Consider the following 1,153,433-nt stretch of genomic DNA (forward strand, 5'->3'; position numbering starts at 1 on the left):
CCGCACCCCCACCCCCCCCCATTTTTGTTCAATTATTTTTTTAACACGTTGTCTAAATGTCATCCATATAGACAAAAGAAGCAAATAGTTATTTTTTCTTGGACTTGAGTAGAATTGTTTTATTATTGTCTTTTTAATATTTTGTTTTGTGATAGAAAAAAATGTCATTCCTGGAGGTGTCTGATATGGTATTTTTTGAAGATTTTTCTTTGAGAACAGAAATATTAAGGTCCTAGAACAATTGAATTTATATTCTAGCTAAATTTTGTCTGTAAGATAAGTTTCCAGAATCTTTAACTCCATAAACTCAAACTTATAAAGCCAAAAAGAAAATCTCAATATTTCTATCAGGCTATATTAGAGATCTGGCCTTCAGCTAGGGCTAAACATTCAGTTGTATTATTTTTTTCTGAATCTACTTCATACTAATAGGAGGCAGTGCTATATAGTCATAGCAGCTACATGATTGTTTGAATAATTCCTTTTCCTGTTTAATTTTTGTTCTTGAACAAATGAGTATCATTTTATAGGCAACTTTCAATTCCAAGCAGATGATTATATATTTGTGTTTTCATGTTTCTCCCATTTCATTGTTACTCTGTTGTATGTCTCTTGTTTCCATTAGTAAAGATTATAAAAAATGAAGGAAATTAAATGTCATGAGTCTCTATCTCTTTTTAAAAAATTCTTAAAAGAACTTTGAAATAGATTACTGTGATTGTCTATGCTGCTTATATGTGAAGGTCATCAAGAGTGGCCAATAAGTTTCTTATGGGGATCTGAAGAGCTAACATAAGGATAAATTTGAATTTTTTCTATTTTTCCTTACAATGGACTCAGAAGTACATTTCCTACATTTATTACCTTCTGATATTATTAGAGTTCTGATAGTCTAAACTTGAAAAGTAGAATTACAGTGATATTTTTGGAAACTAATTTCTTAACCATCCTTTAGTTAGGTATGAGTTTAAAATGACACTGGTGTCACACTCAATTTATGTTTCCTTGGGACCCAGTTGATTACTTTGGCTAGTTGTCTTCATCCTGTGATCTGTGACTTGAATCACTTCCTAATTGTCTATAGGTTGTTCTTCCTTTATAAGCCATCTCCAACTTCTGTGGTTATTCTGGGTTTCTTAGCCAATATCATACTTCATTCATAGTGGGCAGGTAGAATTTTCTGATTAATTTCTATACTACCACTTGGTAGATAATTTTATTATCATTAGTATTAGAAGTATTAGAAGATACTTGTAGAAGATACTTAGAAGATAATTCATAGAAATATCTGTTTTCAAAGTACTGATTGAAACAGTCCTGTATTAATTGTAAGGAACAGAAACTGACATGACAAACCTTAAGATTTTTTATGAGAAAGATAAAGCTTTTCAGGGAGCTCTCAAACAAATAGAAATTTGGAGAACTGGTAGATTCATAATTGATAGAGACAAGGACAGGTCTGGTAGCAGCAACTGTACCTCAGACAAGGAGGGAACTAAAACAAAGCTCAGGAAGAGAAGCCAAACCAAAGGGAAGGCAGGTGTCTATTTCCCATAGCCCTGTTTGTTGTTGTTTAGTTGCTAAGTCATGTCCGACTCTTTTGTGAGCCCATGGACTGTAACCCTCCAGGCTCCTCTATCCATGAGCTTTCCCAGGCAAGAATACTGGAGTGGGTTGCCGTTTCCTTCTCTAGGGGATCTTTCTGACTGACGAAATGAACGCTTGTCTCCTTCACTGGCAGGTAGATTCTTTACCACTGAGCCACCACAAACCACAATGACTTCAACTTACTCCTCTGTTCCTAAACCTGCGTGACCTCTTTCCCTCTCTATGGCCCTTGTCTCTTCAGTTAAATGTTCTCGGTCTTCAAAGGTGCCTCCGGCTCCACTCATTCCGTAAATGTGCAGCCATGATTCATCTCCATTTTCTCTTGATGAATCCTTTGCTTCCACTTTCCAAATTTCTTAACACTACCTTGAAAAAGTTCCAACTCTCCTTTTTCTCTGGCTTTGGGCATACAGCCAGTATTACAAGCCTGTCCCTCCTTCCTTTACTCCATCAACAAAAGCATTTTTGGACCATTCGCTTGTGAATTATCTTTTGTCTGACATCCAGGTTGTCACCATCAATCAATTTACTAAATATTTCTTAAGTTGAAAATGAAATATCAAGGTCTAGCTCCACAACTCAATTCTGCAATTTCCTGATATAAGCTGACCTCCAACAGATTTCTTATGGGAGCTTCCAGTTTGGTAATTTTATTTAACTTCTCATAATATATCCTAAATTAAACCAAGGCCCACATCTTGCTACACTTGCAGGTGGATTCCAGTTTCTCCCAGAAATTCCTCAAATCTTTAAGAATCCCTGGGTACATGACTTTACTGACTTTTATTTTTGTAAATTAATATAGTTATTTTAATTTGAGGCTAATTACTTTATAATATTATAGTGGTTTTTCCCATACATTCAGAGAAGGCAGTGGCACCTGACTCCAATACTCTTTTGCCTGGAAAATCCTATGGATGAAAGAGCCTGGCAGGCTTCAGTCCGTGGGGTCGCTAAGACTCAGACACAACTGAACGACTTCACTTTCACTTTTCACTTTTGTGCATGAAGAAGGAAATGGTAACCCACTCCAGTGTTCTTGCTGGAGAATCCCAGGGGTGAGGGAGCCTGGTGGGCTTCTGTCTATGGGGTCGCACAGAGTCAGACACGACTGAAGCGACTTAGCAGCAGCAGCAGCCCATACATTCACATGAATCAGCCATGGGTGTACATGTGTTCCCCATCCTGAACCACCCCCCCCCACCTCCTTCCCCATCCCATCCCTCAGGGTCATCCCAGTGTACCAGTCCTGAGTGCCCTGTCTCATGCATTGAACCTGGACTGGTGATCTATTTCACATATGGTAATATATATGCTTCAATGCTATTCTGTCAAATCACCCCACCCTCGCCTTCTCCCACAGAGTCCAAAGTCTGTTCTTTACATCTGTATCTCTTTTGCTGTCTCGCATGTAGAGTCATAGTTATCATATTTCTAAATTCCATATATATGCATTCTTATGTTTTTCTTTCTGACTTACTTCACTCTGTGTAATAGGCTCCAGTTTCATCCACCTCATTAGAACCGATTCAAATGTATTCTTTTTAATAGCCATGTAATATTTCATTGTGTATATGTATGTACCACAGCTTTCTTATCCATTCATCTGCCAATGGACATCTAGGTTGCTCCCATGTCCTGGCTATTGTAAACAGTATTGTGATGAACACTGGGTACACGTGTCTCTTTCAGTTCTGGTTTCCTCCGTGTGTATGCCCAGCAGTGGGATTGCTGGGTCATAAGGCAGTTCTATTTCCAGTTTTTTAAGGAATCTCCACACTGTTCTCCATAGTGGCTGTACTAGTTTGCATTCCCACCAACAGTGTAAGAGGGTTCCCTTTTCTCCACACCCTCTCCAGCATTTATTGTTTGTAGACTTTTTGATAGCAGCCATTCTGACCAGCGTAAGATGGTACCTCATTGTGGTTTTGATTTGCATTTCTCTGATAATGAGTGATGTTGAACATCTTTTCATGTGTTTGTTATCCATCTGTATGTCTTCTTTGGAGAAATGTCTGTTTAGTTCTTTGGCCCATTTTTTTATTGGGTCACTTATTTTTCTGGAATTGAGCTGCATGAGCTGCTTGTATATTTTGGAGATTAATTCTTTGTCAGTTGCTTCATTTGCTATTATTTTCTCCCATTTTGAAGGCTCCCTTTTCACCTTGCTTATAGTTTCCTTCATTGTGCAAAAGCTTTTAAGTTTAAAAGATTTTAGGTCCCATTTGTTTATTTTTGCTTTTATTTCCATTAATCTGGGAGGTGGGTCATAGAGGATACTGCTGTGATTTATGTCAGAGAGTGTTTTGCCTATGTTTTCCTCTAGGAGTTTTATAGTTTCTGGTCTTACACTTAGATATTTAGTCCATTTTGAGTTTATTTTTGTGTATGGTGTTAGAAAGAAATCAAAGATGACACAAATATATGGAGAAATATACCATGTTCATGGATCAGAAGAATCAATATAGTGAAAAATGAGTATACTACCCAAAGCGATCTATAGATTCAGTGCAATCCCTATCAAGCTACCCATGGTATTTTTCGGAGAACCAGAACAAATAATCTCACAATTTGTATGGAAATACAAAAAACCTTGCATAGCCAAAGCAATCTTGAGAAAGAACAATGGAAGTGGAGGAATCAAACTGCTTGACTTCAGACTATACTACAAAGCTACAGTCATCAAGACAGTGTGGTATTGGCACAAAGACAGAAATATAGATCTGGAACAAATATGGAACAAAATAGAAAGCCCAGAGATAAATCCACGCACAATGGCACCCCACTCCAGTTCTCTTGCCTGGAAAATCCCATGGGCGGAGGAGCCTGGTAGGCTGCAGTCCATGGGGTTGCTAAGAGTCGGGCACAACTGAGCGACTTCACTTTCCCTTTTCACTTTCATGCATTGGAGAAGGAAATGGCAACCCACTCCAGTGTTCTTGCCTGGAGAATCCCAGGGATGGGGGAGCCTGGTACGCTGCTGTCTGTCTGAAACGACTTAGCAGCAGCAGCAGCAGCAGCAGCATGAACAACTTATCTTTGACAAAGGAGGCAAGAATATACAATGGAGAAAGGACAATCTCTTTAACAAGTGGTCCTGGGAAAACTGGTCAACCACTTGTAAAAGAATGAAACTTTTTTTTTTTTTTTTTAACCATTGATTCAGATATCTGTTGGGCAGGTATGAAGGCAAGGATTAAGAGATGCTCTCTAAAATTAAAGAGGAAGAAGCAATTTTCTCTGAGCTATTTATCGCTCTACTGAAGTGAAAAAAATTGTGCAGACTTTCAGAATGAATTCTTCCTTTTAAGTACCCCAATAATAACTAGCACCAGTGCTGTAGGATGAATGTTATTTAGTACACATTGAGACAAATTAAACTGGAAGGTCCATATGGTAGAAAAACGTGAAATGTGATACTAATTTATTTATGGCCATACTGCACAGCTTGTGGAATCTCAGTTCCCCGATCAGGGAATGAATCATGGTCCTTCGCAGTGAAAGCATCAAGTCTTAACCATTGGACCATTGAAGGAGTTTCCCCAAACTCCTTTCGTTTTTTTGCTGTGCTGGTGCAGCATGTGAAATCTTAGTTCCCTGACCAAGGATGGAACCCATGCCCCTGCCGTGGAAGTGCAGAGTCCTAACCACTAGACTGCCAGGGAATTCCCCTTAATGTGATATTTAGATGGTGGGTTGAACTGAAATCAAAATAGAATTAGGACCAGACAACCAGGGGAACCCCCAGTTCTGGTTGTGTGATCACAGATCAGTCACAGATCTCTTCTGGCTAGGTTACTTTTCTAAAACAACTTCCACTTTATTTCTTCATGGTGATTTACTGTATTCCTGATTTAACTTAAGAGTTCTGTGCTCAAGTTGTGAGATCTATTTTTTACAACTTGACACATTATTTGTCTGATTGGATATTATTTTTCCTCCTAAGATGCCTGCTTTATAATGTGTACAAAATAAAATGTATGTTATTTAGTTTTATTTTCTAATTTTGTGTCTGGTCCATTGCTGCCATGGGAATCAAGACTTCCTTTTTTATAATCTAAGCTGGGCAAGAAACCTGGATTCTGGAGGAATCCTATATGCTCTTCGTGAGATCCTTATCTTTGAGGCAAATATGCTATGTCAGTAATTGTGTGAGATCTGGGTAAGTTTGCAAAATTTCCCAGATGGTGATTTTATCTGATTCTATTATATCATTTTTTTTTTCTATCACTGTGTGTAGTGGCTGTTGTACTGGAATTTGTGTGTCAAATGCCCACACCTTAAATCCAAGTGCATTTAGACTTCTTCCCTACTTCCACAAATACCTATGGAACACCTAATTTGTGTTAGGCTACATGCTAACATATGGTGGTGAGCATTATAGGAAGAGTTCATGCTTTCAAGAACTAATTATCTAATGAGAAAGATACACATTAGCCAAAGGCATGCAAATCAACGAACAGTTGTTCAGTCATGAAGCTGTGTCTAACTCTTTGCAACTCCACAGACTGCAGCACTCCAGGCTTCCCTGTCCTTTACCATCTCCCAGAGTTTGATCATACTCACATCCATTGAGTCGGTGATGCCATCCAACCATCTCATCCTGTCACCCCCTTCTCCTCCTGCCCTCAATCTTTCCCAACATTAAGATTTTTTTCTAATGAGTCAGTTCTTCGCTGTGTCCAACATATTGGAACTTGAGCATCAGTCCTTCCAGTGAATATTCAGGGTTGATTTCCTTTAGGATTGACTGGTTTGATCTCCTTTCTGTCCAAGGGACTCTCAAGAGTCTTCTCCAGCACCAGAGTTCAAAAGCATTGATTCTCCAGTGTTCAGCCTTCTATATGGTCTAACTCTCACATCCATACATGACTCCTGGAAAAACCATAGCTTTGACTATACGAACCTTTGTCAGCAAAGTGATGTCTCTGCTTTGTAGTATACTGTCTACGTTTGTCATAGGTTTTCTTCCAAGGAGTAAGTATCTTTTAATTTTGTGGCTGCACAGTCAGACTATAATTGAAGAAAAACTGCCAAATGCTTAGAAGGTAAATTGCAGATAGACTTTCCTTCATCATCTACACAGTGGTCACCTTTTGATACCAAGATAGGCCAGGTTCCTGTGGTTTTGAGTATCCACACAGACTCTTTGGTCTATTATCCTGCAGAACCTAGCTTAAACTCATTGCCATCGAGAACGTATATACATCTAGAACATGTAAATCCCTCAAGTATATTTCACATTATCCTTATCCTCCTCCTTAGCATCTATCTAAATAGAATTAATCATTTACTAGTATCAGTGCTTATAACTATGTCTCATTCTCCCATTGGCCGGTACTGTGACCATCTGGTCCATGCATAGCCCTAGTGCCTAGAAAGAAAACATGATAGTTAATAGATAAGTGCTTTTGTTAAAGCGTATTGACTATGGTGACTGTTGCTCTTTTCCTAAGAGATAAAATGAAGCATTTCATGTATCATTGTGGTTGTTGTTCGGTATCCATTCTATCCTTCTCCTTTCATACGATAGTCAGGGGTGTGTAAGGTGATCCCTTGAGTGTGAACCCCAGCTTCAAGGAGGGGATACCATCTAATCTATGCCACTGGGTAGTTTGATCACTCACTGAAGTGATAGGTTTGGAACAGGAAAGCTTCAGCTGGTTATTATTTTTTTTTAATTGAAGTATAGTTGATCCACAACGTGTTGTTAGTTTCAGGTGTACAGCACAGTGATTCAGTTTTAAAGACACACATATAAATTTTTTTTCCGATTCTTTTCCCTTATAGGTTATTATAAAATACTGAGTATAGTTCCCTGTGCTATACAGCAGGTTATTCTTGCTTATCTATTTTATATATAGCAGTGTATATATGTTAATGCCATCCTCCTAATTTATCCTTCCCCTTCCCTTTTTCCTTTGGTAACCATAAGTTTGTTTTCTTTGTTTGTGGGTCTACTTCTGTTTTGTAAATAAGTTAACTTGTATCTTTTTTTCCCTTCAGATTTCATATACAGGAGATATTCTATATTTGTCTTTGGCTTGCTTTACTTAGTATGATACTCTCTAGGTACATCCATGTTGCTACAAATGCCATTATTTTTTATGGTTGAGTAATACTCCATTGTATTTATATATACCACATCTTTTCCATTCATCTGTTGATGGATATTTAAGTTGCTTCTCTGTCTTGGCTATTGTAAATAGAAGCTTATTAGGTCATGACACTCTTTTGGCTAGGCATAGGGGTAAGTTTATGATCTAAGCTGAAACTAGAAGCTTCAAATACAGATGTGTTAGACACTTCGAGACAGAATCTTCTTCCTTCTGTCTATTCTAGAATACAGGTGTAGGGCCAAGGAGAATACAGGCAGAATTAAGTAACTTGCCTTCAATCTTCAGTTACATAGCCAGAACATGGCAGAACCAAGATTAGTAGCCAGGTCTTTATAAATGGACATTCAAGCTGTTTATAATTTTCTCACAAGTATTTTTAAGAAGAGGCCTTTGAGCATGAAACTTTTTATGTATGAGATTATTTACTTAGGATTTTTCTTACAGGTGAATTTAGTGGCTCACAGGATAAGAAAACATTTTAAAATGTCTGTTGGCAGTGAGTATCAAATTGTTTTTCAAAAGGGCTATATAAATTTGTTCCACTCAGCAATCTATAAGGTTACTTGTTCCATTAATTTTGGCTGTGCGTTGGCTCCAGGGCTTGCTTGAAGTCCCCCTAGTCTATAGAGCTTCTTATTCTGCCTCTTTAATATGCCTGTAAATGCAATGACTATGAAAAACAGTGAAGAGGCTTCTATTTTTCTTCTATGGCGCAAATTTAGAATTATTTATGAGGTACTAAATACACTTGACATGAAAGTAAGGGTTTTTTTTTTTTAACATAATTAGGTGGCTATATAGTCACCTGTAAATCATATTTGGAAAGGTATTGTCAAAGAGACTTTATTTACCCATCAAAACATAATTATCCCACTGATTTATCAAATTGGTATCTTCTACCCTATGTGATTGGTAATTCCAATTAGAGTCTAAAATAGCAGAGGGGTAAGACATTATTAAAAAGTTAAGTTAATTTATCCTGTTAAATAGGGAAGAAGAGAATAGAGAAAACTTCCCCAGAAGGGATAATATTTAATTGTATTTGACTGTAGATTCTCAGCCATTAACCTTGAAACTCTGGGGAGCCAGTTGAGGAGGTGGAACCCCCGGGGTTCAGGCCCAAGTATGACTATGTGGAAGGTCAGGAGTTGGGTCAGAGGACAGCAACCTTCTGAGCAGAATGTCCCAAACCCATGTGACACTATGTTACCTTGAAAAAAACTACCTGAAGGATCTGATCTTTAGATTTTAAATCTAAATTTCATTTTGCTCACTTTATTAAATTATCCTCTATTCTTTCTTCATCTTGGTAATGCAAGCTATTTATTTTCATCTAGTAGGCTTCAATTAGTAGACTTTGAAGATCTTGATGATCCTATTCCAGTCTTTCATTAGTTAATGTCCCTAATCTGTTGCTATTAATTACTCAATGTCTTTACTTGAGCATTTCCAATTTTTTCTTTTATATCTATTTGTATTTATTGTGTATGAATCAGTTTCAGACATGGGTGTTAGTTTAGACAATGTATCCCACTCCAGAAATGTATCCTATGGATATAATTTATTTATTTGGCTGCACCAAGTGACATGAAGGATCTTAGTTCCCTGAACAGGGATTGAACCAGTGCCCCCTGTAGTGGAAGCATGAAGTCTTAATCACTAGACCACCAGGGAAGTCCCTGGATGTATTTTAAAGTACAATCTATTTGTATGGAGCGGTTTGTTGCAGAATTATTCATAATACAGAATTTTCAAAAAGATTAAACAAGGGATAAGGGGAAATGGTTATAGAAACTATTAAATCAACTGATGGAATATCTGAAGAAATTCTAGGTACTTGGCAACATGAAATTCTATGTAAGCCATCATGATAACTATAAAACTGTGTGAATATGGATGAGAATATTCAAAGGAAGACAAAAAATGTACAAGTATTAGTTTGGTTGTTCTAAAGTCATCATTGTGTATTCTTAATTGTTCTAAGGTTGAAATAGTTTATAGAAAGGTATGATCTGTTGAGATATGGCCTTAATCCTCCAGGAGCTCAGTTTATAATTTAGTTGCAGGAAGATAATACACGTGTGCATAGAAAGATAACTGAAGCTCTAAGAGTGCATATGATAAGAGTTGATTGAAAACCCTTGACAGTAAGAATTTTAGTTCTAGTATTTTTCTTCTTTGCTGGCATTTCCATCTCATGAGAGACTGGAGAGGTGGTCGATACAGATTCCATCAGATGCAGAAACATATTACATAAAGAAAAGAATCCCTAATGCATTACTCTTTCATTTCCAGCTCATTTATTTTCCATCTACAAATCCATTTGGTGCTTCTATTACACACTGAATGATTTTCCAATTTAAATTATATTCATCGATATTTTTACTGTTTTTATCATAAAAAAGGAATACTCTTTAGGATAAGACAATGTTCATCACTAATTAATTTTAAAAAATATTCCACTTAATTCATGTGAAGTTTACATCTGCATAGGGAATTGGGGACATTGTGATTCAGATCTATTTCTGAATAATAAATGAAATATTCTTGAGGAAGTATGATTATAATCACTTTCAGTTCAGTTCAGTCGCTCAGTCGTGTCTGACTCTTTGTGACTCCATGAACCGCAGCATCCCAGGCCTCCCTGTCCATCACCAACTCCCGGAGTTGACCCAAACTCACGTCCATACAGTCAGTGATGCCGTCAAACCATCTCATCCTCTGTCATCCCCTTCTCCTCCTGCCCTCAATCTTTCCCAGAATCAGGGTATTTTCCAATGAGTCAGTTCTTCGCATCAGGTGGCCAAAGTATTGGAGTTTCAGCTTCAACATCAGTCCTTCCAATGAATACCCAGGACTGTACAGTTCAGTTCAGTCGCCCAGTTGTGTCTGACTCTTTGCAACCCCATGAATTGCAGCACGCCAGGCCTCCCTGTCCATCACTAACTCCCGGAGTGCACTCAAAATCATGTCCATCGAGTCGGTGATGCCATCCAGCCATCTCATCCTCTGTAGTCCCCTTCTCCTCCTGCCTCTAATCCCTTCCAGCATCAGGGTCTTTTCCAATGAGTCAACTCTTCACATCAGGTGGCCAAAGTATTGGAGTTTCAGCCTTAGCATCAGTCCTTCCAATGAACACCCAGGACTGATCTTTAGAATGGATTGGTTGGATCTCCTTGCAGTCCAAGGGACTCTCAAGAGTCTTCTCCAACACCACAGTTCAAAAGTATCAATTCTTCAATGCTCAGCTTTCTTCACAGTCCAGCTCTCACAGCCATACATGACCACTGGAAAAACCATAGCCTTGACTAGATGGACCTTTGTTGGCAAAGTAATATCTCTGCTTTTGAATATGCCATCTAGATTGGTCATAACTTTCCTTCCAAGCAGTAAGCATTTTTTAATTTCATGGCTGCAATCACCATCTGCAGTGATTTTGGAGCCCCCCATAATAAAGTCTGACCCTGTTTCCACTGTTTCCCCATCTATTTCCCATGAAGTGATGGGACCAGATGCCATGATCTTAGTTTTCTGAATGTTGAGCTTTAAGCCAACTTTTTCACTCTCTTCTTTCACTTTCATCAAGAGGCTTTTTGGTGTTCCTCTTTACTTACTGCCATAAGAGTGGTGTCATCTGAATATCTGAGGTTATTGATATTTCTCCCGGGAATCTTGATTCCAGCTTGTGCTTCTTCCAGCCCAGCATTTCTCATGATGTACTCTGCATATAAGTTAAAGCAGGGTGACAATATACAGCCTTGACATACTCCTTTTCCTATTTGGAACCAGCCTGTTGTTCTATGTCCAGTTCTACCTGTTGCTTTATGACCTGCATACAGGTTTCTCAAGAGGCAGGTCAGGTGGTCTGGTATTCCCATCTCTTTCAGAATTTTCCACTGTTGATTGCGATCCACACAGTCAAAGGCTTTGGCGTAGTCAACCCCAAATGTTGGTACCTTATGACTGTGTATACACAACTACTGGAAAAACCATAGCCTTGACTAGATGGAACTTTGTTGGCAAAATAATGTCTCTGCTTTTTAATATGCTGTCTAGGTTGTTAATAACTTTTCTTCCAAGGAGTAAGCATTTTTTAATTTCATGGCTGCAGTCACCATTTGCAGTGATTTTGTTAGGCACAGGTGAAGTGTAATTTGAAAACGTGAAGGATTTGCTAGCATGGGAAGTGAGTAGAGCATGGGGGTGCCTGGTTTAAAAGTTTAGTTGAAACGTAGCTTTGATAAAGTGACAAGAAAAGGGGTTTCTTGCAGAGCGATGTTTCCTGCAAAGGGCTGCTCACACTCCTTCCAAGCTGTTGAGACCCTCTTGAATATTCTCTCCATAAGATCTGACAGCTGAAGAGTTGATGCCTATACATCATTTTAAATTTCAGCACCGCATATAGGACAAGTCAAGAAAAAATATAACAGTAATGTAGGAATTTTAAAAACATCGTTAGAATGAATCCACTCAATGAAATAAGCTCTATTTTTACTTATCAAGTACTTTATTGATTATCAACTGAATAAAAGGTATATATATAAACACAGACATATATATGATATAAACATATACATACATACTTAAATATACGTGTATATTTTGAAATATGAAGCCAAGTGGGCCTTAGGAAGCATCACTATGAACAAAGCTAGTGGAGGTGATAGAATTCCAGTTGAGCTATTTCAAATCCTGAAAGATGACACTGTGAAAGTGTTGCACTCAATATGCCAACAAATTTGGAAAACTCAACAGTGGCCACAGGACTGGAAAAGGTCAGCTTTCATTCCAATCCCAAAGAAATGCCAAAGAATGCTCAAACTACCACACAATTGCACTCATTTGACATGATAGCAAAGTAATGCTCAAAATTCTCCAAGCCAGGCTATGCCAAAGTGTTTGACTATGGATCACAACAAACTGTAGAAAATTCTTCAGAATATGGAAATACCAGCCCACCTGACCTGCCTCCTGAGAAATCTGTATGCAGGTCAAGAAAAAACAACAGACTGGTTCCAAATCAGGAAAGGAGTATGTCAAGGCTGTATATTGTCACCCTGCTTATTTAACTTATATGCAGAATACATCGTGAGAAATGCTTGACTGGATGACTGACAAGCTGGAATCAAGATTGTTGGGAGAAATATCAATAAACTCACATATACAGATGACACCACCTTTATGGTAGAAAGTAAAGATGAGTTAAAGAGCCTCCTGATGAAAGTGAAAGAGAAGAGTGAAAAAGTTGGCTTAAAGCTCAACTTTCAGAAAACTAAGATCATGGCATCTGGTCTCATCACCTAATGGCAAATAGATGGGGAAACAATTGAAACTGTGACAGACTTTATTTTGGGGGGCTTCAAAATCACTGCAGATGGTGACTGCAGCCATGAAATTAAAAGACCCTTGATCTTTGGGAGAAAAGCTATGACCAACCTAGACAGCATATTAAAAAGCAGAGATATTACTTCGCCAACAATGGTCCATCTAGTCAAAGCTATGGTTTTTCCAGTAGTTATTTATGGGTGTGAGAGAGTTGGACTATAAAGAAAGCTGAGTGCCAAAGATAAAGAACTGATGCTTTTGAACTGTAGTGTTGGAGAAGACTCTTGAGAGTCCCTTGGACAGCAAGAAGATCCAACCAGTCCATCCTAAAGGAAATCAGTCCTGAATATTGATTGGAAGGAAGTACTGATGCTGAAGCCGAAACTCCAATACTTTGGCCATCTGATGTGAAGAAATGACTCATTGGAAAAGACCCTGATGCTTGGAATGACTGAAGGCAGGAGGAGAAGGGGACCACGGAGGATGAATTGTTTGGATGGCATCACCAACTCAATGGACATGAATTTGAGTAACCTCCGGGAGTTGGTGATGGACAGGGAGGCTTGGTGTACTGCATTCCATGGGATCACAAAGAGTTGGACATGACTGAGCAACTGAACTGAACATATATAAAATTATATATGTAAATAATATCTAACACATTCATAACTAGTGTGTGTGCAGTACTACCATTGCCCTTATCCCACTTCTATAGTCTTGACCCTGGGCCATTATCCTCTGATCTTCTTAATACCATGTGAAAAGTGTGAAAATGTTAGTCATTCAGTCATTTTCTACTCTTTGAGACCCCATGGACTGTAGCCCTTCAGTCTCCTCTGCCCATGGAATTTTCTAGGTGAGAATACTGGAGTGGGGTGCCATTTCCTACTCCAGAGGATCTTCTGGACCCAGGAATTGAACCTGCATTTCTTGTGTCTCCTGCATTGGCAGGCTGGTTCTTTACCATTAGTGATATTGTCCCTTATTTTTGTCAGCTGAATCCATGTACAAGAAAGCTCAGCTTTTGCTTATGCAGTCTGGGTGCCTAGCTGGATAGTGGAGTAACCCCAGTATGAAACAGTGCTGATCGAAGCTCAGGGTTTCTGCAGATTGCTAAGAGTCAGCTGAAGGCATCTCCTGCATTCTGTTGACTTGTGACTATTTGAGCAAAGATCCTTCATAAGAAGATGCTTTCTCCTTCTTTAAAGTCCCTGAAAAGTACCTGGAGCCTGTTGTTCTAGGAATGGGTTTCTATCCACTATGGACTTTTGTCTGATCTCTGCTCTGTGAACTTGCTGACATGTGACATGCCAGTGGGAGCAGTTTATAGGATTTGGAAAAGAAAAGAAGAACTTCTGGAGTTGACAATAACCTGGAATAGTCTTGTTTGGAACACAAAACTTAAGACACTTCCCTTGTGTTAATACAAAATATTTTTCTTACTGTAGTGATCTCTCAGTTTCCACTGTTTAGTTGTATCAAGTTCACTGTGTATACACTGTGCTTTAAAATCCATCATTTGATTTAATTTCCACATCAATGTGAATTCAGATGTTGGAAATTCTGTGTTTTACGTTTACAGACGAAATTTTAATATTTTCTAGGCTATATTTCAGTTCACCCATATAAATGACCAGATTAATAATGGCAACAGTAATAGCTTGAATGCTATGTAAAAATATTGCTTTCTCGAATCTCCTGGCATAAATGCAAATTCCTGAAATTATAGCCAAATGTGGGCAATTTGTATGAAAAATGATGCTCATGGATTAAGATTTTAAAAATGATTGGTTGTTTGTAAAGTGTAATTTTAAAGATGCTGAGGGTAATTCAGCATCTGTTTCAGTTCTAGTTACATGCTTCTGGCTGTCTTCATTTCTCTTTATTTTTACCTCATCATGGTACTTTTTTTTTTTGTAACTATTGTTTATCTTCTTTACTTTTTAACTTGTCTTAGGTAGGATCATATACTTAGATCTTTTACTTTCTATCTTCTTGATTACTAGAAAGCCATTTAGTATCCAGAGTTCTTTTTTTTTAATTTTTATTTTTTTAATATAAATTTATTTATTTTAATTGGAGGTTAATTACTTTACAATATTGTATTGGTTTTGCCATACATCAACATGAATCCGCCACAGGTATACACATGTTCCCCATTCTGAACGCCCCTCTCTTCTCCCTCCCCATACCATCCCTCTGGGTCATCCCAGTGCACCAGCTCCAAGCATCCTGTATCCTGCATTGAACCTGGACTGGCAATTCATTTCATATATGATATTATACATGTTTCAATGCCATTCTTCCAAATCATCCCACCCTCTCCTTCTCCCACAGAGTCCAAAAGCCTGTTCTATACATCTGTGTCTCTTTTGATGTCTTGTATACAGGGTTATCATTACCATCTTTCTAAATTCCATATATATGCGTTAGTATACTGTATTGGTGTTTTTCTTTCTGGCTTACTTCACTCTGTATAATAGGCTCCATTTTCATCCACCTTATTAGAACTGATTCAAATGAATTCTTTTTAATGGCTGAGTAATACTCTATTGTGTATATGTACCACAGCTTTCTTATCCATTCATCTCCAGAGTTCTTTTCCTAACTTAACTTTGTTTCTACATAGTACACAGACACTGAATTAATGAGAAAGATCACTGGGATGATTTTTGGAAGTGATGACCATGCCTTATTCAGTTTGAATCTCCTGGAATATCTAACATGGTGTCACAAGGATATTGGGTTCATGCTTGTTGAATGAATGCTTGAACGAGAGGAGAATAAGACCAGTAATAATTTATACCTTTTAACAAAATGATGAGGAAAAGTACAGGACTAATAATTTTTAAATGATGGAAAAAGATTCATAAAACTCTATTTTTTATCATTATTGGATTGTACATAAACTATTAAGTTATCAAGATAAATCTAGATTGATGTGATGAAATCTATCAGCTTGATAACTATATAGAAAACATAGTTTTTGCATGTTTATTAGTATAGTCATTGATATACTCAAATATGAACTATCCACCACATGCCAGCCATTGTGAGGGTAGTGTGGGTAGACATAGACATGTCTTCTATTTTCATAGTTTATGGACTAGGATATGAAAAGAATAAATGATAGCTATGTGATCAATAATCTCAGACATGGAGATGACAACACCCTTATTGCAGAAAGTGAAGAAGAACTAAAGAGCCTCTTGATCAAAGTGAAAGAGGAGAGTGAAAAAAGCTGACTTAAAACTCAACATTCAAAAACAAAGATCGTGACATCTGGTCCCATCACTTCACGGCAGATAAATGGGATAAAAATGGAAACAGTGACAGAGTTTATTTTCTTGGGCTCCAAAATCACCACAGATGTTGACTGCAGCTGTGAAATTAAAAGACACTTACTCCTTGGAAGAAAAGCTATGACCAACCTAGACAGTGTATTAAAAAGCAGACACATTGCTTTGCCTACAAAGGTTTGTTTAGTTAAAGCCATGGTTTTTCCAGTAGTCATGTGTGGATATGAGAGTTGGACCATAAAGAAAGCTGAGCACAGAAGAATTGATGCTTTCAAATTGTGGTGTTGGAGAAGACTCTTGCAAGTCCCTTGGACTTCATGGAGATTAAACCAGTCCATCCTAAAGGAAATCAGTCCTGATTGTTCATTGGAAGGACTGATGCTGAAGCTGAAACTCCAATACTTTGGCCACCTAATGTGAAGAACTGACTCATTGGAAAAGACCCTGATACTGGGAAAGATTGAAGGCAGGAGGAGAAGGGGATGACAGAGGATGAGATGGTTGGATGGCATCACGGACTCGATGGACATGAGTCTGAGTGAACTCTGGGAGTTGGTGATGGACAGGGAAGACTGGCGGGCTGCAGTCCGTGGTGATTGTTGTGAGCGAAATGACACAAAGACAAAACACACGAGACACACAAGAGACAGACCATACACCACTCCGGCTGGAGGAAAAAAACTGCGCAAAACTAATTGCAGTTTATTTTTATAAAGCCCCCCAGGCAGAATTCCAGACTGCATGAATAAGCCTTTTCAGTACAGCGCAGGTGCATACATGTTATCATACAGCAAGGGGAGTGAAATCCCTGTCCACTGCAGAGTCTGCCCAGAGCCCTTTCTTTTCTCCTTATCACAAGAAGGGAATGTTCCCTCATTTGCAAGGGACCATTAAACTCAAGGCTGTGTCCAGACTCCTTGGCAGAACGCCTCGTTTGCAGGCACGTTCAGCCTGGGCAAAGAGACCCGTTTGCAGGCATATCTCTGCTACCCTATTGTGGCTTTGCAATCCTTTAGTGTTGCAAAGAGTTGGACACAACTAAGAGGCTGAACTGAACTCTATGATTGGTAGGATTATTTTGATTGTAAGTAGAAAAAATGGAAAATCAATACAGTGGAGACAAAAGTGGTAGGTATGGGTAGCATTTTTGGCACATAAATAAAAAGTGGAGGTTACTTTTGAGGCATTCTAGGACCAGAGGACTCCAGCTTTGGCTTTTTTTTTTTTTTTTTGTCTGTATTGTCAGTCAGCCTTTCTCTACATCTTAGCTGAGAACATTCCTTGTACTACAGGTTTACGTAGTACATAAACCTGTGATCTTAGCACCAGTGATCTCAGATCACTCAGATCGCAGGTAAATGTTCCTTTCTCTGTGGTCTCAGCTCAGATGACTTCTTATTGGACTAGCAGTTATTGTGGCTTGGAAGAATTGGTCATGCAGGCCTGGGTTTTGAGTAGGTGATAATTTACTCCCATATAAATCACTTAAATTGCATTCTTCATAATGAAAAGTGTTTATATTTCAGAAGAAGGAAGGAGGGTGACAGACAAAAGCATAATAGTATTTACTATATTATACTGTAAATTCTAGTATATAAGTACTCTATTTACTTCCCAGGTGGTGCTAGTGGCAAAGAAACTGCCTGCCAGTGCAGGAGACTTAAGACACTTGGGTTTGATCCCTGGATTGGAAAGATTCCCTAGAGAATGGCATGGCAACCTACTCCAGTATTCTTGCCTGGAGAATACCATAGGCAGAGAAGCCTGGCGGGCTGCATTCCATGGGATTGTAAAAGGAAGTTGGACACGACTGAAGCGACTTAGCATGAATGCATTCACTCCAAATACTAATGAAAAGATACAAATTATTTATTTGAAGGAATAGAATACAATTGTATAAAATTAAGTCAATGCAATAAAAGTAGCTAACAATAAAACGACAATGAATATTGCTAATACTTGGATAAGTGAAGTGAAGTAGCTCAGTTGTGTCCGATTCTTTGCAACCCCAGAGACTGTAGCCTACCAGGCTCTTCCCTCCATGGGATTCTCCAGGCAAGAATACTGGAGTGGGTTGCCATTTCCTTTATGGACACAGCAATCAACTTTCTAAGTGAAGAAAAATTAATGGAATTTCTTTTAAAATCAGCTAAAAGCCAGAAATCCCCATTTATTTTCCAGCATTCCATCCTGCTGTGATTTTATGTCTGAACATTGTATATGTCAAAGATAACATACTGTCAAGTATTTTCCATACAAATCTTGAAATTACTAATTGTCCATGAACATGGCATCTATTAGATTTTCGTGTCATCTGCAAACAGTGAGCACACCCTTGTCCCTGACAGATGCTTTCAAGGCTCTTCCTTCCATGGCAGTAGACATTTCTTTGGCCATGCTCAACATCACTCCAAAATATGAGGACAGTCAGAAGATCAATCTCAATGCTGAATCACTGCTGGGGTATTGAAAAGACAGCGAAACACCAATACAGTATACTAACACATACATAGAATTTAGGAAGAGAAATGAACAGAGTGTAACAGACTTTTGGACTATAAAAGACATTCTAACAGTCAAATTGAACCTATCTGCTGCAGCATTGCATTCTATCTCGTATTAAAGATTTTAAAATTTAAAAATCTAAAAATTTAAAATCTAAAAATTTATTATAAATTATTAGATCTAGAGGAAATGTTAGCAGGGTGACTCAGTGCAAGGTCAATATGAACAAATCAATTAAGTCCTCATTCACCAACAAACGTTTTCTTTTAATTTTTTAAAAAATTATTTTTTAATTGAAAGATAATTGCTTTACAGAATTTTGTTGTTTTCTGTCAAACATCAACAAAAATCAGCTGCAGGTATACATATGTCCCGTCCCTCTTTAACTTCCCTCCTGTCTCCCTCCCCATCCCACCCCTCTAGATTGTTATAGAGCCCCTGTTTGAGTTCCCTGAGTCATACAGCAAATTCCCATTGGCCATCTGTTTTACATACGGTATTGTAAATTTCCATATTACTCTCTCCATACATCTCACCCTCAACAATTTTTTAAAAATACCTTGTATAATAACAACAAAAGCTATAAGAAACATGTAAATGAATCTAACAAAATATGAGCAAGATATATAGTTATAAAACTTGATAAAAGGCATTAAAGAAGCCTCTGAAAGTGGAGAGTCATGCCAAATTCAGGAATGAGGAGGCTTAATATCATTAATAATTCAATTTTTCCAAATCTGTTTATAGAGTCCATACAGGGCCAATAAATATCTCAGCCAGGTTATTCATGGAGTTTGACAAGCTAATTTTCTCATTTATAAGAAAGAACAAAAGGTCAAGAAAAGTCAAAACACTCCAAAAAAAAAAAAAAGTAGAGGAATGAATAAGTACTTGCCTTACCATATATCAAGACTCTTATGGAGCTACAGTAATTATGAATCTGTTGTGTTAGTACAGAGGTGAACAAATTGAATAATGAAGAACAGAATGATTAGAAATAGACCATGCCTATTTATTTATTTATTGATACTTTCCCAGAAAACTTTGTTCACCAAAGCCAGCATTGGGTCATATTTGGCCCATGGGTTATAGTTTTCTAAACCCTGCTTGATATATCCCTTTTTGCTTAAGCTTGGCAATAGCCTCCCTTTCAAAAAATTTTTATTGGAGCATAGTTGATTTACAATATTGTGTTAGTTTCAGGCGTACAGCAAAGTGATTCAGTTATATATATATATATATATATATATATATATATATATATCCACCTTTTTCTTTTTCAGATTCTTTGACCATAAAGGCCATAGTAGATTTCGTTATGCTGTACAGCAGGTTCTTTTTAGTTATCTATTTTATCCATTATAGTGTGTATATGTTAATCCCAACCTTCCAATTTATCCTTCTTCCCCAGACAATGCATATTTAGAACTAGGTATTTGGCAGAGGTGACAAAACAGATTTATAGTGCAGATACTGTCTCATAAATGAAATTGGAAAAACTGGTTAACTACATGAAAACATAAAATTGGATCCTTCCATTGCACCATACTAAAAATTCAGCCCCTAATGGATTGAAGACATAAATATGAAAAACAAAGTTTTAAAATTTTTAGGAGAAAATAGCAGGAAAGGCTCTGCTGGCTTTAGCATTAGAAAGGCTTTCTGAAGACAAAAACTCAACCAGTAAAGAAATTATAGATACCTTTATTACATTAAAATTAAGAACATCATTTTATTAAAAACAAGTTGAAGAACCTGAAAAAGGAGGCTCCCACCTAGAAAGAGATATTTATATTGCACATACCTGACAAAGTACTAATAATCAGATAATCTAATTACTACAAATCAAGAAAAATATAAAACAGCACAGTATAGAAATGGGTAAAATATATGAATAACTATTTCACAGAAGGAGAAATTCATACTGGCAGCAACTGAGAAGGCAGACAATTGTGTGTTAAACATACATTAGCTGGATCCTTTATACATTGCTGGCGGTTTATATCTGTTAGTAACACTACTTAAAAACATTGGCACTTCTATTTTAATTTCTTGCTCTATAATTCAGTGATTCTAATATTAGCTGTATATTCAAGAAAAATTTTACATGTTCCAGGAGAAATAAAAAGTAATATCCTCTTCTTATGAGCAAAATTTGGGCAGGGGGGAATAATTGTTTTTATCTGTGATAAATCATGCACTGCCCCTAGTAGAGAATACATCAGCTATAAATAACAGCATAGATGGACATTTCTGTCCTTGTGATATTATACCTTCAAAGTTAGGGACTTTTATACAGTAGATAATAGACTAGCATACACTCCATATTTATTTGACTTCCTTAATATAACTATTGAGATATAAACTAATAATTTCCAAAAATTTTTAAGACTGAATTTTCAACAGAGAAGAGAGCAGTTAGTTTTCCCAAACAGTATACCGAGTAAAAATAGAACATCCAAGTTTTATAACTGGTAAACTGCAACTTATATAAAAAACATTGACAGACTGATTACTTTAAAATGAAAGTCACTATCAATGTTGGTTTTGATTCTTTCATCTTTTATAACACTAACTCAACCCTTATCCACATTGTGATCTTCCCAGTGGTTATAGTTAGTGCTGTGGATTATTAGGCCAAGGTTCAGACACAAGGAACAAAGATAAAGCAATATAAATTTGAACTTTGATCTGCTGCTGTTTCTTGGTGATAAAAACTTAGTTTCACCAAGTGGCAAGCGAAACGACACCAGCCCTCTCTCCCCACAAGAAAAGCATGTGTCAGTGGGAAGGAGAAATGATGAAAGAAAGCTATTAAGAAATAGGAGATATCCAAAATATTCAAGAAATTTTGTTAAAGCAAGGATTCCTTTTTTTTTTTTTTTTTGCATGTAAGGCTAATATTTCAGAGTATAATATAGATTGTACAAAAAACAACTATTTTAATCTCTTACAAATAAGTGGTTTGGTTAAAAGGGAACAGTAGAATGTTTGAAATTCTAGATAACTTTTTACTGAAAATTTAGATACTATATATTTTCTTCCTTTTCCTTCTGTATCCCCAGTTAGCACAGGCAATTGGAAAAGAGTTATAGCAAGTGTTTAAATGGATTTTGGGACTCAATTTAAAAGTCCTAGTAGTTTGGTGATGCTTAGTCCTAAAATTAAAGTTAAAAAATATCTTTACTATGGAGAGCATTACCTCAGAGTTTGTACTTGGCCTGATATTTCTAGTTTCAGCTACCTATTGCTTCTATTTTCAATCTAGATTTAGAAAGAAAAACTAGTACTGCAGAAGCTCCTGAGAAATAAGCTTTCAATTTCAGCTTAGTTTTTAATCAGTATATGCAATATCATGCAAATCTAGGGACTTCCTTGATGACCCAGTGGCTAAGACTCCATGCTTCTGATGCTGGGGACTTGGGTTTGATCCCTGGTAAGGGAACTAGATTCCACGTGACACAAATAAAAGATTGTGCATGCCACAACTAAGACCTGGTGCAGCCAAATAAATAAACTAAATTAAAATTTTTAAAAAAGCATGCAAATCTTAGCCTCAAGAAACCAGAAGCTGCCACTTAGTAGAAGCCTAACAATTACAAGCAATGTCCAATTTGCATCATGAAATGAACTATTAATACAGAAACAGCAAATGGCATCTGAAAAATTGAAGTGAGATAATGTGTCGTGTGTTAACAAATAGGATAAAACACATTTTTCTAGTTTCCTCAAAATGGAATTGGAATATGAAATAATGAGATAAAACACAGTTTGTTCAACCTTAAAAAAATAGCACAGAGTAAAAACTAAAATGACTGTTAAACCTTTGAGAGAAATAAATTTACAACAAAGAAAATGCTGGTCTGAAAATTAAACTGGGAAAAAAAAAAAACTGGCCTGCATAGTGGATAATAAAACAAGGACTTAATGTTTAAGGATTCAAAACCATGCATAAGAGATAAAATAAATCCTCATTATTCACAGACACCATATTTGCAAATTTGGCTGTTTGCTAAATCTTATTGGTAACCTCCAAACCAATACATAACCTGCCTTTGTCGTCATTTGTGGAAATGCCAAGTGGTGAAATATTTGAGTCGCCTGAAGCTCATGTTTTCAACTGAAGTTTAACAGGTGATGCTCTGCCTTCTTGTTTCAGCTGTCATACTGTTAAAAAACAGAAAAAAGTATCCTTTTCATGTTCTGTTTAGTACCATGTTTTACTCAATATCGCAAATCATCACGGAAGTACGAATGCAAACCACATCTGTTAGGATGCCTGGATGGAAATGCAAAATGGTAAGGAAAGCTGTTAAGGAAACTGATATTGAGTTTCCACATTTTTGTACTTTTTTTTGGTGACGTCATTGTTTAAAATTGGCCCCCAGTATGGTGCTGCACCTCTACTGTACCCAAGTGCAAGAAGGCAGTGATGTGTCTCATGGACAAAATACAGGTGTTAGATAAATTTCATTTGGGCATGAGTCCTGGTTAATGAATTCTCCCTAACCGTGTGGAGAGTTTGGGTTTGGCCCTGTGAAGGCTCACTAAACAGAATAGTGCCAAGGAGATGTTCAGATACTATTTCAATATAGCTTATACATTTTCTGTTTGAATTTCTGTTTAAGACTGAAAATATTTTAAGTAAGACATGATGTTTCTCACCTTGTCTTAGAGTAGTGAAAGTGAAAGTCACTCAGTAGTGTCCAACTCTTTGGGACCCCATGGACGAGTCCATGGAATTCTCCAGGACAGAATACAGGAGTAGGTAGCCTTTCCCTTCTCCAGGGGATCTTCCCAACCCAAGGATTGAACCCAGGTCTCCCACATTGCAGGCAGATTCTTTACCAACTGTGCCACAAGGGAAGCTCAAGAATACTGGAATGGGTAGCCTATCCCTTCTCCAGTGGATCTTCCTGACCCAGGGATCAAACTGGTGTCTCCTGCATTGCAGGCAGATTCTTTACTAACTGAGCTACGAGGGAATCCCCGTCTTAGAATATGTTGACTACAGATATACATCAGAGGGCTTTCCTGGTGGCTTAGTGATAAAAAATCTGCCTGCAGTGCAATAGGCACAAGAGACAAGTTTTGATCCTAGGTCGGGAAGATCCCCTGGGGAGGGAAAAGGCTACCCACTGCAGTATTCTTCCTGGAGAATTCCATGGACAGAGGAGTCTGGTGGGCAACAGTCCATAGACTCGCAAGAGTTGGACACGACTTAGCAACTAAACCACCACTACCACATACATCAGATGTGGTTTCACTGTGTTTCGAAAAACATGCTTTTCTATTTTGAGAGGAAAAAAAATGCTCACTTTTCCATTCATTACGTTAGAATATGCTGAATCAGCCATGAACAATATGGGCAAAAATCAAATGATCATGTCTATGGTATTGCATTAGTTGTTGCAGTGGGATGGTTCAGATACAGTTACTATTGAGTTCTGAGATACTTGGATAGGACAGTTGAAGCTTGGGTACTGTAAACAGATTTCATGCATAACTGTACCAGATTGGTTCTGCTTTTTCAGCTTTAGTATCTGTTAGAAGAATGTGATAACAGCATTTGGTAATCTTCCTTATAGTGCCTGGATTATATATTTGGGTTACCAGGACGATTGAATCAATACATCTAGGTCTTTGATGAAGTTGACAAGCAGACCTATGCCTTTGAGAGACGTTTTGTCAAGCTGACCTTTAATGTGAAAAAGCAAATTGTTCTTCTTTGATTTTGGAATTCACCTTGTCAGAACAAGTCAGGGCACCTTCTATTGCATTAGTCTTAGCACAAGATTCCTTTTCAGAAATAAAGCTTCATTGCTTAAAATTGGCCTTGATTTTAAATTCAGAAAAAAAAATGTCTTCAAAGTCATTTGGAAAATATGAACAAGTGCAGAAAATGTGAACTACTTGGTATCCCAGGAAGCCATCTCTCTCTTTTTGTTTAAACAGTATTTATTATTGGCTCAGCTGGGTCTTCCCTGCTGTGCACAGGCTTTCTCTAGTTGCAGTGAGTGGGGTCTCATCTGGTTATGGTGTGCAGGTTTCTCACTGTGGTGGCTTCCCTTGTTGCAGGCCATGCACTCTAGGTGTGCAGGCTTCAGCAGTTGTGGCACACAGGTTGAATTGCCCCATGGTATGTGGGATCTTCACGGACCAGAGATCAAACCCATGTTCCCTGCATTGGCAGGCAGATTCCTAACCATTAGACCACCAAGGAAGTCCTGCCATCTCTTTCTTAAAAGATCACTCCACCATGAAATTCACAGACACGCATCAGCTTGTGAGAATTTGTTGCTGCTTAAAGGTGGGAGTAGAGAGATGAAGATTAGCTATGTTACACATAGAGTAATCTAAGGGTGATGCCTAGATGGGTCTTGAGAACAGCTTATTATCTCAGTAAATGTGAACTCTAGAAAAGAGCTCAAAAAAAGAATTCAAAGCTTTATTTCTTCACACATTCATAATTCTTCTCCACTAGTAGAATGAAATAAATTGTATCTATGGGCACGTAGACTCATAGAATAAAGGGGACAACCAAGGATGAGATGGTTGGATAGCATCACTGACTCAATGGACATGAGTTTGAGCAAGCTCTGGGAGATAGTGAAGAACAGGGAAGCCTGGTGTGCTGCAGTGCATGGGGTTGCAAAGAGTTGGACATGACTGAGCAACTGAAAAATAACAATAGAAATAATTTGGCCCAGCGTTTCGTTTTAGAGACAGGAACTTAAGCTTGTTTGAAAGAAAATGAAAACCTTGCAAAGGTTTAAACATTTAAATTGTTCTTGTTCTTGTTATTTTATTTAAATTAAGAAATTTAATCAAAGAAATAATGACATAATGTAAAAGTCAAGTAGTACCATAGGATTATAATATTAAAAAGGTTCATGTACCAACCCTCTGATAATATTGTTAGTATAATAATAATATGTAAATATTGTTGACAAGTGAACTACATTGTATCAGTGATAATATTTGCCATGATGTACAGTTTTTTTCTTGGAGATAATTTTTTTTTTTTTTTGTCTATCAGCCTAGTTTTTGACTGAAAATGTAAAACTCTTCTCAGTGTAATCAAACACATGGGGATCTTGAGAAAGTTTGCTTCAGAAGTAAAGTTTTTGTGACCTTGTCTGCTTGATAATCTGTTTATTCTCCCCATACTTGCAATTGATTGTTTAGAGTTACATAGAATTTCAGGTTAAAAACTTGTACTTCTTAATCCAGAGCATTGGTACAATTATTTTTACCTTCTAAGTTTCTGATAGAAAAGTCTCATGACTTTCTGGCTCTCAATCCTTTGTGTATACTTTTTCTTCTGAAGACATGTGGGGCCTTTTAATATCTATGGTATTCTGAAATTTGGTTCTTATTTTTTTCAGATAAAAATTAGTTTGTAGAATTACGTGTGTGTGTGTGTATGAGTGTGTGTGATGAGAATTTTTAAGATTTATTATCTTAACTTTCAAGTACACATTACAGGATTGTTAACATTGTCATTATGCTGTATGATAGATCCCGAGAAATTATTCATCTTACATCTGGGAGTCTGTACCTTTTGACCACTTATATCTATACCTTCACTTGTGGCATGCAATAATCTGTTTTTTATGAGTTCAGTTTTTTAGGTTCCATGTTTAAGTGAGATCACAAATTACTTGTCTTTCTCTGAATTATTTCCTTTAGTGTGATACTCTTCAGATTCATTCATGTTGACACAAATGACAGGATTTCCTTCATCTCTAATGTCTGAATAATATTTCATTGTGTGTGTGTGTATGTCTTTTATCAGTTATCACCTATCACCACACTGCAGTTGTTTTCATGTCTTCAGTTCAGTTCAGTCGCTCAGTCGTGTCCGACTCTTTGCGACCCCATGAATCACAGCACGCCAGGCCTCCCTGTCCCTCACCAGCTCCTGGAGTTCACTCAAACTCATGTCCATCAAGTCAGTGATGCTATTCAACCATGTCACTGTCATCCCCTTCTCCTTCTGCCCCCAATCCCTCCAGCATCAGTCTTTTCCAATGAGTCAACTCTTGACATGAGGTGGCCAAATTATTGGAGTTTCAGCTTTAGCATCATTCCTTCCAAAGAACAGCCAGGACTGATCTCCTTTAGAATGGACTGGTTGGATCTCTTGCATTTCATGTCTTGGATATTATAAATAATATTATCTGGGGAATATAAATATCTATTAGAGGTAGTATTTTTGTTTCCTTTGGACAAATACCCAGAAGTGGGATTGCTAGATCATAAAATAGTTACATTTTTACCATATAAAGGGATATCCATATTATTTTCCATAGTGGCTACAACAATTTATATGAAGGATGGCTTTTCCAGAAAAATAATTCTGGGTTGAATTGTTTTCATTTAATATTGAACATATCTTCCCACCCTCTCCTGGCCTGCAAAGTTACCACTGAGAAACCAATGATCATCTTACAGGGGGCCACCTTGTATGTGGCAGGTCAGTTTTCTCTTGCTGCTTTCAAAATTCTGTTTTTGACTGTCTATAATATGTCTCAGCATAGAATTTTCTACGCTGGTTCAACCTATTTATGGTCTTTAGAGCTTCGTGATTCTTATTGTCTATTTCTCTCTCCAAGTTTAGACTGTCTTTTTAAGTAGGTTTACTGGGTGGGCTTCCTGGTTGGGCAGCACTGCTGACTATGATCTCTGACAAGGAGGTGCCAATGATTGGATTCCACAGCTGGGCAGGGCTGTGGGCCATGCTTCACTTTTGCTCTTGGGTGGGTGGGGCCTTAGGCTATGCTCCCTGCCTGCACATTTTCACAGACTGGACTCCATGAGCTGGCAGGGTTAAAAGGACAGATGGGTAATCAGGCTGTGCCCCAAAGTTGATCAAGGCTACTGATGGGGCTTTGCAATCAGATAGGCCATTGGTTGTGTTCTGCCTTTGGTTGAGGTCACTGGTCTGGCTCTCTGGCTGCGGAGGGCCTTTGAATGAACTCCACAGTTGAGTGAGTCCAGGGACTATGTTTAGCAGTCAACCAGGGCTGTATGCTAGGCTTCAGTGCTTGGTGGGATTGTAGGCTGGGTTCTGCCTCTGGGTGGTACTGTTGGCACTATGTGCTCAGAGTGAAAACATGGAGGAGACCCCCAGTGGAGAAGTAACAGAAGTGAGAAATGGTCCTGTATTGTAAGCCTTGGAGGTCTTGGTAGTTTATTGTCATGTAACTTAAAGCTGAGTGATACAGTGTTCATTTTTATTGTCTCAATGAAGTCTGGATGTAAGACCCTTTTTATCATCATAACTTTTAGTTCCTTTTTAAAAGTAGAAGCTAAACAAATTTTTTTGGTTGAATTAACACTTTGAGTATACAATTTTTAATGGACTTGGTTCTAATTAAGAGCAAACCGTCTCAAATTGGCCTAAACTGCGTGGTGAGTTCACTGGTTGCCATTATCAGGAAAGTACAGAAGTGAAAGAGTTTTTGAGTCTGGTTTGACACAGGGACTCATTCAGTTCATTGAGGGTCAAGTTCATGTCTTTGTCTCTAGTCTGCCTTTGACAACATCAGCTTTATTTGCTTTTCCTAATTTAGGTAATGATAATGGTGCCAACGATTCCCAGGGATACATGCTTTCTTGTCAGTGCTAGGAAAAGAGAAGAGCCCCTCTAGAAGTTCTCTCACAGAGTAGCTAAGAATCTTCCTTAGAATCCACAGTAAACTTCTGGCATGTTAGTAATAGAAAGTGAGTCACTCATCCATTTCTGAGCTAATAACTATAACCTATTCACCCCAGCCTCAGATACAGATTGAACATTTTGAACCATGTATGGAAGTTAAACCTTTCCTAAAACACAAGGGGAAGGGAATTTGCCCAATAGTTACATTTACCAGACAAAATTACAGTGAAACACTGTGGATTAGCACTGCTTTTTCATCAATTCCTGTACATGAATGTATGATAATTGTGCCAGAAGACTTGTGTTTCTAATTATTTGTTACATACTTGCGTGCATTTAGCATATCCCAAGAGAAGCAGTAACTGAGAAGTTATGATCTGGCAGATACAGAGCCTGTTTTACATCGCCATTAGTTTCATCCAGCCCAGTTTTGCAAATTGTCATCCTACCAGCTCCTTACTACATTTAACATGGTCATATGTGCCAAATCTTTGATGTCTTTCCATATTTTATGCTCTTATATTCTTGTCCTCTGTCTCTGGTATGTATACAGCTATATAATTTATATCTATACATGTATATGTTTATGTGTTTGCTTATACTGGGTTAAACTTAGTATGACTTTTTTAGAATAAGTGCCAACTTGATCTTGAAAATACATTCAGGTTTAGAAAGATTAATTTGATAGCATATGTGATTTCTAGAAAAGTAGTTGGTTTAACATATAACATCAAAATGAATAATCATTTTAATTTTAATGTAACATTCTTGATTTTATCTTCCATTGACTATAGCGACAGTAATATAAATATTGAGCTTATTTTAGTAGTACTTTCTAGTAACTCTTAATGGGTGTTTGAAGCATAATACCAATTTGACCATGAAAATCCATTTAAAAGCTTAATTTTTTTCCTCCTTATTTATCTAAGTCTCAGAGATGGTCTAAAGATTTTGCTGAGTTACCATTTCATTTGAATAACTTATAATTAATATGATTTTTCCGGTTGTGCTAGATGACTGATCATTTATTTCATGTTTGATTGTTTTCTATTTGAAAATAGAATTTTAATGGGCCTTGAATCAATTAGAATACATTTGACAATCATTGCAGATTAACTATATGTGGAAGTCTAAACCTTTTTTATTTTGATAAATGTGCACTGATAAATACAATACTGAGAATTGCTGAGATTATCATTAAAATGAGGGAAAACATTTCAATGAAAAATTTCGTACTTTGTTATATAAAGTAGGCCCTTCAAGCACCTTAGATTTTGAAAACTTCCTGTTTGGTAACAGCAAAAAAAGCATAAATCAGTAGTTTTCTAGTAAAAATGCCTATGTACTATTTAAAGTAAATCAATCTGTAATGAATATTTGCATTTTAAATAACATGCATTTTTTGTAAGGGAGTTGCATTTTATTTTCTAATCACAGTTCTGTGAACTTCCTCAGTTGGCTTCTTTCCTCTTTTCATCTCTTATTTCACAATGAATCCATCAGAAAGATGCCCAGGGGAAATCAAAGATAGTGAAACTCTACTACAGAGCTCAGTAGCAAAGAGGAAGAATAACACTTCTAGAACTTGGCTACAAATGAAGTTTTTGAGTGATGCAGTCATATATTTTTTGGTATTAATTGGGACCAAGCCAGGGTGGCTAAATGGAGACATTTGTCTATAGTGGGAATAAGGGACTTGCTCTGTTGTCCGGAATCTTTTATTAGTTTTATCCCAGGAAGAGAGAGAGGAGAGAGTACATATACCTTAAAGGTATAATAGGAAACACAACTACTTTTAATCATGCAGAACTCAATTTTGATCCCTGTTGTGCCTCTGAGTAGTCCTGTAATGTCTGGGCAAATTATCTCACTAAGTAAAGATCCAGCTTCACCACTGGGACAAATATTTATTTCACTGAGTAGTGGGGAAAAGTGAAAGGTAGTCTCACAGTTGTGTCTGACTCTTTGTGACCCCATGGACTACTGTAGCCTGCCAGGCTCCTCTACCCATGGAATTCTCCAAGCAAGAATACTGGAGTGGGTTGCCATTCTTTTCTCCAGGGAATCTTCCCAATCCTGTGATCGAACCCAGATCTCCTGCATTGTTGGCAGATTCTTTACCATCTGAGCCACCAGGGAAGCTCAGTAGTGAGGAGAATAATGTTAAATGAGTTGTGTTCAGTCACTCGGGCATGTCCAACTCTTTGAGACCCCATAGACCATAGCCTGCCAGGCTCCTCTGTCCATGGGATTTTCCAGGCAAGAATACCAAAGTGGGTTGCCATTTTCTCCTCCTGGGGATCTTCCTGACCCAGAGATCAAATCTGTATCTCCTGCATCTCCCTCATTGCAGGCAGATTCTTCACCCCTGAGCCACTAGGGAAGCTGTTAAATGAGTTAATGTTGCATAAATGATCGGGCACCATGGTTACCACATGGTAGTGGTTGGGAGAGTACCTGGGTCCTTTGCCTGTCTTCCTTCTTTATTCATTCTTTCTCTCCTCTCTTTCTCCCACAGAAAAAAGTGAGAGATGTTAGAAGTTTCTATAAAAACTTTTATATTTGGAGCATAACTGATTAACAATGTTGTTAGCTTCAGATATAGAAGAGTGATTCAATAATACACATACATGTATCTATTCTTTTGAAATTATTTTCCCATTTAGGAATGTAACCACTTATGGTTTAGTTGAGGACTGGCTTGCAGGGGAACAACTCTTCCTAAAATGCACAGGGAAGCATGAGAAGATGTCTAATTTTTTACACACTAGGCTTTGCACATCACAAAAAAGTTTTAAGAATTAGCCAAATTATTATACACAAACCCTAACATGCTGTATAAGAAAAAAGCACTTTGGAGTCAGAGACATTTGAATTCATACATTGCTAGAGTCATGGTAAAACTCTTTATCTTCTCTGTTCTGATTTCCACTTCTTTAAATTAGAGTAAAGATAAATGTGAGATGGTATGTGTGAATTTAGGCAGCAGAGAATTTAGCACGAAGTAGGCTGTCAATAGATTTTGCTTCTTGGGGCCCCATCATCACAAATAAAATGGAGCTGGCTGAACTGTGTCAAATATTAATCCAGTAACTGTCAGTCGAAAGAATTAAAAAGTTTGTCTGCATGCAGGTCCTGCTTGGCATAGCCCTGAGTTACAGCTGTCACTGATAATTGCTTAACAGCTCAGTTAGCATGGCAGCAAGTTGTTGCTTTCAGACAGCTTGTATATTTGGGAAGAGACTTCAAATCATTGCAGAGAATGTACCTGAATTTCAATTAATTCTGAAAAGGAGTCTCAAGCACTTTGGTGACCTTGGGTTTAAACGTTTATTCAAATTATTTGATGTAACCTGCTCTCTTTTTAAAAAAAGTTTATATGGAATGTAATAAATTATTTTGACAGTCAAAACTCAGTGGCAATTGTATTACATGTTCCATCAGTCAGGAGAGCAATAAGAGTTTATTACTGCACTTAAAATATCTAATGCTAGATATAACCACTAAATTAGCTTCAAATGTTTTAAATTCAGAGTGTATGAAATATGATTGGCCATGCTTAAAAAACTTAGCGGCTGCCAGCAACTGATATATAAATTTAACAGTGGGAACCAAGTTTGGGGATTATAGGTGAGGTGGTTAAAATATGCATTTAGAAAGGATAGCAGCAATGGCTGTGAAATTAGCTTTGGCCATGATGTGGCCTGTCACGGGAATTAACACCTCCCTCTCCTTCCAGTAGCTACATTTTCAGGATCTCTCATGAATAATTATATTTTGGAGGATAAACAAAGATCACAGTTCCTTTAAATTTTACATGATTATTCCCATAGATTTACTGTTTGCAGTTTCCAAGATGTAAGTTTAGGTCTTTCAATTAAGGTATATTCTCAGTTCTGCCCTGATAGGACCTGCATTTAGGAGTCAGAATCTAGGGGAATGCAATCAAATTTTTTATCTATCTGGTTCTGCTCATTAAAGAACAGAGCAAGGATTCTCAAACTGTAGGTGGATCAGCATCACCTTGCTGAGATAGATTGCTGTACCCTTATCTCCAGGGACCGGGATAGAGCTTGGGAATTGGTCTTTCTGTAAAGTTTCCAGGTGAGACTAAGGCTGCTAGAAGAACTACTGGTACAGAGAAGTGTTTGGGGGGATTACTTTATGTTACAAATAACAGAACACCTGACTGAGGTTGGTTTAACAATAGGACTAATTATCTTCCATGGATAGAAATCCAGAAATAGAAAGTCCCAGAGTTTGTTCAGTGGCACAAAGGTCAGGAGTCCACCCCTTTACATCTTCTGTGACATCCTCATTGTGTTGGTTCTGGCTTCCTCACTGGGCATCCTTTCCACCTAGCCCTGATGGCTTTGGCACCTCCAAACATTAAGTACCAACACGACAGCATTTAGGGGCAGAACAGAGAGGGATAAAAGATGCTTTTAGTATCTAAGGTGGGAACACACGGCCCAAAAGGAAGAAGGGGAAGGACTGAAATAATTGCTGATAAGTAACTAACAGCCACTGGAGGTAAACTTGCAGGACGTTAGGAAAAGGTCCTGTAGCTTTTGTTTTCCACAAGGTATTTGAAATGACTCAAAACCATCGGCCGCTTATATCATTCTGGTGACTCTCTACTTCCCTGCTTTTCTTTTTCATTTCCTATTCCTCTGAATTCTCCCCATAATATACTGTTTGTTCCATTATCTGTTAATGCTATTTCCATCTAACTTCCTCCTCCTTATACAGTGTGTGTGTGTGTGTGTGTGTGTGTACATCACATCTCTTATGCATGTCCGACTCTTTGCAACCCATGGACTGCAGCCCACCAGGCTCCTCTGTCCCTGGGTTTCTCCAGTCAAGAATACTGGAGTAGGTTGCCATTTCCTTTGCCAGGGGATCTTCTGACCCCAGGATTGAACCCATGTCTTGTGCATTGGAAGGCTGATTCTTTACCATCTAGAAGACTAAAATTATATTTTGGGCACTAAATGATTTCATCTGAAATTTGAGAGTCACATGCCTTTTCTTTGCTTTGCCTAGAGCAATGCTGGATTTTTTTTAGTCCCTCATGCCATTCTAAATTTCCCATGTTTACCCTTTTTGGAAAGGAGCTTTTGAACAAGACATAATAAAAATTTGCTTTGCCTTGAAGAGCTCCTCTCAAGAGCTGGAAAAACCCTATAACCTGTCAGGTCTGATGTTGAGACTTTAAAGGGGGAACAGTGACGATATTTACCCTCCTATGATGGACTGCAGCCCCAGATCTACTCTTTCTAGAATCTTCCACATTTCCATAAGAGGTAATTCCATCCTTAAATTTGTCAAGGACAATGTTTGGGAGTTATTCTTGATTTAAGAAATCATTCTTCAGCACAGCTTGGCAGCTTTAACTTTAGAATATGGCCCTTATCTGACTACTTCTCACACTTGCATAGCTACAAAGCTGGCACAAACCAGCATCCTCAGATCTAGCTTCTCTCTCATCTGGATGTTTCCCTGCTCCCCGCCTTGATCTTCTTAAATTTATTACCAACACAGGAGCCTGAACATTTCTATTAAAATGTAAATAAGATCGTGTCACTACGCTGTGTAGAACACTTCAAAGGCTTCTTGTCTCACTACAATTGAGAGTCGAAGTTTTCACACTGGCCTGCGAGGTTCCTTAATGACCTGTTCCCCTCCCCACCGTGCTGCCCTTGGAACATGCCAGTTATACCCCCACTTTGGGATATTTGCCTATTTTGTTCCCTATCATGGTCTATTTCTTCCTCAAATATCACCATCTCAGTGAGTCCATCACTTAGTTTAAAATTACATCACTGGCCTTTGTTATAATTTCCCCTCCCCTCTCTGTCCAGTTTTTCTTTAAAGCTCTTATGACCACCTGTTATGCTTTATCTTTTCCTTATTTATTGTTTCTCTCTTTACTATTTTAGTTTTTAAAACTTCCTCCACTAGAACGTGACCTGTTAGTCAAATAATGTGAGAGTAGCAATGTTTGTTACATAATTGCTCTATCATCAGAACTGAGAAAACCTAGCACATAAACATGAAGTGATATTTGAATGAATGTATGATTATATGGTAATTAAAATTTAATGTCATAATAAATATCAAACATATATCAAGGAAAAATAGTATAAGGGACCCCTTGTACCAATCACTCAGCTTCAACAACTGTCATCATTCTGCCATTCTTATATCACTTAGTTTGTTTATCCCTTGTTTGATAATTCAGTAGGGACTCAGGTTTTTTTTGGGGGGGGGTAAATTTACACATATTGAAATGCATAAATCTATATAATTTTTGACAAATATATACACCTACGTATAACAGGGAGGCCTGGCATGCTGCGATTCATGGGGTCACAGAGTCGGACACGACTGAGCGACTGAACTGAACTGAACTGATACTACATCTTTATCGTGACATGAAACGCTTCATCTGCCCAGTAAGTTAACTCATGTCCCTTCCAAAGGCACACTGCTCTCGTCACTCTTCCTGCCCTCCTAACCCAGGCAATGATTGTTCTCTTTTTTTCATCTTAACCTAGTTTCATCTGTTCTAGAACTTCATGTCTAGATTGACTTGTATGTTAAAAGTCAGAATCAAAGTGAAAGTTGCTCAGTCATGTCCAACTCTTTGAGACCCCATGGACTGTATAGTCCGTGGAACTCTCCAGGCCAGAATAATGGAATTGGGTAGCTCTTTCCTTCTCCAGGGGATCTTCCCAACCCAGAGATTGAACCCAAGTCTCCCACATTGTAGGCAGATTCTTTAGCAGCTGAGCCACCAGGGTATGTTAGGATCCTTCTTTTTTTTTTTTTTTTTGCTTTCACACAGAACAGTGTCTTTAAGAATCATTGATGTTTTTGCATGTATTAATACAAATTGGTTCCTCTCCATGTTGTAATGTTTCGTTATATGAATATGTGGCAGCTTGTCATTTCATTCTCTCAATAACTGACATTTGCCATTGTTCTATGTGGTTATCTAGCTGAATGTTTTATGTGCAATTGAAATGAGTTTGGTTTTGGCTGTAGTTCAAAATCTGTATATATTCTTCTGTAAGTCTTTCTGTTTTTTTCTGGATATATGTTCTCACTTCTCTTGGATAAATGCTTAAGAATGGAGCTGCTTAGGTAAAGTGCTGGTGTATGTTTATTTGTATAGCAAATGCTAAGCATATCTACAAAACAGCTGTACTGCTTTTTAATTTCATTAGTGATGGTTTATGGGTTTAATTTACATTTCCCTGATGGTAAATGATATTAAGTATTTTTGGATGTGCTTACTATGTATTTCTCAAAAAGAATTTTTTATAATATTCTGAATATAAGTCTGTGGTCAGGTATGTGTTTTGTGAATATTTTCTTCCAGTCTGTAATTTGCTGTTGATTTTCTCAGTGACGTCTCTTGATCAGCAATTTTTAATTTTGAGAAGGTCTAATTTTTTTCATTTTTTTCTCTTGTGATAATTTCATTCTGCTTTCCAGGGAACCTTTGTTTAAGTCTGCCAGATTTTTTGGTATGTTTTCTTTTAAAAGCGTAATTGTTTTATCTTTTAGGACCCTGCTTCATTCAGAGTAATTTTTGGATGTGGTAAGTAGAGGTAGAGGTTATTTACTCATCTTTCCATTTGAATGTCCAGTCCAGTTGTCTCAGTTATTGTTGTTGTTTAGTCACTAAGTCTTGTCTGACTCTTTGGCAACCCCAAGGACTGTAGGCTGCCAGGCTCCTTTGTCAGTTGTCTCAGTACTGTTGGTTGAAAACAACAGCTCACTCAGTAGCTTTCACATCTTTGTCAATTATCGACTAACTGTGTAAATATGAGTCTATTTCTGGACTCTATCATGTTCCAACTGTGTGTTTATCTATATTCCAAGCTCTAACTGATTACTGTAGCTTAAGGTAAATCTTGCGGTCAACATATATTTTATAATTTTGTTTTTTCTTTTGCAAGATTGTTTTGTATATTCTAGGTCCATATGAATTTTAGAACTAGATGATCAATTCTTGTAAAAATACCTTACTGGGATTATGATTGGTGTTGTGTTATGGCTCAGCGTGTGGTCTATTTAGCTGAATGTTTGCCTGCTTTTGGAAAGAAAAATAGCCTACAGTTTAGGGTATAGTATCTATAAATGTCAGTAAGATCAAGTTGGTTGATAGCGTAATAGTTCTGTCAATTGCTGAGAAGGGATACAAGACTATCCAACAGTAATGTTAGATTTATTTAGTTTATCTTTTAATTTTGTTAGCTTTTGCTTCATGTAATTTGAAGCTTTATAGTTAGGTGTGTACACATTACATGTTTTATCTTCACGATGTAATAACTCTTTTTCAAGATTAAGTCTTTTATTTTTGATACTACTTGTCTTGATGTCTGCTTTGTCTAATGTTAGTATGAAGTGAAGTGAAGTTACTCAGTTGTGTCCGACTCTTTGCGACCCCATGGACTGTAGCCTACCAGGCTCCTCGGTCCATGGGATTTTCCAGGCATGAATACTGGAGTGGGTTGCCATTTCCTTCTCCAGGGAATCTTCCTGACCCAGAGATTGAACCCGGGTCTCCCTCATTGCAGGCAGATGCTTTACCATCTGACCCACCAAGGATGTTAATACAGCCATTGATAAAGTCTTTTTCATGATAAATATTTGTATTTCATCCGTTTCATTTGTATTAAAGTACATCTTTTAAAGATGTACTATAGGGCCTTTTTTTTAATCTAGATTTTTTTTAATCTAGTGTGATTGCTTTTTTTGTGAAAAGTTTGGCTCGTTTAAAATTAATACAATTGTTGATATGATTGGATTTGAATCCACTGTTTTATTAACTGTTTCCTTTTTGTTCCTTTGCTTCCTTTGTCCTACTTTCTTTAGGGCAAAACAAAACCTAAATTTTAAATTGGAGTATGATTGGTTTACAATATTGTGTTCATTTCTGCTGTACAACAATGTGAATCAGCTAGGAAAGTGAAAGTCTTAGTCGCTCAGTCCTGTCCAACCTTTGCAAGCCTGCCAGACTCCCCTGACAATGGAATTTTCCAGGCAAGAATACTGGCGTGGGTTGCCATTCCCTTCTCAAGGCGATCTTCCTGACTCAGGGGTTGAATGTTGGTCTCCTGCATTGCGGGCAGATTCTTTGCCATCTATGCCATCCTGTGCATACATATATCTCCTACCTCTAGAGCCTCCATCCCACCATAGGTCATCATGGAGCACCAAGCTGGGTTCCCCGTGCTATACAGCTGCTTCCTGCCTACTCTCTATTTTATACACGATAGTGTATGTATGTTGATGCTACTCTCTCAATTTGTCCCACCCCCTCCTTCCCAAATATTAAAAAAAAATCTATTTTGATAATTATATTGACATTTAGCTCTTCTTCTTTGAAAGGATTTTAATGCTGCTGTAGGATTTGCAAATTGCATCTTTAATTAATAAAAATCTTAGAGTTAATATTGTGTTAGTCCATACAAAGTATGAGTCTTCCATCGGTGTAATATTGCTGGGGTCCAGCCCCGGTAGATCCAGGGTAATTCGAAGGGGAGACAGAGTAGGCATCCTAGGAAAAAACTTATTTAATTACAGATATATAGAGAGATTAGAAACGGATAGTGTAGTAGGAAAATTAGTGGAGAAAAGGAGGCTGAATAACTTGGTTTACGTGGAATACCAATCACCACCTACGTGGGCCACAGGCGTCTTTCCTTTCTCCTGAAGAAGAGGAGGCACTGAGGCCTCCCCGGTCTGATCTTAGAAGCCCAGGCAAAATTAGCAGGCTTGGTGAGTACCCACATTCCAGATGGGAATTCAGCCAGAAGGGGAAAGAAAGAATGACATGGGGGAATCAGTCTTTCCAGAAACTGATTCCATTTCTTTATTTTTCAGGTTTGTTTATATACCTTTTGTTACACATAGGGATGAATACAATCACCCGGGGGTCAGCAGACATGACCCTTGTCACAATTAGGTGCTTCATATAAAATTATACAAAGGTCTTATGGGTTTTATATCATCTGCTGACATTTTATGGCCCTTTCTGATAACAGTCAGTCAACCAGAAAACTTATTTTTTCCAGGGGTGATTTTTTTCTTAAACCAAGCACCACCCTCCAAATAAAGTTGCATTTCTATAGGGTGAGGGTGTAGTGGGTTACAATCAAGAAAGGAATTTAAGAGATGGGAATACCAGACCACTTAACCTGCCTCTTGGGAAACCTGTATGCAGGTCAGGAAGCAACAGTTAGAACTGGACATGGAACAACAGACTGGTTCCAAATAGGAAAAGGAGTACGTCAAGGCTGTATGTTGTCACCCTGCTTATTTAACTTTTATGCAGAGTACATCATGAGAAACGCTGGGCTGGAAGAAACACAAGCTGGAATCAAGATTGAGGAGAAATATTAATAACCTCAGATATGCAGATGACACCACCCTTATGGCAGAAAGTGAAGAGGAACTAAAAAGCCTCTTGATGAAAGTGAAAGAGGAGAGTGAAAAAGTTGGCTTAAAGCTCAACATTCAGAAAACGAAGATCATGGCATCCAGTCCCATCACTTCATGGGAAATAGATGGGGAGACAGTGGAAACAGTGTCAGACTTTATTTTTCGGGTCTCCAAAATCACAGCAGATGGTGACTGCAGCCATGAAATTAAAAGACGCTTACTCCTTGGAAGGAAAGTTATGACCAACCTAGATAGCATATTCAAAAGCAGAGACATTACTTTGCCGACTAAGGTCCGCCTAGTCGAGGCTATGGTTTTTCCTGTGGTCATGTATGGATGTGAGAGTTGGACTGTGAAGAAGGCTGAGCGCCGAAGAATTGATGCTTTTGAACTGTGGTGTTGGAGAAGACTGTTGAGAGTCCCTTGGGCTGCAAGGAGATGCAGCCAGTCTATTCTGAAGGAGATCAACCCTGGGATTTCTTTGGAAGGAATGATGCTAAAGCTGAAGCTCCAGTACTTTGGCCACCTCATGCGAAGGGTTGATTCATTGGAAAAGACTCTGATGCTGGGAGGAATTGGGGGCAGGAGGAGAAGGGGATGACCCAGGATGAGATGGCTGGATGGCATCATGGACTCGATGGACGTGAGTCTGAGTGAACTCTGGGAGATGGTGATGGACAGGGAGGCCTGGCGTGCTGCGACTCATGAGGTCGCAAAGAGTCAGACACAACTGAGCAACTGAACTGAACTGAAGTGAAGGTTTAACATGATTAATCTTAAAGGTTAATACTTATTTCTCCTATATGCTAGTTATATCCATTATAAGGGCAAGGAATATGGAGATTTAGCAGCAAATATCAGCCCAACAGATGAAAACCCTTTACAAGTGTTTCCCTTAATATCTATTTAGTCTTAAGATAGTGATAAAGTTACATTTTTGCATAGCAAGGATACAGTGATTTATAACAAAGTACAGTACTCTTGCCTGGAAAATCCCATGGATGGAGGAGCCTGGAAGGCTGCAGTCCATGGGGTCGCTGAGGGTCGGACATGACTGAGCGACTTCACACTCACTTTTCACTTTCTTGCATTGGAGAAGGAAATGGCAACCCACTCCAGTGTTCTTGCCTGGAGAATCCCGGGGATGGGGGAGCCTGGTGGGCTGCCATCTATGGGGTTGCACAGAGTTGGACGCGACTGAAGTGACTTAGCAGCAGCAGCAGCACAGTGATCTATAACAAAAGAGAAAATTCATTAACTCAAAAAAGTCTAGTATTGCTAACATCAGAAACTACTATATTTCCTTTTCTGTACTCCAAATACATTGATTAATATATTCCCAGGTGCCTAAGGATATGGAGGCCTGGCGGCAATCATTGACTCAACAATGAGAAAAGCCCTATGCTAATTAAGACTTTCAAAATACTTCAAACTCTCTGTGCTGTTTATGGTTGAGAGGTTGTCACACAAGCTAGTCTGTCAGCAGAGAGGTTTGACCTGAGACACCCTTGTCACACCCAGGGCAAGGAATTAGCAGTAATTATTGGCACAATAAATGAAAAACCCTTCACCAATATAATTCCTAATCAACCCACTATACTATACTAATAATTTTCTAACTTTTCAAAAGAGTCTGTATTTAGAAAATTTTAAAGCATCTCGTGCCCCTCACAGTTGGGAGGCTGTAAACAATCACTTGTGGCTGGACGAACCCTCTCAGGCAGACTAGAGAACCTTCAGAGGAGTTTGTAAGTTGAAACACTCTTGTCATGCCCAGGAATTTGTATTAACTGGAGCTGCAAGTTAACTCCTTCTCTGAGAGAAATGGTGATGGGGAGAGCCCCCTGTAAAGTCAGAAGTATCGGTGAGAGCATAAAACAGACTCTGGTTTTGGGGGTAGATGCTCGGGAACAGGGGTTTCCTGAGGCTCGATCCTGCCTTTGGGTATGCTGAACCTCCTTCCTCATGACCTTTGCCATGGGCAGAGTTCCTCATGCTGGCTCCCAGCATAATACTATTTGCATCTCTGCCCCATGTGTTTTTGCAACATATGCATTGCAATTAAATACATTATATTTGTTTTTAAGTATTATATAACACAAAGAATTTAACATTTTGTCATTGATTGCATTTTATGTTTTATATTCTTTTAATATTTTTTGATGGGTTAAACATTGCTACAATTTTGCTACTACTCTGTTGAAATGTGGAATCTGTTTTCTAATGCTCTTGACTTGGGGCTGACTTTAATGCTTGATCAATAAGATACAGTAGAAATTGTGTTATTCTTTCAATGATAGCTCATAGAAAGCCTCGCAGCTTCAGATTGAGTTCCTTAGAGCATTTCCCCTTATAGCTCAGCCGCCACACTGTGAGCAGCTCAAGCTATATGGAGAAATCTCAGGTAAGCTTCTAGCCAGCAACCACATGAAAGATCTCAAGTAAGTATTGCCCAGCTGATTTCAATTAACACACAGGCCTATGAGAGAGAAGAATACTTTTTTATATTAAGCTACTAATTTTTGGGTCAGAAAGATCCTCTGGAGAAGGAAAGGGCAACCCACTCCAGTATTCTTACCTGGAGAATTCCATGGTCAGGGGAGCCTAGTGAGCTACAGTCCATGGGGTTGCAAGAGTCAGACACAACTTAGCGACTAAACCCACCAGCCAACTAGCTTTTAGGCTGATTTGTTAGGCTGTTATAGAAAATGTACTCATATTCTTATCATTTCTTCTAACAGTTATCACCTTGTGTCATTTGCCTTTAGCCTGAGGAATTTCTGTTGGCATTTTTTTGGGAAACAGATCTTTTAGTGTGAATTTTTACAGTTTTTGATAATCTGAAATGTCTGGTTTTCACCCTAATTTTTGAATGGTCTTAATGGATATCAAATTCTGGCTTGACCATTTTGTTTTTCACTCAGTGCTTAACTGTTGTTGTTCCATTGTTGTTTAGCCTTTTCTGTTATCATGAGAGGTTAGCAGTAATTTTACAATCATTTTTCTCACTCTACTTCAAGAATTACTTTTCTTTTGATTTAGCATTTGATTGTGATCTTTCTAATTGTGCTTCCTATGAACTTATCCTGCCTGGAACTTGGTGTGTTTCTTGGTTCTAGAAGTTGACATTTTTCATCAAATTTGGGGGATTTGGGGGCATTTTTTAATTTTGGAAGTTTCTACTCGCATATCCTCATGCTCAGATTCTTTCCACAGTCATGTCTTGATAACTTTGCCTCTTGCAGCTATCCGTATCTGCCTCAATCCATTGTGGATGCATACCAACTTAGTGTATATATGTAACATACTGTCAAGATTAAGATAAATTCTAATGCTTCATGGGGGCATCTGCCGAAATTGTGGACCTTGGCTTCCTTGATAGAATATTATTTTCTTGGTGGTGATCCCCACAGATACTATTAAGGTTCTACATAGATAGTAAATTTCCTGATAAAATCATTGAATTCTTCCTATCTGATATATACTTTATTAATCCAAGAGCATTTAGTCATTTGTTCAAAATGTTCATTGAGCCACTACTGTATGCCAGATATTATTTCTGGGTAAGGACATTGGCTAAGAAAATGCCTTAAAAAAAGTTATATTAATCAAGACAGAATAGATTTTCTATAAGTGCAGAAATACTGATCAATGGAACAGAAGAAAAATTACCCAAATCAATCTATACATGAAGGGAATATTCAAGAAATAATTTTTGATTTAGGATATTTCTCACCAATAAATGATTTAGCATTTAAACACTGAATAATAGAAAATTTATAGGATTGACTTACATTTCTCTCTCTGGAAATGGGTGAAGATTCACAGAATAATCTTTGGGTTTTCAGGGAAAATGCCTTTGGTTTTGAGGTTTATGCTATCGTAGGAGATAACTAAGAACTTATGAAATTAAAATGGGTAATTTCATTTGGTAACAAGTTCTTGGGGGCTTCCCCGGTGGTGCTAGTGGTAAAGAACCTGCCTGCCAATGCAGGAGACTTAAGAGACGCAGGCTTGATCCCTGGGTCAGGAAAATCTACTGGAGGAGGGCATGGCAACCCACTCCAGTGTTCTTGACTGAAGAATCCTCATGGACAGAGGAGCTTGGTGGGCCCAGTCCATGGGGTCACACAGAGTTGGCCTGACTGGAACAACTTAGCATGCACACCAAGTTCTTAAAGAATCCTGGGCTGAGATGCTGCCATGAGGAGAAGGGGAAGAAAGAAAGAGAGGCTTTCTTGGGCTCAAGGAAGCTCAGGCAAGTTCTCAGAGGAGGGGATAATTAAATGGAGATCTGAAAAATAAGAGGTGAGGGCCTGGGGGGAAGTGATGGGAGTGAGTTCCACAGGGTGTGCTTACGTGTCTGCTCAGTTCTGTATGGCTCTCTGTGACCCCGTGGACTGAAGCGTGCCAGGCTCCTCTGTCCATAGCATTTCCAGGCAAGAATATTGGAGTGGTTTGCCATTTCTTCTCCAGAGTTCCAAAGGGAGGAAGGAGCAAAAATTGAAGAGAAAACTGAGTATTTTTTTATACTAGTTAATCATTTGGCACATAAATAGGTACTGTACTGTGAAATGAAATTAATATTTTATGGCAAGACAAGAAAGAGATAAACAAAAAATATTTTCTCTGCCCTTTGGCTCCTTACTCCCTGCACTGTACATTGTTTATCTGCATTATGTGTTGAACAAACTGCGCCTGATGAGCAGAAGCACCCGCTCAACCAGAAAGAGCTACATTCTCCTCACAGCAAAAACTCCTTAAAGATAACGTTCCTTCCTAATCTCCTGAAGGCCCAAGACACTTAGATCTGGATTGTTTAACCTGTCAATAATGCATCACTTACAGTATAGCCCTCTATTTCAAAAAATGCATATAACTGTGCTTTGACTTCTAATGGGTGGAACAGTTTTCCGAGCTTTCTGAGATGCTGTTCCCAGGTTAGAATCCTCAAATTTTTCTTGAATAAAATTTTCCATTTCATTTTTAGATTGATTGATTAATTTTTATTCGACAGTCTCATAACATCTTTTGTTATCATAAAGATGGTAGTTATCACTTTTTGAGCCCTTTACAAGGACTTCATGTTTATTAACTCATTTAATTCTCACAACAGTTCAATGAGGTCAATATGTTTATTAGAGAGTTGACAACTCTGTTTTGGAGAGGTTTAGCCGTTTGAAGACTTTGGATTCAAAACCAAGTCATTTTATCCAAATCTGCCTGTTTCTGACTTACTGGTTTATACTTCTCTTCTGCTATCCTAGGTAGATTTGGAGTTTTATAAAAAAATGTTTTAATTGGCCTGGGCTGCAATAACAGAATGCCATCGACTGGGCTTAGCCAACATAAATGAATTTCTTCACAGTTTGGGGGCTGGAAGTCCAAGAATAAGTTGATGGCTGATTTCATTTCTGGTGAGAACCCGCCTTCTGGCTGGCAGAGTTCTCAGTGTCCTCACATGGTAGGAGAAAGCTCTGGTCTCTCTTTTTTGTTTTTTTCCAAACCATTAATCTCATCATGGCAGTTCTACCTTCATGATCTCATTTAAACCTAATTAACCTCCAAAGGTCCCACCTCCAAATACCATCACATTGGGGTTAGGGCTTCAAAATTATGAAATCTGGGGGGACACATTTTATCCATAGCAGATGGGAAACATGAATTGTACATATTGGATATTCCCTAAAATTCTCATAAAAAAATATGAAAGTAGTATTACATGCATGAAAACTAACTAATTTTGCCCAGCTAATTCCTACCAGTTTTCCAGGCTTCAGTTTAACTGCTAGTTTTCCAGGAAGGCTGGCTTAGCTGCCATGGTACCTTGCTTATCCATCAGTGATTTCTTATCTGTTCTCTCTGACTTTGTGAGCTCTGTGAAACCTGTCACCACTGTATTCCTGGTGTGTGGTGGTGCAGAATCAGGTACAAAGTAGCTGAATTAAACTGTGGTATGTGTTAGTTACTCAGTCGTATCCGACTCCCCGTGACCCTATGGACTGTAGCCTGCCAGGCTCCTCCGTCCATGGAATTCTCCAGGCAAGATTACCGGAGTAGGTTGCCATTTCCTTCTCCAAAATTGATGTGTGATCCAGGGCAGATTAAAACCTCCTCAACCTTAGTTCCCTCATCTGTAAAGTTTAATCTACTTCATTCAGTTAAGAGAATTTGAACTGATAGATATGAAAATATTGTCTCTTTATTCCCCCTTTGTTTCCTCATCCACCTTTTATTTATTCTCTTTTAAAGTTCCTCACTTTACTCGCACAGCTGAGCACACGTGCACACACACACACCCACACCTTACTTGCAGTGTACCATATGATTTCAGTTCAGTCGCTCAGTCGTGTCCGACTCTTCGCGACCCCATGAATCGCAGCACGCCAGGCCTCTCTGTCCATCACCAACTTAGCTATCTGAAAATATTAAGCAAACTGTGACATGTGATTTCAAAATGGATCTATATTTCTAAAGCAGTAGCTGTAATTCTTTAAAGATTGTTTCGTTTAAAGGTGACCTTTATCACATCGAAGACAGAGGTAATAGGTTTTTCTGTATCTGGTATAAAAGGTTCAGATAGACCGTGCAGTATTGAGTTCTTTGATATGCCTAAGTTAAAATTTTTGTTGTTTAGTCGCTAAATTGAGTCAGACTCTTTTGCACCCCATGGACTGTAGCCTGCCAGGTTTCTTTGTCCGTGGGATTTCCCAGGCAAGCATACTGGAGTGGGCTGCCATTTCCTTCTCCGGGGGGTCTTCCTGACCTGGGGATTGAACCCACGTCTGCTACATTGGCAAGCAGATGCTTCACCACTGAGCCACTAGAGAAGCCCAGTTAAACAGACCGAGGAACGATAATTTTCAAGCAGAAAATGAGGTCACATTATCTGAAAAGCATAAGCTTGCTCATCATGGTAGTGAGATTAAATATGTGAAATTATGACTATTCTGAAAAATCTAAAGTAGTATAAAAAGATGAGCATGGGTCTAGCTGATTAAAAATTTTTTGTTGTTGTTGAAGTACAGTTGATTTAGATGTTGGGCCAGTCTCTGTTGTACATCTAAGTGACTCAGTTATATACATATATACATTTTTTTTTTCCTTTTTAATTTACTTATTTTGGCTGTGCTGGGTCTTCGTTGCTATCCGTGGGCTTTCTCTAGTTGCAGTGAGAGAAAGGACTAGAGTTGAGGACAGTGGCCTGGCTGTGCTGGGTTAGGGAGAGAGCTGAGCATTTAAGACTTGTATTCCAGCTTTTAATAAAGTCTAATTTTCATTCCTTCAACTCTACTCTGCTTTCCAAGGCATTGGTGCCTCCAGTGGCTGAGATCCTCAGGCTTTCTGTGAGACGTAACTTTTTTTTCCCACCTCTGCTAAGCCCTTTACAACTTCTCCATCTACTTTCCATCTTTCAAAATTTGTTAATCTCATTTCTGCTTTCATCTTCTTTCCTAATCTCTTTGTACTTTTGCATCTGTATCTTTTTTTCTTTCATCCTTATATCAAGTAGCTTAGGAAACAGACCATCTGCCATATGTAACTAAAATTCCTAGGTATTTTTAGAAGTTGGAGAATATAAATTCCATAAATAGACTCAGAGAATTGAATGGATTAAGCAGTGATTAATAATGATTTCATCGACTAAATGAAATCATTTAGAAGGAGAAGGAAATGGCAACCCACTCTAGTATTCTTGCCTGGAGAATCCCATGGACGGAGGAGCTTGGTGGGCTACAGTCCACAGGTCTCAAAGAGTCACACACGATGGTGGGCTACAGTCCACAGGTCGCAAAGAGTCGCACACGACTGAGCGACTTCACTTTCATTGACTAAATGTTTAAGTCTAGAAGTTCATGAATCTGAATGCTACGGTACAAAGAAAAACACTGTTTTATAGTTACTATTAGGTATACAGTGTTTTGGTCACTTGTGTCGTTGTTGTTTAAAACAAGAAGTGGTGTTACTGCTTTTATTTGGAGTCATAGACCTAGAAGGGACGCATGTCTATTTATCACTTCCTGTTCTGCTCATTCTCTGACAAAAGTGCTCATACATTGAAACTGCAAAGCATGAGGGGGAAAGAAAGAAGGAAAGAGGATGAATTTTCCACTCTTCAGTGATTGAGGGTTGGCGGCACCAGCCACGACCAAAAGAAATCTGCCCAGCGTCTGTTTTAATCAAACATATTTATAACTCAGTCCTTTACATTTGTAATTTAACAATTGAATTAGTTCCATTTAACTGGCAGCAGATGGTGTGTGATTATTGCCTTCCTAGAAGAAAAAGAAAAAAGAGCCTGTCAATACTTGTTAAGTATGGATTAAGTCAAGGGTTACTGAAACTCCTTGCGTTTTCATTAGTACAGTTCATTCAACTTGAATTTGGCAATTAAAATGTGTAGAAATCACATTAATTCCGTATTCATTATGCATCTTGGCACCTCAGCTGCAAAATGAAGTAGTTGGGCAGTGAATTCCTCTTGGCGATGTAACTTATTTTTACTATTTTAAGTTAGAAAATAAAATTGTCCCTGTGTAAACATGGGTGGAAGTGTATATTTCAAAGTTGATAATGTTTGTTAGATGCTTTCCTCTGGCATGGAGTCAAGGGAGACCTTGCAGCTTGTTCATCTGCTGGGCATTCTCTCCGGTTTAAAAGGAAGGTGGCTCGGAGCGATCACGGACACAGTCTTACTTACCACCCAAGCAGCAGATTGAATGTGAATGATGTTTTCAGCTCTTTAGAAACAGTGGCCACATTTTTTTTAAAGTAAATTACTATGCAACAGGTTTATAAACCTGCTCAGAAGAATTGAGAATCTTTTTTAAAATTAACTCAGAGTTCAATCTGAAGTAACTGTGGTTATCTTTGGGAAGTTTTCAGGATGGAATCAGTGTTTGACTGAGTGGAACATATTGCATTATATACTGAAGAAAAAACAGTCAAGTCATTTCGTCTCGGGCTTGAGGGTTCCTGTGTTTTCTGTTTTTCATTTTTTAATGAGAGTTGACTTTTTAGAGGGTTTGTTTGGTTGTTATTGTTTTCAGGGTGTTTGCCTCTTGGGGTTTTGCCTTATCTTTCATCTTCATGATATTTTTCTGGGAACTCTGTTTCAGGTGAAATGCTCTGGTGGGCCCTGCTAAAGCATCCTTTCCTCCCTCCAGGGCCTAATTGATCTTTCTCTACTCAGTGGATCCATCACTTTGCTTTCACTTGCTGAGAGTTCATCACTCATTTATCTCCTGACTGGCTTAGATGCCTTTTTTCTTCAATTTAGAAAAATATCTTTTGCCAGTGGTTGTTTTAAAAAGAAACTTTTTTAAAGGGATATACATGCATGTGTATGTGTGAGTGTGTCCTGAAGTTCTAGAATAGAATAGGAATAGATACAGAAAAAGATACGGAAAGGCAGATGTATTCTGGCATTTGAAGGAACTTTCCAGTAAACTTCCCTGGTTCAGACAGTAAAGAATATGCCTGCAATGCAGGAGACCTGTGTTCAATCCCTTGGTCGGGAAGATCCCTGGAGAAGAGAATGCCTACCCACTCCAGTATTTTTGCCTGGAGAATTCCATGGACAGAGAAGCCTGGCTGGCTACAGTCCATGGAGTCGCAAAGAGTCAGACACCGCTAAGTGAGTATCATTTTCACTTTCACTTTTTTCAATAAAGCAGGACAAAAATTTTATATTCTGTTACAGTTTGGGCCCCTTATCTAAAGTTGGTCTGGCAGAAGTTAGGGAACATAGTAAGTTGAACTATATATATATATATATATTTGTAGAAAATCAGCAATTGAACATCAGTAATTTTATCTGATGCAGCATTATACCTTAAAGTTTCCTTTTTTAAATTAACAAGACTTGAATTCCCTGGCAGTCCTGTAGTGAGAACTCTGCTTTCTCCACCAAGGTTGACAGTTCGATCCCTGGTGGGGGAACTAAGATCCCAGAAACCCCATGGTGTAGCCAAAAATTAAAAAGCAAAGCAAAACACACTCACACACACAAAAAAAACAGGATTGACAAGACTTGGTAACTTCCTGTATTTTGTGGTGAAAGAAGAGGGAGTTAAGTGAGTTTGATAACTGTTGGTTGGTGTTTATCTTGAATTTAAATTCATGGTCATTAACATCTGGATAGATAACAGCTTTCCTATAAAACTCTGTTTCAGGCACATTTCTATGCTGTCTATCTCTACCTGTCTATCTCTCTGTCTGTCTGTCTCTCCATCCATCCATCTAATCAGTGAATCCTCTTTTCTGTGAGAAAATATCAATATTATTAATGTCCCTAATTGGCAACCCACTCCAGTGTTCTTGCCTGGACAGAGGAGCCTGGTGGACTACAGTCCATGGGGTCACAGAGTCAGACATGACTGAAGCAAATTAGCACACTAATTTATGGAGCAGGAAAGGGAGGGATAGAAAGAGGTGTTCGCTACCTTGCCCAGATAACATAGGTGGAAGGTGGTGGAGGCTGGGTTCTTATTCAGTCCCTCTCGCTCCAGAGTCTGGCGCATAAGCTCCACATCATCCCTTCCATGGGCTCTGAGTGCTATCCCTATCAGATACTTGTCCCTGGTACGTTTCATTTCCTCTTCTCTCCTGCAGGATTATTTTATACATCTCCTTTTTCCTTGAGCCTCCAGTACCTTCTCTCCTGCATGCATGCATTCTCAGCTCACGACTTTGTTTTCCAGGTCTCTAAGAAAATTGAAGTAATCCAGAGGGAACTACCTTCTCCTCCACCATGATTAACTAGCTGCCTTCTTAATATATACTCTGCCCCATCTCCAGTGGACATGGATCCACAGTCCCTGCAGCTCCTCCCCCAAGATGCTAGCATATATCCCCTGTACTCAGTGCTATTCCTGTAGCAGTTTTCTCCTCTTTTGCATTGTTAACCTGTCCCTTTCTTCTGGGTTAGTCTCCTAAGCACACAAAGGTGAAGAAGCTCGGTCGTGTCCGACTGTTTGTGACCCCACACACCGTAGCTTAACCAAGCTCCTCCATCCATGAGATTTTCCAGGCAAGAGTACTGGAATGGGTTGCCATTTCCTTCTCCAGAGGATCTTCCCAACCCAGGGTTCGAACCCAGGTATCCTGCCTTGTAGGCAGATGCTTTACTGTCTGAGCCACCAGAGAAGTTTCCATTTCCCTGTTCTTAAAAAATGAAGCTCCTTTTATCTCAGTCTTTTTGTCAGTTACTCTCCCACTTTTATCCACCTTGACATAAAACTCTTGGAAAGAGTTATCTGTAATCACTTCTCCAAATTCCTCTCCCGGTCTTCAGTCTTGAACTCCAAGTTGGCCCTTGTGTGCTGCCCCTGACAGTCACCGATAAGCTTCCCATGGTTGCTGTATCATCCTGCTGCTCTCAGTTGATCTCTCAGCTGCATTTGACTTAGATGATCTGTCTCCTCCTGAATTCCTTCTTTAATTCCGTTTCTGGAATGTCCCACTGTCCTGGCTTTCATCCTACCTTCCCATCTGTAGCCTCTCTGCCACTTTTGCTCCTTATCCTTCTGACCTTGGAACTCTGGAGTGGCCTAACATTCAGTTTCTCCTTTCACAACCTTGGCGCTTTCATCCTGTATCTTGGCTTTCAATATTGTTTGCATCAACTTTTCTTGATGCCACTTCAGATCCTCATACATTCCATCTCAGCTCTTCAGCCTGCACCTTTGGTTTTCTGCCTCCTGCATGCCATGCACTATTGGTCCTCTGAAAATTCCTATGTTGAAATCAAATCCCCAAGGTTTGCAGCTTGATTAGGTCAAAGTGAATGAAATTCGTGCCCTTATGAAAGAGACTTCAGAATACTTCTTCATCCCTTCCTTCATGTGAGGACATGGAGAAGATGACTGTTGTCTATGAACCAGGAAACGAGTCCTAAAAACTGACACTTGCATCTGGGGCTTCCCAGTCTCTAGAACTATGAGGAATAAAATTCTGTTGTTTATAAGTCACCTAATCTATGGTATTTTATTACAGATGTCCAAATGGACTAAGATATGGCAAGAAGCTTTTCTGTTAATGCAACCTGGTGACCTCCTTGCCTATGCGACCCATCCCTACGTCACTGGGAGGTGAGATGAAGTGGGTAAATTCTCTCCTTTCCCCCCACTTTTTGGCTCTCTTATCATAATCTTGCTATTCCACTCCCTGGTGCTTTAGTTTTCATCACTACTTCAGTTCAGTTCAGTTCAGTTCAGTCGCTCAGTCGTGTCTGACTCTGCGACGCCATAAGTCACAGCACGCCAGGCCTCCCTGTCCATCACCATCTCCTGGAGTTCACTCAGACTCACGTCCATCGAGTCCATGATGCCATCCAGGCATCTCATCCTGGGTCGTCCCCTTCTCCTCCTGCCCCCAATCTCTCCCAGCATCAGAGTCTTTTCCAATGAGTCAACTCTTTGCATGAGGTGGCCAAAGAACTGAAGCTTCAGCTTTAGCATCATTCCTTCCAAAGAAATCCCAGGGTTGATCTCCTTCAGAATGGACTGGTTGGACCTCCTTGCAGTCCAAGGGACCCTCAAAAGTCTTCTTCAACACCACAGTTTAAACGCATCAATTCTTCAGTACTCAGCCTTCTTCACAGTCCAACTCTCACATCCGTACATGACCACTGGGAAAACCATAGCCTTGACTAGACGGACCTTAGTTGGCAAAGTAATGTCTCTGCTCTTGAATATGATATCTAGGTTAAATTCACCCATTCCAGTCCATTTTAGTTTGCTGATTCCTAGAATGTTGGCGTTCACCCTTGCCATCTCTTGTTTGACCACTTCCAATTTGCCTTGATTCATGGACCTGACATTCCAGGTTCCTATGCAATATTGCTCTTTACAGCATTGGACTTTGCTTCTATCACCAGTCACATCCACAACTGGGTATTGTTTTTGCTTTGGCTCCATCCCTTCATTCTTTCTGGAGTTATTTCTCCACTGATCTCCAGTAGCATATTGGACACTTAATGACCTGGGGAGTTCCTCTTTTGGTATCTTATCATTTTGCCTTTTCCTACTGTTCATGGGGTTCTCAAGGCAAGAATAGTGAAGTGGCTTGCCATTCCCTTCTCCAGTGGACCACATTCTGTCAGGCCTCTCCACCATGACTCACCCGTCTTGGGTTGCCTCGCAGGCATGGTTTGGTTTCATTGAGTTAGACAAGGCTGTGGTCCTAGTGTGATTAGATTGACTAGTTTTCTGTGAGTATGGTTTCCGTGTGTCTGCCCTCTGATGCCCTCTTGCAACACTTACCATCTTACTTGGGTTTCTCTTACTTTGGCGTGGGGTATCTCTTCACGGCTGCTCCAGCCAAGCACAGCTGCTGTTCCTTACCTTGGAAGAGGGGTATCTCCTTACCACCACCATTCCTGACCTTCAACGTGGGATAGCTCCTCTAGGCCCTCCTGTGCCTGAACAGCCACCACTCCTCAGGTTGCTCCTGCCGGCCCTGGCCTCGGGCTTGGGTGGCTTCTCCCAGCTGCTGCCCCTGGCCTCGGGCTCTGGGTGGCTCCTCAAGGTCACCGCCCCTGGCCTCTGGTGCTAGGTGGCTTCTCCCAGCCGCCACTGGCCTCGGACGCGGGGTAGCTCCTCCTGGCCACCACTGACCTGGGACTCGGGGTAGCTCCTCTCGGCCGCCGCCCCTGACCTCAGACACAGGGTAGCTCCTCTTGGCCGTTCCTGTGCCTTGGCAGCCTGGCACTCTAGGCCGCTGCCCCTGACCTCAGACGTGGGGTAGCCTTGGCCGCACTTAGTGATCCAGCTTGCAGCCACCTGCGCTTATCACTACTTCACAAATCTCCAAAGAATGGCAGTGAGCAATGAATAACACTCACATTTTCTTCTAAGTACTTCAAACATAGCCTTGACAAAAATATATCTTTTTATTAGATTCCAGAATTGTTCACAACAATCATATTCTACAGTCTTATTTCAGATTGGATGCTCTGTCACATTACATTATACTTACTATGGATCTTTGGATTGTGTCATAAGTAATTTCTCTGTTTGTACAACATACTCACACTTCACGGTGATAGTATTATTTTTCCTTTTCTAATTTTACTTTCTACTTAATTTGTTCCTGTTCAGTTGCTAAGATGTGTCTGACTTGTTATGGCTGACCGGTGTGTCTGACCCATGGACTGCAGCGTGCCAGGCTTCCCTGTCCTTCACTGTCTCCTGGAGTTTTCTCAGACTTGTGTCTATTGCTTCAGTGATGCCATCCAACCATCTCATCCTGTGTCATCCCCTTCTAACAATTATAGTTATCTTGCCTTCTGTATACTATTCCAACATCTTATTGATTGGTTCTCTGCTTTACCTTACTTTGTGAATCTTTCTAATTTCTCTTGCCCTGATTGCTTTTGTTAATCATCTGCCTTAACAGTATCTTTCAGTGTGCTCCAACAAGTGTCTCTGACTCATGCTTACTACTCCAAACCCATACCATGTGCATCATATAGTCTCTGACTGGATTTTATTCAAGTATAGTTCTAAGGACTCTGAACACATCCAGCCTTTTAGAAGGTTGAAGCAAACGTAGTTCAAGAGAGAACAGAATGGTGAATAGAGTGAGAAATGCAGACGTCTTTGTTTACCATTGAAGAGCAAAGAAAGGGGAAAAAACACAAAAACATTCTCTACTATTCATCTGGACATCTTCCTGCTCTTTCAAGCTTTTGGAGCACTCTTCTGTGAAGTTTTGTAATAATATCAAGCAGCCTGTCCTACGGCTTCCTACCTCCATCCCTTGCCTCTGCACTCTTGCCAAAGGACAAAAGTCAAGCACAAAAGCAAATATCAAAGAACCGTGCATCACTAAGAGTTAATCGCAACGTTTGGCATATTCCATATCTGATTTGTCTGTGTGGCTTCTCTCTTTAAGTCTACAATGCCAAGTCTTCTCTATGTCATGTGAAGGGTTAAGAGTTTTTGGTCATTTGATAGATAATATGGTCTATGTTCTATTTATCTTTTTCCAAACACACATATGAACACCCAATGAATTTGTTTTTCTTCATTTATAATTATGTATTTTCTGCACTCGTTGCCTTAAGATCAGAGTGTCCATCATTGTTATGATGTTGCCAAACTGTGCATCCCTTGCTCCTTGAATCATCCAAATTATTAGTTTCTGATTCCTTCCCTTTGTAATTATTATCAGGCTTCCCTGGTGGCTCAGAATTTGGTGACACTCTTCTCTAGCTGGTTGATTCCCCCCGACATTACAACAAAGGCTTTTGATAAGACAAAGCTGAATTTATTGCTTACCATGGTAAGGGAGAACACTACCTTGCAAAGCTTTGCCAGAAGAGATTCATTTCATAATATGCCCTTTCCCTTAAATTTGAAATCAATATTTTATCTTATTTCTTAAAATCAAAATCAATATAAAATGCAATGAAAGAGGAGTCCAGCAGGGCCTGAGGGCTATGGCAGACAGCCTGGCTGCAGCAGCATCATATTTCAGTGAACTCGGCTACACTCTGGAAGCCTGATCCAAGAACCAGAATCTCTCACAGTCTCTTCTCTGTAGGATGGAGTTTGAAGACTTGAGGTTGGTGGTGGGTTGAGATCACCACCTGCCTCTACCTGCTGCTAAGACTGGTTGAGAAAAAGTTTACCCTTGTACTCATAGAAACTCTAACATTTGTGGAAAATCTGAGCTCTCCTACACTCTCTTCACGTCTGCACAGTTGGCTCTCTCTATTGTATTTATTTTATGGCAGAAACCCATAATAACACCCACCCCATTAAGGGGGAAAGCAGTAGAACTCCGTAATTTGAGATGTCATACAGTTTTGATTACTCCAGGGTCTCCGGATGGCTGTTCCTCCGCTGGGACTCTGATCGTCACACTATATGTGCAAGTCCCAAGTTTTCACCCTAATGTTCTCAAATCTTAAAGGCAAAAATCATATGTTTATTTGGAGGAAAAAAAAATGCCTGCTCTAACACAAAGCTTTCCCTAAGGTGTTGTCACTGGCTTAATGATAATGTCTAAACAGTGAAGGGTTGGTTTCTAGAAACTTTTCTTGCTATAATCACAGATTCTTGCAATCCAAGACCCCTTCCCTTTTCCATCCAAGGTTGTTAGAAGGTTATCTCTCAGTTCTTGGCCCTTTACTCATCGTGAGGACCCTCCCGTCACTCCCACTTAATCAGTGTTTTGTCTTCCATTTTGGCATCTGCTCTTAGATTTGCTTAGCAAAAGTAGTGTAAGAGAAAAGCTGGTGAGATGAGGTTTGGAAACTGGTGTACTTGTGACCTTGCAGGTGAAATGGATACCACTCTGAATGGTTTGCAGGGCAAAATAATCCCTGACACTTACTTGGTGATAGCCCACCTGCTAATGATTTCACCACTAGTGATCTGGGAAATCAACGCCCTTACCTCAAGGATGCAACAATTAGGGTATTTGAAAGACTGGGGGAAACCAAAGCTTTCAAAGGCGACAGAGTTGGATGGTTACTGCTAAGTGGTTATTGGTGCCTTGCAGGTCCTTAGAAGCAGCTGAGGGCTCAAAGTGAGAGCTCAGCAGTGGAAGAGTGAGGGTGGGCATGGCTGGGCAGGAGACAGATGCCGAATAGTTACAGCAGCAAAGCTTCAGAGATGTTTAAATGTCCACCCAGGGCAGGCCTGCTATTTTAAGCTCAGGACACTGGATGTGCAAAAGAACCTCATGGAAAGATATACATTGCTACCACTAAGTCGCTTCAGTCGTGTCCAACTCTGTGTAACCCCATAGACGGCAGCCCATCATATATAAAATAGATAGCCAGCGGGAATTTGCTGTATGATTCAGGAAACTCAAACCAGCACTCTGTGACAACCTAGAGGGGTCGATTGGAGAGGGAGGTGGAAGAGAAGTTCAAGAGGGAGGGGGCATACGTATATCTATGACTGATTCATGTTGATGTATAGCAGAAACCGACACTATTATAAAGCAGTTATCCTCCAATTAGAAAAAAAACTCCATGTGGAAGCCTCTGGGGATTCTTGCTCTGAAGAGTGCCCTGAATCCTCAGAAGTTAGTGTAATAACATCATGGATGGGAGAGGGGGTTGGCCTGCTGTTGACCTCTCCCCTCCACCTTGGGGTCATGGGATGTGTGGGGGATCCTTGCTGTGCGTGCAACTGTGGATTGGCCATGAGCCACTCTCGGCAGGTGTACTGGCTGTGTCCCCTACTCAAGTTGGCTGTGCCCTCCCCAAGCTTGCAGTGCTATGGTGTTAATGAAAAGGGCGGCTAGCTGCTAGAATCACTGTAAACTGCTGGACACAGTGAGTTTCTGTACTTTAAACACATCTAATGTGCTTTCATCTCTGCAATTCTGAGTTGATGCATCCCTTCTCCCACGATGGGCAGAACAGCTAGAGTGAAGGCAGCAGGGAAAAGGTGTCAGGGGAAGGGGTGTTAGCATTCTTGCCAGTGTGAAAATAAATGAAGACCACCCAAATGAAAACACACAGAGGTTTTTTATTCCAAGCTTGGTATAGCAAGGGTCACTGCCATGACTTGCACAGACTCAAAGGCAGACAGAGAAGTGGGGAAGTTTCATAACGAGGAAAAGGGAGGGCTTTAGGTGTGACTTGATGGATGTTGTTGCCATCGGGAAGCTGGAGATGGACCAGCTAATAAAAAGTGAGTCATGTTACTGATCGGCTTGGTGGGGGGGGGGGGTCATATTCAACTTTTTTTTGATTAATCTTGAGTTGGAAGCAGGAGCAACCCCTTGTCTTTTCACTATCTCTATAGTTTTGCCTTTTCCAAAATGTCATATAGTTGGAATCAAATCATGTATAGCTTTCAGACTTACTTCTTTAAGTATTTAATTTCCCTTCTTTTCATAGCTTATTTCTTATCACTACATGCTATTCCATTGCATAGATATACTGCAATTTAATAATTTAGATGTTGAAGGACATCTTGATAATTTCTAGCTTTTGGTGATTTTATAAAGTGTTATAAATAAGTTGTGTGAATACAGTTTTCAAATAATTTGGTTAAATAGGAGTGTGATTACAGGGTCATAAGGTAGAATATGTTTAGTTCTGCAAGAAATTACCAGCTGTCTTCCGAAGTGATTGTACCAGTTTGCATTCCCATCAGCAGGGGATGAGACTTTCTCCCTTTTTTGGATTTTAGCCATTTTAATAGATGTGTAATATTATATTGTTTTAAATCACAATGCCCTGAACACGTGTTATGTTGATTATCCTTTCATATGCTTATTTGCCATCTGTATCTTCTTTAGGTGAGGTATCTATTCATATTTCCCACATTAAAATTTTCCCCCAGATTTATGGAAATATAATTAATGTATAACATTGTGTAAGTTTAAGATATACAACATGTTGATTGACGCACTTAAATATTGAAAATGATGACTGCCATCACATTAGCAAACACCTCTGTTATGTCATGTAATGATAATGACCATAATTACCATGCTGTGCATCATATCCCCAGAATTTATTCATCTTCTGAGTCGACATTTATAAGCTTTGACCAGCCTCTCCTCATTTTTCCCCTTCCCCAGTCCCTTGTAATCGCTTGATTCTCCATTTCTGAGTTCAGCCTTTTCCACGTACAAGTGATATATACTATTTGTCTTTCTCTGTCTGGCTCATTAAGCATAATGTCCTCTAGGTCTATCCATGTTGTCCCAGCTGGCACTGTTTTCTTCTTTCTCAGGGCTGAATCATACTCCATGTGTATGCGTACCACTTCTTTGTCCGTGATTCATCTGTTGACAGACACTTAGGTTACTTCTATAACTTGATGGTTGTGAATAATGCTGCAGTCAATATGGGAGTGTGATACATCTTCAATATCCCATTTTCATGCCCTTTGGCTACATACCCAGAAGTGGGATTACTGGATCTTATGATATTTGTATTTTTAATTTTCTGAGAAAACCAAATAACTGCTTTCCAAAGTGTCTGTACAATTTGCATTCCCAGCAACAGTGCGCATGAGTTCCCTTTTCTCCACATCTTCACCAACACTTATTTTCTCCTGTCTCCTGAAGACAGCCATTCTCACAGGTATGAGGTAATACATCATTGTGATTTGGATTTGCATTTCCCAGGTGATGATTGATGTTAAACACTTTTTCATGAACCTTTTGGTCATATCTACATCCTCTCTGGAAAAATGTTTATTTGGTTCTTCCCATTTAACAATTGAATTATTATTATTATTTTTGATATTAAGTGGTGCAGATTTTTTTAAACCTATTTTAGATATCTGCCTTTTATCTGATTTACAAATATTTTCTCCCATTTCCATAGACTGTCTTTTCATTTTGTTGATGGTTTCCTTTGCTTTGCAGAAGCTTTGTAGTTTGATCTAGGCCCACCTGTTTAGTTTTGCTTTTGGAGCCTTTGCTTTTGACGTCAAATCCAAAACAAACAAACATTGCCGAGATGAACGTCCAGAAGCTTACACCCTGTGCTTTCTTCTAGGAGGTTTATGGTTTCAGGTTTTGGATTGTAGTCTCTAATCAGTTTTTTTTTTTTTTTTTTTACCCCCCGTTCTTGTCCAATTTTGAATTAGATATTTTTTTTCATTGTTGATATTTCACAGTTCTCTGTTATTTTAGACCCAAGACCTTTATCAGATAATGTACTGGGAAAGATTTTCTCCCAGTCTAGGCTAATCTTTTCATTCACTTAGTCTTTCAGAGAGACATTTTTAATTTTAATAAAATCAGACTTACCCATTTATTCTCTTTTATATATAGTGCTTTGGATATTATATGTAAAAAATCATTGCAAAGCCCAAGGTCACCTCAATTTCCCCCTATGTTATTTTCTTCACTTTATAGTTACACTTTTTACATTTTGGCTTATCATCTACTCTGAATTAATGAAAGTGAAATCTCTAAAGTCTGCGTTTATATGTTAATATCTTTCAGTTCAGTTCAGTTGCTCAGTCATAGCCGACTCTTTGTGACTCCATGAATTGCAGTACGCCAGGCCTCCCTGTTCATCACCAGCTCCCAGAATTCACTCAAACTCACGTCCATCGAGTTGGTGATGCCATCCAGCCATCTCATCCTGTCGTCCCCTCCTCCTCCTGCCCCCAATCCCTCCCAGCATCAGAGTCTTTTTTCTGTGTGGATGTCCAGTTGTTGGAAAGGTTGTTCTTTCTCTGAATTGCCCCTGCCCCTTTGTCAGAAATCAACTTTCTGTATTTGTGTGGATCTACTTCTGGGCTCTCCATTCTGTTCCATTGATTAATTACGTTGTTTGATTACTAAAGCTTTATACTAACTTTTGAAATTAGGTGGTATATTCACACTGCTGTGAAGTCTTCAAATGTTGTTCTTCAGGATTGATTTTTCTGAGTCTTTGCCTTTTCATGTGAACTTTAAACTCATTTTGTGAATATTCATAAAAGAACTTGGTGGAATTTTTATTGGGATTCTGTTGAGTTCATACATGAAGTTGGGAAGAGCTGTTAACATTGTTACCTTATCCATAAACATGGGATGTTTCTCCATTAATTCAAATTTTCTTTGATTTTTTAAAATCAAAACTTTATATTTCTTTATATTACTCATGCATATATTTTTAGATTTATATTTATACATTTCTTGGATACTAATAAAAATAGTTCTGTGTTTTTAATTTCAAAGCCTAATTGTCCATTACGGGTATATAGGAAAGTGGTTTACCTTATATATTAACCTTGGATCCTATAACCTTGCTGTAATCACTTGTTAGTTTCAGGATTTTTTTTTTTTTAATATGTGATTAAAAAAATTTTTTTTACATGTAAAATTGTCATAAAAATTGGACAGTTTTATTTCTTCCTTCCCAATCAGTATATCTTGTGTGTGTGTTTCCTTGCTGCATTATGTAGGTCTTTCAGTATGATATTGATCAGGAAAAGAGGACATTCTTGCTTTATATCTGATCTTAGGGAGAAAACACCTAGTTTTTCACCATTAAGTATGGTATTAGCTGTGGGGTTTTGGTAGATGTTCATCAAGAAGGTAATTTCTTTATATTCCTGGTTTTCTCAGAGTTTCTTTTAATTATAATTAATGTTGGATTGAGTCCAATACTTTTTTTGCATCAGTTGATATAATCATAACTTTTCTTATTTATAGACAGTTGATGTGATGGATTACATTAATTTATTTTGAATGTTGAACCAATTTTACACATCTCAAATAAATTCCACTTGGTAATATATAGAGTGGTATATAGTTTGGACATGACGGAAGTGACTTAGCTTGCATGCACACACATTTATTTTTATACATTGCTGGATTTGATTTGCCTTCATCTATGTTCATGAAAGATTGGTTTGTAACTTTTCTTCTTTTGTCTTTTGTCTGGCAATAGGGTAATACTGTCCTCATAGAATTAGAGTAGGAAACAGCAACCTACTCCAGTATTCTTACCTGGAAAATTCCAAGGACAGAGGAGCCTCATGGGCTACAGTCCACGGGGTCACAAAGAATGGGACACAAAACTGAGCACCTGAGTACACATGCCTGTCTTCATAGAATAAGTTAGGAAGCATCCCTTATGCTTCTGCCTTCTAGAAGAGGTGGTAGACAATTGGAGGAATCAAAAGGGTTACTAGTTCATGATCTTCTTTTCTGGAAAATTTTTACTTCAAATATTGCCTGCGTATATTTCTATTTTTTTAATCTCTCCTGTAAGTTTCATTTAGTCATATGTTGGATTCTACGATTCTATGTTCCAGGCTCTTAAACTATACTTTAAAATATTTGTGTACATCTCTATGGTGCATTTTGTATATTTATTTATTTATTTATTTCCATTCCCCCAAATCATCCCACCCTCACTTTCTCCCACAGAGTCCAGAAGACTGTTCTATACATCTGTGTCTCTTGCTGTCTCGCATACAGGGTTATCGTTACCATCTTTCTAAATTCATATATATGTGTTGCTGCTGCTGCTGCTGCTCCTGAGTCACTTCAGTCGTGTCCGACTCTGTGCGACCGCATAGGCGGCAGCCCACCAGGCTCCCCTGTCCCTGGGATTCTCCAGGCAAGAGCACTGGAGTGGGTTGGCATTTCCTTCTCCAAAGCATGTAAGTGAAAAGTGAAAGTGAAGTCACTCAGTCTTGTCTGACTCTTAGTGACCCCATGGACTGCAGCCCACCAGGCTCCTCCATCCATGGGGTTTTCTAGGCAAGAGCACTGGAGTGGGGTGCCAGTTAGTATACTGTATTGGTGTTTTTCTTTCTGGCTTACTTCACTCTGTATAATAGGCTCCAGTTTCATCCATCTCATTAGAACTGATTCAAATGTATTCTTTTTAATGGCTGAGTAATACTCCATTGTGTATATGTACCACAGCTTTCTTATCCATTTGTCTGCTGATGGACATCTAGGTTGCTTCCATGTCCTGGCTATTATAAACAGTGCTGCGATGAACATTGGGGTACATGTGTCTCTTTCAATTCTGGTTTCCTCGGTGTGTATGCCCAGCAGTGGGATTGCTGGGTCATAAGGCAGTTCTATCTGCAATTTTTTAAGGAATCTCCACACTGTTCTCCATAGTGGCTGCATTAGTTTGTATTCCCACCAATAGTGTAAGAGGGTTCCCTTTTCTCCACACCCTCTCCAGCATTTATTGCTTGTAGACTTCTGGATAGCAGCCATTTTGACTGGTGTGAAATGGTACCTCATTGTGGTTTTGATTAGCATTTCTCTGATAATGAGTGACGTTGAACATCGTTTCATGTGTTTTTTAGCCATCTGTATGTCTTCTTTGGAGAAGTGTCTGTTTAGTTCTTTGGCCTATTTTTTGATTTGGTCATTTATTTTTCTGGAATTGAGCTGCATAAGTTGCTTGTATATTTTTGAGATTAATTCTTGGTCAGTTGCTTCATTTGCTGCTATTTTCTCCCATTCAGAAGGCTGTCTTTTCACCTTGCTTATAGTTTCCTTTGTTGTGCAGAAGCTTTTAATTTTAATTAGGTCCCATTTGTTTATTTTTGCTTTTATTTCCAATATTCTGGGAGGTGGGCCATAGAGGATCCTGCTTTGATTTATGTCGGAGAGTGTTTTGCCTATGTTCTCCTCTAGGAGTTTTATAGTTTCTGATCTTATGTTTAGATCTTTAATCCATTTTGAGTTTATTTTTGTGTATGGTGTTAGAAAGTGTTCTAGTTTCATTCTTTTACAAGTGGTTGACCAGTTTTTCCAGCACCACTTGTTAAAGAGATTGTCCTTTCTCCATTGTATATTCTTGCCTCCTTTGTCAAAGATAAGGTGTCCATAGGTGCGTGGATTTATCTCTGGGCTTTCTATTTTGTTCCATTGATCTATATTTCTGTCTTTGTGCCAGTACCATACTGTCTTGATGACTGTGGCTTTGTAGTAGAGCCTGAAGTCAGGCAGGTTGATTCCTCCAGTTCCATTCTTCTTTCTCAAGATTGCTTTGACTATTTGAGGTTTTTTGTATTTCCATACAAATTGAGAAATTATTTGTTCTAGCTCTGTGAAAAATCATTTTGTATATTTTAAAAAATATCTTCCAATTCACTAAATTTTTCATTCATTTTTTTTCTTTCTGCTTCTACCATTTACTTTACTTTCATTCTCAATGATTATATTTTTCCTGGGCACTTTTATAAAATCATGCTTAGTCTCTTTCCTTCTGTTTGTTTTAAAAATTTAATCTTTTAAAATCTTTGATAAATAATTTTTATTCACTATTACATAATGCCAATGTATGACACTTTGGGTATGTAATTGTACCTTTGTTTATTTGATTATTTGTGATGGCCCTGAGTTATATACACTTGTTTGTGACTTGCCAGTTAATTTTTCACTGAGTTCTTATTTGGATGATCATAACCTATGGGAATCCTTATTGAAGGTGTCAGGAATTTATTTCCTAGCATATTCTTCCTCTGGCTTTCTCAGTGATAGCACTTGTATTTCCCTATACTATATAAATCCAAATGTTTCTATGACCTTTCTCAGTTCATCTTTCGAGATTGGGGTTATGAGTCACTTCAATCTGTAATAGAGAAAATGCTTTCTCATGCCTTCTTCATGCATCTTATACCTCTTTCAGTCATTATTTTGAACTCATCTGAAATTTTCCTTAAAATATTCTTCAGTAATAAATTCTGAGTTAATGCTATTTCCTTTTTCCTATTTTTCTTCCAACTCTTGGGAATTTTCTTTAAGATTTATAGGCCCAGGATTCAGTTATATATTTTAAAGCAGTTTATATTCCACTCCGTCCATCATCTAAATTTCTTGTATTTTGAGAATCACACATTGTCGTCAGTCGTGTCCGACTCTGTGTGACCCCACAGACGGCAGCCCACCAGGCTCCCCCGTCCCTGGGATTCTCCAGGCAAGAACACTGGAATGGGTTGCCATTTCCTTCTCCAATGCATGAAAGTGAAGTCGCTGAGTCGAGTCCGACTCTTAGCGACTCCATGGACTGCAGCCCACCAGGCTCCTCCGTCCATGGGAGTTTCCAGGCAAGAGTACGCATGCTGCTTTTTAAATATAAAGTATAACCTACTACTTTTTAGCCAAAATTAGAATCAGAGTACATTTTTTAAAATAAATGTCTCATATCACCTTTCCAAGTTGTAATTTCTTTTACATTAGGGACGTTGTCATTTTTTTCCCCCATTGTGTCTCTCCTATCTTCCTAACCCCCACCCCCAATGTCTAGTGTAAAGTAGCTTCTCAATCTTTTAAAAAAGATAGAATGGTATGTCTTTCTAAAATGAATATTCTCTGTCACTTTGCTTCTTGGAAATCTCACCTTTATATGAAATTATTGAACAATTATTGCCAATTAAAATTACATAGTCCTTTTTTAGACTATGTAATTTTAGAACTCATCTCTCTTGAGTTCTAATCCAGGTATGTACCATCACTTAATAATCATGTGATCTTGGACAACTGAGTACTATTTTTTAAATTTAGATCTACGGAACAATGCAAGATACTTTGGATATAACGAGACAGTGTATATAATGCACCCAGCCCAGTGTACGAGCACTGGATCTCTAAGACTTGTCCTTTTCCTCAGTAAACTAGATAAAAACAACCCTGGGTGCTACCAGTATCAGTTTATACCTCTTTTGGTATACGTAGAGAAAAAGTGATTAAATATATTATCATTTGAATATAAATTTACCTTTTGGCCACAAAATATAAATTTGCTTTATATACTGGATTATACTGATTTACTTTGGGTGCCACTATTCCAGTTCATTTCTTGTCTAAATGATGAAGGGCACTTGGAACAGTATAGAGCAATGTTAGTTTTAGTAGACAGTAACGGTTAATAAAGGAGTTTCCCAGCTGCAACTAGGCAATAAACACCTATGATAGCAACAAAATGTGTAACTTTTTTTCTAAATGGAAAATAGTGATCATATAAAACGTTAAGGGACCTGAATTCAGAGTTAGAATATAAAATTGAAATGTTTTTATGCTTTCATGCCTTTTTACTCTCTTCTGCTTATTCTTTTTTCTTCTTTATAACATTCTCTCATTTCTATTCTCTCTTCTCTTCCTTACTTGAAGAGGAAAATCTGGAATGAGTTTTGACATGATACATGTCTTTACTTATTCAGTGTAGGGGGGTGGTGGAGTGTATTGCCAATGCAACACAAAATTGCAATTTCAAAATCTGAAGGGCCTTTAAAAACAGCACAAGATTTAGAAATAAAAAAAGCCACATTGAACACAAGAATTATATGCCTTTTATGCAGCAGCACTAAAACCTTCACCTCTTGCATTTATTTACATGTGCCTAGCAAAAGTTGAAATGCTGGTAAGCCCTCCTAAGTTACATTCAATAAGGAATTACTTACTGACCTATCTGCCAGGACCTTGCTAGTAACTCATGATACAATAGTGAGAAAGTCACAGTCCAGCTCTAGTCTTACAGACTAGTGGAGGAATCACTGAAGTAAATACCAGTGACCACACCAGACCCAGAAGTATTTAAGATTAGTGAACAGAAGACTATGAGAGGCAACCTGGGAACAAAACTGAATTCAGCATGAGAAAATAAGTCAAGATACTTCAAAGATGGTCTTCAAAATTGGAAAACTAAAGATTAATTGGTATGCATCTGGTGGTTGGGATAGGAAGGAGATCTCAAATCTGGAGTCTTGAGATGCACGTTCAGAAAACTGCCAGGGTCATGCTTCAGCAAAATTGTGATGGAGAACACAGAGGAGGGTTCAATCAGCAGTGAACTGCAACAGGTAAGCTGCCAGGGCATATGGCACTTACAGTTATTTTAGATGGAAATAAGTAGGAGTGGCTTATGCTTTGAAAATGATCACTCTGCCTGAAGAAGGAAAATGTGTTGTGAATAGGAGGCATCTGGTTCAGGGTGTTGCTGAGATAAGAACTGATGGAGTCTTCACTTGACATATATGGAATTCAACTCATGAGATTTGATGATTGATGGATAGGTGGTGAGAGTAGTCCTGGGCCAACATATCAGTTCCTGGCTTGGCAAGGTGGTGCTGTTCACTGAAATATAGAATATGGGAGTAAAGGCTCATTGGGTGGGTGAGGGAAAGGAAGATGAGGTTAATTTTTGATGCCAGTGTAGAAGTCACAGTGTCTGCCTATGTGCCCTGTGTATGTGTATATATACTCAGGAAGAAGACTTAAAATATAGGTTTGAGCAGCATGTCATATCGTGGGCTTCCCTCACAGCTCAGTTGGTAAACACTCTGCCTGCAATGCAGGAGAACCCGGCTTGATTCCTGGGTGGAGAAGATCTGCTGGAGAAGGGATAGGCTACCCACTCCAGTATTCTTGGGCTTTCCTTGTGGCTCAGCTGGTAAAGAATCTGTCTGCAATGCAGGAGACCTGGGCTCGATCCCTGGGTTGGGAAGATCCCCTGGAGAAGGAAAAGGCTACCCACTCCAGTATTCTGGCCTGGAGACTTCATGGATACAGTCCACGGGGTGGCAAAGAGTTGGACACAACTAAGTGACTTTCACTTTCAGCATGTCATGTCAGGGCTTCAGATGTGGACTTGGGAGACAACAATGTGTAGATGATACTTGAAATTATGAGCATGAAGAGAAAGCCTGGAAAATATAATCTGAGCACAGAGGAGGACTAACATGGAACTATCAGGTTAATCAGCATTTAAGAGATGTACAAAGAAAGGAGTAGGCAATTCACTTACAAAGCAAAGAGGTGGGGAGAATAAATATTTCTGAAATAGAACAAAGCATAGAGTGAGGAAATGATAAATTGTGTGAAGTGTTTAATAATAGGGCAAAATTATGAATTTTTCTCCGTGAATCCTGAATAATCATACTGTAGAACTTTATATGTTTATCGAGCCTTTTCTCTCTGAATATGTGAAAAATCTTGCTTTCCTTGTATCTTCTTCAAAAGCATAGGTACGTTGCTGGTCCCTGGTCTGTGATTCTTTTCACCCTACATTCTTCAGTCACTCCATGTAGTCTTTGTGTTTTCATCTCTTGAAGTTATATTGCAGAAATTAAAAGTAGTTCGAAAGAACTTTAATATATTGTTAATAAATCGAATATAAAGGACTATTTTGAATAATCAACTTCATATGATTTCTATTTTTCAGTTTCACTGAATTATTATTTGTAATATGAAGTTCAAGTGTTCTGAACTTGAGTATACTGTTCATTGTTAATATCACCCTGAAATCGTATGTTTCACTTGTAAAAGCAAATTAAGATGAATTAACAGGAAAATCCACATACTACAGAAGAAAGAACACTGCATTCAGCAGCAGGATATTTGAGTTCCAGTTTCTAACACCAAATTACTGTATTTCCTCATACATATACCTTAACTTTCTTGAGTCCAAATAATGTAATTTGGAAAATAAGGATCTCCAGTGTCCCTCTGGTTTTTAAAATCCAGTGTTTTTCAGTTTATCTCAACAAACAGTGCAAAGTCTCCATTCAGTGATAAAGGACAAGAATTTCATTCTCATGAAACAGTTCTAATATTTAATATTTAATATTTCAGTTCTAATAGGCCTGAAATAGTTGAATAAATTTTCATTACAATGTTCTGAATTGCATGAACATGATTAAACATAGGAATTCATATAGAGCATTTTTATGTTGCTTCTAACTTTGAGGTGGTTTTCCTCCCATTTATGTGCCTGCTCTTTAAAAAAAAAAATTTTTTTTCTTTCAGGATATAGCATGATCATAAGGGCTTAAACTGTTTGAACATGGTATAACTAGGGCAATAAACATACATGCTTAGCTAGATATAGAAATGATGCAATTGGTCAGTTAAATATTTTCTAAAGACACTCCTCTGAAAGAGTAAATGAGCTGTCTTGGACTCATTTGTTAAGAGTTGTGGATGGTTACCAATAGTTTCCAGTCATAAGAGGTAAACCTGGAAATCAAAGAACAGAGGAAAGAAAAAGGATGTTTCCAGTTATGGACTCACCTGTGACAGCTGCCTGATCTCTAAGAGACATGTCAAGTGATGCTCCTCTGCCAGAATGTTAACTTTCCCAAAGAATGAAGCTTTGTGTGTCCTTTGGATTTCCTGTATTTTCATCTCCGTACTGGTTCAGCAAGGAACTGGAGTTTTTCAGTGTGACAATGGGGTCTCTTTGCCTCCTGACAATGTGTGTGACTTCACAGATCAGTGTGGTGACATGAGCGATGAACGGCAATGTAAGTTTCCTTCCTCTCTGTCCTCTAAGTCCTGTCCACCTTTAATCCAGGGGCTGCTGAGTTGCTTGAGGAAGTTCAGCTAGATGCCTGATTCTGCACAGAGTTCATTTCTATGACTTCAGTGTCAATCAGAAACTAAAAGACTCTTTTTCAGACATAAAGAGCAGACTGATGGACACAGGGCGGGGACGGTGAGGGTGGGATGAATTGAGAAAGTGGCATTGAAGCATCGTCAGTCGCTCAGTTGTGTCTGACTCTTTGCGACCCCATGGACTGCAGCACGCCAGGCTTCCCTGTCCATCACCAACTCTCGGAGCTTACTCAGACTCAAGTCCATCAAGTTGGTGATGTAAAATAGATAGCCAATGGAATGTCACTGTATGATAACAGGTAACTCAAATTTGGATCCTGGTCTGACAGTCTAGACGGGTGGGATAGGATTGCGGGGGTAGGAGGGAGTTTCAAGAAGTAGGGCAAATACATGTACCTGTAGTTGATTCATGTTGATATGTGGCAGAAAGCAACACAATATTACAAAGCAATTATCCTCCAGCTAAAAATAAATAAATTTAAAGAAACAGATCCACAAATAAAAATAACTCTACTTAAATGTTATCAAATTGCTAAGATTCTTCTTGATGGGCTGTATTTTGAATCAGTTTTTACTGAATATAAAGAGGGAATGAAATGCAAAAAGATAAGTTTAATGTTGTTATCCACGAAGCAAGGTTTTTAAAAAACTTAGTCATGCAGTTTTAAAGTGTGGTGATGAAAATTATGAGCTTAAGTTGGAATATAGTTATGGGAATATTTAATATTAATTTAAGATTGAATGAGGAGGTTTTATTTTTGCTTATATGATACTCCCACCACATGAGTTGGTATCTGTTGTACACAGAGCATAACTGATGAATATCCTGTGATTCTAAGGCAGAGGAAAGAGGGGAAGCCTTAGAGAGTTCAGGGCCTTGATTTGGATCCTGGGTCAGCCATCTACTAATTGTGTAATCTTGGACCTCCAGTTTGTTATAAGAAGTCATAAAATGAGATAAACTGATCTCCCTGGTGGGAAAATACTCCTGGTATAACATTAATAAAAAGTTCACTTAGGAAGATACAGGTAAAGACATGTATGTTTCTATAGTTTCCATTACAGTATCACATCCTGAAAATAGACTGCATTTCATCAATGGAAGGAGTGCCATTCCTACAAGCAGCCACCTTTTATAAACAACATTTTCATACAATTAAATGGGTCCATTATTGATTTGTAGCAACCCTCAGATACCTGGGGCACTAAGTCTGGTATTTTAGAGCAATTTACTCAAACAGTTTCTGTTTCGTGTTCAGAAACGATCTTAATTAGTGCTTACAGAATTCTTCATCTTCTCCTACATAAAGCTCTACATATTTGCTTTGTTGGAATTTGTAAATTCAGTTGTTACGACAAAAACAAGAAAAACTGGAAATCTTCTCTTTGGAAGGAAACAGGTGAGGGATTTTTCTCCTACAGTTTGTGATTACAATCAGGCTGTTAGGAACTATTAAACACAAACTGCACCGAAAGAGAAGGATTCATTTATATTTGTCCAGTTTACCCAGAGAGGCCACCTGTGGACGCACTGCCCTTTCTTTGGCCTGTCTGGCAGAAGCCATTACTATTCTTTGAGCAGCAAAGGGAAACCACTTGGCTGGTTTGACCAGAAGTGCAAAGTCCCTTCCATTAATAATCCCTCTGAAGCTTCCTTTAGCACGATTGCTCTGATAACATGAGTGGTTCTGCTTTGAGGAAAAGGTTAATGTGAAAGAAGGGAAGAGTTGCTGAGCAGGAAAGATCTGGCTGCATGAAAGATTCTAATAACCCCAGACTGAGAGAAGCATGAAGGAACAGATCTGTCGAATAAACAGATTTCATTTTAAATGTTACCCTGGGGAAGTCACCCCTTGGCTTTTTCACTTTTCATTTTCATTTCTGAGAAGTTCCACTTCGGTATTTTATTTAAAATGGGATAACCATAGATAAAATTGACAATCACTTTAAAGCATGAATTTCTTTTGTATACCACACTGGAGGGGAAATATTGTGGAGGAATCATGATAGCAAAGAAGTTTTTCTCTTGAAAATTTATAATGCTAAACTTACAGACAAGATGTTTTTTTTTTTTCTAAAGCTAACTTTATTATGATGTTTAAGCAATCACATTTTTGGGGAAAAAAGCAATCTGTGACCCTCTTTAAAGTCCAAATAATGTGAGCTCTAGAGAATGGATTAATATAATTTTAAAAATGAAATTGGCATAGTTAAAATTCAGATGCAACTAATTCTATTAATACTTTTTTGAAAATTTTCTTATTTTACATGATGGTCCTATTTTCAGAATATTTGAACATATTATTTTAACTCAGTATTTTTTTAAGAGAGTAAATTTAGAAAGACTAAATCTTCAGAATGAAATAAATTATGTATACATGATATTGAACAAATAAATTTTGAGCAAGAAAAATAATTTTTAGGTATAGCAATTAAATGTTTTTAATGTTGACAAGAACTTCCCTTTACTAGAATTTATTAATATCCTGAGCCAGGGAAATAAGTGTTGTGGTACTGCTCTAGGTTGTTTTTTTTTTTTTTTTTTTAATTATGTTTCTCATGTCACATTGTCTGCCTCCATGCGGTACCCCATTGCCTGGTCTGCCTCATTCTGTTAAGTTTTATTAGTTTAATTAAACTAAGCAATAGTTTCTTTTTTAGCAATCATGCAAAATTATTTGATGTCCAAAGGCTTTATTGTTTTATTTTTATTGAGCGACAAAACAGTAATGTTACTTATGTTACTATCATTCAGATAACAAATGAACCATGAGATAATAACCTATACTATTGATACAATGTTGAGGTATATCCCATGCAGTGGGTCTCTACTACTGGAATACTGCCAGAAAATATTCCTAGATAATTACTTGAGCATACTTGAAGTTAGTTTTAACATTAACTGTTTAACTTTTAAATATTAACTGTTTAACATTTAAACATTAACTGTTTAACATTTATGTTTAGAGCTGAATTTACTGTGACTCAAAAATGGAAAAATATATTCAGTTATAAAATTTCTCTCGTACTTACATGTTTTGCTTAAGAATACTGCCATTTAGTCTCTTTTGTTTATTTTGATATGATGAAATACATCACAAAGTTTTAAAGTATTACCTAACTTCTTCTGCAAACTTTTTGGATTTAGGAATTTTTCAAAAGGTATTTACTTCATATAAATCTTTGTATGTGAAATGTGTGAAAATTACCTCAGAGGTACATTCTGAAAATCTGAGAGGTGATAGTGTTTATTCAGATGATATTAAGTACAAACATTGTTTCTTCAGTAGGATGACATAAATGTCAACTACTTTTAAAAGTGATTGTAATTGCAGAAGTTCATTGAAGTATATGAAGATAAACATTAATAGAGTGAAATGTGAGTTTTCATGTACAGTATTTATCTTACCACTACATTGTATGCAAAATGAATTTTCTGTATGCAAGAGTGATAACTTTCTATTAAAGGTCCCATATTCACCATTACTGACAGCGGTGAAAAGTGGTAAGATCTTTTGGCCAAACTGCTGCTCTGAAGTAGAGAATTGTTTGTAAGCAGCTATATAACCTTTATAATACTCATGTAATACTACTGCAGGTTGGAGTAAATGCCACACATAGTCAGTATTTCTGTAGAAATCACCAGACAATTAGATTCAGAGAATTCCTTTGAATTTTGCTAATCTTGAGTAACAGTATTACAGTTAAAATAATGATTTGGAAATCTGATGGTATCTGTGTCAAATTCTTGCCAAAGATGTGCTTAATGGCTTGAGATTAAAGGCAACTATATGACAAGATTCCAACCTAAGTAACATTAGATAATTCTGGTGTGAGCTATGGAACTTCTTATTCCATTTGCTATCACATACCTTTCTGAATTAGGATTTTTCCTATTTTTGTCTCATTGAAACTATTAAAATTAATTCAGTGTGAAGTATAAACATTTCCCTGATAAAATCAATTAATGGTTTCAAATTGCTCAGCCAAATAATAGCACTCTTTCATGGAAATTTACTTTTGAGGATAATTAAAATTTACTTTTATTTAATTGGAGTATTTTGAATGTATTTTTATCCTTTGCAGGAACCAGCCATTAATTTTTAAATTAAATGAGGGTAAGGGAGATAATTCTTTGTGAAAATTTTTTATATACTATCTACATGAGGGAAATCATCTTCTAAACAGTAAAATGTATGTAAAAGTTTGTGACTATGAAATACACAGCTTTCCTCAAAAAGGAATGGGATAAAAACACTTAATCTTGGACTAGAAGGAAATTAACCTTAACACACTAATGGCTATATATGGAAAATCCACAGGTAACATTATACTCAATGGTGACAGACTGAAAACTTTTTCTTTAAGATCTGGAGCAAGATAAGTTGCCCTCTTTAATCACCTCTGTCAGCATAGTACTAGAAGTCCCAGCCAGAGCAATTAGACAATAAAAAGAAATTAAAGCCATTAAAACTGGATATGAACACAAAAATTTATCTCTGTTCACGGAAAATGGGATCTTAACTGTAGAAAATCCTAAAAAGTCTATGAAAAAAATGTTAGAAGGAAGAAACAAATTAAGCTGCCAGATTCAAAATCAACATACAAATGTTAGCTGCATTTCTGTACACAATGAACCATCTAAAAAGGAAATTAAGAAAAAATTCCATTCATAAAAGTGTAAAACAAAATAAAATACCTAGGAATAAACATAGCCAAGGATATGAAATCTAAAAATTGTTGGCTGGAGGAAATTAAAGAAGACCCAAATAAATGCAAAGACATCTCATATTCAGGGATTGGAAGAATTAATAGCGTTCAGGTGTCAGTAGTACCCAAGTATCCTCCAGCAGATGAATGAGTAAATAAGATGTGGTAGATACATACAAGGAGAAAGCAATGGCAACCCACTCTAGTACTCTCACCTGGAAAATCCCATGGACGGAGGATACTCGGGGGCTGCAGTCCATGGGGTCGTGAAGAGTCGGACACAACTGAGTAACTTCACTTTCACTTCTCACTTTCATGCATTGAAGAAGGAACTGGCAACCCACTCCAGTGTTCTTGCCTGGAGAATCTCAAGGATGGGGGAGCCTGGTTGGACACGACTGAAGCGACTTAGCAGCAGCAGCAGATACATACAATGGAGTATTGTTCAGATTTAAAAAGGAAGGACATTCGGACACATGCTACAACATGGATGAACCTTGAGGGCAATTATATTAAGTGGAATAAACCAATCGCAAAAGGACAAATATTTTATTCCACTTTTATGAGGTACCTAGAGTAGTCAAGTTTATAGACAGAAAGTAGAATGGTGGTTTTGAGGGGCCGAGGGGAGGGAGGATGAAAAGTTGGGGGATATGAAACAGTTGTGAACTTGGAGGGTGATGATGGTTGCATATTAGTGTGAATGTATTTGTTACCATAGAGCTATATACTTAAAATGACACATTTTATGTATGTCTTGGCACAATTTCTAAGAAAAGCAGGATTTATTATTAAGGAAAGACTACAACTCTGACTCATAGAACTTTCAAGAGGGAAAAAACGTGCATTATTAATATAGGCCCAGGCAAAACTGTGAAATAAATGCCTTCCATCTCTCCTTTTTAGAATTTCCTAATTCTTCTATTTTCTATTTTTTAAGAACTTCATTATTGTGACGACCTACTCATACTAAGTTAATCCTGAATTCTGCATCAATTTCTTCTCCATTACCGCTATTAAATTTTTTTCTATTTTCTATTTTCTCAGAAGCATGCCCTATGTTAACTATCACTTGAGGATACTTTTAAAAATATTTTCCCCAATTACGGTGTTAATGGTCACATTTCTGAATGGCTCTGCAATAAAATTTTAATGAGAGAATCTGGCATGGTGGAAGCCAATTCAGAAGATGATCGGGTCTTCCAAGCAACCTCAAAGAACAAGATAGAGACAGTTTCTTTTTGACAATAGTACACTTGACCTATGGTATCACAAAATTAAAAGCAAAATGATGAGTTTCTCAAGTTCAGAAAGCTCAGGAACATGATTCTTTGGGTAAATTCCTGCATCCATTCCTCCTTGTTCCATATCGAGTCCAACTGCAGCATTGCTATAATAGCAGATAAATCTCCACACAGATTTTACTATAGCATGTACTGTCAGATTTGAATGTAGATGGGTGGCATAGCAGATTATAAAAGGCAAATCAACCACAATTCAAGGAAAATTGTTCAAATGGCTTAAAATGCCCAGTTCTCTACTGGGAGAAAAATGAGTACTTAGAAAATTTTCTGATGGATTTTTTGAATAACCCAACAGTTATGAGACATTCATGATTGCTTCTTTTTAATAAGAATGAGTTGAAAAATGTATGCTCATTAGATTCATGCTGTAATGAAAAGAACCCCTGTTGAGACTATTCAGAAATAAAAATGTTTTATTTAGCTACTTTGTAGCTCTAACACTTCAGAATACATCATCATTATCCTTGTTTATTAAAGAGAACAAAAACATTGAAAACAAACATCAACTAAGTAATTTTAACACAAGGTAATTTCTTGGTATTTAAAAACTGACACCTATGTGAAAATGTGAGTATATTTCATACACATAATTGTTGAAATACAGTGATAAAAATACTTTTGCGAATATTTTGTAATCAGAAATAGATCATTGGAAACACTGCTGGGAGCTGAAAGAGACTTAAACAGATACATATTTATGTAGGCTATTGCATAGCTATTTGAATGACACAGACACATTTATATACAAATAGCACATAATTTACTTCATTTTCTGTTCAACTAGATTCTTGGATCAGTAGGAGTCCATGAGGTAATAAGTCAGGTATTCCAGCAATCCTGACTTCCCTGGTGGCTCAGACGGTAAAGGGTCTGTCTACAATGTGAGAGACCTGGGTTCAATCCCTGGGTTGGGAAGATTCTCTGGAGAAGGAAATGGCAACACACTCCAGTACTCTTGCTTTGAAAATCCCATGGATGGAGGAGCTTGGTGCAGGCTACTATCCATGAGGTCACAAAGAGTTGGGCACAACTTCACTTTCACTTTCCAGCAATTCTAAATATTTTAAAGGCCTTAAGGCAATTGTAAATTTAATCACAGTATGATTCATAGACTAATCAAGTTTCTTAGTTTTTAGGTAGAAGGACATTGCTTCTACCTGGAAATATTGGTTTCCTTAGGTTGAGTAGAAACTCTTATCTACTGACCTTTAAATCTAGGTATTTGGTAAAAATGGGTTAGTGGATTAACATTGAGACCTTAAGAATTCAGGTTTTGAAGTCAAAAAAGACCTGGGTTCTACTTTTGGCCCCAGCATTCACTTGCTGCCTGCTTTGTAAGGTTGTTGTAAAGAGCTCAGTTCAGTTTAGTTCAGTTGCTCAGTCATGTCTGACTCTTTGCGACCCCATGAATCGCAGCACGCCAGGCCTCCCTCTCCATCACCAGCTCCCGGAGTTCACTCAGACTCACGTCCTTCGAGTCTGTGATGCCATCCAGCCATCTCATCCTCTGTCGTCCCCTTCTCCTCCTGTCCCCAGTCCCTCCCAGCATCAGGGTCTTTTCCAATGAGTCAACTCTTTGCATGAGGTGGCCAAAGTACTGGAGTTTCAGCTTCAGCATCATTCCTTCCAAAGAACACCCAGGGCTGATCTCCTTTAGAATGGACTGGTTGGATCTCCTTGCAGTCCAAGGAACTCTCAAGAGTCTTCTCCAACACCACAGTTCAAAAGCATCAATTCTTTGGTGCTCAGCTTTCTTCACAGTCCAACTCTTGCATCCATACATGACCACTGGAAAAACCATAGCCTTGACTAGATGGACCTTTGTTGGCAAAGTAATGTCTCTGAGTAAACTACTGGAAGTAGAAAGCCTATCACTGACCTTCCTCAGTAAATTTTACCTAGAATATTCCTATTAATATTACAGAATACAGCTGCTTTGTAAAATCTTTCAATAAGGAATCTAGGACTAAAATTAATAAAACAGACCATTGCTGGTAAAGCAGGTTTAGCTAATGTTGTTTAAAACTGTCATTTTTAAATTGGCTCTTAGTACTCACATGGATGATTGCAAGAACATGCACCAGATGTATTACTAAGTAATATTTTGACCAAAATATGACAAAATAAAAATGAAGTTTTTGTGACTGGGTTGCCAAGGACTGTCTTATCTATTAGTCAGATTAAGCACTGTGGCTAATGTAACCAGTCAGGACAAGAACAAACTTGTCAAAGGAAAATCACCTTTACTAAGAGCTGCAACCCAGGGATGGTATATTTGTGGTTGAATTAATCTATTTTTCAGAGAGTGACATTTGCGGATGTTGGATAACAGAATAAAGCCCACTCTGGATGATTATCACAGCAACCAGGTGTGTCCAAATCCTTTCCTTTCTCCCAAGCCTGTTGGATCGCTTGTACCCAGAGAAAATGGAATTTAAAAAAAAGCCAGAAAATACCCTTTTTGTGGGTGATTAAAATACATTGTATCATTAGATCTTCATAGAAATCAGTCAAGGGAGAAAGGACAGGATGTCAGTATTTTAGTTTCACAGGTGAAAAAAAGGGCTTGGTGTGGGTAAGTGGTTTAGCTAGGCCCTCAGTAAGAGATAAAATCAGGCCTAGGTCCTCAGTCTCATGGCCTCATGTGTGGCATTCTGTCTGTATGACCACACTGGTTTTTATGTGTGGGGATTTATTTGAATGTCATGTGCAGAAAACCTTTGCATCGATAAAGTAGACTGAAATTGTGAAAAACGATCCACATAAATAAATCTTTTATTTATCGTTTGTTCCTAATCTTTCTTTTTTCATGTATTGTATTATTTCTTAAGTAGACACATAGGGTTTTGGAAGCTAATTTCTTTTCTCTCTCATTAGGCTCGGATTATGAAAGATGTGATTTTGAGGATGGGCTCTGTAGTATGATACGAGATCAGAGTCTGCGACTTGGCTGGACAAAGAGGAATGGGCTGATCGGCCAGTCACCTCCATTTTATGATCACAGTGGTGATACGTCTGGTAAATGCTTTGAACTTTATTATTCATTTTTGTCAAACAGTTGGTTAGGACAGTAAAATCTTGGGGATGTTTAGAGATTGTGATTATAATGTCTAATTTGATATCTTCTTTAACCATATTCAAGATATTTGTGATTCTAAGGTGTCATATTGTTGTTGTTATCTGGTTGCTAAGTCATGTCTGACTCTTTGCAACCTCATGGGCTGTAGTCTATCAAGCTCCTTTATCCATGGGATTCTCCAGGCAAGAATACCAGAGTGGGTTGCCATTTCCTTCTGCAGGGGGTCTTCCCAACCCAGGGATCAAACCCTTGTCTCCTGCACTGCAGGTGGATTCTTTACCACTGAGCCACTCAGAATCTAAAATGTCGTATTAGATACTTATAATTGGGTTCCTGAGATCCCCAAGGACTATCTAGATAATTGGGATTTTCTAGCTATTTTGACTCTCTCTGAAAACTGTGAAATTTAAATGTAGCAATCCTACATAAATTAATTTGTCAAATATCTTTGCTTTTGGCTCGACTGATTGTAGTAATGCTCATTTTCTTTGGCTGCCGAGAAAGCACTGATGGGTTGACCACTGGCCTTTGAGTTGGCTCTAGACCCAGATATTTATTTGTTTTATTTGTTAGCTAATGAACTTCATTCATTCACCATTTTATACTAGAAAATTAAGATATTTTAGTGAACAGAAATTGACCTTGTGCCTGCTTTCATCCGATGGCCTTATACGTGATATGAAAAGAGGTAATCTTTGGCCTGGCACAACTAATTGAAGGCTGGTGATTTTTTAAAGTTTGTATTTCTCTCAAATAAATACAATTAAATGTCATATATGAATGTTTCCCTAAAGATAACTTTTTCTTTTTGGCTGTACCATGCAACTTGTGGGATCTTAGTTCCTCAACCAGGGATCGAACCTGGTTCCATGGCAGCGAATGCCCAAGTCTCAACCACTGGACCCCCAGAGAATTACTTGCTTAGAGATAATTTAGAGCAATTGCATATTAATTGTTTGGAAATGTTTAGATAAATAGCATACATGTCGTTGGAATCCCAGCGCTGACACTTACTAAGTATATAATCTTGAGCAATTTACTTCATTAAAACTTGGTTTACTCAATTGTAAAATCTATCTTGGATCAGATTTAAGAGCTAAATAATATATTTTGAGTAGAACTTGTCATAAACTATCTGATGCAAAGTTGATATTTAATACATTCCTGAAAAATTTTGGTTTTCCTAATTTTAACTCTTCTGTAAGTAAAATGTTCATCTTCCTTGACTTTGATGACTAAGTTTTAAAAAAAGAATTTTTAACCATTGTTAGGAAAAAGCCAACTTTTCCACCACCACCCCTGTCCTCTCCCCCCCGAAAAAAGACCAGCTTCACAAACAGGACCAGTGATGCACGACAATACGTAAAAGTTTTATCGTGAATTCAGTTGAACTAGATGGTGCCACTGAATCTGGTTCCCAGATTTTAGCCAGTGTAATACCATTTCCCTTTTAGAACCTTCCCACCGTTTCTTCCTTGTACTTTACAAGATTTTTCGCAGTATACTTTTACTTACTGTAGTCTCCATCATGGGCAGAAGACTTGATACTTTGATATTATGTCATATGTAGCTCTTACTCCATTCTTGCTTGCCTCTTCATCTGGAAGTTAGACAACATCAGAATCTCCACCTCTTTTCTGTTCTCCTCCTTTTCATCCCTCTTTCTTTCCTTCTGTCTATTTTCTCATTTTGCCATGCTAATTTCTTGATAGCCTAGTTAAGAGATAAAGTGGGATCATTTATATCAAAATTGAGATGTTATACAGGCAGACACTCTTTTATCTGTATCACTTGGTTTCACTCCAGATCTTTGGAGTCAGACTCATTGGGTTTGAACCTTGGCCCTGCTAACCTGCTTACTATGTTGTTTCAGTTTCCTCATCTGTAAAATGGTAATAATAATATAAGCCAAAAAGGAAAAAGGAGGCAAAATTTTGATTAGCATAGTAATGAAAAGCTAGTGATTTTAATAATAGTGATGTGTCTCATAACTACAATTAAATGTTAAAATATGAGTTTTTCCCTAGAGATAATTTTAAATAAGCAAATGTTTTGCCTTCAGATATAAAGTGTTGAAAATGTTTATGGAAAAATAGCTATGGTGAAATCTTGTCTTAATTTAAAAATTCTTATTTCATGAGTTTTAATAAAATTTTTGATTAACTTACACTTGAAATAATTTGCCAGTGCTCCAGATTAAGTTTCATCATGTAATCAATGCCTTGAGAAGTTTTCTGAGCTAATTTTGAAAATCTTTTAGACCATTAAAAGCATCACTGTGCTGATGTTTGATGTCTACTAAAGCTTGAAGCAGTGATTAAGATATAGCACTGATTTTTAAAAGTATATAACATTGCAATTTGATAATATTATTACAAAAATTCAAATACATCTTTGCAATTACAGTAACACTTTTTTAAAAGGATGGACTATAACAATTTTTCTTGTAAGAGTATAAAATTTTTTCTTGTAACTCATAAATGAGTTTTTCTTTTAATTCTTATAAATATATAAGTATAGAATAATTCTAGAGTTCAACTAATAGTAAAGGTGATACATGAGGTTTTTAAAATGTATAATTATCTGTAAACTTAAACTGTATAGGTTTATCAAAGATAAAAAAATTACGAAAAGTTAATATTTCCTTTTATACCACAGATTATTTTCCTTATTTGAATATTTAAAATTAGGTTTAAATGGAATTATGAGAACTTTTGTGATTTTAACCAGTTGTTAAACTGGGTCTAAAGTCCATATACTGTATTATGAAACACACTATTAAACAGCATCCAGTCTTTTCATTTTGTCCTAGGAAAGTATGATTGTAGTCTAGAACTGAAATCCCTTTGCTGTTCTCCACAGACACGCCTGCAGGGCCCATTTCTAGAGCATTTCTTTGATCGTTTGGGATTGTTGGGCAGTTTCAGTCAGTCTGTTGTTGGCCCCAGATGTTATATCCTGTTCCAGGCAACTATAAAGTTAAAATACTTGCCAGTTGTTTTCAACACATGCCTACCATGAGGAGTCTATTTGCACTGGGCAATTTTAGACAGCCTTACAAGTGATGGCTTTCAGGAAACATGCATGCTCTGTCACGTCCAACTCTTTGCTAGCCCATGAACTGTATAGCCCGCCCGGCTCCTCTATCCATGTTATTCTCCAGGCAAGAATACTGGAGTGGATTGCCGTTTCCTTTGCCATCAGGAAACATCAGTGAGGTCAAATAATGATAATTATTTGGTAATGAGGCTTGAAAGAGTTTTAGCTTCATTCTGCTCATTCCTATGGTTGCCATACTGCACCAGGAACGTTATAGTTGCTATGGGGCTTGAGAGTGGGCAATGGGAATAGGGCAAATTAAAAAAAAAAAAGCCTAAAATTTATTGAAATTCATTTTTTTAAAAACTGAGATTCAGTTATCTATTGAATAAAAATTCTCCAGTTCTCTGAATTTTATTATGGTCATTTTGCCAGTATTTTCATTGCTTTTATGGAGGAAAAAATTTTCAGAGATCTTTACACTGGCAATTTTGTTAATATCATCCTCATATTTTTGTATGTTTTATGATTTCCTAAAGTGATTCACCTAGCCCTTTACCACTGAAGCAGACTTAAATTGATATGGCAGCATTTATTTACACACTGCTAGCAACTATAAGGGATTACTGTTTGAGAGTATCCTTTGACACAGTTTTAGCAAATATTATGTGGCTATGTTGACTTGTGAATTTAATGAACAGGAATGAGCCAAAACTTGATTCAATAGAAATGGAATTTAATAAATAGAAATTATCATCTTGAAGGAGTTTGTACGCAAGACTGCTATTTTACCTCTGTTATCTGAGCTGAGCCATTTTTCTGTCACAGATGAACCTACTTTTTCTTTTCCAAAGTTTTAATATTCTAACTTTTGCCTCATGCCTTAGAGCTTGTCACAATGATCCATTCCTGCAGCCTGAATTTTTTTGGATAGTATCTCACTGTTAAAATACTCAAGTTTTTTAGTTCCTTTAAATGCATTGGTTTCTATGCAGGAGCAATAGGATTTATATTTATTCTGCTTGTATTCATTACTATTAATCACTTAGAAGTTGGAAAATGGAGAAAAGGCAAGACTGCCTATCAGTCATTGAAGAAAGTGAGACTGAAAATTCTACCTTATCTTTTCTGAGGATCAAGGTTGGTGGAATTCACTGCCAAAATTATTGAATTTAGCCCTCAAAAACTTGATTCATGGTTTTTATTGCTTTCATATTTTATATACTTTTTTGTCATCAATCTTAAGTTTACATTGGAGTTTTACTCCTATACTTACCCAGCAACTAGGAAGAAAAACCCCTTTAATGTAAACATTTGAAATTATAAATGATATCATGTCATCTTATTTTATAATATCATTAATCCCTATTTTATGATTTTAATAGTTAGCAACTTCATCACAGGGTTATTTTAAATATGTTTTAAAGATATGCTATGCAGTTCCTTTTATGGATGCATGCATAAAATGGGAATTTATGAATCAGATGAATCCGTTCAGTTCAGTTGCTAAGTTGTGTCCAACTCTTTGCAACCCCATGCACTGCAGCATGCTCAGCTTCTCTGTCCATCATCAACTCCCAGAGCTTGCTCAAATTCATGTCCATCGAGTTGGTGATGATGAATACACTGAAACAAATATGGTAGAGATAAATAGATGACATGTGATGATGACAATGATATGTGTATATGTGATATGATACTTACTACTAGTCTCCCTCAAGGACTAAGAATGGTGAGTGGACAGGACATTGAGAACCTTTTAAAAAAAATCGGCTTCGTAAGTCCCTTCTTGATGGTGAAAGCCAGTGGCAAGAAAGGGTATCAGATGAGGGAATGAGCTTGTGGAAAATATTTTGCTGCCAGGGATCTGCTTCTTTCTTTTTTTAATCATAAACTTGATAACTAAAGCCCCAGGGAAAGCAAAAGAACTTTCTATACTTTGATATTCTCCAAGGGATATCTCCAGCTATGAATTAAAGAAATTCTATGCTGATAGGGAGCAACGTAAAACTGAGCATGCAAAAAGAGTGGATATATGCATAACTGATTTACTTTGCCTTTGGACACCTGAAACTAACACAGCATTGTGAATCAACTATATTCCAATAAAAATGTTTTAAAAATTGCTTGTGTATTAAAAAAATACTTGTTATTATCACTAAATTAGAATTAAAAGTTAAAAAGGTATTGCTGTATTGGGTGTATTTTGAACACTTTTTTACCCCATGAAAAGAAAGCTTGTTACTGGAACAAATGCTAAAGGATCTTAAGTTGTTTCTGAATTTAAACTTTATTTCTTATGATAACCTGAACATTATCATTTAATTTTGGACACAATATAGAATAATTCAGTGTCATAAAATGTACTAAATGACAGTTCTTATTTATAGCATACCTAACTTAAATATCTATATAATTTATTATTTTATTGAAAATGGTGTTCTATTACATAATGGCTAAAATGTATCCATCTGATTTTTAAGACCAAGCTTTGAAAACTAAATATGTTTAAGTAATTTCCTTGACAAATGAAAATAACTTTTTCTTTATGTATCACAAATGCTTTTTAGGAGCTGAATATTTATAAACAGTAATTATGGGCCCATTGAATAGTGTTACCATTTGTATTGCAAACAATTTTATTTACACCTCAAACAATATATCCATATGACTCATTACGCTCATTTGATTTTTCACTTGCTTAACGTTTGCTTTCCCTGCTGAATATGAAGCAAAAGCAAACTAACAATTGGCCACTTGTATCACCGTGATGCCAACTCTTCATCTAAATTATGTGTATAAAATTATTCCAGGTAGTACATTCTCAGAGCAATTTTCTGTTATTTCAAGGATTTCAGTTATGCCTTTGACTACATCTATAAGTAATCATTAATGTTCTTTTTTCCCACTTAATTAGGGTAAATTTTGGAAAAGCTGTAGGGAATAAGAGGTTTCATAGATTTCTTAATTAAGTCTGTCAGTGATGTGACAGTTAAATTTAATTTCCAAGGCAGTTTTAAAATACCACTAAATAACCTGGGTAGATAGACCTTCACAATCATCATCAATGTCATTTTTCCATTCTTCTTGACAAATGGGGGTTTACCAAATAGGGTAGGAGGAAATAGTGGTTCCCAGATAATACACTATAACCTTGTCAAGCATCGCAAAAATTTATGAAAGCCCAGAGAATATTCTGGGTATTTATTTTATAAGCTTCTAAATAGTGACAGTCCACTTGCATAATCTGTACTGCAGTGTACAGGACAGCACTGGGACTCAGTATTGTTTTCCACATAATCCTGGGAAAACCTGCAACTAATTGTCCCAATTCTTTCAGGAGACAAGCACTACAAAAGAGGATTTCTTTTAAATTCTTCATTGAATTACTTATTTGGGTGGGCAGTCCCAGTATAATGTTTTTCTTGGATACCATCTCTGCTGAGTTATAACTTTCTAAGTTATATGAGATAAACTGGGTTGTGGATTACAGTCCATAATAGTGTTATATGGAGTACACTCAAAATTAGTTATTTTACTGGGGAATATATTGAAGTAACAATATCAGCCAGACCATTTGCAAAAATAAATGGTGCAGTTAAATAGTTCATTTTTTAAACAAAAATATATTGACATAATGTGGATATGGACCTGAATTATTGCCTGGTGTATTGAATACGTTTACCAATGATGGTCTTGTTTCTAACAGCTCACTTCCTCTCATTGGTCTCTAACTTGGATTCTACTTCCGCAAACATAAGCAGCAGAGTTTTTCTTCCAACGAATAACCAACATGCTTGTCAGGTATTTGAAAGCACATGGCATTTGAATTATTTTCCATATTTGGGAACTTCGTTATTATAATCATGTGAACATTCATTATTTTTCACAGATTACATTTTATTACTTCTCCAGCCAAATGAATGGCAAGTTAATGGCTGGCTTTCAAACTACCTGTGGTGGCCCTATACAGCATTTATGGCAAAACACTGCTGGGCTCCAGAATCGTTGGGAGAGGAATGTCATCAAAATTCAGAGTCCCCAGAGGTTTCAGGTATGTATGTTATGTTTTCTGTCTTTGAAGGAAAAATGATAAAGTACAGATGTTTAACACCAGGTGATTAATCATCCCAGTTGTCTGAGGACTGAGGAATTTGCCAGAACTGTCACATGTTGAAACCAAACAGTTCCAGGAAGTTGGGGTGGCCAGTCATCCTAAAAGACAGTTTTAAGAAGTTTAAAACTTAGGTATCAAAACTAAATTTGTTATATACTGACATATATTGATATAACAGTAAAAAATGACCTTCTAATACTCTTCCTAATTTCTTGAATCCCCTCCACTTTCCTTTTTCTCTCTTCACTCCAATCTTCTTTCATTTCATTTTGCATTCTTAAGAATTTGATTCACTTCTAGTGGGGTGGGTGAATCTAGAGTGAGCTAAGTGAGAAAAAGACAAATATTGTATATTAATGCGTATATATGGAGTTGAGAACAATGGTACTGATAAACCTAGTTGGAAGGAGGAATGGAGACGCAGACATAGAGAAGAGACCTGCAGACACAGTGGGCTTAGGAGAGGGCGAGATGCATTAGAGAGTAGCATTGGAACATATATGTTACCATTTGTAAAAGAGATGGCTTTGGAGAGGTGCAGTGTAACACAGGGAGCTCAACCTGGTGCTCTGTGACAATCTAGAGGGGTGGGAGGAGCGGTTCAAGAGGGAGGGGACACATGTATACTTCTGGCTAATTCACAGTGCTACGTGGCAGAAACCAACACAACGCTGTAAAGCAAGTATCCTCCAATTAAAAAAAAATGGCTTCTGTTTCACAGTTTTCTCAAGCTTTTGAGAGAATAGGATTGTCTTGGGTAATGAGAACATAGATTATTTTCAACATTAATACCAAGTGCTGCTGAAGTGGAATCATTGTCATATTCATTTCATGGTTAAACTCAAATTATTCAATGCAGCCTTCATCTCCTAAAATAATTTTGAGAATTAAAGCCAATGTAAGTCTATAAAAGACATTTATTTATGCAGCCTAATAAAACTTATGTATGATAGAAATTATAATTTAATAACTATTATAGGAGTTCTTAGAAAAATAGTGCATACTTTAACATTTTGGGCAGCCAAGCAAAATTTTCCAGTTAAAAAAGGGATCTTAAAACATTTTATTCTGAACAAATATGCTTTTTAAACCTGGTTTGTGACTCAGTTTAGCCCAGGTAGGTTTCCTTTATCATCTATTATTAGAATATTATAATAATTTTATAATTTTGACATGGAATAGAAAATCATCTGATATGAGATGGATTTAGCACTTGCCTTAATATAGAGAGTAAATTGTATTGAATTTTGAGTGGCTAAGAGGGAATATGGGAGAATGAATAAGACCTCTATTATTAAAATTGAATGATAAGATATAAGAATGGCACATATTCTTAATTGATCTATCATAAAAACACTGAAGTTCAGATTTTTCAGCCTTTTGTAAAGCCATGGGGATCCAAAGAAAAAAATCATTTAGTAGATAGATAGGTGACTCCTGGATGATGACTTGAGGAGAACTGTACAGTTGGAAGCATAATTCTGTCATTTGAGGCTTTGTATCCTCTTGAAATTCAGTATTATTGGGGTGTGTGTCTGAGTGACTGAGTGAGGTTGGGTTGGTATTTTAAGCCATCAGGCATGTAAGTCTTCCTATAAAGGACTCCTCAGGCACAGGGACAAGACATCTTGATTTCCTGCCTTGGTGGGGAGTGCTCTGCAGAGTGAGAACCCCAGACAACAAGAATGTATCCAATTTATTGTGGATGTTCAGGTGTCATTAACCAAAGGATAAATTTCTAATTTATTTATTATATTACTACTTTATTTTCTTACTTCCCTATGTCTGTCTCTTTTCTGTAACAATAGCAACAAGAGAGTCAAGAGTGCCTTTGAGGGGACACTGACTAGATGCGGAAGGATGAGCTTGCTGAAGTCCCTCTGTCTGCATGCTTGTCTAAACCTTAAGGACTGCTATGAGACTCTTGTCTGTGTATAAAATTTATCAGTATTTATACATCTTTTCTGACTTTGAAACAGAGTGGGTGATTAAAAAAAAAAGAGAGAGTCTTAAGCTATCTTTGTCAAGCATTGCGCCTTCTTATTTTAGTGCAGAGTCCGCCTGTCAATGCAGGAGACGTGGGTTTGATCCCTGGGTCCAGGGAGATCCCCTGGAGAAGGAAATGACAACCTACTCCAGTGTTCTTGCCTAGAAAATCCCATGGACAGAGGAACCTGGTGGGCTATAGTCCACAGATCACAAAAGAGTCAGACACGACTTAGCAACTAAAATTACAACAACAACAACAACAACAACAAATATTTTGGTCAAGGTCTTTATTAGTAGCACAACAAGAGATTTGATGTTGGATACAAGTAGCGGGAGCCTGCTACTTGTAAGTTAAGCATTTTAAGATATACTCTTTGCTTTTCTCAGGTGTCCATTCCCAAATAGCATATTGCGGGGGTTGATGATTAAATATGTGTAGTAGATAACTATAAAAGTTTAAATTCCCAAATAGATTATCTCCAGGGCAGTTCAGCTGTAGCAGAGGAAGTGAGATTGTTCACCTGAGTCCTTTAAAATGCAGCAGTGTCTTCCACCAAAACAGATGCCCAGATTCTCATTTTTTTTGAGAATTTAGTGTCATTTTATATTATACAAAGCCTACTTACATAGTTCTTCAGAATACACTTCCATTTTCCATCTACTACCCCAAGTGTGAAAATGTTATCAAATAGATTAGATTTACAGGGAAGCATAAAAGGGAAAACAGTTCTACAATTCAATACATACAGTGCCATTAGCAGGTTTTTACAGTTTTCTTTTCAGGATAATCACTGAGTTTTTCTGTCAGTAACATTTCAGAGTGAAGCTGTCTTCAAGAGATTTCCACAGAGAACCAAGAGTTTAACAGTCCCGATATTTTACAGGTGATACCTAACAGTTCATAAGTAACCACAAATCATTTTCTTTCCCATTTTTTTGCCAAAGTCTTGGATGATGAAGAGGAATCATGACTTTCACCACCACTGTATTGTTCATATAAAGTTTTAGCAGCTTTCAAAATGGAATTAGGAGAATTCAGGCCATGGGCTTATTAACTTGATTCTCAAAATCCTTCATTGCTGATACAAAAACAGTGCCTCTACCTTAAAGGCATTGCTAAAAATTAGGAAACTGTACGACTCTCATGGGATCCTCTGGCTACACTGATCTTTAAGACAGCAGGTATGTTGTAGTTCTATCCTGTCAGCAAGTGAACAGATACTCATTTGCTTTTGTTGAGCTGGGCCACAGAGATGTTCTGTGCTTGTAATACTGCCTGCCATTATGTAGTAGCTCTTTGCTGAAAAGCTTTAGAAAGAGGCTTATTTGAGGTCATTTTGTAATCAGCGTCTCCAGACAGTTATCTGCTGCCTCATCAATTTACAAATCTCCTAGAATTATTCTAGGTTTATTTTTTGTTTGTTTTTCTTGGCAGTTTCCCATGCATGCTGCCTTGATAGTTTTAAAGTCATTCATGCTTGCTTTAGAAATACTTACATAGATTTTCGTCGCAGTTGGACTCTGGCTTAGCATGGGTTTCTGAGAAAGCCTCTGGATCTGGTTCCTGTGTGGGGACTTTGTCGCCTTCAACCTGTAAAGGACTAACTAGATCCATCCCTTATTAACCTGAAGTGTATGTTAATTTCTGAGAGACTGCTGCTATATAAACTAGGAATGGTGTTTATGCATTTAGTCCACAGCGATGGCAGTGTTTCAGAAAGTTTCTGCAGGAGTTTAAAGAATAACATCTAGTATTGATCGAGTGCTTACTGTATGTAAAGAATTGCATTTAGTCCTTCATGTATCCTGTCTTATTGGCCCTTCATGGAAGTCCTCTCAACTATCATTTACCCCATTGCTCACATGAGGACTGTAAGCTTTATTTTTTAAAGATGTTTTGATGTGGACCATGTTTAAATTCTTTATTGAATTTATTACAATACTGCTCCTGTTTTATGTTTTGGTATTTTGGTCCTGAGGCAAATGGGATATTAGTTCCCCAACCAGGGATTGAACCCAGGCCCCCTTCATTAGAAGATGAAGTCTTAGCCACTGGAACACCAGGGAAGTCCAGAGGATTGTAAGCTTTAGAGAATGAAATAATATACCAAATCCCATACAAGATTAGAACATAGGATAGTTTGATTTCAGATCTCAGTCAGTCACTGAGCCATGATAATTTTTTATCTAATAAAGCTGTGTAAGAATTTATGAAATATAGAAAAAAAAAATCCAACCTCTAGATTTGGTCAAATCTGATGTGACTTATTAAACCTTTGTCTGCTGTGTTAGATGAAAAATTATTATGCATTGTATGGTGCTAATGAACTGAGATCACATTTCTCAAAATTGAAGACAAAAGCAATTAATTTTACTATTGTCTTAAAATATTCATAGAAGCTAAGAATAAACCAGGCTAAACATATAGTAGAAATTTAGCCTCAAATTCAGATGAAATCTCCCCTCATCCCTGTTTTTTTCTGGTTCTTGAAGGGACTTCTCCTATTGGTTTTATGGGTAGGAAAGAATGAATACTATGTTACTAAGTATATCATTGACTGTGGTTTTCCAATTGAATGTCTGGATTCTCGAAATCAGTGCCTGAATTTTAAGACGATATTGAAGCATTTTTAATATGCTATTATCTACTTGTCATTTCTCTGATATTCCAGTTAGAAATGCCAGGGACTTCTCATCACTCTCCCATTCAGAAACAATAGGCTTTATTAATACAAACAAAAGATGTGGTTAATAATGATGAATATACATTAACTTACTGCTACTCTCAAACTTTTCAAAATCATAATTTGAGACACTTTATCTTTTAGTTCAAGAATACTTACTGTGTGAACACATGACGATGAAAAGACTACTGTCATCTTCTTGTGTTTTATATATTTTCTTGAAAAAGACCATTGAGTGCATAACTAATTAGAAAAATTCTCATACAGAAGATATAAATGCAAGGGTTTCTGTTCATGTCATTACTGGTATAATCCAAGTGAGTTTATATCCATTGTTCACCTGCCATAAAACTTTCATTGAAGATTTAAATCGAGTATTTCAAGCACAAAGCCTCCCTTCCGAAGCCATCTTCTCTAAAAATGTTTGAGGTGAAAGAAATTTGTCTCATGTTTTCCATTGCGTCAGTGCAGGCTGTACCTGACTTACGTGATGGTGTCAAACTTCTAACTTCATTATCCGTGCTGTGATCTGCTTTTGTTTTGCTGCTTTGCTGCTGTTTTCTTTTATTTTGACTGTGCCCCTGAGGCACTCAGGATCTTAGTTGCTTGATCAGGAATCAAATCCTTGTCCCCTGCAGTGGAAGCACAGAGTCCTAACCACTGGACTGCCAGGGAAATCCCTATCTTTTTTTTTTGTTTACTTTACCTAACAGAAAAAAATGAGGTGGGTATTTGGAAAAGGTTATTTGCCTAAATTTTGGAGAAAACAAAGAATGTTAATCACTTCTCTTAGAAATGCAATTACCACATCGCAAACAGCCTCTGACTATAGGGCCTGGTTTTTAAAAAACTATCATGGGTTTCCACGTTTGTTTTTTTTTTAATTTTTATTTATACTTTATTTTACTTTATAATACTGTATTGGTTTTGCCATACATTGACATGAATCTGCCACGGGTGTACATGAGTTCCCAAACATGAACCCCCCTCCCACTTCCCACCCCATATCATCTCTCTGGATCATCCCCGTGCACCAGCCCCAAGCATCCTGTTATCCTGCATCAAACATAGAGTGGAGATTCGTTTCTTACATGATAGTATACATGTTTCAATGCCATTCTCCCAAATCATCCCACCCTCTCCCTCTCCCTCAGAGTCCAAAATTCTGCTCCACACATCTGTGTCTCTTTTGCTGTCTTGCATACAGGGTCATCATTGCCATCTTTCTAAATTCCATATATATGTGTTAGTATACTGTATTGGTGTTTTTCTTTCTGGCTTCCTTCACTCTGTATAATCAGCTCCAGTTTCATGCATCTCATTAGAACTGATTCAAATGTATTCTTTTTAATGGCTGAGTAATACTCCATTGTGTATATGTACCCCAGCTTTCTTATCCATTCATCTGCTGATGGACATCTGGGTTGCTTCCATGTCCTGGCTATTATAAACAGTGCTGCGATGAACATTGGGGTACATGTGTCTCTTTCAATTCTGGTTTCCTTGGTGTATATGCCCAGCAGTGGGATTGCTGGGTCATAAGGCAGTTCTATTTGCAATTTTTAAGGAATCTCCACACTGTTCTCCATAGTAGCTGTACTAGTTTGCATTCCCACCAACAGTGTAAGAGGGTTCCCATTTCTCCACACCCTCTCCAGCATTTATTGCTTGCAGACTTTTGGATCGCAGCCATTCTGACTGGTGTGAAATGATACTTCATTGTGGTCTTGATTTGCATTTCTCTGATAATGAGTGATGTTGAGCATCTTTTTATGTGTTTGTTAGCCATCCGTATGTCTTCTTTGGAGAAATGTCTATTTAGTTTTTTGGGGTGGCCCAGACAGTAAAGAGCCAGCCTGCAGTGCGGGAGACCCAGGTTCGATCCCTGGGTCGGGAAGGTCCCTTGAAGAAAGAAATGGTAACCCACCCCAGTGTTCTTGCCTGGAAAATCCCATGGATGGAGGAGCCTGGGAGGCTACAGTCCATGGGGGTTGCAAAGAGTTGGACATGACTGAGCAACTTCACTCACTTTCCACATTCTGTAGATAATTCACCCACCCCCCTTTTCAGGATCCCAACCAAAATCCCTGGAAACTTTTTGTTTAAATAACTTTAACTGGATTATCTCCCTGTGCCTGGTGGATCTTTTGTTTCCTAGCTATGTAGATCCACAAGTAATTTCCCTACAATTAGAGAAGCAATTCTTTTCCCTAAGAAAACCTTTCCTCTTGCAGTGCCAGTGGGCTTAAATGACTGCCGATTTTCATACGAGCTTCTCTTCAGTTATACCAAGTTAATCTATAATTTAACTGAATCAAATAAATAAATACACATATTGCAAACTCTAAGGAGAGGCTTGAAGGTAAGAAGATAATTTAAAAGCTACTTCGGGACTTCCCTGGGTGGTCCAGTGGTTAAGATTCCATGCTTCCAATGCGGGGGGCCTGTGGTTCGATCCCTGGGAAGTGAACTAGATCCCACATTTTGCACCTAAGAATTTGCATGCTGCAACTGAGGCCTGGCAGAGCCAAATAAATAACATAAAAGCTATTTCATTAGATCAGGTATGAAGATGTAGGAGTGGAAATAGCAATGGAAAGGAAAGAGGGTTTAATAGGTCTTGATCGATTGGACATGACTGGGGGAGAAAGTGATTCCAAGGATCATTTTGGGGTTTTGAGCATTGCAGATGGCAGTCTCCTGATACCATTTTCAGAGGATGAGCATCATGGCAGAGGTCCAAGTTGAGAGGAAAGAACATCTTGAATTAGAAGTGTCTTCGTGTCACCTGACTGAAAATATTCAACAGATGGTAGAGATGGGGAAGGAGAGCTCAAGAGAAAGAGGCTGACATTCCTGGTGTAAACGTGTATTCACGAGCCTGGGTGACAGATAAGGTCCTGAAGATGAATGGGTTTGTGGGGAGAGCACGGAGGAGAAGAGAGACTGGTAATTAGTCAACACTTACTTCCACTTTACTCTTTAAATGTGGCTGTGGAGAAGGCGATGGCACCCCACTCCAGTACTCTTGCCTGGAAAATCCCATGGACGAAGGAGCCTGGTAGGCTGAAGTTCATGGGGTCACGAAGAGTTGGGCACGACTGAGGGACTTCACTTTCTTTTTTCACTTTCATGCTTTGGAGAAGGCTATGGCACCCCACTCCAGTGTTCTTGCCTGGAGAATCCCAGGGACGGAGGAGCCTGGTGGGCTGCCGTCTATGGGGTCGCACAGAGTCGGACACGACTGAAGTGACTTAGCAGCAGCAGCAGCAGCTGCAAGTACCTTATGACAGCTTGAAATCCTAGTATCCAAATATTAATTTTTGATTATCCTTGATCATTGTAATACTATAGAAATGTTTTTAATTATAATAAAGTAATTGCATTTCAACCAAAAATAATTTTTTTTAAATGTGGCTGCTATAGGTAAGTGTTCAGTTCAGTAGGAACTAGGGAATGTATCTATATGAATAGGCTTTCAAGAAGAATAAAGTTAACCTAGGCAGAGTAGATTTTTAATTAGTAAACACTATACATTAGCTTAAATATTTTAATAACTATGCCATAATACCTGACATTTAATGCCAACTATATAGGTAAAGTGCAGTTGTATAAGTGATGATTCATTTGTTACCTTGCATACATCTTATCATATAGGTAATAACTATCCTTATCAATACCTTTTTACAAAGAAATAAACTGAGGCACAGAAGTGTTAAGTCACTTCTCCAGGGTCTTCCTGCTAGGAAGTGGTATATCTGGGATCTAAATTCAAGTAATCTGATTCCAAATATACACTTTAATCACTATGCTATGGAGGCTTCTCAGGTAGTGCAGTGGTAAGGAATCTGATTCGCAATGCAGGAGACATGGGTTCAATCCCTGGGTCAGGAAGATCCCCTGGAGCAGGAAATGGCAACCCACTCCATTCTTCTTGCCTGAAGAATCCCATGGACAGAGGAGCCTGGCAGGCTACAGTCCATGGGGGTCACAAAGAGTCAGACACGACTGAGCATACACACTATGCCATGCTACCCTCATATGAAGCCATCCCTGCATCACAGTTTGTGATAGACTTCTTCCATCATGGTCCTGACTTGTAAGTAGTCCCATGGTTACTCTAATTTATGTGAAGAGAGGATGACTTTCTTAGGGCTATATATTGACAGTTCACTGGATACATTATGGACGTTCTTCATCACATTTTCAATAGACTAGTAGACAATCCCTGGCTTAAAAGGAAATATATTAGGACATCACGTTGTACAGGAACAAAAGAAAATGCAGGACAGCAAAATGATCTCCTAGGTCTTGTGATACAGACCAACTATTAAGCTAAGAAGCAATGTGATATCTTGAAATAACATTTACGTTATGAATAAGGTTGAATCATGTACACAGGTTTAATGCATCCATGAATTAAGCCTCACACATTATTGATATTAATGAGGACGCGAGAATACTCTCCACCAATACACCAATGTTTTATTGATTTAAGTAATTAGGACTACTTGATCTTTCCAAGTTTCTCAGATTCATTCTGCTAGAGGATTTCCTCTTGGTGGAGACTAGGGCTGGCCTCACATCATAGCACAACATGCGGTCATTTTAACAGTAAGTCACTGAACAATGATTTCCAATCAGTGTCTCGAGCTATGTTTAGATAATGGCAGAAAATGTGCAGGAAGATAGGACAAGGACATTCAAGATGGGGCTGTGAGTAAAATTCAGAGAACCAGAGGTAATGACTTTGATCTGCTCTTTATTTTTGCTTAATGCTGTAAAATACTGAGAACCAGAGCTTAAGATGGAGTGAGGCTCCCAGAACTGGTAAATGCTAAGTAGTATGAATGCACAGGAACCAAACATGGAAGATGATATAGGAAAGAAACCAGGTGGCTGTTGATTCATTTCACAAATATGTTACCTAACCTATTCTAAACATGTGAGATACAGAGAAGACTGTACATTTTTTGGTTCAAGTGTTTTTTGTTTGTTTTGTTTTTAAACTTTTTATTTTGTATTGGAGTATAGCTGATTAACAATCTCGTGATAGATTCAGGTGGACAGCAAAGGGACTCAGCCGTACATATGCATGTATTTAATCTCCCTCCAACTCCCCTCCCGTCCAGGCATGTTTTTGTTCTTCAAAGTATAGATCTCTCTCTACTTGGAATTGGCATGGTCACCCATGTGCTTCTAGGAAGTATCGTGTTTCTTTTATCTGTAGACTCTGTGCTACAAGATTATGAGACAATACTGTTCCTTGTTCTTCATGTCTGTTTGTTTTTCTTGCCCAGGTTGTTTTTCAAGGCCAGATGATTCCAGCTCAGGATGGAGCCATAGCTATTGACGATCTATCTTTCAGCCCAGGCTGCTTGCCAGCAGATGGTAAGATATTTTTCTCATTCTGATCCTTATTGTATAAAAAAGTCAGTTTAAACAGTGTGTAATGATTTTGATCTGCTCTTTTATTTTTGCCTGATGTTTTAGAGTGAACTATTTTCTATTGTCCTTATGCACTGTGGTACAATGACTAGATTTGTGCTAGAGGTGAACACAGGCTACTATAAAGAACTGAAGTGCGCAATTGAGTCTCAGATTTGGAACCCTGTAGCATATTTACACTGGTTAGTTAAATCTTACCCAGAGAATTCTATGCCTTCTAGGATATCAAGAGAAGACTGGCCCCCATTGATTTGAAACTGTCTTCTTAGAGAATCAATTTAACTAAGCCACTGAAAGACACAAATGGAGAAGTATATTAGTTATAATCTATTTTCTATTTAGACTGAAACAACTAGATCAATAAACCACACATCAGATCTAAAAAACTATCCATATCAGTCCTGTGATTACATTAACTGTGTAATATTCAATTCACCATTCACATTGTTCTCAATAGGAAAGTTCAATGTTTAAAATATAAGTTGGTAAGGATGAAATTAACTTAGGCTAATATGCAATAATCACATTTATTTGATATATTTGAGTATAGATATTTGATAGAATTTTTTCCTTTTGAAATTTTATTATGATATGGTAGAATCAAGAAAGCTGTTTTGTAGAAAGGGTTCCAAGTTCTAGTTGGATACAAAGAAATGGTAGCTGTGGTTAAAATAAAAATGTTCCAGTGACAGAAGAACTGTGGTTAAGAAAAAAATGTTCCAGTCTACCTAAGAGAGACCAAGGAAACTTGATAAAGGATGTTTGCATTGTGCTTTGATACTTAAAAAGCACTTCTGCTGTTATAAGAGCTTACAGGTTTGTGTCTCCTGTCACTCAAATCAAGGTAAATTTACAAGAGCTAATGACAGCCCCTCTAAACACGGAACACATAAAGTTCTCTTTCATCTTTGTATTGTCAGTTCTCAGTATATATTAGTAAGAAATCATGTTAGGATAAATTGAAATATAGATAAGTGAAATGTAGAACCTTAAAGGAACAGACTGTGACCTCCACCCATTCCTAGAAGTAAATAATTTAAGCATTATTATTAAGCACATCAGTGGCTTTTCACTAAAAGAAGATAATATTCCTTAGATTTATCAGAAGGGAAGCAATATGCCAATAGAGAATACATTGTCAATTCCAGGCAATGCATGATCTGCCATTTAAAACTCCCCTAATAATCTCTCTTCTATTACCCTGCATGGTTGTTTATGAACCAGAGCACAGCCCACTTACACTGGATTTTGAATGAAACATCTAGTCCCTGACCCTGATCACCTCAGCAGGGACATTATATATCTCAGATTAATAGTTTCTACAGAAATTGAGGTCTGCCAGACAAAATGATCCCTAATAGTTGTATTTATTGCTCAGTCTGGCTGATCACCCTCAAAGGAGAACAAAGCCATGAAATAAGCTATTGACTGGACTTCCTGGACCATCAGGGAGTTAGGAAGTGGCTCTTGCCATTGAAACTGTTTACACAGCAAATTTATGCAGGAAAATGCTTGGGTTGTGCTTGGGACCTGAGATTGCTTGTAATAGGACTCTGCTATCATTTCAGACGTGAACTTAACTCTTCATCTTCAGCTCTGGGAACCAAAGCCATTTCTCTGTGTACCCATGACCCATACACTAAGACAAAGGCCTGGGTAGATGGGCCATAATAATTACTCAGAAGACAAATGCCAGATTTTTAGTAAGCACTTAAACTCTTAACATCACTACAGAAATAAAAAATGCAATAATAGTGGGAGTAAGAGCACATGATACTTGAACATTCAAAGATAAGTTGGGGTCACATAGAAAAATACTGGCATCTACAATTTCTAAGAATATTTCTAGATAGTGTTATCACTATATTGGTCTGAAGTGATGCGGAAATAAAGTTTGATGAAGATGAGACATGGATTTTAAAGCTCAATTATTGGGTAGGGCTTTTACATGATTGTTACATTTATACAAGATAAAGCTCTAGAGAAGACGACTTTGAAATCCATGACTGAAGTCTTCAATAAATATGGAAATCAGACCTCCTGCATGGATGACCCAGGGCTATAAGTTAAATGTCCTGAGCCAAGATGTTTTTACAACATGGAAGAATAAATCACTGTATGGAAGCAACACTGGGGATTTAGAAGGATGATGACTTTAATTTTTGGCCTTGTGTTTTATGGGGCATTGGAAAAAGATATCTCCCCTTGGGGAAAGCTGCAAAGTGAGTGGTTTCCTTTTAGAGAAATTCCGTACTCAGGTCAAGGTCACAGAGTGTTCTTTGAATCTTTGAAGGTGAGGGTACATGGGTTTTGTTTTTTTGTTTTTCAAATAGAATGAAAATTGAAGGCATATTTAAACTTTTTGGAGGGAAACACAGCTGCATGAGGACTAATAATGGAGACAAAGGATAAAGCGTTATGGGATAAGATTGGCATTCAGATGGAGTTACATTTTATAAATGGTGGGACTGTGAGAGATGGTAAAATTAGGTGGCATTAAATTTTCAAATGAGACTCTCCACTCAAATTCAGACACTGACAGACTATATCTAGTTAATAATCAGAATCACGTAAAAGAGTGATTGATTCTGGGATTCATTCCAGCCCTGCTAGATGGGAATCACTGAGGATGGGGCCTACGTTGTAAATAATGTCCTTAGGAAATTTTTGTCAAGTCAGCCAATTCTAGGTTTAAAAACAGAACTAGCCTCTGGGAACCATGAGACCTAGTCTTGTGTTGATTTTTTGCATTTGGCAGTGACTGCCCTGGAGTAGGGTTCTGGATGACTAGAGTCAATGGTTTCAGTCTCATGTCCTGGTGGTGATGGCCAAGTGGGAGAAGCAGGCAGATCCAACCCAACACCTTCTGGACATTTCCATGAGAAAATCCTACTCCAGTGGAAAATAGGTTTAGATATGCATTGGGATGCAAGAAAGTGGAATAATCTGAGATTTTTGCTTTTGCTTTTGACTTAATAGGCTTCCCTGATAGCTCAGTTGGTAAAAAAAAATATGCCTGCAATGCAGGAGACCCCAGTTCGATTCCTCGGCTGGGAAGATCTCATGGAGAAGGGATAGGCTACCCACTCCTATATTTGGGGGCTTCCCTTGTGGCTCAGCTGGTAAAGAATCTACCTACAATGTGGGAGAGCTGGGTTCCATCCCTGGGAATGTCACTTAGAAAAGGGAAAGGTACCCCCTCCAGTATTCTGGCCTAGAGAATTCCATGGAATGTTTAGTCCATGGGGTTGCAAAGAGTCAGACATGACTGAGTGACTTTCACTTGTCAGATGACTTAATAGAGGAGATAGATAGTCATGGCATAGATTCTTCAACTCTGATACTGCTAAATTCAAGGACTAAGGCGTTTTCTTGCTACTTGCCTCATGCTTGCCATCTTATGCTTCTGGAATAACCTCTCTCATTCAGGATAGGAAGAAGGAAGGAATGACATAGGAAATAGTTTTGGACATGTCATTCATCAGCTAGGTGATCGTCATGCAGACAACCTTGGTTGCTAGGGAGGCTAAGAAAACTGAGTGTTTATTTAATTTTTAATTTTTTTCTGAGTGTTTAAATTTGGCCTCTGTAATAAAAGAAGGCAAGGAGAACAGGTTTATAAGTTGAGTGAGCATCCATTTGCTACAGAAACTCAACATTAGCATATTTAAAATTAAATTCCAATCTTCTTTCAAACTCTATTTCTTTTCCTTAGTTCCCTTTTCCTATGCTCCCTATTGATGTCTGTTTGGTCTCACATAGAAGCCAAGGAGTCATTCTTCAATGCTTCTTCCCCTTTGTCACCTCCACATTAACTTGGTGCAAAACATTAGTGAGAGTATGTTCTTATATTTCTCCAATTGTCTCCACTTATTTATCGTTATTCTTCATCCAACTCTGATTTTGTATGTCCCACATTATTTTTTCTTGGATTTTGAAAATTCCAGTTTCAGTCTATTCCACTCCACTAATCACTACTACCTGCTATCCACCAGTTTGTACTTTCTAACATCCAACTATGACCAATCTCTACTTTATTTAAATCCCTCAGTAACTCTCATTGCCTTCAGAATGGAATTCAGATTTTTTTGGTCATGACATAAGATCACCAGGATCCTGCTCTAACACACCAGCCCAACTTCTTCCTTCTTAATTCCCCCAAGAATTCCCATATTCTGACCCAAAAGAGCTACTTGTGAGTCTAGTGTTATCTCCTGTTTTTGTTTTGCGTATCTTGCAAACATTGCTCCGTCTGCTTATTTCACAAAAAATTTTTATGACCTGTCCTGCTACTAGATACCCTTTCAGACTGAGTCAGGGTGTCTTTTCTGAGAAGACTTCTCTTACAGAAAATGCCCCCACACTCCTAGTCCCTGTCCATACATACACACACAGTATTGATTTACCTACACAGCTAAATGCTGAGAATTGTGTAATAAAGAATATGTGAAATTATTTAAATATCAAGTATTTGGGATTTTGGATGAATTCCTCTTTCTGCTGAGCCACAAGTATCATTCCATAAAAAGCAGATTTAAATAAAATATCATGGGAATATATTTCTTTAGCAGTACTTACACTTATGCTGCTGCTGCTGCTAAGTCACTTCAGTCGTGTCCGACTCTGTGTGACCCCATAGATGGCAGCCCACCAGGCTGCCCCGTCCCTGGGATTCTCCAGGCAAGAACACTGGAGTGGGTTGCCATTTCCGTCTCCAATGCATGAAAGTGAAAAGTGAAAGAGAAATCACTCAGCTGTGTTTGACTCTTAGCGACCCCATGGACTGCAGCCCACCAGGCTCCTCCGTCCATGGGATTTTCCAGGCAAGAGTACTGGAGTGGGGTGCCATTGCCTTCTCTGACACTTATGCTAAGAATATTATATTATTTTTTAGGTTTTGTTTCAGTATCAAAAATAAAGATATGTCTTCAAAATAATGAGATTTTTATCAGGATGAATTAAGCTGAGGCAAATATTTGCCATGGTTTAGTGGAAACATTGTGTTTTCTGTCATTTTACAGCAGATATATAGCATTTGGAAATGAGTCCTCTTGAAAGTGAATGCTGTAATAAGTCTTTTGGTGGTCATTTTGATTTACAGAAATGGTTCTGTTTAAGATATATAGGTTTCCTGACAAGACTTCTCTATTTTATTCTTCAAACTAGTGTGCTTTTAAAAATTTGTTCTGATTTTTTTTTCTTTTGAGACAAGGGAACAATTCTATTACTGTGTTTTTATTTTCTCTGTTTTGATGCTTTGATACTCGGTGTCTTGCTGATCAAAGAGGGTCTGTCTCTTCCAGAGTGAGCCAATTCCTAGAGACAGTAAACCAGCTCGCCTTACAGTGTGTTTTTCAAATTGACAGCCATCTATTTAGGCTTTCATACTTTGGGCCACTAGATACCTGCCTTAATTACCCCAGGGGCAGTGCGTGTTTTCTAAGGCAGTAGTTTAAAAAAAGTTATCACAGACTGGATGGCTTAAGGTGGTGCTAGTGGTAAGAACCTGCCTGCCAATGCAGGAGACATAGGAGACACAGGTTTGATCGCTGGGTCAGGAAAATCCCCTGGAGGAGGTTATGACAACCCGCTCCAGTATTCTTGCCTGGAGAATCCAATGGACAGAAGAACCTGGCGGGCTATGGTCCATAGGGTCACACAGAGTCAGACGCGACTGAAAAGACTAAGAATGCACAAACAGATGGCTTAAAGCAACAGAAACTTCATTTTTCATGATTCAGAAGGCTGGAAATCCAACATCGAGGGGTCACCAAGTTTTTTTTTTCTTGCATTTTTTTCCCCCCTGCTTGTGGATGACTGTCTTCTCCTTGGTCTTCATATAGTCTTCTTTCTCTGTGTGTCCATGTCTTAAATGCCTCTTCTTATAAGGACACCAATCATATTGGACTAGAGCCCACCAATATGACCACACTTTACCTTAATTACCTCTTTATAGACCCTGTCTCCAAATATGGTCACATTCTGAGCTACTAAGCGTTTGGACTTGAGCATATGAATTGGTGGTGGTGGGTACAGTTCAGCCTATCAGAGCAACTAGGGACAGCCCTGACTGACTAAGTGAAATATTGATGGATTTTCAGACCATGGCTCTATGGTTGTCAAAATATACAGAAATAAATACCAGAAATGTATAATTTTATTGTTTAATTTTTTTAAATTTAAAAGAAATAGTAACTTTTTATATTTGGGAAAATTCTGATCATGAGAAATCCCCCAGATAGATTTTTTTCTTGTTCTTGTATTTTATTTCACCACGTAGATTATTATGTGTACTATTATCTTTAGGGAAAAAAAAAAAAACCTGTTTCTATTTTTTATTATAGAAGTATAAACAACTCTAGAAAAGTGATAGATATAGGTATTATCATGGTTTCTGAAGGTTTTCAAGTTGGAAAATAAAACTAAATTCTTTTTATAACATTAAAAAATATTTTAGATTACTTCCATGATTTCAAATAGTATCTAACCACTGCCCTTCCCAAGACAGGGGTATTCACTGTGTGTTTATTATAAGGAAGATCTGTTTAGGCTTTACCAAAATAGCAAATATGAAAAAAGATCAGTGTTTGTGACTGAAAAATCAGTGTTTGTGACTAAATAAGAATATGCTTAAGCATTGATTCTTAAATAACATTGTTTCTTGAACAAATTACTCACTATGTATTTTTATAAAGATTGCATGATATAGCTCACAATCAGAATATTGTGAATATTCTGTGAATATTTTTAGGTTGGCTTGCCAGGATTTTGCCTTATTCTCCTTTATAAACATTCCAAGTACACAAGTTATCTCTTGATGAAAACCTGAATAATGCTTATATATTATCCAGTTAACTAAGCATTATTTAACTAGTTACCTTTTTATCTTATTTCTAGCTACCTTTTAATATCTAATGACTATTCATTGAAATTCATTACTGATTTAAGAAAACTGATAAAGAAATTGTCAAAAACCCCTGGAGTCAAAAGTAGATGTCAATTATAACTTTTGCAGCAGTAGCTTTGAGGCTTGGACTTCATTTTCTACCATCTGAGGGAGTCTGGTCAATTTCATGTAACCTGTTTGTACAAGATAAGATTTATGGCAGGCTTTGCACATGTGGCTTCATTGGTATAGAGACTTTGAAATTGTTGACAAAGCTTCATCCTGCTGATTGTACATCATTGATGGAGAATTTTAAAATGTCGAAGATAATTTTCTACAGCTGGATTGTGGTGCATTATAAGAATTAAAGGGAGAGAGGATGGAGAGGAAGAAAATTGAATATGAATATAAATATAGATGACATCTTTAAATAGCTTTGAGCTCTGAAATAGAATATACTAAAACAAAAAGCTGTTCAGAAGATTAATTGATTGACAATTTATTGCACCCCTCCCCCATGCCATTGTTGTTGTGGTTGCGAATTCCATTTGGGAGACTAAAGGTAGTAAAAGTGGCTAACATTGGTGAAAAGTATTTAATACCAACTGATACAAGCTGCATTTTAAATTCCATGCATGAGAATTCTCTGGTGGTCCAGTGGTTTCGACTTTGCCTTCTCCTGTAGGGGGTGCATGTTTGATCCCTGGTCGGGAGCTAAGATCCCACCTGCCTCGTGGCCAAAAAACCAAAATATAAATAACAGAAGCAATGCTGTAACAAATTCAACAAAGACTTTAAAAATGATCCACATCAAAAAATTTTTTTTTAATTCCATGCAATTTTTTCTTGACTGTTTTGCTATTTTTGTTTATAGCACTTTTGTGGGTATTGTTTTGTACAAATAGTGAAAAATTAGAGATAATATACAACATCTAATTGAACTATGGCAAATATTTAATTATGGACTTCTAGGGGTAGGAGATTTGTAGCTCTTATATGAATCTACAAAAATTACTGTTTTAATTGTTTCACGGTAATTGTTATTGTGCAATCTTCGCTTCATTTATTGCCCACACTCCCTTAATTGCATATACAGTTTAATTTTCCTCGAATCTTATGTGCAAGAAGCTTTGCATATTCATCATTTGTTAGCTTCCATTATGAGAAACCAGATTAAGGATGTTATGCATAAATCGTTTTCATAACCAATTGGTTCAATTTTATTTCCAATAAAAATACAAACAATTTATATAGAGTTTATACTATTTTAAAAGTTTTCATTGAATAGGTCTTAGGTCATTTATTTATCCATTCATTAAACAAGTACATATTGAACATCTATGTTATATCAAGAATTTTTCTAGATGCATGTGAGAAGCAGTAAAAAAAAAAAAAAGTAATCCCTGAGTTCATGGAATTTATATTTTAATCAGACAGTGAGTGAAATTAAATAAGTGAATAGAAAAATATATTTTATGTCAAGTGATGACATGTGCTATGTATGGACACAATAAAACAGCAGAAAATTGAGATGAGAGTGCCCAGGTAAGGGGGAAATGAAGTTTTAAGTAGAGTTTTAAAGTTTTAAATAGATCATGCATGGTCACATGGAGAATGTGTGTGTGTGTGTATATATATATATATATATATATATATATATTTTTTTTTTTTTTTGCTCAGAAAATAAGTTGAAGGAACCAGCCATGTGTATATTGGAAGGAAGCAATGTGTAAATGTAGAAGTCCTGAGGCAAAAGTAAGCCTGGTTTGTGTGAGGATCATGCAAAGGAATTTTATATCTACTTCTTATAGGACAGAAGCCCTTGTGATGATCTTGAGCAGAGGAACCAAGATCTGACTCACTACTTGATTTAGCTTTAACATGTTCTGGTGGTGCACCAGTGTCCATAGATGATGGTGACAAGCTGGCACAGGCAGAGAGGGATATCATTTGATGTCAAAAGATTTAAAAGTCAAATATTTAGCAAGGTGAGAAATCTCCATACTGCTTGACACAGTGGTTGAATCAGTTTCCATTCCCACCAAAAATGTACGAGTGTTCCCTTCTCACCACATCCTTGCCAACATTTGTTATCCGTGTTCTTTCTGAAGGCAGTCATTCTGACTAATTTATGGTGATATCTAATTGTGGTTTTGATTTGGATTTCCCTGATGATTAGTGACGTTGAGCATCTTTTCATGACCTGTTGGTCATCTGCATTTCCCCTTTGAAAAAAGTGTCTATTCATTTCTTTTGCCTGTTTTTTAACCTGGTCATTTGTTTGTTTGTTTGGTTTTTTGATGTTGAGTTGTGTTGTTGTTTATATATTTTGGAAATTAACCCCTTATCAGTAATCATTTGCAAATGTTTTTTTCCCATTCCCATGGTCTCTTTTGCAGAAAAGGTTAATTAATTAAAAGTTTAATCAGGTCCCATTTGTTTATTTTAGCTTTTATTTCCGTTACTTTAGAAGATGGATCATTTCTGTGATTTATGTCAGTGTTCTGCCTATGTTTCCTCTAGGAGTTTTATTGGATCTGGTCTTACATTCAGGTCTTTAATCTATTTTGAGTTTATTTTTGTCTATGATATTAGAGAATGTTCTAATTTCATTCTTTTACATGTAGCTATCTAGCTTTCCCAGCACTACTTATTGAAAAGTCTGTATTTTCTTCACTGTATATTCTTGCCTCTTTTTGTGTTGAGTGAGAATTATCTATGGAAGCAGGGGATGAAAGGACAATTCCACCACTTTGAAGTCCTGTGTTGCAAGGACTATGGCAGTGGGGGGAGTGGGAGGAAATAGGCTCCATTTGAAAGATCTGCAGGAAAGTAAATCCAGGGTGGACCCAGGTAAAGAGGTTACCATATGTTGTATTTGATACATGTACAGTTATCAGCCAAATGATAGGCTCTTTGTTTCCACATTAAAGCATGTAACCTACTTCACTGGAGACCTAGATGATTTGGCTTGGAGTCTTAGCAATCGCCACAGAGATCTGATTAAAATCTAGAAGTACTGACATGGTCATGTTATTCTCTCTTCTCTTCTCTTCCTGAATCTGTTTCTCTGTCTATATAATAGTGCGATGCTGCCATAGAGGAGAGTTGGGTTCAGCACTCTCTGTAGAACAAAGGTTAACCTTTTGAGAATCCCATGATCCTTTCTAGTGATACCACATCTCACTTTTTGCCAATCTTTACATTTAACAGATGACATTTTGCCATGTCAAGAGGCATCGAATACTGAGAAGGAACTATGCCATCCAGATAGAAGTCTCTGCAGATTTGATTCTACAGATGAAGGATTGAGGTGTAAGTGCAAAAATGAGATGCCTGCCTGCCATCCATGAGACTCGGACCCCCACAGAAATATCAAACCACTAGTAGGGGTACTCACTCGACAGGCTCTGTGTCATCTGTGTCCTTGTTTTACCAGGAGTATCACTGGGGTTTTAGCTGGATTGTAATTGGAAGTGTGTGGTTTATTAAAAAAGTGAAAGATAGTAAATATATCAAGTTAAGGTAATGTTTTGAAAAATAGTTGCTCTAAAAATCATGGAATTAAATACAATGTATCTTCTTTAAAATTTTAATGTGATTGTGAATAGTAAATGATTTAAGCTAACTGAATTCCATAAAGTAGGTAAAGTCTGGTATTTCTTATGAAAAAAAAAAAACACACACACAGTGGAAGTGTGGTAATGGTTCTCATTTGGGAGGATGCCTGTCTGGATCAAATTACGAACTTTTAAAAAGAAGAGTTCACTCTAAGGCTTATTGGTATGAATTAGTGTATTTGTGTGTGTATATATGCTTAGCCTTGATTGCAACTATAACCATTGTTAAGCAGCCACTCCAGTAGACTATGATAGTCTGCCAACATCTTTTTCTCCTCTCCTCAGTGTGTCAAGCCTGTGGATTTGCATTTGACATGTGTGATTGGGTATCAGAACCAACTGCTGGGCAAACTTCCTGGATGCGCACAAAAGCAAGAGAAATTCCTGTGTTAGAATATACACCTCAACAAGATCAGAGCAGTGATGATGAAGGTAGCAAATAAAAATCATATCAATTATATTTCCATTTTTACTTTTTTTAGTGTTTGCTCTAGAATCATAGAAATGCATTTACAACTAAGCTAAGATTTTTTTCAAATAACTCTATGCTTTTCACGGGTAGTGCAAGGAACTTATTATAATAAAATACTCCTAATTCTTCCTTCAATTCTCTCATATTATTGATATCATTCATTTCACTTAATTAGCAAATACATTAAGACTATTCCTGTTGTGAACGAATTTATTTTTTGATCAGCTAAGCAAGCTGAAAATAAAATGTTTTGTTTTACATTCATTTATTCCTTCTCTAATACCATTCCTTTCTTTATGTAGATCAGAGTTCCTGACCTGCGTTATTTTTCTTCTCTCTGAAGAATGCCTTTTAGCATTTCTTACAAAGCAAGTCTGGAGTATTTCAAAATTTTTGCTTGTCTTTGATTGTCTGCAGTTTTTAATATAATAATTTGCTTCGGTGTCGTTTCTTGGACATTTATCCTACTTGGTGTTTCCTGAGCTTCTAGGATCTGCACTTTGGTGTCTGTCTGACATTGACTTGGGGGAAAATTCTCAGTCATTATTACTTCAAATACTGGTTTTCTTCCTGTCTCTCTTCTTCTCATATTCCCATTATGCATATGTTGCATCTTTTTAGTTTTCCTGAGTTCTTAGATAGAATTAAAGAATTGCTCCTTTATTTTCCACTGTTTGCTTTTCAGTTTTGGAAGATCCTATTGATGTATTCTTAAGCTCAGATTCATGCCTCAGTTGAGTCAGTCTATTAATGAGTTCTTTGAAGGCATTCTTCATTTCTGTTCTAGTGTTTTTTATTCCTAACATTCTAAACTCTCTGCCTATATTATCCTTTTTGCATGTTTTCTACTTTTTCTATTAGAATTCTTAACTTATTAATCCTAATTTTAAAAAATTTACAGTCTTATTATAGCATCCCTGCCATTTATGGGCCTAGTTCTGATGTTTTTTTTTTTCTCTTCAAACTTTTTCGCCTTTTAGTATGCCTTGTAATTTTTTTGTGAAAGCCAAGCGTATTGGAATTAAGATAAATAGGTGTTTAATATGAGGTTTTTATATTTTTCCAGTTACAGATTAGGCTCTGTTTACTGATGGCCATAGCTTTTAATGTCTGAGATGAAAATTGTATCTGATATTTTTGTTTTCATCCCACTGTTGTCTTTGAGTTTCCCTAGAGATGTCTTCTGAAATAAGGTCTGAGGCCTGCTGTCCTTTGATAACATGCCCTTGTTATTTTACAAGACCATTTTTGATATGGGGATCACTTGTGAGAGGAAGGGAAGCATCCTGTAGTCCCAGGAGTCAATCTCAGTCTTTGAGAGGAATGGTACCTTTGCTCTAAAACCTTGACACATCCTTCTCCCTTACATCACGTGAGACAGGAATGCCAGAGGGGACTGGCTCTGGATATTTGTCTCACTTCATGTGGAAGGTTAGAACTGATGGATTTGATATTTCACTTCTCCCTGATCTCAGCTGCAGTCAGTTACGTAGTGGTGGTGGTAAATAGTTTGTTTGGAGTGAAAGTCTTGTTAAGAATAACAGGAGAGGCCAGGTATATTTCAAAATGATTACTTTCCTTTTCCTCTGTGCTGTGCTCAGCTGCTTCAGTCCTGTCTGACTCTTTGTGACCTATGGACTGTAGCCCACACGGCTCCTCTGTCCACAGGATTCTCTAGGTAAGAATACTGGAGTGGGTTGTTGTGCCCTCTTTCAGGGGATCTTCCCAACCCAGGAATTGAACCTATATCTCCAGGGTCTTCCACGTTTGCAGGCAGATTCTTTACCCACTGGGCCACCTGGGAAGCCCTCTTTTCCCCCTTGTTGTTGTTGTTCAGTTGCTCAGTCATGTCTGACTGTTTGCAACCCTATGGACGGCAGCATGCCAGGCTTCCTGTCCTTCACCATCTCCCGGAGCTTGCTCAAACTCATGTCCATTGAGTCAGTGGTGCCATGCAACCATCTGTTCCCCTGCTGCTGCTGCTAAGTTGCTTCAGTTGTGTCCAACTCAGTGCGACCCCATAGATGGCAACCCACCAGGCTCCCCCGTCCCTGGGGTTCTCCAGGCAAGAACACTGGAGTGGGTTGCCATTTCCTGCTCCAATGCATGAAAGTGAAAAGTGAAAGTGAAGTCGCTCAGTCGTGTCCAACTCCCATGGACTGCAGCCCACCAGGCTCCTCCATCCATGGGATTTTCCAGGCAAAAGTACTAGAGTGGGTTGCTGTTGCCTTCTCTTCTCCCTAGCTGTAGGCAAAAAGGGATTTTGCTCTAACTCTTACTGTGAGAATCTGGTAGGGCTCCTGGAGGTAAAACAGAATGGGGTCCTCTCTAAGATGGGACTGTCTGGAGTTTTCAGCTCTCAAGTGCATTCACACTGAGCCTCTAGCAGTTCATCCATTACAGTCTAGATTTCTCCACCCCAGTACTGATTCCCACAGAAGTTTGTGTTCTTGGGATTCTGGGCTTGAAAGCTGTGATTCTCTATATCTGCTTGTCTCACCAATTCCTGCCCAGTGGTTTGTACCCTGACCTCAATTTTCTTAGGGGTATAAGAGGAGTTGTTGATTTTCAGTTCATATATTTTCTTGCTGAGTGGATGGGAGTAGCAACTCCCAAGCTCCTTACTAGTGGTCCAGAAACAGGAAAATTTGCAGGCTCTCTTTCAATGAGATTTGTTCTCTTTCTCCACTACTTTTATTCTTTACAGCTCTTTTTCTTTGTTCTTGCCTTCTTGTTCAGCTGTTTTATTGTGGTATTACTCAGCAACCCAGAACCTTATGTGAGTAACAGTCCTGTTGTAGGGTCTCATATGTTTTCCACATTCTGTCACTTAGCCCTAGCCACAGCAATGAGGGTAGGCATATTTCCCATCTCAGTTTATAAGCAAGGTTCCCAGCCCCAATCTCTAACTTCATTGAGAGAATTAGGCTCTGTTCATCCAGGGCTGTGCAGCATTTGAAGTAGTTGAAATTCTCGCCACTACAGCCTGTCTGGTCTCAAGTCTGAGAGTTCTATGGTTTCAGCTCTGTTTATCATACCTGTTCTTCCTCATCTTTTGAGATGTTTTCTCTTGTGCTTATTCTGTCTCTGCGTTTATAAAACTGTATTTTTATGTCATTTATCATTTCCTTGGGTATAGGTCAGAGGCAAAGTATTAATTTATTGTACTATTTTGATTAAAGTCAATCAGAGCTTCACTAAATTCATAGTTTTTTTTTTTTTGAAGCTGTAGGAATATTTGCTATCTTACAAGGAAATAGAGCATTTGAAAAACCCTATTTTTAGAATTAAAGTTATAAAAATATAGAAATAGCTTTGTATTTCTATATTATATGTATTACTGAATTAAAATAAATCCAGATTAGTTTTAAGAATCAGATGGGAAAAATTGATTGACAGTATTTTTATGTACTACAAAACCCATCCATGTAATTTGTGGGATTGTAAGTATCTGGTATTTCAACATAGTTTGGTCAGAAAGAGGCAGTTTAAATTGCATTCCCTTAAATGATGAAGGTTTTCCTGTGAAGAATAGAAAAAATAACCAAAAGGAAAAATAATTCTGGGAAGAAAGATGAGGAATTTTTGATTAAAGAAAGATTGCATTGTGACATTTAAATGATCATTTGGTGGCACAGAGATTTTTATATCAATAGATTTCTTTTTATAAGAACATTCATATTGAGGATAGTATAAAACTTTGATTTCAGGAATTAGGATGAGATTACAATGCATTTTAGAAATCAAATATGGCAGGACTTCCCTGATGGTCCAGTGGTTAAGACTTTATCTTCCAATGTAGGGGGTGAGGGTTCTACCCCTTGTCAGGCAGCTAAGATCCCATATGTCTCATGGCTGAAAAAACCAAAGCAGAAAACAATATTGGAACACATTCAATAAAGACTTTAAAAATAGTCCACATCAAAAAAAAGTAAGAAAATATGGAAATGAAAATCTATAATTTGTAGTTGATGTCATTAAAAAAATCCTATTCTTTTAAATAAAATACTTGTGTTTTAAACTTGATTTTGAAAATTCCAGAAACATGATAATTTTGTTCAAACAGAAACAGCTGAGTTTTTTCTAAGTTGCTTTTCCCCCCTTTATTTTTCAGGTTACTGTCTATGGGTAGGGGCTAAGCAAGCTTCTACTCTTACTCATTTAGACAGCAGGGCTTACCTGAATAGCTCCGTGTGTCACTGCCTGGGCCGGAGCTGCCATCTTCAATTCTATTACTCTATGGAAAACAGTGTTCTCAGAGTAGGACTGTCTAATGATAAGGTGAGAAGAAACTTGTATTACTTTCAAATTCAGTAATAAATGAAATTTCTATTCTTGGCAATTTTTATTTCTATTTCTTAGTTATGTGTAGACTGCAGGTATTTTTTGACTTGCCTTTATTTGATATACTTTTTTTTTTTTTCTCTGAGGGGGAGTTTACGTTTTTCTTTTCCATTATGTTTTAGTAAAAGATATTGAATGTAGTTTCCTGTGCTATACAACAAAAAATGTACTAAGAAATTAGTTTAAGAGATATTGTCAAGTACAAAAGTCATGGTGATAGTTTGTAAAAACTTCATAAGATTTTTAAAATTCATGAAAATATGTTAAAAGTAACTATGGTGTCGTAATGTATTGGGGATTCTATATTATTAACTCTACACTGAAGTGTTGATGTGATCTGCTCTGGACTTTTATTCTCTGTAACCTTAAAGCTATAAATATGATGGAAGTAAATTACTTGTTCTGTTACAGTAGATTCAGTTTTAAAAAGATTGGTAATTGCTGATTAAATAAGCCAAATGAGTCATATAACTGGAAAAAAAATAGTGCATTGGGCAGAGAGAAAGTTGTAGTGGTAATGCTAGTGAGTAAAAAGCAACAACTAACTTTAACTGAAAACAATCCTGTACACATACAAAAAATACTTGAGACTCTGAGAATTTCTATTGTGAAAAATTTATTTACAGGTAGGAATAAAGAAATTGTAGGGGTAAACAGCAGTCACTGCAGAAATGGGAGACATTTGACAATAATTGCAGGAATTCTGACACTGGAAAAGGACAGTAAAAAGCCTCCAATCAAGTTTCCTTTTGCTCAAATGGCTTTGGGTAAATTGAGTTGAAACTTCTGGGTGACATCAGTCAGATTCATTCTTCAACAAAAGTTTATCACTTGTACTTATCAGGTGCCACTAACCATCTTTCAGAAGCATTTTCCTTTGTTCTATTTTAAAAATTCATTATTTTAAATTGGAGAATAATTGCTTTACAATATTGCGTTGGTTTCTGCCATATATCAACCTGAGTCTGCCATAGGCATACATATGTCCTCTCCCTCCTGAACCTCCCTCCTACCCTCCACTCCATCCCACCCCTCTGGGTTGTCACAGAGCACCAGATCTGAGCTCCATGTGTTATACAGCAACTTTCCACCGGCTGTCTAATTTTACACATATAATGTATGTGTTTCAGGGCTACTCTCTCCATTTGGGCCACCCTCTTCCCTCTGTGTCCACAAGCCCGTTTTCTATGACTGCCTCTCCATTGCTGCCCCACAGATAGGTTCATCAGTACCATCTTTCTGGATTCCATATATATACACAATATATGATATTTATCTTTCTCTTTCTGTACTTCATCCTGTATAATAGGCTCTAGAAGTGTGAAGTGACTTCATAGTTGATCCTCAAGTATCAAACTTCTTATTACCAAGATACTTGAACATCGAAAAGCCATTCTTTTCTCCTGAGTTCTATCATTTCACCTGTCCCTTTTTCTTTTTTGTGTCATTCTCATCATATCCAGTCTTTTTTTTTTTCTTCTACTTCTCTTTTCCAGGACTTTCATAGACTGCTAAAGCTGAATACTCTCATTAGATGGCCTAACACATTTTTCTTTGTTACATGGATGAGACATTTTACTATATTTTCATTGCATTTTTCCAGTAGTATTTGGCAGTGTGCTGCCCTAGAATCTATTTGATATATTTCATTCAATTTGATGTGGTATGGGATTTCTTTGGAAGGAACGATGCTAAAGCTGAAACTCCAGTACTTTGGCCACGTCATGTGAAGAGTTGGCTCATTGGAAAAGACTCTGATGCTAGGAGGGATTGGGGGCAGGAGGAGGAGGGGACAACAGAGGATGAGATGGCTGGATGGCATCACTGACCCGACATACGTGAGTCTGAGTGAACTCCGGGAGTTGGTGATAGACAGGGAGGCCTGGCGTGCTGAGATTCATGGGGTGGCAAAGAGTCGGACATGACTGAACAACTGAACTGAACTGAGGTGGGTGGAGGGGCTGAAACACCTCCCTGCCCTTTCTGTAGGGCTCCAAACTTTTAAGATAATTGGAAAATTTTTACGAACAAAAATAGGTTTAACTTTATATGTTATAGCATTCAAGCTTCAAGTATCTTTTAGTCACTATCAGCTGTGTCATGTAAACCAAGTCCAGTGAACTTTCATGTACTTTGAAACTTTCTGCAATTTCCAAATCCTCCTTCAACAAAGGCATAGTAAAAAGAAAATTCTGAAATTTTGTTGAGCTTATATTATAGTTAAAGATGCATTTTAAAAAGTATGATGTTACAATGCTGCTTTTCAAAAGGTGGGTGATTAATATTCATTAAATGTTGAATGAATTATTATCCTAAGTTTAAGTAGAAATTTGTGTTTTTTATCTTCTAATACTAAGGGTTATTTTAATATCCTGAACATCAGTGGTAGATTATGTTTCAGTACGTGTATATGGAGATATGAATTATTGGAAGTGAGCAGTATCATTCCTCTGGCTTTGGGACTGTACAAGAAAAAAGTGCAAATAAATTGGTTTCAAATACTATGTCATATAATAATAATAGACTTCTCAAGATTCTGTCTCCCTCCTTATAAGAAGAAGTTAACCGTGGAGAACTCATCCAGCGTATTAATCAGAAACAACTGGAGGTACATCTTAGGCAGTGTTGACTGATACTTGGTCCATGAGTTCACCAGCATTCTGTAAGGCACTGTCCAGTCTTTTCTGACACTATTCACTGTGCTTGCTACATGCCACGCATCGGTCACTAGTGCAAAATCTGCATCACAGTACATTTAAATGACAACTTGATGTTGTGTCACAAAGGTAAAAAGGACTTCAAACCTATCATTTAAAAAATTAGCTCTTGATGAAAATGATCATTAACATAATCTGTGGATAGAATAACAAAAACAACCCTTATGATAACGTGTGCAGGTGAACCAAGAAATATCTAGGGGGAATGTTAAGCACAATTTTATTTTTTGGAGTACATTAGAGCTTGAGAAATAAAAAATAGATGAAAGGAAAGTTGTTAGATAAAAAGTTGAAACTTTGAAAGTCAGCTCCAGTGTATGTACCATCTAACTGTTCTTAGGATTAAGTTTCTGCCCATCATCTATAAGATAATAATCATAGCAATAGCCTATCTTTTATCCTCAGGAAAGTTGCCATGTCAGTGAGCCAAGGATAGTATGGGTTCCCAGCTTGTGGTGACTTTTATATATTTTTAAAATTCCCACTGGCAAATAAATAGGAGGAACTTGTAGTTGAGAAAGGAAAAAAAAATGCCTTAGAAAAATATCTTTTCTTGTGTGATACAAGTTTTAAAGCTATAGTAAGCTTTCCTTGAAGGAGAGCTTTTGCTAAAGTACATGGACCTATCACCACATGCGATCAAAAGTAGTTTTAAAAAAAAAAAAACTTGAATTTGATATCTGATTTTTTTTTCCCCCACTGGAAGAGGCGGGGAGAAGCAGAGAGCTCTAAGAGATCCGATCATATTTTTCTTGAGAGGTAAAACGGCATTATTAAGCCTGGTCTGGGGAGTTTTGCTGTTGTTGTTGTCCAGTTGCTAAGTCCTAGGTGTGTGCTCAGTTACTCAGCCATGTCTGACTCTTTGCGACCCCATGGACTGTAGCCCATCAGGCTCCTCTATCCATGGGGATTCTCCAGGCAAGAATACTGGAGTGGGTTGCCATTCCCTTCTCCAGGAGATCTTCCTGACCCAGGGGTGAAACCCACATCACTTGCATCTCCTTCATTGGCAGGCATATTCTTTACCACTCTGTCACCTGGGAAGCTGGTCTAGAGGAGTAAAGACATTTACATAATTTTGATTGATTGATTTTAAAATAATAGAACATTGGAACATCACTTGAAGGCTTTTCTGACCTGAGGGTTTGTGTTTTACATTGACACCTGTTGAAAGTAACTAGCTAAATGTGAGAGTATGGACAAATATAAAATAAAAGCTGATATCACGTAGTTGGAGTAAATTTTTTTTGTTTGTATTACTTGTGTTGTCAGATAGGAAAATGTGGTAGAAAAGTCTAGATTTCATACACAATATACCATTAAATGATTTTTCAAATGCTAAGTTAAGTTTAGAAAGAACTATGCTCAGCCTCCTGAACAAAATGTAAATGCATTCTTCTTCAGGTAGAATGGGGAAAATCAATTAGTCATTGTGAAGAAAGAGCAAAACAACTGTACATTACCCTCATAAAGTGAAAGTGAAGGGACGTGGTAAATGCAGCTTGCCTGGTAGTGTCAATAAAAGCGTCAGTGGAGGACATAGTGTCTCAGTGCTAAATAACTAAAGTTGCTTAAGAAATTATTGAAAGAAAAATGTGCTGTATTTTTCAACCCTTTATAACTTCATTGTGATGTGACCTGGAAACTATCAGCTGAAAATATGTGCCCGCCATGTATGTTTCATTGTCTTATGGAAGTCTTAAATGTTCATATAATTAAGTAATAGAATGAAGTACATTTTAATGGGTTTAGACTATCTTCTCTGAAATATTTAAGACCTAGAAATTGGAGTAGATAACAGAGGGCAAAGAACAAAGCTAAAAAGAAATTCATATTTAGAAAATCTTGCATATGAATGAAATAAGTGAAACCAAGTAAGGAGATAAAGGCTCTTAAGAGTCTGAAAGTGATGGATGTCATGTGTCATCTGGATTACAATTAGATGTCACCTTCCAGTGCTATTTCCTATCTCACAGATGGGAGGTCACAGAGATGGCCTCAGAGTTTAACCTGAGACATTTATGCCACTGTCTGCATTTTCACTGTATTTCACTATCTATCTATATCTATCTATCCTCCTCCTCCTCCTCCTAAGTTGCTTCAGTCGTGTCCGACTCTGTGCGACCCCACAGATGGCTGCCCACCAGGCTCCTCTGTCCCTGGGATTCTCCAGGCAAGAATATTGGAGTGGGTTGCCATTTCCTTCTCCATATCTATCTATATATGTGTGTGTGTGTGTGTGTGTGTATAATTGTTCAGTTGCTCAGTCATGTCCAACTCTTTGCAACCCCATGGACTGCAGCACTCCAGGCCCCCCTGCTCCTCACCATCTCCTGAAGTTTGCCCAAGTTCATGTCCATGGCATTAGTGATGCCATCCAGCCATCTCATCTTCTGATGCCCTCTTTTCCTTTTGCCTTCAATCTTTCCCAGCATCAGGGACTTTTCTAATCAGTTGTCTGTTCACATCAGATGACCAAAATACCAGAGCTTCAGCTTTAGCATCAGGCCTTCCAACGAATATTCAGGTTGATTTCCTTTAAGATTGACTGGTTTGATTTCCTTGCTGTCCAACAGACTCTCAGGAGTCTTTTCTAGCACCACAGCTCGAAGGCATCAATTCTTTGGCATTCTGCCATCTTTATGGTCCAGCTCTCACAACCGTACATGACCACTGGGAAGGCCATAGCCTTGACTATATGGACCTTTGTTGGCAGAGTAATTTCTCTGCTTTCAACACATTGTCTAGGTTTGTCATAGCTTTCCTGACAGAAGCAATCGTCTTCTGATTTCTTTGCTGCAGTCACCATCCACAGTGAATATATATATCACTAAATCTAAGGAAAATAGGGTTATTTCACAGCATGAAAGCACAATCAAAATCATAAAGTCCAATACTATGGGCAAAATTATGGAATACTTTATAAACTTTTATCAAATATATGACCTCCTAGTATATAGTAACATAGTTTCGCATATACTTTGCAACCTGGAAAATGACCATCATAGAGACATCTGACATAGGATGCTTTAGAAGACATGGAAAGGTCTTTGACTGAGTGACTGGAGAGTAAAATAGAAATATAATCTCCAGAAAAGAACTGTATGATTTGGAACTTGGAATGACTTCTTCCATAGGAAAAAATATTTGAGATTTGCAGAAAATATATCTGATAACTTTTTTTTACTTTCATGTTAAATATTTGCTTGCATTTTTTCTTTTCTTTAATCAAGGCAATATTGCAGCATGTAGTAATATCAGTGGGATCAGTGTTTAAATAGCTGGCTTATTAATTGATGCTTCAGTTCAGTTCAGTCACTCTGTCGTGTCCAACTCTTTGTGACCCCCTGAATTGCAGCATGCCAGACCTCTTTGACCATCACCAACTCCCAGAGTTCACGCAAACTCATGTCCATCGAGTCCGTGATGCCATCCAGCCATCTCATCCTTGGTCGTCCCCTTCTCCTCCTGCCCCCAATCCCTCCCAGAATCACAGTCTTTTCCAATGAGTCAACTCTCGCATGAGGTGGCCAAAGTACTGGAGTTTCAGCTTCAGCATCATTCCCTCCAAAGAAATCCCAGGGCTGATCTCCTTTAGAATGGACTGGTTGGATCCCCTTGCAGTCCAAGGGACTCTCAAGAATCTTCTCCAACACCACAGTTCAAAATCATCAATTCTTTAGCACTCAGCTTTCTTCACAGTCCAACTCTTACATTCATACATGACCACTGGAAAAACCATAGCCTTGACTAGATGGACCTTTGTTGGCAAAGTAATGTCTCTGCTTTTGAATATACTATCTAGGTTGGTCATAACTTTTCTTCCAAGGAGTAAGCATCTTTTAATTTCGTGGCTGCAATCACCATCTGCAGTGATTTTGGAGCCCCAAAAAATAAAGTCTGACACCTTTTACACTGTTTCCCCATCTATTTCCCATCAGTGATGGGACCAGATGCCACGATCTTCGTTTTCTGAATGTTGAGCTTTAGGCCAACTTTTTCACTCTCTTCTTTTACTTTCATCAAGAGGCTTTTAGTTCCTCTTCACTTTCTGCCATAAGGGTGGTGTCATCTGCATATCTGAGGTTATTGATATTTCTCCCAACAATCTTGACTCCAGCTTGTGTTTCTTCCAGTCCAGCGTTTCTCATGATGTACTCTGCATAGAAGTTAAATAAGCAGAGTGACAATATACAGCCTTGATGTACTCCTTTTCCTATTTGGAACCAGTCTGTTGTTCCATGTCCAGTTCTAACTGTTGCCTCCTGACCTGCATATAGGTTTCTCAAGAGGCAGGTTAGGTGGTCTGGTATTCCCATCTCTTTCAGAATTTTCCACAGTAGATTGTGATCCACACAGTCAAAGGCTTTGGCATAGTCATAAAGCAGAAATAGATGTTTTTCTGGAACTCTCTTGCCTTTTCCATGATTCAGCAGATGTTGGCAATTTGATCTCTGGTTCCTCTCCCTTTTCTAAAACCAGCTTGAACATCGGAAGTTCATGGTTCACGTATTGCTGAAGCCTGGCTTAGGGGATTTTGAGCATTACTTTACTAGCATGTGAGATGAGTGCAGTTGTGTGGTAGTTTGAGCATTCTTTGGCATTCCCTTTCTTTGGAATTGGAATGAAAACTGAACTTTTCCTGTCCTGTGGCCTCTGCTGAGTTTTCCAAATTTGCTGGCATATTGAGTGCAGCACTTTCACAGCATCATCTTTCAGGATTTGAAATAGTTCAACTGGAATTCCATCACCTCCACTAGCTTTGTTCATAGTGATGCTTCCTAAGGCCCACTTCACATTCCAGGATGTCTGGCTCTAGGTGAGTGATCACATCATGATGATTATATTGGTCGTGAAGATCCCTTTTGTACAGTTCTTCTGTGTATTCTTGCCACCTCTTCTTAATATCTTCTGCTTCTGTTAGGTCCATACCATTTCTGTCCTTTATTGAGCCCATCTTTGCATGAAATGTTCCCTTGGCATCTCTAATTTTCTTGAAGAAATTTCTAGTCTTTCCCATTCTGTTGTTTTCCTCTCTTTCTTTGCATTAATTGCTGAGGAAGGCTTTCTTATCTCCTCTTGCTATTCTTTGGCACTCTGTATTCAGATGCTTACATCTTTCCTTTTCTCCTTTGCTTTTTGCTTCTCTTCTTTTCACAGCTATTTGATACTTAGAATTTTATATTTGGAAGTGTAGTACTTTAATCAAGATTCCATTCAAATTTTTCTTCCAAACTTATTCTCTATAATAAAAAATAGGCATCTTTATTATGTATATATACTTTATTTCTTTAGTTTTTAAAAGATAATTTTCATAGAGTGGTTTTAGTGTCACAGCAAAATCTAAAGAAAGGTACAGAGATCTCCCATACACCCCCTGTTCCCACATATTCAGTCTCCCCCATTAGCATCATCTCCCACTAGAATGGCACACACGTTACAACTGATGAACCTACACTGACATGTCATTATCACCTGAGGTCTCTAATTTACATTAGGGGTCATGTTTAGGGCTGCATATTCAGGTTTGGACAAATGTATAATGAATGACATGGATCCATCATTATATTATCATAAAGGGTATTTTTGCTACCTTAAACACTCTCTGCACTCTCTCTTTTCCTCCCTCCCTATCTCCATTTCTTTATTTTTGTCTTAGAATATAATATATTATTTTAAATAATACTTCAGTTTTTTAGTACTTAATACCCTACAGGTACGATCAACTCTACTGAAATGTAATTAAGAGGGCACGTATATAAATATGAGATTAGAATTTTGGGAATGAGTGATGTTTTTTTCTTTGAATCAAAGGAAGAAGAAACATTTTGGATATACAACACATCAACTCACAGAAAATGGGTGAAAGTGGATGTGGTAATACCAGAAGAACTGAAGACATTTAAGGTATAAAAGGGAAAAACAAGTATTTTTTATCATAGGTTTAATTTTTAGCCTTGTAGTGAACTTATCATTCGCTGTTAATTTAAATTAGCATTTAAATTAGAAATACAGACTCATATGTTTAGGGAGAGCAATTGCTTGTTTTCATTGTACCTACCTGTACTCAAGTCAAATTTGCTTGAGTGGAGAAGCAAGAAAGTAACTACTATATTTTTTTTAAACAGAGTTAATGTATTGATCAAATCTAGGAAAGAATTATACAGTTCTTATACTGAAGCTACAGATCACTCACAAACAAAAGATTGACACATTCAAATTTTATATAATTCAGTATTCAACAAAAGTTTTTGAAATGATGAGAATATTAACTACTCTTGTTTAAAGCATCCTCGTTCTCCATGGGCTCCCTCCCTAGCATCCCCAAACACTGTGCAGTACAACCAAGGAAGCCAGTTGCATTTGAAGCAGATAAACAATAAACCGGTATTGAAGAATCAGGAGAGTATATGCAAATATTTTGAATGCAGGAATTCACATCTTTATAATGCATGGGTAACTCTATCTGTCCAAAGATGCATCTGAAATATACATATGCTCAGTGGGAATGCTATATCTTAAAATTATTAACTTGGGTTTTGTGTTGTATATAGAGTTGAGATTGTGCAGAAAAATATCTGGTAACATTTAAAAACTTTCATATTGAGTGTTTGCCATTTCTTTTCTAATATCATGGCAATATTGCAATGTGTAGTAATGTCAGATCGACATAGAAATTCTGGTATTATTAACTGCTGTTTAGATTTTTATTTTTAAAGTACAGTAGTTTAAGGTTCCATTCATTTTGTGTTGTATAAAGAGTATATAAATACATTTATACTGGAGTGTAAGTGTAAAATAAAGAGGCTGATTGTATGTGTGGCTTATGAAACCAGTTTCATTACTTTAAGGTAATATCACACTCATACATTTTTCTAGGTATTAAAAGGAGGACCCAATTGATATGAACTGTGACTATGCAGAATTTTTAAATCCAATTTGCCACTGAATTTGGAACTTAAGAATCACAGCATTTTTGTAGCAATCTCAGAAGTTGAGGTTTATATCATAGCCCATTGAGTTAACATCTTGATACTATTTTAAAAATTGTTAAATATTTATGCAAACTTGATCTTAAGTAATTCTTAGATATATATTGCTCATGTTTTTGAAAAGAAAATCTCTCGGACATTTGAAGCTGGAAGAGACTAAAAGGAGTCAGTCTTTGTTCCTAGAATCTTATTTACACATTAACAATATCGATGCAGAAAAAAAAAAAAATACCCCCTGAATTACTAAGCTGTACATCTGAAATACAATATTATAAATTAACTATACTTCAAAAAGTAGAAATACTTTTGTTGTATTCCATGAAAACCAAACCAAACCCAATATCTAGTGCAGTGCTAATCAACAGAACTTTCTGTGTTAATGGCAGTTTTATCTGAGTTCTCCAGTATGGTAGCCAGTAGCCACATGTGCTTATTGAATTCTTGAAGTGTAACTATTAAAATGTGGAACTGAATTTTAACTTAATTTTTGTTCATGTAAATTGACATAGCCCTATGTAGCTAGTGACTGGAGAAGGCAATGGCAACCCACTCCAGTACTCTTGCCTGGAAAATCCCATGGACGGAGGAGCCTAGTAGGCTGCAGTCCATGGGGTCACACAGAGTCGGACATGACTGAAGCAACTTAGCAGCAGCAGCAGCAGCTAGTGACTGCCATATTGGATGGCAGAGAATAAGGCATCTGCTATACAGTTTTTAATTTCTTTTGCACTCTTGGTGTTACCTAATAATTGCTCTTGTTAAAACTTCGAGGGATATTCATCCTTTCACATTATCTTACACTAGAATAGCAACGTACGGTTGTTTCAACTTGCTAGTAGTTTATACCTTTAGAAAGCCTGCAATTCAGTTAGAGAAAATGAATTCATTTCCTTTAATTAGCACTTATTTGATTGTTAGAGCAATTCTTTTATAAGAATTAATAGATTCTAAAATTTATAGTTTTCCTATTCTATTGCATCCCTTTTTATCTGCCTGACATTTCACTTCCTACCTTCTAGTAACTAATTTCAATAGTTAAAAAACCAAGTGCATCTATAACTCTTGTTATATAAATAGCAACAACACTTCTTCTTTTCCTTGAATATTAAAGTCAGTGGGCTGTGAAAATGATGACCAAGTAAGTCTGCAGTCAGGGACATTGTTGGTGATTAAATAGGATCATGATCATGGGTGATCTCTCAGATCAGATCATCAGATCAGGGGTGGTTTCTTAGACACTTCAGTGGCTCTAACGTGCCCGTCAATCTGATGCGTGTGAGTCAAGCTTATCAAATGGGAACTTTATTCTTCGTTGTATTTGCTGCTTAGTTGTATTTGCTTTATCTTTAAAAAGGCATTTTTCTGAATAATTCTTAAATCTCCAGTATTATTTTTGGAGTCTTTTTGAAGAAGTTTTTAAGGTCACAAATTGTTCTCTGTGCTTCCTTGAAGATTATTTTTGAAGGGACTATTTTGAGCCAGAAAGGTTTTATTGGGCTTGATGACCTGTGGGTCTACGCCTGTGCCCAGGCCCGGTCCAGACAACTTTGCTCTGCAGATGAATTCACCTGTGCCAGCGGCCAGTGCATTGCTCGAGAACTGGTTTGTGACTCTTGGCAGGACTGTTCTGATAAGAGTGATGAGGACCCGACAACTTGCTGTAAGTAAATTAATGGTTGACTCACTCCTATGCTCACATTCATGATAGTGGTTGAATTTAAAAGAGTCTTTATCTTGAGCAAGGTGAAGTTAGTATGTATGAAGTAAGATGAATGTATGTTCTCACTTTGATGCCATTAGCACTATTCCTTGTGGACATCTCTACGCTAACAATGTTTTGGTGCTTTTTGCTCACTCTCAGAATCTATTTGTTCAACAAATGAATAGTTGTGATGTTGAGTGAGATGTGTGTATTTTGAGTAAGAGGAAAATGGATGGGAAAAGGAACCTATTTGTATTCTTCTCTTAAATACAAATTTACTATGGGTTAATAACCTTTTTGAAATGTAAGATTTTTTTCCATTCTGACCAATTATGCAGAAAGCTGTGGGGCAAGGAGAAAGAGAAAGAGGGCTGTCATTACCTTCCAGATAGCCATGATGATGTAGAAATCAGCCATGGTCGGTATTCATGACTAGGCAAAAAGGCCCAACTCCTTTATTTCAGACCTTTTATGAAGTCTTTGATAAGAGTAATGATAAGAAATTCTATTACTATTCAAACCTATTTATATCAGAAAGGAAACATAATTTAATTTACAACTTACATCATGGTTTTCATTCATATGAGGTAACTTAGCAACTAAAATACATGTCTTTTTAGAAACAATGAGTACAACTAAATGCATCCAATTTCTACATCACAAACAGGAGGGTTTCTTAATTATTAAAAATTTTACATTTATTTTTGCTTAAGGGCTTTATTTTAGTGATATATTTTATTGAGCAACAGAAAAATGTTATAACAAGATGAAATCACCTTTTTAATGAAAAGCTTTTACAATATGCTTCTGCTGATTGGTAAGCAAGAATTTTACTGAGATTTATGGACAAAGATGTAGAAAAGAGAAGAGAAAGCAAGGAAGAAACTCTCTGCCTCTTTGTAAATAGCAATTCAGTCTATTCCCAAGACACTTGGTTTTAACCATAAATTTAAGTAAAATAATCTCCTTACCGATATGATCTCCATGGATTTTTTTGTGTGCCCTTTTTTTTTCATTAGAAATGAGGCATTTCATTTTCTCTAATGCGACTGTCACTTTCCTCTTTTTGCTTCATTAAAAAGCTTTTTTTTTTTTCAGACAATTTGGTTCATTTCTTGTGACAAATTCACCTTTCTAATGGTTTGTATTATTCTCAATTTCAATAATTGAGAGTAAATATATTTCTTGTCTTTTCAGTTCCACATATTGAAACTTAATAGCTTTTCTTCTTTCTTTCCCCACAATTCAAGGATTCTTTATGCTTTCTTTTTAAGTGGTTTTCTTCATCGAATTTCATCTAGAATATTAGTAGATACTTTAGCATTTGATTGTGGACATACTTTCCCATATCTCTTTATTGGAAGTTTTATTGACTACTTATCTGGTGTTTTCCTCATAGATTATATCTTGATACCATTTTGCTCTTTCCTTTGTGTGAATTCAGGGACAGATCCCTGTCCTTATCAAAAAGTAGTTTTACTTCATAGTCAGCTAAATTTTCCAAATAATATAAGCTCATTTACTCAAATAGTCAAAGAACACCTGGCACGCTTGCTTGACTTAGATCAACTTTATATAGGAGATATGACATAAAAAGGTAGCCATGTTACATATTACAAAACATCCATACAGTTTGGTGTCAGCATGAGTATTTCATGTACATATTTGTATAATCATTTTTGCTTGGAGGTAATTATTGTATAGTAATGCAATTACTAGACTATATAAATGTGATAATGTTACACTGTTTTCTGCACTGAAGTATTTAACATGTGCAACCCATGTGTAATATGCAAAACATGTCAAATACTATAGTGCATAAAATAGTGTAGCACTGTATCAGTTCTAACAATTCCATTACTATATAAATAAGTTTCTTCAAGCAAAAGTGATTATACAAATAAGTACATGAAATAATCTTGTCAATATCAAAGCATATGTATATATGTTTTGTAGTATGTAACATGGCTACATTCTTATGTCATATCCCCTATATAAAGTATATAAACACATGTATATATATCTTATTGCAAAATAAGAGTCTTTCCTTTGACATTTTAAGCCAGTTTCAAACATTGTACAACATACTTTGAGTTTGTGTTTTATAAATTTGAATTCGTTATACAAATTTTTTTATAAATATAATTTTAAGGTCCATAAAACTCAAGAAAATGTTTTTATATCTTTTTAAAAACTGTCAGCATAGGATGAATCTCTAGATTAGTATAGCTCATATTGCCGGGAGAAATATCAACAAGCTCAGATATGCAGATGACACCACCCTTATGGCAGAAAGCAAAAAAGAACTAAAGAGCCTCTTGATGAAAGTAAAAGAGGAAAGTAAAAAGTTGGCTTAAAGCTCAACATTCAGAAAATGAAGATCAAGGCATCTGGTCCCATCACTTCATGGCAAATAGATGGGGAAACAATGGAAACAGTGAGAGACTTTATTTTGGGGGCTTCAAAATCACTGCAGATGGTGACTGAAGCCATGAAATTAAAAGACGCTTGCTCCTTGGAAGAAAAGTTATGACCAACCTAGACAACATATTAAAAAGCAGAGATATTACTTTGCTGACAAAGGTCCATCTATTCAAAGATATGGTTTTTCCAGTAGTCATGTATGGATGTGAGAGTTGGGCCATGAAGAAAGCTGAGCGCTGAAGAATTGATGCTTTTGAACTGTCGTGTTGGAGCCACTCTTGAGAGTCCCTTGGACTGCAAGGAGATCCAACCAGTCAATTGTAAAGGAAATTAGTCCTGAGTATTCATTGGAAGGACTGATGCTGAAGCTGAAGTTCCAAGACTTTGGCCACCTGATGTGAAGAACTGACTCACTGGAAAAGACCCTGATTCTGGGAAAGATTGAAGGTTGGAGGAGAAGGGGACGACTGAGGATGAAATGGTTGGATGACATCACTGGCTTGATGTACATGAGTTTGAGCACACGCTGAGTGCTGGTGATGGACAGGGAAGTATGGCATGCTGCAGTCCATGCGGTTACAGAGTCAGACACTGCTGAGCAACTGAACTGATAATTACAGCTGTGAACTGAACTGATATATACAGCTTGAATACATCAGTTTTTTTTTTTTTTTACTGTATTCCAGAGGCTAAGTAAATATTAACTCATGAATATTATCAGTTGGTATCTGTGGTCAGCGTGATTTTTGCAAAAATGCATGTTTACTCAGGTAAACATCCTTTACCAGGTTTACCAAGAAAGTTTACCAAACTTTCTTTACCAAGTTCCTCTTACTTTTATACCATTTTAACAAATGTAGTTGACTGAGCCTCCAGCCCAGTACCTTTTCAAAAGTAGCTAATGGTAAAGGAAAAATGGGTTCTGCTATTCCTACCGTTAGTGTTACTTGGTTGACTTAGTAGTCTTGGCAGCAGCATCTGCGAGTTCCTTGGAAACGTAGAACTTTGGGATACAACCCAGTCTTACAGAACCCAAACTTGCATTTTAATTCCCATAGAAGTCTCTCAGTCGTGTCTGTCTCTTTGCGACCCCATGGACTGTAGCCTCTGAAGTTCCTCCGTACATGGAATTTTCCAGGCAAGGGTACTGGAATGGGTTGCCATTTCCTTCTCCACTGCATTTTAATAGTGCCCCAGATGATTCACCTGCATGTTTTAAAATTTGAGAACCACCGTGCCTAAAAGGCTTCCAAAATGGAGGCCGAAAACACTTTCTGAAAAGAGAAAACAGGTGGAGAGAAAACTGTAAGAGAAAACAGTTTTAAAAGGCAAATTGGAGGCCTTTCATGATAGAAAACAAAACTCCCAGTACTTCACTAACACCTAAGGGCATCATTATAATTCCTAACAACATAGTTTTAAAATAGTGCTATTAAGATGTATTGATGTACAAGAACTGCACAAAACAAATGTATACAGTTGGGTTTCTTTCGACATATGCATACATTTGTGAAACCTGTGCAGCATCCTTCACCCCCCAGGTTTTCTTTGTCCTTCCCTGCCCCCCCCCCCCCACGCCCCCACCCCACATTTTTGTAGCCAAAACACTTGACCCAAGATTTATCTTCCTAACCAGGAGGGGCCGCACATACAGGCGCCCTGGAGGCCTAGGTGCTGTAGGGTACCTGCTGCGGTTTGAGGCGAAGGGCGTGGCGGGGGAGGGGCAGCCGGCGGTACTTGAGGCTGCGTCCGCCGCCCCCCCACCCCACCCTCCCCCTTCCTCCTCCGCTGCCTCCTGGTTCTCTGGCTCAGGTCAGTTAAGGGTCACCTAGTGTCAACATTTCCCAGCAGCGGAACGGTTCAGGGTCCACCTGCTGCAGCTGAACCCCTGCCTGGGTCTAGCAGCCTCCACGACCGGCCCTTGCAGGTGAACCCGCGCCGCAACGTCTTGGTGCAGAGTTCATTCGGATGGTGAAAGGGGCGCCGCAGGACCCACGACCCGCTGCCCTAGCGATCTTGGTCCTGAGGGCAAAGGCACTGGCCTCTTGGCCATCGCCGCAGGTCACCCAGGTCCGGGGCCTCCCCTTAGCAGGGCATCCCCGTGTGACGGCTCCCCGGGACCCAGGCGCTCCTGTGGAGTCCTCACCTTCGCCGCGGCTCCTCCTTCCTGGAAGAGACCTGTCGAGCGGAGGTGGGGTGCCGGAGGGAAAAGGGGGCCACCACCTCTGACACTCCGGGGCAGGAGAGGTGTTGCCGGGGAAGGTGCCCAAATGGCAGTGGTCCTACAGGAGGACGTGGCCCAGGCCGCAGTGCCGGTGAGCCGCGGAAGGAAGGTTCAGGGAGGGGAGCACCTGGGAGCCCCGAGCAGCCGCTGGAGGCGGGAAGCCCGGACGCTGTGCCGGAGGGGGAATCACCCCTGAGGAGAGGGGTGGTGGTCAAAGAACCTTCAGCAGCGAGGAGCGCAGGCCTTTCCAGTCCTCAGAGCAGGAGCAGGACTGCAAGCCCTGCAAGGATGGGGAAGCGCCGGTGCGTGGTTTACTGCAGGCAGTTTCGTAGAACTTGTCTGAAGTCCTCTAACCCTTCCTAGTGGAGGATATCACCTGTCAAAGTTCCAAATAGCCTAGATGCTCTTGCCCAGTAAAACTTCGCCACTGTCAACTCTTAAAGGCTCAAGATTGGTGTTGGAGATGCACAGGCAAGTGCCTGTCCCCACAGCACTTTCAGCTTAAAATACGTCCTTTAAATGGACACGAAAGACGGTTCAGAGAACGGGTGCTCGTGGAGCAGACAAGTGAGCCTTTTTTCATGTTCCTTCTCCTTTCTGCCTCTCCCATTTCAAAATACTACACAAAACGTTGTATTTTTTTTTACAAGTATTAAGTGTTGCAAAACAATTAGCAAAGTGTATAATACAGTATCGTTGACTATAGACAGTACTTTGCATAACCAAAATTTGTATCAACTGAACAGCATATACTTTCCAGGGTTTTCAATACCTCATGCAAGTGGAATCATTATTCTAAGTGAAATAAGCCAGTCACAGAAAGGCAAATACTGCACAGTTCCAAACTATAGGTTTTTGATGGTTATTAATATGGTCCTGTATAAAACAGGGACATTAAGAATAAAATACTAATGCCATATATTTTCTACAACATTTCCAATAAGATGTAACATATACTAGGTATACACTGGTATATGCATACATGGTCTAAACGTATACATTGGCTAGCAGAACAACTAACATACAAAATATACCTAATTTTCCAACATATGCTACAATGTGGCTAAATCTTGAAGACATTATGCTAAGTGAAATATGCAGGTCACAGCAGGACAAACATTGTATAATTCTACTTACCTGCTGCTAAGTCACCTCAGTCGTGTCCGACTCAGTGCGACCCCAGAGACGGCAGCCCACCAGGCTCCCCCATCCCTGGGATTCTCCAGGCAAGAACACTGGAGTGGGTTGCCATTTCCTTCTCCAATGCATGAAAGTGAAAAGCCAAAGTGAAGTCGCTCAGTCGTGTACAACTCTTAGTGACCCCATGGACTACAGCCTACCAGGCTCCTCTGTCCATAGGATTTTCCCGGCAAGAGTACTGGAGTGGGGTGCCATTGTCTACTTACCTAGAAGACTCAAAACAGGAATCAGAATGGTGGTTGCCAGAGGTTGAAGGGAAGGGAAAAATGAGAATGTTTAATGGGTATGGAGTTTGGCTTTGGGATTATGGGAAAGTTCTGGAGACACATGATGGTGACGATTGTACAACTGTGTAAAGGTGCTTAGTGTCACTCAGCTGGACACTTAAAAATGGTAAAAAAGGTAAATTTTATAATAAGTGTGGTGGTGGTTTAGTCACTAAGTCGTGTCTGACTCTTGCAACCCCATGGACTATAGCCCACCAGGCTCCTCTGTCCGTGGGGTTGTCCAGGCAGGAATAACGGAGTGGGTTGCCATTTCCTTCTCCAGGGGAGTCTTCCTGACCCAGGAATCAAACCTGGGTTTCCTGCATTGTAGGCAGATTATTTACCAACTGAACTACAAAGGAAGCCCATATGAGTATATTTTACCACAATAAAATGTTGAAAAAATATATATAGTTTATGCAGAAAGACTGTGTGTCAACAAGGACGGAAGGATGGACAGATCAGTGTTTAAATTAAAGCAGTTTGGAAAATTCCATGGGAAAACTCTTTTAATTGAATGAAAAAATAGGAATGTTTCAGAGCATTTAAAATGTGAATAGAAACTGTGACACTTCAAAGAAGAAGGTACAATATTCAAGTGAAAGAGACTTAAACCAAGAATCTGGTGCAAGATGTTTAATTTTCAATGTGATACTGTGCCTGAATGCTTTCCATATTTTGAAAAAAAATGTTGAATACTAAAATAACCTCCTGAGGGTAAGGGACATATATGTACACTTAGTGGAGAAAAGATTTTGTGGGTTCTCAATAAATAAAATATTTTTGTTAGTATAATCGTATTAAAATCTAGTGTCTGCTTAATGAATGTATAATTCCCACACAGACTTCTTTTCTTATACAATAGAGAACTGACTGACTGATTTCTGAACCAGGGAGTTCATAAATATTTTAATTTTCATGATCCAGAATTTTCCTCAGCTGCCACAATGAAATTCTTTTTCTCTTGCCAGTGTGCTTCAGTGGTTAAATATGCAAGAGAAAGCTTTGTCATAATTTAAAAATATTACTCTAACTGATGAACTCAGTGAAATTTCACTGAAATTATGAACTGTGGCATATCTCATCCTGTGATTAGAGATGGCTATATGTATTCTGCAGTCACAGAAATTTAAGTAAAAGCAACCAGATAATCCAAATCACTACTTGTATGAATACAGTTTGTGTATAATATGAATAGCTAAACTTTTAGATTTTATAAATATTTAACATTTAACACATGGTGGTATCATAAGGCATTTATTAACTGCCTGAATGTATTTGGCCCTCCCGATTTTACTTCAGATAATAACTTTACCTTAAATGTTTGGAATTACGTAGGGGAAATAATAATGGAAGAACTTCGGCTTTGGTGACTGGAATTTGACTTATATTTTATAGTCCAGTTAAGTTCTAGAATATTTAGCTTTAAGAAAGTCCTTTGACATGTACTGGAGTGAATGTCATTGGTTTGAAAAAAAAAAAAAAAAACAGCTGAGAAATTCACTAAGATCATTATAGAGATGATTGCATCATTTTATAGAGGTGATTGCTTCCCTGGTAGCTCAGCTGGTAAAGAATCCGCTTGTGATGCAAGAAACTCTAGTTAGTTTCCTGGGTCAGGAAGATCCTCTGAAGAAAGGATAGGCTACCCACTCTAGTATTCTTGGGCTTTTCCAGTGCTCCAGCTGGTAAGGAATCTGCCTGCAATGCAGGAGACCTGGGTTCATTCCCTGGGTTGGGAAGATCCCCTGGAGAAGGGAAAGGCTGCCCACTCCAGTATTCTGGCCTGGAGAATAGTCCATGGCAAGGAGTCAGACATGACTGAGCGACTTTCACTTTGCATCATTTTGCTTTCATATATCTTTATGGTGATGGACTTTAAAAATTAATTTTCACTTTTCAAAAGACAGTGTTTTGGGTTCCGTGGAAAGTGCAAGATTTTAACTGATAAAACATCCAGATAATGAAAGAAATGGTTAAAACTTTTCTTCTAAAGCTGAATTTTAACATGAATACAATCTATTTTGTCTTGAAATCTTTACGGGTTTTGCAGTGGAGTGAAACAGGCACAGATGTGAGACATCTGTCGAAGAGCCGGCGACGTTTGGGTCATTTTGTACTTTCCATGTCCACAGTCAGTGGTGTTATAGCCATTTCATACCATTGCATATAACAATAATTGTTCTCTGCATGGTCTTGCCTGCTTCCTTTGTGTATTAACCTGTAATTTGTTGTTCCTATAGGGCTATATTGAATATATTGCCCAAACAGGGCACTTGAGAGGAAAGAGGAGAGATAGTAATTATTATCCTTGGACAATGGGTATAAACTGGGACATTTCTGGGCCAACCCAGATGGGGGTGCCTGTGGTTGGGGGAGGAGGGATTCCTTGACTAAGCTGACAATCAAGAATTGGGAACTTAACACATTTTGGAGATAAAGTATGTATTTAAACCTTGTCTATTTGTATATTCTTCTGACTGAGAAGAGCTGGGAGGTGGCTTAGCAGGTGGTGAAGTTCACAGAAGACCAAACAACTAGATCAGAAGATTTTCTGGATGCTGGGGGAGACAGTCACAGTTAGGTCATAAGTTCTTAACACTGTCAAAAAACTGAAGAGGCTCTGCTTGGAGCAATAACTGGCTATCAATAGCAGTAATTCCAGCAACACTGTAACCAGAGCTGAGAAAAGAAAAACATCCAGAAGCAATAGATTTCCAGTTAAGTACTATGTGGGTGAACAGCATTTCCTTACCATTAGGTTATGAGCAACATTTTCCCATTATTACATGATAGTTAATTTGCTTGTTTTTATTTTTGGAGAATACATTTAAGGGGAAATAATATTTGCTTGTAGAGAAAAATCTTTCGTTATATACCCATTATATGACTATCTAAACAAGCATAGCTCTAAGAACTAAACGCTGAATTTACATGGAGAGAAAATTTGTGGCCTTATTTGCAAAGTATCCTTTAGTGTTCTAAGAGTTGACATATTAGTAATAAAATATCTGGTCATGACCCAGGCATCCATTTTTACAGAAATTTGAATACCTTTGATTATTCATATATAGTGAGTCTATTCAATATACTGGTAAAATTGATCACATTTAAAAAAATTGAACATAACAGTTAAGAGCAAGCAGTGATGCAGTCTTTTAAATATTGAGGCAAAGTCCCTGGTGTAGAGAGGCTTCAAAGTATAACCTTTGGTATCAGACAACTCAGTCTGGATATTCCATTAATTATAGTTGCTTTGTAGGGTGTTTGTGAACACAGATGGTAATATATGCAAAATACTTGGCACATACTTGGAGCTCAGTGGGAATACATCTATTCTTATTTTATTAAAGAGCATAGAATTGTGATCTGGGGGAGTTGTTAAAACTTTAGGTGTTTTCTGACCAAGACCAAGAATTATTTTATCCTTCTTTCTGTTATGAAAATGCCTCTGCCTAAAGAGGAATACTTGCAAATACGTTTTAAATTAATTGCATAGAATTTCCCCCCAAACCACTATCTAATATAGGCTGATACTATAATTCTTATTTTAGGATAAGGAAGCTTTATAATTTCTTGAAAGCACAAATCAAGGTGTTAGAATTTCTAGTGTACTACCCAGTGCACTGAAACTTGCTATTTTTTTCCCTCACAAATTTGGTGACAAAGCTATGAATAGTGTTTAGGAAGCTTACTCTAAATCCTGACTTTCTCTTGAACTCATTATCTTGTGATAAATGTAGGAACTTAAGTATTTTTCAACTTTGTAGTTGTGTATTAAGAAGAAGGAAAAAAGCAAAGTTCAAAAATAACTAATTTACCTGCAATCCAAAGTGGCTGGGGAATTTTTTCTTTTCTTTTTTTTTTCAGAGAAACTGTTAAACTAACATAATAGATTGAATTCTAAGGTGCTGACCTCAGGCTCTTCAGGTGTCCAGAATTAATTTAAATTCCATCCTTTTAACCATCCCAGCAGGTGAATCATTTTCATCTTGGCAGTTGAATTGGTTACTCTGAAAAGCTGCAGAGTTTTACCTTGTGTTATTAAATGCAATAGAGATGGCCAACCAGGAAGAAATGTGCCAGGTGTAGATAGACAAGTGGAGAAGGACGGTGCTTCACGCAGCACGTGGAGAACTTTGTGAGGCTGGAAAAATCAAAACGACTCTGATGATCAGAAGGCATTCTTTACAAAGCAGAGTGGTGGTTCTGACCACCTCAGTTGATTGGCTATGCTAGGGTCAATGTTTCCCTGCTTGCTCCCCCTTTATTCTTCTCACTTGTTTTCCTTTCTCTCCATAACAGCCAGTCATCTCAGGTGTGACTTTGAGTCTGGTTTCTGCGGCTGGGAGCCATTTCTCACAGAAGATTCACACTGGGAATTCGTGAAAGTATTGCCCAGTGCAGACCACCACCTTCCTGATGCTGAGCACCCAACAAACACAAATCATGGTAGGATATTTTCCTCTTTTCTTAAAAAAAAATTTTTTTTTACTCCCTGTTGTGAAATGATGATTCTGTGCATTTTCTCTGCCCACTGTAGACTGTATAAGTGGAACTCGGGTTTGTCTTGCTTTCATTTCTTCTAATCAACTTCATAATTTATGGTTGAGTTTCCTGAAAGGAGCGTTAATTTAATAACAAAACATTTTGTTACACCTTTTAAAAGGTGGGATTGAAGGCATGAAGAGGGGAAAAGCCTTCTGATAATTTTCTCTCATTGTCATGAATCATGTACAGTAGGCTTGCCTTCTTTTTGGAGCAATCCAAGTTTTGCAAAACAGAATAGTTTAATCCTTTTTCTAGGAAAAGAGAACAGAGATTTAGCACTAGCTCGAAAATAAATTGCAGATACTCTAATACAACTTAATCACTCTTAAAGCTTCTTTGTAACAGTCTTACTTCTTCCCCGTATATCCTTTTATTTTAACCAGCAGTACAGTTTTTACATATCCCCTTAAAATAGAGCAACCATAACTATATATAGCATTCCACTGAAGGGTTGTAAAACTCCAAGGAAAAGAGAAGGGTTTTGTTCTGTTTTTGTTTTGTTTGATGAATTGCAAAGGTACATTAGTTTCATACTAACTTTATAATAACACGGCTGTGCCATAGATCCTCTTTAAGCTTGCATAACCTCCACTAGACATTATATCTCTTTCTCCTTTGAGATTTCCAAAGAAGTATACCAAAACTAATAGTGTTGACTGTTTTTAGCCATTGGAAATTTGGGTTAGTGGGGGAGGATGTTAGGGGACAGAGAGGGAGACTAGCTATTCATCCCATCTGTTGTCTAAAACTATAAACTCAGCTTATTATTTAACAGTAGTCTTATTTTTCCCTTCAGATTCTGTGGCAGATTGGACTAAATTTAAAGTTTAAAATAGGAAGGAGACTATTAATTATTGAAACTACATTTATTACTAGTACATTTCCTCCAAGCTTATATAATGTTTTCTTAAACCAGTTGAGTACATACCATATATTAGACCTGGGTGTATACCAGTGGAAAGATATTTGAGTTATTCCTACATTTTGGTGATTATGAGCATATAATTTGCCTACAGGTTTTGTCTGGACATAAATTTTCATTAGAGTTGAGCCCTCTGTCCACTTCCTATGTATAATTAATGTTTCCACTCTGGTTAGTAAAAAGACCCTACTGTTTCTGGCCCTTTATGACCTTGGGGCAGTGTTTCAGCTGCTCCTTTTAGAAGGTTTTCCTCCAGCCTCAGGTGGTTACCTTATGCCCATGCCCTGCTCAGTACTCAGGTGGAGATTTGGAGGGAACTCTCTGGAGATCTCCGGAGTTCGCTCTCTGCAGCTCTCCTTTTCCTGGAACTCTGTTTCATGAACTATGGCCACTTGTGTTTCCCCAAACTGCAGTCTTTTCAACTTGAGAAGACCACCACACTGCTGGCCTCCTCCTCCCTGATTGGCAGGTGGAAACTGGGTTTAGGCAGCAAGCTGGGAAAATTGTGCCGCTTCGTTCATTTCCTCTCTCAGAGATCATTATGATTCTATATTCCCATTGTCCTACATTTGAAAACCATTATATAATATATATTGTTTTGATTTCTTTGCTAGTGTGAGATAGAAGACTAAATCTGATGCCTGATATTCAACCTTGCCTTAAAACAGAAAAAAAGCCTAATTCCTTTTGTTAATTTGCTTAATTTATTTGGTCTGGGCATGCTGTAATATATCTAGCCAACCTCTTATTGGATAAAAATATTATGACAATGCTGCAAAATCTATACTGGTATGCATTTTCTTATATGGGGATCTTTAATTCTATGCAGTAAATAACTAACAGTGATACTCCTATTTTTTTTTACAGAAATGTGCTTTCTTTCAAAATTTTAATACTTAAAATTCCAGAAGCAAAAGGAGTACTGTTTTCTATTTGTCCGCCATCAATAGACATGCTATTCTTGTAATTAAAAAAAAATTTATGTGTAAAAAATGATTTCTCATATGTAACCTTGATTTGTATTTCATGGAAAGATGATCTTTTTCAAATGTTTCTAATTTTTTCCATTTATTTAGATCTTTAATTTCGCTATATTTGAAGTGTCAGTGTATAGATTTTAAAAATAGTTTGCTAATATTTCCTTAGGTTTTTTAAATTTTTGCAGCTATTGTAAATGTCACATTTTAAAAACTTAATTTTGGGAGTTGTTGCTGTATATATAAATGTAGTTATATTTTAAAATATTGACCTTGTGTTCAAGGACCTTGCTTATTTTAAAATTATAGTTAAGAATTTATAAATTATGGGCTCATAATTATTTTGTCTTCAAAGATTGACAATTTTATTTCCTTCTTTCTAAATCTTAAACTCTCTATCTTCAGTTTTATTGCTCTGACAAGGACCTCTGGAAAAATGTTGACTAGAGCTGGTGATAGCTGCTGTGCTTGTCTTATTCCTCTTGAGGGGAAAAACTGTCAATAATTCAGCCTTGAATACTATAGTTACTTAAAGGTTGTTTTGTATCAGATAAAGATGTTTCTATTTGTAGTGTTAAAGTTTATGTATATGTGTGTGTGTGTGTGTATGTATATATATAAATTAATCTGTTAAAACTGGGTGTATGCTTTTCAGAACATATTGTGATAATCATCATTGTGATATTATCTTTTTTGTTTATAATAAAAAGAATGATTTTTTCAAATATTAAACCACCCTTGTATTCCTGACGCAAACTTCTTTTGACTGGTTTTATTTATGATTTCTTCCTGCATAATGGTATATTTGTGATATTTTTACCTAAATTCATTATAAGGTTTATTTTCTAATGTTCTCACAGCGTCTAAGGAATCCTTTTTAGGCCATATTGCATTAAAACGGGTGCATCCTTTGCAAAAGGTGAGGTTGAGGCTGGCCTGCACAGCGTAGCCTGGGGAGGCTGACTCCTCCATTCTTTATTTTTATGCTGTGCTGGTCAGCTAGCCCCTCTGGGGTTACAAGAGTTTTACAAGAATAGTTTTACGATGAACAGTTAAGATGAACAGGAATAGTCTCTTTAGTATGCTATAATTCCATAGGTCTCTTAACTCAGAGCATTCTGCGGTGCAGGCTTGTAAGAAAATAAATCCAGAGATATATTTCTGGAAGTATACGGGCCTGGGGTCAGAGTTCCTTCTCTTTAGGCTCTACCTGCATATATAAATTTTGTCAATACGATCTGTTTTTCAGGCATCTGGTTAAAACGTTCTCTAGATGGCATTTAGCTTCCACATCAGTTTTCACTAATGTAATATTTTCATAATATTATCTTTTCATCTAAAAAATGTTATCTCTTTTCACTTAATCAGAAGTCTTATAGTTTTTCATGGAGTTTTATGATGTTCTTCATACAAGTCCTGTCCTTTTCTTGTTAAATTTATTCCTACATATCTTGTATTATCATTGTTAACTGTGAGTAGAATATTTCTTATCATTCTATATTCAGTGTCTTATTGCTAAAATAAATAAAATAATGTAGAAGTATTTCGCTGTTCGAATTTACCTTGCTGCTGCTGCTAAGTCACTTTAGTTGTGTCCGACTCTGTGTGACCCCATATTCGGCAGCCCACCAGGCTCCCCCACCCCTGGGATTTGCCAGGCAAGAGTATTGGAGTAAATTCTCTTATTGATACCTGTTTTTATTAAAAGAGAATCTGTTGGGGTTTCTGATTTTACAATTACATTATTGGCAATACACATGGAATGCTATCTCTACTTTTCTGTTGTATTTACTAGAAATTTTATTTTCTTGACTTGCACATTTGCTAGACCTGAGATAATATTACTCTAAGATAAGTAATATTATCTTACTAATATTTCCTCTAATTAGTAATGGTGACAGAATTTTCTAGGTAGTTTCTCATTATAATTAATTTTGTAGTTGGCCATTCAAGACATTATTTATTTTGAGATAAATCTTTAATCTTTATTGTTTCTTTTTAACATTTTATTGAGGTTATCGGGAATGAATGACTATTTTTCACAGTCTTTTCAATATTTGTTTATAAGGGATTCCCTGGTGGCTCAGACGGTAAAGAGTCTGCCTGTAATGCAGGAGACCCAGGTTTGATCCCTGAGTCAGGAAGATCCTCTGGAGAAGGAAATGGCAACCCAGTCCAGTATTCTTGCCTGGAAAATCCCATGGATGGAGGAGCCTGGCCAACTACAGTCATGGGTTGCAGAGTTGGACATGACTGAGCAACTTCCCTTTCACTTTCACTTTGACTCTATTATTTCACTCTTTACTTTGATCTTATTGGACTTCCCTGGTGGCTCAGATGGTAAAGCATCTGTCTACAATGCAGGAGACCCGGGTTCGATCCCTGGGTCGGGAAGATCCCCTGGAGAAGGAAGTGTCAATCCACTCCAGTGTTCTTGCCTGGAAAATCCCATGGACAGAGGAGCCTGGTAGGCTACAGTCCATGGGGTCGCAAAGAGTCGGACACGACTGAGCCACTTCACTTCACTCCACTTGATCTTATTGACTATGTTGATAAGACTGTTAAACCAAACTTCTATTCTTGGAAATCTCATTGGTCGAGACACAGCATTTTTTTTTTAAGAATTGCAAATGCAATTGAGACATTTTAATTAGAGCTTTGTGTCTATGATCATGAGTGATATTGAGCTGTAGTTTAATTCTCTTTTCATCATTCTTAACATTAGAGATATCTGGCATCATAAAATGAGTCAAGGAACTGTTCATATTTTTCTAAAACCTATGATATATGCAAGTGATGTGCAAATATTTATTCTTTAAAAATTAAATAAAATAAACGGTGGGGCCATACACCCTGGTAGATTGTTTTCCTATCACTTTTCCAGTTAATTTTGTGGGATAATCAACTTGTTCAAACCTTTTGCTTCTTTTAGATTTTGGAGTTTTGATGTTTGTGTGTTTCATCCTTCATTAACTGCTTGTTTAAAATTGTCCATATTGTTTTAAATGACCAGAGGAATAAGATCTTTGAATATTGTTAATGTTTAGAATTTTTATTAGTCTTTTGGCAATATTCAGTTGATTTTTACTTGAACCTGAGGATTTTTAAGGGGGAATAATTTTTCAAAGTCATCTTTTCCTACTCTTTCAAAGGTGAAATAGAGAATTTAATGAACTCATATACTCTTTCTATTACTCGTAGTCTGGAGTTGGGAAGAGTAGGCATTATCCTTCCCAATTGGATTTGGATTTAAGGCCCATAGGAACTGGGTTCTGTTTTTCTCACTCAGAGACTGCACTGCTGACTTGCAGCCATGGTAGTCTGGTTAAACATGTGGTGGTACCTGAAACACATTTAATTATGAAATCCTTTTCATTCTGTGCAGTCAGTGCTGATCTGGCTAAGAAAATTCCCTTCTGAATGTGTTTTATTTCATCAAAATAGTTGTCTTTACAGGTTGCCCATCACTTTGTGATTATCAAAGGGCAGGATCAGACCTTGACATTGTGCGGCATAGACTACCTTGTAAATTTTCATTATTCAGGGAGGCTACCCTGACTACTTTTCTGAACGTGTGATCTTTCGAGCTGCTAAGAGATGTTATCCCCCCTGTACATTTGCCATTAGCACTTCCATTGTAGTTAAAACCTAAAAGCAGTTATTTTGTTAACACTCAGATTACATCTTTAATTAAGCTTTCATTCCCACTAGCACAGACAACAATGACAAACATGTAAGCCCCAGGAGAAACCAAGCTCATTCTATAGGCTCTCATCCTTCGGTACATCCAGAAGAAACTTGCAAGTAAAGATCTCCTAGGAATTTTCTAAGGGCATGCTGAATATCTAATTGTAAACTTACAAGCTTCATTTAATTTCAAACTGTGACTTGAGTTAAGCCAATAAAACATGTTCATTGATAGAATTTAGATCAAGAGCTTATTTTTCATCAATGAGATTTTATTTCAAATATTTAATGTTATCCATATCAAAGCAATTCGTGGTTATCTATGGAACGTAATGGTAAAGAAGTAAAAACGTAATTTTCTTTATCTGATTGATAGTTGAATATGTATGCACGGTTGAGCTATTAGAGCAAAGAACTGCCAAATGTACAAGAGAACTTTCATCCACATGACTTTTTATGTTTGTTTTTGCAGGATCATTTATTTATTTGGGGGCGCATCAACCACCTGCAGTGGCCAAGCTTGGAAGTCCTGTTCTTACAAGATCAGTCACTGCCTCTACCCCATGTCAGGTAACCAATTACTGGAATATTCATTGGCTAGTCTGTGGTTATAAACTGTTAGGCTTGGGTTACTCCAGCTAGTAAATGCCTCCTATGTTTTACTACTATTTTCATGATGTATTGAGAGATTTGTGTGAGCTATTTCAACAGGAAATGTCATGTCATTCCAAAAGACATTTATAGCGTATAACTTGCACCCTTTGTTTGGGGGGCCTATTCAAAAATATTTCTATCATTTTGTATTCTTTCCATGTAGTTCTTTCAATAATTTAAAGCTGTGGATACACATTGCGCCAGCTGCTTGTTAATTTGGCCAGAAATGTTGCTAATAATTGAGGAAAATAAAAGCAGTTTAACAAATTCCATTGATAAAAAGATGAAAGGGTGAATAAATAAAGACAAATATGTTCAGGAAAAATAAATATATTTCCAGAAGTTTAGTTTCTCAGTTAGTCCTTCTGATGCTGCTAAACACAGACAAAGGGGTAGTCAATCTAATCACACTAGGACCACAGCATTGTCTAACTCAATGAAACCAAGCCATGCCTGCGGGGCAACCCAAGACAGGTGGGTCATGGTGGAGAGGCCTGACAGAATGTGGTCCACTGGAGAAGGGAATGGCAAGCCACTTCAGTATTCTTGCCTTGAGAACCCCATGAACAGTAGGAAAAGGCAAAATGATAGGATACCAAAAGAGGAACTCCCCAGGTCAGTAGGTGCCCAATATGCTACTGGAGATCAGTGGAGAAATAACTCCAGAAAGAATGAAGGGATGGAGCCAAAGCAAAAACAATACCCAGTTGTGGATGTGACTGGTAAGAGAAGCAAGATCCGATGCTGTAAAGAGCAATATTGCATAGGAACCTGGAATGTCAGGTCCATGACTCAAGGCAAATTGGAAGTGGTCAAACAAGAGATGGCAAGGGTGATCATCAACATTCTAGGAATCAGTGAACTAAAATGGACTGGAATGGGTGAATTTAACTCAGATGACCACTACATCTACTACTGTGGGCAGGAATCCCTCAGAAGAAATGGAGTAGCCATCATGGTCAACAAAAGAGTCCAAAATGCAATACTTAGATGCAATCTCAAAGATGACAGAATGATCTCTGTTCGTCTCCAAGGCAAACCATTCAATATCACAGTTATCCAAGTCTATGCTCCAACCAGTAATGCTGAAGAAACTGAAGTTGAACGGTTCTATGAAGACCTACAAGATCTTTTAGAACTAACACCCAAAAAAGATGTCCTTTTCATTATAGGGAACTGGAATGCAAAAGTAGGAAGTCAGGAAACACCTGGAGTAACAGGCAAATTTGGCCTTGGAATGCAAAATGAAGCAGGGCAAAGACTAATAGAGTTTTGCCAAGAAAATGCACTGGTCATAGCAAACACCCTCTTCCAACAACACAAGAGAAGATTCTACACATGGACATCACCAGATGGTCAACACCGAAATCAGATTGATTATATTCTTTGCAGCCAAAGATGGAGGAGCTCTATACAGTCAACAAAAACAAGACCGGGAGCTGACTTTGGCTCAGATCATGAACTCCTTATTGCCAAATTCAGACTTAAATTGAAGAAAGTAGGGAAAACCGCTAGACCATTCAGGTATGACCTAAATCAAATCCCTTATGATTATGCAGTGGAAGTGAGAAATAGATTTAAGGGACTAGATCTGATAGATAGAGTGCCTGATGAACTATGGAATGAGGTTCGTGACATTGTACAGGAGACAGGGATGAAGACCATCCCCATGGAAAAGAAATGCAAAAAAGCAAAATGGCTGTCTGGGGAGGCCTTACAAATAGCTGTGAAAAGAAGAGAGGCAAAAAGCAAAGGAGAATAGGAAAGATATAAGCATCTGAATGCAGAGTTCCAAAGAATAGCAAGAAGAGATAAAGCCTTCTTCAGCGATCAATGCAAAGAAATAGAGGCAAACAACAGAAATGGAAAGACTAGAGATCTCTTCAAGAAAACTAGAGATATCAAGGGACCATTTCATGCAAAGATGGGCTCAATAAAGGACAGAAATGATATGGACCTAACAGAAGCAGAAGATATTAAGAAGAGGTGGCAAGAATACATGGAAGAACTGTACAAAAAAGATCTTCATGACCCAGATAATCATGATGATGTGATCACTAATCTAGAGCCAGACATCTTGGAATGTGAAGTCAAGTGGGCCTTAGAAAGCATCACTACCAACAAAGCTAGTGGAGGTGATGGAATTCCAGTTGAGCTATTTCAAATCCTGAAAGATGATGCTGTGAAAGTGCTGCACTCAATATGCCAGCAAATTTGGAAAACTCAGCAGTGGCCACAGGACTGGAAAAGGTCAGTTTTCATTCCCATTCCAAAGAAAGGCAATGCCAAAGATTGCTCAAACTGCCACACAATTGCACTCATCTCACATGCTAGTAAAGTAATGCTGAAAATTCTCCAAGTAGACTTCAGCAATACATGAACCGAGAACTCCCTGATGTTCAAGCTGGTTTTAGAAAAGGCAGAGGAACCAGAGATCAAATGGCCAACATCCACTGGATCATGGAAAAAGCAAGAGAGTTCCAGAAAAACATCTATTTCTGCTTTATTGACTAGGCCAAAGCCTTTGACTGTGTGGATAACAATCAACTGTGGAAAATTCTGAAAGAGATGGGAATACCAGACCACCTAACTTGCCTCTTGAGAAGTCTATATGCAGGTCAGGAAGCGACAGTTAGAACTGGACATGGAACAGCAGACTGGTTCTAAATAGGAAAAGGAGTATATCAAGGCTGTATATTGTCACCCTTCTTATTTAACTTCTATGCAGAGTACATCATGAGAAACACTGGACTGGAAGAAACACAAGCTGGAATCAAGATTGCTGGGAGAAATACCAATAACCTCAGATATGCAGATGACACCACCCTTATGGCAGAAAGTGAAGAGGAGCTAAAAAGCCTCTTGATGAAAGTGAAAGAGGAGAGTGAAAAAGTTGGCTTAAAGCTCAACATTCAGAAAACGAAGATCATGGCATCTGGTCCCATCACTTCATGGGAAATAGATGGGAAACAGTAGAAACAGTGTCAGACTTTATTTGTTTGGGCTCCAAAATCATGGCAGATGGTGACTGCAGCCATGAAATTAAAAGATGCTTACTCCTTGGAAGAAAAGTTATGACCAACCTAGATAGTATATTCAAAAGCAGAGACATTACTTTGCCGACTAAGGTCCGTCTAGTCAAGGCTATGTTTTTTCCTGTGGTCATGTATGGATGTGAGAGTTGGACTGTGAAGAAGGCTGAGTGCCGAAGAATTGATGCTTTTGAACTGTGGTGTTGGAGAAGACTCTTGAGAGTCCCTTGGACTGCAAGGAGATCCAACCAGTCCATTCTGAAGAAGATCAGTCCTGGCTGTTATTTGGAAGGAATGATGCTAAAGCTGAAGCTCCAGGACTTTGGCCACCTCATGCGAAGAGTTGACTCATTGGAAAAGACTCTGATGGTGGGAGGGATTGGGGGCAGGAGGAGAAGGGGACGACCCAGGATGAGATGGCTGGATGGCATCACGGATTCGATGGACGTCAGTCTGAGTGATCTCCAGGAGATGGTGATGGACACAGAGGCCTGGTGTGCTGCGATTCATGGGGTCGCAAAGAGTCGGACACGACTGAGTGACTAATCTGAACTGAACTGAACTGACTGAAGGGGTAAAACTCTCAGTTCATTCCCACAGCATAACAGAGAAGAAGGCAAGGGAACTTTGGAGTCAGATGAATCTGGTTCCAGTTTCACTTCTGCTACAGATGATATGCTTTGAGACTCAGTGTCCACTCTGGAAGCATAGTGTTAGTAAACCTCTTCACATGGTTGTGAGAATTCAAATGTGATTAAATACAGGATCTGGGAAAGTATTTGGGACATAGTAGGTGTTCAATAAACATAAACCTTTCATTTTTCCATAACACTAATGTTTCCATTAGAAGTTTTTATCCTTTTGAGAGTTCTAACATGTCTCTGCAGAGAAGGCAATGGCACCCCACTCCAGTAGTCCTGCCTGGAAAATCCCATGGAGGAGGAGCCTGGTAGGCTGCAGTCCATGGGGTCCCTAAGAGTCGGACACGACTGAGAGACTTCACATTCACTTTTCACTTTCATGCGCTGGAAAAGGAAATGGCAACTCACTCCAGGGTTCTTGCCTGGAGGATCCCAGGGATGGGGGAGCCTGGTGGGCTGCCATCTATGGGGTCGCACAGAGTCGGACACGACTGAAGCGACTTAGCAGCAGCAGCAGCGACATGTCTCTGAGCCTGTAGATTTCAGCTTTCTTCTTCTCCCTTTGCTTATCAGAAAATAATGAAGGGATCAGTAGTTCCACACACTAAATTCATTGCCTGGAAATGCAGGGTTACAGAATTAATTCAGGCATTCCTGGTGATAAATTACAGATCATTCAGAGGTGTAAATTTAATTATACTTTCAGCTTGATATAAGCCTGACTGAGAGTGCCTGCAACTCTTAATAGATTGTCCTACTCTGTTTTTTTCCTTTTTTTTTTTTTTTTTTTGTTGTCCATATCTGTGAGAATTTGGATTAAAACAATGGCCTGAACTTCACCTCCATCTTACCCACTTGGACTCTAGACTCTACCACCTTTGTTTATTTTAATTAAATCTGATGTGATAGATATAGATTATTTTTGGAGAACTTGTAAAACATTTATTTGCTCTTTAAAAGCACTTTACAGACTTACTGAACTTTAATTCAAGATCACATACCCAAGTAATGCAACTGCTGTTGTTAAATTCATTAAAGACACTGGATTAAAAGGAATGGAATGTATTAATTCTGCCTCTTTTACAGAAGTATGAAAACTAACATTAAGAACTTATTAGAAATTCTGAGACTCATGAAGAAATCATACAGCTCTCCTCTTTTTCAATATGATTTGCATTTCTCATGGTTGTGTGTGGGTAGCCATTAATTTGCGGTCATTGGGATTGACCCACAATTTATGATTGTTTCCACTTGAGGACATTTTTCTTTATTGTGGCTTAAATTTGGAGCTTACCTATGGGAGCTATTGGGGTGGAGCCTCAGTAAAAGCAATGAGCAATTTAGATGCTTTGTTGTTTGTCTCTCAGAACAAAGTCCACCACCTTTGTTCTCAGATACTGATTTAGGGGCTTGCCTTGATTTGTGGAAAAATAAGAGGTTGCAGACTGCCAGCGGAAATCTTTGTTCCCTTTTAACTGCATCTGCTTAAATGTTAGGAATCTTTGAGTTAGAAGGATGGATATTTGGATTACTTCATAGTGCTTTCCAGCTTAGAATTATTATTCGATTGTTATAGGTTGTTCATAGTCTGAGAGGCGCATAGCCAAAGTTCTCTCCCATAGGAGTATTCTAAGAATATACTATTTACTTTTTTAGAAGTCTGTGGTGATGTTTCTTTCTTTCATGAAAGTTACAAAATAAGCTAACAGAAAAATTCTCATCTTCTTCGGTAACCAGAAAATGCTGCTGATCTTCCTAATTGGAACCTATTGATCATAGCTGTATTCATGGAATAGCAAATGTTCTTTGTAATAAAATAATAAAGAGGGGCAGTGAGATAAGCAAAGTGGGGAACTTTGATATGAGTAAAGCTTTCATTTTATGAAATACGATCTTTTCTCTACATAATCATATCAGGCTAATGCAGCTAAGAATATTTTTTTGAAAGGACTTTAAAGGAATATGAAGCTTTCTTTTGAAACTTTTTCTAACAGACTTTTAGGGTCATTTTGCATGAATTACCTTGTACTTTATGTGTAGACCACACATGGCATCAACATACAGAACTGGTCCTGCAGCTAAGCAGTATTCAAGGTGTGGATTTTTATTAAAAGCTTCAAAAGCTCCTTTAGTCACTGGTGGAAATTTGGCATTTTTCCTTAAAATAGCCAGGAGACAGGACACACAGAACATGTGGAAGCCAGAAGCTTAGTATTTCTTATTGCTGTTGAAATACTCTTACTGTTTTTAATAAATCAGGAAATATAGAATATGAAAGAGGTTTGTGAGAATATTAATATTTTCTGAGCTCTCATATCTGAGTTACTGTTTGAAAGACCAAATATCTCACTTCACAATTAAATACAGCAGGACTGATAACATGAAGCTTTTGCTTTCAATGCTATGTTTGTCTTTTGTTTGTTCTAAATTCCTGAACACATATTTGCTATTCTAATAGTCTTTAATTAAAAAATTCTTAAAATTAAAAAAAAGTGAGTGGGTATATCAGGAAAAAGATTGATGAAACAAAAGATAGACTGGTTCCAAAAATAAAGTTTGAGGGCCAGGCTACATGTTTGAATCGAAGTATCCCAGCAGCCAGTGCAGAGAGAGACATGTGAGTTGTCATTTGGTTCAAGTTCAAGGAATTAAAAGAAAAATAATTTTTCTGAGACTCCTGAGTGCACACATACAAGTGTAAATGTTCTTTCTCTGACTCAGTGCACACCTGTTACTTCCATACTCCCTGTGGATACTAAAGGGACAATAGAAACACATGTTTGTTGTAATATGGAAAATATTTGCCAAAATATAGAATTTAGTGAAGGATACTAATAGCAGTTCAGTGTTAAGTGCTTCACAGCATGATAAAAATATATGTAATACCAGAATGGGTAGCCATTACCTTCTCCAGAAGATCTTCCTGACCCAGGATCAAGCCCAGGTCTCCTGCATTAGACAGATTCTTTACCATCTGAGCTACCACGGAAGCCCAATATGTAATATTATCTGTAATTATATGTAATGTATAATGTAACAACATATAAATTAAACATATAAGATATATAACATTTAACAATATAAAATGTAACAGTGATAACCCACTTGTAGCAACTCTCTCAATGAGTTTTAAAAGGCTATGTCTTATCATGTTCCCCTAGTAGAGTGATGAAGTCTTACTGGAGAGAAATTTAGGAAATTCGTGGTGGGGCTTGAAATGGTGCCGTCATGATTTGTTCTCTGTTTTCTTTGCTCCAAGGATAGCGTTAGATCATGTTAGAGATCCTGAGCTTCCCCAGTGGCACTGGTGGTAAAGAACCTGCCTGCCAGTGCAGGTTAGATGTAGAAGACTGGGGTTTGTTCCTGGGTTGAACTAGAGTGGCTTGCCATGTATTCTTGCCTGGAGAGTCCCATGGACAGAGGAGCCTGGCAGGCTGCAGCCCTTCGGAACACACAGGATTGGACACAGCTGAAGCGACTTTGCATGCATGCATGCGTGTTACCTATTCTAGAGGAAGCAATGGATTTTGAGGAAAGGTTGAGCAGATATTCTTTCTTATTGGACATGGTTAAAACACACCCAGATTAATCATTTAGATGAGAAAAGATTATATTTTACTGAAGACTGCAAACTTCCACTTAAGCTCATTCAGATAAAAAAGTCGATCAAAAGCATGATTATGACTCAGAGTCATAAGAATCACTATAGTGGTAGTAGTGTTAGTCACTTAGTCATGTCTGACTCTCTGCAACACTATGGACAGTAGCCCACCAGGCTCCTCTGTCCATGAGATTCTCCAGGCAAGAATACTGAAGTGGGTTGCTATGCCCTTCTCCAGGGGATCTTCCCAACCCAGGGACTGAACCCAGGTCTCTATGCATTGCCTGTGATGCAGTAGACCTGGGTTCAGTCCCCAGGTCAGGAAGATCCCCTGGAGAAGGGGATGGCAACCCACTCCAGATTTCTTGTACTCTAGTATTCTGGTAATGATAAAGGAGGATGTATGAGACAGAGAGATGAATGCTCCCCCTCTGCTACATGGCCTTATTCCCAGCTGAATTTTGAGGAGTTACAGATATCTTGTTTCTTTCTCTCTCTCTCTCTTTTTTTTTTTGGGGGGGGGTGTATACATGTTTTATTTTTTTGTCTTATTCTGGATCTTGAAGATACAACAGGTGTTGGAAACATCAGACAGGGGTTGATATCTGTGGCTGAGAAATCAGAGATAACTGCGCGTTTGGAGAAAATGAGAAAAGATGTGAAGATTTGACCAATAAGCTCCCTCATAGGGAAGCAAAAGGAGTCAAGAGCATAAGAAAGTTGAGGAAAAAGGCAGAAAATCCGAAGAGTAGAGTTCTGATTGGAGACAAACCCAAATCAAATGAAATAGCAAAGAGAAATAAGGAAGACATTATTTTGAGCTTCTAAATAATGTCCTGTTGTATCTGTTACTAATAAGTAATTCCTAGTTGTTCCTAATCATATTCTTTTAGCAGAGACTGGCCTTTCCTCTGGGAATATCACAGGGCCCTGCAGAAACAGAATAGCAAGATTAGTTATTCAGCCTGCACTCAGTAACTAATAGTATAAGTCACTCGATAAGATGTCCTTTCTTTTTATAGTAAAATGAATGATTAAGTATTTTAAAAAATATATACAAATAATATAAAATCAGAGAATACAATTAAAAACAGTAAACTAATTTGAGCTTCATTTCTTTTCTCTCCAATTTGCAATTAAAGGAACTGCTTTGTTGGAAGCTTTTTAAACCACATAAAATTCTCTTAAATAAATTGATTCAGTGTCTTGCATAGTCACCCTGTACATACAATCCAAGCTGTGGCTATGCAACTTACTGAAAACCCAGAAGAAATAAAAGCAAGCCTTTAATATTAACATTTTATATAACTGCTTTTTTTTTTTTTTCTTGGCAGTGGGGCGCAGCAGGTCTTAGTTCCCTGACCAGAGATCGAACTCTTGCCCCTTGCACTGGGAGCACAGAGTCTTACAGTCTTAACCACTGAACCACCAGGGAAGTCCCTATATCCCTGCTTTTGAATGAATCAGACATAAATCAAGATAGTGGTTTCCTTTAAACAATAATTAATAAATACATTTTAAATGGTTGTTATCATTTTAACATGGGCTTCCCTGTTGGCTCAGAGGTTAAAGTGTTTGCCTGCAATGCGGGAGACCAGAGTTCGATCCCTGGGTCAGGAAGATCTCCTGGAGAAGGAAATAGCAACCCACTTCAGTATTCTTGCCTGGAGAATCCCATGGATGGAAGAGCCTGGTAGTCTACAGTCCATGGGGTCGCAAAGAGTCGGACACAACTGATCGATTTTCACTTTCACTTTCACTTTCCCTGGTAACTCAGTGGTAAAGAATCTACCTGCTAGTGTAAGAGATGTTGGTTTAAACATTGGGTTAGGAAGATCCCTTGGGGAAGGAAATGGCAACCCACTCCAGTATTTTTGCCTTGGAAATCCCATGGAGAGAGGAGCCCGATGGGCTGCAGTCAATGGGGCTACAAAGATTCAGACATGACTTAGTGACTAAACGATAAGAACAACAACATGATGTTAATATACATGCTTGATAGTTCTTTTTAATAGAATTTTCTGTCATGAAAATTGTCTTCTGCATCCACTGTGGAAGTCACTAGCTACAAATAGCTACTGAGCATTTAAAATGTGATGATAACGGAGAGAGTGAATTTTTCATTTTGTTGAATTCATTGACATGTAAATAGCCACACTGTTTTTATATGCTTGTCATTGTATGCTTAATTGTTCCTTTTCGTTCTCTCCCATAAAACTTTGAGGTCCCTAAGGACACCTGATTTCTTGTACATTTTACGATACATGGCAGGGGGGGTTCTCTCTCTATCACTCTCTGAAGGTTTTTAGACATTTATTTATTTTTGGCTGTGCTGGGTCTTGCTTGCTTTGCGGGAGCTTTCTCTAGTTGTGGCGAGTAGAGGCTACTCTGGGTGGTGGTGTGCAGGCTTCTCGTTGCGGCGGCTTCTCTTGTGGAGTACAGACTCCAGGCACACGGGCTTTAGTCATCGTGGTGTATGGATTTAGTTGCTCCATGGCATGTGGAATTTTCTTGGACTAGGAGTCGAACCTGTGTCCTCTGCATTGGCAGGGGGATTCTTATCCACTGTACCACCAAGAAAGTCCTATAAACCTTTACTTTAACACTAATGCTGATAGTCCTACTCAAACTTCCTTCTTTTCTTTAGTACCTATTACCCGACTACCTACTAAATGCAAATTGCCCTAGTTGGTTCTATGAGGAATTAACAACATGCATTATGATTTTGAGTTCATGACATAATGTTAAACTACTAATGTGTATTACAGTGGGAACCACAGATGTTGACTACGTGCCTGTCTGAAGTCATAGCTGTATTAACTCTTGTACAGTATTTTTGCCCTGACCAGTATTAAATTTGGAGACTCTGGGAGGTTTCTTGGTCTATACCAAACTAAATAATTCTCCTCAAATCTCTATCATGCCAATTCACTTTTAAAAAAGTAAATTAAATGTGAAGTTCTAAGCTCTTATCCAATTGAATATGGATCCCATTGGCATTTACTCCTAATGCACTATTAACTGAGAGACAATTTGACAGCTTGAAATTCTGATGCAGCATGCACAACTCTTCAACTAGGTTTAAAGCTCTGTTTTGAATATTTACAAAGTTGGAACATGCTGAAACTATAGCAGGGATCTAAAATTTAATTGTGGTAGGGGACCGTACAGCCTCTCTTTTCACAGAATTTAATTAAACACTTCCATTTGACTCTGTTTCTTGGCTTGCCTCAAGAACTGAGTGTAGGTGAATTTGGTGGTAAAAGCTGATATGAAATGGATGATCAGAAAGAGTGCTTTGACCAAGTGATGGCAATTCGGTAGACACTGAAAAAAATGTGTACCACATTGAAACAGAGAATGCTTGATGTTTCAAACAGTTTTTTAGAAGACATTACACATTTTTTTCAACTTTCATCTCTACTGAAATTGGTACCCACAATGCCATAAATGGGGTAATAAATAAATAAATAAATAAATAATGCGTGTAATAACGTCTGTCCATGCAGCAAGGTAAAAGTCCAATGATTAAGGGGAGAGAAAAAAAAAGCAGGAATTTAAAATGTAGTGAACTGAAAAGGAGTCACTTTGAGTCAAAAGAGAATGATTTCATTTCTCAGGAGCCTCATCTCTGAACAATGCTCTGTCTTTGAAACATGAAGCATTAGAACTCTATGGCATAATGAGAGGAAGAAAAAATTGCTGTTGTGTCTGAACTTGGTTTTGTGGGTTTTTTTTTCATGATATATTTTGTATTATATCATCCAACCACTGAAGCAATTAATTTTCAACTTGCCTTGTGTCCAGTCCTTAGTAAATGGTCAGTAAATATTGGTTGAGTAATGATAGTGCTGAATTCTATGTTATAGCTGCAGCTGTCAGCACCTAAAATAATCCTCTCTGTTTTCTCCACTACCTCGTTAACCTGTCAGTCCTTTGGATTGTGTCACCATTGATGGTGAGTAGGAAACGAAATGATCAAATCTAGGCTCCCTAACTGCAAAAAGAACATTTTCTAGTTAGATTAAATTATTGATAAACAATACTATGTGATCTCCCAAGGTTTTTGCTAATGTCACAACAAACAGGAATTAAAGAAAAAGTATTCTTTTACTTGAGAAAATTTTGAAGACATCAAAGAGAATAGTAGTATGTGATTTTGTAATTTGAGTCAGATATAGAACATGTGTCTTCCTATATTCATAAGAAGCAAGAAAGCAAGAGAAAAGGGTCCTAAAATTGTTCCCTAATGATGTAGATAAATATTTGTCCTCATACTTGTCTGAGCAGGATGCTGGTGTCCCATGTCTTTAGACAGCGCTATAGCATGTGTTTAAAGTACCAGTTAATGTAACTGCTTTGAGCCTCTTAAGAAGGGACCACAAAGGCTGGCAGAAGATGTACTTAGCATTTTCTGGGTCTACATATTTGGAGGAGAATTAAGAAGATGATATTGAACACCAAAGTAATTTTGGGTATTTTTAATTATAGAAGATCTAGTGGGCATAAGTAAATGGAATATTTATATCACTCAAACACACTTTTCACCAGGTGCAGTTTTGGTATCGTTTGTCTCAGCATTCACGTCTCTCACTTTTTACAAGAACATCTCTGAATGGCGATTTGCAGAAGCACAGTGATCTAATCGGAATCTCTGAATCTCCATGGCGACAAGCAAAAATCAATCTCATTGTAAAGGCTGGAGAATCTACTCTCCCTTTTCAGGTAAGCACGTAAGAGATGAACACGACTCAGAAGAAGATGCTTATTTAATGCTGATCTTCCCAGACAATAGTAGAACACGTATGTCCCATAAGTTTATCTGATATTAATAAAGCAAGCATATTCACAGTCAGGGATAAGTAGAGAAGTTATCTTGACTAAGTACTCACGACTTAACTTGTGGAAACAGAGCAAAAGTGGAGGTAAGGATTGAACAGGATGGCAGAGAGAAGAGAAATGTAATGGGAAAATATTTTCTTAAATAAGGATGGTGCAGTACATAAGGTAGTGAAAAAAATCTGAGCTGCACTCCTATTTGCTGTCCATTAATACTGAGAATTTTTATCACACTTTTATGTCATTTTCTTGGTTAAATAATGAAAGAAGGAATCTATAGCTTATCAGATGAGCGCCCCAGCTTCCACCCTTCTGGACATGACTCTCTTCTGGATGATGTTTGGAAAGAGCTAGTTTAGTAACTAGATTGGATGATGGAATCAGAGGAACACACACTGCCATCAGTCAGATGGTCTGAGTTCCCATCTCTGCTTAACCCAAGGGTTGCTAAGTGACTGTATACATTATACTTTTGAGCTTCAGATGTCCCAATCTGTGAAAACCACAGTGATAATAAAAGCAATATTGGGGAAGCTGAGTATTAAAGAAAATGTAGCTAAAACGGTAGCTATGAACATGGGCTCTTTAGCCTGAGGTTCAAACGCTGGTATGTAGTCAGAGGGAAATTGCTTTATCCTTCCATGCTTCTGGATTTTTCTCTATAAATGGGTGCATGGAGGTAAGATTGTTGGGGTGTTCGAAGCCTTTGAAAAATAGCACACCTCATCTGCTACTCACTTCCTAACTGAGGCAAATACAGAGGTCAAACAGGGAGAACAAACTATTTTGGAGAAGATGCCTTTAGAACCTTCAGGGATATATTTAAAATAAGGACTTCCCTTGTGGTCCAGTGGTTAAGAATCTGCCTGCCAATGCAAGGGACATGGGTTTGATTCCTGGTCCAGGAGCTAACATCCCACTGGCCACAGGGCACTTAAAGCCTGTGCTCCACAACAAGAGAAGCCAACGCAAAGAGAAGCCTGCACATGGCAAGTAGAGATTAGCCCCCGCTCTTCATAAGTAGCCAAAGCCTGTATGCAGCAGTGAAGAGGCAGTGCAGCCAAGAAATAAATTAAGTTTAAAATAATACTTCACCTCAGAATAAACAGCCCCACCCAGAGAACAACCAACTGCTAGAGAATCCAAGACAACCTTTGGGGAAACCATCTTATCCTAAGTGAGTATGATATATCACTGTTATCTCCTCAGTTGTAACAAATGCCCCCCTCTGATAGGGGATGATGATGATGGAGAAGGCCATGGATGCTTGGGGGCAGGAGGTGTGTGGGAACCCTCTGTACCTTCCTCTAAAGTGTGCTCTAAAACTGTCCCTAAAGGTGCTCTAAAATCTTAATAAAAAACAAAATACAAAAACCAGAATGTCCTTTGTTGAAACTGACTCTTTGAAAACTCATACTGTTCTTTCTGGGCTTCATTAACCTGTCACTTATTATTAAAGAGTTTTAGCATAGTATAGGTGTTTTTTAAATTTAATATTTCTTCTTTTGTCTTTGTTTTGCAGTGAAAATTGAGGTTGCTCTTTATTATCTGGGGACGTATTAACTAGTTTGTGGACTGATCAGGGTTTGGAGAGATTTTGTAATTTGGCAAACAGCCGCACTCTGGTGCTCTCTGTTTTCCTTCGCTCCCCTCTGTGGTGAATCAGCATCCTGTGGTGGTTTTTCTCTTTCCTAACCCGAGGGCTCCCAGTCAGCACCAATCAACCTCTTTTTTTTTTTTAAGTATATTTTTGGTTGCACTGTGCGGCATATGAGATCTTAGTTTCCCAACCGGGGATCAAACCTGGTGCCCCCCTGCCCTGGAAGCACGGAGTCTTAACCACTGGGCCACTAGGGAAGTCCCAGGCTCTTCTTAATTGTTCTGGCTTTGGAGGGGAGTGAATGGCCCTGGGTTCTTGCTTTAAGCCTCAGCTGTTTAATTTGCCCCTGAGAAGGTAAGGGGTTTAGCCTGTGCCTCTGTTCCTTACGTGATCCTGTTACTTGGCCGTAGTAAAGGCTTGTTTTAGAAACTATAGTCAGTGGAAAGAAAAATAAGAACTGTTTTCTCAGATTTCACTTTTCAGAAGGCTATTATAGGTCCACGGTCTCTAAGCAGCAATTTAGAAAGTCAAAATTTGGAAAGCAATAAGCTTTTGAAAAACAAATTTAGAGACAAAATTTAACCTGACCTGAACCAGTGTTAAGCAGTTCATTTAGTGATGGGTTTGATGATAGAGACCTGCCCTCGGTCTCTCTGAGGGCATCATGATAGATTTAAGATGAACATCCACAACTCTGAACAATTCAGATTTCAAATCCTAGTTGGACTCAAAGACTGTGGGTAAGGAATTGGGGTCTGTGTTAACATCCTGGTGTGAATCAATGCAGATTTTATACACATTTTATAAGAGAGATAAATATACAGTCACACACATATATAACATGTGTTTTTATTGAATACATTGACATTGTTTAGATACATTATTAAACCTTTCAAACAAGTAGAAAGTACACAGAAAGGCAAACACCCATGTACTTAAACTTCAGAATGAATTAATATGAACATTTTTATTTGCTTATAATGTTGATATGTTTGTTTCTAAAAACACAGCTTTTATCTTCTTGGTACCCTTTTCTACTCCATTTCTTATCCTCTACAAACAAAGATGCTAAAATTATGTTGTTTTTAACCTGATTTTTCTAAGTGTGTTTTCAGAGTTATAGAAATATGCGTGAGGAGTCTAGCTAGATGTAGTTCTGCTTCATTCTTTGGTCAACAGCAAACAGAAAAGATGTTATACCTACAAAGAGTCAATCCAGCTCTTACATATTCAAATATTTAAAGTTTATCTTCTTGGAAACAGGCTCCTTTGGCACTTTAAATTTAGTGGACTGAAGTATTTAAGGGTGACCTTCTTCATTGCCTGACCATCAGTTTAATGCGGCTAAGCATATATTTGTACAGAGTTATCTAATCCAAACATTGGAAAGGAGAAAGGCATGGGACTGTGTGACCTCTCCATTCTCTTGTAGCCATGACATTCAGATTCAGTGTGGTCCTTTCCTGTCTCTTGTACACATCACAACAGAATATAAATTGCTCTGATTTCTTTAGGAAATCAGTGCCTGGGTTAGGTAGGGCTTTCAGTCTTCTAGTAGAAATGGATTTGACTTACTGTTTATTTTGCAAGAACAGCAAATTAGCATTTTAATATTTTCTCCATTGCCTTTGAAGTTTTTATTGGAAGAACATAAGTCACATAGTGCACGTTGATAGTATTTTTTTTTCTGATCTGTTTTAACTGTTCCTACTCATTTTAAATATTCAGCTTTTTACACAAATATATTCACTTAATTTGCAATTTGTTTCCTAACTCTTCTTAATTTCATATCTAGAAATGGTACTTTTTCTGAATACTGTTTATTGATTTCAGGTTGATCTGTTGTCTTTGAGTTTGCTACTAAAACATAATCATGTCATATTTAGATTTTATTTTAAGATGACCATTTTGTGGAATTTTCTACAATAATTTTCACTCTTGATCACTGTTGATGGTATAAATCAATAACAATTTCCTGACGTTATTTGAGGATTCGGTGAAGGGTAAGATTTATAATGCAAAGTAAAATCTGGTCTGGTCTCTGTAATGTTGCTATGTCCTGGCCTTCTTAGTCCAGGGCTTCATTAAATCTTCTTTTGCCAGGTAATTCTGTCCTCCAGCGTCTCTGAAGACCAGTTATCTCTTATTTCATGGTAGTGATGATGATCAGCATAATCATCCATGGCTCAGGTTACACATTTTTCTTACTCAAAATGTGACCTTCAACCAATAACTTCAGCTCTCTCAGCTCTGTTTCCTTTGCTTTAAAATGTGGATGAAAATAGCACTGTCTTCACAGGGTTAAAATAAGTGAATGTATTTTAACTTATTTAGCTTACTCCAGGCCTGGCATGTAAAAAAAAAAAAAAAAAAGCATCCAAGCTCTTTAGTAAAAGTTTGCTGTTGATCTTATTTTTAACACCACCGTCATTATTTAAAAATTACTGTAGTCCAGTTTTTCTTTATTTTTTCTTGCCATACTCCCATAGTCTCTGTTTCCCCTTAGATTCATATTTATTCATTCTCATTATTCTTTGTTTAAAACAAGATATCAAAAAACCAAAATTTAAATATTCTAGTTGAATATTTCTCTGGAAAACCTTCTCTCAGTTTTGCAGATGTAAAAAGTGATCACTTGACTGTAAACAATGTTTACCATTGCCGTGCTTCCTGAAAGCAAAAACAAGAATTGATTCTGCTCACTCAGGGGGTAATATAATTGAATATAACAAAACTCAGCAAGATCCTAAAAAATAGTTCTAGAAGGAAAGATATTTACATATAATTAGAAATTTTAGTTCTCAAGTTACCTTCAGAATCTTCTTAAAATTAGGTTTTTCTCTCTGCCTTTTTGCACGGTTGAAGCATCTCTTCTAAGCAATCTTTGGCTCACACAGTGATTATTAACTGATAACTCTAGTTCTCAGGGGGAACTGCCTTCAGTGATGAAAAATCAGCTTGGTTTAAAGCAAGTAATACAAAATAGAAACAGTGAAGATTTTAGCACAATCAGGTGAAATTATTTACAGATAAGAGATATATATTTTTAGAGGAATTATAACATTTTTCTCTACTTAAAATTGGAGGATTTTAATTAATCCAGATCAAATTGTAACTGTTCATCACATAGTCTTGCATTTAATTATATAGAGGAAAGCAGGCAAAGGTATAGATGACCTAAAACTGAAGTTTAGTATTACCTCTCTGCTGAAACTTTTTTCTGAATTCTCTCTCACATTCTTGGCAGAAGTAATAAAGTGCTTTTCTTTGATTCTCTTAGTATCTTATGTATATTTCTTATATAGTACTTATGGTATAGTTTAGGTGTCAATGTGTCTTACCGAGTTAATTTTAAGGTCTTTGAGCTCAGAGATCCTCCCTGATAGCATGGAGATGCACTTACTAGCCACTTGCTAGCCTGGACTACTGGTCCTGCTATGTGTTGTTAAGACTCTGCACATATTTTTTTTTTTTCTTTCTTTCTTCTTCTTTTTTTAAATAACAACATAATGTGAGTGATTAACAAGAAAGAAAACAAATTATATTAGTCATTGTTTAGAAAGTTAGAATAAATTAAACTTAAGTAGATGCCTCCAAGTGCTTTACCATATGAATATTATTAAACATTGTAAGTGGTTTTTTGCCTAAGTAGGTTTCCATATATGTATATATAATCTATATAAGTGTTTAAATATTCTGATATGTAAATGAATCATTGCCTTCAGCAGACACATTACAAATGAACTCATATCTCAATTAAATTGAGTTGTAAACCACGCAGTTGATTACCCCAAAGAGCTCATTTTAAATGCTTATAACTCTTAATGGCTCCAGTGGGAAGGTGGCCCTTCAGTTGTGATGAATGTTGTAACTTCTAATTGAAACAAGGTTACCTAGGATATTAAGGTTGCATAAGGTGCTGTCAGAGCAGTTATGACTTTATAAATTCCTAATCTGAATTTTCTGATCAAAACAATTTTCTAAAATTAGGTTGGAAGATTGGGACATATGCAAATAAGCTTCTCTACACAAAGAAATATGATTGTAATACATTTACTTTTGTTAAAAAATGATTAAGGAAGATAGTTTAGGGGGTACAAACAAGGTTTATTCAACACTTCAAGAAACAGTCTCTAATTTGAAGAAATGCAAAATGGGGTGGAAGGCAAGAAGCTTTATAGGGTAAAGAATAAAAAATGAGGAAGAGATAAAACAGAAAATATTCAGTTGGTTGAGGCCTCATAGTCAACCTTGTTTGGGTTGAGAAGGAATAAGGAATAGAGCCAAGAGTTGGCTAGAAGTTTGGATACTGACTGACTGAATTTACTGTTTCTGGTCAAGAGGAGTGTTTAAAGGTATGAAAGTTACTTAAGTTTTGATTTGCTGTAATGGCACCCAGGGCAGGAATGGCTCCATCTTGGGCCTAGAAAATTTTTTTTAATGTTTATAGTGTATTTCTAATAATTTATCTCTCTGTAATTTTAGTTAATTTTGGAAGCTACAGTTTTATCATCAAATGCTACTGTTGCTTTAGATGACATCAATGTATCCCAGGAATGTGAAATTTCATATAAGACACTTTCAGGTACTAGTGTGCAAAGCAAAGGTAAGTTTTTTCTTTTTTTTTCCTTATGGTTTTTGCAATTTTGAACATTGAAATGGTTTTCTTTGATATCAAAATATAAAAATATATGTATACATTTTAAGTTTCAGGTATGGACCATTTAAAAAATCTTTTTTGAATTTGTTGCAATATTTTTCCGTTTTGGTTCTTGGCCACAAGGCATGTGTGATCTTAGCTTCCTGACCAGGGATGAAACCCTCACCCCCTGCATGGGAAGGCAAAGTCTTAACCACTAGACCATCAGAAAAGTCCTTCAAAATATAAAATATATTAGAATCCTTCATTAATATAGTTCATTAATACCAGGATGTGGATTATGTCACATGTCCATGAAAACTAAAACATTTCTTTTTTTTTTTTTTTTAAAGGTAAAAATATGATCTATCACAGTCTAGGCCCAAGGCTATCCAAATTAACACTGTACACTTGTGGCTAAAATTGTCACATACAGATTATTTAATTATAATAGTTATGAAAGAATTTTAAATATTTTGCATGTTTTAAAATACCTCTCTAAAAATCAATTGTATTTTAATATTGTTTGATACTTCAAGTGAATATGTAATTAACTTCATGTTTCAGAATCACTCGGGAGTTCAAAAAAAGTATTGTTTGGAAAAGTGACTTAAGGCCAAAGAAGAATTTCAAACTTGACCCTAAAATTATGTGTTTAAATTCAAAACAACCTTTTCAAGAAACAGATGGAGTTTGACTAATTCTTTGACTACATATTTTGTAGAGAATTTCAATTGAGAGAAAGATATACTGTCATAAAAATGGATCCCAAATAATAGAATAGGCATTTTTGAAAACCTCTCCGTAATATGCGGGCTTCCCTGGTGCCTCAGTGGTGAAGAATCCACCTGCCAATGCAGGAGACTCAGGTTTGATCCCTGGGTGGGGAAGATCCCCTACAGAAGGAAATGGCAACCCACTCCAGTATTCCTGTCTGGGAAATCCCATGGACAGAGGAGCCTGGGGGTCTATAGTCCATGGGGTCTTAGTGAGAGCACGTTGAAACGGGTATATATGGTGCCTGCAGTTACTTTGTTATTTTAACACTGGTTGATGTTTCTCTCTGACCACCCCTTTCCTCAGGTCTCACTTAAGAAACAAAAATAAAAATTAAAAATGTTTCTGAAAATTGTCACACTTCATTTTATTAATCTCTTTACATGAAAAATAATTGCATGTGGACATCAGGCATGTCATACATTCTGAAGTTATGTTTTCTTATTTGACATATTTAGTGAGAGAAGTTGCATTCTTAACAGGAGCTAAATGCATTAATCAAGGATGATATAGGAGAAACAATTTTAAATTGAGATCTCAGTTAAAGAACTTTTCATTAAAGATCCTTTATTAAAGGCATCTTTCATTGGTGAGGCTGTATATTCTATGTCCTAACTGTATTGTGTTAACATGCTTTTATGTTATTCAGAATATGTGTCCTGAATTTACAATAAACCATTCTAAGCTGTGTATAGTGTGTGTGTGAGGCAGGGGGCGGGGGGGTGGGGAGTGGGGGTTGATAGACATTACAGAATGCAAAGCAGCAGATTTAATGATTAGTGAGTTTTGGAGGGTTAACTGGAATTACCTTATTCCTGTTAATTAATTAAACATTTTCCTTCTCCTAATTAAATGCTGCATCACCAGAATTGGAATAGTAGGAAGGTATTAGAGTTGACATTGAGGGCGGTGTATTTGGAAGCAGAAGTAGTTAAAAGTTTTAAATTATCAGTAAAATTAACCTTAGTAGAAGTCTCTGAGAATACTTGATCTCACTTACAGAGAATTCTCTTCATAAATTAACTCAAAACTCATTTATGTGCGCTTCAATTGGCACACCAGCTCAGTTGGTTAGAGCATAATTCTCATTAGGCCAAACTTACGTGAATGATTCCTGAAAGACCAATGATTTTACACAAAGGAAAAAACTTTCTTACCATTTGTACAAATTTATCCAGCAGGCAATTATAAGATCTCCTTCATGGACTTAAGTGTTATTCTACCAAGCAGGAGTTTAGGGATGGGAGTAGAAGGGGACTTGTCAAGTCCTACTTATGGTGAGTTATGTTATATTTATGGCCAGAGATTTATTGAGACCCTATGCTTGCCATCTTTAGCCCATTTAAAAACTAGTGTTCATGAAACAATTATACATTCCATCTATTTGTTGGAAGAGAAAAAGATGTTTTATTCTCTCCATCTCTTAATTTGAAGCTGGACTTGTGCCACATGAGGACACAGGCTGGACTTCATCCAGCAGGGTATATGATTTCACATCTGACTGTCCAGATGGAGCAGAGGAAGCTACCTGTGGTAAGTGAGAGAGTCCAGACTCACTTGACTAAGATCTGTGGGTACATATTTACTCTCTGAATGTAAAGTGCATATTACTTAATGTTTATTTTTTGTTATTATTTTAAAAATATTTTTATCAAGGTGTGATTAATGTATAACATTATATTTGTTTCAGACATACAACACAGTGCTCTGGTATTTGAATATAAGGCAAAATAACCATGAAAATAAGTCTAGTTATATCACCATACATAGTTATAAAATTTTTTCTTGTAATGAGAACTTTTATTAAAAAAAAACTTATTTGGCTGTACTGGATCTTAGTTATAGCATATGGGATCTCTGTTGCCCTTAACTTTAAAAATTTACTCACTTAACAACTTTCAAATACACAATATAATATTATTGATTATTATTACCATGCGATACATTATTCCATCCTCATGACTTACTTATAAGTTTGTACCCTTTGATCCCCGATTCCCTGCCTCTGGCCATCACCAATCTGCTCCTTGAACTAGGACCTGGGGTTTTTGTTGTCTGTTCGTTTTCTAGATTCCAAATGAAATCACGTGGTATTTGTCTTTCTCTGTCAGACTTCTTTCACTTAGCCTAATGCCCTCAAGGTCTATCTGTGTTGTCACAAATGACAAGATTCCTTTGTATTTTATGGCTGAATATTATTCCATTGTGTCTATGTACCACATTTTCTTCATTATTGTAGTAAAGCTGCAGTGAACAGGGGGCACATAAATGTTACTGAGTTAGTGTTTTTGTTTTCTTCAGATAAATTCACGGCACCGTCTGAGTGTCCTATACTTTTAACTCAGTTCTGACACTGTCTACCCAGAGATGCCATTACGTTCTACAGGTTAAGGCTCCATCCTACAAGACTGCCTCCCTTCTTCTGCTGTACATTGGATGATGATCTCAGTTCCAGGTTGTTATTAATTGGCTGGCTGTAAATCAGGTTTCTTGGACTCCCTCCTTGGATTTGATTAATTTGCTAGGGCAGCTCACAGAACTCAAAGAAACATTCTACTTACTAGATAACCCGTTTATTATAAAAAGATGTAACTCAGCAACAGTTCGATGGAAGAGACACAGTGTCGGGGGAAAGGATGAGGAGCTTCTCTGTCCTCTCCAGGTGCTACTCTCTCAACACCTCCACGTGTTCACCAATGTAGAAACTCTCCAGACTCCATCCTTTTCGGTTATTACGAAGGCTTCATTACATAGATATTAACATGATTGATTAAATCGTTGGCCACCAATTCAACCTCCAGCCTATCTCCTCTCCTCAGTGGTCAGGGGTAGGACTGGAAGTTCCAACTTCTAATCACATAGTTGGTTCCACTGGCAACCAGCCTCCATCCTTAGGTTCACTCCAAAATTTCCTAATTAACATGAGAATACACAACTTTGTTATTCTCCATACTTAGGAATCCCTAGCGGCTTAGCAGTAAAGAATCCAGCTGCAGTGCAGGAACTTCAGGAGATGCACGTTTGATCCTTGGGTTGGGAAGATCCCTTGGAGAAGGGAATGGCGACCCATTCCAGTATTTTTGCCTGGGGAATCCCGTGGACAGAGGAGCTGGGTGAGCTACAGTCCATACGGTTGCAAAGGGTTGGACAGGACTGAAGTGACTTAGCATGCATGGAACTTAGCACACTTAGGAAATTCCAAGGATTTTAGGAACTCTGAACCAGAAACAGGGATGAACCTTTTGGATGTAATCCCGCTTGTTTATTTTTGCTTTTGTTGACTCAGCTTCTGGTGTCAAATCGAAAAAGCATTACAAAGACTTTTGTCATGGAGCCTTTTGCCTGTGTTTTCTTCTAGAACTTTTGTGTTTCCAGTCGTATGTTGAAGTTTCTAATGTATTTTGAGGTAATTTTTGTGTATGGTGTAAAGAGAGTGGCCCACTTTGGTTTTATTTTTATGTGACTATCCGGTATTCCCAGCACCATTTATTGAAGAGACTATCTTTTCCCCATTGTTTATTTTAACCTTCTTTATTGAACATTAATTATCTCTGGGTGGGTTTACTTTTGGGCTCTCTATTCTGTCCCATTGATCTATGTTTATTTTTACATATGGCAATAACATAGTTTTAATCATGATCCCTTGTAATATAATTTGAAATCAGGGTGTGAGATGCCTCTGTCTTTGTTCTTCTTTCTCAAGATTGCTTTGGATATTTGGTGTCTCTTGTGATTCCATAAAAATTTTGGGATAGTTTGTTCTATTTTTGTGAAAAATACCCCTGAAACTTTGTTAGGGATTGCATTAAATCTGTAGATTACCTTGTGGGCGGGGGAGGGGGTGTAGCATGGACATTATAACAATATTAATTCTTACAATTCATTGAGCATAGAAAATTGTTCCATTTATTTCTGTCATCATCCATTTCTTTCATCAATATTTTATAGATTTTAGTGTCCAGGTTTTTCATCCCCTTGGTTAAATTGATTCCTAAATACTTTGTGGGTTTTTTTTTTGGGGGGGGGTGCAATTTTAAGTGTCAGTCTTTTCTTAATTTATCTCTCATAGTTCATTATTGATATATAGAAAGGCAATAGATTTTTGTATATTGTTTCTGTATCCTGCAGCTTTAGTAATTCATTGATTGGTTCTAACAGATTTTGGGGGAATCTTTCATAATCATGTCATCTGCAAATAGTTTTATTTTTTATTTCTGATTTTGATACTCTTTATTTTATTTTTCTTGGTAGATATTGTGACTAGCTCTTCCAATACTGTTAAATAAAAATGATAAGTGTAGGCATCTTTGTCCTATACTTGATCTTAGAGGAAAAATGTTCAGGTTTCATCATAGATTATGTTGATTGTGGGCTTGTCATATATGGCTTTTACTATGTTGAACTACATTCTGTTAATACCCACTTTGTTGAGAGTTTTTATCATAAATGGATATTGAATTTTGTCATGTGCTTTTTCTGCATCTATGGAGATGATCATATGATTTTTATCCTTCATTCTGTTCACATGATGTATCACATTTGCTTCATTTTGTTACATGGTGTATTACATGTGTAAATACTGAAGCATCACTGCATTCCTGAAATGAATCCTTCTTGATCCTAGTGTTTGATCCTTTTAAGGTGCTCTTGAATTTGGTTTGCTAATATTTTTATTGAGGTGTTTGATGAAAATCTTTGTTCATCAGGAATATTGCCCTCCCCCCTTTTTTTTTGTTACCTGTGGCATCCTTTTCTGATTTTGGCATTTAGGTAATGTTGGCCTGAAGGTGTATTTGGCAGTGTTCTTCCATTTGGAGGAATTTGCTGGGATGCTGTGGGCTAGATTTTGTTAACAGCTTAGTAGTCAAGGAAGAAATTATCCACCAAGATGCCTGCAAAACTCACTGAAGGGTGACTTAACTGCATTGTGTTATAAGGCTGGTTGTCATGGTTTAAGAACAAAAACAAGAAAAAAGTACCCTGGAACCAAAAAGGGAAGCTCCTTGTTCTGCCATGCTTTGTGGCATTCTTTGCTCTTCACTAAGAAAGCCAACCATTGTATGAGCTATTGAAAAGAGAAATGTTTGCACAGTCCAGCTCCGTTATCTCAAAGCAGAGCAAAGAGGGTAGATTTGGAGCTGGGACACAATGTGATTATAATTGGGACACATTCCTAATGTTGTGTAGTTTCTGATTGGTGGAAGGCCATCTTACATGTGGGTAATCTGTTCCCAGAACACATTCTTAACCACACATTTTGCAACCTTTCTGTCCATCCAAGTTCATCATTAAATTGAAAATGATAGTTTCCAGAAAAGAAAAGTGGCTTCCTTGATCAGTTTGAGAAATAGGAAATTTGAATCCAGTGAAAGAATTTACTTTTGGAGGAGAAATCATGCTCTCAGGACCCTAGGATGTCAAATGGTATCTTAGGAATTCTGTCTGGAAGTTTTAAAACATTAATGTCCTTAAAAAAAAGAAACCTTAATCTTTTCCCTTTAGAAATTATTTTGTTTATCATATTACATTTCATAAATCAGAAATGTACTAAATTTCTTTCCATTCCAATTGTGTGTTTCAGGAATTTAAAAGATTTATAGACACAGAGGACTGGGATCTTTATGTGGCACTGGATCCATGATTATAGTGAATTGAGTTAAAAAAATAAGCAAACGAACTCCATATCTCTAAAATCTTTGTCTTTATGTCTTTGCTTGTCCGCCCACCCGCCCCCCCCGCCCCACCCCTGCAAGGCTGATTTTATCCTGATGAATCTGTTTTGTCATACAAATGCTAACCCTTCAACCCAATTTTATGAATTAATAAATTAAAGATTCCAGCAGTGAGTTGAGATGAAGTAAAGGCACAGTAAGAATTTGGAGTACAAGCAGGCATCTTTTGTCTTCTTTGCAGCAAAAAAGAGAGGTAAGCACAGTGATTTTAGGCCGACAGTCTAGCAGTGAACAAACTTGTTAGTTTTCCCATAGAAAGCTTCAGTTCAGTTCAATCGCTCAGTCTTGTCCAACTCTTTGAGACCCTATGAATTAATTGCAGCATGCCAGACCTCCCTGTCCATCACCAACTCCTGGAGTTCACTCAAACTCATGTCCATCGAGTCCGTGATGCCATCCAGCCATCTCATCTTCTGTTGTCCCATTCTCCTCCTGTCCCCAATCCCTCCCAGCATCAGAGTCTTTTCCAATGAGTCAACTCTTCACATGAGGTGGCCAAAGTATTGGAGTTTCAGCTTTAGCATCAGTCCTTCCAAAGAACGGCCAGGATTGATCTCCTTTAGAATGGACTGGTTAGATCTCCTTGCAGTCCAAGGGACTCTCAAGAGTCTTCTCCAACACCACACTTCAAAAGCATCAATTCTTCGGCGCTCAGCTTTCTTCACAGTCCAACTCTCACATCCATACATGACCACTGGAAAAACCATAGCCTTGACTAGATGGACCCTTGTTGGCAAAGTAATGTCTCTGCTTTTGAATATGCTATCTAGGTTGGTCATAACTTTCCTTCCAAAGACTAAGCGTCTTTTAATTTCGTGGCTGCAATCACCATCTGAAGTGATTTTGCAGCCCAAAAAGATAAAGTCTGCCACTGTTTCCACTGTTTCCCCATCTATTTCCCATGAAGTGATGAGATCAGATGCCATGATCTTCGTTTTCTGAATGTTGAGCTTTAAGCCAACTTTTTCACTCTCCTCTTTCACTTTCATCAAGAGGCTTTTTAGTTCCTCTTCACTTTCTGCCATAAAGGTGTTGTCATCTGCATATCTGAGGTGACTGATATTTCTCCCAGCAATCTTGATTCCAGCTTATGCTTCTTCCAGTCCAGCGTTTCTCATGATATACTCTGCATAGAAGTTAAATAAGCAGGGTGACAGTATACAGCCTTGACATACTCCTTTTCCTATTTGGAACCAGTCTGTTGTTCCTGTCCAGTTCTAACTGTTGCCTCCTGACCTGCATATAGGTTTCTCAAGAGGCAGGTCAGGTGGTCTGGGATTCCCATCTCTTGAAGAATTTTCCACAGTTGATTGTGATCCACACAAAGGCTTTGGCATAGTCAATAAAGCAGAAATAGATGTTTTCTGGAACTCTCTTGCTTTTTCCATGATCCAGCGGATGTTGGCAATTTGATCTCTGGTTCTTCTGCCTTTTCTAAAACCAGCTTGAACGTCAGGGAGTTCACGGTTCACATATTGCTGAAGCCTGGCTTGGAGAATTTTGAGCATTACTTTACTAGCATGTGAGATGAGTGCAATTGTGCGGTAGTTTCAGCATTCTTTGGCATTGCCTTTCTATGAGATTGGAATGAAAACTGACCTTTTCCAGTCCTGTGGCCACTGCTGAGTTTTCCAAATTTGCTGGCAGATTGAGTGCAGCACTTTCACAGCATCATCTTTCAGGATTTGAAATAGTTCAACTGGAATTCCATCACCTCCACTAGCTTTGTTCATAGTGATGCTTTCTAAGGCCCACTTGATTTCACATTCCAGGATGTCTGGCTCTAGGTATAATCACACCATTGTGATTATCTTGGTCATGAAGATATTTTTTGTACCCGGGGCTCTGTGTTCTTGCTACCTCTTCTTATTAACTTCTGGTTCTGTTAGGTCCATGCCATTTCTGTCCTTATCCATTCCATCTTTGCATGAAATGTTCCCTTGGTATCTCTAATTTTCTTGAAGAGATCTCTAGTCTTTCCCTTTCTGTTGTTTTCCTCTGTGTCTTTGCATTGGTCACTGAGAAAGGCTTTCTTATCTCTCCTTGCTATTCTTTGGAACTCTGTATTCAGATGCTTGTATCTTTTCTTTTCTCCTTTGCTTTTCGCTTCGCTTCTTTTCACAGCTATTTGTAAGGCCTTCCCAGACAGCCATTTTGCTTTTTTGCATTTCTTTTCCATGGGGATGGTCTTGATCCCTGTCTTCTGTACAATGTCACGGACCTCTGTTCATAGTTCATCAGGCACTCTATCTATCAGATCTCATCCCTGAAATCTATTTCTCAATTCCACTGTGTAATCATAGGAAGCTTACTGCTACTACTGCTGCTAAGTTGCTTCAGTCGTGTCCGACTCTGCGACCCCATAGATGGCAGCCCACCAGGCTCCCCCGTCCCTGGGATTCTCCAGGCAAGAACACTGGAGTGGGTTGCCATTTCCTTCTCCAATGCATGAAAGTGAAAAGTGAAAGGGAAGTCGCTCAGTCGTGTCCGACTTCGTGAGCCCATGGACTGCGGCCTAACAGGCTCCTCCATCCATGGGATTTTCCAGGCAAGAGTGCTGGAGTGGGTTGCCATTGCCTTCTCCGATAGAAAGCTTACTTGCTTTAAGAAACAAGGTTATACGTAAGGAGGAAGAGATGATACCACACTCAGGATTTCTACACATAAAAATAAATTCTCTGTAAAAGGAACATTGTTCCTCTGGGGTTTCAAATATTAATATCTAAATGCAATTTATTCAAATGTTCACAACTATCTCGGACCTAATTTGAGTTGTCTTTCTTTATAATGAGAATGATTATGACTTACCTCAAAAGAGTTGTTAAACTTAGTATGATTTACGTATTCTGTGTCTCTAAAATGTCTTTGAATTTTTTAGGAAAAAATTAGCAAATGTAATTTTTAACTAGTTTTGGTAAAAGATATAGTTTATCAGATAGATGAAAAAACCTGTATTTTTTTAAACAACTCTTTGTGTTTTAAAGGTATTATAATATTCCCAAACATCATTTTCTCAGCACTTGTATTTCTGTCTAAAAACTGGTTAGTAGAAAATGCATATGCTTTCTTTCTAAAAATAGATCTACACAATTTCTCATTTTCTACTTTTTTCTCTGTTCTCAGGAAAAAAAAAAACATGTACATCTGTACTTTGTTTGAATTCAATAAAGTCTAAGCCAAGGCAGGTTGAGCAGAAAAGGAAAGAGAGATTTATTATTTTTCTGATTTGACTTTTCAAACTGAAATACTGGCTGTTTATTTTTCCCAAACTACTATGTCTGCTAAATATAAAAATGTATGTATTAAACACTGGCATTTCTACAGCTGACAGTAAGGTAGAGGCTATGTGATTTTATGTGTTGATGCTTTGGAGGCTATCTCCATGTATTTTTACTAATGTTGTATCTTCCAATGGGCCTCCCTGATGGTTCAGATGGTAAAGAATCCACCTGAATGCACCAGACCCAGGTTTGATCCCTGGGTTGGGAAGGTGCCCGAGAGAAGGGAATGGCTACCCACTCCAGTATTCTTGCCTGGAGAACTCCATGGGCAGAGAAGCCTGATGGGCTACAGTCCATGAGATCTCAAAAAGTCGGACATGACTGAGTGACTAACATTTTGATTCACCTCTCTTTACCTTCCAGTAGTAATTTTTGTATTCTGCAGTGAGACAAATTTCTTTTATGATACAACAGCATTATGAGAAAGCTTGAATTTTCCATATCTATGTTTCTTTTGCTCTCTATTTGTTGAGAATGTGTGTATGTTTGTGTCTGTGTGTGCATGTGTATGAGAGAGCTCTAATGAAGGCTCTGTTTTTACTGCTTATATTCTAAAATAAAATGTTTTTTGAGAAGGCATTTTTTTGGTGAGATTGAACATATGCAAACTCAATTATAGAATTAAAGCCTTCCTAAAATGTACCTTTCTGTATAACCATCAATTGCTTTTTATTTTAATGAAAGATGGGGAAATAAGCTATTTCCTATTTTCTATCTAATGCTCTTTTCTATAGGCCTGACTTCCAGGGAAAAAACGGGTCTCCAAATAAGACTAAATTTGCTAATTATTTACCCTCTTGCTTAAAGTATATCAATCTACACGTTTTTGTAGAAAGAAGGCGATCTTGCTATTTTTTTTCTTACCGAACGGGGTTCTCTTTCTCTTCATATTGTCCTCCATGATTTAGACACTGTTTTCCAGTCCAAGAAAAACAAACAAACAAAAAAAACCCTCCCTAGACAGAGGTACCTGTAAAAGATTAGAATGGGAAGTTGTTTCTTGTGAAGGCTCATCAATTTTGGGACATAAAACTAAGAAGTTGAGAAAAAAATCCATTCATTCTCATTTGTGGAGCCATTGATCACAGAGGAAAAAAAAAGAAAACTATTTCTGTAGACAAGTAAAATCTGGTAAATAACCCATGATGATTTGATCAGTCTTTGCTGTGGATAATTATGTTGTTAGACTAGAGAAATTCAGGACAGTAGGGATAAAATAATAAAATAGGTAATGCAGTAGACAGTGAGTTTTCTCAGTTGAAAATTCTATTGAGAATACAAATCTATGTATTTAATAGGAAAGTCTTTTTCTATGATTATTTAAGATTAAATTTCAATAAATTACATTATTAAGAGTATCTATGGAAAGATTTTGTGTGCATCGTGTTGAGCTCAGTTCAGTTTAGTTGCTCAGTCATGTCTGACTTTTGCAACCCCATGGACTGCAGCACAGCAGGTTTCTCTGTCCATTACCAACTCCTGGAGCTTACTCAAACTCACATCCATTGAGTTGGTGATGCCATCCAACCATCTCATTCTCTGTCATCCCCTTCTCCTCCAGTCTTCAATCTCTCCCAGCATCAGGGTCTTTTCCAGTCAGTCAGTTCTTTGCATCAGGTGGCCAAAGTAATGGAGCTTCAGCATCAGCCCTTCCAATGAATGTTCAGGACTGATTTCCTTTAGGATTGCCAGGTTGGATCTCCTTGCTGTTCAAGGCACTCTCAAGAGTCTTCTCCACCACCACAGTTCAAAAGCATCAGTTCTTCAGTCCTCAGCTTTCTTCATGGTCCAACTCTCACATCCATACATGACTACTGGAAAAAACGTACCTTTGACTATATGGACCTTTGTCAGCAAAGTAATGTCTCTGCTTTTTAATATGCTGTCTAGGTTTGTCACAGCTTTTCCTCTAAGGAGTAAGCGTCTTTTAATTTCATGGCTGCAGTCACCATCTGCAGTGATTTTAGAACTCAAGAAAATAAAGTCTGTCACTGTTTCCATTCTTTCCCCATCTATTTGCCATGAAGTGATGGGACGATGTCATGATCCTAGTTTATTGAAGGTTGAGTTTTAAGTTAGCTTTTTCACTCTCTTCTTTCACTTTCATCAAGAAGCACTTGGATTTTATTTTTCAGCATGATCATTGTTCTTCTTCACTCTGAAAATTATAAGCTAGAGGTATAAGTGGCATTATTTTTGCTTATATACCCCAATTACTTCAGTCCTTCTCTTTAGTTTCACACCTGCTACAGTTGTCCACTTAGTTTCTATTTTCAGGTTAGTGATGGTTGTGATGAGAAATATAAGGGGATTTAATCACCTTCCCCTGTTGAACACTAGATTTGCTTAGCAGTCCCTGTCTCCTTGCCTTGAAGAACTTTACCACTGTAGATAGTGATGTTATCATTTTCTTCCAGGGTTGATAGAAACCCCTTTCTTTGGGGTGTAGACTTAAACATAGGTTTAAATATGGTATGATAATAATATAAATTCTGTTACACACTTCTCATGCACTTTTGTTCCTGACATTGTTTAAAATGAATTTATAAGTATTAATTTATAGCTAAGAAAAATAAGGCACACACAGTGAATGTCACCACTCTTCCTATGGTCTTGGTCATGCAGTTAGTTCAGTAGAGATAGAGGTGGGAGTGAAAAATGGATCTTGGGATTGATTTTCATTCACTCACTGAGTGTTCAGGGTGCTTAAATTTGTAAAGTTCTCAAACCATGTAAACCTTTTCACCCCCATGGGCATTTATAAGAAAGGCATTAAAATAGGTTGGTATTTCCAGTGGCTGTATTTTAAGATTATTTGAACATTTCCAACACTTTGTTAGGTTTGTATAGTAGACACAGAAAGGAGTTTTTACTTTAAGGAAAAGCAATCTAGTAAGAAAATCTAGACGTGTGCATAAAAGAAGTCATGATAATCTATTGCCAGTAACCTGATTAATAATAATAATAAACAGTGGTTGTACTTAATATCTGCTAAAAGAAATGTGTATAGAGTATGTAGAGATGTTAATATATTTGCTCTGCTGTGAGTAGCACACAGAATTCAACAACACATTAAAATGGTCACAATACCATGATCATGTTGGGTTTATCACAGGCATGCAAGCATTCTTAAATATATGCAAATCAACCAATGTGATACACCATATTAACAAATTGAAAGATAAGAACCATATGATAATAGATGCAGAAAAAGCTTTCAACAGAATTCAACACCCATGTATGATTAAAAGCTCTTCAAAAAATGGGCATCAAAGGAACCTACCTCAACATGATAAAGGCCATATATGATAAACCCACAGCAAATGTTATTCTCAATGGTGAAAAACTGAAAGCATTCCCTGTAAGATCAGAAACAAGACAAGGGTGCCCACTCTCACTACTATTATTCAACAAAGTTTTAGAAGTCCTAGCTGTGGCAATCAGAGAAGAGAAAGAAAGAAAAGGAATCCAGATTGGAAAGAAGTAAAACTTCTTTCACTGTTTGCAGATGACATGATGCTATATATACAAAACCCTAAAGATATCTTCAGAAAATTACTAGAGCTAATCATTGAATTTACAAAGTGGCAGGATACAGAATGAGTACACAGAAATCACTTGTATTCCTATACCCAACAATGAAATATCAGAAAGAGAAATCAAGGAATTGTTGCAGGAAGGGGGACCCCTTCCAGGGCCCAAAACTGGGCTCTTGTCTAACACTCAGAAATGAATTGTCCAAGGAGACACATGTGCTGACAAAGCAAGAGATTTTATTGGGGAAGGGCACCCAAGTGAAGTGCAATAGGGTGAGGGAACCCAGGAGAACTGCTCTGTCATGTGGTTCGCAGTCTCAGGTTTTATGGTGATGGGATTAGTTTCTGGGTTGTCTTAGGCCAATCATTCTAATTCAGAGTCTTTCCTGGTGGTGCACGCATCGTCCAGCCAAGATGGATGCTAGCGAGAGGGATTCTGGGAAGTGGACAGACACATGATGTCTCCTTTTGACCTTTCCTGAACTCTTCCGGTTGGTTGTGGCTTATTAGTTCCGTGTTCCTCACCAGGATCTACTGTCATAAAACAACTCACGCGAATGGTTACTAAAGGGCCTGGCCAGGGTGGGTGGTTTCAGTCAGTGTGCTTCCCCTAACAGAATCAATCCCATTTACCATTGTAACAATAAATTACCAAGGAATAAACCTACCTAAGGATAGAAAAGAGCTGTATACAGAGAACTATAAGACACTGATGAAAGAAATCAAAGATGAGATAAACAGATGGAGAGATATTCCATGTTCCTGGGTTAGGAAGAATCAATATTGTGAAAATAACTATACTACCAAATGTAATCTATAGATTCAATGCAATCCTTACCAAATTACCAATGGAATGTTTCACAGAACTAGAACAAAAAATCTCACAATATGGAAACACAAAAGAACCCCGAGCAGCCAAAGAAATCTTGAGAAAGATGAATGGAGCTGGAGGAATCAACTTTTCTGACTTCATAATATACTACAAGGCTATAGTCATCAAGAGAGGATGGTACTGACATGAAAACAGAAACAAAGACCAATGGAACAAGATAGAAAGCCCAGAGATAAACCCATGCATCTATGGATACCCTACGTTTGACAAAGGAGGTAAGAATATACAATGAAGCAAAGATAATCTCTTCAGTAAGTGCTGCTGGGAAAACTGGACAGCTACAGGTAAAAGAATGAAATCAGAACACTTCGTAACCCACAGACAAAGATAAACTCAAAATGGATTAAAGACCTAAATATAAGACCAGAAACTATAAACCTCAGAGGGAAACATGGGCAGAACACTCTATGATGTGAATCACAGCAAGATCCTCTATGACCCATCTCCTACAGTAATGGAAATAAAAGCAAAAATAAACAAGTGGGACCTAATAAAAGCTTTTACACAGCAAAGGAAACTATAGGTAAGGTGAAAAGACAACCCTTAGAATGGGAAAAAATAATAACAAATGAAACGATTGACAAAGGATTAACTTCAAGAGTATACAAGGAGCTCATACAAACTGGTACCAGAAAAACAGCCCAATAAAAAATTGGGCAAGAGACCTAAACAGACATTTATCCAAAGAAGACATACAGATGGCTAATAAACACTTGAAAAGATAATATCACTCATTGTTAGAGAAATGCAAATCAAAACTACAATGAGATATCACCTCTTACCAGTCTGAATGACCATCAAAAATTCTACAAACAATAAATGCGGGAGAGGGTATGGAGAAAAGGGAACCCTCTTGCCCTGTTGGTGGGAATGCAAATTGATACAGCCACTATGGAGAAGAGTATGGAGATTCTGACCAGAATCTAGAATGGAATCTAGAAAGATGGTTCAGTTCAGTTCAGTTCAGTCGCTCAGTAGTGTCCAACTCTTTGCGACCCCATGAATCGTAGCACGCCAGGCCTCCCTGTTCATCACCATCTCCCGGAGTTCACTCAGGCTCACGTCCATCGAGTCCGTGATGCCATCCAGCCATCACATCCTCGGTCGTCCCCTTCTCCTCCGGCCCCCAATCCCTCCCAGCATCAGGTACTGATAAACCTATTTGCAGAGCAACAGTGGAGACACAAACATTGATAACAGACTTATAGACACAGCTAGTGGCGGGGAGGAAGGAGAGGGTGAGCGGTATGGAAAGAGTAATGTGGAAACATACATCACCATATGTAAAATAGATAGCCAATGGGAATTTGCTGTATGACTCAGGGAACTCAAACCGGGCTCAGTAACAACCTAGAGGGGTAGATGGGGAGGGAGGTGGGAGAGATGTTCAAGTGGGCGGGCACATGGGTAAATCTATGGCTGATTCATGTTGATGTTTGTGATTCATATTGTGTTGGTAGAAACCAACACAATACTGTAAAGAAATTATCCTTCAATTAAAAATAAAAAAATAGATGAAAATATACATAAAAATGTAACTAATAGAAAAAGCTGGTTTTGCTTCATAGACAATAAGGGTGGACTAGGATAGGCATGCAGAGAAGGCAATGACACCCCACTCCAGTACTCTTGCCTGGAAAATCCCATGGATGGAGGAACCTGGTAGGCTGCAGTAAAGACTCGGACACGACTGAGCGACTTCACGTTCACTTTTCACTTTCATGCATTGGAGGAGGAAATGGCAACCCACTCCATTCTTGCCTGGAGAATCCCAGGGACGGGGGAGCCTGGTGGGCTGCCATCTATGGGGTCTCACAGAGTTGGACATGACTGAGGCGACTTAGCAGCAGCAGCAGCAGCAGGATAGGCATGAATCAGATTCTAAAATGAGAAGCAAAAGTCTTGCATACAGGGTCGTCATTGCCATCTTCTATGTCTGACGCAGGATGCAGCATGCTTGGGGCTGGTGGGGATGACCCAGAAAGATGTTATGGGAGGAGGTACAAAATGAGAAGCTTGTGGGGAGAGTTAAATGAAAAGTTTGAGAATAAACATTTCTTGACTTAAGTTGAAAATTCCATACAGCACAGGTGAAGTTGGCTGGAAGCACAGTTTGCATGGTGTAATCAAATTGTTGATAAAAGTAGAGTGAGGCATATTAGCTGGGAAAGTTTTTACCTGGGACATTAGTGTTGTAATATAATATTGCGCTAGAGGAGTGGATACTTTGGGAGGGTGCCTGAAAAGGGTGGATAATAGTAGGAAGCAAGTGTCGTTTAACACTTGCTGTCCTCGGGGTTAGTTTATGCATTCAATAAATATTTATCAAGCACTGTACTTGATTCAACAGCTGTTTACAGGATGAACAAGACACAGGTAGTTCCTACCTTCTTAGGGATTACAGCCTAGTGGGGAGACTATATTATACTAATACAGCCATAATTCTAATTCTGATGAGAAGTATGTAAGAGTTAGAGTGAAAGGTATAGATTGACTCTTTGATTGGTCCTAGTCTTAAGTTACCAGAATTTTCCCTTAGTGCACTAGCCTTTTTTTTTTTTAATTAAAATTAAAAATTTTAGAGCAATTTTAAATTCACAGCATGACTGAGAAGGTACAGAAAGTCTCTATAGAACCCCTACCCCCAATACTTGCATAACCCTTACCATTATCAGCATCATCCACCAGGATGGGATATTTCTTATAGCTGATGAACCTACACTGACACATCGCAATCGTTCGAAGTCCACAGTACACCTCATGGTTCACTCTTGGTGTTGTGCATTCTGTGGGTTTGACAAATATATAAATACATATATCCATCATTACAGTATCATGCAGCATATTTCCACTGCCCTAAAAATTCCTCTGTTCTCTGCTGCTCCATCCCTCACCTGCTCCCAACTATGGGCAAACACTGATCCGTTCATTGTGTGCACAGTGTTTATTGCCTTTGCTGTAAGGTCAGGTAGTTGGGATCATATGCTTTATAGCCATTTCAGATTGGCTTATTTTATTTAGTAATATGCATTTAAGGTTTTTTCGTGGCTTTCAAGTGCACTACTTTTTTTGTGCTGATTAATATTCCATTGTTCAATATTCCATATGAAGAAAACAGCTATAAACATCTATGTGCAGGATTTTGTGTGGACATACATTTTTGTTTCCTTCTGGGGTAAATACCAAGGAACATGATCGCTGGATTACATGTAAGATTGTGTGTAATTTTCTAAGAAACTGACAAACTGTGTTCCACAGTGGCTGTACCAGTTCACATACTCACCAGCAATGAATGCAAGTTCCTGTTTCTCCACAGTCTCACCAGCATTTGTTGTCATCAGTGTTCCAGATTTTGATCATTTTAATAGGTGTATGGTGGTATCTCAGTGTTGTTTCAATTTGTATTTCCTTGATGATGTACAAACGTGGAGTATCTTTTCATATGCTTATTTGCCAGCTGTGTGTCTTCTTTGGTGGTGTGTCAAGTCTTTGGATTATTTTTTAATCAGGTAGTGTATTTTTTTTATTGTTGGGTGTTAAGATATTTTAAATTTTGGACGAGTCCTTTATCAGCTGTGTCTTTCATAAGTATTTTCTCCCCGTTTGTGGTTCGTCTTCTCATTCTTTTCATGACATTGTCTTTCTAAATTTTAATTGAAGTATAGTTGACTTACAGTATTAGTTACAGGTATACAACATATAATTCTATATTTTATAGATTATGTACCATACAAAGTTATAATATTACCGACTTTATATTCCCTGTGCTGAATATTACATACCTGTGACTTATAAATCAAACTCAGACAAATATTATATGTTGACATTGTCTTTTGCAGAGTAGAAAATTTTAATTTTAATGAAGTCTAGCTTATTAATTATTTCTTTCATAGCTTATGCTTTGGTGTTGTACCTAAAAAGTCTTCACCATACCCAAGGTCATTTAAATTTTCTTCTAAGTTATCTTCTAGGAGTTTTATAGTTTTACATTTTGCATTTAGGATTGTGATCCATTTGAAGTTAATTTTTGTGGAGGATATAAGGTCTGTGTCTAGTCTTCCCTGCATTGGAAGGTGAAGTCTTAAACCACTGGATGCCAGGGGCGTCCCTGAATTTTGGTAGAATGGAAAATGGATGTCTTATGTAATATTTATCAGTATTTTTATCTGGAATCACAGGATATAGAGTGAGTAAGACGGAGAAGTAAGGTTGAAGGAGGAGATCATTATTGTCTGTAGTTTGGCTGGTTCTGGCATTAACAAGAGGACAGTGAGTTGATGAAATAATTATTGAATAATTCCATTGGCATAATAAAGTAATTGTAACTTTGATATTGGATAGAATTTTCTGGGGAGAGAGTATAGGCTAAGAGCCAGTGTTTTTAACTGAAATTCTGGCATGGTGACACCACTTGAGGTTTTCCATTCCAGATGAATTATGATATTTAATTACAACTCCTTTGAGAGGCAATTAAATATAATTATAAGTAAGATGGAAAAAAAGGGTCAAATAGAACCTAAAGAGAGAGACACAATTAGGGAACTCTGACAAAGGAGAAACCTAGTTAAAAAAAGGAGTGAATTTTTAGGGGTGGATGGACTGATAAATGGGCTTGTATTAGGGGGTCCCAACTAAGTATGTCTAACTCAGTAATAGAATCAAGAATATGAGGGGAAATAAGAAATGAGAAAAAAATTATTTCTGGAAAAAGGAAGGTCACCACTGATGCTTTTAACAAGTGCATTTTGAGTGCCTGGTCTATGCCAGGCATATAGATCCCACAGTAAGTAAAACAGACAGATATCCCTCTCTTCTTGGAACTTGCTTCCAAGTAGAGGAGAGACTGAAACTATGATAAATGAGCAGAGTGCACACTATTTTAGAAGGGGTATACGTTGTAAGAAATAGAGTGGTGTAAAGGCAATCAGGTAATGATGGAGGGGAGGACTTTGAAATTTTAAATAGGATCATCATAGTAGCTCTCAAGGACAAGGTGGTTTAAAGCAGATGGAAGAAGGGAAGGGAAATAAACTGAGAATATCTCCGAGAAAAGATTTTCAGGCAGAAAGCAAGAACAAAGGGATTGAGACAGGAGGCTATCTGGTGAGTTTGAGCAATAGCAAATGATCTGTTTGGCTGGAAGAGAGTGATTATAAGAAAAAAAGTAAGGGCTTCCCTGGGGGCTCAGGTAAAGAATCTGCCTACCAATGCAGGAGATACAAGTTTGATCCCTGATCAGGAAAGATCCCACATTACTTGAAGCAACTAAGGCTGTGCACCAGAACTATTGAACTTGTGCTCTAGAGCCTGGGAGCTGCAACTGCTGAACCCATGGGCCTCAACTACAGAAGCCTGGGCACCCTTGAGCCCATCTCTGCAACAAGAGAAGCCACCTCAATGAGAAGCCCTTGCACCACAACTAGAGAGCAGATCCCACTTGGCACAGCTAGAGAAAAGACCAATCAGAAACGGACACCCATCACAGCCAAAAATAAATAAATAAATAAAATTCTAAAAAAAAGAAAGGATTTCCTTTAACAAAAGATAAAAATAATAGGAAATGAGGCCAGAGAAATAAACTAATATCTAAAGCTATGCTTCTCAATCTTGACTGCATTTGAAAAGTATTGAAAGAAAGAAATTGAAAGTTTCTCTGTGACCCTCGGGACTGTAGTCCACCAGGCTCCTCTGTCCGTAGGATTCTCTAAGCAAGAATATTAGAGTGGGTTGCCATTTCCTCCTCCAGGAGCTCTTTCCTACCCAGGGAATGGTCTTGCCAGCATTGCAAGCAGTTTCTTTACCATCTGGGACACCAGGAAGGCCCTGATAAGTATTCGGTTGGCCAAAAGTTTCTTTCAGTTTTTCCATAACATCTCATGGAAAAACCTGAACTCTTTGCCCATTCCAATATCTAGAGAGCTTCTAAAGCTCTAGATGCCATGGCCAATTAACATTGCAGTCACTGGAAGTGCAGCCCAGGCATTAGCAATTTCAAAGCTCCCTGTGTGATTTTTAATATGAAACCAAGTTTGAATGCCATTCAATTAAGACCTTACAGGGTCATTGTACGGTCACTGGCTTTAAGTGAGTGAGATGGGGAACCACTGTGGCACTTTGCAGAGAGGCTTTCCAGAAACTGACTTAATAGAATCACTCTGCTTATTATTTTGAGACCAGACAGGAGGGTACTAATGCCCATCCATCAGAGAAGACCAGTTCAGTTCAGTTTAGTTGCTCAGTCGTGTCCTATTCTTTGCGACCCCAATGGACTGCAGCACTCCAGGCTTCCCTGTCCATCACCAGCTCCTGGAACTTGCTCAAACTCATGTCCATACAGTTGGTGATGCCATCAAACAATCTCATCCTCTGTCATCCCCTTCTCCTCCCACCTTCAATCTTTCCCAGCATCAGGGTCTTTTCCAATGAGTCAGTTTTTTTGCATCAGGTGGCCAAAATATTGGAGTTTCAGCTGCAGCAGCAGTCCTTCCAGTGAATATTCAGGACTGATTTCCTTTAGCTTAGACTGGTTGGATATCCTTGCAGTCCAAAGACTCTTGTGAGTCTTCTCCAACACCACAGTTCAGAAGCATCAATTCTTTGGTGCTCAGCTTTCTTTATAGTCCAACTCTCACATCCATACATGACTAAAGGGAAAACCATCAGAGAATACCATACAATCCCTATAACAAAGCTGTGTTGATTGATACTTGCAGAACAAGGAAAATGGTTTACTGTGGGGACTTGTGGGGCATTTTAGCAGGAGTGTTAGGAGGAACTTGTTAATGGATTTAGACTTGTGTTGTGTAATTTGTGGAAGGGTTCAAAGAAGTAGGAATTCCCTCTGGAGAATTCCACCTTGGCTTATCTGCTTATAAAGCTTGTGCTCTATCTGTGGCAGAACATGTATAGAGCAGATTTCTGAAACACCACTTTAGAAATCAAAATGTAACATTTTTGCTCAAAAGACAGTTCCATTATAAAGAAAATATTCTGTGTTTAGTTTTCAGTTTAAAAGGAAAAGCACAGTTCAACTTTTTCTCATCTTGTTTCTTCAGTTAATCATATACATACATGTAAGAAGACTCTATCCATACTTCTGGTTTCAGAACCATTGATATTCTTTAAGAAAACCATTTTAGTAAGAGAATAAAGCTTTGAGATGACACTTTTAAACAGTTTAATTTTATTACCATCTGTAGACTGTTGTGTCTATGGGTATTTTTAATGGATACGTTTCCTTTTTCATTTTAGTTTACTACTGAAATTTTTAGTCATTTGTGAATAACATTCTTAACTCTCTTTAAAACTTGAATAAGGTTAACTGAATCTTAGGGATAACCATGTCTTAGACTAGCTCCATCTTAAGTAATAATTCAAGATCACAAGGCCTTACCAGAAATATAAACAAAGAGAACTCCCTACCTTTTGTTGAGTAAGAGCAAAGATTCTGCTTCATCACATTTCCATGGAAAAATGTCTAATAGTGTCTCATTTTTTGCTGCTTCCATAGAGCAAGAATAAGCCATGCACAGACATGTAATAAACTCATTATGTTCATCTCCCTAACCTGAACTTATGAGGAACAATTTTTGAGATGATAATTATACTGAATGAATACTCTAGTGGTATAAAGACAGAAAATATGATTTGTAAAAAGGCTTACTATTTTTTACCCCGAGTAGACAGACATGAATGATGACTTTTTAAAAAAAGGGTTAACTTTTTTTTCTATCCTGTTAGATTGTTTTTGTATAGGTATTGTATTTCTTTCCTCAGACTAACCTAATGATTTCAGATATTTTCTATTTCTTGAGAAGAGCCCAATTATCTGTGGAGCTAATAAGCTCAGGTTATTTAATTATAATTTATAGGGTTTTTTCATTTACCCAAGATATCCTGTTCCTCAGTCACTTCTGAGTCACTTATATAATTATCTTATCCATTTTAAGATGCAAGGCAAGTCCAGTTTTATATAGTCTCCTATCAGTATCATGTCTTAATGATGCCTTTTTATTACATGATTTTCTAGGCTTACCTTGCAAGTTATCTTATTCCTACATCCTGTTTCCTTGTTAAAATGATATTTTTGATTATTTGGTGGAATAGTCTTGACCTTTCAGAATTCCCTGTGGGAGTTACAGCATTTCTAAGGATTTCTCATCCTTATGGATAAATGAATTAGTAACACTAGGAGCTCAAGCTTTAGGACAAACCTCAAATTAAAAAACATATTAACAATAATTTATTGATTTTTAAAGAATACAAAAGGTTCAAATTTAGCGTTATCTGGTATTTCCATATTTCCTCATTCTTTTCCTTTCCCAAACAGAAATGAAAGACTATTTATAACTAAGTTGGACCATATTTCCATTTCTGACTTGGTATTCCAAGAATGTATTTAATAGTAGTTCCTGTTTTAGATATATAGAAGCCATTGCAACACCTGTTAATAAAATATTTTAGAAGCTATATAGATACAAAAATTTATTAAATTTAAATATTGACATAAGATATAGTAGACTGGAAAGCTTTTAAATGAATATTTTATGTTATTTATCACATATCAATTGGTATCTTATATATACATCTAAATATACACACACATTTTCTTTGTTTCTTTCAAAAACAATTTACATTAGGAAAAATAACTTTTCACCATTCCACAAATAAAATTCTACCAGAGCATTATGTGCCCATAATTACTGTATACATATTTTAATACAGTTGTCCCCCTTCATCAGTGGTTTCCCTTTCTGTGGTTTCACTTTCATCAAGAGGCTTTTAGCTCCTCTTCACTTTCTGCCATAAGGGTGGTGTCATCTGCATATCTGAGGTTATTGACATTTCTCCCGGCAATCTTGATTCCAGCTTGTGTTTCTTCTAGTCCAGCGTTTCTCATGATGTACTCTGCATAGAACTTAAATAAGCAGGGTGACAATATACAGCCTTGACGTACTCCTTTTCCGATTTGGAACCAGTCTGTTGTTCCATGTCCAGTTCTAACTGTTGCTTCCTGACCTGCATACAGATTTCTCAAGAGGCAGGTTAGGTGGTCTGGTATTCCCATCTCTTTCAGAATTTTCCACAGTTGATTGTGATCCACACAGTCAAAGGCTTTGACATAGTCAATAAAGCAGAAATAGATGTTTTTCTGGAACTCTCTTGCTTTTTCCATGATCCAGCGGATGTTGGCAATTTGATCTCTGGTTCCTCTGCCTTTTCTAAAACCAGCTTGAACATGAGGGAGTTCACGGTTCACGTATTGCTGAAGCCTGGCTTGGAGAATTTTGAACATTACTTTACTAGCATGTGAGATGAGTGCAATTGTGCAGTAGTTTGAGCATTCTTTGGCATTGCCTTTCTTTGGAATTGGACTGACATTTCCCGGTCCTGTGGCCACTGCTGAGTTTTCCAAACTTGCTGGCATATTGAGTGTAGCACTTTCACAGCATCATCTTTCAGGATTTGAAACAGCTCAACTAGAATTCCATCACCTCCACTAACTTTGTTCGTAGTGATGCTTTCTAAGGCCCACTTGACTTCACGTTCCAAGATGTCTGGCTCTAGATTAGTGATCACATCATCATGATTATCTGGGCCATGAAGATCTTTTTGTACAGTTCTTCCATGTATTCTTGCCACCTCTTCTTAATATCTTCTGCTTCTGTTAGGTCCATACCATTTCTGTCCTTTATCGAGCCCATCTTTGCATGAAATGTTCCCTTGGTAACTCTAATTTTCTTGAAGAGATCTCTAGTCTTTCCCATTCTGTTGTTTTCCTCTATTTCTTTGCATTGATCGCTGAAAAAGGCTTTCTTGTCTCTTCTTGCTATTTGGAACTCTGCATTCAGATGCTTATATCTTTCCTTTTCTCCTTTGCTTTTCGCCTCTCTTCTTTTCACAGCTATTTGTAAGGCCTCCCCAGACAGCCATTTTGCTTTTTTGCATTTCTTTTCCATGGGGATGGTCTTGATCCCTGTCTCCTGTACAATGTCATGAACCTCATTCCATAGTTCATCAGGCACTCTATCTATCAGATCTAGACCCTTAAATCTATTTCTCACTTCCACTGAATAATCATAAAGGATTTGATTTAAGTCATACCTGAATGGTCTACTTTTCCCTACTTTCTTCAATTTAAGTCTGAATTTGGCAATAAGGAGTTCAAAAACACTGGTGAAAGAAATCAAAGAGGACAGTAATAGATGGAGCAATATACCATGTTCGTGGATGGGAAGAATCAATACAGTGAAAATGAGTATACTACCCAAAGCAATCTACAGATTCAATGAAATCCCTATCAAGCTACCAGTGGTATTTTTCCCAGAGCTAGAACAAACAACTTCACAATTTGTAAGGAAATACAAAAAACCTTGAATAGCCAAAACAATCTTGAGAAAGAAGAACGGAACTGGTGGAATCAACCTGTCTGAGTTCAGGCTCTACTACAAAGCCACAGTCATCAAGACAGTATGGTACTGGCACAAAGACAGAAATATAGATAAATGGAACAAAATAGCCCAGAGATAAATCCACATACATATGGACACCTTATCTTTGACAGAGGAGGCAAGAATGTACGATGGAGTAAAGACAATCTTTTTAACAAGCGGTGCTGGGAAAACTGGTCAACCACTTGTAAAAGAATGAAACTAGAACACTTTCTAACACCATTCACAAAAATAAACTCAAAATGGATTGAAGATCTAAACGTAAGACCAGAAACTATTAAACTCCTAGAGGAGAACATAGGCAAAACCCTCTCTGAAATAAATCATAGCAGGATCCTCTATGATCCACCTCCCAGAATACTGGAAATAAAAGCAAAAATAAACAAATTGGATCTAACTAAAATTAAAAGCTTCTGCACAACAATGGAAACTATAAGCAAGGTGAAAAGACAGCCTTCTGAATGGGGAGAAAATAATAGCAAATGAAGCAACTGACAAACAACTAATCTCAAAAATATACAAGCAACTTATGCTGCTCAATTCCAGAAAGATAAATGACCCAATCAAAAAATGGGCCAAAGACCTAAATAGACATGTCTCCAAAGAAGACATAGAGATGGCTAACAAACACATGAAAAGATGCTCAACATGACTCATTATCAGAGAAATGCAAATCAAGACCACAATGAGGTACCATCTCACACCAGTCAGAATGGCTGCTATCCAAAAGTCTGCAAGCAATAAATGCTGGAGAGGGTGTAGAGAAAAGGGAACCCTTTTACACTGTTGGTGGGAATGCAAACTAGTACAGCCACTATGGAGAACAGTGTGGTGATTCCTTAAAAAAACTGGAAATTGAAATGCCTTATGACCAAGCAATCCCACTGCTGGGCATACACACTGAGGAAACCAGAATGGAAAGAGATACATGTACCCCAGTGTTCATCACAGCACTGTTTATAATCGCTAGGACATGGAAGCAACCTAAATGTCCATTAGCAGATGAATGTATAAGAAAGCTGTGGTACATATACACAATGGAGTATTACTCAGCCATTAAAAAGAATACATTTGAATCCGTTCTAATGAGGTGGATGAAACTGGAGCTGATTATACAGAGTGAAGTAAGCCAGAAAGAAAAATACCAATACAGTATACTAACACATATATATGGAATTTAGAAAGATGGTAATGATAACCCTGTATGCAAGACAGCAAAAGAGACACAGGTGTATAGAACAGACTTTTGGACTTTGAGGGAGAGGGAGAGGGAGAGGGTGGGATGATTTGGGAGAATGGCATTGAAACATGTATACTGTCATGTAAGAAACAAATCACCAGTCTTGGTTCGATACAGGATGCTTGGGGCCGGTGCACTGGGATGACCCAGAGAGATGATATGGGGAGAGAGGTAGGAAGGGGATTCAGGATTGGGAACTTGTGTACACCCGTGGCAGATTCATGTCAATGTATGGCAAAACCAATAAAGTACTGTAAAGTAAAATAAAAATAAATAAATAATGAAAAAAAAGGAAATAAAAAATTCTAGAACTTCTAGTTATGGAAGATTTTTTTGGGACACCCTCTGAGAACAACTAGAAATAAAATAAAAAAGATGTTTATAAATCACTTGAATCCATTGAAGATGTAAAAAGGGACAAATTAAGTGACCAGTGAGATGAAAGCCCTGATAACGGAACCTGGTGTTTAGTACCACTTCATATGCCAACACGGAACTGGTAGTTGAGAATTAGTGTATAGAAATTTGGAAGTCTTGTTAGACAAGGGAACATGTTGGAGTCCAGGCTTAGTATACTAAATATGGGTTGGTAAACTCTGCAGTTTTGTTTGCAGTGCCTAAAATCTGTATCTAAGAGATCTGTGTGAACTGCAAGGTATGGTTCCTCAGAGTCTCAAACCCAATTCCAAATACCCTCAATCTCTGAAGTTAGTTTTGTGTAATCTTCGAATATTATTTACTCTTCATGCCCACAGAAACAAACATAAATCTTACTGAAAAAAGGTAATATCTTAGGTCCCAAATTATTTTACCTTTTATTATGTATCGTGTCAAGCACTTAGACACCAATGAGGTGAGGCCACAGGAAAGAAAAAGCTCAATTAAAACTGAAACCAAACAAAAATCCCTCCAGATAAAGCAGTTATCAGACATTGAATTGAGACTATGCTCAAAGTTTAAAAAAAAAAAAAAGCTGAGAATTTGAGCAGATAATTAGAAGACATAAAAAAGAACTAAATGAAATTTCTAAATTCCAACAATAGAATAATCAAAATTCAGAACTCATCAATGGTTTATCAGCATACTATACACAGCTAATGAGATAAGGGAATTAGACTTTAGATCGGGAGAAAAGGTGAAGTAAAATAAAGTGATTGAAACTACAGAAAAAGACAAAAAGCATGCGAGAGCAGTGAGAATTTCTAGTGTTATATATTTGGAGTCCCAGAAAAAGAAAAAAAAAACACAAGACAGTGTTCATAGAGAGTTTAGCTAAGAGCTTTCAAATTGAAAAGGATACAAAACCATATTTCAAGAAGCCCTATGGGCATGAAAACAATAAAAATGAAAACCATGTGGGGACATCATAGTGAAGTTGCTAAAAATCTATAACAAAGTGAAACATTTTTAAAACAGCTAGAGAAAAGTATAAATCACTGTCAAAGATTGACTATTAGACTTTTGTAATGGAAACAGTGGAAACCAGAAGAAAATGGAAAGTTATCTCCAGAGTGTTCGGAGAAATCAGCCATCAGTCTCTACTCAATACATGAGTTTTCTATTGCTAGTTCACTAACTACCACAAACTTAGTTTCTTAAGGCAACTTTTATTTACTATCTCTTAGTTCTGTAGGTTGGAAGTCCATATCCATTGCCTCCCCGTTATCCACATCCCCCCTCCAGACTAGGACATTTGTTTACCATTGACAAGGTGTGTATTTAATTTGAAGTGAAGTGAAGTCGCTCAGTCGTGTCCGACTCTTTGCGACCCCATGGACTGTAGCCTACCAGGCTCCTCTGTCCATGGGATTTTCCAGGCAATAGTACTGGAGTGGATTGCCATTTCCTTCTCCAGGGGATCTTCCCGACCCAGGGATCGAACCTGGGTCTCCTGCATTGTAGACAGACGCTTTACCGTCTGAGCCACCAGGGAAGTCCTATTTAATTTGAGAAGGTTTCATCTGATTATTATGTCTCTGATCAGTCAAATTGAGTTTTTAAATGTGTGTAGAAATCTAAATATATAGAAACAAAGTATACTAACAAGGCATATTTGAATTTTAACAGCATAATTGCCTCCTAAGTCTCTTCAAAGATAAAGATTTTTATCTGAGAACTACAGAATTGCTGCAGTAGTTTCTTAAATTTTACTACTGTTTGAATATTCATTTATTTCCATGGCAATATATCCCATGATAGTAGATGACAAAGTTCCATTTTCAGGGATCTATGTGGGATAGATATTATACAGTAGCAACAACTTATTTTCTTTCTATATGTGCATAACAAAACTCCTGGATCCTATTTTTGGGATTGTCTGAAATAGGAATCAAAAGTATTTGCTTTCTTTGGGATTGAAATAGCATCTACATACTGGAATCTATGCATATTTATGGGTTATTTGTATTGGTAGAGATGGCTTTTGAAAATACAAAGAGTTAAATTTTCTTAGCATTTGTCCCTAGTTTGTCATATTTATCACTATTGTTTGTCACTTTTGAATAGCACTTAATTTTGCTTTCTAGACTTTATTTGAAAATCTTTATTCTAAGTGTAGCAATTGTCTCTCCATTTTGATTATTTCTATTTGTCTCTTGAAATATAATTATTGCTTGCTTATTAAAGTTGATGCAACATTTTCAAAATATTTTTAAATGTATTCATGCCTTCTCATTGACTTTTGATAACATTTGAAAGTATTCTATTGGCCATATTTTGGGCCAGAAGACCTGATAGAAAACATATTTTTGAAATCTAGAATCTTAAAACAATAAAAAAATTTTATTATGTTACTAGTCACCATTTCCCATGTGGAAGGAGTATTTTCAAAATTAAACATAACTTATTGTTAGATAAAATTGCCTTTACCATGTAAAATTTTATAATTTCATTGAGTGATTTACTTTATACTTTTATCTCTTAAATATACTGATTACTTTCTAAATTGTTTTTTTAAAGGAAGATCTGTGCAGTTTATTACTGTGTCCTTGGATAAACATATCCAGCACCAAGGATCCCAATGTAATAATCATCAATGGGGCAAATCTTATTTTTCACTGGAGTCTGTAGTAACACCTAAATATCCTCACTAAGCAAATTCAGATCATGCCTTTTTGGTTTATCCTTTTCCAATCTAATGACAATTAAAAGTTACTGTCAACAGTTGCAGAAATAGTATTAGAGTAGAAGCCAGAATATTTGATTTCAATCAATCTCTACGACTTTCTACCTATGTGACTTTGGTTAAGTTAAAAGCTTTCCTAAACCTTCCTTTCTTCCTCTGTAAAACAACAATAATAATACCTTCTCCACATAACTATTGTGAAACTTAGATTTATGTAAAGGCTACTGTATAGGGTCTGTTCCCTTAGGTATTCACTACATATTAGTTTTAATTCCACACTACTGTTATTAAAACTTCCCCTTCTTTCCCTTTTACTTTTTTCTTCTCTTCCTCCTCCAGAATGCCTTTATGGAAATTAACTGTTTCTCTTCCTTTTTACTTGAAAAGTAGGTCATATTATTTTGCCTTGTGCCTATTAGGTGATACATTTGATGCTTTGGGAAATAGTAACTCTACAAATATCAGAAGTGAACATTAATGTTAAAAACCATGGACTTTTCAAATATTAAATTTTTTAGAAGTAGTTTTTCATGGTTTGGTTTAAAGTAGTCTGTAGGAACAATGAAACCTTCCAGATAATGTGATAACAGAGAAACTAGCATAAGTATCAGGATAAATTAGACCTTTGCAGTTCTATGAGCAATGTGGCCAAATGATGCTGTTTCTTTTTTTTTTTTTTTTTTTTAAGGTTTCTTTCTTCTTCTTCTTCTTCTTTTTTTTTTTTTTTTTTTTGGATGAGGATAGTTTTTTAAAGTCTTTATTGAATTTGTTACCATATTGCTTCTATTTTTATGTTTTGGTTTTCTTCACTGCAAGGCATGTGGGATCTTAACTCCCTGACCAGGGATCAAACCTGCACCTCCTTGCATTGTAAAGTGACATCTTAACCACTGGACTGCCAGGGAAGTCCCAGTGCTATTTGTTAGAAAAATATTTGGAAAGCATTCTTAAGTTGTTGATTCTACCTATCAATTTTCCCATTTTTTGTTTTTTTTTGTTTTTTTTTTTTGAGGGGATCAGATAGCATCCTTTTCTTCCTCAAATAAAACTTTACTTAGGGAAATGTGACAAGGTGATTCCCATTGAACTCTGGCTACCCTTTAAACACGTGATCACCTTCAAGAGTCTACTGAAAAGCTGCGTTTTTGTTTTTCAGTTACCGAATGTGACTTTGAAACAGATAGCTGCGGTTGGTTTGAAGCAGTCCATGGTGATGATTTTGAGTGGACCTGGAGCTCCAGAAGTAACCTCTCTGCTGAATTTGAGGATCAGGCTCCACCTCGGGATCACACTCACAACACATCTCAAGGTAAGATGCCTGTAGTGGCTCTCCGAACCTACCCACTTTCCCCAGCTAATGATGGTTTGACCTAATGATTTGTCAGCTTAATGATGGTGTGAAAGAGATCACATTCAATAGAAACTATACATCACATTTTGAATTCTGACCATTTCTGGGATAATGATACACCTGTGATGCTCTCTTCTGATGCTGGGAAGAGGCAGAGATGTGGCTCCCAGGCAGCCACGTGATCATCATGATGGGCAATCGAACAGTTACAGCTGTTCTGGTTTTCACTTCCAGTAGAGCATTCAATAAATCACATGAAATATTCAACACTGTAGTATGAAATAGGCTTTGTGTTAGATGATTTTGTCTAACTGTGGGCTAATGTAAGTGGTCTAAGCAAGGTTAAGGGAGGAAGGTCAAACTGTGATGTTCAGTAAGTCAGGTGTATCAAATGCCTTTTGAACTTCAATATTTTCCTTAAAAAAAAAAACTTTTTATTTACATAGGGTTGATTTACAGTGTCGTGTTAGTTACAGGTATACAGCAAAATGAATCAGTTATACATATATCTGATGTATGTATTTTAAAATACACATTTTTTAAAAAAAAAAAAACTTCATTTTACATTAGAGTATGGTCAATTAATAGTGTTGTGATAGTTTCAGGTGGACAGCAAAAGGACTCAGCCGTACATCTACATGTATCCATTCTTCCCCCAAACACCTCTCCCATCCAGGCTACCACCTGACACTGAGCAGAGTTCCCTGTGCTATATACAGTAGGTCCCTGTTATCCATTTTAAACAGAGCAGAGTGTATATGTCTATATCCACTCTTTTTTTAGTTTCTTTCCCCATATAGGCCATTACAGAGTATCGAGTAGAGTTCTTCTGTGCTATGACTTTGGTATTTTTAACTTATGATGGGTTTATGAGACATAACTTCATCTTAAATCAAGGGAGATCTGTACTTCAATTTACTTTTGCTTAAGTCTGAGGAGAAAAAGAGAAGCAGTCAAGTTCTATGATACTACAACATAGGACAAGTGTGGAGTAGGAAATGGCAACCCACTCCCACATTCTTGTCTGGGAAATCCCATGGACAGAGGAGCCTGGTGGGCTACAGTCCAGGGGGTCAACAAAGAGTTGGACCCAACCAAGCAACTAAACAATAATAGAAGAGTTGAATATTATCTATTGTACTTATGTTGTCAAAAAAGAAATTATCCTTTATGGGTTTTTTGGGGATGGAGTATAGATATATTTTTGACTGAATTAATGGAAACTGCCAGTTGTTTTGGCATCATTTTGGCCCAGCTCTAGATAATAGTTGAGTGCTCATAAAGGAAAATTTGCCAACAATCACTATTATTGATTTTTAATTGTTGTATAGTCTTCAGTGTAGGGGTTACAGACAGATGTCTCATTTTAGAATTTAGTAGGTTGAGTTATGATTTCTTCTTATTTTCCAATAGGGCACTTTATGTTCATTCTGAAGAAAAGCAACAGCTTATCACAAATTGCTAAACTCCTGAGCCCAACTTTCAGCCAGACAGGACCTGGATGCACTCTTTCCTTCTGGTAAATATTGAAAACAATGGTCAATTACTCTAGCAGCCTGGTAGTTGTAAGCATAGTCCTGCATATACTTGATGCTGTAATTTTTCCTATAATTTGGCTTTATTTAAAAAATAGCTATTGTATTAGATCCATACATTTAGCATTTTACTTAGGAGCACATTATCAATATGTATAATGTTCTTTCTTAAAATAAAAAGGGCTCTTCCTCCAACAGTGGATTATAATTAACTCTGCTTCCTGGGTTCTGGACTGAACTCCTTGAGAAAGGATCTCAGGGTCCTGAGAGTCAGAGGATGCACCTGAGCAGATAAGCTCTTTCAAATGGGTGGCCACAGTATTAAATAAAGGCATCTATTGTGATAACTCATTTTTGATTGACTGTTGACTGAGTAAAAGTCACACAATTAGTCTTTTCCAGAAATCATTTCCATTTCTTGTGTTTGTTCTCTTTCAGGTTTTATAACTATGGCCTATCAGTGGGGGCAGCTGAGTTACAGCTACACATGGAAAATTCCAGCGAGTCCACGGTACTCTGGAGAGTATTGTATAACCAGGGTGACCAGTGGTCACAGGTAGTTGTTCAGCTTGGACGTCTTACTCAGCCCTTCCATTTGTTGATACATAAAGTCAGTCTTGGCATTTATGTTGGTGTCTCAGCGATTGATGATATCAGATTTGAAAACTGTCTTCTTCCACCCCCCTCGAAGAGCTGCGAAGGGCCAGATCATTTCTGGTGCCTGCACACTAGGACTTGTGTAAAAAGACTTCAATTATGCGATCTGGTGGATGATTGTGGTGATTATACTGATGAAGCCAATTGTGGTAAGTATCTTTCTTTCTGGTCCCTCTTACTAATTTTTAAAATATCTATTTACTTAAATTGAAAGATAATTGCTTTAAGAAATTGTGCTGGTGGTGGTGGTTTATTTGCTAAGTCATGTCTGACTTTTTGTGGGCCCATGGATTGTAGCCTGCCATGCTCCTCTGTCCATGGGATTTTCCAGGCAAGAATACTGGAGTGGGTTGCCATTTCCTTCTCCAGGGGATCCTCCCAACCGGGATCAAACCTGTGTATCCTTCATTTCAAGCAGATTATTTATCGACTGAGCCACTAGGGGGAAGCTCCATGATATTGTGTTGGTTTCTGCCATACACTGACATGAATCAGCCATGGGTATACATTTTGATGGTGGTGAGCTTGATCAGTTCATTGTTTTCCTAGTCCATCAAGACAAAGGCCCTAAGCATTGTTCCAAAGTTGAATGAATGTTTTGTGTGATTAGTCAGCCATCAGTATTTATTATGTAGATTTATGAACTAGATACTAGAGATACAGTGATGAGCGCAATTACACAGAGTCCCTGACCCCATGGGGCTTACAGTCTCATTGAGGAGATAGATATTATTCACATATTTTAAAAAATAAATGTAAAATGACAGGAGCTTAGACAGGACTTCACAGATGCTGTGACTTTATATAATTATGGCTTTGGACTTTCTAGAGATGGTGACTTAACTGAGATCTGAAAAATAGTGAGTAAATGAAGATGTGCAAAACCCTGATGCATGACCACACAGCAGCTGCAAGATACCCATATGGCTAGAGCAAAGCATTGAGGGAGAACTAGGATGCAACATAAAGATGGAGATGAAGGGGGAGGCCAGGTTATCAGATCTTTGTAGACCATTTTAAGGAAGTTTTTCCCCATTTGAAGGTTTTTAAGAAGGAAGGTAATATAATAAAATTGATTTTAAAATTTAAGATTTAGAAATGTCACTGGATACACTGGATACAGTGTAACGAGTGGATTAGAGGAAACTGGATCATACTTATTAGGAATCTGTAGCAGTAGTTCTCAGGAGAGGGGTTGGCAGCCTCTCTCCAGTGACAGTGGTGGAGATGCAGTGGCTAAAGTTTGCGGGAGGGACCTTTAGGAGGGACATTAGATGATGTCTTAGATATAGGGAGCAGAGAGTGAGATGTTAAAGTCCCGAATTTCTGATTTAAATTACCAAAAAGTTGATGGTATCTGATGATTATGTACCTCTTGCAGTTTAATTATTAAACCTGGTTCCTGGTAGTGCCGGCTGCATTTGTTTCTGAAAATGAATCGCAAGCTAAGAGAGGTTTTTCTTTTTTAATTACCAAAATATATCAAGAAAAGTTTGCATTTTTCTTTGTCCAGAAATTGCAACGATCCTTAAAATTCAGTCTATGTGCCTATTAAATTGGAAGGCTTGTCATAAAGCAAAGGAAAGCCATCAAATACTTGGAACATCATAGGAAACATTACACTGAGAAATTTCCATATAAATATTGTGGAGAATTTTGCACATATGTGGTGTTTAATACAGTCAAGCACATTAAAGTCAGAATTGCCATGCAGCTTGTTACACAACTAATAACTTTAGTGCATATAAATGAAATTGATGATTTCGACCAATGGCTGTTATAAGAAGCATTGCTTGTCCTAAAAGTGATTTATTTTTTGCAAATTTCAAAAGCCTTTTCATCTTTTTCACTCACTTCAAACCCCACTCCTTGAAAAATGCTGATCTATTACTAAAGATAAGCCAATTATCCTTCAAACTTCACAGTATTAACTGAGTAGAATAAGATTTTGGCAGTATGGCTGTAATACTAAAATACTTCTTCTGACTAAATATTAATGAGAGGAAACCATAGTGACTGTCACTTTCGCTCATAGCCTTCCATCTAGAAGTAGTAATTTTTAAAAATATTTTTAATTGGATGATAATTTCTTTACAATGTTGTGCTGGTTTCTGCTGTACAACACTGTGAATCAGCCATAAGAATAGACATAGACATAGTAATTTTTTTTTAATGGAGACTTTTTATTTTTATTTTTTAGCTTTTATTTTTTTTTATTTTTTGGCTGTGCGATGTGGCATGCAGGATGTTAGTTCCCTGATCAGGGATCAAACCCGTGCCCCCTACAGTGGAAGTGTGGAGTTTTAATCACTGGATCACCAGGGAAGTCCCTAGATTTAGTACTTTATTAACATAGAATGCATTAGTCATCCAGAAATCAATGCTGTATTTCCTGAAGTATGCGTGGAACGTGGTCTTTCATTTAAGGGTGGGGCTATATGCCTTCCTTTTTGAAATAAAGATTGAGCATGCAGTCAGTCTGAAGACAGGCAATGTGAAAAAATCTGTTGGCTTTAGTGCCAGTTTTATGTCAAAAACACAGTTGCTTGACATCCCCCTTCTGCTGCACAGCCCCAAACTGACACTTGCTGAGGACCTGCGGGGCCCAGTTCACGTCACAGCTGCGCTTGATTAGTCACAAGTGAGGAAATATCAAAGGAAAGCTCATCTCCCGTTTGACATTTACTCTCTTGGTTCCCTTCATTAGGTCTAAGCTCCTGTTCTCTAGGTTTCGAGACAGATGATTTGTTCTTGCCTGGCTGCGTTAACTCACATATGCTTTTATTTATTATTTCAGAATATTTGTTCACCTTTGGCGCCAAGTGCCGTTAGTAAGATGAATAGAGGACAGGTGACATTTGTCTTTCAAAAATATTAACTTATGTAAATGAAGTTAAAATGTGGAATCTTCATTGATTCTAAATTAACATTACCCAAATAATGTTAAATGTATATTCTATCCCATTTATTCTAAAAAAGTACTTGGTGTCAACAGAATTGTCACATCTTGAAAAATGAATACATTCCAGTGTTATCCTACAAATGTAGGTAGAGTGTTGAGTGGATAAGGGACTGACCAATTCTTTAAAAACACTTTGAGTTCTTCTACTGACTGAAGGGAGTTAAAAGTTTAAAAGCACCGGGATTTCCCCGGTGGTCCAGTGGCTAAGACGCCATGCTCCCAATGCGGGGGGCCCGCGTTCAATCGCTGGTCAGGGAACTAGGTCCCACATGCTGCAGCTAAGCATTTGCATGCCACAGCTAAGACCTGGAAAAGCCAAACAAATAGATAAAGAAAAGATTTTAAAGCATCAGCTCAAAGGAGCTACAACCCAGTGAGTAGAAAAGATTACCACTGAGGGGACACAGCTAACAACTGATGAGACACACAGCATAGGAGGCAGCGATAGAGAAAGAGGGAGAGGTGAGATGTTTAGGGCATGCTGACAAATTAGTGCATGCCAAGGGGGAAGACAGTTGTGGATGAACAGGAAGTTATTTTAATTTGGGAATGGTAAAGCTTGAAAGATAGAGTTTAGATTTAAGTTAAGATTAAATAAGTAAATATGAAAGGATTTTGAATAGAGAAGAAAAATGATAAGCGACCATTGAAATATGGTCATTGTGGTACAAAGGAGGGATATTTGGAACTGAGGTGGGATGGATCCAGAGAGAAGAATTCAATTTCAGAGTGAAGTCTGGAAAACACCTGCCTCAGAATCATCTTGGGTGCTTATTAAAAATTGGGCTTCCTTCCATACCTGACATAGTGTTTGTACAGGACTTTACCAAGGAGTAAACAACTTTATCATTCACCCCAGGCCATTCCAAAAGATTGAGAACTAGTATGATTCTTGTCAGCAGTACAAGTTAGAACTACCAAGGGAGCTAGTAAAATATCCTCTCAGTTGATGGGTACACAATTTGGACCAATTAAATCAACATATCTGGAGCTGAATTTGAACTTTAATTTTTCTAATGTTCACTGGTGATTGGAACACTCAGCTGAAGTTGAAATCCATGGAGACAGAAATTTGTTGCAGTGAGCCAGCTGTGGGTAAGGTTGAGATAGTGCTACAGGGCAGGGGATGGGTATAAAAAGCATTTGGAAAATAATGGCCAAAGTGATTCCACCTCCCTCTATAAAATATTATTGCTTGATGTATTAGCTAAGATTTACTTTTCTTAAAAGTTTGCTCTGCTGCTGCTGCTAAGTCACTTCAGTCGTGTCCAACTCTGTGTGCTCTAATGTTGCTTTAAAAAAGGTTAGAATGGTGTACCTTGGCAGAAGCAAAGTAGCAACTGGTATTCTCATTCATAGTCATTTTGGTCCTTAATGATCTTTTGATTTTATTTAATGCCCATTTCAGTACCCGAACTTCAGTGTAACTTTGAAAATGGAATTTGTAACTGGGAACAAGATACAGAAGATGATTTCGACTGGACTCGGTACCAGGGCCCAACATCAACGCTTAATACAGGGCCGATGAAGGATAACACTTTGGGCACAGCTCAAGGACACTATCTGTACATTGAATCTTCTGAACCACAGGTTTTCCAGCACCGAGCTGCTCTGCTCAGCCCGATCCTTAATGCCACTGATGCGGAGGGCTGCACCTTCCGCTTGTACTACCACATGTTCGGAAAGCACATTTATAGGCTGGCCGTCTACCAGCGAGTCTGGAACAACACAAGAGGACAGCTGCTTTGGCATATATTTGGGAATCAAGGCCCCATTTGGATACGGAAATCTCTCAGCCTTTTCAGCAGGCAGCCTTTTCAGGTATGGACAATGGCTTTCACAAGGTATATTCAAAGTGGTGTCAGAACGTTTAAGGAATATGAAAGATCTCTATGTTCTTGAATTAAAAGTGAAGTTTTTGGTCAGTTAGCTAGACTCGCATTTATCATTTAATTAAAGGTGTACCCAAACTTGTTAGGTTTCCTTCCTCCTTGACTACCTCCAGTAACATGTGATTGAAATTTCTATAGGTGGACACATGGCATTGAACACAGCTGTAGGTTCTTCCAATCTAAGTCATTGTGCTGAAATGAAAAACCTGGAGGAGAAAAAAAAAAGAGTTTGGCTCAATCTCTAATCTTCTGCCAAAAGTTCAGACTCTTAAATTTGTTATTTTGAATCTCTCATTCCCTCAGATTTTGTAAGTAAGGAGCAAAAATCCAGGAAGAGAGCAAACATTTTTGGAAGAGCTATTCTGGGGCAGAACCAGACTTTGAATCTAGGTTTCCTTCCTCTAGATGGAATATTCTTTAAATCTTTCCTACCTTCTCCTAAAAGTCAGTGTTTCAATAGCAAGTTCAAATGCTTATGTGCTTTTACAGTTTTGTAAAGGGCTTTGGCATACTTTGTTTGATTCAGCAATTCCCTGAAGTGGGTAAGTCAAAGATTCTTTTTGCCAGTTTTATAGAAGGGAAAAACTGAAGTTGTTTTTTGTGCCATGCTTAGTCAGTCAGTCCTGTCTGACTCTTTGCAACCCCATGGATTGTAGCCCATTAGGCTCCTCTGTCCATGGGGATTCTCCAGGTAGGAATACTAGAGTGGGTTGCCATGCCCTCCTCCAGGGGATCTTCCTAACACAGGGATCAAACCCAGGTCTCCTGCATTGCAGGTCAATTCCTTACCATCCGTGCCACCAGGGAAGCCCAAGAACAGTAGGGTGGGTAGCCTATCCCTTCTCCAGGTGATCTTCCCATCCCAGGGATCAAGCCAGGGTCTCCTGCGTTGCAGGTGGATTCTTTACGAGCTGAGCTCCTGGCCAGATAGATGGTGAGCAGAAAAACAGGGACGTGTTCTAGAACCCACAATGTCTATTTAATTCATGCTCATTGTGTTTCTTTGTTGTTGTTGTTGTTTCATAATGCATTTTTTTTACTCTGCTTAATAAAAGAATTTTATTTAGTTTTGGCCCTGCTGGATCTTCATTGCTGCACAGGCTTTTTTCTAATTGCAGTGAGTGGGAGTTACTCTCTAGCTAAGGTCTGCAGGCTTCTCATTGCCTTGGCTTCTCTTGTTGCAGCGCGTGGGCTGCAGAGCTTGTGGGCTTCTGTAGCTGTAGCACATGGGCTCAGTAGTTGTGGCTCCCAGGCTAGAGAGCACAGGCTCAATCATTGCGGTGCACAGGCTTAGGTGCTTCATGGCATGTGGGATCTTCCCTGATCAGGGATTGAACCTGTGTCTCCTGCATTGGCAGGCAAATTTCTTGCCACTGAGCCACCGGGGAAACCCTCATTCTCTTTCTGATGTATCATATAGCCTGTTGTATGTAGGAGTGTTGAATATTTGTTTTTCCCTCTGGCCAAGTAGACATACATATAATATATTGGAAGAAACTTCTTACCTATACTGGCTAAATCTTTTTTTTTGCATATTCTAAACTTCTCAGTTACCCCAATTGAAAGCACTATCTTTATCTAAATGTCTCTAGTAAAGAGTTTTACAGCCCAGAACTTAGCTGCAGGCCACCTGAGCTTCTAATCGTCATAGATATACATTGAATGTGGCTCAGTAGAGAACACATCGGGGTTGGTGTTTTGTCCTGATAGACATAAGATGACATCATGAAACCTAGTCTGCAAGGTGCAGAGTGATATCTTGCTGTCCAGCCCAGTAGTAAGATCCATATAATCAGGTGGAATGAAATTGAAGGGGTTTTTTTGATTTTTATTTGATAATTGCTCATCCACTTCAAGTTAATTCTTAATGTCTAATCAGGTCAGTTGTAATTTGGCCTTAACTAGAGAAGGAAGTGACAACCCACTCCGGTGTTCTTGCCTGGAGAATCTCAGGGACAGGGGAGCCTGGTGGGCTGCCGTCTATGGGGTCGCAGAGTCAGACACGACTGAAGCGGTTTAGCAGCAGCAGTATTTAAATGGATAAACTTTCCTTGTGATGTTTACTGAAGAATTGCTCTTCAGTTATAGAATTGAGCTTATGGTTTCTGGAAGGGGATGGATGGGGAGAAGGGATTGTTAGGAAGTTTGGGTTATACACACTGCTGTATTTTAAGTGGATAACCAACAAGGATCTACTGTATAGCACATGGAACTCTGCTCAGTGTTACATGACTGTCTGGATGGGAGAGGAGTTTGGGGGAGAGTGGAGTCCCTTTGCTGTCCACCTGAAACTATCCCAACAGTGTTAATCAGTTATATCCCAGTACAAAATAAGAAATAAAATAAAAAGAATTGGTTTTCAGGAGAAAATCAGCCTTGTAAGGGAGTGGTTTCAGAGTCAGATGACCATTGAACTAACCAAAATTCCTTTGGTTATGAATCTAAAGCATCAATATTGAGGTTTGAAACCCAACCTGAATTACACAGAGTACTCTATTTGATTTTATCCAAGGGTTCTTTTTTTTTTTTTAATGAATTTTAGGCATGAAGAGACGAAATCAGAGATTCTGCATGCTGTGTAGATTAATGATTTAATATAATAAGGACTGAGACCATTTTAAGCAATAGGATGTTTGTTCATTGAATGGTGGATATACATAGTTTCTGTTCTTCTGAACAAAGGTGGCAACAACCAGCATTTTCATTAAGTGTGATATTGTAGTGAAATTACCTAGTAGCATGCCCAGGAATTAATAGGTACTCACTAAATATTTGGTTAATAGAAAAATTTAAATGTTTTTCAGGATCATTCATTTAAAATGGAATACATAGGATAGAACCAGATTGTGCATGCAGGTATAGGAACAATTTGTCTTCTTAATGTCAGTTTAAATTATCATCTACTGCTTTTGTGTGTGGTATGGTCAGTAAAAGCTCAGCAAGTCACTGCATATAAAACTTCAGGTCAACCTTCTTCCTAATTTTTATTATGAGGTTTCTGAGATTTGTTTGATAACAGTACATTGTGAATGTACGGTCAAGCTAATTCAAATATCAATGTGCTTCATTCCTGAAAGTTTCTTAATATCCCTTTTTAAAATTAATTGATTTTTGACTGCACTGGGTCTTCATTGCTCTGCCCAGGCTTTCTCTAGTTGTCGTGAGCCGGGGCTGCTCTTGGGCGCAGTGCGTGAGCTTTTCATTATCGTCGCTTCCCCTGTTGCAGACCACATACTCCAGAGTGCATGGCCTTCAGTGGGTGCAGCTTGTGGGCTCGAGGGCATGAGGGCTTCAGTGGTTGCAGCTCGAGGGCCCGACAGTGCAGGCTTAGTAGTTGCAGCACACAGGCTTGGCTGCTTCGCAGCATGTGCAGTCTTCCCAGACCAGGGATCAAACCCATGTCTCCTGCACTGGCAGGTGAATTCTTATCCACTGTGCCACCAGGGAAGTTCCTCTTATCCCTTTGTAATATCTCCTTCTGGCCCTCACTTCCATCCCTGGACAACCACTGAACTTTCAGTGTATATTAACTTACACCACTCAAAATGTTATATAAGTCAAATTGTATGGCATGTACTTTTTTCTGACATATTTCATTCTGTATAATTATTTTGAGATTCATTTTATTACCAAATATATCAGTACTTCACTTCCTTCTATTGTTAAATAGTATTCCACGATATGGATAGAGCAGTTTTTTTCCATTCTTCTTGGCAGGGATTCAATATCAGCAGTGTTCACTGATAAGTATTGCAAAAACCTAGTTTAAAGAAACTTATTAATTCTTCTGCACCACAGGAACCAGGACTTACAAGCTTCTGCTCACTTATTCCTAACATGGCCTTGTTTTCTGAAGTATATATTTATATATGAAGTTGGCCCAGGGAGAGGACATGGACTTTCAAAGAAAAAATTCTCCAGGTGGTATCACATCATTAAAATATTAAGAAATTGTAAAATATAAACACCACAGAACTGTCTGACTAAATCTGAAAGAATTCTATAGTGTTCTGGTAACATTCCTCAGTAATAAAGAGAATTTTCCACTGGTGGATTTTGTGAAAAGATTGAAAAATCTTATTCATAATCATGATTTATTTTTTTCATTTGTGGTATATAGCTTTAAATACTAAACAGTGCATCATTTTTCAGTACTTCTAGGAAAAATGTTTTGTAAGTTATATTGTAAATAAAAGAGGACCATATTTAATAATGTTAAGTTGATTCCACTTTTCATGAAATTGTAAACCGAAGTGCTACAAGTATAAATTATTTATGCAGTCTCATGTAACATTTTTCTTCCAAGCTTCTAGTGGAGTTGTTGGAATTTACATTGAAAGGTTTGGGGTGGAATCTGCTGGCTTGAAGCCTGTGTAAGTAGAGCTCATAGATTTGTTGCTTACTGGCAGCAGCAGAACAGCATACTGAATCTTATTTTACAATCTTAAGTTTCTCATAGGCTGTCTTCTGCTGAACTCAAATATAAGCACAGCTTAGTATGTCAACTCTTGCTCACAACCTGATCCAAAGTGATGAGCTTGGTTTCCAGTGGGAAGAACGTGTGAGTAAGAAAGGGAGAAGAAAAGGTTAGGTAGAGAATATTACAAGAATGCAAGGGCCAGAAAGGATGTCTCATTCCTTAGTAAATCCATTATTTAAATTCTGCTTTACTTGTTATGATAGAGCTTCCCTGTAGCTCAGATGGTAAAGAATCTGCCTGCAATGCGGGAGACCCAGATCTTCCCTGGCTTGGGAAGATCTCCTGGAGAAGGGAATGGCAACCCACTCCAGTATTCTTGCCTGGAGAATCCCATGGACAGAGGATCCTGGCAGCTACCGTCCATGGCGTCGCCAAGAGTCGAACATGACTGAGTGACTAACACACTACTTATGACTTCTATAATACTAAATGACATCTAATATTTTTGATCCTCTAAAATTATAGTAGAATATTAATGAGTCATTAAACTTTGGAAATATATTTACATATTTGTAATATATGTGTTATATATTATGGATCATTAAGTATTAAAAAATCATAGAAATTAATACATGTTATATAAAGTGAAAGTGTTAGTTACTCAGTCACGTGTGACTCTTTGCAACCCCATGGACTGTAGCAATAAGAAAAATAGCAAGTTTGAATGTTTTACTGGGTTGCCAAAACCTTTGTTCAGATTTTTCTCTGTGATCTTTTCTGTAACATCTAGTTTGTCTTATCCCCTTTTAGTCTATGCCCTATTTGAAACTTCATGTAACTATGCTTTGGTTTGTTTGTTTCTTTTTCTCCCTGCTGTTGCATATATGAGCCATTCAATTCCTTTCTAATCATACTTGCAAATACTTTTATCCTCCCTTCTGGTTAGAGGAGTAGGATGGAGGCAGAAAATGTAGACGCAGTGTAGGGGGTTGCCATGTCTGGTTTGGCGGATTTTGCCACAGCAAGGCTATACAGCTGAAGGGCTCTGAGTGGGGTTGAAGTCTCAGTGGTGGGATTTACCATTCTGGAATTTGTGCAGAAGTGCTGGCTATGCTGCCAGCTGCCTTGCTGGCCTCTTTACAAAGTTTTTAACTACACTTTTGTGAAACTGCAGTATGAAGAAAAGTGCATTAGATTATTAGGGCAGTTTTGCTAAAAGCAAAACTGTAGGTAGCATACTGGATATGAGCCTTCTTATTCAGACAGTGTCTGTGTATTTATCTGGACAAACAAAAGCAATAGTTTATTCCCATCTGAGGTATTGTTCACCCTCTAGGAATAAACTCTGTGAAATGTCTTTCAAATGTGTTTTTTCTCTGCTGATCCAAACTCATTTTAATCATGTGTAACATTTCAGATTTGACTTTCCTCTGCAAATGTGTGTGTGTGTGTGTTTAATAATATAACATTTTGAACCAAATTGTTTTGCTTGTTTTTATTGATGACACATGATTTTGGCTTTTATCTTCAGTAGAAAATCAATGTGTCATAGCACTCACTAAGAAAAAGGTATGGTACCTCTTTGTAATTCTTTGTCAGATATTGCTTTATCTTGATTTATGCCTTTAAACTTTTTCTCATTCAGCAGAAAATATCATGGTGATATCTCTGAGAGCAAAGTGATCTATACCAATTTATGCTCTGAGTGCAGCCTCCTTCCAGAATTGCCTATGGAACATATCAACTCACCGTAGATTAGGGACACAATGCCTTCTTCCTTCTTAAATATGTCAGATTAACGATTTTGGTGCATATCCAAACTTTTACACTGAAATTTTTAGGGAAAATGTTCCTTTATAAAATAAAAGGTGATTGAAGATAGTTATTATTCTAGGGTATTCAAGGCCTTCCCAGAATTTTGGAGTCTGAAAAGAAAATCAGGGTTCTTGGTCTTGGCAAGATTTCACTTTGTGTTATCAGGTTTGTCATTTGGAACTGCTCTAGGGCCTGTTCTGAAATTATCTTCAAAACAGCATTGTCGACTATGGCCAAACTGAAATCTGATTATAAACTTTTGAAGATAATTTCTTGGACTAGAATTCAAGAAATCATCTCCCAAGTAACTTTTTATTTTATTTTATTTTAGTTTAGTTTTTATTTTTTAAATTTTAAAATCTTTAATTCTTACATGCATTCCCAAACATGAACCCCCCTCCCACCTCCCTCCCCATAACATCTCTCTGGGTCATCCCCATGCACCAGCCCCAAGCATGCTGTATCCTGCGTCAGACATAGACTGGTGATTCAATTCTTACATGATAGTATACATGTTAGAATGCCATTCTCCCAAATCATCCCACCCTCTCCCTCTCCCTCTGAGTCCAAAAGTCCGTTATACACATCTGTGTCTTTTTTCCTGTCTTGCATACAGGGTCGTCATTGTCATCTTCCTAAATTCCATATATATGTGTTAGTATACTGTATTGGTGTTTTTCTTTCTGGCTTACTTCACTCTGAATAATCGGCTCCAGTTTCATCCATCTCATCAGAACTGATTCAAATGAATTCTTTTTAACGGCTGAGTAATACTCCATTGTGTATATGTACCACAGCTTTCTTATCCATTCATCTGCTGATGGACATCTAGGTTGTTTCCATGTCCTGGCTATTATAAACAGTGCTGCGATGAACATTGGGGTACATGTGTCTCTTTCAATTCTGGTTTTCTCGGTGTGTATGCCCAGCAGTGGGATTGCTGGGTCATAAGGTAGTTCTATTTGCAATTTTTTAAGGAATCTCCACACTGTTCTCCATAGTGGCTGTACTAGTTTGCATTCCCACCAACAGTGTAGGAGGGTTCCCTTTTCTCCACACCCTCTCCAGCATTTACTGCTTGCAGATTTTTGGATCGCAGACATTCTGACTGGTGTGAAGTGGTACCTCATTGTGGTTTTGATTTGCATTTCTCTAATAATGGGTGATGTTGAGCATCTTTTCATGTGTTTGCTAGCCATTCGTATGTCTTCTTTGGAGAAATGTCTATTTAATTCTTTGGCCCATTTTTTGATTGGGTCGTTTATTTTTCTGGAATTGAGCTGCAGGAGTTGCTTGTATATTTTTGAGATTAGTTGTTTGTCAGTTGCTTCATTTGCTATTATTTTCTCCCATTCAGAAGGCTGTCTTTTCACCTTGCTTATATTTTCCTTTGTTGTGCAGAAGCTTTTAATTTTAATTAGATCCCATTTGTTTATTTTTGCTTTTATTTCCAGAATTCTGGGAGGTGGATCATAGAGGATCCTGCTGTGATTTATGTCTGAGAGTGTTTTGCCTATGTTCTCCTCTAGGAATTTTATAGTTTCTGATCTTACATTTAGATCTTTAATCCATTTTGAGTTTATTTTTGTGTGCGGTGTTAGAAAGTGATCTAGTTTCATTCTTTTACAAGTGGTTGACCAGTTTTCCCAGCACCACTTGTTAAAGAGATTGTCTTTACTCCATTGTATATTCTTGCCTCCTTTGTCAAAGATAAGGTGTCCATATGTGTGTGGATTTATCTCTGGGCTTTCTATTTGTTCCATTGATCTATATGTCTGTCTTTGTGCCAGTACCATACTGTCTTGATGACTGTGGCTTTGTAGTAGAGCCTGATGTCAGGCAAGTTGATTCCTCCAGTTCCATTCTTCTTTCTCAAGATTGCTTTGGCTATTGCTTTGGCTATTCGAGGTTTTTTGTATTTCCATACAAATCTTGAAATTATTTGTTCTAGTTCTGTGAAAAATGTGGCTGGTAGCTTGATAGGGATTGCATTGAATTTGTAAATTGCTTTGGGTAGTATACTCATTTTCACCATATTGATTCTTCCGATCCATGAACATGGTATATTTCTCCATCTATTAGTGTCCTCTGATTTCTTTCATCAGTGTTTTATAGTTTTCTATATATAGGTCTTTAGTTTCTTTAGGTAGATATATTCCTAAGTATTTTATTCTTTTCGTTGCAATGGTGAATGGAATTGTTTCCTTAATTTCTTTTTCTACTTTCTCATTATTTGTGTATAGGAATGCAAGGGATTTCTGTGTGTTGATTTTATATCCTGCAACTTTACTATATTCATTGATTAGCTCCAGTAATTTTCTGGTGGAGTCTTTAGGGTTTTCCATGTAGAGGATCATGTCATCTGCAAACAGTGAGAGTTTTACTTCTTCTTTTCCAATTTGGATTCCTTTTATTTCTTTTTCTGCTCTGATTGCTGTGGCCAAAACTTCCAGAACTATGTTGAATAGTAGCGGTGAAAGTGGACACCCTTGTCTTGTACCTGACTTTAGGGGAAATGCTTTCAATTTTTCCCCATTGAGGATAATGTTTGCTGTGGGTTTGTCATATATAGCTTTTATTATGTTGAGGTATGTTCCTTCTATTCCTGCTTTCTGGAGAGTTTTTATCATAAATGGATGTTGAATTTTGTCAAAGGCCTTCTCTGCATCTATTGAGATAGTCATATGGTTTTTATTTTTCAATTTGTTAATGTGGTGAATTACATTGATTGATTTGCGGATATTGAAGAATCCTTGCATCACTCCAAACGTGCATTATAGTTTACTTTATCTTGTCATAATCTGCGCTGAAAACAGTATTTCACTGTTATCATCTTGAACTTTTTATTGAATTCAAAAATGATTAGGCTGTTTCGTGCTTGTGTAAAAGAAGCCTTTACATTTTATGATATAAAACCTTCTGCCAAGGGGAGGAAAAGAATACAGATGAATGCAATTCTTTAAAATGTTTAAGGTTCAGTTCAGTTTAGTTGCTCAGTTGTGTTTGACTCTTTGAGACCCCATAGACTGCAGCAAGCCAGGCCTTCCTGTTTATCACCAACTTCCAGAGTTTACTCAAACTCATGTCCATTGAGTGATAATGCCATCCAACCATCTCATCCTCTGTCGTCCCCTACTCCTCCCACCTTCAATCTTTCCCAACATCAGGGTCTTTTCAAAAGAGTCAGTTCTTTCCATCAGGTGGCCAAAGTATTGGAGTTTCAGCTCCAGCCTCAGTCCTTCCAATGAATATTCAGGACTGATTTCCTTTAGGATGGACTGGTTAGAACTCCTTGCAGTCCAAGGAATTCTCAAGAGTCTTCTCCAACACCACAGTTCAAAAGCATTAACTCTTCAGCACTCAGCTTTCTTTACAGTCCAACTCTCACATACATACATACATGACTATTGGAAGAACCATAGCTTTGACTATATGGACCTTTGTTGGCAAAATAATGTCTCTGCTTTTTACTGTGCTGTCTAGGTTGTTCATAACTTTCCTTCCGGGGAGCAAGTGTCTTTTAATTTCATGGCTGCAGTCACCATCTGTAGTGATTTTAAAGCCCCACCAATAAATGTCAGCCACTGCTTCCACTGTTTCCCCATCTATTTGCCATGAAGTGATGGGACAAGAGCCATGATCTTAGTTTTCTGAATGTTGAGCTTTAAGCCAACTTTTCCACTCTACTCTTTCACTTTCATCAAGAGACTCTTTAGTTCTTCTTCATTTTCTGCCATAAGCGTGGTATCATTTGCATATCTGAGGTTATTGATATTTCTCCCAGCAATCTTGATTCCAGCCTGTGCTTCATCCAGTTTCTCATGATGTATTCTGCATAGAAGTTAAATAAGCAGGTGACAATATACTGCCTTGGTGTACTCTTTCCCTATTTGGAACCAGTCTGTTGTTCCAGGTCCAGTTCTCACTGTTGCTTCATGACCTTCATACAGATTTTTCATGAGGCAGGTCAGGTGGTCTGGTATTTCCATCTCTTTCAGAATTTTCCAAAGTTGACTGTGATCCACACAGTCAAAGGCTTTGGCATAATCAATAAAGCAGAAATAGATGTTTTCTGGAACTCTCTTCCTTTTTCAATGATGCAACAGATGTTGGCAATTTGATCTCTGGTTCCTCTGGCTCTTCTAAATTCAGTTTGAACATCTGGAAGTTCACAGTTCATGTACTGTTGAAGCCTGGCTTGGATAATTTTAAGCCTTACTTTGCTAGCATGTGAGATGAGTACAATTGTGTGGCAGTTTGAGCATTCTTTGGCATTGCCTTTCTTTGGGATTGGAATGAAAACTGACCTTTTCCAATCCTGTGGCCACTGCTGAGTTTTCCAAATTTGCTGGCATATTGAGTGCAGCACTTTCACAGCATCATCTTTTAGGATTTGAAATAGCTCAACTGGGATTCCATCACCTCCACTAGTTTTGTTTGTAGTGATGCTTCTTAAGAGGCCCACTTGACGTCACATTCCAGGATGTCTGGCTCTAGGTGAGCAATCACACCATCATGGTTATCTGGATCATGAAGGTCTTTTTGTATAGTTCTGTGTATTCTTGCCACCTCTTCTTAATATCTTCTGCTTCTGTTAGGTCCATACCATTTCTGTCCTTTATTGTGCCCATCTTTGTTTGAAAAGTTCCCTTGGTATCTCTTAATTTTCTTGAAGAGATCTCTAGTCTTTCCCATTCTATTGTTTTCCTCTATTTCTTTGCATTGATCACTGAGGAATGCTTTCTTAACTCTCCTGCTATTCTTTGGAACTCTGCATTCAAATGAGTACATCTTTCCTTTTTTCCTTTGCTTTTCACTTCTCTTCTTTTCTCAGCTATTTGTAAGGCCTCCTCAGACAACCATTTTGCCTTTATTTTTCTTGGGGATCATCTGGATCCCTGTCTCCTGTACAATGTCACAAACCTCTCCATAGTTCTTCAGGCACTCTGTCTATCATATCTAGTCCCTTGAATCTATTTCTTACTTCCCCTGTATAATCAGAAGGGATTTGATTATGAATGGGATATGAATGGGATTATGAATGGGATAGTGGTTTTCCCTACTTACTTCAATTTAAGTCTGAATTTGGCAATAAGGAGTTCGTGATCTGAGCCACAATCAGCTCCTAATCTTGTTTTGCTGACTGTATAGAGCAGCTCCATCTTTGGCTGCAAAGAATATAATCAGTCTGATTTTGGTGTTGACCATCTGATGATGTCCATATGCAGAGTCTTCTCCTGTGTTGTTGGAAGAGAGTGTTTGCTATGACTAGTGTGTTCTCCTGGAAAAACTCTATTAGCCTTTGCCCTGCTTCATTCTGTACTCCAAGACCAAATTTGACGGTTACCCCAGGTATTTCTTGACTTCCTACTTTTGCATTCCAGGCCCCTATAATGAAAAGGACATCTTTTTTGGATGTTAGTTCTAGAAGATCTTGTAGGTCTTCACAGAGCCATTCAATTTTAGCTTCTTCAGCATTACTGGTTGGGGTATAGACTTGGATTACTGTGATATTGAATGGTTTGCCTAGGAAACAAACAGAGATCATTCTGTCATTTTTGAGATTGCATCCAAGTACTGCATTTAGGACTGTCTTGTTGACTATGATGGCTACTCCATCTGAATCCAATTAATGAAATGTTTCAGGTAAAAGATGTTAATTGATCCCTGAACCAGTCTCCAGCATGGTTAAGAGTAACGAATGAAGATGGAGAAAAATTCTAAAAATTGTTAAAAAAAAAAAAGTAGATGTCAATCCCCATAACCTCATACTTTGATCTATTGGGCAATTCTGTGATGTACCTGAAGTGTTTATTTACACTGAATATCTACAAAGGCCTTTTCTCTTCCCAGCTTCTCTGTGAGTTACTGTCTATGGAAATTTTATTTATATTTGAAAACTTTGAAATTTTTAGGACATTTGAGAGGTTTTTAGAGACTACTTATGATATTTTATTTTATTTATTATTTTTCACTTCTTATTTATTTATTATTTTATTTATTTTTTAACTTTACCATATTGTATTGGTTTTGCCAATACATGAATCTGCCACGGGTATACACGTGTTCCCAGTCCCAAACCCCCATCCCACCTCCCCCCCACCCAACACCATCCCTCCAGGTCATCCCAGTGCACCAGCCCCAAGCATCCTGTACCCTGCATCGAACCTAGACTGGTGATTTGTTTCTTATATGATATTATACATATTTCAATGCCATTCTCCCACATCATCCCACCCTCTCCCTCTCCCTCTCCCACAGAGTCCAAAAGACTGTTCTATACATCTGTGTCTCTTTTGCTGTCTTGCATACAGGGTTATCATTACCCTCTTTCTAAATTCCATATATATGCATTAGTATACTGTATTGGTGTTTTTCTTTCTGGCTTACTTCTCTCTGTATATACAATCGGCTCCAGTTTCATCCACCTCATTAGAACTGATTCAAATGTATTCTTTTTAATGGCTGAGTATACGTACTACAGCTTTCTTATCCATTCATCTGCTGATGGACATCTAGGTTGCTTCCATGTCCTGGCTATTGTAAACAGCGCTGCGATGAACATTGGGGTACACGTGTCCCTTTAAATGAGGACTGTTCTGGAGAATCTGAAATATGTGTCCCTGTGTATAAATACATCCTTTTCGTGTAGAGGCTACTTGAATACTTTGGTGTCTCCAAATTCACACTCTGTGCACATCAATTTATGTGCAAATCCATATAAATATATTTTCTGTTATTAGCAGAGTTACTATGATTTTCATTTGTAAGTATCATGAGTATTCTTTAAACTGCAGGTCCCTGATTACTGCTTCAGTCAGTACAGAGCAGACCTTCACCCACTGTGTCCCTGGTTGAAGCTTCATCTTAATTATAACACAGTCAGAAGCAATTAAAACCCATGAGGAAGTGTCAGAAAAGCTAGGGAGCACCTAAGCTCTGTCTTAGAATAAGGCTTTATTTTTCTTTCTCAAATACAGTGTGTAACTACTTGTTTTGACCTCCAAGACTCTATACTCCTCCTATGTTGTTGCCCCTGACTTTTGAATTTTTGATTCCATTTTAAGATTTATTCCTGCCTTCTCTGCTTTCATAGGTAATGGCAGCTTCCTCTATAATTCATGGCTTTATCTTTGCTCAGATAACTGCTAATGATGGAGGTGGGTGTATTACATGTCCTTCTATCATTTGGATCTACAATTAGTAGTGTTATACCTACATTGCAAATTATAGTGCTATACCGCCACCGCAATTTATGCAGTGTTAGAGAACTTTGCATTGACTTGGAACTACTACTTGGTGTAAAGTATGAGTTAATTTTAGTTTACATTTTAAGTAGCTCAGATTCAAGAGGTATTTTTTTAGTACAATAAATTTAACTTGTACTCTGTTATAGAGTGATTTCAGGTTATTGAGAAAGACAGAATAAGGACTTTAGAGTAAAATATGGACTTTACATTTGCTTGCGTTCAAACCCTGACTTTGTCAGTTATTATCTGTGTAGCCTTAGGAAAATTATGTAAACTCTCTGTGCCACATTTTCTTTACCTGTAATCAGGTATGATAATAGTGCTACCTTGTATAGTTTTTTTTTTTTTTTAAGATTGCATGTATTAATATATAAAACACTTGAAATTTTCCAGGCATACAGTAATTACTCAAACATTAGCAATAAGAACAATAATAATAATAAATATAATAGGTGTTATTAAGTTTAAAAGTAAAAATTGAAGGTTGTCACTGAGCTAGAGTAAACATCATATGACCTTTGTCTCCTTTCTAAGTGGTTGAGGAGATAAGCCATTTCCTCTATCTTTGTGCCTAATTACTCTAAATAAAGGCATGTTTCTCCTCATGGACTTCCCTGGTGGCTCAGACTGTAAAGAGTCTGTCTACAATGCGGGAGACCCGGGTTCGATCCCTGGGTTGGGAAGAGTCGGTTCCAGAGGAAGATCCTCTAGAGAAATGGCAATCCACTCCAGTACTATTGCCTGGAAAATCCCATGGACAGAGGAGCTTGGTAAGCTACAGTCCATGGGGTCGCAGAGAGTCGGACATGACTGAGTGACTTCACTTTCACTTTCCCCTCATGGTAGCCAGCACAAACTACCTGATTCTTCTCTTATGTTGTAATATAATGATAAAAGTGAAGTCGCTCAGTCGTGTGTGACTCTTTGTGACCCCATGGACCAGGCTCCTCTGTCCATGGGATTTTCCAGGCAAGAGTACTGGAGTGGGTTGCCATTCCCTTCTCCAGGGGATCTTCCTGACTCAAGAATCAAACCCAGGTCTCACACAGGACAGTCAGATTCTTTACAGTCTGAACCACCAAAAGATAAATTATCAAATTATTTCAAAATTTGCTTATGTTCCACTTATGTTTGATAACACAATGCTTTCTTGGGTTCCATTTCATTAATTAGCTTTGTCAAAATTGACTCCTTCCAGGACTGTCATAGCCTCTCTGAGTGTGGGATTTCATGGTTCCAACTAGTCTCTATTCTAATTATTGCCTAATCTTTGCCTTTCATGCATCTAGCTTGACTTGCATTATGATGTACAGTCCATATTTATCCTTATTTAGTAGCTTCCATCTGCATCAAAACAGGTCTTTTTCTTTTCCCCTCAATCTTAGCCATATTTATTTCTGCTCCTTACATGACAAAAAATAAAAACTCAGGTTTTGTCTGTAATCCCCACGTCATTCACTTTGTTTTAAATATCTAGAGTCAACCTTTACTTTTTTAGTGAAGTATTTTGTATTACACAAATACAATAAACAAAAAAATGACAATTTTCAAAAGATATTGGCATGATCCTCAGATGATGATGTACCATAGGATAAAATTGGGCCTGCATAAATTAATTTTCATTAAATAGTTATTAATAACTGTACAGAAAACTTTAAGCATTTACATTAATGTTAGGAATAGGAAATTGAGCTTGATATCTGCTATTATTGTTCTTAATAATAATATTATGAATATCTAATAATATTTTAACTTTACATTGTTAAACATTAAGTTATTTGTTTAGAAAATTTTGAGGGGAACAGTTGATTTACAATGTTAGTTTCAGGTGTACAACAAAGTGAATCTGTTACACGTGTGTCTGTATCCACTCTTTTTTAGATTCTTTTCCCATATAGGCTGTTACAATAAGGACATACTGTATGGCACAGGGAACTCTACTTGATACTCGGTAGTAGATCCAACCTTTATAGTCACTGTTCACAGAAGTTCCTGATGTACTGTCAGGACTGCTACTGCCCTTTGACAGGAGGCCAACCTATATTCAGTCTAAAGGTGTGTCATCTGTGAATTTTGTCACAGGGTAGGATGCTGAGTGTCTTAGTCAGTCTGAGTTCCAGGAAAGGGGAAAGAATTAGCTTCTCTTTTTCCCTAACTCCTTCCTACTCCATGTTATATTAGTAATGACTGCTCTCTAAAGATTCCTAAACAAAACAAAAACAAAATATAGCAAAAGACAAATGTTTTAACAGGCTTTGAGCGTTAATGTATAGATTTTAATTTATCTTTGCAGTATCTATCACCTAATAGAAAGGATGATGTAGGTTTGATTTGCTGGCCATGAATTAGCCTTGTCCACACAAAGTTCTGTATGACTCATTGATCATGGACACTGTTGTGCACAGCCTAAATCTCCCTCAGGATAGAAGGTCTCCCCCCAGGTGCTGGGCCTGTGGGCAGCTAATGCTGCTTAGCTGATTCTCTCTCTAGAAATTGCCCTCAAGAGGGCTGACTTGCTGAGGGGATACCTGTCCTTGGAGACCGGCTGTATCTGCAGTCTGGTCAATGCAGAGCCTAAATGCTTAGTGCTCTTGCCTCCATGTAGGACAGTACTGAAGGGCTGGCCCAGTTTCTAGGCTCCCAGTGTGGTTGGCTGAGGCCTCTGTTGTGACTGCATCACAGCTCAACTGCTCCATCCACTCAGTCCTTCCTCCTCTCACTTCCCTCCAGTTGTTGGTTCCAGGTGAGTTCCCCCAAGAAAATTTCTGTACCCAAATCTCTGTCTCAGATCTATTTTTACAGGGACTCTGGCAAGAGTCTTATTTCCATGTGTTCTGGCTGTTAACCCTGATTAGTTTTAGCAGCCCAAAGCCGGATCAAGGAGCTTCCCCCGCTTCTGTTTTTCCTTCTAGCCTCTATTTCTACCAAAGCTTTACACACGTAGATAGAAAAGAAATTAGTTAACCATAGGTAATACTTTAGCTTAACACTCTATGTGCCTGGTACTGTATTTTTTATGTTATCTTTTTATAATATCCCCAAACCACTAAGAGGACTCTGCTGTTACCTGGAGAAAATGAGGGTTGCTCAGTAAAATGTTAACATTAGGAGAAGCAGGGTGAAGGACATAGGGCATTTTTGTGTTATTTTTGCATCTTTTCTGTAAGTCTAAAATGAAGTCAGAATAGAGGGATTTGAAGACACTGAATAGTAGAGCCAGGTTTTTAAGATTTGCAGTGTGGCTCCAGAATTCAAGTTCTTAAATACCAACCTAAATTGCCTTTGAAACAAAAGTTCTCTTGGACTCAAACCACAGCAAAGTGACATGATTGTGTGCCTTTTTTGCATAGAGTGAAATGGGATATTTATCTAGACATAGTTAGCTAAAATATCCTACTATGGATATAAGCTTTATATAAATGATCAGTCTAATATTAGTGCTTAGATTATAATTACCTAAAAATAGGGATCTAGTTCTTATATTATAGTTTTTGCTCTATTAGCCATAATCAATACACATATGCAAGCATGAAGATGAATTTCAGTAAATACAGTTCTGTCAGTATCAAAATAAGTGAATATGTGACTCCCACCCTTTTCTCTCTTGCTTTTTCACTGTTGTAGAGAATGAAATGGTTCAAGCAGTCAGCATGTCATCCTGCAGTTTTAGTTAGTGGTACCTTATCTTTAACACTTTGTCATCCTTAAGCTGATACTTATTTTTCCTCACAGATCCCAGTTCTTGGGATGAAGGGGAATCATTGTGTTCGAATAAGATGATTCTGTTAAAAAAAAAAAAACAAACTTAGCAAGAAACTTAAAAAAAAAAATTTAGTTAGAAACAAATATTCTTCCTACTTATTTCCAGCATGGTGACCCTTTGTATTTTCAGCACATGTTAATATGAAAAATTGATTATAGTTAATGTGAAGCATAGTGTAATATAATGAAGAACAAGATTGTGGAAAAAAATGGGAATAACTCAAAAGCCAATTTGCTTCAAATTGAAGCTTTGGATTAAAATAAATTAACTTACATTTCCTCATGTTTACAAATAACTTATCTTATTTTTTCAATATGTTCCCTTTGGGGGGTAAAATATCTTTGTAAAAGAGCTTTTCCTGTTAGATTACCCAGTTAGTTATATTCAATTATTTTGAGATGATTTTTATATGAAATTTTATTGTTTTGCCTTTAATAGATACACATAATATTTATGCGTTATACTGAGCTTGATATTATGCTGTACATGTAAAGTAAATGTAATTTTCCAATTTTTATTTTTAAAAGTATTGGGCAGGACTTCACTGGTGGTCCAGTGGCTATAACCATGTGCTCTGGATGCAGGGGGGGCCTGGGTTCGATCCCTAGTCAGGGAACTAGATCCCACATGCTGCAACTAAGGATCTTGCATGCCACAGTAACGCTGAAGATTCCACTTGCTGCAACTAACAGCTGGTACTGCCAAAGAAAGAAATAAACAAACATTTTTTTTAAAAGCGCTTGGGAAACAATGTGATAAAATGGAAATAACATCAAGTCAGAAGCTAGAATACATGGATTCTAAAGATTAAATTTTCCATTAAGGGATCTAGTGACTTTATGGATGTTACTTAATCGTCTAATTATGTATTTTTTCATCAGAACAGTGAAATGATCTATAAACTATTTCTAATTGTAAAATTCTAGAAATTGCATTTTTCATTTACAGTTGAACTCTACAATTCTTGTTACGTGTTGTATGTCACAGAAATCCTTCTTATTAAGAAACTTACATATAGTTTTATCTTATCTTAAAAAAGTTAAAAGCTCAGTCATGTCCAACTCTTTGTGACCCCATGGACTGTAGCGGGCCAGGCTCCTCTGTCCATGGGATTTTCCAGGCAAGAACACCAGAGTGAGTTGCCATTTCCTTCTCCAGGGGATCTTTCTGACCCAGGGATTGAACCTAGGTCTCCTGCACTGCAGGAAGACTCTTTACCATCTGAGCCACCAGGGAAGCCCATCATATTCTAAAAAGCTTTCCTCAACTTTTATTGTTACCATGAACTCCAATGATTTTTGAGCCCCTAATGCACATTTAAGATCAGAGTTTGCCTTTCTTTCCAGATAATTCAAATTCTACTAGTAGATAGCAACAGCTCTACTGTTGCATATTTTAGAGATGGCCATTTAGTTCCTCTTTTTTTTAAAAAAAATATCAGCAAAATGTGTTGAGAATACTAAAAGTAAATCATTAATTTCCTGAAAGAAATGGAACATAAACAGCAAAATTAACTTGTAAGTATAATCTCTCGGGGTAAATTTTACCTTAAGTGCTAATTCATGTCTGTATTAATTTGTTCCCTGATTTTAGGCCCTCCATGGCCTCAGGCACTATGCTCCTTGGTGGTGATACAAATACAAGTAGTGGATGGTCATTGTCCTTATGGAGCTCACATTCTAAAGTGAGACAGAGATGCTCAAGCAACTAGTTACAATAATAATTATTTTTTTTAGAAGAGTGACATCGTGACTAGGAATGGTGATATCAAGGCAGGAGTTGTATGATTTACGTATCTATGCAGTATCTATAGGTGATGGCCTGTGTTGGGGCTGAGGGTCAGGATTAAGGAGCCACAGAAGCTGATGGCAAATATACACAGATGAGAAGCAGCATGCTGATTGGAAGAACCACCAAGCCCTTCTACAGTTCATGGTGCATGAAGTTAGAGGCAGCGGAAGGTAGACAGGAGGCAGAGCAGGGAATGATCACTTGTCATGGTCACAAGTGCATACACTGACGATGAGCTAATGAGCACCACTGAAGGTTTTATCAGTTTAGTGAGCCAATCAAAAGTGACCCATCACTTTTGGATCACTCCATCCAAAAGTGGTCCACTTTTGGATCACTTTCAGATCCATCACTCTGTTAGCTGTGAGGAGAACATTTTTGAAGTAGGGCTTACCATTAAAAAATAATCAATTATATATGTGTATATATATGTGTGTGTGTTAATGTGTATTTGTATATGCATATGTATGTAGCTTAGGTAGGAGACAGCTAGAGCCTAAGCTGGGAACATGGGCTAATATAGATGGAATGAAAAGGATTCAAGAAATGTTTAGAAAGTAATGCCACTGAGGCTTGCATGTATGGTGTGAATGATGGGGAATAGTCCAGAATAATTCAAGATTCTGGTGGTAACAACAGTAGGAGCCATCAGTTGAAATATAGAACAGAGAGCAAAAGAGAGGACGTTTTAGGGAGAAACATGAGTTATTGAAAGACATTTTAAAACTTTGAGGGCCATCAGAAACTCTGAGGGACATTTCTTTTTGGGAAAAAAAAGTCTCAAATTTAGGGTTGGGGGAAAAAAGTCTGAAGTTTAGGGAAGTATGGAGTGAAAGGAGGTTTGGGGTAATGAATATACTGGTTGTAATTTAAAGTATTCAAGAATTGATTCATGCAGAGAGAATGTTTAAAGTGGGAAAACCAAAGAGTAGGTAAATTAGGTGACTCATCAATACACTTGCTGCTGCTGCTGCTAAGTCACTTCAGTCATGTCCAACTCTGTGCGACCCCGTTAAATGGCAGCCCACCAGGCTCCCCCATCCCTGGGATTCTCCAAGCAAGAACATTGGAGTGGGTTGCCATTTCCTTCTCCAATGCGTGAAAGTGAAAAGTGAAAGCGAAGTCGCTCAGTCCTTTCCGACTCTTAGCGACCCCATGGACCGCAGTCTACCAGGCTCCTCCGTCCATGGGATTTTCCAGGCAAGGGTACAGGAGTGGGGTGCCATTTTCTTTTCCAATCAATGTACTTAAGTAGTGCTTAATTAACCTAGATGTTCTTAAAAGGTACAGGTCTGCATTTCTTATAAGGCAAAGGGAAATGTTTCTTAGTTCCCACGTAAGGTGAATGGGGCCCTGTTTTGGATACCTGGGCACCACTTCTCAATCTTTCGGGCACATATTTTATTTTAGCTTCTGCTGTAACAGCCAGTTCTTCATAAACTTCCACTAGGGCTTGAACCACTTTGTTCAGGTGTAATAGGACAATACTTGCCTGGACTGGCCCACAGCTCATGGCTTCTCTTGTTTAGGAGGTGGGATATTCCTACAGGTGCTGCCCAGGAGTGTGGGAAAGTTCATGCCCTGGGACCGCCTTCATGGCCAGTATGGGATGAAGCCCTTCCCTCCGCCCTAATGGATTGGATGTTTCTTAGACCATTCCATTCAGCTCCTCCGAAGGCCCATGAGGTTCCATCACAGTGACAGCCAAGTTGCTGTCATCCTTTTAAGCTGCCTTCCTTCCTTTTGTATCTCACTCTGCTCCTCCTCCTTCCTTCCTTCCCAAATTCTCAAAATATTTACTTTCAATATTAGGGAAGACAGTTTGATATTCTATTTATATCTCCAAAATCTAGACTCTTACCTCTAAAACTGCCAAACACATATAAAATGGAAGATTGCTGTATAGAAAATTTGGCTTTATGGATTTCACTGTAATTTTCCCAAATACTTCAAAATCTTTTCACACACTTTTACCTTTCCTTTTTGTATGCTTCACCTAAGAGAAGACTCACCCCAGGTTATATGTAAGAATAGAGTACATGAAATACATTTTATATTTCAAAAGTTTATCTAAGACTTTCAAAACTGAAAGGATCTACAAATTTATCTACAAAAAATCTAACACATTTTTTTCCAGGTTTGGAATTAAATTGAGCACAGACTCTTAAACTTTACTTTGATGGAAAGGAAGTAAGTTTCTAAGTTTCTAAAATAGGCAGCTTTAAAACAGTTCAGTCTAAATTATTTAGAGTTAAGTGATTTGTTGAGATAGTTTTATATTTTTTAATTTAAATTAGTACATAGTTTTAAAAAATGAAAGATTATGAAAGGATCTTTTAATTGTTATTGATTCTGACAGGCAAAATATTTTCAATCTGTATCAGCCATTTGCAGACTTTACTTGTAGGAGCAAGGTGATAAATATTTTAGATGTCATGAGCCATAGTGTTGCTCTCCTGACTACTCAACGGAGTCATGGTAGAATGAAAGCAACTTTTGTTGTTGTTGGGCTTCCTTGGTGCCTCAGCAGTTAAGAACCTGCTTGCCAATGCAGAAGACATGGGTTCTATTCCTGGGTCAGGAAGATCCCCTGGAGAAGGAAATGGCAACCCACTCTAGTATTCTTGCCTGGGAAATCCCATGCAGAGAGGAGTCCATGGGGTCACAAAGAGTCAGAGATGACTGAGTGACTAAACAAAAACAACAAATGGGGTGCTCCAGTTGAGAGAACAAGCATTTTAAAAATAAAGCTTCAAATTAAAAGGGGGGAAAACCCCACCTAAGTTATGATTTTATTGAGTCCTGATCTTTGCAGAAAGCCACTATGGAGTTCACAAGATCATTATACACTTTAATATTATAATAGAATTAGAATTGTTGTTCATCCTTAGATGTTTTATGTCATCCTTAGATATGATTCTTTGTTTTTATGTTGCCACATTACCAATTTGAATGTAACTTTTGAGTATTCTGCTTTATGATTTATTTAGGTGTGTTAAAAAGGCTGTATAGTTAGACCGTGCTTTCAGGCTTTTTTTTGGTCTTACCCTGGAATCAGATCACACTGATTATTAACTGAAAGGTATATTGTGAATTGTATCAATTCTTCCCAATCATTTCAGTTTAGAAATATATACTAAAAACAAGCTTGGGCCACAACCAGTCTTCTGCGTGCTCAGAAAGTTAGGATATGGAGTAATGGTTTTCTAATGAGGTGAAAACAAAATATATGTTTTCAGAAGGATTGACAGAATAGGTTGAAAAGAGGTTGCTAACACATGGATGGAGGAGATGCAAAGAGTATGAAACTGAGCGTTCGACAGAGCAACATTGCCTTCTAACTCTCTGACTCTTATGAATTATATGAAAGTGAATGTCCTATACTAAAATTACACTGAAGGAAACACTTTAATAATCTGTATGACTTTCCATTCTCCTATCTAAAATGTGTCCAAAACAGTCTAGTTTTTAAAAATAATCCTTTAATGCAGGATTTAAGACTTTAGGTGGTATTTTTTTTTAATTACCATGTGATGTCATGCTGTTTGTACATATGATTTTCTACTTTTATTCCTCCACTGATTGCTTCCTCAGGTGTCTTACCTTCCCTTGCTTACTTAGACAATTTCATGTGAAATTAATTTTTAAGAGATTAGTGATAGGTGAAGCTTTGGTTTCCATGAGATTCAAAATGAAGAAAGCTGTAGGGCTAATGACTTTCTTAAGGCCATTGCTAACTTGCATTTTCTATAGAACCAGCAGACGTGAGCATGCAACTAGAAAGCAAGCTGTATATATGCATATTTAGACTTTAGACTTCTTCCTTTGGCTGTTATTAAAAAGTTCCTCTACCCACCAGAAAAAAAAAATGTAAACTCGTCATTCTGTATCTTGGTCTCTTTAACAAATATGAAAACTTGTGGTCCTGGATATGAGTTAAGAGCAAGGACAGCTGTCTCTGATTCATGGCTGCCTGTCTGTACCTCCCACAGAGGCTCCGTGAACTGGGACGATCCAGGACAGAGCAATGAAGGTGGTATCTCAACCAACTTAACTGACTTTTCAGTACATTAGAGTAACTGTTGATTTCTATCAGTAAACTTGCTATACATGTATATTGCTGATTCATTTCATTGTTCAGCAGAAACTAACATTGTAAAGCAATTGTATTTCAATAACTCCAGTACTCTTGCCTGGAAAATCCCATGGACAGAGGAGCCTGGTAGGCTGCGGTCCATGGGGTTGCGATGAGTCGGACACGACTGAGCGACTTCCCTTTCACTTTTCATTTTCATGCATTGGATAAAGAAATGGCAACCCACTCCAGTGTTCTTGCCTGGAGAATCCCAGGGACGGGGGAGCCTGGTGGGCTGCCATGTATGGGGTCACACAGAGTTGGACATGACTGAAGTGACTTAGCAGCAGCAGCAAAAAAGTAGAAGAAAGAAATACATTAAAAAATTCCTGAGGATGGGGACTTCCCTAGTGCTCCAGTGGTTCAGACTTTGCCTTCCAATGCAAGGCGTGTAAGTTCGATCCCTGGTCAGGTAGCTAAGGTCCCACATGCCTTGTGGCCAAAAAACCAAAACATAAACAGAAGCAATATTATAACAAAATCAATAAAGGCTTAAATCCTGGGGATGAAAAGCAGGTGTAAATGAACTCTACACTAAGTGGCTTCCATATTGTACTAGTTTTAATTTAATTTTGTTTCAATATTGAAATTTTGCCATTCAAGGAGGCTCACCCTAATGCGCTTGAGCTTGAATACTGAGAGCTGACTATGAGATGCAGTGGTAATTTTAGGTATAGAATAGGTGATGGTAGAGAGCTAGGGAAAATAGAATGGATTCCTAGGAAGTAGAAACTTATAGGGCATTTATCAAAATTAGTTTTTCCTTCAAGGCTTTAGTTGATATACAGAAGGCTACAGACAGCTAGAGATCCTCCAGAGTTCAGGAAAAAGATTGCAAATGTTTCCTTTTGAGCAACAAAATAAGTCTGTGCATAATGTACATTCTCCTGGTAGCACTGTGTAAACAGAAACTGGTTTAAGTGGCTTTCATTTACTATGTCTTATCTCCGTTATTAGGCAGAATACTTTTCATCTCTGAGGCATTTGTATGTGTGTGTGGTGAGGTGTCTGTTATCTTATAGAGAACTTTATTTCCCTGGGAATCCACTTTATTCTTTTAAACACAGAATTTGGATTGTATTAGTAGTTCCCAAATTTTCTTAATTATCAAAACCATCTGGAGCATTAAAAAAAATACAGGTTCTCTCATGTACTGTATCAGAAGCCCCAGAGGAGAGTCCTATGAATCTGCACTTTTAATAGAAACCTTTGGTGATTCTGATGGTGAGACAAGTTTAGGAGATAGTGGATTAAATGATGTCTAAATTAGGCGTTACCATTATTTAATGTCTGAATTTATTTTAAAGATACCTGGAGATGTAAATGTGACTGTTCATTCAAGTTTATCACTTAAATGGCATCCAGAGGCCTATTTTCTCTCTTAAGTTGCCTTTAGCAGACACCAACTTGGGATTTTCCTGTTGGTTCAGTGGCTAAGACTCCATGCTTCCAAAGAAGGGGACCCAGATTGGATCCCTAGTCAAGGAACTAGATTGTATATGCCACAACTAAGACCCAACACAACCAAATAAGTTAAAAAAAAAAAAAGAAAGAAAGAAAGAAAGGAAATGTGGGCAATGAAGTCTGGCATCAACAGTAACATGTATAGTTTTAGTTGAAATTAGTTTGGTTTTTCCCTATAATAGTCAGTTCTCACCACATGCTTGTCAGGGTGCAGGTGCTGAGTGCATACAGCTTTGTGTGTCCCTCAGTGAGCCTCATGTCACTTGTCCTTAAAGTCTCCTAGAAGAGACAGACATTGAAATGCACACAGAACAATAGACTTAAAAATTATGTAACAAAATAATTAAAATGAGACATTTTTAAAGGAAAATAGCTTCAACTTGAGTGATCAAGGAAGGCTTCTCTTAGGAAGTAATAATCTAAAACTGAGACTTGAAATGGGATTTTTTAATTCACTTTCATCACTGGGTGGATATTATGAGATGTGGAACCAGGACAAAGGACAGAGGTGTGTTATCATTGGAGTTTAAATGCGTGACCTGATTTTTCTCACTTTCTGTCTACATCACTTTTAAGAAGTACCCACATGGAGGTGGGGGTAGCTTTGGAGCTTTATCTTTTCACAAGGAGATTGAGGGGCATGTGATTTTTTTTGTAAAAAAGACATACTGAAAGTCAAAATAATAAACTGCGGCTCTACTCCTTTACCTTTAAATATTATTTTTATTAGTATGGAGGATAAAAAATGAGTTTTAATTGAAAAAAGATAAGCTTTAAGAATTTCGACACTATGCTTCTTAAATGAGAATTTAATTTTGGCACATGTGAAGCAATCACTCAGACAGTATTATATCACATTCTGTTAAAATTCTATTATATCTTATTGTATCATTTTAAAATAATAAAACCACAGTTTTCTGAACTTTAAGTCAATAATTCCAAACCTGCATCACTTTTCTCTGATACTGACTAGGCTTTTTTCAATTAAATGCTTCTTTGTAACCACCAATCAAATTGGTTCAGTATAAATTCTTAGAACTAGAGAAATTGAGAACTATTTGTCTTCATTCACATAATTGATGAGATGTGTAATGGGTTATGGTCTAGATGAGTCCCTGGAGGATGTTGTAATATAGCATGTGAATGTGTCCAGTTTCAAGTAGCAAATTAATTTAAAATTTATCAACATTTATCCCTTTTAAAATCTAGTTAGGCAAGTTCCAGAAAGGTACTGTTAAGAATTGGCGGGGAGGAAAAAATCTTGTCCAAATTTTGACTCTTCCTGTACATCTATTATGGTATAGAGAGAAAAGTAGCAGAAATAAGATTTGTGGCTTGTCAACCCTTTAAAAACTGTGAAAAGCAAATCCAAATAATGTGACCTGAATAGTCAGAGGTTTTTTTTTAGGTTTCTATCTCTTTCATTCAAGAAGAATAATACAAAAAAAATTTATCTGAATAAAGAAGCTTGTATGAAGTTTTCAGTGACCTTATTTCTTCAACCCCATTCTTTGCTTCTTGATTTTTAAAAAATTCTCTACCGTTAATATAGCAGAAGCTTTCATGGGAAAAGATTTTTGTGGGTGGAAAAGGAGCTGGGCCAAGAGCAGGTGGATAACCATCTCTGAGAGACTCTAACAAGTTACTCTCATTCAGTTCAGAAGAGTATAAAATGAGGTATAAGAGGAAAGGAGGCTGAATTTAGATAAATATTTCAATTTTTACATATATGAAGGGATCATCATACTTTCACAAATTAAGTATATTGGGAAATTAGCACTTTCCAACTTCCCCATTGGGAGACAGTTCTTCATGCATTTCTTTTTAAAAAAACTTTTTAAGTTTTATATGTAGTATAGCCAATTAATAATGTTATGATAATTTCAGGTGCACAGCAAAGTGACTGAGCCATATATATACACGTATCCATTCTCTCCCAAACTCCCCTTCCACCCAGGCTGCTCCATGCATTTTGTATGTCCTGTCTTGTTCAGCTTCTGAGCAAATAATCTATTGCACAGAGTTTACCCTGGGACATTTGCTTGTGTTCCACAGTTACTTAACCTACCTAGAGCCCATCCCCTTCCTCCCATCCTGCATCACCTCCTCCTCCTCCTTGTCCTTCAGTTGTGCCAGCAGCTTATAACAGCTAGAATCTCCCAATGTTGGGGTTCTTCTTTTTTTAATATAAATTTATTTATTTTAATTGGAAGCTAATTACTTTACAATATTGTATTGGTTTTGCCATACATCAACATGAATCTGCCATGGGTGTACACATGTTCCCCATCCTGAACCCTCCTCCCACCTCCCTTCCCGTACCATCCCTCTGGGTCATCCCAGTGCACCAGCCCCAAGCATCCAGTATCATGCATCGAACTTGGACTGGCGTTTCATTTCTTATATGATATTATACATGTTTCAATGCCATTCTCCCAAATCATCCCACCCTCTCCCTCTCCCTCTCCCACAGAGTCCAAAAGACTGTTCTATACATCTGTGTCTCTTTTACTGTCTTGCATACAGGGTTATCATTACCATCTTTCTAAATTCCATATATATATGTGTTAGTATACTGTACTGGTATTTCTCTTTCTGGCTTACTTCACTCTGTATAATAGGCTCCAGTTTCATCCACCTCATTAGAACTGATTCAAATGTATTCTTTTTAATGGCTGAGCAATACTCCATTGTGTATATGTACCACTACTTTCTTATCCATTCATCTGCTGATGGACATCTAGGATGCTTCCATGTCCTGGCTATTATAAACAGTGTTGCAGTGATCACGTGCAATGCACGTGTCTCTTTCAATTATGGTTTCCTTGGTGTGTATGCCCAGAAGTGGGATTTCTGGGTCATAAGGCAGTTCTATTTCCAGTTTTTTAAGGAATCTCCACACTGTTCTCCATAGTGGCTATACTAGTTTGCATTCCCACCAACAGTGTAAGAGGGTTCCCTTTTCTCCACACCCTCTCCAGCATTTATTGCTTGCAGACTTTTGGATAGCAGCCATTCTGACTGGCATGAAATGGTACCTCATTGTGGTTTTGATTAGCATTTCTCTGATAATGAGTGATGTTGAGCATCTTTTCATGTGTTTGTTAGCCATCTATTAGTCTTCTTTGGAGAAATATAGAAAACTATAAAACACTGGTGAAAGAAATCAAAGAGGACACTAATAGATGGAGAAATATGCCATGTTCATGGATGGAAAGAATCAATACAGTGAAAATGAGTATACTACCCAAAGCAATCTATAATTCAATGCAATCCCTATCAAGCTACCAATGGTATTTTTCACAGAGCTAGAACAAATAATTTCACAATTTGTAAGGAAATACAAAAAACCTCAAATAGCCAAAGCAATCTTGAGAAAGAAGAATGGAACTGGAGGAATCAACCTGCCTGACTTCAGGCTCTACTACAAAGCCACAGTCTTCAAGACAGTATGGTACTGGCACAAAGACAGAAATATAGATCAATGGAACAAAATAGAAAGCCCAGAGATAAATCCACACACCTATGGACACCTTATGTTTGACAAAGGAGGCAAGAATATACCATGGAGAAAAGACAATCTCTTTAACAAGTGGTGCTGGGAAAACTGGTCAACCACCTGTAAAAGAATGAAACTAGAACATTTTCCTACACTATACATAAAAATAAACTCAAAATGGATTAAAGATCTAAATGTAAGGCCAGAAACTATAAAACTCCTAGAGGAGAACATAGGCAAAACACCCTCTGACATAAATCACAGCAGGATCCTCTATGACCCACCTCCCAGAATATTGGAAATAAAAGCAAAAATAAACAAATGGGACCTAATTAAAATTAAAAGCCTCTGCACAACAATGGAAACTATATGCAAGGTGAAAAGACAGCTTTCAGAATGGGAGAAAATTATAGCAAATGAAACAACTGACAAAGAACTAATCTCAAAAATATACAAGCAACTCCTGCAGCTCGATTCCAGAAAAATAAATGACTCAATCAAAAATGGGGTTCTTCTTTTATGATGCAGCCCACCACTCATGCAGAAAATGCCTGGCACATATCATGTTTCCCTGCAGGAAATGGGAAAGCAATGGAAGACATTTCTCTGGCTGATGCTTTTGCCATCTCTCTAAGTCAAATCTCCTGTGTCTTCTCTCAGTGTATGTATAGGAAACAGTGACAGCCTAACTTGTTAGCTTGAAAGTAGGGTAAAGTCTAGACCCTTCATGTTTTCTAACCTAACTAGCATGCACAAGGAATTGCAAACCCAAGTGCCCATGGAAACCAGGCAAGGGATGTGAATTAAGAGAACTGGTAATGGTGTAAAATAATTCATGGCAACTGACTTTCAGCCTTAGAGTTAGGTGTGATAGAGAGTAAAGGGGACTGCAGCAATTACAGGCAGTATCTTCTTGAGAAATATCCTGCCTTAGAAGTATTTGCTGGGACTTCCCTGGTGGTACAATGGTTAAGACTTTGCCTTCCAATGCAGGGAGTGCAGGTGCGATCCCCGATTGTGAAGCTAAGATCTTGAAAAGCCAAAATATAAAACAGAGGAAATAATGTATTCAATAAAGACTTTTTAAATGGTTCACATCAAGAAAATCTTTTTTTTTTTTTTTTAAGAAATATTTGGCAACTTATTCTACTTGACACAGGCTTCCCCCCCTGTTCCATTTCTGGGTTGGGAAGATCTGCTGCAGAGGGGATAGGCTACCCACTCCAGTATTTGTATTCTTGGGCTTCCCTTGTGGCTCAGCTGGTAAAGAACCCATCTGCAGTGTGGGAGACCTGAGTTCGATCCCTGGATTGGGAAGATTGCCTGGAGAAGGGAAAGGCTAACCAATCCAGTATTCCAGCCTGGAGAATTCCGTGGACTGTATAGTCCATGGGGTTGCAAAGAGTTGGATGTAACTGAGCCACTTTCACTTTTCTACTTGAAAGCACTGTTGGAGTTAAACTAAGTTCACAAGAAATGAACCATCACCATTTAGTCTCTTCTGTTATTAATGATGAGAAATGCCAGGATAGGGAAGACTTTTTTTCCTTCTTAGTAACCAGGGGAACAGTTGGCACAATGTCAAAGTAGACTTGTACAGAAAAACTGAATTCTTACCAATCCGTATATTGTGAAGCCTGACAAGAAGAAATATTGTTTTTTTTTTTAGATATATATAAGCTGAGTCATATGCTAGTTTTAGTTTTTGAGAAAACTCAATAGTGGCTTTGCCAGTTTACATCCCCACCAACAGTGTAGGAGGGCTTCCCAGGTGGCTCAGTGGTTAAGAACCCACATGCCAATGCAGAGAACTTGAGTTCTATCCCTGGGTTGGGAAGAACCCCTGGAGAAGGAAGTGGAAACCCATTCTGCTACTCTTATCTGGAAAATCCCATGGACAGAGGAACCTGGTGGGCTGCAGTATACAGGGTCACAAAGAATTGGACATGATGGAGCACACATACACATGCAGCAGGGTAGGAGGGTTCCCTTTTCACCACAACCTAGTCAACATTTGTTACTTGTGTTCTTGTTGATGATAGCTGTTTGGACGAGTGTGAGGTGGTATCTCATTATGGTTTTAATTTGCATTATCCTGGAGCTTAGTGATGTGGAGCATCTTTTCCTATGCATGTTGGCCATCTGCATTTCCTCTTAGGAAAATTCAGCTCTTCTGCCCATTTTTAAAGATTAGGTGGTTTGTTTTCCTGATGTTGAGTTGTAGAAGCTGTTTATATATGTTGGATATTAACTCCTTGTAGGTCACATCATTTGCAAAAATCTTCTCCCATTCAGCAGGTTTTCTTTTCATTTTGCTGATGGTTTCCTTTGCTGTGCAAACGCTTTTCAGTTTAACTAGGTCCAATGTGTTTCTCTTTTTATTCTATTTTTGTTTTAGAAGACAGATTTAAAAATATTTTGCTGTGATTTTTGTCAAAGAGTGTTCTGCCTATGCTTTCCTCTAGGACTTTTATGGTTTCTGATCTCAGGTCTTTAATCCATTTTGAGTTTATTTTTGTATATAGTGTTAGAGAATGTTATGATTTCATTCTTTAACATGTAGCTGTCAGTTTTCCCAGAAATACTTGTTGAAGAGACTATCTTTTCTCCATTGTATATTCTTACCTCCTTTGTCATTCATTAATTCACCATTAAGTGCATGGGTTTATTTTTGCCAAACTATTTTTCATAGTGACTATATCATTTTGAATTCCCATCATCAATGCATTGGATTTCCAGTTGTTCCACACAGGATTTGTGCTTTTTATAAGTTTTAAGCAAGAATTTCAAGTCTTTCCGAAGATGAGTTATATTAAAAATTGATATATATTATCCTGGAATTTTGTAACTTTTTCCCCAATGCAGGGTGGTTAAACTAAGTGACAGGCTGACTCCATTCCATTTTTTCTTTCTTTTGAGTTAATAGTGTATGTGTATGTGTATATGTACATATGTACATATATATAACTCACTTATGAATTAATATGCATATGTTAGGAAATTGAAGGTATTTTCGTAAAAAATATGATTAAATTCTGTCTTACATATGAATGATTAGTTTCTATATCATGTAAACACTTCAGTGAATAACTCGGTTTCCTCAATATGGAAAAGAATCTATTCAGACAAGCCTTTAGAGGCTTATTAATATAAGAGTTTTTGGCTATGTTAGAGCTAAAATTTCCTATGTAGCTGACAAGACCACTCCATCTTTATTTGGAGCATGCAATAGCCCATGAAAAGAACAACTTAAAAGGGCTGGATTACTTTATAAAAATTTCAAGCCAGTAATAGTTCTCATGTAAGTAGAATTAGCCTCTGCACATAATGCAGGTCATTCAGACTGAACTGGAATTTTCAATTGCCTTTTAAGTCATTCAGTAAGGTGCTAATGAAACTTAGGAGGAAAATTTGGCTTCCCTAATGTTCAGAGTGGCAATACTGCCTTGCATACAATAACATTAGTGTTTTAATATCCTTTCATTTATTCTGGGAAAAACACCAAGAGAGAAAGTGAATTTTCCAGAATAGAGACACTTGGGTTTGCTTTCTTGTGACTAGTTTCTTAGGGTAATTTGCAAAGCTTTTTGCAAGACTGAAATAAATACAGGACAGAAGTAGAATTGAACTTTAACATTCATAACTTTTCTCAAGATATGATTATCAAGTAGGCTTTTTTAATGTCTGCCTTAATTAAATATTCAAAAGAGGCTGAGACTGCAGTTATACATGCAAATTGACTTTTTTAGTATCTCAGCTTGAAATTCATTCTTTCTCAAGAATGCTACCATTTAGAGGTTAGGAAATTGAAGATATTTTGGTAAAAATTATGGTTAATTTTTGTCTTAGCGCAAGACCCAACTGTCCTCTGCCACGGATTATTTCTGTCTTCCCACTGACAGTGCTAGTAGAAACATTATCAAAATGCTTATTGTGTAATACGAAGTAACCCCAATGCAATGCTCCTTGTATAGACAGCATCCACTCACAAATGCTGCTTACCTGGTGTGGACTGTAAATGAAAGAATTTGTAACTTTCTCAAATGGCCAATTCTTGAATTTGTGACTATATAAAGACAGCAAAAGGAATGCTTTGGGACACTTGAGCCCACCCACCCACTCGAATGGAGCTATGTATGGTTATATACCCATACAGTTAGCTTATAGATATTTATATGTACAGTTGTGCTTATCATAGGCTTGAGATTCTATTATATCAATTTTCTATTCCTTCTCATGAATGAAGCAAGATAAGCATGATCAGTATAGCCAAGTTAGTAAAGCTTATTTTTATTTATCCTAATTTTTCCTTTTTCTTAGATCTTCTGAGCCTCTTGTTACCATGTCCTCTGTTGTATTGCAGTGATATTGATCCAAGGAATGTATTAGTAATTAATTAATGTATAGTTATTAATCAGTCCTCACACCTTTTTCTTATTGTTCACCCAACTGCTGTCTTTATTTTCTATAAAATAAGAGATATTTTATTACAGTGTTTTCTGTCAAATTCTGACTGCTGGCTTTTTGTTTATTAGAATACATTTGTGTTCCTGTTTTCTCCCCCTGTAATGTTTTTTTTAAATCGTGCTAATGGTGAAAAGAAGGGTGCATTTTATATTTGCAGTGATCCATTTTGAAACAGCAGACTTCCTGTTATTCAGACAGTGTTAGGTGGACTATATTTGCCCATTAGTTGAATACATAAACCTTTTCCAAATTGATTAATTTCCTTAGTGACATATCAGGGAGAAAATTCTAGTAATTCTGGAGAAAATCTAGAAAGCTGGTGGAAGATGTCAAGAGGCTTAAGGTCAGTAATTTGACCTTTTAATTATCTTTAGGGCATGAATAATGTATGAAACAACTTTTAGTGGAGGATAGACTTTGAAGAATGAAATAAAATTTCAATTTCCATATATAGCATTTGTGAAGAAAAATGAAACAGAAACATATATTCCTATACTAGTGGAAAAATGGAATGTGTTTTTATGAGTTTGCTTACTGTTCTTCATTATATAGCAGAATTCCTAGTAAGTGTGCAACATATTTGCATGAGTATTAAAATAATTCATCATGATTAATTCTGCTATAGTAAATCTCAGCCCTAATTACAATCTGCCATATACTATCGTGGTTTGTCAGTATTTCATATTTTACTGGAGTTGCAGTGGAATTGCAGCTCGTATAACAGCACCGATGTCATCTGAGTTCACTGTGATTAATGTGGTTCTGAAGGAGATCTAATAACGATTAGCCGGTTTCATAAAGTGTTACAGAATAAGGTCGATGTGAGAAAAATTTTAAAGCTCTTCACAATGTGCAGTCTAGCAAGTACCTCTGGCAACAAATTGGGTTTCTTGAAGGATGAAGAGATTTAACCTTGGAAACAGATGAGCTACTAGGGCAACGCTGGGCAGAGGTTCAGTAATTTGCCTTAAAGGCTCGGAGGAAAGCAAGACAAGTCTAGAATTAATGATGGAAAGTCATAAAGAAGTAGACATCGGTCTGATACACTGAAGTCTCAAAAAATCAAAACTTTCACCAGAAACAGGGTGAAAGTGGGCTTCATGGATATAATGGGCCCAGTAAGGTGTGGAGCTTCCTATGACTGGAAGTATTTGGTAGAGAGACAAGGTGCCTGCTTATGGAGAGTTTTACAAAGTATGATTTTAATGGTTCAGAAGAGGAGATTGTCTTTAGGTAAATTCTGAATTCCTTTTCAACCATGTGTATCCATAAATGAATTTCCTTCACAATATCAACACATTTCTTATATTGTCCTTAGATTTTGGTGGAGGCTTCAGTGGGAGATGGCTTTACTGGAGACATTGCAATTGATGACTTGTCATTTATGGACTGCACTCTCTACCCTGGTAAGGAAGGATATTTCAATGTATGACTGCTTTCAAGCCTGTTTACTTGAATAAAATTCCAAGGAAATCAATATTTCATTTCCAGAAATATTCCACAAATATTCTCGCTTCTCTCTATTCTTTTAATATATTAACCCTGGAAAAGGTTGCAAATCTTTGTAATTCATCAAACTCTTTGCAAACATAGTAAAGAGGTTTGAATCAGTTGTGTATACATCCCATCACATTCAAAGTATTAGGAAAATGTGTCTGAAGTTAAACAGTAATTCTATAATATTGGGTGGGGGGGGCAGTTATAATAACTGAACTGATTGCTTTGTAATTACATTGTTTTGGAAACTTTAGTAACCATTCAGTTACCTTCAGTGATGTCTTACTCTCAAGCTGCACTTTAAACATTCCTGAAGATTGCTGCCAGCCATTTCCTTTCCAAGTTATAGACTTCTTTCCATTAAAAAACTAATATATTTATTCCAGATTTATATCTCCATCCTCAAATTTCCCCTGAACTCCAAAAAGAAAGTGTCACTTAAGTTGTGTCTGACTCTTAGAGACTCTATACAGTCCATGGAATTCTCCAGGCCAGAATACTGGAGTCGGTAGCTCTTCCCTTCTCCAGCGGATCTTCCCAACCCAGAGATCTAACTCAGGTCTCCCACATTGCAGGTGGATTCTTTACCAGCTGAGCTGCCAGGGAAGCCCAAGAATGCTGGAACTCCAGACTTGGATACTAACCACCTATTCAGTATCCAAACTTAGATGTAATGAGCATCTCAAAGATAACTAGGGAAATAACCTAAAACAAACATGCCCCAAGGGAGACTCATTCCAGCAGTGCATAGTGATCTACTAGGGTAGATATCAAGCTCTTGGAAGGTGATATTGGGATTGAGACTGTAGACTCTTTAATTGCATGAGACGAGGAAGCACAGTCTCCTCCTTAGAGTGATCAGAGGTTGGGTAGTTTAAAAATCAATTGCATTCATCCAAGGAGAGCCTTTTCATATGCTGAAAACTTTACCTACAATGGTCCATCAGAGTATCTACCCCTCCCCAGACATAATCAGAGGGCTGGATTCCAGTGCTTTCTGCTGTAGCTACATGTCCCAGCTCCAATTTTCCAGCTCATCATTCTGGCAGGGTTAATATCATCTTCCGTGTAGTAGTTTCCATGGAATTCTGCAGAGTCAGACCCCTCTGTGGAAAGCCAGGAAGGATGAAATCAGAATTCAACAAGTTTACCTTTATCCCTCAATGTGTAAAAGTAAATTTTTGATGACCCATTGTCCCCTCAATCCTATCATTTTTTTCCTGCCTTCTTGTCTCGGTGAATGACAATTTATCTCTAGTTGCTTATACTTCACAACAAATTTGATCAACCACTAAGCTACACGTGTATCCATACTCCACTTCTCATTTCCCTTGCTTCTCTCCTCTTGGTCCAAATCACCAGTGAAGTGTCTCTGTATAGATTTTTGTGATTGCTTTTTAAATGATCTCTGCTTCTACCCTTGAACCATATAATCTCTTCTCATAACAGCAGCCAGAATGATCCTTTTCAAACTTACATAAGCTCATGTCACCCTAACCTGAGCCTTGCTATGACATCCATCTCATTCAGAACAAAAGTCAAACTTCTTATAATAACATCCAAGGAATAAATGACTGGCACTGTCAAATATGGCTCTGTCTTTACCGTCTACCACTGTGCTTTTTTTTGAAAGCCCCTTATTTTTAAAAATTTATTTGTTTAATTTTTGTCTGTGCTGGCTCTTCATTGCTGCACCTGGACTTTCTCTAGTTGCGGTGAATAGGGGCTGCTCTTAAGTTGAGGAATGCAGGCTTCTCACTGCCGTGGCTTCTTGTTGTGGAGCATGGGCTCTGGGTGCTTTGGTTTCATTAGTTGTGACTCATGGACTTAGTTGCCCCACAGCGTGTAGGATCCTCCAGGACTAGGAATCAATCCTGTGTCACCTGCACTGGCGGGTGATTTCTTAACCACTGAACCACCAGGGAAGTCCTGACCAACGTGCTTCTAATTGACGGCCCTCAATGACAAGACCTCTTAGCTGGTCCTTGAATACTCCAACCCCCTTATGCCTCAGGACTTTTATACCTGCTTTCCCCTCCTCCTGGAATGTGCTTCCTCCAGATATCCATTTCACCTCCTCCTTTCTGATCTCTGCTAGAGAATTTCTTGTCCAGTAAAACCCTCTCTCAACCTATATCCCGCCTCTCTCCCAAACATACACACATCTCTTCTTACCTCTTTACCTGACATTTTCCATCTCCTGTTTTTCTCCATAACACCTATCACCTTATAGTCAAATTTGATTTTCTCCCATAATAATGTTGCATGAGAGCAGGGATTTTATTTGATCACTGCTGTATCTTGTAGTATAAACAGTACATGGTGCACAGTAGTACTCAATAAGCATCTATTGGATAGATGGGTGGGTAGGTGGAGAGATGTCTATTTTTTTAAGTGCTTATATATTTTAGTTTATTATTACTATTGCTAAAATATTAATTCTGTATGTAAGATACTATATGTCAGCCTCTGTTGAAAGCCAAATCTCTATGGCTTATAACCAGTAGCATTTATTTCTTGCTCTCAAGTGTGTCAGTTGGCATAGAAAAATAACAGCAAACATACACTCTTCTTGTTCATATCTCTGTATAATTCTATGTTGTTTTAATTGTTTTAGGCACTTAGTTGTGTCTGACTCTTTTGTGACCCCATGGACTGTAGCCCACCAGGCTTCTCTGTCCTTGGGATTTCCCGAGCAAGAATACTGGAGTGGGTTGCCATTTCCTACTCCAGGGGATTTTCCTGACCTAAGGATCAAACCTGCATCTTCCTGCATTGGCGGGCAGATTCTTTATCACCGAGCTACCAGGGAAGCCCCATAATTCCATGTAGTTCCAAACTATATATCTGTGTGATATATATATTCTGTGTGTCCTGTCTATCTGGGACCCAGGCTGATGGACCAAATCCTTGTCTGACACATTCTGTTTTTAAGTCAGAGGGTTAGAGAAAGAAAGCACACTTAAAGCTTCTATTAGGGCCTTGTGTACTAGCTTCCACTGGTCAGAGTGAGTTAAGTGATCAAGCCTAACAATGGGGCATGGCAGTATTTGCTACAGTCAGGGAGCTTGGCAAGGACAGAAAATACAGAAAGTCCTTAAAAGAAAGGGAGCTGATAAATGGTTGTATTCCATGGTGGTCTAGTGGTTGGGTATCTGCCTTCCAGTGCAGGGCATGCAGGTTTTATCCCTGGTAGGGGAACTGGGCTCCCACATGCTACAGTACAACTAAGGCCATGGACCACAACAACTCCGAGTCTGTGTGCTCTACAGACCTCGTGCCACAACTAGAGAGAAGTCCATGGGCCTTGGTGAAGATCCTATGTGCTGCAACTAAGACCCAACAGTGCCATAAATAAATAAGTAAATAAATATTGAAAAACACACACTTAAATATTGTATATCACTCTCCATATCATCTTATATAATTCTGTAACCTTTTAAAAATCTGGAATAGTGCTTGGTCCAGCACAGGTTGAAGAGAACTTGAACGATGAATAGATTGGATGTGTTTGTTATCCCAATTTTGTGGAGCAAATTGAGAAGGAGATAGCCAGTCTAAGGCTGAGTTAGCTATCAAATGGCAGAATGCAGTCTTCTTCTTTGGATCAGAATGCTTATCACTATCATTATATTGCTCATCAAATGCATTAACCTCCCAAGGAAGAAAAAGTGATTTCCATTTTAGGGATATGAAAGATGAAACTTAAAGAGCATAGATGACTGGGATGAGAATACACAGTTGAAAGCTGTAATGAGATTTTCACCTAAGGTGTCTGATTTCAGTAGCCAAATCACCTCCCACTCTTAACTTAGGGAGAATGGCTGTAACCCTAGTGGTGGAAGGGAATAAAGAATTCATAAGGAGAACCAAGACATCGTGGATACTGTTGCTGCTTTAATTATAGTGCTGCATGTGTTCTGTAGCTGATGTTTCCAAGGTGGAGAGGAAAGAGCTGCCAGAAACAAGGGCAGAGATGTGAAATATCAGTTACACACCATTAGTCCCAATTTTCTGGTTTACATTTTGAAAGAAAAATATGGAATTTTAAAGACTGTCTGAACTGTGTGGTTTTCATGTTGGCTTCATAACAAAAGAAACTTTGGGTTGAAACTGCAGAATCTGATGAAGCCATATGTCTCATAAAGGAAGTTGATGTAATCTTACTATAAGATGAAAATGAAAATAAAACTAGGCTTTTAATAAAAATATTGCTTTTGATGATTATCAGTCAGTGTTTTGTCATGACATCACATTAGCTGAGATGGGATCAGTGTATGTAGAATCCACTTACATTGATTTGCTTTCAGTATAAACATTATTTATGACATGTTCTCCCTCTTGATTAATGAAACAAAACAAATAAAAACTAAAAAAAAAAAAAGCACAAACTATTGACCTTATGTCCAAAGTACAGTTTTGTAACCTGTAATTTCATTTTATACCAAAAGTGGCTAAAGTGAAGTAGATTTCATTTATACCCATTTCCTCAAAATCAAACTCTTTCCACCATATCTCCCTTATTCCTTTTGGATGAACTCAGTTTTCTCTAGCAACCCAGGATTGAAATACCGTAGTAATCTTTGGCTTTCCCCTTAAACTTGCCCGCTTGCGGATCCTATTAACTCTCAACTCCAAAATATTTCTCACATCTGTTCTATTTTTTCCATTACCTCTGCCATGTCCTTGACTCGAATGATTGAGCTTCTTAACTGCAAACCTTTATTACTTTTCCTCAATAATTTTTATGCCGTAAGCTTAGTTTCTTTCCACTTAATCCTAGACAATTATTACTTGCTCTTTTAGGTCGTTCCTCTCTCATTTTCTAATTTCTAGTTGTTTCTAATAATTTTCAAATCCATTCTCAATTATGGATTGTCCTGCCTTTGTTTCAATACTTTGATGACAGAGATTCTCGTTTTAAATCTAATTCAGGAGGAAAATAGAGAAACAGCTGTTTAGGCAAGATTAATTACATTTCTAGGGAAAGTAGACAATCTTTTTTTTTTTTGCTTTTTTAATTTTATTTTTAATTGTATTTTTATTGTTTCCATTTTATTTTAAAGGAGAGATGAGAATTGCAATTTGCCAAATTGCTACACACGTTTCCTTGCCATACAACTGCCCTAGCAAGTTAACTTAAAACAATTTTCTAAAATGCATTTTTAATGAGAAACTGAGACCCCTGAAATTTGTCTTAAATACTTCTTTTCCCCCTTCAGACCTCTTACAGGGTTGTAGAGTTTCCATACCTCAGTGCCAAGAGGATGGCAGAGGAATTTGGCTCAGCTTAGTAATTACCTTGTGTTAGTCTAGCTCAAAGTTGTTTTTCTCTTAATGGTTAAAGAGAGCCATTCAAATCCTTTGATTCTAGTAGTAAAACTCCCAATGGGCAGGATAGGTGAATGCCCATGTAATGTTTAGCCTATTAAAATGGCCATATCCAAAGCTTATGCAGAATAAATGTTGCTAGGACAGGTCAGAAAAAAAATATGAGAAAATAAGAGAACTAAAGAAAGTACAGGAGTGTCCTTCCTCTCTCCAAATAAGATCCCACAATTATAATGGACATTTTTTTTTTTGCCTTCTTTCATGGAGAAAGGGAAGGATCTCCCCGAAGTTTCACTGTGTGCTTCCAGAATGGTGTCAGCTATAGGCTTCACAATAGTGCACAGTACCTGAGAGCACAAACTATCTTTGGTGAAGGACCACTTTGTTTTTTTTTTTTTTTTTCCCTAGGATCACTTGTTATTATTATTTTTTTACAGACTCTTTGTTTTTAGACAGTTAGTGGCAAAGGGTCAGGTGACTTAATCCTCTCTCTCAGTTCTTGTATTTCATTTTTTTTTTTTTTTTAGTTTTTTATTTTTTAAATTTTAAAACTTTAATTCTTACATGCATTCCCAAACATGAACCCCCCTCCCACCTCCCTCCCCATAACATCCTTCTGGGTCATCCCCATGCACCAGCCCCAAGCATGCTGCATCCTGCGTCAGACATAGACTGGCAATTCAATTCACATGATAGTATACATGTTAGAATGTCATTCTCCCAAATCATCCCACCCACCCTCTCCCTCTCCCTCTGAGTCCAAAAGTCTGTTATACACATCTGTGTCTCTTTCCCTGTCTTGCATACAGGGTCGTCATTGCCATCTTCCTAAATTCCATATATATGTGTTAGTATACTGTATTGGTGTTTTTCTTTCTGGCTTACTTCACTCTGTATAATCGGCTCCAGATTCATCCATCTCATCAGAACTGATTCAAATGAATTCTTTTTAACAGCTGAGTAATACTCCATTGTGTATATGTACCACAGCTTTCTTATCCATTCATCTGCTGATGGACATCTAGGTTGTTTCCATGTCCTGGCTATTATAAACAGTGCTGCGATGAACATTGGGGTACATGTGTCTCTTTCAATTCTGGTTTCCTCGGTGTGTATGCCCAGAAGTGGGATTGCTGGGTCATAAGGTAGTTCTATTTGCAATTTTTAAGGAATCTCCACACTGTTCTCCATAGTGGCTGTACTAGTTTGCATTCCCACCAACAGTGTAGGAGGGTTCCCTTTCTCCACACCCTCTCCAGCATTTATTGCTTGCAGATTTTTGGATCGCAGCCATTCTGACTGGTGTGAAGTGGTACCTCATTGTGGTTTTGATTTGCATTTCTCTAATAATGAGTGATGTTGAGCATCTTTTCATGTGTTTGTTAGCCATCCATATGTCTTCTTTGGAGAAATGTCTATTTAGTTCTTTGGCCCATTTTTTGATAGGGTCGTTTATTTTTCTGGAGTTGAGCTGCAGAAGTTGCTTGTATATTTTGAGATTAGTTGTTTGTCAGTTGCTTCATTTGCTATTATTTTCTCCCATTCAGAAGGCTGTCTTTTCACCTTGCTTATATTTTCCTTGGTTGTGCAGAAGCTTTTAATTTTAATTAGATCCCATTTGTTTATTTTTGCTTTTATTTCCAGCATTCTGGGAGGTGGATCATAGAGGATCCTGCTGTGATTTATGTCTGAGAGTGTTTTGCCTATGTTCTCCTCTAGGAGTTTTATAGTTTCTGATCTTACATTTAGATCTTTAATCCATTTTGAGTTTATTTTTGTGTGCGGTGTTAGAAAGTGATCTAGTTTCATTCTTTTACAAGTGGTTGACCAGTTTTCCCAGCACCACTTGTTAAAGAGATTGTCTTTACTCCATTGTATATTCTTGCCTCCTTTGTCAAAGATAAGGTGTCCATATGTGTGTGGATTTATCTCTGGGCTTTCTATTTTGTTCCATTGATCTGTATGTCTGTCTTTGTGCCAGTACCATACTGTCTTGATGACTGTGGCTTTGTAGTAGAGCCTGAAGTCAGGCAAGTTGATTCCTCCAGTTCCATTCTTCTTTCTCAAGATTGCTTTGGCTATTCGAGGTTTTTGTATTTCCATACAAATCTTGAAATGATTTGTTCTAGTTCTGTGAAAAATGTGGCTGGTAGCTTGATAGGGATTGCATTGAATTTGTAAATTGCTTTGGGTAGTATACTCATTTTCACTATATTGATTCTTCCAATCCATGAACATGGTATATTTCTCCATCTATTAGTGTCCTCTTTGATTTCTTTCATCAGTGTTTTATAGTTTTCTATATATAGGTCTTTAGTTTCTTTAGGTAGATATATTCCTAAGTATTTTATTCTTTTCGTTGCAATGGTGAATGGAATTGTTTCCTTAATTTCTTTTCTACTTTCTCATTATTCGTGTATAGGAATGCAAGGGATTTCTGTGTGTTGATTTTATATCCTGCAACTTTACTATATTCATTGATTAGCTCTAGTAATTTTCTGGTGGAGTCTTTAGGGTTTTCCATGTAGAGGATCATGTCATCTGCAAACAGTGAGAGTTTTACTTCTTCTTTTCCAATTTGGATTCCTTTTATTTCTTTTTCTGCTCTGATTGCTGTGGCCAAAACTTCCAGAACTATGTTGAATAGTAGCGGTGAAAGTGGACAACCTTGTCTTGTTCCTGACTTTAGGGAAATGCTTTCAATTTTTCACCATTGAGGATAATGTTTGCTGTGGGTTTGTCATAGATAGCTTTTATTATGTTGAGGTATGTTCCTTCTATTCCTGCTTTCTGGAGAGTTTTTATCATAAATGGATGTTGAATTTTGTCAAAGGCCTTCTCTGCATCTATTGAGATAATCATATGGTTTTTATTTTTCAATTTGTTAATGTGGTGCATTACATTGATTGATTTGCGGATATTGAAGAATCCTTGCATCCCTGGGATAAAGCCCACTTGGTCATGGTGTATGATCTTTTTAATGTGTTGTTGGATTCTGATTGCTAGAATTTTGTTGAGGATTTTTGCATCTATGTTCATCAGAGATATTGGCCTGTAGTTTTCTTTTTTGTGACATCTTTGTCAGGTTTTGGTATTAGGGTGATGGTGGCCTCATAGAATGAGTTTGGAAGTTTACCTTCCTCTGCAATTTTCTGGAAGAGTTTGAGGAGGATAGGTGTTAGCTCTTCTCGAAATTTTTGGTAGAATTCAGGTGTGAAGCCATCTGGACCTGGGCTTTTGTTTGCTGGAAGATTTCTGATTACAGTATCAATTTCCGTGCTTGTGATGGGTCTGTTAAGATTTTCTATTTCTTCCTGGTTCAGTTTTGGAAAATTGTACTTTTCTAAGAATTTGTCCATTTCTTCCACGTTGTCCATTTTATTGGCATACAACTGCTGATAGTAGTCTCTTATGATCCTTTGTATTTCTGTGTTGTCTGTTGTGATCTCTCCATTTTCATTTCTAATTTTATTGATTTGATTTTTCTCTCTTTGCTTCTTGATGAGTCTGGCTAATGGTTTGTCAATTTTATTTATCCTTTCAAAGAACCAGCTTTTGGCTTTGTTGATTTTTGCTATGGTCTCTTTTGTTTCTTTTGCATTTATTTCTGCCCTAATTTTTAAGATTTCTTTCCTTCTACTAACTCTGGGGTTCTCCAACTCTTCCTTTTCTAGTTGCTTTAGTTGTAGAGTTAGGTTGTTTATTTGACTTTTTCTTGCTTCTTGAGGTATGCCTGTATTGCTATGAACTTTCCTCTTAGCACTGCTTTTATAGTGTCCCACAGGTTTTGGGTTGTTGTGTTTTCATTTTCATTCGTTTCTATGCATATTTTGATTTCTTTTTGATTTCTTCTGTGATTTGTTGGTTATTCAGAAGTGTGTTGTTCAACCTCCATATGTTGGAATTTTTAATAGTTTTTCTCCTGTAATTGAGATCTAATCTTAATGCATTATGGTCAGAAAAGATGCTTGGAATGATTTCGATTTTTTGAATTTATCAAGTTTAGATTTATGGCCCAGGATGTGATCTATCCTGGAGAAGGTTCCATGAGCACTTGAAAAAAGGTGTAATTCGTTGTTTTGGGGTGAAATGTCCTATAGATATCAATTAGGTCTAACTGATCTAATGTATCATTTAAAGTTTGCGTTTCTTTGTTAATTTTATGTTTAGTTGATCTGTCCATAGGTGTGAGTGGGGTATTAAAGTCTCCCACTATTATTGTGTTATTGTTGATTTCCCCTTTCATACTTGTTAGCATTTGTCTTACATATTGTGGTGCTCCTATATTGGGTGCATATATATTTATAATTGTTATATCTTCTTCTTGGATTGTTCCTTTGATCATTATGTAGTGGCCTTCTTTGTCTCTTTTCACAGCCTTTGTTTTAAAGTCTATTTTATCGGATATGAGTATTGCCACTCCTGGTTTCTTTTGGTCTCTATTCGCGTGGTATATCTTTTTCCAGCCCTTCACTTTCAGTCTGTATGTGTCCCTTGTTTTGAGGTGGGTCTCTTGTAAGCAGCATATAGAGGGGTCTTGTTTTTGTATCCATTCGGCCAGTCTTTGTCTTTTTGGTTGGGGCGTTCAACCCATTTACGTTTAAGGTAATTATTGATAAGTATGATCCCGTTGCCATTTACTTTTTTGTTTTGGGTTCGGGTTTATACACCCTTTCGTGTTTCCTGTCTAGAGGATGTCCTTTAGAATTTGTTGGAGAGCTGGTTTGGTGGTGCTGAATTCTCTCAGCTTTTGCTTGTCTGTAAAGCTTTTGATTTCTCCTTCGTATTTGAATGAGATCCTTGCTGGGTACAGTAATCTGGGCTGTAGGTTATTGTCTTTCATCACTTTAAGTATGTCTTGCCATTCCCTCCTGGCCTGAAGAGTTTCTATTGACAGATCAGCTGTTATCCTTATGGGAATCCCCTTGTGTGTTATTTGTTGTTTTTCCCTTGCTGCTTTTAATATTTGTTCTTTGTGTTTGATCTTTGTTAATTTGATTAATATGTGTCTTGGGGTGTTTCGCCTTGGGTTTATCCTATTTGGGACTCTCTGTGTTTCTTGGACTTGGGTGATTATTTCCTTCCCCATTTTAGGGAAGTTTTCAACTATTATCTCCTCAAGGATTTTCTCATGATCTTTCTTTCTGTCTTCTTCTTCTGGGACTCCTATAATTCGAATATTGGAGCGTTTCATATTGTCCTGGAGGTCTCTGAGATTGTCCTCGTTTCTTTTAATTCGTTTTCTTGTTTCCTCTCTGATTCATTTATTTCTACCATTCTATCTTCTATTTCACTAATCCTATCTTCTGCCTCTGTTATTCTACTATTTGTTGCCTCCAGAGTGTTTCTGATCTCATTTATTGTGTTATTCATTATATTTTGACTCTTTTTTATTTCTTCTAGGTCCTTGTTAAACCTTTCTTGCATCTTCTCAATCCTTGTCTCTAGGCTATTTATCTGTGTTTCCATTTTGATTTCAAGATTTTGGATCATTTTCACTATCAATATTCGGAATTCCTTCTCCGGTAGATTCCCTACTTCTTCCTCTTTTGTTTGGTTTGGTGGGCAACTCTCCTGTTCCTTTACCTGCTGAGTATTCCTCTGTCTCTTCATCTTGGTTATATTGCTGCGTTTGCGGTGGCCTTTTTATATTCTGATAATTTGTGGAGTTCTCTTTATTATGGAGCTTCCTCACTTTGGGTGGGGTTGTATCAGTGGCTTGTCAAGGTTCCTGGTTAGGGAGGCTTGTGTTGGAGTTTTGGTGGGTGGAGCTGGGTTTCTTCTCTCTGGAGTGCAGTGGAGTGACCCGTAATGGGTTATGAGACATCAAAGGTTTTGGGATAATTTTGAGCTGTCTGTATATTGAGTCTCAGGGAGTGTTCCTGTGTTGCTGGAGAATTTGCGTGGTATGTCTTGTTTTGGAACTTGTTGGCCCTTGGGTGGAGCTTGGTTTCAGTGTAGGTATGAAGGCATTTGATGAGCTCCTATTGCTTAATGTTCCCTGAATTCAAGAGTTCTCTAATGTTTTCAGGCTTTGGGTTTAAGCTTCCTGCTTCTGGTTTTCAGTTTTATTTTTACAGTAGCCTCTAGACTTCTCCATCTATACAGCACCAATGATAAAACATCTAGGTTAAAGATGAAAAGTTTCTCCACCTTGAGGGATACTCAGAGAGGTTCACTGAGTTACAAGAAGAGAAGATGGAGGGGGTAGTTAGAGGTAACTGGAATGAGATGCGGTGAGATCAAGAGAGGAGAGAGCAAGCTAGCCAGTAGTCACTTCCTTATGTGCGCTCTATAGTCTGGACTGCTCAGAGGTATTTACAGAGTTATACGGGGAAGAGGAGAGGGAGGAAGTAGACAGAGGTGACCAGGAGGATAAGAGAGAGGAATGAGTAGGAGAGAGACAAATCCTGCCAGTAACCAGTTCCTTAGGTGTTCTCTACCGTCTGGAACACACAGAGATTCACAGAGTTGGATAGAGAAGAGATGGGGGAGAATAGATACAGAGGCCACCTGGTGGAGAAAAAGGAGAGGCCAGAGGAGGAGAGAGTGGACAAGCCAGTAATCTCGCTCTCAGGTAAACTTGGGTAGTGAAGTTTGGGTTTTTAAATGTACAAAATTGACAACAAAGATTAAAAATCTGTTTTGAAGACAATGGTCTGCTTTTCTGGTTGCCTGATGTCCTCTGCCAGCCTACAGAAGTTGTTTTGTGGAGTTTGCTCGGCGTTGAAATGTTCTTTTGAGGAATTTGTGAGGGAGAACGTGATCTTCCCGTCCTATTCCTCCGCCATCTTTCCCTCCCCCAAAGTAGACAATCTTAACCATGCAACTGAATCGTATGATTCTTTGCATTAGTGTGTGATGATGTTGTCTATTCCCAGGGTAGATAATGATGCGGAATGATGGCAAAGCTAAATAGCTTTCCCTTCACCTTGAGTTAGACCTTCAGAGTAGATTATTTTGGAAGAATTGTTACCAGACATTCAGATTTAAAAATATTATCCCAGAGGAAGTATCTGTTTTGCATTATGCCTTCCATCTTCAATCAGAAAAGCAAGAAGTACATTTCTTTCAGCAGAACACATGCAACATGAGTTTTCTTTCTTGTGTCCAAGATTATTGGTGAGATACCTGAGTTATTTGGAAGAATAGATCTGTGATGACATGGCATCACAACATACTCTTTGCCAACTGAAAGAAAAATTACCTATATACTTTTCTGTTTGTCTTTTTATTTTGTATTGGAATATAGCAAATTAACAATGTTTTGATAGTTTCAGGTGAACAGCAAAGGCACTCAGCCATACATATACATGTATCCATTCTTCCCAAACTCCCCTCCCATCAGGCTGCCACATAACATTGAGCAGAGTTCCATGTGCTGTATAGTTATCCATTTGAAATATAGCTATGTGTACCTATCCATCCCAAATTCCCTAACTATCCCTTCTCCTCATCCTTTTCCCTACCCCTGCCACCAAAAGTTCATTTCCTAAGTCTATGAGTCTCTGTTTTGTAAGTAAGTTCTTTGCATAATTTCTTTTTGTATTCTACATATGAGAGATGTCATGTGATATTTCTCCTTCTCTGACTTCACTCAATATGACAATCTCTAGGTCCATCTATTTTGCTGCAAATAACATGATTCCATTCTTTTGTAATTCTGTGTAATATTCCATTATATGCATGCACCATATTTTCTTTATCCATTTCTCTGTAAATGTCTGTAAATCGTAAATAGTTCTGCAATGAACATTGGGGTGCATGTATCCTTTCAGATCGTGTTTTTCTCCGGATATATGCTCAGGAGTAGGTACTTTTCACCTGTTTAAAGTTTCAGAATTCAGCATGCATATTACATTGATTAGTTACTAGAATTATTAATTATTAGAGTGAGTATTGGACTTCCCACGGGGCACAGTGGTAAAGAATTCGCCTGCCGATGCAGGAGATGCAAGAGATGTAGGTTCGATCTCTGAGTCAGGAAGTTTCCCTGGAGTTGGAAATGGCAACCCACTCCAGTATTCTTGCCTGGAGGAGTCTGTGGGATACAGTCCATGGGGTCGCAAAGAGTCGGACATGACTGAACATGCATAAGGAACGGGAATGAGTATCACTATCCAAGGTATTCATATTTTATTTTTCCAAGGAAAGTTGTTACTAAGTCAGCGGCATTTCTTGCATCTGATGATACCTTAAGATTGAGAAACGATATTAACTCTTTAGAGAATGCTTAGCAACAGTTTTTACCATGTTCCCATCAGCTTTTGCTATTGCTGCCAAACCAGCCGAGTTATGGAATTCCTGACATCTCTCCTCCTTTGCCTACACATCTTACCAGCTTTATTTGTGCTTGATCAAGTCTCCCTTCCTTCTACAAAGTGTGGTATTTGTTTCAGTGGCAAAATGTGTGTGTTGTATTGTGTATGCTTTTAAGATAACACAGGCAGCTTTTTCCCTGCTAATACTAAGCTGTTTGTTGTGCCCATTACATTTATCTCAGTATAATAAATTTCATGAAAGCATTATGCTTTGGGAAAAATCTGTATTTTAAAAGGAAATACAGATTCTGAAAAAAATTTAGAAATGCTGGAAATATTTCTTCAAGGCATAAATGAAGAAATTTGAGACTCAGTGATTATAATCTGAAATATCCTTGTTTTAGTGTAGTTTTGTAAAGTGATTTAGCATATATCCAGGGAAAAGTTTTGTCCAAAGCCTGTGGTCTATGCAACTTAATATTTTTTATTTCTCTAGAAAATAAAACTGGGCACATAACTGACTTATTTTAAATTTAAAACTTTAGAATTTTGTCATCTTTTGTTTGAGGGAAATGCTAAATACTCCAAATGGAGATGACTGTTAAAATACTTAAATCTTAGCTGGAGAAAGCACTTTCCTCCAATTGTTCTTTTGGTGCTCTCAAATACAAAGATACTACACTTAAGATTAATTCATTTTAATCGAATAGAGAGTAATGAGTAAAGGACAAAGAATTTCAAGATTGAAAAAGCCTAGTCAACCTCATGCAAAAATATTAGAATAAATCCAGATGCTCATGGAAATGGATTAGAAAAACAATAAAAAGGAAGATTATGTTAAAAATAGCCAGAGATTAAAATACAATTACAGAAGAATGGAATTAGGAAGACAGTTGGATATTATTTGCAAAGTTCTGAGAAACAGTGACTGTTGGTCTAGAGCAAAGCAAAATTCTTTCAAGAATGAGAGTGACAAAAGGCACTCAGTATGACATCCACAAACAAATGAAAAAATGAATTTACTGCACCAGACTCTTACCAAATGAATGATGTAAATGTCAGCATTATAAGACAGAATGAGCCAAACCAAGGCTGAGATGCAAAAGGGAATAGACAGCAAAGTAAATGACAAACATACAGGTAATTCTTACCTATACTAGTGGATGACGAATGTGTGATATGACCAGAATGTTTATACATTCTTGGGGAGTATAGACATTGTTGCAACTACTTTTGAAACCAGTTTGACATTGTGTGAGTTAGTCACTCAGTCATGTCTCCTGCAATGCAGGCAGATTGAGCCATCAGGAAAGCCCCGGTTTGGCATTATCTATTATAATTAAATGTGCATGCTCTGTGACCAAGCAATTCCATACCTAGGTATATCAGGAGAAATGTACAAACAAACAGATCCTCGAACAGGATCAACTCAAGAACCACTGATGGTATAATGGCTACAAAACATATGAAAACATATGTTGCATAGTCATACAGTGGACTATTATATAACAGTCAACCCCTAAACTGCGAGAACATACATTAGCTTGGGTGGGTGAATATACAATGTTAAGAAAAAATTAAGTTGCATATTATAAAAAGAATGAGTCTATTCATCTAAAGTTTGATTCTCAACAGTGTTTTATTTAAACTGGACCTACATGGCGTTACATGTATATGGTCACTATTCTAAGAATTTCACAGTGTTAAGTTATTTAGTCACATAATGAGCTAATAAGTTAACACTGTAAGAGCTTATTTGGTTTATATGCAAATGAAGAAAATATGAACACAAATGAAAGTAAAGAAATAAAAGACACAAATTTCAGTGTTTTGTGAACCAGGAAAGATTGCATTGACGGTCTGGAATCCAACAGAGAAACACTGGAGGGTTCAAATCTCTTTGTAACTTTATTTTCATAAACTAGAAGGTAAACATATGACTTTTATTATCCTTTAAAAAAAAGCCTATATTTTATACTCATTTTTCTATATGTATAATTACATTTCATGGGGAAAAAAAAGTGAAAGTGTTAGTTGCTCAGTCGTGTCCAACTCTTTGCCACCTCATGGCCTGTAGCCTGCCAGGCTCCTCTGTCCACAGAATTCTCCAGGCAAGAATACTGGAGTGGGTTGACACTTCCTTTTCCAGGGGATCTTCCCAACTCAGGGATTGAAGCCAGGTCCTGTGTTGCAGGCAGATTCTTTACTGTCTGAGCCACCAGGAAAGCCCAATATATTTCATAATGAAATATAAAATGATAAGCGAGAAAACTTTGAGTTGCGCAATAGATTAATAGGTCAAAAAGTGGTCATTTGTGTGGAAAAAATTGAATTTAGATTCTTATCACTGACAGAACAATAGAGGCCAGATGGAATAAAGATCTAAATATGAAAAGTAAAGCTATCAAAACTTCATGAAAATTATCAAAGATATATTTATGATATTAGAACAGGGAAGATTATTTTTCAGTGAAAATTTAAAGCACAAACCATAAAGGAAATGATTGATATATTAAATTTATAACTTTTTATTCTGAAGGGCAACCATACAAAATGAAAAGACAAATAATAGATTAAGAGAACTTATTTTTCACATAGATAAATGATTGAGGATTAATATAGAGAATATAGGATTAATTTAAATTTGTGAATTAATGAAAAGACAATGGATTCAATAGAGAGAAAGAGCAGACGATGTGAAAAGTCAAAACTATAGTAAAATACTTGAGTGGCCTAAAAAGTCTCAGTAATTAGGAAATACAAGTTAGGATATCAAGGAATTATTTCAGAACTGTTACTGTGGCAAACATTAAAAAGAAATTCATGATATCACGCATTGGCTAGACTATGAGAAATGCACACATTTTTGGGTGGAAATGGTAAACCACCTTTGAAAAGTTGACTAATTACATATTCTATAACTTTGAAATTTCATTTTAAGATGATTTGTCTTGGAAATACTCTGGCATGTGTTTACAGAGAGAAACATACAAACACATCCATTGTAGGACTTTATATTCTTACTATCCTACTTGAGAAGAGGTATACCAGCTGCAGACTATTCATACAATAAATATTGAATCTGGGTATTCATTTAGTTGAATACCCTAAAGCAGTTTAAAATGAATGAATTAATTCTGGATTTAGCAATAGAGAGAAATCTGAAAAGTATGTTTTGAGTCAAAAATGCAAGTTCAAAAAATATGAATATTATTTATGTAAAATTTTCTGACACATAATAGTATGTATTTTATACAGAAAATGTTTGTTTAAGATAAGGATACAAAAATATGCATTGGAGGAATTCTTACTATATTCAGGATGTTAGTCCTTCCTACGTTGATCTATGGGCTTAATGCAACCCCAATCAAACAGAATCCCAGTAGATTATTTTGTGAATATAGAAAACTAAATCTAAAGTGTATATCGAGAGGCAAAGTCCCAGAATATGTAGTATTGAAGGAGAACAAAATTGGAGGACTGACACTACCGACTTCAAGATTTATTATAAAGCTTCAGTAATCAAGACAGTGAGGTAATGGTGAAAGAACAGAGAAATATTGGGTTGGCCAGAAAGTTTGTTTGGGTTTTTCCATTCCATTTTATGGTAAAACCTGAATGAACTTTTTGACCAACCCAGCATTCTATGGCAGTGACAACTTTGGCTTTAAATCCTCTGCAACTAGCATGTATATGATACAGAGATGTTATTAATAAATGCTTATTGAATAGCTTACTATCTAAATTAATTAGCTTGCATAAATTTCTTCTAAATTCTGTTATATCAGAAATTATTATCTTAATTATTTAAATACTTCTGGGTGAATACTTTTGTTTGGGTCTGCCTTGCGGCCTTTGAATTCCAACTATGTGGGAATATCTGAAACAAACATGAGATGTTAGATTCATTGTGAAAGTGGAAGAACAAAGTTCCTTTACATAGAGAACTTGAGGGTTTAATCTGACCTTGACTCTGCTTCCTAATGCCAGCATCTGGGATTTCTTTGGTTCCTGAAGATCATCCAAGCCCTGCTCTTGAGACTCCCATTTATTCAGTGAGCTCCGAAGAGTTTTCAATAATTTCCATCTGCACTTTCACTATTTTTATAATCAGAGATATCCAGAGTTATTTGTTATTACTAAGACCATGAACCCCAATTTATATGCTTACATAAAGCAGTGCAGCAGATTAGCAAATGATATCAGATATTCCTTATAATGTTGAATGTGAAGCATACTTAGTAAAGTTTATCATGTGCAATCTTTAAAGAAATGGAAAAACTACAAAATGATACTTGTCTATTATTTCAAGGTCATTTACCTGTGAAACTTCCAACTCCACCAGAAACTACAGTTCCAGTAACACTGCCTCCACACAACTGTACAGACAGTGAATTTGTTTGCAGGTCTGATGGTCAGTGTGTTGAAAATATCCAGAAATGTGATTTTAGATATGACTGCCCTGACCAATCAGATGAATCCTCCTGTGGTATGTGAATTCCTAAATTTTGTATTAAATATAGCCATAAAATAGATAAGAAAACACTAGTGTAATTTCAAGTAGTATTGTAATGTCCTAGTTAGAGTCTTCAACCTAGTTTAAGCAGTTTCTTAATATAAAAGGTATTTGTATAGAAAATGATGGAAGAATCAGCATACTTTCTGAGGTAAGTGTCTTTAATATTTTAGATTCAAAATACTTGTTTTCATGAACTTGATTCCAGGGCTATCATTTACCAGCCCTTTTAAAATTCATCTTTGTTTTGTCTTTATTCTTCAATATCACTAAATGGAAATATTTAGAGAAGAAGCATAATACCTCAAATAAGATAAATCTGTTCAAATTTTGCTATTATCAAAATACACATATACAATGAATACCATGTCCAATGTACAGAGTTAATAAGAAAATCAATCCTGGTACATGTGGACACCAGTAGCTATATAATGTTGAAAGATGGTATCCATTTCTTGGCATCTACCAATCTATGACTTTTTAAAAAATGGATCTAGGCAAATTATTTAACTTGAAAGTGAATGTCTCAGTCAGAGATACAAACTGAGAGGAGGAAAATTAATCTGCATCTAAATAGGCAAAGCACAGGATCAGAAGAAAGAAACACTTGTGAATTTTTCCCTTCCTTGCTCATTATTAAGTATTGATTATATGTGAACTTACCATAATATTACTCGTGTCTTGATAATATTAAAGATTTAGAACATACAGACAGTACAGTGTATAGTGACATTCTAATTTGTCTTTGTCAGCTTCATCAAGGAATTCTAAAACTTAAAAAATATAAATACACATGTAAACTAAACGAGGCCAAAAAAACTCATAAAATCAAAGCTGATCCACTCTGTGAATGAGATGAGACAGTAGTTAATTCAAGTTGGTCAGGAAGATACACAGTGTATCACAGATGTAGGATAATGGAAGCTGTTGTATTCAGTCTTCTTCATGGGAAGACAATAGAATCCTCTTCTAATCACACAAAAGTTATCCTTGTAAAAGTTTACACAAAATCTAATTAATTACACCTAGTGAGCATTTTTAGTGAATACTGACTTTCTTCTCAGTTCGGCTTAGAAATTTTAGTAATGTCATTGATGATTGGATGGGATGTTTTGTTAAGTTTCTTTAAGTTCTTTAAATGTCCTGAATGAATGCTTACAATTAAATTATCATTTTAAAATTATGAGGATGTTTAATTTTGATTAAACATGAATTATTGCTGTTTATTTCTGAACAAACTGTATGTCTTTCCTCCTCTATCTCTTTGTAAGATGAACTATTGTGACAAATCTTCTGTCATCTAGTCTTACATTTTTAATTTTTTTGTTATAATAAGAACACAATATAAGATTTACCCCCTTGATACATTTTTAAGTGTACAATACGGCATTGTTGACTATAGGTACAATATTGTACAGCAGATAGCTTGCTTGAAACTCTGTCCTATAATTTTTTAAAAACTTATACTCTTTAAGGTCTTTTTAAAATTATGTGAAGAACGAGATTCTATTGAATACTTAACCTCTTCACAGAATAATCACATGATCAATATTAATATCAGTGATTAAATAACACACCTGAATATCATGATTAAAATCACTTTTTTTGATGGAGGGTTTCCTTCTCAAATTTTATGTTGAACTATGAACCCAAGTTTCTAAATGGTGGTAGTGGTAGTCTATGTTGTTATTGTTTATGCCATCTAAAGATACCCATGTCTGATTCATGCTGATGTATGGCAGAAACCATTACAATATTATAACATAATTATCCTCCAATTAAAAATTGAAAAAAACTGGAGTTTTGGTTTTTATTTTTTTTTAACACGCCAGGCTTTCCATTTTTTACGCAAAACCTCATTGAATTGAATCTTTCAGAAGTAAAGGATTAAAAACAGACAGACATATGAACACATGCAGAGAGAAAGGGAGGGGGAAAGGAAGAGAGGGCTTTTGTTTTCACACACAACCAATGTATTTTTAAAAAATCACTGGTTTTTTAGTTTTTGATATTGCAATACAGTCGTAAGAATATTGAAAACTTTCAAGGAAAGAGATTCAATATAAAAGCTGTTGAAAATCTTATTGCTTTGAATTTAAGTAATTTGGAATTTAGTTTTCGTAGTAATACTGTGACAAAAGAACAGACTTATCAGAACTTGGAGGTCATATAAGCATCTAAGTGTTGTGTCAGAAGAGACTGGTGATGCTGAAAGTGCTGCTTTAGGAGCTAATTAAAACCTTACTTGTTTATGAAAGCAGATTCTTCAGTGTGTGCATTTATTTCCACATTTCAGTGACTATAGATATTTGAATATAATACACCTAGATTTCTTTAAAACTCTTCAAGTGATTACATAAAGCATTAGCCTAATTATTTCAGTAATGTTGAAAAGTTTGATTAAAAAATTTAAAAATCCCCAAGTGTAAGAAAGTGCTGATGCAGATGGAAATTGCCATTTATTGATACATTTTTGTGATTAACTCATCTTGTCTTCGTCCCATTCTCTTCAAGCTATGGACATTTGCAGTTTTGAAAAAGGAAGCCTGTGTAAATGGTACCAGCCAATCTCAGAAAAATTAATTAAAGATTCAAACACATTCAGATGGGGACTTGGTAATGGAACCAGTATTCATCATGGTGAGGAAAATCACAGGCCATCGGTGGATCATACAGCGTAAGTGACCACATATTTGGAAAATTTCTCTTAGGAACTGTTTATTAAGCACTGTCCAAATTCCTGCCTTGCCCCCTTACCCTGTTAGTGCTCTTGAAAAGATGAATGTTTAAGTGAGAGAATAAGTGGATAAGTATATTCTTTCTTACAATATTGAAGAAGACATTTAATTTAAAAAGTAGTAAATGCTCTTATAAAAGTCATAAAGAGTAAGGTAAGTCATAAAGAGAAAAATATTGTATATTAATGCATATATGTGAAATCTTGAAAAATGGTGTCATTTCTCATACTTGCTTAGTTGCTCAGTCACTTACACTCTTTGCAACCCTTTGGGCGATAGCATTCCCGGCTCTTCTGTCCATAGAATTTTTCAGGAAAACACACTGGAGTGGGTTGCCATTTCCTCCGCCAGAGGATCTTCCCAACCCAGGGATCGAATCCCCATCTCCTGTGTCTACCGCATTGTAGATGGATTCTTTAACTACTGAGCCACTGGGGAAGCCCCTCAAAATGGCATAGATGATCCTATTGGAAAGCAGAATAAGAGTATGGATACCAAGGGGGTTGAGGGGAGTGGAATGAATTGGGAGATTGACATATATACACTATTGATATGACACTGTGTATAAAACAGACAGCTAATGAGAACCTACTGTAAAGCGCAGGAAACTCTACTCAGTGCTCTGTGGTGACCTAAATGGGAAGGAAACATAAAAAGGAGGGGATATAGGTATCAGTTCAGTTCAGTCGCTAAGTTGTGTCCTACTCTTTGCGACCCCATGAATCACAGCACACCAGTCCTCCCTGTCCATCAACAACTCCCGGAGTTTACTCAGACTCACGTACATCGAGTCCGTGATGCCATCCAGCCATCTCATCCTCGGTCGTCCCCTTCTCCTCCTGCCCCCAATCCCTCCCAGCATCAGAGTCTTTTCCAATGAGTCAAGCCTTCTCATGAGGTGGCCAAAGTACTGGAGTTTCAGCTTTAGCATCATTCCTTCCAAAGAAATCCCAGGACTGATCTCCTTCAGAATGGACTGCTTGGATCTCCTTGCAGTCCAAGGAACCCTCAAGAGTCTTCTCCAACACCATAGTTCAAAAGCATCAATTCTTCAGTGCCCAGTCTTCTTCACAGTGCAACACTCGCATCCATACATGACCCCTGGAAAAACCATAGCCTTGACCAGATGGACCTTAGTCAGCAAAATAATGTCTCTACTTTTGGATATACTATCTAGGTTGGTCAAAACTTTTCTTCCAAGGAGTAAGCGTCTTTTAATTCCATGGCTGCAGTCACCATCTGCAGTGATTTTGGAGCCCCCCAAATAAAGTCTGACACTGTTTCTACTGTTTCCCCATCTATTTCCCATCAAGTGATGGGACCAGATGCCATGAGCTTCATTTTCTGAATGTTGAGCTTTCAGCCAACTTTTTCACTCTCCTCTTTCACTTTCATCAAGAGGCTTTTTAGTTCCTCTTCATTTTCTGCCATAAGGGTGGTGTCCTCTGCATATCTGAGGTTATTGATATTTCTCCCGGCAATCTTGATTCCAGCTTGTGCTTCTTCCAGACCAGCATTTCTCATGATGTACTCTGCATTGTAGTTAAATAAGCAGGCTGACAATATACAGCCTTGACATACTCCTTTTCCTATTTGGAACCAGTCTGTTGTTCCATGTCCAGTTCTAACTGTTGCTTCCTGACCTGCATATAGGTTTCTTAAGAGGCAGGTCAGGTGGTCTGTATTCCCATCTCTTTCAGAATTTTCCACAGTTTCTTGTGATCCACACAGTCAAAGGCTTTAGCATAGTCAATAAAGCAGAAATAGATGTTTTTCTGGAACTCTCTTGCTTTTTCCATGATCCAGTGGATGTTGGCAATTTGATCTCTGGTTTTTCTGCCTTTTCTAAAACCAGCTTGAATAACTGGAAGTTCATGGTTCATATATTGCTGAAGCCTGGCTTGGAGAATTTTGAGCATTGCTTTACTAGCGTTGTGAGATGAGTGAATTGTGTGGCAGTTTGAGCATTCTTTGGCATTGCCTTTCTTTGGAATTGGAATGCAAACTGACCTTTTCCACTCCTGTGGCCACTGCTGAGTTTTCCAAATTTGCTGGCATATTGAGTGCCGCACTTTCACAGCATCATCTTTCAGGATGGAATTCCATCACCTCCACTAGCTTTGTTTGTAGTGATGCTTTCTAAGGCCCACTTGACTTCAGATTCCAGGATGTCTGGCTCTAGGTGAGTGATCACACCATCGTGATTATCTGGGTCGTGAAGATCTTTTTTGTACAGTTCTTCTGTGTATTCTTGCCACCTCTTCTTAATATCTTCTGCTTCTGTTAGGTCCAGACCATTTCTGTCCTTTATCGAGCCCATCTTTGCATGAAATGTTCCCTTGATGTCTCTAATTTTCTCGAAGAGATCTTTAGTCTTTCCCATTCTGTTGTTTTCCTCTATTTCTTTGCATTGATCACTGAGGAAGGCTTTCCTATCTCTTCTTGCTACTTTGTAATTGCATTTAGATGCTTATATCTTTCCTTTACTCCTTTGCTTTTCGCCTCTCTTCTTTTCACAGCTATTTGTAAGGCCTCCCCAGACAGCCATTTTGCTTTTTTGCATTTCTTTTCCATGGCAATTGTCTTGATCCCAGTCTCCTGTACAGTGTCACAAACTTCCGTCCATAATTCATCAGGCACTGTATCTATCAGATCTAGGCCCTTAAATCTATTTCTCACTTCCACTGTATAATCATAAGGGATTTGATTGAGGTCATACCTGAATGGTCTAGTGGTTTTCCCTACTTTCTTCAATTTAAGTCTGAATTTGGCAATAAGGAGTTCATTATGTGAGCGACAGTCAGCCCCTGGTCTTGTTTTTGTTGACTGTATAGAGCTTCTCCATCTTTGGCTGCATAGAATATAATCAATCTGATTTTAGTGTTGACTATCTGGTGATGTCAATGTGTAGAGTCTTCTCTTGTGTTGTTGGAAGAGGGTGTTTGCTATGACCAGTGCATTTTCTTGGCAAAACTCTCTTAGTCTTTGCCCTGCTTCATTCTGCATTCCAAGACCAAATTTGCCTGTTACTCCAGGTGTTTCTTGACTTGCTACTTTTGCATTCCAGTCCCCTATAATGAAAAGGACATCTTTTTTGGGTGTTAGTTCTAAAAGATCTTGTAGGTCTTCATAGAACCGTTCAACCTCAGCTTCTTCAGCATTACTGGTTGGGGCATAGACATATACATAGATATATGTATACATATATGTATATACGCTTCCCAGGTGGCACTAGTGGTAAAGAACCCACCTGCCAATGCAGGAGACATAAGAGATGTGGGTTTGATCCCTGGGTGGCAAAGATCTCGTGGAGGAAGGCATGACAACCCTCTCTAGAATTCTTGCCTGGAGGATCTCATGGACAGAGGAGCCTGGTGAGCTACAGTCCATGGGAGCGCAAAGAAGAGGACACAACTGGAGTGACTTAGCACACACACATGCACACATATACACATAGAGCTGATTCATTTTGCTGTGTGGTAGAAACTAACACAACATCATAAAGCAACTATACTCTAAGAAAAATTAACAACGTTTTTTTAATTTAAAAAATTTAGAAAAAACATTTTATAGACTGCCTTAAATGCATATGCAATTTATTATACCTCATGAAGTCTTTGTGTAGATTGTGTTTCAATATGTTTTGCAACTGTCAGGTGAGGATGGATGACACAATCCCCATTTCCTTCTTCTCTATGCTCTTCTCTAAGTAAACTACTCCTTTACATACAAAAGAAGTCATAGAAACCAGAGAAAAGCATGTGTAAGTAAAGAGAAATAATTTGTAATATTGCCCAGGATCCAGAAGGAGATACACATTCATCCCTTCTCCAAATTTCTTTCCCTCTTTTCTTCTTTTTCAAACTTCTCCTCCATCACCTTGCCCTTTCTCTCTTGTTCCAGCCATTGCTCTTTATCATCATTTATTTTGGTCTTTTCTTTCAAGTGTAGATAACTCATTCCTTCCCCTGTTTTGTAGTCTGCAAATAAAACTCCCTACAAGCTCCCATTTTTCTTTTTTCCTTTTAATCATTTCAAGGAAATGTTACTGAAGACAACAAAGAACTCCCCGTTTATATTACAGAGAATCTTTTCAAAACCTTTATGCCTTCACACTTCTCCGCTGGTAAAGCTTTATGACCCCCAGCTCCTATGGTTGCTGCTTCAAAGAAAACTAAAGGTATATCTGCTGTCCAGTCCATTATTGCCCTGGCCAACTTGACCTTGCACTCAAGGGGATCACTGTGTCTTCAGTGTGCAGTGACTTTATTTTCCTGGCTGACTTTTTCACCCTGATTTTTTGAGCTCTCTTTTGTTGTTTGTGTTCCATTTAAATGGTTCCAGTTTTACCATCATTTTATTTAAACATCTGCAACCAAGTTGCCCAAAGTATGTAGAGCAGCAGATATGAATGCTGCTTTGTTTTGATCACTTCTGACAAACGGCAAATAAGCTTTGTAATTTCAGTGTACAAAAGTTTTCTCAGGCTGCTTCTCACATAAAAAAGAATAGGATGATTTCAGAAAGTTTCTGTGGCTCATGCAAATCTGTGCTTCATTAATAATCTATAGTTTTGTAAAGAAAAAGAGAGTCTCATTTCTAGGTGGTAAAAGTGTAAATAGAACTATGACAACATATAAGCAGAGTAATATAGTCGACTTTTAACTTGTTTGTCTCTGCCTTTCACCCTCACCACCTCCAGTAGACTGCAAATTCCCTGAGGAATTTCAAAGACTGTGATTCCCTTTCATTGCATTATTTTTAAGATTCACTATATAATTAAGTACCAGTAATTATTTGTTGAATGAGTTAGTTGGTGATTAGGATCAATATATTGATACTATATAATTAAAGGCTGCAAGGCACCAAGTTAAATATATCCTAAATAGGAATACTTAATCAGATAATGTTTAATGCATGAGCACTACACTACAGTGAGTCCTGGAGAAGGGTGCAGTCCCTAAGCTTCCATCTCCTCTTGCCTTCCTCTCTGTTTTTTTAATTTTTTTTCCCTTTTACTTTGTGAAATAGTTCTTATGTGTCATTTATCCTACTCTCTGGTTTGTAGTAGAACTCTAAGCTTCCTTATGGCTCAGATGGTAAAGAATCTGCCTGCAATATGGGAGACCTAGGTTTGATTCCTGAATTGGGAAGATCTCCTGGAGCAGGGCATGGCAACCCACTCCAGTATTCTTGCCTGGAGAATTCTATGGACAAAAGAGCCTGGTGGACTATAGACCACAGGGGCTCAAATAGTTGGACACGACTGAGCAGCTAAGCACAGCATATAGCACAAGCTCAGTTTATCCAAATTCTGTTTTTGTTGTTGTTTTATTTTTAAAGAGGAGCTTTTCTATTTAGAAAATATTTTTTTCTCTCTCAGATATCTGGCTCTAGAGATTTAAAGCTAGATTTTTAGACTGTTGTGTCTGAGATAGTTTTCAAGAGCACTCTTGAAAATACAAAAGCTCTACACCAATTCTTTCATTCTATGATTTCACTTCACCCTAAGGCAAAGACTGCTTCTGGCTTAGGGTGGCGAAGATCATTCATAAGTTAGTACAAAGAAAAACAAGTCACATTACTGTATTTCAAAATATTCTCTCACTTTATATACCTAGTGAAGCAATAGAATGTCTATCATGATGGAGTAGGAATATGTAGGGAGGTTTTCATTGTGTAGTTGAATCTTTGATAAGTCTTAACTTGTGTTTTTCATCATGGAAATGAAATAGTAAAGGCTAACAAAGTGAAGTGATATTCCAAGGGACACTCTTCGGTTTGTAACAGACAAGTCTTTATATTTGAGGATCTAACGTGAACTCTGGGTCTATAATAAGGGTTATATCTTTATTTTACTTTTTTTGTTTATAGGAGAGTAACACCATTCCATACAGCTATTTCATTCAACATATGTATGTGAATTAGAAATAGTCTTTTCTTCTGGGGCCTCTTCTACGTGGCAGTGGTCTTAGCATGGGGCTTGTGAGTGAATTCTCCCTTCATCCTGCTCAGCAGGGACCAACTAAGGGGACCTGGCATGATATTTTTTCCTAGGATTGAAATCTAAACATTTATTTAAAAATAAATATTGTTCTCAATTAATTATAATCTGGAGAAATAATAAAGTAAAACCTACTCAATGTTAATATCATTGCAATTTGCATGTTCTTTTGAGAATGGAGTTGGATGAAATTTCCATTTCCTTTAACTTAGGCAGTGAGAGGGAATATTTAGTAGAAAAATGATTTTCTTGGTATTTTGGGAAAAGAACCATGATCTAGTTAAACAATAACAACAACAACACACACACACACATACAAAACACAGAAGTAAAATGGATTTATATCCATTCACGCTCCAGGAACTACTACAGAACTTGGAAAAACATGAATCTTAACTGAGAATTGTTTTAAAAAATTATTTGCTTACTATTGAATCAAGGCATTTGGATTACCTAGCATCTAAGCTTTGTAACTAATTCATATTAAGTATGAATATGAATATGTAGCTAATTCATATTAAGTTTAGAACATTGATGCTATAGGAGTGTTGTGCATGATTTCTCTCAGTTTGTAATTTTATAAGACCTCAGAATCCTCTCCTCTAACCTCCATAATCAGTTTAACAAGCCAAGTCAACTTTACCATGGTATGTAAATTGGTAAATTGGCTCATAGGCAAGTACCATAAATTTTATGATCATTTTTATCTCATAAGAAAGCCTTTGTTTGATCCAGCTTATTCATTTTCACAGCTGGAAGCAAGAAGAACAAAGTTTTGTACCCTTGGCCCTCAATTCCATTTTATTTAACTTCAGTAAATGCCTATCTATTGGTTAAATAAGGTCTGCTATTAAGATTTTTTAGGAGCCTTAAATCGTTCCCCTTAGTCAGGTTAAGCTCTCTCTATTTGTTGTTCATATGGAATTATATCTAGTAGAATACACACACATATTCTGGGTCGGTGGTTTCTGACTGCTCACAGAAGCTCTAGAGAAGTTTTGCAAAGTATAGATCAAGGAACTCTGATCATGTTTCTGTGTTTATTAATATTTAAATATGTAATACATTTATTTAAAAGCGGATTCTGACACTTGTATCAGAATCTTGGGGCTAGAGCTGGGACTCTGTACTTTTAGTATAACTTCTAGATGGTTCTAAAACCTCATTCTTAGCAGCTGTATATGGGAGAAAGTGGGGAGGGTATTGCTAGAAGAGGGTGGCTTTCTTAGCAACTATTTCCAATTTTGATCATAGCTGACTCATTTTCCTCTAAATCCAGTGACTAACTAAAAAATTTAGAACAAAATATTTCAGGAAAAATGAAGCAATAGAAAAATTCAAAGATGATTTTATTCAAAAACAACAAAATGTGTGTGCTATAAAGTAACTATTATAATTGAGAAATTGTATGGGAGAAAACGCTACACTGTGTTAATCTAGAAGACATGTAATTTCAAGGCACCCTCTGTGTTGCCTCATTCATGTAAGATACCCAACGTTTTTTCTCAAGTCTTTTTGCCTGTGTGTTTTCTTCTCTACCCCTAATCAAAATGATTCTTGCCTTTCTTTAAGATCAAAACCAAATATACTGATTTTATTAACATCTTGACAAAAAAAAAGGGTATTTTTAAATGCCTTGCATTTTAAGGTTTGCTTACAAATTATTGAGAAGCTGTTTGAGTATGAACCATCTCATTCAAAATGCAGATTAGATAGAATATAATTTCATGTGTTGCTTGTTTATAAAGCTGGAAGTACTTTTTCTGAAATTTTTATTTCATAGCACTGACTGTTGTCTTTGAGATGGGAATGAGCTATAGTCCACATTGTTGCAAGTGGACCTAGATTCCTATCTACATTGTGCATTTGTACAGGCTTGACATCATTATGAACTAAAAGCCACATAAATAATGCAAGCTGTCTCTGTGACATAACTGTGCAGACCATAATGTGTCTAAGTGCTAGATATAAATGTGGATAAAGGCTTCAGTAAACCCGAAAAGATTTTCATGTTTTCTGCTCTGCAACAATAACAATTTGCAAAGCTTTACTCTCTTAGACAGTAAATGCCAGGATCACTGCTTTCTCAGAGTCCTGTCTGGGAAGCCAACATTTTATAGGCCAATTTAAATGCTTCAACACTCTCCCAACATAATTTCTGAAAGATCCAGTTTTATAAATCTAGAATAATGGTTAAATAGTAGGCTTTAGAAACAGTTTGGCTAAAATGAAAATAAAAATGCAAACAGGCAAAATCAAAATTAAACTGTTGTAATTTTCTCTTAACTGTTTTAACACTTGTGGGAAATAGCGTTTCTGGCAGTGTTTTCACAGGACTGAATATAAAGCATGATTGCACTCTAAAACACAAAAAAATGGCTGTCATTTTAGGTTGACCTTGAGTTAAGCACCTATTCTTTATTTTTCCATACATATCAATAATTTGTTTTAATTAAGTGAATTAAATCACTTTAATTTTATTTTGGTGTATTTTAACTTGATAATATTTTTAAAAAATTAACTACAGTTGTTCCAAAACATGGAAGTTAAGAGAAATCTATGCTGAAAATAGTACTTGTAAACCATTCCTAAAATAATATAAATATAGCTTGTTAGGTAATGTATTTGCCCTACATGGTAAAGTTTTAATGATATATTCCTAATATAGCATATGATTTATGATATGTTACCAATGGTCACTGTTTAATAATAAAATAACTTGTATATCATAGTTACTTTCAAAATTTTTGAATTCATTTTCATTATATAATTTTTAAATGTGCTTTCCCTTTAACCACATTAAGATGAAATAAATTAATTTGTATTCTAACTTTTGCACAAAATTGTTATAGTTATACAAAATACGGAGGAATACAATATTTTCTCACGTAAGGTAAATTAGATTTAATTCTTATGTGAAGACAACTTGAAAATTTGAACATACTACACCACATATTGGAGAAGGCAATGGCAACCCACTCCAGTACTCTTGCCTGGAAAAGCCCATGGGTGGAGGAGCCTGGTAGGCTGCAGTCCAAGGGGTCGCGAAGAGTTGGACATGAATGAACAACTTCACTTTCACTTTTCACTTTCATGCATTGGAGAAGGAAATGGCAACCCACTCCGGTGTTCTTGCCTGGAGTATCCCAGGGATGGGGGAGCCTGGTGGGCTGCCATCTATGGGGTCGCACAGAGTAGGACCTGACTGAAGCGATTTAGCAGCAGCAGCAGCAGCATACCACATATCAACCATTTATATATATATATATATCACATATGAATCAAGTATATATTAATATCATCTGATGACCTTTGTATATGCAGATTTATCAAATATTCAAAGATCTTTATGGTCTGGAGGATGAAGAGGTACCCTTGACTAGACACACAACTCATTCTTAAATTAGACATGTATTTCCTAAGCATCTGGTCTGTGAGAATCGCAAGGTTAATCAGACATGGAACCAGCATAGACATGAATACATGCGTAACACTCAGGAGAGGCCCCCTGTAGACACTCAGGTCTACAGGTCTGTCTTGGTTGTCTCTATCTTTAATAATACCTGCAAAGATTCTCCAAATTTGAATTTTAGTGAACAATATAAGTGAACTAAAATAAGTGAACTAAAACCACACTAAGGGTAAAGACCATTTACTGATTATTTTAAGACTTTAACTTTTTTATTGTTACAAAAGTACTGCTTTTTCCCCGGGAAAAAAGAAATGCATTCTTATTGTAGGAAAATGTTTAAATATAAATAACAAAGGGAAATAATGGCAATAACTATAATCTTGCCACCATGATGAAAAGCATTGTGTGTGTGTATATATATATATCTCTGATAAGCAGAAATAGGTTCTGTTAATCACATTGTTTTCTAATATGCTTTTAATTTTATATACAATCTGTAAGCAATTATTTGCCAATACTTTTTAAAATGGGGCAGTAGTTTTCCATTAACAGGATACACCGTAACTCAGTAATTTAATTCCTCACTATTTGATTTACGAGTTGTTTTTGATTATACACAAATTTAATCAACCTTCGCTGAACACTATGCGACTTTACACATATTGTAGATTACATCCTGAGAGTTAAAAGGCATACCGAGTAGAATTCTTATATTATTAATTATATTTTAAAACACTTGACTTATAATTTTGTGTTACTTTCCAAAATGTACCATTTTTGAAAGCAGTACGTGCCTGTATGTTTGCCAAGCAATTGAGTATTGAATTATTTTTTGTGTATGAAAGCTATTAAATATCAGCTAACTGCATTCTTTTCATTTCTCTAAAACAAAGACAGAGCAACCTATCATTTTTCCTTTGTACCTTGTTCAAGTGTATTTCTCTGTGTATCGCCTGTTTGTGCTCTTTGCTTGGTTTTCAGTTTATAGTGCTTATTTTTTCTTATGGGGTGCACTGGGTCTTCCTTGCTGCGTGTGGGCCTTCTCTAGTTGAGGTAACCTGGGTTGACTCTTCATTGCCATGTGTGTGCTTCTCATTGTGGTAGCTTCTTTTGTTGTGCATGGGCTCTCGACACATGGGCTTCTGTAGTTGCGGGTCCTAGATATAAGCTCCTTTAAAGCATGGAGGGGATTTTTTTTTTTTAATCTGTTACAAATGTCGTAGAAATTTTTCCCAATTTTTATTGGCCTTTTGTTACTGTTTATCATATTTTTCATATCTTAAAATTCTTAGGATGTACATACTTAATGTCTCCCAACTTTGAGAAGTTTTATTGATGTGAACTAGAGAGGAAAAAAGCAGAGACATCACTTTGCTGACAAAATCTGTATAGTCAAAGCTATGGTTTTTGCAGTAGTCATTTAGGATGTGAGAGTTGGACCATAAAGATGCTGAATGCCAAAGAATTGATGCTTTTGAATTGTGGTACTGGGGAAGACTCTTGAGAATTCCTTGGACTGAAGGGAGATCAAACCAGTCAATCTTAAAGGAAATCAACCCTGAATAGTCATTGGAAGGACTGATGCTGAAGCCGAAGCGCCAATAATTTGGCCACCTGATGTGAAGAGCTGATTCACTGAAAAAGACTCTGATGCTGGAAAAGATTGAAGGCAGAAGGAGAAGGGGTCAATAGAGGATGAGATGGTTGGATAGCATCATTGACTCAATGGACATGAGTTTGAACAAATTCCAGGAAATAGTGAAGAACAGGGAAGCCCGGCGTGCTACAGTCCATGGGTTGAAAACAGTCAGGCATGACTCAGTGACTGAGCAACAACAGAGAGAAACAATCTCTCTGTAGAGACCTTGAGTGTCTTCCCTGGACCACAAGCTCAGGAGGGCAGAGGCAATGCTGTTTTATCATTGATGATTAGTGATTGCCTCTTTTGGGTACAAGAAAAGAATTTTCTGCTATGTATGGAATGCACTCCACCCCTAGTATGCACTGAATTATTGTCAAGCATACGGGGAAGAGGATTGGTCTCTAAAAGAGAGTAGAGGAATTCACAAAAATAAAGGTAAAGATGCAAACAAGTTATCACTCTGGAAAAAGTAACAGTAAATTGCTTCTAAAGTCAGCATCATATATTTGATGGCAGTGGAAAATAGTGTGACAAAATATTATGTGCATAATATGTCTACAAAATACCGTTATAGATCCCCCAAATCATGTCAATATATTAAGGTTTCAGGGCACTGACTAGTGAACTTGACCAGAAATTGACTGTGACAGTAGAGAGCTTATTTGCAGTGGTCAAAATGCCAGGAAGGAAATAGTATCATTTAAAGTTCAGAATGTTTGTTAAAGAAGCTATATCTGCAAGTGGAGGGTAGACATGGTTAAGATGGAAAGAGAGGCCTTTTTTCTAAATTTAGAATTATCATTTATTTCAGTAACATACTTCATGACTATCTTTACTTTCCAAATATTCAACATTAATTCCATCAATTGAGTTTTCTGCAAATAGCCATCTGGATTTATTTTCTTTTTTTTCCACTAGGTTGTAAGCTCATTAGGATCTAGTCTCCGTAATATTTTCCCTTTTGTGTCTTTCCTAAATACAGGCACTAAAACAAGTGCCTTGGAAATGCTTCAGGTTACTTTATTAAGTGGCTTCCTATTTAGCTAAATTCATCTCTTATTGTAATCTATATTCATACTTCTTAGATAATTTTATTCTAGTGGAAACATTTCTTCACCTGCACCTACTTGATTTAGTTCTCCTTTCAATTTGACATTTTAAGCCTCATTATTAACATTATTAATTTAGTTTAATATTTTCAATCACCAAGGATTGCCACAAAGTGAATTTTTAAATTTCTGTCCACTTAAAAGAAATTTACTGAATTGAAATTAAACTTTTCTCTAGGTTTTGAGCAAAAGTTAACAAAGTCAACATAAGCCTTAGTATAAAAATATACAGTGAGCTTTAATAGAGGAAGAAAGAAACCTCTTATCTTCTACATTTGCTGTGCATTCACTTTGCAGACTTAGAAATACAAGCAAAGGAAGGCAATGCATTTTCTTTATGGTGTGAAGGTTTTTGCTTAAATGGAATGCTTGTGTTTGCATATTAAAAAGATATTTATTTGTAAGATGATGTGACTTTAATGCATCCATTCAAATATCTCTGACATTAAGAACATAAATTTTTCCTGAGAGTTTATATGATATTCAAATTCAACCATAAACTATGGGTGAAGGTAGTAGTAATCCTATCTAGCACAGACTTTTCCATTGAAGAATTATTTACATTGGTTTTAGAAAGTCTGTCTTTTAGAACTACCCTCATAATGAAATTCAAAATACAGTTCCTCAGTCTCATGGTTTGAGTAAATCTCAGTAGATTTGTTGTTTAGAACTCATTTTCTTCAAGTTCTTTATAACATTATTATCCAAGAAGTGTAGTTTTGTCTTAGTTTCTTAAACAGTTTATTATAATTGGTTTACAAGAGATGTCTGTTTCTACTTTAGTTCTGTATTAATGGTCAGATAACCAAAGGATGGAAGATTAAAATGTGATATAAGAGATAGAACAGCTGTTATCTTTTCATGACTAAATGAATGAATATATGTCTCTCCATAGTGTTTATTTTAAAAGTATCTACAAAAGATGTTTTAAGTGGATTTATTAAAAATCATGCATAGTTTTACACATGATAGGTACTAAGGTCAGTATGCTCAACAATTCATTGGTAACGTAATGGCTAATGGAAGGATGTTACATAAATTCAGTTATATCTTTTTAAAATCATTTTTCTCTGGAAACAGAAGATTACTTATTTATCATTAATAAATGTTAGATAGAATTAAAAATTACATCTACTTTGTACTTAAAAACCTACCTTTGATTTGCCTATTTCAAAGAATAATATCTATAATTAAGTGGAGACTGTTCATGAAAAAGGGGGAAAATGCCGAGTTTATGAATTTTTAAATTCAGATATTTACATAGGTCTGTTTCCTCAGCATGTCCTCTTTGATTGTACACAATTAACAGGGAGGTCTGATAAATGAGCCCTGATAGCTTTCATAGTGAAGCATCTTAGAAATGAAATCTATTGTTTATTATGTGATAGACATTATGAGGATAGCTTTCGTACATAATCACATTAAGTCCTCCCAGTGAACTTTGCTGGTTCGTATAATTATCCCTGTTTTACATGTCAGGAAACCAAGGTTTAAAGATGTTAAACAGCTTGCCTTGGTGCACACTATTTAGTAAACTTGGGAGATGGAACCTTTGAATCCAAATCGCAGTTGCTCTAATCTGTGATCCTACACACTTTTCCTCATCTTGGAAATATCTCTTGCTTAAGAACCAAGCATTTTTAAGATTTCTGACCTGATTTGATTGCAGTTTTATGCCACAGGAGATGGAGAAACAAGACAACTGGTACTGTATAAATAATTCAGAAGAAAAAGGAAGGGTAGATGAGTGAAGTGTTAGTGATGGTAGTTTGGAGAGAAAGCAGTAATCTAGAAATGTCCAGAGACTTCCATCATGGTCCAGAGATTAAGACTTCACCTTCCACTGCAGGAGGTTCAATTAATGGTTGGAAAGCTAATATCCCACATGCCTCATGGCCAAAAACAAAACAAACCAAAACATAGAAGCAGTATTGTAACAAATTTAATAAGGGGTTAAAATTGGTCCACATAAAAAAAAAAATCTTAAAAAAAGAAAAGAAATATCCAGTATCCAAACCTATTCTTGCCTTCTTTTCTTCTTTAAGTCCAGAACCCACATTTTGTTGGTAGAAGGCAATCTCATTCCGCTTTCCTGGGAATTGTTTTAGTCCAGTGGTTCCCCATCACACATCAGAATCACTTGGAGAGCTTGTTAAAACACAGGAATCTTGGGCTCACTCTAGAATTTCTGATTCAGTAGGTCTGGGTTGGATCCTAATATTTACATTTTTAAGTTCCCAGGTGAGGCCACTCATCCGGCAGCCATGCTGTGAAGACCCATTTGTTTAGCCAAGTTCTGGTTCTCAAAACTGGCAGCACATTGGACTTGTCTGGAAACACTGTTAAAAGATACTGATAACCAGATCTTATACAGAAAACTTTTTTGTTGTTGTTGTTTTGCCCTGATACTCATAAAGGAATGGCTCAAAAATGGGCTTCTAAATTTGGTTACCTTTTTACCTTTGTTAACTTTCTGTCATATTGAGAAATACAGACCCTTAAAAGTGTTGTGTTTATTTCTGGTGACTGTAAGAATTCACTGGTGCCAAAGAGGTGATACAATCACTTTGGCTTTGTGTTTTCTTGAGTCTCTGAATTATGTTGCTGTTTATGTTTTCTTGTTCATATTGACTCAGAGAAATCTTAGAATGAAAATTTTAATCTAATGTTAGTGATTCTGTATAACATAAAATGCATTTCATGATTTAGTTTTATCTGTGGCTCCATTTAGTGTAAGAATAAAGTGTACATTTATGTGTGTTTATCTTTTAGTTTATGATGATGTTATTGTTGTTTAGTTGCTAAGGCATGTCCAACTCTTTTGTGACCACATGGACTGTAGCCCACCAGGCTCCTTTGTTCATGGTATTTCCTAGGCAAGAATACTGGAGTTAGTTGCCATTTCCTTCTCTAGGGGTTCTTCCCAATCCAGGGATCAAACCCGTGTCTTTTGCGTTGGCAAGCAGATTCTTTGCCACTGAGCCACCACAGAAGCTCTAATTTATAATGTTACACTATATCTTATTTTTGTAAATAGCAGTATATTTTGAGAATAAGGAGAGATATAACAATAATAATAAAAATTAAATTAAGGAAGTGTAAGCAATATTAATGATCTCATTAAAAATGTACTAGGTTCTATGAACTTTGTTTTAAAAGGCATAATTTATTATTATAAATGTTTTTATAATTTTTTTTTCTCATTGTTATTAATCATCATAAAATAAAGAGTTCTTAAAATTCTATAATCATCAGATTAAAAGAGTGAGTATATATACCTAATGTTCTCTTTAAACAGCTAAAAATATTTAGATATTTTATTTGTAGTATAACAGTGCAGTAATAAAGTTTCTGGGATAATAAGGTTGGGATTCAGAGTCAAGATTTTTTTTTTTAATTTTAAAATCTTTAATTCTTACATGCGTTCCCAAAGAGTCAAGATTTTAAAATCTGTATCATCATTGTTATCTTTCAAATTTGTCTATATCTAGATGGGGGAGCCTGGTGGGCTGCCGTCTATGGGGTTGCACAGAGTCGGACACAATTGAAGCGACTTAGCAGCAGCAGCAGTCAAATTTTTATAAGACTATAGTGACTTCATAATGTGTAAACTATTGATATATTCATAACATCACTGATATTCCCTAAGAATAGTTACTTCTAGATATAATACAATTTAAGAGAGATTTCTGCATACCAGTTATGAGAAATACTTTATGCAAATAACAGAAGGATATGCAAGAATTTTAAATTTGAGTATAGATAAGAGACATTTAAAAAATTAGGTATCATTTAAAAGAAAATATAAAGACCATTAAGAAGGTACAATATTACTTGGGTGCAGAGGAAGTAGGGTTGATCGTATACAAAGGAAAAAAAAACATTATAAAAATGGATTTTTGAGCTGGTTTTAAAGAACTGCATGGAACTTCACCAAGCAAAAATAAAATAGCAGCTATACTATGCTGCCATCATGGAGCAGTAATAATCAGCAGTTTTCTGTTTGTCATTCAGTTCAGTTCAGTCACTCGGTCATGTCCAACTCTTTGCGACCCTATGAATTGCAGCACGCCAGGCCTCTCTGTCCAGCACCAGTTCCCAGAGTTCACTCAAACTCATGTCCATCGAGTCGGTGATGCCATCCAGCCACCTTATCCTCTGTCGTCCCCTTCTCCTCCTGCCCCTAATCCCTCCCAGCATCAGGGTCTTTTCCAATGAGTCAACTCTTCGCATGAGGTAGCCAAAGTATTGGAGTCTCAGCTTTCGCATCATTCCTTCCAAAGAACACCCAGGACTGATCTCCTTGCAGTCCAAGGGACTCTCAAGAGTCTTCTCCAACACCACAGTTCAAAAGCATCAATTCTTTGGCACTTAGCTTTCTTAACAGTCCAACTCTCACATCCATATGTGAACACTGGGAAAACCATAGTCTTGACTAGACGGACCTTTGTTGGCAAAGTAATGTCTCTCCTTTTCAACATGCTATCTAGGTTGGTCATAACTTTCCTTCCAAGAAGTAAGCATCTTTTAATTTCATGGCTGCAGTCACCATCTGCAGTGATTTTGTCATTACTTTCTATCAATTTGATTAATATGTGTATTGATGTGTTCCTTCTTGGATTTATCCTTTAGGAGACTCTATGTATTTCCTGGACTTGAGTGTTTCCTTTACCATGTTAGAGAAGTTTTCAATTATTACCTCTTCAAATACTTTCTCAGGTCCTTTCTCTCTTTTCCTTCCGGGACTCCTATAATATGAGCGTGGTGCATTTAATGTTGTACCAGTGGCCTCTTAGACTGCCCTTGTTTCTTCTCATTCTTCTTTATTCTGTTCCGCAGCAATGATTTCCACCAGTCTGTCTTCCAGCTCACTTATTCATGCTTCAGCATCATTTACTCTGCTATTAATTCCTCCTAGTGTATTTTAAATATTTTAGTTATCACATCATTCATCTTTGTTTGTTCTTTAAATTTTCTATCTCTTTATTAAACATTTCTTGTATCACCTCCATTGGTGCCTCTATTCTTTTCATGAGATCTTGGATCATCTTTACTATTGTTACTCTGAATTCTTTTTCTGGTGGATTTTCTATCTCTATTTTACTTTGTGGCTCCCTGCTCCAAAAATGGTGAGGTAGAGAGGGAAGGGACTGGGATTGTGAGAATAAATACCCTGAATGCTCTTTCTTTCCACCTTCTAGTCTCCTGCTCGTATCTTATACCAGCCAATTCTAATTGAAAGTCAGAAGTTAATGGAACCTAGATGACACATTCTATGGGGTCTTCAGAACTGGAGCTATTTTACAATAGCAGAATGATAAAACATTTAATGAAGGGAAAGATGTGCTTGAATTTGCTTTTCTAAAGTTATTGGTAATAGTAATTGATTGGAGTAGCATTTTGTGCTAGAGGGCTAATTCATTGTTGAAATACTTCAAGTGATGAGTAAGAAGTGAAATTAAGAAGGACAAAAAGAGGAAAGGCTGGAGAAGCTGATGTAATGCTTGTATGATATAAATGCAACACAATTGGACTAACTGGAAATGCAAGGAAAAAGAAAAAAGAGCTGCTAAAGAGCATTACTAGTTTTTAACTTAGAAGCCTGGGTTGACAGAAGTCCAATAGGACCTTTCTGTGGGAACAGAAAAAGATCCCTCATTTTGTTGTGAGTTCTTCAGTTTGAGGCACTTAGCCAACATCCAAGTTGACCTTCTTCATCTCCTTAGCTTGGTATTATGATTTTTTTTTTGTTTCCAACTTTATCTCGATATAACTGATAATACAGCATTGTGTAAGCTTAAGTTATACAATGTAATAATTCTCTATATGTGCATATTGCAAAGTGGTTGCCAGAGTAAGGTTAATTAATACATTCATCACTAAGGTATTTTCTTGTGTGACTCAGGCTCCTTATTTTGGCCACATCATCATTAGCCCTCTCTCCTGTTCTTCTAGTGAATCTGTTTACTCCCCAAATGTGGGACTCTGTGTCATGCATGGTACTTTCTTTCAACAATCTCCAAACCATCCTTTCAAACTTAGTTGAAAGTCAATTCTGCGAAACTCTCTGATCTCTCTCCAGTCAAATCCAAATAGTTCTTCTCTGGGTATTAGCTGTATTCCAGCACGTGTCTGAGAATACTGCTAATATTACTTTATTTGTCTAATGCCTTCATGATACTGTATCTTGAGAAAAAGGGTGCTGAGAATTTGACTATTTTACAACGCCTACCATTGTGCTGATCGCATACTAAGTAACTGTGAGAAAATAAGGATGATGAAAAGACAACACAATTGAAGCATTTACTATTTGGACCAATAGAGGAGTTCTTAAAAAATAAATAAAAGCTAAAAGCAAAGCCAGAGGAGATTGGTGACAATAATAAAATTTTGATGATAAAATTAGTTCTCTTGTCCAAACTGCTTTAGATAGAACTATGGTGCTTTTATGGATTATTTCCTGATATGCTCTTAACTCATGTGCATAGATATATTACACTTATTAACTTTGGATATATTTTACATGAGATGTATGCAGTACTTGTAAAAAAGACAGAGAAAAATATTTTGAGCTATAATTTCTTTGGAGAAATCACTGAGTTTAAAATAAAATTTTCTGATACTAAAGTAGGGATCTAAATTTTCTTCCAGGGATTACTTTTCAGTCTATTTTAAGTTAAACACAAAGTTTTCTAATGAAACACAGTTATCCGGTTGGTTAGGATATCATGAACTCAAATTAATATTCTGGGAAGGCTTTTAATGAGTTAATTAAAAAATGTAGATTTTTAAAAATTAAATGATATTTATTATTAAATTATTTTTAAATTTAAATATTAAATTTGGTAATTCAATCTTTATCAGCAAAATTTTTGAAACAAATATGACTGTCCAGTAATGTCAATATCATTGGTGTATTTCAAAGATTGATTTAAAATGAAAGGACACAAGAGGCTTTTTATGAAGTAGAATATCTGCTCCCAAGTTGTCCTGGACTCGACCCATGCAGTGTTCACATTCAATTCAAAAAAGATTTCCCTTTTAACAGCGTTAAACTGTTATAGCTTGTACCACGTTAATTTCATTACTAGCATTGCCTTAGTTTAGATTCCAGTTGTGACATTCTGTATTCACGTTATTAGAAAAACAGAGGATTAGCCACAAAACACTGTGGTAGTGTTTGTTTACATTTTCAGATACTTCTAACATGATCTACATCTTTTGTATATTCAGAATTTAGATTGCCCTTTCCAACACAGACCAGTGATACTATAAATAACTGATAACAGCAATTGCTGATGAGCAGTGCTGTAGAATAACATAAAGGTCAAAGAATGATAGCTCATGATCATCCTTAACAAAGTATACAAGGCTTTAAAATGCTGATGTTGAACTCCGGTGGCCTAGCACAGGGAATTCATGGCACAATATGAATCCCCTTAATCAGTGTGATTGTGAGAAGGTTAAGAACCAGAGCCAAATAATCTGCTCTCTCTACAAATGCAGAGATCTGAGGGTCAGCTTTCTGTGTGCAACACAGGACAATAGATAGTTTTACACATCATAGCTGCTCCTCAGTTCAGTTCAGTTCAGTTCATTCGCTCAGTCGTGTCCGACTCTTTGCGACCCCATGAATCGCAGCATGCCAGGCCTCCCTGTCCATCACCAACTCCAGAAGTTCACTCAGACTCACATCCATCGAGTCAGTGATGCCATCCAGCCATCTGTCCTGGGCCATCCCCTTCTCCTCCTGCCCCCAATTCCTCCCAGCATGAAAGTCTTTTCCAGTGAGTCAACTCTTCGCATGAGGTGGCCAAAGTACTGGAGCTTCAGCTTTAGCATCATTCCTTCCAAAGAAATCCCAGGGCTGATCTCCTTCAGAATGGACTGGTTGGATCTCCTTGCAGTCCAAGGGACTCTCAAGAGTCTTCTCCAACACCACAGTTCAAACGCATCAATTCTTCGGCCCTCAGCCTTCTTCACAGTCCAACTCTCACATCCATACAGGACTACTGGAAAAACCATAGCCTTGACTAGACGGACCTTAGTCGGCAAAGTAATGTCTCTGCTTTTGAATATGCTATCTAGCTTGGTCATAACTTTTCTTCCAAGGAGTAAGCATCTTTTAATTTCATGGCTGCAGTCACCATCTGCAGTGATTTTGGAGCCCCCAAAAATAAATTCTGACACTGTTGACACTGTTTCCCCATCTATTTCCCATCAAGTGATGGGATCAGATGCCATGATCTTTGTTTTCTGAATGTTGAGCTTTAAGCCAACTTTTTCAGTCTCCTCTTTCACTTTCATCAAGAGGCTTTTGAGTTCCTCTTCACTTTCTGCCATAAGGGTGGTGTCATCTGCATATCTGAGGTTATTGATATTTCTCCTGGCAATCTTGATTCCAGCTTGTGTTTCTCCCAGCCCAGCATTTCTCATGATGTACTCTGCATATAAGTAAAATAAGCAGGGTGACAATATATAGCCTTGACGCACTCCTTTTCCTATTTGGAACCAGTCTGTTGTTCCATGTCCAGTTCTAACTGTTGCTTCCTGACCTGCATACAGATTTCTCAAGAGGCAGGTTAGGTCGTCTGGTATTCCCATCTCTTTCAGAATTTTCCACAGTTGATTGTGATCCACACAGTCAAAGGCTTTAGCATAGTCAAGAAAGTAGAAATAGATGTTTTTCTGGAGCCCTCTTGCTTTTTCCATGATCCATCAGATGTTGGCAATTTGATCTCTGGTTTTTCTGCCTTTTTTAAAACCAGCTTGAACATCAGGAAGTTCACAGTTCATGTACTGCTGAAGCCTGGCTTGGAGAATTTTGAGCATTACTTTACTAGCATGTGAGATGAGTGCAATTGTGCAGTAGTTTGAGCATTCTTTGGCATTACCTTTCTTTTGGATTGGAATGAAAACTGACCTTTTCCAGTCCTGTGGCCACTGCTGAGTTTTCCAAACTTGCTGATATATTGAGTACAGCACTTTCACAGCATCATCTTTCAGGATTTGAAATAGCTCAAGTGGAATTCCATCACCTCCACTAGCTTTGTTGGTAGTGATGCTTTCTAAGACCCACTTGACTTCACATTCCAGGATGTCTGGTTCTAGGTGAGTGATCACACCATTGTGATTATCTGGGTCATGAAGATCTTTTTTGTGCAGTTCTTCTGTGTATTCTTGCCACCTCTTCTTAATATCTTCTGCTTCTGTTAGGTCCAGACCATTTCTGTCCTTTATCAAGCCCATCTTTGCATGAAATCTTCCCTTGGTATCTCTATCTCTTTTCTTGAAGAGATCTCTGGTCTTTCCCATTCTGTTGTTTTCCTCTATTTTTTTGCAATTATTGCTGAAAAAGGCTTTCTTATCTCTTTTTGCTATTCTTTGGAACTCTGCATTCAGATGCTTATATCTTTCCTTTTCTCTTTTGCTTTTCACTTCTCTGCTTTTCACAGCTATTTATAAGGCCTCCCCAGACAGCCATTTTGCTTTTTTGCATTTCTTTTCCTTGGGGATGGTCTTGATCCCTGTCTCCTGTACAATGTCACCAACTTCATTCCATAGTTCATCAGGCACTCTATCAGATCTAGGGGCTTAAATCAATTTCTCACTTCCACTGTATAATCATAAGTGATTTGATTTAGGTTGTACCTGAATGGTCTAGTGGTTTTCCCTACTTTCTTCAATTTGAGTCTGAATTTGGCAATAAGGAGTTCATGATCTGAACCACAGTCAGCTCCTGGTCTTGTTTTTGTTGACTGTATAGAGCTTCTCCATCTTTGGCTGCAAAGAATATAATCAATCTGATTTCGGTGTTGACCATCTGGTGATGTCCTTGTGTAGAGTCTTCTCTTGTGTTGTTGGAAGAGAGTGTTTGCTATGACCAGTGCATTTTCTTGGCAAAACTCTCTTAGTCTTTGCCCTGCTTCATTTTGCATTCCAAGGCCAAATTTGCCTGTTACTCCAGGTGTTTCTTGACTTTGTGCTTTTGCATTCCAGTCCTCTATAGCTGCTCCTCACTCATGCTTTATTGCTAATTTAATCTCTAGTACAGTGTGGCATTTAAAAAAAATGGTAAAAAGTTAGAAGTGCTTAATCTCAAGGCACCATAGCTTTAATAATATTGAAAAATATTCAAATACAGGAATCATTTAAAGTTTGAGCATAGAACAGTTTAGTTTTTATCAGACCCTGATATTGTTGAATTAATAAGAATCTGACTGGAAAATATGACTCATTTGCATACTTGTGATTGTCATTTACATCTGACCAGCCTATTGCCTGTTAACAGAGATGGCTTGTACATTTCTTTTACCTCCTTTACACTAGCAGGCTTATGTTCATTTTAGATTATGTAATCAGCCAAACTGCTTTTCAAAAGGAAAATAAGTCCAAGCAGTTGTTATCTCTCCATTATAGACATATATATATAGATAGATAGATAGATAGATACAGAATGCTATACGTCTGCTTATCCTCATTTCTCTTTTGACTTTCAACTCCTATATTTGTAAAACTAAATTAAGTGGCCAGTAGAAGGAAAGAAAACTTCAATATAGTTGGGCTTCTTAATCTGTTTCATGACATGGAGCCTGTAGAAAATGATGATACTGGTAAGATCCACTGGGTAAATTAGAGGAGATTTGATTTTATGTGTACCATGCTTAAGATAAAATGTCCATGTGACTGAGCGACTGAACAATAACAACAAATATTTTCTTTATATAATTATGGTAAGAGGAATAAAGCAAGTATTGGAAGATATTAAACATTGGATTCAAATAATGCTAATGCTTTTTTCCCCAGAAAAATAACAAGATCTTTAATTTGCTTCCTATTAAAGTCTTTTCAAATTTTTTATTATGACAAAATATATCTAACATTCAATTTTACATATATAATAAACATCTTTCTCCACGTTCTTGACTGCATTTCCCTCCCCCGCCAGGAGGTGTTTATAATAGCCATCCCAGTGAGTGTGAAATGATATCACATGGTTTTGAGTTGTATTTCCCTAATGATAGTGACATTGACTATCTTTATATGTGCTTAGCTAATTTGCATAGTTATTCATGTCCTTTGCTCATTTTGAATGGGGTTTTGTTTTTTATTTTTGCATTGTAGGAGTTCTTTGTATATTCTGGATATTAATCTCTTATCAGAGTATGATTTGCAAATATTTTCTCAGATTCTATGTGTTGACTTTGCACTCTGTTGTTACTGTTCATTGATGCATACAAGTTTTACTTTTGGCATAGTTCAGTTTATCTATCTTTTCTTTGGTTACCTTTGCTTTTGGTATCATAGCCAACAAATAGCTGCCAGATTCAATGTCATGAGGCTTTTTCCCTAGTCTGTATTTGGGCTGTGCCATGCAGCATGTGGGATCTTAGTTCCCTGACCAGGGATTGAACCTCTGCTCCCTGCACTGAGAGCATGGAGTCTTAATCACTAAACCCCCAAGGGAAGTCTTCCTCTAAACTTTCTTCTGAGAGTTTTATAGCTCTTATGTTTAGGATTTTGATTTAGTTTGAGTTCATCTTTGTGTGTGATATAATGGTAAAGGTCCAACTTCATTATTTTGCAAATGGATATCTTACTTCTCCTAACCATTTTCTTCTTTTCCTTCTTTCCCCTCCCTACTGTCCCCACCTTCTTATTCTCTTCCTCCTTTTCCTCCTCTTCTCCTTCTACTACTAAAACGCAAGGCCTTTTTCACATTATATAATGGAAAATGTATTTTTGTTCTAACATTATTAAAAAAATTCTTTAATCTCAAAGTTATCATCCCTAGAGTGTTCATTTCAGGAAGGCTAATGAAGCTTGGATATTTATTTTTCTGCATATTCCCTTTGGATTAGCATCTTCATTTAGCAACTTTTAACTGTTAGAAATTTTGAGCAATGGATCTCAAAATTTAACATGCCCCAGAATAAGCTGAAAAATTTGTTGAATGAACCTTACCCCAGAGTTCCTGATTCAGTAGTTTGAGATAGGGCCCAAGAAATAGCATTTTAAAAAGTGTTCAGGTGAGGCTAATGCTGCTGATTCAGACACCATACCTATAGGACAACTAGAAGGAGATATTCTGGGGTAAGAGAAATGTTCTATATCCTGTGTGGTGGTTATACAGATATAAAAGGTTGTTAAAAACCATCAAACTCAACATTTAAAATATAAGCAGTTTACTGTATATTAATTATAATGTAGTTTAAAAAATAACTTCTTAGGAACACTGAAAAATAGATAAGTGGAAATACATACTTGAGTAGGAAGATTATTTTGTAAAAATGTCAGTTCTATCTAAGCATAAATCAAGTGTTCTTATTTTAAGAAGAGTATAAAGCATGGGGTGATGAATCTAAGTCCCCAGTCCTCACTTCAGTATTTTGCCAAAGAATTACCATTGCCAATTTGTTTTAGTTATCTCATGTATGAAATAGAAATGAATAATCCTACTTTCTTAGTCTTGTTGCAAGTATCAAATAATAAACCATTATTTAATACTCCCTAATTCAAAGGCATACTAATTTAAAGTCTGACCTAAAAATTCCAATATTTTATACATTGTAGAAGCTAGTGTTTCTTTGGTCTGAAATCTATTTAACAAAGAATATACATACATGAGCATTCTAAATTCCTGTTTTGGAATTAGATGATTAATACAGCTGTGTTGTGTAAATTTAGGAGTTTCCATATAAGACCTCTATATTTATCAGTTGTTATCTTTTAAATACATTTCTTCTTGCCTCACAAAGAGCTGTTTTCCAGTGAATGTCATACAATATTGAAACAAGAACCATGGATACTCCTAATTAAAACAGTTGGCTTTAATACATTGGTTATTAAATTTTGTGTTGATAAAACCCCAGGTGGTTATCTAAAATTTCAACAAATGTTTTTTTCATTTTTTTGTTTCATAAGACTAGGAAAGAGAAATCTAAAAGGCACTGCTCAAATTGTAAATCCCTTTTTCACAATTGTGGTGCAAATTGTATTTATAAAGAAGAATTTTTTGTAGAAAAGCAAGAAATATCTACTGCTTTTATAGCAACACATTCAGGAAATATTTATTAAGCACCCGTTGAGTTTAAGCCATTTTACAAGGTGTTCTAGATACCGTAATAGGTTAAGTTAAAATGTATGCCTTCATGAGTTTATGTGAGACTTTAGCTTCATATTCAGTGAACTAAAATCTAATATGAAAAATGCATCTAAAAAGTTATGTACATGTATACTATCATGTAAGAATTGAATCGCCAGTCCATGTCTGACGTAGGGTGCAGCATGCTTGGGGCTGGTGCATGGGGATGACCCAGAGAGATGTTGTGGGGAGGGAGGTGGAGGGGGGGTTATGTTTGGGAACGCATGTAAGAATTAAAGATTTTAAAATTAAAAAAATAATAATAAATTAAAAAAAAGTAAAAAAAAAATAAAAAATAAAAGGAAAAAAAATAAATAAAGTCTTTAGGTCTATAAAAAAAATTAAAAAAATAAAAAGTTATGTACAAAATGATGTGGAATTCTTGGGTGAGGGAGTGATTTTGAATCAAGGAATTTAGGGTCAAGGGATTTAAGAAGGCTTAGAAAGGAGAATATACTTGAGAGATGCTATGGAAGGTAAATCTTTAGGAAAAAGACTAAGGATAGAGGTTATACTCATCTCATCTTAGGGAATGAGATGGTTGGATGGCTGATGCCATGGATATGAACTTGGGCAAACTCTGGGAGATGGTGAGATACAGGGAGACCTGGCATGCTGCAGTCCATTGGGTCGTGGAGAGTTGGACATGACTGGGTGACTGAACAGCAACAGAGGTTATACATTGTCCAGAAGAAAGACCAACATAAGGCAGACAGAGAGAAGGAAATACATGATATACTCAAGTAACTGCATGAACACATACAATGAGTATAAATCTGGGTGGCTGAGTTAAATAATATATGAAAGTTGAAGCTGGATGTTAGTATAGAAAGTTATTTCTCAGATCCTGATGACTTTTATCCAAAGAATGGTGCTAAATAAACTATGGTCTATGGGCCAGTTTTCGCCTAATGCCTGTTTTTGTTAGTGTAGTTTTTTTTGGAACATGGCTATAATCATTCATTCAAGTGGTCCATGGAGGCCTTCATGCTGCAGAGTTGAATAGCTTTAACAAAGACCATATGGCTCCCAAAGCCTAAAACATTTTCTGTGTGGCCTTTACAGAAAAAAAGTTCTCTGACCCCCAGTAAGATACCAGTTCAGCCTGAAAGAGGCTTCCCTGGTGGCTCAAATGGTAAAGAATCCGCCTGCAATGCAGGAAACCTGGGTTCTGTGGTTGAGAAGATCCTCTGGAGAAAGGAATGCCTACTCACTTCAGTATTCTTGCCTGGAGAATTCTATGGAGAGAGGAGCCTGGTGGGCTACAGTCCACAGGGTCACAAAGAGTCAGACACAACTGAGCGACTAACTCACTTTTTCTCATTATGAAAGACTGCTCCATGGACAGGCTTGTTACAAGAAAATGATGATATCAAGGAGCCTGAGCCAGAAGCAAATTAATTCAGTGCTTCCTTTATCAAGAAATTCTAACTATTAAAAAAATGAAACGAAACAGTCAGCTGATCAGACAGTGTATGTAATGAATTGATGTGTATTTTACCAGGGCTTCTTATGTGCTTGCAATCCAGGAACATACAATCTAGTTCAGGGATCTCACTTTGAGTAAGTAAAGGTGTATTGTAGATTTCTAAGCCAGATGGTAGAATCAAATGTACGTTGTAAAGGACCAATAAGATCAAATAGAACCTTTTTCTTTTTCGGTCTTTTGCAATGTTCCAGCAGAATGTAGAGGACATATGTGGAATTTTAGAATCCTACACATCTGGTTTCAGACTTGGGTGGGGGTCAGGGATGGAGGTGGCGTCATGTCCTGACACTCAAGAAGGAATGTTCCTTTTCCCTTATATTCTAAAAATCCCACATGAGAACTCTGAGTGTGCTATCTTATTTAAGAAGGCTACTCCAGCAGTCGGTGGATTAGATCATGGAGCTGGTAGGAGGGGTGGGGAGCAGTTATACATGGCAAGGATGGCTCATTGCAGACATGAGGGTGATACTATGGAAATCCCCAGGAGAACTGAGATATGTCTCAACACAGAGACATATGAGATATGTCTCAACACAGAGAATAAGCCTGAAGAATATGTCCCTCATATTGTACCTGTATATTTTGATTTGTCCATGCAAGGGTATATTTTTTCCTTACTAATTTAAATAAGATGAATACCCAGGAGATTCTCAAATAAGAAGGAAATGTCAATTTTTAAATCACTTAATCTGTGTAATACTGAGGGTCTAGAAACTGATTATCCTATGATGCTTAGGCAACATTTAAAAAAACAGCATGACTGTAAATCAGATCTCTTTTTATAATGACTTTTTAATGACTTCTGCATCATCGCCTGGATCTTTACTTTTGTGACACTTGGATATACAGCTGTGCTTTCTTTAAACCTTTACTACTGTGGTTTATGCTGTGTTTTATTAGAAAAGGTATATTTCTATAAAACGTCATCCTTCCTGCCCTGTATGAGAAAAGCCAGTGTGAAGGCTGGGAGAGAGACGCTGATATTTTATGAGTGACAGCACTGTTAGGTGTGATCATTACTGCTGTACTCTTTCCAGGAGGGGAGTTGATTTCCTTTGCAGGTACGTGCTCAAATAATTTCATCTCAGGCATGTGCTTGGATCATTCTTCATTTTCCATTAGACATCATACGTACATCGTATGTCTTCAATTAAGGCATATAAAACTAGTGACCAGATGGTATACTTTTACATCAGTACTGTGTAGAGTGCTTCTGCATGTTCAGTTGCTCAGCTGTGTCCAGCTGTTTGCCACCCTGTGGACTGTAGCCCTCCACACTGCTCTGTCCATGGGATTTTCCGGCAAGAATACTGGGGTTGCCATTTCCTCCTCCAGTGGATCTTCCTGACCCAGGGATCGAACCCATGTCTCCTGCCTTGGAGGCAGATTCTTTCACTGCTGATCCATTGGGGAAGCCCAGTGTTCATAGGGCAGTGTTAAAACACAAATGCAGTTGTATTGTTTGCATTTTTCAAATGGATCTCCTGAAATGTCTCCCTTTTTCCTTTTCTTTGCAGGTGAGGGGATATTTCAAGGGAATATAATTAGAATTGTTCCAATAATTCATTTACTCTTGTTAGTGTGATTGAATTTTCTCAAATTGTATTGTTGGGGGAAATGAAGCATTTGTATTTTTTCATTGTCTAGTTGCTGTGAAATTAGTACAAGGACCTCCGGTTGAAGAACTATTGATTAGATGCTTTTATTGTTGCTAGAAAAATGACTTTTAGTCACCAAATACTTCCATGGTCTCCAAATCTATTCATATTGTTCTGTCTTTTTATATTTTTTTCTCCCCTAGCCTGGAACATATTATTACAAAATTTTCTTGCATAATATCATCTGATTTACAGCTCTAGTATTCCCTTGGTGTTTTTGTTTCCGCATGTGCTATACTGATTTTAAAGTACTTTTTGTTTATCAAGTATTTTTGAGACTATTGAGTATTTTTGAGAGTATCAAGTATTGTTGAGAGTGAACCAGACACTGTGTAAGAGATGAAATAGTCATGGCCTCAAAGATATAAACATTACCATTTGGCGGTATTTCATCCTGTTCTTCCTTATATAAATATGTAGTTATATAATCAGTTCAGTTCAGTCACTTGGTTGTGTCTGACTCTTTGCAACCCCATGAATCACAGCACACCAGGCCTCCCTGTCCATCACCATCTCCCGGAGTTCACTCAAACTCAAATCCATCGAGTCGGTGATGCCATCCAGCCATCTCATCCTCTGTCGTCTCCTTTTCCTCCTGCCCCCAATCCCTCCCAGCATCAGAGTCTTTTCCAGTGAGTCAACTCTTTGCATGAGGTGGCCAAAGTACTGGAGTTTCAGCTTTAGCATCATTCCTTCCAAAGAACACCCAGGGTTGATCTCCTTTAGAATGGACTGGTTGGATCTCCTTGCAGCCCAAGGGACTCTCAAGAATCTTCTCCAATACCACAGTTCAAAAGAATCAGTTCTTCGGTGCTCAGCTTTCTTCACAGTCCAACTCTCACATCCATACATGACCACTGGAAAAGGCATCGGCAAGCTTTATTGTTTTACTTTTCACATTTCAGGTATATTCTACCTGTAATTTATTATTTTTGAATGCTGTGAAATAGGGGTCAAGATTTCTTTTTTCCCCATAGGACTACATAATTTATTCAATCCACATTGAAAAGATTGTCCTTTCCTTCACTGCTCTGAAGAACTAAGCTTTTCATAAATCAGATGTACAAATATGTATAGAATTTTAAGACTTTTTTATCCATTTCTCCGGCCCGTTTTTCTGTCTTTACTCCAATACAACTCTATCTTGATTATTCTACCTTTACAATGAATCTTGATATCTGATCAAGTAAATTCTTCAGCTTTGTTCTCCTTTGTGATAAAATGGCTATTCTTAGTTCTTTGGATATCTATATTAAGCTTAGAGTCAGTTTGCCAATTTCGGGGAAAAAAATCTACGGAAATGGAGCTGAATTTCAGTGAATCCTGAACCACTGAATAATTCATGTATTCATCTTTGTTCTCAGCATCTGTGAAATCCTGGGATATTAAGCACACACAAGGAAAAAAGCTGGAACGGTTTAGTCATTGACACACAATTCTGACAATTTACCGTAATAATCCTGCCTCTTAAAAATAATCTTAATTCATAACCTGTGTAGTTCATAGGACACTAAACTCTTTATTCCATTAGCAGCAATTAGTGACATAAACATAATCACACATCACAACTCTCATTTATTAAAAATATTAGATGGACCAGGTACTGTGTTAGAGATTCCACTTATTTCTAACTCTTGTTAATAACATGGAGCTATCCTATTTTCTAAATGAAGAAAGCAGTAGGTTCAGAGAGGTTAAATCACTTGCCTAGTATTGCCATATAGTAAATGCTGCATGTCATGTCAACCATGTCATGTCTCCTGTCCACAATCACATTCCCACTGCCGGACAAGTAAGACTTGAAAGACTGACTCAGTTAATATGTGGTGACTGAATGAACACTTTTCTCTTTCTCTCCATCTATTTTCTATGAATGTTTCATACTACTTTCCTCCAGAAGTTATAGAGCTTTCCAAATGGTTTTAATAAGTAGCAAGTTTAAATTCTATGGTACTAGTGTCACATGTGGTGAAAAAGTGCTGTGAAAGCTAATTAATCAAAGAAGTGAGAGAATGCGAGAATGCCTGAAATTTGAGGAATCACTTCCTTATTTAATATTTTAAAAAGCTCCGTGTTGCATAGCATGTCTTATCTCTTTTTTGAATTGATAATTAAAATGGGGGTATAAACTCTATCCTTTATAGCAAGATTACACTGATATTTGTTTCCATCATTAGTTTCCCTCTCCTGTATGAAATTCAGAGAGAAAAGATACATGTTAAAAATTATCTACCAATTTATTAAAATATGTTTAAGTAAAACTGACCTAAATTAATAGAGAAAATAAATTTGAACCTGAAAAGACTTTAGACCAGTTAATAGAACAGTTCATTTCTGTTTTTCATGCTTTAATTATTTATAGTTACATTTTTATGCCTCTTCTAAATGTTTTCAGTGTTACACAGTCTCATTTTACACTCATAAAAATAAGCTCTACAAAACTGATCAGAATATTGGTAGTATTGTTGTAAAAAAAAGATCAAGTCATTACATGTTGCTGCTAAGTCGCTTCAGTCGTGTCCGACTCTGTGCAATCCCATAGACAGCAGCCCACCAGGCTCCCCCATCCCTGGGATTCTCTAGGGAAGAATACTGGAGTGGGTTGCCATTTCCTTCTCCAATGCATGAAAGTGAAAAGTCAAAGTAAGTCGCTCAGTCGTGTCTGACTCTTCGCGACCCCATGGACTGCAGCCTACAAGGCTCCTTCATCCATGGGATTTTCCAGGCAAGAGTACTGGAGTGGTGTGCCATTGCCTTCTCCACATTACATGTTCGATTTGGTAATTTCAGCCTTTACCATAATTTTTGCACATTGTACCAATGCTGCATAGATTCAAAATTAAAATAGAAGAATGTCTATGCTGAAGGTTATGAGTCATCATTATGCTAAACAGCATGTTATATTCTTAGGACAAATTACAGAACTGTAATGTATGATCAATGACAAACTGTATTTATGAGTTTCTTCTTCATTTTTATCTGATAAACACATCCTCCTTTCCCCAGAAATACTGCAGACGGCTGGTACCTGTATGCTGATAGTTCAAATGGAAAATTTGGTGACATGGCTGATATCCTTACTCCTGTTATTTCACGCACGGGACCAAAATGTACCCTGGTGTTCTGGACTCATATGAATGGTGCCACAGTTGGTTCTCTCCAGGTACTGCTTAGGCAATGGCATTTTCCAAATTCGTTCTATAAAAATTCATACTATACAATTTAGTGTTATTAAAATATATAGTCTGCGAATAAATGAGAAGTGGACAATTACCAACAATTAACTGGTTTCAAAATATTATGACTGAAAAAATTTCATAGAATTGGACCTGAATATCTAATAGAATTTTTTAAACTATCCTATTTATGATTATGGTCTCTTTTAGGTCATTTTATTTTCTCTTCTATTTTTTTCAAATGTATTTGACATATAAAAGTGTGTCAAAACCATTTAGAAAAATTTAAAGTTTGTTTCAAAACTCAAGTAGCCAGTTGACCTCATTTGGTTTTTTTTTAAAAGAAAATTATTGAGGTATATTTTATAATGTTGTATATGATTATGGAATTTATTCTGAGGCTACAGCTTCTGTGTGATACTGTTTTACCCTTGAAATATGTCATATAGGTTTCAGAGTCAATACTCTGCGAATAACACAACAAATGAATATAAACACTTGGGTGATATTTGGATGTGCATTCTTATTGTCTTTGATGTAGTGGTGCTACATTCTCCAGTAATCTCTTTCAAATTGTTTCTTGGTTAAAAAATAATAATTACACACACACACACACACACACACACACACACACACACACACACACACATATATATATATATGTTAAACTGTTTGAAACTCACAAAAAGTTGCAAGAATCTCACAGGCAACTCTAATGTATCTTTCACTCAGAGATTCTTTTTCTTGTCCACTATCCCTATAGAATCTTTTGTAGGAAAGTTTTAATTCAATATAGAATTATTTATCACACTCCATTGTTGTCTCTTTCTAGTATCTTTTTTAAAAATTAATTTTTTTGACTGTGCTGGATGTTCAGAGCGGTGCGCTGGCTTTTCTGCACTTGCGGTGAGCCAGGGCTGCTCTCTAGGTGCGGTGCGCAGGCTTCTCGTGGTGGCTTCTCCTGCTGTGGAGCACAGGCCCTAGGCATTGCAGGCTCAGTGGGTGTGGCCTGTGGGCTCAGCAGTGGCGGCTTGCAGCCTCTAGAGTGCAGAATGAGTAGTTGTGTTGCACAGGCTTACCTGCTCCATGACATGTGGGGTCTTCCTGGACCAAGGATTGGACCCATGTACCCTGTATTGCCAGGAAGACTCCCAACCCTGGACCACCAGCTGCTAAGTCACTTCGGTCGTGTCCGACTCTGTGCGACCCCATAGATGGCAGCCCACCAGGCTCCCCCGTCCCTGGGATTCTCTAGGCAAGAACACTGGAGTGGGCTGCCATTTCCTTCTCCTATGCATGAAAGTGAAAAGTGAAAGTGAAGTCACTCAGTCATGGCCGACCCCTAGCGACCCCATGGACTGCAGCCCACCAGGCTCCTCCTTCCATAGGGTTTTCCAGGCAAGAGTACTGGAGTGGGGTGCCATTGCCTTCTCCTGGACCACCAGGGAAGCCCTATATTTAGTATATTTGCAAAGAGGTGACACTGGGTTACCTGCTTTCTTTTCCCCAATAAGTAGAGAGAAATACACTGCAGATCACCTGCTTATCCATTTCTTTTCAGGTAGCTTGATGTAATTTTAGTATTATTCTAGGATTTTTCTGGCAATATGAAGTATTATATCCCCCCAAATTAGATAAACATATCTTATTTTTAAAATGATATTACTTTTTTAATTGGAAATATGTTAAATTTATAAATCAATTTTGGAAGAATAGTTTTATTTATTATAGATGAGACTTCCCACCAAAAACAGTTAAAGAGTAAACTTGTTTGTGTATATGTATGTGTGCATATAATAACCTGGAAACATCAAAGTAGGCTTGTGGATTGAAGTTATAATTTACCTTTGTGTTACACTGATTCTTTAAAAATTGTTTTAGAGAAAAAAATCAATACAACTGACTACAGGGTTTCCATCAGAAAAATGAGAATTATTAACCGGGTGTATTTTGTGGTTGAGATTAATTGTCTGAAATAGACTTTCATTTTTTTTAAATTTAATTTTACATTAGTAGGTGAAAAATTATAAAACAGCCTTAAATTTTATAGGCAATTAATTATCAAATAATTACAGTGGTAATACATATAATCCATATTTTTGTGCATGGCTGGATAAAAGGACATTAAATGTTGATACTATGTTATATAAACACAGTTTTCTTTAGTGATCTGTATGTACAGCAATATTCATACAAAGAATACCTATTTCATATACACTCATTTTAGTATCCTTCAAAAATGATTTTTTACATTTTTTAGAAATTCTGTTTTCTTGACTTTAATATGTTTAAAATTCAGCTTGAATTTTACAGACCAAAAATTTAGTGGTATTATTGCTAGCTGCATACTAATTTTTATATGACTCTGAAAACTCTAACTTTGTAAAAATAACCATTTCTGTTTAACATCTTTAAAAATCAGTGATGAAAGCAGTCAAAATTAACTTCACTCTCAAAAACCAAAACCTTCCCACACCTTTATGTGAATAATAATTCCATTGTACATATTTGTATTGTTAAAAAGTAATGTCTTGATATAATTAAACACATCATCTAATTCAGTTATTTTAAAATGTGAAACTATTCTTCTCAGTTACTCCCTTGATGGCTTTTTTTGTGTCATCTAAATGAAGAGCCATGATTATTTATCTGCTGAGTCTCAGTTTGCCTTTAGAATGAAGGCCCAGTAGTACTCATGTGAATGTTCTAAGTCGCGTCAGTTGTGTCTGACTCTTTACAACACTATGGACCATAGCCTACCAGGCTCCTCGGTCCATGGAATTCTCCAGGCAAGAATACTGGAGTGGGTTACCATGCCCTCCTCCAGGGGGATCTTCCTGACTCAGGGATCGAACCCGTGTCTCTTAAGTCTCTTGCATTGGCATGTGGGTTCTTTACCACTAGTGCCGCCTAGGAACCACCCCCCTACCCAGTAGTACTGGTGAGAGTTTATTGGGTGGGGAACTCTTACTGGCTTAGATAAGAAGATGCCTGCTTGTATCACCCATACATGTTGTTGGAATTGAATTGACTTCCACTGTAATTTCACCATCCCCACTGAACACAAGGTCATTCTCAAAATTATGTTTCAGTAAATAATCCTGTGCTTTTCATGTGACTACATGAATGTTATTCAATATTGAGACTTCCAGTTGTTCCTGCTGTCAGATTTTAAAAGGTAAGGTAGTTAAGAATTCTTAATTAAATGGTGCCCAGATACCTTCAGACTTGACTGACAGATATTCGTGAACAACTTTATTACACAGAGCTAGTAAGGTACCCTGGGGGACTCAGTGCTGTTCTAGAAAACAAAGATATCTAATGAAAAATGTCTGAGCTTTTCTCTCAGGGATTCATGTTGACATTAAAATTAAAAGAAATACTGGGAAAATTCTACATGTTTAAAATTTATCAAGGCACAATGTTTCAATATTTCTTACTTGATTTATCTCTGCAGGTACTCAGCAAGAAAGACAATGTTACTTCTAAACTGTGGGCTCAAAGTGGACAGCAAGGTGCACAGTGGAAAAAAGTGGAGTTATTTTTAGGTGTTCATTCCCATATACAGGTTTGTAATCCAAGTGTTAAGATAGTGGTTGAGTTTTGTTGATTTTTTTCTTTATTTCCTCTACCCCTGTCTTCTGTCTCTCATTCCCATTCTGATATGTTACATGAATGCTTACCATTCCATAGAGCATTTTCCATAAGGAATTTACAGTTCTGGACTGCCCTAATTTTGTTCCTAATGAGACAACCATATTTCTAGGAATATTTAATTTTAGTGACAACCATCATGCCTCCACAGTCTCATACACCACTCTATTTTGCAAATATATTCTCAGAGACTGTGGAGTAATTACCTTCATTTATTTCAAACCTGATTAGAGAGACCTTTGAAAGTACACTGCATTGTTGAACCTTATTAGAGAAAACAGGTTGACGTGACTGAAAAATATTTTGGGAAGCACAAAATTGTGTGATGCTGTATTTGTCTTTATGTAAAATATAACAATATTAGGATAAGACCTAAAAGTAAAGGAAAAGAACCAAGGATACCTAGATTAAAACATTTAAACCGAAAGTAATTACATGACAAGATATTTAATGTGAATTTTATTTTTTATGGATTATCTGGCAAAAAAAGAGCTCCTAGGATGTGTGACTTTTGCTTTTGGAGCTTTGTTTTGTCTTACGTGAAGGGATATTTATTGGATGATAATGCTTAACTGTTAAGATTTAGATTGGATATGGGAAAGTAAGAATCCAGAGCCATTTATGTCATTTTTTCTTACTTTTAACTGCACAAGCCTGAATTCTTTGAATTTACACCATGTATCTATGGATGGTATACTGTCTTTGCTAATGATTGCATTTCCAGTCCTCTATATAACAGCTGCTGCTGCTGCTGCTAAGTCACTTCAGTCGTCCAGTTGAGTCCGACTTTTAGCGACCCAATGGACCACTGTCTACCAGGCTCCTCCGTCCATGGGATTTTTCCAGGCAAGAGTACTGGAGTGGGGTGCCATTGCCTTCTCTGCTTTATAACAGTAAATGTAGTTAAATCAGCTGTGAATATTCAGTAACTGTATCTGCAGTCATGTGCCATATTTGATAGATCAGCCCAATGGAAGCACAGGATAGGTATAGCTCTTGTAAGGCACTGATACTTGTAACTTCCCTGGTTGTTCAATGGTTAAGACTTCGTCTTCTAATGCAGGTGGTGTGGTTTCAATCCTTGGTAGGGGAGCTAAGATCCCGCATGCCTCCTGGCCAGAAAGCCAAACACAAAACAGAAGCAGTATTGTAAAAAAAATTCAATAAAGACTTAAAAAAAATGTAACATTTTAAAATAAATAAATAAAGGCATCGATTCAGCATTATCCCCAATTTCTTAGAATGTTAGGTATAATAAATCCATCTTGCTGGAACCTAGTTTTCTGAAGGTTCATTTGTAGATAATTTAGAAAATGGACAAGAAATAAGTTCAACTTGAGAATAAGAAAGATTGGACAGCAATATAGTGGCCTTGCACTGGGTGAAATTTATTATTAAAGGATTCTACCTGTTTAACCTTCAAGACCTTTTAACAGAGGCAAGAAGGATCATCAGCAAGAACATGTGGAAGGTTCAGCTGCTGCCAGGTGTCAGCTTCTACTTCAGGCAGTGGATTCTTAACTATTCTGTGCAAGTAGAATATTTGCCTAGTAAAATCTTGTTCAAAACAACATTAAGAGGGATTTAAGCAGAGGAATCAATTATTAATTTAGTCTTTCTGAAATTTAATTTTTCATATATTGGAATTTGCAGAGGAATATGCTCGTGTGGTTTGAATCGTAAGATGAAATTTTAATGGTGTGTTAATATTTGATATTCAATGTGATTCACTCATTCCTTCAATAAAAGCATATTAAGAACCTACTATGTGCAGGAAGGCACATTACTATGCACTGGAGAAATAGTGATGGAGCATATATATTGTCCACTGTTCTTCCATTTTAACAGTAACATTGTCTTTATCATCAGAAACATTACTGCCCTTAACCTTTGAGTAGAAGTATATAGTATTTTTAGAAATTATATACTGAGTCAGCACTGGGTCATTTTCAGAGTTATATTTAAGAGCCACAATTTAATCATAATCTTTAATTATAATAATTTTATAACTAGAGCAATCATGTACATAGCACTTACTAAATGCTAAGTACTCTTCTATGAATAAAAAATTTATCCCTGTAATGTTATAAGCGACTTACTATTATCATCTCCATTTTATAGATTAGAATACAGAAATACTTAGAAGTTGGGTAACTTGCCCTATTTATATAACTACACAAAGGCAGTGATGGGCTTTAAGTACAGGCAGGTCAAGTGCAAGTCCATAATACAGATGCCATGCTTTATTGCTTCCTATGTTTTATAAAATAATTGTCCCAACTTTTATTTTACTAGAAAAAATATGCTTGTGCTTTAAAAAATGTTTAGTGACATTCAGTATTAAAGTCTATGGAATCTTAACCAACATTGTGTGGAGCGTTGGCATGTAAGTGATAATTTGACCATTGCATTATGGCAAAGTACCTAAGGTTGTATCTATAGGATGACAAATAAATGAATATTGAAGTATTTTTAGAATTATATAATTTCTTAATCAGAAGCAATGCATTATGTATTTAAGAGTTCAGATAATCCAGTAATTGCATACCTGTTTCAGTTTATGTATCCATTTGTCTTGGACTTAATTTTTCTTATAAAAATGTTGTCTTTATAATTCTAATTTCACCTCTTCTTAACCACAGCCAAGATCTTAATATATCTTACAAATTTATTTTTCTTTTCTAGTACAACTGCTATGAAAAAAAGTAATTTTTCCTTTTATGTAACTTTGATACATGAATTTATTGTACATAAAATGTATATTTTTTATAATGTAAAAGATGTGAATTTTCAGTTATTATCTTTAAAGGAAAACACCTAGGTTTTTCATATAATAGTATAAAAATATATCATATCTTAAGGAAAAACTAATTACTTCTTTCAAGAAAAATAGTTGTTTAGATTTGGTAAAAAGATGTTTGTGAGTTTGATGACAATAAACAGGTATCTTTTATTAACTCATTTCTAATTGTCCTAAGTCTGCTTTAAAATATATGACTATTTCCTGTTAACACACAAATACATATTTAGCTTGTAGAAAAATTTAATAGAAACTATCTGAATTAGTTTCACTTAGAAAATTTTAGTGAATACTGTTACTCCTATTTTCCATCATATCTATCAAAATCCATAGAAGTGATATCTCACTGACCAACAGTGACACACTTAAGAATTGTGTTCATAACATCCATTAATCAAAGGCAAATAACAATTATTTCAAGTCCAAAGAGGTGGCCAATTTTTTTTAAATTCCTAGTTTTGAGGTTTGTATGTTTTTGATAAATACTAGTTGAGTTGAATAGATCAGAAAAATGGTAAGAAGTGGATAAAATTTAAAAAAAAAGTATGCTTGTATCTTCCATCTCCAGGTACATTCTGTCACCTGGTTGGCCTCCTATCTATGTTCGTTGAGGGTCTCCAGTGCACAGGTCTTGTTTTGGCCCTGAGATTTACAGAGGCAGCAGTGACAGGTGACTCCTGCCAGTTTCTTAGGCCCCATCTTCAAAAATCTCGACAAGAGGCAATAGTGTTGCTACTCACACATTCTTATGTGTTGAGTATGGTACAGATCTTCAGTGTCCCTCCAACTTCCTGGCTCAGTTTTGTCATACGGATTGCAGGATCATTTTTATCAGATTCAAGCCCTATGTTCTTCTGTACTGTATTTACTGTTTGTCCCAGGTTTTGAATTCTATTTTTAAATTTTTAAACAATTTTTATTAGACTGCATTGCTTTACAACGTTGTGTCAGTTTCTACCCTAAAGCAAAGTGAATCAGCTATATGTATGTATATATATGTCCCCTCAGGTTTGGATTTTCTTCCCAATTAGGTCATTGCAGAGCATTGAGTAGAATTCCCTGTGTTATATTGTAGATTCACATTAGTTATCTATTTTATACGTAGTATCAAAAGTGTGTCCAAGCTGAGGTGGCTCAGTGGTAAAAAAAAAAAAAAATCTCCCTGCCAGTGCAGGAGACATGAGTATGACCCCTGGGTTGGGAAGATCACCTGGAGAAGGAAAAGGCTCCCCACTCCAGTATTCTTGCCTGAGAACTCCCATGGACAGAGAAGTCCATGGGGTAGCAAAACAGTCGACATGACTTAGCAACTAAACAACAACAGCGTCGATAGTATATGTACATTTATCCCAGTCTCCCAGGTTTTGATTCAGTCTACTGATGCTGTTTTTTTTAGTTGTTTTATTTTTTTCTTTTAAAGATTATCTTCAGGGCAAAACGTGGTATCAGTTACATAGGAGATGTAGCAGTGGATGATATTTCCTTTCAAGATTGTTCCCCACTTCTAAGCGCAAACAGAACATGTACTGCTCAAGAATTCACGTGCGCTAACAAGCACTGCATTGCCAAGGACAAGCTATGTGATTTTGTGAATGACTGTGCTGATAATTCAGATGAGACTCCTTTCATCTGTGGTGAGTGCATGTGTTCTGCTTCCTTCCTGCCATCTTTATCTCTACAGCCTCCTTCCCTGCAGTGGGCTCATTTTTGAAAAATACAGAGAATAATTGGAGAAGCCTAGGCAAGTAAGGTGGTTTAACCATTCAAATACATTTTAATTATTCTAAATGCAATACTTAATTTACTTTAGTCATTTGAAACTAGTCAGTGACTTTGTGTTTGTGTGTGAAGAATTGGAGGTTAACTGGAAAACAGATGTCTTCAAAGACAAACTGAATTGAAACATGTATTTTCTTCATGAAATAAATTTTGGAGAAGAAGACAAGCCAAACATCCATCAATGCCAACTCATGCAGGGCTGACGAGCCTTGATGCTTTGATGTATTTCTGGGAATTATCTTTCCCTTGAGTCAATTATGATCTGGGAGAAGTGGATTAAAAAAAAATCAATATCCAGATATGTATAAAATTATCTCCTAAGGGAAATATTTATCAGCTGTGTAATATTGTTATAAGAGGTCAACTTGTAATAAACAGCCCCTATTAAACCATCCTTAGCTAAATGGGCCTTGTGTGCTCATCCAGGGAAGTCAGTGAAATGGTGCAACAGAGTCCATTGTTGCCTCATTTCATTGCAAATGAGGGGAATACAAATTGTCAAAATGGAAGCTGACAAATTATTCCACTATTACTAGTAATAATTTCAGGGCTAGTGTGTTTCAGTTTGATCTTTTTTATTTTTTGCCTCTTGAAACCAAATCTGGAATCACAAGAACAACTTCAGTATAATAAGAGCTCATGTTTATTTACAACTTTCAACATTCAAGGCCCTTTTATCTATTAATCTCCAATTGGTCGTCACAGAAACCCAAGGGGTAAGGGGGAAAGGTATTAATTATTAGTGAATTCCATGGATAAAGCTGCTGACAAGAATGGCTAAGATTAGGTCAAATTTCATAAAATTGGTACTGGCAGAGTTGATCCAAGTTTCCAGGTACTTTGGTTTATGATTCACTGCTTTGCCAAAGCTATAGTACCGTACCACCTCTATGTACAGCTGAATCTTAGGAAAACCAAAGATCTTATTGATGTACAAATCTTGTTTCTATCCAATAACTGTTTCCTCAATTGTGGATTATGTCTTATAATATCCATTGTTACTTATATAGAAACCAAGCAAAACTGTTTGGCTACTCGTATATTCTTAATTAATATTTATCTGTACCTTATGAATATTTTTTGCTGCATTTTTAGTCATTTTCTGCATCGAACGTTTTTCCATTTTCTTCATTGTCATTTTCATATGAGTATCTCACAAATTTGTTAGGTTATCAGTCAAATAGAACAGATATTATGCTCTTGAATTTTATTTGTAATGTTGCGAATTTATATCTTTCCCAAGATATGATTTAATGCATTTTTTTCAGTGTTTACAGTAACATTTTATTTCTGGCTGAATTTTACTCTTTGTGCTTAGATAATAATGTTATGAATATCTCTAGGCATCTTCTATCTGTGCTTGGAAGGGGATACTGATATACTGAGAGGGTCAGAGAAATGCACTGGAATTTGTCGTCTTGGTAGCTCTTTTGTATGGAAAACTAAAGACAAAAATCATTATAAGCCTTTGGAGAGAAAGTTGTATCAGAAGGTGCTTTTTGGTGAACCAATTTCCCAGTCTCTCTATGATTTGAATGGGCTATGATATCAGTAATACTGGAGTAAAAAGGTGAATTAGTTCACAATATTACATAAGAAGAATATTTTTTCAGCTCCTTAGAAAAAATAACCAAGTTACCGCAAACCTTACAAAAACAAAAAACAAAAAACCCCACATTTCAACATTGGATCTTATTACATGAACGTGATTTCTTTTTATGTCAATTCAGTTCAGTTGCTCAGTCGTGTCCAACTCTTTGCGACCCCATGAATTGCAGCATGCCAGGCCTCCCTGTCCATCATCAATTCCTGGAGTTCACCCAAACTCACATCCATTGAGTCGGTGATGCCATCCAGCCATCTCATCCTGTCGTCTCCTTCTCCTCCTGTCCCCAATCCCTTCCAGCATCAGAGTCTTTTCCAGTGAGTCAACTCTTCGCATGAGGTGGCCAAAGTATTGGAGTTTCTGTTTCTTAAAGACATAGACTATTTCTGATGGAGGAAAATAAAATAATCTTTTATAAATCAAAGTATCTGTGGCTTTAATTTTCCGTAACAGTATAGGCTCAGAAAGCGAAATTTGGCTGAAAGTTGAAATATTACTTTTTATTTTATGATATAAAATATTATAAAATACAGAACATAGTCAAAAATAAAGTGATTTGTGTATCTGAGAAATCTGAAATCTTAAACAGTTTTTTCCCATTGGTTTAGAGGCTCCTTACAAAACTGTCACGTTTTTGTTTTCCTATATATTCCAATTAGGATATTTATTGTTGGTACACAACCAAGAGTATCTCAGGGAAACTCAAAATAATTTAATTCTGAACTGTGATTAGCAAAGATACAGGATATTTGACCAGCATAATTATTTAATAATCTGAACTTATGGGCACTTGTATTAATCTGTATTTCTCAACTGCAGACATCTATTTCAAGTACATACAAAATTATTAAACACTAAGTAAATATCAGTAATTTTAAGTGGATTAAAGTGACATGGATTAATCCTTTGAATTAATCTGGAAATCATTTCTAAGGCAAAAACTAGAAAAATCCCTGTTACTTAGAAGAAAAACATGGTTAATAACCCATGGCTCCCCCCAAAAAATTATAGTAAAAGCTAGAATATGTTTTAACTAAATAATAACAATAATGCAATAAAAAACCTATGATATTTAGATAAGAAGGTGCTTAGTGAAAATTTTATGTACTTAAATTCTTACATTAGAAATTAATTACCTTGCAATATAAACTAATGGAATAGAACACAAATGTCAGAGAGAATTTGGAAAGACTGATAACATATTCAAGACTCCATCAAGAATGAGCAAGAGAAGTAGAGAAGACAAAAGTCCCACAACGTGTGTGTTTGTGTGTATATATATTACAGAGTGTGGCAGAAGGTGGTAAATGATATATTTTGTAGGAGAAACTATAGAGTAAATTAAAGGAGATAAAAAATGGAGAGCAAATTGCAATATTAGGGAGCTTAGGATAGTTACAAAAATAAGAAGGCGAAAAAACCTTTTTTCTTTGTAATGAGAACACTTAGGATCTAATCTCTTTATTTCAAATACACCATACAGCAATGCTACCTATAGTCATCATGTTTTGTGTTACAGCCCTAGTGTTTATCTTATAACCCAAAGGTGATCTTGGACTTAGCTGATACTTATTCCCCTTCCCACCTTTTTTAAAGTTATCGCCATTCTAGAGAAGGCAATGGCAACCCACTCCAGTACTCTTACCTGGAAAATCCCGTGGATAGAGGAGCCTGGTGGCTGCAGTCCATGGGGTCGCTAAGAGTCGGACACGGCTGAGCAACTTCACTTTCACTTTCCACTTTCATGCATTGGAGAAGGAAATGGCAACTCACTCCAGTATTCTTGCCCGGAGAATCCCGGGGATGGAGGAGCCTGGTGGGCTGCTGTCTATGGGGTCACACAGAGTCGGACACGACTGAAGTGACTTAGCAGAATGTGTATGAAGCAGACTCTTACTGTGGTTTTGATTTGTCCTTCCCTAATTACTAACAGTTTTAATCATCTTTTCTTGTGTTTAATGGCTATTTACATATCTTCTTTGGATAAATGTCTATTGAAGTCCTTTGTGTTTTTCTTTATAGGATTGTGTACTTTTTCATTGTTGAGTTGTAGGAGTTATCTATCAGTTCAGTTGAGTTCAGTCGCTCCCGGAGTTCACTCAGACTCACGTCCATTAGTCCGTGATGCCATCCAGCCATCTCATCCTCTGTTGTCCCCTTCTCCTCCTGCCCACAATCCCTCCCAACATCATAATCTTTTCCAATGAGTCAACTCTTCACATGAGGTGGCCAAAGTACTGGAGCTTCAGCTTTAGCATGATTCCTTCCAAAGAAATCCCAGGGTTGATCTCCTTCAGAATGGACTGGTTGGATCTCCTTGCAGTCCAAGGGACTCTCAAGAGTCTTCTCCAACACCACAGTTCAAAAGCATCAATTCTTCAGCGCTCAGCCTTATTCACAGTCCAACTCTCACTTCCATACATGACCACAGGAAAAACAATAGCCTTGACTAGACGGACCTTAGTCGGCAAAGTAATGTCTCTGCTTTTGAGTATACTATCTAGGTTGGTCGTAACTTTTCTTCCAAGGAGTAAGCATTTTTTAATTTCATGGCTGCAGTCACCATCTGCAGTGATTTTGGAGCCCCCAAAAATAAATTCTGACACTGTTGACACTGTTTCCCCATCTATTTCCCATCAAGTGATGGGACCAGATTCCATGATCTTCGTTTTCTGAATGTTGAGCTTTAAGCCAACTTTTTCACTCTCCTCGTTCACTTTCATCAAGAGTCTTTTTAGCTCCTCTTCACTTTCTGCCATAAGGGTGGTGTCATCAGTATATCTGAGATTATTGATATTTCTCCCGGCAATCTTGACTCCAGCTTGTGTTTCTCCCAGTCCAGTGTTTCTCATGATGTACTCTGCATAGAAGTTAAATAAGCAGGGTGACAATATACGGCCTTGATGTACTCCTTTTCCTATTTGGAACCAGTCTGTTGTTCCATGTCCAGTTCTAACTGTTGCTTCCTGACCTGCATACAGATTTCTCAAGAGGCAGGTCAGGTGGTCTGGGATTCCCATCTCTTTCAGAATTTTCCACAGTTGATTGTGATCCACACAGTCAAAGGCTTTGGCATAGTCAATAAAGCAGAAATTGATGTTTTTCTGGAACTCTCTTGCTTTTCCCATGATCCAGTGGATGTTGGTCGTTTGATCTCTGGTTTTTCTGCCTTTTCTAAAACCAGCTTGAACATCAGGAAGTTCACGGTTCATGTATTCCTGAAGCCTGGCTTGAGAATTTTGAGCATTACTTTACTAGCATGTGAGATGAGTGCAATTGTGTGGTGGTTTGAGCATTCTTTGGCATTGCCTTTCTTTGGGATTGGAATGAAAACTGACCTTTTCCAGTCCTGTGGCCACTGCTGAGTTTTCCAAATTTGCTGGCATATTGAGTCCAGCACTTTCACAGCATCATCTTTCAGGATTTGAAACAGCTCAACTGGAATTCCATCATCTCCACTAGCTTTGTTTGTAGTGATGCTTCCTAAGACCCACTTGACTTCACATTCCAAGATGTATGGCTCTAGGTGAGTGATTACACCATCGTGATTATCTGGGTCGTGAAGATCTTTTTTGTACAGTTGTTCTGTGTATTCTTGCCACCTCTTCTTAATATCTTCTGCTTCTGTTAGGTCCAGACCATTTCTGTCCTTTATCAAGCCCATCTTTGCATGAAATGTTCCCTTGGTATCTCTAATTTTCTTGAAGAGATCTTTAGTCTTTCCCATTCTGTTGTTTTCCTCTATTTCTTTGCATTGATCACTGAAGAAGGATTTCTTATCTCTTCTTGCTATTCTTTGGAACTCTGCATTCAGATGCTTATATCTTTCCTTTTCTCCTTTGCATTTGCCTCTCTTCTTTTCATAGCTATTTGTAAGACCTCCCCAGACAGCCGTTTTGCTTTTTTGCATTTCTTTTCCTTGGGGATGGTCTTGATCCCTGTCTCCTGTACAGTGTCACCAACCTCATTCCATAGTTCATAGACCCTTAAATCTATTTCTCACTTCCACTGTATAATCATAAGGGATTTGATTTAGGTCATACCTGAATGGTCTAGCGTTTTCCCCTACTTTCTTCAATTTAAGTCTGAATTTGGCAATAAGGAGTTCATGATCTGAACCACAGTCAGCTCCTCGTCTTGTTTTTGTTGACTGTATAGAGCTTCTCCATCTGTGACTGCAAAGAATATAATCAATCTGATTTTGGTGTTGACCATCTGGTGATGTCCATGTGTAGAATCTTCTCTTGTGTCATTGGAAGAGGTTGTTTGCTATAACTACTGCATTTTCTTGGCAAAACTCTATTAGCCTTTGCCCTGCTTCATTCTGCATTCCAAGGCCAAATTTGCCTGTTACTCCAGGTGTTTCTTGACTTCCTACTTTTGCATTCCAGTCCCCTATAATGAAAAGGACATCTTTTTTGGGTGTTAGTTCTAAAAGGTCTTGTAGGTCTTCATAAAACTGTTCAACTTCAGTTTCTTCAGCGTTACTAGTTGGGGCATAGACTTGGATAACTGTGATACTGAATTGTTTGCCTTGGAGACGAACAGAGATCATTCTTTCGTTTTTGAGATTGCATCCAAGTACTGCATTTCGGACTCTCTTGTTGACCGTGATGGCTACTCCATTTCTTCTGAGGGATTCCTGCCCACAGTAGTAGATATAATGGTCATCTGAGTTAAATTCACCCATTCCAGTCCATTTTAGTTTGCTGATTCCTAGAATGTCGATGTTCACCCTTGCCATCTCTTGTTTGACCACTTCCAATTTGCCTTGATTCATGGACCTGACATTCCAGGTTCCTATGCAATATTGCTCTTTACAGCATCAGATCTTGCTTCTATCACCAGTCACATCCACAACTGGGTATTGTTTTTGCTTTGGCTCCATCCCTTCATTCTTTCTGGAGTTATTTCTCCACTGATCTCCAGTAGCATATTGGACACCTAGTGACCTGGGGAGTTCCTCTTTTCGTATCCTATCATTTTGCCTTTTCCTACTGTTCATGAGGTTCTCAAGGCAAGAATACTGAAGTGGCTTGCCATTCCCTTTTCTAGTGGACCACGCTCTGTCAGACCTCTCCACCATGACCCACCTGTCTTGGGTTGCCCCGCAGGCATGGCTTGGTTACATTGAGTTAGACAAGGCTGTGGTCCTAATGTGATTAGATTGACTAGTTTTCTGTGAGTATGGTTTCAGTGTGTCTGCCCTCTGATGCCCTCTTGCAACACTTACCATCTTACTTGGGTTTCTCTTACCTTGGCGTGGGGTATCTCTTCACGGCTCCTCCAGCAAAGCACCACTGCTGCTCCTTACCTTGGACGAGGGGTATCTCCTTACCGCCTGACTTTCAACGTGGGATTGCTCCGCTAGGGCCCTCCTGTGCCTGGCAGCCACCACTCCTCGGGTTGTTCCTCCCATCTGCTGGCCCTGGCCTCAGGCGTGGGTGGCTCCTCCCAGCTGCTGCTCCTGGCCTCGGGCGCGAGGTGGCTTGTGGCTTCTCCTGGCCACCCCTGATCTCGGACGCAGGATGTGTCCTCCCGGCCACCGCCCTGACCTCGGACGAAGGAGTTATCTATATGTTCTGGATATTAAGCCATTATTGAATATATGATTTGCAAATATTTTTTTCTCATTCCGTAAGCTGTCTTTTAAAATTTTCAGTAGAATTTATTTTTAAAGGACTTGTATGTTCACAGCAAAACCAACTCCCATACATGCACAGCCTCCCTTTGACTAACATGTTGCCTACCAGAGGGTTGATTTGTCACACTGGAGTTGTCATTATCACCACAGTCCATAGTTCACATTAGAGGTCCCTCTTGGTGAAAGAACACCAACTGTTAGACACTTGGTGATAAACAGTAAATCAAACTCTTATACTCAGTTACTTAATAGTAGCCTTACTAAATTTATTCCAATATATTTAAACACATTTTTTCTTATTGGATGCAATGTTTTTAAAAATATCCTTTTTTAATATTACATTTATGTTCAATTTAACACTGCTGAAAATTTCCCTAACTCAGTTACTCAAATTTTGGTCCACAGACAAATAGAATTTTTATTAGAATTCAGGCTCCACCCCAGGCTTATAGACTGTAAACTGCATTTTAACAAATATGTGTATATATATATATATATATACACTAAAACTTGAGAAACACTCATTTAAACAGACAAACATTTGAAAAAGTTTTCTGGTGAGGGGAGAGCTATGATTTTATTCTTTATTGACATATACAAATATATCAGGATTTATATATGGGCAATAATTAATGTTTTAAATATTGAAAGTGATTCTGTATATTTTAATGAATTTAATTGATTGATTCATACTCTAGTCAAGATTTAATGGCTGTATATATATTTAATTGCCTGATATAATTTACTGGTGATTTTAAGAAATTTTAAAGAATAAACATTTGTGTGTTTATTCAGAAATATTTATTGAGTATCTATCATGTGTGAGGGTTTCTTCTAGCTATTTGGGTTAATGCTATGAACAGTACAGACAAACTTCCTGCTCTCATGGAGCTTCCATTATGGATGGTGGTAGTGTAGGTGGACACAGACAAAACAGAGTAAATAAAATAATGCAGTAAAATAAGGATAAGTGCTCTGGCAAAAAAGTGAAATAGGGAAAAATGAGAAAGAAAATGCTTATAGTGATGGTTATAGTTTTAAACAGGGCCATCAGAGAAGTTCTTACTGAGAAATTGACATTTAAATAAAGAATGAAAAAGCAGTGGGTTTGAGCCGAGTGATATTTTCTATAATAGAATCATTTTTTTTTTAAATTAAAGAATGTTTTAAAAGCCAGCAATAACCAAAACATACCCCTTTAGGTATCATTCCCACATCACCAACAATTTCCTTTGGTTTCTGTGAATGTATGACTGTAATTCCCCTAAACAGTTATCCTTCATTTGAGTTGACTCATTTACATCCTGAATGTCCTTTCTCATTTGTTATAGCAGAATTCTTTCTCTCTTCAAGTAAACTGATGAATGTTGGAGGGAGAAGGGGCTACTGTTTGATTATATATATATATAATTGATGCTTTTGAACTGTGGTGTTGGAGAAGACTCCTGAGAGTCCCTTGGACTGCAAGGAGATACAACCAGTCCATCCTAAAGGAGATCAGTCCTGATATATTCATGGGAAGGAATGATGCTAAAGCTGAAGCTCCAGTACTTTGGCCACCTCATGCGAAGAGTTGACTCATTGGAAAAGACTCTGATGCTGGGAGGGATTGAGGGCAGGAGGAGAAGGGGACGACAGAGGATGAGATGGCTGGATGGCATCACAGACTCAATGGATGTGAGTTTGAGTGAACTCCAGGAATTGGTGATGGACAGGGAGGCCTGGCGTGCTGCGAATCACGGGGTTGCAAAGAGTCAGACACGACTGAGCGACTGAACTGAACTGAACTGAATGTTTTACTCACTGTAAGGTTATATTGGGGCTTCCCTGGTGGCTCAGATGATAAAGAATCTGCCTGCAATTTAGGAGACCTGGATTCAAACCCTGGGTTGAAGAGATGCCCTGGAGAAAGGAATAGCGACCCATTCCAATATTCTTGCCTGGAGAATTCCATGGACAGAGATGCCTGGTGAGCTACAGTCCATGGAGTCACAAAGAGTCAGGCATGACTGAATGACTCACACATACACACACAAGGTTATATTATGAAGCTTATGTCTCCATCAATATCCAGTGCTTCACCTAAAACTTTTGAGCACTTCAGAATTTGTGCTCAGTTGTATCTAAAATGAATTTAAAGGTGTAGATTGCCTTTATGAGAGTGCAACAGTGTCCACCATCCTGGGCATCAAAAACCACTGACCTAGCCTTGCATACTGGACATTTCCTTTTAATTTATTTATTTGGAAAACACTGGGCATCTCTAACATTAATATAACTGACCTGGAGTGAAAACAAAGAAAAATAAGATATTACATGAATTGCTGAGCTTCTTGTCTAGCTAGAGAAATAGATACCTAAACATTCACAGTGTGAATGGGCATTAGAGTAAGTACAAAGGATTTTTGAATGGATAAAAGTGGGAGAGAATATATAAATATATAATATATAAATATATACTCCCAACATGAACTTTCATAAACTTTACATCACCTTGAAAACAACTGGTATATTTTCAGAGACTTTATTCATCACGCACTATGAATAGCTTTTGTTTTCTGTGGGAGATTATGTTAGAAAGTAGGTCAGGTATCATAATGTTAATAAACCAAACCTTCTGGAAAGGATCAGCTATCTTAAGCTTCAGGAATTTATTATTTGCAGGCTGTAGTCAAGTGACTGGAGCTCAGGAAGCTTTCATTGTCTTTCCAAAATTATTGACACTGATCCCCACTCTCACCAACTCAGTTTTGTAAGTGACATGAATTAGAATAATATTTTCCAAATTACAAAATCAGGTAGTCATCAGTTCAGTCACTCAGTCGTGTTCGACTCTTTGCAACCCCATAAATTGCAGCACGCCAGGCCTCCCTGTACATCACCAACTCCAGAGTTCACCCAAACTCATGTCCATCGAGTTGGTATTTCCATCCAGCCATCTCATCCTCTGTTGTCCCCTTCTCCTCCTGCCCCCAATACCTCCCAGCATCAGAGTCTTTTCCAATGAGTTAACTCTTCACATGAGGCGGCCAAAGTACTGGAGTTTCAGCTTTAGCATCAGTCCTTCCAAAGAACACCCAGGACTGATCTCCTTTAGGATGGACTGGTTGAATCTCCTTGCAGTCCAAGGGACTCTCAAGAGTCCTCTCCAACACCACAGTTCAAAAACATCAATCCTCCGGTGCTCAGCTTTCTTCACAGTACAACTTTCACATCTAGATACGACCACTGGAAAAACCATAGCCTTGACCAGATGAACATTTGCTGGCAAAGTAATGTCTCTGCTTTTCAACATGCTGTCTAGATTGGTCGTAACTTTCCTTTCAAGGAGTAAGTGTCTTTGAATTTCATGGCTGCAGTCACCGTCTGCACTGATTTGGGAGCCCCCCAAAAAATAAAGTCTGACACTGTTTCTACTGTTTCCCCATCTATTTCCCATGAAGTAATGGGAGCAGATGCCATGATCTTCATTTTCTGAATGTTGAGCTTTAAGCCAACTTTTTCACTCTCCTCGTTCACTTTCATCAAGAGGCTTTTAGCTCCTCTTCACTCTCTGCCATAAGGGTAGTGTCATCTGCATAATTGAGGTTATTGATATTCCTCCCAGCAATCTTGATTCCAGCTTGTGCTTCTTCCAGCCCATGATGTACTCTGCATAGAAGTTAAATAAGCAGGGTGACAATATACAGCCTTGATGTACTCCTTTTCCTATTTGGAACCAGTCTATTGTTCCATGTCCAGTTCTAACTGTTGCTTCCTGACCTGCATACAGATTTCTCAAGAGGCAGGTCAGGTGGTCTGGGATTCCCATCTCTTTCAGAATTTTCCACAGTTGATTGTGATCCACACAGTCAAAGGCTTTGGCATAGACAATAAAGCAGAAATTGATGTTTTTCTGGAACTCTCTTGCTTTTCCCATGATCCAGTGGATGTTGGCCATTTGATCTCTGGTTTTTCTGCCTTTTCTAAAACCAGCTTGAACATCTGGATGTTCACGGTTCACGTATTCCTGAAGCCTGGCTTGGAGAATTTTGAGCATTACTTTACTAGCATGTGAGATGAGTGCAATTGTGCGGCAGTTTGAGCATTCTTTGGCATTGCCTTTCTTTGGGATTGGAATGAAAACTGACCTTTTCCAGTCCTGTGGCCACTGCTGAGTTTTCCAAATTTGCTGGCATATTGAGTCCAGCACTTTCACAGCATCATCTTTCAGGATTTGAAACAGCTCCACTGGAATTCCATCACCTCCACTAGTTTTGTTCGTAGTGATGCTTCCTAAGACCCACTTGACTTCACATTCCAAGATGTATGGCTCTAGGTGAGTGATTACACCATCGTAATTATCTGGGTCATGAAGATCTTTTTTGTACAGTTCTTCTGTGTATTCTTGCCACCTCTTCTTAATATCTTCTGCTTCTGTTAGGTCCAGACCATTTCTGTCCTTTATTGAGCCCATCTTTGCATGAAATGGTCCCTTGTTATCTCTAATTTTCTTGAAGAGATCTTTAGTCTTTCCCATTCTGTTGTTTTCCTCTATTTGTTTGCTATTTCTTTGCTATTTTCTCTATTTCTTTCCTCTATTTCTTTTCTATTTACCGCTGAGGAAGGCTTTCTTATCTCTCCTTGCTATCCTTTGGAGCTCTGCATTTAGATGCTTATATCTTTCCTTTTCACCTCTTTTCTTTTCACAGCTATTTGTAAGGCCTCCCCAGAGAGCCATTTTGCTTTTTTACATTTCTTTTCCATGGGGATGGTCTTGATCCCTGTTTCCTGTACAGTGTCACCAACCTCATTCCATAGTTCATCAGGCACTCTATCTATCAGATCTAGGCCCTTAAATCTATTTCTCACTTCCACTGTATAATCATAAAGGATTTGATTTAGGTCATACCTGAATGGTCTAGCGGTTTTCCTACTTTCTTCAATTTAAGTCTGAATTTGGCAATAAGGAGTTCATGATCTGAGCCATAGTCAGCTCCCAGTCTTGTTTTTGTTGACTGTATAGAGCTTCTCCATCTGTGGCTGCAAAGAATGTAATCAATCTGATTTCGGTGTTGACCATCTGGTGATGTCCATGTGCAGTTGGAAGATGGTGTTTGCTATGACCAGTGTGTTCTCTTGGCAAAACTCTATTAGCCTTTGCCCTGCTTCATTCCGCATTCCAAGGCCAAATTTGCCTGTTACTCCAGGTGTTTCTTGACTTCCGACTTTTGCATTCCAGTCCCCTATAATGAAAAGGACAATTTTTTTGAGTGTTAGTTCTAAAAGATCTTGTAAGTCCTCATAGAACTTTTCAGATTCTTCAGTGTTACTGGTTGGGGCATAGACTTGGATTACTGTGATACTGAATGGTTTGCCTTGGAGACAAACAGAGATCATTCTTTCGTTTTTGAGACTGCATCCAAGTACTGCATTTCAGAGAAGACAGACTTCTATGTGAGGGGTTTCTCTGGATCCTGCAGTGTGAATTTTCAAAAAGCTGATACTATAAATAGAATTTTTCCCAATACCTTATGCCCCCAGTTTTTTTAGTATGAAAACCAAATATGCTCTTTGTAGAACAATTGTTTTGTGTCTCTGAAACAGTTTGGAAAGTATTTGTAGAATTTATTACCATTATTTTAACAAAACAAGACAATAGAAAGGATATCACATCACAATATAATGATATTGCTCAATAGCTATGCTTCATTCTCTACCTCATAGTTTGTCATTTTGAGAAAGTTATGTAAATATACCATGTGACCTTTAGAGACTGTTTTTTAAATTTCATTCAGCATAACCCCCCTGAGAGCCATCCAAGTGGTTGTGTGTTTATTTGTTCCTTTTTATTGCTGCCTTATGTTCCACTATGTGGAATGTACATAGTTCCACATAGTACCATTTTCTGGAGTGGCTATACCATTTTATGTAACCACCAGCAATGTATGAGAGATCGGTTTGTCTACATTGTTGTGAGCATTTGGTATTGTAACTATTTTATTTTTATTTTGCTCTTCCTGTTGGTATGGAATATCTCATCACGATATTTATTTGCATTTTCCCTAGTAGCTCGTGGTGTTAAACATCTTCTCACATGTTTCTTTGTCATCTTTCTGTTGTCTGGTGAAATGTTTCTTCGTGTCTTTTTTGTCCATTTTCTAAGCAGATTTTTTTCAAACTGCTGAGTCTTCACAGTTCTTAATATGTTATAGAAATAAGTCCTTTGGCTGATATGAGTGGCACATTACATAGTGTGGCACTAAAGAGTAAGGAGTTTTGTTTTGATGAAGTCCAGTGTATTGATCTTTCCCTTTTGGGATAATGCTTTTGATATGGTAAAAATAATTCACTGAGTTTTTCCAGATTTTCTCTTTTTTTCTTCTAAAAGTATAGTATTAATATTGTACATTTAAATGTATGCTCCATTTTGTTAGGTTTTATAGAAGATGTGAGATTTAGGGCAAATTTTTAATTTTTTGCTAATAGTTATCCAGTTGCTTCATCACCATTAACAAACTGACCTCCCTGCCTGTAACTGTATTTGCATATTTGTCAAATATTAGTTGGTTGTACTTGTGTGAAGCTATTTTTGGGTTCTGTATTCTGCTCCATTGATCCATATGTCTGTTCCTTCATCAATGCCACATGGTCTTAGGAACTAAAACTTTATCATAAATCCTGAAATTAGATGGAGCAAGTCCTTTTATTTTATTTTTCAACTAAATAGCATCAGTTATTCCAGTTTCTTTGGCCTGGCTTTTGCATTTTTTAAAAATCATCTACATATCTATCAAAAGTGAAATAATTTTGATAAGAATTTTATTAAACACATATATCAGTTTGGGAGAAATAAGACTTTTACTAGGATGAGTGTTCCAATCCATGAGCCATTTGTCTCTGCATTATTAAGACTTAGAGTTCTTTCACCCATGTTTTGTGGTTTTCAGCTTGTAAGTCTTGTACATATTTTATAAGATTTGTACTTAAGCGTTTCACTTTTAAAGGGCTGCAAATAGAATTATATTTAAAAGTTTGATTTTTACCTATTCATTGATGGTATAAAGTTCAGTTAGTTTATACAGTTAATATTATATGTATTGATCATACAGATCAATAGATTATCCTTCACACTTGTTCAGTTGCTAAGTAGTGTCTGATTCTTTGTGACCCCGTGGACTGTAGCATGCCAGGCTTCTCTGTTCTCCACTATTTCCCAAGTTTGCTATATTCGTGTCCATTGAGTAGGTGATGCTATCTGACCATCTCATCCTCTGCCCTCCCCCCAGGCTTTGCCTTCAATCTATCCCAGCATCAGGGGCTTTTCCAATGAGTCAGCTCTTCACATCAGGTGGCCAAAGTATTGGTGCTTAAACATCAGTCCTTCCAATTAATATTCAGTATTGATTTCCTGTAGGATTGACTGGTTTGATCTCCTTGCAGCCCAAGGGCCTCTCAAGAGTCTTCTCCAATACCACAACATGAAAGCATCAGTTCTTCGGTGCTCAGCCTTCTTTATGGTCCAACTCTCACATCCACACATGACTACTGGGAAAACCATAGCTTTGACTAGACGGACCTTTGTCAGCAAAGTGATATCTTTGAATTTTAATACGCTGTCTAGATTTGTCATATCTTTCCTTCCAATGAGCAGGCATCTTTTAATTTCATGGCTGAATGAAACTTCTTGCGTATTTCTGTTAAAATGCATAATCTGAATCTAATCACCAGGATTCCTCAGACAAACCCAAATTCAAGTACTTGCTAAAATAACTGGCCTGGCCTCATGGAACATATCCAGGCAAAGGAAGAAAAAGAAAGGATGAAAAACTCTTGTAGACAAGAAAATAAAATTCACGACAACTTAATACAATGTGTGATCTAACTTGGATTAGATTTTGAACCAAGGAGAAAGATAACTATAAAGGACTTAGGCAGAATACTTGACAAACTGAAATATGAACTGTGTGTTAGATATTAGTATTAAAGTCACATTTTCTGGTTTTGTGGTTTTTCTGTGGTTATGTAAGAAAACATCTTTGTTTACAAGAAAGACACATGAAAATATTAATGAAGTGATGCTATATCTCTAAGTTACTTTCAGATTTTTCTGAAATTCTTATATAGATATGCATATGCATATATAGATAGACAAATAGGGAAATGTAGATATATAAGAATCAAGTTAAAGAGTAGACAGAAAATACTTATACAATTCTTATAACTTTTCTATAAGCTTGAAATTATTTCAAAATAAAATATTGCAAAAAATAACATCATATTAAGACAATCAAGAGAAAGAAATATTAACTTGGAAAAAAAACCAATTCAAGTGATAAATACAAGAATATGTAATTTTTAAAAGTAGACAAAACACCGATTTTTTTAATCTTAAAAAAGGAAAAATACATACAAATGTAGGTTTGCTTAAGGGAAATTAACAAGTATGTGGAAACTAATAACTGTGCTAGTTTGAAAATGTCAATGAAATGGTTAGTTTTTTCACAGAAAAATGACCAAAATCAAACTAATGAAGCAGAAAACCTGAATAGACCATTAAGTATCAAATAAAGTTATCAACAAATGTCCTCCGATTTTGTCTCCTGGGATAGTTACTGCTGAGTACTATCAGTTTTTAAATGAATTGATAAAGTCCAAAGAAACTATTCCAACCATATGAAATGATAGAATTTATTTTATGAAGCTAATATATCACTGATAATGAAGACTCCAGAAATTAGAAAATAAAATGAAAGTTAAACCTCCTTGTGAATATAAATGTACAAAACTTAAAACACCAGCAAACTAAATTCAGTAATGTAACAATCATATGCTTTGAGATGAGAATCTTACATTTCAAAAATGTTTTAGTGTAACAGACTGTTAATGTAACCAAGTCACTAAAAACTGTCACAGTAAACTGATAGGTGCTGAAAATATTCTCTGAAATATAACAACCATTTCTTATAATATATACAGAATGGTGTTACTTTAACAAGTTAAAAATGGTCTATCAAATTAAAGAAGGAAACAATGGAAATATTCCCAGTAAAATCAAGGTCATGTCAAAAATATCCATTACGAATATTATTATTTGTACTCTTTGTGATTCTGCTTAATATGGTGGGACATAAAATGAAATATGGAAATGACAAATTCTATTTTCTTTTTATTGAATTATAATACAGTTCAGTTCAGTTCAGTCTCTCAGTCGTGTCCGACTCTTTGCAACCACGTGAATCGCAGCACGCCAGGCCTCCCTGTCCATCACCATCTCCCGGAGTTCACTCAGACTCACGTTCACCAAGTCTGTGAATGCGACCTGTGAATGCGACCTTGGGTGGAAACAGTCTGTGCAGATGTAGCCAATTAAAATGAAGTCATACTGGATTAGGTGGGCTCAAACCCGGTGATTGGTGTCCCTGTAAGAAGAGAGAAGTAGGAGCAGAGACCCCCAGAGGGAAGAGGACGTGATGACGCACAGGGTGAATGCCTTGTGAGTGGAGTGGTGTGGACAGGGCCAGGCACGCTCAGATTGCCCATAACTACCTGTATGCTTACGAAGACGAAGACGTAAGAAAGGATACGCCTCCCATACCAGGGAGGGCATGGTGCCGCTGACACCTTGATTTCAGATCTTTAATTGAGAGAGAGTCAATTTCTGTTGTTTAAATCCACCCCCTTTGTTATACTTTGTTGCAGCAGCCCTAAGAAACAAATACAATTCCCCAAGGAAAGTGCCCCACTCAGAACTGGTGGAAACTAACTTCTTTAAGTTTGTTTTTTGCTAGTTTTGAAAAAAAAAAAATTGTCACAGTATAGTTGCTTTATCAGTTCAGTTCAGTCACTCAGTCCTGTCCGACTCTTTGTGACTCTATGGACTGCAGCACGCCAGACTTCCCTGTCCCTCACCAACTCCCAGAGTTTACTCATACTCATGTCCATCAAGTCAGTGATGCCATCCAGCCATCTCATCCTCTGTCGTCCCCTTCTCCTGCCTTCAATCCTTCCCAGCATCAGGGTCTTTTCCAGTGAGTCAGTTCTTTGAATGAGGTGGCCAAAGTATTGGAATTTCAGCTTCAGCATCAGTCCTTCCAATGAATATTCAGGACTGATTTCCTTTAGGATAGACTGGTTGGATCTCCTTGCAGTTCAAAGGACTCTCAAGAGTCTTGTCTACCACCACAGTTTAAAAAGCATTACTTCTTTGGTGCTCAGCTTTCTTTATAGTCCAACTCTGACATCCATACATGACTACTAGAAAAAACATAGCTTTGACTAGATGGACCTTTGTTGGCAAAGTAATGTCTCTGCTTTTGAATATGCTATCTAGGTTGGTCATAACTTTCCTTCCAAGGAGTAAGCATCTTTTAATTTCATGGCTGCAGTCACCATCTGCAGTGATTTGGGAGCCCCCCAAAATAAAGTCTGACACTGTTTCTACTATTTCCCCATCTATTTCATAAAGTAATGGGACCAGATGCCATGATCTTCATTTTCTGAATGTTGAGCTTTAAGCCAACTTTTTCGCTCTTCTCTTTCACTTCCATCAAGAGGCTCTTTAATTTTTTGCTTTCTGCAAAGGGTGGTGTCATCAGCAAAGCAAATCAACTGTGTGTGTGTATATATATATATATCCTCTTAGTTGGATTTCCTTCCCATTTAGGTCACCATAGAGCATTGAATAGAGTTTCCTGTGCTATCCAGTAGGTTCTCATTAGTTACCTATTTTATATATAGTAGTATAAACACGTCAATCCCAACTCATCCAACCCCCCTTTCCCTCCCTTGGTGTCTGTATTTTTGTTCTCTATATTTTTTGTCCATATTTTTGTTCTCATTTGTATCTCTGTTTCTGCTTTGTAAATAGGTTCATCTGTACCATTTTTATATCTGGTTTGTTTTTAATTAGGATTTGTGGACCTTGCTGTGTGCATTATCAGCAGTATAGTATTCTAAAGTTGTTCATAGTTCTAAATAAGCAAGTAAAAGGATTCCTTAGTTAAATAAGTTGGGAATAGACTTCATTATATAAAGAGAGTTTCTATATTGTGGGAATTCATGGAGCTTTTAATATGCTAGTGTATTTTGAAATCTCTCAGTGAGGGATATAATTTATAAGATTGATCATATTCTGTCTCTTGGCAACTGTGAAGAACGTACTTCCTTTGTGCAGCAAATTGATATCTGTTGGACATTCATAATTCAGATGAGCAGAGTTAAATGATGAACAATGCCACCTTAAGAAGAATCAAGCCAAACTGGATGACAGCCATCTTCATGTAGCTCCCTATCCTAGAGAAGAAATCTCCTAGAGCATTTCCTTATAGACACATATATTTTCTTACCCTGTATTATTTGTATTTTTTCTTTTTTGTACCCTCTACCCCCAGCCACTGTGTACCTCATTATAATGGGGAATACTGGTGCAGGGGTTCTGTCATATCATTCTTAAACTCATAGTCCTGCTACTTACTAGATAGTACTAAGCAAAGTACTTTAACTCTGAACTCTAGCTTTTTCTTTGACCAAAATAAGCATAATAACTATTATATAGAGATGTGGGAATTAAGTGTAATAATATGTATAAAGAAAATGCTCAAGCCCTGATGTTATGTTCTGATTAATACAATGGAGCCCTGTTTCCAGGCTGTTTCCCAGTTTCTTAAATGTGCTTTATTGATAGAATGTGCTCAGTAAATACTAATACAAAAGGATATTCATAGCAGCATTTTTTACAGTTGCCAAGATATGGAAGCAACTTAAGTCTCCATCAACAGATGAATGGGTGAAGAAGATGTGTGTGTGTCTGTGTGTGTGTGTGTGTGTATACACATACATACATTGTAATACTCCTCAGCCATAAAAAGAATCCGATTTTGCCATTTGCAATGATATGGATGGACTTGGTGGGCATTATGCTAAATGAAATAAGTCAGAGAAAGACAAATCTCCATGATATAACTTACATGTGAATTCTAAAAAAATACAACAAATTAGTGAATAATACAAAAAAGAAGCAGACTCAAAGATACAGAGAACAACCTCGTTGTTACCAGTAGGGAGAGGAGGCAGGAGGGGAGAGGTAATATAGGTAATATGTGGGTTAGGGATTAAGAAGTACAAACTACTAGGTATAATATAAGCTCCAAGGATATATTATGCAACACATGGAAAATAGCTAATATTTTATAATAACTATAAATGGAGTATAACCTTTGACATTTATGAATCACAATATTGTATACCTGTAACATATTGTACAGCAACTATTCTTCAATTTAAAATAAATAATTGAAATGTATATGAAAGGGACAAATGAATATAATGCTATTTTAATTTTAGAGATTTGATGGTAAGATCTTAAAAGGCGTGTTCTTTCAAAACTATGCACATTTTAAATGAAAGTGATATTTTATACTTATAAGGATATCGACCCATGGAAAAATAATAGCATTTTGAAAGGGAAAAACTGGTTTGATGGATGACACAGCTGTAGACAAAGGTGATCATTTTCCTCCTGAGGGCACACTTGTCTGGCATTGGCATTAATTGCTCCATGATATGCCAGGAATTGGCATCTGCACAGAAGACTACTTGTTACTTGTCTCACCTGGCACCAATGGGAAATAGTAGAAAATGAAAGCATAAGTTGCCCCTCCTTACCGTAGTGATGTGAAATTCAAACAGCTTTTAGGCCTCCTTGTGTTTTCTCCACTGACATTTTATAATAAAACTTTCCAAGGAAACATATCTTCAAACCTATAGAAAATATCAAAAGCAGAAATATGATTTACGTTATAGAGATTCATGCAGCCGTATTTTATTTGTATTTTTTTTTTTTTTTAGAAAAACAAATCGGTCTTTTAGCAATGCGCATCATTTCCTTATACAAGTGGCCTTTTTAGATGCTGGTCCATATGGAAATCTGGTCCTCAGGGGTTGTTAGATTTTCTAATGTAAGGGCAACTGAATTAGTTACTTCATTTATATTCTTAACCAAGACAAGAGTTCAGATTATAAACAAGATAATGAGTTGGGGTTCATTATTATTTTAGTGAGATTTACTTCCCTGTCCTTTGAGAGAATACCTGGGAGAACTTTAGTATTCTGAACTAAAACTTTTATCTGACATGTGTTAACAGTAAGAATACCTCCACAAATAAAAAAGATTTTTCTTTTAAAGATGTGTTTTATTTTTTTGACTGTGCTGTGTGGCTTGTGGGATCTTATTCCCTGACCATGATTGAACTCTGGCCCCAGCAATGGAAGTGCTGAGCCCTAACCACTGGACTGTCAGGGACTTCCCTGAAAAAACACAGATTTGATGCCTTGGTAGTTCTTAAAGAGTCCCATGTAATAAAATAGATTGTTCATCCAGGAATTTCAGTGACTTCTGCCAGGGTATTGACCTGCCCTCCCTTTCCTGAGAGTTTTGGCAGCAGAATCATTCCTACTCTCATTTTGATAAAATCATCTAAATTTTATTTATTAAAATTTTAATTTATTGCATTTTATTTATTTGAGCAGTTGTTCAAATGTGCTATCTTTAAGAGAAAAATCTTTGTCTAAATATACCTTGACATATTGCAACTTACCTTCTTAAGTATTTTTAGTTTTGAACGTCAGCTTACATATAATTATGATCTTACAGATTTTCTCTTTCACTTTGTAATATTCACATAGGACTTAATAAAGAATTACTGTTGACAAGTAATTCTAAACAGTACACTTTTATTGCCCAATTAATCACTCATTGGTTTTATGCCACAGCATGTGAATTTACTTTAAATAATGTGAAAATTGTCCCAAACATATGTTTATAAGATATTGCACTTACTAATACAGTCTCAGTTTTATAACATCTTTACTAACATTGTTAGTGTTATCATTTACCAGAAGAATTGTAAAAAGGTGTTTGTGTATTCCCAGTATCTGGTTCTGTATGTGAGGAGCTCAGAAATTGCTGGCAACCTATTGTATTGTTGTTGTTCAGTTGCTCAGTTATCTCCAACTCTTGCAACTCCATGGACAGCAGCACATCAAGCTTCCCTGTCCTTCACTGTCTCCTGGAGTTTGCTCAAGCTCATGTCCATTGAGTCAGTGATGCCATCCAACTATCTGTCATCTCCTTCTTCTCCTGCTTTCTGTTTTTCCCAGCATTAGGGTCTTTTCCAACAAGTCGGCTCTTCGCATCAGGTGGCCAAAGTATTGGAGCTTCAGCATCAGTCCTTCCAATGAATATTCACAGTTGATTTCCTTTAGAATTGACTGGTTTGATCTCCTTGCTGTCCAAGGGACTCTCAAGAGTCTTCGGTAGCACCACAGTTAAAAAGCATCAATTCTTTGGTGTCAGCCTTCTTTATCATTTAGCAGCAGAATTGTAAAAAGGTGTTAATGTAATTCCCACTATCTGGTTCTGTATGTGAAGAGCTCAGAAATTGCCAGCAACCTATTGTTTTGATTACAAGTAAAAGTCTGAACAGACTGAAAAATGAAAAACTCTTCTTGCATCCGTAGGGCTTCCCCGATATCTCAGTTGGTAAATAATCTGCCTGCAGTGCAGGAAACCTGGTTCGATTCCTAGGTCAGGAATATCCCCTGGAAAAGGGATAGGCTACCCGCTCCAGTATTCTTGGGCTTCCCTTGTGTCTCAGATGGTAAAGAATCTGCTTGCAATGTGGGAAACCTGGGTTTTATCCCTGGGTTGGGAAGATCCCCTGGCGAAGGGAAAGGCTACCCACTCTAATATTCTGGTCTGGAGAATTCTATGGACTGTATAGTCCATGGTGTTGCAAAGAGTTGGACACGACTGAGCAACTTTCACTTCACTTCAGGTCAGTCACTCAGTCGTGTCCGACATTTTGTGACCCCATGGACTGCAGCAGGCCAGGCCTCCCTGTCCATCGGCAACTCCTGCAGTTTACTCAAACTCATGTCCATTAAGTCAGTGATGCCATCCAACCATATCAACCTCTGCCGTCCGCTTCTCCTCCTGCCTTCAATCTTTCCCAGCATCGGGAACTTTCAAATGAGTTAGTGCTTCATATCAGATGGCCAAAGTATTGGAGTTTCAGCTTCAGATCAGTCCTTCCAATGAATATTCAGGACTGATTTCCTTTAGGATGGACTGGTTGGATCTCCTTGAAGTCCAAGGGATTCTCAAGAGTCTTCTCCAACACCACAGTTCAAAAGCACCAGTTCTTCAGCATTCAGCTTTCTTTACAGTCTGATTCTCACATCTATACCCGACTACTGGAAAAACCATAGCTTTGACTAGATGGACCTTTGTTGGCGAAGTAACGTCTCTGCTTTTTAATATGCTATCTAGGTTGGTCATAACTTTTCTTCTAAGGAGCACATGTCTTTTAATTTCATGGCTGCAGTCACCATCTGCAGTGACTTTGGAGCCCCAGAAAATAAAGTCAGCCACTGTTTCCCCCTCTATTTGCCATGAAGTGATTGGGCCAGATGCCATGATCTTACTTTTCTGAATGTTGAGTTTTAAGCCAATTTTTTCACTCTCACTTTCATCAAGAGGCTCTTAAGTTCTTCTTCACTTTCTTCCATAAGGGTAGTGTCATCTGCATATATGAGGTTATTGATATTTCTTCCAGCAAACTTGATTCCAGCTTGTGCTTCATCCAGCCCAGTGTTTCTCATGATGTACTCTGCATATAAGTTAAATAAGCAGGGTGACAATATCACTTCAGTTCACTTGCATCCATAAGAGAGGGGAGGACATAGCGCAAAAGCTGTCCTCAAGATTGGAAAGATAGGCAGTCTATACAGAGAATCAGAATTTATCAGAGCAGAGATTTGCGAGCAGTAGCCACTTCAGAAATCAGTTGCTAGGATAGGAAAACTTGAGTTATATTGATGAGTTGCTGGAGGCTCAATGTGGCCAAGCCTGAGTGTTAAAAACTACAGGGGAACACAGGCATAAGGTGTGCTCCCCCACCACCAGCCCACTGTGAGATTTATTTCCAGAAGTTCAACCAGGTTCCCACATTAAACATTGGAGAAAAAAGAATCCCCTCCTTCTTCCAGCAGGAGGAGGGATAAAGGAATCATTTTGAAATTCACCAAAGCACTTGATTCTTCTTAACAAGTCCTATCATTGGGGGAAGCTATTATTAGTTAACCAGAGCCTGCATTGCTAAGGTATTATCAGAGCTTAACTGATAGGGGGAGGAGAAATAATGCTAGCTTCCTCTAGGAATCCTGTTTCACCTAAGAAGTGAGGGGGAAAGAAATCCTGAGAACACTTGTGAAATTCAGTGCTGAGGCATAGGTTCACTAAGAGACCTAAGCATAGGACCATAGCACACTCTCCCTCCCCCATACTCACCACCACATTGCTAAAGGCCTGCTTCTGTGAAAGTGAAGTCGCTCAGTCGTATTTGACTCTTTGCAACCCCATGGACTGTAGCCTGACAGGCTCCTCTGCCCATGGAATTTTCCAGGCAAGAACACAGGGATGGGTTGCCATTTCCTTCTCCAGGGGATCTTCCTGACAGAGGAATCGAACCCAGGTCTCCTGCATTGCAGGCAGACTCTTTACTGTCTCAGCCACCAAGGAATCTCAAGGCCTACTTACAGCAGTTCCTTTTACCTGGTATATCATGTCTGGTTATCAAGAAAAAATTACAAGCCATACTAAAAGACAAAAATAGAATCTGAAGAAACAGAACAACCATCACAACTAGACATGGCAGGGATGTTGGAATTATCAGACTAAGAATTTAAAACAATTATGATTTATATTCTAAGGCCTCTGGTAGGTAAAACAACATGCAAGAAGAACAGATGTAAATCCTAATAAAGACTCCAAAAGAAATGATGGTGATTAAAAACACTGTAACAGAAATGGTGTCTTGATTAACTGAATAGTAGCCTGAATGTGGCTGAGGAGAGAGACCTGCGCTAGAGGGTATATTAATAGAAGTCTCCAAAACTGAAAAGCAAATGAAGGAAGACTGAGAAAAACAGAATATTGGGGGACTATGGGACAACTATCAAAGATGTGACTGATGGGAATATCTAAGGGAGAAGAAAGAAAGGAACAGAAGAAATATTTGAAGCAATAATGACTGAGAATTTTGCCAAACCTATGGCACATAAAAATCACAGATACAGGGAGTTCAGGAAATATGATTCTGGATAAATGCCCAAAAAATCTATACGTGGGCTTAACTTTTAACATTACAGAAAGTCAATGGTAAAGTAAAATTTCTGAAGGAAGTCAGAGGGAAAAATACCTTACTTATACACAAATAAAAGTAAAAATTACATCCAACTTCTCCACGGAAACAATACAAGATAGAAGAAAGTAGAATGACATTTAAAGTGTTGTAAGGAAAAAAAAAAAACTGATGTAGAATTCTGTACCCTGTGAATTTATCCTTTAAATATGAGGAAGCTATAGACTTTCTCAGACAAACAATAAGAGCATCTGTTGCTAGTAGACTTGCCTTGCAAGAAATGTTAAAATAACTTTTTGAGAGGAAAAAAATGATCTGAAATTCAGAGCTGTATAAAGAAAGGAGTATCAGAGGAGCAGTAAGTGAAGGTAAAATAAAAAAATGTTTTATTTTCTTATAATAGATAGTTTGTTCAAAATAATAAAAAGCTATAATGTGTTACATATGCTTATATATTTATGTATATCTCTATATATGTATGTGTGTATATATACATATACTTTGTTGTTTAATCACTAAGTCATGTCTGATTCTTTGTGACCCCATGGACTGTAGCCCTCCAGGCTCCTCTGTCCGTGGGATTTCCCAGGCAAGAATACTGGAGTGGGTTGCCATTTCCTTTTCCAATACATGTGCTTATCTCTGTGAAATTAATGACAGCAGTAATATAAGAAATGAAAATGAGGAATTAGGGTTATTTTGTTGTTACAAGCTATTCACACCACCCTTGAAGTGGTATGTTGTTATTTAAAAGTTGTCCTGGATTAGTTGCAAATGTATAATGTAGACTCTAGGGCAACCAGAAAAAAGCAAAAAAAGAAGAAGAAGGAAAAAAAAAAAAAAGGTAGCCTGTATTTTAAAAAAGGAAAAAAAGGAAATCAAGCCTGGAGTGCTGCAGCCCATGGGGTCGTGGAGAGTTGGCCATGAGAGTGACTGAACAGCAACAACTGTCCGAGACGCATAGATTCGGCAGGCAGAAAACCAATAAGGACGCAGTTGAACTCAATAATTTTTACTGTTCTGGAAATGAAAGAGAAACTTAAGCAATGTGGTATTAAATAACAGATTTAGTTTCTGTGGCTTATTATAATAAATCATTGCAGTTTTAACCTTACTTTTTCATTTCACAATTTTATTTTCTCTAAAATGAGTATACATTAAAAAATAATTATGATGATTAGTAATTTTTGCTTCAGGCAGTATTTCCCATGCCAAACTGTGTTGAAAAATAATGAACTTCCTAAATTCCCTACCAAGAGCTGAGAAGCAAAGAGGAGAAGAGAGAAGAAATAAGTTACTTTGATTAAATAGGGGTTTGGAGGAGAAAATGTGTATAATGCTAACATTTTCCCATGGATTTTGACCCTGGGACCAGATTGGTGAAGAAATAAACTTATGTAAGTCATTAGTTTGTTACATCTCTGTGTGTAACAAACTAAAATATTCTATTTTAATGTTTCTATCAGGATAATATTGGTAGGTTTTGAATATTGCATGATGTGGCAGGATTACTGTAAATTTTTTGGTATTTTTAAATGAAGTATAGTTGATTTACAATGTTGTGTTAATTACTGCTGTACAGCAAAGTGATTCAGTTTATACATATATATACATTATTTTTTGTATTCTTTGCCTTTATAGTTTATCATATAATATTGAACATAATCCTCATGCTATACAATAGGACCTTGTTGTTTATTCATTCTCTGTATAAAAGCTTACATAAGATTACTATAATTTTTTGTTTTTTCTTTTTTAAAATTTCATTTATTTATTCAGCTAATTAAGCAGTTTTTTGCCAGGCACTGGGAAAATGGCAATGAACAGAACTGAGCAAAGTCTCTCCTTCATGAAACGCATTCTGATGAGTGAAGAGTGAGGGAAGACCAAAAAAATAAAATAAATAGGTAAAGATATGATATATTAGGAAAGTGCCAACAATAAAAATAAAGAAGTGAAGCAGGAGACAGTTGAGTATAGGAGATTTTAGATACACCAGTAAACAAGGATTCACTGACAAGGTGATATTCAAATACAGATCTGATAGAAATGAGTGGGCAGGGCATGTGGACATTTGGGAAGGAATCCTGGCAGAGAGGGGCAAATTCAAAGGTCCCTAGACATGAGAATGCTTTATAAAATGTGATTTTGGATAGCATGCTTTATCGGCTAATTTCCTTTTTCTCTCCACCATATATTGGAAAATGTTTTCCAGGTGCCTCCAGGGGGCGCTGTGATTTTGAGTTTGATCTTTGTTCCTGGGAGCAGGAGCAGGATGATGACTTTGACTGGAATCTGAAGGCGAGCAATGTCCCTGCTACAGGCACAGAGCCAGCGGCTGACCACACCTTGGGAAATTCATCTGGCCATTACATCTTTATAAAGAGCTTGTTCCCTCAGCAGCCCATGAGGGCAGCCAGGATTTCAAGTCCAGTCATAAGTAGGAGAAGCAAAAACTGTAAGGTATGGAGAAAAAATTAAAACAGAAATGTTATAAGCAACTTCTGATAGAGTCAAAAACAGAAAACAGAATGGCCAGAACCAGACCAAAAAGTGAGTTTGAATGCACTCAACTTGGAATTTTGTGAGAGTCAGAAAGTGAAGATGAAAGGGAAGGTTTGTTAGAACTGTTGGAAGAATTTATCCTGTGGATAAGTTCCATAGACAAGGAATCTTGGAATCCATTGGAAAAATGTCATGGTTATTATCCATAACTATGGGTGAAAGTGAAAAAAAGTATTAGTCATTCAGTCGTGTCCGACTCTTTGCAGCCCCATGGACTGTAACCCACCAGACTTCTCTGTCCATGGAATTCTCCAGGCAAGAATACTGGATTGGGTTGCCATTTCCTTCTTCAGGGGATCTTCCCATCCCAGGGATTGAACATGTGTCTCTGCATTGCAGGCAGATTCTTTACTGTCTGAGTCACCTAGAACAAAGTAAAATATTGGTTGTGTCCACTCAGGGAACTTGGCACTCATTGGAATTATGGGAATTTCATCATAAGGAAGAGAATTAAACAGCGAGAAATAGCAAATAGTTAAATATTTCCAAGAACTAATATTAATCATAGTTGACACCATGATAAAATGGTTGGACATCTTCACGGAAAATTAAAGACTGAAGTTGACCCTTTAAAAGGTAGAATTTCTAGATTAGGAAAAAATGATTTGGTGATTATCCTGTGGAAATTTGAAGAAAATGTTTATAGAGTGTTAAAAATATAAGTAGAGTTGTTTGGATCTTCATATGATGACTATGCATTTGCAAGGTCCTTCACTTTTCTTTATTATTTGTGTGACTGTCTGTTTTTATTCCCCAAGGGATTTGAGCCAGCTAGGCTGGGAGCTAAATTTAGCTTTATATATAAATTAAGCACTCAGAAATGACTTCATGGCATCTTTTTATAAGAGGTTAATGTGTGAATAAATGTGCCCTTTATATTTATGACAAAAAATACAGTCTTCATAGCTGTGAACACATGTATTTGGACTAGTGTATTCCTCAATGTCTGAACATTGAAAAGAAAACAAATTATATCCAGAAAGTTGCTAGCTGATCAAAGAATCAAACTGGGAGGCATGATTTAAATCTTTATTATCTTCAGATTGTCATATTCTTGTATGTTTCTTTCAACAACACAGAGAGTCTTAACTCCAGAAGGAGGCATGTTAAATCTTTGCTCATGGGCTCTCCAGCTGAACCTGTATTTACTACAGGTGTTTATTCCTCTGTTTTATACTGACCACCCTTCACATCCTACCACTGCCCCAGCCCAGTCATGTTAAACCTTTAGTTTGTCTTAGATTTTCTGTCTCAGCTTAAGTTGATTTCATAGTTTAACACTCAGAGTAATATCTCTCTTCTCTCTTTAGGCACATTTAATAGTTTTTCTGCAAGAAAGTGACATGATCAAAGTTTGAAAGACGTAACTCAGCAGTCCAGAATGGATGTAATGAAAAAATACACAATTAACCTTTAATTAGTTTGGCAAACATTGAGTTTTAGAGAAGCAAAGAAGTCAAACTGAAATTTTATATACTTCATGTTTAATTTTTAATTAACTTTCCAAGACTGTGAATATACAGATTTATAGATATAGACACAACATATATAAACCTGGTGTTCTGGGGTTTTATTTTCAAGAAAGTATCGAGTAATTTGGAAGACAACAGAAAGAAGACTTCTTAGCTTTACTATTTAGACTTCCTCTAAGAATGTTCAATAGATTTTTCATACTGTAGTAACCAAGGGTTTCATTTATCTCTATTTTTGCCTGGTCCCAGAACTATAGTTCCCACTGTTTTAAACATCTGTGTGAGAATAATGAAGTATGCCTAGGAGAAATGTCAAAAATTAATGATGAATGGTTCATTTTATGAATATTTATGATATAGATTGTATACAAAGAAGTAAGGAAAAGTCATGCTGGAAATGACTGGGACTCTCAGATATAAAAAATTTATCAAGTGAGCAGAAATGACCTCCTAAACTTTCATGAAAATCCTTTCTGTCACTTAACCTTGTGGAATACCTTCAGGCAGAAAAAAATCAAACTGGAGATTTTTCTACCTTCTGAGGGATGGGTGGAATACAGAGAAGGATGCAGACATAGATAGATGAGTATAGAGAGCAAACCTCTGAGTAACTGAAATTTCTGGTGAAGATGCCTCCTTAAAAGAATTCAGTACTCGACAGATTTTTATTTGCTCCTGTTGCCCTGTGATTTTGTTACATTGTCACCAAGTATTCTCTGTAGAAATGGAGTGTTTGCGTTTAGATGTTTGTTTGCATGTTAATCCAGTGGTATCATTCAGAAAATGGCCTCAAGAAGATACAGAAGTGTTTATGTGACATAAAACATATGCCTTAGGCTTTCTGTGCAAATAAGACAAAACAAGGTAGAATACTGGAAAGACCATGTGTATGACTGCAGGGGCTCCAAACAGCTGTGTGCTATTGCCTGTTGGATAGTTTCCTTTCTTGCGTTCTGACACTGCTCAAGAGGCTGGCCTCAGACCCTTTTTGAAATTAATTTTTAATGGAATATATTTGCTTTACATTGTTGTATTAGTTTTGTGCTGTACAGCAAAGTGAATCAGCTCTGTTGTTATTTAGTTGCTAAGTCATGTCAGATTCTTTTGCAGCCCCATAGCTCCTCTTCATGAGATTTCTCAGGCAAAAATATTGGGGTGGATTGCCATTTCCTCCTCCAGAGGATCTTCGAGACCCAGGGATCGAAACCATGTCTCCTGAATTGGCAGGTGGATTGTTTACCACTGAGCCACCAGGGGAGCCCCCTGGAATCAGCTCTACACATAAGTATATCCCCTCCTTTTTTTGTTTTTATTTTCTTCCTCTTTAGGTCACTACAGAGCATTGGGTAGAGTTCCCTGGGCTGTACAGTAAGTTCTCATTAGTTACCTATTTTATACATAGTGTCAGTAGTGTATATATGTCAATCCTGGTCGGATACTTTTGTTTCTCACTTTGTGCCACACAGGTTTGACCAGCCCCCCCAGAACAAGCCTCAGTGGTCACAGAGTTCATGTTTTCCTACACTAATGTGTTAATCAATAGAATAAACATTTTTGGATCATAGAGTAATAGCTGAAGTTTGGGTATTATTCATCAGCTAGGAAATTTGCATAGATTGACTTCACAGAGCTTACCTCTTGATGCTGTTTGAAAGTATGCATTATGTATATGGTTTAATCACATTCTTTACCCTTTAAACACATCATTTCCCTTCTCTAGAATATAATATCCATGAGTACCAGTGTTTCTAAAATGTTATTTTCCTGCATGAAGATCACCCACCATTAGTTTTCCCTCACTCCTAAAAATGACAAGCTAAAAGCTTAAAAACACAGAGTCCATACTGTTCCTAACTCATAGTCTTCTTTTTTTTTAGAATTTCCCCAACTTTCTCCATCAGTGTTTTAATCACCAAAAATCTGGTAAACTCCATATTTGAAACACTGAAATGTTAATCCTTGGAAATACTCATATTAATTTTTACTTGGGGGTAAAACTCAAGTCTACTCTTCTAAAACATTTCAAGTAAAATTTAGAAATTGCTAGTCTGGTGGTTTTGCTCTGTATAGTAGAGCCCTGAGGACCTTAAAGAACTGAAAATGTGTTTCAAGTAAAGAATGTGGTGGAATAAGCAATCAAGTACTCTGCTGTTTTGAAGGAAATGATTTAAGTTTCATGAGATGGAATTTTTCTTTAGTACCTGATGTTTCTTAATCATGAAAAGTCTTTCTATATAATACAGCACTTTTTAATGATATTTTTATCCCTTTGACAGTGGATTTTAAGAGTTTGTAGAGGAATCCTACTTTTATAAGTCACAATAAGGAAGTAAACGCCACTCATTTTTTCAACTAAATTCCTGCTTGGTCCTTATTGTACTACATTCCATGTTTTGCAACATACGATTTAAGGCTGGACTAACTTCGTTCATTGATAGAGTATTCACTAAGCAATAGAACATACAGACCTATTTTTTCTTCCAGAATCTGTTAAGAGAAGAGAGGACAACATGATATAATTGAAAATAACATGAAATTAATTGTACTAATTATTTATAATATTTCTATTTTTGGTTGCAGATAATTTTTCATTACCACATGTATGGACATGGCATTGGAGCGCTCACCCTGATCCAGGTATCAGTCTCAAACCAAACGAAGGTCCTGCTTAACCTCACTGTAGAACAAGGCAATTTCTGGCAGCGGAAAGAGCTAGCCCTGTCTGGTGATGAGGACTTCCAACTCAAGTTTGAGGGCCGCGTTGGGAAGGGCCACCGCGGTGATATTGCACTGGACGACATTGTGCTGACAAAGAACTGTCTATCTTCCCATCACTCCATGAAAGAAGAACTCTCAGTGCCTCTTCCAACAGGTACGTTTTGATTTATGTAGTTAGTGCTTTTACAGAGTGGTAGGTGGGAAGGAAAGAAATGGAAAATAAGTGACCTAAACACCTAGTGAATTATTCTTTTCATAAGGAAAAATCTTTTTGAATATAAAATGTTATCTTTTAAGCCTTTACTCATAAACTTGTCTTCCAATTTTTTCTCCAAGCTTTGGTGTATTTACCAATTCCTGAGTTCTTCGTTTAGTCAGTATCTTCTTAGATCAATAAAATAAAGCTCCTTTGTTTTCAGTTTGATTCAGATTTCAATCTGAAATAAATATCATTCACTCTTAATAAAATGTAAGAATGTCTAGAACAGATTTATTCCATTTTAATTAGATGTTAGTGTGGTCATTTTATATACTTTATTCTCTTTAGACAAATACTTGTTTCATTTGAAAGAAATGGCAACCCACTCCAGTATTCTTGCCAGGAGAATTCCATGGACAGAGGAGCCTGGTGGGTTATATAGTCCATGGAGTCACAAAGAATCAGATATGACTGACCGACTAACACTCACTCACTTATTCATTTGAATGGTTTAATTTATATATTTAAGTCATTTAGATGATTGCCTATGTCCATCCATTCACCTAAAAATATTTGGGTAATTTTTCTTAATAATTAGATTAAAATGTTGACTTGATAGATGTCCAATATAATACATAGATTGGCACTGTTATGTGGAAATAGTAAGTAGCATTAATCTCTGTAATATATTAGAGGTATGAGTTGAAAATAAATACAGTATATAGTGTTAAGAAAGCAAAAGGACAAATTTTATCAATTGATAACATGATATATATTAATATTTAAACTATGAGTTTGGAGAAGAAAATAAAAATGCCATTCCTTTTGTATATAAATTAGATATTGTAAATGAGAAATAAAAGTGCTTTAAGAAGAATGAACTAATTTATTTGTGCTGACAACATGGTGGGTGGAATGGGGAACCGTGCCATTTCTGCCTTGACTTCCTCATTCGTTTCACAGGGAGTGTTTTAATTTGGTTAACAGGATGTTTCTAGATAAATGTTTCCCCACTGACACATAATTAAGTCAGGATGTTTGCTTGAAGTTTCCAGCACTATATGGAATGGTACAGAGTAAAACAAACATTTCAAAACTGTGTTAAGGGATATATATACTACCAAGTGAAAGTTAAAGTTGCTCAGTTGTGTCTGACTCTTTGAAACCCCATGGACTATACAGTCCATGGAATTCTCCAGGCCAGAATACTGGAGTGGGTGGCCTTTCCCTTCTCCAGGGGATCTTCCCAAACCAGGGATTGAATGCAGGTCTCCCACATTGCAGGTGGATTCTTTACCAGCTGAACCATCAGGGAAGCCTAGATACTAACAGGAATTCAATGTAAAAGCATTTCAGATACCTCAGAATAATCTACTTCTTGATAAAAACTTCACCTTCTTTCTCTGTAGGAGATCTGACGACAGCTATGCTAGCTCTTGTCCAGATCTGACCTTTTAAATAGTAAATGTTTGATCATAATAAAAAGTACTCTCATAGCATCCAAGTAACAAGAGTGCAAAAGTTTTATGTAGAACCACTTTAAACTTCAATGAACAACTACTAAGTGGGATGTCAGAGGAACAAACCAATCTCATTGGGAATTTTAAATTCTTAAACCTGTGAAATCTGGAATGAAGTTTCTTAAACAAAAATAAAAAGACTGCCCAAAGGAAAATTTTAAAGTATGTACCAAGTGGTATAGATTATATATTAATGATAAAATTAAGGGTACATGTTAATATCACTAGAGTTCTTTGTATATCCTGATGCTATTGGAGATATTCTATTAAAATTTTTGATGAGTAGAAATTGAGACTCTGCTCTTAAGAATATCTTATTGTGATAGGGTAGAATAGGAAAACCATCTCAAAAATCACCTAATATTAGGTTAAATATAATAAAGTGCCAGTAGAGAGTATATATATATATAATGTTATGTATATATGTGTTTAAACATATTTGGAGGAGTGTCCTGGACAAATTTTTAAAAGCCAAACTGCTTTTTATTAGTCTTCATGAAAGTTGGTGCAAGAGAATTCAGCAATATGATGAACTTTTAACAGAAGTATAACGCAAGCCACTAATGTAAGCTACTTGTGTAATTTATATACGCTAGAAGGTATGGCAAAACCAATACAGTATTGTAAAGTAAAATAAACAACAAAAAAAATTAAAGAAAAAAAAAAAAAGAACACTGGAGCAGGTTGCCATGCTCTTCTCCAGGGGATCTTCCTGATCCGTGGATCAAACCTGGGTCTCCTGCACTGCAGGCAAATTCTTTACAATATGAGCCACAAAAGAAGCCTTATACTTAGGAGTAATGTAAAAAGGCCACCACTATCCATATAACTTAGCATTGTACCAATATATTAATAAAATGTTATGAAAGGAAAAAAAGCAAAGTTAATTTTTAGAATATATTTTGCCATTTCCTTCTCCAGGGAATCTTCCCGACCCAGGAATTGAACATGGATCTCCTGCATTGCAGGCAGATTCTTTACCGACTGAACTATATCCTTGTGTCAGCTCAGTTCAGTTCAGTCGCTCAGTCGTGTCTGACTCTTTGTGAACCCATGAATCATAGCACACCAGGCCTCCCTGTCCATCAGCAACTCCCGGAATTCACTCAAACTCATGTCCATCGAGTCAGTGATGCCATCCAGCCATCTCATCCTCTGTCGTCCCCTTCTCCTCCTGCCCCCAATCCCTCCCAGTATCAGGGTCTTTTCCAAAGAGTCAACTCTTTGCATGAGGTGGCCAAAGTATTGGAGTTTCAGCCTCAGCATCAGTCCTTCCAATAAACACCCAGGACTCATCTCCTTTAGGACGGACTGGTTGGATCTCTTTGCAGTCCAAGGGACTCTCAAGAGTCTTCTCCAACACCACAGTTCAAAAGTATCAATTCTTCGGCGCTCAGCTTCATTCACAGTGCAACTCTCACATCCATACATGACCACTGGATAAACCATAGCCTTGACTAGACGGACCTTTGTTGGCAAAGTAATATCTCTGCTTTTCAATATACTCTCTAGGTTGGTCAGAACTTTTCTTCCAAGGAGTAAGCGTCTTTTAATTTCATGACTGCAATCACCATCTGTAGTGATTTTGGAGCCCCCAAAAATAAAGTCTGACACTGTTTCTACTGTTTCCTCATCTATTTCCCATCAAGTGATGGGACCAGATGCCATGATCTTCGTTTTCTGAATGCTGAGCTCTAAGCCAACTTTTTCACTCTCCTCTTTCACTTTCATCAGGAGGCTTTTAGTTCCTCTTCACTTTCTGCCATAAGGGTGGTGTCATCTGCATATCTGAGGTTATTGATATTTTTCCTGGCAGTCTTGATTCCAGCTTGTGTTTCTTCCAGTCCAGCGTTTCTCATGATGTACTCTGCATAGAAGTTAAATAGGCAGGGTGACAATATACAGCCTTGATGTACTCCTTTTACTATTTGGAAACAGTGTGTTGTTCCATGTCCAGTTCTAACTGTTGCTTCCTGACCTGCATATAGATTTCTCAAGAGGCAGGTCAGGTGGTCTGGTATTCCCATCTCTTTCGGAATTTTCCTCAGTTTATTGTGGTCCACATAGTCAAAGGCTTTGGCATAGTCGATAAAGCAGAAATAGATGTTTTTCTGGAACTCTCTTGCTTTTTCCATGATCCAGAAGATGTTGGCATATCCTTGTGTAGTTCACCCTGAATCATGACGGAACCCTGAATTAACTCAATATGCCCCAAGTATTATCATTTAAACACAACAGCTATGTAAGATAATAATGAAGTATTCTATATTCTTATTTTCAGACTTAACCTGTAAAATTCAGTGTGTATTTTACCACTACAACCCATCTCAATTTGGATTAGCCACATTTTGATTGCTTGATAGCCACTCATTCTATCCCAGTGCACAGGAGATGAAGTAGGTACTGTAGGGCAGTTTTATGTAAGTCTGACAATTGGGTTCCATTACTTGGGGTCGAATTTGTGAATTCCAAAGAATTTCCGTCCTATTCTCATTTAAACAGAGGCAAAAATATACCCCTAGGCTAAACGGGGAAGCACAGGTCGGTACCATGTTCTAGTGAAGTAGGTACTAATTTCAGACATTCTTCTTACTTGGTATGTGTTGTACAACTTTTCTGAAACCCAATTTCCTCATTTGTTATTCAAAAAGAACCAATTTCTTAAGTTCTTAAAAGAAAAAGCGGTAATCACCTATATGGGCTGCCCAGGTGGTGCTAAGGTGAAGAATCCACCTGCCAATGCAGGAGATATAAGAGATGTGGGTTTGATCCCTGGGCTGGGAAGATCCCTGGCGAAGGGAATGGCAACCCACTCTAGTATTCTTGCCTGGAGAATCCCATGGACAGAGGAGCCTGGTGGGCTATGGTCTATAAGGTCACGAAGAGTTGGACATGACTGAAGCAACTTAGCACGTACACACGCAATCACCTATATAATTTACCTAGTCTCATGTCTGGTATATTCCCTTGTTTGCCATGTATTCAATAAAAGCTATATTATTTTACATTATCTGATATTTTGAGCACCTTACCAGTATTCCTTAGATGGTATAGACATTTGAGTGTGAGCCTCCATTATTTGCATTTTATTAAGAATATATTTCTACCATGTGTTTTAGCAAAGTTTTCTCTCTTGCAGAGATCACAAGCATATAATTATTTTATATTACATGGTAACCATTCAATCTATTATTTATTGGAAACCTCTTTAACTTAGTAATTTTTATTTGTCATTAATAATGTATGTGTATGGCTGTATCTTTGAAATGTTTCTCAGTTTCTCAGTACTGCAAAAACACTTAACCTGGAACTTTCACAGATAAATGAAGGATAAATGATATTCAGGCAGTGGCTATATCCACTGAACTTCTGAAAGTGACTTTAGTTCACGCACACTTTTCATCTATATTCATGGGTGTAGGCTAATAATTCCATCAAGGACAGCTTAAAATAGAAAAAGACAAGAGGAGGCGAAACATATATATTTAGGAAGATGCAATTGAACTGAATCTGGAATTAGTGCTTCTAATCAGTCAAATAAGAACCAGAGCTTTATTAGCAAAAGTAATATTAGGGGGTTATTATTGAGTCTTTAGAAGTTATATTTATAAGCTTATTTTGATGGCAATTTTGTTAATTGCTAAATGATGATGGAGAAAAATAATTGTTTAATGAATTTTAATAAGAAAAAGACAACCAAGATTCCTCTTTTAAACATCTGTATGGAAATTCAGCCACTATCATATTGACTGATATTTAATAAAAATTATAATAAGGACAGAGACCAGTTCTAATCTGTGTGTGCATGCACATATGTGTTTTAAGTAATTTATAAATATGAGTCATAATTATGTTTTAACATGACAATTAACTTTTGCTTAAAAGATATGTATAAGGGAGTTTGAGGTCCACGTGTACACACTGCTAAATTTAAAATGGATAACCATCGAGGACCTACTGTATAGCACAGGGAAGTCTGGTCTCAATGTGATGTGGCAGCCTTGGTGGAAGGGGAATTTTGGGGGAGAATAGATACATGTATATGTATGGCTGAGTCACTCTGCTGTGCACCTAAAACTATCACAACATTCTTAATCAATCAGCTATACTCCAATATAAAATGAAAAGTTTAGACAAGGCCAAAAAAAAAAAAAATGTATAAGGCAATGGAGCATGAATGGATTAGCTTCTCTTTGAAGCCAAGTATTTCCTTGAAATACTTGGGGGGAGTTTAAAAGTCTCGTACCTGCTGATGAGAATGCTGGCATGGCAACTCAGAGTCCTCCGCTGGGAAATCTGACTGATTATACTTGGCTCTGTAATTTAGTGGACCCTGTATACAGGGTTTAGTGCTAAGTGCGTGTGTTTGGGGTTTAAAAAGATGAGTTTGGACTTTTGCACTGCTTACTCCTTATAAGGTGTCACCTGATCTGCTTAACCTCTCTAATTCTTATCTTTCTTGTCCATAAAAATGGAGCTATTGGAATCTACTAAGTGATCTGAAAAATAATGGAAATCATAATATATAGTATGTTTTAAGCAACCATCGGCATACAGTCAGTGTTTAGTACATCTCCCTTTTTTCTAGCAGTTCTCTCCCTGTTGGGGAGATTATGAAATTAAAGTGTGCATAAGTTGAAATTTCTTAAAAGCATGTTGTAAACTTGTTTTTTCCTTCTTCATGTTCCATTCATTGCTTAAAAATTCAGATTTCCTCTGACCCTCCTATTTTCTTCAAAGAATTTGCTCTCACAAAAGCCCCTAAATTGCTAAATTCTCTAGTTTTATTTATTATTCATAATAAACAGTGAAGAGGAAAGAAGTGGTCCTAAGATTCAAGGAAGTTGATGACTTGCGTATGATGTGGTTGGGGGCAGAGGAAAGTTCATTTTAGATATACAAGCTTACTCCACCCAGTGTTTTCCAAGTTAATATTTTCCCAGTAAAATATCTGTTGATTTTCATGGAATGCCTATATTTCACTCTGGTTTTTTTAATTTTTATTTTTTATGGGGGATAATATTTATATCGGAAACTATATTTGCACTACTCAACACTGAGAACACTGTTTAAGCAACATATTGTTTAGAAAAGTCTCAAGTTCCATTCCAAATACAGTCAACAGACAATGAGGTTTTGAAAATTTCATGCAGTGACCATACAGAGGAAGTTCATCATGGACACTGCTCTGGTTAGGGGAAGCATGAGAGTAGTATATACCCTGTAAAATATTATTTTATTTGTGCATTTGTTCTGACTATGTTTCTTCAGTGCATATTTTTGTCTAGTGTAAACAAGAAATTCCTCCAGAAATTGAGAAAATGTTGAAAAAAATTGAAAGTGAAAACAAAAGAGATTTCAGTGTAAGAGAAGATAAGGGAAATTATAATGTTAACCAATATGAGCTGGTTCTGAAGAGGTAGATTTAAACAATAATTGAGAGGGACTTCCCTGTTGGTCCAGTGGGTGAGCCTTTGCCTTCCAAAGCAGGATGTGTGGGTTCGATCCCTGTTCAGGGAGCTAAGATTCCCATATGTCTCTCAGCCAAAAGACCAAAACAAACAAACAAACAAAAATAGAAACAATACTGTAACAAATTCAATAAAGACTTTAAACCAGTCCACATCAAAAAACCCTAAAATCTTTTAAAAAATTATTGAAGTGCTCTTATATCTTACTGAAGGATTTGCTATTAAGTTTGTTCCTGTAAACATATAATATTAGTCTAAGGAAAACTCAGACACTAACTAATTAAAATGATAGACATCATTGGCTTGAAAGAATTTAAGGCTCTTATAATTGCAGGGATAAACATAATACCTTAATTGGTGTTCCGCTGTGTTTCATTTGCATTTTTAGAACTTAGTTGGGGTTAGATGAGTAGATTGTGTAATGCATAATAATTTTTCACACTTAAATAAGGTGAAATTGCCTATGGATACAGCATTTTAAAACAGAACATCTGGGACTTCGCTGGCGGTCCAGTGCTTAAAGACTTCACCTTCCAATGAGGAGGTGCAGGTTTAATCCTTGGTCAGGGAGCTAGGATCCCACATGCCACAAGGTCAAAAACCAAAAGTATAAAAGAGAAGTATTGTTGTCACAGGTTCAATAAAGATTTTTAAATGGTCCACATCAAAGAAAATCTTTAAAAATAAATGGAACATCTGAATTTAGAAACATATTTTTAACTATGTTGGAAGGAACTATACTGTAAGTTTTTAAGGAGGCATGATGATAGACACAGTTGAGCAACACTTGGACTTGTGAGGGTTCAGATTTGAATGGCCAGGGGTGGACTGGGACTTTTAAAGTCTGAAAGCTGTATTTCTTTTGTGCTCCCTGGGTCTATTGAAAAAACAAATACCTGTCTCATGTTCATGGGTATGATCATTAATTAACTCTCCTTTTTTTCCTTTAATATAATAAAAATTTATGGATTCTTCTTTTTTAATATATATTTGTTCCAAGTAGAACAAAATTTTCCTCACTATAGTAGGAAGGCATCCATCAAGCCCCATTCTTTTTTGTGTCCCAAGTCTCTCTATTGCTAGTGATGACTATATTTTATAAATGTTCTTTCCTCTAATTTCAAATATAATAGAACAGATATTGTATAAAGTTCTATACATTTTAGATAAAGAAATTTGTTCCTTAGTTTTCATTTTATTTATTGATTTATTTTTTAGATTCCACAGATAAGTGGTACAATACAGTATTTGTCTTTCGCTGTCTGACTCATTTCTTTTAGCATCAGATCAGTCGCTCAGTCATGTCTAACTCTTTGTGACCCCATGGACTGCAGCATGCCAGGCTTCGCTGTCCACTACCAACTCCCAGAGCTTGCTCAAACTCATATCCATAGAGTGGATGATGCCATCCAACCGTCTCATCTTCTGTTGTCCCCTTCTCCTCCTGCTTTCATTCTTTCCCAGCATCAGGGTCTTTTCCAATGAGTCAGTTCTTCGCACCAGGTGGCCAAAGTATTGGAGTTTCAGCTTCAGCATCATTTAGCATAATACCTTATAAGATCATCCATGGTGTTGCAAATGGCAATATTTTATTCTCTTTTATGGCTGAGTAGTATTCCATTGTATGTGTGCATAAATAAAGTTTAAATATATGGCATCTTTATCTTATTTAAACACATCAGAATATTTTAAATGATAGTGGAGGTGATGGAATTCCAGTTGAACTATTTAAAATCCTGAAAGATGATGCTGTGAAAGTGCTGCACTCAATATGCCAGCAAATTTGGAAAACTCAGCAGTGGCCACAGGACTGGAAAAGGTCAGTTTTCATTTCAGTTCCAAAGAAAGGCAATGCCAAAGAATGCTCAAACTACCGCACAATTGCACTCGTCTCACATGCTAGTAATGCTCAAAATTCTCCAAGCCAGGGCTTCAGCAATACATGAACCGTGAACTTCCTGATGTTCAAGCTGGTTTTAGAAAAGGCAGAGGAACCAGAGATCAAATTGCTGACATCCGCTGGATCATGGATGAATCAAGAGAGTTCCAGAAAAACATCTATTTCTGCTTTGTTGACTATGCAAAGGCTTTGACTGTGTGGATCACAATCAACTGTGGAAAATTCGGAAAGAGATGGGAATACCAGACCACCTGACCTGCCTCTTGAGAAATCTGTATGCAGGTCAGGAAGCAACAGTTAGAACTGGACATGGAACAACAGACTGGCTCCAAATAGGAAAAGGAGTGCATCAAGGCTGTATATTGTCACCCTGCCTATTTAACTTATATGCAGAGTACATCATGAGAAACGCTGGACTGGAAGAAACACAAGCTGGAATCAAGATTGCCAGGAGAAATATCAATCACCTCAGATATGCAGATGACACCACCCTTATGGCAGAAAGTGAAGAGGAACTGAAAAGCCTCCTGATGAAAGTGAAAGTGGAGACTGAAAAAGTTGGCCTATAGCTCAACATTCAGAAAATGAAGATCATGGAATCTGGTCCCATCACTTGATGGGAAATAGATGGGGAAACAGTGGAAACAGTGTCAGACTTTATTTTTGGGGGGCTCCAAAATCAATGCAGATGGTGACTGCAGCCATGAAATTAAAAGACGCTTACTCCTTCAAAGAGAAGCTATGACCAACCTAGGTAGTATATTCAAAAGCAGAGACATTACTTTGCCGACTAAGGTCTGTCTAGTCAAGGCTATGGTTTTCCCAGTAGTCCTGTATGGATGTGAGAGTTGGACTGTGAAGAAGGCTGAGTGCCGAAGAATTGATGCTTTTGAACTGTGGTATTGGAGAAGACTCTTGAGAGTCCCTTGGACTGCAAAGAGATCCAACCAGTCCATTCTGAAGGAGATCAGCCCTGGTATTTCTTTGGAAGGAATGATGCTAAAGCTGAAACTCTAGTACTTTGGCCACCTCATGCGAAGAGTTGACTCATTGGAAAAGACTCTGATGCTGGGAGGGATTGGGCACAGGAGGAGAAGGGGACGACAGAGGATGAGATGGTTGGATGGCATCACGGACTCGATGGATGTGAGTCTGAGTGAACTCCGGGAGTTGGTGGTGGACAGGAAGGCCTGGCATGCTGCGATTCATGGGGTCGCAAAGAGTCAGACACGACTGAGCAACTGAACTGAACTGAACTGAATATGATGAAATAGTACTAATGCTGCATATTATTAATTATATTACATATTAGTTAACAATGGCATAATATCAGTTTTAAAATTCCCTATTTTATAAGGCAACTAATGAATTTTCATTTATAATTCATTCTTTCATAAAGTTTTACTACAGTATAATTATTATACAGTTAATTACGTAAAAGTAAGTGCGCTTGTCTAAACAAGTTATCATTTTTTATTGAATCACCCAGTATTGGAACTGTGGTAGTCTGCTTTTTGTTCTGAAATAGCCATTTTCTTTTTCTTCTTGTGGTATATAAGATAGCCCTATATTTAGACAGGCATATAGCTAAGCATTTCATTGCTGCAATAAATATAAAATAGCAGTATTTTCATAGACTGAAAGATTCAATAACATATTGTAACTTTATGGTAAGGGCATTTAATATCTTCTGTGCTATTGATAATTATAATTTTTAAAGTGGTATCTTTAAATTTTTGTTTTCTATTTGTTTTGAGGATAGAAAAGTGGTTGATTTTTAAAATATTGTTTATTGTAAGGATAAGTACATATTTGTTTGTTTGCTTAGTCACCAAGTCGTGTCTGACTCCTGTGACCCTATGGATTGTAGTCCGCCAGGCTCCCCTTCCGTGAGATTTTCCTAGCAAGAATACTGGAGTGGGTAGTCATTTCTTATTCCAGGGGATATGGGTAGAAAAGTAGTTGATTTTTCCTTTCATTTTTTTTCCTTTCATTTTTTTTTTAAATTTTTTATTTTTTTAATTTTAAAATCTTTAATTCTTATATTAACCTTGTTTATGGTAAGGATAAACACATATTTAGGTAATCTTTAATTTTTCTTGGTTTATCTAATTTTTTATAGTTTTTATGGAAGGAGCTTTATTATATAATATTTTAAATGCTAAAGGCAAATGATATTTTAAAAAATAGTCTCTTAAAATTCAATTTTCTATTTGTTACTGGTATATATAAATATAATTACCTTTTATTATTATACCCTTTTCAACTCATTTTTAATTGAGGAAAAAACTATATTTGTCAGCTTCCCTTGCAATGAATGTGACTACATTTTAGCCAATGGACTCTGAATGGACACTGCATGTACTCAGTAGATTGTACATTAAAAGACAGAAACATTCTCTCCATTTCCCTTCTCTTCTCATCAGCTGGTTGGAATGTAGATGTGATGGCAGCAGCTAAAGTTCTTATTTTAGTTCATGAGGTTGAGTAATTGCCTCCTTAGCATGTGACAGGTAGAAGGGGTCTGGTCCCCTAGACTGCAAAGGGTAGAACATCAGTCTGTGGTTGTTTGGCAGTGAGAGGGGGAAAAAAACCCTCTCACTTTGTCATTGTTGTCTTTTGATTTGGGACAGCAGCCCAGTCTATATCTTAATAAAGGAACTTGTTATTTTCAGTTGCTACATGCTGTGCCATTATGATGTTTATTTGGATGTTGGCTTGTCTCTAGTTATTCTTAGAGGATCTCTAATTTTCCACCTGTCACCAAGAAAGATGTTCGATGATCTCTGTATTGGCAGTTGGTCTCTTGGGGAATCAATTCTGGGAGTCATTCCTGTGCGAACTCAACACACATCACTCCTCCAACTATTTCAACAGTCTTTCAAATGTATAATTCTCACTATCCAATCACTTTCTGTTTAAAATGTTTAGGATGATTTGGGTTATCTGCTTTTAAATGCTGATTGATCTTAGCATTTTGTACCAAAGGCTTGACTTTATTGTTTGCATTAGTTCTATTTGTATGAATTTTCTAAATGTGCCATTCTGATTCTAATGAGCCAGTGTGTCAAATGTCACTTAAAAACCTTGCTTGCAGATTTGATTTAAACCTCTATTGTAAATTTGCAGTCTGGTAAGTCAAACTCTGTGTCTGATTTTTGTGTGTGTGTGTGCCTATATCAGCCTCCTGTCTACAAGCAAAAAGAAATTTCTTTAGGGTTATAGCAACAACACTCTGAATTTCTGATCAAACCTTAAATAAAGTATTGAAAGTTCTGAGCCAATTAGTTCGTTTTATAAACTCTCTGGCTATCCAGAGAAAATCCAATGGAAATCCAATGTAGCCAACTCACTCTGATAATGCCTGAATTTCTTATGCATTTCACATTGTACTATGGAGACTACAACTTACACTTCTGTTTTGCTTTCAATGGACACTTTTTTTGATAAGTATGGATGATATTTAAATGATAGCTCAGGGACGTCCCTGGTGGCTCAGATAGTAAAGAATCTGCCTGCAGTGCAGAGACCTGGGTTCAGTCCCTGGGTCAGGAAGATCCCCTGGAGAAGGAAATGGCCACCCACTCCAGTATTCCTGCCTGGGAAATCCCATGGACAGAGGAGCAGGCTACAGTCCATGGGGTCACAAAAGAGTCGGACACAACTGAGCAACTAACAGTTTCACCTTCATACCAGCTTATAATGATTATTGATTATTTTATTTCCTATTAAATGACTGGTAGTAGTGATAATTGTTACAGAATTCTCAAAAATATATTTTTGTATCATAAACATTTTCCTTTGCATTTACAATTTGGTTCTTAGGAACTCTAAAACAAAGCACTACATTTGTATTCTCTTAAATAATATATGTTTGTGTTTCTCATCAGCTTGATCCTTATTGAAATATTTATATCATAAGCAAAGTTAGAAATTATAGCATTATTGGCATTATCTTGGTTGTCAAGGTAAAATTAAGCTGTTTTTACTGTTTGGGCCCCCAAAGTATATTCTGGTTAAATAAAAACCAAGAAAGATTGTGCGATAAGCTATTTTAATGGTTGAATGTAAGTGAAACAACACAAACTACATTTCTCTTGGAAGAAAAACATGGTTGTGTGAAATCAAATATATTACATGTCCCAGTGCACTTAATATGGTGGAAAATTTCAGATTCATTTCAAATGTCAATTGGCTGTACCCTACTGATGTAGTAGTGGAGAGAGGTACAGTTTAATTTTTAACTTTATCATTGTTCCAAGAACATGTCCTTTATTCAGTTTAAGATTTCTGTTTCCAAATAAATAATTTCTATTCATTTGTGGAAATGATAATGGGAATTAGAATATCCGAGTGCTGTTATTATTAGTATTCTTTTTCAAATGTTTGGTTGTGCTGGGTCCCCGTTGCTGCCCTGGCTCTTCTCTAGCTGCCATGCGTGGGCCTCTCATTGCAGTGGCTTCTCTTGTTGCAGAGCATGGTTTCTAGGACCCACAGGCTTCAGGAGTTGCGGCATGTGGACTCAGGAGTGGTAGCTCCTGGGCTCTAGAGCATGGGCTTAGTTGCGCAATACCTCCGCGCATTTACGAGCTCCCAGCTCTGGTAACGACCATTCTGCTTCCTGTCTCTATGAATTTGATTACTCTAGGTACCTCATATAAGTGGGATCATACAGTATTTTAAGACACTGTTTTTTAAACTAAGTTGATCTGTGTAGGAATCAAATAGTAAATTACTAGCACAAGTAACTGTATCCTGACCACTGTTTCTATTGTATTATGATTAATATCCAACATTAGTTTCAGGTGTACAACTGAAACTGCTATAATTCAGTGCTCTTATACGTGATGAAATGACTACCACAATAAGTGTGGTTACCATCTGTCACTATACACAGTTGTTAACAATATTGATTATATTCCCTATGCTGTGTGTTTCATCTCTATCACATTTATTATAGCTGGAAGTTTGTATGTCCTAATCCTTTTTACCTCTTTTGTCCTTCGACCCAACCCAAGTCCCTCTGGTTTTGTTTTCTGTGTCTGTGAGTCTGTTTCTGTTTTGTTTGTTCATTTATTTTGGTTTTATGAAATTCCACATATACGTGAAATCATACAGAATTGGTTATTCTCTGTTTTACTTATTTTACTTAATACCCTCTAGGTCTACCCATGTTGCTGCAAATGACTACATTTCAATTTTTTTATGGCTGAGTCGTATTGACAATTTCTTTGTCCGTTTATCGATTGATAGACACTTAGGTTGCATCCATATTTTGGTTATTGTAAAATAGTGCTGAAATAAATAAAGAAGTGCATATATCTTTTTTAAATTTTCTTTAATTTTAAAATCTTTAATTCTTACATGCGTTCCCAAACATGAACCCCCCTCCCACCATCTTTTTGAATTAGTGTTTTTGTTTTCTTCATATAATCACATAGAAATTGAATTTTTGGCTTGTGTGATAGTTCTTTTTTTCTTTACTTTTCAGGTATCTCCATCCTGTTTTCCATCATATATGGAACAGTTTTCATTCCCACCAATAATGATAAAGGTTCCCTTCTCCTCCATCCTGACCAACACTTGTTTCTTGCTTTTTGAAGATAGTCATTTTGACAGGTGTGAGGTGACGTCCTGTGTTTTTAAATTACATTTTCCTGATGGTTAGTGATATTGAGCATCTTTTGGCCATCTGTATTCTTCTAGGCTGCAGTCCATGGGGTCGCTAAGAGTTGGACAGGACTGAGCGACTTCACTTTCACCTTTCACTTTCATGCACTGGAGGAGGAAATGGCAACCCACTCCAGTGTTCTTGCCTGGAGAATCCCAGGGATGGGGAAGCCTGGTGGGCAGCCGTCTATGGGGTCACACAGAGTCAGACACAATTGAAGCAACTTAGCAGCAGCAGCAGCATTCTTCTTTGGGGAAAATGTCTGTTCAGCTCCTCTGCTCATTTTTTAATAGGTATCTTTGTTTTGTTTTTAATATCAAGTTGTAAGACTTCTTTATATATTTTGGATATTAACACTTTATCCAGTATATCATTTGCAAATACCTACTCCAGTAAGGGGCATTTTTTTTTCCTTCTCTTTTCAGCACTTTAAATACATCCTGGTACTCTCTTGTAACTTATAAAGTTTCTGCTAAAAAATAAGCTGATAGTGAAGATTTTCTCCTTTTTACTGACGTTCCAGGGCTTCCCTGGTGGTATAGAGGTTAAAGTGTCTGCCTGCAATGTGGGAGACCTGGGTTCGATCCCTGAGTCGGGAAGATCCCCTGAAGAAGGAAATGGCAACCCACTCCAGTATTCTTGCCTGGAGAATCCCATGGACGGAGGAGCTTGATGGGCTACAGTCCATGGGTCACAAAGAGTCGGACACGACTGAGCGACTTCACTCACTTTCACTCGCTTTCTCTGTATTTATTCTGCTTAAGATTCAGTGAACTTTCAGAATCTAAGAATTGAGGTTCTACATAAATTCCAAAACATTCTAAGCTATTGTATCTTAGAATATTACTTGTTCCTCATTCAATCTTTTCTGTCCTCTGGATCTCTGCCAAAAATTATGTAGTATTTTCTCATCATTTTTTTCCTTTTAAAAAACTTTGTTGCTTAGATATAGTGCTATGTACATGTTTCCAATATACAGTTGATCCTTGAACCACACAGGGATCGGGGGCACCAACCTCCTGTACAGTTGAAAATCCTTGTACTATTATCTCTGCCTCAGAAATAAAGGATTAAATAAATGATTCATCCAAGGGCAGAGGGCTGAAACAGTTTGGATAGAATCATCACCCAACCATGATTCTTTTGATTCCACATATTGATTGGATTCCACATTTTGATTCCACATATTCCACATATCTAGTCAAATACAAACTTTTCCCCAAATTTAATTTACTGATCTGTAAAATGAAAATATAGGTACTATATTTTTTGAAAAAATCCACATATAATTGGAACCCAGCAGTTCAAACCAGTTGTTCAAGGGTCAACTATATAATTCAATGAATTTTAACAAATGCTTACACTGTTAACCAAACCACTTTGAAATACTGAAAATTTCCTTCACCCTAGAAATTTTCTTTGTTCTCTTTCTCAGTAATACTGCCCCCCATTCCTCCAAAAGCAATAGGAGTTCTGAAGTATTTCTCCACATAGTAGATTTGCCTGTCATTAGCATCCCATCAGTGGTGTGTTTGGCTCCTTTTGTTTACATAAGGCTTTTAAAGTTTATCCATATTAGTGAGTGTGTCACTAATTTGCTTATTTTTTTCCATGAATAGATGGATAAAAGACAAATTGAATAAATAATATGATATATTCTATTGTATGAATATGTCATAAGGTGTTTATTCATTCTGTTGATAAACATGGTTATTTCAACTTATTGGATATTGTGAATTAAACTGTTATGAAAATTTGTATACACATCTATTTGTCAAAATGTGTTTTATTCTTGTAAATATCTGGAACTGTGGATGCTTGGTCATTAGACAGATGTATGATTTACTTTATGAAAAAACAACCAAAGCTTTTTCAAAATGATTTTATAACACCACCAGCAGTGTATGAGATTGCCAGCTGCTACTCATTCTAACGTATGTTTTGTCTGTCTTTTTAATTTTAGTGTATGAAATGGTTTCTCTTTGTAGTTTCAGCTTACTTTTCCCTCACGATTTTTAATTGTGCTTTTGGCCACCTGTATGTATCACTCAGTCTCATAGCCTTCTCCAATATATTCCTCTATGGAGTGCCTATTTAAGTTTTTTTTCTTTCATTAAACATCTTGTATATTTAATATTAAGATATAACTATTAAGTTTAATATTAAGATATTTAATTAAAGTTATAGAATTTTTTATATACTCAGGATATAAGTAGCAACATATATATATTATAAAACTTTTTTTTTCTAAATGAATGTCTTAGTTCTTTAATGGTATCTTAATTATGAGAAATGTCCAATTTATCAGTTGTTTTTTTTCTCTCTAGGGAATCTTTCCTTACCCAAAGTCACAAAGTATTCTTTCATGTTTTCTCATTAGTTTGAAAGCTTTAACTTTTATACTTAGGTCTCTGACTTGTCAATATTATGTATGGTGTTCCAACATCATTTGCTGAAATGATTTTTGTTTGCCTATTGATTACCTGGAAGCTTTTATCACAATTAATCACATAGGTACAGATCTAAAGCTGGTACTTTGTTCTCTTTTGTTTATATATTTATCTATTCAATATCCTGTATATTTTAATATAAGTGTGATTGGATTGTGATAGCTTCATATCTGTCAGTTTGGGGAGAGTTGATGTGTGATTAGTACTGAGTTTTTCTATCCATGTGCATGTACATGTATAGGTCTCTGATTGTTTGAGTGTTCTTTAATTTCTCTCAGTACTACTTTGTAATTTAGTTGTATAGATTTTAAGAAGTGCTCAAAAAAGAAGCTCAAACTTTTAAATGTTTTAGTGCTATTTCTAGTGGCAGTGTTTTATTTTATCTTATTTTACAGAGACTTGTTGCTAATATCTAAAGCTATGATTGATTTTTGTATGCTAAATGTATATCTTCCCAGAACTGACATATTAGTTCTAATAGTAGCCTTTTCATAAGTTTTTTATGACTTTAAATCGTGGAACGTGTGATAAAAGGCAGTGTTATTATTCTTCCCTTCCAAACTACAAGCTTTTATTTATTTTCCTTGCTGGTTAGAACATCCAGGACAATGCTGAGAGTAAGTGGTGGTAGGATACATTTTGCCTTGCTTCTGATTTTAGGGGGGAGCATTCTGTTGTCCATTAAATGTGATGTTAGCACTTTGCTCCTTGGAAGAAAAGCTATGACCAACCTAGACAGCATATTAAAAAGCAGAGACATTACTTAGCCAACAATGGTCTGTCTAGTCAAAGCTATGGTTTTTCCAATAGTCATGAATAGATGTGAGAGTTGGAGTATAAAGAAAGCTGAGTGCCGAAGAAGTGATGCTTTTGAACTATGGTGTTGGAGAAGACTGTTGAGAGTCCCTTGGACAGCAAGGAGATCAAACTAGTCTATCCTAAGAAAAATCAGTCCTGGATATTTACTGGAAGGGCTGATGCTGAAGCTGAAACTCCAATATTTTGGCCACCTGATGCAAAGAACTGACTCATTTGAAAAGACCCTGATGCTGGGAAAGATTGAAGACGGGAGAAGGGGGAAGACAGAAGATGAGATGGTTGGATGGCATCACTGACTCAATGGACGTGAGTTTGAGTAGGCTCCGGGAGTTGGTGATAGACAGGGAAGCCTGGCATGCTACAGTCCATGGGATTGCAAAAAGTTGGTTATGACTGAGTGACTGAACTGAACTGATAGCTGTATATTTTTAATGAACAGTTTTATCAGTTTAAAGATGTTTTCTTTCATTCCCAATCTTCTAAGAGATTTAATCATGATTGGATATTAAATTTTGTCAAATGCTCTTTTTGAATCTGTGAAGAAAATCATGCAGTATCTCCCCTTTAATATCTAACTGTAGATAGTACCTTAACTGGTTTTCAAATCTTAAACAAGGCTTTGCATTCTTAGCATTAAACCCACTTGTTCAGAATGTTTTATCCTACCTATATATTGCTATATTTTAGGTATAATTTTTTAAATATCTTTACTTTTATATTAGTGAAAAGCATTGTTCTGTAACTTTCATTTTTGATAATTTTTCTTATACTGACCCCTCATCTTTCATACTATATGTATCATACATATTTGTATACTGACCGTATTTTGTCTCAAAGAAACTTAAGTTACTTTTTTAAAAAAAATTGCTTTAAAAGCATATTTTAAATTATTTTTTTAAAAACTGCCTGTCACATAGTAGGAGCTCAGCAATTATCTCCTAAATCAATTAATTAGAAAGGCAAAGGGAATTCCCACAGATATGGGTGTGCAGAATGTCAACCCATAAGGGTGTACAAGGCAGTCAACCAAGATTGGATTAGGAGGCCTAATTTGCAATAACAATATCTCCAAGAAAATGTACAAGTGGACTGTTATTCATAGATTTGACTATTTAGAGGAATTTTATACCTCATTTATATACTCACGTGGAAGAAAAATAGATACGTAAGTATAGGAAAATAATTATTGTTTAGGAACTTAACTATTATAAATTTATATGTAATTAAGTCAAGAACAATATTTGTATCGTTACAATAACATGAACACTAAGTATGGATTTAACAAAAAATTATAACAGTTCATGAATATATGGTGAGGGGTGAGAAGTATATGTGTTGGAGAAGGAAGTAGCATGACTTATATCCATACTCTCTGTAGGATGAAGACAATAGTTCATACTGAAATTGAAAAATCAAGAATTAACATTATAAATACCTTATTTAGACATATTGGAAGTTATCAGACAAAATAGATGAATCTATACAAAGTAAGACAATATAATGAGCGTAGGATGAGACATGGGCTGCTGAAGTAGTCTTCAACTTTTAAAACTCCATTTATATATACATATATATAATTGAGATTATATATAATGACTATATAAGAATATTTTCATTTTTAATGCAATCATTAGGTTGCTCAAGACTTGAATTACCAGTCAAATCATGTATTTTTCACTGTGATTATAGTCTTCAGCAATAAACTAAAGTAAAATCATTGATGGTGATAAATGGAATATTCTTGTGAATTAAAGTCCCCTAGCCAAATGACTATTCTCAAGTGGACTTTTAAAGATTAAAATTCTTAGAAAAAGATGAGTTGACACTTTTGGGAAAAAGCCAAGCCATTGCTGAAATTTATGTTCTTTCAGTAGACAACAGAAAAATAAAAGTTAACCTCAGTTTTTTCCAGAAGAGTTATTTCTTGCATTGTCTAATATTCTAAACACATACCAAAAAAGAATGACAAGATAAACTGTAAAGGAAAACATCTTTATAAAAATGATTGAAGAAATGACTTCTAAGTTTCTCACACCTCAGTGTATGTTATCCCTTGTGTGTGCTTGTGTTCAGTCACGCAGTCATGTCTCACTCTTTGAGACTCCATGGACTATAGCCCCTCTAGGCTCCTCTGTCCGTGGGATTCTCCAGGTAAGAATATTGGATTGGATTGTTGTTGCCACCTCCAGGAGATCTTCTTGACCCAGGGATCAAATCTGTAGCTCCTGCATCTCTGCATTTGCAGATTGATTCCTTACCACGGTGCCACCTGGGTATTATTCCTCACTTTAAATTAATTGCCCTTGGATCTACAGGCAGGACATTATTCACAATGTTTTCTTAAAATTATGAATATCAATTAGCCAAGACGCTTTGACAATTATAACAGTTTTGTGACTCTGATCCAGATGTCAGAGCGAATATATAGGTCAATACGGAAATTGAAAAATTGGAATTTTCTTTTGATTAGATTTGCACTGAATATACAAGAACACAGGACTTCACTGGTGGCTCAGATGGTAAAGAATCTGCCTACAATGCAAGAGACCAAGGTTTGATCCCCTGGAGAAGGGGATGGCTACCCACTTCAGTGTTCTTGCCTGGAGAATTCCATAGACAGAGAAGTCTGTGAGGTTGCAAAGAGTTAGTACTCACCTGAGTGACTAGCACTTTCTCTTCACTTTTCACAGTAGAACACACATTTATCAACTCAAAGCAGTTTCTGACTAGCTTATTTCTCCCTCATGTTGGATGGTGCAAAAGCAGTTGAACTGAAGGAAATGCAGTTCTTTACTGATCACTTAGCATAAATTATTGTTTGTACTGGAAATTGTTTGAGAAGCTATTTGTGAAGGGCCTTTCATTTTGGCATCTTTATTGTCTTTCCAAAGAAAGTCCATTTAAATACATGCATGCGTTAGCTACTTTTTAAAATGTTGTCAATGACGAAGACTGCATATATAAACGCACACTACTGTTTCTTTTAGTGCTTTAGTTATTTAGATGGCATATATAATACAATAAAGTAGTGATACAGAAATCCATTATCTTATTAAAAGGAGAACATTTTAATATACTGGAAATTATGCTGTATGATCTTGCTAGAATATATAGCTCAGATTTCAATGTATATTAATACTATTGCCAATTTCAGATAAATTAAAAATTTCAGTGTAATATTCTTCATGATGGGTGTTCACATTGAAGATTTGGGACTTCGGCAGTCCAGTGGTTAAGACTTTGCCTTCCAATGCAGGAGGTGTGAGTTCAGTCTCTGGTTGGGGAGCTAAGACCCCACATGCCTCATGGCCAAAAATCCAAAAACATAAAACAGAAGCCATATTGTAACAAATTAATAGAGATTTTAAAAATGATCCACATTAAAAAAAAAAAAACTTAAAAAAATTTGAAGATTGAGGCAAAGCCCAGTAGCAGAAATGGTAAAGGCTGATTTCTGTTTTCTGTTTATTATCACAAACCTAGTTAGTATAGTATGTTTTTAGTGAAAGTTACAACCTTTTCTTTAAAGTTGTAATGTATTTTTTAAGCGATTTGAGGAAGCAAGTAAATAATATTTATATTGAAGTGTATACACACACATGATGAGATTTGCTGGTTAGATATATCACTCCAACAATTGTACGGAAAACAGGTTAAGATGAGCGATAAATATGGTTATAGTCATCACAGTCTTCTCCTTTGAGATAGAGATGGTATACTCAGAAGAGACCCCAATCTGGCTCTGCAGTAGTATCTTCCTGATACCAAAAGGTACAGGCACATCTCTAGAACCTTTACCTCGCCCTTGATCAATACCAGAGGAAGCCTTGGCTACCTTGGCGCTATGGTAAACCTTCCAGGAATTTCTCAAGAATACATGGACTTGGTTTATCAAAGGCATGGCCAAACTAATGTCCACTGGGTGGCAGCAGCCATCCAGCCCCAAGAATTACTCCAAAAGACTCTTGCCTTGGACCAGTAATCGGCAACTAGTCTTTATTGTTTATTTTGTGTCTTGTGTATGAATGTCTTATTCTTTAAGGAAGACTTTAAGCTTATATAGAACAGGCTATATATTGTACATTTCCTGCCAGACACCACATGACTTGGCCCTCAATTTAAGATACATATTTTAAAGATGGTATCAATGAACCTAATTTTGCAAGCAGCAATGGAGATGCAGACATAGAGAACAGACTTTTGGACACAGGGGGTGGGGGAAGGAGAGGGTGGGATAAATGGAGAGAGTAGTATGGAGATATTTAAATTACCGTATGTAAAATTTGACTCAGGGAACTTAGACGTATGCTCTGTGACAACCTAGAGGGGGTGGGATGGGTGGTTCAAGAGAGAGACAACATATGTATGCCTATGAGTGATTCATGTTGGTGTATGACAGAAACCAGCACAATATTGTAAAGTAATTATCCTTCAATTGGAAATAAAATTTTAAAAAGATACATATTTTAAAAGAATATCATTTATTGTAGATGACTTCAAAATGAATCTTAACAGTTTTAAAGAATATCTTTATATTTTGCCTCAGTGTATTTGAAACATATAACCTAGTTCATTTGCATCCTTGTTAGGTTGTTCTGAAAACCATCATAATATCCCACAACAGGTCGCTTTATTGTAATTAGAATATTTGGATAATTTATTGACTAAGGTTTGAACACAGATAATATGTGGTGAATTCTTATTATGTCCTGATGCAGGTGTATGTGGTCTCTTTGTCCCAAACACATTCACTGAAAGAATGGAACCTGGTATTGGCTCCTTGATTCAAAGAATCCTATAAGGCGAAATGATCTCTATTGATATTTCTGCCTCCAGTAATTATTGTTATACTTGGTTCTTCATTACCCTTAATATTATTAGTCTTATGAGACCGAATGTAACCAGAAACGACTGTAGGCATAGACACACAGGAATAGCTTTACATGTTTTATGTCCATTGTCAGTCCTCTGAATTGGTGCTTCCTTGCAAATTTAGCTGGGCCAAAGGAGGCTGTCCCTGGTTAATTACACATTATACTGAAAAATGGGTACTGTCTGGCAGGTGATAATGCTTTCTAGATTCTGCATTAAAGTTCACCATCACACTCTGAACCACAAATAGCAACGCTATATAGTGGAAGAATATTGAACTTGAATTTTTTTTAATGAGTTTTAGCCCTTTGCCAGCTCTGAGTTAAAAATAGAGCCTTAAGTAAGTCCCTTCACCTCTCTGTGTCAGCTTCCTAACATGTTAAGTACCAAATGAAAGAGACTAACTAATTGAAACCTAACTAGTCTCACTGCCTCTAGTCACTGCCAATTTCAGGTCATTGTTCAATTTAAAGAGATTAAAGCTTCTAGAACCATATTCTGATCACATTGCTTATCTGCCAAGAATTACTCAATAGCTTTCCTCAGCTAAAAGATAAAATTCAGACTTCTTAGACGGGTATTCCACTTTGGTTCTATTCAGCATATGTTTCTCGAGTGGATATTATATATATGAAAATGTTCTAGGCTCTAGTGATGCCAAGATAAATGATGGCTACCTTTAATCACATTCACCAAAATCATACCCCCCGCCCCACACCACACAGAAATTACCGTTTAACAGGTTCCCCCCAGAGATTTGGGCAGGAACATTGTGATGAGTCATTGTTTATACTACCACACCCATCTTTATCTTTCTTTATCATTTTTCCTAAAGAATGCTGGATCTAGTAAAGTGGGATAAGTTTGATCTAATGGAACTGTAGATTTTCTTTGGATAGAGATATACTTAAAACTAGGAAGAGCATGATTAAGGACTCAGGGAACTGACCACACCTTGCAGCATGTGAGATCTTAGTTCCCAGACCAGGGATCAAACCTGCGCCCCTGCAGTGGTAGCAGAGTCTTACTGAACTGCCAGGAAAGTCTCAGTACATGTATGTTTAGAAGGATGGACAGATATCTGGTTTGAATGAAAGGGAGATGATGTAATAATGAAGATTTGAGATAATGATTTATAAAGTTGGGCTGGGAGTGGCATGTGAATGTCTTTGAATGATGTGCTCAGGAGTTGAGACTAAATTCCATTAATTTCAGAGGAAATGTTCTGAACATGAAGCAGGCAGATGAGAATCCTGTATGATCATATCTGTACTAAAGTCCATATATGAATTTCAGAGTAGGAGGACATGCATTTTGAGTTCTGACCCTATTTTGACTAATTTACTCTCTACATGATTGTTCTTAAGGTTTGATGCAAAACAAGTGTAATCCTATATACATGTGTGTATGGAACTAAAGAACCTTTTGATGAAAGTGAAAGAGGAGAGTGAAAAAGTTGGCTTAAAGCTCAACATTCAGAAAACTAAGATCATAGCATCTGGTCCCATCACTTCATGGGAAATAGATGGAGAAACAGTGGAAACAGTGGCAGACTTTATTTTGGGGGGCTCCAAAGTCACTGCAGATGGTGACTGTAGCCATGAAATTAAAAGACACTTACTCCTTGGAAGAAGAGTTATGATCAACCTAGGCAGCATATTAAAAAGCAGAGACATTATTTTGCCAACAAAGGTCCATCTAGTCAAGGCTATGGTTTTTCCAGTAGTCATGTATGGATGTAAGAGTTGGACTATTAAGAAAGCTGAGTGCCGAAGAATTGATGTTTTTGAACTGTGTTGGAGAAGACTCTTGCGAGTCCCTTGGACTGCAAGGAGATCCAACCAGTCCATCCTAAAGGAGATCAATCCTGGGTGTCCATTGGAAGGACTGATGCTAAAGCTGAAATTCCAGTACTTTGGCCACCTCATGCAAAGAGCTAACTCATTTGAAAAGACCCTGATGCTGGGAAAGATTGAAGGTGGGAGGAGAAGGGGATAACAGAGGATGAGGTGGTTGGATGGCATCACCGACTCAATGGACATGAGTTTGAGTAAACTCCAGGAGCTGGTGATGGACAGGGAGGCCTGGCGTGCTCTAGTCCATATGGGGTCGCAAAGAGTCGGACACGACTGAGTGACTGAACTTAACTGATACGTACATGTGTGTATATATATATATATATTTCTATAGGTACACACACATATGAAAGTGCTTTGTAAATTATCAAATATTAGTTTGGATCTCAAAGTTGATTTATTTCTTATCCATAAGCATGCTGTGAATTGTACTTATTATTCATACCACTTGTTGATTGCTGGAAAGAAATTTTCTGTTCTCTGTGATTCTTGCATGAATTCTACTCTTCTTTTTATGGTAGTTAAGTACTCAGCTCCTCTCTGGAGTCATCACTGGTGACCCCAGTGTTATATCTCCTGTTATCACTCATCTTTCTTAGACTTCACTTATACCATTCAGTTCTTCCATCATATACTTAATTATATTCTCAGCTAACCTCTACTTCTAGTATAACTGTATGCATTGTTGTTATTTATAAACTGATAGGACAGAGATGTAGTCTTGGCTTCTTCTTATTTCTTAGTTTTTCCATTTGGCCTAGGATTTTATGTAATGAGTTATAATGAAAAATAACACAAACCTCAGTGTTAGATCCCTTTAGGTCTAAATCCCAGCTCTGCCATACGCCAATAATGTGAATTTGCACTAGTTAATTAATATTGGTGTAAAATCAAGATAATTATTTTTCAATGTAGTGAGAATTGGAGATAATATGTATAAAATGCCCAGCATTGGTTGACATTCAATTAATTTTAGTTATGATAATGACATGAAAATGAGAGTCCCTCAGCTGTGTATGACCCTTAGCAATCCCATGGGCTGTAGCCCACCAGGATCCTCTGTCCATGGGATTTCCCAGGCAAGAATACTAGAGTGGGTTGCCATTTCCTTCTCCAGGGATCTTCCCAACCCAGGAATCAAACCCAGGTCTCCTGCCTCAGAGGCAGATTCTTTACCATCTGAGCTATCAGGGAAGCTACGATAATGAAAGTGATGACTATTAAACAGTGTTTTTATTTTTTTAACCAAGCATGTGTTCACCTAAATTTGGTTTTATATAGTTATTTACATAGTGATCCATGCTTTCCAAAGCATCTTATGATCATTTATTTATATTTCAGAACAACCGTGAAAGTGAAGTCAGTTTTAACAACAGTTTTAGTAATGGAAAATTTTTGTACAAGAAGGTTAAAAGAAGTGATTAAGACCAGACTTGAAGGTCTGTGAACGGATCTTCATGTGGTGAATTTGCCTGCTATGCTTAGTTAACTATTAGCAGTTAGCCTTCTTTCACTGAACTGTAATTCTTATTCCTAAAACTATCAGATATTTGCATATTTTCATCAAAAATTTTCGGTGCCTTGATTTTGTAGCAGACAATCTGGAAAAAAGAAAGCTAGACTTTTTCTCCTGTCAATTTCTTTGTGTGTACATTATTTTCCCTTGTATTTTTCAAATACTTTTGGAGAAAATGATTTGTTTACCTTTGATTACCTTCATTACTTAAATTCTTTCAGCTTTCATTCCACTTCTCAACTTGTCTCACTCAATGTGTGACTCTTCCTCCTTCTCTTTTTAAATACATCATGGGTGTGATTCCATATGTCAGTAAATTTCAAGGAAAATTCAGCATTATCCTTCTCCAGAGAGAGCACTTAAATACAGCAGATAGTTAATATTTGCGAATGTGTGCTTTGCTGTGATAATGTCTTGGTGGATGTATAGGCATTGAAGCCATTTATACTTCCTCCAGCTCAATTTTCTCATCTATACAAAGGAATCCTGGTCTCTAATCCCCCTAGGAATTGAGATGAAGGCAGTATAATACATGTTCAGTTCAGTTCAGTCACTCAGTCATGTCCAACTCTTTGCGACCCCATGAATCGCAGCATGCCAGGCTTCCCTGTCCATCACCAACACCTGGAGTTCACTCAAATTCACATCCATCAAGTCGGTGATGCCATCCAGCCATCTCATCCTCTGTTGTCCCCTTCTCCTCCTGCCCACAATCCCTCCCAACATCATAATCTTTTCCAATGAGTCAATTCTTCACATGAGGTGGCCAAAGTACTGGAGTTTCAGCTTTAGCATCATTCCTTTCAAAGAACACCAAGGACTGATCTCCTTTAGAATGGACTGGTTGGATCTCCTTGTAGTCCAAGGGACTCTCAAGAGTCTTCTCCAACACCACAGTTCAAAAGCATCAATTCTTCGGCGCTCAGCTTTCTTCACAGTCCAACTCTCACATCCATACATGACTACTGGAAAAACCATAGCCTTGACTAGATGGACCTTTGTTAACAAAGTAATGTCTCTGCTTTTTAATATGTTATCTAGGTTGCTCATAACTTTCCTTCCAAGGAGTAAGCGTCTTTTAATTTCATGGCTGCAGTCACCATCTGCAGTGATTTTGGAGCCCAGAAATATAAAGTCAGCCACTGTTTCCACTGTTTCCCCATCTATTTCCCATGAAATGATGGGACCAGATGCCATGATCTTCTGAATGTTAATGTTGTATAATGTTATATAAAAATAAGGTATTTCTATTATCTATTATGACACTAATCTATCTTTTTCTTGCAAATAATAATAGAAGTTTATTTTGTCTCAAATTTTCCTCTTCCCCTGACTTGAATAAATGGTTAAATCATTCAGCCAGTTTTTCATACAAAAAACCTAAAAGTGTCCTTGACTTTTCCCATACTGATTATTTACCTTTGAATCTACCAGAAATTTCTGTGGCTCTGTTTTCTTTAACATATTTCCCAATATCAGCCACTTTTCACCATCAACTCAGCTACTCTGCTAATGACAATGTTAACAGCTCATAGGGGTTGAGTATTTACTATGTTCCAGGCATTGCTTACTTAATCCTCATACCTGTGAGTCTGAACCTACTTCATCCCTAAACATAATAGCCTCCTGGTGGGTCTCCTTTTATGTATTCATGCTACTATTTCCATGTGCCAATCAAGACGTTTTTTTTTTTTAATTTGTTTCTGTGTGGTATTCAGCTTAGTTCAGTTCAGTCACTCAGTTGTGTCTGACTCTCTGCGACCCCATGGACTGCAGCACACCAGGCCTCCCTATCCATCACCAACTCCCAGAGTTTACCCACTTTCATGTCCATTGAGTCGGTGATGCCATCCAACTATCTTATCCTCTGTCGTCCCCTTCTCCTCCCGCCTTCAATCTTTCCCCAGCATCAGGGTCTTTTCAAATGAGTCAGCTCTTCACATCAGGTGGCCAAAGTACTGAGTTTCCGCTTCAACATCAGTCCTTCCAATGAACATTCAGAACTGATTTCCTTTAGGATGGACTGGTTGGATCTCCTTGCAGTCCAAGGGACTCTCAAGAATCTTCTCCAACACCACAGTTCAAAAGCATCAATTCTTCAGCACTCAGCTTTCTTTGTAGTCCAACTCTCACATCCATACATGACCACTGGAAAAACCATAGCCTTGACTAGATGGACCTTTGTTGGCAAAGTAATGTCTCTGCTTTTTAATATGCTGTCTAGGTTGATTGTAACTCTTCTTCCAAGGAGTGTCTTTTAATTTCATGGCTGCAGTCATCATCTGCAGTGACTTTGGAGCCCCCAAAATAAAGTCTGTCACTATTTCCACTGTTTCTCCATCTATTTCCCATGAAGTGATGGGACCAGATGCTATGATCTTAGTTTTCTGAATGTTGAGCTTTAAGCCAACTTTTTGACTCTCCTCTTTCACTTTCATCAAGAGGTTCTTCAGTTCGTCTTCACTTTCTGCCATAAGAGTGGTGTCATCTGCATATCTGAGGTTATCTATATTTCTTCTGGCAATCTTGATTTCAGCTTGTGCTTCTAAGTTTGTAGCTAGATTCATTGTATTAGGCTCTCTTTATCCTTTGATTCCATCTGTTTACCCATTTGGTCATTTCTGTCTTACTGAAGAGAAAGTATTAAAATATCATTAACATGTACCTTATATACAATGAAATATTAGTCATAAAAAGAAATAAATTTGAGTCACTGGGAGTGAGGGGGATGAACCTAAAGCCTGTTATACAGAGTGAAGTAAGAAAGAGAAAAACAAATATTGTATATTAATGCATATATGTGAACTCTAGAAAAATGGTACCGATGAACGTATTGCAAGGGAGGAATGGAGACACAGATGTAGAGAACAGACTTGCGGACACAGCAGAGGAATGAGAGGACGGGACAAGTTGAGAAAGTAGCACCGATCTTGTATAAAATTGTACTTTAGCCGCCTTCTACTTAGTTACCACATTTGAAAATGGAGGTAATGTTTCTTATAATGTTGTTATGAGGATTAGAGATGATATTCATAAAATGTCTAGCACAAAGCAAAACATATAGGAGGTGATTGATAAATAACTAATTTTGCCATTTACTTTAAAATTGCTTTTCACTCATTTTAACCATATTTTAATATATATGCATCCTCATATATTTAATACTGTCACATGTATATATACAAAATTATACATATATATAATATGTGTGACTTATGCAACACACATGTAACATACATACACACAGACATACACACAAAAGTACTGAAAACTAGGTAGACAATACATATTTTAAGGAAAGTGAAAGTGAAGTGAAGTTGCTCAGTTGTGCCCAACTCTGCGTCCCCATGGATAGTAGCCTGCACCAAGCTCCTCCGTCCATGGGATTTTCAAGGCAAGAAGTACTGGAGTGGGTTGCCATTTCCTTCTCCAGGAAATCTTCCTGGAGATTTCCCAGGGATCGAACCCAGGTCTCTCACATTGTAGACAGACGCTTTACCATCTGAGCCACCAGGGAAGTCCTATATTTTAATCTTGTTTTAAAAGGATTTTGCATTCAACTCACTGTGAATGATATATACTAAGTCAAAAATACATAAACTAAAGCAAATTCAAACATGGCTTGGTTTACCCCAGTTAGTTTTAGACATAATACATTGCACAAATGGGAGTAGCATTTAGGCACCCAAATCCTGTGGATTTGCTTTGCTTCCTATTAATAGAATTTAGCTTAAATGGTCTTTTGTATATTTCCCTTTGAATTAGGTAATTGCCTCAGTTTCATTACATAGAATTTTTGTTAACCAGGTCAATAGGGTTTACAAATGGAAACTGCTTTGTTATAGGATCAAATTATATAAACGTAGTATTAAATTGAGATTGTGACTATAATAAATTCTGCCTATAGAAGTAATAGGTAAATCTTTGCTTAAAGTATTGAAAATGTATATTTTGAACAAACTGAATAGCTACTGTCACTATCCAAAACAAAAGGAGAAAAACCCAGAAGTATTTGACATTTTCATCATAGCAAAACAGGTCTGAAGTGACTGACTCCGTATAATTTTCTCAGTCTTGGTATCTCAGATTTCATCAGTTCAAACACAGTCCTGTGCCTGTTATCCTTGTCCAACAACCAGAATAGCAAGTCATTTTCACTCAGCCATCTTCTAGGAGGGCTTCCCTGGTGGGTCAGTGGTAAAGAATCCATCTGCCAAGCAGGGGATGTGAGTTTGATCCCTGGGTCAGGAAGATCCCCTGGAGAAAATGGGAATCCACTCCAATATTCTTGCCTGGGAAATTCCATGGACAGAGGAGCTTGGTGGGTTACTTTTCATGGGGTCGCAAGGAGTAGGACACGGCTTAGCAACTGAGCATGCACTATCTTCTAGGAAGCTCTCAGTCATCACTGTGCTCTCCTCTGTTTTATTCAGTTCATTCATTCATTCACTCATTCATTTTTTTGTTCAGCCAGTGAACATATAGTGAGCACTTTTAAGGTGTGTCGATCTCAGTCCCCTATGGACCCTTTTGACTGGCGGTGGAAAGAGTCAAATGCCAATAACCATGTAGACACATATAACACAGAGTTCTGAAAAGTTCTTTAAAGAAAAGCTGCCTGGTGTGATAACAGGTTATAACAGAAGGATTTGACCAAACATGGCTTCTTGCAGGAGGTAGAGATTGAGCTTAAATCTACAAGATTTTCAAAGGGAGAGTTGTTGAGGCAGGTAGGTGGTCCAGCTTGTGTAAAGTGTCCGTGGTTGGAGGGGCTGGATGAAGGCCAGGAGGTTCATGGTGGGAAGTTGAGGGGAAGAGCATGATCAGAGAGGAGGTTGGAAAGGTGAGTGGCAAACAGACCTGGAGTTGATTCTCTGTCACCTCAGCAAACTTGGCCTTTCCCCTAACTATAGTAGAGCATTTCATTCCTTATAACTCCTTTTTTAAGCTGAAATTGGATTCAATTCTTCCTTAATTTCAACATTTCTTTCATAGCCATTTGGAGTAGTGTTCAGTCTCCCACTTCTCCATAAACCATGGTGTCCAGAAAATTGTCAACATTCTTGCCGCTCATACCAGGCTAATACTCTTCAAAGGAACTTCAGTCTGTTTGGGATTTCCCAATTATAATATAATTTTACAATCATAGCCCTTTCTTTAACCAGGGATGAGGCCCTGGTGTGTTCAGGCCTTTGTTCTCACCAATTTCTTTTTAAAATAAAGCAAACTTTCATTTCATCACACACACACAGTATTACCAAAAAGGAGCAGAAATTAAAAATTTTCTTTTGACTTTAGTCTTTGTTTCTATTTCCAGAGGAATTGTTCACTGCTTATGTATCTTTCCAGAGACAGTCAGTAAATACACCAGCACACATGTATGTTGCGCTTGTGTATATATTCCTCTTTTTCATTCTAAAAATCTTACTGTTCATTTGCAGCCAAAGTAAATTTCAGGTGCATCAAAGGTTTGAAATCTTTTTAAAAAATGAAATCATATAGTAATCATACAGTCCTGGAAAACATATGGAAGGCTTTTATTTAGTATGGGATTGTCAAAAGCCATAAAAGGAAGGATGGAAAAATTTAACTGCATAGAAGTACAAAATACAATTTTCCTAAAGTGATTTCGAGCTTGAAATTTAACCGTAGGTCGGACTTGTAGCTCTAGCTTTGTCTTATGGCAACAGCTCCATTTGCAATGTCTTAGATAAAAATAATTCTCCTTAAATACTTGGAGCCTCTACTAGGTACACTGAAAGACAATAAAGAATTGTTTTACATTTCTTGACAGCAAAAATAAGACTTCAGAAAACAGAGATGCTTAGTGATCTAACTCGTTACTTTATGTTACTAAGTATGATACCCTTAAAACCAAGATATATAGATCATTTACCACCAAGACATTAGAAATGTTCTCCAAGTCAGAATTATTAAGAAACATGTATCTTTACAGGTTCCTTTGTAATTATTTTAGTGTTCTTCTAGGAGAGTTAGAGTTAATTCAAGGTGAGCATGTAATGTTAATGTAATATTTCTCAAACATTCAGTACTAAAATTGAGTAAAAGTTGAGAAATGAGCTGACAGTGTGTTTTGAATGAACATGAGTGGTAACTGTGTTAGTGTAAATTTCATCATTCTGATCAAGACTGTTAGAAAGTGCTCTTTGAATATTTGGATTGCTACTATTTGGAATGAAGAAGTGGGAGCCTGCAGGCACAATATTTTTATATTTTGTCCAGCTGGCAGTTTGTTCCCAGTTGAGGGCTGAATGAGCCTTTGGCTAGTAAGCCTTTCCCAGGAAGCACAGAAGTACAGAATGCTACTCTTCTCAGGTAGGGCCTCAGCAGTACTGCAGTCACAGCCAGTTGGAAGCATGTCAGGTCTTTTTCCTTAAAACCTGGAGGCCTTTTTTCAACCTAGACTTTCCTCCATGTTTCTCTTTTATTTCTTAATGCAAATTACAGTTTCTCTACTTTTGTTGCTGTTGTTGTCTTTCGTTTGTCAGTGCTTTAAGGCCACCACTATCTATTTTATGGAACTTTTCCCCACATATTATCTCCTTCATGCTAATAACATTAAAGTAGATCCCAGAAACCTTGATATTTTCAAGTTTTTGCTGAAAATTACTAAAGGGAAATATCAAGAGGCTTAAAAATAACTAATAGGAAGGCCTTCGAAATTTTTTAGCATCTCCCAAAGCAAATGGTCTGCCATGTTTTACCTACTGCAAAGACAATAACCAGAAGGGTTTTATTTTCTAGCCTCATATCAGGCAGAAGGTTTGGTTGCTCCAGTGAACTCTCTTGCCATATGAACAGGATTGCAAAGTGAGATAAAGAAATGCATCTCCTGACATCCAGGACCTGGTCTGGAACTGTCAGCTAGGCCTTGAAGTTGTATTAGCTGGTGCTTCTCCTGTTCATAGTGTAAACAGTTTCACAGAGCATAAGCATCAGACATAGATTTCCCCCAAGCTTCTAGCTGCTTATGGCTGGAGAATAATTTCATACCTTCTTACTCTTTCTTATATGTGTGGTAAGAGCCAAAGTCCTCTCATTACTTATTTTGATGTTGAAATTATTTCTGATGACCAGTAATTCAGACTTTCATCATAATGATGTAATTTTTTTGAGCACTTTTCTAATTTTTGGCACACACAAAAAATTCCCAGGCTCATCTTGGACCTTCTTTTCCTTAGCCCCAAATAGACCATTTTTCCAAGAATACCTAGTTCCTTGTAATGGGGAATAGTATTTAAATATTGTAGCATTTGGGACAGAGAAGTAACATTCAATTTATATAAAATATCTCCATGGTTTTTCTAGGTAAATGTCTTTATTAAAGTATAGTTGATTTATAATGTGTTAATTTTCTGCTGTAGAGAAAAGTGATTTATGTATGTGTGTGTGTATGTATACATTACATTCTTTTTAATATTCTTTTCCGTGATGGTTTATCATAGGATACTGAATACAGTTCCCTGTGTTATACAGTAGGACTTTGTTGTTTATCCATTCTGTGTATAACAGCTTACATCACCATCGTTCTTTATTGCTTAATGGGAAGTGGTAGGGTACAGAGATCAGGGAGGAAAGTGTTGTAATAAAATCACACACAGAAAATGATAGTGGCTTGAACCAAAAGTAGTAGTAACATCACCTTTTGCAACAGAGTAGGATTGAAAATTGACAGAATTCGCTGAAAGATTATATATGAGTTATGAGATAAAATATATATTATTAAAACAGTATTATATGTGAATATATAATAATAATTATCGTTATTATTTCGAGAATGAGGAAAGGAAACTGGAGAGAGTGTTATGCTGGTTAGGGGATAGGACCTGGATGAAGATTACTGTGCACAGGTAGGTAGGGGCTGATGTATTTGGGATCTTCCACCAACAGGGGGAGCACCTGGGATTTCTTAGAAAACCTCAGTTTGTGAGTAATGCAATCCTGGTGTGTTGTGTGGTGTTATCAGTCTTAATATCTGAACCAAATTTTGGACAGCAGTCTACCTCGAAACTGAGGATAGTCCCAAGCTCTAGGAGTTGTAATAATAATATATGTAATATTTTATCTCATAAATCATGTAAACGTTCAGTGAATTCTGTCAATTGTCAGTCTTATAATTAGAATATATCTTATCACCTCTAAGACTGATGACATCACATACATACCAAGATGGTTTGAACATTTCCTGGATGTAGAACACATGGGGAAAGGCTGTCAGTCATTAAGTCATACGTTGAAAAGTGGAGTCAGACTTCCAATACAGAGCTCTTTACAGGACTTTTTTCTCTCCAAGCAACTGGACTTATTGAGTTGCCATTAACACAGATGGAGCAGACTGTTCCGTGAGTAAGTTTGAAGGGGAAGAATCAGATTTTGAACGTAAGCATATTAAGTTTCAGAGTCTCTGATGTTTACATGGGAGGTTTTAAAATTTTATAATTTGTTCTTCCTTACAAAATTAAGGGCTTCCCTACTGCTCAGATGGTAAAGAATCTGCCTGCAATGCGGAAGACCTGGGTTTGATCCCTGGGATGGGAAGTTCCTTGGAGGAGGGCATGGCAACCTACTCCAGTGTTCTTGCCTGGAAAATCCCCATGGACAAAAGATCCTGGCAGACTATAGTCCATTGGGTTGCAAAGAATCAGACACAACTGAGCGACTAATCACAGCACAGCACACAAAATTAAACTGCCTATCAGGAGGGTTACTGCCTAATTTAAACAGTATTTTTTTTCTGTAAAAAAGAACACACTATCATTAGATCCTTAATATCAAATCATTTAAAGGTATATACTCTACTTTTAGGTAGCTGATTTCCTTGAACAAAACAATAGGCATAGAAAATAATTTAGAAATAGGTAAATAATATTAGTTGATAACTTCCCTTGAATTTACCAAAAAATGTTGCTTGTTGTTTTATGGATAAGTGTATATTATAGCAGTGAAATTTTATTTATTAATCTAGGGAGCTGTCTGTTCAAAATTAATTTTATGTTATATTTGAATTATTATATTTTAAATTATGCAGGTGTTTATGTTTTATAAATGTAAAACAGTGATTCACATTGTGACTATCTTAAAATATTAGCTATATTGATTGTGTAATATTTTGCCTCATGTTTCCACTTAGAGACATGTCCAAATTATTTTCTCTTGTGTTTTAAAAGAATTAGATTTTAGCTTGACCCAGTTGCTTTGGAGAAAAACATCTTCAAAACCAGTAAATTTGCTTTTATTTCCCCAGACAAATTGAAATTGATTGAATCAATACAAATGTCAATTATATAAAATCAAATGATCTAGTAATTTCTCATGTTCTCATCAGATCCATGAGAAATAATGTATCTGGTAGTCAATACTGGTGTTTCATCCCTCAGTGATCTTGTGTCTTACAGTAGTAGACCTACCACTGTTCTTCAAGTCAATGGACTTAAAAAATAATTCTGAAGACAACAGACCTGGGTCCAAATTGCATTGCTCCTCTTGAAAATTCAGCAAGTCACTTGACATCTATAATCATCAGTTTTCTCATCTATAAGTGAGAGGGTTAATGTAAATGATCTCCATTTCTGTGTAGCTCAAAAATGCTTAAATGTTACAATTCTCAGTCAAGCTCTGTAATTGAAACAGCAAAGGTCTTTTGTCTTACCCTCCAATCTGCCAGCTGAACTGGGCACCTAAATAAAAATAGTTTAATCTTACACTACAAGAAAGGAAAATGTTAGCAATTAACCTAGAAGACAAGAAAAGTTTTGTTAGAGACAGAATGCATAGTTGAAATTTGTTTCAAAGGCATTGCAAATGTAAAGGCCATTTAATTAGGCAATCTTGAATGTGCAGTCCAAGAAGAGCTTAGCACACAAAGTGGCTGGAATTCTCAGAACACCAGTTCTTCCCCATTGATCTCTAGCTGGCCTTCCATTCCTCTCCTGCTACTTCTTTCCTCTTAGCCATCTGTTTTATAAAATGTGAGACTGATCCAGAGCATAAAAGCTTTTCTATAAGATTCTATCAAAAGCAGTTTCCAATTCTCAGAACACCTTCCACTAAATGTCTGAATCACCTCCTTCCTCTAATCCATACCAGTCCTCAACCTACAGCCACTCTCTCAGGCCATGGAAACTCCCACCTAAAAGAAAACTACAGTTCAATATCACTGATGAACATAGATGCAAAAGTCCTTAACAAAATTCTAGCAGTCAGAATCCAACAACACATTAAAAAGATCATACACCATGACCAGATGGGCTTTATCCGAGGGATGCAAGGATTCTTCAATATCCACACATCAATCAATGTAATTCACCATATTAACAAATTGAAAAATAAAAATCAGATGATTATCTCAATAGATGCAGAGAAAGCCTTTGACAAAATTCAACATCCATTTATGATAAAAACTCTCCAGAAAGCAAGAATAGAAGGAACATACCTCAACATAATAAAAGCTATATATGACAAACCCACAGCAAACATTATCTGCAATGGTGAAAAATTGAAAGCATTTCCCCTAAAGTCAGGAACAAGATAAAGCTGCCCATTCTCACCACTACTATTCAACATAGTTCTGGAAGTTTTGGCCACAGCTATTAGAGCAGAAAAAGAAATAAAAGGAATCCAAATTGGAAAAGAAGAAGTAAAATTCTCACTGTTTGCAGATGACATGATCCTCTACATAGAAAACCCTAAAGACTCTACCAGAAAATTACTAGAGCTAATCGATGAATATAGTAAACTTGCAAGATATAAAATCAACACACAGAAATCCCTTGCATTTCTATACACTAATAATGAGAAAATAGAGAAATTAAGGAAACAATTCCATTCACCATTGCAACAAAAAGAATAAAATACTTAGGAATATATCTACCTAAAGAAACTACAGACCTATATATAAAAAACTATAAAACACTGATGAAAGAAATCAAAGAGGACACTAACAGATGGAGAAATATACCATCTTCATAGATTGGAAGAATCAATATAGTGAAAATGAGTATACTACCCAAAGCAATCTATAGATTCAATGTAATCCCTATCAAGCAACCAATGATATTTTTCACAGAGCTAGAACAAATAATTTCACAATTTGTATGGAAATACAAGAAAACCTGGAATAGCCAACGCAATCTTGAGAAAGAAGAATGGAACTGGAGGAATCAACCTGCCTGAGTTCACGCTCTACTACAAAGCCATAGTCATCAAGACAGTATGGTACTGGCACAAAGACAGAAATATAGATCTATGGGACAAAATAGAAAGCCCAGAGATAAATCCATGCAACTATGGACACCTTATCTTCGACAAAGGAGGCAAGAATATACAATGGATTAAAGATAATCTCTTTAACAAGTGGTGCTGGGAAAATTGGTCAACCACTTGTAAAAGAATGAAACTAGAACACTTTCTAACACCATACACAAAAATAAACTCAAAATGGATTAAAGATCTAAATGTAAGATCAGAAACTATAAAACTCCTAGAGGAGAACATAGGCAAAACACTCTCAGACATAAATCACAGCAAGATCCTCTATGACCCACCTCCCAGAATATTGGAAATAAAAGCAAAAATAAACAAATGGGACCTAATTAAACTTAAAAGCTTCTGCACAACAACGGAAAATATAAGCAAGGTGAAAAGACAGCCTTCAGAATGGGAGAAAATAATAGCAAATGAAGCAACTGACAAACAACTAATCTCAAAAATACACAACCAACTCCTGCAGCTCATTCCAGAAAAATAAACGACCCAATCAAAAAATGAGCCAAAGAACTAAATAGACATTTCTCCAAAGAAGACATATAGATGGCTAACAAACACATGAAAAGATTCTCAACATCACTCATTATCAGAGAATTGCAAATCAAAACTACAATGAGGTACAATTTCATGCCAGTCAGAATGGCTGCAATCCAAAAGTCTGCAAGCAATAAATGCTGGAGAGGATGTGGAGAAAAGGGAACCCTCTTACACTGTTGGTGGGAATGCAAACTAGTACAGCCACTGTGGAGGACAGTGTGGAGATTCCTTTAAAAACTGGAAATAGAACTGCTTTATGACCCAGCAATCCCACTGCTGGGCATATACCCCAAGGAAACCAGAACTGAAAGAGACATGTGTACCTCAATGTTCATCGCAGCACTGTTTATAATAGCCAGGACATGGAAGCAACCTAGATGTCCATCAGCAGATGAATGGATAAGAAACCTGTGGTACATATACACAATGGAGTATTACTCAGCCATTAAAAAGAATACATTTGAATCAGTTCTAATGAGATGGATTAAACTGGAGCCTATTATACAGAGTGAAGTACGCCAGAAAGAAAAACACCAATACAGTATACTAATGCATATATATGGAATTTAGAAAGAGGGTAACGATAACCCTGTATGAGAGACAGCAAAAGAGACAGAGATGTATAGAACAGTCTTTTGGACTCTGTGGGAGAGGGAGAGGGTGGGATGACTTGGGAGAATGGCATTGAAACATGTATAGTATCATATATGAAACAAATTGCCAGTCCAGGTTCGATGCATGATACTGGATGCTTGGGGCTGGTGTGCTGGGATGACCCAGAGGGATGGTACGGGGAGGGAGGAGGGAAGGTTGTTCAGGATGGGGAACACGTGTATACCTGTGGTGGATTCATGTTGATGTATGGCATAACCAATACAATATTGTAAAGTAATTAAGCTCCAATTAAAATAAATAAATTTATATTAAAAGAAAACAAAAATAAAAAGTTATCAGCCTCAGTTCAAACTCAGACATTCAAAAGCATCATGCTTTGTCTTAAAGTTTGTAGGAAAGTCTTTATGGGCAACATTACTTTGTAGGAAAATTGCTCCTTAAATTCCAAACAACTTGAAATAAATAAGCATTTTGGAGGAAAAAAATCTGTTGAAAGGTTAAATATTAGTTGTATATTCATACCCCTGCTTCTGAGGAAGTGTGATATATATTTGGCTTCTGATAAATAATGGAGTGCATGGATACTGATGTACCTACAAATAACCCATGTTACATAAGTTCTTACTACCCTGAAGATCTTGTTTCAGGATTAAAAATAGAAAGCCTCTCTTTGGTTTTCAGATCTAATTTATCTCTTTGAGGATAGCTCACAGGACATGCTGCATTTGAGGCCGATTGGAGTACATTCCTAGATCAATAAAATGACTGATTGTTTTCATTTTGAATGATGCTTATAAATAAGCTATAGACCAGAACCCTGGAGAGATTAGGGGAGAGAGAGGCAGGGGTCAGACACCCCAAACTCCTAAGAACACTATGTTTCTTTACATATTAAAGGGAATCTACTCTTCCTACTTTTTAACCTCACGAACGTAGTGGGAGTGTTTCCTCATCCTTTTTGTTTGTTTGTTTTTTAGGTTACTGTCCACTTGGCTATCGGGAATGTCAGAATGGCAAATGTTTTAAACCGGAGCAGAGCTGTAATTTTGTAGATGACTGTGGAGATTATACTGATGAAAATGAATGTGGTGGCTCCTGTACTTTTGAAAAAGGCTGGTGTGGTTGGCAAAACTCCTTGGCTGAAAACTTCGATTGGGTTTTGGGGGTCGGCTCTCCACAAAGCCTAAGACCTCCCAGAGACCACACACTTGGAAATGAAAATGGTAGGTTATCAGGTTGTTCCAGTTACTCTAATTTTATTCACAGTGAGCATCACATTGTCTTTCCTGACATCAGAGAGACCACCGTGGTGCCAGGGCAACTAAGTGAAACATTTAATGAGTACCTTTGTCTCCCAGGACTGCATAGCACACAGCCTCAGCGGGGTGGTGTTAAAAGCAGACATTTATTGTCTCACAGTTTGAGGGCTAGAAATTTGAAATCACGGTGTCAGTAAGGCTGGTGGTTCCTGTTGAGGACTTTGAAGGAGAATAATCTATTCCTTGCCTCTCACTAGCTTCTGGTAGCTTCAGATGCTACTCAGCTTGTAGGTGGGACTCTCTTTCTGTCTTCGCGTTGTCTTCCCTCTATGTATGTCTCTGTGTCTAAATTTTCCCTTTTCATTACAATGATCTTATTGAACTAGAGGCCACCCTCATGACTTTATTTTAACTTGATCATCAGCAAAAACCCTATTTCCAAAGAAGCTCACATTAACTGGGACAGAAATTAGGACTTTCACATCTTTTGGGGGGACACATGTAACATGCAACAGTGAGTAATTAAAATTGAATATTGCTTTGATAATTGTAGATAGATGATAACATAGGCAGCCCTCAGGTACCTTTTTGAAATTACACATTTGTAATCAATAACCTTGAATTCTACCATTCATTTGATCAGTAGCAAGTCATGTAACTTTTCAGATTCTTAAATCTCTCCTCTGTCCAATGGAGATAATAAAATTTGCCTTGGAGTTGTCAAGATCAAGGGAGATGATCTGTATTTGGGGACGGGCAGTAGAAAGCCCTAAATGTGTTTTGCAGATGTAGCTGCAAGATCATCTCCCTGAAGGGTGCTTGGAATGGCTCATTTTTACAGTGAGCTGAACCTGTTTCTCAGATTTTTTGGTTAATAGGCAAAAGAGATTAGCAGAATAAAGAAGGGATCTTGAATTTCTGGCTACTACAGAGTAGAATAAAGGTGTTTAAATATTGAAGTTTTACAGGCCTATGATAAAACAGGGGCTTCCCTAGTGGCTTCCCTAAAGAGCCCGCCTGCAATGCAGGAGACCTGGGTTCGCTCCCTGGATCAGGAAGATTCCCTTGGAGGAAGGCATAGTAACCCTCCCCAGAATTCTTTCCAGGAGAATCCCCATGGACAGAGGAGACTGGTGGGCTATAATCCATGGGGTCGCAAAGAGTCAGACATGACTAAGAGACTAAGCACACAGCACATGATAAAACAGAGCTCTCCAAGCTGGACCAACCATGCCAGAGAAAGGAAGGTCTGAGTCCCATTCTCACACTCAGATCTACATACATAAAATGTTTTGGATATTTGGATAAACAAGCCCAAAACTCAGAATCTTTCCTTGTATGTTGTATATTAAAATTCTCATCATTTTATTTGTGCACTCAAAAGGTGACTGACTGTTTGAAAGCATGTCATATTTCTTTATATTTCGTAGACAATCTTTGCATTGTTTCACAGTAACTGGATAGTTTGGGGAGTCTGTGAAATGATTTCTGTAACTGTCTCATTGAGTCCATGTCATAAATATTCTGTCAGATCAATTCATCTGCACACTGTGAAGTACTTTGCTAAAAGCACAGATAGTTGGAAATTGTTCTGTCAGTGAGCTGGAGGCAAGGCTATTAGATTTCCTTTCTCTTTCAAGTAGAAATACCTTTAGAAGTTGAGATTCTATGAAATGTAATTAAAAACCCTATGATAGAAAAACTAAAATGCTCCTCTCCATGTTATTTTGGCATGATCTGAATCTCTTCTTGTTCCTAGGGCACTTCCTGTATCTGGAAGCTACTCCAGTGGGCCTGCGGGGTGAAGAAGCACACCTCAAGAGTGGCCTGTGGCAAGAATCCAGTGCTGCCTGCACCATGAACTTCTGGTATTTCATATCCACAAAAGCCACAGGGTCCATTCAGATCCTCATTAAGGTAAGGTTTCAGTTTGTGATGCCTCTGAGCTTCCTGAAGTTTCCTACAGGTAGCACATGGCCAAAGGGAGTTTATCACAACTCTGCTGACCTGGCCCTGGAAGGCCGCCTCCCATCAGAGGGCGATGCTGCTTGTGGTTCAGATGTTTTGTGGAATTTGGTAAACTGGGCACAGGAACCAGCTTGGAGCTCAACATCATACAACCATCATACAACAGGTTGTAACAGAGGTTATAACTGACTCTCAGAAACTCTTTGTGGTAACAGTTAGTCCAAGACCCACAAGTTTCTTCACTCTATTTGGTTATTTCCTTGCCTATCCTCCTCACTGAAAGAATCTAGATAATTTGTACATCTGAAAGGAGAGCAGCTATCCATTGTAATTAATATATGAATGATCATTAAAGAAATTAATGTGAAACATTCTGGTTCTAAGTACAGCATACAAAGGACAGGACTGCTGAGGAGAATGATCAAGGTGTGATTACATTGAACTGCTTATTAACTATGACACAGTAATACATTTTCTTACTGTGGATTAATTAGATGTTTCTGACAGGGCTTTAATTTAGCTTAACAGAGTGACAGTGTTTGGGGAGCAAAATAATGAAGTATATATTAATATTAATGAGACTTGGTTCACATACTTCGACTCTTTGGCAAGTTACAGCAGCAGCAAAAAGGTGGGGTGTGTGTGTGTGTGTGTGCATGCATGCATGCCTGCATATATGTACACACGTGGTTCATTTCAAGAATCTCTTTAGAATTCCAAGAAAGCTTACTCTGAAAACATGCTTTTGGGGCTGTTGCTGTTTTCTCACACATGGGCTTTGGTGAAGTGCCCCCACATTGATGGACAATGCCTGACCAGAATATCAAAGGCCTCATTTGTCTGAATAGCTCATGGCTGCATAATTCATGTTTTATCTGAAACCTGAGCTAACTTTATAATTTAGGACCCTTCTCTAATAATGCAGAAAAGCCTGCCTAATAAAATGCATGCAGAAAATACCACAATGATTTATTCTTATATTTGAATATGGAAACTTACTGAAATACAGTGCTTAAAGTTCTTAGAAGAGTATTTTCCAGTACTCTATTGAATGTGACACTGGGTTATATGGTCTGTACTGTTAAATAATAAAACTTCAACTGAGGAAATTTAAAGATCAGATTGCTTTGTTGAACGATTCATGAATTGGGCAGCATCTCATGTAGCAGATAGAAAGGAATTCTGCCAAGTTATAGAAACAAAAAAGGTTTTCAAAGGCAGAAAGAGGGCTGGAAAAGGAAATTATTAGCCAAAAAAAAAAAAAAAAAAAAAAAAGAGCATTGTTTAAGGGAAGGTCCCCTCCTAAGGAGGATGGAAGGTTTCTTTTGGACAGATAATTTCTCTAGTGCTGACTGATTAAGATTACATTCCTGAGGGAAGTTGAAACTGCAATTAAATTAGGTATTAAGGTCTTAGTTTTCTGTCATGGTGCTTAGTACAAGGGACTCCATTTTGAACAAGTTGTCTTTTTTCAACAGTGCCATGTGAAGGGTTTGATGCACTGGATTTTACCTTTATTATTTGCTTCACTCATATTTACATTTCTCTTCTCTTATAGTAACAAGCTTTACGTTACTATGAAAAACTTTACTATAAAATTGTACTGATTTGATATATATGTCTTCCTATCAAGTCACATTGAGCTCGCATATTCCTCCCAATTCCTCTGGACACTTAATAGCAACTTTAAAGACCTATATTCCTATTGTATTAAAAAAATGCCTATCATTATTTAGCTACATTTATTATAGAGAGAAATCTTTCATACCATATATTGATTTTATATTCGTGAATTAGGGCAATCATTTCATTTTGGTAGCTAACACAATACATATTTTTGATCATCACTACAAAGTACTGCCTAGGCTTCTGTCTGTGTGGAAGCATGTTGGATTTCACTTCACTTATTAGTTGGAAATCATCCTAGCCAGGTGGCAAACACAACAGGGTTATGAATGCTACCTTTTCTTTCTTTCCGTACTCCATATCCTTTAAAATGGTCCCAATATATGCATATGGTGTCCCTGGCCCAGTCTCCTCTATTTTTTCTCAGGAATGCCTCCTTCTGTGTTCCCGTGTTTTTCCTCCACATCAGGTCCAACACAATCGGGTAGATTCAGCCTTTCACAAATCTTTCCTTGACACTTTTGCCAACCATGACTATTCCTTTTGTAAGTGTCCCCCACAGCTCCAGAAATTCTTCCTGATGACTGACTGTTCATTTATATTTATACTATTTCAATAGATACATCATAACATAGTGAAGGCATAGTGAAGAACTAAGCCTTGAGACTTAGTTCTTCTGTCTGTCTCAGCTCTTTGGAGAAGGGACTGCAGGATGAAGGGATTAGAGGAGAGGAATGGTGCTTCCCCAGAGGAGCCCATCACTGGGCTCAGGACAACCATTGTTTGGGATAATCCTTATGAAGGAATGGCCATTACACATTACATGCATGACATTAAAGTCTAACCTGGAGAATCTGTAATCTAGGTCTGAAATATCTATATACATTCAGATGCAAAAGGCCTGAAAGCACTGACCAATAATTTAATAACAATATAGTTCTAAAGGGTAGTGTTGTTGACTGCAAATCATAACCACAGTAACACATGCTGAGTCATGCATTTTCCTGCATATAATAATAATTCATTTTTCTTTTTAAAATTTATTATTTTTATTTTTAAATTTATTTTTAATTGAAGGATAATTGCTTCACAATGTTGTGCTGATTTCTGCCATATGAGACCATGATTCATTTCTAAAATAGTATGTTTGCTCCTGATATCATCTATCATTTTTACCTACTTTTAACTCATACATTTAATATGAAATTTCTCATTAAATTTTAATGTATTGCTTTTGAAACCATCTAACATTTTAAAAAATGAAACAAATGCTCTAGGGTAGAGTTACAGTTCCACAGCATGAAAGTTAACTTGTTTTTTACAAATATATTTAATTTTACACATTTTTCAGGTCAATTTTTTCTGATGGAATTAATAATGAGTAATATGTCGATTTTAATATGTAAAAAAGAATTGAGGGAATTTTAAAGTTTACATGCATTTGATAAATTGTTTTCATAGGTAAAAATTCTAGTCTCATCATGAAACAAAAGGCCTTTGCATCTTTTCAATTAGTCTTGTGAATAAAATGCAGAAACACCTGCTACCTGAAGGGCATTATTGTGTTTTGGACCAACTCCATCTGTGATAAACTGTTGATATTTTAATCAAGATGACTTCATGCTATAGGGAATTTGAACCTATTTGACTGAAGGTCTTCAGGACTATCCGTTATGCCATTGTGATAGAAAATGTAATGTATTCAAGCCTGAAGTGGAGGAAAATAATGTTATTTCAGGAGAGCCTTCCTGATTATAGCAACCTAGTTATGCTGAAAGATCATAATTAAATTAGCCTATTGCTTTATCTTGCTTAGTGATTCAGAGAATTTTGGGGCTGGTAAGGTCCTTCGAAGTATGTTTAAACTATTCATTTTACAGATGAAGGAACTAAGATTATGAGGTTGTCTTTCTTGTCCCAGCTCATATGGTATTTTAAGAAAAAAGTTAAGATGCAAATCCAATTTTCCTGACTTCTAATTCTGAGATCTTATGTACTTGACTTTCTGGAAAGTCTATCTAAAAATCATATTCAGTGTGGAAATACAGATTTTGTTCAGTAGGCAATGGAAAATGTCAAATCAACAAAGGAAAGGCCAGACTGCTTTGCCTACTTGAAAGAACTGCCTACTTGGCAGTTCTGGTTCTGATTTTACCCTCAGCCTAGCAAACAAGGAGCTTCAGTTGGGTTTAACGGTCCACTGACAAAAGTGAGCACCTCCATCCTTTCTCACTCACCACTACCTCATCCCTGGGGCATGCACACACATAACCCCCACAGTCCTAATGTGAGATTTACAGCTAATTACTAATACTAATGTGCCTAAGAGAATGTCAGATAGGCTTTCGTACTTAGACATCTTTCAATCTTTTCTGCCTATTGAATATATGATGCTATTTTAATCATGTTGTTGAGATTTGATTCATTATATCAGAGAAAAGGATGTAGAGAATACGGATAGAGGGGCTACATAGCAGTTGTATATAGCATATTGATTTTTTCAAAGCCAGTCATGTGCATTGGGAGCTGTAAATTCATTAAACTAAACTGTAGTACCAGAACTTTATTTGCTTTTCTGGAGTTGTTTCAGTGTGTTAACAATTCAATCTGTGTAGTTTTGTAGTTGTTGACCTTAGCCAAATCAAGGGAGAAAAGTTGATCTTTGCATTTCAAAAGATAGACTTACAAGAGATCAACACACCCAGAGTTTGATTAATTAGTAGCCACAAGATCACAACACCATGGTTTATGTAAAACAAATGTTCCTTGGAGAACATGCCAGTGTGTTTTTTTTGTTTGTTTTTTGTTTTATTTTTTTTAATTTGTTTTTTTTTTAACTTGGAGGAAAATTGCTTAACATTTTGTGTAGATTTCTGCTGCACAACAATGGGCAATATTTATCCCCCATATATTTTTGGCTAAGATTTTTTTCTGAACTTCTCACTACTTATTTCACATCTCTCTCTTTTAGGTTCCTCTACTGCTTCCCACTAGGCAGCCAGTAGAGTCCCTTCTATTAAGATTTCTATTAAGACACTAGTTAATTAGTTTAATTGATCCTAGAGTTTTACTTTTCAAGCGACTCAATATGGTCAGCACTGAAGATTGTCCTTTTAACTTCTATATTGCCGTTTCACTTTCATTTCTATTCCCACTACTACAACTACTTTTTGGGCAAACCTCTACTTATTGACTGATTTCTTTCTTCTTTTTATTAAAGTATAGTTGATTTGCTATATTGTATGTTTCAGGTGTACAACAGAGGGATTCAGTATTTTTATAGGTTATACTTCATTTAAATCTTTATAAAATAATGGTTTTTCCACTATGCTGTACATTACATCCTTGTATCTCATTTATTTTACACCTGTACTTTCTACCTCTTAATTCCCTTCTCGTATCTTGCCGCTCCCCTCACCCCTCTCCTCGCTGGTAGCCACTAGCTTGCTCTCTGTCTCTGTAAGTCTATTCTGTCTTGTTATATTCCTCTTTTATTTTCCATTCCACATATAAATGAAAACATACAGTATTTGTCTTTCTCTAACATACTTCACTAAGCATAACGTCTGTGTTCATAGTGTTGCAAATGGCAAGATTTCATTCATTTTGTATGATTAAGATTAGGGTTAGTAATATTTGCTTTTATGTGTGAGTTTGTTGCCTGTATTCCAGGAGGACAAAGTCAAGTGGGCTTTCGGAAGCATCACTATGAACAAAGTTAGTGGAGGTGATGGAATTTCAGCTGAGCTATTTCAAATCCTAAAAGATGATGCTATGAAAGTGCTGCACTTAATATGCAACAAATTTGGAAAACTCAGCAGTGGCCACAGGACTGGAAAAGGTCAATTTTCATTCCCATCCCAATGAAAGGCAATGCCAAAGAATGTTCAAACTACTGCACAATTGTACTCATCTCACACACTAGCAAAGTAATGCTCAAAATTCTCCAAGCTAGGCTTGGATAGTACGTGAACTCAGAACTTTCAGATGTTCAAGCTAGATTTAGAAAAGGTGAGGAACCAGAGATCAAATTGCCAACATCCTTTGGATCATAGAAAAAGCAAGAGAGTTCCAGAAAAACATCTATTTCTGCTTCATTGACTACACTAAAGCCTTTGACTGTGTGGATCACAGCAAACTGTGGAACATTCTAAAGAGACTGGAATACTAGACCACCTTACTTGCCTCCTGAGAAATCTGTATGCAGGTCAAAACTCAACAATTAGAACCAGACAAGGAACAATGGACTGGGAAAGAGATACATCAAGGCTGTATGTTGTCACTTTGCTTATTTAACTTATATAGAGTATATCATGCAAAATGCTAGACTGGATGAAATGTAAGCTAGAATCAAGGTTTCTGGTAGAAATATCAATAACCACAGGCAGGTAGATGACACCACCCTTATGGCAGAAAGTGAAGAAGAACCAAAGAGCCTCTTGATGACAGTGAAAGATGAGAGTTAAAAAGCTGGCTTAAAATTCAACCTTCAAAAAATGAAGATCATGGCATCCGGTCCCATCACTTCATGGCAAATAGATGGGGGAACAATGGAAACAGTGAGAGATTTTATTTTCTTGGGCTCCAAAATCACTGCAGATGGTGACTGCAGCTTGAAATTAAAAGATGTTTGCTCCTTGAAGGAAAAGTTATGACCAACATAGACAGCATATTAAAAAGCAGAGACATTACTTTGCCAACAAAGGTCCATCTAGTCAAGGCTATAGTTTTTCCAGTAGTCATGTATGGATGTGAGAGTTGGACTATAAAGAAAGCTGAGCACTGAAGAATTGATGCTTTTAAATTGTGGTGTTGGAGAAGGCTCTTGAGAGTCCCTTGGACAGCAAGGAGATCAAACTAGTCAATCCTAAAGAAAATCATTCCTGAATATTCACTGGAAGGACTGATGCTGAAGCTGAATTTTCAATACTTTGGCCACCTGATATGAAGAACTGACTTATTTGAAAAGACCCTGCTGCTGGGAAAGATTAAAGGCAGGAGAAAGGGGACAGATTAAAGATTAAAGGCAGGAGGAAGGCAGGATTAAAAGGGACAACAAAGTATGAGATGGTTGGATGGCATCACTGACTCAGTGAACATGAGTGTGAGCAAGCTCTAGGAATTGGTGATGGACAAGGAAGCCTGGTGTGCTGTAGTCCATGGGGTCACAACTGATAGACTGAACTGAACTGATACATACGATGTCATCTTTATTCATTTATTTATTGATAGACACTTAGTTTGCTTCCATATCTTGGCTGATTTATTGTTTATATATCATAGATGTCTTTTACATATAGTAATTCACTTAATCTTCAGAATATATCTGCAAGGTAGATATTTTGTTCTAATTTAACAGACCATGACATTGAGACCCAAATCACATAAATAATAAGCAGTATCATCAGGTTTAAAGCCAATTCTGGCTCTAAAATCCATCTCTAAACTACTGCATTCCACTTCTGCTTTTAGAATTTAAAACATTCTCATGCCAAGGAGGCAAACATATTTCATCAAAGTTTTCCTGTGGCTCTGAGATCATATGTATTAGAGATTTCTGTCTCTCCATAATAATAAATCCACAGGCCTGTCCCACACATGTTAAACAGGGAAAAGATTAGTTAGTGTTTAGCAACTTTTACAGTTTTTGGTGTTTTTTTTTTTTGGAACAGCTTGTCAACATCTAGTAATAATAACCACATTTATCTAAATCACTCTGCTTGATATCTAAATATTTCAAAAATTTCAGAATCATGATTAATAGCTGCATTTTAATGTTGGTGAAGAAAGAATGAGTTAGAAACAACATAATTTGTTTTTCATAAGACAGAAATCTAGCTAGACGAAAGCTCTTAATTTTTATTCAAACATGAAATCTTTAAAACTGTTGCAAACATCTGTTGTTTTTTAGAATCTTCCTCTCCCACCCATCTCTGCTTACTAGTATGATCAAACATAGTAATAATTTTTCCCTTTTTGAAAACTGAGACCCTGTAAATTAAAGGAGAAATCTTCAAGGTCAGGGATTCTTAATTAATTGTCCATATATGTTTGTGTGTTTTACAGATTCCTTGGAAATCTGCTGAACTTCTGAATTACTTCTTAGAATACTGGTTATAAATGTATAAAATGCTAGACTTACAAAGAAAACTATTTAATTATTTGGAATTCCCTGGCAGTCCAGTGGTTAGGGCTCTGCACTTCTACTCTAGAGGGCACAGGTTTGATCCCTGGTTGGGGAACTGAGATACTGTAAGCTATGTGGCCAGAAACAAAACAATGCTAATTATTAAAATATTTTTAAAACTCCAAAATTGTGGTATAGTAAATTTGTGACAAATTGTAAAAGACAAAATTTAATGGAAGATAAAATAACTGTTATTCCAAAGAATGATAAACATAAATGATATTTTTGAGACAGTTATGTCACTTTAAAGTGATGTTAAAATATTTGTTACTATTATTGGTGGGAAAGTCACAAGTGCTATCAATATTTGTGAGTTTGTTGCCTATATTCAGAGTTGAAAAAAAATACCAAATTTTAGTTCAAGTTTCCCCCATCCAGGTTCTGACCCTCTTAAAAACCAAGATCCCTCTCTTATAAAGGGTCTTGTGAATTTTTAATTTCATAAGCGTATCTACCTGATTTGTTGTTTAAAATATATATATCTTATCTGAGTAGGAACTTTTTGCATGGAAAAGCAATTCCAGTTCCCAGTAAATGGAACTTAAAGGCACTGACGATAATATTCAATCTGAACCAAATTCAGAGCAGTATGATTGTAAACAGGTTTAGGTGCTGCCACAGCAAAGAGCTGTTTCAGCTGCTGGTTATCAGACTTGCAGCCAGGTAGAGTCAGCAGCTTCTGAACTAACTGTTAGTGGATCAAAATATTGAGAGATTTATCACCCAGATTCAGGAGTGTCTTTTCAAATGTCATAAGAAGTCACAGCTATTGACATTTTATGTAATATAGAGTCTGGTAGAAGAAAGTGAAGAGAAACAATATTGTAACTTACCTCCCTTTTAAATTTAAATTTAATGTTTAAATTAAGTTTAATATGCTGGTAACTTCACTTGCTTACTCTCCATTTGATGTCAGAAAATTCAGAAGTGCAATTATGTATGGACTGCCCTATATGGGAATCCTGTGTGTGCATGCTCAGTTGCTTCAGTTATGTCTTTGCAACCCATGAACTGTAGCCTGCCAGGCTCCTCTGTCCATGGGATTTTCCAGGCATGAATACTGGAGTAGGTTGCCGTGCCCTCCTCCAGTGATGGAAATCCTGAGGGTTGGTTAATTTACTCTTTACTTTTACTTACTTCCTGATATTTGCATCTTCACTATATAAAACCAATTTGCTATGGCAAAATATCGCTTTTTTCTTTCACTTTCTTTTATTTTGGGGGAGGGCATTGCTGGAAAAATGGAGTCTTCAGCACATGATAGCAACTTTTTGGAACTTGTAAGTTCTCATCAATTAATTCTTTTGATGCTGGGTATAGTTTTTATTTATCTTATCAGTTAATTTATAATGCCTGCTCTGTTAATTTTCTTTGGAGTTTGCAGCATATGTTTCTGCTGGAATAGGTTAAAATTGCTTATCTGTGGGCTGACTGTTCTAAATGAATCACATGCCTGAATCAGGCTGCTACAAGGTCAGTGATATATTTTTACTAATTATAGATCATAGATTTGGAGTAGAAAAGACCCTATGATTCACTCTCATATGTATTGTCAAAATAAATAATGAAAATCCTAATTATGAAGGTAGTCTTATCTCTATGAGATGAATATATAGCACATTTAATGATGAAAGTATTTAGAATTAATTTCCATTGTCCAGATTGGTACATCTCTTTACATCTTCTGAAGAAGTCAAGAATATTTTCTCATAATCTATGACTTCTGTCAGCAAAGCTCTGTGTAACATTCTGCTGTGATCCTACTTCTGTGGATACTATTACTCTTCCATTCATGCATTCAAAGCAGTCTTCAGTGAACTTCTATTGAATATACTCCTTGCTGTCATGAAGGCTATGAGTTCAGAGTGAACTAAACTGTTTGCAAAAATGCAGCAGTGTGGTACTCAGTCTATCAGAATCAATCAGAGCTCTCCCACTAAAATGGAATGTTCTTTGATATTTAATTATCCTCTTTTGACGTTGTCCTTCATCTGAGAAGGTGACTTATGATTTGCTGTGCTGTATTCCCAGAACAGGAACTTCTCTTGGGGTCATGGTGTGGGTCCTAATTGAATGGCGTGTGTTCCCATTCCACTGATCTATGTCTCATGACCCCATCATATTGCATCCTGATTGTCTACATGTGAAGCTCTATAGTCCAGTGACTAGGGAGCTTTCATGTTGCAGAAATTGTATCTACCTTGTTTACTTATCTCTAGCATGTAGCATAGGGTCTAGTGTATAGCATATAATAGGTGTTTGAAATGAATTAGTGAATATACAGGCTTCCCATATACAATTAAATGCCAACTATGGAGAACAAACCATTCAATATCCTAGGAATTCAAAGCTATTAGAGTATTTGTGGAATGAAAGTGTTTAGGGGAAGAGAACATGGAACTAGACCTTTCAAGTAATTAATAGTTTGTTTTGAATGTGAAAAATCTCTCAGTCATGTCCAACTCTTTGTGAGCCCCATGGACTGTAGCCTGCCAGGCTCCTCTGTCCTTGGAATTCTCCAGGCCAGAATACTTGAGGAGGTGGACATTCCCTTCTTCAGGGGATCTTCCCAAACCAAGGATGGAACCCAGGTCTCCCACATTGCAGGCAGATTCTTTACCATCTGAGCCATCAGGGAAGCCCTAAAATACTTTATTTTAGGCACATAAAGTACTTGTTAGGAAAAAAAAACTAAGATTTCAAATATCTCAATGAACTTAGATATAGACAAGGAGAACAATATGTAAATATATAATAAAAGGAATTTGCAAAGTGAAAGATAATGGAAGAAATTTTTGAGCAGGACCTGTAGACGGAATTATCTATGCCATCGAGACAGATTCTTTGTAAAACTACTACCTCTGTGGTCCTAATTGAAAACCCTGTCATGTTGCAGTTGATGTTATTCTCCCAAGAATGGAAAAATAGAGTTAAGCATGGACTTGGCTGAATTACTGTTCTTTTTTATGAATTAGACCATTTTTTTAGGGATTTACTTTATGGATCAAGACTTTAACATTTTATTTCCTGTATTCACATATCCAGACTTGAACGTGCACATTCCTTGATTGATTCATTGAGGACTTAGTTATGGATTACAAATATAGATCAATTTTATTTTCAATTCAAGATGCACCATGTACTATATCCTAAAGGTAATCATTGTACATTGCTTTGTCTTCTATTTTTATGCTAACCTCTTGGTGGCAAAAGAGCGTACTTAGTTCTTCAGTCTTATGAGCTGAGAGATCATTATTCTAAGTGCTAGCAATTGAAGTGACATAGAGACTAGAGGTTAAAAAGAAGGGTAAAATAATATTTTCTGTGAATTTATGGGCTTCTTTTCATCAGCATTCATGAGCCCATAAGGATTTTAGGGGTCATATTTTTAATGAGTTAACTTGACTCTTTCTTTACCTCACTGGGGGTCATTCTTCAAATAAAATCTCACCAAAGTTAGATATGCATATGGCTTCTGAGTGATGAGAAAATTATTTAGTTTAGAGCAGGATTTAATTTTGCACAGAGTGGGGTATTTAAATTATTTTTGGAAAAAGTTCTAAATTATAAGTTAGACTCAAAGTAATAACTATCTCAGCTTCATCAGAATTGGAGCTAATTTTTCTTAATAGTCAAAAGAACACACACAAACACATGTACAGAAGAATAGAAAATACAGCGTTAAATAGCACTAAACAAGCTAAGCTTTTGCAAAGCAATTTATTCATTTTGAGTTTATTATTTTTTTACTTCCGAAAGATGTCTAAACAAAAGATAAGTTAAGAAAAAGAAATAGTCAGAATTAGAAGAAATTTTTTTCATTTTCATTTTCTTTCTATATTTGAGCACAAAATATGGGGACATATAATTGATTTTTTTTTTTTTTGCAATTTAGTTTGTTTACTTAGATGCCGAGAGATTGTGAACAGTTTTATTTTTCCAGATATACAGTTAGTAGTGATTTTACACTGCATTTATGCTTCTTTTTATTACTGTTCTATCCACACAGTAATAAACATCATTTGCAAAATCTCAGACAATATTTCAAATAGATACCTCAGTACTTGAAAAATGCTTCTGTATTTTATAAAATGATTAAAGGCACACTATTGATCTGGAGCATCAGGTCATTTTTTTTTCTTTACAGGTTATTTATCTGTAGCTAAGATATAATATTTTCTATTTTCTGTTAGAAGTTTCTGATATATCCTACTTCCTTGAAAATCTCAATTTTTTTCCCCTCCAAACTCTCTAGCTTCAAACATGTAGGATTTGAGTATCTCAGATATTTGAGTAGCTCAGATACTGTTAAACTTCTAAGAAAATTTTATGAATGCAGACATAGCTGTACAGTGACCAAGAGCTACCTAAAGGACAGTGCTTGGTTTGGAGTGACTGATGGATGACTATATATTCACTTTGTTTTCATAAATCTCTGGGGGGAAGTGATAGCTCCATGTCATGTTTTGCACACACATAAGGTGTATTAACTTTTTTAGTCAGCACTTTTGAAAAGTTCTGTTACATTTAATAATGTCAACGTGAACCACAAGGATCAGAATCATTACCCCAGGCACAGTACTCGTTTCATCCATTTGTACTTGGCAACCCACTCCAGTACTCTTGGCTGGAAACTCCTACGGACGGAGGAGCCTGGTGGGCTGCAGTCTATGGGGTCGCTGAGGGTTGGACATGGCTGAGTGACATCACTTTCACTTTTCACTTTCATGCATTGAAGAAGGAAATGGCAACCCACTCCAGTGTTCCTGCCTGGAGAATCCCAGGGACAGGGGAGCCTGGTGGGCTGCCGTCTCTGGGGTCGCACAGAGTTGCACATGACTGAAGAGACTTAGCAGCAGCAGCAGCATACATGATAATTGCTTGGAAAACACACGAAATTCTACACACAGAGATGAGAAAGAAAGCTTACTAATTTTTTCCTTGTAATAGCCTGTGAATATATCCATGTGAATAAGTCTATGTATGTATTCATGAAGATAATTTGCAATTTATTCAGTAGGTGTTTCATAATGACAACAGAAAAAAATCCTGCAAGAAGTTACATTTGTGACAATAGTTGAAATTGCAAATGAGGCCTTGAGAGTCTTTTGGATATATTAACATTAATTTTCTTAATATTTCTGAATTTGGTAAGAATACTGGAAGCATCTTACTTGCTCTATCTGAAGAAGGAAGTGAGAACTGTAAGTAGAATGTAGAAGGAGCTACAGGAACAAAACGTTCATGAGAAGCGTCATCTTCTCTCCCCTTTGAAGGATCACCATTGTCTAATATTTTTGCAACTATTTTTATATCCCCCGTGGAATTGTTTACCAGGAAGCTCTTCTCATCATTGTGTACTTCTGCCTGGAACTCTCAACAATATTTTCTGTCATCAATTATTCTGTTCTAGCTGCTGTCTGGTACTCTGAGACCCCTTAATTTGTACTCTGCTACAACCACTTCGCTCTTGTTACCAAATGAAGAAAGCCACGTACTTCTTTGATCTTATTTATTCATTCCAAGCAAAATCACCAACACAGCCTTTGGTGTATGTCATAGATTTTACAGAATTTTAATTATTATTTTGGACAGTAGGAAAGTAAACAAAATTAGTTCTCAGACTTACTCCTTTCCTTTGGGTTTGACCTTCCTTTGAGGCTTTCAAGGAATCAGATGATCTGTCCTTCCATTGCTTAGACGGACACCAGTTCAGATAACACCACCCTAAACATAGCAATTGGTCTTCACTGTGGATGTATCTTGCCATAGTGATCAAAAGACACTGAGACCTATATCAGCTCATTTCTCAAGGTGTGAAGTATTTGACAGAGTTTCACCCTGGGCTTCAGGGTGTGTCAAAAGACCATTAAATATATAGCCAGAGAGACCTTCAGATTTGAATCCCAGTTGTACCAATTATTACTCATGACCTTGGGCATGACCTTAGGGTCTATATATTATATATATATATATATATAAAGATAAACACATAGGTACACCATATATATATATATATATATGTGAAAGTTAGTTGCTTAGTTGTTTCTGACTCTTTGCGACCCCATGGACTGCAGCCTGCCAGGCTCCTACGTCTATGGAATTTCCCAGGCAAGAATACTGGAGTGGGTTGCTATTTCCTTCTCCAGGGGATCTTCCTGACCCAGGGATTGTCTCCTGCAGTGTCAGATTCTTTACCACTGAACCACTTTATACAATGATGGTCATAGCATGAGCTGAAACAGTTCTACAGTCATCAAATGCCATAATAGATGAGGGTGTTGTTTGAAAACTATAGAGCATTTAATAAGTTTTAAGTCATTTTGTTCTATTGATTCTTAATGAAAAGTGAGTTTAGGAATGGGAAAGTAAAATTTAGAATATTTATTTTTGTTCTTTTGTTAAAAATAAACTGTATTAATATATGTATCATCCCCAAATGTGAATTCTGTCACTTTTCTAAATGGGAATTTTCATATTGTTTCCACTTGAATGCCCTTCTCTTTGATGCCAGAACTCATTATCTGTGTTGATTCTCGCACATTGTCTGTTTGGATGCATAGGACTTTGTGTCTGTGTTCACTGTAGCTGAGCCATGATGAGATCCCCTCAGGCGTTAAGCTTGGAGCACAAGCTGTTATTCTTTGCCTCCCATAACCTGGCTAAAGATGTCTGTCATTGAGGAGATAATTTTTAGAAAAGCAGAATGTTGTTATGAGTCAGGTTATTCATGACAAATACGTATCTAAATAAACCTAAGATGTTTGTTTTTAAACTAAGGAAGGACATTGAGATATGTCAACATGATCCATTAAAAAAACATTGTTCCCCATCTCCCACATGGCGAATGTTCCAATAATCACGATATCTCACAGATGGAAGAGCATTAAATGATATAGTGCCATAGACACCTCATTCAGTAGCTCTCTATTGAGAAGAAAATCCAGTGCCCACATTTTGTTATCAGAGTACCAGCTCTCAAATATAGAGCACTGAACATGAGAAGGATAATCCAATGATTAATATGATTTCAGATTTTTTGTTTTGTTTTGTTTTCCATGTATAGCCCTGTGTCCACCTTCTACCTCCAGATACACATAAAACTTTTCTTCCTATTTCAAATGAGGAAGGGATCTCTCTTCCTGATGAAGGTTTAATTCCTCCACCTCTGGTCTTCCTTTACCCCTATCCATCCTAAAACCTGGCTTGACCTAAGCATAGGTTAAATCTTAAGATTTAAGATCCAGAATCTGCACTTTAAACCAACTTATCCTATTTTCTCTCTTTATAAAGAATTCCTGCAGATTTCTAAAACACAGACAAATAAGCATAAGACCTAAATATGTTTTTCACCAAAGAGAAGGTACAAATGGTCACTAAACGTACGAAGAGATGCTCCACTCTAGTGATCAAGATAATGCAATTCAAACCACAGGCAGCTATTATTTGATATGAAATTGCTGGGCAAAAATTAAAAAGGCAATATCAAGTGTTGCCAAGAAAGTAAAACAAGCCATGAAAGATTTCTTTCTTTCTTTTTTTTTTTTGCTCTTAGTGAGAGTGTAAATTGGTATAACAATTTTGGAAAATGGCTATGCAATAGTAAGTAAAACTGAGATGGCATAGGCCCCATTATACGCTATGTTCCTCACTTTCATATTTTCTAGGAAAATATTTGCTTGTGTCTCTAAGAGTCATGAAATAATTCAAAGCAGAGAGTTTATAAAACCTCTAAGCTAAAATTGACCCAAATGTCAGTCAGTAGAAGAATGACTGAATGTGACTATTCCCATAGCACAAAAGAAAAAAAATATATATCAAACTTCCACATGGATTCCCTCTTTCAGCACATTCTAGTTCCCATCCTTTCTCCTCCCCTTCAGTTTTGACTCTTTCTTGAGTCTTTTCAAGGAATCACATAGTCTATCCTCCTAATAGATTCCATCAAATAATGGGTGGTATATTCAAAGTGTGAAAATCATGCATTAGTGAAATACATTAACAAACAAAATAAACAATTCAGTTAGAAAATGGGCAAAAGAAATGAAGAAACTATAATGGATGGCAAAATAATTATGAATGTATTTTCAACATTACTAGCTGTTCAGTTTAGTTCAGTCGCTCAGTCGTGTCCAACTCTTTGCGACCCCATGAATCGCAGCACGCCAGGCCTCTCTGTCCATCACCAACTCCCGGAGTTCACTCAGACTCACGTCCATCGAGTCAGTGATGCCATCCAGCCATCTCATCCTCTGTCGTCCCCTTCTCCTCCAGCCCCCAATCCCTCCCAGCATCAAAGTCTTTTCCAATGAGTCAACTCTTCGCATGAGGTGGCCAAAGTACTGGAGTTTCAGCCTCAGCATCATTCCTTCCAAAGAAATCCCAGGGCTGATCTCCTTCAGAATGGACTGGTGGGATCTCCTTGCAGTCCAAGGGACTCTCAAGAGTCTTCTCCAACACCACAGTTCAAAAGCATCAATTCTTCGGCGCTCAGCTTTCTTCACAGTCCAACTCTCACATCCATACATGACCACTGGAAAAACCGTAGCCTTGGCTAGACGGACCTTAGTCGGCAAAGTAATGTCTCTGCTTTTGAATATGCTATGTAGGTTGGTCATTACTTTTCTTCCAAGGAGTAAGCGTCTTTTAATTTTATGGCTGCAGCCACCATCTGCAGTGATTTTGGTGCCCCCCAAAATAAAGTCTGACACTGTTTCCACTGTTTCCCCATCTATTTCCCATGAAGTGATGGGACTGGATGCCATGATCTTTGTTTTCTGAATGTTGAGCTTTCAGCCAACTTTTTCACTCTCCTCTTTCACTTTCATCAAGATGCTTTTTAGCTTCTCTTCACTTTCTGCCATAAGGGTGGTGTCATCTGCATATCTGAGGTGATTGATATTTCTCCTGGCAATCTTGATTTCAGCTTGTGCTTCTTCCAGTCCAGCATTTCTCATGATATAGTCTGCATAGAAGTTAAATAAGCAGGGTGACAATATACAGCCTTGACGCATTCCTTTTCCTATTTGGAACCAGTCTGTTGTTCCATGTCCACTTATAACTGTTGCTTCCTGACGTGCATACAGATTTCTCAAGAGGCAAGTCACGTGATCTGGTATTCCCATCTCTCTCAGAATTTTCCGCAGTTTCTTGTGATCCACACAGTCAAAGGCTTTGTCATAGTCAATAAAGCAGAAAAAGATGTTTTTCTGGAAGTCTCTTGCTTTTCCCATGATCCAGCGGATGTTGGCAATTTGATCTCTGGTTCCTCTGCGTTTTCTAAAACCAGCTTGAACATCAGGAAGTTCACAGTTCATGTATTTGCTGAAGCCTGGCTTGGAGAATTTTGAGCATTACTTTACTAGCATGTGAGATGAGTGCAATTGTACGGTAGTTTGAGCATTCTTTGGCATTGCCTTTTTTGGGGATTGGAATGAAAACTGACCTTTTCCAGTCCTGTGGCCACTGCTGAGTTTTCCAAATTCGCTGGCATACTAGCTGTTAGGAAAATACAAATTAAATCCACAAGGAAATATCACTATGCACCTATCAGATACAGGTTATTATAAAACATTGAGTATTGTTTCCTGTGCTACACAGTGGGTCTTTTTTGCTCATTTTATACATAGATATCTTCCCTGGTGGCTCAGAGGTTAAAGTGTCTGCCTCCACTGCAGGAGACCCAGGTTCAATCCCTGGGTCGGGAAGATCCCCTGGAGAAGGAAAAGGCAACCCACTCCAGTATTCTTGCCTGGAGAATCCCATGGACTGAGGAGCCTCGTGGGCTGCAGTCCACGGGGTCACAAAGAGTCAGACACGACTGAGTGACTTTACTTACTTTATACATAGAAGTGTGTATATGTTTTTCCCAAATTCCTAATTTATCCCTCCTGTCTTTCCTCTTTGGTAAATATAAGTTTGTTTTCTATGTTTGTGAGTCTGTTTCTGTTTTGTTAAATAGGTTCATTTGCATCTTTTTTTTTCAGATTCCACATATAAATGATGTCATAGGACATTTGTCTTTATCTGACTTAGTATGGTAATCTCTAGGTCCATCCATATTGTTGCTAATAGCATTATTTCATTCAATTTCTTGGCTGATTAATATTCCATTGTACATATGTACCATGTCTTCTTTATCTATTCACTGCCAATAGACATTGATATTGCTTCCATGTCTTGACTGTTGTAAAAATAATGCTGGAATGAACATTGGAGTGCATGTGTCTTTTCAAATTATGGTTTTGTTCACATATATGCACAGAAGTGTGATTGTAGGATCATCATATGGTAGCTGTCTTTAGTTTTTAGGAAACCTCCATACTACATTCCACAATGGCTGCACCAGTTTACACTCCACCCCCCCACCCCCCAACAGTGTAAGAGGGTTCCTTTTTCTCCACACCCTTTCCAGCATTTATTATCTGTATGCTTTTTGATAGTGGCCATTCTGACTGTGTGAGGTGGTGTACCTCATTGTAGTTTTGATTTGCACTTCTCTAATAATTAGCGATGTTGGGTAAATGCTTTTTGATATTTTGTGCCCAAGTTTAGTTCAGATTTTTTTTAACCTCATTACAAGTCACTGTAAATGACCCTTGAAGCAGTCCTCGTGAATGTCAAGTCTAGGAGACAGACACTTTTCTCACTACTTTAAAATTTGAGATGGAATAATTTGCACTTTGGGATTAAGCTATAATCAGGCATTTCAAATCAAAAGAATGGCATAATACAAGCCTGCCTCTTGACCTCTGGAAATCTAAATTAAATCTTTCAGTTAAGTGTGAACATTGTACACTTCAGAAAATAACCTTGGTGATAAAAGCAAGGAGAGAAAGAAATAGAAGCTAGTGAACTGTCCTCCTTTTTTCCTTCATTCCTTCCAATATTTAGTGAGGACCTGTTTTTAACCAGCCACACTTGGGAATAACTTACATGATAGCAGCAAATTGATAATTAATTTATTATTCTCTAAGAATTCCCTTTAGCTTGTGAGATAGAGGTTACAGGCTTGAACTCTATTAAGAGCTGAATTTGGGTGAAAGAACATTAAAAGAGAGAACCTTCTTGGTGTTGATGTTTCCTAGCAAGATAGTCTCTCAGCGTTATCTAACCATAAGGTTTTTTCCCAGGTTAATTTTATTAACTCTCTCTTTAATTGGACTTTTTTGGTAAATGTGCTATAATTTACTTTTGGAAAAGTATTGTCAATGAGTACATGATTTGGTGTGATATCACAGTGGACAGTTTTGGGTTTAAAAAGAAGGTGAATATTGGATCACCCTCTTAGGCACAGTGAGTGGGAGAAGGATGTTTTTAAATGCCATAGCAATTGTCTATCGTGATGTGTGAACCAGCCCTTGAATGTATCAAAATCAGGGTTAGAAGGAAGTATTGTTTAGATTCCATCATCTTACCCTTCTCAGCTAAAATATGAAGAACATAACAAAATATTTAGGTTTGTGAGTAGATAAAACTAATTCTAAAAGCCAGTAGTTGCTGCAGCTGTTAGCATTTACCAAAGCCTCTCTAATAGCAATATTATCCAGACATCATCTAACAGGGAATAGGAAATTGAAAAATGTGTGCTTAATGGAGCAATGAATGGTAGCTATTCTTATTCTCTTCCTACTAACTAAGCACCCTGTTAACTAAATGTGATATCTTGTTTATTCTTTTGTTGTTGGGGTTGTTGTTTAGTCGCTAAGTCATATCTGAGTCTTTTGTGACCCTGTGGACTATAGTCCATGAGGCTCCTCTGTCCATGGGGTTTTCCAGGCAGGAATAATGGAGTAGGTTGCCATTTCCTTCTTCAGGGAATCTTCCTGACCCAGGGATCGAACCCATGTCTCCAGCATTGCAGGCAGACTCTTTAATGCAGAACCATCAAGGAAGCTAACTCTATGAAAAGGATATTACTGTAATACTCTTCTTTCAATGGCATAACTGCATTTGAGAGTACTCATTAACTTGCTATATTAAGTTGTTGAGCTGGATTATAGATTCAGAAAATTCAGCTTGAGAACTCAAATCTTAACCATCACTTAAGGCTGCCTCTCAGTTTGTAGAAGGTAGAGATTTATGAATTCCACACACAGTCTTTATTCAACATCTAGCAGGCAAGAAACCAAGGGACTTTAAGTCCTAGATTTCTCTAAGCATAATAGTGATTTGGAATTTCATATGAGAAAATTTTGCTGTTTAATTATAAAGTATATTAAATAATTTTAAAGACAGCATGACTTTTGTGGGGAATTGGTACAGACATGTTTTCAGGTCTCTACTTCATATTGGCCATTGGATTAGTAAATTACATAATATGTGACTGTCTTAAGTTTAGAATGGAATCCACTCTTTTAAAGAAGGGCAACTGAGTTTGGACTCACAAAAATTCTGCTGCACAAACTGAGTCAGTAATTAATAAATACAGTATTAGAAAAACTCCATCAACCCTCAAAGAAAAGCAGCAGAAAAGTTTGCATTTTTCAAGAGTCTTGTGTAGGGCTAAAAGGTCTCTGAAATAATGTGAAAACTTAGATTTGTAAAATGTTCAATGAGAAATCCCAGTGTGTACTATCTGCATGATGGAGACATGCTGAGCTAAGAAATTAGTGTTAAATCAAATGTAGGACAACTGGAACCTTTAGGGTTGAACTTAAAGCCCCATAGGGACACATTCAGAACTTAAACACACAGCTTCCTGCAAATGATGAACTCCAAATCAATAGTGTGAGCAGGCTGAGTCAGCCACTAGAAAGCTAAAGAATTATCTTGTTACTTCTACTCCCAAGCTAATCTCTTGCCAATTTTCCCATGAAAATCCTCCTTATTGTCTAGGGAAATCCATGATTTGTGTATTACTATCCTCTCTGCTAGTAATGATAAGGATAGACACAACGTATTGCATAGATTAAAAGTTATTCCTTTGTAAATCAAAGATTCCATTTTACAAGGAAGAAAACAGTCTTTCTTGTATGATGTACTTTAGAAGATAATTTTATTCTTGTAAATTGAACTCACTGCTATACATGGATTTGGAAAAAAAGTAATGGTAAATATTAATTTTGGAGTATGTTCTATATGCTGGTATGCCATATGTATGATGTGTTCTACTTCTCTTAAAAATATTATGAAACAGTTATCCATTTTACAAATGAGGAACTTCAGCTCAGTTTTGGAGTCTCTCTTCATAGTCCATGATAACAATGAACTGCCACTAGGTAGTTTTGAAATTTGGGGGCCATTAATAATTTTACACTGACATTTCATTTATGGCTTTAACTTTTTGTTGCTTTACAACACTACAAATTTAGGTCTGAGACACCGATAGACTTATATTCTCAGAGAAAGCAGAAAAATACTTAGATAATAATATTAGTTACTATGTTTACCCTGTGCTTCTTTTGCTGATTTCTTGCTTTCTATTAGATTGATTTTGAGAGCTTCTCTTGCTATTTTAAATAGTTTTTCATCTCTGCTTTGAAAATTATAAATTAAATTTCTCTGTATTTAGTGGACACTAATTAGACTATTTCATTTTTAATCATGAGAGATGTAAGAATTTTAGGAAAGATTAGTTTGTATCCCCATATTTCACCTATCAACCAGATTATTATTTTCTACTTTCTTCTCATTTTCCTAAATAGTCAGTAGGGTGTTTTTTTTTAATAGTGAGTTTTCCAATTTCTTCCCTCACCTTTGCTCCTTCCCTCTGAGTTCGATTTCCTTTTAAATGCAGTACATCATTTAGTTGTCTTTTTCAGTAGAAGGTCTCCTAGTTCTAGACCATACAGAGTTTTATATAATAGCCTACAGTGTTTAGTAATTGAACTCCTGAATAAATTATCTCTAGTCCTTTTCCAGAAGGTTTTTCCAATGTTAATACATGGGATGAACTAGGTGGGAGGAAAGAATAAAATCCATTCAGATGTAATTTTAAAAACTCATAAAGTAATAATTGATAAACCTCTTTGTCACAAATAGGTTGGAAACCATAAGTACATTTTTGTAAATGCATTGTTAAATAAATGGTTTGTGACCTGGGACTGGGTAGCCAGGTTAAGAAAGAGATCACAGTCCTCAATTTTAGTTTGAGTGATTGGGGTATATATTTACATACAGGAAGAATAGAGAAATCAGGAAGGAAAAAAAAATCTATTTGTGGAATGAAGAGGAATTAATTTTAGGTTGTATTTTACTGTTTATATGACACACAGCTTATAATTGGAATTACATAGCTATGGCCTGGAAGATGTTGGAGTTTGAAAATAAAATTTGGTAATACTCTCAGAAATGTATTAAAGTTATAGGAAAAGAGGTAATGAGTACAATTTCAGTATCCTTACACTTCAGTAGGAGAAGTGTAAGGATTTAATGACAGCTATTGATAATCAGTATTTTATCCAGCATCTTCTGAGTCACCTCATCCCCGAAGAACTGTATAGGCTAGAAATTTTGTGAACTACTGGGTTCTTATGAAACATCTTGGAAATTTTATATATGGCAATGCTTGCTTGCTAAGCCTTTTCAGTCATGTCCAACTCTTTGTGACCCTATGGACTGTAGCCTCCTGGCCTGCTCTGTCCATGGGGATTCTCCAGTCAAAATACTGGAGTGGGTTGCCATACCCTCCTCCAGCGGATCTTCCCAGCCTGGGGATTGAACCCACATCTCTTTTACCACTAGTACCACCTGGAAACCCCATATATGGCATAATTTTCTATATAAATATGAAAAGAGCAGAGAGTATCTTGAATGCACTATAATTCTTCACTACAGGCCAAATACATCAGAATTCATATCATTTTTCAGTTCAGTTCAGTCACTCAACCATGTCTGACTCTTTGCAACCCCATGGACTGCAGCATGCCAGGCTTCCCAATCCATCACCAACTCCCAGAGCTTACTCAAACTCAGTTCCATTGAGTTGGTGATGCCATCCAACCATCTCATCCTCTATCATCCCCTTCTCTTTCTGCCTTCAATCTTTCCCAGCAGCAAGGTCTTTTCCAATGAGTCATTTCTTCACATCAGGTGGCCACAGTATTGGAGTTTCAGCTTCAGCATCAATCCTTCCAATGAATATTCAGAACTGGTTGCCTTTAAGATTGACCGGTTGGATCTCCTTGCAGTTCAAGGGACTCTCAAGAGTCTTCTCCAACACCACAGCTCAAAAGCATCAATTCTTCAGCACTCAGCTTTCTTTATAGTCCAACTCTCACATCCATACATGACTACTGGAAAAACCATAGCCTTGACTAGATGGATCTTTGTTGGCAAAGTAATGTTTCTGCTTTTAAATATGCTGTCTAGGTTGGTCATAACTTTTCTTCCAAGGAGCAAGCATCTTTAATTTCATGGCTACAATCACCATCTGCAGTGATTTTGGAGCCCCCAAAATGAAGTCTGTTACTGTTTCCATTGTTTCACCATCTATTTGCTATGAAGTGATGGGACCAGATGCCATGATCTTAGTTTTCTGAATGTTGAGTTTTAAGCCAAGTTTTTCACTCTCTTTCACTTTCATTAAGAGGCTCTTTAGTTCTTCTTCATTTTCTGCCATAAGCGTGATGTTATCTGCATATCTGAATTCATATCACTTTTTAGGCAGCCCAAAATTTGTGAATGATTTATTTTCCAAAAGATCATGAATAAATCAGCTGGTTGAAACTTGCAACACATTTTTCTGTAGAAACAATATTGTAACTCATGGTTTGTTTCACAAACTAGTCTATACAACCATGAAACCATAATATATTCTACATGAGAAATGAAAATAATAGGTATAGAAAACATCTTTTTTGTTCTTTTAAGCAACAAAATTATAATTAAGCACATGGCACAGACAGAATAATCACTGGTAGACATGATTTTTAAATGTGTTGAGTTAGAGATAATGCAACAAAGGGAATTCATGTCCTGAATAAGATAAGTTTTTAGACTTACTTTTGAATGTTAACATGTGAGAGGAATTAAACTGATGTGGGGAGTGATGAAGTAGATGGAGAGTGATGAATAAAAAAGGGACTTCGTGAGCATTCTGAGTCCTTGAATGTTTATTGTGCTCTTTTGTTTATTTATTTGAATTTCAACAGTTTGTTTTTTTTTCCTCCCTTGGTTTTTGTATATTTCTTACACAATTAGGTTCATTTTATTTATTTGAATTTTAATCGAAGGAAACATTTTTATTTAAAAACACAAAACTTTCCTAACTAACTGCCTCCTCTAATCCTTCATATTTAAAAGTTTCTTCTTCATTCTCCCTTAGATTTATTTTCTGTCTTTTTTAAAATTAATTTTTATTGGAGTATAGTTGCTTTACAGTGTTGTGTTCTGAGCCACCAGGGAAGCCCATGTTAGTTTCTGCTGTACATCAGTGTGAATCAGCTATGCATATACATACACCCTCTTTTTTAATTTACTTCCCATTTACTTCACAGAACACTGAGTGGAGGTCCCTGTGCTACACAGTAGGTTCTCACTAGTTATCTATTTTATCTATAGTATCAATCTTACTTTGCTATACTTTCCTTAATTTTTTGTTTTGTTTTCTCCCGCAGTGGAAGATCTTTTTTGAGACATCAGTATCCTCTCTTTTTCTTTTACATATGTGTTTGTTTTCCTTTGTGTCTCTGGTCAAACCTCAGTTTTTAACCAGAAGATACCTGAGCTGAGTCCTGAAACTTCACCTGTGTTCCTCCCTAAGGGAGGTGTCCCTAAGAAACTCAGACTCCTGGCACTTCCCAACCCATGTTCAGGTTCCTCTACCTCAGAGGTATAAACTAAACCATAGGACTGAGACATTCTGCTTTCCAGTGGCTCAGCAGGTAAAGAATCTGCCTGCAAGGCAGGAGACGCAGGAGATGCGGGTTCAATCTCGAGGTTGGGAAATTCCCATGGAGAAGGAAATGGCAATTTACTTCAGTATTCTTGACCCAAAACTGCCATGGACAGGGGAACCTGGCAGGCTACAGTTCACGTGGTCACAAAAATTTGGACACGACTGAGCAACTAGGCACACATTTAAGACATTATGGAGGTTCTAGAGACATGCTCTAAGGAACTGGGCATGGAACACTATGGAGTCTTACCAAAAAAGCATCGTATCTTCAAAACCAAAGAGATAGGTTTGGAATGGAAAGACAACTTCCAAATTATGTATGGTGGGCTCACTATTCTGCTGAGAAAAAGAGCTAAACTTAAAAGATTCCCACCAGGAAATGGGCAGGGTGTGGGGAACTTGGGTGGACATTCTAAGAGCCTCAACCGCCACCTGCATAGCCTGCCAACCAGCTAAGCACACGTAGCAATGCCACACAGCCATAAAAGATTTTTTGTATTTGGGCATTGACTATTCCTTCAAATCAGTGTAAGATTTGTATTCATTTAAATGAAGGTTGGTTATGTAAACTTTTCAAAAAAATGATATTGGGATTCTCTTTCTGAGTTATTAGACAAAATCAATAATTCAAAAATATCCCTCTAGTTCTTGAGAATCTGTTAAATGATTTGTACTTTCATAAATAATGTATTATTACACTATGTTAGGCTAATCAACTATCATATTTAAAGATGATAAATGACAATCAAAATGTCATTTCTACATGTAGATCAGACAAGAAAGCAGGATTTTTTTTTCATAGGACTTACTAAAATTATCAGATCATGGTATTGCTATTTTTTCTTTTTTTCCTTTTTTATTTATTTTTTAATATAAATTTATTTATTTTAATTGGAGGTTAATTACTTTACAATATTGTATTGCTTTTGCTATACATCAACATGAATCTACTACAGGTATACACGTGTTCCCCATCCAGAAGCCCCCTCCCTCCTCCTTCCCTGTACCATCCCTCTGGGTTGTCTCAGTGCACCAGCCCCAAGCATCCAGTATCATGCATAGAACCTGGACTGGCGATTCGTTTCAAATATGATATTATACCATATCATAATATCAATGCCATTCTCCCAAATCATCCCACCCTCTCCGTCTCCCACAGAGTCCAAAAGACTGTTCTATACATCTGTGTCTCTTTTGCTGTCTCGCATACAGAGTTATTGTTACCATCTTTTTAAATTCCATATATATGCATTCAGTTCAGTTCAGTTCAGTTCATTTCAGTCGCTCAGTCGTGTTCAACTCTTTGCGACCCCATGAATCACAGCACACCAGGCCTCCCTGTCCATCACCACCTCCCAGAGTTCACTCAGACTGACGTCCATCGAGTCCATGATGCCATCCAGCCATCTCATCCTCGGTCGTCCCCTTCTCCTCCTGCCCCTAATCCCTCGCAGCATCAGAGTCTTTTCCAATGAGTCAATTCTTCTCATGAAGTGGCCAAAGTACTGGAGCTTCAGCTTTAGCATCATTCCTTCCAAAGAAATCCCAGGGTTGATCTTCAGAATGGACTGGTTGGATCTCCTTGCAGTCCAAGGGACTCTCAAGAGTCTTCTCCAACACCACAGTTCAAAAGCATCAATTCTTCGGTGCTCAGCCTTCTTCACAGTCCAACTCTCACATCCATACGTGACCACAGGAAAAACCATAGTCTTGACTAGACGGACCTTAGTCAGCATAGTAATGTCTCTGCTGATTTTCTTTCTGGCTTACTTCACTCTGTATAATCAGCTCCAGTTTCATCCACCTCATTAGAACTGATTCAAATGCATTCTTTTTAATGGCTGAGTAATACTCCATTGTGTATATATACCACAGCTTTCTTATCCATTCATCTGCTGATGGACATCTCATGACTGAAGTGACTTAGCAGCAGCAGCAGCTGATGGACATCTAGATTGCTTCCATGTCCTGGCTATTATAAACAGTGCTGCGATGAACACTGGGGTGCATGTGTCTCTTTCGATTCTGGTTTCCTCAGTGTGTATGCCCAGCAGTGGGATTGCTGGGTCATAAGGCAGGTCTATTTCCAATTATTTAAGGAATCTCCACACTGTTCTCCATAGTGGCTATACTAGTTTGCATTCCCAGCAAGAGTGTAAGACGATTCCCTTTTCTCCACACCCTCTCCAGTATTTATTGCTTGCAGACTTTTGGATCACAGCCATTCTGACTCGTGTGAAATGGTACCTCATTGTGGTTTTGATTTGCATTTCTCTGATAATGAGTGATGTTGAGAATCTTTTCATATGTTTGTTAGCCATCTGTATGTCTTCTTTGGAGAAATGCCTATTTAGTTCTTTGGCCCATATTTTGATTGGGTCGTTTATTTTCTGGAATTGAGCTGTAGGAGTTGCTTGTATGTTTTTGAGATTAGTTGTTTGTCAGTTGCTTCATTTGCTATTATTTTCTCCCATTCAGAAGGCTGTCTTTTCACCTTGCTTATAGTTTCCTTTGTTGTGCAGAAGCTTTTAAGTTTAATTAGGTCCCATTTGTTTATTTTTGCTTTTATTTCCAGAATTCTGGGAGGTGGATCATAGAGGATCTTGCTGTGATTTATGTCAGAGAATGTTTTGCCTATGTTCTCCTTTAGGAGTTTTATAGTTTCTGGTCTTACATTTAGATCTTTAATCCATTTTGAGTTTATTTTTGTGTGTGGTGTTAGAAAGTGTTCTAGTTTCATTCTTTTACAAGTGGTTGACCAATTTTCCCAGCACTACTTGTTAAAGAGATTGTCTTTAATCGATTGTATATTCTTGCCTCCTTTGTCAAAGATAAGGTGTCCATATGTGTGTGGATTTATCTCTGGGCTTTCTGTTTTGTTCCATTGATCTATATTTCTGTCTTTGTGCCAGTGCCATACTGTCTTGATGACTGTGGCTTTGTAGTAGAGCCTGAAGTCAGGCAAGTTGATTCCTCCAGTTCCATTCTTCTTTCTCAAGATTGCTTTGGCTATTCGAGGTTTTTTGTATTTCCATACAAATTGTGAAATTATTTGTTCTAGTTCTGTGAAAAATACCTCTGGTAGCTTGATAGGGATTGCATTGAATCTATAGATTGCTTTGGGTAGTATACTCATTTGCACTATATTGATTCTTCCGATCCATGAAGATGTTATATTTCTCCATCTATTAGTGTCCTCTTTGATTTCTTTCAGCATTGTTTTATAGTTTTCTATATATAGTTCTTTAGTTTCTTTAGGTGGATATATTCCTAAGTATTTTATTCTTTTTGTTGCAATGGTGAATGGAATTGTTTCCTTAATTTCTTTTTTCTATTTTCTCATTATTAGTGTATAGGAATGCAAGGGATTTCTATGTGTTGATTTTATATCCTGCAACTTTTCTATATTCATTGATTAGCTCTAGTAATTTTCTGGTGGAGTCTTTAGGGTTTTCTATGCAGAGGGTCATGTCATCTGCAAACAGTGAGAGTTTTACTTCTTTTCCAATTTGGATTCCTTTTATTTCTTTTTCTGCTCTAATTGCTGTTGGAAAACTTCCAAAACTATGTTGAATAGTAGTGGTGAACGTGGGCACTCCTGTCTTGTTCCTGACTTTAGGGGAAATGCTTTCAATTTTTAAAATATTCATAAATGTGCTTTTTAAGGAAATTGATCCTAGAGAATGGATGATTTCTGCAGACTTTCATCAAAGTGTTTTTTTTTTTAAAGATCCTAGTTTAGTTTTCATGTTTTATAGGGAAAGTATAAGAATTTTAGAGAAGTGAGCAACCCTGGCTAAGTAACATTGCAAGGATGTGTTCATGGTCTTTGTAATCTCTAAACAATAAACTTTATTTTGCAGTAGTCAGGGACTTTTGTCTGTTTTGTTCACAGATGGATTCCAAGCACTAAGAACTGGTCTTGATAAAAGAAAGCCACTCATATATTGAGTTACTAAATGAAATGAAACTTTTAATGAAAAATAATCTAAGTAAGGGAAGTTTTATGGCTTGTTTCTGGCTGTAAGCAATTTATTTGTATGTTTATAAGAGAGCACTGGTTTCAGGTCAAGGAATTTGCCTAAGGGAACAAGGCAAGAGTCAGAATGTCTTAACAACTAGCCTCAGAAGTTATCCACTATCATTTGCACGATTACCCATTGGTTATATAGGCCAACATCTTCAGTGTGAGTAGTTGATCAGGCTAGAAATCAGTAAATACCAGACAATGGGGAGTGGGTCATCTTGGCTGGCTGTCACAAGGACATCCTGATAACCACTCCCAGGTTAAACTTCGTTGATGTTTATGTGTTCTCTTCTTGTTACGTGTTCTCATTTACATATATATATATATATATATATATATATATATATATATATATATATATATATATATATAGTTCCTCATTCCCAGCTTTAAAAAAAATTCCAAGCATGGAAAGCTTGCATATTCCTCTCAACTCTTGGCACCAACCAACTTTGCATCACTGTGCATACAATTCCTCTCCAGTATGTCCTCAATTATAATCTCTCTCTCTCCTTCTGTACTTGCTTCCATATAATGATGCTCTTTCTCCTGTTTTTGATCTCACCCTCTCACTGTATCATCCAATCCACTTTTAAAATCCTTTAAAACTCCTTTATCTGTCTCATTTCCTGCTTTAGTTATTGCCTCTTTACTTGGCTTCTGTTCACAGTAAAACTTGTTAAAAAGTTGTAATTCTTGCACTCCCATCTTCAACTTGTGTTCACTCCTCAACCAACTCATATTCAGCCTTCCAAACTCCACTGAATCTTCTCTTGGAAAGTTGACCAGTTTCATCTCACCAGTGCCACTTAACACTTTTCTGGGCCCAAGTTGCTTGGCAGCTTAGCAGTATTTGGCATCTATGACTGCACCTCTTAGAAACACTTTCATTTCCTTGTCTTAGCTTATGGGATGCTGTACCTTCATGGTTTTACTCTAACTTCTCCATCTTTTTCTCTTCATATATTTTCCTAACTCTTCTTCCAGATAGTATCTTTGCCTCCTTATTCTCCATCTTTGAATCTCTTTAGATTATTTCATTCCTCATATAGCTTTAAATGCCAACTGTTCTGTTCCTTGCCTCATATCAAATTACTTAATGAATTGGATTCCCAATAAGTTTAATATAAATTAAACTTTGATTCTGGTGCATGCTTTTAAGTTCCATGATTTTATAATAGCTTTATAGCTTCATATATATATATATATGTATATGACATGTTTCCCAGAGTGGTTGTAAATACTTAGAGTTTCAGACATGTATTTTATACTTTACTATTTGTTATGACACATAGCACAATGAGAGGGAACTATTTGGTGCTTAATTCCCGTTGAATTCAACTAATATATCAGCATAACAGGACAAGAACAGCCTATAAAATAAATGCAGTCTCGGTTCTAGACAGAGAAACAAGTTTACTTCTAAGTGATGTCATTAATTAACCTTAGTATAATAATTTACAGGAACACAAATCTCTAACTCTGTCTCTTAAGTAAGCACACATAACACATCTAAATGGATAGAATATGTCTTAAGAAATGTGTCTAAATGAATAAAATGTGCTTTTCCTAGACTGACATCAGTCATTTTTGTATATGTCTTGTGTAGCTGTAGAGTGCTATTTTTATTCATTCTACACAGTGTAGGAATTTTGAGCATAGAGATCTCAATTCATAGTGACTATATACAGATACAAAATGTATATGTAATATGTATAATGTATATCTAATATCTAATGTATGTATATCATATATATGCATATGTATGTGTTAGAGATGTGTATGTATGTAATATAACATGTATTATATATCATATGATATAAATATGTGATATAAGGAAAAATCATTTCCTAATCTTTCAGCAAAATGATTGCTTAGTGTGCCTGGCACTGGGGTTACAACAGCAAACACATGCATGGCCTGTGGATTCACTTAAAAAAATTTTTTTTTTATTTTGTATTGGGACTTCCTTCTTGGTTCAGACAGTAAAAAATCTGCTTGGAATGCACGGGACCTGGGTTAGATCCCTGGGTTGGGATAATCCCCTTCAGAAGGGTATGGCAAACCACTCCAGTATTCTTGCCTGGAGAATTCCATGGACAGAGGAGCCTGGTGAGCTACAGTCCATGGGGTTGCATAGAGTCAGACAAGACTGAGTGACTAAAAGTGGAGATAGCCAATTAACAATGTTGTGATAGTTTCAGGTGAACAGTAAGGGGACTCAGCTATACATATACATGTGTCCACTCTTCCCCAGGCTCCCCTCTTGTCCAAGTTGTCACATAACACTGAGCAGAATTCCGATAGGTACTTGTCCATTTTAAATACAGCAGTGTATAAATGTTCTTCCCAAACTCCTTAACTATCCCTTTGTCCCATCCTTCCCCCAGCAACCATAAGTTCATTCTCTAAGTCTGTGAGTCTGTTTCTCTTTTGTAAGTTCATTTGTATCATTTCTTTTTAGATTTCACATATAAAGGATGTTATATATTTCTCCTTCTCTATCTGACTTTCTTCACTGAGTATGGCCATCTCTAGGTCCTAGATTCACTTATTTTAAGGCAAACATACTGACCTATGAAAAATCTTGACAAAATTCTTTGTATTCATGAACTCATATGAGTTTTATCGTCCCATATGTAAAATCTTAGGATAAATGTAGATCCCCAAGAATAACTATGTGCTGACAGTGAAAGTCACTCAGTCATGTCTGACTCTCTACAACCCCATGAACTGTATTGTATAGTCCATGGAATTCTCCAGGCCAGAATACTAGAGTGGGTAGCCTTTTGCTTCTACAGGAGATCTTCCCAATCCAGGGATCAAACCCAGATCTCCCACATTGCAGGCAGATTCTTTACCAGCTGAGCCACCAGGGAAGCCCAAGAAATATTGGAGTGGGTAGACTATCCCTTCTCTAGGGGATCTTCCTGACCCAGGAATTGAACTGGGGTCTTCTGCATTGCAGGTGGATTCTTTACCACTACTAGGGAAGCCCTTCATGCTATTATTATATTTGTGCTTGGGAGAGTGATATATCTAGGTAGCTATGTAGTAATCTAGTTAGCTAGATAATATAGCTAGATAGATAGGTGAATGGATGACGTCCACACCACTTCTCCCACCCCGCGTCACCACACACACACACACACACACACACACACACACACACACACAGCTTTCAAACATAAATGCTGCAGTCTAGAAGATTCAGAACTATAAAGTTAAATGTTATGTTTTTCCCCTTAAAACACTGCTTTTAGGGAATTGAAATATATATATTTTTCTTACATAGAGAAGGAGATCTCTCTTTGTGACTATGAAAGAAACTGTTGATTGTGTTTAATGTATAGAATATGGCTAGTTCTCATTTTGCAGTAATTTCAGTAATCAGGACTATACCTAAGTGTTACTTTCTCTGACCTCTATTATGTGGAAGGATAAAAGTTTTAATATTCATTGTTATCTTCTCCTGTCACCATAGAGGTTTCAGATGCCTCAGTGTGTGTGTGTATGTATGTACGTGTGTGTGTGTGTTTTAAACCTAAAATTTGTTATACTCTATGTTCCAGAAACTCTGCTAATGAGATCCAGAATTTGAAGCCTGACTCTAATGCATTCTAGTTCTAAGCACTGACATAATAATGCTGGCTGGCTTTGGAGATGTATAAAAAAACTCACTAGCTTAAATGAGGAATAATAAGTATTGCCTGATTCACCTGAAGCCATTGTAGGAAAAGGCATGCAATCGTAAAAGAGAGCGTTTTAATTCTTGATTAGAGACCACAGTGAAACGAGTACAAGATATTACAGACACCAAAGTTCTGTAATTATTGTGTCCCTGAGTAATTACTCCAGAATTGGAGAATGTTTAAAAGCTTTACACACTGAAGAGTGCAAGAAAGAACCACCTTTTATGATTTCAAATTTCACCAAATGCAGTAATGATTAATTGCTGCTCTAGTTAAAATATTTCTATATATTCCACTGAAATTAATACAGATAAAAATACCATTTATGCTTTTGCCAGGGCTTGTATGGCTTGTCAGTAATCCAGAAAGAATATTTTGATAATTCATCTTATCCTTCTCTAGTCTTCAGTGGCATTTTATTTTTTTTTTATTTTTATTTATTTTTTTTTTTTTTGGACTAGGACAGGGTTAAACCCTTAACTTGAAAGACATGTCCAGAGTTTGGCTTAGATACAAGGATTTCAAAGATGAGAGCCAAAATGAGTATGCTTGTGCCAAGAAGGATGGAAGGAGCATATGACTGGACCCATCTGTAGCAAATTGCCTTTGGTGATGCAAAATAATAATAATAATAATAATTGAAACACTACAAAAAACAGTAAATGATTTCAGTAATGAATACAATCCTCTGGAAGACTGATAAAGATACTAGTACAGAAAAAACAGCATTTCTTCCAGCAAGAAATTTTGAAAAGGAAAATCCATTTCTCTAACCTTTAAAGTCTAATGGCTTCTCTGTGGTCTCTTTCCCATTTATATTCTTTCCTAACGTCATGTTGGCACCAATACTATTTAGTAAAATTGACTGTGAAGTCCTGTGATAAAATGCCACTCTGCAGTATCTTTGTAATTTTATGATCAATAAAATACCCTGATGCCATAGCATAGTAATCGATGTATGAGAAATGAATTTCAAACAAAGAAATAATAAAAGTATTAGCCAGATAAATACCTTTCAGATATTAAAAATGTCATTTACAGAAAATAAGCATAACAATGCATAGACTAAAACCAAGAGAGCTACAATTTTGGGGAAAAGTCATGAAACAAAAACTTGAATGCTTCTAAGCCAACATACTAGAGAAAATTTAAGACTGACACTGATAATTATTACCACATAATCTTTGTGCATAGAGTGGTAATTGCTTTCTGGCTCCAGAGCTGCAGATTCAGAGTGAAATGTAACAAATGAGAATTGCATTTTTTATACCTAGTGATGAGACAGAATGGATCTATGGTTTATTAGAATGATATAAAATAATTACTGTACTTTATAATCTTAGAAAGTCAGGTTTCAATTTCTATCTAGAATGCTTTCCTGAAGTTTATCCATCTGAATTTTCATTTTCCCTTCCATGTAGGAAGTTTATGAAGCCTCACTAATTGGGCTGGACATTTCTATGAGAAATGCAAAGTGCCAAATAATGATAGCATTTTCATTCTTCACCATGTGCTCCAAGAGGGCCCCCAAGAGGTGTTGTCTGGGTCTGCACTCATTTTCTGTCCCAGTTTCAGGCAGTTCCATCAATAATCAGGCTCTGCTTCTACTGGTGGTGTTTGTAACAAATCCACTCTTGGGCAGCGCAGCCACTGATGATATTCTTGAGCCCATGCAGTGCTAACTCTGCATTCCTGGATGCTTGGGCCATGCTGTCAAGATAGAAGATGACCCTTACAATGGAAAGACTGAGAGTCTACTGGAAAAAAAAAAAGTTTATTCCAATTGAAGTTTTCTGAAGTCTAGTAATTGCTATAGGAGGTTCAGCTAAATGTTCCTTAGAATATTTTATAAAATTGTAATTGTCCCAACAAAGCAGAGATCTAGATATTTTGTATCATCACCATTCTATAGTAAAATGAAATCCTGTTCACTTAGTTTTACTCTAAATCTGTTTCTTCAGGAGATAGACATTTAATACTACTCTAGGCACAAATATCATAGTAATTATTTCTGTTATCTTTAAGATAGTTTGATTCAAATGGTCATGATTTAGGAGTAACAGACTTTCAAGTTATATGATACTAAAAATCACCCAAAAGCACCCTATAATGAAGGTCTCTATGCAAATAATGATGCTGAAATATAAACTAAATTCATTAAGCTTTAAGTCATTCTTCCTATAAGAAGTATAGTACAGGTTGCACTTTCAGTGTTGTGGAAGACTATCAAAGTAATGAGGGATTCCAATGGCAGGTCATCATGTGTTTAGAGGGATGAGAAAAACAACCTTGGCGTCAGTAATGAAGAGAGGAAAAAAATAAGTTGAGGGGTCGAGTTACTGAGTAAAAGGTTGTGTGTTCCTTCCCCATGTGATGTGAAGAACCTAACAATTATCAAGGCTAAAAAAGACTCATATAATTGGCAGCCTCTTGTCACCCCAAAGCACTTCCTTCTGTCATTCATGAAGATCAGGATGTACCAAGAAGTCTAATTGTAATCAGCAGAAGGATGACCATTCTAACAATAAACACAGTTTGACCTAGGAACAGGCTGGAAAGTTAAGACTGAAATGAGATGATTGCGTCATATGAATCATTTATGTTAGGCATTCATCTAACATGGATGACATAAAAATATGGATGAAACTGATCACAGAAGAGATTGATGTAGTATGCATGGCTAAAATAAGACAAAAGAAAATAAGAAAAACAATTTAGACTATTAATATATATTCAATTAAATGAGCCAAGAGTTTGGAAATCTAGCTCATATTTTGGAACTACGCTAGTTGTTGCTTAACATACTCTTGACTAACTTTAATTTAAAACTAAAAAAGAGGTTTTACTGACTGTCCTACACAGAAGCATGTATGTTATCATGAGATTTGCCTCTTTACTTGGGACCCTTCAAAAACCAGAGCTTAAGTAACTTGCAGTGCTACAATTAAAATATTACACAAAGATGTTTATTGCTTTTGTGAAATGGACAATACACTACAATCTGCTTCTGTATTTAGAAACTCCCCCGATCATGTTGGGTTTAAGTATTAACATTTGCTTTAAAAATCACTCTCTGAGTGATTGCTTCCTGAGTATGGAAATTGACTTTATTGAAAAGTGATAAAATTCTGAGCTTTGCTTGGCAGCTGATACCAGCCATCAGATTAACATCAGGTACCAGAGAAGTATAGGCCTCTGAGAATAAAATTGACCATCAAGAGATACAAAGATACACAATTTTTTAAAAATACAACAAAGGTTAAGAGGGTAGGATTCGAACAGAGGGACCACTTTTCCGAAAGTGTATTGATAGTTGACCTGAATTATTCTGAGCTCTGCCATCTTAAATATGATAGTTACGTATTTAATCACATCATTAAAAAGTGATTGGGGGCTATTTCCTCCCTATCTTTCATCTGCCTGAGGGGATTTCCAAGCAAATGGAGATCTGCCCTTCAACAGATATTAACTGACAATGTGAGATAAACTTCAGCCCTTTTTATTAGTTTTAAGAATGAGTCTTTCCCTTATTCTTAGCTTTACTAGTACAGTTTTGGCTGGCTGTTTTGATTTTTTTTTTAATTTTTATTTTTACTCTATTTTACTTTACAATACTGTATTGGTTTTGGCATACATTGACATGAATCCACCACGGGTGTACATGAGCTCCCAAACATGAAACCCCCTCCCATCTCCCACCCCACATTATCCCTCCGGATCATCCCCGTGCACCGGCCCCAAGCATCCTGCATCCTGCATCGAACATAGGCTGGCAATTCGTTTCTTACATGATAGTATACATGTTTCAATGCCATTCTCCCAAATCACACCACCCTCTCCCTCTCCCTCAGAGTCCAAAAGTCCGCTCTACACATCTGTGTCTCTTTTGCTGTCTTGCATACAGGGTCATCATTACCATCTTTCTAAATTCCATATATATGTGTTAGTATACTGTATTGGTGTTTTTCTTTCTGGCTTACTTCGCTCTGTATAATCGGCTCCACTTTAATCCATCTCATTAGAACTGATTCAAATGTATTCTTTTTAATAGCTGAGTAATACTCCATTGTGTATATGTACCACAGCTCTCTTATCCATTCATCTGCTGATGAACATCTAGGTTGTTTCCATGTCCTGGCTATTATAAACAGTGCTGCGATGAACATTGGGGTACATGTGTCTTTTTCTATTCTGGTTTCCTCGGTGTGTATGCCTAGCAGTGGGATTGCTGGGTCATAAGGCAGTTCTATTTGCAATTTTTAAAGGAATCTCCACACTGTTCTCCATAGTGGCTGTACTAGTTTGCATTCCCACCAACAGTGTAGGAGGGTTCCCTTTTCTCCACACCCTCTCCAGCATTTATTGCTTGCAGACTTTTGGATCACAACCATTCTGACTGGTGTGAAGTGGTACCTCATTGTGGTTTTGATTTGCATTTCTCTAATGATGAGTGACGTTGAGCATCTTTTCATGTGTTTGTTAGCCATCCGTATGTATTCTTTGGAGAAATGCCTATTTAGTTCTTTGGCCCATTTTTTGATTGGGTGGTTTATTTTTCTGGAATTGAGCTGCATAAGTTGCTTGTATATTTTTGAGATTAGTTGTTTGTCAGTTGCTTCATTTGCTATTATTTTCTCCCATTCTGAAGGCTGTCTTTTCACCTTGCTTATAGTTTTTCCTTTGTTGTGCAGGAGCTTTTAATTTTAATTAGATCCCATTTGTTTATTTTTGCTTTTATTTCCAGTATTCTGGGAGATGGATCATAGAGGATCCTGCTGTGATTTATGTCGGAGAGTGTTTTGCCTATGTTCTCCTCTGGGAGTTTTATAGTTTCTGGTCTTACGTTTAGATCTTTAATCCATTTTGAGTTTATTTTTGTGTGTGGTGTTAGAAAGTGATCTAGTTTCATTCTTTTACAAGTGGTTGACCAGTTTTCCCAGCACCACTTGTTAAAGAGATTGTCTTTACTCCATTGTATATTCTTGCCTCCTTTGTCAAAGATAAGGTGTCCATATGTGTGTGGATTTATCTCTGGGCTTTCTATTTTGTTCCATTGATCTATATGTCTGTCTTTGTGCCAGTACCATACTGTCTTGATGACTGTGGCTTTGTAGTAGAGCCTGAAGTCAGGCAAGTTGATTCCTCCAGTTCCATTCTTCTTTCTCAAGATTTCTTTGGCTATTTGAGGTTTTTTGTATTTCCATACAAATCTTGAAATTATTTGTTCTAGTTCTGTGAAAAATATCACTGGTAGCTTGATAGGGATTGCATTGAATCTATAGATTGCTTTGGGTAGTATACTCATTTGCACTATATTGATTCTTCCAATCCATGAACATGGTATATTTCTCCATCTATTAGTGTCCTCTTTGATTTCTTTCATCAGTGTTTTATAGTTTTCTATATATAGTTCTTTAGTTTCTTTAGGTAGATATATTCCTAAGTATTTTGGTCTTTTTGTTGCAATGGTGAATGGAATTGTTTCCTTAATTTCTTTTTCTACTTTCTCATTATTAGTGCTAATCAATGAATATAGTAAAGTTGCAGGATATAAAATCAACACGCAGAAATCCCTTGCATTCCTATACACTAATAATGTTTATTTTGATTTTTACCTGAGTTTGAACTTCATCTGTTATCCACGATTTCTTCCTTCTTCCGTTTATCATTAGTACATCACACTTATGGGAGAAAACAATGGCTTCTGGTGACACTCAAGAAATAGTAGGGACTTCCCTGATAGTCTAATAACTAAGACTCCAAGCTCCCAAGATAGGAGGTCAGGAAACTAGATCCCACATGCCACAACTAAAGATCCTGCGTGCTGCAACTAAGACCTGGCCCAGCCAAATCAATATATTAATAAAAATAAAATATTTTTTTAAGTTACACAACAAGGTTAAAAAAAGAAATAGCACTGAATAGGTTATGGTATATACACATATGTGTGCATATATATGTGGGGCTTCCTAGGTAGCGCCAGTGGTAAAGAATCTGTGTACCAATGCAGGAGACACAAACGATGTGGGATCGATTCTAGGATTAGGAAGATGCAGTGCTCTTGCCTGGAAAATTCCATGTACAGAGAAGCCAGGAGGGCTACTGTCCATTGGGTTGCAGAGAGTCAAACTCAAGTATGGTGTTATGTGTATATACTTGTACATACCTATATGCATGTAACTTTATATGTGTGTGTGTGTGTGTGTGTGAGTGTGTGTTGGTGTGTGTATGTTGTGCTGTGCTTATGCTGTGCATGTCTGGCTCTTCGCAACCCCGTGGACTATAGCACCCCAGGCTCCCCTGTCCATGGGGATTCTCCAGGCAAGAATACTGGAGTGGGTTGCCATACCCTCCTCCAGGGCATCTTCCCAACCCATGGATTGAACCCAGGTCTGCCCCATTGCAGGCAGATTCTTTACCAGCTCAGCTACCAGGGAAGCTGTGTATGTGTATGTGTGTGTGTGTGTGTGTGTGTGTGTATAAGCCACAGGTTGACAAATGTGTAATTGGAAGAAAGGTGTGATTGTTTGTGATGGCTTGTAGTGAACTGCAAGAGTGAAACAAAAAACAAGTGATTCTGTGCCTCTCTGTCTACTGTATAAGAAAAGCTTTGTGCATTGGCCTGAGTTGTTTAGAACTGAAGAGGAAAGTAAGAGTGAAAAGACCTCCAGTGAGTATTTGGCTTTACTTGTTGACAGGACAAATTTCATGTGAAGACCTCTGAGATACTTGTGAAGACTCTACTTCTTGACAGGACAAATTTCATGTGAAGATCTCTGAGATCCAGGGCATTGTGGAGAGTAATGATTGTAGACTATTGTCCTTAGAGTCTTCTTTGAGCCACAAGCAAACAGCCCATTTGTTAGTCTCCCCTCTTCACTGAATCTTAGGGCATTAATCTAATCATTGAGTATAAAGATATATTGGGTTGGCCAAAAAAGTTCATCTGGGATTTTCAGGAGATGTTACAGAAAAACTGCAATGAACTTTTTGGCCAACTCAATGTATATATATATTTTTATTATTTTTATTTTTCTTCATTTCACCCCTAGAACATTTCTCTGGAAAGAAAATAGGGTGAGAGATAATGTAGTTAAACAATTATGATTTATGTTTTAGAAATATATTTTTTATTTGCTATAGATCTTAATAATAAATGTTCTTGTGTGGACATATATTGGTAAAATGTAAATGTCTTCTATGTCAGACATGGTATTAGAAGCTCTAAACACTGGATCTCCAATCCTTACAAAAGATGACAAGGTAAATATGATAGTTCTCATTTTTTCAGATGAGGAAAGTGAAACTATAGATGAGGCAAGTTTGCAAATAAGAAGTTAGTTATCACTTACTGTGTGGTTTAAGGAATGGGAAAAACCTACAGAAAGCAGCACTGTCCTTCTAGCTAAGCCTCATGGAAGCCGTGACTTTCTTCTTTTTTTTTAACATTTTTTTTAAAAGATGCATTTATTTATGTTTTTAATTGGGGGATATTTGCTTTACAATGTTGTGTTAGTTTTCACTGTATAACAAGGTGAATCAGCTACATGTATATGTATATTCCCTGCCTCTTGAACCTCCCTCTTTTGCCCCCATGCCACCTCTCAGGTCATCACAGAGCACAGGGCTTAGCTCCTGTGCTATGCAGCGGCTTCCCACTAGCTAGCTATTTTACGTATAATAGTGTATATATGTCAATGCAGCTCTTTCAATTCGTCCCACCCACCCTCTCCTTCCACTGCTGTGACATTCTTGGCTGCTAAACCCACATTCATTTTTGGAAGTTTAGTCTTTGATAGATGAGAGGAAATTATGGTACCTCCAGTCTATGAATAGAATTTTGTATCTTTTTCATGATTTAAATATGTTCTGCCTTTTCTAATCACCCCCCTATTTTAGACTGTGTGTGTACTCACGTGTTCTTTTTGCTGACACATGCAGCCCTGAGGAGTATCTGCTGCCAACATCCAGGCCAGTGTACTAGAATCTGTGTAAGTTTTAGCACATGAGTTTTTCCTTAACTGCATATTTATCACTTAGTTTCATCTTATTACACTCTTGTATCCTTACCTTTCATCCTTGGAACAAGGGCATGAATAAATAAATCCAATAATTATTCCTTATTCTTGTCCTTAGTAAACTTCTTACTATTTATTGCTGAGTAATTAATCCACCACTCATAAGCATTTGGGTCTCAGTGCTGCTGCCCAAGGCTTCAAAGGACATGCACAGTTCTTCATGATATTAAACCTTAATGAGTATGGCTCTCATATTTTTATATACATAATAAATTGAAAGGCTAAACCAAATCAAACTTTCATTTTTTAGCTCTTACCCTGCATTTCCGCAGTTAAAATGTCCAGATAATAAATTATAGAGTGACTGTTGTTATTACTGTTTTAAAGAGAAATATTCCATTTGGCTTAGCAGAGGCTTAAACTATATTTTGCCTACAAATTCTTGTTAGCTTGGCTCTCTTGTTTCAGGCAGCAGGCAGTGGCATGGACATTAGATTCAGATAAATCTGGGTCCAACCTCTGCTCTATCCTAATATTTCTTCCTATGTTTTCTCAGTTTTGAATTTCTTAAGTATTCTGAGCCTCAGTTTCCTTATTTACAAAATAGATTAATAATAGGTTGTTTGTTGTTTTAGTCACTAAATCATGTCCAACTCTTCTGTGACCCCATGGACTATAGCCTGCCAGGCTCCTCTGTCCATGGGATTTCCCAGGCAAGAATACTGGAGTTGGTTGCCATTTTCTCCTCCAGGGGATCTTCCTGACCCAGGAATCAAACCCACTTCTCTTTGAGGTCGTGCATTCACAGGCAGGTTTTTTACTACTGCACCACCTGCGTACCTTTAACACTAGGAGCTATAAAGACTTGACCTCTTTCTCATCACCTGTCCAGAAGCCCTGACCATTGTCAACTGTTCTAGGTCAATGTCCCCATCTTGTGGACAAAATAAAGAACAGTTTGACCTAATATCACTTTCCATTACTGTCTCATGTCTTCTTGGGGTAGGGAGAGAGTCTTTTGGGAGATTAATACTGGTGATTGGGAGGGGAATGGATGAATAGTCTCTGGAAGTGTTACCTGATTCTCACTGTAGGCTATACTTTTTGTTAATTTCATCAAAGGTATTCTTTCTTTATAAAACACAAGCATATGTTTGCCTACATCCTCTTTTTCCTTCTCTGTGAACTCCCAGCTTGGCAATAACTCCAAAAAACATTTCTTTACATGAATTTGCTCTAATTCTAGTTATTGCTTTTGGACTACTGAGGAAACCATGTATTAATACTTATATTGATCAGTTCCATTAGGAATTTGAATTCTAGTTTCAGCTAGATTTTTCAATGAAGTCTCTTAAGCCTCCCATTCATTCCACAGTAATGTCTACTCCTAGATGCCTCAGGCTTTGCTCTCTGCAGGTCACACCTTTTGATGATATATGTCCTGTCTCAACCCACTTGCATATCGCATCATTTTCTTTCCTCTAAAGCTGCAGAATTTCTTTCCTCTAAAGTTCCTCTAAAGCTCCAGGATTAGTTGCCATGAATCCACCCTGCCCACTGTCTACAGCTCTTTCTACTAAAGAACAGATCTTTCTAAAGGAGATCTGATCAGGTTACTCCCTTATTTAAAAATTGTAGGTGGCTTTATATTGGCTATAGGATTGGGTTAAACCTTCACAATGAAATTAAAGATACTTTTCATTGTATGGTCTTGGTCTCTATATCTGAGTTGTACATCCTCAGTCTTTTTTATACTTTTGATATTCTAATCACATTAGACTATTCAAGGTTCCCAAAATATTTCAATACTTTCATAGCCTACTGCCTACAATCATGTAATTTTCTTTATTTGGAATGTCCTCATATATTTTATGCCCTTGGTGATATTCTGTGAAGTTTCAAAGCCTGATACAAATACTACACTCTTTACAACATCTTCCTAATTTCACACAGATCCTTAATTTTACTGAAACTCCACTCAAGTACTGTATTATTTTTCTGTAATATAATGGAATTTGCTCACACTCAAGCTAAATAGTTACATGGTATTTTTGTTTCTATTTATTTGTGAGTCCTTTAAATAGTAGCAATATATAGCCTAGACATACTCCTTTCCCTATTTAGAACCAGTCTGTTATTCTGTGTCCAGTTCTAACTGTTGCTTCCTGACCTGCACATAGATTTCTCAGGAGGCAGGTAAGGTGGTCTGGTATTCCCATCTCTTTAAGAATTTTCCACAGTTTATTGTGATCCACACAATTTATTGTGATCCACACTTATTTAACTTATATGCAGAGTACATCATGAGAAACACTGGACTGAAGGAAGCACAAGCTGGAATCAAGATTGCCAGGAGAAATATCAATAACCTCAGATATGCAGAGGACACCACCCTTATGGCAGAAAGTGAAGAACTAAAGAGCCTCTTGATCAAAATGAAAGAGGAGAGTGAAAAAGTTGGCTTAAAGCTTAGCATTCAGAAAATGAAGATCATGGCATCTGGTCCCATCACTTCATGGTAAATAAATGGGGAAACAGTGGAAACAGTGGCTGACTTTATTTTTCTGGGCTCCAAAATTACTTCAGATGGTGATTGCAGCCAGGAAATTAAAAGGCACTCCTTGGAAGGAAAGTTATGACCAGCCTAGACAGCATATTAAAAAGCAGAGACATTACTTTGCTAACAAAGATCTGTCTAGTCAAGGCTATGGTTTTTCCAGTGGTCATGAATGGATGTGAAAGTTGGACTGTGAAGAAAGCTGAGCGCTGAAGAATTGATGCTTTTTAACTGTGGTGTTGTAGAAGACTCTTGAGAGTCCCTTGGACTGCAAGGAGATCCAACTAGTCCATCCTAAAGGAGATTAGTCCTGGATGTTCATTGGAAGGACTGATGTTGAAGCTGAAACTCCAATACTTTGGCCACTGGATGTGAAGAGCTGATTCATGTGAAAAGACCCTAATGCTGGGAAAGATTGAGGGCAGGAGGAGAACGGGACGACAGAGGATGAGATGGTTGGATGGCATCACCGACTCAATGGACATGGGTTTGGGTCGACTCCAGGAGCTGGCAATGGACAGGGAGGCCTGGCGTGCTGTGGTTAATGGGGTCACAAAGAGTCGAACACGGCTGAGCAACTGAACTGAACTAAATAATAACATCTTCTTATTTTTCTTCTTGACACCATCTCAATTAATGGCATATACAAGAACGTAATAATAATTTATTTAAATTAAAGTTTAGCATTCATGTGAGTCATAGATGTTCATTTCCTTCATTACTTGCAGTAGGGAATATTGCAATGTAGTGAGCACATACCTGCTTTGAGATTATGTAAAACAAGCTGAATATTAGGTTGTGTTTCTTATCATTATAACATTTTATCAGCAATTAGAATGTCTGACCTAGACTTAATGTATGAGTTAAGTATGTAGAAAACTGATAAAATTCATTTTATCATATTGGGGTTCTAATCTTTAATAAAGATTATTTTTCCTACTTAATTCCTATCCCAAGTGACTTAATGACTAGTCTTATTCTTTTGTTATTGACTCAATTCTCATCCTAGAGTTCTTTTTTCATGTTTATACTCAGATTTTAGGCTGATAATTATTTCTGAATATTTTAGTAATATATTTTGAGTGTAAAAGTGTGGATATATTTGACTTGTTTGTTGAATACAAACAGCAATACTGTTTTGGTGAATTTGATGATTTATTAAAGTCAGAAAATTTTCTCACTCTTTGTACACACATAATATATACTTCTTTAGGTAGTAATACTTTTATACCTATAATTTTGTGCCTGCTATTAGGATTGGTTTTCAGAGAATTTTAAATTGAGAATTTTACTCTTTTAATACTTTCCTGAAGGAAAGTAGACCATTATTCACATCTTATAAACATTGTATACCTGTGTCTCCTTTGGAAGAAAAATTTGTGCAGGAATCTTAGCTTGAAGTTTGTCATTCCTTTGTACACATATGCTGTTTCACACACATATATTTGTTTTATTTTCTCTCTCATTATTTCCCACCCCTGGAGGAAGACAGGGAGCTGAGTTATGTCCAATGATTTTGTCATAAAATGCTGTTCTTTTGTTCGCATCGAGTGGTTATCAACCCTGGTGAACGGCAGTGTGCCAAGGGACAGATACAATCATTCATGACTGACATTCTGCCTCAGACCTGCTGCCTCCTCTTATTATTCTTCCTGTCAGATGCTTCCTAAAGACTCCTCATTTTTATTTTTTCCCCCATTGTTCTTCCATGTTCACCCATATGAACACTTTTCTCCTTCAGGAACCAAATGTAGTGTGAAAGACAGTAGAAACAAGCCATCAACCACTAAGGAGGCTATCACCTTGAATATCATAGATTGGGAATTTTAATTGGGTTAGTCAGCCCTTTGTTTTAAGTGAGTAAGGACCTTGCAAGAATCATTCTGAATGTAACTTTGTAAGAACAATCAGCTCTATAGTCTAGTCCTTGTTATAAATAATTCTTCCTCCATTTTGTATCATCTAAGAGTTAAAATAACTATAGTAAGTCTCAGGAAATTATCTCTATGAGTGTCATGACTCACTGTTGAGAGAATTTATCTGTTAGTCAGTTTTTAAATGTTTATTATGACAAGCTCTGCAATTTTTTAATAATTTTTTTCAATATAAATTCATTTATTTTAATTGGAGGTTAATTACTTTACAATATTGTATTGGTTTTGCCATACATCAACATGAATCTGCCATGGGTGTACATGAGTTCCCAATCCTGAACCCCACCCCCAACTCTCTCCCCATACCATCCCTCTGGGTCATCCCAGTGCACCAGCCCCAAGCATCCAGTATCATGCATCGAACCTGGACTGGCGATTCATTTCACATATGATCATATACATGTTTCAGTGCCATTCTCCCAAATCATCCCACTCTCACCCTCTCCCACAGAGTCCAAAAGACTGTTCTATACATCTGTGTCTCTTTTACTGTCTCGCATACAGGGTTATCATTACCATCTTTCTAAATTCCATATATATGCATTAGTATGCTGCATTGGTGTTTTTCTTTCTGGCTTACTTCACTCTGTATAATCGACTCCAGTTTCATCCACCTCATTAGAGCTGATTCAAATGTATTCTTTTTAATGGCTGAGTAATACTCCATTGTGTATATGTACCACAGCTCTCTTATCCATTCATCTGCTGATGGATATCAAGGTTGCTTCCATGTCTTGGATATTATAAACAATGCTGTGATGAACATTGGGGTACACGTGTCTCTTTCAATTCTGGTTTCCTCAGTGGGTATTCCCAGCAGTGGGATTGCTGGGTCATATGGCAGTTCTTTATCTAGTTTTTTAAGGAATCTCCACACTGTTCTCCATAGTGGCTGTACTAGTTTGCATTCCAATCAACAGTGTAAGAGGATTCTCTTTTCTCCACACCCTCTCCAGCATTTATTGCTTGTAGACTTTTGGATAGCAGCCGTTCTGACTGGTATGAAATGGTACCTCAGTTTTTACCTTTTCAGAGAATCTGAAATCTAGTAGAATTTTTATAAAGCACTGAACCTATTTTAATGGTACCTCAGTTTTCACCTTTTCAGAGAGTCTGAAATCCAGTCGAATTTTTATAAATAGGCACTGAACCTATTTTCAGCCAGTACTAACAATTTCATGCAATATCTTAATTCACCATTTTGAATTAAATATTTATCCACTGATTAAAAAGAAGCTTTTTTTAGTGCCTGCACAATGCCAAACTGTATCTTAGGCATGGGAAATCTAGAGGTTAATAAGATAGAGAAAGCTCTTGTCATCATGGACTTTAAATTGTGGGAAAGACAGACAGTGAAGAATTACTAAAATAATTAAAATATAAGATAATATTGGAAAATGAGAGGTGAGAGTGCTATAAACATTAAAGCAGGGTGATGCAATGTGAGTGAGAATGAGACCCACCCTGAAGGTCCTATGAATGCTTCTCCACGTGTATACTATCATGTGAATTGAATCGCCAGTCTATGTCTGACGCAGGATGCAGCGTGCTTGGGGCTGGTGCATGGGGATGACCCAGAAAGATGTTATGGGGAGGGATGTGGCAGGGGGGGTTCATGTTTGGGAACGCATGTAAGAATTAAAGATTTTAAAATTTAAAAAATAAAAAAATAAAAAAAATAAAAATAAAAATAAAAAAAAATTAAAAAAAAAATGAAGAGAAAAAGACAGTTGCTTATTTTTGGGAAAAAATATATATGTGTGTGTATATACATATATATAAATATATACACACATATACATAAAGAAAATATATATATATACACACACATGTATATAAATATATATGTATATATCAGAAATTCCCTGGTGGCTCAGAGGTTAAAGCGTCTGCCTCCAATGAGAGAGACCCGGGTTCGATCCCTGGATTGGGAAGATCCCCTGGAGAAGGAAATGGCAACCCACTCCGGTATTCTTGCCTGGAGAATCCCATGGACCGAGGAGCCTGGTGGGCTGCAGTCCACAGGGTCATAAAGAGTCAGGCATGACTGAGTGACTTTACTTACTTACTTACTTATGACTGAAAGAGAAACTAAACTTTCTCTCTTGTACAGTGTAAATGAGGTTGTGATTCTGGAATCTTGTTTCCAAGATCAGAATGGTAAAAAGAAAAAAAAAGTGATTGTAAAAAATTATATAACTTCAGCTTTATTCATCTCGATACTTTGCATTAAGCTGCCTACTTTGCCTGAGTCCCATGTTAGTTGCCTAAAATTGTAAAGAAAGTTATCAAGAAATAAGTGTTTTGAATTTAAAGAAACATTATTCTACAAAACATGAGAACATACTGTTTAAAATGTTTTCAGTGAATATATGTCTAAAACCACACATGACTGTTCAGCGAATATATTAATCTAAACTTCAAAATCATTTGTTAGGACAGAAATCCTCTTGTAAATATAAGAGCCACTGGTTACAGATTTTACTACCAGTATAACAGCCATTTGCAAGATATTTCTGTGGAAGAGGTTTTATGCACTTTTATGCTTTATTTCATCCTATTTTTGAAAATTCAAAATAGGATTAAACTATGTAAAATTTTAAACATTTGAAAATGTTTAGAATATTAAAGAATATAAATTTCTAGTATTTAATTTTTTAAGACTTAATATTTAGATGATTTAGAGAATTATACATATTGGGATGACCAAAAAGTTCAGTTGGGTTTTTTCATAAGAGCTTACACAGAAAAATCTGAACAAAGTTTTTGGCCAGCCCAATATTTATCTGTTAGATACAGATATTATTCTAAATTGTAGCTTCTCCTTTCCATTTTAAAAAAGATATATGAACATTTTTATTATGACTATGAAAGATTTTAATACTACATGGCATCATTAATCAATATTTTAGTCTTGTCTAGAGTTAGAAGACAAAACTTGACTGCAGTGCCAGTAATTAGGGCCAGACATGCATTAAGTGACTTTTTTGTTGCTGTTTTTGATTCAGAATTATTCCTGTGTCACATTGCGTCTTTTTTATCCTTTACTTGCTCAATGTGCTTGTATCCTTTATGTGCTTAATCTTTTGTAAGCATTATGTTTATTTAAGCATATTTTAAGTTTAAAAAATTGCTGAAGTTTCAAAAAGTATTAATAGCAGAAATAATTCATTACATGCCAAACAAAGAAAATTTAATTGGAATATTTGGAAGCTATGCTCTATTATCTTAAAAATGAATAAAGCTCAAATAATTTTTGTAGTTCTTATTTTTTCTGACTTTTTCAAATTTGACTTGATAATTTTTAGTTACTTTTAGTTACATAAAAGATATATATTTTATATAAATATACATATTTATATATTTTAAAATTGTGTATACTAAATGTTTTACAGTTCTGTTTTATGTTTCTAGAGTAATTTTATATTAATAATTTTTGGGGGGCTCACCTCTATTAAATGATTACCATTATAGGGTAGGTTCCCCCTCTCTTTTGACCTTCTTATTCCTGGTGTCTAATGTCATATATGGCAACTGTATGAGCATCAAATATTTGCTGAATAAATGGAGGACTGTCTGAATAAGTCAATAAATAAATAAATCTCCATTGCACATTTGAATGGCTACTTTTGATAATTAAGGGGACATGATGGTTTTAGAAAAGGCAGAGGAACCAGAGATCAAATGGCCAACATCCACTGGATCATGGAAAGAGCAAGAGAGTTCCAGAAAAACATTTATTTCTGCTTTATTGACTATGCCAAAGCCTTTGACTATGTGGATCACAATAAACTGTGGGAAATTCTGAAAGAGATGGGAATACCAGACCACCTGACCTGCCTCTTGAGAAATCTGTATGCAGGTCAGGAAGCAACAGTTAGAACTGGACATGGAACAACAGACTGGTTCCAAATAGGAAAAGGAGTACGTCAAGGCTGTATATTGTTTCCCTGCTTATTTAACTTCTATGCAGAGTACATCATGAGAAACGCTGGGCTGGATGAAACACAAGCTGGAATCAAGATTTCTGGGTGAAATATCAATAACCTCAAATATGCAGATGACACCACCCCTATGGCAGAAAGTGAAGAGGAACTAAAAACCTCTTGATGAAAGTGAAAGAGGAGACTGAAAAAGTTGGCTTAAAGCTCAACATTTAGAAAACGAAGATCATGGCATCTGGTTCCATCACTTCATGGGAAATAGATGGGAAACAGTGGAAACAGTGTCAGACTTTATTTTGGGGGGCGCCAAAATCACTGCAGATGGTGACTGCAGCCATGAAATTAAAAGACGCTTACTCTTTGGAAGAAAAGTTATGACCAACCTAGATAGCATATTCAAAAGCAGAGACATTACTTTGACAACTAAGGTCCGTCTAGTCAAGGCTATGGTTTCTCCAGTGGTCATGTATGGATGTGAGAGTTGGACTGTGAAGAAGGCTAAGTGCTGAAGAACTGATGCTTTTGAACTGCGGTGTTGGAGAAGATTCTTGAGAGTCCCTTGGACTGCAAGGAGATCCAACCAGTCCATTCTGAAGGAAATCAGCCCTGGGATTTCTTTGGAAGGAATGATGCTAAAGCTGAAACTCCAGTACTCTGGCCACCTCATGCGAAGAGTTGACTCATTGGAAAAGACTCTGATGCTGGGAGGGATTGGGGGCAGGAGGGGAAGGAGACGACCGAGGATGGGATGGCTGGATGGCATCACGGACTCGATGGACGTGAGTCTGAGTGAACTCCAGGAGTTGGTGATGGACAGGGAGACCTGGTGTGCTGCAATTCATGGGGTCACAAAGAGTCGGACACGACTGAGCGACTGAACTGAACTGATTTGATATGTTATATCCAGAGTTGAATGAGAGCAAATATATTAAAATTATATACTACAATAACTCATCATCAGGTCAATCCATTATCCCTCTTTTCTTTTCCTATCATATACAATGAGAACAAATATATTAATTAATTCTCATTTGTTAGAAGGCCTGCTGTCAGAGTAAAGAAATGATGTGCATTTTATTGGTTAAAGTGATCACACAACCTTCTTTGGTGGCATTTGGTGGAAAACCCTTTTGGTAATTGGCATAGTATATAAGTGGTTCTATAAACTTTGGAAACTAACAGGACAAATTAGCAATATATTCCCAGGTGGCTCAGTGGGAAAGAATCTGCCTTCCAGTGCATGTCATTATCTATGCATGTTATGCTGTTAAGTGTCAAACACTTTCTACTTTAATCTTTAATTAATCATTCCTTTGATTCCAAATCGCTAAGACATTGGTGATAGTCAGAGACTAACCTTGAAAAAGCTTCTCTTCCTTAATCATTAGAAAGATATGAATTTCCATTAATTAGGTGTGAATTTCCCATCCCCTTCAATGCAGAAGCTACAGGAGTCTCTGGGTATAAAAATTTGTTTGTTATTTTGGGGAGGATGTTGAAATATCTATCTGTGTACTGTTAGTTGTGTTACAAAGTTAATTTTAGAGTAACTAATACAGAGTTCCACTTTCTCTCTGTAATTCCCCAGAAGAGCTGCTTGACTGACTGATCTGTGCCTCCCTCAACAGAATGAGGTGTCAGCTGCCTCATTTATTAACAGTAGTTTCCGAAAAGGGTGAGACTATGAATGTGTAACTCCTTTGAATCTCCTCTTCAAGCATTTCTTTTTTCATTCAGTCCATATTTTTAAAAAAATCTGTAAAATATGTATTTCAGTTATATGCTATAAATCAGTTGGAACATCTTATTTGATTTTCTAGATGCCATTCCATTACATATTCTCCTCTATTCCACCTTTTTGATTATAAGATTCAGTGACCAAATTTACTTGTGAATTTGTCATAAAAACACAATACTGGACCCTGAAATATTAATTTTGGGGACATAAACATAATTATATATATTTTCCCTTTTTATTTGCTATATATCCTTTGTTATGATTTGTTAACCTTGAATTCCCAATAAGGACTGTGCCCGGAATAGCAAAGAGCAACACATACAGTTTAAGCCTTGTCCTTGTGATCAACTGACTTACATTCTGTTTTACTGTTAGCATCATTTTTTTGCTGTTGTTATTGTTAAGATTATGCAATATGTCACATTATGTCTTGTCATGTCAGGTCATGTTGTACTTGGATTATTCATCTATTAGAATATTGTACTGCTAGCAGACCAAACTTTGACATTCAGAATATTACTAATTTGGGTTCTTGAACTTTTTAATCAATAGAAATTGATAAGAGGGAAGACAAGAAATTCGACCAAGATTTCATTGGGACTCGTGCTACAGCATCAGGGAGCAAAAACAAGTGCCAGTTTCCCTTGCTTGGGTCCCTTAAGTGGGCTGAGGAATGGCATGGGTGGTCTGCCCACTTCCTTGGTGGTACTGTTGTGCAGGAATCATGCACTGTCCCTGCTTTTGCTCCTGGTACCTCAGAAGTGGGAGTTGTGTTTTAGTCTTTTTGTAGCTTGTTCATAATTTACTCCACCTGTGCATAGGTACAGTTATTTTTAGTCCCTTGTAGTTTCTTAATATTCCCTTGGCCAAGGAAACATTTGTCTTGAGGGGAGATATTTAAATGTTTTCTTAGAAAATTAATTTTTCCTTTACAATTTGAAGAATTTGCTCTAAAATACTGTTAAGCCTAATGTAATAATCCTAGTAGAATTTTATAAATAGCCAAAATCATATGATCATCTAATAGAATTTTTGAAATACCATCTTTGAAATAATAATACTTTCCATTCACTTCACAATATCTTATATCTATCAGGGATCTGTGATTTCTCCCAGCTGTTCCTCCTTTCTTCTCTCTTTTCTCTTTCCTTAAGTTATTTCAGGTCTGTAAAGAAAGGTATTGGGTTGGACAAAAAATTTCATTTGGGCTTTTCATAAGATATTACGGAAAAATCCTAATGAACTTTTTCGCCAACCCAATACAGTATCAGTGATTAAAGAATGGGCATAGAAGTTTGGCGGGAAGGGTACCTAGAGCAGTAAAACCAGGGCTTCAGTAAACTGTTCAGACTCCATCAATTATCCATTGAGAACTCTGCACACAAGCAAGAAGTGGGTTTAACTGAGTATTCACTTGCTAATAATGATGTCTCTGAAAATATTGAAACAAGTTTACAAGTCTTGCTCATATTTCTTTTGGGAATACTTTAGTAGATTAATGGGCCTCTGCTTCAATGGGGTAAAGTATACCATGACTATTATCAGCTTTAATCAGTTTTCACTGGTCAAATGCTTGTGTTCTAAATAATTGGTGTTTTTTCCTTCTTTTGTGTTAAATTATTTGCCTAATGCAAACTTCTTTATCTTTAGACAGAGAAAGGATTATCTAAAGTATGGGAAGAAAATAAGCAGAACTCTGGTGATCGCTGGCAAAAGGCTGTCATCCTTCTAGGAAAGTTAAGGAATTTCGAAGTCATATTTCAAGGCCTCCGTACACGGGATCTGGGAGGAGGAGCTGCAATTGATGACATTGAATTTGAAAACTGCATGACTGGTAAGTTTCTGGAAGGCTCTGCTGTTTGGAAGCACACATAAAACCTAGCCATTTATCTTTGCTTCATGTTTATAAAATGTTCTGCAGTTACATATTTTGTATGTACATAAAAATCAATTGAAAGAGATGATTTTATGATGGTTGAATTTACAGCTCCATGTTAAGAGATAATAGTTTCTCCATCTTTGATTATATATACTTTTTCATCCCTTGATTTTAAAGATAATTCCTCTCTTCCTTCTGTGTTAACGTCTTTTTCTAACATGTAGAAGTGTTTTTCTTTGAATTTATTTTTCAACACAATTTAAACCATAAGCCTAATATTCTCATACATTTATGTAATTAATTTTAAATGAACCAGTAGAAAGGGTTAGAAAACAGGAAGTTAGTGGCTATATAAAAAATATATACAACTAGGGGTAATTCAAGCAGAACTTGAACTGAGAGCTATGCTTAAGGCATCTAAAAAGCTACGCATGTACACCCGTGGTGGATTCATGTCAATGTATGGCAAAACCAATACAGTATTGTAAAGTAAAATAAAGTAAAAATAAAAATTAAAAAATAAATAAATAAATAAAATAAAAAGCTACTCTAGCCAGTGAACAATACTTTGAAAAATATATTATCATTTATCATGTTTCTAAATCTGAAGTATAATTACACTTAGATTCTCTTTATGAAACTACCCAGAAAATGTAAAAAAATAATTATAAATATATGTGTACAGTTTCACAACTTCAAAGTTTCTTTCTGAGAAGTTATTCCATCTTATTTACGAAATAGTACAGTGTGATATGTCCTGCCCATGAAAGATACACCTTCTGTGATTTCCTGTGCTGGTTCCCTTAAGGGAAGCCCCTGGGACTGAAGAGCTAAACCTGAGTGCTGCTTAATTCTATTGCTGCTTTCATATTAAAATATCACTTCACTGAGACATTTTGAAAATATGACTTTGATTTTTAGTGCTGTTAGAGCATTTGCTTTCTTTATGAAAAGCCTTCTGCTTAGATGTCAGTCTTTTATTGAGTCCCCCACCCCTCTGCTGTGTTTCCAGCAAAGGCAGCTGATACTCAGCTATTATATGTATACACACGCACACATTACATAAAAGCAGAATGTATGCGCCCTAGATAATCTAGGGAGCAGAGAATCTGAAAACAGGCTTTGGGTGTGGAGGTGTTTGGAAGAGGATTCCTGGACCACAGAAAATGGGCTCTGAAAATATAATCATGAAAAAGTATCTTAGAAGTTAGAATGTGCTTCTTTAATGCTTTTCTAGTAACTTCCTAGTAATATGCTGCTGCTGCTAAGTCACTTCACTCGTGTCCAACTCTGTGTGACCCCATAGACGGCAGCCCACCAGGCTCCTCCGTCCTTGAGATTCTCCAGGCAAGAACACTGGAGTGGGTTGCCATTTCCTTCCCCAACGCGTGAAAGTGAAAAGTGAAAGTGAAGTCGCTCCGTCGTGTCCAACTCTTAGCGACCCCATGGACTGCAGCCCACCAGGCTCCTCCGTCCATGGGATTTTCCAGGCAGGAGTACTGGAGTGGGGTGCCATTGCCTTCTCCCAGTATCATGCTAAATTTCCATTATAGTTTGTTACTAAATTTATAAGTGATTCTGGCAAGTTCAAAAGGAGAAACTCTTCAAAGCTTTATCTAAGATTTTTAGAAAGAAGCTTTTATTAAATAGGAGAGATTCTTTTCTTCTCAAGGAAAGCAGAATGATTCTTGGATGGGTTGATTCAGTGCAGAAAAAAAATTTGAGAGTTATTATTCCAGTTTTGCCAAGTTTCATGTTGAAGTTTTTATTCTCTTAAAGTCCTGTGAAAATTTACATGATTATAATGCATTCAAGTCAACTGAACATTCATTCCCCTTACTGACTAATACTTTATTGTCTTATATTTAGTGATATAGTACTTTTAAGTCTTTCTATGTCATAAATAAAGAGGCAATTTTGGTTAATTGTAGTGAGTATAGTCAATTGTGTGTCAAATGTATTTTAGGAAGAAGTAACCGTTTTTCAATAGCCAGGCTGTTGCATATGTCTGGAACAAAAAAAAAGCAATAATTTTTTTGGTCTTCTTAGTTTTAAATTGTAAGCCAATAAATTAGCAGTGCTGTGAAAAATCAGTAAGAAGAAGCAATTAGTGTATAAGTTGATCTAGGTTGTTTTCTCCTATTGCTAATTTAGAAGATAATGGTATCTGACAAAACATCAGAGAGACAGTATAGAATGGTGGTTAGAAACAAGGAGTGGAGTCAAACTACCTGGGTGTGGAAACTGGCTCTGCCACTGACTGACTTAGGTGAGCTTATTTCACTTTTCCTCAGTTTCTTCATCAATAAAATGGGTACAATAGTAATAGCACTTCTGTCATAGATTTCTGTGAATACTATATTACTATATATAAATTACTTAGAATACTCTTGACACTTAGTAAAAACTTTATGTATTGCATTGCATTGTTTCACCCACCATCATTATATTAACTGAGTCATATTTTTAAATGGTACTTTATTGCTCTATTAAGAAACCAGCTTCAGATCCTATGCAAATATATCACCATAAAATCTATCATGGAACTGATTCTCATTCAAGATGAATAATTTTAAAAATGACTTAATATTCATTTATCTTATCATTTCCTGCCAGTTACAATAGAACATATACTGTATGATGCCATTTATATAAAATGCCCAGAATAGGAAGTATATAGAGACAGAAAACAGATTACAGGCTCAAGAATATGGGGTGGGGAAGTGACTGCTGATAAATATAGGGTTTCTTTATGAGATGAGGAAACTATTTTAAGTTTTTATAGTGATTGTTACACAATTCCATAAATATACTAAAACCATAAAGTTGTAAACTTTATATGGATGGACTTAATGGTATCTAATGGAGAAGGCAATGGCACCCCACTCCATTACTCTTGCCTGAAAAATCCCATGGACAGAGGAGCCTGGTGGGCTGCAGTCCATGGGGTCACTAAGAGTCAGACACGACTGAGCGACTTCCCTTTCACTTTTCACTTTTCACTTTCACTTTCACTTTTCATGTGTTGGAGAAGGAAATGGCAACCCACTCCAGTGTTCTTGTCTGGAGAATCCCAGGGACGGGGGAGCCTGGTGGGCTGCCGTCTATGGGTTCACACAGAGTTGGACATGACTGAAGTGACTTAGCAGCTTAGCAATGGTATCTAAATTATAAATTATTTATCAAAAGCTATTAAAAATAATGAATTCAGAAAAAATTCTGGGAAAAATGGTGGTGGTGGTGAATAGCTTTTGAACTTTCCCAAATTCTCACATAAAACAGAACTGGGGACTATAGCCAATATTTTATAATAAGTATAAGTGGAGTATAATATCCTTTAAAAATTATGAGGCACTATATTGTACCCCTGTAATTTATATAACACTGTTACATCAACTATATTTTAATTTTTAAAATTAAAAAAAGAAATAGTCAAAGCCTAGTTGGCAGTCTATAAGCTACAGAAAACATATGCAGCAAAGTAAGTGAAAATGCATTCCCAAGAAACCCAATATATAAGCTACTGAGGATAAACTGCCAACAGCCACAAGATCTGAATGGTATTTGTGTGTATGAGACAGAAGCCAGGAGAATCTCAAAATTGTCCACAGATACTCACTTGAAGATGCAGTCACGTGGTTTTAAAATGGCAGCCAAAACTGGGAGAGATTTCACCTACTTTTAGGATCATTGGGACCAAGGGATCTGTGGTTAAGTCTGTGGAGCTGGAGCAGTCTAAACCCCAGGAACACTCAAAATGGATCCACCAGGATTCCCTTTCAGGACAGCAGCCCACATTCAAAAACAAAAAAAAATGAACAAACAAAAACACCACTGGGAGTGAAGTCAAAATTGAACAGGGAAAGATGAGAACAGAAAAGACTAACATCAAAGAGTTGGAGGGACCTAGATCCAGAAAATTTTGAAAAGGACATCATTATGTTTCATGTATATTGAGTATATAGACTTATAAATCTTCCTAGAGTCGTAACAGAGTGTCTCTGAGATTTTTCAAGGACTTTTTGACAACTCTGGAATCTATGCATACTTTTTAAATTTCAAAATTAATGAGAACAAAGTTTTAAATTGATCATGAGTGAAAGGGGAGAAATTAGAGGCTATAGATGAGATATATTTGATGGTTATCTACTTTACCTGAAGATAAGAAAACTATTTCAGCTTCATGTCTACTTTTTACCTTCCACTCAAAAACACATAACTTGGTTTACTAAGTAATATTTAGTACATGGACAACATAAAGCTAGATATATACCCATTATTTCTTTGCATTTAGAGCACCTCATGGTGCTACCTTCAATTAACTGTCAAAATTATTATTTTTTTTAAACAGAAAAAAAAAAAAGAATAGGTCTGTCTATGCTGTGTGCAGGGACACATTAGGAAGCATACCTCTTTTTGGACAAGTTAAAATAGAACCTAGTAGCTTATTCATTTTTGAAAAAAATGACTGTTAATGAATTTGATTTTTTTCTCTTTTTATTTTTTTAAAATATAAATTTATTTATTTTAATTGGAGGTTAATTACTTTACAATATTGTATTGGTTTTGCCGTACATCAACATGAATCCACCACAGGTATACACATGTTCTCCATCCTGAAACCCCCTCGCTCCTCCCTCCCCGTACCATGCCTCTGGGTTGTCCCAGTGCACCAGCCCCAAGCATCCAGTATCATGCATCAAACCTGGACTGGCGATTCATTTCATATATGATATTATACATGTTTCAATGCCATTATTCCAAATCATCCTACCCTCTCCCTCTCCCACAGAGTCCAAAAAGATTGTTCTATACATCTGTGTCTCTTTTGCTGTCTCGCATACATGGTTATTGTTACCATCTTTCTAAATTCCATATATATGTGTTAGTATACTGTATTGTTTTTTTTTTTTTTTTTTTTCTGGCTTACTTCACTCTGTATAATTGGCTCCAGTTTCATCCACCTCATTAGAACTGATTCAAATGTATTCTTTGTAATGGCTGAGTAATACTCCATTGTGTATATGTACCACAGCTTTCTTATCCATTCATCTGCTGATGGACATCTAGGTTGCTTCCATGTCCTGGCTATTATAAACAGTGCTGTGATGAACACTGGGGTACACGTGTCTCTTTCAGTTCTGGTTTCCTCAGTGTGTATGCCCAGCAGTGGGATTGCTGGGTCCTAAGGCAGTTCTATTTCCAGTTTTTTAAGGAATCTCCACACTGTTTTCCATAGTGGCTGTACTAGTTTGCATTCCCAAGAAGAGTGTAAGATGGTTCCCTTTTCTCCACACCCTCTCCAGCATTTATTGCCTGTAGACTTTTGGATCACAGCCATTCTGACTGATGTGAAATGGTACCTCACTGTGGTTTTGATTTGCATTTCTCTGATAATGAGTGATGTTGAGCATCTTTTCATGTGTTTGTTAGCCATCCGTATGTCTTCTTTGGAGAAAGGTCTATTTAGTTCTTTGGCCCATTTTTTGATTGGGTCGTTTATTTTTCTGGAATTGAGCTGCATAAGTTGCTTGTATATTTTTGAGATTAGTTGTTTGTCAGTTGCTTCATTTGCTATTATTTTCTCCCATTCTGAAGGCTGTCTTTTCACCTTGCTTATAGTTTCCTTTGTTTTGCAGAAGCTTTTAAGTTTAATTAGGTCCCATTTGTTTATTTTTGCTTTTATTTCCAATATTCTGGGAGGTGGGTCATAGAGGATCCTGCTGTGATTTATGTCGGAGAGTGTTTTGCCTATGTTCTCCTCTAGGAGTTTTATAGTTTCTGGTTTTATGTTTAGATCTTTAATCAATTTTGAGTTTATTTTTGTGTATGGTGTTAGAAAGTGTTCTAGTTTCATTCTTTTAAAAGTGTTTGACCAGTTTTCCCAGCACCACTTGTTAAAGAGATTGTCTTTACTCCATTGTATATTCTTGCCTCCTTTGTCAATGATAAGGTGTCCATAGTTGAATGGATTTATCTCTGGGCTTTCTATTTTGTTCCATTGATCTATATTTCTGTCTTTGTGCCAGTATGATAGTGTCTTGATGACTGTGGTTTACCTTCCTCTGCAATTTTCTGGAAGAGTTTGAATAGGATAGGTATTATCTCTTCTCTAAATTTTTGGTAGAATTCCACTGTGAAGCCGTCTAGACCTGGTCTTTTGTTTGCTGGAAGATGTCTGATTATAGTTTCAGTTTCCGTGCTTATGATGGGTCTGTTAAGATTTTCTATTTCTTCCTGGTTCAGTTTTGGAAAGTGGTACTTTTCTAAAAATTTGTCCATTTCTTCCACGTTGTCCATTTTATTGGCATATAATTGCCTATAATAGTCTCTTATGATCCTTTGTATTTCTGTGTTGTCTGTTATAATCTCTCCATTTTCATTTCTAATTTTATTGATTTGATTTTTCTCCCTTTGTTTCTTGATGAGTCTGGCTAATGGTTTGTCAATTTTATTTATCCTTTCAAAGAACCAGCTTTTGGCTTTGTTGATTTTTGCTGTGGTCTCTTTTGTTTCTTTTGCATTTATTTCTGCCCTAATTTTTAAGATTTCTTTCCTTCTACTACCCCTGGGGTTCTTCATTTCTTCCTTTTCTCATTGCTTTAGGTGTAGAGTTAGGTTATTTATTTGACTTTTTTCTTGTTTCTTGAGGTATGCCTGTATTGCTATGAACTTTCCCCTTAGCACTGCTTTTACAGTGTCCCACAGGTTTTGGGGTGTTGTGTTTTCATTTTCATTCATTTCTATGCTTATTTTGATTTCTTTTTTGATTTCTTCTGTGATTTGTTGGTTATTCAGCAGTGTGTTGTTCAGCCTCTATATGTTGGAATTTTTAATAGTTTTTCTTCTGTAATTGAGATCTAATCTTACTGCATTGTGGTCAGAAAAGATGCTTGGAATGATTTCAATTTTTTTGAATTTACTAAGGCTAGATTTATGGCCCAGGATGTGATCTACCCTGGAGAAGGTTCCATGTGCGCTTGAGAAAAAGGTGAAATTCATTGTTTTGGAGTGAAATGTCCTATAGATATCGATTAGGTCTAACTGGTCTATTGTATCATTTAAAGTTTGTGTTTCCTTGTTAATTTTCTGTTTAGTTGATCTATCCATAGGTGTGAGTGGGTATTAAAGTCTCCCGCTATTATTGTGTTATTGCTAATTTTCCCTTTCATACTTGTTAGTATTTGTCTTACATATTGTGGTGCTCCTATGTTGGGTGCATATATATTTATAATTGTTATATCTTCTTGGATTGATCTTCTTGGATCATTATGTAGTGTCCTTCTTTGTCTCTTTTCACAGCCTTTATTTTAAAGTCTATTTTATCTGAGTATTGCTACTCCTGCTTTCTTTTGGTCTCTATTTGCGTGGAATATCTTTTCCAGCCCTTCACTTTCAGTCTGTGTGTGTCCCTTTTTTTGAGGTGGGTCTCTTGTAGACAACACATATAGGGGTCTTGTTTTTGTATCCATTCAGCTAGTCTTTGTCTTTTGGTTGGGGCATTCATTTACATTTAAGGTAATTATTGATAAGTATGATCCCATTGCCATTTACTTTATTGTTTTGGGTTCAAGTTTATATACCCTTGTTGTGTTTTCTGTCTAGAGAAGATCCTTTAGCATTTGTTGGAGAGCTGGTTTGGTGGTGCTGAATTCTCCCAGCTTTTGCTTGTCTGTAAAGCTTTTGATTTCTCCTTCATATTTGAATGAGATCCTTGCTGGGTACAGTAATCTGGGCTGTAGGTTATTGTCTTTCATCACTTTAAGTATGTCCTTCCATTCCCTCCTGGCCTGAAGAGTTTCTATTGAAAGATCAGCTGTTATCCTTATGGGAATCCCCTTGTATGTAATTTGTTGTTTTTCCCTTTCTGCTTTTAATATCTGTTCTTTGTGTTTGATCTTTGTTAATTTGATTAATATGTCTTGGGGTGTTTTGCCTTGGGTTTACCCTGTTTGGGACTCTCTGGGTTTCTTGGACTTGGGTGATTATTTCCTTCCCCATTTTAGGGAAGTTTTCAACTATTATCTCCTCAAGTATTTTCTCATGGTCTTTCTTTTTGTCTTCTTCTGGGACTCCTATGATTCGAATGTTGGGGTGTTTAACACTGTCCTGGAGGTCTCTGAGATTGTCCTCATTTCTTTTAATTTGTTTTTCTTTTTTCCTCTCTGATTCATTTATTTCTACCATTCTATCTTCTAATTCACTAATCCTATCTTCTGCCTCTGTTATTCTACTATTTTTTGCCTCCATAGTGTTTTTGATCTCATTTATTGCATTATTCATTATATACTGACTCTATTTTATTTCTTCTAGGTCCTTGCTAAACCTTTTTTTGCATCTTCTCAATCCTTGTCTCCAGGCTATGTATCTGTGATTCCATTTTGATTTCAAGATTTTGGATCATATTCACTATCATTATTTGGAATTCTTTCTCAGGTAGATTCCCTATCTCTTCCTCTTTTGTTTAGTTTGGTGGGCTTTTCTCCTGTTCTTTTACCTGCTTGGTATTCCTCTGTCGCTTCATCTTGTTTATATTGCTGCTTTTGGGGTGGCCTTTCTGTATTCTGGCAGTTTGTGGAGTTCTCTTTATTGTGGAGTTTCCTCACTGTGGGTGGGGTTGTACAGGTGGCTTGTCAAGGTTTCTTGGTTAGGGAAGCTTGTGTCAGTGTTCTGGTGGGTGGAGCTGGATTTCTTCTCTCTGGAATGAAATGAAGTGTCCAGTAATTAGTTATGAGATGTCAATGGTTTTGGAATAACTTTGGGCAGCCTGTATATTGGAGCTCAGTGCTGTGTTCCTGTGTTGCTGGAGAATTTGCATGGTATGTCTTGCTCTAGAACTTGTTGGCCCTTGGGTGGTACTTGGTTTCAGTGTAGGTATGGAGGTGTTTGATGAGCTCCTGTCAAATAATGTTCCCTGGAGTCAGGAGTTCTCTGGTGTTCTCAGGGTTTGGACTTAAGCCTCCTGCTCCTGGTTTTCAGTCTTATTTTTACAGCAGTCTCAAGAATTCTTCTATACAGCACCATTGATAAAACATCTAGGTTAAAGATGAAAAGTTTCTCCACAGTGAGGGACACCCAGAGAGGTTCACAGAGTTACATGGAGAAGAGAAGAGGGAGGAGGAAGTTAGAGATGACCCAAATGAGATGAGGTGGAATCAATAGAGGAGACAGCAAGCTAGCCAGTAATCACTTCCTTATGTGCATTCCACAACTGGACTGCTCAGAGATGTTCACAGAGTTATACAGAGAAGAGAAGAGGGAGGAAGGAGACAGAGGTGGCCAGGAGGATAAAGTGGGGAATCAAAAGGAGAGAGACAGATCCAGCCAGTAATCAGCTCCCTAAGTGTTCTCCACTATCTGGAACACACAGAGATTCACAGAGTTGGATAGAGAAGAGAGGGGGTAGCGAGGTGACACAGGTGACCTGGTGGAGTAAAAGGAGAGTCCAAACAGAAAGAGAGCAGTCAAGCCAGTAATCTCGTTCCCAAGTAAAAATGGGTAGTGAAGATTGGGTTCTTAAAGGTACAAAATTGATAACAAATACCAAAAAGCAAAGATTAAAAATCTAGAGTAGAGTGTGGAATTTCAAAAATACAATATTAAAGAAAAGTTAGAAAAAAAGAAAGATAAAAAAGTCACAAAAATTATAAAATATGTATATATATATATATAAAGTTTGCTTTTAAAAAATAGGGTCCTTTTTTTGCAAAGTAATAGTAGGTTATAAAAGTGAAAATTAAAGGAGTAATAAAGGACTTAAAAATTTTTTTAATTAAAAAAAAGAATAATGGTAAAAATAGTAAAAATATATCTAGGACTTTGGTGTTGTGGGTATTGTGGGATCAGTTCATTTTCGGATAGCTCCTTGGTCCGGCTTATATTTCTCAAGATCTGTAGGCCCCTTCCTATGTAGTCGGTACTAATAACAGGGTTTTAATCTATTGCACCTGTCACTTCCAAGGCGCTTCCCTCTATTTGAGCTTCTTCTGTTTGCTGGTCTCTTCAGTGTCTGATTTCCACCCTGACGCAAAGGGGGTGGTGGTGGACACTTTTTTAAGGCTCACTTGTTCAGTCACGCTGTGGGGAAGGAGGGACGCTGCAAACAAATAACTCTGGCGTGTGCTCGCAGTGCCTTAGCCATACTGTGCCTGCCCCCACTCACGGGGCATGCACCCTCCCTGCCCACACTGCTCAGGCTCTAGGTTGCTCCGCTGGGAACCGTCCAAGGCTGGCGCTGGGCTGCGTGGACCTCCCAGGTCTAAGCCGCTCAGGTTCAGGCACTCGAGTAGTCCTCAGAGGCACAGACTTGGTTGGGCCTGCATTTTATGCCCTTCCCAGGTCCGAGCAGCTCAGGTGATGAGGTGTTTGCCCAGCGCAGTCGCTGTGACTTACCGCCTCCCCTGTCGCTGCCATTCGGTTTTCTGGGTGTACAACCAGCGCACCTTCTCAGGTGGATGTTGACTGTCCAGAACCCCAAGAAGTCTTAGTTAGCAAAGAAGCCTGCTTGCAGTTTGGTAGATAATGTCTCTCTGGGGCTGTGATTGCCCCCTTCCGGCTCTGGCTGCCTGTCACCGGAGGGGTATGGTCTGCAGCCGGCTAGTTCTGTTCAGTCCTTTGTTCTGTGTGCGGGCCTGGTGGTATCTTTGGGGTCTTCGCGGGGTAGCTATCCCACAGTCTAGTTTGCTAGCCCAAGTTAGTTTGCTCAGATTGCCCTCAGGGCATTCAGGCCAGATCCTTACTCTAAGCAATGCAGCCTGCACCTCCCTGCCCAGCCCCTGCTTGCTAGTGGCGGGTGCAAGCATCTGTGCTGCTTCTCTGCTGGGGGAGTTACCACTGGGCTCATAATCTGTGGGTTTGCATTTTTTATTTATTTTTCATCCCAGTTATGTTGCCCTCTGTTCTTCCAAGGCTTGCCACAGACAGCAGTAAGAGTTTTTCCTGGTGTTTGGAAACTTCTCTCTTTTTAAGACTGCCTTCCCAGGACGGAGCTCCATCCCTACCTCTTTTGTCTCTTTTTTGTCTTTTATATTTTTTCCTACCTCCTTTGAAAGACAATGGGCTGCTTTTCTGGGTGCCTGATGTCCTCTGCCGGCATTCATAAGTTGTTTTGTGGAATTTACTCAGCATCTAAATGTTCTTTTGATGAATTTGTGGAAGAGAAAGTGGTCTCCCTGTCCTATTCCTCTGCCATCTTAGGACCGCCTCCTAATATTTTCTCTTTTTAAATTCAAGTTGATTTAGAAATTATTTGTACAAAAATCTTATAAAATACAACCACCATTCTATAACACAGAAAAGTAGGAAGGGAATTCATATAGTGACAGAAGAAATATTCCATCAGTGTAACTTATAAAAGTGGCAATTCAAAATTTAAAAGGTTACTCAATTTTGGATCAATATTATTTATTAAGTAAAATCATTTATTATGCACAGTCATTCAGCTGATACTTATTGAGCTGACTATTAATACTAAATATCAGTTATGTCAATTTTACAGTAACAACGCTAGGTGCAAATCCTAGTTTGACCACTTGATATCTACTCTGTGGTTTTAGGCAAGTTTCATAATCTTCCTTCGTATTCTTTTCCTCAGCCAGAAAATGATAGGAATACTGCTTCCATCTCAAAGAGCTCTTACAAGGATTAAATCATTTACTTTAAACAAATTCTTTGAAGAATATGTGGGGCATAAAAAGCACTGAATATTTGTTGACTACAAGTATAGATGAACAACAATGACAAAAAGCTTGACATTGTTCTAGGCACAACACTTTCTGTATCAGCGCTTAAAAGCTGGTTCTGTCCATTCCCATGTTCAGTCAGTCTTTATCGCTCAGCTACTAGGCTACAGAAAACTGCAGTGAACTATGTGCATCTTTTTGAAGCAGGGCTGAAATGCCTGTGGTTCACAGTGTTTGGCTTTCCTGATTTTCCATGTCCCCTTTCAGTACTCCTTTCTCGATGCCCGGCATTTCCTCCCCTTCCCTGTGTGCCCCTCCTGTGTCTTCCACTGCCAGCACTGCTCTGTGAGCAGTCTCTAAGACAGTGGTAAGCTGAGGACCTTGGGATAGGAGCCAGTAACAGTATAAAATGTTGCCTTTTCCACTGAAAAATCTAAAAGATCCAATTGAATGATGACCAGTTTTCCACTGAAGGAAAAGAAGGAAATAGTTCAGGGATTGCAAATGCTTCCAGAAGTCAATAAAGTCTTCTAAGTAGACAGGAGCCCAGTAGCTACACCGTCTCTCTCTTAATTCATATAGAGGAAAACACCTCATGCTCCCCCAAATAATCCTAAATGTGAAAGGAAGGAAGCAACCTTGGGGAGAAAGTAAGAGAAGATAGCATCATTATAATATCAGATATCTAGTACGTGGTCTTCGCACATCACCTAAAAAGATTATAATGACTCTCATACCTTTTGTTTTCCCCCTTAAACACTGTAGGTATGACTCCTCAGTGTCCTGTAAGCAGTAATTGATTTGGAGTGAAAAATAGTGGTTTGATGGTAATGATTTCAGCGCAGCCTCACTCAGAATTCAAATTGAACTTGGGAGATCACAAAACAGTGACTGCTCTACATAGAGTTCACATTTACATAAATCTATACACACTACCCTGTGGAGTGACTTCAAAACTTTGCTTCTTCACTTACTTAATCTGAAAAACTGTATTTCTGCTCAACAGAGGAGTGTTCAAGTAATTTTCTCTTATAGTAAATGTCAGAAGAGGAAAAAAAGGAAGATGATAGTAGAAAAAAGATTAATTTTCTCACCATAGAGAAATAATTAAAAGTGACTTTTATTTTTAATAACTAATGGCTAGATAATATGTAGTGCTTTATAATGTAAGAGTACATAAAAGATGAATGAATGAGTGGATGGATGAATGGGTGGATGGACCAATAGATGGACAGACAGATGGATTAATAGAAAACATTTATTCAAATCTTATTATATTTGAAAAATCAGAACAGAGCTTTCATTGAGTTACAGTCTACTGGCAGAAGCAGACAATAAGCAAAGTACTGGGTACTATGAATGGTATAAGGAGAAAGTGTTGGAGAATTATTATCCAGATTAGAGTAGTCAAAGTAATCTCTGAAAGTTACAGATGGGCAAAGGCTTGAATGTACTAAGAGGCAACCACATGGGATTTCCCTGGTGATCCAGTGGTTAAGACTCTGTTTCAAATGCAGGGGCCATGGGTTCAATCCCTGGTCAGGAAACTAAGTTCTGACATGCCTCACAACATGGCCAAATATTTAAAAAAATAAAAAGGGCAAGCACACCAACACCCTGGGGAAAAGCATTCCAGGCCTTAGACACAATAAGGCAGACTCACTGGGAGGGAATGCATTCCTGAAGCAGAAGGAAGTGTGGGGAGATGGCAGCGACCCTCAGGATGCAGAGCTTTGTCCTCAGCTGCTTTGTGCTAGGGTCATCTCACAGCCCGGAGGGGAAGCAAGCAGACTCTGGAGTCAGACTTCTTAGGTTTAAATTCTGTCTCTGCCTCTTAGTTGCTGTGTGACCTTGAATAAGCACTTATCAACTCTTTACCTCAGTTTTTTATGGCAATGAAAATCAGACCTACTTTATAGGGCAATTTGTGCGGATTTAGCAAGTTAATATGTGCCAGAAGCTTTGAACAGTAACTCTTTGTGGTAACTACTCAGTAAATGTTAGACATGATTATCATTGAAATCCTCACCATTATGTTTAATTTAATCATCACTGCAACTCTGGAAAATTGAGGGATCCAGAGGTTGTACTAAATAATTCCAACCAGCTTGATTTCTTTACTGATGCTTAACGGCACAGAAACAGCCGTATTGACCCATAACAGCATAGAGTACTATTAAAATCATGATGAATACTCTGGAGTAAAAAGAGTCATGCAACACCTGCCACATCTAGTTTGTCAATAATTTCAAATGCTCTTGGAAGAAAGGCAGTATCAGACATATCACTTGTACTCCTAACAGTGGTGTGTTTTAGTAACACTTGAAATATTTTCAACGTTATAAATCCTGTTTAAAAAAAAAAATTCATGTTCAACCAGCCGTCATTGTTACAGACTGTTTTATTTTGGATTCAGAACATTTTTCAGTAAGATGAGGGAGGGGAACACACTTTGTGAACAAACGTAATAGCACTTGAATGAGATTCAATTCACAGCAGTTTCTTTATCTGATTATATACAACCATTCTTATTTTAGGTTTTCTTAAACTGCAATGCACCTTTTGTGCATAAAGCTAAAAATTTCTGCCAAGAATTGATATAATTTTTTAAACATATTCTATGTGTCAGAGGCAATTCATATCTTTAAATTAAACCTGATACTTTATATTGAACTTTATCTGTTGGCTGGTGAAATGTCCAGTGATTCTCAAGCAGTTCTGAAAAAGACTATGAAAAAGTACTTGAAGTAACTACTTTACATTTCTGCAACAGAAAGTATCAAGGTCACACCTGAAAAATTTTGTTATAATTAATATATATCCTGATTATATTCCTCTCCCAACTTACATATCAATAAGATATCCATCCATCCATAAATGCATATTTTACTAAGCATATACTTTATATATTATGCAGAAATTAAACATTTTGACTTTTCAAAGAAAGGTAACTAGTTTTTATTGATTCAAAAATGTTTATCAAAAGGGAATAATGGTGATCTCAATTCATTGATTTATGAACAAATACCACAAAATTTTTAAACCTACCATTGTACATTAGAGATATTTACTGCTTTGATATATCCATTTTTCCCCCTGAGTGTCCCTGAACCTTTCAGATACGTAGTTCCATGTAAAAAAGATGCGGCCAGAGTGCCATGAGGACGTGAAATGTCATTTCCTGGCTGAAACATTTCCAAGCTGTTGCACAGCCCACCTGGTCTCCTGCTGCTGCTGCTGTGGTTGAGGCTGCCTCATTTTCTAGGCAACATGTCTACATCTGCCTGGTCCCCTTGAGTTTGCAGAGAAAAATCCCTACTTTCAACTTGTTATAGACCTAGATAGCAAAGTGACTGAAAAAAAAAAATGATGTTTTCGAGATTTGGAGATTTTTAAAGTTTCATATAATCTAGTCAGATCTAATGAACACATCATGCATTTTCCTGTGTTAAATTCAGTAATATATTTTTACAGTTAGGGCTATTCTGTAAAAAATATATTTATTGTTCCTATACTAAAACTTTAAATACATTAAGAAAGAACATCTACAGCATTCCTGGCTCCAGTCTTATGGTCAGAAAATTAAGTTAACACTAAGCAAAATTCAAAACCAAGAGGTTGAGAGACCCCTTGTGGCATCAACCCTCTCCGGACATTGACAGCAGTATGTTCACTTTGCCTCACTGCTTGAATTAATTTTAGCCAGGCATCAGGGGAGAAGTCTCCTTGTTATAGTCAGCCAACAATATTATTCTTCATTAACTCTGAGAGCCACCTTATTTGCTTCTTGTAAAATCAAGGAATAGATTCTTATTCCTGATTCCATGTCCATGTTTTAGACAATAGGACTGAGTAATTGAGTTTATTATATCTTTAATCAGCTATTTTAAATTAAAAAATCAAAGCCATGAATGGATCTAATTATTTTAATGTTGCATTCAAGTCAAGCATTTATTATGTACCTAGAAAATATCAAATCTTAATTTATCTTTTAATAAATTTGATAAAATTATCACTTCAGTGTCAAAAAAGTCTACATCTAAAGATGTAACTATAATTATATCATCATGACAAACTGATTATTATAATTAATGTGATTGTACTTGATTATAATCAAGCACAATAATATAACTTGGTTTGTTCATAATATTAAGAAAATATAATTACTTGAACATAGATTTTAGTAAGCCTTCAAAAACCTTTGAAATATCCATAAATTCAAATGAAGACTGCTATAGATCTGAATACTAACATTTTCCTCAATTCATGCAATTTCTAATTAGAATTTGTTTCAATTACAATGAACATTTCCCCACTTAATATCTATTAGGTCAGTAAGACCATTGCTTAGAGAATTTGTGATAGTATGAAATTTCAATTTTTACTGAATTTTATTTTTGCTAATTTCTAATCAAAATGAATATTAATATTTATGAAACTTCCATTTTACACTGATATATGTGTGTATATATATATTTTAAAATTTCCATTACACAGTTGAAAGGTAAAGTCTTCAGTCCTGAAACAAATATAGGATAGGCTATGCATATATATAGGATATGCAAGATAGAAGTGTATGTAAAATAAGTAGATGTGGAACTCAAATTTATACCCAGTTATTTCAAACATAAATAGGTTTCAACAAAATCCATAGATGCTTACACATTTACAAATATTAGGCCAGGACCAGAAACTAATTTTCTGTCTGTTTGATGAAACACACACACATATACATGCACACACACATACATATACACAGAGGCAAGCATGAGTTTATGCAAAAACCTCATAATTTGGATAATCATACAAAAGGGCTTATGGGAAAACAGGATTGGGACAAGCCACTATAAGCATAAATAACTAAGTTATACAGTGCTGGTATAAATAGCAACCATAATAAAAATACAGGCACAGTTTAAAATGTTTTTAAAATCCTAAGAAAGGAATCCTAATAGAGGAACTTTTCAGCAAATGTGCTGCTTTACCTAAAAAGGTGTGTGGGGTAGGATGCAAGGAATCCTGATGAACAGGTGGTGTGAAACAGAGTTTAAGGCTTTTGAATTATGGAGACGTGAGAAAGTGACAAAAGAAAAAACAAACGAGAGCCTGTGGAGAAACAGAGCAAAGAAACATGGGATGAGGTACATACTTAACAGCCCTGTATTTTTTTGTTGCTCTCTGGGTGAGCTGTGATAGAGTACTTCCGTCTCTTCCACTATGCCTTCTCTGCAGAAGACTTTATCATAGAGGGAAAAATAATGTAGGAATCCATACAAATTCTGGGCTGTATTGACTTAATTCCTTCATTGTTTAGCTGCATACAAACTTCATTATTTTACAGAAACCTGCATTGCATACTTAATCATCAAGACAATGAAAGGAAGCTAATATATTTTGAACACCTAGCATCATGGGTGGCATGGTGAAAGCAGATCGTGTGCATACGTAGTGTCTTTTAAGACAGGAATAGGATATTTAATACAGAAGAGGTTCTTGAGGGATTTGAGCAAAATGAGTCAAACAAATTGCTTGGAAAGTTGCCTCTGAGGAGCTGGGAAATGCAGTTTTAAATTGTTGATTAAATGGTCAGGAAAGAGTTCAGCAGAAAAACAAGTGTGGTTGAATTTCTTTCCACTCATTTACTCCTTGGGCTGTCAGTCTTTATACATCCTCACGATCATTTCTGAGAAGTCTCTAGGTTAATTAGGTCTAGTTTAATCGCCAAAAATATCAAACATAAAGAGTTTATTTAAGGATACAAGGAATCTCAGGAAACCCAAGCTCGGGAGAGCAGTCCAGCTTCAGGAAGATTCTAAAACCAAGAATTGGAAAGAGGGAAATTGAGCTGTAATCTTTCTGTGCCTCTTTGCTTCTCTCTGTATGCCTGTTTGGGGCTCTTCTACTGTGGAACCAGCTTTCTTTGCTTCACCGTATATAGCAAAAAATGTTACTACACCACAGGATTCAAGAGCCTCAAGACACCATTGCAGAAACCCATTAGTTACATTTTTTAGTTCTCTGGTAGGTGACTCCAACTGACCTATCTTGGGTCAAATAGCCATCTTCAGACCAGTTAACTAATCTGATGTCAGAGACATGTGAAAACATGCCTACTGAGCCCCCACTTTGATGACCATGTGGCCAGGTGAATGATGCGGAGTCATCACATGAAGGGAGTGGGGTAAACAGGTCCACTCTTGGCTCATTGATCATGTATTCTTAGAATAGTATTCATTCAACAAATATGAATACAATGCCTCCACAAATAAGTACACAGATGAGGTACTTATTCCAAAGGATGGCTAGTCTGATGGCATAGGTGAAAAGTAATTAGCTAGAGTATTGCCATAGAAATAGAGAAGGGGAGATAGCTGTATGAGGTATTGGCAGGGAGATGGTAGTTCAGGATGAATGCTTTAGCTCCAGTCATAATATCTCCCTCCCAGCTGGCAAGAAAATAATGGAAGAAAAAGACAAAGAGCCCATACCAACTATTCTTTAAAAAGTTTTCTTGAAGCTGGTGTCTTAAAATTCCACTTATAACTAATCAGTCAAAATTTTATTTCATAGTCAAATCATAAGGAAAGTTTGGAAATATGTTTATTCAAAACTAAGGAAGAGGAAGGGAATGGATATTTGTTTAGAGAATGACTAGCCTACCACAAGTTCCTACAGGCAATATCCCAGCCTAGTGGTGTTGGAGAAGACTCTTGAGAGTCCCTTGGACTGCAAGGAGATCCAACCAGTCCATTCTGAAGGAGATCAGTCCTGGGATTTCTTTGGAAAGAATGATGCTAAAGCTGAAACTCCAGTACTTTGGCCACCTCATGCGAAGAGTTGACTCATTGGAAAAGACTCTGATGCTGGGAGGGATTGGGGGCAGGAGGAGAAGGGGACGGCAGAGGATGGGATGGCTGAATGGCATCACGGACTCGATGGACGTGAGTCTGAGTGAACTCTGGGAGTTGGTGATGGACATGGAGGCCTGGCGTGCTGCGATTCATGGGGTCACGAAGAGTCGGACACGACTGAGCAACTGAACTGAAAGGTGTACAGAATGATGAATTTAATATATATTGTCAATAAGAATGATTAATAAAATGCAAATTTCCACTGGCAACCCTTTATTGCTTTCTGTTTCTTCTCATGCTATCTGTTAAGGTTCCTTATTGCTCATTCTTCTCAGCCTTTGGCCATATTTCCCTTGTTGCCATAATTCAACACATTAAACCTTTCTTAACCTCCTACCCTTTCCATCTAGATTGCTTTCCCTTTTTAGTGTAGGTAAACTATCTATATCTTTAAATCCTCATTGCTCACTGTTTTTCATTAAATTTCTATAAAGAATTTTTTCCTAATTTAGTAGGTAAAATGATATATCTACATCTGTACTTAATAATGCACATAATTTTTTTTCACTAAAATACCTGTTATTGGTCATTCACATTTCTTCTTTTAGATTTGTCCATTCTTTTCCTTGTCAAAAATTTGTTTTGAGCTGTTTGCTTCTTGCATTGATTTGGACTTGTTCTTTCTTCACTAATTATATAAACATTTTTTAATAAGATATATTGTATATATTTTTTCTTGCTTTTACTGTTTTTTTCATGTTTATGATGAGGTGAAAGGGTTAGTCGCTCAGTCATGTCCTACTTTTTAAGACTGCATGGACTGTAGCCTGCCAGTCTCCTCTGTCCATGGGATTCTCCAGGCAAGAATACTGGAGTGGGTAGTCACTCCTTCTCCAGGGGATCTTCCTGACCCAGGAATTGAACCCAGGTCTCCTGTATGGCAGGCAGATTCTCTACTGTCATAGCCACTAGGGAACTTTTGATGAAAGCATCCTTGTCCAACTTATTTAACCTAATTTAATGAAGGTTTTGTTCTATACATGTGCCTTTGTTATATAGCTTCAGATACACCAGAGGTTAAATAAATACATTTTATTCTGTTTTCCATCTTTACATTTTAAAGCTTGTATTTAAATGTTCTTGAACATACTGCTGCTGCTGCTGCTAAGTCGCTTCAGTCGTGTCCAACTCTGTGCAACCCCATGGACTGCAGCCCACCAGGCTCCTCTGTCCATGGGATTTTCCAGGCAAGAGTGCTGGAGTGGGGTGCCATTGAACATACTACTTCATCACCATTTGGATTTTTTCTAACTTTAATTATGCTTTATATTTTTGGTTGTTGCTTTTTCTCAAGCCCTCTACCAAAAAAATAAAATAAAATAAAACCACTGTTAGATTGTTTTTTTCGCTTACAACATGCTGGTGCATTTTATTATACTTTCCAAGTATTATAATCTACTCTTTTCTCTTTTAATCTGTTGTGCTTTGCACTTGGGGAACCTTCTGCATTGATTTTACATGTTTATTTCTTAGTGGTTAATTAGAATTCTCTTAGTTATCCCACTCTGGTGGAAACTAAAATATGGAATTAGGTGATTACCCTGATTATCAAGGACTCATAGGAATTCATTTAGCAGGGTCATACTTTCATTTTCTTTATTGCTTTAAATATAAGCATAGTATTATTAAAAGGTTCTTTTAATCTGTAATAAGCTAAATGTGTTGGTTGAACTAATAAGAAAACAAAAAATGACAGTAAGAAATTAATGATTTTATTATTCATTGATTTTTTTCTACTCTTGTTAACATTTCTAGATCACTTTAGTGTGAGTTATTTTATGCCCAGCTAAACCTTTATGTGTTGAATCACTGATTGAAAGTCATCTATGATATATTAAATATTATAAACACATTTAAATGAAGTTGAGAGGCATACAGCTCTCTTTGGGTATTGGATGCAATTGCCCAATAAGTTATGGAATGTTTTGCAGAGACTATGAGAACATATGCTCAATAAAGCCTATGGAGGCCTTCAACAAGGCATAAACCATATCCCCTGTGTTTAGATGATCTGAAAAATTCAAAATCTCCAATGTTCTAGACTCTTCTCTTTCTCTCACTCTTTTCCTCTACTGTTTCTTAAAAGCAGTATTTACTTCCTTGTAAATCAGCTAGAGGAAAACAAATATCATATCTTAACACATTTATATGAAATCTGCAAGACTGAAGGCAGGGGGAGAAGGTATCAACAGAGGATGAAATGGCTGGATGGCATCATCGACTCGATGGACATGAATTTGAGCAAGCTCCAGAAGTTGGTGATGGACAAGGAAGTCCGGTGTGTTCAGTCCACGGGGTCACAAAGGGTCAGACATGACTGAGTGACTTAACTGAATATAAAGTCTAGAAATAGATACTGATCAGTATATTTGCAGGGCAAGAATAGAGATGCGGACATAGGAAACAGACTTGTGGACACAGCAGGGGGAGGATAAGGTGGGGTGAATTGAGAAAGTAGCAGCAAACCATATATATTACCATAGCTAGCGGGAAGCTAGCTATGTAACACAGGGAGCTCAACTGGCTGTTTGCTGGTGACCTAGAGAGGTGGACTAGGATGGAGGTTGGGAAGGAGGTTTGTGAGGGAGGAGGCATATGTATACTTAAGGCCAATTCGTGGTGATGTAAGGCAGAAACCAATGCAATATTGTAAAGCAATTATCCTCCAATTAAAAATTTAAAAAAAGAAAAAACTATATTCTCATGAAAAATTTTAAAAACCAATTGTTTACTTCCTACTGTGAAATGCATCAGTGTGGTGGCCTTTATCTCTGGTCTCACACTGAAATCTCTTGGGGAGCTTAAAATAATCTCTCTTCCCAGGCCCCATTCCAGACCAATTAAATCATTAACTCTGGATGTGGGTTGCAAGCATCAATAATTTTTAGAGTTTCAGATAATTCTAATGTGCAGCCAATTATATAGGCCCTTATTGTGTATATATATGCGTGTGTGTGTGTGTGTATTTTAAGTATGTATTTTCAGCTTAATATGAAAATAAAATGATTCCCCAAGTTACTCTACACAAAATAAGCATATGGCCTGTACTTTTCAAATCCTTATATGCACTTCTCCACTCATGTAATGTTCTGCTAGAGGAAATCAATACCCTGACGTTTATGATAATCATCTTCTTGAATTTATTTTTAGCTTTGGCACAACTGTATTCCTAAATCACATTATTTAATTTTGTCAGGTTTCATACCTTATGTAAATGGAATCATACTGTAAAATTGTGTGTCTATTTTGCTTCTTTTTTGGCTAAAGTTTTTTGAGAATCTTCACTCTGCATGCAACTGACTTCACTCTGCATACAGCTGTCATGAACTAATGTTCATGACATCAATTGTTTTATGTGTTCATGAATGAATATTCCTAGAATAAGAAAGAATCTATTTCTACTTTTTGCTGTTATTAAAAGTAAGTACTAAGAAACCTTATAAACATAAGGTTGTGATGCTTGTTAAGACTGAATTTTCTTAGAGCATTGTCCTGAAAGTACTTGAACTGGATTATGTGCCAAAAATATGTTTTAAAAAATCATAGTATTTTATAATCAAAAATTATTTTTTGATCTAATATCTAAAAACTATTCTGAATTTTTGGAAGCAATGGATTAGAATCCACATGACTTATAAAAGCATTTATTATAGTATAGTCAGTAGAACTTTTCATTCTCTTAATTTCTAGGAATAATATCCAAGAATGATTCACCTAACAAGACTTAAAAATATAGTAATCTTTTTACTCTTCCATTTAGTGGCTCCTTTTTTTAACATAATATACTCATAGTATGTAAAAAATTGGAAGCATAATTTTAACATAACTTTGTCAATTATATGTGATAAAAAATTGGTTTTGTCACATGATTCCTACATACTTTATGTATTACTAAATAACCAGTGAGTCACTGAGGAAATCAAAGAGGAAATATTTGGAGACAAATAGAAATGGAAACACAACAATCTAGAGTGTATACAGTAATTATCAGTTCAATTCAATTGCTCAGTCGTGTCAGACTCTTTGCAACCCCATGAATTGCAGCACGTCGGGCCTCCATGTCCATCCCAACTCCTGGAGTTCACTCAAACTCACGTCCATCGAGTCCGTGATGCCATCCAGCCATCTCATCCTCTGTCGTCCCCTTCTTCTCTAGCCCCCAGTCCCTCCCAGCATCAGAGTCTTTTCCAAAGAATCAACTCTTCGCATGAGGTGGCCAAAGTACTGGAGTTTCAGCTTTAGCATCATTCCTTCCAAAGAAATCCCAGAGCCGATCTCCTTCAGAATGGACTGGTTGGATCTCCTTGCAGTCCAGGGGACTCTCAAGAGTCTTCTCCAACACCACAGTTTATTTATTTATTTTTTATTCTTTTAATTTTAAAATCTTTAATTCTTACATGCGTTCACCACAGTTTAAAAGCATCAATTCTTCGGCCCTCAGCCTTCTTCACAGTCCAACTCTCACATCCACACATGACCACTGGAGAAACCATAGCCTTGACCAGACAGACCTTAGTTGGCAAAGTAATGTCTCTGCTTTTGGATATGCTATCTAGGTTGGTCATAACTTTTCTTCCAAGGAGTAAGCGTCTTTTAATTTCATGGCTGCAATCACCATCTGCAGTGATTTTGGAGCCCCCCAAATTAAAGTCTGCCACTGTTTCTATTGTTTCCCCATCTATTTCCCATGAAGTGATGGGACCAGATGCCATGAGCTTCATTTTCTGAAAGTTGAGCTTTAAGCCAACTTTTTCACTCTCCTCTTTCACTTTCATCAAGAAGCTTTTAGTTCCTCTTCACTTTCTGCCATAAGGGTGGTGTCATCTGAATATCTGAGGTGATTGATATTTCTCCCGGCAATCTTGATTCCAGCTTGTGTTTCCTCCAGTCCAGCATTTCTCATGATGTACTCTGCATAGAAGTTAAATAAGCACGGCAACAATATACAGCCTTGACGTACTCCTTTTCCTATTTGGAACCAGTCTGTTGTTCCATGTCCAGTTCTAACTGTTGCTTCCTGACCTGCATACAGATTTCTCAAGAGGCAGGTCACATGGTCTGGTATTCCCATCTCTTTCAGAGTTTTCCACAGTTGATTGTGATCCACACAGTCAATGGCTTTGGCATAGTCAATAAAGCAGAAATAGATGTTTTTCTGGAACTCTCTTGCTCTTTCCATGATCCAGCGGATGTTGGCAATTTGATCTCTGGTTCCTCTGCCTTTTCTAAAACCAGCTTGAACATGAGGGAGTTCACGGTTCACGTATTGCTGAAGCCTGGCTTGGAGAATTTTGAGCATTACTTTATTAGTGTGTGAGATGAGTGCAACTGTGCGGTAGTTTGAGCATTCTTTGGCATTGCCTTTTTTTGGGATTGGAATGAAAACTGACCTTTTCCAGTCCTGTGGCCACTGCTGAGTTTTCCAAACTTGCTGGCATATTGAGTGTAGCACTTTCACAGCATCATCTTTCAGGATTTGAAACAGCTCCACTGGAATTCCATCACCTCCACTAGCTTTGTTCATAGTGATGCTTCCTAAGGCCCACTTGACTTCACATTCCAGGACGTCTGGCCCTAGGTGAGTGATCACACCATTGTGATTATCTGGGTCATGAAGATCTTTTTTGTACAGTTCTTCTGTGCATTCTTGCCATCTCTTCTTAATATCTTCTGCTTCTGTTAGGTCCAGACCATTTCTGTCCTTTATCAAGCCCATCTTTGCATGAAATGTTCCCTTGGTATCTCTAATTTTCTTGAAGAGATCTCTAGTCTTTCCCATTCTGTTGTTTTCCTCTATTTCTTTGCATTGATCCCTGAAGAAGGCTTTCTTATCTCTTCTTCCTATTCTTTGGAACTCTACATTCAGATGCTTATATCTTCCCTTTTCTCCTTTGCTTTTCACTTCTCTTCTTTTCACAGGTATTTGTAAGGCCTCCCCAGACAGCCATTTTGCTTTTGTGCATTTCTTTTCCATGGGGATGGTCTTGATCCCTGTCTCCTGTACAATGTCATGAACCTCATTCCATGGTTCATCAGGCACTCTATCTATCAGATCTAGGCCCTTAAATCTATTTCTCGCTTCCACTGTATAATCATAAGGGATTTGATTTTGGTCATACCTGAATGGTCTAGTGGTTTCCCCTGCTTTCTTTCAGTCTGGATTTTCAATAAGGAGTTCATGATCTGAGCCACAGTCAGCTCCCAGTCTTGTTTTTGCTGACTGTATAGAGCTTCTCCATCTTTGGCTGCAAATAATATAATCAGATTTCAGTGTTGACCATCTGCTGATGTCCATGTGTAGAGTCTTCTCTTGTGTTGTTGGAAGAGGGTGTTTGCTATGACCAGTGCATTATCTTGGCAAAACTCCATTAGTCTTTGCCCTGCTTCATTCCGCATTCCAAGGCCAAATTTGCCTGTTACTTCTTGACTTCCTACTTTTGCATTCCAGTCCCCTATAATGAAAAGGACATCTTTTTTCGGTGTTAGTTCTAAAAGGTCTTGTAGGTATTCATAGAACTGTTCAACTTCAGCTTCTTCAGCATTAATAATTGGGGCATAGACTTGGATTACAGTGATATTGAATGGTTTGCCTTGGAAACGAACAGAGATCATTCTGTTGTTTTTGAGATTGCATGCAAGTACTGCATTTTGGACTCTTTTGTTGACCGTGATGGCTACTCCATTTCCTCTGAAGGATTCCTGCCCGCAGTAGTAGATATAATGGTCATCTGAGTTAAATTCACCCGTTCCAGTCCATTTTAGTTCGCTGATTCCTAGAATGTCGACATTCACTCTTTCCATCTCTTGTTTGACCACTTCCAACTTGCCTTGATTCATGGACCTGACATTCCAGGTTCCTATGGAATATTGCTCTTTAGAGCATCGGATCTTGTTTCTGTCACCAGTCACATCCACAGCTGGGTATTGTTTTTGCTTTGGCTCCATCCCTTCATTCTTTCTGGAGTTATTTCTCCACTTATCTCCAGTAGCATATTGGGCACCTAATGACCTGGGTAGTTCCTCATTCAGTATCCTATTATTTTGCCTTTCATACTGTTCATGGGGTTCTCAAGGCAAGAATACTAATGTGGTTTGCTGTTCCCTTCTCCAGTGGACCACATTCTGTCACACCTCTCCACCATGACCCTCCAGTCTTGGGTTGCCCCACGGGCATGGCTTGGTTTCATTGAGTTAGACAAGGCTGTGGTCCTAGTGTGATTAGATTGACTAGTTTTCTGTGAGTATGGTTTCAGTGTGTCTGCCCTCTGATGCCCTCTTGCAACACACAGTATTTATAGTGAGCATTATTTCAAGTTGCTTCTTGGCTGTTTGTATGAGGGCCAAGGAATATCTATTCAATTCCTTTATCCATGTTATTTGTGTGTGTGGTTTCTTTTTTTACTCTTGACTTTTAAGCACATACTTTTCTAAAATTTATTTTTAATTGAAGGATAATTGTTTAACTATATCGTGGTAGTTTCTGCCATATATCAACAGGAATCAGCCATAGGTATACATATGTCTCCTCCTTCTTGAACCTCCCTCTCACCTTCCGGCCTGTCCCAACCCTCTAGGTAGTCACAGAGTATGGCTTTAAGCTCCCTGAGTCATACAGCAAATTTTTACTGCCTGTCTATTTTACAGATGGTAGCATATACATTTCCAAATGTCAAACAGACATTTCTCCAAAGACTTACAGATGGCTAATAAACACACGGAAAGATGCTCAACATCACTCATAGAAAAATGCAAATCAAAACTACAATGAGACATAACCTCACACCAGTTAGAATTGCCATCATCAAAAAAGTCCATAAGCACATACTTTTAAAAGAGTAAAGAGATGAACATGAGCATGAAAGGCACCCTTCTGCTTAGTCATCAAGCAGTTCCTTCAGGAAAAAGAAAAACATGTAAATTCAAATGTGTACACATTTATAAAAATACTCCTCTCCCAATGTAAGTCCAAACAATTTTGCAAAAGAATCTATACTTCAACAAACTCTTCTCTGCTTGTTGTAATCTCAGTAGTAATATATTTTTCTTGGCAATGAGGCATAGTCTTATTTTCCCCTGTGATGATTTTTGATGCAGTTTGTTGAACAATGGCTTCCGCCATCACATTCATTCATGAGCACAGTGATGTCATGGTAGGTAATCAGCTTTCTGAAGTGCTAACATGAACATTTAACTTGTAGATACTAACATACGTCAGACAATAATTTTTCTGTAGGTATATATGTTTCTTGAGCTTTCACTGTGAGCAATGCTGATTTGTATCAAACTTTAATACTTTGATGGAAGCTTAAAAATATAAAAATTACTTATGTTTGTACTTATATATTCAGATTTTTTAATTTTAAAATATAGCTTTATTTTTAGTTGTGAATGCACTGTTGGTAAATAACATTGTATGGCAAAATGGTTTCATACTAATATTTTTCCATTCAATCTCATGAAACTCCATCAGGCTGAAACATTCTTTGAAAATAGAATAAAAGAAGTGAGACTTTAAATGAGCTAAAAATTACCATATTTCTACTGTCACAATTTGCCCATGTATATTTTTGAATGTCAAATAGAGGGAAAGATGCAAAGTTCTATCTTCTATAAAGCGCTAAGTGTGCTTGTGAAAGAGTGTGTAAAGGAAGACCAAGTTGATCATAGGTACATTCTAGGCATGTCAGTTATAGGAAGCTTCATATTTGGGAAAGAAAATCTATTAGAAATCCATTTCCTGAATACTATGTCTTTATCTTCCTTGCAAACATTTTTGTGGACTCTCTTGTTGCTCAGTTGTGTCTGACTCTTCGCAACCCCATGGATGACAGCATGCCAGGCTTCCCTGTCCTTCACCATTTCTTGGAGCTTGCTCAAACTCATGTCCACTGAGTCAGTGATGCCATCCAATCATCTCACCCTCTGTTGTCCCTTCTCCTGCCTTCAATCTTTCCTAGCATCAGGGTCTTTTCTAATGAGTCAGCTTTGAGTATCAGGTAGTCAAAGTATTGGGGCTTCAGCATCAGTCCTTCCAATGAATATTCAAGATTGATTTCCTTTATATTTACTGATTTGTGGAAAATTCTGAAAGAGATGGGAATACCAGACTACCTGGCCTGCCTCTTGAGAAAACTATATGCAGGTCAGGAAGCAACAGTTAGAACTGGACATGGAACAACAGACTGGTTCCAAATAGGAAAAGGAGTACATCAAGGCTGTATATTGTTGCCCTGCTTATTTAACTTCTATGCAGAGTACATCATGAGAAACGCTGGGCTGGATGAAACACAAGCTGGAATCAAGATTGCTGGGAGAAATATTAACATCCTCAGATATGCAGATGTCACCACCCTTATGGCAGAAAGTGAAGAGGAGGTAAAAAGCCTCTTGCTGAAAGTGAAAGAGGAGAGTGAAAAAGTTGGCTTAAAGCTCAACTTTCAGAAAACGAAGCTCATGGCATCTGGTCCCATCACTTCATGGGAAATAGATGGGGAAACAGTGGAAACAGTGTTAGACTTTATATTTTTGGGCTCCAAAATCACTGCAGATGGTGAATGCAGCCATGAAATTAAAAGATACGTACTCCTTGGAAGAAAAGTTATGACCAACCTAGACAATATATTGAAAAGCAGAGATATTACTTTGCCAACAAAGGTCCGTCTAGTCAAGGCTATGGTTTTTACGGTGGTCATGTATGGATGTGAGAGTTGGACTGTGAAGAAAGCTGAGCACCAAGGAATTGATGCTTTTGAACTGTGGTGTTGGAGAAGACTCTTGAGAGTCCCCTGGACTGCAAGGAGATCCAGCCAGTCCATTCTGAAGATCAGCCCTGGGATTTCTTTGGAAGGAATGATGCTAAAGCTGAAACTCCAGTACTTTGGCCACCTCATGCGAAGAGTTGACTCATTGGAAAAGACTCTGATGCTGGGAGGGATTGGGGGCAGGAGGAGAAGGGGACGACAGAGGATGAGATGGCTGGATGGCATCACTGACTCGATGGATATGTGTCTGAGTGAACTCTGGGAGTTGGTGATGGACAGGGAGATCTGGCGTGCTGCGATTCATGGGGTCGCAAAGAGTCGGACAGGACTGAGCAACTGAACTGAACTGAACTGATATTGACTGATTGGATCTCCTTGTTTGCTTGCTTCCTAATTTGCTTCAGTCGTGTCCGACTCTGTGCAACCCCATAGATGGCAGCCCACCAGGCTCCCCCTTCCGTGGAATTCTCCAGGCAAGAACACTGGAGTGGGTTGCCATTTCCTTCTCCAATGCATGAAAGTGAAAAGTGAAAGTGAAGTCACTCATTTATGTCCAACTCTTAGTGACCCCATGGACTGCAGCCCACTAGGCTCCTCCATCCATGGGATTTTCCAGGCAAGAGTGGGGTGCCATCGCCTTCTCCGATTGACTGATTGGATCTCCTTGCAGTGCACCTATATTAGCCTGAAGACTGCTTAGATATGATAGTCCTTTCTTTACCTTCTGATCTGCATGCCAAGTCTGCCAAAAATCAAATATCTAAACCCATGAGGTTCAGTTCTAGGTCTTTTATTGTGTCCTCTGATCTGAGTCTCTATCTGCTATTCCTTACCTCTTATTTACTATAACGTTTAAATAAGTTTTGATATCTGAAAATCAGGTTGGCCAAATGTTCATTTGGATTTTTCTACAACGTCTTACAGAAAAAACCTGAACAAACTTTTTGGCCGATCCACTATACAGGCTCTTGATTTTGATCTTCTTTCTCAGAAGTGTCTTTGCTCCTGTTAGCCTTTTGTTATTCTGTATCAATTCTAGATTCAAGTGATTGATCTCTGACTCTGTTTCGCTCTCTCTAGTTATATAGCTATAGAGGTAGGCATAGGTATATATAGGTATATATCTATGGAGGTGGATGTTGTTGTTCAGTTGCTAAGTTGTATCCGACTCTTTGTGACCCTGTGGACTGCAGCATGCCAGGCTTCCCTCTCCTTCACTGTATCCCTAAGTTTTCTCAAACTTATGTCCATAGAGTCAGTGATGCCTTCCAACCATCTCATCCTCTGTCACCCCCTTCTCTTCTTGCCCTCAGTGTTTCCCAGCATCAAGGTCTTTTCTAGAGAGTCCACTCTTCACACCTGGTGGCCAAAGATAGATACAGATATAGAGATAGATACTGAGGTGGTTCATTATGGCTATATTTATATCTCTACCACTTCTGAGAGGCAAGTTTCTTTCTCATTTAGTCTAATGCAGCAAATATAAACCCTATTGATTCCAGTTTTGTCTGGGAACCTCCAATAAATCTGCCCTGGGTAGTTCTTAGCCCATGAAGTTATCTCCAGATTTTAATGGAAATTCCAGTTGGCTGAGTTCATTTCATTTTTTACTTTGAAGAGTCTTGTATTTGAAAATATAATTCTGTATTTTACAGATTGAGATATTTTCTTTCAGATGACCTTAATATAGTGACTAAAATCTCATACCACCAAAAATGGAAGTAAAAAAGTGGTTTCTGTCAATAATATTTAAAATATTCTAAAATGCAAAACACATGACTACCAAAGTCTTTTGCAGTATTTTATATTTTATGGAAAATAATATCATTATTTTTTGAATCCTACTTTTGATGTATATCTTTTCCCAAGATGTCAATCCTGCTTTGTTCCTTAGGATGTAATGTTCTATTTGATGAGTTTATCTTTAAAGTAACTTATGCAACATATTAAGCAATTTAAGTATTATGTTGAGTTTGAAAATGAATCCAGTGAGCTTTTGGCTATTTCTAGTCTAAAAGATATTATCTTATATTCTAAGAAAACCTTTATTTTTAAATATTTTATGTATTTTTCAAATTTCCTTAGAAGTGTAGAACACACAATTTAATTTTATTCTTTTATCACTATTTTGACTTGAAAAGCAATATCTTAGAGGTTATGTAACAGGATAGGCATTGGAATCTTTAACTCAGTTTGAATTTTAACACCTGTTTCTCAGGTGTATGACCTGGAACAAGTCACTTACCTAATCTAGGCATCTTCCATACAATTGGATTATTGTGGAGTCTATTGATTAAATCCTTGCAAAGTGATTCAACCAGTACCCAGTCCATTTTAAGTGAAGAATTAATATCATCTAGTAATACTGAAAATCCCATGGATGGAGGAGCCTGGTAGGCTGCAGTCCATGGGGCCTTGAAGAGTCAGACACGACTGAGCAACTTCACTTTAACTTTTCACTTTCATGTATTGGAGAAGGTAATGGCAACCCACTCCAGTACTCTTTCCTGGAGAATCCCGGGGATGGTGGAGCCTGGTGGGCTGCCGTCTATGGGGTTGCACACAGTTGGACACAACTGATGCGACTTAGCAGCAGCAGTAATACTGATGATATTAATTTTGATTAATATCAAATAAATGATGAAGCATTTTCTAACACTACTTAGAAAGGAAAAAATAGTATAAAATATTACTAATGTTTTCTCAAAGCAGCATTTTGTTGTAGAAAGAGTGCTGGCCTAGGATGACTACAAAAAGAATTAGGACTTTCAATATCTACAAATCAAGGACAGTTTACCAGCTTTATATGTTTATCTTCATTAAATCTTACAAGAACATATTTTATAGACAAAGAAACTAAGGTTCTTAATAGGGCAAGTAGTCAAGAAATCAAGAAAAAATTGGAAAAAAAGTGACACTAAACACAAGCTGGAATCAAGATTGCCGGGAGAAATATCAATCACCTCAGATATGCAGATGACACTACCCTTATGGCAGAAAGTGAAGAGGAGCTAAAAAGCCTCTTGATGAAAGTGAAAGAGGAGAGTGAAAAAGTTGGCTTAAAGCTCAACATTCAGAAAATGAAGCTCATGGCATCTGGTCCCATCACTTCATGGGAAATAGATGGGGAAACAGTGGAAACAGTGGCAGACTTTATTTTGGGGGGCTCCAAAATCACTGCAGATGGTGATTGCAGCCATGAAATTAAAAGACGCTTACTCCTTGGAAGAAAAGTTATGACCAACCTAGATAGTATATTGAAAAGCAGAGACATTACTTTGCCAACAAAGGTCCATCTAGTCAAGGCTATGGTTTTTCCTGTGGTCATGTATGGATGTGAGAGTTGGACTGTGAAGAAGGCTGAGCGCCGAAGAATTGATGCTTTTGAACTGTGGTGTTGGAGAAGACTCTTGAGAGTCCCTTGGACTGCAAGGAGATCCAACCAGTCCTTTCTGAAGGAGATCAACCCTGGGATTTCTTTGGAAGGAATGATGCTAAAGCTGAAGCTCCAGTTTTGGCCACCCCATGTGAAGAGTTGACTCATTGGAAAAGACTCTGATGCTGGGAAGGATTGGGGGCAGGAGGAGAAGGGGACGACAGAGGATGAGGTGGCTGGATGGCATTATGGACTCTATGGACGTAAGTCTGAGTGAACTCCGGGAGTTGGTAATAGACAGGGAGGCCTGGCATGCTGCGATTCATGGGGTCGTAAAGAGTCGGACACAACTGAGCAACTGAACTGAACTGAAAGAACTAACTACTAAATGTCAAACATGTACTGAAAACTTTGCAAACATGATTCCTAATGTTCATTCACCTCTGTTATTCAGATGGGCCCTTCCGTAGCTCCATTTGTTGGAGGAGGAATCTGAGCCCCAGAGAGACTGGTTAATTTAGCCAAATGACACAGTTTTTAGAGAGTTTACTCAGGGACATTTGAAGATTTTGTTTAAAAATATCTTCAAGTTTCTCTGTTATGGATAAACTCTTTGTAAACAGTTATGAAATGCATCAAAATATGTTTTTGTAGACTACAGTAAACTGATTAAATTCTGAAGATTTGAATGAAATATTTTATCAAAAATAGAGTGCAGATTAAATTTTTATACATCTCACATATATGAGAGAATTCAGTGGAAGGGATAAAAGATAATATTATACTGTGGTTATATTTATTTGTATTCATTTTATACAGAAAAACATAACTTGATCACTGATGCTAAAATTTGCACATAAATTGCAAATTGTGTAACAGTGTCCCAAATAAAAGACAAGACAAACTAATTAAGAAAACTGAATCAGATTGATCAGCATTTCAAAATCTCTTATTCTTCATTAAAATCCATTAATGGCATCAACAACAGCAAGGTTCTAGAGTCTTACATTTTTAGGAAGACCATTTATTTCCTTTAATGTGGAAATATCTGATGTATGATCTTTTTTTTATATTATACATATCATTGATTATTGTTGAAGCATTCCTACTTCTTAAGAGGGGCCAAGATGGGTAATAATAGGTGTGATTAACAGTTTATATCCTCATTTAGTGCATATACTAGAAACCACTTTTACCAATCTTAAATCAAGGTCATTTTTTCTAAAGAATTGAAGGTTGAATGAGGCTTACTGATTCTCAATTTAGTCTGTCATTCCAATTATTCTGTAATTCCATAGCAGGTGTAGGAGAAAAAGAAAAAAACACACATGGTAATTGCTGACATGCTTAGTAAAATATAAACAAATAGTTGCTTTCAGTTTGGTTAAAATAGATCAACTAACTTATTATCAATCTAAATAAATGTATATGCCTACTGTATATTAATATTTTGAACCAATCAGCAAATGCTTCAGTATGATTTCTATACAAAAGGTACCTGAATGGAAAAAAATAGTATTCTGAGACAAATGCTAAAAAACAACTGAATCTACCTCCTTTGCATATTCTATCATGTACATATCATATGCATATGCTTTGATATGAAAATTTCCTCTTATACCTCATCTCCAGTGGACTGGAGATAAACTTAAGCTAAAGCGTGTACGCCCCTCTTAATACAACAATTAGAAAATTTTAAGTAGGTCTAAACAGATGACATATTTATTACATTATGGGTTGTCTTCAAGTTAGAGTTGGAATTTGGCGTGTAGATAGATATCCTTAATAAAGGACCGCTTATGAATGATGATTACAATTTTTAAGAGTGAGTTTTTTTCTTTCCTTACAATTTTATGTCTAACACCAGGTTCATCATCCTTCAAAAGAGTATTTATTATCTCAATACTCCTGGCTGCTTTTCCTCACTTCTCTTTAGCTTATCTTTGCTTTCTGCCTCACGTCATCACACACCATGGAGCTATGTCTGTGTAACAACCAGAAAATTACATGACCTGTGTTTATAGATGGTCCAGCTCACAGTATATTGTATGTCTCAGAAATTATCTTAGGCAGTGACAATAATTATCCTGCAGCTGATTTATCCTATAAATAGTTTATAATATTTGACAGTTTTCCTATAACCATTTTAAATGCAAAATTTTATAAGAATGATTTTGTGCAATATATTTTAAATTCATTAAATGAAATTCATAGCATGTTCAGAATTTTATGTTTAATTTACCACCTATTCTGATTATTGTGGTAAAGTACAGGCAGTTTTACCAAAGTTAAACACAGTTCAACAAATGTTAACCTAATCACCAGAAGATACTTGGACTCTGTGATAAGTATTAGGGATGTAGCAATTAAGACAATACAATTCATTCCTTTAAGGATTCTTTCATTTTTTTTCTCAGAAGAAGCATGTCTAGTCTTCTATTGTATAGTGGATAAATCCAACAGGAAATGTATCAGTGTACTGTATTTCAATACCATGTGCTATAATTAATATTATCCAGAGCACTAAGAGAGCTGGATAGGTAAATGGGACTTGGAAAGAGTAACACTTAACTTACAGTTTATGGAATTAGACATTTGAGCAGAATGAGGGGAGGTTTTGGGATTTATAAGAGTAAAGACTGTAGTCAGAGCATGAATTCTGGCTTTGCTATGAGGTAGTTGTGTGACCTTCAGTAGTTCAAATCATATGGAAATTTATAGTACCTGCTTTGTGGAGCTATCTTTAGAATTAAATGAGTTAATATATGTAATGTGCTTAAACAGGATGAGGCATACGATCCATTGCCTTCCCCGCCTCCCCTTTCTCCTTAAGAATTGTTGTCACCACCATCATCATCAGAATCATCCACATCGTATCACATTTGTAGTTGGCGAAGCTGCAGCCGTAACAGGTAGATCACAGTTCAAGTTCATTTCTTATTCACCTTGTGGAGAAAGAGAACATGATGAGCAGGGCGTGGAAGTTTGTGTGCCTTCAGCTGGAGGTGGTATCTCCTCCATTCACACTCCTTGTGTTAGAATTTACTGTCGTGGCCCCACCTGGTTGCACATGGAGCTGAGAAGTTAAACAGCTGCTACCCAGCAACAGAGGTCTGCTGTGGAAATTTGAGGGTATATGTTGTAAGCAGTCAGCTATCTCCACCACATGGATGAGACAGGATGAGGGTGTAAAAACAAGAGTAAAGACCGAAGTAGATGAGGAAAAATGTTATGTTTTTGTGGACCATCCACAGATGGGCATTTTGAGGTTTGGTGTGGGGCACAAAGTAGGGAAAGAGAAAATAGAAGGGGAAAAAAAAAGAGAAGAATGTGCATCATTGGTCAGGTTTAATGTGTCTGGTGTTATTGAGAAACCCAGCAGGAAATGTATCCTGTTTCTAAACTCAGGCAAAGGGACAGCTTGGGTTGCAGACATCATGTCACCAACTCCCAGATGGCAGGTAAAACCGTGATCATGAATATGATGTGCAAAGAGAGCAAAGGGTCACAATTTGCTGCCATGGCATTAAAGACCTGGATTAGGAAAGGAGCCAAGAGAGGAGAAGGGGGTCAAGATGCGGCAGAGCAGTAGAAAGATGATGGCCAAGAGCTAAAGCAATGGAGGGTTACCAGAAGGAAGACATTTTTGCCATGTCAGATGCAGACGTAAAATCCAGAGTGGAAAGGGCTGACATTTCTTTAAAAATGGTAGTTAGGAAATCATCAGATAACTGAGCAAGGGTTCTTTTAGTGGAGCATTAGCATCACCAACTCAATGGATATGAATCTGAGCAAACTCTGGAAGATGGTGAAGGACAGGGGAGCCTGGAGGGCTTCAATTCATGGGGTCGCCAAGAGTCAGACATGACAGTGATTGAACAATAGCAGCAAGGACCTGAAAAGATGTGAGGAGTAAATGAGGACTTTTGAATCACTGCTGCTGCTTCATTCGTGTCAGACTCTGTGCGACCCCATAGACGGCAGCCCACCAGGCTCCCCCGTCCCTGGGATTCTCCAGGCAAGAACACTGGAGAGGGTTGACATTTCCATCACTAACATACTAAAAATGCTTCTTCAAGCATAAAAGCATAGTGGTCTTCGTCATATACATCATTTCTGAATTTTGATGTTGGTTTTGTTTTACTTTTTAAATTTCCTTTTCATTCATCATAGGCCTTCTAAGGCTTTTTGTCTAAACCTGTAAACTTGATGTGTCTAGAGCCTAGAGTTTAGCAATCTACTGTGCTTAATTATAAGGAGAATCCATAGGAAAATCACATTTAAAATATAACCAGGTCTAAAAAATGCTAAAGATAAAAATCTGAGTTTCATGTCTTAAAGGAGAGGTTGATATAGAATCAGTTTATAAAGTCCCCTTGTTTTTTGCTTAAAATCTTGAAAAGTTGGTCTTGACAACCTTGTATACACCTTGGCTCTGTGTACTGGATTCACATTTTTTATATTTCCCTAAGCTCTTGCTATATCTAAAACATGGTATGGTACTTGGTCCAGTAGTTCCGATAACACTTCTGATAATTTTGGCACAAGCTGAACTTTGCTGTCACTGAGCTCATGAGGTTACTACGTTAGATATGTTGTACTGAACTGTCTGATATGTGCAGTGACCTTCTTAAAACCTAGTAATTTTTCTAACATAAGATAGATTTAAATGTTCACCCTGAATAGAAAATATGAACGGTATTATTGTCATTTTCTGGACATTTAAATATTCTGGTCATGAGAAATGTAGTTGTCAGCATTGCTGAGATTTCTTTTTATTTGCAAATTTGCCCTTGTTAGTGTTTCTAGAATAAGAGAGCACTCCGGTGAAATAATCAATTCTGTTAAGGAAGAATAACACCTGTCAAGGAAGATTTCAGGTGGATTATCTTTCCCAAAATACTTTTTCCTTGAGCCCATTTCCCTTTTTTAAAAAAGCCAAATGTTATTCTCGAAATAAATCTGAATCTTCCATATTTGCAACATGTGCCCAAACTTACTTGATAAGGAAACAGAAGGAATGGCATTTTGTAAAGGACTCACTACCTCTCAGTTGAGTAGTCTAGCCCATCTTTCTGACTGACTAAATGACAAGCTGAGATGATAGGCATTTTGAAAGGTCAGCAGCTGAATAAAGGTATTAAATATTTATTATCACACCAGTGCAAACTAGGGCTACATTTTATTGTCCTCTGACAGCAAGCCATTTACTACCTTCAATTACAGCCCTGAACATCCTGTTTTACTCATATAAGTCTTCACCACCAGATTGTAAATTCGTTGATGGTAAGATCTATCCACCTGGTGTCTGATAATGGTTTGATATATGTTTCTAGGATGAATAAGTAAAGATACTACATTGATTACATCAATAGGTATAAAGGTACAGTCCTTTATATGAGAGTTATTACCATTATTTTCATTTGGAAATCGATATTAAATGGCTTCCCTAAGGTTACAGAGCTTTTATGAGAATGGAGGTTCAGCACATTACATTGGCCTCACATATTTGGACTTTCCATTAACAATCAATATCTACTGTCCAGTAGTACCAACTTTAACTAGAGAGAAATTTTTGCTTATCATGATGAAATGTTTGAAACATACCTACAATAAAATCTACCCAAAGGCAATTTATCAACAAATTAAAATGAACAAATGACAAAGAAAATTTATATCTTAACAACCAAAAACATGTTTATGAAAAAGTTCTCTCTTCTAGCCACTGCAAATATATTTTAATGTTTCTGTTTCAGTGAATGCATTCAAATGTTCGTATATGTTTAATTTTATAAAAACACAAAATAAACTGATATATGCCAATTTCAGAGGTTTTCCTTTTAAAGCATTCAGTTCAGTTCAGTCACTCAGTCGTGTCCAATGCTTAGCGACCCCATGAATCGCAGCACGCCAGGCTTCCCTGTTCACCAGCATCTCCCGGAGTTCACTCAGACTCATGTCCATCGAGTCCGTGATGCCATCCAGCCATCTCATGCTCGGTCGTCCCTTTCTCCTACTGCCCCCAATCCTTCCCAGCATCAGAGTCTTTTCCAAAGAGTCAACTCTTCGCATGAGGTGGCCAAAGTACTGGAGTTTCAGCTTTAGCATCATTCCTTCCAAAGAAATCCCAGGGCTGATCTCCTTCAGAATGGACTGGTTGGATCTCCTTGCAGTCCAAGGGACTCTCAAGAGTCTCCTCCAACACCACAGTTCAAAAGCCTCAACTCTTCGGCACTCAGCCTTCTTCACAGTCCAACTCTCACATCCATACATGACCACAGGAAAAACCATAGCCTTGACTAGACGGACCTTAGTTGGCAAAGTAATGTCTCTGCTTTTGAATATGCTATTAAGGTTGGTCATAACTTTTCTTCCAAGGAGTAAGCGTCTTTTAATTTCATGGCTGCAGTCACCATATGCAGTGATTTTGGCACCCCCCAAAATAAAGTCTGACACTGTTTCCCCATCTATGTCCCATGAAGTGATGGGACCAGATGCCATGAGCTTTGTTTTCTGAATGTTGAGATTTAAGCCAACTTTTCGCTCTCCTCTTTCACTTTCATCAAGAGGCTTTTTAGTTCTGCTTCACTTTTTGCCATAAGGGTGGTGTCATCTGAATATCTGAGGTGATTGATATTTCTCCCAGCAATCTTGATTCCAGCTTGTGTTTCTTCCAGTCCAGCATTTCTCACGATGTACTCTGCATATAAGTTAAATAAGCAGGGTGACAATATACAGCCTTGACGTACACCTTTTCCTATTTGGAACCAGTCTGTTGTTCCATGTCCAGTTCTATCTGTTGCTTCCTGACATGCATACAGATTTCTCAAGAGGCAGGTCAGGTGGTCTGGTATTCCCATCTCTTTCAGAGTTTTCCACAGTTGATTGTGATCCACACAGTCAATGGCTTTGGCATAGTCAATAAAGCAGAAATAGATGTTTATCTGGAACTCTTTTGCTTTTTCCATGATCCAGCAGATGTTGGCAATTTGATCTCTGGTTCCTCTGCCTTTTCTAAATCCAGCTTGAACATCAGGGAGTTCATGGTTCACATATTGTTGAAGCCTGGCTTGGAGAATTTTGAGCATTACTTTACTAGCATGTGAGATGAGTGCAACTGTGCGGTAGTTTGAGCATTCTTTGGTATTGCCTTTCTTTGGGATTGGAATGAAAACTGACCTTTTCCAGTCCTGTGGCCACAGCTGAGTTTTCCAAATTTGCTGGCATATTGAGTGCAGCACTTTCACAGCATCATCTTTCAGGATTTGAAATAGCTCAACTGGAATTCCATCACCTCCATTAGCTTTGTTCATAGTGATGCTTTCTAAGGCCCACTTGACTTCACATTCCAGGATGTCTGGCTCTAGGTGAGTGATCACACCATAGATTGGACAAAATCCAAGTAATGTTAAATGAGGAGAGTGATTTGGAAAAAATTGCTTTCTGGGACTTTCTTGAGATTATTTTTAGAATTTGTGATACATTAGAAGTTTTAAAATATTATATTCATGTTGAAAATTAAACTATAGAAAAATTAGCAGAATTGTATCATAGTATGTGTTTCCCATTCACTTCAAGTATCTAAAAATATCCTTAAAAAGCACTTACTAATACTTAAATTTAATTATTTTATTTTAAGTTAATATTTAATGTAAATAATTTAAATATTATTTTATTAATACTAAATGTTAAAAAAGAAAATCTATCAGTTCCAGAACCAAAGAGGGGGTTCAACTACAGGTTATAGATGAAAAGTAACTTCCCAGTGGCTTAAAGGACTTGGGGACATGAACATAGAATATGGTATCTGGAGACTGAAAGTTTTAATCCTGTACAAGAGTAGGAGAGCTAGACTTGTACAATTTGCATCAAGCCTGGTCCTTTCCAGAGAAATCCCAGAAATTTGTTGTCTGCCCAAGGACTTAGAAAAGGTTAAAGAAAAACAGGACAGGATCTACCAGCATGAAACCAAAACCCTAAAACTCATGCCATAGCACATATAGAATAGTACAAGCTTTAAGAATAACTCTAAAGCAACACATTAGTATTAAAATTTCTAGAACTTTAAAACTGCAAGGACAGTCATGAAGCCACTGTACATTTATGCTGTTGGGACCCCATGTTATTGGGATCATAATACAGTAAAAGAAAAGCATAACATAGGCAGGATACTAAATAAGATAATTAACTTTAACTTCCAGAAATGATTATAATGAAAAATAAATATCAGTGAAAACTTTAAACAGATGAGAAGCACAACTGATGGATAAATTGTCAAAAAAGAAATGTAAGCTTATTCACCAGAACGTGGTGCAAAAAGGTAAAGAGGCATTGAGGATAGAGTATATGAATTCAACACTTCTAATGGCAATTCCAGAAATAGAAACAGAGACTACTTGAAGAGATAAAATTGATCATTTTCTGTAATTGAAAAATATCATGAATCCTCAAGCTATCATAGCATAGAATCAATCACACCCTAATAGCAGAGGGTGACCCAGCACCCAGATTTTGGTTTCCAACAGCATTCTCCAATAAAAGGAACCAGGGCTGCTTACAGAAATGACTGACAGCTGATTCTAGGACTGAGTCAAGAAGTATACAAGCTAAGCCTGAAGCAACTTATGGTGTTAGAACAGATGGCAGTGTGCAAAAAAAAAAAAAAAAATTTAAGTCTACATGAATAGGAATATGTCAAAGGGACACAGGAGCCAAAGGAAAGAGCTCTCCTTGGACAAAGCTGGAGCAATTTGCGCAATAAAATGAACTAGCATTGGTGGTAGTTTAGTCACTAAGTCGTGTCCGACTCTTGCGACTCCATGGACTGTAGCCCGCCAGGCTCCTCTGTCCATGGGGTTTTCCAGGCAAGAATACTGGAGTGGCTTGCCATTTCCTTCTCCAGGAGATCTTCCCAACCCAGGAATCGAAACCGGGTCTCCCGCATTGCAGGCAGATTCTTTACCAACTGAGCTATGAGAGAAGCCCAAACTATCATTGTATTATGGTAAATAATACAAATTGTAAAATACATGTCCTTGAGTCTATGTTGATATAATTTACTAAATAATATGTAAATGGGAGAGAAAAGAGCAATCTCCTATATGTAAGAACTCTAAATTTATGTAGATTCTCTGCCCGCAAGGAGGGATGTATAGATCTTCACTATGTGGTCTACACATAGTGACTTCCTTCCAAAAAATATTATATGGAAAGGGGTAGGAAAAAAATTAAAGTGGAGAAACATGACAAGAACTACATTAGCCAGGTAGACAAGGTCAGCATGACCAGTGACAAGTCAAGTAATAGTATGTACCTTGGTCATGATGTGATGAAAATAACACTTCTATATTATTCCTCCTTTACATCCTTCAATTCAGTTCAGTTCAGTCGCTCAGTCGTGTCCAACTCTTTTGAAACCTCATGAATCGCAGCACTCCAGGCCTCCCTGTCCATCACCATATCCCGGAGTTCACTCAGATTCATGTCCATTGAGTCAGTGATGCCATCCAGCCATCTCATCCTCAGTCGTCCCCTTCTCCTCCTGCCCCCAATCCCTCCCAGCATCAGAGTCTTTTCCAATGAGTCAACTCTTCGCATGAGGTGGCCAAAATACTTGAGTTTCAGCTTTAGCATCATTCCTTCCAAAAGAAATCCCAGGGTTGATCTCCTTCAGAATGGACTGGTTGGATCCTTAATCCCATCTAAATTATAAGGGCAGGGGTCGGGAATCAGAGTCCAATAGAAACCCTACAAAATACTTGACCAGTAATGTCTAAATTGTAAAAGTTACCCAAAACAAGGAGAATCTGAGAAGCTGTCCCAGTGAAGAGGAGCCTAAGGAGACATGACCTTACCAACTGAATAATATGGTTTTCAATAATGGGTCTGGCCATTATCAGCACATTTTTATGTGCTTGATGTGGTAATATTCTGCATGAAGAAAAAAGGTGTTTGAAAATATCCGCCCATGTAAATTTTCCTCTCTGAAATCCCAGAGCATGCTGAATATCATCACTTGAAAGAGATGATAAAATGAGTGTGTGCCCACAAATAGAACCTGTAGAATGATTATGTCAAGTTCTGTGTAATGAATCCTGTGTGCAAAGCTATTTTACTCCAAATACAAGTTTATATGGGCAAGGATTTCTTTACTGTCAATTCTCTTACAAAAAAGAATGATGCCACTTTTCAAGTGATGTCACTTTAAGTGGGGACAGTGTATTCAGATCCACAGTGGATTAGTCCTATATATTTCTCGTGTTTTTTGTTGGATTAAATATTCACTTCTTATGGCTACATCATTTTGCAGATCTTTTCTTCTTTGTAGGACTTTTCCATTTATCATGGTTTACTTTTAGGTCTTTAGGGCCCTGTCAGTCAGTCTTTACTTTTTTAAACTAAAATGAATATTTCATCTGTTTCATATATTGTTTTCTGCCAGCCAGGGTATCTTCAACTTGCTCCTATGAGCACCAATGTTCTTTCCATTCTCATTCTCATTTACTACAGCATATGTGAGATTATCTTTTATTTCATTATCTGTTGACCAGGTGAATAGGTACTGCATTTGTCATTTTGACTAAATGAAGAAACTGAATGGTTAAAGATAGACAAGACATGCTCAAGAAAATAATGCACCTCTTCTATTTACCATGGTGACTTTCCTAACACCAGTCTGACTGACCATACTCTTAAAGAAGATCTACATTTCTTAGAATTGCAGTCTCTTTTTATTTTTAATTTGTGCAACCCATATACCATAGATTAACCCCACCATAGAGCTGTCAGAACTTACACAGGACAGGGTAAAACAGACTCTTAAAGGGCACAAACAGAACCTGGTGTGCACCAGGACCCAGGAGAAAGTAGCAGTGACCCCACAACTTGTCCGTGAGTGTCCAGCAGTCTCTGGTGGAGGCGTGGGTCGACGGTGGCCTGCTGCATGGTAGGGGGCACTGAGGTGCCCATTATTTTCATTACCTCCTGTTGTGGCCTCAGGTCAAACAACAGGGAGAGAACACTGTCCAGCCCATCAACAGAAAATTGGATTAAAGATTTACTGAGCATGGCCCCGCCCATCAGAACAAGATCCAGTTTCCCCCTCAGTCAGCCTCTCTCCTTAGGAAGCTTCCAAAGCCTCTTATCCTAATCCATCAGAGGGCAGACAGAATGAAAACCACAATCACAGAAAACTAACCAAACTGATCCCATGGACCACAGCCTTGTCTAACTCAATGAAACTATGAGCCATGCTGTGTAGGGCCACACAAGATGGACGGGTAATGGTGGAGAATTCTGAAAAAATGTGATCCACTGGAGAAGAGAATGGCAAACCACTTCAGATTCTTGCCTTGAGAACCCCATGAACAGTATGGAAAGGCAAAAAGATAAGACACTGAAAGAGGAACTCTCTAGGTCAGTAGGTGCCTGATATGCTACTGGAGATCAGCAGAGAAATAACTCCAGAAAGAATGAAGAGTTGGAGCAACACAAAAACAACACCCAGTTGTGGATGTGACTGGTGATGGAAGTCAAGTCCAATGTTGTAAAGAACAATATTGCATAGGAACCAGGAATGTTAGGTCCATGAATCAGGGCAAACTGGAAGTGGTCAAACATGAGATGGCAAGAGTGAACATCAACATTTTAGGAATCAGTGACCTAAAATGGACTGGAATGGGTGAATTTAACTCAGATGACCATTATATCTACTACTGTGGGCAAGACTCCCTTAGAAGAAATGGAGTAACCATCATAGTCAACAAAACAGTCTGAAATGCAGTACTTGGACGCAATCTCAAAAATGAGAGAATGATCTCTATTCATTTCCAACATAAATCATTCAACATCACAGTAATCCAAGTCTATGCCCTGACCAGTAATGCGAAGAAGCTGAAGTTGAACAGTTCTATGAAGACCTACAAGACCTCCTAGAACTAAAACCCAAAAAATGTTGTCCTTTTCATTATGTGGTGTGGTGTGATTTAGTCGCTCAGTCGTGTCTGACTCTTGCGACCCCAGGGACTGTAGCCTGCCAGGCTCCTCTGTCCATGAGATTCTCCAGGCAAGAATACTGGAGTGGGTTGCCATTTCCTTCTCCAGGGGATCATCCTGACCCAGGAATTGAACCCAGGTCTCTGGCATTGCAGGTAGATTCTTTACCTACTGAACTATGAGGGAAGCCCTTTGATTATAGGGGACTGGAATGCAAAAGTAGGAAGTCAAGCGATACCTGGAATAACAGGCAAATTTTTCCCTGGAGTACAAAATGAAGCAGGTCAAAGGCTAACAGAGTTTTGCCAAGAGAACACATTGATCATAGCAAATACCCTTTTCCAACAACACAAGAGAAGACTCTACACATGGACATAACCAGATGGTCAACACCGATATCAGACTGATTATATTCTTTGCAGCCAAAGATGGAGAAGCTCTATACAGTCAGCAAAAACAAGACCAGGAGCTGACTGTGGCTCAGATCATGAAATCCTATTGCCAAAATCAGACTTAAGAAAGTAGGGAAAACCACTAGACCATTCAGGTATGACCTAAATCAAATCCCTTACGATTATTCAGTAGAAGTTAGAAATAGATTCAAGGGATTAGATCTGACAGAGTGCCTGAAGAACTATGGACAGAGGTTTGTGACACTGTACAAGAAGCAGTGATAAAGACCATCCCCAAGAAAAAGAAATGCAAAAAGGCAAAATGGTTATCTGAGGAGGCCTTATAAATAACTGAGAAAAGAAGAGAAGCTAAAGGCAAAGGAGAAAAGGAAATATATACCCATTTGAGTGCAGAGTTCCAAAGAATAGCAAGGAGAGATAAGAAAGCCTTCCTCAGTGATCAGTGCAAAGAAATAGAGGGAAATAAATGAATCGGAAAGACAAGAGATCTCTTCAAGAAAATTAGAAATACCAAAGGAATATTTCATGCAAAGATGGGCACAATAAAGGACAGAAATGGAATGGACCTAACAGAAGCAGAAGATATTAAGAAGAGGTGGCAAGAATACACAGAAGAACTATACAAAAAAGATCTTCATGACCCAGATAACCACGAGAGTACGATCACTCACCTAGAGCCAGATATCCTGGAATGCAACGTCAAGTGGGCCTTAGGAAGCATCACTATGAACAAAGCTAGTGGAGGTGATGGAATTCCAGTTGAGCTATTTCAAATCCTGAAAGATGATGCTCTGAAAGTGCTACACTCAATATGCCAGCAAATTTGGAAAACTCAGCTGTGGCAATAGGACTGGAAAAGGTCAGTTTTCATTCCAATTCCAAAGAAAAGCAATGCCAAAGAATGTTCAAACTACCGCACAATTGCACTCATCTCACACACTAGCAAAGTAATGCTCAAAATTATCCAAGCCAGGCTTCAACAGTACATGAACCATGAAATTCCAGGTGTTCAAGCTGGATTTAGAAAAGACAGAGGAACCAGCTGTCAAATTGCAAACATCCGTTGGATCATCAAAAAAGCAAGAGAGTTCCAGAAATACCTGTACTTCTGCTTTGACTACACCAAAGCCTTTGACTGTGTGAATCACAACAAACTGTGGAAAAGTCTTAAAGAGTTGGGAATACCAGACCACCTCACCTGTCTCCTGAGAAATCTGTATGCAGGTCAAGAAGCAACAGTTAGAACTGTACATGGAACAACAGGCTGGTTGTAAACCTGGAAAGGGGGATTTTAAGGCTGTATATTGTCACCCTGCTTATTTAACTTATATGAAGAGTACATCATGAGAAATGCTGGGCTGTATGAAGCACAAATTGGAATCGAGATTGCCAGGAGAAATATCAATAACCTCAGATATGCAGATGACAGCACCCTTATGGCAGAAAGGGAAGAAGAACTAAAGAGCGTCTTGATGAAAGTGAAAGAGGAGAGTAAAAAAGTTGGCTTACAACTCAACATTCAGAAAGCCAAGATCATGGCATTTGGTCCCATTACTTCATGGCAAATAGATGAGGAAACGATGGAAACTGTGAGAGACTTTATTTCCTGGACTGCAAAATCACTGCAGATGGTGACTGCAGCCATGGAATTAAAAGATGCTTGCTCCTTGGAAGAAAAGCTAAGATCAACCTAGACAGCATATTAAAAAGCAGAGACATGCCTTTGCCAGCAAAGATCTGTCTAGTCAAGGCTATGGTTTTTCCAGCAGTCAGATGTGGATGTGAGAGTTGGACCATAAAGAAAGCTGAGTGTTGAAGAATTGATGCTTTTGAACTGTGATGTTGGAGAAGACTCTTGAGAGTTTCTTGGACTGGAAGGAGATCAACCATTCAATCCTAAAGGAAATCAGTCCTGAATATTCATTGGAAGGACTCATGCTGAAGCTGAAGCTCCAAAACTTTGGCCACCTGATTCAAAGAACTGACTCACTGGAAAAGACCCTGATGCTGAGAAAGACTGAAGATGGGAGGAGAAGGGGATGACAGGGGATCAGATGGCTGGATGGCATCACCGACTCTATGGACATGAGTTTGAGTATGCTCCGGGAGCTGGTCATGGACAGGGAACCCTGTCATCCTGCAGTCCATGGAGTCTCAAAGAGGCAGACATGACTTAGTGACTGAACTATACCATAGGTTCTCTGGTCTATGCCAAATTTACTATAATTATACTATAATTCATTATGCTATGATTTTTCTCTCTCTTTTTTGTTTCTATTCTATATTGTTAAGGAAATAAGCCTCATTTAGAGATGGAGTCTCTCTTGATCATTTTTTTAAAACTAAAGAACCAATTATTTAGTTTATAAATTAAAACACATTTCCTCTGTGGAGTAATTATATAACTCCACAGCCTATGGCATAGAAAAATAAAATAATCTCTAGTGCATAAACTTGCATACTGAACAGTGTCCGCATACCTCTCTGAGTTAATAGTAAGTTTGCACTAATGTTAATTAAAATTATGTGGCAAAGATTCTAAATCACTCAAAGAATATAATCTTTAATTCTTCATTTTACTGATATCCATATCTAAATATTGGCTGTTCTTTTAGATTTCCTCTCTTCAATCTTATATTTAGACTCCATTTTGCTGGTAAATTGTTTCTGGAAATTATTCAGGTTTTAACTGTTGTATTATGGAAATGACTCAAAGACTACAGAAATGCACTTTTATGAAATCTGCAGAGATTTACTATTTTCCTTCATGAAAATACTGCCTATTTTTGAGTGACTTACTGCCACCACAGTCACACTGGTTCAAACCCATAGTAATCTCTGTAACGAAGGAATTGTTGAGGTTTATTTAATTTGTTGAATTTGATAACAATAGTTTTAGACCTTTAATGTATATAATTTTGAAGCTATAAAGTATTATCATTAGACTTTGTGTCAGTTAAAATTTTATGCAAACGTGAATTGCTTGGAAAATTCTGTCGATTTATTTAAAAAAAATTTTTTTTTTCATTTATATTTGGATGAGCTGGGTCTTTGTGGCTGCCTGAGCTTTCTCTTGTTGCAGAGAGCCAGGTTCTCACTGTGTTGGCCTCTCTTGTTTCCAAGCACAGGCTCTATAGAGTATGAACTCAGTATCTGTGGCACACAGACTTAGTTGTTCCATGTTATGTGGGATCTTCCCCGGACCAGGGATCAAACCCGTGTCCCTTGCGTTTTCCAGCAAATTCTTAATCATTGGACCACCAGGGAAGTCCATCAATCTGCTTTTCTAAGTCACCTTTAGATGATACTATTATGCCTTCAATTATTATAACTAGCATTTATAAAGCACAAATTGTATACTGAGTGCTGTATTAGGCCCCAAAAATCCTGTGTCAAAAGAGCCTGGAGTCTGTAAGGACAAACAGATGTGTAAACAGCTCTTATACAAGGTGGTAAGCATTTAATATAGAAATAAAAGTGCTCTTAGGCAGCATGAAATAGGGAGTGTCCAACCTGAGGCACGGATGGCAAAGGGAAGGTGAGACCAGAGTAGAGAAAAAAGTTGTTTCCTTGGGTCTTAAGATTGAACAGACCACCAGGACCAAAAGAGGGAATGATCAGTACAGGCAAAGGAAGAAATATTTATGAGGACATGGTAAAACAAAGAGCAAGTGGCATCTTAGTGAAGCTCTCAGTCCTAGGATAGAGTTTAGCTGCAGGTGCTTCAGAGAAGAGTTGCACCTGGAAAACTAAGCTGGAACCAAAAATCAAAAGATTTTAATGCCTTGATTGGGAGTTTGGGTTTATGTAATAGACAGTGGTCAGCCCTTGATTGCTTAAAATATATTTTCAAAGTGCAGTTTCTGTTACTTGCTGAACAGTTCCAGATGTGACTGAGAGATGGGGAGTCATCTAAAGTCTATCTTGGGCAATGACTCAAATCTTGAACGTATCTAATACTGTGGGATCTATAAAACAACTAAAGGGAGCATTGAAGTATAATGAAACTATTACCAAATGATGTTTGTGATTGTTATTTTGTTTTTCTCCAGTGGGAGAGACTTCTGAGATTTGCCCAGAGGCCACTGATTTTTTGTGCCACAACAAGAAGTGTATTGCATCCCACCTTGTCTGTGACTATAAACCAGACTGCTCTGATGGGTCTGATGAAGCTCACTGTGGTAAGTGTGTTTGCCTGTTCTAATGCTGCCAGTTCAGCACAGAGTTTCACTTTATTAGTAGAGTAACTTATTGACATTGGTGAGTGAAAAGAAATGTCCTTTTCATGCACTAGAGTAGACTTAGAATAGCCAAACGATTTTTCCAACTTCTCTCTGAAGATGTTTAAGTAGAAGCCCTACCATCCTTTTCATCCCCATACTAAAAACTGCAGCAACTCTATAGCAAATCATGTGACAAAAATTTCCCATTATGTCATTGTACAGAACTGTGTGCAGAGTCAGAATTCAAATTGTCAGAAATTGAACTAGCAGTCTACATTTCTTCATCAATTCTCATTACTGTTTTTCACTCCTCCCTCCACCCAATGGCTGATTTTATACATGAAGCAAAAAATGAGCACCTTGAATAAATACTAGTTTAATGATTAATTTTATTAATTACATTGCAGTGGAAGAAGAATACATGAGCCACATTTTTTAAAATTCAAACTTTAATTCAAATGATTTTTAAAGTCATGTATAAAGCCAAGTAGGTAATTTTAAAACATGAGCACATACTTAAATCCAAAGAATTTTTTTCATATATCTTACTGATTAGAATTCATATGGCACACAGGCTGCCTGTTACAATTAGCATTTGCTGTGTAACAAAGTACCCTAAGAGTTAGTGGTCCAAACAACTTTCATTTGGTTTGCAGTTTTGTGGGTCTGTAACTTAGGAAGGAATCAGTGAGGCAGTTTGTCTCAGATCCACATGGCTTGAACTGGGACATCTGGACCTGGAGGAGCACTTCCAAGATGGTGGTATCTCTTATTTATTTGGCACGTGTGTACTCTTTGGCTTCTCTGTATAGATCAGCATGGAATCAACCTCTAGGGCAATTGGTATGGCTTGGACTATCACAGGTTAGTCAGACATCTTTCATGGGGTTGGCCTTTACCATGTATTGACTGAAAAAAATGAATGCTTAGCATGAAAGTTGAGAATTGTGTTTTCTTTGGAGAACTCTGGTGACTCAGATGGTAAAGAATCTGCCTGTATTGCGAGAGACCAGGGTTCTATCCCTGGGTCAGAAAGATCCCCTGGAGAAGGAAATGGCAACCCTCTCTGGTATTCTTGATTGGAGAATCCCATGGACAGAGGAGCCTGGCGGGCTACAGTCCATAGGGCCACACAGAGTTGAACACAACTGGGTGACTAACACCACCACTACTACTACTATTACTACTAAATGCTACTACTGCTTGGAGGACTCAAGCCTACAAGACAGCCTCTCAGACAGCTCTGAGGGAGTGTTCCCAAGAGGTCCAGAAACAGCCAGATTATATAGAAATTTTGCAACAAAGACCAGGTAGCCCAGACATCAAAAGATTGCTGTTAATTAAAGAAAACCAGATATCTTAAGGAACTTAGTGCTTCTCTGTGTATGGGAAGATGCAAGATGGACTCATTGAAATCATTCTTTTGGTATCCATCTCAGCTATCTAGATGGATTTTTCCGTCGTTTTTCCCATCCTGAGTCCCCGCAGGCTACACTGTTGTGGTGGCTGCAGTGGCTGAAGGCTTGATGGCAGGCATCCTGCTGTTTCTACCCTGAGTTCCCTCAGGGCTCACTATGCGGGAGGGGGTAGTGGCTGATATTACAACATCCTTTGTTTACTGACATGGCAGGCAACATTTCTCATTCACACATGTGAATGTTCCAAGAGCAAGCATTCCAAGAGTCTGTGGAAAAATAGCAAGTGTATTTATGATTTCACCTTAGAAGTTTCAGAATGTCCCTCCTGACTCTTCCTAATGGTCATGCAGATAGCAAAGACTAGATTCAAAAGGAGGAAGAGCGTAGACTCCACTTCTCAGTGGGAAAACATCACACACGCACTGGGAAGGAGTAATACTCAAGCCGTGGTTAAGTGTGTTTTATTTTTAGCTCAGTATTGTTTTCAGGATGGTACAGTGACAATGCTTCTGCAGTGTTCATTTCTCCTTTTTGCATCCATTATTTTTTTTAAATTGTGGTAAAATATATGTGCAATGAAACGTACTATTCTTGCCTTTCGATGTTACGGTTCAGGGACAGTAAGTATATTTGCATTGTTGTGCAGCCAACATCACCACCTATAATCAGAACGTTTTTATCTTGAAAAACTAAAATTCTATGTGAATTAAGCAATAGCCCTTCCTTCTCCCTAACTTTCAGCCCCCAACCACCACCCTTCTAATTTTTTTCTGTTCATTTGATGACTCTAGGTACCTCATATAAGTGGAATCACAGGATTTGTCCTTTTGTGACTGGCTTATTTTAGTTAGTATATTATTGTTAACATTCACCCCATCTTTTCATTTTAAATTAAGGATTCAGTTCAGTTCAGTTCAGTTGCTCAGTCGTGTCTGACTCTTTGCGACCCCATGAATCGCAGCATGCCAGGCCTCCCTGTCCATCACCATCTCCCAGAGTTCACTCAGACTCATGTCCATGGAGTCAGTGATGCCATCCAGCCATCTCATCCTCGGTCATCCCCTTCTCCTCCTGCCCCCAATCCCTCCCAGCATCAGAGTCTTTTCCAATGAGTCAACTCTTCGCATGAGGTGGCCAAAGTACTTGAGTTTCAGCTTCAGCATCATTCCTTCCAAAGAAATCCCAGGGCTGATCTCCTTCAGAATGGACTGGTGGGATCTCCTTGCAGTCCAAGGGACTCGCAAGAGTCTTCTCCAATACCACAGTTCAAAAGCATCAATTCCTTGGCACTCAGCCTTCTTCATAGCCCAACTCTCACATCCATACATGACCACTGGAAAACCATAGCCTTGACTAGATGGACCTTTGTCGGCAAAGTAATGTCTCTGCTTTTGAATATGCTAACTAGGTTGGTCATAACTTTTCTTCCAAGGAGTAAGCGTCTTTTAATTTTATGGCTGCAGTCACCATCTGCAGTGATTTTGGAGCCCAAAAAAATAAAGTCTGCCACTGTTTCCACTGTTTCCCCATCTACTTCAAAAAAGTGTAAATAGTTGGTACTTTTTAGAACTGTTCTGCTAATACTACAATATATAATCTTAATTTTATACACTATTGTTTCCTCTATAATGTATATTTTCTCCAATGAAATTTATAATATATTAACTAATAGTTCCGAGCATTATTTTTAACTTCCTTTACATGAATCAAATATATATATATATATATATATATATATATATATATACACACACATATGTATATTTTACATTGACTGTAAGGAATTTATTTCAATGGAGTTCTTAAACAGTGCTCTGAAACATTCTGAAGTTGCCATTTTCCCCACAAGACATGACAAGTAGAGTAAATCACCAGTAAAAACACTAAAAACTTGCCAAAGTTTAAGAAGGTTCTAAAGGAAAAATAATAAAAATATGGTGATAGTGATATACATAATCCAATGTGACAAGAGGGACGGCTGTTACATGCATATAGAAAATTTATTACAGATAGTAAATTATCTTTCTCTCATGTAAACATATACATATATTGAAAATGTTTATATAAAAATTAAACTCTTCCATTTATTCCTATTCCTAAATTGGACTAGAAATGGCCTTCTAAACACTTCAGTTCAGTTCAGTTTTTCAGTCATGTCCGACTCTTTGTAACCCCACGGACTGCAGCATGCCAGGCCTCCCTGTCCATCACCAACTACCGGAGTTTTACTCAAACTCATGTCCATTGAGTTGGTGATGCCATCCAACCATCTCATCCTCTGTCATTCCCTTCTCCTCCTGCTTTCAGTCTTTTCCAGCATCAGGGTCTTTTCCAATGAGTCAGTTCTTCACTTCAGATGGCCAAAGTATTGGAGTTTCAGCTTCAACATCAGTCCTTCCAATGAACACTCAGGACTGATCTTCTTTAGGATGGACTGGTTGGATCTCCTTGCAGTCCAAGGGACTCTCGAGAGTCTTCTCCAACACCACAGTTCAAAAGCATCAATTATTCAGCACTCAGCTTTCTTTAAAGTCCAACTCTCACATCCATACATGACCACTGGAACAACCATAGCCTTGACTAGACAGCTACTTTGTTGGCAAAGTAATATCTCTGCTTTTTAATATGCTGTCTAGGTTGGTCATAACTTTTCTTCCAAGGAGCAATTGTCTTTTAATTTCATGGTTGCAGTCACCATCTGCAGTGATTTTGGAGCCCCAAAAAATAAAGTTAGTCACTGTTTCTACTGTTTCCCCATCTGTTTCCTATGAAGTGATGGGACCGGATGCCATGATCTTAATTTTCTGAATGTTGAGCTTTAAGCCAACCTTCTCACTCTCCTCTTTCACTTTTATCAAGAGGCTCTTTAGTTCTTCTTCACTTTCTGTCAAAAGGGTGGTATCATCTTCATATCTGAGGTTATTGATATTTCTCCCGGCAATCTTGATTCCAGCTTGTGCTTCTTCCAGCCCAGCATTTCTCATGATGTACTCTGCATTGAAGTTAAATAAGCAGGGTGACAATATACAGCCTTGACATACTCCTTTTCCTATTTGGAACCAGTCTATTGTTCCATGTTCGGTTCTAATTGTTGCTTCCTGAGCTGCATACAGATTTCTCAAGAAGCAGGTCAGGTGGTCTGGTATTGCCATCTCTTTCAGAATTGTCCATAGTTTACTGTGATCCACAGTTTACTATGATGCCAAAGTCAAAGGCTTTAGCATAGTCAATAAAGCAGAAATAGTTGTTTTTCTGGAACTCTCCTGCTTTTCCAATGATCCAGCGGATGTTGGTAATTTGACTTCTGGTTCCTCTGCCTTTTCTAAAATTAGCTTGAACATCTGGAAGTTCATGGTTCACATATTGGGTATATGAAAATGAATAAGACATTGTATTAGGTATCAGAAATTGACTTTCTACTGTGGAAAAAACAATTAGAGGTGAAAATATATTAAAATATGAAGTTATTTGCTTTTTAAAAAGTTTGTAAATGAAAGGATCCCTGGTTATTTTCTTTAAATGTAACAGGTACTTTCAGGAATAAAGTTACCACCAGTTATTTGGGGAGAATATATGAAGAATAATGTGTATGGGTGTGTACATCTGTAGATGAATTATAAAAATAGACTTTAAAACATTAGAAAGAATTTCAAGTCCTTTGGTTTTTCAGGTGTGAATGCTGCCTCTGCTCTCTCTTTTTTTTTTCATTTATTTTTCTTCTCAGAGAACCTTACATGATTTTTATTTTTCCCACAGCTATTTGAGGTACTGACGTAAAACACACAAAGGCATTTTTGATTTTCAAAAACTGAAGTCCATTATATACCCATATCTGTTAGTGTTACTCATGACTTTGATGAACAACACTGGGAAATATTTGAATTCATTAAGCTAAAACCAATATATTGAGAAGTGAATAGTCACTTTTCTTAAAACATCTTGATAGATTTTGTTCATATCCAAAAGGAACATTGCAAAGCACACAGGGATATTCAGGTGACTTTTTTGATTCTGCAAAGGCTTCCCTGTGGCTCACATGGTAAAGAATCTGCCTGCAATGCAGGAGACTGGAGTTCAATCCCTAGGTTGGGAAGATCCCCTTAAGAAGGGTATGACAACTCACTCCAGTATTCTTGCCTGGAGAATTCCTTGGACAGACGAGCCTGGTAGGCTACAGTCCATGGGGTCATAAAGAGTCGGATATGACTGATCAACTAACACTGATGCTTCAGATTGACTCCCTCAATATTTTATATTGCTGATCTTTTGGATGTAGTAGAGACATCAGCATTGGATTCCTGCAGGCAGAGTCTACTGTGGATAATGGAACATTTTCAAAGTGACCTTTGAAGAAATAAGGAAAGAATTGACCTTTGAAATTATTAAACTGGAGTCTTCATTTTTACTTTGAACATAATTTCTTGGGCAATTATTTAAATTCTTAGAGACTCACTTTTCTTATCTATGCAGTAGATATAATATCATACAGAGTGCTTTGAGAATTAAATGAAATAACGTAAAGGATATATTTGTTCAGTCTTTGAGGATTAATGTTAGCTTCTTTCATAATGTTATTTTTATATTCTCTTGAAATTTGTCAGTCATTGTGAATGCCTTATTTACATGTCCTTTATACTCATCAGACAATAAATGCAGCTATTCCTTATGACTAAATGTTGACTGTAGGTTATGAGCAAAGATAAATCTTTCTTTTGCATCTCTACCTCTTGTTGCAAAAATGCATAGTTGATAGGAAAGGAGAGAAATTCTTTTTAAAAGAAACAGTTACATTAGAAAAGATGTCCTTTTTTTTTCATGGAAGGAAGGTATTACTTGAAACAGGTATTAAGAGTGCTTCATATTCTAGGCTAGGGAAGCAGAGAATGAGGCAGCTACTTTCTCTCCTGTCTTTTACAGTGATGAGCATCATTATCAACAGTCTTTCCCACTGTACCCAGATTCTCCAAAATTCTTTTGAATGCAACTTTCCAAGAAGTCATGTCACAATGGGGAGAAATTATTTAATAGTCCTATGTTATATATTGTTGTGTTAGTCACTCAGTCATGTCCAACTCTTTGTGACCCCAAGGACTGTAGCCAACCAGGCTCCTCTGTCCATGAATTTCTCCAGGCAAGAATACTTGAGTGAGTTGCCATACCCTTCTTCAGGGGATCTTCCCTATCCAGGGATAGAACCTGGTTCTCCCACCTTGTAAGCAGACTCTACCGAGTGAACCACCAGGGAAGCCCATGTTATATATTATGGTGTTGCAAAATAAGGTGGCTACGTGGATGTAAGAATTAAAAATAATTAATGATGGAACCATCTGTTTAATATAAGTGAGTTGATTAATGTTTGTACTGACCATGCAACCATATGGCTGAATATTGTACCAATGGAAAAATGCCAGTTGTGTAAGAGTGTTCGTAATGCTTTGAATCAATTCAAGGAATCATGATAAAGTTCACAATTTGGAAATTATTTTTTCTAAAGCCATAGCCATGTCAAAAATATTGATACATGTTAATCATCAAGAAATATTACAAATTGTTCATATCATCTATCATTCAATAATTAGTGTAGAATCATTATAGCTTATGTAATGCAGTTAATAATACCTGATCACATGGACAGTGGTGGTTGTTGTTCAGTCACTGTGTTCAACTCTGCAACCCCATGGACTGTAGCACACCAGGCTGCAATGGTAAATAACAATTAGGGTGACGATGCAAAACCAAGAAGTAATAAGTTGCTAAATAAATAGTAACAATTATAATTACTGTTGTAAAACACCGCTCCCCCCACCACACCCCCTCCCCTATCCCTGAGAACGGACATGATCTGGAAAGAGAAAGATAAGACCTAGGTTGGACTTTGAAGGAAAATTATTATTTGCTAGATGGAATGGATCAAAGAAGGTAAATTAATACACTTGTAGAGAAATTTGAAACTTGACAGGTTTAGACTGCAGAGCAATCTTTGCTACTTGCTTATCCATGTTTTTGTTAAAAAACAGAATTCCAATTTTACATGGGGCAGCATTATAACCAGCCACAGATACTATCTTCTGCAGCTTCTTTGTAGCCACTAGAGGCCCATGAGATATACATGGCAACTGGGGGCAAGTATCACTTTCAAAAAGAAAAAAGTGACAGAGTGGGCAAAAAGCTTTTCTCTTCTTTCTTCTTCCCATTGCTTTCAATGCCATGAATATTCGTGGCTCTGGGAAGTACAGCATCATCTTGCAACTGTGGAGGAACATGAAGATAAGATGACAGTAAGGAAGGATGGAAGATGTGTGCTTCACACTACACACTGGAACTACAACCACAGTGCTCCAATACTTCGGCCACCTGATGCAAGGAGCTGACTCATTGGAAAAGGCCTTGATCCTGGGAAAGACTGACGGCAAAAGGATAAGGGGGCAGCAGAGGATAAGATGGGTACATAGCATCACTGATTCAATGGACATGAGTTTAAGCAAACACTGGGAGATAAGTGAAGGGCAGGACAGCCTAGTGTGCTGCTGTTCATGGGGTCACAAAGAGTCAGATGTGACTTAGTGACTGAACAACAACAACAGGATGCCAACCTTATACTGACACCTTCCTGACCTATTGTTAATTGAGATAAATGAATTCTTGTCTATTTACGCTATTATTTGGGCTTTCAGTACCTGAAACTAAATGCATCTCTGATACAGACAATAAGAAAAACGTATTTTCTGAAATGACAAGAAGTCGAAAGCAATTTAGAGTTGGTTGATTTAGTAACTTCTGTCATCAAAGGTATAGAACTGTATGCCCTCCATAATTCTTTAAGTTCTGCCTTCTTCAGATAATGAACGGTCTTATAAAGTCAGCTCCCCTTACACATCTTTGCAATGATATCCTGAGAAAGAACAGATAGATTTTCTTCCTTTTGACTTGTTTTTAAGAATAAAGAAATATTTTCCTAGTTGTCTTTTTCCTAAGTCTCATTGTCAGAAATATATCTCAAGACTGCCTTAAACCAGTGAAGACAAGGGAAATTTGAACATTGCATCATGATTGCTTAGATAAACTGTAAGGCACCGCTGGAGCTATGATAGCAGCTGTTTGACTCTTCAGACACTTTTGACTCTTCAGACACTCTTCATAAAACTTCAGTTTTTCCCTCTTAATAAAACTGCAGTTATGTCCTGGACAAGAGAGAAAAGGAAGGACTGACAAGTAGCAACCAATTGCTAGAGACAGTATGCAAAAAACAAGAATAGTTTAACATAAAAGTTGAAAAAAATGTCAATTTTATTCAAGAGATAATTTACTGAAAAATTTTGTAGAGACAGTTTGAAGACAAGACAGATTTCAGCCTTAAAAAAATTGCATCAACAGAAAGGTTATTGTACTCAGGACTAGAAGTCTTGAGGGCATTTTCAAATAATGTGAACACCTGAATATTTGGAGCAAGGGAAATAACAGAAGGGAAGTCTGAAAGATGATTGATGGAGTTTGAGTTTATAAGGTTGATAGAATGAAGGTTACAGTAAGGAAAGAGGCTTCTTAACTCAGCAGCTTAAACCAATGGAACTAGAACAGGGACTATGGGGCTGCAAAAAAGGAGTGAATTAAACAAATTCTTGAAGGGAGATTATACAGACGTTGGTAGATTAGATACGTAAATAAGAATGCAAAATCAAAAGATAACTTCAAAGTTTGAATCTTTAGAAAGAGAAGATTCATGCTATTATATAAATCAATCTCAGAGAAGAACCCACTTGTTGGGATCAATAATGAGTTCATTTTAGGATTGTTGGCTTTGAGATGACAATTGCATATTCCAAGTAGAATATTCAACAAACATTTGTAGAAAAGCTGCATTTTTATTGTGTCTGTGGATTTGTAGATCATTTGCACAAAAGTATGAAAGCCATGGGAAAGAATGAATGAAGGTATACAGAATGAGACTTTTAAATTTTATGTAGTTTTTGTTTTGTTTTTTTTTTTTTAACATGAGGGGCACCCTAGCTACCTCTGCAAGGTGAGAAAGGAATTAGTAGAGAATGCGTGTTTGAAAGATGTGGAAACTTTGTGTAACTTTGAAATAAATGAAACCTTGGAATGCTAATAGCAGTGCTTGATAAACAATTGATTAGCAAGATTAGCCCTAGAAAAGGGAAAAACAAAAGTGACATAATTTGAGTTAGAGAGGCTGAAATGTAACAGAATGAATCCTGATCAGGTAGATATCTTGAGAGTCAAATATGAAGCTTAATATTAAATAGAGTACAAGAATTAGGGCAAAGGTGATCACAGAGAATAAAAAAAGGATGTAGAATAATTATTGTTACAGAAATACAGTAGAACTTGTATGTGACTTCATTTTAATAAACACACAATGGCTGTCTTTTCTGTAACCTTGGAAGATTCTGGATGTTTGCAGTTGGTTAGCTAAACACTTGGAGAAACTGTTCCTCACTTTTATCCATATTGCATAAGTATGATATATATCTATCTATATCACATAATCCTGGCATGTAAACATAAAAAGGATATACAGAGCCCATAAATAAACATGTAAAAATCAATGGATCATAAGTCATGGAGAATGAATGGAAGAAATGTACATAATTAAAAATGATTCTAGTTTATAGAAATAAGATGCAATCATGCCAGAGAAGTAAAAGGCCAATATTTTATGAAAATACTGTCAGAGATTCAGAAAGTTTTCTATAAAAATAGTAAAGCTTTGAATACCCAATGTTTGGCATCCATTTTAACAGCATGTTTTCCTGTGACGATGTGTCTATACATGCTCATAATAGTTTTATGTTAAGAAAAAGTTTGGAACGAGAAACCACCTGGAGAAGAAGTGTTAAAATAATACAAATTTCATCTTTCAAAAAAGAAAAAAAAAGTCAATGACAATCTCAGTTGATTCATACTGATTAAACCATCCAATAATTCATTCTGTCTCTGTAACACAGTTTTTACAGTGAATGCTCAAAAATAATAACTGCTATGCAAAAAGAAAATTAAAGAAAAATGAAAGCAGATATCAGCGTGTTATGATGGCACTTTTCACAGATGACTAACTAGTAGACAATCAGTTATTATCTAGTAATTTTTCTCATTGTGAACAACTTAATATTTTAATGAGTTATCAATCAACACTTTTAGAAGAGAACTTCTTTCATTATTTAATGACTGGCTCTGAAATGTTTATGTGGATGATGGGTATGGTAGCAGAGAGGGTTTGCATCCTGTACTGTTTACTACTTCTCCCAAAGGCAACTTTTCATTAATTATTGACTTTTCCTCTGTAATGGTCCTTGCTGTTCAAGCACTACAGTGCGCAGAGGTACTAAATTAATCATCCAGACAACTGGAAATATTTAATTATTTGACCTGAATTATCAGCATTATCGTAATGTTATATTCATTCTTCATGTATAGATACAGTTTTATCTATCATCTAAAATGTTACTAGTCAATTCGTGTAAATCCTTAACGGCTAAACGACAGTATTCATGCAATTCTAGATTCTGTGATAAAAAAAAGCATCAGTGTACAACTGATATTTCCAATGAATACAAATGCCATGATTCTTTAAATTTTTAAATAGAATATGCACATAATAATTTTAAACCATCACAAATGAAGTGTAATATCAAGTGTGGCATACATTTCTAGAACATGCCATTAATATTTTTGTTTCCTTAGGCCAATATACAGGCACAGCAGGAAGCTGCAATTTTGAAACAACTTCAGGAAACTGGACCACAGCTTGCCATCTTACTCAAGAGTCTCAAGATGACTTGGATTGGGCCATTGGCAGTAGAATTCCTACAGAAGCATTGAGTCCAGACCCTGATCACACACCAGGTAAATCTAGGAGAGATAGCCAGGCCAAAGAGTCCACTGGGTGGCAATCTGCTTTGACTATTTGAGTGAACATCAGAGTGCCTTCCTTGTGTCTTTGTGGAGATAGAACTCAGTATCCTTTATGAAAAGAGTTAATTCCTTCTGGTTATCCCCTGAATTATTTAACAGACCTAGAACTGATATTGCTACAACAAAGCAATCCATGACTCATATTTTAAGAAACTCAGATTTTATTTATGGTACCCTAAAGGCCCAGGGCTTCTCTGGTGGCTCAATGGTAAAGAATCCACCTACCAATGCTGAAGATGTGGGTTCAGTCCCTGGGTTTTGAAGATCCCCTAGAGAAGGAAATGACAACCCACTCCAGTATTCTTGCCTGGGAAATCCCATGGAGAGTAGAGTCTGGTAGGCTACAATCCATGGGACTGCAAAAAGAGTCAGACACGAATTAGCAACTAAATAGCAACAATAAAGATGACCTTAAAATTTCTTAATTGGGACAGGGACAAGTAGGGGATGTTTGGATTAATGCATGAAGTAGACAAAAGAATATAGTTGGCATGCTACCACAGTGATAGCTAGCTGGCCATCAGTTTCATTCCAGGCCCTCTGAAGTGAAGCGATGATAGAAGGAATGAGCATCAGTGAACCCTGAACAAGTTTTGCTTCCTGCTGGTGGTTTGAGAGTAAGGTGATCTGAAATGGTTTTACAAATAATAGAGTCAGAGCAGAAGTAAACTTGTATTCTTGTTTGCTTTTAACCTGAAATTTTACCTGATGCTTAACACTTTTCTTTTCTTAGGAGTCAAACTTTCTTAGGAATTAAAAATAACTTTTTTCAGTGATAAATTTTCTTAGGGACAAAACTATTCTTAGGGATAAAATCTAACTCTTCTTTGAGATAAAAAAAATCATCTTAAATATTGTGATGATTAATTTTATGTATCATCTTGGAGTGTGTTTTGGGATGAGGTTAACATTTAAATTGGTGAACTTGGAGCAGATTACATGCCATATAGTGGGTGGGCCTCACCCAATCAGTTGAACACCCGAGTAGAAGAAAAAAGACCAGCCTCTCTGAGCAAAAGATAACTCACCAACAGATTGCCTTTGGACTTTCACTGACCTGTTGGCTTTCTTTCTGCAAATATGGGGCTTGCCAGCCTCCATAATTACATGAGCCAGTTCCTTTAATAAATGCCTTGCTATGTTTACACATACCCTATTGGCTATGTTTCTCTGGAGAACTCTAATTAATACAACATTCCCCAAAATAACTGAAGCATAGGCTCAATGAAAAAGAACAAGATTACATGGAATTAAAATAATTTTTCATAGAAAGGGTATTTAAGATTGGCTCATCCATTTTATGTCCAATAAATGAGAACATTACTTTTATTATTTATATATTCCAGACAGATTGAAAATATCATGATTTCAATTACGGCTTGGATGTGCGTTTTTGTTTAAAGCTGTTTCCTAATTCAGTTTCAGGTTGCATGTTTCTATTCCTTTTGACCTGTCAAGTTGTATTTCCTCTGCCTTTCATCAAGTTTTTATTTCCTTAAAAAACGGATGAGATTAGTATATATCAGCTGATAGGGTAATGGAACAGGATAGAGAATTAAGGCACTTGGGTAAATAATTAAAAGAGTTTAGTGTATAACAAAGGTTAATTCACTGGGAAAAAGATGTATTATTTAGTGTGATGCTGGCATTGCTAGTTATCCACCTGGAAGGAAATTAAATGAAATTCTAGTTTTTCTTCTGAATATTTCATATACAACCATATATTCTAAATGGATTAATGATATAATATAACAAATCAAAATAATAAAATTCTTTTAAGAAAACATAGGGTAAGCTATGTGCAATTTAAAGAAGTATCTACCTTCCAAAAGGTACAATAAATAAATAAATAAATAAACTACACGTATTTAAAGATATAAAATTATAACTATGGTCTAAAAATTTCATAAATAAAATCAACAGGCATATAATAGATTTGAAAATTCTTTTCTTTATATATTGCAAGTACGTAGGTAGGTAACTCTTATAGACTTCTTAGAAATGGCAGTTTTACCAACCAGGGAAGATTTGCATAACCAATTCACAGATGAACAAATTCAAATAATCAGCAAATATATTAAATGATGCTCAAGTTTGCAACTCATCAGAAAAATGCAAATTAATAAGATGGGAAGGGATTTTTCAGAAGCCAGTCACAGATGGCTGAGTGATGAAATTGGGGAAAGAGGGGAAAGACACTCATTCATGGTTGTGGGAAGTTTTCCATTTTGGGAAGCATTCTGTCCATATAGAAATATAAAGACCAATATGTAAGCATACGTATGTAAGGATATTTACTTCAACATTGTTTGAGGTTGAAAAAATGGGAAGTAACATAAACATGGGGCTTCCCTGGTGGTTCACATGGTAAAAATTCTTCATGCAATGCAAGAGACCAGCGTTCCATCCTTAGGTCGGGAAGATCCTCTGGAGAACGGAATGGCTACTCACTCCAGTGTTCTTGCCTGGAGAATTCCATGGATTGAGGAGCCTGGCGGACTACAGTCCATGGGATCACAAAGAGTCAAATACAACTGAGTGACTTTCACTTTCAACATGAGTATGCATCATTCATACAATCATTTAATCATTCACTTGTTCATTTATTTATCCATTTATTAAATGCCAAGCACCATTCTAGGACCTGGGGAAACATTAAGAGGATGAAACAGACAAAAATCATCACCACAGTGGACTTTGCATTCTAGAAGGGGGAAACAATGATAAATAAACATATAAGTAAAAAAGTCATATGGTCAGTTAGAGAAAGAAAGAATAGAGGAAGTAGGTTCCTGAAGGCTAGTGGATGGATTGGGGGAGGGTTGTAATTTAAATATGCTGGTCAAAATAGGCTGCACTGAGAAAATGCCATTTGAAAAATGACTTGACAGAAGTGAGAGAGAGTGATACAGGTAGGGACCTAAGGAGAGGGTGTACTAGCCTGAGGAATAGCCAGTGCCAAACACGCTGAGGTCAGAGTATGCCTGGTGAGTGATTTAGCAATCTAATTAATTGCTGTGGAGCTTCCCTGTACACTCTGTGATGTTTGGCAGTATCCCTGGCCTCTACCCAGCTAATATCAGCACCGCTCCTCTCTCCAGTGGTGAAAGCTCAAAATATCTTTAGAAATTGACAACTACCACCAAGGGGCCAAAATGGCCCCTTGTCAAGAATCTAGAGGAATAGCCAAGGTAATTGATTCAATCCACAGTGCACAATATCACGGGGCCACTGAAAAGAGTGTAGTGCCATACAGTTGGCTTGTAAGGATTTCCAAAAGATATTCTTAAAGGAGTGAGATAACATGCAAAATGATTATATGATGTGATCTAATGTTTCTAAACAACAATGACTGACACCCTCTTATCTGTGCATGCATTTAACTCCGAATGTAAATATTTATAGAATAACAATGTGAAAAGAAGATGAGAAAGGATATACATCTGTTTATTAACATGAATTATGTAGATGGGTGATAGAGTTGGAGCAGAGGAGAGGAGAAAGAAATCCAAAAACAAAAAGAATAATTGAAACCAAGAATGACACCTCGAAAGAAATGCTAGCATACATGATAGCAGCACAATTAAATGTGTTTGTGGAAAATGTGGTGGATATTTTTAAGTTTTACTCCTTAAAAAAACCTGAACTATTGCATTTCACCCTTAGTATTTAAAATTTTTTCTTCAAGAATTCTTTTCTTGAATTTTACATTACTGAAAATACATTTTTTTCTAAAACATTTTAAATAAGCAGAAAAAAGAAAACTCTAGTCATTCCAGTAGAGTACTTATACTTTTAAGCTTCATATCTGTGTATCCTGCCATTCTTTCTTAATGTACACATTGGCCAATAAAAATAAAGTTTCTACTTGATCCAATAATTAAAAAAAAAAACATAGTGTGAACAAGTTTATCTTATGCAGTATGTTTAGTAATGTAATTATATCATAGTATTCTACTTGTGGATATATCATGATTTATAAAATTATCTAATGGTAAATTCTTAAATTATTTCCTAACATTTTCAGTATAACAAACATCACAACAGTCAATATGCATTTAGATGGAACTTTTTTCTTTTAGCCTTTTTTGATAGTCTCTGAGGATAAATATTAGTTTCTCTTCCTTGAGAAATTAAGAGAAATAAACTGATATTTATTTGCTACTAAGATCCAGAGGGGACTTCCCTGGTGGCTCAGACGGTAAAGTGTCTGCCTACAATGCGGGAGACCTGGGTTCGATCCCTGAGTTGGGAAGATTCCCTGGAGAAGGAAATGGCAACCCATTCCAGTACTCTTTCCTGGAAAATCCCATGGACGGAGGAGCCTGATAGACTACAGTTCATTGCGTTGCAAAGAGTCAGACACTAGTTAACATATAATAATATATAATACAATATAATATAATCAGTTCAGTTCAGTTGCTCAGTTGTGTTCAACTCTTTGCAACTCCATGGACTGCAGCATGCCAGGCTTCCCTGTCCATCATCGACTCCCAGAGCTTGCTCAAATTCATGTCCATCAAGTCAGTGATGCCATTCAACCATCTTATCCTCTGTCATCCCCTTTTCCTCCTGCCTTCAATCTTTCCCAGCATCAGGGTCTTTTCCAAGGAGTCAGTTCTTTGCATCAGGTGGCTAAAGTATTGGAGTTTTGGTTTCAGCATAAGTCCTTCCAATGAATATTCAGGACTGATTTCCTTTAGGAAATATAATACAATATAATAGTTTAAAGAAAAAGAAGTATAATCAATGGACATGAGAAAACTTCCATGCATTGTCCCAAAAGACAAACATGAGTGATCTATTGATCATTTTTAATGTAACATTTAAAGAATATTAATGATTATTTTTATTTAACTTTTATAGCTAGTGTGAGTTCATTAAAGACGACATGAAAAGTCTTCCGTATGGTTCTTTATGCAATATGGTGTACGTCATGTTATTCACAGATAAGGAAAAGTAATCATGTGGACAGAATACTTTATTATCTTCCCTGTTAATCACTGTGAGAGACAGTTTATTTTTACTGAGTGCTCTTTTCAAAGCAGCCTGATTATATCACCCAGGCGACACCACTACAGCTCACTCAACTTGTTTAGGCATCACTGAGACAATGGGCTGCTAAATAGATTGTAAGGACATTAATTAATGTTGACCCTCTGGGAAAAACAAAATTCTTTATGAGAAGGCCAACAGATTCAAAGAACCCATGGTCTTTTTCTAAGCATCACAACCTTGCTGTTAATTAAAGCTGCATTTATGGATCTTTTCGCTTGTTGTTACCAAGATGAAGAATTAGATACATAAGGAGGGCATTCTCAATGTCCATCACAGGCCTATTTATGAGTCTTTTTGGGGCCATCACTAAAGTTGTAGAGAGAAACTGCAAGCATTAATTGACTCTTCAGTCTGCACATGAATAGTGTTTGGACTGAGTGTATATGAGTTTTAATGGCAAGAATGACATTTGCATGACATAAATTAACAGAGGCAAAATACAGCAGGCTGCTGTCTCTTTTTTCCCTTCCCTCATAACTTTATTTTCTTTTTAATGTTATAATAAATTAACTCTCTCTACAATTAGACTATGAACTCTGATAGGGTATACCAAAGTCACATCTTTCACTATTTTTATATTCTTTCCAGAATTTATAATTGAATAGACCTTACTGAGTATTTATGTAGGCCTCACGTTACCTAGATGTATGTTCATCTGTATTTTACAAATTTTTTGGATTAAAGAATGCAGTGTGGTTTTCCTGAGTGCCTTCTAAATACCACACACAATGTGTTGGAAACCACATTAAGTGAATGTTTGGAAGGTAACTGAAATGGAGTATATTTCCTTATACGAGCCACATGCTTACTGGTGTGCAATTCTCTACTCACAGCTCAAGGTCAAAAAGTAAAGCTGCAAACAATCTTAGTGATACTAACACTCTAATGCGTATGTTAGTAGTTTAAAGCTTTAAGTGTTCAACAAACAGAACTTAACTTGGTACTTAGTTGATAGAGCCCTGCAGGCTTGATGGTGATAGCTGTATTTCCTGTTGGGCAGACAGGACAGATACTATTATTATTCCTGCATCAGAGATGAAGAACAAGAGAAGCTGAAGGTCTTCTCTGAGTCTGTGTACTGAGCACCCACGTCAGAACAGAACCCCTAGTGTTTGGAACTTCATCCAAGCTGTTTCCTTCACTGTCTTGCTTTATCCTTAGGTACAGCTTTGCCTGAATCTTCTTAATGGCCTCATTTGGGGCCACTTAACCTTTTCTTTCTTATGAGTTATGTCGCCATCTCGCCACGGTCTCTGATAGAGCAGGGAGAGTTGAGGCTCCGTCAGGGAAATGGTGTGTTATATACAAAAGCCAGCCCTTGCTCACATGTTCATCAGACCACTCACTTTGATCTTATCCACACACACTCATGCACACCTACACACACATGTAGAAAGAGATAATAACTGTACTTTTCACACATTTTAGAAAATTCCCATCTTTGGACCAGAAATGTTTGGGGTATTCCAGTTCAGTTCAGTCGCTCAGTCATGTCTGACTCTTTGCAACCCCATGAATCGCAGCACGCCAGGCCTCCCTGTCCATCACCATCCCCTGGAGTTCACTCAAACTCACATCCATCGAGTCCGTGATGCCATCCAGCCATCTCATCCTCTGTCGTCCCCTTCTCCTCCTGCCCCCAATCCCTCCCAGCATCAGAGTCTTTTCCAATGAGTCAACTCTTCGCATGAGGTGGTCAAAGTACTGGAGCTTCAGTTTTAGCATCATTCCTTCCAAAGAAATCCCAGGGCTGATCTCCTTCAGAATGGACTGGTTGGATCTCCTTGCAGTCCAAGGGACTCTCAAGAGTCTTCTCCAACACCACAGTTCAAAAGCATCAATTCTTTGGCTCTCAGCCTTCTTCACAGTCCAACTCTCACATCCATACATGACCACAGGAAAAACCATAGCCTTGACTAGAAGGACCTTAGTCGGCAAAGTAATGTCTCTGCTTTTGAATATACTATCTAGATTGGTCATAACTTTTCTTCCAAGGAGTAAGCGTCTTTTAATTTCATGGCTGCAGTCACCATCTGACAGAAGGGAATAAAAAACCCGATGGGATCAGAATAAGTGAAGTGAAAACAGTATAAATCTCAGCCCAGGGGAACATGGTTCCCTCTAGATCTTCCCAAGGAAACTACACAGATATTCTCAGATTAAAGTCAAAAGTACTGTCCTGGACAGAATGGTGTCCCTCCCTCAAAATTTAGATGTTGAACACTTAATTCCCAATGTGACTGCGTTGGAGACAGGGCCTTTAAAGAGGTTGTAAGGTTAGGTGATGTCATGAATTGGGGGTCCTTCATCCAAAGAACCGGAGAAGGCAATGGCACCCTACTCCAGTACTCTTACCTGGAAAATCCCATGGACAGAGGAGCCTGGTAAGCTGCAGTCCACGGGGTTGCTAAGAGTCAGACATGACTGAGCAACCTCACTTTCAGGTTTCCTTTCATGCACTGGAGAAGGAAATGGCAACCCACTCCAGTGTTCTTGCCTGGAGAATCCCAGGTGCCGGAGTCTAGCCCCGGTGGATCCAAGGAAATTCGAAGGGTGAATGGCATAGGTGAGAAAAGCTTATTTATTTAGAAATATAAAATTAGATTAGGAAGAAATAGTGTAGTAGGAAAATTTAGTGGAGAAAAGAGGCTGAATAACTTGGTTTACGTGGAGAACTAATAAAACTTCAGGACAAGAAGTTTGCACCATCTACGTTAGGCCACCGGCGCCCATTTGAATATCGGAGAGTGCCCCGCCATGGGCTCTCTCTCTCACGGAACTTAAAAGCTGCACAAGTAAGTATACATGGCGAGCTTCCATGCCCCAGATGGGAATTCAGCCAGAAAATAGAGTAAAGAGACACAGGGGAAACCAGTCCAGCGACTGGCCCAACCTCTATTGTTGTAAAGGCTTTTTATACCTTTTTTTGTACATAGACATCAATGGATAATATAAAATTATGCAGCATCAGCAGCCCTGACTCTTATCAAAACCAGGCTTTCTTTCTGCATACCTAGTTGTATACACAAGTCTTAGATGATTTACATCATCTTCTGGCCAGAGGGCCAGTTAACATTTTACAGCCCTTTTCTGATAAGGGTTTGTCAACCAGAAGACTTATTTGTGTTGAAAATGTTGTTCTTCCCAAAGTCTAATGCCACTCTCAGAAAGCACTAAATAAAGTTACATTGTTACACAGCAAAGGCACAACAATTTACAACAAGTAAAAGGAGTACAGTGATTTATAACAAAAGAAAAGTAATTAACTCAAAAGTCTAGTGTTGTTAACGTCAAAACTACTATATTCCTTTTTCTATATCCCAATTACATTGATTAGTATCCTTCAGGTGTTAAAAGATAAAGAATATGGAAGCCTGGCAACAGTCATTGACTCAACAATGAAAACCCATCACCAATATGATTTTTAGCTCTTTAGAAAAGGCTCTGTATCTTTAAGATGCTTTAAGCTTTGTGCCTTTCTTGGTTGAGGGCTGTAAACAACTCACAAATTGTAAAAAGTCTGAGGGAACCTGTCAGGCAAGTTACAGAGCCATCAAAGGGTTTGAGCTGATGCAGGAGACTGAAGCCCTGAATTAACTTTTTTCCAGAGAATGTCAGAAGAGTGAAAAGCACAGTAATAAAGCAGGCAGACTCTGGTTTTTGGGGGTAGATGTTCAGGAAAACTCAGGGGGAACCCCTGAAGCCAGATCACGCCTTTGTGTTTCGTCAGGCTTCCTTCCTCATGACCTTTGCCATGGGCGGGATTCCTCACACTGGCTCCTGGCACCCAGGGACAGAGGAGCCTGGTGGGCTGCCATCTATGGGGTCGCACAGAGTTGGACACGACTGAAGTGACTTAGCAGCAGCAGCATCCAAAGAGCTTATGTACTTATAAGAAGAGGAAGACACACCAGGAGGCACTTACCCAGGGGAAAAGCCCTGCAAGAATTTGCAGTGGAGGTGGCTGTCTTCAGGCTAAGGAGAGAGGCCTCAGGAGAAACCAACCCTGCCAGCACCTGGATTTTGGACTTTGAGACTCTAGAACAGTGAGGAGATAACTTTCTTTGGTTGAAGCACACATTCTGTGGTATTTGTTTTCACAGCCTGAGCTGACTAATACAAATACCAGGAAAGGTTGTGAAGAATTCTTCAAAGTCCCTGAGAAACAGCACGCAGAACACCTGGTTGAATTGGAACTTGGCACCACCTTTTGTATTTCCTTCCCAGGACCATGGTTTCTAAACACAACTGCTCACAAGAGTAGCTTTTTCTCACAGAATAAAATCAGTGAAATGTCATCTAAGGAAAGCCAGGCATGTGCCTGCAAAATGATTATCATATTTTAATTACATCCTAAAAAAGAAGCACGGTTATATTGGGGATTATACAGGATCCATACCCTAGGTTTTCAGGGGGAAATAAAGAAAGATAACTCTGTCTAGGAATAAAAGAAAATTGAAGAGGCAATCTGCCTGTCTGCCAACCCTTCACCTCACAACCAAGGATGATGTTTCTCAGACTTAGTTGAATATTAGAACCACCTGAAGAGTTTAAACAAAATATTAATACCTGGATCCACCCACAAAGATTCTGACAAAATCAATCAGTGCTGTGACCTGGCCAGCAAGATTTTTAGGAACCCTCTTTGAGTCTAATGTGTATCCCAGGTTGAGACATACTGTCCCATCTTAGGAATGTCTGTTCATCTTTGTGCCCAGCCCACCTGCCCAGCACCTGCTCTTTATTCTTCCAATCAGAGGGCAACTCTGTGGGAAAAACAGTTCTGGTTAACAGCAGTGAATATTCTTTCCTGATAGCTGTATACTAAGATATATCTATATATCTTTCCTGATATCTATACAATATATAGATATCTTCATTCAAAGTTGAAATAGATAGCCAAGCATCACCAAGCATTTAAAACAACCAATATCATGAAAGACAAGGATGTAAAAAGGGAAAAGTTACCCTGGAGGAAGGAGATAACTTAGTGCAATAGACGTTTGTCATGTGTTCTTGCTGTTCTTTAGAAAGATGTTTATTTACTACTGAGCCTTAAGAGTTCCTTCTCACCCAGCTTATCCTGTGCTTACGATGAAAGCTGCGAATCAGATGCACATGAGTTTGATGTGAAAGCAGACAACAGTTCTCCTCCTCCATTTATAATGGAATATAATCATTTCCTGAAAAAGTTGGGAATATAGATACTCCCACTTATACATGTATGTATACATATATATATATATTTATGCTCTAATAAATATACTTATATCCATATTAACATGAATATAAAATATATTCCTACTGTCTAAATATTTAATTATAATGAACTCTAACTCATCTTCGTGTAATATATTTATGAAATATGATAGTCTTAATATGGTAGAAATATATACTGACCTATATTTAACATACAAACATGTAATTTGATATTCAGGGTTACTTTCAAGTAGTCTAGTGGTAGTGAGGATATGAATGTTAATTTAGAAGAAACAAGACTGACCATGGGTTGAAACTTTTGAAGTTGGATTTTGCATAGGTGGGATTTCATTATCCTATTTTTTTATAATTCAGTATAAATTTGAAATTTCTCAAATATGTTTAAAAAATATTTCCCACAAAATATGAATGTAACTTGAAAAAACTATGAAAAAAATCCTGGTAATATGATATCTAGTGTGAAATAAGAATTTGATATTCAGAAAGCACCAAATGAGTTATACACAAGGTAGAAATGAAGACATGAATGCAATAATTGAAATAATCTCATTAGATTTTCAAATGATACTCAAGGTATATGATTTTTTTTTACTTTATCCAATTTTAAGATTGAATGATAGCTACGGTATTCAAGATAATGTGGTATTAGCAGGTATAAATACAGAGATCAGTAGGATAACATAAAGAACTCAGTAACAGACCAAAACGGCCATACAAAACTAGACACATAGTCATTTGAAAGGCCTTGAGAAGGGTTCAGAGTGAATACACGATTATTTTTATATGTTTCTGTACAGTATATTTCTTAATGTGAGGTAATACTATCACATGTTGCCTTAAAAAATTAAAGGAAGGAATCTCAAAATACCCTGACAAACGATATAAGTCATTAATCCATATACTGGGACTAAGCCAATGGTGACACTTGCGAAATTCACCTGTACCTGTACCAACACATGCTCATTTTAACCATTACAATTCTAGTCAGTCTACTTGACAGTAAATCTTCACACGATCTTTTGTAAGATTAGAAATGAGGTTCCTTCTCTGACTGTATTGTTATCATTTAGCTTGATTTAGCCTTGTGTTTCGTTTTATTGTGGCTGCAATTCAACCTCTAAAAAATGACTAAAGTGTTGCTGAAGCCTCTCTAAGGAGGAATCAGAGGGAAGAGCTGGGATTCACCTGGAAAGATGGCACTGTTACTCCGTGCTCCTCACCCCACAGACAAACAAAGAAATAGATTAAATATGAGTGTTGGCTGGTTAAAGACACATGACACATTATGTTTCAAAAATATCAGTCAATTCAGTAAAATGGGCTTGTTCACACATACATCTTTTTCTCCTTAAATATGAAAGTGTATCATAAGTCAAGCCTTCATATTTCTCATAAAGACACATGCTACTCAAGGGTAGAGACAATGCTATAGAACAAAGGTGTGTGTGTTAGTCGCTCAGTCATGTCCAACTCTTTGTGACCCAGTGGACTGTAACCCACCAGGCTCCTCTGTTCATGAAATTCTCCAGGCAAGAATACTGGAGTGGGTTGCCAGTTCCTGCTCCGAGGGTATATGATTTTTAAATATGTACATATTTTAGCTGATCCTTAAATAATACATTGGAATTTATTATGTATTTTTATACATAATAATGCATATGTTTTGTATTATGTATTATTAAATAATACTATTACATAATACATCTTATATATTATGGGAATTTGGGGGGATACTCCAAGGGGAGTGAATTACTAACACACTTCTACTACTATTCTTTATCATCATCATCACATTAAAGTCTGAGAAGAGTGTTAAAGGAAAACATCTGTAATTTGTGTAATTCTTCAGCCACTGCTTAAAAAACACATGTAACCGGGGACTTCTCTGGTGGTCCAGTGGTTAGGGCTTCGCCTTCCAACGCAGGGGGTGCAGGTTCGATCCCTCGTTAGGGAGCTAGGATCCCACATGCCTTGGGGCCAAGAAACAAAACATAGAACAGAAGCAGTATAGTCACAAATTCAATAACGACTTTAAAAATGGTCCACATCAAAAAATCTTAAAAGAAATGCTTGTGACTAAATGGAAGAGTTTCTACACTTGTGTGACAGATAAATAAAATTATATTCATTGTGCGTGTGTCAGTCATTCAGTCATGTCCGACTTTTTGTGACCCCATGGACTATAGCACGCCAGGCTCCTCTGTCCATGGGATTCTCCAGGCAAGAATACTGGAGTGGGTTGCCCTGCCCTTCTCCAGGGGATCTTCCTGACCCAGGGATTGATCCCAGGTCTCCCACACTGGGGGTAGATTCTTTACCATCTGAGTCAAATCATACACTGACATGGTGAAAAAAAATTTTTTTCAATTATTCATACAGCATATTGTTGTTGAGCTCCCCTCTTTTTTGTTGTTGTTGTTAGCTGCTCTTCTAGTTATTTGGAATATGTGTTGAATATGTCAAGAAAGGATCTCTGCTGTCATGTGGCTGACATTGTAGCAGAGGAGAACAAAAAATAAATATCAAGAATTTTAAGTAAAAACTTTGTATGATGTGTACAAAGTTAACTGCTAGGAGAAAGGAAGGAAAAGTGGAGCCTTCAAAAAAATATCACCCAGGAGCCAATGGGGAGTAGCGTAGGTGTTACAAGGGTGGGGAGGTACTACAGGTTAAAGACATTTTTGTCTGTAGCCACTAGAATGAATCGACCTGCATTACTGTTACCATAAAGGGTTGTGAATGGATGTTGAATAGTTGTTGTTCTTATCTATTCATGAAAATCCAAACAAAAGGAATTTTTTTACAAACAAAATAAGGATAAATTTCAGAGGGATTTAGAGGAAGAAAACTAACATCTGTTAAATGTTTCCTGAGAATCAGAAACCGTAGAGAATTGCCTCTGTTATCTCATTTCATCCTTTTAATACAGTGAGATGTAGAAGATACTTCATTCTTTAAAAGGTTGAAAAAACTTGACTAAGTCACAGGGGAGATTGGAATATTGAACTCTCTGACTAAAAGGCTTTCTTTTACAGCCTACACTGTCCAAATGTGGTAGCCACTAGCCACGTGGAACTATTGAACCCTTGAAATGTGGCTGGTCCAAATGTTAAATACACACTGTTTCAAATATGTCATACAAAAGAAAATAGAGTTTAGGAAAATCTCATTAAGAATTAAGAATTTATTGATTATATGTTGCAATGATAGCATTTGGGAACATTCAGTTAAATAAGTTGTATTACTAAAAATTAACCTATTTCCTTTTACTTTTTAAACTGTGTTGCTAAAAATTCTAAACCTGTATATGGGATTCACTGTTTCTGTTGAACGGCTCTGTTCTATAATACCCTGGACACCTAGAGAAGGCTTTCTCGTCTCTCAAGTGGAAAAAAACAACACTTGAATTAACTAAAGAAATACTGAAAAATATCCATCTCTTTGAAGATGGGTAGCCTCTTTTTAATATAAATTTATTTATTTTAATTGGAGGTTAATTACTTTACAATATTGTATTGGTTTTGCCATACATCAACATGTATCTGCCACAGGTATACACGTGTTCCCCATCCTGAACCCCCCTCCCTCCTCCCTCCCCGTACCATCCCTCTGGGTCGTCTCAGTGCACCAGCCCCAAGCATCCAGTATCATGCATCGAACCTGGACTGGCAATTCGTTTCATATATGATATTATACATGTTTCAATGCCATTCTCCCAAATCATCCACCCTCTCCCTCTCCCACAGAGTCCAAAAGACTGTTCTATACATCTGTCTCTTTGCTGTCTCACATACAGGGTTATCATTACCATCTTTCTAAATTCCATATATATATGTGTTAGTATACTGTATTGGTGTTTTTCTTTCTGGCTTACTTCACTCTGTATAATCGGCTCCAGTTTCATCCACCTCATTAGAACTGATTCAAATGTATTCTTTTTAATGGCTGAGTAATACTCCATTGTGTATATGTAACCACAGCTTGTTATCCATTCATCTGCTGATGGACATCTAGGTTGCTTCCATGTCCTGGCTATTATAAACAGTGCTTCGATGAACACTGGGGTACATGTGTCTCTTTCAGTTCTGGTTTCCTCGGTGTGTATGCCCAGCAGTGAGATTGCTGGGTTATAAGGCAGTTCTATTTCCAGGTTTTTAAGGAATCTCCACACTGTTCTCCATAGTGGCTATACTAGTTTGCATTCCCACCAACAGTGTAAGAGGGTTCCCTTTTCTCCACACCCTCTCCAGCATTTATTGCTTGTAGATTTTTGGATCACAGCCATTCTGACTGGTGTGATATGGTACCTCATTGTGGTTTTGATTTGCATTTCTCTGATAATGAGTGATATTGAGCATCTTCTCATGTGTTTGTTAGCCATCTGTATGTCTTCTTTGGAGAAAGGTCTATTTAGTTCTTTGGCCCATTTTTTGATTGGGTTGTTTATTTTTCTGGAATTGAGCTGTAGGAGTTGCTTGTATATTTTTGAGCTTCTTATTTTTGAATTCACATACTTGCCACTAGAAAATGCAAAAATGACTTACTTAACCCTGGTGGCTCAGATGGTAAAGAAAGAAGAGTTTGATCCCTAGGTTGGTAAGATCCTCTGGAGGAGGGCATGGCAACCCACTCCAGTTTTCTTGGCTGGAGAATCCCCAGGAACAGAGGAAACTTCAGACTATAGTCCATGAGATCTCAAAGAGGTGGACACAACTGAGTGACTAAGTATAGCACAGCACAACTTCATCTACTTTATGCAAAAGGTACTTTGAAAAAAAAAAAACATATCAAAAGTAAAGTGGGGTGATTATAATCTTATCTGATATGTTGTCTTTATAATATTGTATTGTATATGTTACATCCTAATACTTAAACCTTAGCATGCTGTTTTCTTATGGTATCCGCAATTTCTGTGTCTAAAAATACTGATTTCTGAATTATTGCCCAACTATTGTGACTTCTTTCAATAATTTTCAAAGAGAAGAATCAGTCTTTCTTTATTTCCATATTTTCTTTCATTTGTCTTTTATATATTTTTCTTTTTCTAATATGTAGTTAAAGCTCAAAGTTGATATGTTATTGATTTTATGAAAGTACAGATTTGGAAAATACCAATTAGACAATAGTTATTACTGTATAACATCTGTATGATGACAGGTTGTGTGTTGGTGTTTTTTCTCATTTTCTCCTATTTGTACCTCCTCTGTCCCCTTCACTTCTCTTCTATGATGTCGTCAAACACATAGCATCAGATGAAAGGAGATTTTATCAAGAATAATGATATAGATTATTAGGATAAAATGAGTAATATTAAATAACATAACATATTTTTCTGATTTTCTATATATCTTTTGGTAACCTTTAATGTCATCCCATAAAATAATTTGGCTCTAATATTTAATAAGTAATGCATTAATTCAGTGACTAAGTAAATACTTCAGGATGAAAGAATACTAAATGATCTACATATGCCTGGAGTATATGTACTACATGATCTACGTATACATAGAGTATATGTACAGATGGAGAGAGGTTTTATATAGTACAGATGAAGAGAGGGGTTTTATTATTATCATTTATTTCTTTTTACTACTAAAACTTGAGCACTGTTGTATGTAACTAAGGGCTTCCCTTGTAGCTCAGTTGGTAAAGAATCTGCCTGTAGTACAGGAGACCTGGGTTCGACCCCTGGGTTGGGAAGATACCCTGGAGAAGCAAGTAGCAACCCACTCTAGTATCCTTGCCTGGAAAATCTCATGAACAGAGGAGCCTGGTCAGCTGCAGTCCATGGGGTTGCAAAGAGTCGGGCACAACTGAGCGACTAACACTTACTTACTTACTTCAATTCAGTTCAGTCGCTCAGTCGTGTCCGACTCTGCAACCCCATGAATCGCAGCATGCCAGGCCTCCCTGTCCATCACCATCTCCCTGAGTTCACTCAGACTCACGTCCATCGAGTCAGGGATGCCATCCAGCCATCTCATCCTCTGTCGTCCCCTTCTCCTCCTGCCCCCAATCCCTCCCAGCATCAGAGTCTTTTCCAATGAGTCAACTCTTCGTGTGAGGTGGCCAAAGTACTGGAGTTTCAGCTTTAGCATCATTCCTTCCATAGAACACCCAGGACTGATCTCCTTCAGAATGGACTGGTTGGATCTCCTTGCAGTCCAAGGGACTCTCAAGAGTCTTCTCCAACACCACAGTTCAAAAGCATCAATTCTTCAGTGCTCAGGTTTCATCACAGTCCAACTCTTGCATCCATACATGACCACAGGAAAAACCATAGCCTTGACTAGACAGACCTTAGTCGGCAGAGTAATGTCTCTGCTTTTGAATATGCTATCTAGGTTGGTCATAACTTTCCTTCCAAGGAGTAAGTGTCTTTTAATTTCATGGCTGCATTCACCATCTGCAGTGATTTTCAAGCCCCCCAAAATAAAGTCTGACACTGTTTCCACTGTTTCCCCATCTATTTCCCATGAAGTGATGGGACCAGATGCCATGATCTTCGTTTTCTGAATGTTGAGCTTTAAGCCAACTTTTGCACTCTCCTCTTTCACTTTCATCAGTGTAACTAAATACAACAAGCCTTGTTATCAAAAATTGTGACTGTGTAACTGGTAGTCATTGAATGCCAATCACCAGGTCCCTGGCTTTCTTTTCTAATCCTCATAATACCTTGAGGCTTTTACTGAAGAGAAAATGGATGCACAGAGAGAATAAACAACTTGCCCCCAGCCACACAGAAGACACTTGTTGAATCCAGCATTGAAACTCATCTCTCTCTAAAGCAAAAGCCTGCATGTGTAACCCTTGATCTCTTCAGCTTAACATGACACTCTCAAAGCTTACAAATATAAAATTGTGATGATCATATGAGAATACTTAGTAGTTTCTCTTCTAAAACACAAAAATGTTGGGAGATGGCATTTTTATCTATGTCAAAGAGCTCAAAACAAACAAGTATTTTATTTCTATATTTCCTGTTCACTTTAGTTGCCATTTCCTTATCACAGTTCAGTATCATTTCTACTTTCTGTTTTTCTCCAGTTACTTGTTGGAGTTACAAACATTCCATTCCAAATATATAACTATGTTAAGGGGGGAAAAAAAAGGCTGTTTGGCTGATAAATCTTGGGATATGTCTTGTAGATTTCATTTTCTCATTGCAAAAAGGCAATGGATGACACCCTTCATTTGTTTGTTAAGCAGAATTAGAATAAAGGCACTTTTCTTCATGACTTATCTTCATGAAGTGAGAAAACAAGGACAGTTTCCTTCATGACATGAGTGCTTAGGCCAGGGTTGTTTCTGTTTTCCTTATTTTACTCTGAGACAGAAGGCAAACTTGGTGGTGTTTAGATAGCAGAAACAAGCCCAGATCCTCTACCGCTCCTCTGTGTTTCTTCAAAAATTCTCATGATCCCACAGCGATTTCTATTTTGTTAGCAAAAAGTAATGCTGGTATCTAACTTGAACCCCTTCCAATCATTCACATGTACCATTTGAATCAATACCCCACCCAATTTATATTACATTTTCCTGCCTCCCGGGAGAAACAAAATCTTTATTTCTGTTTTTCTTTTCTTTGTTTTGTCTGTGTTCACTTAAAATACTTCCAAGGATACTTAATAATTGTTTCAAGTAGGACTCAGGATATACTTTCTCTTTTTGAAATGCCAGGAGGTATCTGTGAGAGATGGTGTAAAGTGAACGGCCTGTGAAGGAGGCAATGCTTTTAGAATCCTGTAGGGCAAGATTAAAGCCTAAATAAATATTCTGAAAATCTTTCAGGTTATTTATCATTTTCCAAGTATCCAAGAATCAAGAGTTTCTCTAAAAGGAATTTACTAAATGTTTGTTTATTTATGACTCTAGCTCTCAGTGAAATAATGGAACCATTCAACTTATCCTTTTCTGTCTTTTCAGAACCTTGCCTCTTTGTATTTAGTTTGTTTTATGTGTGTCCTTAAATTGCCTCCTTATCACCACTTTTTGACTTTAGGCATCACGATTCTTTCTTACCTTAAACAAACAATGAATTACCTAACTACAAAACCTTAACTTTATTTCTCGTCTAAATATTATTGTTTTTAATTATATTTTATCTCAAATTAACATTTTCCACACATTGTGGGACATGTATGGATATAAGAGTTGGACCGTGAAGGCTGAGCTGTGAAGAACTGATGCTTTTGAACTGTGGTGTTGGAGAAGACTCTTGAGAATCCCTTGGCCTGCAAGAAGATCAAGTTAGTCAATCCTAAAAGAAATCAATGCTGAATATTCATTGGAAGGACTGATGCTGAAGCTGAAACTCCAATACTTCGGCCACTTGAAAAGAAGAGGTGACTCATTGGAAAAGACTCTGATACTGGGCAATATAGAGAGAAGGAGAAGAAGGGGATGACAAAGGACAAGATGTTTGGATGGCATCACCAACTAACTGGATATGAGTTTGAGCAAGCTCCAGGAGAAGCCTGGTGAAGGACAGGGAAGCCTGGTGTGCTGCAGACATGGGGTCACAAAGAGTTGGACACAATTGAGAACCTGAACAGCAACACATTGTTTGTATCCTCTACTTCAATACACACATCTTTGGTGTCCTGCAATCTGTTTTCTACAGTCTCCCCAAAATATTTTTTCTTGGGACTTCCTAGTTGTCCAGTGTTAAGACTCTGCCCTTCCAATGCAGGGGGTGCAGGTTCGATCCCTGGTTGGGTAACTAAGAGTCCACATGTAGCATTGTGCAGTATGAAAATGTATGTATGTATGTATGTATATATATACACACATATATATACACATATATATATATTTCTTCAATGTATAATTATTGGTCACTGACTCTTGGTCACTGATCTAAAACTGTAGAGATATTGTTCATCAAATACATTCCTGACCCTCATTAAGCATGTATTCTAGCTGTCTTTGAGGACTTCATTAATTTCATAATCATAATGATTCTTATACTGCTGCATTTGACACTACTGATCAATCCACCTGTTCTTCCCAGATGGTGCTAGTGGGAAAGAACCCACCTGCCAATGCAGGAGACTCAAGAGACATGGGTTTGATGCCTGGGTCAGGAAGATCCCTTGGAGAAGGGCATGGCCGCCCACTCCAGTCTTCTTCCTTGGAGAATCTCATGGACAGAAGAGCCTGGTGGGCTACAGTCCATGGGGTTGCAAAGAGGTGGACACAACTGAAGTGACTTAGCACACTCATGATCAATCCACACCTTCTTAAAGTATCCATCCATGTTTTCAGTATAGTGTATGTGATTTTTCCCCCTAGTGCTATATTTGTATTTTATGCTTTTTCTTTCTCCTTTTAGGAACTATTTGTGCATCTCAACCAATATTCTGACTTTTACCTTTTTATATCTTTTCCTACACATTTTGCTTGAATTTTTATTTTCTTAGCACTCAAAATTTGCTCATCTCCCCGTGTATGTAACCCTTATTTCCACATCCTCATCCCATATTTTTAGTTGCTAGTATCTTCAACTCCATATTCAAACTCATACTTACCTTCCTTTAGGAAAGAATTTCCTAATCCTGATCTTACTGTTTCTGTTATTAAAATTATCATTATTAACACTATTATCATTATTAACATTATTAACTAATTCTCTCTGAATTTCAATCTGTTACTTCTTCATTCCCAACTTACATGCTTTTGTTTCCTTGCTTCTCCATCTCTGCCATCTTAGTAACTCCTGAACGGTTGCACATGTCCAGCCAACTCATTTTTGTGCAAGTATTCTCCTAAACCAGGCCACTCTTCATGTGGATGCACGGTTAATATTTCTAAACGATAACACCAAACCAGAGGCTCTTCACTACCTTTTAATTTGGTTTTAAGGGCTTCCTATGTTCTTCCCCAAAGAAAAGCTTTGATTTCATCTCCTATTCTTCTACAAAGTCTGTGTACTTGTTCCTAGAATATGCTTTGGGTGTTAACAAATGTCAACATTTGGCTATATCATTGTTTTAGTATGACTTGTAAGTTTGTGTCGATGGTGAACATAATGAATTGCTTTGAAAGAATCAAGGGAAACAGCCAGATAATGTCAGGTTTTTGTTTATCTGGCTAGATTGTGTTTACTGCTGACTAGAGCTGTGGGTGTCAGAAGGTAAAGTTTTCCTCTGGCATCCTGGTTTTGTCTCCCTTGCTGTGTTTCGAAGGTCCAAACTTCTTAAATAAGGTCTGAGAGATGACACTCTTTCGCTACAGTTCCCTGTTATTATGTAGGAGCCCTAGTGATGAGATGATGGGATGGAAAGGTGCCAAGTGTCAGGTCAGGGGAATGGAATCATCCTCCAATCTTGTGATTTGATCTCAGTCTTCTAGCGTGTCTGCATCCTTTCACTGTAACTTTCATAAGTACTTTCCACTTCTTACCCTACCCCACCCCAGAAGCCTTAGGTGAGATAGGAAATCATTAAGAAAAATAGGCACACTTTCAGATGGCTACTTTTTCCTCTCTCCTTGTAAGAAGTAGAAGGGATTTTTTTTTCTAATCTTCACCATGAGAACGTGGTAGGGCTCCTACCAAGTAATGTTATAGGGGTGCTCCCAAAGACTGGTCCCTTGGATTTCATATCCCTCAGGTTTTTCCACACTGAGCCTCCAGCAGTTTGTTAATGACAACTTACTTTGTCCTTACCTAGTATGGCTGTTGTTTACTTGCTCAGTCATGTCTGACTGACTCTTTTATGACCCCATGAACTGTAGCCCACCAGACTCTACTGTCCATGGGATTTCCCAGGGAATACTAGAGTGGGTCGCCATTTCATTCGAGTGTCTTCCCCACCCAGAGACTGAGCCCAAGTCTCCTTCATTGAGCCACCTGGAAAGCCAAATGCTGACTCCAGTCATAGTTCCTTTTCCCAGGTTTTGCTTTGATAAGTTTTGCTCTCTATATATGCCCATCAATTTGGGGGAAGCAGTTTTCCCTGTGTTTTCTCTTCTTAAAGGATCTAAGAAGAGTTTTTGATTTTTGACTGTTGGGAAGATGAAACCAATGCTTTCCAAGCTCCTTACATGCTGGACTGGAAACCAGAAATCTTCCCCCACATTTGTCTTCTTTCCTCCTTTTTTTTTTTTTTTTTTTTTTTGGTGATCTTTTCCCACCCCTGTACAACCTCCTTTGCCTATGACATCTCTGCTGTATACTTTGGTGGTGGTGGTGGTAGTTTAGTCACTAAGCCATGTCTGACTCTTGTGACCCCATGGACTGTAGCCTGCCAGGCTCCTCTGTCCATGGGATTCTCCAGAGAAGAAGACTGGAGTGGGTTTCCATTTCCTTCTCCAGGGAATCTTCCAAACCCAGGAATCGAACCCTGGTCTCCTCTATTGCAGGCAAATTCTTTATTGACTGAGCTACAAGAGAAGCACTCATAAACATTCTCTAATATTCTAATATAATGAATCATTGGAAAAGACCCTGATACTAGGAAAGATTGAAGGCAGGAGGAAAAGGGGATGAGATGATGAGATGATCGGATGGCATCACCAATTTAATGGACCTGAGTTTGACCAGACTCTGGAAGACAGTGAAGGATAGGGAAGCCTGGCATGCTGCAATCCAAGGGGTCACAAAGAGTTGGACATGACTGAGTGACTGGATAACAACATAATGAATCATCTTTTATGGTCTCTTTCTGTATCCACTGATTTTAAGACATCTGTTATCTGTTGAACTACATAGCAGTTACTATCTATATTAATATTTGGTATTATATGCTCACGTGTAGGGTCTCATTCAGTCTTTACCACAACCTCTTGAGGCTAAAGTACCTACTGTAATTATCTCTTATTGCTTTTCCATCCTGAAGAATTTTAATAGGCTGCTCAAGGTTACATACCTAATAAGTGGAAAAGTCAGAATTTGAATCAAGATGTCTAGCACCTGCAGGCTTAACTAGTTTACAATCCAGCCCAGGTTCTGCTCCTTATTTGTTTATTAAAATAATATAATAAGATTATAAAGATTATAAAGATAAATATAAAGATAAATTTTTATAAAGATAAATATTCTTCTGTTCTTATTTGCTTCCTGTACCCTTTCAGGCAATAGATCAAATCATTTCTTACTATATATCACTTACCTAAAGAAAAGGGTTTATAAGTTAATTAGCTTCCTTTGTAATCTTAATTTGGCAAATGAAACCATGTCACAGAAATACTATTAAACCAATACATGTTTCCAAAGGCATTTTTATAGGAAAAAGCACTAAAGACATAATTCAGGGTTCTTCTTTGAGGATTAAGAAACTCTGAGTCCTTTGAAATTCCTAGACTTATAGGAAGTACCAGCCAGTTCCATTCATATATCATCTTCATGTGATTGAGACATTTTTGCTGCTGAGCATATTAGAAACTTCAAAAGAAGTCAAATCTACCCTATGTCAGCATGTCACAACTAGAAGCTTCATTTTTATATCAGAGCACCAGATCCTGAGGGGGAAAGTTTATAGCACTCAATTTGGTAATAGAGAGTAGTGCTGAAATGAGACATTCTGCTGGAAAGTGGAGTTTTAAAAAAATAGGTAATAATGACTCTCAAGAGAATAATGCCTAAAGAATAAACTGTTGGAAAAGGTGAAAATGAAGAAATGTCAAAAATATTCAGTGCATAGCTCTTCAGGAAGTGATGCAGTGACAGTGTCTATTAAATACTATGAGCAGATTTCACTTGACTTGAGAGGCACCATATCTGTGGTTGCCATTTTGACACCTTTGAGGAAACTTTTGTTCTCTCTCTGAGTATGTTTCTATTTCACAGGCTTTAAAACTTGCAGATGCAAGTAGCTAGCACCTTGAACATCTGGTGTGGGGAGGGAATGAAAGTACATAAAGAGATTGAGGGCATTTCAACTGTTAGTCCTATGTACCTTCTATTTTAGAGTGAGAGACAGGTAGAAATTATAGAGGATATGGAGCCAAACAAAGTAAGTCTGACTTTGAGGAAGGGAGAGAGAGACATATTGCATTTAAAAAAGAAAGAAAGAAAAAAAACCATTAGCCTATTTTATGAACAAGAAAAAAAAAAGATGAAAATTGCCTACAATTTAAAGCAGGGAGTGAATTCAGAACACTTGAAGTGAGAAATTGTCTTTTATGATTTGACCCTAGTGCAAATGAGTATCATTCTGCTGAGGGCACTGGAGCTTTAAAAATGCAGCTTTCTTTTAAAAGTATTAGCTGTCTATTTTAAAGAGACATGTCAAATATATTACCTTATGGCATAATAACTCAATGAAACATTTTCAAAAACTCAAAATTATAGCTAATAACATCTATAAGATAAATTAGAATCTTTGCTTTCTGCAGACATCAAAGTTTAAAAAGAATGTTCATGAAGCATGGTGATGGATTCTGAATATGGCTAGTGTATTTTGGCCTCTAATGTCAAGAAACAGGAATGATTTGAACAAAATATACTTTGATGATGAATTTGCCCTATTTGACACTAAGGCAGTTTTTTAAACCAGGTGTGACTCTTTAAAGTTTTTAAGGTAAAGAATTTAACATTAACGAGAAATTTCTGCCCAGTTTTTATTTTAGCTAGTTAAGATGTGAAATATAAAAGCTATACCCTTAGAATTTTAAGAATTTGTAATCATTAGTCTGGTATAAGAAAAATTGAAATGTTAAACTGAAAAGGTATAGAAAATATCAGGAGGCATAGCATCTGAGGAGAGGAAAAATTCAGATAATATTTAATGAATGCCCATGTTCTACAGTATTACATGTAGTAATGTTTTAGATTTTACAAGCTTAATTGGATCCATTCTGATCTATTATATCAGAGTTAAGTAGCTTGTTAAATGCCCAGTAGAAAGTTATGAAATAGTTCAAAATCAAATTAATGAACAAAACAGTCCCCTTCTGTGGAAATCTGTCCCATGAATGAATGCTTGATCATGCCACACAGTTACATTTAAATAATGCTGGTTTAATGATTTACTGTTAAATTCTAACTATGTTGTGGTAATTGGAAATTTTCAGCTTTATTTTCTGCTTTAACAAGTTCTGAACTTTGTGAAGGAGGCTGGATTGACCTCCCCAAGGATTTTTCCAGATATAAATAGGTAGCTCTCAATGAAGCAACTGAAAGTTTATAAATGTATGAAAGCATGTCTAGTCTGAGCTTGCTAGATAAAGAACAAGTCTATTTCTGAAAGTATAATTCAATGTAACATTTTATAATTTTGTGATAGAGTACCTAGTTTTCAGAGAATTTATACATTTCTATTAATAATTTTAAGAGGCTTAGCAACTTTTCACCTTTATGATTCTCCGGTGGGGTGGGGGGAGGGGGTGGAACATAGCATTGCAACAAGTCTATTTCACTTGCAAAGTCAAACTTAGATATGCTTGAGTTCCAGAATTTAAAATCCCCAAAGACCAAATTTGCAATGGTGGCTTCTAAATTGCTATGCACAGTTTTGCAATCTTAAATTTTTAAATGGATAAAATTTTACATTTATAGGCACAAATACATCCCACGGGAATTGACTTTCTGATTTGGTAAGACCAAAACTGAATATGCAAATCAGAAGAGGCTAGGTGGGGTGTGCTCTGAAAGCTCACCCAGAGTCCCCTAACTAATAATTGGAATTGCTGCCTTTGATGTCGAACCTTATGTGACATTGTTTATCTTGTACTGAAATAATATATACTTCGGTGGAATGCTGGATTATCATCATTCCCAGCGAATTCGTTTTTTGTTTTTTTTTTTTTTTTTTTTTTACACTAAGTTCCACGATATAACCCTAAAATACACACAGCAGATTGTCCTACATTCTTTTCGTTCATATTATATCTTTGATAAACTGCTTTTCAGTAGTTGCTGTAAGAAAAAGTTAAGTACCTGGGAAAATAAATGTGGAATGAGGAGTGAAGGTGATTTTGTTCAATCTGATTTCAAGGTTTGAGAACGTGCGCAGTGCCCAGTGGAAGCACACTCAGACAGAACGTTAACTGCGTATTTAAGAGTGAAATGAACTTTTTCGGTTGTATGTTTTAGTTTTGAAATGCCTGTAATATTGTTAGATACCAATAAATACTAAGTTGTTTGCACTGAAGTACTTAATAAACAAAATTGAGATGTAACTTCCCACTTGAGGTGCCATGAAAAGAGGTATTGAGGCACTAAGGAAGCTGTAGTCTAAGTCACTCTAGAAGCAAGTAGGCAAAGACCAAGAATGGAGAACTTGGTTAGAATGAATTCAGGTTTCTGGGCAAGCTTAAAACTTACATTTTAAACTACATACTATATGATTAAAACTATTCAAGAGAACCGTCTGAATTAGTGAAGTTTCAGTGTATTTTTGTAGTTAGAAGAATAATTTATTATAAGACCAGTTTTAAATGAGAGTTCCCAACTTTGTAAAACAGATTAAATTCATGTCAATGAACACAAATACTTTTTGCCCCACTGCCCTAAATATTTAACCTTCAGCATCGTGTTAGCATTAAACATGGAAAGAAATATATTTGATGTCTGAGTTAAACATAATTTGCTTTCGTGAGATCAAAGTTCATCAATCTCATTATGTATGTCGTACTATTTAAGAGCTAAAGTATGAAATGTGGAATCATTTTATAAAAAGATTGTGTGCTTGTGCTCAGTTGCTCAGTTGTGTCTGACTCTGTGTGACCCCATGGATTGTAGCCACCAAGCATCTCTGTCCACAGGGTTTCTTCAGGCAAGAACACTGGAGTGGGTTGCCATGCTTTCCTCCAGGGGATCTTCCCAACCCAGGGATTGAACGTAGGTCTCCTGCATTGAAGGTGGATTCTTTACCATCTGAGCCACCAGGGAAGCCCATATTGTCAAATTAGGTTTGCTAATATTTTGTTGAGGATGTTTGCATCTATGTTCATTGGTGATCTTGGCCTATAATTTTCTTTTTTTGTGCTGTCTTTGCCTGGCTTTGGTACCAGGATTATGGTGGCCTCATAGAATGAGATTGAGAATGTTCCTTCCTCTGCAATTTTTTTTTTTTTAATAGTTTCAGAAGGACCCGTGTTAACACTTCTCTAAATGTTTGATCAAATTTGCCTGTGAAGCCATCTGGTCCTGGAATTTCATTTGTTGGGAGGTTTTTTTTTTTGTTTTTTTTTTCCTTTTTTTTTTTTTTTTTTTAAATCTTTAATTCTTACATGCATTCCCAAACATGAACCCTCCTCCCACCTCCCTCCCCATAACATCTTTCTGGGTCATCCCCATGCACCATCCCCAAGCATGCTGCATCCTGCGTCAGACATAGACTGGCGATTCAATTCACATGATAGTATACATGTTAGAATGTCATTCTCCCAAATCATCCCACCCTCTCCCTCTCCCTCTGAGTCCAAAAGTCCGTTATACACATCTGTGTCTCTTTCCCTGTCTTGCATACAGGGTCGTCATTGCCATCTTCCTAAATTCCATATATATGTGTTAGTATACTGTATTGGTGTTTTTCTTTCTGGCTTACTTCACTCTGTATAATTGGCTCCAGTTTCATCCATCTCATCAGAACTGATTCCAATGAATTCTTTTTAACGGCTGAGTAATACTCCATTGTGTATATGTACCACAGCTTTCTTATCCATTCATCTGCTGATGGACATCTAGGTTGTTTCCATGTCCTGGCTATTATAAACAGTGCTGCGATGAACATTGGGGTACATGTGTCTCTTTCAATTCTGGTTTCCTCGGTGTGTATGCCCAGAAGTGGGATTGCTGGGTCATAAGGTAGTTCTATTTGCAATTTTTTAAGGAATCTCCACACTGTTTTCCATAGTGGCTGTACTAGTTTGCATTCCCACCAACAGTGTAGGAGGGTTCCCTTTTCTCCACACCCTCGCCAGCATTTATTGCTTGCAGATTTTTGGATCGCAGCCATTCTGACTGGTGTGAAGTGGTACCTCATTGTGGTTTTGATTTGCATTTCTCTAATAATGAGTGATGTTGAGCATCTTTTCATGTGTTTGTTAGCCATCCGTATGTCTTCTTTGGAGAAATGTCTATTTAGTTCTTTGGCCCATTTTTTGATTGGGTCGTTTATTTTTCTGGAGTTGAGCTGCAGAAGTTGCTTGTATATTTTTGAGATTAGTTGTTTGTCAGTTGCTTCATTTGCTATTATTTTCTCCCATTCAGAAGGCTGTCTTTTCACCTTGCTTATATTTTCCTTTGTTGTGCAGAAGCTTTTAATTTTAATTAGATCCCATTTGTTTATTTTTGCTTTTATTTCCAGAATTCTGGGAGGTGGATCATAGAGGATCCTGCTGTGATTTATGTCTGAGGTACTGGCACAAAGACAGACATATAGATCAATGGAACAAAATAGAAAGCCCAGAGATAAATCCACACACATATGGACACCTTATCTTTGACAAAGGAGGCAAGAATATACAATGGAGTAAAGACAATCTCTTTAACAAGTGGTGCTGGGAAAACTGGTCAACCACTTGTAAAAGAATGAAACTAGATCACTTTCTAACACCGCACACAAAAATAAACTCAAAATGGATTAAAGATCTAAATGTAAGATCAGAAACTATAAAACTCCTAGAGGAGAACATAGGCAAAACACTCTCAGACATAAATCACAGCAGGATCCTCTATGATCCACCTCCCAGAATGTTGGGAGTTTTAAAATCAGTTTCTATTTCAGTACTTGCAATTGACCTTTTCATATCTTCTGTTTCTTCCTGGTTCAGTCTTAGGAGATTGTACCTTTCAAATAATTTGTCCATTTTATCAGTATGTAGACTGAGCAACTTCGCTTTCACTTTTCACTTTCATGCATTGGAGAAGGAAATGGCAACCCACTCCAGTGTTCTTGCCTGGAGAATCCCAGGGACGGGGGAGCCTGGTGGGCTGCCGTCTATGGGGTCGCACAGAGTCAGACATGACTGAAGCAACTTAGCAGCAGCAGCAGCAGCAGGTGCTTAATAGTAGTGTTTTATGGGTGTTTATTTTAGCAATGTCCACTGTAATTTGTAATTTGTCCTTTTTCATTTCTAATTTTACTGACTTGAGCTCTCTCCCATGTTTTATTGAAAAAGCTTTATCAATTTTATTTTTTTCAGAGAACCAGCTTTTAGTTTCATTCATCTTTTCTATTGTTTTCTTCATCTGTTTTTAATTTATTTCTGCTTGGATCTTTAAGATTTCTTTCCTTCTACTAGTGGTGGATTTTGCTCTCTTTTCTCCAGTTGCTTTAGGCGTAAGGTTGGGTTGTTTGAGATCATTCTTTCTCCTGAGGTTAGACTATTACTATGAAACTCCCTGTTAGAACTGCTCCTGCTGCATCCCACAGGTTTTGGATCATCGTGCTTCTGTTTTCATTTGTCTCCAGGTATTTTCTTTCCTCTTTATTTTTCTCAACGATCCACTGGTTGTTTAGTAGCACATTGTTTAGCCTCCACATGTTTGGTTGTTTTTTTTATAACAGCTTTTTTTTCCCCGTTGAGTTTTAATCTCATAGTGTTGTGAGAAAATATGCTTGATAACGATTTCAATTCTCCTGAATTTAAGAATTTTTAAATTTTAAATTTGCTCACTTTGTGACCCAGTGTGTGATCAGTCCTGGGAAATGTTCCATGTATCTTGAAAATGTGTATTCTCCTGCTGTCAGATGAAATGTTCTATAAATATCAAGTGTCTCTGCTTATAATGGGTGTGTTAAGGCCTGTGTTTCCTCTTGATTTTCTGTCCAGATGATCTGACCATTGATGAAACTGGGGTTTAAGGTCCCCCACTGTTCTGTGTTACTGAGTTTCTCCTTTAATGCATATTAACATGTGCCTTGTATATTGAGGTTCTCCTATGTTGGGGGCATAAATATTTACAATAGTTATACCTTCTTAGACTGATCCCTTGATCATTATGTAGTGTCCTTTTTTGTCTCTTATAACAGTCTTTAAAGTCTATTTTGTCTTAGTATTCCTATTCCAGCTTTCCTCTGAATTCCATTTGCATGGAATATGTTTTTCCATCCTCTCACTTTCAGTCTGTTTGTATCCCTAGATCTGGAGTGGGAGGTCTGTTATAGACAGCATACATACAGGCCTTGCTTTTTTATCCATTATCCAGTGTATGCCCTTTGCTTAAAGCATTTAAACATTTAACCTGTTTACATTTAAGGTAAGTATTGATATGTATGTTTCTATCACCATTTTCTTAATTGTTTTGGGTGTTAGGGAAGTTTTCAGCTATTGATAATCTTTAATTCCTTTATCATTTTTATCACCTCCTTTTTGAACTTGGTGCCTAGCAGACTGGAAAGGCCTGTTTCATTGTTTCTTCTTTCAGGGGATTTTTCCTGTCTCAGTTCAGTTCAGTTCAGTCACTCAGTCGTGTCCGACTCCTTGCGACCCCATGAATCACAGCACGCCAGGCCTCCCTGTCCATCACCATCTCCAGGAGTTCACTCAAACTCATGTCCATCGAGTCGGTGATGTCATCCAGCCATCTCATCCTCTGTCATCCCCTTCTCCTCCTGCCCCCAATCCCTCCCAGCATCAAGGTCTTTTCCAATGAGTCAACTCTTCGCATGAGGTAGCCAAAGTACTGGAGTTTCAGCTTCAGCATCATTCCTTCCAAAGAAATCCCAGGGCTGATCTCCTTCAGAATGGACTGGTTGAGTCTCCCTGCAGTCCAAGTAACTCTCAAGAGTCTTCTTCAACACCACAGTTCAAAAGCATCAATTCTTCGGCGCTCAGCCTTCTTCACAGTCCAACTCTCACATCCATCCATGACCACTGGAAAAACCATAGCCTTGCCTATTTAGTTGGAAATAGTTCCTTCACTTTTACTTTTCTCAAATTTCTCTGTCTCTGTAAATTCAGGAGAAACAGTTAACTACTGTGGTCCTGAAGGGCTGTTTTTATGTGCGACCATCCCTGTGCAGACTGTGAGTCCAATATTTTGGGTGCAAGCACTGTTTACAAGTCATGACAGGCATACATCCAAAGGGTATGCTGGCTGTTATCCTTTGATAGGGGGTGTAGCTGGTGTTGTGGTGACAAAAGCCTTGTCTGAAGTTGTGTCGGACCTCTTTGATGTGTGGCTGTCACAGACCTGTCAGGGATGGGGTCTGCTTCCCAGTTGTTTGAGTAGAGGCCCTGAGGGTCAGGTTTGATAAGGGCCTGTTGCTCGTGTGTGTGTTCTGTCCCCAGGAAGGTGAGCACGAGTGCAAGTGAGCCCTGTGTGCTCACAGAGAGCCTGTGCACTGAGTGACCATGCAGGGGTCCTCAGTTCTACCCAGAAACAGCCCAAATGCTGCATCCCTTTCTCCATTTTGTTTATACAAGACATAATGCCAGGCTGGTGGTAGGGCCTGAGGTGTGGCTATGGGGATTGAGGTGGTTGTGCTGCCTCTTAGAAACTGGGCTGCCTATATGGCAGGACTCTCCCAGGACCTATCTGCTCAGATCCAGCTCCAAGCTGTGGTGTGAGGTAGGCAGGACTGGAATACTCCATTTGGAAAGGGATCCCAGCATGCTTCACCCTAGGGGCTGTCTGCAGAGTACATGGGATTCTGTGATACAGCCCACCACCCAGTGTGTTCACCAACAAAGTGGCTGCTGCTGGACCCACCCCCATGGTGGGAACACTGATAATGGGCTAACATACCAGCCACAGCCACACCACGTGCTCACTCACAAAGCCTGCAACCAGAGTTGCTCCCTGCTGAGAGCATGCCTACAGTGAGGCTCCTATGACAGAGCTGCACCACCTCATGCATGAGCTAACAATGGCAGCCCAGACAGTTAGCATTAATTTACCTTATTTGGAACTAGATCAAGTCTATTTCTTTACATCCACTATGTTTTCAGTAAAGTCTTAACTATATAAAAGAGTAATTATTTAAGCTAATTATAAGTCATCAAGGATGTAAAATGTAATAAGATGAGGGAAAGCTTCGATGTTCTTATTTAATCAAAATAGCATAGAGTTAAAGAATGCATGTTCTTAATGAATAAGTCGCAGTTCTTAGTAGGTTTGACAGATGAAGCGTAGGTATACCTTGGTTGTGCATGCCACATATATGTCTTCATTTTCCAAATAAGAAAACAAGCAAGTGACATCTGTGCAATGAAATGTGAAAGAAAACTGTTTCATTTTTGGATTAAAATCTTGTGTACAATTTTCCTAATCCAGTACTTGCTAGCGCATAAAATAAATTTCATAGAACATTGAAGATAGAAGACCATTCACAGATGTAATAGGGAAACATTTCGAATTATTTCCAGTACCACTCTTTTCTAAACAAACACTTTATTTACTTCTTTGGCTGCATCAGGTCTTAGTCGTGGCATGCAGAATCTTAGTTCCCTGACAAGGGATCAAACCCAGTCCCCTGGCTGGGAAGCCCATTTCTTAACCACTGGACCATCAGGGAATTCCCACCACTCTTTTGTATTGAGGAGAATCTTGCTGCAGTAACTCATACTTCATGTTTCTTGGTTATTTTTCTTGGATAAGATTTTTTTCTTTATTTTGCCAGATATTAAAGGGTCCTTAATGAAGAGAAATACTTTCAGAAAGGAATAGGTTTTTTTAAATATATACAAGTCACTTTCAGTTTCTCATCTGACATGTAAGTCATTTGGAAGTCATTATTACTATCCTCCTAACAAGATAAAAAGCTGAATAAACTAAAAATCAACAGCTCTTTTAGATCTGTTAGAGAATTGATGTCAAAGGCAAACCACTGCCTCCAAATTGGGGACAAATAGGAGAAACAGAATCATAGCTTCCTGAAGCACAAGCTCAAGAGCAGAAACCTCTGCAGGAATCAGAACTGGGGGAGGAAGTTCCAATTCCTAACTGACGAAGTGCTCTGGGCTCAATGTGCACTGGGCTTCCCAGGTGTTCAGTGGAAAAGAATCTGCCTACCAATGTAGGAGACGCAGTTTCAATTTCTGGGCCAGGAAAATCCCTTGGAGCAGGAGATAGCAACCCACTCCAGTATTCTTGCCTAGGAAATCCCATGGACAGAGGAGCCTCATGGGCTACAGTCCACAGAGTTGCAAAAGAGTTGGAGATGACTTAGCAACTAAACAACAACAATGTGCACCCATTTGAGAGATTAAAAAATCCTGGGGGAGATTCAGTGTTAGAGGTCCTCACGCTTGTTTACGTTTTAACTTCAGGAGCCCTACCATTTCTCATAGTAAAGATCAGAGAAAACTCCTCTCTGCTTTGAGCTGGTGGAGGAGAAAAGTCGCCATTTATCCAGAACAGTCTGTTCTCTCTAACAAGACTTGCCCTCAATAGAGGACACGAATCAGTATTACCTATTACAGTAGCTAAAATCCAAGTCACTGATAACCCCAAATGCAGATAAGAATGAGAAGAAATGGGAACTCTCATTCATTGCTGGTGGGACTGCCAACTTTGGAAAATAGATTGTCCGTTTCATACAAAACTAAACCTAGTCTTACTGTAAGATCCAGCTGTTGTGTACCTTGGTGTATGTACAAATGAGAACTTCTGTCCACACAACACTTACACACTAATGCTTATAAAAACTTTATTCACATTTGCTAAAGCTGAGAAGAAACCAGGATGTCCTTCATAGGTGAATAGATACAAAAACTGTGGTGCATGCATATAAGGAAATGTTATCCAGTGATGATAACAAATGAGCTAGCGAGTCACAAATGGAAACAGAAAAACCTTAAATGGTACATATTGCTAACTGAAAGAAGCTAATCTAAAAAGACTATGTACTGTATGACTCCAACTATATCACATTCTGGAAAAGGCATACTGTTAACTCACAATTTGTTATTTACACACGTATTTCTCACTAAAAATACTGAGAAATCCACAAGAAAAAATACTTGTAACTAAAGAATGTTTTAATAGACTTCATTTAGAACTATAAAGAAATAATTAATCTGAGGAAGTATTTATATATATATATATGCATTTCATTCTTCCCTAGTAAAAGCCACAGAGAGGGTAGTAACTGTGATGCATTTTGATGATATCTGCAGAAAAAGAAAATCCAGTTGTGTTTAAATTGAGAGATCGTTCACATCCTAATGTAGTTGAGAAGTTATCTATTGTTCAGAAAAATAACAAGGTAAATTTCAGAATTACATTTCACTTTGCAGTTCTTGCCTACCATTCACTGCTACTTTGGTCAGTGTGAGAATTGGAACAACCAAAAATAACATACAGTATCAATCAGTCCCAACACCCTCCACACCTGTTCTACATGCAGCATACGAAATATTTTATTTGCTTGAAACTGACAGACAAGTTTGAGCAATGTAGAAGAAAAGGAATATACTTTCAGAGTCAATGAAATATTTGATCATCTTTATGCAAAAGTCACATACCAAGGTGAATTTTGTGAATTACATAATCATGGTGACACTCTTTTTAATGTTGGTTTAAAGAAGTCAATATTGTTGATATATGATTGACAGAAAGTGAGTTGTGTTTAATTTTCTCTGTGCATGCCTGTGTGTGTTTGGGGAAAACTGAGATTCACACACGATTTAAATCTATTCTACATCATGCTACAAAATAAATCATTTCACTAAATAAAAATTGTTTATCTGTTTCAAGGTAGTGGTCAACACTTCCTGTTTGTCAACTCATCTGGCCCCAAAGAAGGATACACTGCAAGAATCACCACGTCCCAATACTTCCCAGCAAGCCTCGGAATGTGTGCTGTTCGGTTCTGGTTCTATATGGTTGATCCCAGGAGCACAGGAGTCTTAAAGGTACAAAGAGAAGACAGAGATTTGCCTTTCACTGACATATTCAGAGCACGGGTTTAAACATTTCCCTCTTTTTTTGATAGCCAGACAACACCAATCCTGATCTATTAATTTCTCATTTCTTTCTGGGGCAATGGGACTTTGGCAAGCAGTTCTATCATTCATCTTAATCTCATTCAAGATTATCCCATTCATGGCTGCCACCTGAACTCAATTATGGTGCATGCTATTTAAAAGATTATCTACAGATGAAAGGTTATGGGCACATTCTACATGTATCTTCTAATAACAACTTAGATAGGAACAATAAAGAAATGTGACAAGAGGGATAGTAATGGAGAGGATTCTCTTCCCCAAAGTAAAAGCAAAGCACACTTAAGATTATAAGTATATTATCAGCTCACACTGAAAACAATGTGCCTGCTTTATTTTTAACTAGTTGAATATAAGAATCTACACCAAATGCTAATGTCTTTAAATAAACAAGTTGCTGCATCTATACTTCTTATAGGAAAGATGAATAAATGAAATTTTCACTTGTTAGGAGCCAATTTTGAAAGCTTAATTTCTAATGAAAAGATTGTGTATCAGAACACAACATGTAGTGATATTGCCTTGAAATTATGCAGTCATCTGTTGTTGGGATAAATATACAATTTGGAATTTTTTGTCATTATCTCAAACATTGTCCCTTGTAAATAATAACAGCTATTATTAAGTGATTCCCATCTTTCTGGCTATTTATTTTAACTTTATATGTGTTAGTAGTTTTAATTCTCACATTGACCTAAAGAGGTAGTGTTTAACTTTCCCAAAATTTTCAGTAAAGGAACTGAACTCAAAGTGGCTTAATAACTTTTCCATGATTACACAATTGACCAGAAATCTGATTTCAAAAATCTGACAGCATTGTTGCTCATATTTCCTGCATTACTCAGAGACATCTAAGAAGAAATATGAAGGAAAGAGAGAAATAATAAAAAGCCTTATCAATTCTAGCCATTGCCGGGAAAGCAAGCTCTTATCAAGTAAAAATGAAAGCATGCAAGAAAGTGGAAAATCTGTTTTCCTCAAGAGAAACCAGTAAAAACAACAAAGAAAGATATTCATTTGTTTTTTTTATTTTTTTTTTAATTTTAAAATCTTTAATTCTTACATGCGTTCCCAAACATGACCCCCCCTCCCACCTCCCTCCCCACATGTGACTATTTTGTACATCATGAAAAAATTTTGGATTTTTTTTTGTTTTTACACGTAGTATGTAAATATTCAGCAGATTAGCCTTTTGCTTATGCTAAATTTCATCCTTAACACTGATCTTAAAAAGACTCTATAATATGTTGTTTTCACTGATATTTTAAAACATAGATACTGCAATTGAAGAGGACAGTAGTCAGTGGTTATTTGTTTCACACAGAAGCAAATATGAAATGGAAACCTTTCAACAGAATGCACAGAGATTTCAGTCACTTTCTAACAAAATGTTGCTTTCTCGATTCAAAACTAACATTTGTACATGCTTTAGCCATTCACCAGCTGATCAGTCAGTGCTAGAGGCTGACTGTTTTTGTCTCCCCAAATTCACGAGTTAAATCCTAACTATGACAGTCAGCTAGTTGAGTTACCTAGTTAAACAGCCCACTGTTTTCAGCCATGCTTCTGCAAACAGTCTTTGAAATGAAAATGTTGGTCTCAAGTCATGATTTCTGATAGCTTGCTTAAAATAGTGATTACAGTTTTTTCTAACTGGAAGGCAGCCATTAAGTGTACTATTGTTTTTATACTCTCAGCTGTCTTCAGAGAGGTCTACTGGAAAGAATAGTGGAGGGGAATTGCAATAAGGCTGACATGCAGGTTTTGTAGAGAAAGTGCCCTCCTCAACACCAGATTGTCTTGGTAGGTTTGACGGTCCCCATGGCTTTTTACCGCCTCCACAGGGGACCCAAGCAGAACCAATTATAGTCACTTCAAGGATTTGATGCGATGTTTACAAGAGGCTTTTTCTGTCTTGTGTGTTGCAAGTCACTGGCTAGAAGTAGACTAAATTTGGGGCTCTTGGAGACCATCTTTCCCAATATAGGGAGAGAGATTGTCTGAGAAAGAAGCTAGCACACAGAGGAATTAGGGACCAAAAGAAGGAAGACTGAACTGTTTCTGTTTAAATCCCAGAGCCTGCTTTACCTGAGTCAGTAAAGTTCTCTTTGTTACTTGCTATTGGAAAATTCATGTTACAGAAACCCAGGGAAAAACTGTTTTTTGTAATGTATCCTCATGTCTCTGATGGATCACAGTAACAGTGGCAAGTCTGTTTCTCAACTGTTGCTTTTAATCTTGAGTTATTCCCAGTCTGAAAAACTCCCTGAGTATACCATATTTTTATATTACGTGAACAAATCAGTGAAGTGGAAACCTATTCTTTCCACTCTTTTAAAGTGAGACTTTTCAGCTGCATGCTATTCTTTCACGGGCAACTGTTTTTCTTTTTTGTAATCTCTAATTTGAGTATAACAGTGTCACAGTTTATAAAATTTCCTTGGCCGGGATATTTCAGCTGGTGTGTTGCCTTAGAAAGAATCATCTGTACTTACAGTACTGACAAGACTGATGGACAGCTAGCTTCTTACAAAGGGTCTGAAAACCCACCTTTGTGAATATATTGTCTAAAGTAACCAAAATAATATTATCTAGATTTATGGTGAGGAAGAACTTCTTCTTTTTAATATTTAAAAAAGTTAAGACTATAATAAATGATAATATGTACTGAGCCATGATGTGCATAAATAGATACTCAGTGCTATCAGCATGCAATTATAAAGAGCATTTTGGAAATTAAAAGCTTTATAATTTTTACATTATTTACCAAAATATTCCACATCTATAAATATAAGGAAATAAAGATAGATATGCATGATGTTTTATTTATAAGTGTCTTCATCTCACTGTTGTTTATTAAAAAGGAATATTTGAAACCACCTGAATGTCAAATATTAAGAATTGGTAAAATATAGTACATTCACTCTTACAGTGAAATACTGTGGAGAAGTTAATTCTGTAAATGAATAATTGATAATAAAGAGAAGCATTTGTGATTCATTAATAACCAAAGTAACCAAATTAACAAATATGTATTCTAGAATGTAATATAAAAATATATCTAATTTCACATATTTTAACATGGGACTATCTATTCCTTAATCTATATAAATAAGTGTATATGTGTGTGTATATATATGTGAAAAAATATATGGAAGGATATACACTAAAATGAAAAGAGTAATTATCTTTAGACGGTGAGATGAAAAGATTGTTTTCATTACTTTTACTCTTATTTATTTTATAATTTTTCTATATTAAGCATATGATGCCTTTCTAGTAAGAAAAATATATACAAGGGTCTTTCTAAAGGATCTTCACCTTTGAAAATGTTGAAAGACACAGCCCAAGGATATCCATAAACAGGTCACTTCTTGAGTTAATAAAGAGAAAATGTGACTCTGGAGCACTTGGTAGATTATAAACCATCTCTTAGATTGATAACATAAATTCTTTCAAAAGGATATGTCAAAGAAAATATCTAAAGTGAAGTTCCACACTGAAGTGTCTATGAGACCCTAAAAATAACCTGGCATTCCTATAAGAGATCAAATAGCAGATTGTGCTAGAATGGTTTCTTGTCAGCACAAATCTGAAATTGTATTGAATGTTATGTATCTCTCGCCTCTCTGTGCTCTGTTCTGTATCTCCGAGAACAACATTTCCCAGACTCCTTTGCTGCTGCATTCCTGAATAAGTTTGACCAAAGGAAGGTACTGACCAAAAATCAGGGCAGGAAGAGGAGACAAGCCTTCCTCCTCTTTCTCTCTTCTCTTTTTCTGTATATTTATATCTATATTTCTCTAGCTGAGTTTGTACTGCATCTCATCTGTGACTCAGTTCCCCCAGAAGGCCTTGCCTCCCTGATTCAACTCCCACCAAGGATATTGACAAATGCGATCTTCGAGCAACTCAGCTTCGCTACTCCCTCCCTTGACTTTAGGTTTCAGAGGAGAAACTTCTTCCTGCACATGCTAATCTATAGGTTGCCTCATAATTTCCCTGGTGACTTCTCATCTCTTCCATAAACTTAGTACCTATTACCTATATTAAAGTTCCTCTATTTGAAATATATTAGTTTCTGTTTCCTAACTCCACCCTGTCTCGGTACCTACCTCAAAGAAAACACAAATCTTTCAAAGACGTTAACTGATAAAACAGTGAAAAACTGTGAATGAGAACCAATTTAAATTTGTCATCCTTACATTAACTTCTTAGAAACTTACTGTCTAGTAGAGGAAGACAGAAAACAAATTGAAAAAAAAAAAAACCACTAATATGAAAACTTCTGTTTGTGATATAATACTATGGACCAAATTAAACTGTTTCCTATAATACATAATTACCCACAGTCTGCTGAGAAAGTTATTTTATATTGAATAATAAGACAGTTTCTCTGAGAAATATGAGCTTTGAATTTGGACTTGAAAAACTAGAAAGATCCATTTTTGTCAATAACTGTAGTAAGAATGTTCTAGGTAGAAGAAATAAGCTAAAGGGAAAAGCTCAAAAGTAGAAGGTATTTGAAGGCCACTGTAGTGGAACAAAATAACCAAGAGAAAGAGAGAAATGATCAGAGATAGGTAGGAACCATCTCTTTCAAGGCCTTGCAGGGATGATAAGGAGATTAGATTTCATCTAAGAATCATGGAAAGTCACTGGAGAGTCTTAGTCAGCTTGAACTACTGTAACAAATTACCTGAAGTGGGTGGATCAAACAAGAGAAGTTTCTTTCTCACAGCTCTGGAAGCTCAGAAGTTCAGGATCAAGTTCAGTTCAGTTCAGTTGCTCAGTTGTGTCCGACTCTTTGCAACTCCATGAATCACAGCACGCCAGGCCTCCCTGTCCATCACCAACTCCTGGAGTTCATTTAGACTCACGTCCATCGAGTCAGTGATGCCATCCAGCCATCTCATCCTCTGTCGTTCCCTTCTTCTCCTGCACCCAATCCCTCCCAGCATCAGAGTCTTTTCCAATGAGTCAACTCTTCACATGAGGTGGCCAAAGTACTGGAGTTTCAGCTTTAGCATCATTCCTTCCAAAGAAATCCCAGGGCTGATCTCCTTCAGAATGGACTGGTTGGATATCCTTGCAGTCCAAGGGACTCTCAAGAGTCTTCTCCAACACCACAGTTCAAACGCATCAATTCTTCGGCACTCAGTTTTCTTCCCAGTCCAACTCTCACATCCATACATGACCACTGGAAAAACCATAGTCTTTCAAGGTATGGACCAATTTGGTTCCTCTTGTGGGTCTGCTTCCTGGTTTGTAGATAACTGGCTCTCACTGTGTGCTCAACTGATGGATAGAAATCATCTCTTTTGGGTCTGTTCTTAAAAGGACACTAATCTAATCCACAGGACCCCACGCTCATGAGCTAATTAGCTTCCAAAGACCCCAACCTCCACAAATCAAAACATTGAGAATTTGGGCTTCAACTTATGAATCTGAGGGGATATATTCAGCCCAGAGCCGAGAGTATTAAACTGAGGGATAATAACATCTTCTTTGAAAATTTAGAAGATATGCTGTGTGGAAAAGGGACAGGACCTGGGGGTAAGACGAGGAAATCAGAAGTGGATGTGAAACAGGAAGGCAAGATAGATGATTTCCAGGGGTCCCCAGCTGATTTAAAGTTGGGTGTATGAATAAACTGGAAAACAATTCCTACAAATAATGAACAAGCCTGAGCTCTTCATTGGCATATTAAGATTATCTTCTAAATAAAACACACTTTAATTTTATTAGTATATTAGTGAAGGGCATCACGTAAAGTTAGTTTAATCAAAATGTTATACAGTTGATGAGATCAAGGTGAAATTCAATTATATGTCCCTATTACTTTTTTAGGATAAAAAGCCAAATAATTCACATCTATTCATCCTACAAAGTAGAAAGCTGCATGATGAAAGAAATGTTTTATAGAGACTAGAAAGACTGATACTAAATGTATAATATTCAGGATAGTGAATGAATAATATTCAGAATAATAAGATGTCTATTCAGGCTTCAGTATCCTCTGATTCACAGGCTCATGATTTATGGAGCAATGCTAATACATACTTTATTTTCTAGGTCAGTTTCTTTCTTTCAATTACCTACCTACATATAAAATTAAAAGCACTCTTTAAAATGGTGCTGGCCGTTTTCTGATACATATTGCCAAAAAAGTCCTAAGTGAAACCAAATTAATTTCCCATGAGATTATTTAGTTTCAGTAGTCCAGCTCCTAGCTTCTGACTTGTCCTGATATTTAATGCTAGCTCAGGTGAATTATTTAATATCTATGAAAAGAGGTAAAGTTTGGCACAGGACAAGAGAATTTCCCTACAAATACCTAATAGCCCTTTATTCCTCTAGACTCATTTTTTAAAGACACAAAAAGGAAGTGAACTTTTGTAATTAATACTATTCAAAATGCTCTTTGTAATTTATAGAAGCATTTCTTTGTTCAAGGGAGAAAAATGAACTATTTCCTAAAACTTCTTTCAGTGATAACAGATGAGTTAATATATCTAAAGGGGCTTCCCAGAAGCTTACTGTTCATATATCAGAACAGTTAGCCTATGAGGTTGAGGTGAGTTTTATTTTAAAGTTGAGTTTTAGGCAGCCCAGTGGATAAGGTGAAACTTTGCCTTCTAGTACAGGGTATGGGTTCAATCCCTGGTTGAGGAGCTAAGATTTCACATCCCTCATCACCAAGTAACCAAAAAGCAGAACCAACAGAAGCAATATTGTACTGAATTTGATAAAGACTTTAAAAATTGTCCACATCAAAAAACAAATCTTAAACATAATAAAGTTGAGTTTTAGAGCTAAATGATTTCTGCAAAATGTATGGAATTCAACATGTAAATCTTCTGTTCAGGAAGCCATTATTGCCATGTCCTTATGGTTGTAAATTTTGCTGTGTTTTCTTTTAATGTGATATTTAGAAAAATAGTAAGAGCAGTGGGAAAAAAATGAGAATACTGTAAGATGGTTACTATATGCTATACACTGAAGTCCTTTACATTGATCTAATCTACCAGACCACCCGACCTGCCTCTTGAGAAACCTATATGCAGGTCAGGAAGCAACAGTTAGAACTGGACATGGAATAACAGACTAGTTCCAAACAGGAAAAGGAGTAGGTCAAGGCTGTATATTGTCACCCTGCTTATTTAACTTATATGCAGAGTACATCATGAGAAACGCTGGGCTGGAAGAAGCACAAGCTGGAATCAAGATTGCCAGGAGAAATATCAATAACCTCAGATATGCAGATGACACCACCCTTATGGCAGAAAGTGAAGAAGAACTAAACAGCCTCTTGATGAAAGTGAAAGAGGAGAGTGAAAAAGTTGGCTTAAAGCTCAACATTCAGAAAACAAAGATCATGGCATCTGGTCCCATCACTTCATGGGAAATAGACGGGGAAACAGCAGAAGCAGTGTCAGACTTTGTTTTTTGGGGCTCCCAAATCACTGCAGATGGTAATTGCAGCCATGAAATTAAAAGACGCTTACTCCTTGGAAGAAAAGTTATGACCAACCTAGATAGTATATTCAAAAGCAGAGACATTACTTTGCCAACAAAGGTCCCTCTAGTTAAGGCTATGGTTTTTCCAGTGGTCATGTATGGATGTGAGTGCTGAACTGTGAAGAAAGCTGAGAGCCGAAGAATTGATGCTTTTGAACTGTGGTGTTGGAGAAGACTCTTGAGAGTCCCTTGGGCTACAAGGAGATCCAACCAGTCCATCCTAAAGGAGATCAGTCTTGGATGTTCTTTGGAAGGACTGATGTTGAAGCTAAAACTCCAATACTTTGTCCACCTGATGTAAAGAACTGATTCATTGGAAAAGACCCTGATGTTGGGAGGGATTGAGGGCAGGAGGAGAAGGGGACGACCGAGGATGAGATGGCTGGATGGCATCACTGACTCGATGGACGTGAGTCTGAGTGAACTCCGGGAGTTGGTGATGGACAGGGAGGCCTGGCGTGCTGCAATTCATGGGGTCACAAAGAGTTGGACACGACTGAGCGACTGAACTGAACTGAACTGAATCCTCAACCATCCAGTGAGGAATATAATGACATTATCTACACTTTAACAGTTGAGTAAAATGAGATAGAAAAAGCTTCAGGAATTTGTTCAAGGTCACAGTACTATTTAAGAGATGGCAGGCCATGATGTTCCCATACCCACTGGCTCCAGCCTATGCTTTTAGTTAATATGATTTACTGCCTCCCAGAACTAGATGGGTTTTTATAACATATTTTATTTTCCATACTTTATTGCTCAAAATCATCTGTTATTCTCTCCAATAATGATTGAAATCTGGTCTTTAAAAGATACTTTGCCTGTTTTATATTCTGCGTATTGTGGTTTTCAATATAAATTTGATTTGAATTACTAATATAATTTGACAAAGGTAAAAGAGGAGTGTGAAAAAGCTGGCTTAAAACTCAACATTCTAAAGATGAAAATCATGGCATCTGATCCCATCACTTCATAGCAAATAGATGGGGAAAAAGTGAAACAGTGATAAATTTTATTTTCTTGGGCTCCAGAATCACTGCAGATGGTGACTGCAGCCATGAAATTAAAAGATACTTGCTCCTTCGAAGAAAAGCTATGACCAACCTAGACAGTATATTAAAAAGCGAAGACGTCATTTTGCCATAAAAGGTCTGTATAGTTAAAGCTGTGGTTTTTCCAGTAGTCATGTACAAATGTGAGTGTTGAACCATGAAGAAGGCTGAGGACCAAAGAATTGATGCTTTCGAACTATGGTGTTGGAGAAGACTCCTGAGAGTTCCTTGGATAGCAAAGAGGTCAAACCAGTCTATACTAAAGGAAATCAACCCTGAATATTCATTAGAAGGACTGATGCAGAAACTGAAGCTCCAGTTCTTTGGCCACCTGATGTGAAGAGCTAGCCAACTCATTGGAAAAGACCCTGATGCTGGGAAAGATTGAGGAGAAGGGAGAGACAGAGGATGAGACCATTGGATGGCATCACTGACTCAGTGGACACGAGTGTAAGCAAACTCCAGGAAATAGTGAAGGTCAAGGAAGCCTGGTGTACCACAGTTCATGGGGTCACAAAATGTTGGACATGGACTTAACGACTGAACAACAACAACCAGTGTAACAGAAAAAAAAAACAAACCAAAAAAAAAAAAAATTGGTGTAACAGTTATTTAAATCATTCTCCTAAACATGGCACCCTCAATGTATAGTGTGTGTTTGGTGTTGGGGGCGGGGGATGCTATCAGGATTCCTTTTTTCTATAATTACCCCTGTGACATAACATTTAATCCTTTTGTTCTGCTGCTTTTGAAGGTTAACTTTTGAATGAGCTGTTCAAGGACAAGAGCCACCAAGACTACATCCTTTTTGTCAAACTTTTCAAAGCCCTTTCTGGTCAGTTTCAGAGTCCTCTTGGGTTTGTTATCTGATCTATATCTGTCCTATTAGAAGAACTGGCCCTTTCAGGGGCCCCCATCTCTCAAACAATGCAAGAGGAAATTCTTTATATTCCCTGTGTTGCTTCCAGACTTCCAAACTTCAGAATAAGACATTTAGGGAATTTCCTGGAAGTCCAGTGGATAGGACTTTGTGCTCTCACTGTCAAGGGCCTGGGTTCAATCCCTGGTCAGGGAACTAAGATCTTTCAAGCCATGTGGCTAAAAAAGAGGAAAGAGTCTCACTTAAATTCAGCCGTTTCTTAAATGCAAAACGACCTTGGGCCCTCTAGGGGTGATGCAGAGCACAATGAATTTTGAGGGCCAGGTATTTTGAGGTATTTAGAAAGGACATCTAATACACCAGTTGGCAACTGACATTATCACCATATATAATAATATGATCAGAAGTAATTGAATTATGAATTAATAAAATATTGTCTATAAACAGTTCCTAGTAATAAAAGAAAATGCATTTTAGATTTAAGTTAGGTAAGTAAGTAAAGTCGCTCACCCGTGTCCGACTCTTTGCAACCCCCATGAACGGTAGCCAACAAGGCTCCTCTGTCCATGGGATTTTCCAGGCAAGAGTACTGGAGTGGGCTGCCATTTCCTTCTCCAGGGTATCTTCCCAACCCAGGGATTGAACCAGGGTCTCCAGCATTGCAAGCAGACACTATAGCATCTGAGCCACCAGGGAAGCCCATTTGAGATTATATTCACACAAATCAGGACACTAGATTACCACTTAGTTCAATAAAGTCATAACTTACAAATTGACAACCTGAATTATGGACTTGCCCCAAGTCTCTGATTTTTACCATGTGATGTTACGACAGAGGCAAGGACCTGGCCCATTTCTTAATTATCACTAGTGCTATAGAAATTCTTCCAGTGATATGTTGAGCAAAAGGAGAAATGATAAAAATGTTAAGTTTCAGGAAGGACAAAATATATTCAAAAAGTTTAATATATACTTATAGAACTGTGCATTCAAAATTAAATAGGTTCTAGTTTGTATGGCACATGCTTAAGGCAATTTACACATCAGATTGTCTGCTTAGTCATTTTCTTTATTATTAATGCTTAATTTTAAAATGTATTTTTATGATATTATGTTATTATAAAAGTTGCTGAGAGGCATTATCATTATTTGGTCTATAATTTTATTCTTTTATTAAACACATTTTAACTGTCCCAGAGTAACAATTTCGTTCTCATTCCTGTTACATGCTGAACCTCATAGTCTTTATAAGTGGTGGTACACTGCTTATCAATGGCAGCTTTTGAGAATAACCTCAGAGAATGTTTAATAGAGGAAACAATGATACATGCAAATATCTCCAGGCATTAAAAAGTAGGAAATCTGTGTAGATGAGCAGACTTAGCAAATTACTGCCCTCTAAACAGACTTATCAAACTCTAGATAATACCCTTCATTTGAGCATTTATACTATTTTAGCAAAAACATAGTCATGTACTAAGGCAGTAATTCTCAATGTGTACACACGCTGGTGGTCAGTCATTTGTAAAATGGGACACAGGTAATACGCAAGAACAGTAGTTAAAATGAACCCAAGTATTTTCCAGTGATTGCTTCCCTTTTTGAGTATAGCTTCAAGAGTCTCCCTGTATCAATGTCCTATATTTCTTCTGACGGGTCTTACTGAATAGAAGACAAGAAAGGTAAGACTGTCCCTGGTGTGCCAGGCATTTTGCTGAGCAGTTCATGTGACACTGAGGATGCTGTGACGGGGAGTGTGTCCATAGGAGAATGTGTCCAGCAGAATGTTTCATCCAACGTGTTGTGTAGTGAGAATCATGGGCTTATGTTAACAGCTTAGCAAAGGTGGGTGCACAGACCTTGATGGCAGAGATGCTTCGATAGTGCAGACAGAGGAAACAGTGCTGACATGTGCTGTTATCTTTTATTGTATATAATAGGAAAATAAATCTCAGGATGGGAAAAACCTTGCTGTTAGTTTCTATTAAAGTATAAATTAGCAGGCTGAGAAGGCACTCTGTGAAATGCAAAGGTTGACACTCAGGAGAAGGAGCTAATCGAATATGACCTTCAAATTAGACTTTCCCTTTAGAATATAATAAAAGAGGGAAAAGAAAAGTGACCTCAAGTTGAAGAGTTATGCTGCTAAAAATTAAAATCAAGCCACAGTTTTAGGAGAGAGACATGGGAATTTGCAAAAGAAGATATTTCTTACACCTGCCTAAAAGCAAGCTAGGTACAAAGTCACCTTGAAAAAGAACCAAAAGTCAACTCTGCTTTAAAGTCTGGCTCCCAAGCTGAATATTACTTCTTAAAAAGACAAAAACACTTAATATATTCATAGTTAAAGCAACTTTTTTTTTCCATTTTTATTTTGTGAAATCCATCAATCTATTTTCCTGATAGATTTTGGCTTTAACACTTTGTTTAGGAAGCCTTTTCCTGTCATAAGTAGCAAAATATTCTCACTAGTTTGTTATCACATAATTTTGATTTTCAGATCTAACTGATTAATACAGTTGTAATTGATTTTGTGTATATGTGGTGAGAAGTTAGAAACTCATGATATTCTTTCCAGGTACGAAGCTGGTTTATTCCAACACTGTTGATTCAATACTATGCCATCTCTTTGTTGATTAGACATGCTTTTGTTATCATTGTTAAGTTTATGTATACCTTTATAAATTTTCTATAGATGTGTAAGAGAATGATTGCTTCTTAGTTGAAACAAAGATAGATAGATACACGGAGATGATAGAAACACAGAGATAAATCATGATCCTCTACAGCCTTACTCACTGTTATTGACTTAATTTGACAATTTAGGAAAAAGATATTTTTCCTCCAGTATAAAGTCTCAGTTTGGTTTCCTGTTTTTATTGCTCTCAGCTTCTATATTTCAAAGCCATGTGGTGGAATGCATGAAGATTCAAGACAGTTATATGTGCTGGAGAAATTCTTATTTTGTTTGTTTATAATACGGACATCCTTACCACTTTAAAAATAAATACTTTAACATCTTATTCATCCCAACAATGGAAACCGTGAGAGACTTTTATTTTGGGGGCTCCAAAATCACTGCAGATGGTGACTGCAGCCATGAAATTAAAAGACAATTGCTTCTTGGAAGAAAAGCTTTGACAAACCTAGACAACATATTAAAAAGCAGAGACATTACTTTGCCAACAAAGTTTCGTCTAATCAAAGCTATGGTTTTTCCAGTAGTCATGTATGGATGTGAGAGTTGGACTGTAAAGAAAGCTGAGTGCTGAAGAATTGATGCTTTTGAACTGTGGTGTTGGAGAAGACTCTTGAGAGTCCCTTGGACTTCAAGGAGATCCAACCAGTCCATCCTAAAGGAAATCAGTCCTGAATATTCATTGGAAGGACTGATGCTGAAGCTGAAACTCCAATACTTTGGTCACCGATGTGAAGAACTGACTCATTTGAAAAGACCTTGATGCTGGGAAAGATACAAGGCAGGAGGAGAAAGGGATGACAGAGGATGAGATGGTTGGATGGCATCACTGACTCAATGCACATGAGTTTGAGCAAGCTCTGGGAGTTTGCGATGGGCGGGAAGCCTGGCGTGCTGCAGTCCATGGGGTCACAAAGAGTTGGACACAACTGAATGACTGGATTGAACTGAACATCAGTTATAAACAGCTTATGGCTGGATTTTTTTTTCTATAATCTAAGACTTTATAAATCAGTGCAGTTCTTTCACATCTACACAAACCATTTTTTGTGTACATTTTCTATTTGTCTTTTTGTTCATGTGTTTCATTATTTACCCTGTTAGCTCTGTCTTCATTTAGATTGATTGTATTTCCTTTACTTCTTCTTATTCCCTGTGTTTCTACATTCTAATTGCTATATTTTTCTGTAAAGTGGACACTTAATTTTTAGTAAATCTCTATAAAATATTTATCCATTTTTGATGAAAATTAATTGCATACTTTAAACTACCTATCCCTCCAAAAAAAAAAAAAAAGACCTTTGGCAAAATTTTATTGACTTAAACTAACCCTCTCAAACAGCTCTATGACTTACTACAGTTAGGTGCATGTTGTAAACGTCATCTACTTTCCTGGCAATTCTATTCTTTAAAATTCCTTAGACATCATCAGTATATAATTATCAATGATAACTATCAAAAAGCATGATCTTTGCTCACTATGCTTTATTAATCTCTATTGTTATTCAGTCGCTCAGTCATGTCTGACTCTTTGCGACCCCATGGACTGCAGTATACCAGGTTTCCCTGTCCTTCACTATCTCTCAAAGTTTGCTCAAAGTCATGTCCATTGAGTTGATCATCCACTCAACCGTCTTACCCTCTGTGGCCTCCTTCTCCTCCTACCCTCAATCTTAATCCCTGTGCAGTCCACTATATTTAATTCTTTTTGTTTAATGTGTTCATTAGTTTGCTCTGCTCATGGCCACCATAGCAAACTACTTTCTCCAGCAGTACATACCCAACCTGTGTGTTCTAGGTATGCAAGTCTGCATCAATAACTCCTAACGTAATGACTGACCGGGCTTTTCATGGAATTCTTTGATTAATTATAAGCTGGTGACACAGGCATAGATTCTTCTCTATGCTGTCCATCTCTTACAGTTATTCCAGAATTCTGCTGGGAACAGTCAATTTTGTGTGTTTTTTTCACCTGTGGATGTTTGCAAATTCCTCAGTTTTGTTTATGTAATTTCAACCAACAGTTTGCATTCAATTTAAAACTTCCAGAAAGAACATACCATTTTTGTACATCAGTAGATATGCTTCTAATTGTCCAGTGTTTCTGTGGATGGAAACATTATTGAGTTGTATAGATAAATGTATGTTTTCAGTTAGCCATCAGAACCAGAAACCGTTTTTCCAAATATTTACAATTCTTCAAAATACATTAAAAAAGTAAATCAAATAATAATTCCATTTTTTGTTCCTGTTTGAAGTTTTACAGTCTAAAACTTCCTTCCTTTTGAGGGAAGATCCTTTGAAGGCATTTTGAAGATAGTCTGTACAGTGATATTACTAACTGGGATTTAAAAAAAAAAAAAACGTAGAGGTATCAGGCTAACATTGAATACTACATAGGTCATTCTGCTATTAAGAGGCACTTTAATTCTGATTACTCCTAAATAGTCTGTCTCTTTCAAAGTATGTGAAGTTAATGTTGTCAGTTCAGTTCAGTTCAGTTGCTTACTTGTGTCCAACTCTTTGCAACCCCATGAATTGCAGCACGCCAGGCCTCCCTGTCCATCGCCAACTCCCAGAGTTCACTCAAACTCACGTCCATCGAGTCGATGATGCCATCCAGCCATCTCATCCTCTGTCATCCCCTTCTCCTCCTGCCCCCAATCCCTCCCAGCATCAGAGTTTTTTTCCAATGAGTCAACTCTTCGCATCAGGTGGCCAAAGTATTGCAGTTTCAGCTTCAACATCAGTCCACCCAATGAATATTCAGGACTGATTTCCTTTAGAATGGACTGGTTGGATCTCCTTGCAGTCCAAGGGACTCTCAAGAGTCTTCTCCAATATCACAGTTCAAAAGCATCAATTCTTTAGTGCTCAGCTTTCTTTATAGTCCAACTCTCACATCCATATATGACTACTGGAAAAACCATAGCTTTGACTAGATGGACCTTTGTTGGCAAAGGAATGTCTCTGCTTTTTAATATGCTGTCTAGGTTGGTCATAACTTTTCTTCCAAGGAGCAAGCATCTTTTAGTTCCATGGCTGCAGTCACCATCTGCAGTGATTTTGAGGCCCCCCCCCAAATAAAGCCTGACACTCTTTTCATTGTTTCCCCCATCTATTTGCCATGAAGTGGTGGGACCAGATGCCATGAGCTTAATTTTCTGAATGTTGAGTGTTAAACCAACTTTTTCACTCTCCTCTTTCACTTTCATCAAGAGGCTCTTTAGTTCTTCCTTGTTTTCTGCCACAAGGATGGTGTCATCTGCATATCTGTAGTTACTGATATTTCTCCCAGCAATCTTGATTCCAGCTTGTGCTTCATCCAGTCCAGCATTTCTCTTGATGTACTCTGCATATAAGTTAAATAAGCAGGGTGACAATATACAACCTTGGAGTATTCCTTTCCCAGTTTGGAACCAGTCTGTTGTTCCATGGTTTTTAGTTTTGTTTTGTTTTTAAGTGGTGAAAAATTCTGGTAGCACACCGCCTTCAGCTTTTTAGAGACTTGAAATAGTTACACTTTGGGGCCATATCTAAGTTGGTACACAGAAATCAATGTAACAAAACTAAACAAAAGTCTGATTCACCAAAGAAAATATAACATCCATAGGCAACCATGCTTTTATATATATATAGAAGTATTATTGGGTTGTCACATTGCCAGACTCCATTCTTTCACTGACAACCTGGGTGTCTGTGTTCCTCTAATACCTAAACCACAAAGAGTTGATTTTTTTCTGTTTGTTTTCTTCCCTATTGTTAGGTGTATACTGTTGACGAATCTGGACTAAACATCCTCATGTGGTCCATGATTGGCAATAAACGAACTGGTTGGATGTACGGACATGTTCCTCTCTCGAGTAACAGTCCATTTAAAGTGGCATTTGAAGCTGATTTAAGTGGAAAAGAGAACATCTTTATTGCCCTTGATGACATCTCTTTTACCCCAGAATGTGTATTTGGAGGTAAGCAATTCCTTCTGAAAATGGGTGATACAAATATAGTTTTAGATATCTAAATGAAAAAGAATTGGGAATTTCTGAGGAATTGCATTTCTTTTCATGTCCAGTCTTACTCATACATTGTAGAAAGAGCAGTATACACAGCTGAAGATAAAGTTTTTCTCTCCATGAAACTTTATCATGAAATTTCTATGCATTCTAGGCAACAAAGTAGCTTTCACTAAAGTTCTTTAAGAAACACAGAGAAAATTTCATTTTTTCAATATAGCTTTGTTGTCTACTTTTTCTTTTAATTTCCAAAGGTTCACAGCAACTTCACAAAGACTCTTCTGCTCACCTGTCTTTTCCATCCAGATTAACTTTTCCCCTTCTGTTTCTGTATTACAATCTAGAACTCTTATTCTATTGCATCAAGGGAAAAAAGTCTTGTCATTAACTCCTTTTCTAAGAAATCATACCTTTAACAAAAATCTGAGTTTCTGATGTTCAAGATGCTTAAGCCACTTCCGATGTTCAAGCCACTTAAGTGGCTATTTGTTCTCATATAAATCCTTCACTTTATCAACATTAGAGTGTAGGGTCATTGCCTTTCAAACTGTCCATTAATTTTGTATGCTGCAACTTTGCTGCATTTATTTATTATTTCCAACAGGGAATTTTTTTGGTGAAGTCTACTAACATGAAATATATTATCACGTTACCTGCAAATAATAACAGTTTTACTTCTTCCATTCCAACGTGGATGCCATTTACTTTTTTCCTCCTGATTGCTGTGGCTAGGACTTCAATCGGAGAAGGCAATGGCAACTCACTCCAGTACTCTTGCCTGGAAAATCCCATGGATGGAGGAGCCTGGTAGGCTGCAGTCCATGGGGTTGCGAAGTCAGACTCGACTGAGCGACTTCACTTTCACTTTTCACTTTCATGCATTGGAGAAGGAAATGGCAACCCACTCCAGCGTTCTTGCCTGGAGAATCCCAGGGACGGGGGAGCCTGGTGGGCTGCTGTCTAAGGGGTTGCACAGAGTCAGACATGACTGAAGCAGCTTAGCAGCAGCAGCAACAGGACTTCAATATTATATTGAATAAAAGTAGACAGAGTGGTCATCCTTGTCTTGTTCCTGATCTTTTTGGAGGTAAAGTGTTTATCTTTTCATCATTGTTATAACATCAGCTGTGGGTTTGTCTTCTATGGACTTTATTATGTTGATACACATTTCTTCTATATCGTCTTTGGGAAAATTCTTATTAAAAAATGGATGTTGATTTTGCCAAATGCCTTTTGTGCATTTATGGAGAGGATCATATGATTTTTATCCTTTATTCTGTTAATATGGTGTATCACAATGACTCAGTTTCAGATTTCAGTCATCCTTCCATCAGTGGACAATATCCCAGTTGATCATTACATACAATCTTTTTAAGGTGTTGTTTAATTTGGTTTGCTAATATATCATTGAAGATTTTTCATTCATTTTCATCAGGAATATTGACTTGTAATTTTCTTTCTTTGCAGTGTCCTTATTTTGTTTGTATATAATTCTGACCTCATAGAATGAGCGTGAAAGTGTTCTCTCCTCTTCTGTTTTTGGAAGAGTTTGACAAGTACTGATATTAGTTCTTATTTGAATGTTTTGTAGAACTCACCTGTGAAGCCTTCTTATGCTGGACTTTGGTGTATTCGAAGGTTTTTAATTATTGATTCTCTTTGCTAGCAACCATCAGCTCAGATTTTCTGTTTCTTCCCGAACCAGTCTTGGAAGGTTGTGTTCAGTTCAGTTCAGTTCAGTTCAGTTGTGTCTGACTCTTTGCGACCCCATGAATCGCAGCACGCCAGGCCTCCCTGTCCATCACCACCTCTGTTACTGAGAATCAATCCATTTCTTCTAGATTGTCCAAATTATTTGGAGTATAATTGTATGTAGTAATCTCTTACTATCTTTTGTATTTCTGTGTTATCAGTTATAACATCCCCTCTTTCATATATGATTTTATCTGAGTTCTCTCTTTTCCTTGGTGAGTATAGCTAAAGATTTTTCATTTTGTTTATCATTTCAAACAACCAGCTCTTGATTTCATTGATCTTTTCTGTTGTGCTTTTAGTCTCTATTTCATTTATTTCTGCTCTAATCTTTGATATTTCTTTCCTTCCACTAACTTTGGGCTTTTTTTTTTTACTTTTTTTTTTAATTTTAAAATCTTTAATTCTTACATGTGTTCCCAAACATGAACCCCCCTCCCACCTCCCTCCCCATAACATCTCTGTGGGTCATCCCCATGCACCAGCCCCAAGCATGCTGTATCCTGCGTCAGACATAGACTGGCGATTCAATTCTTACATGATAGTATACATGTTAGAATGCCATTCTCCCAAATCATCCCACTCTCTCCCTCTCCCTCTGAGTCCAAAAGTCCGTTATACACATCTGTGTCTTTTTTCCTGTCTTGCATACAGGGTCGTCATTGCCATCTTTCTAAATTCCATATATATGTGTTAGTATACTGTATTGGTGTTTTTCTTTCTGGCTTACTTCACTCTGTATAATCGGCTCCAGTTTCATCCATCTCATCAGAACTGATTCAAATGAATTCTTTTTAACGGCTGAGTAATACTCCATTGTGTATATGTACCACAGCTTGCTTATCCATTCATCTGCTGATGGACATCTAGGTTGTTTCCATGTCCTAGCTATTATAAACAGTGCTGCGATGAACATTGGGGTACATGTGTCTCTTTCAATTCTGGTTTCCTCGGTGTGTATGCCCAGAAGTGGGATTGCTGGGTCATAAGGTAGTTCTATTTGCAATTTTTTAAGGAATCTCCACACTGTTCTCCATAGTGGCTGTACTAGTTTGCATTCCCACCAACAGTGTAGGAGGGTTCCCTTTTCTCCACACCCTCTCCAGCATTTATTGCTTGCAGATTTTTGGATCACAGCCATTCTGACTGGTGTGAAGTGGTACCTCATTGTGGTTTTGATTTGCATTTCTCTGATAATGAGTGATGTTGAGCATCTTTTCATGTGTTTGTTAGCCATCCGTATGTCTTCTTTGGAGAAATGTCTATTTAGTTCTTTGGCCCATTTTTTGATTGGGTCGTTTATTTTTCTGGAATTGAGCTGCATAAGTTGCTTGTATATTTTTGAGATTAGTTGTTTGTCAGTTGCTTCATTTGCTATTATTTTCTCCCATTCAGAAGGCTGTCTTTTCACCTTGCTTATATTTTCCTTTGTTGTGCAGAAGCTTTTAATTTTAATTAGATCCCATTTGTTTATTTTTGCTTTTATTTCCAGAATTCTGGGAGGTGGATCATAGAGGATCCTGCTGTGATTTATGTCTGAGAGTGTTTTGCCTATGTTCTCCTCTGGGAGTTTTATAGTTGCTGGTCTTACATTTAGATCTTTAATCCATTTTGAGTTTATTTTTGTGTGCGGTGTTTAATTCTTCTTTTTGAACAATCTTTCCAGCTACATTTTTGTTGTTGTTGTTGTTGTTGTCATTAAATTGAAAGAAAATAGATCTTCTGGGAGTGAATGCAATTCCAAAAAAAAAAAAAAAAGAATATATTATCCCGGAGCATCCCTTTTAACTTGACTTGGTAAATATAAAATGACAGCAACTAGCAAAGTGCCAAACAAAATAATGAAATTCATAAGGAATTCATGGGGAATAGGCAGCCACAAGTTCTCCTTGTTTATATTATCACTGCTAAATAACAGTAGCTCTCACCTCATTCTTGAATAGCGATTTTTCTTCTTTTTTTCCCATCTCTGGATGTGAACAGAGAGTATTACTCTGGAGCATTTCCAGGACTGGTAATGAAAATATTCTCTTGAAGGCAGATTATTTAACAATGGAAATATTTGTCTGTTTTCATCATCTTCATCATTTATATTATCTCCAGTGATGTATTCTATATGCCTAGAAGAGTCCTGTTATATAGGAAATACTCAATAAACATGTCCTATGAATAAACAATAAATATGTCAAATGAAAAGATGAATAAGTAAAAGTCATCAACTGAATTTATATGATACCCCTCTTCACTACCACCAATGAACTCTGCCTCCAGTCTTATTCTCTGACCCTTGTTTTGGAAAAAGGAAAGAGACAGCGACAGACAGAGCTGTGTGAATTGTCCAGTGTACTCTGTGTGACTGTATTGAGAGGTAGAAAGATAACAATTATACTAAAAATTTGGAGACATGAGTCTAAATCATGACTGTATCACCAAACTCTTATATAATTTTAAATGAAATTTGAACTCCTTAGATCATGTTATATCATCAGGGAGATGAAATAAACAATGTCTTCTCTCTCTTTTAATTCTACTATCTTATGATCATATGGGACAGGATTTGTAATAGAGGATCAGAAAAGCAGAAGGAAGGGATAGAAAATGATCTAGAAAAGAAAATCCAGAGAGAATGATGAGGAAGTTCAGAGGGTCCAGGAGTTAGACCAGAAATGTCACTGTGGGAAGACATAGAAGACTTCTCATTACTTACTGCATTTGTAAACTTGAGTAAGTCTGCCCTTCATTTAACCAAAAGTGAAGGGAAAGTTGCTCTGTTGCATCCAACTCTTTGTGACCTCATGGACTATACTGTCCATTGAATTTTCCTGGGCAGAATACTGAAGTGGGTAGCCACTCCCTTCTCCAGTGGATCTTCCTGACCCAGGAATCAAACTGAGGTCTCCTGCATTGCAGGCAGATTCTTTATGAGCTGAGCTACCAGGGAATCCCATGTAACTAAAGTTTGTTGTGAATCGACTGTGTGCTGCCCTGAATTTATATTGAAAAGACATATGCGCCTATAATACTATTGCCAGCTCTCTAGAAGTTTAATATCTAAGGACATATTGGGATAGCAATGCATCCTTGGAAGCTTAAAATAGTAGTAAATGTAATTGAAACTCTCTTAGCTCTAAACTATGGTTCTAAGACAATTTCATTTGACTTAAAGGCAGCATCAGGCATAGAGAAGTAGTTTATTGAGCCATCAATGAATATTCCTGAGAAATATTCAAGAGTGTGCTGGTAAGCTAGTTCTCAAGAGGGAAAAAACGCCCCATGTGTAACATTTTCCTATTTCCTTGGTGTCGATTTTCCAGCATCGTTAATTTTAATTTACCAGTATGACGTCACTGCAGGTTGGTGGGTTTAAGAGGAAAATCATGCCATCATTTTCTTTACATAGACTGCTCTACACATACGTCAGAGGAAGGATCCTCACTGTTAATGGTGTTTTCTTTCTACCAACACCACACAGGAGTGAAGACCACAGCTGTGGTCCAGGGCAAAGAATCAGTTCTGTTCACTTGCTGTTGTGTCTGGCTCTTTGCAAACCCATAAATTGCAGCACACCAGGCTGCCCTGTCCATCACCAAAGCCTGGAGCTTACTCAAACTCATGTCCATTGAGTTGGTGATGCCATCCAACTATCTTGTCCTGTCATCCCCATCTCCTCCTGCCTTCATACTTTCCAAGCATCAGTGTCTTTTCTAATAAAGTCAGTTCTTCACATCATGTGGCCAAATTATTGGAACTTCAGCTTCAGCATCAGTCCTTCCAATGAATATTTAGGACTCATTTCCTTTAGGACTGACTGGTTTGATCTCCTTGCTGTCCAAGGGACTCTCAAGAGTCTTCTCCAACACCATAGTTCAAAAGCATCAATTCTTCAGTGCTCAGCTTTCTTTATGGTCCAACTCTAACATCCATCCATGACTACTGGAAAAACAATGGCTTTGACTAGACAGACCTTTGTTGGCAAAGTAATGTCTCTGCTTTTTAATATGCTGTCTATGTTAGTCACAGTTTTTATTCAAAGGAACAAGCATCTTTTAATTTCATGGCTGCAGTCACCATCTTCAGTGATTTTGGAGACCAAGAAAATAAAGCCTCCCACTGTTTCCATTGTTTTCCCATCTATTTGTCATGAAGTGATGGGACCAGATGCCATGATCTTAGTTTTTTGGATGTTGAGTTTTAGGCCAACTTTTTCACTCTCCTCTTCACTTGGAGGTGGTTTCATGTTTGGGAATGCATGTAAGAATTAAAGATTTTAAAATTAAAAAAATTTTTAAAAGAGGCTCTTTAGTTCCTCATTGCTTTCTGCCATAAGTTTGGTGTCATCTACATATCTAAAGTTATTGATATTCTGCCTGCAGTCTTGATTCTAGTTTGTGCTTCATCCAGCCTGGCATTTTGCATGATGTGCTCTGCATGTAGTTAAATAAGCAGGGTGACAATATACAGCCTCGATGTACTCCCTTCCAATTTGGAACCAGTCCATTGTTCCATGTTCAGTTCTAACTGTTGCTTCTTGACCTACATACAGATTTCTCAGAAGGCAGGTAAGGTGGTCTGATACTCCCATCTCTTTAAGAATTATCCACAGTTTGTTGTGATCTACACAATCAAAGGCTTTAGCATAGTCAAGAAAGCAGAAGTAGATGTTTTTCTGAAACTCTCTTGCTTTTTTGATGATACAACAGATGTTGGCAATTTGATCTTTGGTTCCTCTGCCTTTTCTAAATCTAGCTTGAACATCTGGAAGTTCATGGTTCATGTGCTATTGAATCCTAGCTTGGATAATTTTGAGCATTACTTTGCTAGCATGTGAGATGAATGCAGTTGTGTGGTAGTTTGAACATTCTTTGGCATTGCTTTTCTTTGGGATTGGAATGAAAACTGACCTTCTCTCTTCCTGTGGCCACTGCTGAGTTTTCCAAATTTGCTGGCATTTTGAGTGCAGCACTTTAATAGCATCATCTTTTAGGATTTGAAATCGCTCAGTTGGAATTCCATCACCTCCAAGCTTTGTTCATGGTGTTGCTTCCTAAGTCCCACTTGACCTTGAACTCCAGAAAAAAAGGCAAAATGGTTGTCTGAGGAAGCCTTACAAATAGCCGAGAAAAGAAGAGAAGCAAAAGGCAAAGGAGAAAAGGAAAGATATACCCATTTGAATGCAGAGTTCCAAAGAATAGCAAGAAGAGCTAAGAAAGCCTTCCTAAGTGATCAATGCAAAGAAATAGAGGAAACAGTAAAATGGGGAAGACTAGAGATCTCTTCAAGAAAATTAGAGATACCAGGGAACATTTCATGCAAAGATGGGCACAATAAAGGACAGAAATTGTATGGACTCATCAGAGGCAGAAGATATTAAGAAGAGATGGCAAGAATACACAGAAGAACTATACAAAAAAGATTTCAATGACCCAGATAACCATGATGGTGTGATCGCTCACCTAGAGCCAGACATGCTGGGAGTGCAAAGTCAGGGCAAAGATGGGCATATTTATGTCACATAATGTATCCAGAATATTGCTAATGAAAACTTAGCCTATTATAAGGATATTTATAGCATTTATATCTGTTGATATTTTCAAAGCCCCAAAACGTCTTGGTTATGAATAGCCATAAAGGGTGTTATCAATTGTTTTGTGCCTTTATTTTTTTTTCTCAAATATTCACTTTGAAAGCAGTATTTCTCACTCCATTTGCTTATTCCAAGCATACCTCAGGCAGCATATTCTATAGACTTTGCCTTCTTCCCCCAACCCCCTACCCCCAGTTCCTTTTGTTCTTCAAACTCTAGTTCAGGGCTTCTTATGACTCATCAGAATCTCTCTTATGGCTGCATACCCAATTTGTCTAATTTGCTCACACATAATTATCAACTTTATCTTCTAGTCCCTACTATAGTGTAAGTTCTAAAAAAGTATTTCTTGCATTTTTCTAACTCACCATAGTAACAGAAAGATGTTTTTGTTTTATTGCAAGCAACAGTATCTGACTTAGGCTAACTTAAAAGGCAGAAAATAAGTCTATTGAAAGAATATTAGATTACTCCAAAAATCAAATGTAAAACTAAGTCTAAGGCAGAAAAACAAGCAGAAAGTGAGTAAAACTGACTACACCAGTGGGTTCAGTTCACTTCAGTTCAGTCACTCAGTCGTGTCTGACTCTTTGCGACCCCATGAATTGCAGCACGCCAGGTCTCCCTGTCCATCACCAACTCCCAGAGTTCACTCAAACTCACGTCCATCGAGATAGTGATGCCATCCAGCCATCTCATCCTCTGTCATCCCTTTTCCTCCTGCCCTCAATCCCTCCTAGCATCAGAGTCTTTTCCAATGAGTCAACTCTTCGCATGACGTGGCCAAAGTACTGGAGTTTCAGCTTTAGCATCAGTCCTTCCAAAGAACACCCAGGACTGATCTCCTTTAGGATGGACTGGTTGGATCTCCTTGCAGTCCAAGGGACTCTCAAGAGTCTTCTCCAACACCACAGTTCAAGCATCAATTCTTCAGCCCTCAGCCTTCTTCACAGTCCAACTCTTACATCCATATATGACCACTGGAAAAATCATAGCCTTGACTAGATGGACCTTTGTTGGCAAAGTAATGTCTCTGCTTTTGAATATGCTATCTTGGTTGGTCATAACTTTCCTTCCAAGGAGTAAGGATCTTTTAATTTCATGGCTGCAATCACCATCTGCCGTGATTTTGGAGCCCCCCAAAATAAAGTCTGACACTGTTTCCACTGTTTCCCCATCTATTTCCCATGGAGTGATGGGACCAGATGCCATGATCTTAGTTTTCTGAATGTGGGTAAAACTGCCTGATTCCACTGGCTATGAATACTTCCTTCAGAGCTGACCTGTCTACTTCCCTGCCATCATATGAGTATTCTCTAATTGTGCCTTTATCTTTCCCTCCAAATTAGAAGAACTTATTGGAAGCATACTACTGACCAAGCCCTAGTCAAATGCCCATGCTTCAGAGTCTTGTAAGTTACTCTTTCATTTCTAATTTCCACATCATCCATCACCTGGATGATCACCATTCCTCTACTTCTTTAAAAAAATTCATAATCATGCCTGAATATTCTGTAACCATATGGTTCAATTTATATGGTTGACCAGAAACAATAAATTATCTATCTATATGCCAGTGGTGAGAGAGGAAATAACACTGAGACTAATCAAAATATAGTAATTCAGACCAGCTATAAAGAAAAAGCAAAATACTTAGAGACTCTCAATTGCCTGCTAAATACACTGCTTACCCTTTATTGCTTCCTGGTGGCTCAGAGGTTAAAGTGTCTGCCTCCAATGCGGGAGACCTGGGTTCGATCCCTGGGTTGGGAGGATCCCCTGAAGAAGGAAATGGCAACCCACTCCAGTATTCTTGCCTGGAGAATCCCATGGACAGAGGAGCCTGGCAGGCTACAGTTCATAGGGCCGCAAAGAGTCGGACACAACTGAGCGACTTCACCTTACCCTTTATTGCAGCTCTTGGCTTAGCTATGTGATTCTGGTTCTAAAATGATCCCTTAAAACAGAACCTCTTGCCTTTCTCTAGTCTTGTCCTGTATTATCCTATATTCTCTCCTCTCATCTCATTGACTTTAATCTTACCACTTCCCAGGCTGGGAATGCCCTGTCCTTTATCTCCTCTTATTAAAATCCTTTTTCACTTTCTAGGGCAGAGCAAAACCATCTTATTATCCTTGAATTTATCCTTGATATTCCCAGCAGGAAGCTAAACTCTGTTCCAGATTTTCTTAGACTTAAGTTTGCAGCTCTCCTGTAATATATCTTACGTAGTATTTTGTGATATGTGTAGCTTATTTTCTGTCACTTTTAGTTCCTCTACATTGAAAAATTTCCATTATCTTATTTTGTAAAGAAAATTTTGTTGTGTGTAAGTGATCTTTAATTTTAGGTTGATGGATAAAAATATAAATTTCAAAAAAACATATGATATAGAGTAGATATCCATTTTATATCAGAAGTGGTATCATAGCAACTATAGATAAATAATTTAAAACATAGTTTTAATGCATGGGTCCGTTTTATAATACTGATTCAGTGAGGCATTCATGGGCCTAATCTTTAAAGGAATAGTAATGAATGTACAAAAAGCTGAAGGAACATTATTGTCTGTCCATTCTGATTCACTTACTGGTTTATAGAATATTATTAGGTTTTAAATCTATTACTGTGGGTTGTGAAGTCCTCACAGTCTGTCAAATGATAAAATAATTCCTCTTTATTCCTGGAAAGGACATTAGATTAGAAGAGAAAAACACAGGAACCAGAAAAATGACATTAAAAGCTAATACCAAGCCAACTTATAGGAGTAAAATCTGGATTCCCTTTTAACTACATTTGGAGGAGCTTGTCTGTTGTACTATGAGGTGGTTCTTACTTGATTTCCTGCTGATTCTCAGACTGGAAGGAATTTTGTTGAATTAGGGGCAAGAAATCCAAATGACAACCATGGAAAAATCAGTCCCAGTAGGAACCATACTCCATTAGCCTGGATTTGACACGTGCCTCATATTGAACATAACGATAAACCACACTTCACTGTCCCAACACTCTGTCTTAAAGGTGAATGCTCTTATGTGAAAAATGATGTTTACTACATAATCATATATATTTTGTACCATAGTATATAAATATGTGCATATTTAAAATAAAATATGGAGATTGTTATTTCTCTACTGCACAGTCAGTTTGAAAATGATCATAACCTTTGCTGACTCTTTTCTTTTTGCTTGCAAATACTCAGCAGGCCAAATGTTTTACCAAGCCAAGTGTATCTGAGGGATCCTGGGAGTTTTTCAATAGCCAAGGTCGGTCTGGGCCTGTTTAGTTCTCTTGGGCTATTAAAGTCTGTTTCTATTACAAGTCTCCTAATTCCCTGGAAGACATATGTTGTTATCTGGAAAACATTCAGATCTATGAAAACACGGGTGTTTGTCTGTTGCCTAAGAAATAGAATAAGAAAGTGACACTCATTAACTATGAAATCTATTTTAAGAAAAGCTTTTTTTTTCTTTTCATTGAAAACAAGTGACTTCAACAGAATGACCATTTTTCTGATAGCATCTTACTGAGAACATTTTACTCAGCAAAGACTGACCACTCTTTTAAATAGGAAAATAGAAAATAAAAAACAACTTTCTTGTCTTAACAAAGAGTAAATAAATGGGTTTACATATATGAGTTATCATTTTCACTAATATGAACTTCCTCAAAATAAAAAATATGAGGTTAGAGAAATAAGCAGTTTTTTATTAGAAAAAGGTATGAAGGAATAATAGACCCATAGTTGGTCTTCTCTGTTGGGTGGAGATAATTGATAAGAAGTCAGTTCAAGTTCTAAAATATCCAGATCTTGCATTTTGCCCTTTCTGCAGTTTCTGATTAAAATGTAATTAAGGTATGTTAAATAGGCATGCCTCCTATAGAATTCCATATGGAGCAAAATAACCCAACACACTTTAAAATAATCATTTTTTAATCTTCCCAGTAAATCAATTTTTATCATTAAGCAATGAATGAAGTACTATTTCTATTAGTTCTTTTTGACTTAAAGTATATTTTTAACTTTTAAAATTTTATTTTGCAATGTTGTATTAGTTTCAGGTATATAGCTGTACATTTTAAATGAGCCTATTAGAAAGGCAGAAATTAGTCTTCAAGTTATGTGAATTTAAAATTAATAGTAGTTCAATCATATAGAACACTCTAAACTTTTTAGGGAAAGCTATTCATTCCTATTCCTCAAAAGTTAATAGTAAGTTAAACATAGCTGGAGGTATTTGTCTTTGTGCTTAGAGCCAAGGCCCTGTTAACTAAAAGTTATGGGCTATCCCCACCACGTTCTCTTGGATCATAGAGGCAGTCACGACAGTACAGCTGGGAGATCTCTATAAGACCACCATATTTAACTCCTGACTGGTCGTCCCTACTGCCCACCTCCATATCTTCATCTTGGTATCTGCCTCTCTCCTTTGACTCTCTCGAGACATGTAGAAAGTCCCCAAAGTACGTATGAAATTCAGCAATGTTCCCTCACAGACAGATTGCCTGAGACTCTTAGATTTCCTTCAATTGTGTGTATTTGTAGAGTGTGTTAAAGAAACAGCTTTCCACTCTCCATCTCAACTCTTCTACACTGAGACAAAGATGTAATAATTGATTGATGCCAAGACACCCTCTCATAATTTCTATAAGTGAAAACCTTCCCTCTTACAGGAATGACAACAGCATTCCCTTCTCTGCCCCACCTCAACTGACAGAAAGTATTATGCTTAGTCGTTCAGTAGTGTCTGACTCTTTGTGACCCCATGGCCTGTAGCCCACCAGGCTCCTCTGTCCATGGGTATCCTCCAGGCAAGAATACTGGGATAGGTTGCCATTCCCTCCGTCGAGGTGATCTTCCCAGCCCAGGAATCGAACCCAGGTCTCCCAAGTTATAGGTGGATTCTTTACCATCTGAGCCACCAGCGGAGTCCAAAGAGCACAACACAGTCATAACTGAAATAGCCAAAGAGTAAAATACAGTCATAATTGGCAGAGTACAATACAGTCATAACTGAAAGGGAGTCACTATTTCCTCTGCAAGTTTAGGCTTAATGGGAGAGCACTGGTGAGGCTGAACCAGAAGTTAAGTCACTGAATAACCACAGGACAGTGGACCTTTATCTTATGAGGACAGTGGACTTCATTGTGTCAGACATTGGAGAACCATTTTTGAGCAGGATTCTTCTTTTGGGAAATGTATATTTGAAGCAATGTAAAGCATGGATTAAAAGAGGAGTGTACTTAATAATATTGGCCCTAATATAGAAGTCAAGAGTTTAACATTTGGGGAATTCTTTGACTATTAAATAAAATTTAGTTAATATGGAAATAGAGCTATCAGTGAACAGTAGCATTAAATTAAGTCAAGTACTTTACCTGGCCCAACAGTGCATACAAAAGAGGCCGCCCCAGCATAGATATGGCAGACCAAGGAGTATAGTATAGCACCATCTGGAGATGATAAGAGAGGAATTTATCTCTTATCCGCTGGGGTCTCTCTCTGGGTTCCAGGCTTCATGAAAAGAAAGAAATGACCAACAACTGTTCTAACATTCCATATTTTATGCATGTTTCCACATTCACATATGTTTTAGATTATTGAAGGGTATAAGTAGGCAGAAAATTCTCCATTTATGCAGTTTCAGACATTTGCAGTAGAATCACTATTTATAGTTAGGAAGATATTGGCTATCATTGTGGCAAATACTGATGTTGGTAAAAATGATAACTCTTTAGAGGACCTCTTAATATGTTCTGCTCCTTCAGCTCTTGATTTTCCCTAGTATGGAAAATGTGTTTTTTATTTTCTCTCACACCAAGCCTCTGTGTGCTGGGGGAGAGAGCGGCTCCATCACAGCTTCATGTTGTAGGTAACCCAACATCCACTGCCATGTGTCTCTCCTCCAGCCTTTCTGTCACTAGCAAAGAGCTTCGTGGTTTCAAATAACCTGCCTCTGTGTGTAGCGGATGTGCACATATATCCATACATACAGTTGTTACACAAAAGTGCATTTATCAGTGCTTATCTGTTCAGTTTAGTTGCTCAGTCATGTCTGACTCTTTGCAACCCCATGGACTGCAGCACACCAGGCCTCCCTGTCCATCACCAACACCTGGAGCTTGCTCAAACTCATGTGCGTCGGTGATGTCATCCAACCATCTCATCCTCTGTTGTCCCCTTTTCCTCCTGCCTTCAATCTTTCCCATCATCAGCGTCTTTTCCCATGAATTAGTTCTTCACATTAGGTGGTCAAAGTACTAGAGCTTCAGCTTCAGCATCAGCCCTTCCAATGAAAATTCAGGATTTTCTTTAGGATGGACTGATTTGATCTCCTTGCAGTCCAAGGGACTCTCCAGAGTCTTCTCCAACACCACAGTTCAAAAGCATCAATTCTTCAGCACTCAGTTTTCTTTATAATCCAACTCTCACATCCATATATGACTACTGGAAAAAACATAGCTTGGACTAGATGGACCTTCGTTGGTAAAGTAATGTACCTACTTTTAAATAGGCTATCTAAGTTTGTCATAGCTTATCTTCCAAGGAGCTAGCATCTTTTAATTTAATGGCTGCAGTTGCCATCTGTATGTCTGTGCATATCTGTATGTCTGTATCAATTTTGAACTTGTCTCTTCTATCTTTACTTTTTCAGTTTCAATAATTGTTACTCTTTTTCTTGATTTCTGTGTCATGTAGATATATGGTCTCTTCTCAAATGCAAAACAAATTTAATTTCTAGTATTCTTCTATCTTTATTTTAGCCTTAGCTTTAACTAGCTCTGCCATTCACTCTGAAAATAATTATCACTTTCCATATGGCATCTCTTTTCAAATACTTAGCAACTTCTATTGGGTTGGCCAAAAAATTTGTTCAGATATTTCATATGATGTTATGGAAAAACCTGAACAGACTTTTTGGTCAACCCAACACTTTGGACTCACCTTTTGCGAACTTTTAAATTTCCTTTATTTTTGTCTACTGTGTTAGACTTTTGACATTCCTGTATAGCCTTTCTAACCAGCCACCCAAGCTCTCCTGATTCATCACCCACTCCAGTGCTCCCCATACGGCTCTGTTTATGTCAGGCTCTTCTGTCTTCTTTAGTTCAACCTGAAGCCACATTCCATCTTTCTAGGAATATTTAAACTGTTAAATATTGAAATGATATAAAAAGATAAAAATGATTCTTTTATGACTCTATATTAAAGATAAGTATTTTTAATTGAAAAAGAAATATTTTTATACTTTATGAAGTGATTTGCAAAAATATAAAAATTAAATTTTAATTCAAAATAATTTGAAACCAAGAGTTCTGCAGAATTGAAGTTAAAAATTTATCATCTGCTTCCCCTCCTGTAGCTCCCTGTAACATTTTTGAATGTTGTTAATGAAGTATTGGCCAAAAACAAACAATTACCAATTTATAACTGCCTATCATATTTTACAATAAGCATTTTACCATTTATGTCATTGAGTATGACAAGATTTGGCAAGAGCTTAATTCCTGCTCTTTAAAACTAAAGTTTCCTGTGCATCTTTTTTCTTTCCCTTCAAAACAGGCAATCAATTTTGCTTTCACTAAACATATTAATCATAAAGATCAAAATCCATGAGATTTTCCTTGGGCACTTTTAGACTTTTCTTGAATTTATATGAAATTCATGAGAATGCTACATTGTATTTCACTGTAAATCATCAGTATGAAATGTTTATTGCTTTATATTGTTTATAATGTTTATTACTCTAAAAAAAAGGTATTTCAGCTGCTACCCAAACTAAGTGAACAGTGACACTCATCATTTTAGGAGAACAAAGAAATATCCACAATGTTAGAAATTGTACCTGTCTGTATAGCACAATATGAAGTGGAATGTGATAATGAGAGGAATGTCTGTGACTCCTGGGATTGCAAAAGTTAGTTAACAATGCCTTCAATCAGCTCCAGCCTGTAAAGAGAGTAAAATTCGCTCGGTTGTATCCAACTCTTTGCAACCTCATGGACTGTGAATCAGTTGCAAACCACAATGTGAGATACCTTTGGTTTTTGAACCCAACATACTTTAGACTTGTGATCTATTTGAGAAACATGCCCCTAAAGCTAAGATGATATAATGTGTGTGTGAGTGTATGTGTGTACAATTGTACTAAGTCTTCACAATATCAGGTCTTCACAATTCCCCTAATCAGATACAGCTTGAGAAATGTTGGCTGAAGAGCAATAAGAAGAACACCTATAAGTTAAAGACTGAATCACATTGTCAAAATGAATCCACATTTTCTTTCTTTCCACCTTCTCTCTCTGCCCCTGTCGCAGCCATCACCATTTCTAATGTCCGTCAATCTCTCTTTCTTACCTTTCATCCTTCCTATTCTCACTTTACTCTTTGAGGTGTATTTCAGTTGACTTTCTGGATGTCGGTTTTCTTTTGCTCTGGTTGTGCTTTTGTTGTTCAGTTGCTCATCCTTGCCCAACTCTTTGCAACCCCATGGACTACAGCATGCCAGGCTTCCCTGTCCTCCGCCATCTCCTGGAGCTTGCTCAAATTCATGTCCATTGAGTTAGTGATGCTGTCTAGCCATCTCATCCTCAGTCACCTCCTTCTCCTCCCCTCAATCTTTCCCAGGATCAGGATCTTTTCCAATTGAGACTCTTTAATTCCTCTTCACTTTTTTGCCGTTAGAGAGTGGTATGATCTGTATATCTGAGGTTGTTGATATTTTTCTGGCAATCTTGATTCTAGCTTGTAAGTCACCCATTGCCTTTTCTAATCATGCTACATTCCCTCAAAGTAACTCTCACATGTAATGAACAATCACGTCCATGTTCAAGGAGGCAAAGTTGGGTTAGGACTGAAATGGTGCCATTTCTCTTGTGCATTCACTGGCCCTGCATCTCAGTTCTATTGGTTTTAAACAAATGATTAAGCAGCTCACTGGGCATGGGAAGAAATGGACCACATGGCTTGACCAGTGGACAGTACACTTACTTAAGTACTGTGAATTTTAAATGCTGGATTTTAAAAGGAACTTAGAGAAACTAAAACACAGAAAATTTGAAAAGAAAAATATCAAACATGAGTTATAGGCTAGAATACAGATTCTGAGGGATATTGGACCTGAGATGTACACACACACAGAGTCTATTTCTTAAAACAGATTTTGGTTCACAGCAAAATTAGGTGAAAATTACAGAGAGTTTGTGTATACCTGTCGCCTCCATAATCAACCTTCCAGCACGATTGGTCAACTGTGACAACTGGAAATTCTGCCAGGAACAGCCTCTGCAAGGGGGTGTGACTTTAGACAGAAGATGCTAGAGGTAGACAGCTGTGCGCTATCATCTGGTAACCTCTCAGCAGTTGGGGGAATGAGGGCCTTGACCTTGAGAGGAAAATCTGGACAATACAAGACAGAATCCTAGGAGACAATACAAGCCTACCAAGTTTCCTGTAAAGGACTTAGAACAAGTGAGTTTGAATATCTTTTGATAGAAATGATTCTAGAACTTAACAGAATTGCTGCCTCCAAATAAGAAAGAAGTTTATTTGTGCATATCTTATCTAAGCAAAAATGTAAAGGAAAGCACACACACTTCATTTTGAATAAGGCAAGAAGCTTGTGAAATACAGAAAATTACTTCCCTTGTGTTTTTTCCTCAAAGATTGATAGCTTAACTAAGTAATAGGTTAATTACTAAAATTAGTTCTATGTTTTCTTCACATGCAAAAAATTTATCCAGCCTTTTCAACCTTGAGCTGAGGTTCTACCTTGAGGGAAGTTTATAAAGATAAAAGTTTAGTCCATAAAATGTTTGAGAAAAAAGTGAAAGTTAGGCTGTCTGCCATTCCTTCAATATGAAATTAATAAAAACAATGAAGAGAAATTATTCATTTGACCATGGTTAAATGTAAAAAGATATATATGCTATATATATATATGTAAAAATTTAAATCCAATTTACTTTCTAAGTTTTCATTCAGAATGTTTCCATTGGAACACCACAGTTCCTGTGTCTTAGGTAGTCAAATAAAAACATGATACAAACGCCTCAGAGTCATACATATTTCCCTCTCCACTTAAACATGCTTATTCCCATGAACAAAAATTCCCTCAGATACATGACTTTCATCACAGGGTTCAAATTTAAATATGTTCTGAGTATATCACCACTACTGAGTGGGAGAGAAACTTTTAGATTTCCTTTCTAAAATGAATTCACACCACCATTCTTATATTTAAAACAAATCATTCTTACAAAATCCGTAAATAATAGTTTTTAAATGTAACAAACATAAAAAAAAGGTATTCCTGAACTGGTTCCCATTATTTCCTTTTTTTAAGACTTTTTTTTGACCTGCACCATTTTTAGTCTTTATGACTATGTTACTTTATTGCTTCTGTTTTATGTTTTGGTTTTTTGACCACAAAGCATGTGGGATCTTAGTTCCTTGATCAGGGATCAAATCCACACACCTTATATTGGAAGGTGAAGTCTTAACACTGGACCTCCAGGGAATTCACAATCCCCATTACATGCTATTTTTTTTCCCCTAAAATACTGATTAGCCCATTAGCTTATGTCCCAGAAATGATAAGAAGTATAAGGACTGCTCCAAGAATAATGTTCCAGCAGATTAGTACAGTCCTGTATATTCACAGATACTCTCTGACCTCTAGAAACAGCAGCAAGTCAGCACTCTTCTCTCATGCTTTAAGTATTGATTCAAACCATTGCTGTGGAATAGTTTCACGTGATAAAAGTTCATTAAATTTACATTGTGTCTTTAGACACTAAAATTTTATGAGCCTCAGTATCCTTATCTATAAAATGGGATTGTTGAGTATGAATCACATTATCTTGAAGAGTCTCACTAGTGTGATTTTTGGCTTAAGCTGTGGTTTCATCTCTACTTCAGATACGACTGTACATATTGTACTTTTTAGACCTTTGAAATGTGATCAAGACTGAAGGGCAAGAATAGTGTAACAAAACCATGGCAGCCCTCAATTCTGTGAATCAGTCCTCCCCAAGTTCTCAGGAGCCAAATTCTCCAAGCAGAAGTCACTAAGAAACAGTTAATAAACTGTATACTCGTATAATGACATAACACCAATTTCCTTAAATGCTAAAATTATTAGTGCAACCCTTCAAAGTGCCTAACTTACCATATAAAAGTGTTTTTACTCCTCCAAGAAAATCTGACTGTTGAATTTAAGAATATGAATCACAATTTCCACTTTAATTGGAAAGTGTCATTTTTTAACAGTAATGACGCCCTTTATAAAAATGTTTCTGAGATTAAGATAAGGTATATTCTGTAATCATGTTGGCCTGTTATGTTAGAGTTCTTATTATTCCTAATAGAAAATTAGTACTTAAATTAGCTAAATGTTTCATTGAAAATATCTTACAATGTTTCAGCACTGGACAGAGAGTTAACTCCCCTAATGTGAAAATGACTTGCTCTCTTTTCCAGGTCTTGTCCCAATACAGCCATCACTGTGTGAAGCTGGTCAGTTTTCTTGTATCTACGCTGTCCAGTGTGTCCCTCTTGCAAGGAAATGTAATGGACAGGAAGATTGCACAGATGGATCTGATGAAATGGACTGTCCTATCAGCCCCCTTCCCCAGCTCTGTGGTCAAACAGAATTCCAGTGCTCCACCCATGAGTGTATCCCGTCCCTCCTGCTTTGTGATGGAGTGCCTGACTGCTACTTTAATGAAGACGAATCTGGCTGCTGTGAGTTATTTTCATTCATTCAGTGTTCCAGGGAAGAAATGCTGTTTGGAAATGATAGAGAGAGCTTGACAGATAAAACAAAGTCCTCTAGAGTCATAGCATGATCATATCATCAATAACAAAGCTGTTTGTGCTATGTTGCTGACAAAGTGTACAGTCCTTGCTTAGCATTTCTGGAAACATTTTGTTTGTAGTCATACTAATCTCTGTTAGATGTGTCTAATCTCCTTTTTATATTTGTATCTGAATCATTCATATAGGGGATGCTCTACAGTTCCATCAGTTTTTAAAATGTTTGTGGGGATGGATTAAAGACATGTAATTATAATTTCTTCCCCCTAAAAACGTTCATGAAGCTGGCGAAAGTAAGTGGGGAAATATCCATTTTAGTGAATAAATGTAATTAGAGTTTAGACTTGGACCTTGATAGATATTATGTCAGTAAGAGTTAATGCAGGATGTCCCTGGTGATACAATAGATAAAAAGCTACCTGCCAATGCAAGAGACATGGGTTCCATCCCTGGTCGAGGAAGATTCCACGTGCCAGAGAGCAACTAAGTCTGTGTGCCGTAGCTACTGAGCCTGTGCTCTGGATCCCATGCTCTGTAACAAAAGAGGGCATGGTGAGGAGAAGCCCACACACCCCAACTAGAGAGTAGCCCCCACTTGGCACAACTGGAGAAAGTTCACGTGCAGCAATAAAGACCTAGCACAGCCATAAACAAATAAATTTTTTTAAAAAGTTAATGCCAGAGTAAATTGGTGGGACATCTGGTTTGACCTCATCTTCATCACTTACTACTTGTACAATTTGGGGAAAGTCATTTGAGTCAGTCTCACTGCCCATGTTATACCTACCTTACAGGGCTATAAGAATTGGAGAGAATGCACATAAAATTCTCAGTCCTGCGTTCATCAACTTCTTTCTTTAGTGTTAATTAAGTAATTACACAAATTACACAAATCTTTAAAGTGAGCACATAATCATGGTGGAGTCAAGGCACCACTAGCATTTTATTTAATTATTTTTTGTCTGGTTTCATGTTATATCACACTGTATATGAGCTGCAGGGATAGAGCTCCATAAGCCATATGTTAGTGGCTACTATTTTTGGAGCAGTAAAGTTTGGAATGTAACTGTAAGATGGAGGTATTGGAAAAAAAAATAGAAGGCTGTTTCAGTGCCCCATTTTGTGTGAGCATCCAAAATTATGATATCTATTGCAAAAGGCATGAAGATGAATGAAGTAAAGTAAGATAGTTTTTGTATGGTTTTTTTTTTTTGTATGTTTAAAAGTTTTAGCTTTAAATCAGTGAATCTCTTTTCCTTGGCTTTGTATTTCCCTGTTATTTCCTACATGTATAGTCTTTCTATAGTAAAGTCAGTTTGCGAGGTCATATAATATTGTCTTAGAGGCAAGTAAGAGGCAAATAGAGGCAAATGAGGAAGAGGAAGCCAAGTTACTTATCCCTGTTCTGATCAAGGCTCTAATGGAATTTGGCTGTTAGAAATCAGATTAAGTTAAAGAATTCCCTGGTAGTCCAGTGATTATTAATTGGCACTTTCACTGCTATAGGCGCAGGTTCGATCCCTGGTTGGGGAACTAAGATCCCACAAGCTTCATGGCTTGGCCAAATTTAAAAAAATAAAAATAAAAAAGAAATCAGATTAAGCTCAATATAGTCATATTGTATTTGACTTCAAATAACAGTGCTATTTAAAGGGAAGCATAAGAAGATACCATATTCTTATACTTTTAGACATATGTTAGAAAATTGGTATTTGATGAGATAGTAATATATGGAATTCTGCTCCTAAAGGGAAATAAGTGTACATTAGGAACAGATGGTACTGTGAACGAATTGCTCTTCTCCATCTCCAAAATATTTATTGAGTTATGGCTCTGTAGGGAAAAGTGCATGAAAATAAATTGTGGGCAAAATTCTAGAGCAATAATTACAGGTTTGTCATCTGATGGTGACAATTTATTAAACAATTGCAAGCATAACAGTTTTTTTTTTTTCCTGGACTCATTTTTTAAAATTTAGAATGGCATTTTATAAACTATCATTCATTCATTCACAAACCTTCATTCAGTTCTGTTCAGTTCAGTCGCTCAGTTGTGTCCAACTCTTTGGGACTCCATGAACCGCAGCACACCAGTCCTCCCTGCCCATCACCGACTCTTGGAGTCCGCCCAAATCCATGTCCATTGAGTCGGTGATGCCATCCAGCCATCTCATCCTCTGTCGTCCCCTTCTCCTCCTGCCCCCAATCCCTCCCAGCATCAGAGTTTTTTTCCAATGAGTCAACTCTTTGCATGAGGTGGCCAAAGTACTGGAGTTTCAGCTTTAGCATCAGTCCTTCCAAAGAACACCCAGGACTGATCTCCTTTAGAATGGACTGGTTGGATCTCCTTGCAGTCCAAGGAACTCTCAAGAGTCTTCTCCCACACCACGGTTCAAAAGTATCAATTCTTCAGAGCTCAGCTTTCTTCACAGTCCAACTCTCACATCCATACATAACCACTGGAAAAACCATATCCTTGACTAGATGGACCTTAAGGATGTAATTTATGCCACACATTGTATTGGGCATTGATGATCCAATGGACATGACCCGATACAAACTCAGGTTGTTAGATATACTCTATATTAGTGAAGGAGAGGTGTAAATGATAGTTGAGATACCATGTGGTAAGTTCTGTGAGAGATAACCAAAGTGTTATTGAATAACATAGAGTCCTCCCTAACTATGGTGCCAGAATGTCTAAATTTTAACGTGAAAAGTGATTGCAGAGCCAAATTTGGAAAGACAGATAGTCATTAGGCAATTTGAAATGCTTGATTCCAGTGAGAATGTTCCAAGAATAGAGCAGAAGTTGTGTGATCGAAGAATATTTCATATAACTAGAGTCTGTGGTGAAAAACGTAGAAATAAGTTGGAAGAGATAAGCAGGGACTAGGTCTTGAAGAGTTCACCCTATCATGCCGGTGATAAGTAAGTGTTTAAGTGGTACATGGATGGATTGGAATGAGGATGGGTGCCTGGTTAGGAGATGTCACACTTGAAATAGTAAGGGGTTGATTAGGTTAATGGTATGATGCACTGTATGAATAGATTTAAGAGATATTCAAGTGAAGAGCAGGAGAAAGAAATCAATAACAGTTTCCAAATTTCTGATCTAGGCAACAAGATAGCTAATCTGCCATTTCTTGAGCTGGGAAAAATAGGAAGAGAAGGATCTCTTAGGGTAAGAAATGTGGCTTCACCTTTAAACATGTTTTATTTATGTTATCTCTGGCATACCCACATGGAAACACTCAGAATATGTTTTGAAATGAGTGTGTGGCACTCAGGAATGAGCTCAAGGAAGATACATAAAGATACAAAGCTATTAGCATACAATGATTCAGACTGTGGCTGTAAATGAGATAATAGAGGAAAAAGATAAGGGGGGAGACAGAATCCTAAGGAACATCTAAAGGATAGTTTAAAAAAAAAATCAAAAGACAGGGAGATGTCATAGACATAGGAGCGCAACCAAAAGAGAATGATGATCTTAAATCAAAGGTAGAAATCTATATATCAGAGGGTATGCATAGGTTCAGATGTTTCTGTGAGATCACATAAAATTAGAACTAAAAATTTTTAGACTGGGAAAAAGCTAAAGTAGTTGCTATGATTCTGGAGAGGTAACACCCTGTGGAGTGGGAGGACAGAACTGTGACATCAGCCTTTTGTGGAGAAGATGAGAAATCATAGAGGGAAGCCAGCTATAGAAAACCCCTTCAAGAAGGTGGCATTGAGACTGGAATATAGGACAAAATAAGAGGTTTGGTTGATTGGTTTGTTTGTTTTGTGAGACTTGCATGTTTTTAAGCATTGTAGGAACAGAATTCTGAAAAGTTTGAAATTTTATACAGGAAAATCAATAGCAATTGATATTTAAAAGTCTTTTATTTTTACAAAAATACATGTTTAGTGATCAGAATGCTTAAACAGAGCATATGATGAGTCCAACATTTAAAAGTAATTCATATTTAATCATGTATTTCCATTGGTAACATTTTTTATAAAAGTGTCGCTTCAGTTAGTGATACTTTTGTTTGACCAAAAATATCCAATTTGTTTAAGTAAGTGGACAAAAATAAGTATGGTTTAATGATATGGGAAAATAACCCCAAACTAGGAACATTCTTCTCATTGATATTCCTCTGAAAGAAATCTATTCACCATGAAGATTTTTATTTCATCAGATGTATCAGTCAGTGTCCTGACAAGAAATAGATGGCATGTTGATATTATGCAATTTTAGGCTATTTTAATAAAGGAATTATTTATTAGGGGAATAATAAGCATAGGAAAACCACAAGGAGGTCTTTTGTCACCCACAGAACAAAGGATGAGAGAGGAGGGAACAGCTGTTTGTATCTAGAGTCGAGGGGAGCTACTTGATAAAGGACGTGGCATTTGTAATGGGAGCAGCTAACCATTGGTAATCTCACAGTCTCTTCCTCTGCATTAACCTCCCACTGGTGGTACCCATCAATCAAACCCAATCAAAGCTAGAAGACAAAGACAGATGTTCTACCTCCTGGGGCCCAGAGCAAGGAGAGAAGATGGAGATGGATCAAGAGAGGCACATGGATGCTGTCTATCAATAAGAGAGATAACTGTGACCAGTGGACAGGGAGGTGAATAGTTTAACTGCTATCTAACTTTAATGGATGGGCTTCCCAGGTGACACTAGTGGTAAAGATTCCACCTGCCAATGAATGAAATGCAAGAGGTGCAAGTTAAATCTCTGGGCTGAAGATTCTCTGGAGGAGGGCATGGCAACCCACTTCAATATTTTTGCCTGGAAAATCCCATAGACAGAGGAGCCTGGCAGACTACAGTCCACAGGGTTGTGAAGGTTGGCCATGACTGAGCGACTGAGCACACACAACTTTTTTGTTTATGTTCCAGAAGTGGTTGATGTATTTTACAAAGTTAAGTGCCACTTCAAAAAATTAGGAGTGGGGTTGTGCTCCTAAGACTTATAGACCAACCTTTATCAACAGTTTTATTGGGGCCTTTCAATTTGTTGCTTCCCTGATAGCTCAGTTGGTAAAGAATCCACCTGCAATGAGGAGACCCCAGTTTGATTCCTGAGTTGGGAAGATCCCTGGAGAAGGGACAGGCTCCCTACTCCAGCATTCTTGGGCTTCCATTGTGACTCAGCTGGTCAAGAATCCACCTGCAATGCAGAAAACCTGGGTTCAATCCCTGCGTTGGGAAGATCCCCTGGAGGAGGGAAAGAATACCCACTCCAGAATTCTGGCCTGGAGAATTTCATGCTCTGTATAGTTCATGTGGTGACAAACAGTCGGACACAACTGAGCAACTTTCACTTTCAATTTGTTAGCTATGATCTCAGCACCCTATGTATAAAGATTACCCTTTGTATTTGACAGCTTCTTACAAAGGTGTTCCTCAGTTTATTCAATATGAAAATCATAGTGATTAAGTCTATTTTACAGAGGTATTCAAGAATTAAATGAATTAATGTGGCAAATTAAATAATATGAGCATTATTATCCTTGCCATATTAAATTATCTTTATAGTTTTATTTAAATTATTTAAGCTAAGATATTTTAATAAGAGTCCTGATTGGTTTTGTTCAGGGACAGAGTACATATCCATCCTGCTTCATGCTGGGTGTGCATCTGCCTTGAAGGGCTTGTCGCCTTCATTCTCATGGCACAAAACCATAGCTCCTCTAATGTTGGAAATGTTAATCTGCTACATATATGACCTTTCATTTTAATAGTAAATAGATACACAGCCATAGTCATATATGCTTTACTTTTGTGTATATTTCTTATGTAGCAGATACAATCTTCAGAAGGGATGTTACTTTATAGAAGTAACTTTGATAAGCCATCATTCATCAGCTGTTTATTTTGAATGTATCATCTACCTAAGCAAATGAGCTTAAAGCCATAAAATGCACTGTGATGCTTATTTTGGTTAGAAAGAGTATCAACCTCTAGGGTGATGACAGATTGAAATAAGTATTTTTATAGCTATGAAACCATAATGTTTGAAAGAGAATGTGGCAAAAGTTGATATTGTCCAAGGAAACATTTTTTTTTCCTCCAGTTCATTTTTTTTAAATTTTTTTAATTTTAAAATCTTTAATTCTTACATGCGTTCCCAAACATGACCCCCCCTCCCACCTCCCTCCCCATAACATCTCTCTGGGTCATCCCCATGCACCAGCCCCAAGCATGCTGCACCCTACGTCAGACATGGACTGGCGATTCAATTCTTACATGATAGTATACATGTTAGAATTCCCATTCTCCCAAATCATCCCACCCTCTAAGGAAACAATTCCATTTACCATTGCAACGAAAAGAATAAAATACTTAGGAATATATCTACCTAAAGAAACTAAAGACCTATATATAGAAAACTATAAAACACTGATGAAAGAAATCAAAGAGGACACTAATAGATGGAGAAATATACCATGTGGATCGGCAGAATCAATATAGTGAAAATGAGTATACTACCCAAAGCAATTTACAAATTCAATGCAATCCCTGTCAAGCTACCAGCCACATTTTTCACAGAACTAGAACAAATAATTTCAAGATTTGTATGGAAATACAAAAAACCTTGAATAGCCAAAGCAATCTTGAGAAAGAAGAATGGAACGGGAGGAATCAACTTGCCTGACTTCAGGCTCTACTACAAAGGAAACATTTTGAAACCTGATTCTCCTATAAATTTTATTTATAGCTTATTTGGACTAATTTTAGAAAATGTTTTGTTGTATGTGTATTCAGTTCAGTTCAGTTCAGTTGCTCAGTCATGTCCGACTCTTTGCAGCCCCATGAATTGCAGCACGCCAGGCCTCCCTGTCTATCACCAACTCCCACAGTTCACTCAAACTCACATCCATCGAGTCTGTGATGCCATCCAGCCGTCTCATCCTCTGTCTTCCCCTTCTTCTCCTGCCCCCAATCCCTCCCAGCATCAGAGTCTTTTCCAATGAATCAACTCTTCGTGTGAGGTGGCCAAAGTACTGGAGTTTCAGCTTTAGCATCATTCCTTCCAAAGAACACCCAGGACTGATCTCCTTTATAATGGACTGGTTGGATCTCCTTGCAGTCCAAGGGACTCTCACGAGTCTTCTCCAACACCACAGTTCAAAGCATCAATTCTTCAGCACTCAGCCTTCTTCACAGTCCAACTCTCACATCCATACATGACTACTGGAAAAACCATAGCCTTGACTAGACGGACCTTTGTTGGCAAAGTAATGTCTCTGCTTTTGAATATGCTATCTAGGTTGGTCATAACTTTCCTTCCAAGGAGTAAGTGTCTTTTAATTTCATGGCTGCAATCATCATCTGCAGTGATTTTAGAGCCCCCAAAATAAAGTCTAACACCGTTTCCATTGTTTTCTCATCTATTTCCCATGAAGTGATGGGACCAGATGCCATGATCTTCATTTTCTGAATGTTGAGCTTTAAGCCAACTTTTTCACTCTCCTCTTTCACTTTTATCAAGAGGCTTTTTAGTTCTTCTTCACTTTCTGCCATAAGGGTGGTGTCATCTGCATATCTGAGGTTATTGATATTTCTCCTGGCAATCTTGATTCCAGCTGTGCTTCTTCCAGCCGAGCATTTCTCATGATGTACTCAGCATATAAGTTAAATAAGCAGGGTGACAATATATAGCCTTGACGTACTCCTTTTCCTATTTGAAACCAGTCTGTTGTTCCACGTCCAGTTCTAACTGTTGTTTCCTGACCTGCATATTAATAATGGATAAAAAGAAAGTAATGATTCCATTTGTTTTCCTACTTTCAGTCCTTTGCTGTGTAGGTGTCAATAAGTATTCATCACATATGTAAAAGTAAGTTTTCCACCTACTTTTAAAACCCAATTTTAATAAGTATTCATTAACTTTAATATTATATCATTTAACATACCATAGAAACTAAGATTTTAGTTTCTAATTTCATTAAGTGAAAGGCCAATTTTAAATTATCTAAACTGTAAATTTTCTATAAAAAGATTAGAGTTGAATTTTCTACAAATTGAAACCATGTATTTTCTTATATATATTTTTGTCTTTCAATGCTACTTGGGCTATGGTTGAACATTTATATCATTTAAAGTTAGAACTTTTCATTGTACAATAAATTTGAAACTAAGCTATCAGTCATACTAAAAATTGGGTTAAGCAATATTAATTGGGTTAGTGTTTCTGAGATAAGAAGGGTCCAAAATAATGCTCTACAAGTAGATAAGTACCATCATCTTTGTGTACACATTTCAACACATTGTTTAAAACCTTAAAACTGTCCTCTTGTGTGATCTCTCAGCTCCTGGCAATGCAAAACAAGGATAAAATGCATATGCATACATTGTTGTTGTTCAGTTGCTCAGTTGTGTCTTTTTGAGACCCCATGGATGGCAGCACACCAGGTTTTTCTGTCTTTCACAATCTCGCGGAGTTTGCTCAATCTCACATCCATTGAGTCAGTGATGCCATCCAACCATCTCATCATCTGTCCCCCACTTCTCCTCCCGCCCTCAATCTTTCCCAGCATCAGGGTCTTTTCCAATGAGTCCACTCTTCGCATTAGGTGGCCAAAGTATTGGAGCTTCAGCATCAGTCCTTCCAATGAATCTTCAGGGTTGATTTCCTTTAGAATTGACTCTTTGATCTCCTTGCAGTCCAAGGGTTTCTCAAGTATCTTCTCCAGCACCACAGTTTGAAAGCATCAATTCATCAGCTCTCAGTCTTCTTTGTGGTCCAACTCTCGCCTCCGTACATGACTACCGGCAAAACCATAGCTTTGACCATGGGGACCTTTGTCGTATACATATATAGATGGGCATATTGATGCAAGTTTTTAGCCATGCATCCATATTTTTAAACTTATTTTGGTTTGCTCTGGGTCTTCTTGCTAGTGGGTCTACTCCCCAGTTGCCATGATCTGACCTCTCATTGTGGTGGCTTCTCTTGTTGTGGAGCACAGGCTGTAGGCATGTGTGCTTCCGTAATGTGGCTTGTGGGCTCTAGAGACACAATCCTTTATTGTTTTTACAAACATCTCTTCATCTTATAAGAGTTGGAAAATTATTCTGTTTCTTAGTTTGCTTGGTTTGGAATATTATTTATCTTGTCAATGTATATCCTAAAACTATTTTACCCTTTGGAAAAGCTTAAAGAGCTTTTCCCCTAGCTTTTTCTCCTAGCACTTTAGCCATTTCTACAGTCTGGTTCCAGCCTTTGGTTTTAGATTTGTCTCTCATACCTCTTCACAGAAATTCTCTAGCCTAGGCAAACTGCTTTACTTACTGTTCCAATATCAAAAGTATTGATTCCCAATCTGTAGATTTGATTTCCACTCTGCTAAATGGATTTTATCTGAAAGCATTAAAATGTAAATTAAAATATAGAGAATATCTCAAGACTCTATTCCTACTTTCCCCCTCTACAGACTTCCCTATACTAAAGGAATCTTTTGTTTCTGTCATACTTACCTATACCAATGCTTTTCTAGCTAAGTCTGGCCTTATGACATTTCTCATATTTACTTTGAAACATTAATCATTCTTATATTGTTATCTTCATTTTGTTGCTCCATATGTTTTGATTACTGTTTTCAAAATCTCTTTCCTGCACTTACCAGTGGAAGTGCAAAGTATAATGTCTTACTTACAGTAAGGCAGCTCAATATTATTTATTGGTGTGAATTAATGTTCTAGCAGGAAGAATCACTCAATGAAGAGTATCACTTGAATTTTTCAGATCTAGCAGTTTTAGTCAATGAAAATATATACTCTTAAAAACATTTTTATATCCTACTTGACATTAAATGGTGATAGGAAGTTCTCAAATCAAACTTGTCAATAACCTTTGATCAATAATCTATGATTCAAATAAACAACTCCTTCCAACCTATAAATATACTTAAAAAAGAAAAATTGTGACCTAACTGACAAAATCTGTGCAAGACCAATATATGGGGAAGTTTACTCCTGAGTATTCTAAAACTATCAATTTAGCTTGAAAATTTTGAGCTTAATTGTCTTTATTCTAGTAGTAGTACTTCACAGATCAGTCTTTTACAAATTTTTGGCAGCAGCTTTGGGTTAAAATATTCGTATAAGGGATACAAGAATACAGTTATAGGACTAAGAGTAGCATCTGAGGAAGGTCAAGTACTTTTCAGGACTAGATTGCCATTGAGCTGTCAGTAGTCTTAATGGGCATCCATAAAGGCAGTTTTCTGAATTAGCCAAAGTCTTATGCACAAGATTTATGTTTGCCCCTTGAAATCAAGCCAGCAGCAGACTCTGGAAGTAGTGAATTACCTACATCATACATTGACAGTGCTATCAAGGCATGTAGTCATAGTGCCGTGGGCAGCAGTGACCTTCACCATCACCTGGATCTAACAGATATCCAGTGACTACCCATGGCTTATGACCCAGGTGGAAATGGATGAGCATTCAAACAAGTGGCAGTCTCTGCTAATTCAATAGCACATAATATAGAGATGTTAGGGGAGCAACAGAAGAACAAACAGAGATCTGCCTTGATATTAAAACTGACTAGTCTAAAATCAGTTCAGACCATAAAACATACACAAAGCATTTTATACATACATACGTGAATAATACTACATGATGCACACAGCTGGACAATGATGCTATTGACAGTTTTTTGAGGACATTTTAGTAAATTGATGTTTTCTTCATTAAGAACTCTATAGAGAACAGTGTGGAGATTCCTTAAAAAACTAGAAATAGAACTGCCTTATGACCCAGCAATACCACTGCTGGGCATACACATCGAGGAAACCAGAATTGAAAGAGACACGTGTACCCCAATGTTCATCGCAGCACTGTTTATAATAGGCAGGACATGGAAGCAACCTAGATGTCCATCAGCAGACAAATGGATAAGAAAGCTGTGGTTACATATACACAATGGAGTATTACCCAGCCATTAAAAAGAATACATTTGAATCAGTTCTAATGAGGTGGATGAAACTGGAGCTGATTATACAGAGTGAAGTAAGCCAGAAAGAAAAACACCAATACAGTATACTAACGCATATATATGGAATTTAGAAAGATGGTAACGATAACCCTGTATGCAAGACAGCAAAAGAGACACAGATGTATAGAACAGTCTTTTGGACTCTGTGGGAAAGAGAGGGGGGGATGATTTGGGAGAATAGCATTGAAACATTTATAATATCATATAAGAAAAGAATTGCCAGTTCAGTTTCGATGCAGGACCCAGGATGCTTGGGGCTGGTGCACTGGGACGACCCAGAGGGATGGTACGGGGAGGGAGGTGGGAGGGGGTTCAGGATTGGGAACATGTGTACACCCGAGGTGGATTCATGTTGATGTATGGCAAAACCAATACAATATTGTAGAGTAATTAACTTCCAATTAAAATAAATAAATTTAAAGAATAAAATAAAAATAAGGCTAGAACAAGGAACTCTGATCAGTATTATGCGGCAGCCCAGAGGTGAGGGGAGTGTGAGGGAGAATGGATACAGGAATACAGACGGCTGAGTCTGTGCTGTTCACCTGTTACTACCATAATCGACTGGACTCCAATACAGAATAGATTCTTAAAAATTTTTAAATAATAAGGCTTGAGAAATGAAGGATAAAGCAAATTGGCTTATATTATTAGAAGAAATACATTTTTTAAGTGATTATTATTGTTGTTTTCTTCAGCCGACAAGAGCTGTTCTCATGGAGATTTGACCTGCTCCTCTTCTAACAGCTGTATCCCAGTGCACAAGCGCTGTGATGGTTTTGCTGACTGCATGGATTTCCAACCTGATGAATCCAGCTGCTTAGGTAACTACCCATTGAAATATTCTTTGCAATATGAGTCAGTAACTTCACCTGTGCACAATAAAAATATTGAAACTTGAAATTCTAAATAACAGCAAACAGAATAATTACATTTCTGTTATTGGCTTAGTGGCAGGAGGAATGTTAATGTTATTTTGCTACATTTATAGAAATTTACAATATATAATACAATGAACTCATGCATACTCTATTTTAAAATGTTCACAAAATAAAAATCAAACAATTTTAATTTAATATAACTTACATTATTGGCATTTAATAATCTCCTCTTAGCAAATTGCTACTTTCTATAATAACCCTACATAATCTAATCTTATATAACACCTACATAATCTAATATGTTATTAATATTTTTAATTGTGCATTTTGCTCACCTCTTCCTAAGAACTCCCTATTTGCATGATCTAGTCATGCTTAAAAGTCAATTTATGAAACTTTAGACTAGCTGTTAAAGATTTTTCTTTCTTCTGACCCCAGAATATTTATAAGAGCTGATAATATGTTTTTGTGATTATACTTTCATCAAAACTGCTTTAATAGCCTCTAATTTGTTGTAGCACATTGTTAACATCTCTCCTGAGTAATTGAATTTTTATTTCATGCAGGGATATGTAAAATAAAAGATAGAGGCAATGTAAATGTCACAAATAAAAGATAATATGAACTGGTGATAAAAGATAATATTCAATCACATTTTATAAATAAACTAGGGATATTTCATATTAAAACTATGACAGAATATATTCTTTGTATCTTTCAAGATAGAAAAACATTATGAGATAAGCAACAAAGGCAAGATATTTAAAATCAAATCATAGTTCAAAAATATTTTTTATGCTGCTAAAAATGAGTTCTTGCACAGCACTGAATTTTAGGAGCACAAAGGGAAATCAAGAAGTGGGCAAATCTGATCCCATAAAATATGCAAAGATGAATGCTCTTTGACTTTATGTCTCTATTAGGCATGCTTATACATCAGATCAGATATCCAAAAGGACGTGTTCTTACTTTGAAGAGAGATCTTACTCTAAGAATGGTATTAATGAAATAAGTGCATTCTTTGGAGAAGGAAATGGCAATCCACTCCAGTACTATTGCCTGGAAAATCCCACAGACAGAGGAGCTGGTAGGCTACAGTCTATGGGGTCACAAAGAGTCAGACACGACTGAGCAACTTCCTTTGAACTTATGAAGATACAGCACTTATGTCCAGTACTCATATTTATCTATATAAAACTGGGATTTTTTTCAAGATAGTCCTATCTGAGAACAAGTATGTTGCAACATGTTGCAGTTCACTGTCTACTTTGACATATTCTGTCTTTTAAAATGTGGTCAGAAAAACAGAAGACCTGTCATTCATACTGTATGATGGACGATCTGTAGATAATATTATAGTACACATTTTTGTGGCCTGTCATTTCAGTCACTCAACAATTCACTTCGTTCATTTACAAAGAATAGGTCATATTGCCACAGCTGTTGGGTAAGAATGAAATACAGAACTAGTGAAACAGTTTTCATAAAAAAAGATCCATATTATCTATTCCTTTATTTATATTTTTATGCCTTTTAGTTTGTCAATCAAATATGATAAAGTTATGTTTCTGTTTTTAAGAATGCCTTTATACCTCATCAATGCTAAAATGTGTCTATGCATATTATACCTTCCTCTTTTCAAACATCATATTATCTTAAGGTCAGCGTTTTGCAGACTTTTATGAGCCCAATCTTACAGCATCCAATAATTCTCCCAGTGGTCACACAACAGATGGTGAGCAGCTGGTCTCCCCTCACCTCAAGGTTTAAGTCATTAACCAAAACATCAAGCTCAGGCACTGCAGGAGTGTTGCAGGTTAAGTATATTTCAATGAGTCCTATTTGTTCTCAAGTTACCCTAAAAAGGAATATTATTTTCAAGTTTTGCTTGTTAGGCAACAGAAAATTATTAAACAGAATATGTCTCAGTTAATTTACATTGGAAGTCTTTTTTCAGTCATTTGCAGTAGTAGAGTTAATAAAGATTATGTTAAAGTGATACTGTAATTGTGATCATCATTATTTAAAGGAGAATTAGGGAAAGGCACACAAAATGTACAGTTATCAGATGAGATAGTATTAATTTAATATTTGAACAACAATAATAATATAGCTTAATAAAGTTTCAGAGCTTCTAAAAACCAAACCAAAAGATATCACAAAAACGTCTCATACAAGTACTTGTGAAGCTTTTTCAAGTTTCTGAAATGCAGTTTATCCCCCCTGCTGTCCCTGAGCTGGGATTTCAAGACAAAGAAAAGTCTCTGCCCACTAGGAATTTAGTTTGCTGCACAATTTTCTGGTGAACTCTTATAATCTATAGAGCTTCTGAAACTATATACAGTGTACTGTATATATGTATGTTTAACCCATGGCAGTGCCTAAATACCACATAATATCAAGAAACACAACAGGTAATAGAAATTCTGAACTGAATAGCAAATTATTTGACATTTTTAGACTAACAGGGTTTAGAACTAGAGGACCAAAATTTAAACATCTTGGTGTTCCCTTGCTGTTAACTTAAGCAAATTATACTATTAACCAGTTTCTTCCTCTGCTAAAAAAAAAAAAAAGAAGAAGAAGAAGATAAATATGGAATATAGGGATATACCACTTAATGCTATGAGGAATAAATGAAGTAACATCAGTAAAATTCTTGGGACTCTTGCTGTATGTCTCTGATAGAGCAGGTCTTCTGTAAATGGTAGTGAGATGGTGGTCATGATGATAGAAGGAAAATAAGAGAATTTGGAGAGAACAGTGGTAATATAAATTAAGTTCCATGGTAAACTCAAAGAACCCCCTAATAGGACTTCCCTTGTGGTCCAGTGGCCAAGACTCCATGCTCCCAAAGCAGAGGACTCAGGTTTGATTCCTGGTTGGGGAACTAGATCCCACATGCCCCAATTAAGGATCTGGCATGCCGCAACGAAGATTGAAGATCCTGCGTGTGGCAACTAATACCCAGGAGAGCCAAATAAATAAATAAATTGTATCATTTTAAAAAAGAGAACACCACATATAGAGAAATGGATGAGAACAATCATTTAATACTTTATTCATACCACTCACTGCTATAAAAATGTCCAGTTCAGTCGCTCACTCGTGTCCAACTCTTTGTGATCCCATGGACTACAATACACCAGGCTTCTCTGTCCATCACCAACTCCTGGAGTTCACTTGAACTCATGTCCATTGAGTCAGTGATGGCATCCAACCATCTCATCCTCTGTCGTCCTGTTCTCCTCCTGCCCTCAATCTTTCCCAGCATCAGGGTCCTTTCCAATGAGTCAGTTCTTTGCATCAGTTGGCCCAAGTATTGGAACTTCAGATATCAGTCATTCCAAATTTATCTTCCCAGAAGTCCTATAAAAGAAGATCATCTTCATTTTAAACATGAAGAACTTTATACCCAACCCAACAACAATACGTAAATCATTAAATAAGTCATGTATCACAGAGGGAAAACCAAGACTCACATGATTGTCAGTCTTCCTTATAGTCCACCATAGAACAGTCATCACTACTCTAGTAGTGGATAATAGTTTCCATGCAACTGAGAAGGGGAAAATATATATATATGAAATATAAATATAAATATATATGATTATATTATATATAAATATTATATAGAGTGAAAAGTGAAATTGAAAGTCGGTCATGTCTCACTCTTTGTGACCCCATGGGCTATACAGTCCATGGAATTCTCCAGGCCAGAATACTGGAGTGGGTCGCCAAGGAATCTTCCCAACCTAGGGATCAAACCCAGGTCTCCCACATGACAGGTGGATTCTCTACCAGCTGAGCCACCAGGGAAGCCCAAATATTGTATAAAGATATATAAGCATATTTTATAAATATATATGTGTAAAAATATTTTATATAAATATATATTTGTGTGTGTGCCTAATGCAGATTATTTAGATTTAAACTTAAAAGTTACTTTTGTTTTTATACTCATCACTTGTCCAACTTATATGTGTTTTCTGCTTATCTAAAGCCATACGTGAGAGTGAGACTGAATGTGAATCCTTTCCAGAATGGTATTTCCACATAGTTAATAGTGAGTTGTATAGGCTTCCAGACACATGGTTATGATAAACAATTCAAGAGGGTACAAGGCAGTGAGATATTTGTGTTGCTAATTCTAACATACAGCTTATGGATTTCTAGCTCCCAACTATTCATTTATCTACTAAATATTTTTTGTATCTTCATTACTATCTGGTGTCCATGTCTTTCCCCATTTCATTCTCTGCTCTCTGCTGTAAATTGTTTTGCATAAATTAAAGATGAAAATGCTTGTACTGTTTCTGCCCATTATCTTTATAAAGAACTTGGTTTTAAGGCCAAAACTTAGAAAAACTTTTTCACAGAGATAATCTAGAAATCTTTGTTCACCCAGACACTGGGATTCACTCTTTATTGCAGCCGATGCCTGTGTTCTTTCTGCTGTGCTCCACTCTCTTGTGTAAGAAAATATATAATTAGATTCCCACAAAATCATTCTGATGTAAAGCAAGCATCAAAGCAAATTTTAATAACTCTAGAAAAAAAATCTGCGGCTGTGTATTATATTTTGACACTGTGGAGTGTCAGACATTCTATTTTTTTTATTATTAAAACACAGCTCTTACTTGAGGAAGATTAAAATTGTACCTAAGACAAAAAAATAATAAAATGGCTAATCTAACAAGGTATGTATCTATTTATTCTCTATCAAATTCATAGAGTATTTTTAGTCAGACTAGCTAATTTCTTATTTATGAAGGAAATTTCACATCTGCTCTGTTCAGTCAAGTGTGCCGTCAATGCCTGAGGGGGGCATCTCTTTATGCTCATTTCCAGCCCTGCACTTTCCTCTTGAAGTTACACAGGAGGATTTGGGGAAAGCAAGACAGGAAATATACCCCTAGAAAAGCAAAACACTGCAAAGTTTTGAAATGAAATATATACAAAACACATGGTATATTTCAAGTTTGTTCCCAGAATGAAGCCTTTCTTCTTCCCTGTTTTCCTCTTTTCTGATGCCTCTACCAGCCCCTTCTGAACTTTCAGTGACTGACTTGACAATCTGACTCTTTAGACTCATGGTTTCCTTCAATGGATAATACCTACATAATGTCTCTATTTCTCCTCTTTACTTTTCTGCTATGCCTCATGAAAATCAACCTTCCTCTGCCCAAGTAAATGATTTCTCTATCTGTGTTAATATTTCACCTTTCTTCAGACCTAAAAATCTGCCCACTGAATACTTCCATTTGGATGTCCCTTAGGCACCTAAAATACAGCATCATTGTTCCCTTTAAAATCTTCCTTCCCCATAAATTCCACAACTCAAGGAATCAAGGCATTAATTAATAAGTAGCCCAGTCAGAAATCTAAATATCATCCTTGACTTTCCCAAAATGTTTCAGTCCCAATATTTAAATATCTCATAAATTCCCAGAACTCTGAATGTTCCCATTCCATCTCTTTCATTCAGGCATTCCTGGGTGGTGACATACACCCAGATTTTTTGCCTTTGCCCTTCTGTTGACTGTAAACTCTGTAGCCAGAATTATCTTTCTAAAGCATAAGCCATACCACTTCCCTTCTTAAGAGCGTAGCTTCCTAGGATAAAGTTTAAACTCACTGAGCCCAGATGATCTGGTCCCTGTGTGTCTATGACCTTCTCTCATAATTTGTATTATCAACAACCCAGTCTGGTGGAACATCCCTCAGTTTCTCAAATACATCACAATCTTTTCTCATACCTTTGTGTCTTTATGTTTACCTTAACACACACACATAGACACACAAACAGACACAGACACAGACACAGACACACACACACACACACACACACACACACACACACACACACACACACACACACACACACACACACACACACACACACACACACCCCTATCCAAATAAAGCTCTTCTGGAGCTTTTCCTTATTGGTCAAATTTTACTTAGGTTCTCTCCTTGGTGTCCCCATTACCCTTGTTACATTTATTACAAAGTAGATTACTTTTAATGCCATATTTTAATTCCCTAGTAACTTTTTACATCCTCTATGAAGCTGGAAGGTCAATGAGAGCAGAGGCTGTGCCTATATCATTTTTAGATCAACATTTCTCAAACACATATTATGATCCTGATGTTCTATTAACATTCTCAACAGCCCTACGAGATAGGTACTATTATTAACCCTGTTTAACAGAGAGAAACCTGAGGCACAGAGAGACTAACTACCTTGCTCTGAATCACACAGCTAATAGACTGAGCTGAGATTTCAACTCAGGTGGTCTGGCTCCAGTACCCTCAGCCTTAACAGCTATGAAGCTTCCTATATTATTTATCATTCCATATCCAATGCCTAGCCAAGTGCCAGACACAGAATACGGGCTCAAAATAGATGTGTGGATTACACATTAAAAGCAGTGTAGTCTTCTCAACTACTGGAGTTATGATAGCCTAATCAGAGAAGAATTGTCTCCTATAAGAAAGGAGGTATGAAGGAGCCAAAAAGAGTAGAGAGGGGGTTACGTGAGTAGGGAAATTGGCAAGTTTCAATGGATCGGGATCGTGTAGTGACAATACAAGGAGACACTGTAAAGGAAAGAGCTGAAATCACTAATCACTTCTTTTTTATTGGAGTATAATTGCTTTACACTGTCGTGTTAGTTTCTGCTGGACAGCAATCTGAATCAGCTGTTATGCATACATGTATCCCCTCCCTCTTGAGTCTTCCACCCCCAGCCCCTATCCCACCCTCTAGGTTATCACAGAGCACACCCAGCTAAAGCTCTGCTATACAGCAGCCTCCCACTAGCTACTTGTCTTCCACATTGTAGTGTACTGGGGAGAGCAACACTAGCCACTTCTACAGGCATGACTGCATGAAACTATTTAGCTTCTTTTTAACTTATAAACAAACCATCTTTGAAAATAAATGTTCATGCTAACCTAGAACTCAGGAATGATACAAACAGCAAAATAAGCAGGTTCAGGGCGGTGAGGATCCATTTGAGCTGTGTTGACGTCTGTCACAAACATGGAGGGTAGGACAAAATTCTGCGTACAAGTGACATTTTATCAGAATGACAGTCACCTATGTGAAGCATTTATCTGCCATGATATAGTGACTGGTGTGTGAAACTGAAGAAATGTTTCAGTAAAGAAAACGTTTCAGTATAATCACAAAGATGTCATACAGACCTTCTAAATAAGTAGATTGTACCTAATCTATGGGGAAAGAAAGTCTTAGGACCAAGCACTGGGCATGTATAAGGAATGAACACATCCAGAGCAGTGGGGAGCACTGAACAAATTTGGGTGTACAGGAAAGTAGCCTAAACAAATTCCTGTGCTTTTAGCAAGTAGGAAGCAATTTATTCTCCATGATTAGATTTAATGTCTTGATTAATAGTAATATGTCTTCCTTCTTCCTGGTAATATTTATAATTAACTGTGGGTTTTGGGTTACTTCTTTTTAGAGTGTCCAAGAGGTTACTGCAGAAATGGTGGGACTTGTATGGTGGAGAAAAACGGTCCATTGTGTCGGTAAGAATAATTGCCTTTTTAAATTTTTTTAAACATTTATTTCATCTTGTTTTTCTTGAGGCTGATCTAAGAGAACATAATCAACATGTTATTAAGGTAAAAACAGTGAATAATGGCAGTATTAATATTTGTCCATTTGAGTGTGAGAAAGGAATATTTGATATTTAGGAAAATATCAATGATGTCACATGATTTTATATCTCTCAGCATTCATTTTATATTGTATGGGATATATAGTTTTAATAATATTCATTATTTCTTGTTTTTAATTTTTGTATCAGATTATAAAAAGATTTCATATAGATATCATCTTATTTCAGATAAACTTAATGTCTGTATTTCCTATCTCCCTTTTTATTTCATGTTCTATATTTTTCTTTTCTAACAAGACAGGAATAAAATTAATTCATAAGTAAAACCTTTTTCTGGTTTATTCAATGGATGTTTATGAGTAGATAAAGTTAAGGTACAGATAAGGAATATATTTACATAGTTAAAGCAAAAATATTCAGAAAGAGTTCTTGTGATTTCTTCTGGGAATTATTTATATTGCCTATCAAAGATGGCTTAAACTTTTGTCTCTCACCCTTTAGGGAATATCATTGAAAACAGTTTCATAAATTCTAAAGGAAATGATGCATATTCCATTATATTTGTGTTTATGATTTTTTATTCTAACAGACCCGTGTATATATTACTTTGCTTATTAGAGAAATGGTTTCAAGTTGACACTCAAGTCATAACATAGCACACAAAAGTATTAATATCTGGAAAAACTCATTAATAGTTGTTTAAACTCTTCTATCCTTCTGAGTCAACACTCATATTTTAGAAAAATTCATTTATCACTTTAAAAGACAGCAAACACATCTACCAAGGAGAACAACAAAAATTTTTATGATGAAATACTACACTATTTTAACATTGTTGAAACAGAAATATTAATGTGTTTCTCAAAGCTTTTGGCTCTCAAATTCACTACATAATTTAACTCACAACATCTTAGCAAAATTATACTTTTCCCTGTATCAGTTTCCATGGAAATTAGCTTTCTACAAACTATGACTTCATGGAAATACAGGATACATATTACTAATTTCTAAAAATCTTGTGGAAGAAACTGAGAAAGATGGCATAAATATTTATTGAACATCAGCTGAGTGGGTAATGTTTAGTATCAACTGTTTACAATAAGGAGGTTCCAGTTTTTCTCTTTTCTAACCCTGATGGTTAGACAAAAGCTCCCAACTGTAGTTAGTCTCAGCTGAGCAAGCAAAGAGTTTTGCGTTCTTGGCAACATCCTCGGGTGCTTAAATAAACTTTAAAATTTGAAATCCAGATGGTGATGTTTGAAACTTGTTTCTCTCAAGTGAGGAAACTCTGATGTGGGGGGAAAAGATATGACAAGAGAATTGAGAGAGAGCTAGACTAAAGAAAGAAATTAAGGCAGCAAAATGTATTGAGTTGGCCCAAAACTTTGTTCGGATTTTTCACAAGATCTTACGGAAAAAACCCGCATGGAGTTTTTGGTCAATGCAATATAAAGGAATTCACTGACTGGAAAGCCAATGAAATATTTTACTATGTTACTTTGCATAATAAATAATACTTTTCAAATAGCTAGCTAACTGTAATTACCATCAATATAAACAACTGGTCCGAGGGCTCTCTGCTCCATAGGGGTGAAAAATATGACTTTTAAACATTTTTCTCGTAGTATAATATGGTAGCCTTTTCATTCAAATTTTTATTTCTTTAAATGGTGAACTGCAGAAGAGACATGTGTATTGTAATAAAGTTTTTTAAAAGCATAGAATAGTGTATGAAGCAAAAGTAGAAATCCCAATACCTAAATTCTCCTCTTGAGTAGTATGGGTTATATCCACATGGCTTTCTTTTCACACACACACACACACAAGCACACATTTATTTCTTACAGAAATGTGAATTACACTTTACAATACACGATGTACTGTGTATGTGTGTTTTCTTTATGTTTCTTCATGAAAGGCCATGCTGTTCTTCCGCATCCGTCAGCATAGCTCTAGATCTACCACTTACTGGTTGTGTATTATTGGGTGAATCTGCTAATCTGACTGTGTTTCAGCTCTTCTTTGTTAAAATGGAGAAAATAAGTGCACTCATAGAGCCTCCTAGAGCCGTTAAGAGATTTAAAGGGGTTAATATACGTAAGACATTCTGCAAAAAGCCTGACACATAAGACGTTATAGGAATGCTCCCCATTATTATTACTATGCCACTATTTTATACTGTGTAGTGTATAGTATTCAATATATGGGCTTGTCATCATTTAATTAACCCCATTAATCCTATTACTGGTTGTTTTGTTCTTAAACATTTTGTTTCACAGTTATATTGCAATACCCGTCCTTTGACTTGTTCTTGTACATTTCCTTATTTTAAGCATAATGTGTCTTTCTGTAATGCCAAATAACAAAGTAAATTATTTCTAATGGCACTTAGTGTCGATTCATTTCCAGTTAAATTTAGCATCCAGTTCATTTGTCACATACAGATATTCATTTTTGGATATAAGGTTAAATGAAGACAGCTTTAGAATACAGTTTTAGAGTAACTCTAGGGTACTTTGGAAAGGTGTTGGCTTTATATCAAGCCCTATTCTCTCATTCCCAAGAGTGGGAATTCATTGTCATTCTTATCCAAACAAATAAGGACAGAAGTCCAAAGCCCATCTCTCATTCAGGCCACTGTGGATACAAGAATTTCATGGTTTCCTGAAGGAAACTTGTCAGAAAAGCCTTTGAACTTCCTCTTAGAATCTGTGAGAAAAGACCTTCAGGCTTAGTCTACAATCCCAGAGGAAAGAGACTTTATAAGGTCATTCATATTGCTAGGAGCTTGTAATTATTCACAAGAGTAGAAGCTACAAGGTGAATCATGGTTTCCCATTACTTGAGAAACACTAATAGCTTGGCATGTTCAATGACTTAGGAAGCAAACCATGAGCCAAAAGATTCTTCACCTGAGGAGGCTTGATTATTATATTATTTCAATATACTAGCATGTTTATTAGAAAAAAGAGTGAGCTATGTAATATAAATTCCAAGTTAATATGGAGGGCAGGAAAGAAGTTACAAGAAAGAAAAGAAAATCAAGTTAGCCAGGCTAAGAAAGAGAAATAGGAAACAGCATTAAATTTAAAGTACTTATACAATTACATACATATACATAAGTTTACTATATACATATTTATTTCATATATATTTTTATTGTATAAACATTATATGTTATATTTTTATTTCACATATATTTAATTTTAAACAAAAATATATTTAGAAGATGAACTGAAAAAAGGCAGGAAAAAAACGATTTGACAAATGAGTACAAAAATACACAGTGGTAACTTTAATATCAAAACCCCACAAAATTATAGTATAAGCACATTTTTAAAAGGTTATATTGCTAAATTAAAATGATACATTCTAAAAGTTACAAAAGACAAAAATCCCTATGAAGCCAACGACCTAGTAACAAAATACAGAAAGCAGCAGTTTCTAGATACCCAAAAGAAAAAAAAAGGATGACAAAAGAAAATAAACACCTTTTTGGAAATTTTGAATACCATTTCTAGGAAGCCCTTAGGTGAGAAACGCATTTTAACCTGGAATTTTAAAAGACAATAAAGATGATAATTTCTCTTTTCTCATCTTCTCTCCGTGTCAGCATGTGAGAGTGAATCACAGTTTTTCTTCATCTGCTTTCTGAGATATCACTGGCCATCACTCTCACTTTGCTCTACTAGTTCCTTCTCCTTCTTGTAATACTGGAGTGCTCCAATACTCAGGGCTTGAAAGCCTTCTCTTTTCTGCCTGCTTTCACTTACCATATGATCTCATCTAAGCTTGGGTTAATTTATCGACTTTGAATAGTGTATTAGCAGTTCAAACCTATCCTACCAAATTCCACATTCTTAAATTCAGCTGCCAAGAAGACATCAGACTTCATCTGGATATCTAATAGGCATCACAAATATAACATGTCCAAAAAGATCTTTTGCCTCAACAGGGCATCTTCTCTTTCTCCACGCTTTGCACACACTGTTACCTCTGCCTCAAGTTTTCTTTTTTTGCCTTATTTTCCCAAAGGATGCTTTTTAATACTTAAGATCCAATATAAATAGCTATTTTCTTTGGATATCCTTTCCCATACCAACCAAGTAAAATGACTCAATGCTCCTTCTATGCTCCTCTATTGACTCTATGTTATTTTACAAGTCTTTGTTTTACTTCATTATCTATTTAAAACCTATCCATCCTATTAAGAAATATATTTCCAATGTAATTTCATTTTTTAATGACCATCAAAATTTGCTTTTCCCAATTTTTATTAGTTTTGTATATAAGAATAAAATCGTAGTTATGATCACAGACAGTTTTAAAAAAATAAATTACATATTTGTTGCAGAAAAGTTTGAAAACAAAGCTTTGTGATATAAAAAAAGTTTGCAATATGAACAGTAAAAATCAGTTGGAAAGGAAAATCAAAATATTAGTTCAATGAGGAAAAGGAGCTATTAAAAATTCTAACCATTAAAGGCAAACTTCTTCATGTATATTTTGTTGGAAGATAATGTGTATCCAGGGCTTCCCTCATAGCTAAGTTGGTAAGGAAATGGCCTGCAATTCAGGCCACCTGGATTCAATTCCTGGGTCGGGAAGATCCCCTGGAGAAGGAAATGGCAACCCACTCCAGTATTCTTGCCTAGAGAATCCCCATAGACAGAAGAGCCTTTCAGGCTACAGTCCATGAGGTCGCCAAGAGTCAGACACAACTTAGAGACTAAACCACCACCAATGTATATCCAGTGATATTTACATTTCAATGACAACATTTGAAAAAGTGGTCTAAGAGTTTTATTTTTACTAGCCTGGAGAGTGTATAATTTGAAATTGCTTAAAGTTAAGATTAAAAAAATAATAATAACTTTGACTTAAAGGAAATTCAAAATTTTTCAAAAATTCTTTTAGAGAGTGTGGGCAAAAATTTTGAAGCCAAAATAGAAAATAAATGTCATGGTTTTTGTACCTTTTCATCAGATCAGTTCAGTCACTCAGTCATGTCTGACTCTTTGTGACCCCACGGACTGCAGCATCCCAAGCCTGTCCATCGCCAACTCCCAGAGTTTACTCAAACTCATGTCCATTGAGTCGGTGATGCCATCCAACCATCTCATTCTCTGTTGTCCCCTTCTCCTGCCTTCAATCTTTCCCAGCATCAGGGTCTTTTCCAATGAGTGAGTTCTTCGAATCAGGTGGCCAAAGTACTGGAGTTTCAGCTTCAGCATCAGTCCTTCCAATGAATATTCAGGACTGATCTCCTTTAGGATGGACTGGTTGGATCTCCTTGCAGTCCAAGGGACTCTCAAGAGTCTTCTCCAACACCACAGTTCAAAAGCATCAATTCTTTGGTGCTCAGCTTTCTTTATAGTCCAACTCTCACATCCATATATGACTACTAGAGCAACCATAGCCTTGACTAGACAGACCTTTATTGGCAAAGTAATGTCTCTGCTTTTTAATATGCTGTCTAGGTTGGTCATAACTCTTCTTCCAAGGAGCAGGTGTCTTAATTTCATGGCTGCAGTCACCATCTGCAGTGATTTTCGAGCCCCAAGAAATAGTCTCTCACGGTTTCCACTGTTTCCCCATCTATTTCCCATGAAGTGATGGCACCAGATGCCATGATCTTAGTTTTCTGAATGTTGAGCTTTAAGCCAGATTTTTCACTCTTCTCTTTCACTTTCATCAAGAGGCTCTTTAGTTGTTCTTCGCTTTCTGCCAAAGGGTTGTGTCATCTGCATATCTGAGGTTATTGATACTTCTCCTGGCAATCTTGATTCTAGCTTGTGCTTCATCCACCCCAGCGTTTCTCATGATGTACTCTGCATAGAAGTTAAATAAGCAGGGTGACAATATACAGCCTTGACCTACTCCTTTCCCTATTTGGAACCAGTCTGTCGTTCCATGTCCAGTTCTAACTGTTACTTCCTGACCTGCACACAGATTTCTCAAGTGGCAGGTCAGGTGGTCTGATGTTCCCATCTCTTTAAGAATTTTCCAGAGTTTGTTGTATATCTTTTCATGACTAGTACCAAATTCATACCTGATGTTATAAGAGCTATTTGTGTAATATACTGAATGAAGGATGAACAAATGGATATACATGCAAAGTTCTGGAGTTTCAATTAAAAAATATCAATACTTTTAAATATGTTCTTAAGTTATTGAGGTGAGCATATATAGTCAAATCGCTCAGTCATGACCCATTGGGACCCCATGGACTGTAGCCTGCCAGGCCCCTCCATCCATGGGATTTTCCAGACAAGAATACTAGAGTGGGTTGCCATTTCCTTCTCCAGGGCATCTTCCCAACCCGAGGATCAAACCCAGGTCTCCTGCGCTGCAGGCAGACTCTTTACCATCTGAACCACCAGGGAAGCCCAGGTGAGCATATGGTCTCATCAAAACTCAGACTGTTAACCACAAAGGAATTATTGAATGTTTTCTAAGTAGACTGCAAGAAGAATATTGAGTGAGCCTATGATGTGCTCATTATACTAAAAAGTAATGACTCTCCAGTTTATAGGACAGAATGGACATCAATAAAGATAAATATCACCCATTAAAGAAACTCTACTTTGCTATAATGACAGAAGAGGGTGCTCTTAAACTAGAAATCTTATAAACTACCTCAAATCCACAACCCTAGGCTTTAAATGAAGAGTAAATGCAATTTTCATACCTACAAAGCTGTTTAAAAGTTTAAACAGTTTCATACCTGTTTAGAAGTTCACCTTATGAACACTATTCTTCCCACAAAAAAAGAAAAAGAAGAGGAGGAGTAAGGGGAAGGAAGGAAGGAAAGAAAGAAGAAAAAACAAGTAATATGAAGCAAAAGGCAAATACTCAACAATCTCAACCAGGCACCTCCATCCATGGAATATTCCAGGCAAGAGTACTGGAGTGGGTTCCCATTGCCTTCTCCTAAATATTGTCATTTAAAAAAAAAATTTAGAGATAAGGGGAAAAAAATCTTAATTGAGAAAGACAAAACCAAAGTACAAATGGACAACACAACAGTAAGAATCAAATTACTGATTGAACTCAGGAAAGAAATTTAAAAAGAAAAACTAAATTATAATTCTCTCAAAGGAGGATATATTCAAATTAAATTTATTAAGGAATTTTGAGCAAAAGTGAGAAAATAACCAAGGAAATGAAAGTGGGATGAAGTAAAAAGAACCAAAGAGAAAGTAAGTGAAGTGGAAGACAAAAATCACTCATGTACAGCTGGCCCTTGAACAACATGGATTTGAAGTACATCCAAGTTATATGCAGATTACAAATTCACTTATATACAGATTTTTAAAAAAACATATGTACTACAGTATACCACATTTCATGAGTGGTTGGATCTGGGAATGTGGAACTTCAGATACAGCAGGTCAGCTGTAAATTTATACACAAATTTTCAACTGTACAGGGGTTGGCGTCCCGATAACTCAAGTTGTTCAAAGATCAACTGTAGTTTGAGTCCCTAAGGAAGGAAATCAAAACAATAGAACAGAATTAATATTTAAAACTATCATCCAAGAAACTAAAAAATGAAAGAAGACCTGAATTTACATAATGAAATGACAAACAGCTGTTAAGATGACAGTTTGGCAGCAACCCGGGAAATTTGACACAAACCCAGCATTTCCAAGATATATGCTAACCTTAGGCTCTAAACCAAAGGAAAATATTCCCATTACCTGTAGGGGAAAAGACCAAATAATAAGGAAAAGGGATTAGTCAAGCATTAGACTTCTGAAATCAGAGAGACAAAGAGACCTATTAGGATTTTCTCCAGAATTAAAAAAAAAAAAAAAAAAGTCTTTGACAAAATTTAGTATCCATTCCTGATTTATTTTAAAAAGCCTTAAGGAACATATGAATTGGTATCCAATTGATGCTTTCTTAATGTGATAATAAATTCTTATTTTAAATTTTGAATCAATTCTTTATTTATAAATTCAGTATCTTAATTGAGAATCACACAAGGCGTTTCCATTAAGATGTCAGGAATAAGGAAATTTGACCACTCTCTTCACTGACATTTAAATTTGTATGGGAGATAGTAGTCAATTTAATTGGACCAAAAACAAAAGGAGAAAAGCAGCCTAAGAACTAGAAAAGAACTTAAATTATTATGACAGTAAACCTGGAAAACCTTAGAAAATTAATCATAAATAAAATTCAAAAATTGAAAACAATTCTATAAGTAATTTTGGAGGATATAAAATTAGCATTCAGAAATCAATAGTCAATATACACAAAACTCAGGGAAAATAGAAAAGGAAACTGTATTCATAACAAAAACAAAAAGACAAAATATTTAGGAATAAATTTAATAAAGTAAAAAGCAAATACATATGATAAAATCAATCCCACAACCTTGAACAGATAAAAAGACATTTTCCTTCTCTGGGTAGCTGACTCAACATCTTAAAGGACTTTGGTCCCTAGGCCAGTCTATGAATTTTATACAACCCTACAAAAATATCCACAAATTGGGGTAAATAACTTGATAATAAAGTTCATATGGGAAAATAAACATAGACTTAGCTAATTACCTGTTGAAAAAAGCTACTAGAAGCTGAGCAGACCGACTAGTACAAAGATAGCAAAGTCCTTACTATTAAAGCAGGTAGTACAGGAAATTGAGTAGGCGTCATAGACATTTTAGACTAACAGAATAAAAAGTCTAGAAATGCATTTAATGCATATGAAAACTTAGTAAATATTAATAACAGCATCTCAGTCTCAGAACAGGATGGACTTTCAAGCAGTGTTGGGGCAACTTCGTAGCTATTTGGAAAACAGATGAAAATTAAAACTATACCTCACACCATACACAAATAAAAATAAACTTCAGGTAGATCAGAGTTCAAAGTGAAACCATGGATATACTAGGGTGATTTTTAAAACCAGTTACACACATGGTAAATTTCTCTATAATCTGGATATAAGAAAAAAAACAGGTCCAAATGCAATAAAATATAATACTGATAAATTTGACTATATAAAAATGTGGTTAGAAGGAATATTTTGCATGTTATAAAAAAGTACCATATGCAACATCAAAAGACACCTGTCAATCTGAGAGAAAATGTATCATATATCTCAGGAAAATGAAAATTTGCCTAATACTTAAGTATTTTAAAATATGGCCAAAGCCTAAACATCATATTAAAAATAGACCATGATTAGTTAAAATATGCAAAATTATGCTTAAATATATGAAGAAACCTCAATTTCATTCATGAGATCAAGATAAAACCATACTAAGGTGCTATTCTCTGCCTCTCTGATGAGCAACATATTCTGTTGGTAAGAAAGTGAAGAAACAAGCACTTTGCTAAGGGAAATGCAGATCAGTATAATTTTTATAGAAATGAACTTGGCAGTATATAGCAAAACTACATATGCATTTACTTCTTGAACCTAAGAATTCCACTTCTAAAATTTATACTCTTGGTACAATTCCAGCACTATGAGAATGCATGTACACAAAGTTACTCACTGTAAGCATTTTTTATAATTTCAAAATACTGGAAACAACATAAATGCTGACATAGAGGAGAGTGGCAGAATAAACAATGGTACCTTCACACAACAGATACAATTGGAATGTAGAACAGCTAAGGGGTGTCCCTTCTACCAGATGTGGGACAAGTGTTGCCTGGGGTAGGCTAAAGGAAAATGAGAATATATAGTCATAGCTGCTAGAATTATCATATGGCTTTTCTTTCATTTGATTCAAATGTTAAAAATCAGGTGTCTTACTGCCACATGTCGGCTACCTCTTAAGTGTCTGACATGACTTTGGCCTTCACATAAACCTATACGGTAGATGATATTGTGTCTAATTTGACAGGTAAGGAGGAGAGACCATGAAACTGGGTAATTTTCCTAAAGACAAAGGGCAAGAAAGTGGTGGAGTTAAGACTTAAACCATAGTCTTCCGGCCAGTGTCTGTACTCCTAAGTTATCAACCATTGTGATATGTTGCCGCTTTGGATATTTGACTAGGTGACTCATGAGTCTTTTTTAAAATTTTATTTTAATTAGTTAATTAATTTATTTGACTGCACTGGTTCTCAGCATGTGGGACCTTTAGCTGTTGTATATGGGATCTAGTTGCCTGACCAGGGATCAAACCTGGGCCACCAACATTGAGAGCACAGAGTCTGAGCCACTGGACCACCAGGAAAGTCTTCAGTTCAGTTCAGTCACTCATTCGTGTCCGACTGTTTGTGACCCCATGAATCCCAGCACGCCAGGCCTCCCTGTCCATTACCAACTCCTGGAGTTCACTCAGACTCACGTCCATCGAGTCAGTGATGCCATCCAGCCATCTCATCCTCTGTCATCCCCTTCCCCTCCTGCCCCCAATACCTCCCAGCATCAGAGTTTTTTCCAATGAGTCAACTCTTCGCATGAGGTGGCCAAAGTACTGGAGTTTCAGCTTTAGCATCATTCCTTCCAAAGAACACCCAGGGCTGATCTCGTTTAGAATAGACTGGTTGGATCTCCTTGCAGTCCAAGGGACTCTCAAGAGTCTTCTCCAACACCACAGTTCAAAAGCATCAATTCTTCGGCGCTCAGCCTTCTTCACAGTCCAACTCTCACATCCATCAATGACCACAGGAAAAACCATAGCCTTGGTGACTCATGAATCTATAATTGCCAGATTCATTGAGTATAGATTTGACTCAAATGTCTGAAGGAATTATAAAACTAAGTTTTATTTGCATTTGGATGTTTTCTGTTCTTTAACATATTGTGCACTTCTATTCTTACAAGTTTTCATGTACCTTTCTGCCCATTTTCCACTTTCTCATCTTGACTACCTGAAAAACTCCAGTTTAATTTTTTATGTCCCAACTTGTAGAAACTCCTCTCTATTTCCATGAACCCATGCATATGAGCCATATCCTGTAGGAAATATACAAAAGAGGGCAGGAATTTGACCCTAAAACCAGGTCAACCTGGGCTTGGGTATGAACTCCATCCACTATTGACTAACTCCTTGACTTTGAATAAAGAAAGTGAAAGTGAAGTCTCTCAGTCCTGTCTGACTCTTTGCGACCCTGTGGACTGTAGCCCACCAGGCTCCTCCATCCATGGGATTCTCCAGGCAAGAATACTGGAGTGGGTTCCCATTGCCTTCTCCAGGGGAATCTTCCTGACCCAGGGTTTGAACCCTGGTCTCCCACATTTCAGGCAGATGCTTTAACCTCTGAGCCACCAGGGAAGCTCATGACTTTGAAAATAAATTACCTCATTTTTTTTCTAAAGAGAAGGGGAAATGAACATTCACTGAGAAACCAACATCCTCTGCCCATGATGGAGCTATGAATTGAAAAGAGCTTCTGTATTGCTGAATATATATACTTCATAATTGTTTTATTGACTTAAGAACACTTTTTAAAATGTATCTAAGTGGGAAGCACTGGTAATCTGTTTGCCAGTTTCTTATTTAACATCATTGAAATCATCTCCATAGCAACCAACAACAATTCTTTACTGGTGGAAAATAGAACAAATTATCAAAATTTAAGATCATGGCCTCTTTTTTTTTTTTTTTTTCAAACAGAATACTGAAGTGCTAAGGACTAACAAATATATTTATAATAACATTTGAATGCTTTGAAAATTATTTCAAAATTTCAAGAAGTCAATTTAAAAAGAGAGCATTCAGATGTTTTCTGAGTAGCAAGCTTAAGGCCATGCAGTTGCTTTTCTTTTCATATTTATTAATAACGCATGAAGAGACCACTTGATGGGAAAATATACGTCACCAAAATAGGCCCAAACAGAGATATTAAAGTTGATTAGATTAAATGATATAGTAGATATTTTATGTCAAAGATGTAGTTCCTCTCCTCCAAAAACTTAAGTGTGTATATCTATTTTATTTTTTTTTCAGTTTTTTATTTTTTTAATTTTAAAATCTTTAATTCTTACATGCATTCCCAAACATGAACCCCCCTCCCACCTCCCTCCCCATAACATCTCTGTGGGTCATCCCCATGCACCAGCCCCAAGCATGCTGTATCCTGCGTCAGACATAGACTGGCGATTCAATTCTTACATGATAGTATACATGTTAGAATGCCATTCTCCCAAATCATCCCACCCTCTCCCTCTCCCTCTGAGTCCAAAAGTCCGTTATACACAGCTGTGTCTTTTTTCCTGTCTTGCATACAGGGTCGTCATTGCCATCTTTCTAAATTCCATATATATGTGTTAGTATACTGTATTGGTGTTTTTCTTTCTGGCTTACTTCACTCTGTATAATCGGCTCCAGTTTCATCCATCTCATCAGAACTGATTCAAATGAATTCTTTTTAATGGCTGAGTAATACTCCATTGTGTATATGTACCACAGCTTTCTTATCCATTCATCTGCTGATGGACAACTAGGTTGTTTCCATGTCCTGGCTATTATAAACAGTGCTGCGATGAACATTGGGATATATGTGTCTCTTTCAATTCTGGTTTCCTCAGTGTGTATGCCCAGCAGTGGGACTGCTGGGTCATAAGGTAGTTCTATTTGCAATTTTTAAGGAATCTCCACACTGTTCTCCATAGTGGCTGTACTAGTTTGCATTCCCACCAACAGTGTAGGAGGGTTCCCTTTTCTCCACACCCTCTCCAGCATTTATTGCTAGCAGACTTTTGGATCACAGACATTCTGACTGGTGTGAAGTGGTACCTCATTGTGGTTTTGATTTGCATTTCTCTGATAATGAGTGATGTTGAGCATCTTTTCATGTGTTTGTTAGCCATCCGTATGTCTTCTTTGGAGAAATGTCTATTTAGTTCTTTGGCCCATTTTTTGATTGGGTCGTTTATTTTTCTGGAATTGAGCTGCATAAGTTGCTTGTATATTTTTGAGATTAGTTGTTTGTCAGTTGTTTCATTTGCTATTATTTTCTCCCATTCAGAAGGCTGTCTTTTCACCTTGCTTATATTTTCCTTTGTTGTGCAGAAGCTTTTAATTTTAAAAACTGAAAGTATTTTCCCTTAAAGCCAGGAATAAGAAAAAAAAAAAAAAAGTGAGTCTGAGATTATTCTATTTGCTCAAGAGGTTTGAGTGAAGAAACAGCAAAAAGAAGTAAAAATTAAACACATTTAAAAAGAAACACAAATATTATTGCAGATACAGCCTAGGAAAGTCAAGCAAATTAACTATGACACTATTAGAATAATAAAAAGGGCTCAGCAAGGTAGATAAAGATAAAAATTCAAGACTAATTAAATTTCCCTTTCACCAGTAAGAACAATAATTAAACAAGATAATTAGAAAAAGAGCTCCATTCTGAAATAGTGTTATTATAATAAATACAGGCCTACACTTAAATGATGAAGTCCCACATAAAGAGAACTGCATACACAAATGAAGGATACTCAAAGACCTAATCAAAGGGATAAGAAAAGGAAACAAAGTTACTTTCTAGAATTAGCAATATTCAATAATATAAAAATGATAATTAACAAAGGACACTTTTAGTGTTTTAGATTTTGTTTTTTGAAGTAGACCAATGGATCTTAATGTTCACTAGAAAAAGAAATATAATATTTAAAGACAAAATTAAGGATTTATATTTGTTGTACTTGATATTAAAGCTTGCTATAGGTTCTTGGTAATAAATATTGTGGAGAAGGGACAGAAACCAAAAAACAGACTATTGGGACAGAATGAAGAGTCTACTAATAGGTTGATATAGCTATATGGAATTAATGTAAACCAGCGGCATTTCAAGTTGATGCGGGTAGACGGGTTGGACTATGTAATAATTGGTGTTAGGACTGTTGGTTAGCCATTTATTTTAAAATATTAATTGTTATTGGCATTATACCTGAAACTAATCCAAGTATAATGAACTAATCCCAGATTTGTTAAAGGTATAAATAGGGAAAACTTTTAATTAAACAAAATATACAATCAGAGAATATTTTAAAATCTTGAAGAATGGAAGTCATTTATAAGTTTATTAGCAACCATAAGTGGAGAAGGCAATGGCACCCCACTCCAGTACTTTTGTCTGGAAAATCCCATGGACAGAGGAGCCTGGTAGGGTGCAGTCCATGGGGTCACTGGGAATTGGACATGACTAAGCAACTTCACTTTCACTTTTCACTTTCATGCATTGGAGAAGGAAATGGCAACCCACTCCAGTATTCTTGCCTGGAGATCCTAGGGACGGGGGAGCCTGGTGGGCTGCCGTCTATGGGGTCACACAGAATTGGACACGACTGAAGCGACTTAGCAGCAGCAGCAGCAGCAACAACCATAAGAGAAAAGATGAACAGGTTTGGAAATTTGACCACCTGGATGGTTCCTAAAGAAAAATAAAACTGCAGTAATGGTGAAAGATACAATAGCAGGCCACAAGAAAGATATGCAGTGAATACCATAGATGGAGATTAGCTATAATATATGTGGTAATAGACAAAGATTATTCACAGAAAAAGGAATATAAATGTTCAACACATACCAGAAAAAAACTCAACACTCATTAATAAAAAAGTACAAATTTAAACCTTTTAAACTTTGGTTTAGCCTATCAAAGTAACACAAAAATTTTAGTACTATCTACCATTTTAGTAGATAGTACTAGATAGATAGTATATAGTACTAGAAGACAGTACTACTCCTATCTACTAATATCTACTAGAAGGTAGAAACATTTACCCTATTTTATACAGATTATGGGACTATAACTTGTATATTTAGGAAATTATACATACAACATTTAGGAAAAGAAACTTGTAGGAAAGACAAAGTGGTAATATCCATTCAAGATTTTTAATATCCATATTCTTTAAAGGAGATCAGTCCTAGGATTTCTTTGGAAGGACTGATGCTAAAGCTGAAACTCCAATACTTTGGCCACCTCATGCGAAGAGTTGACTCATTGGAAAAGACTCTGATGCTGGGAGGGATTGGGGGCAGGAGGAGAAGGGGATGACAGAGGATGAGATGGCTGGATGGCATCACTGACTCAATGGACATGAGTTTGGGTGAACTCCGGGAGTTGATGATGGACAGGGAGGCCTGGCGTGCTGTGATTCATGGGGTTGCAAGGAGTCGGACACGACTGAGTGACTGAACTGCACTGAAATGAACTGAGTTCTTAAACTCAGCCATCTCAATCCTAGGACTCCAGCCCACTGTCATATTAACAAAAAAATATAGATAAGTGTTGAGTTGGGTATTTTGCCAGTACGATTTTGAAAACATTTTTTTAATTAAATATAAATCCTTACAGAAAAGTATCTTTGTTGTTAGGTAAAAATGTGCAGATTCCAAAATAATATGTGTATTAAAGTCCTATGTGAGGGAGGGCTGGCAGAAAGTATGTGAAAATACAAAACAAGTGCTTATGGCAACATGAGCATCAACACATTCAGGGTTGTCAGTGACCTCTGTAGAAGGAGACTGGCTCTGGAGAAAAGGACAATTTCATATTTTAGTTTCTGTATTTTTATTTTAACAAGAACTGCTCTTGTAGCTCAGAAATGCATTTTTTTTTCCCAAAAAGATCTTTAAAATGGTTGCAATGTTTAAAAAAGAATAACACCTTTTACAGTAAAAGGCAGAGCCAACTGGCTGCTTTTAACAGCAGCTCCGTGATGAGATGTGCTTGTCTCTGAGTTTTCCTCCCCCGTTGTCAGAAAGCATTACACACTTTCTGCCTTGTGCCGAGTCAGACAGGCCAGGCAGGCCAGGAATGCAACTGAGGATGAAACAAATAACCTCTCTCACCAAGCCTCCCTCCCTCCCTCCCTCCTCGAGCTCCATTCTCCTCTGATCACATATGCCCAGAGAATCATGAAAATCAGAAGCCCAGTAATACCTCATTTTCCCTCTCTGACTCTTTCCCAGAAAGCAAGCCTTGTGAAGTGTTGGGCCACTTAATTGTCCAGTTGTTTTTAGACTCCCCCTGCCAGCCTGTAAACTTTCACAGCTGACTACAGCACTGCTTTCACAATCTGATGCAACTGCCTTCTGAATGACCTGTGGTGTGGACTCATCCCGAAAGGGTGCCCTCCAAAGAAGCACATGGCCCAGATTTTGTTCACTGGTCGTTGCTGACAGAGATTTGTGATCCAGATATTTTCCAAAGTGTCTGGTCTGACCTGACTGTTAAGTAGATATTTCTCTTCTCCTGGAAGAAAAGTGGTGGGTTATTTCTGGGGCAGGATCTACCGTGCCAAAGGACTGGCTTTAAAAGACAGAACAAGAGATAGCTGTCTATATTGTGAAGATCAGGGTCTTGAAAAAGCTCAGTGCTTCACCAGTCCTAACACAGCTGCGTCAGAAAATGTTTCCTCTGCATCGACACAGTTTTTACTTTCTCACTTTTCCTAACCTATGCACACCGGTGCTTTAACGAGGTCGTGGTGGATTGGAAGTGTCATCCGTTCTTTCTTTGCCAAGCTTGGTGTGTGTGCACGTGTCCAGTGCAGTCTCCTGAATGGGAGAGAGGTGCTGAGACCTGAGCTTCAAAGAATGCTGGCAAGAAGTCATTCCTTTGACGGAATTTCACAATTTCCCAAACCAGGCTCCCTAGTGGCACTGGAACTGCAAGCCTTCCAGCTCTGCCCTGATCCTACATAGCTTTTCTTCCTGCTCAGCCAGCATGAGCTTAACTATGTCAAGAGTAGACTCCTTTGTGCTGTTGCTAGGTGTCTGATCTCTGCCTTACAGAAGCAGAATCTACCAAATGAGGTAGAACTTTTTGAACTTGTCCCTCTTCCTAGTGAAATGTTGACACATCTGAGTAGTTCAGTGCATTTTAATTTTGAAACCTCCGTGGGACTTTTCTTATCCTCTGAAAGCCCTGGTTTATGTGTCTTATTGCCTTAATCTGCTGTCTATCTGTAACTCTGAGATGTAGGGCATCCCTTTGTATTCTTCAGAGAAAGTCTTTGTTTATTTTCCTTGTTTGCACCAGGAGGAAGAAAGAGGTAATGGAACTTGTTTATGTCTCTAAGTTTAGGATTAAATGACCTCTATTCATGATCAGTGGCTAGATTTTATATAAGCTATAAATCTATAAGGTTGTATTATCCTTCTGTTTACTGTGTATTGAAACATGAAGGTATTGTGAGTCAGATGTATGAAAACTAGAAAAAGCAACACACAATATGGAAAAAATAACTTGATGCAAAATATGATATAGTCGAACTTCTTGCCTTTTCATTCCCTCTGTGTGCCATGATGGACCACACAAATAGATTGCAGTAAATACCACGGGTGGAGAAAAAAAAGAGTTAAAGGAGAGAACAGGCATTTTGGTATTGAGAGAAATTTATCCCTTTTGAATTTATTGCCTGAGGATTCAGAATGGAAACATAGAAGATCATTTCATAGCAAAACTTGTGTTTTAGTGTCACCACTGTCTGAAAATGTAGAGGACTAAAGTAGCATGCTTCGGAGTATATATGGGGAATTCTAAGTTTGGAATAAGAATATTTTCTAATAATTACTTTTTCATTTTGTAGATAAAACTGAAAAATACTGTCCTCTTGTTAGAGTGTTCAGAATAAGAATGTGTTTCATTTGAATGAAGACTTCAACATAGAAACTGAGGCTTTATATATATTATTCTTTTCCATTTGTTGGAACTAAAAAAGATATTATAAGAATTTTCTCTGTAACAATGTAAATTATAATGTGTTGCCTTTTCCTATTGGTTATGGAGGGATACAAGTTATATATATATAAAGATATATGTTGATAGATGATATGTAATATATTCTTTTTATGTTATTTTTTTTCACTAGGACAAATCACCCTAGGGAACAACTGTGTATCCATACTGACAAGTATTTTGCCTATATTTTTGTTTGTTTTTATGGTAATGTACCACATATATAAAACTTAATCATTTATTGAAGGTCAAGTATATGAAATAGTGTGAGGTATAAGAAAAGGAAGAATGGATTTAGAATTAGATCTGCCTGACTACCCTTCATAATTGTGGGTATAGTGGTATTAGGAGCCTATCAGAAAAGACAAATCCAGATGGCTAAAATAACAAAACTTCCAAGAATACTTGCTTTAATGAAGGCATTGGCAAGGTGTAAGGAATGACCAGGGATGGTGAGACTCCTGGAGACTAGCAGCAGTAGAAAGACTACTTGGAGCAGACATGGATACCCAGTTCCCAGTGAGAGCTGGAACCGTGGGGAGGGGACCTCGTAGCAGGAGTGGGAGTTGAGGAAGCAGCTGCCTGTCAGAGAAACTGGAGGAAACAAACAGATAAAATGTATCTGAATTCTTCATTCTCCCCACCCTTCCAACTCCAGCTTCTGTCTCCCTTTGGCTGAACCCAACAGAAAGCCAACCAAGGACCACAGATAAGGATGTCATCCATAGTGGTTCACAGATAAGGGCACAGAAGGGAGTGATCTGTAGAGTGTTATGATTTCTAGAAACATTAAAAAGAATAGAATATTAGTAAAGCAATATTGAAAGAAAAAAGGTACTGAGAATATTTTTGATTTGAATAAAATTATGACTTCAAATGCACCACACAAAGTACTGTACACATATGAAAAACAAAACAAAAAACTCCCCAGTCCACTGCTTAATGTGTCATAGACAAATTGCAGGATTTTAGGGAAAAGAGACTATTTTTAAAGCATTTGGAAGAAAAGAAACACACAGTACTTATAAAGTTTTAGCAATTAAACTGACCATGGACTTGTCTCAGGACAGCACATGGCAACAGAGGGAAAATACTGAGGGAACATCATTGTCAAATTGAAATTTCATGCTCTGGCAAACTCTTTAAGACAAAGGCTGAGTGAAATAAAGATATGGTCAGAGGAATATTTATTATCCATAAGCTTTCTAATAAAAGAGAAGTTTTCTCTGGTGGTCCAGTGGTTAAGAATCTGCCTGCCAATACAAGGGACAAGGGTTCAATCCCTGGTCTGGCAAGACAGCACATGCCTTGAGGCAGCTAAGCCCATGTGCCGCAACTACTGAAGCCTGTGCGTCTAGAGCCTGTGCTCCACAAGGGAAGCCACTGCAATGAGAAGCCTGGGCACTGCAGCTTCTCAGCACTGGGGCACTGCAGAGTAACCCCCACTCTCTGCAACTAGAGAAAAGCTGATGCAGAACAACGAAAACCCAGTGCAATCAAAAATAAATAAATAACAAACAATTCCTTGATAAGTACTTAAACAAAGAGAAAACTTTATCCCAAAGGAAAAGTGTAGATGGCAACACAATGGTGATTCAAGAAGTTGGTAAACCCTTCTATAAATTTATTAGCTATTACCTCTAAAAACAATAGAAGTAGAAAACCCATCCTACTTACTTTATGAGTACGTGTGTGCTCAGTTGCTATGTCTGATTCTTTGCTACCCAATGGACTGTAGCCCACCAGGCTCCTCTGTCCATAGGATGTTTCCAGGCAAGAATTCTGCATTGAGTTGCTATTTTCTCCTCCAAGGGCTCTTCCTGACCCAGGGGTCGAACCTGAACCTCCTGTGTCTTCTGCTAATGAACAAGGGCAAAGCAGAGAAAGTGTAGAGAAAGTTTACTTCTAAACACAAAAGTGAAACTGAATATATCAATTGTTAGCAGATAAAGTACCTTATTCTTAATGAGGTTCAAGAGCTTGCCGCTGTGCTAGTAGTGGTGAGAAAACTAGATATCAGGTCAACCTAGTTCCAGATCCAGAGTCAAAGGGGAGTCATTGATGGCTTATAACCACATTAGTCATATGGGCAAAATTCTGTTTTCAGAAGGTTAATGTCCCATTTCCTTTCCAGAAATGAATGAATCAGCAAACTTACCAGCTACATGCCAAGGTGGGCACATGGGGTGAAGTCATAATACTGGTATGCCAAGACAAAATCTCCAAAACAAGTGTGAGATCACTTTCCCAGAGAGAAACCACTTGGTATGAGAAAGACCACATCACAGATGGAAGAATTCAGGAGAGAAGGCAAAAAAAAACTTTTAGTCCTAAAGGAAGTTTTAGTCAACAAAAGGAATATCAAGGATCTATATATTAAATGTTTAAACAAAGGCAGTGAATAAAGTCCTATATGCCAAAGGATACTTTTCCTTCTATTAATTTCTTTCCATGGATCATGAAAATATGTGAAGTGTGTAAAAGCCACAGGACAAAAAGTTAGGTGAAGATGATAATGGAGAGAATACTTAAAGAGATTAAATTAATCATGCAAGTTACATGGGTGAGATGGAGGGGTGGAGAGAGGCCCAACAGAGAGAGGATCTATATATAATTATGACTGATTCATGTTGTTGTACAGCAGAAATCAACATAACATTGTAAAGCAAGTTTTCTCCAATTAAAATATAAATTTTAAAAAAGCCAGGTACAGGGGAAAAAAAAAAAAGGTACAGGTACACCATTCATCTTAAAGTCAAGTGATACCGCATTAAGGGAATAGCAGAAAATTCATCTTAGAAAAGAGATTTTTAGAACTAATTAATCAAATATGAGTGACGGATAATAAGGAAGAGTGAAAGTTTACCCTAACCCTTTTTAACAACTTGGAAAGTAGTGGTACAGTAAACTGGAACTTGAGTGTCTAGAAGAGTTGTTTTCAAGAGAAGAGAACTAATATTCTATAAAACTCTTCCGAAAGTATATTTCCAGCTACTTCAGGAATGTGAACCAAACAATCCTTCACCAGAACTAGGGTTTGTTTGCAATTATTATGGCATTTTTTTTTTTTTAGCCTTTGCTCTTAGATTCCAAAGAGGTCACCTCCCACAAAAGATTGTCTGTGGAAGCTGAGTGTTTGGCAGGAGTCCTAGAAAAGGAAGCCCAGACTCAAACCATAAGAAGCATGTCAGCAAACAGTTTAACTTCCTTTTTGTCATGAGGATGACCAGAGTAACAGGAAGGGTAGGGTTTTTTAAACTATTATTATTTATTCTTCTTTACTGAAGCCTCATGAAAACTAAATTCTTAAACTTTGTTTTATCTGAGTCAATGTATGGCAAAACCAATACAGTATTGTAAAGTAAAATAAAGTAAAAAAATAAAATAAAATAAAACAACAAAAAAAAAAACATTCCAAACTCATCCAGTGTACAACCATACACAAAGTAAAAGTTGGGAAGTCAAGGGGAGGAATGGTCCAGAAGTTCAAATATAGAAGTGAATACAATGTCAAAAACGTGTAACATTGTTCTCCTTAAAAAAAAAAAAAAAAGTGTAGCAAAGAAAAAAGCTTCGTCTTCATACTGTACTTTTGGGGGCTTCCCTAGTAGCTTGGCTGGTGAAGAATCACCTGCGATGCAGGAGACCCCAGTTTGATTCCTGTGTCAGGAAGATCCCCTGGAGAAGGGAGAGACTACCCAGTATTCTTGGGCTTCCCTGGTGGCTCAGATGGTAAAGAATCTGCCTGCAATGAGGCAGACCTGGTTTTGATCCCTGGGTTGGGAAGATCCCCTGGAGGAGGAGGGCGTGGCAGCAGTAATTCTTGCCTGAAGACTTCCTGTGGACAAAAGAGCCTGGCAGGCTACAGTTCATGGGGTTGAAAGAGTTGGACACGACTAAGCACAGCACAGCACTGTGCTTTTATTTTAGAAAAACTTCTATCACATCACCAAATAGACTTCAGTGGTACATAGATGATTGAAACGCATGTGCCCATTTGTCTGTAGGACGCTGGCAGGATGTAGTCATCTCTGTATAGTCTTGATTAGAACAGTGGCTGAAATGAAGTAGTTCAAATTCAACAAGCACATCTCTTTGATCCCTGTAAGAATCCTGTAAAATAACTCTGTCCACCATACAAGCTTTCTCCAGCTCTCACCATACATTTTGACAAAGATGCTAAAATAAATAACACTTCAAAACTGAGTTTGATCCTCCACAGTATCCCTGAAGGGATCACTGAAATCTCAGTGTTCCAGTCCTGGAGTGTACAGGAACCTGAGCACACAGCTCTAGTCTTCCATCATAAAATCCATGTGAGAAATGGCAGATACAAATTATTTCACTGGCAGAAGGCATTAAATAAGAAAGTATGAATATACCACAATCAAACATTAGTATTTTCTCTGATCATGTTTGTAATGTATATACCTCTGGCCAGCAGCTAACCACCACATCACTTTCAGATAACTTGTATGTTTTTAACTCAGCAAGACAGTATATAGTTTGAGTCACCATTAACTAAACCTAGAATTTCTTTTCCTCCAGAGTCAATGTATGCTTTTGTGTCTATATATCGTAGAGAAGAACATATGGGATTTTTTTTTTTCAGGGGTGGTAGTAGTGGAGATGGAGGTTATTTTCACAGTAGAACTGGGCCAATTAAATGAAACCAGCTCAAGCCACCTCCTCTTCTCTCAAGTCAAATGTATTACACTAACTCCACATTCCAATCCCAAAGAAAGGCAATGCCAGAGAATGCTCAAACTACCTCACAATTGCACTCATCTCACATGCTAGTAAAGTAATGCTCAAAATTCTCCAAGCCAGGCTTCAGCAATACGTGAACAGTGCACTTCCAGATGTTCAAGCTGGTTTCAGAAAAGACAGAGGAACCAGAGATCAAATTGCCAACATCCGCTGGACCATGGAAAAAGCAAGAGAGTTCCAGATAAACATCTATTTCTGCTTTATTGACTATGCCAAAGCCTTTGACTGTGTGGATCACAATCAACTGTGGAAAATTCTGAAAGAGATGGGAATACCAGACCACCTGACCTGCCTCTTGAGAAACCTGTATGCAGGTCAGGAAGCAACAGTTAGAACTGGACGTGGAAGAACAGACTGGTTTCAAATAGGAAAAGGAGTATGTCAAGTCTGTATATTGTCACCCTATTTATTTAACTTCTATGCAGAGTACATCATGAGAAACCGCTGGACTGGAAGAAACACAAGCTGAAATCAAGATTGCCAGGAGAAATATTAATAACCTCAGATATGCAGATGACACCACCCTTATAGCAGAAAGTGAAGAGGAACTAAAAAGCCTCCTGATGAAAGTGAAAGAGGAGAGTGAAAAAGCTGGCTTAAACCTCAACATTCAGAAAACAAAAATCATGGCATCTGGTCCCATCACTTCATGGGAAATAGATGGGGAAACAGAAACAGTGTCAGACTTTGTTTTGGGGGCCTCCCAAATCACTGCAGATGGTGCCTGCAGCCATGAAATTAAAAGACGCTTACTCCTTGGAAGAAAAGTTATGACCAACCTAGACAGCATATTCAAAAGCAGAGACATTACTTTGCCAACAAAGGTCCATTTAGTCAAGGCTATGGTTTTTCCAGGGGTCATGTATGGATGTGAGAGCTGGACTGTGAAGAAAGCTGAGCACTGAAGAATTGATGCTTTTGAACTGCGGTGTTGGAGAAGACTCTTGAGAGTCCCTTGGACTGCAAGAAGATCCAACCAGTCCATTCTGAAGGAGATCAACCATGGGATTTCTTTGGAAGGAATGATGCTAAAGCTGAAACTCCGGTCTTTGGCCACCTCATGTGAAGAGTTAACTCACTGGAAAAGACTCTGATGCTGGGAGGGATTGGGGGCAGGAGGAGAAGGGTACAACAGAGGATGAGATGGCTGGATGGCATCACTGACTTAATGGACATGAGCTTGAGTGACCTCCAGGAGTTGGTGATGGACAGGGAGGCTACAATTCATGGGGTCGCAAAGAGTCAGACACGACTGAGTGACTGAACTGAATTGAACTGAGGCTATATGTGATAATACTACTCTCTCAGTATGCCACTCCCTCCTCCCCTCACTGTATCTACAGGACTGTTCTGTATGTCTGTGTCTCCATTCCTGCTCTGCAAATAGGCTCCTCGGTACCATTTTTCTAGATTTCATATCACCCTACACTTGGAATTTGGTGCTGGTGATACATCATGGGTATTCTCACTGGTAGTGCTGGGGATTTCATCAGTTGTTAGTTTCTGGAACTATTAAGGACAGAGTCAAGGGACAAAGAAGGTGATTAAATAGTTAATCCCACTAGGGGACTGCAAGTGGAAAAAATATGGGAAACCCATGTAAGTTAATGGTTACTCAGCAAAGCACGTTTGCTTAACTACAAAACCAAGCAGGCTTGCATAGCAACAATAGCATGCAACAGAAGTATGAGACATGCCCCCAAACAAAAACCAATGATAGCAGGAGGCCCACATCCTTCTCAGTGAGCTCAGTAAGTTAGGACACACTCTCTGCACGCATAAAAAACAATTTGTGGACCTAGCCTGACTATGTAGTGACAGGAAGACTCCCCTGCCCAATCTGGAGGAGAAACTGATGGTGGAAACATGGCATCTAATCAAGAAAGACAAAGAAGGTCCTCTCCCTCTCCCCTCTCTTCCTTTGATTATAAAAATGTGACCCACTAAGTTCTCAGGGCACAGCATCCTCTCAGCTACTGTGTGTAAGCTTCTCAAGTGTCTTAATAAAAAACCTCTTATCACTTTTTGGGCTCCAAAATCACTGCAGATGGTGACTGCAGCCATGAAATTAAAAGACATTTACTCCTTGGAAGAAAAGTTATGACCAACCTAGACAGCATATTCAAAAGCAGAGACATTACTTTGCCAACAAAGGTCCCTCTAGTCAAGGCTATGGTTTTTCCAGTGGTCGTGTATGGATGTGAGAGTTGGACTGTGAAGAAAGCTGAGTGCCGAAGAATTGATGCTTTTGAACTGTGGTGGTGGAGAAGGCTCTTGAGAGTCCCTTCGACTGCAAGATCCAACCAGTCCATTCTGAAGGAGATCAGTCCTGGGATTTCTTTGGAGGGAATGATGCTGAAGCTAAAACTCCAGTACTTTGGCCACCTCATGTGAAGAGCTGACTCATTGGATAAAACTCTGATGCTTGGAAGGATTGGGGACAAGAGGAGAAGGGGATGACAGAGGATGAGATGGCTGGATGGCATCACTGACTCAATGGACGTGAGTCTGAGTGAACCCCGGGAGTTGGTGATGGACAGGGAGGCCTGGCGTGCTGCGATTCATGGCATCACAAAGAGTCAGACACGACTGAGCGACTGAACTGAACTGAGCTCCCCATTGAATGTGATGCCCACAAGGGGATACTGCTTCATTGTATTCTTCTCCTCAGCTGCTATTTCCTGAGGTCCCATTGCAGTATCCCATGGACAGAGGCGCCTGGTGGGCTGCAGTCCATGGGGTCGCTGGGAATCAGACACGCCTGACTTTCATGCATTGGAGAGGGAAATGGCAACCCACTCCAGTGTTCTTGCCTGGAGAATCACACGATGGGGGAGCCTGGTGGGCTGCCGTCTACGGGGTCGCACAGAGTCGGACATGACTGAAGTGACTTAGCAGCAGCAGCAGCAGGGTGTTTCCAATCCTGAGAAAGAAAAAGGAGGAGAAAAAGTCTGTTTCATTTATTTCAGTAGATAAATGGGTATGGGGGTCTTTCAAAAACCTCAATGGAAACTTAACATTGAACATTTTTTAAATTTCCTCTCTACCCTAACCATATTCTGTATCATATACTTTATGGATTCTCATAACACTAGACTATTTTGAAAAAATGTATCTAGCAGCATCTAATTCTAATTTGTATCTCTCTGGGTCACTGTTACTCTGTGGTTAAAAATTTCCTCTCATTTTGTTTCTTGAACCTATCTCGTTTCCTCCTTTCTCCTTTCTACTCAATCCAGAAATAACTGTTTCGTGGTATTACATAACAAAAGAGCTGAGAGGCGGCAATTATATAATCATTTTTTGTTTTTCAAATGAAAAGGAAAAAATACAAAAATGGAACTTGTCCGAATAATGGAGTTCGTCTTTGAAAAAAAATTAGCACTGTGCAAGTTTTATTTTGTTTTCATATCCAACTAGAAATCATCTAGAAATTGTTTTCTAATCATGTTGTTATCCTCTTAATGCCATCTGTGTCTTTTACTCTTGGACATTCATTTTTGCTAATGGTCCCAAAGGAAGATTAAAAATAGGTTTAAAAAAGGGGCAAAAGCTAAAATGATTGGATTTTAAAATCCCAAAGGTATATTTATAATAAATTTATCACATTTAAATATTGCAAAGATATGTTTGATGCAAACATATTTAGACTCTATGATGGTGGATTATATTTTTACATGATAGTATATATAGTATGACAAATTTGATAAACATCAAGTAATACACAAGGACATTCTAGAATTAGAATTTAAAATCTTATTTTTAGATAGGATGATTAAAGTAAATTATGAAAATCACTAAAGATATTATAAATAAACTCTATGATTCAGAGTACCAAGCAATAATTATATGCACACTCATTGCTTTTTAATCATTAGACAAATGCTTTACATGCAAAAGGAAAATGTGCATTCTGAAATACAAAAAGGAAGTGGCAATGGGTACTGCTTTATATGAGTGTGGTTTTTATAAGTAAAGACCTCATCTTAAAACAGATGAATAATTTTGTTTTACTTATTGACCAACTATTTTCCCCCAGTATAATAATTAGACTTTTTATTTCTGGTACTCTAATTCTCCATTACAGATTATAAGATCCTACAGACAAATTACAGAAAAAGGAAGACCTTCAAGGAATGATAGAAACCATTTGTTACACTCTTGGAGTAAAAAATCTTTGTTAGAAGAAAATGAGCATCGTAGCTATCTTATAATCTAATGGGAGTTTTCTGTCTGTTATGCAAGCTCATTGGTTGATTTTTAATGCCTGGAACAGCATTTTATCACAAGTATATATACAAAATATTTACCAAACACTTGACATGACTTCCTCAGAGTTAAATTATAAATTTAACATATATTAAATGACCCAAGTTTTATTATAGTCCATATATCTCAACCATGTCCTTTTATTATTGATAATAACAAGTAAACACATAATGGTAAGATTTGGAGGTTATCTTTAAATGAATAAAGATTAATGTATACTTTCTCTTAAAATTAATACTGATCCCCAACACACGTACACCCATGGCTGGTCCATGTCACTGTATGGCAAAAACCACCACAATATTGTAAAGTAATTAGCCTCCAGTTAAAATAAATTAATTAAAAATAAGTTAAAAATAATCTTAGTCATTTGTGGCATAGTTTTAAGATATTTTTGAATGATAGATATCAATTTCAACCCCAAAATAAATTTACTGAAACTGCCACATATTTTGTTTTTAAGGGTTAGGCCAATGAAACAGAGTTTTTGTCTGTATATTTGTACAAACAAATTGTTTCTGTTTGTATATTTATGTAAATCTCCATAAGTTGGCTTGAATCATTGTGGAAACAGGATAACAGACTGTTCAGAAAATCTATTGAACAATCTTAATGGCTAATTTTATTACTTTTCTATGAAGGTATGTTGAACTCTATGATCCTCAGAGTTAGAAAAATGGGCTTTTTACTAGGGCGTGGTGCCCTTTTTATTTATTTTTTTTAATCCATTTAGAAGTACAGAAATTATTATAAGCATTAACCTAAGCAACAGGAATATTGAGAGTTTTTTTCTTTTTTAAATTTAAAACACCCTACATACATAGTTGACTCTTTCATTGTTACTTCCAATCTCTCAGTAAAAAATAAAAATCAAAAAAGCAAAGGTAAAGTAAACAATATAAAAACACACTAGAAATTTATTGAGTAGAATAGCAGGGAAAAAGATAAAAATAATCAGTACAGTCAATACACATATAATCCAACTGAACAAACCTATTTCTAAGGCTAGGTGCAATAGTGTGAGTAATTTAGAAAGATCTGAGAATAAAAAATATATACTCTGCATAGAAACCCTCAAGTTCAACTTAGGGGCTGATCCATTGAAAAGACCTGGGTCTTTTAAAATTTGAAGTATTAGGTTATGTGCCTCCAGCTTGAGAGTCTAGAGTGAAAGAACTAAAGATAACTGGGCATCCATGTATTACTCAGCAAGGGGATGTGGTTGGGAAGTTAGAGGGGTCTTTAAGGAAGTGGTCTCAGATAGACTTATGCAAACAAACCATTACCATTGGCTCCAAAACGCTGTCTCTTCATGCTCTCACTGAACTTGATTCATGTTGTGACTTAGCAGCTGTAATAAGTTTGTTAGTCCAAACATAGCTGTCTTATTGCCTCCTCGTTGGTAATGGTCAAGTTTAGTTTCCCTCTGCGTTTCTTTTATAGATTCTCTTCACTGTAGGAAATATTTTGCATACCAACTAGTATGGTCATTATTAGTTTTGTGGTAAAGACATGAATATTGTAAGTTTACATGAATAAGACTATGTGTGCTATTTCTTCAGTTAACCAAAGTTGCGCTTGATTAAGCTGTCCAATAATTGAAACATACTTTTGAATGTAATCACATATGAATACTGATAATAGATGGAGAAGATCAGCACCCAGTGTTCTTATTTTAGCCGCTGATTCCACTAAGATTAAGGTAAATGTTTGACCTTAGTATTTGTTGAACAGAGATGTGCTTATTAGTATGCAGTGTCCAGACCACAGATGATGCATATTCAGCCCCCTCCCCGCAGCACGTACTCCGCTTGTCCCCGTATCTGTTCTCCACTCTCTCTTCCCACGCTCTGGTCCTGGGATGCTGACCTTCATGGACTGTATCAACAGACTCCCGTGCCTTTTGGCTTCTAATTGAATTCAGCTGTGGGGATGCACAGGGAGAGATCAGAGGGTAGGAGAGAAAACGAGATTATTTTCCTGGACACCTCCCTCCTGCGCTGTTGCAGTCTGGCTGTACCTTCTAAGACATAGCTTCTGACCTGGAGCCCTGCTGCAACTGTAGTTCTATTTCTGAGCTCAGGAAATCGCTCTCTCCTCTCACCCCTTCAACTTCCTACTGTTATGTGCCCTGATATACTGCACTGTCCCCTGTGGCTTTGCCTAAGCCTTGCCTTCATTTTTGAAAAAATCCCTTTACTAAACCCCGTTAGTGAACTGAAAGGACTTCGCCATCTGTTTTCTGCCGAAACCCTACCTGAGCACTTTCCCTCCCAGCTGGTGGTTTTAAAGAAGGAGAAGATGCAAAGGTAGTGCTCTGTAGGCTTAAAGATCACAGAAGTACAGGAACCAGTGGTCCTGTGGAGTACTGTTTTCTGAGCTCATTTCAGGTAACTGATCTCATAGTGAAAGTGAAAGTCACTCAGTTGTGTCCCACTCTTTACAACCCCATGGACTATACAGTCCAGGGATTTCTCTACACCAGAATACTGGAATGGGTAGCCTTTCTCTTCTCCAGGGGATCTTCCCAACCCAGGAATCGAACTCAGGTCTCCTGCATTGCCGGCAGATTCTTTACCAGCTGAGCTCTCAGGGAAGCCCACTGATCCCATTGTTATTCATTTGAAAGAGACATTGAAATTTGTATCAAGGCTTAGCAGATGCTTACCTTAACTGCCTATCAGTCTGCTTTGTTGCTTGTAGGCATCAAAGATGGACTGGCGGAGGCAGTTCATTTAACTGGATCATGTGCAGTGATGGTGGGAGAATGGCATTTACATCAATAGGTGATCTTTATGCTTATAGGCAAGACAGCATCTGATTCTACATAATAAAATGGAGTTCTTAAGCGAGGATCATCTTTAAGATTAACATTTAGCAAGATCTTACATCATGATAGGAGCTCAGGACAGGAGCAAAACAGTTGTTAGTGGATACATATTATAATTTAATAGTATAAACGGCCATTACTTCTGACTACTATGGGTCAGACAACCACTGTTTTATTTTCTTTTTTAATATTTTATTTATTTGGCCACTCCATGTCTGAGTTGCAATACACGGGAGCTTCAGTCTTCATCGTGGCATGTGGGATCTTTCAGTGTGGCATGTGGGATCTTTTAGCTGCTGCAGGAGAACTCTTAGCTGCAGTATGTGAGATCTAGTTACCCAACCAGGGATCAAACCAGAGACACCTGCATTGGGAGTCTTAGCCGCTGGACCACCAGAGAAGTCCCTGTCTCTTTAATTTTAAGAATAAAAAGTCCATGAGGGTGTTGTTTTCAGATGATGAGCCTGCCTGAGGATCAACACCTTGTAGTTCTTCCCCAAATCATGGAACTAACAAGCAGCAGAAAGTAAACCCATTCTGACTATAAATAACTTTCTCCTAACTCTTATCCCTCATAACTAGACTTTTGGATGTAGAAAAGCAGCCATTTATAAAGCTATTCATTGTCCTTTGCAGTTAAGTTCTATTTTGTTGACAATATATAAATAATTATCCCATACTGATTATAACTTGGAATAAACTATATATCAGGTCTAATTGAAGACCATTATCAGATAATTTTCCTCCCTTTTTCTTGTTAAATGGTGCCATTGCATCTTGTAAAATTTTGGATGATACTCTCTGAATTCAGTGTATTAAAAAATGGAGAAGAAGAAAATCTTTTTCTTAGCTCCTAAATAGTACATTAAGTAACAGTGTACAATTTTCCCTATAGAAACAAATTCTGGTTTTCCTTTATTGGCATTTTCTTTGTTGTTTGAATGCAAATTTTGTAGCTCATGTAAATAAGGAAAAGCAAAGTTTTCCTAAGTTAAATATGGGTCCAGTTTTCACCAATTTTCTTTTCTACTTAAAACATGACACTATTTCTTCTTTCGTTTCCTGCCCCACTGCCCCTACATATCCAAAGGTTCCGTTCAGTTCAGTCGCTCAGTCATGTCCGACTCTTTGTGACCCCATGAATCACAGCACGCCAGGCTTCCCTGTCCATCACCAACTCCCGGAGTTCACTCAGACTCATGTCCATCGAGTCGGTGATGCCATCCAGCCATCTCATCCTCTGTCATCCCCTTCTCCTCCTGCCCCCAATCCCTCCCAGCATCAGAGTCTTTTCCAATGAGTCAACTCTTCGCATGAGGTGGCCAAAGTACTGGAGTTTCAGCTTCAGCATCATTCCCCTCAAAGAAATCCCAGGGCTGATCTCTTTCAGAATGGACTGGTTGGATCTCCTTGCAGTCCAAGGGACTCTCAAGAGTCTTCTCCACCACCACAGTTCAAAAGCATCAATTCTTCAGTGCTCAGCTTGATTAGCATTTCCTTTTTCAGCAGTTTATTAGGGAGGGTGCTGGCTGGGATTATTAACAGGAAAACCCATTCCTCTGTCTCAGTGACTACATTGGTTTCCAACTTTTGGTTAACCGATGACCCAAAATATTTGTAGAATATAAAATATTTTAGATTTAAAATAGGTTTTAAACCTTCCTCTGTTAGTTTCTCAGATACAAAGCTAAGCACTGTTTATGTCTGTGACCCTGGCCCCTGGACACTGTTTGCATATTTGCTGTTCAATTGCTAAGTTGTGTCCAGCTCTTTGTGATCCCATGGACTGCAGCATGCCAGTCTCCTCTGTCCTCCACTATCTCCCAGAGTTTGCTCAGATCATGTCCATCGAGTCAATGATGCTATCTCACTCTCTCATCCTCTGCTGCCCCCCTTCCTTGTTTGGCATATACGTGCTTTAAAAATACAATAAAGCAAATGATAATACATTTTTTTTTCTAAAGTTGTTTTGATCATTGAATGAGATAACCAATGTAAAGACTTTCACTCTTCTTGGTTCAGAAGTTAAAAAGGACAAAAGTAGATGCGACTTTGTCATTTAAGACACAACATGTGCTAGGCGTATATGTCATTTCTTAACAGAAAAGTTATAAGAGCTGTGCTGAGCACTGAGTAATAGAAGACCTGTGAGAGGGGACGGGTTGGAGAGAGGAAAGGCAGAGAGAAAATTTTTTAAAGCTGGGTAAGTTTTGAAAAATGTCCTCAGATGACCTAGAAGTATTCCTCAAAACTTTTTCAAGAAAAAAGCCCTAGCAGCAGAAAGAAACAAAGGCATATCCCTGGAGAAGTTTAGGAGGAAAGTTTGATGACGCTTACTGCAAGTGTGACAGTTTTGATTATATATGTTTGTAGATAAATGAAATAGATAACTAGCAATGATACAAGGAACAAGAGGGAGAATTGGGATTATTTTGTTATTATAAGATACTCACACTATCCAAGAAGTTACCACTTAGTGTTACCACTTATTCAAAAGTGGACTTGGATTAACTGTAAATATATACTGCCAACTGTAAGGCAACGACTTAAAAAAATTAAAAAGGTGTATAACCAACACACTTAGAAAAAAATAAAAAGAAAATACAATTACCTAAATGTTTAATTAAAAAGGAAGGTAATATGTAGAAGAAAAAATAGGACAACAAATAGAAAATGGTAACAAATATGGTAGATATTATTCTAACACAACCAAGAATCACTTTGAACATAAATGGTCTATATGTACCAATAAAAAGATAGAAACTGTCAGAGTGGATCAAAAAAAAAAAGACCCAACTTCATGCGAAGAGTTGACTCATTGGAAAATACCCTGATGCTGGGAGGGATTTGGGGGCAGGAGGAGAAGGGGACGACAGAGGATGAGATGGCTGGATGGCATCACTGACTCGATGCACATGAATTTGGGTGAACTCCGGGAGATGGTGATGGACAGGGAGGCCTGGCGTGCTGCGATTCATGGGGTCACAAACAGTCGGACACAACTGAGTGACTGAACTGAACTGAACTTTATATTTTCTGCAAGAAACCCACTGTAAATATAAAAATGCATATAGATTAAAAGTAAAGGAATAGAGAAAAACATGCTATGCTAACAGCAATCAAAAGAAAGAGGGAGTAGTTTATTAATTTCTGCCACAACAGACTCCATTCAGAGCAGGGAGAATTATCAGGATAAAGAAAGGAATTTTATATTTATAAAGGGGTCAAGTCTCCAAACAGACAGAACATCCTTAATGTATTATGCACCTAACAATACAGTGTTAAAATATATGAGGTAAAAACCAATTGAACTGCAAGGAGAAACAGGTAAATCCACTATTCTGGTTGGAGATTTCAGACTCCTCTATCAGAAATGGACAGATCTAGCAGGAGGAAAATCAGACTCCTCTATCAGAAATGGACAGATCTAACAGAAGGAAAATCAGAAGGACAGAGTTGAACTCAACAGCACCATCCAGCCACTGGATGTAATTGACATTTATAGACTATTTCACCCAACAATAGCAGAACACATATTCTTCTCAAGCTCACATAGAACATTCAACGAGATAGATCACATTCTGGATCATAAAACACACCTTAGCACATTTGAAAGAATAAAAATCAGTAACAGAAAGATAACTGGAAAAATCTCAAAATACATGGAAATTAAAATGTGATTCTACATAATACATGGGTCAAAGAAGGACTCAAGAGAAACTGAAAACTATTTTGAGCTAAATGAAAACAAAACTATATAACATCAAAGTTTGTGGGATGCAGTGAAAAAAGTGCCTAGAGGGAAATTTATAGTATTGAATGAATAGATTAGAAAAGAAGAATGAGCTGAAATCAATAACCTGTTTCCATTTTACAAAAATAAAAAAGAGTGAATTAAAACTAAAGTAAGTAGAAGAAAAGAAATGAAAAGATAGAAAACAATGAATCTGAAACAAGAAAACCATAGAGAAAATCAATGAAAAGATGGCACTTTGTAAAGACACATAAAAACCAATAATGCTCTAGTCGGGCTAAAGTTAAGATTTAATTGACTTTTCTGTTTTTAAAAAATGAACAGTGTAAGAAGATAGTAAGTATCTTCATGTATTCCCAGTTATATTCTGGTACTTTATTGCCAACAAGGATTTGTGTGTTTTTTTTCCCTAAATATTAAGCCTTCTATTTAGACTAAGCACTCTTATTATTATTAACGTTGTATGAAGAGTGACAAAAGTCCTTTCTACCTGAATTTTTAAAAATACACTTATGATAATACAGGTTTTAATTTTCAAAAAATAGACACATTTTTGTTTCCATGGAGGCTGTCTGTCTGATTTAGATGGTATGATATTTTTAGAGTTTTTAGTGCCAGGTATTCTGCTGGACACTTTTATGCATTATCTCAATCCTCAAAATTCTTCTGTGGAGTAATACTGTAGACATCCTTATTTTTTGGATGAGAATCTTGGAAGAAGTCATAACATTAGCAGCAAGCAGAGCCTGGATTTCAACAAAATTTAGGCTTTGGATTCACTGTGGATGTTTACATCAGAAACTTTCTTGAGTTAGAAATTTCTTCAAAAATGGATTTTTAGAACATTTCATCCTTTGGGTTCTTTGCTTTTCATCTGGTTAACCCTGTAATGATTTTTCGATTTAAGAAACACATTAGTTTTGAAAATTGGTTAAATATTTTAAATGTTTATTATGTTTTAATAAATAGCAATATTATACCCATTAATATTAATTAAAAATTTAAGTTCGCATTTTTGTTAGCTGTTGTTTTCAACTATGATCATGGCACTGTTAAATTTCAAACCAAAGCAAAGTTCTGTTTAACGTTTCTTAGAATAATAAAAGAAGGAAAAACTGATGAAAACAATTTAACAATCATTGGAAAGGATAAGGTAGTGTTAAAAAAAAATTGCATGATGTGAGAGTTACAAGTTAAGTTTTACTGGGGGCAAAATGAGGGCTGCAACCTGGGAGACAGCATTTCAGATAACTCCGAGAAATTGCTCGGAGGAGGTAAGGGAAGGATCTAGAAAACAGGAATTTTTCAACAAAGGGCAGGTAGTTTGGAACATTAAGAGATTACTGTTTAGTTAACAAAACCAGGTATCTCAAGGTAAGGAGGTCACAAAAGAGTCAGACACAACTTAGTGACAAATATATGGGAAGATGCAAGAATCTGGGTTCACTGAAATTATTCCTTTGATATGCACCTCACTTATCTGGGGCCAGTACGGTGTGTTTGCACATCCTGAGTTCCTCTGGACTCACATAGAGAGTGACTGCAGTCCAGTGGCTGCTGGATTGCAGGTATTCTTTCTTTTCTGAGTTCCTTCAGGGTTTACCAGCTTACCATCCGTGGTGGCTGCAATTGGTGGTGACTGTGACATCCTTGTTTACTGATATGGCAGGAAATACTTCATTCCTCAATGGATGTTATTGAATAGTCTCTTTAAACCATCTAATGGGTAATAACAAAATCTGAGTCAATTTTTGCAGAAAGCAGCTTTTAACCTGTTTTTAAGGGACATTGGCTTATGGGTTTAGCCTGTTACCACTTATTTACTTTTAAAGGTGTACCAAGCACAGTGCCTACTCATGGAGATCAGAAGATGAATGATGAAGTCCAGCAAAGTTCTTATCCTCAAAGTAGACTGTGGCTGAGATAGACACATAAATTTGTAATTGTAATACATGGTTGTAAGGTCAATAAAATTACACTGCAGCCTCAAGTAATATTAACTAGTGTCTCTGTAATAACCTTGTAAGATTTTGTAACATTCAAGATTTCCAACCAGTTAATGTGCATCTTTTAAGTCAGTTGGGTCTCTATAGGCTGCCTCCTATGTCACCAATTAGGTTAAATATTCAGCAGCTGTTCCTACTGAGAGGTGGAATTGGTATCAGCTCAGCTTGACAGCCAAAGAAGGCAATGGCACCCCACTTCAGTACTCTTGCCTGGAAAATCCCATGGACAGAGGAGCCTGGAAGGCTGCAGTCCATGGGGTCACACAGAGTCGGACACGACTGAAGTGACTTAGCAGCAGCAGCAGCTTGACAGCCAGTCCTGACTGTGGGAGTCTGTATTGAAAGCCAGAGAAAGCACTGAGTGTTTCTAAATGTATGGTTGATCAATAGAAAATCAATCTCCCATCCTCTTTAGAATCCATTGTCCACATCAAAGGATATTCTCTGTTCTTGACCCAAATGGAATACTTTAATTCAGTAATGGAATTTCCCCCTCAATACGATTTCCCTATTTTTCCTCATTAAAAATAAAGTGAATTAAATGGTCACAAGTCCAAAGAATTTAAGTATTCTTTCAGTTCAAATAATTTTTAATTTAGCTATTTTGGTTAGGAAATTGACATTTCTCATTAACTGAAGATTAGTTAGTAAATTTGATGGGGTCTGAGATACCCTTGAATATGCAAGAAATGTCCTATAGTGACCTATATTACACGTACCTTCCAAAACATTTTTGATCAGATAAACACAAGAGTGTCGTTTGATCTCTCAATTTTGCATCTTTAGAAAACACTTAAAATCATCAGATTCATTGTAAGCAGATTGAACCTACTTAAGCTTCATTGTTAATTTTTAAGAGAGGGCTGCTATTTGAAACAGTATAATGTAGAAAAGCAGACTAGTTCAGAATCACAAGTTTTTAGTTATCCATTAAATAGTTTCCTCATTCAAAACAAACACTGATACCATTATGTGGATAGAAGCGTAAAGAAGGCAATTATCATAGTTTCAAAATGATTAATATAGTGGGGAAGGCAGATGAGCAAGAAAACCACAATATAATGAGAGATGTGCATAATAGCCTACAAAAAAGGATGCTATGAGATCAGAGAATAGGACTTGCTTAATCCTCCAGGGCATGACAATCAATGCTGTTAGTTGCACTTAACAAATATAACTCTGGTAGCCTTAAGTAGAAAGGAATGTATCTTTAAAATAGAGTATGTCTATAGAAACACTTAGAAGACTCAAGAATACTGTGTGGGATCTATGAAGCCAGAAACCATGACCAAATTCATGCCCCAGAACTGATGGTGACGGGGCATCACTGTTGCTGCCCCAGAGCACAGGTGCTAAGCCTATATCACCACAGTAGGGTTGTTTTGAAACAGATGGGTGGCATTTCAAAGGGCTCTGAAGAACTCCAGGACCATAGTCCTTTATGTCTTAGTGCAGAAAGAATTCACTGAAAGGCAAAGTCACTTCAGTTCAGCTCAGTCGTTCAGTCATGTCTGACTCTTTGCGACCCCATGAATCACAGCACGCCAGGCCTCCCTGTCCATCACCAACTCCCGGAGTTCACTCAGACTCATGTCCATTGAGTCCGTGATGCCATCCAGCCATCTCATCCTCTGTCATCCCCTTCTCCTCCTGCCTCCAATCCCTCCCAGCATCAGAGTCTTTTCCAATGAGTCAGCTCTTCACATGAGGTGGCCAAAGTACTGGAGTTTCAGCTTTAGCATCATTCCTTCCAAAGAAATCCCAGGACTGATCTCCTTCAGAATGGACTGGTTGGATCTCCTTGCAGTCGAAGGGACTCTCAAGAGCCTTCCGCAACACCATGGTTCAAAAGCATCAATTCTTTGGCACTCAGCTTTCTTCACAGTCCAACTCTCACATCCATACACGACCACTGGAAAACCATAGCCTTGACTAGAGGGACCTTTGTTGGCAAAGTAATATCTCTGCTTTTGAATATGCTGTCTAGGTTGGTCATAACTTTTCTTCCAAGGAGTAAGCATCTTTTAATTTCAGGGCTGCAGGCACCATCTGCAGTGATTTTGGAGCCCAAAAAGTGATAAGAAGTTTTTTATTAGGACACTTGAGAAGCTTACACACAGTAGCTGAGAGGATGCTGTGCCCTGAGAACTTAGTGGGTCACATTTTTATAATCAAAGGAAGAGAGGGGAGAGGGAGAGGACCTTCTTTGTCTTTCTTGATTAGATGCCATGTTTCCACCATCAGTTTCTCCTCCAGATTGGGCAGGGGAGTCTTCCTGTCACTACATAGTCAAGCTAGGTCCACAAATTGTTTTTTATGCGTGCAGAGAGTGTGTCCTAACTTACTGAGCTCACTGAGAAGGATGTGGGCCTCCTGCCAGCATTGGTTTTTGTTTGGGGGCATGTCTTATACTTCTGTTGCATGCTATTGTTGCTCTGCAAGCCTGCTTGGTTTTGTAGTTAAGCAAACGTGCTTTGCTGAGTAACCATTAACTTACATGGGTTTCCCATATTTTTTCCACTTGCAGTCCCCTAGTGGGATCAACTATTTAATCACCTTCTTTGTCCCTTGACTCTGTCCTTAATAGTTCCAGAAACTAACAACTGATGAAATCCCCAGCACTACCAGTGAGAATACCCATGATGTATCACCAGCACCAAATTCCAAGTGTAGGGTGATATGAAATCTAGAAAAATGGTACCGAGGAGCCTATTTGCAGAGCAGGAATGGAGACACAGACATAGAGAACAGACCTGTAGACACAGTGAGGGGAGGAGGGGGTGGCATACTGAGAGAGTAGTATTATCACATATAGCCTCAGTTCAATTCAGTTCAGTTGCTCAGTCGTGTCTGACTCTTTGCAACCCCATGAATTGTAGCACGCCAAGCCTCCCTGTCCATCACTAACTCCTGGAGTTCACTCAAGCTCATGTCCATCGAGTCGGTGATGCCATCCAGCCATCTCATCCTCTGTCGTCCCCTTCTCCTCCTGCCCCCAATCCCTCCAGCTTACCTTGTGTAAAATAGCTAGCTAGTGGTAAGCTGCTGTATAACACCAGGAGCTCGGCTTGGTGCTCTGTGATGACCTAAAAGGGTAGGATGGGGATAAGGGCTGAATGGGAGGGAGGCTCAAGGAGGAGAGGATCTATGTATACTTATGGCTGATTCATGTTGTTGATGGCAGAAACCAACACAATATCATAAAGCAATTATCCTCTAATTAAAATTAAAGTTTAAAGAAGTCTAGGATGCAAGCCTCTTTTTGGCAGAGCCTAAGTCATATGCCGACATCTTAGCTGCCATGGAAACTGGAAAAGCAAATTTCTGGAGTGTTCAGTTTCTGTAATGGGATGTGTGCTGTGCCTCTCACTTCCTATATGAAATGCCTTTGAGATGAATCTTGGAAAATAAATAGATGTTTACTAAACAGGCAAAGAGTTACATAGTCCAAGAAGAAGTAATCAAGCATGTAAAGACATTTCTTCAATGTGCTGTTCAAGTATGTGGCCTGTACAGGAAAGACATTTAGAGGTAAACTTCTAAAGGCAGACAGTGTTCAGATCATGTGCCACAATAAGGAGGGTAAGCCTTGGAAAAGTGGGAAGGGACATTCTTGGATCTGAATGTTATACAGATCACAATGCACGATGGATATTGCTCTGGAGATAGTGTGTCACTAATACACTGAAGCAAGAAGGATCCATGAGGAGGCCACTGAATTGAATTCAGGAGGGAAAAGATGAGGGACTAGATGATGGCTATGGCTATGAGAACAAAGAGGAAGCTGCAAAAAAAAAAAATGTATATATATATATAAAGAAGTCAGCAAGACTTGAAAACCAATCAGATATGGGGCTGAGTGAAAATAAATGGCTTAAGATAACAGTCAGGTTACTGACTTGTTCCACTAGGATGCTAGGAATAACGAACAGTCTCCAAATTAAGAGAGGCAAATGTGTTAGCAGATTTTGCAGGATGATGTTGACCTCTAGCTTGGATACACTGATTCTGAAGCAGATGTGGAATATCCACATGGAGATAGACTCTAGAGATTAAATATGAGCATCTGGCTGTTAGAGGAGATTGTTGATTAGAAGCAGTGTAGTGTGGTGACTGGGACTAAAGCTTTTGGTCAAACCATCTTCGGTTTGTGTCACCACTCTACTATTTTTAAAGTGTATGTGTAAAACTAAATTTTAAAATGTGCATGTGTGAACTAGACAGGTTACTTAAACTCTCTGAACCTTAGTTTTTCAATTATAGAAGGAGAATAATTTCTACTACTAGGGTTCCTATATATAAAGAGTAAGATAATATATATCAATCATTATGTATACCTATTAAGCATGTAGTTCTTAACACTTGGAACTAGAGGTTTTAATTTTGGAATCAGCAGTACATAAATATAAAAGACAGGCAGACTGCAGAAAAGAATGAAAGGAAGAATCTGAATAAGGATAATGTCTGGGGGAGTTGATGTCAAGAGGTCCTAGGGAGGATTCAACTAGAGAATCCTAGAGAATTCTGAACAGTGACATCAGAACTGTCAAATGGTGGAAAGTCCAGTAAGGTAAGACCTAGAAAAGAGTCCCTTGGTAACAAGTAGAGTGCTGCCAGCACCTAACTTAGAGTATCTCAGTGAAACCAGAAGGTACATGGGATATAGGCGTGACAAGTGTTTCAAAAAGAAGACATAGGGTAAAAATTAGAAGCTTATGACATTTCTTAAAAATGAGAATACTGAAAATTACTTTTCAGTTTAAACATGCGAAGAATCCTCTGATCCCTAGCAAGAATAAACCTAAACAATTACTAAATACAGTTTTTCCCTCAAAGTTGCATTTTCTGTAGGTTTAAAAATGGAAATTTAAAGTTAATTTGCTTTCTTCTATTCACATTTGCTTTTGTTAATTTCTTCTCTTTTTTTGTACTTTAAGAATTTTTTATTCTTTACCTCCATGTGGATAATTCAAAGGCTACTTCTGAATAGTCTGACTAAATTTCAAAATATCTAGGTTATTCTTTAGTGGTCCATAGTGATCCATTTTCATATAGTTTTTCCATTATTAGTTTAAAAAAAACTTGATTTCCACACCATTGCTTGTGGCTCCTAATTAGCATTATGAATATATATATATGTGCAAATGTATGCAGGGTAAAGTTCAGTTCAGTCACTCAGTGGTGTCCAACTCTTTGCGACCCCATGAATTGCAGCACGCCAGGCCTCCCTGTCCATCACCAACTCCCAGAGTTCAGTCAAACTCACATCCATCGAGTCGGTGATGCCATCCAGCCATCTCATCCTCTGTTGTCCCCTTCTCCTCCTGCCCCCAATCCCTCCCAGCATCAGAGTCTTTTCCAATGAGTCAACTCTTCACATGAGGTGGCCAAAGTACTGGAGTTTCAGCTTTAGCATCATTCCTTCCAAAGAAATCCCAGGGCTGATCTCCTTCAGAATGGACTGGTTGGATCTCCTTGTAGTCCAAGGGACTCTCAAGAGTCTTCTCCAACACCACAGTTCAAAAGCATCAATTCTTTGGCGCTCAGCCTTCTTCACAGTCCAACTCCCACATCCATACATGACCACTGGAAAAACCATAGCCTTGACTAGATGGACCTTTGTTGGCAAAGTAATGTCTCTGATTTTCAATATGCTATCTAGGTTGGTCATAACTTTCCTTCCAAGGAGTAAGCATCTTTTAATTTCATGGCTGCAGTCACCATTTGCAGTGATTTTGGAGCCCAAAAAATAAAGTCTGACACTGTTTCCACTGTTTCCCTGTCTACTTCCCATGAAGTGATGGGACCAGATGCCAAAGTTACCACTTGTCTAAAGACTTTGTTGTCTAAAACTATTCTCTTTTGTGTGATACTCTTTGGGTAGTCTACAAATTATGAATGTCATTCCTTTAAACCCATGCGTGTCTCAGTTCACTGAAGTACCAACTAACCATGAAGATAACTGTTACTTTTTTTCCACCATTACAACTCTCATAGTCCAGGAATTAATTAGATGATTAATTAAATTTATGGAACTAGGATAATAGAAATGTATAAAGATTCTTCTAGATTATAGACAGGAACCTAAAATATCAATATCATTTATCATTATCCTTCCTCTATTTTTTGAAACCTTGATGGGGAGAGATTTGAGCATTTCTTTGCCACTGACACACGATCCTCAATTCTAAGTGGAACTGTGATATTGCATTTAACAGTTTAATGAAGCTCTTTGTTAACAGTGAGCAGGGTTATCACTGATGTACTGAGTGGCTTCTTGACATGCTCAGCGTTAAGAATAGACAGCCATAGACTTCATAGCATAATATTGTCTCTTGTGGAATCAGATGAATTTATGATTTCCTCAACATGACAAAATGATTTATCACCTCCCATATGCACTGCCATCCACCTGGCAGGAGTAATGTTTCCCTTCGCATGCTCTCTCCAGTGGGAACAAACAATTTTGATGGATAAAAGTCTAAACCAATACTAAGAAAAGAGAAAGAAATTTCATCAAAAGATGAGGGGTTTTATGCATCTTATTAACAAGATGTGTAGCATAACACATTTCATGAAACACAGTCATCATTCAAGCCTTTAAGTGAAAACTTGTTTCCTGTTATTTACACTCTGCTGATTTACATGGTAAGCACCAGGGAAAACAGGTATAAAGGCTGTCTTGGGCTGGAAAAAATGACCAGTATCCATATTTCTACATAGATGAACCCAAAAGGTGAATCATATTAAATAGTGCAGTTTCTTGTTCTCTGTGTATTTTGGAAAGGAAATCTTTGCTGTATTAAATGGCTGCAGGACTCTGCTTTCACTTACTCCCAGTTGCAAACAAATAACTTTCAGTTGAATCTGAAATTCAATGTTCTTAAAGTAAAAAGAGGTTAGGGAACAAAGTTCCCCAAAGAAACTACCTTTGTCATTGAATATAGTAAAAGAGAAAATAAGGGAGCCTGAAAGTTGAAGCTGAAAATATCCACATACAAAGGGGAAATCAGGAAGTGAGTATCCAGAGAATTAGAGGCAAGAAAGAAATGCACAAGATAGACGTAGTGTGTGTGCTGAGCCTGAGGCCTTGAATATTTATGGCTGTTTCAGCCTGCTGCCCCACCTGCTACATAAAAGTTATATGAAGACTTGGGGTGTTTGGCTTTTGTAGAGAGTAAAGAACTGCATTTTTTCCCCTGTTTATTTGACAGGAAGGAATCAGTCCTTCTCCTCTGATAATAACTTTAAAATAATCACAGAATTGATGTGAATCTAAAGATTCATTTTTAAAGAACAAAAAACATGATGTAGTTGGTCGATATTTTGCACTGTGGTTTGGGATAAAAATAACAGTAAGTGGGAATTTGTAGACAGAATGATGATGCAAAAGCTATAGAAGCTTCATCTGAGATCAAAAAGAAATCTATGCCTCAGTTGGAGGGTTGGGTATGGTTCTCCTACAGTCTTCTGATCAAATTAATTTTAAAAATAAAATTCAAATTGAAGAATTTTTAAATTTCTGCAGTAAGACGTGGAAGAAGAGTCTGTTTCTAGGAGTTTGCCCTTTGTATAAGAGAAGAGGGAAGTGATTTTATAGACCATTTCTGGCCTTGAGTTCTCCAGTATTTACTTCTCTGGGCTTGATTTTCTTCAATGTAACTATTGATAATTTGAAGATACATTTGATATCACAGAACCTAGAGATCCCAAGAAGTCATGTATGTTTCTGGAGACAGGACAAGTATATATCATCCACAATTATTCCCATTTTACCTGTGATAAAAGTGATTGCTTGGTGAGATGTAATAGCTAGACATATGACATATTCATTGTTGAAAATAGTACCAGTAGGATAAAGACAGATTTTTGTAAAGTAGGTAGTGACTCTGATGTGTGTGTGTGTGCTAAGCCATTCCCATTGTGTCTGACTCTTTGAGACCCCATGAACCATAGCCTGCTAGACTCTGTCCACAGGATTCTCCAGGCAAGAATACTGGAGTGGGTTGCCATTCCCTCCTCCAGGGGATTTCCCAACCCAGGAATCGAACTGGGGTCTCTTGCATTGCAGGCATGTATACATTTTGGTGTGCTGGCACAGCTGTTCAACCACACTTGATCATCTAATCCAATCATTTTTCTCTTTAATCTGTATTCAAATTTTGCATTGTTGGCTGATTTATCCTTTATGCTAGCTGGGTTTTTATTTTGCATTGAACCCATCCCCTTCTTCCACATCCTAATAATGTGCATTTTCCCACAAAATCTTTGGGCCTTTGCTTTTGTCTCTCTTGAGAAGGCAGAGTTCAGGGTGGCTCCTCCAGAAAAACCCAAAGAAAGCATCTCCTAGTATCCATATCCAGGACCTCTGTACTGGTAGTTTAGTTACCAGGTCTAGAAGAAGCCCCACCTAGTCACCAAGAAATGACCACAAGGACTAAAGGAGAATTGTTTTTGCTTCCTTTATAAATAAATGAATTAAGAGAGGAGAATCAATACTACAGAATACATACACATTTATTCAATAATTGGTTAAATATACCACTACTTTGAAAACATACAAGTCATGAATCATTAAAACCATCATGATTCCCATCTAAGAGTTTAGGTGGCACTTGTCTTCAGCTATTATTGCTTGTGAGACTTCTATAAACAATGATTTCTCCATCTTTAAAATGGAATGACAGTGTCTGTCTTTGCTGTCCCGTAGGGCTTTTCTGAGAACTGGATAAAACAGTATGGATAGAAGTTCTTTGAAAATTCTATGATGTAGGCATAAGGCATCTAGTAGATTGTGGGTTTTGAAAGAGGAGAGGCTATTATACTCTTTGATATCTGCTCTGCTCCACTCATGGTATTCAGTTAATATTTATTGATTAAAGTCAGACTAATAGTGTATGAGTGCTGTATTTTGATACTCAGACCAAGTATAAGACTTTTCACAAAAGATCAAAATAGATTTGAGACTCAGCATGCTCAAAATAGTACTGTAACCTTACATGGGTTTGTCCGTTTTCAATCTTTTACTCCATGATTGATACCTCGCCAGTTCCCAACATAACCTGAGAGTACAAACATCACAGAGACTTGATTCTGAGACACAGGTATGTAATGAACCATAAGTGTTGGAAGAGGTTCTGGAAATTTTCTTCTTTGTATTCCATTTTTCAAACATTAAAATATAACAATTTGGAAATGTTAGAGAGATCTTGATATTGAGAGTCAAAAGTTGTGGGCTCTGATGGCCGTAGTCATTTTTACCAAATTCACTTCTCTGATGTTGAGTCTCCTTTCATATAGATGGGAATGAGGGGAGAGACTTGGACCACAAGAGCAGTAAGGGCTGTTTCAATGTGTTTTTATCAACTCTCCTGTTTACCTACCGTGGTATAACACTTGGTATAGCCTCTAATTTCACATGGATTATTTTTCATTGTCATGTTGGCCATACTTGAAAAAACTCTAGTAGGTGTCTCTTGGTGGTTTATCTCTAAAAGTAATAGTATTGCTGCACTGATTTTTTAAGAGAGATGCCATTGAAAACAATCATGATTTTTTTAAAGAAGAAATGAAAAATCAATTGAGCCAAATGTTTGCTTTGGAAGACAAATCATTCGCTATCTCGTAAACAGTTTCATTGGCAAAGTAGAAAACTGCCTGTTTTCTGAACCAGCCCTAAAAATGATTCATGTGTGTACTTTCTTATGTTTTGCTCTTTAGCTACCAGTGTTAGGATAGGGAGCTCCTTCTTATCTATTTCAGTCTTTTGATATTTGCTCTGCTAGTCATTTGATGAACTTTTCATCAATACATCAGTTGCTTTGGCCTTTATATTTCTAATAGATAGCCTTGCACACTGCATATATTAGGAGCTCAATAAAATATTTGTTTATGATAATAGCTAACATTCATAGAATGCTTAATATATATGAAGTTACAGTTATAAGCACTTTGACATATATTGAGTCAATCCCTAAGAGATAAGTGTTATGTTTTCACAGTTTACAGATGAAGAAACTGAAGCATAAATTGATCTTTATCTTCTACATGCTAGATGAGATTCTCAAATTTATTCTCTTCATCAATAAGTTATTTTCTGAAATGCCTATTTCTATGTTCGTTACCTCCAACATATATTTTGAATTTTAAATTTTTTTTTAACTTTCACATAATCTTCCAAATTTTATTCCAGTGTATTTCATTTTCTTCTCTCTCCACCACTGGTGTGCTTCATAGAAGCCATTTCTTTTTACAGTGGCTCATTCTCTGGATCTTTAGGATAATGTTCCTTTTACCTTTTGCTACTAAAATATTTAAGGTGGCATGTTTATTTTTCCTTGTGGATTAAGGCCAATAAATAAATAAGTATATCAGGTGCTCATATCCCTGCTCCACTTCTACTTGGATAATGTTAAACTTGTCTTCAGTCTAACGTGGAGTTTGGTGTTGGGAAGAAGCAGTCCCATTTTCAGCTCTATTCCGTGGTACTAACTGGCCCTTGGATCTGCCAACTTGATGACTGTGCTGATGACTCGATGCAGAATTGTGTAAGATACAATGCACAGCCTGAGCTATAGGGAGCACTTTCTCCCTAATTCCATCCTCACCTTCAGTGACAAGCTGTGAGGACTTTATCTTGTGGGTCATAAAGTGAAAGTTGCTCAGTCATGTCTGACTCTCTGCGATCCCATGGACTATATAGTCCCTGGAATTCTCCAGGTCAGAATACTGGAGTGGGTAGCCATTCTCTTTTCTGGGGAATCTTCCCAACCCAGGGACAGAACCCAGGTTTCCTACATTGCAGGCAGATTCTTTACCAGCTGAGCTACCAGGGAAAACCATAATGTACCCCCAAATCAGTATCTATGGGTCATGGTGCTTTTCAAGGTTCCTCCACTGAAAAGATGAAAAGATGAAAAGATGCCAAAGCACAGCTTGGCAGTAATAAAGTGACTCCTTGTTCTCTGCTAGGCGTAGACTGAACTTGCAACTAAAGTCTGCTTACGTAAGGTGCTGAAGCTTGTGCGTGTTTCTCTTAATCTGCCTGAAATTATTATCTGAAGAAATTTCTTCCAGTCTCAGGCAATAGGTGGATTATCAGTCTTACTTTAGGGTTTCTTAGTTTTCTTCTTTTGGCAAGTGGGAGATGGTGGTGTATCAGACATACCCATACAAGAAGTTATTAAAAAATGAATTACTTTTAAAAATAAATTTTAAAAAGTTACAAGCATTCATCATAGTTTAATTCAGAGTACCTCTTATCCCAGGCTGCAGGTAAAGCAGTGAATAAGACAGTCATTCCTGCTGTGTCTTCCTGGGCCTTGGAGGTTAGGAAGTGAAACGTGGTCTTAACTAGTTATAACATATGCATGGTGAGGCTATGAAAATGGAAGAAGAGGATATCAGGTGTATTCGCCCAAGTAAGGTATCACTTCAAAATGCCCAGATAAGCTACCTTCACCTTTCTCCATGTGAGAAAAAAAAAAAAAAGTTCTGTTTTGTTTTTCTTTGGCTTGCTTTGCTTTTGAGAGTTCACAGTAATTATAATCTCCTGAAAGCATCAAAGATTTTCTCCCATAAGCGCTCAATCAAAAAGAAAAAACAAAACACAGTAGTTGTGTTAATTCTAGAAGGTTCCTCTATTCCCCTACATTTTCATAAAAGAGGAAACTAATTAGCTACTGTGATCACAGTTCTTTCAAGAACTGTTTTCCAATTGGACTTTCTTGTTAAACTATTTTTTCCCAGGTTCTTTTCTTTCCATGTGGGAGGAGGTAAGATATAAGATTGGTTATTCCAATGCCATCATGCCAAAAACACTAACAGTTTTTCTTTGGTAAAAAGGAAACCAAATGACAGATTGATAATAATGACAACATAATCACAGCAAGCAAACCAAGGGAAACAGCCTCAGTTGCTCTTGTGAGAAGCAATGCATATATTAAACACCATGGCGAGCATCACAATGAAAAAAACAGATGGAAAGTTTGAGGTTTTGAATTAGCTTTCCACCTACAGATGGATTCAATAGGAACACCCATTCCTTCATTACTTATTTTAAAAAATATATAGCTTGAAAATGTAGCATCTGTTAATAAAATCACAGACTACTTTAATATGTGTGCTGTATGCTTAGTCACTCAGTCATGTCTGACTCTGCAACCGCCTGGACTGTAGCCTGCCAGGCTCCTCTGTTCATGGGCAAGAATACTGGAGTGGGCTGCCATTTCCTCCTGCAGGAGATCTTCTCAACCCAGGGACTGAACTCAGGTCTCCCACATTGCAGGCGGATTCTTTACCGTCTGAGCCACCAGGGAAGCCCCTACTTTAATATGAAAGAGTGTAATTAGTACATACTGTTCCAAGTTCTAGGAAGAAAAAGAAAATAATTGGACAAGGCTTTGTCATATATTTTTGCTATGGACTGGGTACTATTCAACATCAGTACTGTATTTATAATTGCCTGATGCTGGGAAAGATTGAGGGCAGGAGGAGAAGGGGGCAACAGAGGATGAGATGCTTGGATGGGATCACTGACTCAATGGACATGAGTTTGAGCAAGCTCCAGGAGATAGTGAAGGACAGGGGAGCCTGGTGTGCTGCAGTCCATGGGGTCGCAAGAATTGGACATGACTTAGCAACTGAATAGCAATAACAACATGTAGATTAGCATTGTTTGAATGGAAATTTAAGGACTTCTAAGATGAACATGTGAATTGAGCCTCTACCATTGAGTCTCTACCTAACTTGCTCTTTGAGGAAACTAAAAAGGCACATCAAGTACATTTCAGAGTAGCAGTACATTGCAGAAGCAAAAGGGCAAAGAGAGAAATAATCCTTTTACACATCACTTGTTATAGAACAAACTCAAGCATTATTATTGAGTTGATATAGGATTGTTCTTTTTGGAGAATTCAAAATATTTTCCCACTCTTGAAACAGTTATGCATTCCCAGCATTTCTGAGATGTAGAGAGTCTACTGTGACTATTTGCAGACAAAGGTATTGAAGGTTTACATGATTTACTCAAAGTCATCCAGCTATCCAAGGGAAGAGAAAAGGAAGGTTTTAAAATTTCCAACTGTTCAGGTTTTAGCACAGTTTGGTACAGTCCTGTATTAAACATAGTGAAATGTAATTCCTGATTGTGGTTCATCAAGGTGAAGCTTTGCTGCCACCAAAGTCACCTCCATCACAAAGGCAGTAAAGGTAAAGAAAGTAGTCAAACTTACTCTGAAAGCTCTCCATGATCGCCCCTAATTTGCAGATATGCAGGTTGAGGAGATGACTGGGTTGTTCTGCAAAAATTCAGGGTGAAAACCCTTGGAAGAGCCCTCTCTCTGTCTTCCATGGCCTGTTGGCCATGGAGTGTGATTGTGGCTGGGTTCCATGGGCTGAGGAGCAGGACTTTTAATGGGATCTCAGAGGAGCGTAGATGAGATGAGATGGTTGGATAGCATCACCAACTCAATGGACATGAACTTGCACTAACTCCAGGAGACAGTGAGGGACAGGGAGGCCTGGCATGCTGCAGACCACAGGGTCACAAAGAGTTAGACATGACTTAGTGGCTGAACAACAACAAAGGAGAATGCTAATGATGAGCCCAGTTTGGAAGTCACTGGCTGTGTCAATTTAGTTTTAGGCTGACTGTCTCATAACCTTCGTGTATCTCAAAGCAAACTTGTTTATGAATCTAAAGTTTTCATATAATAACTTTTTAAAAATAAGCACACATAAAGAAAAGTAAATATTCAATGCACGGTGTTGTTGGATATTTTCTAATGTCTTTATTATAGAAAAATTTGGAATTCAGAAGTACATCAAATAGAAACAACTCAGAAGTAATCAAAATTAATATGTTGCTGTACCTTAACTTTAAGATTATACTGCCTGTGCACTATCAGAACACTTATTTTCGTACTTACCATAAACTTATTTTGGCACTTCATTTCAAAGGTAATTTTTTAAATTGTTTTAAGAATCATAATACTTTGTTCTTTGGTATTTTAAAATCAGTTTTTGTTGGGTATAGTTGCTTTATAATATTGTATTAGTTTCTCCTGTACAGCAGAATGAATCAGCCATACATATACATATATCTGCTCCCATTTGGACTTCCTATTCAGGTCACCACAGAGCATTAAGCAGAATTCCCTGTGCTATACAGTAGGTTCCCATTAGTTAACTATTTTATACATAGTCTCAATCATGTATATGTGTCAATTCCAGTCTCTCAATTCCTTCCACCCACCTTGACATCCATACGTTTGTTCTCTACATCTATGTCCCTATTTCTGCTTTGCAAATAGGATCATCTGTACCATTTTTCTAGATTTGACATACATACGTTAATATACTTGTTTTTCTCTTTCTAACTTAATTTCACTCTGTATGATCAAATGTTATTATAAATAATATTAGGTATACATATACCATCAAGTATTTACATATAATTCAAAGATCATTATCTAGAGTCTTGGCAGATCAACAGGAACCTGTTTGGGGTTGATTGTATTAATTCCCTTCCTCCTGTAAGATATCACATCTTCTTAAACTACTGAAGGGAATAGCTAGCCTGAGCTCTCCCAAAACTTAGCCATTAGGGTCTGAGCTTAACCTTGAATTTTTCTACATTTTTCTTCCATTTAATATATCTAAGAATTTTCAACCTCATTATATAAGATTCATTTGCTAATCTACATCAACCCCCCACCATCCACCTCTATCCATTTCCCCACACTCTTTCCTCATGTCCCTCAATCTGTGTAGTCAACAAACTTTCTCATAGCAAAAGCAACTTCTAGAATGACTTACTCCCCCTCCTTTCCACCACATAAAATAGTTTGTGCCTTGAAACCTGTGCCCTCTGGCTCTGCTGTTTGCCACCCCTCATTGTTCCCAGCATCTGCCTCACTGTGTTTGATTTTGGCTTTCATCTGTATTCATTTCCAGTCCTGTAATCATTCTTAGTGGCCTAAGGGTTAGTGAATATATCTTCATAATACTCCCTGTCCCTTCAGTTCTCTGACTTCTTCCCAGTTAGCTTTTCTTCTCCACTTGCAGATCTCTTCTTTCTCATAGTCACATCCTGGACACTGTCATCATCTACAGCTCCGTTATTTAGATTTCAAGTTTCTGTCTAATACTTCCAGACCACATAATCTATCATTGCAGCGTCCATTTCAGTATTCTTCTTATTCAGATCCCCTTACCACTGACTCCAAAGTAGTTTTCACATTCTCCCTCACTTCCTCATGTATTTATGTGCATTCTTATCAAAGTTTAATCCTGTTGTCTATTATTAAAAGTCTTCTCTTTTTTGTCAGTTCCCATTCACAGTTTCCTCTGAATTATTTAGGGCTTCCCTGATAGCTGAGTTGGTAAAGAATCTACCTGCAATGCAGGAGACCCCAGTTCCATTCCTGGGTTGGGAGGATCCGTTGGAGAAGGGAGAGGCTACACACTCCATTATTCTTGGGCTTCCCTTGTGGCTAAGCTGGTGAAGAACCTGCCTGCAATGTGGGAGACCTGGGTTCAATCCCTGGGTTGGGAAGATCCCCTGGAGAAGGGAAAGGCTACCCACTCGAGTATTCTGACCTGGAAAATTCCATGAACTGTATAATCTATGGGGTTGAAAAGAGTCAGACATGACCAAGTGACTTTCACTTTCTGAATCATTTACTGGGGAAAACGCTACTTCTAAATGTACACAACTCCCTCTTTTCTGAATATACCAGGGCAGCTAAATGTAGATGAAGAAGATTATAAAAGGTGGGAGGTTGTGCAAATGCATTTACCTCTATCTCTTGTCCAGACTCACTAAAATAACAGCAGCAACAAAGCATGAAAGCCCTGTAAATCCACAAGGCCTCAGTAGTGATGAATAGACAATAAAAGATAAGAGAAGTTGATGGCATTTTAGGAAGGAAACAGGGGTAAAAGATGACTTGCCCAAGTGGAACCAGCTGATGCCTAAACATCTTCAGAAGGGGCTTCCAATGAGCCACAGGTGCCTTCACCCCATTAGACACCCTACAGCAGGGGTAGCCAACCTCTGGAATCTAATGCCTGATGATCTGAGTGGAGCTGATAAAACAATAGAAATGAAGTACACAATAAATGCAATGCACTTGAATTATCCTGAAACTAAGCCCCCACCCCCCTGCTGTCCCGCACTGCCCCTGGTCTGGGGAAAAATTGTCTTCCATGACACCAGTCCCTGTTGCCAAAAAGGTTAGAGAGTGCTGCTTTGTAGGGCTCAAAAGTTGGAGGACTGAGTACTTCAATGGTGGAAGGGAGCACTAAGTTGGAAAATAACTTGTTGAAAGCCTGTAAGGGACTGTCAGCCAAACCCCAGCTGTACTCACCCATTCAGGAGATCAAAAATTCTCTGAATAAATTGTGCCAGCACTCTGAATGCCAGAAGAGCAGGTTCAGGGGAGAACAGTCATGAGATGCTGCTTCAAGAATTGCCAGTTTGCATTTTTAATGGTGAAAACCTTATTTTCCTTTTCCTTTCCTTCCCAGCCCCCAGAACTCCAGCAGTTAATTTTGTATCTTCCCTATGCCAAATTTCCACCCCCACTACAGAGACTGAATCACTCCAGAATAAAGACCTACAAATTCTATAATAGGACAGCGCCAAGAACAGGAGGCTTATTGCCTTAAATTGTAACCCATCAGTCAACCAGCTTAGCCCATGCCAGAGATCCAGTGATCATCTTTTCAGGCCTTTAGTCTTAAATACACCTAAAAACCCAAGAATAACAAAATGTAGAGGAGAGCCAATGATATAAAAGACAGGTAGAACTCATAATGTAAATCAAAAGATTCAATAGAAAAATGGAGTTCATATAAAACAAACAGTGTGTGGATCTAAAGAAAAATATTTAATTTGATTTAATGTGTTCAGAGAGAAAATTTATTATACCTGATGTCTATGGAAAATAGAGGAAAAAAGCTTAAAGAAATTTAAAATGTTTCTCAGAATTTTAAAATATGAGTAAAAATGTTGGCAGATGAAAGCAGAGCATTCTCCTTAAAATGGAATATAAGGGCTAAGAAAATATGTGATGAAAATAAGAACCTTTAAGGATCAATTCAGAAGGTCAGTACCCCCAAAAAATGGGTTGCAGAAAGAAAGAACAGAGAAAATTAAAAGTAGGGAGAGTTGTCAAAGAAATCTGTGCAAAAACCTTCCCCAGATGAAGCAAGAGGTACGGTGAATGACAAACGAGTCCTACAAAGACTCTGCGTGGGGGAATTTCAGAAAACTTGAGATGACAACACTCTCCATGAATGTAACAGTTCACATACAAAGAAGGGGGAATAATCTGAGAAATACTGGAAACTAGAAGCTAAGAATGGAGAGATCTAGAAGATAATACACCTTCAAGTTCATTTATTTATTTGATTACATGATTTGCAAACCTGAGTTCCAAACTGAAAATGGAATGAGTGTAGTCTTAAAAAGAAAAGATATTAAAAAATGAACACTCCATGTACTCTGTGCCCTAGGAAAATGGGGTTTGGTCCACTTTTCCCGAGGGCAGAGTGGGATTCAGGACACAGGGCTGATGCTCAAGAGAAGTCCCAGAAAAGTCCCTGGAAAGGAGGTCCAGAGAACAAGAATCAAGTCTGGCCCAAAGAATCAACACAAAGGGGCTTTGGAAGTCTCCAAAAGAAACAGTGTACGAATAGTCTGTCTGATGGGCTTGCCAGGCAGTCAGTGGTTTAGAATTTGCCTTGCAATGCGAGGGACATGGGTTCTATTCCTGGTCCGGAAAGAGCCCACATGTTATGGTGCAACTAAGCTCATGGGCCACAACTACCGAGCCCATGAGCTGCAACTCCTGAAGCCCATGCTCCACAGGAAGAGAAGCCACTGCGATGAGAAGCCTGTGCACTGCAGCTGGAGAGTGGCCCCTACACCTGCTCTTTCTGACCAGAGGAAAGCCCACATGGAGCCACAAAGACCCAGCGCAGCCAAAATCAAATAATAAAGAAATATATAAATAAGTAAATACATCTATCTGATATTTTAATCTAGTGGATTAAATTTTATTGAGAAGTTGTTGGAGATTTTAAGAGTTGGCCTCAAAGCCTAGACAACTTGGCAAATTAAAATAAGTCAGATCATTAGCTCCCAAGAAAAGAACAAAAAAAAGTAAATGAATGGTTCACTTTCATACCCTATTAGCTCGGCAGTCAACAGCAATATTTATGTAGTAATAGTTATTATAAACTGTGAATATGGATTTAATTATATGGAGTGGTGGAGGAAGGGCTCTAAGAGGCCATGAAAAGGAGCTGCTGGATATATAATACAGTGAGATTTTTAGCTATAACAATAAAATAGATAAATCAAAAAGCACCATATATGAATATCATTAATATAAATAGAGGCTGATACTGGAAGAAACAGGAAGGAGAGTGAAAGTATTTTTGTCTTGGAGCTTAAGACTTTTAGTTCAACTTGAGTTTTTGAACACTTATGCATGTAATGTTTTACTGAAAATATAAATATAGCAAAATCTCCCTGATCACACACACACACACACACACACACACACACACACACACACACACACACACACCTACCTGTGACCTCAGTGAACATGCCCTTTCATGTTTGTAGACTGTGCTTTTTGAATCAGAAATTACTCCAGTTTCCTGCTTTCTCCTCTCCTCAGTCCCCCCACCCCAAAATACCATCTCTGCCAACTACTCACCCTCGAATTTATTGAAAAGATTTATTAGAAGAGAACTCCCAAGAAGCCTTTCCATTAGCAAATGACCGGTTCTCACGTTCCCTATCCTCTCTTAAAAAAGATCCTATTTCCCATGAACCCTGGAGGCAGCCATTTCTCCTCATCCTAGAATTTTTCCTTCATCACCCCCTCTCACTTTATCAGACATCAGCCTCTCCTTACCTACTGAATCATCAACAAACATGCTCTGGAGCTATACCCTTAAAATAACGCAACCCTCACTTGCTCCCACTTTCTATTCCAGCTCCCAAAATATCCATCTTGTCCACTTCAAAGAGTTGTCCACACTCACTGTTGCCAACTGGGTCCTTCCATTGGCAATGCATCTTCTCTCAGTTCAGTTCAGTCTCTCAGTCGTGTCTGACTCTGTGATCCCATGAACCACAGCATGCCAGGCCTCCCTGTCCATCACCAACTCCCAGAGTCCACCCAAACATATGTCCATTGAGTCGGTGATGCCATCTCTAGTCCACCATAAACATAGTTACTGATAAATTGCTTATTATCTCTACAGTGCCCTCTCTCAATAAAATGTATACTTTGTGAGGTTAGGACTTTGTCTTTTATGCTCCTGTCCCAACTTTGGACTTGGCACCTGGCCCTCAATAAATATCTTCCAACAAGTAAATTAAGTATCTAATGTTTATTTCAAAACAACGCAATGATTTTTATAAAAGATGTTTTAGAGCATATTGTAAGGTCCACCGTATAAAACATATAGTGTGACAATGACTTAAATATTTTTAAAACAACATTTGATTTAATAGAAATGTAAAATCAAATCAAATGAAAACATATATTTATTTCCCAATATAATCTGTTTTGGGGGCTTCCCTGGTGGCTTAGAGGTTAAAGCATCTGCCTGGAATGCAGGAGACCTGGGTTCGATCCCTGGATGGGGAAGATCCCTTGGAGAAGGAAAATGGCAACCCACGCCAGTACTCTTGCCTGGAGAATCGCGTGGAGGGAGGAGCCTGGTAGGCTACAGTCCATGGGGCCGCAAAGAGTCAGACATGACTATAATATATATAAATATGTTGTTTTTGTTCAGTCGCTAAGTCATGCTTGACTCTTTGCGATCCCAAGGACTGCACCACACTAGGCTCCTCTGTCCTCCTCTGTCTCCCGGAGTTGGCTACGGGAGATATATTTGACAAATTAAATATAACATTCTACAAAAATAGCTTTATTTTTAGGATTTAGGCAGATAAGCACAGCCAATACATGCTACATGTCCATTCTAATTGCTTAAAAATTCCATTTTTAGTGCATGTTTATTGGCTTGCAAACATAGTAAGGTGCTCAGAAATAATTCAAACTATATATGTGTGTGTGTGTGTGTGTGTTTTAAATTTAATGGGAAATGCTTAATTCTCTGTAGATTGGATGTCATAAAATCTTCTAATGTCAGGATTTATTGTAACAGAAACAGATGAAACCTCAGGAGAGTTGAAGCAACATTTCTTTGGTAAAGATCAATCAGCATCACCGGCTTATTCTTGCCCTGACTTTTTCTTTTTTCCAATTTCTTTCTCCTGCTGTGTCCCTAGAATATCCCCAGCCAGGTGGTTAATGACCTATTATCCTTAAAATTTATGAGATTTTCACAAGGTGAAATAGCCCCTAACAGAGTCATTTTTCTTCCATTGCTAGCCACACCACCCTATCCTTATTCAGAGCTTCCATCCATAGAGGCAGCCATCCAGAGCTCCATCCTCACCAGGTGTTACACACGAAGAACCATCATTCTTCATTATGTCCAAGGGCGTGAAGTTTTAAGAGATCAACACATACTCTAACAAAGAGATATAAACAATGGAGACATTCGTGTGTGTGTGACAGAGGATTTTTTTCTGAATTGTATGAGGATTTTTGTGCATCTTTGAGATCTATGATTTTTTTAAATAATCTTATGTATTTATTTTTGGTTGAACTGGGTCTTTGTTGCTGCACACAGGCTTTCTCTAGTTGCAATGAGTGGGATCTACTCTCTAGCTGTGGTGCATGTGCTTCTCGTTGCGGCTGCTTCTAGAGCACAGACGCTGGTACGTGTGGGCTTCAGTAGTTGTGGTTCCCAGGCTCTAGAGCACAGGCTCAACAGTTGCGGCACATGGGCTTAGCTGCTACGTGGTATATGGGATCTTCCCGGACCAAGGGTCAGACCATGTCTCCTGCATTGGCAGGCAGATTCTTTACCACTGAGCCACTAGGGAAGCCCCTGATCTATGATTTTGTGGGTGTGCTATCCTTGATTTATGTAGCAGAGATTTGTAACTTGATGCAGCAAATTAATCTTTTTTTTTTTTTTCATGTTTAGAAGGACATATATAACCTGGGAACTACCTATTTAATAAACATTTGAAAGAATTCACTAGTAAATTGATCGAAACCAGGAACTATATTAGGAGGTTTTTCATTAATAACAAAATGGATTTATTTTTATATATTTTCTATGTTGAGAAGAGTTTATATAACATAAAAATTATTTATTCATTAAGAACTTGAGAGAAGTTATCAGTACAGTGATTTAGACAAAGAAACTTTATCGGAAGGACTCTGTAGATGATTTAGAACAATAGGTTCTTTTGTTATATCTTTCACTTCTCTCTCACAGGGTCCTCTGCTTCTTGTACCATTTGATTTCTCTTTTCCCCATGGATTAAAACTACATACCCAGGCAAAAGGGAGTGTTTAATAAATCCTAAAGCACGATGTACTCTTGCACATTGTATTCAGATTGCTGGTAATTTAGGATATTAGCATCTATGAGCAATCTTGTTCTCAGCCTTTCTTCTCTGCATATTTTTTAAGGTTCATTACTAGGCGAGCATTAGCTCCCTGAAGTAAATTGGGTAGCTTTTTATTTTCCAAAACAGCATGTAAAGCATGAGAATTACCTTTCTTGAAACTTTGAAAGGACAAAACAGCCAAATAGACTGGTCTTGAAGCAGTGTGTAAGGCTTTTTCAATATCATATGTATTACTGAACTTATCTGGATTTCTACCACTTACATTAATTGTATCATTTGTAGTATCATTGCAAAATCACTCATTTCATTGAAGTTTTCAAGTTTCTATTTATAGTTTAATATGTAAATCCCTGGTGGCTCAGAGGTTAAAGCGTCTGCCTCCAATGCGGGAGACCTGGGTTCGATCCCTGGGTTGGGAAGATCCCCTGGAGAAGGAAATGGCAATCCACTCCAGTGTTCTTGCCTGGAGAATCCCATGGATGGAGAAGCCTAGTAGGTTACAGTCCATGGGGTCAGAAACAGTCGGACACGACTGAGAGACTTCACCTTCACCTTCACATTTATATTTAGAAGTATATTTTAAATATACTTATATGACATATATGCTTATGCATACGTGTGTGCATTAAATTTGAGTAGTCACAAGTGCAATGAAGAAATCATTAGTGTAAGCAGGTTGCTAGGAAGGGATGGGGAAGGTATGACGGCAGTGATGTATTTTTGATAAATTTGTTAAGGCCTCTCTGAGAGGGTGTAATTTGAGTCCAGATCACAATTCCAGGAAAGTGCAAACTATTCCAAGATTTGGGCAAAAATTTCTTAACTGTCAGAAGAGGTATGAAGTCCCTGAGGCATTATGAAGACCCTAAGGCAAGAACAAGCTTAGTGTATTTAGGGAAGAGCAGAAACAGACAACATGTGATCTAATAGATTACAGTGCACCTAGAAAAAGGCCTGATGTATAATGTGGATTAGCCAAAAAGTTCATTTGAGTTTTTCCATAACATCTTATGAAAAACGCTATAGAAAAACTCAAACGAGGTTTTTGGCCAACCCAATAGGAGACAATCAGTAATTACTCACTGAACAAAGAGTACAGGGTTTAGACTTTTTTTTTTCTCAGTTGGATGAAAGGTCATTAGAAGATTCATTGTTGTGTACTGAACAAGTACAGGACCTCATTATTAATGAAGGTCAAAGTGAATCCTAAACATCCATGAACTCTCATCCCAGCCTTTGTGGGTACTCTGGTTAGTGGACGTCCCTTCCAGAGCTGACAATTCATTGTTTGTTCCTTCTAGTTTTCAGCCTTACCATCTTGTGTGTTTTTGTATGTATTTCAACACACATATATTCAACGGAGAGACAACAAAAATAAGGCCTTGCTGGAATTAAGTCAGAGTTTATGTTTTAAAGGAAAATTCTTTTACACTTCATAGAATGGCAGGAGAAAAAGTTCAAAAACCTATTTCTTGCTAGTTTACACTCCACAGCAAAAACTTAATGTCTTTATCTTCTTCATCCTAGAACAAGACTGGTTTCTATTGACTTGCAGCCATTTTCAATTGCCCAGTTTGTGAATTATTTAGTTTCTATGTTATTTCCTCTACCTTTCCCCCCCCCCCCGCCCCTTTCATCTGACTCCAGGGAAATATTACTTCACCAAAAAAAAAAAAAAAAATAGAAAGAAAGAAAGAAAAACTAAGTGGGAAGCTCAAAACATCAATTTCAGGAGTTCTTTTTTTTAGTATCACATCAGTTCCCTATATGAACAAAGAGGAAACAGAAACATATTTTTTATCTGCTTTATTTCTATTCTGAAGTAATTAAAATTGTTTCTCCTGTAATAATTTGAAGTAACATGTGGAAGTGCTTCCTTCCTATATTTGCAATTCTGTGCAATTTAGCTACCAGTTCCAGTGGTGGTGATGGTTGTTACTTAGTTGCTCAGTAGTGTCCGACACTTTTGTGACCCCATGGACTATAGCCTGCCAGGCTTCTCTGTCCATGGGGTTTTCTGGGCAAGGATACTGGAGTGGGTCGGCATTTCCTACACAAGAGCATGTGATTTACATTTATAAGTTATCATCCCCTAAGGACAAAATCTGACCATACATACACAGCTTTTGGTTAGCAGGGCAAGAAGAGAGATGCAGATATAGAGAATGGACTAATGGGCTCGGGGGAGAGGGAGCCAGAGAAGAATTGAGAGAGTCGCGTCGACATATATACACTGCCAGTGTGCAATAGCCAGCTAGTGGGAAGCTCAGCTCAGCTCAGTGCTCTGAGATGACCTAGAGGGGTGGGATGGGGGTGGGAGGGAGGTTCAGGAGGGAGGTTCAAGTGGGAGGGGATAGATGTATACCTGCAGCTGACTCATGTCATTATACAGCAGAAACTAATATATCATTGTAAAACAATTATACTCCAATAGAAAAGGACAAACTAGTGGTTACCAGTGGAAGAGGGAAGGGGGGAGGGGCAACCAGGGGTAGGGAAGTAAGAGGTACAAACTATTATATATAAAATAAGCTACAAAGCTATATTATACAACACAGAGAATATAGCCAATATTTTAAAATAACTATAACTGGAACATAAACTTTAAAAACTGTGAATCTCTCTATTGTATACATGTAAAATATAATATTGTCTACCTGTGACATATAATATTGCACAGCAACTATACTTCAATAAGGAGAGGTCTATATTCCTAAGGAAATGGAATATAGTGAGAAATTTACAAATATTCATATGGTACAATGACAAGAACACAGGCTATGCAGTTTTGAGAACCTGAATTTGCCACTTACAAAAGCATTGCTCTCTGAGCTTCAGTTTCCTCTCTGTAAATTGGGGATAATAACACTTAAAGAGGGGTTCTAAGGCATTGGTTCTAAAAGTGTGGCCTCTGTTTAGCGTCACTGAAAACTTGTGAGAAATGGAATTCTGGGGTCACCTCAGACTTACTGAATCAGAAACTCTGTGGATGGGCCAGCCATCTGTTTCCACAAACATTCCAGGTCATTTTATTACACACTAAAGTTATAAATGACCATGACTGTGGCTAAACAGATACTATTTGGACTCCGGACTTTCATTAAAATGAAAGTGTAACAAACACATTGCCCATGTGTTAACTCCCATTATTGTGATGCTGCTGAATATTTTCAGCAAATATTGTCTTTGAGCAGGATTGTGCTAATTGGAGCATACAGGAGTTAAACAGGTATAGTCTTTACCTTTAAAAAAAATTCATAGTCAAGAAAGATTTATAAAGAAACCAATAGTTGTGGTACTGTATGTTAAGAGCTATCATGGCAGCTTGCAGAATGTGCTAGAACCAAAGATTGCCCATTTAAGTTAGGCAGGGGCATGAAGGAAGGCTTCTCAGGGGATGCTGTTTGGTCTGTGTCCTTAAAGTGAGTTGGCTAGGTTGATAAGGATTGAACCCATTTTCCAGCTTAATGAGAATAGATGTCTTGGAAAGTCCTAGGAGTGTGAAAGAGTATCTTAGAAGAAGGGGGCTTAAATAAAGGTAAAGAGAGTGTGAACAAAGGGAGAATGGAGATCAAACCCTCCATACCATCAAGAGGCCCTGTTGGAGAAGTCTCCGTGTGAAACCTCTTCATCTAGATAGGATTATCACAGCTGCAGAAAACCAGCAAAGGCTTGTATCAGGGAAGGTATATGATGTGACATCAGCTTGCTAAGGCAGGCAATCCAGTTCCAGTACTAGAGCAAGGAGGGCCTTTGGCCATGTGACCAAAGCAGGATTGAGCAAAAGGACCTATGGCTGAGATGCCTAGCAGGTAAATTGATGGAACTTTGGTGATTGAGATATCAGCGGCCCCTAACCTTTATGGCGCGAGGGATCGGTTTCGTGGAAAACAATTTTTCTAGCGAGTGGGATGGTGAGGTTGGTTTTGAATAATCAAGCACATTACTTATATTGTGAACTTTATTTTTATTATTATATCAGCTCCATGTCAGATCATCAGGCATTAGATCTCGGAGGTTGGGGACCCCTGGAAATGATGAAGTGGAAGAATGGATATGGGAATTCAGAAACTGTTTTTAACCTATATATCTTTCTTTTAACATAAAATTCTTCTCTCTCTCTGATGCTTGAAATATCACATTTCAAAACAGAATTAAGATTCCCTTTAAAGAGTTTTCAAAATTGTTAGGAAAAAATGCAATCAGATGTGTTTGCCTCATTATCCTGAATCAGTAAGAAGTATTGGATCAGGTCAGCTAATTAAAATCTAAAATATTCAAATATCAACATGTTATGAAATAGCCATGCCTCTGTATTATCAGTTTGTTTTTTATTACTTTAGAATTATTTGAACAACTCATATTGCTTAAAAAGGAGAGAGTAAACCCCCTGCTGGTTCCCACCAAATTAATCCATGAACACATGCTTGAAAATGTGTGGCTCCTCATTTGTTTTTCCTGGCAACGAGAGAGATGAGCTGGGACCAGCACACAGAGGACAGAAAGGATGGGAGGATCTTCTGTTCCAGGTGTTAGCGAGTAATGAATGGGTGTTCCCAAGCACACCCAGAAATAAGCTGTTATTTTATAACTCCTCCCTTATTACCTACTAGTAGCAGAAGACCTCTAAGAATTTAGGAAAGATTAGGATGCTGGCTGTGGCTGAAAGAGTCTAACTACATTTTATTTCTCCCTTTCTCCTGTTTGTGTTAAGAAAACAGGCCCTTATGCATGGATGGAGTGGGATGTTTATCTTTCTCTTTCAGGAGGGCTCTGCCTAATACTTCTAAATGTTATAAAATATGCTGCAGCTAATTAGTCAAGGAGGAAATTAGTCCAAGCGAATTAATCACTGGGGCTCAATGTGGAATTTCAGTGCTTTGTGACTCAGAGATTATTTAGTTGTTTCCCCTGCTTTCTTGTTTTCTGTTAAAATGAATTCACCCATGTCAACACGGATGGCTCATTAGGGGCTTTCCGCCATTGTCCCACTCCCCTTCTGCTGGCACAGGCTCGCCATAGGGATCAGAAAGCACTCCGTCTGAACTGATGCTTACATACAAAGTTGGGTTGGCACTACTTTCTCCTTCCTTGGAGTACTTCCAGTGGGTAGAAACCACAGGGGATGCGGGAGGGGTGTAGAAGTGTTCAACACAGGCAGTGAGCACTTTATTAAACACCTGCTCTTCCTTCCTCTACCTGTGTAACTGCTTCAAGAACCTCCAGGTAAATTTGGGTGTAAAAATGCTTTTTAAGTGACATAAGTGATAAGTTAGGAAAGTAGAAGCTGTGAACCATGGCTTTTCACTGTCTCCTAAGATTTACTGATGCTCAGGCAGGGGTGGAGACAGGACTGCTGTCAGATGCCAGCTCCCTGGAGGGTCAGTATGTTAGGGCAGGGAATGATCATGACCGTGGTTTATACAGAAAGCAGAAGGCTGGGTATCAAAAAGCCTGACATAGATAATGCTTTACAGTTAGCAATGTGCTTTCATGTGCATTTTTTAAATTCAGCTCTCCTACACATCCTGTGAGATGAGTTGTACTTATTACTCTTTATAAATAGGAAACTGAATTTTTGTGTGTGTATACAACTGTTGTGTAGTATTTTGAAAGTCTAGATGAATACCATGATTTTTCTTTAGCTGGGTGGAGAAAACTGAAGTCAAAGTGTTAGTGTTGCTCAGTTGTGTCGACTCTTTGCAATCCCATAGACTGTAGCCTACCAGGCTCCTCTCCCCATGGAATTCTCTAGGAAGGAATACTGGAGTGCTGGCCATTCTCTAGGCAGGAATACTGGAGATTGGCTAGCCAGTGTCTTTTCCAAGGGACCTTCCCAACCCAGGGACTGAAACTGGGGTGTTTTTTTCTCTCTCTCTCTCTCTCTTTTTTTTTTTTTTTTGCTTATCTTTGTTTTTTATTTTTTAACTACTGTTGCTTTTGTAAAAGGAAAAATAATCATTTTTTAATTAATGAAAAGTATGTCTCCTCTCTAAGTAAATCAGTAAATAAATAGTAAAATGAAGTGATCTGACTCTCCTAAGGCTACAGAGCTAGAAAGTGGCTTAGTCTTGCTGAATGAATCCAGATGCCCTGATTTTCCTTTCTTAATCTTTCTCAACACCACATCTGCCTCCTGTATACCTAGACGTTTGCAGGGTAAAACTTAATGTGATAAATGGACGTTTTCAGACAATGAAAATGAGACCCCAGTGTCTGTCCGAACAGACAAAAACCGTGAAGTTAATGGCAATTATAAACAATTATATTCCAACTTTAGGAAGAATGTGGGAAGCAAAACCATGTAGTAAACAGAGCATCAGCTGAGAGCCAAACAGACACAGTGTAAGGGCTTGTTCACAGAGTACCTTTGGTGACTCACTGCTCAACCACTCTGGGCATTTATTTTCTCAACTATGAAATGGGGAAATAACTTGTATCCTATAACATGGGTGTATCACAAATAATATATTAAAGTATTTAGAATATTTTTCAGCACATAGGAGGTGCTCAGTCCACTCCCTATTGGGTTTAATATATTGTAGTTTTCTAAAGCATGAATGTCATTGTAGAATGATATCAGTTCCTATAACAATATTCATAATTTTAATAATCATAAAATGTTACTGTAAACATGCCTAGCAAAATAAAACAAGTCTACTACTAGAATGCTAAATGATTAATCTGCACTATATTCAAAATCCCTTCCTTTTGAAGGAATTTCCCTTTTGCAGATTTAAAAAACTATAGAGTAAGTATTTCTGAAAAAATATACTTCAGTAAAGAACTGTAAAATCTAGAGGCTAGATTAGCATTGCATTAACAATTTGAACATAATTTAGACATATCTCTCCAGATCCCATCAGTCATTGATGGTTTCTACACACTCAGATGACCATTTTTTCTGACTCATTGTATAATATATATATAAACACTTCATACTCTGGAATAAATACACTTTAATAAATCACTTGTTCCATACATGTCTAGTTGCGATTGTACATTTTTCACTTTCTGAGTCTGGAGAAATAGATTCTGGAAGCAGTTTTTTTCATCTTCTCCTTCAGCATTTTTCTGTCCCTTTCTTATACTTCATATATTTTATTTTCTATTTTATTTCTTACTTATGTTTTTAAAAGGTTTTTATCTCCTAAGTTTATGCTCTTGCCAATTCTCTAGCATATCTTGGCCATCCTTTTTCTATGTGGCAGACTATCTTGTATGTAGTAGACATTGAATAAATATTTTAAGAATAAGGGATTATTGATTTAATGAGGAGAACTTCAGGGATCAAAATGGAAGAGTAGGAAAATGGGTTTTGCATGTGTGCTCCTAAAAGACCAGACTCAAACTGGCTCAAATGATACAGAAACTTATTGACTCATGTATCTGAAAAGTCTGAATGCAGAGCAGACGTGAAATCGGAACAGACTGAAAAGGTTCAAGTGCCATTAAGATTGTTCCTCCCTTTCTCTATGATTTCCCAGGCTATGTCTTCCCAGTAGGTTATTTTATCCTCAGGCTGGCTTTTGTAGCAAAATGGTAGCTTCATAAGGCTATATTCTTCCTTGTTCACATCAGAATTGGGCAGAGGACAATTCTTACCACAAATATCCATCAATGTGTACCCACTGGTGACAGAATTACTTCTGGAAAACTTATGTCCATGTCTATGAACCAATCCCTGTTGACTGGGAATGCTGTCTGGTAATGGACAGGGTCCTGAGGCAAAACACTGCACCAAGGAAAATGAGATAACCCTAGAGACAGGCTGGGGTTCCATCTCAACCAAACCATGGAAATGCTTATAATTTGATGGAGGGAAGGGAAGGAGGATGGGTGTTTCAATGAATTTGGTGCAGGCAGTCATAATATACATGGTAATTGAGTAGCAGCTTGAACCTCCATTGTTCTAAAATAAGGCTGAAATGCTTCCAAATGCCCCTTGGAAGAAAAGCTATGACAAACCTAACACCATACTAACAAGCAGAGACATCACTTTGCCAACAAAGGTCCATCTAGTCAAGGCTATGGTTTTTCCAGTAGTCATGTACGGATGTGAGAGTTGGACCATAAAGAAAGCTGAGCGCTGAAGAATTGATGCTTTTGAACAGTGGTGTTGGAGAATATTCTTGAGAATCCCTAGGACTGCAAGGAGATCAAACCAGTAAATCCTAAAGGAAATCAAGCCTGAATATTCATTGGAGGGACTGATGCTGAAGCTGAAGCCCCAATACTTTGACCACCTGATGTGAAGAACCGACTTATTGGAAAAGACCCTGATGCTGGGAAAGACTGTAAACAGGAGAAGGGGATGATAGAGGATGAGGTGGGTGGGTGGCATCACCAACTCAATAGAATGAGTCTGAGCAGGCTCCGGGAAATACTGAAGGACAGGAAAGCCTGGTGTGCTCCAGTCCATGGGGTCACAGAGTTGGAAATGACTGAGCAACTGAAGAATGGAAGATAAGGCTGAAATGCTGCAATATTAAACTCATTAGGTATATGAAATAAATGAGAAAGCACACAGCCTCACATTAACTCGGGATAAATTAAATTTTCCTCAAAAACATTCTGTTTATGCATACTTTCTAAATAAAAATGAGTTATTTTTGACATTTTGTCAAGCTTAACAGGTCATTTTTTGATTTAACTGTTTCTTATGACTCAGTATGAAAAAGACTTCCAGAATAATTTCATCACATCTAGCGTCTCTTTTCTTCTTGACATGAAAACAAAACAAGCCTTCTCATTTATGCTGAGATATCCTAGTCTTTGGCTTCCCTGTTGTCTCATTGGTCAGGAATCTGCAACAGATGCAAGAGATGCGGGTTTGATCCCTAGGTCAGGAAGATCCCCTAGAGAAGGAAATACAACCCTTTCCAGTATTCTTGCCTGGGAAATCCCACGAACAGAGGAGCATGGCAGGCTATAGTCCATGGAGTTGCAAAAGAGTCGGATATGACTTAGTGACTAAACAATGACAATAATCCTAGTCTTTAGCACAAATATTATATAGTGTTTATCATCCTTATATTAATAGATCTTGTTGGGTTATACAAGAGGTGGAATCACCATTGTATTCAATCTTGTCTAATCATAATGTAGCTAAAACATTACCTAGGAAGGATTATTTGGTTTTTAATTTTCAAGCAAATAGGATGAATCTCACTGCCCCATTCTTTTAGGGATCTCACTCTTGGTATCAGACAGTTATACAGGATTCCCCACACCCACCCGACTCACCACCCAGCCACCCAGCTTTTCACAGCTGCGCCTGGAATGCCCCACCTGGACTGGTATCCTCTGGTTGGCATCTGCTTAGGCAAAGCACACCAGGTTCTTCCCAACAGATCATCTACTTTCCCTTTTTCTCCCCACAAGAGCCTTCACCTTCTGTCCCCAACAGCTGTTAAAACTACCCAGAAGGCTGCCACTGAAAATAACAATCTGTGCCTTCCTTCTTCAGGAAGGAAGTCTCTTATTTTTCATTTGGTATGCTACTATTTATGATTTGCTAGTGAAAAATAAATAGTTGAATGAGATATCTAAGCTTCAGATTGCACATGAAGAGGAATAGAGAGGATGACTAGCCTTAAAAAAAAAATCTCAGTGATCTTTAGGATTGACTGGTTTGATCTCCTTGCATTTCAAAGGAACCTCAAGAGTCTTCTCCAGTACCACAATTTGAAAAGCATCGATTCTTCAGCACTCAGCCTTGTTTATGGTCCAACTCTCACATCTGTACATGACTGCTAGAAAAATCATAACTTTGACTATACAGACCTTCGTCAGCAAAGTAATGTCTTAGATCAAGTCAGTTGAAGGCAAAATGTGAAAGACTGACATGTGAATTCACACTGCCAACCTGAAAACTGATAAAGAATACTTATTAAGGTTTATGAGAGTAAAAAAACAAATAGACTCTGACCTTAAACATTTCTAATTTATTTTAATTTGAATAGAGACATCAAAAACAACTAAATTGTCTTAAATTTCTTTTTAAAGAATATTTACTAAGGAAAGAAGGCATTCTTATGGGCCCCCTTGAACCTCCTTTTTATATTTAATATTTAAGGAAGCTATTGCTTTTTTGAAGAAATTGATATTGGTTATTCAGATTTTCAAAAGCAAAAGGGAGATTGAGAAAAAAAAATTAACTGTGTGCTAAAGAAACATTGCTTCTAACACATAGCTTTTAAAAACATTCATTCAAAAGCCAGTTTTTAATCCAATTGGCAGGAAACTCAACCAAACCCTTCTTAATTTGTATCCAGTTATTTCTGGTAAACAAGAATGTATATATAAGCTTTCACATTCATATGCAAACACATTCTACCAGAGAAATTCTGACACTTATGCTGCTTAGAAATAAACCTCATTTCCCTTTGAGGCATGAGTTAGTTTCCAGTTCTGAACTTTCTGAAAGCCATCCATATCAGAGCAGATGTTCCCAGTGTTACAAATTTCATCACGTATGACTCTAAATAAAGCAGAGATAGTGAAATCCTATAGGATTGATGGCATTTCCAATTTGATTATTAATCTGATTTCACATCTATGAAATTGAAGGATCATCCCCTTATAATGAGAAATAAAAATACTCTGATTTATATTTATGTTAATCTATTATTTGAATATTCTCTATTGGTATCTGAAAGAACTTAAATCCATTCACTATTGAAAAATGTGCTAGCTTTAGAGTTTGAGACAAATGAAAAAGTAAAGTAATATTGGGCACTGGTGAAAAGTGAAGTCAACTTTTGAAAACAAGAAATGAGTCTTGTTTCCACCATCAGTTCAGCTCCATTGCTCAATCATGTCTGACTCTTTGCAACCCTATGGACTGCAGCATGCCAGACTTCCCTGTCCATCACTAACTCCTGGAGCTTGCTCAAACTCATGTCCTTCGAGTCAGTAATGTCATCCAACCATCTCATCCTCATCCCTTCTCCTCCTGCCTTCAGTCTTTCCCAACATCAGGGTCTTTCCCAATATATGGAAATATGGAATTGGTCTGCCACAGTTATCAAAGGAACTGTGAACACAGGAATCGAAGAAAATATAGTCCAATATATGGAATATGGTTCCCACCAAATAGATAAGGAAATCAAGCCCCCACCTTACAGATAAAACAAGGAGGGAATAAATACTGAAAAAAAAATTCTCTTACACAAATAATATGAAAATAATAAGATTTAAATTTTTTTTTTTTTTTTGCTTTGCTTTAACATTTTTGGTTTCATATCAAAGTTACCCACATTCCTGGTATCTCATTATTTTTAAACATTCATTGTTTTATTCCATGACAGTACTGCTAAAATATGTTTCCACTTCTTTCTTTATTTTTTTTTTTACCAACTATCACATTTTATCTCATTTCCAGATGTGCACAAGGTTGGAAGGGAAATCGTTGCCACATCAAGGTTAACCCACCGACTGCTGATTTCACGAACACTCAGAACAGTAAGTGACATTGTGACCAAAATCACTTGAGTTTTGGAGTCTCTAATATTTTTCACTGAGTATTTACATTTTTTCATTGGTTTGAAATTCCAGATATATGGACCCTCCTGGGTATTGGATTAGCTTTACTGATAGCTCATATTACACTAGCGGTCTTGTGTTTTCTTGCCAACAAAAAAGTACCAGTAAGGTAAGTGATGCCTTCCATTGCTCTGGCAGACCAATTTTCTGAAACATTTCATTTGTTATATTTTTCTTTCATTCCATATTACATTCAGGTAACTTTAGTTTTCCATACTTCGTGGATTTATTTTTCTGGGAAGAAAGCCTAAGCTATTTAATGATTAGTAAGTTTTTAAATAAAAAGCCACAAGTTTACTTTTCTGATTATGTTAGGAACATTTTTGATGACACCAAATAACAAAATCTGACGTTTGGCCCAAATGAAAAATGCACAAGGTGATGGATGTCCCACTTTCTGGCAGTGCTCAGGGTCATCAGCACAACTATCAAAGAGACCCTTTCTCAGCTTGCTCAGGGAGGTCTTGCACCAGTGCCCCAGACCAAGACTCCACGTCCTAGGTGGCACATAGATCCGAAGCTGAGATCTGTGTACCTGGAGGGACTCTGTGGGCTCGACTCATGCATGGTTAAGACCTCACAACCTATTGTGCCCTTCAGGATTCTGGGGCTTCCTACTCCATACCCATCTTCTATCATCTGAATGAGAAACACATCATATCCCCCCAGTAATGAAAGCGATTGTCTTTCCCATGAACTAAACAAGCTAAGGGCTCAAAATAAGACTTAAAGAAATTTTAAGAAATTAAAGAAATGCATCATGTCTTGCACACCTGCATCTGTGTTCAGAAATTTAGATTTGCTGCTAGCCAGTGTGTCACAGAGCCCTGCAGAGCTGCCTGTTCCTTGGTGCCAACTTATATCCGCCTCTTGCTTGAATTCTCCACAGATCTCCAGCCTGCAATCATGTTAATTAGCAGACACCAAACTCGATATCATCAATTAAGGCAAATTTATTATAAAATTATAGTGTTCATTAGGAAAAAAGATACAACATTTTACTCCATTACTATTAAAGTCTTACTCATCTATTAATTCTTTGTTTCTTATGTGCCTAAAATATGCCAGACAATGTGGATACAAACATGAATGAAAATAAGTCTGGACTTAATGTAGTGGGAAAAAACATAAAGCTACTAAGTGAAATACTGGTTTTGTGCTACTATATAGTAGCATTTTCCAGAGAAACAAAAAAATGGATAAAAAGATAGAAGCTAGCTGCAGCAGCAGCAGCTAGCTAGTTAGATATTCTGTTATTTCTATCCTTCTGTGTTTATATATATCTTTAAATATCAAATGCATAATATATTTATATTTAATGTATAAACATAATATACAACCTATACAATAAACTAGTAATTATTATATTAATATATTATTATGTTTAAATATGTCAGTATATAATATATTATGATATCTTAAAAATTAACATATATCTTCCTATAAAAATTACATATTTATATATTACATTTATGAAATATGAATTATAAAATTGTTTATTAATATTGAGATAATCATATTTAATTGTATTAATACTATAATTAATATATATATAATTATAATATATTAAGGGAGAAGGATTTATTTGCTCACGTAATAGTGGGGACTGGCAAGCGTGAAACTTGCAGGGCAGGCCTGCAAGCTGGAAAGTCAGGTAAGCATTGATGGTGTAAGCTTGAGTCTAGAATCTTTCAGACAAGCTATCAGACTGGAAACACGGGTAGGATTTCTCTGTTGTAATCTTGAGGCAGAATTCTTTCTTTTTTTAAGAAATCTCAGCATTTACTCCTAAAGCTTTCAAATAAGTGAATGAGCCCCTCCCACAATAGAGGTAGTAATCTTATCTGAGAAGTCCTTCACAGTAGCATCTCGAGTATGGTTTGAATGAACAATAGGGCTCCACAGCCCAACCAAGTTGACACATAAAACTAATCACTGCAGTATATAAATAAGTTTTCATATGAACACAACCAGCAGAGGTCCTCAAAAAGAACCTTAAGTTTCACACCTTCTCCGGATTCATATTGGACAACCTGCATATTCTGGGCTATGGAGAGACCTCTAAAGCAAATGTTGGTGGCACTGCAGCCCAGCCTGAGAGATCTCTTTTCCTCTTTCTCTCCTTTCTCACTTAGAGTTTGAAATCATATTTATTTTCTTAATTGAGGTACAGTTGTTTTACAGTGTGGTGTTAGTTTCTGGTGTATAGCAAAGTGACTCAGTTATATGTGTATATACATATATTTTTTCCCAGATTACTTTCCATTATAGGTTTTTACGAAGTATCAAATATAGTTCCCTGTGCTATAGAGTAGGACTTTGTTGTTTATCTGGGTTTTTTTTTTTTGCATATTTATTTATTGCAATTACGTTTTTTCATTTTAATTTTTACTTTATTTTACTTTACAATACTGTATTGGTTTTGCCACATCTGTTTTACATATAGAAGTAAGAGTCTGGCAGGCTACAGTCTATGGGGTTGCAAAAGAGTGGGGCACAACTTAGCAACTGAACAATTGTGTATCTGTTAAACCCCAAACTCCTGATTTATCCCTTCCCCACCCCTTTCCCCTTTGGTAACAGTAACAAACCATAGTTTGTTTTCTATGTTTGTGAGTCTGTTTCAGTTTTCTAAATAAGTTCATTTGTACCATTTTTTTTCGATTCCCTGGGACATGTTTTAACATATGTATTTAAATTTAACAATAAGTCAGCTTTTTCGGAAAATTAAGTTTGAGTTGGTTGATTGGCTAGTTAGCACGACTGGCTTTGTCACTTAGATGAGATGGTAGACAAATTCCATAATTTAAATAACTCAATATAAAATATTCCAGAAATTCTTTTCTTTGCAACCACTAAACTTATAGCTTACTGTGAACAGTATCAGATTCTTGATCTCCAAAGATTTAGCTTCAGGACCAGAGATCAGGCTTGACCACTCAGGGCTGTTGTGTGGCAGAAGTTTCATTACAGTGAAAAACAAAGAAGGCTTCTGACAACAACATCAGAAGGGGATGGAGAGTGCCCCCTCACTAGTCTTAGCAAGGGAGCTATATACTTTTTAAATTAGTTATTACACTAAATCAAAAGAATGTCCCAAGATTGTAAAGGTCTTACTAGGTCCACTCCCACAATTTACATTTTAAGATAACAGGATTAGTCGGAAGTTTCTCAAGAAGGAGAAACATATCCTCAAGCCGGATACATTGCTGTTATAGAATCCTTAGTACAGAGTTTAAGCTGAGTTTTTTTGTTGCATAATCATCAACTCTGGGCTTAAGGAAAAAAAACCTAAAACTAAGGACTGTAGAAAAAAATTTTGTCCTTTTCTCCTCCTTGAGAACTCCAGACCCCTATCTCCTCCTTGAGAGCCCCAGACCCCTCTCTTCTCCTCAGGGATCCCCAGCTTCTTATCAACCTATCTAGAAATTGACTCAATACACTTTTTAGACATTAAAATAAAAATGTAAAAGGAGATGCATATTTTTCTAAATTATTTTAGAGATAACTCAAGTGGCAATGTTCAAAGACCACTGCACCAAGTTTGATTTTCCACCAACTCCACTCTCCACACACACCCTACCCTTGGAAGTGTTCCCATTCCTCTACAGTGTATGGCATTTCACACAATATGCCTAGCAGAGTTATACAAACACATGCATTTTTTTATACTAAGTAAAAATAACCTGGTATTCCTTCAGGGTTAGTCACTGAGTTGTCAAAATGTTATCCGCAAGGAGATTGTTAAAACGCCATTTTGTAGTGTTATTACTTAACAATTTCCATATTAACCATTCCTTATCTTTACATTCCCAGTTTCTAGCATCGTATGCATAACATATCCAATACACACCTATTGAAGACTATCTGTACTTTAATATTATCCATACTTCTGATCATCACCAGAAATATTGCTCATGTCTACTGATGAATTTTCAATTACAATGTTGCACATTAACTTTTTTAAATGTCTTTTTGCAAAAAATCATTTAAGCCCTAAAGCAAGTTAGAGTGTTAGGCTGGGAGATACCTACATGATAACAATGACTCATCTTGAAAATAATACCAAAACTTTGAGATAGGCAGGAATTAATGTAAGCAGGAAATTTATCACCTTCTCTAAATAAACCTTAACCTTAATGTTTTTCATTAGATTTTATAGAAACAATCTGTAACATAAGAGATCCTTCAGTGACTTGAAACTTTTTTGTATTCATTTCTGAAAAGCGCAGGATGGAGCACTGCATGCTCAGACAATGCTAAGCACAGCAACGAGCCTCTTAAAGTTGTTTTTAGAGATGCAGTTCCTGGATTTTATTATACATTCTCTGACCTTTCTGTTAGCTACTTGCCACCAAATGTGTGAGTGAGGACACTGATTGCAGGGGAAGAAAGCATCTCAAGCACCTTAATCAAAATAAAGAATTTAGTGTAACAATGCACATGTCTTACAGAGCTCAAGGGTAGGAATAAAGAGATCAGGCCTCAGGGAGGCCTGGACCCAGTGGTATTCTGCTTCTCATCTCTGCTGCTTTTTGCTTCGCTCTTGGTGACTCTCTCTCTGAAGACATACTGCCTTTACTCTGTCTATATAACAAAAATGTGTTGCCTTGAGGATGGATGTTACAAATTACGCCCCCAGACCTGTGGAGAGACTATATCTTTGTTTTTCTATCTCCATTCCATATTCGAAAGGAAGACCCTCTGATTAGCCCACTTGGGTCAAGATCCCATTTCTGGTTAAATCAACTATGGATGAGTTATGGGGCAAGATCAACTGTACAAACATGGCTGCTGGGACCCCATACAATGCCCCATGGTGAGGATGATGGGGGTCATCACGAAAGGTCTCTGAAAGGTATCTACTACACGTGGCTGCACAGTCCAATATCCACCAGATTTTCCTCATGAGACTTCAGTTCAGTCGCTCAGTCATGTCCGATTCTTTGTGATCCCATGAACCGCAGCACGGCAGGCCTCCCTGTCCATCACCAACTGCCAGAGTCCACCCAAACCCACTGAGTCGGTGATGCCATCCAACCATTTCATCCTCTGTCGTCCCCTTCTCCTCCTGCCCTCAATCTTTCCCAGCATCAGAGTCTTTTCAAATGAGTCATCTCTTCGCATCAGGTGGCCAAAAGTATTGGACTTTCACCTTCAACATCAGTCCTTCCAATGAACAGCCAGGACTGATCTCCTTTATGATGGACTGGTTGGATCTCCTTGCAGTCCAAGGGACTCTCAAGACTCTTCTCCAACACCGCAGTTCAAAAGCATCAATTCTTTGGCACTCAACTTTCTTTATAGTCCAACTCTCACATCTTTAGAGGATGCAACAAATTTGTATTAACTTCTAGAGTTGTTTGCAGTTAATACAAAAAGCTGTGACAATCCCACCTACACCAGGAAGCCAATATTAAAGAACACAAATAAATAGTGGACTATTTATCCTTATTTTCCTAAAGCCACATAACACCCACTGCTTTCCTATTTTGGATTACGTCATCTTTGCCTGGGGAAGAATACACAGTAAACAGCTGTTTATTATGCTGTCTTGTGGCACTTACTCCTGAGGGATTGTGTTGATTTAATAAATACACTAACAGATGTTAAAAATTAACAGACCTATTTCATTCAGTTATGCTGAGAAATAACATAGGTCTACATCTTTCTAAAAGTTTCTAAATAATTTCATGGGATTATAAGCATGTACAACTGTAAAAATATTACTGAGTAGGAAATTATAAGACCTGAATATGATCTTGGGAATGCCTCTTGATTCAAGGCCGTGAACATTTATTAAGAATTCCTATGTGCTAGTCTTGCAAAAGCTCAAAGATATATATATATATAAACCTTATATGCTTTCTGACTCATACTCTATTATAGTAATCTATTTATTTGACTATGGCACGTGTAAGGGGCATGTGTAAAGGTAGAAATGTAAAACAAAATAGGGATAAAATGGAAGGAAAGAATGATCAAAATAGTAATTGTTTATGTTTATATTTCTGATAAAAAACGTGACTGGAATCCCAAAAGGTATACCAGCTGCCCATGCAAAGTACAGATGTTCTTGGTTGAGATTTATGTATGAGTGGCCCTGATGGCCAAATAAAATATCTGTCTCTATTTTATTATTCTTTCTCCCAGAGCCTTTCCCACTGCTAACACCTTGTATGATAATGTGTTTCTTTGGGGACAGAAGTTTTGCTTTTCTCCTAGTTTGTGATCCTTGGCTAGACCTAAACTGGGCTCAGTAATGAATATTTATCCTTAGCCAAAATCAAAATTACTTACTCTGTGCCTCAAGGCATTCAGCTGCTCTTGCAGCTAGAATGTCACTAGTGAGCCTGTGTTTGGTCCCAGAAATGAATTCTTAGCCTTAGAAAACTGGAATTCCACCAGTGGCAATGACTAAGGTCGTCTCCCAATGCTTGCAAACCTTTGCTCTTTCCACATATGCGTTTGCCCAAAAGAAGTACAGCTGTTAAGATGCACAAACCTAACTCCCCAGTCTCAGGCCGTTGTGCATATATTGGCCATGTTCTATCAACTCTGGTAAATGTTTACTTTGAGCTAGAAAAGGAAAATGGAGAGCAGGGTTTTGAAATCTTACCCTTAAAAACAGGATTGGACCATATGTGATCATGATGATTTCTCCTCTTCCTCCTCCTTCCTTTTCTTCTCCCTCTCTCTCTCTCTTTTTTTAAAGAATACCATGCCACCTATTCTTTTCCCTTAAACCTCACCTTTGTTTTTTGTCTTGAAGTGATAGAACAAGCCCATAAAAAAGACCTCAAGGGGGGAGTCTGAGGTCTGATCTCAGCCTGATCTCCCTGAGCCTTTTTCCCAGGCAGATCACCTCTCTGCACCCCTCAGAAGAGTCCCATTCCCTACCCTGTGCCTGGGGATTTCAGAACTCCTTTTATTCAGAGTGGAGTGAGTGGGGCATGGCATATGTCTTGGTGTATCACATAGAGGCGATATATTCTGGGGAGATGCAATTCAGATGGATGAAGAGGGCTACAAGGGGAAAGTAAGATTTATATAAAGCCTGAAAGGATGCAGAAACTAGTTAGAGATGAGGAAAGAACACTGCTGAAAATAAAAGATAATGTGGAAACTTACAGTTTCTCAGTAGGCTGACATAGCTATAGAATATGGAGGAGAACAAGTTACATTACACTTGTGGCAAAAGTATGTGGTAGAGAGGTGGGTAAGGGTTTTGAATGACTATTACGGAGTTTTCAGTTTATTGGTAAAGTTGGGATAAATGCTGTCTATCTCTGTCTGTCCCCCCACCCCACCACCCCCAGCATCTAGAGAACTGGCCTTTATGGATTGCATTAATGGGCTCCCTTGTCATCTGAATTTATATTATGTTTGGTTGAAGTGGAGCGCACCTTGAGGGAGGAAAGATAGAGGGGGCTGGGTATTCATAATCCTGGCTTGAGCCATAATCCTGGCCAGCACTGTTCTAGCTGGCTGGTAGCAGTGATAGGTCCATGAGGGGCCCTATGCAGACCCCAGCTGTACATCTTCTCAGTCTTCCTCCTTCCAGCCTAGGCTGGTAACAGGCCTGATGTCATTGGCCCAGCCTACTGCCACATCATTTAAGGTTTCTTTATATTCTGGCCACACCTTTGCAAATTAGCATTTTATCGAACATTCCTCACATTTCCCAATTGGAGTATGTCAACTGTTTCCTGCTAGGGCCTTAACTGATGCAAGCCAGGAAAGTGTTTTAAGAATGACAAGAAGTCTTTTAAGACTGTAAGAAGAATGGCCAGATCATATTTATGGTTAAAATAAAAGAATGCAGAGCATGAGAACAGATTAGGATAAGATTATAAAATCGATCATCTGTCTAGAGGACATAATCCTATTTCAGAGGTTTGGATGAGAGACAATGAGAACTTGAACTTGAGCAGTGGCAACTAACCTGATATAACTGGTGAGGAAAAAACACGTGTCAGAGTTGATCCAAGACTGTATTACTTAGACAACTGCATAGTTGATAATGCTGCTAACAAAAATCCAAAAACCCAGGAAGATAAACAGGTTGGACAATAGGGAAGAAAACTATTCCGATATTCTGTATTTTCTTATACATAAAATTAGGAAGTTGAACTAAATTTTCCTGAATACTTTAGCTGTGGTCCCTGACCTTTTTGGCACCAGGGACTGGTTCCATGGAAGACAATTTTTCCACAGACTGGGAGTGGGGTGATGGTTTCAGGGTGATTCAAGTGTATTACATTTATTATGGACTTTGTTCTTATTACATTGTGATATATAATAAAATAATTATACAATTCACCATAATGCAGTATCAGTGGGTGCCCTGAGCTTTTCCTGCAGCTAGATGGTCCCATCTGGGGGTGATGGGAGAGCAATGGGTTGTTGTTATTGTTCAGTCACTCAGTCGTGTCCAACTCTTTGTGACCCCATGAAATGCAGCATGCCAGGCTTCTCTGTCCTTCACCATCTCCTGGAACTTGCTCAAACTCATGTCCATTGAGTCAGTGATACCATCGAACTATGGGGAGCAGCTGTAAAATACAGATGAAACTTTACTCGCTCACCTATCATTCACCTCCTTCTGTGTGGCCTGGTTCCTAACAGGCCATGACTGGGGGCCAGGGGATTAGGAAACCCTGATGTAAAGCCCACCCCCACAATTTAGGGCATGACTATATGTTATGTTTACTATTATTTTTTTATTTATTTATCTTTAAATAGACTTAGGGTTTACCCCTTTGGGCCTTGAGTATTGCCTGGTTGTGATGTATTAATAACTGCATTAACCTTTCAGCTATTAGAGTGCCTTTTATCTGACTGAATAATGTCCTGTCTTTATCTCTGCATTACAATTCTCCAAGAGAATTAATGCTTAATTTTAAAAATTAAAAGTGTCTAACTTACAATTCAAAATTAGACCAGACACTTAGCAAATCTATCTGTATAGTGGTCTTTCAAGATGATTAGAAACAGCAATATCTGAGACTCAGATATAATTCTATTTGCAGATAAATCTCTGGGAAGCAGAGACAGCAGTGTTTGTTTACTCTGTTCTTTGCCTAACACACAGTGTGCTTTTCACAAATAATGTGTAGGGCAGATGAAAATTAAGGTGGCTAGGATCTGTAATGTATTGGCAGTAATATACCAAAGTCTTGGAATTCAGGCTCTATAAGCCAAATATGCCCAAGACATAGAATGAATGATGCCAGCCGCCATTTTTCCAGACTCCAGTGATCAAGAAGAACTTATTGGTCAAAGGAAGATAGAATAAATTTTCAGAAATACTAGGTTTACTTCTTTCTTTCCCATAAAAATAAAACACAAAAGGAAAAACTTTCACAAACACTAAACACAGAAGCTGTGTCATCTGCGAATCTTCCCAGGTGACATTGGACAAAAGCAAGCACTCCTACTTCTGAGCATCCAAACTGCTTTGTTCTCAGCCTTGTTCTTCTCTCATCACATTGACTTTTGGTTTGATGTCTCCCATAACAGACTGTGAGCTTCTTAATGATAGGGTCCATGTCCTATTCATATTCATATTCTTAAGTTCAACAAATAGCAGATAGAAAATGCATCTTAGTAATTATCTGTTTGAGGAACCAGCAATTATTATTTGAGGAACCAGAGATCAAATTGCCAATATCCACTGGATCATCAAAAAAGCAAGAGAGTTCCAGAAAAACATCTATTTCTGCTTTATTGGCTATGCCAAAGCCTTTGACTGTGTGGATCACAATAAACTGTGGAAAATTCTGAAAGAGATAGGAATACCAGACCACCTGACCTGCCTCTTGAGAAATCTGTATTCAGGTCAGGAAGCAACAGTTAAGAACTGGACATGGAAAAACATACTGGTTCCAAATGGAAAAGGAGTATGTCAAGGCTGTATATTGTCAGCCAGCTTATTTAACTTCTATGCAGAGTACATCATGAGAAACGCTGGGCTGGAAGGAACACAAGCTGGAATCAAGATTGCCGGGAGAAATATTAATAACCTCAGATATTCAGATGACACCAACCTTACGGCAGAGAACAAAGAAGAACTGAAGAGCCTCTTGATGAAAGTGAAAGTGCAGAGTGAAAAAGTTGGCTTAAAGCTCAACACTCAGAAAACTAAGATCATGGCATCCAGTCCCATCAGTTCATGGCAAATAGATGGGGAAACAGTGTCAGACTTAATTTTTTTGTGCTCCAAAATCACTGCAGATGGTGACTGCAGCCATGAAATTAAAAGATGCTTACTCCTTGGAAGGAAAGTTATGACTAACCTAGACAGCATATTAAAAAGCAGAGACAGGAGGTGGGTTCTAAGATGGCAGAGGAATAGGATGGGGAGACCACTTTCTCCCCAACAAATTCATCAAAAGAACATTTAAACGCTGAGTAAATTCCACAAAACAACTTCTGAATGCTGGCAGAGGACATCAGGCACCCAGAAAAGCAGCCCATTGTCTTCAAAAGGAGATAGAGAAGTCTTGAGGCTACTGTAAAAATAAGACTGAAAACCAGAAGCAGGAGGCTTAAGTCCAAATCGTGAGAACACCAGAGAACTCCTGACTCCAGGGAACGTTAATCGACAGGAACTCATCAAACACCTCCATACCTACACTGAAACCAAGCACCACCCAAGGGCCAACAAGTTCTAGAGCAAGACATACCAAGCAAATTCTCCAGCACACAGGAACACAGCCCTGAGCTTCAATATACAGGCTGCACAAAGTCACTCCAAACCCATTGACATCTCATAATTCATTACTGGACACTTCATTGCACTCCAGAGATAAGAAATCCAGCTCCACCTGCCAGAACACCAACACAAACGTTGCTAACCAGGAAACCTTGACAAGCCACCCATACAACCCCAAACACAGCAAGGAAACTCCTCAATAAAGAGAACTCCACAAACTGCCAGAATACAGAAAGGCCAACCCAAACCCAGCAATATAAACAAGATGAAGAGACAGATAAATACCCAGCAGGTAAAGTGAAGTGACGGAGAAGGTGATGGCACCCCACTCCATTACTCTCGCCTGGAAAATCCTATGGATGGAGGAGCCTGGTGGGCTGCAGTCCATGGGGTTGCACAGAGTCTGACACAACTCAGCGACTTCACTTTCACTTTTCACTTTCATGCATTGGAGAAGGAAATGGCAACCCACTCCAGTGTTCTTGCCTGGAGAATCCCAGGGATGGGGGAGCCTGGTAGACTGCCATCTATGGGGTCGCATAGAGTTGGACACGACTGAAGTGACTTAACAGAAAGTGAAGTGAAGTGAAGGGCTTCCCTGGTGGCTCAGAGGTTAAAGCGTCTGCCTGCAAGGTGGGAGACCCGGGTTCAATCCCTGGGTTGGGAAGATCCCCTGGAGAAGGAAATGGCAACCCGCTCCAGTATTCTTGCCTGGAGAATCCCATGGAGGAATAGGATAAATGCCCACCAAACAAAAGAGGAAGAGATAAGGAATCTACCTGACAAAGAATTCTGAATAATGATAGTGAAAATGATCCAAAATCTTGAAATCAAAATGGAATCACAGATAAATAGCCTGGAGACAAGGATTGAGAAGATGCAGGAAAGGTTTAACAAGGACCTAGAAGAAATACAAAAGAGTCAGTATATAATGAATAATGCAATAAATGAGATAGAAAACACTCTGGAGGGAACAAATAGTAGAATATAGAATATAGGCAGAAGATAGGATTAGTGAGGTAGAAGATAGAATAATAGAAACAAATGAATCAGAGATGAAAAAAGAAAAACAAATTAAAAGAAATGAGGACAATCTCAGAGACCTCAAGGACCATGTTAAACGCCCCAACATTCAAAACATAGGAGTCTCAGAAGAAGAAGACAAAAAGAAAGACCACCAGAAAATAGGAGATAATAGTTGAAAACTTCCCTAAAATGGGGAAGGAAATAATCACCCAAGTCCAAGAAACCCAGAGACTCCCAAACAGGGTAAACCCAAGGTGAAACACCCCAAGACATATTAATCAAGTTAACAAAGGTCAAACACAAAGAACAAATATTAAAAGCAGCAAGGGAAAAACAACAAATTACATACAAGGGGATTCCCATAAGGATAACAGCTGATCTTTCAATAGAAACTCTTCAGGCCAGGAGGGAATGTCAGGACATACTTAAAGTGATGAAAGAAAATAATCTACAGCCCAGATTACTGTACCCAGCAAGGATCTCATTCAAATATGAAGGAGAAATCAAAAGCTTTACAGACAAGCAAAAGCTGAGAGAATTCAGCACCACCAAACCAGCTCTCCAACAAATGCTAAAGGATCTTCTCTAGACAGGAAACACAACAAGGGTGTATAAACTCGAACCCAAAACAATAAAGTAAATGGCAATGGGATCATACTTATCAATACTTACCTTAAATGTAAATGGGTTGAATGCCCCAACCAAAAGACAAAGACTGTCTGAATGGATACAAAAATAAGACCCCTATATATGTTGTCTGCAAGAAATCCACCTCAAAACAGGGGACACATACAGACTGAAAGTGAAGGGCTGGAAAAAGATATTCCACGCAAATAGAGACCAAAAGAAAGCAGGAGTAGCAATACTCAGATAAAATAGACTTTAAAATAAAGGCTGTGAAAAGAGACAAAGAAGGACACTACATAATGATCAAAGAAGAAGATCAATCCAAGAAGATATAACAATTATAAATATATATGCACGCAACATACGAGCACCACAATATGTAAGATAAATGCTAACCAGTATGAAAGGGGAAATTAACAATAACACAATAATAGTGGGAGACTTTAATACCCCACTCACACCTATGGACAGATCAACTAAACAGAAAATTAACAAGGAAACACAAACTTTAACTGATACAATAGACCAGTTAGACCTAATTGATATCTATAGGACATTTCACTCCAAAACAATGAATTTCAATTTTTTCTCAAGCACACACAGAACCTTCTCCAGGATAGATCACATCCTGGGCCATAAATCTAGCCTTGGTAAATTCAAAAAAATTGAAATCATTCCAAGCATCTTTTCTGACCACAATGCAGTAGGATTAGATCGCAATTACAGGAGAAAAACTATTAAAAATTCCAACATATGGAGGCGGAACAACATGCTGCTGAATAACCAGCAAATCACAGAAGAAATCAAAAAAGAAATAAAAATATGCATAGAAATGAATGAAAATGAAAACACAATAACCCAAAACCTGTGGAACACTGTAAAAATAGGCAGTGCTAAGGGGAAGTCAGTTCAGTTAGTCGCTCAGTCACGTCCGACTCTTTGCGACCCCATGAATCGCAGCACTCCAGGCCTCCATGTCCATCACCATCTCCCGGAGTTCACTCAGACTCATGTCCATCGAGTCCGTGATGCCATCCAGCCATCTCATCCTCATTCGTCCCCTTCTCCTCCTGCCCCCAATCCCTCCTAGCATCAGAGTCTTTTCCAGTGAGTCAACTCTTCACATGAGGTGGCCAAAGTACTGGAGCTTCAGCTTTAGCATCATTCCTTCCAAAGTAATCCCAGGGCTGATCTCCTTCAGAATGGACTGGTTGGATCTCCTTGTAGTCCAAGGGACTCACAAGAGACTTCTCCAACACCACAGTTCAAAAGCATCAATTCTTCAGCGCTCAGCCTTCTTCACAGTCCAACTCTCACATCCATACATGACCACTGGAAAAACCATAGCCTTGACTAGACGGACCTTAGTCGGCAAAGTAATGTCTCTGCTTTTGAATATACTACCTAGGTTGGTCATAGCTTCTCTTTGAAGGAGTAAGCGTCTTTTAATTTCATGGCTCCAGTCACCATCTACAGTGATTTTGGAGCACAAAAAAATTAAGTCTGACACTGTTTCTACTGTTTCCCCATCAGTTTCCCATGAAGTGATGGGACCAGATGCCATGATCTTCGTTTTCTGAATGTTGAGCTTTAAGCCAACTTTTTCACTCTCCTCTTTCACTTTCATCAAGAGGCTTTTTAGCTCCTCTTCACTTTCTGCCATAAAGGTGGTGTCATCTGCATATCTGAGGTTATTGATATTTCTCCTGGCAATCTTGATTCCAGCTTGTGTTTCTTCCAGCCCAGCGTTTCTCATGATGTACTCTGCATAGAAGTTAAATAAGCAGGGTGACAATATACAGCCTTGACGTACTCCTTTTCCTATTTGGAAACAGTCTGTTGTTCCATGTCCAGTTCTAACTGTTGCTTCCTGACCTGCATACAGATTTCTCAAGAGGCAGGTTAGGTGGTCTGGTATTCCCATATCTTTCAGAATTTTCCAGAGTTTATTGTGATCCACATAGTCAAAGGCTTTGGCATAGTCAATAAAGCAGAAATAGATGTTTTTCTGGAATTCTCTTGCTTTTTCCATGATCCAGTGATGTTAGCAATTTGATCTCTGGTTCCTCTGCCTTTTCTAAATCCAGCTTGAACATCAGGGAGTTGATGGTTCACGTATTGCTGAAGCCTGGCTTGGAGAATTTTGAGCATTACTTTACTAGCATGTGCGATGAGTGCAATTGTGTGGTAGTCTGAGCATTCTTTTGTATTGCCTTTCTTTGGAATTGGAATGAAAACTGAACTTTTCCAGTCCTATGGCCTCTGCTGAGTTTTCCAAATTTGCTGGCATATTGAATGCAGCACTTTCACAGCATCATCTTTCAGGATTTGAATCAGCTCAACTGGAATTCCATCACCTCCACTAGCTTTGTTTGTAGTGATGCTTTCTAAGGCCCACTTGACTTCACATTCCAAGATGTCTGGCTCTAGATGAGTGATCACATCATCATGATTATCTGGGTTGTGAAGATCTTTTCTATACAGTTCTTCTGTGTATTCTTGCCACCTCTTCTTAATATCTTCTGCTTCTGTTAGGTCCAGACCATTTCTGTCCTTTATCGAGCCCATCTTTGCATGAAATGTTCCCTTGGTGTCTCTAGTTTTCTTGAAGAGTCTTTCCCATTCTGTTGTATTCCTCTATTTCTTTGCACTGATCACTAAAGAAGCCTCCATAGCAATACAGGCATACCTCAAGAAACAAGAAAAAAAGTCAAATAAATAACCTAACTCTACACCTAAAGCAACTAGAAACGGAAGAAATGAAGAACCCCAGGGTTAGTAGAAGGAAAGAAATCTTAAAATTTAGTTACCCTGCTTATTTAACTTACATTCAGAGTACATTATGAGAAATGCTGGACTAGAAGAAACACAAGCTGGAATCAAGATTGCCAGGAGAAATATCTATAACCTCAGATATGCAGATGACACCACCCTTATGGCAAAAAGTGAAGCAGAACTAAAAAGCCTCTTGATGAAAGTGAAAGAGGAGAGTGAAAAAGTTGGCTTAAAGCTCAATATTCACAAAACGAAGATCATGGCATCTGGTCCCATCACTTCATGGGAAACAGATGGGGAAACAGTGGAAACAGTGTCAGACTTTATTTTTTTGGGCTCCAAAATCACTGCAGATGGTGATTGCAGCCATGAAACTAAAAGACGCTTACTCCTTCGAAGAAAAGTTATGACCAACCTAATAGCATATTCAAAAACAGAGACATTACTTTGCCAACAAAGGTCCGTCTAGTCAAGGCTATGGTTTTTCCAGTAGTCACGTATGGATTTGAGATTTGGATTGTGAAGAAAGCTGAGTGCCAAAGAATTGATGGTTTTGAACTGTGGTGTTGGAGAAGACTCTTGAGAGTCCCTTAGGACTGAAAGGAGATCCAAGCAGTCCATTCTGAAGGAGATCAGCCCTGGGATTTCTTTGAAAGGAATGATGCTAAAGCTGAAACTCCAGTCCTTTGGCCACCTCATGTGAAGAGTTGACTCATTGGAAAAGACTCTGATGCTGGGAGGGATTGGGGGCAGGAGGAGAAGGGGACGAACGAGGATGAGATAGCTGGATGGCATCACTGATTCGATGTACGTGAGACTGAGTGGACTCCGGGAGTTGGCGATGGACAGGGAGGCCTGGCGTGCTGCGATTCATGGGGTCGCAAAGAGTTGGACATGACTGAGTGACTGAACTGAACTGAACTGAGGGCATAAATAAATGCAAAAGAAACAAAAGAGACCATAGCAAAAATCAACAAAGCCAAAAGCTGGTTCTTTAATAGGATAAATAAAATTGACAAACCATTAGCCAGACTCATCAAGAACAACGGGAGAAAAATCAAAGCAGCAAAATTATAAATGAAAACAGAGAGATCACAACAGACAACACAGGAACACAAAGGATCATAAGACACTACAATCAGCAATTATATGCCAATAAAATGATCAACTTGGAAGAAATGGACAAATTCTTAGTAAAGTAGAACTTTCCAAAACTGAACCAGGAAAAAATAGAAAATCTTGACAGACCCATCACAAGCACAGATATTGAAACTGTAATGAGAAATCTTCCAGAAAACAAAATCCCAGGTAGATGGCTTAACATCTGAATTCTACTTTAAATTTCAAGAAGAGCTAACACCTATCCTACTCAAACTCTTCCAGAAAATTGCAGAGGAAGGTAAACTTCCAAACTCATTCTATGAGGCCACCATCACCCTAATACCAAAACCTGACAAAGATGCCACAAAAAAAGAAAACTACAGGCCAAAATCACTAATGAACATAGATGCAAAACTCCTTAAAATTCTAGCATTCAGAATCCAACAACACACAAAAAAGATCATACACCATGACCAAGTGGGCTTTATCCCAGGGATGCAAGGATTCTTCACTATCAGCAAATCAATTAATGTAATACACATTAACACATTGAAAAATAAAATCCATATGATTATCTCAATAGAAGCAGAGAAAGCCTTTGACAAAAGTCAACATCCATTTATGATAAAAACTCTCCAGAAAGCAGGAATAGAAGGAACATACCTCAACATAATAAAAGTTATATATGACAAACCCACAGCAAACATTATCCTCAATGGTGAAAAATTGAAAGCATTTCCCCTAAAGTCAGGAACAAGACAAGGGTGCGCACTCTCACCACTACTATTCAACATAGTTCTGGAAGTTTTAGCCACAGCAATCAGAGCAGAAAAAGAAATAAAAGGAATCCAAATTGGAAAAGAAGTAAAACTCTCACTGTTTGCAGATGACATGATCCTCTACATGGAAAACCCTGAAGACTCCACCAGAAAAGTACTAGAGCTAATCAATGAATGCAGTAATGTTGCAGAATATAAAATCAACACACAGAAATCCCTTGCATTCCTATACACTAATAATGAGAAAATAGAGAAATTAAGGAAACAATTCCATTCACCATTGCAACGAAAAGAATAAAATACTTAGCAATATATCTACCAAAAGAAACTACAGACCTATATATAGAAAACTATAAAACACTGGTGAAAGAAATCAAAGAGGACACTAATAGATGGAGAAATATACCATGTTCATGGATAGCAAGAATCAATATAGTGAAAATGAGTATACTACCCAAAGCAATCTATAGATTCAATGCAATCCCTATCAAGCTACCAACGGTATTTTTCAAAGAGCTAGAACAAATAATGTCACAATTTGTATGGAAATACAAAAAACCTCGAATAGCCAAAGCAATCTTGAGAAAGAAGAATGGAACTGGAGGAATCAACCTGCCTGATTTCAGGCTCTACTACACAGCCACAGTCATCAAGACAGTATGGTACTGGCACAAAGACAGAAATATAGACCAATCAAACAAAATAGCTCAGAGACAAATCCACACACCTGTGGATACCTTATCTTTGACAAAGGAGGCAAGAATATACAATGGAGAAGAGACAATCTCTTTAACAAGTGGTGCTGGAAAAACTGGTCAACCACTTGTAAAAGAATGAAACTAGAACACTTTCTAACACCATACACAAAAATAAACTCAAAATGGATTAAAGATCTAAACATAAAACCAGAAACTATAAAATTCCTAGAGGAGAACATAGGCAAAACACTCTCTGACATAAATCACAGCAGGATCCTCTATGACCCACCTCCCAGAATACTGGAAATAAAAGCAAAAATGAATGGGACCTAATTAAAATTAAAAGCTTCTGCACAACAAAGGAAACTATAAGCAAGGCAAAAAGACAGCCTTCAGAAGGGGATAAAATAATAGCAAATGAAGCAACTGACAAAGGACTAATCTCAAAAATATACAAGCAACACCTGCAGCTCAATTCCAGAAAAATAAACAACCCAATCAAAAAATGGGCCAAAGAACTAAACAGACATTTCTCCAAAGAAGACATACAGATGGCTAACAAACACAAGAAAAGATGGTCAACATCACTCATTATCAGAGAAATGCAAATCAAAACCACAATGAGGTACCATTTCACACCAGTCAGAGTGGCTGCAATCTAAAATCTACAAGCAATAAATGCTGGAGAAGGTGTGGAGAAAAGGAACCCTCTTACACTGTTGGTGGGAATGCAAACTAATACAGCCACTATGGAGAACAGTGTGGATATTCCTTAAAAAAAACTGGAAATAGAACTGCCTTATGGCCCAGCAATCCCACTGCTGGGCATACACACTGAGAAAACCAGAATAGAAAGAGACACATATAACCCAATGTTCATCGCAGCACTGTTTATAATAGCCAGGACATGGAAACAACCTAGATGTCCATCAGCAGATGAATGGATAAGAAAGCTGTGGTACATATACACAATGGAGTATTACTCAGCCATTAAAAAGAATATATTTGAATCAGTTCTAATGAGGTGGATGAAACTGGAACCTATTATACAGTGAATTAAGCCAGAGAAAAATACCAATACAGTATACTAACACATATATATGGAATTTAGAAAGATGGTAACGATAACCCTGTATGCAAGACATCAAAAGAGACACAGATGTATGGAACAGTCTTTTGGACTCTGTGGAGAGGGTGAGGGTGGGATGACTTGGGAGAATGGCACTAAAACATGTATAATATATATTAAACGAATCGCCAGTTCAGGTTCAATGCAGGATACAGGATGCTCGGGGCTGGTGCACTGGGATGACCCAGAGGGATGGTATGGGGAGGGAGGTGGGAGGGAGGTTCAGGATGGGGAACACGTGTATACCTGTGGTGGATTCATGTCGATATATGGTAAAACCAATACAATATTGTAAAGTAGTTAACCTCCAATTAAAATAAATAAATTTACTTTAAAAAAAAAAAAAAGCAGAGACAATACTTTGCCAACAAAGGTCCGTCTAGTCAATCTATGGTTTTTCCAGTGGTCATGTACGGATATGACTACAAAGAAAGCTGAGCGCCAAAGAATTGATGCTATTGAACTGTGGTGTTGGAGAAGACTCTTGAGAGTCCCTTGGACTGCAAGGAGATCCAACCAGTCCATCCTAAAGGAGATCAATCCTGAGTGTTCATTTGAAGGACTGATATTGAAGCTGAAACTCCAGTACTTTGGCCAGTTGATGTGAAGAACTGACTCATTTGAAAAGATCTTGATGCTGGGAAAGATTGAAGGTGCTTAGAGAAGGGGACAACAGAGGATGAGAAGGTTGGATGGCATCATTGACTCAATGGACATGAGTTTGAGTAGACTCCGGGATTTGGTGATAGACAGGGAGGCCCAGCGTACTGCAGCCTATGGGGTCGCAGAGAGTCGGACATGACTGAACAACTCAACTGAACTGAATTATTTGTTAAATCAGATTTCTCAGCCTGTTTCCAGTAGGATGTTTGAGCCCAAATGAACATCTTATATTCCAAGAAATATTTTACTTGGCTTCAATGCTCCAATATTTACTTCTGCTAGAATCCTCACAGATGACTCTTAATGTTAGGATATCATTGTTTAGTTTTATTTAAAAATTTTAATCCAGCTTGATTGGCTGAAAGCTAATAAAGGAATTCCAAATGATGCCTACATTATGACCTTTAGCAGAATCATTATTGGATTCCATGATGGGCTACAAAATCAGCCCATAGTCAGGAGCTTAAATCCTGGAATATGAATGAAGGACATTAGAGAAAACCAAAAACCTGAAAGTATGCACATTCATAATCTATGGAAGAAACTGGATATCAAAACACTGGGCATTTCAGGGAGCAGGAAATTCAAATTTAAGAAGTGACTATATTCATTCATCCCAATATCATCCTCACACTATATCATTTCATTTAGATATTTATATGTGTGACAGATTTTACCCTGCATGTTTCTGAAAACAATGCCTGGCATCAGACAGTCTAATCTAGTCCATCTAATTTGTAATCTAATTATCAGTTTTATTCATAATGATATTATTACTCCCATTCTACTTTTTTAAATTTTATATTGGAATATAGCCAATTAACAATGTTTGATAGTTTCAGATGCACAGTGGAGTGACTCAACTATACATATACATGTGTCTATTCTCCCCCTATATAGATGAGCATATAGATTTACTCTTAAAGTAATATTCATATTTATCAAATGAACAAAATTTCACATGAATTTTCAAAATGATTTGCTATCTTTACTAAATAACTAGTAGCTCCTTAAGTAGCCACTCCTCTGATCACTGGGGCTTCCCTGGTAGCTCAGATGATAAAGATTCTGCCTGCCAATTCAGGAGACCTGGATTCGATCCCTAGGTTGGGATCCCCTAGGTTGGGATCCCCTAGAGAAGGCAGTGGCTATCCACTCCAGCATTCTTTTCTGGAGAATCCCATGGACAAAGGATCTTGGCAGGCTACAGTTCCTGGGGTTACAAAGAGTTGACTGTACAAAATCAGCTTACATGCAGTGTGTCAGGGATATAAGTCTGGAATAATACAGGCTTCACTGGTTTGTACATATGTGTGTTGTCATTGCTAACTTTCCCAAGATGTTTTAATTCTGTTGTCATTGGATACAGACTCCAAATAGTCTAAGAAATAAATTCTGTGTGAAAAAATAGAGCACTTTACTGTATAATAGCTCCATGTTCTAATTATTTGATCTGAAGATAGCTCTTTTCCCATTTCAATGCAGATGACTGTTTGTCAGAAATAGTCCTCAGGGCAAGATTCAAGGCGCTTTTCAGCATCAGCTTTCTGTTCACTATAAATCTTACAAGAGCAGGAAGATAGCATTTCAGTCCTGATATATTTCAGTGTTTCTTTTGTTTCCGCCTATCCAAGCAATCAGAGTAGAAGAATGTGTTGTAGGGAAACCAGAGTTGCTCTTTGAAAGAGGTAACCTGTTTAAATGAGGAAGTACAGGAAGGTAGTAAAGATAAGTGAGGTATGTGCTATTAGCAAACCATTTAGCTCTACAATGACTTGTAGCAAATACATTCAGTCACTATTGCCAGAGAATCAGAATTCTAAATGTTGTTCATTATTAATGATACTAGAGGGTAAGGGATTTCAAAGAGGGGACGATGGGATCAGCTCCATAATTTTTCTTCACGAACTGCTTTGCCATCCTCCTGCTAGACTCTTCTGCTCTCACATCATCTTTGATACCATTTCTCTTTAGAAGCATCCTCAGGGACACTCTTAACAAGTTCAACAGTCTATTTACTGTGTGGGACTCTCTAGCTCACTAATGAATCAAAGGACACAATTAGACCTTGAAGACCAGCCTGGTTTTGTCTTTGGAAAGAGAAACACATATATCAGAAACTCTTAATAATTCATTAATACACTTGTTGGCAAACATTTATTAATCACCTAGTATGTGCTGGGCACTGTGCTCGTGGCTGGGGATATAGAAATACAGGATAATGTACAGTCTGGTGGAGAAGGCATATAGAAAAGCAAATAATGTCACTTCTTCAACAAGCATGTATATAGCTACTTCCTACTAAGTTTTGGAGAAACACAGGTAAAGGAGAGGCCAAGTCTGTTTCAGAGGTGAAAATAACATGGTGGGGGAGGTTGAGAAAGGATTTATGTGCTATATCACTCAAGTCTGAATTCATAGGTTGGAAACCCCAGATGAAAAGCAGGAAGAGCAGACAGAAGAACTTGTGTCAAGGTACAAGCTGTACTGGAGAATGGTGTGGGTTAATGTGATGGCTCAATGTGTAAAGAATCTGCCTGCCAATGCAGGAGATATGGGTTCAGTCTCTGGGATGGGAAGATTCCCTGGAGAACGAAATGGCAACCCACTCCAGTATTTTTCCTGAAAAGTCCCATGAACAGAGGAGCCTGGTGGGCTACAGTCCATGAGTTGCAAAGTGTCAGACATGACTAAGCACACAAACACAGATAAGGAAAAATGATAGGAAATTAAGAAATCTACATAGAATGCTAATCATGTGCTTGTGTACGTACAAATTTCTCTTCATATTTTAAAACTAAGTTATTTTAGAATAACTACAAGAAAATTCAATTTTATTGCTTTTTAAAAAATTTAAGCACTATGATCTGAATGAATTCATAGATCCAAGAGAGTTTTAATAAATGTATTGATAAATCCAAAATAGGGTATATTTAAAGGAATTTGTCGATATTTATGAGTCATAATGAAGTAAGTCAGTTTTTCTACATAGATTATCATATGGAGTTGTCAACTTTAAATTGTCTAAAATGATTTAGAAAGAAGCAAGTTGCTAGGCAATTGCTAAGGGAACTCACGAAGGCTGATAATTAACTTCAACACTGCAATCAGTTTCAATCAAACAGATTATGTGTCTAAGGGAATTCAATAAGAAAATTAGAGTGAGTTTTCATATAGAGCAATTTACATGAAAAAATATTTCATTCTGATTGAAGAAAGTTATATAGTACTTGGCCCTTTCCAACTATGGGACTTTGGGTATCACATTCATTCAAAGGGAAAGGAAGAGAACATATTCTCAGAAGATAAAAATATACATATTTTTTTTTCAGCTAACAAAAAGTTATTAGAAATCAGAAGTAGAAATCAGCCAGGCACATGTGTATTTACTCATATCTACACACCAGTGTTAGCAGAACAGAGCTATCTAAACTGTATGATGAATGACCAGCTGTGTTTTGTTTTGTTTTCAATCCACCACATACCAATGCTTTTGTAAGAAGTATTGGGAACGTGAAATTAAAAGACACACAAAACACTAGTCCAGATTTCTTATTCTTAGCCTCAGCACACAAATAGCGACAAACATTTCTAAACAGCTATCCTCAATTTTTGTATTTATGTCATCTTGGAACGAGAAACAGAGTAAGACCATAACCAAATATAAATCACACTCTTGAGTCGTTCTGCAATAGAGTACATGGCTCATATTTGGGGCTCAAGAAATGTTTCCTATATAAATTATAAAGATTTTAGCTCGGCCTATAGGAAGTTAATAATATTCTAGTTGGAGAGATGTGAGTGTAGACAAATACATGCAACTAAGTTCATTTTTCTAGACAGATTCTTACACAGCATTTTCAAGTTTAAATTGTCAAAGATTTAGAAAGAAGCCAGTTTCTAGGTGATTGCTAGGGGAAATCACAAGACTGATAATTAACTTCAATACTGCAATCAGTTTTTAAGCAAAGAGATTATGTGTCTAAGGGAATTCAATAAAGAAATTAGAGTGAGTTTTCATATGGAGGAATTTACAGGGAAAAACATTTCATTTCAATGAACAAAAATACCATGTAGCCTGATGGTAAAATGTACAACGCACACTGAAATACAAAGAGGAGATGTGGTTTACCTGGCTCCAAGGCTGGCAAAAACTCTGGTCAATGAGAAGGGAGTGTGCGTGTTAAGTGGCTACAGTCACATCTGACTGCGACACTATGGACTGTAGCCCACCAGGGTCCTCTGTCCATGGGATCCTCCAGGCAAGAACACTGGAGTAGGTTGCTGTGGTCTCCTCCAGGGCATCTTCCCAACCCAGGAATCCAATCCACATCTCATGTCTCCCACATTGGCAAGCCAGTTCTTTACCACTAGTGCCACCTGGGAGGGTATTTAAAAGCAAAAATAAGAATTATGAAAAAGCATGACCTGCTTAAAACCTAGCCTAAGGAGTGTAGCCGCAACAGGAGGTAGGTAGATGTTGAGAAGAAATGCTAAAAAGAGAGGAATCAGGAAAGACTGCAATAAGGATCTTGTCTTTTAGGTAAATGATTTACAAGGAGCTGGGCTGGACAGAGGCAAGGAGCTCATTCAGGGGAAACACCTCCTTATCTTTTCCAAATTGGAAAACCATCACCTCATCCTCAAGATTCAGATACACAGTAGCATAATGAATGGAATTTTGGAAACACAACAAAGTGCCAGAAAAGAATTAAAGATTATATTTAATGTCACCACCCAGAGATGCAGACTGTTACCATTTTGATGTGTCTTCTTCCAAACCTTTATCCATGTGCAGACACGTACATACACTTTTCATCTTGAAAGTCTGTTTTCCTCTGCGTCTGGTTCCCACTAGGTGGCTGTGGATGTGCTAACACTGCATTCGGGAGGAGAAGCTGGCAGAGACCGTCTTCCTGTTGGCAACACAGGGTCTCCTTAGAGTTAAGCTACGGAAACCTGTGTCAGCTTTATTCATCCTAACTGCCTCCATATTCCTGGGCATGTTCCCATTTAAGCACTCTCCCACAGCTAGATCCAATTAAACAGTGACAGTTTCTGTGGTCAGTGATATTTATTTCCTGCCTGAGAAGAGTAGGAGAAAAAATATGGCAGCTGCTGTATCATGTGAATCAGTTTAGCAAATGCGATGTCCCAGTTGTCGTTTGGTTTTGTGGCCCTGGATGATTAATCCTTTCCCCTCCTTTTTGTGGCATTTCTGGTTACAGTTGCAAAGCCAATGTTTTCTGAATTTTCTCACCCAAAACATTTGGTTCAGCTTGTTTCATAAGGACTGGCAAATGAAAACTTGAGTTCATGGACATTCTCGCCCCGCCCCCGCCCCACCCCCACTGCCCCCCACCACCCCCCACCGCCCTTAATTATCGCTGCTTTTCCAAATTGGCTTCTTTTCTTTCTTTCCTTTCTTACAGATTGTTTTAATTCTTTTTTTTTTTTTAAGTCATCATCTTTCCAAAGGTAGACACCATTTTATAGCTCAATATTTTTGTTTACTGCTACTCATGATTTCCTCTCTTTTTTCTTTAGCAGTGGTCAGATAATACAGCATTTTAATATATTCAGTGAGAAAAGGATGATTTAATAGACTTGGTTTATTGTTTCTCATACTGCCTTATAACGTTGTATAATTTTATTCTATCTGTAGATTCTTATAACAGATTTAATGTGCCACGACGTAATTACACACTGCAGATTATAATCTTGGTGCTGGCTTTTTTATGATAAACACAACCATATGAAAATGCCCCCCAAATCAAATTCTCTAAGGTACTGTTGTGTTTCAAGGTTTCCATTAAATCCCTCCCCTCTGGCCACCACCTCTCCTAGATAGTTTTTACCGAAGCACACTTGGGCATAATCTCAGTGTGATATTTTTTTAAGGATTTTAGTTGAAACAACTTAATGAAGCACATTGCTGGTCTTCCTAAAATAATATTGTGGGGCTTTGTTACTTTGCTAGTCTTGATGATAGTGACAGGATACAGACCATAAATGTCTTCTCTCCTAAGTTGGAGATGCGCTTCTAAGCAACTGGCTTTAGTTTGTTTTGTTTTGAAAGCTGACCTATGGTAACTGATTCTTTTGTCCTGCTTAAATTTGCATTGGAGAATCTTCAAGTCAACGTTGTATCTTGTATGAATTAAATACATAGACTGGACCATACCCATTTCATGGACCGTCTCCAGTGCATTCCCTCTGGGTCAAGTCTATTTTCCAGTTCTCAGAATCCCTTTCTATCTACTTCTCATCTGTCTTATATTCTTCTGTTGTGCTTATCTTTGCAAGCCACTGTAAATTTATTTTCATTACAAAAAGGACAAAGCAGTGTCTGAATTTTAAAATTTGTGATACTGTTCCTTAAAAACAGTTTATTCAAACAGGCTAAAATTTGGATTGGAAATGATCAGAGACCAGGTATAAAATAAAACTTATCTAGGGTTTTCAGAAAAGAAAGATGATATATGTAAATCGTGTGGCACCCATGGTTGCACAGAAAATGCAGTGCACAATCTCTCCCCATTACTACAACTTAAAAATGAACATACCAAAATAATCAAAACAAGCAAACCTCATTTCCGTAGGTTTTAGTACCCTAACTAAGAATCAAACATTTCTAGAAACATCTCTTCTTGACCAAAAGAAATATGTGTGATAGATATGAGTAAAAGTAGGGACCAAAAATATTTTATTTTTATTGGGATTTTGTAATATATTTTCCCTTTACCTGAAAGATTAAGCACACTCAGGAAGACTTAATAGAAACTCTTAGAGCTGAAAATATTTAGAAAAACCAAATTGAAGGGTGTAAAATGACAGGTTGAAATGAGTAGAGTAGAACTGAGGTTTACTTCTGAGGGACACCTCAGGTTCACCATTAATCAGGGTAAGCGAAATTTAATATGATAGGCATGACTCCCAGAGTAAATGAGTTCCATTTTCACCAGCGAAATGATTGAATCTCATAATTCAGATGGATCCTTTTTTAAAAAATATGTCATATGTACTTTTACTGTTAGAAACATTTTCCCCAGTGGCAACAAATCATGTACTTCATAGCCTGAAAACTCACATCAACTCCTGATATTTATACATGGATATTTCATACCATTTTTCAGAGATACATATGAGATATAGGAAACACAGACCTTTATTTTTCAAATATTGGAAAGTGAGTCATTTCTACCAAATTAATTTTTCACCAGTTGTATGATTTTTTCATTTCCTGTGTGATGAAATGGATAGAGAGACCATCCCTGTTCTATTGTACTCTTCTCTCCCTGGTGGGTCAGCTAGTAAAGAATCCACCTGCAATGGGGGAAACCTTGGTTTGATCCCTGAGTTGGGAAGATCCCCTGGAGAAAGGAACGGCTACCCACTCCAGTATTCTGGCCTGGAGAATTCCATGGACTGTATAGTCCATTGGGGTAACAAAGAGTCGGAAACAACTGAGGGACTTTCACTTTCACTTCATCTTCAAGAAAGCCCCCAGGATACCCCTCTGGCCTGGCACTTAACCAGCTGGGAAAAAAAAAAGGAAAGAGACAGAGACTTAGTCTTGGGTTAAGTGGAACAGAAATCTAAATACAAATGTGACTCCAAGATCACAATAGTAAAAATGAATGTCTTTCTCTGAGTATTGATGAAGTATATTGCTGGGAGTGGGCATGGAAGAACAGAGTAGAGAATTAGCTAGTGTATCATCAAGACTTCAAACTATATACATTTGTTGTTATTCGTTCTGTAAATATTCACTTGATTCCTATAGCACTAGGTACTACACTAGGTGCTATGATAGAAGAGGAAGCCAGATAAGGAAGAACCTCCTTTAACCTTCTGTAAAAAATGCACGAATAAGATGATTGCAAAGGTCCTTGCTAACTCTAAATAAATAAATCTATTATAAAAAGTTTAAAGTACTACAGTATTATTGCCAATGTTGTCACTTCCTTCTCCCCCCCTCCCTTTATTCTAATGTCCTTTCATTGGTCCCAAGCTTTGGGGTCAGGAGAAAAAAGTAGGGAGTTTAAATGAAAATATCAATGGCAAAAGGAGAAAATAAGAAAAGAAAGTAAAAGAATAACACTGAACCATTAGTCGGCATCTAATTTGTGGTGGGCATTTTATAAACATGTAATTTAATCTAAGAGACAGAAATCTAGTAAGCTGTCACCCTCTAAAAGAAATTAGATCTAGAGTGAGGATCCACATACTGATTAACTCTGTAAGTATAGGACCTAAAGCAGTCTTCGATAGATAATATGTGTCCTAGAAATGTTGGATACGTTTAAATAGGTAAATATGAAAGATGATAAATAACATGATCAGCATTCTAGCATTCCACCATCTGGAGGAATGAGTCACCACATTATAGACATCATTTTCCTTTAGACACTTAGAACAGTTATTTCTTAGATCTTAGAATGTTCTTTAGCATTTAGAAACAAACATAGAAATCATTTCTTCAGTGGAAGCATGAGAGCAAATTCCACCACACACACACATGCACAAAATTATCATGTTTATCTCTTCAAATCACCTTGATGGCTACATTAGGATTACCCAGTTTCAGAGAGTGCTGTTCTTCATACTTTTAGTAGACAGATTTTTTACAGTACAGTTTTATAATACAGTCCACCTGGATATAACAGAAATCATTGTGCATGGCCCTCTCAGTGTTGTTCCACCCTAATAATTTGTGCTAAAGTTTTAAGCTCACTTGAGCATATTCTAAGCTTACTTTTAAGTGTGAAAACATTGTGACAGCTTTACTCACATGAGATGGTAGCAAGGAGAAGATATTTGGTGGATTTGACTTAAGACTGACCAGTTTTCCCAACACACAAAATTGGAGAAAAAGTTGTCTGTTGTTAACAAAAAGAAAGTAAACTACTGATTGATAACCAAAACCAATAATAAATTTAGTAAAGAAAATGAATAAGATACTCACTAAGACACATAATAAAAGCAGATTACAATTATTAATAAACTTACAATATGTGTAAATAGATGTTTATTTTGAAGTATAGACTTGTCAGTTAAAACAATTCAGGCACTGTCTTGTCATTCTTTTCTATCAGCTTCCTGATAGCCATTTTTCAACTGCAGAATGCTATCACCTTTTCTTTCAACCTAGATAAAAGCTTATTCACTTATCTAGTCTAAAGATGTTCACATTAAATGGCAATCAGACTCTACCTTAAAACTGTCCAAACGTTGCCATAATAATTTTTCTCTAATGCTAGCGTTACAATTTGGTTTTATATTAATGAAGATTTTATAGCTCTGCTAAACTAGAGATACGGAGAAGGCAGTGGTAACCCACTCCAGTACTCTTGCCTGGAAAATCCCATGGACAGAGGAGCCTGTTAGGCTGCAGTCCACGGGGTCGCGAGGAGTTGGACACGACTGAGCGACTTCACTTTCACTTTTTGCATTGGAGGAGGAAATAGCAACCCACTCCAGTGTTCTTGCCTGGAGAATCCCAGGGATGGTGGAGCTTGGTGGGCTGCCGTCTATGAGGTCACACAGAGTCGGACATGACTGAAGCAACTTAGCAGCAGCAGCAGCAGCAAGCTAGAGATTAATGTGTTTATCAATAAGAAAACTTAACCAGAACAATTATATAAGAAAAAGAGACAGAATCCATCCAAACTGGAAAGGAAGAAAGAAAACTATACTATAAATGACATGAACATGTACAGATAGAAAACTCAAAAAAAATCCATAAGAAAGCTACTAGAATTAATAACCTCAGCAAACTTTTGATATATAAGATCAACACATAAAAATCAGGTATGCTCTTAAATACTATCAGTGAACAATCAGAAAAAGAAATTAAGGAAATAATCACATTGACAATAGCATATAAGAGAGTAAAATACCTGGGAATAAATTTAACCAGGGAAGTGAAAGATTTCTACACTTAAAATTTCAAAGCATTACTGAAAGAAATTAAAGAAAACCTAAGTAAGTAAAGACATTTTGAGTTTATAGATAAAAAGATTTGTTATTGTCAAGATATCAGTACTGCACAAAGCAATCTACAGATTCAACACAGTACCCATTAAAACTCCAGCAGCTTTTTTTTTTTTTTTTGCAGAAATATAGAACTTATCCTCAAATTAGTATGGAATTACAAGGGCACCAAAGAGCTAAAACAATATTGATAAAGGATGGACTTGGAGAACTCACATCCTGATTTCAAAGCTTACCACAAAGCCACAGAAAATGAAACTGTGTGATATTAGCATGTGAATATAAGTGGAGACCAATGGATTAGAATTAATCGAAATATAAACCCATACATCTATGACCAGTTGAGTTTTGACAAGTCCATTCAATAGAGAAAGAACAGTCTTTTCAATAGATGGTGCCAGGGCAACTGGATTTCTGCATACAAAGGAATGGATTTGAACTCCTACCTCATACCATGCATAAAAATTAACTCGAAATGGATCAAAGACTTCAATATTGAAGCAAATAAGAGCTAAAACCAGCAAATATTTAGGGGAAATCATAGGAGTAAAACTTCATGATCTGAGATTTGGCAATGCCGTCTTAGATATGATACCAAAAGTAAAGGAAACAAAAAAATATATATATAGATAAACTGGACTTCATCAAAGATGTTCATTTCACTGAGAAAATGAAATAGTGTCCAACACTGTGAATGCAGTTAATGCTGAATTGTACACTGTTGAAAAATGGCTAAAATGGCAAATTTTGTTATATATATATATATCTACCATATTTTAAAATTAATATAATTAATATTCCTAGAAAACTTTGAATTATATTCTTTAAATGAGTGACTTGTAGGGTGTGTCAATTGTAATTTAATAAGGTGGTTAAAAGGTATAAAATAAGCATTTACCTGAAAGTCATGTTTAATGGATGCAACATACAGGAATTTATTTTTTGTTTTTCTTCATTGCCCATCTAAAATATTTTCAGATATCTGTTATAACTACTTGCATGTTTTTAATCAACACTGAAACAATTTTGTTAGTTAATAAGCCATGAAGTCAGTTCCTGTGGAGATATCCATATGCTCACTATATTTAAATTAGAAACTTGTATCAGACTTATCCTAGTTCTGCACTAACATATCTCTGTTTAGCTTCCTCAGAACACCACCTTATACAGTGCCTGCACACATTGGGTGTAGCCAGAGCTTAATAGTAATTTATGTGAATGCCTGTTAAGTCAGAATGCATGTGATTCAACCGTTTCCTTTTATCTACTCTAAACTTCTAAATCAATGCTTTTCTGATTCCCAGAGGTGTTTCCATTCTTCGAAACCTTAGCTCTTAAAGAGCTGTCTGCCTAATAATGACAGATACAGTAAGTTAAACACAGCATTTTTTAGCCTCATGCAGACTTAACATTGTACCATACAGTGTTAGGACTTGCAGAAAACATCATAATCAAACATTTTATGTCCCTTGTAGCAGGATTTGTCATTTTAAGTAAAATTGTTTATGTTTGAATATCAAACATATATAACTGATGAAGGTGGAAAATTATATCATGGAACTTGAAATAGTAATTCTATAGAGCTGACACTTGAAATGTACTTAATTGAGGTATCTATGGGTAGTGGGTATGTTTTTACTTCTTAAATAGGAAAGACATTAAAAATTAAGCCCAACAATTCTCAGATTTTCCATATTGGGAAACAACCCTTGATCTTGGGAAAATTAAAAGTTTGAAATTGTTAATAAACATAATTTGAAGTTAACATAATTTGCTCACCTCCCACTACTCATACTGTAACCCTTTCTTCTTTTATTATGGTCCATATCCTTACACTTTAACGTATCCCTCTTCTTTCTTTATACTCACCCACCCCAAAGGCTGGTCACTTCATTTTAACAGAAAATTGTTTAAGACTTAAAATCCTTTCAGAAGAAAAGTATCTTCTATAGCTGAAGCCATAGTAATAATAGGGTTGGAAAATTGATCAGTTTACTTGACTTCTGCTTGCCAATAGTGGTTTAGGTCATCTGGAGTCTTAGCAGTTCGAAGCCAAAAATAATCATCTCATACCAAAATCTTTTGTGTTGCTTGTACCTCACTTCTATCCCACTGACAGCAAAGCCTGTCTCTTCAGTTCCTGGTTGCCTGCCCAGTCTTTGGACCATCTGTCCTGTCTGGTCTTATGGTTTGGGTTTCCTCCTGCTTTCTGATTTCATGCCTGATTTCAGCCAAGAATTTTTCTCAGTTGTTGGCGTTTGTGGCTGTCCCATCTTTACCTAGCTCCTAATTTCCATCTTGTTTTAATCCTCAGTCTCTCCTGTACTAGCTTCTGCTTTCACATTTGACACATTTCAAAACACCGCTTCACTTCCTACCCAGTCTCAGTTTTAAGAGCAGCCCCATCATGCCCTAACTCTGCCACTTATTGAGATTAGTGCTCTGAAAACAACCTTGACTGGTCTTGGAGAGAGAAAAGGCAAAGAATCAAACACCACATCTTCATTTTCATTAATAATTATAGCAATTGTACATTTTCAATTAATGGTTAAGTAATTGTTCCTTCATCATTTTAAAGTATATCTGTTTTATTCCCACAAAATAACTCACAAAAATGGCTGCTACAACCCTCTTCACCTATAACTCAAAGGTGATCTGGTTAAGCTACTGAACATTTAGAAACAGTAGAGGTCAGGAATCTAAGAAAGCACTGAATCCACAGGGAGAATGTATTGTCAGCCAGACAGTTACCCAGATTATGCTGTTGGGTTCATTAATCCTGTTACTTTTTAGAAGAGGACCGTGTGGTTTGGTAGATGAAATAAGAGGTCACACCTCTGACAATATATTATCAAAGAGGGAATCAGTAAGACTTACTCTTTACACCCTTTTCTTTCGGAATATAAAGGTACATTATTGACAAGTATTAATTGTCATTATACTCTGATTAAGCAAAATTTCCATGCCTTTTGGGCTCCCTGGTGGCTCAGACAGTAAAGAATCTACCTGCAATGTGGGAGAACTGGGTTTAATCCCTGGGTTGAGAAGATCCCCTGGAGGATGGCAGGGCAACTCACTCCAGTATTCTTGCCTGAGGATTCCCATGGACAGAGGAGCATAGCAGGCTACTGTCCATGGGGGTCACAAAGAGTCAGACATAATTGAGCAACTAAACACAGCACATATAATTTTTTCTTCCTGGCTGCCTTCTTAAGACCCTGGCAATCATCCTGGAATTGGTCTTCCGTTCTCCACTGTGTGTATATGTATGTGAATGTGTGCATATATGCAATTTTCCTTATATCTTCAATAGCGTGTATTTAGTTATCTGGTTATATTTATTTTGTTCCTGTGATGAGCACTTGTTTCTTCATCAGTTGTGACCAACTATCCCAGGGCTAGCTGTCTTCTAATAAATCTATTGACTCTTAAGTAACCAAAATATAAAAAGGAATGATCATTTAGGAGCTCAGTTAATCTGAGTCAATTATGCAGATATAAACCAATATGTGAGATTATCAAGGACACGCCTCTTTATGACTCCTGAAAGGAAATAGTAACATAAAGTTCTCTTCAAAATGTTCCTATTTAAATTTGCTGTTTAAAATGTTAAATACTTTCACTCATATGCTATGTACACATCATTACGACAGACAAGGTCATGGAAAATAGTCCTCAGATTGTGGTGGGCTTGGCACTTTGGAATCTATGGGACTTCATGGTGGTCTTTCCTTATAACCAGTTCAGCTTTACATTATATCATTCTTTCTAATGTTGTATCTTTTGTATTATTTTAGTAATAATTAAGAAATTAAGAACAACTTTTTTATATGCTTGGATTTATTTGGATCTGACTTTTCAGACATCACATTATGTTTGCCTTCCAAGATGTGGTTGCCTTGGTGTCCTACAAAGTAGTCTTTACTTATGGAAATAACTTCATAAAAATAAGTACACTGGCTAGACAATGTGTCTTCCAAAGATTTCTATCAGATAACAATCTGAAAATATCCTGTGCTGAATTTCAATACTTACTTTCCTTTTTGTGGCCTTGTGTGCTTTAAGGAAAACTAAAAGAAGTATTAACCATGCATTTGTTAATCCAATTTATGGGAACTGGAGCAACTCAGAGAAAACAGAGGTAAGTGGCAGTGATAAACTGTATCGTCTCAGAAGGGAAGACACAAGCACTTGCACATGCACGCACACACACACACACAGAGTGTTGTCTGGACATGTTCCCATATCATGGTTAAGAGATGTGTTTGGTGGACTTATTTCTCCACCAGAGAGATGAGATGGGAAGGATTTTAACTCTCTCTAAATATGCAGTGAGAATTTTCCATTTCAGGACGGTTTCAATCTGCTTATAGAAGTTCACTGTTAAATGGCTTTGTGGTCATTGTTCATACTGAGAAAGAACAACTCTGGAAAATATCAGTTTAACTAACAGAGTATTAGTCGTCTCCTCACAGTAACTCTTCATGGACTCTTCTTCATATTTCATTCCCAAACACAAAAGGGATGATAGCATTCTGTGCTTTCTTTCAATTCAGGTGTGGGCTGTGAGGGCTGTTACCTGATAATTTAGACAGAGAAAGGAGAAACTGAAGCGTTACATCTTTCTTGGCCTTTTTAATGGCTACTCCTTATAAGTGCAATATGGAATAGGCTGGAGAGAAAATGTCAAGTAAAATCCCTCTCATCCCTTTCTTAAGTATGTAATATGAGCATCCATTTGGGTATAAAACAGGATTAGCTATGACACATCACATCTGTGTGAAAGCTTCCTTACATCTGATTTTAGAAATATTGTTAATTAATTAATTCTGTTGTCAAAGTGAGCATATGTTAGAAAACCAGTTTTCATTTTTAATGAAAGTCAGTCACAAACAGTTATCACTGTTACTAAAAATAAGTAACAGAGGTGGTTTCCAGAATATTTGAGTTATGTAGTCAAAGTCTAATAAAACGCTTGACTTTTTAAATTTCTGTTACCTGATAACTTGGGCTTCCCTTGTGGCTCAGCTAGTAAAGAATCCAGCCTGCAATGTGGGAGACCTGGGTTCAATCCCTGGGTTGAGAAGATCCCCTGGAGAAGGGAAAGGCTACCCATTCTAGTATGCTGGCCTGGAGAATTCCATGGACTGTAGAGTCCGTGGTGTTGCAGAGTCAGACACAACTGAGCGACTTTCACTTTACCTTATAACTTAGAAGAGGAAGGGAGAAATTAAGGGCATTACATCTTCACTAATGACATAATACACTCTTTGTGTGTGGTTATGTTAGAAATGAAAATAAGTAAGATATACCTAAGAATACAGAATTAACTTGATTTCAAGTCAATTAAGTCACAGAGCAAAAATGAAAACATAGTTCTACTTAATGGATAATATTAATAAATAACAAAGTAATGTATCTTCTTGACAAAGTAGGAAGGTATAATGTAAACATATTTTCATTTTTACTAAAGAAAAGAAAATTTAATCTTTTTAGTCTTTAGCTTAGTTTAAGTTTTAGAATCTGAAAGTTACAAAGGATGTAAGGAAATAAAATGTTTTAAATTTGACATTTTTTATTAATCATTCCTCTTTCATGTTGTTTCCTTCCATTAAGAATGGCTAGAGAAGAAATCATGTCATAGCTCTCAACTTTTGTTGCTTTTTAAATTTCTGTTGTTTCAGAAACAAATAACTGTATTAATTAAACTAAGTGCACCTTTCCTGACATAACAGAGAAGCAGACTTCTCAGAAAATGTTCTTATGACCATTCTTAGAAAAAATTCTCATATTCTGATATACAAATTTAGAAGATAGCATATTGAAAACCACGGACCCATCAGCCAATGTCTAAAATGATCAACCCATGGTCATTCTTGTTTCACCTCTGCTACCACCCATTCCCTCCACCCACCAGAATGGTGGTGATATTTTTAAAAATAGACTTTATTTTCTTTGAGAAATTTCAGGTTCAGGACAGAAGGTACATGGATTTTCGATATATCCTGTGTCCCCACACATGCATAGCCTTTCCCATTATCAACATCTCCAACAAGAGTGGTACATTTCTTACAACTGATGAACCTACATTGACATGTGATTTTCACCCAGAGTCCATAGTTTACATTACAATTCACTCTTTGTGTCAACCAGAGTGTTTTTAAGCAAATTCCAGTATCATTTAATTTTATTTGTAAATACTTCAGTTATACTAGGATAAATATATTGAAAATATATATAATCACAGTATCACTTGCAAACATTTAACAGAAATTCTGTGACACAATCAAAGATTCCATCAGTGTTCAACCTATTCCATTTGTCTCATAAATAAGTGTGTGTGAGGGGTTGTACTTTGTTGTTGTTGCTATATTTTTAAAATCAGTATCCATATAATTTATGTTCATTCAAATTGTTAGACATGTCGCTGCTGCTGCTGCTGCTACTGCTAAGTTGCTTCAGTCGTGTCCGACTCTGTGCGACCCCATAGACGGCAGCCTACCAGGCTCCTCCGTCCCTGGGATTCTCCAGGCAAGAACACTGGAATGGGTTGCCATTTCCTCCTCCCGTGCATGAAAGTGAAAAGTCAAAGTGAAGTCGCTTAGTCATTTCCAACTCTTAACGTCCCCATGGACTGCAGCCTACCAGGCTCCTCCGTCCATGGGATTTTCCAGGCAAGAGTACTGGAGTGGGTTGCCATTGCCTTCTCCAGACATGTCTCTAGTCTCTTTTAATCTCTAGATTTTGTTTTCTATTTTCCCCTTGCAATTTACTTGCTGAGGAAATCATGTTGGTTGTCCTATACAACTTTCCATGTTTTAGATTTTTTAATATATACTGCAAAATATAATTCTCCCAGCTGAAAGCTGTTTGGCTGTTGTTTTTTGTAAATATTTTTATTTAGTTTTATTTAAACTAACTATAATTAAAGTAACAAACTTAAAAACAGTGCCATAGAAAGAAGCAGTCAAGATCCTGGCCACTGCATTCCCCCATCGCACTACAGGTGAGGATGAGGCGGTGGCTCCTTTGCTCAAAAGATGCTGGGCACACACCAAGAAGAGGCTTGTGTCAGTGGTTCAGGCAGTATGGACTGAAGGTGTTGAAGTAGGAGTCACAGATGCACTAGTTATTACTCCAGTGAAAATCCATTAAAAACTCACTGCATTCTGCATGATCTGGAAAAAAGTCTCTTATTTTAAAGTCTAAAATCATGACTGTTTCGATGTGTTTTTCTTTAGAGTTCTATATACTCCTTCTCAAATCCATTATATGACACAATATCCGGAAGACTGGAGACTATATCTAATCGTCTCAAATAGTGCCATCAAGATCATCAAGACTGGGACTTCCCTGGTGGTCCAGTGGCTAATACTCTGCACTGCTTCTGCAGAGGGCACAGGTTTGATCCCTGGTCATGGAACTAAGATCCCACATGCTGCATGGCATGGCAAAAGAAAAAAAAAGAAAGAAAACAAAAAGATTAAATCTAATCTCATTTCCAGTCTGTGAAATCTGATAGAAACTCATCTTATTCAATAGTAAAACTGGAAGGGATTTGGAATACCACTCTAATTATTACAGTTACAAATAAATTTTCTTATAGAATATTTTAAATGTTTTCATGGAATCTGAATTAGAACTTTATCTTCATTATATATCTGAATATTTTAATAAAATGTCCCACTTAAGTTTCTTGTTTTCTTTTGACTTTATTATAGTTATTTTTTTTAAGGATGAATCAAATTGTTTCAGATCCTGAATATAAAGAAGTTTTAAGATGCTTATTTATATTCCATTGAGCTTAGAAATAAAGTTGAACTGACTACAAACCAGCAGGAGTGGGTGGACAAATGTAGTAATCCTAATCAACATAACCATGAATAAAAGGTATTTCTGTATTTGGGGGAAAAATATGATAAATTATCATCTTGAACTTTCCTTCATTCAAATCATCATTTAACATCTATCTTTACATAGATATAAAAATAATGCTAAAATATATGTTAACAAGCATTGTTTTTCTAAAAAGAATAGAGAACCCAGAAATAAACCCACACGCTTATGGTCAATTAATCTGCAACAAAGGAAGCAAAAATACACAGTGAAGAAAAGACGGTCTCTTCTGTAAGTGGTTCTGGGAAAACTGAACAACTGCTTATAAAAGAATTGAATTAGAACATCTTCTCACACTATATACAAAAATAAACTCAAAATGGATTAAAGAACTAAATGTAAGACCTGAAACCATAAAACTCCTTGTAGAGAACATAGGCAAGCTTATGTAAATCATAGCAATATTTTTTGGATCTGTCTCATAAGGCAAAAAAAAAAAAAGCAAAAATAAACAAATGGAACCTAATTAAACTTAAAAACTTTTGCACAACAAAGGAAACCACTGACAGAATGAAAAGACAATCTACTGAATGGTAAATATTTGCAAAGGGCATAACAAATAAGAGGTTAATATCTGAAAAATATAAACAGCTCATACAACTCAATATCACAAAAAGAAACAATGCAATTTTAAAAATGGGCAGAAGACCTGAATAGACATTTTTCCTAGGAAGAATACAGATGGCCAACAGGAACAAGAAAAATGCTCGACATCAGTAATCATCAGAGAAATGCAAATGGAAACTCCAATGAGACATCACGTCACACCTATCAAAATGGCTATCATCAAAAAAGTCTACAAGTAACAAATGTTGGCAAGGATGTGTAGAAAAGGAACCCTAATACACTGTTGGTAGGAATGTAAATTGGTGCAGTCACTATGGAAAACAGTATGGGGGGTTCCTCAAAAAACTGAAAATGGAACTACCATTTGATCCAGTGATCCCACTCCTGGGTATATGTCCAAAGAAAATGAAAACACTAATTTGAAACTTGGTGTTTCATATGTACCCCAGCATTCACAGCAGCATTATTTATAATAGCTAAGATATGGAAGCAACTTAAGTGTCCATCAACAGATGAGTGGATAAAGAAGATATGAGGTGTGAATATGTGTGGATATATATATATTACTTAGCCCCCCCAAAATGAGATTCTACATTTGCAACAATGTGGATGGAGGGTATTATACTTAGTGAAATAAGTCAGACAGACAAATATTCTATGTTATCACTTATATGTGGAATCTAAAAAACAAGACAAACCAATGGATGTAAAAAAAAAACAACAACAACAAAACACAAAAACAAGAAACAAAAAAAACCGTCACAGTTAGAAAGAACAAACTGGTGGTTTCCAGCAAGAGAGAGGGCAGAAGGGAGGGGTAAGAAGCAGGTGGAGGATTAAGAGATACAAACTACTATCGGTGACATAAATAAGCAAGGATGCACAGCACAAGGAATTATAGCCAATATTTTAAAATAACTTAAATGCAGTATCATCTTTAAAGTATTGGGGTTTTTTTTATGATATTTTGGGCTGTAAGTAACTGAAAACTTCCGTACTGAAATGGCTTAAATAATGTGGCAATTTTTAGCCAACAAATCAGGAAATTGGGAACTAGGGCATCTCTTTGCTTTGTTATCCTTTAAAAGTTTTATTTTAAATTTATTTATTTTCGGCTGTGCTAGGTCCTCATTGCTGCATGCAGTCTTTCTCTAGTTGCGATAAGCAGGGGCTACTCTCTAGTTGTACTACAATAGCTTCTCATTGCAGTGGCTTCTCTTGTTGAGAAGCATGGGCTCTAGGCTCATGGGCTTCAGTAATTGCAGTATGTGGGTTCAGTAGCTCTTGTGACAGCTCTATGGCTTCAGCAAGGATTCTCGTTCACAAGTTTCAGTCCTCAGGCTATGTTTGGGACATTTCTGCCGCTGCTGCTGCTGCTAAGGCGCTTCAGTCGTATCCGACTCTGTGACCCCATAGACGGCAGCCTACCAGGCTCCCCCGTCCCTGGGATTCTCCAGGCAAGAACACTGGAGTCGGTTGCCATTTCTGAGCCCCATGTAAATTCTACTACCAACATAGTTCCCTTTGTGAGAGTACACAGTAGAGAGAAATATTACTTTTCATTAAACTTACAATAAAGTTAATCTCAAATTTTATGGAAATTAATTTTTGAATCCCATAAACTGCAGTCTTGTTTTGCTCTCTATGAATATCTTTTTCTAAGTGCTGCTTTCCAACTAACACCAAAATTTCTGAACTTAGGAAAAAAAATCATACAGGAGAGGATCAGTTGCCATTCTTATTGTTGAATTGTTGTTCTTTACTCTCTGGTTCATGGCACTGTGGGACATATACATTTTTGGAAGTTGCATTTATTTTAGCTTAAAAATATCATCCAGATATATTCAGTATTTTTATCTAACTTCCTAAAGAAGCAGTGAATTAAAATTCAGGTATAGTTTTAGTAAAGGTCTCAAAGCTACTACATGAAAAATATAGCGAAAGTGCAAAAGAGATAATAAAAATGACTGTCCAATTTAAATTGGCTTGTTTCTTTGGACTGTCAAGGAAACTCCTGACATATATGTAGCTTCTGACTGAGACTAATGACAGAGTAGAAAATCTACAGAGACTAGAAGTTAATATATTCTTAAAAGTATTTAAAACTTTCTTCAGGAGCAAGTTAAACACACGTTAAAATGTATAAGTCAAATATTTGTGAAGTCTTAACAAATACATAGAGAAGGAAATGGCAACCCACTCCAGTATTCTTGCCTGGAAAATCCCATGGATGGAGGAGCCTGGTGGGCTACAGTCCATGGGGTCAGGAAGAGTCAGACACCACTGAGCAACTTCACTTTCACTTTTTACTTTTCATGCATTGGAGAAGGAAATGGGAACCCATTCAAGTGTTCTTGCCTGGAGAATCCCAGGGCCAGGGGAGCCGGGTGGGCTGCCGTCTATGGGGTTGCACAGAGTCGGACACAACTGAAGGGACTTAGCAGCAGCAGCAGCAACGAATACATATGCAGTTCTGTGGAGCTAAAAGAATGAAACTGATTTTTCTTATCCAGTAAGTAGAAGAGGTAGAAATGTTTATGTTGTTTTCATAATTTAATGCAAGATTTAGAAATAAAAATTTTATTTTTATTTGTATACTGAAAACTTTCTGATATAAGTCCAAATTTGCATCATTGTGATTTTTAAAAGAAACAAAGGAAGCAAAAAAAAAAAAAAACAAAAAAACAGAGGGACAACAGGAAGTATAGAGAGCCCACAAATAACATAACTCAGCTTTAAATCATCTAAAATTTCACAAAGGAAAGATAATCTGTTGAAAGTTGTTTTTTTTTTTTTTTTTAAGCTGGTATATGTCAGGAGAATGGATACCAATGAGTAGTGCTAATAGATTCTTAGGGCTTTGAGTGCACACATATTTAAGACAACATCTTATTGTCAATTGGATTCATGTGACCAACCTGCTCTTTCCCAAAATATACTTTAAGCCAATAGCAACATTAATAACAAACTGATAAGTACTAATCATCTGCCAAATACTGTTCTTATTTTATGTGTTTTAAAATCACAAACGTGGAAATATGTGTATATTATATTAGCCACATGTGGATATTTAATATGAAATTTAAAGTAGACAAAATTAAATGCAAATGTGTGTCTTTTGTTGTACTAGCCATGTTCCAAGTGCTCAATAGCCACATGTGGCTTGTGACAATTGTTTTGGTCAACACAGAGTACATTTCCATCATCCCATGAAGTTCTCTCCAACAGCAGTGGCTTAGAACAGCTTTGAAATATTTCCCTGCAAATAGCACAGCAGTAATCTCTATAAATCTACTAAGCACTGAAAATATTTACTGGTATATGTATTTTAACTAAAAGCAGCCAAATTTTAGCATAATGATAAGTTTTAAATAAGACAAAGCATGTTTAGCTGTAAGCAAACTACCAAATATGTGTGATAAAGTAGCATATTTTAACAGTGCTTTCTTGGCATATAACATATTATACTCATATCATCTTTGCCTATTTTTTCTGCATTTAGATGGCATTTTGAAAAAACCGTGTAAGAATTTGCTTTTCCCTTTTCATCTTCTTGACTGTCAGTCATTTTTCACATTTGTCACACCGAGAACTGAAGATTCATGAATCCTTTAAATAAAAACTGCCTTGTATTTTTCATTTAAGGGCATGTACTTTAGGTAAACCAACTACGATATTCATGGCAATGTCTTCTGCAACAAGCAGTCTTAAACTTTATTCTTAAAAATAAACACCAGAGAAAATCCATAAAAGGACTTTGAGTTTGTTTTCCAAAAAGCCTTTTAAAAAATAAGATTTCAAGTATATATTTCACTGTGAACAATGAAAGCTTTGTGAGTCTTTTCTCTGGCTGCAGTGGGTTTTAGTTGTGGCTCGAGAGATCTTTTACATGTGGTATGCAGACTCTTGGTTGTATCACGTGGCTTCTGTTTCTCTGACTAGGGATTGAACTCGGGCCCCCTGCATTGGGAGCCACTGGACTACCAGGGAAGTCTTGCTTTGTGAGTCTTAATGTTATTCTGCTTTTTTTTTGTATCAACCTTCAAAATCCTTGGAGTTTCATTGCTGATGTGTCTAGAAAACCAACACAAGGGTTCAATCTCTAAAATAAGTAATCATTAAATTCAAGAACTTGCTCTTTAATTAGAAGTAAAAAAGCACCACTTTCTACAAGCACCCACTTTGTGAAATTTCAGTGAAACTAGTTATATGCCATATCTTGAATTAAAGAACTCTATATACTATGAATCAGTTAAGTATGCAAATAAATAAAAGCATAAATGAATGATTATGATACTTAAGGATCTACTCAAAAATTCACAGATACATGTCATTAAACATTCTGAGAGAGTAAAGAACACATTTTCTTGTCTAGAATGTGGAAGCAATAATAGAGAGGTTTTTATTTTTCTAAATTTAAAAACATTTATTTCTATAGGCCTGGTTTTAGCCACTTTCAAGACAGCTTCCTTAGAGTTTTATAATATTTGCCTAAAGCTGTGTTACTAAGAAATCAGCTGAGGAAATTAGCATTATCTCTGCATTCAATATATAATTTGGAGCCAATGAAAAAATGCCAGCATAATAAAAGATCAAGAATAGGAAACTTTGTTTCTCTCTCTAGCTTTTTTTTTTCTTCTCTGTTTACTAGTGGTCCCAGTGGGAAAATAAGAGGTTGGTGGTGGTTAGTTGCTAAAGTATATCCTACTCTTTGCAACCCCATGTACTGCAGCACACCAGACTTTCCTGTTCTTCACTATCTCCTGGAGCTTGCTCAAACTCATGTCAGTGATGCTATCTAATCATCTCATCCACTGCCATCCCTTTTCCTTTTGACTTCATCTTTCCCAGCATCAGGGTCTGTTTCAGTGAGTCAGCTCTTTGCATCAGGTAGTACTGGAGCTTCAGTTTCAGCATCAGTGATTTCAATGAGTAATCAGAGTTGATTTCCTTTAAGAGTGACTGCTTTGATCTTGCAGTCCAAGGGACTCTCAAGAGTCTTTTCTAGCACCACAATTGGAAAGCATCAATTCTTCAGTGCTCAGCCTTCTTTATGGTTCATCTCTCACATCTGTACATGACTACTGAAGAAACTATAGTTTTGACTATACAGACATTTGTTGGCAAGTGATGTCTCTGCTTTTGAATATGCTGTCTAGGTTTGTTATAGCTTTCCTTCCAAGGAGCAAGCATCTTTTAATTTCATGGCTGCAGTCACCGTCCACAGTGATTGTGGAGCCCAAGAAAAGAAAATCTATCACTATTTCCACTTTTCCCCCTTCTATTTGCCATGAAGTGTTGGAACTGGATGCCATAATCTTAGTTTTTTGAATGTTGAGTTTTATGTCAGCTTTTTCACTCTCCTCTTTAATGCTCATCAAGAACCTCTTTAGTTCCTATTCACTTTCTGCCATTAGAGTGGTATTATCTGCATATCTGAGATTATTGGTATTTCTCCAGGCAATCTTGATTCCAGCTTGTGCTTCATCCAGCCCTGCATTTCGTATGATGTACTCTGTATATAAGTTAAATAAGCAGGGCGACAATATACAGCTTCGTCATACTCCTTTCCCAATTTCAAAACAGTACGTTGTTCCATGTCCGGTTCTAACTGTCTGGTTCTAACCTGCATACAAGTTACTCAGGAGAGAGGTAAGGAGATCTGGTATCCTCATCTCTTTAAGAATTTTCCACAGTTTGCTGTGATCCACACAGTCAAAGGGTTTAGCATAGTCAAGAAAGATGTTTTTCTGAAATTCCCTTGCTTTCTCTAGGATCCAATGAATGTTGGCAATTTGATCTCTAGTTCCTCTGCCTTTTCCAAACCCAGCTTGTACATCTGGAAATTCTTGGTTCATGTACTTCTGAAGTCTAGCTTGAAGAATTTTGAGCATTATGTTGCTAGCATGTGAAATGAGTGCAGTTGTGTGGTAGTCTGAACATTCTTTGGCATTGCCCTTCTTTGGGTTTGGAATGAAAACTGACCTTTTCCAGTACTATGGCCACTGATGAGTTTTCCAAATTTGCTGGCATATTGAGTGCAGCATTTTCACAGCATTGTCTTTTAGGATTTGAAATAGCTAAGCTGGAATTCCATCACCTCCACTAGCTTTGTTCACAGTAATGCTTTCTAAAGCCCACTTGACTTCACCTTCCAGTTTTTTAAATAACTGTTTACTAGTGATCCTAAAGAGAAAATAAGACATGAAAAAGAAAAATATATATACATAAAAGTATTGGAAGAGGAAATAATTGTCATTATAAATAGTATAACAAGTTTGTTAGATATAAGAATAATATATAAGGCTAACTAAATATATGTCTTGAACAAACAAAATTTTTAAATGAAACTAGTATGATAAATTTAAAATAGATATTCTAGAACAATAAATCTTACCAACTCTCAGGCAGGCCAATTAATTTCTCCCTGATGGGAATCTGCCTATTAAGCAGACATATGAAAATGTAAGATAGTTGGACTGAAGGCAATAGAAGCTGAGGCACCTTTTGGAAATGCCTACAAAAATGGTGCCCTTACTTCAATATTCAAAGCAATGCTGCTTCAAATCCTTCACATGTTCTGATTGTTCTTTTGTTCAGTTTTGAGAGGTCCCTAGTATCCTTCCAATATATCCCTTTGTCTTGCTTAAGTTGGTCAGGCTGTTTCTATTGCAAACAACCAAAGAAAACCAACTGAAGCATAAATTGGAACTTGCCTTAGTCAGCTTGAGCAGCTGTAACAAAAATGCCTTAGACTGAGTTGCTTAAACAAAAGAAAAGTTATTTCTTATTTATTTCTAGAGGCTGGAGGCCTAAGATCTATGTGCCGGCAAAGTAGGTTTCATTCTGAGGCCTCTTCTCTTGGATACTGGGCAGCTACCTTTTCTGTGTGATCTCATAACTGCTTCCTTGTGTTAGGGAAGAGAAGAGTGAAAGTAACCTCTCCTTTTCAAGGCCCCACGCCTCATGACTTCATCTTAACCTAATTACTTTGCCAAAGTCTTATCTCCAAACACCATTACATTATAGTTAGTGCTTTGCCATGTGAATTTTGGAGAATACAAACTTTCAGTCCATAACAGTGCTGTTGTTACATGGGATCTGCAAGGGTTTTTTGTTACATTTTTCATAGATCATAAGTGTGGGAAATACATTAAAAATTGGCTAAGAATATAATAGAATAAGAATGTAAAGTTCAGATCCTGATTTAGACAGTGACGTATGATTACAGACCAAGAATGGATTAGAAAATCTATCCTTTCTGCTTTCTAGTAATTCCTTCATTCTTGTTTACAGATGCATTCTGTATACTGTCCATTATTCGGGGTTGAAAATATCAATAAAAGTTAAGTTTTTAACAAATATCATTAAAGTCATATAAAATATTATTTTATAGGTTTTCAGAAAGCATTCTGTACTATGAGAACAGACTGTAAGAGCAGCTTGGATAACTTTTAGAAACTTTAGTTTTAGCAACTTTTAAAAATGAAACTCACAGACGGTTAATTAACACTGAATGAAGTTATTGAAATTCCTTAAAATAAAGAATCACAAAAAAATATATATTTGCCAAATTTTGCATAGATTTAATTTAGAAGAACACAAGTCCTCGTTACCAAATTGTTTGTTCCCAGTGAACACAATTTCACTTAACTCTGACTTCCATAATAAACATTTCATGGTGAAGATTTGGAAATATATTATTCCTTAAAAATAATTTTATATGGCCTCACTTTTGTTTCAGATGTAAACATTTTAAGTACTAAATTGTATTAAATTTGGAAATACAATAAATAAAATAAATGTCTTAATATTATTCATGATTACAATTTTCAAGAAGTAGAAGTTACTTAGTACCAAATTAAAACAGACTTATGATAGAACTAGACATTATAATGGCATTAATATCAAGAATGATAATTTATATCAGTGTGCCACAAATTAGTATAATTATTTCCCAGCTGTAATAAGGAAGAAAGGTATCCATTTAAGTGACATGAATTCTGTTCAGGTAGGTAAGTAACATACTCATGCTCACGTATAACTTTATCCTCATGTCAGACAATATGCAATTGAATACAAAACTTTGCAATGATGGGATGAAGAAAGCTTTGATGCAAGTTAGGCTCTTAAGAACAATGTAGAGATAGAGATATATGGATGTAGAATACAGATGGGTGTATATAGATGTGTGTGTGTGTGTGTGTGTGTGTGTGTGTGTGTGTGTGTGTAGAGAGAGAGAGAGAGAGAAAGAGACAGTGAGAGATCATATCACTCTGGTTCATGTTAAATCATAAGATGGAGACCCTAATCCTTTCTTCTGCTAACCTCGCTCGTCTATCCAAATCTAAGACAGCTTTAGCATGGCCATCATGTAAAGAATTTCTCTCTCCCCACCCCCACCCAACTGAGCCAAGACAGGGGGTGCTTCTAGCGGTTAAATTCTTAGTGACCTCCTCTCTGTCTGCACAGTTCTTGGGTTCAAACTCTGTCTGAACAGTTCTGTTCCTCAAGAAAACCCACTGTGACAAACTAGAGGCAGATTTTTCCCTTCCATGTGAAAAATAGAAGGAACTTATAGAGAAACTATAAATTTAAAACCGGTTGATTTACATTCTTAATAATGTGCCTATTAAAAAATTTATGGGTCTTTGTATTACCTATAAGACTACAATAATCCCCCTATTTTTTAAAATAAATTTCTACATCTTTCTACAAAATGAATCTCCTGGAAAATTTTTATTAGAAAAAGACCTTGGAATTTCACTTTTTGAAGGTCATTTGATGAAGTAAATCATAACAAGATATATTATAAGGTTAAATATAATAAAATATTTAACATTTTTCAATTAAAATTATGTTAGCAGGAGAAAATGGTACAAAGTATCTGGTGCCTTAAAATATAAAGCCAAGATAATTATGCCTGTGCCAAGTAGGATTTTCATGACCTAGAGATTTCTGAAAATGAATTTCAAGATTCTCAAGAGCACTAGACATTTTGCTCTTCATGGGTACCTATTTGGCAGATACCCATTTGCATTTCTTTACACTTAAGGTGCTTGCCAGATATAAATATGAAAACAGATAATTTCTAATTCAAAAGAGTGCCAGTTCCATGCTTGGTATTATACATCCCAATAGCTGATCATTTAGTATTGCCACAGCCAAACTGAATTACTCATTTGATGTGCCTTACATTAACTGCAGCACCACCTACCATACTGAAAACGCACGTCCAAAAGAGAGAGGATGTCTTTCCCAGGAAAGCCTGCCTCAGAATGATTATTTCTATCTGATGTTACAGAAAAAGCTTCCTCAATAGGCACATATCAATTCCGCACAATTCAGCTCGTCCTTCTATGACTGATGCATAATAGATACTATTGTAGCTGTTCCAAACACTCTTGTTCCTCTTCGTCACTCTCTATCATACCATGACTAGAAAGACAATGAGCATGTTGCTGCTTCTGAAAAGCTTTCATCTACTGCAGCATCTAGAGGCAGATCTGAAAAGAAAGAAAGGGGGATGGGAGGAGATGTCAGAAAACCAGCCCAGTGGCTGCTCATTCGCATGCAGTGCATAAACCATTACCAAGCCAAAGATTAGAATGAACGTAGTTCAGTTAATGCAAGAAAACGGCCAGTGCTTGATGTGTTTCTATCAATCATATTACAGCATGAATGTAATTTGGAAGTTGAAAAAATAAGGCTTATATTAGGATTAAAAACTCAACTGTTTTTGGTTTTGTTTTATTATTCTATTTTACCAATGGTTTTGGATCCAAAATATCAGAGTAAATGAAAACAAAGTAAAACATATTAGGAACAAATAAACAGTGTTATTTCTTACCATTAAAAGTTCCAAATTTAAAATTCCTCTTCATTACCTTGGGCTCTTCACTCTGTCTGGTTTATTTTGAAACATGATACCCTGGAAGGTGATTTTATTATGAAAGTTTATTATCTTTCTTACCATTGTTAAGGAATAGAAAGTGAAAGATTTCATCTTATTGCTTGTTGCTTAGAAAAAATACTTTTAAACTTTTACTACTATGTTTCATGGTGCTGAGAGCATATATAGAACAAAATATTGTCCACCTTGTCCTTGTCTTTACTAGATTAATCCCAGTTATTTTATATATTAATTTTTAGAGAGAAAACAGATGAAGTTTAGTGACCTTAGGATTAAACATTTATATTAAAATATATTCTTTAAACTTAGAACAAATGTTTTATAAGAAGAGAGCATCAGTCTTCATTAATTAAGATTTTTTTAAAATATGGGGCACTGTTTATTCCAGAGATTATATAATTTTTGTATTATATTTATGAGAATTTAAATGATTATATTATTTTCAAGTGATTGCTATGTAGAGCTTAGAATACACGTCAACCTTGAAATAAAATTATCATCTTTGTTCCTCTCTGTGTAATGTATCTTTTGTTTATTTTTTCTGTTTGCTTCCAGATTTTTTTCTTTATCATTGAGTTTTAGCTGTTTGACTCTAATATGTGTGGGTGTGCTTGGGGGAATTTATTCTTTTAGAGGTTCTTTGAGATTCATAGCTTTGTGTCTTTTTTTTCCCATAAGTTTTAGAAAATTTTATGGCCATTATCTCTTCATCTTCTTATTCTATCTCATTTTTTCTCTCTTCTTCTAAGACTAAAGTTTCATATATGTTAGATCATTTGATAATATCCTGAAGTTTATGCATGCTCTATTCTGTTTGGGGTTTTTACCACAGTTTTTATCTCTGAGTTTCTCTTTGGATAATTTCTATTGTGTGTGTTAGTTTCTCAGTCATGTCTGACTCTTTGCAACTACACGAACTGTAGCATGTACTCTGTCCATGGAATTTCTCAGGCAAGACTACTGGAGTGGATTGCCATTTCCTTCTCCAGGGGATCTTCCTGACCCAGGGATTGAACCTGGGTCTCCTGCATTGCAGGTAAAGCCATTAGAGAAGCCAATTTCTATTGTTGTCCCTGCAAATTTATTTTCTCAGTTGTGCTTGGTCTGCTGATGATCCCATTGAAGGAATTCTCCATGTCTGTCATTGTATGTTTTATTTTTAGTATTCTCATTTGATTAAATACTTTCTTTCAGCCTGCTGAATCTTTCATTTGTTCATATATTGTCAACATTTTCTGCAAGATTCTTATTATCATTATTTTAAATTCTATTTTCAGATTATTTTAACATCTTGGTCATTTTGAAACTGGATTTTCTGATTACCTCAATTATGGATTAGCTCTTTTTGCTTTTTGTCTGATAATTTTGTATAGAATGCTGGATATCACATGTAGACTAGCAGAGACTAAAGTAAAAATTATTTATGCCTGAAAATGAGCATGCCTCTTCTTTTGCCATGCTTCTGTTGTGTTGGGTTTTTATTCTAATCAGGACTTCAGCTTGTTTTCTGCTCTCCTAACCTTTATTCCCCCCTGCCCCCCCCCCACCCCTCCCAGCAGACTTTAAAGGCATATAGCAGTTAGTTATCATTACCTCATGCTTACAATGGGCATGAAGGTGCCAAAAACTCTTTCTCAGTATTCTTGTTCCATTCTCAAGGTCAACAATATTGGCATGATTTGCTAGTATTTCCTGCCATTTTAGTGGTTGCCTTTTCACTTTCCAGTTGGCATCATTAGAAGCACATTTTTTTTTTAATTTTGATAAAATTCAATTCCTTTATTTTTTGTCTTGTTCCTGCTTTTGGAGCAGTCAATATCTGATAATCTATTGCCAAATCTAAAGTCATGATGGTTTATCTCTGTGTTTTCTTCCAAGACTTTTATAGCTTTAGTTTTTGTATTTCAATTAATCCACTTTGTGTAAATTATCATATAGGGTATGAGGAAGGGGACCAAATCCCATTTGCAAATGGATATTCAGTTGTCCTAGCCATTTTTATTGACAACTTGATTGTTTTCCCATTGAACAGTGTTGACACCCTTGTTGAAAAGCAGTTGACCATATATGGGTTTATAAACCTATAAACCATATGTTTGTACCTGAATTCTGAACTCTGAATTTTATTCCATTGATCTGTCTATCCTTGGACCAATACCACACTGTGTCACTTACTCAAATTTTGCCATAACTTCTGAAATAGGAAAGTATGCATCTTCTATTTTTGGTATTTTCAAAATTATTTTGGCTAAAGCTGGTTGTCCAGAAATTCCATATGAATTTTGGAGTTAGTTTGTTAAATTCTATAAGGAAGTTAGCTGCAATTTTTATGGTGATTGTATTGCATCTATAGATAAGTTTGGGGAGTTTTGCCATATAAAAATATTATGATCCATGAATAAGGAATTTTTCCAATTATTACATTTTCTTTGTTTTACCATTGCTTTGTAGTTTTCAGAGTATAAGATTTATACTTCTTTTATTAAATTAATTCCTAAGTAGTTTAGTCTTTCTGACACTATCATAAAAGGATTTTTAAATTTTCATTTTGAATTGTTCACTGCATTATAAATAAAATTGATGTTTGTATATTGATCATGTATTCTGCAAACAGAGGACAGGGAAGCCTGGCATGCTGCAGCCCATGGGGTCACAAAGAGTCAGACATGACTTAGTGACTGAACAACAACTTGTCTATTAGTTCTGATTGTTTCTTTTAGTTCATTTATTTATTTTATTATTTATTAAGTCTAATTCTTTTTAGTGAATTATTTAGGATTTTCTATAGATAAAGTTATGTCATCTTCAAATAGAAATAGTTTTACTTCTCCAATCTGGATGGCTTTTATTTCTTTTGCCTGCCTAATTGTCCTTACTAAAACCTCCAGTACAATGTTGAATAGAAATAGTGAGGAAGGGCATCTTTTTGTTTATCTGTTCTTAGAGGTGTCCTGATTTTTAATTAGTAACTATGATATTAGCTATGCTTTTTGTGGCCTTTGTCAAGTTGAGCATGATCCCTTCTATTCCTAACTTGTTGAATCCCTTTTTTATGAAAAGTTATTAGGTCTGTCAAATGCAGTTTCTGCATCTAATGGGATGACTATGTAACTTTCATTTTTTATTACATTGATATAATGTACTGTTTTCAAAATGATGAATCTGCCCTGCATTCCTGGGATAAATTCCATTTGGTCATAGTGTATACTTTTTTATGTTGCTAGATTTGGTTTGCTAGCAGTGTTCTTGCCTGAAGAATCCCAGGGACGGGGAAGCCTGGTGGGCTGCGGTCTATGGGGTCACACAGAGTCGGACACAACTGAAGCAACTTAGCAGCAGCAGCAGCAGCAACAGCAGTAGTTTGTTGAAGGTTTTTGAACCTATGTTCATAAGAGATATTGGTCTGTATTTTTCTTTTCTTATAATGATATTGTCTGACTTTGTTGTCAGGGTAATACTGGCCTCACAGAAGGAGTTGGAAAGTGTTCTTTCCTCTTCTAGTTTTCAGAATTTGTGATTGGTTGTTTTCCTTTTCTTTAAGTGTTTGTTAGCATTTAGTGGTAAAGTCATCTGGGTCTGGACTTTTTTTTGTGTAGATTTTTAAAGAAACTATTTCCTCAGTCTCTTTATATTATAGGTCCAGTCAGGTTGCCTTTTATTTTTTGGAGTCAACATCAGTAGTTCATATACTTTTAGAAATTTTTTCATTTCATCTCATTTATCTAATTTTAAGTTCTCTAATGATTTTTTTCACTACATTTTTTTTAGTTGGTTGTTTTTCTGACAGTTGCTTGGGGTTTACCATCTATATCTAAATATTATTCCTATACAGCTCTGTTCTCTTTTCTTTTTATTGAAGTATTATTTTTATACTCATTGTGTCTGTTAATATTACAGACCCCAAAATACATTGCTACAATTATTATTCTACAATCTAGTCCTTTTCTTAACCCAAAATACCTTTACTTCCACTCACCTCCTTTATGCTGTTATTGGCACATTTCTTTATAAGTCCAAGAGTAGATTTTGTATATATTTTATATAACTGCTTTTAAAATCATTTAAAATAAGGAAATAAAAAATATGTACATCTATTTTCTTTTTTACAACTACATAATTATGTCTTCTGGTACTCTTTTTTTCCTCATGTATTCAAATTACCATCTGAAGTCACCAGCTTTTCACTTGAAAAAGTAATTAGGGTTTCTTTCTGGAAAAACTTAGAAATAGATTTGTCAGAAATAGATTCTCTCAATTTCTTTGGTAAAGTCTTTATTTGGACTTCATTTCTGAAAGATAGTTTTTCTGGATAAAAGATTCTTAGCTGACAGTTTTTTTCTTTCAGTACTTTGACTGTTATACCAAACAATGCATTTTGTTGTCCCTTGTTTCTACCATACCATACCGGAGTCGGTTTTTAATCTTTTTGAGGGTCCTTTTAATATAATGAACAGTTTTTCTCTTGCTACTTCCAAGACTGTCTCATTGTCTTCAACTTTCATCATTTTTACTATTACATGTCTATTTCTGGCTCTCTTTGAGAGAGAGAGTCTTAGAGTCACTGACCTTCCTAAATGTGTATAATGTTTTTCAGGAAATATGGAGAGATGGTTGGATAGCATCACTGACTTGATGGACATGAGTTTGAGTAAGTTCTGGGAATTAGTGATGGACAGGGAAGCCTGGTGTGCTGCAGTCCATGGGGTGGCAATGAGTTGGACATGACTGAGCAACTGATCTGAACTGAACTCTACATATAAGTTAAATAAGCAGGGTGACAAAATAAAGCCTTGATGTACTCCTTTCTCAATTTAGAACTAAGTAGACATTGATATAATTAAGTAAATTAGGAATGCAAGATAAAGAACCTGATCTGGGAAGGACAATAATGAGTTTAGATTTAAACATATTAAATTCAAATAACCTAGATATCCCAGTAAAGAATTTAATAAACAGTAGGTAATATGGGTTTCTAGCTCCAGGACACTGAAAATGAAAAGAGATAATCCACGTGCTATGTTTTTAATGAGTTATTTAGATTTCATTTTTTAAATGCAGATAATACTAGTTGGAAGTTCCCTGGTAGCTCAGACAGTAAAACGTCTGCCTACAATGTGGGAGACCTGGGTTTGATCCCTGGGTCAGGAAGATCCTCTGGAAAAGGAGATGACAACCCACTCCAATACTCTTGCCTGGAAAATCCTATGGATGGAGGAGCCTGGTGGGCTACAGTCCATGGGGTCACAGAGTCGGACATGACTGAGCCACTTCACTTTCACTTTATTTTCCCTGGTGGCTCAGAGGTTAAAGTTTCTGCTTCCAATGAAGGAGACCCGGGTTCGATCCCTGGGTCAGGAAGATTCCCTGGAGAATGAAATGGTAACCCACTCCAGTATTCTTGCCTGGAAAATCCCATGGTTGGAGAAGCCTGGTAGGCTACAGTCCATGGGGTCGCAAAGAGGTGGACACAACTGAGAGGCTTCACTTACTCACTTACTCAATACTAGTTACCTCATAAAGTCTTTAGTAAGCAATTAAATAAGATATACACAGTGCCTCAATAAATGACAGTTCTGTTGCTATTCATTTTTTAAGTTATTTGGATCAACAGAAACAAATCATCCACTGGAGTTAATTGAAAATCTAGAATTTAAAACTTGTGTAATTTTGCACTTTAAAAGTGCCTTCCCATGTAGCATCAAACTTGTAAATTCATTCTTTGAAGTAGGTAATATCATCTTAATTTTATAAGGCTTATGATTTAACCTATCTAAGATCAGCCACAAAGTATAGTTATGAAACTGATCTTGCATGCTTGGCTTCTGACTATTGGCCTAAATCTCTGCCATATCAGATCAGTCACTCAGTGGCTCAACATTCATTCTCTTATTCTGAGTCTTCCCCTGGACTCAATAAAATAGCTCCATGAAATACTTGTTGGAAGGCAGCTCTGATAAACAAGCTTTTTGATCTTGAAAGCACATCAGTAGTTTATCAACACTATTAAAAAAAAGAAAATCTAAAAGGGAGGCAAAGGTTCATAATCTATAACTGAATTAAGCTGTCAAGTGTACAGTTCAATTAAATATTTTGGAGATACAGGTGATGTTGATTTTTTTTCAGGCTCTGTGTTGAAATTCTGATACTATCTGGAGTTAAACCAATCACAATTTTAAGTTACTGTTATTTCTAAAAATTCAGCCACACAAATTAAATGCTATCTTGAATAACAGTTACTTTTACAGAAAAACACACATCTCATTAACTATATGCCATATGATAAAGTTTAAAATGAAGCAATGCTATGATGTTTTGTTTTTACCCTTTTATCCATTATCTCTGTTATATGAAGAAAGTTAAGCATAGAAACAGTATTTTGTTACCAAGTGTATGATACAACACTTCTTGAAAACCTACTCTTCACGTGGCATGATCACTACTATGTAAACAATTTCATCATCTGTAGAATGGAGTTTATTTTTTACATGAATTAATAGTGGCATCTGGCAGTTTTCTGTCTTTCAGGAAACTCAAAGCATTCCCAAAGTGCTACTTCTACTATTATAAGAAAAATTCCTCCTCAGACTAGTTTCCTTTTTCACTCTCATCTTCCATAAGATAATATTCCATGACACAGAATGATGGGGACTTAATTTTGTTCAGGTACATAACAGTTACAGCCCATGGAAAATAACAGCAATAGATCTGAGAGTCATCTAAAAGGTATAATTATGCATTAAATGATCCAGTTTATGCTGGACTTCTGCAGTGTATCATTGTAATTAATCAAGAATGGGTAAGTGTAAAAAATATTAAGTATGAGGATAAGCATGCTCTGTTTCTTTTTTTCCCCACCTTCTACTAAAAGATAAAACAAACATCCTGGAAATATCAGTAAATTAAGAGAAGATTTATATAGAAGAGAAGCTTGAGATTTCAGAGTTGTTATAAAAATAGCCTTTAAGATAATTGATTTCAGCTAAAACTTGTATTGATAGCTCCAAAATAGAAAGAGTAAAGAGGGAAAAAATTATGATGGATAGAAGAAACAGAGAAAGAAAATGGAGGCAAAGAGCATTTGGGGGAAATTTCAGGCTAGCTGTCATCCTTTAAGGAAAAGTTAAATGATCAAATATATTCTAACATTTTGTCTACCCAGTCCTAGGAAAAACTATTAGGTATACAAAAAGATCTGGGGAAAATACTCCAATATAAGTCCCAAGATTATGTGCATTTTATAAGCATATGTGCCCTCCCCAAAAGCATAACTGTAATGGTAGCATTTCAGATGCTCTAGCATCTTCACAGAAAAGGAATATAAATCAATCAAGAACAATGGGGCACCTACCACACCCTCACATAGTTCCTGGTAACTGGGAATAAAGATGAGTAATTCCTGGTCCCTGAATCCAGGCACACCAACCAACCAACCATCAAAAACTATAGTAAACTAGTAATAATATGAACAAATTATCATCAGGACATAGAGAAATAAGTGCTTACCTCTTTAGCCTAGAGGAAGCAGAAATGCAGAATAATAAACAGCCTCTCAGAGAAAGTGGCACTTAATGCTGACATTTGACAGACAAGTAGTTGTCTCCAGGTAGGCCTGGGGAAGAGGTTCTCTGTAAATTCTAGATACTCTTTGAAGTGCTTCATGTTATATCAAACACTTTTAAAACGTGCCCATGTGCATGTACACTGTCGTGTCTCTTCGCAAACCCATGGACTGTAGCCTGCCAGGTTCCTCTGTCCATGGGATTCTCTCAGACATGAAAGTGTACTTTATACATAATCATGTTAGTTGGGCTGTATTTGAAGATGATATAAGGCCACATTTTGTAGACAATGAATGAAATGTTTAATTCAATTTTGTGATTATTTTTTCATATATTTAGTATAATTTATTTTTCCCATTGACATTTTCTTAGACTCTTGGAAAACTTGTAGTCTGCAAGCACTGTTTTAATGGAAAATGATGACTAGAGAGAAGGCAGAGAAGTTACAAGATTCAATTCAGTTTAAACAGAGACTTTGGAAAGATGTATTTTGAGTAGGAAAGTCTCCCCGATAGTAAGATCATTGATTAACCTTTTATACATGAACTCATTTCCATACTTGGAGAAGCCATTCTCTCTGCCTTGCAGTCAGATGTCATCAGCAAAGTGCATCAGTAAAGGTTCACTCTAAGAATTTATTTCCGTGCTGACTCTGTGATCCTGGACAAGTCCCATTTCAAAGATTTCTAGAGATGTGAGGCATTGTAGCAGCCACAATAAGCAACCCAGTGCTTTCTGGCCAGCACTTTTCTTCTACTTCAGAAATGGCAAAAATTCTTAAAATATTTTCTTCACTAGAAAAACAGTATGTAATAAGAATTCTTCTTTACAAAAGCATTGAAACAGAGCTTTTCTAAAACAGAAAACACTTGAAAAATATTGATTTTTGTGAATTATCATATGCAAAGTCATGCCTGACTAATCTATGAATGCTCTAGAATATCATTGAGTTGCTTGAACGCTCCCCTCCACTCCCCAGCAGGGTCTCCTTTTATTCATCGGGTGGGTTTTTGAAATTCGATGCCAGGAAAGTAAGCCTGCCCTGTGCAGAGAAGGGCAAGATGCTTGTAGAGCCTTCCCACCCACTGGGTATCCTCATCTCCCTAGGGCCACACCTGCTGGCCCAGAAAGGGCCAAGTGGACCTCAGAATGAGATCTGGGTACCTGCTTTGTCGGAAACTCTTGATCTGTCTTCCTTGTGTATCAGTTCAGTTCAGTCACTTAGTCGTGTACAACTCTTTGCGACCCCATGAACCGCAGCATGCCAGGCCTCCCTGTCCATCACCAACTCCCGGAGTCCACCCAAACCCATGTCCATTGAGTCGGTGATGCCATCCAACCATCTCATCCTCTGTTGTCCCCTTCTCCTTCCCTTAATCTTTCCCAGCATCAGCGGCTTTTCAAATGTGTCAGCTCTTTGCATTAGGTAGCCAAAGTATTGGAGTTTCAGCTTCAACATCAGTCCTACCAATGAACACCCAGGACTGATCTCCTTTAGGATGGACTGGTTGGATCTCCTTGCAGTCTAAGGGACTCTCAAGAGTCTTCTCCAACACTGCAGTTCAAAAGCATCAATTCTTCAGCACTCAGCTTTCTTTATAGTCCAACTCTCACATCCATACATGACTACTGGAAAAACCATAGCTTTGACTAGCCAGACCTTTGTTGACAAAAATAAAAATCTGCTTTTTAATACACTGTCTAGGTTGGTCATAACTGTCCTTCCAAGGAATAAGTGTCTTTTAATTTCATGGCTGCAATCACCATCTGCAGTGATTTTGGAGCCCAGAAAAATAAAGTCAGCCACTGTTTCCACTGTTTCTCATGTATTTCCCATGAAGTGATGGGACCGGATGCCATGATCTTAGTTTTCTGAATGTTGACCTTTAGGCCAACTTTTTCACTCTCCTCTTTTACTTTCATCAAGAAACTCTTTAGTTCTTCTTCACTTTCTGCCATAAGGGTAGTGTCATCTGCATAGCATATCTGAGGTTATTGATATTTCTCCCGGCAATCTTGATTCCAGCTTGTGCTTCCTCCAGCCCAGCGTTTCTCATGATGTTCTCTGCATATAAGTTAAATAAGCAGGGTGACATAATGGTGCTCAAATACATTTGAAATTATCTTCACAAAGTGTCACAGAATAGGTGCTGCACAGTATCTTCTGGCCTAAGAGGTGTTCTGGCCACAAATGAAGGGTTGAGCAGTTTCGGTCCTTCCAAAGGCCTGGGCATCGCCAGCTGCCTCGGGTCCTGCCAGCCTAGCCTTCACACAGCATGTACATCACAACCTCCTTCAGGAGTCCACCCGCTAGCAAGCGAAGCTGAGTGCCTTGAAGCCACGGACATCCGGACTCTTAGGGATACTTTCTGCACTCAGAGCACAGCTGGCTATAGACACAGAAGCAGACCAGCATCAGAGGAGGTAGGTGGTGAAGAGACCTAGAGCGAGGCGTCAGCCCCAGGCCTGGAGGCAGATGTAGAGCCGGAAGTAGCCCTGCACCGCGGCGTCGACCCAGCCAGCTAAGATGGAAACGACCAGGAGGGACGTGAAGGCCTGGAAGCGTGCCTGGACTCTGCAGAGCATCTGCTCCTCTGTATGAGGCCCTGGGGCCTTCAGCCTGTTTCTGAAGAGCTGAACTACTTCTCTGCTATGAAGTCCACATGATTCAGCCCACAGTAGCTGGCGGTGGATGGGGTAAACCACCTTTCCGGACAGCTCTCCTGAACGGAGCCTAGTGGGCCTGTGCAGCCTGTGGAGAGACCACAAGCTCTCCCAATTTGCTCCCTCCTGGCAGGTCCACTGAAGGGCCAGTTGCTTGGCATGTTAAAGGCCTGGATGCTGGCAGAGAGGAGCGAGCCACCCCCTAGAAGCCAACAACAGCACATTCTGGGGTGGCGTGAGGCTCTTGGCCTCTGGGAACTTGGAAAACAGGGCTGCCAGAGCAGTTGCTCTTCCTGGCAGACACAGGGAACCTCGTGTTTTCAAGGCCTGATGCCCATGGTCCCAGGAGCCTGACCCACGCGGCCTAGCCAGTTGCCCACGCAGGGCACTCTTGTCATCTGGGTCCCCTCTGGATGCGACTAGTCCCTAGCAATGTTCTGACTCTTCCTCCTGCGTCCCAACCTGGGTAAGCCTGCATCACAATTCAGTATTGCAATGCTTGAGCTAATGCAGTAGCCTTCATAGTTGAAGCTGTTAGGAATTGGGTTGGTGCTCTTTATAATTCACGTGGGGAAAGATGGCTGATGTTAACCTGGCAGATTGGTAAATATTTAAAAACATAAGCTAAAATTTTTTAAAATGCAGTAAAATATTTCCAGTAAATATTTTATGGAAAAATTCCACAACTGAAGTATGGTGTCTTAATTTACATAGATTTAATCAGCAACTTGTACTAGGTGTTACAGCTCTTATAGCTCTGCTCTAGTAATTCTACAGAGATTGGAGAACATTTTTTTTTTAAATTTTATGTTGTTATTGTTGCTGTTATTAGATATGATTGATTATATAGTTATGTGCTTCAAAAACTAAAAGCATTTAAAATATATGTCTGTTCAGTTCAGTTGCTCAGTCATGTCCGACTCTTTGTGACCCCATGAATCGCAGCACGCCAGTCCTCCCTGTCCATCACCAACTCCCCGAGTTCACTCAGATTCGCATCCATCGAGTCAGTGATGCCATCCAGCCATCTCATCCTCTGTCGTCCCCTTCTTCTCCTGCCCCCAATCCCTCCCAGCATCAAAGTCTTTTCCAATGAGTCATGAGGTAGTCCTCTTCGCATGAGGTAGTGCTCTCCTACCTATGTCCTCCAGCTGTAAAGTCTGCACCCCTGTCCCATCTTTCCAAGCTGTCCCCTACTTCTGCCATACACACATGCTTACCCACTCACCCAAGTAGACACCATTATTAATGTGACATTAAACACTTTGGTTAAATAATTAGAATTTGAACCTTTAGTCACGTCTAGGAGGAAGCTGGTGCACATTTTTGTCAACTGAGAAAAAATAATTGCAGAAGAAAAGTCCCTGAGAGTGAGGGAGGAAACGGATATAGAGAACAAGCAGAAGGACCATGCTTTCATTAGAATCTATTACCTTAACAAATACTCCCCTGAGACAGAACTTGGGAGAATTTGGAGGACTATTTCTGTTAGCCGTGTGTGTGCCCATGGCCATAGTTTTGGTTTTTACAAGGAAGATCCAAAAACTCTGAAAATTGATGGGATTGGTTTATACCTTGTGAAATTTATGATACAAAATTTTCTCACAGGGTGTAATGTCAGAATTCTCTCTCTACCTTTTTGTTTTGTATAGGAGGGAGAAGGAGCACAGAGATATTAATGAGGCTTTTATTCCTTTCTTTCCAGTCAGTGGATATTTGGAAATAGTATGATAAGTTTGGTCACCTCCGTAAGTTAGGAAAAATTAACATGATTATCTTGCATTGACAAGTATGAAAATATATTGGTTTAGTGAGATTAACAGTTACATATCAAGACAGATTCAGTATTAATATCAAGGTAAAAAATATCTTTTGGTTTCTTTGGGATAGTGAAAGTGAAAGTGAAGTCGCTCAGTCATGTCCCACTCTTTGGGACCCCATGGACAGTAGCCTACCAGGCTCTGTGATCCGTGGGATTTTCCAGTCAAGGATACTGGAGTGGGCTGCCATTTCCTTCTCCAGGGGATCTTCGCAACCCAGGGATCAAACCTGGGTCTCCTGCATTGCAGACAGACGCTTTACCATCTGAGCCACTAGGGAAGCTGCAGCACTTTTTAGTTATTAGAAAGACCTATTTAAACTTTTATTGATGGAATTATTCAAAACCAGTGGTTTTGTTGTTGTTGAAGTATAGTTGATTTACAATGTTGTGTTTCTGATATGCAGCAAAGTGATTAATATACATGTATATAAATTCTTTTTCATATTCTTCTCCATTATGGTTTATTATGAGATATTGAACATAGTTCCCTGTGGTATATAGTGGGACCTTGTTGTTTATTTTATATAGTAGTTTGTATTTGCTAATCTCAAACTCCTAATTTACCCCTTCCCCACCCCCTTTACCCTTTGGTAAATTTGTTTTCTGCCTGAGTCTGTTTATCTTTAGAGAATAAGTTCATTTGTGTCATTTTAGATTCTACGTGTAAGTGGTATCATAGGTCTTTCTGACTAATTTAGGATGGTAATCTCTAGGTCCAGCCATGTTGCTGCAAATGGCACAATTTCATTCATTTTTATGGCTGAGTACTATTCCAGTGTATACATATACCATATCTATTCATCTGTTGATGGACATTTAGGTTTCCATATCTTGGCTATTGTGACTAATGCTGCTGTGAACTTGTGGTGCATGTGTCTTTTTGAATTCTTTTTTTTTTTAATTTTTCCTTGATACATGCCCAGGATTTGGATTGCAGGTTCATATGGTAGCTCTAATTTTAGTTTTTGAAGGACGCTCCATACTATTTTCTGTAGTGGGTGCACCAAGTTACATTCCTGCCAAAGAGAGGGTTCCCTTTTCTCCACAACCTCTCCAGCATTTCAAATCAGTGTTTCCTTATTTATTACTATTTATTGAGATGTATAATGACATGAAACAGATGGCTATAGAGAAATAATTAACTTTCATCAAATTCTGGCATATGTGATTGAGAAGCTATCCCTTGAAATTTGAGAAGGCAGCAACTTTATGAAATATCACATTAAAGTTTGCATCATAAAAGTGGAAATATATTCAAAGATAAACATTCTTTTGTAGCCATTATGTCCCACAAGTGAAAAACATGTGTGTGTTAGAATATAAATATCCAAGATCCATTATATTAATATATAAGATCACATCACTCCTGCAGCCCTCCGTAGAGGAAAAGCAAGAGGTCACATTCAGAGCACCAGATTTTGTTATGTACACCTTATTTTATTTTACTTATTGAAGTATAGTTGATTTTCAGTGTTAATTACTGCTGTATAGCAAGCTGAGTTATACATGTGTATATATTCTTTTCCATTATGGTTTATCATAGGATACTGAATCTAGTTCCCTGTGCTATAACAAGTAGGACCTTGTTGTTTATTTATTCTGTTTATACAGGTTTACTCCGCTAATCCCGCACTATGAATCCATCCCTCTTCCACCCCCTCTCCCTTGGCAGTCACCAGTTGTTCTCTGTGTCCTTGATTCTTTTTCTGTTTCATAGATAAGTTCATCTGTGTCCTGTTTTTAAATTCCACATGTAAATGGTACCATGGTATTTGTCTTTCTCTGACTTCACTTAGTATGATAATCTCTAGTTGCATCCATGTTGCTGCAAATGGCATTTCATTCTTTTTATAGCTAAGGAGTATTCCATTGCCTCTATGGGCCACATCTTCCTTATCCATGCATCTGTTGATGGACATTTAGGTTCCTTCCATGTCTTGGCTGTTTGTAACCAGTGCTGCTATGAACATAGGGTTGCATGTATCTTTCTGGACTGTAGTTTTCTCTGATGTGTGCCCAGGAGTGGAATTCCTGCATCATGTGGTAATTCTATTTTTAGTTTTCTGAGGAACCGCCATAATGTTTTCCGTAGGGGCTGCATCAACTTACATTCCCACCAGCAGTGAAGGAGGTTTCCCTTGGCTCCACACCCTCTCCAGCATTTCACACCAGTGTTTCCCATTCCAGCCGGAATGCATTTATTTGTATCTGCCCTAGCACCTATCACAGAGCCTGGCACATACTCGGTGCCAAATGAACATTTGTTGATTGGCAGACTAATGATACTTTACAGAATTATTAGTTATTTTTCATTTGATATTTAGTATTGTCTAGTACCTTAAGATGGTTTATTAAAATAAAGCTAGCTAGGCACCATTTCATATTTGGTCCCTCATGTATGAAAATAATCCAAAATGATAAATGTTATGAAAGCTGATTTTTCAGTTTTGTATTCTCTTAAATACATAATGCAATTAGAAAATTACAAAAATAAGCAATTAATGGCATTGCCAGAATGATTCTGTCCCATAAAACACTGCATGTTTCTTAGTTTGAGATTTTTCATGCAGAAGTGGAGAATGGATGAATCATACACTGAATCAAACTTACTTTGTGCTAACTCTCATTACAATTTCCTTTTCATGTTATCACATCCAGTCTTTATCACCTAAAATCACACTGCCACTTTACATGTTCAAATTCCTTGTCCTGCTTTTATGGCCATCCAGTGTCTGCTCTGTCTTGATCCAGCTGAGGCCGTCCCTCCTCCAGGAAGCCTTCCCTGCAACACACAGCCTGCAGTGAATCCTTTCCTCCGAACTCGTCTAGAAGCAATAACATTTATCGTACACTTAACATTCTTTTTGACATTATCAGCTGAAGTTCCTGTGTATACATTTGAGCATTCTGGTTAGGTTGATTTTAAGGGTACGTACAACCACAGAGGTATGTCAGGTCGGTTCCTTTGCTCACCCCACCAGGAGGGATTAAGGACCCAAATTCACAACTTTATTGCATACCTAAACAGTACAGGTCTTTGTGTATCTTTGTGCCCGCATGAATGCTATGCATGGTGCCTCATGTATAATACATTTTGGGCTTGTTGTTATTGTGTTATAAACTTAATATAGGACATCCATCCCACTACAGATTTAAGAATATTTGCCCAGAGATTTGATAGAGAGATGGTTATGTGAATGTACTTTCGTATAGTGAACAGATACTTGCTTTTTTCAAGGCTCTTTGACAAGAGTCTGTTCATACATTTGAAAATTTTATTGCAACCAATTCCTTTGGCTAGACAAGTTCGGTGTTACTACAAACAGAAAAGAGGGGAGGAAACTTTAAAAATTTACAATTTTTTAAAGAAAGATGCATTATTTTTACCTCATGCCTATCCTTTCAACCTCAACTCAGGAGAAAAGCTGGATACACACACGTGCTGTGTGTGCTGTATCACGTCCAGCTCTTTGTGACTCCAGGGACTGTAGCCCACCATGCTCCTTTGTCCATGGAGTTGTCCAGACAAGATTACCGGAGTGGATTTCCATTTCCTTTTCCAGGAGATCTTCCCAACACAGGGATCAAACCCACATCTCCTGCATTTGCAGGCAGATTCTTTACTTCTGAGCCACCAGGGAAGTCTCATTAACTCATTAGCCCCTGTATTAGTCAGGGTTCTCCAGGTATATATCTCCTATTGGTTCATTTCATAGTATATATATTATTAGGAGTTTGATCATGCAATTATGGAGTCTAAGAAGTCCCATGATTTGCCTTCTGCAAGCTAGAAACTCAGGAAAAGTGATGGCGTGATATAGTTTGAGGATGAAGGCCTGAGAGATAGGGGAAGGGGAACTGATGATATAAATCCCATTGCAAGGGCAGGAGAAGATGAAAGGTGATGTTCCAGCTAAATTAATGAGGCAAGAGGAAAGATGAATTCCCCTTTCCTCTGCCTTTTGTTCTACTCGGGCCCTCTGTGGGTTGGATGATGGCCACCCACATTGGGGAGGACCATCTACTTCACTGAGTCTACCATTTCAAATGCTAATCTCATCCAGAAACACCCTCACAGCATACCCAGAAAGAATGTTTAATCTTGGCCCCCCGAGGCAAGTGAAGTTGACACACAAAATTAACCATCGAAGTCCTTAGAGATCTCTGAGGTAGATACATATTAGTCCCTCTTCACAGTTAATGGTTTCATGGTCCAGAGTGGTTGAGCAACTTGCTCAGAGTCATAGCTTGTAAATGGTGGAGGCAGGATTCATACTCAACCTGGCGTTAGAACTTGTCTTCTAAACTATAAGGCTTTAGCTACCTCTCAAGACATGCTCCATTGTAATACTGACAACAACAAATGACAGTATAGATACTCATTGATAAGGCTAGTGCTCTGAATTATTTTTCAGTGAGTCAAATGGTTACACTGAGCTAAATCCTTTCACTGTTCGCTGGTTGCTCTGGAGCAGCACACTCACGGAGGTAGCTAACCCTGGAGCTGGAGGAGTCGTCTGTAGCTCTGGAGCATTTGGGTTTTGTTATTTTTGTTGTTAAATCTCAGGCAGTTATTTAATAGCCTCTTTAGATATTGAATGTTTTTAGAGTACTACTGCAATCTGAGTTGGCTTCAAAGTATAATTGAAGGTACAGATGATTTCTTTGTCAACCTTGTCATAATGAAGAGAATCTTTACCTGAAAATAGAATAACTGAAATTTAATTATTATTTATTATAGGAAAGGAGAACATAGGACCAACTTTTTTTTTTCCTTTTCCCCTTTGAAACTCACCTCATTCCATTACTATGGAGACAAAAGATTATTAGAAAACTCTTTTTCATGTGCAATATTCCCTGGCTAACATTTTATAAATTATAAATGTTTTGAATTTTTATTATGGCTTAGTAGTTTTTTAAAATTAATTTTTATTGGCTTATAGTTACTTTAAATGTTAGTTTCTGCTGTACAGCTAAATGAATCAGCTATATGTATACACATATCCCCACTTTCTTGGATTTCCTTTTCATTTAGGTCACCACAGAGCACTGAGTTTCCTGTGCTATACATCTTATTAGTTATCTGTTTTATACATGTGTCAATAGTGTATAAGTGTATATATGTCCATCCCAGTCTCCCAGTTTACTCCACCCACATTGTTCCCCTTAGTGTCCATGTTTGACCTCTCTATCTATTTCTGCTTTGTAAGTAAGGTCATCTACACCATTTTTCTAGATTCCACATATATGTGTTAATATACAGTGTTTGCTTTCTGACCGACTTCACTCTGTGTGACAATCTCTGAGTCCATCCTTGTTTCTCTAGATGACTAAATTTCTCCCTTTTTATGGCGGAGTGATACTCTGTTATATATGTGTACCACATTTTCTTTACCCATTCCTCTGTTGATGGACATTTAGGTTGCTTCTATGTCCTGTCTGTTGTGTAGTGCTGCAGTGTATATTGGGGTACACGTGTCTTCCTGAATTACAGTTTTCTCAGGGAATATGCCCAGGAGTGGGATTACTGGGTCATATGGTGATTCTATTTTTAGTTTTTTAAGGAACCTACATACTGTTGTCCAAAGTGAATGCAGCAAGTTACAGTCCCACCATCAGTAAAGGCTGATTCCCCTTTCTCCACACCCTCTCCAGTATTTATTGTTTGTAGATTTTTTGATGATGGACATTCCGCTCTGTGAAGCGTAGAACACCACTATCGTGTTCTAATTTCATTCTTGTACATCTAGCTGACCAGTTTTCCTAGGACCACTTATTGAAAAGACTATCTTCTTCTTTCTGTTGTATATTCTTGCCTCCTTTGTCATAGGTGCATGTGTTTATCTTGGGGCTTTCTACCCCCTTTCATTGATCTATATTTCTGTTTTTGTGCCAGTACCATGTTCTTCTCTTTACTCTAGCTGTGTAGTATAATCTGAAATTAGAGAGTCTGATTTCCCCAGCTGTTTTTCTTTCTCAACACTGCTTTGGCTATTTGGGGTCTTTTGTGTTTCCATACAAATTGTAAAAATTTTTGTTCTAGTTCTATGAAAAATGCTGTTGGTAATTTAATAGGAATTGTACTGAATCTGTAGATTGCTTTGGGTAGTGTAGTCATTTTCACAGTATTGATTCCCCCAATCCAAGAACATGGTGTCTTTCTCCATCTGTTTGTGTCATCTTTGATTTCTTTCACAAGTATCTTACAGTTTTCTGCATATCGGTCTTTTGCCTCCTTAGGTTGGTTTATTCCTATTTTTGTTCCTTGAGGTGGTAAATGGGATTGTTTAATTTCTCTTTCAGTCTTTTGTTGTTAATGTATAGAAATGCAAGAGATTTCTGTGTATTAATTTTGTATCCTGTGAGTTAAATTAATTGATTAGCTCTAGTAGTTTTCTGGTGGCATCTTTTAGGATTTGCTATATATAGTATCATGTTATCTGCAAACAGTGACAGTTTTAGTTCTTTTCCAGTTTGGATTCTTTTTATTTCTTTTTTCCTCTGATTGCTGTGGCTAGGGCTTCCAAAACTATGTTGAATAATAGTGGCAAGAGTGGACACCCTTGTCTTGTTCCTGATCTTAAGGAAATGCTTTCAGTTTTTCACTATTGAGAATGTTTCCTGTTGGTTTGTCATATATGGCCTTTATTAAGTTGAGGTAAGGCAATGGCAGCCCACTCCAGTACTCTTGCCTGGAAAATCCCATGGATGGAGGAGCCTGGTGGGCTGCAGTCCATGGGGTCACGAAGAGTCGGACACGACTGAGCAATTTCCCTTTCACTTTTTACTTTCATGCATTGGAAAAGGAAATGGAAACCCACTCCAGTGTTCTTGCCTGGAGAATCCCAGGGATGGGGGAGCCTGGTGGGCTGCCATCTATGGGGTCGCACAGAGTCGGACACAACTGAAGCGACTTAGCAGCAGCAGCAGCAGGGTCCCTATAGTCCCACTTTCTATTGTGATGATCATATGGTTTTAATTCTTCAATTTGTTAATATGGTGTATTACATTGATTCATTTGTTTATATTGAAGAATCCTTGCATCCTTGGGATAAATCCCAGTTGATCATAGTGTATGTTCCTTTTAATGTGTTAGATTCTTTTTGCTAGTATTTTGTTGAGGATTGGCCTAGTAGTTCTTGAGGAAGTGTTTATTTTTCTGAGAGCATTTAGAACAAGGAAATCCTTTAACTCTCCATTCTTTATGTTGTAACAGTTTATAAGTACTACAGTTTATTCTTTAGGTCTTCTGGTTAGTGTGAAGTTGTAAGCCTCATTATTTTAGGGACATTTTAAATGTTGCCCATTTTTCTCTCCTGATACCTTCTAAAACTTTCAGAGTTAAACTTTAACATTGTATTCCTGAAATTCAGGGAAAGTCACTTAGGATTTGGTTATCCCCACTAGAAACCTATTTAGTGACATGTTTTCACTTTCATTACCTAATTTGTTTGTAATTGTCAGGGGTAAAAAGAATCTGAATAAGAAAATTTTCAGGGAATTTCATGGCCATCCAGTGGTTAGGACGCCACGCTTCAACTGCAGGGGTGCACAGGTTCCATCCCTATTTGGGGAACTAAGATCCTGTAAGCCATGTGATGCAGCCAAAAAAAATTTCTAAGAATTACTAATTTAAATATTTTAAAAGTATAGAAGTATGTGTAGTTGACACAGGTTAACCACTTTTGGTTTCTTGGTTTCAGTAGAGGTACATATTATGGAGTACTGAAATAATAGTTATGATCTCATTTATAAGGCTTCTCCCTCTCATCTTAAATTCAACAAAACTTATTCAACATTTAATGAAAACCTTTAATATTTAACCCCATTCTCATTTGCCAAGACTGCAAAAGTAAAACCAACTATGTAAACAGCACTCAGATCAAGATACAGAACATCAGCACCCCTCCAGAAACCTCCCTCATAGTTTCTCATGATTCTCCCAATCGTTACTTCTCCCTTCTCAAAGGTAAGTAACTACTCTGCATATCTCACACCATATGTGAGTTGTTATATTTTTTAAAATGAATAATAAGTATGTGTTCCTTTGTGTCTTTTGTTTTTGTTCAATTTTGTTCAAAATTGTATTTGTGAAATTCATTTTTTTGCATTTTGCTATTGTTAAGTATTAGCTATACAAATATTCCAATAATCTATCCATTTTACTGTTGATGGACATTTTGGTCTGTTTCTAGTTTGAATATGTATGAATTATGTTGCTATGGGCATTCTTGGACATGCCTCTTCGTAAACGAACATATAGATGCTTTTTCTAGGTAAGTACCTAAGAATAGAAACATGCATGAGGATATATGAATGCTTAGTTTTAATACAAGCTGCGAGTTTTCCAAAGTTTCTGTATAAATTTATTATCCCACCTGCAGGACAGATTCTGTTACTCCACATCTTTTCCAACATTTGAAATTGTCATTTTTAAACAGCAGTCATTATTGTGTACCATGTGAGGTTTTAATTTGCATTTTCAGTCCATGGGGTCAGTAGGAGTCAGACACGACTGAGCAACTTCACTTTCACTTTTCACTTTGATGCATTGGAGAAGGAAATGGCAACCCACTCCAGTGTTCTTGCCTGGAGAATCCCAGTTTCTGGGGGGGGCGGGGGCTGATGGGCTGCCGTCTCTGGGGTCGCACAGAGTCAGACACGACTGAAGTGACTTAGCAGCAGCAGCAGCAGCATGTTTAATGAGGCCAAATCTTTCCTTATAATTTTTGGTAATGTAATGAAATTCTTAATCAGATTTGTTGCTAGTTTTTCTATTGGATTGTCAGACTTACCATTTGTAAAAATTGTTTGAATAGTCTTTATTACAAACTCATTGTTGGTTATACATGTTGCAAATACTTTCTCTACTCTCTTAGTAATCTTTTGATCAACAAAAATTCCTAATTTTAATGCAGTTTTCTTTCATGACCACTGACTTTTGTATCTAATTTAAGAAATATATTTGTACTCTGATGTCGTGAAGATTTTCTCCTATGTTACCTTCTAGGCCTTGATTGTTTTAACTTTCACATTTAGCTTTCAAACCCACCATTTTATTCTTTTGTGATTTGAGTTAAGAGTTGGGCTAGGTAGGGGGTAAGTTTCATCTGTATTATCCAGTTGGTCTGCAAATTTATTGACAAAACCTTCTTTTCCCCACAGCTCTGAAGTGTTATTTTCATCATCAGTTACTAAATTATGGCTTTATGTAACAACACTGATAAACACTGGAAAAATACAATTATGAAACAAGTTGCAGGATAACAAAGACAGAATTCATTTAAACTCATATATTATATATATATATATTATATTTAAATTCATATATTAAAACTTGCTATGAAAATGTTACCAATATAACATTTGGGGTGGGGGGCACAGCTTTGATGAGTCTGTGAAGTTAAGGTAGTAATAATATTTGGGAAAGGGTTTAACCCTTAGCAAGGAGCCAAAAGGGTGGTATAATAAGAGGCTCAAAGGGGATTTGGAAGGCACTTGCAAGTGTTCATTTTGTTACGATTGTTTTCATACATTGCAAATATTCAATATTTATGTATCCAGTTTTTAATAAAAATTTAAATGGTGATTGTCAGATTAACCCAGGGCAACCAGTTTTAGTTTCAGCTTATTTCTCTAAGTCCCCCTTCATTGTCTACCCTTTATAATTCTTAGTTTCTTGTAGCTTAGCTGTGTATTTAGGAAGGTGTTTGTTATACTTTGCCCAGTGTTTCTAAGTTTTCTGTTGGGAGGCTTTCCAGGATATGTATTTTTCCACATCGCAGGAATCTGAAACTAAAGCCCTCCCATGCACTCCTCCTACTTCTCTCCAATCCAGGCTCCAGTTCTTCCCCATCCTGTTGAAACTGTTTTTGTCCAAGACAAAATGTTTTCCACATTTCCCAGTCCTGCAGACTTTTTCTCTACAGAGTTCATTAAATTTAGTTCTCTACTGAATGCATTCAGAACAGTTGAAAACTACCTATATCTTGGTATTATTTCCTTCCTTTGCTGCTCTGAAACCAAAATCTTTGAATTTTCTTACTACCTCACTGGACTTGTTTTTTCTTTTCTGTCTCTACAAACTTTATCAGTCCCATGGCTTTAACTCACCAATAGCTCCCAAATGGATATCTCCCAGTGCTGGTCTCTTTAGGACAAGATTTCTATATTCTGTTGTTTATTAGACATTTCATTTGGATATCTAAGACACCTCACATTAATGTTTCAGGAATAGTTCTTGATTTTCCACAACTCTCCTCAAACAAGTTGGTATCAGTGGAAACTGAATTCAGCTGCAAATGAAACTATCAATAAAAGTGACTTAAAGTATAAATTTTATTTCTCTTATGTGAAAGAGGTCTGAAGGTCTTCACTCAAAGCTGCTTTGAAGGCTCCTTGTTCATCAGGTATGTTTTTGTTTCTGATGCACTATCTTGGCAGCTGCTTCTGTGTTTCAAATCATTTCATTATCAATGGTGATCTTGACATACCACCCATCATGTTCAGGTTTCAGAAGGAAGACAGAAAAAGATAAAAATGTGAAAAGGGAACATCACTTAGCTTGAAACAACCTTTCCAGAAATCTCCCATGTTATTTCCAATTATGTTTTGTTAGCCAGAACCCAGCCAGTGGGCACACACCTAGAATTAAGGAAAGGAAAGCAAAAATCTATTTCAGCTGGACTCATTTCCATCTTTAATATAAACCCTGTTGTTACCAAAGAAGGAGAGAATTGGAACTCTGTGGCGGGTAGAGGTCTCTTTCACACTTTCTCCTTCCATTCTTGCCATCAAAGTAAAAGAACTATTGTCTCTCTAGTGATTCAAATTAAAAATTCTAGAGTCCTTAATTCTTCCCTACATCTAATCCATCAGCCAGTCCTCATAGGTTCAAAATGTACTTTGGAAACAAAACTGTCACTTTCTTTTCTTCTCCTCTGCTGTCCCTTTAGTAAAAACTATCGTCATCTCCTGGTAGCTGTATGTAGCTGTATTATTACAGTGACCTCATATCAAGTTTCTCTCCTTCCAGTTTTCATCACCCATCCTCTTTACAACAGCTAGTGTGGTTTGCTTTGGTTTTAATTTTATGTATATTTGTTTTTTTCTTAGGTAGGAAGCCCATCTGGTTTTATTTAAGAGTTTTCAGTGGCTTCCTATTGTACAAAGAGTTTTAAAACTCAGCTTCTTATAAACAGTGCTGCGATGAACATTGGGGTACATGTGTCTCTTTCAGTTCTGGTTTCCTTGGTGTCTATGCCCAGCAGTGGAATTGCTGGGTCATAAGGCAGTTCTATTTCCAGTTTTTTAAGGAATCTCCACACTGTTCTCCATAGTGGCTGTACTAGTTTGCATTCCCATCAACAGTATAAGAGGGTTCCCTTTTCTCCACACCCTCTCCAGCATTTATTGCTTGTAGACTTGTGGATAGCAGCAATTCTGACTGGTATAAAATGGTACCTCATTGTGGTTTTGATTTGCATTTCTCTGATAATGAGTGATGTTGAGCATCTTTTCATGTGTTTGTTAGCCATCTGTATGTCGTCTTTGGAGAAATGTCTGTTTAGTTCTTTGGCCCATTTTTTGATTGAGTCGTTTATTTTTCTGGAATTGAGCTGCAGGAGTTGCTTGTATATTTTTGAGATTAATTCTTTGTCAGTTGCTTTGTTTGCTATCATTTTCTCCCATTCTGAAGGCTGTCTTTTCACCTTGCTTATAGTTTCCTTTGTTGTGCAGAAGCTTCTAATTTTAATTAGGTCCCATTTATTTTTTCTTTTATTTCCAATATTCTGGGAGGAATATGCTCATAGAGAATCCTGCTGTGATTTATGTTGGGGAGTGTTTTGCCTATGTTCTTCTCTAGGAGTTTTACAGTTTCTAGTCTTACATTTAGATCTTTAATCCATTTTGAGTTTGTTTTTGTGTATGGTGTTCGAGAGTGTTCTAGTTTCACTCTTTTACAAGTGGTTGACCAGTTTTCCTAGCACCACTTGTTGAAGAGATTGTCTCTTCTCCATTGTATATTCTTGCTTCCTTCGTCAAAGATAAGGTGTCCATAGGTGCATGGATTTGTCTCTGGGCTTTTTATTTTGTTCCATTGATCTATATTTCTGTCTTTGTGCCAGTACCATACTGTCTTGATGACTGTGGCTTTGTAGTAGAGCCTGAAGTCAGGCAGGTTGATTCCTTCAGTTCCGTTCTTCTTTCTCAAGATTTCTTTGGCTATTCGAGGATTTTTTTTATTTCCATACAAATTGTGAAATTATTTGTTCTAGCTCTTTGAAAAATACCATTGGTAGCTTGATAGGGATTGCATTGAATCTATAAATTGCTTTGGGTAGTATACTCATTTTCACTATATTGATTCTTCTGATCCATGAAGATGGTATATTTCTCCATCTATTAGTGTCCTCTTTGATTTCTTTCACCTGGATTTTATAGTTTTCTATATATAGATCTTTTGTTTCTTTAGGTAGGTATATTCCTAAGTATTTTATTCTTTTCGTTACAATGGTGAATGGAATTGTTTCCTTAATTTCTCTATTTTCTCATTGTTAGTGTATAGGAATGCAAGGGATTTCTGTGTGTTGATTTTATATCCTGCAACTTTACTATATTCATTGATTAGCTCTAGTAATTTTCTGGTGGACTGTCTAGGGTTTTCTATGTATAATAGCCAGGACATGGAAGCAGCCTAGATGTCCATCAGCAGATGAATGGATAAGAAAGCTGTGGTACATACACACAATGGAGTATTACTCAGCCATAAAAAAGAATACATTTGAATCAGTTCTAATGAGGTGGATGAAACTGGAGCCTATTATACAGAGTGAAGCCAGAAAGAAAAACACCAATACAGTATACTAATGCATATATATGAAATTTAGAAAGATGGTAATGATAACTCTGTATGAGAGACATCAAAAAAGACACAGATGTGTAGAACAGTCTTTTGGACTCTGTGGGAGAGGGTGAGGGTGGGTTGGTTTGGGAGAATGGCATTGAAACATGTACAATATCATATGTGAAACGAATTACCAGTCCAGGTTCGAAGCATGATACAAGATGCTCAGGGTGGTGCACTGGGATGACCCAAAGGGATGGTATGTGGAGGGAGGTGGGAGGGGGGTTCAGGATGGGGAACACATGTATACCCGTGGCAGATTCATGTCAATGTATGACAAAACCAATACAATATTGTAAAAATTAATTAATTTAAAAAAATACTCAGCTTCTTAACAGTGGCCTGCATGAGTATCTATGTGTAACATTTCACCCTTTGCTTACCTTTTCCAGGCACAGAATCTTCATGCACATCAAGTTCTTGCCACTTTAGGACTTTAGTGTTAGTAATTTTGCTTGTTGTCTGTCTGTAGAACATAGGCTTTGTAAAGTCAGTAGCTTTCCAAAACTTTTCAGGCATCTTACCCACACCTGAGCAAGATTTGCCTAACTCCTGGTGGTGCTTAGTATTATCGAATGAACAAATATGCCTCATTTGTGGGCTGTAGAAAAGTTTTATTTATTTTGGCTTACACTATATTTGGGGTATTCCATAACAAAAATATGAATTGCTTTTGAGTGTTTAAATGGTTTATGTCAGTAACATTAAATACCTTATAGTGTATAATTTGTAGTGTATAAGCATTAAATCTGAAGTTAACTAGTTACACCTAATATTTTAGAGCTGCACTTAGAATATGTAAGATGTGGACTAGGAACAACAGGGAAAAAATAAATCAGGCACTCGTTGTAACTTCAAGAAGCTTACAATTCAGAAATGAAATCTCAGAAATAAGCAATTTATATTCTAAAACAGACTTTGGTAAGTATCAAGCAAGATACATAAAGCAATTGTAAGTTACTGCTATATACTGCCCCACCCCCAACTGGTGTAGGTAGTATACTATACTCTATAGACATGGCCTCCCATGCAGCTGTTATATAGACAGATTCAAGTTTTCACTTGTTCTTACAGCAAAAGTTTCTTCCATACTGATTCACACTTTGGTTATTATTTACACCAAAAGCAAAACAAAAACAACAAAAAATAAATAATAAATATTGCTGTATAGCAAAAACCATCACAATATTGTAAAGTACCCTCCAATTAAAAAAATCTTAGAACGTGTTTACCACCCCCCAAAAAAAAAGGTACCACAAGCAGGTTTCTGAGTATCTTTGCCATTACTGTGCGCTTTGGGTTAGTTCCTTTCCAGGATTTTGCCTACCTTAGAGATGCTATTTAGTTTACTTCAGAAAAAGTGAGTAGCAAACTGAATATGCTGATTAATCTTCTTTTTTATTGGATAATAGCTTCAGGAAAAGGCACCATTAGCGAATCATAGGAGAAAAAGTTTAAGGCCTCCAAAGAGCTCTAGAGATAAGGTATACATATGTTAAAAAGGGAAACATTTAATAACCTTAGTTTATCCTAAAGAATAAATGACTTAGGACATTGAGAGATGTTCACTAAGTTGTTTATTTATAAGAACCAAGACTAATATATTAAGTATTGTGAAATTTAGAATGTTATGGTGCAATTTAAAATTCACTTTGATTCCTTTATCTTTTATTTTCCCAGGTAAGTCTTGAGAGGTATTTGTACTTATAGTTTTATTAACATGAGGCATCCTCAAAAGTCTAAATATAAACTACTTAGTAATAATATAGACACCATTTATTGTGTAAACAACATACTTTGCAAAGATTAAGAGATATTTAATGTTATTTTTCCTATATTTTTATAAAGCCTAAACTTGGCTGGGTTCATCTTAAGTACTTAATGTTGAGAAAATAATGTAGTGGGAATTATAAATGAAAATATTATTTACCATCACTTATTAAATGAAATACCCTTGCTAGTTTTTCATAGACTATATAACTGCTAAAGTTTCTCCTAGTTTCCTTCCTTCCTGGGTTAATGAACTTTCCCAGCTTTAGATATAGTCATCCAGACATAAATGTATGTTGAATGCCTACTGATAAAGTACCAGCTAGTGCTCCACTTAATGGAATTCAGCAGTGAATAACCAAGTCTTTGCATTCTCATGGAGTTCAGAGTTTGTCTTCCTTGAGGGAAGATGAACTGTTCATTCATGTGTTCCTCCATGTTGCATAGAAGAGAACATTTATTCTGTTAGTACTTCAAGGGAAAAGCCAGTGAATGTAGAGAAGAAAGAATGAGTGAACTTTTGACCTCTTCAGGTTTGAAAGAGCAATTCTGTCCTTGATGAAGTGTAATTAAAGAAATATTGGATAGCCTCAGAGAGATTGAACCAGAGAGACAAAACGTAAGTAATTAAAGGCACTTCTGTTTGTGTTCAGCTTCTATAGCAGTTTCATTTTCACAAATTATCCATCAATGTCCCTAAAAAACCTTCACTGCTCTGAATTTAGACCTTTATGATTAGCCAACAAACATTTCAAGCTGTGACAAAAAGAACTTTCTCAAGCTATAATTCAGTAACATCCCTTGTATCTACCAGTTTTTGTCATTATTTTAATATCTTACTACAATTTGTCCTTATCATTTTATGATAAACACTCCAAAGAGGACAAGAAGTATGACTCTCATAAACCTAATGTATTTCTAATAACACTGGAAAATATTTGAAGAAATCTATTCATTTGATTGTCAAAGCAAAAATGTTTAAGAACATGTATGGAATGTTGGAATTTAATCATTGATTTTTAGGTATAACAGAAAAAAAACTACTTTTTTATTCTTTATGAGCAGAAGAACTCTTCCTATATTTGCCTAATATTTGACTGCTTTACATGGAACTTTCACACATTATCAGAAATACATTAAGTGTTAAAGTGAACCCACAAATGGTGGTGTCTGGTAGCCAATTGGTGGTGATATTCCCACTCCTCACCAAAAATATCCTTTCCCTTCATTTCTCCTTTTCTTTCTCTTTTCTTGTATTAGTATCACCTTTATTGTTCCTATGTGCATTTTCTCTGCTTCTGCATTAGGCCTGTTAGTGACACCTAAAGGGACCCACAAGCACTGCAGACCTCATGGTAGAGCAAGAGAAGCTCGAGTAAGTGGACTTATATGAATTTCAAATATTTGGAAGGTTTAGAACCTGTGTGCTTTTTCTCTCATTTTTGGTGTAAAGAGTTTGAGGAGACTTGTTAACCCTAGAAATGCTTGACAGCACGGCACAGTGGAAAATGTGTTTGTGTATTAACACTGGATTAAAAACTTGGCTCTATCATTAATAAGCTACATATCCCTGAACTAGTTACTTATATACTTAGAAAGTTTTTTTCATTTTGTATTAAAATTTGTATTAAAATACTAATCACTTGAGATTATTGTGAATATTAGGTATAGATGTATATGAAGCATCTGCATATAGTAGACATTCAGTCTATTATTGTCATGATACTAATTATAGTAATTATTTTTCTATTATATTGGAGTAAATTTCTTTAATGTTTAAAACATGGATACAATTTAATGAAAGTAAAGGTTGTCTTTTTTAAAAAAAACCTTTAAAGTGAGGCAGAGATCAAGATAGCAGAAGAGAAGGATGTGGAGCTCACCTCCTCCCACAGACACACCAGAAATACACCTACATGTGGAACAGTTCTTGCAGAAGACCTCTTAAGCAAACGAAGCTGCAAGAAAGATCCCCATGTAACCACGTAGGACAAGAAAGTACAAGGCATAAGGATAGGACTGACAAACCTGGAAGGGAGTCGTGAAAAAGGAAAGATTCCTTTGCCCTGGGAACACTTCAGCAGCTGGGAGGTCTCCGGGAACAGATAGGGAGCTGAAGGGGTCTGGTCTCTACTCTCTGCTTGGCAGGAGTGTGCGCATGCTGACTTGCTAGCAGTCAGGACAGAAAGAGACAGGTGTTGACAGCTGCCACTTTGCTGCACTGCTACTCTGAAACACATGCTGGGTAGGGCTGCTAGTTACGTGCAGAAGCTAAGCACTGAAACAGGCTTCAGTGGCCCTCAGGATTCATTGGAAGGACTCTGAGAGAGGACTTGGTCTAGCTGTGCAGGCAGCCTGTAGGGTCTGGAGTGTGGTTTGGGCTGCCATTGTTAGTGCATGCATGAGGTGGTGCAGCTCTGTCATAGGAGCCTCACTGTAGGCATGCTCTCAGCAGGGAGCAACTCTGGTTGCAGGCTTTGTGAGTGAGCACATGGTGTGGCTGTGGCTGGTATGTAAGCCCATTATCAGTGTTCCCACCATGGGGGTGGGTCCAGCAGCAGCCACTTTGTTGGTGAACACACTGGGTGGTGGGCTGTATCACAGAATCCCATGTACTCTGCAGACAGCCCCTAGGGTGAAGCATGCTGGGATCCCTTTCCAAATGGAGTATTCCAGTTCCGCCTACCTCACACCACAGCTTGGAGCTGGATCTGAGCAGATAGGTCCTGGGAGAGTCCTGCCATATAGGCAGCCCAGTTTCTAAGAGGCAGCACAACCACCTCAATCCCCATAGCCACACCTCAGGCCCTAGCACCAGCCTGGCATTATGTCTTGTATAAACAAAATGGAGAAAGGGATGCAGCATTTGGGCTGTTTCTGGGTAGAACTGAGGACCCCTGCATGGTCACTCAGTGCACAGGCTCTCTGTGAGCACACAGGGCTCACTTGCATTCGTGCTCACTTTCCTGGGGACAGAACACACACATGAGCAACAGGCCCTTATCAAACCTGACCCTCAGGGCCTCTACTCAAACAACTGGGAAGCAGACCCCATCCCTGAGAGATCGTGACAGCCACACATCAAAGAGGTCCAACACAACTTCCAGACAAGGCTTTTGTCACCACAACACCAGCCACACCCCCTATCAAAAGGGTGACAGCCAGCACACCCTTTGGATGTATGCCTGTCATAACTTGCAAACAGTGCTTGCACCCAAAATATTGGACTCACACAGTCTGCACAGGGATGGTCGCACATAAAAACAGCCCTTCAGGACCACAGTAGTTAACTGTTTCTCCTGAATTTACAGAGACAGAGAAATTTGAGAAAAAGTAAAAGTGGAAGAATGATTTCCAACTAAAAGGACAGGAGAAATCCCCTGAAAGAAAAAACAATGAAACAGGCCTTTCTGGTCTGCTAGGCCCCAAGTTCAAAAAGGTGGTAATAAAACTGGTAAAGGAATTAAAGATTATCAATATTTGAAGACTTCCCTGACACCCAGAACAATTAAGAAAATGGTGATATATATGTTTCTATCAATACTTAACCATAAATGTATACAGATTAAATGTTTCAAGCAAAGGGCATAACTGGTTAATGGATTAAAAAGCAAGGCCTGTATGTATGCTGTCTATAAGAGACCTCCCACTCCAGATCTAGGGATACAAACAGACTGAAAGTGAGAGGATGGAAAAACATATTCCATGCAAATGGAATTCAGAGGAAAGCTGGAGTAAGAATTCTAAGATAAAAAAGATTTTAAAGACTGTTACAAGAGACAAAGAAGGACACTACATAATGTCCAAGAAAATATAACCATTGTAAGTATATACACCCAACATAGTAGCACCTCAATATATAAGGCAAGTGCTAATATTCATAAAAGAAACTGACAGTAATACAGTAATAGTGGGGGAGCTTAAACCCCAATTTCATCAATGGACAGATCTGGACAGAAAATCAATAAGAAACACGGGCCTTAACACACCCATTATAAGCAGATAGACTTGATATTTATAGAACATTCCATCTGACAGCAGGAGAATACACATTTTCAAATCCACATGGAACATTTCCCAGGACTGTTCACATGCTGGGTCACAAAGTTATCCTCACAAAATTTAAGAAAATTGAAATCATATCAAGCATGTTTTCTGACCACAAAACTATGAGATTAGAAATGAAAAAAAAAAAAACTGTTTTAAAAAAAGCCAAATGTGTGGAGGCTAAACAATGTGCTACTAAACAACCAGTGGATTGCTGAGAAAAACAAAAAGGAAATAAAATACCTGGAGACAAATGAAAATAGAACCATGGTGATCCAAAACCTATGGGATGCAACAGAAGCAGTTCTAACAGGGAGGTTTATAGTCATACCTCAGGAAAAAGAAAAATCTCAAACAACCCAACCTTACACCTAAAGGAACTGGAGAAAAGAGAACAAAATCCACAGCTAGTAGAAGGAAAGAAATCTTAAAGATCTTAGCAGAAATAAATGAAAAGCAGATGAAGAAAACAATAGAAAAGATGAATGAAACTAAAAGCTGGTTCTTTGAAAAAATAAAATTGATAAAGCTTTTTCAAGAAAAAATAAGAGAGAGCTCAAGTCAGTAAAATTAGAAATGAGAAAGGACAAATTACAGTGGACATTGCTGAAATAAACACCTATAAAACACTAATATTAAGCACCTACATACCGATAAAATGGACAGATTCTTTGAAAGGTACAGTCTCCCAAGGCTGAACCATACAAATTGTGAAATTATTTGTTCTAGCTCTGTGAAAAATACCGTTGGTAGCTTGATAGGGATTGCATTGCATCTGTAGATTGCTTTGGGTAGTATACTCATTTTCACCATATTGATTCTTCTGATCCATGAACATGGTATATCTCTCCATCTATTAGTGTCCTCTTTGATTTCTTTCATCAGTGTTTTATAGTTTTCTATATATATAGGTCTTTAGTTTCTTTAGGTAGATATATTCCTAAGTATTTTATTCTTTTCATTGCAATGGTGAATGGAATTTTTTCCTTAATTTCTTTTTCTATTTTCTCATTATTAGTGTATAGGAATGCAAGGGATTTCTGTGTGTTGATTTTATATCCTGCAACTTTACTATATTCATTGATTAGCTCTAGTAATTTTCTGGTGGCATCTTTAGGGTTTTCTATGTAGAGGATCATGACATCTGCAACAGTAAGAGTTTTATGTCTTCTTTTCCAATTTGGATTCCTTTTATTTCTGTTTCTGCTCTGATTGCTTTGGCCAAAGTCTACAAGCAATAAATGCTGGAGAGGGTGTGGAAGAAAGGGAACCCTCTTACACTGTTGGTGGGAATGCAAACTAGTACAGCCACTATGGAGAACAGTGTGGCGACTCCTTAAAAAACTGGAAATTGAACTGCCTTATGACCCAGCAGTCCCACTGCTGGGCATACACACCGAGGAAACCAGAATTGAAAGAGACACGTGTACCCCAATGTTCATCGCAGCACTGTTTATAATAGCCAGGACATGGAAACAACCTAGATGTCCATCAGCAGATGAATTGATAAGAAAGCAGTGGTACATATACACAATGGAGTATTACTCAGCCATTAAAAAGAAAACATTTGAATCAGTTCTAATGAGGTAGATGAAACTTGAGCCAATTATACAGATTGGAGTAAGCCAGAAAGAAAAACACCAATATAGTATACTAACAAATATATATGGAATTTAGAAGGATGGAAATGATAGCCCTGTATGTGAGACAGCAAAAGAGACACAGATGTATAGAACGGACTTTTGGACTCTGAGGGAGAGGGAGAGGGTGGGATGATTTGGGAGAATGGCATTGAAACATGTATACTATCATGTAAGAAATGAATCGCCAGTCTATATTCGATACAGGATACAGGATGCTTGGGGCTGGTGCACGGGGCGAATCCAGAGAGATGATATGGGGTGGGAGGTGGGAGGGGGGTTCAGGATTGGGAACTCATGTACACCTGTGGTGGATTCATGTCAATGTATGGCAAAACCAATACAGTATTGTAAAGTAAAATAAAGTAAAAATAAAATTTTTTTGAAAAAGACTGAACCAGGAAGAAAGAGAAGATATTAACAGAGCAATCACAAGTACTGAAATAGGAACTGATTTTAAAACTTCCAAGAAATGAAATTCCAGGACCAGATGGCCTCACAGGCCAATTTGATCAAACATTTAGAGAAGAGTTAATACCTGTCCTTCTGAAACTCTTTTTGTTTTTTTTTTTTTTTTTTTAATGTAGAGGAAGGAATATTCCCAAACTCATTCTGTGAGGCCAACATTATACTGGTACCAAAGCCAGGCAAAGATACCACAAAAAAGTTTATAAGCCAATATCACTAATGAACACAGATGTTCATCATCTTCAACAAAATACTAGCAAACCAAAATCAATAATATGGGCTTCCCTGGTGTCTCAAATGGTAAAGAATCCGCCTGCAATGCAGGAGACCTGGGTTTGATCCCTGGGTTGGGAAGATCCCCTGGAGGAGGGCATGGCAACACTTTAGTATTCCTGCCTGGAGAATCCCTATGGACAAGGGTGCCTGGTGGCGTCCATGGGGTTGCAAAGAGTCAGACACAACTGAACCACTAAGCAGAATTCAACAATATGTTAAAAGGATCATAATCATGATCAGGTGGGATTTATCCCAAGGATGGAAGGATTTTTCAGTATCTGTCAGTGTGATATAACAGGTCAACAAATTAAATAAAAATTATATGATCATATAAAAGATGGAGAAATATCTTTTGACAAAATTAAACAACCATTTATGATAAAAAAAAAAAAACTATCCAGAAACTGGGCATAGAGGGAACATACTTCAACATAACAAAGACCATCTATGAAAAACCTACAGCAAACGTCATACTAAATCGTGAAAAGCTGAAAGCTTTTTCTTTCTTCTCAAAGATCAAGAATAAGACATTCACTACTATTATCCAGCATAGGGTTAGAAGTCCTAGCTACAGCAATCAGAAAAAAAGAAAAGGAATCCAAATTGGGAAAGAAAATTGTCATCGTTTGCAGATGACATGATGATATACGTTTAAAAAATCCTTAAGATGCTACCAGAAAACTACTAGAGGCCATCAATGAATTTGGTAAAGTTTCAGCTTACAAAATTAATACACAGAAATCTGTTGCATTTCTGTACACTAACAGATTAGAAAGAGAAAATTTAAAAACAATTCCATTTGCCATTGTATCAAAAAGAATAAAGTACCTAGAAATAAACCTACCTATGAAGGCAAAAGACCTGTATGCAGAAAACTCTAAGACACTGATGAAAGAAATCAAAAGATGACATAGATGGAAAGATATACCATGTTGTTAGATTGAAAGAATCAATATTGTCAAAATAACTATACTTCCCAATTTAATCTATAGATTAAATGAAATTCCTTTCAAATTACCAATGATATTTTCCACAGAACAATTAGGAAAATATTAAAATTTGTATGGAGAAACAAAAGATACATAATAGCCAAAATAGTCTTAAGAAAGAAAAACAGCTGGAGGAATCAGGCTTCCTATACTTCAGACTGTATTATAGTCATCAAAACTGTATGGTACTGACACAGAAATAGAGAGCAATGGAACAAGATAGAAAGCCCAGAGATAAACCCAAGCACATATGGTCAATAAATTTATGACAAGTGAGGCAAAACTACAATGGAGAAAACACAGTCTCTTCAATAAATGGTATTGGTAAAACTGGACAGCTGCATGTAAAGCAATGAAATTAGAACATTCTTTATACACAAAAGTAAACTCACTGTGTTAACTGTAAGACCTGATACTATGAAAATCTTAGAGGGAAACGTAGGCATAATACTCTGATATAAATTGCAGCAATGTCTTTTTGCTCTGTCTCCTAGAGGAGTATATATAAAGACTAAAAATGGTACCTAAGTAAACTCAAAAGCTTTAGCACAGCAAAGGAAACCATAAACAAGTAAAAAAGAGAACCCATAGAATGGGAGAGCATTTTTCTAAATGAAGCAACCAAAAAAGGATTATTCTCCAGAATCTACAAACAGTTCATGCAGCTGAATATCAAAAATAACAACCTAATCAAAAATAACAACCCAATCAAAAATGGGCAGAAGATTTAAATAGACATTTCTCCAAAGAAGGCATATATATTGCAAAGAGGCACATGAAAATATGTTTAACATTGCTAGTTATTAGAGAAATGCATATCAAAACTACAAGGGGATATCACCTCACACCAATGAAAATGCCTACCACCAAAAAGTCTATGAATAACAAATACTGGAGAGGATTTTGAGAAAAGGGAACCCTGTTATACTCTTGGTGGGGATATAAATTTGTACAGCCCTTCTGGAGAAGAGTATGGTTGTTTCTTTAAAAAAAAAAAAAAAAAAAAAAAACTAAAAATAGAGCTACCATATGATCCAGCATATGAGCCATGAGACTATGGGCCATGCCATGTAGGGCCACCAAGACAGATGTGTCATGGTGGAGAATTCTGACAGAATGTGGTCCACTGGAGAAGAGAATAGCAATGCACTTCAGCATTCTGGCCTTGAGAACGCTATGAACAATATGAAAAGGCAAAAGGGACACTGAAAGAGGAACTCCCCAGGTTGGTAGGTGCCCAATATGCTACTGGAGATCAGTGGAGAAATAACTCCAGAAAGAATGAAGGGATGAAGCCAAAGCAAAAACAATATCCAGTTGTGGATGTAACTGGTGATAGAAGCAAAGTCCAACGCTGTAAAGAGCAATATTGCATAGAAACCTGGAATGTTGGATCCATGAATCAAGGTAAATTGTAAGTGGTCAAATAGGAGATGGCAAGAGTGAACATCATCAACATTTTAGGAATCAGTGAAGTAAAATGGAGTGGAGTGGTTGAATTTAACTTTGATGATCATTATATCTACTACTGTGGGCAAGAATCCCTTAGAAGAAATGGCATAGCCCTCATAGTCAACAAAAGAATCCAAAATGCAGTACTGGGATGCAATCTCAAAAATGACAAAATGATCTCTGTTCATTTCCAAGGCAAACCATTCAATATCACAGTAGTCCAAGTATATGCCCCAACCAGTAATGAAGAAGCTGAAGTTGAACAGTTCTATAAAGACCTACAAGACCTTCTAGAACTAACACCCAAAAAAGATATTTTCATTATAGGGGACTGGAATGTGAAAGTAGGGAGTTGAGAAATACCTGGAGTAACAGGCAGATTTGGCCTTGGAGTAAAGAATGAAGCAGGGCAAAGGCTAATAGAGTTTTGCCAAGATAATGCACTGATCATGGCAAACACTCTCTTCCAACAACACAAGAGAAGACTCTACACATGGACATCACCAGATGGTCAACACCAAAATCAGATTGGTTATATTCTTTGCAGCCAAAGATGGAGAAGCACTATACAGTCAACAAAAACAAGACCAGGAGCTGACTGTGGCTCAGATCATGAACTCCTTATTGCCAAATTCAGACTTAAATTGACGAAACTAGGGAAAATAACTAGGCCATTCAGGTATGACTTAAATCAATACAGTGGAAGTGAGAAATAGATTCAAGGGATTAGATCTGATAGACTGCCTGAAGAAATATGGATGGAGGTTTGTGACACTGTACAGGAGACAGGGATCAAGGCCATCCCCAAGGAAAAGAAATGCAAGAAAGCAAAATGGCTGTCTGAGGAGGCCTTACAAATAGCTGTGAAAAGAAGAGAAGCTAAAGGCAAAGGAGAAAAGGAAATATATACCCATTTGAGTTCAGAGTTCCAAAGAATAGCAAGGAGAGATAAAAAAGCCTTTCTCAGTGATCAGTGCAAAGAAATAGAGGAAAACAATAGAATGGGAAAGACTAGAGATAGCTTCAAGAAAATTAGAGATAACAAGGGAACATTTCATGCAAAAATGGGCTCGATAAAGGACAGATATGGTATAAACCTAACAGAAGCATAAGATGCTAAGAGGTGGCAAGAATACATAGAAGAACTACACAAAAAAGATCTTCATGATCCAGATAATCATGGTGGTATGATCACTCACCTAGAGCAAACATCCTGGAATGCAAAGTCAACTGGGCCTTAAGAAGCATCATTATGAACAAAGCTAGTGGAGGTGATGGAATTCCAGTTGAGCTGTTTCAAATCCTGAAAGATGATACTGTGAAAGTGCTGCACTCAATATGCCAGCAAATTTGGAAAACTCACCAGTGGCCACAGGACTGGAAAAGGTCAGTTTTCATTCCAATCCCAAAGAAAGGCAATGCCAAAGAATGCTCAAACTACCACACAATTGCACTCATCTCACATGCTAGTAAAGTAATGCTCAAAATTATCCAAGCTAGGCTTCAACAGTACATGAACCATGAACTTCCAGATGTTCAAGCTGGATTTAGAAAAGGCAGAGGAACCAGAGATCACATTGCCAATATCCGCTGGATCATCGAAAAAGGAAGAGAGTTCCAGAAAAACATCCTTCTACTTTGTTAACTATGCCAAAGCCTTTGTGTGGATCACAGGAAGCTGTGGAAAATGCTTAAAGAGATGGAATTCCAGACCACTTGACCTGCCTTTTGAGAAATCTGTATGCAGATCAGGAAGCAACTGTTAGAACTGGACATGGAACAACAGACGGGTTCCAGGGAGTATGAGACTGTATATTGTCACCCTGCTTATTTAACTTATATGCAGAGTACATCATGAGAAACACTGGGCTGGAAGAAGCACAAGCTGGAATCAAGATTGCTGGGAGAAATATCAGTAACCTCAGATATGCAGATGACACCACCCTTAAGGCAGAAAGCGAAGGACTAAAGAGCCTCCTGAAGAAAGTGAAAGAGGAGAGTGAAAATGTTGGCTTAAAGCTCAACATTCAGAAGACTAAGATCATGGCATCTGGTCCCAGCACTTCATGGCAGATGGGGAAACAGTGGAAACAGTGCAAGATTTTATTTTGGTGGGGGGGGGGGGCTCCAAAATCACTGCAGATGATGACTGTAGCCATGAAATTAAAAGAAGCTTACTCCTTGGAAGAAGAATTATGGCCAACCTAGACAGCATATTAGAGAAGGCAATGGCAACCCACTCCAGTACTCTTGCCTGGAAAATCCCACGGACATAGGAGCCCCTTAGGCTGCAGTCCCTGGGGTCGCTGCGAGTCGGACACGACTGAGTGGCTTTGTTTTCACTTTTCACTTTCATGCTTGGAGAAGGAAATGGCAACCCACCCCAGTGTTCTTGCCTGGAGACTCCTGGGGGCGGGGGAGCCTGGTGGGCTGCCGTCTATGGGGTCGCACAGAGTCGGACACGACTGAAGTGACTCAGCAGCACCAGCAGCAGACAGAATATTAAAAAGCACAGACATTACTTTGCCAACAAAGGTCTGTGTAATCAAAGCTATGTTTTTTTCAGTAGTCATGTATGGATGTGAGAGTTGGACTATAAAGCTGAGCACCAAAAAATTGATGCTTTTGAACTGTCCCATTGGAGAACACTCTTGAGAGTCCTTTGAACTGCAAGGAGATCCCACCAGTCCATCCTAAAGGAAATCAGTCCTGAATATTCATTGGAAAGACTGATGCTGAAGCTGAAACTGCAATACTTTGGCCACCTGATGCAAAGAGCTAACTCATTGGAAAAGACCCTGACGCTGGAAAGATTGAGGGCAGGAGGAGAAGGGGACGACAGAGGATGAGATGGTTGGATGGCATCACTGACTCAATGGACATGAGTTTGAGTAAACTCGGAGTTGGTGATGGACAGGGAGGCCTGGTGTGCTGCAGTCCATGAGGTCACAGAGTTAGACACGACTGAGTGTCTGAACTGAACTGAACTAATGATCCAACAATCTCACTCCTGGGCATATATTCAGAGAAAATTGTGTTTCCAAATGATTCATAGACTCTAGTGTTCATTACAGCATTGTGTACAATAGACAAGAAATGTGAATAACTTGAATATCCATTCATTGACAGATGTGGTACATATATATAATGGAATATAACTCTGTATAGTCATTAAAAATAAAGGGTGTGTGTGTATGTGTGTGTGTGTGAAATTTGCTCAGTTGTGTCCAATTCTTTGTGACCCCATGGACTGTACAATCCATGGAATTCTCTAGGCCACAATACTGGAGTGGGTAGCCTTTCCCTTCTCCAGGGGATCTTCCCAACCCAGGGATCAAACCCAGGTCTCCCACATTGCAGGCTGATTCTTTACCAGCTGAGCCACAAGTGAAGCCCAAAGAAAGGGTGGGACAAAGTAAAGATGGCAGAAGGTTGTGAAGTTCCCATCTCCTCACAAGTACATCAAGAATACATCATAACAATTCTCACAGAGCACCTACTGAACACTAGTGGAGGACCTCAGCCATCTAATGGGACAAGAAAAATTCCCATGAAACCAGATAGAACATTGGAAAGGAATGGGGGCATAAAAGTTGAGGTGGGATGGGACTGGTGCCCTTGAGGGGAAGCTGAAGGAGAACAGAATGTCCCCTTTCAGAAAAGCCCACTCATGGTGAGGGGATCAGTGGGGACTAAGAGGGATCTTCAGGGAAGCAGAGGGAAATGCAGTAACTGGTCTGTAGATGGCAAGATAGAGAAAGACCTATGTACACTGTGTTGCAACCCTGCATATCCCAGCCTGAGTTATGTGTCTCCTGGTGAGGAGGCAGGCTAGGTGCTAGAGAGTGAGGTTTGCCGAGTGGACCCAGGGAGGGGACAGCTGTTGGTGAGAAGACAGGCTGATGCAACAAGAGGGAAGGCCTCCACAACCAGCCAGGAAGGTTAGCAGGGGCGGCCTAGGCCACTGTGGAAGGCCATTGTTAATTGGGACACAAAAGGGCATGGTTGCCATTGCAAGACCCTTCCCACACCTGGGCTCAGCCTCTTTGGGCAATGGGAGCAGCGCATACCTGTGCAGGCTCACCTACCTCTCAAGCCAGGGTCTCCCACTCAGGGCCTCCTGCTTAGGCCCCGGCAAAACTGCTTGTATCCCAGGCCTGATCCTCACCCCTACCAAAGTCTCAGGGTCACGTGGGTGCTGGGCTTGAACCCTCCAGCACCTCCTCTATCCACACAGGTCCTACTGGACCTGAGCACTGCTTCCCTCAAAATCTCTGTGGGCTGCATGGGTCCTGGTGATCTGAATGCTGCATGTCTTCAAAGCCTCTTCAAGTTGTGCTGGGCTTTGTAGACATGCCTGCGGAAGCCTGTACCCCAGCCAGCCTGCAGGGGCAAGGACAGTAATACAGGCACCTGGGAATTTTTAGTTGTTGTTGTTTTTATTCTTTAAATTTTTTTTCATCTTTTATTATTTTATTTTATACTTTACTTTTAATATTATTATTTATACTTTTTTCTTTTCTTTGCCACAATGTGGCTTGCAAGGTCTGATTTCCCAGTCTAGGGGTTGGACCTAAGCCCCTGTAGTGGGAACCTAAAATCTGGGCCACTGGACTACTAGAGAACTTCTGACTTCAGGAAATATTCATCATTGTGAGCTCTCCCAGAGGTCCTCATCTTGGCACCAAGACCTCACTCCACCCAGCTGCCCACAGGCTCCAAAGCTGGATGCCTCAAGCCAAACAGGAACACAGCCCCACATAAATTCATTTCAACATAAATGAAATGATAAAATTGCATTACAGATGAAGCAGCAAGGTAAAAACCTATAAGACCAGAGAAATTTAGAGGAAATAGTTAATTTACCTGAAAGAAGAATTCAGAGCAATAATAATAAAGATGATCCCAAAATCTTGGAAACAGGATGGAAGCATGGATTGAGAAAATACAAGAAATGTTTAATAAGGACATCAAAAACTAAAGAACAAACAGTGATGAACAACAGAATGAATGAAAAATACACTGGAAAGAATCAATAGCAGAATAACTGAGGTAGAAAAATAAGTGAGCTAGATAACTGCCAAGGAGCAGAATAAAGTAAAAAGAGTGAAAAGAAATGAAGATGGTCTTAGAGACCTCTGGAAAAGTAAACACACTAACATTCAAATTTTAAGAATCCCAGAAGAAGAGAAAGATCTGAGAAAATATTTCAAGAGATTATAGTTGAAAACTTTGCTAACATGATAAAGGAAATAGCTACCCAAGTCCAGAAAGTGCATAGAGTCCCATACAGGATAAACCAAAGGAGAAACATGCCAAGACACATTAAACATAGTGTTGCCTGGGGATATAAATACGTTTTTAGAGAGGGATACAATAAACATCAACATGAAGAGCTGTTAGAGCTTGAAACTGAATGAGGGTTATGGTTGTCATTATCATTCACATTTTGCTTTGTTAGGTTTTATTCCAACCTTGTGTATATTATAAACACAAGTTTATTACCCTAAAGCTTAAAAAAAAAGTTTTTAAAATGATGCATTGTTAAATTTTGAGTGAAGAATTTTTCAGTGAATTTTATGCAGATATTTTCTCTGATTGTCCAAACAATGTATATTTTAGTGTTTAAAAAGATGATAGTTCTTCAGAATATAGTTCAGATTTAGACAATGTGAATGACAGACTAACAAATAGACAAAAAAAAAAAGTTAATGACTGATTCTGATACAGAAAGTGAAAATGAAACTCATGTGCTGGAGAATGCTTCTTTGCCTCTCTAGAGAAGAGTGGATTGAAGACAACATTTCATGAATATTAGAAGACTTTATAGCTATGTCAGGTGTAACTATTGAATATAATAACCCACAAAGTTAGTGAAATAACAATTTTTGATAATGACTGCTTCGAGTTGGTAACTTCTCAAACTTGTTATCACCAACAGAATGAAAAATAATGTAAAACGTATGATAAGGATTTAAAATGGACTGATGTAACCAATAGTGGCCTGAAGAAGTTCCTTGAATTAAAAATTTTGATAGGAAGAATAAGTCATAGTGAAAAGAGTATTGGTTGACTGGTCTCTTACTTGAAACACCTAACTTTCCAAAGAGCATTACAAGAAGAAGGCTCAAACAAATATTCTTCACTTTAACTCAGAAACTCCACTTCCTCCAGACAGAATCTGAAAAGTTAAACTTGTTTTGGATTCACTTCACTTCAGTCGCTCAGTCGTGTCCAACTCTTTGCGACCCCATGAATCACAGCACGCCAAGCCTCCCTGTGCATTGACTAGTTTTCTGTGTTTTGGATTAGTTTGTACCAAAAAGTGGAGAGGATGACTCAGATTCAAAAGTTTATAATCCTAGAAAACTTACAAAAAATATAGAATGAATTCTGATCAGGATGGTTAGTGAAATTGGTTGTATATGTAACCTTGAGATTTATACAGGTGAAGAAAGGAAACTGCAAGAAACAATATTATCAGTCCTACAACCTTATCTTGGCTCATGGCACCATAGTTACTAAGGCAGTTATTACAACAGTATGTCTACATCTAAAATATTATTGAACGATAAAGCCAGATTTCCTGGGACTGTAACAGAGAATCGTGTTCTACCAAATCAACTAAAGGAGAAATGAAAATCTTTTGAGGGAAGAAATGACATTCTTATAGATGGGAGAAGTGATTCTTCTTAAGTGAAAAGACAAGTGGCTAGTCTACATGGTGACAACTATTCACAACACCTCAGTTGCATCACTAGGAAAAGAAAACAGGAGACCTGGCCATCAGATAGCTAAGTCCATTTGTATTTTAGAGTATAATTAGGAGTTAATAGATCTGATTAATACCTGGCAAACTTCAGTATCCTCTGGCAAGCTCAAAAATGGTATAAGAAAATAGGTTTCTATTTGAGTAATTGTGGTTTATCCAATGCATTTAAATTTTTTGTAGCCTTAACACAAAAAATAAAATAATGTACAAGCAATTTTTGTTAGCAGTAGCCACTGACCATTCTGGTCAATGCAGTGGTAGTCCCATACCTGGTCCTTCTTGTGGCATTTCTAAAAGAAAATATCCACCTTGTTAAGTATCAGGTACAATAGAATAACATATTCTAGAGGAAATAATACCCACAGGACTGGGAAAAAAAAAATCGCTGCCAGAAAGTGTAGCATCTGCTCTTCCAGGAAAGAGTGCAGATGGTATATGGTATATTTGTAATATATGTTCTGTTCCCTGTACAGAGGTGCCTGCTATACTGCTTATTACACTCTCAGCGAAATATTAGAATGCTTCTGTATGAATAATTGTTCAGTTATTGTTATTGTTCAGTCGCTAAGTCGTGTCCACCCCATGGATGGCAGCACACCATGCTTCTCTGTTCTTCACCATCTTGCAGGTTTCACATAGGTACCTACATTAAGTGCAAAGAAAACTTGTTGATTTTAGTCCAACATGGGTGTTTCAGTATTCACTTACAAATTTCGAGCCACAGGCATGAGTTTTCTGCAAAAACTCCCCCAGTCAATAACGTATTAATCAAAATGACAAAACTGAAATTCAAAGAAAAATATTAAAAGTAGCAAGGGAAAGGCAACAAATAACAAACAAGGGAATCCCCATAAGACTATTAGCTGATTCTTCAGTAGAAACCCTGCAGGTAAGTAGGAAGTGGTACGATATATTTAAAGTGATAAAAGGGAAAAACCTACATCAAGATATTGTCCCCAGCAAGGATACCATTCAGATTCAACATAGACTTCAAAAACTTTACAGATGAGCAAAAGCTGAGAGAGTTCAGCACCACCACCCCAGCTTTACAATGAATGCTAAAGGAACATCTTTTGGCAGGAAACACAAGAGAAGAAAAAACCTACAAAAGCAAACCCAAAGCAGTTAAGAAAATGGTGATAGAAACATACATATCAACACTTACCTTAAGTGTAAGTTGATTAAATACTTCAACTGAGAGACAGATTGGCTGAATGGATACGAGAAGACCTATACACCCCTATACACATTCTGTTCACAAAAGAGACCTACTTCAGACCTAGGAACACACACAGACTGGAAGTGGGTGGAGAAAGGTGTTCCATGTAAATGGAAATCAAAGCTGGAGGAGCAATATTCATATCAGACAAGATAGATTTGTCTATCATTTGGACACTACACAAAGATACTATATAATGATCAAGGGGTCATTCCAAGAAGAAAGCTATAACAATTATAAATATTTACACATCTACAATAGAAGCACCTCAAAACATAAGGCAAATACTAGCAACCATAAAAGGGGAAATTGACAGTAATACATTAATTGTAGGTGACTTTAATACACCATTTACACCAATACACAGGTCATCCAAGAAGAAAATTAATAAGGAAATATAAGCTTTAAACAACACATTAGACCAGATAAACTTAATTGATATTTACAGGACATTGCATATGAAAGCAGTAGAATCAGAATACATTTTCTTCTCAAGTGCACAAGGAACATTCTCTAGGATATATCACATCATAGGACAAAAATCCAGCCTTGGTAAATAAAGAAATTTCAAGTTGTTTCTAGCATCTTTTTAACACTATGAGATTAGAAATCAGTTAGAGGGGAGAAAAGTAAAAAACACAAACACCTGGAGCCTAAACAATGTGCTACTAAATGACCAGAACATCACAGAAGGAATAAAAAGATAAATAGAAATAACCATGAAACCACAACAACCTAAAACCTATGGGATGCAGCAAAAGCAGTTTATAGGAATACATTCCTATCTCAAGAAAGAAGAAAAATCTCCAACCTAATCTTACACCTAAACCAACCAGAGAAAAGAATAAGAATACCCAAAGTTAGTAGAAGAAATCATAAAAATCACAGGAGAAATGAAGTAGAAGTGATGAAAACAGTAGCAAAGATCAGTGAATCTAAAGCTGGTTCTTTGAGAAGATAGACATAATTGATAAACCTTTAGCCAGACTCATCAAGAAAAAGAAGAGGAAGGACTCAATAAAATTAGAAATGAAAAGGAAAAATTACAACTGATACCATAAAAATACAAGGTACCATAGGAGACTACTATAAGCAACTATATGCCAATAAAGTGGACAATGTGGAAGAAATGGACAAATTCTTCCAAAGGTACAATATTCCAGACTGAACCAGGAAACAAATAGACAATGAACAGCACATCGCAGCAACTGCGATGGCACACGAGCGCGGCCGAGAGGAGCTACCCTGCATCAGAGGTAAGGAGCAGTGGCTGCATTTTGCTGGAGCAGTCCTGAAGAGAGACCCCATATCCAAGGTAAGAGAAACCTAAGTAAAATGGTAGGCACTGAGAGAGGGGATCAGAGGGCAGACAGACTGAAACTACAACCACAGAAAACTAGCCAAACTGATCACACCAACCACAGCCTTGTCTAACTCAATGAAACTAAGCCATGTCGTGTGGGGCCACCCAAGACGGCCGGGTCATGGTGGAGAGTTTGACAGAATGTGGTCCACTGGAGAAGGGAATGGAAAACCACTTCAGTTTTCTTGCCTTGAGAATCCCATGAACAGTATGGAAAGGCAAAAAGATAGGACACTGAAAGAAGAACTCCCCAGGTCGGTAGGTGCCGAATATGCTACTGGAGATTAGTGGAGAAATAACTCCAGAAAGAATGAAGGGGTGGAGCCAAAGCAAATACAACACCCAGTTGTGAATGAGACTGGTGATGGAAACAGGGTTTGATGCTGTGAAGAGCAATATTGCATAGGAACGTGGAATATTAGGTCCATGAATCAAGGCAAACTGGAGGTGGTCAAACAGGAGATGGCAAGAGTGAACATTGACATTCTAGGAATTGGTGAACTAAGATGGACTGGAATGGGTGAATTTAACTTTGATGACCATTATATCTACTATGGGCAAGAATCGCTTAGAAGAAATGGAGTAGCCATCATGGTCAACAAGAGAGTCCGAAATGCAGTACTTGGATGCAATCTCAAAAATGACAGAACAATCTCTGTTCGTTTCCAAGCCAAACCATTCAATATCACAGTAATCCGAGTCTATGCCCCAACCGGTAACACTGAAGAAGCAGTAGAACAGTTCTATGAAGACCCACAAGACCTTCTAGAACTAACACCCAAAATAGATATCCTTTTCATTATAGGGGACTGGAATGCAAAAGTAGGAAGTCAAGAAACACCTGGAGTAACAAGCAAATTTGGCCTTGGAGTACAGAATGCTGCTGCTGCCGCTGCTGCTGCATCACTTCAGTCGTGTCCAACTATGTGAAACTCCATAGACGGCAGCCCAACAGGCTCCCCCATCCCTGGGATTCTCCAGGCAAGAACACTGGAGTGAGTTGCCATTTCCTTCTCCAATGCATGAAAGTGAAAAATAACAGTGAGCAGGGCAAAGGCTAATAGAGTTCTGCCAAGAGAACACACTGGTCATAGCAAACACCCTCTTCCAACAACACAAGACAAGACTCTACACATGGACATCACCAGATGGTCGACACCAAAATCAGATTGATTATATTCTTTGCAGCTGAAGATGGAGAAGCTCTATACAGTCAGCTATACAAGACTGGGAATTGACTGTGGCTTGGATCATGAACTCCTTATTGTCAAATTCAGACTTAAATTGAAGAAAGTGGAGAAAACCACTAGACCATTCAGGTATACCTAAATAAAATCCCCTATGACTATACAGTGGAAGTGAGAAATAGATTTAAGGGACTAGATCTGATAGATAGAGTGCCTGATGAACTACGGACAGAGGTTCATGACATTGTACAGGAGACAGGAATCAAGACCATCCCTAAGGAAAAAGAAATGCAAAAAAGCAAAATGGCTGTCGAGGAGACCTTACAAATAGCTGTGAAAAGAAGAGAAGAGAAAAGCAAAGGAGAAAAGGAAAGATATACCCATTTGAATGCAGAGTTCCAAACAATAGCGAGGAGAGATAAGAAAGCCTTCCTCAGTGATCAATGCAAAGAAATAGAGGAAAACAACAGAATAGGAAAGACTAGCGATCTCATCAAGAAAATTAGAGATACCAAGGGAACATTTCATGCAAAGATCGGCTCGATAAAGGACAGAAATGGTATGGACTTAACAGAAGCAGAAAATATTAAGACGTGGCAAGAATACACAGAAGAACTGTACAAAAAACATCTTCACGCCTCAGATAATCACAATGGTATGATCACTCACCTAGAGCCAGACATCCTAGAACGTGAAGTAAAGTGGGCCTTAGAAAGTATCACTACGAACAAAGCTAGTGGAGGTGATGGAATTCCAGGTGAGCTATTTCTAATCCTGCAAGATAATGCTGTGAAAGTGCTGCACTTAATATGCCAGAAAATTTGGAAAACTCAGCCATGGCCACAGGACTGGCAAAGGTCAATTTTCATTCCAATCCCAAAAAAAAGGCAATGCCAAAGAATGCTCAAACTACCGCACAGTTGCGCTCATCTCACCTGCTAATAAAGTAATGCTCAAAATTCTCCAAGCCAGGCTTCGGCAATACGTGAACCTTGAACTTCCAGATGGAGAAGCTGCTTTTAGAAACAGCAGAGGACCCAGAGATCAAATTGCAAACATCCGCTGGATCATGGAAAAGGAAGAGAGTTCCAGAAAAACATCTATTTCTGCTTTATTGGCTATGCCAAAGCCTTTGACTGTGTGGATCACAATCAACTGTGGAAAATTCTGAAAGAGATGGGAATACCAAACCACCTGACCTGCCTCTTGAGAAACCTATATGCAAGTCAGGAAGCAATTGCTAAAACTGGACATGGAACAACAGACTGGTTCCATTGGAAAAAGAGTACGTCAAGGCTGTATATTGTCACCCTGCTTATTTAACTTATATGCAGAGTACATCATGAGAAACACTGGGCTGGACGAAGCACAAGCTGGAATCAAGATTGCTGGGATTTCTCCCAGCAATAACTATTACCTATCTGTCTCAAACTCTTCCAAAAAAATTGAAGAGGAAGAAACACTCCCAAGCTCATTCTACAGGGCCATCATCACTGTGACAACAAAACCAGACAAATAGATCACATGCACAAAAAAAAGAAAATAGAGACCAATATCATTGAAGAACATAGACTCAATAATTATTAAAAACTAGTAAATAGAATTCAACAGCCCATTAATAGTATCATCCACTGTGATAGTGAGATTTATCCCAGTGATGAAAATAGCATATGCAAATCAATGTGATACACCATATTAACAAATTGAAGAATTAAAACCATATGATCATTTCTATAGATGCAGAAAAGCTTTTGAAAAACTTCAACACCCATTTATGATAAAAACTCCAGAAAATGGATATACAGAGAATGTAATTCAACACAATAAACCCACATATGACATATCCACAGCAAACATTCTGTGTGGTGAAAAACTGAAATGTTTCCTTTGAGATAAGGAATAAGATGATGACCACTCTTGACATTATTATTCAACAGTTTTGAAAGTCCTAGTTATGACAGAGAAGAAAAATAAAGGGAATCCAAATGGAAAGAGAAATAAAACTGTCACTGTTTGCAGATGACATGATACTTTACATAGAAAATCATAAAGATGCTAACAGAAAACTACTAGTGCTAATCACTGAATCTGGCAAAGTTGCACAGTGCAAAAATATGCAGAAATCTCTTGCATTCCTATGCACTAACATTGAACAATCAGAGAAATTAACAATCCCCTTTATCATTGCAACAACAACAACAACACAAATAAAATGCCTAGGAATAAATCTACCTAAGGAGGCAAAAGATTGATACACAGAAAACTATAAGATCTGATAAGATATATCAAAGACACACAAACAAATGGAAAGATGTACCATGTTCCTGGATTGGAAGAATCAATATTGTGAAAATTACTATCCAAAGCAATCTACAGATTCAATGCAATCCCTATCAAATTCAGTTCAGTTCCGTCGCTCAGTTGTGTCCGACTCTGTGACCCCATGAACCACAGCATGCCAGGCCTTCCTGTCCATCACCAACTCCCGGAGTTTACCCAAACTCATGTCCATTGAGTCAGTGATGCCATCCAGCCATCTCATCCTCTGTCATCCCCTTCTCCTGCCCTCAATCTTTCCCAGCATCAGGGTCTTTTCAAATGAGTCAGCTCTTCACATCATGTGCCCAAAGTATTGGAGTTTCAGCTTCAACATCAGTCCTTCCAATGAACACCCAGGACTGATCTCCTTTAGGACAGCCTGATTGCAGTCCTTGCAGTCCAAGGGACTCGCAAGAGTCTTCTCCAATACCACAGTTCAAAAGCATCAATTTTTTAGTGCTCAGCTTCCTTTATAGTCCAACTCTCACACTCAGACACGACTACTGGGAAAAACCACTACTATGGGAAAAACCATGGCCTTGATTAGAAAACCTTTGTGGACAAAGTAATGTCTCTGCTTTTTAATATGCTTAGTTGGTCATAACTTTCCTTCCAAGGAGTAAGTGTCTTTTAATTTCATGGCTGTATTCACCATCTGCAGTGGTTTTGGAGCCCCCAAAATAAATTCAGCCACTGTTTCCACTGTTTCACCATCTATTTTCCTTTCAAATTACTAATAGTATTTTTTCACAGATTCAGAACAAAAAGTTTTTACAATTTGTAAGGAAAAATTAAAAAACACACCTCAAATAACCAAAGCAATCCTGAAGTGGCAGAGGGAGAAGCTGGAGCAATCAGGCTTCCTGACATAAGACTGTACTACATAATCTACAGTAATGGAGACAGTATGGTATTGGCACAAAAACAGAAATATAGACCAATGAACAGGGTAAGAATCCCAAAGAAACCGATAGACTATGGTCACCTATGAAAATGGTGACAAGAATACACAATGTTGAAAAGACAGTTTCTTCAATAATTGGTGCTGAGAAAACTGGACAGCTACATGTAAAAGAATGAAATTAGAACACTCCATAACACCATACATAAAAATAGACATTAAATGAATTAAAGACCTGAATGTAAGGCCAGACACTGTAAAACTCTTAGAGGAAAACATACGCAGTTCACTCTTTGACATAAATTACAGGAAGGTATTCTTTGGCTCAACTCCTAGAGTTGTGAGACTAACAAAAATAAACAAATGGAACCTATTTAGAGCTTTTCGTACAGCAATGAAAACTATAAAGAACATGAGAACACAGCCCTCAGAAGGGGGCGAGATATTTGCAAATGTAGCAACTGAAAAGAAATTAATCTCTAAAATATACACACAGTTCATGCAACTCAATACCAATCAGAAAATGGGTGGAAGACCTAAGTAGACATTTCTCCCAAAACGAGATACAATGGCCACAAAGCATGTGAAATGATGCCCAACATCACTAATAATTAGAGAAATGAAAATAAAAATTACAATGACGTATCACCTCACACTAGTCAGAATGGCCATCATCAAAAAATCTAGAGACAGTAAATGCTGGAGAGGGTGTGGAGAAAAGGAAACCCACTTGCATTATTGGTGGGAATGTAACTTGGTGCAGCCACTATGAAAAACAGCATCAAGACAGTATGGTACTGGCACAAAAACAGAAATATAGACCAATGGAACAAAATAGAAAGCCCAGAGACAAATCCACACACCTCTGGATACCTTATCTTTGACAATGGAGGCAAGAATGCACAATATAGAAAAGACAATCTTTTTAACAAGTGGTGCTGGGAAAACTGGTCAACCACTTGTAAAAGAATGAAACTAGAACACTCTCGAACACCATACACAATAATAAACTTAAAATGGATTAAAGATCTAAACATAAAACCAGAAACTATAAAACTCCTAGAGGAGAACATAGGCAAAACACTCTCTGACATAAATCACAGCAGGATCCTCTATCACCCACCTCCCAGAATATTGGAAATAAAAGGAAAAATAAACAAATGGGACCTAATTAAACTTAAAAGCTTCTGCAAAACAAAGGAAACTATAAGCAAGGTGAAAAGACAGCCTTCAGAATGGGAGAAAATAATAGCAAATGAAGTAACTGACAAAGAATAAATCTAAAAAAATATACAAGTGACTCCTACAGCTCAATTCCAGAAAAATAAACGACTCAATCAAAAAATGGGCCAAAGAACTAAACAGACATTTCTCCAAAGAAGACATACAGATGGCTAACAAACACATGAAAAGATGCTCAGTATCACTCATTATCAGAGAAACTCAAATCAAAACCACAATGAGGTACCATTTTATGCCAGTCAGAATGGCTGCTATCCAAGTCTACAAGCAATAAATGCTGGAAAGGGTGTGGAGAAAAGGGAACCCTCTTACACTGTTGGTGGGAATGCAAACTAGTACAGCCACTATGGAGAACAGTGTGGAGATTCTTAAAAAACTGGAAATAGAACTGCCATACAACCCAGCAATCCCACTTCTGGGCATACACACCAAGGAAACCAGAATTGAAAGAGACATGTGTACCCAATGTTCACCACAGCACTGTTTATAATAGCCAGGACATGGAAGCAACCTAGATGTCCATCAGCAGATGAATGGATAAGAAAGCAGTGGTACATATACACAATGGAGTATTACTAAGCCATTAAAAAGAATACATTTGAATCAGTTCTAATGAAGTGGATGAAACTGGAGCCTATTATATAGAGTGAAGTAAGCCCAAAGAAAAACACCAATACAGTATACTAATGCATATATGTGGAATTTAGAACAATGGTAACTATAACCCTGTATATGAGACAGCAAAAGAGACAAAGATGTATAGAACAGTCTCTTGGACTTTGTGGGAGAAGGTGAGGGTGTGATGATCTGGGAGAATGGTATTGAAACATGTACAATATCATATGTGAAATGAATCACCAGTCCAGGTTCGATGCATGATACAGGATACTCAGGGCTGATGCACTGAGATGACCCAGAGGGATGAGATGGGGAATGAGGTGGGAGGGGGATTCAGAATAGGGAACACATGTACACCCGTGGTGGATTCATGTCAATGTATGGCATAACCAATACAATATTGTAAAGTAATTAGCCTCCACTTAAACTAAATAAATTTATATTTTTAAAAAAAGCTAAAAACAGAGTTAACATATGACTCAGCAAACTTACTTCTGGGCAGGTACTCAGAGAAAACCATAATTTCAAAAGATACTTGCACTGTAGCAGTATTTACAATAGCTGGGACGTGTAAGCATGCTAAATGCCCATCATCAGAGAAATGGATAAAGATGATGTGGCATTGTAGCATATATATATATGGAATATATATAAAAAGAAATGAAATAGTGCAAATTGCAGAGATGTGGCTAGACCTAGTGGCTGTCATACAGAGCAGAGTGAGGTGTGTCAGAATGAGGAAAACAAATATCATATACAAATGTATATATGCAGAATCTAGAAAAATACTACAACTGAATCTATTGAAGCAGAAATAGAGACACAGACAGATATATGGTCACCAAGATGGGAAAGGAGGAGTGGGATCAATTGGAAAATTGGATCCACACATATGAAATTTTATGTATAAAATTGATAACTGATGAGAGCCTACCGTGTAGGAAACTACTCAATGCCTGGTGGTGACAAAGAAGGGATATATGTAAATGTATAGCTGATGCATTTTGCTGTTTAGCAGAAACTAACAACATTGTAAAGCAACTACAATGAAAAATTTTTAAATAAATAAAAATGAAATAATGCCATTTGTAGCAATGTGGACAAAAGAATACACACAAGAAATGCAGAATCCAACTGAAAATGTTTAAAATGACAATAATTATATGAAAATGAAAGTGTTAGTAGCTCAATTGTGTCTGACTTTTTTGTGACTCCATGGACTGGCCCACCAGACTCCTCTGTCCATGGGATTTTCCATGCAAAAATACTGGACTGGGTTGCCATTTCCTTCTCCAGACAATCTTCCTGACCCAGGGATTGAACCTGTGTCTCCTTCATTGCAGGCAGACTCTTTACCGTCTGAGCCATCATTGAAGCCTGCCAAAACAACCTGAAGCCAGCTGAAAAATACAAAAAAGATTTAAAATGACAATAACTACACACTTACCATTACTTTAAGTGTCAGTAGACTAAATGCTGTGATCAAAAGATATAAAGCAGCAGAGTGGATAATAAAAGAAACTACAGTATGCTGCATATAAGACTCACTTTTTGGCAAAGACATAGATTAAAGAACAAGGATACAAAAGGTATTTCATTAAAACACAGATGATAAAACTGATGCAGCTTTCTGATACTGGATAAAGTAGATTTTATAACGAAGTCCATAAAGAAAGGCAAAGAAGGATACTATATAATTGTAAAAGGATCAACACAAGAAGAGGGCATTATACTTGTTAACATATATGCACCCAATATAAAAGCACCTAAATATATTAAACAAGTACTGATAAAAGTGAGAGATTGACAGGAATACAATAATAGTAGGAAACTTTAATGCCCCACTAACACCAGTGGACAGATCATCCAGTCAGAAAATCAAAAAGGCAACAGAAATCCTAAAGTACACAGTAGTATATTTGGACTTAATTGATATTTAGAGGACGATAAAAAAAGACACTACCAAAAAAAAAAAAAGCCAATATCTTTGATGAATATAGATGCAAAACTCCTCAAAGTTTTAGCAACTTACACCAAGAATACATAAAAAGAATTGCACATCATGATGACGTTGGATTCATTACAAGGTTGCAAGGATAATTTAACATACAAATCAACTAATATGATACACCATATTAACAAGAAAAGACAAAAACTACATGGTCATCTGAATATATGCAGAGAAAGCATTGGATAGCTTTCAGTATACATTCATTATTTAAAAAAAAAAAAAAAAACTCACCAAAGTGGGAATATATCTCAACAGGATAGTGCCATTTCACAGCCAACAGAAAACTCAAGAGTGAAATGCTGAAAGCCTCCCCACTGATTCTGAAACAAGACAAAGATGCCCAGTGTCACTGCTTCTGTTCAACATAGTATTGACATTCCTAGCCATTTCAAGAAGACAAGAAATAAAAGGTATCTATTTGAAAGGAAAGAGGTAAACCTGTCATATGTAGATGGCACGATACTCATTGGAAGGACTGATGCTGAAGCTCCAATACTTTGGCCACCTGATGTAAAGAACTGACTTACTGGAAAAGACCCTGATGCTGGGAAAGATTGAAGGCAAGGGAAGAAGGTGACAACAGAGGACAAAATGGTTGGATGGCATTACCAACTCGATGAACATGAGTTTGAGCAGGCTCCAGGAGCTGGTGATGGACAGGGAAGCCTGGTGTGCTGTAGTCCGTGGGGTCGCAGAGAGTCAGACACGACTGAGTGACTGGATTGAACTGAACAATACTCTGTGTAGGGGTCCCTAAAGACTTCACACAAAGAAAGCTATTTGAACTAATAAATTGATTCGGAAAGTTAGCAGAGCACAGTTAATATACAGAAATCTGTTTCTTTTCATTATACTAACAATGAAATATTAGAAAGTAAAAGAAAAAAATTAATTGCCCAGGAATAAATCTATGTAGGAGGTGAAAAGACCTATACAGTAAGAAGTTAAAACCCTGATCAAGGCAATTGAAGATGATTGAAAGGAATCGAAAGATACTTTATGCTTGTGGATATAAAGTATTAATATAATGGTCATACTTCCCAAAGCACTCTTTCAATTTATTATGATTCCTGTCAAATTACTAGTGACATTTTTCACAGAACTACAAAAAACAATTGTAAAACTTTTATATGGTATTACAGAAGACCCAAAATTGCCATAACAATCCTGAAGAAAAAGAACAAACCTAGAAGCATTACCTCCCAAAGTCCACACAATACTATAAAGCTTCAGTGATCAAAACAGTATCATATTGGTGAGAAACAGACATATAGATCAATGGAACAGAATAGAGAGCTCAGAAATAAACCTAGATAACTATGGATCAATCATAAACAAAGGAAACAAAATTACACAGTGAAGGAAAGACAATGTCCTCAAGGGTTTTGAGGAAGCTGGACAGTGTCATGAAAATCAATGAAATTAGAACACTCCTTCACACCACATACAAAACTAAATGTCAAATGGCCTATAAACCTAAAAATAAGACAACACCATGAAACTCTTAGAAGAGAACATAGGAAGCACATTCTGACATAAATTGTAGCAATTTTTCTTAGATGAATCTCCCAAGGCAAAAGAAATAAAAGCAAAAATAAACAGATGAGGTCTAATCAAATTTAAAAGCTTTTTCACAGCAAAGGAAGCCATCAACAAATCAAAAAGACAAAAAGACCTATGGTTAAACTGAAAATATTTTCAAATATTTTTCAATATATTCAATATAGTGGATGTAAATATATTGAATATATTTCAATAACCAACAAGGGATTAATTTCCAAAATATGCAAACAACTAATACAACTCCATGTAAAAAAACTAAATAAAACAGACAACCCAATCAAACAATGGGCAGAAGATCTAAATAGAGATTTCTGTAAAGAAGACACATGGATGACTAACAGGCGCATGAAAAGATGCTCAACATGATTAATTATTAGATAAGTGAAAAAATCATAATGAGGTATCTCACACTGGTCAGGATGACTGTCATCATAAAGTCTACAGATAATAAATAATGGAGGTGTTGTAGAAAAAAGGGAACCCTCCTTCACTGTTGGTGGGAATGTAACTTGGTGCAACCACTATAGAAAACAGTGTAGAGATTCTTTGAAAAATTAAAAATAGAGTTACCATATGAAATAGCCATCTCACTCTTGTCTATATATACAGAAAAGATGAAAACTCCAATTTGAAAAGGTACATACACCCTGCAGCAGCACTGTTTACAGTACTCAAGACATGGAAACAACCTAAGTGTCCATCACCAGATGCACGAATAAAGACGTGGTATGTATACACAATGGAATACTACTTAGCCATGAAAAACAATGAAATAATGCCTTTTGTAGCAATATGGATGGACCTATAAAATACTAAGTCAAGTCAGAGAAAGGTAAATATGTTATCACTTCTATGTGGAATTTAAAAGAACAATACAAATTTATCTGTTTACAAAACAAACACAGACACAGAAAACAAAATTAGGGTAACCAAAGGAGAAAGGGAAGGTGGGAGGGATAAATTAGCAGTATGGGATTAACAGATATACAATACTGTATGTAAAATAGATTAAACAACATGGACTTAATGTATAACAAGGAATATTTAATATCTTATAATAACCTATAATGGAAAACTCCCTGAAACAATATATATAAGTGAATCACTTTGCTGTACACCTGAAACTAACACAATATTGTAAATCAAGTATGCTTCAATTTTTTAAATTCCCTAATTTTTTTTAAAGTGAAAAGCAAAACTGACTTTCTTCCCAGATTTTTATCTGATCCTTAAAGTGTTAATTCCTAAATTTTCAACAGTGGAGTGTTAGGTATGGGTAACAAATACTAAAATAATTAAGACAATGAATACGTTAATAAGAAATCTGCAAACAATAAATGTTTGAGAGGATATGGAGAAACGGGAACCCTCCTCCACTTTTGGTGAGAATATAAATTGGTACAGCCACTATGCAGACTACTATCTAAAGGCTCCTTAAAGAAACAAAAATAGAACTACCACATGACCCAGCAAACCCATTCTTGGGCATATACTCAGAGAAAACCATACTTCAAAAAGACTCAGGCATCCCAATATTCATTACATCACTATTTCGAGTATCTAGGACATGGAAGCAACCTAAATGTCCATCAACAGAGGAATGGATAAAGATGATGTGGTACACATAAACATTAAATATGGAATATAACCATTTAAAAAATGCCATTTGTAGCAAAATGGATGGACCTAGAAATTGTCATACTGAGTAAACTAAGCAAAAGACAAATATCACATGATGTGGTTTACATATGGAGTCTAAAGAGGGTATAAATGAACAAGTGCGCTCATCTTTTGCAAGAGCACCAAAATTGCAACTAGCAGCTGAACAACCATCAACAGGAAAATGTTGGAACCCACCAGATCCAAAGGCAAAGGAGAAGCTTCAAGAAGGCAGTAGAAGGGTCACAATCACATTTAAAATCAAACCTCATACCCGCCAGTGACACTTGGAGGGCATAAACAAAATCTTGTGGGCATCAGGACCCAGGGAAAGGAGCAGTGACCCCAACAAGAGAGCCAGAGCTGCCTGTGAATGTTTGAGGGTCTCCTGGAGAGGCATGGGTGAGCAGTGGCCTGCCGTGGGGACAGTGGCTCTGGCCACAGCAGTTTTGGGAGGCAATGCATGTGGCATAAGTCCACTTGGAGGAGATTTCCATAAGCCCTACTATTGAGCTGCCAGGTGGGCTATCCATAAACTGGAAAATAGTTGTACCAAAGAAGTTCTTTCACTATTGCAAAAGTTCTAGGCCCCACAACAGACTTCCCAACCTGAGGATCTGGCAAAAAAAAAACTGAGAATCCTCAGGGAATATGACTTTGAAGGTCAGCGGGAATTGATTCCAGAACTTCCACAGGACTGGGGAAACAGCCTCTTGGAAGGAAAAGACTTTCCTTATGTGCTTTAGGACCCAGGAGAAAGGAGCAGTGACCCCAAAAGACACTGAGCCAGACTTGTCTATGAGTGTTTGGGGTCTCCAGCGGAGGCGTGGGTTGACAGTGTCCTGCCACGGGATCAGGGGCACTGACAGCAGCAGTCCTGCGAGGCACAGTGTGCTGGCATAAGTCCTTTTGGAGGGAGTCACCATTACCCCTACCCACCATTACCCCTGCCACCCATCAGCAGAAAATTGGATTAAAGATTTGCTGAGCATGGCTTTGCCCACCAGAACAAGACCTAGTTTTCCCCACAGCCAGCCCTCCTATCAGGATGCTTGCACATGCCTCTTATCTGCATCCATCAGTGGGCAGACTAAATGAAAACCACAATCTATGAAAACTAACCAAAATAATCACACGGATCACAGCTTTGTGTAACTTAATGAGGCTATGAGCCATGCCCCGTAGGGTCACTCATGACGGACTGGTCATGGTGGAGAGATTTGACAAAATGTGGTCCACGGAGAAGGGAATGGCAAACCACTTCAGCATTCTTGCCTTAAGAACCCCATGAACAGTATGAAAAGGCAAAAGTGACACTTTCAGTGTCAAAAAATATGACACTGAAAGATGAACCCCCCAGAGTTCAGTAGGTGTCCAAAATGCTACAGGAGAAGAGAGGAGAAATAGCTCCAGGAGGGATAAAGAGGCTGAGCCAAAAGGAAACAAATGCCCAGTTGTGGATGTATCTGGTGGTGAAAGTAAAGAACACTATTGCATAGGAAGATGGAATGTCAGGTCCATGAATCAAGGTAAATTGGAAGTGGTCAAACAGGAGATGGCAAAAATGAACATCGACATTTTAGGATTCATTGAACTAAAATGGACAGGAATAGGCAAATTTAGTTCAGATAACCATTATATCTACTCTGGGTAAGAATCCCTTAGAGGAAATAGAGCAGCCCTCACGGTCAACAAAAGAGTTCGAAATGCAGTGCTGTTAAGTCGCTTCAGTCGTGTCAGACTCTGCGCGGTCCCATAGATGGCAGCCCACCAGGCTCCCCCACCCCTGGGATTCTCCAGGCAAGAACACTGGAGTGGCTTGCCATTTCCTTCTCCAATGCATGAAAGTGAAAAGTCAAAGTGAAGTTGCTCAGTCATGTCCGACTCTTAGTGACCCCATGGACTGCAGCTCACCAGGCTCCTCTGCCCATGGGATTTTCCAGGCAAGAGTACTGGAGTGGGGTGCCATTGCCTTGTTCAGTTCAGTTCAGTTCAGTTCAGTCACTCAGTCCTGCCCGACTGTTTGCGACCCCATGAATTGCAGCACTCCAGGCCTCCCTGTCCATCACCAACTCCCGGAGTTCAATCAGACTCACTGCCATCGAGTCCGTGATGCCATCCAGCCATCTCATCCTCTGTCACCCCCTTCTCCTCCTGCCCCCAATCCCTCCCAGCATCAGAGTCTTTTCCAATGAGTCAACTCTTCGCGTGAAGTGGCCAAAGTACTGGAGTTTCAGCTTTAGCATCATTCCTTCCAAAGAAATCCCAGGGCTGATCTCCTTCAGAATGGACTGGTTGGATCTCCTTGCAGTCCAAGGGACTCTTCAAGAGTCTCCTCCAACACCACAGTTCAAAAGCATCAGTTCTTCTGTGCTCAGCCTTCTTCACAGTCCAACTCTCACATCCATACATGACCACAGGAAAAACCATAGCCTTGACTAGATGGACCTTAGTTGGCAAAGTAATGTCTCTGCTTTTGAATATACTATCTAGGTTGGTCATAACTTTTCTTCCAAGGAGTAAGCGTCTTTTAATTTCATGGCTGCAGTCACCATCTGCAGTGATTTTGGAGCCCAAAAAATAAAGTCTGACACTGTTTCCACTGTTTCCCATCTATTTCCCATGAAGTGATGGGACCCACTAGTTGAGTGTAAAAACAACGGAACGATCTTGTTTCGTTTCCAAGACAAAACATTCAATATCACAGTAATCCAAGTCTGTGTCAAAACCATTAATGCCGAAGAAACTGAAGTTGAACTGTTCTATGAAGACCTAAAAGACCTTTTAGAACTAACACCAAAAATAGATGTCCTTTTCATCATAGAAGACTGGAATGCAAAAGTAGGAAGTTAATAGATGCCTGGAGTAACAAGCAAGTTTGGTCTTGGAGTACAAAATGAAGCAGAACAAGGGCTAACAGAGTTTTGCCAAGAGAACGCACTAGTCATAGAAAACACCCTCTTCCAACAACACAAGAGATGACTGCTGCTGCTGCTGCTGCTGCTGCTGCTAAGTCGCTTCAGTCATGTCTGACTCTGTGAGACCCCATAGACGGCAGCCCACCAGGCTCCCCCATCCCTGGGATTCTCCAGGCAAGAACACTGGAGTGGCTTGCCATTTCCTTCTCCAATACATGAAAGTGAAAAGTCAAAGTGAAGTCGCTCAGTCATGTCTGACTCTTTGTGACCCCATGGACTGCAGCCTACCCAGCTCCTCCATCCATGGGATTTTCCAGGCAAGAGTACTGGAGTGGGGTGCTATTGCCTTCTCCGAGAGATGACTACACATGGACATCACTGTATGGTCAATACTGAAATCAGAATGATTATATTCTTTGCAGCTGAAGATGGAGAATCTCTACACAGTCAGCAAAAACAAGACTGGGAACTGACTGTAACTTACTGCAAAATTCTAACTTAACTTGAAGAAAGCAGGGAAAACCACTAGGCCATTCATGTATGAGCTAAATTACATCCCTTATGATTTTACAGTAGAAGTGACAAATAGATTCAAGAGATCAGATCTAATAGAGTGCCTGAAGACCTATGGACAGAGGTTAGTAACATTCAGAGGCAGTGATCAAAACTGTCCTCAAGAAGAAGAAATACAAAAAGGCAAAATGGTTGTCTGAGGAGGCCTTATAAATAGCTGAGAAAAGAGAAGCAAAAGGCAAAGAAGAAAAGGAAAGATACATCAATCTGAATGCAGAATTCCAAAGAATAGCAAGGAGAGATAAGAAAACCTTCTTGAGTGAACAGTGCAAAAGAAAATGAAGAAAACAATATGATGGGAAAGATATCTTCAAGAAAATTAGGGAAGATTTCATGCAAAGATTGGGACAATTAAGGAAAGAAACGGTATGGATTTGCAGAAGATATTAAGAAGAGGTGGCAAGAATACACAGAACTGTCCAAGAAAGATCTTAATGACCCAGATAACTACAATGGTGTGATCACTCACCAAGAACTAGAACTATCCTGGAGTGTAAAGTCAAGTGGGCCTTAGGAAGCATCACTACAAACCAAGCTAGTGGAGGTGATGGAATTCCACCTGAGCTGTTTCAAATCCTCATAGATGGTGCTGTTAAAGTGCTGCTCAGTATGCCAACAAAGGTCTATATAGTCAAAACTATGGTTTTTCCAGTAATCATGTATGGATGTGAGAGCTGGATCATAAAGAAGGCTGAGAACTGAAGAATTAATGCCTTTGAACTGTGGCATTGGAGAAGATGCCTGAGAGTCCCTTGGACGGCAAGGAAATCAAACCAGTCAGTCCTAAAGGAAGTCAGTCCTGAATATTGATTGGAAGGATTGATGCTAAAGCTGAAGCGCCAATACTTTCACCACCTGATGTGAAGAGCCAACTTACTGGAAAAGACCCTGATGCTAGGAAAGATTGAGGGCAAGAGGAGAAGGGGATGACAGAGGATGAGATGGTTGGATGGCACCACTGGATACTCAATTAACATGAGTTTGAGCAAATTCCAGGAGATGGTGAATGACAGGGAAGCCTGGTGTGCTTCAGTCCATGTGGTCGCAAGGGGTCAAGACACAACTGAGAGACTGAACAGCAACAATAGCAAAAGAACTTACTTCCAAAATATGAAGTAGAGTCATAGATGTAAAAAATGAACTATTGGTTACCAGGGGATGTAGGTGATAAATTGGGAGATTGAGACTGACATATACACAACTATATATCAGATAGGTAACTAATAAGGACCTACTGAATGGTACAGGGAACTCTACTCAGTACTCTGTAATGACCTGTATTGGGAAAGAATCTTTAAAAAAAAAAAAAAAAAGGTGGATATACATATTTGTATAACTGATTCACTTTACTGCATACCTGAAACTAGTACAACATTGTTAATCAACTATACTCCAATAAATTTTTTTTAAGAAAATATAAAAAGGGAAGCCATTTTAAAGATCTTTTTAAGGAAAAAAAAAGATCAATATATAGATTTTCTTATAACAGAGAAACCAGAATGGTCCTGAATCATGACTACCCTCATATCCTTACTTATTGAAATAAGAAAACTCCCAAGAAAGAGAAAATTCAAAGAATTTACATCTTAAAATGAAGCAGTGTTGCATGTCTGTTTCTTTTCACTTATCTAACAGTGTGTAAGCCTTTAAATACTCTAAGGAGCACACAGAGATGCCATTAAAACTATCAAAAACCAATAGCCAAGAGGAGAATATGAATCATTTTGTTTCTTTAATACACTTATTGCTTTAATATATTTCCTTTCCTCCTCCGCAAATCATTATTTTTCCTCCACTATCCTATATAGTAACTGCTTTTTCCAGAATCTCAAAACTCTTCTTTCCACTCTTTTATTCTCCCTCATGATTCTTCTCATTTGTTGTCAATGTGTTGATTCTACACTGTAAGATAAAAGGACAATTTATGAATATGCTGAGCATAGTACCAACATTGCTAAACAGATGAAATATGAACTCTGTAAAACCAAATTATGGGCATACAATCTGTTAGTCTTTTTGAAAAGCAGTGTGAATATAAAGAAAGTTCACATTGCCTGCTAGGGTGTCTCTCATAAAGGTAATTGGTTAGGTCTTCAGTAATAGATAGGATAAGAAATGAAGGTAGAATATGGAGTTGGCTGTACATTTTGGGTGAACTTAATGACATGAGAAAATGGAGTCAGAAAAAAGAGGTTTAGCACGTAGAATAAGTCATCAAGTTTCAAGGCTACTCAAAGAACAAAGTTGGACAATAAGGTTCACTTTGAATGATGTTCTAAGGAGGCTGAATGCTAGTGAAGACTTCTGAGAAGAGAATGAACATAATGTCTTCAAGAAATTATTCTAGCAACTGAGTGGATAAGAAGTAACATAGAAGTGTAGTTTACTAGCAATTATTTTTAAAAATCCAGGCCCAAGATTGTCAGTGCCTGAAATGTGAAGTTTTTGAAGTGGGGAACCATAGAGTGATACAATGGAAACAGAAGAAATAAAATAGGTCAGAAATACAAAAACTTCTCAAGCTAGGGCTTCAGAAAATGGTACTGGTGTTAACAGAAATAGAAAAGCAGAAGCAGCAGCTTAGGGATGATAATTAGCTTACTTAACTGAAACTTCACTCCTGTTGATTAATAACTGCCCATTTCTCCCTTGGCCTAGATCTTGGTAACAACCCTTCTCGTCTGAGTTTGACTATTTCAGATAACTCATGTAAGTGGAACCATGCAATACTTGTGTCACACAGCCTATTATTTTCTAAGAAGAAATACCATATGGGAGGAAAAGTAGAGGAGAGAACATTTTAGTTAAGCTGAGGAGACTTATATAAGCACTTAATAAATCTAATATTGTATCTCTAGCTGCTTTAGAGTTTACAACATGCCTCCAGATTATGTCATTTTTATAACCTTTCTGTAAGGTTGAGCTGGAATTGTTATCACCATATAAAAGATGAAGTGATGCTCAGAGGTACTGAGCAATTGCCCTAGAGCATATGACTAAAAGTTACAATTAGGTCTTTTGATTGAAACTAGAAACAGAAAAAACAAGCAAACACAATCACTATCATCTATTTAGTGGTATTAGTAAATAAAGTTCTGTGTAGTTTTAACATTTCTGTCTTGAAGCAAGATCCACTTTTCATGTAAACTATAAAATATTGCTATGTAAAAACATACAAATTAATCCAATGAGTAGTTAATTGTACCTTAATAATATTGGTGTAATTGAGTTGGTAGTATAACAAATTATGTGTATCTGAAAATACTAAAATTGTAGTTGGTGACCAAAGGAGCCAGAGTTTACTAACACTTCAAAAATAAAAATGTCTTCCCAAATCCTATTTTTAGAGGGTCCTCCAAATAATGACCAAAAAAAAAAAAGATTAATAGATAGTCACAGAGAAAAAATCATAAAATAATGGATGCCTTTTGGAATGCTACATTGTTTTCAAGTGGTTGAAAAGTATTTGAGGAGAAATTGAACTTGAATCTATTTTCTCATAAAATGTGAAAGAAAGTCTTGGTGAATGTTTTAAAATACCAAAAGGATATGATAGGCTATGGTACCCAAATAGTTGAATTTTAAAATATTTTACTTTAAGATTAATCTTTTAAAATATACTGCTTTAAGATATTTACACTTGTAAATGGCAATAAAAAATTCATTATAATATAGAAAAGTAAAATAGAGTAGGATAGTACGTTAAATTATCTAGTTAATCTCATGTGTTGGAAGCCTGACAATTGAGGTCAGAAAGTTGCATATCAGCTGTTTGGCATGTTTCTGGCTCTGCATTCTCTGATAAAAAAAATAGTTTGAGATAATGGAGCATCAGCCTGTTTGTTCTAAACTTTAAGAGTATTTTATGTATAGAAAGGAAACATCAAAGTATAAATTAGCCAGATTAAAATATTTGCTTATGAATAACTGATTTCCCTGCTTTGCTTAATTTCTGAAGGTAGTAATGTGTTGTCCTGCAAATATAAAAATCTCAGCCAGAAGTCACCTGGTAACCATGTCAGGATTCCATATCACATACTGAAGGATGCATTTAAGACAAAGATTTATCCTCAATGCAGTTTAAAAATTACAGTCAACAAGAAAATAATTTTTGAAAAAGGCTAATTAGTTTTGAATCAATTCAATGAGAATATGTGCACATGTTCTCTGTATATTTATAAAATGGTATAATGTTTAGATATTTTAATTTCCCACCGGCTTATTCTATGACCCTTAAAACAAATTCCATGTTTTGTTTTGCAGCATGCACAATTAACAGCTACATTTATTTGAATTAATCTCCAAAACATCAGTCCCAGTAATTGGGACAGAATTATAGGAGTGGTAAGGGTGGGGATGGTGTGTAAAGAAACAGGCTAATTAATAATTCCAGTCTTACTACTTCTCATTGTCGTGATTTATATTTCATCAACATGGGGACTTGGGTGGAGTAGATTTTGATAGACTGGAGGACTTGAAAGCAAGCACCAATAAAGGAGAAACTCAGATTTACTGATGTGATCTTAGTACCTAGGATATAACCCGGCACATAGTAGGATTTTGTCAGCCACTTGTTCAGTAGCTATTGAGTGATTTCTGTTTGCCAGGCACTATTCAAGGAGTGAAAATACATCATTTAGCAAAACATGTGACATCGCTGTCCTTTGTAATCTATATTTCAGTAGGGGGTGAGAAAATATAAGCGTAATTAATAAAATATTTATAATACTAAAAGGTAATATGCTATATAAAAATAACAAAGATGAGTAAAAAGGATCTGGAATATAGAAATGATGGAACATCATTTTGAGATTTTAAATGGAGTGCATAGGGTAGGCCTCAATGAGGTGATATATGAGCAAAGACTTGAAGAAAGGGAGATTTGAGACACATGGCTACGCAGGAGAACACTGTTCCAGGCAGAGATAACTGCAAGTGAAAACGTGCTGAGGTGGTAGCAAGACTAGTGTTTTTAAGGAATAATAAAGGGCCAGCATGGGTGGGGCAAAATAGAAATACAAAGGTTTCTTTAAATAGGTCACATTAGGGGAAGCTCATAGTGTAGAGAGGCCAAAGATTTTGAACTGTATTTTGAGTGAAATGGGAAGATGAGACTGTGTAGGGTTTTAAATGGAGGAGAAATACAATCTGATTTGTGTTTTAAACAGATCACTCGGATTGCTATGCTGAGAATAGATGGGGGCAAGGGTAGAAACAGGGAGGCCCATGAGAAGACTATTGAAGTTACCAGATAGATGGTGGTGCTTTAGATAAGACTGTGAAAGCAGTGAGAAGTATGCCTGTCTACCCATTCATTTTACAAGTCACAGTTGATGGTGTTTTGTGTCAAGCATTTTTGTTTTTTTTGGCCAAGCTGTGCAGCTTGCAAGATCTCAGTTCCCCAACCAGGGGTTGAACCCAGGCCAGAAAAGCCCAGAATCCTAACCATTAGGCCACCAAGAAACTCCCTCAGGTGCTATTCTAAACACTTTAAATATTCACTAAATATGCATTCACTTGTTTATGTAATATGGTAGCTGGATAGTGGTCCCCTAAAGATGTCCACAGACCTGAGAATATATTACTTTATATGGTAAAAGAGACTTTGCAGATGTGATTAATCATGTGGGGATGAGTAAATTTAACTGGATTATTCTGATGGGCATGTTATAATCACAAGGATCTTTATAAGGCAGTCAGAGGGTCAGAGTCAGTGGTAGAAAGATATGAATGAGGATGGAAACAAAAGGCTGGAGTGAGGTAAGGAAAAGGTCAAGAACCATTATATGCAGAAATCTCCACAAGCTAAAAAAAAAAATGCAAGAAAAAAAGAATCTTCCAGAAGAAATGCAGCCCTATCAACATCCTGATTTTTTAATTTAGACCCATTTTAGACTCTGACCTTCAGAACTGTAAGCTAGTATATAAAAAAATCACATGACTAATTTATGTGACATTCCTATATTGTAAAAATTTTATATTATTGTTACTTTTACTCATAAATTATAAATAATGCTGAAGAGAATATCTTTATGGATAAATCTTGGAATGCACTTCTGATAATTTTTATAGGTTTGGAAGTGGAATGACTGCTATAGTGATTTCTTTCTCTACTTTAAAATACAAAAATCAGAACTACACAATCACTGCACTCACACACCAAAATTTACTGTATTAAGACCAGTGTCTTATATAATAAAATATGATAAATAAAATATAATTGGTAGAGGTCCAGTACCCTTTAGTTTTCCTTTGCCATCCTGCTTCCCCTACCCTATCTCTTCCAAGACAAAGACTGACAGCTATGGAATGATTCACAAATGTATGAACCATCATTGCACATTAACTATGTTCATCTTCTCTGTGCTGTTTCAATTGCAGTATACATATTGACCAAGTAAGCACCAAAGTTTACTTTTAATCTTAAAAAAACTTGAAACATAGCCAAGGTTATATAAGTTATTCTTTCTTTATTTCAACAACACTTGGACTGAAAAATACAAATCTTCATAAAAAGGAAAAGACAAAAGCATTGAGAGAAAAATAATACAGAATGTTATGTTCATAATCAATAGAATAGAAATTTTTCAAATGCACATGGAACATTATCCAGGATAGATCATGTTAGCAAAAAACAATCTTAACAAATTTAAAATATGAAGTCATATCAGCCAAGAGATCTTTCCAAGACAGCAGAATAGAAAGACCTTAAAAGGTCACCATCTCCTTTCACAGAGCAAAATGACCTCTTCTGAATAACCATCAATGAAAATGACTGGAAACTACCAGAAAAGACCTACAACTAAAGACATAAAGAAGGAACCACAATGAGCCATCTAGGAGAGGTACAGTCATGATACAGTCAAGTCTATACCCCTGTGAGTGGTGGATGACCCACACATTTTTCAGTAATTATATTGCAGAAGTTCTTCCACAGTAGTGAGAGTTCTGAGCCCTGTGTCAGGTTCTGCAACCTCAGGGGTCCTGTCCTGGGAAGATGAGCTCCAAGAGCATTTAACTCTGAAGACTTGTCCTATAAGATTCAGGAACTAGAGTACATGAAACCTCCCATGCTGTGGCACCCAGTGAAAAAGCCATAACCTGATAGTAACCTGGGCCAGACCTTTCTGCTGATCTTAGTTTCCTAGAGAGGTGGGGAGTGGTTGCAGCTCTCCCTGGGGACACTCAGTGGAAAAAGTCATTCTTGGGAGATCCTTCTGTTGTAGGATGTTGGTGCTGACCAGCACCATAGTAGAATCCTCCCTTTAGCTTATTAGCACCACGATCTGGCCTCACTCAATAGCCTGTAAGTACAGTGTTGATATGCCTCAGGCCAGGCTACTAATTGGATGGGCACAGTTTCAGACCATGCAACTAACTAGTAGACAGGCTGCCTGAAGACCCCCTGAGCCTATTGCCACCTCTCAACAGGAGTCTAGACACAGTCCTGACCACCAGAGGTCCTAGGACCCAGCTTTGCCCATCAGTCAGAAGGCACCAGCTTCAGAATCCTCTGGGTCCCTGCCTTTCCCTCCAGGAAGTATGCTGTAGGCCCTGAACCAGCCTTATCCACCAGTGGATAGACACTAGATTCAAGAGAATGATCCAAAACCTAAGGACTGCAGCAAAACACTTCTCAGAAGGAAGTTTACAACAACGAAAGCTTACCTCAGAAAACAAGAAAAAATCACTAGCAATATAACCTTACACCTAAAGAAATTACAGGAACACACAAAACCTGAAGATGTAGAAAGAAGTCAGTTCAGTTCAGTTGCTCAGTCATGTCCAACTCTTTGTGACCCCAAGGACTGTAGCACACCAGGCCTACCTGTCCATCACCAACTCCCAGAGTTTACTCAAACTCACGTCCATTGAGTCAGTGATGCCATCCAAGCATCTCATTCTCTGTTGTCCCCTTCTCCTCCCACCTTCAATCTTTCCCAGCATCAGTCTTTTCCAATGAGTCAATTCTTCACATCAGGTGGCCAAAGTATTGCAGTTTCAGCTTCAACATCAGTCCTTCCAATAAATATTCAAGACTGATCTCCTTTAGGATGTGCTGGTTTAATCTCCTTGCAGCCCAAGGAACTCTCAAGAGTCTTCTGCAACACCACAGTTCAAAAGCGTCAATTCTTCTGCACTCAGCTTTCTTTATAGTCCAACTCTCATATCCATACATGACTAATGGAAAAACCTTAGCTTTGACTAGACAGACCTTTGTTGGCAAAGTAACATCTCTGCTTTTTAATATGCTGTCTAAGTTGGTCATAACTTTCCTTCCAAGGAGTAAGCGTCTTTTAACTTCATGGCTGCAGTCACCATCTGCAGTGATTTTGGAGCCCCAAAAACTAGTCTGTCACTGTTTCCACTGTTTCCCATCTATTTCCCATGAAGTGATGGGACCAGATGCCATGATCTTAGTTTTCTGAATATTGAGTTTTAAGCCAACTTTTTCGCTCTCCTCTTTCACTTTCATCAAGAGGCTCTTTAGTTCTTCACTTTCTGCCAAAAAGGTGGTGTCATATGCATATCTGAAATCATTGATATTTCTCCTGGCAATCTTGATTCCAGCTTGTGCTTCATCCAGCCCAGTGTTTCTCATGCATGTAAGTTAAATAAGCAGGGTGACAATATACAGTCTTGAAGTCATACTTATCAGAGCAGAAATAGATAAACTAGAAATTAAGACAAAAAAGATGAATGAAACTAAAAGCTGTTTCTTTGAAAAGAAATGTAATTGATAAGCCATTAGCTAGACACATGAAGATAAAAAGGGGAGTGACCAAAGCAATAAAATCAAAACTGAAAACGAGAAAGTTACAGTTTACACCTGAAAGAAAATGAAAGTTGCTCAGTCGTATCCAACTCTTTGTGACCCCATGGACTTCTCTATGTCCATGGAATTCTCTAGGCCAAAATACTAGAGTGGGTAGCCTTTCCCTTCTCCAGGGGATCTTCCCAACCCAGGGATTGAACCCAGGTCTTCCTTATTGCAGGTGGATTCTTTACCAGCTGAGCCACAAGGGAAGCCCCAGCTGACACCTAGACAGCATATTAAAAAGCAGAGACATCACTTTGCCAACAAAGGTCTATATAATCAAAACTATGGTTTTCCCCATAGTTATGTATGGAAATACAAAAGATCCTGAACAGTCAAAACAATCTTGAGAAAGAGAACAGAGCTTGAGGAATCACATTCCCTGACTTTACAGTACACTACAAAGCTATAGTAATCAGAACAGTATAGTACTGGCACAAAAACAGATACATAAATCAATGGAACAGAATTAAAAGCCTAGAAATAAACACATGCATTTATCATTAATTATTATATGACAAAGGAAGCAAGAATATACGATGCAGGAAAGACAGCCTCTTTAATAAGTGATGCTGGGAAAACTGGAGTGGTAGATTTAAAACAATAAATTAGAACATTCTCTAATTCCATATATAAAATTAAACTCAGAATTGATTAAAGACCTGAAGGTAAGACCATAAAAACTCCTAGAAGAGAACATAGGAAAAGACTATTTGACAGCAATTTTTTTGAATCTCTCAAGGCAAAAAAAAAAAAGCAAAAATAAACAAATGGGACCTAATTAAACGTAAAGCTTTTGCACAGCAAAGGAAATCACTGATACAATGAAAAGGCAACCTATTGAATGGCAGAAAATATTTGCAAATGATATAAAGGGTTAATATTTAAAATATATAAATAGATCATATCATTCAACATAAAAAAGAAAAAAAAAGGGCAGAAGAGCTCAATAGACCTTTTTCCAAAGAGGACTTGCAGATGGCCACAGGCACATGAACAGACTCGACATGAACTAACAGTCAGGGAAATGCAAGTCAAAAACACAATGCGATATCGCTTCACACATATCCGAATGACTATCATCAAAAGCAACAGAAATGTTACCATGGATATGAAGAAGAAAGAACTCTGGTTCACTACTGGTGGAAATATAAATGTGTACACTCACTGTGATAAATAGTATGGAGGTTTCTCAGAAAACTAAAAGTAGCCCTACTTATCACCCAGCAGTTTCACTCCTGGGTTTATATCCAAAAAGACCCCAAAATATCAACTAAAATGATACATATACCCCACTGTTCATAGAAGCATTATTTACAATTGCCAGGATGTGTAAGCAACCTAAGTACCCATCAACAGGTGAATGTACTAAGAAGTTGTGGTGTATGTTGTTGTTGTTGTTCAGTCACCAAGTCATGTCTGACTCTGTGACCCCATGCACTGTGGCACGCCAGGCTTCCCTGTCCCTCACCATCTCTTGGAGTTTACCCAAGTACATGTCCATTGAATCGATGATGCCATCCAGCCATCTCATCTGTCGTCCTTCTGCCTTCAATCTTTTTTAGCATCAGGGTCTTTTCCAGTGAGTCAGCTAGGTCTGTATCATGTGGTCAAAATATTGGAGCTTCAGGATCAGTCCTTCCAATGGATCTTCAGGATTGATTTTCTTTAGGATTGACTGGTTTGAGCTCCTTGCAGTCCAAGGGATTCTCAAGATTCATTTCCAACATGACAGTTCAAAAGCATCAGTTCTTTATGGTCCAACTCTCACATCTGTACATGACTACTGGGAAAACCATAGCTTTGACTAGATGGACCTTTGTCAGCTAAGTGATGGCTTTGCTTTATAATACACTGTCTGTTTGTGGGGTGTGTGTGTATACATTAATTTTGCCATTTGCAACAACATGGTTGGACTTGGAGGGCATTACACTATGTGAAATAAGACACAGAAAGACAAACTATATGATATCACTTACATGTAGAATCTTAAAAAGTACAAAACAGTGAATTTAACAAAAAAGAAGCAGACTCACAAACATATAGAACAAACTAGCGAGTATCACTGTGAAGAGGAAATGAGGCGGGACAAAATAGTGGTAGAGGATTAAGAAGTATAAAGTACTATGTATGAAATGAGCTACAAGAATATTCTGTACAACATGGGGAATATAGCCTATATTTTATAAGAACTATAAATGCAGTATAACCTTCGAAAATTGCAAATTACTACATTGTACAATATTGCATGTCAAATGTACTTCAGCGAAAAAAGAAATGATATAAGTCTTTTCCGACCACTATGGTATAAAAGTAGAAATCTATAAAAAGAAAAGTGTAACATTCACAAATATGTGGAGAGTAAACAACATGTTGCTGAACAATGTTCAGTGAAGAAATCAAAAGCAAAATCAGAAAACTCCTTTCGACAAAAGGAAATGTAAATATAACATACAAAAACTTGTAGGATGCAGTGGGATGCAGCAAAAACAATGCTAAGATGGAATCAATGATTGCTTAAAGAAAGAAGAAAAATCTCAACCTAAATTTACACTTCAAAGGAACTAGAGAAATAATTACAAATGAAGTCCTAGTAGTAGTACGGAAGTAAAGTGAAAGTGAAGTCGCTCAGTCGTGTCTGACTCTTTGCGACCCCCTGGACTGTAGCCTATCAGGCTCCTCCGTCCATGGGATGTTCCAGGCAAGAGTGCTGGACTGGATTGCCATTTCCTTCTCCAGGGGATGTTCCTGACCCAGAAATCGAACCCAGGTCTCCTGCATTGCAGGCAGATGCTTTACCATCTGAGCCACCAGGGAAGCCCATGGAAGTAAAGATCAGAACAAAAATAAATGAAATAGAGACAAAAAGACAATGGAAAGATCAATGAAACCAAAAACTTATCCTTTGAAACGATAAACAATATTGACAATCCTTTAGGCTGACTTTCCAAGTAATCAAAAGAGAGGACCCAAAATCAGAAATGAAAGGGAAGATATTACAAGAGATACCACAGAAATACAAAGGATCATAGGAGACTTTGAATAATTAAATGACAAATTTGACAACTTAAAATAAATGGATTAATTCCTAAGAACACATAGACTTCCAAGACTAAGTCAGGAAAATATAGAAAAGCTCAATAGACTGATTACTAGTGAAGAGATTGATCAGTAGTTTTAAAACTTCCTGTAAAAATTAAATAACTTCATGGGATTTTCCTGGTGGTCCAATGGCTAAGGCTTCATGCTGCCAATGCAGGGCCCCCTGGGCTCAATGCTTTCCTGGTGGCTCAGTTGGTAAAGAATGCACCTGCAATGCAGGAGACCCTGGGTTTGATCCCTGGGTTGGGGAAATCCCTGGAGAAGGGAAAGGCTACCCACTCCAATATTCTGGCCTAGAGAATTCTGTGAACTGTATAGTTCATAGGGTAGCAGAGTCAGACACAACAGAGTGACTTTCACTCTCTCTCTCTCTGGGCTCAATCCCTGGTCAGGGAACTAGATCCCACATGTTGCAGCTTAAAAAAAAAAAAAAATACCCAGCATGAACGATCTAAAAAGACCCAGCGTAGCCAAATAAGTAAGTAAAGAAAATAGCTATTTTAAAAAATGAGACAACTTCCCTAGTAAGTTCTACCAAATATTCAGAGAAGAATACCAATCCATGTCAAATTATTCCACAATATAGAAGAGGAGGGAACACTTCCAAACTCATTTTATGAGACCGACATTACCTTGATACCCAAACCAGAGGATCTCACTAGAAAAGACTATTACTGGCTAACATTCTAATGAACATAGATGCAGACATGCTTGATAAAATACTAGCAAGCCAAATTCAACAGTACATTAAAAGAGTCAAACACTGTGATCAAGTGGAATTTATTACAGTAATGCAAGAATGGTTCACTATTTGCATATCAGTGTGATACACCATGTTAATAGAACAAAATTTTAAATCATATGATTATCTTGATCAATGCAGTAAGAACATTTGATAAAAGTAACCATCTACTTAGAATAAAAACTCTTGTCAGTGTGGGTATAGAGGGAATGTGCCTCAACATAATAAAGGCCACATATGATAAGCCTGGGCTTTCCTGGTGGCTCAGAATCTGCCTGCAATATAGGAGGCCATGGTTCGATCCCTGGGTCAGGAAGATACCCTGGAGAAGGGAATGGCAACCCACTCCAGTATTCTTGCCTAAAGAATTGCATGGACAGAGAATCTTGGCAGGCTACAGTTCATGGGGTCACAAAGAGTCAGACACAACTGAGTAACTAATATATGACAAGCTCACAGCTAACATCATACACATTAGGAAAAGCTGAACACAAATCCTTTAAGATCAGGGACAAGACAAGTATGCTCACTTTTGCCACTTTTATTCAATATAATATTGGTAGTCCTAACCAAAGTAATTAACAAGAATAAGAAATAAAGGCATGCAAATCAGGAAGATAGACAGGGAAACAATGGAAACAGTGACAGACTTTATTTTCTTGGGCTCCAAAATCACTGTGGACAGTAACTGTAGCCATGAAATTAAAAGATACTTGCTCCTTGGAAGAAAAGCTGTGACAAACCTAGACAGCATATTAAAAAGCAGATATATTACTTTGCCTACGAAAGTCCATATGGTTGAAGCTATGGTTTTTCCAGTAGTCATGTATGGATATGAGAGCTGGACAATAAAAACGGCTAAGCACTGAAGAACTGATGCCTTTGAACTGTGGTGCTGGAGATGACTCTTGAGAGACCCTTGGACTGCAAGGATATCAAACCAGTCAATTGTAAAGGAAATCAACTCTGAATATTCATTGGAAAGACTGATGTTAAATCTCCAATACTTTGGCCACCTGATGCAAAGAGCCAACTCATTAGAAAAGACCTGATACTGGGAAAGGCTGAAGGCAGGAGAAGGGGATGACAGAGGATGAGATGGTTGGATGGCATCACCGACTCAATGGACGAGTTTAGGCAAACTCCAGGAGATAGTGAAGGACAGGGAAGCCTTGTGTTCTACAGTGCATGGGGTCGCAAAGAGTTGGACATGACTGAGTGACTGAATAACAGCAAAATTGGGACAGAAGAAATAAAACCGTGCAAATGATATGGTACTATATAGCCAAGATCCCACTGACTCCACCTAAATTCTAGTAAATGATTTCAATAAAGACACAAGATGAAAAAATCAACATATAGAAATATGTTATATTCCTGTATGCTAATAACAAAGATTACTATCAGAAATTAAGAAAACAGTCTCATTTACCATTTCATAATACAAGTAAGGTATCTATGAATAACTTTTATCAAGGCAGTAAAAGACCTACATACTGAAAACTTGTAAGCCATTGATAAAGAATTTGAAGGAGACACATTAAATATATATTTTGTGCTTCTGGGTTATAAAGAATTAAAAGTATTAAAATTTCCATACTACCTAAAGCAATCTATAGATTCAGTGTAGTTTCTATTAAAATTCCTATGGTTTTTTTTTTTACAGAAATAAACAATTTTTTAATTTGTATGGAACCACAAAAGATCCTGAATAGCCAAAGCAACCTTTTCAAAGAAAAAAAAAAGCTGGAGACATTGTTCTCTGTGATTTCAAACTATATTACAAAGCTATGGTAATCAGAACAATACGCTACCATCATATGAACAGAGACATAGGTCCATGAAACAGAATAGAAAGCCCATGAAATAAACACACACATATCTGGTCAATCCAAAAGAAATCAGACCTGAATATTCATTGGAAGGACTGATGCTGAAGCTGAAACTCCAATACTTTGGTCACCTGAGGCAAAGAGCTATCTCATTGGAAAAGACCCTGATGCTGGGAAAGATTGAAGACAGGAGGAGAAGGGGACAACAGAGGATGAGATGGTTGGATGGCATCATCAACTCAATGGATATGAATTTGAGCAAGCTCTGGGTGTTGGTGATGGACAGGGAGGCCTGATGTGCGGCAGTCCATGGTGTTGCAGAGTCAGACACGACTGAGTGAACTGATCTTATGACAAATTAGCAAAGAATATACAGTGTGGAAAAGACAGTCTAGTAAATGATGTTGGAAAAACTGTACGGTCATGTGCAAAAGAATGAAATTGGACCACTATATTATACCACATACAAAATTTAAATGGATTGAACGTATGACCTGAAATCAATCTTTTGGAAGGAAACATAGGCAGTAAGCTCCTTAACATCAGTTGTGGCAGTCATATTTTGGATTTGACAATAAAAGAAAGAAGTTGGAGTACAAACTGAAAAGCTACTGCATAGCAAAAGAAACCATCAACAGATGAAAAGATAACCTATGAAATGGGAGGAAATATTGTCAAATCAGGTCACATAAAATGACTTATAAAATATCACTTGCAAAAATACTCCCAAATAATTAAATTAAAAGTGGGCAGAGGATATGAAGAGACATTTTTCCAAAGGCAACATGCAGATGGCTAACAGATATATGAAAACATGTTCAACATTACGAATAAGGGAAATACCAATCAAAACTGCAATGATTATAACTGTACATTTGTTAGAATGGTCATCAACAAGAAGAAATAAATGTTCCCAAGGATATGGAGAAAAGGGAACCCCTGTGCCCTATTGGTAGGAACATAAATTGGTGCAGCCTCTATGAAAAACAGTATGAAGGTTTCTGAAAAAATAAAAAATGAAATTATCATATGGCCCAGAAACTCCATATCTAAAATATTATCCAAAGAAAATGAAAGCACTACCACAAAAAGATACATGCACCATCATGTTCATTGCAGAATTACAACAGGCAAGACATAGAAATGACATGTGTTCATTGATATACAAATGGATAAAGAAAATAAGTACATACACACACTGGAATATATACATACATGCACTGGATTATTATTTGGTCACAAAGAATAATGAGATCTGCATGCTTGCGATACATGTTGCATACATCTTGAGGGCATTATGCTAAGTGAAATCAGTCAGACAGAGAAAGCCAAATATCATAGGATTTCACTTACATGTAGAATGTAAAAATAAAACCAACCAACCAACCAACATCATAGATACAGATAACATGTTTTTGGTTACCATAAGCAGAGGATCACAGTTGGGCAAAATGGGTGAAAGGAATAAAAAAATATACAAACTTCTAGTTAGAAGTTAGTGAGTCATGGCAATGTAACATACAGCATGATGACTACACTTTTTGATACTGTTTTGCATTCAAAAGTTAGTAGGAGAGTAAATCTTAAAAATTCTTATCAAGAGGAAAAAAATCTTTATGTATTATTGGATATTAACTAAACTTTTTATGGTGTTCACTATGCAAATAATTGAATCATTATGTTATCCACTTTAATACAGTGCATGTCAGGTATACCTCAATTAAAAAATCCAAGAAGAATAAGACAGGCTGACGTGATTAATGAACTGATTATAGTTTTTTTCTAGATATGCATTTTTCTCACATTCAAACCACAAAAGTTAAACATATGAAATCTTGAAATTATGCACTTGCAACCCATTTCTAATTTTGTCAAAGTTCCCAAATTATCCAGATTGACCCATGTCATGAACTGGAAAGAAAAGGGTATTGTTACTTTCACTGTAATTCTACTGTTTTACTAGAGTGTCACAGTGGCAACTTTCCAATCTAGTTTCTAGAATAGATCCCTTTGTCAAGCTTGATCATAATTTGGGCAAACCCTCCACTTAAGCAGAGAATAACACAGTTATGAGCATGAAGATTCTTTCCTTTTTGTAGGATATCAAAAATCTAGAAGTCTGACTTAATGGACTCACCAAATAAGATTTTTCAACTATAAAATTTTCTAAAGGTCTGTAACTTTTTAATACCTTTTACATTCTAAATTGCATATAGGACATTTCCAGTTTTTATTGAAACAATCAGTTTGATTCATTTCGAAGCACAAATCCTTTACTCCGGGCAATCTGAATATTTCAACACAAATTTTTAGATAATATGTGTAAGAATCACATGATATGAATTACTGCCATTAAAAGGTAGTAACTTTGAATTCCTATATTTTAAATAAGCAAAAGCCTATAAGGCTAAATACTAGTATATATGCAATACTAGAAATAAAATGTTTTATTTCTTACACTTCACAAGAGAATTATGTTCTCAGATAAAGCTACAAACATGGCTAATTAATTTCAGTGATAAAGTTTTAGAATAGAAATGAGCAATAAATAGATGTCTGTCTATACAGTACACACACACTCAATGAGAGGTGGTATTGGTTATTGAAGGGCTCATTTTCCCAGATAGAAACTTCATCTCTATGATAATAAAAAAATATGATAAATGAACTGCCTCATATATTTTTAACTTATTCTGATTAATGAAACAAGAAGTGTTCTCACAAATCTCTCTAAAAGGCCCTATGAGTGAAACTTACTTTAGAATCCAGCTCTAAGTAATTATTAACTCACAATTGAGGAGGAGCTATTTAATGAGATGGCTTGTCCTCAACTTGACTACTACTTTCTACATTCTGAATTACAACACCTCATTATGTAAATTGATTTAATCATAGAGGGATGTGCTTTATAATTTTTAATTACTGTGTCTTACTTTCTAATCTAATAAAACTGTAGAAACTTATATGGCAGAGAAGGCTTTTTTAAAGCACATATTATCTTATAGAGGTTTATTTCCTTTTAATTTTACTATCATGAAAATTGATAATAAAAATAAAATGCATTTACATATACATGTGTGATGAAAAGGCCCTTTTGTCATTCCTTTACACTAGGACAGTGTTTTCAAAGTGTGGTGTTAGGATGACTTGAGCCATTTAATCACCTAAAGAGCTTGCCTAAACATTTGTTTCCCACGTTCCATCCCAACTCAGACTCACCGAATCAGACTCACCAGGCAGGCATGTGGATCGGCAATGCATACAAAACAAGCATAGTTGGTGATACTGATAGAGCTAGTTGAAGGTGTGACCTTAAAGTGTCCCTGCTTTAGAGGCTATCACCTCATCTAAGATGCTTTCTATCTGGCTTCCATAGCGTACACTTTAATGGCAAGTATGCATCTGTTGTGCATTTTTTGTGAGACTCCTTTTTAAATGGATGATTGGCCATTTGTGGAATTTCTGATAATGATGGCAATAATTATAGATCTTTAAATACCACTAAATTAGTCTAATTCCTGCTTTGATAGTAGTCCAAAGCCACTCAAATCTTGACTTGAGCACACACTTGAGTGACACTAATTAGTCATTCTACAACACTAGTATCTCCAGCTTTGTTTCCTGTCCTCCATAACATACAACTCTCACTTCTCATGACTATTCTGCCATGACTCCTGCCCGTGTGTGCCCTCTGCACCCCAGCCCAGTTAAGGACCACGATCTTTTCTATATTCCAATTAGTTGAGATGTTGTTTTGTAGTTTGTGTTTTAAAAAGAAGACTTTTGTTTCCCATATACAAAATTATAATGTCAGGTTTGTTTGTTTTTTTCTAAACAGTCTATTTTTCCCAACCATCCCCCACAGCCTTATAAGAAATAGGAATATGCTCATCCTATTGAGAATCACACTTCTATTAACTGCTATCATGTTTTGATTGAAAATTAAGATGTTGATTCAAGTTGCCATCATTAATGCAAGATCCAGCCTAACAGCCTTTAGACCCCACAAGTCATGAGGTCAGTTCATGATGCTAGGACTCTGAGTTACCCCTTGAATGGAAGAAAGGTCATCATGTGGTTGTGACTCCACAACTGTCATTTGACTATGTGTTCTCTGTATCTCTCTGTCCTCTATCTAAAATCATTCTTTGGTGGTGTCTCCAGATACTCTGTGTATTAATATTATTTTATATCTCAGTTTTCCACAGTCATCATTTGCTAATACATACTGCTATCCAGACCATGCTCCATCCTCACAGCTTCTCAAGTATCTTCTGAGTTTTTTTTTTTTTTTTTAATGCAACCCCTCGATTATCTTTCAACACACTTTCCTGCACACAGGCATGGAAACTGCTCCTCCCACTTCCACACATTTTCTACCTCCATGGATTAGATAATACTAAGGAAACAATCATGTATGTCTTCTATCTTGTAATGCAGACATTTCATTGTCTGAACTTTTATCTTCACTGGCCTTCATCAGGTAAGCTCAATCCCTGTAAAGTGTATCTCTTTTTGTTTCATTTTTCGCAAAATAGAAAGTTTAATTGGTCTTTTCAGGATTACTACAAAACATTTCCTAGCTCATAAAATAAGTAGTGGCTAATTATTTAAATCTAATACATTAGAAAACATTTACTTCTAGGTGTCACAGGACTTAGGGGTTATGGAATATTTGCAAGCCATATAATGACAACATAGGGGCAAGATTTCTTCTTTGAAGGAGCTGCTTATTTTATTGAAAGTCCCAGGTAGATACAGAAATCCAGAGACATGAAAAGCATGAAGGATAAAAAATAGCAAAATGAACTATAACTAAAATGAAAATTAATATGCTATTAGAAAATTTAATATACAAAAGCCACAGAAATATTTTCAAAGTGACATATCAAGAAGAGAAAGTGGCAAATAGCTAAAATAATTGAGGCAGTACCAAAAAGCCAATAGGAGAAAAATCTTCCTAAAAATGATGGATGATTTAATCAAGAAAACTGGAATTTAATCTGGAGAAAATGCACACAAGGTAGTAAAATATGTCAGACCAAATTCTGTAGAGCTAGGAAAAAAATAGGTTATTGAATTCTTTAATATAAATGAAATCCTCTAAGTAGCAAAAGAAACGAATAGACTTTTCCAGTTAAAGGCACTCATTAACGATAGCATATTAGCATTTATTTAAATTTTTTGATGCTCTAGAAGATTTTAAAGTTTTCATTTGCTTTTTAACACAAATTATCCTGTGATTTCTCTGTCATTTTAAGTAGGTCATAGAACACCTAAATTTAAATGTTCCTTCCTTTTCCTGCAGAATTTTCATAGATATTGTGTATTTCAATAAATCAGCCACAATACTGAGGTTCTACTACAAAAGGACAATGGCAACAAAGTTGTATAAATTTGAAAGGTTTTTTTTTTTTTTTTTTTACTTTTACAATACTGTATTGGTTTTGCCATACATCAACATGAATCTGCCACGGGTGTAAATAAGTTCCCACTCCTGAACCCCCCTCCCACCACCCTCCCCATACCATCCCTCTGGGTTATCCCAGTGCACCAGCCCCAAGCATCCTCAATAGGTGTATGTAGGGAATCTAAAAGTGGGCAGTATTACTTGAAGATTATTTTAGTTGCCCTTGTTTATTGCTTATTGGTTATTAGATCAATGTAATATTATCACATGTATTTCCATGTTACATCCTGCACAGTTTAATTAATAGGATATTTTAGGTATACATTGAATATTTAATACTAATGATTATGTTTCTTTTGACAATCTTTTTCTGAAATGAATAAACTTTCTGTACCATGAATTAAACAGTTCTTTTAGACTATCCTGGCAACTTATTGTGATGTGTTAATATCATGTTTGCTATAGAAATATTTTAGGTTTAAAATTTAGAATGGCAGTTTGTCCTTCATAACACAGGTTATTTGCATCTTCCTTGCTTTAAAGATGCTGTCTAGATCCACTTGGTTTTAAAGCATTGTTGTTGTCCAGTTACTAAGTTGTGTCCAACTCTTTGTAGCTCCATGGACTGCAACACACCAGGCTTCCCTGTCCTTCACTATCTCCCCGAGTTTGCACAAACTCATGTCCATTGATTAGATGATGACAATCAACCATCTCATCCTCTGTTGTTCCCTTCTCCTCTTACCCTCAATCTTTCCGAGCATCAGGGTCTTTTCCAATGAGTTGGCTCTTGGCATCAGGTGGCCAAAGTACTGGAACTTCAGCATCAGTCTTTACAATGAATTCTCAAGGTTGATTTCCTTTAGGATTGACAGCTTTGATCTCTTTGTTGTCCAAGAGTCTTGTGAAGGGAATCACATCTAACTTGACCATACCACTTCTATTAACTGTTTGGTAGCTTCTTTAAACTAATTTTATATCAAAATATTGTTCAGTCACTCAGTCATCTGACTCTTTGCGACCCCATGGACTGCAGCACACCAGGCTTCCCTGTCCTTCATCATCTCCTGGAGCCTGCTCAAACTCATGTCCATCAAGTCAGTGATGCCATCCAACCATCTTATCCTCTGTCATCTCCTTCTCCTGTCCTCAATCTTTCCCAGCACCAGGGCCTTTTCTAAAGAGTCGGCTTTTCGCATCAGGTGGCCAAACTACTGGAGCTTCAGCCTCAGCATCAGTCCTTCCAATGAATATTCAGAATTGATTTCCTTTAGGATTGATTGATTTGATCTCCTTGCAGCCCAAGGGACTCTCAAGAGTCTTCCCAACACCACAGTTCAAAAGCATCAGTTCTTCAGCACTCAGCCTTCATGGTCCAACTCTCACATCCATATAGGACTACTGGAAAAACCACAGCTTTGACTAGACAGACATTTGCTGGCAAAGTAATGTCTCTGCTTTTTAATATGCTGTCTAGCTTGGTCATAGCTTTTCTTCCAAGGAGCAAGTATCTTTAATTTCATGGCTTCAATCACCATGTGCAATAATTTTGGAGCCCAAGAAAATAAAGCCTGTCACTGTTTCTATTGTTTCCCCCATCTATTTGCCGCGAAGTGATGGCACCAGATGCCATGGTCTTAGTTTTTTGAACGTGAGTTTTAAGTCAACTTTTTCGCTCTCCTCAAAATGAAGATTGCCCATTAGATTGCTCTGAGCTAGTTTCCTATGTATCTGCCTACTAACCCTTCTAGTATAATAGACTTTATACAGTATTTAACAAGTAATAGAACCATGGGGTCACAGAGAGTTGAACACAATTTAGCAACTGAGAAACAACAACAAAATAATCTTAAAAAATTTGAGTCCAGATCTGCCAAGGCTGCATGTGAAGTGATTATGATTTCCTGAATTTTGGGTTTATCTTTTTATTCTGACCAGAAAAGAGGCACAATTTTGAAGCCCTAAGATGACTGTGGTTGACATTAGCCTGTTTATGTGGGCGTGTAGAAACTTGCTGGAGCCATCAAGTTTCAGTTGACTGTAAGGCTGAGTTTTCACCACACCCTTTCACTTCAAGCTTTTGCATCACATTGCATGAGCCATTCTGCCTCCTGTATGCATTGATTTTAATTATCCACATCCCATGTGAGGGTTGCCCTTCATTCCTTAGTAAAGGTTGTTGTGCTTGTGATATAACCTATCAACATTTCTCAAGTTTAAATAGTACGTATCTATAATTATATTGACTATTAGTTTTCCTCCTAGCAGTAATATGTTTAGAGTTAATTCACTCTATGGTATTTTCTTATTGGAAGATAAAAGAAACTAGAAATAATGTTGTTGATAGATTTTTGTGTGTGTGAATACTTTATACAGTATATTAACATGAAAGAAACAAAAAAGGCAAAAGTTACATTTCATCCAGAATTTGGTTTTTATCTATGTCCAAGTAAACAGATGTCAGTTTTATCTACATACTAGTCGTATAAATGTGGCATAATGCATGCATGTATTCTGAGATTTATATTTAATTTTTTTCACTTGCTGACATTTTCTTCCAACTCCGTTCTCATTTGTTCAAATGGGTTATTATTGTCCTTGTTGAAATGGTTTCAAATGTCTGTTGGTGGAAAGTTATATTGAAAGTTATATTGATAATTTTAGCCTTAAAAATGAATATATATAATTCGCATAAACCTTTAAGACATTATGATAAGTAAGCTAATAAGTCAGAAACAAGGACGAATGTGGTATGATTCTACTTATGAAGTACCTACAATAGTCAGATTCAGATAGTAGAACAGTAGTCGCTTGGGGCTTGGGGTGTAGTGGGCATGGAGGAGGAGAAATGAGGACTTTTCTTCTAAAGAAACAGACTTCCAGTTTTTTATGAAAAAGTTTTGAATATGGTTAGTCATGTTGGCTGTTCAACAATGTATTTTTAATTCTAATGATTTGTATACCCAAAAATGATAGAAAATTTTTATGTACATTACACCACAGTTTTGACAAAACAGAGATTGAAATATCTTGAGTCCATTTGGGATCTTAGTGTCACTTTAGGGACACAGTGAAATCCAACTAGAAAGGATGTGGAGAAGCACACTGTAGTGGGCTTAAGAGCACTATAAATTAGCATTAAAATAGCTGTTATCTAACGTAATTTATAATTTTAATGACTCATTTTAGTCAATCTTTGCATATGAAGACATTTAAGGAAACTTTGACTTGTTTTTAAGAAGCATTCAGATATTATACTGCATTCTTTATCTGTTTCCTTGTTAAAATTGAACAGACATGAATCAGTTGAAACAAATTTGTTTACAAAGAACTTCAGAAAAAGTCAAGTGAGAAAATAAGTTCGGTTGAATTACATACTGAGATTCCTAACAACACAAGTCAGTTTCCATGTATGTTATTCCTATTTTAAAGATGAAAAGTGAATAACTACTTAAAAAACTATACAAGGGAGTGATGAGCAATAGATGACGAAGTTGCTTTAGGTAGGAGCAGGCTTCATGAAGTGAATGAGTTTAAAATCTGAATACTTTATACTGACATGCAAATGAAGTATATTAAAGGTAAGAAAACTAATAGTATTTTGTAAATCTTAAACTTCTTTAAATAAAATATATAAATGTTATGCTATTTTTGGACTTCCCTGGTGGCTCAGATGGTAAAGAATCCACCTGCACTGCGGGAGACCTGGGTTCAATCCCTGGGTTGGGAAGATCCCCTGGAGGAGGGCATGGCAACCCACTTCAGCACTCTTGCCTGGAGAATCCCCATGGACAGAGGAGTCTGGCGGGCTACAGTCCATGGGGTCGAAAAGAGTCGGACACGACTGAACAACTAAGCACACATGCTATTCTTATCTACATTTTCAAAGAATTCACTTAGATCAGATATTTTACGCTTTACATATTTTTCTTCCTGTGATTCTTCAGTGCTTTCAGATTTATTACCCTCCTTAATCCCCAGTTTTCAAACTGTTTTACAAAAAGTGGGGGTACATGTCAGTAAAAATAGTACGGGCAGGATCTCCAAAAACATGTTCTTCCATAAAAGCAATTGGCAAAATTATCAGAAAAATCTTTTCAAATTCTGGAAATTAACCAAAGTATCATAGCAACACAATGAGTATTATGCAAGAAAAATAGTTAACTCTGAACAATAGTGAGGTTTGGGGTATTTTATCATACGCTGGCCCTATGCACCTCAGTGGTGGCAGTAATAGGTAATATTCTGCATTTCTGGTGTAGCATGGCATTCATTATAGTGAGCAAATAGAACAAGATCTCTTTCAAAGCCTTATTTTCATAGTATGGTCATTATTTTACCTGTCTGAAGGGTTCCTGGAAGATCTACTTTCAATTTGGAGTATATGCTATACTAAAAGCCTCCTTCTCTTACAGCACGGTAAAAACATTTAGAACCAAGTGCTGTCTTTGCAGCTGCCTGGGGAGATTTATAACTACTGAAGAAAATATAACTTTTGGAGAAAACAGATTGACCAAAACAATCTTAAGAAGGAAAACCTGGAGAATGAGATGCCTGTAGTGGCTCTGAAAGACCTCGGACATATTGCAAGGGATCTAGAAGGCCACATGCATGCGTGCCTGCTGAGAAAGACCATAGAAGACCACAGTGGCTCCTCTGTGGCTGACCATAAGGCCATGGCCAGCAGAAAGTGGAGACTTAAGGTAGAGCCGAAAATTATCTGGCTGAAAGTTGAAGGCATACAACATGCACACAAGCCCCTCAGCAAAGACAGAAAAATTGGTTCCAGTCCTTTCAGGAAATCAGATCAACAAGTGCTAGACCAACCAAATAGACTCAAATGGCCACATGTGACATATAAAGATTTCTCCCAATTAGTACAGGAAATATCACTAAACAAATAGCAATGGCTATAGAGAACAGCAGCAACAAACCCTGGGGAGAGGGTAGAGTCTGATTTACAGAGTTGTCACACTATTTAAAATGTTCAGTTTACAAAAAAAAAAAAAGTTTGCAAAGAAGCACAAAGGAATAGCTCATGCATGAGGAAAAAGCAATTAGTAGAAATAATCTGAGGAAGGTCACATGTTCTACTAGAAGAAAGCAAAACTTTAAATCAGCTGTTTTAAGTAATGTTCACAAGAGCTAAAGGAAACTATGTCCAGATGAGTTTTTAAAAATTATGAAAATGGTATCTCAAACAGAGAAAGTTGATAAGGAAATAGAAATTATAAAGATGAACCAAATAAAAATTATGTAGTTGAAAAGTATAATAACCAATGGAAAAATTTACTAGAGGGGTTCAAACAATTCTCAATAAACTTAAAAATAGTGAAATCTTTTTCTGACTATGATGATATATATCAGTAACTGGAGGAAAATTGGCAAATTAACAAAACGTAGATGTTAACACACTCCTGACTAACCAATGGATCAAAGAAGTAGTCAGGAGAAATCTAAATATATCTTAAAATGAAAATGGAAACACAATACACCAAAATCTATGGGATGTGGGAAAAGCAGTTCCAAGGAGGAAGTTTATAAAGGCTCTATTAACAAGATCTAAAATAAGCCACCCAACTTTATACCTCAAGGAACTAGAAAAAGAACAAAGTCCACTTAGTATAAAGGAAGGAAGGAAATAACAAAGATCAGAGCAAAAATTAATGAAGTAAATAAAAAAATAGAAAAAAAATCAATGAAAATAAGACTTTTTGAAAACAAACTTTTAGTTAGACTTATCAAGAGAGATGACTCAATTTTATAAATCAAGAGGGAGACACTGAAATTGATACCACAGAAATACAGCAGATCATGAGAGACAATAAAAGAGACTATATACCAGCAAATTAGACAGTCTAGGAGAAATGGGTAAATTACTAGACACATATAGCCTCCCAAATTTGAATCATGCTCAAAATCTGAACAGACCAAGAGACCGTATCATTAATCAAAAGCCTCATGACCAAAAATGTCTAAAATGTCTAATCAGATGTCTTCACAGGTGACTTCTGCTGAACATTTAAAGAATTAAATAGCAATTCTCAAGCTCTAAAAAAAAGAAAAATTGAATACTGTAGGAGAAAACGTTCCAAAACCATTTTAAGAGGGTAGCACTAAAGTGAAGTGAAGTCACTCAGTTGTGTCCAATTCTTTGCTACCCCATGGACTGTAGCCTACCATGCTCCTCCGTCCGTGGGATTCTCCAGGCAAGAATACTGGAGTGGGTTGCCATTTCCTTCTCCAGGAGATCTTCCCAACCCAGAGACTGAACCCGGGTCTCCCACATTGCAGGCAGACACTTTACCATCTGAGCCACCAGGGAAGCTCTAGGGTAGCACTATTCTGATACAAAAGAAAAGGGTAGTATTTAAAGTGCAAGTCACTTAGCCATGTCCAACTCTTTGCTACCCCATGAACTATACCATGCATGGAATTCTCCAGGCCAGAATACTGAAGTGGGTAGCCTTTCCCTTCCCAACCCAGGGATCGAACCCAGGTCTCCCGCATTCCAGGTGGATTCTTTACCAGCTGAGCCACGAGAGAAACCCTAGTATAAAAAGAAAATGGCAGACCAATATCTCAGATGAATATAGTTGCAAAAATACTCAATAAGTATTAAGAAACAGAATTAAACACATTTAAAGGATCATACACCATGATCAAGTGAAACTTATCCCTGGAAGTCAAGAATGGTTGTCAAATGTAAGTCAATAAATGCAATATACCACATTAATAGAAACAAAAAACATATGATTATCTAAATAATCTTAAGACTGTCATGTAGATGGTTTATAATCCTAAGATTCATATGGAACCACAAAAGAGCCCAGATAATGAAAGCAATTTCTTCTTAAGCAGTAAGTACCACACTTCAAACTGTATTACAAAGCTAGTAACCAAACCATAAAAAGACATAGATTCATGGACAGCATCAAGTGTCCAGAAATAAACCTACCATACACAGTTAATATTTGAATACTAAATGAGGAAAGGATGGTCTCTTTAAAAATGATGTTGGGAAAACTGATATTCATATTCCAAAGGTTGAAATTGGACAGATATTTTATGACACGCATGAAAATTAACTTGAAACAGATGAAGGATTAAATGTAATATCTGAAACCATAAAACTCCTACCTAATTCAAGGGAAAAACTTCTTGAGTTTTATCTTGGCAATTTTTTTTTTTGATCTGATACCAAAAACGCAAGCTAAAACAAAAATTAAATAACTGAACTACAAACTAAAAAGCTTCTACACAAGAGTAGCAGTCAAAAAGTAAATGGAGCAACCCATGGAATGGGAGATAATACTTAGAAGCCATATCTCCGGATAAGGGGCTAATATTCAAATATAAGGGACCTAAATAATTTATTAGCAAAAACCCCAATACTAATAATCGGATTTTTAAATGGCCAAAGAACTTGAATAGTCATTTTCTCAAAGAAGACATAAAAATGGTCAACAGTGCTTAATATCACTAATACAAACCATAACCACTAGATATCACCTCCTGCTGCTGCTTCAGCTGCTGCTAAGTCGCTTCAGTTGTGTCCAACTCTGTGCGACCCCATAGAAGGCAGCCCACCAGGCTCCCCCGTCCCTGGGATTCTCCAGGCAAGAACACTGGAGTGGGTTGCCATTTCCTTCTCCAAAACATGAAAGTGAAAAGTGAAAGTGAAGTCGCTCAGTCAGTCCGACTCTTGGCAACCCCATGGACTGCAGCCTACCAGGCTCCTCCGTCGATGGGATTTTCCAGGCAAGAGTACTGGAGTGGGGTGCTATTGCCTTCTCGGAGGTATCACCTCCTGTTACCAAAAAAGCAAGTGATAAGGGGTGGTGAAGATGTGGAGCAAAGGGAACTCTTGTGAACTGTTGGTGGGAGTGTTAATTGGCTCAGCTACTATGAAAAAATAATATGGAGGTTCCTCAAAAAATTAAATAAAGCTGTTTATGTAAAGCAATTATTTATTTATTCAAAGCAATAAAGTATATAAAGCAATTATACTCTGGATATTTATCCAAAGGAGATGAAATCACTATCATCAAATTGGATAACAAAGTGGATAACACACCCCTGGGTTCATTACAGAAATATTCACAATAGCCAATATGGAAACAATCTAAATATCCATCAGTGGAGGAAGAGATAAATATATATCATAAAATGGAATATTATCCTGCTGTTAAAGAAAAAAAAGTAAATCTGTTCATTTGCGATAACATAGATTTACCTTGAAGGCATTATGTTAAGTGAAATGAGTCAGAAAAAGAAATACTGAATGAGTCCACTTATGTGCAATGTAAAAAAGTTGAATTCATAGAAACTGAGAATAGATTAGTTGTTGTCCAGGACTGAGGGGTGGGAGGATATGAGATATTAATTGTAACTACAAATTTTCAGTTTCAAGAGGAATAAATTCTGGTGATGTAATGTGCAGCCTAGTGAATATAGCTAACACTACTGTATTATATATTAAAAATTCCTAATAGAGTAGATCTTAGACATTCTCACCACCACCACCACAAAGTCATCATTATGTGAGAAGATGAATGTGATAGCCAACATTATGGTAAATATTTCTCAATATATACTTGAATCACATGGTACACCTTAAACTTACAGTGTTATATCAATTTTATCTTAGCCAAGCTGGGGAAAAATGTCTAAAACAACTTAAACTTCCCACCTTAAGAAATTAAAAAAGAAAGCAAGCTAAATCCAAAGCAAACAGAATGAAGTAAATGATAAAGATTAGAGGGAAATAGAGAATTGAAAAATACAGAAAAGCAAGACAAACAGTTTCTTTCTTTTTTTTTTTTTTTTTTTGAATGATCAAAATTGACAGACCTTTAGTTCAACTGACCAAGAATAAAAGAGAAGACTTTAGTTTCTACCATCAGGAATGAAAGTGGACATTACTACCAAACTTCCCCAACGAAAACCAAATTTAGGGGGATATTATGACCAATTGTATGCCAACAAATTAGGTAACAAATGGACACATTGTGAACAAGATACAAAATACCAAAACAGATTCAAAAATGAAATCTGAACAGTCTAATAAAAAGTAAAAATGCTGATTAGTGATTAAGACAGCTTTCCACAAAGACTATCCCATATCCAAGTGGCTTCATTGGAATGTTCTGCCAAATGTTTATTAAAGAATACTAATTCTTCAAACTACTCAGAAAATAGAAGAGGGTACACTTACCAACTTAAGAGGCTAGTTTTATCCTGATGCCAGAATTAGACAAAGTATCAGAAGAAATACAGATCAGTATCTCTTACCAAGATGGCTGCTATAAACCTCAAGAAATACTAGAAAATTCAATTCAGAAGCTTAGTAAAAGGATTATAACCCATTACCAAATGGAATTTATATCATGACTGCAAGATTTGCTTATCAATACGCTATATCAATAGAATAAAGGGATACAAGAGATATGGGTTCAAGCCCTGGGTCAGGAGGATCCACTGCAGGAGGGCATGGCAACTCACTCCAGTATTCTCGGTTGAAAAATCGCATGGACAGAGAAGCCTGGCAGACCATAGTCTGAAGGGTCACAAATTGTAGGGCAGGACTGACTAAACACACATGAAGAAAAACAGACATCTCAAGTTATTGAATTTAGTGCTTTTCTATTTATGGGAAGATGCTAGAGTCTGAGTTCATTGAAACCATTCCTTCGATATCCACCTCAGCTATCTGGGGCCAGTATCCCGTTTGGGGCTTCCCCCGGTTGCTCAGAGATAAAGAATCTGTCTACAATTCAGGAGATGCAGGTTAGATCCCTGGGTCGGGAAGATACCCTGGAGTAGGAAATGGCAACCGTGACAGTATTATTGTTGGGGAATTCCATGGACAGAGGAGCCTGGCAGGCTATAGTCCATGGGGTCTCAAAGAGTCGGACACAACTGAGCACACACCAAGGGAACAAATGCACAGTCATACTGGCAGATGTAGAAGAAGAAACTTGATCCAACAGCCATTCATGATAAAAAAAAAAAAAAACTCAAACCAGGAACAGACTGTATCTTGCTTAGCCTAATAGAGGGAATCAATGATAAACCCATAGCTAACATTACACTTAGTGATCAAAGAACTAAAGGTTTCCCTCTAAAAACAAGACAACCACTCTCAAAACTTCTATTCATCATTGCACTGGAGGTTCCAGCCAGGGTAATCAGGCAAATAGAAAAAGAAAAAGGCCCAGTTATATTTAAAAGAAAGATATTGAGCTTTATTTGCAGAAAACATGATCTTACATATAGAAAACTATAGAATCCACACATATTAAGAAACTTTTAGAATGAGTTCAGCAAGGTTGCAGAGTACATGACTAATAAGCAAAAAAATCATTTGTATTTCTCTATACCAGTTGTTACTGGATAAACTATATGCCCTCCAAATTAATATGTTGAAATCCTAATACACAGTACCTCAGAATTTGGAGGTCAGTTCTTTAAAGAGGGTCTTATATTACCATGAGGCTGTCAGTGAAGGCACTAATCCAGTCTGAATGGTGCCCTTATAAGAGGAAGTGTGGACATAAAGACTTATACAGAGAGACTTCAGGGAAGCACTTGCACAGAGCCAAGATTATGTGAGGACACTTAGAGAAGGTAGTTGTCCACAAACCAAGGAGAGAGGCCTCAGAAGAACCAAACCTGCTGACACTTTGATCAAGTTTCCAAAACTGAGAAAATTTATGTTAAGCTACTCAGAGCATGGTATTGTTTTGGCAGCCATAGCAAAATAATATGCTAGCCATGAACAATTCAGAAATGAGACTGAGAAAGTTCCATTTATAAGAGCATAAAAAAGCATTTATGAATAAATATAACAGAGGTACAAGTCTAGTACACTGAAAACTCCCATCTTGAAAGAAATTAAAGACCTCAATAAATGGAAAGACATTCCATATAAATGGATTGCAAGATTTCTTATTGTTGCCATGGCAAAAGTCTCCCAAATTAATCTACAGAGTAAGTTTAATCCCTGTCAAAATTCCAACTACTATTTTTGCCTAGTAACCAGAATAGCTTGGTACTAGTACTAGGATGCACATATAGATTAATGGATAGAATTTAGAGTTCAAAAATAAACCAGTCTATGACCAACTGATTTTCAAAAATGATGCCAGTTCATTCAGTGAGAAAATTATTTTGTCAGCAATTACCAGGACAGTTGTATAGCCATATACAAAGAAATAATTTCGGTCCCTTCCCTCATACTGAATAAAAATATTGAAACAAGATGAATTAGAAACCTTAAAAAAATAGCTAAAATTATAAAACTCTTAGAAAACAGAGGTATAAATCTTTGTGACTTAGAAATAGACTTGGGTTTCGTATATATGGTACCTAAAGCAGAAACAATGAAATAGATTTAAATTGATTTTAAATTAGATTTTTTTTAAGTTGTGCATATAAAGACACTATCAAGAAAGTGAAAAGGCAGTCCACACAATGGGAGAAAATGTTTGCAATTCATATATCTTGATAAGAGCCTAGTGTTCAGAATATATGAAGAGCATTTACATCTCAATAATGAAAATCACCAACCCAATTAAAAAGGAGCTCCCTTGTAGCTCAGTTGGTAAAGAACCCGCCTGCAATGCAGGAAACCCAGATTCGATCCCTGGGTTGGGAAGATCCCCTAGAAAAGGAAATGGTAACGCACTCCAGTAGCCTTGCGTGGGAAAGCCCATGGATAGAGGAGCCTGGTGGGCTACAGTTCATGGGGTCGCAGAGTTGCACACAACTTAGCAACTAAACCACCAACTAAAAAAGAGCAAAAGAGTTTGGATAGACAGTTCTTCAGAGAAGATATACTAATGCCCAGTAAGGAACTGAAAAGATGTTTAATATCAATAGTCAGTCAGTCAGTAAGTAAGTGTTAGTCGCTCAGTCATGTCCAACTCTTTGCGACTCCAAGGACTGCAGCCCACCAGGCTCCTCTGTCTGTGAGATTTTTTCCAGGCAAGGATACTGGAGTGGGTTGCTATTTCCTTCTCTAGGGGATCTTCCCAACCCAGGGATCGAACCCGCACTGCAGGGAGATTCTTTATAAACTGAGCTACAAGGGAAGGGAAATATAAATCAAAACCATAATGGGATACTACTTCATACCAACCAAGATGGCTATATAAGTATTTTTTTTAATGGGAAATAACAAGTGTCAGTGAAGAGGACAAGAATTTGGGACCCTCATACATTGCTGAGAATTTTAAAAGATGTAGCCACTATGGAAGACAGTTGGTCATTTCCTCACAAAGTTAAAAAGACTCAACATATCATCCATGTATCCACATATATTGTTCGTGATGTCACAGCATTATTAGTCATAACAGCAACAAAGTGGGAACTATTCAAATGTCCATCAGGTGGATATATAAAATGTAGTATATATCCACTCAATGGAATACCATTTAGCAATGAAAAGGAATACAGTATTGATACTTGCAATAGCATAGATGAACTTTGAAAACACAGTAAACAAAAGAAGTCAGACCCAGAATCACATATTGTCTGATTTTGTTCATGTGAGGGATAAAGAACAGGCAAATACATAGAGTCAGAAAGTAGATTAGTGGTTGCCAGATGCTGGGCCAGGGGAGGACAATGGGAAGTAACTATTAGTATGAGGTTTTTGGTGTGATGGATATAGTTCTGGAAGTAGAAAATCCACTGTACACTTTAAACGAATGAGCCTAGAGCTATGTATGCTAATTAAACTATACATCAATAAAAAAACTCAAAGTGATGAAGATGCAAAGGAGGAAATTTGGCGAAAAGGAAAACAAGAGAATGCGAGGTGAGAAAAGGAAATGCAGGAGAAGCCTTCAAGGCTGAATATTGGTCATGTGGTGGTTTGTGTGCAGAGTACTTCAGCAGTGAACATAAGGCCCATGATCTGTGCAAGGAGTTAAGAGTCTCCATCCAGGGTTTGCACAAGCACAATTTCTGCTGGGTCCCACACTTAGAAAACATATTTCTTGAGGCTCAGACATATTTTGATCAGTTCAGAAAAGCCTGGGTTGACAATGTCCACAACAAATCAGCATTTTCAGAACTTTTCTGAGGGTTTCATATTAGGCATTATGCAGCATATTCCTTAACATATTTCATTTATTAATTCACTAAGTGCTTGCTGAGTACTTGCCCATTTTCCTTTTTAGCAGAATGCAGGAGTTGAATTTATCTTTGCAAATAACCGAGGAATAAGGTCTATGTTGCTAGTACTCATTGTTGCTACATGAAAAGAAATGTCAGGTAATGCCCTTACCCTTTTTAGGGGTTGCTAGGTAGCACCCTGCAGGCCTATAAGCCTTGCAGTGGCCCAGCCCCAAAGATGAAAAAGAACCTGAAAATGGCACCAGAGTTAATGACACTGGATAGGGGATCTTAGATGTCTGAAACAGAGAGTCCTGGAGCAACACCCCACTGTGTATAGCAGACAGAACATGGCAGCCATATTCACTACTCAGTAGAGAAGGCAGCTACCATTTATAGGGGGAATTGACATCAGGTTGGTTCATCAGTTACCAGGGAAACCAGCAGCCTGGGCATGTCATTTATAGGCCCTCAGTTTAAAGAACATCACAAGGGCAAGTGTTTCTCTTTAATAAACTAGCAGGTGGAGCCATTCTCGGGCAGGAGACAAGCAAGTTCATATAAGTAGGGTATACTTAAAGCAGGGACTGGTCGACCAGGGGATGTACAGAGAGCAAGAGAACAGCCATCTTGAGCGGCTTGACCATACATCACACCCCTACACACCCTGCACCACCCTTACAATCTTGGTCCACCCCTCTTCTGTGATATACCTAGCTTAGGTCTGTAGAGGTGTAATGCAACCAGATACAACATATAGAATCCAGAGTCTAAGAAGTGGGCAAACTTTGGATACAGGTTCTTATCAGGTCAAATTTTTATGGATGTCCACAGGACAACATCGGTATCTGGCCAGAGAGCCTGCAATCAAATTCATTTGGCAGTGAGTGAGGTCACTGCTGTTGCCTAGCCCATAAACAGACTGCCTCTACTTGGGCAAGGGACGAAATAGAAGATATTTAGTAGGTACAATACAGGGAAGATCATGACCATTAAGCAGAACACAAGCAGAAAACAGCATTCTGAGATCATATCATTCCTACCTGTAGTTTTTGCCCTGGCCTGTAGTACCCACAGCCAATGCCAAATAGACTGGAGAGAGAGAATTACAGACCATAGGTTAATATAATGGTGCTTTTCTCCACTAGGGGGGCCAGATTACTTACCTTGGTAGTCTTCAGTGAGTCCAGGGAAAAGACAGGTGAAAACGGCAAGTAACTTTCTAGTTCTATTCCACACACAGGGTAGCAAACCCAGACTACCTGCTAGTCCCAGGGTCACTTTTTTATGTTCCTCGGGGGGTGTAGATCCTATGGTGAGGGCAAAAGCAAGTTACTGTCCTGACCTATACCTGGCAGTCGTCTTTTGGTGCCAACAATTGAATTCTGAAGGTGTTGACTAGTAGCCTCTTGCTTAACATGACGCAGGCTCTGAGACGATTGCTCCTGGAATGATCGGTTTTATAGTTCCTAAGACTACAGTCCACGGGGTCGCAAAGAGTCGGACACGACTGAGCGACTTCACTTACTTACTTACTTAGGGCTTGAGTTAGCCTCCGGGCCCACAAGCTGAGAGAGCAGGATTGTAGGGCAGGAGAAAATGCCAGCATATGTCATTTTCATAGACCTGTTCCTGAACTTTGTGGCAGGTGAAGTGGGTTCTTTGGTCACTATGTCCATGGGGTCCCGTACGGTGTGCACAGCTCTTCTATACCCTGAATAGGGGGGTTTGCATTACTTGAGGACTCCCGTAGGCATTCTGCAATCCCTTCCACCTGTTGTGATGCATTGCATACTGCATGTAGCTGTTGTTCCTTCACGCTGTATCCTTGCTTTGCCGCTTTGCATAGCTGTGACGAGAAAGGGACACTCGTTTTGCTATTGTCACAGCCCCTAGCCAAACCTAGGTAACTGCCCATGTCTAACTCACAAGTCTATTCCTGAGTTAGTATCCTTAAAGCTTGTGTCTGTAATTGTTTAGGGGCAGTGGGTCAAGGGTGTGCTTGCATTTTTGAATAATCTATGACCTTGTTCTGTCTGTGTTCACCAGTCATCCCTGCGTAGTCAAGGTGAACCACCAGCACAAGACTGCTACTCTTAAACTTGAAAGACTCTGGGATTAACAGGATATGGAAGAGAAAGATATCTCTCACGGTAGATAGCTGCCAGAGAGTCCCCCATGCTGGGTGGGTTAGCCACCTTGGGACTAACCCCACAATCTTCCATTCCCTGTTATTTTTTCCTGACATCTTTGTACTCAAGGGATTTTCCCTGGCATCCCAACTAGCTCACCAGCTGCTGAGTCACACTGGGCAAGTCCACAAGCCTTGTAGTTCACTAGCCTGGACACTGAAGAAAGAGCCCCAAAACAGTGACAGAGACATCAGTAATACTGGATAAGGGAGCTCACCTGTCTGAAATAAAGGGTCCTGGTGTGATGCCCGACAAGGTGCTACAGGCAAGCGACATGGACACCATCTTTACTACTTAGGGAAGATGGCAGCTATTTATAGGGGGAATGGCCTTTATATTGACTGTCAGTTACCAGGGAAACCAGCAGCCTGTGCCTGCCCCTTACAGCCCCTGAGGTTAATGAGCATCAGGAGGGCAAATGTTTTCTTCTAATAAATTAACAGGTGGAGCCTTTCTGGCCTAAGGATTAGAACAATCACTAGCTGGGGCAGGGGGCAGGCATTTCTGCCTGAGTAGGGTATAGGTGAAGCAGGGACTGGTTTAGCAGGGGCTGTACAAAGAGGATGGAGCAGGCAATGGCATCCCACTCCAGTACTCTCGCCTGGAAAATCCCATGGATGGAGGAGCCTGATAGGCTGCAGTCCATGGGGTTGCTAAGAATCAGACACAACTGAGCGACTTCACTTTCACTTTTCACTTTCATGCATTGGAGAAGGAAATGGCAACCCACTCCAGTGTTCTTGCCTGGAGAAACCCAGGGACGGGGGAGCCTGGTGGGCTGCCGTTTATGAGGTCGCACAGAGTTGGACACGACTGAAGTGACTTAGCAGCAGCAGCAGTCTATTTTAATAATTTGTTTTCTACTATTTTGAACTACACATTTTTGTACTTTGCAATTTACTGGTCAAAAAACTTTAGCTTATTAAGATTCAGAAGACAGTATAAACATGTATGCCATTTTAATGCAGTATGTTATTTCATTATGAGTGAGCCAAATATAATTATATTTTAATTTCATCTAAATGGTAAATGTACTATTGACATGAGGATAAAAGGCATTAAGTACTCTTGCATACTTAATGTCCCTGAAAAAAAATAAGAGTGCTACTGGCTGTCATGTAATTTTTTAAATGCTTATTTCATTCAAAATACTCTATTCATAAAAATTTTACTTAAGATTATAAAAGAGCAAAAAGCTGAAATATCCAGAAATAGTATAATGAATTCTCAGTTGATTCTGAGAGCAGAAGTCAAACAAGGTGAATAAGCAACAAGGAACTACCCTATTGTCCCAACAATCCTACGACTGGGCATATACCCTGAGGAAACCATAACTGAAAAAGACACATGTACCCCAATATTCACTGCAGCACTATTTACTATAGCTAGGACATGGAAGCAATCTAGATGTCTATTAACAGATGAATGGATTAAAAAGTTGTGGTACAATGGAATATTGTACAATGGAATATTCATATATGTATATTTCATGTATACAATGGAATATTACTCAGCCATAAAAAGGAATGCATCTGAGTCAGCTCTAGTGAGGTGGAGGAACCTAAAGCCTATTATACAGAGTGACGTAAGTCAGAAAAACAAATATTGTATATTAACAAATATATGGAATTTAGAAAGATGGAACTGAAGAACTTATTTGCAGGACAGCAAGGGAGATACAGACAGAAAATAGACTTGTGGACAAGGTGAGGGTGGAGAGGGTGGGGGAAGGAGAGGTTGGGATGAACTGAGAAAAAAAATCAGCCAAGATGAAGAAAGCACTCTTGTAATTGTGTGCTAAAGATAAAAAGATTGGTTTTATCAAATGGTGACGGAGAGGAAATGACTTAGACCTGGAGGAAAAGGTCATAATATTAGATTAGGACTGAAGGAAAGGAATCCACTAATAGTAATTTCCCTTTTGTTGTTGTTCGCTCACTCAGTCATGTCTGATTCTCTGTGACCCCATGGACTGAAGCGCGCCAGGCTTCCCTGTCCTTCACCATCTCAGAGTTTGCTCAGATTCATGTCTGTTGATTTGATGATGCCACCCAACCATCTCATCCTCTGTTGTTCCCTTCTTCTCCTGCCTTCCCTCTTCCCCAGCATCAGGGTCTTTTACAGTGAGTCGACTCTTTGCATCAGGTGGCCAAAGAATTGGAGCTTCAGCTTCAGCATCAGTCCTTCCAATGAATATTCAGGGTTGATTTCCTCTAGGATTAACTGGTTTGATCTCCTTGCTGTCCATGACAGCAATTGTATAAAGTTTTAACAAGTCCTATTAAAATAGACAAAAACTATTTCCTGAAATAATAAAAAATAGGTTACAATAAATAATGAGTACCCCCCACAGCCTGTATTACATCTCAATTCTTTTCCAAGTAAGCATGATGGTTTCTTGAGTATCCTGTTAGCCAAGTTTCAATTTAGGAGAGATGACAAAGTTGGAGGTGGGATGAGATGGGTAATTGTAATTACCTTCAGGTAGATAGTATTGCACTTGGAATGTGCAGAAATGGCTCTGAAGGTCAGTATACAAAAGGGGCTGTGAACAGGGCTGAAATCTGTATAAACATTACCTCAGGTGCTAATGAACACCCAAAGTTCTCTGTTGGCGAGAGTGATTCTCACGTACAATTTTAAGATCTTAAAAGGAGGGTGTTCAGTGAATTTCAGATCTTTTGTCATGGACAAGGAACTCAAGCACTGCTCCATGAAGATTACTGATTCATTTGTTCCTTGAGAGGTTAGTTAAAATTAGGCCAGTGAGTAAAAAACAAACAAACAAAGAAAATCCCAGCAATTCAGTTCTTATAACTACAGTACATAGAAACAAACCTCACTCACTGTAACTCTTCTCTTTCTAGTAAGATGGAAGATGAAACTTTTTCCTTAGAGACATCTTAATTTGTTTCCCTCAAAGTGAAATAGATTATTCTGTGGTGAAATATGTATGGCAGACTTAGATCATTTAGCCCACAAAGTATACTACTTTTAATTAGGAGGATTTTATATGAGTAATGAACTTTCCATTTCACCCTGAACATACCATCCTACATACATCTTAGTTATTTGTCACCTGCTATAATGTAAAGGAAAAATAATTTTTAACAAATAATCATTGGTTGACATTTAAGGCAATGTACCAAAGCCTAACTTTATTATGATGGTGCACTTCTTTCTTAGTTCTGAGCACTAAATCATCACGCATGATTGAATTTTGCTTACCTGCATCTTCTCCCATACTTAAGCATTTTCTGTGTGGGCTGCTCTTCAGAGTAAGACTGACTTATTCATAAGATATGAGTAAAATGAAACAACACCAGTAAGATAGACAAAACCCACAGAAGCCTCTCCAGAGTCACTCTGAATTACCACTTGGCTCCCTTCCAATTTTTGGCATCAGATTTCCTCTTAGGGTATATAGCTTCCATCAGAAGGGCAAAGCATTGCTGAAAACAACCCAAAATAAGTACTGCTAATTTGCACATATAATAATAAAGGAAAGAAAGAAAGAAAATGATACCGGTGGGGGGGGGGGGGGAGGCAGGGACTTGTTTCTTCTTTGAAAAGCAGGAAACACCCATTTTTCTACTGTGAAAGGGGACGGGAAACACTCCAGCCTAAGGAAGAGATGCTCTTGAAATGGCTCCTGCTAGGTCCCCATGATTTTACGTATAAATGGGACATGGAGCTGCACTGAATGTTTTATTTCTTTAGGGATTCATGAAGTAGTGAGGTCATCAAGGATACAGAGGGAAAAAAAAATCAATGTTAATTAAATGACAATCAGATTTTGATAGGAAGATTAGTTTTTCAACTTAATGTTAAATAGATAAGAATCTCAGGTACTCAGCTTTGGGTGTAAGGTTACCCAGAACTTAAAAACGATTGGCTGGGTAGAAGTAAAAGAACCAGGTTTTGTAAATAAGGTGAGGAGGGACAATCAACTGGTTGGAAGAAAACTCAGGAGAGAGCAAAGAGCATAAAAAAGTGTGTGCGCATAACATTTGCAAAATAGCAAGTTGAGTATGGGGTTGAGGACAACACGGTACACTTTTTGTTTCTCTTCTGCTCACCAGCCAAGTGACCATGAGAGAGGCATTCTTTGGGCATCAAATTGGAAGAGTAGTTTAATTATCTGGCTCCACTTCCAGTGGGTATTGAGACAAAATTAAGGTGGTTATGGATGGCACCCATGAATTTTTCAGAGCATGGAAAAGACTAACAGGACCGTTCGCACTTGTGCCACGGAGGCGACTTCTCCATTTGATTTGGAATGCCTTCTCTCCTCTTCCTTCCCTCTCTTCTCTTTAAGAAGCATAAAGTCATGTACAGCGTGCTAGGCACTGTTCTCAACTCTTTCATTATTCCCTATTAACGCATTTAATCCAATGCAACCACCTTTTAAGGGTATAACTACAAATCTCCCCATTTGACGGATGGGGAACTGAGACTCTAAGGAAAACAAAGCCATTTAGCTAATCAGTAGGGGAGGTGGAATCCTAACTCAGTCTGGTTCTAGAATTTTAACCGATGTGCTGCTTCCCTTTCTTTCTTTGTAAATCTTTACCCCAATTAAAATAAAGTTAACTATTCAAAACAAGACGTAGACTATTGAGAGGGCTGGAAAGGGTTAACGCTGAAGCACTTCCGCGAGCTGAAAAAACAAAAACAAACGAGCTAGCGAAAGCCAGTTAAAGCCCCCGTAGGAAATTCTGTGGGCCTCCTGTTTCTTTAAACTCTCGCTTTCGCTCCCGCTGACACTTTATAACAAAGCCGCCGTGGCGGGTCCGAGCCGCCGCGCGCTGCCGCGGCCCCGCGGGTCTGGGGTCTGCAAGGGCTTCGCTGGGTCAGTAACCGAATTGGCTTGGGTTTGCTTTCTCCGCACCCCCCACCTCCGCCGCACACGCCCTCCTAGGAATGGCGAGCTGTAATTAACCCTTTAGCGCCCAGGAAGACCCCGTCGGCGGCGAGTGGCCCCCGGGTCGGCTGCTGGGCCGCAGAAGCCCCGCAGACGGGCGCGAGGGCCGCCCAGAGCCAGGTGGGTGCGGGCGCTGCAGGCTCGCCGCCGGTGGGGGCGAGCCGAGTGCGGGGATGGCGCCCGAGCGGCGCCGAGGTGCCGTCCGGCATTCCCCTCCTCGTTCGCCTTTCTTGCCTCCTCTCCCGGAGCTCCTGGCCGCCGAGCTGCCAGGGGCACGCCGGGCTGGAGTTGCCCTCTCACTCCCCCTTGCTTTCCTCCCCGGGTTTAATCTCTCGGTGACTCCTCTGCCAGCCCCGAGGAAAGTGCAGCCATTGGACAGGTCGGTGCTAGCTGCCGGTTTCGGGGAGGAAGGTGGGAGACGCCGGGAGGAGCGAGGGGGAGGGAAGGGGGAGGCGGGAGGAGGGTGCAGCGGCGGATCTAGCAAATTGCGAGCCGCCTTCCCTCCCCAAAGTGTGGAGCAGGAGCGCGGGGGAGCGCGGCGGCGTCGGCGGCGCCTCCTCCGCCACCAAACTCCGGGGCTCGGGGCCACCTCCTCCTTCGCCAGGAGGATCCCTATCCCAATAGGTTTCAGCCTGACTTTTTCCTCCCGGTTTCTCCCCCCCACCCCCCGTGTCCCAGTACATTTTTCTGCCTTCGGACCTCAGACTGCTGCAGCCTGAGCCTTCCCAAGGCTCAGTTCTTAGGGGTTTCTCATCCCTCCCGCTGCGGGCGAGGACGCGCGCCCTGCGTCGGGCGAAGAAAAGAAGAAAAACTTGTCGGAGGGCTTTCGCCAGCCCGCTGTTAACCCCCTTCCCGCAAACCTAAGCCTCCTTGGGGGGGCCATCCCAAGACGGGAAAGTTCCTTCCGAGCCAACAGCCCTCTTGGATTTGGAGGAGGCACCCGCGCCGGCTGTGGAATTAGATCTGTTTTGAACCCAGTGGAGCGCATCGCTGGGGCTCGGAAGTCACCGTTTGCGGGCACCGGGGTGGCGCTGCCTGTGCGGAACAGAGAGTTTGCCAGCCCCAGCTGCAAGTGGCCTCTCGTCTCCGCAGTTGTTGTTCTGTGTCCGGGGTGAGGACTGCGAGTGTTGTGGCAAGTTGTGAAGGGAGACCTGGAGGTCCGGAAAGGACTGCGCTCCGCTTGCACTCCCTTCTTCCTCGTCCAGGCTCCTGGGTGTGCAATCCCAGAGAAATTTACAAAGGCCTCTGCATCCCTCCGAGACCGGTCCGCAGCATTCAGCCCCGTTGTCCCCATTCCCAACGGGAGCCCCGGAGCAGCACAGGGCGCCGGGAAAGGACTGGCGGGGAGCGGGAGATCGCGGCGGCGGCATGGCGAGGTTCCGGAGGGCCGACCTGGCTGCTGCGGGAGTTGTGTTACTTTGCCACTTTTTAATGGACCGGCTTCAGTTCGCTGAAGGGAAGCCTGGAAATCAAGTCAATGGTAAGGTGCACTTTCGCTTGTTGCTTTCCTGCCCAGTCGAAGACCTCTCTGGTACCCAGTTCTCCACCCACCTCCACTCCATCTATCTGCCCTTGGTAAAGTTATTGCAATTGCATTTCAAGTAAACTTGAGCTTCTCAGATGAGCAGAAGGTTGGCTGGATGAGTAGGGTAGTACGAACTGAGGGTTTTTCTTAAGGATTTACCACTTGCGGTAAGCAGGGGATGGTACTGTCTTCCCCCGAGGCGTCCTGAGAGGGCTCGGGTGTTAGAGCAAACCTTCCCGCAGATACCTCCCTAGGACGCATCCCGGTCTGCGTCCTCCCGGGCTCCTCCTCCTTCCCTCCTCTTTGCCTCCTGCCGAGATAAACTAAGGGGGTGCATTGTGGCGGATGTGGTGGCAGCCGGGGATTGCAGCGCTCCCCTCTGCTGGAGAAAATTCCCTGTGGCCGCACCTTCCTCCCGCAGGCGGTCCCAACCTCTGCTCGCTCTTGCTATCTGGGGCTGAGCCGGCGCTGGAAGTGGGGCGGGGTGGGTGCGGCGGGACACCGGGGAGGAGAGGAGGTGGCAGAAGTGGGGTGGACGCGCCTCTGGAGACCAACCACCCGCCCCATTGTCCTCCGCCGGCCGGCTTCGCGGACAGGCCTGAACGTGCAGGGGTTCCTGCGAGTGGCCTGGCTCTGCCCCCGCGCGGAGCCTGGGAGCTCCGCACAGCCCAGAGGCGGCGCCCCCTGCTCGGGCGGCTGCGCCAGCCAGGTGCGCGTCCAGCCCAGGACCGCGCCCCCGGGGTCGAGCGCTGAGCGGGCGATGCAGCCCTCGGCCGGGGGCCCGCCGGCTTCTCCCGGCCAGGTTCTGCGGAGCGGAAGGTCCAGCTGCCTTCCGGGACCCTGTCCACCGTGAACCGAGTATCTGCTCCCCATTTCGCCCCGCCCCCGGCCCCCCCCCCACCCCAGAAATGCATAGACTTTGAGAGTAGGTGAATGAGGAAAAAACACGAGAAATAAACGCTAGCTGGTTAGAATAGTCAAGGTTTTGTTTTGTTCTTTTAATTCCGAGGAGGGGAAATAAGTGATTCCCCGGAAAGTATTCTGGCGTCCACAAATGTGATAATTGCAATTCGCAGAGGGAAGGCTAGGGAGAGCACTTGGGGATTCCAGGTGAGGTGAATCTAGAAGGAGGTCCTTAAATGAAATTTTACCAACCTCAGACAGCCCGAAACACTGTCTGCTCCTGCTGAAAATATTACAGAGAAAACCGATTCTGACTGTGCTCCGGTTTATCATCAGAGGGGTGTGTGTTGGGGATGGGAGTGGGCAACAAGATACCACTTTTAAAGCTGTGAATAAAACGCACATTTTCTGGATGTCGGTTTGTTCTGCATAGAAGGACATGGGTGGTTCTTGACAAGGTGTTATTTATATCAATATATCATACCTTCTGTTTATTTCTCTGATACATTTCATTGGTAAAAAAATAAAACTGTTACTCGTCTGGGAAACAGCACATTTATTTTAAAAAGGGCAACAGTAATTTTAATGGGTATATTCATGAAAAAAATAAATGCTTAAAGAAAGCAATTTATTATATCCCATAGAGAGGTGGGTGTGCCAGCATGCATCCTGAGTTGTTTATTTGAAAACTTCTTTGGCACTGAAAGTAAATAATGCATTTACAGTAAAAAAAAAAAAAAAAAAAAAGCAACAAATGTTTATTTTTTCCTGACCCTTTTCCATTAATAATATATTACTAAGGAAAGAATAATATATATATATATATATATATATGTAAGTTTACTAAGTTCTCAAATTGAGGGTAAAATCCATTCCACTCTAAAATTGGTCATATAATTAAAAGCTTTTACTTTGGGGATTATAAAATACATATATTGCTCAACATAAATCTTCAGGTGTTGTAAATGAATATTTCTGTTGGAAAACTACTCTAGAAGCCCATATATTTATAGGCTTGAGTAAAAAGGAATAGTTTAAATTTCTTGGCAATTTTTTTAAAGATATATTACAAACTGAAGTAGCTTCTTTCCCAGATATCACTCTCCATTACTTTCATGAAATCATCTTGGAATTAAATAGTTAGCATACTGTAAAATATAAAGCGTAGCAATGAAATGGAAGAAAAAATTAATTTTCTTTGTAAAATAGTCTAGCTAAAAGTTCAAAACAAGAAATTTTTAAAAAGTTCAACAGTCTTGGAATTTGGCATGTAGCGATCAGGATTTTTAATACAGACATTTTGGCACAGGGGGGAGAAACCTGATTTCATAACAGAAACATTTTTATTATGCATTACTTTAGAAATGCTGCAGTTGACTTTGTTGCCACCAGAGGGCAAAGAAACTGCTAATTTCCTTCCCATTCTTTCCCAAACCTTGGACTAATGATCCTCAATATTTTGTTTTTCCTATGTGCAATATTTGTTGATATTTCAACTTGACATTTAAAAATGAATGGCAACTTAATGAGAGTTTATTTTATTTCCCATTTTTCATTACAATTAAATATTCATTTAACATTTATATAGTACTGCCTACATGTAGACTTATACTTTGAATACATTTTTGTGGTATAATAAGTAATGGAAAACCCCGAATGCTCTCTTCTTCATCACTGTTGGCAATTATTACCACATTATTGTGGAATTCCCAAGAATATATTTGAAAACATCTCTCTTATGATTAAAAGTTTGTTATTGCAGAGTGAACTTTTTAAAAGATTGAATGTGTTTTTCAGTTCAGTTCAGTCGCACAGTCGTGTCCAACTGTTTGTGGCCCCATGAATCGCAGCTCGCCAGGCCTCCCTGTCCATCACCAACTCCCGGAGTTCACTCAGACTTGCATCCATCGAGTCAGTGATGCCATTCAGCCATCTCATCCTCTTGTCCCCTTTTCCTCCTGCCCCCAATCCCTCCCAGCATCAGAGTCTTTTCCAATGAGTCAACTCTTCGCATGAGGGGGCCAAAGTACTGGAGTTACAGCTTTAGCATCATTCCTTCCAAAAGAAATCCCAGGGCTGATCTCCTTCAGAATGGACTGGTTGTATTGATACTTATATCTGAAAAGTATTTGCTCATACTAAATAGTACGCCTCAACCAATATTTAGAGAAAAATAAGCCTAGAATAATGTTAAATTTTATAAGTCTCAAATCCTTTCCGTATTGTCATACATTCATCTTTATATCCTGAACTGATTGTAAAAGCTTTGTAACAATGTCAAAGGAGATAGATGCGTTAATCTTAACTCAAAAGTTTAAATCAGGAAAAAAGGCCTAAAAATATGTAGTTATATTTTGGCCTCATTATTGCTCTTAAACATGATTTAATGCAGCAAATACATTCATTACCACTAGAGAGAGAGCAATGATAATTTAGGACCCCAAGGAATTTTCACTTTTTAAACTTTCTAATATTGTTGTAGAGACAAGTAGTTTATTTTTAGCAGATCATTTACATTTAGTTGTTTCTCTAGTTGGATGTTTTTCTATTATTTTCTGCTTTCATTAGAGTTGAAAAACTTAGTTTGAAATACCACTAATTTGTGGAGTTTGCTATGAGAGCATTTCTGTTGAGATGTACTGTCACTATATATAGACATATCTGGGGCAAAAGATTATGACAGAGGGTTAATTCAAGTGAATATTCTCTATAAAATGGGCATGTGTCAGATTATTAGAAAATTTTTAAAAATATTTTTTTATCAATGACTCCAGATTGCATATAAAACATTTTTAAAATATAGAATGTGAGAGTCTTTTTTCTTTAAAGGATAGATAGAATTTGAAGCCTGAGACTGGGTAAGTTTGGAATGAGACATAACTAATCTTGAATATTCAGTTCGGAAGTAAGGTTTGAAATTCATGGATATTTGCCCAGAGATTCAGAATCATTACAATTAGAACCATTTATGCATTTCTTAAGTTTGATCTTTAGAAAGAGGTTCTTATCAAGGAGAATGTGCTTGAGTAAAACTTAGGAGTGAAAAATACTAATTCACTCCCCACAGATTTCTTGTCTGTGAGAATCAGATACTTTCATACAGAGATGTCGATACTGTGGATTCTTTTCAATAGTTTTGGTCTCATTTTTTGCTTCCTAAAATGTATCTTCCCTTGTAGAAACAGTATGTTCATAGAGATGAATGAATTGATCAACCATGATTATGAGATTTAAAATCTTAGGTCAGTTTCCCACTACATGAATCCCAGCCTCTGAATGAAGCCAGTCAGTACAGAGGAAAGCAGAGCCACATGATGGAGAAGCTTGAGTCCTGTTGGCAGTGTTTGTGGCCCTGGATCCAGCCATGCCTGAAGCTATTATATCCCCTGGACTTTTCAGTTATATGAGCCAATAACTACCTTTCTTTGATTAAAAAAACAAAAAAAAAACCCAAAAAACAGGCTCTTCAGATGGCCACTACCAGTAAGATGGAAATAATACACAATAGGCCTCAGAACAATAGTTTAAAATGAGAGAAGAGAATCCAAAGGTCTGTCATAACGGCCTTAAACCTTCTGTTAATAGAACTTTCAAAAAGTTCATCGCACTATTCTGCTACACTTCTGAGTTCTGACTATATTTTCTCTCATGTACTTAATCTAATACCTTAAAGTACAGTGTATACTCTGTGTATGTATGTATATATGTGTGTATATATGTGTGTGTATACATGATATGTCTATATAGTGGTGGTGCTCTATTTTCAGTGGCGATGAACACTATTAAATAAGTTCAGTTCTTTTTGAAATTACTTTTCAACTGAATTGTGCTTAGGCCTCATTCCATGAATTTACACTGAAGGTGGCTTTCAAAACGGTCTCCCAAAACTCATTACTGGATTTCCCAGGTGGTGGAGTAGTGAAGATTCCACCTGCCAATGAAGGAGACACAGGAGAGGCAGGTTCGATCCCTGGTGAGGAAGATCGCTTAGGGTACGAAATGGCAACTTCCTCCAGTATTCTTGCCTGGAAAATTCCATGGACAGAGGAGCTTGGCGGGCTGCAGTCCATGGAGTCACAAAGAGCTGGACACAACTAAGCCCAAAACTGGTCATGGTAGCTGTTACTGGGGAAGGTGGTTGGGGGTGTGGTGCAATGCTTTGCACAGTAATTGTTCCTCAAGTAAGAGAGGGAGGGAGGGAGGGAGGGAAAGAAAGATACTGTGCCTTAACAATGATACAGTTCTTATGAACTGGTTCGTTTGTATCTTTTGGACATTATGAATAGCGACCAGAAATATTACTTTTAAAAAAACAAGGTTTTTTGAAAGCTCAGAGCACAATTTGTGGCTCGAGTCCAACAAGTATATGAACCTTCTGGGGTGCATTTCTTGTACTGGTTTACCTAGGTCTTCATCTTGTCTTTCCCTACTTTCATTTAGCTGTGTCCAGCTTTTCTCACTGAAAATCTTGTATCAGTTTTAGAGAGAGGAAATAAGTAAATAAAAAGCAATCACCCTAATACATAAGGTTGTATATTACAGAGTTGCTCTTCTGCTTTCTTTTAACCTAATTTCAGTCCTTTGCGTTTATTCTGAGCACATATTTCATGAAGCTTCATGAAGCTCTGATTATCTCTTTCCAGTATCCCACTCTGAGAAATCTTTCTTCTTCCCTGAGGTTTACACAGGAGGTCTTCTCTCACTATCCCCCAGACTATGATTCTGTTCAGCTGAGGAAGTTGCTGCAGAATGACAGACTAAGAAGTACAGACAGTACTGTATCGATGCTTTTTCTAGGACCCTTTTCCCCACTATTTATTGTGTCATGTATTGCCTGGCCTAAAGAATTCTATTGGAGGAAAGAAGAGAATACAAAATATTCTACATTGTATTGTAACCAGACTTTGAACTCATTGCATGTTTTTTCTTTGTTTCTCTTTTGCCCTCTTTAATTAAAAAGGTGATAAGATATGGATTGATGGCACAGATTTGGGTATTTAAATAGAATTAGAGGTCTTGTCAGGAGCCTGTTTGCAATTAGGATAGCCTGTTAAGGCTTGTAGATCTGAACACAGGGTCAGAAACTATGTGACCTTGCTTGAAACACAGACTTGCAATCCCTTCCTCCAGAGGCCATCCAGACACATCTGAGCACTAGTAACTCGCCTCTCCACTCCAAATTAAAATCAGCTGTCCTCCCTGCTTCAGGCATTACAGTAGACAGTGGCCTGTGATTTTGTCAAGAGAGGGTCAAGAAGGCAGGGATGCAAAATGACTTCCATTTTACTTTTCTGGAATCTTATGGTTTTTCCTGTGGTCATGTATGGATTTGAGAGTTGGACTGTGAAGAAGGCTGAGCGCCGAAGAATTGATGCTTTTGAACTGTGGTGTTGGAGAAGACTCTTGAGAGTCCCTTGGACTGCAAGGAGATCCAACCAGTCCATTCTGAAGGAGATCAGCCCTGGGATTTCTTTGGAAGGAATGATGCTAAAGCTGAAGCTCCAGTACTTTGGCCACCTCATGCAAAGAGTTGACTCATTGGAAAGGACTTTGATGCTGGGAGGGATTGGGAGCAGGAGGAGAAGGGGACGACAGAGGATGAGATGGCTGGATAGCATCACTGACTCGATGGACGCGAATCTGAGTGAACTCCGGGAGTTGGTGATGAACAGGGAGTCCTGGCGTGCTGTGATTCATGGGGTCACAAAGAGTCAGACATGACTGAGCAACTGAACTGAACTGATGACTTAGTTCCTCTCTTTCCCCCACCTATTATTTTCCACTCATTAATTGGAAATTTTCCCTTGAATACGTATTGTTCAAGGTGTGATCCTCTAGGTAAGGTGCTTATCTGACTGTGGCTATAGGACTATAGAGAGCCTGCTGGGAATTTGCCCTGTGGGTAAACTGCATGAGAATCAGAATGTTTAAAAGTCAAGTTTGTACAGAGTCCTTGGAGTGTTCAGTGATAGGAGAAGTCTACATAAAGCCAATAAATTCTCTCTAAGCTTGCTACTTGGTAAGTATACCCTGGTTTATTTAGATCAGGCTCATGTGTTCTTTGGTGCAGTTGGAATATGGAACATTCAATGTGCAGTGATGATTTTTAGATAGTAGTAATATCCTCCTGTGTTTATATGTATCTGTTTGTAGTAGTAGCTCCCAACTTTTTCTCTCTGTAATCGTAATTTGGACATCCTATTAAATATTTATTTCCCTAAACCCTGAAAGGGAAGTAAGCTAGGTGTAATGTATCATTTTACCATGTGAAATTCATAAACAATGATGATGTTCAAGATGTGAAGTAGTCCTGTAGGTGCATTTAAGGCACAGCTCTTTCTGAGTCTATGTACATACAGTACATACGTATTTGCATAATTCTCTCCAAGATACAGCTCAGACAGCAGCTACTACTGACCCAATGAACCTGATTATTCAGTTGGTATATTTTTGTTTGTTTGGTTAAAAGAACCTATTGACCTTACTGCAGATGTAGCAGTAACTGACTTCTTTTGCATGCACCCGCCCCTTTTCCATGTTATCCTTCATTCCTTCAATACATTCAAAAGGGTCTATGAAGAAATTACATCAATGTAATCTACATTGCAAAATAGTCCTGAAAAAGTGTACAGGAATTAATTTTTGCTGTACTAACTCATATTTTCAATGCTTATGGGTTCTTGATATTTAAAGGAATCCTGTCCTGAACTTTTGATTAAAAAAAAAACAAAAAACACCTCAATTATTTTGTTAGACCATAGTTTTGTGTTTAAAATTAGCTATAGGGCACTAAATCCATACTTCTTTGAAATATTATATCATCTGATGTTAGCTGTCTTATTGACTTTAATTGAAGTATGATTGATTGATATTAGGTAGTTTAATTGTGACTTTTAGTATTTATATATTTCCTGGGAATATACACCTATAATTACTTTTTCCTTTTAAGGGTAAGGGTAACTGTAAGGGTAACTTAGCCCTTTTAGTAGACAGTCAACTTGTTTTTATATCACTAATTTCTGATTTACATATTTCAAAACTATTTTCATTTCAATTATTTACCATTTTCTGTATTCCAAGAAACAAGAACTAAAAGGCATATTGCTATGTATTTGCATCTTTGGTTCTTGTTTTGTTTTCAGTAGGGATAGAGTCATTGAGTTTATTGTCATGCAACAAAAGTTTAAAGAATAGTTTAACACCTATTTGAAAACTCTGAATGCCCTATAAAAGTAAAATTGACTTGTAAGGTAAAAAAAAAAAAAAGCCATTTGACATTTTAGTTTGAAAATGTTCTTGCTACATTATAAAGGTATTGCTCAATGTTTTATTTTCATATGTTGACATAATATCATAGGGTATTGTATCTTGCATAGTATATATTTTTATCTGTTTAGATTTATAATTTGAATTTTTAAATTGTATGTAGTTTTCTCAATGCTTATTTATTTTATTCAACTTAAATGGATTTTATGAAAGCTTTAGATTGAAGTCTATGTAATAATATTTCCTATATCAAAACACTGTAGTGACATTTGTAAATGTGGCAGGAACTGTAAAATTTTTACATGTTATGAAACAATTTTGATTGAACCTGAATTTTATATAAATGTATCACATGTAATTGTGTTGGTCCTAACTTTCCCAGTTGAGTTATCCCCCAATCGATTTATATAGTCTTCCAGTTATTTTTCTATAAGGGGTGTATCCAATCTTCCATCAGCAAAAAATCAGTACTTTTCTTAAAATGGAACAGCGGTATGGCATGTTTTATTTCTGTTTTATTGAGATGCAATTGATATATAACACAGTGTAGGTTTAAGGTGCTTGTGCGTACTGAGTCATGTCCAACTCTGTGCGACTCCATAGACTCTTGCCCACCAGGCTCCTCTCTCCATGGGATTTCCCAGGCACTAATACCAGAGTGAATTGCCATTTTCTTCTCCAGTGGATCTTCCTGACCCAGGGATAGAACCCAGGTTTAAGGTAGACAGCAAATGATTTGACATCCATACATCATGAAATGATTACCACAATAAGTTGAATGAACATCCATCATCTCATATAGGTACAAAATAAAAGACAAAGGAAAATTTTTTTTGCCTTGTGATGAGAATTCAAGATTTACTCTCTTAAGAGCTTTGATATATAATGTATAGTAATGTTAATTACATTTATCATGTTGTGTATTACATTCCTAGTACTTATCTTATAACTGGAAGTTTGTACCTTTTAACTGCCTTTGTCATCATACAAAGATGTTATGTTATCAGTTCACTTCAGTTGCTCAGTCATGTCTGACTCTTTGTGACCCCATAAACTGCAGCACACCAGGCCTCTGTGTCCAACACCAACTCCTGGAGTTTATTCAAACTCATGTGCATTGAGTCGCTGATGCCATCCAACCATCTCATCCTCTGTCGTCCCCTTCTCCTCCTTCCCTCAATCTTTTCCAGCATCAGGGTCTTTTCCAATGAGTCATCTGTTCGCATCAGGTATTGGAGCTTCAACTTCAATATCAGTCCTTCCAAGGAACACTCAGGACTGATCTCCTTTAGGATGGACAGGTTGGATCTCCTTGCAATCCAAGGCACAAGTCTTCTCCAACACCACAGTTCAAAAGCATCAAATCTTGGGTGCTTAGCTTTCTTTATAGTCCAACTCTCACATCCATACATGACTACTGGAAAAACCATAGCTTTGACGGACCTTTGTTGGCAAAGTAATGTCTCTGCTTTTTAATATGCTGTCTAGGTTGGTCATAACTTTCCTTCCAAGGAATACGCGTCTTTTAATCTCATGGCTGCAGTCTTGGAGCCCCCAAAAATAAAGTCAGCTGCTGTGTCTGCTGTTTTCCCATCTATTTCCCATGAAGTGATGGGACCAGATGCCATGATCTTCGTTTTCTGAATGTTGAGCTTTATGCTAACTTTTTCACTCTCCTCTTTCACTTTCATCAAGAGGCCCTTTAGTTCTTCTTCACTTTCTGCCATAAGGGTGGTGTCATCTGCATATCTGAGGTTATTGATATTTCTCCCAGCAATCTTGATTCCAGCTTGTGCTTCATCCAGCCCAGCATTTCTCATGAGGTACTCTGTATATAAGTTAAATAAGCAGAGTGACAATATATAGCCTTGACATCCTCCTGTCCCAATTTGAAACCAGTCTGTTGTTCCATGTCCAGTTCTAACTGTTGCTTCCTGACCTGCATACAGATTTCTCAAGAGGCAGGTCAGGTGGTCTGGTATTCCCATCTCTTTCAGAATTTTCCACAGTTTATTGTGATCCACACAGTCAAAGGCTTTGGCCTAGTCACTGACTGCATTCCCCAAGCTGTACATTTCATCCCTGTTACTCATTTTATTAACTGCAAGTTTGTACCTCTTAATTCCCCTGGCCTGTCAGTGCTGTTTTGAACACTGGTTCTGTGTATAGCCTTACATACATCTCCTCATGTTCATATGTAGGACTTCTATTTAGAGGTAGAATTCATGGGTTACTGGGGTTGTGAATGTTCTACCATAAAAGGTAAAACCTGGGACAAACCCTGATAGACTTTCCAAAGGTCTGTTCCAGAGAAAATAATGCTTCAAAGATAAAGGTGGATGGTACCCTGAAGATTATCCCTGTGCAGATACCACACTCTTCATTACTTTAGCTTTTAACAAGTCTTTGTTTGGTGGGGCAAAGCTGTCCTCCTTGTTCTTGGTCTTCAGGAGCATCTTGGCTATCCTACAGGCTTTTTGGACTTCCCAGGTGGCTCAGTGGTAAAAAATCTACCTGCAGGTTCAATCCCTGGATCAGGAAGATCCCCTGGAGAAGGAAATGTCAACCCATTCCAGTATTGTTGCCTGGGAAATCCCACGGACAGAAGAGCCTGGCAGGCTGCAGTCTTTGGGGTTACAAAGAGTTAGACACAGCTTAGTGACTAAATAACAACTAAGGAAGGCTCTTTGCTTTTTCATATCTATTTTAGAGTAAACTTTCAGATTTCTTTAAAAACTCTGTTGAAGTTTTGATGGAAATCACTTTATATCTTAGGGTCATTTGGTAAAGATTTCAATTTCAAAACAACTTGGAAACGATGTAATTTATTTTCTACAACAGCTAAACCCACAACAATTACCACTGTGCTTCATAACAAATTGTTAATAGTAGCTATTTGGCAAGTGACCTTTTTTTAGTTGAAACAATGTCCTTAGATTGAATGTTAGTGCTATTTTCCTGATCACATCATGATGCTAGACATAAATCTAATTGCTTCTTGGGAAATAGCAGGGGGAAACCATAGGTTGATTAAAATGAAGAATTCAACTAAAGAAAAAAATGTTAATTCCTAACTTTTTAGGAACTACCACAAATGAGAGGTGGCTGCCAGGCAAATAATACATGGAAATGACGTTTTTACAGTGTCATTTTAGTAACCTATCTCTTGATTAGCATAGCAGTTCCAAGCAAGACTTTAAATTTGCTGCTTTGTAAGCATCATTGAGAATGGTAAAGTCCTCTAGATTTAGGATTTACATTGAAAGAGAGTACACTTTATAAATTGCTTCCATTTAAAGATAGTAAATTTATGATTTTATTTAGACTGTAAGACAATAAATTTAAGGTTTATAATTTGCTTAATTTGAAAATCCTAATTGCACCTCCTTCTCAGCCCAGTTTATGTCTGGCCATTGCTCTGAACCCTGCCTGCTGATCTGGATATTTTTTAATAGGGAGTAAACGGACAGGCTGGGCAGGCTGTTTTATTTCTTTGTTATTTAGCCTTCATTATCTTTTTAACATCTGTTGTTCATTTCAGATATTTTTAAAAACATGATTCAACATCATTTGCGGATGATAGTCTCATTGTCTACACATTGCAAAACAGCTTTACACAGGAAGCCAGATTTGTGCAATCTTAGTTTTGGTCAAGATGTTTTTAGAAGAGCGGTTTGTAGAATAGGCACAACCAATGAGACACTGATTTTTTTACAAACCAAGCACTGATGTTTGACTTGAGACTGCCTTTCTGTATCCCCAGTTCCCTTATCCTAGCTCTGGCAGGCACCATCCATTCTAGCCTTGTTCATTTCAGTAATGCCCCACTTTCCCTCCAACATCATCCTGCTGGAATCCTTTCTTCATTCCACAGCTGGAAAGATCTTTCTGAAATGCGAACCTGTGTCACCCTTCTGCTGAAAATGCCTTCAAGTCTTCCTCAGGCTCTCACTCTAGAGGTCAGAGGCCTCGATTACCTGATCCTGGTTTACTTCTTTAGGTTCAAGTTCATCACTTCCTTCCTCCTGCTCTCCCAGGTTTCCCACACTTTCTTTCCCCATGAAGCTACATATGCCGTCCCCTCTGTTTGAAGCATCCTTTCCTTCTCTTCCTGTCTATTGGTCTTTCAGGTCCCAGCTTCATCTTGATTTTCAGCATCAATGACTCATTCCTCAGTGTTTCTCTGCCAGCTCCAAGACTGAGTTGAGTCCCTCACCAAAGTGTATTCCGCACACCCTCATGGTGTCACTTATCATCAGTGGAGTAACAGGCCGTGCCTGCACTTGACTATGAGCTGCCCAAGGTGAGAGGCTGTTTGTGACTGATCACCACTCCCTCACCAGCTCCAAGTACAGGAAGCCCCACTGAACATTTGTAGAATGGAGGGGTCTTGTTATGTCTTCTACTTTGTGTGATAATACTATTAATGGTTGCTTAGTCGCTCAGTCGTGCCCAACTCTTTGTGACCCCATCAACCACAGCATGCCAGGCTCCTCTGTCCATGGGGATTCTCTGAGCAAGAATATGGGAGTGGGTTGCCATGCCCTCCTTCAGGGGATCTTCCTAACCCAGGGATCGAACTCAGGTCTCCCACATTGCAGACGGATTCTTTACTGTCTGAGTCAATTCATTTGTTTAGATTTACCACTCAGACAAAGGGTTTTGTTTGTAGCTTATTTCTACATATTTCTTTGGGCAGAATTTCTCACTCATAATTTCTTTCACATGACACCTTGGATTTAAATACCCATGATTACAATCTGTAGACAAACCAGAGATTGACATCAGAGTAAAGGAATTTGTCATATATGTTTGTGAAGAACTGACAATTCATTCACAAATGATGGTTTAAGAATGATCAAGTCACTCAGTAAGCTAAGAAGAATAGAGAAAGCGATACTTTAGTGATTTATAATCCAACAATTTGAATTGTCTGGTAGAATGTTAAAATTGATTCATTTGTTTCTCTTGAGAGAATGCCATGGTTAAAAAGCATAGATGGATAAACAGTGAGTGAAATAGAAATTAGATATTGAACCATGAAATCTGCATGAAGAGCTTTCCAGGTATTTCAAAGCTAAAGATGCAAACTGGAAAATGTGCTCTAAGATGATATACTTATAAGAGTTCCAGATACAAATCATTGGGCAACTTATTAGACATTTTTTCAACAAGATCCTAAAAGATTTCTTAATGCTTCATACATCTTAGCTTTTGCTAGGCCATCAATCTGTACCCAGAATGGGACCTCACTGATGTGAGTTAAAATCTTTCCAAGGTTTTCAGTGTGATTCACTTGCTGAAGTTTTGGTCAGCATCCTTCATGATGTATTCAACTTGTATTTGTTATTCTACAAGCATATTTTTTTCACCATATCTTTCTATTTATTGCTTTTCTAGAAACATCCTCCAAAGTCCTTCTGATGTATCACACTAATTTTATGGAGTGAACATCTGAGATGTGTCTCTTACCCCCTTCTTCTTGTAACAGTACCTTCTCATTATTTGGGGATGTTCAGTCTTGGAAACAGCATGTCACCACCATTTAGGAAGGTCATCTTGGTGACTCTGTGTTGTTCACTTGGGTCTTTGTCATTTTGTTGTGCTTCCCCAGATAGTTCAGCATATGTCCCAAAGGTGGATACTCATAATAACCTTTCATCTTGGACTTCAGGCCTATTAGTCCTTGCGTAAATGTTACATGCATATTCTGGAAGAGAGAGTCTTTTTTATAAAAGTTATTTTGGGGGTTGTTGCATTGGGAAAAGATACATCTAAAGCCATCTATAGATAGACTTCCTGACAGGCTTCCTTGGTAGCTCAGATGGTAAAGAATCCTCCTGCAATGCAGGAGATAAGGGTTTGATGGCTGGGTCAGGAAGATCCTCTGGAGAAGGGAAAGGCTAACCACTCTGGTATTCTTGTCTAGAGAATTTCATGGACAGAGGAGACTGGTGGGCTATGGCAAAGAGTTGGACACGACTAATCCCTCTGACTATAAGTCATAAGTCAGGAAATTTCAGTTTTTACTTGAGATGTATTGCTTGCATCTGAGTCTTAGTAAATACATCAAAGTTTTCAGTTATATTGTTATTTGAGTAATTACTTGATTGAGGACTGTTTCTCTCACTAGACTGTAAACTCCATGAGAGTAGGAACCACACTTGTTTTCTGGTGTTTTTTTTTGTTTTTGTTTTTTTTGTTTTTTTTTTTTTTAGCACGTTTCATAGTGTTTGGAATATAGAAAGTACTCGATAAATATTTGTTAAATGGAAGTTTCGAATAAGTTCATTTGGGAAATATTCTCTCAGTGATTGGTAAAAGTGCTCAGACATCAGGTGAGATTTATCAGATGAGTTCAAAGTTGCAGCTGCAGTAGATTTTTCCCTGTTGGTTTTCTTAAGTAATTCTTTGTCCCTTTCTCATTCTAGAAATTAAGTTCTCTTACCTGAGTCTTATTTTTCTAATCTTTCTTCACATTTAATTTGGTGTTTTCCTTTTACTTTCCCTGCAATTCCTATTATTTTATTTTTCTTATGGGTCTAGACATATATTCCCAGCAGTAAAAAGAAGAAGATCTGAACTCTTCAATGGATGATACATCATAGCTTTTCTTAGGCCATTAATCTGTACCCAGGATTAAGAGGCAAAAAACATGAAGCAGAAAATAGTTGATCCATAGCCAGTGCTTATTCATTTTATTTGCTTAATTCTTTTTTATTGGGATTTCCCAGACCATTAAAAAAAATCTAAAAAGAAAACAAAAATAGTAAGATTACATGCTAACATAGCACCCAACACATAGTAACTTCTCAGTTTAAACTTGGTTGACTTACATATTAAATAAAGACCCACAAAAGCCTGTTGCACTTCTAATTTTAAAATTCATTGACTCATTCCTCTCTTTATTCACTCATTCAATAAGTAATCAATTAAAAAAAAAAGAAATGGAGGAATAAATCGATGCCTTTTTAAAAAGTGAAATAGGCTCTTGTAGGTTAATTGGAAACCTAGCTGTTCTATCTCACATACATAAGATATAAGTAAGTAACTTATATGTAAGTTGAGGTCTGCCATATGCTACACATATACGTGTGATGAGTGCTTAAAATATATGACATTTTCACGGTATGATTGAAATCCACTTAAAAGTTCTGTTCACCCAGTTTTCATAAATTAGTTCAGCCGTTCCTCCAATGGGATCATTTTAGTTGTGTCAGGCGAGTGTATTCCCCTCGGTTCTGTCTCGTCACAAGAAAGATTTGGAGTGACGGACATTAAAGCCCTCGGCGTGTCACAGCTCTTGGGTCTTGGACAGACTGTGTTATAGCTCTCAGGTCTCGAACAGACCGTGTTATAGCTCTCAGACAAATCAGTGTTACAGCTCCGTGTTACAGCTCTATTTTATTTAGATAATAGCAGGAAAAGCCATCCTTGAGGCGTGAGGGCATGTCGACTCAAAAGACGTGAGGAGAAGAGCGCCCAGTGCGGGAGAGAGGTGGGGAGAGAGACCTCCGGCCCTTTGGCCCCTCTTTTTATATGTCTTCCTCCCCCTGGGCTTGCCCCATGTGAATTGGGCTAGCCAGGAGTGCTGTTTGTTCTGCCTGAGGTCCTCACTCTGGTCCTCGGACCTTCTTTGTTGTGTTTTCGCGGGCTTTTCTCTTCCTTGTCTTTTAGCCACCACCATCCTGGACTCCTGTTTCCTATTCTAACTACCCAACAGTTGGAAGATGCGTTTGTTTAATCAATTTAATTTCATATTTTATTGTCTTGGATAAATAAAAACTAGTTTCTATTCTTAAGAAATGTGACCCACAGGGAAACACAAGCACAGACATAGTATGAATCTCATAGAAGAACCATGTCCAGGGTTTGGCAGGGGTGGGGTTGGGAGAAGGCCTTTTGGGAAGACAGCATTTGATTGCTGTATGGTTGTTAAAGGAAGTTTCTGATGCCAGACCGCCTTGGCTCACAATTTACCAGTTGAGTGACCGTGAGCAAAAATGTTAACTCCTGGAGCCTCCATTTCTTCATCTGTAATGTGGGAACAAAATTACTTATCTGCGCTGAACATTTCTGTTCTCTGCAGGTTTGGTGAGGTTGCCATAGAAATATTAATATAAGGAAGTGTGGCAGCAGTAAGTGAAGGGAAAAACTGAACAAGAGGGAAAAAGTAGGGCAGAACCAAGGAAGGAGTGCTCCACAGAATGGTGAGCCAGCTGAAAAGGCTTCCAGTGATAATTTAAGATATTAACTACCGTGGTACCCATTTCAGACTGTCTGAGATTAAACCATCATCTTTGGGGTAGTAATAACCACAGGCAGTGGTACTGTTGCAGGTGCAGGAAGAATTAAGGCCCGTGAGTGCTTTTGATGGCCACATGGGCATCAGATGGCATGCAGAGGCCCCGCCAACAGGCTCCAACTTGCATGACAAGGTCCCAGCATCAAAACACTGCTCATTTTCAGAATCCTCGCCCTCACTCAGCTGTAGCCTAGGGCAAGCTTTGGATCTGAAGAACATTATTCCAATAAAATGTACATTAAAAGAACACTCAAATAATTTATTTTTAACAGACTCATGTTGTGTAAAATGAGAGGAAGCTTCCAGAAACAGTTTTCTCTTTTTGGCCTGCGTTGAGGACACAAAATAAAATTCTGCTGCGTCATCGGCTTTGAAGGAAGAAAAGAATTCTTTGACCTTATTATTAATAACATACTTGCTTCTGGAGTAAATAAATTGCCGTATAAGATTACACAACTCCCTTGGGTGATCAGGTAACTTTGTTGGATTTTATTGTGATGTTCTGTGTATAAAGAGATCCAAAATGCTACATGTGTCTTAGTGAACTTATCAGAAAAGGTAAGCAGTATATATGTAAGAGCCTGACAGCTATCCTGAGATTTCATCAGTTAATGGAAGATGAGAAATGTCAAAATAAGAAATGAATAAAAACTCTTTACACATCTAGAGTTCTCTGAGCAGTTCCTATTTAGCATTTTTCCTGCAGAACTACAGAAGGCCTTCAGTGCTTTAGTTAGACCAGCCCTACATACATAGGTGGAAGAGGTGAATACACTTATGGCTCTGTTTGAGAGCCATGGAAAAGCTTCCAGCTTCTGTCCCCTACACTACACTTCTGTTTGTGGCTGCTAACTTAAGAGAGTGGTGTTTTGGGTTGAGGTAATGTGTTGTGGAAAATGTCAGTATTAAAAGGAGAAGCAATAGTCATTCACAGCCTTTCTGTTTGAAACCTTGCAAAACAGGTATGGTAAAGAGATAGCATCCAGGTTCAAACAGACTGGGCGGGCAGGCAGGCCCCTTGTTAGACCAAGAACAGGAAGAAGTCACTAAGAGCATGTGTGGGCATGTGCATGCTAATGTGAAGTGTGTGTGTGTGTGTGTGTGTGTGTGTGTGTGTGTGTGTGTGTGTGTGTGTGTGTGTGTGTGTGTGTGTGTGTGTGTGTGTGTGTGTGTGTGTGTGTGTGTGTGTGTGTGTGTGTGTGTGTGTGTGTGTGTGTGTGTGTGTGTGTGTGTGTGTGTGTGTGTGTGTGTGTGTGTGTGTGTGTGTGTGAAGGTGTATGGAACAGGAATGCCAGAATTGAGGGGCTGATAGAGAATTGCTCCAGAGAGTTAGGTGGGCTTGGAGGACCAAACCCGTATGTGATGTCTCCGTGTGTGGCACTGTAAGGTACTAGGGTCCCATTTTAATCTATAACTACTATTACATTGTTTGCTCATATAATCAAAAGTAATAACTTCTCAATATATCCAAATTATCCAATTGGATTAGCCCATTAACTGGAAGAAATTGGCTTAATTATATGATGATCAGTATGAACAGGAATTGTTCCATCCCTCTCACATAGCCACATATATGTGTTTTACATTATCAATTACATTGAAGTTAATAGGCCATTAAGTTGGTGTTGATGAAGTTTATTTCTCAGAATTATTTATTCATTCAACAAACATTTGTTAGCTATAATCTAGGTGCCAAGTATTGTGTTGTAAAGAGAGAAAAAATATAGTCCTTGCCAGGTAGAGGTTACAGGGCAGTATTAGAAATAGAAGGTAAAGAGATAATTCTAAGAAAATGGGTGAGAGGAAGAGAGGGGACCCCATGATTTTCTGATCAAGAACTGTGGATTAGAAAAAAAAAAAAAAAGACCACACAATTTAGGTTAAAGGGTCAAGGGAGACTTCCTTGAGGAACTATTTCAGTCTTGATTTGAAGCAAGAGTAAGATTTAGGAGCGTGGAGAAGATGGAAATATGTTCCCAACACAGAGAATGGCCTGGAGCCAGGAAATAGCAGGCTTTTTGCTGCTGCTGCTGCTAAGTCGCTTCAGTCGTGTCCAACTCTGTGCAACCCCATAGATGGCAGCCCAGCAGGCTCCCCCATCCCTGGGATTCTCCAGGCAAGAACACTGGAGTTGGGTTGCCGTTTCCTTCGCCAATGCATGAAAGTGAAAAGTGAAAGGGAAGTGGCTCAGTCGTGTCTGACTCTCAGCGACCCCATGGACTGCAGCCCACCAGGCTTCTCCATCCATGGGATTTTCCAGGCAAGAATGCTGGAGTGGGGTGCCATCGCAGGCTCTTTGGCAACTGCCATTACCTGTGGGGAGAGACAGTTGAAAGACCAAGAAAGGTCTCCTCTGTCATAGAAAGGTGTTGAATTCTTGCCTGCAGGTGACAGCTGGCCATTGACAGATTTTTGTCAGCTGAGAGATAAACTCGGATGGGCCTCTCAGAAAACTAGTATTGGTATGGAAGGGGCAGACCTGGAGACAGACCAGATTTAGAAATGATTGAATTAATAAGGATGTAAGGTGACAAAGACTTCCAATAACAGGAGAGTGTCTAAGCCAGTTCCCAGATTCTCCAGGTGCTTTAGGGAAGGGACAGATGCGTTCAGCTTTAGACATGTGGAGTACTGAGATGGTAAAGGGACATTCCTGGGGAGATAGATGCCAGCTCTACCAGGTGGTGGTCTTGGATGAGATTGAGATGTGGAATCATCAACGTATAAGTGATAGTGAAAACCAGCGAAGAAGCATGACAAGACAGAGAAGAGCAGAGGGTCAAGGTCCTACAGAAGTGGTTTGGGAAGGCTGTATGGAGGAGGGTGCTCAGGAGGGAGAAGGAGGAGGAATTACCTGAAGAGGGAAGCCAACCTGGCTGAGGAAAAGCAGGTCATTAGAACTGGCAAGGAGTGGCATCTGGGAATTCAGTCAGAATTTAGCTTGGGTGGATGAAGGAGAGGTCCGCTTTTGCCAGATTTCATAAGTGATAAAAGTAAGAGAAGTTAGTGATCTGGATGAAACTACAATCTTTAGAGAAAATAAAAGGATGTCTGGGAAAGAACTGAAGGGGAGGAAGTACTTACTGTCAAGAGAGGGTTTTGCCAGGATGGGAAATTTGAACTTGTTTACAGGGCTTACCAGGTGACTCAGCGGTAAAGAATCTGCCTGCCAAGGCAGGAGATGCAGGAGGTGTGGGTTTGATCCCTGGGTCGGGAAGATCCCCTAGAGGAGGAAAGGACAACCCACGCTAGTACTCTTGCTTGGAAAATCCCATGGACAGAGGAGCCTGGTGGACTACAGCCCATGGGGCCACAAAGGGTTGGACGCCACTGAACACACACACACATACACATAGGTATGTGGAAGCAGGCAATAGATAGCTGGGCAGATTGAGAATATAAATATAATAAACTATACAAACATAATATTCTATAAATATAATAAACTATGTTGTTTCTGGAAGAATGATCACAGCTTTCCCAAAATGCAGCTTGACTCGTGGAATCCTTTATTATGTTACATGTAAGAAAATTGCTGGGACATCTAATTAACATTTAATTAAGGCTGGATGGTATCACATTTGTGGACCCTGAAGTCATCAAATCCATGAAAACTGAGAAATAAAGTTTGTTGGAAAGAGAATTTCACCTGAAGAAGTAGCAGCAAGAAAAACGAATGTTTCATATATTTTATCAGTTTCATTTATTTTATCAGTTTAGCCTGGGCTGCAAAATCTTTGTAACATGATAAATAAGCTACATGAGAGAAAAGGGCATTTAAAATATAACTTATTTAGTTTTTGTGCATTTTTTTAAAAGCCAGCATCACACCCTGAAGGAAATGGAAGTAATGACTTCATTGTTCTTTTATCAACAGGGACCAGTATTAAAATAATAAACTATGAAAAAGGAGTTGTTTTACCTGCTGTAGTTCATTTTTTATGGCTGTTTATGGATGAATATTGATAGTGATTAAAATAGTGCCCAGCACATAGTACATACTCAGGAAATAATTGTGAACTATGAGTTTTCTAACCTTTATTTGTATATAAGCAATCAAGGAAATAAGACCAAAATACTTTTTCATAAAAACTTTGGGTCTCTCTCCTGCTGCTGCTAAGTCACTTCAGTCGTGTCCGCCTCTGTGCGACCCCATAGATGGCAGCCCACCAGGCTCCCCTGTCCCTGGGATTCTCCAGGCAAGAACACTGTAGTGGGTTGCCGTTTCCTGCTCCAATGCATGAAAGTGAAAAGTGAAAGTGAAGTCGCTCAGTTGTGTCCGACTCAGTGACCCCATGGACTGCAGCCTACCAGGCTCCTCCACCCATGGGATTTTCCAGGCAAGAGTACTGGAGTGGGGTGCCATTGCCTTCTCTGTGGGTCTCTCTTCTAGGAAACAGTAAACTCTTATAAAAGAGGTGTTTATTTTCTTCCAATATTGCCTTCAAGGTGAGTTGGAGTTTTATCAACAGTTGTTTTATAAAATTGTTAGAAAACTTTAAAAGGATTGATTGTTATCATCTGTAACATGCTACCCAGCAAGACATTCCTGACCAGCTTGAAGTTAAGAAAAAAATAATCAGCCTTAATTAAAGGCTGATTAAAAACAGGAGCACAAGTTAAGAGCAATAAAACCCTCTTAGCTGTAGATTTCGTGCTCAGGCACTCAGTCGTGTCCGACTCTTTGTGACCCCATGGACTGTCACCCACCAGGCTGCTCTGTCCATGGAATTTCTCAGGCAAGAATACTGGAGTGGGTTGCCATTGCCTCCCTCTTCCCAACCCAGGGATGGAACCGCATCTCCTGCTTGGCAGGTGTATTCTTTACCACCACAGCACCTGGGAAAGATTGTAAATTTGTTACTCTTTGTAATTGGAACATTGCTCCATGCCTTCAGAGAGAGAGAGAAAGAGAGTGTGTGTGTGTTTGGGGTTGGGAGTGGGGTTGAGAGAGGGGGTTGGGAAGTGATGAGTGAGGAAGAAAGTAAAAGATGAAAAATGACATGGCCTTCGGTTGGATTCTGATAATCTAATGGTATTTCTGGGTATATACATAAAGCCCCTTAGTTTGTGCTTTCTTAAATTATATCTATCCTATTTTAACTTTGAAATGTATTGCAATGACCAAGATGATAAAATGCAGAATTAATTAAATTTTTGTTTCATCAGACATGCAGAAATGCTAATGTGCTTATAAATATGCCTCTATCCACAGTGATCCTTCAGCTTGTAACTGAACTTGTTAGGTCATTTATCATTGTCTACGTTACTGGCTTTGTCATATGCGTCCCTGTAAATCAGGAACACAGGCCTCTCCTTTTAACTTTTTGTGTTTTTTCCATTTCTTGTTCACTTGATCTGACAATATATTAGTGAGAGATAAACTAGCATAAAACCATTTAGTTTTTCTAGCACTTGTATTTGAATAAAAATAGTTATAATTCAGTGAATTTATGTGACTTTTTCTTAGTAAAACTTATGGGCTCTAAATATACACTAATGTATCTAGAATAGATGATATAATGCTTTGTTAATGTATAAAATAATGAACATACAATTTTTTCATATTTTACATATTTTTGTTAACCTTGTAGTGTTTTCTAACATGTAATAATAAATACAGCATTGGAAATTTGTAATCAAGTTTATTTAGCCTTTCGCTTCTCCAGGGAATCTTCTCAACCCAGGGATCAAACCCAGGTCTCCTGCATCGCAGGCAGATTCTTTACCAAGTGAGCTATCAGGGAAGCCTAGTAATACAGCACTGGAAATTTGTAATCAAGTATGTTTAAGTCCCAATAAAAAAGACAAATTGGCTTGTTAGACTCCTTAACCTTATGAAGGTCTTGAAACGATTCTGAGACCTGTAAGTTCAGATGCCTTAAGTCAATTACTATAGAGCAAAGACTGAAATATTAGAATGATAAAGCAACTCAACTCATAGCTTCCATCTTCTCACATTCCCTTGCCTTTTTTTTTCCTGAGTTCCTGCTTGTATTGGGTACACCTGTTAATCTGCTCATCAGTTTTACATCTCACAGTTCACTTGCTCCCTGTGTAAATCTTGTTTCTCTGGCAACTCTGTCTTGCAAGGAGGGATATGGGCATTGAGTTTCATCAATACTTGTGAACTGATTTACTTTTAACCCTGGAGGTTAAATATGTTCTTCTATTTTCAACAGTTGTGCTTTGCGGGGAAAGAGTGCCATGCAGAGCTGACTATTGGTTTGCCTGCTGCTAGTTCCTCCTCCTGTCCTGCCTGTGGTCACTCCCATAGTGGGCAGACAGGCCTCCTCCACCACGTGCTGGTCTGGGTCACAAGAGGAAGCCATGAGCGCTGATGATTGGTAGTCAAGACAAGGGAGTCAGACCTTGATTTGAACTCAACCCCACCAGTCTTTCATAAAGGATCTTCTTACTTATATGGCATCATAAAATTATTGACTATAATTACTTTGAGAGGAGAGAAAAAGCTATCCTATTCTCATAACTATACTATATCTCATATATATTTAATATCTATGGTCAAAGAGAATTTGACGAGGGGCGCATATAATTTCATTTTTATTTTGGTGAAGCATTGAGCATTACTGATTAGATATATACCATCCATGTCATTGCTATTATCAAAGAAATGATTATGACAGGGAAACAGATGTCAGAAAGCAATTACACTAATAACAACATGATTACTGCCACCAATTTAATTCTAGAAACCTGCCTGGAATCCTTATGAAGCAAATAATTTTCCTCAGCTGTATAGAGTAGGCACTGATCTCTTTCCCTCCTCACAGTTTCAAAGAAAATGTGCATTAAAATGTTTTTTGATTCGATGTATCAATCAAACGGCATCAGCTATCCAACGTTTCTCTAAAATATCAGATCTTTTTTAAAGTAATGTAATTATTTTTTCAAAGCATACTTTTACAGATGGAGGGTTTTGTTTGTTTTAAAAAAAAATTGTTTGCATGTATTTAACCATCACAGTTTGAATTGTGTGCATTATGACAGAATATATTATGATCCTTCTTTATTTTCCAGGTTACATAAGTTTCTACCTTGTTTCTCAGTGTTCTCTTTTTGTTTTTTCACCTTGACTCACCAAATTACAATGTTTCAATATTTTGTGCTTTTTCTTCTTCCAAGTTATAAAAGCAATCTCTGTTATAGATATTTTAGAAAATACAAAGCAGTACACAGAGGAAAAATCTTGCCCATCACTCAATGGTCCAAAATGACCAATATTAGAATTTGATGTGTTTTTTTCTTTTTTAAAAAAATTCTTATGTATCTATCATCTTTCTTCCATCTATTCTGGCTCTAGTGCAGTACAGTGCTCAGCCACATCTGATTCTTTATGACCCTATAAACTGTAGCTTGCCAGGCCCCTCTGTCTATGGGATTCTCCAGGCAAGGATACTAGAGTGGCTTGCCATTCTCTTCTCTAGGGGATCTTCCAGGCCCAGAGATCGAACCCAGGATCGAACCCGAGTCTCTTGTGTCTCCTGTATTGGCAAGCGGATTCTTTACCCCTAGCACCTGGGAAGCTCCATTCTGGCTCCACCACTTATTAACCTTAGACTCAGACAGAGATCTGCGCCTTATGTTTCTCCTTTATAAAATGGGAACAATAACAAAATCCTACCTCATAGGGTGACTTTGAGGATTAAACAAATTACTTCATGTAAAGTGATTAGCAGAGGGCCTGACACAGAGTAAATGCTCAGCAAATGCTGGTGATTTGCATTCCTCATTTCTTATTTATATCTTATTTGCCTGTCCTGTTGTAGTAGATATATTATAAAAGAGAAACAAAATAGAAATTAAAAGGAACAAGACACCCCAATGGATGATCTGCCATACCCCACATTGGAGACCACTTGGCATAGGACATTGGACATTTACAGGAAAGATAAATGACAATATTTATCAATATCTTCAGATGACTATCTTCAGATGACCATATTTACTTTGAAATTTCAGATTTGGGATAGGATTCCAAAGTCATTTTGAAAACTTGGTACTCTCTAACAATAATTTATATATTCTTACCAAAAGGAGATGTGACTTAAGGGCATCTTATGATGCTTTAGTTTGAAGCCTCTAAAATAACCACAGGCCTATAGTAGCAGCTTTACATGCTGGGATTATTTTTCAGAGTTCAGCTAAATTTACCCGTATCCCACCCCTTCTCCATCATAATAGTTTCCTGACAATTACAGCCCCCAACAGCCTTGTTCTCTCTTGATTTCTCTTCTGTTCTACCTACTTGAACTTGACCATTTAGCTGCTTTATTTTTCCACCTGTGTACGTCATGGCATAATGAACATCTTTACTAAATAATGTGCTTTTGTTGTTGTTGTTGTTTAGTTGCTAAATTGTGTTTGACTATCTGCACCCCTGCAGACTGTAGCCCGCCAGGTTCCTCTGTCCGTGAGATTTCCCAGGCAAGAGTACTGGAGGGTGTTTGCTGTTTTCTTCTCCAGGGGGTCTTTCCAACCCAGGGGTCAAACTGTGTCTCGGCATTGGCCCATGGATTCCTTACCCCTGAGCCAACAGGGAAGCCCTCAAGTAACGTACATGTTGGCTTCAAATCAAATGGACTGAAATCTAGACCTTAGAGATGACCTGATTGGTAATTATTCAATACTTTATTCTTTTATTTTATTTATTTAATTTTTAATTTTTATTTTTACTTTATTTTACTTTACAATACTGTATTGGTTTTGCCGTACACTGACATGAATCCACCATGGGTGTACATGCGATCCCAAACATGAACCCCCCTCCTACCTCCCTCCCCATAACATCCCTCTGGGTCATCCCCGTGCACCAGCCCCAAGCATGCTGTATCCTGCATCGGACATAGACTGGTGATTCGATTCCTACATGATAGTATACATGTTTCAATGCCATTCTCCCAAATCATCCCACCCTCTCCCTCTCCCTCTGAGTCCAAAAGTCCGCTATACACATCTGTGTCTTTTTTGCTGTCTTGCATACAGGGTCATCATTGCCATCTTTCTAAATTCCATATATATGTGTTAGTATACTGTATTGGTGTTTTTCTTTCTGGCTTACTTCACTCTGTATAATTGGCTCCAGTTTCATCCATCTCATCAGAACTGATTCAAATGTATTCTTTTTAATGGCTGAGTAATATTCCATTGTGTATATGTACCACTGCTTTCTTATCCATTCATCTGCGGATGGACATCTAGGTTGTTTCCATGTCCTAGCTATTATAAACAGTGCTGCGATGAACATTGGGGTACACGTGTCTCTTTCAATTCTGGTTTCCTCAGTGTGTATGCCCAGCAGTGGGATTGCTGGGTCATATGGCAGTTCTGTTTGCAATTTTTAAAGGAATCTCCACACTGTTCTCCATAGTGGTTGTACTAGTTTGCATTCCCACCAACAGTGTAGGAGGGTTGCCTTTTCTCCACACCCTCTCCAGCATTTATTGCTTGCAGATTTTTGGATTGCAGACATTCTGACTGGTTTGAAGTGGTACCTCATTGTGGTTTTGATTTGCATTTCTCTAATAATGAGTGATGTTGAGCATCTTTTCATGTGTTTGTTAGCCATCTGTATGTCTTCTTTGGAGAAATGTCTATTTAGTTCTTTGGCCCATTTTTTGATTGGGTCATTTATTTTTCTGGAATTGAGCTGCATAAGTTGCTTGTATATTTTTGAGATTAGTTGTTTGTCAGTTGCTTCAATTGCTATTATTTTCTCCCATTCAGAAGACTGTCTTTTCACCTTGCTTATATTTTCCTTTGTTGTGCAGAAGCTTTTAATTTTAATTAGATCCCATTTGTTTATTTTTGCTTTTATTTCCAGAATTCTGGGAGGTGGATCATAGAGGATCCTGCTGTGATTTATGTCTGAGAGTGTTTTGCCTATGTTCTCCTCTAGGAGTTTTATAGTTTCTGGTCTTACATTTAGATCTTTAATCCATTTTGAGTTTATTTTCGTGTGCGGTGTTAGAAAGTGATCTGGTTTCATTCTTTTACAAGTGGTTGACCAGTTTTCCCAGCACCACTTGTTAAAGAGATTGTCTTTAATCCATTGTATATTCTTGCCTCCTTTGTCAAAGATAAAGTGTCCATATGTGTGTGGATTTATCTCTGGGCTTTCTATTTTGTTCCATTGGTCTATATTTCTGTCTTTGTGCCAGTACCATACTGTCTTGATGACTGTGGCTTTGTAGTAGAGCCTGATGTCAGGCAAGTTGATTCCTCCAGTTCCATTCTTCTTTCTCAAGATTGCTTTGGCTATTCGAGGTTTTTTGTATTTCCATACAAATCTTGAAATTATTTGTTCTAGTTCTGTGAAAAATATGGCTGGTATCTTGATAGGGATTGCATTGAATTTGTAAATTGCTTTGGGTAGTATACTCATTTGCACTATATTGATTCTTCCGATCCATGAACATGGTATATTTCTCCATCTATTAGTGTCCTCTTTGATTTCTTTCATCAGTGTTTTATAGTTTTCTATATATAGGTCTTTAGTTCCTTTAGGTAGATATATTCCTAAGTATTTTATTCTTTTTGTTGCAATGGTGAATGGAATTGTTTCCTTAATTTTTTTCTACTTTCTCATTGTTAGTGTATAGGAATGCAAGGGATTTCTGTGTGTTGAGTTTATATCCTGCAACTTTACTATATTCATTGATTAGCTCTAGTAATTTTCTGGTGGAGTCTTTAGGGTTTTCTGTGTAGAGGATCATGTCATCTGCAAACAGTGAGAGTTTTACTTCTTCTTTTCCAATTTGGATTCCTTTTATTTCTTTTCTGCTCTGATTGTTGTGGCCAAAACTTCCAGAACTATGTTGAATATTAGTGGTGAAAGTGGGCACCCTTGTCTTGTTCCTGACATTAGGGGAAATGCTTTCAATTTTTCACCATTGAGGATAATGTTTGCTGTGGGTTTGTCATATATAGCTTTTATTATGTTGAGGTTTGTTCCTTCTATTCCTGCTTTCTGGAGAGTTTTTATCATAAATGGATGTTGAATTTTGTCAAAGGCCTTCTTTGCATCTATTGAGATAATCATATGGCTTTTATTTTTCAATTTGTTAATGTGGTGAATTACATTGATTGATTTGCAGATATTGAAGAATCCTTGTATCCCTGGGATAAAGCCCACTTGGTCATGGTGTATGATCTTTTTAATGTGTTGTTGGATTCTGATTGCTAGAATTTTATTGAGGATTTTTGCATCTATGTTCATCAGTGATATTGGCCTGTAGTTTTCTTTTCTTGTAGTATCTTTGTCAGGTTTTGGTGTTAGGGTGATGGTGGCCTCATAGAATGAGTTTGGAAGTTTACCTTCCTCTGCAATTTTCTGGAAGAGTTTGAGTAGGATAGATGTTAGCTCTTCTCTAAATTGTTGGTAGAATTCAGCTGTGAAGCCGTCTGGACCTGGGCTTTTGTTTGCTGGAAGATTTCTGATTACAGTTTCAATTTCCGTGCTTGTGATGGGTCTGTTAAGATTTTCTATTTCTTCCTGGTTCAGTTTTGGAAAATTGTACGTTTCTAAGAATTTGTCCATTTCTTCCACGTTGTCCATTTTATTGGCATACAACTGCTGATAGTAGTCTCTTATGATCCTTTTTATTTCTGTGTTGTCTGTTGTGATCTCTCCATTTTCATTTCTAATTTTATGATTTGACTTTTCTCTCTTTGCTTCTTGATGAGTCTGGCTAATGGTTTGTCGATTTTATTTATCCTTTCAAAGAACCAGCTTTTGGCTTTGTTGATTTTTATTGTGGTCTCTTTTGTTTCTTTTGCATTTATTTCTGCCCTAATTTTTAAGATTTCTTTCCTTCTACTAACTCCGGGGTTCTCCAAGTCTTCCTTTTCTAGTTGCTTTAGGTGTAGAGTTAGGTTATTTATTTGACTTTTTTTCTTGTTTCTTGAGGTATGCCTGTAGTGTGATGAACTTTCCTCTTAACACTGCTTTTATAGTGTCCCACAGGTTTTGGGTTGTTGTGTTTTCACTTTCATTAGTTTCTATGCATATTTTGATTTCTTTTTGATTTCTTCTGTAATTTGTTGGTTATTCAGAAGTGTGTTGTTCAACCTCCATATGTTGGAATTTTTAATAGTTTTTCTTCTGTAGTTGAGATCTAATCTTAATGCATCATGGTCAGAAAAGATGGTTGGAATGATTTCAATTTTTTTAAATTTATCAAGGTTAGATTTATGGCCCAGGATGTGATCTATCCTGGAGAAGGTTCCATGAGCACTTGAGAAAAAGGTGAAATTCATTGTTTTGGGGTGAAATGTCCTATAGATATCAATTAGGTCTAACTGGTCTAATGTATCATTTAAAGTTTGCGTTTCTTTGTTAATTTTTATATTTGAAAAGTTTCTTGTGAATTTTAAAGCATCAACTACTGCTATGTCCAGAGTGTCTTCATAAGAACATGGATACTGCTGAGGACTTCTTCTTAAGATATTTTCTAGGAGAGAAAGATATGTTAGAAAACAAAGAAGTGGGAAACAAGGGTGAGGAGCAAGTGAATAAAGAACAAATAATGCAGGAAGATACCTTTGTCTACATAGAGGACAGAGGTCTCAACATCAGCTGCCTGAGTTTCTCCCTTCTAGGGTGTTTTACATGGTTGCGAAGAGCAAAAGCACAGTTTGTTTAGGAATAAATCTGATACTTAGTGGTAAAACAGGATTAACAGCAAGCTTATCTGGTAAATGTATTCTCAAAACAAGGTTTTCTAGCCATGTGAATGGAGGCTTCCAGTCAAAATTGCTAACATCTTGCCTTAGAAGATGAGGGAGGAAGGGGAATTATTTTCATGGGTGCTATCGAAGGCTATGCACAACTAGCTTTGACTCACTCAGTCAAATGATCAACTATTAATTACCAGTACTCACAGATAGAGAAGGATCTTCCTTCCCAAAGATTATAGAAATGTGGGATTTCCTATATTGTTGTAAGGTCACGTGCAAGGTCATTTATTATCTCCAAAATTCAAGGTTCTGGTCATTGGAACTATAAATATAAGCCCAGATTTGTTTTCTTTCAATATTTTCAGAATCTAATTGTGCCAGGAAATGTCTCGCTTTGATTTATTCTGGTTATTCATCTCTTATGTCTGATAGGAACTTACTGGGACATACTTGCAAGTTCTCGCTTAGCAAAGCCACTGGTCCTGGACATGCTTCTCTTTGGTGAGCCTTCCACCCTTCACATGGGGCCAAGTCACTTCACCTCTCTTTTTCACTTTCTCTGTCAAAGAAGGCTTCGTGCCAGTTCTGGATCTCTCACCAGGTGTGCCATAACACACAGCTCTCACAGGTGCCCAATAGATCGTAATAAATGTGTAGGATTTATTTTTTGCTACACCTTTGGAGAGGCAATTATGGTGACTTCTTGTCAGATGAAATGTTAAGCCAAGCTGTGTAGAATTGGGGCAATTTATTGTCAGCAGGCAGTAAAGTGTAATTTTAAACCCTTGCCAAGAGGAGAACAGGTGTTTGCTGGAACTTGTGGGAACTCTTCTCCTGCTTGTCAATCATACAGCCAGGCCCTGCAGTAAACAGCTCTCCTCAGTAAGTAACACTAGGTCGGTACTTACCAAACGAAGAGGGCCCCATCTCCGAAGGCCATTTATTTAATTCTGTTAAGTCAGTTCTCTTGTTTCCATAATATTCTGACCGCACCAACATTTTACCAAGCTGCACTAGATTTTATGAGTCAGACCTCTCACTTCTTGCTAGGTAACTCCAGTGTAGCCATGGCAACCACCCTAATGAGTAAATATAAACCTGCTGCTTGTGCCAAAGGTGAGTAATTTGGATCTGGTAGTAGCAGGAAAGCTATTTTTAGGGGAGGTGGAGGAGAAAATGAAAGGGAAAAAAGCATTAATTATCTTTCTTCTTTATTTTCTTGTGACTCAATATTTTTGCCTTAGAAGACATGAGTGGAAGGGGGAAATGGCAGCTTTGTGAAGTGTTTGAATCCAGATCCAGGGCAAAAAATAAGTCTCACTGCATCAGCTTCTCCTTGAGCCTTTTAGCTTTTGAAAAACAGTGTTAGTGATATGAAACACTCTAATCATCTTTTCTTCATATATGATAGCTCTCTTTATAGGAATAAACCTTACTGGGAACAGTTTTTGTCCACAAAAACATAATTGAGATTTTTGGTTGTGTTCATAATAAGCCCTGAATGGAAGGATTCCTTCATCTCCCAAAACGTTTCAGAGAGGGGCTTCCCTGGTAGCTCAGCAGTAAAGAATCTCCTTCGCAATGCAAGAGACATGGGTTTGATCCCTGGGTGGGGAAGATCCCCAGGAGAAGGAAATGGCAACCTGCTCCAGTATTCCTTCTCTTTTCTTTTTAAAATTTACTTATTTTTAACTAAAGGTTAATTGATGCCCAATATTGTGTTGGTTTCTGCCATACATCAACATGGCGGAGCCATAGGTATGGCTATGTCCTCTCCCTCTTGAACTTCCCTCCCACCGCCTACCCCATCCCACCCCTCTCAGTTGTTACAGAGCCCCCGTTTGAGTTCCCTGAGTCATTCAGCACATTCCCACTGGCTATCTATTTTATATATGGCAGTGTATATATTTCCATGCTACTCTCCCCATTTGTCCCACCTTCTCCTTCCTCACTCCAGTATTCTTGCTAGGAAAATCCCATGGACAGAGGAGCACGCTGGGCTACAGTCCATGGGGTCACAAAAGAGTCGGACACAATTTAGTGACTAAACAACAACAACAATCAGTTAGTCTTCAGGGAAACAGTGTCAACACACACAATGTGGGAAAAAGGGAAGAAGAGAGAAGAGTCTCTAAGGCAACATTCTTAGGTACATCACTGGCTTGGTATCCAGTGGTCATTTGAGAAGTGTGACAAATATCCCCACAAAGAGAATTTATGGGTCATTTTGTTCCATTCTACAGTCCGTGGGATCACAAAGAGTTGGATACAACTGAGCAACTAACACTGCTTGTTCCATTCTAGTTCAAGTCCTTACTGAAATTAATAAGATGTTTTACAGCTTCTCGCACCAAATATTTGAATGTACATGCTTTCTTTTTGGCCCCAGGTAGAGTTCCTGCTCAGTGGCTTCAGTCGTGTCTGACTCTTTGCGATCCTATGGACTATAGCCCACCAGGTTCCTTTGTCCATGGGATTCTCCAGGCAAGAATACTGGAGTGGGTTGCCAGGCCTTTCTCCAGGGGATCTTTTCCACCCAAGGATCGAACCCAGGTCTCCTGTGTCTTCTGTATCACAGGTTAGATTCTTTACCTCTGAGCCACTAGGGAAGCCCAGGTCGAGTTCAGGTTATTTCAAATAGCAGATTTTCATACATGGCAAAAAAAATTTTTCTGAGTAACCATTATAAATAAATGGAGCACACATCCCAGAGATTCAGAAGCACCACTTTGGTCTTCATGCAGACCTATAGAACACATGGGAAAATCACACAGGCAAGTGGTTTTCTCAGGTGAAAAATGCCTGGCTGGTGTACATGTCTTAACTCAGTGGTTCCCAAAGTGAGGAGCATAGCATCACCTGAGAACTTACTAGAAGTGTGGAGTCTCAGTTTCCTCCCACCCTAGGTCTACTGGATTGGAAACTTGAGTAGGCACCAGCAAGCTGTGACTTAACAAGCCCTCCAGGCAATTCTGATAGATACTCAAGTTTGAGAATCACTGCCTAAACTTATCTTTCCTTTAGGAAAGCCCCCTCTCATTTCCTGAGTCCTGAACTTGACTTATTTCAGTCTAACACATCCCAGGTGGCTCCGTGGTAAAGAACTCACCTCCAAAGCAGGAAATGAGGGTTCAGTCCCTGAGTTGGGAAAATCAACTGGAGAAGGAAATGGCAACCCTCTCCAATATTCTTGCCTGGGAAATATCATGGACAGAGGAGTCTGGTGGGCTACAGTCCATGGGGTTGCAAAGAGTCAGACATGACTTAACGACTAAACAACAACAACTCTAACTATAGCTAACATTCACTGTGCTCTAAATTGTATCATAGTGTGTGCCAAGCACTTTACATGTATTATCCTGTTCTCAGAACAACCCTGTAACAGAAAGTCTATAATTAGCTTCATTTTAATGATGAAGTAATGGATGCTTATGGAGAGAAATTTTCCCAAGGTTATACAATTAGTGAGCAGCAGTGACTGGGATCCAGACTGTTTCACAATTAAATCTGTGCACCTAACCAACAGAGCTATATCTCTGATATATTTATCAAATGCAAAGTTGTTAAACACTTGGGTTAGAATAAAATTGTCTCAGACCCAGTGGGATCCCATTTTATGTGGGAAATTGATCTGTCTTCGCCAACTTCCTCTGTGTGTACTGACTCACATAGAAAATATTGCTTTTGTTCTTCCTTAATCCAGTTCCGTGACTACAGTCTCAAAACGCAACTGACTCCTGGAAGCTTTCTCAGATTTTCTCTGTGCTATGGATCATTTCTGTAGGCATTTGCTGTCAATTTTTGTTGTCTTCTGTTCCTGCAGGTTGGTGGGTTTGCACTATTTGCATGCCTCCTGCATTGAATCCCTCAAGTGAATTGCAAATTCTTCCAATAGAGGAACTACATCTTTTATTGGTGACTTCTCTCAGTTTCCCAGCAGGGTTCTGTACCTGGTAGGCTTCCAACAAGGCTTGTTGTCTAACAAGGATATTTATAAACTCTCTTCCTGGTCCTTGAAAACTGTTTTAGGTTAGGTTAAGGAGGAGCCCACCTGAAACACTGCTGTGAAATAGCAAAAATGAATTAGAAGTGCTTAGTCAAAGTACCGAAACGAGAGATAACTGTTGTTTTTTAATTTGAATTTCCAAACACCTTTAATGCAGATTAAGATGAATTTCAAATGTTTCCATGAAGTACCCACTAGGATTGCATAGTCTTTCCCCTCCTTGTTGCACCCATGGGCTATTCTTTTTGGCTGCACCTGAATTTATTGAAATGATTCTGTTTGCCTCAAAGAGTTTTGAAGGGAAGAAGAGGATGGCAGAGTTTTTAATGAACTCACTCTCCACCGCATGAAACAAAGCTTTCAGAAAAGACTGTTTCACTTTGTAGTTTTAGTCTAAGTAATGGGACAAAGGTTTTAAACTCTAAGTGGTAAATAAGATTTTTATCATATGAAGAAGGAATTCCTACTAATGCCTTTTTGATATCTCATCACATGCATTTATGCAGATTATCATTTCCTTTATGATCCTTAGAAGTCCATGTATTTTTATGTAAATATAGTGATTTGTGGAATTTCTAAGTTTTTCAATGCATATACACACATGTATAATATTTTAAGTGAAAAATAGTCTTATTACAATAGAAACATGTTTATTGTAGATAAAGGAAATAAACAAATATAAACACAATAAAATAATCCAAATGCATTTTTCTTTCCCATGTGATAGACTTACTGATATAAATTAGTATACATGTATATAAACAAATACTCTCTCTCACACACACACACACACACACACAGAGTCATAAACATTTTTAACTAAAACCTAATTCTACAACGGTGGCTCAGTGGTAAAGAACCCACCTACCTGCCAATGCAGGAGATGCTAGAGGTGTGGGTTTGATCCCTGGGTTGGGAAGATCCCCTGGAGGAGGGCATGGCAACCCACACCACTGTTCTTACCTGGGAAATTTTGTGGACAGAGGAGCCTGTCAGGCTACAATCCACAGGGTTGCAAAGAGTTGGACATAACTTAGCAGCTAAACAGCAACAATTCTACAAAATGAAGTCTGATATAATATTACATATTATATGTGTTATCCTTTCCCAGTGTGTGGATAGATTATTCTGACGTTCAAGAAGTCTGAAGTGAAATAAGCACCTAGGAGCAGAAAGACAGTACAGAGAAAATAGTTTTCCAGACTTCTGTGAGGGCTGCTTTGCCTGGAGAATTGGGCAGCGGGGACAGCCCAGGCCAAGCAGTCTTTGGGAGTATTAAACATAGTTCTCTAAGTTACTTGTACTTTCTCCCTAAATTATGTTAATCTGATAGACCTAAAGTAGTATCAATAATTGACGTCCCACTTCAGCAACTTTCATTAATTTTGAGCACCGAGGAGGAGTATTAGGCTTAGTGCTAGCCTCACTGAGGAGGTTAGTGCCAACCTCACTAAGCATGGACAATAACTGCTTTCCTTGTCAATTTTCTTGCTCTGGGTAGTTGAATTAGAAATACCCCTTATCTTACCTAGCAGAAAACTGCACCTGCCTGACTGCCAGATTTCCTCAGACACACACACACTCTTTGAATAAGGGAAAAAAAAAAAAAACTGAATATGTATTTTCCCACACAGTAATTTAGAGTACATAAGTACTAATTTTTCCTTTAGTAAAAGTCTCCCTACTTAAAAATTTTCAGTGAGAAGTCAGCTGAGTTGTTTATAGATGCTGTGTCCTAAAACGTTTGAACCTCTTCTCTTTTATGGGGTATTATAATTAAACGGCAAAGTAGAAAGCAAATTTGCTTAAAAGATTAATATCTCATGGATGTTTAATCATGAAAGACCAGTCTAATCAGTTCCTACAAGACCACTACTTACCCACCCCATCCTGAGAGATTCTAAAGCAAATAATCTGCATTTGAATTACTATCTGTTAAATTCTTTATCAGGGCACCAAAATATGCATTTAAAAATATTCTATATACTGCAGTTTAGGAGAGACATGAATTTTAATGAATTTTTGAGCAACTGACCAGAAAGCAAATTGTGTCTTACTCAGAACTTTTGACTGAATGGCAAACCTAGACCCTAGAGCTAAATGACAAGTGAATTCTGCTTAAAGTTCAAGCGCTTTTCTGTTGTATCTTGTTCTGGGATAGCCAGCCCTCTTGTTTAGTTGCTCAGTTGTGGCTCTTTCAGGATCCCATGGATCCCATAGCCAGCCCACCAGGCTCCTCTATCCATTGACTTCTCCAGGCAGGAACACTGGAGCAGGTTGCCTTCAATTTGGTTTAACAAACATCTGATTAGTGCTTGCAATATATGAAGCATTCAGGTATGTAACCCTAGAAGAGTCAAAGAATAATAAGACCTATTTCTTGTTTTTGCAAGTTTTAAAAAATAAAGGATTTCACAATAGACAAAAATAGACACATAAAATATTTTATGATGTTGATAATTGTTATAAATAATGGTATTTTATAGTGCTGTGTTTTGGGACATCAGTGGAGAACTATTATCCTTGCCAGGGATGGTCATGTTCCAAACAAAGGACTGATTTTCTCTTATTCCCTTATCATCAACCATTAAGAATCATGTAACATCACAACTTAGGGCCTCTCCCATAATAAAAGTGCAACACAGAGTTGCTTAGCTGACCTGAATCAAAGTATTTCTACTTGGAATTTTTAGAATATTTTTAAGGAGCATCAGGCTCACTTGAGAGATTTTTAGAAATTTGAAATCTCCCTAGGCCTACTAAAACAGAATCTACTTTGGAAAAAGATTCCTACATGGTTCATTCATTAAACTTTAAGATCTAGTCTAGAGCCAGTGAAAAATGGGATAAATCATTGAAAAGTAAGAAATAAAAGTGAATTTTAGAGATAAAAGTTTTTTAGCCATGGTAATGTTGTTACATTTTATAATTCATCTAAAGTCTGTGGAATTATAAAATGGAAATGAAGGAGAATCCAGACCTCGAAACATATATTCAGTAAATGGGCACTACTTGTACCTGCCAGATAATGAAAACCTGCATTTTTATGAATGTGTTTTTTATTTTGTTTAGACCGCAGAATAGTCCATATCAAAAGGCCCTTCTAAGGTGAGTGAATTACCATGAGTCAATTATTAAGCAAAAGAGTCTGGATTAATAAGAATATTTTTTGATCTCCTCATATTGTTGTGATTGTTTCTAACTCAATCGTAGTCTTAGGCTGGCACAATAAAGCAAACAATGTAATCATCACCAGGCTGAGAGTGAAAAGACTTTTTATTAATTTTATAGATGTGAACTAATCACAGTAATTTGAATCTTGGACCCCATTCAAAAAAGCCATTTATTTGACTACTCTGTGATGTGTGTGTGTTTTCAAGTGTTCCATAAAGGCAACAGATACAGAAAAGTCAGAAAATAAGAGCTCCATTTTAAAGTCTGAAAGATTGGACAAGGTATTCAATGCAGAGTCCTTTGTTATCTGAACTCCAAGAACTTTTGAGAAGTGGCCATTGTATGGTTAGATTTTGCTACTTGGCTGTAACAATTTTATCTTCTGTTTTTGGTCCTCTCCCTTCCCCTTTTTCTTTTTAGTTTCTTAGTGCGGGGTGTATAGAATACTGAGCTTGCGAAGTGTTTTGTTACTGTGTTTTTGAAGGATGTTCAGTCCCTAGAAAGCTGGAGTGGGACGAAGGAAAGTGAGAAATGAAAGCAGACAGGCCAATAAACAGTGTTGCTGAAGTGGCCACAATTTCACAAGAACACACAGCTGGATGCTTAGTACCACAAGTTGTGCCTGAGCGGTTGTCTGAAACTATAATGTCTTGAAACAGATTTTTATCTGGATCAGTTTGTTTCCTGGATTCTCCCATCTTTTGTTTCTCTTTGATCAAAACTCACTCTAAAGGGCTCTGACTCCTCTGTACTTCACCCCCTCCCAGAAGCACCTGCAGGATCAGGCATCTCCTTGGGTGTTTTGTTATTACTATAGATAGATTAAACTGTAATGGAACTAAAATGCAAACTCTGTAAGGGCAGGGATCTTGGTTTTATTCATGAATGTATCCAATAAGCTTTAAAGTGTGCCTAGTTCATATAGTAAACGTTTGGTTTTTTAAAATTTACTTTTTAATTGGAGAAAATTTGTTTTACAATGTTGTGTTGGTTTCTGCCATACAACAGTGCAAATCAGTCATAATTATACATATATCCCCTCCCTCGTGAGCCTCCCTCCCCTCCCTCTTCTCACCCCTCTAGGTCACCATAGAGTGCCAGGCTGGGCTCTCTGTATTATAGAGCTGGAGAGGGTGTGGAGAAACGGGAACCCTCTTGCACTGTTGGTGGAGATGTAAATTGATATAGCTGCTAGGAAGAACAGTATGGAGATTCCTTAAAAAACTAGGAATCAAACTACCATATGACCCAGCAACCTCACTACTGGGCAAATACCCTGTAAATATTTGTTGAGTATAATTTTCATCTGTATTAGTAGAAATGACGTTTCTGACAGCAATAGACAAATATACACGTAATTAAAGCTCAAATACCATTTTACGTTTTTGGTCTGAGTTAACTGATATAACAGAGTCATCAGGCCAATGAAATGTCTGATGTCATTTCAAATTATTATCAACTATCGGCCCTTGAAGTTCTTGAAAAGAATATTCTTTACTAAGTCTCATTAGATATTTATATTTATGGAATCAAACAGACCCAGATCTGAGTCCTTATTCTGCCTCATACAACTTTAAGAAATTTTCTTGAACTTTTTAGGTCATAGTTTCTTCTTTTATAAAACCCACAGTATTAAATGAGTTAATCGAATGGTTTTGGTTTAGTGCCTATAATAAAGCAAGTGCTCAAAAATGTCACTTCTCACAGCAAAGGAAACTACAAATAAGGTGAAAAGACAGCCCTCGAACAGGGAGAAAATAATAGCAAAGGCAAAATTGGCAAAGAATTAATTTCCAAGATATATAAGCAACTCATACAGCCCAATACCAGAGAAACAAACAACCCAATCAAAAAGTGGGGAAAAGACCTAAACAGACATTTCTTCAAAGAAGATATACAGATGGCTGACAAACACATGGAAAGATGTTCAACATTACTCATTATTAGAGAAATGCAAATCAAAACTACAGTGAGATACCACCTCACACCAGTCAGAATGGCCATCATCAAAAAGTCTACAAACAATAAATGCTGGCTAGGGTGTGAAGAAAAGGGAACCCTCTTGCATTGTTGGTGGGAATGTAAATTGATACAGCCACTATGAAAGACGGGCTGGAGATTCCTTAAAAAACTAGGAATAAAAGCACCCAGCAATTTCATTACTAGGCATATACCCTGAGGAAACCAAAATTGAAAAAGACACAGAACCCTGATATTCATTGTCGCACTATTTATAATAGCTAGAACATGGAAGCAACCTAGATGTCTATCAACAGATGAATGGATAAAGAAGCCATGGTACATATGTATACAATGAAGTATTACTCAGTCATAAAAAGGAACACATCTGAGTCAGTTCTAATGAGGTGGACGAACCTAGAGCTTATTATACAGAGTGAAGTAAGTCAATAAGAGAAATATAAATATTGTATACTAACACATGTATATGGAATCTAGAAAGATGGTACTGATGAATTTATTTTCAGGGTAGCAATGGAGAAACAGACATAGAAAACAGACTTATGGACATGGAGGAGGGGAGGAGGGAGAGGGTGAAATATATGGAGAGTAACATGGAAGCTTACAACTCCATGTGTAAAATATATAGCCAATGGGAGTTTGCTCTATGACTCAGGGAACTCAAACAGGGGCTCTGTAACAATCTAGAATGGTGGGATGAGGAGGGAGATGGGAGGGAGGTTCAGAAGGGAGGGGACATGGATGTACCTATGACTGATTCTTGTTGATGTTCGACAGAAAAACAACAAAATTCTATAAAGAAATTATCCTTAAGTTAAGACATAAATAGATTTTTAAAAATCAATTTAAAAATGCCACTCAGTATCACATGCCATTTAAAAATTGGACATATCAGATTTTATTATTTGAAGGTATTTTGTCAAGTTACTATGTTTGCTACTAGTAGCCCAGTCTTTTTTGTGAACTGTATATTTCTCACAAGTGTTACACATCATTTAGTGATTTTTTTCTTTAGCAGAAATGTCTTTTTTTTTTTAATCACACTTTTAACCAGAATCTTACTTTGGGGTCTTTAGACTTTAGCATGAGAAAATTATAGTAAAAATACTATCATTTTTATTAAAGATATCCAATAATTGAAACTTTACACATATACACACACTCACACCATGTGTCAGTATCTCCTTGAAGTGAAATCAGGTTTGACAAACATCGTTATCTGCCAGCTTGATGGTCTGTGATGAACTTAGAAGCAGAGTTGAGCACTGAAAACTCTGTGCTGAGCATCCACGTGAAGCTCAGTCACCGGGAGCTCAGGGAGGACTCGGGCTTCGTGCGGTGTTAGTGCTCGTCCATCTCTTGCATCCTTGTCTCTTCTGGGCCTGACAACTCTGCTCTGGCATTTCACCCTCTGTCTGCTTTCCTCCACAGTTCGTGATTCCAGGCATACATGAAGAAGGGAAATGCAAACAGCGTGTACTGAAATTCTGACAGTTTTGAAAATTTTTAATTTTCCCTTACTTCTTATTTCATTATTATTCTTAAATACATTTAATTGCCTTCTTCAAGATATATATGTCACCACAGTGATGAAGATGAAAAAAATTATTGCTGAATCATTTCCTCATGGAAAATCGATCAGGAAAAATAGACATGTACAAAATAACTAGGACTATGCAAATTGGATTTCTACTGTGGCTAACATATTTTAAAACATACTTTAAAACATACTTTATTAAGTGTTTACTATATGCCACACATTAGGGCATTCATTTTACATGGATCATTTCATTAGACTTACTACTAACTATGTTGCTGCTGCTGCTAAGTTGCTTCAGTTGTGTTTGACTCTGTGCGACCCCATAGACGGCAGCCCACCAGGCTCCCCCGTCCCTGGGATTCTCCAGGCAAGAACACTGGAGTGGGTTGCCATGTCTTCTCCAATGAATGAAAGTGAAAAGTGAAAGTGAAGACGCTCAGTCGTGTCTGACTCTTAGCGACCCCATGGACTACAGCCCACCAGGCTCTTCCACCCATGGGATTTTCCAGGCATTTGCATTAGGAGAAATAAAGAATTCACATATTAAGTTACTTGTCCAAAGTCCTACAGCTAGCAAGTTACAGAGCCGGCAGACCTTTACCAGAATAGGGAGTCACTTATTTATTTCAGTTTTCAGAGTGTAATTAAAATCATGCAGTTCTTATATTTCAGTGTCAGGAGAAAGCAAAGATTGGCTAGAACTAAATCTATCTCTCTTAACTTTAGAATCACAGCCTACCCAGTTTTTAAAGCCTGTATTAATATTACAAGTTATTGCCTGCAAACAGTCAGTTTAAGGGATCAGATAATTCATGCTCCTAATTAGAACTTAAGAGGAATTAATCACTCATTTTTGTGTCCTTTTTTTTTTTTTTCTTTTGGCTAAGAATCACTTAAATATTCTTCTTAAATATTCACTTAAATATTCTTCTCAACACTTCCAGAAGATATCTGGGAATAATACAGAGGGGCAGTTCTCATTTCCTTCAGTGTTGATTAGGGAATAATCATCTCTAGTGGCAATTGTTAGAAGGCTCTTTTTCTGGTATGGAAAGTTTTTATCTGTGGCTCAAGACATATTGTATCGTAATTCAGGCTTCACATAGGAAATTGACAAAGACATCAGAGATGTTGTACTTGAGATATATGCCTCTTCTTCATTCCTTTCAAGGGCTGGGCAAGCTTAAGTTCTAAAGAAGCATGTCGGCCAAACAATAGCCACAAGAATAGACCTGCAAAGGTAGTATTTACTCAATTTGAATCAATGAACCCTTGGCCAGTGGGTCATTATTAGAGTATTTTAATTTGCCTATATTTTCCTCCAGAAGTTGGGTATTTTCAATAAATTTGTTGGGGGGATGTCAGCTGTTGAAGGGCATTTCCTCATTGGAATTGCTTGGTTTTTGGCTTGCTTAAACATGGCCTTGAAATTATAAACTATTATCTCCCCTTCTTCTGGTTTGCCTTAATTCCTATTGTTTTGGGAGCAACATGCAGACACTCGGTCAGCCAGCCAGCTGGCTTCTTGGAGGAATCAGTGCGGAAGTGCAGAAAGATGAGAGGCAGGAATAACAAGTACAGTTTTGAGCTTCTGATTTCTGAAGGCAAATTTTCAGGCAGAAAACTCCCCAGAGGTGGCTTTGGCCCTCAGAGTTACCTTCCTTTGTCACTCACTTCTCCTGTAGTGCATCATCTGCCAGCAGCTTGTGCCTATCTTCCAGCTGAACTGTATGGCTCCTGAGGGTGGACTATTTACTTCCTTTTTTTTTTTTTTTTTTCGGTTGTGTGGCATGTGGAATCTTAATTCCGCCACCAGGGATTGAACCTGTGCTCCTGGACCGCCAGGGATTGAACCTGTGCCCCTGGACTGCCAGGGAAGTCCCCCTTTTCAAAGAGAAATCCACAACAGTTGATGCAGTATCAAGCACAAAACAAGAGTCTCAATAAATACTTGCTGAATAAGTGAAAGAATGATTTCTCAAAGCCAGTCTCATTTTAACTTTAGGACTGCAGATACAGTCCATCAAATCAGTCATTCATCTGAATTATCAACCCTGGCCTTGTAAAAGATATAAATATGTTTGATAAGATAAGGAGCTCTCAGGTTAATGGGAATGACATTTAGGTGTCCCTTTTCTCAACATGTAATTGGGATTAGCTTCACTGAAGAAGAGAAAGTCGCTCAGTCGTGTCTGACTCTTTGTGACCCCATGGACTGTAACCTGCCAGGCTCCTCTGTCCTTGAAATTCTCTAGGCAAAAATACTGGAGTGGGTAGCCATTTTCTTCTCCAGGGAATCTTCCCAACCCAGGGATCAAACCTAGGTCTCAGGCCTTGCAGGGAGATTCTTTACCATCTGAGCCACCAGGTGAATTCAAATTGAGGATGGGGGAGAGTTTGGAAATAAGGAAAGTGAGTAGATTGGGGGATGGAAAGGACTTTGGGTTGAAGAGTGGTCCACTGGGGGAGGAGAGAACAACAAGCATCACCATGGCAATAGGAGCACTAGAAAGGAAGAGAGGTGGTAAATTCGAAGTCTCAAGATGCAGGGGAAATGGCAAGGGTACCCCAGAGTTAGCCTGCTGCTGCTAAGTCACTTCAGTCATGTCCGACTCTGTGCGACCCCATAGATGGCAGCCTACCAGGCTGCCCCATCCCTGGGAGTCTCCAGGCAAGATCACTGGAGTGGGTTGCCATTGCCTTCTCCAATGCATGAAAATGAAAAGTGAAAGGGAAGTCGGTCAGTCATGTCCAACTCCTAGCGACCCCATGGACTGCATCCTACCAGGCTCCTCCATCCATGGGATGTTCCAAACAAGAGTACTGGAGTAGGTTGCCATTGCCTTCTAAAATGCCTCAAATCTTTCCCTTCCTTTCCTTGCTAAATTTTTTCCTGTTCCCAAGGCTTATATTTCAGGCCATATCATTAGTATTGCATTTCAGACTGTTATATTACATTGTATTGTATTATATAGAATAGTATTATATTATGGGTGAAGTAAGTTGTAGCGAGTTGACACAGGGGCCTATCACCATTCATTAAAGTCTTTCTATGGGGAAAATGCAGAGGATAACATTTTAGAATTTTGAGAAATCTTAGAAATCTTCCAACTCAGTGGGTTTTTAACTCAGCTTCAGAAATCTCTTTTTAAAAAGGAAAATCTTACTTTGCCTTGCGAGATGTGACAGATGCAAATTGGGGTGGTCACCCTACCTATTCAGCTTGTCTTCCTCTTCTCCCTCCCTACCTCTCCGCAGGTGGTCTGGCCTCTGTGGAGAGGTCTGGCTCTGCAGTGCAGTTTGCAGTCAGTGATCTAAACACTTACACTTGTTTACTGGTGAAAGAAATCCAGTGACATTTAGAAAGTTGGCAAAACAAGTCAAGAGCAGGCCAAGTCTGGTCACCAGTGCCGTGTGCTTGCCCCGCCACCAAAATTCCCTGGCAAGTAAGAGCATCTGGCACCATATCTAACACAGTGTCTGACGCAGAACAGACACTTCATAAATAATAGAGGTGGTGTAAGGAGTGAAAAAAGTGAATGAATGAGCTGTGAACACAAGGTTAAATAGGTATCCAAGTATGTGGTGTCCTGGCTTCTTTTGAAAAATGCTTGAGAGTTGCCTATACTTGGGGGAAAAAAGCCAACAGAGAACTGATCAGAAGTGATGCTTCATCGTTTTCTGAAGACATCTTTCTCGCTAGTCAGGCTCTCTCTTTCCCTTGTGAGAAACCCTCTTTCCATGAGGGCAGGGAGCATGGGTGTTTTGTTCACCATCGATACATACTAGGCCCAGTACCTAACAGTGTGCGGGACAAACCAGACGCTCAATACGTATTTGTCGAATACACAGTTTACTGGTTCCCTCCATCTATATGATTTAACTGGGTAATGAATGTGCTCCAAACTACACCCATTTCCTTCAGTATTTCTGGTCCTGGATCATTATGTACACACTCTTCATTGCCAGAATATATCTGAGAGTCAGTTTTATCTAATCTCCTTTGCTTCCCTTCTGCGACCACACAGTTGTCAAAGTCTGATCATTTACCATCTCAGTATTTCTTGAATTTGTTCAGTTCTTTCTGGCTCCTAAGTTACCCCCTGAAGTGTGGTGCCTTCGTGTTTCTTTCCTGGGCCACTTGTTTTGTTGGAGTCACCCTTGAGGCAAAAGCAGAAGGGGATGGCAGAGGATGAGTTGGTTAGATGGCATCACTGACTCAGTAAGCAAACTCCAGGAGATAGTGGAGGACAGAGGAGGCTGGCAGGCTACAGTCCATGGGGTTGCAAAGAGTTGGACACGACTTAGTAACCAAACAACAACAGCTCAGCAGCTCAGCTCCTTTTGGTCACTGTCTTCTTGCTTCTTCCTCTTCTTGCCTGATTGGTCTTTTCCAAAGTGAAGAAATCTCACTTTACCACCTCCTGGCTTAAAATGTTAATGTCTCCCTAGTCTCTATGAGATTGTCTGAACCCCTTAATTAGCACAGCATTTAAGTTACCGTTTTAGCCTCCTTTCATGCCACTCTATTCTCAGCTTCCCCTAAACTAACAAACTGCATCTGCTTAAACGCACTATCCTCTCTCATACCCATTCCCTGTTCATCTATCTCTGGTGCCCTTCTGCCCCTCCTTTCAGCTTTGCAATTTCTTACCCATCTTTGAAGCCACAGTTCAAATGTCCAGTTTTTGACCTTCCCTACAGTTCTCTTGACCTCCAGCTCCACCTCAGTTAGAGTTGGAGCACATCTTTTATAACTCTTCTGAATTCTAAGGTAATTGGCTTCCTACTAGTGTCTCCGTTGGACCATGCACTTGGTGGGAGAGAGGCTTCCTTACTTACCTGGAAGCTACATCAAGAGTCTGGTCTTTCAGACAGAGAAGGTTTTTCTGTGGATTATTCATATGGATTAGTAAGTGGTGTTAATTTAAAACTCCTAGGGAAATGCTAGAGTCTTAAACTCTAAATAGAGGAGATTCAGAAATTCCTTGACTTGCAGTGGGGTTATGCCCCCACAAACCCATTAAAGCTGAAAATATCCTTAAGTAGAAAGTCCATTTAATGCATCTAAGATCATATCTTAGCCTAACCTACCTTAAATGTGCTTGGAACACTTATATTAGCCCAAATTGGCACAGTCATTTAAAACGAACTCTATTTTATGATAAAGTGTTGAATATGTTATGTAATTTATTGAATGCTATACTGAAAGTGGAAAAACAGAATGGTTGAATCCAAAATGGTTGTAAGTGTATTAGTTGTTCACCCTTCTGACCACATGACTGAATTGGAGTTGCAGCTCATAACCTCTGCCCATCAGAATGAGAGAGTACTATGCAGTATGTTGCCAGCCCAGGAAAAGATCACAATTCAAAATTAGAACCTATTATACTGAATGCATATTGTTTTTGCACAGTCATAAAGTCAAAAAATCATTAAGTTGAACTGTTATTAGTTGGGGACTATCAGTATATTATATGATGATATTTAAAGATACTCAGGTCTAGGGACTTCCCTGCTGGTCCGGTGGTTAAGACCTCATTTTCCAGTGCAGCAGGCACAGGTTCAATCCCTGGCTGGGGAATTAAAATCCCACATGCTGTGCAGAATGGCCAAAAAGAAAAAGAATGCCACTACCACATAATGTGGTATCAGAACACTATTTTTAAAAGGAGAAGTTAAAAACACCTCAAAGAAAGTAAAGATCCTCAGGTTTAAATACAGGAAATGATATTAGATATGTTCCAAACATGTATTTCTTTGTAGAACTTATAGTGGCATGATATTAATAATGACTATCATAATTAATACATAGGATAATCTGACTTAAGGAAATTTTAAAAAAGTGTCATAATCCAACTAGTTCTGATTAAATAGCTTTAATTATTTGTCTTCTGTGCTAAGCTTGGGATACCCTTTTGCCTAGTACTTGCATGGTATTTATCTAGTATTTATATATGTAAACATAGAGTGTGAATAAATAGATTGGATTTAGATATCTATATATAATTATACAGCATAGTAATAGATAGTATTTATATTTTGTCCAACTCAGATGTATTACTTTTGTGTAAAATATGAGATTACATAAGTAACCCCATTCAGTCCAGAAGCAAAGATTTTATGCAGCCAGTATTAGTTGAGTCATGGTATTTATTAAATGTTTACTGTTTTCCAGTCAATAGAAATTCAGTAGTTAACTAAAGAGTTGCAGTAAAGATAGAATCATGGGAAGAGGGAACAAAGAGAGTTCTTTTCTCTTTGTGTCTTCTTCAAGTTTACGAATTTGAATCGGCTCATTAGTCGTGAATGAGAAAGTTTACTTGCTTTATGTTTTGCTATTAAAGGCATTTTATAATACCTACACTACACAACACCTACCCTACAGCAACTCATTTTTCTTTTCTTTTTAACACTGAACTTTCCAATCAGGGAAAATAGAAGCAAATGGTGTTAAGATCTATTTACACCCTGCCAAGAGTTAGCCAAGCTTCTTAGACTTATTGTAGGTTTGCATCCGCTTTCTTTTAATTGCCATTAGTCCCTGGGGCCTGATCTCCTATTCCTTCAGAATCTAGAAGTGAGAGATGGAAGCTGTCTGGCGCCCCAACTCTAAATCTGCTTTGAGGAATAGCAGAAATAAGCTGGGAAGAGCCTCCTATAACCCGCTGGAGTGGTTCCTGTTCTGCATAAACTCTTTTCTAGTTTTCTTTTTAAGAAATATAAACAAAGTTAACAAATGGGAACCTTTTTTTCCCCCAGTTGTGTTTTTAAAGGCTAAGAGGAAGTGGTTTTAATCTTTAAGATCTAAAACTGATCCCACCTCTCTCTTACTTGAGTCTTCATGGTGTATTTCAATTTCTAGCAGCATGTGAGATGGCTAAGGATGTCAACATTGTGCTATGACGTTTCGGGTTCCTTTTTCCCTGCAGTTTTGTTTAGATGAATCTTGGACCTCGGATAGATGTTCTTGCAGAAGTCGTGTTGACAAAGACATCTGTGCAGATCCCAGTTGGGAACAATATTTTAGTTTTGGGAATTGTTCTGAAACAGCTGCCAGCTGACATTACATTATAGAAGCATTTGCAGGGCTGATACACTGCGTGTAGCTTTTAAATTTGCCACTTATGAACTGACAGCTGGGCTGCTTAGAAATTATATTTAATATAATTGTTGTGAGGAACAGCATATCGAGCAGGACTTCCTAGGATACAGATGAGCATTGCTGCCCTACGCAAACAGCCCTAGGTTTGTCCCCAGCAATTCCTTATTTGTATGCTGTTTTGTACAGATAACTCCAAGAATGGAATTACTGTCTTGATGTTTCTTTTCAAAGAATGAATGAGTTAATGATTCAGTACCTTTAGAGAGCAAGAACTATTAATATATCCCTTGGTTTAATTCAGTATAATTTTTTACTTGTGGTCATGTCTCTTTGCAAAGGATTGCTGTTTCAGTATTTTTAAGAAAACAGAGTCCAAATGTCTATAGGTTTTATATTAAAAACAAATACACAATTTTTATTGGTTTGAGATAATTGGCCATATATTAGCTGAGAAAAAGCAAAAAACAAATTTTTTGGTCTTTTTTTTTTAATGGAAGGTATAAACCAAACATACTTTTCAAAATATTATTTAAATACCAGAGGAAAAGAATATTGGTCCTGCTAGAAATGTGATTTAAATATGGTAATTCATGAAAATATGTGTTGGGGCTCTGACCAATTCACACTAATTATTCAGACACAAAGAACACATTGTTTTCTTCAGAGAGGGACCAAGTGAATGAATTGAAACAAAATGCCACTTGTGATAAATCCAGGAAGATTTTTTAATTTGAATATGAGAAAGCATGCTTTCCTGCTGATTAATCATACTATGTTTTAGGCTAAAATAGGCACCTAACACCATTTTAGGTAAAATCTGAAAGTAGCACTTGCAAAGCCTTTTTAGTATCCTGATTTTGATTGGATTTTGTCTACTGATTTAAATGTATTTCCTTTAAGAGCATTTGAAGAAAATATCCCCACATATATTTTGGTTGGTATCATTTGCTGTAAAGTTTTATTTACGGATATTTTATACATTTGATTGGATATACTGTTTTAAATTTTATAATGATAAATTTTGTCATATAACTTTATGTTTAACATCCTCTTGACTAGTAATGTAGCTGTGCTCAGAATTAGATTTCCTCACATGCTTTGCCTTAGTTTAACAGGAAATTATATTACAACTAGATTTGGTAGCATTTTCCTCAAAAATCAATTACAGTTTTGCTTTAACATTCTTATATATACCAAATGCCATTTTTTCTTAAGCTTCATATTCTTCCTGAAACTAAAGTATAAATGATTTGAAAATTAAAAAATAGAATAATTTAAAGAAGTGTATTTTATTAAAATAATGTGCCTTTTTGCTAATTCTGAAGATTTTAGTGAAAGTGCTGATGAGATGCTGATGTTTTGGAAAAGGAGAAAATGGACATTGGATGAGAATTAACTAATCATATTATACTTGCAGTGAGTATTCACTGGCAATCATTACATGCGTTGTGCTAGATAATGAAGATGCAAAGATGCATAGGATACAAATCCTTCAAAGAGAGTGTAGCAAAATAGATTGGATAAATATGGAAATATATTCTCAGGAGTCCGGAGAAGGCAATGGCAGCCCACTCCAGGACTCTTGCCTAGAAAATCCCATGGACAGAAGAGCCTGGTAGGCTACAGTCCATGGGGTCACAAAGAGTCAGACATGACTGAGTGACTTCACTTTCACATTTTACTTTCATGCATTGGAGAAGGAAATGGCAACCCACTCCAGTGTTCTTGCCTGGAGAATCCCAGGGACGGGGGAGCCTGGTGGGCTGCCGTCTATGGGGTCGCACAGAGTCGAAGGAATGCACATTGGGCTTTAGTCACTATGAGAGAGATTAAAGTTCAGTTGCTGAGTTGTGTCCAACTCTTTGCAACCCCATGGACTGCAGCACACCAGGCTTCTCTGTCCATTACCAACTCCCAGAGCTTGCTCAAACTCAAGTTCATCGAGTTGGTGATGCCATCCAACCATCTTATCCTCTCATCCTGCAGGAGGAGAAGGGGATGAGAGATATCTAGTGTAGATTTAAAGAGTGAGTCAAGAGGGACTTCCTGGAAGAGGTGACAGCACTCCTGGGTTCAGAAGGGTAAGTGAGAGCTGGGGAAGGCTGGACAAGAGGTTTTCCTGGCAGTGGAGGTCAGTTTAATCAATGCCCTGATCAATGTCCTGTGGAGACAGAGAAGATGATGCTTGGGAAAAAGATCATGGTTCAGCGTGGCTGGAGGAGACAGTAGAAGAGCAAGCAGAGATAAGACTCGTTACGCTTTAGGTGTTTTACCAGCAAAAGAGTAGTTTTTAGATCATCTCTCAATGTTTTTAGATAGTCTCTCAATGTTGTATTCCGCATAGATGCAATGTCGATTAAAAAAAAAAATGGGGAGAGGAGTAGATCTAGTTACAGATGGCTATGAAGGTTGGAACAGCTCTGGAAACCTCAGGGGCACTGTACCTGTGTTCAAAGTTAAATCTGCACGATGGAAAGATTCCCTTTCCGGATACTCTGCGCCATAGGGAACTTATCTAGTGAGTACTCAGTCGCTAAGTCGTGTCTGATTCTTCGCAACGCCATAGACTATAACTCTCCAGGCTCCTCTGTCTATGGGATTTCCCAGGCAAGAATACTGGAGTGGGTTGCCATATCCCTTTCTATGAGATCTTCCCCACCCATGGATCAAACCCACATCTTCTTCGTCTCCTGCATTGGCAGGCAGATATGAATCCTGGGAAGCCCAACTTGTCTACCCTCTGGGTTAAATTCTTTTGCTTTTTTTCTGTGCATAAGAATTAAGAAAGTTGGTGGAAAAACTTAGCACTTTTTTTATTCTTATGAAACGTATTTTCCCAGAGAATTGAGCTGTGCTTCACTTTGCAAATTTAGAAAAAAAGAATAAAGCTTTTATATGCTCTGAAGGTCCTGCCTTCTCATTACTAGAATGAATGGATCAAAAGATACCCTGTTTGGCTTTGTATTTTTAAGGCTTTCTTACATCATTATCATTTACTTCGCTTGCTTCTCCACGTTTTATCATTCCAAAATACAATAGGGAGAGGAAAAAAAAAAAAAAACCCTCTAAAATACCTCCAAGTTCCTGAATATTCCCATGGAAGTTCTAGTTGAAGAGTTTTACTTTCTGTTTCAGCCTTGTTCATCTCAGGAAACTCTATACAGAACTGAAGGTTTTTTTTTTCTTTTTTTTAATGGACCATTTAGAAAGAACAAAATCCTGTGACAGTAATAAGACTAAGGCAGGTTTTCACAATTGTTTAACACATCTTTTTAAGGCATCTCTAGGAAATGTACAGCTTTAACTTCCAGCTAAGGGCACAGGATAAACACCTACACATGGATGCCCTTACACCCTCCTTCCTCCATTTCCTGGCAGACATACAGATTCTGTTACCGCCCCACTGGTTATTGTTATTTCAGCCATACCAAAAATTTTTGTACTCTCCTGTCAGCTCCGGGAGTCACGCCTTCATCCTTGTTTATACTTTATTGCCACTGAAAAAAAGGATTATTGAAATGGACTTATGGTAAAAATCATGTTGCTGAGCTTTGTAGTTTTCTTGGCTTTTAGGTGATTAACACAAGAGGAAATGAGGTGTAATTTCCTGAATAAACTGAGTAGAAAGATAATCATATGCAGTCTCTCATTTTAGTATTCTAAAATGTGAGAATAACAACCATGGTGGAGGTAATTCCATTGAAGAAAATCCAGTAAAGAAGAATATACTTAGTGTCTACAAATCTATCTTTGAAAATCCAGAAGGAGTGACCCTATACAAGTTGATTGCTGGCAATATTCATAAATAGAATTCTCATGAAATCTATAAACATCAATATTAAAAACTAATAGAGGATCTCAGCTAGGTGTAAACTTATCTGTAAGCGTACTGCATTTAGAAATTAAAGCTGTTGTTTACAGTTTTAGAATCTGTTCAAATATAATTGATGTTTTTATACACAGGTTGGCTTCCCTGATGCCTCAGCAGTAAAAGAACTTAACAAATGGTGCTGGGATAACTGGTCAACCACTTGTAAAAGAATGAAACTAGAACACTCTCTAACACCACACACAAAAATAAACTCAAAATGGATTAAAGATCTAAACCTAAGACCAGAAACTATAAAACTCCTAGAGGAAAACAGGCAAAACACGCTCTGAGATAAATTACAGCAGGATCCTCTATGACCCACCTCCCAGAGTAATGGAAATAAAAGCAAAAATAAACAAATGGGACCTAATTAAACTTAAAAGCTTTTGCACAACGAAGGAAACTATAAGCAAGGTGGAAAGACAGCCTTCAAAATGGGAGAAAATAATAGCAAACAAAGCAACTGACAAAGAATTAATCTCAAAAATATACAAGCAGCTCCTGCAGCTCAATTCCAGAAAAATAAACGACCCAATCAAAAATTGGCCAAAGAACTAAATAGACATTTCTCCAAAGAAGACATACAGATGGCTAACAAACACATGAAAAGATGTTCAACATCACTCATTATCAGAGAAATGCAAATCAAAACCACAATGAGGTACCATTTCATGACAGTCAGAATGGCTGCTATCCAAAAGTCTACAAACAATAAATGCTGGAGAGGGTGTGGAGAAAAGGGAACCCTCTTACACTGTTGGTGGGAATGCAAACTAGTACAGCCACTATGGAGAACAGTGTGGAGATTCCTTAAAAAACTGGAAATACAATTGTCATATGACCCAGCAATCCTACTGCTGGGCATATACACTAAGGAAACCAGAATTGAAAGAGACACATGTACCCCAGTGTTCATCGCAACACTGTTTACAATAGCCAGGACATGGAAGCAACCTAGATGTCCATTGGCAGGTGAATGGATAAGAAAGCTGTGGTGCATATACTCAATGGAGTATTACTCAGCCATTAAAAAGAATGTATTTGAATCAGTTCTAATGAGGTGGATGAAACTGGAGCCTATTAAACAGAGTGAAGTAAGTCAGAAAGAAAAGCACCAATTCAGTATACTAACACATGTATATGGAATTTAGAAAGATGTTAACCATGACCCTACATGCGAGACAGCAAAAGAAGACACAGATGTATAGAACAGTCTTTTGGACTCTGTGGGAGAAAGTGAGGGTGGGATGATTTGAGAGAATGGCACTGAAACATGTATATTATCATATTTGAAACGGATTGCCAGTCTAGGTTCAATGCATGAGACAGAGTGCTCAGGGCTGGTGCACTGGGATGACCCTGAGGGATGGGCTGGGAAGGGATATGGGACTGGGGTTCAGGATGGGGAACACATGTACACCCATGGCTTGTTCATATCAATGTATAGCAAAAACCACTGCAATATTGTGAAGTAATTAGCCTCCAATTAAATAAATACATTAAAAAAAAAAAAAAAAGAATCCACCTGCTAATGCAGGAGACAGGGTTTCAATCCCTGGGTCAGGAAGATTCCTCTGGAGAAGTAAATGGCAGCCCACTCCAGTATTCTTGCCTGGGAAGTCCCATAGACAAGAGACTGGCAGGCTTCAGTTCACGGAGTGGCAAAGAGTCAGACATGACTTAGAGCCTAAACAACAAAGACATAGATTACAAAATCTTATTCAAGTTGTCTTTAAGTGCATACAAATAAAGGAGATACATGGTACTGAGGATTTCCTCACAAGTTTTCCAAACTATTGATACACTCTTAAAAATAAAAACCAGTGTTGTACTTTGAGGATAAATGAAAAGCAGTGTACAACACTGGTTGTACAGGATCTGAATTCAGTGCCGTCTATTTTCTGACTATAAAGTGAAAGTCGCTCAGTCGTGTCTGACTCTTTGTGACCCCATGGGCTATACAGTCCATGGAATTTTCCAGGCCAGAATACTGGAGTGGGTAGCCGTTCCCTTCTCCAGGGGATCTTCCCAACCCAGGGATTGAACCTGGGTCTCCAGCATTACAGATGGATTCTTTACCAGCTAAGCCACAAAAATTTGCTTAAAAAGTAAGTTCAAAGCTACACTATTAAAAGGACATATGCAATCATAATTGTTTTATTTTTATTTAGTTAAATAGTTGCCCAAATAGCAGGAAAAAAAAAATCTGTTGATTTTTGAAAAAGCATCCCTTTTGCTTACTGAATCACTTTTGTTATCCTAAAAATAATTTTTGTAGTGTTATCAGCCCACTTTTTCTTTTTTAACCTTCACACTATAATTCAAATATTATTTCAGTGCATAGTGGTTGTATAGGAACCACCAGGATGAAACATGTTTATGATTAATTCAAAAGTTTTAATGAGAAACTGCAAATCTTATATAAAAACATGTAAGATATTTTTGTTTCTTCTGATTTTTTTTTCCTGTCACCACCTGATTATATCCTTTGGTGATTTTTAATTTTATAGCTATTAGCACCTTCTAGCCTATCCTATAGATTATTGCAGATAGATTAGAATAAATCCATACAGGTGTTTTGAGTCAGACAACTTCAGGCCTAAGATTTTGCTATGTCTACTCTTAGTAATTATGAACAAGATAATTTAATTTCTCTAAACTTTCTTTGTCTAAACATTCTTCTTATTTGTATAATATATTAATTATTATATCACAGAATTCTTGAGAGGATTAAATAAGAATAAACAGTATAGTTATTGCTATGTTACTTTTTAATGTTTAAGTTGAAATGTGTAATTAATATTTTATAACTTTTATTATAGAGCAGTGTTTGTGTTTATCTATAATGTTAAATTTTTACTTTACTTAGTATAATAGCAACACATTGTATTTCCGAGCATCCTGATTATGCTAGAAACATGTCTGTGTTTTTGTGAAGAAAACACATGAAAATATATTTTAAAATTCACAGTGGAGGAATATATAGAAAGGCAGTGGTCATCAAAACAGTTAATAAGCCCTAGTGAGTATGCCTGGAGAAGGCAATGGCACCCCACTCCAGTACTCTTGCCTGGAAAATCCCATGGATGGAGGAGCCTGGTGGGCTGCAATCCATGGGGTTGCTAAGAGTCAGACACGACTTCACTTTCACTTTTCACTTTGATGCTTTGGAGAAGGAAATGGCAACCCACTCCAGTGTTCTTGCTTGGAGAATCCCAGGGATGGGGAAGCTTGGTGGGCTGCCGTCTATGGAGTCGCACAGAGTCGGACACGACTGAAGCGGCTTAGCAGCAGCAGCAACAGCAGCAGTGAGTATGCCCTTGGATGCTGTTTTATAAAAGCACTCCTAGAGGTCTGGGGCATGTCTTGAAACACTGAGACATCAAAGGTAAATGAAATGCACATGATTTTAAAGTAAAGGTGATTACTGGTGAAACCTTACCACCAGAGGAATGCTGAAAGAAAAGCCAGGAGGCTCATTAAGACAGAGTAAGCATTGCTTAACATGTTTTTGCACAAACGTAGCCAAGAAAACAGTTTTTTGGGGGATCTTATTCCAAATGCCGATTATAAAATTATTTATATTAATGAGACGCTATGGAACATGAGCACAATTAAGAAACGACAGGAAGGAGAAGAAATGCACTTCCTAAGGAAAAGGTTGAAACTACTAGGGCATTTCAGTAAATTGAAAGTGGAAAATGTGATGTCTGTTGCTGCTGCTGCTGCTAAGTCACTTCAGTCGTGATGCGTGTTATTTTTTCTCTAAATATGGCTAGTGATAAAGAACCTGCCTGCCAATGCAGGAGCCATATGAGACATGGGTTTGATCCCTGGGTCGAAAAGATCCTCTGGAGGAGGGCATGACAACCCACTCCAGCCTGGAGAATCTCATGGACAGAGGAGCCTGGTGGGCAACAGCCTACAGGGTCACAAAGAACTGGACAGGACAGAAGCCGCTTAGCAAGCACACACAGTTGAAGGTGATAAATTAACTGAAGTACTGTATGTAAAATGCTTAGGTCATGTCCTGGTATGAATGAGTACTCAGTGAAGATGAGAAATGTTACTGCTCCTCCTACTCCTTTGTTATCTTCTACTTCTGTTATTACTGTGATGTTTGATTGCTCAGATAAGGAGGGAAAGTGTGTCTTATTTTATTGACTGCTCACTGTGTACTAGATTGTGTGTTAAATGCTTTTTATGCATTAGCTCATGTAATATACACAGCAATCATGTGAGGTCGGGTCCCTCATTGTCTCCTTTGAATATAGATAGAACAAACTGAAACTTGGTCTGAATTGCCCAAGATGAGAGCTAACATTTGAACCCAGGCAAACCGGCTATTAACCACCATTGGGATCTGACTTCACGATCTGACTTCATGCTTTCTCGTAGTGAGGGATTTCAAATGAGAGAGACAGCCGGTCTGTTTTATTCACTCCTAAATTGACAGTGCTTAGATGCCTGCCTGGTACATATTAAGCATGAAGTGAAGTGAAGTGAAGTCACTCAGTCGTGTCCGACTCTTTGCAACCCCACAGACTGTAGCCTACCAGGCTCCTCTGTCCATGGGATTTTCCAGGCAATAGTACTGGAGTGGATTGCCATTGCCTTCTCCAGGGGATCTTCCCAACCCAAGGCTCGAACCTGAATCTCCTGCATTGTAGACAGACACTTTACCATCTGAGCCATAAGCATAATAAATATTAATTAATAATAATTTAATAGATATTTGTTGAAGGAGTACCTTTTCAGGGATAATTAGGCTGAAATGCTCATTTAGAATAATGGGTGAGTTATTTTTCTTTAGGAGGAATTGGTGATTTTCTGAAGAAAATCAGGCATTTCTGAGACTATTAACCATAACAGAGTCCTGAAAGTGAAGGACGGCATCTGTCAAGGCAACTGACTTGAAGTAGAGGAAAAAATCGCAGGCTTTGGCCAAGGCAAATTCATCCTTGTGGTGAAGTTCAATCCTATAATGCTGAGTTCCCAGAAGTCAAGAAAATACTGAGATTAAGTTTGGGGAGATCACAAAATATCACTAACTGGACAGTGGTGACAGCCCTGTTAGAGAATGCAATAGGCCAGAAAAACATTGAAACCTGGCAGGAATGAAAATCAGGACAGGGGATGAATCTGTGGCTTCTTGAAGAGAATCAGCCCAGCAGAGATGGTGTCAATCTTTAGTTCTTTTATCCTAAGAACACCCTGTACTTATTTCTGTGTTTTTGTAGTTTTGCCCTTAAATGCCTAGTAAAATTCTCTGAAAAATTTCGACATTGGCTTAGCTCAACTCAGTAGAGAAGCGTCTCAGCCACACCTAGACAAATGTGGTTTGGAGCCTTGGAATGTTCCAGAGGGAGAGGGCGGCAGCTATTGAGTTGGGCAACAGGGTGGAGTGAGGGGCTGCAGGGCGGAGACTTAGGATCAAGGTGGGGGTAGTTGAGGTTGGGTAAATGCCCATGACCTCCCTCCAGGGTATTCTCCAGCCATGAGGCCCTGTGGTCACGGGACATAGATTTTTCTCTGGGCTAAGTCAACCCAAATGTAGAGCACTGCATTTTGTTGCACCCTGAGAAATGCTTTTAAAGTTTCTCTGGATCTGTTTGAAGGTCACCAGGATATGAGGAGGAGTCTGGGACTGTTTTGTTAACTCCCCTTTTCCACTTGTCTGATCTTTATGCTGATTCAAATGATTGCACAAACTCCTCACAGAACATTTTGGCTGTTTACACAAAGAATTGTTTTGACAGAAAACCTCCTAATACTGCAAAAGGGTCTTTGCTGGTTCAAAACAAGGGTGTTCATGCAGTGTTTTTATCACGTGTGCCAAAGTGTACTGCGGTTCAGGGCTGATGCTTGCCCTCGGAATTCCCAGAGTTCTTTGCTGCAGAGGATAGGATTGGGGAGGGGTGCCCAGAGGAGCGCTGGGAACAGGACAGCTTTGCTCGTGGAAAGTTGCCGGGGCTATGCTTAATGTATTATACACCTAGCAGAGCTGTATGCTTGTTTGTTTTCTCTTTTGTAGAAGATCTGTGTAAAACTTAGAGGTAATATGGATCTAACATGGAATTCTACTTGGGGAGAATTCTTTAATCCAGTGTTTTTCAATACTTACAGTGATTCTGGAATTGATCCCAAAAGTTTATTTAAAAAAGATCATAATGTAAACAATGTATCAAATTTGTTCTTTCATTAAACATTACTTCTTTGGTATTACAAAGATCTATTTCCACTACAAAATGGGATTAGGTGGGGGTGGGGGTGCCATTGTGGTATTTTGTACTGCCTTAAATGATCTGGAGTCAGGAGAGGTTTGAGAGTCAATCCTTGGAACAAACTTGCAATTCTTATGAGGCTATATGATAAAAGATCCAGAGAGTTGTTTGTTTCTTTTAATCATGGAACCAGGTATCCATATTCTTCAAATTTCAGACCTATCTGTGGGTAGCCAAGGAAAAGCAGGTGGTAGAACATTTAACCTACAGCTTTTCTTACTGAAGATAAACATACCCCAATAAATAGCTGGTTTGCACAGTTAAACACACTTATGATTGCAGATGTCTATAGTTGCTTACGGCAGCCAGTGAACTCAGTGAAAAGAATATTCTTACCAATGGTCTGAAGAATGAGTGGCATTTTCTGGGACAGTTGCTAGAATAGCTGCAATATAAATAAAGATTTTCTCTAACGTGTTTGTGTGTGTGTGTGTGTGTGTGTGTGTATGCACGTGCATGGGTGCGTGGGCACACAAGCTAATTGCTGTTCCATTTCTTCCAGAATGCTCAGCTAAATACATATGGGATTTAGACTTCTTGCTGTGAATTTGTGTCTTACAGTGGATATGGAAATACGAGTTAATGTAATTAGTTCAACTTTTCCAGGGAATCAACAGCAAAACTTCTGTTTCCTTGAACTGTAAGATTTCCTTCAAGGTAAAATTCGAGTTCGTGAGATTTTATAATCTCTCATTCAGTCATATAAAATATGGGGCATTTTAATTGAGAGCAAAGCTCAGCATGTTGATTCTCTTGATATAGGCACAAGCACTCAATGCAGATTTACTCCTGAAAGTTTTGGTAACTGTTTCCCTTTTGACAACAACAAAAAAATCTTAGCATTTATTTGGAGCTTGTTGTTCCAATGTACTCCACAAAGTTAGATGGTAATCAGTGGTCGAGATTATGAGTCCAAAATATGGTCCATAATTGATCCTTCCCCATTTCTTATTTTCAAGTCTTATTTGCCCTATGGTTCTGGGAGAGTGCAAAAGGAACTAGAAGGGGGGAAAAATAGGTTATGTGGGAGGGATTTAGGATTACAGAGTAAGAGATCTTTTCCTTTTGTGGTAAAATGAGTTTTGCTAACTTCAGAGGATTATTTTGAAACTAATAAGAAAAACGTGTATCAAGATTGAAAAATCTTTGTAGAAACTAGATTATATTCTCCTGCTTGACTGTGGTGAAATGTATACAAAACTGTAATGTCTGGTTTCTCAACCAACATTGTGCTAGTTGGTCTAGTTTCCTCAAAATAACAAAAGATTTTTAAAAATTTAAAAAACAGATTTTCCTTCAAGAGGAAACAAAACATCAGTAAATGTGAATCGTTGTGACAGAATCACTCCTGAGCGTGTCTAGTTATAACAACCACAATATATTGGGTTTTTTTTTTTCATTTAATTTCACAATTTCTCAGATTCCTGATTATGACATTAATCTCTTGGCTGCTGCTGCTGCTGCTAAATCGCTTCAGTCGTGTCCGACTCTGTGCGACCCCATAGACGGCAGCCTACCAGGCTCCTCCGTCCCTGGGGTTCTCCAGGCAAGAACACTGGAGTGGGGTGCCATTTCCTTCTCCAATGCATGAAAGGGAAAAGTGAAAGTGAAGTCACTCAGCCGTGTCCGACCGTTAGTGACCCCCTGGACTGCAGCCTACCAGGCTCCTCCATCCATGTGATTTTCCAGGCAAGAGTACTGGAGTGGGGTGCCATTGCCTTCTCAGAATCTTTTGGCAGATGGAAGCATTTCTGCCTCTTAATAACTGTTCACTGTTGTCAGGTTAAATATTATCTTTTGGCTAGGTTACAGTTGTGAAAGTTGAATTTCTCATCAGTGATATTACATTGCAGGTTCTTAAGAAATGTCATACAAAACATTTCATCTTTTGTTAATTAAATTAACATTAGCTATAGGTTGCCTAATTGAAACCTAGAAAACAGATGATTTAATTTATATTGCAAATTCAGGGATGTGCTACTACTACTACTAAGTCGCTTCAGTCGTGTCCAACTCTGTGCAAACCCATAGACAGAAGCCCATCAGGCTCCCCCGACCCTGGGATTCTCCAGGCAAGAACACTGGAGTGGGTTGCCATTTCCTTCTCCAATGCATCAAAGTGAAAAGTGAAAGTGAAATCGTTTAGTCATGTCCGACTCTTAGCGACCCCATGGACTGTAGCCCACCAGGCTCCTCCATCCATGGGATTTTCCAGGCAAGATTACAGGGATGTGCAAATGACCTCAAAAGTTCTCTATGAAGAACTATATAAAAGTTCTTTATATCCCACTGAATACAAAAAGATTGAATTCTGTGGAGAGAAAATGAGAATAGCAATATTCTGGTTAAAACTCTTTAATTTTTAGATGACCAAAATATGGCAGGGGGCTTCCCTAGTGGCTCAGATGGTAAACAATATGTCTGCTTTGTGGGAAACCGGGGTTCGATCCAGGGGTCTGGAAGATCCTCTGGAGAAAGGAATGGCAACCCACTCCTGTATTCTTGCCTGGAGAATTCCACGGACAGAGGAGCCTGGCGAGCTATAATCCATGGGGTTGCAAAGAGTTGGACACAACTGAGTGACTAATGCACACACACAAAGTAAGGCAGAGAAAGAGGGAGATTAAATGATTTTTCCAATCCGTGCAGATAAGTAGCATCAGCACTGGGACTACATCAAGCTTTCCTGGATTATCATTATTTCTATATATTGTATTCAAATGCAACTCTCTAGTTTGCTCTTTGCCCACAAAATTCATCCTCCATTTCTTTCAGGGTTATATAGTGTTTAGTTGGGCACATGGCCGCCTGAAGAGCAATGATTTTTTTTTTTTTTCTTACCTACCTATTTGTCCAGGTATGACCATGTGACTAGGTTTATGCCAATTATAGAAGTGATATTTGCAGTGCCTACATCATTGCCTAGAAATACTGCTTCCCATCCAAGGGGGTTAGGATGGAGGGCTGATAACCCAGCTTCAACGAGGAATTCAAAGACAATGCCATAGCAGAGAATAAAGTCAAAGGGAGCTGGGTCACTAGGTAACTTCATGGAGCAAAATCACTCACTCCCCCTTAATTTCTGTCTCCCTCTTTTATAGTGGTTAAAATACATTCTATAAAACATTGATATGTTTTCCTTCCTCTTCCTTGGTCTTCAGCAGGGGTTAACATCAGTGGAAGAATATGTGCTCCTTAACCTAATGCCAGGTACCTTGGGATGGGAGGAGCTTAAAGCAGCCTCAGGTAACATTGCTGTAGCAGATATTACCTGAATCAACCTTGCTTTTTTGGGAAGATGCATTGGAGAATATATGTATGGATAAGTGAAGATACCTAGAATGGGGTTGAGCAAGAAAGAATTTGGCAAAGGAATAAAAATGTCAGAAATACCACTTAGTAAATTAGAAATTTTGTATTTCCTACAAAATATCAACATTAGATATCAATATTAGATATGTTTAAATATAAATACTTGGAAAATATCACATGACCATCACTTACACTTTTCATCAGACTTGACATTTTATTATTCATGGTCTTATATAAAAACTGAAGACTGGAATTATATTATTTTCCCACTTTAAAAATGTTTATGAATTTTGATTTACATTTTAAATTAAAGAATTTTTAAAAATACACATCTAGAATGTTATCTTTATAAATGCTCTTTCCCACTTTTTAGATTTTTAAAAAATGTATATAATTTTTGAAAAAGGAATAAACATTAAAAAACTTTGCAAGTTGCACACTGCATAAATAAATGCCAGGTTAAGTCAAGTTTAAGTAGAATAATTTTGGAGGGAATGATGGAATTCCTAAAGAAAAATCTTTGGATAACTACAGTGCTCAATTCTAGGCAAACGCCTATAATATATAACGTGCTCATTGGCATTTGGATCATTTAATCCATCAATGAGCTAGCCTGACCTGCAATATTTAATTGAAGCTAGAGTGGAAAGTCTTTCTGATTTATTAATCTCACTGCATAGTTTTCACAGCTCAATTTGTTTTTATTGCTCAAGCAAATTTTTTTGAGTTTTTTTTTCCTGCTAATATTTTTCAGTTTCAAATCACCCTGTCCTCTTTGGCATATTAGCAAGGACTATCAAATGAACTCTGGCTTTTTCTGAGTGTCATGCTATTTTGAAATAGCTCTCAATAGGTATTTTAATTTTCTTTGAGAATTGACGGCAAACTTGAGTCACAGCGTGGGGAAGCTAGAACATCAGGATTCTCTCCAACATATGTAGAGAATGATTCCTTTGTATCATATTGTCTTCTAAACTTCTTTAGTTTTCATTGATGCCACTGTCTTTGGTATACTGACCAGTCTTTAGGCAGGCGAGAATTCTACTACTGAACCACCCATGCAACCCTGACCAGTCTTTAAAGTCAGCGAGCTCTTCTTATCTCTGCCGATAGTATCAGCCAGAGAATCATTGCAGAATCTGGGGATCCAAATTTCTTAGTCACCTGTAAAGAAAAATACTTCATTTAGAGGAATAAAACAATACAAGGACAACTAATTAGAACTCTGAGAATTGCAACTTTGCAGAACACCATTAAGAAGAAAATGCAAAGTATAGGCCTGATTACACTACAGATTTTTAGGCTCTCATTAGCATCAACGACCTATGAAATATTGCATGGGTAGCATAGTGCTGGGCTTATGAAATGCATTCAGCTGAGGTTTGCTGTTTAAAATGCAAGTTCTTATTTATCCAGAACATCTAGATGCCATGTTTCATGAATTCAGGCAGTCTATGGGTTTCGTATCTCTATGTATGAATATATATATATATCAAATTATTCTATTATTAAATTTGAAATGCCCTTTATAGACTAGGACACTTTACCAGGTGCTTGTATTTTAACAAATATAGATATTTAGTGATTTATATACAAAACCTGTTTGTGTATAACTTTCTTGAAATTTTTTTTTTCCATTCAGCTATTTTAGTATTGCATGGGGGAGGTCTATGGGCTTCCTAGGTAGCTCAGGCAGAAAGGAATATGCCTGCAGTGTGGGAGACCCTGATTCAATTTCTGGGTCGGGAAGATCTTCTGGAGAAGGGATAGGTTGGGCTTTCCTGGTGGCTCAGTCAGTAAAGAATCCGCCTGCAATGTGGGAGACCTGGGTTCGATCCCTGGGTTGGGAAGATCCTCTAGAGGAGGGCATGGCAACCCACTCCACTAGTCTTGCCTGGAGAAACCCCATGGACAGAGGAGCCTGGCAGGCTGTAGTCCAGGGGGTGGCAAAGAGTTGGACACAGCTGAGAGAATAAGTCTGTAAGGTCCTGAAAAGACTGTAGCTGCAATGAAAGTAGTTTTGATACCATGTTATTTTTAAGCACCAAAGGACACTCACTCAATTGAGATCAAACATTGTCTTTTGCCTTAAAGAGACTATAACCAAATTGTGCATTTATTGAATTATGACTTTCTACCTTCGAAAAGATATTTAGGGCAGAGCAGTCAGACTGGTCTGTGGATGCAGGTGAGGGAGAGGATGAAGGACAGAACAAATAGAAGTGGACACAGAGCAAGTGAGGAAACAGTTTAGAAGCTGAAGTGTGCTCTAGAAATTCAGAGATTGAAGCCAGCACATCTTGTCGAAGAAATTAGAGCATCTGCGTGGTTGAGTTGCCAAGTGAAGGATCACCCTTGAAGGATATCTGTTGCCCAGACAAAGAAGGCACATGGAACCAGTAGAAGTGTATAAAAAGGGCAGGGGCAGGGGGTGACTAATGCCGTTAAGTGCAGTAAGCAGGCAGTGCCTATTTTGTGGGAAGGGAGAGCATTATCAGAGGTATACTTCTGGGAAATCAGAAGGCATATTTGACAAGAATTAGTTCAGAATTGTGGACTATCATGTAGACATAGGGGTAAGATGAGGGACTCAGGAGATGAACCACTCCATGACCGTATTGTAGAAGGCCTTGCATTTCCCCTGAGGAGGTTATACTTCCTTCAGTAGGAAGGTGAGAATCCACTGAACACATCATATTGCAAACATGCTGTGAAAGTGTGTTTAGAAGGATTACTTTAGCTGTGTTCTCTAAGATGGGTTTAAATATGAAGGAAGTGATGGTGGGACCCCAGTTTGGAACCTTCTGTGGGTAATAGAGATAACATGTAGACAGTGGAAGACTGTGGCTGACCTACTTGTGATTTTCATTGGTGGTAAATTGATTTAGGAAACTTGACCATAATGAATGTTTAGAAACCCTTGATCTAGGAAATTTTTTCTTTCCTTCTATTGTGCAATTGAAAAATAAAAATTTTCCTATGCGGGGGGGGTCGGTTTGAAACAAATTCTCAGTTGGTATGACTCATGTGACATTATTCTGGAACAGTAGAAGCATTTGGGCTTCCCTAGTGGCTCAGATGGTAGAGACTCCACCTGCAGTGCAGGAGACCCAGGTTCATTCCCTGGGTTGGGAAGATCCCCTGGAGAGGGTAATTGCAACCCATTCCAGTATTCTTGTCTTTGTATCTATTTCTTTGTATCTATTACAGGACAGGCCAACTTGAATAATGATGTTTTAAAATTCTTTCCTATTTTTAAAAAAATTCTTTCCTATTTGAAATCAGTGAGAAAAGTACTGTCAATTACATTTACTCTTAAAAACACATTACTGGAATTTCCCTGGCGGTCAAGTGGTTAAGACTTCACCTTCCAATGCAAGGCTTGTGGTTTCCATCCCCGGTTAGGAAGCTAAGAGCCCCAAAACACCACAACATTTAAAAAAAAAAACATTATGAATATTAGTAATGTCATATGTAGTGTGTTAGGCAGAAGGGATCTTTTTGAATTCTCTGTAAAATAAAGCTGTGAAGTGATGGGACCGGTCCCATCACTTTGTGGCAAATAGATGGGAAAACAATGGAAACAGTGAGAGACTATTTTTGGGAGCTCCAGAATCACTGCAGATGGTGACTATAGCCATGAAATTAAAAGATGCTTGCTCCTTGGAAGAAAACCTATGACCAAGCTAGACAGCATATTAAAAAGGAGAGACATTACTTTGCCAACAAAGGTCTGTCTAGTCAAAGCTATGGTTTTTCCAGTGGTCATGTATGGATGTGAGAGTTGGACTATAAAGAAAGCTGACTGCTGAAGAATCGATGCTTTGAACTGTGATGTTGGAGAAGACTCTTGAGAGTCCCTTGGACTGCAAGGAGATCAAGTTAGTCCATCCTAAAGGAGATCAGTCCTGAATATTCATTGGAAGGACTGATGCTGAAGATTAAACTCTAATACTTTGGCCACCTGATGTGAAGAACTGTCTCCTTGGAAAAGACCCTGATGCTGGGATAGATTGAAGGCAGGAGGAGAAGGGGACAAAAGAGGATGAGATAGTTGGATGGCATCACCAACTCAATGGACATGAGTTTTGGCAAGCTTTGGGAGTTGGTGATGGACAGGGAAGCCTGGCGTGCTACAGTCTATGGGGTCGCAAAGAGTCAGACACAACTAAGCGACTGAACTGAACTGAATTGATCAAATAAAACATCCAAAGCTTTTCATAAATTGTCTTTTGACTTCTTTTGCTTGAACTCATTCTCTGTCTAGACCTTATGCCCCAGTCATCTTAACACTATATTTATACTTTAATGCTTCTCCCCCTTATTTCAAACTGTTGTTACCCCTGAAATGTTCTTTGTCATCTCAATTTCTGTTTCTTTTAGGATCGTTTAAAATACAATAGCTAGATAATTTTTAAAATAGCCTCATGTATTTACAGTTCTTAGAAGTTTTCAAAACATTTTCCTATTATCTCAAAAATTTAATTTTTATAATTAAAAAATTTTAGACTTTAATTTTTATAATAATCTTATAAGATTTTGAATATTATGTTTACAGAAGAATAATTTAAAGTGAAGTTCTGCTCAAATGAGCTTTGAACTTTAAGTCTTATCAAGAATTGTTTCCTCAACCCCTCCACCGCACAACCGGCGTCTTAGATACCTCCCACTTCTCTTGCCTCTGAATGAACTCTGTGTATAAGATGTACATTTCCTTCAAGAATGGAGTCTTGTGATTTTCCCCCCAGTGTGTCCTTTACATTGTGAGCCTTTTTAACCCCTACAGCTGAGGCTAATTACAAAACTAGTGTGACTGAAGTAGTAACTGTGAAGTAACTTTGTAATTTTGTGAAATAGCTATTATATTTGCTGATATCAACTATATGGTGGCAAAGTTTCTAACAGAGTTTTTCTACTTTTCCACAACTTGTTTTAACATTACAAAGCTGCTCTCAGTTGCTTGAAAAGGCAGATGTGACAGAAAAAACTTAAAGATCTATTATATTATTGATAAGTGGAAAAAGGTTAAAGAACTTTAGTGGTCAATTAAAGGGCTAAATGAAATGATAAATTTCTCAGTTATTAAAACTGCAATTAAATGTAGATAACTTCACTATTATGTTGTGGAGGGCATTGTAGTTAGTAGTTTTAAATTTGATATATCTTATTATTATACAGAGTCCATATTTAACTATTTACCCTCTACAAATTATCAATGTTGTCTTTCTGATGTAACTGAAAGAATACTTAGCTTAGCTTAACTTAATGTTCCAGTTATTTCTTCATACAATTGTGCTGGTAAACATCTATTTTGGAAAGCTTTTGACTGCTGATTCCAGCTCAAGTTCATATATAAAATTCAACATATTTCAATTAAAGTTGCTTTTGAGTAATTTCTACGTGAATAGTTAAGTGAACAGTGGACTTTTGATGGATTCCTCATTATGGACCTCTGGCTAGTACTGAAGCAATTTGAATGTTTATAATAAAATTCAGGGTAATACAAATTCAGATTTGCTTGCTTTTCATCATAAGATCTTAAAATTTTCATTTACATTTATTTTTGCTACAACTTTACATATTAGACATCAATTCATTATTCTGCAGTAGGAATGTTCACCTGAATATAGCAATAAGGACTAAGGGATCCGAGAATTTATATCCTTTAATCAAAGAGAACAAGAAGTCCAGAAGGTCAATATCAGGACTTTGTTTAGGCTGATAATGGAAGGATGGAGGAAGAGCTTAGTCAGGCTTTGGAGAAATCAGATAGCCAGCCAGCAGATCTAGGACTAAAACCCAGTTCTGTCTGACTCCAAAGTCAGGCAGCAGAACAACAGGCAGCTGTTGTCCTGCTTCCGTGAATAGACGTCATGAAGGCGTGTGGTAGAGGTGAGTCAATGAATTGGATATAATAGTGTGACAGGCTTATAAAACCAAATATCAAATTCTGCACTGGATTCAAAGATACTGCTGTGATCAAATAGATGAGTTGTGGATAAATAGGAACATATGTAAAAAACATTTGCTTAATGTAAATTCAATATTAGTCAACACTCTGACAAAGCCAGCCAAGACCCCTTGACTAGTGTTAAAAGAAGCACAAAATGAAGAACAAATAAGATGAGAGTCCTATTTTATATTGTTTGCTTGGACTTGAGTCATGGTTTCTTTGTTCATCTTATACTTCAAGTTAAAGAACACTTATTTAGAAAATAAAAGCAGAAGTTAAAAATGCTTGGCTTATAAGGAATGATTAAAAAACGTGGAAGGTGTTTGTTTAGTCACTGTTAGAAAGCCTAGCTGGTCATGATAGATGTCCTCAAAATTTGACCTTCTTCTTTTCAATATATCGATATATTTTGTTAAGATTTAAAATCCACAGCATGAAACTCAAAACTCAAAAGTATCATGTTCTACCTGTTATTACTTCTCTATAAGTCACTGTATGTCCTACATGAGTATATAATGGTTTATCTCAAAAGGCTAGTCTTTTACTATGAGGAAGAAGAAATGAATGCTGAGAATTCACTTTTGTCACTTTTCCCCCCCTCTGGAATATTGCAATAGTTTAAATAGTGCTCCCTAAGATCAATATTTTGATCTCTCTTTTCCTATGATATTTTTTCTTTCTTCTAAAAAAGTATTTTTTCTTTTTCCTAGACTTGAAAACAATCATAGGAATCAAGAGAAGATAGTGAAAATCAAAACTCAGTTCAATTCTCTGGCCTCAAATTCTATATACATCTCCATCATCCAGCTTCTCCCTCTACAAACAAGTCAGTGTTGCAGAAGCTCATCTTTATTTAGATCAGTGATGCTCAAATGTTTGAAGCTTTAAAAATTTCCAGTAACTTGTCTATTGTGAGTTATATCTCTGTATTTACTATACTAGAAATGAAAAGTGAATTAAAATATTTACCTAATAGTTCATTTAAAAATAGAAAACCCATTTTAGGTTTAGATAAATGCCATTTTATGAAAAAAATAATATATTCCTGAAGACAAAACAGTAAGAAGAGTGGCAATATATTTTCCATGTTTGTACATTTCTCCAATTCAGCTTAATGGAAGATGGCTATATTCATCCATATGCTTCAGCATCCCATCTCTTATGTTATATTACACATCAGTCCAGGTAGAACAGTGGTTAAGAATCTGCCTGCCCCTGCTGGAGATGCAGGAGACATGGGTTCAACCCCTGGGTCAGGAAGATCCCTGGAGGAAATGACAGACTACTCTAGTATTCTTGTTTGGGAAATCCCATGGACAGAGTGGCCTGGCAGAGTACAGTTCATGGGGTTGCAAAGAGTTGGATGCAACTGAGCATGCACACAACCCCTAGAAAATTCCACCATAGACTCATGATAGAATGAAATGGACAAATACATTTGCCCTTTGAACAACACAGATTTAAAGAGCACAGGTCCACTTATGCGTGGATTTTAAAAAATAAATATATTGGAGATTTTTGGCAATTTGAAAAAACTGACATATTAACCATGCAGCCTGGAAATGTTGAAAAACATTAAGAAAAAGGTATGTCATACATATAAGATACAAAATATGTGTTAATCAATTATGCTTTTGGTAAGGCTTCCAGTCAACAGTAGGCTGTTCCTAGTTAAATTTTTGAAGGTTCAAGAGTCATGTGAGAATTTTCAGCTGAGTGGGTGTCAGTGCCCCTAAACTTCCTATTGTTCAAGTATCAACTGAAATGTCTCAGTGATATTATGAAAATAGTTTTGACCTCTGGCCCCTTGAAAAGGTTCTCAGGAACACCTATGGGTCCCCAGAACACAATGCTCTGAAGAGAACTGGATATTCGGTATATTTTTTAATCTTCTAATTATGTCTCTGGTGGTTAAAGATAATGTGGTCATTGTACTCTGGATCATTGGCATTCAGTGATACTCTTATCAGAGAAACTAATGATTAAAACTTGGGCTTTATCTAAGCAAGAGTTTGGCTCAAGAGTGAAGAGGCTAAATATAAACAGTGTATGTGTGGGCATATGCCTGCTTACAGGTGCCTACTTTACATTTTAAATATGTTCCTTGTACAAGGAATGTGTTCCTTGTAGATCAGTAGAGAATGAAGTAATACGGATCACTCAAAAAAATAGCAATGGTATCAAAGACAGTATTTGCCCCTGTCTTGAACGTAAAAGTGTTAAGACTTATTCAGGTTATTTGACACAAAAGTAAAAATAAAATAGATTTTTTTTTTTTTTTGGCTTGAAATAGGATGGACAGTTTTTTACAATTACATAGACAACATCAGCAGGATGTAAGTCATTTAAAGATGACATTAGTCCTGAGCCAGCTAAAATAGGGAAGGAAACAAGATCTTGAGTTATCTACACAGCCCACATTCTGTCACCTATAACTGTTTAATTTCACTTTGAGATGCAGTCCTGGGGAGAAGAACACACATCATTCTGCTTCTAGCAGTGCAACATGCTTTGCTGTCCATCTGTGGGGAAATATTAATGGATTTGCCATAATTAAAGCATTTGCTATTGGAAGAGCTTTCCTTTCATATTTTCATTTTATTTGAGATTTTAAAAATAAACTAGCAACTGAGTTGTCAGCTTTGCCAAGAGAATGATAAGCAAGTATCATTAAATAAAGATTTATCTGACTGAAGGTGATATGAATTTTGCTCCCTGAGAATTCTGGGAGTAATAAAATTACTGGGAAATCATTCACCTGTGTATGGGATTGGGCATAAATGATATATTTTATTTTTAGGCCAAGTCCTTTTTTTAAAAAAATTATTTTGGTTACTGATCTCCATCCAGCAGGGTGTTGGGCAGCCTTCAAAATTATGATTAAAAAAAAAATGCTCAGGAGTAGATTCCCTACAGCAGGGTGCAATGGACTGGGGTGAATTAGACATATTATTAGATTGGTTTCTAAGAGACGGCAAAGTAGCCTGAGGAGACTAGAAGAGGAGCAGGCCGAGTGACAATGTTATAACCAGAGCAAGGCAGCAGGCCACAGGCAAACAGTCCCCATCAGGGAGGTTCAATATGGATACAGATGACACGTCACAGCAGACAGATGGAACAGAGACACAGCCCATTCCTGCACAGAGGGAGATGGCCAAGCAACGGGCATCTGAGAAATGGGTCTCACAGCAGGCGTTTGGGATGGGTTTGGCCATACCTGGGATGGAGGGGTGGCAGTAGTGTTAGTCGCCCAGTCGTGTCCGACTCTTCATGATCCCATGGACTGTGGCCCACCAGGCTCCTCTGTCCATGGGATTCTCCAGGCAGAAATCTGGAGTGGATTGCCATTCCCTTCTCCAAAGGGTCTTCCCGACCCAAGGATCGAACCTGGATGTCCTGCATTACAGGGAGATTCTTTACCGTCTGAGCTACAGGCAAGACCCAGGGTAGAGGGGGAGGGGGAGTAAAATCAACAAAAAGCTCAGTTATTAAAAGTGCCATTAAAGAGAGACACCTGCTGCAAATCAGGCACAATTCTGTATCAGCAGAGCATGTAGAGCAAGAGTGGTGGTTTTGATGGTGCCAACAGGCATTCTTTGGAGGCCATCTCCAAATGAATTTCGGCTGTGTGTGTGTTGATTACAGAGTTTCAACTAATTTGATACAAATTTTCTCTTTTGAGTTTAGCCTGTGGTTTGATTTTACATTCTACAGGATTTAGTTGAGAAAAAAAAAATACCATTTACCTCTTGGAAACATTTTTATGATAATACAATAGAGACCCATTTTTGGTTTTTTTTTGGAAGATGGTTCAGTTCAGTGCTAGTGTTCATTTTTCTTTTATGTTAGGATTTATTTATAAAATGCTTAAGAGCCCTTTGAAATCTTTTGGAAGTAGTATACTCCCTCTTTTTTGGGTACACTCTTTAAAATTATACAGTGACAAACTCTGTTGATTCTTTTCATTGTCAGTTACTTTTATTTCTCCTAATGCCCATGACACTCCTGTTATTAATTGTGCATTTAGGGTCATGCATTAACTCATTCAAGCCACTTGGGCTCCTCCCAATATATGGGTGTTCGATTCATTAAATGACGCATTAATTGTTTTCAAATCACTAGGGCCTCACTTAATAACTTGCTGGAACCTGCAATTAAGTAGTGTCCCAGTGCCCCCAAAATGTATCCTCATTTAATGTCTCAGTCACTCTTGAAAAGGGAATTTGTTAAGTGACCACAATTATGCTAGAGTTGGGAAGCAAACTGTTACTTTTCTGAGTTCCTTTCTTTTTTTTTTTTTTTTAAATCTGTGGCCTTCCCAATATCTTGCTGAGGTATCAACTGCAAATATATATTAATATCATAAAAGCTTGTAGTTTTGCAATTTCAAGATCTAACACATTACTCAACCTTAATTTTAGGCATCCACAGACCAGAAAATCAATGACCAAGACAGACCTTACACCTTGCACTCTGAGATGGGCTCCATAACAGTGCCAGCAGGTACCCCGTATAACGGAAAGTGTTACGTATAGGCACTGGACTAAATCTCTATTTCAGTGTTTTCATTGAATTCTCCCCAACTATGGGGTGTAGGTTTTTATATTCACCTAGATTTCACAGATGAAGTAACTGAAGCTTACAGTAGTCCCAGGCAAATGGTAGGGTTAGAATCCTAGCAAAGCCAGTAGCCCTTTCATCTCCACATTTCAGGGACCTTTGTCATTCATTCATTCCTCTAACAATCACTGATGCTCTCTGTGACAAATTTGACAGCTTACTGAGAGTGAAGGGTGGGGAGCCTATTATTCTGAATTTTGGGATAGCTCTGAGCTTCCTCCAATTCCTCTAAACTGTATAGTCATGATGGAGAACCACCTCTTGGTTTCCTTAAACCAAGAGTTGCGGAGTCCCAATCTTTAAATTCAGGTTACGCATAAGCATATAGCATATGTTTGCCTAACACAGTTTAATGTTGTTGCTGCTGTGACACATGGATGTGTATGCCTGTATGTGTAGCTAATATGAGTGTATCTCCCTTCTATGCTGATCGTCCCTAACATATCTATGCCCTGTGTGTAGAAGTCTAAAAAATATGCCACCTCTGGAAATATTCTGCTCTGGGCCATTGGATTTAGATTCCCCCAACCCACCCCCAACCTTCCCCCCACCACCTGCTCCCCGACTTAACTCCTTTCTTTCCGTCTTCGATCAACTCTCTTCGATCGACTCTCCTACCGGTCCTGCAGCAGCTGTAGCGTCCGCCGTCGCCCGTGGTCCTAACTATTCTGCCCTGCGTTCTCCTGCTTGTACTGTCCTCTCCGCAGGTTCACTGCTCTCTCTCTCACATGCCTCTCTTTTCTCCGAGCCACCAGAAAAGAGAATTACACAACTAAAGCACTGAGGAGATAACCCAATAAGCCCTGTTCTCTTTTTATCAAAATATTGGGTAGTTAGTATTTCTCTTCCCTTTGTGGTAATACAAAAGTACAACGTTATGGTGCTGTGTGTGTCACTTACTCTGGGTAAAAGTTTGTTGTTTGTCGGCTTTCAGTGTTTCTGACTTAAAGAAGACTCGCACGTGGTTCTTCACTCGCTGCTTCTTCCTGCACTTCCCCGCCCCCATCCCCGCTTTCTCTTTTGTCCCGTTTCTCTTCCCCAGTCTCCTGTAATTACCTTTCAGATCTGTTAAATTGCCTTCCAGGCTTTTGACCAGCATAGCCACAGACGCTAAGGTGGGAAATCCTATTTTCTGAGCTCTGCTCCCTTCTCCTCCAGGGCCTGCTTCGGGCTTTGTCAAATGAAAGCCACGGGGTCCCCACCTCTGCCTCCTGCTTAAAAGCTCCTTGCCTCTTCCCTACACAGAAATTAGGCCTAATTTTGGACCCGCTGCCTTTGGGAGGTTGGTCGCCTCTGGGGTGATTTTAAAGCTAGGCGTGATTAAGGAAATCTCTCTTTTACTTCTACACTAATTCCATTTACCCGTTCTAACTTATTTTTGAAGTAAAATTCAAGTCCAGTGACCCAAAGAATTGGTTTTACCTTTCAAGTCTGAACAGAGTAAACGCCAAATGATATTACATGGGAAATTACTCCTTTGATTTAAAAATAAAAATTGGATTTTTCATTTTAATAGGATAAGAGACCCTTACTGAAACAAAAGGTAGCATAGCTTCATTCTCATGTTGGATTGTTCTCTTGTAACCAGTTTTCTTGTTTATGGCGAAAAAAAAAAAAAAAGAACTCATGTGAAGAGACACTTCCCTATTTTAGAAGAAAACAGGGAATTTTAGTAATATAAAATATTAATATTTACAGTGCAAAGAAATTTCAGGCCACATTATTTCCTATAGAAGAGTCATATGCTCCTGGTGCTTAGTAGGTACTTGATTCATATTTACTGAGCAATGGTAACAGCTAGTACTGAAATATTTCTTTTATGTGCCAGCCACCATGCAAGGATTCTTAGTTAATCCTTACAGCCACTTAAAGAGGTATGTTCTATTCTTGTTCTTGAGTTACAGGTTTAGCTCTAGGGTACACTGAGGTTATATGACTTAAACTTATTCAAGGTCTCTTAGCCAGTAAGGAGCTAAGTGGGGATTCAAACCCTGACTCCAGAGGCTTGCTCCTACATCCACTGTGTATACTGCCATCCCGTGTATAAAGACCAGGCTTGTTCATGACATTGTATACCAAAGGTACCCAATGAAATAATTCTACTCATGAAAACTTCAGATGTAAACTTACAACTGTGACTGCAGTCAAAATTGCTGGCCGCTATGTACACAAAATCAATAGTCCTATACAGGAATATTGATTGCTAAGATTTCCTAATTCAGACTATTCCTGTTACTTCATCTTTGGTCATTAAAGCTAAATCCTTTGGTCAGAATTTTATTTAAAGGAAACAATGCTTTCTATAAATAAACATTGACTTCTTATACTTTGAAATTCCTTCCACTCCGTCCCCAAAACTGCCTCCACCTTTGATAGTCACTTCATACAGCAATAGGTTTTGATGTTCTTTGGTGTGCCAACAATAGCCATAAGTCTCAATATGGATTTGTTTATCTCCAAGTAAAACCCTTGGCGTGCAGAACAGACTAAGGCCCAAGTTAGACAACAGGAGGAAACTTTCTTCCTGACTGTTGCCTTAGATGCAGTGAGTGCCCTTTGCCACAGTAATGATTCACCATTGTTATCACAAGGGGTAGCTTCATCTGCTGCTGCTGCTGCTAAGTCGCTTCAGTCGTCACCGACTGTGTGCAACCCCATAGACGGCAGCCCACGAGGCTCTGCCATCCCTGGGATTCTCCAGGCAAGAACACTGGAGTGGGTTGCCATTTCCTTCTCCAGTGCATGAAAGTGAAAAGTGAAAGTGAAGTCGCTCAGTTGTGTCCGACTCTTCGTGACCCCATGGGCTGCAGCCCACCAGGCACCTCCATCCATGGGATTTTCCAGGCAAGAGTACTGGAGTGGGGTTCCATTGCCTTCTCCAAGCTTCATTTAAGGCAGGTCAATTTGATAGCTATTTAGAGATCTAACTTTTGTTCTCAGGGCTTGGTTCCAACTGTCATCCATGAAGGGTAATACTTCTGTTTCAGTGGGGCTGACATGCATAATCATATTTTACTAATCAGTTTATACAGCCCATCAGGGGACTCCTGGGTGTGGGGAATTGATTTGATGCAGGACTTACAATGGTTGTGGCTATGATAAACACATGAGTGTTTGTTCAGAGTTTTCTGTGTTCATGATGAAAAAATTGCAAATGTATCCATATAAAATATTGTTATTCTGAATATTAAGTCTTACTGCATATTTCCAAGGCTGAATATACATCTTAAGTGTATAACAGTTGTCATGTTTGTTGCAGGAAGCATTAAACAACATTTGGTGGAATAAAAAGTACCATATTCTGATACTTCATCAGTTGAGATAGTTGAGAGCTTATAATAAGGTGTTCTATGGGCTACTTAATTTTTACATAATGACTGTTTATACATGCATTTTTATAACGCTCATCCTCAAAGTCCTAAATTCCTTTAGAAAGTCACATAACATAAATAATTGGGGGAAGTATTCCTTTATTCAAGAATGGCCATCAAATCCATCTGAATATTCTAAGGCTTGTTTTACAGAAGATGTGTCTGGGTCCAACATAATAATAATGTTTCCTCTGCAAAGAAGCAATCCTTCTGAAATCACGGCAGTGCATTAAGAGTGTATATAATAAACAGTGGAAAATAATCTTAGAGACAAAACCCAAGGAAGTGAAATTTTGTGATTAATAAAACAATTCTCCAGGGTCCCTTCACCATTCCATCAGCACATCACAAAAGCACATGGCCTCCGGGGCTCTGCTAGTAACACAGTCCTTTCAGAAGTGATTCCTTTCTTGCAGCATAAGTGAACTTTGATGAGGAAACCTGAATATTCAAGAGTAGGATTTAGTAAATGACTTGAATGGTTGGGGAGTCAACCACACTAACAGTGAACCCACTCCAGTGTCCAGGGGTTTGACCTGATGGAGTTTCATTCCTGAAACGGTATAAAGTCAAAGAAACACACTGGTCCTGAGATCGCAGAGGGAGTCAAAGCCCAATTTTTAGAAGGAAAAACTAGCCTGGGCACTCCTGCCCAAGCTGGAGGTACAGCAGGAGCCAGGGCTGTGAGAAATCTTCTGGAGGAAGATAAAGGTAGATGTTAATGAAAAAAGAAATTTCCAAGGTGTCCTTGGAGTTTGAAATCACAGGAATCCCTGGAAAACCAAAGGATCAGTACTTTCCACTTTCCATCACAGTCTAAGAAGTTAATTTGTTCCCCTAAGTTTTCCATGGCATAATTCCCCTATGTGTCATAGTCCCATGAATCAGCGATGTGTTTGCATTAACCACTTTCCAGTTACTGCCTTTCTTATGTTCCTTAGAGGTCAGAGTGAGGTGAGGGGGGATAGTCATTGGTTCATACAGCTCCTTGTGCATGAGTGCTAAGTCGCTTCAGTCATTTCCCACTCTTTGCGACCCCATGGACTGTAGCCTGCCAGGCTCCTCTATTCATGGGATTCTCCAGGCAAGAACACTGGAATGGGTTGCTGTGCCCTCCTCCAGGGATCTTCCCAACCCAGGGACTGAAGCTGCATCTCCTGAGGCTCCTGCATTGTAGGCAGATTCTTTATCACTGAGCCACCCGGGGACCGACCGGGGAAGCCCATATCTCCTTGTAGATCCTCTTAACTGGATTACTTTTCTTAACAACAACAACAACAAAAATTCATGAGCCTGGGGAATCATGGTCTTCTGCAGGGGGACAATGATAGATCTCCTTCTGTGGATGAGTTCAAGACTTGTCTTCTTTAGGATTCTTCTGTATTCCAGAAATACATTGGAATACTTTTCTTTTTGTTACATCTCTTTCATGACTCTTTTCTTTAGTGTTATCAACAAAATGTGGGAAGTGTTTTCAGAAACAGAAAATAGAAAATATACTTCATGCTTTTTATTGTATTTAAAATTTTTAACATGTTTATTTTCTCGGCTATGCATAGTGGGATTTTTTTTTTTTGTGGCTATCCACCCCATTGTCAGTTTTTCAGTTGAAAGTACCAAAGCCTGAGAAATTAAATGCTTGGTCAAAATTATACAGCTAGTTAGTAGCAGAGCTAGGAATTGATATTAGATTTCCCTAACTGGAGTTTATATGATTATATATGATAAATCTTCGTATATAATAATACACTTGCAATAGGTAGTTCATTAATAAATAATAATGTAATAATGTGATTTTCAAGTAGCAGGACTGGCTAAGAACTTTGCTTTTGCAACATCAGAAATTATGCAATCAGCTACCATGCATTTTCTCTTGTGCAGTCATCAAAACTGAAGAATACCCTCTACCTATAACATCAACTCATAAAAAAATATATTTTATCTTGGCTACCATACTCTGGAAGTTCCATTTAGGATTCATTTTTTTAGATATAAAAATAAGTAACATTATTTTCATAGTTCAGATGACTAAAATCTTAGCCTTGAATCATTCACTCAATAAATAGAATAGGGAAGACAGTTCCCACTTGACATCAAAGAGTTTAGATATAATAAAATTGTCACCTTTTGTTCTGGTTATGCATATATAACCACTTCTCTTACTCACTTAAGAATTTTACCGCTCCATCATATCTGGAACTATTGAAACAGGTCTTAATCTTAATTTATAATCTTGGAAGCAGAACCAGTAGCAAATTAATAGCAACCACAAAAATTAGTTTTAATTAACAACAACTCCCAAAACTGATTCTAGATTAGTCGGTCATGCACAAGAATAGAAAATTAACAGCAACAACAAAAATTAACTTTAACAGCAACAAGAGAAGGTGACTTTAATTTGAGGATTAGGACACATAGATTGCAAACATATATCCCTTCTTTTCTTTGCCTCTGAGGTCCTAACTCTTGCCTGGAACAAGAGGGAATGAGAAAGTTTCCTTATCAGTCTAGGCTGAGGACTGTTCCATAGTCAGATGACCGCAATTGTCAAACCACAAGTATTTGTTCCTGCGGTTTTGAACATTCGACCTAGAACAGTTCCTTGCACACAGCAGGTATTCATCCCATATGTTAAAGAATGAATGATCGAGATAAATCAGTATATACTTAGCACCTGAAGTATTGCCACTAGGCTAGGTTCCATATACACAGTTCTTGCCCTCAGAAGTTCAACCCTCTTTTTCCTTAGCATCTTGTCTGGTGCTACAAAACAGAAACTGAAAACTCAAAAGATAACCTGTTAATCACACGCAGAGTTCACGTCAATTCTGCGGAGAGGAAGCCAACTTGGACTTCTGCTCTCTCCTCCTACTATCCTTACCCTTCACATCTGCTTTTCCTTTCATCACAGAACATCATCCCCAGTCTCCTCTGGGACCTCTCCTACCAGTTGTTTCTCTCCAGTTTGTTCTTAAAGTTGTTTCTCATATTTTTTGCATCATGCTTGTGGAAGATTTGCACACTTCACTGAAACATTAAATACTTAGGGATAATAATAAGTAAGCATGATGGCCAATTTCCTTCCCAGCTAGATCATTTATATAGATCAACCTTCTTGCCCTCCATCTGCTGCTTGAGCTGATGATATTCTGGTGGTTAAACATTCTGGCCTTTAAGGTGCCAACTGCTGCCTAATTAAAACATCATTTCTGCAAAATTATTGCAGGATTATTGATTGCACCTATTAATATGAGAATAAATACTCACGAACCATATCAAGTAGCTTCAAAAAGAACCTTGTAAGGCCAAATCACTACAATCAAATTACAGAAAGGAGCAGTACTTTGCTGGTAGATGTACCTCAGATGGATGTATTATGATCTGAAAGTATCACTAAACTCTTATTATTGGGGAAAAAAGTCAAATTTTAAAAAATTTTCCCAAATTAAATATCACATAGTTGCCAAAGGTGAGAAGATGAAAGGATCCTGAGTTCATTGTATAAGAATACAGTATGTGTTATTTTATATTTCTTTAAAACTTGCCCTTATGATATGCTAAGTCACTTTTGTCTGACTCTTTCTGGCCTTTTGAACTGTAGCCCACCAAGCTCCTCTGTCCATGGGATTTTTCAGGCAAGAATACTGGAGTGGGTTGCTATTTCTTTCTCCAGGGGATCTTCCCAAAAAATAGCATAATAAAACTACAGTATTTTAATGAAAACTTCTGGCTCACCTGTTCTGATTTTAACTTCAAATCCTTATGTCTCTTGAATCAATTTTGGACAGAAAACCACAAGATTCTGTAAAGCAATTATCCTTCAATTAAAAAATAAATAAAATGGCAAAAAGATCTCGCATGCCACAACTAAGACTTGGTACAGCCAAATAAAAATTAAAAAAAAAACACTTCTGATTATTCAATTTTTTGTCATATTTTCTTACATGGTTAGAGCATGATTTTTTTCATAATCTTTTAGATACATCATGATGGGAAAAAAGATACAGACATGAAGCTAGGAAATACATCACACTTCCTGGGGATTTCAATTTGGCCCCAATAAAATTGTTATTCCCTGTCCTACTGATTGTTTGCAAAGCCACATAACAAATGTGATTTCATTTCCCTACTTAATTTGAAAATATCATTTAATGAAGGGCTTGAAAAGCAATGAGGTTAAAATACAAATAGATGCAAATGAGAAATAGAAAGAATACAGGGACCAAAAGGTTAAATTAGGACTAAGAGGAATATGGTTGGAAGTGGCACTTTATAATGATAATTTTTAAGCTACATGTCTCTCAGCAATCATTTAGTTGAAATTTTGATTGTGACCTTCCTGATGACTAAAGCTAAAAGAGAAAGAAGCAGTTACATGATTCACAATTGTGCTCTAGGAAAATGCATGCCATTTCTTTAAAAGAAGCAAAAACTTTTCTTCAATACAGAAAAAAAAGTTGTGTGCTGTGTATTCAGGTAAAATCCTCTACAAAGTCCCTGTAGTTTTGGAAATAAGTACCTCGGGGCTTCCTATGTTAGAGTGTTTCAGTGTAAGCAGATGTCTGGACTCTAGGCAAACAGAACAGTGTATGCAAGTGTCTTCAGGCAAAGGCACGCATGATGTTTAAGGGAACGATACAGAGACCTGTGTGTCTGCAGCAGAATCAGTGACTAGAAAAGTGAGAGATGAGTTCAGAGATCTAGGGCAAAAGGGGAAATCACAGAGGCCTGGTGGGGACTGTCAGGACTTGGCATTTGCTCTGACTGGAATGGGACGCTGGAGTGTTTTAAGCAGAGGAGCCACACAACCCAGCTTATGCTTTAGTAGGATCATTCTGGTTGCTATGCTGAGAATAAACTACTGGAGGAATAAGGTGGTAGCAGGGGGCCTGAGTTAAGAGGCTATTGCCACAATGCAGGCAAGCTGGGCTTGGGCCCAGCTAGTACATTGAAGTTTGTGAAAACTGATCAGATTCTGGGTCTGTTCTGAAGGTAGAGCCAATATGATTTTCTGAAGATTAGGTGAAAGTGAGAAGTCAGAGTCAGATAAAAAGCAGGCCACTATTAGCTTTATTTGTACCTTTGTATGAACAAGGAAAAGATGCTCCCTCTTGGACCTTATAGCTCTGGAGATTGTAGTTTGATGGCAAGTACATGAGTTGGATTTCAGTCCCTCACTTGAGCCGCTTGCCCAGGTATATTTGTCACCGGTTAGAGGATTCATGTATTTTCTCTGCTTTCCCCTGCTCCCCACCTGCGTTAAGGGAGCATGCATTCACCTCATACATAATCAAAGTTGGTCAACTTCAAAGAGATGGCAACATAACTACTAGAAAAAGTTTACTGTAGCATATGAACCTTTTTTCTCATGGAAATGTGTTTATTAAATTTTCCTTTGATTTTTAGATACTAGGATTTTATTTTCATGGGAACTGAGAGCCTGAAGTTCTGAGGCTAGATGATAGTGGTAACTCCACATTCTCATTTCTTGTAAGGATCTAGATGTCTCTAGTTCCACTGAGTTGTTCTTTAGTCATTGAGTCACGTCCGACTCTTTGCAAACCCATGGACTGTATGTAGTTTGCCAGGCTCCTCTGTCCATGGAATTTCCCAGGCAAGAACACTGGACTGCATTGCTAGTCTCTTCTCCAAGGGGTCTTCCTGACCCAGGGTTCCAGCCCATGTCTCCTGCATTGGCAGGTAGATTTTTTACCACTAAGCCACCTGGGAAGCCCAAGTATACTATATCTTATGGCAAATAGTTCTTAAACATACAAAGCAAAAATATTGGAAATATACCTCTAAAAGAAAGGGAAGGGGTGAATGTTGGTGAGTGTTGGTGGGTCGGTGTACTTGTAATCGGAAAGGAGTTTACAAGTACAGATCTATTGAACCTGCAGGCAAATAGAGTATAGTTTACTAATTCTTTCATGCCTTTGTCCCTGGAGCTCTCTGCTGGCTGAGATGTTGCCATTTCACAATGATGACCACAGAGATGGCAACATCACCCTGTACCACTCATGCCCTTTGAGTGTGTGTGGCTGATCAACACAGACACACTCATTAGGATGCCGTATTATGGTGCGTTTGTAGTTGGGGCCCTGGAATTCTCTTTTTTTTTAAACTGAAGTATAGTTGACTTACAATGTGTTAGTTTCAAGTATACAGTAGCAAAATGACAGAATAATATATATATGTACATATATTATTACCACTTTATTCTTTTTCCATTATATACTATTACAAGATATTGAAATAATTCCCTGTGCCATACTGTAAATATTTGTTGCTTACCTGTCTTAGTAGTGTATATCTATTAATGCCATACTCCTACTAAACTATCTGCCCCAGCCCCCAGTGACCCTGGAATTCTAATCCCATCTTTAAAAGGAAATATTTTGTGGAGAACAAAGTATTTGTGTCCGTGTTAATCAACCACACACGCTCAAAGGGCCTGAGTGGTACAGGGTGATGTTGCCATCCCTGTGATCATCATTGTGGAATGGTAACATCTTAGACAGCACAGAACTCCAGGGACAAAAGTATGAAAGAATTAGTAAACTATACTCTATTTGCCTGCAGGTTCAATAGATCTGTACATTTTAAATACATTTTAAAATAGATTTGGTTTGTTTTATTCACAGACTCTATTTTATATTCCTTTTTTTGACCCAGGCCCATGGCAGTGAAAGCTCAGAGTTCTAAACCACCGGGGAATTGCCAAGTCTTTTTTTTTTTTTTTAATTTCTTTTTTGGCCTCATCAAGTGCAGCACCCAGGATCTTAGTTCCCCGACCAGGGATCAAACCTGTTCCTCTTGCATTGGAAGCATGGAGTCTTAACCACTGCACCTCCAGGGAAGTCCCTTAACCACATTTTATAGCTCTTAGAGCATCTGAGTTTTAGAACTCAGAACAGCACCTGACTTCTAGTCAGGCTGATGGAAGGAGCTTTCATCATTGTCTTCATCTTTGTAATGACTTATACCTGTCTATTCCCTCTCGCCATCAGAGAGCAAGCTTCCCAAAGCAGGGATTGTGATTTAGTCTTCTTGATATCTCTAGTGCACTGAATACTGCTCGACCCCATAAGTGTTTATTAATAAGTGAGTAACTGAATACGTAAATGAATGAATAATCAAATAATTGAGAGTGAGTAAATGAGAGCAAATAAAGTTGCTGGTCATACTCTATTCTGCCCTGGCCATCCGATCATTCCTCTAGTCTCTTGCCAAGCTGCTGTCAACTTTGATTTGTGACTTGGGTAAAATATATGCTGGCTTCTACAAGCTTTATTAATCTCTTTCTTCTTGCTAAGTTGAGTTTGGATTCTAGAATGCTGAGGTGGTAAGACTCTGGGATGTATTCTATTTTTCCAATGAACCAGAAGTAAAAACTAGTCTGGGCAAGATAAAAATGAATCTAAACAAAGAAATGTGATTGCTTCATGATCTCAAGTGTGTGTGTGTGTGTGTGTGTGTGTGTGTGTGTGTGTGTGTGTGTGTGTGTAAAATTCTGCCACACAACAGTTACCAAGATTTCTGAGATTTTGATTCAGGAATTGTCAGCCTTGCTGAGGCTACTACCTTATTCATAAGTCCTTTCCGAGTTTCAGTTCTTACCCATAGAATGTGGGTCATCACACAGTAACACACCATGCAAATTCCTGAGAGGCTGACATACAAAATAGAAGGCCGACAGTTACGTTACACATACCACAGCGAACAGTTGTAAAGATGGCTTTGTCTGTGCATTCTTTCTTTGAAAGGAACTTTATATGGAGGTAAAATTATAATCAAAACTTGTTTAGTGATCAAAACGAAGACAGATTAGCTGATCTTAATAGTAACAACGCTCAACAAAGAAGACTTATCTTCCCCATTATTAGAACAGAGCTTTCAGTGTCCTCTCTCTTGAATACCTCCTTCCCTGGGAATGTGGGGAAAACTATGGTCAGTATCCCAAAGCAGTCTTAAAGGGTTTGGTGAGGAATAAATGAGAAAATATATGTAAGATATATCACCAGGTAATTAGTAGTTACTCTGTACCAGTATTCTTCAAATCGGGTTATTGTGTACCCATGATGGAACACAAATGCTTACCATCTTGATTATAAACCTCAATACTTATTATTCCTTATAACCGATCTCTTTTATTCATCAGAATCTTACTATGATGCATTTCTTAGGAGTGTTAAAACTTCGTAAGCACCAAGCAGAGGACATTTCCAAATAGGACTTCTGTAACCAGTGAGCTTTTTGATCATTCTGAATAGTAGGGAAAATTGAAATTGTTCTGCTAAATGGAATAAAGATTTAGAGGTTACCTTTCTGCATCTGTTTCATGTCTATGTATTTTAAGGTATATATTCTCAACACCATTCTTATTTAACTTTAAATACCCGATGCCTCTCTTTAACTCTAAATATTTTTTTAAAATTTGCACTGGGATCATTTTTAAAAAGACCTTTGTACCTGTCTCATTCAAATTTCCTAAGGTTATTGTTTGGCCCTACAAAATTTCCTGAATATTTTACCCTATATTTGAGTCAATATCCTTGTGATAGTAAAAACTATAATGTTAGCCAAGCAAACCTTTGTTAAATACCAAAAGCATTGGGAAGTGTTAGACTTATGGATTCACAGGCAGAGGAAGGGGGATCATTGAAGTCACCTCATTTCACCTTATAGTTAGAAAAGAAGCCAAATGACATCTACATTGAAGCCAGTATAATACGTGTGGTTAAGCCAGGTAGAATCCTGTTCTGTTGCCTGTAGTTTACAGCTTTTCCTACCATGCCAAGAATCACCTTTTTCTATTTTCAGTTCATTAAAGAACAAAAGTATTTTATCAGTGGGATTTATTACAGTATATTTTGGGTTACAGATGAGTATTTAAAGCAATTTCCTGCAAATACAGATAGTGAATAGACACATAATATTTCAGAGTGTATGTTCTGTGTAAGCAAATTCTGTTTCTCCAGCTTTGAAATTTCTGTCTGCTGCATCTCAAAATATTTCCCTGAAGCAATTTCCATTTTTTAATAGTCTCCACTCTATCTTAGTTTATTACTCATGTCATTTTCCTCCGACTTGGTTTATTTTTCTCAAACTGATTCCACATGCTACTTTCAATCACAGCATCTCAAGACTTTGGATAAATGGCCCTGAAGCATTTCCCTGGCTTGGCATTCTGCAAGGATTTCAGTCTGAGTATACGGAGGCACTAGAGCTGAGATGTGAAATACTTTGTCTTCGTATTGCCTGTCCTTCCATAAACCAGCTGAGATTTAAAAGCAAACAAAAACTTATTTTATTCTTTGTCTATAAATTTAGTCTTTTACAAACTCCTTTTAAAGTCAGGTTAACCAAATGAACAGAAATCAATCCGAATTTTTTTCTTTTGAACATTCTAGTAGGTTGTCTAACCTTATAATAGCTGGAACTTTGCCATACCATGAAGAGGAGGAGACACTGGGAGGTGAATAGAAAAACTGTTTATCAAACATCTCTGATGTATGTAAGTAAAGCGCTAATTACTGCTTTAATTTCTTTATGGTACAGTTCAGTTCAGTCGCTCAGCTGTGTCTGGCTCTGAGACCCCATGGACTGCAGCACACCAGGCTTCCCTGTCCATTGCCAACTCCCAGAGCTTGCTCAAACTCATGTCCATCGAGTCGGTGATGCCATCCAACCATCTCATCCTCTGTTGTCCCCTTCTCCTCCTGTCTTCAATCTTTCCCAGCATCAGGGTCTTTTCCAATGAGTTACTTCTTCTTATCAGGTGGGCACAGTACTGGAGCTTCAGCCTCAGCATCAGTCCTTCCAATGAATATTCAGGACTGATTCCTTTAGGATTGACTGGTCTGATCTTCTTGTAGTCTGAAGGATTCTTAAGAGTCTTCTCCAACACTACAGTTCAAGAGCATCAGTTCTGTGGTGCTCAGCTTTCTTTACATGACTGCTTGTACGGTTGACTTTAATATCATAACTTTTTTTTTAGAGTCAAATTCAGTGGCCATGGCCAGTAGGAAAAATGATGTTAGTAATATCTTCATAAAATAGATACTGGTAATAGCTCTTTTCCTTACTCCCCTAAAGGTCTATATTGTATTTGTTTTAAAGAAACATAGGTAACATTCATATTTCCCTGGTGGCTCAAATGGTAAAGAATCTGCCTGCAATGCAGAAGGCATGGGCTCGAACCTTGGGTCAGGAAGATCCCCTGAAGAAGGAAAAGGCAATCCACTCCAGTATTCTTGCCTGGGGTATCCCATGGACAGAGGAGCCTGGCGGGCTGCAGTCCATGTGGTCTCAAGGAGTTGGACACCTGAGTACACACACATGCACACACAGGTAACATTTAACACAATTTTTAAGCTGTCACAAATTCTTTCAGAAGTTGGTGGTATATAAAATCTAAGAACATGAAAACAGAGACATGACAGCATTTAAATATGAGAAATGCATGTGCTAGTTAGCTCTATATCTAGCTAGACAGTCACATTTTTCTTTTGATAAGCATCCAAAGCTTGGATTGTATTTTCAAATAACTAGTTCTTCTAACTGTCTATAGTTGAGAAAACCAGAAACTGGAGCTATTTTAATCTGGAACTGTTTCCTAAGGCAGTTTAATTATCTAAAATGAAGCTTTAAAGACTGGTTTCTTCAGCTTTGACCTGGAACAGCTTGACTTTTAATAAGCTCTCATGTTTGAGATCTCCCAAGTTTTTAGAGTATCTGAATGTTTCTGAAGGCAACAACATGTGATGAGTTGAATTCCCATAAAAAGCCTGTGAGCATCAGTTTTTTCTATTAATAAATTATAACTTCAAACTTAATATTAGGTTATTTGAAATTTTATGTTTCAGTTCATTTTTTTCAATTATTTATTTAGTAACTCATTTGATAGCTAAGTCATTTCTGAAAATTAAAATTTAGTTAGTATAAATTAGTAAATCCCTGTGCTTCACTCTATTCTTTTAGTCAGTTATGATGGATGAAAATAATGATACCTACTATTTGGGATGCTATTCTGTCAACTATCAAGAGCAGACAGTAGTATACCTTTTGGAGAGGAACACTTTTTTTTCTTTTTCATTTTCTTTTTAATCTTTTCTAGTGTCTTTTGAAGTGGTAAATTTTGGCCTAGACCAAAATTTGTAAGTCTGCAAATAGAAAAGTTAATTTCTACTGAAGCTTGTTACTTTAATTCTACCTGAATCACTTGAGTTACAATAGTTAAAACATGTACATTTACTCACACACACGTTGATAAGGATGATGGTTAAAAGGAAAAATGCCTCCATTCCCCAGCAAATAGGAAGATGAGAAATACACACAGAAAATTAAAAGAAAAATAGAAATAAAGAAGGAAGAAAGGATGGAAGAAAATATTCAATGTGATTACTTGAGTAATAATTTTTTGTTATTTCTTTTTTGCAATTCTTCTCGTTTTGTGGAATATTAAATAATTGCATGTGAAGTGAGAGTCGCTCAGCTGTGTCCAACTCTTTGTGACCCCATGTACTAAACAGTCTGTGAAATTCTCCAGGCCAGAATAGTGGAGTGGGTAGCCTTTCCCTTCTTCAGGGGATCTTCTCAGCCCAGGGATTGAACCCAGGTCTCCCACATTGCAGGTGGATTCTTTACCAGCTGAGCCACTAAATAATTGCATGGTCTAGTTTATTTCTCTTATTCCTTACCTTTCCCTCCTATTTTAAATCTGAAAAGAAGAGGCAGGTGAAAATATATAAGGATCTGGATTCTACTCTATTGCCATATGTAATTATTATATTCTATGTCAACAGAATTTTCATTGATTTATCCATAATTACATAGTAATTTCTGAAATTAATTGGAATTCTATATTTCCAAGATCTTTATTAATTTACCAGCACGTTTTTCCCGTTATGCTTTACAGCAAAACACCGTGCTCTGCAAATAAAGTTTATTATTCATGAGAAGCGATATGTCAAAAATTGGAAAGTCAAGGTTACTTTGAGGATTTCTTGTGTCCATTTTCAGACCAAAGCATTTACATGGTAGTGGAGATACAAACACACACATGGTACTTTTATAATTGACCTCATTTATACATTTGAGCAACCCAAGGCATGGCCATTATTATTCCTATATTTTTTGAGATGGGAACACTGAATCTTAGAGAAACATACAGAAAACTGAAGTCTAAGGTTACCAGTATTATAATCAAGGTCTATCCTCATGTCCTTGTACTTGAAACCATAACACTCTTCATCTTGGTGCATTGACATGTCTATCAGTATATAATGTTCCTTTCTGTGTCCAGTAACTTTCTTTGGTCTGAAGTCTACTTTATGTCATATTACACCTTTCTTTTGATTGGTATTTTTTAATATAATTTTGTTTATTTATTTTTTAATAAATTTATTTATTTTAATTGGAGGTTAATTACTTTACACTATTGTATTGGTTTTGCCACACATCAACATGAATCCGCCACAGGTATACACGTGTTCCCCATCCTGAACCCCCCCTTCCTCCTCCCTCCCCGTACCATACTTCTGGGTCATCCCAGTGCACCAGCCCCAAGACTGGCGATTCGTTTCTTATATGATATTATACATGTTTCAATGCCATTCTCCCAAATCATCCCACCCTCTCCCTCTCCCACAGAGTCCAAAACACTGTTCTATACATCTGTGTCTCTGATGTTAACGATAACATACAGGGTTATCGTTACCATCTGTCTAAATTCCATATATGTGTTAGTATACTGAATGGGTGTTTTTCTTTCTGGCTTACTTCACTCTGTATAATCAGCTCCAGTTTCATCCACCTCATTAGAACTGATTCAAATGTATTCTTTTTAATGGCTGAGTGATACTCCATTGTGCATGTGTGTGTTTATTTATTTTCACTGTGCTGGATCTTCCTTGCTGCGTGGGCTTTTCTCTAGTCGCAGTGAGCAGGGGCTTTTCTCTAGTCGCAGTGAGCAGGGGCTTTTCTCTAGTTGCAGCGCACAGGCTTCTCATTGCGTCCACTTCTCTTGTTGCAGAGTTGGGGCTCTAGGGCACACAGGCTTCAATAGTTGCCAGCACTTGTCTCAGTAGTTGTTACGGCTCCCGGGTTCCAGAGCACAGGCTCAGTAGCTGTGGTGCATGGACTTACTTGCTCTGGGGCAGGTGGGATCTTCCTGGATCACTGTCAAACCCACGTCTGGTGGATTGGCAGGAAGATGCTTTACCACTTAGCCACCAGGAAAGCCCTTGATTAGTATTTTCATAGTTTGTCTTTGCTTTCATCCTACCTATATCATTATATTAGAAATGAGTTCCTTGTAGACATCACATAATTGGAGCATTTTTTAAAAATCCACTGTCAATCTCTCTCCTTCAATTGGCCTGTTTGGAACACTCATACTAAATGAAATAATTGACAGTGTGTTGTGTTTAACTTCTTTATGTATATTGAAAAGCACATTGGAAACTATTATACTTTTGCTTTCAAATAGCTATAACAGAATTTTTAAAACTGAATAAAGAATAAGTAGTATATTTTATTTTCCAATATTCTTACCTGTTCTGTTGATTGCTCTGATGTTCCAAGTATTTTTCTGTTGTCATTCCCTCTCTATTTTCATCAGTTCTTTCAACACAAGTCAATTAGTCATTCTTTGCAGAGCAAGGTTCCCTAGAAAGTCTGCCTTTTGGTCTCTACCTTTTAGAGTTTTCTGCTGGTGGTTTTATTCATTTTAGCCAGGGTTTTAGGTGTGATAAGGAGGAGATGTGCTTACTCCATCTTTCCAGAACTGAAGTCCCCACTGCCCCTACTCATTTAAGTACAGCTAGCTAACATCAGAAACATGCATAGGAACAGAGAGCTCACTTTCCCCTTTTCTCTGTCTCAGAGTCTAGGGTCTAACAGCCAGCTTTAAGTATTCACCTCATTAGTACAGAGTGCATCTGACTTGTAAACTGTGGGGAAGAATATAGTGAGCTGCAGCAAAGTAGATAAAATGCCAATGAGGAAATTATGTGGAAATTAAATTTTTCCTTTGCTTTCTTCTCAAAATACTTATAGATGGATGAGGAACTGAAGTTGGGAAAACACTCAGGTAAATCTTAAAGCAGTAACTGCTAACAGTTATTTACAGGCCCTCTGCTAATCTTTTTACTATTTTAAACTGCATAGTGCTGTATGAAGTGACCATTATTCTTATTTCTATTTAACAGACTTGAAAATTGAAGCTCAGAGACAAGTCTCACAGAGCTCCACAGTAGTGGTGCTTCTATGAACTCAAATTTCCCCTCAAATATCAGTGTGTTAGAAATAAATACATGAAGTACCTGGCATACAGTTGGTGTTCCAAAATAGAAGACACAGCATAATTATGATTTTTTTGTAGTTTAAAGGTTCATTTGATCTGACTGTATTCCTGGTTCTCCAGCAGTAAAGTTCAAGAGCAGAACACAGGAAAATTTTCTAGCTAAAGAAAGCTGTTGAAAAGAGGCAATATTTAACCATGATAAATGCATTGCCAAAAGAATCTGAAGACCTTTCTTCTTTATAAAAGGCTCACTTGCAGGAGTCGACTGATTTTCATCATTTAAGTTAGAAAGCTGGTATTAAAAGGTCTCAACTCTTCTTAGAAAATTGTGGAGTTTAGTCAGGGCTCGGCTCAATTCTGACCCCTGCTTTGTGTTACTCAGAGTAGCACAGAGCTTTGGTTCCAGCCGTGCCAGCTGAGCAAGGAGCACTCTCACAGAACCTGAGCATTGCTCTAAATGTGGCCACAGAAGCAGCTTGGAGCTGGGCTTCACATCCTTCTGTAACCAAATGAAGGATTTTTTCTGTCCTTGGTGGGCTGCGATTTAAGCTGTGCCAGCCCTCCTTATAAACTACAGGGTCCTTCCATGATACCTTCGAGTCACCCTGCAGCTGATCTTCAAAACTATTACAGAAACTTAAATCATGCTTCATACTCATCAAATTCTATGACTCTCCTTTAACTTTTGGACATAAATTCTCCCAGATGGTTTTGCAGTTCTTTAGAATGTCTGACTCAATTAAACTCTAATCCTTTTAGCAATGAGAAGTAAATGCAGTTTCTAGTTGTTAAATGCTTATGTTCAATTTGAATTTCAGTAACTATCCTTTTAGGTTTAGGCCGTTTGTGTTTTCTCACATCAGTAAGATAGGGATTCAGACGATGTGGGTGTCTTATTAAAGATTGCTGGAGAAGACTCTTGAGAGTCCCTTGGACAGCAAGGAGATCAAACCAGTCAATTCTAAAGGAAATCAACTCTGAATATTCATTGGAAGGACTGATGCTGAAGCTGAAGCTCTAGTTCTTTGGCCACCTGATACGAAGAGTCAACTCACTGGAAAAGACTCTGATGCTGCAAAGGATTGAGGGCAGGAGGAGAAGGCGGCTGCAGAGGATGAAATGGTTGGATGGCATCACCGACTCAGTGGACATGAGTTTGAGCAAACTCTGGCAGATGGTGAAGGACAGGGAAGCCTGGCGTGCTGCAGTCCATGGGGTCGAAAGCAGTCAGACAGGTCTTAGCAACTGAACAACAATTTAACCTTTAACTTTTAATTCTCCAAAGTCTCTGATCTGTGTCAACAGCTGAGTGAACCTTTTAATGGGTATGTATAACCTACTCATCTCAATGCATTATAATACAATAAATTAAATGCCTATATTATGCTTCAATTTCCTCTGAATAGCTCATGAACTAGAGATCTGGGTAACAAAGGAAACACACATAGTTTTCTCCTCAGACTAAAGCAGTGAACCTGATTTGCAAAGTTCACAGCACATACTCTCCTGGTGAATGATGCGAAATTGGGCACACCACGTTTCTCCTCTGGCTTGAATGAGCTAGGGAAATGCTTTCACCCTTTTTTTGCAGGTACCCCATTTCTGGAGTCAGCCTTTTTGGATTTCAGTCTATGAACTGAGTTCTTACACTCCATTTAGCCATTGGTTAATTTGTGCATCGTAACTAGATAAACACTCTGTTCTTGCCAGAAATGCTAAGCCGGTTAAACCCTGAGTTTAGATTGCTACACTATGCAATGCCACTTTCATCTAGTCCTTCATTTTACAAGAGAGGAGATTAGGCTGTGAGACATCAAGAAAGCGTTGCTTGAAGACGTTCAGCTGGTTCATGGCAGAGCCAGGAAGTCCCACCCTTCCTTCTCAGAATAGAATGTAATTAACCTGGGCTGCAACAGTTGAAAACAATCTTTGCAGAGGAGGTGGAGCTTCTAACAGCCTAGGTAATTAGAAGCATGTGAGTAGGTAGCGTTCAGCATCCCCACAGTTTCTGTAGGAAGAAAATTCTGTAAAAGGTCTGTGAAAATGATGGAAAACATAGATGGGTCTGGAAGACTATAAGCATGCTGATATTTTCTAACATCAAGTATATTAAACACAAGCTGAGCAAATTGATGCAGGTGTTTTTTAACTGAGTAAAAATTTGAACTAATACCTGTTTTAAGACAACAAAAACTAAAGGCTTGCCTTGGCTAGAGTAGGGATTGGGAGGGTTGAAAATTGTGGGAACGTGCTTACTAAAGAAAAGTAAGAAATTAAGGCAGGCACTGCTTTTCTATACTCTACTATCGACACTCCTGGAAGATAAGTACAGAGCAGGTTGATGATTATATGCTCTTCTTATCAGAGAGCAAATACAGCTTTCTTAAACGGCATCTGTAAGGATGAGCCTTTTCAGTGGCAGGTAACAGACTGTTAAGTGTTTCTAAATTATTAAGAACTTACTGCATCATGCATGCTGTACAAGTGGAGCTGCAGGACATACACAGAACCATTAACTCAAGTATATGCATCACTTTGCTGAGTTTCCTTGGAGTTTTCTCACAGGAAGCAACTTGGGCAGTTACTGAAGACATTTGATGTCTTAGTAACACTATGGAAGTGTGTCCACCTTGTGAAGTGTCAATCACGTTACCTTAGACCTTGCATCTGTAAACATGCAGTGTTTACTGTATTCCGTGGTGACTGTAAATTATGGAGAAATGTCAACAGAAGAGGGTCTCACTCTCTGTAAGTGGCTTCTGATTATTCCTAACAATGTGTTGTTTGAAAATTGTTTTTCAGTCAATGCAATGTAGGATTTTTATCCCAAAAAAGTGACAATAAAAATTCATATAATAGACCCTTTAGCTTTAATTGCTATTATATGTGCATTTACATGGTGGTGCTCATTTTCCTTTGTACCAAAACCTTATTTTTAAAAGGACAGTCTTTACAATTACATATATACAAGGTATGTGTGTGTGCTCAGCCATTTCTGACTCTTTTAACCACATGGACTGTAGCCTGCCAGGCTCCTATGTCCATGGGATTTCCCAGGCAAGAATACTGGAGTGGGTTGCCATTCCTTCTCCAGGGAATCTTCCCGACCTAGGAAGCGAACCTGCGTTTCCTGTGCATCTCCTGCGCATCTCCTGCATTGACAGGTAGATTCTTTACCACTGAGCCTAGGCTCTTGCTAAAAGGACTGCAGTTTGCTGGCAGAAAATATTTTACACTGCCAATCTAGATGGGAGCCTGCTGTAAAAACATCTGCAGCTTGGAAGAACTGGAGACAGCTAATAAGAGTGACTGTAATTAATAGTTAATTGTTTTAAGGAAAGCAATTAGCAAATTGAGCTGATGCTTAATCTAACCGATTAAAAACAGGAAGCAAAAAGAATTCAGAAAAAGGAAGCAATGTATATTGTATCCACAGTTGTTTCTAGTGGAGATGGTCAGTTTTTCACATTTTCTTTTAAAATATACCTGCTGCAATATACTTTGACCCCTAAGACCTAGTTTATTTTACCTTTTTTCCCCCTGCTGTTTGTTACTTAAACCTTCACTTTTGCTATTGGGTATTGAAACTCAATCTGGTACTCCATTCTAGACACCATACTTTAATACTGACATTAAACAAACTGGACAGTGGCAACTAGAGTGGGAAAGTACGTGATTGTAAAGTGCAGCGATGTTTAGTCTGCAGAAGAAAGATTAGGCTAAGACATCCTAAACCACCTACTAGAATTTGAAAGGCTGTGTCTTAAAAGCTAGAGATACATGTGTTGCCTAGTTTCAGGAAGTTGATTTGGGTCCAATGCATTAAAAGAAAACCAATTGCCATGTTTATCAACCCCAAACATACACCCAAATAATTTTATAAAATTCCTGCATAGCAATACGTGACTGGAGCTTGATTGCTACCATTTTACCACTTTTTGAAGCTGTCTGAGTCCATTTGAGCTGCTCTAACAAATATACAGTAACTTGCTGGCTTTAACAGCAAACATTTATTTCTCACAATGTGGGAGGCTGGGAAGTCCAAGTTCAAGGTGCTGGCAGGTTCAGTGTCTGGTGAGATCCTGCTCATTTGTTTAGAGAGGACGACTGTACTCTTGTGTCCCCCAGGTGACAAAAAGAGAGCTAACTAGCTGTCTGGCTCTGGCCCCCCCCCCCTTTTTTTTTAATAAGTGCACTAATAAGGGCACTAATCCCATTCATGAAGGCTTCACCCTCATGACTTTACCTCCCAAAGGCCCCATTTCTGAAGACCATCACATTGGGATGAGGGTTTTGACATATGAATTTGGGGGACACAAATGCTCAGTCCACAACAAATTAAACAAATATCTCCTGCTCTCTCTACCTGGTGCTGATACCCAGCACTGAGACCCAACACCAGTAGGTGTTTATCATTGTGCCTGCAGCTTGGTTTCGTTACACATGGCAATCTATCATGCTAATGGTACTCGTTAAACCTCTAGACATTTGAGTTTTGTCTCCTGACATCTGAGTTTTTTGTTTTTTGTATCCTTGACTGTGATACTTAATGGTTCAATATGATGGGCTATATTCTGTTGATTTTTATTCTGTTTGAAAGTGAAAGTCACTCAATCATGTCTGACTCTTTGCAACCACATGGACAGTAGCCCTCTAGGCTCCTCTGTCAATGGAATTCTCCAGGCAAGAATACTGGAGTGGGTAGCCAGTCCATTCTTCAGGGGTCTTCCCCACCCAGGGATTGAAATACTGGGTCTACTACAATCTATTGCAGGCAATTTCTTTACTGTCTGAGCCACCAGGGAAGTTCACTTATTCTGGTTAAGTGAACATTTTACTCAACTTCAATTTGTATAATTAAAAAAAAAAAGGAACTTTTCAGTTTCATAATTTAAAAAGCATAGTTTGTGATGTAGCTTTTTACAAAATCATCTTAACCTTTATGAGCTAAAATGGACAAAACAGTTTCACACACATCAATTAAGAGACAGCCAGTTAAGCACAGAGTGCTACTCCCTTGTGGATGTTTCAGAGGGGCAGTTTCATCTTTGCTGACCATTCTTCTCATCGCTAAATACTGAGAACCTTCCTCCCTCTGGGTGGGGATGACACTCACCCAGGGATTTGGAGAGGATTCCAATAACACATGATTCTGAGATGGTTAATTGACTTTAGCCATGTATCATATGTAATTGGAAAAAAACAAAGCACAACATGTAAATTTTAGCTTCATTTTTTCCTCACTGAACTCTCAATTATGCTTATTATTTTCTTCTCTTCTTTAAGGCTCTGGCTTTAGCTGAATGGGGTCAATGGGGCTAGACAGGGCTGCTGTATAACTATTGTGAGGTCTGTGCCCTGCATTTGAGGCTCTGGCCCCAGGAGGTGAGGGGCTGAAAGCCAGTTTGCATTCTGCTCACCAAGCCTAGCACCCTGGGGCCCGTTGGAAAGCTCTGCCTAAGTGCCCAACTCAGGGACACTCGACTAATGTTCTGGTTTGTGTCTCTGCTTACTCACTGTGGACTGAGGGACAATTTGCCAGTATGTTAAAAGCTTAACATAACTTAACCTTTGTGGGGCTATTCCTTGAGAGTAGAATTACATCCGTGTGTTGGAGTGGAGGGTGAAAGTGAAAGTCGCTCAGTATCTCTGACTCTTTGTGACCGCATGGATTATTCAGTTCGGTTCAGTTCAGTCGCTCAGTCTTGTCCGACTCTTTGCCACCGCATGAATTGCAGCACGCCAGGCCTCCCTGTCCATCACCAACTCCCGGAGCACGTCCATCGAGTCAGTGATGTCATCCACCCATGGACTATAGTCCCTCTTAATTGATGTATGTGAAACTATTTTGTCCATTTTAGCTCGTAAAAGTTAAGATGATTTTGTAAAAAGCTACATCACAAATTATGCTTTTTAAAGTGTGAAACTGAAAAGTTCTGGCATGGAATTCTCCAGGCCAGAATACTGGAGTATTCTGGCCTTTCCCTTCTCCAGGGGATCTTCCCAACCTAGGACACGAACCCAGGTCTCCCGCATTGCAGGCAGATCTTTATCAGCTGAGCCACCAGGGAAGCCCAAGAATACTGGAGTGGGTAGCCTATCCCTTCATCAGTGGATCTTCCCAACCCAGGAACTGAGCTGGGGTCTCCTGAATTGAAGCTGGATTCTTTACCAACTGGGCTATCAGGGAAGCTCATCAGGAAGCTATCAGGGAAGGAGTGGAGAGCAATTAAACACAAACCAACATTGTGTGCTTGGTGTTTTGTCACAGCCCTTGTTCTGTGATCAGTGGGAATGACCTGTTGCTGGTGGGAAGTCATTCTTCTCGTCTGTTGAGGATGGCTTGAGGACCTACTCTGGATTGGTCCTGCTGCTTCTCCTTTATGGTTAATTGGCTGGGATGAGCCTTCCTTGGGAAGAGAAGATCAACCATGACACTTCAGGGAGCATATCTGAGACTTGGTGACTTGAATGGCAAAATATAGCTCAGTGATTCTAAAACTACAGCATATTTTTTAAAGCTCATAAAATTGGCCCAAAGTGCCAGAAATCCCCATTTTGGACTGCCTTCAAGGCGATGAGAGCTCAGACACTGACTCATCGAACTGTTTCCTTATTAACAGATGTGGTACCAAACATTTTTGAGGATTGAAAAAATAAGCTGTTGTTCAAACCCTGTGAGTTTCTTAACTACAAAGCTCTCTTAACCTCTTAATCTTGAGACTTTGGGGATTTCAAAGGAAATCTGGTCACGATGTATCAATATACATACTCAGTTTTGTTGTTGTTTATCTTTAACTCATCCAAATGCTATTTGGCCAAAGACACTTATATTTGAGAAATCTTTTGAGTCATTTTATAAACTGTTGGGCGCTCTATTTCTTTCAGCCAGGAAGTTGCAGTTGCCAGCATTAAGCAGAAAGTATGTTATTGAGTTTAAGCTTTATTTAGAAAGAATGAGGTTTTGTGTGTTTGTGAATAGATTTATTTCACTGACCGTCCACTCCAAACATCACGTAACAGCTGAAATTTCTCTTAGCATTAGATATACTGTCAGAAAAGTCTCCCCTAATTAAAACAATGATTATCATTTTAACAAAATATAAATACATTTATGTTCAACACAATAGAAGAGAAAAGTTTATGAAAGACTCCCACAGGAGTAAAAATAGATCCAAGGATTTATCTTTCTTGGTGTTGTGCCATGTTCTTCTGAGGGTTTGGTATTGGTGTACATACTCATGCAACCAAACACTTGTTATTCAGTGTAGGCAGAAAAAATGGTTTATCCAAGTGTTACACTGAGGTACTGGAAAAGGAAATCACAACCCACTCCAGTATTCCTGCCGTGTGAAATCCTACAGACAGAGGAGCCTGGCAGGCTACAGTTCACAGGTTCACAAGAGTAGGACATAACTTACTGACTAAACCATCACCAGCACACCGAGGCAAGTAAAGATAACTTTTAAAAAATTCATGCCAGTCCATAGAAGGTGGGGTTGGGAGGGGAGAACTTAGCAAGCTCCATTGGTACTTCCACTTGAATAGGTTGATTGACTTTTTTTCTAGCCAAAACTGAGGTGTGAATGCTGCTGTATGTTTGTATAAAAAAAATTGAGCATCTTCAACTGATTCCCCCATTGTTAGTTATTAATATACACTTTATCCACTTCTCTCAGATTTGATATAGAGCTAGCAATTATGTTGACATTCCTGCTGAGTGGAGGGCCTCTTTCCTTAGCAGGGGTAAATAACAGGGCTTATAATGTCCTTATCCATTCATAGTGAAAACATTGACACAGAAGTAGAAAATGATTTTTCAGAGCAGCGAAGGAATTAATAGGGTTCTGAATAAAACTTTTTTGAAAAAAGGCTTTTCATCCCCACACTTGTACTTAACCCTCAGGCAGTCTGTGTAAATCATTTGGAGGAGATCTGGAAAGATGACCTAACATGTGTGTCCAGTTTTTTCCTACCAAGGGATAAATTTTGGTAAAGACATTCAACTTCTTGATGGTTCAATTCCTGCATTTATAGCGTAGGTATTGGTGCTTGCGGGTTCTCTTGCAATTCAGGTGACGAGTGAGCATGAGTAAAACCTACTATACTTCCCAGATGGCAGATGTTGTCTCCTAGGGCCCGCTTTATTGCCATCCATAGAGATACTATAATGGCTTGTTCCATATGACAATGAAGTTGTATTTCTTATCTATTACCTCTCCATGCTTTGTGGGGGGAGCGGAGATTGGCAGGAAAGAATTCAAAATCAGGGTGAAGTGGAAGGTCTGCAAACTGCAAGTGCAGAGAATATAAATTTGTAGGTCTGCTCCAGACAGCACAGTTAACTCACTTAACTTCCAGCCGTGACACCAGTGAGCTGTATTTAACATCAAAGCACCAGAGAAGGTCACCCAGGTCCCACAGGAAAGTCTGTCAAACTTATTTCAGCTCAGCTGGCATCCTGAGGAAGCTGAAAGTGTGGAGAGCTTAGTAGCCTCTGCCCACTGGTGGTACATGATAGCACTCAGGCAATTTTGTGCTGAATGAGCCTTGTGTGTGGACAGTCTGGTAGGTATAACAGACTTGCAAAACAGTAAGGGAGTTGCTAGGAGTGTTGATTCATTTCTATTCCATGTCAGAAGGGCATGTTGAAGCCTTGATCTTTTATTATTGCTGTTGTTTTTAAGTTAATAACATCTGCATGAATATCCTTGGGAAAAAAAAAGGACAATATCTAAATGTTTGATCATGGAATTTTATGCCAAATTATATGCTACTTAGCTCACCTGCACTTTGCACGAAGTGCAACGGGGCAGTAGTTGAAGTCACAGGTGTTTGAGTCGGCTTTTCTGCTCCGGATCTACCCATCCCTAAAATAGGCTTTCATCAGCCCCTGTAAGGTGGTACTTCAGTGAGGAATAAGTGGCTTTCATTGAGTGGGAGTTGCCTGCTGTTTTCCACACAGTGAAATGAGAAAGTTTGCAGCCTGAGAAGTTTTTCATTGACTGCTCTGTGCCAGGGTTTATCAGCTACGCAGTACATTCATTGCACCTACCCACTGAAAGAAGAGTTCCCACGTATGGACATTTAGTGCGTCCACATGTGTGCGTTAAGCAGAACAAGAGAACTGTAATGTCAGGGAGATAGGCTTGGTATTTTCCCTTATTTTTCAATATAGGACAAACAGGAGTAAACGAGGAAATTTTTGAGCCTAAAAGAAGTGACACAAAATACAATTCTATCTGGCAGATTTGTACCAGAAGCAAATTTAGAGAAGCAAAATTGCCAGTTTCTTGCACAACAGTCTCCACAGTGTCTGAATCTGCGACTTTATACCAATCCTATGGAAGCAAATAAAAGTGAGAAAAATAGTAATGTCGACTCATGCTTAGTCAAAGATCCAGGTGAGATTCTGTCCCCATATGAATGGACACTGTTGCCATTCTAGCTTAATCTAATGGGCATTGCAGTTTTGCATTGAGTAGGTGGACTCAAATGAAAAATTAATTAGTGAATATAATGGCCTTTTAAACTGTAAAAAGAGTAAAGTTTGAAAAGAGTCAACAACCTACATGAGGGTGTTTTTTGTTTTTGTTTTGTTTTTTTGTCTGTTGGATTATTTTGTCTGAAAACCACCAAAAAGAGTAGAGAAGGGATTGTCTGTTTACGGGAAGCATCTGAGGACGGAAATCTACAGGATTACAGCACTGAGCCCACTGTGGCTGGGAAATGTACTAGGTACTACAGGGAAAGGATGATGGAATCGCTTTCTCAAGGATCTAAGATGAGGGGAAGTGGACTGAGGCAGACTTTATTTCCATGCTTTCCTATGGATGTTGTCATATTGTGGAGGAGACATTAAAATCAGAGTAGACTCTTCAATGTCAGTCTTGCTTAAAGTATGTCCTCCCCCATTCCCAACACTGCCTTTGAGAAAAGTGGCCTCATGGGAAGAAATGAGAAAGCATGTAGTGTGGGGAGTTGTGCAGAACTGACGAAAAGAGACATGTCCTGTGGCATTTCAGTGAGACAGGATGGTGATTGCAATATCTATTGACATGAAGTGAATGGCAGCCCTTGAAAGTTTGATCGCTGCATTATCTACTAAGGTAGACTTGAGAAGTCGGTACCTCCTGATGTAGAGGGTTCTGCAGTTTGGATAATGATTATTGTCCCAACTCTTTCCATTTCTTTTCTCATCCTTCTTTCTTTCTTTTTTATTGTAGTATAATCAATACACATTGTTACATTAGTTCCTGATGTACAACAAAGTGAATCGACTATACAAGTGTCCCCTCCCTGCTGAGCCTCCCTCTCTGCCCCATCCCACCCCTACAGGTCATCGCAGAGCGCCAGGCTGAGCCCCCTGTGCTAAGCAGCAACTTCCCACCAGCTATCTGTTTTAAACATGGCAGTGTATATGTATCAATGTTACTCTCCCAATTTGTCCCAGCCTCCCTTACCCCATGTCCACACACCCATTCTCTGTGTCTGCATCTCCCTTCCTACTATGCAAATAGGTTCATCTGTACCATTTTTCTAGACTCTGCATGCATGCATTAATACATGATATTTGTTTTTCTCTTTCTCATTTCTAGTGCTTGAGTCCTAGATTCCTTTCCCTTCTCTGGCCTTATTTAACTGCTGTCCAATTCACCATAAAACTGATGTTCCTGACAAAATTTACTCTTTCATTCATCCATCCAATTTACTGTGAGTGTTTAACACATTCCAGTTGCTCTGCTAGAATTCTGAGAATAAAAAAGATGAGAGGTAAACCCCACATTGAGAAACTAGCACGCAAAGCAGTGAAATACAGTGAAACATGCTAGGTGATGGAGCGCGTGCCTTGGACGCACCATGGCCAGGTAGGGAGGGCTGGCAGAGTGTGGGAGAGCTTCCCAGAGGAAATTGGTATTTGGCTTGGCTTTCAAAAGATGAGATGACATTTTTCTGATAAAGGCAGGATAAAGGGCAATTCAGGTAAAAAGACAAATTTACAATAGCAGAGAATCGTGAAAAGGTGTAGTATCTTCATAGAATAATAATAGGTTCAATGGCACTAAATCTTAAGTTCATGATAGGCTGTGAAGGACTTGAAGTCTGGAGGAGGAAGTAAGTACAAGGTTATGCTGGGCGTTGTCCACCCTTTTATAAGATTTTTGCCTTAGGTGTCAGGAAATGAACAAGTATGTTAAGGCTTTTACAGAAATAGCCTATTTTTTTTTTATGCTAACAGACCATATTTATTGCAAAATTTAGAAAAACAAGTAAGTGAGCAGAAGATAAAGAGCACTCACATCCCACTGACAGGGTGGGCACACTGGGGAGTCCATCTGGTGATAAAGTGTGTCAGAACCAAGGGTCACCCACCCTTGGGTGGGGTTTAGTTGAACTTCCTGTGACAGGGAGCCTGAAGAGCAGTCTGGCCTGGGTGGGCTTTATTGTAGACAGGACCCTCATCCTTTCTTCCATCCTAGAGTGACCCAGAGGGAGATAAAGGCTTTTTGTCCTTTAATAATGGACCCATTCTCTAGAGGGTGTCAGTTTTGTTTAATATTTTAATCTATGTTTTAATTTTATCTTTGGGTGCACTGGGTCTTTGTTGCAGCCACAGCTTTCTCTAAATGCATCAGATAGGGATTACGCTCTAGTCACTGTGTACAGGATTTTTATGGTGGTGGCTTCTCTTGTTGTGGAGCATGGACTCTAGTCACGTGGACTCAGTACTTGTGGCTTGTGGGCTTAGTTGCCCCATGACTTGTGGAATCTTCCTGGACCAGGGATCGAACCCATGTCCCCTGTCTTGTCAGTCAGACTCCTAACCCCTGGACCATCAAGGAAGCCTGAGGGGGTTGGTTTTCTACAGGAAAGCTGCAGTGGGGCTTGAACCATGGATGTATACCCAGCTCTCAGATTTCCATCTTGGAGAGTTAGCCTAAAGCCTAAAGTCATTCTAGAAATGCCTCTGTACATGGAATCATAAGATTCTTCTTCAGCAATATGAAATGTGAAATAGACTGTCAAGGGAATCTATATTTCTTTGTGGAAATTTGTTCTCACCTTTTAACAACTGATTGATATATTTTTAAACAGTAATCTTTTAAAAAATCATGTTCTAAAGTTTGCCTAAGTCAGTTTCCTTCTGGCTTTGAAGTTATTTGTACACAAAAATAAACGAGATTAGCTTTTCTTCTCCTGGCCAGAATCAGAGTATAAGTGATGGCTAACACAAAGCTATGGGTCAGGAAGAGAAAAAAAAAAAAAAAAATCTGCTTTTTCACCCAGACACTCAGAATTATGGACTGCTCAGGTGGCTCAGTGGTAAAGAACCCCCCAGTCAATGCAGAAGCCACAGGAGACACGGGTTCAATCCCTGGAATGGGAAGATCTCCCAGAGGAGGCAGAGGCAACCCACTCCAATATTCTTGCCTGGGAAATCCTCTGGATAGAGGTGCCGGGCAGGCTACCTGGGTTGCAAAGAGTCGAACACAATCGAGCACGAGTGTACTCTGAAATATAGCCCCTGATACTAGAACCTGTGGATTGGTTACACCTCCTGAGAAAAGGGAAGAAAGAATAATTTTCATTGCCATTTTATGTTAGTGTTCTGAAAACTCGTTTCATTCTCTGGGATATTCATATTTAATTGTTGAAAATTACTCTAAAGCTAGAACTTTTCTAACAATCGTTTTTCTGAAATCACTGTAGAATTGAGTTTTCTTGGGTGATTGGTCTGTTTAGAGATTCCATAAGGACAGTTTCTCCAGTGTCCTGAGGAAGGTCCTTCAGCCATCAGTTCATGCTCTTGAAAGAGCACGTTCTCATTTCTCTTTTTGCCCCAAGGATTTCATTTCCCAGCACATTTTATTTTTCCTTTGCTTTTTGGTACTTTTTAAGTTCCCCAAATTCCCTATTACCATTTCAGTATGAAATATTATCCTCTTTCTAGGCCCCCAAATCGAAAATTCCAATCTGGGAGATTATTTCATTAAGAAGATGACTGAAATCAGTTTTTAAAGTGGAGATGCTATATCTCAATTGGAAATGGAACTTCAGGAGCAAACATTTACTGAAGAAAGAAAAATCTTTCTTAAAAAAAAAAAAAAAAACAGCTGGGATGTTTTTTCCACTTGAGCTCACTGAAAACCACTAATAAGGTCTTTAGCTGTGTGATCTCAGCATAATTCATGGTTGTCGAGAGGAATATTTGCCGACTTAGAGGATATGTTGACTCTTATCAATGAAATGCAGTCAGGCTGGTATTTATAGTCAGATTTTAAAAATTTCAAGCACACTGGACTTATTCCAAATACATAGTAAAACTGAAAAAAAAATAGCATACCATGATAAGCAGAAGTATAGGCTAATTTTGTAAAATGTGTCAGCTATGTTTGGGAAGATAGCTAAACAAGCGAAAACAGATTTTACAAAGAAAAAGCACAGGTGTTCCAGGTGCTGAAAGATGGGATAGGTATCAGCACGTGTTACCTCCTCAAATGTCAAGAACCAGGGGGAGGAAAGCTTGTCTGGTTCTTCAGATACCCTTGTTGACTCAGTGTAAATTTGGTACAGGAGGGGGGGGTCAGTGAGCCCATTCCCCCTGGGAATTGAACTCAAGTTCTTCAGAAGCAGGAGCAGGCTCCAGCTGGCACATTCCTCTCCTTTCCAGTACCCACCACTGCCTCCTTCCCTTCCGCTCTCATCTCTCAATGTTGTGAGCAGCCTCTGATTTGCCCAGGGCACCAGGCTGTGAGCCAAGCTTATTTTAATGACTATCCTTAAGCTTCAGCCAAACAGATGTTTTACAGGTGCACATTGTTGGGCAATTCACAGTTAATGTATTATTTAAAAGGTGCCCGTAAATCTTTTAAAAATGTATTTTAAATATTTGTTCTGGTGGGCTTTCTCATTAAAGGAGCCCTACAGCAAATCTTTCTTGAAAGGAGAAGGATCTCTTTATGATGTCAGTAACTATCAGCAGCCCCTAGGTTTGGCCTTGTATATATTTGATGGATTGAAAGCAGGGTAGAGCCTTATTTTCAGGCTGTTACCCTCTGCAGAGGTCCAAATTCAGCTTCACCAGCTCCCTTATCAGTTTTTATAATATATTTATTTATTTTTAATTGGAGGATAATTGCTTTAAAGTATTGTGTTGGTTTCTGCCAAACCTCAACATGAATCAGCCATAGGTATACATATGTCCCCTCCCTCCTGAACCTCCCTCCCAACTCCTTCCCCATCCCACCCCTCTAGTTTATTACAGAGCCCCTGAGTCGTACCGCAAACTCCCATTGGCTATCTATTTTACATATGGTAATGTATGTTTCCATGTTACTCTCTCTATATATCCCACTGTCTCCTTTCTCCCCCAACAGATAGAGTCCCTTATCAATTTTGTTGCTGTGTGCCTCACTGGAGGGTCAGATGGTTTGGTAGGAGGGAGGCAAATTGTCTACAATACCTCTCTTTTCCTGCTTTGCAGTGTCCTTTCAGGCTTTCCTGCAAGTTCCATATTTCTGTGAATGAACCTTAAGGAAAACACACACTCGCATAAATAACTAGATCCTCAAGGATGACAAATTTGGGAAACAATACCTAACGTGTTTAGCTTCAAAACAGGAAATACCTTCTAATTTGGGAAGTTTGGGTACATGTGTGTATTTAAATTAAATAGTGAAATCTAATAAAAACTTCCTGCCTGAAGGACTTGCATGTCTGTGCAAACAGATTTTTGCGAGCGTGCATCACATCACGTGCTGTTTCCAATATCCTACCCATCCCAGTGGGTCTCGGGTCAATGTCTCTTCCTGCTTGTGTCATGGAACATAGCTTTTGCAATTTTCATTACAAATTTGACAAAGTAACAGATAGCAGCTCAATTCCTGATATTATTCTTACTTCTGATTTACTTATCTTCTAGATTTTTCCAAAGGTCAAATTTTTCCATTTCTCTTGTCTTTCTTCCCAATTTCTTTATTTTCTTTCCTCTCGGTATGAATACAATCTGTGTCTTTCCTGATCTTGATCATCTTACCTTCTAGCCTTTCTATTTATGCCCAGATGATGCAGTCAGTCAACTGAAGTTATCAGAGAGGCTCTTCTGACAGGGTTCCAAATCTCTTTTGACAGATATTAAAATAAACATGTACTTTTAAAGACTTTTCAGCTTCTTTCATTTATTTTTATTTGTTTGGCACACTCTATGGCATTTTCTGATTTCCTTTTATTTTTGATTTTCTGCTTTAGGATTATGTTTTCTTCTGCACAGTGAGACACCACCCACATGTGCAATCAACTGAAGGAACACAAAGGATAGCTTTCCACACGAAATGACTTTTAAGTAAATTGTAATGTTTTGATAGATTACCCTCATATCTCACATTGGAGGTCTTGGTTGCAAAGCCCAAAGTCAGAATGTTATGGGGAAAAAAAAAAACCCACAAAAAAACACCTTCCTTTTGAGCATGGTTGAGTACCATCCTTTCCAAATTAGATATTCTCCTAAACTCATCATGCTCTGCTTAAGTAATCCATTACCTTTGAGATACACAGAATCAAGTCCATGACTTTGGGTCAAGTCAAAAGTGGGTTCTATCCCTGGGTTGGAAAGACCCCCTGGAGAAGGAAATGACAACCCACTCCAGTATTCTTGCATGGGAAATCCCATGGACAGAGGCGACTGATGGTTACACTCTGGGGTGGCAAAGAGTCAGACAGCTGAGCACAGCACAGCATCCAGACCTAAGTGATATTCTACTCCTTCTGTGATTCACTCACTAAAGTGAAGCAGACTTTTCAATGGTTTATTTTTTTATTAATATTTTATTGAAGTATGGTTGACTTACAATGTTTCAGGTACACAGCAAGGTGATTCAGTTATACATATACACCTATATTATTTTTTAAATTACTTTCCATTATAGGTTATTACGAGAAATTGATTATAGTTCCCTGTGCTATATAGTAAACTTTTGTTGCCTAATGTGTATTTTATTTTTAAATTTAGTTATTTTAGTTGGAAAATAATAACTTCACAATATTGTGATGGTTTTTGCCCTACATCAGTATGAATCAGCCATAGGTATACATATGTGCCCTCCATCCTGATCAATGGTTTCTTTTAAAGAAAAATTTCCAAAGAAAAGCTTCTGTCATATTTCCAAGGAGGTGTGTTGACTCATAAAGTCAAGAATATTTCAGCATCAGTGTTGGCCTCAGTAATGCCTCAGGGCTGCTCCATTTCCAGAAAGAGGAAATAGGGTCCCACTGAAGATTTAGTAGAAAAAGTTTTGAAAAATATCATGATTAAGTAAACAAGTCACTGTTAGGGTTTTTGGCCTCTTCTTATCTTCAGTGGTAAAGAATCCCCCTGCCCAAGCAGGAGACATGAGTTTGATCCCTGGGTCAGGAATATCCCTTGGAAGTAGGAAATGGCAACCCACTCAAGTATTTTTGCCTGGGAAATCCCATGGACAGAGAAGCCTGGCAGGCTACAGTCCATGGGGTCGTAAGAGTCAGACACGACTTAGCCACTAACAACAGCGTCTTTAACACATACTTCTTTGTAATTGGGGCTGGCCTCTGAGTTCACGGGTGGTAGATGCTGGCAGGGGGAACCTACGGCGCCTTGGCTGTCTTGATGGTCTCCCGGCAGGCTTCACCAGCACCCGGTGCCTCTGTGCGTGGTCACCATCAGGTAACAGGCTGGCTGGCTGCTGCAGCCAGGGCACACAATGCCCCGACAGCTGACAGGTGGTGTGGCCTGGCGCTGGAGGAGTGTCCTCTCCCATCTGGAAGGTGGCCAAGCTGGCACCTGGCAGGAGGAAGAGCCAAGGCAGCGAGAGCTGCGGCTCCTCTCATTTCATCTCAGAGGGAGATGTGGGCTCTCTGGCTTGGTCAGAGAAGGTGCACGTGTTCAAGAATCTGCCGTGGGAGCCCAGACTTGGCCATGGCTGCTCCTCGGGCTCCAGTGCACACATCTGGGCTGTTCCCACCGATGATCGGCTGTAGCCAGGCATCTCTTTCTCTTAGCCCAGCCACGTTACAGGCGGTTAGCATTGACATGATTGATCTGCCTCTCGCTTTTTTTGAGTCCAGTTCATGATAATCAAAGCAGTGAAGAGTCACTCCCCAAGGATGTGCACTGAGCCCATAGACAGCCTTTTGGTGTGAGTGCCATTCAAACGAATTTGCATTCTGAAAGCACTAAATGTGGAGAGAGAACCATGAGAACTCTGCCAGGGCAGTAGAGATGGGAAAAGACTAAACTATCGAAAGGAAAGTTTTGGCAGAATAACACCCAATAGATAAATGCCTTTATTGCTATTATGGATACATATAGAACTCATCAGAATCTGTTGTAAATGAAACAGACAAGTATGTGTTAATTCTCTTCTGATTTAAATAAAGAAGTTTAAAACAAAATTTTAAAATTTGTTCTCAGAACATCTTGCTCTTTTTTTGAAAAAATAATTTTATGTATGGAAGTATAATTTGCATATATAAAAATGCACATATTATAATTGTAAGTATGATATCTTCTTACTAGGGAACCAGCACCCTGATGATAAAATAGAACATTCCTAGTACCCCAGAAGTACTGCGTGCTTTTTTTGATCACTTTTCCCCACTTCATCTCTCTTGAGGTCTCCTCTACTCTGACTTGTCATCGTATAAATTGGTTTTGTCTGTTTTACACTTATATCATTAGTTGGCAAGTATTTTCTCTAATGAGCCAGACAACAAATATTTTAGGCTTGGGGGGCATCATGTCTCCACTGCAACTATGCAGCTCTGCCATTGCAATGTGAAAATAGCCACAGGGAATACATAGACATTTGGGGATGGCTGTGTTCCAATAAAGCTTTATTTACAAAAACAGATGTTGACTGAATTTGCGTGTGGCTGCAGTTTGCCAGCCTCTGCTTTACATAAATGCCTGCTGGTATGTTTGTGAGATCAATCCAATGGTGCAGTGGGGCCAGCTCACACTAGCTCCTAAGGACCAGCTATGTGCATCTCTTCCCAGCTCAACAATCAGTGACTTCAGTGGAATATTTACACCATGGAAACTGGCAAATGCTACAAACCATGCCATCCCCTATTCCCCATTTGCTTTGGAATGTGAAAGAATAGGGTGTTAGTGACAATTAATTCACTTCATGTCTCCTAGTTTTTGTTTCTTCATTTGTAATGAGGTTGTGGAAACACCCAGAGATAATGTGTATAACATGCTTAGTGTCTTTCATGCTGCTGCTGAGTCACTTCAGTTGTGTCCGACTCTGCGGCCCCATAGACAGCAGCCCTCCAGGCTCCCCCATCCCTGGGATTCTCCAGGCAAGGATACTGGAGTGGGTTGCCATTTCCTTCTCCAATGCGTGCATGCACGCTAAGTCGCTTCAGTCATGTCTGACTGTATGCGACCCTATGGACAGCAGCCTACCAGGCTCCTCTGTCCACAATGTGCTGCTATTACCTGTTTCATCCCAAAATGATGATCATATTCTGGAATATTTCCGGATATTAGCAGATTGTGAGAGTTCATCTTAGCACTTTCTATGTTCTAATTTTGGATCTTTGATGCTCTTAATGACGTTGGAAACATCTCTGACACTTGCCCCCCGCCCCAGTCTCCAGTTACATTGAGATGTATACCTGACTCAGCTTTTTATACCTAGAATTGGCTCTGACATTTCTATACCTAGAAATGTCCTCTGGTCCTCTGCACATTTAGCCCGTCCTCCACAACTGTCGTTAAAGTTTGCCTTTTCCAAAGTGTGACACGTATCTATTTGTTAATAGTTCCCAGAATACTGGAATGTTTTTGCTAATGTTAATGGTTCCCAGTGCCCACAAGTTGGGCATCATCCCTTTCACCAAGTCATGTATTGTCCCAATCCTTCATCTCCATTATATGCTCAGCATACTCCAGGCCTCTGGTCATGCTGATGCATATTCTCACGTCATTTCCACCTAATCTGTAAGGGCCAGTTTCCATGATACCTCCTCACCCTCGACGTTTTTCCAACCCTCCTTCCTATCGCACCCACAGCAGAATGAATTGTACCCTCATCTATGTCCCTATGGTCATTTGAGCTTAACATTTGTTATAATGCATATCCCATCATGTTTTAATTGGTTGCTGGTTTATCTGCCTCTCTTATTGAGTTGTGAGTTTCATGAGGACAGAGGCTTCTTCATACCATCTCACCATAACTCTGCTGGGATACAAACAGGTGGCTGGAATGTAAGCCAGAGAAACAGGGAAACCCAAGAAGGTAATAACGTGGGCTAATTGTCACGCCCCATCCAGGATCTGCCATCCCTGGGTAGGCACGTCTAACAAGAACTTCTTTCTGGATGAGGAAGGGCTCCTGGTTAAATTGACATTTGAGAAAAAGCCAGGAACTAGTTCTTTGAACTGATTATCTCCAGAACACCTTTGGGAGAGTGTTTAACATACTTCTATGGGTGTGGCATTAGCTTTGTGGGACACAGATTTTAATTGCGGCTTTCGGCCCAGCATAAGCAGTGGCTAACACATTTCTCTTTGCCCTGGGTGGCTTTTGCATTTGATTTCTCAATGGTTATAAAAACTCAAAACCTCTGTTCATGTGGTGGCATTACTAGCCTTCCTGATTTGCAAATTCCATACCTATTCTTACACCATTGCAATATATTCAATACAGCAGATGTAGCTTATCTTACATTGCCATATGCCAGTCGCACAGCTGGGATGCTCAAGACTCTAACTCAGGCAAAAGCATTAAATAGTTCCTAGGGCAGGAGTCTGATCTCTCACACACAAGATTTTCAGTTACCTGGTACTGCAGGGAGATGGAAATAGAGGGAGATCAAGTTGTGGATGTCCTGAAAATAGAACTGCAGAGATGGAACTGAGCTTGGTAGGCAACCAGAAGTAACTGAAGCTTGACTCTCAGGTTATGGGAGGGTTCAACTGGCATGTGTTCTTAGAATAAATTAGAGTAGGAAGAAACAAAATGCAGACATCCTGTGAGAAGTCTGCTACAATAGTCTGATATTGTAAGTAATGATGTAGGCTCACAGGAAGTAGCGAGGTTTCTAACTATGGTAGTGGCAGTAAGATTTTTATACACACACACACACACACACACACACACACACACATATACATATATGGGCTTCCAGGTGGCACAGTGATAAGGAATCCACCTGCCAATGCGGGAAACCCAAGAGACTCAGGTACCAGTCTGTTGAATAAAACAAATTAACCAATTAACACATTTGAATGTCCCCTCTGGGATATCTGTTTGGGAATTGTATAAATTAATGAGACAAAACATCCGTTCCTGTCAATCAAGGTCAACCCCAGGTCAGAGTTTCTCCATGAAGTTAAATTTCATCAAATTAGCTTATGGGACATGGTTTTTCCAACATAACAAGAAAATGTGTTGTGACTCCAGGATTTATCGAGTGACACTGGTAAGCTTCTCTTTCCTACTTGCATGTGAGATTTTATAATTACGAAAGCTCAGGAAAGTTAGGTTTAAAGAGGCTGAAATTTTTCTCCTCTCCGTTTTTTTTTTTTTTTTTAACAGAACTGTTACATGGTGATGTGTGGTAAGAAGAAAACAATACAGTAACTGAAAAAGATGTAATATTTATAGATTTTAGTAAAACATTCTGTTGGGCAAAATGTGACAAACGACATAAAAGGCAGAAAATGTGGATGATTTTGAGCTATGAGGGGAAATTTACTTTTCCAACTATCACTTCTAAAATCTGAGAGGTGCTTATTTGAACTTGGGGACATCAAAGCAGTGATTGAATTATCATATTAATGTGGTTGATGTTTTATGTAATATGTTTGTTTATACATGGGCTTTCCTGGTTGCTCAGTGGTAACGAAGCTGCCTGCCAATGAAGGGGATGTGGGTTTAACGCCTGGGTCAGGAAGATCCCCTTGAGAAGGTATTCTTGCCTGGGAAATCCCATGGACAGAGGAGCCTGGCAGACCACAGTCCACGAGGTTGAAAAAGAGTCGGACATGACTGAGTGCAGATGCATGCATGCATTCAAGGTGGTCACTGTAATCAATTCAGATTTAGGTAATTTTCAAATATTGAAAAGAATTTAGGTGATTTAATGCAGGTATGTGAAAGAATCTCAAAACCAGAAAGATTTATCATTAAACAAACTTATATTCTGGAAATAGAATGTGGCAAAATAACATGGTTTAATGTCATACTAATACTACATTCTGGGAGGATTTACTTCATTTAGAATAAAGCAAGGAATTTGAATGTTATAAAATTATTTGTATTAAGAAGCCTAGAATTTGGAAATATATTTTTTAGTAAAAATAAAGCGCTAGGAAGTCATGAGTTTTAAATACACACTAATTTTCAAAATAATATATAGAATTAAGAAATCATCTGTATGATTTATCCCTTTAAAATGAACCTAAATTTTGGCCTCAATTAATTGGATAGTAATGGAATAAGATTTTTTTTTCTTACTTGAATTTTACAAGACAGGTATACTCATTGAATATCCCTTAGTAGTTGTAATGTAAGTCACTCAGTAGTTGTAATGTCTGACTCTTTGCGACCCCACGGTCTGTAGCTCGCCAGGCTCCTCTGTCCATGGGATTCTCCAGGCGAGAATACCAGAGTGGGTTACCATTCCCTTCTTCAAGGAATCTTCTCGACCCAGGAATTGAACCTGGGTCTCCTGCATTGCAGGCAGATTCTTTACCATTTGAGCTACAGGGAAGACCTGTTGGGTAGGGTACAAATACATTTCTTTACTATAAAAGTTTATTTAATTGTGTAAAAAAAAAAAAACTCGATGTTTTTTGGATGCTCAACCATTTCTAAGGTAGCTTTCTGGAAATAATTAAATTTTTATAGCGTTTTAATTTTCTTCAGTCAATAGAGTTGAATTTAATATCTTACTAGTGTTTAAACATGTGTGGAAGAAGGAAAGAGCATCTCTGTTGGTTGGGTCTCCTCCTTCACCCCATTTCTCTGCCCAATAGTTGCTTTTTTTAAGAGCAGACAGATTAAATTGGTTCTCAGAATTGCTTGGCTTTTTTGATTCTCTGATTAGCTTCATTGTGTTTCATCATCTGCATAGAGAGGATAATAGTGCCTTTAGTCAAAAGTCGTGGAGCACCTGAGTTCTATGGGTTTCCCTGGTTACTCAGATGGTAAAGAAGTTGCCTGCAGTGCAGGAAACCCAGAATAGATCCCTGGGTCAAGAAGATTCCCTGGAGAAGGAAATGGCTACCCATTCCAATATTCTTGCCTGCAGAATTCCATGGACATAGGTGCCTGGTGGGCTATTAGTCCATGGGATTACAAAGAGTAGGAAATGACTAAGCAACTAACAATTTTACTTTCACTTTGAGCTCTTCAATTGAAATATGGGGGGAAAAAAACATTATTGCCTCCTTGAACAATAGATAAAAAGCACATCCCATTCACCTGTTGCCCTTATAGCTTAATAAAAGAATGAGACATTTCAGTACTTTTGAAATTTAACAAGAATTTTTGAGGCAGTATAATTAAATACTTGAAGAAATTCTCTTAAAGAGCAGTTGTTAATAACTTTTCAAATTCTCAAATTGTAATCATTGAATATTTCTAATCTGAGATCTGTCTGGGATGTGGGGTGGTTAACACTTCAGAAGTTATCTTGTGGATTCAGGTTCTGGATTACATTATGAAATAGAGTGCTAGAATCATTTATTTCTAGACCTAAAGAATTTCAGAGCAAGAAATTCAGTGCTCTACTTCTACAGGTAAATAATAAAAGCAGAACTCAGATTGGGTTTGATCCAACTGGCAAAGCTATGCCATGGAAGAACAGGGCTCTTAATCCCTAACAGGATTCCTCATGCCTCTGTTTCATTTTATTTCAAGAATAAATGCTCTTGATCCCTAGATATGGGAGCTTTCAGAGACACTTCCCCGAAAATATAAGTTTCAAAGTAATTGGAATTTTTACAGGCAGCACTGCACATATCTGCTCTGTATTCTCGCTTTGGGGAGATAATGTGTCCCTCTCAGGTGTTACACGTGTGCTCTGATGGTCAACCCCAGTATCTGCCCCTGAACTGTAGCTGTGATGACCGGTGGGGCCCTGAGCTGCTGCACAGACTGAGTGTGGAAGCCTGAATGGAGATGAGCCAGTCAGCGCCACTCCCCCTGGGACTGAGAACTGTGACAGAAAGTTAAACTCCGATTCCTGGACTGTCTCAGTGAATGCTGGCACCAATAGGTGGCATTGCATAGCTCTGGGAGCAGAGGAAGCTGCTCTGTGGAAAATTATAGGCAGAGAATTTTGCTGGAGCCTGACTGGTTTTCCAGTTCTGGGTTCTAGTCATTCCAGGGAGCCAGCTGTACTGGGTTACGTCATAGCACACTGCATGCTAAGTCGCTTCAGTCATGTCTGACACTTCATGACCCCATGGACTGTAGCCCACCAGGCTCCTCTGTCCATGGGAATTCTCCAGGCAAGAATACTGGGGTAGGTTGTCATGCCCTCCTCCAGGGGATCTTCCCCACCCAGGGATCAAACCTGCATCTGTTATGTCTCCTGTAAATCTTTATTAGAAATTCCTTTTTAATTTTTTTTTAAATCTTCTCTAAAGCTAGGACAAATGGAAGTCTTACTTGAAATGATGCCTAATCCATGTTTATCCTTTTAAATATCTTTATGGGAGAAAGAAGGATGCCTTTTGTGACTATGAACATTGCAAAGAACTCTATATTTCATTCACAGAAATGCACAAGGACACCCAAGGTTCATCTCCTTTTGTCTGTCTTTGTCCCTCCCGCCCCCTCCAGTTTATATCTTTGAATTCCAAACTCTCCTTTACTGGAATTCCTGTTATGTGCCATGTACTGTGTTCCATATAGGTCTTCTTATTTCCTTTCAGCCAAATATATATTTTTGCCTTTCATGAGATGAGGTACACTTCTTCAGTCAAGCCTTTTTTTTTTTTTTTAAGATTGTGTTTGAAATTTTGAAAGTTAAGAACTTTGATTTTAGAGTCAAGTTTCCACAGTGATGGAAGAGTTGTGCACACAAAGCAAAAGACCCCGGTGCTATTTATCTTGATTGAAGGGCAAGATTTCATAACTAGCCATGGTTGCTCTTTTGTAAAGATGGGAGTAATTTTGCAACCATTCTGTATCTTTTCCAAAGGCCAGAGAAAGAATAAATGGACTTAAGTTGAAATATTGAAAATGCTATTGAAAAGAAATGCTCTCGAGAAGAAAAGATTGTCCAGATGGTAAAAGCTGTTGAATATCATGTGGCGAGCCGAGTAGCATTATACAACACCGTCCGCTGTGCCTGAAATTGCAAGATTTTCATTGTCTGATTTTTGTAGTTGTTGTCCCTAATAATTTTGAGTACTATCTTATGGAGGTTCCATTAACAGATTTCATAAATGTCCTCTATGTTAGGCAAATTTTGTAACTTTTTATATACTATTTTACATGGCTCAAACATTTTTCATGATTTTTCATGAATCCTAATTGGATTCTCCAAAAATATTGCAAAGAAAAATCTAATTTTTTCTTCTCAGATCCAGTCCAAAATATATTATATAGTTTCATTTTCAGTTGACCAAATTGTAATTTAAATATTTATGGGGAAAAAGTCAAGGCAACCGGTGCTTATTGGTAATAGTGAGGAGATGCTTATAATGAATAGTGACAACCCCAGTTTGTTCAAAATCAGTATTTTAGCCATTAATTATAATTTTTCCATCTTAAAAAAAAAAGCTTTTTTTTCCATACTATTACTTACAGATGGTATTTTGGTTTTAAGTAAGGCTTACTTTCTATCTCTACATATTTGATAGATGTACAGTCGCTAAGTCGTGTTCCACTCTTTGGGACCCCATGGACTGTAGCCGGCCAGGCTCCTCTGTCCATGGGATTTCCCAGGCAAGAAATACTGGAGTGGGTTACTGTTTCCTTCTTCAGGGGAGCTTTCCAAGTCAGGAACTGAACCCACACCTCATGCATTGACATGCGGGTTCTTTACCCGCTGAGCCACCAGGGAAGCCGGTGTATTTAATAGTACAATGGCTAAAATTCAGGGTGTAGCTTGAGAACTTTTCAAAAGAGAAGGAAGCAGCAGCCAGAGAATGAAGTCCCCCTGCCCAAGTTGTATATTTTGCCACTGAGTAATCCAGATTTAACCCTGCTTGGTTGCCTGCTTATGTAATGGGGCATTTTTCTTGCTATAGGAGTTTTATAACAACAGGACATTGATGTAAGCATGTATCTTTACCCTAATTGCTGCTGAGTCTAAGTGTTTTTCTGTTGTTCTGTACAATCTCTTTAGGTCTCTGAGAATATTCTCAGCTTCTAACGCTAAGGATTTCTCTGTCTTTGCCATCTTTCTTTCAGAAACAAGGTAGACAACAGAGCTCTCACTTCTGCACTCTGCCAGGGTGAAAGTATTTTAATGGGGCAGCCATTATGTAAGATCTATTTCACAGAGTAGTTGAGCACATAAGCATTGCCATATGCTATGGGCATGGCTTTGCTGGTCAAGATCTATTAAAGCAAAAAAAAAAAAAAAAAAATTGCTGTACTTTGTAAAATATTAGACCAAGCAAAGCTCCCTGTGCCCCTGGGCTTTCTTCCTATTCTTCCCTATTTTCCTTTCTCCCTTGTACAGTACCAGTCATCTGAAGAAATTCTTTAAATAGGAGAAGTATTTTTTTGTCCGTTTAGACCTGTGAAATCTAATCGACCCATCCGAAGAAAGAAAATGAATTATTTCAGGGACTTGTTTATTTGGAAGAGCAGATGGTCATCAAGGTGATTTGTGTTTCTTTATGGAGGAGACAGACTTCTGCCGTGCATTGTTCACTGGAAAGATCAGTTGCCACATTTGATAGAATGTGGTCTTTGTACCTTAAAGTAGCTGGCTATCAATTCTTGCCGCTTTCCTCTAAAAAGTTGTGGGCTATTTTTAACTTTCTGGTAGCTGTTATGCAGAAGTAGCTACATGGTAAATTTGATAATGATTGAAGGATTTTAGATTATAATTGCAAGATAAATATCTGTAACATCCTTATAAACCAGGAATCGGTCTGATATACTTTCTCGGAGGTGTAGTATTTTTTTTTTTTCAGTTACAATTGCTTTAGAGGGATTTTCTTGTAGCCTGGTAATAATAAATATTCTCTCGAGAAATAGAGAAATGATGGTATATTTCGACTAAGAAGCTGTCACATCTCGTTGGCTGATGTATTTTAAAGACATGGAAATAAGGTCCAGAATAAGACGCTGTTTTTTCCTCCAACTTCTGACGTGAAAGCCTTTAGAATATATATTAATTTGCATGGATATACCACATATTATAGATTTGAAATATGTATTTCTTTACTTGTTAACTTCTGTATTCAGTAATTTTTCTTGGAAAAAAACATTCAGATCGGTGCATATCATAATGAACTTTATATTAATATTGCTATTCAGATACGTGAATCCTTGTGGTCTTATTTGTCCTTTTAGGGCTGCTTACTGACTGTACTGAGAAGCTCATCATTGAGGAGATTGTCTTTCTGTCAGTGTCCATGTGGCCAAAAAGAGAGTCTGATGAAACTATTTAAAAAATCTTGCTGTGTTTGTAGCAGAGCGAAATCCTGTGGCCATGCTGGTGATTAGGCATTATCCCCATCCTGTAAACCTTCAATTTGTTTGGAAATGAATGCCATCTTGGCAACACTCACCAACCATCAGCCTTGCCAAGGCCACACTGGCCTGGATTCAGTTCTCTTGGCCTGGGTGTCTTATTTTTCCCTGTGCAGTCCTGATGGAGCTGGGGGATAGCTTTTAGCCTTGAAGCACTAGTGAAATCCTTAGCTGTGAGCAGTTTGTATGTGACTTGAATTGTCTTCAGGATCATCTGACCTGCAAAGGACTCCACAGTCTTTTCATGTCGTCTTGCCTGTCCTTCCCAAGTGCACTTAGATGCTTCAAGTAAATTCAGTTGCCTTTTTCTTTGGTTTGTTTCATTTTTATTTTTCTTCTATCTTGAATATATATATATATATATATATTTAAAATTTTACATTGTTCTGTTGATTTCTGCCCTACACCAATACAAATCAGCCATGATTATACAAATATCTCCTCCCTCTCTAGCCTCCTTCCCCTCCCACTATCCCACCCCTCCAGATCATCGAGAGCTCCAGACTGGACCCTCCGTGCTACACAGCAACTTCTCACCAGCTAATCCATCTTACATCTAATAGTATATATGTTGATGCTACTTTCTCCATTCTTCCCACTCTCCCCCTCAATTGCCTCTTGATATTGGTGAATTAACTCTCTTATGGAGGGAAAAAAGCCTACATCTAACCCCAACAAAGCACTTTCAGTTGATGTGACAGAGCCTAAAATTCACTCCAATCAGATATGAAAGATTTATATCATTCTCTACCCTGTTGAGTTGAAAAGAGCTTCCAGAGGACTAGAAAAGTATTTTCACACCAGCTTCCAAAATCCTTTGTTATAATTTTGGATAAGACCACAGAAGAGAATCTTCATTCAAGTTGGACCTGATATGATGTGCCACTCAAATTTATCCCCCCCACTGATTAAGGATGTGGATGGCTCAGGCAGACTGCTTTCGACTTTGAAAAGACTGTCAACATCATCATGAATCAGCCCTGGTATATTAGAGAATTTTCTCAAAGTAGCTCAGCTGAATCCCCTGATTCCAACTGTCTTGTCCTTTAACTAATTCTACACACCACTTCCTGAATGAGTTAACTCCTACAATGCAGCTCTAGTAATGTGGGAGGTGGGATGGAGGAGCCTCTCATCACTTGTTGTTGTTCAGTCGCTAAGTCCTGTCAGACTCTTTGAGACCTCACGGACTGTAGCGTGTCAGGCTTCCCTTCTCTGTCCTTCACTATCTCCTGAAGTTTGCTCAAATTTATGTCCATTGAGTCGGTGATGCCATCTAACCATCTCATCCTCTGTTGTCCCCTTCTCCTCCTGCCCTCAATCTTTCCCAGCATCAGGTCTTTTCCAGTGAGTCAGCTCTTCTCATCAGGTGGTCAAAGTATTGGAGCTTCAGCTTCAGCATCAGTCCTTCCAATGAATATTCAGGACTGATTTCCTTTTCAATGGACTGGTTTGATCTTGCAGTCCAAGGGACTCCCAAGAACCTTCTCTAGCACCACAATTCAAAAGCATCAGTTCTTCGGCACTCAGCCTTCTTTATGGTCCAACTCTTGAAACCATACATGACTACTGGAAAAACCTTAGCTTTGACTATATGGACTTTGAACCCTGGATTCATTAGTATTCACTGAGCTCCATAACCTTTCTTTCCATCTTCAGCTTCCACTCCATTCCTTCGCACTAACCAAATATAATATCCTATTTGTGGTAGGTAGGGTAAAGCCTCTCCTGAGGTGTCTACCTCCTACTCCCCTGAACCTGTGACTATGTTATAGCTCATGGCTAAGGAGAAGTAAGTTTAGGAAGGCATTAAGTTTGCTAATCAGCCACCTTGAGGTGGGAAGCTTACCCTGGATTAATAGGGTGTGTTTGGTGTCATCTCAAGGGTCTTATAAGTGAGAGAGTCAGAAGCCTGAGAGACTGGAACATGCTAATTAGACTTCTGGCTTGGAAGATGAGGAAGGGGGTCATGAGGCAAGAAAGGGAAGTGATGGGACCTCCAGAAGCTGGAAAGTGCAGAGAAACAAACAATCCCCAAGAGCTTCCAAGAGGAATGCAACTCTGGGGAAGTCTTAATTTTTAGCCCAGTGGGACCATTTTGAATTTTGAACCTCCATAACTGTTGATAATAAATTTGTGTTATATCAGCTCCTAAGTTAATGCTGAATTGTTGCAACAGTAAAAAGAGACCCATACAATGTTGTATAGTGTAGTAGTTATGAAAACAGACTCTGAACCCAGACAGCCAGGCTTGAATCCTGACGCCAACACGAGCTTTGTGTCCCTGGGCAAGTTACTTGAAGTTTTCTGCAACTTGGCTTTCTTCCCCTACTCACTGAAGTTTCAGATAACTAGATAACTGTTTTCTCCAAAAAACATCTTGTGCTTCACTGCTAGCATAGTTTGCTAATGTTATGCCCATAATTCTACTTGGGAAAAAATGTACTTATGTTATTGAATCCTGCACTGATATTCTCTCCTCAAAAATTTTTGTGATCCCATCAGGGTAATGTATGTCTTCCTCTGTTTTTTTCTTGGTGCAACTCTAACATTTTTATTTTTATCAAGTTGCAAATTTTGCTGTAGTCAGGCATTGCATTTACTTTATTTGAACTCCTTTAAAATATGGACAGGTTTTGTTCACATTTGAATCTCCCACCCCTAAGGATTTGGAAAGTACAATGCTTGTTAAAGATGTCCCTAAATCTCTGTGGAATCAGTGAGCAGGTTGCCTTTTCCTTCTCCAGGGGATCTTCCCCAACATAGCACTGAGCCCACATCTCCTGCATTGGCAGGCAGATTCTTTATGACTAGGCCACCAGAGAAACCCGAGTCTTATAAAATTAAGGGTTCCATAAGATGTTGTTGGAGGCTATACTATCCATTTTAATAAATAAATGAAATCATATCCCCAGGAAGGGTTTTAAAATGTTCGAGGATGAAATGGCTAAATAAATTTATTCAAGCCATTCCAGTAAAATGAATTTTTAAGTTCACAACTGACAATTTGTAATACATTTTTTAAATATTAAAATTAGCACCCAGAGGTATCCTTTGCAGGGTTCAAATGCTCAAAATGTTAGTATCAGGGCCTTGAGTAAGGGTGAAAATTGATGGAGATGTGTTCTCTTTCCTCCTGCCCCAGCCCTCTGCTGGGGTCCAGTCTCAAACTCTAATAAAGGGAAATGGAGAAAATAAACAAGGATCTTAGTGCAAGCAGACAGAGGATGGCATTGCAGAATGATTTTCTCTGTGTCTGGAGGAATAGAGAGAACACAATGCCCTCGGTTAAGACTGATTTTGATATTTTATTCTATTTCATACACCGGGACCAGTGGTTCCCACATCCACTTCTCCATTAACGGCTGGAAGTTTTCTCTATAAATTATGCTTGATCGTTTCAACGGAAAATTGTGGTTGCGATCAGGAAATTCTGTCCTTGTGTGCTAGTTCAATTAATGCTCTGAGTTCTGGAGAAAGAGACAGCTTAATGTGGATTCCACCCTTGTCACTTGGGACTTTTGTGGCTTTGAGCCCAGCTTTGCTTGTCCAAACTTCTCTTTTCTTATGTAAAGCTATTAATAATAAAAGAACCTACTTTAAACATAGCAGTTATTACTCTTTCCAAAATTCTGCTTTGTATATCTTTTATATTTTAAAGAATAAAGTGTCATATTATTATTTAATAAATGAGAACGCACATACAGGATATACTTAGATAGCAAAGCTAGTTTAATGTACAGAATAGATGCTCCTTTATTCATTTGTGAAGAGCCTGATTTGGGCAGGAGCATTGTCCATGTCAAAATACTAATTCTTTGTGTGTTTGAAGGCTAGTTGAAAATTTGACCTTTAATATTGAAGTGGGAAAAAAATTCTGATATGCAGAAATGAAAGAATTAACAGCTATACTGACATGGTCATTTTTCCAGTGCTTGTCAGAGCATAAGTACCTGAATATCCCCTGGGAGCACATGAGGTTAGATGCAGAGGAAAACAATTAATAGGAACAGTAGGGGAAAATCAGAGATTCACCTTTAACCTCAATTGAAATGTGATAAATGAAATTGATGTTTCAGAGTGCTATTAGGGGGCTAAAATAATAGGTGCTCCTGCTCAGCTGTGTCTAACTCTTTTTCATCTCCATGGACTATAACCTGCCAGATTCCTGTGTCCGAAGGATTTCCCAGGCAATAATACTGGAGTGGGTTGCCATTTCCTTCTCCAGGGGGTCTTCCTGACCCAGAGACTGAACCTGTGTCTCCTGCATTGACAGGCGAATTCTTTACCACTGAGCCACCTGGGAAGCCCAAAATAATAGAAATGGTGCTTATGAAAGTTGTTCAGTCGTATCCAACTCTTTGTGACCCCGTGGACTATACAGTCCATAGAATTCTGCAGGCCAGAATACTGGAGTGGGTAGCCTTTCCCTTCTTCAGGGTATCTTCCCAGCCCAGGGATTGAACCCAGGTCTCCTGCATTGCAGGCAGATTGTTTACCAGCTTGAGCCACAAAGGAAGACCATGGTGCTTATATTAGGATGTAAAAAGAATATCATTTCTCAATGTAAACTGATTTGTGCATGACTACCTAATAGACAATTATAATTTAATTTGATAATGGAGAATTTTCTGTCAATGGGCCTACTTACACACTGGACTACAAAGTAGAAACTTGAAAAAAGAGTAGTTAGCATATGTGTGTGCGTATGTGCCCTGTTGGTCATAACCTAATAGTATTTTTTTAGAAAAACTGAGTTGTAGAAGACATATTGATGATTTTAACCATATTTAATAGGCAGGCTTGTTGTTATAGCCCAACTTTTGGGAACCAAAGTGACTTATTGAAGGACAAACTCTCTTTAATGTGGTATTTTCTCCCTCCCTTCCTTCCTCCCCTCCTTTTCTGAGAAATATTTGTTGAATGCCCCCTATATGTTAGGCAGCGGGGAAGAACAGTGATCTAACAGGCAAAAATTCTCCACCTCAGGCAGCTTACTTTATAAGATAATAAATTAGACAAGTAAGAGACAGATAATAAACAAGACAAATAAGATAAATAGTATGTCAGGGAGTGATATGTCTCTGAAAGCAATCTCCCGCGTCATCTGAGCTTTTTCCTCAGATCTTCAAAAGTTATTTTTCCCTAGCCATTTTATCTGAAATTTCCACCCTCTACCCCAAGTACAACTTATTTCGCATCTCAACATATCAGATTTCTCAATCCTTTTGTCTGGATATTAGTAATATCTTGAATTTAACCTCTTATCCTCAGATAACTACAATTCTATGAACAACCTTGGTTTGACGTTATGGAACTCAATTTTTTTGTATTGTCTTTACTTATTCAGTTCAGTTCAGTTCAATTGCTGCTTATTCAGATACCCCCAAACAGGAAAATTGGGTGTAACACCATTCTGACATTTTCATTATGAATCTGGAAAATGAAATGGAGTCTCTACTTAAGCTAATGAACAAATAGTTTTGAAAATAATTGAAAACATCTCACAAACCCAAGATCTAGTTGCTGTGGCATACTCCCAGTAAAGTCTCTATTGGAATACCACACACTAGTGGCTTGTAGATTTTACTATATCCATACTATAAAATGGTTGCTTCAGTACTGAATATACATGAGTGAATCCTGAATGTAAAATCAGTATATGAACCTGAACCTTGGTTTGGTAGTTTTTAGCCAAACAATCTTGACCTGCACCAGCAACTTGGCTTGTAGATTAATTCATGCTTATAGTCACCTGGATTCATTAAGAACAAAACCCATAACTCTGTAACTAGTTCCTCTGAAATATGCCTTTCAAAGCAAAGTATTCAGTTTAATTTAGTTCAGTCACTCAGTCTTATCTGACTCTTTATGACCCCATGGACTGCAGGACGCCAGGCTTTGCTGTCCATCACCAACTTCTGGAGCTTGCTCAAACTCATGTCCATCAAGTCAGTGATGCCATCCAAGCATCTCATCCTCTGTTATCCCCTTCTCCTCCTGCCTTCAATCCTTCCCAGCATCAGGGTCTTTTCCAATGAGTCAGTTGTTTACATCGGGTGGTCAAAGTATTGGAGTTTCAGCTTCAGCATCAGTCCTTCCAATGAATATTCAGGACTCATTTCCTTGAGGATTGACTGATTTGATCTCCTTGTAGTCCAAGGGACTCTGAAAAGTCTTCTCCAACACCACAGTTCAAAAGCATCAGTTCTTTGGTGCTCAGCTTTTTTTATAGTCCAACTCTCACATCCATACATGATTACTGGAAAAACCATAGCTTTGACTAGACGGACCTTTGTTGGCATAAATATTTGTTGAGAGATTGATTCATTAACAAGACTGTCAATCTCTACAGTAAAATAAGAGTCTTTGTCTGCATATTACTGTCCTTTTAAAACAAGCTCTTTCATGATTCCTTAGAAACTTATGCAACTTACAGTGATAACTTCTTATAGTTTGGACTTAAGGAGTTAGTCTACTGAATTTGCTGATGCAGAATATTTTATCCTGCACACAAATGCTTCAGAGGTCATGACTTAAAATATTTACTTAATATTTGTTTTCTGCAAATTTAGAACTGACCAAATTTGGCCAATTTTAGTCATATGAGAGATGAGTGGTCATTTATGTTCCTTCTACAGGCTACTATTGTTAAACTGAAATTGAAAAGAAACAAAAACAAGGTCTTATTGATTCATCTAATTCAGGGAACTTTGAAGTCAGTACTGAAAGTACTCCAAAACTTGTGCTTCCCTGGATTTTTTTCTCCATTAAAATGCCCCTAATGAAAGAGGAAGTTGAACCTAATTAAGGAAGTTGAGCTGACACTCTTAAGAAATCTGAATATAAGGTCTGACTAATAAGCTAGAGGTTTCTTTGAAGATTTATATCTTATTTTAAAATTCATGTGATTTTAAATTCATCAATAATATAGATTTTGATATTTTTAAAAATCATATTTTTTTTCCTGTCTTTGCCAAAGTCACACTCTAGGTTGCTGTTATGACTTCAGGTAGCCTCTGCCTCATAGTCAGCTTTTCTAGGCATTGTAGACTGGTTTGTTTGATTTCTCTTCAGTATCAGATTCTGACTCAAATAGAAGAATTTCTGAGTTACAAATGGACTTATCTAAGAACTCAAGTGTCCAAAAGATCTCTCTTGACCTGCTCGAGTACTTAACAGCAGCTGTTATTTAGACCATATAGTAAGTCAGCCTTTCCACCAGCTGACTGGCTGCTATTTCTCAGGAAATGACACTGATTTTTTATGACCCTCACATAAGTAATGATAGTCAACCTCCTCGATTCATTCAACTTTAATTGAATAAATACAGTGTGGATTCTGCCACAGGATCTCAAAACCAAACCCAAAGTTGTTCACCTAAAATTAAACAACCTTTGACTGTATGAAACTAATAGGAGTTGAAATGCAGGAAGTTCCATTTAGCAGTCAAGACCCCTAGACAATTCCAGACTTAATCAGAGCATTGCCTCCATGGTTGGTTCAGAGAATATACGGGGGAAAATATGTTAAATATATGACATTCTGTTATGGTTGCTTGGGATGAAAGGACCTGTTTGCCTGTGAACCTATTAGAAAAGCAGCAAGCTTGGAAATATATTGAACTGTCAGTAAATTCTACAGAGAAATTGGCTAGTTGTCACTTTAAGTTTCTGAGACATAGGGACATATTTTAAACAGGCTAACTTGTTCTTGTCTGGCCTAATGGCAATGGGCTTAAAGGCAGGTTTTCTTTTTTTGTTTGATTTGGGTGGGAAAGGTTTTAATCTTATCTCTTTTTAGTTGACTTTACATGTATAACACAGAAGTCTGTAGTTTCTGTATATTGTCTTAAAATTGAGAACTCTAGATGTTGTAGTAATCATTTTTAGACCTTATTTTATGCTACTAGTTAATTTTGCAGTGCAAATTTTCTATAGTACTGCATTGGCCAAAAAGTTCCACCCAAATGAACTTTTTTGGCAACCCAATATTTGGGAAAAGAGTAAATGATTTTAATAGGAATGATGCATAAAAACTATGTCAAATGCAATATTTATGCATTATTTATTGAGCTGATTTAACACATATTTATTGAGCATCTACTACATGTCAAGCACGTAATACTAGGCATTTAATATCCAGCAGTAGAATGGACAGTGAAAGTTTCTGCTTTATGAGGCTTGTGTTCTAGTGAGAGATAGGGGTAAGCAAGCAGTGAAGTAAACCAGGTATTATCAAATGTTAAAATGGTCTGAAGGAAATTGACAAGCTTAGGTGTCATAACTGTCATGGGGGAGATCTCCATTTCATAAGATGGTTAGATGGTTCCTTCAGGGAAGAGCATTAGAGCCTAAACCTGACAATATGAAGGTTCTAGCTTTAGCTAGAAGAAGAGGATCTAAGGCAGGTAAAGCCTTCTGTACTCTGAAGAGAAATGTCATTGGAGCTTTTATTAATAGGAGGATGAGACTTAGTTGATATCAAAGCCAGTGTTCAGCTTCTTTAGGAGCTTGGAAACCAAGGGGAGCCACTGAAAAATGTCAAGGATGTGAGATAATATCAAGATCAGATTTATAGTTTTAAATATTTAGACTGCTGTGTAGACAATGAATTTTAGGGATATAGCAGTGAGAACAGAGACCATTCCAACTGTTACAGAAGCTCAGGCCCGGGTGATGGTGATGTGGACGAGGGCTGCTGAGTGGGGATGGGGAGGATTAGAGGCATTTGAGGTTTTGTCTCGGGGCAGAAGCGTTAGAACTTGATAAAGCATTCCATGTATGTGTCTGTGAGTGTGTTTGTGTGTGTGTGTTTGTGTGTGGGAGAGAAAATACATACACCCTGGGTAGTTAAGGGTGAAGAACATGTAGAGAAACGGAAGATGAGGCAGCAGGGGAAATCGACGAGAACTTCTGTTTCTTGGTTTGAACAGTAAAACAGAACAACAGGTCTATCAAAAATACAATTCTTGTTTACAATTTGGAAAAACAGTTCAGACTTACAGCAGGTTGAAAAGTGTTGGCATCAAAATGGATTCTTTTGGATTTGGTTTAAAATAGAAAGATTGGAAGGGGAAAGATAAAATTTCTGTTTCAGAGCCCTCAAGCTTGTATCTTTCTTGAACACCAAAATTGTTTTCCTTAAATAGGTTTATAATCACCATGCTTTCAGTAATTGCTAGGAATGATTTAAATTTTTCTTTTTACTATAAATCATCCTTGATATAGAATGAAAAGAAAGTGACATATTTCTTTGTTTTTAAATGTGACAGTGAATATTGTTTCACTGATGAAATGATGTTCTTTCAAGTCTTGGTGATTGTCTTTTAATTTCAAAGAGTCCAGAAAAGAAAGTGACAGCTGTTAACTTTTGGAAGTATGAGAGGGGTGACAGAAGCGTGCATTTAAATCATGTTAAAAGCTTGACTTGAGCTGTTAGAAGTTTAGTAATTTATAGTAAATGATATACAGTGAGCTGAAACTGATGAAAAATCAACAGAATAGGCATTGGAACAGGCAGAGGTTATGAAAATAATAATGTAAAAAAAGCACAATTGACTTAGTTAAGCGAAATATATGGGCTTATCTTTTATAGCAATTTCTTTGAAGGTACTTAGAAAAAGTAGATCAAGCCTTGCATATTGACTGACTTTCTCTGTCAGCTCATTTCACACTATTTCCTGAGGGCAAAATTTTTATCCTTTATTATTCTTACTAACATTTTGAATGAAAATCTCCTCTAAGCCAATCTTTACCAATAGACAGCTAAAGTAATCATTGTACATGCCATCTGAAGGAAAAACTCAGGAGAAAGCACCTCGCATTCTGTATGCATTCAGATATTTCACAGGATTTCCATTTCGTAGAAATCTGACATCTACATCTGACATTTGATTTTTGCTGATCCCTATGTATTCTGTCTTATCTATTTAGGACTTCATTGGAGAGAACAAAAATACAGCTTTGATTCCATTTTCACAGTATAACCTCATTTACTTGAATTTATTTTATTTTTACTTCAATTAAATTAATGTAGAATGACTAGAAAACTATTGCCTGGGAATCCTCAGGTAATTTGCATATTGATATATTGATTTTTCTGAGTTAACATGCTATTTAATACAGATTGCTTTCATAGTGAACAAGTAGGCATAAAGGTATAAGCTGTTCATATTGAAAAATGGATATAAGTTTGAAAAATATTTTTTCTGTCATAACTTAAGCAGTCAGAAAACTCTCAGGATGGTTTTTGGTCTGCTTAAGGGCCAGTCACTTAAGGGATATCTTAAGAGGAGGAAATTAAAAGACATTTGCTCATTGGAAGAAAAGCCATGGCAAACCTAGACAGCATATTAAAAAACAGAGACGTCACTTTACTGACAAAGGTCCATATAGTCAAAACTATGGTTTTTCCAGTAGTAATATATGGATGTGAGAGTTGGACCATAAAGAAGGCTGAGTGCCAAAGAATTGATGCTTTCAAACTGTGGTGCTAGGGAAGACTCTTGAGAGTCTCTTGAATAGCAAGGAGATCCAACCAGTCAGTCCTAAAGGAAATCAACCCTGACGATTCATTGGAAGGACTGATGCTGAAGCTCCAATACTTGGCCAAATGATGTGAAGAGCCAACTTGTTGGAGAAGACCCTGATGCTAGGAAAGATTGAAGATGGGAGGAGAGGAGGATGACAGAGGATGAGATGGTTGGATGGCATCACTGTCTTGATGAACATGAGTTTGAGCAAACTCTGGGAGATGGTGAAGGATCGGGAAGACTGGCGTGATGCAGTCCAAGGGATTGCAAAGAGTTAGACACAATTGAGCAATAGAATGACAACAGCTCCATCCTTTTCCTTTACACTTCCTTCAGGACGCTTCTCCTAAAGTGGATGTGTGAATTATGTTTTAGCTCAAAACTCTCTACCCTAACAAACCCAGATGGGGACTACAAGTGGCCTTCTCCATACTAATCTTCTATAATTGTTTCTTGTTCTGTCCTTCCTTGATCTCCTACCAAACTGAACTACAGTTGACCCTTGAACAACACAGGCTTGAATAGCATGGTTCCACTTGTATGTGGATTTTTTTTCAGTAGTGATCAGTGGTTGCTTGAATCCTTGGATTCAGACATGCAGTATGTAGGGACCATGTATAGGGAGGACCAGCTATAAATTATAAGAGGATTTTCCACTGTGTGGAGGGTTGGTACCTCCAACCCTGCAAGGGTCAATGTACTTGCCCCTTCCCCAGAAACATTCCCTACCCCATCCGCAGGAAATTCATAGATCCTTTCCACCTTGCAGTACACACCTTGCTTCTCCCATCGCTGGGATCCAAGGTTGTTGTTTCATCACTGAGTTGTGTCTGACTCTTTTACAACCCATGGACTATATCCTGCCAGGTTCCTCTGTCCATGGAATCTCCCAGGCAAGAATATTGGAAGGGGGTGCCATTTCCTTCTCCAGGAGATATTCTTACTGCAGGGATTGAACCCTCATCTCCTGCATTGGCAGGTGGGTTCTTTACCACAGAGTCACCTGGAAAGCCCCATTTTGTATACAATGTGATTAATAAGATATATAAAATAATTTATCTCATTTCTTTTACCTTTAAATGTATTTTTAGAAAATATATAGTTGCACATATAGTTCTCTCTTCATTATTTATTTCTATATCTATTGGTTTCAATATTATTTATTTCTGTATCTGTTTCTTTTCTGGAATCTGTATCAACATTGCTCAATGAAGACATCAGCTGTCAAACCCACTGACTTGAGAATTTACTAATTGCTGACTGATAACAGCTAGCTTATTACCTAGATTCATAAGTAAATGGGTAAATGAATAAATTTTATGGACCAAAAGACTAAAAGATGAATGACAGTACAGGCTGTGTTTGTCTCACACTTATCTATCCATCTTATCTAGCACATTCTCTGCCAATTACGAGTCCTTTATACATCTGTCTTACATACTAGTATAGAATTACCTCCAATTTTTTATTGATTTAGTCCTAGTATATAGAACTACCTTAATTTCATAATGTCTATCTAACATAGACAGAAATCAGATTGATTATATTCTTTGCAGCCAAAGATGGAGAAGCTCTATACAGTCAGCAAAAACAAACCTGGGAGCTGACTGTGGCTCAGATCATGAACTCCTTATTGCCAAATTCAGACTTAAATTGAAGAAAGTAGGGAAAACCACTAGACCATTCAGGTATGACCTAAATCAAATCCCTTATGATTATACAGTGGAAGTGACAAATAGATTTAAGGGACTAGATCTGATAGACAGAGTGCCTGATGAACTATGGACGGAGGTTCGTGACATTGTACAGGACACAGGTATCAAGACCATCCTCATGGAAAAGAAATGCAAAAAAGCAAAATGGCTGTCTGAGGAGGCCTTACAAATAGCTGTGAAAAGAAGAGAAGCGAAAAGCAAAGGAGAAAAGGAAAGATACAAGCATCTGAATGCAGAGATCCAAAGAATAGCAAGGAAAGATAAGAAAGCCTTCCTCAGTCATCAATGCAAAGAAATAGAGGAAAAGAACAGAATGGGAAAGACTAGAGATCTCTTCAAGAAAATTAGATGCATATTTTTATTTCTTTTTTGATTTCTTCTGTGATTCGTTGGTTATTCAGAAGTGTGTTGTTCAGCCTCCATATGTTGGAATTTTTAATAGTTTTTCTTCTGTAATTGAGATCTAATCTTAATGCATTATGGTCAGAAAAGATGGTTGGAATGATTTCGATTTTTTTAAATTTATCAAGGTTAGATTTATGGCCCAGGATGTGATCTATCCTGGAGAAGGTTCCATGAGCACTTGAGAAAAGGTGAAATTCATTGTTTGGGGGTGAAATGTCCTATAGATATCAATTAGGTCTAACTGGTCTAATGTATCATTTAAAGTTTGCATTTCTTTGTTAATTTTCTGTTTAGTTGATCTGTCCATAGGTGTGAGTGGGGTATTAAAGTCTCCCGCTATTATTGTGTTATTGTTAATTTCCCCTTTCATACTTGTTAGCATTTGTCTTACATAATACGGTGCTCCTATATTGGGTGCATATATATTTATAATTGTTATATCTTCTTCTTGGATTGATCCTTTGATCATTATGTAGTGGCCTTCTTTATCTCTTTTCACAGCCTTTGTTTTAAAGTCTATTTTATCGAATATGAGTATTGCCACTTCTGCTTTCTTTTGGTCTCTATTTGCGTGGAGTATCTTTTTCCAGCCCTTCACTTTCAGTCTATATGCATCCCTTGTTTTGAGGTGGGTCTCTTGTAAGCAGCATATAGAGGGGTCTTGTTTTTGTATCCATTCGGCCAATGTTTGTCTTTTGGTTGGGGCATTCAACCCATTTACGTTTAAGGTAATTATTGATAAGTATGATCCCATTACCATTTACTTTATTGTTTTGGGTTCGGGTTTATACACCCTTTTCGTGTTTCCTGTCTAGAGAATATCCTTTAGAATTTGTTGGAGAGCTGGTTTGGTGGTGCTGAATTCTCTCAGCTTTTGCTTGTCTGTAAAGCTTTTGATTTCTCCTTCGTATTTGAATGAGATCCTTTCTGGGTACAGTAATCTGGGCTGTAGGTTATTGTCTTTCATCACTTTAAGTATGTCTTGCCATTCCCTCCTGGCCTGAAGAGTTTCTATTGAAAGATCTGCAGTTATCCTTATGGGAATCCCCTTGTGTGTTATTTGTTGTTTTTCCCTGCTGCTTTTAATATTTGTTCTTTGTGTTTGATCTTTGTTAATTTGATTAATATGTGTCTTGGGGTGTTTCGCCTTGGGTTTATCCTATTTGGAACTCTCTGTGTTTCTTGGACTTGGGTGATTATTTCCTTCCCCATTTTAGGGAAGTTTTCATCTCTTATCTCCTCAAGGATTTTCTCATGGTCTTTCTTTTTGTCTTCTTCTTCTGGGACTCCTATAATTAGAATGTTGGAGCGTTTCATGTTGTCCAGGAGGTCTCTGAGATTGTCCTAATTTCTTTTAATTTGTTTTTCTTTTTTCCTCTCTGATTCATTTATTTCTACCATTCTATCTTCTATTTCACTAATCCTATCTTCTGCCTCCGTTTTTCTACTATTTGTTACCTCCAGAGTGTTTCTGATCTTATTTATTGCATTATTCATTATATATTGACTCTTTTTTATTTCTTCTAGGTCCTTGTTAAACCTTTCTTGCATCTTCTCAATCCTTGTCTCTAGGCTATTTATCTGTGATTGCATTTTGATTTCAAGATTTTGGGTCATTTTCACTATCAATATTCAGAATTCTTTCTCAGGTAGATTCCCTATCTCTTCCTCTTTTGTTTGGTTTGGTGGGCATTTCTCCTGTTCCTTAACCTGCTGAGTATACCACTGTTTCTTCATCTTGGTTATATTGCTGGGTTTGGGGTGGCCTTTTAATATTCTGGTATTTGTGGATTTGTATGGAAATACAAAAAAACCTCAAATAGCCAAAGCAATCTTGAGAAAGAAGAATGGAACTGGAGTAATCAACTTGCCTGACTTTAGGCTCTACTACAAAGCCACAGTCATCAAGACAGTATGGTACTGGCACAAAGACAGAAATATAGATCAATGGAACAAAATAGAAAGCCCAGAGATAAATCCATACACATATGGACACTTTATCTTTGACAAAGGAGGCAAGAATATACAATGGAGTAAAGACAATCTCTTTAACAAGTGGTGCTGGGAAAACTGGTCAACCACTTGTAAAAGAATGAAACTAGATCACTTTCTAACACCGCACATGAAAATAAACTCAAAATGGATTAAAGATCTAAATGTAAGACCGGAAACTATAAAACTCCTAGAGGAGAACATAAGCAAAACACTCTCAGACATAAATCACAGCAGGATCCTCTATGATCCACCTCCCAGAATACTGGAAATAAAAGCAAAAATAAACAAATGGGATCTAATTAAAATTAAAAGCTTCTGCACAACAAAGGAAAATATAAGCAAGGTGAAAAGACAATCTTCTCAATGGGAGAAAATAATAGCAATTGAAGCAACTGACAAACAACTAATCTCAAAAATATACAAGCAACTTATGCAACTCAATTCCAGAAAAATAAACGACCCAATCAAAAAATGGGCCAAAGAACTAAATAGACATTTCTCCAAAGGAGACATACGGATGGCTAAGAAACACATGAAAAGATGCTCAACATCACTCATTATTAGAGAAATGCAAATCAAAACCAAAATGAGGTACCACTTCAAACCAGTCAGAATGTCTGCAATCTGAAAATCTGCAAGCAAGAAATGCTGGAGAGGGTGTGGAGAAAAGGCAACCCTCCTACACTGTTGGTGGGAATGCAAACTAGTACAGCCACTATGGAGAACAGTGTGGAGATTCCTTAAAAAATTGCAAATAGAACTGCCATATGACCCAGCAATCCCACTGCTAGGCATACACACTGAGGAAACCAGAATTGAAAGAGACACATGTACCCCAATGTTCATCGCAGCACTGTTTATAATAGCCAGGACATGGAAGCAACCTAGATGTCCATCAGCAGATGAATGGATAAGAAAGCAGTGGTACATATACACAATGGAGTATTACTCAGCCATTAAAAAGAATACATTTGAATCAGTTCTGATGAGATGGATGAAACTGGAGCCGATTATACAGAGTGAAGTAAGCCAGAAAGAAAAATACCAATACAGTATACTAACACATATGTATGGAATTTAGAAAGATGGCAATGATGACCCTGTATGCAAGATAGCAAAAAAGACACAGATGTGTATAGTGGACTTTTGGACTCAGGGAGAGGGAGAGGGTGGGATGATTTGGGAGAATGGCATTGAAACATGTATCGAATCGAATCGACAGGAATTGAATCACCAGTCTATGTCTGATGCAGGATACAGCATGCTTGGGGCTGGTGCACGGGGATGACCCAGAGGGATGTTGTGAGGAGGGAGGTAGGAGGGGGGTTCATGTTTGGGATCGCATGTACACCCGTGGTGGATTCATGTCAATGTATGGCAAAACCAATACAGTATTGTAAAGTAAAATAAAGTAAAAATAAAAACTAAAATAATAATAATAAAATTTTTTTAAAAAGAAAAAGAAAATTAGAGATACCAAGGGAACATTTCATGCAAGGATGGGCTCAATAAAGGATAGAAATGGTATGAACCTAACAGAAGCAGAAGATATTAAGAAGAAGTGGCAAGAATACACAGAAGAACTGTACCAAAAAGATCTTCACAACCCAGATAATCACGATGGTGTGATCACTCACCTAGAGCCAGACATCCTGGAATGTGAAGTCAAGTGGGCCTTAGAAAGCATCACTATGAACAAAGCAGATGATGCTGTGAAAGTACTGCACTCAATATGCCAGCAAATTTGGAAAACTCAGCAGTGGCCACAGGACTGGAAAAGGTCAGTTTTCATTCCAATTCCAGAGAAAGGCAATGCCAAAGAATGCTCAAACTGCCGCACAATTGCACTCACTTCACATGCTAGTAAAGTAATGGTCAAAATTCTCCAAGCCAGGCTTCAGCAATACGTGAACCATGAACTTCCAGATGTTCAAGCTGGTTTTAGAAAAGGCAGAGGAACCAGAGATCAAATTGCCAACATCTGCTGGATCATGGAGAAAGCAAGAGAGTTCCAGAAAAACATCTATTTCTGCTTTATTGACTATGCCAAAGCCTTTGACTGTATGGATCACAATCAACTGTGGAAAATTCTGAAAGAGATGGGAATACCAGACCACCTGACCTGCCTGTTGAGAAACCTATATGCAGGTCAGGAAGCAACAGTTAGAACTGGACATGGAACAACAGACCGGTTCCAAATAGGAAAAGGAGTACGTCAAGGCTGTATACCCTGCTTATTTAACTTATATGCAGAGTACATTGTGAGAAATGCTGGGCTGGAAGAAGCACAAGCTGGAATCAAGATTGCGGAGAGAAATATCAATAACCTCAGATATGCAGATGACACCACCCTTATGGCAGAAAGTGAAGAGGAACTAAAGAGCCTCTTGATGAAAGTGAAAGAGGAGAGTGAAAAAGTTGGCTTAAAGCTCAACATTCAGAAAACGAAGATCATGGCATCTGGTCCCATCACTTCATGGGAAATAGATGGGAAACAGTTGAAACAGTGTCAGACTTTATTTTTGGGGACTCCAAAATCAGTGCAGATGGAGACTGCAGCCATGAAATTAAAAGACATTTACTCCTTGGAAGGAAAGTTATTACCAACCTATATAGCATATTTAAAAGCAGAGACTTTGCTTTGCCAACAAAGGTCCATCTAGTCAAGTCTATGGTTTTTCGAGGGGTCATGTATGGATGTGAGAGTTGGACTGTGAAGAAAACTTAGTGCTGAAGAATTGATGCTTTTGAACTGTGGTGTTGGAGAAGACTCTTGAGAGTCCCTTCTACTGCAAGGAGATCCAAGCAGTCCATTCTAAAGGAGATCAGTCCTGGGTGTTCATTGGAAGGACTGATGCTAAAGCTGAATCTCCAGTACTTTGACCACCTGATGCGAAGAGCTGACTCATTGGAAAAGACTCTGATGCTGGGAGGGATTGGGGGCAGGAGGAGAAGGGGATGACAGAGGATGAGATGGCTGGATGGCATCACCGACTCGATGGACATGAGTCTGACTGAACTCCGGGAGATGGTGATGGACAGGGAGGCCTGGCGTGCTGCGATTCATGGGGTCTCAAAGAGTCAGACATGACTGAGTGACTGAACTGAACTGAAAATAGAGGACTTCATGCAATGGAGAAACAGTGGATTCTGATAAAGGGAATTGGGACATTTACGTGCCCCAGATGCAGAAAGATGACTTTCTGGCTGTTCTTAAGAGCATTCGCTGTTCCCGTTTGCACATAAAATCAATAGATAGTTTGGTAAGCTATGCTTTCAGGTGATTAAATTAAAGTAGCCCATCAGCAATTCCTAGGTCCCTTCTGTCTTAAAGGACTCAGTGAATCCTCTATGAAGTCTCAAAAAGAAAACCAGCTGAACCAAAAATGCATTCTGCATGGCTTCTGCTTGCACTCCATTATATGCCACTCAGTCTTCCTAATATGAATGTCTTCTTCAATTCTAAGTATCCTTTAGCAGTTTTCTTCCTGACTTTTCTGTCTTCTCTCCTCAGTAATGAACTCTTCTCTGCTGTGGAAATGCCCTCTCTCTAAAAAGGCCAAGTCACATTGCTATGAAAGGGTAAAAGTTTGCATTCTTTTTCTCCATCACACTTGTTTGAAAGATAAATGGAGTGTGTAGGTCTCCTGGGTTGTCTTTCAAATCCAGAATTTATTCTAAGGATATTTTGATAACAGAGCTCACAGTACATACTAGAAGAATGTGTACATTTGAAGAATACTCATAATCTAGGGACTCTACTGTCATGAAAATGATAAAAAGATTTATCATACCTAATAAAAGCAGCACATGTGTGGTACAAGTGGTGACACTTCAGGGTAATGGAAAGATTCTGTTTCATGCACATTTTAAGGATATCTAGATCAACATGGGCTTCCCAGGTGGCATTAGTGTAAAGAACCTGCCTGCTAATGCAGGAGACATAGGAGACGTGGGTTCAATCCCTGGGTCAGAAAGATCCCCTGGAGGAGGGCATGGCAAGCCACTCCAGTGTTCTAGCCTGCAGAATCTCTTAGACAGAGGGGCCTAGCAGGCTATAGTCCATGGGGTCGCAAAGAGTCAGACAGGACTGAAGCGACTTAGCATGCACATACACAGACTGACATATTTCATTAGAAGTCAGATTTTTGTTAAAAGTTTACAGTTATCCCTATTTTATAGTATAAATACTGAAAACTTCAGAAATATTAGCAGTTAAGAAATGCTTCTGGGAACCTCTATTTAATTAAAGGGTAATTTTAGATACCTACTCTTTGGACACTTCTATAATTTGTAAAATGTCAATGTAAATGTATCTCATTTCTTACAAAGCATCTCAATTTGTGAAAATGAACAATCTGGAAATTTTACAAGTTGTGACAAAGATATATACGCTTACTGAAAAACTGGTGCTTAAGGAGTTTGCAAGCAAGCTCACACCAATTTAGTTCTATCTCTAATTCTAGTCTTCAAACTAGGCCAGTGTGGAAATTAATTTTAGAGCAGATAGAGTATTCTGCTGATGTGTGTCACATTTTAAAAGGCATATTGATCTCTTTACAGTTTCTTTTGTGGACTATAGGCATGGTAAATGCTCACTGTAAGAATGTGAAATATAGAAAGTTTGACACACAAATAAAAAGAGTTGCGTATTTGATACAGAGTGTTAGCCACTTTTAATGTTTTCATACACAAATTTCCAGCAGCTTTTCATTCTTACATACAGTTAGATTACATGTATATAATATTACAAGAAGCTTGCATCAATTGCATAAATTTTTGATTCAATAGTATGCTGGAAATGTCGTCTTTCTGTGTTAGCACATGGAATTACCTCTTTTATGGCAGCATAGTGTTGCATGAAGTTATTGCCTCATAATATATGTAACCAAGCCCCTAATGATGAACATGTCCATGTTTCCCAATTTTTTATTTGAGTGACACTAACGTGAAGTTTCTGGCACACTTGTCTTTGTGCCCTGATCTGATTGATTCTTCAGTAACATTTCTGCATATGACCTTGGTGGAACAAGGGTATATAGATATTAATACATATTGCCAAATTGTCTTCAGAAAAGTTGTGCCTGTTTATATTGTTTTCATTTTCTCTAGCAATACAAATCTAATTTTTGCAAATCTAGTTATTGGGACAATAAGGTTTATTTTTTCAAGTTCAAGTTATATATAATATTGGTACCTATTTTTATATTGGGTGATACCAGAAAAGCTAGCAGATATGCATACTGTTTTCTCATTGTGATTTCCTGGTGATCAAATATTTAGCCTGTTCCTTTGAACTTATCTGACTTAGATCAGCATGTTCTTGTAAATTCAGCTCTTAACTAGAGACTTAACTTGTTTTTCTTTAGATCTAATATCTTCTTGGGTTAACACATGTTCCTAAATGAAAATTATTTTTCTGTGTACATTTGCTGCTATTTCATAGGAGAAAGACCAGATGAACTTAATCATCTATTTTTTTACTGTCTCAGACTGTAATCAAGCTTGATTTTATAGTGATAAGATTCCTGTTGTACAATTACTATCTAAGAGAGACACAAATGCCTAATTTCATGACTTTGTTTATACTTACACTGTTGTGGAAAGTAAATGTTTGACCCTTTTCTGAACCAAGATAAAGTTCTGGGTCACTCTTTATGTGCTTGATTCAATAACTGCTAAAACCTACAGATCTAAAACAAATCATTGTAACCTATTAGCTATACTGTTCTATGACATTTAAACACATGAGCTAGAATTGAAAAACCAACACCTTTGTCTGTTCAGTAAAGTGTCTGATAAAGCCAAGTATCTCCATAAGCAGTTCTGTCTTTCTAAAATTAATTGGAATTGTCTATGAAATATAATTGGCCAGGGCATTTGGGATTTAGCACATCTTCAAGGCCATGATGAACCCCAATACTTGAAGTCCATTCCATAGCTGCCTTCGTTGATTTTGTTCAGAATTAGATTGGGGAGATTTTTTTTTTAATGAGGTACAAGGAAAGAATAGATCATCTAAAAAAATTGTGTTTAATCCTAGATTAGATAAGCCTCATGTAAGGTTTTTTTTTTGTTGTTTTGTTTTTTGGCTATTGTTGTTTTTCCTCAAATTAAATTCCCATGCTGGCATAGACCTCGTTCCCAGAAAAGTAAGTGGAACAGTTAGCCAGACTGTCAAGACATATCATCTTGTGGTCAACAAAGGAAATTTTGAACTCGTTTCTGTGGCCTGTTGCAGGCAGGCTTCTGACTGAAGTAGAAATAGAAAGCAGTTACTTTACTTTCTGTTATCTGAACAGAGGGAAAATAATGAACCTAAGTTTGAACCTTTGCTGTTATCCCATTGAATGCTTATTTTTCAAATGAAGAAAGCAGTCCTAAGAAGTCACACAATTTAAGGATTACCATCTCCTGATAAAAATCATCCAACTCTCCAGCCAATGAACTCCTTTTATCTTTCAAAATGGGGATTGCATGTTTTTTAAAGGGGTCATAAAGGGACCTGCAATGATAATCTTGGTGTTTCTGAGAAACACATTGCTAACAAAAAAAGGGAAATAAAATCAAAGATCGTGTTACTAGAAATAATTGAAAGGAAGTCTTATCCAACTTTACCTTTTGATAAAAAGCTGCTAGAGAACATTTCACCTCTGAGAGGAAAACAACTCGCCTCAAAGGGGTATCTTTATAGCCATGAGTTTATATGGTTCCTTTCTTGGCAAGGACTTTGTCCCGGTTTTCATTAAATATATGCTCAGTGTGAGTTGAAGGTTCATATCTTAATTCACAAAACTTGAAAAAGTTTGTACTTTGCCACTTAAATTTAGAAGCATTCATATATGAATATACTGCGCTGTAGAGTGACTTGCAAAGGTCTTTATTTAAATCAGTCATTCTAAACCTGGAATCTATGTGTCTCTTTTTTAACATCCTCTCCTTAGGGATGCCATATTTCTTTAGAATATAAAATATTCAGTAAGATAAATAGAACCTTAGGGACCTGCATATCTTGAATATCTCAGAAGTTGGTTCAACAGCTTCACCTCCAATTCTATGCCCTATAGAAATACAGAGCTATTGTCAGGATTTCTGAAAATTTCTAGGACATTTTCTGTGTCTCTAGCTTTTAGAGTTTCACTTCTTACATATTTTCTTCATACTGTGCTATGTAGCATAGATGTGAAAATCATCGCCATCTTTGAGTTCCCACAAAGACTACCTACACAGAAACTAAAGATTTTTCTACTATTGGGTTGGCCAAAAAGTTTGCTTGGGTTTTTCCATAAAATGTTATTGAAAAAAAAGAAAACTGGAAAAATGGGACAGGGATTATCTCCATTTTTGCAGTGTCTTTTGCACACTCCAGTGTCATAGTCTTTGTTAGGAGAGAGCTTCATGCTCTTCATAGCTCCTCTTTCCTTTTCCCCTCTGTTCTCTCCTCTGGTCTCTTCTGCTCTGTTCTCCATGGAGGTAGAAAACTTCTCTCTTGACACTCTGAACTTGCACTTACGCCATCAAAAGCTTGTTGAGAAATTTTCCCAAGCAAAGTAAGTTCCCTTCCACCCTTCAGCCAAGGAACCATGGTGCCAGGGTACACCTTTTTTCCCCTACCATGTTACAATAAAAAATTTATAATAAACTGTGACAGCCCACAAGGTCAGTTTGCAGAGGCCATGAATAACTTATTACCCCTCACCTGTCATTTTGCATAATCAATTGGAGTACAAGTCATCAATGTACATAGCTCACTGATCTGCAGACTAAAAAATATAACATCTATGAAGGCATAAGTGCAGCAGTTATTTTAGTGCATTAGAACGCATGTAAGAATTAAAGATTTTAAAATTTAAAAAATAAAAAACTAACTAACTAACTAAATAAATAAATAAAAGAAAGCAGAGCAGCAGTCACTTACTTACCTTGAGCCATGAGACCTCCTTTTACATTGTATACCTGTAATATCTAGGCTGTTCTGGAAACTGCTGGTTTTAACTGTACAGCATGGAATTATGTTTGTATTCACTTAGCTGTTGTTAGCAGAATATTCCCTGCTTGTTTTCACAACAGTTTCCTGCGGGGTTTATGGATAGTACTTCTATATTTTCTTGCACACTGTTGAAGAACCTCAAGTTAGAGGATTACTTTGGTGGGATCATGGATGTGGCTGTAACTCAACAGCAGCAATGTATACATGCCGACTCATTATTTTCAAGATCAAAATACTAGCCATTGATTTTCGCCGAATGCATCAACAAAGATCATGGAAGTCTAACCAGATAGGATAGTGATGCACTGACGTTCAGTGTCAGGCGACAGGTGAACGTGTATGGAGCTCTAAGCACATTTGAATATGTGTAACTTGAACCCCCTTGTACTTAGCATTCAGTTACGTTTTTGATGCAGGTGTGGCATTAAAGAAACCTTCAGTTCAGTTCAGTTCAGTCGCTCAGTCATGTCCGACTCTTTGCGACCCCATGAATTGCAGCGTGCCAGGCCTCCCTGTCCATCACCAACTCCCGGAGTTTACTCAGACTCACGTCCATCGAGTCAGTGATGCCATCCAGCCATCTCACCCTCTGTCATCCCCTCCTCCTCCTGCCGCCAATCCCTCCTAGCATCAGAGTCTTTTCCAATGAGTCAACTCTTCGCATGAGATGGCCAAAGTACTGGAGTTTCAACTTTAGCATCATTCCTTCCAAAGAAATCCCAGGGCTGATCTCCTTCAGAATGGACTGATCTCCTTGCAGTCGAAGGGACTCTCAAGAGTCTTCTCCAACACTACAGTTCAAAAGCATCAATTCTTCGGCGCTCTGCCTTCTTCACAGTCCAACTCTCACATCCATACATGACTACTGGAAAAACCATAGCCTTGACTAGACAGACCTTAGTCGGCAAAATAATATCTCTGCTTTTGAATATGCTATCTAGGTTGGTCATAACTTTTCTTCCAAAGAGTAAGCATCTTTGAATTTCATGGCTGCAGTCACCATCTGCAGTGATTTTGGAGCCCAAAAAACTAAAGTCTGACACTGTTTCCACTGTTTCCCCATCTATTTCCCATGAAGTGATGGGACTGGATGCCATTAGGAGAGAAGAAATATTAGCAAAATCTCATATACTCAAAGTGACAAAGATTACACTAAGATCAGAAAGCACAAAGAAAGCTCAGCAGGAATCTTTTGTCCTAGGATCACCAATCGGGTCTTGAGATGAGCCATGTTAATTTCCATCAAGTTACAGAGGTTTCTAAGTGAACTCTGTTAATTTGGGTGTTGTGTATATGAGTCAAATGGTGTTGATGTGCAGAGATGTTTGGGTGGCACATTAAACAGAAAGAGGTCGTGGAGGAACGTTTGCTCAGAGAAGCATTTCAGTGACCCATGAAAGGAATCTGTCTGACTGGCTTCATCACAGCCTGCGTTGATTTCTGAATTGAAACTGGACTGCTCTACCCTGATGCCTTTACCATGGTAGAAAGCCCCTCAAAATGATGATACTTTGTCTTTTGTGTCATGCCCTTGCTGAGAAGCAGTTTCCTACAAACTTAATGGGTCCACTTTCTCTTGTGACAATTGCTGTGAACTTGAACAGAGTAACTTGCTCTCATTGCCCCCTCTCCTATTGTGTTGTTTAGTCCCTAAGTGGTGACCAGCTCTTTGCAATCCAATGGGCTGTAGCGTGCCAGGCTCCTCTGTCCCTGGGATTTCCTTTTTCCAGAGCAAATGATACTGAACACACTGTCATTTTTAGAATGAAAATGAGGTGTCTTTTGGTGACTAGGTATCTTTTTGTATGTTTAAAGATGGAAAGAAATAAATCAAGATGTTCTTTACCAGCCAAACATTTAGTAACCATTCAATAAACATGAAATTTAGTAAACATTTTTGTATTGGAAAGATTTGTTTCAGAAAATAAAAGGATGAGCCTTACAGGTCAAATCATATTGAATTTAGAGCACTTGGGTGTTGTCATGACTGACCATTTTCCCCTGGAGAACTGACAGTGAAAGGGAATAGATTCTGGACCATTTACTTGAAACAAGATTCTATCTAAAATAGTAATATGATAAAACACAATCAAAAGGAATTTTGAGGCAGGACCCCAAACTGAATTTTACTAAAGGCAATGGAGCCTGAGGATTTTTTGATGTATTCAGTTAGCATCACTTCTTTAATGGATAAAGAGAGCAAAGGAAGGCTGTTCTTTTAGGAAGTGTTTAGTGACCTTGACCATGGGCAGACACTGTGGAAGGTAATAATGATACAGGATACACATAATCTGTGCCTTCACATGTGCCATCTATCAGTCCATCTTTGTGTGAATTAGAACATACCCTGATTTATCTTTTACTTCTAAACCAGGGGTTCTCAAACTTTGAGATCAGAATCACTTGCAGGGTTCTTCAAAGTGTAGATCATTGAACGCTACCCATTTTCTTCCTTTTTAAAAAAAATTTTTATTTTTTCGTTTTTCCAGCTTCACTGAGGTATAATTGAAAAATGAAATTATTAGATATTTAAAGTATACATCTTGGTGGTGGTTTAATTGCTAAGTTGTGTCCAACTCTTGCAACCCCATGGACCATAGCCTGCCAGGCTCCTCTGTCCATGGGGTTCTCCAGGCAAGAATACTGGAGTGGGTTGCCATTTCCTTCTCCAGGAGATCTGCCTGACCCAGGAATTGAACCCGGGTCTTCTGCATGGCAGGCAGATTCTTTGCCAGCTGAGCTACAAGGGAAGTCTCTAAAGTATACATCTTGGAACTTGATATAAGTATACATTTTGAATCGAGTTATTTAATATACTCATCACCTTCATATTTACCTCCCCCCTTTTTATAAAGAACATTTATGTTCTACTCTCTCAGCAAATTTCCATTATATAATACAGTTTTGTCAGTTATAGTTGGATTCAGTAGGTCTAGGGTGAAGCCCAAGAATTTGTATATCTAACTGGTATGCCTGGATGATGCTTCTAGTCTTGGATCATACTTCAAGAACCACTGGTCTAAATAAAGGTCAGACACTGCTTCAATGTGAGTGAGGATGGATGTGAATATTAACCAATCATTCTTGTAATTCAGTGAGTAAATGCTATCACAGAAGAATCATAGTTTCAGTAAAATTTGATGTGTGTTATGCTTTGGTGTGTCCAGTGTTACTGTATCATTGTGTGTCCAATGTCACTGTAAAATGAAAAGAAAACCCTTTTACATTTTAAATTCTGTTTTTTATAACGTATTCTTCCTCTTAAAGAGCTCACCAAATTGGGTGGTTTTTGATAAGACATTCAAAAATGTTTTTTGGTGAATGAAAGGAACACAAGCTATAGATTAAGAATCTGGATTTAAATATTGAGAAGCCTAGCGCCTAATTTATCTAATTAATCCTGATGAACTGTTTGTTAATAACCACTTGATTACATGATGTTTGTATTTTAGGGGAGCCATTTTGACTTTTTCTTGTCATTTGTACTGAAGTGTCTGCAGCCATCTTTCTCTGTGAATTGATTTTTATTCCCCTCTCCCAATTTATAATGGATTATGGCTCAGAGCCCTCCTCTCACTCTCTCTGGGATACGCCTTTGTCCTGGTTCTTCTGTGCTCTGTTAGTAACTCACTCGACACAGCAGGCTTAACAGTATTTCAGAAATAAACTTTAGAGGGCAGGTATTCCATGCCATACTCTTGTCCCCTGAAATCAGAAGTGACACACTCTGTTGCCCCCTCAAGGGTATGATCATTTTTCATTACTGGTTGTTTTCATCTGACATTTGATGTACTAAACTCAAGGATACAGATTTCAGGAGACATGATGGGAAATATCTGGAGAGCCCTTTTGATTATCGCTGATTAGAGCCAACCTTCTTTCTTTAGGTTTTAGGTCATGTCTGCAGTCAGAAAATGAGTTTGACCACTGGAAAAGGTCTTCTTTGGGAAGGAGAAGCAGTGATTTTTCACCTTCTGCCAACATTGATAAGTAGATTCCTGTAAATGCAAAAATTGCCAATTCATTGTCGAGAATATGTCAACTAGGAAAATTCTATTGCCAAAATAATAGCATTAGTTACAAGCAACAGCATGCCAGTAAATGTTTAGAAACTGACTCTTTGAGGGAAGAAAATAGGTCTGACTTGTAGCACTTGCCAATTTCCTTGGTGTAGATACTGCCACCAAGACCACTTTTATGCTACCAACCAGATATCACTGAAAATGGCATTGGCAAGAGATGTACACAGTTGACTCCTGGAAGCTGGCTTCACACCATGAGAAGCTTACAGCTTTATTGTCTGTTTACTTTCAGGTGAGAGAGCTGAACAATAGGAAGGAAGATGACCCTCAGATTTTCAATATTGTTCCTTTATGTGAGCAAAAATATTTCAGGGTTGGACTTTTTCCAACTGCTAGCTTCCCGCTTCCACATAATGTAATAAAAGACACACCATCTCTCATCACTGTAGAAATAGCTCAGAAATTCAAAAGACGCAATACACTAAAGAAAACTCATCACTAAAGGGAAAATAAGCTCACAGCATCCTAGCAATGTCTTTGTAGTAAGGCCTCTGAGCTGTGGGTTGTGTGCTAGGCACTTCCACTGGCACAGTGCCTCACACCGTTATTCCAGACCTATCAGCCTGCCTTGTGTCCTTCTTTACCTGCTCTCTGCTCCACTAGACCCTGAGATCCTTGAGGTCAGGCACCATTTTTTTTATCCTTATTGCTGAACCTTAGCATAGCTCCTGATTAACAACACATGCTTGCATGGGTCCTGTGCCTCTGTAGCGGCAACTCTGAAGGGCCACATTAGTCCAGAGCTCCTCCTGGGGTTCAGTTGGTAAAGAATATGCCTGCAATGAAGGACACCTAGGTTCAGCTCCTGGGTTGGGAAGATTTCCTGGAGAAGGGAATGGCAACCCACTCCAGTATTCTTGCCTGGAAAGCTTCATGGACAGAGGAGCCTGGTGGGCTACAGTCCATGAGATCGCAGAGAGTCACAACTGAATGACTATCACTTTCACTTTCTGCTATAACTACATTACAATTAAAGTTTTCCCTCTGCCTAATCCTGCTTCCCTTAACAAGCTGAGGGCATGCTACAATAGACCTCTTGCATGCAGATCTCCATTTCAAAGACAATAGTTAATACATGGGGCTTTGAATATTGCATAATGAAATATTTGGAAATCTGGCCACTTTTCTACAGCAGCGCACTTCAGAGCGACATGAAATAATTTGCATTTATTAAAAAGCAGCATGCATCATTTTGCTGAGGCTGCTATTAAACTAGATAATCCATTAGATTCCTTAACTTCTTAAAAATTTCTCTGCCACTCTACATTAGAATGACCTGGCTTAGCTGTTATCAGTGCAGCAAAATCTCGAGATAGATGATAAACTCTTTTGAGAAGGAGTTCTACCGCAGTCAGAAAGTCTCTTAGAAAATTCTGTAGAATTGGCATGGACTATGGGTCAACTTTTTTTTCCTAGTCCCAGTGAAAATGTAAATATGTGCCTTTGGTCTCACGGAGTGAGACATACTGTACTGACCTTTTTATCATCTTAATTCCTTAGAATCACCTGAGATTCCTAAGGACAATCCATTCCCATGTCTTTTGTGTATCATGTGGCCAAGAGAACGTGACGTCTGCATCTGGAATAACAGAGCTCTGTCTATGGCAGCAGCAAATCCCCAGGCTTAGGTGAAGCAGAGCCAGTGAGCAAACCTGTGACTGTGTGTGTTTGGACCCACAGATCCTCAAGAGCACAGTAGATTTCCTTGCAAAACGTATTTTTTGGGTTTTTTGTTGTTGTTATTACACGATGAAATGACATCGTCTAAATGTATGAATCTCAGTTATGAGGATGATTAAGTTTAGATTCTACAGCACGCCCCAGCACAGCTATTATTAACCCCGGGCTTGCGTGCCCTAGTTTTAGAATGAAGTTCCTACTTAATTATATCCCAGTAGTCCTCAAATGGGTTTACAATGTTCTTCTTACTAATAGGATCCCATTCTCAATTGTAGAAGATGCTTCTTTTAGCTATCAGTTAAATGGGACAAGTAGACCTTCAACTCCTGTCCTGAATTAGGGAGGAGAAGGCAATGGCACCCCACTCTAGTACTGTTGCCTGGAAACTCCCACGGATGGAGGAGCCTGGTGGGCTGCAGTTCATGGGGTCGCTAAGAGTCGGACATGACTGAGCAACTTCACTTTCACTTTTCACTTTCATGCATTGGAGAAGGCAATGGCACCCACTCCAGTGTTCTTGCCTGGAGAATCCTTGGTGTGCTGCCGTCTGTGGGGTCACACAGAGTTGGACACGACTGAAGCGATTTAGCAGCAGTAGCAGCAGCAGCAGGATGGGCTATTATAATCACATTTGTGATCACCATGATTATAAATCAGAGAAATATGTAGTTATAGAACGGCAGGTACTAAAGAATGACACAAACATTGAACCACAGCTCTGTGGCTATCTCTTTCTCTGTATGTATATTGATAGATAGGTCTATATGGGTGTATGATACTGATACTGAAATAGATAATATTATAATCTGGGTTACCTTTTTAAATGGTGCCACCACTGTAAATCTAGAAGTGAAATACCAGTAATTACTCAGCATACCTATTCTTTATCATTTTGGTTAGAAGGAAGTAACAGAAAGTAGAAATCTTTGCTGTTTATGTGTTACATTTATACTCAAATAGGAGAAATATGAGCTTATTGTATTCTTTTGCTTCATGAGTAGAATGTACAGGTTTGCATTCTATTATCGGTCATAATAATATGACTTCCCTTCCCTTCCCTCTCCTCCCTTCCCCTTTGTCTTTTTAATTATGATAAAAAGGCAGGACCTTAGCACTCAAGTCCAGCCACACTGGACCTGAGATTTTCCCAACTGTGCTGAAGCCCTTAATTGGTGAGACCTCCCAGAGAAGAGAATGATTGGTATTAACATTTTTTCCAAGGTAGGCTGGCCTGGAATGTGGAGGCAGGGTAAATGCTGGGGAAATGGCTCTGAGGATCTAGCAATGCGACTGCGGCAGCTGGTGCTGGGGTCACTGTGTCCACAGCCACGTTCCGGAGCTCTGAATGGCCTGTCCGGACATAAATCCAGCCTGTCTTTGTCTGCGCTAACAGATGGCAACCTCATGGCAAGACTTGTTTTATGGTGCAAATTTTATGTGCACTTGGAGCATCCAACCTCCTGTAAAATGTGACCATCATGACCATCACATTCCTTACCTCTAAAAAGCAAAACCTTTGTTTTTAAAAAATATACATGTTTTAGTATAATGTATGGAGCACCATGTTTTCCTATTAACTGCTTATTCATAACCTTTGTTGACATAAAATCACAAATGGGTTTGTGCAGCAAAAACAACAACATGGGGAACCTATATGGTGTGTTCATCAAGACACCCATTTGGGGCTAGATTTTAAAAAATATGTCCCAGGAGATGGAAATATGATAGTAGTATCAAAGACAAGGGGGAAAAAGGATTTTATCTATGTCTGGATGAACTCAGGAAAATAAGGGAGTTTGAAAAGATGATGTAAGTGAATAAAATGAGCTCAAAACACTGTATGATTTCAATATTTGGGCTTAGAGCTAGGAAAACCACTTAATTTATTTCCTACTTCATTTTTTACTGTTAAGATATACTATACTCAAACTAGAAAAGGTAAAGTAAGCATATGAAGATGAAACAACTAAAATAATAATAACAGCAATGGTACTAATAGTAATAATTTTAAAAAACATGTGAGGAAGGAATAACCTATGTTAAAATCATACTTCACTGCTTAAAATTAGTTTAAGATTTCAGGTACAAAGGAGACACATTTCAGTGCACTGAAATAATTGCAAGGAGCACCTTACTCATTTGTGTCTGGAATCTGGAACAATTTTAAGTAGATAGGTGGTACAATATTTATGGTATAACTTAAAGAGAAGGAACACCTTGCTTGCTTTCTTGTTTTAAAATGAAAAAAAAAAAAAAAACTCACACAATGTTCAAAAAATGGAGCCTGATACCTCAAAAGTGAATGTATTAGTAGGTAATATTTGTGTCACAATTTTTCTGGAAAAATCAGACTGTATGCTTGATTAGACTGTTATTTAGTATTGTGTACTTTTTCAGAGAAAGGTTTTTATACTGCCATTGACGGAATGGATTTTGTTTGTAACAATAACATTAAGAAGAAAAGAACACAAGTATCATGTGAATTAGGTGAAAGAATTTGGAATATTTAGAAAAGACTTGAAGAGAAAGATAGCTATTTCAAATATTTGAAAGACTGTCATAGAGACGGTGGTTTGGGCTTCACCGACATCAATTTAATGATCAGAACAATCAGTAAGTTGAAGTTTCAAATAAACCGGGCTCCACTCAATGTCAGGACAGGTCTTGTACGATTGCAGCTCTTTAAAGTAGAAATGGACTGCTTTGGGAGACAGTAAGCATGTTTGCGGGCTTCCCTGGTAGCTCAGCTGGTAAAGAATCTGCCCGCAATGCAGGAGTCCCTGGTTTGATTCCTGGGTCAGGAAGATCCCCTGGAGAAGGGCTAGGCTACCCACTCCAGTATTCTTGGGCTTCCCTAGTGGCTCCGATTCGTAAGGAATCCACCTGCAATGTGGGAGACCTGGGTTCAATCCCTGGATTGGGAAGATTCCCCTGGAGGAGGGCATGACAACCCACTCCAGTATTCTTACCTGGAGAATTCCATGGGCAGAGAAGCCTGGCAGGCTACAGACCATGGATTGAAAAGAGTCAGACATGGCTGAGCAATTAAGCACAGCACAGCACAACCATGCTGGCCTGTTCAAAGAGAAGGTGAGATCAATCTTCCAGGTTTATAGTGGAAGGAATTTCCACTTTGCGTGACAGATTAAGTATGATGACCTCATATCTATTCTATATTTGGTTAGGGGAAGAATGTCACTTAGAATTCATTCAACAACTGTGTCAGATTGTGACATTTGAATAGTGCCATTCATTTGGGACATTTTATTTTTAGATATTATCAATAGTGGCTAGAATATAGGGGAAAAGCTAAAATAAAATGTCCTTTGGTAATGTAGATGGGATCCTGTAAATATGAATGATTATTCCTTGCAACAGATGGCACAACCCAGTGTTAGACTGGTAAGTTTTGTCAGGGTGAGGCTGCCAACCCAAAGATTGAAAACAGGTGACAAAAGTTCTCTGGGGCACTTGGCATCTGTAAGTAATCAGTTACTGTAAAAGCCTTGGTCAGACACAAATTAGCTTAATTGCTGATGACATTTTTAATAGCTGAAGGACCTCACAGCTTTATTTAATTAGAATTGTAATGTACTATATATATTGTAGCTGATCACCTCTGACAAGTGTTTCGTTCTCTTCTACTTTGTTAACCTAAGTTGCAATGTACCGGACATTTTATTTCTGTAACGTGAAAGGCTCATAAACACATGATAGAAGGCAAGATACACTCCTCTGTGCACTCTGCTCCAATGTTTCTCTATTGCATTTCTCGGTTCTTGCATTCATCCATAACCAACCCTTAAGGGGAAATCAAATACATCTGTACTTGGTTTCTGTTCAGTGGAAATTAAATCCCACAAAAACCAAATGGAGGTTTGAACTGAAAATGCTCATTTTAAAAGTATGTTACTAGCCTTTCTGATATTTTATTCCACTGCCCTCTTGCCCCTCCCCAATGGATGTGTGAGCAAATTAAAGTTTATTCATAGGGGAATTGATAGATAAGAAATAAAGACTTAAATTGCTAACATTATCCAAAATCGGCACTTTCCAACTTTTGGGTTCTTATACTTCAAAGCATCTTTGGAAAATGTAGGGGAGGGGGGAGGATTTAGTGGAAAGGCCAAGCTAGTCAGTTTGGAGAGAAATCTTTTAGCGTGTCATGGGAACATTTTTGTAGATGCCTTTATGCCATTGGCCAATATTTCCATTAATACGATGAGGTAAATTTTCTTATCATACCCTGGGTAACTCATCAGAAAAACTTTTGCTTTGTTGAAACAGTAAGATACTGTACTTATAACAATTGAGACAAGCCATAAAAAAGGATACAAATATATATAAGGAAAACAATGTAATAATTTAAAATACAGTCTTTTGTTTAATGTCAAAGAACAGTACACTACATGTGTTTCAGAGAGAGGTGTCACATTTTCTGTTTTCTCCATAGGAATAGGGAAAACTATAAGGCAGAATTCTCCTTCACAAAATGGCTACATTTTTAGTTCAAGTGAAGAGTGATTGATCGACTTGGTGGAATTTAAATCTTATCCTACAGTTGTACATTAGCTTGTGTCCCCCTGCCTCAGGAGATCTTTTATTTTCACAGGTTGCATTGTTTCTTAGTAGGCATTGAGCTATCATTTAACAAGAAGGAAGCATTTTGCATTATTGTCTGTTGTCAAGCCCCTGCTTTGTATTTTATTGGTTTATTCAGGTAATAAATGACTGATCTATTGCTTGGGAGCAACTTTTTGCTCTTGACAGTCCTCATACCTTTTAAGCATCAACTAATCACAATTAAAATTTGGAAACAGTTAGTCGCTTGGCAGACTACAGTGACATTTCCAAGGCAGTTCATGTGAGAAAGAGAATTAAGCAGTAGACAGCGAATGCCTTTGTGTTGTGTATAACTGTAATGTGAACTTAAGACTTCTGTTTCCAGTGGAAACTCTATTGGATTACTTCACATAATCCTTCAGATTTCTGAGCAGTTTCTGACTGTGAAGCACATGTAGTAACTTCCTCTATATCCTGTGAAGACATTACCTTGGCGTACTCTTGTTATTTAGGAGACAGTTGTTGAATTTTTCCAGTGGTTACATTGTGCAAACATTAGACATCTTTTAGAGTTTCCTGACTATAAGACACTCAGATCCTCTGGTATGGCTTCGTAGCCCCCAAGCATACCACCACAGTTCAGTAAGGGATTTCTGGGGAATAAGATGCAACATGCTGGCACCTCCAAGAACTAGGGTGGTGAAAATGTCGTGGACGACAAACCTGGTGTCCCTCTGGTACCCCTGAGTGGTCCTGAACAAGTCCCAAGGAATCTAGACTAAACATGTCTCGCCCTGAATTTCATTCCAACATCACAGAGTAATTTGTCAGAAGTTGGCTTGGACCTAACAAGTATAAAATCCCTCGGATGTGTTGGGATTAAATTATGCAGCTGTTCCCAGTGTCTTTCAGGTCCTGCACTGCTCCTTTCTCCTTCCCTTAGTAAGATTTTTGAGTTTACGTATAATTTTAAAATAGATATGATTAATTTATAGCATAGCCAGTTTGTGATTATTTTGTACATTTTGAGGTTGCTAAATTATGCAAATGTATTATTGTTGCATTCTACTGCTTGCCTTTTAATTATTTCTATTTTTCAAGGAGCTATCAGTTCAGTTCAGTCGCTCAGTCGTGTCCAACTCTTTGTGACCCCATGGTCTTCAGCACGTTATTAGAGAGAGAATAAACCAATATTTGAATATACTAATTATTACATGATCAATGAATTGTTTTCAGAGGTGAAAATTATGGACTAAAACCAAAGCAAAACCCTGTGTATTTGGGTTTATCACACAATCTCAGTTCCCTCTTATCATAAATACATGGAAAAATACTATAGATTTTTTATAGAAGGGTAGCCTATCCCTTCTCCAGAGGATCTTCCCAACCCAGGAATCAAACCCGGGTGTCCTGAATTGCAGGTGGATTCTTTACCAGTTGAGCTATTAGGGAAGCCCACTATGGACTAGTTAATGTTTTGACTTTGACAGTCAAGGTTGCTATGCCCTAAATCAGAGGTAAAGAAGAAATAAAAGGCCTGAGAAGAGGGGATTATATTCTGAGGCAAGAGAGGCAAGTTGCATAGCCTAGTGAGTTGATAGCCTGCAAAGGGGTCACGCTCAAGGGTAAAGATTGCTATGGTCAGAACTGTAGGATGAAGGAAAATGAACAATGCCTGGGCGAAGAAGCACATTTGGGTTTTCTACACTTAATGGTTTATTAGGTAACTTATGTTGTCCTAGACTTCCGCTTGGCATGTGGTTTTCTCCTTTATTCACCTCTCAGCAAACATTTATTAAACCCTTTTAACGCAGCAATGCCCAGTGCAGGTGTCATGGAGTGAAAAGATGGGATTACCAGTGATGTAAGTCAGAATATGTCAGTTGCCATGATGAGGAGGAGAAAAGTCTTGTGTGTGTGTAATCAAGCCGGGTGCCGTGTTGTTGTTGTTTAGTCACTGAGTCCTGTCCAACTCTTTTTTGACTCCATGGACTGTAGCCCACCAGGCTCCTCTGTCCACAGGTTTTCCCAGGCAAGAATACTGGGGTGGGTTGCCATTTCCTTCTTCAAAGGTGCCATGACCTATGGTTTAAGAACAGAATAGATGGAGGTCGTGGGGACGGGGCGGCAGCAATCTAAGACAAGGGAGTGGCATAAACTAGGCATAGAGGTAGGAATGTCCAAGGATTATTTGGGAATGGAGGAGCAGTTTCTTTTTGCTGGAAGGTTTGTAGAGTGGGGTGGGACATCATTTGGAATGGTCTTTTTAGTATCAGATTAATAGGTCTAGCCTTTATTCTGTCAATAGTTATGAGCCAGTAGAAGTTTTCGAACTGGTCTTTTGACTTATCATGATGTATCTAGCAACAGCGAGCAAGGGAGATTTCAATGAGGAGAGAATGGATACAGGTTAAGAAAATAGGATACAGAAGTAATATAACCAGATGAACTATGGTGTTAAAGTTGAAATGAAAACTAAGTTGCATTTAATTGATCAGTTGGAGGAATCTGAACTAATTAATATCTGTTAGGTACTTTGAAAAAAATTTTGGCAGTGGTGAGACAATAAATTTAAAATATCCCTACTCCCTATCTACCCAGAAAGGAGAGTCAGAATTTAGAAAAATATTGAAAGGGTTAAAGAAATTACTATTTTTGCTAAAGGAAAAACCCATAAGATTTCATTAACTCTCCTATGAATTGGGCAACTCTGTCAATTCATATGTAAAAACTTTTATCAATCTTCAATTCAGTTGTTCAATCATGTCCCCATGGACTGCAGCATGCCAGGCCTCCCTGTCCATCACCAACTCATGGAGTTTACTGAAACTCATGTCCATTGAGTCAGTGATGCCATCCAACCATCTTATCCTCTGTCATCCCCTTCTCCTCCTGCTTTCAGTCTTTTCCAATGAGTCAATTCTTCACATCAGGTGGCCGAAGTTTTGGAGTTTCACCTTCAACATCAGTCCTTCCAGTGAATATTCAGGACTGGTTTCCTTTAGGATGGACTGGTTGGATCTTCTTGCAGTCCAAGGGACTCTCAAGAGTCTTCTGCAGCACCACAGTTCAAAAGCATCAATTCTTCAGTGCTCAGCTTTCTTCAGCGCTCAGCTTTGGATATCCAACTCTCACATCCATACTGGAAAAAACCATAGCTTTGACTAGACAGACCTTTGTTGGCAAAGTAATGTCTCTGCTTTTTAATATGCTGTCTAGGTTGGTCATAACTTTTCTTCCAAGGGTCAAGCATCTTTTAATTTCATGGCTGCAGTCACCATCTGCAGTGATTTTGGAGCCAAAAAAAATAAAGTCTGTTTCTGTTTCCACTGTTTCCCCATCTGTTTGCCATAAAGTGATGGGACCAAATACCATGATCTTGGTTCTTCTGAATGTTGAGTTTTAAGCCAACTTTTTCGCTCTCTTATACTTTCATCAAGAGGCTCTTTAGTTCTTCGCTTTCTGCCATAAGTATGGTGTCATCTGCATATCTGAGATTATTGGTATTTCTCCTGGCAATCTTGATTCCAGCTTGTGCTTCCCTCCAGCCCAGCGTTTCTCATGATGGACTCTGCATATAAGTTAAATAAGCAGGGTGGTAATATACAACCCTGCTGTACTCCTTTCCCGATTTGGAACCAGTGTGCTGTTCCATGTCCAGTTCTAACTGTTGCTTCCTGACCTGCATACAGGTTTCTCAAGAGGCAGGTCAGGTGGTCTGGTATTCCCATCTCTTTAACAATTTTCCACAGTTTGTTGTGATCCACACAGTCAAAGGCTTTGGCATAGTCAATAAAGCAGAAATAGATGCTTTTCTGGAACTCTCTATGCTTTTTTGATGATCCAAAGGATGTTGGCAATTTGGTCTCTGATCAAACTTAGCATCCATAATTTTGAAGTTTAGCTATTTAATTCTTAATAAGCTATAGCTTCAGTTAATTTCTATAATTTTTGAGAAGTTTTATCATTTGCAATTGATGCAGCTCTTTCAGCTGTCTAACATCCTCTGGGGTTTGAGAGTGTACAGGATGCTTCCTAGCAGGAGCTCTGGCCAGTGCTGCCAAGGTAACCTCAATGTTTTCATTATTATAAAGGGATTCAGAGGCAAAAAAGAATATTGTGGTGGTTCGGATAGTAAACAGTCTGCCTGCAACTCAGGAAACCCAGGTTCGATCCCTGAGTTGGGAAGATCCCCTTTGAAGGGAATGGCTACCCACTCCAGTGTTCTTGCCTGGAGAAGTCCATGGACAGAGGAGCCTGGCAGGCTACAGTCCATGGGGGTCACAAAGAGTCAGGCACAAATGAGCAACTAACACTAAGGATGTTTTGGCCTCTCGGTTTTTAGTTAGAAATATCTAATTTCTACCTAAAGCCTGAAATTAGTAAGAAGAAATATATGACAAAGTTGCTCTGGTGGAAACTATGGAGTCAAAAGCTTAAGCTTCAGGTTTACCTTTAAAGGAGAATGCCAGTTTTGCTGCTACAGAATAAAGTTATAATAATGGAATTTTCCCTCCGATGATGAGTTGCCAGTCTGAGAGGAAGTGGTAAGGGAATGGTAGCCCATCAGCCAGAAAGGCCCAAGAACAACCATTAATAAGCACTGTTTGGTTGAACACCTATCATTATGGGGTCTGAGCTTGCTGGGAGAGCGCCATTCTGCCTCCATCTGACATTCAGGACAGTCAGTACGAGAATGAATGAAAGAGTATAAAAAAACTTCCAAAAACAGACTGAAGAAGCCTTCATTTTAGATAAAGAATAAATAACTAAAATTAGAACATTTTATTTTTTTAAGGGAGTTTTATGAGTGAAACTAAGGAATCTTTAGAGTTAACTGTGAGTAACTGTAAGGAGTTAAGATAAACAACTTTTATGCATAATATTTTGAACTTTAAAATATGTGATACTTGAATTTTGAGAGCCTAAATAAGGAGAGAGCAAGATTGACAGAGCACATCAATAGTTTGCCGTTTGAAGTTATTTTTGAAAGGTCGGAGAATGGTTCTCATGTCTGTCAAGATTGTAGTACTGTTCCTTTAAGAGAATTTCTTACGTCACATTTCTGTCAGGAAGTCGGAAGGTAGCCAGTTTCTCACGTAGTTCCACAATCCTCAACAAAATCTACTTATTACAGAATCCTCATTGCACCACAAGATGTAAATCGTTAGTTCCCCAACCAGCTGGTGGTTTCTGTGGCTCTGGTGGGGCTGTCAGCCAGTCTGTGGGCTGAAATGTTGGCGACAAAGCAGCATTGACATGGAAACATGAAGTCGTTTAAAGGCCATACTTGAAATGCTGGTGGTGGCTGGACCTTCCTTGGCACTGAGAAAGAAAGGAAAAATAAATTTCTCAGTGCTTACTGTGTCAGTAAATGAAGTCAAGAGTTAGACTGGATGTGGGTAGAAACGTTCAGAAGGAATGTAGGAAAGAAACATATGAGTGTACGATTAGGAGACTCAATTTCCAAATCTTATGGTCTTCTAGTTAACAGTAAATGTCATATAGATGTCTCTGAGCAACTCATAAACTCCATGGGGACAGAGACTGGGTCTAGTTTTGCTCCCTGTTTTACCTCCAAGAACTAGTTTGCACTCAGTAGATTTTTGTGAAATCACTGAGGGAACAATTATCTAAAGTTTTATGACTGTGGTTATGTTTAAGAACATAATTATGCCAGGTTAAATAATGAAACAGTGAAATGCTCTGGTCCTGGTTCTTAAAGGCCACTTATTGAGGGACCAGGGAAAAGGTCATAATTCTGAGTCTCTCGGGTTCTTCATGATTAAAATGAGTGTTAGATTAATTCACTGTTATTCTTCCCATTTTCATAGACACTACTGTGTCAAATAGTTTAAAGAGTTGAATAAATATCATCAGGGGACTGCTCTGGTGGTACAGTGGTTAAGACTTTGCCTTCTGATGCAGGGGTTGCAAGTTCAGTCCTTGATCAGGGAGCTAAGAGTCCACATGTCTTGTGGGCAAAAAAACAAAACAGAAAACAGAAGTAATATTGTAACAAATTCAGTCAAGACTTTTAAAATGGTCCACAGCAAAACAAAACAAAACAAAACAAAACAAAACAAATGACCATCCTCAGCCCACATCCACGGGCTTGTAATTTCCCACTTGACAGTAGTGGCTGTTTTCACTTCTTTTTAACTATTCCTCTTGATATTTATTAACACATATCTAAATAGTATGCTTATGGTGCTGCTGCTAAGTCGCTTCAGTCGTGTCCAACTCTGTGCGAACCCATAGACGGCAGCCCACCAGGCTCTGCCGTCCCTGGGATTCTCCAGGCAAGAGCGCTGGAGTGGGTTGCCATTGCCTTCTCCAATGCATGAAAGTGAAAAGTGAAAGTGACATCGCTCAGTCGTGTCCGACTCTTAGCGACCCCATGGACCACAGCCTACCAGGCTCCTCAATCCATGGGATTTTCCAGGCAAGAGTACTGGAGTGGGTTGCCATTGCCTTCTCCGATGCTTATGGTGCTAGCTTTGGTTTTTCAACTTTACCATTTCATAAGACACAATTGCAAGATGAGATTTTAGCTCTTTGTATTAACCCCGACCTTCTATTACACACCATCTTTCCAGCTTCCAAACATTAACATTATTAGGACTGTGAAAGCACATTTTGGCGCTGAGCTACGTATGTATTAGGATTCCCTTCATCTCTCTTTTGAACTGGTTTTCTAGCTTCATAAGTTCTTGGTCTCGTATTTCCTTTAATACGTGATTTTGGTACAGGAGTACACGCTCCAGTAGTTTCCTGAAAAAGAATGCTTGAGAGAGAGATTTTTGAGACTTGGCATATCTTAAGTGTTATACTTTCATGCAAAATTGACTGCATATAGAATTTTTAAGTTGGAATTCATTTACCTTCACAACTTTTGAAGGTTTTTTTTTTTTCCTTCTAGTTTGCTGTCACACTTTTGAGAAGTCTTAAACCATTTTCACCTTTTGGTCTGTGATCTATTTCTCATCTCTCTTTCAGTATATTTTGGTTGTCATATCCACAGTGTTCAAAAATTTCATGCTGCTGTGCCAAGTGTGTGTGTGTATAAACCCAGTGGTTTCTATTGGTTTGGAAACTCATCATTTCTGGGAAATTTCCTTACTTGGCTGATTAATGTTTTACTCTTCTCCATTTCATCCGTCCTCCCCACCCCGCCTTTCTGGAGTTCCTGTTGTAAGATTTGGGTTAAGTGTAGAGTGAGGCTTTCTAGGTTAATATTCTCTTTCTTTTTTTCCACTTTGTTTCTTCTTATTTTTCCACCCATTTAAAAAAATTTTGCTAAATATTTCTGTCAAAGTTCTCTTCTAAGCCTTTTATTCCTAATATCAAATTAATTTCTTAGAGTTGTTTTCCCCTGTTTTTTTAAGAAATAAAATCATGTTCTTATTTCATGAGTGAAATATTATCTCTGGTATTTCTAAGGATAGTTATGGTAATGTTATTCTCATTGCATAACATCATTTCCCTTCAGATTGTCTTTATCTGATTGGTCTTACTCTTTTATATTAGAGACATTCCTCAGATGTCTGGAAGTCCTTGGCTGTTCGCTCATTATTATAGAATGGAGTGCTATAAAGCTAACTGCATTCACTCTAGGTTGATCTGGCTGAGTCTCATTTGTTGAGAAATCTCAATATTAGTCTCTATCCTTTTATGTTGGTCAGATTCTAGGACTTGCCACTAAAAAGTATAGGCTGTGACCAACAGCATCCATATCACCTGTAAGCTTGCTAAATGTATTAATAGAACATTTGGCTGGCTGCTCCAAAGCTTCTGATAAGAATCTATTGTTTATCAGGATCCCATGGAGCACAATTTCTTCATTTCCTTGGAGTTCCTCAACCCAGACAACAGGATCCTAGGAGGCCAGTGAGGGATGGCGTAGAGGGCAGGTGTTTCCATGTTTAGATGATAACCTTTTAAGTAATCTTCCTGATTACAAGGCAGTGTCCCTGCTTTCATTATTGCCTGAAGTCCTAGTCTGTTTGGGCTGCCTTGATAAAATACCATACACTAGGTAGCTTAAATAAAAAATATTTGTTTCTCACAGTTTCAGAGGCTGGGAGTCCAAAATCAAGGTGCCGACAGGTGGAGCATCTGGTGAAGTCTTACGTCCTGGTTTGCAGATGGCCACCTTCTTGCTGTATCCTCTCATGGGGGAAAGTTTATAAGGGCAATAATTTCACTGGTAAAATCCCCACCCTCGTGACCCAATCTAGGCCTAATTATTATACATCCCAAAACCTTACCTCCAAATAACATCATCATAGAAATTGGGGCTTTAACATTTAAAACCTGGGGGAACATAAACATAGCATCTGGTGTTACTTCTGTTTTGTCCTTTCTGGATAATATGCCTCCAACTTTTTGCTAAGGTGAACAGAGAATCTGATGGTCTAGTTTCTTCTTAATCCTCCCCAATTTTCTGCCCCACATCTGTGCCTACTTTCTGATATAGTTGGTAGATCCAAATTCTGAGCAAATCAGCCTTCTATTTTTCTGACAGCTAAACTTTTGTAGTTGTTTCTTTCTCTTCCATTTAATTTTTGTATGGATTTTTGTATTTAAATATTCCTGCACTCTGATTTATTGGGTTTTAAAGTAAGATCAGGAGCAAATATGTAGATGTAGTTTACCACCTTAACCAGAAATAGACTAAATTTTTGAATTCCTCTGACTCTCAAATTTTATGTCTTAATTTCTTTGCTATCTTTATAGAATAAATATATCTTATTATTTATTTGTACATTTACTTGCTTCTTTATAATTTGTCTTTACCCGGTGTTTAAAAATCTGAGCTCTGTCATTTCTAGTTATTTTATGTAAGCAACAAATAGTGCTGTGTTAAACAGGATTTATTTGTGTAGAAATTTTCTACATACCTTATTTTTTGAAAAAAAAAATCTTAATAAAAAGAAATTTTATTGCTCAAGTTTGAATTGCAACCTAGTTCTGAGGTCAAAGGTTATTAGCACCATCAGAATTCATTGTTAGGTCTTGGGGTGTTAACAGTTGCAGAACCAGAAAAACATCGTCTTATTTCTAGTTTCACCCCTCAGTAATTACTTGGCATCTGAACAAGATTATAAAGTGCTATCAATCAATCATAATTCCATGTAAGACCAAGCACTTTAAGCATTTTAATTATCACCAGACCTGCTATTTAGTGAGTAATATTGCAGCTGGGGGCTTCCCTGGTGGCTCAGATGTTAAAGAATCTGCCGGCAGTGCAGGAGTTCCAGATTTGATACCTGAGTCGGGAATAACCCCTGGGGGAGAAAATGGCAACCCACGCCACTTTTATTGCCTGGAGAATCCCATGAACAGAGGTGTCTGGCAGGCTACAGTCCATGGGGTCACAAAGAGTAGGACAAAACTGAGCAACTAAGCACACACACACACACTGCAAACTGGATGCTTTGTAATCACAGGTTATTGACCACTCTGCAAAGTATTGATTACAACACAATGCTCACAACTACTGTTTCTTGTAACTTTGGAAATGACTAAGCAAGAACTTGGTAATATTGACTATAATTACTTATGAACATTTTCTCATATATGTATGTGTGTCTATGAATGTGTGTATGCAGGCGGAACAAAAATCACATGAAATATTTCTGGACAAAAGTTCTCCAAGTTGCCAAATCTCCAGGTTGGAGAATCTTGCTACAGTTTAACATAGTAATGACTATGAGTGGTCCTTCAGCCTTTGAATACATTTGACTTGGTTTAACCAAACCTTCCTGAAAACTGTTTTCTGCAGAACATGTTAGTTTTGCTTATTTTGTTTTCGTACAGCACTTTAAGAAATGCTCCCATTGGCATAGGAAAGTGTTAGTCTCTCAGTCATGTTCTATTCTTTGAAATCCCATGGGCTGTAACCCATAGCCCACCAGGCTCTTCTGTCCATGGGATTCTCCAGGCAAGAATACTGGAGTGGCTTGCCAGTCCCTTCTCTGGGGTATCTTTCCTATCCAGGGATTGAACCCAGGTCTCCTGCACTGCAGGCAGATTCTTTACTGCCTGAACCACCAGGGAAGCCAAAGCTATAGGTGTGAGAAAGTGTTAGTCGCTCAGTCATGTCTGACTCTTTGAAATCTCATTCCCACCTTGGAATAGGAAGGCGTATGGTAAAACTATTTCGTGATACCTCTGCACAAGGCGAATTTTGTGTTTCCTGAACTTCGTTCGGTATTTGGCACATACTTAATAAATAGTTTCAAAATAACCTGAGCCAACTTGGATAAACTACTTTTTTATCAATATGTGTTAAGCAAGTTCTTCAAATTGTCATTTGAGTTGGTATGAGGTTTTTTTTTCCTCCCTTCCTTAGATTCTCTGAAGGTACAACTGATCTGGTTTGCCTTATAACCAGGGGCTAGTTAAGTTCCTGCACATGTAATAATGTGAGCTGCCTCTAAACCATCTCCTGAAATAAATTTTGCCTCTGACATATCCACAGTGGAGAAATGGCTAAGCCTAAAGATTCCAGATTGATCTGAGTGCTTGGCAGTTGCTTCAGTTTTGAGTTGAGTCTATATCATTAAAAATCTCTTAAAAAAATGGTTCTTTTGTCAGTTAAATGTCATATATGCTGGGTGTATTTGAAGTAATATCAAAGTATCTTATGTGTTATTAAAATTCTCTTTGATGATTTTTGTAGTGCCTGAGGCTTCTCATTTCAATTATATTTTGCTAAACTGTGAACATACAAGATGTAGAAAAGATGAGAGGGAATGTCGATCTGATGGCAAGTCTTTGCATTTTTTTAAATAACAAAATGTTATGATTTCTTTTATATCTATTTTTTGCTTGAATGAATCTTTGTGGTGGTTATATGTAGTTGAAGGTCGTAGTGTATCAGTGTATTTTATCAAGGTGTATTTGGAGGTGGGGGGTGGGGAGCCTGATACTCTTGTATGTCCTTCACAAAAGCTACTTAAATACCAAACACACAGTAGAGGATCAGGTAACATTTGTTGGTAAATCTAGTGTCTTACAGCTTCCCAGATGGCTCAGTGGTAAACAACCCACCTGCTAATGGAGGAAACACGGGTTTGATCCCTAGGTCGGGAAGATGCCCCGGGAGAGGACATGGCTACCCACTCCAGTATTCTTGCCTGGATAATTCTGCAGATAGAAGAGCCTCGGAGGCCACCGTCCATGGCGTCCCGAGGAGTTAGAAATGACTAAGCGCAAGCGTACCATGGCGTGATCTAATGTCTTGTTGTGCTCAAACTGCTATTAAAAAATACTGTACACTAAGCAGTCTAACAATTTTTTTCTTTTCTCACAGTTCTTGAGGCTAGAAATCCAAGTTGCTGGCAAATTCAGTTTCTAGTGAGTCTCTTCTTAGCTTGTACACAGCCACCTTCTCACTATGTCGTCACATAGCCTTTCCTCTGGTGTCTCTTCTTATTGGATCACTAATCCTGTGAGGTCAGGGCTCACTCTTATAGGCTCATTTAACCTTAATGACTTCCTGAGAGGCCAAATCTGAAATACAGCCAGACTCAATGTTAAGGCTTCAACCTGTGAATTTTGGAGCGACACAAAATTCAGTCCAAACCTCTGGTTTTTTTAAAAATGTATTTTGAGTTGGTCTTGATTAATGTATTATGGATTACATTCCAAAGCTTGCAAAGAAAGCACTGAGTGTTCTATTTTCTTGATTTTCTTAAATTGAAGTAATATTAGTTTATAAGTTTCATGTGTACAACACTGTATTTCTACTTCTGTATGTACTTTAGCATGCTCACCACCAAAATTTAGTTTCCATTCATCACTGTACAATGGTTCAGTCACTCAGTCGTGTCTGTTTGTGACCCCATGGACTGCAGCATGCCAGGCTTCCCTGTCCTTCTCTGTCTCCCAAATCTTGCTCAAACTCATGTCCATTGAGTTGGTGATGCCATCCAACCATCTCATCCTCTATCATCCCCTTCTCCCCCTGCCTTCAATCTTCCCCAGAATCAGGGTCTTTTCTAACGAGTTGGCTCTTTGCATCAGGTGGCCAAAGTATTGGAGCTTCAGCTTCAGCGTAAGTCCCTCCAGTGTATATTCAGGGTTGATTTCTTTAGAATTGACTGGCTTAATCTCCTTGCAGTCCAAGGGGCTCTCAACAGTCTTCTCTGGAACCACAGTTCAAAGCATCAATTCTTTGGTACTCAGCCTTCTTTATCATACAGCTGTCACATCCATATGTGACTACTGGTTTAGATGGAATAATACATGGGAAAACCACTGAAGTTCTTTGACAAAGAATAAAAGAGAAATCCCAAATGGTGTTATCATTAGCTCAAAATACATAGGCTTCTCAACTGACTTTGGCCTCTGCATATTATGCTGCCTTTTGACAGAGTATATGCGCTCATTGTTCTGAAGCTGGATTTTTGTAAAACATTCTTCAAATCAGGGAGTCACCTAAGGTGACTGGAATCTTTTTTCCTTGAGGAAGAAATGACAACACTTCACATGACTTGTTTTAATCCTAGAGTTCTTTGTTGGTCATGTGTGTCTGATTTGCTATGGATGCAGTCAGAGTCATCCCTGCATTCTGTTAGCCCTTTTCACTATCCTGATTTAGTCATAATCTTCACAATCATTTTTCTTCCTGAACATCATAGACTCATGAGCTCATTTCAACTATGGGATTTGGAATACAATCCAGTACAAGCAAAAATAATACCTGTCTGATTTATTACTTTGACTCTTTGTTAAGTAGAGCGAAATTAATCTGCTTTTTTTAAATTTAAAGTTGATAATGTACTTACATCATTTAAATATGGAAATCATGGTCACTGGCTAACTTTTTTATGGGCAACAGCAAGAGATTTTTAAAAATAGGCTTTATTTTTAGAGCATTTTTAGGTTTACAGCAAAATTGAGAAGAAGGTACAAAAATGTGTCATTTATTCTGTGCCACTTCCATGTACAATCTATCCCACTATCAATATTCCTCACCAGAGCAGCATATTTGTTACAATCTATGAACCTATATTGACACATGGTTATTATCCATAGTACATAGGTCGCAATCAGATTCACTATTAATGCTGTATATTCTATGGCTTTGGACAAATAATGACATATGTCCCTGATTATAACATCAAAGTAATTTCTTTGTCCTAAAAATTCCCTGCATTATCCCTCTTCATCTTTCCTCATCCTCTAACCCCCTGCAACCACCGATCTTTTTGCTGCCTCCATAATTGTGCCTTTTCCAGAATGTCAAATAGTTGGAATCACAGTATGCAGCCTTTTTATACTGGCTTCTTTTACTTTCTAATATTCACTTCAGTTTTCTCCATGTCTTTTCAGGGCTTGATAGTTCATTTCTTTTTAATGCTGAATAATATTCCATTGTCTGGATGTACTACCATGAATTCATCCATTTGCCTCCTGAAGAACATCTTTTTTCTTTTCTTTTCTTTTTTTTTTTTTTGAGATGCCTATTCAGCATCTAGTTGGCAGGTTTTTCATTAAAAAAAAAAACACATTAAAAATCAGCTTCTTTGTTAGTGATGCTCATTGCAAAACAGAATTGTACAGAAATAAACAATGTAACCTTCATTCTACAGGGACATCATTTGTATTGTTGAAGGGATACTGAATCATTGCATGATATTATTATGACCGGTATTATTGAACAAAGAACAGCAGCTCTTAAAAGTCAGTTTATCTCTGTGAGAAGTGAATCTGCTAAAATTTAAATATGTTATCATAAAGTTCATATCAGCACATGCTTTTTTATTCCATTTATATAGGCTTTAGTATATTTTTTAAATCTAAAATTATTCATATCATTTAGTGGATAAAAAATCTTCTAAACAGCAACTCTCTTCAGGTAACCATGACTTAATCAGTAATGAGAAAATTCTAAATCTTGAATCTTCACTAGTGAATCAGTTGATATAAATATCAATAGTAGATTCAATAACAATCAGTGGGTAATTGCTTAATTCCATCCCTTTTTCTAAATGAATCTAGCCAAATCAGAAGACAATGGCATTTTCTTGTGAAAATCAGAAGGAGAGGAGAAAAACAGTTTTCTTCAATCTTCCATGATAGTGCCTTTCATAATTCAAGGGCTATTGAGAAAAATAAAGTAGATAATAGTTTAGAAAGCACTTTTCAAAGTGGTATAGGTGGATAAGGAGTTAAAATAAGGTTCTAAATATTGGAAGAGAAGTCTTTTCTATGTCAGAATAAAATTAGAGCCAATATCCACAGACTATTTAATGTTTCCCTTCGTGTTCCTCCATATTCCATACCTTTGAAAGGTGCCCCCAAGGTATAAACATACGATGTTTAATTCCGGACACAGAGGAGATAAAATTCTTTGGAGTTTTACCATGGCAGTGTTTCTCCAAGCATTGTTCTCTGGTCTACCTGCCTCAGAATCTCCTGTGGGCTTCTCAAAGAGAGTGGACTTTAGGAATCTTCAGGAACACTGTGATTCTGATGCATTCTAAAGCTTGAGAAACTAATTTGAGTGCGTTTTTGCTGTTTTAGGAAAAATTTATTAAAGTTTAACACATAGGCCTTTATATTTCATGATAGCTGCTCGTAATTTCCTCTTTCATGTTTGCTCTTCTAGAAGGAAACTGTACTTCTGCTTTTTGTCCTGAGATTATGTTAACTCATTCTTTCCACAAAAATTTATTGAGGATCTAACAGAACTTTAAAAGTTTATCATCTGTCAAAGAAAACCACTTCATTATTAAGTTTTGCATTCCTAATTTATTAGGGCAATAAATACTTAAAAGTGATCTTTGATTAGATTTTTGGGAGGAATGTGAACTTTGGACACAGCCTCTGATTGTGAACAATAAGCCACCCTAAATTTTGAGGGCCCCCCCACTGTATTGCCTTTTCTTTTACTTTAAGCCAAAATTGCTATTCTCTCTTCCTACTGTGATATTAAAATTAAATAAAGACAGAACAAATCTTGTTCTTTGCTCCTCCATGCCACACCTTAATACATGGAATTTAAATGTATATATGCTTGGAAAATTCCACGGACAGGGATGCCTGGCAGGCTATAGTCCATGGGATCATAAAGAGTCGGACATTACTGAGTGACTAAGCATACACACACACACACACATAAAATAGATAAACTAATAACAACCTACTGTATAGCATAGGGAATTGTACTCAATAGATTGTAATGATCATATGGGGAAAGAATCCATAAAAAGAGTGTATGTATAACTGATTAACTTTGTTGAACAGCAAACAGTAATACAAAAGTGTAAATCAACTATACTCCAATAAAATTAATAAAAATTTTAAAAAATAAATAAATAAATGTATATTCTACTATCGTGGAGATACTATAGTAGTAGATTATAGTGGACACTATTTTTTTTCCTTTTCTTACTTAGAGACATTGGTGATGATGTTTTATATATAAAATTTACAGTCAGATATTTTATGTATCTTATTAAATACATGAAATGAGAATTAATTATCCTAGACATTTGTTAGTCCCCTGTCAGCTTAATTACTCATTTTTCTTACTGTAGTCCACTCTTTTATGCTAATTGACAACTCATTGGAATCGGTCAAGCCCTTATTGAGTGAACATGTTAGTCTTTCTATATGACAGCTGAACATCTTCAGAATAAAAGTGTTTTCTTTCTGACTGTTATCAGTAGAGCCTAAAATGATAAAAAAAGAAAAAAAAAAACACCTATATTCCTAGTAGTGGAGGTGATCTTTCGAAAACACGGGTCAGATCATGCACTCTCCTGGTTAAACCCTTCCACTGACTTTCCACCTGTCTCAGAGTAAAACTCTACTTCCTTACACACTGCTAGTGCCCTGTGTAATCTGGTTCCTCCTCACTTCCCTAGACTACTCTTATGCCCTCTGCCCAGGCTTCTTCTCTTCCAAACACACTATTCCTCCTTCAGATTCTCCAGTAGAATGTCCCTTCTGGTTACTTCTTCTACATACCGCTGGGAACCTTTGGAAAGTTTGAAGATGGTCTGGAACAAGATGTGATTCATGCGAATGAATGAATGAATGTACAGGAATTTGAGAAGAATGCATTTCTTCTCTTAAGCAGGAAGTGACATAGGCATTTTGGGGGAGTGCTTTGAAATGTCTGATATTGGTAAATGTATTATGGATTGGCATGAGGCCTTTCTAATTGGCCCCAGAATGAGTTTAAATATGGTAAAGTTAGGATTAGCATTCTCAGAGCAGACCTGCATCTAAGCTTAGAAACAAATTTACATATAAATAGAAAATTAAATCAGTTTTCTAACCAGGTATTTTTGAAAATCCAATAATAGGTTAACAAATTTAAGGTTTATACAAGCACACAGAATATTTTTGACTTAATTTTAATTAAACTTCATGAAGTATTTGATGGATAAGTAAAAAGAGGAAGAAAGCATTCTCTTGGCATTCTGAATAGCGCTGAAGGATATTGATGGCTTTACAAAAATGATCCCAGACTGCCTGTCTGTTACCCAGCCAAGTAATTCATAACAAAAGGCAGGTTAAAACACTTCACTCTAGAGCAGTGTGTTGTGAGATGTGAGACATTACATAAAGTTAAAGCAAGAACAAGCTGATGTGTTTTCTTCTCTTTATTCACATGCCATTCTTTATAAGCAATACATTTGAAAATTTGCCTCAGAGCGTTTTGCGTTTTCCTCTGGGGAAATGTGAAAGAAAATTATCTGTGTAGAAATAAAAACGTATTACTGTGTGTTAATTTATTCTACAAGAGATGAAGAGGGTTATTTTGGAGTAGGATGGGCTGCTACTGCTAAGTCACTTCAGTTGTGTCCGACTCTGTGCGACCCCATAGACGGCAGCCCACCAGGCTCCGCCGTCCCTGGGATTCTCCAGGCAAGAACACTGGAGTGGGTTGCCATTTCCTTCTCCAATGCATGAAAGTGAAAAGTGAAAGTGAAGTCGCTCAGTCGTGTCTGACTCTTCATGACCCCACAGACTGCAGCCCACCAGGCTCCTCCGTCCATGGGGTTTTCCAGGCAAGAGTACTGGAGTGGGGTGCCATTGCCTTCTCCGAGGGTAGGACTGGAGCTCAATTCAAATTGTGATTTCTGTGTATGAACACGGGAAATGTTCACGGCCAGTTATCACCAGTTTTTGAAGTGTGAACTGGTTAGGGGTGAAAATGTACATATATGTTTAATTTATTGATATCTCTCTTTCCCAATGTTCTTTTTTCAAGTATGGCCATTCTTAGGGCTTCCCAGGTAGCACTAAGTGGTAAAGAACCTGTCTGCCAATGCAGGTTAGACGTAAGAGATGCCAGTTTGAACCCTGGGTTGGGAAGATCCCCTGGAGAAGGGAATGGCAATCCACTCCAGTGTTCTTGCCTGGAGAATCCCATGGACAGAGCAGCCTGGAGGGTTGGAATCCATAGAGTTGCAAAGAGTTGGGTAAGACTGAAACAACTTAGCGTGGCCATTCTTAAGTTAAATTAATTAAGCTATAAATGGAGTACAACCATTACCCAGGTTTCAATATGGTGTAAAAGGACAAACAAGGTTCATTCCTTTTGTCTGGAGAACATAGAAAAATGGACCCAGATCCAGACACAGAGCAAACCACAGCAGGTCACACCTGCATAGAGTAACCATATGACAACCCAGCTGCTCACTCCAAAAGAATTCTCTCTACTCTAATCAACTCCCCAAATTATTTTTACCTAAATAATTTATAAATCTTTGTCATTTTGTCATTTTTCTTCTAAATACTTCAATTAAAACTTCTTTTTCTTTCCTTTTTCCTTTTTCCTAGATTATCAAAAGGTTTGTCTGGCTCTTTGATGTAATGTGCATCCCACCTCCCCCATGACTTGTTTTTATACCCATTCAATACTTTAGCTTACACCCCTTACTACCTTAATTTCTTCCTTTTGGTGTCCAGGGTGCTGTGAATAGATATCTGGATTTAAATTGGTTAAAATTTAAATATGAGTGTATACCCGCCATCCTTCTTTACCCTAGGTTAACTTCCTAGCTTTTTATGTTGTTTGTTTTGTAAAATTTTTGTTAACAAAATGGAAGAGTTCAGCATTATAACTTTCATTTATATTCTATTACTTTACCCCTATTCTATCTTGTTTAAAATTTGGAATCTTCCCCCAAAATAATTGCACTTTTTCTTCCTGTGGCCTTTGTTAAATGATGAATGAGTTTAGTGTTTCTGTCCTTGATGCAGAACCAGATTTGCCATTTGTATATCTGCTCTTGGGGTTGTTTGTTGTATAGACTGCACTTCATTTGTTGGGGCTTTGAAGATTCAGTGTTTCTGAAAGTCTCTGGAAGTCTCGGAAAGTCTCTGATATCTAGGGAAACTCAAAACTGGAAAATACCTGATGGGTGGATAGCTTTCAGAAAAGAGGAAGACATTCCAATATTTTATAAGAGTTTGGACCCTCCCAGAATTATAACCAATGCTTTCCTACCATTTTTCATGAATTCTATTCATTCATTCATTCATCAAATATTAAATAATTGCTTAAATAATAAGACTATAGAAAAGGAGCAAATCTAATTAATGGGGCTCTTTGGTGGGGGTTCATTTTTTTATGTGGTAAATACACACAGCAGAAAATTCACCATTTTAACAATTTTTAATTATGCAATTCAGTGGTATTAACTACACTCATCATGTGTTGCAGCCATCACTACTCTCAATCACCAGAACATTTTCTTCATCACAGACTGTACTCATTAAGCAATAATTCCTCATTATTTTGCCTTTTATGTGTCTGGTAACCTCTACTCTACCTTCTGTTTCTAATGTTTTGACTACTGTATGTGCTTCAGATAAATGGAATTATATTTGTCCTTTTGTGTCTAGTTTATTTCAGCTTGCACACTCTTCAAGGTTTATCCAAGTTGTATTATACATAAGATTTCTATTCCTTTTCATGGCTGAATAATATGTATCTCTCTATATATATATACACACACACACATATATGTATACATAATATATAAACCATGTTTGTTGAGCTTTATATGAAAACATATCCCTGTATCTTCCCTTTATGTCATAACCATGCAAAGGCACCTAAACAACATAATAGTCTCATATATTAGGAAAATATATCATGATTTCAATAAATTTGTCTGAGGCAGATTTATATAGTGAATGATTTTCTGAAAAAATTTTATAGAGTTTTTACTAAGCTGACAATCCCTTCAATTTAAAAAGTAAGTTACCTATCTCACAAAAGGGCTTGAATAGAATAGTAAAAAATGAAACAAGGGAATAGCATTAAAAAATATTGACTCACTAACAATCAAAAATTGTTAATTTTTTAATTGTTAAATTAAATTGTAAAATTGTCAATTAAACTAGTGAGATTCTGTTATTTCATTGAACAAATAGGCAAAAATAAATGTTTTAAGATACCATAAAGTGATTGATGAAAATATGGGATATCTGGCTTCATGTCCTCTGGTTATTTTGTAGACTGATGGAGTTTAAATACAATAGAGTACAGATTCCTCTTTCATAAATTGTTCCTGAAAAAGAATTGAGGCTGCTTACCAAAGTTAACCTCTACAATCAACTTAAAAATTCAACAATTGCTGACTAATTAGATACTTTATGATGTATTTTAATAAGTACTTAAAGTGGAGACTACTCCAGTTTATCTGGAATTTGTATGAGTCAAAAAATGTGTATAGAAAATAATTCAAGGATAAAGGAAGAATGAAGCAAGAGATTCTAAAAGTTTCAGCGTTCTCCTGATATATACATGGTTGAAATGTTTCTTCGGATTTCTGTCTCGCTTTGGTGGCTTAATTCTTACCTGGTGGTTTGACTATTTCAGGATATATCAGAGAAATTGAAATCTAACTTTAGTACAGTTTTACTATTTTAATTTCTTTTTTAATGTAATTTTGTTGATTGTGGTTTATTTACAATGTGAGTTAAGTTGTGTAATCAGCATAAATGTATGCAATCAAGCAGTTTAATTAGGCAATGTTATTTAAGAAAGTAGCTACAGAATTCAGATATTCATACCATTTTAGAAATTCTTAGAACTGTATTTTAAAACTGCTATTTGAATGGTAGTTGATATTCAAATTTAAGTATTTCTCTTTAAAAAAAAAAAGGGAAAATACAGTGAATTCAATGGAGTAAAAATACAGTATTATAACTATGATATAGTTTGTAAAAACATCAAAATTTCTTGACTAAATTTGCATTATTCCTCTTATTCCCAGTTCTATCCCTCATTATTGTCCCAGTTTTTCACTTGAAGTATTTCAATCCTTATCAGAGAGGCTATTTGGAACATGATTTTTTTAAACTGAAAATCATAGGTCTACATAAAGAAAAATTTTTTTCTGTGTCAAGATATTTCACCCCAGTACTATCTTGAGTTAGTCTTAAGGGGAATTAGGCAAGGAGATGAATCATAGAAGTTTTCAGCTAATAAATACTCAAGAAGTTCTAATGAAGTGCACACATCTTTGTATATAAAGTATTTCTTATTTAAGTATAGATAGCAGAGTGTCAGTTTTGTTTAAAGAATTATATGCTTCCTACTGTAACTAATATATTATTTATGAATCCTTGCCTAACAATGCCTTTGATATTCAGAAGCATAAATCTTTCCTGTGATTTCATTTAAGGAACTTTTTGTAAAGTTATTTGGAGATATCAAAGCTGAATAATTTTGCCCATTGCTGTGTGGTTCTCAGGTCGTGTGAAAATATATTGCACTAAATATATGAATTAAATGTGAGAAGTAGAATAACTTGGGGGAAAATCACTTTATCTTGCTGTATTAATCTCTCTGAACATTTTAAAGGATGCTACAGATAAAATGTTGTAACACTAATATTTTACTTGATGAAACACATATAGAAAAAGACGATAAAATATAGGAAATGGCACAGAAATTGATAGAGCTACATCTAATTTTCTCAAGAAATAACACCAAAAATTATATGTATACAAGGCTAAGAATTTTAAGCAGAGAAATGAGAGTGCCTTAAGCAAGAGGTGCTATGATAGAAAATGCCAGGTCACCACCCCAAGCGTATCAGGACATAGCTCAAGGAAATAGCCTGGGCAGTTTTAGTGAACATCTATTATAATAACAAAAAAGAGCACAAAGATGAATAAAGGCATGACACCTCCCATGGATAAGTTCATGGTAGTTTGTGAAGGAATGGCATTTAATCAATAATCACACTTTCATGAGAAGAACACAGAAATGGGTTTGATTAAAGTTCTGTGAGATCACATTAAAATACTCTGCCTAGGAAAATCTTCTATTGGTGATGAAGGAAGGCTTCACCAAGTCAGAATATTTGAACTTGACTTTCAAAAGGTAGGACTTCCCTGGTGGCTCAGATGGTAAAACGTCTGTCTACAGTGTGAGAGACCTGGGTTCGATCCCTGGGTTGGGAAGATTCCCTGGAGAAGGAAATGGCAACCCTCTCCAGTACTCTTGCCTTGAAAATCCCATGGATGGAGGAGCTTGGGGCAGGCTACTGTCCATGGGGCTGCAAAGAGTCGGGCATGACTGAGCGACTTCCCCTTCACTTTCAAAAGGTAGAGATGTAGGGATTTTTTCCCTTGCCATAGAAGTAACACATTGTAGAAAATGTACAAAATAAAGATATGTCAGAAGAACAAAACAAATAAAATTGACTGCTTCCAACTTGCATAACATGGAAAAAAATCACTAGTAGTATTATAATGTATCTCTTTCTGTTTTTAATTTTGTGTGCATATGTATGGTTTTCCTTTTAACCAATTCAAATAATACTATTGCAGTTTTTTATGCTTATTCATAAATCATTTTGCACATCTAAGATTTCCACAGCATCAAATCCTAGACGACTTTTACTACAGATGGAAAATATGCACATATGAAATTTTGATTAAAATTGGAATCTGCCTACCAATGTTAGAGAGAACAATACTATTTTCATAAAATAACCTTATCACATACTGACAAGTACAATTTTACAATAAATCTTTGTGAGTCTGGCATATAAAAAATTACAATATATTGTATTTCTCTGACGTCTTAAAATGTTAAATATTCTAATATATTTGCTAGTATTTATATTTCTTTGCTGTGAATTACCTATTTATGAAATTTGCCTATTTTTTAAATTTAAGGACTAGGAGAAGGAAATGGCAACCCACTCCAGTGTTCTTGCCTGGAGAATCCCAGGGATGGGGAAGCCTGGGGGGCTGTCGTCTCTGGGGTCACACAGAGTCAGACACGACTGAAGTGACTTAGCAACAGTCTTTTAAAAAATTTTATTAGATAGGATATACTTGTGTAGATTAAGGAAAATATACATGATTGCAATTTTATAGATCAAAAAATTGAATAGATATACGTAGTATTAATCTTAATCTGTGCTATTGATGTTTTTCCTGCTGGTCTTTTAAGTTTATATAAAACTGAAATGGGATTTTTAAAATTTTCTACTTAATGTTTTTTAATGTCTTTGTGTGTGTGTTTGATGCTCAAATTTGAGCGTCTTAAGCATATTTTGTAAGCCTATATTATCAACTCTGGCAATAGTAGAAGGTCAAAAATTCCAGACTTTGTGATTATGCTTTTCATCTTTATCCAAGAATGATATTCAACACTAACAACTAGTATTATCTGTTTAGTAATAATGGGAACAGAGCAGGCTATAGGGCTGAGCCCTGACCTTGCCAAACCAGGTCTTTAATTCCTTAGTTGTTGGATTATGTGAAGGGCATTGCTCATTATTTTAGGGGTAGGTAGAGAGTGGGGTGCAGTTAATATGTTAATTTGTAGAAATATGGGGATATTTTGATAAGTATGATTTATAGTATAATTTATATTGGGCTTCCCTGGTGGCTCAGACAGTAAAGCATCTGCCTGCAATGTGGGAGACCCAGGTTCAATCCCTGAGTCAAGAAGATTCCCTGGAGAAGGAAATGGCAACCTACTCCAGTACTCTTGCATGGAAAATCCCATGGGTGGAGGAGCCTGGTAGACTCCAGTCCATGGGGTCACAAAGAGTTGAACACAACTGAGCGACTTCACTTTCAAATCAAAGTTACAAAAACATAATCTGATAGAAATATTAATACATTTAATACATGAATTGTCTGTCGTCTGTGGTCATTGGCTAAATCAGTCTGGGCTCCTTTATGGACACAGATGTGCTAAGTCACATCAGTTGTATCTGACTGATTCTTTGTGACCCTATGGAGCCTGCCAGGCTCCTCTTCCATGGAATTCTCCAGGCAAGAATAGTGGAGTGGGTTGCCATGCCCTCCACCAGGGGTTTTCCTGTCTCAGGGATCGAACCCATGTCTCTTACATCTCCTGCATTGGCAGGTGGCTTCTTTACCACTAGTGCCACCTGGTAGTGGTGCTTTACCACTAGTCACCACCTCCTTTATGGATCTGACCTCACAAACTGAATATGGGCTGATGACAACATGCTGTGAAACTGAGTCTATCAGACATCTGGCAGCCATAACCTAATAGAAGGCCCTTAGTGATTTGGGTCATAGGCATCTGGGTATCATCTTTGACATGGGGCACCATTATAACAATTGATTCTATCTGCCCTATTTTGGCTCAGGAGACTAAACTTTCCTCAGAGTCTATTGGCCACAACTGGTCCTTGTTTACAGAAATTTCCATCTCCATTGGCTGGCAAAGTCACAATTTTCATACACTGGATCTACCTTTTGTTTTTAAATCAGCCATTCTGAATACAAGAAATAAGAGTAGTTGCGGATGGCCCATAATAAAGAGAAATATTGAAGTATTTCATCAAATAGCTTTACTTTTTTACTGTGCTGTGGAGACTCAAAAGTTTTATAATACATGGATTCTCACAAATAGTAAACCTGAAAACAAATGTATAGAATATTAAATATATGATTCCAAATAGCCTCAAGTATGCTAATGAGATATTTAGCTAGCAAGTTCAGCTCAGTTCAGTCGCTCAGTCATGTCCGACTCTTTGCAACCCCATGAATTGCAGTATGCCAGGCCTCCCTGTCCATCACCAACTCCCAGAGTTCGCTCAAACTCATGTCCATCGAGTCGGTGATGGCATCCAGCCATCTCATCCTCTGTCATCCCCTTCTCCTCCTGCCCCCAATCCCTCTCAGCATCAGAGTCTTTTCCAGTGTGTCAACTCTTCGCATCAGGTAGCCAAAAGTGAGTAGATGATAGAACTTTATAAGCTAGGAGAAACTGTAGAAGTAAATTTGCCCCTTATTTTACACACGGCTAGGGTCGCAAAGAGTCGGACATGACTGAGCAACTGAACTGAACTGAAGTGAGGGTCATGTAACCTAAAAATTCCGTGTGCTTTCTAACTTTATGATGCTATGTTTTCTGCAGAAAAGCCTAAAACCTGATTAAAAGATAGACCCTTAGATTTAATTACATGCTGTTTTCACTATCCGTAGGTTATTTGTAGGCTATGGCTAATATGGAAATGAGTTTATTCGCCAAATCTGACAGATTTATTGAAAAAAAATCAGTGGATAGCCTGAGTTCTCTGACAGTCATCTTTGTTATAATAAAATAGGAGGCTATCATCATGGTAAAACAAGTGCTGAAGTCTACTTGAAGGAATTCAGTTCTTCTTTTAAATTTCTACTAGGGAGTTTTAATAGAAAATACTCAGTTAACAAGATTAATTATCTGTTTTAAAGCACTTCCAAACTTTTCAAGACATTAAAAAATATAATCGGTATTAAAGTGCTCTTATTTTCTGCTGTTTTTACATCAACATTGTTTCATTTCTTCCCATTGGCAGAGTCAACTTGATGAAATATTATATTCTTTATTTGCTTTCAATGCTGGATTGTTTACATATTTTTGCCATTTCAAATAGTGCAGTTTGTTTGATTCATTTTTTCTTTTAGATTCTTTGTGTCGTATTGTCGTTGTTCAGTCACTAAGTCATTCTGACTGTTTGTGACCCTATGGACTGCAGCATGCCACTGTCTTCCAGAGTTTGCCAAGTTCATGTTCATTGAGTTGGTGATGCTATCCAAGCATCTCATCCTCTGCCACCCTCTTCTCCTTTTACCTTCAATCTTTCCCAGCATCAGAGTGCTTTCTTTGTGTCATATCATTAGGCTTTCTGACGGATGTCTAATTCTACCCTGGAAGATTCATCTGAAGTAGATTAGATAACAGTTACTACCAAGCCTATGGGTCCAGCTCTGGTTATTTTCCTAGTGTATCACTTACCCTGTCATATACATGTTGCCTCATATGTAAAACAGGAAATGCCAAATAGTACATGCCAAATACATTAACATATGCAAATGTTTAGAACAGTGTGTTACATTCAGCCAATCCTAAATGAAGGTCAGTTATTATTACTAATATTATTATTATTAACCCATTATTAGAAACAGTATATAGATCACCTCTATGTATAACTGTTAACACAGTTTTATTTTCTCTTTATTTTTAAGATTTTAGTAAATATGGACCAATACCTTAACATTGTCTTAAATATTATTAACCTTGGCTCATAAAGCTAATCGTGTTTTCCATAGGATAATTAACCATTTTATATATAAGATTAAGATGTCTGCTTTTTAAAGTAAGGTTAGAAAACTATTAAATTTTTAATGTGTAAGTTTTTTCTGTGCATACTTTGGACTATTTGGTTCTATTTTCCCATTCTCTTTCATTTCCTGTGTGTTTTTTCTTGAACCACCTAATGTTCTTCTCTGGAAAAATACTGCAGAGCAAGCAAGAATCCTATGATGACTCAGAAGTCAGAGAAGGGGAAGACTGGAGAGTCACGGTATGCTGGACACTTACTCTTGTCTTAGGCCTGTGTGGTTCTTCTACTTTGTGCCTCAGAGACTGGACTCATGCTTCAGACTTGTAGAGTAGTCTCCATTTATTTTCCACAATGTCCTTGTTTCAAGTACTTCATACTTCTTTAACCTCACTGGGCCATGCCCACGTTCTTCAAACACTTGTGTCCTATTTCTTACTGAGTTCATGAGCCGAAAAAGAAATGCAACCACGAGGGTTGCTGAACATCACCCAACTAGCAAGCGAGCTTTTGTTGAATCAAACTCATATCCGATAAGGAGAAGCTGCTATAGCTTTGTTTTCCCATAGTTTTCTCCTTCCGCCCTTTTATCTAAATGAGCAACAGACATAATTAAAGTCTTAAGAAGTTGGACAACAGATCACATACGTAATCCTTAAAGACACTGTCTCAGATGAGCAGCAGCCTGGCCAACCATTCGCTTACTCATTCATTCATTTGCTTTTCAAAAAGAAAAAACTCTGGGTATTTATCATATGTCAACGTCCATGTTTGTGCCGATGGGACAAAAAGTATAAATAAGATCGAAGTCCTGTTCTGAAACATCTGTGTCGGGAGACTTCAAGGCCACTGTCAAGTTTGGTGATGTGATAGGAGGACTCACAAGACTCAGTTGTGCTTTGTTACAGCAAAAGGCTACAGAGCAAAATCCACAGAGGGAAAAGGCACTCGGGGTGATGTCTGGAAAAAGCAGGGCAGGTTTCCAAGAACCTCTCCAGTGGGAGCACAGTGGAAGCATTTACTTCCTCCAGCAACCAATTGTGATAACAACTGTGTGAAATATGGTCAGCCAGGGAAGTTCACAAGAAACTCAGTGCCCAAGGATTTGTACTGGGAACCGTTCACATAACCACTTTCTGTCTGCCATGTACCTAAATTCCGCACTCCTGGAAGGAAGACAGGTGGTCAGCATAAACAATATTGTTTGCCCAGGCAGTTTAGCCACAGTAAGCCCCTCTTATCTGTTAGGGAAAGGTGAGGACCCTCCCACCACCACCTGCAAATCTCAGTTCCCAGGTGCCAGCCAAGGGCCAACCTTACAAACAAGATTTTCAAAGGATAGCAGTCTCAGACCTGCTGTCTCAACTCTTTTCTGCACAGTCTCACAGTGAAGTGGGGATAGGTGGAAGAATGATTAAAGAATCAGATGAGATGAGGCATTGGACTGCAGAAGAAAACTTAATCAGCTCTGCTTAAAGGAATCCAGGGATGCTCCATTTACCAAGACAATATTTGAACTAGATCTTGAAGGAGCTGTGAGATTTCCCAAAGCCTGGAGTGAGGAAGGACTTTCCCCCCATGCAAAGGTATTGGTTGCAGGTAAAGAGGTTATTGAGAGATTCTGTGTGGTGGGAGCATAGAGCTGATGAAAGAGGCAGAGTCAGGGAAGAGTGGGTAGAGCAAGAGCATGAAGTGCTTTATCATTTTGTTGGGGGGTAAGGAGCCTTAGTGGTTTTAATAAAAAGGGAGAAGTGAATAAATTTGAAAGCTATCTCTGACAGCAGATGGAGAAAAAGATTGGAGAAGGGAGAGTTTGAAGAAAGTAAGACCAGGCAGGAGGCAAGAGATGATGAAGACGTGACCTTAGGCGCCTGTCGTGAGAGGATGGCATGGAGCAGTGGTCCTCAGCTGGGAGACATGAAGAAGCGTGTGTGAAGCTCAACAAGAAAATGATGTCCAGGTCCCACTCAAACCCTCTACTGTCTCTCAACAAAACATTCTGTATGCTTTCTCTTCCGTAGCTATCTTCTCTGTAATGCTATCAGTCAAAACCTCCAAGTCCACTACATAACGAGCTCATCATTGGACATAACCAGTAATATAACCATTTGTATGGACTTTCCCCTTCAGTTCCATAAATTGAGGTGTGTGAAACCATATTGCGGTCTACCTTAGCTAAATAATTTGCCTATTCTTGGATGAATCAAGGCAGTAAATCCACTTGTAGTGAAAAATTGTAGCTTTGCACAGGATCCGCAAGGGTGATTTCATTCACTTGTGAAGTGCAAACCAAAGTGTGTCCGAAAGGTACAGTCATGATGGGTTCTCACTATATAAAATACATTTCAATTTATGTGGTTGCTCCTTGCTCATTTCACATATATTGCATATATGATTGTATGTAAGACTCAAGAAATACAGTACAGCTAGAACTAATATAACATTGTAAAGCAATTATACTCCAATTAAAGGTAAGTGAATAAACAATAGAAGAAAAAAACATGCTGGAGTTATAATAAAAAGAAATGCAGTTAAAGATGCATTTAACTATTAACTGAGTATAAGGTATTTAAATAAAATCATTAGGATGAGATGCAAATATAAACATAGCTAACACAGAACAGTTTTCTTCCCTTTTGTTTTTATTTTAAATGAATTTATTTTATAGTAGATGGTAACATAAAAGAAACTTGCAAGTTTTGCAAAGAATTATATGAACAGGTACATGAGTTTCTTATTTTGCTCTCAGATTAACTAGACATTATTGGGTTTCATAATGATGATCTATTTGAAAGGTAGTGAAGAACCTTTTTCAATAATACTTTATCTGCAATTTTTATCAAATTATCTCAAGAATGTGTTAAGGTCAATTTATGTATTAAATGTACAAAAATGTGACCTTTAGCTTTCTCTCCTTATATCCAAATGGGAGTCCTTAGATATATTTAATGTTTCCATGAACTATGTGATTAACAACTATAGCAAAGTGTGTTCATGGAAATTATCTTGGAAGGTTTTCCGTCAGTGGTTTAATTAACATACAGCAGACAGAAAGCAAACAATCTGTTCAACCAGACTACTGAATGATCCCTACTGTTGCTTTTGTTTTCACTACAGCTGGGAAGGGAAAGATTATTTTACATATATCCTTTCCTCTTGCTTCAGGATGATCTGTTTTGGTGGTGATTTAAAGAATTATTTGAAATATTTTTATGAGTTGGAAAGCCCATGAAGTGAATAGGAATAATTTACAATGTAAATAACCAGACTGTGGCTTTGCCAGTTTTTCTCCATCTTTATTTCTGGAAAACATCCATTTTTGACTTGTTTTATCTCCTCTAAAAATCATTCTGAAAAGGGGTCAAAATGGAAGCCAATGTCAAACTTTCGTCTTGATGAACCATGTACTACTGAGTCATGAGCATATAGGGAATGTTTCCTCTATGCATGATTGTGTAGTTTTGCTTATCCATAACCTAAGCAGAGAAGACTTACATGTAAAGCAACAACCCTAAGGAAAATTCAGAGGCTAGGCTCTAATGCTCACAAATTTTGTCATTGGAAAACCCTTAAGTCCTTTCTTGAAAGTGAAAGTGAAAGTCACTCAGTCATGTCTGACTCTTTGTGACCCCATGGACTGTAGCCCACCAGGCTCCTCTGTCCATGGAATGCTCCAGGTAAGAGTACTAGAGTGGGCAGTTGTTCCCTTCTCCAGGGGATATTCCTAGCCCAGGGACTGAACCCAGGTCTTCCTTGTTGCAGGTGGATTCTTTACCAGCTAAGCCACCAGGGAAGCCCCGTAGGTCCTTCCTTAGCCTTTGTTTACTCTTCACAGTCTGAGCCAGCAAGTGATTGAGCGATTGGTTTACAGAGTTCAAGGTGGTAAATTCTAGGAGGAGCAAGCATGTCCATCTTGGAAGCAAACTAATCAACAGCTCTAATAGGTGTTAATACAACAGTAAAGAAAACAAGAAAAAAAAAAAAAAAAAGCATGTAACACCACTACAAAGTAAAAAACAAACACCTTATATTGGTCTGGGGACTTAACCTTATATGGGATTGGCCAAAAAGTTTGGGTAGGTTTTTCATAAGATGGTACAGGAAAACCCTAATGAACTTTTTTGGCCAACCCAATAAATTCCAGAGGAAGCATTTATGCCTGTTTTATGTGGGAGGCCTATCTGTTAAATTCACCTTCCCCAGTAATCTAGCTAAAGGATGAAGTAGAATGTTCATCACAGAAACAAGAGTTTAACACATTTCAAATTTCAGCTTGCTACTGCTACTGCTGCTAAGTAGTTTCAGTCGTGTCTGACTCTGTGCGACCCCACAGATGGCAGCCCACCAGGCTCCGCCATCCCTGGGATTCTCCAGGCAAGAACACTGGAGTGGGTTGCCATTTCCTTCTCCAATGCATGAAAGTGAAAAGTGAAAGAGAAGTCACTCAGTCATGTCCGACTCTTTGTGACCCCATGGACTGCAGCCCACCAGGCTCCTCCATCCATGGGGTTTTCCCAGCAAGAGTACTGGAGTGGGGTGCCATTGCCTTCTCTGAAATTTCACCTTAAGTGGTGTTAAAAGATAAACTGAGGCATACTAAACATTTTAAGAGTCTACCTGAACAAAAATCAGTTTCAATAGGGCAGCGGCATACCAGAAGTGGTTAGGAAGACTCCAAGGACCCCAACTAGGGCAGAGATTTTATGGAGAAAAGACAGACAAAAACAGGGAAATTATTTCATTGGCTGTAGCTTAAGTGTTTGCCTGATTCAGAAAAGTCTAGTAGGGAGTTTGTGACTGTTGTCCTTAGGTTTTGATTTCTCAGACTTGCACCTACAGGCTTGGGTTTAGCTTTCCTGCTAAAACCATCAAAGACTCCTCAATCTGATGGCCTCCTTGTTTAATTAATTTAATAGTGGGGAACATGGACTGTATCCTCCCTATGTTTTGAAGCTCTTTTTATTTGTTCTCTAGGGTAAGAAGGCAGAAAGGGAGAAAGGAGAAAGGGGACTTCCTATGCAGACAGCTCCTTCATTGTTTGTTATTTCATCTCCTACATTTAGACCACAGGGGCTAGCGTGAGGTTTCTGGCCCAACAGTTTCATGCAAAGCACTGTATTTTGTCCTGTGTTATAAAAATCTAAAAGGACAATGGTGAAGTTAAAGTAGTTGGGCAGTGAATATCCAATGATAACATCTATTTTAAAGAAACCAACAGTGGGATTGAATTTCTGGTTTGAAGAGTTTAATGAAGACTACTACTTCGAAGATTTAGGTTTATTTTTCTGATTTACATTATAAAGAACTGACAGACCTCTGGCTGAAGCCTTTCCCCTTCTGTGATGTTAAAAAACAAAAACAAAAACACTTATATCTAGGACTGTTTGACCCATTGACTGCATTATACTTGCTATCTTTCTTATCTAGACTGATGTTATAATAAGGATACTATAGGTTTTCAGTTGTTCTTACATAATTGTATTCAGATCGCCACCACCCCTAGGGCAAAGTGAATGCATAGCTCTAAAGTTTAGTCTAAGTGCTGTGCTATGAGGCCTTACCTGGTTGTTATAAAACTTTATTGTGTACTTTTGTTGTAAGCTACATCGTATATTTTTAGTAATGAGGCAGGACATCTAAATAAAGCAAATAAAATTGCTTTATGTAGCTTTACCTAGAATCATAAGTCTTAGAGCCTGACATCTACTCAAGAAAAGCAGTCTGCTTTTGCAGGTGAGATATTCATTCCCATTTGCAATAAAGGGTAACAAAAGCACAGAGAGTTTTGTAAATTATGCAACATCCCCTATTCAGCTAACCTAACAGAGAGAATTCCACCCCAGTTCTCTGGAATCCTTGCCTTTCTTCCCTTACCTAATTCTGCCTGCTCTCATCATCTTTGTCTACAATTTATTTATCATTCATTCAGTCAGTCAACAAACATTTATTGAGCACTATTCAGTAGCCAGTGGGTATAACACCTTAAAAAAGAAACATTTTCTGCAAAATCCTCTTTAGACATATTTGCTGAAACTTACTGCGTGGCAGGTGGGAGGCACTGCGATCAACCCTCCGTGTACCTGAGTTTTTTCTTTAGCCTTATAACAGTTCTGTAAATTGAGCACAGTGCTGCGTTGTCTGGCTCTCAGTTACCTCTCTATGGAATGTTTGGTCGTTTCCATTTCCATGATTCTTTTACACGCTAATATTCTCCAAGCCCATGGAAAGGTCTAGATGGCCTGCACTATGGTAGTGTTTCACTCTAGGTTGTCTCTGCTGCTGCTAAGTCGCTTCAGTTATGTCCAACTCTGTGCAACCCCATAGACGGCAGTCCACCAGGTTCTACTAAAGCATTAAACAATGGCAGATCTTTTAAATTCACCGTGAAATCAAAGGACATCCCCTCAAGAAGAAATGATTAGCAGCTTCATGACTTCAAAAGGAGATGTTTTAGACATTTGCATGTGACTAGTAGTGGTAGTTATTAGAGTTCAAAGTAATGGATTTAATGGTATTATTTGTTGTTATTTTTGCTCAGTTGCTAAGTCATGTCCGACTCTTTGCAACACCATGGACTGCAGCACACCAGGCTCCCCTGTTCTTCACTATCTCCCAGAATTTGCTTAGATTAATGTCCTTTGAGTCCATGATGCTATCTAACCATTTCATCTTCTGTCGTCCCCTTCTCCTCTCGCCTTCAATCTTTCCCAGTATCAGGGTCTTTTGCAATGAGTCAGCTCTTTGCATCAGGTGGCCAAAGTATAAGTTTCAGTAAATATAGTTTGGTTTCTTGGAATCTTCTTGTATTGATAGCAACATCACAGCTGTAATTAAATCACCCTTCTCTTACCCCTTTTGAACCCATGTCCTGCTAGTTATAAAGGCTGTCAATTCATATCTTTTGGTAATTGTTGCCTAGAGGAGAACTGTTCTTGGTCAGGCGCTGAATTTCCCACACTTGTGGAACACCTTCCCCTGCTGACCCACTGAAGTGAAAGACTAGGAGTAATGATGAAATCTAATTTTCCCTGCGTAGAAGCGGCATGAGCTGGGTCAGCAAAGCTAGTCCCTGCAGATGGCTTTAAAATACCTCTGTGATTTGATCTCCTTGCGTTTCTCTAAGTGCCTATCACTGTCATCCTTAACCACTCTGACAAGATTCCAAGGTGAGAACAGCCCAAATGAACAATGCATTTGTGATGCCTCCCAGGGACGGTGCTTATTAAATGAATTCGGCAGTGAACCAAGTCTGACTTGTGAGCTACAAGGCAGGTTATCACATTGACGTGAAGATCATTCCATATATTTTTTAATCTGTGCAAATGCTCTGTTATCTCTCTGCTGCCCAGCATAATTTATGTGAAACAATATAAACTTGCAAGTTAATGATGTCGGATTTGTATTTTCAAATGTGCAGGGAGTCACTTGGTTTCATTCCTTTGTTTGGATTGCAGCTTGTTTTCTCAGAACAACTAGAGAATGTTTATGAAGTGTGTGCGTGGAGGGCGGGGAAGGAAGGGAATAAAAATGCATTGCTTTCGGGCAGCACATCTGTTTTAGGGACCCTGTTGGATCTGCACATTAAACATTGTCACGACTTACAGCATGTCCTGAAATTGCCTTCTACTCAGTTGTTCATACCAAACTCAAAATATTACAGTTAAATGGGTTTCACTGTTTTGAGTTAGTTTCCTCTTTTCATGAGTGGCAGGATATTTTTCTTCTCTATGAGAAAGCATGCGAACGATGCCTAACAGGTGGTAACTCATTATTTTATTTTATGTTTTCAAACAGATGGGCAGTATCAGGTTGCTCAAGCCTTCCCACAGACAGAAGAGGAGGTGGAGGTGGACACGCATGCATTCAGCCACCGGTGGAAAAGGAACTTGGATTCTATCAAGGCCGTAGATTCGAACCGAGCCAGCCTGGGCCAAGACTCCCCGGAGCCCAGAGGCTTCACAGACCTGATCCTGGACGATGGGCAGGACAACACCACCCAGATTGAGGTGGGTCAATAATCTGGGTGATTGAGATGGATTAATGAGTATGCTTCTTGGAAGGCACCCAAATTCCACATTATACTGTCTCTTTGGCTCAATTTGTAACTTTTGGACCTTTTTGCAGGGATCAGTTTAATCATTAATTAATAATTGATTAATGATGATAACAATAATCACAATCTATAACAATAATTATGTGTTATACAATTTGTTGATATTCAGGAACTCAATGATAAATATTATTATTACTTATAATAATTTAATTAAATAATTAATTAATATAAATAAATAGCTAAGCCATTTAATCATCCACAGATTCACTTACTCAAGAAACAGACAAACAGGGGCTTGGTGTGGTGATAACAGTGAGGGGAGAAAATAAAGCTCCTCCATGCTGGGAGATCAGTATGTATGTCAGAGGGTCAGAAAATCTAGTTGCCATAGCCAAGTGATATGCACAGAAATATGTACAGGCCAGTGTGGCTTAGAGGAGGGGTATCACCTGCTAGCAATTGGGGGATGGACTGCTGGCAAAGAGGCTTAGGAGTGGGCATTTAAGCTCAGGCTCAACTGATTGAGAGGAGCTCAGTAGGCTGATAATCTGTTAATAGTAAAAGAAGATTGCTGGCAGAATGAATTACACCTGCAAAGGCTGACTGTCAGGATGAGAGGCACGGAGTCTCATATGGTAACCAAGCAGCTGTCCCAGTTTACCTGGGACTGAGGGGATTCCTGGGATGTAGGACTTCCAGTACTTAAAAGGGGGAAGTTCTGGGCAAGCTAGTATGGTTGGTTGCTTTGTTCAGTTCAGTTCAGTTGCTCAGTCGTGTCCAGCTCTTTGCGACTCCATGAAATGCAGTATGCCAGGCCTCCCTGTCCATCACCAACTTCCAGAGTCCACCCAAACCCATGTCCGTTGTGTCGGTAATGCTATCCAACCATCTCATCTTCTGTCATCCCCTTCTCCTCCTGCCCTCAATCTTTCCCAGCATCAGGGTCCTTTCAAATGAGTCAACTCTCCACATCAGGTGGGCAAACTATTGGAGTTTCAGCTTCAACATCAGTGCCTCCAATGAACACCCAGGACTGATCTCCTTTAGGATGGACTGGTTGGATCTCCTCGCAGTCCAGGGGACTCTCAAGAGTCTTCTCCAACACCACAGTTTAAAAGTATCACTTCTTCTGTGCTCAGCTTTCTTTATAGTCCAACTCTCACATCCATACATGGCTACTGGAAACACCATAGCCTTGACTAGACAGACCTTTGTTGGCAAAGTCATGTCTCTGCTTCTTAATATGCTGTCTAGGTTGGTCATAACTTTTCTTCCAAGGAGTAAGTGTCTTTTAATTTCATGGCTGCAGTCACCATCTACAGTGATTTTGGAGCCCCCAAAATAAAGTCTGACACTGTTTCCACTGTTTCCTCATCTATTTCCCATGAAGTGATGGGACCAGATGCCATGATCTTCGTTTTCTGAATGTTGAGTTTTAAGCCAACTTTTCACTCTCTTCTTTCACTTTCATCAAGAGGCTCTTAAGTTCTTCACTTTCTGCCATAAGGGTGGTGTCATCTGCATATCTGAGGTTATTTTTATTTCTCTCCGCAATCTTAATTCCAGCTTTTGCATCTTCCAGCCCAGCGTTTCTCATGATGGACTATGCATAGAAGTTAAATAAGCAGGGTGACAATATACAGCCTTGACATACTCCTTTTCCTATTTGGAAGCAGTCTGTTGTTCCATGTCCAGTTCTAACTGTTGCTTCCTGACCTGCATATAGGTTTCTCAACAGGCAGGTTAGGTGGTCTGGTATTCCCATCTCTTTCAGAATCTTCCACAGTTTATTGTGATCCACACAGTCAAAGGCTTTGGCATAGTCAATAAAGCAGAAATAGATGTTTTTCTGGAACTCTCTTGCTTTTTCCATAATCCAGTGGATGTTGGCAATTTGATCTCTGGTTCCTCTGCCTTTTCTAAAACCCGCTTGAACATCAGGAAGTTCATGGTTCACGTATTCCTGAAGCCTGGCTTGGAGAATTTTGGCCATTACTTTACTAGTGTGTGAGATGAGCGCAATTGTGCAGTAGTTTGAGCATTCTTTGGCATTATTTTTCTTTGGGATTGGAATGAAAACTGACTTTTCCAGTCCTGTGGCCACTGCTGAGTTTTCCAAATTTGCTGGCATGTTGAGTGCAGCACTTTCACAGCATTAGCTTTCAGGATTTGAAATAGCTCCACTGGAATTCCATCCCCTTCACTAGCTTTGTTGGTAGTGATGCTTCCTAAGGCCCACTTGACTTCACATTCCAGGATGTCCGGCTCTAGGTGAGTGTGAGTGATCACACCTTCATGATTATCTGGGTCGTGAAGATCTTTTTTGTACAGTTCTTCTGTGTATTCTTGCCACTTCTTAATATCTTCTGCTTCTGTTAGGTCCATACCATTTCTGTCCTTTATTGAGCCCATCTTTGCATGAAATGTTCCCTTGGTATCTCTAATTTCTTGAAGAGATCTCTAGTCTTTCCCATTCTATTGTTTTCCTCTATTTCTTTGCACTGATTGCTGAGGAAGGCTTTCTTATCTCTCCTTGCTATTCTTTGGAACTCTGCTTTCAAATGGGTATATCTTTCCTTTTCTCCTTTGCTTTTCATTTCTCTTCTTTTCACAGCTATTTGTAAGGCCTCCCCAGACAGCCATTTTGCTTTTTTGCATTTCTTTTCCATGGGGATGGTCTTGATCCCTGTCTCCTGTACAGTGTCATGAACCTCGTTCCATAGTTCATCAGGCACTCTGTCTATCAGATCTAGTCCCTTAAATCTATTTCTCACTTATACTGTATAGTCATAAGGGATTTGATTTAGGTCATATCTGAATGGTCTGGTGGTTTTCTCCACTTTCTTCAATTTAAGTCTGAATTTGGCAATAAGGAGCTCGTGATCTGAGCCACAGTCAGCTCCCAGTCTTGTTTTTGTGACTGTATAGAGCTTCTCCATCTTTGGCTGCAAAGGATATAATCAATCTGATTTTGGTGTTGACCATCTGGTGATATCCATGTGTAGAGTCTTCTCTTGTGTTGTTGGAAGAGGGTGTTTGCTATGACCAGTGCATTCTCTTGGCAGAACTCTGTTAGCTTTTGCCCTGCTTCATTCTGTACTCAAGGCCAAATTTGCCTGTTACTCCAGGTGTTTCTTGACTTCCTACTTTTGCATTCCAGTCCCCAATAATGAAAAGGATATCTTTTTTGGTTACTCTGTTACTGTATGTAATTCTCTATGATAATTAGAGCCATGAAGTGGTAAAGAAAAGGATGGTTGCAGGTAGGCTTGATGAGTATGGAAGGCTGCTGAAGGCACATTCCAGGCAGATTTTGGGGTTGCCCAGAGGCCTCAAGGGAGGTTTTGCATTTCTTATGTTCCCATTGTTGTTGTCATTCAGTCGCTAAGTCATGTCTGACTCTTCCTGACCCAATGGACTGCAACATGCCAGGCTTCCCCATCCTTCACCATCTCCCTGAACCTGTTCAAACTCATGTCCACTGAGTTCATGACGCCATCCAACCATCTCATCTTACTGCCCTCTTCCTCCTTCCTTCAGTCTTTCCCAGCATCAGAATCTTTTCCAATGAGTCGACACTTCACATCAGGTAGCCAAAGTATTGGAACTTCAACTTCAGCATCAGTCCTTCCAATGAATATTCAGGGTTGATTTCCTTTAAGATTGACTGGTTTGATCTTCTTGCAGTCCAAGGGACTCTCAAGAGTCGTCTTCAGCACCACAGTTCAAAAGCATCTAGGTTTCCATGGTCCTTTGCATTGCAAATGGTAAAATATGATCTTGTTAGTACACTAGACATAACAAAAGAAACAAATGACTCTTATGGAAATAAGCGAAAACCACTGGAATGAGAACAGAACTGTTTGTTCAGTTTGTTACAGCAAGGGAGTGAGCCTTCATCACTGGCCTTCAGAAGAGACTCAAAGAAGGCAGGAGAGAGGGAAGGCTTCTCAGTTTAAAAAAAAGAAAGAGCTTCAGCTATGCTCTGACTGGAGGTGGTTGGCATGGAGAAGCCAGAGTTGGGCTAGTCAGAAGCCAAGAATCTTGTGGGATTGGTCTGGGGGATGTTTGGCTTTCCATGGTTGGTCCAGAGTTGGGCAGAGTAACAACAAAAAAAGAAAAACCATCAGTTGTCAATAAAGTCCTGCCCATTCTGGACCAATTGCTTCCAGGATTGAGTTTTGGCTCCTGGACTAGTTGCTTTAGAAGTTGATGTCAGACTTCTGTTTTTATCCATGTTGCGGACACTGTCCGTTTGTATATTCTCTCCATCTGAAGTTTTAGTTCCTACCATCTTCTAGGTAACACGCTTATGTTTTAAAGAACCACGCAGCATTCTTTTTGGTGCCCTGAAATACTCATTATTTAGGAAGAGAACTCAACTTCATGAAGCAGATGTGGCATAGTTCTGCAGATAGTAACAAGGCTTTGTTTTGTTCCCTCAGGGTGAGAGCAATCTTCAGATCTGAAGCATAGGCTATTGGGATTCTGTAGATGTGAGAGGCCCAGAGATTTTCAAAACCCTTCTCCATCGCCTTAGCTAGTGTGTGACTTTTGCCCCCAAGTCAGCCCCTTAACAGGCAACAGAGGATGTGCCATTAGCAGAAGTTATATAGTACTTCCAAGAGGCTATTCTGACTCCTGCAGAGTGTCTGCTATTTTGTCAACAATGTAGTTAGAGCAACTCAGAGTGGGCAACGCAGTTCTTCTCTGACCTGCTCTTTGTCCAAGGTGCAGCAGAAAGCAAGGAGAGCAGAACAGAAGCAGAGCTGTTTACCCTCTGCCTAGAACTAAGCTAGTAACATGTAGAGATTAAAAGAGGAGAACACGGACTCCTAAACTCTGTGGTCTCCATGCAGGATGCTGAATTTTTCTTACCATTTATCAAACAGAAAAGTCCTTTTGCTCAGAGATGTATGAAGACTTCTCAAAATTAGTCCTAGTCATTAGTATTGTCATGATTTTATTATTCAGCCACTTTTTCTCTTTTTCTATCTTAATAGAGGGAGACCACATAATGTCAGAGATTCTGAACCCGTAAAAAGGAGGAAGGGTGATGGAGGGAGCTATTTGCTGAGTACTGTCTTGGTGCTGAGACCTGCCAGATGCCCCATGGAATCATCTCACCTGGTCCTCTCATCAACCTGGCCGGACTTGCATCCCCAGGTTCACTGGCTAATCTTAGTGATTTACATGAGGGGACTTTCTTATTTTAGTATTTTTCTTCAGATTTAGGTTTAGTATTTTTCTTAAGTATTTTCTTTAGTATTTTTCTTTTAAGTGTTTTTCTTTAGTATTTTTCTTGTGAGCTGCCCAGCTCACAAGACAGCCTTACTACTTGACTTCCTCTAACATAAGGGGTGATTTTTTTGGATAGTGGCAGCACCTGAATATAGATAGAGTAACTCTGGGGTTTCAAACTGTTTGAAAGGGGACTTTTCTTGAAGCTAGATTTCATAACAAGAGGACTGCTTTTGAGTTGGTTTCTGTGGGGTTCTTGGGATAGACTGAGATTATTGGGGATCTAAAGCTCCATAAGTCACTCCTTGGCACCATCACTAGTTCTGGAAGCAAAAGCCTACATCTGAAACTTCTCAGCAAAGTTTATTTATCCTGGCCCTCGAAATAGTATTTTTGAACGCTGTTGCACCCCTTTGGGGGCTGGGGGCGGAATACTTTTGCCTGATTGAGTTAAACGGGAATAAGAAAGAAAGGAACCAAATGGTTAGAGAGTGACTGCTCTGCCCTGGGCATTGTGACAAGATCTTTCTTATCTTTTAGGAATAAGCATTTTGATTTATGTTGCTTAATACAAGCAATGAGCATGAGAGACTCTGTATGCTTTTTCTTTTTAAAAGCTTCCAAAGTCGATGTCAGGAATCAGAATTATTTTGCCTAAGAGTCCTGACTGTAGCAGCGGCTGTTAAAATAATACGTATCCCAGTGAGATTTAAGGCACCCAGAATGGCATTCATGTGCATGTTCTCCCCAACTTCTGCCACCGTCTAGACTTTATATCCCACTTTCACTGTACAAAGACAGAAAACAAAAGACAATGGTATATTTACTCTTTTGGCACAGGCTCATTCTGAAATAAACAAAGGCTGTTATTCTCTTAAATTGGTGACAGTATTTTTTCTGGCTCTGCATGAGAACAGATAATGGAGGGATTATAAACCTTAGTATCCCAGTTAAAGAATGTTTCCAATGGAAGTTTCGTTGTTGTTGTCATTGTTGGTTTTTTTTTTTACATTCTTTTCATGAAGATATAAAGATGTTTTGAAACTATTTGTATTGATTGCCTGGTGAATAAGTGGGGACTCAGTAGTTGACAAGCGCCCCTGTTGATCTGGATGTTTATTTACACGGGACCTTTCTTCTTGTATCTTCTCTGTTCATGTGGACGTGTGACCATGTGGACATATGACCACTTGAACAGAGGGGATCCAAAAAGAAGCATATCTTACCTGGGCAGATCGAAAGAAGCATACTTCCTTCTGATTAGCGGGTATTTAAAGCAGTCACTAGCATGCTTTTTGTAATTACTTTGGGAACATAAGGGCTACAAGGACTTTCAGGTGAGACTGAATTCCATTCATGATTTGGCCTTGTTTGAGCAGTCCTCAGTGAATTCCATGCCCCCAGGGACACATGCATGGATGAGCAACACATGGACCTTCTCCTCCCTGCTGACTGCCCTTCTGTTTTCTGGGGCAGAGCCCTTACAGCATTGAGGGGGCCTTATAAGAAAGAGGGGGCTTAAGCAGTGTTTGGTGAGAATGGCCAGTCTTTATAGAGCTAAGGTTCTCGGGCTTCTTCCTGTGTGATACTGTTGGTAACTTACAGTTCATCACTTTACAGAAATCGGTCACAAATTCCTTTCTAATTCAAGGAAGCAAATACGTGGTACTTACCACTTTTTTCACATGCAGTGTTTGGAACTTCATATTCCTTCTCTTGGGACAATGAATATTTTTCTGAAAAGGCTTGTCAAGCGTGATTTTGTTTTTGGCTTTGATTCCGTATTACCTGGATGACTTGAAGAAGGGAAGATTAAAAACAGAATTTAGGGATCATATAAGTGCAACTCCATGATCCAGACTGACTGATACACTGTGAACTTGACCAGCACCTCTCCGGTGATGCAGATATGGCCAAACCATAGGCCACACCTGGCCTTGCAAGGAGTTAGAGCACAGAGCAGATTTAGCTGTTGGTTTTGAGGATGTAAATTTCTGAAAAATCCTAGATTAAACTGCACTGACTACCAACAATATCGCTCATGGATTTCCCATTCTTATACCAAATTAAAAATTGCAGGCACATCTAGCAATTGTGTCACCTCTGTTTACATTAAAGCTTATCTTTAAGGAAAGTATCCTGGAGAATGGTTAGCAAATATGCCCTATGTTGTTGTTTAGTCACTAAGTCATGTCCGACTCTTTGCAACCCCACGGATTGTAGCCCGCCAGGCTTCTCTGTCCATGGGATTTCCCAGGCAAGAATACAGGAGTGGGTTGCCATTTCCTTCTCCAGGGGATCTTCCCCACCCAGGATAAAACCCACATCTTCTGCTTTGCAGGCATGTTTATTTATTTTTACCACTAAGCCACATGGGAAGCCCCAAAATGTGCTGTAGTTGTAGTAAAAACTAGAGATCAAAGACTTCCCTGGTAATTCAGTGGCTAAGGCCCTGAGCTCCTAATTCCAGGGACATGGGTTCCATCCCTTGTCAGGGAACTAGATCCCATATGCTACACGTAAGAGTTCACATGCCACAAGATTCTGGGTGCTGCAACTGAGACCAGGCACAGTCAAATAAATAAATATTTTAAAAATATATATAGATCAACTGTTTTTCCCCAAATGCGTATATAAAAGCTCTTTTTTTGATCATCTGCTGTGGCACATTGCCAATTGTATCTGTATCATATTGTCCCAAATTCTGTATTTCTTTAAAAAGCTAGCAGTTGCTAATTGCTGCACACAGGTTATTGTATGCATTCTAATATTTTATTGTAGTTCATAACTAGATACTCTGTTCGCCAAGAAGTCACTGGCAAATCCTTGATCTAAAAGAGAGTGTGATTGCTTTAATGGCATTTTACAAAGCAAAGGCAAATTTCATAATGTCTCATGTGGGCATAATCTCCTTGGTATGTTTGCAGGATAGAGAATGCATCAGAATATTCTTAGATAATGAAATTCTACTGTTTGTGTGTCTCAAGGCTAGATATGCTTTCTTAATTTCAGAGATCTGACAATAACAGTTCTAAATAGAAATATCAGGTAGAAGTAATAAGACACATCATCCCATTTCACAGAAATAATGGAAATTTGCAAAATACTTCTAGGCTGATTCTGCCTCAGGCCACTGTTCTGCTTAGGGAACTCATGGAAGACAGTCCTTATAGATGAGAAGGATGTGATTATAATACAGATTTGTGACATTTTTCAAAAGAAAGAAAAGTCTCACCTGATACTGGAAATTTCTGTTATTATGCTTATTATGAATGTGAAAAGCTGGTGTAGATTTTTTAATGAAGCATTTCCATCTCAGGGGAATCTTAAACTTGCGGAGGTATCTCTCTGTGGTTGCAGAATCAGAAAGCTGTGCAAAGGGAATACTAAGATAAATCCTGAAGAAGCACACTTCTCTGACTGAAGAGTGAATTGAAATTTCCTAAATGCAGGGGGATGTCAGATCAGCTTCCACAAAATATGAGAAAGAAAGTTTTGTGAGGGCCTCTGATTAAAAAGGAGCAGAAATACTGCCTAAATTAATCGGTACCCAGAGGAAGACCCTTATTCTGTAGACAGCCAGGATTAGTGTAGAGACAAGTTAGCATCTGAACCCAGTCATGGAGAGAGAGTTAGATGGAAACCAGGTATCAAGGTATTTCTAGCCAGAGTTTTGCACAAATAAGCAGGGACAGGATTCCAAACTTCCTTATATACTGTGTGTCTTAGTCTGTTCAGGTTGCTACAACAGAAATACCACAGGCTGGGTGACTTAAACAACAGACTTTTGTTTCTCACAGTGCAGGCTGGAAATCAAGTGCAGGCTCCAAAATCAAGGAGCTGGCAGATTTGGTGTCTGATGAGACCCCACTTTCTGGTTCATAGAGGGGGCTCTCTTTCTGCTGTGTCTTCCCATGGCTAAAGGCGCTAGAAGCCTCTTCAGGGATCTCTTTTATAAGGGCACTAATCCCACTGATGAAGGCTTCACCCTCATGACCTAGTCACCTCCTAAAGGTCCCTCCTAATACCATGGCATTAGGGGTTAGGTATCAACATGTGAATTTTGGAGAAACACGACTGGTCAGTTCATATCACTATGCTAAGGTGTTTGGGATTTATGAGGAAGGTATTTGGAAGCTACTGAAAGGTTTTAAATAGGGAAAGGTGAGACTGTATTGGTGCTCCAAAAATATTACTATGGGGGCCTGAGAGAGAAGTAGATCTGAAAACACAAATCTAAGGAGTGGAAAGATGATTACATTTAGATGAGAATTACTGTGAAGTAAAGTGAAATAGTAGTTAGAGGAATGCTGCTAATGAGCATATGAATTTCAGGAATATTTAGATTTCTAATCAATAACATATATTAACCACTATGATCAAGTTTATACCCAAACTTCTGGTGTCTGCTTGATTTTAAGGGCAATTACAGATCCTGGTCATTTCCTTCCCTGGCAGGATGGCCAGCTACAACCTTGACAGCACCTATCTCATATGGTTTGGGAATTGGATTCATGTCTTCAACTCTGTATTGCCAAAGGTTATGTGAACTGACATCAAAATCTGTTTCACTTCCTTTTTGGGGGGAAATTGTTGAAAACACACAGTTTCAAACTTATGATTTAATCCCATTCATTTTCTTTTAGAATCTTGATGATGATGACTTTCAGTTTTCAAGGAAGAAAATCCACTGAAAATAGTAAATCAGGCAGAACTTATCTGCAATTATTGCTCACCCTCTAAAAAGATAATGAGGATTAAAATAGAGTGTCATATATCTTGCTCAATTATAGATTATTCTGAACTTGACATGTCAGCTCTTTATTGAAACAAAAATGGAAAAAGATCCATAACTGTCCTTCAAAGATTTCCATAAAGAATAACGGAATTATCTCTGTGATGCTTCATTGTTAGTTAATTGAGTTTGCTTACAGTAAGAGCATGTAAATAGTCTTTAGAAAGATATATACAGGTTGTAAAATTTCAGCTGAATCTTAACCAATACTTTGGCCACCTGATGCAAAGAACTGACTCATCTGAAAAGACCCTGATGCTGGGAAAAATTGAAAGTGGAAGGAGAAGGGGACGACAGAGGATGAGATGGTTGGGTGGCATCACTGACTCAATGGACATGAGTTTGAGTAAACTCTGGGAGTTGGTGATGGACAGGGAAGCCTGACATGCTGCAGTCCATGGTGTTGCAGAGTCAGACATGACTGAACTGAACTGAAAATTAAGCGTGTTATAGTCATATGATTTATTTTTAGAACAAGAATTTTATTTTGGAATAATATTCTTACATTCTCCATATATGAAGAGAAATATCATATTTAACCTCCCCTCACCAGGACCCTGAGATTAATAGAGTCCTGCTCTGAGTTTCTCCAACCTCACTTTCCTAGCTATTCATGAGGACCGTATCATATCATCTACCTTCTTCACATTAATTAGGATAGGGATAGGGAACTTCTAATACAGGAAACAGCAGGTTAACAAGTTGAATTTCTGTCTTGTCATCTTGCAGTCTTCTTTTTTGTCTTTCCTTAGGTTAACTTCCAACAGGATGTTTAAAATATGCTTTCATGAAAATTATTATTATTTTCATTACAAGATTATAGTACACCTCAATGTTATCAGTCTAAGTCATTTATCTAGCTGATTTTTTAAAAATAATGCTGAATGATTAATTGTTTGATAGTCCAGAATGTGTCCAGTCTTTGTATGTTGAGGAAGGGGTATGGTAAAGAAACGAGTGATCACTAAGGAGGGACTAGAAATTGGTAGCAGAAAAGCCAGTAGAGTCCTCTGTTCCCCTGCATCTCATGGAGGGGTGTCTGCCAGTGGACAGTGGCTCAGGAGTGCTGTGTCCTGTTGCTTTTCCTCTTTATAGGACAAATCTAAAAGGAGCATTGTACAGGGGAAATACACACTTTTGGATCAAGTGCCAAGCAGCCCAGACTGACCCACTGATGATTTAGAAATGCCAGTACCTTGGGCTGGTCTTGCCAGATTCCATGCAGAGTTGGGTTCAGGCTCAGTCCTTTTCCTTGCTGGGTACATAGCTCATCTTCTCAGCTATCTAGTTTCTGGGCAACAAATAGACAGCTTTGGGGGTCATTCACTGGCAGCCTATTCTCTATTAATGGATTATGCCTTAAGGATTAGTCTTTGATGTGTCTCTTTCAGAAGCAGAATAATATAAGTAATAGTAGCTCAGTGAAAATCACTCAATCATGTCTGACTCTTTGCAACCCCATCGACTGTAGCCTACCAGGCTCCTTTGTCCATGGAGTTCTTCAGGCAAGAATACTGGAGTAAGTAGCCATTCCCATCTCCAGGGTATCTTCCCAAACCAGGGATAGAACCCAGGTCTCTCACATTTCAGGCAGATTCTTTACTGTCTGAGTCACAAGGGAAGCCCAAGAATACTGGAATGGGCAGCCTATCCCTTCTGTAGCAGATCTTCCCAACTCAGGAATCAAACCGGAGTCTCCTGCATTGCAGGTGGATTCTTTATCAGCTGAACTACCAGGGAAGCCCTTAATTGTAGCTCAAAGGCTCTATAAGTCTGGATTGATACAGGTGTGCCAATAACATGATTTTTATTACTACATCTGGAAGAGTATTGAGGCCACTACTTAATCACCTGAAGATTTTTGGTATAGTGAATCTGCCAGTGTTATTAAGTAAAATTAACTTATTTAATTTTAGAAATACTAATACCAACTGAGCTCTCTAAATCACACCAAGTCTTTGCCATTTATTTTATCTAACAAATTAATGTGTACTCTGCAGTTTAGTACCAATGCTTTGGAAAAATAAAGACAAAGCCTCTGATAAACAATGATGATCTGGCATTTTGTATGGCACCCAGAAGTTTCTATGAATCTTTGTCAAAGATGTCTCATGTGTCTTTGCCAAATATTGTGACTTAGATGGAGACGTTATTAGGTCTCCACATAAGTGGGCCATTGCTTACATAGGAAGTATTTAAAATTTTCTGCTTTAAACTTACAGTATGATAAAGTATATAGTTTTATTCTTAAACAATGACGTATAATATATTTTGCCAAGTGTTCAGGGGACTTTTATCTCACCTTGTATATTTCTGAAGCAGTTTTAAGGTAGATAAAATGACAGTGTGTTAGTTGCTTAGTTCTGTCTGACTCTTTGCAACCCCATGTAGCCCACCAGAATCCTCTGTCCATGAAATTCTCTAGGCAAGAATACTGAAGTAGGTAGCCGTTCCCTTCTCCAGGGGATCTTCCCAACTCAGGAATCAAACCAGGGTCTCCTGCATTGCAGGCAGATTCTTTACCATTTGAGCCACCAGAGAAGTCCAGTGTAGATAAAGTCTCTCTATAAAAAGGCACTCATATGCATATTTATATTCTCTGGTTTTTGCATTTGCCGTAAAGACATTTTCCAACATGTCACTCTGTACTCTATTCAGGAAGGCATCAAATATCCAAAGGTCTTTTTAAGAAGGGGTGGTTAACATTTGGAATGAACAGAGAATGCCTTAATTTTCTTTTTATGTGTCCAAAAGAAAACCTTTCTGTTCATGCCCCAGCAATGCATAGATGTCTGAATCTGTCTAGAAACGAGAAAAGAATTGAACTTTGCAGCCCTTGGGAACAGTTGTTTTGAGCTATTTTCTGATGGTATTTCAAGCCTGAGCTATTAAACTGAAAAAATAGTTTGGAATCCATGGCACTGAATTGAATGAACAGAGTAAATACTGCTGAAACTATTTCTCTTTTACAAGTAATTCTTGGCTCTTTTTGTAAACTTCATAATTTACGTGATCTCTAGCTTAAAAAGCAAAGCTATGGAAAACACTAACATTCACCTTTTAGACAGTATCTCTGTCATCTATCTAGCTATATAATTCTATATTCACAATGCTGATCCCACTTGTGGCCAAAGGAATTTGAATGAAAAACTAGGAAGCTAATTTTTTTACTGTTTAAACATTTCTCTTAGTCACAGCCCCTTTTATTAAAGAAGTCTTTTAGATATTTGCCAAACTAAAAATATTTCTTTGTCTGATAGGATTTTTCCTGTTAAATATAATATTGCCTACCTTTTAAGCTTTCATGAATTCTACTCTATAAATTTTTTGTAATTTTCAAAGTTAAATTTTATGATTTATGATCATCAGATTTTTTTTCTGAGAACATTTTAGGTTATAATATTTTCCAATTTTCTTAATTTATAGTGCTTTGCCCAGTATTCATATTTGAGTGCAAATCTTTACTAGTTCTGTCATATAAAACTAATATAGAACAAAAGATGATTTAAAATTGTAGTTTCTGAAAATGTTTACAGGGAACACTAAAAAACATCTCCAAGGAACTCAAAACAGTTTATTTATTCATTGTAAATAGTGTTATAGATGATCTGTTATCTTAAAAATCAAACAATCATTTTTCTCCTTCTTATTGAACAAAGAATGACTTGTCAACTTTCTCTGTCCATTGAGCAATCAGATTATTTTTACAAGAAGCAGATTAATCTTTTATTATTTTATTTATTATTTATGTGTTAATTTTATTTTATTTTTACAAAGAAGGAGATCAATCTTTACCAGAGTAGGAGGATGTCATATTCAGATGGGAAAGGTGTAATTCAAAGAGTAAGAAAACAACTCTATGAATAAATGCAGAAACGTGCAGGCCAAAATAAGTATTCATTGGAAAATTTTCTCACATTACTGATTTGACCTGGTGATAAGAAATTTATCCTCTAAAGTTAAAAATTTTAGACAAATCTTTGTATTGTCACTGTTCCTCCGAAACTCTGTGGAAAGTAATATTTTCTACCATAAACCTAAGGAAATAAAATGATCAGTTCACTGAAAAGCCCCCCTTCTTTCCTTCTGCCAAAAGTCCAGCCAATGTGACTGTATTTAGGCAAAAGACTTTACGAAGAAAACAGCTGCTGTTCAGTTACTTATTGCTCCACAAAGAACTTATTTAGAAATCAAAATCACTTTTGCCACGATGGTTAAAATATTGTTTTGCCTCATCGAATAGGTTTGCCACGGTCTGAGCAGATTTCAAATGTATTTGATATGCTTTATTCAGGCAGTTTAGTTGCTGAAACATCATAACTGCCACTTGAAGGATTTTTTTTTTTTTTGAAATTTCGCTTTGTAAAGGTGTATTTCTAACTTCGTTCTTAAAAAGAGAATGGTGACATTTTCTGCATTTAAATCATTTGCATCAAAGGACAAAAGAAAAAATAACTCTGCATTTTAATTTCCGAAAGAAAAATGTTTAAACATCTTCAAAGGAAACTTTTTTTTTTCAGTTGGTGATTACTTCTGAATGCAAATTAGAGTAAGCGGTAAATGACTGTTCTTCCTGATTTTCTATTGACTTTGTAAGAGTTGGTAATACAGACTCTGGTAAGAGAAAATGATTTCCAACTTTGAAACAGTCCCTGAAACAAAGCTAGAAGCCAGCTGACAGCACTGAAGCAGAATCTGGGACAAACATTATTTTTTCCCTTTTGCACCTTTTCATTCTAGCAGTGCTTTCCACCAGTGATCTTCCATCTGCCCAGTAGCCTCTGTACCAAAGTATCTTGGTCTTCCTTTGGGCTGAAGTTGCAAAATTAAAATGCCAAAGAATTTGGCATTGTAGGTAGTGGTTTTAAAAATCCTTTTGTATAGGCAAGGTTGCTATAAACTACAGATTTTTTTTCCAAAGCCTGTAAATTGAAGTTTTAGTCATTTGTAAATGTATGTGTTATCTATATATGTTTGGGTGTGTATGCTTTTTGTGTGTCTGTGGACATATGCATGTGTCTACATTATTCATAATCATTGTAAATGAAAATTACCTCTGTCAGGGAAAATAAACTGTGGCTGGATAGCCCCTAATACATTATACTTAGACAATTATTTCTCTGAGCAAAAACCAGTAATTTTTTTTTTTTTAATGAAGACAATAAAAATTAAACAGCAACCTGGAAGACATGGCTAAGGTTCCCTTTGCTTCAGTGAATGGCTTAAGCTTTGAATATGTTCTTTAGATTATGGTTCTGGAAGGGAAGGACGAGACACAATGAAGGAAATCAAAGCATAATGGGCTTTTGGAAATAATGGGAATCAGAAATTATGAAAACTGGAAGGGAGATGTGACCACGAGCTCAAGACGTTGGGGCAGCTAGGGTTCTCCAGTCCTGTCTTCCTTCACTATGCCCCTTTCAGCACATGCACACAAACCCCTGGTTCACCTGGTTCTGTTTCAATCTCTGTGGCCCCTCTTCTCCCTTGGGGCAAATTTGCCCTTCCTCTCAACCAAGAAGAAGCCAGGCTTTCTCTTGATTGGAAGCTCATGTTACCACTAACAACTTCTATAGTCTGAAGTCATTATCCTGTCTCTCTGTTCCTGCAAGTTCCTATGAAAAATACAAGCTAGATTCTCTTCTAGAAGAAGTGAAAAGGCCTCTTTTGTGAAAGCGTAGTTTGGCAAGAGAAACTCCGTGAATATCCACCTAAATCATATAGCCAAGAAATGACCAGATTGTTTCAAAAAACCCGGTCTAGGGAAATCTAACTCAGATTACAGCCTCCGTGAGAGATGGAACAATGCTGGATCCTTTGTTGGCATCCATAAATCATTCATCGATTTGAAGTAAATTTTATTGGCGGCATGGAGAGTAGTTATTTAACTGAGGGTTAGATGTAAAACCCAGAAAGGGTAGAGAGACTCAACTTCCTCTCTGACCAAGAAAACCGAGATTCACTTGTGGCTTGGACTGTAAATAAAGTAGAATGCGCCAAGGGCTAGAACTAGATGACCAAACAAAAGCCTAACATTGTCCTTGGCTGTTTCCACCTTTGAACGAGTAGTGAAGTGGGGTATGTGATTATCGCTTGTCTCCTGGGATTCTTCCTATGACAGTAAATTCGTCTTCATACTCAAATGATCTGAATATGATTTTCTGCAAAAGAAGAGATGAATAATGAGGATAAGTGGTTACCGAGAAAGTGTTTGTCTCATGGTTGTGGTGTAGAAACCCCTTTCCCTCAGGTTCAGGCACAGTAACGCGTCCTCAGTGCCTACCTGGAACCCTGGCTTGTTTCCACTGGACTAAGTCCCCATCCACTTGCACTGAAGCTCCTGCTACCTGCACAAACTTGCTCCCCCACCCCCTATAAACTGTGTTTTTGAAGCATTAAATTTAAAGCTGTCCACATATACAAAGTAGGAGTAAGAGGCGACAGCAGTGCTGGTTTCCGCAGCATCAGATCCATGCAGTGTTCTGCAGCAGAGCAGTGAAGCCACGATGCTTTGCAAAAGCAAGGGTGCACCTGCAAGAGAAGTGTCCCCTTGGCCCTGGCGAGCTGCTGAAGCTGCTGCTCTTCAGTCAATTCGCCTCTCCTGGGGCTGTTCTTACCCACTTTGCTGCCTTTCCTTATGCTTCCCCTCTGACTGTTGCAGTGAAATGAAATGAAATGCTGCAAAAGCACACATGCCTGGGGACAGAGAGAGGCAAAGAGACAGAGAACAGAGAAACACACCACTGCTGGGAATCTTAGACCACCTGCCTTGGGTGCTAATTGGCCTTTCCCTGATAACAGCAATATTACAGTGCTTCCAGATGGGCAGCAGCCATCGGGCATCTAGGTAGAAAAGGGAGGGAAAAGGTTCAGCATAACATTGGACCCTTACAGTGTTGTGCGCCCACTCACTCCTTGAGTCATCCACGGTGCAATGCTTCTTTTAATAGAGTAATCCATGTGTCAGCCTCCTATCAGGAATCAGGAGAGACCTGTTTTCAAGTTCCCCTGTGATGTGATCAGTCTGGAATTTCTCCCCCCATTTTCTTGAGGGATTATGTATCTGCCTGCTTCTAACATGAAGTAATCAAATTCCATTTTTTAAAATGGCTGTATTAACCACTGTTTTGGATTGATGACTCCCTTTTACTTAGACTTCTTCCAAACTCAATTCCGTCTAGTTCATTAAATCCCTTTCTAATTATTATACTGGCACATGCCAAATATGTTGTCATGACATTTAAGTATAATTGCCATGATTGGGTTCTGAGTGACCTGAAACTCTGCAGTCCTGTATTTGAAGACAATCACTGGATTTACATTTGGTTGGCAAATCTGAGCCCTTGGGGTCATGGTGGCAAAATCCCCAAAACTTAAAAAAAAACACAACAAAGATTTCATCACAGGTGGCATGATTTACTGCATTTCCGGGTACAGGAGAGCGATGGGGCATGGGGATAGAACTGTGGCAGCTGCAACAGAGTGGAACCATGTGGGAGTGTGGGCACAGATTGCCAGAGTTTCTAGTTTCTCAAGAGATACCCAAACACTTTAAAGTTGTTCATTCATTGTTGTTGTTTTTGTTGTTTTCATAATCACACCTGGACCAATACAGTGATGGCAAAATAAAACATGTCCATAGGCCCATCTATCAAATGGTCCGGGGCTTCCCTCATAGCTCAGTCGGTAAAGAATCTGCCTGCAATGCAGGAGACCTGGGTTCAGACCCAGATTCCTGGGTCAGGAAGATCCCCTGGAGAAGGAAATGGCAACCCACTCCAGTATTCTCGCCTGGAGAATCCCATGGACAGAGAAGCCTGGCCGGCCACAGTCCATGGGGCTGCAAGAGTTGGACACGACTTAGTGACTATATGACGACCCAATGATCCACACAGATACTATTGCTACTCTATACCAAACAAATAACTGATATATTAATAATAAAATAATTGATATAAACTTGCTAGGTCATATCCCAGAGGGCCAAGTTCTGAGAGGAACCTCCCTGTTGTCTTCATGTGTACCCCAGAGGCAGCATACTCTATGTTGGGTTAAATTCAGTCGAATGTAATCTGATTCTTGGAGATCTATCCCAGATCTCTTCTGTCCTACTTTTCTTCTACCCTTATTTTATGTAAGTACAGTCCTGATGAATTGCTTCCTATTGTGTCCCTTGTAAACATGACTTGATATTGAAAACAAGAAGTGAAAGTTGGTTTTAAAGATCTCACCTTCACTGGTTATTTCAAAGAATGTTTCTAAGATTATTTTTTGGTCTTCAGAAATCTTGCAATTCCATGGACAGAGGAGCCTGGCAGCCTTCAGTCCATGGTGTTGCAAAGAGTCAGACATGACTGAAGCGACTAACACTTTCACTACTTTTTCCTGATGTCTATAACTAGCTTTCTAAAAAGTTAAATAAATAGCAAATGGATTAAACTGTATGACTGTATGATCACCATATATTCAGTAGTATTATGTATGTATAAAATAGGCACAGCCTTTCTCATCTGCAGGTAGATATGAAGGAAAATGAGACTGAAACTCAAACTGACTAAGGGGCACACTCATAGAGACTTTTCTTTCTTTTCAGTTTTATAGATGTTGCACCAGATACATACAAGTGGCACCTTATATACCACAGTAGCTTGAGAAGTCTGATGGAGTAACTGCGTTCAGCTCAGATTACTGGCAGAGCCAGGATAAGGACTGACATCCCCTGTTTCTGCCCCTGATGTCAGCCAGTCCCTCCCCACTCATCACTACACTGTAGCGCTTTACCTTGACCCCAGGATAACTGCTACTTGGTGCACTGGCCTGAATCTTATCCTTCCCCCAAGTCCAGATGTTGAAGCCCTCATCCCAAATCTGACTGTATTTGAAGGTAGGGCTTTTAGGAGTTGATTAGGTTAATGGTAAGGTTAAAGTTAAATGGTTAAATGATTAAGGTTAAATTTAGGAGTTGATTAAGGTTAAACCTAATGAGCTTCCCTTGTGGCTCACCTGGTAAAGAATCCACCTGCAATGTGGGAGACCTGGATTGAATCCCTGGGTTGGGAATATCCCCTGGAGAAGGAAATGGCTACCCACTCCAATATTCTTGCCTGGAGAATCTCATGGGCAGAGGAACCTGGAGGGCTACAGTCCATGGAGTTGCAAAGAGCGGGACATGACCGAACGGCTAAGCACAGCACAAGGTTAAATGAGTTCCTAAGGGTGCGGTCCTAATCTGATACAGTTAGTGGTCTCAGGCAAAGAGCAGGAGGGACAGAGCTCTTTCTCCACAGATACACACTGAGACAAGGTCAGGAGGCCTGACAACATGGTAAGAAGGCAGCTGTGTGCAAGGCAGGAAGAGGGTTTTAACTGGGATCTGCAGGCATTAGCACCCTAATCTGAAACTTCTGGCCTCCAAAACTGTGAGAATAAATTTCTGTTGTTATAGCCATTCAGTCTATGGTGTTTAGTCATGGCAGCCTGAATGAACTAAGACACCTGGGAAGTGTGAAGAGACAGTTTACTCCATGACATTTTCTTAAAAGGGTCCTTTGAAGCCTCTGACACTAGAACATATAGCCTTCCAATCTGAACTTAGTCAGCCAGTCAGTTCAGTCATGTCCTGACTCTGTGACCCCATGCACTATAGCACACCAGGCTTCCCTGTCTATCACTAACTCCAGGAGCTTGCTCAAACTCATGTCCATTGAGTCAGTGATGCCATCCAACCATCTCATCCTCTGTCATCCCCTTCTCCTCCTGCCTTCAACCTTTCCCAGAATCAGGATTTTTTCCATTGAGTCAGTTCTTCGCATAAGGTGGCCAAAGTATTGGAGCTTCCGCTTCAGTGTCAGTCTTTCCAATGAATGTTCAGGATTGATCTCCTTTAGGATTGACTGGTTTGATCTCCTTGCAGTCCAAGGGACTCTCAAGAGTCTTCTCCAGCATCACAATTCAAAAGTATGAATTATTCTGTGCTCAGCTTTCTTTGTGGTCCAACTCTCACATCCATACGTGACTACTGAACTTAGGTACTGTTTTCTTAATGAGAATCGTACTCTTCTTCAATCCTGTGACTGGCTGCAGGGTTCCCCACAATAGAAGTTTCATATTGTATCTTCTTTCCACCCCACTTCCTCATGGTGTATTTTCCAGTGAACCCATGATAATTTATCTCTCAAGAAAAGTAGCAAGGTCAATTTACCAGTGTGCACACTTTCTCTTTATTGATATGCACTCCCTATTTGTAAACAGTATTTCCTTAATGGTCTGAAAGTTTTGGTTACAGTGTTTTGGAAACTGAATTATCTAACTAAATCCTTCAAAGTTTGTGCATGTGGCTAGAATCACTCAGAGTTGCACACATCGTTCAATAATCATTAGTGCCTGGTGAGAAAATTAAATATCAATTAATGATACTTTTCTTCTTGTACCCTAGATAGCCGTGTTTATTTAGAATGAGACATCATATAAGGTAAAGAGTGTCCTAAGAGCATTGACTCCAGTGAATAAGTACAAGCCAGAGATAGAATGTGGAAGGGAAAAATGGTGAAGGTGAAAAATAATCTAGGTCTTTTTTTGGAAAATTCAGATTGATCTCAGCTTATTTCTTATCCAAATAGCAAATTATTTAGTCACCAATTACTTCTGGAAGTAGTTTTAAATATACCTAAATTAAGTATATTTAAATGTGCTTAAAGATAGTAAAAATAATCTGAGGTAGTATAAAATGCATTTCTTATACAAATACATGAAACTTTACCCATAATAGTCCCAACAGCCTTTGCTCAAAGTCTTCTAATGGGAATTTATCCTTTTTTAAGAGAGAAAATTTTGGTTTTGACATCTTAATTTATTAAACTGTTTTCTTATCCTTGCCTGAATATTTCATCCCCAGAAAATCACAGATGAATTGTGCTTCTGACCTTTGGTAAAGTAAGTCCAGTTCCTCTCTGTCATCCAGTGGACTCTTCCCCATTCATTTCCCACATGACTTGACCTATAGAACCTCAACCATTTAGATCTTTCTCCTCTAGCCACATTTTATTTCATTTGTTATTAAAATGCTGAACTCACAATTGTACTCAGCAGGAATTTGTCATGAAACTATTATGGGGCAGACTAGCAACTGTCCCTCAACTTACTATTGAGAAAGTAGTATCAATTTGTTTAGACTCTATAAATTTGCTTAGAAACTGACATGTAGTAACTCAAAATACATTTTTTTAAATAAAATAAAGCAAAGTTCCTAGGTTTCATTCATCCATTTATTTTAGTCATTCAACAAATATTTATTGCTAAGTGGTTTTTTTTTCCCATAAATAAAGCAGATACGAACTGGGCCTTCTTGGAGCTTACGGATAAGTGGTAAGGTAAAGATAAAGGTGAAAGTCGTTCAGTTTTGTCCAACTCTTTACACCACAAGGACTCTAGCCCGCCAGGCTCTTCTGTCCATGGGGTTCTCCAGGCAGGAATACTGGAGTGGGTACCATTGCTTCTCCAGGGAATCTTTCTGACTCAAGGACTGAACTTTGGTCTTGTGCATTGCAGGTATATTCTTTACCATCTGAGCCACCAGGGAAGCCCCACAATTAAGTGGGGGTGGATATAAAAAGTAAATAAAGAAATCTAGAATCATAAAGATGAAGAAACAAAGCAGGTGAGGAGACGAGAGTCATTAGCTGGGGATGCCAGGGGTTTCTAGGATACGATAGATGAAATTTCTGTTGAGACTTAACTGATGGAGCCACAGGGATGGAATATTCCAGATGGGAGAAGTGGCATTTTGAGAAGGCAGTGAGTAGGAAGGAGGTGGCTATATTCCAGGAACTGGAGGAAGGCCATGGTTCCAAGGTGGGTGGGGAGAGACTGGCTCAGGAAGAGAACCTGAAATTCAAGTCCAAGCCCAGAGACCTTTGAAAGCCCTGTGAAGGAGTCTGCCTATCTTGGGGGCGTAATGCCCTTCCTGTGCAGTATTTGTGCTAGGAACAGCTTGATCCTCAGAGGACCCTCAGAGGCTGGTTCCTGGAAAAAGGATTAGAAGATCAGTACCATGTAAATACTCTCTGCCACCCCCACATCCCTGCTCTGAGGAGGTGACTGCTGCTCTCTGCCTGCACAAAAGCCCTTCAGCCAGTCTTAAGCACCGGCGTGACCTTGGGAGGCCTTTAGAGCTGCGTACCAAGAGGAAGAAGTGTAGATACATGCAAAATCTCCTATGCTGGAATCTTTATTGTTGCTTTTAGAGGTGAGGGGGGACTCTTGAGTTTGAAGATGGAAACCTTGTAACTTTCCTAGAGGCCTTGTGAGTTAACTTGGTCAGAGTATGAGGAGTATGAGAAATTCTCTAGGCTTTAGCTCACCAGTTTTATGACCAATATTTCGGTTCTTTAAAGATGTTGTGTTGTAATCTGCCTCTGAAGAGGAAGGGAAAAAGCACTGTGGCAGTGGCCTCTGGAACTTGGATATCATAAAACCAAAGTGGAAAAAAAAAAAAAGACTCAACGTTTTCATTTGCAAACTAATGGCATTTTAAAATGTGCGTTATCTATAAAACCTATCTTTTCAGAAAAAGAAAGCATTAACAAGAAATAGAACATGATATTAGAGTAATGATAGGTGAATAACCAAGTGTCTGTTTTAAAAAGCTCATTAAGTTATTGTCATTTTCTGGCATTTTGTTCTTTGAAAACCACTGTATTATGAATTCATTACTGTGGATCTCATATATTTGTCTCTATCATAAATTCTTTGATAAGTATGCAAACAGGTTATTTTTCAGGTAGCCACTTTCCAAAACTCCTTCATTTAAAAGATTGACCAGCAAATGATTTTATTGCTTCATGAAATACTCTGGGGGAAATGATCGGTTTCCATTTTCAAGGCAATCTTTTCATTTTTCTTCCTTGGCTTTAAAAATTATGACTATTATTTCTCTGCATGTTTTGCAAACCATTGTTGGTGTTTTTTGCAACCAAAAACCTCTAGGCCATCATAAGTTATATGAAGTCTCCATTATATCCAGGAGGGCTTTCCAGGTGGTTCAGTGGTAAAGAATCCACCAGCGAAGTAGGAGACACAGGTTCAATCCCTGGGTGGTAAAGATCCCCTAGAGAAGGAAATGACAACCCAGTCCAGTAGTCTTACCTGGGAAATCCTATGGATAGAGGAGCTTGGCGGGCTATATACTGTTTATATATATAGATATAGATATAGATATAGATATAGATATAGATATGCTTATACTGTTTGGGACATGTACAGATGCAACCTACAAAACATTCAGAAAGCTCCAAATCTGAGAAATCAGAAGTTCTCCAGATGTCATATTCACTAAGGAATAGAAATCTGGACTCAGCCATCTTTATTGGGAACTTTAAGGATCATCATTTCAAAAACAGATGAAGGGCTGTTTATTTCTCCTATGGTTCTCTGGAATGTAAACCTTGCTGTGTGTGCTTTGAAAAGTGCTAAGCTGAAGGTTTTAAGAACTGAAATTCTTAAATTCTGGTAAACTCACTGGAGAAAAGTTGAATTTTTTATATATATTTCTAAAGGCTTGGTTTTGGTATGATCATATAGATATCGAACATATTCAGTTGCATATTGGGAATTTCAGCTGATAGAGTGAAGTCTGCTCTTGTTCAGTGTTTCCCAGTTGTGTCTGCATGTTGGATTACACTGCAGTCAACCCTGATTCTGACTTAACTGGTCTGGAATATGATCCGGGCTGTGAAATTTGTAGATTACCTCCAGTTGATTCGAATGTGCAGACAAGTTTGGGAACTACTGCTGCAGTTCAAGGGCCTTCATTAACTCATGGCATCATACTCCTCCTGCCTCTGCCTTGGGCACTTATTTGAATACTCAGTGAGAGAAAGAAATACAGTTGTTACTTGAATATGGGTTGTTTGTTGTTGAAGTTGTTGTTGTTTAGTCACTAAGTCATGTCTGACTCTTTGTGACCCCATGGACTGTCGCCCACCAGGCTCCTCTGTCCATGGGATTTTCCAGGCAGGAATACTGGAGTGGGTTGCCATTTTCTTCTGCAGGGGATCGTCCCAACCCCAACGCATCTCCTGCATTGGTGGGCGGATTCTGTACCACTGAGCCATCTGGGAAGCCCGTCTTGAATTTGGGAGAGCTTCTCAGTTAGCATCTGCTTACTCCTCAGGCCTTATTCTGTGACCATTGGTATATGCACTGTTTCTGGGAAGCAGTGATATTTATTTTTCTGTATTTGTTTGTTAGCATTTAAAATGACGTGTTAACTGGCACCGTTTCTCTCAGCTGTCCAGGCAGTCTTGGTTATCCTGACTAAATTCAGCAGGGTCATTTCTGAGTGCTCTTCTCCCTCATAAATACCGGCCAGTCTGTTGGATTCCTCAGTCTTTCTCACAGCAGCCTCTTCCCTTTTGTTCTTTCTCTTAGTCATCTGGTTGAGCTGTTAAGATTTTGTTCTTGATTCTTTTATTCTTTTTTTAAAAAGTAATTAATTCATTAATTTTTTTTAATTCTCTATTCTTATAATAGCTTCCAACCAATGTATGATTCTGATCTCTCCCTTATCCAGCCCATCCTATTTTCTAGATTGTTTCTTCTCAGTCTACACTTAAAACTTCCAAGGCTCTCATTATATGCAGAATCAAGTTCAGACTTTCTAGACTGATGTTTAATGGTTTATACCATCAAAGTTCTACTATCTAGCCGCACTCACTTCACATTACTCCCCTGTGGTTCCAGTTAGTTTTTGTACTCTTATCAGTTGTTTTTTCTTGCTTATTCCCCTGGGCTCAGACCAGTCCTTCTGAGGAGAATTACCCTCTCAATTCAGGTTTTAAAGCCCAGATTAATTATCATGCCTTCTATGAGCTCTATATTTTATCACTAAAGCCAAGTGAGATTTTCTTCTTCTGAGAAGGCTTATGGAACTGACTCTGCCATTAGTACAGCCCTTATCTTTTGCTGGTCTGGAGTAGGGAGATCTGAGTACCTGCATTAAGTCACTCTGTTGCAGGCTTCTGGAGAGCAAAAACTGTGTCCTAAGCATCTGTTGCCCTTCACAGCAGCCAGCTCAAGGCCTCCCACATACATAAACATAAATACTTGTTAGCTTGTATGAGTGACAACTCAAAGAAATGGTTGTAAATAAAGAGGCCATTTTATAGCACCTTCTACATTAGACTATATTCTCTGGAATAGTTGACCTCCATGCATTTCTCTGGCAGCCTTTCTAGCTAGTTCTTAGGAAAGTGAGAAGCTCATAACACTGATTTTCCCCTGTGTGATTTTGTAAGACAGAAGCAAAAAAAGAGAGCCTGCTCCTTAGACTGAATAGGAATAAAATCTCTCCTCACTATCTTAAAATTTGATTGCAAAATATAAATACCAGCTTTATAGATCTGAGAGGGAATCTCTCTGCAAAGTCAGCAAAAACCATATTGTGAAAATATTTGTCTGAATCTAGAATGGGTAATTTTAAAACATAGCCTCAACAGATTGTGTTTTCCCTCTTGCTTCTTTATTTTTAATGGCTCATGGGACGACTGCCTCCCTGCCTTGGCTCTGCCCTTCTCTGACCTGTGCATCAGCTACCTCGAGTTAAGTGAGTTGCACCAAGATTTTCCATCTTCTACAATGGAATCCTGGAAGAATTTATAATTTCAAATAGACTTTTAAAATTCGTATTTAGAAAGCAGTAGGAAGATTTGTATTGTTGAAAGTCCCTCTAAGCTAAATGAAAAGCAGCTACAGATTTTTTTAATTGATGCTGCCCACAGTTATTGTCAAAATGGTTTCTCAGCGGAGTGGAAATAGTATAGTCAGAATAACTTTATGTATACGTAGCAAAACAGCTCAACCATTCAGACACAGAAAATTTGCATGGCTGCTGCTGCTGCTAAGTTGCTTCAGTCATGTCCAACTCTGTGTGACTCCATAGATGGCAGCCCACCAGGCTCCCCCGTCCCTGGGATTCTCCAGGCAAGAACACTGGAGTGGTTTGCCATTTCCTTCTCCAGTGCATGAAAGTGGAAAGTGAAAATTGAAAGTGAAGTCGCTCAGTCGTGTCTGACTCTTAGCGATCCCATGGACTTAGCCCACCAGGCTCCTCCATCCATGGGACTGAAAATTCCTGCAGTTTATCCCATGAAGAGGTACCCCGGACAAGCTCTGTATCTTGTTCTGATCAAGTGATGAGGTGGAAATGACGTTTAACTTCTGAGCAATGCCTCCAGATGCTTGCAGCCTCCACCCTTACTTGCTTGTATTCTCTCAGCTAGAATAAGCCCCGTCTGCTCTCCTTGGGCTTGAGATGGCACAATGAGATAGAGACCCTAAATGTGTGGCCAAGTCCATGTGGAACCAACCAACATGAGAACTGGCCAGAGACCAGCAGTGAACCCAGCTGACACCATGTAGGATGAAAGCAATGCCCAGCTGCACCCAGTCTCACCTCAACTGAATCCTGAACAAAAGAATGGTTGTTTCAAGCCTCTGAGTTTGGGGGTTGTTGGTTATCCAGCAATAACTCCTGACAGAAGTAGCTTGTGGTGGGGGGTGCAGGGGAGGTTGTCATAGATCATGGAAATTTCAAGAATACTAAACTGAATAGTGAATAAAATTGAAGAAAGTAGCTAGACCATTCAGGTATGACCTAAATCAAATCCCGTATGACTATACAGTAGAAGTGAAAAATAGATTTAAGGGCCTAGATCTGATAGATAGACTGCCTGATGAACTATGGAATGAGGTTCCTGACATTGTACAGGAGACAAGGATCAAGATCATCCCCATGGAAAAGAAATGCAAAAAAGCAAAATGGCTGTCTTGGGAGGCCTTACAAATAGCTGTGAAAAGAAGAGAGGAGAAAAACAAAGGAGAAATGGAAAGATATAAGCATCTGAATACAGAGTTCCAAAGAATAGCAAGAAGAGATAAGAAAGCCTTCCTCAGTGATCAATGCAAAGAAATAGAGGAAAAGAACAGAATGGGAAAGATTAGAGATCTCTTCAAGAAAATTAGAGACACCAAGGGAATATTTCATGCAAAGATGGGCTCAATAAAGGACAGAAATGGTATGGACCTAACAGAAGCAGAAGATATTAAGAAGAGGTGGTAAGAATACACAGAAGAACTGTACAAAAAGATCTTCACGACCCAGATAATCATGATGCTGTGATCACTCACCTAGAGCCGGACATCCTGGAATGTGAAGTCAAGTGGGCCTTAGAAAGCATCACTCCGAACAAAGCTAGTGGAAGTGATGGAATTCCAGTTGAGCTATTTCAAATCCTGAAAGCTGATGCTGTGAAAGTGCTGCACTCAATATGCCAGAAAATTTGGAAAACTCAGCAGTGGCCACACGACTGGAAAAGGTCAATTTTCATTCCAATCCCAAAGAAAGGCAATGCCAAAGAATGCTCAAACTACCGCACAATTGCACTCATCTCACATGCTAGTAAAGTAATGCTCAAAATTCTCCAAGCCAGGCTTCAGCAGTGCATGAACTGTGAACTTCCTGATGTTCAAGCTGGTTTTAGATAAGGCAGAGATCAAATTGCCAACATCTGCTGGATCATGGAAAAAGCAAGAGAGTTCCAGAAAACATCTATTTCTGCTTTATTGACTATGCCCAAGCCTTTGACTGTGTGGATCACAATAAACTGTGGAAAATTCTGAAAGAGATGGGAATACAGACCACCTGACCTGCCTCTTGAGAAATCTGTATGCAGGTCAGGAAGCAACAGTTAGAACTGGACATGGAAAAACAGACTGGTTTCAAATAGGAAAAGGAGTACATCAAGGCTGTATATTGTCACCTGCTTATTTAACTTCTATGCAGAGTCCATCATGAGAAACGCTAGGCTGGAAGAACCACAAGCTGGAATCAAGATTGTGCTGGGAGAAATATCAATAACCTCAAATATGCAGATGACACCACCCTTATGGCAGAAAGTGAAGAGGAGCTAAAAAGCCTCTTGATGAAAGTGAAAGTGGAGATTGAAAAAGTTGGCTTAAACCTCAACAATCAGAAAACGAAGATCATGGCGTCCGGTCCTATCACTTCATGGGAAATAGATGGGGAAACAGTGGAAACAGTGTCAGACTTTTTTTTCTGGGCTCCAAAATCACTGCAGATGGTGACTGCAGCCATGAAATTAAAAGACGCTTACTCCTTGGAAGGAAAGTTATGACCAACCTAGATAGCATATTCAAAAGCAGAGACATTACTTTGCCAACAAAGGTCCGTCTAGTCAAGGCTGTGGTTTTTCCAGTGGTCATGTATAGATGTGAGAGTTGGACTGTGAAGAAGGCTGAGCGCCAAAGAATTGATGCTTTAGAACTGTAGTGTTGGAGAAGACTCTTGAGAGTCCCTTGGACTGCAAGGAGATCCAATCAGTCCATTCTGAAGGAGATCAGCTCTGGGCTTTCTTTGGAAGGAATGATGCTAAAGCTGAAACTCCAGCACTTTGGCCACCTCATGCGAAGAGTTGACTCATTGGAAAAGACTCTGATGCTGGGAGGGATTGGGGGCAGGAGAAGGGGATGACAGAGGATGAGATGGCTGGATGGCATCACTGAGTCAATGGATGTGAGTCTGAGTGAACTCCAGGAGTTGGTGATGGACAAGGAAGCCTGGTGTGCTGTGATTCATGGGGTCGCAAAGAGTCGCACACAAATGAGCGAGTGAGCTGAATGGAGTGAATAAAATATATAAGTAAATTGGATTGGTTCGTATATGATTTTTTACTTGTACCTTGGTATTAAGAAGAATTAACCACTGTAACATCTTTTCTTAGGAGGTAATAAGGTGAAAATAACTAGGTTTGAAAAATATAAAGAAGGACTATAACCTGCATATACTGAGTATGATGTACCAATGTTTACTATTTAGAATATAGCAGTGAACCCAATAGAAGAGAGAGAGAGATTTTAAACGGGGACAGTAAAAAGTTTTTAAGTCCAAAGATAAAAGTTACAAAGGAAATTAAAGCAGACTCAGAAATAAAGCATGACAGACTAGGAAAGGTGCATGAAAGACCAGGCGCACAGTATGGTGTTGGGGTGCGCTGCGTGCTCATGGGGCAACAGGAGGGCCAGCAGAGTTGGTGAGGCATATGATGAGGAAGGTGAAGGGGAGGGGCTGGCTCCAGTGTTTGTAAGGACTTTGGGTTTTTTTTCTAAAGTGTGAAGGGAAATCTCCTTAGCGCAGGAGAGGGATATGATCAGGTTTCTGCTTTAAGAGGATTTCTTTTAAAAGGATTACTCTACTTTGTAGAGAATAAACTAAAGGTAACTGAGATGAGAAGCAGGGAGACCTGTGAGGGAGCTATTACAGAAGGCCTGAGCACTAGCCTCATGAAAGCAAAGTGACCAAAGGTAATATTTGTTGAGGTCCCAAGAGAATTTAATACCTATCAGGCATTTTAGAAGTGGAAAGAACATAGACATTGGAGAGATATAGGCCCTTTTTTTTAAAAATATCCCTGGGTTTTATGTGATGCCAAGCAACTTAGTTGGTGTTTCTGAACTTTAGTATCCATACAATTCATTGACTTGTAAAGATTATATGCATAATGCATATTATGTGCTAGGCTGAGAATTGGCACTCATGAGAGTTAGCTACACTTATTAACCAGCTCTCGTAAATATGTGGTTTTCTTAGTTTTAAAGTAAAAGATCTAAAACAAAGACCTACTAGCTAAAGTCTAATAGTAGATGGCAAAGACAGAACAAATGAATTCAATATGTAGAGATTATAGCACTCTAATTCAGTATTAGATACTAGATGCTTGGTCAGGCCAGTTAATAAGGGGCTGCTGAAACACAGAAAGTAAGTGACTATTTTTCCATCATTTTGTCATTCCAAGTATGAGAGTATATTTATCTATTTCTAGTTTACCAACAACATAGCTCTTTTCATGTTTTATTGGGTTTAATAGTTTTGTAAAGTATGTTTATCACAGATCAAATATACATATACAATTTACTTCCAAGCTGTATTTTCTCCTAATTCTTGTTCTATTTCCCACATATTAATTTTGCCTCAAAACCAGTACTATAAAATTTGCAAGTGAGAAAAACTAAAATAATGTGAGATATATTATCAATTAATTTTTTTAATTTTATTGTGAAAGATGTGAACATTGTGATGAAGAGGGCTTAAAAATATATTTAAATAAATGGAGACAGTGTGAAGAATTACCTGTTATTTCACCAAATTTAGAAATTTGAAATAATTACCCAAGTAACATATCTTGTTTATCTGTCCTAATGTTAGGTTTTTAAATATAATTCCAAAATTCCAATGACATTAATATGATTTTATTTAGAGGTAATTGTCAGTCCCTGTAGCTAGATAACTGATAGAACTGGGTACCAAATTTTCTGTAATAGCCAGCAATATTCTCACAAACATAGTTAGGTTAAATATCCTGGTGCTTCTCTTTACTAGCATAATGTGACATATACTATTAATGATGAAATTACTTTCTTTGTTTGCTATACTTTCTATGCTTTTTCTTTTAGAGAAATATTTTGATCATAAAAATGGCAAGGCAATTACATGAAATTTGGTGAAAAGGTGGGTTTTGTTCAGGGGTGGACACTATTTGTGAAAATTGTTCTCAAATATTAACTGCTATAGAGCACTGCTCACTCTGTTAATTAGGGACTGCAGGCGATCTCTGATGTTTGAGGAGAATTCATGCTTCAGTAAGAGTTAGTAGCATAAAAATATAAAATGTCTCAAGTTTTTTTTTAAAGACATGAGAGGTTGAAAAGAAGACATGGAAAATTTTATTCTTTGACATTAAAGGTGTAATAATATGCTGGATAATTATATTAATACCTGTCACTTGAAATACAAGACTGGATAGTTTGGGGACTGTAACAGTCACCTTAGAAATGAAAAGATTGGTCAGTTCATAGGAGGAAATTACCCAGCCTTTCCACAAATGGTTATGTGAAAACTGTCAACTGAGTTATAATTTTTAGAAATTGCTCTAGAGTAAATTTTTCCATAATTCTTGTAAAAATATAAATAGTAGTTATTTCTCAATTTTTTTTCTAAGAAATAGGCCAAGACAGGGAACTGTATGGATTTTCAAAAAGCCATCTTATTTTAGAAAACTTGGGTGGCAATTCTGATTAATACTAGAGAATGACATGAACTTTCAAAGGTATTAAATTTAGGGTTTTTTGTTTGTTGTTGTTTTTTTTTTTTTTTTACAAATCCAAAGTTAATAAATGAACTATCTGTATGTGCTATCAACTGGATTTTGTCTTCCCTAAATTCATAGGTTGAAGCCCTAATGCCCAGTGGTTATATTTGGTCGGCCAAAAAGTTCGTTCTAGTTATCCTGTCACATCGTATGGGCAAACGTGAATGAACTTTATGGCCAACCTAGTATTTGGCAATAGGGCCATTACAAGGTAAAGATTAAATGAGGTCATTAAGGGTGCAGCCCTAATCCAATGGGATTGATGTACTTATAAGAGGAGAAGTGAAGTGAAGTGATAGTCAGTCACGTCCGACTCTCTGCCACCCCATGGACTGTAGCCCACCAGGCTTCTCTGTCCATGGCATTCTCCAGGCAAGAATACTAAGGTAGGTTGCCATTCGCTTCTCCAGGGGATCTTCCTGACTCAGGGATTGAACCTGGCTCTCCCACACTACAGACAGATGCTTTACCATCTGAGCCACCGGGAAAGCCCTTATCAGGAGAGGAAGACACTAAGGAACTTCCTCTCAGCCATTTGACAACATAGCAAGAAGGCAGTCATCTACAAGCCAGGAAGACAGCGTTCACAAAACCACATCAGCCAGAACTTTGATCTTAGGCTTCCCAGAATCCAAAACTGTGAAAACTAAAGTTTTGTTATTTAAGCCAGTCTATGGTCTTTTGTTACAGCGGCTTGAGCAGACTAAGACAGCAGTTTATGGTGCCAAGTTCCTGCCTTAGCATGAATGCTACATCCAGAACAGAAGTGGTCATAATTTCAAATTATGATGGTTTTTTATGATTACCAGGACATTTTGAGGTCCCTTACACCATTGTCTTTTGCAATTGATGAGAAAAATACACCAAGAATTATAGAGAAATTCAGTGATATGATCAAATGATCACACATTTTATGCATCATGATATATTGTGCATTTAAAAAATGCATACAAATACAAATTTAAACATAATGCATACAAATACAAGACCTGTGATTTTTTTCAGTTTGCACAGATAACGTAGTGTCCCCAGGGATTCCTACACTCCTTGCAACAAGTCTGTTAAGTTGCCTCCAATCTTGGGGCCAGTCTACAACTTACCAACAAAGATAGTTAGGGACCTATTGAAATTGTACTATACTATCCAATTACTATAGCTAGAGACCTGTGCCTGCTCTTCAAACTGCACACTTGTATTTCTTTTGGTGGGTATCCCCAAAGTCTTCTGATTCATCCCTGGCAATGTCTTCCCATTTTTCTTGTGGCTTTAGTATCTTGGGACCTGAAAGGCATTTTAAGAGACACCTACTTCAATTTCTTACATAGAATGAAGTCCAGAACTTACAGTGGCTATTTAAGAGACAAAAACTGTACTTCAACCCAAATCTCCATTGAGCAATGTTACTGATATGCTAATTTTGTGCTTTTTAAATAGAAATCTCCTACATATTTAAAAAAATTTTTCATGCATACATTTTTTTTCTGTAGTTTTTCTTTCTTTTTTTTTTTTCTGAGCCTTCAGGGGTTCTTTGTAAATTGACAATGCATCTCTTAAGTGGCCAATGTCTGATTTGGTTTTACCTGGTTTTATTTATAAAAGGTAAATTGAGATGTTAATTCACTCAAAACTACCCCAGATTCTCTCTCTGGAGGATTCTTTCTCACCCTTCTAAGACTGGGAGTGCTCTCTCACGTTTATTCTTCCAAAGTTTAAAGGTTTCTACCAGGAGGAGATAAATGTATATTATCAATATATCCAGATAGAAATTGCTATTTGTTTCATTTAATAAATGAGTCAACACAAACACATACCAACACATTCCAAAATGCCTGGAGAGCTAGGCAGCCACTTAATTGAATTATGGAGCTTTGGTTTTATTATTATCTTGAAAGATCATAAATGAATATATTATGCTTGCTTGGCCGTATACTTTACCTCTCTCTACATAGCAGGAGACATGATCTCATCTAAGAGAAACTGTTACTGGGAAAATGAAAAATATTTTATAATGGAAATATTGCTGGGATCCCATATTTTATTGTGTCACATAATAAACTGACTTCACAATAAATTCACATACACAGCACACACACACACACGTACACACCAACTAATCTTATATTCTTGGATCGTCATTTAACTAACCTCTTATGAAGAACTGATAAATTAAAGAGTCTAGACAAGATTTCTAGGGAGACAGACCATGCTGCAAATAGATCAAGTAGGTAAAAACCCTTAGAGAAATGGTAAAGGAATCTGTGAGAGACTGAAAATGCATAAGAGATATGCATAATGAGAACTGGTACAATGATCTGATATAATCAACAGGAGACAGAGAATTGATTTTAATTCTTCTGACACCACAACATTAAGTTGAACTTTTTCCTGCATAATTGTTCAGAGTGTCTGAAAATGGGTATTGCTATAGTACTTGCTGATGTATATCGAAGGCTATTTGAAGCTAATATGGAATTGTCCCTATCATGGTAAAATTGTATGGGGCTAATTTAATAATTCTTTATATTCTGTCCATATGCTTTTCAAATGTGCTTAAATATGTTGGTCTAATTTCATTCTTTGGCAACGCAGTGACGGAAAGCTAAATCCTCTCACTGGCTTTTAATTAATAGAGACGCTCATGTGACCTAACTATCTTCCTATACTACCTTCCCTGTAGGTCACCTTCTTGTAATGTAGCTGGGAAAATTGGAGGTTACCGTGGATTTTTCATCCACCTCTCTTTCCATGTCTAATGGTGTCTTCAATTCTCCCAGAAGATCAACTGGGCAATACCTGCAGGTCCAGGACCCCTGCCATCCTCTGTGTGATTTTACTTCTGGCCAAAGAAGGATTATAAGCCCAGGGAAGTTCACACTTTCAGTCCACTGAAATGAACTGAAGGCGTAATTGACTTCACTGAACTGACAGAATATATTAGTGACCAAGCGTGTGAGAACCATAGAGCAGATCACCTGCCTTCAAGTTCAATGCTGTAGTCCACATCATGTTCCCCTCCCCGCAGCTTTCCCTGCCTTCCATCCTCTGCCCACGACTTTGTCAGAATGTAGCTGCATCTCAGCATACTGCCTCTTTTTGAGATTCTTCATAAAATTCCTGGAAAAAAGCCAGGAGATTATACTAGGATAATAACTAAAAGCAAAGCACAAGCAACTCATTAAAAGTCTCTCAGACAAGGAATTTGGGAGTGTCAGAAAGAGAAAAACAAATATCACATATTAACACATATATGCCAGAGAAGACGATGGCAACCCACTCCAGTACTCTTGCCTGGAAAATCCCATGGATGGAGGAGCCTGGTAGGCTGCAGTCCATGGAGTCGCTAAGAGTCAGGCATGACTGAGCGACTTCACTTTCACTTTCATGCACTGGAGAAGGAAACGGCAACCCACTCCAATATTCTTGCCTGGAGAATCCCAGGGACAGAGGAGCCTGGTGGGCTGCCGTCTGTGGGGTCGCACAGAGTCGGACACGACTGAAGCGACTTAGCAGCAGCAGCAGCAGCAGCAGCACATATATGCAGAATCTAGAAAAATGATACAGATGAACCTGTTTCCAAGGCATGAATAGAGACACAGACCTAGAGAATGCACAAGTGGACACAGCAGGGGAAGGAAAGGGTGGGGCCAGCTGGGGGACAGGGGTCGGCCTATATACACTGCTATGTGTGAAATACAAAGCTAGTGGGAAGCTGTTGTATAATAGCCCAGGGCACTATGTACCATCTCTTACATGGTACAGCCATTGTTTCCACTGAAAATTATGGAGAAGTATCAGCCTATCCAAGGTTTTTTACTTATTATACATGATTCAATTTGTCTTGCTAGATATGTACAAGATTTCTGATTCTTTTTTTTTAACCTATGAGAAATTTCACCAGACGATTTCTTAATATTCAAAATTGTATTGCAGATTTACTTGGGACATAGTGTATGATTCAAGTCTTTATCTCAGAAAAAAATTATTCTAATATAATTAAAGAGACTTGTCTAAGTCAACTAAGTGTGTGGATATATATGTGTGTGTATGTATATCGTTATTTTAAAATATATAAAGTTTGTAAAATGTATGTCATTTTAAAATAATTTCATTATCATTCATATATATATATATATATATATATATATATATATATACTTCATTCTTCTTTTCCATTTCATTTTGTGTACGTTTCTCAAGACTTTCCCCTATGTCCTGACTAGTAACTAATCACATTTATTCTGCTGCTGTTGGGCTTTCCAGATGGCTCAATGGTAAAGAATCTGCCTGCCAATGCAGAAGATGCTGGAAAGGTGGGTTTGATCCCTGAGTTTGGAAGGTCTCCTGGAGTAGGAAATAGAAACCCACACCAATATTCTTGCCTGGGAAAATCCCATGGACAGAGGAGCCTGGTGGGCTACAGTCCATGGAGTTTGCAAAGAGTTGGACACAACTGAGGGATGGTCGTGCGCACGCACACACACACACACACACACACACGCACACACACACACACATTCTGCTCTTGTTTCTACTAATGATTTCATCTCGTAAATTTTTCCTTTGTAATTGTCAGCTCACTTTCTTCTTCCTTTTGTAATTTGCTCATATCCTTTTGGTTTCTTATATCAACATGATTTTTTAAATTGATTATTCATATCACTATTTGTTACTTATTGTTTTTGAGGAGGTTTATATACACAAGTAATATTTTTAAATGGCTTTACCTTTAAATATACTATATGACCCTTGTGAAATCATTAACATAAGAATATAATATATTTGGTGTATATTAACACCTGGCAAGAACCATTCAAATTATATTTCTTTATTTATTATGAAACTATCTTTGAAAGGTGACCAATCCATTAAGTGCTAAATAACTTTACCTAAGATCTTTGGTTATGTTTTATGTATCTGTATATTTCAAATGACTAGCACAGTGATGTTCATACAATATACTCATGAAATGAATTTAGAGTTCAAATGCTGTTACCACATAAGGCAATATGAGGCATCCATAAAAATTATTTAACATAAAATCAACTTAATACCTATGAAAACAAGAGAAGACCACATGTGGATTAGGAATTGAGTGAACTGATTGTTGCCAAATGGTTAGGCTATAGTCGCAAAGACGTTTTCTCTGTATTTTTGGTGTATGTCCTCTGTTTACAGCTGCACATTTCCAGACATGTCTGAAAAGCATGGACTTATAGGATTTATAGCTACCTACTGTGCCATCCACTTTCAGTAACAGTTGGTTTCCTAAATGAATTGGCAAGTAGGCATATCACAGTGGTGTTTTGTTTTATTTTCTATGATGTTAGAAATAGTTTACTTTGGAGCAGAATAGGAAAATCTTTACGCCTGAAGTGGCTTTTGGCAAAGCTTTAAGTACCATTACTCCTATAAAGGACAATATGTGGTTTGAATAATTTAGTAGTGCTAAGATGTCATATTTTTGAGACATCTAGTTTATGGCGTTCCTGAATAGCTGAGCCAAACACCTCTCCCAGGAATTTAACAACTTCTGTCTCTAAATTCCTAGGTAAACAATAAATTGTCTTCCTCTTTGAATAGAAGTTTCCATGACAACCTGGCAAGCTTGGGCTATAGAAGGCAAACACCAAGAAGTCAAAAGGCTTTAGCTTACAGTATTTTCAAAGATGTAATATTGTTTTGAGAAGCTCCGATTTAAGTGAAAATGTAAATGTATGTTCACATAGCCATATCAGTAATTATAATTACTGATTAGAGACCAAAATATGTATATTTTTGCAGCAAGTCCATTGTTTAGCACAACGATACTCTTATTCTTTATGTTAACTTCAAGACTATGTCTTGATTCATTACAAAGACTTAGAGGTTAAAGGAAATACCAAAGTCATTTTAGATATGTTGATTGCAACAGTTATACTGAACTCTATACTGAAAGTTTATAATATTAAAGAAAATATCTATTTGGCAGTTATATAAGAATTTGGCACTATCATAGAATCTGTTACATAACTCATATAAAGATTATATCTCTGACCTTAATGACGCTGAACTCTGTAAAAATACTAGGAATAGGAAGAAAAATTAATTTTTTAATTTAAGCTCATTGAATATTTTCTTCAAAACCACTCTATTATACCATTCGTTGAAAAATTAAATGAGTCATTATCATTTGCTATTCAGACTTGATGATTTCTGGCAGGTTAGATAAAAGTTTTCATTTCTTCTATGTGATTTGATGGAATACTAGATATGAATGGGAGATGTTTGTTATCCAGATCTATAAATGTGTAGATAAGGTTGTCTTATTCAACACTGCTTAAGTCTCTTTTCATGCAAGCTAAGAAAACTTGTTTGTCAGGATTCTTTTGGTTGATAATAACTCAACTCAAGGTGTTTTAACAATACAGGAGATTTAACGATTCATCTAAGTGGTTGAACAAGTCTAGGAGCTGGCACACTTAGGTATACTGGTTAGGGATCTGGCTCTTTCTTTGCCTTACGTATGGGCTTATGGTTCTGTCCTTATCTCTGTTTGCTTTGGCTTCAGGCAAGGTTCCCCCTGGGTAAATTGGTGGCAGTAGTTCCAGGTCTCACACCTACACATCTCAACAATCAGAATCAGGGAAGTTATCTCCTCTCTACATAGTTCCCTGGATGTCTCACTAATTGGCCTTTCTTAGGTTATAGGCTCATCCTAAACAATCAGCCATTGTTGCCAGAAGTATGGCATTTGTAGAAGGACTTGTACCCAAAGTCAAGACAGGTACTCACCACTGAAAGCTTTCCCAGACAATGGGGAGGAGCTGAAGGACAACCGCAAAGCTCGTTACTCTCCTAGAACCCAGGCCGTCCATGTCATCACCTCTGGAAAGGAGAGCCAGAAGATCATTCAACCTTGCCTGAAGCTCCTTTGAGTTGCAGACTCTTATTCCTACTTCTTTCTTTGTATTTCCCTTTTTATTCTTCTCTGTTGCACTTTATCTTTAATCATGGGTATACATGTAATCTGTATATGATACCTAGAGTTTAATTGGAGATTTTCCTAGGATTTATTTTTTAAATTTACTGTTAACATTTAATCACATTTCTCAAGATTTACACTTGGTGTCATATTTTTTCTCTTAGTCATGAAGCAACATCTATTTAGAATATTGCTTACCATATTCCTGTCCTTTATGTAGGGATTAGGGTTAGGGTTAGTAACATATATATGGTACTTAAGAAAAGGTACATGGAAAAAAAAAAAAAAGAAAAGGTACATGGGATTCTTATTTAGACTGGATCTCAAGGAAAATCATATTTTATATAATTAGCACTTAAATAATAAATGCATTAGATAAAATATATCCCAAATTTTATTATTCAAATCATAGACACTCTGTTCACTAACCATTAATCTTACATATACCTGAGTGGTTTCAAATATGTTCTGTTTAGAGACTCCTGAAGTTGATAAGCTAAATTCAAATTACATTTTATGAGAAAATAAACCACAAAAAAACCTAATTGTGTTTCAGATTAGTCAAGAATAATATGATTACTGAGTGTTCCTCAGCAAAAATGCCTTTTAAAGCATGTAAATATTCAATGGATGAGAAACAAGAAAAATAAAGGTTTTGTGGCAGGTTCCATATTGATATCAATAGTGAAAATTCAAGTAAAAATGGAATTCACCAACCCACATTATAGGCAAGAGATGTATTATGTCAATTTCTCAGTCAGTTCAGTTCAGTTCAGTTCATTTGCACAATGGTGTCCACCTCTTTGCGACTCTATGAACTATAGCACGCCAGGTGTTCCTGTCCATCACCAAGTCCCAAAGCTTGCTCAAACTGATGTCCATTAAGTCAGTGATGCCATCCAACCATCTTATCCTCTGTCTTCCCCTTTTCCTCCTGCCTTCAGTCTTTCTCAGCATCAGGGTCTTTTCAAATGAGTCAGTTCTTCACATCAGGTGGCCAAAGTATTGGCGTTTCAGCTTCAGCATCAGTCCTTCCAATGAATATCCAGGACTGATCTCCTTTAGGATGGACTGGTTGACTCTCCTTGCAGTCCAAGGGACTCTCAAGAGTCTTCTCCAGCACCACAGTTCAAAACCATCAATACTTCATTGCTCAGGTTTCTTTACAGTCCAACTCTCACATCCATACATGACTACTGGAAAAACCATAGCTTTGACTAGACAGAACTTTGTTGGCAAAGTCATATCTCTGCTTTTTAATATGCTTATCTAGATTTTTTAATATGCTGTCTAGAAAACTCAATTTCTACGACCATTCAATGAAAGCAGGGCCAAATCCTAGTTTAAAAGGAGAAGTTTGAATTTGTTGTCACTCAATAGTAATTATAGTTCACATTATTAGAAAAGACTAGTTCCAGAAAAACATCTATTTTGCTTTATTGACTACGCCAAAGCCTTTGACTGTATGGATCACAACAAACTGCGGAAAATTCTTAAAGAGATGGGAATACCAGACCACCTGACCTACCTCCTGAGAAATCTGTATGCAGGTCAGGAAGCAACAGTTAGAATTGGATGTGGAACAACAGACTGGTTCCAAGTCGGGAAAGGAGTATGTCAAGGCTGTATATTGTCACTCTTCTCATATGCAGAGAACATCAAGCAAAATGCCGGGCCAAGTGAAGCTCAAGCTGGAATCAAGATTGCTGGGAGAAATATCAATAACCTCAGATATGCAGATAACACCACTCTTATGGTAGAAAGCAAAGAAGAACTAAAAAGCCTCTTGATTTAAGTAAAAGAGGAGAGTGTAAATGTTGGCTTAAAGCTCAACATTCAGAAAACTAAGATCATGGCATCTGGTCCCATCACTTCATGGCAAATAGATGGGGAAACAATGGAAACAGTGACAGACTTTATTTTTGGGGGCTCCAAAATCAGTGCAGATGGTGACTACAGACAGAAATTAAAGATGCTTCTCCTTGGAAGAAAAGCTATGACCAACCTAGATAGCATATTAAAAAGCAGAGACATTACTTTACCAACAAAGGTCTGTCTAGTCAAAGCTATGGCTTTTCCAGTAGTCATGTATGGATGTGAGAGTTGGACTATAAAGAAAGCTGAACGCAGAAGATTTGATGCTTTTGAACTGTGGTGCTGGAGAAGACTCTTGTGAGTCCCTTAGACTGCAAGGATATCCAACCAGTCCATCCTAAAGGAAATCAGTCCTGAATATTCACTGGAAGGACTGATGTTGAAGCTGAAACTCCAATACTTTGGCCACCCAATGTGAAAAACTGACTCATTGGAAAAGACCATGATGCTGGGAAAAATTGAAAGTGGGAGGAGAAGGGGACAACGGAGGATGAAGTGGTTGGATGGCATCAGCGACGCAATGGACATGAGTTTGAGGCTCTGGGAGTTGGTGATGGACAGGGAAGCATGGGGTGCTGCAGTACATGGGGTCGCAAAGAGTGTGTGTGTGTGTGACTAGACTGTACTGAATTCCAAAAGTGACATTTTTTATTTAGGCAGCAGCAAATAGAAACCTAACATTACTGGTTTAGTAAAGACCATTGTACACAGATTGCTCATTAGCCTTTGTGTTTTGTTTTTATGTAACAGTTTATTCTAAAGAGGCTTATTACTTTTATATTTTAAAAATCTAATTCACTTACCTTGAAAGTGAAAGTGAAGTCACTCAGTTGTGTCTGACTTTTTGCGACCCCACGGACTGTAGCCTAACAGGCTTCTCCGTCCATTGGATTCTCTGTCCATTGGATTCTCCAGGCAAGAATACTGGAGTGGTTTGCCATTGCCTTCTCCAGGGTATCTTCCCAACCCAGGGATCAAACCCAGGTCTCTTGCATTGCAGGCAAATTCTTTACCCTTTGAGCCAACAGGGAAGCCCCACTTTCCTTAGAGATTATTTAACTCATATACTCACACTTCTAATTCCAGTAGAATCATTTTTGTTTGATCTTTTATGAATTTTAGGAATACCTCTGTTCTTTTTTTTTTTTTTTTTTCTTTTGGGGGCTGACTTTTTCTTCTTTATAATGAAACTCTAAGTATTCCAGGCAGAGTGTGCGTGCTCAGTTGTGTCCGACTCTTTGCAACCCCATGAACTGTAGCCCACCAGGCTTCTTTGTCCATGGGATTTCCCAGCCAAGAATACTAGAGTGGGTTGCTCTTTTCTCCTCCAGGGCAATCTCCCCGACCCATGGGTTGAGCCCGTGTCACTTGAGTCTCCTGCATTGGCAGGCAGCTTTTTTACCCCTACCACCACCTGGGAAGCCCAAAACTCTATATGTAACTCTTTAAATTATGTAAGTTTGATGTTTAAATGATTTAAATGTTTCTCTTTTTAAAAGGGAATCAGAAGAAAGAAAAATATTTTTTGATCCTAGGACAATAAGAGTATTAAAATTTTAACTGATGTGAAAAAAACATTGAATGTAGCACTAAATTCACCTGAAAAAGAAAAAAAAAAATTGTTACAAGTAGATTCATCTTAGAGGTATTATTTTAAAATGCAGTCAGAATCAACACAAAGCTTATAACAAGAACCAAATATGATTACCTCTATATTTGCTTGCCACAGTTCTGACACACTCTCAATTTTAGAGTAAAAATGGTGTTTAAACGACTCTAGGGAAAGGGCAAAATAAACTGATGAAATGGAGAAATTTCAAGCGGCAAAGGTCATAAGTAAACTATACTTTTTTATATTCTAAATTAGAAAGTAAAATGCTTTAGGCAAATTTCGCTAGTACTGAGTAGGTTCTGAAAAAAAAATGTTTCTCTTTTTTTCCTACCTTTATTGAGATGTAATTGATATGTAACATGATGTAAGTTTAAGGGGTATAACATGCTGATTTGTTAGCATCATAGCTAATGCTAACATCTCCAACATGTCATACTATTACCATTACTTTTTTAGTGGTGATAACTTCTAAGATCTACAGTCTTAGCAACTTTCAAGTTACTATATTGTTATTCAGTCAGTTAGCTGTGTCCAGCTCTTTGCAACCACATGGACTGCAGCACTCCAGGATTCTCTATCCTTCACCATCACCTGGAGCTTGCTTAATCTTATGTCCATTGAGTCAGTGTTGCCATCCCACCATCTCATCCTCTGTCATCTCCTTCTGCTCCTGCCTTCAATCTTTCCCAGTGTCAGTCTTTTCTGATGAGCCAGCTTTTTGCATCAGGTGGCCAAACTATTGGAGCTTCAGCATCAGTCCTTCCAATAAATATTCAGGATTGATTTCCTTTAGGATTGACTGGTTTGATCTCCTTTCAGTCCATGAGACTCTCTAGAGTCTTCTCCAACACTACAGTTCAAAAGCATCAATCCTTAGGCGCTCAGCCTTCTTTATGGTCCAACTCTCACATCCATACATGACTACTAGAGAAGTTACTATATAGTTACTCTCAGTTCAGTTCAGTTCAGTCACTCAGTTGTGTCTGACTCTTTGTGGCGCTATGGACTGCAGGACACCAGGCCTCCCTGTCCATCACCAACTCCTGGAGTTAACTCAAACTTATGTCCACTGAGTCAGTGATGCCATCCAACCATCTCATCATCTGTTGTCCCCTTCTTCTCCCGCCTTCAATCTTTCTCAGCATCAGAGTCTTTTCCAGTGAGTCAATCCTTTACATAAGGTGGCCAAAGTATTGGAGTTTCAGCTTCAACATCAGTCCTTCCAATGAATATTCAGGACTGATTTCCTTTAGGATGGACTGGTTGGATCTCCTTGCAGTTCAAGGGACTCGCAAGAGTCTTCTCCAACACCACAGTTCAAAAGCATCAAATCTTCTGCACTCAGCTTTCTTTGTAGTCCAATTCTCACATCCATGCATGACTACTGGAAAAACCATAGCCTTGACTAGATGGACCTTTGTTGGTTAAGTTATATCTCTGCTTTTTAATATGCTATCTAGGTTGGCCATAGCTTTTCTTCTAAGGAGTAAGCATCTTTTAATTTCATGGCTGCAGTCACCATCTGCAGTGATTTTGGAGCCCCCAAAAATAAAGTCTGCCACTGTTTCCACTGTTTCCCCATCTATCTGCCATGAAGTGATGGGACCGGATTCCACAATCTTAATTCTCTGAATGTTGAGCTTTAAGCCAACTTTTTCACTCTCCTCTTTCACTTTCATCAAAAGGCTCTTTAGTTCTTCTTTCTGCCAGAAGGGTGGTGTCATCTGCATATCTGAGGTTATTGATATCTCTCCTGGCAATCTTAATTCCAGCTTGGGCTTCCTCCAGCCCAGTGTTTCTCGTGATGTACTCTACATAGAAGTTAAACAAACAGGGTGACAATATACAGCCTTGACGTACTCCTTTCCTGATTTGGAACCAGTCTATTGTTCCGTGTCCAGTTCTAACTGTTGCTTCTTGACCTGCATATAGTTACTCTATACTACAGTATTTTTAGCTACAATCACCCATGCTGTGCGTTAGATCCTCAGAACAAATCATGTCATTACTGGAAGTTTGTACTCTTTGACCAGCATCTCCCCATTTTACCCCCTTCCAGCCCCTCATCACCACTAATCTCATCTGTTTCCATGAGTTTGGCTTTTGTAGATTCCACATATAAGTGATACCACAAGGTCTTCAATATTTATCTTTCTCTTGCTGACATTTCACTTGGTACAATACCCTCAAAGTCTGTCTGTATTGTCTGTGTTCTTGATGTGCCTTATTTTCTATCATTACAGGAGGACACAGATCATAATTACTATATATCACGGATATATGGTCCATCTGATTCTGCCAGCCGGGATTTGTGGGTGAACATAGACCAAATGGAAAAGGACAAAGTGAAGATTCATGGAATACTGTCCAATACTCATCGCCAAGCTGCAGTAAGTGCTTGGACATTTTGAGTTTCTTTTTTTTTTTTTTTTTTGCTATGAAAAAATTTTTGCTTTACCTGACATACTGACATTGTTTCTTGTGATCACTTTTCAAGTATATTTAGTTCTGCATTTGCAGTTAGGTTACTAATTACAGATATGATGTTGTACAATATGATAAGGAATTATTTTGAGATGCCAGTATTAATTTAACCATTAGTTAATTAATTGTCCACTGATTTCTCCAGTAAGTAGCATGAGTTGCATATTCCATTCAAAGTTGAGGTTTATCTTGATACTTTTCAGTTTTCGTATAATCCATGCATTTAGACAACATTTTTAATACAATTACATTAATTCACAATCTTCTATTTTATAATAGTTTATTACTGTTGGTCTGAAGATGATTTAAATAGACACATTCATGATTCAAATAAGACATGTAGACTAAATTACATGTGGTAAGCAGAGAAGTTTAATATAAAAGAAAATAATTAATTAAATATAGAAGGCTCCAAAGGAGAAGGCAATGGCAACCCACGCCAGTACTCTGGCCTGGAAAATCCCATGGACGGAGGAGCCTATGGGCTGCAGTCCATGGGGTCACGGAGGGTCGGACACGACTGAGCGACTTCCCTTTCACTTTTCACTTTCATGCACTAGAGAAGGAAATGGCAACCCACTCCAGTGCTCTTGCCTGGAGAATCCCAGGGACGGGGGAGCCTGGTAGGCTGCCGTCTATGGGGTCACACAGAGTCGGACACGACTGAAGTGACTTAGCAGTAGCAGCAGCCCTTAGCTTACATGGTCACTGATACCGTGTTCTATGTGTCAGGTTGAATGCTTACATGGATTAGCTTTTTAAAAAGTTTTATTTCTTTATTCGTGGCTCTGCTGGGTTTTTGTTTCTGTGCAAGGGCTTTTCTCTAGTTGTGGAGAGCTGGGGAGACTCCTGAGGTGTGGGGTGAAGGCTTCTCATTGCAGTGGCTTCTCTCGTTGCAGAGCACAGACTCTCGAGCGGGGGCTTAGTAATTGTGGCACGCGGGTTTTGATGCCTTGTGGCATGGGGCATCTTCCTGGACCAGGGATCAAACTCATGTCCCTGTCTTGGCAGGCAGATTCTTAACCACTGAACCACTGAGGAAGCCCAGCTTTTCAGTTTTCACAACAGTTCTAAATTTAAATATCACTTACCATCTAGGTATTGCAGATAGGAGAACTTAACCTTGGAATAACCAGCCTCTCTAAGTTTCTCATGCTAGTAAGTGGTGTGACTCAGTTACGAACCTAGGCAGTCAGTCCCTCATTCAAAATGTATGTGTAAAAGTTACCACTCTTGGTTCTCAGAATATTCTTTGATAATCATTTTGTCAAAGATGATTCCTGATTTAACATTTCAAAAGTTATTTAGTTTCATTGCCACTGATTACAGTGGTGATCTTACTATCATGAAGCAATGTCCTGTTCAATTTAGAAAGATGTGCCGTGAAAACAAAATAACTTTAACTTTTCAAGTGTAATTGCCAGATATTATTGACACAAAGATAGAACTAATAGAGTAATGGCTGATCTGATTTAAAGAGGCATTGATATGATAAGTATAAGATATCAAAAATATGTTGGCCAACAGCCTTCATTGTATATATGTAGATGTTCCTATATCAGGAGATCACCTTCTAACAGTTACAATGGAAATTAATAGTATCATGATGCTTCATTGAAGTTCAGAAGCAGATGAAGTAGCCACCTCCCCTTGCTGAATTACATCATTCCTTTTCCTTTGCATATTCAAGCAGTCTCAGAGAAGATGACGGATTCAGAAATGACTCACCGTCTGGCTTAGAACAGATCTTCAAAAGAAGAGACAATGAGAAAGATTGGATTAAGACCATGATTTTCAGGAATGTATTGCATTTGACAATCTTCCCACTATATCACAGTCCCTAATAATATAATATATACTTTATAAGAGTTTGAACATTGGCATATCCTCATGGAGATTCCAGAATATGACCTAGTTCTTTGTCTGGAAGCAAAGGAAGAAGTTCGTCAGTTAAAATGCTAGCTGATTTGTTCTTAGACTTTCTCATATGTTCTCCCACTGGGGTGGTAGTTCGTGTGTCCTGTCTTACCTTAAAGAAGATTTCTTTTTCCATTTGAAATAGAGTTCAGTTGCCTCGTAACAACTTTCTGATAGTTTCAAGAAAAAATATGATGATATAAAGATCTGGTTTTTTCTTACTGTGATTATGAGAGTGACATTGTTGGTTTGAACACCAAAGATTGGCTAAAACACAAATGGACTCGAGCTTGAGCTTGAAACTTAATCTGGTGCTCCATGCATTGATTTTTAAATAGATATCATTGATAGAAACCTTTATTTTAGTTACTGTGCCATTGGTTTTCCATGAAAATCTAAACCATTGTCAAGAATTTCTTCCTGCTAGAAATTAGTCCTGAATCCACTTTCCCTATCACCACCAACAGAACATACACACCCACACCCACACCCACACACACAAGCATTCACATCCAGATACATATTAATAAACTCAGTTTATAACAATAAAGTTGATAATATCATTTAGTTACTTTTTTCAGGAAAAATTTGCCATTTAGACTTTTTCATTTGAATAGTTTAATATCTTAGAATTTACAAATTTTCTAACTAGAATATTTTATAAAAGTTCCCTACATTCTTTCTTTCAGAAGCATGATTGTTACATATTTGTTTGAAGATTTCCAAATTGTAGCAAACGATCCATGTTTCACTATTTCTTCCATTGACCTGCTCATCTTTCCAATCCTGCCTTGTTCTCTTTGCTCCCTCTCTATTATGCCAGCCTTGGAGTAGATCCAGGTTTTAGAGGTGATGACAGAATTGCAGTGTTATGGCCAGGGACTCAGTGATGCCCACATATAGCCTCTTCCCCACCCCTCTCCACACACACAACACAGACACTCAGCTACAGCTACTCTGCCCTTTGTGATATAATTGAGAGGCTTAACCCCGAGGGAAAACAGCAAATGCGAAACTGATCCACTTCATAGATTAGGTTCCTGATATAATCATCAAAATCCTTGATGCAGAGCTTTCTGGTGGACTTCCCAAGTGGTGCTAGTGGGAAAGAACCTGCCTGCCAATTCAGGAGAAGTAAGAGATGCAGGTTCGATCCTGGAGTGGGGAAGATTCCCCTGGAGAAGGGAATGGCAACCCACTCCTGTGTTCTTGCCTAGAGGATCCTATGGACAGCGGAGCCTGGCAGGCTACAGTCCAGGGGGTCACAAAGATGGGCGCAACTGAAGTGACATAGCACGCAGGCCCCCTCTGGTAGTTTGGCTGGAAACAGGACTTCCGTTTAACCTCTAAGGGAAGAGGGGATTTTCTTAAGTCTTAACACCAAATGATGAAGTTTGCATACCCAGGGCATCCTTTCTGTCAGCCAGTTAGAAAAAAGAAGAGAACAGAAAGATCTAGCCTAGGGGAGACTCAAGGGCCAGCTGGTTAACTAACCAGCCCTAGGCAAAGAGAAAGGAAGTCAGAGAGCTGAAAACTGGGAAGCCTGTCCTTCCCAACTTCCCCCCAGTAGGTCACAGGAAGACACAGGAGTGTCTGACCTGGAAACATAACTTCTCAAATAATATTATCCCCTTCACCATTATCATTTGTAAATGTGGTCTGAATGGTATTTTGGGATCTTGGGTTAATTTTCTAGAAAAGGAGGAATGTTGGACATAGAGTAACAGTTGTCTCTTTTCTCCCATCCACAATACTATTATGCTATCAGAGTAAAACTTATCATTTTATTCGCATTCTTCACATACCAAAACACCCTGCTTTCTCTTTCCTTTAATAATGTAAGCTAAAATGATTAGTATTTATGCTATATATATATATATGTAGTAATTTGATTACATGTTCCTTCAATTTCCCCTTGTCCTTTTTTGTTTAAATATCCCCATTGTCCTTTTTGAGTTAAATAACATTTCTTAAATCATATTTGCAGTAAAAACAGATGTTAAAACCTAGCTTTACAGTTGGACACATTAAAGGAAGAAACATGTCTTCAAACAGTAGTTAAAGGAAAGCAAAAAATTGGAATATGTCCCTATCACATGACAAGCAATGAGTCAAGCACCTTACCTTCAAATAGTGGTACTTATTTGGGTTTTTTGTTCCTTAATTCAAAGTCCATAGTTATTAGGTTGCAAACCTAGAACTTTCTGACTACAAACCTGGGAACCAGTTGAAATTTCTTCTTCTTTCTTTTTTTTAAATTTCTATGAGACCTTCAAATGCCACCATTTTGAGATTTTCTTCTGTACTTCTCAATCCATATAATTTAATTTATTGCTGGACACAGTTTGATTCAACAAGCAAATTAGAATTCATTTGTCTTTTGAAACCACAGTTTATGAAGTTCTGATTCACAACTTCTACAGAGGCACCATTGTCCCAGTGGAAGGAGTCTGGGGTTACAGACGTTATGAGACCTTGACTCCAAAACTCATTTTCTTAGATTCGGGCCTCTTTGGACCTCAATATTATAACCTAGAACAAAGGGGAAAGTGCCTGCTTTGACTCCCCTCCAGTGTTATTTCAAGAATAAAAGTGAAATAACTATGAAAGGACACTGAAAACGTCAAATAACAAGGAGGCAGTAATGAAGCATTGTTGTTTGAGTCCTAATTCTTCACAACAAAACAGATTAACCCCTAAATATGTTAATTCCTAGGTAATCTCTCAGAATCTTTTTCTATAGATAGATATGTACCTATATATTTATATCTATATATCTTTAAATAATTTTTTTTTTTGGCCAGGAAATTGCCAGTGTGCTTTTTGTTAGACATAAACATACCCTGCCTTAAAAAAGTTTTTTTAAACTATTTTTCTACGTATTAGTAAGAAGATTGATTCTTTATATAAGAAACACTAACAAAATGAAATGAATTGTTGCTCTCCTGTCTATCATAAAGCTGGTACAGTTTTTGATGAGACTGGTACAGTTAGGCTGTTTTAAAATTTAAAAAATTAGATTATTCTCTGTGGGGATCTTCAGACTGCTCAAATACACTCCGAAACCTTCACTAAACAAAAATTAGGCTTTCTTGAGGTATTTTCTTTTTCCCCAGAAAAATAACAGCATTTTGACTAGCATTTCCATTGGTCTTAAATTTGCATAATGTTGATGTTGGGAGAACTACATTCCAATGCTTGTGGTGACTTTAGTCAATTGTTTTCATATATTGCAGAATTTTATTTTTTCCTGTACATTAGAAAATCTGTTGATAAGTGATTACTTTTCTAAGTTATTAACTCAAAAGGCAACTTAATTTGCTCTCTCTATCGGGCTATTATCTAGACCACACATTTTTTGTCTGCACCCTATTCACAGTGTCTAAAAATAAGTTGCTTTTATTTTTATTTTGACTATTAAATAAACTTGCTGCATTCTCTCTTGTGAGTTGTGTCAAGTAAGGCATACATCTGGAGGAGGAAATGGCAACCCACTCCTGTATTCTTGTCTAGGAAATTCCATGGACAGAGGAGCTTTGCAGGCTACAGTCCATGGCATTGCAAAAGAGTCGAACATGACTGAGCACGCAGGCACAAGATACAGTTCATCAACCTGTCCTTTCTTGTCTTCATTCCTGGGGTTTTTCTCTAGTTTAATAACAGACTAGGATAAGCTGTGTCTGTACAACTGTTTCTCTAATTTTTAATTAATTCACTTTACTATTGATATCATCATATTAAAATTATAAATTTTGAGAACAATCATCTGTCCTGAAGAAAGTATTATTTGAGGGCCTTTTATGGAAAAGAAAGGCTGTTTTTTCCCCCATTCCACAAAACCAACCTGAGATCAGAGTAACTGAATTCCTCTGCATGCCATGCAGGTGAGCTGGTCTGCTTGTCCCAAAGCCAGTGGACATGGAAGGATCTAGTCCCTCTTCCACAGATGGTGTTAATGACTCAGGTTAAACATTCCCATCTAGTATTTTAGTCATGGAAGGGACTTTGGAAATTCTTGAAGATAGTGGCCAATTTTTACACATATTCCTAACATTTGTTTTCCAAAGCAAGAACATACCTTCTTTTTAAAATTCATCCTTGAGTTCATCATATTTCAGTTTATTTTCATCCCATTTCTCCATGTTGTGTCTTTAGTAGAGGACAGGCACCATTCTTTTCATAAATTTAGAGTCATAGGAAGTAATCATACATTTGCTGTTGCCAGGGATGACTGTAAAATAAATCTAGATAAAGAGCTATCTACTCAACTTTTTAAAGTCACAAGTGAGGCAAATACTTGAAGGTTTCATATTAATCTTCTATAATTAGGGGCTGCTAAAGTGGGATCCCACAGTCAGGCAGCTGTGTCTCAGGTGGAATAAATAAGTCCATTTACTCCTATTTTTCATCACAGATTGTCTTATCAGACCCATTTTTAATCATCCTTTCTGATCTCTCTAGACCCATGAAGACTTAACAAGGGTTAATTTTAGATAACATGAGTGTAAACTATATTCTCATCCTGCAGTTATTAAATGATAAAGCTTCCACAGGACTCTTTTCAAGGAAAACATTTTGTAGCACAGAAAAGTTAGCAAAATATAGATGGAATATAATGTCCCCTAAGAGTAAATACAACTAAAAGCAGATAGGTAAAAGTCTTGTGGAAAATCTTAAATTGTAGAAGATAAAAGACTTAAGACATTTTGGAATTGAAATTTTCTGAACAAGTTAGTATTCTAGTATCCTTTAAAAGTATTTTTTTGTGTCTGTTTTCAGTAACTTTATTTTTGTCCATTTCTTCTTACTAAATTATAGTCTATGACTTAGGTGGATGATTACTTTAGGTGAAATAGTCAAGGTCTCACATTGTTTGTTTATAAGGTGGCCTCCCATCAGAACATGTGTTGTGCCTGAAATTCCAGCCCCAGAACGTAGGTCTCATCCTTTCTTCACTGAAGGTGCTCTGTTCCTATGCCAATGGGACCAGAAGTACAACACTTTTAGCCACTCTCAATGAGTGATAAATTGCAAGGAATTTCTTGTTATGCAGCCAGTGTCTGACACAAAATGTCAAGTAACGTTCACTCCTGATACTCAGGCTGAGTTTAGCTACCTGAGTCCTGATCCCTGCAGGACCAGCTGTAGACATGGGTAGGGTGGATAAAGGAGCAGCTCTTGGAAGCTGTGTTGTGAGGCATCAATTTACTTATTTAGCTTTTGAAAAATCCAAAAGTTAGCCACTGTGGCAAAATGTTAAAAAACAGTGAATCTGCATAAAAGATATAGGTGACTCTTTGGATTATTATAACTTTCATTTGAATTTATTTCCAAATAAAAAATTAAAAGAATAAATAAATAAAAGGAGGGATGTTAGTGGAGGAGGATGAAGAGTTAAAATTGGACCTGTCCTAAATTTTCATTGCAACCTTGGGTCAAGTTTTGAATGATTTAGTCACCCTTCTGCTGAGATTTGCCTGCACTGAATTCCAAATCCTAATACCCTGCCTGATGTGCATAGAAACCAATACTGTGGCACAGGTGTTTGAGAAAGAAAAGGGCTTTATTGCGAGGTTGACCTGCAGGGAGACAGGCAAGGCTCAAATCTGTCTCTCAGATTCAAGGTTGGGGCGAAATTTAAGAGGTCAGGGTGATTTCAAACTTGGAAGCTGATTGGCTAGTCTCTAGTTACTGTGCTGCTGGAAGCTGATGGACTTCTCACTTTGTAAAGGGCTCCAGTGGCAACTTATCAGTTCTTTGAGATCTATAGATTGACGTTTCTGGGTTCAGGGTCAGTCTGGAGACGCCGGTTCCTATCTTGCACGTGCACACTGCTGTTTCTGAAAGTAACCCAGGTTTTGATTATTCAACAGCCTGATTTTAGGGACCAAAACCAGTTTCAGCTGGTCAGTGTTTCAGCTTGATAGAGTGTATAAGCATGTCGACTTAGAAACAGGCTGCCTACATGAGAGTCTCCACTTCTGCCAGCTGAAAGCTGGGTAACTTAAAGTGCTTTTACTTTATGTTAATCATTTCCCTCAGCTGTAAAACGGGAATGATGACAGTACCTACTTTCTAAGATTTTCACTAGAATGGAATGATTTATTATAACATTTGTGCTATGCTTAATCCGTGGCTGCTCTAGATGACTGTTAGTATTGATACTAATCACTGTCATACAGACATTTTAACTCTAAAACAATCATTTTCCAGTGGCAGGAAAGAAGGGAGGACAGATTATGCTCCACTGAGACAAGCAAGGGCATTTTCAAACTGTCCAGGATAAACTCATAGGAATACATTTCCTGTCCTGCCCTGTTTGAGGGTCACTGGTCAAGGAAGTAGCCACCATGTCCTTGTCCTTAGGTGTACTGAGGCTGCAAAGAGCTTTTGCAAATCATTACTTTAAAGGTGCTCCGCTAGGAGGTATCCCTATCCTTTCCTGCCTTAAATGGAAAATTTCAGGTCAGATGAGCGCTAACAGGCAAAATGAGATGATGTTATCCAGAATCAAGTCTATTTATCCTTTTAACCCATTTCACGCTTGTCAAAGCTTCCTTACAGCACTGTTTTAGAGTTTCAAAGACCATTTATATGACACAAAGTCTTGACTTTCCAAGTGGGGCAATCTCAGGAGCACTGGGAGCTTGTTAGAAATGCAGAATTCTACTTCCCTCCCCCCACCCCCGACTATCTGCAGCGGAGCCTATTTTTAACAAGAATCCTAAGTGATTGCCATGAATACTCAGGTTGGAGAAGCCTGGTAGAATTACTGCCTTGTTCTCAGAGCTGTGTGGAAAATCCAGATGTGACCTCTGGGTCTCCCCTCGCCCACCGACCCTCCAAGGGCTCCTTTATAAATCCTGTTTTTTCTTACCCGCTGTGCCCTTAAACAGACTTATGCTCTGCACTCTCCCTGAATGGTAAATAGTCACATAATTAATTTGAATAATTCTCAAAACGTGCAAGTATAGGCAGGCAACCATAAGCCAAGTGTTCCTGGGAACCATGAAGTGTAAGAGATCAAAAGATATGATGTTCACCTAATCTCAAGTTCATATGAACAAGCAATGGGTAACTGCAAAATGTTTATATGTTATTTTCTAATTTACATATAGCCCCATGCAGTGTCATTCAATATGCAGGGTTAATTAAGTTCTTGGTTACAAAAAAGTGCTGAAGCAGTTAGAATTTCTAACCCAGAAAATCAATTCGATTGTCGGGCTTTATTTCTGAAAGGAGCCACTCCCTTGCCTGTATATTTGCATATTGATTAGCCCCTTTTCCTGAACAATTTGATCTTTTAATTAGGTTTCCAGTGTTTTCAGTCACTGGATTAACGAACCATATCCTGTTCACTCCCCTGCAAGAGTGAGAGTTTGTTTAAATTCCATTTTGTAAAAATTCCACATGGTAAAAGTGGCGTGAAGCATCCTGCCCACTGCAGCTATTTTATTTCTGGCAAATACTCAGCTCGTTTATGGCCTAGAAGCAGGATCTTACTTTAGAATATATCAAAAGAAGCTTGCGTTGCTTCTTTTGCAATGCCGCATGGAAATGCCTCTCCATAGTACATTTTCTCTCTTTGGTAGTTACCTGCTGTAGAAACTTGTTAATTTAAGTTTTTCTATCTGTATCTACATACATATACATGTATACCAACTTGAAAAGTGTTAGTTGCTCAGTCATATCTGACTCTTTGTGACCCCATGGACTCTAGTCCTCCATGCTCCTCTGTCCATGGAATTCTCCAGGCAAGAATATTGGAGTGGGTAGCCATTCCCTTCTCCAAGGATCACCCAGATCCAGGGATCAAACTGGATCTCCTGCATTGCGGGCAGATTCTTTACCATCTGAGCCACCAGGGAAGCCCATATACTCGTATTCATATCTTTGCAGTTTATGTTACTTTTATAAGTGAATAGTTGTTAAACAGGTGAATAAACCAGTGAAAAGTCATTACCATTGACAATTATAAAATAAATAAATAAATGTTGTATGAGCTTAGAAAACAGGCCCTTGGATCTATCCTTGGCAGATAAGAAACGGAAGCATCTAATCCGCAAATGTGCAAAATGAGTAGTTCAGGCTGTTCCCATCATCCAGTGAGAAGAAACCACCATGTTGCCATCAGACCTCAATGGTGTGCAGCTCACGAAGGCTCCATCCAGCCCAGCACTGCTAGTCTAGTCCCTGTGATTTCATCAGAGAAGACTGCCCTGTACCTTCCTCAGATTTTCTTTGTGTGTGTGTGGCTTTAGCCTCAGGCATCTGGGGGCTTTCTATTTCCACTGTTATTAAATTTTAAAGAAAATTAAGTTATGATTACGGAGAACAAAAACATCAGTCACTGACAATGTTAAGAGTGCCAGGTAGAAAATGGCTCTAGAAGATGTGATAATAGGTAGGAAAAGGATCACCTAGTATAAGGGAGAGAGAATGCTGTCCTGTAGTAGGCAAGATTTAGGAGTTTGGAGTCAAGCACATTTGGATTGAAATCCTGGCTCTGCTGCTCCTAGTGCTTTGAACTTATTAGTTTTCCTTTCTTATAAAGTTTGATCATGGAGATCAAATCAGTCAGTCCTAAAGGAAATCAATCTTGAATATTCATTGGAAGAATTGATTCTGAAGCTTCGATACTTTGCCCACCTGATGCGAAGAGCCGACTCATTGGAAACAACCCTAATGCTGGGCAAGACTGAGGGCAGGAGGAGAAGGGAATGACAGAGGATGAGAGGGTTGGATGGTATCACCAACTCAATGGCCATGAGTTTGGGCAAGCTCTGGGAGATTGTGAAGGGAAACCTGGAGTGCTGCAATCCATGGGGTCACAAAGAGTCACATATTACTGAGCAACTGAACAACTTGTAAAGTTCTATTTTGAAACAATTTCAGGCTTATAAATAAACTTGGAAAAATTATTGAAGAGTTCCCATATAGCTTTCAACAAGCAGCCCCAAGTAGCAACACTTTATATACTCATGGTACAATTTCCAACACTAAGAAATTACCATTGGTGTGAGACTCTTAACTAATCTATAGGCTACATTCACCTTTTGTGAACTGTCCCCAAACCACCCTTATTCCTATCTGGAATCCAATATAGGACCCACATTGCGTTTATCTGTCAAATCTCCTAGTCGCACCTCCTCCAATCTATGACACATTTTCTCTCTTTCTTTATCTTTCATGAACTCGACATTTGAAGAGTCTTTACCAGTCTCTGTACAGTGATCTTGATTTGAGGTTTGTCTACTGCTTCTTCATGGTTAAATATGGGTCTCTATTTTTGGCAAGAATACTAGGGAAGGGACTTCCCTGGCAGTCCAGTGGTTAACATGCAGACTTTCATTGCCCAGGACCAGGGATCCATCTCTGGTGAGGAACTAAGATCCCACAAGATACACAGTGTGGAAGAAAAAAAAAAAAAAAAAAAGGATACCCAGGGAATGGTATTTTGTCCATGATCATGCATACATCAGGAGGTACCTGATGTCATCACGGCTCATTACCAGTGATGTTAACTTTGATCACCTGCTTAAAGTGATGTCTGCCAGATTTTGTTTCTTTACTGTAAACTTACTATTTTTCCTTTTCTAATTACTAAGTATCTTTGGGGGAGATACTCTGTGCATACAAAACATCTTCTTTCTTATCACACTCTCACCTAGTTTTAGCATTCATACTTGCTTAATGCAGACGAAATACTTAGAATAATGTCTGATACATTAAAAGCTAATTCCATTCCTAAAACACCAGTAAATACACTAGTAGTGGTCATTTCAATATAACAAAAATGAAGGCACCATAATGTTTCTGTGAAACATAATATCTAATTGTGATGTGATTCTATTACAAAAGCAATTTGCCTCCATTGCTATTAGAAACAACATATATCAAATCTTTTCCATTTCCTTATTAGAAATCAGATAAGCTGTTATTTAGGAAACTAGTTTTGAGGAACTTTTGCTATGCTAAACCCCTCAGGTACATAATACAATGTTAACCATCATTGACTCCACTGACTCAGTGCTTATGAGGGTCCAGGTGTCATGTGGTCATTTATTCAGGTATTCTGGATGAAAACCAGTATCATTAGAAATAGCCATGTAAATAAAACAACATGTATTTTTTCTTTAAATTTTCAACTCCTCCCAAAGTTATTAATATAATACTTAACAATATTTGGCCTCTTCAGAAATCTGTATGTAGGTCAGGAAGCAACAGTTAGAACTGGACATGAAACAACAGACTGGTTCCAAATAGGAAAAGGAGTACGTCAAGGCTGTATATTGTCACCCTGCTTATTTAGCTTATATGCAGAGTACATCATGAGAAATGCTGGGCTGGAAGAAGCACAAGCTGGAATCAAGATTGCCGGGAGAAATATCAATCACCTCAGATATGCAGATGACACCACCCTTATGGCAGAAAGTGAAGAGGAGCTAAAAAGCCTCTTGATGAAAGTAAAAGAGGAGAATGACAAAGTTGGCTTAAAGCTCAACATTCAGAAAACAAAGATCATGGCATCTGGTCCCATCACTTCATGGGAAATAGATGGGAAACAGTAGAAACAGTGTCAGAGTTTATTTTTGGGGGCTCCAAAATCAGTGCAGATGGTGACTGCAGCCATGAAATTAAAAGACGCTTACTCCTTGGAAGAAAAGTTATGACCAACCTAGATAGCATATTCAAAAGCAGAGACATTACTTTGCCGACTAAGGTCCGTCTAGTCAAGGCTATGGTTTTTCCTGTGGTCATATATGGATGTGAGAGTTGGACTGTGAAGAAGGCTGAGCACCGAAGAATTAATGTGTTTGAACTGTGGTGTTGGAGAAGACTCTTGAGGGTCCCTTGGACTGCAAGGAGATCCAACCAGTCCATTCTGAAGGAGATCAGCCCTGGGATTTCTTTGGAGGGAATGATGCTAAAGCTGAAGCTCCAGTACTTTGGCCACCTCATGCGAAGAGTTGACTCATTGGAAAAGACTCTGATGCTGGGAGGGATTGGGGGCAGGAGGAGAAGGGGACGACCGAGGGTGAGATGGCTGGATGGCATCACCGACTCGATGGACGTGAGTCTGAGTGAACTCCGGGAGATGGTGATGGACAGGGAGGCCTGGTGTGCTGCGATTCATGGGGTCACAAAGAGTCGGACACGGCTGAGCGACTGAACTGAACTGAACTGAATATTTGGCATCAAGTATTAATAATACTTGGCATCAATAAACAAACTGAAAATGCTATGACTCCAATTTACTTGGCCTAATTTTTTGCAAAAATTAATGCAAATCTCACTTTGTCAATCATCACCATCATCATCCTGCCTATTTAATAGCTTTAAGATACAAACACATGCCCTGCAAACATGAAATTATTTGAATTATTAAAAATAGCATGTTCAAATACATGTATAAAAATTAATGATTAACCCATGAATTTATTCTTTTAGTTTTTAAATTTATTTATTTTAATTGGAGGCTAATTACTTTACAATATTGTATTGGTTCTGCCACACATCAACATGAATCTGCCACGGGCGTATTTATTCTTAAATAAATGGATACCGCCTATATTCACTGGACTCATTGCTGTCATGAACTTGTGAGATCAGCAGTTACTAAAAGCTTGTTATTGTTGTTTAGTCGCTAAGTTGCGTCCAACTCTTCTGTGACCCTATGGACTGTAGCCCTCCAGGCTTCATGGGATTTCCCAGTCAAGAATACTGGAGTGGGTTACCATTTCCTTCTCCACTAAAAGATTAGTTATTACTAATTTTTTCCCTCACAGGCTGCTGATTTTTCCCCATCAGGATTATACCTTATAAAGATGAAATGGAGGCTAGGGAACCATGGGAGTGTAACTTTGCTCCTGTAAACAAGAAGCTGTCTTAAAACAAAAGGCATTTTTTATGAGTGACTTTCTCAATGGTTTTTAGGATTATAAATGCACCCACTTCCGATTCTTTAACTCTTAGTAGGGGGTTTCTGTCTTCAAGGTCTTGAAAGCATTGATTAATTAATTTATCTTTGTAATTCCACTGAGAATTAGGCAAACAAGTAAAACTGGAGCAGTGTTTACATAGGATTATAATTCTTGTGTTATTAAAAAAGAATTAGCAGAGATCATAATAATTAGAACCCAGATGGCAACAAGCATAAGAAAAATATGTAACAGAGGCAATAAGAGATGTAGATGTGCTTTGTAATCGATCAGAGGGGCTTCCCTGGTGGTCTAGTGGTTAAGACTCCCCCTTCCAAAGCAGGGGGTTGAGTTCCATCCCTGGTGGAAGAACTAAGATTCTACAAGCTGCATGGCATAGCTGAAAAAAAAGAAATCTATTAATATGGCCCTAATTTCCTCTGATAGTCTATTCCCCACAGTGATTGCATGGGGCAAGTTGTAGAAGAGCATGATTCGGTTTCAAAACTCACAGTCATATGTGGCTGTACCCGCTATAAATTTGCAGCACACCACCTAGCACCTATTTACCTACTTCTACAAGCTTTTCAAAGAACGCTTCACAAGTTTCTTCTCCCCCATATGATACTTCTTATGCCTGTCTCAGAATTATGATACCTCTCCTGTCAAATAGTTCACTTTCTGCCAAGTATAAGGAATTAGCAAATTCAGTTGATTTTATTTATGTCACACATGCGTTTTACAGTTTCGCTTTTGAGTTTTTATTTTACATTTTGCTCTATTACTTAATTTATTGTCTTTACATGAGAATTTTCTAAACATTTCTTCCTTTTATGTTGTGTGTGTATGCACGCATGCTCAGTCACTCAGTCATATCTGACTCTTTGCAACTCCATGAACGGTAGCCCGCCAGGCTCCTCTGTCCATGGGATTCTCCAGGATCATTCTCTACATAGAATTATAATTCTTGTGTTATTAAAAAAGAATTAGCAGAGATCATAATAATTAGAACCCAGATGGCAACAAGCATAAGAAAAATATGTATAAAGAATACCAGAGTAGGTTGCCGGAGAAACCGACAGCACCTCACTCCAGTACTCTTGCCTGGAAAACCCCGTGGACGGAGGAGCCTGGTAGGCTGCAGACCATGGGGTCGCTGAGGTCGGACACGACTGAGCGACTTCACTTTCACTTTTCACTCTCATGCATTGGAGAAGGAAATGACAACCCACTCCAATGATCTTGCCTGGAGAATCCCAGGGACGGGGGAGCCTGGTGGGCTGCCGTCCATGGGGTCGCACAGAGTCAGACACGACTGAAGCGACTCAGCAGCAGCAGCAGCAGCAGAGTAGGTCGCCATTTTCCTCCTCCAGGGGATTTTCCTGACCTAGGGATTGAACTTGCATCTCCTACATTGGCAGGCGATTCTTTACCACTGAGCCACCTGTGAAGCCCTCCTTTTACCTTAGATATTTCTTATGGGATGAGATCGCAAATAGGAAAGAGTTCACCATTTGTGTCATCTTCATCAATTAAATCTAGTAAATTTCAATGTCATGCTTTTTCTTGTTTGCAGTGGCTTTTTGTGATGTTGTCCAGAATTTTGTTTACCTTTATGGTTGCAGAAGAGTTTTTGTTGCGTATTCAAGTTCTAAAAAATTTCAATGATGTGGTTAAGAAAGAAAGAAAGAAAGTGAAGTCGCTCAGTCATGTCTGACTCTTTGCAACCCCATGGACTATAGCCTACCAGGCTCCTCTGCCCATTGGATTTTCCAGGCAATAGTACTGGAGTGGACTGCCATTTCCTTCTCCAGCAGATCTTCCCAACCCAGGGATTGAACCCAGGTCTCCCACATTGTAGACAGACGCTTTACCGTCTGAGCCACCAGGGAAGTGTAATTAATTAGTGATACAGCAGGTCTTCTCACACCTAACCAAAATAGCTCTTCTTCCTGTATTCATCACCTCAGTTAGTGGGTTGTGGTCCACCAGTCACCTAGCTAGAAACCTGTCCTTTATTCTAGACTTCTCTCCCTCACTCCCAGCTTGTGTGTGTGTGTGTGTGTGTTCGCAGTCGTGTCTGACTCTTTGTGACCCCACAGAATATAGCCCACCAGGCTCCTCTATCCATGAGATGTTCCAGGCAAGAATACTGGAGTGGGGTGCCATTTCCTTCTCCAGGGGATCTTCCCAACCCAGGGATCGAACTGGAGTCTCCTATATCTCCTGCTTTGGCAGGCAGATTCTTTACCACTGGAGCCACCTGGGAAGCCCAACTTTTAATTATGATTTCAATTAATTATGATCCTTCCAGTTTTACTTCCTACGTATATTTTTACCCATCCCTTTCACTCCCGTGCTTTCAGGTCTCATCTGACTAGTCTGGTAATCCCCTTTGAAGAGTTTCAGTGCATCTCCTCTGGGTTAGGTGTCCTCTTCAGGTCCTTACTCTGCTCCTGCCTGGTCCTATTAGTCTCTCCTTCTGTGTCGCTCTCCTGCATCACCTTCTTAACTCCTTGAAGGGAGAAACTGGTTGGGCCTTACTCTTTGAGGCTCAGCCTTGGATTTAGTGCCTGGTATATATAAGGTGTTGAATCAATGATTTTTAACTACGCGAATGGATGAATGAATAAATAAAACTCTCCTTTAGTTTCACCGAATACCTGTTTTATATACCATGAAAAGAAAGTAAAAGTAAAAGTTTTCAGTCATGTCTGACTCTTTGCAACCCCATGGATTGTAGCCACTGTAGCCCATCAGGCTTCTCTGTCCATGGACTTCTCCAGGCAAGAATACGAGAGTGGGTAGCCATTTCCTTCTACAGGGGTTCTTCCCAACTCACTGATCAAACCTGGCTCTCCTGCATTGCAGGCAGATTCTTTACCATCTGAGCTACCAGGGAAGGAAGCAATAATGATCCAATTACCCAGGGGTAATTATATGGAATATATAATAATTTCGCTTCAAAGAGCCCCATGAAATCCTAGTGCTTAATCATTTCTGTTTGTTTTAATAATTTGTGTGGATGTGTTGTTCTGTGTCTGTGTCTATATGTGTTGTAAAGAGGGATGATAATTTTCAAGAAGTTGCCATTAAGTGTGATACTTCTTATTACTTTACTTTCAATATTTCAGTAATTAGCAGCATTGCCTTTGTTGTCTTTCAAATCTGGGTTCAAGTTTTGGTGTCCCACTTGGGCTGTTTTTCCCTGGAGAAGGAAATGGCTACCCACTCCAGTATTCTTACCTGGAGAATTCCATGGACAGAGGAGCCCGGCAGGCTTAGAGTCCATGAGGTCGCAATGAGTCTGACATGACTAAGGGACTGACACTTTGGGGCATTCTTAACCACTCTGATGCTGAGTTAGTTTCTCTTTGAAGCAGTTAAAATTTGAACCCATGTGATTGTTTTATGTGAACATGCATATAGAGAGAGTGCTTGATGAGATACGGTAGGAGGTATAACTTTGCAAGAAGTAATAGTAGAACTCTGAGGATGACACTTTGTGGTCCCTCTTGATGTTTTGCCTCACATCCCTTCTGCCTCCCTGAGCTCATTGAAAATTGAAACTATGCGAGGCAGTTTCTAGGATACCAGCTAACATCCCAACTCAAGTGCTGTGTCTCTTCTTTCTGCCTGAGAGTAATCCTGGGGAAGGAGGGAATCATCTGCCAGCTGTCAATCAACAGGAGATCAGAGTGGGTGGATCAATATCCCAGCCTCCTAACCGCCAGTGAGATGATTCTGAGTCATGTTTTCCCTACTCTTTCCCAGAAGGTCTCCAAGGGAGACCTGGCTATAGTGGTAACACATCCAGTAACTGTTACTGGTTTTTCTCTTTTCTGTGTCTCACTGTTCCCCTTTCCTTAGCACATGCTTCCTAGGATCACCTTCCAAACAAACTGTCTGCTCCAAGTCCTTAAGTCAGGTTTAGGGTACCAAGGAAACTAGGCCGAGGCTGGAAGAATGTGGGAGCCATGGCCAACCAGGGTTGAGAGATCATTACAGTCAAAAGAGACATCGTGTTGAAGAACCAGAGCCCGGGATTAAGGGTGGCAGTTTCAAGGAAGTAGCAGTTGTTCTAGAAGGCTGGCCAGTGTAGAGAGAGTGAAGGGAGAACCATAAGATAGTGGAGACCAATTAGTGGTGGGTCTGAAAACTTGTTTTCACTATTTTTGCGTGATTCCAGGGTCAGTGGGATTCTAGATCGAAAGATTTGAATTAGGGAGTGATATTCTAGATAATATAGAGAAAAAAAATTCCAAGGAAAATGGAACCAAGACACCTGTAAGCAAGTTATTGAGATGAAAGTACCTATGCTTAGGGAAGGGTGTCAGTAGTACCTGGAGAGAAAGGGGTAGATTTCACAATTATTGAGAAGGTAACACCTTTATTAATTGTCATTGCTGTTAGTGCAAAGCAGGCCATGGTGATAACTAAGGTAAGTTGGTCATTTAGACAGTAAATAGGGAGACATTTCAATCATTGATATTGTGCTTCAGGATAATATATTAGCAAATTTTTCTGTGAGAACTTACTATCAAAAATAGTCTTTAACTTATGTATTTGTTTTTCTCAGTTTGATTCTAAAAAAATTTAAATATTTGTCATGGCTGAGAAATTGTCATATTCTTCTGGTTCATCTTTGGTAGTAATTGATAGAGTTTGTTAGTGATAGATGTTTAAACCAAACTCTTATTCTGGAAGTGAGAATGCCAAATTTTACCAATTTGCCCATGGCATGGAAAAAATTAGACTGATGGAGAACAATATACTAGAGCAAGTGCCTTTATCAAACTGTGTCTGATGTCTTTTTTGAAATATATGATTTTGCCACTGAAGCTTTTATTTTATGGTTATTAGTAACCACTCATTTCAGTCAGTGCTGTAAAAATAGGTTTTGGTGTTCCCATTAGTCAGCAGAAAATAAAAAATGAAAATAAACCCTTCTGAAGATGCAGCTTTCACTAAAAAGGAAAGGGAAAAAAACTAATTGAAAGTCACTGTAAATTTTAAATGATTAATATCATGCCAAATAAGTCATTAGGAATCTCTGATGGATATAAAAAGCAATCATTTGCATAATTGGAAAGAGCTAAATTCAATCTAACTATACTGCTCCATTTTTTTAGCTTGTATGTTGGGAGAGATATAATATTGAAATTGTTGAATTTTAACATAATAGCCTTTTATTATAGGTGGTTTGTACATTCTATTGGGCTCTAGATCAGCCGATTGATTTCCCTATGGATCCTTTTATTTCAGTTGATCATCTTTGTTATAGCTCACTGTTTTTTCTCTCATATCCATCTTAATAATAATGAATCTGATTCATATCATTTCAAACATATGAAAAATCTAGGATTTCTTTTTCTTTGCTTTGCTTTTTGTGTCTTGTTTTTTTATCTTACTAAACATATGTATGTATGCTACTGCTGCTGCTAAGTCACTTCGGTCGTGTCCAACTCTGTGCAATCCCATAGACGGCAGCCCACCAGGCTCCCCTGTCCCTGGGATTCTCCAGGCAAGAACACTGGAGTGGGTTGCCATTTCCTTCCCCAGTGCATGAAAGTGAAAAGTGCAAGTGAAGTCGCTCAGTCGTGTCTGACTCTTAGCGACCCCATGGACTGCAGCCCACCAGCCTCCTCCACCCATGGGATTTTCCAGGCAAGAGTCCTGGAGTGGGGAGTACTGGAGTTATATATATATATATAATATATAACAATAAGGTATATTATAAATATATATATATCCAAAGCTTCAGATCTTCTTTTAGAAAAAGAGAGGGGCAAAATTTATGAACTTTATTCCTTGGTCTCTCCAGTTTTCCTCTCTACAAAGTAAAAGTAGCTTTCTAGTAACCAGCATTTTTAAAATTATTGGTATCCCATACCTTTAAAAGTGTACATAAAGTAATTGCTCTCAAACAACACTGGGGGCTAGGGCTGCCAGTCCTCACCCAGTTGAAAATCCACACAGTGATACCTCTGCCTCAAAAACAAAGGAATTAATGAATGACTGACCCAAGGGCAGGATAGAATCAGGACTCAAACCCTAGTCCTTTTGATTTCATACTTTGTGATCTCTAATCAAACTTTTCTCAACACTGCAATAATTTAAAGATCTCTCTAATGAAAACACAGATACTATATTATTGGGAAAAAAAAACCCCACAAAAACATGTTATAAGTAGAACTGACCAGTACATTTCAAAGCCGTGTTCAAGAGTCATTTGTATACTGAATCAGGGGAGTTTGTCACAATCTGAAAAAGAAAAATATCTCCAGGTTTAGATCTGTAGGTGCAAAGTATCTTATTCCATAAAACTGCCTTTTGTTCTATACAGAAAATAAGTTGACTGTATAATTGCCTAAAATAAAATATTTTTACTTTTTATTTAGTAAAACTGAACAGATAACATGCTCTGCTATTTTGGAGAAGATTAATCAAACAAAAAACAACCCTAAATAAATTGTTGATCATGATGGTTGACCTGCTTTGTAGTGGACAACTGAAAGGCAGGAGTGATGTTAAAGAGAATAGCTTGATTCAGAGCTGAAACTGTTAGATTCCCTTTGGAAGTGAAGAATAGATTAACAGATCATAACAGCCCAACTTTGTTTTTTCACATATTTTAAACAATTAATTATCAGAGGGTAAAAAATTCTTTATTTCCATCCAATATTCAGATTCAGAAAGTCAGCTACAATAATAGTGGTGTAAAGTAGAAGCATTTTTTTTTTTTTAGGTAGAAGGCTCTTCATTTTACATTTACTGTTATGCACATTATTGATTTTCTTTTCTGGTTGTTGTTCCTTGCAGAGAGTGAATCTGTCCTTCGATTTTCCATTTTATGGCCATTTTCTACGTGAAATCACTGTGGCAACTGGGGGTAAGTGGCTTTCTACCCATTCACTCTAAATAATCTACAGTTTCACTACAGTTATTATTTTTAATTTACTTCATATTTCAAAAGGGACATTTATTGGAAAAGCCATTGTCTTCTATCAAAAAGTCATGGGTATAAATAAAACCTAAGAAAAGTACAGCCATTGGGAAAACTTTTCTGCAGAAAAGGAAAAAGATACTTATAATAATTTTCAGATAGATTCATCTCTGCTGTCTTTTCAAGTTTTCATTCATTCTTGATAATATGGAAGACTACATGAAAGGGAACAGAATTATAAAGAAAAGGTGCTTAAGGAAGCTATAGAAGTGTATCATTTTCATTTAACGTATGTAGTAGATTGAGATACACACAAACACACACACACATTCTATTAGCTTTAGTTATTTGGTTGTTTCCTCCCCCTTTAATGCCACCTAAGTTGACTGAGAATTTTAAAAATGAACACTGAAACTCGGTTTGAATTCTCTTCATTTTATTTTTCTCCACAAACTTTGGAGGTTAGTTTAGAGATTAGCAATAGCCTAGAAATGCAATTATCAGTTTTCCCAGGAGTCAGAAAAATGTATTCCTTGAATGCTACTAGCAGAAATAAGCAAAATGCCAGAGAATATCACTGTTTGCCTAATAAGGAGCAGTAGAGAAAGTAGCAGAAAGAGAGAAAAACATAAAAATGGAAAAGTAAAGAAGCAAATTATTAATAAATGAAATACACAGATAGGATGAAAGGTCTGTGGATGGCTCATACTAAAGCACCAGAGGGAGTCCCTCTCCTTCACTGGGTTTTGGTCTTCTGGATGGTATAGAAACCAGGTTGGTCACTCATCATATTTCAGTAAAAGACTTAGAAGTTATATAGGATTCAGAGGAAGATTTGTAATCAGGAATACCGATAATCAAGTAACAATTTTAAGCACCATCTCTCAGCACTGGCAAAGAAGGTACCTCTGCCTTAGGATCATGTAACCTAGTGCACAAGGTGAAGCAGAATGTGGGAGTTGCTTAGAAAATATAAACGATGAAATACGAGTTTCCCGAGATGATAAAGCTCAAACGTAAGAATCCTTTAAGACTTAATAGAAAAATTACTTAAGATATTTCTTGAAGGAAGTTAGAATTTCTGTGATTGTGCAGGGAAAGAAGAGTAAGTCACAGGGAAGAATATCTTGAATAAATATTATACAGAAGAGAAAATTTGGTGGAGTATTTTGAGATAGTAAATAACCAAATTTGAATGAAGCTGGGTATGTAGGTTTAAAAAAAAAATGTTAAGATGTGAAAAGCAGGTTGGGACAATTTTGTATACTGCCTCAAGAGTCAGTTAGAGTCACTAGTCGTTATTTGAGTTCAGTTCAGTTCAGTCGCTCAGTTGTGTCCGAATCTTTGTGACCCCATGAATCGCAGCATGCCAGGCCTCCCTGTCCATCACCAACTCCCGGAGTTCACTCAAACTCACGTCCATCGAGTCCGTGATGCCATCCAGCCATCTCAACCCTTCTCCTCCTGCCCCCAGTCCCTCCCAGCATCAAAGTCTTTTCCAATGAGTCAACTCTTCACATGAGGGGGCCAAAGTACTGGAGATTCAGCTTCAGCATCATTCCCTTCAAAAAAATCCCAGGGCTGATCTCCTTCAGAATGGACTGGTTGGATCTCCTTGCAGTCCAAGGGACTCTCAAGAGTTTTCTCCAGCACCGCAGTTCAAAAGCATCAATTCTTTGGCGCTCAGCTTTCTTCACAGTCCAACTCTCACATCCATACGTGACCACAAAAAACCTTAGCCTTGACTAGATGGAGCTTTGTTGTCAAAGTAATGGCTCTGCTTTTCAATGTGCTATCTAGGTTGGTCATAACTTTTCTTCCAAGGAGTAAGCGTCTTTTAATTTCATGGCTGCACTCACCATCTGCAGTGATTTTGGAGCCCCAAAAATAAAGTCTGACACTGTTTACACTGTTTCCCCATCTATTTCCCATGAAGTGATGGGAACAGATGCCATGATCTTTGTTTTCTGAATGTTGAGTTTTAAGCCAACTTTTTCACTCTCCACTTTCACTTTCATCAAGAGGCTGTTTAGTTCCTCTTCACTTTCTGCCATAAGGGTGGTGTCATCTGCATATCTGAGGTTATTGATACTTATCCCGGGATCTTAATTCTAGCTTGTGCTTCTTCCAGCCCAGCGTTTCTCATGATATACTCTGCATATAAGTTAAATAAGCAGGATGACAATATACAGCCTTGATGTACTCCTTTTCCTATTTGAAACCAGTCTGTTGTTCCATGTCCAGTTCTAACTGTTGCTTCCTGACCTGCATACAGGTTTCTCAAGAGACAGGTCAGGTGGTCTGGTATTCCCATCTCTTTCAGAATTTTCTACAGTTGATTGTGATCCACACAGTCAAAGGCTTTGGCATAGTCAATAAAGCAGAAATAGATATTTTTCTGGAACTTTCTTGCTTTTTCCATGATCCAGCGGATGTTGGCAATTTGATCTCTGGTTCCTCTGCCTTTTCGAAAACCAGCTTGAATGTCTGGAAGTTCATGGTTCACATATTGCTGAAGCCTGGCTTGGAGAATTTTGAACATTACTTTACTAGCATGTGAGATGAGTGTTAGAAGACTCTTGAGAGTCCCTTGGACTGCAAGGAGATCCAACCAGTCCATCCTAAAGGAGATCAGTCCTGGGTGTTCTTTGGAAGGAATGATGCTAAAGCTGAAACTCCAGTACTTTGGCCACCTCATGCAAAAAATTGACTCATTGGAGAAAACTCTGATGCTGGGATTGGGGGCAGGGGAGAATGGGACGACAGAGGATGAGATGGCTGGATGGCATCACTGACTCGATGGACATGAGTCTGAATGAACTCCGGGAGTTGGTGATGGACAGGGAGGCCTGGCGTGCTGCGATTCATGCGGTCTCAAAGAATCGGACATGACTGAGCGACTGAACTGAACTGAGATAAGTGCAATTGTGCAGTAGTTTGAGCGTTCTTTGGCATTGCCTTTCTTTGGGAAAGTCCTTTATTAGATAAGTGATAAACTTAAGAAGCAGAACCAAGATTATAAGTGGAATCTAAAAAAAAAAAAATGAGACAAATGAACTTACTGACAAAACAGAAAGAAACTCACAGACTTAGAAAACACACTCATGATAGCTGGGGGAAGGGATAGTTAAGGATTTGGGGAAGGTTATGTACACGCTACCATATTTAAAATGAATAACCAACAGAAATCTACTGTATAGCACATGGAATTATGTTCAATGTTATGTGTCAACATGGATGGGAGGGGTGTTTGGGAGAGAATGGATGCATGTATATGTATGGCTGAGTCCCTTCACTGTTCACCTGAAACAACATTAACAACACTGTTAATTGGCTATAATCCGATATAAAATGCTTTTGGTGTTAAAAAAATAAAAACACAAAGCAGAATCAAGATACTTTGCAATGCCTTAAAGTATAAAAAGACTGAAATTAGTGCATATAGTTGAAAGTGTGAAAAATATTGAGGACCTTGGTAATTCTGTGGCTTCAAACCATAGGAGAGAAATGATGCTATTAACAAAATTTACAAACTCTAAGCAGAAGAACTGGTTTTAAGGCTTCAGTCCAGAAGCTATTATATTTTGTGTAAAAAAGGACTATATATAAGTAAAATTCATACACAGATTCTGTCTTAATGAGTTCACTGTGTATGTCTGTGCTAGTATATTGCCAGGCATTTAATAGACATTTTAATTAATATGTTGAAGGACTGAATGAAAAGGAGAAAGGCAAAAGATTTTTCCTATAAATCATGAATTACTTCATGTCCACTCACATCTTTAAAGTATGATATAAACATGGATATCTCATATGAACATTAAGCATGTTTTCTGAGACTTAGGTTACCAGTGTTCTACTGAATTTTTAAAAGTGAATCATTAATTATGTTTGTTCAAAATCTGTACACACAGTGGTGAAAATATGGGCAGCTTTGCATTTTCAGTTTCTCAAATCATTTTATCTTTAAAAGTCATGTCAGCAATTTAGCCAATATGAAGTAAGATTTCCCTTAGCTGAGTTGGTGGGAAAAAACCCAAACAGATGGCTATATCATGTTTATTGCTTCAAAATAACCTTCTTTCTTTGCAAAGATCCTCAAAATAAGTGAAAAATCTGCTGTCTTGAATGATTTGTATCTTCTTTGATGAAAACAATAATGTAAAAAAACCCTTTTCTATTTTTTGTTTAAGAAATGTTAATATGGCACTTGCATATATGAATCCATACCCTGGTTAGACACTGACCTAGGCTTCTCCAAAATGGAACCAGAATCTCTTGTAAAAGTTTTCAACTAAATAAATAGCTTGTCTACACCTCCATTGTGTATTTATTCAATCAATTTTGGTTGAGTCCCTCTGTGAAAGACACAGTACATAACATTAATACTTTGGTTTGTATAGAGAAGAATAAACTGTGGCTCCTCCAGGAGCTTAGAATCTAAGAAGAGGAAGGATTATGTGACTAAGCAATAAGACAAGGTTGACTCTGAGTGTTGGAGGATCAGAAAGGTGCTCCAAGAGAGGGTCATCCTTATTGAGCAAATCAGAAACAGGTTTGTAAAAAAAAAGCTAACATTTGACATTGGCCTTAAAGGAAGGTGGAATTTTAGTATCCAGAGAAGCAGGTTGAAAAGAGGTGAAGAGGGAAGGAATATTCTAGACAAATGGATGCCAAACTAAGCGACTTTGCTGAGTCCATATTGAGCATATTTGGAGAGCTATCAAGTAAATCTGTTTGTCTTGGGTGGAGACTCAAAGTAAGAAGAGTTCAGTGAATGGGAACTGGGAAGAGTGATGTAAGATACTTTTAACTTTAGACATTTGGATGATATCCAGCAAGCACTGGGTTTCTTTGAATAAATAACAAATCTGGCCTGATCTGGTAATGGAGGATAGGATAAGGTGAGGGGTTTAAAGGCAAAGGAAGAAGCAGGTTTTTCAGTACTTCTAGTGCCTGAAGCCAGTGAAGGGCACATCATTTGAGTTGTCTAATCATTGTGTTTGCAAAGGTTTTCAGGCAATAGGATTCATTAAGACACAGGTGAGTAAAGCTAAGAACAGCTTGGAAGAGAACTTCTGAATCATTTTCAAGCAGTCTCTTCTGATTAAATAGGTGGTATAAGCAGATAGACCTACCTGACAAATGCTCATCACTTGGCAAAACTAGAGAAAGTGAATTATTAACTATGAAAACCTTACAAGAAAAATAGAAACCACCAGTCAGATAGACTGAAGTAATAAAGTAGACTGAAGGCCATTGCAAATAGACCAGGGACTGAAATTTTTAAGTAGGAATACATTGATTTCTATGAAACAAAATGAAAGAAGATATTCTATTGATTGCCACTTCTTCCTGAATGTGTCCACAAATTACTGTGACCTGTTTTCATATATGGACTTCCTGGTAGCTCACTGGTAAAGAATCTGCCTGCCAATGCAAGGGACATTGATTCAATCCCTGGTGCAGGAAGATCCCCTGGAGAAGAAACTGGCAACCCAGCCTAGGATTCTTGCCTTGAGAATTCCATGAACAGAATAGCCTGGCAGGCTACAGTCCATGGAGTCGCAGAGTCAGATATGAGTGAGCAGCTAAATAGCAACAGGATGAATACTTTAATAGGTTCTTTTTAAATTTTAGGCTTCTAAGGTGATCTTTTAAAAGCTTCGAAAAGCAGGTTTACATCTGAAGATAAAATTTTTTAATTCTTGCAACCATCACTAGTAATGATATCTCTTTCATGAGTTCATTGTGGGCACTACATTTAACTAGATGAGAGGAAACTGAGAGGTGGGAAGAATGGTGATTGATGCCTTATATAATGGTGAAGAGAAAAGTTGACATTATCCAGACAATTCTGACCCCAAATTTTAAGTATGTAGTTATAGGCGGATTCAAAATGAGTGTGTAGAATTGCAAGCAAGCCACACATGAGATTAGGAATCAAAGATGACATGAATTAAAAGACAACATTGGTTATGTGAAGGTTTACCCTCCTTTCCTTTCTTTGTGAATTTCTAGGTGGAGATATAAGAAGATAGTTGTTCAGGTTTTTTTCGCAGGGTATGAACACAGTTTTATTATAAAACCTGTTTCACACACATCTCTTTTTCTGGTTTAGTGATATAATAGACCTATAGCATTGTATAAGACGTGAATTTTAGTTCTATTTTCTTTTGTTTGCCAGATGCTAACTAATAAAATGTAAAATGTCCACTAAGTAATCAGTATTTAATATCTGGAAAATTAATGGCGTTTAAAAAAGTCAAACTAGGAAAAGTAAAATGTATACAGTCAGCCCTCCATATCTGTAGGTTTTGTATCCTGGGATGCAACCCACTATGGATCAAAAATATTTTAAAAAAATTTTCCATGAAGCAAAACTTGAATTTGCTGTGAGCTGGCAACTATTTACATAGCATTTACATTATATTAGCAATTATTTACATTGTATGAGATATTATACAACCTAGAGTTAATTTAAAGTATGTGGGAGGATATGTGTTGGTTGTACACAAATTGAGTTTCAGGGGATTTTGGTATGAGAGTGGGGCTGTATCCGGGAGACAGAGGAACAACGGTATCTCCTTTCTTCCCATGCCTCCAAATCCATTAGTACACCTCCCAAGGCGAAAATAAATTAATCTGTATGTGTGTTTTTTAAACTGTTGTTGTTTATTGTTTAGTCACTAAGTCGTGTCTGACTCTTTTGTGACCCAGTGGACTCTAGCCCACCAGGCTCCTCTGTCCATTGGATTTCCAAAGCAAGAATACTGGAGTGGGTTGCCATTTCCTTCTCCAGGGGATCTTCCTGACCCAGGAATCGAATGTGTGTCTCCCTCATTGACAGGCAGGTTCTTTACCACTGAGCCACCAGGGAAGCCCCACTCTTCGAGCTATGGTATGAAATTCAGATCTAAACTAATTTCCTATATCTTGTTAATAGTCATTTGTTTTTTCCCCTTTAAGTCCCTAAGAAGAGAGGTTGAAAAAAATAGTGCATATTATTTTGATTGGGTTTTCAGGAAGTATATTACCAAATCTTCCAGCTTCTATTTTATTCTTTGTTTCAAATAGCAATATTTTAATTGTAGTCCCAAATAATATTTCATGCTTTTTAGAGGTACTTGATTAATAATAGTTATAAAAGACTTTTTAACAGCAGAAGAGAGTTAGTTATTACTCAGGATGATTGATTTTAAATACCAACCCTGTAATCTTCCAAGTATATAACCTCGATATAACAGAACTTTATTGCATCCATTAGCTTTCTGAATCTAGTGAAAAAGTAAATGACATTATTTTGTATTATTATTATCATTATGTTATTATGTGTATCCAGAGATCTGATACATGCAGGGAGATATTGAAGGGATAGATGTTGGACAAAAGAAAATCCATTCCAATTTGGTTCACTAATTTAAAGTAACAAACTCAAGTTTCAAAGATTCCTGGATGGAAAGATAAGTTGTGTGATGTCTGCTCTGCTGTGTCTGAGTGATTCTCTGGATATATGTCCTGAAAGTCCAGCTCAATTGTCCTTGATAATTTACTCCCCCAGACTGTCTAGTGTCCCTCAGTAGACTGAGCAGATTCACCAACATTACTGAATTTCTGTTCCCTGTGGCTTTATGAATTGCATGTTCACAAGCCCATTTGTTTCTCCTGTGTATCAATGCGTTGTCTTTCATCAGCACTGGTTCCTTGGGATTGGGGTGAGGTGTCGCTGGAGATCAGAGTGACAAGAGATGCAGAAAGGGGCCACCCAGGAGATAGACTAGAGTCAATATGAAAATTACCAGAGGCAGAAATGTGGGTAGACAGAAGCACAGTTTAAAAAAAAAGAGAGGATCATTGATCCATGGTGGATAAGTGATGATTGGTGACAGGAATGGGGAAATGTTGATTAATCAAAGTGAAAGTCTGGGTAAGAAGCAGATTCTCCAGGCCTAGCCCCTTCCATCACCATAGCAGCCATAGAGAAGTCCACAGATCAATGGATGTTCACTGTTCACTTAGGAACGTTTGCACATGGAAAGCACTGTTTAGTCTCTTATGGATCCAGGCTGTGTTTGAAATATTGGCAAATATTTGCTTTCCTCCCTAGTTCAGATAAATAACAGTATTACCTAGATGCTCAGATACATCACCCAGTTGAAAACAAAAGGAGTCTAGATGACTAATTAACAAAGTAACAAAGTACAGCAATTGCTCTAACCTTGTCCAGTCCTAGAAAGAGGAAGAAAATACTAAGTGAAGCAGGATTGACTTTGGACTCTGGGCTTCCCAGGTGGCATGGTGGTAAAGAATCTGCCTGCCAGTGCGGGAGACACAAGAGACGCTGGTTTGATTCCTAGATTGGGAAGATCCCTTGAGGAAGGAAATAGCAACCCACTCCAGTATTCTTGCCTGGAGAATTCCGTGGACAGAAGAGGAGCCTGGTGGGCTACAGTCCATGGGATCACAGAGAGTTGGACTTGATTAAGCACACACACACACATACACTGGACATTCCAGGAATAAGTTCAAAAGAGTTCTGTTTCTACTCAAGTCAGCAATTGAAATTCATTTTCTTGGAGAAGCAGTCTGATACCTAGGTTAAGATAAATACTCTTGTATTGGAATGTGGGTCTTCATAAATCACACCAGTCATAGCTGTTGTAACCTTCAGTGAATTACTTAATCTCTCCTGCCTCAGTTTCCCAATCTGTACAATAGCATAATGAAAGCTCCTAGTTCATGAGGACTTTTGTCAGGAGTTAATGACATAACATGTATTAGTGATACTTATTTCAGAGAAAATGCTACAAAAATAGCTTGTATTGTTACTACTGTCCTTTTTTAATACGTATTTTTTTCTCTACTATTCCTTTGCAAAATATGTTTGCTGTAAAGCTGTGTTTGCCTGTTAGTTTGTCTATTGTTTTCTTTGATAACGTGATCCATAGCTCAGGAGGTGCTTAGGGACTTAACTTTTCATTATCTCCTTTTAAAGTCTGGCTCATCTGTTCCTGACTGGGCAGTACAGGCATGTGTAGATGACTTGGACGTCCTCTTTGTTAGCGTGGGTATATCTGTCATCTCTAAGTATACCTCAGAAGCTCCACTAAAGGCCTCCCAGTGCTGCAACTCTGAAAGTCTTAAAAAATTTCCCACATGGCAGAAGAATCTTGAAATGTTGCTCTAATTGTGATATTATGGGTCATAACTGGATAACAGGCATTATTATCAACAGCAAGCCATCCATATCTTGATGCTTCTTATTCTCCCCTTTGTAAAACATGAACTTTAAGGACAAGTCATCAAAGCATAAAGTTAGTTATGGGTAAGATGATGGGGGGTGGGGATGACACTTGCCTGGTGTCATCTCATCCAGGTTGCCTTTCATAGACATGAGATTTGATTAATTGCTAATAATCCAACTCTAAAATATACTGAAGACCCAATCCCAAATGCAAAATTAAACACTCGTCTGGTTAAATTTATGTGTGATGTTTTGCCTTTGAATTAGGAGATAAATTTCTTTATTCATGCTCAGTTGCTTCGGTCATGTCCAACTCTACAACCCTATGGGCTGTACCCTGCCAGGCTCCTCTGTCTGTAGGGAATCTCCAGGCAAAAATACTGGAGTGAGTTACTGTGATCTCCTCTAAGGGATCTTTGCAACCCAGGCATCAAACCCACATCTCCTGCATCTCCTTCATTGCAGACAGATTCTTTACCACTGAGCCACTTGGGAAGCATAAAGTTATTTCAGTGCTAACCTTTATTGTCAGGTTTTTCCCCTGTTTACATCACAGGAAACCAGTAGGTATAATGTGAAAACAACTCAAAATTGTGTTCTGACTTCAACTGGTACAGCTCTGGAGCTGGGACATATTATTAAACAATAAATATTTTGTTGGCTATTTCTAATGGGATTATGGTAGATTTAGATTACTTTGTTGATCTGACTAGCCAGAGGGCTACAGTGAGATTTTCATTTAATCTGCTTATGGTTCAAATGAGAGGTTTCTGCTAAAGGCAAAGAAAATGTAGGGGAAAAGCTTTTTTAATTGTTTTATTATCAATTTCCACAGCTCCTTTAAAAAAACAAGCATCTTTTAGTTAATAGCTTGTGGAGAAAATCAATAGCACTTTTAGATTACTCAGGGAACATAGAAAAAGTAAAAGTATTTGGAACAATTAGATTTTGCAAAAAAAGAAAAACACCCCACAAAATTCTATATAAATGATAAAGAGAAAAGTATTTTAATGTTTTAAAAATTGTTGTCAATATACATAGCAAAGGATTTACCATACTATTTATTAAGTGTAGCCATTGAGCTCTGCTCCAAATAAGTTTTCTTCCTGATTATTCTTTTTTTAAGTGGTAATCTCCATAGATAACTTATCAATTTCCTCCAAAATGCCTTCAAAACACAATTATTTCCCAAAACTTTATACCAGTACATTCTTGTAAGCAAAGTTTACTGCTCTTAGTAGGTGGCAGAGAGAAAAACCTATTCCATTAGAGAAACATTTGTGAAGGTCACAGTCCAAAGACACAGGACCACTAAAGGCTGAGAAACTTCTAAAACTGAAATCCAAACAGAAAAAATAGAAGTAAAAATAGAACACCCAAGAACTATGGGGCAATAATAAAAGATGTAGTTCAGTTCAGTTCAATTGCTCTTGTCTGACTTTTTGTGACCCCATGAACTGCAGCACACCAGCTTTCCCTGTCCTTCACCAAACTCCTGGAGTTTGCTCAAACTCATGTCCATTGAGTCAGTGATGCCATCCAACCATCTCATCCTCTGTCATCCCTTTTTCCTCTTGCCTTCAGTCTTTCCCAGCATCAGGGTCTTTTCCAGTGAGTCAATGCTTCGCATCAGGTGGCCAAAGTATTGGAGCTTTAGCTTCAGCATCAATCCTTCTAATGAATATTCAGGACTGATTTCCTTTAGGATAGACTGGTTGTATCTTCTTCCTGTCCAAGGGACTCTCAAGAGTCTTCTCCAACACCACAGTTCAAAAGCATCAATTCTTTGGCACTCAGCTTTCTTTACAGTCCAACTCTCACATCCATACATGACTACTGGAAAAACCATAGCTTTGACTAGACGGACCTTCGTCAGTAATAAAAGATGTAATGCATACATAATTGGAATGTCGGCAGAGAGAAAAGAAGAGTAGAGCAGAAGAAATATTTGAAATAATAATAATAGCCAAGAACTTTCCAAAATTAATGACAGACACCAAACCAGGAATCTCAGAGAACACTAACCAGGAAAAAAAAGAATGATAGCAGAAAGCACAGCTGGACATATCAGTTTCAAACTACACACACACACGAAAGAATGCAAAGAGAAATTCTTGAAAGAAGTCAGAGAAAATCACACCTTCCTACAAAATACCCAACCAGTGCTCCTTAAAACGTCAAAGTCATCAAAAACAAGAGAAGTCTAAGAGACTGTCATAGTCAAGAGGAGCCTGGGGAGACATCATAACTAAATACGCTGTGATGTCCTGGCTGGGATGCTGGAATATACAAAGGACAGTATGCAAAAATTAGGGAATCTGAATAAGTTTACTTAATAATTCAGATAATAATTATGTATCATTATCTTTTCATTAATTTTGTCCACAATATGGTCATACTAATGACATAATAATGTAAAGTGTTAGTATGAGAAACCAAGTGTGGAGTATATGAAAAGATTCTGCTCCATCTTTGGAGCTTTTCACTAAATTTAAACCTAGGAATAATAAAAAAAACTTATTTCTTTAAAAAATATAGGAAATACAAGTGGCTGCTAAATATATGGAAAATGTGTAATCATACTCCTAATAAAAGAGATACAAATTAAAACAGTGAGATATTTTTTCCACTTGTGATTTGTAAAGATATTTAAAAAATAATTTTCCTAATACAATAATTTTTTAGGACATAGAGAAAAATATAGTCTCAATTATAATCTGTTAAAATATAAAATGTATAATTGTCATTTCTACTTCTAGAAATATACCGTTTAGATGCACTCACACAGGTGTGAAATAATGTATAAGGCTATCCATTGCTAAAGATTGAAAACAACCTGTTAATAAGGTTGTTCAAGTTGTGAACAGATGAAATAAATTATGCACTCACAGAATGGAATGCCATGTAGCCTTTAAACAGAATGAACAGCTCCATATATCTAGTGAAAAAAATCAAGGTGCAGAACAATGTTACACACATATATGTGTGTCTGTATCTGATTGCAGACAGGTATATTTAAACATGCATAAACTATCTCTGAAATAGTTTGAAAGAGAAATGATTTTAAGTTCACAAAGAAATCGCTGGAAAGATATACAGCAAACTATTAACAGTGGTTACTCTTAAAGAGACGAATTGGTAGATTGCTGGAGATGGGGAAAAAGGAGACAGATTCCACAGTCATCTGTACATCAAATGACTGCTTTGTTCATGTATTATCCCTTCCAATGCTATTAGGATTTAACATTCTTATTGGCAAGAACTCACAAGGAATAAATCCCTGAAGTACATAAATTTGTTTTCTTTTTGCATAATCTTTATAGTAGATAGTTTTGGAAAACAGTGGAATTTTCAGATTGTAAGGTATCAAGTTTTCTCGTAATTAGTTTTTTCAAAAATTTCTTATGTTTTAGAGTTTCAGGTGGTAAGTGAAGTTGCCATTTTTATTGTGTTCATTTAAATTATTTATTGAAGTATTTATTGGTATATCTAAATTTCTTGAGGATAAACCCAACTTAACATCAAACTGCTAAATGTGACATTGAAAGAAGGGCAGTAAAAAGATTTGGGTGATTCATGGTTTAAATATATCAGTCATATTAGAAGGGAAGATATCACCATCTAATTAATCAACACATATTTGATATGATTAGAAACAATTTATTTGACAATATAGTATCAGTAATTAGAAACTGAAAACAATTAGCTGAGTATTTTCTAAGGAGAAATAGGAAATGTAAGGAGTGTATCTATTATCATAAGTCTGCAGATTTGGCAGCAAGAAATAGCAGCGCTTCAAGGGTGGACCCGTGAGGAAGGGAAGTTAAATCAGGAATGAATGAGGCCATACCGGTGGAGCTCCTCTTGCTGTGGTGCTACTACTACTGCTGCTAAGTCCCTTCAGTCGTGTCTGACTGTGCAACCCCATAGACGGCAGCCCACCAGGCTCCCCCATCCTTGGGATTCTGCAGGCAAGGAACGCATGTAAGAATTAAAGATTTTAAAATTTAAAAAATAAAAAACTAAAAAAAAAAAACAAAACTGGAAATACCACTAATATCTAATGAACAGAAAAAAAAAAAAAAAAAGAACACTGGAGTGGGTTGCCATTTCCTTCTCCAGTGCATGAAAGTGAAAAGTGAAAGTGAAGTCACTCCGTCATATCTGACTCTTAGTGACCCCATGGACTGCAGCCTACCAGGCTCCTCCATCCATGGGATTTTCCAGGCAAAAGTACTGGAGTGGGGTGCCATTGCATTCTCCATGCTGTGGTGCTAGACATTGTTTAATGAGGATATTGTTATGAACTGAATAGCTGTATCCCTCCCTAAGTTTGTATGTTGAAGCCCTAAACTCCTATTTAGAGATGAGGCCTCTAAGAATATAACTGAGGTTAATGAGTTCACAGGGAAGGGGCCCTGATTCAGTAGGATTGGTGTCCTTAAGAGAAGAGACTATACAAGCTCACGCTCCCCCTGTGTGCACTCAGGCGAAAGGCCACGTGAGGATTTAGTGACATGGTCGCCACATCTGCAAGTCAAGAAGTGTCCTCAACAAAAGCCAAACCTTGCCTGAACCTTGATCTTGGATTTTTTAGCCTCAAGAACTGTGAGAAAATACATTTCTATTGTTTAAAGCACCCCATCGATGGTGTTCAGTTATGGCAGCTTGAGCCAACTAATACAGATGTCCGAAGGGCTTAATGACTTTGGACTTTCAACAAGGTGGGAGACAGACTCCAGAAGTTCAGATTTTCTGGACCAAAATGATACTTAAGTTCTTGGCAATGTCCTGATTCTGAGTAACCTGTCCCTTGGCCAAGCTGTAAGGAGCAGAGCCAGCCTCAGAGAAGCAGAAGCCAGGCTGGGCTCAGGGCTGGCCAGGATGGCAGAATGAGAAGGGCAGAAGCCAAAGCAGGTTATCATTAGGAATAACAGAGACAGCCTGCGGAAGGTAGCAGATGACCACTCCTCAGAGAAGGTGCAGGGTCCAGGGACTAGTGCCAGCCAGAGGGAAGATTTCCAGACCACAGGATTCTCCAGAAGGACAGTTATACAGGACAACAGACAGCTGTGGGCTGCCCCTAGTGGATTTACTATTGGATAAAAGAGAAGAATGACTTGATGGAACAGCCCACAAATACCTCAGTTGAATATTTGTTCAAGAATGCATAGAATGAAGGATTTCAGGACCAGCCACTGAAAGTGTGCATGAAGGTGGTGGTGGAGGTAAGGAATTGCATGAGCTCTCTGTTTGTAAGAATATCTCTACTGAGAAATCTGTGTCTTATTAATATTGTCCAGGAGGCTTCATTATTTCAGTGTATTCCTTGTGTGTTACATAACCTTTGCGTTTGTTCTGTCTACATTGTTGTTCAGTAGATAAGTTGTGTCCGACTCTGACCTCATTGACTGCAGCATTCCAGGCTCCCATGTCCTCCACTGTCTCTCAGTTTTCTCGAATTCATGTCCATTGAGTTGGTGATGCTATCTAACCTTCTCATCTCTGCCACCCCCTTCTCCATTTGCCTTCAATCTTGCCCAGCATCAGAGTGTTTTCCAATGAGTCGGCTCTTCAACCTGTAGAATATATAAATTACTTGCCTTTTCAATACATATATAAATGGTATACCACTCAGGTCAGGGACACGAGCATGCATTTCTTTTTCCTCTAGAGATAATGGGTTGTCTGGGCAGTGGTTGATCCTGTGGCATTTGTCCTATGGTTTGGCACTATTTAGTACTAGGCTCATACCTACTGGAGGCAAGGGAGGTAGGGGTGGAGCTGCTATTCAATTCAGTTTAATAACTCTTATTTTCATAAACTAAACTGCAACTGTGTTTCAACACTTCATGCTTAGCAGGTGGCTGCCATGGAACTGATAAAATGTTAGAATGAATAACAAGTTCTGCCTCAGAATTCCCTGGAGTGCTTTGTAAAAATGTGGATATCAGAGTCCTGCACCACACCCGCAGACAGCAACTTCTGTAGAATGTCTACGTTCAAGGGGCAAGGGATGACAGACCAGGTTAGAAAATGAGGGCAAGGGATGAACCTAGACAAATGGTCATTAAGTTGAGTTAGTGTAGTATACACACTCTATTTTTCCCAGATTCAATTTCATTTTAATAGAAAATTTTTCTAATATTTCATATTCAAAGTACATGTAAGATTTGTACTTTTAATTGATTATTGTTATTTCATTTGGGGAGATATGGAAAAGTGATGTGGATAATGGGGAGTACAGACCACCTCTAGACACCACCACCCTCTTCTCAATTGGACTTCCTGGCAGCAGAACCCAAGAATCCGATTTTCAACAGTCCCCCAGGTGATCCTCGTGTTTATTATGCTTGCAATTTTCTTGGGCTCCAAAATCATTGCACATGGTGACTGCAGCCATGAAATTAACAGATGCTTGCTCCTTGGAAGAAAAGCTATGACAAACCTAGACAGTGTATTAAAAATCAGAGACATTACTTTGCTGATAAAGGTCCATATAGTCAAAGCTATGGTTTTTCCAGTAGTCATGTATGGATGTGAGAGTTGGACCATGAAGAAGGTTGAATGCTGAAGAATTGATGGTTTTGAACTGTGGTGTTGGAGAAGACTCTTGAGAGTCCCTTGGACAGCAAGGGGATCAAACCAGTCAATCCTAAAGGAAATCAGTCGTGAATATTCACTGGAAGAATTGATGCTGAAGCTGAAGCTCCAATACTTTAGCCACCTGATGTGAAGAGCTGACTCATTGGAAAAGACCCTGATGCTGGGAAAGATCTAAGGCAGGAGGAGAAGGGGGCAGGAGGAGAAGGAGGCAGCAGAGGATGAGATGATTGGATGGCATCACTGACTTAATGGACATGAGTTTGAGCAAGCTCTGAGAGACGGGGAAGGACAGGGAAGCCTGGTGTGCTGCAGTCCATCAGGTCACAAAGAGTCAGACATGACTGAGTGACTGAACAACAAAATGGGACAAAGCGCATTTTGAGAAACACAGCACTTTTGTATAAATCTGGTCAGTGGAGACTCTGTAGTAAAAAACGAACTTATAAACATCTTTCTACTTACATCATCAAGAAAGCAATTAGAGTTTTCAGGCATAAATTCAACTGCAGCTGCCTATAAACTCTAAAAGGGAAAAAAGTCACTACTCATCCCCAGATTGCAGGTCTAATTACTTCCTTGTAATAGTTTGCCTGGCAGGTCAAGATTTAGACTGCAGAACATAGGATTGTTCTTACAAGGCTCAATGTCACCTCTGCTTTGTGTCTGTCTTCCAGAGCTTTCCACCGGGGACATGGACTCATTATTTTCATAATTTTGTCATCTGGCAGTATTTAAAGACAGTTTGTGCCTGATAACTTTCATTAACTTTTCCCCTAAACTGTGTTCTAAGCAATAATATGGTTTATCCCCTCCTGCCCCGTTCTTCGTTATGCTGTTTTCTTTGGGTTATAACGACATTATGTATATTTGTATCACATTCCAGAACACAAGGCATAGTTGACAGTCTCCTCCTAGGTGGGTCCAAATGCAAAATGTTGGGCAGCCTCTTCAAGTTAACATTCCAGTGCTGTGCCATTTGAGTGAGAATTCAAAAGGGGGATAGAAGAGAAGAGTTTTATTTTTTTCCCTTCAGTGATTCAGTGAAACAGTATCTGTCACAAGCATCTCATTCAAATAACCCATCCTCAAAGTGAACAGCACTTGTAGTAGCTCCTTGAAAAATTGAGCCTGCGGGTACAATAGAGCACTTAACTTCAGAGAAGGGATGTAAACACCAGTCTGAACAAATGTTGTGCCACTTCTGCTCAGCTTCTATTGAAAACAGTGAACATTCTATTAACAAATAGAATGATGAGAGTCTTTTATACAGAAGCCTTTTTATCCTAAATAGAAGGCCAAAGAATGTATAAAAAGTTTTCTTTAAAATTCTCAAGGATGAAGAATAAATTCATAATTAAGAAGAAATTCATAATTAAGAATTCAAAACAAAAACGATCATTATATGATCTTGATTTTATGACCCATCCATCTATTCTGGAATGTTTGTTCCAATGCACATTGCCCAGCCTTTCCTGTGGAAGTCCAGCTTGCTTCCTCTAGGCCCCTGCAGGCCAGCATTGACCCCAGCAATATATCAGGGAACTGTATAGCAGGATTGTCAATTTCATTAACACCTAGGTTTGGGCTAGAAGAGGAGGTCTTCTTTGTATGCCATTCAGCTTGAAGATACTGAGAATTTGCCTGTAACTCAGAGACTACCTAAGACAATTTATTAACATTGAACACAGGATGAAAATGTTTGGCTTGCTAAATAATTTTTTTTTTAGTTTTCCAAGTTGTCCATTTTCGTGGAGTAAACCACAATCCATCACCTTCATGCATTTGCCTTACACACAGAGTAGCTTCAAGCCAATACATATCGATGTTGTCCAGTGAGACATTTGTTTCTCAAGCTCTATATGTAAAATCCTGAGCAATCTTAAAACCACGGGGACCTTCTAACCTTAAGTGATTTTTCTTCTTCCAGTAGATGCAGTTTGAGGATTTAGATCTTGACATTTTGGCAGTCGGACACACTATCCCTGAGGAAGAGCCCCGTGGCAGCAGTCAAAAAGTAATCCCTCACCCTAATGAACTTGATCTTTTAAAAACTAGGAGCAATGTATTAGCAGTTCGCTTTAAAAGAGAAAAACAAGCGAGGCTACATCTGAAAGCAGCATTTCTGTTGGTGGACTGCAGTTTCCACATCCTGTGTTCCTTTCATTAGAGTCTTTTTATTAATGATTTCTCTACTACTTCTGACATATCCTTAAACACCCCCAGTGTTTTAATCAAGGATATGTTGGTTCTGGCATTTGGTCACAACACCCTTCCTGTGCTTTAATGTGAATGTTAATAAAATGCGTGTCAGACTGTACAGAATGAGAGGAGTAGAGTATATATATCCCCACTGTCCAGGCTCATTATTCCTTTTTCTTTTTTCATAAAATCAAAATTATCTAAACAGCAATGGGTCAAAGAGTAAAACTTTGAATACTTGACAGCACTAAGGACCTAAGCTGCCTGGAGGTGTTTCAAATCTCCTTAAATTCTGTTTCTGACGAGTGGGTCTGTAAGTGTAGATGAAGGATTTCTCCTAATGTTACTATGCAAAGTGTGCCAGTGCTCACTTTACATGGCTGCAGTGACGAAGCTAAATGTTTCCAATATATATTAAGTCAATTTTTAGTGAAAAACCCAAAGGCAAATGAGAATTTATAGCCTTGCGTTTAAGAAAAAAGAATTACAAGTGAGTGAAATATTTTTTCTGTGTTAGAAAGAAGTATTGAGGTTCAATATTTTAACGAACCTACTGTTAGTTTTACAGTCTGCTATTTACAAGTAACTGTGCTGGGCACTGTTGATGAAACAAGCCAAAAGACGTGATATTGGTGCCCTAGAATGGCACCCCACTCCACTACTCTTGCCTGGAAAATCCCATGGACGGAGGAGCCTGGTGGGCTGCAGTCCATGGAGTCACTAGGAGTAGGACACGACTGAGCGACTTCACTTTCACTTTTCACTTTCATGCATTGGAGAAGGAAATGGCAACCCACTCCAATGTTCTTGCTTGGAGAATCCCAGGGACGGGGGAGCCTGGTGGGCTGCTGTCTCTGGGGTCACACAGAGTTGGACACGACTGAAGAGACTTAGCAGCATCAGCAGAGAGGTAGAGATACAATACACCTGTACAGGTGTACTATTTTATACCTATAGTAGGTCATTCATATTTACCACCTGGTAGATAGCAGAGAAGGAAGTGGCAGCCCACTCCAGTGTTGTTGCCTGGAGAATCCTATGGACAGAGGTGGGCTACTGTCAGTAGGGTCGCACAGAGTCAGACATGACTGAAGCAACTTAGCGTGCATGCGTGCACTGGAGAAGGCAATGGCAACCCACTCCAGTGTTCTTGCCTGGAGAATCCCAGGGACGGGGGAGCCTGGTCGGCTGCCATCTATGGGGTCGCACAGGGTCAGACACGACTGAAGCAACTTAGCAGCAACAGCAGATAGCAGAGTGGGCTTCCCAGGTAACTTAGTGGTAAAGAATTTGCCTGCCAATGCACGAGACACTTGTTTGATCCCTGGGTCAGGAAGATTCTCTGAAGGAGGAAATGGCATCCCATTCTAATATTCTTACCTGGGAAATGCCATGGACAGAGGAGCCTGGCGGGCTGCAGTCCACGGAGCCACAAAAGAGTCTGAGTCACTGAGCACACACACAGATAGCAGAGCGGGTTGGTTAAAGGTGCCAACTACAGAGCAATATGGCCTTGGTTCATACTCTGCCTTTGCAATGAATACTTTTTGCCATCTTTTCCTTAGCTTTTTAATCTGTAAATTGGGTATTTTAATAGCCCCTGCCATACAAATTGCTATGAGAATTAAATATTACAATATGTATGGAATGCATAGGACAGTCCTTGGCAAATGCTAAACATTGAATAAAGATTAGAAACTTTATATATTCCCTGAGGAATATAATTCTTCCACAATTTAGGAATGTTGCTACAGTGTTTAGTACTTGACTACCAACCCCCAACCACCACTGTATTTGAGCTTATCTGGGAAACAGAGCTTCTGTGCTGCAGGGCACAAGTTAGGCTTACAGCTAGCTGGAGAATTCATTCTAATATGTGCTCCCCACAGTGGGTAATTCAGTCATTGCTTCTGTGAAAACATAAATAATGCATGTCATGGTCATTTAGAACCACTCACAAATAGTCGAAATAGAAAATGTTAAATTCACTAAATTCAAAGATCTGCTATTATATTTACTTAGAGGCACACACTCATGTGCACACATATTTATATGCCTATCAAAACGATAGGACACTGAAAGATGAACTCCCCAGGTTGGTAGGTCTCAATAAGCCACTGGAGAGCAGTGGAGAAATAACTGCAGAAAGAATAAAGAGATAGAGCCAAACCAATAAAGGACAGAAATGGTATGGACCTAACAGAAGCAGGAGATATTAAGAAGAGATGCTAAGAATACACAGAAGAACTATACAAAAAAGATCTTTCTGACCCAGTTAATCACGATGGTGTGATCACTCAACTAAAGCCGGGCATCCTGGAATGCGAAGTCAAGTGGGCCTTAGAAAGCATCACTACAAACAAAGGTAGTGGAGGTGATGGAATTCCAGTTGAGCTATTTCAAGTCCTAAAAGGTGATTCTGTGAAAGTGCTGCACTCAATATGCCAGCAAATTTGGAAAACTCAGCAGTGGCCACAGGACTGGAAAAGGTCAGTTTTCATTCCAATCCCAAAGAAAGGCAATGCCAAGAATGTTCAAACTGCCACACAATTGCACTCATCTCACACGCTAGCAGAGTAATGCTCAAAATTCTTCAAGCCAGGCTTCAACAGTACATGAACCGTGAACTTCCAGATGGTCAAGCTAGATTTAGAAAAGGCAGAGAAACCAGAGGTCAAATTGCCAACATCCATTGGATCATCAAAAAAGCAAGAGAGTTCCAGAAAAATATCTACTTCTGCTTTATTGACTATGCCAAAGCCCTTGACTGTATGAATCACAGCAAACTGTGGAAAATTCTTAAAGAGATGAGAATACCAGACCATCTGACTTGCTTCCTGAGAAATCTGTATGCAGGTCAAGAAGCAATAGTTAGAACTGGACATGGAAAAACAGACTGATTCCAAATCAGGAAAGGAGTACATCAAGGCTGTATATTGTCACCCTGCTTATTTAACTTATATGCAGAATGTATCATGAGAAATGCTGGGCTGGAGGAAGCATAAGCTGAATCAAGATTGCCAGGAGAAATATCAATAACCTCAGATATGCAGATGACACCACACTTATGGCAGAAAGCGAAGAAGAACTAAAGAGCCTCTTGATGAATGTGAAAGAGGAGAGTGAAAAGTTGGCTTAAAGCTCAACATTCAGAAAACTAACATCATGGCATCTGGTCCCATCACTTCATGGAAAATAGATGAGGAAACAGTGGAAACAGTAACAGACTTTATTTTGGGGGGGAGGGGCGGGCTCAAAAATCACTGCAGATGGTGACTGCAGCCATGAAATTAAAACATGCTTGCTCCTTGCAAGAAAAGCTATGACTAAACTAGACAGCATATTAAAAAGCATAGACATTAGTTTGCCACAAAGGTCCATCTAGTCAAAGCTATTGTTTTTCCAGTAGTCATGTATTGATGTGAGAGTTGGGCTATAAAGAAAGCTGATCGTGGAAGAATGATGCTTTTGAATTGTGGTGTTGGAGAAGACTTTTGAGAGTCCCTTGGACTGCAAGGAAATCCAACTAATCCATCCTAAAGGGAATCAGTCCTGAATATTCATTGGAAGGACTGATGCTAAAGTTGAAACACCAATCCTTGGGCCACCTTATGTGAAGAACTGACTCATTGGAAAAGACCCTAGTGCTGGGAAAGATTGAAGGCAGGAGGACAAAGGCATGACAGAGGATGAGATGGTTGGATGGCATCACCGACTCAGTGGACATAAGTTTGAGTAAACTCTAGGAGTTGGTGATGGACCGGGAGGCCTGGTATGCTGCAATCCATGCATCACAAAGAGTCAGACACGACTGAGTGACTGAACTAAACTCAACTCCCAGGTAGCGCTACTGGTAAAGAACCCACCTGCCAATGCAGGAGACTTAAGAGAACCGAGTTAGATCCCTAGGTCAGTAAGATCCCCTAGAGGAGGGCATGGCAACCCACTCCAGTATTCTTGACTGGAGAATCCCGTGGAAGTGGAGGCTGGTGGGCTACAGTCCATAGAGTCACACAGAATCGGGCACAACTGAAGTGACCTGGGACCACACGGCATGGCATACGTTGTAGAGATATTGTGAACGGCATTGGAAGCCCAGATAAAGCAAATTGATTCCCACTTCGTGTGTCATGAATGGATTTATGGTGGAAGTAGCATTTGACTTGAATCTTGAAGCAAGAGTAGGGTTTTGGTAGGCTGAGAGGCTGGGGAAGGGAATTGCAGGCAGGGGAAGATGTCTAAGTGAACTGTTTTCAGCACACGTGGAAGGTGGTGAGTGGTCCAGAGACTTGTACATGGGGTATGGAGATATTTACTAAGAGAGAAGGTCAAGGAGTGGGTTAGAAACATTATGTGAAAGTCCTTGATATTAGGAGAAGGTTGAACTTAATTTTACAACCACTAAGATGGGACTGTTGAAGACTGTAGAGATACTATGGTTGATTCTTATTTCCATTGTGAAAGATGGATGAAATACAGGGTCCTGGTCACCATTTCTAGTATATGGTTAAAAAACTATAGGATCTAAATTGGCCCAAGACAGAAGACTAGAAATGAGATTAAAGGAGGTGGTGGTAGTTCATTGACAGAACTCTTACACATGATGTTTCATTAAGAGTGAAAGAAGTCCAGGGGAGAATAACCATGAACCAATACGAGAAACAAAGGATAAATAGCACTCTGAGGCGTTTAGTGACAGTCCCACCTTTATGGTCACATGAGCTAAAGAGGAAAATGGGCATCGGATTCTATATGCATTGTGTGTGTATGTTTATGTTTTTTGAAGACCCGTTTGTAGTAGGGTAACAAACAGGGAACATCTCACAGTTCCCCTGACCTGCACACCCTGGTAAACCCTGTGCAGTGGCGTTTTCCTGGGCACAGCTGAGTGTCAAGGAAGTTGGCTCACCACAAATGGAGCTGAGCCTTACCGCTGGGTAAACCAGCTGACTTAACTGCCGGGTGCACGGTGCCCACAGATGTAAATGGTGGTTCATACCCCAGTCCTCTGCCACTTTTTCTGTTTTGTAGATGGCAAGAGAATTACATGGTAAGCAGGGAGAAATGCCCATATGTATTCTGGGATAGCAGGTTATTTTTTAAAGTTCAAGCATGATTTCCACAAAAATCATGTAACAGGAACTATTTTTCACAGGAAAGCAAAGGAAAAAGTAAAACTGACATCATTCTTAGGTTTATTAACAGAATCTGAAATAATGAGGGAGGGTCAGGAAACTATACAATCTAAACAGGAAGTAGCTCTGGTGAGGGCAGAATGAATGAATTAGATAGAAGGGAACATGGAAGGAGATAGGCTGTGGAGTTCTGCATCCATGCCCTGGAAACAGTGTTGCTGTTCAGTCACCATGTCATGCGGTCCTCTGTCACTCCATGGACTGCAGCACGCCAGGCTTTCTTGTCCTTCACTGTCTCCTGGAGTTTGCTCAAACTCATGTCCATTAAGTCAGTGATGCCATCCAACCATCTCATCCTCTGCCACCCCCTTCTTCTTCCCTCCATCTTTCCTAGAATCATAAGCTTTTGCAGTGAGACGGGCTTATATTTAACTTTGCTTTGCTATCTATATAAATTCTGCTTACTGGTTCAGCCTCTCTTATTTTGTGCTTTATAAGTGTAATATTTAAGCTACAGTTACTGTCTTAAATAGAGTTAAAGTTAAAAACTTTCAGAGAAAGTTCTGAAATTCTGAAGTTGTAAGATGTTTCTTCTGCATAATATATTAATATTCCATAATCACTGCATACAGTTGCACATTAGAAACAAAATGACTTGATATAAACCATCATTACTTACCTCTTTAATGGAAAGCCCCAGAAAACAATCCCCCCTGTATCCCTAAAAGGCAGAGGTTATCACATGTTAATAGTAGTTAAAGAAGCATACTCTTAAACAGTGTTAGCAGTATCATTAATATGACATTGATTCACACAATTTCCAATATTGAAGTTTTTTTTTTACTGGAAAATTGAAAGTGAAGTCGCTCAGTCGTGTCCGACTCTTTGCAACCCCATGGACTATAGCCTACCAGGCTCCTCTGTCCGTGGGATTTTCCAGGCAATAGTACTGGAGTGGATTGCCATTTCCTTCTCCAGAGGATCTTCCTGACCCAGGGATCAAACCTGGGTCTCCCGCATTGCAGGTAGACGCCTTACTGTCTGAGCCACCAGGGAAGTCTTGGATATTTTTTACTGGAATATCCAATCAAATGTCTGAATGAACAAATTCAAGACTCAGAATCCTGAGGTAATAGGTAATACATCATTTTGCTACCTGGGTTGCACCCAGGGTAAAGATAGCCTTGTGAACTTGATCATTGCCAGCTTCCCCATGGTTTAAAACATCACTGTGAGGACTTCCCTGGTGGTCCAGTGGTGAAGAATTCTGCCTACCAGTGCAGGGGACACAGGTTCTATCCCTGGTTGGGGGAACTTAGCCACAGGGCAACTTATCCCGTGTGCCACAATTACAGAGCCCATGCACTCTGGGGCCTGTGTGTTGCAACTGGAAATCCCACATGATGCAACCACAACGAAAGATCTTGCATCATGCAACAAACATCCCACGTGCCGCAACTAAGCCCTGACACAGCCAAATAATTAAATATTAAACAATAAATAAAACATGACTGTGCAGATCTCTCCAGCCCAGAACTTCCTGGGGATTCTAACATATAGGTATCACTAGCATTTGGGACAACTCTGTGTCGAGGCCCCACCTCAAAGGCAATACCAAATTCAACATCCCATGTCCCACTCGCACCACCAGGGTCCCCACCCTTCCCTCATGTTCCCCACTGTCCTGTATGGAAACTCACACACTGCCCTGTCCAGACCCGAGGTCTTGTTGTCATCATTCATGACTTCACTCTTCTCACCAACTATTGTCATGTTAGCAAGTCTAGAACAAGTGTACTTTTTAATCTTTCTCTAATGCAACAAGTTTTCTAACTACTTTCTGTCTTTGTGTTTTTCCCATTACCCTCCCTCTTGGATAACTCATGTACCCTCTTAAGTTATTGCTGTTCTTCTCATCTTGTCCCTCCAAACTCTTCTCCCTATGATAAAATATTCTTTTAAAGGTGGGGTAGGCACAGCTTTTCTATGTCAGCAGGAATTCCATGAAATGTGGGCTGTTCATGCTTCCAACTTTTTAAAATAGCCCTTCGGTACTGAGTTTCAGCCACACTTTAAATAGCTTAGGGTTATAGTTACTTTATCCCCTCATCCAGGCCTCTTCACATGCTCCTCCTTCACGTATTCATTGCCTGCATCCTCCCTGCCAGGCCTTTGGGTCTCAGCTGATACACTTCTTCACAGAAGCCGTGCCTGGCCCCAAGACTTGTATAGGTATTACTCCACTTATTTAAATTTGTAGGTGTATGTGTTGGGAAAAGGATTCAGAAAAAAACTGTTCATTGGTGAATATAACTCTTGGCAAGCATTGGGCAAGTAGCGTGCTTTCTCTCCTAAAGGCAGGATCTGAATATTTGTTTCCTATGTGAATAAACAGTCAGACAAAACTTAGCAACTGAACAACAACACATGAATAAAATCAAAATTAATTCCCTTCTCAGATTTATCTGAATAAGATTTTTAGAAGAGCAGCTCTGCAGGTTTTCCTTGTGGCTAGTTTTCAGCCTGTGTTGTTATTTCTATCCGGTAATCTGCAGATTGCCTTCTTGTTGTGCTTTGGGAATATAGTTCCAATGAGCCCAGTGGGAGAAATCAGTACCTTGAATTGATCCCAGGGCATTTGTCTCCCGTGAATAAGTAATTTAGAGTTGAGAGCGTACTTCACACAGCCCAAGTTAAGCAACATCTTATTTCACCAAGAAATAGGTCATTTGAATCAGGAGACTCTGAAAGTGTGTTTAGGGTAATTACGTGGAGCAGGTGGTCTTCACAGCTAGTGCTGACTTTGATGAAAGAGAGATCACAGTCTGAAAATAGCCCGAGTCGTGTTGAGTTCTGGAGAGGAAAAGGGAAAAATTTAATAACTAGCTTTGAAGTGAATACCAATATTCTGTCATCCTGCACTTATTTTCCATGGCAGATTACAGATACTCTTACTTTTTAACTTTTCTGTAGAAAAAGTGTGAGGCAGTGCTCTTTTCCCATTTCCTTAATTTATTCCTTAAAAACTTGTTCCAGTGATAACTTTTAGATTTACCATGAATCTATTTGTTTTTACTCATAAATTTCTTTTTCTGAACTTAAAGTTATAATTGAATGGAAAAAAATTTAGCCTTTGTAGCCAAATCCAGTTTTGAAAATGGCCATGCAATTTCTACAGAAGTCAATGAAATTGGTTATAGATGCCCATGGGTCATATAAAGATTTGTTTAAATTTGGGGGCAGCACCTTGGTGAAAAGACATTATTTCCTTGCAATGGAAATATGGGAAGAATCAATTCTCTGTTTTACAAATTATTACATTTTTAAAATAATACTCTTCTAAAGTAATAAATACATGATTTGGAAAGTAACTGTATTATATTACTTGGTCTCTCTGTTTCTCTCTGTCTCTGCCTCTCTGTCTGTCTCTCTCTCTCTCTCTCTCTATATATATATATATATATATATATATATATATGTATGTATGTATATGTATAATCTATGTGGCAGACATAACATGTCAATTTTTCATCTGTATTAGTTACTTTTGATGGCTGTGACAAATTTCCATAAACTAGATGGGTTAAAACAACTAGAATATATTCAGTTCTAGAGGCCAGAAGTCCGAAGCAAGTATCATTAGGCTGACATCAGGGTCAGCAGGGTGGCACTGCCTCTGTAGGCTCTGGAGGGGAGTGTGTCACTTGCCTCTTCCGGTCTGAATCTCTTCAAGGCCAGTGTCTTCTGATTTCTCTCTGCTCTATCCTCACATCGTATTCTCCTGTGTATTTGTTAGTGTGTGTGTGCACATGCACACTCATGTCCTATCTCCTGGTGCCTCCTTGTTTCAAGGATACATGTGATTGCATTGTCCATCCAGACAATCCAGGATGATCCTTAACACCCAAGGATGGGCAGAGATCTCTTTTTGCTGAATTGTATAACATTCACATGTTCCAGGGGTTAGGATGTGAATATCTTTGCAGGTGGTGGTGGGGTGGTGGATGTTTTAGTCTAAGACACTGTTAAATACACATTCCCACCTTCTTCCTTCCTAATGGAATCCTGATTTTGTTCAAGGTTCAGTATTCCTGTAAGATATTGTCATTGACTCACAGTGAATCTAAACCACTTTGGGCAGTCAGTCTCTCCATGCTGTGCAGCTGGGGATGCTCCTGTAATCCAGTTCTGGCAAGTGAGATGTGAGAAAAAAAAAAAAAAGACAGAAAAGAAAATCAGTCTGGGTGTTAGTTTTCAGAAAGAGGCTTCAGTAAAGACCCTAAATGGAACAGGCATAACTAACGCTATTTCTGATCCCATTTTCTACCTTGAAATCAGATATGATTACCTGTTACTAAGGTAACAATTTGTGATCATGAGGCAAAAAAAGCCCTTAAGGGGGAAAAAAGTAACAAAGCCAAAGATGGGAGAATTGAAAGAAGGTCATTAGTAAACAGCTGAAGCAATGCCAACAACTTCCTGTTCCAAACTTCTTGATATATAAGAATAATGATTTAATTAAACTGATGTTTGTTGAAGCCGCTTAGTCAGATTTTCAGTTGCTGCAGCCAAAAGCATTCCTAACATATATACTGAAATATTTCAAAAATACTGAAGAACACAAAAACAGAAAAGACATCACTATTAACATCAGCACGCAGGAATTATCACTGCTAACATTTTGTAGTATATTCTTCCAGCCATACAAAAGGGATCTTTCAGAGCATTCTTTTTGATCTAATTATGTTATGACTATGTCCTCATGTCAGTAAATACTAATTTGAAAAATTAATATCTCCATGGTGATCCATCATTTTGGTAAATCATAATTAAATAATCTTTACTGAACTTTTATTTAAAAATTAAGAATTGAATATTTTAAGTACTTCTCTCTCCAGTCTATTTCCCACAGACTCTCAAACGAATGACTTGCTTTTCATTGTTGTTGTTTAGCGTTTCTTGGTTTAGCAATAAAATGTAAAATGAACATGAACAGCAAAAAGGAAAAAGCACTAGGTTAAGTGAGGATCTCTGAGCCATATGAAAATTTTCCTTGTTTTCACAGTATTCCCTCTCGCCATTGAGAAATCTAACAGAAAGTTCCAGGAGGATAAAACCTAGTTCGGGTTGACTGAGTAAACGATTATATTGCTAAGGAGCTTCTCTTATTTATATTTGATAGAAATCTTACTTGTTTTGCTATTTTCTTTTAGTAATACATTCTCTAAATGACTTTTATGTAAAATAGCTTTATGTAAGAGGTAATACAGCATGATTGTGATTTAACAAGACTTAAAATATAAAATCAATATATAATATTGGTGCCCAAGGAAAACAAAACATTTCTCATATGTAGAGAAGGAATTCATGGAAAGTATGAGTCTAACAACTTATTCTGTCTCAGAATTTATAGGAGAAGACTGAGAGACTAGCTTCTAAAAAACAAACTTTGTCTCTATCTTGTTGCTGGCGATAAATACACGTCTCTATCTCATTGCTGGCAATAAATACATGGTAAGGGCACAGTGAGTAGGAGAATGTCATTCTAGCAAATGCTGACTCTCCATGGAAGTATTCCTAGTTGTGGGAAACCATAAGAAGTAGTGAGGGAAAGTGTTAAAGAGTTTCTGGTTAAAACAATAATTCATATAGAGAAACTCTAATCCTGTTCTTTCTCACTGAGACCAAGTTACCAATTGCTTAGTCTGCATGTAGGAGTTTGTGATGATATTTTCATAAATTTGTAATGCATCTTGTGTTTCCATTTGTAATTCCATATAGATATGGACAGAGGTGTGATAGGAAAAGAAAAAGAAAATAGGTTTCCATAGCAGCAAAACAGAAAATCCATAACGTGGAGGTGATGTGATATAAATAACTTCTTCCTCCAAGGGGAAGGGTGGAAGTACAATAAACATGGTGGACTTATCAGCCACGTGCAGACATGTTGTGTAGTTCAGAAGGCATTCAATGTAATCGAGAATTGACTGTAACTCAGTCGATCAGGTCGTGTCATACCTGTTGCTATTCTCTCCTCCCCCTGAGTAAATGAATGCGTGAAACTCAGTCAGTCAGTCATGTCCAACTGTTTGCAATCCCATGGACTGCAGCACACCAGGCTTCCCTATCCATCACCAACTCCTAGAGCTTGCTCAAACTCATGTCCTTTGAGTCAGTGATGCCATCCATCCATTTCATCCTCTGTCATCCCTTTCTCCTCCTGCCTTCAATCTTGCCCAGCATCAGGGTCTTTTCCAATGAGTCAATTCTTCGCATCAGGTGGCCAAAGTATTGGAGCTTCAGCTTCAGCATCAGTCCTTCCAGTGAATATTCAGAACTGATTTCCTTTAGGAGTGACTGGCTTGATCTCCTTTGAGATACAAAAGTGGCAGGAAAGAAAGGGCAGTCTTTTGGTCATTTAAATAATTTTGCCAATTTTTTAGGTGCATTTTACATTTTGGTTTGTTGTTCAATCAGTTGATTTTAAAAATATTCATCACTAAAACAGTTTTTGCTGGGCACTCATCTAAACTGAGATAAAAATTGCTTATTAGCTATTAGCAGTTTAAGTCATGGATGGAGGAGTCTGGTAGGCTGTAGTCCATAGGGTCGCAAAGAGTTGGACACAACTGAGCAACTTCACTTTCACTTTTCACTTTGATGCATTGGAGAAGGAAATGGCAACCCACTCCATTGTTCTTGCCTGGAGAATCCCAGGGACGGGGGAGCTTGGTGGGCTGCCATCTATGGGGTCGCACAGAGTCGGACATGACTGAAGCGACTTAGAAGCAGCAGCAGTTTAAATCATATCCATACAAGTTAAAAGAAAAAAGTCTAAGAAATTAATTGTGAGTTACAAATTTAATTGGCAGTTACAAAATAATCACCATATCGTATTATGTTGTCCTCACTTTCTAGGTTAGTAATTCAGTTTGAATTTGTTAAGATGTCAAGGCTTTCATTGGCCAGTGGCTGCCATTCATCTATTTCAAACATTTTTCTCCATGTAGTGATGAAAATAAGTGATGAAGAAAATGTATGATTAAAGATAAAATAGTTAATAGCATCTGGCTTGGGGACAGCGTGACTTCTGAAAATGGAGTATGTAGATAATATGTAGATAATATGTTTAAAGATCTCAGTGGGTGGGATAATGTTGATCTACTCACCACACTCTTCCAAGGCATAGTGGACAACGGGATGGCTCTCATTTCAGTTCAGTGAAGGTTTGTGTGAATTCTGAGTCAAGACAGGAAAATTTAATTATAAGCCTAAATAAAATACACTCTTGCCAACCATTGTCAATCATGTTATTCTTTAGATTTAGATTCCGGAGGAAGCTACACTCAGCTTCAGTCCTTTCTGTCCTGGTGTCTTGATACTTCCCACTTCTTTCTCTTCGGCTTTTTTTTTTAATCGATTACTATGTTTTATTTATTTATTTTTAACAGAAGTATTTTTATTATTTTTTTTTTTACTTTACAATATTGTATTGGTTTTGCCATACATCAACATGAATCCGCCACGGGTGTACACGTGTTCCCCATCCTGAACCCCCCTCCCACCTCCCTCCCCGTACCATCCCTCTGGGTCATTGCAGTACACCAGCCCTGTATCCTGCATTGAACCTGGACTGGCGATTTATTTCTTATGTGATATTATACATGTTTCAATGCCATTCTCCCAAATCATCCCACCCTCACCCTCTCCCACAGAGTCCAAAAGACTGTTCTATACATCTGTGTCTCTTTTGCTATCTCGCATACAGGGTTATTGTTACCATCTTTCTAAATTCCATACATATGCGTTAGTATACTGTATTGGTGTTTTTCTTTCTGGCTTACTTCACTCTGTATAATCGGCTCCAGTTTCATCCACCTCATTAGAACTGATTCAAATGTATTCATTTTAATGGCTGAGTAATACTCCATTGTGTATATGTACCACAGCTTTCTTATCCATTCATCTGCTGGTGGACATCTAGGTTGTTTCCATGTCCTGGCTATTATAAACAGTGCTGCGATGAACATTGGGGTACACATGTCCCTTTCAATTCTGGTTTCCTCGGTGTGTATGCCCAGCAGTGGGATTGCTGGGTCATAAGGCAGCTCTTCAGCTTTTATATACTTCCTACGTTACAAATTGTGATAAAGTTTTGTTTCACTCCGTTTTCTCCTTTGTTACCATGTTTTCCTTCTACTAAAAATATCTTGGATTGTTGCCTTCATTGAAAAGTTCTTAATGCTCTTCCTTTGGCTTCCTTAGGCTTGTCATTACAACATTGGCCTGCTTTAGTAGTGCCCAGCACCATAACCAATCTGAGGGCAGATGACAGATCTTCATTCTCCTTGCCCTCTTTGTGGCATTAGGCTCTGCTGGGCATCAGTTCCTGATGAAATATTGTCTCCCCTTAGATTCTAATATAACACTATTTTGGTGATTTTTGTTTTATTGGAGTATGGCTGATTTACAATGTTGTGTTAGTTTCAGGAGTACAGCAAAGTCATTCAGATATATATATATATATATATATATATATATATATATACATACATACACATAAGCATGCTCCAAGATGTCACTCAGCTTCTCATCTTTATTTTTGTATTTCAGAAATTCCCTATATGCAAATCTGCAGTCTACATTCTACATTGTTATTATATTTAAGCATCATTCTATAACTATTTCTTTTCTTTTTTAAAAATATTTTAGTTATTAATTTATTTGACTGGCTACAGGATGTGGGGTCCTATTTCTTCTTTGATTTAGACAACCCTGTGTGCTGTGCTTATTAGCACAGTCGTGTTTGACTTTTTATGACCCCGTGGACTGTACCCTGCCAGGCTTCTCTGTCCATGGGGATTCTCCAGGCAAGAATATTGGAGTGGGTTGCCATGTCCTCCTCCAAGGGATCTTCCCAACCCAGGGATTGAACCCAGGTCTCCTGCATTGCAGGCAGATAACTCAGTGTTTCCTCCAACACAGTACATAAACACCATCACCTCTTTGAGAGTAACTGAACACTCTTCCCTAACTTTCCTATTTCTCTCTGTAATACAGCCCTCATCCCAAGGTATAGTCATTACTTATCCCTACTCTTCTTTGACCCATAAATTGAACTGTTCTTTAATATTTATTAAATGGATTATATATCTGGTCCTATTCCATCACCATTAATGGAAGTCTTTTGGATATATTTTAAAGGTATTACTGATAGTACTTGCTGATGAATTGGGTAAGGCATGTGAGAACATGAGAAAGTTTAGGGTCACTTTAAGGATTTTGTCTTGAACAGCTGAATGAATGACAGTGTTGTTTATTGTGGTACAGAACAGGGGAAGAACAGGATTGAAGTAGGAAGTCCATTTTCAGCCTGCTAAGTTTGAGATTCCTATAAAACATTCAAATAAAGATATTTTAAAAAAATAACTTCTACAATTTCTGAGTCTGGAATTCAGGGAAGAAGTGAAGATTGGAGATTTAAGTTTAGGAGTAATCAGTTTTTAAAGCCACAGGACAAGTTGAGAGTACCTAGGAATTGAGTGTAGGTAGTTGCCTGGAGAATCCCAGGGAAGGGGGAGCCTGGTGGGCTGCTGTCTACGGGGTCACACAGAGTTGGACATGACTGAAGCGACGCAGCAGCAGCAGCAGCAACAGACAGAAAAGTGTCCTAGACTCGGCCCTGGAGCACATTAATATTTACAAGGTAATAAGGAATGAGAGGGCTTCCCTGGTGGCTCAGATGTTAAAGAATCCGTTGCAGATGGATTTAAGAATCCATTAAAGAACGTGGGTTCAATCCCTGGGTTGGGTGGATCTCCTGGAGGGGTGCCTGGCAACCCACTGCACTATTCTAGCCTGGAGCATCCCCATGGACAGAGGAGCCGGGTGGGCTACAGTCCATGGTCTCACAGAGTTGGACACGACTAAGAAACTAGCAACATAAAAAGAAAGCCAAGATTGTAATGTCATTGAAGACATTTGAGAATAGCTTTCAAGAAGAGGATAATCAATTGTGTGGAATTCTCCTGAGAGTCTGAGTAAGATGAGGACTGTTACAGCCAGGTTTTCCACTAGCTGCACGTGTGCTAAGTCGCTTCAGTTGTGTCTAAATCTTTGCTATCTTACTGACCACAGCCTACCAGGCTCCTCTGTCCATGGGACTCTCCAGACAAGAATATTGAAGTGGGTTCCCGACCCAGGTATCAAACCCGCATCTCTTATGTCTCCTACATTGGCAGGCGGGTTCTTTACCACGGGTGCCACCTGGGAAACCTCAAAAAGAAGATATAAATATAATAACAATAAGTATAATAATGAATCCAGCCTGTATTATATTTCTTGATAACAATACACATAAATTATAATTTTAATACTTCTTATATACCTTTTTAGGTACTTTTTATGGAAAAAAGTCCCCTTGAAGGTCTTAACGTGGCTCTGCTGAGCACTGGATGGGCAGTGGAGGACCACTGCTCACCTTGATAAGAATAGTCTAGAAGGAGTCCTGGGAAGAGAAACCTGATAGGTGTGGCTTCAGGGTGAAGCCAGAGGAGACGTGTGTGTGTGGGTGTGTGGGTGTGTGTTTGGGAAACTAGGAAGCCATATCTTTTAGAAGATACAATTGGAGGAGCAGAGTCCTTCAGAGTAGAAGGGTGTTGGAAAGATGACCAGTGGGATGAGTCAGGCTTGGATGGGAGACAGTTTTTCCCATGGCTTCTGCTTCCTCTGTGAAATAAAAAATAAGATCATCAGCTGGGAGTGAGGCAATCTCAGAAGTGTGTGGGAGATTTGAGGAGAAGACAAAATATTCAGTAGTCACTTTTATATTGAGAGAATGGATTGTCTAGGGAAATGTAAGAAGATAGTTGAGGGAGAGAGAAGATAAAATAACTGAGAAGGTTAACAACAGTAGTTCTCTCTGGGTAGCAGAAACAAATCTGACTTTTATTTTACCCTGTATAATTTTGGTTTTCAATGTTTTTTTATATGGAACTACATTTCAACGTTTTAACATGACGCTTTGTTGTTCAGTCACTTAGTTGTGTCCAACTCTTTGTGAACCCACAGACTTCACAGCAGGCTCCTCTGTCTTTCACTATCTCCTGGAGTTTGCTCCAATTCATGTCCATTGAGTCATTACTGCTATCTACCCATCTCATCCTCTGCCACTCCCTTCTCCTTTTGACTTCAGTCTTTCCCAGTATCAGAGTCTTTATGAATGAGTCAGCTCTTCACATCAGGGGCCAAAGTACTGGAGCGTCAGCTTCAGCAGCAGTCCTTTGATGCTTTATAAAACTGTTAAAAATAATTTTTAAAAACTCCAACAGCCTTCCTATTCTTTGTATCTTGCCTTGATTCTTATTTTCTATATGAATTTTTCCTGGATCAGATCCAGCTACATGTTGAAATTCCACTGAGACAATCTCCAGTGTGTGATGGTACTTTTTTATATATTGTTATGTCATTTTAACTGTTTTCTGTGTGAATATATTATTTCAATAATGAAATTACCAAATCTTCACTGCCAGCAACTAGGTCCCATATCGACCATTCTTGGTTTGAATGCATCAGTGGATCAGTGGACACAAAGGTCTTAGATGCCAGTCTTCTTTGTTAACACGTGGGTTTTCTCTCGCCTTCTGTGGCAGAGCTTGCTCTCTCCTTGTAGGCCGTGTAATCCCCGCTCTGAACTAGACACATCTCGTTCTCTCCCCCCATCCTTCCAAATACATCTCCAGTTTTGTTAAGACCATGAGCTTGCTAACTGCAGAACAGACTTGTGGTTGGGGGGGTGGGGCAGGGTGGTGTGGCAGGCAGGGAAGGGGAGGTGAGCAAGGAGGTGAGAGAGGACTCTACTCCTTTACTCACTCAAATTCTCACCTCCATTCCTCACCTCCTCCCCCACAGCACTCCCTAATGTATTCCAGTATCTGGATGGTAGTAAAGAGAATACCTCTGCTAGCATCCCTTATCTGTGGCCACCGTGCTAGAATTTGCCCAACGATGTCCTTCCAGATGATCCTTTGAGATGAATGACTCTTCTCTGTCCCCAGCCAAGCTCCTTGCTGGGTCACGTAGAGGTGGACTGTGTGTGTGTATGGAGGGTGGGGAAGGAGCAAGGAGTGGGTAGTGTTTGGATAGAGGTGGAATGACAACTTGGGAGTTTTCACATTGACCGTGGCCCAGCAATGCTGACCTCCTTTCAGTCTTCAAAGGAACCATGCTCCTTACCATATCAAGGCTATCATGCCTTTTTCCTCTTCTGGAACTCTCCCTCACCAAGGCATGGTTATTAATTCCTAGGCATCCTTCAGTTCAGCCTTTCAGGGCACTCACCTAACTGTCCACTATATACTATGCTAAATACTATTAATACATGGTAAATTCTATACACTGCACACTGCGTGCTACATGCTATATCCTATACACTACATAATGTATAACTTTATGCTGCATATAGTATATTTTCTTCCTAGCATAGCATTTGTCACCATCGCATCGTATATATTAATGTTTCTGGCTATTTGTTCAGATAGTTTTCTCCAATAAATAGATTTGCCAGGCTAGAAGCTATGTCTTTGCTGTTTACCACTGTATACTTAGTGCCTCCATAAATGCTTTTTGAAGGTTGGATAATGAATTATGTTCTTCCAGAGAGATTAATTTTGAGATTTCTGAAGGGAAAGTGGATGGATGGATGGAAACCTGAAGAATGGGAGAGCTTGGGCAAACATAAAAGCAGAAATAAGCTTCTAACATGTGACAAGTAAACTTCTGGTTTTTTTTATTCTAATGAATTGTAAGATTAAATCTACCTTTATGAGACACTGTCCTAAGCACAGTGATTTGCAGTGGTCTTTCTTCACTGTCACAGTCAAGGTTCTGAAACTGTTCTGGGAGAGTTATTATGCAAAGGTGCCTTTCAAAAGTCTTCCTGATGAACAGATGCCAAGGCAGAGAAAGATTTATTCAGTTTTGGGTGTTTTGAACGTTAGCATTTATTCAGTTTATGGTATTTTAGCTTCAGTGTTTGGATTCATATCCTTAGAATGAAAATTACTTCAAAGTATGTACCTCTTAGCGGTAAGGATGTACATATTTATCTAAAAGAAAACAACTTCAAGAGGCAATATAAACAAAAGGAGGCAAAGTCAACAAATTAATCTAGAATATTACTCCTAAGGAAGTTATCTTTAATAATTCTTTTAGATTAATCTTTTTCCTAGGTTTTATAAATGGTTCCAGGTACAAGTTAAATACATTGCCGTTCTCTCTATCAGACTTCCTGGATTCCTATTCTCTGCTTATGTATCTTACTCAGACTTTGAAATATTTCAAATAAATCTTCAATACATTTTTAGCAATTCCCTGAAGAAAAGTTTCATCTTTCATTTTCTTCATCTGTTTGCTCAAGAAATTTAATTCAGAATCTTGTATCGTAATCAAGGGGAGGGCATAATTCAGGGAACAGACAAATCTCTGAGGACAAAAGCTGATTGTTAAACAAGAAGCTCTAGTCGATCTTTCTCAAAAAAAGACAGATGATGTCTTGTTACCAGTAACCCCTGAATGGAAAATGAGGCAGTACAGCAGGTCAGCAGGTCAACATTAGCAGTGACTCTGCCTGGACCTTCCTGCTCTGCCCTTTTCACTCTACTGTGATGTGTCTCAAGTTGTATCTGTAGGGCTGAGCGATAGGCAGATATTTAAAAAAACAGCACATCCTGCTCAAATAAATGTAGATTATCACATACCAAAAATCCCTCTCGGAAATGTACATTAGATTGAAAACTCTAAGGCATTCTAAAATTTTTCAAAAATAATATTCTAAGCTGCACAAATAAAGCATTAAGGAAAAAAATCAAGGCACAGAGAACAGATATGATAGCAGTCTTAAGTTTCTCCTATCCTCTCTCCAATGTCTTGTGCACAGTAGATATTAAATACATGTTATGTGAGAGAAAAGAGAAAGATGTTAGTGGCAATTAGAAGTTCCATGCATTGTAGGTTAGGTAAAAAAGGACTGATGCCAGTTCACCAGTATTTGAAAAGGATTGATAGGGGCTATTATGAATATTTAAATTGAAGGAGATCTCATCATCACCCCTTTCTGATAAAGGTTATGTCATTTGCTATTGTTCCAAATCCCCATTCATCCCCAATCTTCTAATTTTTTTTGCCTTTTGAATTTGCCAAGTATTGCACTGGCCCATTTTTGGCCAACCCAATGTATGATTTGCCTTAGTTATTTTTAAATTTCTTATTTTATATTGTTATTTTACAGTCACCTTATTGAGCTACTATGGACATACAAAGCCTGTAAATATTTAATGTATACAACTTTATGAGTTTGGAGATAAATATTCACCCATGTAACCATCACCACAATCAAATCTATAAATAAATTCGTGTGTTTATAGCAAGTCGCTTTAGTTATGTATGATTCCTTGCGACCCTATGGACTGTAGCCTGCTAGGGTCCTCTGTCTGTGGGATTCTCCAGGTGAGAATACTGGAGTGGGTTGCCATGCCCTCCTCCAGGGGATCTTCCTGAACCAGGGATTGAACCCACATCTTGCACTGGCAGATGGGTTCTTTACCACTAGCACCACCTAAGAAGCCCATAAATAAATCCATTACCTCCCACAGTTTCCTCTCATATGATTGATTGATTGATTTTTATGTTTATTTTTCTTTTGTGATAAGAGATTACCCTCCTAATAAAATTTGAAGTATATTTTTAACTATAAGACCTATGTTATAGAATAGATCTCCAGAACATATTTTGTTTTCTAGAATTATTCAATGGATAGCAAGTTTGCAATAGATGCAAAGTTTAGATCAAAAGTGGATTTAAATAAAAGAAAAAAATTTATATTTTAAAAAGATTTTATGATGCCTCTTGATGAAATGAAAGAGGAGAGTGAAAAAGTTGGCCTAAAGCTCAACATTCAGAAAACAAGGATCATGGCATCTGGTCCTATCACTTCATGGGAAATAGATGGGGAAACAGTGGAAACAGTGTCAGACTTTATATTTTTGGGCTCCAAAATCACTGCAGATAGTGACTGCAGCCATGAAATTAAAAGACGCTTACTCCTTGGAAGGAAAGTTATGACCAACCTAGATAGCATATTCAAAAGCGGAGACATTACTTTGCCAACAAAGGTCCATCTAGTCAAGGCTATGGTTTCTCCAGTGGTCATGTATGGATGTGAGAGTTGGACTGTGAAGAAAGCTGAGTGCCAAAGAATTGATGCTTTTGAACTGTGGTGTTGGAGGAGACTCTTGAGAGTCCCTTGGACTGCAAGGAGATCCAACCAGTCCATTCTAAAGGAGATCAGCCCTAGGTGTTCTTTGGAAGGACTGATGCTAAAGCTGAAACTCCAGTACTTTGGCCCCCTCATGCGAAGAGTTGACTCATTGGAAAAGACTCTGATGCTGGGAGGGATTGGGGGCAGGAGGAGAAGGGGACGACCCAGGTTGAGATGGCTGGATGGCATCACGGACTCGATGGACGTGAGTCTGAGTGAACTCCAGGAGTTGGTGAGGGACAGGGAGGCCTGGAGTGCTGCAATTCATGGGGTCGCAAAGAGTCGGACACCACTGAGTGACTGAACTGAACTGAACTGAACTGAATGCAATCAAGAAAAAGTTATATGGATTGGAGGTTTCACTTGTTTATGTATAAAATAAAGGATGAAAAAAATCAGATCAACAAATATCTTGATCATTTTTCTGAAAGAGAAAATGAGAAACTTGAACTTTTTCTAATTGTGGGAAAATACGTGCCTGATTTAAAAAATGAGAAAGCACTCCAACTATTGTGATTTGAAATGCTGACCTATAACATAGGGAGGTTTTATATTTACATTTTTTAAAATTTTTTGAAATAAAATATCATATTTTCCCAAATTTCTGCTTATACCAATTAACCTTCATATTATGATATGTTTTCATCACCCTGTTTCCAAGATGTATTTAGCAATAGCTGTGAGTTTGGGGTATTGTCGAAGTGATATAATATGTCATCATTTTTTATAACGCATTATTTTTTAAGATACCATGTTGCTGCCTCCAGTGGGAGTTACTGGCTTGTAGTGGTTTTAAATGTTTCCATACAAATTGGCAACTTGAGCATATTAGATATTATTATTCTTTGATTGGAAAAGCAGCTTCTGTCTTAGCTTGATATATTAAATTGTATTTCCAGTGATGCACTAAAAATATTAAAAACTAATTATAGAAAAATCTTTCTTCTTCTAGGGTATTCTGCCCCAGTGTTTGTAAGCTTAGCTGTAAAAAATTAGATCTGTTTGATTATTTTGTCTGAGAAAACATCTCCTTGTCTAAATGTTTCTCTTCTTAATGATAATTGTAATCAGTAATTATCTATTTTAAAGTGGTCTTTCTAATATCTCCTTTCAGATGGAAAATAACTATAAGATTATCTCAGTGGAGAATAGATATGTTTTAAAAATACCACCATAATTAAAAGTGATTCTTAAAGTAATAAATCTTTAGAATTAGAAAGACATTTAACTAGTCAATGTACATCCAAAACATAAAAAGTAAGCTCCCAGAAGGTAAGACCCTCCTTATCTTTCAGTGCTATATTCAGCCCCCAAAATAACATCTGGCCTGCGTCAGCCCTTGAATTGATAAATGGAAGAAAAAACGAAATATGTAAAGCACAGTTTTCCAAACATTCATGGAGATGTAGTAAATGCTTAGTCTGATCATTTCCTTCTTCAAAGGGAAATTAATATGACTAGCAAAAGAATCAAGAAATACACAAAATATGTAGAAGTTCCAAAAATATTCTCCATGTCATGGGAAAGTTGAAAGATGATGGGAAAGTTCAAAGGAATACAAGAACATCTGCCTGGTAGGGATGGAAAATGGCTCAGGAAAAAGATAAAGTGGAAGAAGAAGGTGCAGTTTTGTCAGGAGTAGTTCTCTGGGAAGAAAGGATTTCGGGAAGGGGGAGATAGAGAAGCGAGTGTGAAGAAAGGAATGGAAAAAACAGTGAAAGGAAAAGACCTGCCATTGCCTATCCAGGGGAGAAACCGAATAGATCATTTATTGCTGCTCCAGGAGGGCATTAAAAGGTAGACCATGCCACTTAGAGCTGTTTTATTATCACCTTTTATAGTAAATGGGTTCTCTTTCCTTTTTCTCTTATCATAAGTAGTAACAAGGAATGCCCTGATCAGAAATTTTCTATTTTATTTTTTTTACTGAGTGCATTTATATTGTAGATGCACCCTCTTTTGAAATCAATCACCTCTTTGGATTTCTGTGATGCTCTTTCCCAGCTCATTCCCTCTTTTCCTGGCCTCCTCTGTCTCCTTGCATGCTCACTCTCCTCCATCAGGAAGGCTGGCTCCAGCATCCCTGTCCTCTGGCCGGCCTCTGTAGACTGACCACTGTGATGTGCAGCCTCTTGTCCCACCTCCACTCTGCTTTTCCAGGTGGCCAACCCCTGAGGACTTCAGGTTTGGATCATCATCACCTCCCCTCCTAAACCTTGCTCCCTATTTCCTCCATCTTTCCACTTTTTTTCTACATTCTAAAGTTAAAGTGTTTTTTTGTTTTTTTTTTTTTTTTTCCTTCTGATCATCTTTTCTCTGTTTTTCCCCCTCATAGACTCTGTTTGACCATCTCTTCCTCTCCATTCTCACTGCCAACAGTTAGGTCACCTCACACCTGAATTATTTCTAATCTGGGCTTCTCGTCTACCACTACTCCCTCAAAAAGAAATATAATTCTACCAAACTAAACTAAAATATATCTTTAGTACTCTCCCTTCTGCTTAGTTTCACAACGGAAATCAGCCAACATTTACTGAGAACCGATTACGTGCTACACAGAGCAGGAGGCAGAAGGGGTTACAGTAACAGATGCATTCCCTGCTCCGTAGGGACATTCAGTTTAGTGTGGGTCACAGCCTGGTAAACCTTAGTTACTCAATAAATTAAGTCATACAATGCCTTAAAATTTCCTCTATCATTTTCTATTACTTTGACACAACCTTGTTTACTTTAACCTTGATGGTAAACTCTTCATACCTTTTTAAAATAATTCCTGAATTGTTTTTTAAATCTACAGCAGCAGCTACGATTACTTAAGCACTTAAAAAAACTGAATTCCTTAAAATAACCGAATTGGTTTTTACTTTAAAAACTGAATTGTTTTATAATTTTTTTTTTAATCTACACCAACAGCTCTGGTGATGATGTTTTATTATTTGAGAGAGAAGTAATTCTTTTAATCCAGAGGTAGACTTTTCGAAAACATTTGTCTTGAGATTTGGAAAAATATATTTCACTTGGACTGTAGATGTTCTCCAAGCAAAATATACATATTTATAAACTAACATTTGGTTTTGTTTAGTTCAAAAGCTTAAACCAAAAATGTCAAAGTGGAATGTTTGCTTTGTCAATAAACATTATAAAAAATTATGCTGTTACCATTGCAGCATATTTACTCCATTTTAAAATGGGTTAAGAATAACCAAATATTAGTGTTCTCAGCTTAAAGTAGACTGTTAATATTATAAGCTGTTTTACGTAAGCTGCATGGTAAGCAGAAAAATAACACATGTGAAAGATACATGAGAGAGGAAACACAGCATACCATTACTAAATTATCAATGAAGTGCAAAGTAAAACAGCAGGAGAATAAAAGACGGACAAAAGGACTACTACAAGACAGAAAGCAATTGACAAAATGACAATAGTAAGTCCTTCTTTATAATAATTGCTTTAAATATATTTTGTATTAAACTCCTTCAATTAAACTTAGAATAGCCGAATGGATGTGTGTGTGTGTGTGTGTGTGTGCATATATATATATATATGTCTCCAACTATCTGCCATCACTTTAGATTTAAGAATGTATACAGATTTCGAGTGAAGGATTGGAAAAACATATTTCTTGCAAATGGGCACCAAAAGAGAACAAGGTAACTATACTTATATCACATAAAATAGACTTTATGTCAAAAACTGTTACAAAAGACAAAATATATTGTATTATGATAAAAGAGTTAATTCATCAGGAAGCTATAACAGTTACAAATATATGTGCACTCAACATCAGAGCACCTAAATATATAAAGCAAACATCGGCAGACTGCAAGGAGAAGTTATCAGTAATAGTTTGAGACTTAAATACTCTGCTTTCAATAATGGAAACAACATCCAAACAGAAATCAATTAGGAAATGGCAGGCTTAGGCCAAAATAACACTGTAGGCCAAATGAACCTCACATTTCATACATAACATTCCACTCATCTGTAGCAAAACACACATTCTTCTCAAGTCATGGAACATTCTCCAGGATAGATCATATATTAGGCCACAAGACAATCTTAACATATTTTAATAGACTGAAATCATATCAAGCATATTTTCCAACCACAGTGGTATGAAATTAGAAATTAATAGCAGAAGGAAACCTGGAAAATGCACAAATATGTGGAAATTAAACAACATACCCTTGAACAACCAACGGGTCAAACAAGAAATCAAAAGGAAACCAGATGATATATTGAAACAAATGAAAACAAAACCATAGCATACCAAAGTTTATGGGATTAGCAGAAGTACTAAGAAGTTTATAGCTATAAAAAAAGAACTTTTCAACTAACCTAACTTTACATCTTGAGAAACAGGAAGAAGGACAAACTAAGCTCAACCTTAACAGAAAGGAGGAAATAATAAAGATTAGAGAAGAAATAAATGAAAAAGAGAACAGCAAAACAACAGAAAAATCATTAAAACTAAGACTTGGTTTTTGAAAAGATTAGCAAAAATGAAAAACCATTAGACTAAGAAAAATGAGAACTGACTCAAATCAGAAATGAAAGAGGATACAAGTTATATCAGAGAAATGTAAAGGATCATAAGAGATTACTGTGAAAAATTATCCACCAACAAATGGATAAGCTAGAAGAAATAGGTAAACTTCTAGAAACATAAACCCTACCAAGACTGAATCCTTAAGAAACAGAGAATCTTGAGCACATCTGTAATTTGTAGGAAAATTGAATCAGTAATCAAAAAACTTCCATACAAAAAACTTTCAGCCAAAAAAAAATATGAATAATACAGAAAACATGTGTGTACCCAATACTGACTGAAGTGGGTAGAATGGACACAGTGAATTTTGCTATGAACCCTTCTCCATGTGTTCTTCACTGAAAATAAACGCTCTTCTGAATGTGGTGTTTATCTAAGTGCTTTTCCAGTATAGATCTGGTTGTGTGAAGTCTTGGATTCAGCCCTTCAGTGTGCTCCTGCAGCGTTTGCAAAAAGGTCAAGGAATTGCCTGGTGATTCAGTGGTTAGGACTCTGTACTTCCACTGTAGAGGGCCCGGGTTTGATCCCTGGTTGTGGAACTAACATCCTGCAAGCCACACAGTGTGGCTTTAAAAAAAAAAAAGTCCCCACACCTTTGCCATGGTTGGCACAACCTCCCAGAACTGACCCCTGGCTATTATTCTCCAACCTCATCACACACACACCATTCTCTGCAAAGTCCAAAAAATGTCCTCTCCCTACCGTGACCTCAGTGCCTAGTGTAATCTCTCCAGCATTCCAAGCACTCAACTATTACCTGCAAATGGATGTGGACATGAATGACTGTCAGAACTTGTGTTGAGGCACAAATATGAACAAGTCACCGTCTCCGTCCTCTAGAGTCTGTAACAGGTGATAAGTGAGAGGAGAGGCGAGGGGATGGATATGAAAATAAACGATTGTAACTCAGTGTGGTAAGACCTGTAATAGAAGTCAGGTGAGCATAGGGCTGGAACTCCAAAGGGTGTAATCAGATCTTATGGGGCTGGAGAGGATAAAAGAAGGCTTCACACAAGAGGAGACATTTAAATTAAAGCTTGAAAAATGAATAGGACTTTGTAGGACACAAAAGGAGGAAAGCATATTTCAAGCCGAAAAAGCAGCATGTGAAAATGCATAAAATCCATGGCATCCACAGAGAGCTGTGAGTATCAAAGCCCAGGTTACATATGGAGGAGAAAGTGAAAGAGTTAGTCTCTCAGTCATGTTTGACTCTTTTCAAGCCCATGGACTGTAGCCCATGGGCTTCACAGGTGGTTCAGACCATAAAGAAGCTGCTTGCAGTGCGGGAGACCCTGATTTGATCCCTGGGTCAGGAAGATCCCCCTGTGAAGGGAATGACTACCCACTCCAGTATTCTTGCCTGGAGAATTCCATGGACAGAGGAGCTTGGTAGGCCACAGTCCAAGGGGTCACAAAGAGTCAGACACAACTGAGCAACTGAACAGCACAAGAAGGAGATAAATCCACAATGCAATTTTTTAAACCTCTTTCTCTTCCAATATAAGGTTCTCTGAAATGGCTATATCTAATGAAATTGAGGTTTGATATACTTTCAAAGTCATTGGGTAGCAGCCATAAGCCAGAGGGACTGGCATGTCACTCTAACACTTGAGATGAACTATATTGTGGTATCAAGTCTTTAAAAATCTCCAGCATTGCAGAGCCTACAGATGATGACAATGGTCACCTGAAGGGGATGGTGACTTACATTCACGTGACTTTACCTTCCATGTTTTGCAGGATGGTATGGATTTAGTTGGAGACCTGTGCTGACCCTCCTACCCAAGGTCAGCAGTGAGTAGATGCCTACTGGGGTAATTTCAACCCCTTGTTAGTAAAACAGGAGAGAACCTTTTTTTTTTTTTTAGCTTAAGGAGAGTCCTCTTCCTGAAATAACATTTAAATACTCCTGAGAGGGGCTACCATGGTAAAGATCATATGCCGTTCACACTGTAGTACACAATAATTCACCAGATTCTCCCTGAGAGATTTAAATAGGAAGGACACAGCTCATAGTCATTTTGTACCCCGGCAGGGTTTTTGACAATGGCAATGATGAAGCCTGAACAGTGAACTCTAATAAATCTTGCCTATTTTTCCCCAGGCTTCCTGTACCCCAGATTTGTAGAAAGATTAAAACATCATTCATTTTTATTTTAATGAATTTAAAGGGTATAACTTGAGCACTGGGGTCTGGTTGAATATAGGCTTTCCCTGGCTTTGTTGAGCTTTGGGCACATATACAAGGAGCCCTCTTATGACTGGGTTATGTCATCAAGGCCAAATTCACCAGCAGCTACCTTGACTGCTCCATTCATACACATTGATCAGGACCTGCAGATGGATGTCCAGGAAAGAATTCTTCCCAGCATGGAGAACCTTTTCATGCTCTGCCTTAGCAAACATCAGAGTGAAATGAAAGAAAAGCCATCCCTTCAGTTCTGATCAGTCTGAATCAGTTACACAAAAGCACATTTTAAGATATGGGGTTTTGCTGATCTGCCTCAAAAGCTACATATTAGAGAACCAGGTTATCAATTACAGAATAGTGGCCATGCCTTCCTGAGGTCCCCGTTGAGAAGTGCCTCTTTCAACCCAAGAAGATGATAGCTTTGCTCCCCCAGCCTTTGTGGCAGATGTAAATGTAAAGGTGTTGAAAAAATATATATACAAATCTCTTTCACTTTCCCTGGGAGGCAATAAAGTGTTGCCATTGCACATGGAAGGTCTTTTTCTACTTGTCTTACCAGTTAACCTAAGAGCAGGTGGAGCATTATTCATTCACTCTGGGTGGTCCCAGAGTTGTGGTTCTATTGACTGCCTTTTGTTTGCCACATACCTGTATCCATTTCTGCCTGATTCCAGTATTATTCTGGTCAAAGGTTCAGTAAAATGAGAAGTAAATGAGCCGTTTTTGTGAATAACATTTGCTACTGCTTTCCTTCAGTTGGATAACGAGATGTTAAAGTATAATTAAAGTAAAAATGTTGAGAAGGAAATGGAAAAATAAGATCCCTAATGGAGTAGGAAGGAAAGTAACATTTTCAGATATCTAAGGATTCATGGCTTAGATTCTCTTTCTGTCTAAGGTATGTATAAAGTAAAAAGAAATGAAATACATGGTCACATATAAAAGCAAACAGAAATTCATTGAACATCACAATATATCCCTGGTTGAATGTGTATGAATATTTGAATATGTACTTAAGCATTTTAGAATCTAAGCAGTCTTTGTAATGACGCCCAAGGTCAAGGAAAAATGCTTTATTGGCATTTTGATCAAAATAAATATATTCAATCCAATTTCTTCATAATGATTATAAGAAGTAGAATCTCTAACATTTGAATTAGGATCTAGTTTGTGAGATATATAGTAATTCTAACCAAGTTCTATTCTCTTCTGCCTCTTGACCATATCTTGAACGAATATGAGTAGCTCTGTGTAGTAACTCTGGTGGAAGAATATACATCCTCATAAACTTTCCCCTGAGGCAACACTAGGAAGGGATGACCTTGAGTAAACAAACTTGATTTCTTTTTGGTTGTTTATTTTTCATGTAGTGTGAGGGAAAGAGTTGGGAGATAATTCTTAGAATTATTATAAATGCGAAAAGGTCTTAGGGCTTCTTTTAGTCTCTCACTGCTCTCAGTAACTACAGTATTTCCCAAAATAGAGTCGATAAATTTTATGTAAGAATACATTATATCCATGGAAATAAATGCTCTTTTTAAAAGCCCAGTCTAGTTGGTATTAATCAAGATATTGAAGGGCTGTGCAAAGGGAATCAGCAAAATGGGTAAAATCATGTTTAAAATGCTTTTAGAAGAAGTAAGCTGATTGGATTTTATTGTGCTTCAGATTTTGAGATACTCAGTATGTGTTTTGAATTAATTTACAAAATCTCTGTACTCTAAGATGTGCATGCACGTGCTCTCTATACACGTGTGTGTATACACCTATGCATGCATATACATATGTGTGTATATAGGGGTGTGTATTGGAGACGGCAGTGGCACCCCACTCCAGTCCTCTTGCCTGGAAAATCCCATGGACGGAGGAGCCTGGTAGGCTACAGTCCATGGGGTCCCACAGATCGGACACAACTGAGCAACTTCACTTTCACTTTTTACTTTCATTCATTGGAGAAGGAATAACCCACTCCAGTGTTCTTGCCTGGAGAATCCCAGGGATGGGGGAGCCTGGTGGGCTGCCGTCTATGGGGTCGCACAGAGTCGGACATGACTGAAGCGACTTGGCAGCAGCAGCAGCAGCAGCGGTGTGTATGCACACAAAACACATACGTGTGTGTATAAAAACAAAGCCAAATATGCTATAAATGTCTTTCTTTTCCCAAATAGAGTTTTTCTTTCAGCATTTACCATTTAGAGTGTTCAAATTGGAGGGCACATTGAAAGTAAAAAGCGCAAAATGTGTAGTATGAATATACAATTGGGTCAGTGCTCTTTTGTAGCTATTTTGTCCCTCTCATTGAGCTCTCGTCACCTTAAGGGAGCAAACTACCCAAACATCTGAGAAAACAGAATTAAGATCACAAGTCTGAGACTGTAAACAGGGCACGTGTCTCAAGAGGGTGGAAATATCACAGAAGTTCGAGCCTGACCAGGACCGCAGTGATCAGGAGCTCACGAGGAGAGGAATCAATGAGGCAGTGGCAGATGGGCCTCCCCAGGGCTCGGATTTTAAAAGTATGTCAGAGCAATGAAATGCTCGATGTATATGTTCTGTGTGGTAAAATTGCACCCACATTTGTATGGTCCCTTTTCAATAGCTAATGCACACAGCAATGTGTTTAAAAGGGGGTTAATTTTAGCCTGATTTACAGAAGAAATTGCAACTCAATGAGAGTAAATATTGACATGAGTTGGGGTCATACAGCTTGGAAAACATGAAAAAACAAAAGAAGTTATGAGTTTTTGTTTCTCTTCCTTTACGCACCTACACAATTCTAGCTCCTGTTCTTTCCTTCTGAGGTTGGAGAGAGGCACTTTACATCCTCAACATAAATGCTTATATTGGTAATTTCATGTATATAATTTGCAGCCAATAACCAAGTTGTCACTAGTTTTTCTTCCCCAGAGGATAACTTGTAATTTGTAATCCCCAATGTGGCTTTAAGCCAATAGAATAAAGGACTCTATGAGAGTTGATGTACTTTGACATGTATGCTGCTACTGCTGCTAAGTCACTTCAGTCATGTCGGACTGTGTGACCCCATAGACGGCAGCCCACCAGGCTCCCCCGACACTGGGATTCTCCAGGCAAGAACACTGGAGTGGGCTGCCATTTCCTTCTCCAGTGCATGAAACTGAAAAGTGAAAGTGAAGTCACTCAGCCATCTCTGACTCTTAGTGACCCCATGGACTGCAGCTTACCAGGCTCCTCCATCCATCGGATTTTCCAGGCAAGAGTACTGGAATGGGGTGCCATTGCCTTCTCCGTTTGACACATATAAGTTTTCACTAAATAAAATATGATTGACATATTTTACCTTAACAGGTGGTTGGAATTGTAGAGGAAATGTATTTGATGATTGAGAAGAGAATAGTTTGCTTCCTAGGTGCCCATGGTTAGTAAGTTCACATGAATTTCAGAAATGTTTCTTCTTTCTTTTTCCTTTAATGAAGTTGCATGTACACACCAGTATCCTCAGAGTGAACTGCATGGTCTACTAGCAACAATTTTGTCCCAAGGAAGCCAGTCACATGAAACCCATCATTGTACAGTTGCATCTGGCAGACATTTTCCAGATAACTTACCACAACTCTTAATTTTCATATTAGCAGTTGCTGCTACATGTGATTTTGTTTAAAACGCTGACTGAATTACAAGCAAGTATCTGTCTGAAAGAGGTTGGCTTATATAGCATGGGATAACGTATTATGATTCATAGAATGGCATTTGTGCAAAATGCAAGTTGAATTATGCACAAACTTCATTTGTTTGCTTCAAGCAAGTTGTCCACCAAAAACACCAGTTCAATTCAGTTGCTCAGTCATGTCCTACTTTTTGCAACCCCATGGACTGCAGCACACCAGGCCTCCCTGTCCATCACTAATTCCTGGAGTTTACCCAAACTCATGTCCATTGAGTCAGTATTGCCATCCAACCACCTCATCCTCTGTCATCCCTTTCTCCTCCTGCCTTCAATCTTTCCCAGCATCAGGGTCTTTTCAGATGAATCAGTTCTTTGCATCAGGTGGCCAAAATATTGGAGTTTCAGCTTCAGCATCAGTCCTTCCAATGAATATTCAAGACTGATTTCCTTTAGGATGGACTGGTTGGATCTCCTTGCAGTCCAAGGGACTCTCAAGAGTCTTCTCCAACACCACAGTTCAAAAGCATCAGTTCTTCAGCAGTCAGCTTTCTTCATAGTCCAACTCTCACATCCATACATGACTACCGGAAAAACCATAGCCTTGACTAGACAGACCTTTTTTGGCAAATGAATGTCTCTGCTTTTTAATATGCTGTCTAGGTCGGTCATAACTTTTCTTCCAAGGAGTAAGCGTCTTTTAATTTCATGGCTGCAGTCACCATCTGCAGTGATCTTGGAGCCCCCAAAAATAAAGTCTGACACTGTTTCTCTGTTTCCCCATCTATTTCCTATGAAGTGATGGGACCAGATGCCATGATCTTCGTTTTCTGAATGTTGAGCTTTAAGCCAACTTCTTCACTCTCCTCTTTCACTTTCATCAAGAGGCTCTTTAGTTCTTCTTCACTTTCTGCCATAAGGGTGGTATCAAATGTGTATCTGAGGTTATTTCTCCCAGCAATCTTGATTCCAGCTTGTGCTTCATCCAGCCCAGCGTTTCTCATGGTATACTCTGCATATAAGTTAAATAAGCAGGGTGACAATATACAGCCTTGACGTACTCCTTTTCCTATTTGGAACCAGTCTGTTGTTCAGTTCTAACTGTTGCTTCCTGACCTGCATACAGATTTCTCAAGAGGCAAGTTAGGTGGTCTGGTATTCCCATCTCTTTCAGAATTTTCCACAGTTTGTGGCAATCCGCACAGTCAAAGGCTTTGGCATAGTCAGTAAAGCAGAAATAGATGGTCTTCTGGAACTCTTGCTTTTTTGATGATCCAGTGGATGTTGGTATTTTGATCTCTGGTTCCTCTGCCTTTTCTAAAACCAGCTTGAACATCTGGAAGTTCATGGTTCATGTATTGTTGAAGCCTGGCTTGGAGGATTTTGAGCATTACTTTACTATCATGTGAGATGAGTGCAGTTGTGCAGTAGTTTGAGCATTCTTTGGCATAACTGATAAAACTACAACCACAAACAATACCCTATTAAACAACTCAGTTCTTCATGAATAGAAATGGGAGAGGTCATGTATAAGGTTAAGGAAAGATCAATGTGAGGAATCTACTCTGTAAGTCTTCATGGATAAAAGGTCATAAATTTCAGATCTATTTGAAGAACGTGTAGCATTCATAGTACACATCTCATAAAGGTAGCAGCAGTGGCATACCCCATTGTCATTTGTACTCTAAGGGCAGCATTTAACTGTAAATGTTCAATGCCCCTACAGGCATACCCATCAGCTTCAGCTTTTCCTCTGGGGTCAAAAATGTCAATTGAATCATGAAGTGAATTATTTTAGGTAGCCCTTTACACATTAAAGCTTTATAAAATGTTTCACAGGTGATGACTGCCTCTTCAGGCTTCCTTCATTACTGTGCCACTCTCTATTAAATAAAACAACAATTGGCAACCAATAGGAAGTTGATATTTTTACAACATGCTTATTCCTTTAGAATGTAGAGAAATACAGATCTACACAAATGCTGAACTTTTGACATGAAAGCTTTTTCATTACCTGTTGTCTTGGAGTTAGGTCCAGTGGTACACTGTAACCCAAACTAGAATAATGCAAGGAAACATATATCATACCATTTGAGTCTGAAGCACAGCTTTGAATTTACATAAGTGTCCTACTGTAGGTATATCAACTAGTAGGCATTAGGCAGAAAAGTCTTCAAGGGGTGAAGATTAGAGAGAATTTATTTTATTTTCTTTAAATTTATTTTTTAATTGGAGGATGATTGCTTTACAATGTTATGTTGGTTTCTGCCATATGGTATGTGACTCAGCTATAAGTATACATATATCCCCTCTCTCTTGGGTCTCCTTCCCATCCCCTCTAGGGAGAATTTAATTGATTGGTTTTTTCTTGCACATTTTTGTTTTAAACACTGTCTTTGGGTGTTTTTTACTTATTAACTCATTCAACCATCATAACAATCCAATGATACTGATATGATTTTTCCTCCATTTAATGGATTAGAGAACTGAGGCACAGAAAAGCCGAGGAACTTAAAACAATAAAGTCAAAGAGCTTAAGTAAAATTATTAGAAATAATTTTATTTCACCATTAAATAAGTTCTCTACTCATATGTCATTCACCTACCAATTTGAGAGTCATTTGCGGGACTGTAATAAAGGGCATCCCTCCTAGCTCAGTTGGTAGAGTCCACATGGACTGTATAGTCCATTGGGGCCGCAAAGAGTTGGATATGACTGATCGACTTTCACTTTCACTAGAGGAATCTAATTTAAATCTATTTATACAGTTTGAAGCCTCTAAAGAATAGAGGCTGAAGCAGTACAGCAAAAGTAGCAGGACTTAAGAGGACTGCCCCTCTGCTCTAAGGTGGAGGTGTTGGAACTTTCAGAGACAACAGGTCTTTTCTTCCTCAAACTCTTTGTTTAAGAATGAAATCCAGTGAGGGAGAGTGTCTATTACAGACATGTAATGAATTCTAAAGTATGTTGTGAAGAGGTCATAAAATTTGGAGACCAATTCTAGCCATGTGGCTTTAAGCAAATTGCCCAGCTTCATTATGTGCTTCATTTAATAAGTGGAAACTTGCATCTCCAGCACTGGCAGGTAGATTCATTACCGCGAGTGCCACCTGGGAAGCCTAATAATAATACTAATATTAATAATGCGGACATCCCTGGTGTCTCAGAGGTAGAGAACCCACCGGCAATGCAGGTTCAATCCCCAGGCGGGGGAGATCCCCTGGAGAAGGAAATGCAACCCACTCCTACCTAGAGAATCCCATGGACAGAGGGGACTGGTGGTCTACATTCTATGGGGTTGTAAAGAGTCAGACATGATTTAGTGATCAAACAACAACAAAATCAATAATGTAATTCCTTTCAAAGTTATTATAAGGATACATTGAAGAGAATATATAAAAGTGATGTGATTGGTAAGGCCCATATAGGTATTGGGGTCTTCCCTGGTAGCTCAGTGATAAAGAATCCACCTTCACTGCAGGAGACATAGGATACATGGGTTCAATCCCTGGGTTGGAAAGATCCCCTGGAAGAGGGCATGGCAACCCATTCCAGTATTCTTGCCTGGAGCATCTCCATGGACAGAGGAGCCTGGCAGGCTATAGTCCATAGGGTTGCAAAGAGTCAGACACAACTGAAGTAACTTAGCATGCATACATATAGGTATTGGAGCTTCCCTGGTAGCTCAGCTGGTAAAGAATTCACCTGAAATGCAGAAAACCCCGGGTTGATTCCTGGGTTGGGAAGATCCCCTGGAGAAGGAATAGGCTACGCACTGTAGTATTCTTGGGCTTCCCTGGTGGCTCAGATGGTAAAGAATCTGCCTGCAATGCGGGAGACCTGGTTTCAACCCCTGGGTTGGGAAGATCTCCAGGAGAAGGGAACAGCTACCCACTCCACTATTCTTGTCTGGAGAATTCCATGGACAGAAGAGCCTGGCATGCTACAGTCCATGGGGTTGCAGAGTCAGACACAACTGAACAACTTTCACTCATATTCACACTGGTTTATTTTAAAGGATACAACTCAGGAACACCTGAATGGAAGAGATGCATAAGGAAAAGGGAAGGGGAAGGGGGTATGTGTGCAGCTTCCAGGCCCTTTCTGTGTGTGCCACGCTTCCAGGCCCTTTCTGTGTGTGCCACCCTCTAAGTGAAACTGTTACCTGAGAGGGGACCCCTTCCAGGACCCAAGAGCAAGCTCTTGTTTAATATTCTAAAATGAATTGTCCAGGAAGACACATGTACTGACAAAGCACAAGACTTTATTGGAAAGGGGTACCTGGGTGGTGCTAGTGGTAAAGAACCCTCCTGTCAATGCAGGAGATGGAAGAGATGTGGGTTCAATCCCTGGGTCAGAGAGATCCCCTGGAGAAGGAAATGGCAACTTACTCCAGTATTCTGGCCTGGAAAATCCCATGGACAGAGGAGACGGACAGGCTACAGTCTGTGGGGTCACAAAGAGTAGAACATGATTAAAGCAAACTAGCACCATATAGGTGTTGGTTAATCTCACAATTATCACAATAATATTTGTGGTTAATAAATATTTAATCATGGTTAGTAAATATATAATTATTGTGTAGGGGTTATTCATATCAGGACTTATGGTGATAGAATTCTCAAAGGCTTGAGGAGGTGTACAAATTTAAAACTACAGATTATTCAAGTGACTAGAGACTATCTACAGAAATAGCCAAGTAGAGCCTTCAATTGCAAGAGAAAATCTGTCAATTATAGCTGAGCTCAGAACTTGACTTTAGGGTTAGTAATGAAAGCAAGAGAAGTGTGTAACTGTTGAAATTCAAAAATCAAAACACATTTGCTTCTCTTATTTGGACTTTTTAAGTGGAAGTATCACTGAGTTACACATTTGCTCAGTAATAACCACTTTTCTACAAATCTTATGACCAGGTAGATAAATTCTATTTAAACTAGAAGCATGTAATGAGTAAAAGAGACATTTTGTGATCAGCTTTTCAAGAGGCTACAACCAAGCTTAAAAATAAAAAAAAACTAAAAAACAGTAAATATATGTTACCTAAATTACCTTAAAATGTGAAGGACCAGAAAAATGAAATACTTTTTCATACAGCTGGACATGCTCTAGACAACTAAAGATAAGAGACAAATGTCTAAATGGATTATAGGTAGCTATGAGTGCTTTTGAAGATCTGGAAAAAATTTATTCAAATAAAGATGCTTTACTTTGCATAGCTGGTTCTTATTCAACACCTGATTACACTTCCCTCCCTGCTCTCAGCAGGCCTGGAAGGTTTCTCTCCACTCAGTTATTAATCATTTCTGAAATGATATTTTTAAAACTTAGGAGTGTAAGGAGAACTCAGTAGGGCCCATGGCTACATTCAAGCATTTTACTTTATCGTCATTAAGAACTAACCTAAGATAATGGAGGAACTGGGTTTCATATGGCTAAAGAAAACAAATATTCTCTGAATTAGCAAAATTAAACTCATTGTGTGGAGTAGTGGAATCTTTGTTCTCTTGAATTGTTTTTTACATTAGTCTTGGTGGTAGTGGTATTAATGGTAATAGTGGCAACAGATTAATCATAGTGGCAGATGTGCTAGTAATTATAGTAGCAGCTTCTTGTTAGTGGGTCCACCCTGGTGGCTTAGAGGGTAAAGTGTCTGCCTGCAATGCAGGAGACCTTGATTTGATCCCTGGGTCAAGAAGATCCCCTGGAGAAGGAAATGACAACCCACTCCAGTACTCTTGCCTAGAAAATGCCACGGACGGAGGAGCCTGTTAGGCTAAAGTCCTTGGAATCGCAAAGAGTCGCACATGACTGAGCAATTTCACTTCTCTACCTGTTAGTAGAAGTTGTAGCAATTGTTATACTCCTATAGTTTAATGTTATTGTAAATATAGTTTTTACACACTAGCAAATTCTTTCATCTTTTCACTTAGTTATTTGGGAACGATTTGAGACTTCACCTTTGAAATCTGAGAAATTCTAGTCCCGGAAAACTTTTTCCTGATGAGAGGAAGCAAGAGATAGTGATTCTTGTGATCTGAAAACTGAGTTATATAGAATGGGAAATCTATAAAATAAATGTAATCTTATTTATTGTAAAAACTACTAGTGAGAATTATGTATCTGAAATCTTTTATGACTGCATTTTTCAATTCTGTTTTTAGGAATTGCTGCTGCAATTTCTTACTGCAGTTGTTTCAGTGAATAAATATTGTATTGATTTAAAATTATCTTACTGCCTTGAATTGCTGCTCTCCTTATTCTTTAAATCAATCAGTTTTTCTTATTAGTACATGGAAAATTTAAAGTAGAGGAATAACTATCCAGAGAGATTGACCCTGAAAGAACACTTTCAGAGTGGAAATCAATCTTTTCCTTAAAAGATTACATTTATAGACTTGCTGTATTCCTTTTAATGGTGAAATTGCAAAAGGCACACTGGTGAGGATAAGAGAAAAAAAATCACAGACCCTGAAAAATAGTCACTCTTCATCTTTATAATTGTAAGGATGTTGGACTTTGAACACTGAGAGCCTGACTCTGAGAATCTACAGTGAAATCAAATAAAAGTAATGACTGTTTCACCCTACTGTCATCTTTTAGTACACTTGAGCTATGTGACCTTGCAAATTACAAAGTTCTGCTCAAGACACTGGGAATTTATTTTGAAAGATTTTTTTTTTTTTTTTTTTTTGGTGAATGAGAAACAAAGAGTAATTAATGACTATAACATGCTAAAGATTTTACCAGCTTAAGTATCTTTTTAAAAGCTGAATGGCTATGATTAAATTATGCCTTTGGTGAAAAATAAAAAGGAAGTCAAAGGAAAGAAGACACTGCTGGAAAGACAGAAATTGATTTCAAACTAAATAACTACAAATTTAGGGTTCCCTGGTGGCTCAGTGAGAAAGAATCTGCCTGCCAATGCAGGAGACTGGGTCAGGAATATCCTCTGGAGAAGGAAATGGCAACCCACTGTGGCATTCTTGCCTGCAAAATTCCATGGGCAGAGGAGCCCAGGGGGCTACAGGCCATGGCGTCTCATAAGAGTTGAACACGACCTAGCAACTAAACAACAATAACAAACTACAGATTTAATTCTCCAATAACTTACTAGAAATTGCAATAGGGAATTTGAAACAATGAGGGCCATGATATGCTAATGAAAGCTTTGTTCAGACCATGAAGTGAGATAAAAGTTTTACACTTTTAGGAGTTTAAATTCAACATAATTTTGTGGGTTTTTTTAAAATTCTGCTTTTTCTAAAATTAATTCTTATGAAAATATTAATAGAAAAATGATCTATAGTAACCCCAGATATGTAGTTAACTTATGATTACCTAAACATTACAATTGCGTTGTCACAAATAACTTGCTTTGAATTTTATTTTGTAATAATGTGTGTATATGTATGTTTTTATGTGTTCTTAATTGTGCACTTCCTAGTTTAATATTAGAAATTAGTATTCCCTGAGCTGACTCTCCTTTTAGGCAGCTAAAGACCTTGGAGGCCAGAAGCCAGTATAGGATTAACAATTTGTCATGGATAATCCACAAAGTAAATAAACCCAGTGTGAATAATTGAAGGTGGGTAGAGTTGTAACATGGGAGCTATTGAAATTTAATTCAAGATTAAGTTCTCCATAGTAAATTCCCTCTCGTTATCCAATAGCTGGAATAGGCTGACATCGATAACTCTCTAAATAGAGAGGTATTTGTGCATTATCAATGGTTTACCATCTTATCTGCAAACATATAGACTAACGCCTTGATACAGTGCTACATGAGCAATCTGAGAAATGTGAAGTTTATCCATGAGTGCTTAGCCTCCTTTCAACTTTGAATAGATGGTTCAAAATACTTTGCATTTTAGTATTAAATATATGTATGTGTGAATTCAAAAGTGTTCTAAACTGAGACTAAGAATGTGTAACTGAACATCATGAGAATACATTCATTTGTAAACTGAACTTACCTGTTTGACTAGTATAAAAATAACAAGGGATTACTAAAGGCAGATTTAACGTTTGGATTACTTACAGTACTATACTAGCCTTTTCACCCTAATAATCTCTCTGGATAGTAGTCACTTTCCCACAGTTAAAATTGTACATATAATAGGTTTCTGATGACTATTCTGCTACCATATTGTATACTATTCTGCTACCATATTAATCCAGACTCAACTATTGCTGATCAGATATTAAAATATTAATTATGTTTCTTTTTTTAACTACTGTGATTTTTTTTTTCAAAATGTAACTGAAGTTGAGTCAGGGTATTTTAATTAAAATATTCTGTTTTTTTTCTTAACAAGTTCCTATTTTTCTAATTACAGGTTTCATATACACTGGTGAAGTTGTGCACCGAATGCTAACAGCCACACAGTATATAGCACCTTTAATGGCAAATTTTGATCCCAGTGTATCCAGAAATTCAACTGTCAGATATTTTGATAATGGTATGTGTTGGTTAGCCTATATTTTACTGAATGTATACTTATAAACACTGATCATCAGATTCATATTAATATTTTTGTAATCTTGGGTTTAGACTGGATTTGTTAACTGTTTGATGCAAATAGCCTGAGGTAACAAATGTTATACTGCACCAATTAATACTATAGTAAGTGGATCAAGTATATGGTTAAATGTTACTCATGTATTCATTCATTCATTTGCTCGTTCAACAAACATTTACTAACATGTATTAGGGAATGTAATAAATGAGTTGCAGCAAACATTGTTTTGAACAAAGCAAACACATTTATTTGATGCTATTTGAAGTCCTTCCTACTGAAAAGAAGTAAATAAGAAAACTTTTTTAGTTCTGATTTTTAGGTAAAGACAAGTGGCATAATATATTGATATTAAATTTCTAAAACTTATAAACTATTTGTATGTTTTGAAAATATAGGATAGTGTAGTAGTGAAGTCACTCAGTCGTGTCTGACTCTTTGCAATGCCATGGACTGTAGGCTATCAGGCTGCTCCATCCTTGGGATTTTCCAGCCAAGAGTACTGAAGTGGGTTGCCATTTCTTTCTCCAGAAAATATAGGGTAGTGAATAATTAAAATTCACTTGGCCTTCCCAGATGGCTCAGTGGTAAAGAATCCACCTGCCAAGTTGATGTGAGTTTGATCCCTGGGTAGGGAAGATCCTCTAGAGAAGGAAATGGCAACCCAGTCCAGTACAGAAATCCCATGGACAAAGGAGCCTAGTGGCTACAGTCCATGGGGTTGCAAAAAAGTCAGACACAACTCAGCAACTAAACAACAAAATTCACTTAACGAAAAAGTTTTCCTGACTTTGAAATATGAAACAGAGCTGTTAAGTTTTATCGTATATACTGACAACAGTCTATCCCTACTACTTCTTTAGGGGAACATAAAATAGTCAAGGAAGACGTAGACTATGTCACTTCAGTTCAGTTCAGTTGTCACTAAATGCCCCCAAACCTAAGTAAGACATTTATATTCCTGAAAACATAAATGAATTTTCATGTCTACATCTTAGTGAAAGCTGTAACTATGATAGAAAAATAAATTATAGGAAAAGAGAGTTTGTTTTGGAAACTTAAAAATAGAAATTTCTGTACTGTTTAAAATACAAAAATATTTATTTCCCCAGATGAGAATCATCTTTTAAAAAATAGAAGCATGTGGCCTGAATAGAGCTATTTCTCCTCTTGTCTTGCCTTAATGACCAAGGTCTCCCTATTAACCGTAGGGTAGCATAGATTTACTAGTGACCTCAGCTTTGGGAAAATGACATCACTTTGCTGAAAGAGATCTGACCCAGTGTGATAAAGCCATTTTACAAGTCAAAATAGCAAAAGAGGAAGACAACTAAACACATTCAGATGTGCACTTTGAGAAATAGATTTCAAACAATTTGAATAACACCAAAGTGTGTTCCAATAAATGAAGTTAACTCTAAATGTTAACCATAATAATTATTTCCTTCTGTTATGTTAAGAAATGTTATATTCTGTCCTCCCACTTAAAGGAAATTGAGGTACAAAGGGTCAAAGATATACAAGCAGATTTTGAGTATACTTTAGACAGAGCTACAGTGAACAACTTACCTGAAGCTTATCTCCTGAATCACCTAAGGAGTCTACCCTATGTAGTTAAGAAAGTTGAGTATTTTTCAAGCTTTGTCACTTACTAGATGATGTTGGGGACATTTAGTCATGGACACAAGCTTCTGATGATCAAGTTTTGATATCATTAACATCAAAATCATAAAACATATTGTCTCCTTCCTCATACACTCTCTCACATATCTTATGCCTAAGTAGCGCCATAGTTAAATTTTACCTTTATTAAAATGATTTTGAAAAATTGATATGTGCCACTTCAACTGGATTCTAAAGGGCAGTGGCTATTTATAAGAAATGATTTTTTCTTGCATACCTGGACAAGAACTCAATACACAGTAGGTCCTCAATAATTATACAATGAATGAATAAATGAAAAAAATTAAGTACGTAAAATGATTTTTAATTCTGAGACTTGTGAAAGTACAAATACTCAAGAACTATTGCATTTTTACTTTATTGAAATATCTTCTGTGTAGTAATCAATGGGAATACTGAGTTCTTTTAATATAATAATAAAAGCTAGTAATTTCTGTGTTTTATTAAATGATAGAAGCACTTTTCAATATTGTAAGGATCTTTCCAAAGTCCTTTCATACCAGGGCAACTTACTGAAATATTTCCAATTCTGATTGGTTAGGATCATTGAAGGAGTGCTTAAGGATGGGAAACTCAACATTTTAGGAAAGCAAAACTTCTCTAATGAGACAGCAGCAGTTTAGAACATTTCTTCTAAGATAACATTTCTGCAAGTATTAAAGCACTGCTGCTGCTGCTAAGTCACTTCAGTCGTGTCCGACTCTGTGCGACCCCATAGACAGCAGCCCGTCAGGCTTCCCCGTCCCTGGGATTCTCCAGGCAAGAATTCTGGAGTGGGTTGCCATTTCCTTCTCCAATGCATGAAAGTGAAAAGGGAAAGTGAAGTCATTCAGTCGTGTCCAACTCTTAGTGACCCCATGGACTGCAGCCTACCAGGCTCCTCCGTCCATGGGATTTTCCAGGCAAGAGTACTGGAGTGGGGTGCCATTGCCTTCTCCCATAAAAGCACTAGGTTTTAAAAATCAGACGATGCTTCCAGATATGATAGCCAGCCTAGATAACTACTGGAGTGTAAGGAAGTCACAGAATATTAATGCACAAGAACTAGAAAAGTTATAAAGCTAAATCTTTTATTAGAAATATAATTTGATGGCTCATAAATAGCAGACTAGAAGCATAATTCTTACCGAAATCATAAACCTAATCAAACATAGAATCAGAAAATTTGGAGTTAACGGTGACCTTAAATGCCCCTAGATCAGCCTGCTTGCCTTGTTTAGTTTTGGAGTTTAAAAAATCGGCATCCACTACTGATCAGAAAGTATGATCACCCTAGCAATACTAAGTTCCAGCTGCTCAGTTCCATTAAGCACATAGGACGGTGCAGCAACTCATATAGTCTGTAACGTGAACTTAAGTAACAACTTCAGCTCCACCAGGAGGAACTGTGCCATTAGATTTTGTGCCCATCATCAGAGAAACAACATATGATTGTCAGTCATAAGCCAAGAGATGCACCACTCTAACCCAGCTCTTTGGTAAATTCCATGCTTGAGTCCAAGGTTTGCTCTTGACAGATTATTCTCCTACATCATAGCTGACCAAAGAAATGTTTTTGATTCACTTATCTAGTTGCTTCCTGTGTTAGGTGCTACCTAGAGAGCAATATGTGATCATTATCTGCTAAGAGAAATATAAGATTGTAGCTCTAGAAGTCGCTCTCCCTAACCTGTGGACTATTAGATTTAATAACAGGTGAAACTTGAAATATTGATTATTTCATAAAACAAAATAGAGATATGTAGGTAATTTTAAAATTTAAGGATAACATTTACACTCAACTAATCTTACTAGTGGGCTTCTCTTGTGGCTAAGTAGTAAAGAATCCACCTACCAATGCAGGAGAGGCAACAGACGGGGGTTCGATTCCTAGGCCAAAAAGATTGCCTGGAGGAGGAGATGGCAAGCCACTCCTATATTCTTGCCTGGAGAATTCCATGGACAGAGGAGCCTGGTCGAGTCACAGAGTCAGACACTATTTAGCAACTAAACAACAGCAATCTTACCAGTAGAACCACTTAAATTAACAAATGTTGGAGGAGCTGTGATAGGACATAATATGAAACTTATTTCCACATTTTAGTGTTATTTTTAAAAGCCTGCTATAATAATATGTGGAGAATATCATCATCAGAATTTGCATTAAAAACATTTAATTACTCAAAAAGAGGTAGACCTCTTTTATGCACAAGAATTTGCAGAAACTATGTATTTGGGAGCTGAATGCAGAAATGTCTAGAAAGTGAAAATTAGTCTTCCCATGTTGCAGAAGATACAGGTTCAAGCAGATTGTGTCCAAGGTCACACAAAAAGTTTGAGAGGCAGGACCCAAGTCTAGATCATCTGCCTGCCAATTCGGTGTTTTCTCTGCACCATCAAAGTGCTGATTAAAATTAGTGTAGATAGAAATTAGCAAGGATAGGAATTAGGAGGAAACCAGATGTTGAAAGTTGTGGACACGTGTGAAGGAAAAGAAGCAGTTTTTAAGAGGCATATTATGATCAGAAGACCCTTTTACTTCTACAGTTATAGAAAATTTCCTGGCTATAACTGTCCTCTTGCCTTTTCTAGCTTAAAAAAAATAATAGTACTTGAGATACAGAGATGCCCATGAAAGGAAGAGACATGGGTTTTCACTTAAAACAGGGCTATGTCTTAGGTGCTGTTTAAACATACCAAGGTAAAAGTCAAAAATAATGTGTTTACTTATAAAGTTTTACCTCAAAGAAACAAATATTTTTCTGTATTTAAAGTGTACAATGTGATAATTTGATATATGTATACACTGGAAAAGAATATCTACCATCAAAATTAACTAACATATTCATCCCCTAATGTATGTACCTTTTGTTTTTCTGATGTGAACTCTTTAGGTTTTATTCTCAGTAAATTTTGGTAATATTATATATACAGTGTTGGGCTTCCCCTGTGGCAAATCCACCTGTAATGCAGGAGACATGGGTTAGATCTATGGGTCAGGAAGATTCCCCTGGAGAAGGGAATGGCTATCTACTCCAGTATTCTTGTCCAGAATTGGATCTCATGGATGGAGGAGCCTGGCAGGCTACAGTCCACGGAGTCACAACGTTGGACATGACTGGAGAGACTGAGCAAGCACACGTACCTCCAGTGCCACACACTGTAGTCACTGTGTTGTACATCAGATCCTCAGACCTTATTTGTTACATCAGTGAAAGTTGGTATCCTTTTGTTAGCGTTTCTGTTTGCCCCAAACTCTAGTCCCTGCTTCGTTTTAAGGTTTCACATGAACGTGATACCATGAAGTTTTTCTCTTTCTCTTTTTGGCTTATTTCACTTAGCTTAATGCCCCTCCAGATTCATCCTTGTTGTCTCATTGGTGGCTATTAAGCTGTGTTTCAATTAATATCTTATGTTAATAATTTTATAGTAAACATTGGCAGATTGACTTATCAGACTGTGGTATATAGCACTAAAGATTCATCCCAGTGTACTTTAAGAGGGCTTCAGAAACCTCAGCCTGGGGCACTTAAAGCTGCCTTGCAACCTTCTAGAAGCAATACTACAAAGACAGAAATGCAGGCACTGTGAATAAAAGAAGAAAATTCCCATTAGTGTTAAAGAAATTTCTTCAGCATGGAAGAGTATAATTGGAAATATGGAAGAGACATCAAGTCTGTTATAAGTGATGCTAGCTTCCCTGAATGTGTTCCTTTCTCTCTCAGCATTTGTCAAATGTATTTGAAGTTCATTCAAGTCACTTGGGTTGCATTTTGAAAGTGGCTCATGGAAATTTAAGCAGACAGTAAACCCATTAACATTAATGGACTTCCTAAGGCAAAATTCCCCCATACTGGGCTCAATATTAACCTCAGTATGAGGTTAGATTTAGAGAATACTCAATTCTTTATAAATATCCCGAATGCTATTTCAGTAACAGAATTCCAATTAACTATCTACAATGCAAGTAGCACAACTACTAGATGAGAAAGTTAGATCCATGCTTTTGTGAAGATTCCCACCAGAACTGATTATTTTTCTCATCGCATTTCTCTGTTCCAATGGGGTTTATAGGCACAGCACTTGTTGTCCAATGGGACCATGTACATCTCCAGGATAATTACAACCTGGGAAGCTTCACATTCCAAGCAACCCTCCTCATGGATGGACGCATCATCTTTGGATATAAAGAAGTAAGTAATATATTGATGAGTTCTTTCCCCTTTGACCTTTGACCTCTCTATCATTTTCTCCAAGTGTCAAGAAAAGGACATTTAACATTCATGAACCTCAAGTCATTTTCTCACCTCTTGATTTCTTTTGCTTTATTAAAAAAATACAATTTTAAAAATCCACTGGATAACACTAGTTATTTGGGGGTTTTATTTTTGCATTCTGATATCTTTGGCATTATGACCCTTGAATTTCATTAAAATTATTAAATAATTATATTCTTGTGATAGTATAATGAAATATCTCTGAGAAAATAAAATATTCCCAATTGGAAGGCTTTTCATCTAAATCTGATTGTTTATGTTTATATTATTTGTGTTTGCCTCATCAACTTCTGTGACATCTTTTGACTCTAATTTCAAAGTGTTAATAGACATGAAGATTAGTGTGGCTCAATGACCCGATACTGAGAGCGTTCCAGAACAGCTGAGGCCACAAGTCCCTTGGCTAGAGTTTATTGCTACCTGATAGGAAAGATTAGGGCTTCCCCAGTGACTCCGTGGTAAAGAATCCGCTGGCAATGCAGGAGACTCAGGAGACATGGGTTCGATCCCTGGGTCAGGAAGATCCCCTGGAGGAGGGCATGGCCACCCACTCCAGCGTTCTTGCCTGAGAATCCCATGGACAGAGCAGCCTAGTCAGCTACAGTGCATAAAGTCCCGACGAGTCAGATATAACTGAAGGGACTAAGTATGCATGCAAGAAAGATTAATTAGAGATCTAAGTGACAGAATGAATAAGGAAATTTAAACTTTGTTTCATTTCCCCAAGTTGACAGAGAATAGAAATTGACTAGATTGTAACCTTAAATTTACAGAATGTCTAAATTAGAATAACAGCATGTTTGATTTAAAACTCTGTTGACAATGTAATTAAGATCTATTAGACAACCTAAACTTTGGGAGAAGGCAGCAAAGAATTTAAAAATAAAGTTTCAGAAGTATCAGAAATGATGTTTTAGGCAGTCACTAGTCATGAGAGAAATTCTGACAATGTGAATTGATAATGGACATTATTGACCATGTCTTAATAAGTATTTATAATACTGCGATACTGACTCACTATCTTATCTCCAACTGAAGGGTTATTTTTCCCTTGGGAAATGAATCCCTGACTCTAAAAAGGATGCCAATGATTTTAAAAGGATTCACTTTGGTCACGTCTTCTGAAATCTATCTTTTCTATAAAGTGAGGGATGGTTATGTTTCCGTTAAATAGGCCAACTTTTGGAAATCTCATAACCATGTTAAATGTTTCCATTCCTTTGAAGAATTCTCCCATGTGGAATTAATCATTTACTTGGGGCAATAGTGAACATAGAATAGAAGAGAAGATCTACTCTGCTTGTTGCATCCTCACCCAAAGCTGTTTTGATATCATAGCCCACCTGCTCCTTACATCACGCTCCTTGGAATCTGAGAGAATATTGCTTAAAGGGACTTATGAATTTCTAGTTCTCGTTGTAATCTGGTGTATTGCTGGAACTGCCAAGTAATGTTATGCAATGTTATTTTCGACATTGTAACTAACAGTGGTAAAATTTCTGGAAAGATGAAGAGTCAGAAAGTCTAGAATCTGAAATCTCACTAACTGTAGGCTTTGTCAAAACAGAGGTTTGTATTCTTATTGTGGTCTCTCTCTCTCTCTAAACCTTATTATCAAAATTGTCATCTTTATACTGTTCTCAATGGGTGTCTCACATTGCATAGTAAGTTTATTTTTCCTATTCTGTCTTTGTAGTGAGGTTGATATTTTTTCAATGTCCTTTTCTTTTCTTTATTTAACTGAAGAGAAATTTTCCATTATGATTTTCCTATTTTGTCATGGGAATATTAAGCTGAGAGGCAATTTTAACACTTTCTTGATATTCCCAGACTATCAGTCCTTGTGAATTTAAAGTTCTAAAAGAAGTCATTGCTTTATCATTTGCCTTGCTGTCCTTTCTCCTTCCTGGTTAAAAACTAGTTACTTATTTTCTATTCTATTTTTTTCTTCCTGATAACTGTCTTGTATTTTATTTTTCTAAGGCAAGCTTGCTTGTAAAATTTGCCACAATAAAGATCCTCCTGCCCATTTGAGGTGACAGCTAGGTGCTCCCGGCCTTTCTATAAAAGCATTTATAATTTTGGTAGTGTAACAGAGTTGTTTGCCTAATGTATTATCCTTGACAGAGTGCTTACACACACATGATAGTTTTCAATTCTTCAGCAATATCTTATATTCTTATCCTTTCACAAAGGCGCTGGTACATAGAAGGTGTTTAATAAATGTGTGTGGCTTGATTATGGAGTTAGGTCATACACAATTACCTTGATTTTATAGCTATGCAGACAGAAAGGTTAATTGATATGCCTGAGGTTACAGGGCTACCTATGGACAATATTCTTTAGTGTGGTGACCCTAGGACTCCTCAACGTTTTTTTTCTTTCCCAAGAAGATTATGTACAAGTCACAAATCTATTTCTCATTTCTTTCATTTCAATAAGTATGTTTTAATGTTTGCTTTTTAATAATCTTTCCACTGGACTCCAATATATTACACAATTATAGTCCCATAAAGTCAGGAGTTAAGCTATAGAGCAAATGAAATTGGAAGAATATAAAGGAGTATAATTTTGTAATCCTGTTCTGATTAAATATACAGAACTAAAATTATTTTCTAATTTTTTAAATAATTTTATTTGTTTATTTTATTTATTGCTGTGCCAGGACTTTGTTGCTGTGAGGGCTTTCCTCTAGCTGCGGAGAGCAGGGGCTACTCTCTACTTGTGGTGTGCAGGTTTCTGATCATGGTAGCTTCTCTTGTGGCCAAGGACCTGCTCTAGGGCATGCAGGCTTCAGCAGTTGTCACGTGGACCTAGTAGTTGTGGCTCCCAGGCTCTAGAGCACAGACTCAATAGTTGCAGCACCCAAGATTAGTGACTCTGCCCACACGTGGGATCTTCCAGGATTAGGGATGGAACCAGTGTCTCCTGCATTGGCAGGCATTCTTCACTGCTGAGCCACCAGGAAAGACCCTATTTTGTTAATTTTTAAAAAAATAAAAAGAAGTTGTACATAAGTGAAAATCATGATAAAAACATAGATCCTTTCTCAGATAAATGGAATTTGGAAAAATCAAATTACCATTTTCTGTTCTGTTAATACGAATAACTAGCTGCCATAATAGAACCCAGATTCAGTATATTTTTTTAAGTTATCACTGAATAGTGATATTTGTTTGCGTTACAATTATTGTTAGTCGCTAAGAAGTGAAGTGAAGTCACTCAGGTGTGTCTGACTCTTTGTGACCCCATGGACTGTAGCCTACCAGGCTCCATCCATGGGATTTTCCAGGCAAGAATACTGGATTGGGTTGCCATTTCCTTCTCCAGGGGATCTTCCCGACCCGGGGATCGAACCCGGGTCTCCCGCATTACAGACAGACGCTTTACCGTCTGAGCCACCAGGGAAGCCCTGTTAATCACTAAGTTGTGTCCAACTCTTTTGCGACCCCATGGACTGTAGCCCATCAAGCTTCTGTGTCATGGGATTTCCCAGGTAAGGATACTGGAGTGGGTTGTCATTTCCTTCTCCAGGGGATCTTCCCAACCCAGGGATGAAAGCCAGGTCTTCTACATTGGTAGGTGGATTCTTTACCGCTGAGCCACCAGGAGAGCTCTTGATTATAGTACAGACCTGAAATTCTTGGTCTGTTGATAAGGTAACAAGGAAACTGCCTGTTCACACACACAAAAAAAAATTTTTCCAAAAACACTACAGATGTGGAACCAGAGTTCTTACAGTTCTTTATGCTGCCTGTCCTAGTATATTATCATATTTTAGGAGTTGCATTTCTCTAACTTGTTTCATCTTTCTTCTCCTATTATATTTTGAATTTATTGTTACTTCAGATACAGACTCGGAAAGGAAGTGATCCATTTTGTGACTATTGTAAATTTGATTATTTTTTTTTCACCAGTTCATGGGAAGTTTCAGACAATATGATTAAAAAGAAAAGTCATGCAGTCTTTTTACATGGCCATAGAGGAATACATGTCCCACCTTAGAGTTAGTCTACTTTATCCATTTTCATGGTTGAATACCAATACTTATTATCTCATCCTGCAGCAAATTTTAGAGGAAGTATATATAGAGGAACTTTACTGTTCATTAGGTAAAATTACTTTTTAATCTTTTCTACCATATCAGTATTTCATCCTAATGTTCCTTAGTGTAACATTTACTGTTTCTATGGCAGAATGCATAATTAATAAATCATTGCCAATTAGTTGTAGGTTTAACTGGAAACCTAAATGCATTTTTAAAATTTCTTTGAGGACTATTTCTCTTACTTAAACTGTAATGATCCTTCATTCATGGTAATCATCCTGAAAGTATTAAAAGATGAACACTTAGTGAGCTTGTAAAATTTATAGGAAAAATAAATAAATAATTCAAGGGAAAAGGAGAAAGCCAAAAAGAACTGAACAGTGAAACAATTGCCATTTAGGTATGAAGTGATTTGCTGTTATGGCTATAGCTGTATATGCAAGAATGCTTAACATCTGTTAATATAATGTATATGCATCCCAGAAACTATATATATATATATGTGTGTGTGTGTGTGTATAATCATAAGGGATTTGATTTAGGTCATACCTGAATGGTCTAGTGGTCTTCCCCACTTTCTTCAGTTTAAGTCTGAATTTGGTAATAAGGAGTTCATAATCTGAGTCACAGTCAGCTCCTGGTCTTGCTTTTGTTGACTGTATAGAGCTTCTCCATCTTTGGCTGCAAAGAATATAATCAATCTGATTTTGGTATTTACCATCTGGTGATGTCCATGTGTAGAGTCTTCTCTTGTGTTGTTGGAAGAGTGTGTTTGCTATGACTAGTGCATTTTCTTGGCAAAACTCTATTAGTCTTTGCCCTGCCTCATTCTGTATTCCAAGGCCAAATTTGTCTGTTACTCCAGGTGTTTTATGACTTCCTACTTTTGCATTCCAGTCCCCTATAATGAAAAGAACATCTTTTTGGGTGTTAGTTCTAAAAGGACTTGTAGATCTTCATAGAATCATTCAACTTCAGCTTCTTCAGTATTACTGGTTGGGCTGTAGACTTGGATTACTGTGATATTGAATGGTTTGCCTTGGAAATGAACAGAGATCATTCTGTCGTTTTTGAGATTGCATCCAAGTACTGCATTTCAGACTCTTTTGTTGACCATGATGGACTGCAGCCATGAAATTAAAAGACACTTACTCCTTAGAAGGAAAGTTATGACCAACCTAGATAGCATATTCAAAAGCAGAGACATTACTTTGCCAACAAAGGTCCGTCTAGTCAAGGCTATGGTTTTTCCGGTGGTCATGTATGGATGTGAGAGTTGGACTGTGAAGAAAGCTGAGCACCGAAGAATTGATGCTTTTGAACTGTGGTGTTGGAGAAGACTCTTGAGGGTCCTGTAGACTGCAAGGAGGTCCAACCAGTCCATTCTGAAGGAGATCAGCCCTGGGATTTCTTTGGAAGGAATGATGCTAAAGCTGAAACTCCAGTACTTTGGCCACCTCGTGCAAAGAGTTGACTCATTGGAAAAGACTCTGATGATGGGAGGGATTGGGGGCAGGAGGAAGAGGGGACTACAGAGGATGAGATGGCTGGATGGCATCACTGACTCGATGGACGTGAGTCTGAGTGAACTCCAGGAGTTGGTGATGGACAGGGAGGCCTGGCGTGCCGCGATTCATGGGGTCGCAAAGAGTTGGACATGACTGAGCGACTGAACTGAACTGATGTGTGTATATATATATATAATTTATTTGATAAATGTATCATACAGGGTTCAGAAAACTCAGATGCCATAAAATGCTAATTATAAACTATCAAGAAATAATTCCAAGAAAAATGTAGATACAGATGTTTTTATATCATATCATATCACTTCCCTCTATTTTAAAATACATAAACTGCAAAATTATATCTGCATGGCTTTATTTAGGATCTAATCATTTGCATGTATATATTTTTGTTATCTCACATACTAAAGCTCCCCAATATCTTCATTTTCTCAAACTTCCTACAGTACAAGAAAATGACAGATTGAACCATTCTTCCTTTATAATATTAGGAGTGAAAATAAATAAATAAAGTAGCAAGAAAGTAAGAATCAATGACCTACAAGAAATAATTATATTTAGAACAGAAAGTTTATACTAATGCTGCCCTGCAACTAGTGGGTTATGTTGTCCTTGGACAAGATATTTGATCTTCCTGGGTGCATTTTCTCCTTCCAAGCCCCACTTCCCTTTAATCTTTGAGATGACATGGAGAGGTTTGTTTCACACAGGGCTCCTGTCCATATCAGGCCATATCCCATTTCTCTGCTCTGAGGATTCCAGAACCTAAGAGCTAATTTGTCCTTGAGGCAAAAGGTCTTGTACTTTCCCTAGGTCTCCCCAAATCCAGGGTATGCTTCCTAATCCCATTTCCTTTCCCTTGCTGTCTTATCCCCAACTGTTTAGGCAAATTCCCTTATCCAGCTATCATATCAGAAGAACTCCCCATTATGGTTTTGATTATCCTGAGCCAAGTTGTACAGGCTTCTTCAGGGAGCACCTGCCTCACTCTCTTCTTTTAAAAGATGTTCCAAGTCTAGTTTGTCAGTTCAGTAATGGGCTGTCTTTAAGTCAGAGGGCTCAGTGATATGTATTTAAAACATGGATATGTTAAGTTCAGTTCATTCACTCTGTCGTGTCTGACTCTTTGAGACCCCATGGACTGAAGCACACCAGGCTTCCCTGTCTATCACCAGCTCCTGGAGCTTGCTCAGACTCGTGTCCATTGAGTCAGTGATGCCATCCAACCACCTGATCCAATGGATATGTTGCCCACATCTAAATATTTGAAGATTTCACATAAAAATATAGATTTGCCTCCTTTCTTGAGAAATCAGAAGCCCTGGAACACTCATCCTACATTTCCACTCAGTGGAGATTGGCTAGAAAATTTACTCTTGGTGTGCTCTCTCCAATATCTCCCTCATCAATTTCTTCTTTCCTACCCTAGACCATTTCTAACTTACGTAGAAATGAAATTGGAAGCCCCTCTTGTAATATAGAGCTGTTCTTGTCAATTTCATCCTGTTGTCTGCTTCCAGATTTTCTATGGGGTACAATCGTGAAAATGAGAATAGGAAGCATTTTAAGAATATAGCTTTAGGGACTTCCTTGTGGTTCAGTGGTTAAGAATCCGCCTTCCAATGCAGGTGATGTGTTGAGGAACTAAGATCCCACATGCTGCAGGGCAACCTAGTCCAAGTGCCACAACTAAGGCTTGATGTAGCCAAATAAGTAAATAAATAATTTTTAATAATAATATTAAAAATAATATATCTTTAACTTATGGTTCATCTTTGCTTTCAGGCCATTAAGTGCATTGCTTAATAGCTGGCATATGAAAAGCATTCAGAAACTGAAAGCCAGAAGCAAATTAAAACAATTGTGAGAACTGGCAGCGATATTCAGGAAAGCAAATGGATGTTTGTATTGTCAAATTTAACTGAAAGCCCTGCTGTTCAAATGTAGTTTTCAGACAACTAAGCCCTAATACTCAGGACTTTATGTGTTGCTTTGATAGTAATAAAAGAGAGCATGACTTTTAAAAATTGGATGCCCTACTGCATAAGGAGAAGCCCAATTAGATTTTTAAGGAAGATGAGGTAGGAAGTTAAGGGTTAAGTGAAGGTAAGAGTGGTTAAAATTGTAAGCTTTGGGGTTTTTTTAAGGTACATGTATAAGCTATTAGACATCACATTGCTGATTAGCAAGTGAACAAAAATGAGTTTAAAGTAATTCTTCTCCAGTTGCATTCTGCTAGGCATATGATTCATACTTGGGAGCACATGCTCTGCAATCAGACCCTTGCTGAGATGCTGTGCTGCCTATTAGATAGATAGCTGGGCCATAATGGAAACAAATGAATGTTTTGGCAAGGTTTGCAGGGCAGAACACAGAAAAAATAAAATTCTGTTCCCTCGCATGCTGTTACCTACCTAACTGTTATAGAGACAGACATAAAAGTTCATGTTTTCAGTACTGTGTCTGGCCCTCGTGTCCTGGAGAATGATACCACAGATGGAAAAGGGAATAACTTCTATCTTTGAATCTTCCGCCAAAACCCTGCATGCTCTGCCCTAAGCTGACGCCTGATACCATTTCCTGCCTTAATTTCACCTAGTTATTCCAACTCTTTTCTGCCTCCATACTTAATTTGCTTCACTATATCATTTATAGAAAAGAAAAATTATACTTACTTAAATAACAAACTTATCTGTGCCTTATGAAATGGAAGGAAAATTAAAACACCTTAAAAGAAAAGAATTGACAAATGCTTGTGTAAGCCGAAATGGGAGCATATTTTAACTGGTGTTAAGACTCCTTTTCTGTATCTGTCCTGTGGAATGAATATCATTGTAAAACCTGTTCTTAGAAATTTATGATTCATTACAAATTATACAGAGGTCAAGTGAAAATTAAGCTTAGCTTTAATCATAAAAAGGTGAGTATTACAGGCTCTTGAAAATAATGAAGCCACATTTTTAAAAAGCTGGTTCAGAGATTGTATGCAGATTGGCTTCCTGACTGACATCCCCAGGAACTAACTTAGGAGACATTTTAAGGATGAATATAAATTTGGAGAAACGATAGCTTCCATAAGTAGAGTTTCAGAGTTTTTCTTCTTGGACATTACCCTTGGCTATGGCTTCTCTGACTTGCGTACTTTGTATCCAATACCTAGTCTGCTATAGAGTGGGGGACTGTGACACTACGACAGGTCCTTTCTTGTGCTAATTTTGTGCACTCTAAGTTCTAACTCTAGACAATTTATTTGTATACATATGCACACACACACAGTTGCTTTGTTGATGTTAGTAAAAAAAAACATTGTTCATTTTAAATGTAGTTTTAGCTGTGCTCCTGATTTAGCTTAACAAATGGCCTCTCATTATAAGCTGTGAAGCCTGGCCTGACTCGCTCAAAGGGAGCTCACATGGCCCAATTACTTGCTACAGTAAGTGAGTAGATGAACCATCTTTATACTGAACAACTCCACGCCTTTGAGGTTTTGAAGTGAAAAGATAACAGCCCAAGAAGGCCAAGTGGAAAAGATAAGGTGGTATCAGGTGAAGAGAGGCAGACGTGTTCCTGAAAGAAATCTAAGAGAAAGCCTACACTTGGCCTCATTAATCTTTTCCCAAATTAAGCATTTCATTCAATTGATAAAAGTGGTTTTATTCTAAACATGATATGTAATCATTTCCTAAAAGACTTGGCTGGCCTCTAGGAAATTGTGGAGAGTCAAAAGCTTCTTGTACATTTTCATGTTAATATTTAATCGGGATAAAATAGCAGAGTTTTAGAAATTCTATGCTTTTATTCATACACTCTATAAAATGTGAAAGAAGAGCGTTCGAGGCCAGTGGTGTTACAGTCCTCTTCCTTTTCCATCGCTTCTTGCCCCTAGTCTCCTCCTTCTCTGGACCCTTCTATGCTGCTCTTCACAGCTGTCCTCTCTGCACAAGCAGAGGACACTGTGCTCATAGCCAGCAATGGGAATGAACTCTGAAGGTGTGCAGTACACTGGCTCCAATGAAAAGCATGAGGCCATTTTTCTTGCTACTAATGAAGCAGGGCAAAGACTAATAGAGTTTTGCCAAGATAATGCACTAGTCATAGCAAACACCCTCTTCCAACAACATAAGAGAAGACTCTACACATGGACATCACCAGATGGTCAACACTGAAATCAGATTGATTATATTCTTTGCAGCCAAAGATGGAGAAGCTCTATACAGTCAACAAAAACAAGACCAGGAGCTGACTGTGGCTCAGATCATGAACTCCTTATTACCAAATTCAGACTTAAATGGAAGAAAGTAGGGAAAACCACTAGACCATTCAGGTATGACCTAATTCAAATCCCTTATGATTATACAGTGGAAATGAGAAATAGATTTAAGGGCCTAGATCTGATAGAGTGCCTGATGAAGAATGGAATGAGGTTCGTGACATTGTACAGGAGACAGGGATCAAGACCATCCCCATGGAAAAGAAATGCAAAAAAGCAAAATGGCTGTCTGGAGAAGCCTTACAAATAACTGTGAAAAGAAGAGAAGTGAAAAGCCAAGGAGAAAAGGAAAGATATAAGCATCTGAATGCAGAGTTCCGAAGAATAGCAAGAAGAGATAAGAAAGCCTTCTTCAGCGATCAATGCAAAGAAATAGAGGAAAACAACAGAATGGGAAAGACCAGAGATCTCTTCAAGAAAATTAGAGATATCAAGGGAACATTTCATGCAAAGATGGGCTCAATAAAGGACAGAAATGGTATGGACCTAACAGAAGCAGAAGATATTAAGAAGAGGTGGTAAGAATACACAGAAGAACTGTACAAAAGGATCTTCATGACCCGGATAATCACGATTGTGTGATCACTCATCTAGAACCAGACATCTTGGAATGTGAAGTCAAATGGGCCTTAGAAAGCATCATTACGAACAAAGCTAGTGGAGGTGATGGAATTCCAGTTGAGCTCTTTCAAATCCTGAAAGCTGATGCTGTGAAAGTGCTGCACTCAATATGCCAGCAAATGTGGAAAAGTCAGCAGTGGCCACACGACTGGAAAAGGTCAGTTTTCATTCCAATTCCAAAGAAAGGCAATGCCAAAGAATGCTCAAACTACTGCGTAATTGCACTCATCTCACATGCTAGTAAAGCAATGCTCAAAATTCTCCAAGCTAGGCTTCAGCAATATGTGAACCATGAACTTCCTGATATTCAAGCTGGTTTTAGAAAAGGCAGAGGAACCAGAGATCAAATTGCCAACATCTGCTGGATCATGGAAAAAGCAAGAGAGTTCCAGCAAAACATCTATTTCTGCTTTATTGACTATGCCAAAGCCTTTGTGTGGATCACAATAAACTGTGGAAAATTCTGAAAGAGATGGGAATACCAGACCACCTAACCTGCCTCTTGAGAAATCTGTATGCAGGCCAGGAAGCAACAGTTAGAACTGGACATGGAACAACAGACTGGTTCCAAACAGGAAAAGGAATATGTCAAGGCTGTATATTGTCACCCTGCTTATTTCACTTCTATGCAGACTACTCCATGAGAAACGCTGGACTGGAAGAAACACAAGCTGGAATCAAGATTGCCGGGAGAAATATCAATAACCTCAGATATGCAGATGACACCACCCTTATGGCAGAAAGTGAAGAGCAACTACAAAGCCTCTTGATGAAAGTGAAAGAGGAGAGTGAAAAAGTTGGCTTAAAGCTCAACATTCAGAAAATGAAGATCATGGCATCTGGTCCCATCATTCCATGAGAAATAGATGGAGAAACAGTGGAAACAGTCAGACTTTATTTTTGGGGGCTCCAAAATCACTGCAGATGGTGATTGCAGCCATGAAATTAAAAGATGCTTACTCCTTGGAAGAAAAGTATGAGCAACCTAGATAGCATATTCAAAAGCAGAGACATTACTTTGCCGACTAAGGTCCGTCTAGTCAAGGCTATGGTTTTTCCAGTAGTCATGTATGGATGTGAGCATTGGACTGTGAAGAAGGCTGACCACCAAAGAATTGATGCTTTTGAACTGTGGTGTTGGAGAAGACTCTTGAGAGTCCCTTGGACTGCAAGGAGATCCAACCAGTCCATTCTGAAGGAGATCAGCCCTGGTATTTCTTTGGAAGGAATGATGCTAAAGCTGAAACTCCAGTACTTTGGCCACCTCATGCAAAGAGTTGACTCACTGGAAAAGACTTTGATGCTGGGAGGTACTTGGGGCAGGAGAAGAAGGGGATGACCAAGGATGAGATGGCTGGATGGCATCACTGACTCGATGGACGTGAGTCTTAGTGAACTCCGGGAGTTGGTGATGAACAAGGAGGCCTGGCGTGCTGCAGTTCATGGGGTTGCAAAGAGTCGAACATGACTGAGTGACTGAACTGACTGAACTGAAGACCAAAAGTCTTGATGATTCTGTTGACTGTGACTCTCTTCTTCTCCCTCTCCTAAATGCATGACATGTTCACTGAGAATCATCCTCCTGCCACTCCAGCTCCTATACTTACCACTAATCTAGTATACTTCAAGCCACATATATTGATACTAAGTATGACTTGTTCTTGTTTAGTTGCCATGTCATGTCTGACTCTTTTGCAACCCCATGGACTGTAGCCCACCAGGTTCTTCTGCTCAGGGGATTTCCAGGCAAGAATACTAGAGTGAGTTGCCATTTTCTTCTCCAGGAGATCTTCTTGACCTGAGGATTGAACCCATGTCTCCTTCAGCAGCAGGCTGATTCTTTACCACTGAGTAACCTGGGAAGCCCAAGTATGACTTGGAAATTACTAAGTAAATTATCTCAGAGTTTCATTTAGTAAATAAACTTTTAGAGACAAAAATCTTGGTTTGATTTTGTTTGTTCTGTTGTCCACATATCAGAATACTTCCTAATGCTAGTTAAGAACTGGGCACCCTGATATAAAATTGGCAATACCACAACATTGTTCAGGAGAATACCGATTAGTACATAAATGGAAAATGTCATCTTCCATTTACTTGTTTTGATATAATTCCACAAATTTCAAAAACATTAAAATATCCTCTTAGTTGGTCAGTTTCAATGAAATAAACCTTTTTATAATTTCATGATGTTGAGGCAAAAATAAGCAGTATAGCCCTTATTATATCTTCTCTCCAAGTTATTTTCCTTCCTTTTTATTGGTATGCTATTTATTACGGTTTATACAACCATATCTGATCTAATATGTTCTTTAATGAGTTTCCCATAGATGGTCCACAAGCTGCTTTTTCTACTTAAAGATTTGTTCATGCATTTACCCTTCCTTTTCATTTCTTGCCCCTTTATTTATTGAAGATTTTTTCTTTTTTGTGTTTTTAATTAATTTTTCTTTTACTTTACAATATTGTATTGGTTTTGCCATACATTGACATTAATCAGCCATGGATGTACATGTGTTCTCCATCCTGAACCCCCCCCCCAACACCCCTCCCCATCCCATCCCTCTGGGTCATCCCAGTGCACCAGCCCCAAGCACCCTGTATCATGCATCAAACCTGGACTGGCGATTCATTTCACATGTGATAATTTACATGTCTCAATGCCATTCTCCCATATCATCTTGCCCTTGCCCTCTCCCAGAGTCCAAAAAACTGTTCTATACATCTGCGTCTCTTTTGCTGTCTCACATACACGATTATCGTTACCATCTTTCTAAATTCCATATATATGTGTTAGTATACTGTATTAGTGTTTTTCTTTCTGGCTTACTTCACTCTATATAATAGGCTTCAGTTTCATCCACCTCATTAGAACTGATTCAAATGTATTCTTCTTAATGGCTGAGTAATATTCCATTGTGTATATGTACCACAGCTTTCTTATCTATTTGTCTGCTGATGGACATCTAGGTTGCTTCCATGTCCTGGCTATTATAAACAGTGCTGCAATGAACATTGGGGTACGTGTGTCTCTTTCAATTCTGGTTTCCTTGGTGTGTATGCCCAGCAGTGGGATTGCTGGGTCATAAGGCAGTTCTATTTCCAGGTTTTTAAGGAATTTCCACACTGTTCTCCATAGTGGCTGTACTAGTTTGCATTCCCACCAACAGTGTAAGAGGGTTCCCTTTTCTCCACACCTTTTCCAGCATTTATTGCTTGTAGACTTTTGGATAGCAGCCATTCTGACTGGCATGAAATGGTACCTCATTGTGGTTTTAATTTGCATTTCTCTGATAATGAGTGATGTTGAGCATCTTTTCATGTATTTGTTAGCCATCTGTATGTCTTCTTTGGAGAAATGTCTATTCAGTTCTTTGGCCCATTTTTGATTGGGTCATTTATTTTTCTGGAATTGATCTGCAGGAGTTGCTTGTATATTTTTGAGATTAATTCTTTGTCAGTTGCTTCATTTGCTATTATTTTCTCCCATTCTGAAGGCTTTCTTTTCACCTTGCTTATAGTTTCCTTTGTTGGGCAGAAGCTTTTAATTTTAATTAGGTCCCATTTGTTTACTTTTGCTTTTATTTCCAATATTGTGGGAGGTGGGTCATAGAGGATCCTGCTGTGATTTATGTCGGAGAGTGTTTTGCCTATGTTCTCCTCTAGGAGTTTAATAGTTTCTGGCCTTACATTTAGATCTTTAATCCATTTTGAGTTTTTTTTGTGTATGGTGTTAGAAAGTGATCTAGTTTCATTCTTTTACAAGTGGTTGACCAGTTTTCCTAGCACCACTTATTAAAGAGATTGTCTCTTCTCCATTGTCTATTCTTGCCTCCTTTGTCAAAGATAAAGTATCCATAGGTGCATGCATTTATCTCTGGGCTTTCTATTTTGTTCCATTGATCTATATTTCTGTCTTTGTGCCAGTACCATACTGTCTTGATGACTGTGGCTTTGTAGTAGAGACTGAAGTCAGGCAGGTTGATTCCTCCAGTTCCATTCTTCTTTCTCAAGATTGCTTTGGCTATTCGAGGTTTTTTGTATTTCCATTCAAATTGGGAAGTTATTTGTTCTAGTTCTCTGAAAAATACCATTGGTAGCTTGATAGGGATTGCATTAAATCTATAGATTGTTTTGAGTAGTATACTCATTTTCACTATATTGATTCTTCTGATACATGAACATGGTATATTTCTCCATCTATTAGTGTCCTCTTTGATTTCTTTCACCAGTGTTTTATAGTTTTCTATATATAGGTCTTTTGTTTCTTTAGGTAGATATATTCCTAAGTATTTTATTCTTTTCATTGTAATGGTGAATGGAATTGTTCATTCCCCTTTTTTTCTCTATAAAACTGGTAGTAAAAATAGTAATCATACCTCTAATGATTCTTTTCTTCATCTAGAAAAAATGACTACTAGTAAGAATTTGTCTTACTACTGTTGTATCATGTTTAGTATATTCTCAGTGTGTCCTAATTTTTAAAAATGAATGCATTATAGATGTCTATAATATTCAGATTTTGGTTCTATTGAGATTTAAATTTAGGAGATATTACCTTAAACTGACCCATAATAATGTGTTTTCCATATGAGTTTTACCTAGGATAGTGGTTTGTCATCCATTAACAAACAATTGCCAAATTTCACTGTATATTAATAAACTATATTAATATTAATTTTAATTAATCTATTAATATTAATTTTAATCAATGTAATAATCAAATGTATGTTAATAATATGTAGTTAAGAGCACACTATTATCTTTCTCTACATTTTATATCCACAAGGCCACTTGAAAACAAGGATTTTTTTAAACTATGAAAATGAATATATAATAGAGTCTTTAGGGAAAACAAATGATACCAAAAAAAATCTGTATTTCTGAAATGATAGCATGCATTCATGGTGTGCCTGTATGTGTGATAAGTTTTCAGCATTCAACATGCGTTTGATTCCCTGAGAATCTTATTTTCATCATCAAATAGCCCCATCTGTAAGACTAGGAACCCTCTTGTCACTTTAACCCATCAAATAGCTCTAAACAGATGTTATTTTCAGAAATTTATGTCTTTTTTCTTTACTATTTCCTGCTCTTTCTGTCCCTTCATCTCCATCATCTAATTTTATCCATTAAACAGGATGATCACATTCCCCACCCCAACCCCTGAATCAAATTCAAATCTAACTGATAACAATATGCTTTTTCTTTTCCAGATTCCTGTCTTGGTCACACAGATAAGTTCGACCAATCACCCAGTGAAAGTGGGCCTGTCAGATGCATTTGTCGTTGTCCACAGGATCCAACAAATTCCCAGTATGTAGAAGAAGGGTAATCTCAGAGTCTGAGTGCTGTAGGGGTAAATTGAAAGGAGGTTGATTTAGGCTAATTGCTGCTTCTTAATTATATTGTTTGGCTTATAAGTCTAATTGGCATTTGCTATCTCTCTGGTAGTGTTGAACTAATAATTTAGGAGGAGTGAAATTAAATAGCCAAGCCAAGAGAGCTTGGATTCTTTGGAATAGTTTGGTTGTGCAGATATATTTCTTTTATTAATAGGAAGAAGAACTTCAAAGAGTGACAAGTTATATGATTGATAGCTGTGTGACTTTGTTTAGTTTACATAAATTTCTTAGCAAAAGAATAGCTTTGTGCCAGTCTATATTTAGCAAGTTCTTATAAAATTATTTGAGAGGTTAAAGGAAGATTTATTTTAAAAAGTATAGAAATTGAGGTTAAAAAATATTGATGGAGCCATACCTACCACATAATATAGTTTATTTTTTGGTTTAAATCACTTTTGCCTTTCTAGGGCAGTTTATATTTTTAGAATAAAAACATATATGTTACTTGGGCAGCTGGTCATCATATTAAAAATCAAAAATGTAAGTACCATTTGTATTTCTGATCATGTAAATAGCCATTTCTTGAAAGCTTCTGTTTTTTAGAAACCTCCCTCTATTTCAAGAATAGCCCTAAATGTTGCTTGGGTATGGTAGTACCAAAGGTGATTATTATTTGTGTCCTGGATGTGTTCGTGTAAAGCAAGAGGTTACAATATAATACATCTCAAGATTAGATCATTCCTTTCCCTTTTGTTCAAAGGTCTTGTTCCTCTTTTATTTCCTTATAGCGGTAGACTTAATTTATCACATGTGTATGCTGTTTGTTCTTGACTTGTGCTACATCTGTTTAATTATGTCATCTCTCGAATATAGAAAGTAAATGCAGTGCAAATTAGACTTTTCAGAGCAGTGGATTGGCTGGAAACATTATAGGGGGTATCTTATAATTACAGTTTAGAATGACATTCATTTGTGGCAGTTCTGTTTGGTGAAGACAGTGAATCTTCCATGGCTGTTTCTCCTTGTTCACTGAGAATTTGTGGGAGGTAATATTCCAGCCAACTGTTAAATCAAGGCAGATTTTCCAGAAACAAACCTGTACTGTGAACAGAGCAGAGACATATCCTTATGTGCAGGCAACATAAAGACATCCTGACAGAACTCTTAGACAAGAGGCTGAGCCCTGGGAGAAGCCAAGTTGATTCCTGTGTAAGGAAGAATGTTCTCACATTTTTCCTTTCAGAGGTTTTCAGTCAAGCATGACCTAAGTCAATTATCACTCAAGTAAAAGGATCTCTAGTTTTAATTTATTTGTGGCTTCTTTCATCCCAGGAAGAATTTTATTTGCAGCTTCCTCAAAAGACATCCTGGTACACACTGATATTCTGATATATTATTGTTTCAAGAAGAAGATCCACCAAAGTAAAAGAATTTTTTTTTGCAAATGTATTTTAATATTCAATTATTGTGTCAGAGAGGACTTCCCTGGCAGTCCAGTGGTTACAACTCCCCACTTCTACTGCAGGGAGCACGAGTTCAGTCCCTGGTTAGGGAACTAAGATCCCGCATAAGGTGAGGCCAACAAAAAAAAGAAGGAATAGAAAATTTATTGAATTGAATAAAAGTGAAAATATGACATATCAACTTAAAAAATATATGGGAAAAGTAACAAATTGAAAACAAAACTGTCAGAACTGACACATAACAAAATTGTCCTCAGACAGCAGCATCCCTAAATGCAATTTTTGCTCCCTTGTGACATTGTAATAGGGTGACCCATGTGTTTGGAGGGGAAAATATCCTTCTCAAGTATAAATTTCATTGAATAAATTGGCAAAGTTAATCTGGATTTTGAGACCAGATTACATCTGAAGTTTGGGACTCAGCATTCATCTAAAGGAAGTACTCAAGCTTTGAGTTCAGGGAGAAGCTTCTCTGAGGCAGGCTTTGCACCAGACTGATGTTCACATTTCCTGTTGACCTCAGTGTCATCTTGAGAAACTTTGCCAAGAAGGAACAGAAGTCCTGAGTTTCCATTCCACTCATCCCTGCCGTTAGATGGGACCATATTTTAGCAAGAACATTGGAACTGATGTGTTCTACTTAACAGTCTTTGGGGAAACAGAAATTTTAATCTCCTTGAAAATCTGTTCCCATGTTTATAAAGTGTAACAGTATCTGTTAGGAGGTTCAGTGTAAAAGACATGGTTGCATGGTTATGGTTGCATTGTATTCTCAGCCAGGGGGTGGGGGGGGGGGGGGAAACAAACAGCTTACTTATTTATGCCAGAGATTAGGCTAACCCAAGAATACCATAATACAAATTACACAAGTAATATTTTTTTGAAGAATTAGATGATTCCTGGAGATCAATATGCTACTTACTTGCACAATCAGAATTTAGATAAATATTTAAGTCCTTTTCAAGATTCTGTTCCCTTACTTAGCAACCTTCCTTATTAGGAGTCATCCTTATAGGGAATTTAAATCTTTCATCTCTGTTACCCCTTTTTCTTCTCCTGAGTGAATTTAGGGAAAACTAATCATTATCTTCAGCAATGAGTGGTTTTTATTTCTTCTGTATTCCAAGGTGCATTATTACACAGGACCTCATTCTCATAAGATCAATTTTCTGTCCTTTTAATCATTTTGGTTGGAGAAGGAAATGGCAACCCACTCCAGTACTCCTGCCTGGAAAATACCATGGATGGAGGAGCCTGGTAGGCTACAATCCATGGGGTGGCAAAAAGTCAGACACGACAGAGTGACTTCACTTTCTTTCTTTCTATAGTTCCTTTTGGAGAAGGAAATGGCAGCCTACTCCAGTGTTCTTGCCTGGAGAATCCCATGGACAGAGGGGCCTGGTGGGCTATAGTCTATGGGGTCACGAAGAGTTGGACATGACTGAGCAACTAACTAACACACAATCATTTTGGTTACATGGGTTATAGGATCTAGATCCTTGGCTTAATCTAGCCATAACAACATGGGAAAGTGTGACAACTATGAAAATAATTCTTCCCAGTGGACCCACAATTACTATACCATTCTCATCAGATCTGGTAGAGGTTTGGTAAAGCATTCAAAAAGCTATAAGGCAAATGGAATTTGTTTATTATGAAGATTCACCTCCCTTTCATCATAACGTCGACAACAAAACAATTTTTTTTTCAGTTTTTAAAGTCTTCCAAATAATAAATGTTTTCCTTATTACTTTCAGCATGGCTTATTAAACTAGACTTTACCTTTCAAAAAAGATTAGGTGGTCTGATAGTTTAAAATATCAAAGGGAATTCAAGCATTGTTAGTTAGTAAACAGTTCTGAGGTTACAAGAGAAATTCCTTTCCTCCTCCTTCAAAAAAAAGAAAAATGTCTATGATGAAATTAATCCTTACATTTTAAAAAAGTAAAAGATAAAATCTAATTAAAAGTCCAGAAAGTTTAAGGGATATTGTCATGTGAATACTGGTCATGAGACCTTGAACATTTTATTTAATTTCTATAACTTTCTTTATATGCAAAATGACCATCTTGGCATCTAAAGATACAATGTGTGTATAGCATGTGGTACCTGGCACAAAGGAACACTGTATTTGTATTTGCATGTATTGTTTATTCATCAGAATCAACGTTGTTACTTTAAAAAGACAGTAGTGCTGACTGAGGTGTCCATACCCAGACCCAGTGCCCTGGAGAGTGAGGCCACAGGGAATTTCCACTCAAGGACACTTTGATACTCTCTCTGAAACTCATTCTTTCTGACTATGACATCATTTGTTAACCTATTGTTGTGTCTGTCAGTTGTATATGTCTGCATTACCTTCTGTTTTTCATAAAATATTTTATAGAACCAAGAAACAGAATAAAAACCACTGAGATAAGTCAGTTCAGTCTCCAAAGGAACAGATGTGAAAAATAGGTCTACATGTAATGAACTTGTTTATAAATTATAGAAATATGAGGTAAAAACATACTTGGGATTATGAGCACAGTCCATATTAATTCAAGAGAATTTTTAAAGTAATAGAAAACCCAAAGAAGGAAATTAAAGTGCCCATGAATCTACTACAGAGAGATAACAATCAATATTTCCTTGTATCTTCATCCAGTATTTTGTTCATAGTGTATACAAACACAGGAAGAAAATTGGTATTATCCTGTAAATATGTTTAGCACCTGTTTTTCTTATACACAACATTTTTTTTCTACACTGCTAAATACCCGTCTAAATGTGGTCATCAATAGCTGTAACAAATTCCTTTGTTTCATAATTTATATAATTTGTTTCTGTACTGGTTTGTCATGTAGGTTGCTTTTCATGTTAATTATCAGTAAAACAACAGTACTGAACATCCTCTTTTTAAATGTTTACATATATCTAATTCATAAAAAGTGAATGTGCAACCCTTAAATGTTAATGGATTTTTATGTACATTGACAAATTGTTTTCTATAAAGCCTGTAACAATTTACTCCTCCAGCAGCGTAATATTACATACCCTTTTTCCCCAAATGCTCTCAGACACTATTATCATTTTTTAAACTTTACAGATTTGATATGCAGAATATGGCATTTCATTGTTGCTCTAATATTCTTGTGGTTACCAGAAAGTTCTAACATTGTCATCTATTCATAGATCATATATAATTGCCATACGTTCTTGCTAAGTAGCTCTACTGAATAACTGTTTCTCAGTCTCAGCTTATGTCCCTCCAGGTTCTTTTACACAGTGTGTAGAGGTCTTCTCAGATAAATGGACAGTGCTCACTGATACCTTTCATACTTGTTTGTTTCTCTCCACCCCTTTAACATTTTGAATTTCAGTCAGTCTCCAGAGTGCTGACTTTCCCCATCATCCCTCACCTTTTCCTTCACCTTCTGAGCTTAATGAGCATAACATTTCCAGCAAGAAATGCGGAAAATCCACTCGTGTCTCCATGGTTGGCTTATTAGGAAATTCAAAGCTATGTCATTTCAGTAATGTCAAAGTTACACCTGCATGTAGAATTCCTGTACTAGAAACTAATCTGGAAAGCAGCTGACCTAACTTGAAATTGTTCTACTACAGTTAAAATAATGACAATTTCTCAATCCCTTAGAATACTCCACTTTTTTCTTCCCACCAACATATGTTAACTGGCTCTTTCTTAACAGCAGTCCCTTTCTTATAGGCATCTACTATTTTAAATATACCGACACTGTTTGTGCCTTCACTTTGTTGGTTATTATTATTCACAGCTTAATAAGAAACAGCATTTTCAAAAATAATTTGGGAAGCAAATATATTTTAAAAATACTTAGAGATGTAGGGAACTCTTTAATGAACATTGTATATAGTTTACCATACATGGTTTCCTTATGAACTTACAGAATAGGCAGCAACTTTTCAAAGAATTTGATTAAAATTATGTGCACAGACTAAACAAAATGTAACTTAAACTGAAACAGAGATGCATTTTTATTATACAAAATACCTTAAGCTTTAATTCTTAAAAAAAAAAAATAGTAGCATAGACCAATATTGTTCAATAGAACTTTCTGTGCTGTTGAAATGTTTTAAATCTGAATGGTCCAATATTTACTTACTAGCGATACATGACTACCATGCACTTGAAATGTGACTCATGAGACTGAGGAATTGAATTTTTTAATTGGATTAAATTAATTTCAATTGTAAGAGTTATGTATGACTTATGGTCACCGTATTGAATACAGTGAAAATGAACCATACATATTGTTGAAATAAAACATTAAATTTCAAGTATAATATTTATATTAACCTACTTTTTACTTCTTCTTTGCCTTTTGAAAGGCTTTAGGATTTTAGAAATGATTCAGTGATACATTTCCAAATTTAAGCATTCCACTTTAACTGATTTTGCCATTTTAAAAAAAATGTGTATAATTTTGGACTTGGTAGTAGGACACATCTACTATAATTACTTAGTAACTAAAATGAAAGAACATGTTGACAATATTTTCCCTAATTTTTATATACTCCAATTAAAGCTTTTTCAGAAGAACTGAGCCTCGCCTATTATTTTCAAAGTTATCAGGACTTTTTCATTCATTTAATGATGGATCAGTCTACAAACCCTTCAGTAAATTGTGTTATCTTACCTTGTCTCTCCTTAAAATGAAAAACACTTCAAAATTATTCTGCAGAAGACAAAATTGCTTCTCTTTACTGCACAGCTTCATTAGGCACTCCGTTGTCAAGTACACACTAGCTCACTTCAGGCTCAACAAAAGGAAGCAGAAATAGAAATCATGACATTTTCCACATCAAGTCACCACTCATAAAACTCTTCAAAGATAGAAAGCATTACGCAAAGTGATATTTTATTGCTTTAATACATATGGTTCTCACATACCCTATTTGATTGGTCTTGATTTTTCAAAAGAAGCAAAAAAACAAGGATTTTTTAGATATTAAAAATCACTGATTAATTTTGACATAATTGAAAATTTTTTTAGAATTTTTATGAGCACAAAAGAATAATGAAAGGAAAATCTGAGAGGGTCAGATTAGCACCTCATAGTCACCTAAATTTTATGTTGCCTTGTCCAGTGCTAACTTATATTATTGTTTAATAGAATTAGAACTATGGAGAGAATTTTAAACCATTTGAGGCAGGGATTTCCCTGGTGGTCCAGTGACTAGGACTCTGTGCTCCTAGTGCCAGGGGCCTGAGTTCGACCTCTGGTCAGGGAACTAGATCCGAATGCTGCCACTAAGTGTGCACATGCCACAACTAAGACCTAGTGCAGTGAAATAAACAGGAATAAATGAATATTTTTAAATGTTTGAGGCAGAAGTATCTTCTATTGTAGATGCTTTATTTCACAGCTTCAACTGGCTAATTCTTTTCATGCTTTGGATTTTTGTGTGGGAAGCTTATGACTTCTGTAACAGTGCACTTTTTTACTCAAGAGTCTCTTTTGTCCCTGAGTCTTTATGCTGGGAATGAACTTGTTATTGAATTTTGTAATATATGTTCTTTGCATTAAAGAGTACTCTCACTAAATGGTGGTGTGTGCTAGGCTCAGTTAGAACTAGAAAAGAAAATAAGAAATAATCCTTAGGGACCAATCATTTGCATTGCAACACATAGATAAGGACATGTTAGCTAATCATTTACTTTATAATTCAGAGAAGATATTAAAATATATAAATATAAGAATCAGACAATTTAGGAAATAACTCATACATCCTCTCCGTGAATGTTAGTTTTCAAGCAGACAAATAAACTAGATTATCACTAATCATGCCACAGGGTACTCATTAAACTGTTGCCATTTGAACTAGAACGGATATTGATTGGAAAGAATTCCTGGTGCTTCCATATGATCACTCAGTCCCTCCTGCTGATATTGTTTAAAATATCTTAAAAAGTACAACTCAACGGTTATGCTTTGAATCATATTGCCTTAAGATTTTGATTATTGAATTTTATTCTCTCTGTGTTAGCTGCTCAGAGATTTATTTCATTTCATTAAAAAAAAAAATTTAAAGCCCTTCATGGGTATTATAGTTGATCTTAGTTTTGTAAAGATGTAAGAAAACGGTTGAAGCTGCATCACAACAAGACGGAATGTTTGGTTCATCATTATTTTGGCTAGCTTCCTAAGAAGACACATGAGTAAAATACATTTCTGGAATCAAATGAAAGCTTCTAGCATTGGCAGAAGCTACCAGTAAATACATTCCTAATTACTTGTTTTTGACAGGGAGATGTCTGAAATACAACAGAAATGACCATTTGGAAGCTGTCATTAATTGGCAGGTCATCAAACAAAACTCATTCTTATTGATTTTGGTTTTGTTAAATTCGTCTCCTCCCAACTGTTGGAGGTATCTGAGCAGGTGATAGAACTAGCATGGCAAAAAGGTTACTCCTTCCCCTTTCCCCATCTGCTTCATCAATAATAAACTCCCAGAGGCTTCGCTGTCATGCCCATTGTTGGAGCTTTTCAAAGTATAGCATGAAATTAAAAGAAAACTAGTATTTTAAGCACCTAGTAATAGGATAGATATTATGAAATTTTAGGATGCAGAAGGCTCAAAAAGCCCCAACACAGTGATCCCAGGGCAAGTCTATGTTATTTATTTATTTCTGAGAACTAAATTGTTTAGCAAAATGTATAGGAAACCAGTATATAGGAATGTATACCATTTCGGCAGAAGCTGAGTGATGGTTTCATATGCCTTAAAAGTTAAAACGAGAGAGAGAAGACATGATTCATGTACATCAAGACACCTTACTAAATACCATAAAATGAGCATTTTCTCTAATGTTAGATAAAATTTCACTTGAAAATTATATGTATGTCTTTCGTTTATGCCAAAAAGATGTGAATTGGATTTCTAAGCAGTGTTTCCTAATCTGAGAAACGTAAAGATGTGTTTGGTGAAAGGCTCTAGATGCATCCCCAGCCCCAACAGAGTTTATTTTGGGCCACTCCCTCCCCCTTCCTCCTCTGCTGTAGAACTTCATGGAGAATAATCAGAAGTGGGTGAAAGAATATGCGTGGAAAGAAAAGGAAGTACTTGTAGGTTGTGAGTAAGTATTTGACTTCCCTCCCAGATGTGTGGATAGCTACATTCCCTGATCATGGTTACTAACAGACAGCTTTCTGTCTCCTGAGTTACCACACTTCTGCTTCATGTCCTAGAGGACATCATTGTTGGGTCTGTTGATTTCAATCAAAATTTAACCTTCCCAAGACAAGACTCTACACATGGACATCACCAGATGGTCAACACCGAAATCAGATTGATTATATTCTTTGCAGCCAAAGATGGAGAAGCTCTATACAGTCAACAAAAAACAAGACCAGGAGCTGACTGTGGCTCAGATCATGAACTCCTTATTACCAAATTCAGACTCAAACTGAAGAAAGTAGGGAAAACCGCTAGACGATTCAGGTATGACCTAAATCAAATCCCTTATGATTATACAGTGGAAGTGAGAAATAGATTTAAGGGCCTAGATCTGATAGATAGAGTGCCTGGTGAAGAATGGAATGAGGTTCGTGACATTGTACAGGAGACAGAGATCAAGACCATCCCCATGTCTGAGAGTGTTTTGCCTATATTCTCCTCTAGGAGTTTTATAGTTTCTGATCTTACATTTAGATCTTTAATCCATTTTGAGTTTATTTTTGTGTGCGGTGTTAGAAAGTGATCTAGTTTCATTCTTTTACAAGTGGTTGACCAGTTTTCCCAGCACCACTTGTTAAAGAGATTGTCTTTACTCCATTGTATATTCTTGCCTCCTTTGTCAAAGATAAGGTGTCCATATGTGTGTGGATTTATCTCTGGGCTTTCTATTTTGTTCCATTGATCTATATGTCTGTCTTTGTGCCAGTACCATACTGTCTTGATGACTGTGGCTTTGTAGTAGAGCCTGAAGTCAGGCAAGTTGATTCCTCCAGTTCCATTCTTCTTTCTCAAGATTGCTTTGGCTATTCGAGGTTTTTTGTATTTTCATACAAATCTTGAAATTATTTGTTCTAGTTCTGTGAAAAATGTGGCTTGTAGCTTGATAGGGATTGCATTGAATTTGTAAATTGCTTTGGGTAGTATACTCATTTTCACTATATTGATTCTTCCAATCCATGAACATGGTATATTTCTCCATCTATTAGTGTCCTCTTTGATTTCTTTCATCAGTGTTTTATAGTTTTCTATATATAGGTCTTTAGTTTCTTTAGGTAGATATATTCCTAAGTATTTTATTCTTTTCATTGCAATGGTGAATGGAATTGTTTCCTTAATTTCTTTTTCTACTTTCTCATTATTCGTGTATAGGAATGCAAGGGATTTCTGTGTGTTGATTTTATATCCTGCAACTTTACTATATTCATTGATTAGCTCTAGTAATTTTCTGGTGGAGTCTTTAGGGTTTTCCATGTAGAGGATCATGTCATCTGCAAACAGTGAGAGTTTTACTTCTTCTTTTCCAATTTGGATTCCTTTTATTTCTTTTTCTGCTCTGATTGCTGTGGCTATAAAACTCCTAGAGGAGAATATAGGCAAAACACTCTCAGACATAAATCACAGCAGGATCCTCTATGATCCACCTCCCAGAATTCTGGAAATAAAAGCAAAAATAAACAAATGGGATCTAATTAAAATTAAAAGCTTCTGCACAACAAAGGAAAATATAAGCAAGGTGAAAAGACAGCCTTCTGAATGGGAGAAAATAATAGCAAATGAAGCAACTGACAAACAACTAATCTCAAAAATATACAAGCAACTTATGCAGCTCAACTCCAGAAAAATAAACGACCCAATCCAAAAATGGGCCAAAGAACTAAATAGACATTTCTCCAAAGAAGACATACAGATGGCTAACAAACACATGAAAAGATGCTCAACATCACTCATTATTAGAGAAATGCAAATCAAAACCACAATGAGGTACCACTTCACACCAGTCAGAATGGCTGCGATCCAAAAATCTGCAAGCAATAAATGCTGGAGAGGGTGTGGAGAAAAGGGAACCCTCCTACACTGTTGGTGGGAATGCAAACTAGTACAGCCACTATGGAGAACAGTGTGGAGATTCCTTAAAAAATTGCAAATAGAACTACCTTATGACCCAGCAATCCCACTTCTGGGCATACACACCGAGGAAACCAGAATTGAAAGAGACACATGTACCCCAATGTTCATTGCAGCACTGTTTATAATAGCCAGGACATGGAAACAACCTAGATGTCCATCAGCAGATGAATGGATAAGAAAGCTGTGGTACATATACACAATGGAGTATTACTCAGCCGTTAAAAAGAATTCATTTGAATCAGTTCTGATGAGATGGATGAAACTGGAGCCGATTATACAGAGTGAAGTAAGCCAGAAAGAAAAACACCAATACAGTATACTAACACATATATATGGAATTTAGGAAGATGGCAATGACGACCCTGTATGCAAGACAGGGAAAGAGACACAGATGTGTATAATGGACTTTTGGACTCAGAGGGAGAGGGAGACGGTGGGATGATTTGGGAGAATGACATTCTAACATGTATACTATCATGTGAATTGAATCGCCAGTCTGTGTCTGACGCAGGATGCAGCATGCTTGGGGCTGGTGCATGGGGATGACCCAGAAAGATGTTATGGGGAGGGAGGAGGGAGGGGGGTTCATGTTTGGGAATGCATGTAAGAATTAAAGATTTTAAAATTTAAAAAATAAAAAACTAAAAAAAAAAAAAAAAAAGACCATCCCCATGGAAAAGAAATGCAAAAAAGCAAAATGGCTACCTAGGGAGGCCTTACATTTAGCTATGAAAAGAAGAGAGGCAAAAAGCCAAGGAGAAAAGGAAAGATATAAGCATCTGAATGCAGAGTTCCAAAGAATAGCAAGAAGAGATAAGAAAGCCTTCTTCAGCGATTGATGCAAAGAAATAGAGGAAAAGAACAGAATGGGAAAGACCAGAGATCTCTTCAAGAAAATTAGAGATATCAAGGGAACATTTCATGCAAAGATGGGCTCAATAAAGGACAGAAATGGTATGAACCTAACAGAAGCAGAAGATATTAAGAAGAGGTGGCAAGAATACACAGAAAAACTGTACAAAAAAGATCTTCGTGACCAAGATAATCATGATGGTGTGATCACTAATCTAGAACCAGACATCCTGGAATGTGAAGTCAAGTGGGCCTTGGAAAGCATCGCTACGAGCAAAACTAGTGGAGGTGATGGAATTCCAGTAGAGCTATTTCAAATCCTGAAAGATGATGCTGTGAAAGTGCTGCAATCAATATGCCAGCAAATTGGGAAAACTCAGCAGTGGCCACAGGACTGGAAAAGGTCAGTTTTCATTCCAATTCCAAAGAAAGGCAATGCCAAAGAATGCTCAAACTACTGCACAGTTGCACTCATCTCACATGCTAGTAAAGTAATGCTCAAAATTCTCCAAGCCAGGCTTCAGCAATACATGAATCGTGAACTTCCAGATGTTCAAGCTGGTTTTAGAAAAGGCAGAGGAACCAGAGATCAAATTGCCAACATCTGCTGGATCATGGAAAAAGCAAGAGAATTCCAGAAAAACATCTATTTCTGCTTTTTTGACTATGCCAAGCCTTTGACTGTGTGGATCACAAAAAGCTGTGGAAAATTCTGAAAGAGATGGGAATACCAGACCACCTAACCTGCCTCTTGAGAAATCTATATGCAGGCCAGGAAGCAACAGTTAGAACTGGACATGGAACAACAGACTGGTTTCAAATAGGAAAAGGAGTACGTCAAGGCTGTATATTGTCACCCTGCTTATTTAACTTCTATGCAGAGTACATCATGAGAAACGCTGGACTGGAAGAAACATAAGCTGGAATCAAGATTGCCGGGAGAAATATCAATAACCTCAGATATGCAGATGACACCACCCTTATGGCAGAAAGTGAAGAGGAACTCAAAAGCCTCTTGATGAAAGTGAAAGAGGAGAGTGAAAAAGTTGGCTTAAAGCTCAACATTCAGAAAACGAAGATCATGGCATCCGGTCCCATCACTTCATGGGAAATAGATGGGGAAACAGTGGAAACAGTGTCAGACTTTATATTTTGGGGCTCCAAAATCACTGCAGATGGTGATTGCAGCCATTAATTAAAAGAAGCTTACTCCTTGGAAGAAAAGTTATGACCAACCTAGATAGCATATTCAAAAGCAGAGACATTACTTTGCCAACTGAGGTCCATCTAGTCAAGGCTGTGGTTTTTCCAGTGGTCATGTATGGATGTGAGAGTTAGACTGTGAAGAAGGCTGAGCACCGAAGAATTGATGCTTTTGAACTGTGGTGTTGGAGAAGACTCTGGAGAGTCCCTTGGACTGCAAGGAGACCCAACCAGTCCATTCTGAAGGAGATCAGCCCTGGGATTTCTTTGGAAGGAATGATGCTAAAGCTGAAACTCCAGTACTTTGGCCACCTCATGCAAAGAGTTGACTCATTGGAAAAGACTCTGATGCTGGGAGGGATTGGGGGCAGGAGGAGAAGAGGACAACAGAGGATGAGATGACTGGATGGTATCACTGACTCGATGGATGTGATTCTGAGTGAACTCCAGGAGTTGATATTGAACAGGGAGACCTGGCGTGCTGTGATTCATGGGGTCGCAAAGAGTCGGACATGACTGAGCGACTGAACTGTACTGAACTGAATGGGTTGCCATTTCCTTCTCCAATGCGTGAAAGTGAAGTTGCTCAGGTGTGTCAGACTCTTCATGACCCCATGGACTGCAGCCCACCAGGCTCCTCCGCCAATGGGATTTTCCAGGCAAGAGTACTGGAGTGGGGTGCCATTGTCTTCTCCGAATATAAAATGGGAGACAAAATCCTACAAGCCTAATTTCAGGGCCTAAATCTATAGGAATTAGGTCATTACATGCAGTATGATCTTTGGTTGCTATATTGAAATTAGACAAATTTATGTCTGACATTTTCTGAACACTTACTGTGTGAAGGGATTATTCTAAGGAAATTTCATTAACTATATCATCTTAATCTTCAAAACAACTCTGTGATATAGGTACTATTATCTTTATTTTATAGATGAGAAAAATGAAGGACAGAAAGGATAACAAGAACCCAAGGTCATGATATACCTAGTAGCAAAACTGGGATTTGAACCAGACTATTCAAATGCATGAATTTTTTAATTAACACTAGGACATATGACTTCCTAAAATCAATGTTTAAATATAATTTATAGCTTGTCAAATAATTCCTGTAGGTATCATAGTATCAAGAGATGCATTCCTGTTATTCTAAGCATTCCAAGAGCTAGGTAAAATGCTGATAATATTACATTTCTATTTATACTTACCAAAGTCAGGCAAACTAATAAGTATAAGGCTCAGGTCTTTTTTTAAAGTAGATTTTGAATACGTATCATCAGTGTCTTGTTTTGGTATAAAATACACTTGCCTGTAGTTATCTGATTTTTACTTATTTAAGTTCTTCTCAAAGTTTTCATCTAACCTGTTCTTCAGGAACATGGCTGGATTTGCTGATGAATTATTATAAATTCCTACATGCATTATAAGTGCTAATTATTAACCTTCATTGGATATGACACTGTATATTTAGTAAATAGCAATATTGATTTTTTAATGATTTAAGTTCTATCTTCAATTTTATTAAAGAAACTTATCCTAAACCTTTAAAACAGACTCTTATTCTAGCTAAACCAGGTGTATTGAGAATAAGAAAAATTTTTGATTGCTACCCATTCCTAAAGGACTCACTTTAGCTTCAGAGAAGTGGGATTATTTTACCTTCTTGATTTCATGTCAAGTTCTTTCAAAATGTATAAATCTATCAAGAAATTATCTTAAGTATACACTGGGTTTGAAAATGTATTTGAACCCTGTTAAATAAGTGAGAAATCTGAGACTTTAATTAACATTTTCAATTTCCTGATGAAAAGACTCCTGGTACATGGGGACTGAGTTTCAGATTTTGATACTCAATCTTTTTACAGGCTTTGATTATTTAAATTTTTTATTTTAAAGGCCCATCAGGTGAAAAACATGTAACTCTACATTCACTATTAAAGTGCAGTTTTTTTTATAAGTGAAAAAATGTTGAAAGGGGATTTTTTTTTTCTATTTTTTGTTTTTCCAGATGTTCGAAGAAGAACAATTTATGAATACCACCGAGTGGAACTACAGATGTCAAAAATCACCAATATTTCAGCTGTGGAGATGACCCCATTGCCTAGTAAGTTAACATGTAAACAAAACTGGATGGGAAAACAATATGCATGTTTGATGATCTGGTCTATTTGTGCATGGGTCTCTGGATCCTGCATATATATGGGGATTCGTGGGTGATTTCAATTTTAGTGGCGTTATCTTTTTTTTTTTCTCTCCTCTTCATGCTGCCAATTAGTCTTGATGCATCCATTCTCTCCTGTTTCCTAGCGTGTCTCCAGTTCAATGGTTGTGGCCCCTGTGTATCCTCTCAGATTGGGTTCAACTGCAGTTGGTGTAGCAAACTTCAAAGGTAAAAGAGAATAATGCAAAATATTTAAAAACTTTGTGAAGACTTGTTGCTTGTACTCTTCCATTGAGTCTTGAATGTGTAAGGTGTGTTGACTGGGTATACATGAACAAATATACACGTGTTAAAAAAACACCAAAATGCCCAGATGAGGGAATTGTCATATTTTTCTATGTTTGCTCAAAATGACTAGGAGTCTTTGTAGTCCATACGATAATTATCTGACCTACTTCTAATCACGATGGGGCTTAAGATAGATGATGGTGATGGATGAATCTATAAATTGATGCTATTGGTTCATAGTCTTCAGAAATCATGATATGATATATCCTCACAGTAACAAGGATGTTTTAAGCTTAATCACATGAACATTCTTAGCAAATTCCTATAAATAGCTCAGAGGTTACCAACCAGGATTAGAGGTATAGTCGGAGGCTAAGGAATGTGATGACACTAACTGATCTGTGCAACATAAATAGAATGTATGGTTTGGGGCTGGGTTGTAACTAACTGACTTTGAAACTTAAGCTGCATCACTTGCTGGTGTCAAAGAGGTTTACCAGTTTTCATGAATGCAAAGAGGATTTTTCAGTCTGTAGGATTTTTCAGTCTGTAGGGTTTTTCAGAGACTGGATGATCATTTGTTGGAAATACAGAGTGAAGACATTTAAATGTGTTTTATAGACTCAACCATTTTGTGCATCAGTTACATCCCAAGCACTGGGAGAGCCGCAGTGGGTCATATAGATCAACCCACTCCAGGATTCTTGCCTGGAAAATTCCATGGACAGAGGAAGAGGAGTCGGGCAGGCTACAGTCTATGAGGCCGCAAGGGTCAGACATGACTGACTAACATTCACTTCACTGCCCACCATGGAACTTCCAGTGTGTCTGAAAATAAGTCCCCACTTATAACGTTCAAAGTTATGAAAAATCTGCTTCTTGCTCCAGGAGGAGAACTGAGTCTTCAGGTTCCTACATGTTCCACCAGAGCTTTCTGTTTTATAAGAAGCCGGTGTCTTATCATCTTACTGCAGCCTTTGCTGTGATGATAGAGGCATGTTCAGGAAGACTTTAGAAGTTACTGAAGCTTAAAGAATAGAATTCCAATTCCTTGATAACAAGCTTTTGGAAACATGTGTAGCTTGCTGACTTTAGGACAACCACTATAATATCATAGAGAGAGTAGTAGTATTTACTGTAACTGTTGCTTTATTTTCAACATAACATGTTGTTCCAATAATTTCCTTTGTGCAATGTATTGCAAATAATGCAAAATCAAGCAGGCTATTCATGTTCTTAAAAATAGATTCTTGGCTATCTCTCCAGAGTGGGAAGAACTGCTATAAAATTAAGGATTTATAATCCTTTAGATTCAGATATTGCTGACAATGCATACAAATTACATGCAGATCAGAAGTTAGCCAAAATCCATTTAGATGATGACCAAAATGAATCTAAAGATATGGCATTTTAATATGTATATTTAAGTAATACTGAACTAAAACATGAAAAATGCCCAGAAGAATGAAGTAGAATGTTTTGATTTGGGGTGCAAACTTAATTCAAGTTCCAGTTTAGTGTTCACCAACCTTCCTTCATCTGAGTCTGTGTGAGGTGCCCAAATGCTGTGGTTCCTGGCATGGGTACATCTGTGCTCAGTCGTTCAGTCATGTCCTACTCTTTGCAATACCATGGACTGTAGCCCCCCCGCCAGACTCCTCTGTCCATGGGATTTCTCAGGCAAGAATACTGGAGTGGGTTGACATTTCCTTCTCCAAGGGGAGCTTCCCAACCCAAGGATCAAACCTTTATCTCCTGAGTCTTCTGCAGTGGCAGGAGGATTCTTCACCCTTGAGCCACCCGGGAAGCCTGTGGTTCCTGGCATTCTGTGCCAACCTCTATGTTTAGCATCTTGCTCAGGGCTTATGGACGTTTGTCTCTTATTGGTCTCCTCTGCTAGGCTCTGTGTTTATTAAAAGTGAATTGTCTCCATACCTCCACAGCCTAAGGATGTGCCTGCTACTGCAGAAACATGAATGAGTGAATGACTGATGGTTAGGTTCCAAATGAAGAAATCACTAGTCAGTTTGTCTGGGAATGAAACGTCTCACAGGATGAGGGACGTTTAGTGCTGAAACCAGGAACATTGACAGAAAACCAGGACAAACTAGCCACCTAGAGAACTATTAGGACAATTCTCGACTGAAATGATGATATTATAAATGAAGGTTTGGGACACTAGTCTAGAAATCTACCTTCCACTAACCATTTCATTATTTTTTAAAAACATTTTTGATGGGAATATATGTTTAGGGTTCCAAGCAAGCAATTTTGACCATCAAAACGCATCCACAAGTGACAAACTTCTTTATACTATTAATGCTCCCATTTTATGGAGAAGTTTCTCTGACATATATCGTTCCAAGGAATTTCCAAAGATATTTAATTCGTACAACATTTATATAGTTGAGGAAACTGAGGCTTCCAGGAGCTAAGTCACTTGTATATGATCTCAGAGCTCTTCAGTGATGAGTTTGGAATTGAAACTCAATTTCTGTGACTTCTGGCCTTCTGGGGATTTTGTTTGTTTGTTAATTGGAGGATAATTGTTTTACAGTGTTGCGTTGGCGCCAGCCTGCCATTTTGATGTCTCACCTCTTCTGCCTCACACAGATCAGGCCATAGGTGCACTAAGCTACTTAATGTTAACCACTCCCTGATAAACAGTTGACATACTATGGGAAAATGAATATTTCTGTAATTGAGGGTGCAAGAAAAATACATGGTTTTGAAGTTGACATGAAAAGAATGCAGAAGAGAATCAAGTAAAGCATGACTTTTATATATTACTGAAAGCATAGGGGTTTTTTAAAGATTAATGGAAAAAGAAAGGTGATAATGCATATGAATGAGGAAGGAATTTGTCAAAGAAGAGTATTAAAGAAAACTTCAAGTTTTCTGCATGTTACAATTTGGTGTTTGGTTGCATACCAAACACTGGCTTAAAATCTTGGATTTATTTTTAATTCATCAGCAACTCGGTTATATACATATCAAGACCTGCTTAATTAATTGGTTTAACTATGGCTCATTGCACTTTTGTTCAACTTAATTTCCCCACTGCATTTTATTAATTTCTCCTTAGGCCTGTGAGCATCAAAACTTCACTTTTGCTGCCCAGTAGCATTTCCCTAGACTTCAGAGCTTTTGTTAACAAATTCTATAAAACAAGAGACATCTTATCCTAAGGAGCATGAAAATTGCCTCTTCGGCTCTTTTTTCCCATGCTTCTTACCTTTCCCTTTGTGCTTTCTTATCCCTGAATGATAATCAGGTGGTGGCAGTTACTGAATTCTCAAGTTGGCCTTCCCCTAAAAAGATAAGATAATTTTAATTGGTTTGTTTATTTCCTTTAACTCCCATTTTTCAACAAACCAAAACCAAGGCAAAATGTTTATAATGGCTTATCCAAGGTCTAAAGGAATTTGAGTTATAGGAACATTTAATGAGATCGATGTTTTCTCGGAAGAATTCCCCAGTGGTTAAAACTCAATGCTTTCTCTGCCTTGGGCCTGGGTTCAATCTCTGGTCTGGCAACTAAGATTCTGTAAGCCACTCAGTATGGCCCATTGAAAAAATTTTCTTGAAATAGGTGGTCATTACTTCTAGACAAGATTGTTTTTATTTCTTCACTGAAAGCTGAGAGAACCTGAATCAACCACTTTCACCCATACCTTTTACCTTCACTTATTCAACAAATAAGTTTTAGTATCTCATGTTTAAGTTACCATCCTAGATTGTGAAGTCAATGGTAAATAAGAGAAAATTACTTCTCTCATAGAGCTTACATGTTTAGTAAGCAAGATAGAGTTTAAGCAAAGAGATATGCAGGAAATAAAGTTAGTAGTGTGAGTGCTAGGCCAAAAGAAATAAATAGGATATCAGAAGGTAAAATATAGCAAAACTGATAAGAATAACAGGAGTGTACAAACCATTGTCTTTGTGAAGAGACCTTGGTTTCATCAGCCATCACCTTCCAAATGTTTAATTTTTAACTGAAAATATTGGGTTGGTCAAAAAGTTTGTTATAATTTTTCCATACACTGTTATGGATGTTACAAACATTTTGACAAAGCCAGTATAGTTTGGCTCTTAAAATACGTATTTACTGATTCATTTACTTAAAAATGTATTGACTTCTTTCCACATTGATCTAAACAGCAACTGTGAGTCTAAGCACTGAGGAAGTTAGAAAACTAGTGGAGTATCAATCAAGGCAAAGTTCTCCTGGAGCTTAGAGTTTAACGTATTAAGCCAGAAAATAAATGAATTTATAATTAAATTAAAAAGTCAGTTGATGATGAGTGTTCTGTCAAGTTTAGAGAGCTGGTACTTGCTCTGGACTGAGTGGCCAGGTAAGGCTTCTCAGGAAAAGTGATAGTTAAACTTAACTCTATACAACTGTGAAAGATTGAGGGCAGGAGGAGGAGGGCATGGCAGAGGACGAGATGGTTAGACAGATCACAGACTCAGTGGGCATGAATTTGAGCAAACTCCAGGGAATAGTGAAGGACAGAGGAGCCTGGCGGGTGCAGACCACGGAGTCACAAAGAGTCGGACACAACGTAGTGACTGGACAGCAACAACAAAGCCACTGGGAATGATCTACACCAAAGTGAGAGGGAAGAGCGTCTCAAAGGGAGACAGATTACTTTGTAATGGACTAGAAATGGAGGCAAAGAAAATGATATGAATCCAGGATACTTCCTAAATTTTTGTTTGACCAGTTTGATGGATGCTGGTGCTCACTTTTTGAGATAGGCAAGATGGCATATGAGATAGAGGCTAGGGTAGGGAGAAATAGAGTTTGGTTGGGGTAAATTCTTTAATAAATAAAGACTTTAAGTTTAAGGTGCCTGTCAGACTTCCAGGTAGAAATACTGGGTGGGTAGTGATATATGAGCCAAAAATTCCAGGAAAAGGTTATGGCTAGAAGCTCAGATTGGACAGCTATTATCATATAGATAGCATTTAAATTCAGTGGACTGAATGAGGTCAGCTGTGTAGAGAATATAAATTGAAAATAGAAGACATCCCAGGAACCAGCCTATGGCTTGGCATAATGAGGTATGATGCTGATTTTCCATTACATAAAATTATTTAAAGTATTTGTATGCATGTATGTTTGTTTAGACAGAGAATATCTCAGAGAAAATATCTACAAGACTGATAAACATATTTGTCTCCAGGGAAATGATAATGAACAGGAACAGGAAGAGAATGAGTATTGCTTTTCATTATATACTCTTCGCTGTGATTTGAATTTTGCCACATGAAGTTAATGACAAAAGGAGGAACCAACAAAGGGGACATAAAAGAACATAAATTCTTTAAAGGGTAGAAATGCAATCTGAGTCTTACTCATTTTCATGTCTCCCACAGCACCCAACACAGCACTGGACCTAATAAAAGATTCCAATGCATACAGGCTGGACTGAACTGTGAGATAATTGAGGCCAGAAATTTCCACTTTACTGAGAATTCTAATTGCTCACTTTGGCCATTTCTCCCCATTGGCTTTGTCAGTGTCAACCACATGGCTATAGAAAGAATTATGGGGATGCCCAGCATAAAATGTCAACATTTATCATTAAGCACTCTGAACACTGAGGAGTTAGTCTATTGGTGCCTCATTTTAAAAGAATTTTCCAACTTATAATTACTTAGTTCCAGTCAAAGTCATAAGACTGGTACTGGTAAAAATTTGGTAATAAATATATTCTATGATTCCACCCATCAAAAGAATAAATAAAATAGGCAAACCTTTCCTAATGGTAGAGACATGGATCTACAGAAGAATACTATAACATATTTACTTAAGAAAAAATAGAGATGAGGGAGAGATGTTTCTGAATAACTCTTCTCTATTTTTTTTAACCTGTTATTTCTACTGCTTCTCCCTGAGCATCTTCTGGCACTGCCTGTTATTTTCCACTAAATGAATTGGATTTCTTTGCATTAACAAAAAGAGAAATAGGAAGAATCACATGTAATACATTTCAAAAATTTTGAAAATGCATAACGTCAGAAATATTGGCTAGTAATTCATTAACAATATGAAATATAATTTCAACCTAAATTAATTAAGGATATAAATGCACATCTGCTGGAGTAGGAAATGCAACCCACTCCAGTATTCTTGCCTGGGAAATCCCATGGACACCTGAGCCTCGTGGGCTATAGTCCATGAAGTCCCAAAACAGTCAGAAATGGCTGAGAGACTGAACAACAACAGCAACAACAAATAAAAGCACATCGAATTTTTTAAAAGAGAATTCTTCTCATATTTTCATTGAGCTTACAGAAATTAAATTGCCTACATTTGGGAGAAAAAAGGGAGTTGGAGAGAACAAATTTACGTTGTGCAGCTGATCTCACCTTTCACCAGTCATGAATCTTATGCTTCTAAAAAACAGCACCAGGGTGATTTGAATATATCTTTGTCCCTTGATCTTGGCCCTTTGTACCCCTTAACGCAGGCACCTTTGCTGCACTGAGTGGGACTCTAGTGTTTAAAGACACAGTGGGTATTTTTCATTATCATATGGTTCAAAGAAGCAAGCCAACAACTTCATGACCAAGAACCTCACACTCCATAGCCCACTCTGATATTGAAGGAAGAACAGAATGTCAGGCTCCTGAGAGGCCTGTAACTAAGGGAATTCCAAGCATATTTTGACTGAGTATGATTTTTACTTACTTACCCCTCTCAATATCTAGCCCTGAAGTAACATGCAACTCCACTATAATCCTTAGAGGGCCATGAGTGAATGAATGAATGAATGAAAGTCGCTCAGTAGTGTCCAACTCTTTGCGACCCCATGGACTATAGAGTCCATGGAATTCTCCAGGCCAGAATACCAGAGTGGTAGCCTTTTCCTTCTCCAGGGGATCTTCCCAACCCAGGGATCAAACCTAGGTCTTCCACATTGCAGATGGATTCTTTACCACCTGAGCCACAAGGGAAGCCCTAGAGGGCCGTACAAAGCCATGTAAAGTTGGTCTGATTTAATAGTAAGGCTTAATTTAATCCAAGGTTTTAAGACTGAAGGAGAGGATCAGGAACCTATGATTCTTGTGTGACAAGCCATATACTCTGAAATTATGGTCAAGTCTGAAATTTATAAAATTAAGATAGGTCAGTAGATAGAGTGAGTATAATTTTACCTATTCAAATGCACCTTTTTATCTTGGACAAAGCTCTAGTCTGTAACACTTTTGACATTATGGTCTAATAAATTCACATTGGAAGCTACTTGTAAATTATTCATTTATATGGTTTTTTCACATAAGGAAGGAAACCTATTAACTTTCGTGATACGGTGTCAAGTCCAGACCTAATAATCAAATAGAAGCCATTAAGAAATCTAGAAGCCCTGATCCAAAATTAATTATAATTAGACTTATTTCAGTGGATTGGGGTAGAATAAAGTTCTGTTTGAAAATACACCTAGTTTCAGATGGAGATTTAGAACTCACTTAGTTTTAAATTTTTTAAATAAACTTTTATTGATGTGTGTTCCAATATACTGACTTTCAAGTTGAAATCTCTTCTATCTGCTTGAAAGAATTACTGATTAGTAACATTTTGAGTGCCAAAAATATTATTCTTTTCAGTATATAAATTGAATGTCAGATTTAGATACAAAATGTGAAAGTTATTCATAACTATAGCAAAATCTACTTTTTCTTTGATTGAAGGGATCTCCTTACTTATGTACTTATATCAGATACAAAAAATTATTTCATTGATAAAAATTAATTGGAGTGCTCTGTCACTTTGCCTACTTATGATGAGTTCAGTTCAGTAGCTCAGTCGTGTCTGACTCTTTGTGACCCCATGGACTGCAGCATACCAGGCCTCCCTGTTCATCACCAACTCCCAGAGTTTACTCAAACTCATGTCCATTGAGTCAGTTATGCCATCCAACCACCTCATCCTCTGTCATCCCTTTCTCCTCCTGCCTTCAATCTTTCCCAGCATCAGGGTCTTTTCAGATGAGTCAGTTCTTCGCATCAGGTAGCCAAAGTATTGGAGTTTCAGCTTCAGCATCAGTCCTTTCAATGAATATTCAGGACTAATTTCTTTTAGGATGTACTTATTTGATCTCTTTGCAGTCCAAGGGACTCTCAAGAGTCTTCTCCAACACCACAGTTCAAAAGCATCAATTCTTCGGCACTCAGCTTTCTTTATAGTCTAACTCTCACATCCATACATGACTACTAGAAAAATCATAGCTTTGACTAGACAGACCTTTGTCAGCAAAGTAATGTCTCTGCTTTTTAATATGCTCTCTAGTTCAGTCATAACTTTTCCTCTAAGGAGCAACCATCTTATAATTTCATGACTGCAGTCACCATCTGTAGTGATTTTGGAACCCCCCAAAATAAAGTCTGTCACTGTTTCCACTGTTTACACAGCATTTTGCCATGAAGTGATGGGACCAGATGCCATCATCTTAGTTTTCTGAATGTTGAGTTTTAAGACAACTTTTTCACTCTACTCTTTCACTTTCATCACAAGGCTTTTTAGTTACTGTTCACTTTCTGCCATAAGGGTGGTGTCATCTGCATACCTGATGTTATTGATATTTCTCCTGGCAATCTTGATTCCAGCTTGTGCTTCATCCAGTCCAGTATTTCTCATGAAGTACTTTGCATATAAGTTAAATAAGCATGGTGACAGTATACAGCCTTGACGTACTCCTTTCCCTATTTGGAAAGTCTGTTGTTCCATGTGCAGTTCTAACTGTTCTTTCTGATAGACAAGAAGAAAACAATTGCTGTCACTTCTAATTGAAGGCATCAAGGAAACATTAGGCTTTAATTATATACACTCAGCAACAGTGGATAAATTGCCCAAAAATCTGAAACTGGTGACCACAGTAGCACAAATCTAAACTAAATGAAATTCCTTCTCTTTAGTGTATACTTATTAAGTGTATTGGACTTTCTGTGTCAGGGAGTACTAACCAGCCAAACTTCAAGAGGAGCCCTAAATGGAGGAAGTGTTCCTGAGTTATTCAAAAGGAATCAAAATTCCCAAAATTGAAACTAGAGAGGAAGCCACGTTTTGTTGTCTGAAGTAAATTCAGACTGGATGTCTGAACACCTAGAGCCACAGACAAGAGTTAACTGACTAATCTTGGACAAATCAATAAAGCTCTTTGACTGTATATGCTAAAATGTGAAATCAATATTTCATCTAGATACGTTTGCTTCTTAAGTTCTTTGCATCTGAATGACTGTAAGTTCAGTAGTTCTCACACACAAGTACAGTAAAGAACTGCGAATAAAGCATTGAAACATATACATTACCATATGCAAAGTAGACAACTAGTGGGAAGTTGCTGAATAACACAGGGAACTCAAGCCAGTGCTCTGTGACAAGCCAGAGGGGTGGGATGTGGTGGGAGACGTAAGGGCGGTTCAACAGGGAGGGGCCATATATATACTTATGACTGATTCACGTTGTTGTATAGCAGAAACCAACACAATATTGTAAAGCAATTATCTTCCAGGTAAAAAAAAAGATAAGACTTGCTACCAAAGCTTGTTAATTTGCAAATATCTCTGAAAACCTCCAAGGGATTCATATTCAGTAAGTCCAGGGTGAAGCCCAAGGATTTAGCTTTTTAACAGCCCTCCTCATGGGGTCCTGGGTAATGCGAGACTGGTACAGTGGGAATGCTGCTCTTTCACACACAGGCTGAGAATCCTGTAAGCCTACAGCGTGGAAACACTTGTTCTTCATTTGGAATAGAGAAATGCTACGGAACAAAAGTTCTGAAGGCAAAAATATTTGTTGTTAAAATCTATCAAGAGTTAACAAAATAGATGATAATGATAGAAAACAAGAAAATTTTGGCCAAATATAGCATATATAATGAATAAATAAATAAGATTATTTTGGAACATTGTTGGCTTCTTAGAACTGTTGGAACACGTTTGATTTCTGAATTTTTAAATTAAATTTTAAATTACTGCTTCCAAAGTAGAAATTCACTGTTCTAAAAGAGCAAAGATACTTCTAGAAATACTATACATCCAAGATAATTGTTTTTGACATGCAGGGCTTATAAGCAGTGAACTGAATTTTGAATTTATTTTAGTGTAAGGCCCTTTATAATCATTCAAATTTAAATAAAGAATCTTAGTACATCTCTTAATTAGGTTATCTTGAAATATAGCACAAACAAAGTTGTCTTTTAAGAATACAGATTTAGAGTCTACTTTTATTTCCTTCTAAGGATTCCATGGTCGGCTTGAATAGTGTACAGATTTTTGTGTGTGAATTAATTCTAATAGTATAATGAGGTGTGATGTCAGTGTATTCTGATATAGAGAGTACTTTTGAAAAGGTACATGAGATACTAGTAACAGAGTTCACCTTTGGGAAAACTGCCATGAATTGGAAATTGACATAAAAAGAGAATATCATTTCATCAGAATCCCTTTTATAGAGTTTGAACTTACATATGTACATAATACCTACACCAAATCAATCAATAAATATTAAAAGAAAGGAAATAGATGTTAAAGTGTATTAAGAAAATTTGGATACTCTTTCAGGAAATTCTAAAGTTAAAGAGCCTTTCAGGAACAGAAAATTATCAATGCTGAATGTATGGGCAATATTTCTTTCTCCAGAAGAGATGCATTGGATTTATTAGCCTTTTGGATATAAAATACATTTAATTCTTTTTGAAAAAAAAGGAAAAAAAAAGTAGTGAACTATGTATTTTATCTACCTATAATCTAAAGCTCTCTATTTTTCATCTATCGTATATTTTGCATTTTGGTCTCTGTCTCCTTTCTGCCACTGGACATCTGCCAATCTCTCTGGATGGATAACTGTGAATACAGATTGGAAACCAGCTTTCTTTTTTACAAAATCTAAAGCAACAGGTGCTTGAGCCAAATCTCCTGGTAACGAAGTCCCACCTGAAATATCAAGGCATCTTTAAAGTTGTCTTTGATTTTCCAGTCAGTGAATGATGCTGTGTTTGCATTCCATCTGAGCACCATTTGGCAAACTAGAGATAAAATCTGTAGAATTATTTAGCATCACATCTGTTTATACTTGCTTTTTCAAGATTATCCAAGTGATTTTCAAGTTTTGCTTATGTGTTAGCCAACTTTGGTGGCTGCATTTTATTTGGTTATAATTTAGAAAACTAAACTTCAACAAATGCAATCTAACAAAAATATATGGAGTAGCTAAAAAGGGATCATTCTAGTGCTAAATTACATATTCCATTCCCTTAGCTTGTTTGTACTAATGCAATAATGAGTTCCCCTGGAAATAGTTAAAATTTAATTGTCCAAGAATGAAATTGAATTTTTCAATTTAAAAACAGTAGGTTCTAAATTATTATAAGGAAAAAAGATCCTTAAAGTACAAGGAAACCAACATTTAAAAGTAAAAACCAAAGTTCACAGTTGGCTTCCATGTTAAAAAAATAGAAAAAACTATTGATATTAGGTGAACCTTAGATTAACAGTCTTATAATGCAAAGACATATTGTGGTAAGAAGAGAACATTTAGTAAAAAAAATAGTCTGTTGGTTTAAGTATTTGTTTTGCTGGAAATCTTATGTCAAGATGTAGAAAAATGTTCAAAATACAATATATTCATATTCAAGTCAGCTCTTTCAACACTTACATAAGAAAATGATAAAAGTACCATTGGATAGTTTCTGAATTTTTGCTTTCTGCTAAAATCTTTCTCATGAAATTAAAAGATGCTTACTCCTTGGAATGAAAGCTATGACCAACCTAGACAGCATATTTAAAAGCAGAGACATTACTTTGTCAACAAAAGTCTGTCTAGTCAAGGCTTTGGTATTTCCAGTAGTCATGTATGGATGTGAGAGTTGGACTATGAAGAAACCTGAGTGCAGAAGAATTGATACTTTTGAACTGTGGTGTTGGAGAAGACTCTTGAGAGTCCCATGGGCTGCAAGGAGCCCAACCAGTCCATCCAAAAGGAGATCAGTCCTGGGTGTTCATTGGAAGGATTGATGTTGAAGCAGAAACTCCAGTACTTTGGCCACCTGATGCAAAGAGCTGACTCATTTGAAAAGACCCTGATGCTGAGAAGGATTGAGGGCAAGAGGAGAAGGGGATGACAGAGGATGAGATGGTTGGATGGCATCACTGACTCAATGGACATGAGTTTGGGTAAACTCCAGGAGTTGGTGATGGACAGGGAGGCCTGGCATTGTGCAGTTCATGGTGTTGCAAAGAGTTGGACATGACTGAGTGACTGAATTGAACTGAAAATCTTTCTCCGAGAAAAGCTGAAATATTATTTTATACTTCTTGATATGAACATGCTACTTAAGACTTTTAGGAAATTTTCTAAATGCTTAAGAGTTTATTTTATCTCAAGTCTTGAGTCAGAGATACAATGCATGTAACAATGCTGTTATTTCTTTAGCTCTATGAACATCTAAATAGTGTTCTTCCAGAGAGGTATCTTTCTATATGACTGTAAGGCAATCTGACCAAGCTGATAATACTTTATTAGGGAAAAACAAAGAAGATATTTCAGGATAAAAGTCATCTATTGGTTGAACAAAGACTGTGCTATGCTTAGTTACTCAGTCATGGAACTGCAGCCAGCCAGGTTCCTGTGTCCATGGGGATTCTCTAGGCAACAATACTAGAGTGGGTTGCCTTGCCCTCTTCTAGGGGATCTTCCCTAGAAGGGAAGGGATAAAACCCAAGGGATAAAACCTAAGTCTCCTATATTACAGGGAGATTCTTTACTCACTGAGCAACCAGGGAAGCTCAAGAATGTTGATGTGGGTAGCCTACCCCTTCTCCAGGGGATTTTCCCGACCCAGGAATCGAACCAGGGTCTCCTGCACTGCAGGCGGATCCTTTACCACCTGAGCTACCAGGGAAGCCTGAACAAAGACTATCATTCCAATTTTCCTTTTCTGGATTATTATAAAATAGATCAGCAAATTCCAGATTAGTGACACTCATTTTTATTTCTCCTTTCTAGAGAACCACTTTCTCCTTCATCCCAGATCTCAAGTTTTCCCTTCAATGACAATTCATATTTCAAGGGGGGACTGTTCTCTCCATGTATCATGACCTTGTCTGCAGCAGTTTCTAATGACAGGCTCTCCTAAAAATACACAGATATTATATTCCTGAAATAATGTCTTTCAGCCACCAGAGAAGACCTCTGTATTGAACTGTGCCCTGATCAGAATTCATCTCTTTCTCTTCTGCACTCTGCTAGCACACAGGTTTATTTCATCTTTGCCCAGATTTCCTGCTGCCACTAAATTGCATGAGCTTGAAAAGAAAAGACAAAGGGGTTATTTTAAGGGGAAGAATGCCTTACCTTGGAGATGCTTAACATAATTATAGTACCTACCTTTTATTCTTTATTACCATGGCTAGGCATCACAGGAAAGCCTTTACTTCCACTAATCTTTTAATTCTAAATTCATTATTTTATTCGGTCTTTGCAATCACATTAAGAGGTTTTTAAGATCCCTGTTTCATAGATTAAGTACATGAGAATTAAGAAGGTTAAGAAGCTTAGCCAAGGTCCTGACATTAGTAACCAGTGGAGCCAGGATCTAAAATAAAAATTTTTGAAAGATGGGTGGTTGGAGAGATGAAGGGAAAAATAAATAAGTATCTCCATTAGGTTTCTATGCCTACTCTTAGTATATGTGACTTTGCTAAGAACATTCACAAACTGGATGAGCAACCCAAAAAAGAAGAAGGCCTCCTCTTGCCCACTTAAAGGAGTTTATTATTAATAGCATATTTACTGGAGAAGGAAATGGCAACCCACTCCAGTGTTCTTGCCTGGAGAATCCCAGGGACGGGGGGCCTGGTGGGCTGCCATCTATGGGGTCACACAGACTCGGACATGACTGAAGCGACTTAGCAGCATATATACACTAACCTCTATTCAAAATGTATCTGAATGATTTGTTATAAAAGATACATATAAAATTTCCTTTAATAATTGAAGTTATATCCATGCAAAGTGAGTAAATGGCAAGCTGGAGTCCTCATTAAGAAAAAATTAAAATTGGGAATTGCAGAAAATAACAACATCATATAGATGGGGGAAATTATTTGCAAATAATCCATTAAGATTGCATACAGTAAAAATGGCATATGGACAGTTCATTTCATATAGGAGAGTTAGTCCTATATCGTTTTTTGTGTGTCAAGTTTTCTACTCATATCAGAAGATGGAGTTAAAATGAGTCCATGCATTGTCTATGAAAATAGAGAAGAATCCTTGATGCCATCCATATTTCAGAGGAAGTGGCATAAAATACTTCACAGATTTAAATGTTTGTATGCAAGCATAAACCTAGATTGTCTAAGATAAAGTGAATGTGGTAGGAGATAAATACACTGGAAAACCTGACTAAAAAGATTTACCAAAATTGGGCACAGAATTTGTCTGCTAGAAATGTCTGCGAAGTGTGAGGATTAGATCCATGCTCTAAATGCCATGTGCCCAGTTTCCTCAGTACAAGCCTGCAGGAGCCCCATCATCTCAGTACACCATGTCTTTCTCTCTCCAAAGTGTAGTGGTTCCCAGTTCAGTTCAGTCGCTCAGTCTGCCCAGCTCTTTGTGACCCCATGAATCGCAGCACACCAGGCCTCCCTGTCCATCACCATCTCGCAGAGTTCACTCAGACTCACGTCCATCAAGTCCATGATGCCATCCAGCCATCTCATCCTCTGTCGTCCCCGTCTCCTCCTACTCCCAATCCCTCCCAGCATCAGAGTCTTTTCCAATGAGTCAACTCTCTGCATGAGGTGGCAAAAGTACTGGAGTTTCAGCTTTCGCATCAGTCCTTCCAAAGAAATCCCAGGGCTGATCTCCTTCAGAATGGACTGGTTGGATCTCCTTGCAGTCCAAAGCACTCTCAAGAGTCTTCTCCAACACCACAGTTCAAAAGCATCAATTCTTTGGCGCTCAGCTTTCTTCACAGTCCAACTCTCATATCCATACATGACCACTGGAAAAACCATAACCTTGACTAGACAGACCTTTGTTGGCAAAGTAATATCTCTGCTTTTGAATATGCTATCTAGGTTGGTTATAACTTTCCTTCCAAGGAGTAAGCGTCTTTTAATTTCATGGCTGCAATCACCATCTGCAGTGATTTTGGAGCCCAACAAAATAGTGTGACATTGTTTCTTCTGTTTCCCCATCTATTTCCCATGAAGTGATGGGACCAGATGCCATGATCTTCGTTTTCTGAATGTTGAGCTTTTAGCCAACTTGTTCACTCTCCTCTTTCACTTTCGTCAAGAGACTTTTTAGTTCCTCTTCACTTTCTGCCATAAGGGTGGTGTCATCTGCATATCTGAGGTTATTGATATTTCTCCCAGCAATCTTGATTCCAGCTTGTGCTTCTTCCAGCCCAGCATTTCTCATGATGTACTCTGCATATAAGTTATATATGCAGGGTGACAATATACAGCCTTGACGTACTCCTTTTCCTATTTGGAACCAGTCTGTTGCTCCATGTCCAGTTCTAACTGTTGCTTCCTGGCCTGCATATAGATTTCTTAAGAGGCAGGTCAGGTGGTCTGATATTCCCATCTCTTTCAGAATTTTCCACAGTTTATTGTGATCCGCACAGTCAAAGGATTTGGCACAGTCAATAAAGCAGAAATAGATGTTCCCACTATACATTAATTATATGATCACCCTACCTAACACCATTATGGGAATCTTTGCTCTTGTCTCAGTTTTAACTATTTTTGCATATTCAGGATCTAAGGCAAAGAGTAGAATTGCTAGGTTAAGTTCAATTATTCTCCATAAAGGAATTCCTGTGACAGAGATCACAAGACCAGCTGGCCTGAAATACTAACTGACCCTTTATAGGAAACTTTGCCGGAAAAATGGAGTACCTGTAACAGATATGTTGATTAAGAAGAAGAAAAGCAAAACATATATTCCAAATACATTATTTCGAAAGAAGATTTTGACTGGTTTTGCAAGGTTTATTGAAGAAAACAGTGACACTGGGATAAACGAGATAGTTGTAATAATATCGCCTAAAGAAACAGCAGACAGTAAATGAAGGACAAGGTCAAATGAATATCTTAGTGTTTGAAAATGAATAATAAAGAATTCATTTTGAGAGTGTTGAATTGACGGGTCTTCTGAACTATTAGCATGAAGATTCAGGTCTAGATAGATTATCTCCATATGCTTCTATAGCTTTTACTATAAATAATTTTTCAATCTGTGTTGAAGGAGTCCTCTGGAATACCAAGTCAGTTTCATTAAAAGAAAAGTTGAAGAAAAAAAGCTACACATCCAAAAATGCTTCTGTTAACATAAGATGACACTAACTGTATTTTATGAAGCAGAAAATTGCTTTACATCCAAATTCTTAAAATCCTTCTTGTTGCTGTCTTTAACAAGACATAGAACATTTGTACACATGAGCTGCATAAAACTCTAATACAATTAGCATTTAGTAATTTGATATTTTATATGCCTGACAAATCTGATATACAGTAAAGCAAGGCAATAAGGAGGCAGAACACTCTTTTATAACCAGAATCATTCGTTAAAGCGGAATGAATTTACTAATACATTGTTTATAATCTACATAAGGACCTGGACTTGCTATAGTCTTAGAAACAGACCATTCCAGGTGAGTCCACAGATTCATATGAAGAGAGAATAATAAAGATTTAAAAAGAAAGATTTATATATATGAAAAATCACTACAAAATTATACATATTATTATTTTAAGCATTGGTATTACAATCTAGACTTCAAGAGGCAAATTGAACTCAAATGTAGATAGGTAGGTAGGAAGGTAGATAGATAGAAAGACAGAGATATATTTCAAAATATTTAAACATGCAGTTTTTAAGTAATGAGGAACTCTTGTTTAACATTGCAGCAAACTCTAGAAATCTTAGAAGTTTTTCCATCAAAATCAATTGACTTCTTCTTGGAATAATCCTATTGGCATTGCCTTTCTTTGGGACTGGAATGAAAACTGACCTTTTCCAGTCCTGTGGCCACTGCTGACTTTACCACATTTGCTGGCATATTGAGTGCAGCACTTTCACAGCAGCATCTTTCAGGATTTGAAATAGCTCAACTGGAATTCCCTCACCTCTACTAGCTTTGTTCGTAGTGATGCTTTCTAAGGCCACTTGACTTCATATTCCAGGATGTCTGGCTCTAGGTTAGTGATCACACCATCATGATTATCTTGGTCATGAAGATCTTTTTTGTACAGTTCTTCTGTATATTCTTGCCACCTCTTCTTAATATCTTCTGCTTCTGTTAGGTCCAGACCATTTCTGTCCTTTATCGAGCCCATCTTTCCATGAAATATTCCCTTGGTATCTCTAATTTTCTTGAAGAGATCTCTAGTCTTTCCCATTCGGTTGTTTTCCTCTATCTCTTTGCATTGATCCCTGAGGAAGGCTTTCTTATCTCTTCTTGCTATTCTTTGGAACTCTGCATTCAGATGCTTATATCTTTCCTTTTCTCCTTTGCTTTTCGATTCTCTTCTTTTCACAGCTATTTGTAAGGCCTCCCCAGACAGCCATTTGCTTTTTTGCATTTCTTTTCCATGGGGATGGTCTTGATCCCTGTCTCTGTACAATGTCATAAACCTCCATCCATAGTTCATCAGGCACTCTGTCTATCAGATAGTCCCTTAAATCTATTTCTCACTTACACTGTATAATCATAAGGGATTTGATTTAGGTCATACCTGAATGGTCTAATGGTTTTCCCTGCTGCTGCTGCTGCTGCTGCTGCTGCTGCTGCTAAGTCGCTTCACTCATGTCCAACTCTGTGCAAACCCACAGATAGCAGCCCACCAGGCTCCACCATCCCTTCTCCTAGTGGTTTTCCCTACTTTCTTCAATTTAAGTCTGAATTTGGTAATAAGGAGTTCATGATCTGAGCCACAGTCAGCTCCCAGTCTTGTTTTTGCTGACTGTATACAGCTTCTCCATCTTTGGCTGCAAAGAATATAATCAATCTGATTTCAGTGTTTACCATCTGGTGATGTCCATGTGTAGAGTCTTCTCTTGTGTTGTTGGAAGACGGTGCTCACTATGACCAGTGCGTTCTCTTGACAAAACTCTATTAGCCTTTGCCCTGCTTCATTCTGTACTCCAAGGCCAAATTTGCCTCTTACTTGAACTGGAATAATCACTGTTAAGACTTTAGAGGAAAAAGCTGAGTTTAGCATGAGCTAAAGACATGCTTGGAGAAATAGGTTCCTTGAGCAAAATAAGTTGATGAAATGGAGCAATGACTGTTTTCAAGTTTGAATGATTAATGTAAATAAATATGGATACCTGAAATGCAGTACCTGGATGCAATCTCAAAAACAACAGAATGATCTCTGTTCGTTTTTAAGGCAAACCATTTAATATCACAGTAATCCAAGTCTATGCCCCGACCAGTAATGCTAAAGAAGCTGAAGTTTAACATTTCTATGAAGACCTAGAAGACCTTCTAGGTCTTCATACCCAAAAAAGATATGCTTTTCAAATAGGGGGCTGGAATGCAAAAGTAGAAAGTCAAGAAATACCTGGAGTAACAGGCAGATTTGGCCTTGGAGTACAGAATGAAGCAGGGCAAAGGCTAATAGAGCTTTGCCAAGAGAATGCACTGTCATAGCAAACATCGTCTTCCAACAACACAAGAGAAGACTCTCCAGACATCACCAGATGGTAAATACCAAAATCAGATTGATTATATTCTTTGCAGCTGAAGATGGAGAAGCTCTGTACAGTCAACAAAAATAAGACCAGGAGCTGACTGTGGCTCAGATCATGTAATCTTTATTGCCAAATTCAGACTTAAATTGAATAAAGTAGAGAAAGCCACTACCCCACTCCAGTAGTCTTGCCTGGAAAATCCCATGGACGGAGCAGCCTGGTAGGCTGCAGCCCATGGGGTCGCTGAGGGTCAGGCACGACTGAGTGACTTCACTTTCACTTTTTTACTTTCATGCATTGGAGAAGAAAATGGCAACCCACTCCAGTGTTCTTGCCTGGAGAATCCCAGGGACAGGGGAGCCTGGTGGGCTGCCCTCTATGGGGTTGCATAGAGTTGGACACAACTCTAGTGACTTAGCAGTAGCAGCAGCAGAGAAAGCCACTAGCCCATTTAGGTATGACCTAAATCAAATCCCTTATGATTATACAGTGGAAGTGAAAAATAGATTCAAGGGATTCAATCTAATAGAGTGCCTGATGAACTATGGACGGAGGTTCATGACATTGTACAGGAGGCAGGGATCAAGACCATCCCCAAGGAAAAGAAATGCAAAAAGGCAAAATGGTTGGCTGAGGAGGCCTTACAAATAACTGTGAAAAGAAGAGAAGTGAAAGACAAAGGAGAAAAGGAAAGATATACCCATTTGAATGCAGAAATCCAAAGAATAGCAAGGAGAGATAAGAAAGCCTTCCTCAGTGATCAATGCAAAGACATAAAGGAAAGCAATAGACTGGGAAAGACTAAAGATCTCTTCAAGAATATTAGAGATACCAAGGGAACACTTCATGCAAAGATGGGCACAATAAAGGACAGAAACAGTATGGACCTAACAGAAGCAGAAGATCTTAAGAAGAGATGGCAAAAATACACAGAAGAACTATACAAAAAAGATCTTCATGACCCAGATAATTACAGTGGTGTAATCATTCACCTAGAGCCAGACATTCTGGAATGCGAAGTCAAGTGGGCCTTTGGAAGCATGACTACGAACAAAGCTAGTGGAGGTGATGGAATTCCAATTGAGCTCTTTCAAATCCTAAAAGATTTTGATGCTGTGGAAGTGTTCCACTCAAATGCCAGCAAATTTGGAAAATTCAGCAGTTTCTACATGACTGGAAAATGTCAGTTTTCATTCCAATCCCAAAGAAAGGTAATGCCAGGAATGTTCAAACTACCGCACAATTGCACTCATTGCACTAATTGCTAGTTAAGTAATACTCAAAATTCTCCAAGCCAGGCTTCAACAGTACGTGAGCTGTGAACTTCCATATGTTCAAGCTGGATTTAGAAAGGCAGAGGATCCAGAGATCAAATTGCCAACATCCGTTGGATCATCGAAAAAGCAAGAGAGTGCCAGATAACACTTCTGCTTTATTGATTATGCCAAAGCCTTTGACTGTGTGGATCAGAACAAATTGTGGAAAATTCTTCAAGAGATGGGAATACCAGACCACCTGACCTGCCTCTTGAGAAATCTGTATGTAGGTCAAGAAGCAACAGTTAGAACTGGACATAGAGCAACAGACTGGTTCCAAATGAGGAAAGAAGTACGTCAAGGCTGTATATTGTCACCCTGCTTATTTAAGTTATATGCAGATTACATCATGAGAAATGCTGGGCTGGAGGAAGCACAAGCTGGAATCAAGATTGCCGGGAGAAATATCAACAACCTCAGATACGCCAATAACACCACCCTTATGGCAGAAAGAGAAGAAGAACTAAAGGGCTTCTTGATGAAAGTGAAAGAGGAGAGTGAAAAAGTTGGCTTAAAGCTCAACATCCAGAAAATTAAGATCATGGCATCTAGTCCTATCATTTCACAGTAAAACGATGGAGAAACAGTGGAAACAGTGACAGACTTTATTTTGGGCGGCTCCAAAATCACTGCAGAAAGTGGCTGCAGCCATGAAATTTAAAGATGCTTCTCCTTGGAAGAAAAGTTAACTGACCTAGACAGCATATTAAAAAGCAGAGACATTCCTTTGCCAACAAAGCTCCATCTAGTCAAAGCTGTGGTTTTTCCAGTAGTCATGTATGGATGTGAGAGTTGGACTATAAAGAGAGCTGAGCACCAAAGAATTGATGCTTCTGAACTGTGGTGTTGGAGAAGACTCTTGAAAGTCCCTTGGACTGCAAGGAGATCCAACCAGTCCATCCTAAAGGAAGTCAGTCCTGAATATTCATTGGAAAGACTGATGGTGAAGCTGAAGCTCTAATACTTTGGCCACCTGATGCAAAGAACTGACACATTGGAGAAGACCCTAATGCTGGGAAAGATTGAAGGCAGTAGGAGAAGGGGATGACAGAGGATGAGATGGTTTGATGGCCTCACTGACTCAATGGACATGAGTTTGAGTAGACTCCGGGAGTTGGTGATGGACAGGGAGGCCTGGCTTGCTGTAGTCCATGGAGTCTCAAAGAGTCAGACACAACTGAGCAATTGAACTGACTGACTGACCACATGTATGTAAGAGATATTCTAATTTTGCTGAAGAAGGAAATGGCAACCCACTCCAATATTCTCACCTGGAGAATCCCTTGGAAAGAGGAGCTTGGCAGGCTATAGTCAATGCATTCACAAAGAGTCGGATCCAGCTGAGCAACTGAAAGTTACAGTCACTCAGGATCTTAGCAAAGTTATCTCACAAATATAGTATCTCTTGAAGGATATAAAAGTGCACTATCAAAAATCATTAAGCAAATATTTTTTTAAAGACATGGTTCTGCTCATCATTGTAAGATTCACTCATGCATTATTTCTGGCACTAAAATGCCTTAAGTTGCTTCTACAGATATACAGAGAGAAAAAGAAAAAAAGTTGCTTCTCTTCTTGGAGTTCCCTGTCAATGTTATATTATCATATTTTAAATAAGCTCATAGTACTTGTCTAAAAGATTTAATTACATTGTAAAATATAATGATAACAAGCCTAGATTAATTAATGGGATATACAAATGATTTAATAAAATGGTTTTCAAAATTCTTCATCTTAAGCAGGAAAAACATTTTTGAAAAATGAAACCTCAAATACAAATCAGTTAAAATTAGAACTTGAAAATCCATGATGAGTGCAAGTTGTCCTAGTTAAAAATTCTAACTTTACTAGTTCACTGGTTCTTTCTGCAGATGATTTGCCAGGACCCAAATGTACTGTGATTAGAAACACTTCCGTAAAGATACCACCTGTGAGGCGGGAGACTTGGGTTCGATCCCTGGATTGGGTAGATCCCTTGGAGACATTTATCATCATCTCTCCAGGAAGGGAGAGGACATGGCAACCCACTCTGGTATTCTTGCCTGGAAAATCCCCATGGACAGATGAACCTGGCAGGCTACAGTTCATAGGGTCGCAAAGAGTCAGACACAACTGAGGGACTAAGCACACACACACACACACACATACACACACACACACAGCTTTAAGGAAGGGGTGGGGAGGAGGAGAAAGAGACTGATTTGTCTGGGACAGTTTAATGGTAGCTCTTCCTGGAGCAGCTGCTGCTGCTGCTGCTAAGTCGCTTCAGTCGTGTCCGACTCTTCACGACCCCACAGACGGCAGCCCACCAGGCTCCTGTGTCCATGGGATTCTCCAGGCAAGAACACTGGGGTAGGTTACCATACCTTCCTGGAGAGATGATGATAAATGTCTCTTTTATTCCTTATAGCCCTTTCCTAAATGGTAAGTGAAGGTAAAGAAAAGTTCATCCTATGGGTTCTCTGAGAAACTAGAAGTACCATCTTTATCTGTTTCTCTATAAATCTCAGCATTCCAAATAAAATTCTGAAACTTTTCATAGTAAAAAATAAATAAATAAATTAGAATACAGACCTTTCCTTGATGAGATAATCATCTCCTCAAAGGAATTTCTGGTTCCTTACCCAAGCCCAGAACTGCTATCTTGGCAGAACAGAGGTGAGTTGATGCCTGCATCACTGATGTTCCTGAGGAAGATGGACAGCTCTGAAAGACGAGTCATTCATTTGAGCACCATGGGATAAAAATTTATTGGCAAAGGGATAGTATCTTACAGAGGTATGGCACACCTATATACACAAAACTTTATGCTCCTTTTCCTGAGCCAACATCAAAGTAAAAGTCACTGCTCTTTCTGTCCACCTCTGTGAATTTGAAAGTGCCCTTCAAGTATAATATTTGGTAAAAAGTCAAGAAATTCTAAGAAAGGGTGTCAAAAGTCAGAATCCTGAGAGGTCCAGAAATTTTGTTTATTGCAGGATGTTTGCTTCAATGGCTAACAGCCACAAGGAGGAATCTTCTTTTTTTTTTTTTCCCCTGAGAATTCAACTCTCATTTCTGTTCTATCAACACAGCAAAGCTGAATGCTGACAAGGAATTTTTAGATTCTTGAAGAATTCATCAGAAAGATTAGATTTCTTCTATTCTTTGTTTTATATCCCTAACTTTTATGGCTGAAGACGCTGGATCAGTACTTGAAGGTTATTTTATAGATTTCCAGTTAGGTTGCAATGTCTTTTTTTTTTTCAACAAGTACTTTTCAACCTGTTCTAAGTGCTATGGATGGTAAGAAAGCATAAAATAACATATTTATTGAGCACTCACTGTGTCAAATGCCAGAAGAGTGCTTCATCTATATTATCCCATTTATCCTCACCCAGTGAATGTATATTTACAGTCTCCAGTTTACAGAAACTGAATCTGCAGTAATAGCTCACCACAGATCCCACCCAATAATCTCCATAATAACTTGGAGATGGATCGTAATCAATCAATGGCAGAGTCGAGACCTGAACCTAATTTTATGTATACAGTTCTGAAGCTCGTGCTCTTTCCACTAAATAAGTCAGTCACAAGTTTTTGCAAGAGTCAAATGAGGATAAATGTAAGGAATACTGCCAGATTTGCATGAGAATTATATAACTGACAGTTATTGAACACATGACAACTACTACATGCTCAGATGACGTCAGTAACCTCTACTTCCTTCCTTTTCTTTTCCCCATTGTACCCATAGCATATTAGGTAATGTTGTTTTTTTCCTGTCAGTGCCCCAGTAGCATGTTGAAATTATTAATCAGGTTAGTTATTACTTTAAGTTTAGAGACTCCATTGCTCTTAGTGCCTGAATTCAGAAGGGGAGTTGAGTGTTTAAGGGGAATTCTCTTTTCTAATGTGACACAATGTGCTGTGCTCCCCAGATTCTTGAGAATGTGCTAGAATGCTGCCCATATTAAAGACTCCAAAAGTTGCACATTTAGTTAGGTGGAAAAAGAAGATTGTTTTTAAAGTGGAATACTCACTTTATACGCATATTCTAAAAGCTGCAAAAATGATTAATTTTGTTCTTAGAAATAATTATTAATAAATAGTCTCCATTTTTCTAAAATAAAAGCTATCTGACATCTTATTCATGTATTTATAATTTGAAAAAAACAAAATGAACTGCCTGCTTATGTAATTGTAACAGTCTACCTTCAGTTACCATACCTCAGCCTCAGATTAGCCCATGTCTTCTTTGAAGAGTTGCAGTGTTACTAAAGGAGTTGCAATCTTTCATAATGAAAAAGCCAAACTGTTAAAATGTGTTTTCAGTCAGATTTTGGCAAATTGCAAAAGCGATATTTAAGGTCAGTTAATGAAGAAATATTATACTTGAAGTTGAGATAACAAGTTTGTTTTTAAATGTTAATAGCCTTTAGTAGAAAGGCTAATGGCAGAAAACGAAGAGAAACTAAAGAGCCTCTTGGAGTGAAAGAGGAGAGTGAAAAAAACTGGCTTAAAATTCAACATTCAAAAAACAACGATCATGGTATACAGTCTTATCACTTCATGGCAAATAGAAGGGGAAAAAGTGGAAACAGTGACAGATTTTATTTTCTTGGGCTCCAAAATCACTGTAGATGATGACTACATCCATGAAATTAAAAGACGCTTGCTCCTTGGAGGAAAAGCTATGACAAACCTAGACAGTGTGTTAAAAAGCAAAGACATTACTTTGCCAACAAACATCCATATAGTCAAAGCTATGGTTTTTCCAGTAGTCATGTATGGATGTGAGAGTTAGACCACAAAGAAGGGTGAGCACTGAAGAACTGATGAGTCGTGAAGAACAGATGCTTTCAGACCGTGGTGTTGGAGAAGACTCTTGAGTGTCCCTTGGAGTACATGGAGATCAAACCAGTCAATCCTAAAGAAAATCAACCCTGAATATTCATTGGAAGGACTGGTGCTGAAGCTGAAGCTCCAATACTTTGGCCACCTGATGTGATGGAAAAGACCCTGATGCTGGGAAATATTGAAGGCAGGAAGAGAAGGGGATGACAGAGGATGAGATGGTTGGATGGCATCACCGACTCAATGGACATGAGTTTGGGCAAGCTCTGGGAGATGGTGAAGGACAGGGAAGCCTGGTGTGCTGCAGTCCATGGGGTCTCAAAGAGTCAGACATGACTGAGCCTTTGGTAAACTGAAGACTTTGTATTCATCTCTAATTGGGTAACTTTTATCAGATAGTACATGTCCTGTTCTCAAGCTGGGTGCTGTAATTTTTTAAACTTATTTTTAACTGGAAGATAATTTTTTTATAATATTGTGTTGGCTTTTTCCATACAACAGTGTGAATCAGCCATAAGTATACACGTGTCCCCTCCCTCTTGAACTTCCCACCACCCCCAAGCCCATCTCCCCCCTCCAGGCTGTCACAGAGCACCTCACTGAGCTCCCTGTATTATACAGCAACTTCCACTAGCTATCAGTTTTGCATATGGTATGTATATGTTTCCGTGCTACTCTCAATCCACCCCACCCTCTCTTTCCACGCTGTGTCCACAAGGCTGTTCTCTACATGTGCATCACTATTCCTGTCCTAAAAATAGGCGCCATGTAATCTAACCAGCATATTCAAAAGCAGAGACATTACTTTGCCAACAAAGGTCCAGCTAGTCAAGGTTATGGTTTTTCCAGTTGTCATATATGGATGTGAGAGTTGGACTGTGAAGAAAGCTGAGCTCTGAAGAATTGATGCTTTTGAACTGTGGTGTTGGAGAAGACTCTTGAGAGTCCCTTGGACTGCAAGGAGATCCAACCAGTCCATTCTGAAGGAGATCAGTCCTGGGTGTTCATTGGAAGGACTGATGCTGAGGCTGAAACTCCAATACTTTGGCCACCTCATGCAAAGAGTTGACTCATCGGAAAAGACTCTGATGCTGGAAGGGATTGAGGGCAGGAGGAGAAGGGGATGACAGAGGATGAGATGGCTGGATGGCATCACCAACTCGATGCACATGAGTTTGAGTGAACTCCAGGTGTTGGTGATGGACAGGGAGGCCTGGAGAGCTGCAATTCATGGGGTTGCAAAGAGTCGGACACGACTGAGCAACTGAAATGAACTGAACTGAATCTTGATTCAGATCTGGGAGAAGGAAAATCCTTCACTGAAGGACCCTTCCCAGAGCACAGCCTGCGTTCAATCCATAGAAGAGATGGGTCAGATGGAAGGAGAAAAGGGACTGCAGTGAAACAGAAGGCAAACAAACTAGAGATGTTAGAGATTAGAGGGAAAGGATTTGGAAAAGAGCTGGTAGAAAGCAAATGAAAATGCTGAGTCTATTGTTGTTTGAGTCTGTTTTCTCTATGCCCCACCAGCTACCCTCTTCTGGAAATCTTAGAGTAGATCATTTCTTAAGCAGACTATATGACTCAGTGAACAGAAATCTCTGGCTTAGTTTGGTGATACATGCAAATCCCAGTGTTTCAAAAAGAGGAATATGTGCAGTTTTTGTCATCTCAGCAGTGTACGATTTCCACCCTGCTCAAAAACTTTACCCACTTTGCTCTGAACGTTTAACCCTAAGATATACTTTGGATTCTGGCTGATTTTAGTCATTGTAGTATTGAAGTTGTTAGCTTTTCAGCTTTCCAACATCATAACAAATATTACTTTATATCTCTCTCTCGAGGGTTGTTCTGAATCTCAGCGGTTCGGTACTTCTTCTGAAGTCTGCTATGGCTACCTTGTTTTTGCCACTTAATCAGGCTGTGCATTGACTTCTTATTTCACTTTGCATTCTTAGAAGGATGATGCGAAGCAGGAGGCAGTTAATGATTTGACTATTTTGCTGAAACTTCGCTTTCTTGGGTTCTAACTTTGCCTCTTCAAACTGAACAGTACAGTCTTGATTAGAAGAAGTCAGAGTGGCCATTTTATCTCATTTCTAATTTTAGGAGAAAAACATTCATCTCATCATTAGGTACGATGTTAGCTATAGATTATTGATAGAGCTCTTGCATTATAGTTAACAAAGTCAAAATAATTAAAACATTGCCAAATAATGAATTTACCTAATGAAAACAAACATGGTTTGGTTTAAAGAAATCTATTCATGCCATTTATAGCACTAGTACTGAAAATCATTTAGTCATATTAATAGATAGGAATGTATTTAATAAAATTCAACTTTTTTGATGATATATTTAACAGAAATTTAATGTTCTTATTTTATAAAAAACTTTAAGCAAAAAATAGCCCAATTAAATAGAATGAGGAAAATAAATGAATATACACTCAAAGGTGTATGAAATGTTGATAAACATAGTGTGAAGTTTCACCTCACTTGTAATAGAGAAATGCTAAATAAAACATAACTGTCACTTTTAATCCTCAAGTTGCAGAAAGAATAATGGTATGTATTTTTATAAGGGTTAAAATGACATATGCATGCTTACAATATTGTTGTTTAGTTGCTAAGTCTTATCTCTTTGCAACTTCATGGATTGTAGCCACTAGGCTCCTCTGTCCATGGGAATCCCCAGGCAGGTATACTGAGGTGGGTTTACCATCTCCTCCAATGGATCTTCCCGAACCAAGGATCGAACCCTCATCTCCTGTATTGGCGTGCAGATTCTTTACTACTGAGTCACCGGGGAAGCCCATATGCTGATATATAGGTTGAATAGTTATTTCCAGTTTTATTGAGAGATAATTGACATACTTCACTGTATAATTTTAAAGCTTTCATCATGATAGTTTGATTAATATATATGGTGAAATAATTACCAAAATAGGTTAAGCTAGCATCCATCTTCACATATAGATACAAAAAAGAGAGAAAAAGAAAAAAAAATTTCTTTCATAGTAACACATAGAATTTACTCTTTTAAAACTTTCCTATATATCATACAATAAAATGTTTATAAAGCCATATAATGGAGTATATGCTGTCATTAAAAATTTACTCTCAAGGGGTATTTATGGACTTGGAAAATGCCAATATTATCATATTAATTGTAAAAAAGCAAGTTATCACATGATATGATTCCAATTTGATTAATACATAAGTTAAGTGAAGTCACTCAGTCATGCCCAACTCTTTGTGACCCCATGGACTGTAGCCTACCAGGCTCCTCTGTCCATGGGATTTTCCAGGCAATAGTACTGGAATGGATGGCCATTTCCTTCTCCAGCAGATCTTCCCGACCCAGGAATCGAACCCAGGTCTCCTGCATTGTAGACAGACGCTTTACCATCTGAGCCACCCAGGAAGTCCTTGATTAATACATAAGTATATGTAATTATATGTTAAATAAAGATTGGTTGGGAAATAAAACTAGCAATATCTTAGCACTGGGATATTATTTACTTTAACTTCTGTTTCTATACTTTTCTGTAATTTTCTTTTTTTTTCTATAAGATATTTATTTTTTTTCCTATTCTTTTTTTTTTTTTTTTTTACTTTATTTTACTTTACAACACTGTATTGGTTTTGCCATACATTGACATGAATCCACCGCGGGTGTACATGCGTTCCCAAACATGAACCCGCCTCCCACCTCCCTCCCTATAACATCTCTCTGGGTCATCCCCATGCACCAGCCTCAAGCATGCTGTATCCTTCATCGGACATAGACTGGCGATTCATTTCTTACATGATAGTATACATGTTTCAATGCCATTCTCCCAAATCATCCCACCCTCTCCCTCTCCCTATGAGTCCAAAAGTCTGCTCTACACATCTGTGTCTCTTTTGCTGTCTTGCATACAGGGTCATCATTGCTATCTTTCTAAATTCCATATATATGTGTTAGTATACTATATTGGTGTTTTTCTTTCTGGCTTACTTCACTCTGTATGATTGGCTCCAGTTTCATCCATCTCATTAGAACTGATTCAAATGTATTCTTTTTAATGGCTGAGTAATACTCCATTGTGTATATGTACCATATTAAAATGATTATTTTACAAACCAGGCAATGCTGTTTAAAGTATAAATATGATTAAAATTTTGAACCATGAGGATAGAATTATTCAAACTGAGGGTTGCAATTCAGGAGGGTCATGCTATCAATTACTCAGTGGGTTGCAATCAGCACTTTTGTTAATGAAATAGAATAGAATACAAAATATCTCTGCTTTATTTGGATGTTTTGAAAAAAGAAACATCACAATAAATATGTCACTTCAGCACACACAAACATACAACCATAACACATACCCAGATATATAAGTGATTTAACAATGTTAACTATTTCTTAGTATGGTTTATTTCAAAAAGTTTCAAAGACTACCTTGGAGTAATCTGGTTTTTGATAGATTGAAGATTTCTGAAATTGCATTCTTCATATTACTAATACAGTCACATCCACTTCATCCAGGTGAATTAGGACAAAGCTGGAAGTCACTGAGAAATTCAGATTTAATTATTTCAACTGCTTCTGGTGGGAATCCAGATTTAACTATTTAAGCTACTATTGGTTTAGAAAAATAATAGTAATAATGTCTAAACATATGGCTTAAATTTTTGAATAATACAGAGATTATATGATGCTCTGTAATGAAGGATAATTTAAGTCAATACACAGCCAAACTTGCATAATTTAAAACTCCCTGAGCCAGCATATTTCAGCGTTCACTAGAAGCACTTAAAAGTTAGGAACAGCAAAGATAAAAATTGAACTTTACTGTGAACAAGTAAGTCCAAGTCTTTTGAATCATATAGTTTTTAACTGTTTCCATATGGGTGAATACTTCATTCTCTTGCCCTTTCTAAGTAGTATCTTAGGAGACTTTTTGATGTAGATATAAAATAAATACTCAGATATCTAATAATCTGGGTACAGTTGCCATCTCCCTGATTAAAACATGATGAAAGCACTGTACTATCACTAATTATTTTGCACTAAAATGGGTTTATTGGATTATCCAGGGTATAACTGACTTTTTATGCATCACATATTTCCTAGGATATATATATATAACCAATAGTTTGGAAGGAAAAAGAAATAAGATGTGAATATTTTTAATGAGATATAAGAATTGGAAGGGTAAAAGACCCTGATATTGTGCTTTTAAACACATATTAGGGTGCTCTAGCCTCTAGAAAACTAAAGAAATAGTCTTTATTTTATAAAGCCTGCAGCTCTGCATGATGCCACATCTGATATGACAAGGTACTGCTTATCAGATCCAGATGATTTCACCCCAATTTTCCATCTGAAACTCATCTTCACTTGCAAAGTTCCCGTGTTCTGCAGATAACTATTCTTAATGGCATTGGCTTACAATCCTGGGCTACAACTAATATCAAGAGCTTTTGTTAGAAGGCAACATGCTCCATATCCTTGGATGTTATAATGACGTAAAATTTCGTAATTTGCCTATAGTGTTGTCTCCCCGATAGATTACTGTGTACTCAAATTCGTCTATCATTCCCAGAGCTCTATGTAATGAGTAGTTCAGGTATGAAGATTCTGAAAAACTTTAAGCTCAAGTTTCTTGATTTTAGGAGAAATGCTTTTAGAAATTAAATCATCCATCTCATGCCTGAAGCCAATTAGGAACACACATACCCCATATGGGAAATGAGATATGATTTTTTTACTAACTTTTTATTGACAATAATGATTATTGCACTCAACATTTTAAATTTTATGACCTACCTTTCCAGTGAAATATTTCCAGTATTTCAAAACAAAATCATTTTCCCATATCTTACAGCTCCATACTCATAACAAAACATGTTATGAGTTAGTTTTTGTCACAGCTGTTTATCATTATACTTGTTTCTCATCTAAAACACTTTTTTTAAAAGTATTTTCCATCTCTTTAATGCCAGAGGATCATTTATCACACTTTTGCCGACTACGGCAAGAAAACGTAACAAATGTACAATTGATTTTCCCATTAATATACTATGCCAGTAAATATACCTGAGCCTCAGGGACCATTTAAATAATTAGACACTTTGATGAGGTATTCTAGTCTTCAGAATTTTGAAAGATCTTTATTTTTAGATAACAGATCAGGAAGCTGCAGCAAGTGGACCAAATTGGACCCACTTCCTGGCTTTGTAAATAAAGTTTTATTGAAACACAGCCACACCCATTTCTTTATGCATTTGTATGTGGCTGTTTTTGAGCTACAATCGCAGAGGTTCAGTTCAGTTCGGTTGCTCAGTCATGTCCGACTCTTTGCGACCCCATGGACCACAGCCTGCGTGGCCACCCTGTCCATCACCAACACCCGGAGCTCACTCAAACTCATGTCCATTGAGTTGGTAATGCCATCCAGCCATCTCTTCCTCTGGTCATCCCCTTCCCCTCCTGCCTTGAATCTTTCCCAGCATTAGGTCTTTTCAAATGAATCAGTTCTTTGCATCAGGTGGCCAAAGTATTGGAGTTTCAGCTTCAACATCAGTCCTTCCAGTGAATATCCAAGACTGATTTCCTTTAGGATGGACTGGTTGAAACTCCTTGCAGTCCAAGGGACTCTCAAGAGTCTTCTCCAACACCACAGTTCAAAAGCATCAGTTGTTCAATACTCAGCTTTATTTATAGTCCAACTCTCACATCCATACATGATTACTGGAAAACTATAGCCTTGACTAGACAGACTTTTGTTGGCAAAGTAATGTCTGTGCTTTTAATATGCTGTCTAGGTTGGTCATAGCTTTTCTTCCAAGGAGTAAGCATCTTTTAA

General features: G+C 37.8%; 2 protein-coding genes and 1 non-coding gene across 6 annotated transcripts in view; all 3 read left to right on the top strand.

Moving 5' to 3' along the window:
* Window positions 1–67,344: 67,344 nt before the first annotated feature.
* On the top strand, window positions 67,345–668,190 carry MALRD1 (MAM and LDL receptor class A domain containing 1). Of its 3 annotated transcripts, XM_042230497.1 has the most exons (41): window positions 67,345–67,678; window positions 76,661–76,801; window positions 83,611–83,705; window positions 83,794–83,955; window positions 93,992–94,082; window positions 104,239–104,340; window positions 104,931–105,077; window positions 109,232–109,398; window positions 117,993–118,085; window positions 120,623–120,830; window positions 131,292–131,438; window positions 137,596–137,693; window positions 149,603–149,776; window positions 155,976–156,096; window positions 158,341–158,439; window positions 186,319–186,471; window positions 187,927–188,032; window positions 188,487–188,854; window positions 193,076–193,488; window positions 227,482–227,569; window positions 245,565–245,741; window positions 248,283–248,445; window positions 279,971–280,127; window positions 283,598–283,708; window positions 288,015–288,228; window positions 315,022–315,269; window positions 319,424–319,715; window positions 359,251–359,496; window positions 361,292–361,449; window positions 413,714–413,897; window positions 462,131–462,259; window positions 473,422–473,583; window positions 507,524–507,681; window positions 523,689–523,890; window positions 542,754–543,017; window positions 554,798–554,923; window positions 562,471–562,537; window positions 630,828–630,907; window positions 631,001–631,097; window positions 664,565–664,640; window positions 667,741–668,190. In XM_042230497.1, the coding sequence occupies exons 1-41, from the start codon at window positions 67,501–67,503 to the stop codon at window positions 667,819–667,821; spliced, it is 6,543 nt and encodes a 2,180-aa protein (XP_042086431.1). In that variant the 5' UTR covers window positions 67,345–67,500; the 3' UTR covers window positions 667,822–668,190. The 3 variants fall into 3 exon arrangements, with proteins under 3 accessions (XP_042086431.1, XP_060253252.1, XP_042086432.1); XM_060397269.1 differs by lacking the exon at window positions 245,565–245,741; XM_042230498.1 differs by lacking the exons at window positions 664,565–664,640; window positions 667,741–668,190 and adding an exon at window positions 632,560–632,668.
* Window positions 617,523–617,594, top strand: TRNAS-GGA (transfer RNA serine (anticodon GGA)). Its single transcript has one exon. It is a non-coding gene; the product is annotated as a tRNA-Ser (tRNA).
* A 111,273-nt stretch (window positions 668,191–779,463) lies between the features above and the next one.
* PLXDC2 (plexin domain containing 2) overlaps window positions 779,464–1,153,433 on the top strand; it is a 447,502-nt gene continuing 73,532 nt past the window's right edge. For both annotated transcript variants that reach the window (XM_027976592.2, XM_027976593.2), the window contains exons 1-9: window positions 779,464–780,436; window positions 962,237–962,448; window positions 1,006,444–1,006,590; window positions 1,027,345–1,027,414; window positions 1,084,695–1,084,817; window positions 1,090,611–1,090,729; window positions 1,106,495–1,106,594; window positions 1,121,261–1,121,356; window positions 1,121,560–1,121,641. In XM_027976592.2, coding sequence (XP_027832393.1) covers window positions 780,325–780,436; window positions 962,237–962,448; window positions 1,006,444–1,006,590; window positions 1,027,345–1,027,414; window positions 1,084,695–1,084,817; window positions 1,090,611–1,090,729; window positions 1,106,495–1,106,594; window positions 1,121,261–1,121,356; window positions 1,121,560–1,121,641 — 1,061 coding nt within the window. In that variant the 5' untranslated portion in view covers window positions 779,464–780,324. The remainder of the gene's footprint in view (window positions 780,437–962,236; window positions 962,449–1,006,443; window positions 1,006,591–1,027,344; window positions 1,027,415–1,084,694; window positions 1,084,818–1,090,610; window positions 1,090,730–1,106,494; window positions 1,106,595–1,121,260; window positions 1,121,357–1,121,559; window positions 1,121,642–1,153,433) is intronic.

The sequence above is a fragment of the Ovis aries genome, chromosome 13 (assembly GCF_016772045.2).
Source record: "Ovis aries strain OAR_USU_Benz2616 breed Rambouillet chromosome 13, ARS-UI_Ramb_v3.0, whole genome shotgun sequence".
Taxonomy (NCBI): domain Eukaryota; kingdom Metazoa; phylum Chordata; class Mammalia; order Artiodactyla; family Bovidae; genus Ovis; species Ovis aries.

Coding starts and splice junctions, on each gene's coding strand:
- MALRD1 (XM_042230497.1), top strand. CDS start 67,501: ATGTTAACTTTCCCAAAGAATGAAGCTTTGTGTGTCCTTTGGATTTCC. Junction 67,679..76,660: donor CATGAGCGATGAACGGCAAT/GTAAGTTTCCTT, acceptor CTCTCTCATTAG/GCTCGGATTATGAAAGATGT. Junction 462,260..473,421: donor GTCTGATGAAGCTCACTGTG/GTAAGTGTGTTT, acceptor TTGTTTCCTTAG/GCCAATATACAGGCACAGCA.